Genomic DNA, 1,059,013 nt, shown 5'->3' with positions numbered 1-1,059,013 from the left:
CCCTTTTTTCCGTTGAATTTTTGTTCTCTTTTATAATTGCTCGAGGGTATTGTGGATAATCCAACCATCGTGATTACTAAGGAAAATAAAGAGAGTCTGAAGAATTACTGACAGATACAATACTACAATATTTTGTTTAAAATTAATATAACATAGTTATTTGTAAACTGATTGTTGGCCAACCATCATCTTACACAAATATATTGTCTGCGTCAGGAGTAAGTGGTGGATCAGAGTGGAGCGTCCCTTTGTGTAAGAGAATGGAGCGTTTTTCAAATACAAATCTAATTTTTATCAGAAGATGTAAATAGTTTTCCTAAAAACTTTTCGGTTCAATAAAATAAACTTCTCCGATTTTCTTTATAAACATAGTGAAATGTGGTGCAAATCTCCATTGTCCTACTCGACTCGATTTTTTAGGAACTTTTAAATCCGATTTAATTGAAATTCACAGGGAATGTGGAGGGTTGCATGGGCTACTTAGTTATTCGGTGTCTTTATGGAGAGGAGGTGACTTACTTCCGCCGACCTTTTTATACCCCCTGCCATAGGATGGTGGTATACAAACTTCTGTTAATTTCGGTGCATAATTATATGTAGTAATACGAAACATTTTTTATTAACTAGTTATTAGTAAATTCGTCAAGAAATTTCATTAAAAGTACAAAGACTATGAAAAATTTGGTTAAAAGAACGTAACTTTTCGCACTTTTGGATGTAAACCAATGACATATTTCGATCCGGCTAAAATTTCAACTTCCGATTTCCTTTAAATTCGCTGGAATTATATATTATTATATATATCTTTTTTTTTTTTTTTTTTTGGTTTGTTCTTCAATCATATTTGTTGTTTTGATTTCAGCTTAAAACCATGCGTTGACTACAAGAGTAGCTAAACCAACAGAGGAAAAGTAAATTTGTCAAATTTATTAGGGCAAAGCAATGTAATAGGTAGTACAGTCGAAGTTCGATTTACCGAATAACCTATTTAGCGAAAATCCAATTTAAAGAACGTCCAAATTCTTAACATTGAGTATTCTAAATAACGAACGGTTGAATAAAATTTACGTTCGGTTTTACGAAAAAGAAAATAAACAATAAATACGACTTCTCTGAGTTTAATTGTAATTAAGCGATAGTCTGTACATTAAAAACATTGAGTCGAAATAAACTAAACAATAATCCATATTTGATGATTGTAAAAATAGTTTAAGCCTTCAGAAAATTATATTAAATAATAAAATTATATTCCAATATGCACATTTCAAAAAAAAAAAAACAAAAACATTGTGGTAGTACGACTTACATCAAGTGATGAGATATTCCATCAAATGACTGGAAAAATGTATTCAATGGAGTACCAAGGATACATTTGAGTTAGGTATAGCAGCAGCACGATATTTTGGTGATTTGATAATTTTCCAACTTAATATACCATATTTTTATTGGTCGAGTCAAGAGCTACAACTTTGGTGAAGACTGCAAAAAAATTCACAGCTATGGCCATGCGAAAATTGCAAAAATGTGCTCAAAATCGAATTTGGCAACAAAACTATAGAGACTCATAAAAAATGAACTAGCAAAATCCAGAAACAACTTTTCTCCTCTCATTGAGTACTTTCGGCTGGGATAAGTGATTTTTTGTTTGGTTTCAAAAAGTTGAATATTGCCTCACAGTGTAATAGCGATATATCAAAATCATTAATTTGTTTTTAAAGGGTATTTGAAGTAATATTATTTTTAGGAACATTATTTAATTTTACCAAATACTCATGAATTTTTTTATCATATGGCAAAATCTACGATTTTCAATAAAAGTCAGTCAATTAAAATATCCGTTCGATTTAACGAATTTTTCTAAATAACGAAAGGGCCTGACAATACATCGTTCGTAAAACCTAGCTTCGACTATATTAGTTTATATTGTATCGCAATAGGCTAAATGAGCCTGAAAATAAATCGGGCTGCCAAGTTAACCTAACCTACAGCGCTAAGAAAATAAAAAAAAAATTTTGTATAATCTTGTTTGACAGGAAAGAAATATTTGTGAGACCATCACAAGACATTTAAAACATCACAGAGCTTGGATAAACTTCGCATACCGCTTGTTGGGCTCAGACTTCATAAAAACTTTTGCGGTTCATATCTGTCAATAACTAAACGCCAAAAATAATTCGTTTCTTCCAGACGAACTGCGATCGTTTACTATTTGCTTTTCCCTATAAGACAATTTGTTTGGATGAAAATAATATACTTTTTGTGATAAACGCTTATTCTTTTACAGGAGAACAATTTCATAAAGACTAACTCAAACAATATGTTGTTTGGTTGTTGGCTAATTTAATTGAATCTTCTTTCACATATTTCTTATTTCCACGAGGTTTATTCAGTTCTTAGCCATTTTGCTGTAATACAAATAATGTAGAAGAAATTATTCGATTTTATAAATTTTTTGTAAATTTACCTTTGGCCGGACAGAGAGTCGAACAGCGCATCATACAGTTTGTCAATAAGTCAATAAACTATCCACTGGGCTATGTAGCTGTTGTTGTCATCAACATACAATAAACTCTACACGCAGAGAAGGAATGTGATCTCCTCAAACAAGTTTTAGGAGCAAAATGTTATTTTTGACGGAGGACATTTTTTGAGGCAAAATTGTTGTTTTCACGCATACATATATATCAGGAATGGAAAATACAATTTTTAAGAAAGTACAAAAAAGGTATTTTTTTGACCGAAAAAATACTTTTCACTAAACAAAAATTCCATTGAAAGATTATTGTTAAGAGCTCCTTTAGACTGAATGTTAAAGAAAATAACATTTTGTTTGTCATCTTCTCAATTTTACATATATTATTTTAGTTTTATATCCGCTTACGAAGACTACCATAGTATTGTAATCACAGTGGCCACAGTTGGTAGAATTTTAATATTTAGTAGAATTCATGGTACTTCATAAATTTTCGGTAGACAAATAAAAATAAATTCTTGACAAAATTTTCCATAGAAATAAAATTTTGACAACATTTTCGATAGAAATAAAATTTTGACAAAATTTTCCAAAGAAATAAAATTTCGACAAAATTTTCTATAGAAATAAGATTTTGACAAAATTATCCATAGAAATAAAATTTTGACAACATTTTCTATAGAAATAAAATTTTGACCAAATTTTCTAGAGAAATAAAATTTTGACAAAATTTTCTAGAGAAATACAATTTTGACAAAATTTTCTATAGAAATAAAATTTTGACAAAATTTTCTATAGAAATAAAATTTTGACAAAATTTTCTATAGAAATAAAATTTTGACAAAATTTTCTATAGAAATAAAATTTTGACAAAATTTTCTATAGAAGTAAAATTTTGACAAAATTTTCTATAGAAATAAAATTTTGACAAAACTTTCTATAGAAATAAAATTTTGACAAAATTTTTTATAGAAATAAAATATTGACAAATTTTTCTGTAGACAAAATTTTCAACAGAAATAACATTTTGACAAAATATTCTATAGAAATAAAATATTGACAAAATTTTCTATAGAAATTTCCTATAGATATAAAAATTTTCTGTAGAAATAAATAAATTTTTCTGAACTAATAAATGTTTGCGCAAAATAATATTTGTTTTGGTCGTTTCTGGTAAGATTTTTTCCAAATATTGGTAGAACTATAGCATGTAAGACACCTACATTGTAATTCTCGTTGTTGAATAAAATCAGTATGCAACCAGCTTCAATTGTGTTTAAATGTAACAACATGTCTGAGGTGATCAAATTCCTTCTCTGGTTGTATAACCATTAACGCATTAGCTACCCACACCATATCACAATGGACTGAATAGTCTAAGTGAGCCAGAATCTTAATCGGTTGCCACTTTAACCTTTAACCTACCCACACCATCAAGTAGTTATATTTATATAACATAGTTTTCGGTGTCCATAAGCCGATTTGATAAACGTTATGCAAAAGAAGCAAATGTTTATTTTAGTGTAGCCTATAAAATTATAAACAATTTTCTAGTACATGCCAACTTAATACGACCATGCATTGACAAACATTTTTGCAATTTTAAAGTCGAACAAACTTTTTAATGAAGTCGTTCTATCTTTGTAATTAAGTGAATCGACTTAAAACTGGGTGTCGTCATATGAACATTTTGTTTGAATAAGGTCAACTTGTCTTTAATAATTCAAAAAAGTTCTTCAAAATTTATGAAATCGTCTTTAAATTTGTAGATATTTTGTTCCTTGACCACAAAGCAAAATAGCGTTTAAAAATAAATAGGATATATTTTTCAACACGTTATTTCAAATACCCTTTTTACTGGAAACATAGCATCAGTTATGCTTTAAGTCGTGTCTGAATTTGTAAATTTAATTTGTCGGTAACAGTTTTAAATGACTTTGACTGCACATGAAGAAAAGCACTAAAAAAAACGTGTAAATTAAAATTTGTTTCATAGAATCAAGTCCACAAAACTCAAATTTAAAAGAGAATTGTGTCTTAAAACTATCTTTACTCCATTTCTCCGCTTTAGCTCGGAATCAATACCAAAATCATTAGTGTGAAGACAAAATTTTTGGAACCTGACATGCTTCTTTTCAGTGTAGCCTATAAAATTATGAAGAACTTTCAGGTGCATATCAACTTCATACGACCATGCCTTGACAAACATTTTTTTGCAATTTTATTGTTTTTTCGTTTTTATATCCCACCAAAAAACAAAAATTGGAAGTTGTTCCACAAACAATTTAATTTTAAAGCGCATCCCGGGATCCCCTATCGATTTTTTCCACTTCCGATGCAGTCCTTTTGGACAAGTCTTAGAAAGTACAGAATTAGACCGTTTTAAATGAAAATTAAAGTTTTGGAGAATAAAATTTCACAAAAAAAAAAAAAAAATAGAAAATCAATAAAAAGTAAAAATAAAAAAAAACATCATTCGACTGGGATTTGAACCTGTGCCCTTTGACTTTTTCATATCCATGGCAGTTCTTTTGAAAAGATTTTGCAAATTACAATAATTTAAAATTTTTTTGTTACTAGTTAGAATGTCATACCGTGGTGTCATATTACGTTCATATCAAAAAAATTCTCGTGACTCACGCGTGAATCGCGAGTCACGCTTACGGCAACGGCGTGAGTGTGAGTGAGCATGATTAACAAAGCAAAATGTCGTGCGTGAGTCACAAAAATAATATCTTCATGAGTGTGCGTGAGTAACGAATTACGCTCACGAAAATAATCCCGCTCACTAACATAAAACGATTAAGAGTTAAATTCATTTACACTGTTTTTTTTTCATGTTTTTAGACACGTTCCTTTAGTAAATTACTCATAAAAATATTCGAGAGTCACGACATTTTTCACGAGTCACGATATTTTTCGAGAGTCACGGTATTTTTCGTGAGTCACGACATTTTCATGCGTGAGTGTGCGTGACTACAAATTTTCTTTTCGTGAGTGTGCGTGAGCGTGACACCTACCAAACCATATCGTGCGTGAGTGTGCGTGAGTAAGATTTTTCCGTCGTGAGTGTGCGTGAGTAAAATATTACTCACGTGCACACCTCTACATTTTAATAAACGTTGTTAAAACTAGTTTAACACATTCTACATTAAATAACAAAACTGTGTATCTATCTCTGGCTATTATATTTGGATTTTTGTATAATTTATAATTGTCATTAATTTCATTTCCAAATATTTCTCATAATTGTTGTAGTTAGGTTAGCTTAGGTGGCAGCCCGATGTATCAGTTTCACTTAGACTATTCAGTCCATTGTGATACCACATTGGTGAACTTCTCTCTTATCACTGAGTGCTGCCCGATTCCATGTTAAGCTCAATTACAAGGGACCTCCTTTTTATAGCCGAGTCCTCAAGTATATTACTTCTTTCGTAGCTGCAGATATTGCCATGTACTCTGCCTCGGTACTACTTAGTGCAACAGTTTGTTGTTTCTTTGACTCATACGAAATTGCTGATCCAGCTAACAGGAAAACATACCCAGTCAAATTGATAAGACATCACATTGCAAAAAGTACTCAATACGACTTAAATAACTTTATTAAAGCTCCATACTATGCAGACTAAAACTATATTAGCAAAAGCTTGAACACAGGTTTTGTGCCTCCTGAAGCATTTCCATATTTAGACCAAAATGGATTTATTCAAAATGAACGCGGTATTCCAATTTTCTACCATTTATATAGAAGAGCCAATATAAAGGCAATCAATAACGATTTAATATTAAACAATGATTTATGATTTGATTCTTCCATTTCCAAGAAAGACCTGGATACGAGAACAAATCTAAATAAGAACTTGTACTGGTGGATAATCAATTAACACAAACACTCTTTTTTATCTCTCCTAACATCTTTCTTTTATTTTTTCATCCTTGTAAAATTAAAGTAATGTTTTTGCAAGGTTTTCATTACATAAAAAATTGTTATCGATCTTTCAACACTAATTATTAACAAGTGATAATATTTTCTAAAAAATTTAAATCAAAAACTCTATATATGAAATGTACTTGAGTATCCAATTTGTGGACTATGTATGTATCACATATAACTCATAAGAAATCTATTTTTTGTTTATTTATAGTTGTAAGCACAAGTCAATAAACCGAAAATAAACATTAAAAAAAAAATAATAAAAAAAGGGACCTCCTTTATATAGCCGAGTCCGAACGGCGTTCCACATTGCAGTGAAACCACTTAGAGAAGCTTTAAACCCTCAGAAATGTCACCAGCATTACTGAGGTGGGATAATCCACCGCTGAAAAACTTTTTGGTGTTCGGTCGAAGCAGGAATCAGAAATGTATCTTGGTTTCCTTACTTTTTTTATTTTAACCCGCAAAGGTAATCATTTTCTTCGCCAATTGTAGTAAACTTCTATTCGCTGAAGATTATGCGGCTTCTCAGAACTCATTAGCTATGACTTCACTCTTCTCTTTAATAATAGAAAATGTCCTGTAACTTTCTGCCAAGTTAGGTTCCCCTATTTGGATGCATCGTGCACGCAGAGAAGAAATATGATTGTCACAATCATATTCGAATAATAATATGAAAGGAGCTATTTTTGCTGCGACCATGTAACATTTTCACCTGCAACCATTTTGGATCAATGAACATGGTTCTAAAAAAATAAAATTGTCCTCATCTAAAATGTTATTATATTGATAAAAAGAATTTTGTTTCATTAAAAGACAATGGTAACAATCTAAAATGTTATGGTATTCGTCAAAAATGTTTTTCTTCCAGGTAAAAGAAGATGGTCACAACCTAAAATGTTTTGATCTTTATGAAAAAACATTTTTCGTCGCCGAAAAAGGACGCCACTTGAGAAAAGAAAACACAAAATTAAATTTCAAGCAAACATCATATATTTTTACACACTCTTTTTTTCAATTTCAACAATAAGTAATTATTCCATATTTACATCGTGCCCATCAAACGTACAAACGCAGACATCATGTAACTGCAAATAAATATAAATGATACCATGTAGCAAAATACAGAACAAAAAACAGGTACATTTTTTTCAATTGCACTTCACTTTTTTGTGTTCACATAAAACCACGTGCCACTTCTCAATTAATAAATTAACACAAAACACAGTAATTCCGTATTCTCCGTCCATTCCAAGAAACAATCAACACACGACTGACGCGCAAAATGAAAATCGTGTGTACCTGCTCAATGTTTTTATAAAATTCTTTTCGCTGCAAAAAAGTTTAAAAAATAAATGGTCACGAAAAAAATGTAAATGGTCTTTATGGCCATGTAATGGTTCTAGACATGTCCATACTTAACCCATAAAAATACTTTTTTTCCCTGTAAAAAGTAAAAAATTTAATGGTCAGGTACATGATTTTCCCGACCATTTAATGGTCTCAAATTCTATCATTTAAATGATAGAACATGTTTGCGGTGTTTGAGAACCATTCAAATGCTTATTTCCATCATATATTTTGCTCCTATCGAAAATTATTTTTAGAAAGACAAAATACATGGTTTTCGCGACAATTACATACTCTAGATAAGCATCAAATGGATGCGGCAACCATCTCCAAACATGGTTTTTCTGTGCGTGTAATTGTTGTAGTTCATTAGAAGAATAAAATATCCATCGACCTCTTTTGTCAACGCCAGCAGCAGCCAAAGCAGCAACATCGCATCAAAGGTTCAATAAAGGTAACTTGGTTTCCTTACTTTTTTATTTTAACCCGCAAAGGCAATCATTTTTTTCGCCAATTGTAGTAAACTTCTATTCGCAGAAGATTATGCGGCTTCTCAGAACTCATTAGCTATGACTTCACTCTTCTCTTTAATAATAGAAAGTGTCCTGTAACTTTCTGTCAAGTTAGGTTTCCCTATTTTGATGCATCGTGCACGCAGAGAAATATTCGAAGAGCAAAATAATATGATAGGAGCTATTTTTGCGGCGACCATGTAACATTTTCACCTGCAACCATGTTGGCTCAGTGAACATTTTGTTTGAATCAAAAGAAAATGGCCACGATCTAAAATGTTATGGTATTCGTCAAAAATGTTTTTCTTCCAGTTAAAAGAACATGGTCACAACCTAAAATGTTTTGATCTTTATGAAAAAACTTTTTTCGTCGTCGAGAAAAGGACGCCACTTGAGAAAAGAAAACACAAAATTAACTTTTTTTAATTAATTTTATTTATTTATAAACTAATTCATTTTTCATTTGTATTTATAAGGTCGTGCAGGTAAACATCACATATTTTTACACACTCTATTTTGGTTAAATTTCAACAATAAGTACTCATTCCATATTTACTTCGTGCCCATCAAATGTACAAACGCAGACATCATGTAACTGCAAATAAATGATACCATGTAGCAAAATATAGAACAAAAAAACACGTACATTTTTTTCAATTGCACTTCAATTTTTTGTATTCACATAAAACCACGTGCCACTTCTGAATTAATAAATTAACACAAAACACAGTAATTCCGTATTCTCCGTCCATTCCAAGAAACAATCAACACACGACTGACGCGCAAAATGAAAATCGTTTTGCTCAATGTTTTTATAAAATTCTTTTCGCTGCAAAAAAGTTAAAGAAATAAATGGTCACGAAAAACAATAAAATAAATGCGTATGTGACAAAAAAAAAATAACTACAACCATTTTAATTATAAAAATAAAACGACTTCATTAAAAAGTGCAAACAATGAATTTTACATGGGCTTGTCATACACACAAAATGATAATATCAATCACCCGTTTTGATTGAAAGCCAACACGATTTTCAATTAAACATTTAATTGACTTTTGCCACGGAATCAATTAATTGTGTGAGTGAATCAAATAAAATAATGATTGGTTTTTGACATACAATTCAATCAATGTTTTAATTGAATCAATTAAAATTTTAATTAATTTCGAGACAAAAATCAATGAACTATTTGATTGATTCAATTAAATAATTAATTGATATTGGCAATAAATTTCAATCACAAATTAATATATTGCGCACCCAAAATCTTATTTAATTTGGTTTGAAATAGAAGAAAATATGTGTTTCTTATAAAAAATATGCAATATTTCATTTTTGTGAAATATGCTAAACAAAAGAATTTGGTTCTTATTGTTTGTGTGTTTTGTTCTAACATACTTACACACAAAAAATTATCACCAAAATATTTTCAATTAACCACTTAATTGAATGTGGGAATTAATATGTTAATTGATTCAATTAATTATTTAATCAATTTGGAAATAATTTTCAATTACAAACGTGATTGAAATTTTTTCCGTTTCCAATTACACATGTGATTGATCCAATACCTTTGTGATTGAAATTGAATAATTTTGAGCAATGGAAAGAGCGAAAAGAGAACAAGAGAATGGATATTTATTCAACAATGTGTAATGGAGAGATCAGTCTGTGGAAGTAACTCGTAAAATTGACCAATCCCATCAACTCAATAATTTTATAAAATATATATGTTTGCAATCAAAAGGTGGGTACCGTATTGATCTTTTAAAATTATAATTTTTTCACTCCTAGTTTTCTTAAAACCAAGAACGGTATGGGTTTGTTGGAAGATTCACCTTGCGAAGTAGCGTTGGCATTAAATTGGATTTTTGTTTTACCTGCCTTTTTCAGTTTGAATCCAAGTAGAAAGCAGTATATCTGATATATAAACTAATGAGCTGAAATATGTAATGGTAAAAAGGTTATTTCTTTTGGATTTAAAAATATGAAAAATATCCGAAAATAATATTTATATTTTTTCTATGTCCAGAATTTGCAAAGTATCATCAATGTAATATCAAATATTACATTGCTTTCCCATTATTTTTGTATTTGATTGCTTCAAATTTTAATAGACGATTTCAATGTGTGGAAATTTTGGAGCAGAATTAAATTAACGAGCTCCTTAATACACCTTTTTATGCTAAAAGACTACAACTGCAAAAGAAGATTATAAATCTGCAACCTGGAACTAAGAATTGAACTTGATATGCTATGCAGGTAATGTGATTGAATTTTATTTTAAAAATCAATCACGTTTTCATTGGATTCAATCACATAATTAATTGATTCTGTGACAAAAGTCAATTACATTTTTAATTGAAAATAGTGTTAGTTTTCAATCAAAATGGGTGATTGATACTATCATTTTCGTGATTGAAGACATTTCAATTAAAAAAATGATTGAATCTGCGATTTTCGTGATTGAAATCAAAAAAAAAAAAAAAATTTTGTGTGTACATATGGGCACTTCTAATTTTAACCGCTGAACCTTCTCGATTATTTCCTTCTGCTGAACCAACCATGTATGTAATGGTAAACATTTTTCTTTTGGATTTAAAAATATGGAATATGTGTATAATAACAAGTATATACGGCCGTAAGCGTTTAATTGAAAACATGTTGGTGATAATTTTTTGTGTGTAATAGGTATTTTTAGTTAATGTGGTATCACAATGGACTGAATAGTCTAAGTGAGCCTGAATCTTAATCGGGTACTCACCTTTTGATAAAATATATTCTTATACTATATTAAAACGATGGAGTTGATTGATTGACTACAATTGCTTACCTTCAATAAAAGTAGATTGTTTTCCATTTTTACAATAACACAAAACACCGGTAAATCCAAATCCGTTCTGCTATATATTTTTAAAACCTTTACCGCATGGCCATTTGTTGTTGCACATTTTATTTATTTAGACCCTTTAGGTTAGGTTAGGTGGCAGCCCGATGTATCAGGCTCACTTAGACTATTCAGTCCATTGTGATACCACATTAGTGAACTTAGACCCTTTGCTATGATTTGTTATTGTTTTCACAATGTGTATGCACATTTCGAACGCAGCAGACATAATTTCGCCAATCACGTTTTTTAATTTACACGAAAAACAAAAACCCAACCGTTCGTTACGAGTTACTTCCACAGACTGATCTCTCCATCGAACATTGTTGAATAAATACACATTCTCTTTTTATACCTTCCATCATAGGATGGGGGTATATTAACTTTGTCATTCCGTTTGTAACACATCGAAATATTGCTCTAAGACCCCATAAAGTATATATATTCTGGGTCGTGGTAAAATTCTGAGTCGATCTAAGCATGTCCGTCCGTCCGTCCGTCCGTCCGTCTGTTGAAATCTCGCTAACTTCCGAACGAAACAAGCTATCGACTTGAAACTTGGCACAAGTAGTTGTTATCGATGTAGGTCGGATGGTATTGAAAATGGGCCATATCGGTCCACTTTTACGTATAGCCCCCATATAAAGGGACCCTCAGATTTGGCTTGTGGAGCCTCTAACAGAAGCATATTTCATCCGATCCGGCTGAAATTTGGTATATGGTGCTGGTCTCTAACAACCATGCAAAAATTAGTTCACATCGGTCCATAATTATATATAGCCCCCATATAAACCGATCCCCAGATTTGGCTTGCGGAGCCTCAAAGAGAAGGAAATTTCATCCGATCCGGCTGAAATTTGGTACATGATGTTGGTATATGTTCTCTAACAACCATGCAAAAGTTGGTCCATATCGGTCCTTAATTATATATAGCCCCATATAAACCGATCCCCAGATTTGGCTTGTGGAGCCTCAAAGAGAAAAAAATTTCATCCGATCCGGCTGAAATTTGGTACATGATGTTGGTATATGGTCTCTAACAACCATGCAAAAATTGGTCCATATCGGTCCTTAATTATATATAGCCCCCATATAAACCGATCCCCAGATTTGGCTTGTGGAGCCTCTAAGAGAAGCATATTTCATCCGATCCGGCTGAAATTTGGTACATGGTGTTGGTATATGGTCTCTAACAATCATGCAAAAATTGGTCCACATCGGTCCATAATTATATATAGCCCCCATATAAACCGATCCCCAGATTTGGCTTGCGGAGCCTCAAAGAGAAGCAAATTTCATCCGATCCGCCTTTAATTTGGTACATGATATTGGTATATGGTCTCTAACAACCATGCAAAAATTGGTTCACATCGGTTCATAATTATATAGAGCCCCCATATAAACCGATCCCCAGATTTGGCTTGCGAAGTCTCCAAGAGAAGCAAATTTCATCCAATCCGGTTGTAATTTGGAACATGGTGTTAGTATATGATCTTTAACAACCGTGCCAGAATTGGTCCATATCGGTCCATAATTATATATAGCCCCCATATAAAACATTCTCCAGATTTGACCTCCGGAGCCTCTTGGAGGAGCAAAATTCATCCGATCCGGTTCAAATTAGGAACGTCGTGTTAGTATATGGTCGCTAACAACCATACCAAAATTGGTCCAATCACACAAAAATTGGTCCATATCGGTTCATAATCATGGTTGCCACTAGAGCCAATTTTGTCAAAATTTTATTTCTATAGACAATTTTGCCAAAATTTTATTTCTATAGAAAATTTTGTTAAAATTTTATTCGGTTCATAATAAAATTTTCATCATTGTCATAATTTTATTTCTATAAAAAATTTTGTCAAAATTTTATTTCTATAGAAAATTTTGTTCAAATTTTATTCTGTTCATAATCATGGTTGCCACTCGAGCCAAAAATAATCTACCAAGATTTTATTTCTATAGAAAATTTTGTCAAAAGTTTATTTCTATAGAAAATTTTGTTAAAATTTTATTTCTGTAGAAATTTTTGTCAAAATTTTCTTTCTAGAGAAAATTTTGTCAAAATTTTTATTTCTATAGAAAATTTTGTGAAAATTTTATTTCTATAGAAAATTTTGTTAAAATTGTATGTCTGCTTTACCGCAGATTAAGTAATTCGATTGTGGATGGCAGTGTTTAGATGAAGGTTCTACGCAATCCATGATGGAGGGTACATAAGCTTCGGCCTGGCCGAACTTACGGCCGTATATACTTGTTCTCATTTCGCTTTTACACTCTATCGCTAAAAATTGTTCAATTTCAATCACAAAGGTGATTGAATCAATCACATGTTTAATTGGGAACGGAAACATTTTCAATCACGTTTGTAATTGAAAATTGTTTCAGAATTGATTAACAGATTAATTGAATCAAATAATATTTTAATAGGAAACTTAACAAATTACAATAATTTTTTAAATTGATTTTTATTCGGATTTGATTAAATAATTAATTGAATCCGTTTCCAAATTCACTTAAGTGTTTAATTGAAAAAATGTGGGTGATAATTTTTTTGTGTGTAGGACGGAAGTACTCTGTTTTTAAATCCTTTGCATTGGTATAGAAATTATGCCTTGGAAGTTCATTTTAATGATGAAAGAAAAACGAAAAAATAAATATTTTTCACCAATTTTATGTATGTATATGTAAGATTTAGTCCCATTAAGATTTCTTATTCATACAATTTTGTTCTTCGCAAAAATATCATTTCAGTGGGTAATATATATTTATATTGAAAATTGTGGTGGTATACTAGATGGGGAAAAGCGATGAGGAAACTAATATGAGGTGGCAGTGTTGACGATGAGCTTTTATTTTCTTGCAGTGACATTTTCATTCAAGAATAATTTTGGCCTAAATATTTAGAGCAAACACGTGTAAATGAAAAAAAGAAACTATTCACAAAATGAAGAGCTTGGTATAATAATGTAAGTGCCTGATGTAACGTAATTTGACCTCATTACAATAAAATTATACGTATTTAGGATTGGAAAATCTATATAGATTTATAACCTCCAACGTGTATAGTTAGAGATGATGAAAAAAATTATATACTTATCTTTACCAGGCCCAGTAATCTACTCCACACATGATGACAAACAAAATATGAGGAGAAAAATTGGAAGAATTCTGCTAATTGTGGTATATGTTTAGAATTTCCATTTATGGCACTAACAAAATCGGTCCATAATTATATATAGCCTCCATATAAACCGATCCCCAGATTTGACATCCGGAGCCCCTTGGAAGAGCTAAATTCAACCGATTCGGTTGAAATTTGGTACGTGATGTTAGTATATGGTATCCAATAACCATGCAGGAATTGGTTCATATCAGTCCATAATTATATATAGCCTCCATATAAACCGATCCCCAGATTTGATCTCCGGTGCCTTTTGCAGAAGCAGAATTCATCCGATCTGGTTGAAATTTGGTACGTGGTGGTTCCCCAATCACAAAAAATTGGTCCATATCAAGTTCATAATTGTATATAGCCCCCATATAAGCGACCCCCATATTTCAATTCTGGCTCTCTACGTACCGTGCAAAAGTCCATATCGATTCGTAATTATTTGTAGACTTAACTATACATAACTTTTTGTCTAATATATACCACGTATGGACCAACTCACAATTTAGAAAACGATGTTAAGAAGTTTTAAGATAACACAACCCAAGTAATTCGATTGTGGATGACAGTCTTTCGTAGAAGTTTCTACGCAATCCATGGGTGGAGGGTACATAAGATTCGGCCTGGCCGAACTTACAGTCGTATATACTTGTTCTTACTGTAACTACTCCGTAACGCTGAAAATCATGAAATTTTACGTTAAAGGCAGATCCACAATGCTAAATACAATTTCAAATACATCTACGCAATTTTTTAGTGATCTAGTTTGGCTTTTTTCGTGAATTTTAAATATTAATTTAAATTGCGTAATAATTCCATACCCACTGATAATTTTCAGAACTATTTTTTTAATGTTTTCATGTAGTTAAATTAAGTTTTTAATATTACTAATAACTAGGGCAAGGAATCTCATGCACTAAAAAGTAGGAAAAAATGCGCATAAAACATGCACTTCAAATAAGAAAATATGCAAAAAAAAAAAAAACAGCAAATATGCAAATAAAAATATTTTACAAATATTTTATTTTAAAAATAAATATTGCAAGTAATTTAACAAAAAGGCTGATAACAATTCATTTAACATAAAAAAAAAACAATTCATTTAATATACATAGTTTAATATGTTTACAAATACAAAAGGTACATAAAAAGAAAAACTATAAATTAAAAAAATGTGCTAAATTATAATTAAATAAAATTAAAGCAATTAAGTCCATAGAAGAGAGATAAGTTTTAATTTATTGCGTTAGTGGCGTAAACAAAAAAGTTTTTTTTTTTTAGATTTTCAAAAACAAAACTCTACCGATTAGGTCTTAAAAAGTTCTTGTACAAAGAAAAGGAGCGCTCAACATCAACAGATGTTACAGGAGCATATTTAAAAGCACACACTTATTTTATTGTGTAATTGGCGTGGGAACAATTTTCACCAAAATCCAATAATCCTGCTATTTTCTTTATTTCAAGGAAACCTTTATTTTTTAAGAGAAACACACTTGCAGTCTATAGGGCTTTGCCCAAATAAATTTGACAAACATTCTTTTCCTCTGTTGGTTAAGCTACACTTGTAGTTTAGTCAATGTATGGTTTTAAGCTGAAATAAAAAAAACAACAACAAAATTATTTATTAAATCGACTGCATCTACCAAAGAATTTCGACCTTCTAGCTCTTTTATTACTTCGCATAAAGACCCATAATTGCTGTGCACAAAAATCAATTGAGATTTCACGCACAGAAAAACCATGTTTGGACATGGTTGCCGCATCGATTTAATGCTTATCTAGAGTATGTAATTGTCGCGAAAACAATGTATTTTGTCTTTGTAAAAATAATTTTCGAGCGGAGAAAAGTATATGTTGGCAATAAGCATTTAAATGGTTCTCAAATGCCGCAAACATGTTCTATTATTTAAATGATAGAATTTGAGACCATTACATGGTCGGGAAAATCATGTACCTGACCATCCAATTTTTTTTACTTGATTGCAGGGAAAAAAGTATTTTTATGGGTTACGTATAGACATGTCTAGAACCATTATATGGCCATAAAGACCATGTACACTTTTTTCGTGACCATTTAATTTTTTAACTTTTTTGCAGCGAAAAGAATTTTGTAAAAGCATTAAGCAGGTACACACGATTCATTTGCGCGTCAGTCGTGTGTTGATTGTTTCTTGGAATGGACGGAGAATACGGAATTACTGTGTTAATTTATTTATTCATAAGTGGCACGTGGTTTTATGTGAACACAAAAAAAGAGAAGTGTAATTGAAAAAAATGTACCTGTTTTTTGTTCTGCTTTTTGATATATGGTATAATTTATTTTTATTTGCAGTCACATGATGTCTGCGTTGGTACATTTGATGGGCACGAAGTAAATATGGAATGATTACTTATTGTTGAAATTGAACCAAAATAGACTGTTTAAAAATATGTGATGTTTGCTTGCACGACATTATAAATACAAATAAACAATGAATTAGTTTATAAATAAATAAAAACAAATAAATAAAGTTAATTTTGTGTTTTCTTTTCTCAAGTGGCGTCCTTTTCTCGACGACGAAAAAAGTTTTTTCATAAAGATCAAAACATTTTAGGTTGTGACCATGATCTTTTAACTAGAAGAAAAACATTTTTGACGAATACCATAACATTTGAGATCCTGACCATTGTCTTTTAATGGAAACAAAATTCTTTTTATCGATATAAAAACATTTTAGATGAGGACAATTTTATTTTTCTTAGAACCATGTTCACTGAGCCAACATGGTTGCAGGTGAAAATGTTACATGGTCGCCGCAAAAATAGCTCCTATCATATTATTTTTCTCTTCGAATATGATTGTGACAATCATGTTTCTTCTCTGCGTGTTGAGAGAATGCAATTGTGGCAGTTCTTTTAAAATTTGTACACGCGAAGGTGCTTTTGTAAATAGATTTTTCCATGTGATATAAGAGAATTCAGTTCACTAAAATAACTTCGAATTTCTTCAGCTATTCGATGGACAGCATGAGCGATACAAGTAACATGCAATAGCTTCGGATAAAATATTTGCAACCCCTTTGCCGCTTTTACCATGAATGGCGCAGCATCGGTTAAAAAGAGAAGAACTTTATTTTTGTCAAAATCGTCACCGAGCAAGGCAATGGAGTCATTGAAAGCACGAGCTATTGTCGCGTGATTAGTTTTATCCATTTCCACGACATTGAGTAACAATTTTTTGTCGCACATATCTTCATTTTCATGTATAATTCCCACAATAACATTTGCAACATACCTCCCCTGGTTTCATCTATGGAAATCCATAGGAAAGGGCCAGTTAAAGCATTTTTGATTTTGTTTAATGAGCGAACATACATTTCGTCGATATACGTTTTGCGCACTGATGTTTCATGTGGAATGAGCTCGTTGGTATGTGTTTTCAAAAAATTTCTTAGTTTTGAGTTGTTGAGCTTATACAATGGGATATGTGCTGATATGAAAGCTTCGCATAAGTCCATGGAGAATTTGCTTAGCCCCGCTGCTACAGTGCTAGTTATCAAAAGCTGTATTTTTTCGGAGCGTCGGTCATGCAGTTCCTTATGTTTCGTGCTTATCAAATGCTGGTCGACTTGAAATTTTCTTTCACAGGCCAAAAAAGGACGACTCCATCCGTTTGAAATACACTTGGGTGTTCAGACACGTATTTATTATGGTTTGACGATAAAGTTGCTTTGATTTTCGGCATTGAACTCTGAAAGTATTATCAACTGTCAACTTCAACAATTTTAGCAGTAAATAATATTAAAACCGACTTACATTTCAATTCAATCTTGTTGTCTTGCCTAAAGTTGCAATCTTTCAACGCACTCCCAATAAAAACAGTAAGAATGTTGTATAAATACATATGAAAATTGACAGATCAACAGGGTGGTTCAGACGAATATTTTGTAACAAATCATGTTTCAACTCTAACCAAAAATATGTCGCACTAAATATTAGGGGGTTTTACTTTTTCAAATAGATAATGCACAAAAACCAAAATATGAAAAAAAACATTCATTTATTGTAAAATGTGTTAAAATATGCGCAAAAATATGCAAAAATGGATATTTTTAGAAAAATATGCAAAAACAAATGAATGTCATTTAATAGCAAATTCGACGATTCGCAAAGATAACTTATCCGTGTCTGTTTTAAGATGACCAGTAAAAACATGCATTTGCATGAGATTCCTTGGCCTACTAATGACAAAACTAAAAGACTATCACGATAGAACGTGTATAACTCCCTAATTCAGCTATGTTTTGTTCTGAAATTCGCTGAAGTTAGCTAACGTGAACATTTTCGCTAACTTGAACTCTATATATATCAGTAAGTTCGACCGGGCCGAATCTTAAATACCCACCACCATGAATCAAACATAATAGTTTCCTTTGAAAACTCTTTGTCGTAGCGGGTTACCTATTACATACGGGCACTTCTAGTTGCCCTGAACCTTTTCGATTATTTTCTTCTGTTGAACCAACCAGATTGTTCCAAAAACATTAGCAGACTGCTTAAGTTAACATTTCCCAAGTCCAAATAATATTCTATATTTAAATAAAAAATTTGTTACAGGTCCGCGAGGTAGCCGGAGACATACCTTTGGAACATGTAAGGTAGTTCCTAGCCTTGCTAACTCATCCGCTTCGCAGTTCCTCGGAATGTTCGTATGGGCAGGCACCCATATTAGGTGAATATTGTACTGCTCAGACATCTCGTTGAGAGAATTGTGGCAGTTGATGGCCGTTTCGAGTTAAGGAACACAGAATCCAAGAATTTTATTGCAAGTTGACTGTCTGAGTATATATTAATGCCCACATTTTTTGGAACATTACTTCTCAGCCAATTTGCCATCTCTCTTATTGCAAATATTTCAGCCTGAAAAATACTACAGTGATTAGGTAATCTTTGCGCTATTCGAAGTTCCAGGTCTTTAGAATATACTCCGAAACCCACTATGCACTCGGCTATGAATAATATATGACAATGGTGGTTACTAAATGATAGTTAAAAATTTTCCTTACGGATGGTCGTATCAACCAATACGAATCAAAATTATTCAAAGGAAGTAATTTTGGTTACTACAACCATTTATGTTCTGGCACAACATAAAATCTGTTGCAAATTTCATCAAATGATTACAGGTATGAATAAATATATGTAAATATAGAAAATTTGTATAAACAAATAATATTTATTTCTAAATATAGAATGTTCATAAGAACAACCGAATTCCAACCATTCTCTTCTCTGTGTGTAAGATACACAAGCAAGCAATACGTTGAATTCTATCTAAACTTGTCGGCTGCTGAAGTGCCGGCCGCCGGACTGCAACACCATATAGAATTATAGGTCTAACCACTGCCGTGTATAGCCAATGCAAAATTTTCGGTTTTAGTCCAAACTTTTTTCCTATTGTCTTGTTACTCGAGTACAAAGCTATCGTGGCTTTTCTCGCTCTTTCTTCAATATTTAGCTTAAAGTTCAGCTTCCTGTCCAAAATAACGTTAAGGTATTTTGCACACTCACCAAAGATAATTTCAATACTCCCTAAGGTTATGGGCTTAACCGTGGGAGTTTGGCGACCTTTGCAGTACATGACTAGTTCTGTCTTTGCAGGATTTGCCCCAAGACCATTCTCTTTCGCCCATTTCTCAGTCATCCGGAGGGCTCTCTGTATAATATCTCTGATTGTGGATGGGAATTTTCCCCTAACTGCTAGAGCTACATCGTCTGCGTATGCCACAACTTTTATTCTTTCTTTTTCTAGGAAAACCAGAAGATTGTTTATAGCAACATTCCAAAGAAGAGGTGATAGAACTCCTCCTTGGGGAGTGCCTCTGTTCACATACCTTTGTATGTTTGCTTGTCCGAGTGTGGGTTAAATACGTCGCTTTGTTAGAAGTTGGTCTAACAGCCTAAGTATACCTCGGATGGACGTTATTGAATGTCCCATCGATGTCTAGAAATGCCACAATTGTGTATTCATTGACAGATAGTGAGCTTTCAATAAAGCTGACTACTTCATGCAATGCGGTCTCAGTAGACCTGCCCTTCGAGTATGCATGTTGTCGTTTCGAGAACAAACTTGAATCGACGCTAGTTCTAAGATAAATATCTAGCATCTTCTCCAGAGACTTAAGTAGGAATGATGATAAGCTGATTGGTCGGAAATCCTTCGCACTCGAGTGAGAGGCTTTTCCCGCTTTAGGTATGAAAACTACTTTTGTTTCCATTCCATTTTTCTGGAATATATGCTAAGCTTATACATCCTTCTTATATCACCGTCAGCCAGGGGATAATTTTGTCAGTTACTGCTTGTAACTCCGCCGGAGTAATTCCATCAGGTCCGGGGGATGTGAATGGTCTAAAACTATTTAAAGCCCATTTTATTCTAAATTCCGAAGATTGGGTATAATAAGTTTGTCATTCCGTTTGTAACACATCGAAATATCGATGTCCGTCTATCTGTTGTAATCACGCTACAGCTTTAAATAATGGCGCTATCTTCCTGCAATTTGGCTCAGATTCGTTTTCTGTTTGCAGACAGGTAAAGTTCGAAAATTAACTATATCGGTTTTGATATAGCCCTCATATAAACCTATCTCCCGATTTTACTTCTTGGACGTCTAAAAACTGTATTTTTTTGTCTGAAATTAGAGGTATTTAAGGACCACACCGAAAATGGTGCCTATCGGTCCATGTTTTGGTATAGCCCCCATATAGATCGATCTCCCGATTTTACTTCAGGGTCCGAAAATGGATTACTTCCGTCGTAATACATATATGTTAATATGTTAGATCATATTATGTTCGGGACATTACATTTTCCTAAATATAACGTTTCTGGATGCAAACATATGTATATTAATTTGGAAATTTTGTATACACAAATATATGTTTAAAACGTATGAGAAAGTGGAATAGAATAGAGGGAAAATATATAAAAGTTCATGATTACTTATCGACTTATTTGTATTCCAACACAATTGTATTTAAGACATTTTGCTGTAGCCAAACAAATGAGTAGAAACTGCAATTAACTATTTGGGGCCTTAAAAAATATATGCTTAAATGTACATGCCTTAAGCAGAATATTTTTGGGAGTATATGTAACAGAGACGATTTTTTTTTAAAGCTCTTCTTTTACTGGAATATCTCGTCTCCTTCTGGGTGTTGCAAACATATGCACTAACTTATAATACCCTGTTTCACAGTGTGGCGCAGGGTATAAAAATCGCTTCTCTAATATATGTTCCAAACATATTTTGCAGGAAGCACATATATTATTGGATACTGCCGAAACATTAATATGTTTGTTTTATGTGAACATATTATATGTTAGGAAGCATTTTGAGCCCAAAAATATTATATGCTTGGAAGAATTTCCCCAAAGACGATTGTGCCTATTCCCTCACATACTTTTCACTTCCACGAAATTTTTTAGTTCTTGACACCTTTTTCTGTAGTACAAATAATGTTGAAGAAATTATTCAATTTTATAAATTTTTTTTTAATTTTACCTTTCGCCTGAACGAGGAATCGAACCGAGGACCATACAGTTACTAAGCCAACACACTATCCACTGGGCTACGTAGCTGTTATGGTCATCAATAGATAATTATAGTTATAAGTTATATTTATATAGTCTGCGACGCCCACGAGCCGATGCAAACAAAACATTATTTAACAGAAACATAAATTTGTTTGCCACATGGTTAGCATGTCCGCCTTGCATGCAAAGGGTCGTGGGTTCAATTACTACTCCGACCGAACACCATTTTTTTTTTAATTTACACATTTATATTTATACTATATTAAAGTTTTATAATGAAACTTCGAAATGTGGGTTATTAAAGATTTACAGTCAGAAAAAACAGTGCTTGATTTTGAATTTGTAACAAAAAACTGTTTTTCGTATATGTTAAAAGTTTGAAATTTTGGAAAGAATTGAAATACTCTAACAAAAGAAAATGTGGAATCGGGTATAAACATACGTAAATAATTTTATAATATACACATACATTTATTTAGGCGTGGACATTTTTGTAGTAGCATTTAACACCATTTTAAATGCATTTAGGACTTATCGTATTTAGAAATACAAATAAATATGAATATATATTAATGAATAATTTTGTATTTAATGTCATTTTTACCTTTAAACAAAATAAACTTCTTCAATTGTTGCTTTGGATCATTCTTCGCCAAGTTATAATACAATTTTCCAAAAAAGTTATAACGTTCACACAAAAATTTTTTTTTCTGATTCAATCACGAAATTAATTGATCCAATTAATTTTTTATTGAAATGTCTTCAATCACGAAAATGATAGTATCAATCACAGTTTTAATTGGGCATAGAAAAAAATCTTGAAATTTAAAAAAATGTTAATCACTTTTTTAACTGACTTAGTCTTCCGAATTTGATTAAAAGTTTATTGTATCAATTAACTTTTTAATTAAAAATTTTAAAATTTTCAATCATTGACTTAATTAACTTAATGTTTCTATCTTGATTAAAAAGTTAATTGTACCAATTAATTTATTAATTGAAAAAAATTTCAACTTCAATTAACTTTTTAATTGGAAATATTTTGGTGATATTTTTTTCTGTGTTATTCTGTTTTTAGAGATTTGAATTTTGAGTTTTGAAAAATGAAAAATAATTTTATCTGCAAAATTCGAACTTAATGCCCGCTTTTATTTTTGAAAGTGTCCGTCAACTCCTCTTGGACTACGAGTACTTATTAATAAAGAGTAACTAAACTTCGTTTTTATACATTTTACTGTTTAATTTTTCACTGTTTCTTCCTTTTTTCATTTTACTGTCCCAACTCTAAAAAGAGTATAGTGCCCTTTCGTTATTTTTTATGAAGATCCCTTTGTAATTTTTGTATATTTACCACCGTTTTTTTTTAATTTCCTTTTCTGAATATTTTGACTTACTCGTCGTACGTTCCGATTTCTTTTAACGAACCAAGAAAAAATTGTGCCCATAATGCCAAAATGATAAACAGAACACATGTCCACGCATAAATAAAATGCTGCTCTCAAGGCGAAAACACATGCTGTTTTTTTTAAATACCTATTCTCTTTGTTCCGAATGTCTATTCTCTTTACTCCGAATACTCATTCTAATATTCACATTAAATAATATTTAGACTTAAACATATCAAATTTTTGGCCTTATCATAAAACAGTTTTCCGAAACAACATACAAGCAGTTTCACAGAAATTGCTCTCTTTTGATTCTCTCGCTGTGTTATGTTGATATCTTTCGTCAACCCGCCCGGTCTCCATCTCTATTTCTTTCTCTATAATCTCTCTGAATAAAATATCACAACATATGAATGTTTACTCGAATTTTGTAAATATATGTAAGTTTACATTTACACATATTATTTTTGTGAAACATTCATACCCCAAACATAATATTTTCTCACATATTAACCTATGTGTCCCAAACATTTAGTGCTAGTTTAGGAACATTACATGTTTGCACTAAAATATATTGTGTTTAAAAATTGTGCCCAAAACATATTTTGTTTATATCGATACATACGAAAAGCATATTTTTCTAAAAGTGTAGTTCTATTTTTACTAATTTTTAATAGGTTGGCTGATAAGTCCCCGGTCTAACAAAGAGAAACACATTGTTTTGTCAAAATTCGTTTTTATTATTCAACAGTGGGGAAGCAATTATTCAACAGTGGGGAAGCAATTATTCAACAGTGGGGAAGCAATTCGAAGACCAATTCATGAATTTTTGCCATCGTTCTCAATGACTTGTGGCACGGTGCGTTGTCTTTGTGGAGCAACACATTTTATACCCTCCATCATAGGATGGGGGTATATTAACTTTGTCATTCCGTTTGTAACACATCGAAATATTGTTCTAAGACCCCATAAAGTATATATATTCTGGGTCGTGGTGAAATTCTGAGTCGATCTAAGCAGGTCCGTCCGTCCGTCCGTCTGTTGAAATCACGCTAACTTCCGAACGAAACAAGCTATCGACTTGAAACTTGGCACAAGTAGTTGTTATCGATGTAGGTCGGATGGTATTGAAAATGGGCCATATCGGTTCACTTTTACGTATAGCCCCCATATAAAGGGACCCTCAGATTTGGCTTGTGGAGCCTCTAACAGAAGTATATTTCATCCGATCCGGCTGAAATTTGGTATATAGTGCTGGTATATGGTCTCTAACAACCATGCAAAAATTAGTTCACATCGGTCCATAATTATATATAGCCCCCATATAAACCGATCCCCAGATTTGGCTTGCGGAGCCTCAAAGAGAAGAAAATTTCATCCGATCCGGCTGAAATTTGGTACATGATGTTGGTATATGGTCTCTAACAACCATGCAAAAGTTGGTCCATATCGGTCCTTAATTATATATAGCCCCCATATAAACCGATCCCCAGATTTGGCTTGTGGAGCCTCAAAGAGAAAAAAATTTCATCCGATCCGGCTGAAATTTGGTACATGATGTTGGTATATGGTCTCTAACAACCATGCAAAAATTGGTCCATATCGGTCCTTAATTATATATAGCCCCCATATAAACCGATCCCCAGATTTGGCTTGTGGAGCCTCTAAGAGAAGCATATTTCATCCGATCCGGCTGAAATTTGGTACATGGTGTTGGTATATGGTCTCTAACAACCATGCAAAAGTTGGTCCATATCGGTCCTTAATTATATATAGCCCCCATATAAACCGATCCCCAGATTTGGCTTGTGGAGCCTCAAAGAGAAAAAAATTTCATCCGATCCGGCTGAAATTTGGTACATGATGTTGGTATATGGTCTCTAACAACCATGCAAAAATTGGTCCATATCGGTCCTTAATTATATATAGCCCCCATATAAACCGATCCCCAGATTTGGCTTGTGGAGCCTCTAAGAGAAGCATATTTCATCCGATCCGGCTGAAATTTGGTACATGGTGTTGGTATATGGTCTCTACCAATCATGCAAAAATTGGTCCACATCGGTCCATAATTATATATAGCCCCCATATAAACCGATCCCCAGATTTGGCTTGCGGAGCCTCAAAGAGAAGCAAATTTCATCCGATCCGCCTTTAATTTGGTACATGATATTGGTATATGGTCTCTAACAACCATGCAAAAATTGGTTCACATCGGTTCAAGGCCGTATTCAGGGGGGGGGATGAGGGGGATCAAACCCCCCCCGAAATGAATGAATATTTTTATATAAATAAATATATATTTTTAGCTGCATAGAAAAATCTTATCGAAGATGTTGAAGAAAAGCTGGAGGTTTTATTTTGAAAAACGCTTACCTATAAAACTTGCACAAATCATAGAATACTAGTTGAAAAACCCGTCAAAAAAAAAAAAAACAAATTAATTTTATTCTCGCACCACAAATTTTATTTTTGGAAAATGTATTTCTTCTTTTTATGTGTGTTTGTTGTTCTTTTTGTGAACATGACTCGCTTTGTTTGACCATAATAACAACAACGAAACAGCCAAACACACATGTGAAAATGAAATGGCGCAAAACCTGCGAAAAGAACCTGCGATGGAAGCAATAAAGAGATTTTTCCAAACGTGCATATTCTTTTAAAAATGTTGGTCAAAGTGGCCAGTTACTTAGGGATGGAAAATACAATTTTTAAGAAAGTACAAAAAATGTATTTTTTGAGCGGAAAGGTACTTTTTACTAAATTTCAACAAAAATGTCACTGGAAGATTATAGTCAAGAGACTGAATTTTAAAGAAAATAAAATTTTGACAAAATTTTCTATAGAAATAAAATTTTGCAAAAATTTCCTATAGAAATAAAATTTTTACAAAATTTTCTATAAAAATAAAATTTTTCAAAAACTCTATATAGAAATAAAATGTTGACAACTATTTCTACCGAAATAAAAAATCGATAATATAGAATCGCATTCTTTTTTCGACTAAAACTTTCTTGAAGTTCAATAAAATCCTGTTTTTGACTATGTCTTTTACAAAATCGAGATTTTCTTCCCACATGAACATGTCTGTTTTGCCATATTTGTAAAAGACTATTAGCAAATAAGGTTGATAAAGACTTTCTCAAAATATTAAAATATTTTGTCAAAGCTATTGTACCATAAATCTGATATCGACTCAAAAATGTCTACACAAAAGGTACTAAATCATTCGCGGGGGTACTACGGTACTGACCGTGGTGAAAAAGGTTTGAAAAAAGTACTATAGTACTGCATTTTCTATCCCTGCAGTTACTACGTGCTCATCCGAACGTTCATTTTCAACACTGAAGAGATTAAAGACGTATCTTAGAAATTCGACTAGCGAGAGTAGACTCAAAGGATTGGCATTAATGTCGGTTCATCGCCGAATAAATGTGCCGACTGAAGAAGTCATTGATTTATTTGCTGCCCAAAAAGCCCGTCGGCTCAATTTAATATTATAACAAGTATATACAGCACTAAGTTCGGCCGGGCCGAATCTTAAATACCCACCACCATGAACCAAATATTAGGGTTTCCTTTGAAATTTCAGGAGGGCTTGATGACTTGAGGACACTTCCCGAAGATAAATTTAAAGATTTCACCTATGAGGACTATATCAGATTCTGGATTTATAAGAACCATTTTTGAACCATTTTAGAGGAATCATTAACATCTCTTGTAAGTGTGCAAGAAAATTATAAAATAAAGTCTTGATTTGAAATCTTAAATCTGTAGAAGTAAAATCTGGAAATTTTACATTGAGTTTCAAGCAATTTTCATGATCAGTGCGCCTTCCACACCCTCAAGAAGTGAAGTCGGTCTATATGGAGGCATTACCAAATGGATCGATAAAAACTTAATCCGATACACGTTTTTGTGAGCCTAAAATACCAGAATATTTACTATTTCAGGCAAATCAGATAAAAACTACGGTTTCTAGAAACCCTAGGAGTTAAATCGGGAGATCGTTCTTATGGGGGCTATACTAAAATATGGACCGATACTCACCGTTTTCGGCACACCTCTTTATGACCCGAAAATACCGATACTCACAATTTTTGGCACACGTATTTGTGGTCCTACAATACCTCTATATTTCCAATTTCAGGTAAATTGAATAAAAACTGCGGTTTCTATAATCCCAAGAAGTAAAATCGGGAGATCGGTCTATATGGCGGCTATACCAAAATATGGATCGATACTCACAATTTTTGGCACACGTATTTGTGGTCCTACGATACCTCTAGATTTCCAATTTCAGGTAAATTGAATGAAAACTGCGGTTTCTATAAGCCCAAGAAGTAAAATCGGGAGATCGGTCTATATGGGGGCTATATCAAAACATGGACCGATAATCACCATTTTTGGCACACCTCTTTATGGTTATAAAATACCTCTAGTTTTCAAATTTCAGGCAAATTGGATAAAAACTACGATTTCTATAAGCCCAAGACCCCAAATCGGGAGGTCGGTTTATATGGGGACTATATCAAAACCTGGACCGATATAGCCCATCTTCGAACTTGACTTGCCTGCAGACAAAAGACGAGTTTGTGCAAAATTTCAGTACGATTGCTTCATTATTGAAGACTGTAGCGTGATTACAACAGACAGGCAGACAGACAGACAGACGGACATCGTTATATCGTCTTAGAATTTCTCCCTGATCAAGAATATATATACATTATATAGTCGGAAATCGATATTTCGATGTGTTACAAACGGAATGACAAACTTATTATACCCCCGTCACCATTCTATGGTGGTGGGTATAAAAATATTGTATACATACCTATGCATAAATAAAATTTTCTACACATGAGCTTATATGAATATATTTTTTTTTAAGTTGAACCCCCCCCGAATTAAAATCCTGGCTACGGCCTTGCATCGGTTCATAATTATATAGAGCCCCCATATAAACCGATCCCCAGATTTGGCTTGCGAAGTCTCCAAGAGAAGCAAATTTCATCCAATCCGGTTGTAATTTGGAACATGGTGTTAGTATATTATCTTTAACAACCGTGCCAGAATTGGTCCATATCGGTCCATAATTATATATAGCCCCCATATAAAACATTCTCCAGATTTGACCTCCGGAGCCTCTTGGAGGAGCAAAATTCATCCGATCCGGTTCAAATTAGGAACGTCGTGTTAGTATATGGTCGCAAACAACCATACCAAAATTGGTCCAATCACACAATAAAATCCAATCATAAAAAAATTTTATTTCTATAGAAAATTTTGTTAAAATTGTATGTCTGCTTTACCGCAGATTAAGTAATTCGATTGTGGATGGCAGTGTTTAGATGAAGGTTCTACGCAATCCATGATGGAGGGTACATAAGCTTCGGCCTGGCCGAACTTACGGCCGTATATACTTGTTTCTTCTTCATATGGGGCCGTTTTACCTCGATTTCGACCTTCAAACGTTCCAATAACGCCATATAATACTCACTATTGATAGTTTTTCCCTTCTCAAGATAATCGATAAAAATTATTCCATGCGCATCCCAAAAAAACAAAGGCCATTACTTTGCCAGCAGACTTTTGAGTCTTTCCACGCTTCGGAGACGGTTCACCGGTCGCTGTCCACTCAGCCGACTGTCGATTGGACTCAGGAGAGTAGTGATGGAGCCATGTTGCATCCATTGTCACATATCGACGGAAAAACTCGGGTGTATTACGAGTTAACAGCTGCAAACACCGCTCAGAATCATCAACACGTTGTTGTTTTTGGTCAAATGTGAGCTCTCGCGGCACCCATTTTGCACATAGCTTCCGCAAATCCAAATATTGATGAATGATATGACCAACACGTCCCTTTGATATCTTTAAGGCCTCTGCTATCTCGATCAACTTCATTTTACGGTCATTCAAAATCATTTTGTGGATTTTTTTGATGTTTTCGTCGGTAACCACCTTTTCGGGCGTCCATTGCGTTCACCGTTCTCCGTGCTCATTTCACCACGTTTGAATTTTGCATACCAATCAATTATTATTGATTTCCCTGGGGCAGAGTCCGAAAACTCATTATCAAGCCAAGTTTTTGCTTCCACCGTATTTTTCCCCTTCAGAAAACAGTATTTTATCAAAACACGAAATTCCTTTTTTTTCTCCATTTTTTTCACAATAACAAAAGTTCCTTCACAAAAGACGCTCTATCTCACAAACTAATTGACTTACAGACGTCAAATTTTGACACGAATCATTTGAAGGTTGATACTATATAAAAATAATATGCATTTAATACTAGCCATCTATGTGTCATACCGGGCACTTATCAGCCAACCTGTTACTAGAAACCGTTCCTCAAGCCCAAAAAATAGTAAAAGTAGTAAACAATTTTAAGAGAACAATGTCAAAATGCATGTCTCTTTTAATTTTTTTTTACTACAAGTTACTCGACAAATTCTTTCGAGTAAATTTCTCCCTAATCAAGACTATATATGCTTTCTATAGTCAGAAATCGTTATTTGTATGTGAATGACAAACTCTTAATATAAGATACTGATGCGCTTTTACTGTACTTATATGGCACAGAAGTCAGAGTTTTACTTTTTACTTTACTTTCAAAGTTCCTTTCCATCGCAATAAGGATTTCAAAGTTTCCTGCAAAAAAGTCTGCCATTTGTCAAAATAATTGCGATATAAAAGTATTTAACTTACCTGCTTCCATATTTTGAAAAAAATTATTCAAATCACAATACTTCTTTTGTTTTCTATTTGACATTTTTACTATATTTTCGTTCCTGTACATTTAACAAATTTTGAACTCTGAGAGGATTTTCAATTTTTCTCTCTTTTACTACTTTTTACTTCGAGTAAAGTAAAGGAACACAACTGTTATACAATGGAAAATCGTAATTAGGGTTTTTAATCCTGGGGGAAAGCAACATTTTTCTGGAGGACTAGCCCTCCCACTTTGGAAAAAAATATGTTAAAGTGATGGGAACAAAATAAATCAGATGCAAATAAGGATGACACTAAGAGATGCACTAAGGCTGAAAACTAAAAAAATTGTTTTTTGTGTGTCTCCATAAAATGTTAACATCCAGTAAAAGACTTCAACCTTGTACCACTAAAATTAGTTTTTTGTTTTGCGTGTAAGCTATCTCTACAACCAATTTAAGCCAACGATCTCTACAAACCACACAGACGAACAGACCAACATTGAATTTCGTCGAAACATATTTGCGATATTCGCTCACTGAAACATCTTGTTATCATATCTTAGATACAGGTTGTAACGCTCACACCACTAATAACGGTTTGAAGTCCTAAATTCTTTTGTTCTTCCTTGTTGTAAAGTTATAATATTCTTTAACTTTGTAGTTTGGTTTTGGGTCGCTATGGAAGGTTGTAAGGGGCCTTTTTCTTTTATAGACATTTTATATTTTTTGTTTTAGAACATTTTCATTGCTCTTTTGGGCTATGTTTCGTTAAGAAGGGAAATTCATTGTGTTCCAGCACAAAAGCAATGAGAAATAAATTTTAAATGATTTAAAGTGGTTCACTTTTGATGTATATGCATGTGGCTAGGAAAATAATTAAAGGACGCTATCGCAAAGGACCTTCATGATCTTCTTTTTTCAGTTTACCCTTTGTCTGAGATGCGTTTCGTGTATTTTCTAAGCAATTGATAAACGTAGCAAAGGCGATGAATTGTGGAGGGAGGGGGGGCTATAAACCAGTTAATTTTTAATTTACGACTCAGATAAATTACTGGCAATTCGCATGAATTTGTTATGGGGATTGTTTAAGATTGTGGGACAGGCAACCGAGTGGTTCCCATGTTGTGCTCCTCCTGTGAGACTGTTGACATTTTAAGTATTTTGTGGTTGTTTGCGTGATAATAATTACTTTGTGGTTCACTAATGTTGGAGTAGAAGGATGCGAAAAGTCGACAGATAAGAAAATTTGACAGCCTGCTGTTTGTTTTGTCACCAGGGAACCGTGACTTGATTTGTGTAGGTGGGATGGTTTACCATTTGGTAAATGGTTCTGCTTGTACACATTTAATAGGTTTTACGATAATTATTATTATTATTTTCTTAGCATACCTGTTTGAATCTTTTGGCATCCGTTCTATTACTGCGATGATGTCGCGGAGTAAATGAGGCCACAAATCCTTAATGCCAAGGATTTCACTTTGAGCCATGTGAAATTAGTTTCGAGGCTTTATTTTGTGAAATAGTAATTAAAATTTAATTTCTTACCATCTTGAAATTACTATGCCTCGTTATTAAAAATGTCTCAATCATGGCATAGTGTGGTGCCAAAAACAGTTTTCCTCCTAATCGAAACTTTAGACCAACGAACATCGTTTGGATTTTTTCAAGATAGAAAGTTTGTTTGAAACAATTATTTTATTTTTGTGGTGAACATTGACGATTTTGTCATTCAACCGTCGAACCGAACGGACGTGTTTTTTAATAGCGGATAAACTCATAGTAATAAGTACCTACTACGAATTTCAAGTGTGGTGGTATATTAAGCCACCATGCAGCGAAATTCAAAGACATCCACTGGGTTGCTAACTTCAGGGCCCAGTGGACGAGTATCGACTGGAGTTATACATTTGGGCAATGACCAAGAGTTAGGCCCAATTAGTCGACCTGTAGGCGGGTCGGCAAGGAATTCTTGAGGCTGGAAAAAGGGAACGATCACCGGATGAGCTGTCATCCTCCAAAAGGGATCAACCATCGCTTGCCTCAGTTGCTAAAGACAGCCTTGTGATGGCTATCATTAATAAAGGAGCATTGGACGGTATGGTTGCAAAGCAAAAATGGGGGGAAATTGAGAATGCTTTGTCTGGCGTCTACTCACAGGTGCTGGAAAAGTTTCCCGGCCCAGATCCTCGACACCAAGAGGCTGGTTGGTATCAAGGACAATTTAAGCTAGTCGCATTTGAGAACCAGAAGTCTATAGAATGTTTTAAAGCTGCTCTGATACTAATTGGTGAAGTTTGGGAAGGAGCTGCTCTAGAGTTAGTCGAGAAGAAAGACATACCGGCTAGACCTAGAGTACATGCATGGATACCTGAAAACCCTCCTGACCCTGAATCTATTTTAAATAGACTGAAACAATGCAATTCGGATTTTCCAACAGCTGATTGGAAGGTTGGCCGTGTGGATAAGTGGATGGACCAAGACGGCATGCAGTGTTTATATTGAATACTCAGTCTTTGCCACATCTAGCAAAGTCTCAAGGCCGTGTATGTTATGGATTTCATTATATACAAATGAAGGTATATAAAAACGATCAGCTAAAGGATTCGGAAATCGACAAGCCTCTGTCTTAATCAGAAATAAGCGGATCCTCTTGCGAAGTCGAGGGAGATACCAAAGATGCAGACATGGATAGATACCGTATGCGAGAGGAGGTTTCTACTGCCTCAAAACTCACCAAAGTTGAACCTATGGTTATTGCGAGAGTCTCCGAGATCTCGGAAGAGGACATTCTTGATGACTCGATTGAAACGGCTGATGTGAGGGTTGTTGAAAATCTCGATGGTCCTACGGATCCTCCAGATAAATCTTCACCATTGTAAGGCTGCATGTGCTGCCTTAAAAGTTCTCCTGATGAAAAGGGACATAGATATAGTTCTTATTCAAAAATCATATGTTTATAGAAACAAAATATGTGAATTAAGTACTCCGGGGTTTAAACTATTGCAGTATACTGGTAATGATGTAAATCTAAAAACGAGCTCAACTTGTTTCTGCTTCCGTCAATGTGCAATACAGACACTATCGTTGCCAGTTTAGAAATAGCCAAATGCAAATATTGGGTATCTTCGGTCTACATGTGCCGTTAACACCTTAGTTGAGGAGTCATTGAAAACAAAGACAAAACACATTATGGGATGCGATGCAAATACACATCATAGTATATGGGGAAGTGGTGACATTAATACAAGATGAGAGTCACTCCTAGAGTTTATTTTGTGTACTAATTTGGTAGATTGCAATAAGGGAGATGCCCCAACCTTTGTCACTAAAACCAGGCAAGAGGTTTTGGACGTCACCTTGGCCTCGCAAGAACTGATTGAAATGATATCTGATTGGCAGGTTTTAAGTGAACATAACTTCTCAGATCATCGCTACATCAGTTTAAAATTAGATGTTCACACAACTAAGACCATATTTCCGCCAAATGTTAGGAAAGCTGATAGGGAATCGTTTAATATGATGATACCGGAAATACCAGAGACAAATATGAGCACTGTGCAAGTTATCGAACACGCAGTGGAGAGGATTACTAAGGCCTTCAACATTTCACTGAGAGCTGCATGCCCTAGCGGGAAGCCAAGGGGGGCAAATCGACCACCATGGTGGTCTACGGAGTTAGGTAATATGAGGAAATCGTGCAGGAAGCTCTTTAACAAAACAAAGTCCACCAGAACTCCTGTGGATTGGGACGCTTACAAGAAGAATCTGAGAGGATACAAGCGAGAACTAAGAAAGGCTCAGCATTAGAGGTGTGCGCGTGACTGAAATTTCACTCACACTCACGCACATTCACGAAACAAAATGTTTATTCACGCACGCTCACGTACGATTCGTGTTGTAGCCAATCCCACTCACGCACATTCACGAAATGAAAACCAGTACTCACGCACGAACTACTTTTACAGACTCACGTTCACGGATGATTCACGACAAATTCACAAACCTCACGACATTTTCAAACGGAAATCTGCAAAGGTAACAAACTTCAAAAATAGAATGTAGTTCGAGAGCTAAATTATTTTCAGTTAAAATACGAGTGTGAATTAAATCTTGATTTTTTTCGTGAGCGTGATTTTGCAGAAATTTTATTCACGTACATTCACGAACCGATTTTATTTCTCACTAACGACATATTTATTTTAGTCCCATTCACGCACATTCACGAGACTTGCTTTGTATTTTGTTCACGACTCACGTGATTCACGCGTGTCACGAGAATTTCGTGTCACGCGCACACCTCTAACTCTTGGAATAATTACTGCAGCAGCATTGAGAATACGTCAGAGACTTCCAGACTACGGAAGGTGATAGCATCCACGAACTCCGCTCCAGGTTTCATTAAAACATCGGAGGGCAATTGGACAACGTCCAGTGAGGAGACGCTGGAGGTACTATTGGACACACATTTTCCCGGAAATCAGACGGTTGAACCATGTACTGGCGGTGCTCAGCGGTCGTTTCCTATCGAGGAAATTGTATCGGAATCTAGAATCAAATGGGCGTTAAATAGCATTGGACCATTCAAATCCCCCGGACCTGATGGAATTACTCCGGCGGAGTTACAAGCGGTGGCTGACAGAATTATCCCCTGGTTATCGGCGATATATATAGGATGTATCAACTTAGCATATATTCCAGGAAAGTGGATGGAAACAAAAGAATTTTTCATACCTAAAGGAAAAGCCTCTCACTCGAAGGATTTCCGACCAATCAGCTTATCATCATTCCTACTTAAGACTCTCTCAATTACCATGCGAAAATTGTTTCATTGATAGGCCTTGCCATCGGTAACTGTTATCACAACCAAGGTTAGGTTAGGTTAGGTGGCAGCCCGATGTATCAGGCTCACTTAGACTATTCAGTCCATTGTGATACCACATTGGTGAACTTCTCTCTTATGACTGAGTGCTGCCCGATTCCATGTTAACCCTCTAATGCCACAATTTTTTTGCCAGCTGATTAAATTTTCAATGTTAACGACACAAAAGCAAGAGAACTAAACAAGAAAAAATTATACGGTAAAATTCAGCATATGCTTCAAAGCCTCTTGAATAGTTTCAAATAAGTTTTCGTTTTATTTTGCCCATTTTTGTTGTCTTAAGGCGTGTTTTACTAAAAGCTTCCTTATTAAATGAAGCCCGCCTAAAGGCGAGCCTGGGCATTAGAGGGTTAAGCTCAATGACAAGGGACCTCCTTTTTAGAGTCGAGTCCGAACGGCGTTCCACATTGGAACGGTGGATTATCCCACCTCTGCATTACTGAGGTGGGATAATCCACCGCTGAAAAACTTTTTGGTGTTCGGTCGAAGCAGGAATCGAACCCACGTCCTTGTGTATGCAAGGCCGGCATGCTAACCATTGCACCACGGTGGCTCCCTATCACAACAATGGTCACGATCTAAAATGTTATGTTATTCGTCAAAAATGTTTTTCTTCTAGTTAAAAGAACATGGTCACAACCTAAAACCTTTTGATTTTTATGAAAAAACTTTTTTCGTCGTCGAAAAAAGGACGCCACTTGAGAAAAGAAAACACAAAATCAACTTTGTTTTTTTTTTGTTTTTATTTATTTACAAACTAATTCATTGTTTATTTTATTTATAATGTCGTGCACACAAACATCACATATTTGTACACACTCTAGTTTGGTTCAATTTCAACAATAAGTAATCATTCCATATTTACTTCGTGCCCATCAAATGTACAAACGCAGACATCATGTAACTGCAAATAAAAATAAATTATACCATATATCAAAATGCAGAACAAAAACCAGGTACATTTTTTCAATTAGACTTTCTTTTTTTGTATTCACATAAAACCACGTGTCATTTCTGAATAAATAAATTAACACAAAACACAATAATTCCGTATTATCCGTCCATTCCAAGAAACAATCAACACACGACTGACGCGCAAAATGAAAATCGTGTGTACCTGGTCAATGTTTTTATAAAATTCTTTTCGCTGCAAAAAAGTTTAAAAAATAAATGGTCACGAAAACAATGTACATGGTCTTTATGGCCATGTAATGGTTGTAGACATGTCTATACGTAAACTATAAAAATACTTTTTTCTCTGCAAAAAAGTAAAAAAAATTGAATGGTCAGGTACATGATTTTCCTGACCATATAATGGTCTCAAATTCTATCATTTAAATAATAGAACATATTTGCGGCATTTGAGAACCATTTAAATGCTTATTGCCAACATATATTTTTCTCCGCTCGAAAATTATTTTTACAAAGACAAAATACATGGTTTTCGGGACAATTACTTACTCTAAATAAGCATTAAATGGATGCGGCAACCATGTCCAAACATGTTTTTTCTGTGCGTGTACATAACATAATATTCGGCCTGTCCGAATTTACTTGTTTTTATCTATTGACATAAACATCTTTACAGGCTACACCAAAAAAAAAAAGTGAACACACCATGGAAGAAAATGTAGGTTTATTTTAGAAAATTTTAACTAAAATAGTTTTCTAATTGCAACATGGTACAAATAAGTTAATAATTTTTGTCAAATTGAAGAAAATTTATTAAAAATAATTTTTTTCTCTTGTTTAAGAATATTTCATATGTTGAAAGAAAAAATTTGATTTAAAAATTGTTAAAATGTCTACGAAGTTCATGACAGGTTCAATTTTAGTAAAATTTACTCATTTGAGAGACTAATGAACTCAATTTAAGCAAGCTTCTGCCATTTTAGGAAAATATGAACTATTTTATTATAACCTGCACCACTCTGTGGAACAGGGTATTATAAGTTAGTGCATATGTTTGTAATACCCAGAAGGAGACGAGATAGACACATGGTGTCTTTGGCAATAATGCTCAGGGTGGGTCCCTGAGTCGATGTAACCATGTCCGTCCGTCCGTCCGTTCGTCTGTCTGTGAACACATTTTTGTGATCAAAGTCTAGGTCGCAATTTAAGTCCAATCGCCTTCAAATTTGGCACATGTTCCTAATTTGGGTCAGAATAGAACCCTATTGATTTTGGCTCCCATATATATCTTTCCCATATATATCTTTCGCCCGATATGGACTAATATGGTCCTAGAAGCCAGAGTTTTGGCCCAATTTGTTTGAAATTTTGCACTAGGAGTACAATTAGTAGTGCAGTTAAGTTTGCAAAATTTGATTGAAATCGGTTCAGATTTAGATATAGCTCCCATATATATCTTTCGCCCGATATGGACTAATATGGTTCTAATAGCCAGAGTTTTGGCCCAATTTGGTTGAAATTTTGCACAGGGAGTAGATTTAGCATTGTAGCTATGCGTGCCAAATTTGATTGAAATCGATTCAGATTTATATATAGCTCCCATAGTTAGTGCATATGTTTGTAACACCCAGGAGGAGACGAGGTAGACATATGGTGTCCTTGGCAATAATGCTCAGGGTGGTTCCCTGAGTCGATATAACCATGTCCGTCTGTCTGTCCGTCCGTCCGTCTGTCTCTGAACACATTTGTGTGATCAAAGTCTAGGTCGCAATATAAGTCCAATATTAATAATTAAGAGCATACATAATAAATAGAAATAAAATATTAATATTGTTTGATTTTATTCTTAATTAGTGAAATCCATGTTTATTGCCTAATTTATAAACCAAGTGTATAGATTTTATAGAAGTTTAGCAAATTTTGCTCAGATCGGAAAATGTGGATCTAAAAGGTGGCACAGGGTATAATATAGTCGGTCCCGCCCGACTTTAGACTTTCCTTACTTGTTTTTTACTAACATTGTGTTCCACCCTAGTGCATTAGCCGACTTAAATTGTGAGTCTATAGATTTTGTATAAGTATATCAAATTCTGTCCAAATCGAGTGATATTTAAATGTATGTATTTGGGATAAACATTTATATAGCCCCCAACACATTTGACGGATGTGATATGGTATCGAAAATTTTGATCTACAAAGTGGTGCAGAGTATAATATAGTCGGCCCCGCCCGACTTTAGACTTCCTTACTTGTTTTTTAGTAAAATTGTGCACTATATTTGTATACATATTTTTTTCTTATTTTTAGTTCACGTCATTAAAGTTAGCAAAAAATTATTCAAATAAGGAACATTTACTCATATTGTGCAAAATTTAACTAAAATCAACTAATCTTCATGAACTAAAATAAAATTCAGTTGGCATTAGAGCCCATTTTTTCTGGGTGTAATATGTAGAGTTATCTACTTAGTACTTATGTGTTTAGGTAAAATAATATTTCTTTTCAATTATATTACAGGCATAATCGACGAAGGGGATTTATTACTAGCATACTTGGTTTCATATCAGCAAAAAAATAGTTTTAATATTAGAAGCACTAAAAGTATCTACTTATCTACTTTACTATTATTAAATGCTTTCTTTTCTACTTTTTTTCAATCATATTTTACAATTATTTTGCAATTGAAAGGAAAAGAAATATAACAATAAAAAAGATATATATATATATATATATATATATATATATATATATATATATATATATATATATATATATATATATATATATATATATATATATATATATATATATTTTTTTTTTTTATATATATATATATATATATATATATATATATATATATATATATATATATATATATATATATATATATATATATATATATATATATATATATATTTTTTTTTTTTTTTTTTCAAATTTATGAATAAAATAAAAATAAAATAAAATAAAATTATAGTGTCCATGGTTAGGTTTGCTTAATGTGGCAGCCCGATTAAGTTTCACGCTCACTTAGATTATTCAGTCCATTGTGATACGACATTAACTGAACCGCTGATCCTTTACGATTATTTTCTTCTGTTCAACCAATCAGTTTGTTCCAAAAACATTAGCAGACTGCTTAATTTAACGTTTTCCAGGTCCGCCAGTAATCTAAAGCTGTATGCCCCTAAAATTCACTTGCGTCTTACTCAAAATGCAGGACACTCATACAACAGTTTTTGCCAAATCGCCTATCAGGCAGCGACTCATTATAGCAGATATCAGGAGTAATATCTGACGTATTGAGAACACTAGCATATCTAGTGTGCGGTTTAAGTTTAAATGGGGCCATATTTGCTTGGAGTCGTTACAACCCTTGCAATTTTCCCATCGAACATTTGCCATCATGGTGTCCATACTGTAGGCATTACTATTCTGCTCAAAGTTATAACTACTGAATTCGGCTCTACCTCTTCCAAACGTGTAAGCCAAGAATGTTCTTCGTTTATAGGGAGCGATTCACAATGGTTCCACATCGCTTTGTTTGGAAATAATTCTGAAACTTTTGAACTGATAAAGATATCAACAATAACTCAGGGGAACAGTGGTTCTGTTGATTAAGAACTTAAGTATCGTTTTTAAGGTTATTTGGGACGCTGAATCCAAAACTGCACTTGGTTTTTTTATTAGCTCGATTTTTCGAGATATTCCGTTATGTTTAAAGTTAAGGCACTTCCGATACATATATTGGAATAAATAACTTGAAAACGAGTCACCATATTAAATTTAAAAAATCAAAAACTCCAATATTCCCTTTAGCGGAAGTGCCTTAATTTTGAACATAACGGTATATCTCGAAGAATCGAGCTGATAAAAAAAAACCAAGTGCAGATTTGGATTCAGCGACCTCAAATCACTAAAATTTTTTTTATAAATTTCAAAACAACACAAAAAAACTTCAATTTTGTTCCCCTGTGTTATTTATGACACTGTAACACTTTGAGTTTCATTTTATTCAACAAATTAGTCATAATATCAAAATGCAATATGACAACGCCGACACAACTTGCACTGGTGGGGTGTTCTGGATAGAACACCATTGCAACGATGTGCTGAATAGCTCATATAAATGTTGCATCCAGCACTAAAAGAAAACAGACCTATTGTGTTATTTAAGATGATATGAGAGTATTAGACCAGCTGCCTATTGTCTTATTTAAGATGATATGAGAGTATTAGACCAGCTGCGATCTGATAGCGATTTTCAGTATTTCGCCCCCTTGTGGGAAATACTAATTTTTGAATTTCATTTGATTTTACAATTCATAGAAGTACTATTTACAATAGACTAATCCATAAATCTATTCACACAAAATTTGATTAATCTGTAAATTATTATTAAATTGTTTAACTCTATTCAACGTAGGTATTGTTTAGGTGTCCATTAGTGCATGTTATATATATATATATATATATATATATATATATATATATATATATATATATATATATATATATATATATATATATATTTTTTTTTTTTATTAGAATTCGAAAACTTCATTAATACCACTATATTAAATCCAATTTTGAAGTTCATTTGTTTAATTACTTATAGAATGAACCCCTGAAACATTTGTTGATCTTTCTCCGTTTTACGACTGTACAACCATTCATTTGCTCTAATACGTAATTTGATTTTATTATCCTCATTCTTCGAACAGCTTTTATTTCCTTAGTTATATGTGCTTCCGTTTGCCACTCCTAACGTCTGCATCCATATATTTTCAATCCTTTTTATAGTAACGGCTACCAGAATATCCATCAGATATATGAAACGATCTCACTATAGTGGGGAGATATTCCTTTGGTTTAATTACTGTTTCTTTTCGAGAGCCAGAGCAAAGATGGCGATGGTCCCAGTGCCTGCAAAGACACAATGGATTTTTTTATTATAATGATTTGCAAACTTACTTTTTGGGATTTCTTTTATGTCATTTCATGGGACTCGGATGCGTATAAAATCTTTCCTGTAGGAGGAGATTGTATACTATTCGTTTGGTTTATCGGAGCGGTGGCCTGAAGGTTAAGGTTTAGAAGAACGCCCTGTGATATTTTATGGGGGGCAGTTCATTACAATGCAAAGTCAAAGAGGATAAAAACAATAATTAATCTGGGACTAATAAAATTAATTTCCCACAATGTAAATCGTTAATGATGAGGCGTACATACCTCAATTCAAATATTCCACATTGACATGAAATATACAGTAAATATACATCTCTAAAAACTTGTTCAATGCCAATATCATTTTGTCGGAGGCGTTTCTTAACCTCGTGGGCCGCTTAAGGGCCGAGTCTATAGAATTTAGTTTACTCGCTGGCGACAGTTATCTATGGAATATAATTCGAAGAGATAATAAAAACTAATAAAATTTGAAGTTGACCGTTAACTATATCTTTTGATGACAATTTTTATTGGGAGATCGTATGAATCGTTCATGAACTTCGACTCAGAAGTAATGTAAACGAATCCGATGTTAATTATACTCTATTTCAAATGCTATTGTAGAGGGTACCAAAAAAAAAAAAGAACCAAGATACCATATTTATTAATAGAATATAAAATTTGGCGAGGATCCCAGAGTAACCAATACCGTACCTCAGCACTTTTGGAGTCTACAAGAATACCTCATTTCAAATCTTTGGCCAATCGACTACTATATATCATAAAAGCTATCAGGTTATGGATTTTAGATTCCATAAATTTAATGTAACGAATTTCAGGGGGCTTTGATGTAGCATACTCCCTGAAACAGATCGTTTCAGATAATACGTTTTAAATATAAAATTGGGACATATATAGCTGAGATCAGATTCTGCATCTACCGGAATAATTTTGGTTAGGTCACATTATAACAAGTATATACGGCCTTAATTTCGGCCTGGCAAAGATTATGATCAAAATTCGAGCGAAGAGTTTTCTTCTTTTGAAAACTCTTCGTCGTACGGGGTTAATTGACAATATATATATATAGAACTTCAGGTGAAATTGATGCACACACTCCCTCAAGCAGATCGGTTGAAATGGTACGCTTCCCAAAGGTTAATTTAAAGTTTGTGCAAATGGAAACTACATCAGATGGGTTTATAAGAACCAATTTGGCTGAGTTTTATATCAGGACCTACCTCCTGATATAAAACTCAACTCATACATTTATAATTTTTTAATTTCATATAATCGGAGAATCGGTGAACATGAAGATTTTACCAAAACATGAGCCGGTAAACACAAAATTCGACACAGGGGGCTTTGGACCTAAAGTACCTGCTTTCTATTTCAGGCAAACAAAAATTATGGTTTCTAGAACCCATGAAGTCAAATGCGGAGATCGTTATTTATGGGTGCTATACTAACATAAAATCAAACTCGAAAAACTAAGACATTTAAAAAAATTATGGAAAATTTGTAATTAAAAATTTTTGTAACAATCAAATATTTAATCAAACTATAAACACTAAGAAAGGTATTGAAAAAAGTCATGTTTTTAATTAAAAAGGTAATTGCATTTTGCAATCAACATCAATAACATTTTTAATTGAATCTATTAAAAAATGAAATGTGCTAATGAAATCAATTAATTTTTTAATCAAGTATTTTTTTATGCCCAATTAAAACTGTGATTGGTACTATATTGATACTGTGATTGAAGAAATTTATTTGGATCAATTAACGTCGGGATTGAATCAGAAAAAAGTTTTTCTCTGTACAACAGGCAGACGGAACTTGCTATATCGTCTTAGAATTTCTGTCATATTTCAGTGTGTTATTACGACCAAATTTTGGAAGATCGGGGGATTCGTATTTATTTAAATTAGTTTCCATTAATTTAAAATTTCAAATTGTAACTATAAAATTACGTCATCACTTGTTAGAATTCTCTATTTATTTTCTGGTACTTTCCTAAGCTTCTTTTGTGTTCTTAGTAGAGGTGTGCGCGTGACTGAAATTTATCTCACACTCACGCACATTCACGAAGCTAAATATTTATTCACGCACGATACGTGTGGTAGCCAATCCCACTCACGCACATTCACGAAATGAAAACCAGTACTCACGCACGAACTACTTTTAAAAGACTCACGTTCACGCACGATTCACGACAATTCACGTGACTCACGACAAATTCACGAGACTCACGATATTTTCTAAACGGAAGTCAACCAAGGTAACAAAATTCAAAAATAGAATACAGTTCGAGAGTTAAATTAATTTCAATTAACATACGAGCGCGAATTAAATCTTGATTATTTTGCAGACATTTTATTCACGCACATTCACGAACCGATTTTATTTCTCACGCACGTTTACGCACGACATATTTAGTCCCATTCACGCACATTCACGAGAGTTGCTTTAGATTTTGTTCACGGCTCACGTGATTCACGCGTGAATCACACATGTCACGAGAATTTCGTGACACGCGTACACCTCTAGTTCTTAGTTTCTCGATCGCTCATAGACAGTTGTAAGTGTCAGGCAGTTACACATCGAATCTGGCATAGAATCAATAGAACACACGCACAGAAAAAACAAGTTTGGACATGGTTGCCGCATCCATTTAATGCTTATCTAGAGTAGGGAATTGTCGCGAAAACCATGTAGTGTGTCTTTGTAAAAATAACTTTCGAGCTGAGAAAAATATATGTTGGCAATAAATGCCGCAAACATGTTCTATTATTTAAATGATAGAATTTGAGACCATTACATGGTCGGGAAAGTCATGTACCTGACCATTCAATTTGTTTACTTTTTTGCAAAAAAAAAGTATTTTTATAGAACCTAGAACCATTACATGACCATAAATATCATGTACATTAATTTTGTTGCAGCGAAAAGGAATTTATAAAAACATTGAGCAGGTACTCACGATTTTCATTTTGCGCGTCAGTCGTGTGCTGATTGTTTCATGGAATGGACGGAGAAGGCGGAATTACTGTGTTTTGTGTTAATTTACTTATTCAGAAGTGGCACGTGGTTAGAACCATATTCATTGAGCCAACATGGTTGCAGGTGAAAATGTTACATGGTCGCCACAAAAATAGCTCCTATCATATTATTTTGCTCTTCGAATATGATTGTGCCAATCATGTTTCTTCTCTGCGTGCAGCGTAAAGATTCTATTCTGAGAAAAATGATTTCGGCAAAAGAAGAAAATAAGAAACTCAGCAAGAAAGGCGTTGCAGCCGAAAGTCCACTTATGAAATTATATTGGGCTCAATGGGACAGTCTATTTCTGGTCAATGGAACCCTGCATCGTAAAAGATGGTAAGAGCAGCCGAAAATTGATCTTAGTACCGGATTCCAAAATAAAGGATGTTTTGATGAAATTCCACAATGGTCCCCGTGGAGGTCATCAGGGTTCTATTGGGTTGGGTGCCAAAAATCAATTGCTGAATGGGTAGCCAATTGCGAGAAGTGCATGATGACGAATGGTAGGTAGTAATAGGAGCATAAACAGACGTATATATGTGGTAGCGTATGTGTGCACCATCTGACATATAATTAAAAGATGCTTGTAGATTATTCTAGATGGTTGTAGGAAAGACTAGACAGCAGAATTGTTTCACCAAAAATTTGCCCAAAATAGTTAAAACAAGTATATACAGCACTAAGTTCGGTCGGGCCGAATCTTAAATACCCACCAACATGAACCAAATATTAGGGTTTCCTTTGAAATTTCAGGAGGGCTTGAGGACTTGAGGACACTTCCCGAAGATAAATTTAAAGATTTCACCTATGAGGTATATATCAGATTCTGGATTTATAAGAACCATTTTTGTTAGAGTTTTAGAGGAATCATTAACATCTCTTGTAAGTGTGCAAGAAAATTAGAAAATAACTTCTTGATTTGAAATCTTAAATCTGTAGAAGTAAAATCTGGAAATTTTACATTGAGTTTCAAGCAATTTTCATGATCAGTGCGCCTTCTACACCCTCAAGAAGTGAAGTCGGTCTATATGGAGGCATTACCAAATGGACCTATAAAAACTTAATCCGATACACGTTTTTGTGAGCCTAAAATACCAGAATATTTACAATTTCAGGCAAATAAGATAAAAACTACGGTATCTAGAAACCCAAGGAGTTAAATCGGGAGATCGTCCTTATGGGGACTATACTCAAATATGGACCGATACTCACCGTTTTCAGCACACCTCTTTATGACCCGAAAATATCTCTAGATTTCCAATTTCAGGCAAATAGGATAAAAAATTCGGATTCTAGAAACCCAAGAAGAAAAATCGGGAAATCGGTCTATATGGGGGCTATACCAAAATATGGACCGATACTCACCATTTTCGGCACACCTCTTTATGGTCCTACAATACCTCTAGATTTCCAATTTCAGGTAAATTGAATAAAAACTGCGGTTTCTATAAGCCCAAGAAGTAAATTCGGGAGATCGGTCTATATGGGGGCTATACCAAAATATGGACCGATATTCACCATTTTTGGCACACCTCTTTATGGTCATAAAATACCGCTAGATTTCAAATTTCAGGCAAATTGGATAAAAACTTCGATTTCTATAAGCCCAAGGCCCCAAATCGGGAGGTCGGTTTATATGGGGACTATATCAAAACCTAGACCGATATAGCCCATCTTGACCTTCCTGCAGACAAAAGACGAGTTTGTGCAAAATTTCAGCACGACTGCTTCATTATTGAAGACTGTAGCGTGATTACAACAGACGGACATCGTTATATCGCCTTAGAATTTCTCCCTGATCAAGAATATATATACTTTATATAGTCGGAAATCGATATTTCGATGTGTTACAAACGGAATGACAAACTTATTATACCCCCGTCACCATTCTATGGTGGTGGGTATAAAAAAGGTAACTTTCTTTGTATCAAAAGTCACATTTTTTATTGAAATTTAACAAACTTAAAAGCTTTATTTCACTTAAAATGCATATTAATTTAATTGTATTCATTTTAATTCTACTTCTGTGAGACTGCAACAATATCTAACTCATACCATTAGAAAATATCAATATGTTTCGTTTTAATTGGCTTAAATCTGCTGAATTAATGATAATTATAAAGAGAGTAAAACCCATTCTTACTGCCTTGCAAGTTTCATTGAAAAATTACCCAAACAAACCTATTGTTGTCAAATTTTCGTAAATGTAATTCCATTCCATTAATAAATAGCAGATTTGTTTTTATCGCGCGTTTAATAATGTTTTGATCCCATCAATACGATATTTTTTTTATTGTATTTCATGATGTTAAAAAAATAATACCACATTCAAAACTTTATTTCCTTAATTTTTTCTTGCATACACTAAAGAAAAGCATTTTTCTTCATGAGCTATCAAAGTGCTTTAAAACGTGCTAACGACAATTTAAATTTCAAAATTCAGACACGACTTCAAGTAGAAAATATTCTATGTGTCAAGTAAAATACGTCTTTAAAATAAAGCGTTGAAAAACATCTTCTATTGCTGAACGCTTTTTTGGTTTTTGGTCAAGATCAACAAATCCACAAATGTAAAGACTTTCCGTTAGTTTTAAGATTTTTTCAGAATTGACCCTAGCCTAACAAAAGTTTCTTTCATGTAGAGATACCCATTTTTAAGTTGAATCATTTAACTATAAGGACACTGACAAAAAGACTTTGTCGACTTTTGGACAAGGAAAACGGTTTATATAAGAGAAAATCACAAATGCTATTATAAGCAAAATTCGCGTTCGTATTTTAAGGACGTGAAATCTTTGGCTTCACGACAATAGTTTTTTCAGTGCACAAAGCAATTCACATCTACTATTTTAACTTAGTAATAACATAATAACTTGAGAAAACACAGAAAAAATGCCTTTTAAATTTAAGAACCAGTTTAACTTCCACATAGTTAAAAAAAATTACTGTAATATAGTTCATTTTTCGTAACCGCAACGAAAATTAACTTAGCTAAATGAAAACTTGTACAATTTCTGTATTTTTTTTTTTAGTTCACTAACTAGGAAATGGGAAGGATTTTTCCTTAAATAAATTTCCAACACAGTAGTTAAAGCATCGTTGATTGCATTATAAAAATACATATATGTATTTATATAAAATCAATATAAAAATCTTACTATGAAATTTGGACACTTTACTAAGAAAAATTTTTGTATCGAAAAAATTATTATATTTTTCCTCACATTGAAAATTTTAGATAATGTAGAATAAAAAGTAGTTAATGTAATCATTGACGGGTGTATATCATTTTTTATAGATTCCTCGTAAAGGTTGAATATATTTTACCTTATCCTATAGCTGGAATACCAACTAATCAATAAACGTGCTATTGGAAATTGAAATGAGAAGAGAGTAACGAAATCATTGCATCATGTTTTTATACCCGCCACCATAGAATGGGGGTATAATAAGTTTGTCATTCCTTGTGTAACACATCGAAATATCGATTTCGGACTATATAAAGTATATATATTCTTGATCAGGGAGAAATTCTAAGACGATATAAGCATGTCCGTCTGTCTGTCTGTTGTAATCACACTACATATTCAATAATGGCGCTATCGTCCTGAAATTTGGCACAGATTCGGCAGGTCAGGTCAATAAAACCGTAGGGCTTATAAAAAACCGTAGCTTTTATCCAGTATGCCTGAAATTGAAAATCTAGAATTACTTGAGGACCATAAAAAGGTGTGCCAGAAATGGTGCCCATCGGTCCATGTTTTGGTGTAGCCCCCACATATACCGATCTCCCAATTTTGCTTCTTGGAAACTGTATTTTCTATCCGATTTGCCTGAAATTGAAAATCTGGGAGCATTTTTGGACCTTAAAGACGTGTATTGAAAATGGGGTGCATCGGTCCATATTTTGGTAAAGGCCCCATATAGACCGATCTCCCGATTTTGCTTCTTGGGCTTCTTGAAACTGTATTTACTATCCGATATGCCTGAAATTGAAAATCTAGAGGATTTTTAGGACCATAAAGCGGTGTGTCGAAAATGGTCCGTATCGGTCCATGTTTTGGTATAGGCTCCATATAGACCAATCTCCCGATTTTTATTCGTGGGCTTCTATATACTGTATTTAACATATTACCTGATTTGCCTGAAATTGGAAATCTAGAGGTATTTTGGGACCACAAATAGGTGTGCCGAAATTGAGGTGTATCGGTCCATTTTTTGGTATAATCCTCATATAGACCGATCTCCCGATTTTACTTCTTGGGCGTCTAGATACTATATTTTGTAGCCGATTTGCTTGAAATTGAAAATCTAGAGGTATTTTAAGATCACAAATAGGTGTGTCGCAAATAGTGCCCCTGGAATCCAGCTGACCACAAATAGGTCAGCCGATTATGGTGTGTGTCGACCCATGTTTTAGTATAGCCTCCACATAGACCAGTGCTGTCAGGTGATTTTTGATTCTTCCCCCCAAATCTTAAGAAAAAAACCCCTAAATTGATCTAGACTTTATTCAAAAACCCCCAAAAAATTTAAGAATGTAAATAGTTCAAAAAGGTATCCCAAATTTCGTTAACACTAGATATACCAACAAATTTACATACCTATTTATACCAAAACCAGTCAATTTGACTGTATATGACAATTTATGAAATATGCCCAAAAAAATATGAAATTATATCCCAAAAATCAATTTATGTCACAGGGCAAATAAGTAATGTCAAAAAAAAATTGGGGCATAACTTCCGTTTCAGTTTGAGGCATAGGTTCGTACCCCCATAAAAAATAAAAATATAAAAACTCATCAATTATATTCCAGTTTTATTCAGAATGATCATGTTTACATGCTTTACAAATACTAACTTTTTTTCCACGCATTTTCCGCACACATATTTCTTACAGATGTCACAATTTGTAGTTGTCTTGTTGTTATTACAAAGTCCTATTTGGCACCATTTACGTACTGGCCGGTGATTCTGGGTTGCTGGACGGCGAATTTCACTTGCCCTCCCTTGGCTTGATGACTTATATTCAGATGTGAGCTCTTCAGCTAATCGAAACAAAAAGTCTTTCCTAGAAATATTCTTTCCTGTTATACTTCTATACAAAATCCAGGAATTGATGCCGGCCAAATCTAAAATATTGAAAAATACTTGAAGTGGCCACCTTCTGGATCCTGATTTCACACTATACTTTCTTGCCATTTGATCAGTTACATCAACACCGAATTTGGTTTTATTGTAAAAAGATATGCATTGATACACTTTACAAATTAAATTTAACACAAATATATATACTGAAAGAATTTTTTTCTAAGGAACAAAATTTCTATTGAGGTAAATAAAAATCAGTAGAAAACATAATTATACCACTTTTCACAAATTCGGGTTTATTTGTCTAAAATTTCGTTCCTGAAGAAAGTAATTTTTCTATGGGTATAATAATACAAAACCCAGCAAAAAAATTTGGAAGTTCTTCCACAGGCACAACTTTAAAAGCACTTCCAGAAGATGCACTCCCAATGATGTTCTTTATTTTAACTACCCAGGAAGTTCTTTTAATTCAATTTTTTATAACTTGGTTTTTCATACTTTTAATGGGTAATTTTAACTTTTTTTGTTTCAAATAGGTTAAAACAGAGTAAGAATTCATGAAATGGTCCAAATCATTAAAATTTTGTAGAAAAAAACACGCTAAATCCAATCTGAAAAAATTGTGATTTTTTTTTTAAATATTTGAGGTCAAACGTTTGCGAAAAGCGTTAGAATCCATTAAAAAGAATAAAAAACTATAAAAATTATTTATTTGACAAAATATCACAGAATTTTTTTATTTACATCCAAAACATTGAATTCGGATCACATCTAAAGAAGTGATGCAAATTCAGTGAAACGGCTGTTGAAAGGGAGGACTTCCGTCCTATGACAAGCCCATGTTAAATTCATCGCTTCTGCGTCAATTTTGCACCACTTCCGGATCCAAAAAGAACATTTTCATTACTTTTTTGGCGACGCTTTTTTTTGCTGGGAATGTATATCAATATAAAAAGCAGACAAAACAATATAATTCAATGTATAAATCTTTCAAATCAAATTAATTAAAACAACGGCTTACTTTAATTTTTGTTTATTTTTTATTCCTGTTATTTATACTTTAATACTAGGAATAAATAGCTGATAGCCGAAGTAGCTAATGCTAGATTTTTCTCTATTATTCTTATATTTACTATAAGTTTAATAAATAAATAAATAGGAATAAAAAATAAACAAAAATTAAAGTTCAGTAAATATATACATAGGTTAGGTTAAGTTAGGTTAAAGTGGCAGCCCGATTAAATTTCAGGCTCACTTAGACTATTCAGTCCATTGTGATACCACATTTAACTAAAAGTACCTATTACATATGGGCACTTCTAGTCTTAACCACTGAACCTTCTCTATTATTTACTTTTGTGGAACCAAACAGATTGCTCCAAAAACATTAACAAACTGCTTAAGTTAACGTTTTCCAGGTCAGCCAGTAATCTAAAGCTATATGCTCCTAAAATTCGCTTACGCCTTACACAAAAAGCAGGACACTCACACAAGAGGTGTTTAATTGATTCCTTTTCCTCCACGTCATGACAGCTTATACAATAGTCATTATACTTCGCACCTATAGTTTTTGCAAATTCGCCTATCAGGCAGCGACCCGTTATAGCAGATATTAGGAGTGCTATCTGACGCCTTGAGAACACTAGCATATCTAGTGTGCGGTTTAAGTTTAAATGGGGCCATATTTGCTTGGTGTCGTTACAACCCTTGCAATTTTCCCATCGAATATTGGCCATCATAACAGCCTTCTCACGCAGTAAGAGCTTGCAGGTGGCCAGAGGCATACCAACAGATTCTAGTTCCCCTGGAATATGTAAGGTAGTTCCTAGCCTTGCTAACACATCTGCTTCACAGTTCCCCGGTATGTTCCTATATATACATTATTGGCGTGAAATTATGAGACCAATAATGTAATGTTACAATGTCATTTCTTAATTTGTTTTTAATTGTACGAGTATCAAATATTAAAAATGCCCCTTCAACAGATGCGTTTAAAACAGAATGTCATTGCATACTTGCTTGTATTTAAGAACATGGATTTACTCCCCTCATTTTTTTTCAAACTTCATGCCAAATTTTGTTAAGAATTGCTCCACTTTATAAGGTCTAAAATATTTTTTTACCTCCAAAAATTCCCCCAAATAAATGTTACCCCTAAAAATTATCCTAACCGTGTAAAAAACCCCTAAATTTGGGGGGAAAACCCCCAACCTAGCAACACTGACATAGACCGATCTCCACATTTAACTCCTTGGGCTTCTAGAAACCGTAGTTTTTATCCGATTTGCATAAATATGTAAATATACTGGAATTTTAGACCCTCAAAAATCTGTATCGCATTTATTTTTACCGGTCCGTTGGTACGGCATCGATATAGACCGATTTAACTTCTTGAGGGTACATCCAGAGAAAAAATATTTTCCTCCGGAATGAAATTTTAGACAAACGAAATTCCCCTTTCTTATAAAGTATTTTCGTTTAGAGCAAACTAATCCGAATTTTTGATAAGCGATTCAACGATTGTCTCTAAACTTTGCTTTTCCAAAACTGCGTTCCTCAGAAAAGAAAACACTTCTTTCGGGGTATAGCACTGATCATGAAAATTGCTTGAAACTGAAATTAGAATTTCCAGATTTTACTCATCGTATTCATTTAAATAATGGTGGAAAAAATCTTCAGATTTAAGATTTCAAATCAAGGCGTTATTTCATCATATACACGATATGTTTATGATTTCTCTAAAACTCAAACAAAATTGGTTCTCATAAATCCCGAATCTGATATAGTCTTCATAGGTAGAATCTTTAATTTTTTTTCTTCGGGAAGTGTACTGGTTGAACTGATTTGCTTGGGAGAAGATTTGTCATCAAACCCCCTAAAAGTCTGTATATTACCAAGTAACCCGCTACGACGAAGAGTTTTCAAAGTAAACTATTATATTTAATTCATGGCGGTGGGTATTTAAGATTCGGCCCGGCCGAACTTACCCTGCAGACATTTTCTATCGAAAGTGGATCGAAGTAGTTTCGCCGCGGAAGATAAAACTTTCGCAGGCGATATCACTTTCTTATCGAATTAGGGTCCCCGTTCGGGAACAAATGTCCCACTACGCGATAGTGTTCTCGGGGAATCGAACCAGTGACTAAAAGTAGTTTAAAAAATAAAAACGATGATCGGATGCACCGAGCATTGAACTCGGAACCTTTCGTTTTCAAGTCAGAGGCTCTCCCTCTGTGCCACACAAGCTCGTTGGTTGATAGTGGCTTTTTACACACATGTACTCTCAGAGAGGTGCTATTGAAAAATCATCTATGTTATGTCGATGTATGGAGTCTACATTTAGATTTTTGATCGCCGTTAGAGTCGAATTTGGTTCGAAACGTAAACACCACACGCGATAGTTGTTTTTATTCTTGCTGTGCTTGAGATTTTACTACCAGAAAATTTCCTGGCGATCCGAAATAGTGACATCTTAGCGAAAGACTATCACCCAAATGTTGGCAGGGTACTGCTGTATATACTTGTTTTGTTTGTGTTTGTTATTGGAGTTTTTTGTGTTTGTATTTGTTATAGCGTCTTTTATGCTGTTGGTTGTTTTGATTCCTTGTGTTTTGGTGGTATCTTTTGTGGTGATAGTTGTTTTATTGAAATAACGAGATCAGAAAGGCAAGGCCGTATTCAGGGGGGGGATGAGGGGGATCAAACCCCCCCCGAAATGAATGAATATTTTTGTATAAATAAATATATATTTTTAGCTGCATAGAAAAATCTTATCGAAGATGTTGAAGAAAAGCTGAGGTTTTATTTTGAAAAACGCTTACCTGTAAAAATAGCACAAATCATAGAATACTAGTTGAAAAGCCCGTCAAATGACGCTCGAAAAAAACAAATTGTTTTTGTTCTCGCACCACAAATTTCATTTAAAGAAAATAAAATTTTGACAAAATTTTCTATATAAATAAAATTTTGCAAAAATTTTCTATAAAAATAAAATTTTGCAAAAAAATTCTATAGAAAAAAAATTTGCAAAATTTTTTCTATAGAAATAAAATTTTGCAAAAATTTCCTATAGAAATAAAATTTTTACAAAATTTTCAATTGAAATAAAATTTTGACAAAATTTTCTATAAAAATAAAATTTTGCAAAAATTCTATATAGATTATCAAGAGACTGAATTTTAAAGAAAATATAATTTTGACAAAATTTTCTATATAAATAAAATTTTGCAAAAATTTTCTATAGAAATAAAATTTAGCAAAAAGATTCTATAGAAAAAAAATTTTGCAAAATTTTTTCTATAGAAATAAAATTTTGCAAAAATTTCCTATAGAAATAAAATTTTTACAAAATTTTCAATTGAAATAAAATTTTGACAAAATTTTCTATAAAAATAAAATTTTGCAAAAATTCTATATAGATTGTCAAGAGACTGAATTTTAAAGAAAATATAATTTTGACAAAATTTTCTATATAAATAAAATTTTGCAAAAATTGTCTATAGAAATAAAATTTTGCAAAAAAATTCTATAGAAAAAAAAGTTTGCAAAATTTTTTCTATAGAAATAAAATTTTGCAAAAATTTCCTATAGAAATAAAATTTTTACAAAATTTTCAATTGAAATAAAATTTTGACAAAATGTTCTATAAAAATAAAATTTTGCAAAAATTCTATATAGAAATAAAATTTTGACAAAATTTTCTACCGAAATAAAAAATCGATAATATAGAATCGCATTCTTTTTATACCCTCCACCATAGGATGGGGGTATATTAACTTTGTCATTCCGTTTGTAACACATCGAAATATTGCTCTAAGACCCCGTAAAGTATGTATATTCTGGGTCGTGGTGAAATTCTGAGTCGATCTGAGCATGTCCGTCCGTCCGTCTGTTGAAATCACGCTAACTTCAGAAAGAAACAAACTATCGACTTCAAACTTGGTACAAGTAGTTGTTATTGATGTAGGTCGGACGGTATTGCAAAAGGGCCATATCGGTCCACTTTTACGTATAGCCCCCATATAAACGGACCCCCAAATTTGGCTTGAGATTGCTCTAAAAGAAGCTGATCCGGCTGAAATTTGGTACATGGTATTGGTATATGTTCTCTAATGACCATGCAAAAATTGGTCCACATCGGTCCTTAATTATATATAGCCCCCATATAAACCAATCCCCCGATTTGGCTTGCGGAGCCTCTAAGAAACGAAAATTTCATCCGATCCGGCTGAAATTTGGTACATGGTGTTGGTATATGTTCTCTTATGACCATGCAAAAATTGGTCCATATCGGTCCATAATTATATATAGCCTCATATAAATCGATTCCCAGATTTGTCCTACGGAGCCTCTTGGAGGAGAAAAATTCATCCGATTCGGTTGAAATTTGGAACATGGTGTTAGAATGTCGTCTCTAACAAACAGGCAAGAATTGGTCCATATCGGTCCATATTGGTCCATACCGCTAACATCCATGCAAAAATTGGTCCATATCGGTCTATAGTTATATATAGCCGATCCCCAATCACTCCAAAATTGGTCCATATCGGTTCATATTCATGGTTTGCCACTCGATACAAAAATAATCTACCAAAATTTTATTTTTATGGAAAACATTGTCAAAATGTTATTCCTATAGAAAATTTTGTAAAAATTTTATTTCTATAGAAAATTTTGTCAAAATTTTATTTCTATAGAAAATTTTGTCAAAATTTTATTTTTGTAGAAAATTTTGTAAAATTTTTTTTCTATAGAAAATTTTGTCAAAATTTTATTTCTATAGACAATTTTTTCCAAATGTTATTTCTATCGAAATTTTTTTCCAATTTTACTTCTATAGAAAATGTCAACATTTTATTTTGTCAAAATTTTATTTCTATAGAAACTTTAAACTTAATTATATACGTATTTAATCGGCCTTTTTTAGTTTAATATATACTACGTATGGACTACCTTGGAATTTAGAAGACGGTGTTAGGAAGTTTTAAGATACTTTGCCATCGGCAAGTGTTACCGCAACCCAAGTAATTCGATTGTGGATGACAGTCTTCAGTAAAAGTTTCTACGCAATCCATGGTGGAGGGTACATAAGCTTCGGCCTGGCCGAACTTACGGCCGTATATACTTGTTTCGACTAAAACTTTCTTGAAGTTCAATAAAATCCTGTTTTTGACTATGTCTTTTACAAAATCGAGATTTTCTTCCCACATGAACATGTCTGTTTTGCCATAGTTGTAAAAGACTATTAGCAAATAAGGTTGATAAAGACTTTCTCAAAATATTAAAATATTTTGTTAAAACTATTGTACCATAAATCTGATATCGACTCAAAAATGTCTACACAAAAGGTACTAAATCATTCGCGGGGGTACTACGGTACTGACCGGGGTGAAAAAGGTTTGAAAAAAGTACTATAGTACTGCATTTTCCATCCCTGCATTTACTACGTGCTCATCCGAACGTTAATTTTCAACAAAGAAGAGATTAAAGACGTATCTTAGAAATTCGACTAGCGAGAGCAGACTCAAAGGATTGGCATTAATGTCGGTTCATCGCCGAATAAATGTGCCGACTGAAGAAGTCATTGATTTATTTGCTGCCCTAAAAGCCCGTCGGCTCAATTTAATATTATAAAAATATTGTATATATACCTATGCATAAATAAAATTTTCTACACATGAGATTATATGAATATTTTTTTTTTAAGTTGAACCCCCCCCGAATTAAAATCCTGGCTACGGCCTTGCAGAAAGGGATCGTGTATATGGAGTTGTTTTTCTTTACGGCAAGTATGTGTCCTTTATGACTATTTGTGTCTTTGAGTTTAATTGCTGAATTCAGTTCTGTTGATGCATTTATGAAGCGCACACGTGGTTTTAATTTTGCAAAATTTCGCGTGCGGTATTGGTGTTTATTAATGAAAATATATTTGTTTCGAAACATTTTAGCAACTGAGAAATGAATGGTGTGATGTTAGAGAAAACAAAAACGCTTTATATTGATAAAAAATATGTAACTAAAAAACAAATCATATATTAAGGAACTGTTGATAATTTAAAATTAGTGCGAATTTTAAATGAATTTACATAAAAAATATACATCATGAGTGGTAATAGGATGATCCATATTTTCTCTACAATTGGATCACAGGTTGGAGATGCAACCATTTTTTTAATCTATATTTTCTGTGTTATAGCAATTCCTAAAAGTGAGTACTAAGTTCGAGTTTAGCCGCTAAAATCAAAAATAAATCAGTGAGAAAAGTATAAAATTACACGCCTTAGATGGAAATTTATATATGACTTAATGGAGAATAGCCAAAAATAAGTTTTTTATAAAGTTTATATTCTTTAAAATGGTTTACACAAGGGAACAGTTAGGTTAGGTGGCAGCCCGATGTATCAGGCTCACTTAGACCATTCAGTCCATTGTGATACCTCATTGGTGAACATCTCTTGAGTGCTGCCCGATTCCATGTTAAGCTCAATGACAAGGGACCTCCCTTTTATAGCCGAGTCCGAACGGCGTTCCACATTGCAGTGAAACCACTTAGAGAAGCTTTGAAACCCTCAGAAATGTCACCAGCATTACTGGGGTGGAACAAACTTTTGACCGCTGAAAAACTTTTTGGTGTTCGGTCGAAGCAGGAATAGAACCCACGACCTTGGTTATGCAAAGCGGCATGCTAACCATTGCACCACGGTGGAACAGTGGTTCTGTTGATTAAGAACTGAAAGTCGTTTTTAAGGCTATTGAGACGCTGAATCCAAATCTGCACTTTGTATTTTTCTATCAGCTCGATTTTTTTGAGATATACCGTTATGTTCAAAATTAAGGCACTTCCGCTACATATACTGGAATACCTTGAAAACGGTTCACCATATCGCCATATCTTAGGTAGAGAGTAGCAGTTCGAGTTGTAAAATAGTCGGAGTGCAAAGTGAAACCTATCAGTGAAGCAAATAAATTGTAGATTGTCGTTATTGAAAAGAACTGTGTTTTAAGTATCAGGTTATTAAACACGCCTCAATATAAAAACGTAACAATATATATGGGAGCTATAACTAATTCTGAACCACAATCATCGCTTAATAAATAAGGGTTTTATGTCAAAATTTTGAGAAATCAGGCAATACATACAGAGTGTGATAAAACACCACTTGCAAATTCGATCCGGGTCTGTCTATTTTTAATAGAAATAAAAGATTTTTTTGCACTTTTGTACAATTATAAGCACCCTTCAACAACACTTCTTTGAATTGGTTTTGTAGAAAGACCGAGCTGTAGTCGGGTTCTTATAGACCTTGCTGATAAAAGGGAGCCTTTTATTATTAATCAGATTATCGAATGATTTACCGTTTAATGGTTTATCTCGGTCGTCCATCTTTTTTTAAGGGAGCTAATGAGCCTGAAGAACGGAAACGGCTTATGGTTCGCGATTTCCAAATTTGTTTCCAATTGAGTGACAGATTTACTTTTATTGTAATCGCTTACAATTTTTTTCTGTAAATGCAGCGAGTACTTATTACTTCCCATTTGCATTACTACACAGAAAAAAATACGCCTTATTAAAGTTTGCTAAAAATATTTATCAAGAAAATTATTAAAAATTTGATAAAGTTTTGCATTGATATTTTGCAGATTTCGAATTTGATAAAAATATTGTGATATCAACGGAAAAATGTACGAATATTTTATCAATAATATTTGAAATACCTTCTGATATAAAAGTTGACATATCAACGACAAGTACTAGGATTTTATTACTAAAAGTTATAAATATTCCCGATAAAAACAATATCTTTTGATAAAGATATTGTTATGATTTTTATCAGTTCTGTTTCTGATGTTGCGCACATACATACATATATCTGCACATTAATTTGTAGCATCCACACTGAAAAAAAGCATGTCCGGTTCCAAAGATTTTGTCTTTAGTTTAAAAATTTTGGTATTGATTCCGACAACTTTATTTTCCTAATTAAGACTCGACTTTCAGCAGAAATTATGCTATGTTTCAAGTAAAAAACGTCTTTAAAATAAAGTGTTGAAAAACATGTCCTATATTTGAACGATTTTTTGCTTTGTAGTCAAGATGCAAAAAGACAACAAATTTAAAGACAATTTCATTAAATTTAAAGAATTTTTCTGAATTATTAAAGTCAAATTGACCTTAGCCCAAAAATTTTTTCTTTCATGTTATGATACCCATTTTTAAGTGAAATCACTTAATTATAAGGGCAATACCACTTCAGTGAAAAGTTTATCGACTTTTGGACAAGGAAAAAAAACTTTATATTAGAGAAATGCGTCTTCTATGCTAAGCAAACTTTATATTCGTATTTTAAAGACATGAAATCTTTGACCTCACGACAATATTTTTTTCAGTGCAGGGAAAACAAAACTGAAAAAAAGAATTGATATTCTCGCTTTTCGTATGAGAATGTAAAAAATATTAGAAACCGTTAGTTCTTGAAAATGCCAAGAAATATTCTATTGTGCCCATCAATTGTTGATGTAATTTTTTTATCATTCATATCGTAATATTAAACAGTGATCACGCATTTTTAATTTAGAAAAAAATGGAAAAAGTAAGCATTAGGTGTTCATTTTGTGATTTAGTATTTACTGTTAATATTATCTACAGATTGGAATCAATTTTGAGTTAAAACATCGAGCCGTCAATTTGAATTCGAGTTGGAATGAGTATAGAGTCAAAAATTATATTTGCAATGAAGACAAGAATTCGAGTGTTTATTTTTTTAATGTTTCTTTGAAATATCGAATATTATATTTACTATTTGGTTAAGCACATTATTACAAAATAAAAATAATAAAACTTTTCTTTTTGATGAATATTGATAAATTGATGACGATAGCAGAATTTTTATACCCTTCACCACAACTGTGGTACAGGGTATAATAAGTTTGTGCATTTGTATGTAACGCCAAGAAGGAAAAGTCTGAGACCCATCGTTTAGTATACTGATCGTCTTAGAATTAAATTCTGAGTCGATTTAGCGGTGTCCGTCTGTCTGTCTGTCTGTCCGTCTGTCTGTTGATGTATTTTTGTGTGCAAAGTACAGCTCGCAGTTTTAGTCCGATTGTCCTAAAATTTGGTATAGGGTCCTGTTTCGGCTCAAAGACGATCCCTATTGATTTTGGAAAAAATCGGTTCAGATTTAGATATAGCTGCCATATATATTTTTCACCGATCTGGTCATAATTGGCGTGTATATCAACCGATCTTCCTAAAATTCCGTACATCCGAATATTTTATGAGTCTCGAAAAACTTGCAAAATATCAGACAAATCGGTTCAGATTTAGATATAGCTCCCATATATAGCTTTCGCCGATTTATTTGAAAATTTGCACAGGGAGTAGAATTAGCATTGTAGCTATGCGTGCCAAATTTGGTTTAAATCGGTTCAGATTTAGATATAGCTCCAATATATAGCTTTCGGCCGATTTACACTCATATGACCACAGAGGCCAATTTTTTGCTCCGATTTAGTTGAAATTTTGCACAGGGAGTAGAATTAGCATTGTAGCTATGAGTGCCAAATTTGGTTGAAATCGGTTCAGATTTAGATATAGCTCCCATATATATGTTTTTCTGATTTCGACAAAAATGGTCAAAATACCAACATTTTCCTTGTAAAATCGACACTGCTTAGTCGAAAAGTTGTAAAAATGACTCTAATTCTCCTAAACTTGTAATACATATATATCGAGCGATAAATCATAAATAAACTTTTTCGAAGTTTCCTTAAAATTGCTTCAGATTTAAACGTTTCCCATATTTTTTTACTAACATTGTGTTCCACCCTAGTGCATTAGCCGACTTAAATAGTGAGTCCAGATCGAGTGATATTTAAATGTATGTATTTGGGACAAACCTTTATATATAGCCCCAACACATTTGACGGATGTGATATGGTATCGAACATTTAGATCTACAAAGTGGTGCAGGGTATAATATAGTCGGTTCCGCCCGACTTTAGACTTTCCTTACTTGTTTTAAATCGATTACGATATCAAATTGTGGATTTTATTGGTAATAAACTTACAAATCTACTACGACCTAATTGACCTTGTAAGCGATAAAATGCCCAGCAAAAAAGTTTGGAAGTTCTTCCAAAGGCACAACTTTAAAAGCACTTCCAGAAGATGCACTCCCATTGATGTTCTTTATTTTAACTACCCAGGAAGTTCTTTTAATTCAATTTTTCATAACTTGATTTGTTCATACTTTTAATGGGTAATTTTAACGTTTGTTTCAAATAGGTTAAAAACAGAGTAAGAATTCATAAAATGGTACAAATCATTTAAATTTTGTCGAAAAAAATGCTAAATTCAATCTGAAAACATTGTGAATTTTTGAAAATATTTGAGGTCAAACGTTTCCAACAAGCGTTAGAATCTATTAAAAATTATAAAAAATATAAAAATTATTTATTTGACAAAATATAACAGAATTTTTTTATTTACATCCAAAACATAGAATTCGGATTACACCTAAAGAAGTGATGCAAATCCAGTGCAACGGCTGTTGAAATGGAGGACTTCCGTCCTATGACAAGCCCATGTTAAATTCATCGCTTCTGCGTCAATTATGCACCACTTCCGGATCCAAAAAAACATTTTCATTACTTTTTGGAGACGCTTTTTTTGCTGGGCCCAGCAAAAAAAAAATTGGAAGTTGTTCCACAAACATTTCTTTTAAAGCCCATCCCAGAATCCCCCATCGAGTTTTTTCAACTTTCGATGCAGTCCTTTTGGACAAGTCCACAAAAATTTCTTCTAAAGCGCATCGTGGGATCCCCCAATAATTTTTTTCCACTTCCGATGCAGTCCTTTTGGACAAGTGCACAAACATTTCTTCTAAAGCGCATCTTGGGATCCCCCAATGAAGTTTTTCTACTTCCGATGCAGTCCTTGTGGACAATTATTAGAAAGAACGCAATCAGGCTATTTTAAGTGCAAATTTTGTATAATTAAATTTTAAAAAATAAAAAACTAAAAAATAGAAATGAATAAAAAAAGTAAAAAAATAAATTTCATCCCCGCTGGGATTTGAACCTGTGCTTCTATGGAAGTTCTTTTGAGAAGGTTTTGCAAATTACGAGAATTTTTAATTTTTTTGTTGATTTTTAATGGAAAAATATATTTATACGAAAATATATGCCGAAAATAAAAAATAAAAACGATTCATGCCATAAAAAATATTTTTTTAGAAAAATATTTGATAAAAAATTGCCGCTGGTGAAATTTGAACCTGCGTTTCTTATTTTTTCGTTCATACTAATAAAGAACATCTCGAGAAGCAATTAGAATGTTATTCCTTGGTGTCGTATTACGATCATATCACAAACATTTGAATTGACCTTTCGACGCTTTATGTTCAATGGCGTTTGTGGCTGAGTGTGCTAAGGAGTTCTGTTATGGTGCCAGCAAACCCAGGTTCAACCCCTGGTCGGAGCGAAAAAGTTTTTCAAATTGTAAAAATTAGATAATAGGAAAATAATTGTGTAATAAAACATATTGATGAAAAAAGTGAAATTGGTTGAATTTTTTTTTTGCTTTTTAAATTTCTTCATTCAAATTAACTTCCAGGGCACAATTTTTAAAGCAATGCAAAGGATCCAAAAAGGGAGTACTTCCGTCCTATGACAAGCCCATGTAAAATTCATTGGAGATGATCCAAGTTTGCACTACTTCCGCATCACAGATTGGGGATCCAAACTACTTTTTTGGAAGCTCTTTTTTTCTAGGATATTATAAAATTATTTATGTATGTTTATACTCGACTCCACGTTCTTCTTTTGTTAGAGTTTTTGAATATTTTCCATAATTTCAAACTTTTATACCAGAAATAGCTTTTTGTTACAAAAGTGTTATTTTTGCAATAAAAAAATAATATTTTATCCAAAAGCTCTGTCCATTTCGTTTATATCAAGCACTGTTATTTTCTGACTGTAAATCTTTAATAACCCACATTTCGAGGTTTCATTATAAAAATTTAATATAGTATAAATATAAATGTGTAAAACAACATTGGTGTTCGGTTGGAGCAGGGATTGAACCCACGACCCTTTGCATGCAAGGCAGACATGCTAACCACTGCTCCACGTGGCAAACAAACGTATGTTTCTGTTAAATAATGTTATGTTTGTATTTGTCCATTTGTGGGGTAACATATAGGTCTGGGAGACAAACCGCAGTTGCATATTTAAGAAAATTAAGGGGTACATGTCTGTGGGTGCTTTGTGTCAATCTGACTATAGCTCATAGTCAATGTTGCCACGGAAAATGTTCCGTTTACCTACAAGGGCAAAAAAGTTCCCTACTTTCCCATACATTCCCAAACAATTTTCCCTACTATATTTTTCCTTAAATTTAGAAAATTTTACAAAACAAAAATGGTTCTAAGTACTTTATTATCTTAAAACATGAATATGCAACGTATATAACTTAGAATATAAATTTGTATTACCACCACGGTTGCCACAGTTGGTAGAATTCTACCCAAATTAGTAATCTTTTTTGTTAAATCTCTATAAAAATAAAATTTTGGAAAAATTTCTATAAACAAATCTTTGTGAGAAATTTTTCTATAGAAATAAAATTTTGACAATATATTCTGTAGAAATAAAATTTTGAGAAAAAAATTTCTATAGAAGAACAATTTTGACAAAATGTTCTATAGAAATAAAATGTTGTCAAAATTCTCTACAGGAATAAAGTTTACCACACATTGTTAAAGATCAAGCCTTGCCGGCTTCTAATTTCCTCCTCTAGAGCCACCAAAATGTAAAAATTATTACAAATTGTGTTGAGTGAAAATGCCCTACATTGTGGCCCTACGTCCCTACAAGACGCTAAATATTAGAAAAGCCCTACATATAGGGAATTGCCCCTACTTCTAGCAACACTGGCTGTGTTGATATTGCGCCTACGGAGTTAGTATGCCACTAATATTGAGCCCATTATTAAAAAAGAGAAAATCGTTAAATTAGTGTGGGTAATAAATACAAATTTGTAAAAATCAAGCAATATTCTTATGTAAGAGCTACAAGTACGTATAAGTACTAACGCCTAGTACATCAAAATTTGAGTAACATTGGTTAATAAATAAGAGTACTATGGCCAAATTAGGGAAAATCGAGCGAAGCATATGTATGGAAGCTATATCTAAATCTGAACCAATTTGCATAATATTTTGCGGGTTTGATTAATACCACAAAAGGTTACATCGTGCAAGATTTGAGTAAGATCAGTTAAGAAATGAGGCCTGTATGGTCAAACATAAGGTTATTAGGGGCGAATTTTTCAAAATCGGGTGATACATATATGGGAGCTATATCTACATCTGAACCGATTTCGATGAAATTTTGCACATATAGTTAGTACTATAGAGGACTGGATCTAGCCAACTTTTAGTAAGATCGGTTAATAAATAAGGGTTCTATGGCCAAATTTGGGAAAATCGGGCTATATATATATATGGGAGCTATATCCAAATCTGAACCGATTTCGATGTTTTTTGCACATATAGTTAGTGCTATAGAATACTACATTTAGCCAAATTTGGGTGAGATCGGTTGATAAATAAGGGTTTTATGGCCAAATTTAGAAAAATCGGGCGGTACATTTATGGGAGCTATAGCTAAATCTGAACCGATTTCGATGATTTTTTGCACATATTGTTAGTGCTATAGAAGATTATATTTAGCCAACTTTGAGTAAGATCGGTTGATAAATAAAGGTTTTGTGGCCAAATTTGGGAAAATCGGGCGATACATATATATGAGAGCTATATCTAAATCTGAACCGATTTGGATGAAATTTTGCAGACATGAAGGGCGAAAAGATTACCTTTTGCCAAATTTGGTGACGATCCGTTTGAAAAAACGCGCAACGAGACCCCATTTGTCGAAATCGGGCGATACATATATATGGGAGCTATATCTAAATTTGATCCGATTTCTTCCAAATTCAATAGTGTTCGTCCTTGTGACCAAAAAACTCCCTGTACCAAATTTCATCAAAATCGGTTAATAATTGCGACCGGAATCCTGTGAACAACAAATACATGGACAGACGGACGGACGGACGGACACCAAGCGCTAGATCGACTCAGGAGGTGATTCTGAGTCGATCGGTATATATTTTATGGGGTCTAAAATCAATATTTCTGGTAGACACATTTTTTGGCCGATCAAACTTATTATAAACTTATTATAAAATATTTCGTGGAAATTACGAGTATGTTAGGGAATGAGAACAATCGTCTTTGGGAAAAATTCTTCCAAGTATATAATATTTTTTGGGGCTCAAAATGCATCCAAACATATAATATGTTCACATAAAACAAACATATTAATGTTTCGGTAGTATCCAATAATATATGTGCTTCCTGCAAAATACATTGAAAAAAAAGCATGCCCGGTTCCAAAGATTTTGTCTTTACTTTAAAAATTTTGGTATTGATTCCGAGCCAAAGTCGCGGAGAATACAAGTAAGGATAATTTTAAGACACAATTCTCTTTTAAATTTGTGTTTTGTGTACCTGTTTCCAGGAAGCAAATTTTAATTTTTCGCTTCTTCAGCTTTTTTTTCGTGGTATGCTATTAAAGTCCTTTAAAAATGAGTTAACGACAACTTTATTTTCCTAATTAAGACTCGACTTTCAGTAGAAATTATGCTATGTTTCAAGTAAAAAACGTCTTTAAAATAAAGTGTTGAAAAACGTGTCCTATATTTGAACGATTTTTTGCTTTGTAGTAAAGATGCAAAAAGACAACAAATTTAAAGACAATTTCATTAAATTTAAAGAATTTTTCTGAATTATTAAAGTCAAATTGACCTTAGCCCAAAAATATTTTCTTTCATGTTATGATACCCATTTTTAAGTGAAATCACTTAATTATAAGGACAATACCACTTCAGTGAAAAGTTTATCGACTTTTGGACAAGGAAAAAAACTTTATATTAGAGAAATGCGTCTTCTATGCTAAGCAAAATTTATATTCGTATTTTAAAGACATGAAATCTTTGACCTCACGACAATATTTTTTTCAGTGTATGTTTGGTACATATGTTAAAGAAGCGATTTTTTGAGGATGTAGGTATGCTCACTTTGAAAAAAAAAAACGTGAAGCTAAAGATATAAAACAAATAACGATTTATAAACGGGTGTAGAAAAAAATAATGAATTACCGTACGTTGTGGATCAAAAAATGATTTATCAAAAGAAATCTATACAATGGTGATTGCAAGAATAAGTCGTGTAAACGAGAGTGACCGTATTTGTAGATGGCTAATATGTTATGGTAGTATATTGAGTCATTTTTGGACATACGTATATACTGCAAGTCATCCCAAAGGTTAATAATATTTCGTTTGCCAGAAATGAAACCTTATATGGACAAGAAAATAAAATGTCATTTGATTTAAATTGATTACAATCCAATATAATCAAACTACTTGATTTTTTCATATTTAGAATCCATTAAAAATTATAAAAAAATATGAAAATTATTTATTTGACAAAATATCACAGAATTTTTTAATTTAGTAGAATTAATATTATAGCTATACTTGCAAAATTTCGTTAATATCGGTGCAGACTTAGATATAGCTGTCATATACAGTGTTGCCAGTTATTGTTTGATTCTTCCCCCCAAATCTTAAGAAAAAACCCCTAAATTGGTTTAGACTTTTTCCAAAAACCCCCAAAAATTTTAAGTATGTAAATGGTACAAAAAGAGACCCAAAATTTCGTTAAAAATTCCTGTAGTGATACACTTTAAAAATTAAATTTAACACAAATATATAAACTGAAAGAAGATTTTTTTCTGAGGAACAACATTTTAGAAAGAATAAGTTTTTTATGATAAAAATTTTCTTGCGAAGTAAATAAAAATCATTAGATAAAATCATTACACCACTTGTCACAAATTCGGGTTCGATTCCTGCTTCGACCGAACACCAAACAGTTTTTCAGCGATGGATTATCCCACCTCAGTAATGCTGGTGACATTTCTGAGGGTTTCAAAGCTTCTTTAAGTGGTTGAACTGCAATGTTAAACGCCGTTCGGACTCGGCTATAAAAAGGAGGTCCCTAAGTGAGTCTATGTGAGCCTGATACATCGGGCTGCCACCTAACCTTTTTTAATAGTATCAAATATTAAAAATGCCCCTTCAACAGATGCGTTTAAACAAGAATGTCATTGCATACTTGCTTGGGTTGACTTCCCTTATTTTTTTTCTCAAAATTCATGCCAGAATTGTTCCAAATTTTATTGAGAATTGCTCCACTTTATAAGATCTAGGATATTTTTTTACCCCCAAAAATCCCCCCAAATAAATGTTACCCCTAAAAATCCCCCTAAACGTGTAAAAAACCCCTAAATTTGGGGGGAAACCCCCAAGCTGGCAACACTGGTCATATATATCGTTCGTCCGATTTAAACCAAAGAGAGAGAGAGAAATTTTTACATTTTATACCCATATCATTTTTATACCAATATTTGTATATGGGAATCTAAACCTTTATGTAGCTCCCAACGAATTTGAAGGAGTTGAGATGGTATCAGAAATGTTGGTATACACACTGAAAAAAGTATGCCCGGTTCCAAAGGGTTTGTCTTTACACTAATGATTTTGGTATTGATTCCGGTCCAAAGAAGCGGAGAATTGAAATAAGGATACTTTTAAGACAGAATTGTCGTTTAAATTTAAGTTTTGTGTATTTGATTCTAGGGAGAAAATTTTAATTCAATCCTTTTTTCTGTTTTTTTCTTCATGTGCAATTAAAGTCCTTTAAAAACGTGTTAAAGACAACTTAAATTTTCAAATTTAGACTAGACTTCAAGTAGAAATTATCCTATGTCTCAAGTAAAAGTTGTCTTTAAAATAAAGTGTTGAAAAACTTCTCCTATTTTTTAACGCTTTTTTGCTTTGTTGTCAAGATGCAAAAAGACAACAAATTTAAAGAAAATTTCTTTAATTTTGAAGAATTATTCACAATTATTAAAGACAAGTTGACCTTAGCCAAACAACATTTTCTTTCATTTTATTATACCCATTTTTATTTTGAATCACTTAATTATAAGGAAAAAACGACTTTATAGAAAAGTTCATCATCTTTCGGACAAGGAAAAAACACTTTATATCAGAGAAGTGCGTCTTCTAAGCTAAGAAAAAGACGCATTCGTATTTTAAGGACATGAAATCTTTGGTCTCACGACAATATTCTTTCACTGCATAGTGGTGAAGGGTATAATGTAGTCGGCCACGCCCGACTTTAGACTTTACTAACTTGTTTTTTATACCCTCCATCATAGGATGGAGGTATATTAACTTTGTCACATTCTGGGTCGTGGTGAAATTCTGAGTCGATCTAAGCATGTCCGTCCGTCCGTCCGTTCGTCCGTCCGTCCGTCCGTCTGTTGAAATCACGCTAACTTCCGAACGAAACAAGCTATCGACTTGAAACTTAGCACAAGTAGTTGTTATCGATGTAGGTCGGATGGTATTGAAAATGGGCCATATCGGTCCACTTTTACGTATAGCCCTCAGATTTGGCTTGTGGAGCCTCTAACAGAAGCATATTTCATCCGATCCGGCTGAAATTTGGTATATGGTGTTGGTATATGGTCTCTAACAACTATGCGAAAATTGGTCTACATCGGTCCATAATTATATATAGCCCCCATATAAACCGATCCCCAGATTTGGCTTGCGGAGCCTAAAAGAGAAGCAAATTTCATCCGATCCGGCTGAAATTTGGTACATGGTGTTGGTATATGGTCTCTAACAACCATGGACAAATTGGTCCATATCGGTCCTTAATTATATATAGCCCCCATATAAACCGATCCCCAGATTTGGCTTGTAGAGCCTCTAAGAGAAGCATATTTCATCCGATCCGGCTGAAATTTGGTACATGGTGTTGGTATATGGTCTCTAACAATCATGCAAAAATTGGTCCACATCGGTCCATAATTATATATAGCCCGCATATAAACCGATCCCCAGATTTGGCTTGCGGAGCCTCAAACAGGAGCAAATTGCATCCGATCCGGCTGAAATTTGGTACATGGTATTGGTATATGGTCTCTAACAACCGTGCAAAAATTGGTCCACATCGGTCCATAATTATATATGGCGCCCATATAAACCGATCCCCAGATTTGGGTCGCGGAGCCTCAAAGAGAAGCAAATTTCATCCGATCCGCCTGAAATTTGGTGCATGATATTGGTATATGGTCTCTAACAACCATGCAAAAATTGGTCCACATCCGTTCATAATTATATATAGCCCCCATATAAACCGATCCCCAGATTTGGCTTGCGAAGTCTCCAAGAGAAGCAAATTTCATCCAATCCGGTTGTAATTTGGAACATGGTGTTAGTATATGATCTTTAACAACCGTGCCAGAATTGGTCCATATCGGTCCATAATTATATATAGTCCCCATATAAAACATTCTCCAGATTTGACCTCCGGAGCCTCTTGGAGGAGCAAAATTCATCCGATCCGGTTCAAATTAGACACGTGGTGTTAGTATATGGTTGCTAACAACCATACCAAAATTGGTCCAATCACAAAAAAATTGGTCCATATCGGTTCATAATCATGGTTGCCACTAGAGCCAAAAATAATCTACCAAAATTTTATTTCTATAGAAAATTTTGTCAAAGTTTTATTTCTATAGAAAATTTTGTCAAAATTTTATTTCTAGAGAAATTTTAAAATTTTATTCGGTTAAATTTTATTCGGTTCATAATATAATAATAATATAATAATAAAATTTCGGTTCATAATAATATAATAATAAAATTTTATTCGGTTCATAATAAAATTTTCATCATTGTCAAAATTTTATTTCTATAGAAAATTTTATCAAAATTTTATTTATATAGAAAATGTTGTTCAAATTTTATTCGGTTCATAATAATGGTTGCCACTCGAGTCAAAAATAACCTACCAAGATTTTATTTCTATAGAAAATTTTGTCAAAAGTTTATTTCTATAGAAAATTTTGTGAAAATTTTATTTCTATAGAAAATTTTGTTAAAATTTTATTTCTGTAGAAAATTTTGTCAAAATTTTATGTCTACTTTGTCAAACTGAATTATATACGTATTGGATCGATCTTTTTTGATTTAATATATACCACGTATGGACGTACATACAATTTAGAAGATGGTGTTAGGAGATTTTAAGATACCTTGCCATCGGCAAGCGTTACCGCTACTTAAGTAATTCGATTGTGGATGGCAGTGTTTAGATGAAGTTTCTACGCAATCCATGATGGAGGGTACATAAGCTTTGGCCTGGCCGAACTTACGGCCGTATATACTTGTTTATATATCACACATATAACCGACATCAGGATTTTACTTCTTAATTTTCTTTAAGCCGAATTATTTGTTTACAATTTTGTGTTTTTTATACCCTTCGCCACTATTGTGGCATACGGTATAATAAGTTTGTGCATTTGTATATAATTCCAAGAAGGACCCGTGTGAGACCCATAGTTTAGTATACCGATTGTCTTCGAATTAAATTATGTGTCGATTTAGCGATGTCCGCCCCTCTGTCTGTTGCAGCGTTGCCAGAATTGTTGCACGAAAAACCGCTAAATTTGCCAAAAAAAAAAAAAGCTAAAAATAGGCAAAAAGCTAAAAAAATTGCTAGAAAAAAAGATAAACATTTTTTTTTTTAAATTTAAATTAAATTTCCTAATTCAGACTCGATTTCAAGAAGAAATTATTCTATGAATCAAGTAAAAAAAGTTTTAAAAAACGTCTTCTATTTTTGAACGCTTTTTTGCTTTGTGGTCAAGATAAAAAAAACCACAAATTTAAAGACGATTTCATTGATTTTCAGAATCGATCTTAGTCTAACAAAATTTTCTTTCATGTAGATACATATTTTTAAGTTGAATCACTTAACTATAAGGACAAAACGACTTCACTGACAAGTTTGTTGGCTTTTGAACAAGGAAAATACTTTATATAAGAGAAAAGTACAAATGCTATAACATAAAAACTTGAGAATATTAAAATAACATAATAAGGACACCATAAACGAGTCAAAATCTTGACGTTTCAATTGAGCTTTGAAATATGTGAAAACCCTTTTTTTTGCAGTAAGGGTTAGGTAAAAACTTTATCGCTTTATCCTTATTTCAATAGAAACATGTTGAAAATAAAAAAAGCTAAAAATCGCTAAGAGGATTATAAAAAAAGCCAGAAAAAAAGCTAAAAGCTAAATGCATTTTCATGCAGAACGACTTAAAAAACTTCTCTATTCTCTAACATACATGTGTTCCAAACATATTTTGCAGGAAGCACGTATATTATTGGATATTGCCGAAACATTATTATGTTTGTTTTATGTGAACATATTATATATTTGGAAGCATTGAGCCCAAAAATATTATATGCTTGGAATAATTTTCTCCCAAAGAAGATTATGCTCAAAAAAATGTATTTCTATTAACATTATTCAACAGAAAAATACACTTTTTGGTCACGTGGAGCAATGGTTAGCATGTCCGCCTTGCATGCAAGTGGTCCTGGGTTCAATCCCTGCTCCGACTGATCACCAATTTTTTTAAATTTATATATTTGTATTTATATATTACTAAATTACATTTTGGCAATAAAATGTGTGTTATTAAATATTTACAGTCAGCAAAGTGCTTGATATAAATGAAATGGACTGAGCTTTTGGATAAAATATTATTTTTTATTGCAAAAATAACAATTTTTAACAAAAAATGTTTTGGGTATAAAAGTTTAAAATTTTCGAAGAAATTCAAAAACTCTAACAAAGGAAGAACGTGAAGTCGAGTATAAACATAAATAATCTTACAATATAATCATAAATTAGTTTAGGCGTGAACTATTTTTTACTAGCATTTAACACTATTTAAATGCATTTAAAATTTATCGTATTTAGAAATACAAATTAATATGAATATTTATTAAAGAATAATTTTATACTTAATTTCATTTTTACCTTTAGGGCCGGTATTAAGTTGGCATTATCGCTCTAAAATGGCCATGTTTTCACGTTTTCTTTTCTTTAGTAATTCATTTTAAAGAAAATAAACTATTTTTTTGCATTGGGTCATTCCCTACCAAGTTATAATACAAAAGTTGTGTTATTCTGCTTTTAGAGATTAGAGTTTTTCCGCTGAAATGAAAAATAATTTTTGCGGCAAAACTCGAACTTAATGCCCGATTTTATTTTTGAAAGTGTCCGTCAACTCATTTTGGACTATTTATTAATAAAAGGATCTAAACTCATTTTTTCCCTTTGTAATTTTTATATATTTTCCACTTTTTTTTGTTTTTTCCTAAATATTTCATCTTACTCGTCGTACGTTCAGATTTCTTTTGACGAAAAAAAAAACAAAAAAACAAAGTGCCCATAATACCAAAATGATATACAAATATCTGCTCTCAAGACAAAAACACATGTTGTTTTCCGAATATCTATTCTCTTTACTCCGAATACGCAATTTAATATTCAAACTAAATAATATTTAGACCTAAGCATATCAAATTTTTGGCGAAGTCTTATTAACATACCAAGCGCATAGCCAAAACAAATGTACACATAAAACAGTTTTCCGAAGCAACATATGTTACAGGCAGTTTCACAGAAATTTTGATATCTTTCGTCAACCCTCCGGTTTCCATCTCTATTTCTCTCTCTCTCTCTCTCTGTCGCTCCCTGAATAGAATATCACAACATACATATGTTTACTCGAAATTTGTAAGTTTATATATGTTTACATTCACACATATCATTTTTATGAAACATTCTTGTCCCAAATCCCTCCAAACATTCTGAGAGTCTTAGGATGATTGATCATTGGAATGACTATTTTAAGACTCCGACTGATGTTAAATTATGGATTAATTATAATCATGAGTATTTTTTTACTATTTAGTTATTCAAAAATGTGACGTTCTCACTTTTATAACTCATTTTGTAGAATATTTTCTTAATCACTCAAGATTGTGTGATGAAGCTCATTAAAGAGTATATTCTTAATAATTTTTGTTTCAATATGCTGATTTTCATATGCGCGACGCCTAAAAGAATTATTAAAAAGTCATACTTATTGATTTTATTTCCGAGTTAGTTTACAAAAAGCGATCGTCAAACGAGCACATATAGAAGTCATTAACGACTAACTTACGCGACGACAGTAGAAAAAAGCTAATGCTCATCAAACAATCATACATGTAATTGATAAATCATCGTTTGTTGTTTGCTTTGGTTTGACAATTTGTATTTCTGACAAATAGAATACACATTTTTTCAGTTGAATAAAATATGCTAACACAATAAGACCATATAATATATAATGCATTTTACGGACATGAAACAAAACAATAATTACCATATTTTTCTTTAAGTTTTTTTCTTATTTTATATGTAATAGTACAATAGATAATATAACAAGTAAATAAAGTAGAAAGTCGGGCGGGGCCGACTATATCATACCCTAAACCACCATTACAGAATTGGTAATCATAAGCATTGTGGGGTAACATATAGGTCTGGGAGATAAACCGCAGTTGCATATTTAAGAAAATTAAGGGGTACATGTCTATGGGTGCTTTGTGTCAATCTGACTATAGCTCATAGTCAATGTTGCCACGGAAAATGTTCCGTTTACCTACAATGGCAAAAAAGTTCCCTACTTTCCCATACTATATTTTTCCTTAAATTTAGAAAATTTTACAAAACAAAAATGGTTCTAAGTACTTTATTATCTTAAAACATGAATATGCAACGTATATAACTTAGAATATAAATTTGTATTACCACCACGGTTGCCACAGTTGGTAGAATTCTACCCAAATTAGTAATCTTTTCTGTTAAATCTCTATAAAAATAAAATTTTGGAAAAAGTTTCTATAAACAAATTTTTGTGAGAAATTTTTCTATAGAAATAAAATTTTGACAATAAATTCTGTAGAAATAAAATTTTGAGAAAAAATTCCACAGAAATAAAATTTAGAGAAACTTTTTTATAGAAATAATATTTTGAAAAAAATTTCTATAGAAGTACAATTTTGACAAAATGTTCTATAGAAATAAAATGTTGACAAAATTCTCTACAGGAATAAAGTTTACCACACATTGTTAAAGATCAAGCCTTGCCGGCTTCTAATTTCCTCCTCTAGAGCCACCAAAATGTAAAAATTATTACAAATTGTGTTGAGTGAAAATGCCCTACATTGTGGCCCTACGTCCCTACAAGACGCCAAATATTAGAAAAACCCTACATATAGGGAATTGCCCCTACTTCTAGCAACACTGGCTGTGTTGATATTGCGCCTACGGAGTTAGTATGCCACTAACATTGAGCCCATTATTAAAAAAGAGAAAATCGTTAAATTAGTGTGGGTAATAAATACAAATTTGTAAAAATCGAGCAATATTCTTATGTAAGAGCTACAAGTACGTATAAGTACTAACGTCTAGTACATCAACATTTGAGTAACATTGGTTAATAAATAAGAGTACTATGGCCAAATTAGGGAAAATCGAGCGAAGCATATATATGGAAGCTATATCTAAATCTGAACCAATTTGCATAATATTTTGCGGGTTTGATTAATACCACAAAAGGTTACCTTGTGCAAGATTTGAGTAAGATCAGTTAAGAAATGAGGCCTGTATGGTCAAACATAAGGTTATTAGGGGCGAATTTTTCAAAATCGGGTGATACATATATGGGAGCTATATCTACATCTGAACCGATTTCGATGAAATTTTGCACATATAGTTAGTACTATAGAGGACTGGATCTAGCCAACTTTTAGTAAGATCGGTTAATAAATAAGGGTCCTATGGCCAAATTTGGGAAAATCGGGCTATATATATGGGAGCTATATCCAAATCTGAACCGATTTCGATGATTTTTTGCACATATAGTAAGTGCTATAGAATACTACATTTAGCCAAATTTGGGTGAGATCGGTTGATAAATAAGGGTTTTATGGCCAAATTTAGAAAAATCGGGCGGTACATTTATGGGAGCTATAGCTAAATCTGAACCGATTTCGATGATTTTTTGCACATATTGTTAGTGCTATAGAAGATTATATTTAGCCAACTTTGAGTAAGATCGGTTGATAAATAAAGGTTTTGTGGCCAAATTTGGGAAAATCGGGCGATACATATATATGAGAGCTATATCTAAATCTGAACCGATTTGGATGAAATTTTGCAGACTTGAAGGGCGATGGAAAAGATTACCTTTTGCCAAATTTGGTGACGATCCGTTTGAAAAAACGCGCAACGAGACCCCATTTGTCGAAATCGGGCGATACATATATATGGGAGCTATATCTAAATTTGATCCGATTTCTTCCAAATTCAATAGCGTTCGTCCTTGTGACCAAGGTTAGGTTAGGTTAGGTTATGTGGCAGCCCGATGTATCAGGCTCACTTAGACTATTCAGTCCATTGTGATACCACATTGGTGAACTTCTCTCTTATCACTGAGTGCTGCCCGATTCCATGTTAAGCTCAATGATAAGGGACCTCCTTTTTATAGCCGAGTCCGAACGGCGTTCCACATTGCAGTGAAACCACTTAGAGAAGCTTTGAAACCCTCAGAAATGTCACCAGCATTACCGAGGTGGGATAATCCACCGCTGAAAAACTTTTTGGTGTTCGGTCGTAGCAGGAATCGATCCCACGACCTTGTGTATGCAAGGCGGGCATGCTAACCATTGCACCACGGTGGCTCCTTGTGACCAAAAAACTCCCTGTACCAAATTTCATCAAAATCGGTTAATAATTGCGACCGGAATCCTGTGAACAACAAATACATGGACAGACGGACGGACGGACACCAAGCGCTAGATCGACTCAATATTTCTGGTTGACACATTTTTTGGCCGATCAAACTTATTATACCCTGACCACTATGTGGTTTAGGGTATACAAATTTAAAAAAGAAACCATTGCATGTAAAGATTCGTAAACGATGCGTAATGCAAAATCAATCACAAAAATTATTATTTAATGAGTCATAGATACAAATCATTTTGAGGGCACTCTTTCTTTATACAGAATACTCATATCTGACTCCTAAATGTATATATGGAGGGAGTGCCAAATCAATCACAAAACTGATTATTTAAAGACTCACTGAGGCAAATCGTTTTGAGGGCACACTTTTTTTATGCAGAATACTCATATTTGACTCCAAAATGATATCATATATGATTGATTTAATCAGTTGGAAGAATCATTTGTGAGTCAAATGTGATTGCAAATGTTTGATGGGATATAATATATTCTAACATATTAAAATATGTGTACCAAACATTTAATACTAGTTTAGGAACATTACATTTTTGCACTTAAATATATTGCTTTTAAAAAATTTTATCCGAAACACATTTTGTTTTTATCGGAACATATGAAAACCCATATTTTTCTAACAGTGTAGCGGGCAAATAGCTAAATTGAGAATGCTGGTCTGTTGGTGTATACAGCTGCTAAATAGAGCTCTATAGAGCTGATATATCAGAAAAAATCGGGTTATATTTAGATATAGTTGTCATATATATTTATCGTCGATTGCACGGACGAAAAATGCTGTTTTTCATATGTTTGGGTGTAAAAAATATATGTTCGGAACTCAAATTTTTTAATCCAATGTTTTTAAGTGCAAGCATATAATGTTCATAAAATAGCATAACATGTTTAGGACATATATGTCAATATGTTAGAACATATAATGTTTGGGATATAAAATGTTTGTAAATATAATATGCTTACATGCAAACATATATTTATTTGGAAATAGCTCCAAACATATATGTGTTTAGAAAGAGAGACCTAAAGAGTATGCTGCAAGTAAAATAATGGAAGTAACCAATTGGCGCCTTTAAAATATATCCACACAAATAAAATTTCATTAAAATTTTTTACTACCAGTCTATGCCCTAAGGTGAAACATAATATGTTTGAACAATACAAACAATATTTTGTTTGCACCAATCCCGAAAAGAGATATGCTTGAAGCAAAATGTGTTTGGGGTATATGTTACAGGAGCGATTTTTTTTTTGAGGGTGTGGTCAAATTTCTTACATCCCAATTGTTTGCGAGTCCCGTATAAGTTGCAATGTCAGCCAAAACGGTTTAGCTTTAGATATAGCTAGCACATATACTTTACGCCCGATTTAGATTCATATGACTACTGGAGGCCTAAGATTCATTCCGATTTATTTGAAGTTTTGCACTTAGAGTAGAATTAGCAATGTGTGTCAAATTTGGGGAAATATGGTACAATATTTCTTCCAATTGACTTCTTCATATTGCAGTCATATCCTACACAGAACGGTGTGTCTCAAAACTCACAATTGACTCGCCACTGATAAGAAGTAAAGAAAGTAAACTTATTCAAAAGTGCTTAAAAAATGACCTATGTACACAAAAAAAAAATCGCTTCTGTAACATATACACCCAAATACATTTGGCTTCAAGCATGTAAATTTTTGGGTATTGCCCAAACATTTACATATTTGATTTCTTCCAATATATAATATGTTTGATAGCATATTGGTCTAAACAATATGATATGTTTGGGTTCCAAACATTTTGTATTTTTCCATCCAAATTCAATAATGTTGTCTCCCCAAAAACTATATGTTATTATATTTGTTTTATGTGAACATATAATATGTTTAGAAGCATTTGAGCCCAAAAATATTATATGTTAGAAGAATTTTCTCCCAAAGAATATTGTACTCAATATTTTTTTCTGCTTAATTGTATATTCCCTCACAAAATTCTCACTTCGACGAGGTTTTTTAGTTCTTAGCACCTTTTGCTGTAATACAAACATTGTAGAAGAAATTATTCAATTTTGTAATTTTTTAAATCGAATCCTCGTCCGGCAAAAGGTAAATTGCCGGACGGGGATTCGAACAGCGGACCACACAGTTTGTAAGCCTAGTGTAATTTCTAATTCGAGTAGGTTAAACAACTGGGTATTAAAACATAAAATGTATGTTTTAAATGTCGTAAATAAAAAAAATATTTTTCCGCGGCAAGTATTATTTCTATTTTTAGTGTAACTTTCCCAAAAATATCGTGTTTGGACGTTCGTTGTAAGAATTATATGCTTCTGTGCAAACATTTTTTGTATTAAAGAATTTATTCACGTAAACATATTATGTTGTAACATATTAACATATCGATTGCAAACATAATAATATACTAGTTTTCAAACACAATATACTTGTACCCCCACATATTGTGTTAAATTTTGTTGTCCCAAATATCTTATTTTTGTTTCCAAACATATACAAAACACACTTTCCTCCGTGTACCTCTAATATGTATGTATGTATCGCCCGATTAATTATAATTGCACAATTGAACAAATATGGCTTTAAATATTTCCCATATTTTTTTACTAACATTGTGTTTGGTTTCGAGGCGTTAGATTTAAATTTGAGATGAGATTTAGTTATATTGCCTGGAGACGGAATTAAGGCTAATGGAAAATGCTGGAGTCGGAGTCGAGCAAAATTGACTCGACTCCACAGCCCTGATCTTTAGTATAGATCTTGCTGTGATAGGTAACTCAATTTGGGCCTTTATGTTAACTCTTTATGGAGAAAACGTATAAGATTTATTCCACTTTAAATAGAATTATCTTTAATCCCAATGTGCATCATATCTTCACATAACTCCAAATCACTTAATCTTAGTTATATTTAATCCATTTTTTTACTGCAGTAATGTAATAACACGAAATCTATTTTTAGAGGCTATTTTGAATTCACCTGATTCATGAACAATCGAACAACGCCTTGTTTCCCTTAGTCAACAACAATTACTGTGATAACTTGCCGAAACTGGTTTCAAGGAGACAACAACAATTCTAAAGTGTACATTAGTGGTGATTTGCCTATTTAACGACGAGCTCTTCGCTGCTTATTACTTTTCATGTTAGCCTGATACCGAAACAAGCGATCAACGTCCAAATGCATGATTTAATTATTCGAGCTATGTGGATGTATGCTAAAGACAGTGGAAAAGTTCATTCTCCGGAACGGAAACATGCACAGAAGAAAATATCACCAAAATATTTCCAATTAAAAAGTTGTAGTTGAACATTTTTTCAATTAATAAATTAATTGATACAATTAAATTTTTAACCAAGATGGAAACATTAAGTTAATTAAGTCAATGATTGGAAAATTAAAATTTTTTAATAAAAAGTCTAATTGACACAATTAATTTTTTAATCAAACTTGGAAGAGATTTAAAAAATGTGATGGAAACTTGTTTAATTTCTAACTAAATTTTTTTCAAAAAATCAATTTTTTAATTAAACTAAAAACACTAAGTGAGTAATTGGAAATAGTTTTTAATGAATCTTGCAATCAACATCAATTAAATTTTTAATTGAATCAATTAAAAAATTAATTGAAATTTGCTAATGAAATCAATTAACTTTTTAATCAAGTATTATTTGTATGCCCAAGTATTATTAATTGGATCAATTAATTTCGTGATTGAATCAGAGTTGTTTTTTGTGTGTGTGTGTGCAGTCAGGCGTGTTATAGATTTGTATCTATTCTCCTCAATGACGCAATTAATCAAGTTCTTTAATCTTCTTTTTCCACATACACCGAAAAAAAAATTAATTATGAATTAAAAAAAATAAATTGTTTAATCAAGAAACGAAATTGTCCAATAATTGCAAACACTACATTGATTCAACGAAAAATCGATACAAGTGTATTTCGGTGTTTAAAAATCTGAATATCAGCCAATTATTAGTGTGGCTCATTATTTTCAAGCGTATTCGAATGCTTCGGGTAATAAAAAATAATAATTCATCCATTGAATTTATCTAGCTATTGTTGAGAAATTTAAGATAATTGAGCATCAGCTACTTTATCCAATTGTTACAACATTGTCGTTAATACGGCTGTTTTCTTTTTGCACTGGATACAACATTTGTATGGGCTATCCAGAACATCGTTGCACTGGTGTTCTATCCAGAACATCTCATCAGTGCAAGTCGCGCCAATCTTGCCAGATTGTGTTTTGATAAAGTGACGTTTCATCGATTCACAATAGCACTTTATTGTGACTAATTTATCGAAAAACATGAAATTAAAAGTGGTATAGTGTCATAAATAATCACAGCAGTAAATATTTATTACTAACTGGAGTATTTCATACATTAAAAATGCAAGATTTCACTTCTTTTCTGTGATTGTTTTTGAACAGCTGATGACAGTGTTGCATATTTTTGGAGATGTCTTGGATAAACCAGTACTTTGTTTTCTTTTAGTCCTTCACGACTTAGGGTATCCAGTGCTAAAAGAAAACAGCCCTAATATTGATATTCTTGGTCGAGTAACACAAACAAACTCATTTATACAATAACATATATATGGGATACTAAAAAGGAAAACAGTTCCTATTTAATAATGCTCCCATCGGAATAATAAAGCAAATTGTTCCCTTCCAGGGTACGCCCATCAATTCTTAATGAGCCTTGCGAAGGCATTCAAATGTATCAGGCCAATAGACCAAAGCACTAAACATGAAAACGAAATGAAATTCTCTTTTGTAGAAAACGATATTGCTACAAACGTTTTTTACCAATTTAAAACCCTCCCATTCATTGATCTCATTGGCAATTAGGGGTATACATATACTCTTTTTATTTATGAGAATTAAAATATCATTAACTTAAAATGTGTAAAATAGAATTAGTTTACTATGAAATTTTAAGCAACACTCTTTCTTCTTATATCCTAACAAGTCATCAATTAAGAAAAAATAACATATTTCCGCGACAAATAAATACAATAAATTTGTCGGCAAAAATGTCCTCTTTTTTGGTACCGAGTGTTGGTTTGATTTCTTAAAGTATGATTTTTCAATATTCAACATTGGAGTTGAATAAAAGCATGTAATGTCTTCCCAGCAAAAAAAAAAAATTGGAAGTACAGTGCACTCGCGGTAACGTAAACTAATTAAAACCAAGAGAGTTCACGTTAGCGAAAATGGTCACGTTAGCAAACTTCAGCGAATTTCAGAAAAAAAAACATTGCCATAACATAGTCTTTTATGTTTCTTATTAGAAAAATTAAAAACTTAATATAATTTCATGAAAAAAAAAAATTAAAAAAGAGATCGGAAAAATATCAGTGGGTATGGAAAAAGAAATTTAAATTAATAATTAAAATTCACGAAAAAGCCAAACTAGACCACTAAAAAATTCCGTAAGTGTATTTGAAATTGTATTTGGTATTGTGACTCTGCTTTTAACGTCAAACTTCATGTTTTTCAGCGTTACGGAGTAGTTAATGTAAGAAAAAGCGTGTTCACGTTATGCGATGTTCACGTTACCGCGAGTGCACTGTACTTCCAAAGGCACAACTTTAAAATCACTTCCAAACATGTCCTTCCAAAGATGTTCTTTATTTTAACTACTCAGGAAGCCCTTTTAATTCAATTTTGTATAACTCACTGTTTTCATGTTTATAAAGAGTATTTTAAAAATTTTTTTATTTCAAATAGGATAAAAACAGATTAAAGATTAATGAAATGGTACAAATTATTTAGATTATGTCGAAAAAAAAATGCTAAATTCATTCTAGAAAAATTGTAAAAATGTGAAAATATTTGAAGTCAAGCGTTTCAGACAAGCATTAGAATGTATTACAAAAAATATCGCAAAATTTTGTAATTCACGTCCAAAACACTGAATTCGGATCACACCTAAAGAACTGATACATATTCGGTGCAACGGCTGTTGAAATGGTGATAGATTTTGAAGGGGTAAAAAGAGCACATTCAGCTTATAAAAAGAGCACATATGGAAAAAAGAGCACACTTTTTCAAATAAAAGAAAAACATTTAATTCCAATTTATTGAAATATAATTCATATAATATTCATATTATTCATATTCATATTCATATTACATAACCAAAAAGTTCATAACATAAAAATCAAATAACCCAACTCAAGCTAATTTTCTTGCAATACTTTGTAAGCCATTTTTTGGTGTTTTTGTGAAAAATGTTTTTGAAAGAAGAAAGAACAGAGTACAAAGTGAAGAAGCAACATCGGCGTGCTCTTCTTCGAGTTTGATATATAAAGTAAAACACTACACTGAAAAACTAGTTACGTGATATTAAAGATTATTCAACCTAAATTTTAGGATACGCAATTTACAAAATATTAAGGACAAATTTCTTTAAAATAATGACATTTTAATAAAAACGAGGTTTATAATCTTTATTTTAAAAATTTTTTTCATTAAATTTAGGACACAAATTTTGTAAATGTGTGTCCCTCCGTTAAAGTCGCATGTCTTTTAACTAAGGAAAAATTTCCTTAAAATAAAGAAACAAATTTTTGATCTAAAGAAATGGTCCTTAAATTAACTGAAATATTGAATCTTAAGATTTAAGATAAAATAGCTTCAAATATAGACTAAGACTTACTTTGAGAATTTAGCATCTTTCGTTTAAAGTTTTTTTGGAATTAGGAAAACATTTTTATTTTGAGGTATCCGCTATAATTTGGATTTTTAAACTGGTATTTGTTTGTACGTGAATAGCTTTATTAATATACCGGTCCTAGATTTAAGGACAGATGGGTAACTAAAAAATTTCTTTATTTTAAAGAAACCGCATCTTTAGATCCAAGTAAACTTTTTTTGAGTGTAGTTAATTAGAAAATAACGGCGTAGGAAAATCTCGTAGTGTGACATTTATGTATATTCGGTTTACTTTTACCATTTGTTGAATAGCGTTATAGTAGTATCTGTTGTGTTGCATAAAACGGAACACTTAACCAGAAATAGAGCATTTTTGGCCTATCTTGTTTTAAGAGCACATTTTGTAAAAACCCAGCAAAAAATACTCCAGCAGTAAGAGTTTAGTTGCGCTTTTTGGTATACAAAAAGTAGACAGTGCATCCACACTGCTTGATCGGTGGCAATAACGTAAGCGAGTAATCAAACTAGTTTATGATCATTCGCTTACGTTATGGCAACCAATTTATGCAGTATAGATGCATGAAAGGTAGAGCTGTTTTCCTTCACGCCAACAATGCTATACTCAAGATTATATACCACTTCTGAGCAATTATATCAGCGCTATGTAGAACATGCTCTAAATCGGGACATCGCCCACAAAATTCAGCGCTGATTCGGTTGTTTTGTAAGCAGTTGGTACTGACTCTCTCCCTTACAATCCTGCTGAAATAGTGTTTCATTTTTGCTAGGAATGAACACGTCTGGCGTCCCTAAGCTTCTACGCCAATTTCGCACCACTTCCGGATCCATAAAGAACATTTTCGCTACTTTTTTGTGACGCTTTTTTTTGCTGGTTTGTTATTTGTTGAGTTATTTCAAAACAAAAAAAGAGTTTCCACGTGGCCAGGCAACAATACACTGAAAAAAAAGCATGCGCGGTTCCAAAGATTTTGTCTTTACTTTAACAATTTTGGTATTGATTCCGAGCCAAAGAAGCGGAGAATACAAGTAAGGATACTTTTAAGACACAATTCTTTTTTAAATTTGGGTTTTATGTTCTTGCTTCCAGGAAGCAAATCTTTATTTTTCGATTTTTCAGATTTTTTCTTCATATGCTATCAACGTCTTTTAAAAACGAGTTAACGACAACTTTATTTTCCAAATTCAGGCTCGACTTCCAGTAGAAATTATGCTATGTAAAAAACATCTTTAAAATAAAGTGTTGAAAAACATGTCCCATTTTTTAACGATTTTTTGCTTTGTGGTCAAGTTGCAAAAAGACAAAAAAATTAAAGAAATTTTAATTTTAAAGAAATTTTCTGAATTATTAAAGTCAAGTTGACCTTACGCTAAACAATTTTCCTTTCGTGTTATGATACCCATTTTTAAGTAAAATCACTTAATTATAAGGACAATACGACTTCATTGAAAAGTTTATCGACTTTTGGACAAGGAAAAAAACTTTATATTAGAGAAATGCATTTTCTATGCTAAGCAAAATTTGTATTCGTATTTTAAGGACATGAAATCTTTGGACTCACGACAATATTTTTTTCAGTGTAAGCACTATCCCAATTTCTGCCAAGAAATGATAATAGATTATTTGTTATTTGTTGAGTTATTTCAAAACAAAAAAAGAGTTTCCACGTGGCCAGGCAACAACAAGCACTATCCCAATTTCTGCAAAGGAATGATAATATATTTTAATTCGGCGACACGCTGCTAGCCGTCTGGTATTCCGTCGCGGACTTGGGCTTCCCACTATGATTTTTTTTACACACTTACGTTTTCGTGTCAATGAGTTTCTAATCTATGGGTTTTCCAATTAATGTTGTCAAGATTGTTTTATTGGGTTTTATTGAGAGGGATTATGTGCTCACCGTAGTATGTTCCGGATATAAGTGGTCAAGTTATAATTTACACACTTGCCACGAAATATCTTAGAACTTAATTATAATTAATAAGTCACAATTGGACACAAAATGCATATATTTAGTGAAAATTAAAAATTAGCCAATGCAGTATACGATGTTTCAAATAAGTTTAAACGATCGACAACTACATTTAAACACATCCAAAAGGCAATTCCATCCCAGCGGCGGAATCGAGAAGGACCTTGAAAATTCAGGCATGTTAAATGCCTTAAATTGGAAGGAGTTGTGTTTATAAGGCATGCATGTGTACTAATTTTACATTCATCGGAAGCCTTCTAAAATCAGACCTGTATTTAAGCATTGCGTTTCATTTACTTTTTTCATATTATGCACACGGACATTCTCTCTGCCTTCTTTATAGCAAGTTGTATAGCATGGGTGTTAAAATTATGTAGCAAGAGAAATGTCTTTTGCTCTCGTTTAAAAGAGAGCTTTCAAATTGTTTACATTCCTATTACTTTATAATTAGAATGCATTTGTAATGCCTTTGGAAGTCAAACGGTTATTTCATATTATGACAATCCCCGACTTACAAATAGAAATGAATAGGCATGTAATTGCATTGCTTTCCACTTCCAAAAATAAGCTATTAGGAATGCGTAGGATTTCGTGTATGTTAGAGGAATTGTATTTTAACATTTTCTACCCCCAAACAAAAACAAAAATGAAACATAGCAACATTTGAAATTTATAACTATTTATGTCAGAAAATATTTTCATTAATGCCATGTGGATAATAATTTAGCGTACGCCAGTACATGCTATTCGTTAGTTGAATTCTTGATCTGGTAAAGTACGTACGTCTTCCAAATTATAAAGTGTTTCGCATTTGCGATAGTAACCTTAAGTATAAAACTCTAACGGTAAGTCTTTAATTGTATTTTATTATTTTCATTTTTTAATGCATTTTAGTTCTTTCAGATCTTGACAATAAATTTACCGAAACGCAGAAAGAATATAGAGCTCAGACGAATCAAATATAGTGATATCTTGGGGAGTAACTTGACATTTTCTTTATGTTTTTATATATCTCTGAAATCTCTTTTTTAATGTTAAAAATAAATAAATTTGAAACAAAAGCATAAAAATTTAATACCGGATTATTTATTTATCATAAAGGCATTATTTTGGGAATGTTTATGGAAGGCCTTCCTAAACTAGAACCCGCATAGCGCTACAACATGCCTACAAAAGGAAGGACGTGAGAAGTAGTTATATTATCAGTAATTATGTAGGTGTTTTATATACACTCCTGTAAGCCTCCTTCTTTTTGGAGGGCTGGTGAAGGGTCTTTTATGGAAGCTACAAATAAGGCCTTGCCTTCCAATCTCACCCTATGTTTAATGGAAAGGAAGGTGTAATGTCCTAAGCTGGCCTCTGTAATGCCTAGACAGGCCTGGAAGGAGGCCTTCCAACCACATGAACTACGCCGCTGGGATATGAATCGTCAAGCACAAATATATATTCATTCCCTATAATAAAATATGTATCTATAAAACGAAATTATTTTCATAATTCAGGGTTTCTGAGGTAACGTATTCAAAAATTCAAATTAACCTAAACAAATGTTACCTAACCAAATATATCCTAACAATAAGCAGATAACGTTTAAACATTTAAAGAAGATCAACCCCCAATTTCATGAAGCTCAGTTAGTGCTACGTTAGCGAACGAACTTTTAAACCATACAATGGACATGTGTCATATGCCAGTTAGGAACTTAACTGCTAGAAATTTTTCAGTTAAAGTTAACCGGAGAGAAGATATTTCGATTTTACTTTCTGTTAACTGGGAGTTAAAGTCTAACGGATTTATATGGTAATGGCCGTAAAACATGCAGAATATAAAAATAATGTACAATATAACTGAAATCTAGTTAAATTTTCGAATATTCGTTACTTGAGCTGAGCCGCGATTTGAAATATATCAAAGGAACGTGTTGGTCATATCATTCATCAACATTTGGATATGCGGAAGCTCTGTGCAAAATGGGTGCCGCGCGAGCTCACATTTGACCAAAAACAACAACGTGTTGATGCTTCTGAACGGTGTTTGCAGCTGTTAACTCGTAATACACCCGAGTTTTTCCATTGATATGTGACAATGGATGAAACATGGCTCCATCACTACACTCCTGAGTCCAATCGACAGTCGGCTGAGTGGACAGCGACCGGTGAACCGTCTCCGAAGCGTGGAAAGACTCAAAAGTCCGCTGGCAAAGTAATGGCCTCTGTTTTTTGGGATGCGCATGGAATAATTTTTATCGATTATCTTAGGAAGGGAAAAACCATCAACAGTGACTATTATATGGCGTATTGGAGCGTTTGAAGGTCGAAATCGCGGAAAAACGGCCCCATATGAAGAAAAAAAACTGAGGCCTATTTTGAAGAAAAACAGAAGGAGTACTACCAAAATGGTATCAAAAAATTGGAAGGTCGTTATAGCTGTTGTATCGCTCTTGAAGGAAACTGTGTTGAATATTAAAAACGAATTTGGACAAAAAATGTGTTTTTCTTTGTTAGACCGGGGACTTATCAGCCAACCTTTTATTTGTTCAAATGAAATAAAAAACTGATTTGGCCATCGCCGAAAACCAGGATCAAACCTACGACCTTACCTTACATTTGCAAATCTCAACTCAACCCAAAAGGCTAATCCCGATATGTTGCTAGAGCTTAAACCACTAGTCTAAGCCTGCTCGGTAGTTCGGTCTGCCTAAAACTGTATTTAACCTACTTCTTCGGATTTTGTGTTACTTTTAAGTTTTCTTTATTTTACTTTAATTAATCGCGAAAGAAACGAAACCAAATTGGCTTGTTCACGTGATACAACTTCAACAACTAAATATTTTTATACAACTATAAATCGAAAGACTATATTCTAATAATTAAAATGCAATGACTAACAAAAAATATACAAAAATAATTTCTTTTTAACTGCGCCTAAGCGGTCGCCTTTCAACTGTGAAGCAGAGCTTATACCACTGGGCTAAGCTCTTGCTTCGAGTTGGGTGGCTAAATATTTATACGAACAGGTACAAGTCTTTTGATTTGGATTGTATAAAAAGGTACTCATCTACACTCCAACCATCAATCCTGTTCCCATATTCACCTTTTTGGTGAATTTTGGTTGGTAATGCAGTGGATAAAGTAGGGAAAAGGAAATTGAGTAATCACACTTTTATAGGTACACCGATGAAGGATCCTTCACTGGATTTCCGCAGAATTTATTGCTGTAAATTTTAATTAATAATTTCTAGCTATTCCAAACACAAAGGGGGATTTACGCAAAAAAAAAGTGATTTGAAAATATTATTCGTTACCGACAATTTTGGTACAAAAGAAAAATATAATTCGATTTTAAACGCGATTTCTTCGTATTTCACTGATTGAAACTTTTAAACACGAACTAATTTTTAGAGTTTATGATTGTTCATGTTTCTATAAGTTTATGTTTTCATATGTGAGTATTGTCACTTCCAATGTCTTTGGTGTTTTCTCCAACGAATAAAATTCTCTGACTGCACTGACGCTTGTAGGGTATCATTTATACCTCTCCACTTGGGCGAGCGAAAAACACAGAAAATCGGCAAATGTTGCAAGTTTTAGATGAGGTTTGCCCGTGCACGTGAAAAACGTGGCTGCAATACCTAGGCAAAATACACAGGAATCTCTGTAAACGAAGAGATGACCAAAAATAAGTATACCTGTAAAACCATATGCCGACGGATATTTTAAAATTTACTTTTTCCAATATCAAAATCAGGATTACAATGTAAAATTGATAAAATTAATAGTAAAACAATTGGTCAAAATACAAGAATTTATTCTCAAAATAAAACCAGGATTACAAATTGATCGCAGGGTAATAGATCCGGTATAGCACTGACAAAATAATTGGATATCTTTCCTCAAAAAATAGCTAAAATCCTTATCATCCAAATAAAATGTTCCTTACTCATTTTCAATTGGTACAAAGAAAAAATTCGGAGGAAAAAAGTTGCTGCGCCGTCAAATTTCATGAGAGAAATACAGCTATGTTCTTATTTTCGAGTCTATTTTGACAAAATAATAAAATCAACTTTAATTATTTTCGGCACAAATTTCCTGTTCTTAAATAAGAGTGGTTTTGACTCTCATTTCCGAGCCAGCTGTTTTTTCGGCGAAAAAATTATTTCTTCAGACGAGTTATTGAAAATGCCGTCTGGATTTTTATTATCAGTTTTGGTGTTATAGAAACGCAAATTTCAAGAGTCCCGAGTTAGAAGACATTGCTTAGGAATTCTTCAGATCCCATAGACGTTTTAGCACGTTCTATTCCTTCTACAGCTGCATACAATCCACATATAACAGCCAACTTTTCTTCCGTGCGTGTTAAGTGATGCTTGTTGAATGCAAATTTCCTCTTAATATTATTAAGCGGCCAATCCTGCCATCCAATTGCTAACATCCTTCACTGGTCCACACGGTGTTCCTTCTCAAATCCTCTTGCTAATCGAGGAAGTAAAGTAAAACAATCGAAAGTGTTTGATCTTGGGCAGAAGTTTTGTGTTTTTCCCTGCTAAATGTGACATTGTTAGTAGTTTTATTGAAAAATATTTATTTACTTACATTTTACAAAATTTGTTTCCTGCGTCATTGATGGTAAATGTTTTTTTTTTTTTTTTTTTGTCATATGGTTCTACCATTCGGGGTTACCAAATTGTATTTTTTCTGGTTGCAATGTTTAATACTCTTACTTCTCTCAAATGGTTTCTCATTTCATTTAGAGAAAATCACACTCTAAAGTTTCACAGGAAAAAGAGACCTATTTGTTATTAACGATTTCTTATTTAATGTAAGAAATAGCAAGAACACATATTCTACTTTCTAAATACATGCCTTTTAATGCAATTTTGGATGATTATTTTATAATATATTGTCATTCAAATTGGTATATATTACTTGTCTTTGGTCTAAAATATTTAGAGAATTTTTCTCTAATTCGGATTGAAGAACACCTTTCCAATCGGAATGTTCTCCAAATGAGCTAAATCGAAATGAAAAACATGGTTGATAAGTAGAAAAATATGTCTCTCTCGAATGCATATGCAAAACAAAAAACTGAGATAATACTGCATACACTGAAAAAAATATTGTCGTGAGGTCAAAGATTTCATGTCTTTAAAATACGAATACAAATTTTGCTTAGCATAGAAGACGCATTTCTCTAAAATAAAGTTATTTTCCTTGTCGAAAAGTCGATAAACTTTTCAATGAAGTCGTATTGTCCTTATAATTAAGTGATTTGACTTAAAAATGGGTATCTTAACATGAAAGAAAAAATTTATAGGCTAAGGTCAACTTGACTTTAATAATTCAGAAAAATTCTTTAAATTTAATTAAATTGTCTTTAAATTTGTTGTCTTTTTGTCGTTCAAATATAGGACATGTTTTTCAAAACATTATTTTAAAGAAGTTTTTTACTTCAAACATAGCATAATTTCTACTGGAAGTCGAGTCCTAATTTGGAAAATAAAGTTGCCGTTAACTCGTTTTTAAAGAACTTTGATAGCATATGAAGAAAAAAAGCTGAGAAAGCAAAAAATTAAAATTTGCTTCCTAGAAGCAAGTACACAAAACTTAAATTTAAAAAAGAATTGTGTCTTAAAAGTATCCTTACTTGTATTCTCCTCTTCTTTGGCTCGGAATCAATACCAAATTTTTTAAAGTAAAGACAAAGTCTTTGGAACCGAGTATGCTTTTTTTTCAGTGTAGCCATAGAAAATGATTCATGAAACAGCGTACAAGTACTAACAGGATGCACTCTGACAAACCCCGTTCACAATAGTCACAGTATTATTTTTTATTACACTGAATTTTATTTCATTCAACGTTTTATATTTTATTTATTGATGTTATGATTATTCAAATATCTTTATGCTACTAGTTACAAGCGACCTTGTACTCTCGAATTTTGAATTTAAGTATAAATATCTGTTGCATATGCTATTTTGTTTTCTTTTACTCAATAAAGAAATTGACTAATCTAATCATTTTTTGCCTATTTAGTTGAAAACAAATCAAGATTTCAATTAAACTAATAATGTAGCATTGCATAATTATTCATTTTTATAATGAAACAACGTTGTTTTTTAATTTTTAAATTTGGTCCATTCACAACGATAAAAATTCATAAAACGAACAATTGGTGGAAAAACATTCTACTTAGTCCACGTGTATATACTCGTATTACTGTGTGAGAAACATATTTTCCCATCATTCTGAAAATATACGGATACCGCTATGAAAACACGACTTTTGACTTTACAAATATATGTAATTAAAATAAAGATGGAATTAATCATGTATGGTTGAGACATGGATATCAACAAACAAAACAAAAACTACTTATTGAATAAAAAAAAAGCAAAACAAAACATCCCAGCAAAAAAAGCGTCACCAAAAAAGTAATGAAAATGTTCTTTTCGGATCCGGAAGTGGTGCAAAATTGACACGCAAGCAATGATTTTAACATGGGCTTGTCAAAAGACGGAAGTCCTCCGTTTCAACAGCCGTTGCACTGAATTTGCATCACATCTTTAGGTGTGAGCCGAATTCAATGTTTTGGGTTATGTTTGGGTTAAAAAATTCTGTGATATTTTGTCAAATAAATAATTTTTATAATTTTTAATGGATTCTAAGGCTATGGTCACGCTAGGCAAATATTTGACCAAAATGAGTGTCAAACATTTTTCCAGAACCATTTTCCAAATATCTGGATACTGTTTTTGGAAAATAATCCTACCGTGATGTTATATATCCCATATGTGTTAAATATGTTTTCTGGTTTGGCTGTGGCGACGGATTCATTTTTGATTTCTGTCAAATATTTGCCCAGTGTGACCATAGCATAACTCTTGTCTGAAACGTTTCACCTCAAACATTTTCAAACATTCACAATTTTTTCAGATAGGATTTAGCATTTTTGTGGACAAAATTTAAATGATTTGTACCATTTTATGAATTATTACTCTGTTTTAACCTATTTGAAACAAAAAAAGTTTAAATTATCCATTAAAAGTATGAAAAAACCAAGTTATAAAAAAATGTAATTAAAAGAACTTCCTGGGTAGTTAAAATAAAGAACATCATTAGGAGTGCATCTTCTGGAAGTGCTTTTAAAGTTGTGCCTTTGGAAGAACTTCCAATTTTTTTTTTGGCTGGGATATGCATACCCCTATACATGTATAAAAACATCAAAGAAAGAAAATATTATGACTTCTTTTACTTTTGAATTCATTCGATAAACTGTTAATAAATTGTTTAACATATGGGTCTACATATAAAACGGATAAGTGACGCTTCAATTCAATATCATATGATGATATCATATCATATATTATGTTTTCGTACATGTGCATGTGTATATAAAGCAATATACAAACTTTAGTCGCTACCAAATAAACACAAACGTTTGAAAAATGCAAAATTTCAAAAATTTTTCAAATCTTTTTTCAAAGGATTAGGGTAACATTCAAGTTGAGAAATTGTTGAAAATCGCGTTCTCAACAAAAAACAGACATTACCCTCAACAGTAAAATTCAACACATTAGCAATAATTTCTCAAGTGTTATCCTCAAGTTGAAATGCATCGCTACTTAATAATTTCTCAATTTTCGATTCGAGTCATATTAAATATTAACATTGTTGCAAATACTTATCAACCAAAATTTGTATAAATGATATTCCCACTTCTAATTGAAAGTCAAAGCCAAAATTCTATGAATGGTGTATAATTTACTCATTTTCGTCAAAATAAAATATATAGTAATACACTACACTACATAATACACTACAATACCAATTGAAAAATAAATATTTTATTAAACATATCAACAAATAAGAAAAAAACAACAAATCTTTAAATACCTTAAACCATGGCTGAATAAGGAGGTTGAATCACGATAACAAAAACAACAAATTTCAATATGTTGTTTACAATTTTAGGAAGTCCAAATCAGCTGATGAAAGAATCGTATGGCATTGGTAAAAGTGGCAATTATTTATTCTTTCAATTGTCCTGAAAAAATAATTAAAATGCAGAGAAAAATAAAGGTTCAAATTTAATTGCGTCACCTATGAGTGATTGTGAAGTGGATAATTCATCCGAGGAACGCCGATATGAGACAAATAAGACTATAATACCCACCAAAGTTAAGAATGGAAGTCAGTCAAATGGATCTTCGCCATCTATTAACAAAAACAGTTTATGATGCAGTTTAAAAACTGATGTGCGTGGTACTTTGAGTCTGGAATATGTTATCAAGATACTCAAGTCATTTTTGAACAATTCTTCAGCTATGAATGCGCGAGTTTGTTTGAGATGCATTTGCTATGCAGTGTCATTTGGAGAGCTGCAATCACCATAAACATATGATTTTGACATCTTAAAATTTTGTCGAAATAAAAAAATTGTAATCATATGGGCCCATGATTTAACCTTCTTGTTCAGCCATGCCTTAAACATTATTTGTAAACACTTTTGCTTTCGATTTCCTTCCTGTTGGTGTCACAAAACTGCAATAAAATCAATTAATATGCGGCTAATTTGATGTTAGGAACGTGCTGGACCGCGTGTTAGAATAGATTTCTAGCAGAAGGAATTTATAAAATATCCATTTTAAACAGATAATAGGATGTAAATTAAACTGACGATGATGCACATTTTCATCCAGAAGTTGTTGATGTGGATTTATATCAAGTTTTTAACATTTTAATTGGTTGCACTTTGAAATGTTTCTGGAATTTTTTTTTGTCGATAAGCCATTCATTTTTCATCGGTCTGCTTCTTAATGTTTGCAAGAATGTAGCATCCAAAAATTTCAGTTTTCTGTAAAGAGATTTAAATTTAGTAACTTCTCTAAAGTGTTGATTTAATTTTTCACCTTTTCAAAGATGTCGTCAAAATTGGAAGTAATTCGCAATCAATTTGAAGATGTATTGAAGATGAGCTGTTTCAAGTCAAGTTGAATTTATGTTGAAAATTATATTTAACCTCAAACTGAAAAGTTGTTGCATTTGAGTAGTTCTTATCGTTTCAGTACATTTTGAAATATCATTTGTCTACACAAAAAAAAAAAAGAACAAAAATAAAATAAAATAAATAAATAAATTGTAGTTATACACTAAATGGAATTGAATATGCTACCTCAACTCAGAAGCGTCGGTCACATTTGTATAATACATCGTTGGTAATTTCCAAACTTACGCAACATTTAATTTAAATAAATATTTCAAACCGCACCTAATATTGAGGAGTGAATATAAATAATATATTGTATTGTTCAACAATATTATGTTTCACATTAGGCATACACTGTTAGAAAAAAGAATTGTAATTAAAGTTTATATGTGTATACATATTTTAAAGGCACCAATTGGTAACTTCCATTCTTTTACTTAAGCTTACTCTCTAGGTGTCCACATATATGTTTATAAGCCATTTCTAAATTAATATATGTTTGCATCCAAACATATAATATTTAGAAAATGTTATATCCCAAACATAATATGTTTTAACATATAAACATATGTGTCGCAAACATGTTATGCTAGTTTATAAACATTATATGCTTGCTCTTAAAAGTAATGTGTTAAAAATTTGAGTTCCAAACATATAATTTTTACACCCAAACATATGAAAAACAGTATTTTTCGTCCGTGCACAGAGTTTAGTTTCTCTGTTTCATAACTTATAAGACAATTCCTTGAGCAGGATTTAACTGAAGTAATTTTTATATTCATATACACTCATCGAGAATCCAACTCTTGACATTTTGTTTGCCAATTTGTTTGTATTTTGCGTGGGTAAAGCAAAAAACATAATTATGAAATTTTTCTGCCAACCATTATCCAAGGTCAACTGAACTATAAACTTTCGTCAAGTAGCTCTTCACTCTCCTCAGAAGAGATTACATGTTTCTTTGATTTAAAAATTCTTCTAAGTTAAAAATAAAGTATGGCGTTGGAACAGAACCATCTTCTAGAACAATTTGGGAGGAAGATCTTTCACAAGAATATGTAGTTCTGTTACCAACAGAGTTATTACTTCCAAACAATTTATTTACTTTTTACACGCCGCCAGCAAAATCTTCAGATGTGATTCTACCGTTGCACAGTGGACCAAATGACAGGTTTTTGACGCATTAAATCAACGGAAGCACCTAGAGATCTGAAATTTTGTACATTTACCACTGAGGATGCGAATAAAGTATAATCATAATTTTGGACCGATCCGCCCACTGCCACGCCCACTTTCAAATGAAGGGCATATTTCAACCCAAAGGAATCGCCTAGAGCTCTGAAATTTTGTACGTGTACCACTGGAGATGAAAATAAAGTATGATCAACATTTCGGAACGGTCCGCCCACTGCCACGCCCATTTTCTAATGGAGGATGTATCTCAACCACTTTTATCATACACCAAATTAAATATATATGTTATGTAGTAACATTGGAAACTGAAAATCTAGATTAGAATTGATGCACACTGAATTTAGTTCAATTCAATCTCTTACACTGTCATTTTAGCTAAAAGTTTTGAATACCATTATTTCTGCAGTACTATGTAGAAATGGGAACATATTCAGATTTTGCCAACCCTTTGTAGAAAAATGTCCAGATTTTGTCAACCCTGTAACATATGTGTTTGTAAAAAAAAAAAAAAAAAAAACATTTTTGCTTTTCCAGTCCGAAAATAACATTTTGTTCTTGAAACATGTTTGAAGTGATCATATTACTTATATATATTACTTATATTCGTGTCACTACCTTTACATTTCGCTATATCCCAGCAAAAATGGAGCACTATTTCAGCAGGATTGTAAGGGAGAGAGAGGCAGTACCAACTGCTTACAAAACAACCGAATCAGCGCTGATTTTTGTGGGCGATGTCCCGATTTATAGCAGCTTCAACACAGCGCTGATATAACTGCTCATTTCAATAACAATATTGCTCAGAAGTGAGCAATATTGTTATTGGTATGAAGGAGAACAGCACTACCTTTCGCGCATCTATACTGCATAAATTGGTTGCAATAACGTAAACGAACGAACTACTCGTTTACGTTATTGCCGCCGATACATGGAGTGTGGATGCAATGCCTATTTCATTGTATACCAAAAAGCGCAACTAAATTTTACTGCTGAAATATTTTTTGCTGGGATGTAAGTCTATATTTAAATATTAGCTTTATGATTTAGCAAACCAGCAAAAAATTTTGGAAGTTCTTCCAAAGGCACAACTTTAAAAGCACTTGCAGAAGATGCACTCCCGATGATGTTCTTTATTTTAACTACCCAGGAAGTTCTTTTAATTCAATTTTTTATTACTTGATTTTTTCATACTTTTAATGGGTAATTTAAACTTTGTTGTTTCAAATAGGTTAAAAACAGAGTAAGAGTTCATAAAATGGTACAAATCATTTAAATTTTGTCGAAAAAAAAAATTTTGAATTTTTGAAAATATTTGAGGTCAAACGTTTCCGACAAGCGTTAGAATCCATTAAAAATTATAAAAAATTATTTATTTGACAAAATATCACAGAATTTTTTAATTTACATCCAAACCATTGAATTCGGATCGCACCTAAAGAAGTGATGTAAATTCTGTGCAACGGCTGCTAAAATGGAGGATTTCCGTCCTATGACAAGCCAATGTTAAATTCATCGCTTCTGCGTCAATTTTGCACCACTTCCGGATCCAAAAAGAACATTTTCATTACTTTTTTGGCGACTCTTTTTTTTTACTGGGAAATTTTGTAACGGAACGTGTGTCGAAGAATTAGTTACAGTAAGACACCCAGGACGACATTTAATTTTATATAGCTATTTTATTTTATATAGCTCATTCGTTACCATTGTTTTGCCCAGATGTTTCAACTAAACAAAGTAATCTACTTCATTCTATTTCTCTGCACATTTATTTTATTTTTTCTTCAATTTGTCATGGTAGACTTCTCTCTTTCTAATGTTTTTGCATTATTATTACTGCACTTGTTTTCTTGTTTTCTATCCAATATTTAATAATTTTTGCGTTTCGATTGTAACACCATAATTATAATGAGGTACCTTCATTAGCACTTATCAGCAGACAAATTTATGTTTGCAAAAAAGACAACATCTCAACCTTTCTAACGCAGTATAGAACTCTACCAATACGTTCCAATAACAGGTTGGCTGATAAGTCCCCAGTCTGACACATAGATGGCGTCGCTAGTATTAAATGCATATTATTTTTATATAGTACCAACCTTCAAATGATTCATGTCAAAATTTGACGTCTGTAAGTAAATTAGTTTGTGAGATAGAGCGTCTTTTGTGAAACAACTTTTTTATTGTGAAAAAAAATGGAAAAAAGGAATTTCGTGTTTTGATAAAATACTGTTTTCTGTAGGGAAAAAATACGGTGGAAGCAAAATTTTGGCTTGATAATGAGTTTCCGGACTCTGCGCCAGAGAAATCAATAATAATTGATTGGTATGCAAAATTCAAGCGTGGTGAAATGAGCACGGAGGACGGTGAACGCAGTGGACGCTCGAAAGAGGTGGTTACCGGCGAAAACATCAAAAAAAAACACAAAATGATTTTCAATGACCGTAAAATGAAGTTGATCGAGATAGCAGAGGCCTTAAAGATATCAAAGGAACGTGTTGGTCATATCATTCATCAATATTTGGATATGCGGAAGCTCTGTGCAAAATGGGAGCCGCGCGAGCTCACATTTGACCAAAAACAACAACGTGTTGATGATTCTGAGCGGTGTTTGCAGCTGTTAACTCGTAATACACCCGAGTTTTTCCGTCGATATGTGACAATGGATGAAACATGGCCATCACTGTACTCCTGAGTCCAATCCACAGTCGGCTGAGCGGACAGCGACCGGTGAACCGTCTCCGAAGCGTGGAAAGACTCAAAAGTCCGCTGGCAAAGTAATGGCCTCTGTTTTTTGGGATGCGCATGGAATAATTTTTATCGATTATCTTGAGAAGGGAAAAACCATCAACAGTGACTATTATATGGCGTTATTGGAGCGTTTGAAGGTCGAAATCGCGGCAAAACGGCCCCATATGAAGAAGAAAAAAGTGTTGTTCCACCAACACAACGCCCCGTGCCACAAGTCATTGAGAACGATGACAAAAATTCATGAATTAGGCTTCGAATTGCTTCCCCACCCAACGTATTCTCCAGATCTGGCCCCAGCGATTTTTCTTGTTCTCAGACCTCAAAAGGATGCTCGCAGGGAAAAAAATTGGGCTGCAATGAAGAGGTGATCGCCGAAACTGAGGCCTATTTTGAGGCAAAACCGAAGTAGTAATACCAAAATGGTATGAGAAATTGGGAAGGTCGTTATAATCGTTGTACCGCTCTTGATGGGAACTATGTTGAATAATAAAAACGAATTTTGACAAAAAATGTGTTTTTCTTTGTTAGGCCGGGGACTTATCAGCCAACCTGTTATAGTAAGTTCTACTCCTTACAACATGGGACATATATTAAATTAAACAAAGGAAAATTATTCTTTTTGTCATATATTTTTTTTAAATAACCAACCAATATTTACAATCGCTGTTAATTTTTACTAAAAGTTAATACGTTGTTAATACGTTAAATTTTCCATTCCAAATTAAGTTTATAACTTTAAAAGCTTTTTTACCAGCAAAATCTCTAAAGCACCTTGCTAAACTAAGAATTCAAGAAAAAAATCAATAACAAAGAGTGGCCACTTCGTCGGCCTGAAACGGCCCAACGGGTTGCCATATTGTTTTACCATTTTGGATTTGTTTTTGGTAATGTGTTGTTAACTTTTTCGTAGCACCAGATATTTAATTTTCACAAGTTCAAAAATGGATTTTATGCGTGAGATTTCGGTCATTTGGCCCAATGTGCGTTGCGTCAAATTCAGAATGAATTTTCAACTCTAGCCTTTAGCCTAGTTTCTGACACAAATACACGATTTCATGAGGTAGCGTTTTAGATGCCGAAGATACCGACACCTGAATCGATGAAAAATTCAAGTTAGTAATGTTTTTATTTTTTTACATTGGTTTGAATATTTCAAAAATTCGACTTTTCGTCTTTTTAGGACGATCAGTAAATTTCTATTCAATAGCAGAATTTATGGTTTGTAGGAAAAGTAGATTTCGACTGGTTTTGCAAAAAATCTATGGGTAACAAAAACTTTTTTCGACATTTTTCCCCAATCTAAGTGGTATCCTATCACTTAAGAAACGTCTCGATCCCAAAGACGAATAAAATTTTTAACTGATTTTAATTTTATTTTATTATACACAAAACAATTTGTTTTATTAAATTTGAATTGAATTTCATAATTATATATAGCCCCCTTTTAAACCGATCCCCAGATTTGACTCTCTTGTAGGAGTAAATGTAATCTGATCTTTTTGGCCCTGCGAAAATTTGTTCATATCGGTTGATAATTACTTATAGACTACTCTACATAAACCGATCAAGCTCTTGCTGCGTAAGAAGGCGGTTGTGATGGCAAATATGCAACGACACCAAGCAAATATGGCCCCATTTAAACTTAAACTACACACTAGATATGCTAGTGTTCTCAAGACGTCAGATATCACTCCTAGGCGAGATTGCAAAAACTATTGACACGAAGTATAATGACTACTGTATGAGATGCCATGATGCGGAGTAAAAGGAATCAATGAAATACCTCTTCGTATAAGAGCATATAGCTTTAGATTACTAGGGAGCCTGGAAAACGTTAACTTAAGCAGTCTGCTAATGTTTTTGGAACAATCTGGTTGGTTCAACAAAAGAAAATAATCGGTTGGGATCATCGGTGAAAACTAGAAGTGCTTATATGTAATAGGTAATTTTAGTTAATGTGGTATCACTGTGTACTGAATAATCTAAGTGAGCCTAAATCAAATCGGGCTGCCACTTTAACCTAACCTAATCATAGCGACAGGCGAAACATTTTTCGACGTCGAACAAAAAAAAATCTTTGCAAAAATTTCATATTTTCTTTTTTCGAGTATTTTTTGTGTTTTATCGAAAATATTTTCTAATTTGAACTGATAGAAAAATCCACTATTCAACAAAAATATCGTAGGTATTTTGTCACATACAAAACCGAAAAAGAAATCCACTACTCAACAATTAAGTCGTAGTAGGTTTGTAAGTTTAATATCGTAACCGATTTATCAACATTAAAAATCCTAATTTCTATAAAAAATGTCGTAAGCATTTGATCAATTGTAGTTAATGAATGAAGGGAGCCACAGTGGTGCAATGGTTAGCATGCCCGCCTCGCATACACAAGTTCGTGGGTTCGATTCCTGCTTCGACCGACCACCAAAAAGTTTTTCAGCGGTGGATTATCCCACCTCAGTAATGCTGGTGACATTTCTGAGGGTTTCAAAGCTTCTCTAAGTGGTTTCACTGCAATGTGGAACGCCGTTCGGACTCGGCTATAAAAAGGTCTTTTTGCCATTGAGCTTAACATGGAATCGGGCAGCACTCAGTGATAAGAGAGAAGTTCACCAATGTGGTATCACAATGGATTGAATAGTCTACGTGAGCCTGATACACCGGGCTGCCACCTAACCTAACCTAATGAATATATCAGTCATTTGATAAAAATATAGTCATCACTTTATCAATATGGATCAAAAAATGTGGTTGAAATAAAAGACATTTTTACATAAAAAGAAAAGTTGTATTGTTTCTATTTAGAAATAATTTCAGTTCAACCAAAGTAATAATAAACATAATTTTTAAATGTTTCAAAGAAATGTTAAATAAATAACTACTCGAATTGTTGTCTTCATTACATATATAACTTTTGACTCAAAACTCATTCCATCTTGAATTCAAATCGACGGCAGATGGATGTTTTAACTCAAAATCAAATTATTAATAAATTTCTTGATAAATATTTTTATAAAAATTTAAAAAAGGGTATTGTTTTCTGTGTACCAAAAAGCCATGGTGTTGTGATATATGCGTTGTTTTCTAATATGAGATGTGCTTATATCCAATTTCTACAGTAATTGAATTCCGATAGCTTTTAACTTGTCAATCAAAAATTATAAAATTTGATGTGAGAAAAATGTTCTAATTATTTGTAACGATAAGCTGAATTAGACTAGCATTCATATTTTAATTTATGAACTGAGCAGAGAAAAATACTTACGTGGTAATCCTTACCACAAACACCAGTGCACAGTAAAGAGAAGAGGGATTTGTGCTTACAGCAAGTAGTAGTGAGAGAAGAACAAGGTACGCAACAATGTTTTTTACCAAGTTACCTCGCCTCAAAACGGAATGGAAAACAAGTATATACGGCCGTAAGTTCGGCCAGGCCGAATCTTATGTACCCTCCACCATGGATTGCGTAGAAACTTCTACGAAAGACTGTCATTCACAATCGAATTATTTGGGTTGTGGTATCTTAAACCTTCTTAACATCGTTTTCTAAATTGTGAGTTAGTCCATACGTGGTATATATTAGACAAAAAGTTATGTATAGTTAAGTCTACAAATAATTACGAATCGCTATGGACTTTTTGCACGGTACGTAGAGAGCCAGAATTGAAATATGGGGGTCGCTAATATGGGGCTATATACAATTATGAACTTGATATGGACCAATTTTTGTGTGAAAGGGGATCGATTTATCTGAGGGCTATATATAACTATACACCGATATGGACCTAGTTAGGCATGGTTGTTAACGGCCATATACTAGCACAATGTACCAAATTTCAACTCACTCCGATGAAATTTGCTCCTCCAATTGGCTCCAAAACCAAATCTCGGGATCGGTTTATATGGGGGCTATATATGATTATGGACTGATATGGACCACTTTTGGCATGGTTGTTAAATATCATATATTACCACCTCGTACCAAATTTCAACCAAATCGGATGAATTTTGCTTCTCCAAAAGGCACCGGAGGTCAAATCTGGCGATCGGTTTATATGGGAGCTATATATAATTATGGACTGATAGGAACCAATTCCTGCATGGATGTTGGATACCATATACTAACATCACGTACCAAATTTCAACCGAATGGGAAGAATTTTGCTCTTCCAAGAGGCTCCGGAGGTCAAATCTGGGGATCGATTTATATGGGGCCTATATATAATTATGGACCGATATCGACCACCACGTGCCAAATTTCAACTGAATCAGATGAATTTTGGTCTTCCAAGAGGCTCCGGAGGTCAAATCTGGTGATCGGTTTATATGGGGGCTATATTTAGAGACCATATACTATCACCATGTACCAAATTTCAGCCGGATTGGATGAAACTTGCTTCTCTTAGAAGCTCCGCAAGCCAAATCGGGGGATCGGTTTATATGGGGGCTATATATAATTATGGACCGATGTCACCCAATTTTTGCATGGTTGTTAAAGACCATATACTAACACCATGTACCAAATTTCAGCCCGATCGGATGAAATTTGCTTCTCTTAGAGGCCTCGCAAGCCAAATTTGGGGGTCCGTTTATATGGGGGCTATACGTAAAAGTGGACCGATATGGCCCATTTGCAATACCATCCGACCTACATCAATAACAACTACTTGTGCCAAGTTTCAAGTCGATAGCTTGTTTCGTTCGGAAGTTAGCGTGATTTCAACAGACGGACGGACATGCTCAGATCAACTCAGAATTTCACCACGACCCAGAATATATATATACTTTGTGGGGTCTTAGAGCAATATTTCGATGTGTTACAAACGGAATGACAAAGTTAATATACCCCCCATCCTATGGTGGAGGGTATGAAAATGTGTTGCCACTTACACGCAAAGAAAAAAAAAACGTTTGGAAAACGTGTACAGAAAACGTTTTTCTTTTGTTAGAGTTTTTTGAATTGCTTCGAAAATTTTAAACTTTTATCACCAAAAAAATTCGTTTGTTACAAAATTTTTATTTTGTTCAAAATTTAATATACTACAATGTAATGTTGGACATTTTTTCGGAATGTTCCGGACATATCTGGCATATATGTAAAAAAAAAACAAAAAAAAAACTTTGGTCGAAGCAGGGATCGAACCCACGACCCTTGGCATGCAAGTCGGACGTAGCAACCACTGCTCCACGGTGCCAAACTAAATGTTTGTTTCTGTTAAATAAACTTTGTTTATTCGGTTCGTGGGCGCCGCAAGCTATGCTATATAAATATAACTTACGTGGATATTTATCTATTGATGACCATAACAGGTACATAGCTTAGTGGTTAGTGTGTTGGCTTACAAAGTGCATGGTCCGCGGTTCGATTCTCAGTCCAGGCGAAAGGTAAAAAAATTTTAAAAATTTATAAAATCGTATAATTTCTTCTACATTGTTGGTATTACAGGAAAAGGTGTTAAGAACTAGAAAACCTCGTGGATGTGAGAAAGATATGAGGGAAAATGCAATTAGCAAGAAAACAATGTTTTTTTTTGGGAGTTTGTCTTTATGAAATTGTTTTTACATCCTGGAAAAGAATAAACGTTTACCACAAAAAGTATATACTTTTCTTCCAAATACACTTCCTTACAGCGAAAAGCAAATGAGAAACGAACTTTGTTTATCTAAAATTTCGTTTGGGAGGAAAGAATTATTTTTTTGCGTGTAGTGATACAAATACTGGTTTGGATTTCATTTACAATTTACAACTCATGGTTGTATTCAAATTAATAGGATAATTCACTAATTCAATTAATTCAAGCTTAGAAACAAGTGAAGATATAATTCATTATAATTCAATTTTAAGAATTCATTTATACAAAATAAAACAAGTAAGGAAAGTCTAAAGTCGGGCGGAACCGACTATATTATACCCTGCACCACTTTGTAGATCTAAATGTTCGATACCATATCACATCCGTCAAATGTGTTGGGGCTATATATAAAGGTTTGTCCCAAATACATACATTTAAATATCACTCGATCTGGACTCACTATTTAAGTCGGCTAATGCACTAGGGTGGAACACAATGTTAGTAAAAAAATATGGGAAACGTTTAAATCTGAAGCAATTTTAAGGAAACTTCGAAAAAGTTTATTTATGATTTATCGCTCGATATATATGTATTACAAGTTTAGGAGAATTAGAGTCATTTTTACAACTTTTCGACTAAGCAGTGGCGATTTTACAAGGAAAATGTTGGTATTTTGACCATTTTTGTCGAAATCAGAAAAACATATATATGGGAGCTATATCTAAATCTGAACCGATTTCAACCAAATTTGGCACTCATAGCTACAATGCTAATTCTACTCCCTGTGCAAAATTTCAACTAAATCGGAGCAAAAAATTGGCCTCTGTGGTCATATGAGTGTAAATCGGCCGAAAGCTATATATTGGAGCTATATCTAAATCTGAACCGATTTAAACCAAATTTGGCACGCATAGCTACAATGCTAATTCTACTCCCTGTGCAAATTTTCAAATAAATCGGAGCAAAAAATTGGCCTCTGTGGGCAAATGAGTGTAAATCGGGCGAAAGCTATATATGGGAGCTATATCTAAATCTGAACCGATTTGGCTGATATTTTGCAAGTTTTTCGAGACTCATAAAATATTCGGATGTACGGAATTTTAGGAAGATCGGTTGATATACACACCAATTATGACCAGATCGGTGAAAAATATATATGGCAGCTATATCTAAATCTGGACCGATTTTTTCCAAAATCAATAGGGATCGTCTTTGAGCCGAAACAGGACCCTATACCAAATTTTAGGACAATCGGACTAAAACTGCGAGCTGTACTTTGCACACAAAAATACATCAACAGACAGACAGACAGACAGACGGACACCGCTAAATCGACTCAGAATTTAATTCTAAGACGATCAGTATACTAAACGATGGGTCTCAGACTTTTCCTTCTTGGCGTTACATACAAATGCACAAACTTATTATACCCTGTACCACAGTAGTGGTGAAGGGTATAAAAAGTGAAAAACTACACTATACATGAACTTACACTGAAAAACAGTGAACCCACCAGGAAGGAAACTTTTGGTTAAGTTTAGAAAATTTTGAATATTTTTAAAAAATTTCAACTAAATAGTATTACAAACGCTGGCATCACGCCGATATCACAAAAAAAGTAAATATTTTTCGACAAATTCAAGAAAATTTATTAGACATAAATATTTTTTTTTCACTTGTTAAAGAAAATTTTGTAGTTTGAAGGAAAAAATTGTAGTTCAAAATTGCAAGAATGTCTTTAGTTACATACGAAGTTCATGATAAACGCATTTAGAAAACAAATTTGTAAAATTTACAAATTTAAAGAAATAATTAACTATGTTGTGCGAAATACGAATTTAGTAAATCTTTATTTTAAGTGCAAATTTTGGACAATTAAATTTTACAAAAAAAAAAATAGGAAACTAATAAAAAAAAACTAAAAAAAAAATAGAAAATTAATGAAAAAGTAAAAAAAAAAAAATAATAAAAAAAATAAATTTCATCCCCGCTGGGATTTGAACCTGTGCCGTTTGACTTTTTCGCTCCCATGGAAGTTCTTTTGAGAAGGTTTTGCAAATTACGAGAATTTTTAATTTTTTTTTTGTTGATTTTTAGTAAAAAAATTATATATTTATACGAAAATATATGCCAAAAATAAAAAATAAAAACGATGCATGACATAAAAAATAATTTTTTAGAAAAATATTTGATAAAAAAATTCCCGCTGGTGAGATTTGAACCTGCGTTTCTTATTTTTTCATTCATATTAATAAAGAACATCTCGAGAAGCAATTAGAATGTTATTGCTTGGTGCGTATTACGATCATATCACAAACATTTGAATTGACCTTTCGACGCTTTATGTTCAATGGCGTTTGTGGCTGAGTGTGCTAAGGCGTTCTGTTATGGTGCCAGCAAACCCAGGTTCAACCCCTGGTCGGAGCGAAAAAGTTTTTAAAATTATAAAAATTAGATAATAGGAAAATAATTGTGTAATAAAACATCCCAGCAAAAAAAGAGCTTCCAAAAAAGTAGTTTGGATCCCCAATCTGTGATCCGGAAGTAGTGCAAACTTGGACCATCTCCAATGAATTTTACATGGGCTTGTCATAGGACGGAAGTACTCCCTTTTTGGATCCTTTGCATTGCTTTAGAAGTTGTTCTCTGGAAGTTAATTTGAATGAAGAAATTTACAAAGCGAAAAAAAAAATTTTCAGCCAATTTCACTTTTTTTTCATCATATTTCATATTTCTTTCAATTTTGCATTTAAAAACACCCCTCATTTTAAAGGTATGTGTGTGTGTAGAATGTTGCTCCTATTTTGATTTTGGAATTCACTCTTCAGTTGTCAAAATGCCGTCCAAGCAAGAAGAGCAGCGTATCAAAATTTTGCTCGCGCATCGCGAAAATCCGAGCTACTCTCACGCAAAGCTGGCAAAATCGCTAAAAGTTGCCAAATCAACCGTTACAAATGTAATTAAAGTGTTTGGGGAACGTTTGTCGACAGCCAGGAACTCTGGATCGGGGGGAAATCGAAAACCGGAAGCCGCTGATGCCGGTAGTTTCAAGCGAAACCCTAACCTCTCTCTCCGAGATGCCGCAAATAAGCTGGGTGTATGGTCTACAACCGTGCATCGAGCCAAAAAACGAGCCGGACTATCGACTTACAAGAAGGTAGTGACTCCAAATCGCGATCCCGGAGGCTGTACACGACGATGCTGACGAAGTTTGACTGCGTGGTAATGGACGACGAAACCTACGTCAAAGCCGACTACAAGCAGCTTCGGACAGGAGTTTTATACGGCAAAAGGAAGGGGAAAGGTAGCAGATATTTTCAAGCACATAAAACTGTCAAAGTTCGCAAAGAAATATCTGGTTTGGCAAGCCATCTGTACCTGTGGCTTGAAAAGCAGCATTTTCATAGCTTCCGGGACTGTCAACCAAGAAATTTACGTGAAAGAGTGTTTGAATAAACGTCTGCTGCCTTTCCTGAAGAAACACGGTTGTTCCGTACTGTTTTGGCCGGATTTGGCATCTTGCCATTACGGTAAAAAGGCCATGGAGTGGTATGCCGCCAACAACGTGCAGGTGGTTCCCAAGGACAAGAACCCTCCCAACACGCCAAAGCTCCGCCCAATTGAGAAATACTGGGCTATTGTCAAGCGGAACCTAAAGAAGACCAAAAAAACTGCAAGGACGAGCAGCAGTTCAAGGCAAACTGACTTTCTGCGGCGAAGAAGGTGGACAAGGTGGCTGTACAAAATCTGATGGCAGGTGTCAAGCGTGAGGCCCGGCAATTCTGATTTGGAAAAGCGAAAGCCTAACTGAATATTTTTCCTGAATTTTATACTAATTGAACTTGAAAACGAAATTTAATTTGATTTTTTAAATAAACGATTTTACCGATTTACACGCGTTTTCCCTTGACCAAATTTTGACCGTATCAACCTTTAGTCACTGCAAGGTACTGAACGTTACACATGTAGCTTGGTATGAATAAGGTTAAAGTGTTTTGAGAAATTGACATTGTTACTACTTTTGCTGTTCACCATATATGGAGCTTACATGCACTGAAAAAAAAATGTCGTGAGGTCAAAGATTTTATGTGTTTAAAATACGAATGCAAATTTTGCCTGGCATAGAAGACGCATTTCTCCAAATTCTCCTTGTCAAAAAGCCGATAAACTTTTCAATGAAATCGTATTGTCCTTATAAGGGAGCCACCGTGGTGCAATGGTTAGCATGCCCGCCTTGCATACACAAGGTCGTGGGTCCGATTCCTGCTTCGACCGAACACCAAAAAGTTTTTCAGCGGTGGATTATCCCACCTCAGTAATGCTGGTGACATTTCTGAGGTTTTCAAAGCTTCTCTAAGTGGTTTCACTGCAATGTGGAACGCCGTTCGGACTCGGCTATAAAGGAGGTCCCTTTGTCATTGAGCTTAACATGGAATCGGGCAGCACTCAGTGATAAGAGAGAAGTTCGCCAATGTGGTATCACAATGGACTGAATAGTCTAAGTGAGCCTGATACATCGGGCTGTCACCTAACCTAACCTAACCTAACCTATTGTCATTATAATTAAGTGATTTCACTTAAAATGAATATCATAACACGAAAGAAACAATGTTTGGGCTAAGGCCAAATTGACTTTAATAATTCAGTAAAATTCTTTAAATTTAATGAAATTTTCTTTAAATTTGTTGTTTTTTTTTGCATCGTGACTACAAAGCAAACAATCGTTGAAATATAGGACATGTTTTCAACACTTTATTTTAAAGACGTTTTTTACTTGAAACATAGCATAATTTCACTGGAAGTCGAGCCTTAATTTGGAAAATAAAGTTATCGTTACTCGTTTTTAAAGGACTTTGATAGCATATGAAGAAAAAAAGCTGAAAAAGCGAAAAATTAAAATTTGCTTCCTAGAAGCAATTACACAAAACCCAAATTTAAAAGAGAATTGTGTCTTAAAAATATCCTTACTTGTATTCTCCGCTTCTTTGGCTCGGAATCAATACCAAAATTTTTAAAGTAAAGACAAAATATTTGGAACCGGGCATGCTTTTTTTCAGTGTGCTTGTTGCTTGACATTAGTTTTTACAGTTATGTTACGTCACTTACCGTGTTTGATTACGCTTAACCTTTTCGTGGGAAGAAAACAAAAGGAATGTGTAATACACAAGCGAAATGCGGTTTTAACCAAATCAGTTTCTCTTTTTCTAAAGTCTTCAATAACGCTTCGCAAAGTAAAATTTAAACTGCACGACTACCTCAAAAGATATCAGCAACGGTGAGAAATTCGCCATCTAGCAATAGTGCCAATATTTGTTTGCATACTTCAAATGGAAACCATAAAAAAAGTTTTCTAAAATGGCCTTCCTTTTGCCCTTTCTGTTTTGGAATGCATTCACAAGGCGATGACCAATTTTACTGCTGTTATTTCCGGTGGACTAATGTTTTTGAGTTTTTCGGCTAGGGCCAGTTTTCTTCCTTGTTTTGGTGTTTCTATGCCATTCGTATTGAAAAGATTCAAGTCCACCTGTCCGGTCAAAGGAACAGGCAAAACACCATCAAAATGTGAATCCAGAAAATCTTAGCTTAACTACCTTAGCTCAAATTCAGTTAAATTTTTACATTGGTCTGAATGGCTTAGCAGTTTACACTTTTTTTTTTGTTTCGCCTTTGTCTAATTCTTCGCTTTTATTTTGCCTTTCTGTGGTACTGAAATACACTGATGGTCGGGTGATGGTGGTTAATGCCTCCATTGAACTAATTGAAAGACCTTTTTTAAGACGGTAACTTTTCTGACTTACGGAAACAAGACAATCCTTGCCTTGTCTTTATTGCTGTTCTTATTTGAGTTCATTGCAAAACCAGCATTAGACTCAATAAGAGCAACAGTAACCATGCACAGTGGGATCTTGTAACAAAGTAATGGAAAGTGCACTGGTAGAAAAATGTTTCGTATTATTAACGAACGGGCTTCGTTGATTATTTTTCGTTAATATTACGAAATTTTTCGTTATAAGAACGAAAGTGATCGTTAATACAACGAAATCAATCGTTAAAAGACAATTTTGTGTTTTGGTTTTTCGTTATATTAATGAAACACGTTTCGTTAATATTACGAATATTAACTTTGTAATTTTTTCAAGAATTAGAATAAAAAAATTTTCCAAGATGAAATTATTATAATCATTTGCACATAGAGAGTAACTTTTGGAAACTTCTAAACTAAACAGTCGTTTTATATACTCTGAAACTGGAATTGAAAATTTCATTTATAAAACGAAATCGATCGTTAATATAATGATATGGCTCGTTAAAAAATAAATTTTAAATTGTTATATTTCGTCATATTAATGAAATATGTTCATTAATAATACGAATGGGAGTTTGAGTATTTCTGCCTCTCCTTACTCTCTCTCTAAAACGTCTCTTCATACTCTCTCTAGCGTGTATGTAATTGGTACATACACATCCTAGTATGGCAATAAGCACATGTGTGCGTGTGCGTCTTGAAAAACAAACGGTAAAAAGTTCAACAGAAAACTTGTCTGATGGGCAAACATTAACAACATTTACGTTCTTTTCGCTGAAGAGTGCACACGCTCATTACAGTTTCTTTGTGAATAATAAACATATATGGGTGAGGTGAGTTAAATTGGTGTTTTTTGTATATTCGCAGAAAATTTAGTGTACATTTTTAATCTTTAGTGAAAATGCCCCGGGGAAGTGAACTTTCAGATGAAGAAGGCGGAACAATTACGGTGATGAACCTTGGTTGCACAAAAATTGGATAAATGGACACGGTGATACGATTATCATTTTTTGATCTTAGAAATAAGAGGCTTTTTTCTAAAGTGAAAGTCACAATATATGTTTATTATATTACTTAATTTATCATTATATATTATTTCTTACTGTATATAAACCATATTCCAAAGTTCTTAACAAAAAATAATACACTACCAATTACTACACTCAAATGCGCTAATTGGTTGGGTTTCATTAATATAACGTTTGTGTTCATTTATACAACGTTCGCCTTTCATTCATACAATGAATAATTTTCATTCATACAACGTATAAGCTGCACCCATACAACGAATAAATTTCATTCATACAACGAATAATATTCGTTAATACAACGAAAAGGCTACGTAATAGCAACGTAATTATTCGTTAATACTACGAAATGTATTCCATAAAGTGTTTCGTAAATATAACGTAAAATTACGTTGTTATAACGAAATGCTACGTTGGCTGACTTTTAATGAAGAATTTCGTTAATACAACGTAGAAATTCATCGTATTAACGAAACTTTTTCTACCAGTGTGGTTGTTTGGTAAGAACAAATCTAAATCGTAATAGCATTTGTATGATATTATGACGAATAGGTCGAAAGTCGTTCCGGGCAGGATATATCATATCATAAATCACTCCTAGTGCATTAATTAAGCTAAGCATCTGATTGAAGTAGATAAACCTAACTCTCATACGAGATAAACCTAATTCTCATACGACTATTCTTTGTCCGTATTTGGGAAAATTAAGCTGTCCACATTTATGGAAGCTTTATCGAAATCTGAAATCAATAATCTGAAAAGAATTAGCCTGTGCTAAACCGATATAAATTTTGAATTACATCGGCTAATACACCGAAAGAGGTTTCTTCGTAAAAATAACGAAAAATTTCGTTAAAAGTACGAAATTTGTCATTGTTTTACAACCAAAGAAATTTTTCATTAAAAGTACAAAATATTTCATTTTTTAAAGAAGAAAAGTTGTATTTCGTACTTTTTACGAAACCTTTTCATACCTTTTATGAAAATGTTACGTACTTTTAACGAAACAAGTTCGTACTTTTTATGCAAAACTTTAGTACTTTTTGTGAAAATGTTCGAACTATTTTAGTCCAAAGTGCAAACGGAAATTTTACAACATCAATGAAACTACTTCATTATTTCAAAGTTTCGTATTTTTGTGAGAATTTTAACGCAGAATGTTTCCTAAAAGTCATGAAATTTGAAGAAAGTTTCGTTAAAAGTACGGATTTTTTACGAAGAAAAGTTAAAGTAGAATATTTCGTAGACGTTTCGTAAAATTTTCTACGTAAAATTTACGAAAATGAATGAAAATTTCTTTGTTTTAATGAAGAATTCACGAAGAGTAGTTAATGAAAATTCTTCGTAAAAGAAGCGAAGAGAATTCTTTCGGCGTAGGTGAGAGAAATGTGGCCATTTTCTGTCAAATACAAAATTAAAATAAATTGAGATCACTATTATAAAGAGGAAACCTCTCAATTAGTGTGGGGAATATAACCGAATTTGTGAAAATAGGGCAACATATATGTAAGTGTTATATCTAAATCTGAATTAGATCGGTTAGTTTATCTGAATTTGTGTAACATCGGTTAGTATTGTTATTATTTTTATATATTTTTAGTACTACAGAAGATTAAATTGTGACAACTTTTAGTAAGATCGGTTAATCAATAATGATATTATGACCTAATTTCGCCAAATCGGGCGATACAAATATATGTATGCTATATCTAAATCTAATCTGATTGTGATGATAGTTTGAAGTTTTAGTTAATACTTTAAGAGGACCGCATTGTGCCAAGATAGGTAGATTTTGACGATATCTTGCTGACTTGAAGGATACTGTAGAAAAGTACTTTGAGTTAATATGAAAGACCGTGTCTTAATAAATAAGCGCAATATGAACCCCTTTGGTGAAATCGGGCAACACATATAAAGGGTGATCCTTTAAGAGCTATAGGAAAATATTTATAAAAGAAGCACACGGATAGGAAAATATGTTTTTCATATATTCCGATGTAAATGTAGATAATGTTCCTAAATTAGCATGAAATGTTTGGGACACATATGGTAATATTTTGGAATATCTTTTAATAATAATAAATAATATATGCGAATGTAAACATATATTAATTTAGAATATTCGAGTAAACATATATATGTTGCGATATCGTGTTCAGAGTGCAAGCATAGAATGTTCATAAACTAGTATAAAATGTTTGGGACACATGTTAATATGTTAGAACACATTACCTTTGGGACATTACATTTTCTTAAATATAATATCACTGGATGCAAATATACCATACATTTTTTTTGGAAATTTCGTATTAACATATATATGTTTAGAAACGTCAGAAAGAAAAGAAGAAAAGGATAATAATAGATTTCGAAGGATATAAATAAATATTTAAAACTGCAAATTTAATTACAAAAAAAAAATAAAAATCAAGGTTGCTGAATGTACATTCATGATTGCTTATCGGCGTACATATTTTTTTGTATAAATAAATATTGCGGGTGTAAATTCAAATAAATTACAAACATATAATGAAATGATTAATAAAGCTCGAAGTCTGTGTGCTTTTATTTGTTTTTATTTATTTATTTGTCGATATGTCGCCTTAATATGTAAAGCATTCTCAAGACGACCTATCAAAATAACATAAGCCAAACATTACTACCCAGCAAAGAAGCGTCGTCAAAAAGTAATGAAAATTATCTTTTTGGATTCGGAAGTGGTGCAAAATTGACGCAGAAGCGATGAATTTAACATGTGTCATAGGACGGAAGTCTTCCATTTCAACAGTCGTTGCACTGAATTTGCATCACTTCTTTAGGTGTGATCCGAATTCAATGATTTGGATGAAATTCTGTGATATTTTGTCAAATAAATAATTTTTAATGGATTCTAACGCTTGTCGGAAACGTTTGAACTCAAATATTTTCAAAAATTCACTATTTTTTCAGATTGGATTTAGCATTTTTGTCGACAAAATTTAAATGATTTGTACCATTTTACTGTGTTTTTAACCTATTTGAAGCAAAAAAAGTTAAAATATCCATTAAAAGTATGAAAAAAAAACAAGTTATAAAAAATTGAATTAAAATAACTTCCTGGGTAGTTAAAATAAAGAACATCATTGGGAGTACATCTTCTGGAAGTACTTTTAAAGTTGCGCCTTTGGAAGAACTTCCAAATTTTTTGCTGGGTACATTCTCTTTTTTCACTTAACAATATGGACAAAAAAAAACACAAACAAAACTTAAAGTTTATTTATCAACCTGTTCGGTCTTAGTTTGTCTTGTCACTGACGTCTTCTCTGCGTTATTGAACTTTGTTCATTCGTTGAACCAACAAGCGATAGTTGCTTGCGCATCCCTCTATGTCTGGTTTGTGATTCATACTTTTTGTTGTTGTTGTCTTGATGATGCGTAATGTTTCAAATGTAAGTCTCTTGTTGTATGTTAGTTTATCTCGTTATCTATGACTCTCACTTAGGGCTGCCAATTTTGACGAATTTTTACTCAAAAAATAGCAAATGCCGATTTTCCGATTTTTGCCCCAAAAATGACGATATTAGCTCGGTTCAAAAATTTGGACTAGAAGCAGTTCGTTTACACATTTAGAGCCAGCAAAAGAGAGAATACATTTGACAATATTCAGATATAGAAATTTCTAGTTTTTGCTAGAGATTTCATACACTGTTAGAAAAATATGTTTTTCATATGTTCCGATATAAACAAAATGTGTTTCGGGCACAATTTTAAAACACAATATATTTAAGTGCAAACATGTAATGTTCCTAAACTAACACTAAATGTTTGGGACATCTATGTTAATATGTTAGAATATATTATGTTTGGGGCATGAATGTTTCATAAAAATCATATGTGTGAATGCAAACTTATATATATTTACAAATTTCGACTTAACATACATATGTTTTGATATTTTATTCAAAGCGACAGAGAGAGTATAGAGAAAGAGAGATGGAAACCGGGAGAGTTGACGAAAGATATCAACATAACACAGCGAAAGAATCAAAAGAGAACAATTTCTATGAAACCGCTTTTATGTTGTTTCGGAAAACTGTTTTATGATAAGGCCAAACATTTGATATGCTTAAGTCTAAATATTATTTAATTTGAATAAAGAGAAGAGACATTCGGAACCAAGAGAATAGACATTTGAAAAACAAACAGCATATGTTTTCGCCTTGAGAGCAGCATTTTATGTATGTGTAGACATGTGTTTTGTTTATCATTTTGGCATTATGGACACAATTTTTTTCTTGGTTCGTTAAAAGAAATCAGGGGTCTCCATAAAAATAACGAAAGGGCACTATACTCTTTTTAGAGTTGGGACAGTAAAATGATTAATAACCCACAAATCGAAGTTACATTATAAAAATTTAATATAGTATAAATATAAATGTGTAAATTCAAAAAAAAAAATGGTGTTCGGTCGGAGCAGGCATTGAACCCACGACCCTTTGCATGCAAGGCAGACATCCTAACCACTGCTCCACCTGGAAAACAAATGTATGTTTCTGTTAAATAATGTTATGTTTGCATGGGCTCGTGGGCGCTGCAAACTATGCTATATAAATGTAACTTATAACGATAATTATCTACTGGTGACTATAACAGCTACGTAGTCCAGTGGATAGTGTGTTGGCTTGCAAACTGTATGGTCCTCGGTTCGATTCTCCGTACAGGCGAAAGGTAAAATTTTAAAATTTTATAAAAGTGAATAATTTCTTCAAAATTATTTGTATTACAGAAAAAGGTGCCAAGAACTAAAATATTTCGTGGAATTGAAAATTACGAGTATGTTGGGCAATGAGCACAATCGCCTTTGGAAAAAATTCTTCCAAGCATATAATATTTTTGGGCTCAAAATGCTTCCAAACATATAATATGTTCACATAAAACAAACATATTAATGTTTCGGCAGTATCCAATAATATATGTGCTTCCTGCAAAATATGTTTGGAACATATGTTAAAGAAGCGATTTTTTGAGGGTGTACATATAGGACCTGTACCTCATTTTACATCTACAGTATTAGTATCACGGTTGCCACTCGTGCCACAAATAATAAATTGGAAGAAAATTTTATCAAAAATCTTTACAAAAATATCTTGAAGTTGTTGATTACATTTTTGTGGTTAGTATATACATATGGAATTTATATATATGGAATCTAAAGAAAATTTTGTTAAAATTTTATTTCTACAGAAAAAGTTGTCAAAATTTTATTTCTATAGAAAATTTTGTCAAAATTTTATTTCTATAGAAATTTTTGTTAAAATTTTATTTCTACAGAAAATGTTCTCAAAATTTTATTTCTATAGAAAATTTTGTCAAAATTGTATTTCTATAGAAAATTTTGTCAAAATTGTATTTCTATAAAAAAATTGTCAACATTTTATTTCTATAGAGAATTTTGTCAACATTTTATTTCTATAGAAAATTTTTCAAATTTTTATTTCTATATAATATTATTGCAAAAATTTATTTCTATAGAACATTTTTGGCAATTTTTTCGATAGTAAATTCATGCAAAATTGTTTTTCTATGAACATTTTTGCAAAATTGTATTTCTAAGAAAATTTTGCAAAATTTTATTTTTAATACAATTTTTGCAAATTGTAAAATTTTAGAAAATCGAGCAACACGTATCTAAATATTAAAGATAGTTGTGTTAATTTTCTGTTCTTTATATAAAATAAATATTTTTGTTTTTAACCAATAAAATTATTTTGGTTTTATTATTAACATTGCAGATTTTTTGACGATTTTTAAAATGGAAGTGACGATTATGACGATTTTTTCGGAAAAAAGTGACGATTATTTTTGAAATTTTATTGGCAGCCCTGCTCTCACTCCTTCTAAGTCTGGCTCATGCTTTTCACTTGCACAGTGTTCTGCTAATGCCGTGTTTTGGTTTGTATTTCTGTTTCTCAGATTTATATCCGATTTGGGTCCAACTAATCTTGATTTTAATTTATTCTTTGTGGTTCCAATATAACTTTTGGACATTGTGTTTGGCCATCGCCGTTGCATTTTATTTTGTAAATTATAGAGGTCTGCATCGAATAACTTTTCACTACATGTATGCAATTCGCTGTCGAATATAGTACATACACTGTCTTTCTCTCAGAGCGCAAGTAGTGAAGTGAAGAGAACACTTGTTTGTCAAATACCACCAAGTACATATCCGAAACAATATGCGTTCCGAAAAAAAGGAACAATAAAAATGCAAGTATTTGAGAAAAAGTACAATATGGATTCTCTTCACTTCACGTGGTACCACAAGTATTTCTTATTAATCATAGATAGATATGTATGTATGTCACATATTTCATATATTTATGTATGTCACATATTTCATATATTTATGTATGTCACACATATCTTAACGTTTGCCGTTCTTTCCCACCCGACCAAAGTGCCGAGAAATGGCGAAGGTTCGCTAAAGCGAACATTTTTCGAAATAAATTAACGCGCACATTGTTCGAGAAAACTTCGATAATAGAAAAATTTCGAACGTTCGTTGTTTCGAAGTAATAACAAATATTTTTCGGCTTATTTGTTGTTGTTCCGCCATGTTTGTTTTTGACAAAGAAAGAGAATAAAAAGTCATTTCAGTTTAAGAAACTGTTAAGTGCGGGAGAAGTGTCTTAGCGAATCTAAAAGAGGTAAGTAATTTATTTATATATCTTTTAAAAAAAACTACCAATTTTCTTTCTTCTTTAATTTGCATATGTATCCAGGAAAATGTTACTCATTGATTATAGTCCTTTTCTATGGCATAGCCACGACCGGCTTAATAAGAAATTTCGCGCTAAGAAGTCCATGCAGTGCCTTAAATCACTTTAAATATATATTCCTAAATGTAAATATTTTAAGTATTTTGTTCGCAACACTAATATCTATATTTATTTATTTATTTATTTATTTATAGTTGATACTAAATTTATAGTAAATATAATATTAGTATAAAGATATAAAAATCATTGACAACTGAGGCCATCAGCTAAAATATCTATATTATTTTGTATTATAATTATCTATATTGTGTTGTAATAAAATAAAAACAAACTTGAAAATTTTCTTTTACTGCACAACTTACAATGGGAACAAAATGGGAATAAAACAGTATAGAAAAACTTCGAGAGCGGAATGATATCGAATACGAAAACGAATTCGAAATAGATTCGTTAACGATCAATTATAGATATCGCGAAACCTTCTTTAACGAATCACTAGCAAGCCTTCGAAAACGAAGAGTTTGCTGGCAGTAACAGCACGAAAGATGAATGTTTTTCGAAATTTTTTCGAACCGTTCTCGATATCGTTTTCTTCGAGAAAAAACCGAGAATATTTCTATATCGAATACGATAACGAACTTTGTGGTCAGGTGGGTTATAACAAACCGAAAACATACATTATGGAGAGTAACTTTTTTTTTGTATTTCTGAAACTACACGTGGTATATGGAGTACTCTATGAAGTTTTGTTCTCGCAACATACTCGACGTGATCACTCTGAGTACACTTCAATAAGAGAGAAAGAGGAATATGTGTTTGTTGGTAGTGAAGACAACAGAGTAGCAACAATAAGTTACTCGTGGCTTTTGGTGTTCTTCAAAATGTGTACCAATTGTTCGCGACTCTCTCAAATAGATGTACTCATGTAGCAAGTACACGTGTACTCTGCATTTACAAATGGAATTGTGCAGACCTCTAGTAAATTACATTTTATTTGTCCAGTTTGTCAAGTTTTGGTTTGGTGTTCGTAAATTGAAGTGTATTTGAAGTCTTGTGGTCAATTTTATAGTTTGATTTATCTATACATTCTGAATTTTCAAACCTCTCCGAAAGTTTAGGTACGTAAATGACCGATTTGTAAATTCGTTGTTCTTTATTTTTTGGATATGTCGTTTTTCTTCTCTTTAGTAGTTGAGTTATTGTAGTTTGTGTGAAGCTGTTGTCTTGTAATATTCTGATTATTTTCTGTTTGTTTTGTTAATGGAACCGTTTGTCGCTTGTATTTGTGACCCTTTCGATGAAGTTGTATGCAGTATTTATGATAATTCGTTTCGGATGTTTGGATAATAAATCAGTAATCTTCCCTAAGATGTAGGTTTCTGGTACCAGTCAATTAGTATGTTATTCTTGTCTCTTGTCAACCGCATATCCAAATACGGTAGGGAGCCGTTTTCTTCTTTTTCTATTGTAAACTTAATATTTGCATCAAAACTATTGAATGTCGTCAAAATTTTATCTTTTGCACTTGTTTTAATTATTCCAAAGAGGTCGTCCACATATTTAGTCAAGATCTTAAGTCTAATATCACAGTTTGCGAGACATTTATCCAATAGCTCTTCCATCTATATCGGCTACTATTGGTGACGCTACAGATCCCAAGGGCAAACCCTTCTTTTGCATGTAAATGTTGTTTTTGTATCGAAAATAACGTTTGTCCTTTATTCAAAAAGTGAGTGTTTTTAGGGAAAGGCCCTTCGTCATGTGTGTATAATTTTGAAGATATGCCCATTTGCTTTCAATGATTTTTATTGCACTATCTACCGGCATACTAGGAAATAAAGAAACCATGTCATCACATCGTCCTCATCTATCACAGTTGAGTTCTCTGTTAAGACCGAACTAGTTGATAAATAAACTTTCAGTTTTGTTTGTGTTTTTTGTCCATATTGTTAATGTAAGTGAAAAAAGATAATTCAATGTAAAAGAATGTAGTCGTGTTTGGCTTATTATGTTTTTATTTTATGTTATTTTGATAGGTCGTCCTGAAAATGCCTTACAGATTAAGGTGAAATATCGACAAATACATAAATAAATAAACAAATAAAACACACCGACCTCGAGCATGATTAATCAATTCATTTTATATCTATAAAGGTCGAATAAAAAGAAAATTAATAAATTACAACATATATATTTCAACACAATTATATTTAAGATTGTTTGCTGCAAGCAAACAAACTGTTTGGAAACTGGAATTAAATATATGGGGCCTTAAACAAAGATATCATAACATTCTTGCACAGTACAAACAATTTATTGTTTTAACAAATTCCGAAAATATATATGCTTGAAGCAGAATATTTTTGGGAGTTACAGATACTATTTTTTTGAGGTTGTACTCTTTTCAACATTTCGGTCGGTACCTCACGAATATATTTTATGCATCAATTGAAGCGGTCTTACCTGTATAGATATGAGCTTTAATATAGCCCCACAAAAAATAGACTAAGGCAACCAATTGACCGATCCCGACTGTAAAAAAATGTTCATTGAACTACACGGATGAAATAGACTCCTTTTCATATGTTTCGGTGTAAAAAATATATGTTTGAAACTCAAAATGTTGGCACATTATTGTATATATATGTTCATAAACTAGCAAACGTGTTTGCGACATGTATGTTAATATGTTAGAACATATTACGTTTGGGACATAACATTTTTTTTTAAATATAATATGTGTGGATGCAAACATGTATTAATTTAGAAATTTCCTATAAACATATATATGTTTGGGAAGAGAGACCGAGAGAGTATGCTGCAAGTAACAAATGAATGTAACCAATTGGCGCCCTAAAAATAAATACACAAAGAGAACATTTCATTAAAAGTTTTTTTTTTCTGCTAGTGTATGCTTAAGGTGAAACATAATATTTTTGAACAATGCAAACAATAATTTGTTTGGACCTTATGGAAGATATATATGCTTGAATCAGAATGTGTTTGGGAGTATATGTTACAGAAGCGATTTTTTTGAGTGTGTGGCATGTGACGTCTTGTTGCCTGGCCACTTGGAAGCTCTTTTTTTCCTTGAAATAACTCAACAAATAACATCCCAGCAAAAATAACGTCGCCAAAAATGTAGTGAAAATTTTCGTTTTGGATCTGGAAGTGTTGCAAAATTGACGCTGAAGCGATTTGAATTTGCATCATGTCTTAAGGATGTAAATTAAAAAAGGTTGTGATATTTTGCCAAAAAGATAATTTTTATATCTAATTATACAATTATTTTTCGAGCTTTTATGGACAGATATAGATTAAGGAACATGGTTAATAGAGCCATTGAAAAGAAAACGCCAGATACAAATCTATACACGCCTGGACTGTACATGTTTCGGTTCGGGCGAATGAACCTTTCCACAGCCTTTAGTATAGATCTGGCTGGGAGAGATAACTCAATTTTGGGCCCTTTATGCTAACTCCTTATGGAGAAAACATTTGGGAAATTTCCTCTTACAAATTGAATCATCTTTTCTCCCACTGTACATCATCTTTTCATATAACTTACAAGTCCCTTAATCTTATTTTTATTTCGTTTTGTTACATAGTAATGCAACAACACGAAATTTATTTTTAGAAAGCTAATTTGTTAGAATTCACCTAAGTGGTGAACAGTCGAACAATGCTTATTGTTTCTACAGTCAACTACAACATATGACAATTAACAGAAACTGGTTTCCAGGATACAACAACAATTCTAACGCGTACATTAGTCGTGTTTTTCCTAGTTTTACGACGGGCTCATCGTTGCTTATTATATTTCATGTTAGCCTGATACCGAAACAGGCAATTGACGTCCAAATGCATTATGTCTAATTATACAATTATTTTTCGAGCTTTTATGGACAGATATAGATTAAGGAACATGGTCAATAGAGCCATTGAAAAGAAAACGCCAGATACAAATCTATACACGCCTGGACTGTACATGTTTCGGTTCGGCTGAATGAACCTTTCCACAGCCTTTAGTATAGATCTGGCTGGGAGAGATAACTCAATGTTGGGCCCTTTATGCTAACTCCTTATGGAGAAAACATTTGGGAAATTTCCTCTTACAAATTGAATCATCTTTTCTCCCACTGTACATCATCTTTTCATATAACTTACAAGTCCCTTAATCTTATTTTTATTTCGTTTTGTTACATAGTAATGCAACAACACGAAATTTATTTTTAGAAAGCAAATTTGTTAGAATTCACCTAAGTGGTGAACAGTCGAACAATGCTTATTGTTTCTACATAATTTTTATAATTTTGAATGCATTCTAAGGCTTGTCTGAAACATTTACCATCACATTGTCACGTTTCTGTCCTTGCTGACCTTCCTACTGAGTATACTCGCACTCAATGTGTAGTACTTGACAGCGTTGCCAGAATTGTTTCACCAAAAACCGCTAGATTTGCCCAAAAAAATAGGTAAAAAAAGCTAAAAAATGCTAAAAAATAGTTATAAAAAAGCTAAATTTTTTTGTATCAAAAGTCACATTTTTGATTGAAATTTAACAAACTTAAAGGCTTTATTTCACTTACAATGCATATTATTTTCATTTTAAATCCACTTCTGTGAGACTGTAACAATATCTAAGGCATATTAGCTCTGTTTGCGTATTCGATACATTTTGATTACTATCACAAATTTTTACTGGAAGTCCTTCGTTTTGTGGGAGCTACCTTCCCAACACCTCTATTTTATTTACTTGTTATTTTAAAATATTAAATGATCTAAGCATGCTTTGGATTTGGTAAAAAAAATGATTTGTAATTTTTTTAAATAAAATTTTAGTTTGGATTTGAAATTGTGAAAAATTCGAAATACATTACTTTTATTTAAATTGTAGAAAATACCTATAGTTTACATTTCCCAGTAAAAACATTTTCCTTTTCTTCATGAGCTATCAAAGTGCCTTAAAAACGTGCTAACGCCAACTTAAATTTCCAAATTCAGACTCGACTTCAAGTAGAAATTATTGTATATATACGTTTTTAAAATAAAGTGTTGAAAAACATCTTCTATTTTTGAACGCTATTTTTGTTTGTGGTTAAGATGCAAAAACTCCTCACATTTAAACACTATTTCATTAATTCTTCCTTCTTTCATGAAAACATACCCATTTTTAAGTTGAATCACTTAATTATAAGGACAAAACTACTTTATCGTCTTTTGGACAAGGAAAACAGTTTATATAAAAGAAATTCACAAATGCTATTATAACCAAAATTCGCGTTCGTATTTTAAGGAGACGACAATATTTTTTCAGTGCACAAAGCACTGATCTACTATTTTAATTTAGTAATATCGTAATAACTTTAGAATATTATAATAACATAAAAAGAATAAACGAGTCAAATGATAATATTCCCAATAATTTACTGACAGTTTATCTAACAAATTTGTATGGTAATAGTATATTTAAAGTTTACGATAACTTTTATGTATATAATGAAAAAACTTCACAACAAGGTGTATTTGCTACAAAAATGCCCGCATAATGGCTGGACTCATTATTAATGTTTCAACTGAGCTTTGAAATATGTGGAAACCCTTATACTTGCAGCAAGGCTTAGATAAAAACGCCGATTTATCCATATTTCAATAGAAACATGTCGAAAATAAAAAAAGCCAAAAATAGCTAAAAGGGTCATGAAAAACAGCCAGAAAAAAATCTTAAAGCTAAATGCATTTTTTTCCCCGCTAAACGTCTTCAAAAAAACCAAATCTAGCGGGAAAAAAGCTAAATTGGCAACGCTGGTACTTGATAACATTATTTCGGAATCGATACATGTGCCCTTTGGTGTTCCTCAAGGCAGTAATCTTGGATTTTTATTGTTCTGTTTATTTATAAATCAGTAATTCGATTTGGTAATACACTTATGTATGCTGACGATGTTAAAATTATGAAAATTATCCGGAATAGTGATGACCAAGCATTACTTCAATCTGATCTAAATAGCATGTACAACTGGTGTTCTCTAAATATGATGGAACTGAACATAAAACAAGTATAAACGGCCGTAAGTTCGGCCAGGCCGAATCTTATGTACCCTCCACCATGGATTGCGTAGAAACTTCTACGAAAGACTGTTATACACAATCGAATTACTTGGGTAATGGTATCTTAAATCGTTTTCTAAATTGTGAGTTAGTCTACACGTGGTACATAATAGACAACAAGTATGTAAGTCTACAAATAATTACGAATCGATATGGACTTTTGCACGGTACGTAGGGAGCCAGAATTGAAATAGGGGGGTCGCTTATATGGGGGCTATATACAACTATGAACTTGATATGGAGCAATTTTTGTGTGATTGGGGATCGATTTATCTGAGGGCTATATATAACTATAGACCGATATGTACCTAGTTAGGAAAGGTTGTTAACGGCCATATACTAGCCCAATGTACCAAATTTCAACTGACTCGGATGAAATTTGCTGCTCCAAGAGGCTCCAAAACCAAATCTCGGGATCGGTTTATATGGGGCTATATATGATTATGGACTGATATGGACCACTTTTGGCATGGTTGTTAAATATCATATACTACCACCACGTACCAAATATCAACCAGATCGGATAAATTTTGCTTTTCTACAAGGCACCGGAGGTCAAATGTGGGGGATCGGTTTATATGGGGGCTATATATAATTATGGACTGATATGAACCAATTCATGCATGGTTGTTGGATACCATATACTAACATTACTTACCAAATTTCAACCGAATCCGATGAATTTTGCTCCTCCAAGGGGCTCCGGAGGTCAAATCTGGGGATCGGTTTATATGGGGGCTATACATAATTATGGACCTATTTCGACCAATTTTTGCATGGGTGTTTGAGGCCATATATTAACACCACGTACCAAATATCAACTGAATCAGATGAATTTTGGTCTTCCAAGAGGCTCCGCAAGCCAAATCTGGGGATCGGTTTATATGGGGGCTATATATAATTATGGACCGATATGGACCAATTTTTGCATGGTTGTTAATTCAATTCAATATTCTATTCAACCGTCGAACGGAACGGACGTGTTTTTCAATAGCGGATAAACTCATTGTAATAGGTACCTACTACGAATTTCAAGTGTGGTGGGATATTAAGCCACCATGCAGCGAAATTCCAAGTCATCCACTGGGTTGCTAACTTCAGGGCCCAGTGGACGGGTATCGACTGGAGTTATAAATCTGGGCAATGACCAAGAGTTAGGCCCAATTAGTCGACCTGTAGACGGGTCGACAGGTGGCGACACTCTGACAAGTCGAACTTTCTCTAAGGTAACGACATCAAAAGGAGGTAATCCCTCACGAAAGAGATTCAAGGAACGCAGAAATGCTTTGTTTATCCTAAAGAAGTTAGGATCAGTCGACCCAAGCACGCTGTCGGCTAAACAAAGCGATTCCTTAAAATGGGCTCAAGGAATTCTTGAGACTGGAAAAAGGGAACGATCGCCGGATGAGCTGCCATCCTCCAAAAGGGATCAAAGATCGTTTGCCTCAGTTGCTAAAGATAGCCTTGTGATGGCTATCATTAATAAAGGAGCATTGGACGGTATGATTCCAAAGCAGAAATGGGGGGAAATTGAGAATGCTCTGTCTGTCGTCTACTCACAGGTGCTGGAAAAGTTTCCCGGCCCAGATCCTCGACACCAAGAGGCTGGTTGGTATCAAGGACGATTTAAGCTAGTCGCATTTGAGGACCAGAGGTCTATAGAATGTTTTAAAGCTGCTCTGATACTAATTGGTGAAGTTTGGGAAGGAGCTGCTCTAGAGTTAGTCGAGAAGAAAGACATACCGGCTAGACCTAGAGCACATGCCTGGATACCTGCAAACCCTTCTGACCCTGAATCTATTTTAAATAGACTGAAACGATGCAATCCAGATCTTCCAACAGCTGATTGGAAGGTTGGCCGTTTGGATGAAGTGGATGGACCAAGACGGCATGCAGTGTTTATATTGAACACTCAGTCTTTGCCACATCTGGCAAAGTCCCAGGGCCGTGTATGTTATGGCTTTCATTATATCCAAATGAAGGTGTATAAAAACGATCAGCTAAAGGATTCAGAAATGGACAAGCCTCTGTCTGAATCAGAAGTAAGCGGATCCTCTTGCGAAGTCGAGGGAGATACCAAAGTTGAAGACATGGATAGATACCGTATGCGTGAGGAGGCTTCTATTGCCTCAGAACTCACCAAAGTCGAACCTATGGTTATTGCGAGAGTCACCGATATCTCTGAAGAAGACATTCTTGATGACTCGATTGAAGCGGCTGATGTGACGGTTGTTGAAAATCTCGATGGTCCTACGGATCCTCCAGATAAATCTTCATCATTGTAAGGCTGCATGTGCTGCCTTAAAAGTTCTCCTGATGAAAGGGGACATAGACATAGTTCTTATTCAAGAACCATATGTTTATAGAAACAAAATATGTGAATTAAGTACTCCGGGGTTCAAACTATTGCAGTATACTGGTAATGATGTAATTCGAGCCTGTATAATTGCTAAAAACGAGCTTAACTTGTTTCTGCTTCCTTCAATGTGCAATGCAGACACTGTCGTTGCCAATTTAGAAATAGCCAAATGCAAATATTGGGTATCTTCGGTCTATATGGGACATGACAGGGAGATGCCTCCATGTGCCGTTAAGACCTTAGTTGAGGAGTCACTGAAAACAAAGACGAAACTCATTATGGGATGCGATGCGAATGCGCATCATAGTATATGGGGAAGTAGTGATACTAATGCAAGGGGAGAGTCGCTAATAGAGTTTATTTTGCGTACTAATCTGGTAGTTTGCAACAAGGGAGATGCCCCAACCTTTGTCACTAAAAACAGGCAAGAGGTTTTGGACATCACCTTGGCCTCGCAAGAACTGAATGAAATGATATCTGAGTGGAATGTTTTAAGTGAACACAGCTTCTCAGATCATCGCTACATCAGTTTCAAATTTGATGTTCATATCACCAAGACCATATTTTCGCCAAATGTTAGGAAAGCTGACTGGAATAGGTATAGGGAATCGTTCAATATGATGATACCGGAAATAACAGAGACAAATATGAGAAATGTGCAAGATCTCGAACACGCAGTGGAGCGGATTACTAAGGCCTTCAACATCTCACTGAAAGCTGCATGCCCTAGAGGAAAGCCAAGGGGGAAACATCGACCACCATGGTGGTCTACGGAATTAAGTAATATGAGGAAATCCTGCAGGAAGCTCTTTAACAAGGCAAAGTCCACCAGAGCCCCTGAGGACTGGGACGCTTACAAGAGGAATCTGAGAGGATACAAGCGAGAACTGAGAAAGGCTCAGCATAACTCTTGGAATGACTACTGCAGCAGTATTGAGAATACGTCCGAGGCTTCCAGACTACGGAAGGTTCTAGCATCCACCAACTCCGCTCCAGGTTTCATTAAAACATCGGAGGGAAATTGGACAACGTCCAGTGAGGAGACGCTGGAGGTACTATTGGACACACATTTTCCTGGAAATCAGACGGTTGAACCATGTACTGGCGGTGCCACAGTTGCTCAGCGGTCGTTTCCTGTCGAGGAAATTGTATCGGAAACTAGAATAAGATGGGCGCTAAATAGCTTTGGACCATTCAAATCCCCCGGACCTGATGGAATTACTCCGGCGGAGTTACAAGCTGTAACTGACAAAATTATCCCCTGGTTGTCAGTGATATATAAAGGATGTATCAACTTATCATATATCCCAGGAAAGTGGAGGGAAACAAAAGTCGTTTTCATACCTAAAGCGGGAAAAGCCTCTCACTCGAGGGCGAAGGATTTCCGACCAATCAGCTTATCCTCATTCCTACTTAAGACTCTGGAGAGGATGATAGATATTTATCTTAGAACTAGCATCGATTCAAGGTTGTTCTCGAAAGGACAGCATGCATACTCGAAGGGCAGGTCTACTGAGACCGCACTACATGAACTAGTCAGCTTTATTGAAAGCTCACTATCTGTCAAAGAATACACAATCGTGGCGTTTCTAGACATCGAAGGGGCGTTCAATAATGTCCATCCGAGCTCGATATTAAATGGACTGACAACTCTGAATGTTGATCCATGTATACTCAGACTGTTAGACGAACTGCTAATGAAGAGACGTATTTCAGCCACACTAGGACAAGCAAACATACAAAGGTATGTGAACAGAGGCACTCCCCAAGGAGGAGTTCTATCACCTCTTCTTTGGAATGTTGCTATAAATAGCCTTCTGGTTACTCTAGAAAAAGAAAGGATAAAAGTGGTGGCATACGCAGATGATGTGGCTCTGGCAGTCAGGGGAAAATTCCCATCCACAATCAGAGATATTATTCAGAGGGCCCTCCGGATGACTGAGAAATGGGCGAAAGACAATGGTCTTGGGGTAAATCCTGCAAAGACAGAATTAGTCATGTACTGCAACGATCGCAAAACTCCCACGGTTAGGCCTATTTCCTTAGGGGGTATTGAAATTCCCTTTGGTGAATTTGCAAAATACCTTGGCGTTATTTTGGACAGGAAGCTGAACTTTAAGCTTAATATTGAAGAAAGGGCGAGAAAGGCAACTGTAGCTTTGTACTCGTGCAAAAAGGCAATAGGAAAAAAGTGGGGACTGAAACCAAAAATTGTGCATTGGCTATACACGGCAGTGGTTAGACCTATAATGCTATATGGTGTTGTAGTCTGGTGGCCGGCACTTCAGAAACCGACTTGTTTAGATAAAGTTCAGCGTATGGCGTGTTTGTGTATTTCAGGCGCATTCAGCAAGACAGGAACAAATTCCCTTAATGTCGTGCTGCATCTATTGCCTTTAGACATTTTGGCCAAACAGTCAGCTGCAACAACGGCTGTGCGGTTGCGCGAGCTATCGCTGTGGTCGGAAAAAGGTTACGGTCACAGTTCTGTCCTCAAAATAATGCCAGATGTGCCTAACGTAGTGGATTACACTTTGGCGAGTCCACTTTTCGACAAAAAGTTTGAGACTCTAATCCCCAACAGTGAGGCGTGGTGCACACAGACCCCGGGGAATAAAGAATATATAGATTTCTACACTGATGGCTCCAAATTGGATGGACAAGTGGGGTTCGGAGTATATTCTAATGATCTGGAACTTCGAATAGCGAAAAGATTACCTAATCACTGTAGTGTTTTTCAGGCTGAAATATTAGCAATAAGAGAGGTGGCGAATTGGCTGAGAAGTAATGTTCCAAAAAATGTGGGCATTAATATATACTCAGACAGTCAACCTGCAATAAAATCCTTGGACTCTGTGTTCCTCAACTCGAAAACGGCCATCGACTGCCGCAAATCTCTCAATGAGATGGCTGAGCAGTACAATATTCACCTAATATGGGTGCCTGGCCATAGGAACATACCGGGGAACTGCGAAGCGGATGAGTTGGCAAGGCTAGGGACTACCTTACATATTCCAGGGGAACTAGAATTTGTTGGTATGCCCCTAGCTACCTGCAAGCTCATGCTGCGTGGGAAGGCTGTTATGATGGCAAATGTTCGATGGGAGAATTGCAAGGGTTGTAACGACACCAAGCAAATATGGCCCCATTTCAACTTAAACCGCACACTAGATATGCTAATGTTCTCGAGACGTCAGATATCACTCCTGATATCTGCTATAACGGGTCGCTGCCTGATAGGCGATTTTGCAAAAACTATTGGCGCGAAGTATAATGACTATTGTATGAGCTGTCATGATGCGGAGGAAAAAGAATCAATTAAACACCTCTTGTGTGAGTGTCCTGCATTTTGTGTAAAGCGCAAGCAACTTTTAGGAGCATATAGCTTCAGATTACTGGCGGATCTGGAAAACGTTAACTTAAGCAGTCTGCTACTGTTTTTGGAACAATCTGGTTGGTTCAACAAAGAAAAATAATCAAGAAGGTTCAGCGGTTAAAACTAGAAGTGCCCATATGTAATAGGTACTTTTAGTTAATGTGGTATCACAATGGACTGAATAGTCTAAGTGAGCCTGAATCTTAATCGGGCTGCCACTTTAACCTAACCATGGTTGTTAAAGACCATATACTAACACCATGTACCAAATTCCAGCCGGATCGGATGAAATTTGCTTCTCTTAGAGGCTCCTCAAGCCTAATCAGGGGGATCGGTTTATATGGGGGCTATATATAATTATGGACCGATGTGGTCCAATTTTTGCGTGGTTGTTAAAGACCATATACCAATACCATGTACCAAATTTCAGCCGGGTCGGATGAAATTTGCTTCTCTTAGAGGCTCCACAAGCCAAATCGGGGGATCGGTTTATATGGGGGCTATATATAATTATGGACCGATGTGGACCAATTTTTGCATGGTTGTTAGAGACCATATACTAACACCATGTACTAAATTTCAGCCGGATCGGATGAAATTTGTTTCTCTTAGAGCAATAGCAAGCCAAATTTGGGGGTCCGTTTATATGGGGGCTATACGTAAAAGTGGACCGATATGGACCAATTTTTGCACGGTTGTTAGAGACCATATACTAACACCATGTACCAAATTTCAGCCGGATCGGATGAAATTTGCTTCTCTTAGAGGATCGGTAAGCCAAATTTGGGGGTCCGTTTATATATTATTATATAAAAGTGGACCGATATGGCCCATTTGCAAAACCATCCGACCTACATCAATAACAACTACTTGTGCCAAGTTTCAAGTCGATAGCTTGTTTCGTTCGGAAGTTAGCGTGATTTCAACAGACGGACGGACTGACGGACATGCTCAGATCGACTCAGAATTTCACCACGACCCAGAATATATATACTTTATAGGGTCTTAGAGCAATATTTCGATGTGTTACAAGCGGAATGACAAAGTTAATATACCCCCATCCTATGGTGGAGGGTATAGAAATCAAGATATGGAGCAGACAAGTGAAGATGAGAAATCAATTGTTCTTTAATGATAGTTTTTGTTGTGTTTGAGATCTCCAATTTGATTTCTACTACACATATAACAAGTAAGGAAAGTCTAAAGTCGGGCGGGGCCGACTATATTATACCCTGCACCACTTTGTAGATCTGAATTTTCGATACCATATCACATCCGTCAAATGTGTTGGGGGCTATATATAAAGGTTTGTCCCAAATACATACATTTAAATATCACTCGATCTGGACAGAATTTGATAGACTTCTACAAAATCTATAGACTCAAAATTTAAGTCGGCTAATGCACTAGGGTAGAACACATTGTTAGTAAAAAAATATGGGAAACATTTAAAACTGAAGCAATTTTAAGGAAACTTCGCAAAAGTTTATTTATGATTTATCGCTCGATATATATGTATTAGAAGTTTAGGAAAATTAGAGTCATTTTTACAACTTTTCGACTAAGCAGTGGCGATTTTACAAGGAAAATGTTGGTATTTTGATCATTTTTGTCGAAATCAGAAAAACATATACATTGGGGCTGTATCTAAATCTGAACCTTGACTATAGTACTAATTGTTCTTCTTGTGCAAAATGTTAAGCAAATTAGGGTAAAACTCTGGCTTCTGGGGCCATATAAGTCCATATCGGGCGAAATATATATATATATGGGAGCTATATCTAAATCAGAACCGATTTCTTCCAAAATCAATAGGGATCTATTCTGAGCCAAAACACATACTTGTGCCAAATTTGAAGTCGATTGGACTAAAACTGCGACCTAGACTTTGATTCAAAAATGTGTTCACGGACAGACGGACGTGGCTATATCGACTCAGGAGCCCACCCTGAGCAATTTTGCCAAAGACACCATGTGTCTATCTCGTCTCCTTCTGGGTATTGCAAACATATGCACTAACTTATAATACTCTGTTCCACAGTGTGGCACAGCGTATAAATATATCATGCTCTTTACAGACTATCAGTTATTCCGGACGGAATGTCGGTGTTTGTAAAGAATCTTACAGTGTGTCGCATCGATACGACTTGTCGGCGATGACTAAATAATCGGTTAATGTGTTATCGATTCCATAAACATGCAGCAGTATCGATTATGCCTTCGGACTTAACTTATAATGTGCACAATATATGGGATATGTTCGACACGAGCACTGTCGTCCGGAATAACTGATAGTCTGTAAAGCGCATCACATCGATCAAGTGTAGCTATGTAATGAGGTAAAATGTAAATAATTTTTACTCTCTTTTTGCCCTCATATTTGTTTGTCTTCACCATTGATACTTTGGCCACGTGCATTTTTTCACTTTCATTCATTGTTTTTCATACTCCAGTTTTTATTATTTCGTATGTACCTATGTTTATTATTTTGATGTTATTATACAAATTCATAACAATGGTAAAATTTAACGAATGAAGTGAACATAGTAATATTGAATAGTGTTACGACTTCAACGTTTTTTTTTTAATTTAACATAATTGAAAATAAAATAATAAAAAAAAATAAATTTTTATATAATAATAGTTTATATATAATAATAGTAACTATTACATAATTAGGGGATTTATTTATAAAAATATGAATTTATGTATGTCATTACTGAGTGATATTTTTACGAACATTTTCTTTCAATATGAAATTGTGTTTTGAAATAAAATTATGAATTTTATGGAATTATAATGAGTAAATAAAATGCTTTGAATTTTTCCTGTATGGCATAGAAGGCTAGGGTAGGACAGAATGTGGGTTCCTGGAAATTTATATCTTTCAATGTCGCCCCAGGAATATCGTAGGAGCGGGTTAAGAGGCGAAGATCTCTGTCCATCTGGGAGATCATTTTATAATAATAACACCTTAAAGTCAATAGCTTCCATTTTTTCTTTCAATCTCATATTTTAACCATTTAGAGGGGTTTTCTTTTATTTTAAGTTTGTTGGAGATATGGTTATATAGGTCCATTTAATTTCATTTTAACTTCCATTTTGTTTGTTTATCATGGAGTCTATAATAATATGTGATGTCGATAGTCCGATATCGATACTTAGAAGACAAGAATCCCCCCAAATCCCGACTGTTAGCTAGTGCATTGATGGCTCCCGTCGTCTTCTAATATTGGTTCTTGATTTTCAGAAAATATAGGGAGTTGCTGAAGGGCAACGTTTGTACTATCATTGAATATACAGGGTGGGTCACAATGTGTACACACTTTTCTAATATATTCGTCCACGGGACATTACACATTCAAGGAATATTTCAAAAAATTTCATGAAAATACTGCCTAGCATTCAACATATTTCCTAATCTGCCACTGTGCTCTAGAGGAAATATTCGTACATTTGTTTTAGTTATTTGGCCGGTGTAAAAGTTATTTTGAAATTGTAAAGTTTTAATGTGAGAGTTTTGAAGAAACTCATTCACTTTTTTTGTGTAAAATCGACTTAAGCACCATCCAGGGAGCCACTACATCCACCGTTCACTTGGAATGGATTTGTAACTTGGGCAACTTAAGCCTTAATGCGAATTCACCCATCTTCCCATTATCTTGCTCACCCATCTCCCGCTACATAGATGGCTACAAGGACAAAAAGGAAAATAACAGGGGCATCCTTTGTATTGAGTACTTATGGCAAAGTTGCGGTAGGTTAAAGAAAAATTTACATAATGTAATATTATTTTATGTTCTGCCAACTGAATTACAAAACTTCCAATTAAAGAATACTCTTTGGATTGCCTCGTTTGCCATCTTTGCAACCAAGCATCTAAACTCATCTAATTCCATGTAGGCAGGTCAAAGGGAAAGAGTCGTGGGAGCAGTTTTATGAAGATTTAAGGAAGATTATTAAAACATGAATAAACTGTTCATTTAACTTTGCAGTATATTTTCAACGGATGACAGTGTAAAGTTTCTAGAAAATGTATAGTGTTAAAGAATGCAAACTTTAAATGCATGCTCCTATCGATGTTGAGCATACAATTTTCGAACAAAACGTTGTAGCTCCGGATTTTTCAAAAACCCTTTCCCTTTCATGGAATATGTTTACGATATGCTGAATCTATTCATTCCTCAATATAATTCAAACTGCAAAAAAATATAACACGGAGCAACAGTGCGGACACGTCGTTTGCGGACCTACGTTTTACCACATTGTATATGCTTATCGTTTCCAACACATTCTAAAGGGAGGCAGTACAGTGCACTCGCGGTAACGTGAACACCGCATAAAGTGAAAACGCCTTTTCTTCACAATATACTCCGTAACGCTGAATAACACGAAATTTGACGTTAAAGGCAGATTCACAATGCAAAATACAGCTTCAAATACACTTACGAATTTTTTTTAATGATCTACTCGTAGTTTGGCTTTTTTCGTGAATTTTAATTATTAATTTAAATTGCTTTGTAACTAAAGGGTGATTTGTTAAGAGCTTGATAACTTTTTTTTTAAAAAAAAACGCATAAAATTTGCAAAATCTCATCGGTTCTTTATTTGAAACGTTAGATTGTTCCATGACATTTACTTTTTGAAGATAATTTCATTTAAATGTTGACCGCGGCTGCGTCTTAGGTGGTCCATTCGGAAAGTCCAATTTTGGGCAACTTCTTCGAGCATTTCGGCCGGAATAGCCCGAATTTCTTCGGAAATGTTGTCTTCCAAAGCTGGAATAGTTGCTGGCTTATTTCTGTAGACTTTAGACTTGACGTAGCCCCACAAAAAATAGTCTAAAGGCGTCAAATCGCATGATCTTGGTGGCCAACTTACCGGTCCATTTCTTGAGATGAATTGTTCTCCGAAGTTTTCCCTCAAAATGGCCATAGAATCGCGAGCTGTGTGGCATGTAGCGCCATCTTGTTGAAACCACATGTCAACCAAGTTCAGTTCTTCCATTTTTGGCAACAAAAAGTTTGTTAGCATCGAACGATAGCGATCGCCATTCACCGTAACGTTGCGTCCAACAGCATCTTTGAAAAAATACGGTCCAATGATTCCACCAGCGTACAAACCACACCAAACAGTGCATTTTTCGGGATGCATGGGCAGTTCTTGAACGGCTTCTGGTTGCGCTTCACTCCAAATGCGGCAATTTTTCTTATTTACGTAGCCATTCAACCAGAAATGAGCCTCATCGCTGAACAAAATTTGTCGATAAAAAAGCGGATTTTCTGCCAACTTTTCTAGGGCCCATTCACTGAAAATTCGACGTTGTGGCAGATCGTAAGTCTATTCATGATGAAATGTCAAAGCATACTGAGCATCTTTCTCTTTGACACCATGTCTGAAATCCCACGTGATCTGTCAAATACTAATGCATGAAAATCCTAACCTCAAAAGAATCACCCTTTACATACCCACTGATATTTTTCTCATCTCTTTTTTTAAATTTTTTCATGAAATTAAATTAAGTTTTTAATTCTACTAATAACAAAGATAATAGACTATCACGCTAGGGCGTGTAAAACTCCCTAATATGGATATATTTGGTTCTGAAATTCGCTGAAGTTCGCTAACGTGAACTCTCTTGGTTTTAATTATTTCACGTTACCGCAAGTGCAGTGTATTTCTTATTCGACCCTCATGATTTGCTACATATCGGTTGTTGCTGCGATTTATAGGTATGGCTCGAGTTTCATAAATTTTCTCATATTAGACTTAAGTACCCATGTTATCTTCTATATCATGTCGCTTTAGATTTAGATATAACTTCCATATATACATATTACTTTTGACTCATCAGTTTTTAATTAAATGCAGTCTACAATATAACAACTTTTCAGATTTTACTCAATAACCCTCCTGGGAACGAATATTTTCATCAAATACTCGGACTATAAATATTTGTGACTCCCATAGGTTAGATTGAAAAAGACTATATTGGCTTCCCTGCCAGGATTCGGTTTCTTCATTTCAGTCCCTGTTTCAAACTGAATCAGATCTCCAAACATCTCTTGCCTGATATGTAGGGATTAATGTCTTTTAAATGCCGGGTTCTTTTCCAAGGTCTTTTCCTGCGTTGACGGAAGGTGGTAGCGTATTATTTTCAACGTTAGATCAGCAGATCCTTTTTCGCAAAGGACTGGAAGCATTTTTCACCATACTCATTTTATAGCCTGCACTACTATGTGGAATAGGATATTCTAAGTTAGTGCATATGTTTGCAACATCCAGAAGGAGACGAGATAGATACATGGTGCCTTTGACAATAATGCTCAGGGTCAACCCCCGAGTCGATAGTCGTCTGTCTGTGAGCACACTTGTGTAATCAAAATCTAGATCGCAGCTTTAGTACCATCGTCTTAAAATTGGCACAAATATGTGTTTTGGGGGGAGAATAGAAGGATGCCCCTCTTATTTTCTTATTGATTTTGGAAAAAACGGTATATATTTAGATATAGCTCCCATATATATTTCTCCCGATTTACACTCAATTGACCACAGAGGACTAATTTTACTCCGATTTAGGTGAAATTTTTCACATGAAGTAAAATAAACATTCTTGATAAGCATGTCGTAAGATTTACATATAGCGCAAATATATATCTTTCGCCCCACATGCACTTATATGACCACAGAGGCAAAAGTTTACTCTGATTTACGTGAACTTTTGTACTGGGAGATTAATTAATATTCTAGCTATGTATGCAAAATTTTGTGGCATGCAAAATTTATTCGGATTTAGATACTCAACCAAAATTGGCACAAAAGCGATGTATTTAAGAAAGATTTTGGATACGAAAGTGGTGCAAAATGGACACAGAAGCGATGAATGTAATATGTCATTGCAATAAGACGGATGCCCACCATCTTAACAGCCGTTGCACTGAATTTGCATTATTTCTTAAGATGTAATCGGAATTCATTACTTTGGATGTGAATTAAACCATTTGTACCATTTTTTAATTCTAGCTCTGTATTCGAAACAAAAAAGGTTAAAATCCATTAAAAATATGAAAAAAGAGCTTTAAAAAATTTAATTGAAATAACTTTCTGTGTAGTTTAGACTCACATGACCTCCGGAGGTCAACATTTTTCTTCAATTTTCTTGTAATTTTGCACATTGGAGTTCTAGCTATGCATGCGAAATTTGATGGAAACCGGTTGAGATTGAGATATAGCTCTTTTTTGGATGGGATTTTACCCCAACTGACTTGATGTTTCACATAGTGACCAGATTTTGCACTCTACCTTAACATAAATCTGAACCAATTTATATATATGTTCGTCTGATGGGAGAAAATATGTCTAGAATACCCACTCACGAGATTCTACGAGATTTTTCTCTAATTGACTTTATATTTGGCACAGAGAACATTCTGTTAAGTGTTTGTTTAATTATATGTTATATGTTCGTTCTTCCTACACCCTCAAAAAATCGCTTTTGTAACATATACCCCAAACACATTTTGCTTCAAGTATATATATTTGCAGGATTGGGTCTTACAATCGAGAAGGGACGTTGTCGAAATAAAACGGAAACGTTCATAAAAAATCAAAACGGAATGTTCACGATATCGTCCACGGGCGTTCACGATTTCATGAACGGCATTGGTTTTTCTTTGGTCATGAAAAGTCTTAAAATAATCGTTAGACGTTGTTATGGCAACTCCGCCGTTGGTGCAATGTGCTAAAGCAACTGTTAACGCGTATCGTGCAGGCAACACAGGTTCGAGTCACGGTAGCTGAAATATTTTTTTAATTTTGTTTATAACTTCGTAACCATTACGTTTTCAGATCATGAACGCTGATTGTTGTATCGACAACGTATGGTGTCATTTTTACGTTGTCAGATTGGCCCCATCTGTTCTCCGTTTGACAACACGTGTGTTTATTCACTTTCATGAACAGATCGTTTCAAAATGACCACGCCGCTCATGATTTTTTTCTATGGGTGTAGTGCTAAAATTTCCACAGAATCGGTTAAGATTTAAACATGGCTCCGAATTGTGTAAATACGACTTGGCTAATTATAGTCACAAAACCCACATATCACAACCTTTCCTGCCTTGATCTAGCACATTTCGTTGCAAAATCACCACTGCTAAGTCCAAAAAAAAAATCGAAAAAGATCCGTCTTAAGTTGTATTAGCCAAGATGCACAGATAATACAGATTGGTTGGAACGACCAATTTATTGCCAACCTCTTTTTGGCAGTGCAGTTACTAATAAAATATTTACAAAACAATAATTCTTTCCTCCCAAACGAAATTTTAGACAAAAAAAGTTCGTTTCTCAGTTGCTTTTTGCTGTAAGAAAGTTTATTTGGAAGAAAAGTATATACTTTTTTGATAAAAGTTTATTCTTTTCCAGGATGTAAAAACAATTTCATAATGACTAACCCCAAAAAAAACTATCTTTTCTGGCTAATTGCATGTTCCCTCACATCTTTATCACTTCCACGAGGTTTTTTAGTTCCTAGCACCTTTTTCTGTAATACAAACAATGTAGAAGAAATTATAAATTTTTTATAAATTTTTTACATTTTACCTTTCGCTTGGACCGAGAATCGAATCGCGGACCATGCAATTTGTAAGCCAACACAGTATCCACTGAGCTATGTAGCTGTTATTGTCATCTATAGACAATTATCCATATATAGCATAGCTTGCGGCGCCCACGAGCCGATTAAACAAACTTTAGTTAACAGAAACATACATTTAGTTGGGCACCGTGGAACAGTGGTTGCTACGACCGCCTTGCATGCCAAGGGTCGTGGGTTCGATCCCTGCATCGACCGAACACCAAAATTATATTCAATTTTTAGTATGAACTGTAAAATGTGTTTTATTAAAGACTTAAAGTCAGAAAAGAACAGTGCTTGATATAAACGAAATGGACTGTGTTGTTGGTTCAAAAATAATTTTTTTTTATTGAAAAAATCAAAATTTTTCAACCAACAAAAAAAGTTTCGAAGCAATTTAAAAAACTCTAACAAAAAAAAAACGTTTTCGGTACACGTTTTCCAAAGGTTTTTTTTTTCTTTGCGTGTATTAGCAAAGATGCACATATAATACAGATCCTCGATTGAGTCGACCGACTAATTCGGTCGACTTAATCGAATTACGACCGATGCAACTTATGCAAAATTTGGTTATATCGGCCAATCTTAAGGTCATAACAAACGACATCAAGCAGTTTTTGTCAAAATAGAGACATTTCGTTGGTACAATTATTGTCTTTTATCAAAAACAAAAAATTATTTTAGTTCTTGTAAAATGGTTGAGATACCTAAAAATTACTTGCAAAAAAAGGAAAATACTTCGGCATAACTGATATGTAGTTCTAAGTGTGAAATCTTATTTATTACAACCGATATCTGTTCTCTGAGTGTGGGATGGAGGTATATTAACCCCCAATACCCAAATCCACCTTTAGGCGGTCTTCGATGAAAAGGAAAGCTTTTAGTAAAACACACTTAAAGACATCAGAAAAACACTGACACAAAATCCACAAAAACAAAAGTGGTTTGTAAACAAAGAATATTCCTGGAAATATTTCGATTGTTGTTAACAACATTTGCATTTTGCTTTTATTTTAAAAATCTTTAATATCGAATTTGTTGTTGCGGCACTAAACAATTGAAATACGTCTTCTTTGTAAATTAATCAGCAGTGGTGAATAAAAGCGTCTTCAACAGCTGTTTGAAAGTGTAGACTAGCTACAGTGTAAAATGGGTTCCTTTTTTGGGCTGGCGATGGGTAACACACCATCAATCGAACGTGCACATTTTGGGTAGACTGCACTGGATTTTCTAATCGAACAAAAATTTTTGATTTATGGGTTTAATGTGTAAAATATGCAACACATATTTTACCAATCGAAACTATTACACGCAGAGAAGAAACATGATTGTCACAATCATATTCGAAGAGCAAAATAATATGATAGGAGCTATTTTTGCGGCGACCAAGTAACATTTTAACCTGCAACCATGTTGGCTCAGTGAACATGGTTCTAAGAAAAATATAATTGTCCTCATCTAAAATGTTATTATATTGATAAAAAGAATTTTGTTTGAATGAAAAGACAATGGTCACAATTTAAAATGTTATGGTATTCATTAAAAATGTTTTTCTCCCAGTTAAAAGAACATGGTCCCAACCTTTATGAAAAAACTTTTTTCATCGTCGAAAAAAGGACGCCACTTGAGAAAAGAAAACACAAAATTAATTTTTTTTTTGTTTGTTTTTATTTATTTATAAACTAATTCATTGTTTATTTGTATTTATAATGCCGTTCAAGCAAACATCATATATTTTTACACACTCTATTTTATTTCAATTTCAACAATAAGTAATTATTCCATATTTACATCGTGCTCATCAAATGTACAAACGCAGACATCATATAACTACAAATAATAATAAATGATACCATATAGCATTTTGCAGAACAAAAAACAGGTACATTTTTTCAATTACACTTTCCTTTTTTTGTGGTCACATAAAACCACGTGCCACTTAAATAAATTAACACAAAACACAAAAAATCCGTATTCTTCGTCCATTCCAAGAAACAATCAACACACGACTGACGCGCAAAATGAAAATCCTGCGTACCTGGTCAAGGTTTTTATAAAATTCTTTTCGCTGCAAAAAAGTTAAAAAATTAAATGGTCACGAAAAAAATGTAAATGGTCTTTATGGCCATGTAATGGTTCTAGGCATGTCTATAACTCAACCTATAAAAATACTTTTTTCCCTGTAAAAAAGTAAAAAAATGGAATGGTCAGGAACGTGATTTTCCCGACCATTTAATGGTTTCAAATTCTATCATTTAAATGATAAAACATGTTTGCGGTATTTGAGAACCATTCAAATGCTTATTGCCACCATACATTTTTCTCCGCTCGAAAACTATTTTTACAAAGACAAAATACATGGTTTTCGCGGCAATTACATGCTCTAGATAAGCATTAAATGGATGCGGCAACCATGTCCAAACATGGTTTTTCTGTACGTGTAGGCAAAGCTGTACAACAGACTTTGCAGCATATACTGACCATATACCAAGTTTCATCAAAATCGGTTAATAATTGCGACTGGAATCCTGCAAACAACAAATACATTGAAATTTCATACAAGTACCTCTTATTGATGTAGGTAGGATGGTGTTGCAAATGGGCTATGTTATATCGTATATATATGTTTTTTGTATAATTTAGTTAAACATTTCTAAAATAAACTTACAAATTCTTTCCTTTTTTTAGTGTATATGTTGCATCTTATTAACCATCTCAGAATATTGGCCAAAGTGCAGGTTATCGGTTATATCATGTAAGTTTTTGGACCCAATAGATGTGCAGAGTACAGTCGACTCCGCTTTAGCGCAATGCGCTTTACTGAAAAACCTCGGATAACTGAAATCGATCGCATTCCCCAGTTGTTTTTTCTGTCCATTTCATTTAAATTACTCCGCTTTAGTGAAACTCCGCTTAACTGAAAAAATCGGATTACTGAAAAGTTTTTTGTGTTCAAATGAGTTTCGTCACATTAGTATGACTTCGCTTTACTGAAAATGCCACATTCTCGCTATTTAGAGAGAGTACATTTTCTTCTCCGTATTGAGAACGCTTTATTTCAAGTGAAGATGGCACTTTCAAAACAGTTTAAATCACTCTAAATCACAAATAAATGAATTCCAATTTTCCTACACAAACCTGTGACGGAATCAAACACCTTGTTTTTATTATTTTATGTACATAGCATTGGTCATAAGTTCGGTTAACTGAAATTGAGTGGATTTTTTTCCAGTTATACGGAGTCCGCTTTACTGAAACTTTTTCAGTTATCCGAAGTTCGCATTACTGGAAGTTTTTTTCAGTTATCCGTAGTCCGCTTTAGCAAAAACTTCGGATAACTGAAATTAAATGGCTGCATTTTTAACGTTTCAGTAAAGCGGAGTCGACTGTATAACGTAAATGGTGCGGAGTGTCTCACAGTTGCTTACTTGTAAGTTGTGTAATTTTGATATGCTTCTCGAGTCCATACATATGATATTTTAAAATGGAAATCTTTATACATAAACATTTAGTTACTGTTCAAGTCATTGTCCCAATCCATCGTACCATTCGAGAATTTGTTTAAAGTGAACTATGCGAACAATGCCATCATATATTCAAAGATATGTGAGTGTTTAATAGTTTTTCGGAACTAAATATGGGTATAAACGATATCAATAGGATATTGTGGAACACATCAGTGCGTACCATGCTGCACACTTATGTACTCACCCTAAATCTTTTTTTTAGGACCACTTATGGTAGAGGAGGCGGCTGACAAAAGGTATCCTCGTAGCACTCATGTCATTCTTAAGTGAACCCAGTGGAGTTGTTAAATTAATGTGATCCCATAAGTTTAGAGAGAAATTCAATTTCTCGCCGAATACCATTCCAACATATGTGGGCAGCCAATATCTGCGAGAGCTTTAGTGTGACACACATATGTACCAACCTTCGAGAGTGGGCACATAGTTGTTGAGTGGCTATGTCCTCTAAACAGTGATGCCAATTTTGTGCTTTTAGCACCAAATTTAGTGCTTTTTGATTTCCAAAAAGCACCAAATTGGGTTTTTAGTGTTTTTTTCAAAAAAAAAAAACACCAACTTGGTGCTTTCTGGTGTTTTTGTTTAGTGCTTTTTTTTCAATTTGAAGAGTATCTGATTAGACCGTCAAAAACTTAAAAAACTCATGGCCATGAAATTGGATTGTTATGAAGGTGTTTTATACCAATATTGATATTTATGGTATTCGTTTTAAAAGTTTAGCGACGAGTGCAGTATTTCTGAACTTGATAAAGATGTCATTTAAAACGTTAGTATTAAAAAATATTAATATAGTGTTGAAACATTTATTTTCTCCTATGAAAACACATATTTTGAAATTTGAAGTCATTACTGATAAAAATTGATGAGTGTAAAATAAGCATTAAAAATTACGAAGATGTACACTTGGATACACTGAAAAAACAGTGAACCCACCAGGAAGAAACCTTTTGATTAATTTTAGAAAATTTTGAATATTTTTAGAAATTTTTAACTAAACTGTATTACAAGCGCTGGCATCGCACCGATATCAAAAAAATAAGTAAATATTTTTCGACAAATTCAAGAAAATTTGTTAGACATAGATAATTTTTTCCCCTTTTTAAAGAAAATTTTGTAGTTTGAAGGAAAAAATTGGAGTTCAAAATTGCAAGAATGTCTTTAGTGACATACGAAGTTCATGATGAACGATTTTGTAGTAAAATGTACAAATTTGAAGAAATAATGAACTATTTTATGACAAATACGAATTTAGTAAATCTCTATCCTTAACTTGAGTATAATTTTTTCCCGTCTTTTTGTTCATTTAACTAACGTACGCAAAAAAATATTAGAGTAAATGAGACTTTCACCAAATATAATAAGTTCATGAACTAAAATATAGTTAAATTGGCTTTAGTGAAATAGTGAGTTCACTTTTTTTTGAGTGTAGAGGTTCATAATTTCATAATAGTAAAAATGATTAAAATGAAATCAATGCCCAAAAGTTCTATAATACATCTTTGTGGCGGGAACTGGTATGTTAGAATTTATTATTTTTGGTGTTTTTTGCCCATCGGGAGTTGGCATCACTGCCTCTAAAGGTATGTGCCGTTCATTTGCCCCTACCACCACAAAGCTGAACAATGCTTCCACTATAACTGCTCTCCTGAGAGTCTACTGCTTGACTTTTTAAGTCAAAAGGCATTGGAAAAGTTATTCACTTTGAAGGTAAATGAAGATGAAGTAAAGATTTTTTGTGAAAAACTTTGAATCAGTGACAGCAACCATTTCAAAGCTACGGGTTTAGGTAAGTATGAAAATATTTTTGTTGTTTTGAACAATGGCAAAAAGAACATTTATGCGACATTTCTCAAACTGAGAACAAATTTGTTAATTCTATTAGGAGCGCACATTAAAAAATGCGGACATTTTTCCAATGTTTAACGATTTATTGTGAAAAAATTGTAACCGACCAATATTCTATTAGAGTTGAAGTATTCTCCATCGCTAGCCTCTACTTTTTCCCATCTTTCTGGAAACATACAAATACCGGACAAGCTCCTCGTCACGAGTAAAAAAAACACCGTGGCTTTTCCCGCCCTTTCTTAAAGTTCAGCTTTCTGTCCAAAATATCCTTAAGGTGTTTTGCACATTCACCAAAGGGAATTTCAATACCCCCTAAGGAGATGGGCTTAACCGTGGAAATTTTGCGTTCTTTGTAGTACATGACTAGTTTTGTCTTTGCCGGATTTACCCCTAGACCATTCTCTTTCGCCCATTTCTCAGTCATCCGGAGGGCTCTCCGTATAATATCTCTGATTGTGGATGGGAATTTTTCCCTTTTTCTAGAGAAACCAAGAGTTGTTTATAGAAACATATGTAATAGAACTCCTCCTTGATAGAATTCCTCCTTCACATGCCTTTGTATGTTTGTTTGTCTTAGTGTGGCTGAAATACATCTCTTCGTTAGAAGTTCGTCTAACAGTCTAAGTATTCCTTGATGAACATTCAGAGTTGTCAATCCAATTAATATCGTGCTCGGATGGACGCTATTGAATGCCCTTCGATGTCTAGAAAAGCCACAATTGCACTCTTAGAAAAATATGTTTTTCATATGTTCCGATATAAACAAAATGTGTTTCGGGCACAATTTTAAAACACAATATATTTAAGTGCAAACATGCAATGTTCCTAAACTAACACTAAAAGTTTGGGACATCTATGTTAATATGTTAGAATATGTTATGTTTGGGACATGAATGTTTCATAAAAATCATATGTGTGAATGCAAACATGTATAAATTTACAAATTTCGACTAAACATACATATGTTGTGATATTTTATTCAAAGCGACAGAGAGAGTATAGAGAATGAAATAGAGATGGAAACCGGGAGAGTTGACAAAAGATATCAACGTAACACAGCGAAAGAATCAAAAGAGAACAATTTCTATGAAACCGCTTGTATGTTGTTTCGGAAAACTGGTTTATGATAACGCCAAAAATTTGATATGCTTAAGTCTAAATATTATTTAATTTGAATAAAGAGAATAGACATTCGGAACCAAGAGAATAGACATTAAAAAAAAAACAGCATGTGTTTCGCCGTGAGAGCAGCATTTTATGTATGTGTGGACATGTGTTTTGTTTATCATTTTGGCATTATGGGCACAATTTTTTTCTTGGTTCGTTAAAAGGAATCAGGGGTCTTCATAAAAATAACGAAAGGGCACTATACTCTTTTTACAGTTGGAACAGTAAAATGAAATAAGGAGGAAATAGTGAAAAATTACACAGTAAAATGTATAAAAACAAAGTTTAGTTCCTCTTTATTAATAAGTAATCCACGAGGAGTTGACGGACACCTTCAAATATAAAAGCGAGCATTAAATTCGATTTTTGCAGCTAAAACAATTTAAAAAGTTTATTTTCTTTAAAATGAATTATTAAAGAAAAATAAAAGGCATTTTAGAGCGATGGTGATAAATGCTAGTAAAAAAAACTGTTCACGCCTAAATAAATTTATGTTTATATTATAAAATTATATATGTATGTTTATACTCGACTCCACATTCTTCTTTTGTTAGAGTTTTTGAATTCCTTCCAAATTTTAAAGTTTTGTACCAAAAACAGGTTTTTGTTACAAAATTGTTATTTTGCAATAAAAAAATAATATGTTATCCAAAAATCAGTCAATTTCGTGTATATCAAGCACTGTTACTGACTATACATCTTTAGTAACCCACATTTCGAAGTTTCATTATAAAAATTTAATATAGTATAAATATAAATGCGTAAATTAAAAAAAAAACCAATGGTGTTCGGTCGGAGCAGGGATTGAACCCACGACCCTTTGCATGCTGGTGACTATAACAGCTACGTAGCCCAGTGGATAGTGTGTTGGCTTACAAACTGTATGGTCCTCGGTTCGATTCTCCGTGCAGGCGAAAGGTAAAATTTAAATAATTTATAAAAGTGAATAATTTCTTCAACATTATTTGTATTACAGAAAAAGGTGCCAAGAACTCAAATATTTCGTGGAAGTGAGAATTACGAGTATGTTAGGGAATGAGCACAATCTTTGGGAAAATTCTTCCAAGCATATAATATTTTTGGTCTCAAAATGCTTCCAAACATATAATATGTTCACATAAAACAAATATGTTAATGTTTCGGCAGTATCCAATAATATATGTGCTTCCTGCAAAATATGTTTGGAACATATGTTAAAGAGGCGATTTTTTTTGAGGGTGTGTGTATTCATTGACAGATAGTGAGCTTTCAATAAAGCTGAATAGTTCATGCAATGCGGTCTCAGTAGACCTGACCTTCGAGTAAGAAGGAATGAGAGTAAGCTAATTAGTCCTTCGCACTCGAGTGAGAGGCTTTTCCCGCTTTAGGTATGAAAACGACTTTTGTTTCCCTCCGTTTTCCTGGAATATATGCTAAGTTGATACATCCTTTATATATCGCCGACAATCAAGTGATAATACTGGCGGATTTGAAAGGTCCAAAACTATTTAAAGCCCATTTTATTCTAGATTCCGATACAATTTCCTTGATAGCAAATGGGTCAGCGGTCATTTCCTATCTGTGGCACCGCCAGAATATGGTTCAACCGTTTGATTTTCAGGAAAATATGTGTCTAATAGTACCTGCAGCGTCTCCTCACTGGACGTTGTCCAATTCCCCTCCGATATTTAATGAAACCTGGACTGGAGTTAGTGGATGGTACACACAAAAATTGAATCAAAATAAAAATCAATTTTTCACATAATTGAATGAAGAAATGAAATCAAATACGATTTTTATTAAGCCACGATTACGATTTTATTAATTGATTAAATGAAAAAGTGTATAAAAAATTCGAATTCCCCGATAATTGAATTCACAATACATCAATTACTATGTTCAATTGGACCAAGTGTAAAAGTTATTGATTTAAGTACACTAAGTACAAAATTTTTTGTCTTCTTCCAAGCAACCGTCAACAAGGATATATTTTTACGTTACTAGGCAACAAAAAAAAAGTAAATACACTAATTTAAACAGGATATATTGTTATTGGGATATTAGTCTTTGAAGCACACGGAAGTCTATGACTCAGCTGACCCAAACAAAAAAAATCTTCTTCCTTCGAGAAGCTGTATTAAAACAACAATTAAGTTAACACATTTATTATATATTGGAAATATTCGCGAGTGAGAAATTTTAGTCACACATTCACGAAAGAGCAGTTTTACTCCTCCATTTTTATGTAGACATGTTATCGTGATAGAGAATTTTACCATACACGAGGGAGCCACCGTGGTGCAATGGTCAGCATGCTCGCCTTGCATACAAAAGGTCGATTCCTGCTTCGACCGAACACCAAAAAGTTTTTTAGTGGTGGATTATCCCACCTGAGTAATGCTGGTGACATTTCTGAGGGTTTTTCAAAACTTCTCTAAGTGGTTTCACTGCAATGTGGAACGCCTTCGGACTCGGCTATAAAAAGGAGGTCCCTTGTCATTGAGCTTAACATGGAATCGGGCAGCACTCAGTGATAAGAGAGAAGCTCACCAATGTGGTATCACAATGGACTGAATATTCTAAGTGAGCCTGATACATCGGGCTGCCACCTAACCCAACCTAACCTACCATACACGAGATTTTTTTCGTGATCTTGATTTTGAAGAAATTTTACTCTCGCACACTCACAAACAGGTTTTGTTTTTCTCAAACGGTCATTCACGATATATTTTTTTTCAGTCCCATTCACATATTGGTACTGGTTTGTAACGATTGTAACGCGCACAACTCTAATGACAGTGTTTACTTTGAAAACGGATGGTTCGATTCTCTGTCTGAAAAAGATAAACGTTTTGTAAATTTATAAATTAAAATATGTGCTTCTAAACTGTTTTATATTACAGAGAAGAAAGAGGATGTCATTAAACAAATCATGTGAAAATGAGAAATGAGAATTTCACCGGATGGTATAGATAATTAAAACTCAGTTTTTGTGAGTCCCCATTAAAGTTAGGAAAAAAATAAATTATCTATCGACTTTATTCCTATTTCTGTAAACAAACGTTATTTATTTTAAAAATCATACACATATTTTTCGAGGTGTATTTATTCTAGGAATGCCAGACGTGCTCTTTTAAAGAGCACATGTGCTCTTTTTTACAAAATGTGCTCTTAAAAAAGACAGGCCAAAAGAGCACGTAAAAGTGCTCTATTTTTAGTTAAGTGCGCTTTTTATGCATCACAGCAAATATTAATCCAACGCGATTCAATAAATGGTAAAAGAAAACTGAAAATACGTAAATGTCGCACAAAGAGATTTTCCTAGCCGTTATTTTCTAATTAAATAGTGTTTTACTTTATATATCAGAGTCGTAGAAGAGCACGCCGATGTTGCTTCTTCACTTTGTACTCTGTTTTAAATGTAAACAAATTCCCAGCAAAAAAAATTGGAAGTTGTTCCACAAACATTTCTTTTAAAGCCCATCCCAGAATCACCCATTGAATCACCCATGCAGTCCTTTTGGACAAGTCCACAAACATTTCATCTAAAGCGCATCGTGGGATCCCCCAATGATTTTTGTCCACTTCCGATGCAGTCCTTTTGGACAAGTGCACAAACATTTTTTCTAAAGCGCATCTTGGGATCCCCCAACGATTTTTTTCTACTTCCGATGCAGTCCTTGTGGACAAGTATTAGAAAGAACGCAATCAGGCTATTTGAAGTGCAAATTTTGGACAATTAAATTTTACAAAAAAAATAGAAAACTAATAAAAAAAAAACTAAAAAATAGAAAATTAATAAAAAAAATAAATAAATAAATTTCATCCCCGGTGGGATTTGAGCCTGTGCCGATTGACTTTTCCCTTCCATGGAAGTTCTTTTGAGAAGGTTTTGAAAATTACGAGAATTTTTATATTTTTTTTGTTGTTGATTTTTAATGGAAAAAATATATTTATACGAAAATATTTGCCGATAATAAAAAATAAAAACGATGCATGACATAAAAAAATATTTTTTTAGAAAAATATTTGATAAAAAAATTGCCACTGGTAAGATTTGAACCTGAGTTTCTTATTTTTTCGTTCATACTAATAAAGAACATCTTGAGAAGCAATTAGAATGTTATTCCTTGGTGTCGTATTACGATCATATCACAAACATTTGAATTGACCTTTCGACGCTTTATGTTCAATGGCGTTTGTGGCTGAGTGTGCTAAGGCGTTCTGTTATGGTGCCAGCAAACCCAGGTTCAACCCCTGGTCGGAGCGGAAAAGTTTTACAAATTGTAAAAATTAGATAATAGGAAAATAATTGTGTAATAAAACATATGGATGAAATAAAATGAAATTGGTTAAAATTTTTTTTTCGCTTTTTAAATTTCTTCATTCAAATTAACTTCCAGGGCACAACTTCTAAAGCAATGCAAAGGATCCAAAAAGGGAGTACTTCCGTCCTATGACAAGCCCATGTAAAATTCATTGGAGATGATCCAAGTTTGCACTACTTCCGGATTACAGATTGGGGATCCAAACTACTTTTTTGGAAGCTCTTTTTTTGCTGGGAACTTCTTCAATAACGTTTTTCACAAAAACACCAAAAAAATGACATACAAAGTATTGTAAGAAAATTAGCTTGAGTTGAATGTGGGTATGGACATTTTTGTTATGTTTAAATGTATTCAGGCCTGTTCCGATTTTCACTGAAATTTGCGAATTCAATCGCAAATTAAATCGTACGTTTTATTGTTGTGTGTTCCGAGTATCGCACGAAATAATAGTGAAATTGAAATCGCAAGATTTCATTTCCATTAAGTTTCATGCACCTATCAGCTGTGAAATAGATCAGCTGACTTAAAAGACAAATTGGAGCCAGAAATTATATTTGAATATACAAAATGCCTTTTTTATATGAAATTGCGCGTGTTGAAATTAAGCGAAGACGTAAACTGCATTCCATTCGAAAAAATCGTAGAATGAGGTCCACAAACAATGTAATGGACATGGACAATCAACAGTAAGTTCAAAGTTATCCTGTTGGCATATAAACTCTTACTTGATGAACACTTTCCAGATTTGTTGAGTCCTTTCGATTAGACAAAGAAACATTTACGATGCTTGCTGAAAAGATAGAGCCGTACTTGACACATCCAAAGATTCATGCAAATGTCCAATTAGCTGCAGTGCTACGTTTTCTTGCAACTGGCTCCTACCAACTTGGAGTTGCTAAGGACCATCATGTATGTATTGGACGAAGTACATTTTCCAAAATTCTGCACAACATCATAAGCCAAATGGAATCACAAATTTGCACAGAATATATAACCATACATATGGATGGTGAAAAAATAGCGAAGTCTAACGAACATTTTTATACTCAACATCAATTCCCTGGTGTCATCGCATGTGTTGACGGTACCCATATTAAAATTGTGAAGCCTACAAAAGACGAATCAGTATTCCTAAATCGAAAAGGATATTTCAGCTTAAATGCAATGATCGTAAGGCCAATATGTTAAGGCAAATTAGAACACTGGATAATACTAATCTTTTTCAGATTTGCGATTATAATTTGGAAATTTTGGCTGTTGATTCGTCTCATCCGGGAGCATGTCACGATGCCTTTATATGGAATAATAGTGAAGCTAGAGAAATATTTTCTAATTACCCAAACAGTTTTATATTAGCGGACTCTGCCTACACTCTAGAGAAGTTTGTTATGACACCCTTTAGAAATCCTCCAAACGGATCTGTGCAACATATTTATAATAAGAAACACGCTCAGGCGCGAAATGCAATAGAACGCTGTATAGGAGTTCTAAAAAGTAAATTTAGATGCTTACAAGGTACATTGCATTACGAACAAAAATTCGTGTGCAGTATTGTAAATGTATGTTGTGCACTTCACAATATATGCAGCAAGCGCAACATCAGGACGCCTCGAAATCAAAATTCAACCACCGAACATGTTACATTCGACCAAATCGACGACGATGATTCCGTATCCATGGAGGAAGAAAGTGATGTTGCAGTTAGAATAAGGAATCGAATTGCCGAAAGTCTCACCTAAATGGATGGCAACCAAAAATTATTTTAAAGAGCAATGTAGTTTCGGAGTACCTACAGACATTTCGACAGATTTTTTTGTTTTAATAAAAATACTGTTTTTCATAAAGTAATATATACTTTGTATATTTTTATTGCAATTTAATTTTAAATCTTAAGACCGGTATTTAGTGTGTAACACTTACAATTCAAACTTAAAAAATAAGAATAAAAATAGGCCCGTTTTTGCCAGTGTATTAATTCAATTCAACGGTAAACTAAAATAAAAGTTTTATCTATGAAATGCCAACTTAGTACCGGTTCTAACATTGAAATTAGTTTAAGAAAATAAAAAATTAATTTTACATTAACATTCAGTACTTAAAAAATAATTTGTAATTACCAAATCTTATTTGGTTTTGAGATCCATTACCAATTTTAAAAGAAACTAAAAAATTGTATTTCAAATTATAGGATTTTTACATGCAGTCTTAGGCGTATAAAATTGTAGAAATTGGTATCGCTTTTCAAATCTTGCTGCCACTTAAATGATCACCAATGATTGTTTTAAGTTCTTGAAAAATTTGATTTTGTTCGGCCAGAGCTGAATGTACACCATCGAGGGTATTTGCAATTCTTTGCATAATATCATTTTGGGTATTACACAAACATTCTAAATCTTCAGGTGCCTGAGACCGTCGAATTCGTTTTGCTTTTCTTTCAACGTCGATTTCTGCGTTTGGCTTGATTGATTCGTGTGTCTCATTTTCCTTGTCCTCCGTTATGAGTGATTCTGATAGTTCTTCCTTTGAATTGTTGCCACAAAATACTTTTGCTCCGCTTATATCATCCACCATTACATGAAGACCACAAATCTGTGATATTCTTTCCTCTGCCGCTGATAATAAAGGGTGATTCTTTTGAGGTTAGGATTTTCATGCATTAGTATTTGACAGATCACGTGGGATTTCAGACATGGTGTCAAAGAGAAAGATGCTCAGTATGCTTTGACATTTCATCATGAATGGACTTACGATCTGCCACAACGTCGAATTTTCAGTGAATGGGCCCTAGAAAAGTTGGCAGAAAATCCGCTTTTTTATCGACAAATTTTGTTCAGCGATGAGGCTCATTTCTGGTTGAATGGCTACGTAAATAAGCAAAATTGCCGCATTTGGAGTGAAGAGCAACCAGAAGCCGTTCAAGAACTGCCCATGCATCCCGAAAAATGCACTGTTTGGTGTCGTTTGTACGCTGGTGGAATCATTGGACCGTATTTTTTCAAAGATGCTGTTGGACGCAACGTTACGGTGAATGGCGATCGCTATCGTTCGATGCTAACAAACTTTTTGTTGCCAAAAATGGAAGAACTGAACTTGGTTGACATGTGGTTTCAACAAGATGGCGCTACATGCCACACAGCTCGCGATTCTATGGCCATTTTGAGGGAAAACTTCGGAGAACAATTCATCTCAAGAAATGGACCGGTAAGTTGGCCACCAAGATCATGCGATTTGACGCCTTTAGACTATTTTTTGTGGGGCTACGTCAAGTCTAAAGTCTACAGAAATAAGCCAGCAACTATTCCAGCTTTGGAAGACAACATTTCCGAAGAAATTCGGGCTATTCCGGCCGAAATGCTCGAAAAAGTTGCCCAAAATTGGACTTTCCGAATGGACCACCTAAGACGCAGCCGCGGTCAACATTTAAATGAAATTATCTTCAAAAAGTAAATGTCATGGACCAATCTAACGTTTCAAATAAAGAACCGATGAGATTTTGCAAATTTTATGCGTTTTTTAAAAAAAAAAGTTATCAAGCTCTTAACAAATCACCCTTTACAAGTTGATTGTAAGGACCTCCACCAGTTGCCTTCGTTTCCCTCTTGTTGTGTGACAACTTTTTGCGAATCGATATTTTCCAGTCGGACCAAACCTTTGAAAGGGACAACTGCATGCATTCATAATAAAATTATCTATATTTTATATACATACTTTTTTCCAACCAGCTTTGTCTTTAATTGGTGGTCCAACACTGTTGAGAGACACCGTCAGATCTTGCCACTTTTTATCAGCCACAACCCTATCGCTTTTAACGAAACCTTTCGCGATATCGCTATTTTTTTCCATAAACTCCAGGAATATGTCTTCCTGTTGTTGGCTTTTATGTTTTCGACTATAAAGAAAGATGCTTTAACAAAAGGAAACAAAATTTCAATTTTTATACTTACGTGTTGCCTGACATGCCGCCTAATTTGGTTTGTTTATTTTTGTTTACAGGGACGTCATATTTGAAAACAGAGTTGATATTCTTCTTTTCCATCTGTTTCTCGTTTACTTTTGCGATAACTGGAACACAATCACTACGAATCGCAAAACTTGAGTTTATTAACAACAACGAAACAAAATGTTTTTGGAAAACTTACATTTTTAACTAATTTATTGTAAATAGTGATACATTGCCATCATAATTAAACTCAAAACAGATTGAATTTCATAATGTTTGAATTTTAAAGTTAGTATTCAAGTGTTAACGTTGAAAAATTAGAGTAAAATTTCAAATTCGCAAACAAATTTTCAGCCGAATTGAAAACGCAAAGTTTTTGCGATTTTCGGTTGCCGGAACACAAAATAAAATTGGAATCGCAAAATTCTTGCGATTGCGGTAATTAGAACAGACCTGATTATATTTTAATAAATTGTAATTAAAGGTTTTTCTTTTATTTGAAAAATTGTGCTCTATTTTTTACGTATGTGCTCTTTTTATAAGCTGAAAGTACTCTTTTTGCCTCTTTAAAATCTGGCATCCCTAATTTATTCATATAAAAATTAGTATTCTATGGACTTAACTATAATACACGCAAAAAAATAATTCTTTCCTCCCAAACGAAATTTTAGACAAACAAAGTTCGTTTCTAATTTGCTTTTCGCTGTAAGGAAGTTTATTTGGAAGAAAAGTATATACTGTTTGTGATAAACGTTTAGTCTTTTCCAGGATGTAAAAACAATTTCTTAAAGACTAACTCAAAAAACAATCTTTTCTGGCTAATTGCATTTTCCCTCACATCTTTCTCACTTCCACGAGTTTTTTTAGTTTTTAGCGCCTTTTTCTGTAATACAAACAACGTAGAAGAAATTATATGATTTTATAAATTTTTAAAATTTTACCTTTCGCCAAGACGGAGAATCGAACCGCGGACAATGCAATTTGTAAGCCAGCACGCTATCCACTGAGCTACGTAGCTGTTATTGTCATCAATAGGTAACTATCCATATAAGTTATATTAATATAGCATAGCTTGCGGCGCCCACGAGCCGATTAAACAAACTTTATTTAACAGAAACAAACATTTAGTTGGGCACCGTGGAGCAGTGGTTGCTACGTCCGCCCTGCATGCCAAGGGTCGTGGGGTTCGAGCCCTGCTTCGACCGAACTCCAAAAAGTTTTTTTTTTTTTACATATATTCCAGATATGTTCGAAAGATTCCGAAAAGATGTTCAACATTACATACTAATATATTAAATTTTTACTATGAACTGTAAAATGTGTCTTATTAAAGACTTAAAGTCAGAAAAGAACAGTGCTTGATATAAACGAAATGGACTGTGTTGTTGGTTCAAAAATATTTTTTTATTAAAAAATTAAAAATTTTGTAACAAACGAATTTTTTTGGTGATAAAAGTTTAAAATTTTCGAAGAAATTCAAAAAAACTCTAACAAAAGAAAAACGTTTTCGGTACACGTTTTCCAAGCGTTTATTTCTTTGCGTGTAGTAATTGATTGATCCAATATATTGATTACCACACAATCAAATTAATTACAAGAGTAATTGGCCGAGGCTAAAAAATGTAATAAACATTGTACTCAGTTCAATTACAGTAATGAACAAGTAAGGAAAGTCTAAAGTCGGGCGGGGCTGCACGCAAAGAAAAAAAACGTTTGGAAAACGTGTACCGAAAACGTTTTTCTTTTGTTAGAGTTTTTTGAATTGCTTCGAAAATTTTTAACTTTTATCACCAAAAAATTCGTTTGTTACAAAAATTTTATTTTTTCAATAAAAAAAGTTATTTTTGAAACAACAACATAGTCCATTTCGTTTATATCAAACACTGTTCTTTTCTGACATTAGGTCTTTAATAAGACACATTTTACAGTTCTAAATTTAATATAGTACAATGTAATGTTGAACATTTTTTCTGAATCTTCCGAACATATCTGGAATATATGTAAAAAAAAAAAACAAAAAAAACTTTGGCCGTAGCAGGGATCGAACCCACGACCATTTGCATGCAAGTCGGACGTAGCAACCACTGCTCCACGGTGCCAAACTAAATGTTTGTTTCTGTTAAATAAACTTTGTTTATTCGGTTCGTGGGCGCCGCAAGCTATGCTACATAAATATAACTTATATGGATATTTATCTATTGATGACCATAACAGGTACATAGCTCAGTGGTTAGTGTGTTGGCTTACAAAGTGCATGGTCCGCGGTTCGATTCCGTCCAGGCGAAAGGTAAAAAAATTTTAAAAATTTATAAAATCGTATAATTTCTTCTACATTGTTGGTATTACAAGAAAAAGCTGTTAAGAACTAAAAAAACCTCGTGTGAGGAAAGATGTGAGGGAAAATGCAATTAGCAAGAAAACAATGTTTTTTTTTTTTTGAGTTTGTCTTTATGAAATTGTTTTTACATCCTGGAAAAGAATAAATGTTTATCACAAAAAGTGTATACTTTTCTTCCAAATACACTTCCTTACAGCGAAAAGCAAATGAGAAACGAACTTTGTTTGTCTAAAATTTCGTTTGGGAGGAAAGAATTATTTTTTTGCGTGTGACTATATTATACACTGCACCACTATGTAGATCTAAATTTTCGATACCACATCACATCCGTCAAATGTGTTGGGGGCTATATATAAAGGTTTGTCCCAAATACATACATTTAAATATCACTCGATCTGGACAGAATTTGATAGACTTCTACAAAATCTATAGACTCAAAATTTAAGTCAGCTAATGCACTAGGGTGGAACACAATGTTAGTAAAAATATGGGAAACATTTAAATCTGAAGCAATTTTAAGGAAACTTCACAAAAGTTTATTTATGATTTATGGCTCGATATATATGTATTAGAAGATTAGGAAAATTAGAGTCATTTTTACAACTTTTTGACTAAGCAGTGGAGACTTTACAAGGAAAATGTTGGTATTTGGACCATTTTTGTCGAAATCTGAAAAACATATATATGGGAGCTATATCTAAATCTGAACCGATTTCAACCAAATTTGGCACGCATAGCTACAATGCTAATTCTACTCCCTGTGCAAAATTTTAACTAAATCGGTGTTAAAAATTTGCCTCTGTGGTCATATGAGTGTAAATCGGGCGAAAGCTATATATGGGAGATATATCTAAATCTGAACCAATTTCAACCAAATTTGGCACGCATAGCTAGAATGCTAATTCTACTCCCTGTGCATAATTTCAACGAAAGCGGGGCAAAAAATTGGCCTCTGCGGCCATATGAGTGCAAATCGGGCGAATGCTACACGCAAAAAAATAATTCTTTCCTCCCAAACGAAATTTTAGACAAACAAAGTTCGTTTCTCATTTGCTTTTCGTTGAAAGGAAGTGTATTTGGAAGAAAAGTCTATTTTTTTGTGATAAACGTTTATTCTTTTCCAGGATGTAAAAACAATTTCATAAAGACTAACTCAAAAAATTTTTTTTCTGGCTAATTGCATTTTCCCTCACATCTTTCCCACGTCCACGAAGTTTTTTAGTTCTTAGCACCTTTTTCTGTAACACAAACAATGTAGAAGAAATTATACGATTTTATAAATTTTTAATTTTTTTTACCTTTCGCCTGGACGGAGAATCGAACCGCGGACCATGCAATTTGTAAGCCAACACACTATCCACTGAGCCATGTAGCCGTTATTGTCATCAATAGCTAACTATCCATATAAGTTATATTAATATAGCATAGCTTGTGGCGCCCACGAGCCGATTAAACAAACTTTATTTAACAGAAACAAACATTTAGTTGGGCACCGTGGAGCAGTGGTTGCTACGTCCGCCTTGCATGCCAAGGGTCGTGGGTTCGAGCCCTGCTTCGACCGAACTCCAAAAAGTTTTTTGTTTTTGTTTACTTATATTCCAGATATGTTCGAAAGATTCCGAAAAGATGTTCAACATTACATACTACTATATTCAATTTTTACTATGAACTGTAAAATGTGTGTTATTAAAGACTTAAAGTCAGAAAAGAACATTGCTTGATATAAACGAAATGGACTGTGTTGTTGGTTCAAAGATATTTTTTTTATTGAAAAATTAAAAATTTTGTAACAAACGAATTTTTTTGGTGATAAAAGTTTAAAATTTTCGAAGAAATTCAAAAAAAAAAAAACTCTAACAAAAGAAAAACGTTTTCGGTACACGTTTTCCAAGCGTTTATTTCTTTGCGTGTAGTAATTGATTGATCCAATATATTGATTACCACACAATCAAATCAATTACAAGAGTTTGTCCCAAATACATACATTTAAATATCACTCGATCTGGACAGAATTTGATAGACTTCTACAAAATCTATAGACTCAAAATTTAAGTCGGCTAATGCACTAAGGTGGAACACAATGTTAGTAAAAATATGGGAAACATTTAAATCTGAAGCAATTTTAACGAAACTTCGCAAAAGTTTATTTATGATTTATGGCTCGATATATATGTATTAGAAGTTTAGGAAAATTAGAGTCATTTTTACAACTTTTCGACTAAGCAGTGGCGATTTTACAAGGAAAATGTTGGTATTTGGACCATTTTTGTCGAAATCAGAAAAACATATATATGGGAGCTATATCTAAATCTGAACCGATTTCAACCAAATTTGGCTCGCATAGCTACAATGCTAATTATTCTCCCTGTGTAAAATTTCAACTAAATCGGTGTTAAAAATTTGCCTCTTTGGTCATATGAGTGTAAATTGGGCGAAAGCTATATATGGGAGCTATATCTAAATCTGAACCGATTTCAACCAAATTTGGCGCGCATAGCTACAATGCTAATTCTACTCCCTGTGCAAAATTTCAACTAAATCGGAGCAAAAAATTGGCCTCTGCGGCCATATGAGTGCAAATCGGGCGAAAGCTATATATGGGAGCTATATTTAAATGTGAACCGATTTCAACCAAATTTGGCACGCGTAGCTACAATGCTAATTCTACTCCCTGTGCAAAATTTCAATTAAATCGGAATAAAAGATTGGCCACTGTGGTCATATGAGTGTAAATCGGGCGAATGATATATATAGGAGCTATATCTAAATCTGCACCGATTTCAATAAAATTTGGCACACTTGACTATAGTACTAATTTTTCTTCTTGTGCAAAATTTTAAGCAAATTAAGGTAAAACTCTGGCTTCTGGGGCCATATAAGTCCATATCGGGCGAAATATATGTATGGGAGCTATATCTAAATCTGAACCGATTTCTTCCAAAATCAATAGGGTTATATTCTACATTGTGCACATACGTACGTTCAAGACGCTAAATATTAGAAAAAAACCTACATTTAGGGAATTTCCCCTACATCTGGCAACACTGATTCAGACAGAGGTTTGTGCATTTCGGAAACCTTTGGCTGATCGCTTTTGTATACCTTCATTTGTTTATAATGAACTGAGCTGAATGTTAAATATAAACAGCGTATGCCGTCTTGGCAGTTCATCCGGCGGGATTGCTTTGCTTGGCCGACAAAAATTTCTTTAGGATAAACAAGGCGCCTGGGGTAGGACTTCCCATTTGAATGTTTCCAAATAGGTTTTTACGAGGTTCGCTCAAAACACATCAAGGAGTTCAATACAAAGCTTCTGTGATCGTTTTGTTGCAGTAGCTCTTAGTACACCACACCCATCTGGGTCTGTCAAATACACAGAATAAGCTTCTTTTTTTGGATATGGATATATGGACTTTACCGATTTTTCACGCTTGGAATTATAGTAGTGGATCCATGCGATGCAAAAAACTTGGCATATTGAGATCCAAAAACTATGTTGTGTGCACTCCGGGCAAAGGTCACATGCCGGAAATCAAAGCTATGGAATGAGGTTAATACATGAATTGTCTGACTATTGTATGATCCGAAACTAAGCCATCTGTTGTAGATTTTGCATTTCCAATTTGCGTCACTAATATACTTTTTTTGAATCAGAACCTGTATAAACTTTGCCATCCTTCAAGAACTACACGCAGAGAAGAAACATGATTGTCACAATCCTATTTGAAGAGCAAAGCTATTTTTGCAGCGACCATGTAACATTTTCACCTGCAACCATGTTGGCTCAGTGAACATGGTTCTAAGAAAAATATAATTTTCCTCATATAAAATATTATTATATTGATAAAAAGAATTTTGTTTGAATGGAAAGACAATGGTCACGATTTAAAATGTTATGGCATTCATTCAATATGTTTTTCTTCCAGTTAAAAGAACATGGCCACAACCTAAAATGTTTTGATCTTTATGAAAAAACTTTTTTCATCGTCGAAAAAAGGACGCCACTTGAAAGAAGAAAACACAAAATTAACTTTATTTATTTGTTTTTATTTATTTATAAACTAATTCATTGTTTATTTGTATTTATAATGCCGTTCAAGCAAACATCATATATTTTTACACACTCTATTTTATTTCAATTTCAACAATCAGTAATTATTCCATATTTACATCGTGCCAATCAAATGTACAAACGCCGACATCATGTAACAGCAAATAAAAATAAATGATACCATATAAAGGGTGATTTGTTAAGAGCTTGATAACTTTTTAAAAAAAAAAACGCATAAAATTTGCAAAATCTCATCGGTTCTTTATTTGAAACGTTAGATTGGTCCATGACATTTACTTTTTGAAGATAATTTCATTTAAATGTTGACCGCGGCTGCGTCTTAGGTGGTCCATTCGGAAAGTCCAATTTTGGGCAACTTTTTCGAGCATTTCGGCCGGAATAGCCCGAATTTCTTCGGAAATGTTGTCTTCCAAAGCTGGAATAGTTGCTGGCTTATTTCTGTAGACTTTAGACTTGACGTAGCCCCACAAAAAATAGTCTAAAGGCGTCAAATCGCATGATCTTGGTGGCCAACTTACCGGTCCATTTCTTGAGATGAATTGTTCTCCGAAGTTTTCCCTCAAAATGGCCATAGAATCGCGAGCTGTGTGGCATGTAGCGCCATCTTGTTGAAACCACATGTCAACCAAGTTCAGTTCTTCCATTTTTGGCAACAAAAAGTTTGTTAGCATCGAACGATAGCGATCGCCATTCACCGTAACGTTGCGTCCAACAGCATCTTTGAAAAAATACGGTCCAATGATTCCACCAGCGTACAAACCACACCAAACAGTGCATTTTTCGGGATGCATGGGCAGTTCTTGAACGGCTTCTGGTTGCTCTTCACTCCAAATGCGGCAATTTTGCTTATTTACGTAGCCATTCAACCAGAAATGAGCCTCATCGCTGAACAAAATTTGTCGATAAAAAAGCGGATTTTCTGCCAACTTTTCTAGGGCCCATTCACTGAAAATTCGACGTTGTGGCTCGTTAGTAAGTCTATTCATGATGAAATGTCAAAGCATACTGAGCATCTTTCTCTTTGACACCATGTCTGAAATCCCACGTGATCTGTCAAATACTAATGCATGAAAATCCTAACCTCAAAAGAATCACCCTTTAGCAAAATGCAGAACAAAAAACACAGGTACATTTTTTCAATTACACTTTCCTTTTTTGTCTTCACATAAAACCACGTGCCACTTCTGAATAAATAAATTAACACAAAACAGTAAATCCGTATCCTCCGTCCATTCCAAGAAACAATCAACACACGACTGACGCGCAAAATGAAAATCGTGTGTACCTGCTCAGTGTTTTTATAAAATTATTTACGCTGCAAAAAAGTTAAAAAATTAAATGGTCACGAAAAAATGTAAATGGTCTTTATGGCCATGTAATGGTTCTAGACATGTGTATACCCAACAGCGTTGCCAGAATTGTTTTACCAAAAACCGCTAGATTTGTCCAAAAAACTAGCCAAAAAAATCTAAAAAATACATGATTTTTCCCGACCATTTAATGGTTAAAAAATAGCTAGAAAAATTTTTTTTTGTATCAAAAGTCACATTTTTGATTGAAATTTAAGAAACTTAAAGGCTTTATTTCACTTAAAATGCATATTATTTTAATTGTATTCATTTTATTTCCATTTCTGTGAGACTGTAAGAAAATCTATGTCATATAAGCTCCGTTTGCGTACTCGATACATTTTGATTACTATCACAAATTTTTACTGGAAGTCCTTCATTTGTATTTCCTAGTAAAAACTTTTTTCCCGGTAAACTTGCAATTATCAGCTGGTTAATCATCAACAAGTCCAATATCACATAGAACTGTATTAGAAAATATCAATATATTTCGTTTTAACTGAATTAATGATAAATTCGTGAACGTGTACACTAGGTAGGGTCACGGCCTAAGGCAAAAAAAAAAGTTGATGCAGTCACCCCCCAGTTTTGTAGCATATTTGAAGACAATTTCAGAACACTAAAACTTTTTTTTTTCGTGCACCCTACGACCCCCCGAAATACAATTTACTGTGCTGTGTCGTCATTTGAAGTCCTATCGAAAAGAAACGCATATCGTTGTTCATGGTTGAGCAGGGGCTATATTTCGTGCATTGGTCATTTTTGACTCCGACGTCAAATTTGATTTTTAATTTTTTTATTTCGCTTCGTATACCCTTATGATGCCCATTTCTTATAACCATTATAAAGATCTTATCAAAATATGAAACTTTTGCTTTGGAAGTATTTAATTATATTCATAAACAAAAAAGTTACAGAGATTTTAAAAAGTCAATAGGTCACCCTACACCATCAAATAGCTTTTGCTGTGTTGTCATGATATCCGATCGAAACCACATGCACATCGTTATTCACATCTACGAAATTAATTTGAAAGGTATTTAATACACACAAACTGTTTATCTGTAAATTTCTAACCGTATCATTGTATACTGTAGGGTCGCTTGTAGCCAGGCATCACATAGTTCTTTTTTTTTTTGGTTTTTTGCAACATCATTTAAGGCACTAGTCTTTTGAGACAAAAATAAACTGATATAAAGTAGAATAAAATAAAATAAAATAAAATAAAATAAAATAAAATAAAATAAAAGCAGAATAAAATGAGATGAAATGAAATAAAGTACAATAAGATAAAACATAATAAAATGAAGTATAATACAATAAAATAGAATAAAATAAAATACAATAGAATAAAATTAAATAAAATAAAATGATTTAGAGTAGGAATTGAACCCAGACGTTCAGCGTCGTACTCGGAGGTTCTACCCACTGACCCAACTTAAGCCTGAAGGCTTGCTTGGCTAATATTGCTGCGGTCGCTTCAGTTGGCAATGCTTGTTTTGGTTATAGAAATGGTGTAAAGCAATAGGTATGCTAGAATACTTGTTATTTTCCGAGTGGTTGAACTTGTATTTTGTTTTTATATTTTCATACGACATTTTCGAAATAGCTGCGAATTTCCAATTTTTTTGGAAAATCCAGACTTTCCATCGATTCGTACTCTATATATAGGACAAAATTAAGAGCAGTCGTCAGTTTTATCTCGTCACGGACAACTTTGGGCAGCGTAGTGGTACAATTATTTTTTTTCCTGTGAATATCCTTTTTATATTTCATATTGACGAGATAAAGCGAAGGATTTGCCTGAATTTTCCCTGTATTTCTGTGCCCAAATTTTTTGAGGAAATATTTTTCTGGATTTTTGGCTTTGAATTTTGTCTGGTCACTGCGGAAAATATTCATCCTTTTCTGTAGAAGAAAGTCCTTTTTCTCCACGTGAATTTTTACGAGTTTTGTGGATTTTCATTTTGGGTGCACCAGGAGCACAGGAACCTGAAAACCCTAATTTTTTTTTTTTTGCATGTCTGATGAAGAAAAGGTATCCCATTGCGCTGTAGGGACCTTTGGGCATATCCGAATAATTTTTACTCTACATGGGTACGGGCAACCCTCATCGATAAACCCGCAACCACATTCAATTCCATCTCATCGTTTGCTATACGACTTTGGAACACCTTATGTTGGTGGAAGACCGCATTTTTGCAGGCGTAAATTGGCAGTAAATAGTGTCCTGTATACAAGTTTTATTAAACTTTAGATTTTTTTAAATTCACGAAGAAGTCATTATAGTGTTAAGTGATCATTGTCAATATGCAGAAATCGCGTTTTAAAATCGTTTAATTTTTTTTTAAATAAGTACATGTATGAGTGTAATAGTGCGCGATAATTAAACAAAATCGAAAATATGAACATTTATAAAAGACATTAAGACATAGTGTGTTACAACAACAAGAACATTCAAACCTATTTTAAAATTATTAAAAACCATGAAAATCAACAATATCCGGAAACACCTTGAAGGATCCTTCATCGTTGGAACCGTGTCAAAGTAAGTGATTTCCTTTTCCTTTTATATTTACTTAACATTGCCAATCATCGAAACACTGGTTTTGATTAAATACAACAAAATTATTATTATATTAAAAGTCACCAAAAGGGGAAAACTGCTAACAGTGTTGATGATTACAGTGTAGGTGAATTTATTTAACATGCAAACACAATCAAAATCCTCCTCCAGTTCAATTGAACATTTGAGCAAACGATCGTAAGTCATGTCATAGCCCGGTGGGTGTTGTTGAAACTCGCATGACTGACGACCGCAGTTCAAATCCCGACAAAGGAATTTTTTTTTATTCATTTGTTTTTTTTTGAAGAACTTTTTTTTTATTATTATTATTATTCTCTTTTATATAAAAGTGTTTGAATAATTGTTATTGCAAAATAATAGATACAATTTCAATACATTCATTTGTTAAAATATATAAATTACCGACATTTCTAAAATTTGATTTTGATTGCATGTTAACATTTGTTATTACTATTGTTGTTGTTGTAAACCTAGAGGGTTGGCAGCGAATTCCAACTCCGTCAAATCGGGCTTTGAGTTATTTTTCCGCGTTTGAAATTTGAAAACAAAACAACGATTGCATAAACGTAATTTTATCATTAATTAATTAATCCTCTCAGTGGCTATGAAATAGCGCACAGGCTTAAGAGGAAGACGAAACGAGTGATTATCTTTTGAACCCCAGGTTCGAAACACAGCGCAGTCGTGTTGTTATTTTTAATTATTTTTTTTTTGTTTTACCTCTCGTAATTTTATTTAATTTATCAAACAATATGAAAACATATTTCACATAAATTTAATGCAATAACGCAATCTATTTCGCTGTGGGATGCTGGTAATCGTTTAAAAGTAATTGTTCAAAAGATCAATTTTTTTTTTGGGACCCAGGTTCGAATCCTGTCACCGTAACGTTTTTTTATTTTTTTCAACCATTTGTTTGATTCAATTCAAATTCTATTCTGAAGTTTAAAAAACTCGTAAACGTATCCGGTACAATTACAATAGCTAAGTTTTGATTTATTTATATATATATTATGCATGCTATGTATTACACTCATATTCTATTTACCTACATATATGATATCCGAACTGGATATATTTCTTTTCCAGTTTTTTTTTTGTGTGATTTATTTTTTTCGCGATACCGATCTCTGCATATAGTTAGGAATGTGTTAATTTTGATATAAAATTGAATTTTATTCTTCAGTTTGAATTTTTTTCCGAATATAGTGAATGTTATTTCTTTTTGTTGTTTTGGCATAAACTCTCTTGCTATATTTGAATTATTGCATTGGTTTAGGGCATACTATTGCGAGTCAATTAATTCATATGTAACTTTACATTGGTTCTAATAATTTATTGTTGAGCTACTAGACTGCAATATCATTAGGATGTCTTATATCTGAATTTGGAATGATTATGAGACTCAAACATTTAAGTTTCGAATTGTACTTTAATGAATTATTTGGTAAATAAACCAGGATGAAAATGTAAATCATTTTTCTTTGATTTCCTAACTGGGTGATGGGTTGATGATATTTGGGACCATGGGTTATTTTAAAGCAAACGGTCATGGTCAAGGTTGGGAGGGGTACTTTCAGGTGTTGCCATCTATACATCTGCTTCGCATCCAAAAATTTCTTCTGTTCTTTTCTGTTGTCTTTTATTCTATTCGTACCCTGCACGCATATCTTTAAGTAATATTTATATTGTGGTTTTCTTGGTACAATCTGAACATGGTATTTGAATTATTCGAACCCAACCAATAGCCGACGAGACAGAGGCCGGATACTATGCGTGCTACTACACTATTGTTCAGAACAAACTTGCCATCAAAAGAGATTTCTCAACCGTTGTATGCTACAGTATAATTTATTAATTATGGCGCCCAACGTGGGGCCCGCACAGTTCGAAATTCTAGGTTTTCCATCTTTGAATTTATTTCAAAAGTTAACGTGTGGCTCCTTTTTTCTGTTTCAGATCTTTTTTCCCTTTCCTTTTCATTAAATTTCCTTTATTTGTTTCCGTGTAGTGAGGAATAATTCTCTGGAATTTTGGCTAACAATCTTCAAGTGTTGGTGTCCAAACCGAGATTGTGATTCATATACCCTTAGGTTTTGTGCTATTGATCTTATCATTTTCGATTTCAGGAATTGTTGGTATTGGAATTTCGAGCTAGTATCAAACCGTCTTCGATAATGATGACGTTTATAGTACCCTAGTGCACTTAGTTTTGTGACTGTTTGGGACAGGATTTCAGGATATGTTGTTATTGGTTATTTTAAGCTGGTAACAAACCGTTTTCTCTGTTGCGGATATTCATGATTCTCTAAATATCACCTAATTATAGACAGGAATTTACATTTTGGTTTTATGCCAGTCTTGTACCGTCTATATTCATGATTATTTTTTTGTTGTCTTCTTGTAATTTCTTTTCTATTTTTCCGAAGATTTTTTTGTTGATGCAAAATTTTTTCAAGTCATCACTAGTTACGGATTTCAAATTTTATGATTTTTGCTTGATTCGATAACGCTTCCTTGGGTCCTTGAACAGAGTTCTAGAGGAAATAGAATTCTGTAAACGGTCTATTCACTTTTGATTGAATTAGTTTACATTTATTTGCTTCGATTAGTTTAATTATTTTATTTCTTTTGTTCTATTTTTTTTTTTTTTTTTTTTTTTTTTGAAATTTTGGTTTTATTAATTTTTTTGGTCAAATAGATTTTTCTATTACAATTTACTCATGATGTCTCAGGAAGTAGAAAATAGTTCAGATCCTACGGGTCTTGAATGCTCACTTTGCAGTCATTCAATTACAAGTGTTTCTTATTCTGTTACTACTTCTTGTGCACATATTTTTCACAAATCGTGTCTTTCAAAGCATGTTAAGAAGAACAAGAATTGTCCTACGTGTGGTACGGTGTTATCGACAATTAGGTCAGATTCTGTTGGTCAACAACCTTCACCAATGATGACCCGTCTTCAATCTCAGAGGGCTTTGGACTTTGATTCTAGTCGGATAGGTTTGCAAGCCGTTGGCAATACTTCACCACAGAATCAATACGACCATAGTACTACTGGTGCTCAAGATGCAGTTCGATCTGGCGAAACCCAGGCACAAGTTAATACTATCACTGGCGTACAGGATGACATACGTAGGATGATTTCCGCTGCTGTTAGAGAACAACAGAACGAGATGATGAGTCAAATTACCGATCAATTGTCGAGAATGATTACTTCGACTATCCAGTCTAGTTTGGGTAGATTGAATCAGCCCTCTCACTCAAATTCAATTCCTTCGTCACAACCTGCTAACCCTCCGCAATGCATTGGTTCACCTACGGAACCTCTTCCAGTTCAAACGCTGGAACAAATTTTAGGAATACCCGAAAATACAAATAGATCACCGAATTTTTCTAATCAAAATCGTAGTAATTCTAATTCGGCAAGTGGTCTTAGTGCGACTTCTTGCGTTCGACCAGATAAGGTTGGTCATATTATAAATAATTGGAAACTGAAATTTTCTGGTGATCAAAAAGGCATGTCCATTGACAATTTTCTTTACAGAGTTGAAGCTCTTACAAAAGAGACTATTGATGGTAACTTTGATTTGCTCTGTCAACACATTTCCTCTTTGTTTGACTCGAAAGCTAGTGAATGGTACTGGCGATACCACAAATCGGTATCTGCCATATGCTGGCCAGATTTATGTAAGGCTTTGAGAATTCAATATAGAGATTCTAGGACAGATATAGATTGGAGGGAACTTATTCGTGATAGGAAGCAAGGGCCCAATGAAACTTTTGATTCATTTTATGAGGCTATTGTTGATTTAAGCGACAGGTTGTCTCAGCCATTAGAGGAAAGTATCCTTATTGAGATACTCAGACGTAACCTTTTGCCGGAGATACAGCATGAGATTCTCAATGTTCAGATTTTATCTATTGCACATTTACGTGACATTTGTCGTCGAAGAGAATTTTTCATACAGGATGTTAGACGAAGACATTTTCAGTCTAAACCTATGACTTTTCGCAAAAGTGTGCACGAATTGTTAGCTGATTCTGGTGATTTTCCGACCGATGAAATTTCGGCTATTTCACTAAAGTGTTGGAATTGTCATAAAAATGGTCACCGCTATCAGGACTGTATGGAAGATCGAACAATCTTTTGTTTCGGTTGCGGTGCACCTGATATTTACAAGCCTAATTGTCCCTCATGCAATTCAAAAAACGGCCAGTCGAGTGCGCTGAAAAGTGCACGCAGACCAATGAAATCGTCGAGCACGAATACCGAATAACTGACACTTCTACTATAGATGTACACACTCACACTGATGCTGATGTCAATATTGCAAATGCAATGTCACTACTGAGAATTTTGAAACGGAATTCTTCTACAAATTCGTTAAGGACCGATGTTATGGATAATGTGATTTCTAATAATACTTTTTCTACTTTTGAACCCTCTTTTTCTAATAATGTTGTGGTTCGTAAAAATCCACCTTCATATTTTAAGCCTTTTCATATTCGATTGGCAGAATACAAATCTAAACGAGCTGAGATATTCGATAATCCACCGTTGTCGAAAAGGGATGTTCGGTCGTCCGAGCGTATACGTAATTTTTGGCGCGATGTGAAACATACGCACAAAAAACTTCTAAGTGTTGTTTCTGGTACACTTGATGATGTGAGACCTTATGCGTCTGTTGTTCTGTTTGGGAAATCTATTAGTGGATTACTGGATACTGGGGCCACTATTAGCTGTTTAGGCTCTGATGCGGCGAATGAATTTTTGAATTCGAATAGTAATTTTAAAAGGTTTCGGACATTTGTGCAGGCAGCGGATGGAAAAAGGGTTGATGTATTAGGAAAAGTTGAAACGCAAATTAAATTTAGAGGTGTTTCAAAACCCATTTGTCTCTATGTTGTACCTGGATTGTCTCAGAATTTATACCTAGGTATAGACTTCTGGAAAATGTTTGATTTGTTACCCCATAATCTTATTTCGGAATTGATAATGAAACAAAGCTCGAATGATGTTTCTGAAATTTCTGTTTTAAAGTCGTTGTCTGATTTAGAACGCCGTCGTTTACAAGTTGTCGTTGATACAATTCCTTCATTTTCGAAACAAGGCTTAGGTCGGACTGCGGTTGTTTCTCACGTCATTGATGTGGGCGAAGCTACCCCAATCAAGCAACGGCATTTTCCCGTTTCCCCTGCGATGGAGAAACTTATTTATGATGAAGTTGATCGTATGCTGGCGATGGATGTCATTGAGGAGTCAGACAGTGCGTGGTCTTCACCCATGGTTTTGGTAAGGAAGCCGGGGAAAGTTCGACTTTGTTTGGATAGCCGTAAAGTTAATTCCGTTACGGTAAAGGATGCTTATCCTTTGCCCAATATTGACGGCATTTTAAGTCGACTACCACGTGCTGAATTCATCACTTCCTTGGACCTTAAAGACGCCTTCTGGCAAATCCCTCTTGACAAATCGTCGAAGGATAAGACAGCATTTACCGTTCCCGGCCGCCCCTTGTACCAATTTAAAGTTATGCCTTTTGGCTTATGTAATGCTCCGCAGACCATGTCACGGCTGATGGACAAGGTGGTACCGGCAGATTTGCGAACGGAAGTGTTTGTCTATCTGGACGATTTGTTAATTGTGTCCGATTCTTTCGATCGTCATTTGGAAGTTTTGCTAATCATCTCGCAACAGATTAAAAGTGCAGGGTTGACAATTAATATAGAAAAGTCTAAGTTTTGTGTTCCTGAGGTACGTTATCTTGGTCACCTAATTGGTCATGGGGTTATTCAGACAGATCCAGAGAAAGTTTCAGCGATTGTTGATTTCCCGACGCCTCGGTCTGTCAAGCAACTCAGACGGTTTTTGGGTATGTCTGGTTGGTACCGAAAGTTTATCAGGAATTACGCGGCAATTACTAGTCCTTTGACTGATTTACAGAAAGCAAATAGGAAGTTTGTGTGGACTGACGAAGCACAAAAAGCTTTTGAAGAATTAAAGTCCCTCATGTCAACTGCCCCAGTACTGCATAGTCCCGATTTTTCTCAACCATTTTATATTCATTGTGATGCTAGTAGTACTGGTATAGGAAGTGTTTTGGTGCAGAAAACAGCGGAGGGTGATGAAGTTCCTATTGCCTTCATGTCAAAGAAACTGAACCAAGCCCAACGCAAATATACAGTCACCGAACAAGAATGTTTAGCTGCTGTGCTAAGCATAAAAAAATTCCGAGCTTATGTGGAAGGACATGAGTTTACTGTGGTGACCGATCACGCGTCATTGAAGTGGCTCATGTCCCAAACAGATCTCAATTCTAGGTTGGCAAGATGGGCTTTAAAGCTTCAAGGTTTTCAGTTTAAAATCGAACATCGTAAAGGTTTGAGAAATATAGTTCCTGATGCACTTTCACGTACTAACTGTGGGGATTTGTCCGAACTCGAGGTATTCGAATTGTCCGAATTGGACGGGACTGGTATTTTTGTGGATTTAAAATCCGAATTTTTCAAAAGCCAACATTACAATGACTTATTGGACAAAGTTAGGAAAACGATTGACAAGACGCCTGATTTGAAAATAGTAGATGGCTATCTATATAGACGGACTGAACACTGTACTGGAGATCAGTTGCGTGATGATTTTGCATGGAAGCTTTGGGTACCGAAAGAATTGGTAAATGACCTTGTCGCACGTGCACATGATAGTCCGCTTTCGTCCCACTGTGGGATAAACAAAACTTTAGAGAAAATTCGACGCTTTTATTTTTGGCCGAATTTAGTCAACGACGTTCGCGACTACATAAATTCTTGTGAGGTTTGCAAAGTTACCAAACATCCAAATTTTACGATGCGACCACCTATGGGGAAAACCAGTGGAACTTGTCGGTTTTTCCAAAAATTATACGTCGATTTTCTTGGTCCGTATCCTCGTTCGAAGGCAGGGAATATTGGTATTTTCATTGTTGTGGACCACTTTAGTAAATTTTGCTTTTTGAAGCCGGTTAAGAAATTTTCTGCGGATATTGTTATAAAGTATATGGAACAGGAACTTTTTCATGTTTATGGTACACCTGAGACTGTAGTGTCAGATAATGGGTCTCAATTCAAATCGTCGCAGTTTGCGAAATTTTTGCGTGACTATGGGGTCAATCACGTTTGTACTGCGGTGCATTCGCCTCAAGCAAATGCTTCAGAGCGTGTAAATCGCTCTGTACTTGCGGCAATTAGATCCTATATAAGGCATGATCATAGTACTTGGGACGAATATCTCAGCAGTATCAGCTGCTCCTTACGTTCTTCTGTACATGCATCCACTGGTGCTTCACCTTATTTTATGACATTTGGGCAACATATGATTACAAATGGGCAAACATATTCCTTGCTTCGGAAGTTAGACATGCTTGAGGATCGAACTGTACGGTTTGATCGCGATGATACTCTCGATATTGTTCGGAAGAATGCGATTAAAAATATGGCTAAGAGGCAGGAACAGAATGAGAGGCAATACAACTTGCGTTCGAAAGTTGTGAATTATGTTGAAGGTCAAGAAGTTTTTAGGCGAAATTTCAAGCAGAGCAATTTTGAGAAGGGGTACAATTCGAAGTTAGCTCCACCTTTTCTTAAAGCAAGAATTAGAAAGAAAATAGGCAACTATTATTATGAATTGGAGGATTTAAATCGTCGCTCACTTGGGGTATACCATGCCAAGGATATACGGCAGTGATTTGTATGCATCCTTTATAGAACGATTTTAGCTACAAGCGATGTATCAGCTTTGACTCACCTCCGGATCCCCAAACCTGATTTTGGCAGGGGGGGAATTGTAGGGTCGCTTGTAGCCAGGCATCACATAGTTCTTTTTTTTTTGGTTTTTTGCAACATCATTTAAGGCACTAGTCTTTTGAGACAAAAATAAACTGATATAAAGTAGAATAAAATAAAATAAAATAAAATAAAATAAAAGCAGAATAAAATGAGATGAAATGAAATAAAGTACAATAAGATAAAACATAATAAAATGAAGTATAATACAATAAAATAGAATAAAATAAAATACAATAGAATAAAATTAAATAAAATAAAATGATTTAGAGTAGGAATTGAACCCAGACGTTCAGCGTCGTACTCGGAGGTTCTACCCACTGACCCAACTTAAGCCTGAAGGCTTGCTTGGCTAATATTGCTGCGGTCGCTTCAGTTGGCAATGCTTGTTTTGGTTATAGAAATGGTGTAAAGCAATAGGTATGCTAGAATACTTGTTATTTTCCGAGTGGTTGAACTTGTATTTTGTTTTTATATTTTCATACGACATTTTCGAAATAGCTGCGAATTTCCAATTTTTTTGGAAAATCCAGACTTTCCATCGATTCGTACTCTATATATAGGACAAAATTAAGAGCAGTCGTCAGTTTTATCTCGTCACGGACAACTTTGGGCAGCGTAGTGGTACAATTATTTTTTTTCCTGTGAATATCCTTTTTATATTTCATATTGACGAGATAAAGCGAAGGATTTGCCTGAATTTTCCCTGTATTTCTGTGCCCAAATTTTTGAGGAAATATTTTTCTGGATTTTTGGCTTTGAATTTTGTCTGGTCACTGCGGAAAATATTCATCCTTTTCTGTAGAAGAAAGTCCTTTTTCTCCACGTGAATTTTTACGAGTTTTGTGGATTTTCATTTTGGGTGCACCAGGAGCACAGGAACCTGAAAACCCTAATTTTTTTTTTTTTGCATGTCTGATGAAGAAAAGGTATCCCATTGCGCTGTAGGGACCTTTGGGCATATCCGAATAATTTTTACTCTACATGGGTACGGGCAACCCTCATCGATAAACCCGCAACCACATTCAATTCCATCTCATCGTTTGCTATACGACTTTGGAACACCTTATGTTGGTGGAAGACCGCATTTTTGCAGGCGTAAATTGGCAGTAAATAGTGTCCTGTATACAAGTTTTATTAAACTTTAGATTTTTTTAAATTCACGAAGAAGTCATTATAGTGTTAAGTGATCATTGTCAATATGCAGAAATCGCGTTTTAAAATCGTTTAATTTTTTTTTAAATAAGTACATGTATGAGTGTAATAGTGCGCGATAATTAAACAAAATCGAAAATATGAACATTTATAAAAGACATTAAGACATAGTGTGTTACAACAACAAGAACATTCAAACCTATTTTAAAATTATTAAAAACCATGAAAATCAACAATATCCGGAAACACCTTGAAGGATCCTTCATCGTTGGAACCGTGTCAAAGTAAGTGATTTCCTTTTCCTTTTATATTTACTTAACATTGCCAATCATCGAAACACTGGTTTTGATTAAATACAACAAAATTATTATTATATTAAAAGTCACCAAAAGGGGAAAACTGCTAACAGTGTTGATGATTACAGTGTAGGTGAATTTATTTAACATGCAAACACAATCAAAATCCTCCTCCAGTTCAATTGAACATTTGAGCAAACGATCGTAAGTCATGTCATAGCCCGGTGGGTGTTGTTGAAACTCGCATGACTGACGACCGCAGTTCAAATCCCGACAAAGGAATTTTTTTTTATTCATTTGTTTTTTTTTTGAAGAACTTTTTTTTTATTATTATTATTATTCTCTTTTATATAAAAGTGTTTGAATAATTGTTATTGCAAAATAATAGATACAATTTCAATACATTCATTTGTTAAAATATATAAATTACCGACATTTCTAAAATTTGATTTTGATTGCATGTTAACATTTGTTATTACTATTGTTGTTGTTGTAAACCTAGAGGGTTGGCAGCGAATTCCAACTCCGTCAAATCGGGCTTTGAGTTATTTTTCCGCGTTTGAAATTTGAAAACAAAACAACGATTGCATAAACGTAATTTTATCATTAATTAATTAATCCTCTCAGTGGCTATGAAATAGCGCACAGGCTTAAGAGGAAGACGAAACGAGTGATTATCTTTTGAACCCCAGGTTCGAAACACAGCGCAGTCGTGTTGTTATTTTTAATTATTTTTTTTTGTTTTACCTCTCGTAATTTTATTTAATTTATCAAACAATATGAAAACATATTTCACATAAATTTAATGCAATAACGCAATCTATTTCGCTGTGGGATGCTGGTAATCGTTTAAAAGTAATTGTTCAAAAGATCAATTTTTTTTTTTGGGACCCAGGTTCGAATCCTGTCACCGTAACGTTTTTTTATTTTTTTCAACCATTTGTTTGATTCAATTCAAATTCTATTCTGAAGTTTAAAAAACTCGTAAACGTATCCGGTACAATTACAATAGCTAAGTTTTGATTTATTTATATATATATTATGCATGCTATGTATTACACTCATATTCTATTTACCTACATATATGATATCCGAACTGGATATATTTCTTTTCCAGTTTTTTTTTGTGTGATTTATTTTTTTCGCGATACCGATCTCTGCATATAGTTAGGAATGTGTTAATTTTGATATAAAATTGAATTTTATTCTTCAGTTTGAATTTTTTTCCGAATATAGTGAATGTTATTTCTTTTTGTTGTTTTGGCATAAACTCTCTTGCTATATTTGAATTATTGCATTGGTTTAGGGCATACTATTGCGAGTCAATTAATTCATATGTAACTTTACATTGGTTCTAATAATTTATTGTTGAGCTACTAGACTGCAATATCATTAGGATGTCTTATATCTGAATTTGGAATGATTATGAGACTCAAACATTTAAGTTTCGAATTGTACTTTAATGAATTATTTGGTAAATAAACCAGGATGAAAATGTAAATCATTTTTCTTTGATTTCCTAACTGGGTGATGGGTTGATGATATTTGGGACCATGGGTTATTTTAAAGCAAACGGTCATGGTCAAGGTTGGGAGGGGTACTTTCAGGTGTTGCCATCTATACATCTGCTTCGCATCCAAAAATTTCTTCTGTTCTTTTCTGTTGTCTTTTATTCTATTCGTACCCTGCACGCATATCTTTAAGTAATATTTATATTGTGGTTTTCTTGGTACAATCTGAACATGGTATTTGAATTATTCGAACCCAACCAATAGCCGACGAGACAGAGGCCGGATACTATGCGTGCTACTACACTATTGTTCAGAACAAACTTGCCATCAAAAGAGATTTCTCAACCGTTGTATGCTACAATACATACTCGTTGTGTGCACTACGGCATTTTCTGCGTTATGCAAAGTTCTTGTGTTTTTGCTTGAACAACTTGAGAGCCTACTGTTTTAAAATCTAACAATAAAAGTAAGTGGTAACGGAATTGTGGAAAAACATGAAATGTACTCAAATCAAATACAAATCTAATCTAATATTTTCTTGTTTAAAGTATTTACTCATGTGACAACATTGCTCACCATTGTGAAGATGACAAGAAAACGCAAAAAAAAATACGGCGTAGTCAGATGTTGAAAGGCAGAAATTTAACCAATGTATAAGCAGCATAACGATCTTCGTAATTTTCCACAATTCCGTTACCACTTACTTTTATTGTTAGATTGATTGTTAGATTTTAAAACAGTAGGCTCTCAAGTTGTTCAAGCAAAAACACAAGAACTTTGCATAACGCAGAAAATGCCGTAGTGCACACAACGAGTATGTATACAATGATACGGTTAGACATTTACAGATAAACAGTTTGTGTGTATTAAATACCTTTCAAATTAATTTCGTAGATGTGAATAACGATGTGCATGTGGTTTCGATCGGATATCATGACAACACAGCAAAAGCTATTTGATGGTGTAGGGTGACCTATTGACTTTTTAAAATCTCTGTAACTTTTTTGTTTATGAATATAATTAAATACTTCCAAAGCAAAAGTTTCATATTTTGATAAGATCTTTATAATGGTTATAAGAAATGGGCATCAGAGGGGTATACGAAGCGAAATAAAAAAATTAAAAATCAAATTTGACGTCGGAGTCAAAAATGACCAATGCACGAAATATAGCCCCTGATCAACCATGAACAACGATATGCGTTTCTTTTCGATCGGACTTCAAATGACGACACAGCACAGTAAATTGCATTTCGGGGGGTCGTAGGGTGCACGGAAAAAAAAAGTTTTAGTGTTCTGAAATTGTCTTCAAATATGCTACAAAACTGGGGGGTGACTGCATGAACTTTTTTTCGCGACCCTATCTAGTGTACACTTCTCCTAATATTACCCAAGAGAATAAACCCCATTCTAACTGTCTTGCAAGTTTATACTGAATAACTTTCATTCGAAAATTTCCCATACAAACCTATTGTCCAATTTTCGTAATTGTAAATCCATTCCATTAATAAATACCAGATTTGTTTTGATCCTATCACTACGAATTTTTTATTGCATTTTGTTATGTTAAAAAAATAATACCACATTCAAAACTTTATTTCCTTAATTATTTCTACGTTCGGTTCCAAAGATTTTGTACACTAATGATTTTGGTATTGATTCAGAGTCAAATTTGAATTTATTCGTTTTTTCAGCATTTTCTTCATGAGCTATCACAGTGCTTTAAAAACGTGTTAACGACAACTTAAATTTCCAAATTCAGACTCGACTTTAAGTAGAAATTATTCTGTGTATACGTTTTTAAAATAAAATGTTGAAAAACCTCTTCTATTTTTGAACGCTATTTTGGTTTGTGGTCAAGATACAAAAACTCCACAAATTTAAAGACTATTTAATTAATTTTAAGAATTATTTAGAATTTACCCTAGCCTTCTTTCATGAAAAGATACCCATTTTTAAGTTGAATCACTTAACTATAAGGATAAAACGATTTTATCGGCTTTTGGATAAGGAAAACAGTTTATAACATATAAGAGAAATTCACAAATGCTATTATAACCAAAATTCGCGTTCGTATTTTAAAGACATGAAATCTTTGGCCTCATGACAATATTTTTTCAGTGTACAAAGCAATTCACATCTACTATTTTAATTTAGTAATATCATAATAACTTTAGAATACGTATTACCCCCATTTTCATAAAGCTCCGTTAGTGTTCCGTTAACTAACCAACTTTTTAACCGTATAATGGACGAAGCTGCCATCTTGCATATATATTCCATATGCCAGTTAGGAACTTAACTGGCGAAAGTTTTTCAGTTAAAGTTAACTGGAGAGAAGATATTTGCAATTTACTTTCTGTTAACTGGCAGTTAAAGCCTAACGGAGCTACATGAAAATGGCCGTTAAAATAACATAAAAATGATAAAAGAGTCAAATGCTATTATTCCTAATAATTTACTGGCAGTTTATATAAGGAATTTGTATGGTAATAGTAGATTTAAAGTTTACGATAACTTTTATGAATACGAGGAAAAAACTTTACAACAAGGTGTATTTGCTGCAAAAATTCCCGCATAATGGCTGGAATAATTATTAAGGCTTCAATTGAGCTTTGAAATATGCGGAAAACCTTATTCTGGCAGCAAGACTTAGATAAAAACGAAGTTTTATCCATATTTCAACAGGAACATGTCGAAAATAAAAAAAAGCTAAAATAGCTAAAATGGTCATGAAAAAAACCAGAAAAAAGCTAAAAGCTAAATGCATTTTTTTCCCGCTAAACGTCTTCAAAAAAAGACAAAACTAGCGGGAAAAAAGCTAAATTGGCAACGCTGATACCCAACCTATAAAAATACTTTTTATACCCTCCACCATAGGATGGGGGTATATTAACTTTGTCATTCCGTTTGTAACACGTCGAAATATTGCTCTAAGACTCCATAAAGTATATATATTCTGGGTCGTGGTGAAATTCTGAGTCGATCTGAGCATGTCCGTCCGTCCGTCCGTCTGTTGAAATCACGCTAACTTCCGAACGAAATAAGCTATCGGCTTAAAACTTGGCACAAGTAGTTGTTATTCATGTAGGTCGGGTGGTATTGCAAATGGGCCATATCGGTCCACTTTTACGTACACAGAAAAAAAAGTTTACTATTTTTTATGAAAAATGAACTAACCCGTAGTAAGAATGACCATGATTTGGCGCCAAAGATTTTTTTTCATCTATATAAGTTCATGATTTTCTTATAAATTAGTTCATGTGTTGCATCGTATTTTAGTTCATTATTACTATGCTGTGGGAAGAATATAGTTAAACTCATTCAAAATATTCCTGCTATCCGGAAAAATGAACAATTTTTTGGGAAACCTGTATTAAGAAATTGGTTTGAAATAAACTGTTTGTCGGTATAATTTTCAAAAAAGTTGAGAAATTGAGGAATCAAAGGTACAACAAGCCTGTATACAACTAAGAAATTTTTCGTACAAAACAAGTAAATTTTCTATAATCTCCAGTATTTTATTTCAAAAAACTATTATTATATTACACAAAATTATGGGTTATGATATACAATAAAGGAAATATTTTTCTTAGTACGTTGGATGCAGTTACTTGTCGGTAGTTAGTACTTGCTTCTTCAAAAGAGTAATATTCTATGTTATTAGGACTAAACTAATTAATATAAATTTCCATGTTTTCTATCCATATGAAAGATATATGTGGCATAAGTTGCTATATTCAATTGAATTGTCCAATTTCATCGATTTTGGCTAACTTTTGTTGGGCGGATTTGTCTTATAAGCATCTGAAATTGCAAAGTTATACAAAATATAAGAAAAATATTATCAAATTCTATCGTTCATATTGATTTTTAACTTACGGTTTTCAAGAGTATTTCCTAGAGGCAATAAGGATATCAGCTTAATGAGCATTAAACAGTAAGAATATTCAAAAAAATTACCATTACAAGACCTGTCTACCTGCAAGTGAAAATAATTATTTTTAATAAATTGAAAGTTTGGTTTTATTAAAAACGGACAAAATACCGTTTATAGAAAAACTTACCACATTGAAAAATTCATCCAGTAGATACATTATTGGATTCATATCCATGGACTAATGTGGGACGTTTTTGAAATTATTCTCTGAATATATTTGAAATAAAAAATATTACAAAATTAGACATAATTTCCACTTAGTGTTTAAAGTGGATATTAAGTTCGAGTTTAGAAATCGCAATTTCTCTTTAATAATCCATTATAAAAAAATCTTTATAAAAAACTTGGTTTGGCCGATTCTCCATCAAGTTATATTTAAATTTGTATCGAAGACGTATAATTTTATACTTTTCTTAGTGATTTATTTTTAATTTTAGCGGCTAAACTCGAACTTAGTACTCACCTGTAGGAATTGCTGTAACATAAAAAATATAGATTCAAAAAAAAAAAAAAAATGGTTTAATCTCCAACTTGTGATCCAGATGTATAATAAATATAGATCATCCCATTACCACTCATGTTGTATATTTTTTATGTAAATCAATTAAAAATCCGCACTAATTTTAAACTATTAACAGAAATATACAGTTTCTTAATCTGTTATTTGTTTTTTAATCAATAAAAAGCGTGTTTTATTACTCTAACATCACATCATTCACTTCTCAGTTTCTAAAATGTTTCGAATAAATGTATTTTCATTAATAAACACCAATACCGCACGTACAATTTTGCAAAATTAAATCCACGTGTGCACTTCATAAATGCATCAACATAACTGAATGCAACAATAAAACTCAAAGACACAAATAGTCATAAAAGATACATACATGCCTTAACGAAAAACAACTCCACACACACACACGATCCCTTTCTGATCTCGCTATTGCAAGAAAACAACTCGCACCACAAAAGATACCAACAACACACAAGAAACATTCCATTGTCTCTAGAATCAAAACAACCAACAACAGCATAAATGACGCAATAACAAACACAAACAATCATACGAGATATACACAAAATGTCTTTAAAATCTCCCTCACATGATGCACTCACATTTTCCAGTAGCACGTTTATTGATTATTTGGAATTCTATCTATAAGTTAAGGTAAAATATATACCAAATCTATGAGGAATCTATAAAAAATTATATACACCCGTCAAGGATTATATTAACTACTTTTTATTCTACTTTATCTAAAATTTTCAATGTGAGTAAAAACACTCCAACATATAATAAAAGGGGAAATAATCTGTAGGTAGCCATCGTACGAATCGGTAATGTCGTTAAGTTAATTTTTACTACAAAAATTTTTTTCCATACAAAATTTTTTCTTAGTAAATTGTCCACATTTCGTAGTAAGATTTTTATATTGCCCATGTATTTTTATAATAGAATCAACGATGCATTAACTACTGCGTTGGAAATTTATTTAAGGAAAAATCTTTCTCATTTCGTAGTTAGTGAACTAAAAAACATTTACTGAATTTTTATAAGTTTTCCTTTAGCTAAGTTAATTTTCGTTGTGGTTACGAAAAATGAACAATATTACAGTAAATTTGTTGAACTATGTGAAAGTTAAAATGGTCCTTAAATTTACAAGACACTTTTTTTTCTGTGTATAGCCCCCATATAAATGGACCCCCAAATTTGGCTTACGATTGCTCTAAGAGAAGCAAATTTCATCCGATCCGGCTGAAATTTGGTACATGGTGTTAGTATATGGTCTTTAACAACCAAGCAAAAATTGGTCCATATCGGTCCACTTTAACGTATAGCCCCCATATAAACGGACCCCCAAATTTGGCTTGCGATTGCTCTAAGAGAAGCAAATTGCATCCAATCCGGCTGAAATTTGGTACATGGTGTTAGTATGTGGTCTCTAACAACCATGCAAAAATTGGTCCACATCGGTCCATAATTATATATAGACCCCATATAAACCGATCCCCCGATTAGGCTTGCGGAGCCTCTAAGAGAAGCAAATTTCATCCGATCCGGCTAAAATTTGGTACATGGTGTTGGTATATGTTCTCTAATGACCATGCAAAAATTGGTCCACATCGACCCATAACTATATATAGCCCCCATATAAGCCGATCCCCAGATTTGACCTCCGGAGCCTCTTAGAGGAGCAAAAATCATCCGATCCGGTTGAAATTTGGTACGTGGTGTTAGTATATGGTCTTTAACAACCATGCAAGAATTGGTCCATATCGGTCCATAATTATATATAGCCCCCATATAAACCGTTCCCCAGATTTGATCTCCGGAGCCTCTTGGAGGAGCAAAATTCATCCGATCCGGTTGAAATTTGTGTTAGTATAAGGCCGCTAATAACCGTGCCAAAATTGGTCCATATCGGTCTAGAGTTATATATAGCCGATCCCCAACCACACAAAAATTGGTCCATATCGGTTCATAATCATGGTTGCCACTCGAGTCAAAAATAATCTACCAAAATTTTATTTTTATAGAAAACATTGTCAAAATGTTATTTCTATAGAAAATTTTGTGAAAATTTTATTTCTATAGAAAATTTTGTCAAAATTTTATTTCTATAGAACATTTTGTCAAAATTTTATTTCTATAGAAAATTTTGTCAAAATTTTACTTCTATAGAAAATGTTGTCAAATTTTTTTTTATACAAAATTTTGTCAAAATTTTATTTCTATAGAAAATTTTGCCAAAATTTTATTTCTATAGAAAATTTTATCAAAATTTATAGAAAATTTATTTCTATAGAATTTTTTTTTTCCAAATTTTACTTCTATAGAAAATGTTGTCAAAATTTTATTTTGTCAAAATTTTATTTCTATAGAAACTTTAAACTTAATTATATACGTATTTAATCAGCCTTTTCTAGTTTAATATATACCACGTATGGACTATGTGGTATATATTACGGTATTAGGAAGTTTTAAGATACCTTGCCATCGGCTTCAGTAGAAGTTTCTACGCAATCCATGGTGGAGGGTACATAAGCTTCGGCCTGGCCGAACTTACGGCCGCATATACTTGTTTCCCTGTAAAAAAGTAAAAAAATTGAATGGTCAGATACATGATTTTCCCGACCATTTAATGGTCGCAAATTCTATCATTTAAATGATAGAATATGTTTGCGGTATTTGAGAACCATTCAAATGCTTATTGCCATTTTTTCTCCGCTCGAAAACTATTTTTACAAAGAAAAAAATACATGGTTTTCGCGGCAATTCCATGCTCTAGATAAGCTCCTCCAGGAGGCTCAAGATCAAATCTGGGGATCGATTTACATGGGTGCTGTATATAAATACAAACATATATGGACTGTTCTTTGCCTTTTTTTACAATACGTACCAAGTTTCAATGTGCCCAGTTTAGATGGGTCCGATTTGGCCAATTGACAATAGGCTTGACCTCTTTCAATAGGTCGGTTGGAAGTTGGTGTTTCGTTCGGAGGTTTGTGTGACTTTTATGGTGAAGGGTACACGTAAAAAAATAACTCTTTCTTCACGAAACGAAATTTTAGACAAACAAATCTTGTTTCCAATTCGCTTTTCACAGCAAGCTAGTAGGTTTGGAAGACAATTACATACATTTTGTGATAAATGTTAATTCTTTTACAGGATTTCATAACATACAGTTTGTAAGCCAATACACTATCCACGGGGCTACGTAGCTGTTTTTGATATCAACAGACAATTATTGATATAGCCATCAACGCACCATATTTTTGGGTGACCACGAGTCGATGTAAAGGAACATAACTTTAGTTGGCCACTTTCTTAAAAATACAACTTTTGGAAGCGGTTTTCGAAAAGATGTTCGGTATTATATACTACTATATTAAATTTTTGCTCAAGGTATCTTTAGGAAGGTAGCTTCAAGCCATCAGGTGATTACAATTTCTTCATTTGAGCAGAACTTTGATTGTCGTTATTTGCTTAATGGCATTGACGTAGCTAAAGGGGTTTTATAGGTTTGTCATCTCCCCCTACCAAATACCATGCAGTAAGTCGTCAAACTATGATTATATATCATTGAATTAAATACTCTGGTTTCTTCCCATCTACAAGCATTTATTTTTTCTCTTTTTGAGGTATCTTCACAATGAGCATATATTTTAGCTTTTGCCCCTTACGAGAATGTTGCTAGCTACGCCAATGTTTAATTGACAATTGTTACATATAAAAATGAAAATTCAAAATAAAAGTATTTTATACCAAAAATTTTGAAATATTCAATTTGTTTTAAATTTACGACAGAAAATTATTGAAATAAATGGTCCTTATAATTGATGGTAATAATTACTTCAATTATTCCTGAGAACCGTAACACATTTCCTGATATTTCGAAGCATACAACGATTTTATGTTGAATTTCCCATTTGTCGAACACACTGTTCAAAAAAACAACATTGTTCTAAGAAAAATATAATTGTCCTTATTTAAAACGTTATTATATTGATAAAAAGATTATTTTTGAATTAAAAGAGAGTGGTCACGGGAGCCACCGTGGTGCAATGGTTAGCATGCCCGCCTTACATATGTTACACAAGGTCGTGGGTTCGATTCCTGCTTCGACCGAACACCAAAAAGTTTTTGAGCGGTGGAAAATGCTGGTGACATTTCTGAGGGTTTCAAAGCTTCTCTAAGTGGTTTCACTGCAATGTGGAACGCCGTTCGGATTCGGCTATAAAAAGGAGGTCCCTTGTCATTGAGCTTAACGTGGAATCGGGCAGCACTCAGTAATAAGAGAGAAGTTCACCAATGTGGTATCACAATGGACTGAATAGTCTAAGTGAGCCTGATACATCGGGCTGCCACCTAACCCAACCTAACCTAACGATCTAAAATTTTATGGTATTCGTTAAAAATGTATTTCTTCCTTATAAAAGAACACGGTCACCACATAAAATGTTATGATATACAAGAAAATAGTTTTGTCACAATTAAAAGAACCTGGTCACAATCTAAAATGTTATGATCGTTTTTCGTCGGCGAAAAAAGAACGCCCTGTGAGAAAAGAAAACACAAAATAACTTTATCGTGCCTGTTCTGTTACACATATGTATCGTTTTAGTGAGATGTCACACTTAAGAGGTGTTCTGGACTACACTTTACACCGTCACAGACCTGAAAAATATACACGAACATTTTTTCTGTGTGGGTCAAGTGTACACACTGAAAAAACAGTGAACCCACCAGGAAAGATAACTTTCGATTAATTTAAGAAAATTTGGAACTTTTTTAGAAAATTTTAACTAAACGGTATTGCAATCGCTGGCATCACTCCGATATGGCAAAAATAAGTAAATATTTTTCGACAAATTCAAGAAAATTTATTAGACATAACTAAATTTTTTCAGTAGTTAAAGAAAATTTTGTAGTTTTAAGAGAAATCTTGGAGTTCAAAATTGCAAGAATGTCTTTAGTGACATACGAAGTTCACGATGGACACATTTTTGGTCAAATTTACAAATTTAAAGAAATAATGAACTATTTCTATGAACTAATATAAAGTTAATATGGCTTTAGTGAAATAGAGAGTTCACTTTTTTTTGAGTGCAGCTATCGTATGCAAAGTTAGAAGATTTTTAACCCAAATGAATGACATATTTCGATACTTGATGTGTTTTTTTTTATATGTTTTGCACATTTTATTAAGAAAACTCAGTTGAATATGCCACGAAATAAGATTTTATAAAACTATTTAAAATTTGAACGAAAAGTTCTTCTGACTGGTGTGTATTTTAAGGGGTTGTTTTTCTTTCTTTTTTCCACATTCTACTGGAATTTTCCTGCAAAATAGGTTTATTTTATGGTTGCTGTCTGTAATTAAAATGTATTGCAGAAAAAAAATCAGCAGTTTACAGTTTTTGATCAGAAATTCCAGAAAGTTTTCTCACGTGTGAGTCAGGACTCCTAATTTTATGAGAGGTGTGAAGAATGTGTGCTAAGTGGTGTACAGTGTGGTTTATAATATCGTGCAAGCAAACATAAGATATTTTTATACACTCTATTTTGATTAAATTTCAATAATAAGTAATCTCTCCATATTTACATCGTGCTCATTAGCGTAGCTAGATAATTTTCCTAGCTAAAAATTTATAGACTGAACTTATAGGTTAAATTAATGTTTTATTTCATAAAAATGAATAAAAAAATAGACATCAAAATAAATCGACAATTAATTTATAATAAATCAACTAAAAGTAGTTCCACACTTTTCCCAGCAAAAAGAAAAAAAATTGGGAGTTGTTCTAAATGCACAACTTTAAAAGCAATTAATTATTTTAACTACACAGGAAGTTTTTTTACTTAATTTTTTTTCCATGTTTTAATGCCAAATTTTTTCTTTTTTCAAATAGTTAAAAAGAGAGTAAGAATAAATAAAATGGTACAAGTCATTCAAATTTTGCCACAAAAATGTTATAGAAAAAAATCGATCATTTTTGAAAATATTCGAGTGAAAATGTTTCAAACAAGCGTTAGAATGCATTAAAAATCATAAAAAATATAAAAATTATTTATTTGGGAAAATATCACAAAATATTTTAATTCACATTCAAAGCAGTGAATTCGGATCACACCTTAAGAAGTGATGCAAATTCATTGCAACGGCTGTTGAAACGGTGGACATTCGTTTTATGACAAGTTCATATTACATTCATCGCTTCTCTGCCAATTTTGCACCACTTCCGGACCCAAATAGAATATTTTCACTTCTTTTTTGGCGACGCTTTTTTGCAGCATTATTAAGATATCAATTTATGAAAGAAAAGTTTTAATATCAATTACTAAGTTATGAATGGATAAGTTACATTTATATAGCATAGTTTGCAGCGCTCACGAGCTGATGCAAACAAAACACTATTCAACAGAAACATACATTTGTTGGCCACGTGGATCAATGGTTAGCATGTCCGCCTTACATGCAAGGGGTCCTGGGTTCAATCCCTGCTCCGACCGAACAACATTTTTATACCCACCACCATAGGATGGGGGGTATATTAACTTTGTCATTCCGTTTGTAACACATCGAAATATTGCTCTAAGACCCCATAAAGTATATATATTCTGGGTCGTGGTGAAATTCTGAGTCGATCTGAGCATGTCCGTCCGTCCGTCCGTCCGTCTGTTGAAATCACGCTAACTTCCGAACGAAACAAGCTATAGACTTGAAACTTGGCACAAGTAGTTGTTATTGATGTAGGTCGGATGGTATTGCAAATGGGCCATATCGGTCCACTTTTACGTATAGCCCCCATATAAACGGACCCCAAAATTTGGCTTGCGAGGCCTCTAAGAGAAGCAAATTTCATCCGATCCGGCTGAAATTTGGTACATGGTGTTAGTATATGGTTTCTAACAACCATGCAAAAATTGGTCCACATCGGTCCATAATTATATATAGCCCCCATATAAACCGATCCCCCGATTTGGCTTGCGAGGCCCCTAAGAGAAGCAAATTTCATCCGATCCGGCTGAAATTTGGTACATGGTGTCAATATATGGTCTCTAACAACCATGCAAAAATTGGTCGACATCGGTCCATAATTATATATAGCCCCCATATAAACCGATCCCCCGATTTGGCTTGCGAGGCCGCTAAGAGAAGCAAATTTCATCCGATCCGGCTGAAATTTTGTACGTGATGTTAGAATATGGTCTATAACAACCATGCAAAAATTGGTCCACATCGGTTCATAATTATATATAGCCCCCATATAAACCGATCACCAGATTTGACCTCCGGAACCTCTTGGAAGACCAAAATTCATCTGATTCAGTTGAAATTTGGTATGTGGTGTTAATATATGGCCTCAAACTCCCATGCAAAAATTGGTCGATATCGGTCCATAATTATATATAGGTCCCATATAAACCGATCCACAGATTTGACCTCCAGAGCCCCTTGGAAGAGGAAAATTCTTGCCATTCGGTTGAAATTTGGTACGTGATGTTAGTATATGGTATCCAACAACCATGCAGGAATTGGTTCCTATCAGTCCATAATTATATATAGCTCCCATATAAACCGATCCCCAGATTTGACATCCGGTGCCTTTTGGAGAAGCAAAATTCATCCGATCTGCTTGAAATTTGGTACGTAGTGGTAGTATATATTTAACAACCATGCCAAAAGTGGTCCATATCAGTCCATAATCGTACATAGCCCCATATAAACCGATCCCGAGATTTGGTTTTGGAACCTCTTGGAGGAGCAAATTTCATCCGAGTGAGTTGAAATTTGGTACATTGTGCTAGTATATGGTCGTTAACAACCATGCCTAACTAGGTCCATATCGGTCTATAGTTATATATGGCCCTCAGATAAATCGATCCCCAATCACACAAAAATTGGTCCATATCAAGTTCATAATTGTATACAGCCCCCATATAAGCCACCCCCATATTTCAATTCTGGCTCTCTACGTACAAAAAGTCCATATCGATTCGTAATTATTTGTAGACTTAACTATACATAACTTTTTTGTCTAATATATACCATGTATGGACTAAATCACAGTCTTTCGTAGAAGTTTCTACGCAATCCATGGTGGTGGGTACATAAGATTCGGCCTGGCCGAACTTGCGGCCGTATGTACTTGTTTTTAGTTTCCTTTCTTTCTAAATATTTTGAGTATTTTGACCCTTTCTAAATATTTTGACCAAAAAAAAAAATTGTGCTCATAATGCCCAAAATGATAAACAAAACACATGTCCACATATACTTAAACTGCTGCTCTTAAGGCAAAGACACATTCTGTTTTTTTAATGTCTATTATCTTGGTTCAACTTTTTGCCGAAGCCTTATTAACATGCCAATCACATAGCCAAAACAAACGAACACATAAAACAGTTTTCCGAAACAACATACAAACAGTTTCTCTTTTGATTCTCCCGCTGTGTTATGTTGATATCTTTCGTCAACCCTCCCGGTTTCCATTTCAATTTCTTTCTCTATTCACAACATACATATGTTTACTCGAAATTTGTAAATTTATATATGTTTACCATAACACATATTATTTTTATGAAACATTCTTGTCCCAAGCATAATATATTCTAACATATTAACATATGTGTCCCAAAAATTTAATGCTAGTTTTGGGAACATCATATTTTTGCACTTAAATATATTGTGTTTAAAAAATTGTGCCGGGAACACATTACATTTTTACCACATGATCTCATGTGTACATTTACTAGAGAAGTAAATTGCTTAACACAAGCGAAATCGACACTTGATTTGGTATAAAGAGGTTCTCAATTATTGAAGACTAGCCGAACCCGGCCCGCTTTGCGGCGATGTCCATAAAGATGTCCATTTTTCCTTCCTTATTTTCGATATTTGCCGTAATTTTAAAGTTTATTTTAAATCGGTCACATTCCACACCATTAAAAATTCATTCAGATGTGATTGGAGTATTTGCTTTCAACTGCCACTTACCCTTGGCCAGTGTCCACAAATGTGAATGGGTATATCCTTGGAAGGAGTAGATGATTGGATTTTAAATCGAACGATGCGTTTGTTTGTTTGTTTGCATGCTGGTGAACTTCCGGTGAAAATTGATTTGTAAGTTTTTGCCATTAACCTGCCTTTTGTTGTGTTCCTTCTCTAGCTTCTTGTTGGCCTTGCGATTGATTTGTTAGTTTTTTCTCTCATTGTTTGTATGTGTTCGATGCCCTGGTGCTTACTACATTCGAGCACAATGTCCTTGACGTTGCCGTAGTTCCCAGCATGTGTTATGTGACTTTTAGAAAGCCGATATGGGGCTGTTATACTGGATCAGGTGCGTTCGACCATACACTCGGGGGAGCATTTAAAAAAATGATACCATTTGCTCAATTCTTCTAATGATGCTTTCTTCTTCCCAGCCTCCGCTCCTGCTGTTTCTATTGTTATTCGTTTCCCCCTCGATTCTCCTTCCGAGAATCTCAAGATGCCATCCAACATTGATACATTCCAAGACAATAAATATGTCCACCTGTCGTTTAGTGGCAACCATTTATTATGTGCCATCTACAGCACCCCATTTCCCCTATCCATGCAGTTAATCGGTGATGTTTTTATCGCCCAACCCCTGTTTACCTTTTGGCCAGAGATACTGTTGAGAATTTTCGCATGTGCGTTCTGTAAGGATCTGAAGCATGTGACTATGGGAGCGAGTATGTGCGTGAGTAAGTCTTGGCCAGCTTCCTGTAAATGTGATGGTATTTTTGTTTGTTTCGCAGGCGTTAGGTGTTGGTCTTATTCGCTTTATGGTCGTTTTCGGTAATAAATTTTGTAACTTCCTCAATTTGTTACCAATAAATTTTGTTATTACATCAAATAAAATCTAATTTGATTAGGTTTGGCTGGCTTACTGTGAAATAAGGCATATGGCATTCGGCCGAGACTCATCTCTTCACATGGGAATGTATTGATGTTGTGAACGAATCCGACTGGCAATATGTGTCTTGTTTCATTACACAACAACATTATCAATGATATTTTAACTTATCCGTTTTCACTATGCTACTTCAAGTTAAAACGAAATGGGTGTTATTTTCTAACAGCATATTAGAAATATCTATACAAAAAATGTCGTTGGAAATTACGGAATGACAAAATTTTGAAAATGACATGTACATATATAAAAAGAGACAGGAGATATGGAAATAATTATTAATAGGCATATATAAAATAAAACTGAGTGTACGTATTTATGTTTTCTTTATTTAACATTAACGGACGAAAAAGACTGTTTTTCGTATGTTTCAATGTACAAATTATATGTTTAGAACTCAAATTTTTTAACACAATATTTTTAAGTGCAAGCATATAATGTTCATAAACTAGCATAACATGTTTGGGATATATATGTTAATATGTTAGAACCAGGGCTGTGGCGCCGGAATCGGAGTCTTGGAGTCGGAGTCTGAAGATTTTGCTGGAGTCGGAGTCGTAAAAATGTTGCTCGACTCCGGCTAAACCAAATTTTTTGAAACACTTCACATTTTTGTAACTAAGCAAGTTTTTACGCAAATTAGTTTCCATTGCGTTATTCATTCGATCAATGAACAGCATGATTGGAAATGAAAATCGACTTCCAATTACGGCAATCTTTTTATGTTTCCTAGAATGTTAGACTAGCAGATGGGCTGGATCGATCCATTTTAATGCCCATATCAATTTATTTGAAATATTTCGAACAATCGAAATTATTTTTTTAATTTTATTTTAAGGCCATATAAAGGGTGATTTGTTAAGAGCTTGATAACTTTTTTTTAAAAAAAAAACGCATAAAATTTGCAAAATCTCATCGGTTCTTTATTTGAAACGTTAGATTGGTCCATGACATTTACTTTTTGAAGATAATTTCATTTAAATGTTGACCGCGGCTGCGTCTTAGGTGGTCCATTCGGAAAGTCCAATTTTGGGCAACTTTTTCGAGCATTTCGGCCGGAATAGCCCGAATTTCTTCGGAAATGTTGTCTTCCAAAGCTGGAATAGTTGCTGGCTTATTTCTGTAGACTTTAGACTTGACGTAGCCCCACAAAAAATAGTCTAAAGGCGTCAAATCGCATGATCTTGGTGGCCAACTTACCGGTCCATTTCTTGAGATGAATTGTTCTCCGAAGTTTTCCCTCAAAATGGCCATAGAATCGCGAGCTGTGTGGCATGTAGCGCCATCTTGTTGAAACCACATGTCAACCAAGTTCAGTTCTTCCATTTTTGGCAACAAAAAGTTTGTTAGCATCGAACGATAGCGATCGCCATTCACCGTAACGTTGCGTCCAACAGCATCTTTGAAAAAATACGGTCCAATGATTCCACCAGCGTATAAACCACACCAAACAGTGCATTTTTCGGGATGCATGGGCAGTTCTTGAACGGCTTCTGGTTGCTCTTCACTCCAAATGCGGCAATTTTGCTTATTTACGTAGCCATTCAACCAGAAATGAGCCTCATCGCTGAACAAAATTTGTCGATAAAAAAGCGGATTTTCTGCCACTGATTTTGGTAATAAAATTCAATGATTTGCAAGCGTTGCTCGTTAGTAAGTCTATTCATGATGAAATGTCAAAGCATACTGAGCATCTTTCTCTTTGACACCATGTCTGAAATCCCACGTGATCTGTCAAATACTAATGCATGAAAATCCTAACCTCAAAAGAATCACCCTTTACATATGTGGAATATTGACAGAAAATTTTTTCAAAGTTGTTTTTTAGAAAATTTTGTCAAAATGTTATTTCTATAAAAAGTCTTGTCGAAATTTTATTTCTATAAAAAATGTATTTAAAATGTTATAGTAATCGATTTTTTTATTAGAAAATTTGGTCAAAATTTTATTTCTATAGAAAATTTTGTCAAAATTTTATTTCTATAGAAAATTTAGTCAAAATTTTGTTTCTGTAGAATATCTATAAGAAAAAATTGTCAAATTTTATTTCTGTAGCAAATTTTCTCACAATTTTTTTTTCTTACTGATGATCACTGATACTCACTGCTATAAAAAATGTATTCAAAATTTTATTATTATAGAAATATTTTTTCTATATAAAATTTAGTCAAATTATTTCTATAGAAAATTTAGTCAAAATTTTGTTTCTATAGAATATTTTGCAAAATTTTATTTCTTAGAAAATTTTGTTTGCTATACATTTTTTTTTAATTGTATTTCTATTGATAATTTTTTCAAACTTTTATTTATATACAAAATTTTGCCAAATTTTATTTCTATAAAAATTTTATTCAAAATTTTATTTGTATATATTTGGTCAAAATTTGATTTCTATAGAAAATTTTGCCAAAATTTTATTTCTATAGAAAATATAGTCAAAATTTTATTTCTATAGAAAATATAGTCAAAATTTTGTTTCTGTAGAAAATTTTGCAAAATTTTACTTCTATATAAAATTTTGCAAAATTTTATTTACTAGACAAACATTTTTCCAAAATTGTATGCTCACTGATACTCACTGCTAAGTCGAAAACTTGTAGAAATGACTCAAATTTTCAAATTTTTCAATGAATGAATCATAAATGCATTTTTGCGAAATTGTCTAAACAATTATAAATATTTCCCAAATATTGCCCGAGATTTTGTAGAAGTCTGATTTGAGATTTTATCAAAATGTAGATATAAATACAAAGTTGTGCAGAGTATATTATAATCGGCCCGCCCGACTTTAGACTTTCCTGGCATTTTTATTTTTTGTTAAAATTTTGTTACGTCCCATAACGTTAGATTTAAATTTTAAGTACATAGATTTTGTAGAAGTATATACAATTTTGTCTAAATCGATTCAGATTCAAATTCATGCATATGGGAATATAAACCTTTATATAGCTCGCAACAAATTTAAAGGATTTGAGATAGTATCAATAATTTTGGTCCACAAATACATATACTGTTGGTATCTTCTCATATTATGATGGGTATTTATATCATTATTTTATTTATTAAACATTGACCTAAATTTGAAATATAGAGTTCAATTGGCATCTAATGTGAAATTAAGACCTTTTTTTGCACACATAAATAAATACGATACTTTATATCGATCCACTTAAAAGTGGACTTCCCCAGAGAGAAGTTCACCAATGTGGTATCACAATGGACTGAATAGTCTAAGTGAGCCTGATACATCGGGCTGCCACCTAACCTAACCTACGGTACCCCCGCAATAGAACTACAAATTAGTGGTATTAAAATGAGATTTAGTTATATTACCCGGAGTCGACTCCGGAGTCGGGGTCGAGCTGATGAAAAATGTTGGAGTCGGAGTTGAGCAAAATTGGCTCGACTCCACAACCCTGGTTCGACCAGTGTTGCAGGATAGGGGGTTTTACCCCCAAATTTAGGGGGTTTTTCACGTTTAGGGGGATTTTTAGGGGTAAAATTTTTTTAGGGGGACTTTTGGAGGAAAAAAATATCTTAGACCTTATAAAGTAGAGCAATTCTCAAGCAAATTCGGAACAATTCTGGCATGAATTATGCGAAAAAAGATGAGGAAAGTCAACAAGAAAATCCTATATACAAGCAAGTATGTAGAATCAAAAATCGCCTGGCAACACAGGTTAGAACATATTAGGTTTGGGATATAAAATGTTTGTAAATATAATATGCGTAGATACGCATATACGCGTTTAGAAAGAGAGACCTAGAGAGTATGCTGTAAGTAAAATAATGGAAGTAACGAATTGGCGCCTTAAAAATACCAGTGTATGCCCTAAGGCGAAACATAATATGTTTGAACAAGACATACAATATTTAGTTTGAACCAATCCTGAAAATATATATGCTTGAAGCAAAATGTGTTTGGTATAGGACAATTAGTCAAATTTAAGCTAACAAATAAATGAATAGCGAAAACTGAGTCGCAGGTAACTCAAAAATCAACTTATGTCCCATACACAGAAAAAATGTCACCAAAATATTTCCAATTAAAAAGTTTATTGATGTTGAAATGTTTTCAATTAATAAATTAATTGATACAATTAACTTTAATTTAAATAGTAATAATATATTTTAATTAAATTAGATTAATTAATGATTGAAATTTTAAAAATTTGTAATTAAACAATTAATTGCTACAATTAACTTTTTAATTAAACTTTTTTATTAAACGATTTTTTTTTTAATTTTTAACTAAAAATTTATTTCAAACAATCAATTTTTTAGTCAAACTAATAATACTAAGTCAGATAAGAAAGTAATTGAACATACACGCAAAAAAATAATTCTTTCCTCCCAAACGAAATTTTAGACAAACAAAGTTCGTTTCTCATTTGCTTTTCGCTGTAAGGAAGTGTATTTGGAAGAAAAGTATATACTTTTTGTGATAAACGTTTATTCTTTTCCAGGATGTAAAAACAATTTCATAAATTTCATAAAAAACATTATTTTCTTGCTAATTGCATTGTCCCTCACATCTTTCTCACATCCACGAGGATTTTTAGTTCTTAACACCTTTTTCTGTAATACCAACAATGTAGAAGAAATTATACGATTTTATACATTTTTAAAATTTTTTTTACCTTTCGCCTGGACGGAGAATCGAACCGCGGACCATGCACATTGTAAGCCAACACACTAACCACTGAGCTATGTACCTGTTATGGTCATCAATAGATAAATATCCATATAAGTTATATTTATATAGCATAGCTTGCGGCGCCCACGAACCGAATAAACAAAGTTTATTTACCGGAAAAAAACATTTAGTTTGGCACCGTGGAGCAGTGGTAGCTACGTCCGACTCTCATGCCAAGGGTCGTGGGTTCGATCCCTGCTTCGGCCAAAGTTTTTTTTTTGCTTTTGTTTTTTTTTTACATATATTCCAGATATATTCGGAAGATTCCGAAAAAATGTTCAACATTACATTGTACTACATTAAATTTTGAACTGTAAAATGTGTCTTATTAAAGACCTAAAGTCAGAAAAGAACAGTGTTTGATATAAACGAAATGGACTGTGTTGTTATTTCAAAAATAACTTTTTTTATTGAAAAAATAAAAATTTTGTAACAAACGAATTTTTTTGGTGATAAAAGTTTAAAATTTTCGAAGCAATTCAAAAAACTCTAACACAAGAAAAACGTTTTCGGTACACGTTATCCAAACGTTTTTTTTCTTTGCGTGTAGTTACGTGTTTAATTTGTTTTTATTTATTTAGCGAATACATATATGATGCTTAACTTATACTACAACTAATCTCTATTATGAAGAAGTGACTAACCTGTAGTTTATTAACAATTAATAGACTTATAGAAATTCTTGTAAAATTGTTGTTTGGATTGAGGCTTTCATATATTAAAGCGAGTTAGTAAATCATGTGGTGTGAAACGGCGTAATCTTCTAGCTTGATTGGAAGTTTGAAGTAAATTACAGGCTTCGCGATTTGTATGGTTCTGTAGGCGGATAGAATGGTTTTCTGCATTTCTAGAGATTTCCTCTTTGATCATAGTCATTTTTAAGTCTCGGTGGAGGTCACTATTTCGGACATATCACTTTGTTTTGAAACCTTTGTATTTTCTCGATAGAACTGTTTGCCGCACATCCCCATAGTTGAATGCCATATAACCACATCGGTTTTAATGCTTGCTGATATATTAACCCAGCAAAAACTCTCATTACCAGGTAATCTTGTAGGTAAGCCTACACTGAAAAAACAGTGAACCCTTTTCCATTGCAAAATGAACTAAACTGTAGTAATATTGACCATGATTTAGTCCTTAAGATTTTTTTCAACTTGTCTAGTTTATAATTCTCTTAAATTTTAGTTAATCCATAACATTGTATTTTAGTTCATTTTTACAACACCATAAGATTTATATACCCCTACCAAGTTAAAAAGCCAGTATTATTTTGGTTTACTTGCTTATTTTTTGGCAAACCCGATAATAAAAATTGGTTAATAGTCTCTTTAAAATGTCGACGACTAAACTATTTTTAAATCAATCATTCCACAGTACAGAGAAATTAAATAATTAAAGGAACAACAACCCGTTTTACTATTATGAACATTTTCATACATTAAAATTAAACTTTCTTTAAGCAAAAGTACTTTATTATAAAAACTTATGATGAAAGTTATTAATACAATGTTTTTGTGAATAAAAATTATGACCACGTGGAACAAGAAAGTAGTTTATTTTAACTCGCTTTTTGGACATTTTGACTTTTCCTTAGTTTTTTATTCATCGTTAGTATGGGCTTGTAGAATTCGTAGTTTTTACCCAAATTTTAATTCTAGAGGTATTTGAGGACCTTTAGTAGGTGTGTCGGAAATAGTCTATGTTTTGGTATAGCTCCCATATAGACCTACCTCCCGAATTTATTTCTTGGGCTGCTAGAATCTGTAGTTTTTATCCACTTTGCCTGAAATTGGAAACCTAGGTATTTTGGGACCACAAATATGTCTGCCAAATATGGTGTGTATCGAGCCATGTTTTAGTATAGACCCCATATAGACCGATTTCCCGATTTAACTCCTCTAGTAACCGTAGTGTTTATCCGATTTGCCCGAAAATGATCACAAAAATTGCTTGAAACTGAAAGTAAAATTTCCAGATTTTACTCCTCGTAATCATTTAAATAATGGCGGTAAAAATCTACAGATTTAATATTTCAAATCAAGGCTTTATTTAATCGTTTACACGATATGTTTATGATTTCTCTAATACTTAAACAAAATTGGTTCTTATAAATCCAGAATCTGATCTAGTTTTCATAGGTAGAATCTATAAATTTATCTTCGGGAAGCGTAGGCAAAGAAAACTATAATATTTGATTCATGATGGTGCACACAGAGAATAGAATGTGTTGAAATCGGTTGTAATAATTTAAATTTCATATTTGGAACAATAAGACGTTTGTGTCTACCTACTCTCTCTATTTTCAACTATATTTTCATGTACTCAACCATTAGACAACTGTTATAACAGATTTTTCTTCGTGTACGATAAATAGCCCAGCAAAAAATTGAGCACTATTTCAGCAGGATTGTAAGGGAGAGAGGCAGTACCAACAGCTTACAAAACACCCGAATCAGCTCTGATTTTTGTGGGCGATGTCCCGAATTAGAGCAGCTTCTACATAGCGCTGATATAATTGCTCATTTTAATAGAAATATTGCTAAGAAGTGATATATAATCTTGAGTATAGCATTGTTGGCATGAAGGAAAACAGCACTACCTTTCATGCATGTATACTGCATGAATTGGTTGCATTAACGTAAACGAATGATCATAAACTAGTTTGATTACTCGTTTACGTTATTGCCACAATTTCATGCAGTGTAGATGTCATGCCTACATTATTGTATACCAAAAAGCGCAACTAAACTTTTACTGCTGAAGTATTTTTTGCTGGGAGTTGTAGCAACCAAATGTATCTATTTTGAAATTGGTTGGTACAACCTTCCTTAATAGAATTTCATGGCTGTAATTTATGCCCTGTTCCTGTATATCGAACGAAACCCCATTCGAAAGAAATGCAGTCACTCAAGTCCGCCCTAATGAATGGATAGAAGAACCTACAAGGAGTTAATAGTAGAAGCAAATTGGGTAAGTTTAATTTGTTGTTATTTATTTGTCCATTTTAATGCAATGCACCAGTTCTGGTCAGATTATAAATACTTTTATTCTCAATAAAATCTGGCTACACTAAGTATCGTTTCTGGCGTGTTGAGATAGATTCTCTAGCGATCTAGCTCTTCCTACCATTTATTCCATTGGGAAGATCCTGCTAATCATGAATGGAAACTTTGGTTCCCATTTATGTATATCACACAGACTTCAGATTACGATTAATTTACTTATGTCCCAGCAAAAAATACTTCAGCAGTAAGAGTTTAGTTGCGCGTTTTGGCATACAATAAAGTAGGCAGTGCATCCACATTGCATGAATCGGTGGCAATAACGCAAAAGAGTAATCAAAGTAATTTATGATCATTCGTTTACGTTATAACAACCAATTCATGCAGTATAGATGCATGAAAGGTAGTGCTATTTACCTTCACGCCAACAATGCCATACTCAATATTTTATATCACTTCTGACCAATATTTCTATTAAAACGAGCAATTATATCAGCGCTATGTAAAAGCTGCTCTAAATCGGGACATCGCCCACAAAAATCAGCGCTGTTTCAGTTGGTATTGTCTCTCTCCCTTACAATCCTGCTGAAATAGTACTCCATTTTTTGCTGGGATGGTACACTTTCTCAATAACAATTTTAATTTAGATTTTAACAGATGTAAAATATTATATAATAGTATAATATGTGTGTATATTTATTTATATTCTAAAAAATATATATTTAAACTAAGTGTAATATTTTAATAAAATAAAATATAATATTTAACTGGGACAAAATTGGTTTTTAATTTGGTAACGAGCACTATTAGCAACAACCGATATCGTCGGCAGACCCAACCAACACCACATGAGATATTGGTTGTGTCGACCGAATCAGTCGGGTCGCACAACTGCCAACTGGTAGTTGCTACAACCAAAGATAATAAAAGAGGAAGATGGGAGATTGGCTACTGAGCACATCAAACCATTTACCACATTAGTTTAATACTCGAACCAAACGCGTATACGACAAGTATTGACATAGCATTAAAATGCAAATAAAAAGAAATTAAGTGCACGAAATAAATTTCCATAAAGGGGAAAATGTAATTTATTTTGTTTTTGGCTAAAATTTAGCGTTGTTTCATTAAGAAAATAAAATTTTTCATTCAAAAAATAAAAACGAAAAACAACTAAAAGATTACAAACATGTATTGAACTAACATGGTAAATGCAACATTTTGTATGACGCAAGCCAATTTCCTATCTTCCTCAAGTTTATTGTCTTTGGCTACAACTGCCAAAAGGAGGTTGGCTACACCCAGAAAAAAGTGCCTTCGAAACTAAAGGAAAATTTTTTCATCAATATAGTTTATCCATTTTATTTCCATTAAGGTAAATTTTTGTTAGAAATAATAAAATTTACTCGTTTCAGTAAAAAAATCCTAAACTGGAAGCAGTTAGGAATAGTTCATTAACTAGAATAAGGCATGGAATTTTACTCATACTGTTTTCTTCGCTGGGTATAAGAATTTACTACTGAACAAGAAAATTTTATTCACCGATAACAAAGCATTCGTAAAAATAAACAAAATCCGAACTAAAACCAAGTTTCCTCAAAATTAGTAAAATTTCTTATAAAATGATAATTGCGACTTCCTTTATAATAGAAAGTTTTTCATTCATACGAACAACACTTGGCATAGAAAAATATTTTAGTTCATTCGTACTAAGAAGTATGCAATCCTTTCAAAACTTAACTAACAACAAGTGTGTTGTTAGAATATAGGAAATTTTCCTATATTTCTATTGTCTACCTGTAATCGATACCTGTCATCGTAATCAATGTGTTTGCGCGTGGGTGTAATCGATATGTTTGCGCGTGGGTTGTTTTTTTAGTTGGAATCGCGTTGTTGTGGTATACGGAGAGATTGTTAAAAAATAATATGGTAAAATAATATAATACATAATAAATAACAAATAAAATATATAAAATATTTGTTATTTTAAATTAGTGAGAAAAATGTTCGTTTTTTGAAAATAAATCTATCAATGTTCATTTCATTTGTCTTCATTTTGGAATCTTCAATTATCAGGTAATATTCAGTGACGCTAACCTTTTGTATCAAAAATGGTTTATGATTTTTTATATTTGTAGGTATTGAAATTGTAAAAGGAGGACAAAATCGTTAGGCAGCAATTTATTAAAAGTGAAAAGTACAAGAAGAAAAAGTGGAATAATAAACTAATATTTCAAGGACAGTCGATACTGTTGATTCTTAATAAATATATTCAATATATATATAAAGCTTGTCTTTTGTTGAAGATAAAATTGCTTATATAAATAAATAAAATTGTATTTAAAAACGAAGGTAAGCAGCTCTAATTATGAAGTAAAAGTTTTACCACAAATATGTAAGATTTGCCCAAATGAATGAAAAAATTTCAATAAAATCATTCCATATACACCCTCAAAAAAAATCGCTTCTTTAACATATGTTCCAAACATATTTTGCAGGAAGCACATATATTATTGGATACTGCCGAAACATTAGTATGTTTGTATTATGTGAACATATCATATGTTTGGAAGCATTTTGAGCCCACAAATATTATATGCTTGGAAGAATTTTTCCAAAAGACGATTGTGCTCATTGCCTAACATACTCGTAATTTTCACTTCCTCGAAATATTTTAGTTCTTGGCACCTTTTTCTGTAATACAAATAATGTTGAAGAAATTATTCACTTTTATAATTTTTTTAAAATTTTACCTTTCGCCTGCACGGAGAATCGAACCGAGGACTATACAGTTTGTAAGCCAAAAAACTACCCACTGGACTACGTGGCTGTTATAGTCACCAGTAGATAATTATCGTTATAAGTTACACTTATATAGCATAGTTTGCAGCGCCCACGAGCCCATGCAAACATAACATTATTTAACAGAAACATACATTTGTTTGCCACGGGAGAGTTGACGGGAGAGTCCTCCCGTCAACTCTCCCGGTTTCCATCTCTATTTCTTTCTCTATACTCTCTCTGTCGCTTTGAATAAAATATCACAACATATGTATGTTTAGTCGAAATTTGTAAATTTATATATGTTTGCATTCACACATATGATTTTTATGAAACATTCATGCCCCAAACATAATATATTCTAACATATTAACATAGATGTCCCAAACATTTAGTGTTAGTTTAGGAACATTCCTTGTTTGCACTTAAATATATTGTGTTTTAAAATTGTGCCCGAAACACATTTTGTTTATATCGGAACATATGAAAAACATATTTTTCTAAGAGTGTATGAATTCAAATCAGTTAAATTTTTTCATTCTGTAGTATAGTGGTACATAAATATAGGAAAATGTTAACTAATATATGGAATGCATTATACCAAATTTCTACGAAAATCACATCGTTCAAACAAATAAAAATGTCTTTGGCGCTATACGAAGTTCAACTTTCTTCACAATGAGTTCATTTTAACTTAAAGAAGGGGTCACTTTTTTCTGGGTGTATAAATTCGATTATCACAACCAATCTGTATTCTCTGTGTGGGTATTTAAGATTCGGCCCCGCCCAACTTACTGCTGCAGATACTTGTTTTTATATATTTTTGTGTCTCTGGTTTACCGTGAATGTGAATTTTATCGTGAGCGTGAGTTGGATCGTGAATGTGAATTTTTATAGTGAGCGTGATTTCGGAGAAATTTTACTCACGCACAATCACGAAAATAATTTGATTTTTACTCACGCTCACGCACGACACATGTATGTTTAGTCCCGTTCACGCACATTCACGAAAATGTTTTGTTTTCTTGTTTTGAATCCATGCCATTTTAACTGGCGGTTTGAAAAGCCACAGTATGTTGCCAAGAAGGCTGATATCTATAGCTTCCTCCCTTTTTACGATTCCTTCATAATCCCTCCCCAGCATTGCAGATATGTCTTCCACATCATCGCCGCATTCCCTGTCACTGGGATATCCCAATCTAAGTTCAAAATTTGTTCAATATCATTGTTTGTCAAACTGTTTTAGGTATTTATGTCTTATGTCTAAAAGTATGTAAAATTACTACCATTATTGCCCAAAGTTGCCCACAGGGAACTTTACAACATTAAAAATTGCTCACCTGTTTTTGTTTTGCAATTCTAAGATTTGACTTCTAGAAATATTTTATTTGGTATGTACTACAACAGATTTAATAAAAACTTTCAACATTTTTGTTGTAATTTTTGAAAAAGTCACATGTATAAAAACCTTTTTCAAATTCGCAAATATTTTTTTCTTAAGGCACGTGCGTACTAATGAAAAGAAGAAATCTTTGAGAGAAATTACTAGGACAATTAAGGCTAATTCCAAAAGTTTATTAATTTTTTCCAATTCTGCTACGTCATACAAATTGTCTATAATTTTTCTCTGTGACAAGTACTTGCTTTTGAAAGAACGAATCCTAAACATTCGTAAATCAGTGCAGGAGCCAAGTAATTGAAACAGAGCTTAGTTCTCCTGCTGATTGTATAGCGTGCACCATTTCTGATTCTCGGAATTAAATTTAAAAGAATTGCGATACATTACTACTACATTAGAATTGTAATTCATTTCGCTTTGACAGCGTTGCTTTTTATATGATGTTCGGGTGCGAAGGATTTCCGGCCAATCAACTTATCCTCATTCCTTCTTAAAACTCTGTAGAGGCTGATAGAAGTTTATCTTAGAACTGGCGTTGATTCAAGATTGTTCTCGAACTTCAATGAATACATAATTGTGGCCTTTACATCCAGAAAAAAGTGAACCCACCATGAAAGAAAATGTAACCTACATTTTATTTAGAAAATTTTAACTAAAATGTTTTACTTTTTTAATTTATAAATTCATCTTTATTAGTATTTTTTGTTAATGCTATGTATATATTTTCGAGATCTTAGGTATATATGTATATTATAGCGAGTTATGACACTTCTATTTTATGATTATTTTACAATACTTTTCGAAATGAAAATAGGGAAAACCCTTTTTTTGAAAATGGAGAAGTAAGGATAGAAAAGTTTACTAAAGCTTAAACAGAAATATATAGATCTTTCTATTTGGTGAATGTTATTCAGTAAGATCATGGTGATAATTATTTAATTATCAAGGAATAAGTGGACTATATATACTCAAAAAATTATCACCGATTTTTTTTCAATTAGTCACTTAATTGAATTTGGAAACGGATTCAATTAATATGTTAATTGATTCAATTTATTATTTAATCAAATCCGAATAAAATCCAATTAAAAAAATAATTGATATTTGTTCTCAATTAAAATATTAATTGATTCAATAAATTTGTTTATAAATTCGGAAACAATTTTCAATTACAAACGTGATTGAAAATGTTTCCGTTTCCAATTGCACATGTGAGTGATCCAATCACCTTTGTGATTGAAATTGCATAATTTTGAGCGATGGAAAAAGCGAAAAGATAACAAGAGAATGGGTATTTATTCAACAATGTCTGATGGAGAGCAGCGTTGCCACTACGAAATTTTATTTTGGACCAAAATTTTTCTAAAATCGGACCAAAATTCCCTCCAGCGGACCAAATTTCCAATTTTGAAGAAACAGGCATTAAAAAATATTTTATTGTTGTACTTAGTGCTTTCATTAAAAAAATATAGTAAATCAGAAAGGACTGATATGATTTAGTGGTTGACATCAAAACATCGACTTTTCAATTTTTTTTTAATTTGAAAAAAAAAAAATGACTTTTTGAAAAGGTTGATTTTAATGTCAATTGTAGTTGACATCAACGCGAATTTTTATTCGATTTTCTGTGATTGAAATGGTATCTAATCCCACACTGAAAAAAAAAGAAATTTTGTCTTTACGCTAATGATTTTGGTATTGATTCCTAGCTACACTCAAAAAAAAGTGAACTCTCTATTTCACTAAAGCCAATTTAACATTAGTTAAATTAACTAAAAAAGAGGACAAAATTATACACAAGTTAAGCATTAAGATTTACTAAATTCGTATTTCTCCCAACATAGTTCATTATTTATTATTATTTCTTTAAATTTGTAAATTTTACTATAAATGCGTCCATCATGAACTTCCTATGTCACTAAAGACATTCTTGCAATTTTGAACTCCAATTTTTTCCTTCAAACTACAAAATTTTCTTTAACAAATTAAAAAAATAATTATGTCCAATAAATTTTCTTGAATTTGTCGAAAAATATTTACTTATTTTTGTGATATTGGCGTGATACCAGCGTTTGTTTAGTTAAAATTTTCTAAAAATTTTAAAAAAAGTTTTCTTCCTGGTGGGTTCACTGTTTTTTCAGAAGCAGAGATTTGAAGTGAGGACACATTTACGTCACAATTCTCTTATACTGCAAGTGAAAATTATTTTGTTTCAAGTAGGTTAGGTTATGTGGCAGCCCGACGTATCAGGCTCACTTAGACTATTCAGTCCATTGTGATACCACAGTGGTGAACTTCTCTCTTATCACTGAGTGCTGCCCGATTCCATGTTAAGCTCAATGACAAGGGACCTCCTTTTTATAGCCGAGGCCGAACGGCGTTCCACATTCCAGTGAAACCACTTAGAGAAGCTTTGAAACCCTCAGAAATGTCACCAGCATTACTGAAGTGGGATAATCCACCGCTGATAACCTTTTTGGTGTTCGGTCGTAGCAGGAATCGAACCCACGACCTTGTGTATGCAAGACGGACATTCTAACCATTGCACCACGGTTTCAAGTAAAAAACGACTTTAAAAAATGTGTAGTTTTACAGTCAAACTGCAAAACGTCAACAATATTAAAGACTATATCATTAATTTTGAAGATTTTTTCAGAAATATTAAAGCCATTTTGACTTTAGTAAAACGAAATTTTCTTTCATGTTAGGATACTTAACTATAAGGACTTCATTGAAAAGTTTATAGACAAGCAAAAAAACTTTATTTCAGAAAAATAATCAAAATTCGTATTTTAAGCACATGAAATCTGTGGCTTCACGACAGTGCACATATACTAATGAATATGTGATAGAAATTTTAAACACTAGAAACAATTTATAAATTTGACCAAATATATGAAAATGGACCAAAATGGGCCAAATTTCGTTTGGTCCGACCATCGGACCAAATTTAAAAATTAGAAATCTTTTGGACCAATTTTGGTCCGATTGGACCAAAACGGCAACGCTGATGGAGAGATCAGTCTGTGGAAGTAACTCGTAACGAACGGTTGGGTTTTTGCACTGAAAAAACAGTGAACCCTTTTCCATTGCAAAATGAACTAAACTGTAGTAATATTGACCATGATTTAGCCCTTAAGATTTTTTTCAACTTGTCTAGGTTATAATTCTCTTAAATTTTAGTTAATCTATAACATTGTATTTTAGTTCATTTTTACAACACCATAAGATTTATATACCCCTACCAAGTTAAAAAGTCAGTATTATTTTGGTTTACTTGCTTATTTTTTGGCAAACCCGATAATAAAAATTGGTTAATAGTCTCTTTGAAATATCGACGACTAAACTATTTTTAAATCAATCATTCCACTGTACAGAGAAATTAAATAATTAAAGGAACAACAAACCGTTTTACTATTATGAAATTTTTCATACAATAAAATTAAACTTTCTTTAAGCAAAAGTACTTTATTACAAAAACTTATGATGAAAGTTCTTAATACAATATTTTTGTGAATGAAAATTATGACCACGTGGAACAAGAAAGTAGTTTATTTTAACTCGCTTTTTGGACATTTTGACTTTTCCTTAGTTTTTTATTCATCGTAAGTATATTTTTCACATGTCTTGCTGAAAAAATGGAAGGAATAATGAAAATTGTTAAAAAATTAACATGTAATAAAATATAATTTTTTAGCTCTTTAAATTAGCTTGTAACTTCCCATATTTGGGGTAAGTATTCTGGTTAAAAGAATGTTAAAGAAAGCTTACCAATTCATAAAAATGTTTCCAAATGTTTATTTTGAAAGTAAATATTTGTTTTTTACATTAAAAATATTAAATTGGTTTCCAAAAATATTTGATTAAAGTAATACTAAAATAAGGTATTAAAAACCTGTAATTTTGATAATAAAAAGGTCATAAAAACGTAAATATTCTAGTGAAAGGAAAGCCAATTTTTAAAAGAAAACCTACCACTTTTCTATTAAACTATACGTTGAGGAGAAATATAAAAATTTGCCCAAATCCATCTGGGGTTGCTCTTAAATTAAATATTTTTACAACAAAGAAAAACATGAAACTGGTTAAAAAAAATAATAATAATTAGCAAATAATAATATACATAAAGAATATTATTTTTTAAAAGAAACCCACATTGAAAACAGAACACTTACCTATTTATGATTAAACTATATGCTGAGGTGTAACAAACAATTTTCCAAATTCATCTGGAGTTACTCTGAAATTGAATATTTATTTTTTACATTGAATAATAAAAATTAAATTAGATAAAACAATTTCAATATACTTTCCATTTCAGCATTTTTCCCAAATATTGAACATTCTTAATAACCTTTTTCTAAGCTACCGATCATCATTTCGCCATTGTACAACTCATCGCTAAAATATTAATAACTTTCATTTAAAAGTTGTAATAAACAAACACCAATATATGTCTCAAAAAAAAAAATATATTCCATACCGTTATATTCCCTTATCACACATTTGCTAAAAACACCCAGAAAAAAGTGCCTTCGAAACTAAAGGAAAACTTTTTCATCAATATAGTTTATCCATTTTATTTGCATTAAGGTAAATTTTTGTGAGAAATAATAAAATTTACTCGTTTCAGCAAAAAAATCCTAAACTGTAGGCAGTTAGGAATAGTTCATTAACTAGAATAAGGCATGGAATTTTACTCATACTATTTTCTTCGCTGGGTATAAGAATTTACTACTGAATAAGAAAATTTTATTCACCGATAACAAAGCATTCGTAAAAGTAAACAAAAACCGAACTAAAACCAAGTTTCCTCAAAATTAGTAAAATTTCGTATAAAATGATAATTGCGACTTCCTTTATAATAGAAAGTTTTTCATACATACGAACAACACTTGGCATAGAAAAATATTTTAGTTCATTCGTACTAAGAAGTATGCAATCCTTTCAAAACTTAAGGAAACACACTTGTTAGAATATAGGAAATTTTACTGTATTTCTATTGTCTACCTGTAATCGATACCTGTCATCGCAATCGATGTGTTTGCGCGTGGGTGTAATCGATATGTTTGCGCGTGGGTTGTTTTTTTAGTTGGAATCGCGTTGTTGTGGTATACGGATAGATTGTTAAAAAATAATATGGTAAAATAATATAATAAATAACAAATAAAATATATAAAATATTTATTATTTTAAATTAGTGAGAAAAATTTTCTTTTTTTGAAAATAAATCTATCAATGTTCGTGATGGTATATAAAGAAAGAAAACACCAGCAGAATAACAACCCTTTCATTTGTCTTCATTTTGGAATCTTCAATTATCAGGTAATATTCAGTGACGCTAACCTTTTGTAACAAAAATGGTTTATGATTTTTTATATTTGTAGGTATTGAAATTGTAAAAGGAGGACAAAATCGTTAGGCATCAACTTATTAAAAGTGAAAAGTACAAGAAGAAGAAAAAGTGCGTTTTACAGTTGATAATATCACATGGAAATTGGAAACAGCGGAATAATAAACTAATATTTCAAGGAGATTCGATGCTGTTGATTCTTAATAAATATATTCAATATATTAATAAAACATGTCTTTTATTGAAGATAAAATTGTTTATATAAATAAATAAAATTGTATTTAAAAACGAAGGTAAGCAGTTCGAATTATGAAGTAAAAGTTTTACCACAAATGTGTAAGATTTGTCCATGTGAATGAAAAAATTTCAATAAAATCATTCCATATATGAATTCAAATCAGTTAAATTTTTTCATTCTGTAGTATAGTGGTACATAAATATAGGAAAATGTTAACTAATATATGGAATGCATTATACCTAATTTCTACGAAAATCACATCGTTCAAACAAATAAAAATGTCTTTGGCGCTATACGAAGTTCAACTTTCTTCACAATGAGTTCATTTTAACTTAAAGAAGGGGTCACTTTTTCTGGATGAAGGTGCAACAGCCCACGCCAACGCCAAGTATACAACTGAAGCATGCCAAACAAAACGAAGCAAAACCAAAACATTTCTACAACAACAAAAACACATGTGCCTTCATTGAAAACAACACCTCATCCAGACAAATAAACCATTCGCGAATAATAAACATGTGTGTGTGTGTGTTTAACCCCTGAAACAAAAAAAATAAAAACAACCCCACGCTCAGATATACACAACATCCAGTGCTGCCGCTAGTGAAAAATTGAGTGAAGTAGATTTTGGAAAAAAGTGGAGTAGATTGAATAAAATTGAAGTAGCATACATTTTTGAAAACAAAACAATAGAATTCATTTTATTATACCCTCCACCATAGGATGGGGGTATATTAACTTTGTCATTACGTTTGTAACACATCGAAATATTGCTCTAAGACCCCATAAAGTATATATATTCTGGGTCGTGGTGAAATTCTGAGTCGATCTGAGCATGTCCGTCCGTCTATTGAAATCACGCTAACTTCCGAACGAAAGAAGCTATCGACTTGAAACTTGGCACAAGTAGTTGTTATTGATGTAGGTCGAATGGTATTGCAAATGGGCCATATCGGTCCACTTTTATGTATAGCCCCCATATAAACGGACCCCCAAATTTGGCTGCGGGGACTCTAAGAGAAGCAAATTTTATCCGATCCAGCTGAAATTTGGTACATGGTTTCAGCATATGATCTCTAACAACCATGCAAAAATTGGTCCATATCGGTCCTTAATTATATATAGCCCCCATATAAACCGATCCCCAAATTTGGCTTGCGAGGCCTCTAAGAGAAGCAAATTTCATCCGATCCGGCTGAAATTTGGTACATGGTGTTAGTATATGGTCTCTAACAACCATGCAAAAATTAGTCCACATCGGTCCATAATTATATATAGCCCCCATATAAACTGATCCCCCGATTTGGCTTGCGGTGCCTCTAAGAGAACCAAATTTCATCCGATCCGGCTGAAATTTGGTACATGGTGTAAGTATATGGTCTCTAACAACTATGCAAAAATTGGTCCACATCGGTTAATAATTCAATGATTAAAACCGCTATGTCCATCGTAATTAAAGGAATAGGAAAAACAATTTGGTAATATGGGGAAACATTTTAAAATTTGAAGCAGAACAAAAAGTGAAGCAGATTTTTGGAAGAAGGAGTGACGAAGTAAATTTTGTGAAAATGAAGCAAAATACTTCGATTGAAGTAGTAGCGGCAGCACTGACAACATCCCCATCACTCGCTACCATTTCTCATTATTGCATTGCATGCTCTCACTCTCAAAAAAATTGCAAGTAACATCATCTTTACATTAAACATATTCCACTTTGACGAGAAAGATCTTTGTACTATGCATTAGTTCGTCGCATCTGTCCACAATTTACTCTAAAAACAATACTCTTAAATGCATATCAATATAAGAACGATGAAACGTTTAACTTAAAATTAGCAAAAACTTCATGAAATGATATGTACCCATTTTTGACGAAAATGTCTATAAACTTAATTACATGTGAACTAAAAATATTTCATTGAGAAATGTTGTACCACTATTATTAACTATAGGAATTGCCAGTAAGAAATTGCTATCCGCTTTCAAGTTCAATTTTCGTAAAAAAATATTTTCTCATACAAAAACTCTTTATAAAGGGTGATTTGTTAAGAGCTTGATAACTTTTTAAAAAAAAAAATCATAAAATTTGCAAAATCTCATCGGTTCTTTATTTGAAACGTTAGATTGGTCCATGACATTTACTTTTTGAAGATAATTTCATTTAAATGTTGACCGCGGCTGCGTCTTAGGTGGTCCATTCGGAAAGTCCACTTTTGGGCAACTTTTTCGAGCATTTCGGCCGGAATAGCCCGAATTTCTTCGGAAATGTTGTCTTCCAAAGCTGGAATAGTTGCTGGCTTATTTCTGTAGACTTTAGACTTGACGTAGCCCCACAAAAAATAGTCTAAAGGCGTCAAATCGCATGATCTTGGTGGCCAACTTACCGGTCCATTTCTTGAGATGAATTGTTCTCCGAAGTTTTCCCTCAAAATGGCCATAGAATCGCGAGCTGTGTGGCATGTAGCGCCATCTTGAAACCACATGTCAACCAAGTTCAGTTCTTCCATTTTTGGCAACAAAAAGTTTGTTAGCATCGAACGATAGCGATCGCCATTCACCGTAACGTTGCGTCCAACAGCATCTTTGAAAAAATACGGTCCAATGATTCCACCAGCGTACAAACCACACCAAACAGTGCATTTTTCGGGATGCATGGGCAGTTCTTGAACGGCTTCTGGTTGCTCTTCACTCCAAATGCGGCAATTTTGCTTATTTACGTAGCCATTCAACCAGAAATGAGCCTCATCGCTGAACAAAATTTGTCGATAAAAAAGCGGATTTTCTGCCAACTTTTCTAGGGCCCATTCACTGAAAATTCGACGTTGTGGCAGATCATGATGAAATGTCAAAGCATACTGAGCATCTTTCTCTTTGACACCATGTCTGAAATCCCACGTGATCTGTCAAATACTAATGCATGAAAATCCTAACCTCAAAAGAATCACACTTTAGTAAATTACACTTATTACTTAGAAAGTATTTTACATTTCATAAGTAGTTTTATAGTATGACGAAAGAATTTTTAACTACCAGTTAAGAAAATTTTTAAGGAAATTTCCATCGTATTTTGTAGGCTATGAACTAAACGATTGCTACTTAAAATTTGTAAAATTTCCTTTCGAGTAGTTAATTTTCGTTAAAGATACGAAAAATGAACTAAAATTCTGGAAAACTCTTGTAATAAATTATTGTAAAAATCTTCTTAAATTTACGAGACACTTTCTGTGTGTTGTTCGTGTAAATTGAAAAACATTATTAGCGACATTGTGTCCGCTGCAATCAAAATATGTGCATACATATTTTGAATGCAACAACAAATCATAGCAAAGGGTTGAAATCAATAAAGTGTGTAACAACAAATGACCACGTGGTAAAGGTTTGAAAAAATATATGACAGAACGCATTTGAAATTACCTGTGTTTGTGTTTTGTGGTATTGTAAAAATGGAAAACAATCTACGTTTATTGAAGGTAAACAATTGTGAAATGTGAATACCGTTTTCCATTGAAGCCTGTGTACATTAAACGGACTAAAATAATATATTTTTTGTTCATTTCTTTTAGTGACCAATTCTATTTCGTGAAATTGACCAATCAATCCCATCAACTCCATCATTTTATCAAATATATAGGAATATAAGAATACGTTTGCAATCAAAAGGTGGGCACCGTATTGATCTTTTAAAATTATAATTTTTTCACTCCTAGTTTTCTTAAAACCAAAAGCGGTATGGGTTTGTTGGAAGATTCACCTTGAAGTTGCGAAGTAGCGTTGGCATTAAATTGCATTTTTGTTTTACCTGTCTTTTTCAGTTTGAACCCAAGTACACCCTCACAAAAATTCGCTTCTGTAACATATACTCCCAAACATATTTTGCTTCAAGCATATACATTTTTGGGTATTGCCCAAACATTTATATGTTTGATCTCTACCAATATATAATATGTTTGAAAGCATATTGGTCTAAACAATATATGTTTGGGTAGTCTAAGTTCCAAACATTTTGTATTTTTGCATCCAAATTCAATAATGTTGTCTTCCAAAAAAAACAATATGTTATTTTGTGAACATATAATATGTTTGGAAGCATTTTGCACCCAAAAATATTATATGCTTAAAAAAATTCTCCCAAACAATATTGTGCTCAAAATTTTATTTATTTATTTATATATTTACAATCATAATGAATTATGAAAATAAACAGGTAATATAGGTGCTAACAACATAGGTTTTCGACCTGAATGCTCAAAATTTTGTTTCTGCCTAATTGTATATTGCCCCACATCTTTCTCACTTCCAAGACATTTTTTAGTTCTTAGCACCTTTTTCTGTAATACAAACATTGTAGAAGAAATTATTCATTTTTTTATTTTAATTTTACCTTTTGCCGGATGGGGATTCGAACAGCGGACCACACAGTTTGTAAGGATCAAAGAAGTAGCTGATCAATTGCCCAAGGAAAAATAAAATGTAAATTTTGTAATAACAAGCAACAACCACCAACTTAATTCAATATCGCTCCCTGTTAAATAGCGCTCCAAGCTACTAAACACATATATGTTTATAGACTATTTCTAAATTAATATATGTTTGCATCCAAGCATATTATATTTACAAACATTTTATGTCCCAAACATAATATGTTCTAACATATTAACATATATGTCCCAAACATGTTATGCTAGTTTATGAACATTATATGCTTGCACTCAAAAATATTGTGTTTAAAAATTTGTGTTCCAAACATATAATGTTTAAAGCCAAACATATGAAAAACAGTCTTTTTCATCCGTGTAGAGCGCAGTATATCTGATATATAAAATAATGGGCTGAATTATGTAATGGTAAAAAAGTTCTTTCTTTTGGATTTAAAAATATGAAAAATATCCGAAAATTATAAAAATATGTATTTTCCATTTATATTTTTTTCTATTTCCAGAATTTGCAAAGTATCATCAATATAATACCAAATATTACATTGCTTTGCCATTATTTTTGTCTTTGATTGGTTCAAATTTTAATAGACGATTTCAATGTGTGCACTGAAAAAACAGTGAACCACCAGGAAGAAAAATTTCGGTTAATTTTAGAAAATTTTGAATATTTTTAGAAAATTTTAACTAAACAGTATAACAAACGCTGGCATCACGCCGATGTTAGGTTAGGTTAGGTTAGGTTATGTGGCAGCCCGATGTATCAGGCTCACTTAGACTATTCAGTCCATTGTGATACCACAGTGGTGAACTTCTCTCTTATCACTGAGTGCTGCCCGATTCCATGTTAAGCTCAATGACAAGGGACCTCCTTTTTATAGCCGAGTCCGAACGGCGTTCCACATTCCAGTGAAACCACTTAGAGAAGCTTTGAAACCCTCAGAAATGTCACCAGCATTACTGAGGTGGGATAATCCACCGCCGAAAAACTTTTTTGGTGTTCGGTCGTAGCAGGAATCGAACCCACGACCTTGTGTATGCAAGGCGGGCATGCTAACCATTGCACCACGGTGGTAAATATTTTTCAACAAATTCAAGAAAATTTATTAGACATAATTAAGTTTTTTCACTTGTTAAAGAAAATTTTGTAGTTTGAAGGAAAAAATTGGAGTTCAAAATTGCAAGAATGTCTTTAGTGACATACGAAGTTCATGATGAACGCATTTGTAGTAAAATTTACAAATTTAAAAAAATATTGAACTATTTTGTAGAAGACACGAATTTAGTTAATCTTTATCCTTCATTTGTGTATATTTTTTTCCTCGGTTTTAGTTAATTTAATTAACGTACACAAAAAAATATTAGAGTAGAGGAAACTTTCTCCAAACATAATAATTCCATGAACTAAACGAAAGTTAAATTGGCTTTAGTGAAATATAGAGTTCACTTTTTTTGAGTGTGGAAATTTTGGAAAGGAATTGTTACTAAAATTAAATTACCGAGCTCCTTAATACACCTTTTTATGCTAAACGACTACAACTGCAAAAGAAGATTATAAATATGCAACCTGGAACTTGATATTCTATGCAGGTAATGTTTAACAAAATTAACTTTTAATTGAACAAAACTAAATTCGAATTATTCTGTTTACTTTCAGAAAAACTAATTTAGCTTACAGACTGCTGATTTATTGGAAATCTAGGCGCATCTAAATATTAGAAGGAACATGCTGACATCGTTAATATGATAAGGAAGATAATGATTAGTATATAGTTTATTTTTTCACCCTTTAGTTCTTATTGATCATAATTGTATGTCTAAGGGCGTTTTCGATTCGCAAAAAATATGTTGCCTTGGTGTTACACTACGTTTTCCCTAATTGACATTTCGCCCAAATGATAGTGTAATTCTAAAGTAATTCTAAAAATTAACAAAATTTATAATATTGTGAGGTATAAAGGATCCAAAATCTATGAGAGTGTCCTTGATATGTTGCAATCAATTTCGAGAATGTTGCACCTTTTTTCCCAATCGAAATCGCCATAATTTATGTTAGAACAAAACACACAAATAGCATAATTCAGAAAAATAAAATATTGAAGATTTTTTATAAGAAACGCATATTTTCTTTTATTTCAAATAAAACTAAATACGATATTGGGGGAGCAATATATAAATTTTTGATTGAAATTTATAGCCAATTTCAATTAATTATTTAATTGAATCAATCAAATAGTTGATTGATTTTTGTCGCGAAATTAATTAAAATTTTAATTGATTCAATTAAGTGTTTATGTGTTTAAGTGATTCAATCACACAATTAATTGATTCCGTGACAAAAGTCAATTAAATTTTTAATTGAAAATCGCGTTGGCTTTCAATCAAAATGGATGATTGATACTATCATTGTCGTGATTGAAGACATTTCAATTAAAAAAATGATTGAATCCGCGATTTTCGTGATTGGAATCAAAAAGAAAAAAATTGTTTGTGTGTACCAGGGCTGTGAAGTCGTGGAGTAAAACGCTTCACATTTTTATAACTAAAAAAGTTTTTACGCGGTATGACTGTAAATGAAAAGCAACTTCCAATTACGGAATGTAATTGGAAATTTCCTAGAAGGTTAGACTAGCCGATGGGCTGAATCGATGCATTTTAATGCCCACCACCATAAAAATTGATTTAAAATATTTGGAACATTTTATTTCTATAGAAAATTTTGTTAAAATTTTATTTCTATAGAAAATTTTGTAAATTTTTTATTTCTATAAAAAATTTAGTCAAATTTTTATTTCTATAGAAAATTTTGCAAAATTTTATTTCTATAGAAAATATTGCTTTCTATAGATATTTTGGTCGAAATTTTATTTCAATAGAAAATTTTGTCAAAATTTTATTTCTATACAAAAATTTCTCAAAATTTTATTCCTATAGATAATTTTTTCAAAATTGTATTTCTGAAGCAAATTTTCTCAATATTTTATTTCTAGGAAAAAATAGGGAGTTCGGATCTAGCAGTCATGAGAGACGGTCGATCTTCTCATAGCAATTTCCAAATTGTGATTTCTGTGACGGTTCTAGCTATCTTACGCTTTATTCAAAGTATCAATAACTATTTCAATCTCGTAGTGATTGTGACTTCTCGTAAAAGAAAAATAATACAAATTCATTAATAAGTATTTTGTTTAAAATCATGAATGAGCCTAGGGCTCATTCATCAAATGAACCATTCTATAAAGACACGTGTATGAACGAGAGAAAAAGAAAAAACTCTACAATGGATGACAATATCCAAAACAAACATTTAAAGAATAAGTACTATGCTCTCCTCGCTACAGATGATAACTTCGAATGCGATTATGCAGTGCTCTCTCAGTTCACTCAACATGTGCAAGCTATCTTGATTAGCTGATGCCACAACAACAACAATAACACCCATAACCAGCCCTACTAGCGAGCACCCAACATCATTGATGAGCAATTCTTCTACTCAGAATTTCTCCCAGCATAAAGAACACACAAAAAAAAAATTCTGATTCAATCACGAAATTAATTGATCCAATTAATTTTTAATTGAAATGTCTTCAATCACAGAAATGATAGTATCAATTAAAAAATTAATTGAAGGTCAATTAAAAAGTTAATTGATCCAATTAAAAAATTAATTGATACTATTATTTTTGTGATTGATAGTTCAAGTATCGCCTAATAGCGATACTCGCCTACTCAAAAAAATTACCGGCGTCTTACACCGTTGTGTTACTTGGGAAGCTCTAAAAAACCCGAAATTCAACAATGCAGAAAATGCCAAGGATTTTTCCACAGTGCATCAAACTGTTATCGACAACCCAGATGTGTATAGAGAGCTAAGGAACAAAATCAAACAAAGACGAAGTGTGCTCAAAGAAAACCCCCGAGTAAACCCAAGCAATCTTAACCCAAACATTAGTTATGCTAACGCATTAAGATCCGAAGCGCCAAATAATATGGGAAATGATTTTCAAATTAACACAAGCCCTCTGGCGCCTTTGCTCATGGAATTAAAAAAACTCTCTGACTCAACTGACCAGTCAAATATTAAATTTAGAAAAACAGTTACACTTGTAATCTGCAAGAATCGACACTTTATTTTCAGTTATTGATATATAATGTGCTCCAGTAAAAGCAGTTCAAATTATATACTCAAAAATATGAAGATCGTTCTAATAAATGTAAACTCAATAATAAATCTAGACAGACGTTGTGAACTATCTAATTTTCTAAATACTTATAATTCGGACATAGTTCTCCTTAATGAAACAAAACTGAATAAAAGGATAAATTATCATTTGCTAAGTATCATATGATTAGAAAAGATAGACAAACCTCTAAATGCGCAGGGGGCACTGGAATTCTAATAAAGAAAGAAATTAAATTTGAGATATATAGTAATAGGATTACCGAATCATTCATGCACCTAGAAGCTTGCATACTCAAAATTCCCACAAGTTCAAATGAAAATATTTTCGTGATTTCAGCATACTATCCTTCGGGAAATAACGATTCATTTTTTAAAAATGATCTTCAAAATCTTTTCTCTTCTCTCAATTTAAACTCCTTGAATAACTACTTTATTTTAGGTGGTGACTTGAATGCGAAACATAGAGATTGGGGTAACCCTGTAGATAACCATAAAGGCATAGTCCTCAAAAACTGGTTAGCTGAATATGAAATAAATTTTAAATGCAAAATGTATGCGTCGAATGAACCTTCGTTTCCTCGAAGCAGGTCTTATTTAGTTGTGTATTTGGTGGACGACCGCCTACATATTCAGCGGGAAAACGCGACAATAAATTGTCTTAATACGATTCCATATGATAGCGACCATAACGCAGTGCAAATACACATTTCAAAGACAAAAATTTTATTTTTTTAGAGTCTGTGAACGACTATAAATTAAACTACAGAAAGACGAAATGGAAATCCTTTCAATACAAGATAAATAACTCTTTGAATACGCTTTTTATACCAAACGATTTATATGTACCAAATAGTATTATTGACAATTATTTAAAGAGTTTAGACAACATTATTATTAGTGCTATTGACGATACGACGCCTAAGTACAAAGAACGTGATCATTTTCATATATTCAATACGCCTCTTTTAAGAAAACTTCAAAAAGAGAAAAACAGACTTTTAACAATGATTAAGCAACACAATAGGTTGCAATCGTTTATTACAAGTACTGATATCGCTTTATATAAGTCGAAACTGAATCTGACTCGTAAACTTATTCAATGGAATATTGCTAATGCGCTGGACAAATATCATTACAATAGATTAAGTAATATAAATGCAAAAAACCCAATGCAAATATTTTCAGAATGTCGAAAACTGTACAGGAAAAATGATCCACCAGAAATCGAAACTATTCGTATCCCTAGGAGCGATAGACATTTTCTTGAGAGTTGCAACATTGACACTAATGAATTAACGGTGGAAAGTAATTCGGATATGTTTCTTATCACAGAAGGCGTACAAAAACTAGATGCAATTGGCTCATATCTGGAAATATTATATGGACACAAAAACGTTGGCGTAGAAAATGAAACGCATAGAAAAGTAGCGGGTTGTTTCGACAGATTTTTAGCAGAAAAATCTGCCAATGAAAATAACTCCAACCACTTCATAAATGACGAAAACTCTATCACCATAGGTGAACTCACATATATTTTCAGAAATCTAAAGGGAAAATTCTCATCAGGTATAGATAACATTCCGAATATAGCATTGAAGAACATTCCTGAAAGGCTGATCTACGTTTACTGTAATCTTTTTAATAAACTTATTTACAATTGCCACTTTCCAGATCATTGGAAAATTGGAAAAATTGTTAATCTTCCCAAGAAAGGTAAGGACTCAAGTGACCCACGTAATCTTCGAGCTATAACACTTCTACCAAATATTAGCAAAACTTTTGAAATATGCATAAATAACAGATTAGTAAAACTAATCGACGCTAATTCTGTGATAAATGAAAACCAATACGGCTTCAAACACAACCATTCAACCGTCCACGCGGCACATACTTTAGTATCTTCTATACAATGGAACTTTAACAAAAAATTCTGCACAGGTGAATGTTTAATCGATTTTCGGAAAGCTTTCGACATTATATGGATTCCTGGTCTTTTTTATAAACTTGAGAGGTATAACTTTCCGCTTAAAATTAGGATACTACTTCACAATATGTTAAGCGAGAGACATTTTTCGTCTCTGACAGAAAATTCGTTAGCTCAAGGAAATTCATGATAATAAACGGGTTACAACAAGGGACTGCCAATGCCCCCACTTTGTTTAATATTTACATTTACGATCTCTTAAATCATATCACTGACTCTATAGGTTACGCTGATGATATAATAATTTTCCACCATGACGACAATATACAAAGTTTAAATGTGAATCTACAGAGTAATTTCGACTGCGTGGTTAAGTACTCCAAAGATTGGAACATGACTATTAACTATGATAAGTGCGAAACGATACTATTTAGGCCACCTGTTAACAAGTGCAACCATAATAATAGAAAACATTGGAGATCATTCGGAATTGAATCCCCAGATCATAAGAAAATAGTGAGGTAGTCAAGTACTTAGGCATCCACTTAGATAAGTTCCTCTACCTTAACGACCACATCAGGTATCAAATACCCAAGGCTAGAAACTCATTCTTTCGAGTCAAACAACTTTTCTATTCTAAGAAAATAACCCCGAAAACGAAAATCATGCTGTATAAATCATTAGTCAGGCCGATCTTAACCTATGGTTGCCCTGTATGGTTTAACATTTCACCATCGTACATGGAACTGTTGAGGAAATTTGAACGAAAATGCCTCCGAGCTTGTACCTCAATGAACAGATCGGTAGAAAGTAATTTTACTAAATATATCTCAAATAGAAGGCTATATAACTCTTCTAATATCTTACGTATAGATAATTTTATAATAAAACTTATTAGAAATCACATTATAAGAAGTGTGGAATGTACCTCAAATAATACGATTAAAGCTCTATACTACACAGATCATAATTACATAAGTGAAAGTTTAAACTCAGGATACGTGCCCCCAGAAGCATTCATGTACCTAGATCATAAAGATTTTATTCAGAACAAAGATGGTATTCCAATTTTTTATCATTTATACAGAAGATCCAACATAAAGGCTTTCCGTAATGAAATGATACTGAACAATGATTTGAGATTTGATACTAACGTGTCAAATAAAGATGTAATTGAAAGAAAACTTATTAAAAAACAAGTAAGGAAAGTCTAAAGTCGGGCGGGGCCGACTATATTATACCCTGCACCACTTTGTAGATCTAAATTTTCGATACCATATCACATCCGTCAAATGTGTTGGGTGCTATATATAAAGGTTTGTCCCAAATACATACATTTAAATATCACTTGATTTGGACAGAATTTGATAGACTTTTACAAAATCTATAGGTTAGGTGGCAGCCCGATGTATCAGGCTCACTTAGACTATTCAGTCCATTGTGATACCACATTGGTGAACTTCTCTCTTATCACTGAGTGCTGCCCGATTCCATGTTAAGCTCAATGACAAGGGACCTCCTTTTATAGCCGAGTCCGAACGGCGTTCCACATTGCAGTGAAACCACTTAGAGAAGTTTTGAAACCCTCAGAAATGTCACCAGCATTTCTGAGGTGGGATAATCCACCGCTGAAAAACTGTTTGGTGTTCGGCCGAAGCAGGAATCGAACCCACGACCTTGTGTATGCAAGGCGGGCTTGCTAACCATTGCACCACGGTGGCCCCCACAAAATCTATAGACTCAAAATTTAAGTTGGCTAATGCACTAGGGTGGAACACAATTTTAGTAAAAAAAAAAATATGGGAAACATTTAAATCTGAAGCAATTTTAAGGAAACTTCGCAATAGTTTACTTATGATTTATCGCTCGATATATATGTATTACAAGTTTAGGAAAATTAGAGTCATTTTTACAACTTTTCGACTAAGCAGTGGCGATTTAACGAGGAAAATGTTGGTATTTTGACCATTTTTGTCGAAATCAGAAAAACATATATATGGGAGCTATATCTAAATCTGAACTGATTTCAATAAAATTGGGCACACATGACTATATTACTAATTGTACTCCTATTGCAAAATTTCAACCAAATTGGGCCAAAACTCTGGCTTCTGGGGCCATATAAGTCCATATCGGGCGAAAAATATATATGGAAGCTATATCTAAATCTGAACCGATTTCATTCAAATTTGGCACACATGACTATACTACGAATTGTACTCCTTGTGCAAAATTTCAAACTAATCGGGATAAAACTCTGGCTTCTGGGTCCATATAAGTGCATATCAGGCGAAAGATATATATGGGAGCTATATCTAAATCTGAATCGATTTCAACCAAATTTAGCGCGCATAGTTACAATGCTAAATCTACTCCCTGTGCAAAATTTCAACCAAATTGGGCTAAAACTCTGGCTTTTAGGACCATATTAGTCCATATCGGGCGAAAGATATATATGGAAGCTATATCTAAATCTGAATCGATTTGAACCAAATTTGGCACATTTGACTATACTACTAATTGTACACTTGGTGCAAAATTTCAACCAAATTAGTCCAAAAATCTGGCTTCTGGGGCCATAAAGGTCCATATCGGGCGAAAGATATATATGGGAGCTATATCTAAATCTGAACCCATTTCAATACAATTTTGCACATGTGACTATACGACTAAGTATTATGTTTGTACAAAATTTCAAGCAAATCGGTATAAAACTCTGACTGCTGGGTCCATATTAGTCCATATCGGACGAAAGATATATATGAGAGCTATATCTAAATCTGAACCGATTTCTTCCAAAATCAATAGGGTTCTATTCTGACCCAAATTAGGAACATGTGCCAAATTTGAAGGCGGCCAATCGACCTAGACTTTGATCACAAAAATGTGTTCACAGACAGACGGACGGACGGACGGACAGACGGACATGGTTATATCGACTCAGGGACCCACCCTGAGCATTATTGCCAAAGACACCATGTGTCTATCTCGTCTCCTTCTGGGTGTTACAAACATATGCACTAACTTATAATACCCTGTTCCACAGTGTGGCGCAGGGTATAAATAGATATTGGTGGATTATTGAGTAATCTATAACTTCTCTTCTTTTACTTATACCAACAAGCTTTTATTTATTAAAATATCCAAGTAATGTTTTGTATAAATTTTTTCATTACATATATTATACACAATACAAAAAATGTAAGTTATAAATTTAGAATTGTTAAACATATATTAGTAATAATTAATGTACTTGAGTATCCAATTCTGGGTTATGTACGCAATTAATATTATATACATTAATCTTTTTGTTTATTTATAGAAATAAATTTTAGAATATGAATTGAATAAAATAAACAACTGAAAAAAAAAATATTTTATTTCTATAGTAAACTTTCTCAAAATTTTATTTTTTACTGATGCTCACTGATACTCACTGCTAAGACGAAAACTTGTAAAAATGACTCAAATTTTCCTATACCTCTAATTCATATTTATCGACTGATGAATATTATAAATATTTCCCATATTTATACCCTGCGCCACACTGTGCCCAATGCATTAGCTAGGCCCAAGATTTTGTAGATGTCTGACAAAATATTATCCAAATCGGGTCAGTTTTAAATATTGGTTAATGGGAACATAAACCTTTATATGAAGCACTCAACAAATTTGAAGGATTTGAGATTTTATCGCAATGTAGATCTAAATACAAAGTTGTACAGGGTATATTATAGTCGCCCCTTTGTTTTCTTTGTTTTCTTGATGAAACACCAACTATTGTAAAAGCATATAAAATTCTATACATCCACACCTTTTTTGTAATGCTAATTGACTGATTTGTACGGTTATTCTCGTTTTCCAAAGAGAAATTGAGTCACTTGACTGCACAATTGAGTGGAATGACTGCGCTCTGCAAATAAACAAAACCATGGTGAATTATCAAGGTATGTCTCTATTTTAATTGGTCTATGATATACTCGTATGGTACACTGGTAGAAAAATGTTTCGTACTATAAACGAACGGGCTTCGTTGATTATTTTTCGTTAATATTACGAAATTTTTCGTTATAAGAACGAAAGTTATCGTTAATACAACGAAATCAATCGTTAAAAGAAAATTTTGTGTTTTGGTTTTTCGTTATATTAATGAAACACGTTTCGTTAATATTACGAATATTAACTTTGTAATTTTTTCAAGAATTAGAATAAAAATTTTTCCAAGATGAAATTATTATAATCATTTGGAAACTTTTAGCCCTTAAAACAATTGAAAATGAATTGAAAATTTCATTTATAAAACGAAAGCGATCGATAATATAATGATATGGATCGTTAAAAAATAAATTTTAAATTGTTATATTTCGTCATATTAATGATATATGTTCATTAATAATACGAATGAAGTTTGAGTATTTCTGCCTCTCCTTACTCTCTCTCTAAAACGTCTCTCCATACTCTCTCTAATACGTCTGTAGCGTCTACCCAGTGGTAAAAATTCAAACCCCTTACCAAATGATCGATTATGTTCTTGGGAAATTTGGAAGATTATGTAAGTATGCTGTATGTAAACACACATATAGTTGACAATGCTACTACTTATACCTTAGCATTGAAAAATCGAACAGAATGCAATTCCATCAAAACTTAAACAAATAAAAGCTATTACATAGTCATCTAGTTGTTTCGTAGTGGGACAACCAGTGCTTACGACTTCCACTTACTGGGTAAGGGGTCTGTAATTAGGAATAAAAACTCAAAAATTTGCTAGGCAACGTTTCCAAGCAACATTGGTTTTTGTTTGTTCGTTTTTTTCAGTTTTCTGAAAAATTTTTCGGCCATAAATAAATTTTTATTTACATCTTTTTTTTTCTTTTCCTGATTATCAATTAATTTGTATTGAGTTGTACATCCTTTCCAGATATACAGCTAGACCTCGCTTTACGTCGCAGATACGCTCCAAATAACACGACGCAAAGTGAATTATGAGTTTCTATGGCAAACCATGCAAAGATTGGAGACAGATAACAATGATAACAACGCAACTTCGAAAATCTAACGACGCAAAGTGAAAACTAGTACTAATTCAGCAGCGACGCAACTTCGAAACAACGCAAAACGAAACGACGCAAAGCGAGGTCTAAGTGTATATGTGTACACTGTTAGAAAAATATGTTTTTCGTATGTTCCGATATAAACAAAATGTGTTTCGGACACAATTTCTAAACACAATATATTTAAGTGCAAACATGTAATGTTCCTAAACTAACACTAAATGTTTGGGACACATATGTTAATATGTTAGAATATATTATGTTTGGGGCATGAATATTTTATAAAAATAATATGTGTGAATGTAAACATATATAAATTTACAAATTTCGAGTAAACATATATAAGTTGTGATATTTTATTCAGAGAGCGACAGAGAGAAAGAGAGAGTATGGAGAAAGAAATAGAGATGGACGGGAGGGTTGACGAAAGGTATCAACATAACACAGCAAGAGAATCAAAACAATTTCTGTGAAACCGCTTGTATGTTGTTTCGGAAAACTGTTTTATGATAAGGCCAAAAAGTGTATATGCTTAAGTCTAAATATTAAAATTAAATAAATTTTAATATTAGAATGAGTATTCGGCGTAAAGAGAATAGACATACGGAACCAAGAGAATAGACATTTGAAAAAAAAGCGTGTGTTTTCGTCTTGAGAGCAGCATTTTATGTATGTGTGGACATGTGTTTTGTTTATCATTTTGGCATTATGGGCACAATTTTTTTGTTGGTTCGTTAAAAGAAATCGGAACGTATGTTAACCACTGCTCCACGTGGCCAACAAATGTATGTTTCTGTTAAATAATGTTATGTTTGCATGGGTTCGTGGGCGCTGCAAACTATGCTATATAAATGTAACTTATAACGATAATTGTCTATGGTGACTTTAACAGCTACGTAGCCCAGTGGTAGTGTGTTGGCTTACAAATTGCATGGTTCGCGGTTCGATTCTCCGTCCAGGCGAGAGGTAAAATTTAAAAAATTATAAAATTGAATAATTACTTCAACATTATTTATATTACAGAAAAAGGTGCCAAGAACTAAAAATTTTGTGGAAGTGAAACTTATGTGAGGGAATGAGCACAATCTTCTTGGGGAGAATATTCTTCCAAGCATATAATATTTTTGGGCTCAAAATGCTTCCAAACATATAATATGTTCACATAAAACAAACATAATAATGTTTCGGCAATATCCACTAATATATGTGCTTCCTGCAAAATATGTTTGGAACATATGTTAGAGAAGCGATTTTTTTTGAGGGTGTAAAGGTAAGTGTGAAAATAATTAATTGAAATATGGAGGGATTTTCGTCCAGAAATTTAAAGCGATTAGCGCGTAAGGAAGAAAATAATTTTAGAGCGATTTCCCTGCGTTAATTAGCACCTTTCCAAGCGCCAGATTCAGGGGGAGCCAGGGAGCCATGTGCCAGATTCAGGTAATATTTCTTATATAACTTTCTGTTTGTATATTTATTGACTAATAACATATAATCTTTTATTTCAGATGCTGTCAAGACGGAAGAGTACACAGAAAAATATTATATAGCGGAAATTAGTCGGTCAAAAACTTCAAAGGTCGCCATTTTCGCAAAGTTTGTGTGAAAAAAATGTAATGAATAAATATATACCAGTATTACCTAGTATTAAATATTGTATAGAAATATTATTACCAAATATATATTAATTGTTATAATATATAAAACCAAAAAAAATAGTTATTTAGAATATTATTTGCATATTTTTAGGAAAAAAAAAATAAAATACATCATATTTTCATAGTTTACCGGCGAATCCGGTGGTAAATAGGGGTGCTTAGCTCTAGATTACTTTTATAAATAGAAAGTAAAACTGGTTTACTCCATCGTTCCCATTACCGAGTAAAACACAATATTCAATAATCGTCATCCGAAGCCCTTAAGCATTGGTAATGCCGTTGTAATGGGCTATCATTATGCTTTCATTTACCTTGTCATGGAAATTGCGAAGTACTTGACTGCCTATGACACGCCAACGTAAAAGTAATGCCGAAAATTGATCGGAAACGTGGAGTAGTTGTCTCGAAAAAATCGGTAGGATATAATCGATTTGGTAATGACGTTTTTTTACCACTGGGTATTTGTACATGCGCATGTAAGCATGACAATAAGCACATGTTTGCGTGTGCGTCTTGAAAAACAAACGGTAACAATTTCAAATGAAAACTTGTCTGATGGGCAAACCTTAACAACATTTACGTTCTTTTCGCTGAAGAGTGCACACACTCAAAAAAAAGTGAACTCTCTATTTCACTAAAGCCACTTTAACTTTATTTTAGTTCATGGAATTATTATGTTTGGAGAAAGTTTCCTCTACTCTAATAATTTTTTGTGTACGTTAGTTAAATTAACTAAAACCGAGGAAAAAAATATACACAAATGAAGGATAAAGATTAACTAAATTCGTGTCTTCTACAAAATAGTTCAATATTTCTTTAAATTTGTAAATTTTACTACAAATGCGTTCATCATGAACTTCGTATGTCACTAAAGACATTCTTGCAATTTTGAACTCCAATTTTTTCCTTCAAACTACAAAATTTTCTTTAACAAGTGAAAAAACTTAATTATGTCTAATAAATTTTCTTGAATTTGTCGAAAAATATTTACTTATTTTTATGACATCGGCGTGATGCCAGCGTTTGTTATACTGTTTAGTTAAAATTTTCTAAAAATATTCAAAATTTTCTAAAATTAACCAAAATTTTTCTTCCTGGTGGGTTCACTGTTTTTTCAGTGCAGGCTCATTACAGTTTCGTTGTGAATAATAAACATAGATGGTGCGTGAGTTAAATTGGTATTTTTTGTATATTCACACAAAGAAAATTTCATAAAAACTCATCGAACGAAAAATGTTCATTGATATAACGAAATATTTTAATTAATACAATGAAAATATTCGTTGATAGTACGAAACGTTACGTTAATTAACAGAAAATTCATTATAATAACGAAAAATTTATTTGTATTAACGAATTTGTTTCATTGGCTGACTTTTAACGACACATTTAGTTAATATAACGAAACTTTTTCTATTAGTGTTGGCAAGAAATTTAGTGTACATTTTTAATATTTAGTGAAAATGCCCGGGGAAGTGAACTTTCAGATGAAGAGGGCGGAACAATTACCGTAATGAACCTTGGTTGCAAAACAATTGGATAAATGGACACGGCGTTACGATTATCATTTTTTGGTCTTAGAAATAAGAGGGTTTTTTCTTAACTATTTTTTTTCTTAATTAATAATTAATATGATTATTAAATTACTTAATTTATCAATAAATATTATTTCCTACTGTATATAAATCCTATATCAAAGATCTTAACAAAAAATAATACACTACCAATGACTACACTCAAATGCAATTATTGGTTGGGTTTCATTAATATAACGTTTGTGTTCATTTATACAACGTCCGCCTTTCATTCATACAATGAAAAAATGGGTTCATACAATGAATGATTTTCATACATACAACGTATAAGCTGCATCCATACAATGTACAAATTTCATAATAATATTCGTTAATACAACGAAAAGGCAACGTAACAGCAACGTAAAGGGTTTCGTAAATATAACGTAAAATTACGTTGTTATAACGAAATGCTACGTTGAAGGACTGGGGAGTTCTTCCACAGATCCTCAATTCTAGTTTTAGAAGACTCCAGACGGTCAACGTCCAAGAGCTTTAGTGTCTTTTCCTTTCAAAGTGGTGTCGAGACAGACGGTAACATCCAGTATCGTCCACACTTTATTTTATTGGTAATAAAACACAATGGTTTTCTTCCGTTGTTCAACTTTATTGCCTGGGGGCAAGATTAGCAATGATACAATATTCAAAAATTCAAAACAAAGAAGCTAAACTTTCAGAGCATTATAAAATACACAAACAATTCAACATAAAATAACGGATCATCACAACTGAGTAACTGAGAATATGAGAAATAGAATAGACAACAAAATAATATATACAGCAGTAAGTTCGGCCGGGCCGAATCTTAAATACCCACCACCATGAACCAAATATTAGAGTTTCCTTTGAAATTTCAGGAGGGCTTGAGGACACTTCCGGAAGATAAATTTAAAGATTTCACCTAGGAGGACTATATCAGATTCTGGATTTATAAGAACGATTTTTGTTTGAGTTTTAGAGGAATTATTAACATATGTTGTAAGTGTACATGAAAATTATAAAATAACGTCTTGATTTGAAATCTTAAATCTGTAGATTTTCACCCGAGAAGTAAAATTTGGAAATTTTACATTGAGTTTCAAGCAATTTTCATGATCAGTTGGCCGTCTACACCCTCAAGAAGTGCAGTCGGTCTATATGGAGGCATTACCAAATGGACCGATAAAAACTTAATCCGATACACGTTTTTGTGAGCCTAAAATACCAGAATATTTACAATGTCAGGCAAATCAGATAAAAACTACGGTTTCTAGAAACCCAAGGAGTTAAATCGGGAAATCGTTCTTATGGGGGCTATACTAAAATATGGACCGATACTCACCGTTTTCGGGACACCTCTTTATGGCCCGAAAATACCTCTAGATTTCCAATTTCAGGCAAATTGGATAAAAACTTTGGATTCTAGAAGCCCAAGAAGTAAAATCGGGAAATCGGTCTATTGGGGGCTATACCAAAATAGGGACCGATGGTTAGGTTAGGTTATGTGGCAGCCCGATGTATCAGGCTCACTTAGACTATTCAGTCCATTGTGATACCACAGTGGTGAACTTCTCTCTTATCACTGAGTGCTGCCCGATTCCATGTTAAGCTCAATGACAAGGGATCTCCTTTTTATAGCCGAGTCCGAACGGCGTTCCACATTGCAGTGAAACCACTTAGAGAAGCTTTGAAACCCTCAGAAATGTCACCAGCATTACTGAGGTGGGATAATCCACCGCTGAAAAACTTTTTGGTGTTCGGTCGAAGCAGGAATCGAACCCACGACCTTGTGGCTCCCTTATAAGGACAATACGATTTCTTTGAAAAGTTTATTGGCTTTTGGACAAGGGAAAAAACTTTATATTGGAGAAATGCGTCTTCTATGCCAGGCAAAAATTTCATTCGTATTTTAAAGACATAAAATCTTTGACCTCACGACAATATTTTTTTCAGTGCATGTAAGCTCCATATATGGTGAACAGCAAAAGTAGTAACAATGTAAATTTCTCAAAACACCTTAGCCTTATTCATACCAAGCTACATGTGTAACGTTCAGTACCTTGCAGTGACTATAAGTCACTGTTATTAAAACAATATAAGTTAAATTAAAGATAAAATTCATGTTTAAAGACATTAGAAAAAAACAAAACACTTTTCGTATCATTTTAAAGTAATTATTTATTACAGTAATATTGGATCAATACAAAGCATACACTCAAAAAAATGTGAACCCTTTATTTCAATAAAGCCGATTTAATTCTAATTTAGTGCATGAAATTATTACGTAATAAGAAAGTTTTCATGACTTTAACAATTTTTTGCGTACGTTAGTTAAATTAACAAAAACAGAAGAAAAAATTATACACTCAAAAAAAGTGAACACTAAAGCCAATTTATCTTTATTTTTGTTCATGGAAATATTATGTTTGGAGAAAGTTTCCTTTACTCTAATAATTTTTTGCGTACGTTATTTAACGGGAAACATAAATTAAGCATAAAGATTTACTAAATTCGTATTTCGCACAACATAGTTAATTATTTCTTTAAATTTGGAAATTTTACTAGAAATGCGTTTATCATGAACTTCGTATGTCACTAAAGACATTCTTGCAATTTTGAACTCCAATTTTTTCCTTCAAACTACAAAAATTTTCTTTAACAAGTGAAAAAAAAAATATTTATGTCTAATACATTTTCTTGAATTTGGCGAAAAATATTTACTTATTTTTGTGATATCGGCGTGACGTCAGCGTTTGTAATACTATTTAGTTAAAAATTTTTAAAAATATTCAAAATGTCCTAAACTTGTCATTGAGCTTAACATGGAATCGAGCAGCACTCAGTGATAAGAGAGAAGATCACCACTGTGGTATCACAATGGACTGAATAGTCTAAGTGAGCCTGATACATCGGGCTGCCACCTAACCTAACCTAACCAAAAGTTTCCTTCCTGGTGGGTTCACTGTTTTTTCAGTGTAAGTTCATGTATAGTGTAGTTTTTCACTTTTTTATTTTGTATAAATGAATTCTTAAAATTGAATTATAATGAATTATATCTTCACTTATTTCTAAGCTTCAACTTGAATTAATTGAATTAGTGAATTATCCTATTAATTTGAATACAACCATGAGTTGTAAATTGTAAATGAAATCCAAACCAGTATTTGTATCACTAAGTGACAACACATTGTTTTCCATTCCGTTTTGAGGCGAGGTGACTTGGTCAAAAACATTGTTGCGTACCTTGTTCTTCTCTCACTACTACTTGCTGTAAACACAAATCCCTCTTCTCTTTACTGTACACTGGTGTTTGTGGTAAGTGTTACCACGTAAGTATTTTTCTCTGCTCAGTTCATAAATTAAAATATGAATGCTAGTTTAATTCAGCTTATCGTTACAAACAATTAGAACATTTTTCTCACATCAAATTTTATTATTTTTGATCGACAAGTTAAAAGCTATCGGAATTGAATTACTGTAGAAATTGGATATAAGCACATCTCATAGTAGAAAACAACGCATATATCACAACACCATGTCTTTTTGGTACACAGAAAACATTACGCATTGTTAATTTTTTATAAAAATATTTATCAAGAAAATTATTAATAATTTGATTTTGAGTTAAAACATTCATGTGCCGTCGATTTGAATTCAAGATAGAATGAGTTTTGAGTCAAAATTTATATATGCAATGAAGATAACAATTCGAGTAGTTATTTATTTAACATTTCTTTGAAACATTTAAAAATTAATTTTATATTACTTTGGTTGAACAAATTATTTCTAAATAGAAATAATACAACTTGTCTTTTTATGTAAAAATGTCTTTTATTTCAACCATATTTTTTGATCAATATTGATAAAGTGATGACTATATTTTTATCAAATGACTGATATATTCATTAGGTTAGGTTAGGTGGCAGCCCGATGTATCAGGCTCACTTATTCAATCCATTGTGATACCACATTGGTGAACTTCTCTCTTGTCACTGAGTGCTGCCCGATTCCATGTTAAGCTCAATGGCAAAAATACCTTTTTATAGCCGAGTCCGAACGGCGTTCCAGATTGCAGTGAAACCACTTAGAGAAGCTTTGAAACCCTCAGAAATGTCACCAGTATTATTGAGGTGGGATAATCCACCGCTGAAAAACTTTTTGGTGTTCGGTCGAAGCAGGAATCGAACCCACGAACTTGTGTATGCGAGGCGGGCATGCTAACCATTGTGGCTCCCTTATATTCATTAACTACAATTGATCAAATGCTTACGACATTTTTATAGAAATTATGATTTTTAATGTTGATAAATCGGTTACGATACTTTTATCAAATTGTGGATTTAGTTTTATCGATATTAAACTTACAAACCTACTACGACTTAATTGTTGAGTAGTGGATTTATTTTTCGGTTTTGTATGTGACAAAATACCTACGATATTTTTGTTGGATTTTTCTATCAGTTCAAATTAGAAAATATTTTCGATAAAACACAAAAAATACTCGAAAAAAGAAAATATGAAATTTTTGAAAAGAATTTTTTTTTTTGTTCGACGTCGAAAAATGTTTCGCCTGTCGCTATGATTAGGTTAGGTTAAAGTGGCAACCCGATTTGATTTAGGCTCACTTAGATTATTCAGTCCACAGTGATACCACACTGTTAGAAAAATATGTTTTTCATATGTTCCGATATAAACAAAATGTGTTTCGGGCACAATTTTGAAACACAATATATTTAAGTGCAAACATGTAATGTTCCTAGACTAGCACTAAATTTTTGGGACATCTATGTTAATATGTTAGAATATATTATGTTTGGGGCATAAATGTTTCATAAAAATCATATGTGTGAATGCAAACATATATAAATTTACAAATTTCGACTAAACATACATATGTTGTGATATTTTTTTCAGAGAGCAACAGAGATAGAGTATAGAGAAAGAAATAGAGATGGAAACCGGGAGAATTGACGAAAGATATCAACATAACACAGCAAAAGAATCAAAAGAGAACAATTTCTGTGAAACCGCTTGTATATTGTTTCGGAAAACTGTTTTATGATCAGGCCAAAAATTTGATATGCTTAAGTCTAAACATTATTTAATTTGAATAAAGAGAATGGACATTCGGAACCAAGAGAATAGACAATTGAAAAAAAGCCTGTGTTTTCGCCTTGAGAGCAGCATTTTATGTATGTGTGGACATGTGTTTTGTTTATCATTTTGGCACTATGGGCACAATTTTTCGTTAAAAGAAAAAAGGGGTCTTCATAAAAATAACAAAAGGGCACTATACTCTTTCTAAAGTTGGGACAGTAAAATAAAATAAGGAGGAAATAGTGAGAAATTACAAAGTAAAATGTATAACAACAAAGTTTAGTTCCTCCTTATTAATAAGTAGTCCACGAGGAGTTGACGGACACCTTCAAATATAAAAGCGGGCATTAAGTTAGAGTTTTGCAGCTAAAACAATTTAAAAAGTTTATTTTCTTTAAAATGAATTATTAAAGAAAAATAAAAGGCATTTTAGAGCGATGTTGTTAAATGCTAGTAAAAAAGTGTTCACGCCTGGCTTACAAACTGTATGGTCCTCGGTTCGATTCTCCGTGCAGGCGAAAGGTAAAATTTATAAAAGTGAATAATTTCTTCAACATTATTTGTATTACAGAAAAAGGTGCCAAGAACTAAAATATTTCGTGGAAGTGAAAATTACGAGTATGTTAGGGAATGAGCACAATCGTCTTTGGGAAAAATTCTTCCAAGCATATAATATTTTTGGGCTCAAAATGCTTCCAAACATATAATATGTTCACATAAAACAAACATATTAATGTTTCGGCAGTATCCAATAATATATGTGCTTCCTGAAAAATATGTTTGGAACATATGTTAAAGAAGCGATTTTTTTTGAGGGTGCACATTAACTAAAAGTGCCTATTACATATAAGCACTTCTAGTTTTCACCGATGATCCCAACCGATTATTTTCTTTTGTTGAACCAACCAGATTGTTCCAAAAACATTAGCAGACTGCTTAAGTTAACGTTTTCCAGGCTCCCTAGCAATCTAAAGCTATATGCTCTTATACGAAGAGGTATTTCATTGATTCCTTTTACTTCGCATCATGGCATCTCATACAGTAGTCAATATACTTCATGCCAATAGTTTTTGCAATCTCGCCTATCAGGCAGCGACCCCTTATAGCAGATATCAGGAGTGATATCTGACGTCTTGAGAACACTAGCATATCTAGTGTGTAGTTTAAGTTCAAATGGGGCCATATTTGCTTGGTGTCGTTGCAACCCTTGCAATTCCTAATCGGATATTTGCCATCATAACCGCCTTCTTACGCAGCAAGAGCTTGATCGGTTTATATAGAGTAGTCTATAAGTAATTATCAACCGATATGAACAAATTTTCGCAGGGCCAAAAAGATCAGATTACATTTACTCCTACAAGAGAGTCAAATCTGGGGATCGGTTTAAGAGGGGGCTATATATAATTATGAAATTCAATTCAAATTTAATAAAACAAATTGTTTTGTGTATAATAAAATAAAATTAAAATCAGTTAAAAATTTTATTCGTCTTTGGGATCGAGACGTTTCTTAAGTGATAGGATACCACTTAGATTGGGGAAAAATGTCGAAAAAAGTTTTTGTTACCCATAGATTTTTTGCAAAACCAGTCGAAATCTACTTTTCCTACAAATCATAAATTCTGCTATTGAATAGAAATTTATTGATCGTCCTAAAAAGACGAAAAGTCGAATTTTTGAAATATTCAAACCAATGTAAAAAAATAAAAACATTACTAACTTGAATTTGTCATCGACTCAGGTGTCGGTATCTTCGGCATCTAAAACGATACCTCATGAAATCGAGTATTTGTGTCAGAAACTAGGCTAAAGGCTAGAGTTGAAAACTCATTCTGAATTTGACGCAACGCACATTGGGCCAAATGACCGAAATCTCACGCATAAAATCCATTTTTGAACTTGTGAAAATTAAATATCTGGTGCTACGAAAAAGTTGACAACACATTACCAAAAACAAATCCAAATTGGTAAAACAATATGGCAACCCTGTGGGCCGTTTCAGGCCGAGGAAGTGGCCACTCTTTGTTATTGATTTTTTTTTTTCTTGAATTCATAGTTTAGCAAGGTGCTTTAGAGGTTTTGCTGGTAAAAAAGTTTTTAAAGTTATAATCTTAACTTGGAATGGAAAATTTAAGTCAACGTATTAACTTTTAGTAAAAATTAACAGCGATTGTAAATATTGGTTGGTTATTTTAAAAAAAATATGTGACAAAAAGAATAATTTTCCTTTGTTTAATTTAATATATGTCCCATGTTGTATGGAGTAGAACTTACTATAACATGTTGGCTGATAAGTCCCCGGTCTAACAAAGAAAAACACATTTTTTTTGTCAAAATTCGTTTTTATTATTCAACTTAGTTCCCTTCAAGTGAAGTGACTAAGTTGAACTGACAATTCGAGTGACAAATAATCAATGTATGAGTTAAAACAATTGAAATTGAGTGCAATGTATAAACAAGAATCTGAATGTTGTTACAATAACAAATAACTAACATAAAAAATATACACCTAAAAAATATTTATGTTTCATGAAATTAACCGATATATAATTCAAATTAAATAGAAATATGGTATTAAACTAAATAATATTTCACTCTGCTACAACGTTGGCTGACTTTTAATGAAGAATTTCGTTAATACAACGTAGAAATTCATCGTATTAACGAAACTTTTTCTACCAGTGTAGTACTTTTGACTGTTTCGTTACACAAACAAGTTTACAATTTCTTTCAAATTGAGGAAAATTTTTAAAAATAATAATTTTTCTTCTGTTGTTTAAGAAAATTTCACATTTTGAAAGAAAAACTGAGTCAAAAATTTTTTATATGTCTTTAGCGTTATATGAAGTTCAATTTCGTTCATTGGAGAAAATTATGAACGCCTTTTAAGTAAACTTCACCCATTTTAGGAAAATATGAACTGTTTTAAAATTTTGTAAAATTGTGTACTTCATTTGTATACAATTTCTTTTCTCAGTTTTATTGCACGTCATATGAATAACGTCCATCCGAGTTCAATAATAAATGCATTATCAACTTTACATGTTGATCAAGCGATACGGAGGCAGATAATGAACTCCTAACATAAAGGCGAATTTTACCAGTATAGGGCAAGGAAAAATACGAACGTATTTGGACGGAGATACTCCGGATGGGTTCTGTCGCCTCTTCTTTGGAATGTTTCTATTAACAGTCAGCAGTCAACAGGTTTAGATAAAGTCCAGCAAATGGCCAAATGGGATTTGGTGTATACTCAAACGACTTAGAACTTAAAATCGCAAAAATATTACCCAATCAGTGTAGTTTTAGTCTCAGCTGAAATATTAGAAATAAAAGAGGTGCCAAATTGGTGATGTACGCGGACGAAAAAGATTGTTTTTCATATGTTTCGGTGTAAAAATTATATGTTTGGGATCCAAATTTTTAGTACATCATCTTTAAGTGCAAGCATATAATGTTCACAAACTAGCATAACATGTTTTGGACATATATATTAATATTTTACAATATATTATGTTTGGGACATAACACATTTTTAAATATAATATGTGTGGATGTAAACGTACAATAATTTAGAAATTGCCTATAAAGACATATGTGTTTGGCTAAAAAACCCTTATTTATCAACCCATAGTACTCAAAGTTGGCTAAATGTAATATTCTATAGCACTAACTATATGTGCAAACAATCATCGAAATCGGTTCAGATTTAGATATAGCTCCCATATATGTGCATTGCCCGATTTTCCCAAATTTGGCCATAGAACTCTTATTTATTAACCGATCATACTCAAAGTTGGCTAGATCCAGTCCTCTGTAGAACTAACGGTATGTGCAAAATTTAATTGAAATCGGTTCAGGTGTAGATATAGCTCCCATATATGTATCGCCCGATTTTGAAAAATTCGCTCGTAATAACCTTATGTTTGACCATAGAGGTCTCATTTCTTACTCAAATTTTACACAAGGTAACCTTTTGTGGTATTAATCAAACCCGCAAAATATTATGCAAATTTGTTCTGATTTAGATATAGCTTCCATACATATGCATCGCTCGATTTTCCCAAATTTGTCCATAATACTCTTATTTATAAACCAATGTTACTCAAATTTCAAATTTTGATATACTAGCCGAAAATATTTATACGTACTTGTAGCTCATACATAAGAATATTGCTAGATTTTTACAAATTTGGATTTATTACCCACACTAATTGAGCGAGATTCTCTTTTTTTAATAATGGACTCAATATTAGTGGCTACTAACTCCGTAGGTACAATATCAACTACAGCCAGTGTTGCTAGAAGTAGGGGAAATTCCCCAGCAAAAACTCTCATTACCCGGTAATCTTGTACGTAAGCCTGTTTAAAAATGAATAACCATGCCATGAATGGCATCGCTCCGGATTGCATCCTCGGAAGAAAGTACTTCTCCCCAATCATACCTTTGGCCATGAAATAATTAGTGCTTTTAAAGCATATAATCACCTAATATGTACACGCAGAGAAGAAACATGATTGTCACAATCATATTCAAAGAGTAAAATAATATCATAGGAGCTATTTTTGCGGCGACCATGTAACATTTTCACCTGCAACCATGTTGGCTCACTGAACATGGCTCTAAGAAAAATAAAATTGTCCTCATCTAAAATGTTATTATATTGATAAAAATAATTTTGTTTGAATCAAAATAAAATGGTCACGATCTAAAATGTTATGGTATTCGTCAAAAATGTTTTTCTTCCACTTAAAAGAACATGGTCACAACCTAAAATGTTTCGACCTTTATGAAAAAACTTTTTTCGTCGTCGAAAAAAGGACGCCACTTGAGAACAGAAAACACAAAATTAACTTTATTTATTTGTTTTTATTTATTTATAAACTAATTCATTGTTTATTTGTATCTATAATGTCGTACAAGCAAACATAACATATTTTTACACACTCTATTTTGGTTTAATTTCAACAATAAGTAATCATTCCATATTTACTTCGTGCTCATGAAATGTATAAACGCAGACATCATGTAACTGCAAATAAAAATAAATGATACCATATAACAAACAAGTATATACGGCCGTAAGTTCGGCCAGGCCGAATCTTATGTACCCTCCACCATGGATTGCGTAGGAACTTCTACTAAAGGCTGTCATCCACAATCGAATTACTTGGGTTGCGATAACACTTGCCGATGGCAAGGTATCGTAAAACTTTTTAACACTGTCTTCTAAATTGTAAGTTAGCCCATACGGGGTATATATTAAACAAAAAAAGGCCGATTAAATACGTATATAATCTAGTTTGACAAAATTTTCTATAGAAATAAAATTTTGACAAAATTTTCTATAGAAATGAAACCTTGACAAAATTTTCTATAGAAATAAAATTTTGACAAAATTTTCTATAGAAATAAAAATTTGACAAAATTTTCTATAGAAATAAAAACTTGACAAAATTTTCTATAGAAATAAAATGTTGACAAAATTTTCTATGGAAGTAAAATGTTGACAACATTTTCTATAGCAATACAATTTTGACAAAAATTTCTATAGAAATAAAATGTTGACAAAATTTTGTATAGAAATGAAATTTTGACAAAATTTTGTATAGAAAAAAAATGTTGACAAAATTTTCTACAGAAATAAATTTTTTACAAAATTTTCTATAGAAATAAAATTTTGACAAACATTTTTATAGAAATAAACTTTTGACAAAACTTTCTATAGAAATGAAATTTTAACAAAACTTTCTATAGTAATAAAATTTGACAAAATTTTCTATGGAAATAAAGTTTTGGTAGATTACATTGGCGATATGGACCAATTTTTGTGTAATAAGTCATAATAACTAAAGACCGATATGGACCAATTTTTACATGGCTGTTAGAGGCCATATATTGACAAAATGTACCAAATTTCAACCGTATCGGATGACTTTTGCTCCTCCAAGAGGTTCCGGACGTCAAATCTGGGGACGGTTTATATGGGAACTATATATAATTATGGACCGATATGGACTAATTTTTGCACGGTTGTTAGAGACCATATACTAACACCATGTACCAAATTTCAACTGGATCGGATGAATTTTGCTCTTCCAAGAGGCTCCGGAGGTCAAATCTGGGGATCGGTTTATATGGGGGCTATACGTAAACGTGGTCCGATATGGCCCATTTTCAATACCATCCGACCTACATCAATAACAACTACTTGTGCCAAGTTTCAAGTCGATAGCTTGTTTCGTACGGAAGTTAGCGTGATTTCCACAAACGGACGGACAGCCGGACAGACGGACGGACATGCTTAGATCGACTCAGAATTTCACCACGACCCAGAATATATATACTTTATGGGGTCTTAGAGCAATATTTCGATGTGTTACAAACGGAATGACAAAGTTAATATACCCCCATCCTATGGTGGAGGGTATAAAAACGGTTACATATTTTCAATTACACTTTTGTGTTCACATAAAACCACGTGGCACTTCTGAATAAATAAATTAACACAAAACACAGTAATTCCGTATTCTCCGTCCATTCCAAGAAACAATCAACACACGACTGACGCGCAAAATGAAAATCGTGTGTACCTGCTCAATGTTTTCATAAAATTATTTTCACGGCAAAAAATAAAACAAATTAAATGGTCACGAAAATAATGTACACGGTATTTATGACCATGTAATGCTTCTAGACATGTCTATACGTAACATATAAAAATACTTTTTTCACCGCAAGAAAGTAAAAAAATTGAATGGTCAGGTACATGATTTTTGCGACCATTTAATGGTTTCAAATTCTATCATATAAATAATAGAACATGTTTGCGCCATTTGAGAACCATTTAAATGTTTATTGCCAACATATATTTTTCTACGCTCGAAATTTATTTTTACAAAGACAAAATACATGGTTTTCGCGACAATTACATACTCTAGATAAGCATTAAATGGATGCGGCAACCATGTCCAAGCATGTTTTTTCTGTGCGTGTAATCTCTTATTCGTAATATACCAAAGTTTGCAAAATAGCCACTTATTGTCTCAGGCAACCAAATCTCGAAAATATTGACTTCTTCAGCCGATTACAATGGATCAAAATATGGCGAGTAATGCTGTAATATGAACATTACTTGAATAAAAAGGAATATTGTAGAAATAAATAAAAATGTAACAATCATCTAAATAAGATTACAGGAAAATAGATTTCACCGTTAAAATAGAAATAAATGTTGACGTTTAAGGGAGTTAGTTAGTTAAGTTAGTTCACATTATGTTCGAAACCTACTTAAAATGGATTTTATATATCCCTTTTTATAAGGCAAATGACAGTTGAAATCTAGTGAAGTCGATTTTGAAAGTGTAATGTGAATGAGTTGTAACACGCAGAGAAGAAACATGATTGTCACAATCATATTTGAAGAGCAAAATAATATGATAGGAGCTATTTTTGCGGCGACCATGTATCATTTTTACCTGCAACCATGTTTGCTCAGTGAACATGGTTCTAAGAAAAATATAATTGTCCTAATCTAAAATGTTATTATATTGATAAAAAGAATTTTGTTTGAATGAAAAGACAATGGTCACGATTTAAAATGTTTTTGTATTCATTCAAAATGCTTTTCTTCTAGTTAAAAGAACATGGTCACAACCTAAAATGTTTTGATCTTTATGAAAAAACTTTTTTCGTCGTCGAAAAAAAAGACGCCACTTAAGAAAAGAAAACACAAAATTAACTTTATTTATTTGTTTTTATTTATTTATAAACTAATTCATTGTTTATTTGTATTTATAATGCCGTTCAAGCAAACATCATATATTTTTACACACTCTAGTTTATTTCAATTTCATCAATAAGTAATCATTCTATATTTACTGCATGCCCGTCAATTGTACAAACGCAGACATCATGTAAGTGCAAATAAAAATAAATTATACCATATATCAAAATGCAGAACAAAAACAGGTACATTTTTTTCAATTACACTTTCCTTTTTTGTGGCCACATAAAACCACGTGCCACTTCTGAATAAATAAATAAACACAAAACACAGTAATTCCGTATTCTCCGTCCATTCCAAGAAACAATCAATACACGACTGACGCGAAAAATTAAAATCGTGTGTACCTGCTCAATGTTTTTATAAAATTCTTTTCGCTGCAAAAAAATTAAAAAAAGTAAATGGTGTAACGACTAGTTTCCTCCGGTCGCTGGGGTATTGCTCGCGGGGGAAGGGTCCGTCACAGAAATTTATTGGTTTAGCGACAGAAAAGGAAAAAGACGGTGTTTTATGTTGAAATAGGAGTTTATTTACGGTAAATCGTCTAGCGTAATATAACTTATTTTGGCTACGGGTGATATTATTACGGGGTAATGTTTCGACGGGCTGGATAGGCTTGATGCGGTGGCCTGGCTAAGCACACCGAACTGGACTGGCTACGGGTCTGATGGGCGGTATGGGCGAGCTGATTGGCGTTGTATTTTGGTCTGGGCAAGGGTGGCGAATTTGGGCGATGAAATGGCGACCTGGCTAAGTACGCTTTCGGTTTCTGGGCAGTATCATGCGCTGGCGAATGTGTTGACTGGCGACCTGGCTAGGTACGCTCTGGAAGACTGGGCTAGTGGATGGCGACCTGGCTACGTACGCTCTGGAAGACTGGGCTAGTGGATGGCGACCTGGCTAAGTACGCCTATACATCTGGTGCGACGTGGCTAGACGAGACAGTGGCGAGTCGAAGGTGGTCCTGTGCAATCTGAGGTAGAGCGAGGAGAACTGGGGCAACCTAAGACTGTGACCTTGAATAGAGGTCGAACGCGGGGCTAAGCCAAAGTGATCGTGAAGATCGAAAGTGACTGCGACCTGGGTAAGTACACAAGCCAAAGGGAAATCAGAGACAACGCGATCGTATAGATCCTGGGAGACTGCGACCTGGGTAAGTACACAAGTCCAATGTACTGCGAGCGGTTCGCCTGCGGCGTGGAGTGAACACGTGGTACAACCTAAAACCGTGACCTTGAATAGAGGTCAAACGCGGGGCTAAGCCAAAGTGATCGTGCAGATCCAAAGTGACTGCGACCTGGGTAAGTACACAAGCCAAAGGGAAATCAGAGACAACACGATCGTATAGATCCTGGGAGACTGCGACCTGGGTAAGTACACAAGTCCAATGTACTGCGAGCGGTTCGCCTGCGGCGTGGAGTGAACATGTGGTACAACCTAAAACCGTGACCTTGAATAGAGGTCAAACGCGGGGCTAAGCCAAAGTGATCGTGCAGATCGAAAGTGACTGCGACCTGGGTAAGTACACAAGCCAAATGGAAAACGGGGACAATGGGGTCGTGTAGATCCTAGGAGACTGCGACCTGGCTAAGTACACAAGTCCAATGTACTGCGAGCCTATTTGTATGTGACGTAGCGAAACACGTGCTACAATATACGGGATGACCTTGAATAGAGGACAAAGCTGGGCAAAGTCAATAAGGTCGTGAAGATCGAGCGTGACTGCGACCTGGGTAAGTACACAAGCCAAATGAAAATCAGGGACAATGGGATCGTGCAGATCCTAGGAGACTGCGACCTGGTTAAGTACACAAGTCCAATGTACTGCGAGTCTGTTTGTGTGTGACGTAGAGAAACACGTGGTACAATATAAACAGATGACCTTGAATAGAGGATGACCTTGAATAGAGGACAAATCTGGGCAAAGTCAATAAGATCGTGAAGATCGAGAGTGACTGCGACCTGGATAAGTACACAAGTCAAATGTGCTACGTCCTATTAGTCTGTGATGTGGAGAAAACACGTGGTACAACATAAACCGATGACCTTGAATAGAGGACAAATCTGGGCAAAGTCAATAAGATCGTGAAGATCGAGAGTGACTGCAACCTGGATAAGTACACAAGTCAAATGTGCTACGTCCTATTAGTCTGTGATGTGGAGAAAACACGTGGTACAACATAAACCGATGACCTTGAATAGAGGTCATGAGAGCTATGCAAAACAGGATTTTACTTTCACTCAATAACAACTCCACTACCAAGCTTTCCACACTAAATATTATTTCTCACTATACTTACCACCTGTTGACTCGTCCACGTGCGATCTTCAACTCCCCCGCATTTACCTTTGTAGCTTCCTTTTATAGGTGGTGAGGATGCAGTCGGTGTCACTTTAATGCCGTTACATGTCTTTTGCGCGTATGCCCAGCCAATGGTGTATATGCTGCTACTGCGTGTGTTGATGGGCAAGGCCAACCGATAACGGTATCTTGTTTATTTCATGTATACTCCAAGTAAAATAAGGCTAGAAATTATGAAGTGGAAATTCTTGTTGCAACTTAAATGTAATAGGTATCTAATTAATGATTTCACGATGAGGTAATTCAAAAAGAATGAAAAGAAAATAAACGTGTTGGCGAAAACGAGGGTAACCGACTTTCGTCGTTACACTACTCCCCCTCGTCGGCGGTGAGAGAGTTTTTGGATTATTATTTTGGTTTGACGATTAATAAGGATTCGGTATTTTTCCCCGTGGACTAGTACTGTTCGTTTATATTGTTGGTGCGGCCGGTGTAGAGTCAGACCACGGTCAATGTAAGGCCGAAGCTCCTGCAGATCTTCGTGAGACAGGTAGGCACTACCTATATACTTCATCGACGTTGGCGGTGATAGTAATTTCCCCGGAATATTCATGGCGTTCGCAAGACGTTTGGGAATGTTTTCCATCCCACCAGGGTTGGATGGAAAACATTCGTGCTGTGGCGTCTGTAATGCTTGGCTTGAAGTCGTCGGTATCTCGTCATCAATGTAGGCAACGTGCTGGGTGTCCACCGTCGGTGGCGCTGACGGAAAGGCTCGAGGTATGAATTTCGTTGTCACGCGTGGAGTTTCATCCGGACTCTGATCAGGGGACACAGGAGTTGAGTGGTTGGTCGGGGCATGCGGTCGGAGCAAAGGTGGTGGTGTTGTACGTCTGGGCTGGGGTGGGACAGCTTTTGTGGCTCTGGAAGTATCTTGGATGTCTCGCCTTGAGTCGTTGTTTATGGTAGGATGGCGTTGCATTCGGGACATGCTGCCTCCAGATCCATTATTCCCGAAGTGGCAGGAGATTCCCGCTACAGATAGCTGTGCCTTTGAATTGGCCAAGAAATCGAGTCCCAGCAGAATGTCCTCAGTGGTCCCGGGTAGGACTAGAAATCTCGTACAGATAATTTGGTCTCCTATTTCCACTGGAATCTCTACGGCTTCCTGTATACTGCAATGTGAACCATTGGCCAATTTCACCTCTGTTACGTGCGGGATTAAGTGCTGAGTGGCGTCTATGATACTCACGAACCTTCTACTTATAAATGAACATGTTGCCCCTGTGTCGACAGTAGCGGAAACGAACTGGTCCTTAATTCCTATGACGGCCACTAGTCTTGTAGGTTCCACCCGGAGCATTGTTCTTGGTGGAGGGGTATTCAGTTGTCTTGTGGACCCGCCTCCCCTCGTTCGTGGCGAGTCCTGTTGCCGTTTCCCGGGTTCGGCCTGCAGCACGAGATCGTCTTAACACCTCGTTTTCCACATTCCCAGCAGAAGAGAAGAGGTTCACGTCGGCAGCCGGCCGCGTAATGTCCTTCTTGCCCACAGCGGCGACATGCTGTCCTGGGGTTGGGGATTCGGTATCCGTCTGTTGGGTTCTCCGGTTCTAGGCGGCGGTGTTGTTCCCGAGGTTTGACCACCATCGAGGGCAAGCTCTCTAGATCTCCAGCCAATTCCAGTAATTCTTGGAGGCTCAGAAAGTCTCTACGTCGGATGTACCATAGATACTCGGGTAGTGCGTTACGGAAGATCCTCTCTACTTTTTGCTCCTCGGTGTATTCACAATGACGCATGAGGTCTTGCATAACCAGCGCGTAATTTTTGAATGATTCCCTTGGTTTCTGCTTTCTTTTGCGTATTTCATCCTCCAACTGCTCAAAGTATCGGGTTGGGAGGAAAAACTGCAAGAAGTCATTTCGGAAATCCTTCCAGTTGGTCCAACGTTTGCTGGCCGTGCGATACCAAACCAGTGATTTTCCCGCTAGCACCTCGGGCATCATTAGTGGGAGGTAATCCTTGTCCAACGCATACATATCAGCCAACTCCTCTAATCTTTCAACAAATTCCAATGGATTTCGCTCGCCGTCATATTGCACACTCCATTTCCGCACCTGGTCTGCCATGGAGCGCATATCGAGCGACTGTCGGTTGTTGCTTATGTCACGCGGGGGTTCTGGAGGACGTGCTCCCGTTGAATGTCTATCGGCCGTATGATCTGGGGCCCGCTCGTGGTCACGGGCACTGGGCTCTGTCGTGACGGCAAGTGCTGGTATCACAGGAAGGGGAGGCTTGGTCGGGTCATGTTTCGCTTGCAGCGTGAGCAATCTGGTTTTCACTTTGTCGACGTGAGCTTCCCCGAGAAATGCGGCAAAGCGTCGTCGTAGCTCCTCTACGGTGCCCTCTGTATCCAACTCGAATTCACTTAAGTAGGCATGAAGCTCCTCCTTTCGCAGAGTATAAGCCCAGGATACTCGTAAAGTAGTGGCCATTGCTCTGTATTTTCTGACGGATTTACCTTACTCAATCAATTTCCTTCTCGGTCCCTGCTCGGGCGCCACTGTAACGACTAGTTTCCTCCGGTCGCTGGGGTATTGCTCGCGGGGGAAGGGTCCGTCACAGAAATTTATTGGTTTAGCGACAGAAAAGGAAAAAGACGGTGTTTTATGTTGAAATAGGAGTTTATTTACGGTAAATCGTCTAGCGTAATATAACTTATTTTGGCTACGGGTGATATTATTACGGGGTAATGTTTCGACGGGCTGGATAGGCTTGATGCGGTGGCCTGGCTAAGCACACCGAACTGGACTGGCTACGGGTCTGATGGGCGGTATGGGCGAGCTGATTGGCGTTGTATTTTGGTCTGGGCAAGGGCTTGTACTGGCGAATTTGGGCGATGAAATGGCGACCTGGCTAGGTACGCTCTGGAAGACTGGGCTAGTGGATGGCGACCTGGCTACGTACGCTCTGGAAGACTGGGCTAGTGGATGGCGACCTGGCTAAGTACGCCTATACATCTGGTGCGACGTGGCTAGACGAGACAGTGGCGAGTCGAAGGTGGTCCTGTGCAATCTGAGGTAGAGCGAGGAGAACTGGGGCAACCTAAGACTGTGACCTTGAATAGAGGTCGAACGCGGGGCTAAGCCAAAGTGATCGTGAAGATCGAAAGTGACTGCGACCTGGGTAAGTACACAAGCCAAAGGGAAATCAGAGACAACGCGATCGTATAGATCCTGGGAGACTGCGACCTGGGTAAGTACACAAGTCCAATGTACTGCGAGCGGTTCGCCTGCGGCGTGGAGTGAACACGTGGTACAACCTAAAACCGTGACCTTGAATAGAGGTCAAACGCGGGGCTAAGCCAAAGTGATCGTGCAGATCCAAAGTGACTGCGACCTGGGTAAGTACACAAGCCAAAGGGAAATCAGAGACAACACGATCGTATAGATCCTGGGAGACTGCGACCTGGGTAAGTACACAAGTCCAATGTACTGCGAGCGGTTCGCCTGCGGCGTGGAGTGAACACGTGGTACAACCTAAAACCGTGACCTTGAATAGAGGTCAAACGCGGGGCTAAGCCAAAGTGATCGTGCAGATCGAAAGTGACTGCGACCTGGGTAAGTACACAAGCCAAATGGAAAACGGGGACAATGGGGTCGTGTAGATCCTAGGAGACTGCGACCTGGCTAAGTACACAAGTCCAATGTACTGCGAGCCTATTTGTATGTGACGTAGAGAAACACGTGCTACAATATACGGGATGACCTTGAATAGAGGACAAAGCTGGGCAAAGTCAATAAGGTCGTGAAGATCGAGCGTGACTGCGACCTGGGTAAGTACACAAGCCAAATGAAAATCAGGGACAATGGGATCGTGCAGATCCTAGGAGACTGCGACCTGGTTAAGTACACAAGTCCAATGTACTGCGAGTCTGTTTGTGTGTGACGTAGAGAAACACGTGGTACAATATAAACAGATGACCTTGAATAGAGGATGACCTTGAATAGAGGACAAATCTGGGCAAAGTCAATAAGATCGTGAAGATCGAGAGTGACTGCGACCTGGATAAGTACACAAGTCAAATGTGCTACGTCCTATTAGTCTGTGATGTGGAGAAAACACGTGGTACAACATAAACCGATGACCTTGAATAGAGGACAAATCTGGGCAAAGTCAATAAGATCGTGAAGATCGAGAGTGACTGCGACCTGGATAAGTACACAAGTCAAATGTGCTACGTCCTATTAGTCTGTGATGTGGAGAAAACACGTGGTACAACATAAACCGATGACCTTGACTAGAGGACAAATCTGGGCAAAGTCAATAAGATCGTGAAGATCGAGAGTGACTGCGACCTGGATAAGTACACAAGTCAAATGTGCTACGTCCTATTAGTCTGTGATGTGGAGAAAACACGTGGTACAACATAAACCGATGACCTTGAATAGAGGTCATGAGAGCTATGCAAAACAGGATTTTACTTTCACTCAATAACAACTCCACTACCAAGCTTTCCACACTAAATATTATTTCTCACTATACTTACCACCTGTTGACTCGTCCACGTGCGATCTTCAACTCCCCCGCATTTACCTTTGTAGCTTCCTTTTATAGGTGGTGAGGATGCAGTCGGTGTCACTTTAATGCCGTTACATGTCTTTTGCGCGTATGCCCAGCCAATGGTGTATATGCTGCTACTGCGTGTGTTGATGGGCAAGGCCAACCGATAACGGTATCTTGTTTATTTCATGTATACTCCAAGTAAAATAAGGCTAGAAATTATGAAGTGGAAATTCTTGTTGCAACTTAAATGTAATAGGTATCTAATTAATGATTTCACGATGAGGTAATTCAAAAAGAATGAAAAGAAAATAAACGTGTTGGCGAAAACGAGGGTAACCGACTTTCGTCGTTACAATGGTCACGAAAACAATGTTCATGGTCTTTATGGCCATGTAATGGTTCTAGACATGTCAATACGTAACCTATAAAAATACTTTTTTCTCTGCAAAAAAGTAAACAATTTGAATGGTCAGGAACATAATTTTCCCGACCATGTAATGGTCTCAAATTATATCATTTAAATAATATAACATGTTTGCGGCATTTGAGAACAATTTAAATACTTATTGCCAACATATATTTTTCTTAGCTCGAAAATTATTTTTACAAAGACAAAATACATGGTTTTCGCGACAATTACCTACTCTAGATAAGCATTAAATGGATGCGGCAACCATGTCCAAACATGTTTTTTTTCTGTGCGTGTGGTAATACAAATTTATATTATATACACATGTGGTCAAATTAATAAGTACAGTAGAGTTTTTTTTATGTTCCATGGTATATTTAAGAAATATGTTTATTGAAAAGCAAAATAAAGTCTATAATTCCTATTAATGACATACATTTAACTTAAAAGTAAATACTTTTCTGGAAAAGACAAGTGAAATAAAAAGCTAACCCAATTAAGGCAAAGTAAGAGTCAAAAATGAATGGATAAAATAATAAGAACATTTTCTAAATCGCGAAATATACAGGTCTGCCTAATTTTTTTTTGTGAAAATTGAGCATAGTTTTGTTACATTATCAATAACCAGTGTATCCAACTTTATTTTGATAACATTTTGTACTCGCTTTGACATACTGGTTACAAGCTTGCGACTGGTTTCATCTGAGTTTTCATACCATGTTATCTGCACATAATTCCAAAGTTGTTGTTTATTTTGGAATGTTTCATTCCCAATTCTGTGTTTTAACTCTCCCCAAAGGTTTTCAATGGGTTTAGGGTCCGGTGACTGAGTAGGCTAATATAGAAGAGTTATGTCATTGTCTTGGAACCAATTTTTAATAAAGCGAGAAATGTGTTTAGGATCGTTGTCTTGTTGAAACACCCACCTTACAGGTACGTTTTCTTCTGTGTACGGCAGCATTGTGTTCTTCAATATATTTCTATATTCGAACTGTGTTATTTTATAAGTAATGGGATAAATTCGACCTAGGCCATAAAACAGTCCCATACCTTTATGTTCCCGCCCCCAAGCTTGGCCGCTATTTTTGTGAAGCGCATATGAAACTCTTTTCCTTGGGGTCAAAGAACATTACGACTACTACTAGGGTTTTCTTTTTCCCGGACTTTTTCCATTCCCGGGAATGCGGGAATTTTTTCGAATTTCTCGGGGTCCCGGTCAAAGGGAAACCTACTTTGATGTGGCATACATTTAGACATTTGAATAAATTAGAAATTGCCTAAAGGTTGAATTACATACCATGCGTTAATGCGTCCGTTGATTGAAGAGTTGAATTTTCTCTTTGAAAGCGACAGTTTTGTTAGAGTGCTTCAAACTGAAAAATATCAACCCTTCCATCATCGCACGGATTAGCGCATGATATGTAACTCAACCTTAAAGCTACGGTTATAAGACACTGTCTGGTCAACTAACAATATATATAATGTTGATCTCTTACATCAGCCGTAAATCATACTAAATATTTTGTAATACAAAACGTTTTACAATGGTTAAGACAGTTTTGGGTATAGTTTTTGGGAGAACACCATTAATATAGTGGGATTTTTATAACAGTAAGAAACTGTTTGGAAATGAAAGAAAGTTATTTCGATTCCACCATCGTAAAACACTATATGCACATGTTCGGTCAATATTCCCAAAAGGGAAACACTATCATGTAATACCTCGTTCACATTACACTTGCAAAATCCACTTAAACTAGATTTCAACTGTAATTTGCCTTATAAATAAGGGATTTAAAATCCACTTTTAATAGATTTCGAACTTAATGTATATGAGGTATACATTTGAAATTTAAGTAACTATCTTTGTCGGAATTTTCATATTACATAAAAACGTCCTTGCAGTAATTATGAAATTTTGAAATTATGCAATTTCAAACGTGGTTTACAAAAGGTAAAATGTCTCGTTTACAGAAATATGACAATCATAAATTAGGAAGTGCAATCTGCTTTTCAACAATTGGGAGCTCGCTGGAATCTGAGCTAGAACCCACGACTATGTATTTCCCACAAGGCAACTATTACTACTTGGTACCATAGTCGTTCACATTACATTTGCAAAATCCACTTTAACTAGATTTCAACTGTCATTTGTCATATAAAACCCTCTATTATATATTAAATATTGTAAAGAAGTCGAAAAAAAAGCAACTTCCCGGGAATTCCCTGGATCCCGTTCCCGGAAAAACCCCCTAACTACTACTATTTCGGAATATTTTTTTTTAGTTTCATCGCTCCACAAGATATTGCGCCATTTTCTCTCACCTACCGTTCCTGACCACCTATAATGTTTTCTGGCGAAACATAGTCCGTCTTACAAATTTTTTCCGTAGCAGAGGAACTTTTCTGACTGTTCGGCCGGGTAATTTGGCATGCACTACACGAAGAGAAGAACATGATTGTCACAATCATATTCGAAGAGCAAAATAATATGATAGCAGCTATTTTTGCGGCGACCATGTAACATTTTAACCTGCAACAATGTTGGCTCAGTGAACATGGATCTAAGAAAAATATAATTTTCCTCATATAAAATATTATTATATTGATAAAAAGAATTTTGTTTGAATGGAAAGACAATGGTCACGATTTAAAATGTTATGGCTTTCATTCAAAATGTTTTTCTTCCAGTTAAAAGAACATGGTCACAACCTAAAATGTTTTGATTTTTATGAAAAAACTTTTTTCGTCGTCGAAAAAAGGACGCCACTTGAGAAAAGAAAATATAGTTGAAAATAGAGAGAGTAGGTTGACACAAACGTCTTATTGTTCCAAATATGAAATTTAAATTATTACAACCGATTTCAACACATTCTATTCTCTGTGTGCACCATCATGAATCAAATATTATAGTTTTCTTTACCTACGCTTCCCGAAGATAAATTTATAGATTCTACCTATGAAAACTAGATCAGATTCTGGATTTATAAGAACCAATTTTGTTTAAGTATTAGAGAAATCATAAACATATCGTGTAAACGATTAAATAAAGCCTTGATTTGAAATATTAAATCTGTAGATTTTTACCGCCATTATTTAAATGATTACGAGGAGTAAAATCTGGAAATTTTACTTTCAGTTTCAAGCAATTTTTGTGATCAGTGCGCCTGCTATACCCTCAAGAGATGAGGGTATGCCTTACATAATGGACCGGTAAAAATAAATGCGATACAGATTTTTGAGGATATAAAATACCAGTATATTTACATTTTCGGGCAAATCGGATAAACACTACGGTTACTAGAGGAGTTAAATCGGGAAATCGGTCTATATGGGGTCTATACTAAAACATGTCTCGATACACACCATATTTGGCAGACATATTTGTGGTCCCAAAATACCTAGGTTTCCAATTTCAGGCAAAGTGGATAAAAACTACAGATTCTAGCAGCCCAAGAAATAAATTCGGGAGGTAGGTCTATATGGGAGCTATACCAAAACATAGACTATTTCCGACACACCTATTAAAGGTCCTCAAATACCTCTAGAATTAAAATTTGGGTAAAAACTACGAATTCTACAAGCCCATGAAGTAAAATCGGGAGATCAGTCTATATGGGGGCTATACAAAAACATGGACCGATACGGACCATTTTCGACACACCTCTTTCCTAAAATACCTATAGATTTCTTATTTCTGGCAAATCGGATGAAAACTACGGATTCTAGAAGCCCAAGAAGTAAAATCGGGAGATCGGCCTATATGGGGGCTACACCAAAACATGTACCGATACACCCCATTTTCGACACACCAATTTGTGGTCCTAAAATACCTCTTGACTATCAAATTCAGGCAAATCGGATAGGAAATACACTTTCTAGACGCCCAAGAAGCAAAATCAGGAAATCGGTCCATATGGGGGCTATACCAAAACATGGACCAATACTGACCATTTTCGAAGCACCTCTTTATGGCCCCAAAATACCTCTAGATTTCTAATTTCAGGCAAATCGGATTATAAATGCAGGTTCTAGACGCCCAGAAAGTAAAATAGGGAGATCGGTCTATATGGGGGCTATACCAAAACATGGACCCATACACCCCATTTTCGACACACCAATTTGTAGTCTTAAAATACCTCTAGATTTCCAATTTCAGGCAAACAGGATTGTAAATACAGTTTCTAGACGCCCAAAGAGCAAAATCGGGAAATCGGTCCATATGGGGGCTATACCAAAACATGGACCGATACTGACCCTTTTCGACACATCTCTTTATGATCCCAAAATACTTCTAGATTTCCAATTTCAGGCAAATCGGATTGTAAATATAGTTTCTAGACGCCCAAGAAATAAAGTCGGGAGATCGGTCTATAGGAGGCTATACCAAAACATGGACCGATACACCCCATTTTCGACACACCAATGTGGTCTTAAAATACTTCTAGATTTTCAATTTCAGGCAAATCGGAAACAAAATACACTTTCTAGACGCCAAAGAATCAAAATCGGGAAATCGGTCGGTCGGCCGAAAGATAATATTCGCAACTGACGAGGAGCAATTGGCGAAGGAAACCGAGTGGATCCTGGTGAAAAATAGAAAAAACGGTAAAAAGGCAAGAAATAAGTCTACTGAAATACAAGAGGAGCCCTCTACACCCCCGATAACCCATGGAGAGGATACTGTAAATCCAGATGCTGAAAATACTGAGGTCACGAACACTATTACGAGTGCTCAGCCAAGGCCTGTTCGCCCACCACCTATTACAGTTAGCCCTGTGGAAAATTACACCGCCCTTCCCAACATCATAAAACCAAAAGCCTCTCATGGGTTTACTATAAAACAAATAGATGATTATTCTCTTAAAATATCAAAGTTCGAAGCCAATGATTACAGAGAAGTAACCAAAACTCTTAATGAGGCCAACATACAATGGCATTCATATGAAAGCAAACATGATCCCTATACGTGTGGTAGCGAAAAACCTACATCACTCTCGCAGCCCCATCGAAATTATTTCGGATCTGAAAGAACAAGGCTTTAATATTTTTGCATGCTTTTAACAAAACTCATCACCATACGAAGAGTCCCCTCAATATATTTATTCTAAGTTTTCATTCTTCGGAGAATATAAAATATATATATGAAATAAAGCAAATCTTGAACACCATTGTCAAAATAGAAGCCATCAAACTTCCAAAAGCTATTCCCCAATGTAAGAACTGTCAGGGATATAATCATACAAAGAACTACTGCACTAAACAACCAAGGTGCGCTAAATGCGCGGGCAAACACGAAACCCAAAATTGTGAAAAACCATCCGTTTTTCTACCGAAATGCTGCAATTGCGATGAACAACATCCTGCGAGCTATAGAGGATGTATTGTCGCTAAGGAACTTTAAAAGTTGCGCAATCAAAAGCAAAAACTCCATAAACGTGTTCAAAACTCTGAAACAATAATGGACCACAAAGAAATGAACCAGTTCCAACTACCTCGAAAATACATCAAAAACAATTCAATTCAGAAAAATTTGTACTCTGACGCAGTTTAAAACAAAAACGCTCAACAGGTAAACGCACAAAAAGCTACCACGAAACTATCCTTTCAAAAATCCTATCAAAATTGGAGTCAATCGAATCATTTAACAAGTGCTTAGACAACCGCTTAAGCTTGTTAGAGGAGAATTTTTTCAATAAACTTTAATAGATGCAGACATCAATAAAAAAATGCAGGAATGGAAATGGTATCCTAAAACACATAGATGAACTTCGATACATTTTATGCGAAAAAAATATTGATATATGTCTCATAAGCAAGACGCATTTTGTTAAAGATTCATTCCTGAAAATTAAACACTACGATGTATTTCATGCTCCCCATCCAAGTAACACCACAAGAGGAGGAAGTGCTGTCATTATTAAAACCTCAATTAAACATTGGCTTAAAAATACTATATCAGTAGAGGAATTTCAAGTTACAACTGTAACAATTGACATAAACAAAACGCTGGTATCAGTTTCATCTGTTTACAGTCCACCACGACATAATTTAAAACTTGATCAGTACAAAAATATGCTAAATTCACATAAACATATATTTATTATGGGAGGAGATTTCAATGCAAAGAACACACAATGGGGCTCTAGATTGACCACACCGGTAAGCCAACTTACTGGCCAACAGACGTGTCTAAAACTCCTGATCTGATTGACTTGTTTATTACTAGAAAAATCCCGGAAAACAAACTGGTAATTGAAGATGGACATGAACTCAGTTCTGACCATTCTCCTATATATCTTCATTATTTAAGTGAAGCAACTAATAAACAAACTAATTTCAAGTTAGCAAATAACAGAACCGACTGGGATTACTTTCGTCACTTAATTACCACGTCTATTAGACATTCGCCAATCAACAATCCAAATGATATTGAGGAAGAAGTCGATGCTTTTACAAAGTTGATGCAACAAGCGGCCTGGGAGAGTACTCCAGAACCAAGTATTCAAACAAATACGCCTCAGTATTCCCAATACATAGTAAATTAAATAAAGTTTAAAAGAAGGATTAGGAAAAAATGGCAACAAACTCGATCGCCAGAAGATAAAAGAGTGTTACACAATGCTATCAAAAAACTTAGCAGATTAATAAAACAATATAATGACCGTACATTCCACAAGTATGTGTCCAATCTAAGTCCCAACAAAAACTCCGACTATTCTCTCTGGAAGGCAGCAAAATTAAAAAATAAACCAATTGTGCAAAACATCGCAATACTTAAAGGTAATGGTCAATGGGCCAAAAGCAGTATCGAAAAGGCAAACGAATTTGCGAATAATCTTCAGTTGATCTATTCAAATTCTTATGTAAAAAGCAATACAGATCCAAATCATCAACATCAAAAAAATAACTATGCAATTAGCAACCAGCCGTTTGATAAAATAAAGAATAAAAAAATTAAAGAAGTTTATGATGCAGTGAATCAATTCAAGGTCAAAAAATTTGGTGGTTTCGATAAAATTAAGGGAGATCTCCTAAGAAATTTACCATACCATGGATTTATGCGTCTAACCACAATAATGAACGCCGTCCTAAAAATTAAATATATTCCAACTTGCTGGATAGTTGCAGATGTTTTCATGATACAAAAACCGGGTAAAAGCCGGACGATCCCAATTCATACAGATCAATATCTCTACTTCCAGTAATTGGTAAGCTATTCGAAAAACTCTTTTGCAGAACACTGGAATCATTTATTGTCTCGAAAAATATAATACCGGATCATCATTTTGGATTCTGGAAAAAGCACTCGACAATTGAACAAGTACATTGAGTCACCGATAATATTGAAAAAGCCTTCGAGAAAAAACAAGTTTTGATGGAGTATGGCATGATGGTCTCCTTCTAAAGCTCAACAGATTACTTCCAACGAATTATTGTGAGATTCTAAGCTAATACCTGAGTAATCGATTTTATAGAGTATGCCATGATATTAAATTCACTAATCCGCAGGGAAGTATACTTGGACCACTGCTGTATCTACTTTACACTCACGATATGCCTGTTAACGAAGATTGTTTCATTGGAACATTTGATGATGACACAGTTTTAATGTCCTCTGGAAAATATACAAATGTATCCGTATATAAGCTTCAAGCGTCTTTAAACAAATTACACGAATGGACAAAAGACTGGGGTCTAAAGCTCAACAGTAGCAAATCTGTTCATGTTGACTTTGCGAAAATCGGCTCAAGTTACAAATCCCTAAAAATAGGCAATGAACAAGTTCCTTTTTCGAACTCTGCAAAACATCTTGGTTTTACACTGGATTCAAAATTAAATTGGAAAATTCATATTAATAAAAAGTGTGAAGAACTAAATATTAAATACCGCAAGCTAAGTTGGTTGATCGGAAAAAATTCAGTCCTCTCCACAGATAATAAACTTTTAATATATAAACAAGCATTAAAGCCAATATGGATTTATGGCATTCAGCTATGGGGATGTGCGGTAAACAGTTCTATCGAAAAAATACAAAGCTTTCAAAAGAAAGTGATAAGAAGAGCAGTAAACGCTCCATGGTATGTCCGAAATAGTGACCTCCACCGAGACTTAAAAATTAACACAACCAAAGAGGAAATCTCTAGATTTGCGGAAAAACATCTTAACCGCCTCCAGAACCATACTAATCGCGAAGTCCGAAATGTACTCCAAACTGAAAGCCTCAATACCAATGAAAAATTTACAATAATTGTCCCAGTTCGACTATATGAGACTTTGGATATTTTAAATTCAATAAATCTACTGGTTAGTCACTTTTTCTTAATAGAGACTAGTTGTAGTATAAGTTAAGCATCAAATATGTATTTGCTTAAATAAATAAAAAAAAACACAGATGTTTTTGAAGAAGTTTTTGTGATCTTTTAAATATGTATTTTCGCTCTCCTGTAAAATTAAATTCTTAGACTTATGGGGTTTTGTCATAATTCCACAGATATGTTTACATCAACAAATATTATTTTTTACGATTGATGTATTGATGTCCCACACAAAATCTACTATAACATATTAATATATCAATGTCCATATTCCAGAGTACGATAAGTCTAAAAACTGAAATTTACAGGAGACGGGTTCAAATTTTATTTGCAATTTCTCAAAAAGCGTTTAAGATAGAAATTAATTTTTTTCCGGCAATAAAATCATATTTATTTAAATTTTTTTAGAGTGTACGAATTCCAAATAGTGATAATAGAACATGGCTAAAAATGGCTTTTTGCGGTGTTCATGTAATTGGACTTAGATTTTTGACCCGTTGAGAAAATTATATACAATGTTATGGGCACTTATTTGTGTTATTTACCATTTGATTAACTTATTTTGATGCAACCGTATATGTCAATGTTGGATAGAATCCAAAGTAGGCTAACGCGAAGGTAAAGTGAAATGGGTGACCGGCCTGCGTCACTCATTTGGGCGACACAGTTGAAACAAATTCGTCCATATCGGGTTCTATATAAATATTTCAAAAATTGCTTCGAGATTTGCAGAAGATACATTACCAGAAGATATTTCTTCTTATATTAAATGGAAGCTGAGAAAACATATTGATACTGAAGTCTATAAATTTAAATATGCTGAAAAACGTAGAGCTGCATCCTTCAAAATTTTGGTTCCGGAAGAAGACTTTGCTACTGTCGTTAACCCTGAATTTTGGCCTGCCAGAGCAATAATCCATGAATTTATTTATAGAGAAAATCCAAGGAATGAATTGGTTCGCTTACCTCAACATCAAAACTCATCAAAAAACTGAATTTACTTTCTTCCAAAAACTACTTATCTATTGTATATCAAAATGTTAGAGGTCTTAACACTAAATTAAATACTCTTTATGCTAATAGTTTTAATTTTACCTATGATATAATAGTTTTTACTGAAACTTGGTTGAAAAATAATATTTATGATTCTGAAGTTCTTTGTTCAAAGTATAATATCTACCGATATGATCGATCAAACAAGTCGAAAAAGACTGGTGGCGGTGTTTTAATAGCAGTCTCAGCTGAGTTCCCTTCAGAACAAATTATTCTTACTAATATTCATAATATGGAAATACTTGCTGTGAAGATTCGTATTAATAGCTATAATATATTTTTAACATGTTCATATATTCCTCCCAATTCCTGTTCTAATTTATATGAAAATCACATTTCTGCAATATTAAGTGCTTTTAGCTCTTCAAAATCCTCCGATTTTCTACTTGCTTTTGGAGACTTTAACTTGCCATCTATTTCATGGAACCAATTTGGAGATACAAATGATTTCATTCCTATATCATCTAACGATACTGTTATTAAAATAATTCAACCCTTGCTTGATTATGGCTTATTTCAGATAAATAATGTTTTTAACTCTCAAAAGAGAATATTGGATTTGGTCTTCGTAAATCAGTCTTCTGACTATTGTATTAATCTATGTGATTCTATTACGTTTCCTGTGGATAAATTTCATCCATCTTTCCGGACACAGGTTTTTGTCCCATCACTAACTGATCAGAAGAGAATACTAATTAATGAAGAAAACGTATATAATTTTCATAAAACTGATTATTATAAATTAAATACACTTTTGTCGTCTGCAGTTTGGGATGATATTATTAACAACGAAAACTTTGATATAACGATTAAAAATTTTTATGATTATTTATTTCAATGCTTTTCTAAGTGCGTCCCAAAGAAAGTTATTGTGAAATCTTTTGGACCGCCTTGGAGTAGCCGTAATCTTGCCAGACTTAAAAATAAGAAGAATAAGTTATTCAAGAAATATAAAAGATCAGGTTCATCATCTGACTTTACATTGTATGTCATTGTTAGATCTGAGTTCAATGTTGAAAATTTGAAAGCCTATAGAATTTATACAACTAGTATGAAGCAACAGTTGAAATCCAATCCCAAGTCATTTTATAAATTTATAAATTCTAAAAGGAGGACCAGTACACTACCAAATTCACTTAAAAACGATACCTCTCTTGCTGAGAATGATGTAGATATTAGCAACATGTTTGCAGATTTTTTTGCATCAACTTATTCCGATGTGAAGTATGATTGCGAGTCTGAATATCCATTTAATATTATTGAATTTCCTACTGTAACTGTATCTAAATTTTCGATTGAGAGTGTCTATCAAAATTTGAGATCTATAAAAAATTCGTATATCTGGCCCTGACGGGGTACCACAAAACATATTGAAACACTGTGCTGATTCTCTTAAAGTACCTCTAACAAAAATTTTTAATATTTCAATATCATCGGGTTACGTCCCACAATGTTGGAAGGAATCATATGTTACTCCATTATTTAAGTCGGGAAATAGATTTAAAGTGTCTAACTACAGAGGTATTGCGAAGCTAAGTGCTATTCCTAAGTTGCTAGAAAAGATGGTAACTGAATTTATAACGCATCAGGTTTCCTCAGCATTAAATGAATGCCAACATGGATTCCGAAAGTCAAGGTCAACTATTACGAATATTTTAGAATTAACGACACTAGTCAATGATGGTTTTAGGATGGGTAAACAAACTGATGTAATATACACAGATTTTAGCAAGGCGTTTGATAAAGTTAATCATATTCTTCTCTTACGAAAACTACAACAACTTGGCTTCTCTTCTTCCTTGTTAAAGTGGATCAGTTCCTATTTAATAGGACGTATTCAGAGAGTGAGATTTAGGAATGTTTTTTCTAATCAATTTGATGTAATATCTGGAGTTCCTCAAGGTAGTCATCTTGGACCTGTCCTTTTTACAATCTTTATAAATGACTTACCCTTTGTGATTAAAAATGCACATGATTAATGTATGCTGATGATGTCAAAATCTTCTATTCATTTAATGACCCTATTGACCAAACTCTATTACAGTCTGATCTTGACAATTTCTTAGTGTGGTGTGATATAAATTTGATGAAATTAAATATCTCAAAGTGTAAGCATATGTCATTTTATAGAGTTAAAGGCATTAATACTAGTTACTTTCTTTACAGTCGTGAACTTGATAGGGTTGAGACTTTTCTTGATCTTGGTATTCTTTTAGATAATAGATTAAATTTTAAACAACATTTAACTATGATGATTAATAAAGCATACAGCTCGCTTGGTTTCATGAAGAGATGGTGTAAAGAATTTGATGATCACTGTGTCACTAAAAGTCTGTACATTTCTCTTGTTCGTACTACCCTAGAATATGGCTCAGTTATATGGGACCCTGTTTATAAAATATATTCGGATAAAATTGAATCAGTTCAAAAACAATTCCTTATTTTTTGCCTGAGAAAACGAGGATGGACATATCTTACACTACCTTCATACAAATATAGACTTGAACAAATTAAACTTCCGTCATTAATTAGTCGAAGAAAAATGTTAAATATCACGTTTATTATGAATATTATACATGGAGAAATTATTTCGAGTTTTATTTTGAGTCGTATTAGTCTAACTGTACCTCTTAGACCAACAAGGAACTTCCGTTTATTAAGTATAACTTACTTCCAAAGAGAGTTTGCAAATAATGACTCTCTTCGCCACCTATGTGATGATTTTAATAAGTATTATCATATAATTAATCTTTCTGAGGATAGAAATATGCTAAAACGTAAAATGATTCTTTATTTGAATGAATGAATGATAATTTATAATATATTTCCCATTTTTTTTATTGTTGTATATAAAGGGTGATTTGTTAAGAGCTTGATAACTTTTTTTTAAAAAAAACGCATAAAATTTGCAAAATCTCATCGGTTCTTTATTTGAAACGTAAGATTGGTCCATGACATTTACTTTTTGAAGATAATTTCATTTAAATGTTGACCGCGGCTGCGTCTTAGGTGGTCCATTCGGAAAGTCCAATTTTGGGCAACTTTTTCGAGCATTTCGGCCGGAATAGCCCGAATTTCTTCGGAAATGTTGTCTTCCAAAGCTGGAATAGTTGCTGGCTTATTTCTGTAGACTTTAGACTTGACGTAGCCCCACAAAAAATAGTCTAAAGGCGTCAAATCGCATGATCTTGGTGGCCAACTTACCGGTCCATTTCTTGAGATGAATTGTTCTCCGAAGTTTTCCCTCAAAATGGCCATAGAATCGCGAGCTGTGTGGCATGTAGCGCCATCTTGTTGAAACCACATGTCAACCAAGTTCAGTTCTTCCATTTTTGGCAACAAAAAGTTTGTTAGCATCGAACGATAGCGATCGCCATTCACCGTAACGTTGCGTCCAACAGCATCTTTGAAAAAATACGGTCCAATGATTCCACCAGCGTACAAACCACACCAAACAGTGCATTTTTCGGGATGCATGGGCAGTTCTTGAACGGCTTCTGGTTGCTCTTCACTCCAAATGCGGCAATTTTGCTTATTTACGTAGCCATTCAACCAGAAATGAGCCTCATCGCTGAACAAAATTTGTCGATAAAAAAGCGGATTTTCTGCCAACTTTTCTAGGGCCCATTCACTGAAAATTCGACGTTGTGGCAGATCGTTCGGCTATTCATGATGAAATGTCAAAGCATACTGAGCATCTTTCTCTTTGACACCATGTCTGAAATCCCACGTGATCTGTCAAATACTAATGCATGAAAATCCTAACCTCAAAAGAATCACCCTTTATGTTATGTAGTATTACTATTAGTCTGTAAGGATATTGTATCTATAGACTTAAATAAAAAAAATATATTAAATTCACGCAAAAAATAATTCTTTCCTCCCAAATGAAATCTTAGACAAACAAATATCGTTTCCCATTTGTTTTTCGCTGTAAGGACGTTTTTTTTGGAAGAAAAGTATATAATTTTTTGATAAACGTTGATTTTTTTCCACGATGTAAAAACAATTTCAAAAGACTAACTCAAAAAAATGTTTCTAATTGCCTAATCTTCCCTCAAGTCTTTCTCACTAACATGAGGTTGTTTAGTTCTTACTACCTTTTCTGAAATACAAACAGTGTAGAAGATTCGAACCGCGGACCATACCTTACCGTACTATCCACTGGGCTACGAAGCTGTTATTGTCATCAACCGACGATTATCGCTATAACCATCAACGCACAAATAACGCAGTCAAGCTGTTATATCTATAGTTTTCGGCGCCCACGAACTGATGTAAAGAAACTTTATTTGACAGAAAGACACCTTTAGATGGCCATCAAGGTGCAATGCACCAAAAAATTTTTTAGCGGAAATTATCTCACCTCAGTAATGCTGGTGACATTTCTGAGGGTTTCAAAGCTTTTCTAAGTGGCTTCACTGCAAAGTGGAACGCCGTTCGGACTTGGCTATAAAAAGGAGGTCCCTTGTCATTGAGCTTAACATGGAATCGGGCAGCACTCAGTGATAAGGGAGAAGTTCACCAATGTGGTATCACAATGGACTGAATAGTCTAAGTGAGCCTGATACATCGGGCTGCCACCTAACCTAACCTAGTACTAAATTCAATTTTTACTATGAAACTTCAAACTGTGTCTTACAAAATACTTAAAGTCAGAAACGAACAGTGCGTGATATAATAAAAAGTTTTGCAAAAATAAAAATTTTGTAACAAAAAAAGAAGAAAAACGTTTCCGGTACTCATTTTCCACATTTTTTTTGCGTCTACTAAAATTTTTTTAAATTACTAACCAACGATTTGAATAGTAACTTTTCATTTACTAAATGTATGTTAAATTTTAACTAAATTTTAAGCTATAGATTGTTGAGGAGAATACGTTTAGATTTATAAAAGACAATTTCACAAATGTATCAATACTCAAACGAATCAAATTTCTATAAATTCACAAAAAAAACTTCATACGCTGGCAACTTTCTCCCATCTAAACCAGGGATCCGGAGCGGAGCGGAGCAAGCCCTTTTTTTGCCGGAGCGGGAGCGGAGCGGGAGCGGCATTTCTAAAATCCGGAGCGGAGCGGGAGCGGAGCGGTTTCCAAATGAAAAACCGCTCCGCTCCGAATAAAATATTACTTGAATGAAATGTGTAACTTTGAAATTACACTGTGTAGGTAATTTCAAATTTAGCTAGTACTTAGCGTAGTGTGAGTAAACGTTTAAAATGTACGATATGTATTTTTGTACGTACGTACATTGGGGAAAACACAACGTGTTTTTATACCCTGCTCCACACTGTGGAACAGGGTATTATAAGTTAGTGCATATGTTTGCAACACCCAGAAGGAGACGAGATAGACACATGGTGTCTTTGGCAAAAATGCTCAGGGTGGGCTCCTGAGTCGATATAGCGATGTCCGTCTGTCCGTCTGTCCGTGAACACATTTTTGTAATCAAAGTCTAGGTCGCAGTTTTAGTCCAATCGACTTCAAATTTGGCACAAGTATGTGTTTTGGCTCAGAATCCTATTGATTTTGGAAGAAATCGGTTCAGATTTAGATATAGCTCCCATATATATATTTCGCCCGATAAGGACTTATATGGCCTCAGAAGCCAGAGTTTTACTCTAATTTGCTTAAAATTTTGCACAAGAAGAACAATTAGCACTATAGTCAAGTATGCTAAATTTTATTGAAATCGGTTCAGATTTAGATATAGCTCCCATATATATCTTTCGCCCGATATGGACTAATATCGAAGCCAAAGTTTTACCCCAATTTGATTGAAATTTTGCACAGGGAGTAGAATTAGCATTGTAGCTATGCGTGCCAAATTTGGTTGAAATCGGTTCAGATTTAGATATAGCTCCCAAATATAGCTTTCGCCCGACTTACACTCATATGACCACAGAGGCCAATTTTTTGCTCCGATTTAGTTGAAATTTTGCACAGGGAGTAGAATTAGCATTGTTGCTATGCGTGCCAAATTTGGTTGAAATCGGTTCAGATTTAGATATATCTCCCATATATAGCTTTCGCCCGATTTACACTCATATGACCACAGAGGCCAATGTTTATCTCCGATTTAGTTGAAATTTTGCACAGAGAATAGAATTAGCATTGTTGCTATGCGTGCCAAATTTGGTTGAAATCGGTTCAGATTTAGATATAGCTCCCATATATAGCTTTCGCCCGATTTACACTCATATGACCACAGAGGCCAATTTTTAACTCCGATTTAGTTGAAATTTTGCACAGAGAATGGAATTAGCATTGTTGCTATGCGTGCCAAATTTGGTTGAAATCGGTTCAGATTTAGATATATCTCCCATATATAGCTTTCGCCCGATTTACACTCATATTACCACAGAGGCCAATTTTTATCTCCGATTTAGTTGAAATTTTGCACAGAGAATAGAATTAGCATTGTTGCTATGCGTGCCAAATTTGGTTGAAATCGGTTCAGATTTAGATATAGCTCCCATATATATGTTTTTCTGATTTCGACAAAAATGGTCAAAATACTAACATTGTCCTTGTAAAGTCGCCACTGCTTAGTCGAAAAGTTGTAAAAATGACTCTAATTTTCCCAAACTTCTAATACATATATATCGAGCGATAAATCATAAATAAACTTTTTCGAAGTTTCCTTAAAATTGATTCAGATTTAAACGTTTCCCATATTTTTTTTACTAACATTGTGTTCCACCCTAGTGCATTAGCCGACTTAAATTTTGAGTCTATAGATTTTGTAGAAGTCTATCAAATTCTTCCAGATCGAGTGGTATTTAAATGTATGTATTTGGGACAAAACTTTATATATAGCCCCCAACACATTTGACGGATGTGATATGGTATCGAAAATTTAGATCTACAAAGTGGTGCAGGGTATAACATAGTCGGCTCCGCCCGACTTTAGACTTTTCTTACTTGTTTAGTAATTGTTTTCAAAAACGGCAAATGTCAAAATATATATCTAGTATGTGTTGTAAAAGTAACAACAGTACTTTCGATCAATTTCATCCCGTATTACTACAAAGATGTTTGTAATGAACGTCAAATAAATGCAATTAAACGATCTTATTTGTATTTAATTTTTTAGTTTTCTACACTAAAAAAAATATTGTCGTGAAGTCAAAGATTCCATGTCCTTAGAATAAGAATGCAAATTTTGCTTAACATGGAAGACGCATTTCTCTAAAATAAAGTTTTTTTTCTTGTCCAAAAGGCAATAAACTTTTGAATGAAGTTGTAATGTCCTTATAATTAAGTGATTTTACTTAAAAATGTGTATCATAACATGAAAGATAAAATTTTTGAGGTAAGGTCAACGTGACTTTAATAATTAAGAAAAATTCTTTAAAATTAATAAAATTGTCTTTAAATTTGTTTCCTTTTTGCATCTTGCCTACAAAGCAAAAAATCGTTAACAAATAAGACATGTTTTTCAACACTTTATTTTAAAGACGCTTTTTACTTGAAACATAGCATAATTTCTACTGGAAGTCGCGTCTTAATATGGAAAAAAATAACTCGTTAACTCGTTTTTAAAGCATTTTGATAACAACTGACGAAAAAAATCTAAAAAAATTAAAAATTAACATTTGCTTCCTAGAAGCAAGTACATAACCCCCAAATTAAAAGAGAATTACGTCTTTAAAGTATCCTTACTTGTATTCTCCGCTTCTTTGGCTCGGAATTAATACCCAAACTGTTAAAGTAAAGACAACATCTTTTTTCATTCACATTTGCTTTACTATTGTACTATATCCTAGCATTCTCTTATTTCTGATATTAGTTCTCGAAAATTTAATTAAAATTATGGATAGTTTCAATTTTGGTTGAAAAATGTGCGCATATACATTTATTATACAATAAAGGGGAAAAAAGCGAAATTAGGTAACACTAGATCTGAGTAAGAATATTCGTAGGTATACCACGGACTGATGTCGATGGAGGTTGTTGCAAACATAAACATACACACACACATTACAAATATAACAAAACCTCTTCTCTACGTTTGTTGCAAAACAAAAAAAAACTTTCGGAGAGTAGTTACTTCTACTCTGTGTATAGACTTTCAATTCCAATCAGCGTTGCCGTTTTGGTCCGATCGGACCAAAATAGGTCCAAAAGATTTCTAATTTTTAAATTTGGTCCGATGGTCAGACCAAACAGAATTTGGTCCATTTTGGTCCATTTTCATAAATTTGGTTTCTATCACATATTAAATAGTAGATGGTGCACTGCAAAGAATATTGTCGGGAGTCCAAATATTTCACATGCTTAAAATACGAATACGAATTTTGCTTAGAATAGAAGACGTATTTCTCTGATATAAAGTTTTTTCCTTGTCTAAAAGTCTCTAAACTTTTCTATGAAGTCTGTTTGTCCTTATAGCTAAGTGATTCGACATAAAAATGTGTATCCTAACATGAATGAAAATGTCGTTTTAATGAAGTCAAAATGGATTTAATATTTCTGAAAAAATCTTCAAAATTAATAAAATATTTCAACACATTGTTTTAAAGTCATTATACCCTAAACCACATAGTGGTTAGGGTATAATAAGTTTGATCTGCCAAAAAATGTGCCTACAAGAAATATTGATTTTAGACCCCATAAAATATATACCGATCGACTCAGAATCACCTCCTGAGTCGATCTAGCGCTTGGCGTCCGTCCGTCCATCCGTCCGTCTGTCCATGTATTTGTTGTTCACAGGATTTCGGTCGCAATTATTAACCGATTTTGATGAAATTTGGTACAGGGAGTTTTTTTGGGCACAAGGCCGAACGTTATTGAATTTGGAAGAAATCGGATCAAATTTAGATATAGCTCCCATATATATGTATTGCCCGATTTCGACAAATGGGGTCACGTTGCACTTTTTTTACAAACCGATCGTCGTCAAATTTATCACAAAATAATCTTCTGTATCACCCTTTAAGTCTGAAAATTTCATCGAAATCGGTTCAGATTTAGATATAGGTCCCATATATATGTATCGCCCGATTTTGTCAAATTAGGTCATAAAACCCTTATTTATCAACCGATCTTACTCAAAGTTGGCGATATGTAATCTTCTATAGCACTAACTATATGTGCAAAAAATCATCGAAATCGGTTCAGATTTAGCTATAGCTCCCATATATGTACCGCCCGATTTTTCTAAATAAAATAAAACTCAATTGAACAAATAATACAATGTTTGTACTATAATTTTCTCGAAGAGGAGCGGAGCGGAGCGTGGAGCGGAGCGGAGCGATTATTTTTCTCGGAGCGGAGCGAGGAGCGGAGCGGTTTTTTTTTCTCCGGAGCGGGAGCGGAGCGGAGCGAAAAAAATGGACCGCTCCGGATCCCTGATCTAAACTGTTCTAAGTTTACTTACACGTGCGAAATGTTTTTGTTTAATCGGGGAAGAATATGCTAAGTAAAACAAGTAAGAAAAGTCTAAAGTCGGGCGGGACCGACTATATTATACCCTGCACCACTTTGTAGATCTAAATTTTCGATACCATATCACACCCGCCAAATGCGTTGGGTGCTATATATAAAGGTTTGTCCCAAATACATACATTTAAATATCACTCGATCTGGACAGAATTTTATAGACTTCTACAAAATCTATAGACTCAAAATTTAAGTCGGCTAATGCACTAGGGTGGAACACAATGTTAGTAAAAAAATATGGGAAACATTTAAATCTGGAGCAATTTTAAGAAAACTTCGCAAAAGTTCATTTATGATTTATCGCTCGATATATATGCATTAGAAGTTTAAGAAAATTAGAGTCAGTTTTACAACTTTTCGACTAAGCTGTGGCGATTTTACAAGGGAAATGTTGGTATTTTGACCATTTTTGTCGAAATCAGAAAAACATATATATGGGAGCTATATCTAAATCTGAACCGATTTCAACCAAATTTGGCACGCATAGCTACGATGCTAATTCTACTCCCTGTGCAAAATTTCAACTAAATCGGAGCAAAAAATTGGCCTCTGTGGGCAAATGAGTGTAAATCGGGCGAAAGCTATATATGGGAGCTATATCTAAATCTGAACCGATTTGGCTGATATTTTGCAAGTTTTTCGAGACTCATAAAATATTCGGATGTACGGAATTTGAGGAAGATCGGTTGATATACACGCCAATTATGACCAGATCGGTGAAAAATATATATGGCAGCTATATCTAAATCTGAACCGATTTTTTCCAAAATCAATAGGGATCGTCTTTGAGCCGAAACAGGACCCTATACCAAATTTTAGGACAATCGGACTAAAACTGCGAGCTGTACTTTGCACACAAAAATACATCAACAGACAGACAGACAGACAGACGGACAGACAGACAGACAGACAGACAGACAGACAGACAGACAGACAGACAGACAGACGGACATCGCTAAATCGACTCAGAATTTAATTCTAAGAGACGGTATACTAAACGATGGGTCTCAGACTTTTCCTTCTTGGCGTTACATACAAATGCACAAACTTATTATACCCTGTACCACAGTAGTGGTGAAGGGTATAAATAGCGACACTTAAAAATACATCATTTGTATGCTAAGTAGACTTAGAAAGCATAGCAAAAATAAATGTCCATTCTAAAGAATGCTATGTTTACTTAGTTTTGAAAAATATTTTACAGTTTTGTTCTAAACTATACTTAACCCTTTTTGGAATGCACATTTTTTAAAACTTTAGTGGCAGGCTAAGTACTTTTGATAGAAGTGTCCGATAAATTCGAGCTTTTGACAGGACTCAAGTCACATCAATCCGAATAAAAAAAAAAACAAACTCCATCAAAACATGCTAAGTCGACTTAGCGTACTCTGGATATGTGTCCCAAATTGTATGCTAATTGAAGAACATTCTATGTTTGCACTTAAAGATAATGTGTTTAAAAAATCCATCCAGTAACACATTTTGTTTTCTATTCGTGTACAAATAGGAATAAAACAGTTATCCATTTTTAAAGGTAGCGGCGTAATTACAACAGAATGCAAGCCGGTATTGATTTATGTTACAAAAAGACGAAATAGATGTCCAAATTTGCCCGGATAAACACTTCTTCTCAAATTTTATCCTGCATCCTTTTCCCAATTTAATCAGTATCGACAAGCATCGGTAGCATAATTCGGAAATTATCAAAGGAACACAGGTGGTGTCAGACCAACATGTCACCACCATATATGTATTAGTCATATCTGTATCCCTTAAAATGAAGTTCTCGATAAACTTACCTTTGTTTGTAAGACTAAAATTAGAGATTTTTGGTTTCTTTAATATTATTAAATTCATTTATTAAACATTTCTGTTGTTTTCTTAAAATTCAGTCTAACCAATGTTTAGGCTTAAGCTGGACAGTTAACATCCTATACATTTGTTAACAAACAAAAGAACCACAAAAAAAAGATCCATCGAATATTCGCTTAGTTATTTATAAACAAAGAAACGTTTTCGTTTGTATTTTTGTTTTCATTTTTTTATTTTATTGTTACTTCATTTTTTATGTTGACTTTCTAATTTGTGTTTTGTTTGTTATTATCTTAAATGTGTAATACATTTTGTTGACAATTTGGTTTTATTTTTATTTTAATTACATAAATAGGGGGGGTTGTTATTCGTGGCAGTTGATTTTATTGTTATATAAATTAAATACAAATATTGTCCAAACAAAACTCATTCGTTGGTAAATATAACAACAATGTATGATAAAAAAAAATTAATAAAATTATTTTTGTTTTCCTTTCTTTTGTGTTCTATACTCATTTTGATTACAATTACAATTTTATTATACATACATATCAGTTTTTATTGTGGTATTTTTTTCCATTTTTGTATTAATTAAGGCTGATGATATTTGGTTAATGATTAATTCAAGGAAAATTCAAATTAAACCAGGCATCGATGCTAATTTATTCATTCTAAAACTAAATCCGAAAACCAAGAGGCCTACTAGCAATTACCCAACATTGTATTCCAAAATTACCACTAAGAATTTCACTGTAGTGGTGTTGGTGGGTAGTATATGGAAACGAGTAATTATTCCAAGAAGAGAAGGTAGTTAGAAAGATAGAGGGAGGAAGACATTAAATGAATACACTTAAAATAAATTGTCCAAGTCAATGGAAATGTGAGGAGGACCCTTGACTGGAGGATTTCTTAGCAAAAATGTGTGCGATGTGATACGATACGATTCGATGCCATTCAATTCAGTTTTAATTGGGGTTATACTACAGTTAGTACACATTAGCATAAAAATACCAAGGAGCAATTTACAAATATTATTTTTATTATTATATTTTGTATTTGTATTCTTTTATATTCAATAAACATAAACCATAAAGATTAATTTTGTTTTTGTTTTTTTTTTTTTGTTTGTATTTCATGTTGAGGTTTATTATTCAATTATTTACTAAAATTGGCATCATTTAAATGTTTCACATTCTAACTGGTATAGATTAAATGGTATTTTAACTCTGTACACACGATAAAATTTATTGCTAGTGTAACGAATATGGGTTTTTTCATTTTAGTCCCCACATCTCGGTTTGTTAGTGTGTTTGTGTGTGTGTGTGTGTGTGTTTGTGTTGTAAATAGAGTAGAATACTTAGTTTGTTATTATCGTCGTAAGTACTGGGATAAAAAGTGATTTTATTAAGTTTATACATCATACATTGAATGCCTAGGCTCAAGAAACCTGACGGACATCTTCCTATTATATACATGGTTCTTGCTTTTTATGAATACATACATAAATACAATTATCATAATTCATTTTTTTATTTCAGGATGACATCACAAATTGTCCGGTAAATGAGAGAATAATCCAAATTAAAAAAGAACAAAGACAACATTGAAATGTAAAGATATTTAAAATATGTTCTTTAATACGCAAACAAGGCAAGTACAGCATTATCCTGGATTATAGGTATGACCTGTATCAATTACAAATAGATTAAATTAGATATTACCTGATGGAAAATTATGTTGGTATTTGAATTGTTGTTGGAGTTAGGATCAGTAGTTTCAACTACACTTCGTGTTTCATTGAACTACAAATAGAGCAGCTCTGTTTGATTTATGTTTACCACTAAGTTACCCTGATTTGAACGGAAAAAAATGATAATTCAGTAACGCGTTACATCTCAACAGTATTAACACAGCTAATCTAAAATGTTCATTGTTTCCTATCACGTCGAAGTATTCTTGATTATGGAAATATTATAAGATGTTTGTCATTCCGTTTGCAGAACATCGAAATGCCGATTTCCAGCTATATAGGTTAGGTTACGTTATGTGGCAGCCTGATGTATCAGGCTAACTTAGACTATTCAGTCCATTGTAATACCACAGTGGTGAACTTCTCTCTTATCACTGAGTGCTGCCCGATTCCATGTTAAGCTCAATGACAAGAGACCTCCTTTTTATAGCCGAGTCCGAACGGCGTTCCACATTCCACACCCTCAAAAAAAATCGCTTCTTTAACATATGTTCCAAACATATTTTGCAGGAAGCATATATATTATTGGATACTGCCGAAACATTAATATGTTTGTTTTATGTGAACATATTATATGTTTGGAAGCATTTTGAGCCCAAAAAATATTGTATGCTTGGAAGAATTTTTCCCAAAGACGATTGTGCTCATTCCCTAACATACTCGTTATTTTCACTTCCACGAAATATTTTAATTCTTGGCACCTTTTTCTGTAATACAAATAATGTTGAAGAAATTATTCACTTTTATAAATTTTTTAAATTTTACCTCCCGTCTGCACGGAGAATCGAACCGAGGACCATACAGTTTGTAAGCCAACACACTATCCACTGGGCTACGTAACTGTTATAGTCACCAGCAAATAATTATCGTTATAAGTTACATTTATATAGCATAGTGTTGAGGTGAGGGGTAGTTAATCTAGGATGAACAAAAGAACTCGTAAGCCAAAAAACAAAATCATATGATTTTGTTATTCCAAAGTAATCTCAATGGAGAGTATTCCCAATGGAGCCGAAAAGAAAAGAGGGATAAAAAATGAAAAACCAGTAAGGTTAATTTGGACTAATATAAATTAGGATTTATTTCATTGGATAACGATCTTACCAGTCTGAAAGTTGGTAGAGGAAAAAAAACAGAGGTTTTTTGGAGAAAACGGAAATTCATCTATGACATTTTGTACTTGACGAAAAAGATTGATGTTTGACAAGTGTTGGCCTAAATAAGAATTTAGTGGGGATTTTGATGGCTCAAGGTCGGATTAAAATAGGGTTTCCATTGCTGGAATATATTTATAAAAATGGCATAAACACATACACAGTCTTACACAAGTTTACATACGATTTAAGAAATTGTATTTTCTTTAATTATTAAAATATAATAAAATATGCATATATATGCTTTAGATTTTGTAAATTAATTTGAAAAACAAAGTATTTGTCCATTTTCAAGAAGATGTTTTTAGTCTGGATTATAAACAACAACAAGAAACATGTTTAGTTATAAGGTAAAAACCTCAAGGGTATGTAAACTTATGTGAGACTGTGTAGTTTGCAGCGCCCACGAGCCCATGCAAACATAACATTATTTAACAGAAACATACATTTGTTTGCCACGTGGAGCAGTGGTTAGCATGTCTGCCTTGCATGCAAAGGGTCGTGGGTTCAATCCCTGCTCCGACCGAACACTTTTCGTTAGTTTAACTTTAAAACTTTGAAATGTGGGTTATTAAAGATTTATAGTCAGTAACAGTGCTTGATATAAACGAAATTGACTGATTTTTGAATAAAATATTTTTTATTGCAAAAATAACAATTTTGTAACAAAAAACTTTAAAATTTGGTATTCAAAAACTCAAACAAAAGAAGAACGTGGAGTCGAGTATAAACATACATAATTAATTTTATAATATAAACATAAATTTATTTAGGCGTGAACAATTTTTTACTAGCATTTAACACCATCGCTCTAAAATGCCTTTTATTTTTCGTTAATAATTCATTTTAAAGAAAATAAACTTTTTAAATTGTTTTAGCTGCAAAACTCGAACTTAATGTCCGCTTTTATATTTGAAGGTGTCCGTCAACTCCTCGTGGACTACTTATTAATAAAGAAGAACTAAACTTTGTTTTTATATATTTTACTGTGTAATTTTTCACTATTTCCTCCTTATTTTATTTTACTATCCCAACTCTAAAAAGAGTATAGTGCCCTTTCGTTATTTTTATGAAGACCCCCGATTTCTTTTAACGAACCAAGAAAAAAATTGTGCCCATAATGCCAAAATGATAAACAAAACACATGTCCACACATACATAAAATGCTGCTCTCAAGGCGAAAACATATGCTGTTTGTTTTTCAAATGTCTATTCTCTTGGTTCCGAATGTCCATTCTCTTGATTCAAATTAAATAATATTTAGACTTAAGCATATCAAATTTTTGGCCTTATCATAAAACAGTTTTCCGAAACAACATACAACATTCTTTCGCTGTGTTATGTTGATATCTTTTGTCAACTCTCCCGGTTCCCATCTCTATTTCTTTCTCTATACTCTCTCTGTCGCTTTGAATAAAATATCACAACATATGTATGTTTAGTCGAAATTTGTAAATTATATATGTTTGCATTCACACATATGATTTTTATGAAACATTCATGCCCCAAACATAATATATTCTAACATATTAACATAGATGTCCCAAACATTTAGTGTTAGTTTAGGAACATTACATGTTTGCACTTAAATATATTGTGTTTTAAAATTGTACCCGAAACACATTTTGTTTATATCGGAACATATGAAAAACATATTTTTCTAAGAGTGCAGTGAAACCACTTAGAGAAGCTTTGAAACCCTCAGAAATGTCACCAGCATTACTGAGGTGGGATAATCCACCGCTGAAAAACTTTTTGGTGTTCGGTCGTAACAGGAATCGAACCCACGACCTTGTGTATGCAAGGCGGGCATGCTAACCATTGCACCACGGTGGCTCCAGCTATATAGCGTACACATATTATTCACCAGGGAAAAATTCTATCGTTATCTAAGGATTTAAGGTAGAATTACATACCATGCGTTCAATGCGTCCGATGATTGAAGAGTTGAAATTTCTCTTTGAAATCAAAAGCTCGAATAGTCTGCCGCAAATAAAAAAAATCAACTCTTCCATCAACACACGGATTGACGCATGGTATGTAATTCAACCTTTAGGATTCAATAATGGAGCTTCCTTCTAAAAATACTTGTGTCGAATTTAGTTTTTATCGGCCCAATTTTTGTTGCATCTGGTGTTACACAAGGAAGCCATCTTGGCCACTTTTATGTATTTTATTCATTAATTACTTGCCTTCACAGAACATGAAAATTTTTCCAAATAAAGTCTTAATTGAGTTTTAAAAAATATTCAAGTAAAAATTTAATTGATTCCACAAATTTTTTAATTGATTCTATCATTTCTGTGTTTGAAAACATTTCAATTAAAAAATTAATTGGATCAATTAATTTTGTAATTGAATCAGAATTTTTTTTGTATGTTGATGCATTTTAATCTGTCAAAATTCAAACAAATTAATTTACAAGAATAGCGGCAATACCTGTTTATTACTACTTAAAGGATGGTATTAACGATTACTTTTCTTTAATAATCCATTTTAAGGAATACAAACTTTGTGAAAATGTGCTATGGGCTATCCCCCATCAAATTATAATGAAATCTGCAACAAATATGTATAATTTTATGTCTTTTTTTACTGATTTAGTTTTCACTTCAGTGAAAAATTGACGATTTTAGCGGCTAAACTCGAACTTAATACTCACCTTAAATAACCACAGGCTACACGGACGAAAAAGACTGTTTTTCATATGTGTGGGTGTAAAAATTATATGTTTGGAACTCAAATTTTTTAACACAATATTTTTAAGTGCAAGCATATAATGTTCATAAACTAGCATGACATGTTTGGGACATATATGTTAATATGTTAGAACATATTTTATTTGGGACATAAAATGTTTGTAAATATAATATGCTTAGATACAAACATATATTAATTTGGAAATAGCCTATAAACATATATGTGTTTCGAAAGAGAGACCTAGAGAGTATGCTGCAAGTAATATAATGGAAGTAACCAATTGGCGCCTTAAAAATATATCCACACAAAGGATATTTCATTAAATTTTTTATTACCAGTGTATGTAATGCACTAAGGTGACACATAATATGTTTCGACAAGGCAAACGATATTTTGTTTGTACCAATCCTGAAAATATATATGCTTGAAGCAAAATGTGTTTGGGGTATATGTTACAGAAGCGATTTTTTTTTAGGGTGGAGGAAAAATTAATTCTTCGACGGACCGGGGGATTCTCCTCGAGCGAATACAGAGCCAACAAAAATAACATTTGTATGCATCTATCGTTCGCAGGATTCTAGAATATGGTTCGGTAAGATTGGATTCACATTACACAAGACATGGTAATGTATTGGAATCGGTTCAATGACAGTTCCTCTTGTTTTGTCTTCGTGGGCTCGGTTGGAATCCAAAGTATTTGCCTTCCCAGCAAAAAAAAAAATAGAAGTTGTTCCACAAACATTTCTTTTAAAGCGCATCCCACACGCACAGAAAAAACATGTTTGGGCATGGTTGCCGCATCCATTTAATGCTTATCTAGAGTATGTAATTGTCGCGAAAACCATGTATTTTGTCTTTTTAAAAATAATTTTCGAGCGGAGAAAAATATATGTTGGCAATAAGCAATTAAATGGTTCCCAGATGCCGCAAACATGTCCTATTATTTAAATGATAGAATTTAAGACCATCACATGATCGGGAAAATCATTTACCAGAAAATTCAATTTTTTTACTTTTTTGCAGGGAAAAAGTGTTTTTATAGGTTACGTATAGACATGTCTAGATCCATTATATGGCCATAAAGACCATGTACATTGTTTTCGTGACCATTTAATTTTTTGCAGCGCAAAGAATTTTATAAAAACATTGTCAGGTTCACACGATTTTCATTTTGCGCGTCAGTCGTGTGTTGATTGTTTCTTGGAATGGACGGAGAATACGGAATTACTGTGTTTTGTGTTTATTTATTTATTCAGAAGTGGCACGTGGTTTTATGTGAATACAAACAAGGAAAGTGTAATTGAAAAAATGTACCTGGTTTTTGTTCTGCATTTTGACATATGGTATAATTTATTTTTATTTGTAGTTACATGATGCCTGCGTTGGTAGGTTAGATTAAGGTTAGGATTGATTACTTATTGTTGAAATTGAACCAAAATAGAGTGTTTAAAAATATATGATTTTTGCACGACATTATAAATACAAATAAACAATGAATTAATTTATAAATAAATGAAGTTAATTTCGTGTTTTCTTTTCTCAAGTCGCGTCCGTTTTTCGACGACGAAAAAAAAAATTTCATAAAGATCAAAACATTTTAGGTTGTGTCCATGTTCTTTTAACTGGGAGAAACCCATTTTTGACGAATACCTTAACATTTTAGATCGTGGCCATTTTCTTTTGATTATTTGTATCAATATAATAACATTTTAGATGAGGACAATTTTATTTTTCTTAGAACCATGTTCACTGATCCAACATGGTTGCAGGTGAAAATGTTACATGGTCGCCGCAAAAATAGCTCCTATCATATTATTTTGCTCTTCGAATATGATTGTGACAATCATGTTTCTTCTCTGCGTGCACTTCCGATGCAGTCCTTTTGGACAAGTCCACAACCATTTCTTTTAAAGCGCATCCCGAGATCCGATGCAGTCCATTCCGATAAGTCTTAGAAAGTACAGCATTAAAAATTTTAAATTTTGGACAACTAAAATCGGCAAAAACGAATAGAAAATCAATAAAAAAAATAAAAATAAAAAAATCATCCCCGCTGGCATTTGACTTTTTCACTTCCAAGGAAGTTCTTTTGATAAGGTTTTGCAAACTACGATAATTTTTAATCCTTTGTTAATTTTTAATGGAAAAAATAAATTTATACAAAAATATGTACCAAAAACAAAAAACAAAACACAACAAAATAAAAACGATGTATAACATAAAAAAAACATATTTTTGTAGAAAAATATTTAATAAACAAATTGCCGTTGGTGAGTTTTGAACCAGCGTTCTTAAGTTTTTCATTAATAATAAAGAACATCTCAGGATGTAGTTAGAATGTCATGCCGTTGTGTCATATTAGGTTCAAATCACAAACATTTGAATAGATGTTTTGATCCATCGTGTTCAATGGCGTTTGTGGCTGAGTGAGCTAAAGCGTTCTGTTATGGTGCCAACAGACCCAGGTTCAACCCCCGGTGGAAGCAAAGGAGTTTTTCAATTTGTAAAAGTTAGATAATAAGTAAATAAAAGTGTAACAAAAAATACTGATAAAAATAAAAAGTGAAATTGGAAAAAAATTTCTTCATCCAACTGAACTTGAAAGGCACAACTTCTAAAGCAATGCAAAGGATCCAAAAATGGAGTACTTCCGTCCTATGACAAGTCCATGTAAAAATAATTGGAGATGGTCCAAGTTTGCACTACTCCCGGATTACAAATTGGGGATCCAAACTACTTTTTGGAAGCTCGTGTTTTGCTTTGTACTAATATCGACTTAATCTTATAATCTCCCTATCTCACATGCAACCCACAACGACGTGGTGCTTGTAGGGGAAATTATTATAATTGCTTCATGGTAATGGGTATTTAACATTCGGTCCGGCTGAACTTACGGATGTATATACTTGTTTATATTTACGCTATAGTGATCCATAAAAAATACTATCGAAGGTTACAGTAGGATAGTGGCAGCCCATTATTTTTGGCTCACTTAGACTATTCAGTCCATTGTTATTACATTTGTTGTTAACTTCTCTCTGAGTGCAGGTCCTATGATCGATGGCAAGAGTCCGTCTTTGTATAGCCGAGTCCGAACGGCATTTTACATTGCGGTGAAACCAAGTAGAGAAGCTTTAGAAATATTCAGAAATTATCTACCGCTGCAAACTATTTTTATTTTTGGTCGAAACATATGGCGATTTCGATCGGGAGAAAGGTGCAACATTCTCGAAAGTGATTGTAAAATATGAAGGACACTGTCATAGATTTTGGATCCTGGATACTCACACTATTATGAATTAACAATAACTTTGAAATGATACAATCACTTGTCGAAAATACAGTGAGAGAAAAAGTAGTGTAACATCAAGGCAACATATTTTTTGCGAATCGAAAACGCCCTTAAATTGAACCCATGATTCATTGTATGCAGGGCGGCCATGCCAACCTTTACTTCCAACATTTTACTTCCAGTTTCGGGCAATTTGGAAGATCAGCGGGTCTTATATCCTTTCAAGAAATTAAATCGGAACATCGGTGTATATGAGGGCTATATCAAACTCTTAAAGTTGTAAACCGAATTTGGCATTTAATTTTATCGGTTAAAAATTATGGTGTCAACCCGGGGTATCGGTCTATATGGGAACGTTACAAAAGTATAGACCAATAGAACCCAAATTCGACTCAGTTCTATGTGGACCTAAATTTTTAAATTTCAGGCAAATTGGATAAACATTGCGGTGTTCAGAAGCCTAAGAATTCAAATCATTAGATCGGGGGCTGTACCAAAACATTGACCCATGGTATAATTACCACATTCGTCAAAATTGAACACATTGGGAAGCGTAAGAATAGAGCTAACACTATTCCACCTGGTATCTAAAATAAAACCAAGATCGAACCATGAAATGCGAACAAAAAAGCACATACCAATGGGTTTGACCAAATCTTCCCGAGTTTTCATACATTTTTTTTTATTTCCTCCCGAAAACGACAAGAAAGAGCTATGTTTTCAATTTCGTAGTAGCGCAAAGTTTTTCTCTTTACGAAATTTAATATAATTTGTTGTTTTAATTTTATTATTTATTTAGTTTTAAAGGGGGCATTCTGGGCGGAACTAGTTCTACACTTTTTTCCAGCTGGGTACGAGTACATATTAGAGCTCGACCGAAGCGGGTGTTTTTGGCTGAAGCTGATGTTCGGCAAAAAGGCAATAATCGGCCGAATCCCATTATATTCCCGAAATTTGTACTTAATACCTCATTCGCATTTCAAATGTTATTTGCCTTACAAAAAAGGAATTTCAAATCTACTTTTAGCCTAATGTGTATCTGTTATAAGGAAATTTGGAGAGTTTTAGTTCAATATTAGCATATTTTATTAAAAACAAAAATAAAAGGTAATTCAGTTCATGTCTTAAAATATTCTTTTAGAACAGATTTTTTACTATTCAGGATTCAGTAGTTTGATATTATAATGACAAACAAAGATTTTTTAGAAATTCTTTTTCGTTTTATTTGTACTGTGTGTTTTTGACTGGGAGAATTCGATAAGATACACTCAAAGAAAAAAAACGTTTGGAAAACGTGTACCGAAAACGTTTTTCTTTTGTTAGAGTTTTTTGAATTGCTTCGAAAATTTTAAACTTTTATCACCAAAAAAATTCGTTTGTTACAAAATTTTTATTTTTTCAATAAAAAAAAGTTATTTTTGAAACAACAACACAATCCATTTCGTTTATATCAAACACTGTTCTTTTCTGACTTTAGGTCTTTAATAAGACACATTTTACAGTTCAAAATTTAATATACTACAATGTAATATTGAACATTTTTTCGGAATCTTCCGAACATATCTGGAATATATGTAAAAAAAAAAACAAAAACAAAAAAAACTTTGGTCGAAGCAGGGATCGAACCTACGACCCTTGGCATGCAAGTCGGACGTAGCAACCACTGCTCCACCGTGCCAAACTAAATGTTTGTTTCTGTTAAATAAACTTCGTTTATACGGTTCGTGGGCGCCGCAAGCTATGCTATATAACTATAACTTATATGGAAATTTATCTATTGATGACCACAACAGGTACATAGCTCAGTGGTTAGTGTGTTGGCTTACAAAGTGCATGGTCCGCGGTTCGATTCTCCGTCCAGGCGAAAGGTAAAAAAAATTTTAAAATTTATAAAATCGTATAATTTCTTCTACATTGTTGGTATTACAGGAAAAGGTGTTAAGAACTAAAAAAACATCGTGGATGTGAGAAAGATGTGAGTGAAAATGTAATTAGCAAGAAAACAATGTTTTTTTTACTTTGTCCTTATGAAATTGTTTTTATATCCTAGAAAAGAATAAACGTTTATCACAAAAAGTATATACTTTTCTCCCAAATACACTTCCTTACAACGAAAAGCAAATGAGAAACGAACTTTGTTTGTCTAAAATTTCGTTTGGGAGGAAAGAATTATTTTTTTGCGTGTATAAATTATTTAAAAAGCTTCGGCCAAGAGGCCCATTAACCGAAGCCGATTCTTCGGTTGAGCTCTAGTACACATGTACGTACATAAATGAGAACCTGTATAGAGCTATAAGAGTTTTTAGTTGTAGTTTTGTTTAACACAGCAAGCTTTGGATGTACTTTAAACCAGCAATATAAATTGGCAGATCTTGTCTGTTTAAGGCCTTTAGTCATGAGCAAATCGACAAAATCTTATGAAGATTTTTTTTATTTTCTAACATACATCAAGTATGTTTTGTTTCCAACATTGAATTTTCAAGTCTAATCGTCATAAGCGTAGGAAGGCCTCTGGGGAGGGGGCTTAGACCCCCCCAGAAAAATTTTAGCCCCCCCAGAATTTGAAAACCTATTTACGATTTTCCATTTTTTTTAAAATAAACAAGCCCTGCCAAAAAATCGTCGCCAAAAAAGTAATGAAAATGATCTTTTTGGATCCGGAAGTGGTGCAAAATTGGCGAAGAAGCGATGAATTTAACATGGGCTTGTCATAGGACGGAAGTCCTCCATTTCAACAGCCGTTGCACTGAATTTGCATCACTTCTTTAGGTGTGATCCGAATTCAATGTTTTGAATGTAAATTAAAAAATTCTGTTATATTTTGTAAAATAAATAATTTTTATAATTTTTTATGGATTCTAATGCTTGTCGGAAACGTTTGACCTCAAATATTTTCTAAAATTCACAAGTTTTTCAGATTGGATTTAGAATTTTTTTCGACAAAATTCAATTTGTACCATTTTATGAATTCTTACTTCGTTTTTAAGGTATTTGAAACAAAAAAGTTAAAATTTCCCATTAAAGTATGAAAAAACCAAGTTATAAAAATTGAATTTAAAGAACTTCGTGAGTAGTTAAAATAAAGAACATCATTGGGAGTACATCTTCTGGAAGTGCTTTTAAAGTGGTGTCTTTGGAAGAACTTCCAAATTTTTTTGCTGGGAAATGTGTGGAACTACTTTTACTTGCTTTATTATAAATTAATTTTCGAGTTATTTTGATGTCTATTTTTTTCGAACCTACGACCCTTGGCATGCAAGTCGGACGTAGCAACCACTGCTCCACCGTGCCAAACTAAATGTTTGTTTCTGTTAAATAAACTTCGTTTATACGGTTCGTGGGCGCCGCAAGCTATGCTATATAACTATAACTTATATGGAAATTTATCTATTGATGACCACAACAGGTACATAGCTCAGTGGTTAGTGTGTTGGCTTACAAAGTGCATGGTCCGCGGTTCGATTCTCCGTCCAGGCGAAAGGTAAAAAAAATTTTAAAATTTATAAAATCGTATAATTTCTTCTACATTGTTGGTATTACAGGAAAAGGTGTTAAGAACTAAAAAAACATCGTGGATGTGAGAAAGATGTGAGTGAAAATGTAATTAGCAAGAAAACAATGTTTTTTTTACTTTGTCCTTATGAAATTGTTTTTATATCCTAGAAAAGAATAAACGTTTATCACAAAAAGTATATACTTTTCTCCCAAATACACTTCCTTACAACGAAAAGCAAATGAGAAACGAACTTTGTTTGTCTAAAATTTCGTTTGGGAGGAAAGAATTATTTTTTTGCGTGTATAAATTATTTAAAAAGCTTCGGCCAAGAGGCCCATTAACCGAAGCCGATTCTTCGGTTGAGCTCTAGTACACATGTACGTACATAAATGAGAACCTGTATAGAGCTATAAGAGTTTTTAGTTGTAGTTTTGTTTAACACAGCAAGCTTTGGATGTACTTTAAACCAGCAATATAAATTGGCAGATCTTGTCTGTTTAAGGCCTTTAGTCATGAGCAAATCGACAAAATCTTATGAAGATTTTTTTTATTTTCTAACATACATCAAGTATGTTTTGTTTCCAACATTGAATTTTCAAGTCTAATCGTCATAAGCGTAGGAAGGCCTCTGGGGAGGGGGCTTAGACCCCCCCAGAAAAATTTTAGCCCCCCCAGAATTTGAAAACCTATTTACGATTTTCCATTTTTTTTAAAATAAACAAGCCCTGCCAAAAAATCGTCGCCAAAAAAGTAATGAAAATGATCTTTTTGGATCCGGAAGTGGTGCAAAATTGGCGAAGAAGCGATGAATTTAACATGGGCTTGTCATAGGACGGAAGTCCTCCATTTCAACAGCCGTTGCACTGAATTTGCATCACTTCTTTAGGTGTGATCCGAATTCAATGTTTTGAATGTAAATTAAAAAATTCTGTTATATTTTGTAAAATAAATAATTTTTATAATTTTTTATGGATTCTAATGCTTGTCGGAAACGTTTGACCTCAAATATTTTCTAAAATTCACAAGTTTTTCAGATTGGATTTAGAATTTTTTTCGACAAAATTCAATTTGTACCATTTTATGAATTCTTACTTCGTTTTTAAGGTATTTGAAACAAAAAAGTTAAAATTTCCCATTAAAGTATGAAAAAACCAAGTTATAAAAATTGAATTTAAAGAACTTCGTGAGTAGTTAAAATAAAGAACATCATTGGGAGTACATCTTCTGGAAGTGCTTTTAAAGTGGTGTCTTTGGAAGAACTTCCAAATTTTTTTGCTGGGAAATGTGTGGAACTACTTTTACTTGCTTTATTATAAATTAATTTTCGAGTTATTTTGATGTCTATTTTTTTCGAACCTACGACCCTTGGCATGCAAGTCGGACGTAGCAACCACTGCTCCACCGTGCCAAACTAAATGTTTGTTTCTGTTAAATAAACTTCGTTTATACGGTTCGTGGGCGCCGCAAGCTATGCTATATAACTATAACTTATATGGAAATTTATCTATTGATGACCACAACAGGTACATAGCTCAGTGGTTAGTGTGTTGGCTTACAAAGTGCATGGTCCGCGGTTCGATTCTCCGTCCAGGCGAAAGGTAAAAAAAATTTTAAAATTTATAAAATCGTATAATTTCTTCTACATTGTTGGTATTACAGGAAAAGGTGTTAAGAACTAAAAAAACATCGTGGATGTGAGAAAGATGTGAGTGAAAATGTAATTAGCAAGAAAACAATGTTTTTTTTACTTTGTCCTTATGAAATTGTTTTTATATCCTAGAAAAGAATAAACGTTTATCACAAAAAGTATATACTTTTCTCCCAAATACACTTCCTTACAACGAAAAGCAAATGAGAAACGAACTTTGTTTGTCTAAAATTTCGTTTGGGAGGAAAGAATTATTTTTTTGCGTGTATAAATTATTTAAAAAGCTTCGGCCAAGAGGCCCATTAACCGAAGCCGATTCTTCGGTTGAGCTCTAGTACACATGTACGTACATAAATGAGAACCTGTATAGAGCTATAAGAGTTTTTAGTTGTAGTTTTGTTTAACACAGCAAGCTTTGGATGTACTTTAAACCAGCAATATAAATTGGCAGATCTTGTCTGTTTAAGGCCTTTAGTCATGAGCAAATCGACAAAATCTTATGAAGATTTTTTTTATTTTCTAACATACATCAAGTATGTTTTGTTTCCAACATTGAATTTTCAAGTCTAATCGTCATAAGCGTAGGAAGGCCTCTGGGGAGGGGGCTTAGACCCCCCCAGAAAAATTTTAGCCCCCCCAGAATTTGAAAACCTATTTACGATTTTCCATTTTTTTTAAAATAAACAAGCCCTGCCAAAAAATCGTCGCCAAAAAAGTAATGAAAATGATCTTTTTGGATCCGGAAGTGGTGCAAAATTGGCGAAGAAGCGATGAATTTAACATGGGCTTGTCATAGGACGGAAGTCCTCCATTTCAACAGCCGTTGCACTGAATTTGCATCACTTCTTTAGGTGTGATCCGAATTCAATGTTTTGAATGTAAATTAAAAAATTCTGTTATATTTTGTAAAATAAATAATTTTTATAATTTTTTATGGATTCTAATGCTTGTCGGAAACGTTTGACCTCAAATATTTTCTAAAATTCACAAGTTTTTCAGATTGGATTTAGAATTTTTTTCGACAAAATTCAATTTGTACCATTTTATGAATTCTTACTTCGTTTTTAAGGTATTTGAAACAAAAAAGTTAAAATTTCCCATTAAAGTATGAAAAAACCAAGTTATAAAAATTGAATTTAAAGAACTTCGTGAGTAGTTAAAATAAAGAACATCATTGGGAGTACATCTTCTGGAAGTGCTTTTAAAGTGGTGTCTTTGGAAGAACTTCCAAATTTTTTTGCTGGGAAATGTGTGGAACTACTTTTACTTGCTTTATTATAAATTAATTTTCGAGTTATTTTGATGTCTATTTTTTTATTCATTTTTATGAAATAAAACATTAATTGATATAAATAAATGAAATATAAATTTTTAGCTAGGGGGGCTATAGCCCCCCCTAGGAAAATTGTCTAGCTACGCTAATGCTAATCGTATTGTCCTTTCACCAAATTATATTCATGTTTTTTTTTAAGCCTTGACTCAATTCGTTCTCCTGCTGGGTTGTATATATTTGGAGCATTCACTAGCATTAGAGTATTTGTGTATGTGGGCGATGTTCACCCTCATATTTGTTTTTCACAAAATCCATTTGGGGTTTCTTCATTTTACATATAGTTTCAACTATTGTACTTGCTTTATTCAATTCTATTTGCTAAGTTATCATTTTTGATATTTGAATTTTAACCGGTAGTAAAGGTAAATTTAGGTTTTATGGTTACTGCAAATTTATTTTACTTTTATTTTACTTTACACAAGTTAAATTGAAATTGGTTTTTGTGGCTTGGGGAACGATTTGTTTCCAAGAACATCCAATGTCTAAGAAAAAATGCAAACATGTTGGCCAAATATAATTGTAATAATTTATTATTAATAATATATTATTAAGGTTCTATTTAAGGAATTGTGTTTTTGTTTTTCAATAGGGTAATATATTTTATAAACCAGCCTGCATTGATTTTTTTTTTGGATTTTCCTAGAAGTTTTGCTTTGTGGCAAAGTCGAATAAGATCGGTTAGTAAAAGAAGATAATATTGCCAAAATTTAAAATCTTTGATTTTTAAAATATGATTTTATGGGATATATGTATATATTATTATACGAACGGACAATCGACAAGATTAACTCGGGGCTTAGGATTAAAAAGCAATATTCTTGTAGTGGTTTAGATTATACAAATGAAATTGGCAGGACACTCAACATGTACAATGGGTTGTCTGTTTTATTGTTATCGTACGTAATATTTAAAATTATTAATTTAATAAAATAGTCGTTATACCCACGTATATTTAATAAGGTTAGATTAAACTAAATTTAATAAAGTCACAGTAAATATACTAGAGCCAAGCTGCGACATTTAAAACTGAATAATAAGCAATATTAAAAAAAAAAAAAAACGAATGAAATGAAATGCAAATATTTACGAACTATATTTGAATGCTTTGAATTAAATAAAATTAATTTTCGTCAAAATCCCAACAAACAAACAAAGTGTAAAAACATACACCTTCAAAAAATCGCTTCTTTAACGTATGTTCCACACATGTTTTGCAGGAAGCACATATATTATTGGATACTGCCGAAACATTAATATGTTTGTTTTATGTGAACATATTATATGTTTGGAAGCATCTTGAGCCCAAAAATATTATATGCTTGGAAAAATTTTCCCCTAAGAAGGTTGTGCTCATTCCCTCACATAGTTTTCACTTCCACGAAATTTTTTAGTTCTGTAATACAAATAATGTTAAAGAAATTATTCAATTTTATAATTTTTTTAAATTTTACCTTTCGCCAGGACGGAGAACCGAACCGAGGACCATACCGTTTGTAAGCCAACACACTATCCACTGGGCTACGTAGCTGTTATAGTCACCAGTTGACAATTATCTATATAAGTTACATTTATATAGCATAGTCTGCGGCGCCCACGAGCCGATGCAAACAAAACATTATTAAACAGAAATATACATTTGTTTGTCACGTGGAGCAATGGTTAGCATGTCCGCCTTGCATGCAAAGGGTCGTGGGTTCAATCCCTGCTCCGACCGAACACCATTTTTTTTTTTTTAATTTACACATTTATATTTATACTATATTACATTTTTATAATGAAACATCGAAATGTGGGTTATTAAAGATTTACAGTCAGAAACAGTGCTTGATATAAACGAAATGGACTGAGCTTTTGGATAAAGTATTATTTTTTTATTGCAAAAATAACAATTTTGTAAGAAAAAAAACTGTGTTTGGTAAAAAAATTTGAAATTTTGGAAGGAATTCAAAAACTCGAACAAAAGAAGAACGTGGAGTCGAACATAAACATACATAAAAATTTTTATAATATACACATAAATTTATTTAGGCGTGAACAGTTTTTTACTAGCATTTAGCACCATGTATTTAACACAATGTATTTAAAACTTATATTGTTTTGTACCTAATTTCATTTTTACCTTTAAGGCCGGTATTAAGTTGTCATTATCGCTCTAAAATGACCCTGTTTTGCCTTTTGCTTTTCTTTAATAATTCATTTTAAAGAAAATAAACTTTTTCAATTGTTTTAGCTGCAAAACTCGAACTTAATGCCCGCTTTTATATTTGAAGGTGTCCGTCAACTCCTCTTTGACTACTTATTAATAAAGATGAACTAAACTTTGTTTTTATACATTATACTGTTTAATTTTTCACTATTTCATCTTTTTTCATTTTATTGTCCCAACTCTAAAAAGAGTATATTGCCCTTTCGTTATTTTTATGAAGATCCCTTTGTAACTTTGTATATTTTCCACCGTTTTTTTAATTTCCTTTGCCTGAATATTTTAACTTACTCCTCGTACGTTCCGATTTCTTTTAACGAACCATGAAAAAAATTGTGCCCATAATGCCAAAATGGCAAACAAAACACATGTCCACACATACATAAAATGCTGCTCTCAAGGCGAGAACACATGCTGTTATTTTTTTGTTTTTCAAATGTCTTGGTTCTCTTGGTTCCGAATGTCTATTCTCTTTACTCCGAATACTCATTCTAATATTCAAATTGAATAGTATTTAGAAATAAGCATATCAAATTTTTGGTCTTATCATAAAACAGTTTTCCGAAACAACATACAAGCGGTTTCACAGAAATTGCTCTCTTTTGATTCTCTCGCTGTGTTATGTTGATATCTTTCGTCAACCCTCCCGTTTTTTCATCTCTATACTCTCTCTGTCGCTCTCTGAATAAAATATCACAACATATAAAACAAAACATTTGCAACCACATTCTCTGTTGAATATAAACTGTAATTATAGTGAAACTAAAAATATTAAAACCAAAATTTTAATGCAATGTTGATGCTTATTTTGTCAATTTTAAATATTCAAGGAAATAACGGAACTAACGATAAAGATTTTTTGATCATTTATAAATTTTTTAACAAATGAGATTTTTCTCCTGTTCAAAACATTTGCAACTAATATAAGTGTCACATATATTTAAAAATAAATAAATTTTTTGTAACTTTTAACAATAAACTTTTTGCCATTGGTTAGGACTAAATGGTCAATGATATCCTATGGTTCAGGTTCAACTATATTTCGTAAGTCTTTTGCAAAAATGTCGTACCAATTTTTCGTTTTACAGCTTTCCAAAGCTATGACTTTTACTTTAGGCGACTGAACTGTCTAGTAAAGCACCCGCAATTTTTGTTTTACTTTGTTTTTGTTTACATTGTTTTACTACATTACACGTGTACTACGTTACACTGAATAATCCATGCAGACGACTTTTCCCGGAATTCTTACGGCAATATCACATGGGACAAAATTTTTTGTAGACTTCCAACAGCATAATACCCTCGACTCTATAAATCGGGCCAATAACTTGTCCAGAAAAAAACCCCAGACTCTACTATTGGTCCCACCATGATTGACGTAACTTTTTGTATTTCTTGGATTAAGGCTTTCCTTGCAGCCTTCGTACTAAATTTCTACCATCCGATCCATGCAAGTTAAATTTTGAGTCGTAGGAAAATATAGCACATATCCACTTCTCCTGAGGCCATTTAAGGTATTTTTGTGAAAATTGAAGGCGCGCCAACTAGTTTTCTTTGAAATCGGTGATTTTTGACATTCTTGTATAATGGCTCTCCGACTTGTAATGCTCTACCTCGTTACCGTTATGGTAGATATACTCAGTTGAATTTAATTTTTGACTTCTTTAGATGATATTTGATTGAATTGTTGCATAGTTCTTTAGATTATATGATCTTCTTTTGGCGTAGTCTTAGGTTTTCTTCTACCCCAATGGAAAGTTTTGTTGCATACACTGTTGATAAATCGAGACGCAGTTGGTTTTTGCATATATTTAGTACTCTTCCGAAATTCATTTTTGTGATAACCCAAATTTAAAATCATCGATATTTTGCTTGTTATTATGTTGATTATGCTAGTTTTATCGAATTTTTCAAAAAAGAGAGCATTAAGGTATATGTCAATCAGTTTATGGCCAAATTAAGCAATTAATTTAACGATATTCCTACAATGTTATTTTTGTACATTTAATCCATCTTCTTAGAGGCCCTTATAACCATTTCAGGTAAAAAATACAAAAAGTAATACCCTTAAAGAAGAAAATATTACAGGGTGCTAGGTAGTTGCAAATGTTTTGAACAGGTCGAATCATACGATTCTTTACCTTTCGTGAAATATCAATTTTTAATAACAGGCCTTTCATTTTTCCAATTAGAATTTGGAAATACCACTCCATAAAGATTATTTTTTAAGTGGAAGCGATGATGTTCATGGTAGGGCTAGTTGCAAATGTTTTGAACAGCACTGTATGTTTACTCGAAATTTGTAAATTTATATATGTTTACATTCACACATATTATTTTTCTGAAACATTCATGCCCCAAACATAATATATTTTAATATATTAACATATGTGTCCCAAACGTTTAGCGTTAGTTTAGGAACATTACATGTTTGCACTTAAATATATTGTGTTTAAAAATTGTGCCCGAAACACATTTTGTTTATATCGGAGCATATGAAAAACATATTTTTCTAACAGTGTAGGCAAGGAAAATATTGTTTTTGGATGCGGATGTGTGTTATATTGGCTTGTCATATGACGGAAGTCATTATATTAGACATCTCGCATGAATTCTTCAAAGTTGATGATATTTCAGTACACTAAACTAATTTCTTAGTTAACTCCTTTTATAGCAAAAAATTTATTTATTTGTAATTAAATTGTATTATTGTTTTCGCAATTTTCCACAGCCCAATGAAATTTTCCTGTTGTAAGTATATCTCAAACATTTGAAGACCTAAACTTGACCGTATATATAAATTCAATATGAACTAACGCAGAAGATATTGTTCGCACGTTTCCCAAAAATAGTAACAATGAAATACTGTATGGTTAAAACAACACTGTGAAAATCGTAAAATGTGGAGTACAATTTAGTTCAATTTTCAAATGACGTAATTTATTCTTCCTAGGAAAGAATTTACACTGTTTTCTGTGTGATTCGGACTTTATTTGAAAAACTACACACAATATAAACTTATTCTTTATAAAGAATACTTATTCTGTTTTTACAGCTATGTGAAGACATTTCGAATAATACTAGAACATATTTAATTCCACGTCAGCCTAGAAATGGTGCGATGGCATATCCGCCTTGCATACAAAGGGCAATCTCAGGAGGCCCCTTGTCATCGAGCTAAATATTGAATCGGGCAGCACTCAGTGATAAGAGAGAAGTTCACCACTGTGGAATCACAATGGACGAGGTTAGGTTAAAGTGGCAGCCCGATTTAGTTTCAGGCTCACATAGACTATTCAGTCCATTGTGATACCTCATTAACTAAAGGTACCTATTACATATGGACACTTCTAGTTTTAACTGCTGAATCTGCTCGATTATTTTCTTCTGTTGAAAAAACCAGATTGTTCCAAAAACATTAGCAAACTGCTTAAGTTAACGTTTTCCAGCTAGTAATCTAAAGCTATATGCCCCTAAAATTCGCTTACGCCTTACATAAAATGCAGGACATTGACACAAGAGGTGTTTACTATTCCGTTTCCTCCGCATCATGACAGCTCATACAGTAGTCATTATACCTCAGTCCAATAGTTTTTGCAAACTCGCCTATCAGGCAGCGACCCGTTATAGCAGATATCAGGAGTGATATCTGACGTTTTGCCAGGTAGCCAGAGGCATACCAACAGTTCTAGTTCCACTGGAATAGCCTTGCCAACTCATCCGCTTCGCAGTTGTCTGGTATGCTATCGAAATATTTTTTTTTTTTTGGTTATCTTCTAAAAACATACATTTCGTCCCTGTAATGGATAAATAAAAGTTTCAAAAAAATATCCAATAACTAAAGGAATAAAAAATTACGTTTTAAATCAAAGTTGGGACAAATTGACCCAAGGAGTGCACAAGGGTTAAAACATAAGCTAACGTGTTCTATGCTCAATGATATATACTGATCATTACCATATTTCAGTGGTATAAACAGTTTTATTGTGAAATATGGGGGGATCTAGATAAATTAAATGTAAACATAATAACGTTGTATGATTTGATGAAAAATTATGTAGAATGATGGAGAATAAAGTGGTATGTGCAAAATATTTCAATGTGGTTTATTTGTTCTTTAGTCTTGAAAAAATGCATTAAATCATTCAAAGGACAATTTTGACAAATGGCTTAATTTAAATTAAATTTAAATTAGACTTTTTGATATTTACATTTGAGCTACTTTACCGCTGATTAGTAATTGAGGATTTCCTTGCATTATCAGTTGAATTTGTATCTCGTTTTGGATTTTGTTTAATTAATCTATTTATTTTAAATTCATTTACTCATTTATATTGTAATTAAAACTTAACAATCTCTGTATAGTAATTATTGTAATAATAATATGTATTTCGGGGGTTTATATTTTGGGTTTTATATATCTATATATTACTAACTATAAATTTATTAAATATAATTTCTATGAAAATCTTAAATCACTCACCATTTGAATAGAAATGAATTATACTAAAGTGGTTTTGGTATTTACATCAACATTTGCGGTTAAAATTGCTTTGCCATTTACTAAGTTGTTTTTAATTAAAATTCCTGTGTATTCCTGTCTTGTACGAGTATATGACTTCACCACAAGGAAAGCCCTTCAGTTTCTCAAAGTCCTTAAAGGACTCACATTTGTAACGTTATTAAGGGAACACATGTTTTCTTGTCTTCTTATTAAATGGCCCTTCAATTATACCTTATTATTTACGCTCTTTACACTTTAATACACATGTTCTATTTTTTATCTACTTAGAGTCATTTGTTATAAGCAATACTTGAAACATTGTTCTGGTGTCCTGTATGTACATACTTTTATAGATGTGGGTGGAGAGTTGTTATTGGCAATCTTTTGAGTGTGTGTGTACGAGCAGCTCTAATTCTTTTGTTTTTTTTTTTTTGTATTACTTAACATAGTATGTAATTGTTGGAGAGGAGTTAGTTTCTGTTTCCGTTCACTTGGTCGTTTCGGGAATGTGAGATTTTATTATCGTTTTCTTATTTTCCTGTTCATTTAGCATTTATCTGCTTGCCGCAATCACAATCGCAATTATTCAATAGCGGATATCCTCGCACTCATATATCCGACTACCTACCTACATGCCAATGCTTATATGCACGCAAACATCACAATGTTGCATTGGGGAGTTTATCAATAATAAATTGGGATCTAATTACAGGGTTGGCTATATGACATTGTTGTCCACAGTGACACAGTATCTGTATCCGAATAGATTGTAACTATATTCTCAAAACATCTATTCGGTTATAGTATCCAGAAAGTGTTCAATAATATTCACATATTTCAAGAAATGAATAATTGTTGATTTCACTACGTATTTAGAACACACCTTAATCAAGCCATCAGGGATTTCATTAAAAAATAAAATAATTCACGTGATATCACCAAAGAAGAAGTAAAAAATTTAGTAATACACTTCTCTGGACTTTTGACAAAACAAGATATTTGTTTATTTTTTATTTTCTTTAATTCTTTTGTTTAATTTTCTTTAAGCAAAAAGTTAAAATTCAATCTTCAATTATTATGCTGATATTTGCAAATCAATTTAACTTTTAAATTTAAGGAATTGTTTAGAAAATATGATACAAGATGTTTTGTCAACTTAATAATAATAAATCAAAATGTATACCCAATTTCTTCATTTTTAAGTTTTATTTTATGAAATTTACTTTGGTTGTAAATATAATAATATTGGTAATTGCATTTACCACTTTTTTAAATTGTACATACACATACAATTGAAAATAAATTGTTTGAATATTTCATTGCAGTCATTATTAATATTAAAATTTTTATAGATGACTTAAGATACATTTAGGAAGGTAGTTTCAAGCTATCAGGTGATTATAATTTTTTTCATTTGCTCAGAACTTTGATTGTCGGTATTTGCTTAATGGCGTAGGCGTAGCTAAAAAGGTTTTACGGGTTTGTCATCTCCCCCTACCAAATACCATGCAGTATTTATTCAAACTATGATTATATATCATTGAATTAAATATTCTGGTTTCTTCCCATCTATAAGAATTCATTTTTTCTCTTTTGAGGTATCTTTACAATGAGCACACATTGTAGCCAATGTTTAATTGACAATTGTTACAAATAAATATAAAAATTCAAAATAAAATTATTTTATACCAAAAATTTCTAAATTTTCAATTTGCTTTAAAATTATGACAGAAAAGAATCGAAATAAATGGTCCTTATAATTGACGGTAATAATTACTTCAATTATTCTTGAGAACCGTAACACATTTCCTCATATTTCGAAGCATACAACGATAAATTTTCAGATTTTCTCTATTTTAAATTTCCCACTATTTGAACATAATGTTCCACAAGTGGACTGACATTTTTGTTCTTGTAATACTAAAACTACCTTACTAATTCTGCCTTGAGTAGACCTTTTGCCTTTAAAGGAGATATATTTTTTGATTAGTCGCTTTTTCCATAATTTGAAAAATGACATATGAAAATTTTCACTTTTCAAAATTTGGAGAACGTATTTGTAAAAAGGTAAACCGACGACATTTGCACGACACAAAAATGATTTGTCATGTTTTAAAAGTAGTTCAAATGTCATATCTCTGATGCTGATTGCAATGCCTATTCTCTGAAAAGGGGGGACTAGATCAAATTTAATTTTATTTTAGTTCATGGAAATTATTATGTTTTATTTAAAATTTCCCCAATAGGAGAAAGTTTCTTTCACTTTAGTAATTTGTTGTTTACTCTATTTGAGTGAACTAAAATGAAGCATAAAATTTAAGTAATTTCAAATTTCCCACAAAATAGTTCTGAATTTCTTCGAAATTTGTAAACTTTACTCAAAATGTACTAAAGGCAATTTGCTTCTTTCTAACATCAACATTTTTCATCGTTTGTTTATTCAATGAAAAAAAAAAAAATAATAATAATTACAGTGAAACCTCTGAATGGTGGACACTCACGGTCGCCTAAATTTTGTACACGTTTGAGAGGTGTCCAGTTATGAGAGATTTATTGTAACGTCAGAGAGTATCAAGAAAACAAGAGGACGAAAATTTCTCTTCTAGGTTAGGTATCGGCAGTTATAATTTAGGTAGGTTAGGCATCGGCAGTTATAATTTCAAATTGTCTGCTAAAAAATTTAATAGAACGAACGATTTATATAAAAGAACATTTGTTACTACAAAGTAGGTTATAAATCCTATTTTTCTTACGTTTCATAAGGCCAGCAGAGAACTGAACTGGGTTACGCCGGCGCAAACTGTATGATATTTGAGAGAAGCGCCGACAAAAATTGCATGACATTAGATAAATTTCCTCATGACTGCCACCTACTGCCGCAGTTTCGCTCGACAGTTTCGTTCTCTTGTTTTCTTAATACTCACAGGTAACGCAAAGATAATTGAGAAGAAGATGCAGTCTTGTCATAGCAAAACTGAAGCACCAGAGGACTCTGCCAACAAAATATCATAAAGTTTGCGTCGACGTGTCTATCAAATGTACTGCCGTTTGCGTCGGAAAATATCATAACATTTGTGTTTTTCATAAATTTCCGAATAAAAACCCGCAAAAGCAATACCAAAACGATTGTAGAAAATTAAAATAAAACGTATGTGTATTTTAAAGCGAATATTCATTATGGTTTTATGTGAATATTGCCGTTTTAAATTTATTCCTGGGCAGAGCTGCTTTGGAAAAAATTGACAAATAAAACAATTTTTTTCTCATAGCCCTCTACACCTTGACATTTGTTTTCTCTTTATAAGAGCACAATGCTTAATCTTGTTATACTCAATTATCTTTGGGTAACGTCTTAATCAGCGTTGCCACAATAAATTTTTATTTTGGATGAACATTTTTTCAAAATTGGACCAAAATTCATTCCAGCGGACCATATAATTTTGTCAGAATTATTTGTATAGAAGTAGAAATTTTTATCAAAATTTTATTTCTACAGACAATTTTGTTAAAATTTTATTCGTTTTGTTTTGTTATTGTTGTTTTTTTTTTCTTTAATCATTGTTGTTGTTTTTGATTTCAGCTTAAAACCAACTCTGCCAAAACATTATATCATAAAGTTTGCGTCGACGTGTCTCTCAAATGTACTGCCGTTTGCTTCGGAAAATATCATAACATTTGTGTTTTTCATAAATTTCTGAATTAAAAACTACAAAAGCAATACTAAACCGATTATAGAAAATTAAAATAAAACGTATGTGTATGTTAAATTTAAAAAAAAAATTTCTTTTAGCCCTCTACACCTTGAGCCACCGTGGTGCAATGGTTAGCATGCCCGCCTTGCATACACAAGGTCGTGGGTTCGATTCCTGCTACGACCGAACACCAACAAGTTTTTCAGCGGTGGATTATCCCAGTAATCCAGTAATGCTGGCGAATTGGCTGAGAAGTAATGTTCCAAAAATGTGGGCATTAATATATACTCAGACAGTCAACCTGCAATAAAATCCTTGGACTCTGTGTTCCTCAACTCGAAAACGGCCATCGATTGCCGCAAATCTCTCAATGAGATGGCTGAGCAGTACAATATTCACCTAATATGGGTGCCTGGCCATAGGAACATACCGGGGAACTGCGAAGCGGATGAGTTGGCAAGGCTAGGGACTACCTTACATATTCCAGGGGAACTAGAATCTGTTGGTATGCCCCTGGCTACCTGCAAGCTCATTCTGCCTGAGAAGGCTGTTAGATGGCAAATGTTCGATGGGAGAATTGCAAGGGTTGTAACGACACCAAGCAAATATGGCCCCATTTAAACTTAACCCGCACACTGGATATGCTAGTGTTCTCGAGACGTCAGATATCACTCCTGATATCTGCTATAACGGGTCGCTGCCTGATAGACGATTTTGCAAAAACTATTGGCGCGAAGTATAATGACTATTGTATGAGCTGTCATGATGCGGAGGAAAAGGAATCAATTAAACACATCTTGTGTGAGTGTCCTTCATTTTGTGTAAAGCGCAAGCAACTTTTAGGAGCATATAGCTTCAGATTACTGGCGGATCTGGAAAACGTTAACTTAAGCAGTCTGCTAATGTTTTTGGAACAATCTGGTTGGTTCAACGACGAAAAATAATCGAGAAGGTTAAGCGGTTAAAACTAGAAGTGTCCATATGTAATAGGTACTTTTAGTTAATGTGGTATCACAATGGACTGAATAGTCTAAGTGAGCCTGAATCTTAATCGGGCTGCCACTTTAACCTAACCTAACCTAGTGTAGCCTTTTTAAAAAATTCCACGAAAAAAATACAAATAGAAAAAGAAAACAGTTCATTTACATAAGGAGATATTCTGGCAGCTTGTTGCATAAAATTCAGTAAAACATAAATTAATATAATTTGGTAGTTTAAGTTCTTAAAATCTTCATTTGATTACTTGGAATACATTCTCCTATATCCACATACAGTAAATTTTAAGGCTGATAACATAGATTCACAGGTTTAAACTTCGATGAATGCTTTAAGTTTCCATTCCTCCGTGACGGCAGAGGTGATTTTTTTTAAACTGCTTCTATTCATTTGCATAGTTTCGTGAAGCTTTGCTTCTTTTCGTATTCGCTATCAGAATTTTCCACTTCAGTATCGGAGTATTGAGACGTTAGGAAATGCGACTAAGTCGCACAACGGTAACACGACTTACGAAAACTATTGTCATAACTAATTCTACCCCGTATGTATAAATCAGTAATTTGCAATTTATTTTAAAGGTTAAAAATATCTATCATCTATTTCATTTCATTAACATACTTTCTAATTACATAGCCGGAAAACAAAATTCCAAAGGAGTTTTGTGATTTAATCTTCGATCGGTTCGTTAAGCGGCTTGCCTCCTATGTATAGTCACCATCACTATCATCGTGGTTGTGGTTTTGTCGTTAAAACGTCTACATTTGAATTAAGACTGCAATCCTGACTTCAAGACATGCTTGGTATGCTAACAATGAATGTTCACCATAAGTATTTGCTAAGGCATTTATCTTGGAAATGACATAAGACTCGTCAGATATGTGTGTCTGTGTGTGTGTGAGTGCGCTTTCAAATGAAATATTATTTTAGTATGTGTGATGAGGATAATGGCCAATGGCAGTTGCATTTGTTCGAAGAGTAATTGTAATACCAGCAGTCAGTATGAGTTCTGACTACGACAATGAACGGTGGTAGAGTTCATGATTGTTAGTGGTAATTACATTTAAATGCATATTAAAACGTTTACTTCATTTGGAGAGTCTCACTTACACATGCACGCACCCACAATCTTTAGACACTTTTGTAACAAGATTAAAACTCAAGAACCACACACACATACACACCCTACTCTTACCCCAAGGAAAGATATTGCTAAAGTGAGTGAAAGGAATTCAAAAGACATTAACGTTCGAATTCGGTTACACGGTATGTGAATTTTTCTTTGTAGATCCTTCGACCTTTTTACTATCCTGACCTTACGACTGTTTAAATTTTAATTTGTTTTATCCTTTGGAAATTGTTCATGTTTCTTTCCTGACACATACGCACAGTGAGTTAGTGTAGACTACTTGATGTCTGTCGGTTTGTCTGTCTGTCGGTGCGAGTGTTAACTTTTGCTTGTTCGTATGATAATAGCATGTAAATTAAAACATTTTTTGTGTCCTTTCTCCCAATCCTCTTCTCTTGGCTGTCCACTCTTCTCTACACTTGAATGCTTCATGAAATTTAAAAGCCCCTTTCATTATCAGACTAAGTTAAATTGTCTGTGTTCTTACGTACGTGTGTGTGTGTGAGAAAGGATTTACCAGCAGTATTTACTTCTACTTGGTTATTCCTTATACTTTTTGTGGGATTTTCGTTTTATTTTGCTGTTGCTGTTGTTATTGTTGTTGCTGTTTGGTTGTTTTCTCATGCTACATGACTACATTTGAAAAGGAAATTATTACAAGTTTTAATAAAATCTCATTTGATCTTTGGCAATTGGAAGTTAGTTGGTAAGTAACGGTGCCATCCAGTCCACAGTAAGGATGAAGATTGGTTGGCAACCCAAACTCAGAGAAGATGCAGAGCAATCAGAAATACTGCAATTGTGTTATAGAAAACCATGTGGGGCATTTTTCTAATGTTGATAATTTACTATAGCGTCACGGTAAGTTAAGTTGGTAATGCATTTAATTGTAAATAATGTATGACTTAAGTGTGTTAATAAAATTAAAATTCTCTTTTCTACCTTTTATACCTGGAGATATTTTCTTTTGTCATAGTTCAAATACCAAGCCACATAGTGTTTGGCACTACTTGTAGAGAAATTTTTGCAATGCAGACATTTCGCCAGAGTTTTATCCGAGTCCGGGACTTAACTCATGGTCATGCTTGTGAAATCTTTCACAATGTAATCACGAGTGAAATTTGATTTTACAATATTACACACGCACGATAAGTGTTGTAGGAATTCACGCTGAAACACATTCACAAAATGAAAAGTCGTATTCACGAACACTCACGCACAGCATGGTTTACGACAAATTTCGTGACTAACGTCAATTTCGTATTTAAAGACAATTTTCGTGACATGGCAATTCTCATTATCCACGGCTCGTGGCATTATTCATGATTAAGGAACATTTTCCAAAGTCGAGACGGACCCATTAGTGAGTAAAAGTAAAAATTAGAACAAGTAAAATATAGTTCACCAGCGAATTAAAACGTGAGCGCGATTAACCCTTGTGTAAGTGATAACACTGGAAGCGATACCAGCGTGATAAGGTCCCGTGGGACCTACAATAAAAAAAGGATGGTAGAGAGGTTATCCCTACGATATTTTTCGATCATTTACTGTAGGTGGACTCTTCTATAATGCACAAATTACGTATATAAACATTTGGTTGTAAATATAGAGTTTTATTTAATTTTTAAAAGGATACAGATAATGTTAAAATTTTTGATTAGCATACTAGTGGCCCTGATGTTTGACGCAGGCGTGGTACCTATAAGTATCCTTATACGTACCAAGCAACAATATATTGTTTTTGTAGTTGAATGTTCTTAACAAACTGGATTTTTGAAGGAAAACCAATACGATTTTTTTAGTGGCGTTCGTTTTGCTCGCAGTATTATGTGCACAGTGGTTGTTTCAAACTTGGTCCAAATTGAGGCACATCTTGCCAAATTCCAGGAGCCGATAGGTCTGGAAAATGTATAGAAATATAAAAACTTATTTCGACCACGATTTCCATGAAGTTCAAATAACTTTTTTTGCACTTTTACTCTCACTATATTGGATATATCAACTGAAGACATAAAATTATGTACTACCAAGCAACGAAACCAATGGAAACTTCAAAAATGACAAATTCTTCCAAATAACGGTATTTTCTGAAAGGATGTTATTGTTATTAATTGTTCCAAATACGAAAATCGCAATATCTTTACACTGTTTTTTAAACTGTGCTAAAACCACTAATGTAATTAGTAATAGGTCCCATTGGACCTCATCACGCAGAATCGCACTAAACTTTTTCAAATACCTATAAAAACCGATTTAATGATTCAATCACATAAAAATTTAAAGTTTTCAACTTAAAACACTTCAGTACAAGAAGTCATAAACCATCAAGCTGAAATTCATATAAAAGATAAAGTTATGTATGAATAAAAATCAAAAAGGTCCAGCGGGACCTCATCACGCACAGAAGGGTTAAACCCTTGAGGGCGATTGAAATCGTGAACATAATTGGAATCTAGGGTCTACACAAAATGCATTTATCATCAGTGAGAATTTTATCGCGAACATAAATTTTTGTGGTAGCGTAAGTTTTTTCGTGGTCCTATTTTGAAGTAATTTTACTCACGCACGTTAGGAGGTTTAAGGAGGTTTAAGATACCTTGCCATCGGCAAGCGTTACCGCTACTTAAGTAATTCGATTGCGGATGGCAGTGTTTAGATGAAGTTTCTACGCAATCCATGATGGAGGGTACATAAGCTTCGGCCTGGCCGAACTTACGGCCGTATATACTTGTTTCTTATTTTTAATGGGTAAATTTAATTTTTTTGTTTCAAAACGGTTAAAAACAGAGTAAGCTTTAATAAAATGGTTATTGAAATGTGGTCGAAAAAAATTCAAAATCTATTCACGAAATATTGCGAATTTTTCAAAATATTTTAATTCAAACGTTTTGGACAAGCAATAGAATGCATTAAATATCATAAAAAATATAAAAATTATTTATTTGTCAAATTAATTCACATCCGAAACACTGAATTTGAATCACAGAGTATGAAGTGATGCAAATTCAGTGCAACGGCTGTTGAAATGGTGGACATCCGTCCTATGACAAGCCATCCATGTAAGGTGTGACAAAATCGTTGTTCGCTTCAAGAATACTAATTCGTGTAAATATTGGTTTTAGTTACTAACTCTACATGGCTTAGATTTGCTTAGAATTTCTTTGCGATTTTATCGACTACCTATATTAAGTATACACGTAAAGAAAAAAAGTTGTTCTTTTGTTAGAGTTTTTTGATATTTTATTTTGGCATAGGTTTTGTTTCAAGATCACAGTCCATTTCGTACTTCTTTAATGTGTCTAACATTTTGAAGTTTCATAGTGAAAACAAGTAAGTAAAGTAGAAAGTCGGGCGGGGCCGACTATATCATACCCTAAACCACCATTACAGAATTAGTAATCATAAGCATTTTTGGGTAACATATAGGTCTGGGAGATAAACCGCAGTTACATATTTAAGAAAATTAAGGGGTACATGTCTATGGGTGCTATGTGTCAATCTGACTATAGCTCTTAGTCAATGTTGCCAGGTAAAATGTTCGGTTTACCCTACAAGGACAAAAAAGTTCCCTACTTTCCCATACATTCCCAAACAATTTTTCCTACTATATTTTTCGTTAAATTTAAAAAATTTTACAAAACAAAAATGTTTCTAAGTACATTATTATCTTAAAACATGAATATGCAACGTATATAACTTAGTATATAAATTTGTATTACCACCACGGTTGCCACAGTTGGTAGAATTCTACCCAAAATAGTAATCTTTTTTGTTAAATCTCTATAAAAATAAAATTTTGGAAAAAGTTTCTATTAACAAATTTTGGTGAGAAATTTTTCTATAGAAATAAAATTTTGACAATAAATTCTATAGAAATAAAATGTTGAGAAAAAATTCCACAGAGATAAAATTTTGAGAAAAAATTTTTATAGAAATAATATTTTGAAAAAAATTTCTATAGAAATACAATTTTGACAAAATGTTCTATAGAAATAAAATGTTGACAAAATTCTCTACTGGAATAAAGTTTACCACACATTGTTAAAGATCAAGCCTTGCCGGCTTCTAATTTCCTCCTCTAGAGCCACCAAAACGTAAAAATTATTACAAATTGTGTTGAGTGAAAATGTCCTACATTGTGGCCCTACGTCCCTACAAGACGCGAAATATTAGAAAAACCCTACATATAGGGAATTTCCCCTACTTCTAGCAACACTGGCTGTGTTGATAATGCTCCTACGGAGTTAGTATACCACTAATATTGAGCCCATTATTAAAAAAGAGAAAATCGTTAAATTAGTGTGGGTAATAAATACAAATGTGTAAAAATCGAGCAATATTCTTATGTAAGAGCTACAAGTACGTATTAGTACGATCGGCTAGGACATAAAAATGTGAAATTTGAGTAACATTGGTTAATAAATAAGAGTACTATGGCCAAATTTGGGAAAATGGAGCGATGCACATATATGGAAGCTATATCTAAATCTGAACCAATTTGCATAATATTTTGCGGGTTTGATTAATACCACAAAAGGTTACCTTGTGCAAGATTTGAGTAAAATCGGTTAAGAAATGAGGACTGTATTGTCAAACATAAGGTTATTAGGGGCGAATTTTTCAAAATCGGGTGATACATATATGGGAGCTATATCTACATCTGAACAGATTTCGATGAAATTTTCCACATATAGTAAGTACTATAGAGGACTGGATCTAGCCAACTTTTAGTAAGATCGGTTAATAAATAAGGGTTCTATGGCCAAATTTGGGAAAATCGGGCTATACATATATATGGGAGCTATATCTAAATCTGAACCGATTTCGATGATTTTTTGCACATATAGTTAGTGATATAGAAGACTACATTTAGCCAAATTTGGGTAAGATCGGTTGATAAATAAGAGTTTTATGGCCAAATTTAGAAAAATCGGGCGGTACATATATATGGGAGCTATAGCTAAATCTGAACCGATTTCGATGATTTTTTGCACATATAGTTAGTACTATAGAAGATTATATGTAGCCAACTTTGAATAATATCGGTTGATAAATAAAGGTTTTGGGCGATACATATATATGAGAGCTATATCTAAATCTGAACCGATTTGGATGAAGGGCGATGGAAAAGATTACCTCTTGCCAAATTTGGTGACGATCCGTTTGAAAAACGCGCAACGTGACCCCATTTGTCGAAATCGGGCGATACATATATATGGGAGCTATATCTAAATTTGATCCGATTTCTTCCAAATTCAATAGCGTTCGTCCTTGTGCCCAAAACACTCCCTGTACCAAATTTCATCGAAATCGGCTAATAATTGCGACCGGAATCCTGTGAACAACAAATACATGGACAGACGGACGGACGGACGGACACCAAGCGCTAGATCGACTCAGGAGGTGATTCTGAGTCGATCGGTATATATTTTATGGGGTCTAAAATCAATATTTCTGGTAGGCACATTTTTTGGCCGATCAAACTTATTATACCCTGACCACTATGTGGTTTAGGGTATAATAATATAGTACTATGTAATATCGGACATCTTTTCGAAATCTTGCGAACATTTTGGAATATACGTAAAATTACATTATTTCAGTTGTGTTTCTTTCTTAGTGGTCACCTTAAGATATGTTTCTGCTAAATAAAGTTTCTTTACATCGGCTCGTGAGCGCCCAAAACAATTCTGTCTAAAAATATAACTGCTTGACTGTATGCGTTGCTTGTGCGTTGATGGCTATAGCGATAATAATCCGTTGATGACATTAATAGCTACGTAGCCCAGCGGATAGTGTGTTGGCTTACAAACTGCATGGTCCGCGGTTCGATTCTCCGTTCAACCGAAAGGTAAAATTAAAAAAAAAAATCAAATAATTTTTTCTACATCCCAGCAAAAAAAGCGTCGCCAAAAAAGTAATGAAAATGTTCTTTTTGGATCCGGAAGTGGTGCAAATTTGACTCAGAAGCGATGAATTTAACATGGGCTTGTCATAGGACGGAAGTTCTCCATTTCAACAGCCGTTGCACTGAATTTGCATCACTTCTTTAGGTGTGATCCGAATTCAATGTTTTGGATGTAACTTAACAAATTCTGTGAAATATTGTCAAATAAATATTTTTTATAATTTTAATGGATTCTAACGCTTGTCGGAAACGTTTGACCTCAATTATTTTTAAAAATTCACAATTTGTTCAGATTGAATTTAGCATTTTTTCGACAAAATTTAAACGGTTTGTACCATTTTATGATTTCTTACTCTGTTTTTAACCTATTTGAAACAAAAAAAGTTAAAATTACCCATTAAAAGTATGAAAAAACTAAGTTTTAAACAATTGAATTAAAATAACTTCTTGGGTAGTTAAAATAAAGAACATCATTGGGAGTGCATCTTCTGGAAGTGCTTTTAAAGTTGTGCCTTTGGAAGAACTTCAAAATTTTTTGCTGGGATTATTTGCATTACATAAAAGAGTGCTAAGAACCAAATAAACCTGGAGGAAGTAAGAAAGATGTGAGGGAAGATGGAGTCAGCCAGAAAATAAAAATATTGAGTTATCCGAGTAAAAATAGAGAGATCATATTTGATACGATTAGACAGAGATGGTCTGTCGTAAACTGTAAGGTATTTGATATACATTTACGACTTATTTTACCATACGTCAAAAACGTCGTAAACCTTCTGAAAATACATAGTTTTTGACAATATACAGTACAGTACCCTTGTTTTAGAACCGTCTATTTCGTATTTTTTTACAATTTTTGTATTTACAAGAGGCATTCGTTTAATTAAAAGAAAATGCTAACCTTCGTAAAATATTTAGTTTTTTGCAATATAAGTATTTTTTGTACAGTATACGTTTTTTAGAACCATAACATATATGTTTTACTTGATTTGAAAATACCTTTCCCTTATAACAAATAGTAAAAATAGGCGTACTACTGCCAGTAATTAAATCTGCCATTTAAATCTGCGTAGTTGGTATTTTGCATACCCACATGTTGTACCTAAATTCGATTTTTGCTACAATTTTCACAGTTTCAGCAATTTGAAAATGCATTGCATTCAAACGTTTACGCCTGCAAATTTTATTTGAGTAAAAATTTCATAATATGATCATAAAAAAATTTTTACAGTAGAAAACTCAAATAATGCTACTCGAACCATCTCTGCGATTAGATATAAGTAGATCCGAAAAATGGTAACATCTAATCATATATAATCATAGGCGTAGGAAGGCCTCTGGGGAGGGGGCTTAGACCCCCCAGAAAATATAGTTCTATTTCTTAACATTCTTCTAAATTGTACTTTAGTTTCTTTATTATAAAAGAATGTTTGAAGTCTGATATTTATGAAATAAAACTGTGGTTGAACTTATGATATAAGTTCATAGGACGGATGTCCACCATTTCAACAGCAGTCGCACTGAATTTGCATCACTTCTTAAGATGTGCTCCGAATTCAGTGTATTGAATGTGAATTAAAAAATTTTGTGATATTTTTTGAAATAAATAATTTATATGATTTTTAATGCTTTCTAACGCTTGTCCGAAACGTTTGACCTCGAATATTTTCAAAAATTGTCGATTTTTTTAGAATGGATTTAGAAGTTTTGTGGCAAAATTTGAAAATTTGAACCGTTTTATTAATTCTTATAACATTATTGAATCTATAACTTCAGTCTATTAATGTGGCTATAGCCCCCCTAGCTAAACATTAATGTATATAATTACTACAGAATTAGATATGATCAGATATCAGTATTGCCTTGATCTAATTAAAATTTTAAATGCACCTATTATGGGTATTTAATGACGATTTCGATTGGGAAAAAAGGTGCAACATTCTTGAAATTGATTGCAACATATCAAGAACTCTGTCGTAGATTTTGGATCCTTTATACAATATTATAAATTAACAATAACTTTAGAATTACACTATCATTTGGGCGAAATGTCAATTAGGGAAAAAGTAGTGTAACACCAAGACAACATATTTTTTGCGAATCGAAAACGCCATAAGTTAATAAAAAATCCACAAAAAATTCGGCTGAACCGATTCTTAAATAACCACCACCGTGAATGAAATATAACAGTTTTCTTTGAGTGATCTTTGGCGTAGGGAGTTTCTTGGAAATCTATAGAATTCCAGTGAGATTTGATGAAAGATACTCTCCCAAGTAGATCAGTTCATATGCAACGCTTCCAGAAAATACATTTAACGTTTCTGCATGCATAAAATGTCTTATATGACTCTGGAAGTTAAATCGGGAGACAGGTGTTTATGAGGATTTTGACGGGTAAGATATAAAGTAAATTCCAAACAGGCCTTTTTGGCGTAATATACCTCTAGATTTCCGATTTCATGCAAATCGGATTAAAATAGAGGCCCAAAAAGTCAAATTGGAAGATCGATCTATATGCACGGATGAAAAAGACTGTTTTTCATATGTTTGGCTATAAACATTATATGTTTGGAACACAAATTTTTAAACACAATATTTTTGAGTGCAAGCATATAATGTTCATAAACTAGCATAACATGTTTGGGACATATATGTTAATATGTTAGAACATATTATGTTTGGGACATAAAATGTTTGTAAATATAATATGCTTGGATGCAAACATATATTAATTTAGAAATAGCCTATAAACATATACGTGTTTAGTAGCTTGGAGCGCTATTTAACAGGGAGCGATATTGAATTAAGTTGGTGGTTGTTGCTTGTTATTACAAAATTAACATTTTATTTTTCCTTGGGCAATTGATCAGCTACTTCTTTGATCCTTACAAACTGTGTGGTCCGCTGTTCGAATCACCGTCCGGCAAAAGGTAAAATTAAAATAAAAAAAAAATCATACAATTGAATAATTTCTTCTACAATGTTTGTATTACAGAAAAAGGTGCTAAGAACTAAAAAATCTCGTGGAAGTGAGAAAGATGTGGGGGAATATACAATTGGGCAGAAACAAAATTTTGAGCATTCAGGTCGAAAACCTATGTTGTTAGCACCTATATTACCTGTTTATTTTCATAATTCATTATGATTGTAAATATATTGTGAGGACCAGAAGTCGTGCCTCGTTTCTGGTCACACGGACAGTGCTATGAAATACCTGGATTCTTGTTTTGTTATTCACTTTGAATTGTTGTTTTGAATTTTTAAATATATATTGAACTTGAAATTTTTACAAGGCCCTCGTATGTTTTTCCTGAACTCTTGTACCGACCCACGTAGTTGTTTACAACATTCGAAATGTATCAAAACAACATACCGTTTGTTTGTAGCAACAATGTACCCAGTAAGCTGATCTATTACTGCCAATGCAAGCAAACATCACAGCGACCCAATGTTGTTTATCAGTGCCAAACGAAGATCAAAACAACATACCGTTGCAGGACACCAACAACTATGCTGGGAGTCGAAGTTGTTTACAACATTGGTATCAAAACACCCAACAACACGCAACAAGGGACAGTGCAAGTAAACAAGTGAGCAGCCTGGTATAAAAGGATGGGGAAACTACGAAAGGGGGACAGTCAGTGGAGAAAAATAAACCGCGTAACATCGGCAAGTGAGTCTGTGGAGTTGACAAGGAGCAGAACCAAGTCGAGTCAAGGTGAGTAGAGTGATTACAGTACGTGCCAGTGATAGTGACAATCGTGACAGTGACAACCGTGAATATTTTCATTAGTTACCCTACATGGATTCGCTCCGGTAGGCAACGTACAGTTTTCATTCCATACACCGACCCGCCGTGCACCCTACATGGATTCGCTCCGGTAGGCAACATAATATTGTTCAATTCAAACACCGACTCGCCGTGCACCCTACATAGATACGCTCTGGTAGGCAACGTACATTTTTGTTTAGTTACACACCGACTCGCCGTGCCCCTACATGGATTCGCTCCGGTAGGCAACATAATATCGTTCAATTCAAACACCGACTCGCCGTGCACCCTACATAGATACGCTCTGGTAGGCAACGTACATTTTGTTTAGTTACACACCGACTCGCCGTGCCCCTACATGGATTCGCTCCGGTAGGCAACATAATATCGTTCAATTCAAACACCGACTCGCCGTGCACCCTACATAGATACGTTCTGGTAGGCAACGTACATTTTTTTTTAGTTACACACCAACTCGCCGTGCACCCTACATAGATACGCTCTGGTAGGCAACGTACATTTTCAGTAAGACACCGACTCGCCGTGCACCCTACATAGATACGCTCTGGTAGGCACCATAACATTTTCATTTATACACCGACCCGCCGTGCACCCTACATGGATTCGCTCCGGTAAGCAACGTACATTTTCAGTAAGACCACGACTTGCCGTGCACCCTACATAGATACGCTCTGGTAGGCACCATAACATTTTTATTTATACACCGACTCGCCGCGCACCCTACATGGATTCGCTCCGGTAGGCAACGTACATTTTCAGTAAGACACCGACTCGCCGTGCACCTTACATAGATACGCTCTGGTAGGCACCATAACATTTTTATTTATACACCGACCCGCCGTGCACCCTACATAGATACGCTCTGGTAGGCAACATAACATTATTCATTTCAAACACCGACGCGTCGAGCACCCTACATAGATACGCTCTGGTAGGCATCATAATATTTTCATTGCATACACCGACTCATCGATTACCCTACGCGGAACCACGTCAGTAGGCAACTTAGGGTTACCTTCGCGTCGCTAGTTCGCTGTACTCTTTCACGCTCTACGCGGACGTATCAGGCAGCCACCCTCAGACGACACGACCTGTTGCCCCGACACTGACGACGGACTGAAGCCGCACCAACCACCTATACTACGCGCCAGAAGCCGAATCGTTTCCCAGACCACTCGCCGCAGCTAAGCCAGCTATCCCTGACACAACGATCACGACCGCCTAGCCAAGGGCATCACCGGTGGACGCAGTGCTACGCCAGCTCACGACCACGACGCCGCCTCGCCAACCTATGACCTAAAGTAACCAAATTGGATTGTAACTGAATGCTACTGAACTCCTCAATAAAGAATATAAAGAAACGAAACCCACATCGTTTTATCTACTCGGGTCTAGCGAATATAAATTGTCTGTGACGAACCCTGTCCCCGCGAGTATACCCCAGCATCCCAGGGGAAACCTGTCGTTACAGTGGCGCCCGAGCAGGGACCTGAGTAGATAATTGGGCAGAGTTAGAAGGAACAGAGCGCAACAACAAGAAAATGACGAATACGTTACGCGCCGGTTGGGCTTACAGCCTGCGGAAAGAAGAGCTCGGGAACTACCTGAACGAGTTCCGACTTGACACTGGAGGTACTGTCGAGGAACTGAGGAAGCGTTTCGGTCAGTTCATCGGGGCTGAGCATAGCCCAAGCGAAACACAGCGACTGTTGGAACTCCAGGAGATTCACGACTCTGCGTCCTCGAAGAAAGAGGGTATAAGTGGTGCAGCGACAATGAAGAACCCCGTAGCCGCCAACACAGACACAGGCGGACATATGAGCCATTCCGCTATAGGACCCATGACGGCAGGCAACGACCCTTCAGACTATCACCGAGACGTGCCTCGCACACGGGAAGCCGATACCAGACCCGCTACCGCAATGGACCTACGAGCCGTCGCCGACCAAGTACGTAAGTGGAATGTTCGCTTCAATGGGGAGAAGGAACCATTGGAGTTCCTCGAAAGGCTAGAGGAGTTGGCGGACATGTATGACATCAGCCCAGACATGTTGCCACGGATGATGCCCGAAGTGCTGCAGGGCAAGGCCCTGGTCTGGTACCGCAACAACAACCGCAGCGGCCGCACGTGGACGGAGTTCAAGAACGATTTCCGTCAATTCTTCCTGCCGACCAGATTCCACGAGCAGCTTGACGACGATATTCGAAAGCGCCGGCAACGACAAAGAGAATCGTTTCGCAATTACGCTCTCAGCATGCAGGAGTTGATGAGGCACACTGACTACTCGGAACAGAAGAAGGTAGATAGAATCTTCCAGAACGCGCTACCGGAATACCTTTGGTACATTCGCAGGCGAGATTTCAGTAACTTACAGGAGTTACTCGCTATGGCCGACGACTTGGAGAGTCTCCCACCGTTACAGCCACACGCAAGAGAGCAGCACAGACGCATAGAGCCTGAATAAGTTAGCAGTGGGAATGCCCAACCGATTGATCCACGGTCCGCGTGTCGCAACTGCGGGCAGGAGGGACACTACGCAAATCAGTGCCGGAATCAGCAAATTCTATTCTGTTGGCGATGTGGGCGACGTGGGGTCAGGACAATTCACTGCTGCCGTAGGAATTCGGGAAACGACCCGCGGACCCGTCGCAGTCAGGGACAGACGGGTCCGTCCGCCAGCAGCAGTCCCGCCAATTAGTTACCGCCCTTCGCATTGAACCCAGGCGCTTGGCGGCAACCATTGGGATCGGAAATCGAAGTGTTGCTGCAACGGTGGATACAGGCGCCACTGGAAGCTTCATAAGCGCTGCCTATGCTCGAACCTTGGGACAAGCTGGCAGTATGACACCCTGCATGGCTAATGTGACCCTGGCCGATCGGTCGCAACTACAAGTCCATAACGCAGTCGAAGCAGAAGTCGAACTCGGGAGCCAGCGCATTCGCACACGGTTTTTAGTAATGCCGGACGCATCAGAGGAAGTCATTCTTGGCTTGGACTTCCTACGAAATATCGGAGCAAGATTGACCATGGCTGGATTGTCCTGTGTGTTCACCAACGGCGCTATCGAGGAGGCCAATTCGTCAATGACAGAGCCACCGTGCCCGTGTGGGCGCCTGAATGCGCGGTGTCTGCGTACGACGACCGACGTTCTAAACCCAGTCGAACCCGCGTGGCCTCGTACAATTAGTGAGCATTCCCCCGAGGAGCAACTACAGATCCAACAATTCTTGACCGAAGAGCTCCAGAAGTTTCGAGACATACACGGGCCATCCACGGCTGCCACACATCGCATTGTTATGACCGACGATCGCCCATTCAAGCTTAGATATGCGACCCGAAATCCCGCCATACAGGCGGTCATTGATGAGAAAATCAACGAGCTTCTAGCCAATGGCTGCATCGAACCATCCCACAGCGCATTCAGTTCCCCTATTACCTTGGCAAAGAAGAAGAATGGTCAGTGGCGTCTCTGCATGGACTTCCGGCACCTGAATAGTAAGTCAGACCCTGACGCATACCCATTGCCTCGCATCAACTCCATTTTGGACCGCCTGAGGGAGGCGAGATATGTTAGTTGCCTAGATCTCAAGGATGGGTACTGGCAGATCCCGTTGGACAACGACAGCAAGAAATATACCGCCTTCACCGTCGCCGGAAGAGGTCTGTTTCAGTGGCGAGTAATGCCCTTCGGCTTACACTCTGCCCCGGCGACCTTTCAGCGTGCTCTCGACAGCGTCATCGGGCCGGAGCTAGAGACCTTTGCCTTTGCCTACTTGGATGACATCATTGTTATCGGTAAGACGTTGAACGACCACCTCGACAACTTACGCGAAGTCTTTCGCAGGTTACGAGACGCCAAGCTAAGGATCAATCCCGAGAAGTGTGACTTTTTCAAGCGTGAAACCAAGTACCTCGGCCACGTCGTCAGCGGTCAAGGGATTCACACGGACCCAGATAAGGTGGCGGCGATACAAGAGATGACTGCACCGACCAGTGTGAAAGAGTTGCGCCGTTTCCTGGGTGTAGCCTCTTGGTACAGACGGTTTGTTCCGGATTTCGCGGCCCTGGCCCAGCCACTCACCTCCATGCTAAAGAAAGGCAAACACTGGAAATGGACCGAGGAACAGCAGACGGTATTCGAGATTTTGAAGGCAAGATTGACCCAAGCCCCAGTACTAGCATGCCCCGATTTTGGGCGGACCTTTATGTTGCAGACGGATGCGAGTGAGCAGGGGTTAGGAGCGGTGTTGACCCAAGAATTTGAAGACGGGGAACGGGTGATTGCCTATGCTAGTCGGACGTTGAATAGCGCGGAGAGGAACTACTCGGCCACGGAGAAGGAATGTCTGGCTATTATATGGGGAATACGGAAAATGCGACCATATCTGGAGGGTTATCAGTTCCAGGTACTCACCGACCATCTCGCACTCAAGTGGTTGAATTCCATTGACAATCCTACAGGGCGCCTGGCGCGATGGGCCCTTGAGCTGCAGCAGTACTCCTACACCATCAAGTACCGAAAAGGGTGTCTCAATGTTGTAGCAGACGCATTATCCCGACAACCAAGAGAGACACTTCAGCGAGCAGTCGCCGACACGCCGAAGCCATGTCCATGGATTGCTGGTAAGATACGGGAAATTGTTGCAAACCCCGAGAAGTTCCCCGACTACTCAGTTGTGGGTGAGCAGATGTACCGACACATCCCGCGTCATCCGGCCGACATCGATAGCACACCGTGGAAGTTGTGCGTGCCGACCCACCTGCGGTCTCGGGTACTGGCCGAAAATCATAGTCAGCCGGCGGCCGGGCATCTTGGGGTAAGGAAGACCATCAATCGAATTTGCAGTCGATACTTTTGGCCCGGAATGACGAGAGACATTGCGAAATTTGTGAGGAATTGCCATTCCTGTCAGAGATATAAACCGGTCCAACGTGCCCCAGCCGGAGAAATGTTAATCTCCATTCCAGAGGAGCCGTGGTCTACGGTCTGTGCCGATTTTGTGGGACCTCTTCCGAGGACGAAGCATGGGAACACAATGCTGCTGGTTTTCCTGGACAGATTTACCAAATGGGTCGAATTGATTCCCCAGCGTAAGGCCACGGCCGAAGGGGTGGTAAAGGCGTTTCGGGAACGCATTCTAGCCAGGTTTGGGGTACCGAAGATGCTGATCACCGATAATGGGAGTCAGTTTACAAGTCGTGTACTGACAAAATACCTCCAGCAGATCGGGGTACAGCGCCAGTTTACTGCACCATATAGCCCACAGGAGAATCCTACAGAGCGAGCGAACCGCACCGTCAAGACAATGATAGCCCAGGTGTGTAAGAATCAGCACGGAAAGTGGGACGAGCTACTTCCTGAAATCAGCTTGGCCATTAACACAGGTACGGCGGAATCTACAGGACATAGCCCAGCATTTTTAGTTCAGGGACGGGAACCGCGGTTGCCAAGTGCCCTATACGACGAAGTCACCATTGGGACCGGTGCAGCACAACAGAGCCCCGATGAAAGGGCAGCGGAATTACGCGATGTTTTCGAGATGGTGCGAACACGCTTGGGCAAGGCTGGAGAAGATCAGCGTCGGTATTACAACTTGAGACGACGAAGCTGGAAACCTCAGTGTGGCGAACTGGTACTGGTCCGTCAACATCCTCTCTCCCGCGCTGTGGACAGTTTTGCCGCCAAGTTGGCACCGAAGTATGATGGACCCTATGAGGTGTTGGCGTTTCCCTCCCCAGTGATCGTCAGAGTGCGAGGACAAGAGAGAGGAGACATCCGGACTGCCCACTTGAGCGAAATAAAACCTTTTTCTACTGCTGACGATGACCGAGCCTCAAATAACCCCTCAGCCAATGTAGGTGGTGATGACATTAATATTTCACTCTCTTTACTTTCAGTCAATTATTCAACAATGGAGAAGAGCAAAAGCCAAACCCCAGTCCTGAAAACCAAGGCCTACTATAAGGCCCAGTGGCAGCAGCGGCAAGAAGAAGAGGCCCTGGCCAGACGTTCGAAGATGAACAAGCCCACCGCCCCATCTCCAACGGTTGCCGTGGTACGACCTTGTCACGTTAGACTCGAGAGAGTACTGCCACCGGCTGGTGCTCGGACGCAAATTCGCACGCCTGTGCGCTCCACAACACGTCCGAGACTACGTTTCGCCACTCCGCAGATCGTGGCCACCGTTGAGATTTCGGACTCAGACGAAGCCGATACAGAGACGCCTGAATTGCCACCTACACCGCCCGCACCATCACCACAAGTTTCGACCGACGATAGTGACATCGAGTTGGTGGAAGAACTGGGTGTCCTAGGACCAGCCCGATCGTCATCGCCCAGGGATGGTGGCGATACGTCATCGGACTCTGAAGCGACCGAACCACGCCAGAACGCGCGACTTGTGCCCGATCGCCCGGTCGAGCCACCACCAACCCGCCTAGCCAGCCAGATCGTTGTCCCGGTCCCAAGCGTGGCCGTGGAGCTTCCGTTTCTCTGCGAGGAGGAGTTGCCAGTCGAGATCCGTCAGGGGCTCCAATACCACATTCGGAGCGTTAAGGCAGCCCGCCGTGGAAACGATAGGCGTAAGCAAATCGCTTACGTATGTGGAAGACGCTTCCGCCTCATCGCCAACCGCCATGGCCAAGTCATTGTCCAACTCAGATCTTAAGGTCTCCCGGGGAGGGGAAGTAGTGTGAGGACCAGAAGTCGTGCCTCGTTTCTGGTCACACGGACAGTGCTATGAAATACCTGGATTCTTGTTTTGTTATTCACTTTGAATTGTTGTTTTGAATTTTTAAATATATATTGAACTTGAAATTTTTACAAGGCCCTCGTATGTTTTTCCTGAACTCTTGTACCGACCCACGTAGTTGTTTACAACATTCGAAATGTATCAAAACAACATACCGTTTGTTTGTAGCAACAATGTACCCAGTAAGCTGATCTATTACTGCCAATGCAAGCAAACATCACAGCGACCCAATGTTGTTTATCAGTGCCAAACGAAGATCAAAACAACATACCGTTGCAGGACACCAACAACTATGCTGGGAGTCGAAGTTGTTTACAACATTGGTATCAAAACACCCAACACCACGCAACAAGGGACAGTGCAAGTAAACAAGTGAGCAGCCTGGTATAAAAGGATGGGGAAACTACGAAAGGGGGACAGTCAGTGGAGAAAAATAAACCGCGTAACATCGGCAAGTGAGTCTGTGGAGTTGACAAGGAGCAGAACCAAGTCGAGTCAAGGTGAGTAGAGTGATTACAGTACGTGCCAGTGATAGTGACAATCGTGACAGTGACAACCGTGAATATTTTCATTAGTTACCCTACATGGATTCGCTCCGGTAGGCAACGTACAGTTTTCATTCCATACACCGACCCGCCGTGCACCCTACATGGATTCGCTCCGGTAGGCAACATAATATTGTTCAATTCAAACACCGACTCGCCGTGCACCCTACATAGATACGCTCTGGTAGGCAACGTACATTTTTGTTTAGTTACACACCGACTCGCCGTGCCCCTACATGGATTCGCTCCGGTAGGCAACATAATATCGATCAATTCAAACACCGACTCGCCGTGCACCCTACATAGATACGCTCTGGTAGGCAACGTACATTTTGTTTAGTTACACACCGACTCGCCGTGCCCCTACATGGATTCGCTCCGGTAGGCAACATAATATCGTTCAATTCAAACACCGACTCGCCGTGCACCCTACATAGATACGTTCTGGTAGGCAACGTACATTTTTTTTAGTTACACACCAACTCGCCGTGCACCCTACATAGATACGCTCTGGTAGGCAACGTACATTTTCAGTAAGACACCGACTCGCCGTGCACCCTACATAGATACGCTCTGGTAGGCACCATAACATTTTCATTTATACACCGACCCGCCGTGCACCCTACATGGATTCGCTCCGGTAAGCAACGTACATTTTCAGTAAGACCACGACTTGCCGTGCACCCTACATAGATACGCTCTGGTAGGCACCATAACATTTTTATTTATACACCGACTCGCCGCGCACCCTACATGGATTCGCTCCGGTAGGCAACGTACATTTTCAGTAAGACACCGACTCGCCGTGCACCCTACATAGATACGCTCTGGTAGGCACCATAACATTTTTATTTATACACCGACCCGCCGTGCACCCTACATAGATACGCTCTGGTAGGCAACATAACATTATTCATTTCAAACACCGACGCGTCGAGCACCCTACATAGATACGCTCTGGTAGGCATCATAATATTTTCATTGCATACACCGACTCATCGATTACCCTACGCGGAACCACGTCAGTAGGCAACTTAGGGTTACCTTCGCGTCGCTAGTTCGCTGTACTCTTTCACGCTCTACGCGGACGTATCAGGCAGCCACCCTCAGACGACACGACCTGTTGCCCCGACACTGACGACGGACTGAAGCCGCACCAACCACCTATACTACGCGCCAGAAGCCGAATCGTTTCCCAGACCACTCGCCGCAGCTAAGCCAGCTATCCCTGACACAACGATCACGACCGCCTAGCCAAGGGCATCACCGGTGGACGCAGTGCTACGCCAGCTCACGACCACGACGCCGCCTCGCCAACCTATGACCTAAAGTAACCAAATTGGATTGTAACTGAATGCTACTGAACTCCTCAATAAAGAATATAAAGAAACGAAACCCACATCGTTTTATCTACTCGGGTCTAGCGAATATAAATTGTCTGTGACGAACCCTGTCCCCGCGAGTATACCCCAGCATACCAGGGGAAACCTGTCGTTACAATATAAATAAATAAATAAAATTTTGAGCACAATATTGTTTGGGAGAATTTTTTTTAAGCATATAATATTTTTTGGTGCAAAATGCTTCCAAACATATTATATGTTCACATAATAACATATTGTTTTTTGGAAGACAACATTATTGAATTTGGATGCAAAAATACAAAATGTTTGGAACTTAGACTACCCAAACATATATTGTTTAGACCAATATGCTTTCAAACATATTTTATATTGGAAGAGATCAAACATATAAATGTTTGGGCAATAGCCAAAAATGTATATGCTTGAAGCAAAATATGTTTGGGAGTATATGTTACAGAAGCGATTTTTTGTGAGCGTGTGGAGCCATACCAAAACCAGACCGATACATATTTGGCACTTCTATTTTTAGACCTAAAATACCTCGAGATTTTCAAATGCAAGCAACGTACAGCTCACTCAAATTTTTTATGGGGTTGGGTGAGTGCAGCAAATGTGGTATACCCACTTGTTTCTCGATAGCTAAATTTTTGGTTTTTCTCCGACGAGGCCACATTCATTTTACTAGTGTTAGCCATCCACGCAACTTGAGCGAAAAATAAGAAACCCCATAATTTCGCATATATTTGCGAATTTATTAAAAAACACATTAAGCATGAATTCATAAAATGTGCAGGTAATGTGGTACACCATAAATTTTGTAAAAAAATAAATGCAATATATGTATCGCAATTGCATACATTTTATGCATATTTAGTACTCGTTATTTACATCCGAAAATTAATACATTGCAAATATACCTTCACACAAAACGAAATGATTAAGAACCACAAAAAAAACATTCGAGCACAGGTAAATGTGACGTTTTTCAACTGGTACAAAGAAAGAGTTGCAAAAATCAAACTGATCTTTGATTGCTTCATTCGCTGACGGCCACAATCTATCCAGCTTGGTTTAGTTATTCGTATTTGCTGCACTCAAAGGCAAACCCCATATTTTGGAAACATTCGGCTCAGATTTAGATATAGTATCGCAGCTTTTTATATTTATCACTGATGTGGTAATAATTGACGTGTTTATCAATCGATCTTTCATTTCGAATATACCAATGCTTTGTTAGTCTCCTAAAACTTGGAAAATCACAACTAAATCGGTTCAGATTTTGATATAGCACAGAGTGTAATCGGGCGATGTACAATAAATTTGACATAGATAGCAGAAATTAATATTCATACTTTGCATGCCAAATTTGGTAAAAATCGGTTCAGATTTAGATACACGCAAAAAAATAATTTTTTCCTCCCAAAGGAAATTTCAGACAAACAAAGTTCGTTTCTCATTTGCTTTTCATTGAAAGGAAGTGTATTTGGAAGAAAAGTATATACTTTTTGTGATAAACGTGTATGCTTTTCCAGGATGTAAAAACAATTTCATAAAGACTAACTCAAAAAAATTTTTTTCTGGCTAATTGAATTTTCCCTCACATCTTTCTCACTTCCACGAAGTTTTTTAGTTCCTTTTTCTGTAATACAAACAATGTAGAAGAAATTATACGATTTTATAAATTTTTAATTTTTTTTTACCTTTCGCCTGGACGGAGAATCGAACCGCGGACCATGCAATTTGTAAGCCAACACACTATCCACTGAGCTATGTAGCCGTTATTATCATCAATAGACAATTACCCATATAAGTTGTATTTATATAGCATAGCTTGCGGTGCCCACGAGCCGATTAAACAAAGTTTATTTAACAGAAAAATACATTTAGTTGGGCACCGTGGAGCAGTGGTTGCTACGCCCAAAACATACCATAAATGCGAAAAGTAGACAAATTTTTTTCATATATATTTCATTTGAACTCTTAAATACGAAAGCAAACAAAACAAGTATATACGGCCGTAAGTTCGGCCAGGCCGAATCTTATGTACCCTCCACCATGGATTGCGTAGGCTGTCATCCACAATCGAATTACTTGGGTTGCGATAACACTTGCCGATGGCAAGGTATCGTAAAACTTTTTAACACTGTCTTCTAAATTGTAAGTTAGCCCATACGGGGTATATATTAAACAAAAAAAGGCCGATTAAATACGTATATAATCTAGTTTGACAAAATTTTCTATAGAAATGAAACCTTGACAAAATTTTCTATAGAAATAAAATTTTGAAAAAATTTTCTATAGAAATAAAAATTTGACAAAATTTTCTATAGAAATAAAAACTTGACAAAATTTTCTATAGAAATAAAATGTTGACAAAATTTTCTATGGAAGTAAAATGTTGACAAAATTTTCTATAGCAATACAATTTTGACAAAAATTTCTATAGAAATAAAATGTTGACAAAATATTGTATAGAAATAAAATTTTGACAAAATTTTGTATAGAAATAAAATGTTGACAAAATTTTCTACAGAAATAAATTTTTTACAAAATTTTCTATAGAAATAAAATTTTGACAAACATTTCTATAGAAATAAACTTTTGACAAAACTTTCTATAGAAATGAAATTTTAACAAAACTTTCTATAGTAATAAAATTTGACAAAATTTTCTATGGAAATAAAGTTTAGGTAGATTACAAAATTTTCTATAGAAATAAAATTTTGACAAAATTTTCTATGGAAATAAAATTTTGACAAACATTTGTATAGAAATAAACTTTTGACAAAACTTTCTATAGAAATGAAATTTTGACAAAACTTTCTATAGTAATAAAATTTGACAAAATTGTCTATGGAAATAAAGTTTTGGTAGATTATTTTTGGCGATATGGACCAATTTGTGTGTAATAAGTCATCGGCTATATATAACTAAAGACCGATATGGACCAATTTTTACATGGCTGTTAGAGGCCATATATTGACAAAATGTACCAAATTTCAACCGTATCGGATGACTTTTGCTCCTCCAAGAGGTTCCGGACGTCAAATCTGGGGCCGGTTTATATGGGAACTATATATAATTATGGACCGATATGGACCAATTTTTGCATGGTTGTTAGAGACCATATACTAACACCATGTACCAAATTTCAACTGGATCGGATGAATTTTGCTCTTCCAAGAGGCTCCGGAGTTCAAATCTGGGGATCGGTTTATATGGGGGCTATATATAATTATGGACCGATATGGACCAATTTTTGCATGGTTATGAGAGGCCGTAAACTAACATCAGGTACCAAATTTCAACCGGATCGGATGACTTTTGCCCCTCCAAGAGGCTCCGGAGGTCAAATCTGGGGATCGGTTTATATGGGGGCTATATATAATTATGGACCGATATGGACCAATTTTTGCATGGTTGTTAAAAACCGTATACTAAGACCACGTACTAAATTTCAACCGGATCGGATGAATTTTGCTCCTCTAAGAGGCCCCGGTGGTCAAATCTGGGGATCGGTTTATATGGGGGCTATATATAATTATGGACCGATATGGACCAATTTTTGCATGGTTATGAGAGGCCGTAAACTAACATCAGGTACCAAATTTCAACCGGATCGGATGAATTTTGCCCCTCCAAGAGGCTCCGGAGGTCAAATCTGGGGATCGGTTTATATGGGGGCTATATATAATTATGGACCGATATGGACCAATTTTTGCATGGTTGTTAAAAACCGTATACTAAGACCACGTACTAAATTTCAACCGGATCGGATGAATTTTGCTCCTCCAAGAGGCCCCGGTGGTCAAATCTGGGGATCGGTTTATATGGGAGCTATATATAATTATGGACCGATATGGACCAATTTTTGCATGGGTATGAGAGGCCGTAAACTAACATCAGGTACCAAATTTCAACCGGATCGGATGAATTTTGCCCCTCCAAAAGTCTCCGGAGGTCAAATCTGGGGATCGGTTTATATGGGGGCTATATATAATTATGGACCGATATGGACCAATTTTGGCATGGTTGTTAGAGACCGTATACTAAGCCCACGTACCAAATTTCAACCGGATCGGATGAATTTTGCTGCTCCGGGAGGCTCCCCAAGCCAAATTTGGGGATCGGTTTATATGGGGGCTATACGTAAACGTGGTCCGATATGGCCCATTTTCAATACCATCCGACCTACATCAATAACAACTACTTGTGCCAAGTTTCAAGTCGATAGCTTGTTTCGTTCGGAAGTTAGCGTGATTTCCACAGACGGACGGACAGCCGGACAGACGGACAGACGGACGGACGGACAGACGGACGGACGGACGGACATGCTTAGATCGACTCAGAATTTCACCACGACCCAGAATATATATACTTTATGGGGTCTTAGAGCAATATTTCGATGTGTTACAAACGGAATGACAAAGTTAATATACCCCCATCCTATGGTGGAGGGTATAAAAAGGCCGATTAAATACGTATATAATCTAGTTTGACAAAATTTTCTATAGAAATAAAATTTTGACAAAATTTTCTATAGGAATGAAACCTTGACAAAATTTTCTATAGAAATAAAATTTTTACAAAATTTTCTATAGAAATAAAAATTTGACAAAATTTTCTATAGAAATAAAAACTTGACAAAATTTTCTATAGAAATAAAATGTTGACAAAATTTTCTATGGAAGTAAAATGTTGACAAAATTTTCTATAGCAATACAATTTTGACAAAAATTTCTATAGAAATAAAATGTTGACAAAATTTTGTATAGAAATAAAATTTTGACAAAATTTTGTATAGAAATAAAATGTTGACAAAATTTTCTACAGAAATAAATTTTTTACAAAATTTTCTATAGAAATAAACTTTTGACAAACATTTCTATAGAAATAAACTTTTGACAAAACTTTCTATAGAAATGAAATTTTAACAAAACTTTCTATAGTAATAAAATTTGACAAAATTTTCTATGGAAATAAAGTTTTGGTAGATTACAAAAATTTTCTATAGAAATAAAATTTTGACAAAATTTTCTATGGAAATAAAATTTTGACAAACATTTGTATAGAAATAAACTTTTGACAAAACTTTCTATAGAAATGAAATTTTGACAAAACTTTCTATAGTAATAAAATTTGACAAAATTTTCTATGGAAATAAAGTTTTTGTGTAATAAGTCATCGGCTATATATAACTAAAGACCGATATGGACCAATTTTTACATGGCTGTTAGAGGCCATATATTGACAAAATGTACCAAATTTCAACCGTATCGGATGAATTTTGCTCTTCCAAGAGGCTCCGGAGGTCAAATCTGGGGATCGGTTTATATGGGGGCTATATATAATTATGGACCGATATGGACCAATTTTTGCATGGTTATTAGAGGCCGTAAACTAACATCAGGTACCAAATTTCAACCGGATCGGATGAATTTTGCCCCTCCAAGAGGCTCCGGAGGTCAAATCTGGGGATCGGTTTATATGGGGGCTATATATAATTATGGACCGATATGGACCAATTTTTGCATGGTTGTTAAAAACCGTATACTAAGACCACGTACTAAATTTCAACCGGATCGGATGAATTTTGCTCCTCCAAGAGGCTCCGGTGGTCAAATCTGGGGATCGGTTTATATGGGAGCTATATATAATTATGGACCGATATGGACCAATTTCTGCATGGTTGTTAGAGGCCGTATACTAACATCAGGTACCAAATTTCAACCGGATCGGATGAATTTTGCCCCTCCAAAAGTCTCCGGAGGTCAAATCTGGGGATCGGTTTATATGGGGGCTATATATAATTATGGACCGATATGGACCAATTTTTGCATGGTTGTTAGAGACCATATACTAACATCAGGTACCAAATTTCAATCGGATCGGATGAATTGTGCCCCTCCAAGAGGCTCCGGAGGTCAAATCTGGGGATCGGTTTATATGGGGGCTATATATAATTATGGACCGATATGGACCAATTTTTGCATGGTTGTTAGAGACCGTATACTAAGACCACGTACCAAATTTCAACAGGATCGGATGAATTTTGCTGCTCCGGGAGGCTCCCCAAGCCAAATTTGGGGATCGGTTTATATGGGGGCTATACGTAAACGTGGTCCGATATGGCCCATTTTCAATACCATCCGACCTACATCAATAACAACTACTTGTGCCAAGTTTCAAGTCGATAGCTTGTTTCGTTCGGAAGTTAGCGTGATTTCCACAGACGGACGGACAGCCGGACAGACGGACGGACGGACGGACATGCTTAGATCGACTCAGAATTTCACCACGACCAAGAATATATATACTTTATGGGGTCTTAGAGCAATATTTCGATGTGTTACAAACGGAATGACAAAGTTAATATACCCCCATCCTATGGTGGAGGGTATAAAAACACAAAGAAATTCATTACTATATTGAAGATAACGGTATTTAGTTAACATAACTACACGCAAAGAAAAAAAAAACGTTTGGAAAACGTGTACCGAAAACGTTTTTCTTTTGTTAGAGTTTTTTGAATTGCTTCGAAAATATTAAACTTTTATCACCAAATACATTCGTTTGTTACAAAATTTTTATTTTTTCAATAAAAAAAGTTATTTTTGAAATAACAACACAGTCCATTTCGTTTATATCAAACACTGTTCTTTTCTGACTTTAGGTCTTTAATAAGACACATTTTACAGTTCAAAATTTAATATAGTACAATGTAATGTTGAATATTTTTTCGGAATCTTCCGAATATATCTGGAATATATGTAAAAAAAAAACAAAAGCAAAAAAAAAACTTTGGCCGAAGCAGGGATCGAACCCACGACCCTTGGCATGAGAGTCGGACGTAGCTACCACTGCTCCACGGTGCCAAACTAAATGTTTGTTTCTGTTAAATAAACTTTGTTTATTCGGTTCGTGGGCGCCGCAAGCTATGCTATATAAATATAACTTATATGGATATTTATCTATTGATGACCATAACAGGTACATAGCTCAGTGGTTAGTGTGTTGGCTTACAATGTGCATGGTCCTCGGTTCGATTCTCCGTCCAGGCGAAAGGTAAAAAAAATTTTAAACATTTATAAAATCGTATAATCTCTTCTACATTGTTGGTATTACAGGAAAAGGTGTTAAGAACTAAAAATCCTCGTGGATGTGAGAAAGATGTGAGGGACAATGCAATTAGCAAGAAAATAATGTTTTTTTTTTTGAGCTAGTCTTTATGAAATTGTTTTTACATCCTGGAAAAGAATAAACGTTTATCACAAAAAGTATATACTTTTCTTCCACATACACTTCCTTACAGCGAAAAGCAAATGAGAAACGAACTTTGTTTGTCTAAAATTTCGTTTGGGAGGAAAGAATTATTTTTTTGCGTGTACTAAAAAGGAAAACCAAAAAGTCTGCGTTCAGTCAAACAAAATTGTATAAAAATATTAAAAATATGTAAAAACTTCTAAAACTTCTATATAAACGGGATAGCCTCGTTGGTTTAGAACTTCACTTAGTCTGTTTGGCATAGAATTACCAATTTTTCTGTTTACTCTCCTGTTATTTGGGCCCGCTCCATTTATATAGTCCTGCGTAACGTTTTCTTGGTGGAAATATTGTGTTGCCGTATCCTTTTCTCCAGTGGATCACACAGGCCTTTTATTAGGTTAAGATCAGGTGATTGTGAGGGTATTTTAAGCTTTTTTGGGACATTATATGGAAGTCAAAGTCTTACGACCTCAGCAGTATGCTTTGGATCGTTATCCTGCTGGAACCAAAACGTCTCTCCTAAATCAGGTTTTTCGACACTTTGACTTAAATTGTGGAATAGTACGTTTAAATGACAGTATTTGTGCATCGTCAGTTCAAAAAATATCAATTGACCCCCTCCAGAAGCCGCCATTCACCCCCACTCCATAACACTGCCTCCGCCATGCTTCACCGTGCCAACAAGGTTTTATTTTTCAAGCGCAGTTCCTGCGTCCTTTCACACAATTTGACGTCCCTTTATTCCAAGTATACAAAACATGCTTTCGTCTGAAAATACAACTTGTTTCCAGAATTTTGGGGGCTTGTTTATGTATTTTTGAGTAAATTCTATGCGTTTTTGTCTGTTAACAAACGATATGTATGGTTTTCGATAGTCAACCCAGCAGTGGTATCCAGCTTTTTGCAATACTTTTCTTGCTGTTTCTGCAGAAATACTTTTTTAAATGGCACTTTAACATTTTCCACAATTTAGGAAGAGGTTATCCTGGGATTAGCCTTCACCATATTAAAAAATTGTACGCTCTTCCCGTATTGATAACACTTTCGGGCGACCAGACCTGGGTTTTGATGTTAAAATGCCGGCTTCTTTACATTTGTTTATAACTCTTTGTACAGATAAACATGATCTAACTACAGTTTTATTAATAATTCGAAATTTTTTGTCTTTTTGGCATAATTTAATCATTATTTTGCTTTCGTCAACGCTAATTTTTTACTCTTAAATTCCCTTTTGTAATTTTTCTACTTTTGTGAATTAAATGAGGAAACGATCTCGCTATTCGATCAAATATAATAACAAAAATAAAAAATAAAAGAAAACTCAAAAATGTAGCGGTACAATTTGAATAAATATAGTTAACGCAGACTCTGTGGTAGCAGTTTGCAAACGTTCATTCGATTACATGGCGCTGTCATTAATATCAGAAGAAGAATCTTCATTTTGTTGCATATAGAGGTCTGCACAATTCCATTTGTAAATGCAGAGTACACGTGTACTTGCTACATGAGTACATCTATTTGAGAGAGTCGCAAAACTATTGGTACAGATTTTGATGAACACCAAAAGCCACGAGTAACTTCTTGTTGCTACTCTGATGTCTTCACTACCAACAAACACATATTCCTCTTTCCCTCTTATTGAAGTGTACTCAGAGTGATCACGTCGAGTATGTTGCGAGAAGAAAACTTCATAGAGTACTCCATGTACCACGTGCAGTTTCAGAAATACAAAAAAACAGTTACTCTCCATAATATATGTTTTCGGATTGATATAAAGAACGGCAAACGTTAAGGTAAGTGTGTAACATACATAAATATATGAAATATGTGATATACATACATATCTATTATTAATAATAATGGAAAGTTTTGCTTCGCACATAACTGAGAAATACTTGTGGTACCACGTGAAGTGAAGAGAATCCATGTTGTACTTTTTCTCAAGTACTTACATTTTTATTGTTCCTTTTTTTCGGAACACATATTGTTTCGGATAAGTACTTGGTGGTATTTGACAAGCAAGTGTTCTCTTCACTTCACTACTTGCGCTCTGAGAGAAAGACAGAGTATGTACTATATTCGACAGCGAATTGCAAACATGTAGTGAAAAGTTATTCGATGCAGACCTCTAGTTGCATATTTATGAAATAACGGATACAAATAATAAATACAAATTTTTTGCTTTGTTATAACAATATTGTTTGTTTTTATACAAATAAATAACGAAATTGAAGTGAACGCAGACTTTGTGGGCTATGTGTATATGGTCGGAAGATTCCGAAAAAATGTTCAACATTACATTCTACTATATTAAATTTTTACTGTGAACTGTAAAATGTGTCTTATTAAAAACCTAAAGTCAGAAAAGAACAGTGTTTGATATAAACGAAATGGACTATGTTGTTGGTGGAAAAATAACTTTTTTTATCGAAAAAATAAAAATTTTGTAACAAACGATTTTTTTTGGTGATAATAGTGTATACTTTTCGAAGCAATTCAAAAAACTCTAACAAAAGAAAGACGTTTTCGGTACACGTTTTCCAAACGTTTTTTTTCTTTGCGTGTATAGCTCATATATATGCACTTAATCGCCCCAGAGTCAGATATGATTGAAATCGGTACAGATTTAGATACAGCTCCCATACATATTTTACGCCCTAATCTTTTATAAACACGATGTATCCTAATGTTTAAATTCATCGATTTTCCAAATAGCCCAGTACAAACTAAAGGTTAAGTGTAATACTCGTTTATTAATATAAGTGCAGTCATCTATCACCATAAATAAAATTGTTCACAAAACCAAAAGTTGTAACTACAAAAAAGATAAACAAACTTTACTCCAAACATACTCGACTGCTGTGAAAATCATCTCCGGAATCAATTGCTGTCCAGACTTCTTGTCGCACATACTGCCAAAGCAATCATTTGGCAAATATGCAATATCAACAAATTCATGTGCAACCAGCATGCATTTGCTAGTGCCGGATGGTTGGTGTGTATGACATTTTTAGGACCCTAGACACTATCATCTCAATGCCACAATTGTACGAATATCTGTAGTGTGCCTCTGAGTGCAGAGGTGATAGCTTAATTTGTTGTAACTATTAAAACATTTATAGAGAGAAATTGGTACGGACATCCTTTCAATGTGCATATGGACTTTGTATCCTTGAATCCTATGTCTTGCATTTTTGGTGAATTGGAATTTACAGCAGAGATTGCACCAGCAATTTATTATTGGCAAAAGAGAATTTCCAAGTATTTCTCTTCTCTACGTCCCTCGCTCGCTCTCGACCTTTTATATATACATGTGTATTGTTCTAAAAACGAGAATTTATGCATATTTGATATTTAACTTTTTTTGCCTGCAAATATTTACAAAAGTTAAGTCCAAGAGTTTATGACCACACATAGATTGCTGGATAACAGCAAATTCTCGAGACGGAGAACTTTCTACGTTTGGAAATTCTTTTAAATGAATGTTGAATTTTCAATGAGCTATGCAAATTCTACTGGACCCTTTGTCTTGGTTATAGTCAAAGTCTTTTTGTATATGGGTCACCATTAACTTACTGTATGGAAGCAACACTCAAATGTGAATGGACACAGTCACTCTTCTCTGGGTTTCCAGAAATTGTCCCTACGGAAACAAGTGCAAATCAATTTCTCTAATTGTCATTCATTAAATATTTATAACTACAGTCGGCCTACAAAAATAATTACAGCATTTAGTCGGTCACATAGCCGGACCCTGGGGAGTATGTTTGTGTACGATATTGTGTTTGGGGGCTCGTTTACCTAGTTAACCGGACAAAACATAATATTGTAATATTGGTCTCAAAAAGCTGCATGTTGCTCAACATTGCGCATATGTGTTAGGAAGAGTCCCTGCGTGAGTTATATGAAAATGTTAAAAAGCAATTTACCTATTGTTTTGTAAATTAAGAAACATTAATGGAATAACACACATTTCCAAATATGCAAATAATTTGACGGGGAATAACATTATTACTCAAAATATGTTAGGTTAGGTTGGATTAGGTAAGGCGACCACATGGAATGGGTTGAGAAAACCTTAATAAAATGTCAATCCTTTGTTAATGGGTAAAGATCTATACTCTCTTGATTTTAAAAATTTATCTAGACATTTACCTATGGGTCAACATGTTCCAAAAGTTGTTCTTTCTGGTGCAATTGGGATGATCAAAATAATACCGGTTCCTAAGGGTTTGTCCCAGACTGGTTCATGTCTAGTCCAACTAATTTCTCCCAGGTCATGTACTTTGGAATGAGTCCAAGCCGTGTCCTGCAGTGCAAATTTACCACCGTGACCGGTCCCTTCCATACGTTTCGACCAGAAATGAGACTGGTCTATTCACACCAGGGTGTAGTCCTGTACCGGGGTAGATCCATTTCTCAGAGTGGAGCTGCCACTCTATGTAAGCTAACTTAATCTAGTTACCCGGCCATTGAATATGTGTTTGTAAATATTTGATTGGGAATGCCGTACTTTCTGAAAATTTCCTAAGGACATAAGCCATTCTCACAATCGTCAAATATTGCTGGTTTGTTGTTGTATATTTTCTTAAGATTAAAAGCATTGTAGTTAAATCGTAAATTTTGTTCAACCGTTCGTTAATTAGAATATTCAATGTTAAGAATTTGGACGTTCGTTAAATTGAATTTTCGCTAAATGGGATATTCGAGCTTCGACTGTACTTGAAAAAACATAAATAAACAATAACAAATAACATAAATAAACCAACCCTTCTTCATTTTTTTGAGAAACCACTTATTGGAGTATTATGCACATGTGTTTGATAACATTCAACATGCGTTAGACATTTGGAAAATTTTTTTTTTTGTAGACCTCACAAGTTATCCGAATGGTAATGAGATTAGTCGTACAACCAATATTACAGTTACATTTACATTTTATTCAAATTATTTTTCATGTTAGCCTGATACCGAAACAGGCAATTAACGTCCAAATGCATTATATCTAATTTTACAATTATTAATCGAGCTTTATCTAAATTTGTCCATAAAGCTCGATTAATAATTGTAAAATTAGATTTTATCCAAATTTTCTAAACTAATGTTTGCTAAATTATTATAACAGCCTGAAAAATTATAAAAATTAACATATTTATTTGACAAAATATCACAGAATTTTTAATTTACATCCAGAACATTGAATTCGGATCACACCTAAAGAAGCGATGCAAATTCATTGCAACGGCTGCTGAAATGGAGGACTTCCGTCCTATGACAAGCCCATGTTAAATTCATCGCATCTGCGTCAATTTTGCACCATTTGCGGATCCAAAAAGAACATTATCATTACATTTTTGGCGACGCTTTTGTTTCTGGCATACAAAGCGACTAGAGTGTAATCGCAGGATTCATTTAATTGTAATGTTTGAAGACTGTAGTTTTGTAGTTTTATATTATCAACCCACAGTGGAGTAATGGCTAACATAAAGTGTCGTGGGTTCAATTCCACACCAGAGCATAACGTTATTTTTAGATTAGGAACACGTAACTTGTGTGTCGTAACCAAGTTATTTTCTCGAAAATTATTCGGAAACATGTTTATATTTGGCGAGATTTTTTTTTTTGCGACAAAAATTTTTCTATCGAATCTTCCAGTTTTTTAAGAAGTACATTATTTTTAAATCCTAAACAATATTTTTTTATTTCAACCACACATACATTTATTTAGGAGTGAGCTATTTTTTACATGAATTTAAACACCATTTTGTTTTTTATTAACGAATAATTTTGTACTTAATTTTATTTTGGCTTTTATTTTTTTTTCGTCATTTCCTCTGTGTTTCCCTATTAATAAACTGTCTCTTTTCACTTCTTTTTTTCATTTTACTGTAACCTATAAAAACAAATAGTATCCTTTCGTTATTTTTATGAAGAATCTTTTTGTATCTGTCTCTGTTGCACCGCTTTTGACTTACTCCTCAGACGTCTTGATTTGTTTGAAGCCACAAAATGATGCCGAAAACATTTCAAATTAAAAAGTTGGTTGAAGTTCAAAACGTAATCAATTGAGAAATTAATTGATACAATTAAGTTTTTAATGAAATTTAATGAATGAAAATGATTTAATATTTTTACCTTTTCAATTAAAATATTAATTATCACAATTAATATTTACATTTAAAAAGCAAATTTCCAATTAAACATATAATTGAAAATTTCGTTCAGAAATAATTATTTCCATACTATTCTCTGTTTCAATCATCAACTGAATTTAATACCAATTTAAAAGTTAATTGAAAGTACCTGATAAATCAACTGATTTTTTAATCAAGTACGTTTTTTATTTCTAATTAATTCTGTGATTGATACTATCATTTTCGCGATTGAAGAATTTTCAATTAAAATGTTAATTGGATCAATTAATTTCGTGATTAAACCAGAAAACTTATTTTGTGGCTAAACATAGTTTTCCAAAACAACATACAATCAGTTTCACAGTAACCACAAATTGCTCTCGTTTGATTTTCTCGCTACGTTGTGTTGGTATCTTTCATCAACTTGCTATTCTTTCTATTTACTCTCTCTTTCTCTCTCTCCACTCTTTCTGCATAAGATATCGCAACATATATATGTTTACTTGATATTTTTAAATTTATATATTAAAAAAAATCTCTGATTCAATCACGAAATTAATTGATCCAATTAATTTTTAATTGAAATGTCTTCAATCACAGAAATGATAGTATCAATTAAAAAATTAATTGAAGGTCAATTAAAAAGTTAATTGATCCAATTAAAAAATTAATTGATACTATTATTTTTGAAATTGAAAAATTTGTTGAATCAATTAAATTTTTAATTGAATATTTTTTAAAACTCAATTAAAATTTTAATTGGAAAAATTTTCGTGACATTTTTTTGTGTGTATCTTTCATCAACTTGCTATCCTTTCTATTTATTCTCTCTCCACTCTTTCTGCATAAGATATCGCAACATATATATGTTTACTTGATATTTCTAAATTTATATATTTTTAAAACCAAATATATTATTTTTTATGAAAAATTGATGTGCCATGCATAATACAATAACATATGTGTCCAAAACATTTTATTTTCAAATTATATTTTTACATGTTGTGTTTAAAAAATTCAGCCCGTAACACATATAAAAACATGCTTTTCTGTCCGTGTAAAAGTGACTGGTCACTTTAATGTGGGATGGGGTAAATTTTCTCTTTACGACATAAAATGGACTACCGGCACCATGGTACCACGGAGTCACCGTGGTGCAATGGCTAGTATGCCCGCCTTGCATACACAAGGTCGTGGGTTCGATTCATGCTTCGACCGAACACCAAAAAGTTTTTCAGCGGTGGATTATCCCACCTCAGTAATGCTGGTAACATTTCTGAGGCTTTCAAGGCTTCTCTAAGTGGTTTCACTGCAATGTGGAACGCCGTTCGGACTCGGCTATAAAAAGGAAGTCCCTTGTCATTGAGTTTAACATGGAATCGGGCAGCACTCAGTGATAAGAGAGAAGTTCACCAACGTGGTATCACAATGGACTGAATAGTCTAAGTGAGCCTGAAATATCGGGCTGCCACCTAACCTAACATGGACTACAACGAAAGAATTTTCTTCGTAAAAAAAACGAAAAATTTCGTTGTAAGTACGAAAATTTTCATTGTTTTACAACCAAAGAAACCAAAGAAAGAATTAAAAGTACGAAATGTTTCGTTGATAGAATAATAACTTCTATAGAAAGAGAGTTGATTTTTTTTTGTGCAGCTCCAGAGAAAAATCAAAAATAAGTGTTCCAAGTCGTTTTTCATATTTAAATTTATAACAACTGTTTTATCTTTGAACTATATACTTGTTTACATTTGTCAAACAATATATAAGTTTATATAAACATAACACACTATAGATAAACTGTTGAAAGTCCATCGAATTCAATAAACAAAATAAATATATAATCGAAACAAACTAAATATATCAAGAACAAGCACTATACGAATTCGCTCACAGTTTGATGGAGTTAAATACAACCACAATGGATGAAAATTGTCTCAATCACACACACAACAATCACAGTGAGAGTGATGTCTTCTCTTTGGCGCCAAAAACACACGAATCAAATAAACAAACAAAGCTTAAGAAGCACAAGCATCATATAAATACGCTCTCCAACACTACAGAGCATAATACAACAATAATGCATGATGATAGATTTGTAGACATTCACAGTGTGAATGTTGTTCCTCCCAATGCGCCTAAACGAATGAGGGAAATTCTACAAACATCATTCTCCGAGAGGCTAAACAGGACCCCTAGACTCTCCGATTATAAATCTCCTCAACGCATCGTTATGCTCATCGATAAACGTTTTGAAAAACAACACGAATTGCTTACTGTATCGATGAGGGCAAGTGAAACTCGTATGTTAAATGAGATAGACTGTAAAATCACCAACTCAATTAAAGAGAGTGAAACCCACCTTATAAGTGTAATTGATAAGAAATTCAATGACTTTCAAAATCAAATATTAACTCTTAGTGAACGTGTTACTAAACTAGAAACACTAGCTGACAAAATTATAAATCTTGAGAATGAAGTTTTGGATTTAAAATCACAAATTGCTCAAATAAATAAACCTGATGAAGTGACCATTGCAATACAAGAACTTAAATAACAAATTGATCAACAAGAAAACTCTAAAATTGCTAATGAACTACGAATAAATGGTGTTCCTTTCTATGATGGTGAAAACTTATATGCGATTTTTCAGAACATTTGCTACTGCTTAAATATGAGCGTTCCTACCGTACGATCAATATACAGACTTAAAAGTCGCACGAACAATCTAGATACAACGGTATTGTAAATTTATCATCACCCTATGAAAAAATTAATATTCTGAAATCTATTGCTTTTTACAAAAGAAATAACAAAACATTATTCATATTAGTGAGAATTTGACTGCCAAAAACTATAAAATTTTACAGTACAAATTTGTCGTAGTTTGTAAGAAAAAAAAATCGTACTTTTTATGAAAAATCTTCGTATTTTTGATGAAAAATCTTCGTACTTTTTACGAAACAATTTCGTTCTTTTTATGAATATTTTTCGTACTCAAATAATACAAAAAATTCTTCAACTTATTTTCATTAATACAAATGACATTTAAAAAATTCGAAATGTTATTTGGTTGTGAATACTATATGAAAATGGTAACTGCTGAATGACAGTTGAGAATTTTCATTACGGTTGGTCGTATCTACCAATTTGAATCAAAATTAATCAAATGAGGTAGGTTTGGTTAGGTTTGGTTGCCACAACCAATTATCTTGTAGCACGACAGAAAATCTGTTAGTTGAGATAACTAATGGTTACAGGTATGAACAAATGCATGTAAGTACAGAAAATTGGTATAATCAACTTTTATTTATTTCTAAATACAGAATGTTCATAAATTCAACCGAATTCCAACTAATCTATTCTCTGTGTGTAAAAAGTATTTGTGTTTGTTGGTTATGAAGCCTGCAATTTGTATGGAAACTTTTATAATATTATGATTTTACTAAGTCGATTCGATGCTTACCTTAAGCCAAATTCTAGTTTACACTTGTTAATGCGAACATTAACATTAATATTCAATTTATTGCGGACTATTAAAAAGCAAATTTTGAAACAAAATTCTGTTAGTATACTCAACTTTTGGTTATACTAACCATTTGTTGATTCCCATGCTGTAGGTCGCACTATGCTGGTGGTTAGCTCAACAACACAAAACTATTGATCGGCATTGGTTATTGTAACCAATTGAATATTGAAATTTGAAGAAAGTTTCGTTAAAAGTACGAAACTTTTACGAAGAAAAATTAATGTAATATTTCGTAGACGTTTCGTATATTCGTAAAATGTTCTTAGTAAAATTTACGTTGTTTTAATGAAGAATTCACGAAGAATAGTTAATGAAGAATTCTTCCTAAAATTAACGTAGAGAATTCTATCGGTGTAATTCCAAATCATGAAATTGATTAGTAGTTCCAGTGTTTAGTAGAGTGACCGCAACTTATATGGGGCAAAAAAAATGTCGGAATCTTGTTCGCCTTAACCCCACAAAACGAATCCCCTTTCCAGATATCCAGTCAAACCGAGTTACGCCAGCTTTTAGCTTCGAAAACGCGACCTGGTGCCAATAGGAGCATTCGCCTTAACCCCACAAAACGAATCCCCTTTCCTGATATTGGGATAGCCAAAATTTGAGCCCGATTAAACGACGTTAGCACGTGCCGCTCGTCGCTCAAAATTTGAAAAAAAAACGAATGTTGTTGGCCAAAAAGTTTGGCGGCACGTGTTAACGTCGTTTGATTGGGTTCAAATTTTGGCTATCCCAATATCTGGAAAGGGGATACGTTTTGTGGGGTTGAAGCGAATGCTCCTATTGGCACCAGGTCGCGTTTTCGAAGCTAAAGGCTGGCGTAACTCGGTTTGACAAAGCAAAGTCCACAAGAGCTCCGGAGGATTGGGACACTTACAAGATGAATCTGAGAGAATATAAAGGAGAACTGAGAAGGTCTCAACAAAACTCTTGGGATGATTACAGTAGCAGTATTGAGAATACGTCAGAGGCTTCCAGACTACGGAAGGTACTAGCATCCACTAACACCGCTCCAGGTTTCATTAAAACATCCGAGGGAAATTGGACAACGTCCAGTGAGGAGACGTTGGAGGTACTTTTGGACACACACTTCCCTGGAAATCAGACGGTTGAACCATGTTCCGGCGGTGTAACAGAGGCTCAGCGATCATTTCCTATCGAGGAAATTGTGTCGGAATCTAGAATAAAATGGGCTTTAAATAGCTTTGGACCATTCAAATCCCCCGGACCTGATGCAATTACTCCGGCGGAGTTACAGGCAGTGGCTGAAAGAGTTATCCCCTGGTTGACGGTGATATATAAACGATGTGTAAACTTAGCATATATTCCAGAAAAGTGGAGGGAAACAAAAGTCGTCTTCATACCTAAAGCAGGAAAAGCCTCTCACTCGAGTGCGAAGGATTTCCGACCAATCAGCTTATCCTCATTCCTACTTAAGACCCTGGAGAGGATGATAGACATGTATCTTAGAACTAGCGTGGATTCAAGTTTGCTCTCGAAACGACAGCATGCATACTCGAAGGGCAGGTCTACTGAGACCGCATTGCATGAACTAGTCAGCTTTATTGAAAGCTCACTATCTTTCAAAGAATACACAATCGTGGCGTTTCTAGACATCGAAGGGGCGTTCAATAATGTCCATCCGAGCTCGATATTAAATGGACTGACAACTCTGAATGTTGATCCAGGTATACTTAGGCTGTTAGACGAACTTCTAATAAAGAGACGTATTTCAGCCACACTAGGGCAAGCAAACATACAAAGGTATGTGAACAGAGGCACTCCCCAAGGAGGAGTTCTATCACCTCTTCTTTGGAATGTTGCTATAAATAGCCTTCTGGTTACTCTAGAAAAAGAAAGGATAAAAGTGGTAGCATACGCAGATGATGTGGCTCTGGCAGTCAGGGGAAAATTCCCATCCACAATCAGAGATATTATTCAGAGGGCCCTCCGGATGACTGAACAATGGGCGAAAGACAATGGTCTTGGGGTAAATCCTGCAAAGACAGAATTAGTCATGTAATGCAAAGATCGCAAAACTCCCACGGTTAGGCCTATTTCCTTAGGGGGTATTGAAATTCCCTTTGGTGATTGTGCAAAATACCTTGGCGTTATTTTGGACAGGAAGCTGAACTTTAAGCTTAATATTGAAGAAAGGGCGAGGAAGGCAACTGTAGCTTTGTACTCGTGCAAAAAGGCAATAGGAAAAAAGTGGGGACTAAAACCAAAAATTGTGCATTGGCTGTACACGGCAGTGGTTAGACCTACAATGCTATATGGTGTTGTAGTCTGGTGGCCGGCACTTCAGAAACCGACTTGTTTAGATAAAGTTCAGCGTATGGCGAGCTTATGTATCTCAGGCGCATTTAGTAAGACAGGAACAGACTCCCTTAATGTCATGCTACATCTATTGCCTTTAGACATTTTGGCCAAACAGTCAGCTGCAACAACGGCTGTGCGGTTGCGCGAGCTATCGCTGTGGTCGGAAAAAATGTACGGTCATAGTTCGGTCCTCAAAATAATGCCAGATGTGCCTAACGTAGTGGATTATACCCTGGCAAAACCACTTTTCGACAAAAAGTTTGAAACTCTAATTCCCAACAGTGAGGCGTGGTGTACACAGACCCCGGGGAATAAAAGATATATAGATTTCTATACTGATGGCTCCAAATTGAATGGACAAGTGGGGTTCGGAGTATATTCTAAAGATCTGGAAGTTCGAATAGCGAAAAGATTACCTAATCACTGTAGTGTTTTTCAGGCTGAAATATTAGCAATAAGAGAGGTGGCGAATTGGCTGAGAAGTAATGTTCCAACAAATATTGGCATTAATATATACTCAGACAGTCAACCTGCAATAAAATCCTTGGACTCTGTGTTCCTCAACTCGAAAACGGCCATCGACTGCCGCAAATCTCTCAATGAGATGGCTGAGCAGTACAATATTCACCTAATATGGGTGCCTGGCCATAGGAACATACCGGGGAACTGCGAAGCGGATGAGTTGGCAAGGCTAGGGACTACCTTACATATTCCAGGGGAACTGGAATTTGTTGGTATGCCCCTAGCTACCTGCAAGCTCATGCTGCGTGAGAAGGCTGTTAGGATGGCAAATGTTCGATGGGAGAATTGCAAGGGTTGTAACGACACCAAGCAAATATGGCCCCATTTCAACTTAAACCGCACACTAGATATGCTAATGTTCTCGAGACGTCAGATATCACTCCTGATATCTGCTATAACGGGTCGCTGCCTGATAGGCGATTTTGCAAAAACTATTGGCGCGAAGTATAATGACTATTGTATGAGCTGTCATGATGCGGAGGAAAAAGAATCAATTAAACACCTCTTGTGTGAGTGTCCTGCATTTTGTGTAAAGCGCAAGCAACTTTTAGGAGCATATAGCTTCAGATTACTGGCGGTTCTGGAAAACGTTAACTTAAGCAGTCTGCTAATGTTTTTGGAACAATCTGGTTGGTTCAACAAAGAAAAATAATCAAGAAGGTTCAGCGGTTAAAACTAGAAGTGCCCATATGTAATAGGTACTTTTAGTTAATGTGGTATCACAATGGACTGAATAGTCTAAGTGAGCCTGAATCTTAATCGGGCTGCCACTTTAACCTAACCTAACCTACAACAAGTTTGTTCATAACATAAATTTTTAAGGACAAAATAAGCTATCGTTTGTGATATCGTGCGTGTTAGTATTATTTACCGTTCTCGAGTTATGCTCAATATGTCAACTTTTTGGCCAAAACATTTGTTTTTTTTTTTTTTAAATTTTGAGCGACGAGCGGCACGTGGTAACGTCGTTCAATCGGGCTTAAATTTTGGCTATCCCAATATCTGGAAAGGGGATTCGTTTTGTGGGGTTAAGGCGAACAAGATTTCGATTTTTTTTGCCCCATATAAGTTGCGGTCACTCTAGTGTTTAGTCATGAACCAGAAATTTTACATTTTAAATTATTTGCATTCCATTTGGTTTTCAATATGTTGTAGAATACCCACATGGACAATTCTTATAATTGCGTGTCAGTCCAATATCATTTTTATTTAAAATTTAAAAATCAAAACAGACTGGAGTGACAGTGGCAATTTCACCAATTTCCCGTTGACTCGAGATTAAACATTTTCCACAAGCAAAACACCAACCATTGTGTTCAAACTAAGTCGGCATATATCGTGGTCAGAGAATGAAGCCGACCCATTTTTGTCGGCGGCGGCTGACATTAAATTTTTGCATCCGGCGGCGGCGGCTTGACGGCTAAGCCGATATAAATAAGTCTCTTCGGCGGCGGACAATTATCCATTATAAAATCAATTTGAAGTTATTCGAATGGTAATGAGATTAGTTGTACAACCAATCTTACAATCAAATTTACATTTCATTCAAATTTTCTGAGGTAAATTTTTGCAAAATTATTATAACACTTTGAAATAGATTGATTGGGGGTGAAAGGCTCAAAATTTTGACTAAAATTACTACAATTATTAATAAAGTTTTTTGATTTAAACTAATATTTTTGATTAATTGGCGGCTAAATTTGAGTCGAGATGAGCCGACGTATTCGCCGGCGGCGTCGACTGGCAAAAAATGGCCGGCGGCGATTGAAATCGGTGGCGCCACTAGGCGGCTTCATTCTCTGATCGTGGTATGGATACCCAAAAAGATTACGTGTTCAACTTATCGTACAACCGTTTGAATTTTCATTATGTTATTTACCCCTGCCGTGTAGATTACATTAAATTGGCTCACCCGTCAAGCTATTTTAGACACTTTACCGCTTTAAAATCCGCTTATTGCAGTACTTATATCTGCACGGACGAAAAAGACTTTTTTTCGTATGTTTGGGAGTAAAAACGATATGTTTGGAACTCAAATTTTTTAACACAATATTTTTAAGTGCAAGCATATAATGTTCATAAACTAGCATAACATGTTTGGGACATATAAGTTAGAACATATTATGTTTGGGACATAAAATGTTTGTAAATATAATATGCTTAGATGCAAACATATATTAATTTGGAAATAGCCTTTAAACATATATGTGTTTAGAAAGAGAGACCTAGGGAGTATGCTGCAAGTAAAATAATGGAAGTAACCAATTGGCGCCTTAAAAATATATCCACGCAAAGAAAATTTCATTAAATTTTTTTACTACCACACGGATGAAAAAGACTGTTTTCATATGTTTGGCTATAAACATTATATGTTTGGAACACAAATTTTTAAACACAATATTTTTGAGTGCAAGCATATAATGTTCATAAACTAGCATAACATGTTTGGGACATATATGTTAATATGTTAGAACATATTATGTTTGGGACATAAAATGTTTGTAAATATAATATGCTTGGATGCAAACATATATTAATTTAGAAATAGCCTATAAACATATATGTGTTTAGTAGCTTGGAGCGCTATTTAACAGGGAGCGATATTGAATTAAGGTGGTGGTTGTTGCTTTTTATTACAAAATTAACATTTTATTTTTCCTTGGGCAATTGATCAGCTACTTCTTTGATCCTTACAAACTGTGTGGTCCCCGTCCGGCAAAAGGTAAAATTAAAATAAAAAAAATCATACAATTGAATAATTTCTTCTACAATGTTTGTATTACAGAAAAAGGTGCTAAGAACTAAAAAATCTCGTGGAAGTGAGAAAGATGTGGAGGAATATACAATTGGGCAGAAACAAAATTTTGAGCATTCAGGTCGAAAACCTATGTTGTTAGCACCTATATTACCTGTTTATTTTCATAATTCATTATGATTGTAAATATATAAATAAATAAATAAAATTTTGAGCACAATATTGTTTGGGAGAATTTTTTTAAGCATATAATATTTTTGGGTGCAAAATGCTTCCAAACATATTATGTGTTCACATAATAACATATTGTTTTTTGGAAGACAACATTATTGAATTTGGATGCAAAAATACAAAATGTTTGGAACTTAGACTACCCAAACATATATTGTTTAGACCAATATGCTTTCAAACATATTATATATTGGAAGAGATCAAACATATAAATGTTTGGGCAATACCCAAAAATGTATATGCTTGAAGCAAAATATGTTTGGGAGTATATGTTACAGAAGCGATTTTTTGTGAGCGTGCAGTGTATGCCCTAAGGTGAAACATAATATGTTTGAACAATACAAACAATATTTTGTTTGGACCAATCCTGAAAATATATATGCTCGAAGCAAATTGTGTTTGGGGTATATGTTACAGAAGTGATTTTTTTGAGGGTGTGTACAGTGGTCAAGCAGCTACTTGCCAAGCTAGTCATGGATCCAACGATCGCTGCATAAATAACCGAAAGATCTACTAAGTTGATTATATATTGAGGTCCTTAAAAACTGTGAAAAACTAACTCAACTTTTTTGTAAATATTTAAGCTCTTTGTGTTCTCGCTCGTTCTCGTCATAATAAAAAAATATGACAAAAGACTAAATCTTAGTTTAGAGATTAACGTATGGTGTGCTACATGGATGTAATTGCATGCCTCTCTGTTCATATTATTGTTGCCAGATTTCCATAAAAAATCATCCCAGAAGAGATTGGAAATTAACAACAAACTGTCAGATGTAAATATGAAATAACTTCTTTTATTTGCATATTCAGAGAAATTGAAAACTCGCTTTACGGTAGATCTAAGAATAATCAACATGTCGTTTAGTATTCCATTTATGACCCACCCAGCTATCGCATCATCCAAAATACTCACAATGTGGTTTGGATAAAAATCTCAGCAACAAAAATTCATTTATGCGAGGAGCATCAGCAGTAAACGCAAGGAGATTTGTGTTGTCTCGTTCGATTTTTTTTGTTTATTTTCGAAATTGAGAAATAAATTAAAATGCTTATCAATTTTTTATAAATTTATGTATGCTCATATACGCAGACAAACATTCGAACAAAATAAAACTTTACGATCTCCGTGCCGGTTGAAGGGACTTTATGCAACGGTAATGAAACTCAACTAAAAAATTCTCACTCTCCTTTAAAAAGCATCATAAAAGCTGCTTGGCCAAATTACACTGAAAAAAATATTGTCATGAGGTCAAAGATTTCATGCCTTTCAAAGAAGTCGTATTATCCTTATAATTAAGTGATTTCACTTAAAAATGGGTATCATAACATGAAAGAAAAAATGTTTGGGCTAAGGTCAACTTGACTTTAATAGTTCAGAAAAAATCTTCAAATTTAATGAAATTCTCTTTAAATTTGTTGTCTTTTTGCATCTTGACTACAAAGCAAAAATTCGTTCAAATATAGGACATGTTTTTCAACACTTTATTTTAAAGACGTTTTTTACTTGAAACATAACATTATTTCTACTAGAAGTCGAGTCCGAATTTGGAAAATAAAGTTGTCGTTAACTTGTTTTTAAAGGACTTTGATAGCATATGAAGAAAAACAGCTGAAAAAGCTAAAAAGTAAAATTTGCTTCCTAGAAGCAAGTACACAAAACCCAAATTTAAAAGAGAATTGTATCCTTATTTGTATTTTCCGCTTCTTTGGCTCGGAATTAATACCAACATTTTTATAGTAGAGACAAAATATTTGCTTTTTTCAGTGTACACACGCCGACGAATATCATATATTGAAATGAAATATTTAAGAGATATTTTTTATTCTTTTGTTTTCCGATAAGATTAACAAATACAAAATAGACAAAAATCTCTTTCACATACACCAGCACACACGAAACTTGTAATCAACCATAACTCCAGCGCATGGAATCAATGATGGAAATTGCTTTTACATTTAAATATGCATAAATTCATACATACATATACACGTATATATCCGTGTATATGTGCTTATATCATATATATATATCATGCCATAGTCATCAAATATGCGACTTTCGAATGAATTTATAGCGAAAACAGAAAGGAAGGAAGTTTAAATGACAAGAAAATAATTGTAATTATGCTTTTGAAATTATTATGTTGGTTTTTTGCAATTTCCCATATAACGTATAGGTGCTAGTTTTTTAGATTCCTTTTAGGCAAAGAGTATTTTTGCAGAAAGTTTTTCCCACATTAGAATTGTTGGATGTACCTACAATCAGTGTAGATCACTTCTCAACACCTGTTACGTGATTTTTAACATAGATTATCATTTATAAGTGATGGCATATCAATATATATATAACTTTGGTGCGTAGTTTGAGCACACATATAAAATCATGCTACAGCTATTAACTTTCAAAAATATTGATATCCTTAAAAAATAATAAAATTTAAGAAAAATAATATAAAACTTAATTAGTGGAATTACAACAAAAGTCAATATGTATTATAGAGGTAGACTCACTTAGCTATATTGGAGCCAATGAATCCTTTACTTATTGACTAACTAAGTAATTTTAATGCATTTTTAATATGTAATGTAATTTTTATATTTGCAGGCTTTCATTAATTAATGCATATGTTCGGTGAGAAAACAATATTTTTGCGACAAAAATGTTCAATGCTCCCCATGAAAAATCAACATTATGCTCTTTCAAAATGTGTGAGGGAATCACATTTCTTCTCTGGGTGTAACAGCTTTTGCGGAAATTTAATAGAATATATCCAAAGTAGAGCATTTGTTTGCAACTACAGACATAAAATGAGTCATTGAATATGAAAACATCATATTTGGAGGTTCTTACGAACCGCTGTTGTACACACAAAAAATGATACATTTATTTTATGAATAGTGTTCATAAAAATTTTCCAAACACGGAATTTATAAATTGTATGAAAAAACAAGTATATACGGCCGTAAATTCGGCCAGGCCGAAGCTTATGTACCCTCCACATGGATTGCATTGAAACTTCTTCTAAACACTGCCATCCAGAATCGAATTACTTAAGTTGCGGCAACGCTTGCCGATGGCAAGGTATCTTAAAACCTCCTAACACCATCTTCTAAATTGTATGTAAGTCCATACGTGGTATATATTAAATCAAAAAAGATCGATCCAATACGTATATAATTCAGTTTGACAAAGTAGACATAAAATGTTGACAAAATTTTCTGCAGAAATAAAATTTTAACAAATTTTTCTATAGAAATAAAATTTTAACAAATTTTTCTATAGAAATAAAATTTTCACAAAATTTTCTATAGAAATAAAAATTTTGACAAAAATTTCTACAGAAATAAAATTTTAACAAAATTTTCTATAGAAATAAAATCTTGGTAGATTATTTTTGGCTCGAGTGGCAACCATGATTATGAACCGAATAAAATTTGAACAAAATTTTCTATAGAAATAAAATTTTGACAAAATTTTCTATAGAAATAAAATTTTGGTAGATTATTTTTGGCTCTAGTGGCAACCATGATTATGAACCGATATGGACCAATTTTTGTGTGATTGGACCAATTTTGGTATGGTTGTTAGCGACCATATACTAACACCACGTTCCTAATTTGAACCGGATCGGATGAATTTTGCTCCTCCAAGAGGCTCCGGAGGTCAAATCTGGAGAACGTTTTATATGGGGGCTATATATAATTATTGACCGATATGGACCAATTCTGGGACGGTTGTTAAAGATCATATACTAACACCATGTTCCAAATTACAACCGGATTGGATGAAATTTGCATCTCTTGGAGACTTCGCAAGCCAAATATGGGTATCGGTTTATATGGGGGCTATATATAATTATAAACCGATGTGGACCAATTTTTGCACGGTTGTTAGAGACCATATACCAACATCATATACCAAATTTCAGCCGGATCTGATGAAATATGCTTCTGTTAGAGGCTCCACAAGCCAAATCTGAGGGTAACTTTATATGGGGGCTATACGTAAAAGTGGACCGATATGGCCGATTTTCAATACCGTCCGACCTACATCGATAACAACTACTTGTGCTAAGTTTCAAGTCGATAGCTTGTTTCGTTCGGAAGTTAGCGTGATTTCAACAGACGGACGGACGGACGGACATGCTTAGATCGACTCAGAATTTCACCACGACCCAGAATATATATACTTTATGGGGTCTTATAGCAATATTTCGATGTGTTACAAACGGAATGACAAAGTTAATATACCCCCATCCTATGATGGAGGGTATAAAAATTCATAAATTAAAAAATACAGGTTTTCATTGACTACGAATGTACATATACACAAAAAAAAATATCACCAAAATATTTCCAATTAAAAAGTTAATTGAAGTTGAAAATTTTTTCAATTAATAAATTAATTGATACAATTAACTTTTTAATCATGATAGAAACATTAAGTTAATTAAGTCAATGATTGAAAATTTGAAAATTTGTAATTAAAAAATTAATTGATACAATTAACTTTTTAATCTAATTCGGAAGACTAATTCAGTTAAAAAAGTGCTGATTTGTTTTAAATTTTTAATTAAAAATGTATTTCAAACAATCATTTGTTAATCCAAATAAAAACTCTAAACCAATTCAGAAAGTAATTAAAAATAGTTACCTTTTTAATTAATAAATTAATTGAGTTTTGCAGTCAACATCAATTAAATTTTTAATTGAATCAATTAAAAAATTAATTGAAATTTGCTGAAAAAATCAATTAATTTTTTAATCAAGAATTTTTTCTTTGTCCAATTAAAACTGTGATTGATACTATCATTTTCGTGATTGAAGACATTTCAATTAAAAAATTAATTGGATCAATTAATTTGGTGATTGAATCAGAAAAAAATTGTTTTGTGTGTAATATTCATGAAATTTTTAATATTATAAATTAAGTATACATATTTTTCGATATAGAAAAATATGTTATTTTACATAATATATACTAAAAACGTAATGCATTATATGTAACTTTTCTTTTGGATTTTCCCCCTAATTCTTAATGGCTGTGTAATTGGTCAAAATGTATGGGTCCATTTATTAAAAACTGCATTGAAGTCCAGCAAGTAAGTAACATAATTTTATAATATTTTATACTACTTATAAACATGTGCACCAACGCTTCCACTTAATTAATCAAATTGTTTTATTTCGTCAACCTTTTTCAGCAATAAAAAATCTTCTAATCACGACGGCGACTCAAACTCGACTGATAAAACCAAACACCGCAAAGACACGCGTTGCCTTCAAAAACATTAATATTTGTTTTTTGTCTCGTATTATATGTTTGTATTGTGTACATATGAGAGTAGCTCTATGTTGTGGCTCTCTCACGCTAAGAGAAAACCAGTATTTTTGGATATAAATATTACGCAAAATTTAATTAATTTTATGAAAGAGTCCATGTCTATTAATAAAAATTTCATATTTTAATAACAAGTATTTACGAAAAAGTATTTTACTTAAACGTCCATCTATTATATGGAAGAGTCCACACATGTCTAAAAATGTACACATTTATGTACAAATTCATATTTTATGTTTTTATGTGTGGTATCAAAAGACTTTTCAAACAAATAGTTTAGGCCCTCATGCTGAATTTCATCCGAAATATATCTGTACCTATCTGGACAAGTGGGTTATTGTATTTCTGTTTCCTGTTGTATAATTTCTCATTTATTCTATTTCAGTCATATTCCACTATACTTTCCTACTTCCGCTCACTCTATTAAATTGCCTAATATCTCACAGAAATATATATTGCCCGATATGACCCATTTGCAGTTTGCGGTGACCTATAACAAAAAAAGTATGCGAAGTTTAAAGCGAATAGATATCGGTTGAAAGTTATCGTTACTTCATAATACCTACAATGTTAGAAAAATATGTTTTTCATATGTTCCGATATAAACAAAATGTGTTTCGGTCAGAATTTGTTAAACACAATATGTTTAAGTGCAAAAATGTAATGTTCCTAAACTAGCATTAAATGTTTGGGACACATATGTGAATATGTTCGAATATATTATGTTTGGGACATGATTGTTTCATAAAAATAATATTGGTTAATGTTAACATATATAAATTTACTATATACATATGTTGTGATATTTTATTCACAGAGCGACAGGGAGGGTTGACGAAAGATATCAACAGTACACAGCGAGAGAATCAAAAGAGAGCAATTTGTGTGAATCTGCTTGTACGTTGTTTCGGAAAACGGTTATATGCACCCAGAGAAGGAATATGATCACCTCAAACATGTTTTAAGAGCAAAATGTTATTTTTGTGTGGTGACCATGTAACATGGTTTTCGCAAACCAGGTTATTTTCTCTGAAATCATGTATCTGATTTCGCAAGCAGGTTATATTTGACGAGAAAAATAACATTTTAGTGACAAACATGTTATATGGTCACCATACAAAAATAACATTTTCCTCTTGAAACATGTTTGAGGTGATCATATTCCTTCTCTGCGTGTGTGTGTTCATTTGTTTGGCTATGAGCTTGGTATGTTAAAAAGGCTTCGCCAAAAAATTGATATGCTTAAGTCTAAATATTATTTAATTTGAATATTAAAATAAGTATTCGGAGTAAAGAGAATTACTTCCGAATACTAAGAGAATAGACATTTGAAAACATGTTTTTTTTTGCCTTGAGAGCAACATTTTTGTGTAGGTGTGGGCATGTGTTTTGTTTATCATTTTGGCATTATGAGCACGATTTGTTTTCTTGGTTCGTCAAACTGAACTGAAAATATTTAAAAATTACAAAGTGATCTTCATAAAAACTAACGAAAGGGCACTATACTCTTTTTAGTGTTGGAATAGTAAACAAGGGGAAACAGTAAAATGTATAAAAACAAAGTTTAGTTCCTCTTTATTAACAAGTAGTCCAAGAGGAGTTGTCGGACACTTAAAAAAGCGGGCATTAAGTTCGAATTTTGCCGCTAAATTAATTTTTCATTTTAGCGGCAAAACTCGAATCTCTAAAAGCAGAATAACATTATAACTTTGTTGTTGTTTTTTTTTCAGCTTAAAACCATGCATTGACTAAACTACAAGTGTAGCTTAACCAACAGAGGAAAATAATGTTTGTCAAATTTATTTGGGCAAAGCCCTATAGAAAGCGAGATGGTTGGATGGACGCACGTTTCGGAATTACCACATTCCTCATCGGCATCCTCTACTTGCAGCAAAACTATCAACCAATTATCAGAATAAATTCAGGCAGTTCAGAGAGAAAAGTAAACGTGAAGACATGGCCATTTTAGAGTGATAATGCCAACCGGCCTTAAAGGTAAAAATGAAATTAAGTACAAAATCATTCGTTAGTAAAAATTCGCATTTTTTCTATTTCTAAATACGATACATTTTAAATGCATGTAAAATGGTGTTAAATGCTAGTAAAAAATAGTTCACGTCTAAATAAATGTATGTGCATATTGTACACGGATGAAAAAGACTGTTTTTCATATGTTTGGCTATAAATATTATATGTTTGGAACACAAATTTTTAAACACAATATTTTTGAGTGCAAGCATATAATGTTCATAAACTAGCATAACATGTTTGGGACATATATGTTAATATATTAGAACATATTATGTTTGGGACATAAAATTTTTGTAAATATAATATGCTTGGATGCAAACATATATTAATTTAGAAATAGCCTATAAACATATATGTGTTTAGTAGCTTGGAGCGCTATTTAACAGGGAGCGATATTGAATTAAGTTGGTGGTTGTTACTTGTTATTACAAAATTAACATTTTATTTTTCCTTGGGCAATTGATCAGCTACTTCTTTGATCCTTACAAACTGTGTGGTCCCCGTCCGGCAAAAGGTAAAATTAAAATAAAAAAAATCATACAATTGAATAATTTCTTCTACAATGTTTGTATTACAGAAAAAGGTGCTAAGAACTAAAAAAAATGTTGAGCATTCAGGTCGAAAACCTATGTTGTTAGCACCTATATTACCTGTTTATTTTCATAATTCATTATGATTGTAAATATATAAATAAATAAATAAAATTTTGAGCACAATATTGTTTGGGAGATTTTTTTTAAGCATATAATATTTTTGGGTGCAAAATGCTTCCAAACATATTATATGTTCACAAAATAACATATTGTTTTTTGGAAGACAACATTATTGAATTTTGATGCAAAAATACAAAATGTTTGGAACTTAGACTACCCAAACATATATTGTTTAGACCAATATGCTTTCAAACATATTATATATTGGAAGAGATCAAACATATAAATGTTTTTGCAATACCCAAAAATGTATATGCTTGAAGCAAAATATGTTTGGGAGTATATGTTACAAGAAGCGATATTTTATGAGGGTGTAGGTTAGGTTAGGTTAAAGTGGCAGCCCGATTAAATTTCAGTCTCACAATAGCGTACTCTGGAATGAGGACATCGATATATTATTGGATACTGCCGAAACATTAATATATTTGTTTTATCTAATTATACAATTATTTTTCGAGCTTTATGGACAGATATAGATTAAGGAACATGGTTAATAGAGCCATTGAAAAGAAAACGCCAGATACAAATCTATACACGCCTGGACTGTACATGTTTCGGTTCGGGCGAATGAACCTTTCCACAGCCTTTAGTATAGATCTGGCTGGGAGAGATAACTCAATTTTGGGCCCTTTATGCTAACTCCTTATGGAGAAAACATTTGGGAAATTTCCTCTTACAAATTGAATCATCTTTTCTCCCACTGTACATCATCTTTTCATATAACTACAAGTCCCTTAATCTTATTTTTATTTCGTTTTGTTACACAGTAATGCAACAACACGAAATTTATTTTTAGAAAGCTAATTTGTTTGAATTCAACTAAGTGGTGAACAGTCGAACAATGCTTATTGTTTCTACAGTCAACTACAACATGTGACAATTTACAGAAACTGGTTTCCAGGATACAACAACAATTCTAACGCGTACATTAGTCGTGTTTTTCCTAGTTTTACGACGGGCTCATTGTTGCTTATTATATTTCATGTTAGCCTGAAAACGAAACGTATGCTGCTCTCAAGGCGAAAATACATGTTGTTTTTTTCAAATGTCTATTCTCTTTACTCCGTATACTCATTCTAATATTCAAATTAAATAATATTTAGACTTAAGCATATCAAATTTTTAGCCTTATTATAAAACAGTTTTCTGAAACAACATATAAGCGGTTTCACAGAAATTGTTGATATCTTTCGTCAGCCCTCCCGATTTCCATCTCTATTTCTTTCTCTATACTCTCTCTGTCGCTCTCTGAATAAAATATCACAACATATATATGTTTACTCGAAATTTGTAAATTTATATATGTTTACATTCACACATATTATTTTTATGAAACGTTCATGCCCCAAACATAATATATTCTAACATATTAACATATGTGTCCTAAACATTTAGTGTTAGTTTTGGAACATTACATGTTTGTACTTAAATATATTGTGTTTAAAATTTGTGCCCGAAACACATTTTGTTTATATCGGAACATATGAAAAACATATTTTTCTAACAGTGTTATACGGTTTTTGAGAAATTCAAAAAAAAAAAAACTTTGATCTTGTTTCCTGTGAAATACACTTTTTTGACTTAGCGTGCTTTGGATTGGAGACATCGATATGTGCTTCCTGCAAAATATGTTTCGAACATATGTTAGAAAAGCGATTTTTTTGAGGGTGGTATGGAAGGACACAACTAGATAAACTCAGAATTTCACCATGAGCACTGATAAAAATCTTGATTCCCAAGATTTTTTCTTTACTCTAAAGATGTTGCTGTTGATTCCATACCAATGAAGTGGTGAATTGCACTAAGGATGTGATAAAGACGCATTTATCTTTTAAATTTGATTGGGAAATTAATTTGAATTAATTCTTTTCAATTGGTTTTAATCACATACATTTTTTTTTATTTATTTTATTATTTATACTTATAAGTAAATTACAAGTATAAATGAGGATAAAGCTATGACATCGAAGGTCTTAAGCTTTCACGTACATTTTTAAATCTACCCTTGACTTCAAGTGTAAATTATGCCATGTTTCAAGAAAAAATCGACTTTAAAATAAAGTTTTAAAAGACATCTTAAATTTTTTTGAATAACTTTTGGCTTTATACTAAATCATGAAATTTAAGAACGGTTTCAATAGTATAGAAGGTTTGTGTCCGATTTGTTAAGATAAATGCACATCAGTTGAACAGAATTTGGTTTTACGGACAAAAAGACTTCATTGAAAAGTTTATCGATTTTTGGAAAAGTAAAAGCACTTCGTATTAGGATAATGTGAAATTTTATACAAAACTCCTATTCATGATTACTTTCAGTGTAGTATGAATTAAATTACGTTGCATGACGTTAAACCGAATTGAATTATTAAATTAAATTTAACTAAATTAAATTAAATCAAACTAAGCAAAATTATGTTAAATTAAATGAATGTAATATACTACATTTAATTGAAGTTAAAGTAGTTTGGTTAAGTTTATTTTTTTGTTTAAAGTAGCCGAATTTGAAATCATGTTACATAAATAATCAATTTAATTTGCTTAAACTAACACAGCTCTACGCTCGAAAAAGACGGTGGACCCGTTATGGCCCTGAAGTCAATTTAAATTCATGTTAGATAATGGCACTAATAATAAGAGAAAATTTCTTTTTCTTTTTTGTATACCTTAGTTAAGGGACTAAAAAACAGAAAAATATACACAAACGAAGCATACAAATTTACTAAGATCGTATTTCCCACAAAATAGTTCAGAATTTCCTAAAATTTGGAAATTTTACTAAAAATGCATCTATCATGAATTTCGTATGTTGCTAAAAGCATTTTTGCAATTTCGAACTACAAGTTTTTCCTTCATAAACAGTCTTTAACAAAATAATTATATTTAAAAAATTTTCTTGAATTTCTCAAAATTTTTATTTATTATACAAATTCTATAATTGACCTACATTTTTTTCGTGGTGGGTTCACATTTTTTTAATGTATTGAATTAGAATAGATACAAATTCATATTTAGCACGAGAAGACCAAGCAAACTTATCGTTTAAATTTTTAAATACAAAAGATTATGATTATAGGGTTGATATGGTTATTATATTTTCTATATCCTTTCCAATTCCTTTTTTTCTCATCTTTGTCATTTCGTTATGGATAAACATGGCACTATGTGTGGGTGTATATGCGTGTGAATTAGATACACTCTTATTCTCTTCAAATTTCCATTGTTGTTGTCTCAAAAATAATGATGACGATGACGATGGCAATAACAATAATATTACCATGGCGAATTGGATAAGATTGGCGTTGTTCCCGTTTCTTGTTTTTGCCAAATCCGGGTCTATTAAAATAAAATTTTTAAGACATATCCTGGAAAATACTACACCACACACTTATTAAAAGCGTATCGTATATTAGAGATATATGACTATACAGATACACACACACACTAACATGTGTATGTAGGTTTGCGTATGTAGTGAGAGCGACATACACACATAACATTATCCATTAACACCAAGGCACACTTGTGACATTGACATTTCAAGTGTTTTAGCTTTTAATTGTGAAATAAAAGTTGAATTTTATGTTCCATGTCGCCTTCTCAGAGTGGAGAGATATGGAACCACATATTCGTTATGTATGTCAGATGACAGGATAAAAGAATATAATGTTTGTCTCTTACAAAGCTTCATGAGTTTTTAACAACACATAGTTAATTTACACCTGTCATTTTGATGTCCTATAAAATTCAAATATTTCTTATTGTCATCTTGCAAACTGGAAACCGAATGGAAATGTGATAAAAGCTTTTTATGGATCCTTAAGGATATGTGTTTGCTTTCGAAACGTAAATTTTCAAACCAGTGGCCTTTAATCTTGGAATTATCTCTTCTGGAAGATGTACCTAGGTTTCCATGATGTAAAGAAAAATCAATTGTCTCAGTTCATATAAACATATCAAGAGTTTTTAATATACATATTTTCATCTAGATAATAATTCCATATATAATCTATATCTTGAATGTCTTAGTATATGATGGTAAGAGTATACGTTTTGGACCTACACACGAAAAGCATGCCCGGTTCCAAAGATGTTGTCTTTACAAAAATGATTGTGGTATTGATTACGAGCCAAAGAAGCGGAGAATTGAAGTAAGGACAAATTTAAGAAACAATTCTCTTTTAAGTTTAAGTTTTGCGTACTTAGTTCTAGGAAACAAAGTTTAATTTGTTAGGGTTTTCAGCTTTTTCCTTCATGTGCTATCAGAGTCTTTTAAAATCATGTTAACGACTGCTTAAATTTCCAAATTCGGACTCAACTTTAAGTAGAATTTATGGTATGTTTCAAGTAAAAAGTCTTTAAAATAAAGTGTTGTAAAATATCCTAGTTTTGAGCGCTTATTTTTTTTGTAGTCAAGATGCGAAAAGTTAACAAATTTAAAGACGATTTCATTAATTTTGACCAAATCAATTCAATCCCACGGCGGCGGGTTCTTTGCACCGGATTGATCCGATGGATTTTATTCACCGGCCAGCGTCTGCCACATCAGTGTACGTGTTGTTTCGTCCGTTTTTTTGTGTTGGAGAAGGTGCATCCCGGGGAGCCTTCTCCGTTTGCGTTTGGTCCGAGCCGGGATAGAGGAAAACCCCGGACCATGGTACTGTTCGGTCTGCCGAAACCAAATTCACCATCGTTCGGGTTCGGTGAGGTGTAACCGATGCTTGGAAAGGGTGCACTTCCGGAACTGTTCCGGCTTAACATCGCTACGGGAGTATAGTCATACTGACTACGTGCCAGGATGCTGTGCCAGTGATAGCAGCAGTGGGTCATCAGACTATGCGACCCCCCGACATCTCCCTCACAACAATATTCTCCGCCGCAGCATCTAACACCAAATATTGTTGTTGCTGTGCCAGTGATAGCAGCAGTGGGTCATCAGACTAAGCGAGCCCCCGACATCTCCCTCACAACAATATTCTAACACCCAATATTGTTGCACCAGTTCCAGATATTGCATCATTTTTGCAATTTAATTGCAACGGGCTCCATGGTAAGATTAGCGAAATAGTAGATTTTATGAATCGGAAGAGGATCAGGGTCGCGGCGATCCAAGAGGCGAAGCTAAATGAGACCTGTAGGTTGCGCCATTGTGATGGATACAATGTGCTGCGTAAGGATCGTGGAGGTGGTAGCCTGGCTTTCATAGCACACCTTTCCGTGCAGTATAGGCCTATCCCGCTTGTGCCAGACACTAGTGACCCCTACATGAAATGTATGGGGGTAGCAGTCAAGTCTGGGGCTGCCGAGATAGAGCTATACAATGTGTATATACCGCATGTTGGTAGCTATGCTCAAGGTTATAGCCCAAACATTGAGTGGCTGTTGTGCGGGCATAACCGATTGGTTCTGGGAGTCTTTAATGCCCACCATGAACTTAGGTATTCTCTCCTGGGTAATGACCAGAGAGGCATAGCTTTGCCAGAGCAGATAAATGTCTCCACATTTTGCACGGTGAACGAAGAGATCCCCACGAGAATTATGGGCGATTGTAGCAGTTCACCAGATTTATTTTTAGCATCGCCTGGTCTGATAAATGACGTTTCCTGGCAACCCGTCATTTCATTGGGATCAGACCACCTCCCCACAATTCTCACCATTAACCGACCCTCCGATTTCATAACCTCTGAACACCGACGTTTATAAACCAAAAGAAAGCCAATTGGGAAGGGTTCAGAGAATATACAGATCGCCGCTTCAGTGAGCTCCCGTACCCCTCTCATGTTCATGTTGCCCAGAGGGTGTTCCGGGACATCATCAACGCAGCAGCAGCTCGCTTTATACCTGCTGGTCGAATTGCCTAAGTAAGGCCCAACTTTCCAGCTGAAGCAGCGGGACTCGCAGACGAGCGTGACGAACCCCGTCGTGATAACCCTGCTGACCCTAGAATCAAGGAACTGAATCTAGAGATTAATAAGATAGTCAAGGAGCACAAGCGGAATACATGGTTAGAACACCTGAAGCAATGTAACCTAGGCACAGGAACAGGTAAATTGTGGTCAACAGTGAGAGACCTCGCGAACCCCGCTACGAGGGATGATGGGATTTCAGTCATCTTTGGCGACGTGACCGTGACTGATCCGAAGAGTTGCGCTAAATACTTCAACCAACATCTCGAGAGTAATAGAGCGAAAAGGAGAGCCACTCGTCGTATACGTGGTCTCCGAGCCGATGACACACCACAATTTACCACAGCCGAAGTTACCAATGAAATCAACAGCGCGAAACCATCCAAGGCGCTGGGCCCCGACGGAATTTCAATGCTAATGCTGAAGCATCTGGGAATACTGGGAGTTGAGTACTTGACCAGACTCCTCAATTTGTCCTTAGAATCTCTCATTATACCCGATGTCTGGAAAATGGGTAGAGTGATTCCACTACTGAAACCAGGCAAAGACTCGAGCAAGGGTGAACCGTACAGACCGATATCCCTTATCTCGCCAGTAGCCAAGACAATTGAGGCACGACGACAGCCTTGCATGTCATTTCAGCACACATTAATATGGGACTCAATCAGCCCAAGCCGTGTCACAGGACGGTCCTCGTGGCGTTTGACCTATTGAAGGCATTCTATACGGTCAACCATGACACACTATTCGAGGACATCGAGAATACGTCCCTACCAGCAGGAACCAAGAATTCAGAGACAAGAAGTCAAAACCCCGTAGAGTTAAACAGGGAGTTCCTAGGGATGGGGTGATATCTCCGACGCTGTTTAATCTCTACCTGTCTTCAATTCCACCCCCTCCTGACGGCGTCGAGATTGTGTCATATGCGGACGACTGTACAATCATGGCATCTGGGCCCATTGTTGATGGCATATGCGATCGTTTAAACGTCTACATTGCTGATCTTACCAGTTATTTCACTGCTAGAAATTTGAGAATATCCGGCACCAAATCCTCAGCCACACTTAGAGTCGATAGCGAAATAATTCCGACAGTTAACTACCCCAAGATACTCGGCGTCACATTCGACAGCCTTTTTAAGTCGTCTGCCCATGCCACTGCAATTTGTAACAAGCTCCGCGGTAGAAACAAGGTCCTCAAGTCACTTGCCGGCAGTACTTGGGGTGCGGACAAAGAAGCAATTGGCCGGTCAGTGGTAAACTATGCAGCGCCAGTGTGGACACCTCAGTCAAGCGACACGCAGTGGAATAACATCCAGACCTGTCAGAACGCTGCCCTTAGAACTGCAACAGGATGTCTCCGCAGTACACCCCTGGATCACCTTTATGCGGAGACCAAGATCATCCCGGTGCGTCGACACAATTACATGTTGTCAAAGCAGTACCTCCTGGGTTGCTATCGAAGTTGTCATTCAAATCACCATCTTGTCAATAGGCAACCTCCACCCAGGAATGTAAGGGTTGATCGTCACCTTCTAGAGCCCGAGATCCAGCGTTACAAAAGTGAGCCTCTAGATTACGCAGCATATCAGATAGGTCTGAATAGGATTCATGAGGCTACTGTAGCTGAAGCGTTGAAAAGGTACAAGGTTAATCCTGTTGTCGGAGTCTGACCACCGCACATAGCACCGGAGGAAAAAGACCTCCCATGGCAGACTAGGGTGGTTCTAATCCAATTAAGATCAGGCAAGTGCAGCCGCCTCAATTCCTACCTATCAGTGATTGATAGCAGCGTAGCTGACGTGTGTCCCACCTGTAACCAAGGGCCACATGACACTCGTCACCTTTTTGCTTGCCCAGCTAAACCTACCCGACTCACCACCAGATCACTCTGGACGCACCCCACCCTTGTCGCAGAGTTCCTAGATCTGGACACCAGCTGAAGTACGAAAGCATTGAACAAATTGGATGTAATTAAATTAAAACTGTTACAACAACAATAAACCTCTTGAGGATATCTCATCGCAACACTTAAAGCTAAGTTAAGTTAAGTTAAAGTGTTAGCCCGCTTTTCTTTAGTCTCACTACATTGTGATATCTAAAACTACTCATATGCTTGGAAGCATTATTGTGTTTTTACTTACTAACTAAAAAAATGTATTAAAAATTGTATCTTTTAGCTAATTGCGTCTTCCCTCACATCTTTTCCACTTCCACGAGAAATGTCACCAGCATTACTGAGTTGGGATAATCCACCGCTGAAAAACTTGTTGGTGTTCGGTCGAAACAGGAATCGAACCCACGACCTTGTGTATGCAAGGCGGGCGTGTTAACCATTGCACCACGGTGGCTCCCTTTAAAGACCTAAAGTCGGAAAAGAACAGTGCTTGATATAAACGAAATGGACTGTGTTTGTGGATCAAAAATTAGTTTTTATTACAAGAATAAACATTTTGAACAAAAAATAGTTTTGGTGATAAAAGTTTGAAATTTTCGAAGAAATTCAAAAACCTCTAATAAAAGGAAAACGTTTTCGGTACACGTTTTCCAAACGTTGTTTTTCTTTGCTTGAAGTCGAGTATAAATATTAATATGTTTCCATCGAATCCTAAAGTTATTTGAAGATAACCAATGAAAGCCATATTATATTATAAATCCTAAACAATAATTTTTCAATCCACACATACAGTTATTTGGGAGTGAACTATTTTTAACTAGCATTTAAGGTATTGCTTTGGATCATTCCCCACCAAGTTATAATAAAATTTGTCAAAAAAGTTATAATGCTTTTATTCTGCGGCAAAACTCGAACTTAATCCTCTTGGTCTATTTATTAATAATGAGGATCTATACACCCTACTGTTTAATTTTTTCTCTTTCCACATTTTCATTTTACTGTCTCGACTTATTTTGATGCCGATGTTGATAAAAATACAACCACATAAAATGAGAATGAACAATAAAATGCAATACTATTCACTACTGCTGTAACCTCTAAAAGAGTAGAGTGCCCATTCGATATTTGTCTATGAAAATCGCTTTGTAATTTTTAATTTTCTTTCTTGTTTTAATATAATTTCCGTTTGCCTTGACCAACCAAGTAGAAAAAATGATGCCGATAATGCCGAAATGATAAACAAAACACACCCACACATATGTAGAATGCTGCTCTCAAGGCAAGAAACACATGCTCTTTTATCAAATGTCGATTCTCTTTGTTCCGAATGTCTATTATCTTTACTCCGAATACTCATTTTAATATTCAAATCAAATAATATTTAAACTTAAGCATATCAAATTTTTGGCATTAACATGCGAAGCGCATAGCCAACACAAATGAACTCATACAAGCACAGTTTTCCGAAACAACATACAAGCAGTTTCACAGTATCCACCAATTGCTCTCTTTTGATTCTCTCGCTGTGTTATGTTGAAATTTTTCGTCAACCCTGCTGGTTTCCATCTCTATACATTTTCTCTCGGTCTGTGAATAATAATAATAATAATATCGCAACATATATTTACTCGAAATCGAATATTTACCCACATTATTTTTTTACGAGTTTTGATTAGCATTCGACGGAGAATTAAAATGTTAATACATAAATAAAACGAAGGAAAAAATATAGTTTTCGTCAGTCCCTAGTTAGTTGACAATTAACAATTAGAAAAGGATATCAAGCCGAAATAAGAAATAAATAAATTAATTAAGGGTATATATTTGGCACATTGTATTATAAATTGAAAGGGAATGATCCAAAGGACCAATTTAAAAAGTTTATTTTCTTTAAATTAAATTAGCGGAAGGTTGTTCTAGAAGTTTCTCTTATCTTCCATTATTAATATTTTTTTTAACTAGAGTTATTTAAATCTCTAAAATCAATCTAATTATTTTATTTTTTCATTTATTTAGGCAATTCAAAGCCTTAAGAGGCCGATTTAGCGAATTACAATGAACTTCTTTAATAATTTACTTTATTGAACTTTAGGCGAACGTTTTTTCAAGGTCATTATTTTTAATGTAGATGGTCCTTTGTTGCAATTTTCTATGAAAATGTGCTACTATTCGAAAAAAGTACATGAGGTGCTGAATTGATATATTTAACTGTGCATCATGACAAATGAGCACCGAAAGATGGCGAACTTAGTGGGCGACCAAAAGAGCCTCGAACCGATGAAGATATAACGTGAATTCGCTTAATTTTGATTAAAAGCAACGACGAATTTGTGAAAACAAATCCCAACGGTTGAGATGTTGTGATTTAGTCTCTATTCGAAGATCAATTTCCATGTTGAACACACTCTAAAGGGCAAAAAATGCAAACGACCCCTGCCAAGGCTACACTCAAAAAATAAATTATTAAAATTGTGCTAATAATCCTATTTCATTGATATAACGATACATTTTAATTATGACAATGAATATTTTCATTAATAGTACGAAATGTTTCATTGGTTAACAAAAAATTCTTTGTAATAAGGAATATTTTCACTATGCTTACCAATTGGTTTTACTAGCTCAATTTCAACGACACATTAATATCGTTAATATTACAACTGTACCAGTGTATTTGGGATAATCATTGAATAACTTGTATTTATCACTTTACGACTTTTGTATTTTCGTATTTATGAAGGAGACACAGCTTTTCGCATGTGTGCATATTACTTGAAAATAATTTCAAAAATCATTCAGTTTTTCCATGAGCGATCCAATATTCGTGAGCTATGAATGGATGGGTTTAATCACCAAGCTCGTTAATGTTTCTCCAGATTATTAAAAAAAAAAAAGATTTCGAATACATTTCGTAGAATAGATTACACACCGATAAACATTTTAATGGAATTTCTTCGAAAAGTACATATAGTATATCTGCTGATGAACGTCATTCATTCATAATGAAAATTTCATATTTATCGGCATTAAATCGAACATAGAATAAATTGAACTTTTCTTCTTGTGAGAGTTGTCATTTTATTCTGCCGTAGCATTAAGAAAACCAGCCACATCATCACTTTACTTTTTTTCGTTTTTGGACCAGTGATTGAAGAAAAGCTTTAAGTTGCTGCCTAGCAAGAAAGGAGTTGGGAAAAATGACATGAGCATTTTTCGACAAGGTACGATGTTAAAACGAAAGAAATCTGATAGTGTCCTTAGAATCTGAGCAACTAAATCCTTGTATTGGAGTACTTACTAAGCACAAATGAAAGGAAGACGACGTGCAGCAAAGTTACTCCTTTCAATTCTGATTTGTTTGTTTGCTTGGTTGCCTCCTATATTATTTATCTATTTTCATCCAGCAATGCAGAAGGAGCTACATTACATGGACAAGCTTTTGCTAAAGTGCTAAGCATCCATTCACAATCTCCTAATAAAAGCTCCGAACGATGGATGAATGTGGGATATAAATACCGTTTGGTTAGGTTTAACATAGGGTTTTGGGATGAAAGATGTTGGGTGGGCAGATGGATGGATGAATGCAATGTTGAAGTGATAAAAATGTTATCAATCTCAACACTTAAACGACTTGGAGAAGCCAACATCTGTTACCAAAGTTAACAAACAAACGATTCTGCAAACAGCTCATATATCAATTCGTTCTTTGGTATATTTCTGTGTAACAGGGTGCACCTGTTTCAATGTGAATAAATGACACCCAGTTGACATACGAGTCCACAATGTGTTATTGGACGAAATCCAAATAGTTATTTCATTGCTCTTTTAAAATAACCGAATATCAAATAAAATTAAAATTAGTACAATTTTCTCCAATCATTTATTAGGGAAAACATTCTTTAGATTTCGATTCCATCTTCAATTGACAAGTCGAGGAAGAATTAAATAATAATGAAAGAGGCAAATATGGTACACCCTTAAAAAATCGCTTGTGTAACCCAATCACATTCTGCTTCAATTATATATATTTTCAAGATTTGTCCAAACAAAATATTGTTTGTATTGCTCAAATATATTATGTTTTTCCTTAGATATATATATTGGAGCAAAATGCCATATACATACTTGTGTTGGACTAGAAATAAAAAAACATGTTTATAATTTATTTGACTGTTACACTCCAAATATTTGTTTATCTCCGAAATTCGGAATCGCAAGCCAAAATTTTCATTTGGCCAAAATTTCTTAACCTTGAATCTTATTAATCGAAATCTTGGTAATATTGTCCTCTTTAATGAGACGTTCAAATTAGAATTATATTGGAGTCCGAACGTATAACTTTTTCGTTTAAAATGAGGGTATACGCAAAACATAAAAGTCAACAAGCCATCACGAACATTTACGTTTTACATATTCCTTAATAATGGACTTTTAGCCTCACTGTGTTGTGTTGATGTCATTCGTTATCTCTCTCATTCGGCATCTTTAGTTTGTCTTTCTACTCACAAGGTCTCTCTTTCTAAACACAATTTCTAAATTAATATATGTTGGCATCCACACATATTATATTTAACACAAGTAATTAAAGTCTAAAGTCGGGCGGGGCCGACTATATTATACCCTTCACCCCTATGTAGGCCAAAATTTGTGTTACCATCTCAACTACTTCACATATGCTGGAAGCTATATAAAGGAGACAATTTTTTTACTTCTACAAAATCTCTAGATTTAAAATTTAAATCGGCTAACGCTATCCAGTTAATTGGAGGAAACTTCCATTGAAAATGGGTCTAAAATGTATAACAGTCTACCATATTTCCCCAACTCTGGTGTACGTATATATGGGAGCTATATACAATCTGAACCTGATTTTGACTAAATTTGACATGTACCACTGTGGTATCACAATGGACTGAATAGTCTAAGTGAGGCTGATACATCGGGCTGCCACATAACCTAACCTAACCATAGTTAGAATAATAATTCTGCTATCTATGCGAAATTTCAAGTAAATGGGAGTATAACTTTGACCCCCCTGGTCATATGAGTGCAAATCAGACGGAAGATATATATGGGAGCCATATCTAAATCTGAACCGATTTCAACCAAATTTGGCACAATTACCGATACTACTAAATGTACTCCTTGTGCGAAATTTGAAGCAAATCACGGCAAACCCCTGGATTTTGAGGCCATATAAGTTCAAATCGGACGAAGGATAGAATTTACCAAGCATTGGTAGAATGTCAATTCTACCCTCTGTGCAAAATTTCACGAAGATCGGAAGTAAACTTTGGCCTCTGTGGTCATATGAGTCAAAATCGGACGAAAGATATATATGAGAGCTATATCTAAATCTGAACCGATTTGCCTGATATTTTGCAAGATTTTCGAGATTCATAAAATATTTGAATGTACGGTATTTCAAGAAAATCGGTTGATTAACACGCTAACTATGGCCAAATCGGGGATAAATATATATGGCAGCTATATCTAAATCTGAACCGATTTTTCCAAAACCAATAGCGATTGTCTCTGTCCCAAGAAACGACCCTATGCCAAATTTGAGGACGATCGGACTTAAATTGCGAGCTGTACTTTGCGCACAAAATTACATATACAGACAAACGGACGGACGGACAGACAGAAAGACAGACAGACAGACGGACATCGCTAAATCGACTCAGAATTTAATTCTAAGCCGATCGGTATACTAAAAGATGGGTCTATGACCACTATTTCTTGGCGTTACATACAAATGCACAAACTTATTATACCCTGTACCACAGTAGTGGTGAAGGGTATAAATATAGGAAACATTTAAATATGAACCAATTTTGAGGCAACTTCGCAAAAGTGTATTTATGATTTATCGGTCGATAGATGTGTAATAGAGTAATAGGAAAATTTGAGTCATTTTGATAAGTTTTCGACTTAGCAGTGGCGATTTGATAAGGAAAATGTAGGTATTTCGGCCAGTTTTGCCTAAATAGGAAAAACATATATATGGAATCTATATCGAAATCTGAACCGGTTGCAATCAAATTTCACATGCATAGTTACTATGTTGAATCTACTCCCTGTGAAAAATTTCACGTAAATCGGATAACAACTTTGACCTCTGTGATCGTATGACGGAAAATCGGGCGAAATATATATATGGGAGCTATATCAAAATCTGAACCGATTTCAACCAAAATAAACACGCATATGCAGAACCTTAATTCTACTGCCTGTGCAAAGTTTCAAGTTCAATTCTACTTCCTCTGCAAAATTTAACGTAAATCAGAGTAGCACATTTGCTCTGTGGGCATATTAGTCCAAATCGGGCGAATGATATATATGGGAGATATATCTAAATCTGAACCGACTTCAACTAAATTTTGCACAATTAACGATACTATAAAACGTACTCCTTGTGCAAAATTTCAAGCAACTCAGGGCAAAACTCTGGCTTTTGAGGTCATATAAATCCAAATCGGACGAAAGATATATATGGGAGCTATATTTAAATCGGAACCGATTTTAACCAAATTAAGCACACTTACCGATACTATTAAACGTACTTGTTGTGCAAAATTTGAAGCAAATCAGGGCAAAACTCTGGCTTTTGGGGCTATATAAGAACAAATCGGTCGAAAGATATATATGGGAGCTATATCTAAATCTGAACTGATTTCAACTAAATTTGGCACACTTAACGATACTATTAAACGTACTCCTTGTACAAAATTTTAATCAAACCAGGGCAAAACTCTGGCTTTTGAAGCCATATAAGTCAAAATCGGACGAAAGATATATAGGGGAGCTATATCTAAATCTGAACCGATTTCAACTAAATTTAGCACAATTAACGATACTATTAAACGTACTCGTTGTACAAAGTTTGAAGCAAATCAGGGCAAAACTCTCGGTTTTGGGGTCATATAAGTCCAAATCGGTCGAAAGATATATATGGGAGCTATATCTAAATCTGAACCGATTTCAACTAAATTTGGCACACTTAACGATACTATTAAACGTACTCCTTGTACAAAATTTTAATCAAACCAGGGCAAAACTCTGGCTTTTGAAGCCATATAAGTCAAAATCGGACGAAAAATATATAGGGGAGCTATATTTAAATCTGAACCGATTTCAACTAAATTTGGCACAATTACGATACTATTAAACGTACTCGTTGTGCAAAATTTGAAGCAAATCAGGGCAAAACTCTCGCTTTTGGGGCCATATAAGTCCAAATCGGACGAAAGATATATATGTGAGCTATATATAAATCTGAACCGATTTAGCTGATGTTTGGCAGTTTTTACGGGACTGACAAAACATTCAGATGTACAAAATTTGAAGAACGTCGGTTCATAAATACGTGAATTATGATCAAATCGGTGATTACTATATATGGCAGCTATATCTAAATCTGAACCGATTTTTTCCAAAATCAATAGCGATTGTCTTCTATCCGAAGAAAGACGTTATGTCAAATTTGAGGACGATCGGACTTAAACTGCGACCTGTACTTTGTGCACAAAATTACATATACAGACAGACGGACGGACGGACAGACAGACGGACATCGCTAAATCGACTCAGAATTTAATTCTAAGCCGATCGGTATACTAAAAGATGGGTCTATGACCACTATTTCTTGGCGTTGCATACAAATGCACAAACTTATTATACCCTGTACCACAGTAGTGGTGAAGGGTATAAAAATTTTATGTCCCAAACATAATATGTTTTAAAATATTAACATATGTGTCCCAAATATTCAATTAAAAATTGCTTCTCTAACATAGGCTCCAAACATATTTTGCAGGAAGGACATATATTATTGGATATTGCCGAAATATTATTATATATGTTTTATGTGACCATATTATATGTTTGGAAGTATTTTGAGCCAAAAAATAGTATATGCTTGGAATAATTTTCTCCCAAAAAAGATTGTGCTCAAAAAACTTTATTTCTGCTTAATTGCATATTCCCTCACATCTTTCTCACTTCCACAAGATTTTTCAGTTCTTTTTCTGTAATACAAACTATTCTGAAGAAATTATTCAATTTTATAATTTTTCTGAAACCTGGCATCAAGATAATGTTCTAGACTCTGAAATTTTCTTAACAAATATCAGATTTATAGATGTGATCGTGTGGCTAAATCTAACAAAACTGGAGGAGGCGTTCTTATTGCAGTTTCTTCTGAATATCCTTCTGAATTAATCTCGAATGAGTTAAATGATATTGAATTTTTAGCAGTTAAAGTTTGAATAGAAACTACATGTTTATTTCATTTTCATATATTCCACCCTCTTCAAATGAAGATCTGTATAGTAAACATGCAAGTGCTATTTTATCTGTCTTTCAAAAATCTATCTGTATGGATTTACTTATTGCCCTTGGTGATTTCAATTTACCATCACTTAAATGGAATCAATCCTTAAACTCAAATGCATTAGTTCCATCTGGAACTGGGTTTGGGAATAACTTCATTGAGTCGTTGTTCCAATCTGATCTTTGTCAAATTAATAATGTATACAATTACCGGAATACTATTTTAGATTTGATATTTACGAACCAAAAAGATATTATTCCTTTTTCATCTGATCCGTAGACATTACCTGAGGATCGTTATCAACCGACAATAAGTATTCAAATTCCTTTGCCATTATATCCCAAGAACCGGAAAATAACTGTGGAAAACTAGATTTCTAGACGAACTTCCAAAAATTAAATTCACTTTTAAGTGAAACTGATTGGCACGAAGTAATTTAAGTATCTTCAATTGATTTAATGATTGAAAAGTTTTATTCTATATTAAAAGACTGTATTAAACAATCAGTCCCTAGAATTTCGTTTAAAAACTCGACTGGCCCACCTTGGAATTCAAAGCAATTAGCAAAAGCTAAAAACAAAAGGAATAAACTATATAGCAAATTTAAGATTACTGGAAATGCTATTGATTTTGCGAAATATTGTGTTGCCCGAACTGATTATAACTTGGAGAATAAAAGATCTTATAAATTGCACATATCAAATGTAAAAAGTAAAATGAAACGAAACCCTAAAAGTTTTTATGGATTTATTAACTCCAAACGCAGTGTTAGAACTTTTCCTAAGTCACTTAAATTTGGAGCTGTTGTCACAGATGATGATGTTGGAATTACTAATTTATTCGCAGACTTTTTTGAATCAACTTATTCAACTAAGCCCTTTGATGAATGTAATTCATATCCTTACCCAATACCTCAATCTTGTCTTATCAATATATAATCACTGAATATCAATACTGTACTGACAATTTTCGGAGCCTTAAAAACGCAATATTCCAGGTCCAGATGGTATTCCTGATTGTATCTTGAAACAATGTGCTGATTATTTTTCTCTTCCTTTAAGCGAATTATTCAACAAATCGCTTAGTTCAAGAATTTTCCGCCATTATGGAAACAATCCTTTATTACACCGTTATTTAAATATGGTAGAAAGATGGATATTTGTAATTATAGGGGTATAGCTAAACTGAATGCTATTCCGAAACTTTTTGAGAGATTGTGACTGAAATTCTATGTTTTCAAGTATCACCAATTTTATCTAACTGTCAACATGACTTTAGAAAATCTAGATCAACTGTGACTAACCTAATGGAGTTTACTTCATTTATAAATGATGGATTCAAAGAACGCTAACAAAGGTGAATCATAAGCTTTTACTACGGAAATTTGAGTTTATGGGTTTCAGTGATATGATTTTAAAATGGCTTCGTTCTTACACACTCAAAAAAAAAATCGCTTCTTTAACATATGTTCCAAACATATTTTGCAGGAAGCACATATATATTGGATACTGCCGAAACAGTAATATGTTTGTTTTATGCGAACATATTATATGTTTGGAAGCATTTTGAGCCCAAAAATATTATATGCTTGGAAGAATTTTTCCCAAAGACGATTGTCTCATTGCCTAACATACTCGTAATTTTCACTTCCACGAAATATTTTAGTTCTTGGCACCTTTTTCTGCAATACAAATAATGTTGAAGAAATTATTCAATTTTATAAATTTTTTAAATTTTACCTTTCCATATAGTTTGTAAGCCAACACACTATCCACTGGACTACGTAGCTGTTATAGTCACCAGTAGATAATTATCGTTATAAGTCACATTTATATAGCATATTTTGAAGCGCCCACGAGGCCATGCAAACATATCATTATTTAACAGAAACATACATTTTGAACTAAACTTTGTTTTTAGACATTTTACTGTGTAATTTTTCACTATTTCCTCCTTATTTCATTTTACTGTCCCAACTCTAATAAGAGTATAGTGCCCTTTCGTTATTTTTATGAAGACCACTGATTTCTTTTAACGAACCAAGAAAAAAAATTGTGCCCATAATGCCAAAATTATAAACAAAACACATGTCCATACATGCATAAAATGCTGCTCTCAAGGCGAAAACATATGCTGTTTGTTTTTCAAATGTCTATTCTCTTGGTTCCGAATGTCCATTCTTTTTATTCAAATTAAATAATATTTAGACTTAAGCATATCAAATTTTTGGCCTTATCATAAAACAGTTTTCCGAAACAACATACAAGCGGTTTCACAGAAATTGTTCTCTTTTGATTCTTTCGCTGTGTTATGTTGATATCTTTCGTCAACTATCCCGGTTTCATCTCTATTTCTTTCTCTATACTCTCTCTGTCGCTTTGAATAAAATATCACAACATATGTATGTTTAGTCGAAATTTGTAAATTTATATATGTTTGCATTCACACATATGATTTTTTTAAGAAAAATTCATGCCCCGAACATAATATAGTCTAACACATTAACATAGATGTCCCAAACATTTAGTGTTAGTTTAGGAACATTACATGTTTGCACTTAAATATATTGTGTTTTAAAATTGTGCCTGAAACACATTTTGTTTATATCGGAACATATGAAAAACATATTTTTCTAACAGTGTACTTGACTGGTAGAACACAGAAAGTTAAATTTCGTGATACGCTTTCTAGAGACACTGCTGTATATTCAGGAGTAACGCAGGGAAGCCACATTGGACCGATTCTTTTCAACCTGTTTATAAATGATTTACCAGAATCAATATTTCGGTGCAACGTTTTAATGTACGCAGATGATGTTAAAATGTTTCAATCTTTTAACGATCATACTGGTCAAACTATTGTACAAGAAGATCTAGACAGATTATTTCAGTGGTGCAAGGTGAATCTGATGGAGCTGAACATATCATTTTTTAGAATAAAACTGTTGCACTCATGCTATGTCTTGAGCGATCGTGAACTTTAATCTGTCAATTCTTTACTAGACCTTGGAGTCACATTGGACCCATGATTGGATTTTCGACGACATATCTCATTAACCATTAACAAAGCATATGGAACTCTTGGTTTCATCAAAAGGTGGAGCAAGGAGTTCTCTGATCCGGTTGTAACAAAACTGTTATATATTTCGTTTGTGCGCTGTATACTTGAATAGGCATCTGTAATTTGGGATCCTGTTTATGCGATACACTCCAATTCAATAGAATCGGTTCAGAAACAATTTCTTTTGCTCTGTCTTCGCAGATATGGGTGGAATTCTAGTAACCTTCCTAGTTATGAATACAGGCTGAATATAATCAAACTCCCAACTTTAAAGAGTCGCCGTACAATGGTAAATATTAGTTTCTTGTCTAATATTATTCACGGACGAACGGATATTTTGAATCGGATCCTTGTGAATGTTCCTCTGAGGCCGTCACGGAACTACCAGCTGCTCAAAATCCCTTGTTTTAGGTCAAATTATGAGAACAATAACCCAATACTTTGTCTGTTCTCCCAATTCAATAAGTATTTCTTCTTACTGGACCTATCTGAAAATCATACCACACTTAAGCGTAAAATAATACTATTTTTAAATGCATAATGTTATTTGTAAATGTGTATATATATAGAATTAGTCTGTAAGGATTATTTAATCTATAGACTTAATAATAAAAAAGATCACTTTGTAATTTTTATATATTTTCCACTGTTTTTTTGTTTTTTTTAATTTCCTTTCTTAATAAATATTTTGACTTACTCGTCGTACGTTCTTTTGATGAACCAAGAAAAACAAATTGTGCCCATAATGCCAAAATGATAAACAAAACACATGTCCACACATACTAAATTGCTGTTCCTAAGGTAGAAACACACTCTGTTTTTTTTAACGTCTATTCTCTTGGTTCCGAATGTCTATTCTCTTTACTCCATATACGCAATTTAATATTCAAATTAAATAATATTTAGACTTAAGCACTTCAAATTTTTGGCGAAGCCTTATTAATACGCCAAGCGCATAGCCAAATCAAATGAACACATAAAACAGTTTTCCGAAACAACATACAAACAGTTTCACAGAAATTACTCTCTTTTGATTCTCGCGCTGTGTTATATTGATATCATTCGTCAACCCTCCCTCCCTCTCTCTCTCTCTCTCTCTGTCGCTCCCTGAATAAAATATCAAAACATGTATATGTTTACTCTAAATTTGTAAATTTATATATGTTTACATTAACACATATTATTTTTATGAAACATTCTTGTCCCAAACATAATATATTCTAACATATTAATATATGTGGCCAAAAATGTAATGCTAGTTTAGGAACATTACATTTTTGCACTTAAATATATTGTGCCCGAAATACATTTTGTTTACTGGTATATCGGAACATACGAAAAACATATTTTTCTAGCAGTGTAGGATATCTTTATAAAGCCATAAATATCCCCTTAATGTTTAATAGTGGTCGTGGATTCTGAGTATGTGATAAGGTCCGAGTAGTAGAGTAAACCCAGCTTAAGGAGACAATTTGGATAATTATACTTTTTTACATATTCCTATAAAATATATACATTCCTAATAAAATGTAGAAAAATGTATTCGCAAAAATCGATTTCAAAACAATAAAAAGTTCAATGAATCAATTTGTTGCCTTTAAAAATTTAGTTGTTGGAGTTTTTATTTTCAGTCAAAAACAAATTTAACTAAATTCGTATTTCAATATGATTTTAAATTTTAACTATTTGTGTAATTAAAGGTTTTGTCATTTAAGAACATGAAAATGAACAATACATGTAATAATACATTTAGTTGAAATTTTATTTATCATTCAACAATTATTTCCGTTAATGCAGCAATGATTTTTGTTGGGAATTTTCAACAACTAGTTTACTAAAATCGTAATTGTATTTACAAATTACGATGTTAGCCCAAATTGTAATTGTATTGACAAGAAAATACGTTCATATTTTTTTTTGTGTGCACCAACTTAATTATTTCAAATTTTGATAAAAATTAAACATGATTTAGAAAAAAATGTTAAAAGTCGATTTTTGAAATCAACGTTTACAATAAGTCGAGTTTTCACATATTTTTGGCACAAAGTCACCTGGCCGATTCTCGACATTTGTACTGAGCTAGACAATTTTCGTAAAAATAAAAATTAAATAAAGCTATCCCAAACTGTTCTGTTGTACAAACATATATATGTTTAGAAACGTCAGATAGGGCAAGAGAGAACAGGGAAAAACATAAATATGGCGACGGAGATAGATAAGAACGTAACACAGTGAGAGAATCAAAATAACAGCAAATTGTGCTCTCCTTCAGAGGCATATTTTTGATGTGGATAAATTTATTCATTGTACACATTCATTTGTGTATTCGGAGCTTAAAAAGGATATGTTTAGGGTGGAACATAAAATATGTTTTGCGCAGTACAAACAACTGTTTGTTTGAACAAATTCTGAAAATATATATGCTTGAAGCGGAATATGTTTGACAGTATATGTTGGATATTTCAGGCTCACATAGACTATTCATTGTAATACCACATTGGTGAACTTCTCTCTTACCACTGAGTGCTGCCCTCTTCTACAGCAAGGCGGGCATGCTAACCATTGCACAACGGTAGCTCCACGGTATATGTTACAGAGTCGTTTTTTTGAGGGTGTAGCTTTGTAGGAAAGTTTAAATACTGAAATGTAACTTATCTCCATAAAGTTGGATTTGGATTAAATCCAAAGGGTAATACAGAATTGTTGCAGCATAAAATCTAAATAGCTCCACCATAGAAGGTAAAGATAAAGGGAACTAATGATAAAGTGTTATGTGACTACATGCACGTAAGCTGTGCTTCTGAAAACATACACTCAAAAAAACGTGAACTCTCTATTTCACTAAAGCCAATTTAACTTTATTTTAGTTCCTGGAATTATTATGTTTCGAGAAAGTTTCCTTTACTCTAATAATTTTTATTGTAGGTTAGTTAAATTAACTAAACCCGAGGAAAAAAATATACTCAAATGAAGCATAAAGATTAACTAAATTCGTGTCTTCCACAAAATAGTTCAGAATTTCTTTAAATTTGTAAATTTTACCAAAAATGCGTCCATCATGAACTTCGTATGTCACTAAAGACATTCTTGCAATTTTGAACTCCAAGTTTTTCCTTCCAACTACAAAATTTTCTTTAACAAGTGAAAAAACTTAGTTATGTCTAATAAATTTTCTTGAATTTGCCGAAAAATATTTACTTATTTTTATGACATCGGCGTGATGCCAAAGTTTGTAATACTGTTTAGTTAAACTTTTCTACAACTATTCAAAATTTTCTAAAATTAACCGAAAGTTTTCTTCCTTCCTAAATAATTCTGTAACTTTTGAACGGATAAAGATATTAACAAAGATATCAATATGAGTTAGAACATTTTCTACCCAGCAAAGAAAAAATCATCGAAATCGGTTCAAAATTGCGGAGTTGAGAGCTAAAACAAAATTTTATACCCCCCAGGTGACCAAATTTCAACGCCTACAGGTCCAAATAGGGACGCAAACTTAGAGGAAAACACTTCACAAAGAAAAAATTATGTTGATATCTTTATGCGTTCAAAAGTTATAGAATTATTTAAAAAAAAAGCGATTTGGAACCACTGTGCGATGTGCAATGGTTAGCATGCCCACCTTGCATACAAACGGCCATTGATTCAATCCCAGCTTCAAGAGAGGCTCTTTCAGTAATTCTGGTCATATATTTGAGCGTTTCAATTGTCCTCTAAATGGTTTCACTCCAATTTGAAATGCCTTTCCTGCTATTGAGTTTAAAAAAATTGGGTAACACTCAATGATAAGAGAGAAGAATGAAGGGTCCCCACTATAGAGTCTCTAAATAAAAATGTTAGGTTATTTTTTACAAGGCAGCATTTAATAACGTTTTAGTCATATCGAAAGACTTTCCAATTGATTTTAAATATATATGGACTATGGTATGATGGACTTTGCACCATCACAACATTGCGTATATGTACATACGAATATATTGATAAATTTTATTTGTAATCATTTTGCTTCTTTCATACCAAAAGTGTTTATCGATACAATTCATAAAACATATAGAAAGTATATTGTTACTCATCGTACTCGTACTTCATTTTAATGCAAATGGGCATTTAATCGCCATAATTTAAAGAGGATCATCATCGTTTGTTCAGAGCAAATTAAAAAGAAACAATTCGCTGGATTTTCACATCCTTTCTGCAGCACTTTATTGCGGCCTTTTGTATTTCCATTACATTTTAATTTGCGCTTTTTTAATATTGCCCGTTTTAACTTTAGCCGTTTGCCATTCTTTTTGTTTAAAGCAAAAGCTTTGAGCTCTGAAATCAGGTCTCTTGCTGGTGTGGGCCTTGTTATTGTGTGTTTGTGAGCTGGGACCCAGCGGCGGAAATCGCTTTTCATAGGGTCTTATAAAAGGCATTTATTTGCAGACACAGGGCATTTATTTCCCATTACATATTCATTGTATTTTTACACAGGGTGTCATAGCCGAACAAGGGATCCGACTTCAACTTACGGCATAAGGGCTTCTGTTAGGTCATTAAGGTCTTTAGGAGTTGCCTCAAATACGTTCTCTATAAGGTATAATATAATAAGGCCTTTTATAATGTATATATCGAAGGCCTTTATGAAACATATATAACAAGACCTTTTTTATGAAGGCTATTTAAAAGCCTTCTTTGCATGTCTTATATAAGGCCTATCCGAAACTTCATATATAAATAAGAAACCCATAATTTGTGCATTTTTTTATTTTATTAAAAAAAAATAAATTTACTCTTAAAACTTATTTCTACTATATACAATTACCACCTTTTCGTATGATATTTTGAACCTATTTTATTAAATCACCTTCTTCTTAACAACTGGATTTTCTTTAACTTGTCCACAGATTGACTGAGAGAAGATAGTATTCATCGAACAAATAATCACTAAATAAATAATAAGAAAAATAAATAAATAATGTTACTCAATAATAGTAATAAAATATTCGAAAAATATATGTACTTACCGCATATTTATGTTTTCAAACTTAGCATGGCGTTGTCAGACACTATTAACACTGCAAAGTTTAGGTTAGGTTAAAGGGGCAGCTTGATTAAGATTCAGGCTTACTTAGACTATTCAGTCCATTGTGATACCACATTAATTAAAGTACCTATTACATATGGGCACTTCTAGTTTTAACCGCTGAACCTACTTGATTTTTTTTCTTTGTTGAACCAACCAGATTGTTCCAAAAACATTAGCAGAATGCACTCCAAACAAAACACCCGACTGGCTTGAACGAAATCACAAAACTAAATTAAGCAACACGTGTTGCTTCAAGTTCTGAAAAATTAGTTTTTTTAACTTACGATTACTCTCTTGGATTGAAGGATTGTAAAGGGCAACATGAGCTATTATTTTAAAGACGTTACATTTTTTTCGTCTCGTTGTCGAAAAACTTATGAATTGACTTACGGCATAAGGGCTTTTTAAAGGTCTCGTAAATCAAAGAAGTTTGCTATGAGAATATGAGTTGCTTTTTTAAAACCTTTTTTACTTTGTATCTTTCCAAGAATACATTGTAAATCACAATACCAAACAAGGCCTATGAAGAGTTCTTTAAATGTGTGTATTCAAACACATGTCTCAGACAAGTTATTTCAAAAGGCCTCGGCAATTATGCTATGAGAAATGCAATCGTTGACGAATGAGTATCAAAATTTTTTGTAAAGAAGTAAGGGGACTTACAAAATGGTTTATGTTATAAATCTAAACATATGAGTATTGCCTCTAAAATAAGGGCTCCGTGAATGCTTTAAATCGTAAGTGCTCTCGATTTACGCCGCTGGGGAGCTGTTATCATACATGCGTGTGCGTTTAATTTACTCACATACAGCTGCGTACGCTTTAACGAGCATATAATCAAACATGTAAAGTTCAATCAAACATACCTATTAATTTGTTTAGTGTGAATGTGTGGGTGGAAGAGTACAGTTGACACTTCATACTGCACACATTACAGGTGAATAATTACCACTGATATCGAAGGCAGAACTTATGTATTAATTTGTAGTACGACAGCAAATTATTGTTGTAATAGCTAGCGAATTCATTAGCTTTGGTTGTTGGTTGTTGTTACAGGAACACATTAACTATCTTGTCTATTGTGATATCAAAGGTGGCGAACTTTTCCCTTATCAATAAGTGTTGCCCGATTCTGTGTTCGATTTGATGGTACATTTATTACCATTGAACCGAACACAGAATCGGACAACACTTATTGATAAGGGAAAAGTTCGCCACCTTTGATATCACAATAGATTCCTCCTTTTTAGTAAATTTTCGTGTCACATTTTGAAGCTCAGCCACTTGCAATGTTTTTAGTACAGTAATCCCTCGATTTACGTCGTGATTGTTTCCGGAATTTGATAAGGGAATAGTTCGCCACCTTTGATATCACAATAGCGAATTCTCGTGTCACTTTGTGAAGCTCCGCCACTAGCAAAGCTTTTAGTACAATAATCCCTCGATTTACGTTACATAAAGCAAGCACATAAACAAGAAAATAACAATTCATTATTCAATAATATCAGGGTTTAAAAATTAAGTTCATAAACAAATCAAAAACCGTTACGTTGTATACGTATAAAAAACATCGCCGCGTTATAAACACCGTCAAAAAATCGCTTCTGTAACATATTTCCCAAACGAATTTTGCTTCAAGCATATATATTTTCAGGATTGGCCCAAACAAAATATTGTTGGTATTGTTCAAACATATTATGTTCTACCTTAGGCATACACTCGTACACTGGTAGAAAAATGTTTCGTACTATTATCGAACGGGCTTCGTTGATTATATTTCGTTAATATTACGAAATTTTTCGTTATAAGAATGAAAGTGATAGTTAATACAATGAAATCAATCGATAAAAGACAATTTTGTGTTTTGGTTTTTCGTTATATTAATGAAACACGTTTCGTTAATATTACAAATATTAACTTTGTATTTTTTCAAGAATTAGGATAAAAAAATTTAACAAGATGAAATTATTACAATCATTTGCACATAGAGAGTAACTGTTGGAAACTTTTAGCCCTTAAAACAGTCGTTTTATATACTCCAAACTGGAATTGAAAATTTCATTTATAAAACGAAAGCGATTGTTAACATAATGATATGGATCGTTAAAAAATAAATTTTAAATTGATATATTTCGTCATATTAATGAAATATGTTCGTTAATAATACGAATGGGAGTTTGAGTATTTCTGCCTCTCCTTACTCTCTCTCTCTCTCTCTCTATCGACGTACACCTTTTCTTTCAAATAACCCCAAAGAAAAAAGTCCAACGGTGTCAAATCACATGATCTTGGCGGCCAATTGACATCGCCATTACGTGAGATAACACGGCCATTGAATTTGTTGCGCAAAAAAGCCATTGTTTCGTTAGCTGTGTGGCAAGTGGCACCGTCCTGCTGAAACCACACATCGTCCACATCCATATCTTCCAATTCGGGCCATAAAAAGTTCGTTATAATCTCACGATAGCGAACACCATTCACAGTAACTGCCTGACCGGCCTCATTTTGGAAAAAATACGGCCCGATGATGCCGCCAGCCCATAAACCGAACCAAACAGTCACTCTTTTTGGGTGCATTGGTTTTTCGACAATCACTCTTGGATTCTCATTCGCCCAAATGCGGCAATTCTGTTTATTGACGAATCCACTGAGGTGAAAATGTGCCTCATCACTGAAGATGATTTTCTTCGAAAATTGATGAACTACTGTTGCCATTTCTTGGAACCATTTAACACGTTGTTGGATTGTGTATCTCTCCATGGTTAAAATTGAGTAAGTCTGAAATAGAGAAATGTCAAATAAACAACTTGGCGTTTAGGTGTGGTTCACATTCAACATCGGCCCTTACAATTTAACCACCCTTTATATTCGCAAGAAATTTAGTGTACATATTTAATCTTTAGTGAAAATGTTATACTCGCAAGAAATTTAGTGTACATTTTTAATCTTTAGTAAAAATGCCCCGGGGAAGTGAAGTTTCAGATGAAGAAGACGGGACAATTAATGAACCTTGGTTGCAAAAACATTGGATAAATTGACAAGGCGATACGATTGTCATTTTTTGGTCTCAGAAATAAGAGGATTATTTTTTTAAGTGAAAGTCACAATATATGATTATTAAATTACTTAATTTATCAATAAGTATTATTTCCTACTGTATATAAATCATATTTCAAAGATTTTAACAAAAAATAATACACTACCAAATGCAATAATTGGTTGGGTTTCATTAATATAACGTTTGTGTTCATTTATACAACGTTCGCCTTTCATTCATACAATGAAAAAACTGGGTTCATACAATGAATGATTTTCATTCATACAACGTATAAGCTACATCCATACAATGAATAAATGTCATTCATACAACGAATAATATTCGTTAATACAACGAAAATGCTACGTAACAGCAACGTAATTATTCGTTAGTACTACGAAATGTATTCCATAAAGGGTTTCGTAAATATAACGTCAAATTACGTTGTTATAACCAAATACTACGTTGGCTGACTTTGAATGAAGAATTTCGTTAATGCAACGTAGAATTTCATCGTATTAACGAAACTTTTTCTACCAGTGTAGAAAAATATGTTAATGAAATTTTCTTTATTTATATATATTTTTAAGGCGCCAATTGGTTACTTCCATTTACTTGCAGCATACTCTCTAGGTCTCTCTTTCTAAACACATATATGTTTATAGGTTATTTCTAAATTAATATATCTTTGCATCCAAACACATTATATTTACAAAAATGTTATGTTCCAAACATAATATGTTCTAACATATTAACATGTATTACATTATATGCTTGCACTTAAAAATAATGTGTTAAAAAAAATTTGACTTACAAACACATAATTCTTACACCCGTGTATGTAATAGCAATCAGAATTTGACGAATTTTCGGTAAAAAAATCAGAAAAAATGTTTTGATGTCATCATCGTTTGTACTTATTTCACTTATGAAAGGCATTTCTGATAAAGTTGGCAAAAAATTTGACGACGTAAGTCGAATGGAAACCTAATATAAGCTAATTTTAGAAAATTGTAAATACACTGCACTGAAAAAACAGTGAACCCACCAGGAAAGGACATTTTAGTTAATCTTAGAATATGTTAACTAAATTGTATTAGAAACGCAGACGCCACGCCGATTTCACAAAAATTTAAATAAATCAAATTTAATTCGACAAATCCAAGAAAATTTATTAGACAAAATTATTATTTGTCACTTACTAAAGAGAATTTCGTACACGCAGAGAAGAAACATGATTGTCACAATCATATTCGAAAAGCAAAATAATATGATAGCACCATGTAACATTTTAACCTGCAACCATGTTGGCTCAGTGAACATGGTTCTAAGAAAAATACAATTGTCTTCATCTAAAATGTTATTATATTGATAAAAAGAATTTTGTTTCCATTAAAAGACAATGGTCACGATTTAAAATGTTTTGGTATTCATTCAAAATGTTTTTCTTCCAGTTAAAAGAACATGGTCACAACCTAAAATGTTTTGATCTTTATGAAAAAAAGGACACCACTTAAGAAAAGAAAACACAAAATTAACTTTATATATTTGTTTTTATTTATTTATAAACTAATTCATTGTTTATTTGTATTTATAATGCCGTTCAAGCAAACATCATATATTTTTACACACTCTATTTTATTTCAATTTCAACAATAAGTAATTATTCCATATTTACATCGTGCCCATCAAATGTACAAACGCAGGCATCATGTAACTGCAAATAAAAATAAATGATCCATATAGCAAAATGTAGAACAAAAAACAGGTACATTTTTCAATTACACTTTCCTTTTTTGTGTTCACATAAAACCACGTGCCACTTCTGAATAAATAAATTAACACAAAACACAGTAAATCCGTATTCTCCGTCCATTCCAAGAAACAATCAACACACGACTGACGCGCAAAATGAAAATCGTGTGTACCTGCTCAATGTTTTTATAAAATTCTTGTCGCTGCAAAAAAATTAAAAAATTAAATGGTTACGAAAACAATGTAAATGGTCTTTATGGCCATGTAATGGTTGTAGACATGTCTATACGTAAACTATAAAACTACTTTTTTCTCTGCAAAAAAGTAAAAAAAAATTGAATGGTCAGGTACATGATTTTCCTGACCATATAATGGTCTCAAATTCTATCATTTAAATAATAGAACATGTTTGCGGCATTTGAGAACCATTTAAATGCTTATTGCCAACATATATTTTTCTCCGCTCGAAAATTATTTTTACAAAGACATAATACATCGTTTTCGCGACCATTACATACTCTAAATAAGCATTAAATGGATGCGGCAACCATGTCCAAACATGTTTTTTCTGTGCGTGTAGTTTGAAGGAAAGAATTGGAGTTTAAATTTGCAAAAATGTACTTAGTGTCATACGACGTTCACGATGGGCACATTGTTGCTAAAATTTACATATTTTAAGAAAATCTGAACTATGTTGTGGGACACACGAATTTAGTTCATCTTCCTCTGGTTTAGTTAATTTAACTAACTTTCGCAAAGAATTATTAAAGCCATGGAAACTTTCTTAAAACGTAATAACCCCACGACCTAAAATATAATAAAATCGGCTTTAGTGAAATATAGGTTCACTTTTTTTTGAGAGTGTATTACCAACGCAGATGTCACGCCGATTTCACAAAAAGTTAAATATTTTTCCACAAAGTTAAGAATATTTATTAGACATATTTATTTTGTTTTTCACTTGTTAAAGAAAATTTCGAAGTTTGAAGGAAAAAATTGGAGATAAAAATTGCGAAAATGTTTTAGTACCATATGAAGATCAAGGTGGGCGCATTATTGGTAAAATTTACAAATTTTAAGAAATTCTGAACTATTTTTTGGGACACATTAATTTATAAAATCTATATGCTTAATTTGTGTATAATTTGTTCTTCTTTTTTAATCAAAATATTAAGGTCAAGAAAACTTTCTCAAGACATTATTATTTAATTAAATTAAAATTGAATTAAATTGTCTGTTGTGTCATATAGGGTTCACTTGTTTGCAGCGGTGCCAACTCTGACGATTTTTCGTCATTTTGACGATTTTTGATGGTAATTTACCTCTGAAGATTTGACGACGATTTTAAACAACGTAGTTATGAGATGACGATTTTTTAAAATGATCGACTCAAGTGTTTCCTTTTAAGGGTTTTTATGTCGATTTGACGATTTTTCAAAGTGATGTAGTTATAAGTCGACGATTTTCATAAGTTGTAATGTAAACAAGTTATTTTGAATCTCAATAATATGACAATTTATATGTAGCCGTCTCCAATGTAGAAAGAAATTTCCAAGCAATCAATATAAATAAACCTAAAATTCGGAATCTCTTTGAAACTTAAACATTGCAAGGTATTCATTTGTCTAAAAACTATTTCAAGCTAAATATTTCTGATTGCTATGAAGCCAGTTTAGTTAAAGTCACCTTATTTATTTATTCATTACCGATAATAGTAATAATAATAAAAATTATACATGAGCAAATTTAAAATCGCTTGGAGAATAGGACATTTTTCTGTCTAAATCGTCGTTTAATAAACTGGAAACTATATGACTTAATTGGGGATTTTAACGGCATTATTCATGTAACTAAAATGAATTAAACCCTTTTTTATATTACAGCTTTATTGTGTATACAATATATGTATACCTCAGATGTTTGAATAAAACTTTTATTTTGTTTCTAAATCTTTTTTTCAGCTGTTTTATAGGTGACGATTTTTTGACGAATTCTTTGGGATGAATTGACGATTTTGACGAAAAATATTTTTAAAATTGACGATTTTCAGCCAAAAATAGTTGGCACCACTGCTTGTTTGAGTGTGTAAATGAGGCATGGGGACCATATTCAATCGTATCTTTCTCTCAAAAATACAATTTTCCTTGCCTTCCAGAACCAAACAATTTGAATATGTAAAACATATTTGCGACCATAATATTCATATACATAAAATGATTGAACATTTGAACATGAACATTACATTAAATTAAAATATTTAACATTTTGAATTAAATTAAAAAATTCTCCAATTATAATTGAAAATTGTGTTCGGAAACAATTAGTTTCTACATACTATGGGCATCAAAAGTGGGTCAATATCCAAAAACCATTTGCTTTTCGTAAGATTTTTGAAAAACCATAATATAAAATTCTTTCTTAAAACCATTTGTATAAAAAAAAACAATATTTTACGCGACAATATTTTAGTCGACATTTGGATTATTATTGACTCATTTGGCGTACCGTTATACTCACCGTTACATTTGCGCGAATTAATGCTAGAAAATGATTATTTATATTGCCTTTAGTCATTCCTAATTGTTATCTGAAGTGAAAATATCGATTTAATAGAGAAAACGTAGTCAGAATCATGAGAATTGAATTCTCCTTAGAAACCAAGAAATCATTATCGATTCAAGGAAAAATGGCAAATGGTTCCGCGAAATTTTCAAAATTGTTGGAAAACTCCATACAACTATAAAGAAAATTTTAAATAAATTGGAAAAGTAGCTGCAAGAGAAATTATTTACACATTAAAAAAACCTGGTACAAGTGCGGTGGAGATTGCTAAGATACACAATAGAGACCGAGAAGACCGTAAGCGCCACTACCGTAAGAAGACATTTGAATAAAAGTGGCTTACAAGGCCGGCGCACAGTGTGTCCTTCCCATACATTCGATGGAATTCGATAGAATTAAGAAAATTTCAAAGTATCGACAAAATTGACTACGCCCATCGCCCACCGCCCATACAAACTAAAATCATTTTTGGCTGTTAAAAATTAACTATTGCTACAAATTTCCTGAAAATTGCTATGCAACACCATTTAAAAAAAATTATTTCTTCAACATTGACCACGCCCATCGCCCACCTCCCATACAAATGATATTTCAAAAATGCCATATCTTCTGTAAATTTATAACTAAAATGTTTATTTTTCTCAAAAATGCATACAGCATCTATTAAATGCTGTTTTGAAAATATGAAGAAAATCAGCCCACTGTAACACCCGTCCCCCATACAACCCCCATACAAAAATTGTACAGTTCACTCTATTTAATTTATTAACAACATTTTCACATCTTCGTGATAATCTAATTTTTTAAATTTCAATTTCGTTCTTAATGAATTGATGTATGGGTCGGAGGAAATCAACAAATGATGCATTACGTCTTCGTTAGTAGAACAGCGCCCAGTCTTGCGCGAGTTATATAGCCTATAACGTTTATAGTCTTTATTCCTCGCTTCCTGCGCTTCTTCTGATAACATTCCATTAAAAAATAAACCATATGTTAATTCAAAATGTATGAAACAAATCGTATCTTTAACCTACCTATAGGTAGAATGGCCTCAGATACAATTTTGCTACCATGTATCAAAACTTTATGCACTGTGATAGGCATGTAGTACCATCCATACAAATCAATGTACAATTTTGTACGTGTCTAAACAATATATATGGAACTTCTCAGAGTCTATTGCCTGACTGCAACTTATTGTGGATAATATAATTTTTAACCTATGAATCAGTTTTTCATTTACTCCGGTTATGTCGGCTGTAATTTCAGGGTTTTCAAAAAATCTTTTTTACATTTAACAACAATTTCCGAGAGCGTTCTGAAAAATATTTTTGACTTTTCCATTGTTTTTAAGAAATTTGCTTTAATTGCTTAATAAACACTCACTTATTACTTTACCAACTACAATTGGGAATGACAAAGAAGTAAAGAGCATAAACAAATGACAAAATCGATGCCACCAATGATCAATGATTGTTGTTGTTGTAAGAAATATAGCGTTATTTTTTTTTTTAATTTTGCAAAAATAAAATGCACATCAACATAGGTTCTATTTTTAGAATGACTATAAGAACTGCTACAATTTTAAAAGACTCTACACATTGCGTGTAATAATAAGTGACGTTACTATTCATTCAATCAATGACGTTACTATTCATTAAGAGCTCAGTGGATAGAGTTGGCGGCTGGTGTGCGAACATCTGGAGTTCGAGCCCAACTCATGCTCAAGTTTTCATTATGGTATGTAAAAATTTATTTAAAAAAAATAATAACTGATATGATTTGAATTTCAGTGTACGAGCACTTTATACACAATTATCTTACAAATATACTATTTATAGTAATAGACATGCACACAGGCAAAACAACAACAAGCAGTAACGAAAGAAAGAGTGCGCAGTTGTTGATGCACTCGTAAAATAACGCATAATGCATATTTTTTACTGTAATTTTTTGGTTTTCCATTGTATTTTGGCCGCGGGCAAATTTGGGCACAATTTTTTTTTGAATCTGTTAGCTGAGACCCTCAGCTTTAATTTGGTATAGGACTCCATGTTTCGCACTGCTTCGCACACAACTAAAAGTTTAACGGAAAATCATAAATGTTTATCTTGTTTGGCCCAATATAAAAAAAAATAATTTGTTTTTTTTCAATTTTTTTTTTTAATTTACATAATGCTTGATGCCTATTTAAAGTGAAAAAAATTTCTATAAGGTACACTCGGTGTATAGTTTATAAGTAACAATGTTTTAAATATGACATAGAAAACTAACCTATTTGAGACTTGTTCACATATGTCAACTTTGCGCTGCTCGGGACAGAAAACCAATGGAGATATTTGCATAAAATTTTACACACATGACCTTTGTAATATAGTTTAACCAACTGTGCAAAAATCATCAAAATCGGAGAACAGGTCCAAAATGATTTATTGCCGCAGCGGAGGTCCTATACCAAATTAAAGCTGAGGGTCTCAGCTAACAGATTCAAAAAAAAAAAAAAATTGTGCCCAAATTTGCTCGCGGCCAAAAAAACAATGGAAAACCAAAAAATTACAGTAAAAAATATGCGTTATGCGTTATTTTACGAGTGCATCAACACCTGCGCACTCTTTCTTTCGTTACTGCTTGTTGTTGTTTTGCCTGTGTGCATGTCTATTACTATAAATAGTATATTTGTAAGATAATTGTGTATAAAGTGCCCGTACACTGAAATTCAAATCATATCAGTTATTATTTTTTTTTTTAATAAATTTTTACATACCATAATGAAAACTTGAGCATGAGTTGGGCTCGAACTCCAGATGTTCGCACACCAGCCGCCAACTCTATCCACTGAGCTATTAAAGACGTTGGGATTGAATGAATAATAACGTCACTTATTATTACACGCAATGTGTAGAGTCTTTTAAAATTGTAGCAGTTCTTATAGTCATTCTAAAAATAGAACCTATGTTGATGTGCATTTTATTTATTGCCGTCCTCGAAAGAAACCGTTCATTTTGAAAGTAAATAAGCAGAAACGGCTTAGTTATGTTTAGGTGTTCACACATGTTTGACGCTCATAGTACATACTAGTGCATTAAATTTTGACTCAAATGTAAAAATAAATTCAACTAAAGTTATAATCGGAAAATTCATAAAATCGTATGAATTGCTTAATCGTATTGAACAAAAAATATGTTCATCTAATGGTGAACTACTTATAAATAAATAATAAAGCAATTAATGATTGATTGCCTCAGTTTAAAATTAATTGCGTTTTGCGACAGAATCAAAAATTGAAAGTACCTCTACGGTACTTTAAGTTTTTAATCAAGTTTATTTTTTATTTCTAAATAATTCTGATTAATATGATCATTTTTGTGATTGAAACTTCTTTTAATAAAACAAATTAATTATATCAATTAATTTCGTGATTGAATCAGAACATTTGTTTTCTGTGTGGAATGTTCCAAAATTATAGTTTGGTTTTCTACATACCCCATGTAATTATCCACATCCAAAAACATCTACACATGTTCAGAGCTTTAATTTAGTGAAATATGAAAATACTTCGTAGTAAAATATCTCATGTTCTTTAGATTTGAGTCAAAATTTAATGAAACAATGAATACTATGAAACTTTATTTTTTAATTAGAAATATTTTGTATTTAATAAATATTTAAATTGGAATAGCTTTTTTATACCAAGCAAAATTAAGAAAATTTAAATTTATTGATTAAATCTTGTTTACGATATTTATTTTTATACTTCTTGTGCAGTGAAAAATATGAGCTTCTTTGGAGAAACATTCTTCGATTTCAGTTAAAAGTATTGTCTTGGAAAAAAAAACTTCCAAATTTTGTATTTTATTCACGAATAATATTAATTGCTTATGGCTTTTTTATGTCGCCTTTATTTTATTGACCGACTATTATCTTGAAAATTAACAACTTTTCGAGGACTTGCATGGTTAAATATATATGTATGTATGTATCCCTCTCATTTTTATTTTTTATATTTATGTATGTCTTTGCTATATTATACCTGAATTTTTCTTATGCTTCCTTGAATACGCAGTGAATTGTAATAATTGTTGGATTCATTACAAGAGCTCTATTTTACCCAGCACAAGGAACAGAACTATTGTTCAAAAATATGGAGCGAACAATATAAAGAAAAAATGCTAATTATTTCATATACGCATAATATTGCTGTGGTATCAAGGAAATTGGAGATGAGCTGGGGGTATGTGTGAGGAAAGTTAGCGTTACTCACAGTCCAAAGGCTAAGTGCGAAACGAAAAATGTCACAATGTTACCCAGCCAAAATACAAAAAATTAAAAAAAATCAATGAAAATTAAAATAAGAAGCAACACCGAACAGAGCCAACGAAGGATGAATTACATGGTTGAGAGTACAACTACTTTGACATTACTGGGTTGGGGGCGCTTCCTTGTCTCTGGTCATTCAAGCGTATCGCGTAGAACAGTTTCGCTCGACGTGACTGTGAGCTCAACTTGCTTAATGGGGGACTGTTGTACATATACTTCGGCCAAGCAGTATAAGTGGAACATCAAAAATGACATTTTTTTTCTTTTGCGATACGCTTGAAGTTGTAAGCCGGAACAAGTTGATATTTTATGTACGAATCCAGCCCGTGTACTTGTCTAAGAAAGTAATTTGGCCAAATCCCTTGAGAACTTAAACTCCCTGTGGTAGGATGTTTATGTTTCTAATGTTTGCTTTAGAGAAATTAGGGAATAAAGACGTCATTGCTATTTGACAATGTTGTTGTTGCAGGCAAATAACATAGGCAGTAGATCATAAAAACAGTCCCATTCCAAAGAGGATTTTTTTTTCCAAGTTATGTAAATAAACCTGCAATCATAACTCAAATAAAATAAATGTTTCCAATTGTTTTATACGAAAAAATAAAATAATTAAAAAATGTCTGGTATACTTAAAGCAAATATATGTTTGACCATTACAAACATCCAATAATTACCCGGGCCATTAGATAATTGCAAAGAACAACTATGCTAATGCCGTGAAATTCCAAATTTATGTACTTTAGCTATTTCAATTTATCTACTTAAATTTAATGTGGTTGTTACTTTGTAATTTCGATTGTTTTTTTGCAACAAAAATTTTTCGGCTTCAATTTCAATTTGAAAACGCGTTGCCTTCAGGCATTTAATTTTGAGTAAAATTTCAAAATTAGTATCAATAATTTCTAAAATTCTTCAATATAGCATGGAAATGCGTTGGGATTATAGTTTAAAACTAAATGTAAGGATCCTGTTAGTATTTTTGACGTTTACTACGTTTTATACACACCCTCAAAAAAATCGCTTCTCTAACATATGTTCCAAACATATTTTGCAGGAAGCACATATATTATTGGATATTGCCGAAACAATATTATATTTGATATGTGTGAACACATTGTGTGTTTGAAAGCATTTTGAGCTCTAAAATATTATATGTTTGGAAGGATTTTCTCCAAAGAAGATTGCGCTCAAAAAAAATATTTGTGCCTAATTGCATATTCCCTCACATCTTTATCACATCCACGAGATTTTTTTGTTCTCAGCACCTTTTCTGTAATATAAACAATGTTGAAGAATTTATTCAATTTTATTAATTTTACCTTTCGCCTGGACGGAGAATCGGACAGAGGATCATGCTTTTAGTTTTGACAGTGTCCGTCAACTCTTCTTGGACTATTTTTAATAAAGAGGAACTAAACTTTGTTTTTATAAATTTTATTGTTTAATTTTTCACTGTTTGTGCCCATAATGCCAAAATGATAAACAAAACACATGTCCATACATACATAAAATGCTGCTCTTAAGGCAAAAAATACATGATGCTTTTTTTTCAAATGTCTATTCTCTTGGTTTAACCTAACCTAACCTAACCTACTCCGAATACTCATTCAAATTAAATAATATTTAGACTTAAGCATATGAAATTTTTGGCGAAGCCTTATTAACATGCCACTCGCGTAGCTAAAACAAATTAACACATAAAACATTTTTGCGAAATAACATACAAGCACAGAAATTGCTCTCTTTTGATTCTCTCGCTGTATTATGTTTTTATTTTTCGTCAACCCTCACGGTTTCCATCTCGATTTCTTTCTCTATACACTCTCTCTGAACAAAATATATAAGATATATATGTTTACTCGAAATTTGTAAATGTATATATGTTTACTTTCACATATATTATTTTTATGAAACATTCATGTCCCAAACATAATATATTCTAACATATTAACATATGTGGTCCAAACATTTAATGTTAGTTTAGGAACATTACATTTTTACACTTAAATATATTGTGTTTAAAAAATTCTGCCCGAAACACATTTTGTTTATATGGGAACATATGAAAAACATATTTTTATAACAGTGCAGATGTAGGACGTTTAGAACTTTTTAATAGTAGAAGACCGAAAATCCAACTCAGACCACTTTTCATAAAAATACATATCATTCTTAAATTTTAAAATTAACTCTCAAGAGATATTGTGCAAAAATGCAGAATGATAAAATATTGATAGACTGAAAGGGAGTCTGCCAATGTTTTATACTGCAGAAAGTCTATCATTGTTGTTATTCTACAATGAACTCGTTTTTTATTTTAGCTGTATACGAAAATTTTCACCAAACCAAGTAAGTTTTTCTTAGCCCTGAGTCTACCTGAAAAAAATGTCTGAACTTTTATTTAGTACAAATATCAATAGTCCACACTGTTAGAAAAATATGTTTGTCATATGTTCCGATATAAACAAAATGTGTTTTGAGCACAATTTTTAAAAACAATATATTTAAGTGCAAACATGTAATGTTCCTAAACTAAGACTAAATGTTTGGGACACATAATTCAATATGTTAGAATATATTATGTTTGGGGTATAGTTGTTTCATAAAAATAATATGTGTGAATGTAAACATATATAAATTTATTTTATTTCGCGTAAACATATATATGTTGTGATATTTTATTCGGAGAGCGCCAGAGAGAGAGAGAGAGAGTATAGAGAAAAAAATAGAGATGGAAACCGAGAGGGTTGACGAAAGATATCAACATAACACATCGAGAGAATGAGATGAGAGCAATTTCTGTGAAACCGCTTGTAACATATGTTGTTTCGGAAAACTGTTTTATGATAAGACCAAAAACTTGATATGCTTAAGTCTAAATATTATTTAATTTGAATATTAGTATGAGTATTCGGAGTAAAGAGAATAGACATTCGGAATCAAGAGAATAGACATTTGAAAAAAAGCATGTGTTTTCGCCTTGAGAGCAGCATTTTATGTATTTGTGGACATTTGTTTTGTTTATCATTTTGGCATTATGGGCAAAAGTTTTTTCTTGGTTCATTAAAAGAAATCGGAATGTACGAGGAGTAAGTCAAAATATTCAGGTAAAGGAAATTAAAAAAAAACCGTGGAATATATACAAAAATTATAAAAGGATCTTCATAAAAATAATGAAAGACACTATACTCATTTTAGACATTAAAATGAAAAAAGGAGGAAATAGTGAAAAATTAAACAGTAAAATGTATAAAAACAAAGTGTAGTTCCTCTTTATTAACAAGTAGTCCAAGAGGATTTGGCGGACACCTTCAAATATAAAAGCGGGCATTAAGTTCGAGTTTTGCAGCTAAAACAATTGTAAAAGTTTATTTTCTTTAAAATCAATTATTAAAGAAAAGTAAAAGGCAAAACAGGTTCATTTTAGAGCGATAATGCCAACTTAATACCGACCTTAAAGGTAAAAATGAAATTAAGTACAAACACGATAATTTTTAAATGCATGTTCACGCCTAAATAAATTTATGTGTATATTATAAAATTATTTATGTATGTTTATACTCGACTCCACGTCCTTTTTTAGTTAGAGTTTTTGAATTCCTTCCAAAATTTCAAACTTTTATACCAAAAACAGTTTTTTGTTACAAAATTGTTATTTTTGCAATGAAAAATAATATTTTATCCAAAAGCTCAGTCCATTTCGTTTATATCAAGCACTGTTTCTGAATGTTAATCTTTAATAAACCACATTTCGAAGTTTCATTATAAAAATTTAATATAGTATATATAATGTGTAAATTAAAAAAAAAAAAATTATATTTACTATAAATTTAGTATCAACTATAAATAAATAAATAAAAAAAAAAATTTGTTCGGTCGGAGCAGTGATTGAACTCACGACCCTTTGCATGCAAGGCAGACATGCTAACCACTGCTCCACGTGTCCAACAAATGTATGTTTCTGTTAAATAATGTTATGTTTGCATGGGCTCGTGGGCGCTGCAAACTATGCTACATAAATATATCTTATAACGATAATTGTCTACTGGTGACTATAACAGCTACGTAGCCCAGTGGATAGTGTGTTGGCTTACAAACTGTATGGTCCTCGGTTCGATTCTCCGTCCAGGCGAAAGGTAAAATTTATAAAATTGAATAATTTCTTCAACATTATTTGTATTACAGAAAAAGGTGACAATAACTAAACAATTTCGTGGAAGTGAAAATTATGTGAGGGAATGAGCACAATCTTCTTTGGGTCAAATTCCTTCAAGCATATAATATTTTTGGGCTCAAAATGCTTCCAAACATATAATATGTTCACATAAAACAAACATATTAATGTTTCGGCAGTATTCAATAATATATGTGCTTCCTGCAAAATATGTTTGGAACATATGTTAGAGAAGCGATTTTTTTTGAGGGTGCATAAATCAAACTTTATTTTTTTTTAATTTTAACTTAACTAAATAGTAACGTTTTACAAATGATAATTTAACTAAATAGTAAAGATTTAAAGAAGTTTCGTTCAATTTTCCCAGGTTTAATGTTAAAAAAAGGCATGCGCGGTTCCAAAGATTTTGTCTTTACTTTCACAATGTTGGTATTGATTCCGAGCCAAAGAAGCGGGGAATACAAGTAAGTATACTTTTGAGACACAATTCTCTTTTAAATTTGGGTTTCGTGGACAATACGACTTCATTGAAAAGTTTATCGACTTTTGGACAAGGAAAAACCTTTATATTAGAGAAATGCGTCTTCTATGCTAAGTAAAATTTACATTCGTATTTTAAGAACATGAAATCTTTGGCCTCACGACAATATTTTTTTCAGTGTATATATGAAAAATTTTGGATCGATATGGAAAATTGTTTATGGTTGTTAAAAACCATAGAGTAAAACGTATCAAATTTCAACTGGATTGGATGAAATTTGCACCTCCGTGAACCTTTGGAATCAAATTTGGGGATCGTATTATCTGGGAGCTATGTATACTTATGGTTTCGATCGGACATCATGGTTTCGATCGGACATCATGACAACACAGCAAAAACTATTTGGTGGTGTGTAGGGTGACCTATTGACTTTTTGAAATCTCTGTAATTTTTTGGTTACGAATATAAGTAAATACTTCAAAAGCAAAAGTTTCATATTTTGTTAAGAATTTTTATAATGGTTATCAGAAATGGGCATCATATGCGTATACGAAGCGAAATAAAAAAATTAAAAATCAAATTTGACGTCGGAGTCAAAAATGACCAATGCACGAAATATAGCCCCTGATCAACCACGAACAACGATATGCCTTTCTTTTCGATCGGACTTCAAATGACGACACAGCACAATAAATTGTATTTCGGGGGGTCGTAGAGTGCACGGAATAAAAGATTTGGTGTTCTGAAATTGTCTTCGAATATGCTACAAAACTGGGGGGTGACCGCATCAACTATTTTTTCCTTTAGGCCGTGACCCTATCTAAGCACTACCTTTCATGCATCTATACTGCATGAATTGGTTCCAATAACGTAAACGAATTATTATAAACAAGTTTGGTTACTCGTTTACGTTATTGCCACCGATACATGCAGTGTGGATGCACTGCCTACTTTATTGTATACCAAAAAGCGCTGCTAAACTCTTACTGCTGAAGTATTTTTTTGTTGGGATACCACGGAATGATACAGTTAGTATACCACCACCGTCCTATGGTGCAGGGTATAAAAAAACGAAAGAAGGCAGTATAGGGCCATCGAATGTCATTACATGACATGCAATCCCTAGTAAATCAACTGCCGACGGCAATATACTATAGCAGTTTACTTGGATAGTGTGTAATGTCTCTACTGAATTTCTTTTTTGCACATGTTTAATATTTTAAAACTCGTTCTCAGCAATTATAAGAACGCTTTACCAAAGGGATCTGAGAAGGTGCCGAGACAGCTGTCTACTCAACCATTTTGCACTGAAAAAAAAATATTTGGCTATAAACATTATATGTTTGGAACACAAATTTTTAAACACAATATTTTTGAGTGCAAGCATATAATGTTCATAAACTAACATAACATGTTTGGGACATATATGTTAATATGTTAGAACATATTATGTTTGGGACATAAAATGTTTGTAAATATAAAATGTTTGGATGCAAACATATATTAATTTAGAAATAGCCTATAAACATATATGTGTTTAGTAGCTTGGAGCGCTATTTAACAGGGAGCGATATTGAATTAAGTTGGTGGTTGTTGCTTGTTATTACAAAATTAACATTTTATTTTTCCTTGGGCAATTGATCAGCTACTTCTTTGATCCTTACAAACTGTGTGGTCCGCTGTTCGAATCCCCGTCCGGCAAAAGGTAAAATTAAAATAAAAAAAAAAATCATACAATTGAATAATTTCTTCTACAATGTTTGTATTACAGAAAAAGGTGCTAAGAACTAAAAAATCTCGTGGAAGTGAGAAAGATGTGGGGGAATATACAATTAGGCAGAAACAAAATTTTGAGCATTCAGGTCGAAAACCTATGTTGTTAGCACCTATATTACCTGTTTATTTTCATAATTCGTTATGATTGTAAATATATAAATAAATAACTAAAATTTTGAGCACAATATTGTTTGGGAGAATTTTTTTAAGCATATAATATTTTTGGGTGCAAAATGCTTCCAAACATATTATATGTTCACATAATAACATATTGTTTTTTGGAAGACAACATTATTGAATTTGGATGCAAAAATACAAAATGTTTGAAACTTAGACTACCCAAACATATATTGTTTAGACCAATATGCTTTCAAACATATTATATATTGGAAGAGATCAAACATATAAATGTTTGGGCAATACCCAAAAATGTATATGCTTGAAGCAAAATATGTTTGGGAGTATATGTTACAGAAGCGATTTTTTGTGAGCGTGTACGCACCTAAATTTTAAGAAGCGAAGTTTACAAAATATTAAGGACCTATTTCTTTAAAATAATGAAATTTTAATTAAAATAATGATTATAATCTTTGCTTCAAAAAATTTTTCCATTAATTAGGACACAAATTTTATAAATTTGCGTCCATCGGCTAAAGTCCCATTTCTTTGAACTAGTAAGGCTAATTTTCCTTAAAGTAAAGAAACATATTTTTGATTTAAAGAAATTGTCCTTAAATTAAATGAAATGTTGAAACTTTAGATTTGAGATAAAAACGCTTCAAATATAGGCTAATACTAATTTTAAGGATTTAGCGGATTTCGGTTAAAGTTTTTTTTTTTTTTGGAATTAAGAAAATATTTTTTACATTGAAGTATACATTATAATTTGGATTTTTAAACTGGCATTTGCTTGTACGTGAGTACCTTTATTAACAAACCGCGAAAAGAGAATAAAAATTTGATAAATGAGATCTGTATTCTAATTTTAATTTTATTGGTCCTAGATTTAAAGCCAGATAAGTCGCTAAAAAATGTCTTTATTTTAAAGAAGTTGCACCCTTAAGGGAAAAATCCGTACGGGAAGGTCAAAATCTTTGGATCCGAGTAAACTTGTTTTGAGTGTGGGTAACATTTGTACTTTTCCATAACACCATAAAAAAGAAGTAAGCCATTATAACATCGCATGTACCATGGTGCACTAATTATTCTTCATACAACAACACACAAAAAATAATACATTTATTTTATAAATTGTGTTCATAAAACTTTTCCAAACACGGAATTCATAAACTGTATGTAAAAAAAAATCATAAATTTGAAAATACAGGGTTTCATTGACTAAGAATGTACCTAGAAAAAAATTTCCGTAGTTAAAGTAACGCTAAATTAAACTTATTTTTATTATAAAAAAAAAAAAAATTATTTTGTTTGTAGTTAAATTTTATTATTTTTTGCGAAATTTTCCACAGCCCATTGAAAATTTGGTTTTTTTAACTAGGACTCAAACGTTTTCAGAACTAAACGTGGGTATAAAGTTTAATGACCGTACACATATGTTCAATATGAACTAAAGCAAATGAAAATTTTCGTACGATTCCCAAAAATAGTAAAAATGAACTACTGTATGGTTAAAATGGTCATGATTTGGCGCCAATGATTTTCTTTTTTAATTTGAGTTAATTTCTTCTTCTATGAGAGGGTGTAATTTCGAGAACTGCAGTTAAAAAGTACAACGGGACATTAAATTTTCCTGGTTTTAACAACGCTTTGTGGAAATCTCAAGACGTGGAGTAAAATTTAGTTCAATTTTCGTACGAGTTAGTTTATTCTTCCTATAAAACAGTTTACTTTTTTGTCGAAATTTACAAAATAGTAAGGACAAATTTCTTTAAAATAATGAAATTTTAATTAAAATAAAGTTTATAATCTTTGCCTCAAAAATTGTTCTCATTAAATTTAGGACACACATTTTGTAAATTTGCGTATCTCCGTTAAAGTCGCATGCCTTTTAACTAAGGCTAATTTTCCTTAAAGTAAAGAAACACATTTTTTATTTAAAGAAACTGCCTTTAAATTAATTGAAACTTTATATTTAAGATAAAACCGCTTCAAATATAGACTAAGGTTTATTTCGAGGATTTAGCGTATTTGGTTTAAAGTTTTTTTTTGGAATTAAGAAAACATTTGTATCCGTTTGAAGTATCCGTTATAATTTGGATTTTTAAACTGGCATATGTTTGTACGTGAGTTCCTTTATTAGTAAACCGCAAAAAGAGAATGAACATTTGATAAATGAGATCTGTATCCTGATTTTAATTTTATTGGTCCTAGATTTAAAGTCAGATAGGTCGCTAAAAAAAAATTCTTTATTTTAAAGAAGTGACATCTTTAGCTCAAAATCAATACCAAAATCCATAAGGGAAAGTCAAAATCTTTGAATCGAAGTAAACTTTTTTTTGAGTGTGTATATGACTGAAGAACACAATCAATTATGCCACTTTTCCAAAAAGTATTTTTTATTTGCTTTTAAAGTAAAATGTTTTAAAGTTAAAACAAAACTTTGTTTCTCCAAAATAGCGTTCCTCAAAAAAGAAAACTCTTCTTTCGATGTACATGGGCTGAAATCTTTTTAAGCATCGGCTGCTTTGATTTCGCATTAGTTCTTCAGATATGATGTGATACGGCCTTAAGTTCGGTCGGGTCCAATCTTAAATACCCACCACCATGAATCAAAAATAATATTTTCCTTTCAAGATTCTTCGTTGTAGCTGATTACTTGCAAATATATAGAATTTTAGGGCGTTCAATGATACAGGCAGATCGGTTTAACTATACTGAAAGAAGAGATTTATTTTCTGCGGAACGAAATTTTAGACAAACAAAATTCCTTTCTGACATTTTCTTTAAATGAAAATAAAAAAAAAAGATTAATTAGGGTTTATTTGATCTCAAAGAAAATGTTTTATAATAGGTTGTTTAAAATGTCGTTCTGGAAGAAAGAACTTTTTTTGGTTGTTGTAGGCTTACCGGAGATAAATTTAAAGTTTCTACATATGGGGACTATATCAAATTTGAGATTTTTAAGATCATAGACGAATTCGCGCGAATTTTACGAAAACGCAAAATTTTTCTCAATCCTTATTTATTGATACACAATAATATATAATTCGATTTTTTTCCTTTAATCATTGTTGTTGTTTTTTTGATTTCAGCTTAAAACCATGTATTGACTAAACTAAAGGGTGATTTGTTAAGAGCTTGATAACTTTTTTTAAAAAAAAACGCATAAAATTTGCAAAATCTCATCGGTTCTTTATTTGAGACGTTAGATTGGTCCATGACATTTACTTTTTGAAGATAATTTCATTTAAATGTTGACCGCGGCTGCGTCTTAGGTGGTCCATTCGGAAAGTCCAATTTTGGGCAACTTTTTCGAGCATTTCGGCCGGAATAGCCCGAATTTCTTCGGAAATGTTGTCTTCCAAAGCTGGAATAGTTGCTGGCTTATTTCTGTAGACTTTAGACTTGACGTAGCCCCACAAAAAATAGTCTAAAGGCGTCAAATCGCATGATCTTGGTGGCCAACTTACCGGTCCATTTCTTGAGATGAATTGTTCTCCGAAGTTTTCCCTCAAAATGGCCATAGAATCGCGAGCTGTGTGGCATGTAGCGCCATCTTGTTGAAACCACATGTCAACCAAGTTCAGTTCTTCCATTTTTGGCAACAAAAAGTTTGTTAGCATCGAACGATAGCGATCGCCATTCACCGTAACGTTGCGTCCAACAGCATCTTTGAAAAAATACGGTCCAATGATTCCACCAGCGTACAAACCACACCAAACAGTGCATTTTTCGGGATGCATGGGCAGATCTTGAACGGCTTCTGGTTGCTCTTCACTCCAAATGCGGCAATTTTGCTTATTTACGTAGCCATTCAACCAGAAATGAGCCTCATCGCTGAACAAAATTTGTCGATAAAAAAAGCGGATTTTCTGCCAACTTTTCTAGGGCCCATTCACTGAAAATTCGACGTTGTGGCAGATCGTAAGTCTATTCATGATGAAATGTCAAAGCATACTGAGCATCTTTCTCTTTGACACCATGTCTGAAATCCCACGTGATCTGTCAAATACTAATGCATGAAAATCCTAACCTCAAAAGAATCACCCTTTACAAGCTTAACCAACAGAGGAAAAGCATGTTTGTCAAATTTATTTGGGCAAATCCCTATAGAAAGCAAGATGGTTAGATGGACGCACGTTTAGGAATTACCACATTCCTCATCAGCATCCTCTACTTGCAGCAAAACTATCAACCAATTATCAGAATAAATTCAGGCAGTTCACTAAACCCAAAAGTAAAACACACTTGAACCTTCCGAAAAAAGGTTTTACATGATAGCCGGCTTATGCCGAAATAAATTCGTACTAACATATCTCTTTTCCTTTGCCACCGTCAAATCATCGATTTGAGTGCAGTTGGCTTGGTTTATTTTGAGCGTGCTTCCTCTTTTTTTCATTCGTTTTGTTTTGTTATTGTTGGTTTTTTTCTTTAATCATTGTTGTTGTTTTTTTGATTTCAACTTAAAACCATGCATTGACTAAACTACAAGTGTAGCTTAACCAACAGAGGAAAAGAATGTTTGTCAAATTTATTTGGGCAAAGCCCTATAGACTGCAACATTCCACATTCTTTCAGTGAATGTTGAAGGCCTTAGTAATCCTCTACACTGCGTGTTCGATAACTTGCACTGTGCTCATATTTGTCTCTGGTATTTCCGGTATCATCATATTGAACGATTCCCTATACCTATTCCAGTCAGCTTTCCTAACATTTGGCGGAAATATGGTCTTGGTGGTATGAACATCAAATTTGACACTGATGTAGCGATGATCTGAGAAGCTGTGTTCACTTAAAACCTGCCACTCAGATATCATTTCATTCAGTTCTTGCGAGGCCAAGGTGATGTCCAAAACCTCTTGCCTGTTTTTAGTGACAAAGGTTGGGGCATCTCCCTTGTTGCAAACTACCAGATTAGTACGCAAAATAAACTCTATTAGCGACTCTCCCCTTGCATTAGTATCCCTACTTCCCCATATACTATGATGCGCATTCGCATCGCATCCCATAATGAGTTTCGTCTTTGTTTTCAGTGACTCCTCAACTAAGGTCTTAACGGCACATGGAGGCATCTCCCTGTCATGTCCCATATAGACTGAAGATACCCAATATTTGCATTTGGCTATTTCTAAATTGGCAACGACAGTGTCTGCATTGCACATTGAAGGAAGCAGAAACAAGTTAAGCTCGTTTTTAGCAATTATACAGGCTCGAATTACAGCATTACCAGTATACTGCAATAGTTTGAACCCCGGAGTACTTAATTCACATATTTTCTTTCTGTAAACATATGGTTCTTGAATAAGAACTATGTCTATGTCCCCTTTCATCAGGAGAACTTTTAAGACAGCACATGCAACCTTACGATGATGAAGATTTATCTGGAGGATCCGTAGGACAATCGAGATTTTCAACAACCGTCACATCAGCAGCTTCAATCGAGTCATCAAGAATGTCCTCTTCAGAGATCTCGGTGAATCTCGCAATAACCATAGGTTCAACTTTGGGGAGTTCTGAGGCAGTAGAAGCCTCCTCACGCATACGGTATCTATCCATGTCTTCAACTTTGGTATCTCCCTCGACTTCGCAAGAGGATCCGCTTACTTCTGATTCAGACAGAGGCTTGTCCATTTCTGAATCCTTTAGCTGATCGTTTTTATACACCTTCATTTGGATATAATGAAAGCCATAACATACACGGCCCTGAGACTTTGCTAGATGTGGCAAAGACTGAGTGTTCAATATAAACACTGCATGCCGTCTTGGCCCATCCACTTCATCCAAACGGCCAACCTTCCAATCAGCTGTTGGAAGATCTGGATTGCATTGTTTTAGTCTATTGAAAATAGATTCAGGGTCAGGAGGGTTTGCAGGTATCCACGCATGTGCTCTAGGTCTAGCCGGTATGTCTTTCGTCTCGGCTAACTCTAGACCAGCTCCTTCCCAAACTTCGCCAATTAGTAGAGCAGCTTTAAAAAATTCTATAGACCTCTGGTCCTCAAATGCGACTAGCTTAAATCGTCCTTGATACCAACCAGCCTCTTGGTGTCGAGGATCTTGGCCGGGAAACTTTTCCAGCACCTGTGAGTAGACGCCAGACAAAGCATTCTCAATTTCCCCCATTTTTGCTTTGGAACCATACGGTCCAATGCTCCTTTATTTATGATAGCCATCACAAGGCTGTCTTTAGCAACTAAGGCAAACGATCGTTGATCCCTTTTGGAGGATGGCAGCTCATCCGGTGATCGTTCCCTTTTTCCAGCCTCAAGAATTCCTTGAGCCCATTTTAAGGAATCGCTTTGTTTAGCCGACAACGTGCTTGGGTCGACTGATTCTAATTTCTTTAGGATAAACAAAGCATTTCTGCGTTCCTTGAATCTCCTTCGTGAGGGATTACCTCCTTTTGATGCCGTTACCTAGGAAAAGGTTCGACTTGTCGCCACCTGTCGACCCGTCTACAAGTCGACTAACTCTTGGTCATTGCCCAAATTTATAACTCCAGTCGATACCCGTCCACTGGGCCCTGAAGTTAGCAACCCAGTGGATGTCTTTGAATTTCTCTGCATGGTAGTAGTAGTAGTAGTAGTATCTTTTATTTAATTCATTTGTTTTTGCTTATTATTACATGAATTTGCATACAAGTTACTAATTTATGAAAACAAAATTACATTAATTGGTAATGCTCTTATATAAATTCATTAAATTAAAGATTACAGCTATGACATTTTGTCGTCGGCCGGTATTCATTTTATCTAATTAAGTTTAATTTTAGTTAAGGGAAATATAAATCAGATTGAATTAAAAGTTAATTAAGCATACTCGCTTATAATCAGTTTGCGATATCGTAGAGAAATTGTGATATATTTAATCAGATTTCTCCAATCATAGACTTCGGTTCCATTTAGTATTCTTATTAGCTCAATCTCGGTTAAAATTGGTTTACAAAAGCATTGCAGTCGATAACCTCTTAACACTGGACATACTGCCACAAAATGGTATATTGTTTCTCTTTCGGCTAAGTTACACAACGTACATTGCTCGGTGTTTCCTACGCTGGTACTTCTGCTGTTAGCATTAAGAAATATTAAATCCAAACGAGCTTTAAAAATCCATGTTATCTCCCAGGCATTGTATTCACCATTAAAATAGAGTCTTCCTCGCGACAAGTCCAGATTTTTATAAAACCTGGATCTACTCTGCAGAGCCATTTGGGTTGATTTTTCCCTATTAGCAAGGGTCATTTTATTAATTAGTATCTGGGCATTGCGGCTCCATTCTCTAGCTGTCATATTGTCAACAAATTGTTGAGCTCCGAACTTGCTTGTTAAATCTAAGAGATTCTTCATCCAAAATATTTTCTTTGCAACGATTATTTTACTCAGTTTATGCGGCAATCGCTCTGAGTGGTATTGAAATAACGTTCTGTAGATATATTTCGTGTGCAGCTGTAAAGAATACAGATGACCCTCTTCCAATTCGGTTTCAATATAAAGCGCATAATTTGGAGTAGATTCCGGGAGCCTTAACACCAATTTCAAAAAGAATCGCTGCAATTGGTCGACATCCTCAAAGTTACCATATCCCCAAACTTGAGCAGCGTATGTTTGTACTGATCTGCATACCGCCATGTAAAGGCTCCATTTTTGTTGCAATGATATATCATCTTTTTTCAAAAAAAAAAATTCTTCCAAGTGCTATTGATAGCGCTTTTTGCTTGCGAATTTCGGTTCTGAATATGTTTTTTATACTTCATTTGCGGGGTTAGTATGACTCCCAAGTATTTGTATTCTGATACAACTTCTAGATCCTCGCCCTGAAATTTCCATTTTTCCTGTAAAGATAGTCTGCCGCCATTTCGGAATACCATAACTTTGGACTTTGAGGTGTTGACTACCAAGCTCCATTTTTTGCAATATTCTTCCAAGTTATTTATCATGAATTGGAACGTCGCTGGGTCTTCAGCCAAAACGACGATGTCATCAGCATATAGCAATATTCTTATATTGAGCTCCTCTATATTTATCCCCCCTTCCAATGATTCATTCAGATCGTTTATATATAACGCGAATAATAAAGGTGATAGTAGACAACCCTGTTTTAGGCCTGATTCCGTCTCAAAGAACTCTGACAACTCTTCTCCATTCCAAACTGCCGATTGTGTACTCCTGTATAATGTTTCAATCATGCTAACAAATTTGTATGAGATTCCGAGATGGTGCAGTTTGTAAATCAATAGGTTTCGTGATATTTTATCGAACGCTGCTTTGAAATCCACAAAGAATGCGTATACCTTCCTTTTTTCGGCCAGTTTTGCAGATATAATGGCTGATAGATTGTAAATATTGTCCACCGTCGAGTAATTTTTTCGAAAACCGGCTTGATGTTCCACTAATATGCTATGCTCGTCAACCCAATTTACAAGTCTTTGATTAAGCACTCCCATAAATATTTTTGCCACCGTGTTCATGAAAGATATTCCTCTGTAGTTTTCCGGATTTTCTAAACTTCCTTTTTTATGAATTGGAAATATTACAGACCTCTGGAATTCGGAATCTATTCTATTCTCCTTATATATTTTCGAATAAATCTTGGCAAGCAGAGTGAGAAATTCGTCCGTAGCATTTGCGAAGTATTCATACGTGATCCGATCCTCACCAGGGGCTTTGTTTGGTTTTGTCTTCATCAGCATGTCCTTTATTTCTGTTATTGTTATGTCCTGGTCAAGGCTATTGTTTGTTACTAATGCTGGGGCATAGTGAATATTAATTAATTCCAGATCTGGCTTGAGAAGTTCCCTGAAATGTTCTTTTAGAGTATTCGCTGAGAGACAGTTGCTTATATGAAACTCTTGATCATTTATTTCTCGGACAAGTTTCCACCATTCTTTCCCATTGGATGTTTCGTTTAGTTTCTGGGTAAGCCTAGCATAGTACATTTGCTTACTCGTCTCGCAGACTTCCTTATACTTCCTTTTGGCATTTAGATAATTCTGTTTATCTCTATCAAGTGATGATTTACGAAATTTGGCCAGTAAATTAAAAGATTTTTTCCTTGCCCAATAGCAACGGTTATTAAACCACTTCTTATTAGGTTTGAAGATCAGGTCGCCGTTCCGTGTAGGTGCTGCTGTAATAACGATATCCGTTAATTCCTTTATACATGTAATGTCGTGAGTATCTAGCAATTTGTTGTTAAGGTTACTTTGGCATTCTGCTTTGTACGAGTCTTTCCATATTAGCTTAGGCAATAATTTAAGTTTGTCTTCCGAAGCATCCCGCGTTTTTACATTTATATTAAGGGTTATGGGCATATGATCTGACCAAATTTTATCAATGACTCTGAAACTATCTAAATATTGGAGCAGGTTTACGGACAGGGCACAAATGTCATTAACTGATGTCCCACTGTTACTCACATATGTAAAATTCCCTTCCTCATCCCCGTGCGTTTGGCCATTTACAACAATCAGATTTTGGTCATTGCAATAGTCAATGTACCTTTTCCCATTCGTGTTAGTTACTTTGTCTAATGATTTTCTTATGTCTGTCCCAGCATGAAAAACATCTCTGTATAAATCGCAGATATCTTGCTGTATTTCACCAATACGAATATTTATGTCTCCGATCAGAATTAAATCTACATCCTTTTTCTCCGATAAAAAATGTTTTGCAGCTTCAAATTCTCTTATCCAGTCGGAGCTTCTTATATACATCGGTACTATCATCATTTTCAAATGTTCAATTTGAACAGTCACTCCGCACATTTCATCATTATGGACAAATTCAAAGTTAGCCCCTAGTACTCTTAATGATTTCCTTACTCCCAGCATTATACCCCCAATAGCCCGACCGAATCGACTAACCTTTTTAGCATTTATCCAATGTATTTCATATTCCGGGAAGTATTTCTCCGTATTTCTTGTATTTTGGCTTGTTAAATGTGTTTCCAGAAGAATAATGACATCAAATTCTTTGATAAATGAAAAGAAATGTGGAAACAGAAATTTATTAGAAATTCCATTTATATTGTATGATAATATTTTTAAGCTTATTCTTTTTTTGATTTCATCTGGAATCTCAATATTTTTTCTTACAAAAGACGTATCTAGTTTTTTGACTCTATTCTTTCAAAAATATTGTTAAATGACGTAGATTTCAAACTATCTCCATATAAATCTTTCAATATCTTTTCGCCGTGTTCCCTTCCGCTCATCAACTGCAAATCGCTGTTCCAAAAGAACCATTTACTGCCTATTTTCATCTTGTCGTCTCTGACCTGTATTTTATGTTTTTGTGACTCCCTAAGAATTTCCTTCCTTATGAGTAACATTGCAATCTTATTGCGTTGTCGACGTGGATTCAGATCTCTATCTATTGAGATTTTCGAGCCAGCTAAACCTCTGGTGTTGTTCAATACCATTTTTACATTATCTTCATTTGAGAATTCCACGATAGCTGTTTGCGTATTTTCTCGCTCATACATAGTTCGTGCAGATACAATGGCTGGATTGACCTTCAAATTCTCTGAGCAAATCTTTTGGACAGTATTAATGACGGGCTTTTCATTTGGGATATTTTTGAATACAAGTTTTGTATTTTGGATTTGGTTTTCCAACCACATCATATTCCTGCTATTTTCCTCCAATTTTTGTTTAAGGAGTTCAATTTCTTGTTTTAGCTCTATATTTTCCATTTTAAGATTAGATATTTCTTCCGATACATATGATATTCCCGATTTGACCTCTTCTAAATCTTGTTTGGTTGGTAGGTTTTTAAGTTTCTCTTCAAGCAATCCGTTCATTGTTAGTTTCATTGCCTCCATTAGGTCACTTACCTCCATGCTACCCACCGGTTTCTTATTCATAATGTTTTCTTCTGGTGATGTTTCTTCCAGTTTACGTTTTGTGTGTTGGGATGCCTGTATAATTGGCGTATTCGACATTTATCCAACTCACAAACCCACAAGTATTTCCAGAGTATACTTTTAGGCTCAACGGAATATGAAACAGAAATATGACAACATGTGTAACTAATTATGGGGCTATGCAGTTTGCTTATTTGTTGCAGTTAACGAGACATGCGTAAACATTAATTTCCATAAATGTTTTCTATAATATATCTTGGTGCAATGTCGTATAGTTAGTACAAACGATCATCCATACGATTTGTTGTTACGACAAATACGCTATTAGTAATTTGAGACTTCGCATGGTGGCCTAATATCCCACCTAATATCTCTGCATGGTGGCCTAATATCCCACCACACTTGAAATTCGTAGTAGGTACTTATTACGATGATTTTATCCGCTATTAAAAAACACGTCCGTTCCGTTCGACGGTTGACATGCATAGCAGTCAATAACAAAACAAAACGAATAATATGAAATTTTCATAAATTGTTCCTATCGATAAGGAATTTAAATTGTAAAAATTTCATCTCTGAAGACGTATCGGTTGACAAGTTATTAGCAATTCAAAATTTTGCGTTTTCCGAATTCGTACACCAGAAAAAGGAGGTTTATTTGGCACACCTACATCCTCAAAAATAAAAATCGCTTCTGTAACATATGCCCCAAACACATTTCGCTTCAAGCATATATATTTTCAGGACATTATGTTTTACCTTAGGCATACACTGGTAGAAAAAAATTAATGACATTTTCTTTGTGTATATATATTTTTAAGGCGCCAATTGGTTACTTCCATTCGTTTACTTGCAGCATACTCTCTAGGTCTGTCTTTCTAAACACATATATTTGCATCCAATCATATTATATTTACAAACATTTTATGTCCCAAACATAATATGTTCTGACATATTAACATATATGTCCCAAAAATGTTATGCAAGTTTATGAATATTATATGCTTGCACTTAAATATATTGTGTTAAAAAATTTGAGTTCCAAACATACAATTTTGGACCCAAACTTTTTTTTGTTTTCAGTCTTTTTCGTCCGTGTATATACGGACTTATATTTATATCTCTACATTTTGAATTTCATGATAATCGGATAAAAATTGTGGTGTCTAGATGCTCAAGACCTCAAATCGGAGGTCTTGCAAAGTGAGAATTGAGTCCATCTCTGGAAGAGTATTTTTTATCTACATTGGAGATAGTGACTTAGAAAAAGCTTCTAAATTTGTTTGCTGCGTCATTTCGTTTCTTCTATTTATACTCTGTTATAGAGTTAGCTTTTGTACCTAAAAAAAGGTTATTGTACCTAAAACTATGTGGACCAACGGAAGGATAATATGAATCGCATAGACAAAGTATTAATTTTTGGCAATGAAGCCTCATAAGGTTTTCCTTCATATGTGGAGAGAATATTTACTGTCCGTCAATCTTCATAGAAATAATAACAATTAATTTTTATGAAAAGCCAAACGTCGACATTTTCAATATTGGAAATGCCAACTTTTCAAATATTTTAAAACGTCGACTTTTTCCAAATTTCAAGAGTAAATTCATATAAAAAAAAGTCATTCAAAACCGTCGATGGGTCGAGTTTGGAAATTACAAAAAGTCATAAACGATTTTCGATTTTCGTATCACTGTGTCATATACTGCTGAAAACTCGTAATGGAAATTTGAAGAGTACATTCATATTCCATTTTCCGTCTTGACTCACAACAAAATCGATTCGACTTGATTTCAAAAAAAAAACAAGTATATACGGCCGTATGTTCGGCCAGGCCGAATCTTATGTACCCTCCACCATGGATTGCGTAGAAACTTCTAAGAAAGACTGTCATCCACAATCGATTTACACCCAGAGAAGGAATATGATCACCTCAAACATGTTTTAAGAGCAAAATTTTATTTTTGGGTGGTGACCATGTAACATGGTTTTCGCAACCATGTTATTTCCTCGGAAATCATGTATCTGATTTCGGCAAGCAGGTTATATTTGACGAGAAAATAATATTTTAGTGACAAACATGTTACATGGTCACCATACAAAAATAACATTTTGCTCTTGAAACATGGTTGAGGTGATCATATTCCTTCTCTGCGTGTATCTGAGGGATATGTATAACTATAGACCGATATGGACCTAGTTAGGCATGGTTGTTAACGACCATATACTAGCACAATGTACCAAATTTCAACTTACTCCGATGAAATTTGCTCCTCCAAGAGGCTCCCAAAACAAATCTCGGGATCGGATTATATGGGGCTATATATGATTATGGACTGATATGGACCACTTTTGGCATGGTTGTTAAATATCATATACGATCACCTCGTACCAAATTTCAAGCAGATCGGATGCATTTTGCTTCTCCAAAAGGCACCGGAGGTTAAATCTGGGGATCGGTTTATATGGGAGCTATATATAATTATGGGCTGATAGGAACCAATTCCTGCATGGTTGTTGGATACCATATACTAACATCACGTACCAAATTTCAACCGAATGGAAAGAATTTTGCTCTTCCAAGGGGCTCTGGAGGTCAAATCTGGGGATCGGTTTATATGGCGCCTATATATAATTATGGACCGATTTCGACCAATTTTTGTATGGGAGTTTGAGGCCATATATTAACACCACGTACCAAATTTCAACTGAATCAGATGAATTTTGGTCTTCCAAGAGGCTCCGGAGGTCAAATCTGGTGATCGGTTTATATGGGGGCTATATATAATTATGGACCGATGTGGACCAATTTTTGCATGGTTGTTAGAGACCATAGACTAACACCATATACCAAATTTCAGCCGGATCGGACGAAATTTGCTTCTCTTAGAGGCCTCGCAAGCCAAACCGGGGGATCGGTTTATATGGGGGCTATATATAATTATGGACCGATGTGGACCAATTTCTGCATGGTTGTTAGAGACCACATACATACACCATGTACGAAATTTCATCCGGATCGGATGAAATTTGCTTCTCTTAGAGGCCTCGCAAGCCAAATCAGGGGATCGGTTTATATGGGGACTATATATAATTATGGACCGATGTGGACCAATTTTTGCATGGTTGTTAGAGACCATATACTTACACCATGTACAAAATTTCAGCCGGATCGGATGAAATTTGCTTCTCTTAGAGGCCTCGCAAGCCAAATTTGGGGGTCCGTTTATATGGGGGCTATACGTAAAAGTGGACCGATATGACCCATTTGCAATACCATCCGACCTACATCAATAACAACTACTTGCGCCAAGTTTCAAGTCGATAGCTTGTTTCGTTCGGAAGTTAGCGTGATTTCAACAGACGGACGGACGGACGGACGGGCATGCTCAGATCGACTCAGAATTTCACTACGACCCAGAATATATATACTTTATGGGGTCTTAGAGCAATATTTCGATGTGTTACAAACGGAATGACAAAGTTAATATACCCCCCATCAAAAACCTCGATTGGTCGATTTTGAAAATTACAAAAAGTCACAAACGATTTTCGATTTTTGGATCGCTGTGTCATGTACTACCGAATACTCGTAATCCAAATTTCAAGAGTAAATTCATATTCTATTTTCCGTCTTGAACCACACTTGATTTTCAAAAAAAAAAAAAAACATAAATAAATAATTCATAAACGTCGATTGGTCGACTTTGAAAATTATAAAAAGTCATAAAGTAATTTTTTCATTAAACTTTACTTTTTGCATCATAAGATTTGGCATTACAGCTCTTTGCAGTTTGAATTATAAGGATGTACGAAAGTTTGGTGTTTTCCAAATTCGTAAACTAGAACAGGGCATCTAGGGTTGAAAACAACGCTCCCATAGCAATGGAGTATACTTAACATCTTCTTTTGGTTCTTATTCTACTTATTGTTGGGTGTTACAATAAAATTAGTGTTCAAATGTAAATAGAAAATTACATTTTATTTGCTAGAATTTTAATGGTTTGGCTCTGAATTTGCCCCCTGTTTGTATTTATATATTCAGCTTTATGGTCTTTCGCATTTCTCCAATGCTATTTGAATTAGGACTTGTTGTTTGTTAGGTGGCATTGCTGTTACGCCATGTTTGGTTGTCCAGAGAACAAGCGTTACGCTAAACGCATTAACTTCACAGCCAGGATTGCCGTTGTCCTCCATACTCATTATCCGAGAGCCCTCCTCTTTTAAATGTTCCAAAGTGTTTTAACGCATCTTCATTGTTTTTCTTCTTTTATTCCTAAATTATGTTGCTTTTGTACTGTCGTGTTTTTTTTATTTTTCTAGGACATAAATCTTTTACGCCTTGATTCTCTTTGCCAAGTTGGTCATTCGAAACGTAATGATGGGAAGCCATGGATGGAGAACAGACAAATGAAACCCGAAGCAAGCAACCACGATGCGTTTATTGTTTGAATTTTCTTATCAAGAATTATTTAAATTTTAATTTATTCGCTACCACCTACGTAGGACATTGTCGCTATAAGTCTTCCAAAGTGACAATCTTCTCAACATCCACACAGGCTTACGTGGATATTAGTGTGTGGCGTATGTTGTTCAAATTCCTGAATTGAGAAATTGTAAATAGCCGAACCAAGATGGAATAACAATTATCCAGCAAAAACGTACTAATTTTGTAGAAGCTTATCTGAATTTAATACTATCAAAACACCTTGCCAATTTTCAACATTGAGTTGCCTATATCCTTGTCTTGCAAGAAACTATTCTTCAGAATGTACTGTACAATTTAGTTTCGCTTCTCTGAACTACTTGATCTTTCAGCATAAAAGAATTTGGTTTGGATATCTCATCCATTTATAAAAGAATCAATTGGGGAAACCGAATGGAATTTTTGATACAAAATACAATTAATCCCTAAATTCATTCCCATTTTGGAAAACAAATTTTGTTGGGTAATGATAATGGCTAGAGAGATCCGATCCAACCCAATATCCTTATGGAGACAATAAGTGAATAAAATTTATTTGTATAAAAACTAATTTGAAACTTATCTGTGTGTGTTGTAAAAAGAAGATGTATACGTAATGGGACCTCCATTCTATCACATTTAAAGTACTCTGGAATACTAAATCCCCAGTAATTTCCATTAAAAACGGTCAGCAGCCTAAGATCAAATCGCTGAGATTTATAAAACATTCTGTATACGCTAATGCAACAGTGGTTATATTTGGTACAATTGAATGTCGCATTCATCAATCATCCTTAGGGGATGGATAAAAAAGTTTGTGAATGGGTGATTATTCAAGTTGAAATTTGGACAAACGAACATCGAATTTGATTACTTTAGAACTATACATGCTAATTTGAACAGTATTCTTAAGTGATCACCTCTGCTAATTGAGTGAAACAGAAAAAGTCAAATTGGCATGAATAAATCAATTTTTACAATCAAATCTTCAAAATACTTGAAGATTTTTGAAAACCCTGTGTTAGCTAAACTACAACTGAAGCTAAACCGACAAAAAAAAAAACTACGTTTTATACCCCAAGCAGTCATTCCGTTTTTATATATGTCGGTCCGTCCGTCTCTTGAAATCACTGTAACTTTCGAACGAAACAAGATATCCATGTGAAACTTGCCATAAGTATATGTCAAGGTCAGATGATATTGCAAATGGACCTCTTGGAGGAGCAAATTTCATCCGATCTGGTTGAACTCCATGTAAAAATTGGTCCATAATTATATATAGCCGCCATATAAACCGATCCCCAAATTTGACTTCTGGAATCTCATGGAGGCATTTCATCCGATCCTGTTGAAATTTGGCTTTCTAATTACCGTGTGAAAATTGGTCCATATGAGTTCATTATTTTATATAAGAACAAACTTCATCGAAACCATGCAGAAAAGGCCCCATAAAAACCGGCCCCAGGTTTGGCTTGTGGAGCCTCTTAGAAAAATAATTTTCATCCGATCCGGTTGAAATGTGGCTCCCTACACCCTCAAAAAAATCGCTTCTGTAACATATGCCCCAAACACATTTTGCTTCAAGCATATATATTGTATCGTTCAAACATATTATGTTTCACATTAGGCATGCACTGGTAGAACAAAATTTTAATGAAATTTTCTTTGTGTATATATTTTTAAGGAGCCAATTGGTTACTTCCACTCTTTTACTTGCAGCATACTCTGTGTGTTAATTCTCTCTTTCGAAACACATATATGTTTATAGGCTATTTCTCAATTAATATATGTTTGCATCCAAGCATATTATATTTACAAACATTTTATGTCCCAATCATAATATGTTCTAACATACATTATATGCTTGCACTTAAAAATATTGTGTTAAAAAATTTAAGTTCCAAACATATAATTTTTACATCCAAACATATGAAAAACAGTCTTTTTCGTCAGTGTAATTGTTTTATATCGGTTCATAACTGTGTATAGGTTAGGTTAGGTGCCAGCCCGATGTGTCAGGCTCACTTAGACTATTCACTCCATTGTGATACCACAGTGGTGAACTTCTCTCTTATCACTGAGTGTTATCCGACTCCATGTTAAGCTCAATGACAAAGGACATCCTTTTAATAGTCGAGTCCGAACGGCGTTCCACATTGCTTTAGAGAAGCTTTGAAACACTCAGAAATATTACCAGCATTACTGAGGTGGGATAATCCACCGCTGAAAAACTTTTTGGTGTTCGGCCGCAGCAGGAATCAAACCTAAGACCTTGTGTATGCAAGGCGGGCATGCTAAACATTGCACCACGGTGGCTCCCTTCATAATTGTGTATGGTTAGGTTAGGTTATGTGGCAGCCCGATGTATCAGGCTCACTTAGACTATTCAGTCCATTGTGATACCACAGTGGTGAACTTCTCTCTTATCACTGAGTGCTGCCCGATTCCATGTTAAGCTCAATGACAAGGGACCTCCTTTTTATAGCCGAGTCCGAACGGCGTTCCACATTCCAGTGAAACCACTTAGAGAAGCTTTGAAACCCTCAGAAATGTCACCAGCATTACTGAGGTGGGATAATCCACCGCTGAAAAACTTTTTTGGTGTTCGGTCGTAGCAGGAATCGAACCCACGACCTTGTGTATGCAAGGCGGGCATGCTAACCATTGCACCACGGTGGCTCCCTTGTGTATTGTGTATAGTCTTCTCTATATAAACTTTAATGAAGAATTTGCTTATAAAGGGTGATACGGTCAAAATTTGGTCAAGGGAAAACGCGTGTAAATCGGTGAAATCGTTTATTTAAAAAATCACATTAACTTTCTATTTCAAGTTCAATTAGTATAAAATTCAGGAAAAATATTCAGTTAGCCTTTGGCTTTTCTAAAGCCGAATTGCCGGGCCTCACGCTTGACACCTGCCATCAGATTTTGTACAGCCACCTTATCCACCTTCTTCGCCGCAGAAAGCCAGTTTGCCTTGAACTGCTGCTCGTCCTTAGCAGTTTTTTTTGGTCTTCTTTAGGTTCCGCTTGACAATAGCCCAGTATTTCTCAATTGGGCGGAGCTCTGGCGTGTTGGGAGGGTTCTTGTCCTTGGGAACCACCTGCACGTTGTTGGCGGCGTACCACTCCATGGCCTTTTTACCGTAATGGGAAGATGCCAAATCCGGCCGAAACAGTACGGAACAACCGTGTTTCTTCAGGAAAGGCAGCAGACGTTTATTCAAACACTCTTTCACGTAAATTTCTTGGTTGAAAGTCCCGGAAGCTATGAAAATGCTGCTTTTCAAGCCACAGGTACGGATGGCTTGCCAAACCACATATTTCTTTGCGAACTTTGTCAGTTTTATGTGCTTGAAAATATCTGCTACCTTTCCCCTTCCTTTTGCCGTATAAAACTCCTGTCCCGGAAGCTGCTTGTAGTCGGCTTTGACGTAGGTTTCGTCGTCCATTACCACGCAGTCAAACTTCGTCAGCATCGTCGTGTACAGCCTCCGGGATCGCGCTTTGGCCGTCGTATTTTTTTATCATCGCGATTTGGAATCACTACCTTCTTGTAAGTCGATAGTCCGGCTCGTTTTTTGGCTCGATGCACGGTTGTAGACGATACACCCAGCTTATTTGCGGCATCTCGGAGAGAGAGGTTAGGGTTTCGCTTGAAACTACCGACAACTATCTTTGTCGTCTCAGCGGCTTCCGGTTTTCGATTTCCCCCCGATCCAGACTTACTGGCTGTCGACAAACGTTCCCCAAACACCTTAATTACATTTGTAACGGTTGATTTGGCAACTTTTAGCGATTTTGCCAGCTTTGCGTGCGAGTAGCTCGGATTTTCGCGATGCGCGAGCAAAATTTTGATACGCTGCTCTTCTTGCTTGGACGGCATTTTGACAACTGAAGAGTGAATTCCAAAATCAAAATAGAAGTAACATTCTACACACACACCTTCAAAATGAGGGGTGTTCAGGTTTTTTAAATGCAAAACTGAAAGAAATACGTCAAGTTTATATTGACCAAATTTTGACCGTATCACCCTTTATAGATATTTAATCTGGCTTTTGTACAATTTAAAAGACAATGTAAATAAGTTTTAAGATACCTTACATTGGCAAGCGTTACCACAACCCAAGTTAATCGATTGTGGATGACAGTCTTTAGTAGAACTTTCTACGAAATTCATGGTGGAGGGTACATATGATTCAACCTGGCCGAACTTACGAATGTATATACTTTTTTTAATTGATTAGTGCTAAAAAAAAAATAATTTGCTTTTGTAAAACAAATAACTAACTTGTTACCTAAGAGATTTTCAAGAAAATAAAACACATCAGATTCATGTACATTTTTAAAAAATGTTTATAAAATTTAATGAAATTAAAAAATACATAAAATAATTAATACTTATAAGTATACATTTTGTTAAACTGCTTAAATAGATACATATGTTTTTTTTTGTTTTACCAATTTGTTTAAAAAATAAGAACTAATAAACACAATTAGCCTATAACAAATTACATAGAATTTAAAAACATTGAGATAGTCAATTATAAGTGGTAATGAAATCTTTGGTTAAATTTGAATTAATGGTGTTAACAAACTTTCGTCATTTATTTTACAAATATAAATGAAATTATTTTAACTATATTCAGTAATGGATAAAATATAAAATACACGAGTGAAACCATATAAATAAGCATTTTTATTGAGAAATTAAAAAAAAAAAAAAACGATTTGGAAGACTATAAGAAGATCAATGAAATAAAACATTTATAAATACTCGAATACAGATTGATTTCCATATTTTGCCAATTAAAACTAAAAAGAAATTATTTTAAAATTTAATTTTGGTTGCTAACAAATTGTTTTGTATTGTGAATAGAAATTAAAAAGTATATTAATCGCGTTTTCACCGACTAGATAATAATTTAAAATTAAATTGAACAATGGTAACAAAAGGAAAATATTGTCAATCAACTGAATGAATAAGATTTGTTTCCAGTCCTATACATGAATCAACGAATTCGTAATAATTACTTAATTTCAAAGACAATAATTGCAGTTACTAAGACAAATATCCTTTAAGAATATGTAGAGTATGCGTAATTTAATCATTTAATCGTTAATACGAAATTTATATTAAGAGATTTTATTATTTTGGTATATGTACAGTTAGGTATTAGATCAATCATTATTTGGTTAAAGATAATTCAATTAGCATTTTGCTAATTTTGAACAAGTCAGTTAAATGTTGCTTAACTAATGTCAGTGATTATTGTTATGTCATTTTCGTCATGATAAAATTATCTATGCTCACAAAAATCAATTATTGTTATTTTTTTTAAGATTTCCCCATCATTGGTAAAAATTGTTTTAAAAGTAAATGCTCCCCAAATCAAAATAAAATGAACTAAAGAGAGTTTCGAGAAAATAATATAATTAATTTGAGCTTGAGCCTTTTGTTCTAATTTATTTCCTTTAACAAAAAAAATACATTTTTGGTCAAATTTGATAAGTTGATAACATCCAACAAAACTGTTACCTGTTATAACATTAAAAAATAAAATAAAAAAGTCCTTTTTTCAACAAGTGCACAGAAAAAGAGTTTTGATTTCGAAGAAATAAAATTTTAGACAAACGGAGTTTTCTTTTCACACTCATAAATTTTGTTTTAAAGCAAAAAAAAAAAAAAACATTACACTAAACAAATTCGTAACGTTAAATATAACTTATTTTTATTGCAATTTTATATTTTTTTTTTCTTTTTGAAATTTTCCACAGCTTAATGAAATCTTACTTTTTTTAAGTATGTCTCAAACATTTTATGATACGTGGGTAAAAGTTCAATGACCGTACAAACTAGTTCCAAGATTAATAATATTCGGCAAAATTTTGAGAGAAATTTTGGCTCTTCGGATTTCAAAATTGTCCTGTGATCGACTTATATATAAGCAATATCAAGTGGTTTCTCAAATTATGAAATGTCAATTGGTACAACCGAAGAAAACATACATTCAATCTGAAAGAGATTTAAGATGAATGAAATTCCACTTTGCTCTAAATTCATTTTATAAATTAAAAGTGATTTTAGCTGTCAGGTATGGGAATAAGTTTTCCAAAAACCACATTAAGATTATTAAAAATTTTGGAAAAAATGGAAATTTATAAATCTCATTTTGTTGAAGGATTTAAGTTTATTCAAACCATGGCTTTTTGAATAAAGGCATCGGAATTTCTTTATGCATAATTCTGTCTTTTGTATGATCTCAAATATGATGTTTTATCACGTTTTGTACTAATTAGTACAGGTAGTCATAAAATATCATGATGAGGTAAAATACAGAGTTATGAAAAACATACAGAGGCATACTTAAGGGATCAACTGAATTTCTTTGTTGGTTGCGAGGCAGAATTTAGATTGTCAATTTTTGTTTATATTCAAAATATATTTCGTTGATGACATTGACCCAGGTATTGTTTTTGGTTTTATCATATTCCCCTGCCCTGTCTATTTGTTCCTACACAGAGAATACAGATTGGTTGTGATAATCGAATTTATTGCCAACCTCATTTTGGAAGTTGCTGCAACTGTCTGTTGGCAGTTGTGTCACCTAACTAATGAAATAGGTTATGGGTGACTTCGTTATTCGATTGTACCACCCAACCATATTAATATCCCCAATCGAATTGAAAAGTAGATACATATATTTTATTAAATTACAAATAATAGGTTTATTGTTATTTAAATATTATTTAGAGCAAAATACAGATGCACAAAAAATGATTATAGACGGCATACCCGGCCCAAGGGAAGTACATATGCCACAAGAGATTGAAATTTGCGAACGAAAATCTTTGACTTTTCATCATTACCCATGACACAAACACCTCCTCAATGAAAAATTTGATGAACAGTTCAACGAATGATATAGCCTTTAAAACGCCTTCAAAATAAAATCCGAATCAACAGACAACGTTAGCGCCCATAACCCACCGTAGTATGCTTTACGGTCCAAAAACTAAACTTGATTTCCACAGGCCGCATTTGATGATTTCATTGATCCCTGAAATTCGAAATTATATTTTGTGTCCTTAAACATAAACAGTTCAGCTACAAACCATGGTTTTTTATTCGGTTTCAGTCCATTGCAAGCTTTTGAAGATAATACCTTGTATGCGGCCCATGGAGGTTTTACATCTTGGCAGTACTCGTTTTGAGTTGAAATCCATGTCCACATGTTATGGATTTAATAATACAAAATATAATGAATTTAACAATAATGACATTGACATTTGAAAAATTATTCAAATCGAATTCGGCTGTGGTTACCAAATGTGAGTGATGATTATTAAATAACAGTTGAGAAATTTCTTTACGGTAGGTCGTATGTACCAATGTCAGGAAATATTTTTCATAGAAGTGACATTTGGTTGTCACAACTATTTATCTTTCAACACACAAGAAAACTTATTGCAATTTTCACCAAATGGTTGTAGGGGACAAATAATATTCAACAATACTGGAAAACTATTGAGACAACTTATATTATGTTCTGAGTGTCGAATATTTATTACTGCAAACGTTTTCCAACCAATCTGTTTTCTGTGTGTATGTTAAATATTCTGTATTCACCTCATCCAATTGTTGGATTAGGGGATGAGGTAACTAAAGGATATCGTGGAATGCTTCCTTAGTTAACATATTTGCTGTATATTAGGAGCTAAGAGAAACCTGATTTTTTACTTCAAAGACCAGTACCTGGCAAATAATTGATCTGCAAGAAATAAAATAATATTACCTCTTGGGTAACTATTTCTCTCGAACAACTTTTCGTAATATTTGGGATATTATTTCGTAGATAGTTTTGAAAATTTCTGGTGTTTGCATAAATTCTCCTGGAATTGATTTAACAAATGAGTGTCCCATGATTATGCAAGATTCTACTATGCAAGATATTTCTTAAATGATTGCATAATGATAACTCCAAGGAGATATTGTACTTACTATTTAGGACTTCATTTATTTCAACTATTTTCAAATTTTCTGTTAAAAATACAGTGGATGCATGCTGGTGGAGAATACCATAGTTGGCAGCGTTTTCATTGCGTGCTCTCATATTTCTTTTAATTTTGGCAACTTCGCAAATGTTCTTAAAATAATTAAATTCGGTCGACCATATTCAAACAAATCGAGAGTTCCATTTGACTAATATAAAATCTTGGCTGCACTGAAAACCGTTTTTGGACCGATATATAGACCAATATGTGGCCCATTAATGCAAATTGATTTAGTGGACCACGATATTGTAATTCTGAACGGAAATAACCCATGGAAATTATTAGCATATTAAAGATATAACAAAAACTTTATAAATAGTTAAACTATATAGACAGATTTTTTTTTAATCCAACTTCTCAACAAATAAAAAAAATCACCTTGGCTTGGAAACAAATAAATATCGATAGCTTAGATTGACGGTCATTCCGCTTGAAGTAAAACTCATTTGTTTGTTTTGATCTTAGGGGAATATGGAGAGTAATTTGATCCTAGGGGAACAGTGAGTAATTATCCCATATTGTGCTAGTACGGGTATACTCTATTATCCTATCAAAGAGTATGATTGACTTGTGAGTTAGCAGGCAGTTGGATAGTTTTCCATCATAATTGTCACATTTGGAGCATCTGCAGATTATTATGATAGAGTTTTGCAAGGATATGTCGCATTTGAACATCAATTGGCTCGGCCAGGGAGTTCATTTTGTTCGCATTTTTGTTTGGAAATCGTTCGTTGTCTGCAGAGGTTTATATTGGTTTGATTTCAGTTTTGTTTTTGTCTGGCATACTACCACCTCTCTTTATAGATACATTGATATTTGTTTTTATGTTTTTTTTTTTTGCATTCGGTAGCTGCCATTTCTCTAATGTTTTTTTTTTTGAGATATTTTTCTTGTTATTTGATTTTGTCTTTATAGCCTTAAATGTAGTTGAATTTAAAACCAAATACCCTTTGGCACCAACATCATGGCAATCTGACCGTTGGTCACATGTGTCACAGCATGTGAACACAATGGTTATGTGTGGGTGAAAGTGGTATGGGGGTGGTATTTAAATGCTCGCTATGAGTATTGTTGTATGTCCTTAAGCCTAACTTTGACTTATACTTATCCAAAGGAGGAGAAGAAGAAGTAGAATTCATGCCTCATGCTTAATAGCGGGGTGGTTGTGTTGGTGGTGTAGTTGTTGGATCTGTGATTACCGTCAACAAAGCCCCTTGTGAGGCATCCTACAGCTATACGAGATGACCATCAGCATCGGTAAATGCCACGGTGGCACCGCCAGCATTGAATGTGGTTAGACTATGAGGATTTGAGGGGTCATAGGCTGCACTGGCGGTCATTAGCAGGTTATTACTAATGCCAACTGAATTAGGGATGTTAAGCACTTGTAAGCTGCCAGGTGGCCCAGATACAGTCACCATACCGGCGTTTATTAGTGCAGATGGTTGTTGCTGGAGCTGTTGGTGTTGGTGTTGTTTGTTGCGATTGGGATCCTTCAGTATGCTCTGCGGTTGTTTGGGTGTAGAACTGGGCACCGACATCAGGCTGCCATTGCCCACACTCGATGTTGTTGTCAGGGTTGACGAGGTAGATGATATATTCAAGGGATGTAGGTCATGCATCATATGCACGCCACCCATATTGGTTGTAGTGTGGTGAGTTACATCCGGCGGTGGTACATGGGATACACCCTTGAGGATGCCACGCCTTAAGGTTCCACTGCCCCCATTGCCCATAGATGGAGCTGCCGCCAATATAGTGCCGCTTATCATGGAGGCCTGGGATACTGGTTGCAGATGGGCCATTGGCATGGGCTGTGTAAAATCAATTTGAGCAGCATAATCCTGAAAAAAAACAAAGACAAGAAAATAAGGATATCATTAAAACGTAAAGTCTCAATGCGAGTCAAATTTATCTCTCGTAATATGACACATGTCCTTGCAAATTATTCATTTCTGTATGATAACTCGTAGGGCTCAGCATGCGAGTTCAATTTCTGAAACAAAATAAAAAGTGCAATAAAACAGAATCCCACAAAGAACAAAAAAACATACAACTTCCTTTCGCCCTTTACATCATGTAGTTGGGTAGGAATCCATGGCAAAGTTCTTTTTGTGTTCGTTATTTTCTTAGGAGACATTTTTATATAAACCGACGTTTTAATGGGAAAACTTTTCCCACTGATGAGCTTCTTTCTTTCTTTTTGTTGTTCGAAAATATCAGCAAAATGAAAGAAAAGATACAAAAACAAAGCAAAACGAATAAGTCTTCCAAAAGAAAGAGCTTGAAAACAAAAGGGGTTTGCAAAAAGAAAACTAGACTGTCATATCAACTTTTTGTCAAAACCTCTAAATAGTTTATTTGTTGATGTTGGGGGAGTTGATGAAGAGATGATGATGATGGGCAAGTAAGTAAATTCTCCATTTTGCTTTGTACATGAAGTCGCCTTGTAAGAAGTCGCTTTGGAAGGCAAAAAAAGATATGCTTGACATGACCAGAAGTCATATTGCCAATTTACATACACGCATAGGAGTTTGCTATGGGAACGAAAAAATAAGGTTATATTGGAATGAAAAGCGTTTTGGCTATAAATAGGGCCGAAAACAATAAATAGCATTTTGAAACGAATTATGAGTACTAAGCGATACAAAAATCTATATTTAAATATATGTATGTTTAATACCGAAAATTATCCATCCATTTAATGAGTTCATAGGATTTATTCACTTAGTTCGCCAGTAAACAACATAACATTTTTAAGTTCACTGAAAAACTTGAGAAAGCCTCCTTTGAATTTGCACAAAGGGATTCTCGTTTATATAACATAGCACTTATTCCTATCCCTGAAAAATTTTCTTGCAAATGCCTGGAAAATATTATGTTTTGGGGAATTTTTATCTTTTTATATAGTTTTATCTTGCAGAAATTTCAATTGGCTCAACATTATGGCGTACTAATTTTAATCGAGAGCACGTATATACCCCAAGAAAATTAAAAAAAAGAATGGTGCTATGGTCATATGAGCTGAAGCTAAAACACCCTATACGACATATTTACGCCGTGTAAATAAATATTTATTTATTTATTACTTAATTTATTACAATTACAAATTATAATAAACTTATTTATACTGGAACTTGGATCACAATTCAAGTTAAATCTGCTCTATTGGGGCTAAATACACACAAAAAAAAAATAAAATATGAATTTGTACATAAATTTGTACATTTTTATAAATTTATTGACTTTTTCAAAAAAATATGTACACTTACATATTATATTGTTTTCGTAAATACTTGTTGTGACCATATGAATTTTTTAATAATATATATGGACGGTTTCATAAAATCTATGAAACTTTACTTAATATATCAAAAATACTGGTTTTCTCTTAGCGTGAGAGAACCACACCATAGAGTTACTCTCATATGTAACAACACAAGCATATAATATACATATAATATACATATAATATACATATAATATACTTGTTGTAAAATTATGAATTTTTTAATAATATATATGGACGGTTTCATAAAATCAATGAAACTATACTTAATATATCAAAAATACTGATTTTCTCTTAGCGTGAGAGAACCACACCATAGAGTTACTCTCATATGTAACAACACAAGCATATAATATACATATAATATACATATAATATACTTGTTGTAAAATTATGAATTTTTTAGAAATATATATGGATGGTTTCATAAAATCAATGAAACTTTACTTAATATATCAAAAATGCTGATTTTCTCTTAGCGTGAGAGAACCACACCATAGAGTTACTCTCATATGTAACAACACAAGCATATAATACGAGACAAATAAAAACGAAACATAACGTTTTGAAGACAACACGTGTGTTTGAGTTTTTCAGTACAGTTTGAGACGCCGTCGCGATTCGAAGAATTTTTTATTGACAAAAACAATATTTAATGGAAGCGTTGGTGCTCATACGTAATATAAAATATTATAAAATTATGTTCTTTACTTGTTGGACTGTAATGCGGTTTTTAGTAAATGGTTTCATACATTTTGACCAAGTAAGCAGACATTAAGAATCAGGGGAAAAATCTAGAGAAAAAGTTACATGTATTCCATGACGTTTTTTATATATATTATGGAAAAGTACATATTTTTCAATGACGAAAAATATGTATACTTCATTTATAATATTAAAAACTCCATTCATATTATGTGTACATTCGTAGGCAATGAAAACCTGTATTTTTTATTTTATGAATTGTTTTCATATAATTTATGAATCCCGTGTTTGGAAAATTTTTGTGAACAGTATTCATAAAATAAATGTATAATGTTCTTGTGTACATACACAGTGAAATCTCTCAAATTTGGACACTCTGAAAGGCGGACCATTTTCTTGTGACGTTTGCTATATTACCAAAATAAAATTAGCCTCTCATAAGTAGACACCTTCAAATGTGGACAAAATTTAGGCGACCGCGGTTGTCCACTTCTGAGCGGTTTCACTGCCTATTTATACTTTTCACCACTACTGTGGTACAGAATATAATAAGTTTGTGCATTTGAATGTAACGCCAGGAAGGATCAGTTTGAGACCCATCGTTTATTACTCCGATCGTTTTAGAATTAAATTGTGTGTCGACTTAGCAATGCCCGTTTGTCTATTCATGTCTTTTTGTGAGCAAAGTACAGCTTAGCAGTTTAAGACTGATCGTCCTCAAATTTGGCACATGGTGTTACTTTGGCTCACGATCTCTATTGAAAATTGGTTCAGATTTAGATATAGCTGTCATATATATATCTTCTTCTTTAAATTTCGTATATCCGAATATTCTGTGAGTCCCATAAAACTTACAACATATCAGCCAAATCGGTTCAGATTTAGAGATAGGTCCCTTATATACCTATCGCTCGATATGTACCTATATGGACCCAGAGGCCTCAGTTTAACATTGACTTGCTTTATATTTTGCAGAAGGGGTATATTTGATAGCATCGTCAGGTGTACAAAATTTGTTTGAAATCGGATTGGATTCAGATATAGCTTCCAAATATATATCTTTCGCAGACACCACCTATTGGCAGATGTAGTAGAGTTAACATTCTTACTATGTGATGTATTTCACCTTGATTTTCTTCATAGTTTGCAAAAAGAGTAAAGTTGATGATATCGTCAAGTATGCCACATATAGTTGTAATCGGTTTAAATTTATAGCTCTCATATACATCTTTCGGCCGATTTACATTTATACGACCACATTAGGCCAAAGTTTAATTCCAATTTACTGAACATTTTTTACTGAAAGTATACATATATAACATTTTAGCAGTGCGTGCTTACATACAATGTGAGAATATAAATCTGTATATAGCTACTAACAAATTTGAAGGATTTGAAATGGTATCAAAACTGTTAGTCTATAAGGTGGTGAAAGGTAAAATATATAATGTATTATATATATTCGGCCCGTCCGATTGTAGACATTAATTACTTGTTTTTTGGAACTTAACAAATTCTCAAGAAATATAAAAGATTTTATTTTGGATTTTGCTGTGGGACTTTTATCCCATAGACTAAATTCTTGCCAAAATATACGGCAAATGTGTTATAGTTTATTCAACAAAAAAAATCGAAATAAAACCAAAAAAAAAATCCTTTAAACGTTCGTTGATAATTTACATGCAGAGAAAGAATATGATAAACTCAAACAAGTTTCGAGAGCAAAATGTTGTTTTAGTCGGGGAACATGGAACATTTGTGCCATTAAAATACTGTTTTCTCGCCAAATATAAAAAGCTTACCGAATTCAGATACATATTTTTCGAGAAAGTGATATGGGTGCGACAAAGAAGTTGCATGTTTCCCCTGCAGAAATTACATTGGTGTACTTCACTTTCATTTGTTAGATCATTAGAAACTAAGCTATTCTATATTCAGAGATGGTCTGTCGTAAACTGTAAGATATTTGACATATGTACATCTACGAAGTATTTTACCATACGTCAAAAACGTCTTAAACCTTCGTAAAATACTCAGTTTTTGACAAAATACGAATTTTAAAAGTATAAGTTTTTTAGAACCATTTGTTCTATACTCCTTTTTTTAATTTTTGTATTCCTTATAGAACAATTTTTTGAATTTTATAGGCGTACTATTGCCAGTTTTATTTCAACAATTTGAAAAGCGTTGAATTCAGACTTTTTTCAAATGCCTGATTCTATGGAAAAATTGCAAATTACTTTTGAATAAAAATTTCAAAATATTATTATAAAAATTTTCTTCAATACGCCGTTTTCATACTAAGGGATATGAAAACAACAATGTGAAATCAAATCAAAATATCCCGTAAGTATTTTTTGAAACAACAAAATTTCAGATTGACCTAAGCGAGAGACAAATTGGAATTTCACAGGCCCATCTCCAGAAATATACCCCTAAATTAAAGTGAAATTACTGTAATATTTCAACCAAGTAAAACGTACATGTTTTCAACTATTAATTGGAACGAGAATGGCTTTATTTATTAGCTGAATTGAAGAAAATTAAACGAATTGGCAGCTAACTAAATTTAAACAAAAGGGAATTTTTTTCATTTCGTGTAAAATCTATTTTCCCAGGGAAAATACAGAAAACGTATTTTTGAATGAATTGTTAAATTTCTCACCCCATTGGCCCAATCTCGATTGCGCATAGCATCCTATTAGAATTCGAAAAAAAAAACAATTTCAGAATGTGAATTTAAGCTTGTAGTGAATGGTATTTTCGATAACAGGGAATTGTTCTCCATATTTGTATTTATTTTGCACGTTAAAGTACAATTTATTAAAGTTGATGTATGTATAACGATGCCAGCATATGCTAATAAAATAAAATAAAAATGGATTGGGAATAAACAATGACCCAAAACACTTCAGGCCACAGGTATCGCTATATATGGGTAAATATGGTTTTTAGTTACGTCGTGTTTTTTTTTTTTTCTTATTTTAGTTAGTTGTGGGTACGGCCTTGGATGGGAACCAGCTTTCGAACATGGAATATGTTAACCAAAACAAAAAAAAAAGAACGAATACAGTGATTATGTTTTTTGTAAAACCAGTGTCGAAAGCCAATGACCACTGGCTCACCAGCACATCGAAAATTACCTGGAAAATTCCTGGTCATTCCTCTAGAATATGCTATGCTTGTTGTCGAAAGAGACCAGGAATGCAATGCTTGCTCCACAACAACACAACAGCAGAAAAACAGCTGTATGTAGTATGCATAAGCTGGAAAATTTGTGCAGTCAAGAGTGAAGTTTCTGATCCAGCCATTATTGCACTTAAATCCCAAAAAGTTGATAAGGCAAATGTGTGTATGCGTTTGATTTGCTGCATATGTAAAGTGGTAAATGTGTGCGTGCATATTTGGATCCCAGTAGCAGAAAGCGGTAATATGACTGCATTGTAAGTAGCTACTAAAATGGTCTACTTGAGTTCCGATGTGATGCAAAATGGCAGGAGTTTTTTTTTTTTTTTTTAACTTACACACAAAAAAATAACTGCAAATAAATATTAACAACTTTATTTGTATGTAAAATCTGCTGATGCTCAACAAATTTGTCTATTGAATATAAGGCATTTGTTGTTGAAATGTGTTTGTAGATGGTTGACAGAGGAAATAATAGAAATATTCTGAATTTTCAACAAATTGTTTTGTTGCGAAAATAGTTGACTGCTATCGATACGAAAACAAAAACAAATATACAAGACTGGTTACGCGCACATCGCTGAGAACATGTACGAAAGCTAAAAGAAGTATGTGAAGAATACCGTTAGAACAAAATGAGTATGCGCAAATGCACGTGTATGATAGCAAGCAAAGAGCTCATTCATCAGAGAATACAGAAAAGCATTTACAAATTTTTGTGAAAAATTTATATTTTTTAAATTTGGTAGTTTCTTAAATGTGTTTGTTGTATGAGATAATTAATAAAACCATATTAATATCGGGATTAGAGTTATGAAAATTGTAATTAACTAGAATATATATCACTGGGCAAAAAGTTGTCAAAATGCTTGCTAGACCCTGGACTACTCAAATTTAAAATCGTCATACATTTACAAAACTGAGTATAGGATTTTCGACACAAAAATGTTACATGTTCCCCGTCCAAAAGTATCATTTTGGTCATATTCCTTCTCTGTGTGTACTTAACAAAATATCTCCAAAAATCGTTCCGGCAATTTTGCAATTTTGGTGCAATAATTCTGTCAATTTCAATTTAATTTTTTGTCAATACACCAATAAATTTGTTACAGGGCATTGATAGACTCCAACAAACCACATACAAATTTGTTCGTTCAAATTCAAAAATTTTTGTTGAGGATTAAACGTAACGTTCAACGACAAATATTTTGTACTGTTGGATGCTCAACAAATTACTTACAAATTATGTTATTGAGAACACAAATTATTTGTTGCCTTCTGATGATAACGATTGCTAACAACTTTTTTGTAATAATGGTTATTAAAAGTACAAATTAATTTGTTGCAGGAAAATTAACAAATTTTGTTATTGGTTTTCCAACAAAAGTTATTGGTTCTCAAATTTATTTTTATCTGTGTAGGTATAAAGCTAAAACGTATTCAAAGACTGATATATGTATTTCAAGATTTTGTTTTAAATACGTTTACAACTTTAAATATGAAATAATTTGTACTTAAAGACGCATCTGAATTTATATTGGGGTTAATACGTTTCTAAACGACTTTGAAAAACAATTTATTAAATGTATTTTGACCTCAGTTCGTGCTTCATATAAAAGCTGAGAAATAATCTCTGATCATGACCTTAAAATCAAACAAATGCGCTTAACCCCAACATGCTTACAATGACTGTACACGATTTACTGCAAAGCAAAGGAAGGGACTTTATAGGGATTATTTGGCAGGTTAAAAAAAATGCCTACTTAATAGTTTTATCTTGAAAAAATTAAAAAATGTTTTATAATATACGTTGAATTGAAATTTTTATACGCCGTTTTTGAATCAACTTTTTCTGACCTTACACAAGAAGGCCCACAAACTTTCCAACTGGGATATTATTTGCACACACTCATATGAAAGCATTGCATTTTCTATTTTTTCGCTTTATTCCCATATCGCCAGACTGAAAAATAGTACACCGCATTAAACATATGGTACGGCACAGAACCAGATAGAATATTTTTTATTGGAAAAAAAAAACTGGAAAGGCTGGTCCGCTGTTTGCTCACTAATCTCGGCAATTAATGATGATTTCATTTACTCGCTGGGGAGTAGCTGTAAATAATGCGGATTGAAAAACGATTTCGCATAAACTTCTGCCCCATGCCAGGCAGGCGTATTACATTCACAAAGTGTGAAGATTTTTCCAAACGCATGTCAAGCAGAAATATTTATTATTGACATATAAACTTATAAATTGGCAAAGGTTAAATATTACAATGCTTTTAGTTAAATATTAAAAACAACCATTAATTGATTTGTTCATTGATTTGGAGAGGGGGTAAATGTTAAAGTTATTTTGTATTAGTTAATTTTTAAGGATAAAGAATAATTGGTTTTTTTTTGGTAGTCAAGAAAGAGTCAAACAGAACTAAAATAAATATGGATTTTGAATCACAACATTTTTACCAATTTAATCATTTAAAATTTAAACTGTAAAACTGGACATATGGAGTATATGGGATGCAACTAATCTTAGTGAAAAACCATAACCAATGAAGGTAGGAAAGAACATCGATTTTGAAAATTGCGTTTTCTAGATGATCAAGAAATACAGTCGAAGTATTGCAAGCGTCGTTTCAAGTGTCATTCATAATTTCTTAGTGTACGTCAGCTTCCAAAGTGAAAAATCTAATTTAAGTTATGGTTTAATTCGGTGTGTGAAATAGTTTTGTGCTTTCTAACCATCATCAACCATGAGCACATTCTTTGTTAAAATAATGCTAAAATTAACTTTGTTTATTGCAAATAGATATTTAATTTTAGTCAGTTTTTGAATTTTTTAAAGGCATTTTTCCCAGTCCAATGAAATTGTTTTACTTCAAATATGTATAAATGTCAATGACCATACAAACATGTGCAAGCTGAAGAAACTATTCCTACACATTCCACAAACAAATTTTTTTTGATTCAATCACGAAATTAGTTGATCCAATTAATTTTGTAATTGAAATGATTTCAATTACGGAAATGATAGTATCAATCACAGTTTTAATTGGGCATACAAATATTTGATTAAAAAATTAATTGATTTGATTTGAAAATTTCAATTATTTTTTAATTGATTCAATTACAAATTTTATTGATGTTGATTGCAAAAATCAATTAAACCAGTAAAAAATTGTGTGCAACGATTTAAAGTTATAATTAAATTGTTAATTGGAACAATTATTTGTTTAATAAAAACCGCGAACAATTTCACTCACTTTCATAACTAACTTTTTGTTCTTACTTTGATTAAAACATGATTGTATCAATTATTTTTTTAATTCAAGACGTAACTTTTTTCAATCACTTTCTAAATTGACTTTGTGTGCTTATTGTGATGAACCAAATGAAAAAAACAAATCAATTTTTTAATTGAAAAATTTTCCAGATACAATTAACTTTTTAATTGGAAATATTTTGGTGATAATTATTTCTGTGCAGAAATAGTAAGACTGAACCTCGGCGTGGTTAATATGGCGCTAGCCAATTTCACTATTAGTTCATAATTGCTTTTATGAAAAGGAAGGGTTTCGAGAATGGTAGTTAAAAATTAAAAAATTTCATTAAATTCTCTAATTAAACAACGCATTGTGAAAATTTCTAAAAGTTTAGATCACTTTTCGCACAAGGAAGTTCATTCTTCCCATAAAATAGTTCAGGTTATTTTCTTTGTATTTAACATAAATTTCCATTCTTAAGCATTTACCAAAAAAAAAAAGAAGAATAACGAGCAATATTTATATATGTCGACATTTTATTAATGTATAAATTATATAATGTATATTCCCTTTATATCGACATATAAACTATTCCGCTATGTTAAGTCAATTTCTAATATTAACAAGTATTTGAAATCTACAATTTGTAGATTTTCACCCCCATTATTTAGATGATTACGAGATGTAAAATCTGGAAATTTTACTTTCAGTTTCAAGCAGTTTTCATAATCAGTGCGCCGTCTATACCCTCAAGAAGTGAAATCGGTCTATATAGAGGCCTTACCAAATGGGCCGATAAATACTAAATCCGATACACGTTTTTGTGAGTCTAATATACCAGTATATTTCTAAATTCAGGCAAATCGGATAGAAACTACGGTTTCGAGAAATCCAAGGAGTTAAATCGGGAGATTGGTCTTATGGTGGCTATACTGAAACATGGACCGATACTCAACGTTTTCGTCGCACATTTTTATTGTCTTAAAATACTTCTTGATTTCAAATTTCACACAAATTGGATAAAAACTACGGTTTCTAGAATCCCATTTATTTATAGTCCTACAAAACCTTCAAATTTTCAATTTCAGGAAAATTGAACAACTACTACGTACTACGATTTCTACAAACCCAAAAAGTAAAATCGGAAGATCGGTCTATATGGGTGTTATACCAAACCATTGACCGATACTCACCATTTGTGGCACACCTCTTTCTGGTCCTAAAATACCTCTAGATTTCAAATTTCAGGCAAATGCGATAAAAACCACGGATTCTAGAAGCCCACGAAGTAAAATCGGGAGATCGGTCTAAATAAATACATTTTGACAACAGAACCATAAACATGGCCTAGAACCATATACAGCGGCTAGTTCTGCACCGGTCATTCATTTCCCGGAGGTTCTTGTCTTTAAGAGAACTTCTTAAATGGAATCCATGGCGAACTCTACAAAAAGTTCGCCTAGCCTAGCCAGTAAAGACATTACTGCGGTCTAAATGTCGTTGTTAATAAAGATACTCTTATGTGAAATGTTTACGATCCCTTATATATAAAAACAAGTAAGTAAAGTAGAAAGTCGGGCGGGGCCGACTATATCATACCCTAAACCACCCTTACTGAATTAGTAATCATAAGCATTTGTGGGGTAACATATAGGTATGGGAGATAAACCGCAGTTGCATATTTAAGAAAATTAAGGGGTACATGTTTATGGGTGCTTTGTATCAATCTGACTATAGCTCATAGTCAGTGTTGCCAGGGAAAATGTTCGGTTTACCCTACAAGGACAAAAAAAAAGTTCCCTACTTTCCCATACAATCCCAAACAATCTTCCCGGGTATATTTTTCGTTAAATTTAAACAAATTTTACAAAACAAAATGGTTCTAAGTACTTTATTATCTTGAAACATGAAAATGCAACGTATATAACCTAGAAAATAAATTTGTATTACCACCACGGTTGCCACAGTTGGTAGAATTCTACCAAAAATAGTATTTTTTTTTTTTTTGTTAAATCTCAAATTTTTTTGAGTAATTTTTCTAAAGAAATAAATATTTGATAATAAATTCTATAGAAATAAAATTTTGAGAAAAATTACAAAGAAATAACATTTTGAAAAAAAAATTTATAGAAATAATATTTAGAAAAAATTTCTATAGAGATTAAATTTTGACAAAATTTTCTGTAGAAATAAAATGTTAACAAATTGTTCTATAGGAATAAAGTTTTGACAAAAATTTCTATAGAAATATTTGTTTGGTAGATTTGTTGTAATTTGTGGTAATCTTTTGTTTTTTTTTTTTTTTTTTTGATTTTTTTTGTTTTGGCACGAGTGGTAACTGTTGTTACCACACATTGTTAAAGATCAAGCCTTGTCGGCTTTTAATTTCCTCCTCCAGAGCCACCAAAATGAAAAAATTATTACAAAATGTCCCTACATTGTGGCCCTACGTCCCTACAAGACGCTAAATATTAGAAAAAAAACCTACATATAGGGAATGTCTCCTACTTCTAGCACACTGGCTGTAGTTGATATTGCACCTACGGGATTAGTATGCCACACGCAGAGAAGGAATATGATCACCTCAAACATGTTTCAAGAGCAAAATATTATTTTTGTATGGTGACCATGTAACATGTTTGTCACTAAAATGTTATTTTCTCGTCAAATATAATCTGCTTGCCGAAATCAGATACATGATTTCCGAGAAAATAACATGGTTGTGAAAACCATGTTATATGGTCAACACCCAAAAATAACATTTTGCTCTTAAAACATGTTTGAGATGATCATATTCCTTCTCTGGGTGCACTAATATTGAGCCCATTGTTAAATAAAAATTAAAAAAAGAGAAAATCGCTCAATTAGTGTGGGTAATAAATCCAAATTTGTAAAAATCGAGCAATATTCTTATGTAAGAGCTACAAGTACGTATAAATACGATCGGCTAGTACATCAAAATTTGAAATTTGATTAACATTGGTTAATAAATAAGATTACTATGGCCAAATTTGGGAAAATCGAGCGATGCATATATATGGAAGCCATATCTAAATCTGAACCAATTTGCATAATATTTTGCGGATTTGATTAATACCACAAAAGGTTACCTTGTGCAAGATTTGAGTAAGATCAGTTAAGAAATGAGGCCTGTATGGTCAAACATAAGGTTATAAGGGGAATTTTTCAAAATCTGGCGATACATATATGGAAGCTATATCTAAATCTGAACCGATTTCGATGAAATTTTGCACATATAGTTAGTACTATAGAGGACTGGATCTAGCCAACTTTGAGTGAGATCGGTTAATAAATAAGGGTTCTATTGCCAAATTTGGGAAAATCGAGGTATACATATATATGGCAGCTATATCTAAATCTGAACCGATTTCCATGATTTTTTGCACATATAGTAAGTGCTATAGAAGACTACATTAAGCCAAATTTGAGTAAGATCGGTTGATAAATAAGGGTTTTATGGCCAAATTTAGAAAAATCGGGCAGTACATATATATGGGAGCTATAGCTAAATCTGAACCGATTTGGATGAAATTTTGCAGACTTGAAGGGCGATGAAAAAGATTACCTTTTGCCAAATTTGATGACGATCCGTTTGAAAAAAAGCGCAACGTGACGCCATTTGTCAAAATCGGGCGATACATATATATGGGAGCTATATCTAAATTTGATCCGATTTCTTCCAAATTCAATAGCGTTCGTCCTTGTGCCCAAAAAACTCTCTGTACCAAATTTCATCAAAATCGGTTAATAATTGCGACCGGAATCCTGTGAACAACAAATACATGGACAGATGGACGGACGGACACCAAGCGATAGATCGACTCAGGAGTAGAGGTGTGCACGTGAGTAATAGTTTACTCACGCTCACGCACACTCACGACAGCAAAATCATACTCACGCACACTCACGCACACTCACGCACGATATTTTTTGGTAGGACTCACGCTCACGCACACTCACGAGAAGAAAATTTGTATTCACGCACACTCACGCACGAAAACGTCGTGACTGACAAAAAATACCGTGACTCACGAAAAATACCGTGAATCACGAAAAATATCGTGACTCACGAATAATTTTATGATTAATTTACCTTACCGAAGTGTCTGAAAACATGAGCATTATTAAATCGAGAGTGTTATTAAACTCTTAACATCTCAGGTGTCACTAGAATTGTAATTGATTTTAACTCTTAAGCGTTTTATGGTGGTGAGCAGGAATATTGTCGTGAGTGTAATTCATTACTCACGCACACTCACGAAGATATTATTTTCGTGACTCACGCTCACGCACGACATTTTGGTTTGTTAATCACGCTCACGCACACTCACGCTGTTGTCATGAGCGTGACTCACGACTCACGCACGAATCACGAAAATTTTCGTGAGTCACGACAATTTCGTGTCACGTGCACACCTCTACTCAGGAGGTGATTCTGAGTCGATCGGTATATATTTTATGGGGTCTAAAATCAATATTTCTGGTAGGCACATTTTTTGGCAGATCAAACTTATTATACCCTGACCACTATGTGGTTTAAGGTATAAAAATTTTATATGCATATATATATTCATGAATTCTAGAATTTTCTCGATTTCCCGATTCCAAAGAATCAAATTCTAATGCATATCACTTCCCCACAACTACATTGGTTGCCCTCAACAGGCAAGACTGTGTCATTTAATGCTGCGTACTATCCTACAGTCGATTTAGCACAACAACAAGGCGATTGTATGCAGCTTGTTGATGGTTTGTGGCTTTCCAATCACGGCACAAGAAGTGTTTATTAATTTCATTTTCTGCAAACAGCCATACAACAGATGGTGTACTTTTATTGCCCTATGATGGGGACAACAGATTTTATATGGTATCTTTGCTCAAGTTAGTGTATTGTGTTGCCGCTCATAGATTGTTCCTTATTTATTTTTTTCCACCAGCAGTTCCCAAAGAACTTCAAATGTTTTGTTGATATTTCTTGGTGGTAAAGGAGAACTGAGGTCCATATGCGATTGTAGGAAGCATTGCTGAAGCCGGAGCAAAGAGAAGCATGGTAGTTCCAGCAAGCACTAACTTCATGTCATCGTTTAAAGTTGTTCACTTTTATAAATGTTGCCATTTTAATACACTGGCACAGGCAGCGTGGCAAACATGGGCTTAATAAAGGCAAACCAGGCAACAGGATCACCATCAACAACAGTTGGATGGAAAAAAGGGAACAACGTTAAATATTGTGGAGACTGTTTTTTGTTCCAGATGTTCCATGTTAAATCGGCTTCTTTTGTAGTTGTGTGGGTGGAAAGCGCTCATTGGGTGACTAGGGATATATGGGAAGTTGTTGTTTCCATTGCACTTTCAGGCTAATACAGTTGCCAAGTTGAAGCTGTAAATATGTCATGCCCGGACGAATGCTGTCAATGGATATGCAAAGTGCATTGCTGGCTACCATTTGACAAGGGAGTGGGTCTGTATTGGCTTAAGAGTTGGCAGCAACTTTCTCCTGGGTATAGGAAACGGAAGGTGCGGTTGATTCGTATGCAAGTCTATGCTGACAAATGTTGTTTAATTTTTCACTTGTTTTCCATAACCAAGCATCAGTCGCTGTTGCATCGGTGAATAGTGGTACAGCATTTTTAATGTCCCGTTCTCTATGACGCATTTTTTATATTCTTCTTTGTGGTTATTGACCCATTTTGTTGTTGCTCTTTGTGACATCGAACATGACTAGAATGGAATTGTGATTGCTCTTTATGAGCATTCATGTGAGTAGTTGTAGAGAAATATCGATACTGGTAGTCGAAGAGAAACAAATTTGCCTATATTCTCGATTTGTCAATAATTTGTAAAAAAAAAACAATTAAATCATTGCAGACATTTCCGTTCGAGTTTTTCTGAATTACTTTCACATTTAAAACGATTACGGTAGGGTTATAAATAACTCGCCAATTATGTCATTTTTGATTTATTAAAAAACTTTTAAAAGATACTTCAATATTCATATATGAATAATAAGAGCGTAAATTAAGTCTATCTACTCATTTAATTTTCAAAATCGTAAACACTTATTTTTAAGGCAAAAATATGACTAAACTCTGGGCCATTTCCACAATTGAGTAAGTATTTACTCATGTTTCCAAGCAATCATCCTGAATGTTCGTAAATGCTTTGAATAAACCCCATCAACTATTTATTTTACGATGTCTGAACATTAATATTTTATATGGTTGCGGAATAAACAAAACATTTTGTTGGTAAAAAAAGTGGTCCTTGAACTTGATATAGAATAGGGCGGCCATCTCTCGTACCACAATAAACTCAGTAGTCTAAACATATCGGCAACCACATATAGCCAATAACTTAATATTTCCTCTGGTAAATTTCTCGAAAATTATCAACCGTCAATTATTATGAGGCCTCGTAATGGTAAATGCCTTACGAAAATTGGCCTTAACTCAAAATCATCAGTCAATGTGCAGAATAAATGAACGTTGAGACCAGTACATTGACTTCGATTAAAAATGAAAAATTGCACTTCATCATACCAACGAAAGTTGAACATCAGTTTTCCTTTACCAGAATGCCTTTAATTTGTCTCTCATCCTCACGTACGTAACCAACCAAAATGATGTGAAAGAAATGTCACAGCATCACGCATTCATTCTGGCCATATTTCTTAGTCCTTACAAAACTGGAGGTGATTTTTATGCCTCGGACAAGTGTACATGTTAATCAAGTTGTTAACTTTTAAATATGTACAAAGAAATACAAATATGGGAACGCATTTAAAAATTATTGCTGGGGCAAGCCCGCCGATCAAGGCAGTAAACGTGGCCCCCATCATGTGAACATGTCATTGCCTTCTGTCACTGTCATTGCCATACGGAATGACGAAGCAAGTAGCAGAGACAGTTGGAGCAGTGTAAGCGTATTCCAAGTGAATTTTCGATGATGTAATTCTCATGTCTGTAGCGCTCTAATTATCATGGAAATGAAGTCCATCTGCCATGATGGGTTGGGAATGATTCGAACGGAAGTAGCAATTAACTGATCTGAGCTCAAGTGAAAGGACGACAGCAAGACAATTACACTGCTGACTCAACAAATGGAAAAAGAACAATAACTGAAGTGGCCTAGGACTGGTGCGTTTGTATTTGAGGGGTTGGTATAAAAACAGTGTAGAAAAAAGAAAGTTGGATGAATGGAAGGATATATAAACTGGGGCTAAAAGTTTTCGCAATACACTGAAACATGTAATTTGAAAGATATGTGCCCTGTCCTAAATGTCCCGATAGAATCATTGGAATTATTTTGGGTGACTTGCCTATAAGCTATTTCTAGTCTCTAACAATGAAGAACAGGAAACCAATTTTGGAAAAAAGTGTAAAAGAATCGTCCTCTTTCTCTCTCTCTCTGTCTGTAAAAACGTTGAGATAAGAAAATATTGTACAATTTAAAAACGGTCATTATAATAGCATTGTGGATATAATAATTTCGCGATTCCATCGAGTTATTGACATCCAATAGTATAGAATATACACATTCTAAAGATGTTCGATCTGTATGATAACTTCAAATACTTTAATAATCAAGATAGTGTTTTGAAATTTGCCAAAGCTTTTATGCCTGCAGTCAGTGCAAGTTCGAAGGTGGGCTGCGTTGGATCACATCTCCAATAAAAACAAATTCTCTGATTTGACTTCTTGAACGTCTCAAAGTTTGGCCCACCTTCGAATATAATTTCGGACGATATTTTATTTAGCCCAATATAGACTCAAATTTGTTTATCCAATAACCCAAACCAAATTTTTTTTTTTTATCAAAAATAGATGAAGAGTGTTATGAGAACTCCAATAATACCAATGGGATATCATCGATGATAATGAGAGTGTGTTTTAGTACAATGCTAAAGTATCCTTAATTGTTATTGTTGTTTAGTTCTTTCGAAGGTTTTAAATTTGCGATATTTGGGTGTTACCCACACACAAAAAAATAACTGCAAATAAATATTAACAACTTTATTTGTATGTAAAATCTGCTGATGCTCAACAAATTTGTCTATTGAATATGAGGCATTTGTTGTTGAAATGTGTTTGTACACGCAAAGAAAAAAAAACGTTTGGAAAACGTGTACCTAAAACGTTTTTCTTTTGTTAGAGTTTTTTGAATTGCATCGAAATTTTTAAACTTTTATCACCAAAAAAATTCGTTTGTTACAAAATTTTTATTTTTTCAATAACAACAACACTGTCCATTTCGTTTATATCAAACACTGTTCTTTTCTGACTTTAGGTTTTTAATAAGACACATTTTACAGTTCAAAATTTAATATAGTACAAAGTAATGTTGAACATTTTTTCGGAATCTTCCGAACATATCTGGAATATATGTAAACAAAAAACAAAAAAACCTTTGGTCGAAGCAGGGATCGAACCCACGACCCTTGGCATGCAAGTCGTAGCAACCACTGCTCCACGGTGCCAAACTAAATGTTTGTTTCTGTTAAATAAACTTTGTTTATGCGGTTCGTGGGCGCCGCAAGCTATGCTATATAAATATAACTTATATGGATAATTATCTTTTGATGACCATAACAGGTACATAGCTCAGTGGTAAGTGTGTTGGCTAACAAAGTGCATGGTCCGCGGTTCGATTCTCCGTCCAGGCGAAATGTAAAAAAAATTTAAAAATTTATAAAATCGTATAATTTCTTCTACATTGTTGGTATTACAGGAAAAGGTGTTAAGAACTAAAAAACCTCGTGGATGTGAGAAAGATGTGAGGGAAATGCAATTAGCAAGAAAACAATGTTTTTTTTTTTGAGTTAGTCTTTATGAAATTGTTTTTACATCCTGGAAAAGAATAAACGTTTATCACAAAAAGTATATACTTTTCTTCCAAATACACTTCCTTACAGCGAAAAGCAAATGAGAAACGAACTTTGTTTGTCTAAAATTTCGTTTGGGAGGAAAGAATTATTTTTTGACAGAGAAAACAGTAAAAACATCCTGAATTTTCAACAAATTGTTTTGTTGCGAAAATAGTTGACTGCTATCGATACGAAAACAAAAACAAAAATACAAGACTGGTTACGCGCACATCGCTGAGAACATGTACGAAAGCTAAAAGAAGTATGCGAAGAATACCGTTAGAACAAAATGAGTATGAGCACACCCGTGTAAAAATTGAGAGATCTAATCATGTCTAATAATATCAAAGTATATATAATTATATCTGCTCAGATATGGTTGTAGATATAAATAGATCTACGGAGATATGTTATGTATAGTGTTATATATGATTAGATCTGATTCAAGATCTAATTATATATGTTGTTATATCTATTTATATCAGTCATATCTGGTAAGATCTAATTGTATATCTTCATATATGACATCATATCTAATTATATATACTATATATAGCACCATATCTAATTATATATATCGCATTAAATCATGAACCAGTTCTGTAACACGGATAAAAAACTATTTGTATATGTTTGTGTTTAAAAATAATGTGTTTGTTACGAGAATATTAACGTGATATACTTGGTTACAAGCACGTATGTTTGGTCGCACATCAAAACAAGTGGTGAACATAACCAAACAATCTTTATATGTTGCGACAGTTTCAAGAAACCCTTTTAAATATCATTTTAAAGTGTCTTCATAAAATGCTTAACTTTCAGACACAACTGTCTTTTTGTTTTCAAAAATGTCACCCCATAACTATCACCATTAGCAACGCCTGTGTTATTAAATTTGAAAAAAAAAATATATATCAAATATTTGATAATGCGAGTTTGATATTTTTATTTCATATAAAAATCTAATATCTTCTCATAACTACGTCCAGTGACGAGGTAAGTTTTGCGTTTAGTTATTATCTATATATAAATATAAAAATAAATGGTTTTTCTTTCAGGAAAATGAAATTGAGTTTCTGCAAAAGAACATAAGGGAGACGGAGGATCAACTAGAAGCTCTAAAACAAAGCCAGGTTTTACCAGAAATTACGGTAGAGCAATCCGTCCAATGTAGTGATGATGAGGAGAGTTTCTTGGCAGCAATTTTGATGAAAAGGTAAGTATCAAGAGCAAATCTAATAGTTGTCAAAAGTGTTTTGTTGGACCTACTTTTACTTTTTTTGAAACAATGAATTTAGACAAAATTATATATTTTGCAATGCTCTGGATGCTTCCCATCCATAGGTTGATAAGATTTGATAGAAATATAAATGTTTTGTGGAATAATGAATAAAATGATTTCAACATAACCATGAATAATTAAGTAATTTTATTTTTGTTTCTTTACAGATGATATGTTTTGGGAATAACATATATTGTCGTGCCATCATTCACAACATGGCATTGGGGACGTCCCGCAAGGCTTCGCATGTGGCTCGCAAGTTGCTGGAAGGCGTATTCAAGTTGCTGGAAGGCGTGGACAACCCCCAAGGGCACAGGGTTTGGAGAGACAGTTAGAACCCGTTTTTGCCCTAAATTACAGGGCCAGAGAAGCTATTGTTGGTAAGTATACCCTTATACCAAATCTATAAATTTCAAATTAACTGATAAATCTTTTTCTGTCTTTAGATTTTTGATTCCGGGTTGCGAAAGAGCGGAATTGGGAGCCACAATCGAAAAAAAAACGTCGAGAGGGCAATGTCCCAACGTCTTGGCGAGATCAAACGACAAAAGTAGTAAATAGACCACTATTGTTTGTTTTTTTGTTTTTTGTTTTTAATGAATTCTAAAACTTAAGTTATTTAACATACATAAAATGTACGATCTCAATAGTAATTTAAATAATACAGTTTTACCATTATTAATATAGTATATTATATAATTCGTTTTATTAAATAGGGTAATATTATATGTAACGGGGAAGTGTTACAATTTGTAGATAAAATTATATATAATTATATATATTAACATCTAATTATATCAGATTAGATATAATTAGATGTGGGCCAAATTTGAGATCTGGTCAGATCTAACTCCTTTAGAATTAGATCTGATCAGATATTACCATTTTTCGGATCTGACCATATCTGCCTAGATATACTACCGTATCTAATCAGATATGGCGGCAGATCTAATAATATCTGGTCAGATCCACCAATTTTTACACAACATGCACGTGTTTGATAGCAAGCAAAGAGCTCATTCATCAGAGAATACAGAAAAGCATTTATAAATATCTGTGAAAAATTTATATTTTTCAATTTGGTAGTTTCTTAAATGTGTTTGTTGTATGAAATAATTAATAAAACCATATTAATATCGGGATTAGAGTTATTACAATTCTAATTAACTAGAATATATATCACAAAAAGTTGTCAAATTACTTGCTAGACGCTGGACTACTCAAATTTAAAATCGTCATATATTTACAAAACTGAGTATAGGATTTTCGACACAAAACTACTATATGTTCCCCGTCCAAAAATAGCATTTTGGTCATATTCCTTCACTGTGTGTACTTAACAAAATATCTCCAAAACTGTTCCGGCAATTTTGCAATTTTGGTGCAATAATTCTGTCAATTTTAATTTAATTTTTTGTCAATACACCAATAAATTTGTTACAGGTCTTTGATAGACTCCAACAAACCATATACAGTTTTTTTTCGTTCAAATTCAAAAATATTTGTTGAGCATTTAACGTAACGTTCAACAACAAATATTTTGTACTGTTGGAAGCTCAACGAATTACTTACAAATTATGTTATTGAAAACACAAATTATTTGTTGCCTTCTGATGGTAACAATTGCTAACAACTTTTTTGTAATAATGGTTATTAAAAGTACACCCTCAAAAAAAATCGCTTCTTTAACATATGTTCCAAACATATTTTGCAGGAAGCACATATATTATTGCATACTGCCGAAACATTAATATGTTTGTTTATGTGAACATATTATATGTTTGGAAGCATTTTGAGCCAAAAATATTATATGCTTGGAAGAATTTTTCCCAAACACGATTGTGCTCATTCCCTAACATACTCGTAATTTTCACTTCCACGAAATTTTTTAGTTATTGGCACCTTTTTCTGTAATACAAATATCTTGACAAAAATGAAGTCTCTATTTTGGTACTATTAGATCATTCGAAAGCTTTTGACACTGTCCACTATCCGACTTTGTATTATAAACTCATCCACTTGTTTTCATTCTCTGAATCTACTGTACGATTAATGTCTAGCTACTTGGAAGACAGAAAGCAATTGACCGTTTCTGGTAACAATGCATCGTCACAGATGACAACAAAAAGGGGCGTTCCTCAGGGGTCCATACTTGGACCCTTGCTATATACGATGTACTCGAATGATTTACCGAACCAGCTAGAACATACGAACATAAGAATGTATGCTGATGATGTCCAGTTATATACATCTACCACTACTGATGCAATCGATAGGTGCGTAATGAATGTTAACAATGATCTCAACAAGATCCTGGATTGGGCGAATGGAAATGGCCTAGCTCTGAACCCCAATAAATCGAAGGCAATTTTGATTCATAAGAAATCCACAAGTCTGGACAATGTTAACATATTTCTGGGTAACTGCCAAATAGAACTTGTGAAGAAAGTGAAGAATCTTGGAGTAACTTTTAATGAGAATTTGACTTGGTCTGATCATATTAATGCTAACTGTGGTAAAATATACGGTATGTTGCGTAATCTTTGGTGCACTCAAGCGTTTACACCTTTTCGTATAAGACTGCTGTTGGCCAAATCCTATGTCCTCCCTACTTTGTTGTATTGTTGTGAAATTTTCTCTGGATGTAACACCACCGACTTAAAAAGACTAACAACCACGTTCAACAATATTGCCCGCTATGTCTTCGGATTGAAACGTTATGATAGTGTGACACTTTTTGCGAACAAAATTTTTGGTATCCCGTTTGACAAATACGTTCAACTCAGAACTCTGTTATTCCTCCAAAAAATTATACACACAAAGGAACCATCATACCTCTACGAACGATTAACATTCGCTAGATCCAACCGTGGTAACAATTTGATACAGACTCGACATAGAAGTCAGTTATCTGAGCGGCAGTTTTATATATATGCGACTCGTCTCTGGAATCAGTTACCCAATCAACTTCAACGTATATACAACACAGTGCAGTTCAAGACGAAACTAACAAGATATCTAATTCAGGGCGATTAAATAACAAAAAAAAAAAAAAAAAAAAAAAAAAAAAAAAAAAAAAAAAATTATTAATAAAGGGTGATTCTTTTGAGGTTAGGATTTTCATGCATTAGTATTTGACAGATCACGTGGGATTTCAGACATGGTGTCAAAGAGAAAGATGCTCAGTATGCTTTGACATTTCATCATGAATAGACTTACTAACGAGCAACGCTTGCAAATCATTGAATTTTATTACCAAAATCAGTGGCAGAAAATCCGCTTTTTTATCGACAAATTTTGTTCAGCGATGAGGCTCATTTCTGGTTGAATGGCTACGTAAATAAGCAAAATTGCCGCATTTGGAGTGAAGAGCAACCAGAAGCCGTTCAAGAACTGCCCATGCATCCCGAAAAATGCACTGTTTGGTGTGGTTTGTACGCTGGTGGAATCATTGGACCGTATATTTTCAAAGATGCTGTTGGACGCAACGTTACGGTGAATGGCGATCGCTATCGTTCGATGCTAACAAACTTTTTGTTGCCAAAAATGGAAGAACTGAACTTGGTTGACATGTGGTTTCAACAAGATGGCGCTACATGCCACACAGCTCGCGATTCTATGGCCATTTTGAGGGAAAACTTCGGAGAACAATTCATCTCAAGAAATGGACCGGTAAGTTGGCCACCAAGATCATGCGATTTGACGCCTTTAGACTATTTTTTGTGGGGCTACGTCAAGTCTAAAGTCTACAGAAATAAGCCAGCAACTATTCCAGCTTTGGAAGACAACATTTCCGAAGAAATTCGGGCTATTCCGGCCGAAATGCTCGAAAAAGTTGCCCAAAATTGGACTTTCCGAATGGACCACCTAAGACGCAGCCGCGGTCAACATTTAAATGAAATTATCTTCAAAAAGTAAATGTCATGGACCAATCTAACGTTTCAAATAAAGAACCGATGAGATTTTGCAAATTTTATGCGTTTTTAAAAAAAAAAAGTTATCAAGCTCTTAACAAATAACCTTTTATCTAATTCATAACCATATTATATGTTATTCCTATTCATAATTATTATTATTATACTTCTTAAAATATCGTAAAATATCTACTTATTATATTTATTATAACATTATTGATTCTAATACTCATTATAAGATATATATCTTGTGTATTAGGAACCCAAAAATAAATAAATGAAATGAAATGAAATGAAAAAATAATGTAGAAGAAATTATTCACTTTTATAAATTTTTTTAAATTTTACCTTTCGCCTGCACGGAGAATCGAACCGAGGACCATACAGTTTGTAAGCCAACACACTATCCACTGGGCTACGTAGCTGTTATAGTCACCAGTAGATAATTATCGTTTTAAGTTACATTTATATAGCATAGTTTGCAGCGCCCACGAGCTCATGCAAACATAACATTATTTAACAGAAACATACATTTGTTTGCCACGTGGAGCAGTGGTTAGCATGTCTGCCTTGCATGCAAAGGGTCGTGGGTTCAATCCCTGGTCCGACCGAACATTTTTTTTTTTGTTTTTTTTTTAATTTACACATTTATATTTATACTATATTAAATTTTTATTATGAAATGTGAAATATTCGAAATGTGGGTTATTAAAGATTTATAGTCAGTAACAGTGCTTGATATAAACGAAATTGGCTGATTTTTGGATAAAATATTATTTTTTTATTGCAAAAATAAAAATTTTGTAACAAAAAACTGTTTTTGGTACAAAACTTTAAAATTTGGAAGGAATTCAAAAACTCTAACAAGAGAAGAACGTGGAGTCGAGTATAAACATACATAAATAATTTTATAATATAAACATAAATTTATTTAGGCGTGAACAGTTTTTTACTAGCATTTAATACCATCGCTCTAAAATGCCTTTTATTTTTCTTTAATAATTCATTTTAAAGAAAATAAACTTTTTAAATTGTTTTAGCTGCAAAACTCGAACTTAATTCCCGCTTTTATATTTGAAGGTGTCCGTCAACTCCTCGTGGACTACTTATTAATAAAGAGGAACTATACTTTGTTTTTATACATTTTACTGCGTAATTTTTCACTATTTCCTCCTTATTTCATTTTGCTGTCCCAACTCTAAAAAGAGTATAGTGCCCTTTTTGTTATTTTTATGAAGACCACTGATTTCTTTTAACGAACCAAGAAAAAAATTGTGCCCATAATGCCAAAATGATAAACAAAACACATGTCCACACATACATAAAATGCTGCTCTCAAGGCGAAAACGTATGCTGTTTGTTTTTCAAATGTATATTCTCTTGGTTCGGAATGTCCATTCTCTTTATTCAAATTAAATAATATTTAAACTTAAGCATATCAAATTTTTGGCCTTATCATAAAACAGTTTTCCGAAACAACATGCAAGCGGTTTCACAGAAATTGTTCTCTTTTGATTCTTTCGGTGTGTTATGTTGATATCTTTCGTCAACTCTCCCGGTTTCCATCTCTATTTCTTTCTCTATACTCTCTCTCTGTCGCTTTGAATAAAATATCACAACATATGTATGTTTAGTCGAAATTTGTAAATTCATATATGTTGGCATTCACACATATGATTTTTTTGAAACATTCATGCCCCAAACATAATATATTCTAACATATTAACATAGATGTCCCAAACATTTAGTGTTAGTTTAGGAACATTACATGTTTGCACTTAAATAAATTGTGCTTAAAAATTGTGCCCGAAACACATTTTGTTTATATCGGAACATATGAAAAACATATTTTTCTAAGAGTGTACAAATTAGTTTGTTGCAGGAAAATTAACAAATTTTGTTATTGGTTTTCCAACAAAGGTTATTGGTTCTCAAACTTATTTTTATCTGTGCATATATCATAGATACAATGAATGTTGTCTTAAAAATGTTTCGGGTCCTGTTTTTATTATTATTTTTAGTTCTACCTCTGCAAAATTCAAACCATGGTGGGGAAGGTTATCAATAATATAATAGATAAAATTTGCCAGTCATATCAATACAAGGGGATATTCCAAATGTCATCAATTATCGATTACATCAAACAAACAAACCTAAAACGAAATAACTACAACAGTAATTGTCGGATATATTTTCATTTTTATTATTTTCGCATCAATAATCATGGTAAACCCGGTTCGCAGTGGTGGTGGTGGCGCAGTTTTTGTAAAATTAATTTGAATGTCGAGTATTGTATATGTACATCTGGTGATCTGTTATTACCACGAATTAAAATTCAATCTAAAACACATCATAAAAATTCAATAAAATCACAATAAACACCAGTTTTGATGAGTCATCACAGTGTGAACCGAGGTCGTCATAACAATTTAATTTAATCTGGCCTACCAGATACATATACATACAATTCTGTATATATATATGTGTGTGTACACACACAGAGACACACATTCAAATATATTAAAGCTCATATTGTTTGAAATAATTCGATGTGAATTGTGTTTGCTCAAATATGACATTTAATTAAATAAATTTATTTTAATTAAATACATGACAACGCCATTGCAAACAAATCAGAAAGAACCAAATCAGCAACTCTCAACACCAGACATATGTTACATGTTATCAATTTGACGCGATAACTAAACACAAAACTTAGAATTTAAAAACTGAAGTGGAAATATTTTTTTAAGAAACAAATTATAATAATTTTTACAATATTCTCAATATTGTTTGTTATTTAAAATATTTAATAAAAGACAGCTCTAGATAAATACACAATATTATTTATCACTATTGACTGAAATTTTTAGATCCAACTACTCATTTATTGAATTTTTTAAATAGTATTTTTTTAATTTTGTGTTGTTCGATGATTATTAAAATTTTATAAAACAGCTGCATTTTATAAATGGTTTTTGTAATTGTAATAATATAGATAATTAAATGTACAACTTTTCTTTGAAATTGTAAATGTAATTACACTGTGTATAGAATATATCATGAGCTGTTAAGAACATATTTAATTAAAAACTAAAGCAGATATATTTTATAGTATACGAAACATATCATTGGAACTTAGAGTCCACATCCAAATCATTTGTTTTGCTTTTTTTCCAATTCAATGTTACGAGGGAATTTCTTTTTGATCATATTTTTAAATTGAGATTTTAAGCCTTGTTCTGACAAAATATTTTTTCAACCGGATCGTATGAAATTTGCTCTTCAAAAAGGCTTCGAAAATCAAATCTTCCGGTTCCGGAAGTCAAATAATTATAGACTGATATGGCCAAATTTTTGCATAGTTGTTAGACGGTATAAACTAACATCTTGTAATTTGGTTTTCCAGCTTAAGAAGTACAAATTTATATGGGATCTATGTATAATTGTGGACCGATACGGACCAATTTTTGCATGGTGGTAAGAGGACATACATATATTGATCTTACGAGCATTTGTTTACATACCACTAGCTTGTCATAACGTTTTTATTTTTTAACTTTAGGTATGCTTGCACCGAAATAGATTCTGTCAATTTGTGGAAGTATAATTGCGTGCACATATAACGAGGACAAAGTCATTACTGAAGTTTGTAGATGTTCACCCATAATTATGTCTGTTAATAGCAAATTTTACTGGTTAATGCTTACGCCAAAAGAATTACATTTTATGCAAGTAAATTTTATTAAAGCAAATTTAGCATGTTTGATTTCCACAAAGTTGTACTTTTATTTTTATCATTTATATTATTTTAGATAATAATACTACCGCAGAAGTCGTATCCTAATATTGCATTGTCTGTATAATATGCGTGTTAAATCCACCATTGGCCATATTCCATATAGAATTTAACGTTACTGGTCCGATTTGAGCTCTGAGACCTACTAACACATCGGATGCAAATCTTTCTTGCATTTGCTTTGTTTAATGCGATGGCTTGTTATTATAATTTTCAAAACAATAAATAAAATTAAGAGGAAATTTCCAACACCATTGTCAAGCGTCCTGATTGACATGGGATGTATGAAAAGTGTGGTTCGATTCGACATTTGATATGAGGTTACTCGTGCGTTCATTAAACTTTTGCTATTTAAATTGCAAAAAAAAAATTGTCGCTGTGTGAGTGGATGTGTGCATATTTTTTAGCAATAAAATAGTAGTCCATGATATCATTAATAAATCAATGATATACAATCAAACTTGTGCCAGACATTTTGGTTATCGGTATAGTCATGTCAGCCAGTGTGTCGTATGAACAACGCAATATGGTGTTCGATTGACACACATAACTCATACGTCCATTGACCCTCGCGACATGATAGCATTTTATGTGGGTGAACTGCAAAGCCCAAAGTTTGTGTTGAATTGCCGTTTTAATATTATAAGTGTATAAATATATGGAGATACGAAACCAAATATTAAGCTGAAGTTAATATTTATGTTAGGTGAGATTAGCAAAAAAAAAAAAAAAAAAAAAATACAGACACAAGTATAGAATATTAGATCACTTTAGCTTAATAGAAAGTGCAACGTATTCCAAATTGGTTGCAAAGTATAAGAGACATTGTCATGGATTGTGGATATACAATACTGCACAATGTTATGGATTGGTAGAGGGTTAAGAATAGCGCCATGGAATAACTGCGGGGAAAATTAGTGTAACGCTAGGGTAACACTTTTCACACAAACGCGTAATTTAAATAATGGTGTTACACAGCCTTTTTCCAACCCCCGCCAGTTAGCTCACCAGAAAATATTGCTTTTTGAACCCTAAAACTGGATTTTAATATATTATGTTTCCTATTCTCATGTAAATTAACCCAATATGAATAAATTTAATTGGAAATATGTATGTTATTTATATATTTTTAGTATCAAAGTATATTCGATAACGAACCTCACTATATGCAATGATTTAGTGGCTTGTTCATTAGCCAATCGTTACTGATTTTTAATTGTGTTATGGGATAGAAATATAATGTTGCAATCTATGATTGAAACGAGCTTCAAAAAGCCAACATGTCCTAAAACGAAACATGCTAGAATAAAAACTCTAATATTCGTTCGTTGACAGTTGATTCAATATCATGCAATGATATATAATGACCGTAGGCTGCCTTATTTCGTTTTAGTTTTGTTACTTCTTTTACGTTTTTAGATACGAAAAATTCGTGCAAATTGCCACTAACGGACGTACCGGAGGACACGAACCGGTGCTTCAGTTTGTCGGAATTTTTAAATTTCCATTTAATTTATTGATTTCTATACTGTATTGATATCAAAGTCTTGTGAATCTACGCGTTTACTGAAATTTAACTATCAAAATAATCTGCTGTTCAACACATTCCAAAAATGTTTAATTTTTCGGATGCTCAACGCGAAATAGGTTTTTAAGAACTTGTCCTAGACTGGGTCATGAGGAACTTTCTATGGAGTAGTCCTAATAAGTTATCCCAAGAGGTGTTCTATGCTATGGCATGAGTCCCCGTTAATGAGAAATGTTGAAGTGACCGGTTCCTTCCATACGTTTTAACCAAAACTGTGACGAGTCCATACACCCCAGGAGCTAGTCTTGTACTGGGGTTGATATATTTCCCGTAGGGTAGTTAAATTTTAGTTTAATTACACCAAAACATATGGGCAAAGAGATTATATTTAAGATAATATTTATAAATATGTGGATCGAGACATATGGATAAGAATAAAGCAAAAATTTCATATGGTTTAAGAACAATGAACTCTTTAAAGAATGCAATATTGATTTTAATGAATGCAATATTGACACCAGAATTACTACTTTGATGCAAAGTATAGTACAAATCGTAGATATAACTTCTTCAAGGTGGGTCTCGCGGGTTAAACATCTATCCATATTTTTTCCAATTAAGCAGAACTGAAATAATATAGATGCTAATCTTTCTTTAAGAGAAATTAAAAAAAAGAACTATATATTAAACTTGCTAAAGAGGAGAAAATATAAACTTTTATTTCACATAAACCAAAGTAGAGAAGCAGATTTTTAAGAAGTTTTAGTCTTAAAACTTAACTTTATTTCAAAATTTTTGTTTATTCTGGCAAATCTATTTCGTCAAGCTTAAGTTTCACGATTAATGTCCTCAATCGATTTATTTTCCCCTGAGCGGTTGATTCTGCTCGCTGAGTGCGTGATGAGGTCCCTCTGGACCTTGATTTTTATTCATACATAACTTTATCTTTTAGATGATTTGCAGCGTGATGCTTTATGACTTCTTGTATTAAAGTGTTTTAAGTTAGGTTAGGTTAGGATAGGTGGCAGCCCGATGTATCAAGCTCACTTCGACTATTCAGTCCATTGTGATACCACATTGGTGAACTTCTCTCTTATCACTGCAGCACTCATATTCCGATTCCATATTAAGCTCAATGACAAGGGACCTCCTTTTTATAGCCGAGTTCGAACGGCGTTCCACATTGTAGTGAAACCACTTAGAGAAGCTTTGAAACCCTCAGAAATGTCACCAGCATTACTGAGGTGGGATAATCATCCACCGCTGGAAAACTTTTTGGTGTTCGGTCGAAGCAGGAATCGAACCCACGACCTTGTATATGCAAGGTTGGCATGCTAACCATTGCACCACGGTGGCTTTTAAGTTGAAAACTCGGTTGAAAAATCGGTTTCTATAGGTGTTTGCAACAATTAACTAATTAAATAACTTAATTAAATTCTTTCAGAAGGATTTGCCATTTTTGAAGTTTCCATTGGTTTCGTTGCTAGGTAGTACATATTTTTATGTCTTCCGTGGATATATCCACTATAGTGAAACTACACACACACAAAAATAACCGCAAAAAATAAATATTAACAAATTTATTTGTATGTTAAAACTGTTGATGCTCAACAAATTTGTCTATTGAATATGAGGCATTTGTTGTTGAAATGTGTTTGTAGATGCTTGACAGAGGAAACAGTAAAAACATTCTGAATTTTCAACAAATTGGTTTGTTGAGAAAATAGTTGACAGCTATAGTTATGAAAACAAAAACACAAGTAAGACTGGTGACGCACACATCGCTGAGAATATGTACGAAAGCTGAAAAAGTGTGCGACAAATACTGTTAGAAAAAAAAAAATGAGTATGAGCACGTGTTTTATAGCAAGCAAAGATCTCACTCATGAGAAAATACAGATATGCATTTGTTTGTTGGTTTCTTAAATGTGTTTGTTGTACGACATCTTTATATAAATTCTTGGTTTATTAGCACGTTCCGGGTAAGCTCGGAAATGGCTGACCCGATTTACTTGAAATTTGTAGAAAACGTGGAGAAAGATTGTCTCTGAACGACAAACACCAAAATTTTTGTCAATATTTGATCGGGGAAGGGGTTGTCCCTTTTATAAACCAATAGAGCAAAATCTAAACTACTCCGATTTACTTGATGTTTAGAGGGAATAATTGTTAAAAAAAAACAAAATATTGTTGCATGGTATCTATAAGTATACTTATAGGTACCACGCCTGCGACAAGCATCAGGGCCTCTAGAATACTTATCAAAATTTTAAACATTATCTGTATCCAATTAAAAATTAAAGAAAATTCTATATTTACAAACAAATATCTATATATGCAATTTGTGCATCATAGATAATAATCGAAAGAAAAAAATTATAAAAGTAGAAGAATTTTCAGAAACCATATACCCTATTGCTCCTTAAAATATTCAAAAAGTTTAGACTTAATAGTTTGCACTTTGCTGACAGTTTGTATCTCGTGAGGTAAAAAATTCCACAGACGTACGACATATGTAAAATTACAAAATTATATTATTTTTTTGCAAGTATAATGAAGTAAACACAAAATTCTGTAAACGAAAAATTAAAAGTTGTGCATCACCCAACCACAATAATTTTATGTATCTGAATGTGAATGTGTAAATGAAGAGTTGTCCGAGTTTCTGGAGTCAATTTACTTGCCATAAAGGTTCACATGAAATTTAAAGTTTTTTGTAATGGAAAATGGTACGAATGTACATTTAGTGACATGTCGTTGCTCTCCACTCAAAGGCACGAATTATTAGACCAACAATTGCTATACCATATTTAGCTTAATGGAAATAATCAATGATGGATTAGTTCATTTTAATTGAACTAACTCAATTGTCAAGTTGAGATTTTCATATTATATAAAAGTGTGAGAAATGTGTTGGATATTTGTTCGAACTATAGCACGTAATCGTTATGTGGATAAACTGTTACATTTCGTATTGTATATAACTGTTATCCAGTGTGAATTTATCTGTCAATCCTTTTCTTTCTGGCATTGTTCGAATTAAATGATGGATATTTGTATAATTAATAATATATTCGTGTTAAGTCAATTCTTATTGCTGACACCTATTGTTCATGAAATCTATTTGCCACCTTAAACAAAGCCAAACAAGTCTATAATGGAACGCCTATGGAATAAAGAAAAAAGTTATCGCGAAACTATTTTGAAATCCATATAAATAAACTAAAAATAGTTCTAACACCACAAACTTTTTATTTTCACCTCCAATCACAGAGGAAGAACGGAAAATCGGACAGACAAAGGAAAGTTTTCGTTTACCTTTTGGAAAAATAAAAAAAAGGAAAATTCCCGTGTTATATTTGCACAAGCCGAGCAGATATGACATTTGGCAACTGTAAAACCATTCCATTTTCAATTTAAACGATACCAACTGGTAGGAAAATGACTTTAAAACAATTTGCTACAAGTTTAGGTAAACTTTCAACTCCTTTACCTAAGTCTCCACCCACTAAGGAACTTGCCAGCCGTCCTTTAGCCGACAATGGTCGGAGTAGCCAAACAAAAGCAGAAGCAGCAAAGCACAACAAAACTTAAAGCCTTTGGCATAATAAAACTTTAGTCATGTCTTATTCCCTTCTTCACTTTTGTATGTTAGTGGGTGATGAGGGAGACCTCAAGGAAGGAGTGCCACCAAAGCGAGTGGGTGCACGTACAATAAAATCCAATCCATGTGTTCATGAAGTACCACCTAAAAGCCCAAAAAGATACCAACGATTCTGTCACAGACGACGACGATGGCTTCGAAAGCAATGGCAACGGAGGAATGAGAACTTTTAAGACTTTTGGTAACAGTGGTTGGCTAAGAACATTATAAAAATAATAAAAGTTCTTAAGGCCTAAAACTCGAAAGAATATTAAGCCTTGGCTTTGAGTGCCTACGTTTGCATTGTTTGATCAAGTTAAGACTAAATAATTTGAAGATATGTTCAAAGTTGCCATTGCCAAGGGTTCCCTGTAATCTCAGAGACTTATGCAAATGTCGAGAGCAATTGGTCCATTTGAACTCCAAAGGGATTTTCGACACATTCATCAATATACATACATGTGAAATAGAGCTTTCACATTGGAGATATTGGGATATCTGCCCAGCACTGTATGTCTATCTTGTATCTGTAACATGGCAGATTGGAATATTGATGTTCAATCGGATTTTTCCTTAAGGTGAAAGCCAATATCAAGAAAAGAGTTTTTAACTTTGATTCGATTGTGTTCGGTTGGTCAAAAGTAGGGGCGTACTTTAGAAGTAGAAGGTAAAACCACTAACATATGTGGTTTTTCTATGGTTGTTATTATTGTTAGTTCGAAATTGAAGGCTTTAGCAGTAAACCCAAGTCATATTTTTCGGTTTCCATAAACTGCAAACGAACATTTGGTTTTTATGCATTGCAGATATATTAACATAAGTATGTATATAATTAAACAAATTGGTATATGGTATTACACCACTTAAATTTGTTAGCATGGGACACTTCAAGAACAAAAACATGCAAATAATATCAATCTCCAAATTAATTAGAAGTAAAAATATCCTTTTTTATTTCTCTTATTTTTGTTGATATGAGTATGGTCGGTGGACAAATAGAGCTTTTGCAAAGGCAATTCGTTGGATAAAATTCCGCCTGCTGGAGAATCGGGACATAAGCAAATGTTATCTCCAAGACAATGATTCCCAATGAGTATTGGGAATCATTTATGAGAAATAGAAGAGTGTACATTCCCAAAGAGAGATCGAAGAAATTCATCAAAATAGGAAACAAAAAAATAGTATTAACATTCGTGCTAGCTGTAATAAATGTAAACGGACGAACACGTATTTTTGTATATGTAGTGAATAAATTGATTTATTAAGCAGTCAACTCTGTTTTCTCTGGTGTTTCGGAAAAATATATAACAAATGAGTAAAGTAGAAAGTCGGGCGGAACCGGCTATATCATACCTTAAACCACCCCTATTGAATTAGTAAACATAACCATTTGTGGGGTATTATTGGTATAGGTTTGGAGTATAAACGGTATTTCCATATTTAAGAATATTAAGGGGTACATGTTCATGGGCGTTGTATCACAATCTGAACAGAAATGTCTGATAGTAGGAGATATAGTTGGTTCTGAACCTACAGAGTTAGTATGCCACTAATTTTGAGTCCATTATTAAAAAACAGGAAATCGCTAAATTAGTGTGGTTCATAAATCAAAATTTGTGAAACTTGGGACATATATTTATGTAAGAGCTACATGTAAGTCTAATTATAATCGGCTAATACTTCAATATTAGAAATTTGAGTAACATTAGTTAATAATTAAGTGTCTTATGACCGAAATTTGGGAAAATTGAGCGAAGGTTACCTTGTGCTAAATTTGAGTATGATCGGTTAATAAATGAAGTCGAAAATTAATAAATGTTGGTCAAAATAAGGTTATTAGGGGAAATTTTTCAAAATCGGGCGTTAAATATATATGGGAGGTACATCTAAATCTGAACCGATTCAGATGATCTGCAAAATGATTTGGTTGGTAATACAGAAAGTTACTTTGTGCAAAATTTCAGTAAGATCGGTTAATAAATAAGACTATTATGACCACATTTTGGAAAATCGGGCGATACATGTATATGGGAGCTATATCTAAATCGGAACCGATTTCGATGAAATTAAGCACACTTAAAGGGTAGTCAATTGGATTACTTTGTTACAAATTTAACGCCGTTCGGTTGGTAAATGAGCGCAATCTGACCCCACATATCGAAATTGGGAGATACATATATATGGGAACTATATCTAAATTTGATCCGATTTTTTCAATAGCGTTCGTCCTTGTGCCAAAAAAGCGCCACATAACAAATTTCATCAAAATCGGTTAATAATTGCGACCGGAATCCTGCGAACAACAAATACATGGACGGACGGACACCAAGGGCTAGATCGACTCAGGAGGTGATTCTGATTTATGGGTCTAAAACCAATATTTCTCGTAGGCACATTTGTTGGCAGATCAAAGTTATTATACCCTAACCACTATGTAGTTTAGTGTATAAAGATGTAGTAACAAGTTAGGATCTGTTATAGATTTCGTCCATTATTGGCAAGGTCGATCTTCAATTATTGGGATCCAGATCAAAATCCCAAGATATCCATAAAAGGTATAAATTAGAGACATATTAATTTTGACTCTCCACTTCAATACATTGTTGTCGATAATCATAAATATTTCGTTGTAAGTCGTCATAATTTGTGTTAAGTATTATTGTTTTCAATGCAGGTATCCTTTTGACATAGGCTAAAAAATACGCTAACGGTGAATAATTCAGTAGGACTGTTCTCTTCGCGTTGCTTTGTGTTTCTTATGCCTTTCTTTTTTACCTCTAACATTTACCTCTAACATATACTATGATGTCTGTGAAGGATGCTGAAGGCCTTCTAGAATTACTCCCTATTGAAACCATTAGTTTAAGTTTTTTTCTCCCAAATTCATTTTACTTTGAGCTCGGGTCTTCATGTTTCGACACCCTCTATGAAGAATGTAATCTTCGTCACTATCACTTTTCTAGTTGAGATTCTCAAAGGGACTGTTGTTGTTGCCAACGCTGGCGTTGCCATTGTCTTCATCAATGAAAAACGGTAATTCGTTTTTTAATGGATTAATTTCCTTTATTCTCAATCACAAAAGTTTTCGCCTACCCCCTTCTCTCCAGTAATGTCAAATGGGATGAGGCCAGGCAACCAGTGAGCCAGCAAACCCAACCAACCAACCAAAAACCTTCAACAAGGTTGATGTATAAAAAATGAACTAAGAAAATTTACTTTTGCCCCAAATCCTCTAAAGCTTAAGCCATTGTATTACTTCGGCCAAACGGAGATATCAGTTTGTAACAGAACAATACAACAGCAATGCCATGAAAGAAATAAGCAAACATTTCATTCCATTCAAGGGGGTGAGTCTGCGTCTGCCAGTGTGTCAATATTCGATTCGAACTTTATAAAAATCCTGTAGAAATACTTTACAATAGACCAAACCAAATAAACTGACTCGGTTCGCTTTATGATCCACAGAGAAGTAGTAGGGAGGAAGGACCGAAATCCTAAACGCAAGTTTGTATTAGTGTCGTACCGTGAGTGTTTTTCATGTGCGTGGGTGTAGGCATGTATATGAGTTGGTTTGATGGGGGAAATGTGAATGTGAAGTGGATATGCGGGTGAATATGCCAGAGTTCGAGTTTGACGATACCGTCAAACAATTTAAAGCTTTTCTATGGCATCATTTAACCGAAAGTATTTTATAAAATAATACATACAACAACAATAAGTACTACAACAATGTAAAACTTTTGACAAGTAAATAGTATCACTGCAGAGCATCTGCAATTGTTGTAGTGGTAATAGACGGAAGTAGTTGTCGACAATGGGAATGCTGGATTGTGTGAGTGTATGTACGAACAAGTGAGTGTTAGTTTGTGTGTTGCCGCATATGTGTGACTTGCCTCTGCCTGTATAAATGCTGATATGGATGTGTGGCACATTTAAACAAAAAGTATTCGTCAATACCCCATATCACAAGGATTTGATTTGTGTCGAATCGCAAAAATGAAAGCAAAAAAAAAAAAAACAATTAGAAATTAAAACGATCACCATTGTTCGAGAATGGAGTTGGCAAAAAGAAGAACAAACGGGAAGTGGAAATTGTGTTAGAAAGTCTTTGAACAGGAAATCCTTGCACAACAAGCGGAAGATTTTTCTCTATTGTGGCCGCATCCATGGTGATTCGTTCATTCGTTCAGGGTGAACATAATTATGTTCAATAAATCGAAAGTCCAACTTTTTGCCCGATAAGAAAAAAAAAAACTGAAGAAGTATTAAAGCACAGTATTTTAAAAGAAAATATAAACAAAAGGATAAAATATGGAAATAATACCAAATATTTATTAGGTTAGGTTAGGTTAAAGTGGCATCGGGCTCACTTAGACTATTCAGTCCGTTGTGATACCACATTTAACTAAAAGAACCTATTACATATGGGCATTTCTAGTTTTATCCGCTGAACCTTCTCGATTATTTTCTTCTGTTGAACTGCTTAAGTTAACGTTTTCCAGGTCCGCCAGTAAAGCTATATGCCCCTAAAATTTGCTTACGCATTACACAAAATACAGGACACTGACACAAGAGGTATTTTATTGATTCCTTTTCCTCCGCATAATGAGAGCTCATACAATAGTCATTATACTTCGCGCCAATAGTTTTTGCAAAATCGCCTATCAGGCAGCGACCCGTTATAGCAGATATCAGGAGTGAAATCGGACGTCTTGAGAACACTAGCATATCTAGTGTGCGGTTTAAGTTTAAATGGGGCCATATTTGCTTGGTGTCGTTACAACCCTTGTAATTCTCCCATCGAACATTTGCCATCATAACAGCCTTCTCACGCAGTAAGAGCTTGCCGGTAGATTCTAGTTCCCCTGGAATATGAAAGGTAGTTTCTAGCCTTGCTAAATTATTCACTTCGCAGTTCCCCGGTATGTTCCTATGGCCAGGCACCCATATTAGGGAATATTGTACTGCTCAGCCATCTCGTTGAGAGATTTGCGGCAGCCTATGGCCGTTTTCGAGTTAAGGAACACAGAGTCCAAGGATTTTATTGTAGGTTGACTGTCCGAGTGTATATTAATGCCAATATTTGTTGGAACATTACTTCTCAGCCAATTCACCACCTCTCCTATTGCCAATATTTCAGCCTGAAAAACACTACAGTGATCCAGATCTTTAGAATATACTCAGAAATCCACTTGTCCATCCAATTTGGAGTCATCAGTGACGTTTATTCCCTGGGGGCTGCGTGCACCACGCCTCTCTGTTGGGAATTACAGTTTCAAACTTTTTGTCGAAAAGTGGTTTCGTCCAAATTTTAAGATATTCTGAACTAGTTTGCAAGGTGGCAAAAATTCCACTCGGCCACACAAGAACTCATTTTTGTGTGTATGAGTGGCTCATATTTGTATGATTTGGCATCGGATTTATTCACTCAATGGCTTAAAACTTTGTAATTTTTCGATCGATTTTCTTCTAGTTTGTCTTATTTCTTACGTTAAATTATCATCTTTACGAATATGAAGAGAAACAAATTTTTTTCAATGGTTTATACTTTTCTCGCGGCAAAGAGTAAGAAAAGTCACCTCCCATCCAATGTACATGAAAAAAAAAATATTTTGTAAAATAGTCATAAGCGTAGGAAGGCCTCTGGGGAGGGGGCTTAGACCACCCCAGAAAAATTTTAGCCCCCCCCAGAATTTGAAAACCTATTTACGATTTTCCATTTTTATAAAAAATAAACAAGCCCAGCCAAAAAAGCGTCGCCAAAAAAGTAATGAAAATGATCTTTTTGGATCCGGAAGTGGTGCAAAATTGGCGAAGAAGGGATGAATTTAACATGGGCTTGTCATAGGACGGAAGTCCTCCATTTCAACAGCCGTTGCACTGAATTTGCATCACTTCTTTAGGTGTGATCCGAATTCAATGTTTTGAATGTAAATTAAAAAATTCTGTTATATTTTGTCAAATAAATAATTTTTATAATTTTTAATGGATTCTAATGCTTGTCAGAAACGTTTGACTTCAAATATTTTCAAAAATTCACAAGATTTTCAGATTGGATTTAGAATTTTTTTTGACAAAATTCAAATTATTTGTACCATATTATGAATTCTTACTTCGTTTTTAAGGTATTTGAAACAAAAAAGTTAAAATTTCCCATTAAAAGTATGAAAAAACCCAGTTATAAAAAATTGAATTTAAAGAACTTCCTGAGTAGTTAAAGTAAAGAACATCATTGGGAGTACATCTTCTGGAAGTGCTTTTAAAGTTGTGTATTTGGAAGAACTTCCAAATTTTTTTGCTGGGAAATGTGTGGAACTACTTTTACTTGCTTTATTATAAATTAATTTTCGAGTTATTTTGATGTCTAATTTTTTTTATTCATTTTTATGAAATAAAACATTAATTGAAATATAAATAAATGAAATATAAATTTGTAGCTAGGGGGGGCTATAGCCCCCCCTAGGAAAATTGTCTAGCTACGCTAATGAAAATAGTGTAATTATTAACCGATATGATCAAATTTTCGCAAGGTAATTGGGGAAAATTTGTTCCAACATGAGGCTCCAAAAATCAAATCTTGGGTGTCGGTCTACGTTGGCTATGTATTTTTGAACCGATATTGATAAATTTGTGTATACTTCGTAAAAGACATACAAAAACGTCACGTACGAAATACCATCTGACCTACATTATTAACAGCTACTTGTTCCAAGTTTCAAGTCGATAGCTTGTTCGGTTCGGAAGTTAGCGTGATTTCAACTGACGGACGGACGGACATCGCTAAATCGAGTCCGAATTTCACCATACTCCACTTAGGAGTATGCATTATTTGCTAAATAAAAAATGTTTATTGAGCCCACACCCCCCAAAAAATTCCTGACAAAGAAGACTGTACATTCAATTAAATTATATACCCATACTACTGCAAATATGCCAGCATCCAGTATTGCACTGTAAATCAAATGTTCTTTACTTCTAATTGTGGTTTTAACTCGTCTTGACATACTTCTGCTAAGTTTTTTTATTATTGCTTTTAGTACATCCGACTATTTTTGCTGAACTTTGCTCTAGATCAAATCGCTATTTTTTGATGCTTTTTGGAGTAATTTCAAGCGCCTTTTAACCATATACCATAAATTTTTAATATTATTGAGACCGGGGCTTAGTGGTGCCCATTTGAAAACTTTGCTTGACGTGGTGTTTTTGGAGACTTTGGCATTCCCAAGTCATTACCAAAAATATTCTGAGGTCGTTACAAGTAATGTTCTTTTTTCATCGGATGGAAAGCGGTTTAATTTTGTTTTATATGATCATCCCGTCATCAACGGTCCAATCTTTGGGAGCTTAGTTAAACATTTTCTATTTATAAAAGATTGCAAAAAGGGAAAACATGCACTCGGTTTTGCTTCCCACTGTATATACGTTATGGGGTCTGAGACCAATACTTCGATGTGTTACAAACGGAATGACAAAATAAGTATACCCTACACGGACGAAAGGGACGGCTTTTCATATGTTTGGGTGTAAAAATTATATGTTTGGAACTCAAACTGTTTAACACAATATTTTTAAGTGCAAGCATATAATGTTCATAAACTAGCATAACATGTTTGGGACATAAAATGTTTGTAAATATAATATGCTTAGATGTAAACATATATTAATTTAGAAATAGCCTATAAACATATATGTGTTTAGAAAGAGAGACCTAGAGAGTATACTACAAATAAAATAATGGAAATAACCAATTGGCGCCTTAAAAATATATTCACATAAACAAAATTTCATTAAAATTGTTTCTATCAGTGTATGCCCTAAGGTGAAACATAATATGCTTAAACAATACAAACAATATTTTGTTTGGACCAATCCTGAGAATATATATGCTTGAAGCAACAAGCGAAGCAAGAAGCGATTTTTTGAGGGTGTACAGTGGGGGGTATAACAACAAGTATTATTTTTATGCGAATAATTTTATCCATATAAAATCAAACCTTGAACTATGTTTTTGTTATTATTTCTAATATAGAAATATTTATGTATAATTTTATGACCTCTCTAACTTACGAGTATATAGTGGCAATACGTTAACATTAACAAGTATATACGGCCGTAAGTTCGGCCAGGCCGAATCTTATGTACCCTCCACCATGGATTGCGTAGGAACTTCTACTAAAGGCTGTCATCCACAATCGAATTACTTGGGTTGCGATAACACTTGCCGATGGCAAGGTATCGTAAAACTTTTTAACACTGTCTTCTAAATTGTAAGTTAGTCCATAAGGGGTATATATTAAACAAAAAAAAAAGGCCGATTAAATACGTATATAATTCAGTTTGACAAAATTTTCTATAGAAATAAAATTTTGACAAAATTTTCTATAGAAATAAAAACTTGACAAAATTTTCTATAGAAATAAAATGTTGACAAAATTTTCTATGGAAGTAAAATGTTGACAAAATTTTCTATAGCAATAAAATTTTGACAAAATTTTCTATAGAAATAAAATGTTGACAAAATTTTCTATAGAAATAAAATGTTGACAAAATGTTCTATAGAAATAAAATGTTGACAAAATTGTCTATAAAAATAAAATGTTGAAAAAATTTTCTACAGAAATATATTTTTTACAAAATTTTCTATAGAAATAAAATTTTGACAAAATTTTCTATGGAAATAAAATGTTGACAAACATTGCTATAGAAATAAACTTTTTACAAAACTTTCTATAGAAATGAAATTTTGACAAAACTTTCTATAGTAATAAAATTTGACAATTTTTACATGGCTGTTAGAGGCCATATACTATTGAAATGTACCAAATTTCAACCGCATCGGATGACTTTTGCTCCTCCAAGAGGCTCCGGAGGTCAAATCTGGGGATCGGTTTATATGGGAGCTATATATAATTCTGGACCGATATGGACCAATTTTTGCATGGTTGTTAGAGACCATATACTAACACCATGTACTAAATTTCAATTGGATCGGATGAATTTTGCTCATCCAAGAGGCTCCAGAGTTCAAATCTGGGGATCGGTTTATGTGGGAGCTATATATAATTATGGACCGATATGGACCAATTTTTGCATGCTTGTTAGAGACCGTATACTAACATCAGGTACCCAATTTCAAACGGATCGGATGAATTTTGCCCCTCCAAGAGGCTCCGGAGGTCAAATCTGGGGATCGGTTTATATGGGAGCTATATATAATTATGGACCGATATGGACCAGTTTTTGCATGGTTGTTAGAGACCATATACTAACACCACGTACCAAATTTCAATCGGGTAGGATGAAGTTTGCTCCTCCAAGAGGCTCCGGAGGTCAAATCTGGGGATCGGTTTATATGGGAGCTATGTATATTTATGGACCGATATGGACCAATTTTTGCATGGTTGTTAGAGACCGTATGCTAACATCAGGTACCAAATTTCAACCGGATCGGATAAATTTTGCCTCTCCAAGAGGCTCCGGAGGTCAAATCTGGGGATCGGTTTATATGGGGGCTATATATAATTATGGACCGATATGGACCAATTTTTGCATGGTTGTTAGAGACCGTATACTTAGACCACGTACCAAATTTCAACCGGATCGGATGAATTTTGCTGCTCCGGAAGGCTCCGCAAGCCAAATTTGGGGATCGGTTTATATGGGGGCTACACGTAAACGTGGACCGATATGGCCCATTTTCAATACCATCCGACCTACATCAATAACAACTACTTGTGCCAAGTTTCAAGTCGATAGCTAGTTTCGTTCGGAAGTTGGCGTGATTTCCACAGACGGACGGACAGCCGGACAGACGGACGGACGGACGGACATGCTTAGATCGACTCAGAATTTCACCACGACTCAGAATATATATACTTTATGGGGTCTTAGAGCAATATTTCGATGTGTTACAAACGGGATGACAAAGTTAATATACCCCCATCCTATGGTGGAGGGTATAAAAATGAGTAAATTATTTGTTGATGTTTTATTAAAAACTATAATTTTATTCGGTACTGTACACTACTAGCAGTCAGTATGTCTATAGCCCGGATGATTTTACATATGTCAACGTTATGTCAAGAACGGTTATTAATTATTTAAAATCACTATATTCTTGAAATGTAAAGAATTTTTTGTTTCATATGATAAATAATTTATGAGAAATGTGTCAAGAAATTTCGTGATGCAAAAATGCTATATCGATCTAAAATAGATGCCGTGGAGAATTACATTGTTTTGCAAATAAGAATGTTTATACATGATGTGAGTAGCATATTGGACGGTGATGTTTGCTATTTATTCCAGACTAAATTAGCCTGATTTCGTTTGCGATAAACGCTGTTTTATTTTTTGAAACACAGTTTAAGGTCGTGTGGTGGGATTTTACCAATGCAATAAAAGTACATTGTTCTGTTTGCTTTCAAAAACTTTTTGATTTCTGTGATTGAAGTTTATGAAAAATTCGGGTATACAATTTCGAAATTCTTCTTTAAGTATTCCAGATATTTAAAGGACTTCAAAGTATTGTGTTTACGCAAAAATTCGCTTTCTCTAAACGACTGCGACCCCTTATAAAATGGAATTTTTTTAAGAGCTATGGGAGATTTAACAACAAATACAATTCAGAAAAGTGTATGAAATCTTTATTTGAATCGATACTACATGCCCGCTGTTTAAAACTGTGTTGATAAAAATATAATAGCTTCAAAATCACCCTTTATCATTAAAAATAAATTTTTCTTTCTTTTACCGCGCGAAGAAAATCCCAATGGATAGAGAAAGAATTTCTTTCTCTTTGACGCCTATGAGTTTTATCGCCCTCGCCCTCCAAAAAAAAATCGCTTCTGTAACATATACCTCAAACACATTTTGCTTCAAGCGTATATATTTTCAGGATTGGTCCAAACAAAATATTGTTTGTATTGTTCAAATATATTATGTTTCACCTTAAGGCATACACTGGTAGTAAACAATTTTAATGAAATTTTCTTTGTGTGGATATATTTTTAAGGCGCCAATTGGTTACTTCCATTATTTTACTTGCAGCATACTCTCTAGGTCTCTCTTTCTAAACACATATATGTTTATAGGCTATTTCCAAATTAATATATGTTTGCATCTAAGCATATTATATTTACAAACATTTTATGTCCCAAACATAATATGTTCTAACATATAACATATATGTCCCAAACATGTTATGCTAGTTTATGAACATTATATGCTTGCACTTAAAAATATTGTGTTTAAAAATTTGAGTTCCAAAATATAATGTTTACACCCAAACATATGAAAAACAGTCTTTTTCGTCCGTGCTGTCATATTGTAGCTATTCTCTAGTATTTTACCCACCAAATAGGCCTTTTCACCTAAAAACGGAAAATGATATACAATGCCAATATAACATGCTCGCTGCGTTGTATTAATAGACAAAATCCTTTTTTTTATAGAAAATGATGTGTTTAATAAAAATCGATCTAGTTCAATAAAAAATCGAAGTATTGATACATTTGCACATCGTAAGCAAACACATTCGGTGTTAGTCATTGGCCACTTATTTTCAGCACGTGTGGCCATAAGTGTGACAATGTCCATTTACCCATCAACCATCCCGTTGAGGCGGAAATTTTCTGACCAAAAAAAAAAAACACAAATCGAAATGGCCATAACATTAAGACCCAAATCATAAGGATGGTCAGCTATGAAACGTGAATAAAATGTTATGCGATGGCAAATAACTATTCGAGGGATTGCTTTCAGAAAATATTAAATAAATGCTAAATGCTAAAGTTCATACAGATGTACACACACAACCAAACAAATGAACAGCTTTGGGAATATTCCTTTGTTCAATATCATCGGCTGTGGAATTTGGACGCTAAGCCAATGGGGCAGAGGACTACATCGTAAAAACTAAAACTTGAAAAATGGCTTTGCTGCAAACGATCATAAAGCAAGTCTCGATGCCACAGTTCAAAATACAAATGTGTGACAGAGCGAGTTTGTCCATAGTTCAGTAGTAGTTGAAAATTTAATTTATTAGAAACATAAAATTCTCTTTTGCCATCAATGCTAAGGATATCCAGTAATAGCCGAACGAACTTCTGTATGTATGTTATGCCCAAGCCACACACATACACTCACAAATATATATAACACATATATGACAATATATTATTATTTATGTGCACTCGAATGACTGACTACATATCCGTATCTATTAAATTCTACAAACACTACGCGAATATGTGTATGTGTGTATATGGGGGTATTTGCACACCCAGACCGATGAAGACCGATACTTTTAGTCATTTTTAGAAAACAAAAAAAAAAACGAACATAAAGTTTTTATTGAAGCAATTTTTGGAAAATGTTCAACACATTCGTTAGATAGTTCTAAGTTTATGGCTAAAAATAAAATTCGATATAGCCGGCAGTAAGTACTCATCCACAAACAAGCTTTCAAGTGATATGTGGTTATTTAAAAAGCACTTTACAGCTTAAAAGAGACTACAGCTAGCACCAAGGATTGCAGTGATAAACATGTTTACAGAAAAACATATTCCCCATGAGTATCCAAAGCGGGTAGGGAATATCTGGGTGCAACCCAACTAAATTTCGTTCATTCAATGTTGAGCCCTCAAGGTGTGTCCCAGATTATCGGAAAATATATTTCTGCAAAGCTGACTTGGTAAAGTCTTCATCATTACTGTGGGATATTACTAACATCAATAAGAGGACTGAGTGGACTGAATAGTCTGTGTGAGCATGTACATAAATCGGGCTGCCACTTTAACCATTGATAAGAGGTAGCAAGTGTCCTTAACCCTTGCAGAGTAATTTGACATAATTCTCTTTACTTGTCTGAAAGGAAGACAATTCGCTTATCTCGTGTAAATATTTTCAATTATCCAAGTATTTTGTAGCCCAGATACTGCGTGAAACAAATGGTAAATTTCATAGTTTTATTTTTATTTTTACCTTTTGTTCGGCCGAGTAACGAACCAAGAACGTACTAGTCCATGTCCTTATGGCGCATTTGGTTAATTCTGCGTTTCAATCTACTATGAATGCATATCGTATCTTCTGTCAAGTATCTCGAAGGCATTTTCAAGGCAATGAAACTAGTTTAGTAATTTTGATTTACAAGCTGAAATCCATAATATGTTAGCTTAGGTTTATGTAATAGGTCGCTTTATATCAGGATCACTTAAACTATTCCGTTCATTGAGATACCTTATTATCTAAAAATGCTTATAACTCCTGATTATTTCCTTCTGTTGAACTAACCTTATTGCTACAAAAACATTAGTAGGCTGCTTAGGTTAACTACTGCCAGGTTCCCCAAGAGTCTAAAGCCCAAATTCGTTCACGTCTCACACAAAATGTGGAACACTCACACAAGATGGGTTTAAGTGATGCTTTTCCTCCGTATCATGACAACACATGCCAATAATTTTTTCGACTTTCAGGTAAAGCCTCGTTATTAAAAATATCAAGAGTGATATCTGACGTCTTGAAAATATTAGCAACTAGTGTGCAGTTTAAGTTTAGATCAGATTCACGCAGTATGAGCTAACATGTTGAATTATTGAATGCGCCTGAGATACACAAACATGCCATTCGCTTTATCTAAACTTGTCGACTGTTGAAGTGGCGGCTACCAGACCACACAACCAAATACCATTGTGGTCTAACCACTGCCGTATACAGCCAATGCACACTTTTTGTTTTTAGTCCCCACTTTTTCCCATTTGCCTGTTTGCACGAGTACAAGGCTATCGTAGCTTGTCTCGTGCTCCGAGGTATCTTGCATACTCACCAAAGAGATTTCAATATCACCTAAGGAGATCGGCTTAATCTACACACAAAAAAAATTTTTTTGATTTCAATCACGAAAATCGCGGATTCAATCATTTTTTTAATTGAAATGTCTTCAATCACGAAAATGATAGTATCAATCACCCATTTTGATTGAAAACCAACACGATTTTCAATTAAAAATTTAATTGACTTTTGTCACGGAATCAATTAATTGTGTGATTGAATCAATTAAAAACGTGATTGATTTTTAACATAAAATTCAATCACAGTTTTAATTGAATCAATTAAAATTTTAATTAATTTCGCGACAAAAATCAATCAACTATTTGATTCATTCAATTAAATAATTAATTGAAATTGGCTATAAATTTCGATCAAAAAATTTATATATTGCGACCCCAAAATCGTATTTAGTTTTATTTGAAATAAAAGAAAATATGTGTTTCTTATAAAACATATTCAATATTTTATTATTTTTTGAATTATGCAATAGACAAATAAATTTGGTTCTTGTTATTTGTGTTTTGTTCTAACATAACTTACTAATACAATTACTATCAATAACAACTATAGGGCGAAAAAATAAATTATATAAATCATTATAATAATAACCATGTTAGCATGTTCCTTCTAATATGGAGATGCGCCTAGATTTCCAATAATTCAGCAGCCTGTAAGCTAAATTAGAATAATTTGAATTTAATTTTGTTCAAATAAAAATTAATTTTGTTAAACATTACCTGCATAGAATATCAAGTTCAATTCTTAGTTCCAGGTTACAGATTTATAATCTTCTTTTGTAGTTGTAGTCTTTTAGCATAAAAAGGTGTATTAAGGAGCTCGGTAATTTAATTTTAGTAACAATTCCTTTCCAAAATCCACACATTGAAATCGTCTATTAAAATTTGAACCAATGAAAGACAAAAATAATGGGAAAACAGTGTAGTATTTGGTATTATATTGATGATACTTCGTAAATTCTGGAAATAGAAAAAAATATAAATGGAAAATACATATTTTTATTATTTTCGGATATTTTTCATGTTTTTAAATCCAAAAGAAAGAACTTTTTTACCATTACATAATTCAGCTCATTAGTTTATATATCAGATATACTGCTCTCTACTTGGGTTCAAACTGAAAAAGGCAGGTAAAGCAAAAATGCAATTTAATGCCAACGCCACTTCCCAACTTCAAGGTGAATCTTCCAACAAACCCATACCGCTCTTGGTTTTAAGAAAACTAAGAGTGAAAAAAATTTATAATTTTAAAAGATCAAGACGGTACCCACTTTTTTGTTGCAAACATATTCTTATATATTTGATAAAATGATGGAGTTGATGGTCAAGTGATTGGTCAATTTCACAAAATAAAATTGGTCGCTAAAAGAAATGAATAAAAAAAATATATTATTTTAGTCCGTTTAATGTAAACAGGCTTCAATGGAAACCCGTATACATATGTCACAATTTCTTACCTTCAATAAACGTAGATTGTTTTCCATTTTTACAATACCACAAAACACAAACACAGGTAATTTCAAATGCGTTCTCTCATATATTTTTTTCAAACCTTTACCACGTGGTCGTTTGTTGTTGCACACTTTATTTATTTCAACCCTTTGCTATGATTTGTTGTTGCGTTCAAAATATTTATGCACACATATTGAATGCAGCAGACAGAATGTCGCCAATCATGTTTTTCAATTTACGCGAAAAACAAAAAACCAACCGTTCGTTACGAGTTACTTCCACAGACTGATCTCTCCATCATACATTGTTGAATAAATACCCATTCTCTTGTTCTCTTTTCGCTCTTTCCATTGCTCAAAATTATTCAATTTCAATCACAAAGGTGATTGGATCAATCACACGTGTAATTGGAAACGGAAAAAATTTCAATCACGTTTGTAATTTAAAATTATTTCCGAATTGATTAACAAATTGATTGAATCAATTAATATTTTAATTGGAAACGTAACAAATATCAATCATTTTTTTAATTGGTTTTTATTCGGATTTGATTAAATAATTAATTGAATCAATTAACATATTAATTGAATCCGTTTCCAAATTCAATTAAGTGCTTAATTGAAAAAATGTTGGTGATAATTTTTTGTGTGTAGGCAAATTTGCGTTCTTTGCAGTAAATTACTAGTTCTGTCTTTGCAGGATTTACCCCTAGATTCTAGTCCTTCGTCCTCGTACCAGTACTCAGTCTCCCGGAGGGCTATCTGTATAATATTTCTAATGAGATGTTAATTTTTCCCTGACGGCTATAGTCACGTCATCAGCGTATGCAACCATCTGTTCATATTCTAAGGAAACCAGAAAGATGTTTATGGCAACATTCCAAAGAAGAGGTTATACACGCTCACTCTAATTTATTTCATGACTCAACTCAGGACAACTTAGTGTCATGGACATACGTCCACGAATGGACTGAATAGTCTAAGTTAACCTATGCCTCATTATCTTTCCCTGTGAAAAACATTTTTTTTTTTTTTTTAATTTTGATTTGAATTTTACTTTTTACGCATTTTGGTTAAATTGTAAGAGAAACTACCAGGGCCATGGGATCTGTATGCGTTTTTGGACTAAAACTTAAGCACAATTAATTTTATAGTGGAAGTTAGTTAACACCATGGCAAATGTCATGATAGCAAATGTTCGATGGGAGAATTGTAAGGGTTGTAACGACACCAAGCAAATATGGCCCCATTTAAACATAAACCGCACACTAGATATGCTAGTGTTCTCGAAACGCCAGATATCACTCCTGATATCTGCTATAACGGGTCGCTGCCTGATAGGCGATTTTGCAAAAACTATTGGTGCGAAGTATAATGACTATTGTATGAGCTGTCATGATGCGGAGGAAAAGGAATCAATAAAACACCTCTTGTGTGAGTTTCCTGCATTTTGTGTAAGGCGTAAGCAACTTTTTGGGGCATATAGCTTCAGATTACTGGCGAACCGGGAAAACGTTAACTTAAGCAGTCTGCTAATGTTTTTGGAACAATCTGGTTGGTTCAACAGAAGAAAATAATCGAGAAGGTTCAACGGTTAAAACTAGAAGTGCCCATATGTAATAGGTACTTTTAGTTAATGTGGTATCACAATGGACTGAATAGTCTAAGTGAGCCTGAATCTTAATCGGGCTGCCACTTTAACCTAACCTAACCTAACCTAGTTAACACTACCAATAGGATACTTAGATGACCACTTTAATTTGAAGCAAGATCACAACTCTTAAACGTAGGTATATTACGAAGACAAACTACACCTTTGCCCTTTATTGTGCAATAGTACTAAAATGCCAACCCTTTTTCTATGAATTGCAGTTTCATATGAAATATTTTCAATAAAACATATAAAGAATATTAAAAATTCTCTACGTACATTTAGGAATTTGGTCTTAAGGGGGGTTACCCATCTAAACATTGGCTCAGTCTTTCAACAAGTCCAAAACAAAATATAATGTTAATTTACATAAAATATTGAGAGATACAAAGGACCTTCAACCACAATGCCTATGGTCACCTATTATGTATCTGCCAGGGACCAGAGAGATTATTTTCTTCAAAAAAAAAAAAAATGGTTAGCATCATAACAAACCTTATTTATTGCTTTTGTCTGTTGGACTTTTGTGTGGATTAGGGGTTTTCTGGTGGGGAGACATGCTTGTTGGTTGAATGGATTTATATGAATGACATTTCCACAAAAGAACCCTCGCAGGTCTGTCTCACAAGGACGAAATGAGTAGAAAAAAGGCAGTCGTAATTTTCACCAAATGATGTTTATCAAATAATTCAATTTTTGTACTGCTTTCTGTCCAAGTGTATGTGTAAGGGTTTTTGTGGGTGTCTGTGTGTGTGTGTGTTTGTATTGTAGAAAGGAGCACACTACAAAAACATAAGAAGAAACACATCAACAAACCATATTTGTAATATATGTCTGCAACCATTGCTGGTGTATTTGTTGTATTTATGAATCCTAACACCCGAACTCAGGCATAAAACCAAACACATGGCAGCAATCCTACATCAAAAGGTTCAAAATTTTAAGCCACAATGGATTTGACCAAACAACAACAGAACCAACAAAAAAAGCCCTCTGAAAAAATGAAATTGAATTTTTTATTAAGTTTCCTAGTAGACCTCCTCCAAAACCATTTGGTACTTCTTGGAAAACGACGGCAACAAAAGGATTGAAATGATGAGTTTATTTTTATTTATTTGTGTTTGGGGGCCTTGGTGTCCTTTTTTCTTCCACAGCTCCTTAGTAATATTTTTTTTACTTTCCTTTGTGGCATATAGAAAATTTATAAATTTAAAATCAGATGTTATAATTTATGATTGTATATGTAATGTGGAACAATAGTGGAGAGAAATATTTTCATTGCTAGTAAAAACTCACAGAAAATCTAGAGTTGGGCTGTGATCTGTAAAGTCTCAATCAATCGTCTTAACATTAAACTTCCCTTTTTCGCAATTAAATGGAGTCATTCAACTCATTGGCAAAGTTAAGCGGTCATCCAATGGTAATTTATTTAAAAATGTACACTGAGCGTCGATCTGTGGTCGACACAATAAATGCGTCCAAAGCAAACACAGTATCTGTTTCTTTCTACATCCAATATTGCAAGAAGCTTATCATATCTATGGTAATTAGACTTGTTAGCTTTGAAAATTACAGAAGTCGAAAGTTCGCCATTCCTTTTTCCGATTATGAGGCGGCACACATTCAAGAAGCACGAAAGGCTTGTTAGCCACCGTAATATAAAGGGTATGTCACTCTGCTCTGTTCCTCCGATGAAAGTTTGTCTGCATTAGACAAAATTTTCCATCAAGACATTCAAGTCAAAGTGATTATTTGTGCTCTACATACTCGCATGAACAAAATCCACACATCAGAAATCTGATGAATGCTGTAGTCACAAGTATCCAACCGTATAGTTCGGATATACTTGAGTGACATTGAATGTAATCAGAAGCTCGCGTTTGCAAAGGACAAGTGTTTCCCGACTATCTCATGGGTTTCGTAATTTGAATTTATCATTTCAAGAGATATATTTTTGTATCTTCGGGTGTCAGCTTATCTTGTTTTGCAATTTCTTTGAAAAGTTTTGGAGAAATTAGTGGTTTCGCGGTGCAAAAGAAGCAAAGTGGAAGTTTAATTAATGATTGTCATCTAATAACCATTTCAAACCATCTACACAATATCATATTTTTTTTAATTCCAGTTGCAGTGGTAAACATTTTCAAAACAAGGAAAAATCAACAATGCAAAGTAACAAAATGTCGGAAATATATAATAATATTTTATAGACTTTAAAGATTTTTGTATCTATAGACATAATAATAATAAACAAAAACTGTACATGCCAACAATCTGAACAGAATAGCTGTCCATGAATATAAACACCTATTTAAAGTGCTATGAAAATATGGAACTGTACAGTTATTGGCCTATGAATTCAACTTTTAATTTTGCTTGATTTTTTATTTTATTTTATAATTCATTTAAAAAAATACGTTTCCATTACGAAGGCAACTAAAATAAATGTCGGCCTCCCAATGATTGTAATGAAAAATTCAAATTTGTACACGATAACGGCAATTAATTCCCTATCACCCAACAGAACCAGCCCCATTTGCTGGATACCCATTTACATGTATTAAACTCTACAATTTTTCTATTACTTTTTGTATCCAAAATTCACCAGTTCCACATCACATCTCACACAAAAAGTAATGAGAATCATACTCAGCCTTGGATATTTTCAATGATGCGCTACTGTTTGTTAATTGTTGGCATTATTCAGGGGAAAAAACCATGAATACAAAGTGCTTTTCTATCCAATGAAAAACGAATCAAATTACAATATTCGTGCAAATTAAAATCATTCAATTTGAAGTGCAAAAAAATTGTACTCAAATAAAATGTCTATTGTACAGTGTCACGAACTTCCTTAGACCCGGTGTTGAAATTTACTAATTTACTGATTCGATGGTGATTTTCTAGTCACATAATTACTAGTATTTCGAGTAATTTCATGTCCCAACACTGATGTCATAGTGTGAAACACATTGACTTTTATAATTAAGAGAAATAATTAAATAAACTACACTGGAACAATTAAATAAATCAGTGCAATAAGTCACCATAATTATTTAAAGAGGAAAAAAAGACATCTGAAAAAGTTCCCAGTGGCAGCTCGACTTTGGATACTATATTTATTGACATGTTTATTTTCATAGCCGCCCTTGGAGTGCTAGCCCATGAACGCGTTCTGGCCCCTTCCTGAATAATTTGTATTCCAGTGAAGAAGGCTTCAATTGGGCGACAATTATCAACGTAAACCTTTTGCCATATTCTAAACTTATTATTTCGCACAAAAAGATTAATTTAATATAACTTTTTTGTTGACTAATTTCACACATTGAAAAAAACCTTCGATTGCTTGAAATTATGACAAATTAAAATGTCTTAATACTTTTTACGCACAGTGGTATATAATTTCCAAGTCGCTTACAATTACTTCAACATAACCTTCTTCAGCTTCTGGTTGACAAATCGATGTTTTACATCCTTTATATACACGGATGAAAAAGACCTTTTTTTCATATGTTTGGCTATAAACATTATATGTTTGGAACACAAATTTTTAAACACAATATTTTTGAGTGCAAGCATATAATGTTCATAAACTAGCATAACATGTTTGGGACATATATGTTAATATGTTAGAACATATTATGTTTGGGACATAAAATGTTTGTAAATATAATTTGCTTGGATGCAAACATATATTAATTTAGAAATAGCCTATAAACATATATGTGTTTAGTAGCTTGGAGCGCTATTTAACAGGGAGCGATATTGAATTAAGTTGGTGGTTGTTGCTTGTTATTACAAAATTAACATTTTATTTTTCCTTGGGCAATTGATCTGCTACTTCTTTGATCCTTACAAACTGTGTGGTCCGCTGTTCGAATCCCCGTCCGGCAAAAGGTAAAATTAAAATAAAAAAAATCATAAAATTGAATAATTTCTTCTACAATGTTTGTATCACAGAAAAAAGTGCTAAGAACTAAAAAATCTCGTGGAAGTGAGAAAGATGTGGGGGAATATACAATTAGGCAGAAACAAAATTTTGAGCATTCAGGTCGAAAACCTATGTTGTTAGCACCTATATTACCTGTTTATTTTCATAATTCATTATGATTGTAAATATATAAATAAATAAATAAAATTTTGAGCACAATATTGTTTGGGAGAATTTTTTTTAAGCATATAATATTTTTGGGTGCAAAATGCTTCCAAACATATTATATGTTCACATAATAACATATTGTTTTTTGCAAGACAACATTATTGAATTTGGATGCAAAAATACAAAATGTTTGGAACTTAGACTACACAAACATATATTGTTTAGACCAATATGCTTTCAAACATATTATATATTGGAAGAGATCAAACATATAAATATTTGGGCAATACCCAAAAATGTATATGCTTGAAGCAAAATATGTTTGGGAGTAAATGTTACAGAAGCGATTTTTTGTAAGGGCGTAGAGAATTCGGTGAGCTACGGGAACTTTTTCATGTGTTTCATTTAAATCTGATGATTTGTATTTGTGTATAATTGACTCATCTTAAAGCAAACTTTAAAACTGGGAACAATTGAAGTATGTTACACCAGGAGAATTATGGCGATGTGCAAAAATGTGCCAAAGAAATAAAGTAAAATTCCACCAGTTCCAAATTGAAAATTTTAGAATTTTTGCATTCTTCTAAAAATAATAAAAATAAGAAATGATTACATGTACAATATAATATTCATCGTATTTACCAAATTTTACAATATTGAAACTACACCAATTTTTCAATACGACGTTTTTGTTTGAAAATTTTTTTTTACAAAATTAAAAATATGAGCAATACCTAATTAAACAAGAGAAAAAAATGTATTGACCAACTATTAAAGAAACGTTATTTCAACAAATTTAGGACAGAAGTTTTTGTAATTTTCGTCCCCCCGTAAAAGTCGAGTGTCTTTATAAAGTAAATTTTTCTTAAAGTGAAAAAAATTGATTTAAAGAAGTAATCCTTAAATTAACTGAGGTGTTGCATCTTTGAATTATGTATAAAAAATGTTTGAAAGTTATTTTTCATTTCACTGTTATAACTTGGTTCTTTCAAGTCATATTTATTTGTATGTGAATAACTCTTAATATAATATCGCAAAAAAGAGAAATGAGATCTGTATACTATTTTAAAATTTTTAAAGATACATTGCGTCCATTAAAAACTTTAGTCTCTGAATCAACACCAACCTTCTTAAGAAAAATTTAATATCTCTTGATCCATATAAATATTTTGAGTGTATTTTCTTAGTATATGCAGAAAGGTGGTAACAATTATATTCATGTTTCTCAGAAACTCTTCAAGTATACCACATTTTCTCTTTTGTACTCGAAAGATAGTTATCAAGCCTGTTCCAATAATCATAGTCGCAAAAACTTTCTGATATCTCCAATTAATCATTGCAAATCGCAATTTTTTACGATTTCAAATAGAAGTGACATGCCTCTGCGAATTCCACTTCAAAATTAATGTTATCGTAAAGCTTGTACAAAACATTCTTAATGATGCATTGCTTTATGTTTTGGGAGTAATAATCACATTTTATTGGAGCTACCTTATTTTGACACAATCTATTGAGGGCATGTTTTGCGATTCGTATATCGTGTTCCAAACATTACGACGTTTTAGATACTGGCGAGTATGGAACTCTAAGCAACACGTAGGGACATGGCATGGCACATTTTCGAATTGAAATTTTGCGATTTCAATTCTGTACGAATTCGCGAATTTTATTTTCCTGTATTTTTCCTACATTTTGATGTACATTTATTAATCATCATTTATCATTTAATAAATCATTTATATCGTTGAAATCATTTATTAAAAAAAAACTTTTTTATTCAATTCTGTAAAATGTTTTATTATGTTTTTTATTCTTACAAAATTAAAAAAAAAAAAAATAAAAACATGTAAAGTCGAGTTTGGGATACAGAATTTTATATAAAAATGCAAACATATCTAAAATACCAAACACAATAACTGCATTGGTAAGTTTACTTAAATTTTTGGCACACTTTTATATAATTTGGCATAGATGATACATCGACTTCCTGACCTTTGGAAAGGAAGATCGAATTGAATATTGAAAGTTTTTATTATCAGTGAAAACGGCATGTTTGGTTCTTCGTACTATAATGATAGTAGAGAAATTTTATCTGTCAACTCAAGTCAATTCCTATTCCCAATTATGGAAGACATCACTCTCTTGGAGCAAATAGCTCTTTAAACGCATATAATTTTACTAGTAATCGTAACACTGTATATTTCATTGACTGATAGTGGTACGAAAAACAAAAAAAACTTCACCCACATACTACCAACAATAAGGTCGCCCTTAGCCACCAATGGGGTAGCTATCGAAATTACAACTGGAACAATTTTACAGTCATCACATTTTTGTGCTTTCAAACATTTTCAACAATTAGATTTTGTTATCTCGAAGGACTCCTTCACCCAGCAAAAGCCAAGCATATAGCAACAAATCCACTCCACTGGCGGATTTCTTCTCTGTATCACCACCAGTGGGATAGAACAGTCAATGTTCGTTGTTATTTTATTTATTGTTAATCAGGGTCTCGGATTATATCGTACAATTAGTTAACCATGTTTTTCTTCTCTTTTCCTTTTAGAGTGTCGAGCTCATTTAGAAATGCTAGTTTTTTATTTCTGGTGTCCTTGTGATGCAACTGGCTCTTTGGTTGATGCATTGAAAGGAAGTGTTCTTGGGCGGACGTAACAATTGAAGCTGCCGATTCAGCAGAAACAGAAACAGCTTGAGCTCCATGCCACGTAATGAGGGTGAACTATTGCAAAGTTTTAGCATAAATTAAATTCCGCTTTCTTTGTATAATTTTATTAATTTTAACTTGAAATGGTGCTACTTTGCAGCTGAGTGCTGCAAACGGCGACTGGGGAAGGGGGGCGCAAAAGTGGTAGTGATGCAATGGTACATTGCTGCAGCTGCCTTTGGTTAGAAGTGTTTGGAACTGTTGCGTTTGTGCTATTCCGCACTGCCAATTGAAAACGGAAGGAGATCGGAACGTTGGGATGGGCACTTCGTTTGCCTGGCCCAGTTTGAAATTTGTTGCCACCGCAACCATTGAGTGGAAAGTTTAAAATGAAAATTAATTTCATTGAGAAATGTTCATAATTAATTTGCATAGTTTTGCTGATGTTCGAGGGGAGCTGCTGTGCTCCACTCTCATTCGTAATGGCCAAGGATATCCAATGATGCTGTAAACAACAAAAAGAGTGACGACAACAACAATCCTAAAAGAGCGCCTTTGGGAAGCAAACAAAAAAACGGACAATGTCGTTTCGAAAGTGCAGCGTAAATGCTACTGTAAAGTTGGGGTCATTACACGTTTCATTGTCTGTTGCCCTTCTTGTGATGATTGAAAAATTTTGATGTAATTGGAATCGAGCATGATATGCTACTCACCATTGGAGGATATGAAAGATATCTGTCGCTATTCATGTTGTAATAGGAGCCATCTGGTGGTGGGGCTGGCGATGGGGACGGAATATAAACAGCCTTATTAATTAGCATCTGATCATCGCGTGCACGGTGGTCCATAATGTTCACTCCATTATTGTGTCTAGGATGAGGCAGTGTCCGTGCATTAACTGTAAAGAGAAAAAAATATTTTTATGAAAACAGAAAAAGTGATCAATGTGGTGAAATTTTCAAAATAAATTGCAAAATTTTTCTTTCTTAGAATTTTGAATGAGTGGAATATTTGAAAAGCCGGCTTTTTTATTCTCATTACACTTCTTAATGTAAACGATAAAAAAACCTTTGTGTCTACGACACTATTTTTTCAGTGTTCTATCTATTGAGAATTATCTTAAATTTTTATTTCTTGAGCATCCAAAGTAACAATACGGAAATAAGTTCAAATAAATAGAGACTACGCTTCTCGTCTAAATGTTCATGAAAAACGTATAATAATATCTCCTTTTCGATGATTCAAACTGTAATACTGTATACTTGTCCTTAAAATACAAATGCGAATTTTGCATAGCATAGAAAATTAACTTCTCTGACTTTTTTCTTATCCAAAAGCCGATAAACTTTTCAATGAAGACGTTTCGCCCTTATAGTTATGTAATTCGACATAAAAATGGCTTCCTCAGGAAGTCAAATCGAAGATTGGTGTATATGCTCGCCCTTGGTCCCTTGTCATTGAGCTTAACATGGAATCGGGCAGCACTCAGTTATAAGAGAGAAGTTCACCACTGTGGTATCACAATGGACTGAATAGTCTAAGTGAGCCTGATACATCGGGCTGCCACATAACCTAACCTAACCTATGCTCGCCCTTGGACCTAAGATAGCCCTATTAATCCAATTTCAGAAAAATCGTATATAAATTGTGGCAAACAGGCTTTTTCGGTCGTGCAAAGAGGTCTCCTATTTCTGAATGTTAGTTAGTAATTTTTTTTTTAACAAAAACTCTAATAATTGGCATTCTTATGTTTTCCACGTTGTTTCTGTACTTTTTTGATCAAGTGGGCAAAAACATTGAAATTTTCTTTTTATTTTCGCATAATGCATTATAAAACCACACTATTTTTCCTATGATAAGTCGTATTTATTGCCAGAAATATGGGATGTCTTAACGAAGGATATAATACATATCTCTATTACCAAGTAACTAGGAAAAAATTATAATTTTCCCCAGGCAAGTTAATGAAAATTTATTTAGAACAAACACCCTTAAGAATGTAGGGGCCTTTAGCAGAGGAACGTTGAATGGAATATCTCTGAGTAAAATAAAAATCACAGCAGCAGCAAATCATATAAATGATGAGAGGGATAAAATTCCTTGAAATTGTTAGTGGTGATGTCTCTGCTTTTGTTGAGACGACGATAGCAAGAACATCGTTGCTGCATTTGTTGCTAGGAAATAAAATAAAAATTACGCTAAATGCAATTAAGTAGAAAAAATGTTCTCCATGGTCGCGGGGAACATGGGGTATCATGGGAAAAATCGTGTATATTCTCCTAAATCCCATCCACACTATCAACTTAAGAGTGAAGCCAAACGTGCAACTCAATGCAAGATTACAGCATCTTCATTAATTTAAATGAAATTATTAAATAATTCTCTATAAACTGAAGAAGAGAAAGCTTTGTTCTTTGGTGGTAAGGCATTTCATGAGTTTTGCAATTCAAATTTGTTTTTTGCAAATCGGGCATAAATGCATTAAATTCTTATGTTTATTTGAGGTAGATATAAAAATGGTCTGAACTCAGCGATAAGAGAGAAAATCAGAATATGATGTCACTAGGATTCTTCCCAGCAAAAAATACTTCAGCAGTAAGAGATTAGATGCACATTTTGGGATACATTTAAGTAGGCAGTGCATCCACACTGGATGAATCGGTAGCAATAAAGTAAACGAGTAATCAAACTAGTTTATGATCATTCGTTTTCGTTACTGCAACCAATTCATGCGGTATAGATGCATGAAAGGTAGTGCTGTTTTCCTTCACGCCAACAATGCTATACTCAAGATTTTATATCACTTCTGAGCAATATTTCTATTAAAATAAACAATTATTACAGCGCTAAGTAGAAGCTGCTCTAAATCGGAATCGCCCGCAAAAATCAGCGCTAATTCGGTTGTTTTGTAAGCAGTTGGTACTGCCTCTCTCCATTACAAACCTGCTGAAGTAGTGCTCCAGTTTTTGCTGGGTAGTATAGATGCAAGAAAAGCAGTACTGTTTTACTCCATACTTATCATGGTATAAAATAGGATTATATATCACTTCTGACCACTATTGCTATTTAAATGAACAACTATGTCAGCGTTGTGTAGGAGCTGCTCTAAATCGTGACATCGCCCACAAAAATCAGCGCTGATTCTGTTGTTTTGTAAGCAGTTGTTACTGCCTCCCTCCCTTACAATTCTGCTGAAATAGTGCTCTATATTTTGCTGGGTTACTACTACTGTAAAATGTTGATTGTTTTACTATTATGTGTTATTGTTGGCCTAGGCCTTCAAAATGACCCCATGATCCTTTGCATCATGTTGACCCTAGACACAATGGGTTTGTTTAGGTTTCATTTAAGTTTTTCACAAAATTTCCAATTACTATCTAATTCATAATTGGCAATTTTCGAATATTTATTAGTATGAGAACACAAAGGTGAACGTGTCGAATGCCAAGGCTTAATATTTGTTGCACATTCCACTGACTTTTTTGTTTTTTATTTGCTGATCTAAGTGGTTTTGCCTAATGGTTATTGCAACACGTAGCTAAGTTTCTGGAGAACTGCTGCAATCGCAAGCTTATTGGCCCGTATGTAGAATTTGCCTGGTAATCACTTAAATTTTCGGGAAAAGTTCAGCTTTGTGTCGACATGTACAGAACACAGGTTGGAATAGTCGAACATATGGTCTGATTAAATTCTGTCCATAAAATTTGTATATTTTTATTGTAGACATGCCTTGAACAACAACAATAACGGCTAACAGAAGGAGTTCCATTGTTCGTGGCCATTCTCCAGTAGTATGGGGACGAGTGGAATTTTATTGTTTGGTGGGTGCCCGGGCTCATGCAATTGTTTGCGGTGATGCATACCCAACCTCAACTACCGTTATGACTGGTAACGATGATGTTGGTAGTAACGATGGCAAACATGGCGGAAGCGGATATGCTTGTTCAATGCCATTTCCTTCCTTCCTTTTTGTGTAAAACTCACACTGGTCGTTTTCAAATGTGCGCTTACTTACATTTCAATAAAAAACGGTATCTCACTCATAATTGTTGTCCTGTTCTGGTCTAGCCTGGTCCTTGTTTCCGTTGACTCTGATGGTGTAATACCTGAAGTCAAACTACAGGCTATTGAATGCACCACAATATGGTGCAGACATTAATTTCAGCCGGCGTTTTGCGATGGGTGATGGTGCCAGCGTTTTTCTTTTCTTGGTGCTGTATGGCCTCAACTGCACTGAAAAAAAGGATGGCCGGTCCAAAGATTTTGTCTTTACTTTAAAAATTTTGGCATTGATTCCGAGCCAAAGCGGAGAATACAAGTAAGGATACTTTAAAACACAATTCTTTTTTAAATTTGGGTTTTGTGTATTTGCTTCTAGGAAGCAACATTTAATTTTTAGTTTTTTTCAGTTTCTTTTCTCCATATGCTATCAAAGTCCTTTAAAAACGAGTGAACGACATTTTTTCAAATTCAGACTCGATTTCCAGTAGAAATTATGCTATGTTTCAAGTAAAAAACGTCTGTGTTTTGCTTTGTAGTCAAGATGCAAAAAGACAACAAATTTAAAGAAATTTTCTGAATTATTAAAGTCAAGTTGACCGTAGCCCAAAAATTTGTTCTTTCATATTATGATACACATTATTAAGTCAAATCACTTTATCATAAGGACAATACCACTTCATTGAAAAGTTAATCGTCTTTTGGACAAGGAAAAAAACTTTATATTAGAGCAATGCGTCTTCTATACTAAGCAAAATTTGCATTCGTATTTGAAAGACATGAAATCTTTAACCTCGCGACAATATTTTTTCAGTATGGCATATGATTTGATTCTTATTCGACATAGTTTGGATGGCCCCACCCCAGGATGCCATTTGCTATCTGCCAATCCAATTGAATTTCTTGCACTTACTTTTATTCGTCCTTTTCAGTTTCGCAAATGATGCTTAACTTTGTATGGCTGTCTGCATTTTATTGTCGCCTATTGTTGGCCCATCCAAGGAACTTGATGGTGTTTTTGAATGGGGTACACGAGCTCCTTAATGCAATTCTCATAAAAACGCAATATCTTAAGCACCGTACTTTTCTTACCCTACCCATCCGGTCCTTTGCAAAGAGGGATTCACAGTGCATGCGTCTTAATACCACTTCGCAATGGTTGTTGATAGCGTTAGAGACACCAACATCTATTGTAAGTTGTAAGGTGGGTGCGAGCCCACCACTGTTGCAGACTTCAATTACGCCCTTCAAAGTCATCGGAATGGCGTCAAGGATGTGTTTCGAATAACATGAGCTGCTTGTTTGATGTGTCAGTTGTAATGAAAATTTGTGTTGATTTATAACTTTCAGCAAATGGCAAACAAACCGGGTCGGCATGTTGGCAGTCTTGGAGTCATCATGTTAAATAATTAAACACAAAACACCTTTCACTCTGATAGGTTTCGTGGTAGAACACCTACGCTAACATCGCAGTTCCCAGACACAGGACCACTGAAGAACTAAGGCATCAAGGACGAAGGGTCGAACGTTGGGAGAATATGTTAACCACAAACGCAACATGTATTATGTCTATCATAGAAGGTGAAGAAGCTCAAAACAGCAAGAAAATCTATGGGGAATATGCTAACAGCAGGTGCTTGCAAACCGCAGCCATTCTAGGCAAAGAGAGAAGGGGAAGGGTAGCAGCACATAGACAACGACTAATGGTTGTTACAAACAAATTAAAATTTTCCTTCATTTCACTTGGCGGTCTCACATGACAGGTAAGCAGTAAAGGTGGAACGTGTAGCATGTGGCTTTTACACCTGACAACACAGCTCCGCTGAACATCATCGCGTTATTTGCAAGGAAAACATCTGAATAGTCGAAAGCAGGAATACATTTCATTGATGGGATATGTGGATTACAGATAGACTGCAACCAAATACCCAAATTTCTTTTACCACTGCAAAATTTGCAGCACTTGCAGCATAGCCCAAAACAATTGTGAAACATTCGGCTAACCGCTACGCTACGAAAAATAAAAACGCCCGTTTTACCTATCTGATATTGAAATATTTAGACTCGTAGAAATGCTCGGCACTAAAATGCAAGCAAATATTTTAGTGTAAAAAGAAATGATATACAAGAACCCAGAAAAATTTCCATCATTGAACTGAAGCTCAATTTAAACTATTTTGAATATTTTGTTTAGATCAATTTTGTTAGTTTTTTTCTACATTTTCCACAACGCAAGGCAATTTTCCTTATCCAAAGTACATATGTCTGAATAATTATATGATTTGTTTCTAATTTTAGTTATTGATTTCTTTAATGAGAAGGTGTAATTTCATAAATGGTAGTTAACATGTAAATCGGGTGATTACATTGTACTTGTGAATATATTTAAAGTTGTTCATTTTTCTGGTTATTTTTCAAAAGACTCTTCATTCGTGGTTAAATTGCACATATTGCTTCCGAGTATTTTATTTTATGAACATTTCTCCAAAACAACGTGTTATGCTCTTAGAACTTAACTATAATTTTATTGAGAATCTGCACTCAAAAAAAAGTGAACTCTTTATTTCACTAAAGCCAAATTAACTTTATTGTAGTTCATGGAATTATTATATATGGAGAAAGTTTCCTTTACTCTAATAATTTTTTGCGTACGTTAGTTAAATGAACTAGAAAATAGGAAAAAATTATACACAAATGAAGTAAGAAGTTTTACTAAATTCGTACTTCACACAAAATAGTACTTTAAATTTGTTAATTTTATTACAAATGTACCCATCATGAACTTCGTATGTCACTAAAGACATTCTTGCAATTTTGAACTCCAATTTTTTCTTTCAAACTACAAAATTTTCTTTAATAAGTGAAAAAAAATTAATTATGTCTAATAAATTTTCTTGAATTTGTCGAAAAATATTTACTTATTTTTGTGATATCGGCGCGATGTCAGCATTTGTAATACTGTTTAGTTAAAATTTTCTAAAAATATTAAAAAATTTCTAAAAATAACTAAATGTTTTCTTTCTGGTGGGTTCACTGTTTTTTCAGTGTGGCTGCGCTACTTAACCCTCTAATGCCCAAGCCCGCCTTTAGGCGGTCTTCATTTAATAAGGAAGGTTTTAGTAAAACACACCTTAAGAGAACAAAAATGGGTAAAATAAAAAGAAAACTTAGTTAAAACTGTTCAAGAGGCTTTGCAGCATATACTGTATTTTACCGTATAAATTTTTATACCCTCCATCATAGGATGGGGGTATATTAACTTTGTCATTCCGTTTGTAACACATCGAAATATTGCTCTAAGACCCCATAAAGTATATATATTCTGGGTCGTGGTGAAATTCTGAGTCGATCTAAGCATGTCCGTCCGTCCGTCCGTCCGTCTGTTGAAATCACGCTAACTTCCGAACGAAACAAGCTATCGACTTGAAACTTGGCACAAGTAGTTGTTATCGATGTAGGTCGGATGGTATTGAAAATGGGCCATATCGGTCCACTTTTACGTATAGCCCCCATATAAAGGGACCCTCAGATTTGGCTTGTGGAGCCTCTAACAGAAGCATATTTCATCCGATCCGGCTGAAATTTGGTACATGGTGTTGGTATATGGTCTCTAACAACCATGCAAAAATTGGTCCATATCGGTCCATAATTATATATAGCCCCCATATAAACCGATCTCCAGATTTGGCTTGTGGAGCCTCTAAGAGAAGCATATTTAATCCGATCGGGCTGAAATTTGGTACATGGTGTTAGTATATGGTCTCTAACAATCATGCAAAAATTGGTCGACATCGGTCCATAATTATATATAGCCCCCATATAAACCGATCCCCAGATTTGGCTAGCGGAGCCTCAAAGAGAAGCAAATTTCATCCGATCCGGCTGAAATTTGGTACATGATGTTGGTATATGGTCTCTAACAACCATGCAAAAATTGGTCCACATCGGTCCATAATTATATATAGCCCCCATATAAACCGATCCACAGGTTTGGTTTGTGGAGCCTCTAACAGAAGCATATTTCATCCGATCCGGCTGAAATTTGGTACATGGTGTTGGTATATGGTCTCTAACAACCATGCAAAAATTGGTCCATATCGGTCCATAATTATATATAGCCCCCATATAAACCGATCCTCAGATTTGGCTTGCGGAGCCTCAAAGAGAAGCAAATTTCATCCGATCCGGCTGAAATTTGGTACATGATGTTGGTATATGGTCTCTAACAACCATGCAAAAATTGGTCCACATCGGTCCATAATTATATATAGCCCCCATATAAACCGATCCCCAGATTTGGTTTGTGGAGCCTCTAAGAGAAGCATATTTCGACATAATAAGCATATTCCGACATCTTTCTCACTTCCACGAGATTTTTTAGTTCTTAGCACCTTTTTCTGTAATACAAACATTGTAGAAGAAATTATTCAATTGTATGATTTTTTTTTATTTTAATTTTACCTTTTGCCGGACGGGGATTCGAACAGCGGACCACACAGTTTGTAAGGATCAAAGAAGTAGCTGATCAATTGCCCAAGGAAAAATAAAATGTTAATTTTGTAATAACAAGCAACAACCACCAACTTAATTCAATATCGCTCCCTGTTAAATAGCGCTCCAAGCTACTAAACACATATATGTTTATAGGCTATTTCTAAATTAATATATGTTTGCATCCAAGCATATTATATTTACAAACATTTTATGTCCCAAACATAATATGTTCTAACATATTAACATATATGTCCCAAACATGTTATGCTAGTTTATGAACATTATATGCTTGCACTCAAAAATATTGTGTTTAAAAATTTGTGTTCCAAACATATAATGTTTATAGCCAAACATATGAAAAACAGTCTTTTTCAACCGTGTATAGAAAATGTTTTTAAAATTTTATTTCTGTAGACATTTTTGTCAAAATTTTCTTTTATAGAAATCGAGCCAAAAATAATCTACCAAGATTTTATTTCTATAACAAATTTTGTCAAAAGTTTATTTCTATAGAAAATTTTGTTAAAATTTTATTTCTGTAGACATTTTTGTCAAAATTTTCTTTCTATAGAAAATTTTGTGAAAATTTTATTTCTATAGAAAATTTTGTTAAAATTTTATTTCTGTAGAAAATTTTGTCAAAATTTTACGTCTACTTTGTCAAACTGAATTATACACGTATTGGATCGATCTTTTTTGATTTAATATATACCACGTATGGACTTACATACGATTTAGAAGATGGTGTTAGGAGGTTTTAAGATACCTTGCCATCGGCAAGCGTTACCGCAACTTAAGTAATTCGATTGTGGGTGGCAGTGTTTAGATGAAGTTTCTACGCAATCCATGATGGAGGGTACATAAGCTTCGGCCTGGCCGAACTTACGGCCGTATATACTTGTTCTTGTTTAGTTTTCTTGCTTTCGTGTCGTTAACATTGAAAATTTAATCAGCTGGCAAAAAAATTGGGGCATTAGAGGATTAATATAAGAAGTTGCTCAGGGAAATATGTACGTATGGATACCAAAACAAATAAATCCGTTTTAGCTCCTTTTGCTTTTTGAACTTCCGAATAAAACCTTCGTGTTTAGCATTGCCAAATTGTATCAGATTGTCCGCAGATTTTGATCCGGCTGATTGTTAGTAGCATTTGTCGGTCATCGATAGTAAACATTTAAAAACGTTATATAGGCATGAAGCCTACCTTAAATCTTCTCGGAATCTTAAACGTCTCAGTGCGCAAGAAAATCCGATCCGATCCGAAAATCCGAAATACCGCCTTTCATATGACTTGAAATCTAAATTCTATAGATTTGTATCCGCTTTACTTGAGGGCGCACGATAGCTCTAATAAAAATTGCTATTTCTAGATGTAAAATCGGGAGACCGCTCTATACACATCATTTTCGGAATACTTGTTTATGGATATAAAGTTACTCTGGAATGCCAATCCAAATCAGATAAAAATTGCGGTGTCAAGAAGCCAAATCAAGAGATCTGTCTATATGTGGGCTCTATCAAACCATGGACCGATATAAACCATATTTGAGGACATACAGTACCTCTAAATTTTGAATAACAGACAAATCGCATAAAAAGTCGGTTCGGTAATAAATAAATAAATAAATGATAGTTTAAAAATCCACATTTTACCAGTTACTTCAAAGTAGAGAATGTTTTCTTAAACAAAAGATGCACAATCATCAAAATAAGTCTTAGTTTATATTTGAAGCTTTTTATCTTGAATCTAAATATTCAATATATCAATATAAAAACGCTTTCTTTAAATTAATGTCGTTGTTCTTTATTTTATAGAAAATTTGCTTTAGTTCAAGAATATACGACTTTAAGGGAGGGACGCTAATTTCCAAGATTCGTGTATTAACTTTAATAAAAAAGCAAAGATTATCAATTTTCTTTAATAAATGTCATTATTTTGAAGAAATTTGTCCTTAATATTGTGTAAATTGTGTGTCATAAAATGTAGGTTGTGTAATCTCCCATATTAGATGCATATTTTTTTCAGTGTACGTTCTATAGTCGCAAATCGATATTTCGATGTTGTACAAACGGAATGACAAGCTTATTATACCCCCTAGTGATGGGTATAAAAATACTTTGAAGTATCGGTTGTAATTTGGATTTTTATACTGACTGCTTTTGCATGTGAATAGCTTTGTTAATATATCACAAAAAGAGATTGAAATTTCAATAATTATGATCTGTATCCTAATTTTAAATTTAAAGAACATAGATTTAAAGATAGAGAACTTCCTAAAAACAGTATTATTATATATTATTATAAAGAAGACCTATCTTTGGTTAGGAATCAATATAAAAATCTTTAAGGTAATGTCAAAACCTTTGGATCCAAGTAAAATGTTTTTTTTGTGTTAAGTGTAGTACGAGTAAGAGTTTAATTTTTAATTTAATTGAAGGTTTAGTGATATTTAAACCAATTTTAAGTTATTGCATTTTTTTCTTTGAAGAAACTAAATTGAGAAAAATTACATTGATCACCAAATAGAAGCCTTTTAGTTGAACCTATAATGTCTAGTATTTTCATCCTTCTGTTAGGGTTTCTTGCGATTCGTCATCCTTGAAGAGCTCTATTTAATTTGTAGTACATTTCATTTTCTCCTCCAAGAGAAGTCTTCATTCCAACAACTCACTCCACGTATAAGGTACGACAGGGCGAGAAAGAGATCTATTCAAATGTACAGGCATATCAATTGCATGCCTTAAGAAACTTTAATAAACAAGTCCTTTGTTTTAGTTGTCACTGCCTGTTGTTCTAGCTTATTTTACTCATGTTGTTTTCTATTTATGTTTTTGTTGTAGTAATTATGTCTTGAGTGTTGTTGCTGTTGCGGTTCGTGTAGCTGTGGGTGATAGCGATATGCCTCGTGTACTCATTACTGTTTCGAGGCGTCTATGTGCTTCGCTTCGTTCCAACACTTTCAGTTGTGCGGTGCGTATTCTCCTCGTTCACAGTTAAAGTGCTTTCTACACAAAGCGGTTTGCTTGCAATTTGTCAGTGAGTTTGCTTAGATGGGGATGTATGTATGAGCGAGAGAGAAAGAGGATGTGTGGGGAAAAGATATGCTAGCATGAATGTATTAAATTTGTAAACTTTTGTTGTTTTCTTAGACTTTTATAGCTTGTTGCTTTCATTTGAAGTTACTGCCAATGTCCTTGTTGCTGTTATTGGTTACCTGTCACACTTGTGCAAGCGTACCACAACACGCACTCACATCCCCACACATACACACGAACACATTCATACATTTTCGTAATTGTATCCACATGTGTTTGTCTGTGTGCATGTTTATGTGTCTTAATTTATACTAAATTAATAACATGCTTCAGGATAATTTTCCATTTTCTGGAGATGTTCTGCTTTCATTTCATCAAGTACAAGTATTTGCCTCACTCTGAGATCTGCGTTTATTGCGTATGTCCTTGGTGTTGGTAGCGACGTGTGTGCTGTGATGTTGATTTTGTTTGCCTTCATTCTCAATGACAGTTTTACGTGTGAAATTTATTATCATTCCCTCGAAAGAATTAATTTAGTTCTTTCACTTACTGAGAATGAGACAGCACTTGTAGGTTTAGGCATTCAAAACACGAGTGCTCGGAAATTTGTAGGCGCAAATATTTTTAAAAGGACTTTGCATCTTCGTGCGGAGATAAGGAATACATTTGACAGCATCAATTAAATTTCGCAGCTATATCTTTGGCAATGTAAATTCGACAATCAAGTCTGAAACTCAGATTTGCAAAAAAAAAAAAACAATATTATAATAATTTCTAAGGATTTTAGAAACAGTTAGCCGTATGTCATTTGGGGTTTCAAATCCATAACTAAAACATTAGAAATACTTTTAAACAATTTGTTAAAAAAAAAACATGTAATAAATTCGATGTTTTAAGCGTCGATTTACCTCAGCAATTCTCTGTAAGCCTTTTCGTTGAAAATTTAAATTTTTTGAGAGTTTTTTAAGCATTAACATGTTAAGATATGTTACTCAGAAAGAAAGAGAGAGAGGGAAGGACAGAGTACACAAAAAAAAATACTTTATGAACAATAAATAAGTATTTACTGTGTGATATTTAAAGGAATTACTAACACATTTACCCCATTTTCATGAAGCTCCGTTAGTGCCACGTAAGCAAATAACCATTTAGCCCGATGAATCCTGCTTATATATACATATGTCAGTTAGGAACTTAACTGCCAAAAAATGTTCAGGTAAAGATTATATCTGCAATTTACTATCTGTTAACTGGCTGTTAAAGCCTAACTGAGCTACATGAAAATGTTCGTTAGATGTGTTAATATTTGGAGCCCTAAAAATATTTATGTGTGTATAGATTTCGTGTGAAATTTTATTATATTTTAGCGATAGAAACAATATTCTGATTAACGAATTCTAAGGATTTATAAATTTGAAGCGGAATGATTTTGGGAGTACAGTGACACCACTCAACAATTAATATCTCCTTTTTCCATTTACATTCCATTTTTTGATATAATCACGAAATTAATAGATCTTCAATCACAGACATGACAGTATCAATCAACGAAATCAATTAAAAACCTAATTTATCCAATAAAAAAACTAATTGATACTATTAATTTTTGCGATTGATTTTTGTTTTATTTATTTGAAAATTTAATTAAAATTTTAATTGGAAACATTTTGCTGAATGTATGTAACCCCTCCGTTCAATCTCAGGAATAGATTTTTAGGTTCTTTTTTTATTGAATAAAAAAGCCAAGCAGAGGATGTTCACACTCCTCATCTAGGAAACAGATTTATTTATCACGGGACCACTTTCTTCTAGCGATCTATACACGCAAAGAAAAAAAACGTTTGGAAAACGTGTACCGAAAACGTTTTTCTTTTGTTAGAGTTTTTTGAATTGCTTCGAAAATTTTAAACTTTTATCACCAAAAAAATTCGTTTGTTACAAAATTTTTATTTTTTCAATAAAAAAAGTTGTTTTTGAAACAACAACACAGTCCATTTCGTTTATATCAAACACTGTTCTTTTCTGACTTTAGGTCTTTAATAAGACAGTTCAAAATTTAATATACTATAATGTAATGTTGAACATTTTTTCGGAATCTTCCGAACATATCTGGAATATATGTAAACAAAAAAAAAAAAAAAACTTTGGTCGAAGCAGGGATCGAACCCACGACCCTTGGCATGCAAGTCGGACGTAGCAACCACTGCTCCACGGTGCCAAACTAAATGTTTGTTTCTGTTAAATAAACTTTGTTTATTCGGTTCGTGGGCGCCGCAAGCTATGCTATATAAATATAACTTATATGGATAATTATCTATTGATGACCATAACAGGTACATAGCTCAGTGGTTAGTGTGTTGGCTTACAAAGTGCATGGTCCGCGGTTCGATTCTCCGTCCAGGCGAAAGGTAAAAAAAATTAAAAATTTATAAAATCGTATAATTTCTTCAACATTGTTGGTATTACAGGAAAAGGTGTTAAGAACTAGAAAACCTCGTGGATGTGAGGGAAAATGCAATTAGCAAGAAATCAATGTATTTTTCTTGAGTTAGTCTTTATGAAATTGTTTTTACATCCTGGAAAAGAATAAACGTTTATCACAAAAAGTATATACTTTTCTTCCAAATACACTTCCTTACAGCGAAAAGCAAATGAGAAACGAATTTTGTTTGTCTAAAATTTCGTTTGGGAGTAAAGAATTATTTTTTTGCGTGTAGAGCAATTCAATAATCGTTTTTTCGACTTTGTGATTATTAACATTAAAGTCAAGATAGATTTTCAATAATTTTTACCAACGAAGATTTGAATATTCGCATAATAATCGCAATACTGACATTCGATTTTGAGAAATTAGTTCATGACCTAAAGCCAAACGAATAATCCCAACATTTTAAAATTCTAAAGGTCAGTATTTTTATAATATGTACAATAAGTAAAATTATTTATTAATTCCTTATTTCACACTTCCCGAACAAAAGACCCCTATAAAATTTAGAAATTTGTATTTCAACCAAGTTGACGTTTTATTTAATCAAATAAGATTTTTATTCTTATTTATAATTAATAACTATTAATAAATATATTTATTATTTTTTTTCTCCAAATTTAATACCGTTGGATTTTTTGTCGAAGATAACTTTTCTCTACAGAAATTAAAGTAGATCTGAAAAGATTTCTATGTCTATTGTGCAAACTATAGAAGTTAGTTGTACAAACCGCCAGGGTTCGATAAAATAAATACTTAACCTGTAAAAGGAATTTGCACTATAAAATTAGGCTCAGAGTTTACTTGACGTTTGTTGTCATAGGAAGTTGGAGCTTGCATAAATGCAGGTCAGAGTTTGTCTATAAATTGTACCTTTCAATTTTCTTATTGTACAAAATTAAACGTTTAATTCCATTTTATATATAATATTGCCTACATTCGAATAAGAGCTGTACAACCTTAGTGGACGTGATTCATTTTGACCATATAACAAAAAAAATCATCAACCTTTTTTTGTCTAAAATAATAACAATGATAATTTTTCGTTGTTATTCTTTACATTCTCGTAAAAGAAAACTACTTCGTGATTGGTGAATTATTTATTTTGACCTCAATTTAGGCCCTAGACTTTTGCATCATAACGGAACGAACCCATTACCCCCATTCCATAAAAATGGAGTATATCATAAAAAGCATGTGGAAAAATCTGCTCAAAAACAAAAGGAGGAACAATGAGACTACAGGACACAAACCCATTTACAGACACAAACCTATCCATCTAATAGTAGACCATACTCGAACAAAGGGAAACTACTGCCAACGTATTGTTCAATTGCACCAGAAAAGTTAGGGATACGGAATTGCGACTTGTTAATGGCAGAAAAAACAGAAGAACGAACCCTTCAGATCATCTCTATCCTAGAAAACCCCAAGACAGTTCTAAGACACCCTCCTAATGGAGTGGGCTTGTATGTATATGTTTGGATATGCATGAAACCAAACGGGAAATCTTGGAATATGAATGGCTAAAGGATGGAATATCATAGTTCTGGCCTTGTTTGATATTTTGGATGTTTCGCATAGGTTGTTTCGTTTCATTTTCAGAGCTTTTAGGGAATAAGATGTCTCTTCCTGATTCTTTGCAAAAATGATGCTGTTAGCTTAGTATTAGTATTGTGCTCAATGCTTAGATAACGAGGAGCACCTTAGGTTTTTGGTGTAAATGTGAGTCATATCTGTTCATATATGGTTGTGTGTGCATTATTTCATGTAGTTTATGGTTAGGGTTATGTATGTATGACAATCCATGTCACAAGGCGAATTTCTTGTTAGTCAAAACCTTTTGCCATTACTATTGCACAGTAGTTTATTAGAGAGATAATCACCCGAATATATTGATCTTTAATTTAAACAACTATCTGTTGTGAAACAACTGATCTGCAAACAGCTTTCGATTTGTATTATACTTAAATTTCTATTTCGATTTTTTGATATCGAAATATTGAACAGATGTTCACCCTGTGAACTATAATAAAACAAAATGTTATTTTAGGACGGTCGCAAAAATTTTATTTTCATGCCAAACATCAAAATAAAATTTTTATTTTCATGCCAAACATATACATGGTTGCCGATATTAAATACATAATTTTCGAGAAAATAATATGGGGCGATTATATTTCTTCTCTGGGTGAACTTCAATCTTAATATTTCGATTTCAATACAAATATAACAAATATATCGATTTTGATATCAATACAAATATATTTTTCCATGAAAAAACGATATGCTAATTTCGCAGCATAGCCCATTTGGGGAAAGTGATTAAAGTCTAATAGAAATTTGTATACTATGCATTTATAAATCCAAATGGTAATTCAGGAACACGTGAGGGAACGGAGAGAGTATAGAGAATGAAATAAATATAGACCGAGAGCTTGTTAATAGTTATTAACAACGCATAGCGAGAGAATCAAATAAGATCAAATTGGGTTTAGTCTCAAACGTATGTTGTGCCTGCTAACTGGGCACAAGTGTATTCATTATGGCTAGGCGCTTCGCATGTTACACTTAAAAAGTATTGTCGTGAGGCCTAATATCCATACTCTTTATATACAAATGCATAGAAGATGCATTTCTCTGATATAAAGTGTTCAGTGTAACGAGGTTTTACCCCAAAAATTCTCTTGCGTTTTTGATTTTAGGAAGCAAATTTAATTTTTTTTGTTATATTACATGTTAGCCTGATACCGAAACAGGCAATTGACGTCCAAATGCATTATATCTAATTATACAATTATTATTCGAGCTTTATGGACAGATATAGATTAAGGAACATGGTTAATAGAGCCATTGAAAAGAAAACGCCAGATACAAATCTATACACGCCTGGACTGTACATGTTTCGGTTCGGGCGAATGAACCTTTCCACAGCCTTTAGTATAGATCTGGCTGGGAGAGATAACTCAATTTTGGGCCCTTTATGCTAACTCCTTATGGAGAAAACATTTGGGAAATTTCCTCTTACAAATTGAATCATCTTTTCTCCCACTGTACATCATCTTTTCATATTTTTTTGGTTTTTTTCTACATGTGCTATCAAAGTCCTTGAAAAACGTTTTCTTTCATTTTATGTTACCCAATTTTAAGTCTAATCACTTAACTATAAGGACAAAACGACTTCATTGAAATGTTTATCGACTTTTGGACAAGGAACAAACATTATGTCAGACAAATGTCTCTCCTATGCTAAGCAAAATTCGGACTGGTATTTTAAGGACAAAAAATCTTTGGCCTCACAACAATATTTTTTTCAGTGTTAAGCATCCACATTTTCCATTTCCCTTCTAAATCGTGAAACCCAGCAAAACAGATTCTTAGGGCATTTTACAACTACACCCTCAAAAAACAATTGCTTCTGTAACATATACCCCAAACAGATTTTGTTTCAAGCATATATATTTTCAGGATTGGTCCAAACAAAATATTGTTTGTATTGTTCAAACATATTATGTTTCACCTTAGGGCATACACTGGTAGAAAAAAAAATTAATGAAATTTTCTTTGTGTATATATATTTTTAAGGCGCCAATCGGTTACTTTCATTATTTTACCTGCAGCATACTCTCTAGGTCTCTCTTTCTAAACACATATATGTTTATAGGCTATTTCTAAATTTATATATGTTTGCATCTAAGTATATTATATTTACAAACATTTTATATCCCAAATATAATATGTTCTAACATATTAACATATATGTCCCAAACATGTTATGCTAGTTTATGAACATTATTTGCTTGCACTTAAAAATATTGTGTAAAAACTTTGAGTTCGAACCATATAATGTTTACACCCAAACATATTAAAAACAGTCTTTTTCGTCCGTGTATTGACTGACTTGAAAATATTTAAAAAGAACAACTAAATGGAAAATTATTTAAAAAAGTGAAGTTTTAATAGTGAAAGTAGATTATTTCTTTACAGGATCTTTAAATTGGCGCTACACAAGTTCATGAAGATCTGTTAAGTTCATGAAGATCTGTTAAGTAATGCTGAGACGGAATTTATAATGTAGAGTTGGAAAATATTTACACGGATCAAAGTAAGTGCACCTTAACTGCATTCATCAAAAAAGTCTGCTAGAATAGTGGTCTGTAATTGCTGTTGTATTTTAGTACTAACACATTTCTAAATTTTTGGGTTTTCAAATGTTATGCGCAGCATATTAGTTTTTTTGTATATTCCTCTACTCTGATATCCTTAGAAGTCCCTAAATAAACAATGACTTTTTTCCATTCTATCAGACTTTTCTGCTTCTCCTACTAACAAATTTCTAAGACTAAGAGAATTTTTATATGTATTTATTATTATTATTTTTTTTTTTGTTCTGAACACTGTGCTCTTTCGAATTGAATTTTTGTAGCACATTTCGAATTGAGAATTGAGGATACTCCAAACAAAACACTCACAGACAAACACAAACGGATTGCATGAAGTGCTCGTTTATAGTTGTGAATTTTTCGATCGCCTGCACCTCGTCACCATCTCCTCTTCAGCTCTAGCTGATGCTTATTCTTCTTCTACTTGTCATCATGTCTTTGAGCGAAATTTGTTGTCTTGCTGTACTCTTGATGTCGTTGTTGTTGTTTTCGTAGTTGTTTTTGCAAAATAACATTAATGTAAAAAGTATCCTCCGGGTAATGGATGACAAGATGACAACTCCCGTTGAGTATTTAGAATATGTCTGCATCAGTGTGTTTGTACCACACAGATAAAGGGAGTGTTTGTGCGTGTGTGTGTGCTGAAGAACGAAGAGATTTCATGTTTAAAGGAAATCAACAATATTCTGTTAACAAAAATTATCTCTTGTAATGGAGGAAAAGACAAACAAGTAACAAATAACAAGAAATATGTTGATGGATTCGGAATGATGTTGGCTGATGTTCGACTGGCTACATCCACACTACTTGTTGTTACCTACCACTAGTTGCCTAAATGAGGAGACAAAGAGTCACTGCCAAAGGTCCTCCCCAAACGGCTATAATATGCTTGAGGAGAAAATGACCCAGAAACAATAGGCAAGTCGTTTAAATACACATACCGACAAAGGTGGGCATGTGAGCGAGCGGGAATTTTCTCGTGTAATTCAACTGGCAAACACTACAAAGTGGGCCAATTTAGTCATTTCCTCGAAGAGACGAAACTTTATCCTTCCCAAATAATGGAACTAAACCCAAAAAACTAATGACCCGCATCATACGAATATCTATTTTATGGAAAATAATAGACAAGCCTGTACCATACAATCACCGTTTTCACAAAGGATGAAAAAGACTCATCCTTGTCATCCTCGGCCTCATAATCATCATTAAAAAATGGCATGCAAATGTTTGATTCGATTTAATGATGCACAAACAGTCCGTACTTCTCATTAAGAGGCTCAAAGGAATAAGGATGCGAATTATCAAAAGGACAAAGAGAAACCTTGAAGGCAAATTGGAACAGTATGCGTTTTATTCAAAAGCTTCCATATCGGATGTCGTCGTAACTGCTAGCATTTTATTTGCCAAGGCATATTCAAAAATACCTTTGGGATCAGGTATTTATGTATACTCTGCTATGCATATTTTGGAAATAAAATGCTTTAATCAGAAACTATTTCTTGTAAGTTTCTTGTTAGTGAATCTGAGCACGAGAAATGTAACAATAACGTTGTCAACCATAATCACATCAAGGCATTAGAGAACATTTGATTCCAATACAAGACCATCATTAAGAATTTTACAGTTGATGGAGTATACAATAGGGTTTGTAAGGACAATCAAAAAGTCGACTTTTTCAAAACATGCAAAAGTCGACGTTTGACTTTGCCTTTTATTGAAAAATCTGTTTCTGAAGTCGTGACTTTCGATTTGTCTATGCACAGAAAAAAATTTCACGAAAATTTTTCCAAATAAAGTCTTAATGGAGTTTTAAAAACTATTCAATTACAAATTTAATTGATTCAACAATTTTTTTAATTAAAACAAAAATCAATCACAAAACTTAATAGTACCAATAATTTTTTTTTAATTGATACTATCATTTCTGTGATTGAAGACATTTGAATTAAAAACTAACTGGATCAATTAATTTCATGATTTAAGATAAAAAGTATTTTTTTTGTGTGAGTTTACAGCATAAAATGGACTATATCATAATCTTTCCCAACTTTTCTTTAAAGTAATTGACTCAAATGGCAATTAGTCGAGTTTACAAGATTAAAAAAAAAAACATTAAAAATCGACTTGGAATTAATGACTTTCTTCGACAAAAAGTCGATTAACCCTATTTGCAACTTCTGCATCCCTAATATACTGTCTTCAATGGATTTTTCAAAGATGACATGGCAATAGTCCTTTATGAAACTGAAATTGTTTAACAACTTTCTCAATTATTTCAGTCATCGTTTACAAATTATTATATACGGCTTGGAATAAAATAATAACTGTTGTAGGCTCAGCTAAAGCTTAAAATAATCGGGAATTTATAAGTATGTCTGGATGAATATTTAAGTTATGTCTCATCGACTTGTAGGCAAAATAGGCGGTTGCCTGTTTGACACCGAGACAAACTCGTCCAGAGAGGTGGTATTCATTGTTACTATGCCATACTGTTCGATTCAGTTTTGGAATAAATGGTCTCCTAAACCAACCTTATAAGTATTGAAGTATCAGAAATCAGAACTGTGGTTTTGGAATGGTATTGGTATTCAGAGCAAACTGAGTAAAATACACGACTATTTTCATGAGTACCCACGATCATTCTGAATAACATAACTGCATGGAAAAAAGGTTATATAGAACTATAGATAATTATGAACCGATGTGAATACATCGGATGAAACTTGTTCCTGCCGGATCGTGCTAGACATAACAGAAAACCGATATCAACCAATTTCGGCACGGTTGTTAAAAAAATGTTCAAATCTGGGTCGGTGGCCGCTTTACCTAAAAGGGGTCCGATATGTCCCATTTGAAATGCCATCCGGACTGTATCCGTAATAACTACATGTTCCAAGTTTCAAGTCGATAGCTTGTTTCGTTCGGAAGTGATTTCACATTGCTAGATCAACTCAGAATGGAATCTGAGAGCAACATTTCGATGTGTTACAAAATGGAATGACTAAGTATAAAAATAAAAATCGATATATTATTATTATTTTATTTTACTTGGTACTCTTCTCCTACTAACCGATCTAGATTACCTTAATTCATAGCTAGGATTAAGGTATTCATGACGCACGATACTGTCAATTCTCTTTCCTGGTCTAGCGGTTGAAGTATGCATATCCATTTGAAGTGGATTATTGCAAGCGGGTGATTTTTCTTGATGTCAAACCTCTCCGCATGTACAGGAACCTGTCAAAAAATGTTGAGTTGTACACACGATGTGAACGACTGGGCGTGTATGCTGACGGTATTAAAGAGGTTGTTCAAATACACGGACATCCATATATTGTTTGGTGGAAGCAAGATCGATTGCATGCAAGTGAATATATTTCAATACTACTGTGGGCAAAAAAAAAATATTTCAAAATTCAAGCGTAATTTTTGTTAAATTGGCATGACTGTCAGTAACATCTGTTTGATGTGTACAAATTCTTCATAGGAGGCCGAGAAGACGTTCAGGACGACCATAAACATTGATTCGCAAAAAAATGGGACTCTCCGCATTCAATCTACTGAATGCAGTGCCCAAGATGAGAAGAAGTCGGAAAGCTTTCCCCAAATCAAGAGAAGTACCAATTTCTTGGTTAAAGATTTATTCAATCATCGAGTTGTGTCGCTCTTTGAATTCCTTCCGATTGGCCAAAATTTCAACAAAAAATACTATTTGAGTGGTAGGCGTCATTTGCACGAAGGTTTTTATAAAACTAGGGGGTTAAGAATGGACCAATAACGCGTTTGTTTTTCGCCAAAAAAAATGCAACCAATATCTATCCATTTGAAAAGACCGTGAACCTTTGTATTATGGTCGCAAGATAAACATAGTCTTGCTATTTTTGGCCACAGTAGTATGTGGACACACAAACTGGTTCCTGTTGTTCACGTGCGAGTAATTTGAAACAAATTGCAGTGCGCAAAAGGGGCAGTCAAAGTTTCCCGATACGCTTTTGTCAGTCATCGTCATTCATTTCCCAATGCGTCGAGGGGGAAATTGCATTTGCTCTTTTGATCAAGTTACGTGTATGAACGTGTAAGTGTGGGTATGAATTGAGTGTATGTGCCACCTATAACAGCTACGCGAATTGTCTAAGTGAGTTCCCGAAGTTGGCTTATCATCCATCTACATTTCGTTATTTTGTTGTGCCAATGCCGTTATTTTGTCACTTCACATTTTCCCTTTATAGGAATTCAACAAGGATGTCTTGTCCTGATACCATGCATACTGCACGCACATACATACACACTTCCATTAACATCTTAATCTAAATTGAGTAACAGTGTAGTTGTACGTCTCATTTAAGAAGCGTTAAATTTGTTTATGTAAATTTCAGCTTTTGCTTCGATTGCCGGAAGTTGCCATTAAAATCCACACGGTGTGCTCTTGCTCATTTTGTATAGTAAACTACCAAACTATCGAACACACTCGAGTATCATTCAGTTTAAATTCATCAAAGGTTCTTCCATTTGTCAGAGCGAAGGCAATTTGTTTAGACTTTACCATACATTTCCAAATAAGGAAGGATCGTCTTGAGATGACTACAACAGAGGCAATTCACGTAAGGCCTTGTAAATCTCTAAAATTTAATTGAAAAATACATTGGATTTTTTTCCAATGAAATCTTCTTAGAGTCCTGGAAGGTATCCTCCACGATATAGGCTTGTTATTTAAATTGAAATCATTTAAATGGATTTTGTTTAGATTTTAAATAGGCGCTATTATGTTATACTGGTGTAAGCAAATGCGTATTAATTGAAACTCATTTCCAATGCATTACAATCTCCCTGCACATTTTATGTGTTCAGAGTTAGGTTGAATTTATATCACTTAAATATTTCAAATTTCCATTTATGTTCCACCAAGATAAAATTACGTTTAATTCCAAGAAATAAAATGAAATATAAAATCAATTGCATCGAGTTATATAAATTTGTTGCCCACACTGATCGATATCATCAGTTGTTCCTCAATGTTAAGCCAATTATCACCAAAGGATATTTTAAAGTGCTAAGTAATTAATAGATGATGGTGGCAATATGGTGAAAACTCTTCATTTGCCGGAAGAATCTTCAAGGCAAGTAGTTATTTCTCATTTTAGCTGCAACGTTGATGGTTTAGACACCGCAAAATAGATGTACAGATTTAAGACCTTGGTGTACTAAAGTGTGAAGGAAAATAAATGATTACACATCAAGAAACAAAATTCAGGAGAAAGTATCATAGCTGACCAGCTATTAGTGAACCGAACTAAATTACAAATGTATTGGCCAAAGTCCATGCAGTATCATTTTTCTAATTGACATTCGAGGCAAGATTGAAGAATTTTGAAAAAAAAACAATGGTATGGTAAGTGTTGGAATTTAGGGAATGAAAGTCGTTCAAAGCAGGCAGGTCTTTTAAGAGGATCTAAATGAAAATTTTTTCAAAAAAAGTTACTAGCCCTACAATTTTTTGTCGCTTGTTTATTTTTATTACCTGTTCTCCAGTTGTTAAATAGGATACAATATCAGTATATATAATATCCAAACAAATCACAACATAAACATATTGAATTGCCATAAAATATTGGTAGCTCGAGGAATCCTAAGTGACTCATTTTCTAATCTTTAAATTCGCACTTCCATTGTCTAGATTTTCCTCGATGATTTTTTATGCCCTTCAGAGGAGTTCTTTTTTCATTAAACTAAACATGGAATTGCGCATGACTCTTTGATTAGAGAGATGTTCACCATTTGTGGTATGGCAATGAACTGAATAGTCACGCCGAGACAAAAATAACGGGCAGCCACTATATCTAACCTGCTCTCAGTACCTCCCTAATGCGAAACGCCGTTTGGACTCGGCTTTAAGAAAGAGATCATTCGCAAACATAGTATTCGAACTTAGTGTTTTGGATGTGAATTAAAAAAATTTTAATATTTTGCCTAATAAATAATTTTTATAATTTTTAATGCTTGTCTGAAAAGTTTGACCACAAACATTTTCAAAAATTTGCAAATTTTCAAGACTGGATTTAGTATTTTTTTCGACAAAATTTTAATAATTTGTATCATTGTATTAATTCGTAATCTGTTTTTAACCTATTTGAGACAAATAAGTTACAATTACTCATGAAAAATATGAAAAACTGAGTTATAAAAAATTTAATTAAATAACTACATATGTAGTTAAAATAAAGAACATCTTTGGGAGGACATTTTAGGAAGTGCTTTAAAAGTTGTGCCTTTGGAACAACTTCCAATATTTTTGCTGGGAATATAAGCAGAGACGATAGAGTTCCCACGATTAACAATTGCACCACTGAGAACTACAATGGAGGTATTGTTAGCATGCTTGCCTTGCATTTCGATGATAGCAGGTGTAATCCCAGTTTCGGCCAAGGATGTTTCTTGTAGTAACAATGACAAAATTATAAAATGTTAACATAATACAGAGTGAATAATGACGATAGAAAAATGAGATTCGAGAATGCCAAAAAAACACCAAAATATCGATTTGCATTGGAGCATTATTGCTTCCAAGGAGTCAAATCTGGGGGGCTGTTTGTTGAATTTTCACAATCTTCAACATTTGGAATGGGTTTTTGGGGGCCAAAGTTTAGCCTAGTTTTTTTTTTGTCATAAATTCGGGTTCATTTGCTTTCGGACTGAGTGTTGAAGTCAAAAGTATGGAAATGTATAGTGAAATTAGCTCCGCCCGAATTTAGCTCCGACTTACTTATGTTATTTCTATCTTTGCATCGTATTTCACTCAATTCCCGGAACAAATGCTGCCCCATAAAAATTGCATGCGAAAAAATGTCAACTAAAATCGAATCAATTCTGTACGCTTTCAACTTTATGGGTAATGCTTTTTCTATGTGTACCAATTACAGAGGATGGCGACACCGATACTAACATCATCAGCAGCAACACCACCACCATTGCCATCACCAGCATCTGCTAATGGAATGAAAGAAAAACCAATTTTGCTTATAAACTCAATGGCAATGAACACAATTAAACATTCAATTGAATTGGAAAAAAATGCATTTACGGGAAAGGAATGTATTGCAATATCAGGATGCTAAAGCAAGCTGGTGTGAATAGAATGAAAATTCTATTGAGAAAGCTCTTCAACGATAGCGTTCCAAGTTCTATTGCAAAAAAAAAAAAGGAAAAAAAAACGGTAAACGAACAAGTTAATTAACTCAGATGGTTGCTTTGGAGGCCAACATTTTGCCATTGCATACACCCACCTTGGAACGAACTATACAACTGCATCACATCTCTCTGAGCAATGTTCTTCGATATGGGCGAATGATGCTTGCGATTAATTTTGCACGGGGAGCTGAACTAGAAGATAGACACTTCATGGGAACATTAATCATTAAACAATACATTTAAGCTCTCTTCCACATCACTAGACGAGGAAGGGGAAATGAACGATTAAAGGCCAGAAGAGCACCAAATTGATATATTAGCAATTGTGTGTTCATTGTATGGGCGAATCTTTATGGAAGCTCGTATGCTTGGTGTAATCCAGGCCGTCTTCTCGAACATGTTTTTGCTCCTCTAATGAATTGGCCACTTGATTATTGTTTGTCCAATGATAATTTGTTGGTCATCGTTTTTCAAGAGGTTGCAAGGGACATTTATTGTAGGCTATATTTTGGTGTGTGGCAGAAACTGAAAGCCAAACAATGCCGAATTCGGGCCAATAAACTAGCGTCATAACTCTTGTGTGGCCAAGGACCCAAATCGGCTTCAGAATTACAACACATCAGTGGTCATATTACGAGCATGAATTCCTGAAACCATAAGTGTTCCAAGTCATAGAGGGAAGCGGAAGGATCTGCATTGCTGCGACCAACCAATCAAGCGACCACCGATCTACTGGCCACCCTACCGCTCACTCTGACCGACTAACTGTTAGGCTAACCCACTGACTAACGTAGAATCTACAACTTCACCATTATTCTTTTGAGTAAAAAGCAAAGAGCAAACAAGGTAAAAAAATTTGTTAGTACATTTTACTTGTGAAATTGGTTGTTCGGTGGACATGGATGAATGCACATACAGTCATCCACACACGCACACATACTCATATACGGAGACGTGTTTTTTGTGCACAATTATTCTAGCATACATGCTTTGCTGGCAGTACTTACCCATATTATTAGGATATAGTGTTGGCATTGTGCCATCCTGCTGGTAACGAGGCGGCGGCAAATCTGTATTGTCCACCAGATATGTAGAGGCTGCTTTTTTACGAGCCTCATCCTGTAAGGAGAAGGAAACAAAACGAAAGAAATATTATTTTCAAATATTAGCTTTGTGTATACAAACACAAGAAGTACTAAGAAGTTATTGCGAGATTAAGTCAATTCCTCTTACACAGAAACACGAAGAAAAAAGATTATGTTAGTGTACGAAATAGACATATTCCTATATATTTCAATCTTATTTGAGCAAAAACAAAATACTCAATTCAGAAGTTAGTTGATGCAATAATCGAAAGAAGAATCAACCAAAACCGAATTTTCGACTAATTGACTTTTTGTCAAAAACGTCGAAGTCCATGTTTTGTAATATTCAAAATTGACATTTAAAAGTCAATAAGTTCTTTTATTTTGAAAATTGAGTTGAATCGATTAATAGACTTTTTACAGTGAACAAAATCGACTAATCGAACTGGTACGAAAAAGTCGACTTTGAATTTCAAGAGATCGCATTTCTTTATTTTTATGCCGAGAATTCATTAAATTATCATTTCTGTGATTGAAGCACTTTCAATTGAAAATGAATTGTATGCATTAATTCGTGATTGAGGAAAATCTATGCGTGAGGGGACACAGCGAAAGGCCACGTACACACATTTCCTGTTCGCAATATAGAGGTCGATATTATAATTCGATATTTATAAAACGTTGTTCTACACTGATTGATTTTGGTATTAATTTCGATGATTTTGGTATTGATTCCGAGCCGAATTCTAGTGAGAATACATTCAAGACACAATTCTCTTTTAAAATTTTGGTTTTGTGTACTTGATTCTTGGGCAAACTTTAATTTTTCGTTTTTTTTCAAATTTTTTTCTTCATATGCTAAACGTGTTAACGGCAACTTAAATTTCCAAATTCAGACTCGACTTCCAGTAGAACTTATGCTATGTTATGTTTCAAGTAAAAATTTTTTAAAATAAAGTGTTGAAAAATATAATAGGACATATTTTTCAACACTTGAACACTTATTTGCTTTTTATTCAAGATGCAAATGTAAAGACAATTTCATTAATTTTAAAGATTTTTTTCAGAATTATTAAAGTCAAGTTGATCTTAGCCCAAGCAAATTTTCTTTTATGTTATGATACGCATATTTAAGTCGAATTATAAGACCAATACGACTTCATTGGAAAGTTTATCGATTTTTGGATAAGAAAAAAAGAACAAAATTCGCATTCGTGTTTTAAGGACATGAAATCATTGCCATCAGCAATATTTTTTCAGTGTATATAAATAAGAATTGAAAATTGTTTTCGTGTCATATATTAGTAATATAAAATTGTATATAAGATATATAGCACTCACATCAATGGAAGTTCTTTCCAAGTAATTACACCCAGAAAAAAGTGTCTTCGAAACTAAAGGAAAAAATGTTCATCAATTTAGTTTAGTCATTTTATTTCCACTCAGTTAATATTTTGTGTGAAATAATAAAATTTACTTGTTTCAGTAAAAAAATCCTAAACTGAAAGCAGTTAGGAATTGTTCATTAACTAGAATAGGGCATGGAATTTTACTAATACTGTTTTCTTCGCTGGGTATAAGAATTTACTACTGAAAAAGAAAATTTTATTCACTGATAACAAAGCATTCATAAAAATAAACAAAAACCGAACTAAAACCAAGTTTCCTCAAATTTAGTAAAATTTCTTATGAAACGATAATACTGACTTCCTTTATTATAGAAAGCTTATCATACATACGAATAACACTTGGCATAGAAAAATATTTTAGTTCATTCGTACTAAGAAGTATTCAATCCTTTCAAAACTTAAGGAAACACACTTGTTAGAATATAGGAAAATTTCCTACATTTCTTTTATCTACCTTTAATCGATACCTGTCTTTGATGTAACCGATATGTTTGCGCGTGGGTTGTTTTTTTAGTTGGAATCGCGTTTTTATGGTATAAGGAGAGATTGTTAAAAAATAATATAGTAAAATAATATTATAAAAAACAAATAAAATATATAAAATATTTGTTATTTTAAATTAGTGAGAAAAATGTTCGTTTTTTGAAAATTGGTTTATAAAAAAGAAAACACCAGCAGAATAACAACCCCTTCATTCGACTTCATTTTGGAATCTTCAATTATCAGGTAATATTCAGTGACGCTAACCTTTTGTGAAAAAAATTGGTTTTGGATTTTTTTGTTTATATTTGTAGGTATTGAAATTGTAAATTATTCAAAGTGAAAGGTACTACAGGAAGAAAAAATGTGTTTTAATATTTCAAGGCCAGTCGATGCTGTTGATTCTAAATAAATATATTTAATATATTAATAAAACATGTCTTGTATTGAAGATAAAATTGCTTATATAAATACATAAAATTGTATTTAAAAACGAAGGTAAGCAGATCTAAATTTGAAGTAAAAGGTTTACCACAAATATGTAATATTTGTCCAAATGAATGAAAAAAGTTCAATAAACTCATTCCATATATGAATTCAATTCAGTTAAATTTTTTCATTCTGTAGTATAGTGGTACATAAATATAGGAAAATGTTAACTAATATACGGAATGCATTCTACCTAATTTCTACGAAAATCACTTTGTTCAAACAAATAAAAATGTCTTTGGCGCTATACGAAGTTCAACTTTCTTCACAATGAGTTCATTTTAACTTAAAGAACGGGTCACTTTTTTCTGGGTGTACCTTTAAAGTATGTATATCCAAAATTTATCTTCTACAGAAGGACTTAATTTTCTTCTTTGGCTACACTTTTCTTACTAGGCACATAGATAATATAATAAACCGATAGAACCCTTCCTTCCTTCCTTCCAGCAAAAAAAAAAAATATTTTTTATTACATTAATATTTCATTGCTTTTAGTGTACATCTAAAGATGCTCCTCTAGAGATGGGCTTAATTTTCATATCATAAGACGTTCCTTGGGGTTGATATATACACGCTCACAAAAAATCGCTTCTGTAACATATACTCCCAAACATATTTTGCTTCAAGCATATACATTTTTGGCTATTGCCCAAACATTTATATGTTTGATCTCTTCCAATATATAATATGTTTAAAAGCATATTGGTCTAAACATTATATGTTTGGATAGTCTAAGTTCCAAACATTTTGTATTTTTGCATCCAAATTCAATAATGTTGTCTTCCAAAAAACAATATGTTATTATGTGAACATATAATATGTTTGGAAGCATTTTGCACCCAAAAATATTATATGCTTAAAAAAAAAATTCTCCCAAACAATATTGTGCTCAAAATTTTATTTATTTATTTATATATTTACAATCATAATGAATTATGAAAATAAACAGGTAATATAGGTGCTAACAACATAGGTTTTCGACCTGAATGCTCAAAATTTTGTTTCTGCCCGATTGTATATTCCCCCACATCTTTCTCACTTCCACGAGATTTTTTAGTTCTTAGCACCTTTTTCTGTAATACAAACATTGTAGAAGAAATTATTCAATTGTATGATATTTTTATTTTAATTTTACCTTTTGCCGGACGGGGATTCGAACAGCGGACCACACAGTTTGTAAGGATCAAAGAAGTAGCTGATCAATTGCCCAAGGAAAAATAAAGTGTTAATTTTGTAATAACAAGCAACAACCACCAACTTAATTCAATATCGCTCCCTGTTAAATAGCGCTCCAAGCTACTAAACACATATATGTTTATAGGCTATTTCTAAATTAATATATGTTTGCATCCAAGCATATTATATTTACAAACATTTTATGTCCCAAACATAATATGTTCTAACATATTAACATATATGTCCCAAACATGTTATGCTAGTTTATGAACATTATATGCTTGCACTCAAAAATATTGTGTTTAAAAATTTGTGTTCCAAACATATAATGTTTATAGCCAAACATATGAAAAACAGTCTTTTTCATCCGTGTACAAATCCTTTGTTTTAAGCAGTTTTCTCAATAAATTTAAATATTCCGAATTTAACTGTGTACAAAACATTATTTGTGCTTAATAAAAAACATAAACTTCCAAAAATTATTTGAAAAGTGAACCGATCAATTTCTAGGCGGACTTGAAAACTGCGAAAGATATTTTCTAGTATTATTCGAAACGTCTTCACGTAGAGATAAAATGCCTTTAAATATGACAAGTTGGATTTTATGAAAAATACACCCAGTAGAAGATCAATGTTAATGGTACCCAAAAGTTAAATGTGGAATTTGCATATATAGGGATACACAGACTCTTGGCCTATAAAACCCTTTAGAATATTCAGTCCGTTGTGATCCCACAGTGGTGAACATTTCTTTTTTTTACCACTGATTGCTGTCCGATTCTATGTTTAGCTCAATGATAAGGGACCTCATTTTTGTAGCCGAGTCCGAATGGAGTTCAACATTGCGATGAAACCACTTAGAGAAGCTTTTAGCACTTAGAAATGTCATCAACATTACGGAAAAAAATTGTTGGGGTCCAGTAATTGAATCCAAGACCCATTGTATGCAAAAAGGGCATGCAAACCATTGCGTCACGGTGCAACCATTTGCTTGCGGTTCATATAGATCCCAGAATGTAATTTAGATATACATACACAAAATACAGACACGCATCCTACCCATATACAGCATAGATTCGTTTCTCCCCCCAACAAAAATATGTGAATTCCATAGATTAATTTTCTGCCATTTCGATCTGATTCTTTCGTAAGGATTCAGCTCCCAACGTTAATTTTTCGACATTTGCTTTTGTGCTGTTCGTATTTGCGCGATTTTGTCTCAATTATGACTAAGTATTGGGATATACTCTCTCGAAATTACTCTTTTTCATTCTCCAATATAGATATAGTAACTATACCAAATACTATATACATTTTTTCGGGATCATTTATTTCTCGATCTTTTTGAATTTTTCGATGTTTGTTTGCATGAAACACAACGAACACAAATACATACAGAATTTTTTCTAACAATATGTTTTACATTATTTTCATGTTATTTGCTTTCAAATTGCGTCCTCTCATAAACTTTTGGACTATGGTCAATTTCTTTTAATTGGATAAAAACTATTTTCTAAAAGACCATAACATTTAAAAAGGTCCGACTATGTTGCTTTAATTCAAACAAAATTATTTTTTTCGAGAGCATAACACTCGTAGCATTATGTTCACTTATCGAACATGGTTGCACTGATAATGTTGCCAATGTGATTGGCATAATGTCCGCATGCCTTAAGGATTGTGAAAACAAAATTCTTTCATTTATTTCAGTGTATAAATGTCATTGTTTTGGGCATAGGAAATAGTTTTCATAAATATTAAAGTTCAATACGAAATGCTCGATTGGTTTGTTTTATTTTCTTGGGTGAGTGAGGACTCTTAAGCTCCTTAAGTTCACTCCCATAATATTTACTTTCGGGTCATTGATGATAAATCTTAATTATTTCAGTAGAACTTTCGTTGTCCATGAGGTTTTTGTGTTGTTGTGGCAATAGTTTTTTGTTGTTGCTATTTTGGTCTTATTTATGAGAAATGATTAATTATGAACTGTTTTTGGATACTTCACTCAATACAGTGAGAGCTTCTCCCTATTGCTTGTGCACTTTTGTTGTTGTTGGTCGTTCTTCTTCTTGTTCGCTTAGAGTTTTGATGAATTTTGTGCTTGGCCTCAACTAGCAACAAAGTATTATCCTTTTCTTTTATCCTTTGTGTTCTCTTGGAAAAAAATCTATTCAATGGATGGATGGTTGGATGGATGTCCTTTTATTTCTTCTTAATTTTCGAACATATTTGCCTTGACGTTGTTATATTCCCCCCCTTTCATTTTGTCGGATTTGTTTTTGTGCTTGTCTCTTGTTTTTTTCTTGCTTCATCCTCAGTTATTATTCATAATCATTTTTGTCATTATATATTTTCTGGACATTGTATTCTGCTTGAACGCTGCTGTTGAAGCTTTGAGGCATTGTACACTTGTCAAATGTTAGGATTTTTCTTCTGTTCCTACGAAGGACGCCCAACCAAAGAACTGAGTTGGGATAAGCTGCGGATGAACCACTGAGATATGGGGCAAAGCCAAAATGTCAATATCTATGGCCATGTGATGGGTAGGGATACCATTGAATATTGTCCACTGGCTGCAAATATTGAAATATTCAGCTCGCCACAGTCGGATGAGTGGCAATGGAAAGTGCTGCAACACATGAATACACTCAGATTATGCAGTTGTTTGTGTTTGCTTTTTGGAGCCATCAGGAAATTTTAATTATTTTTCTGCAGAGGAAAAACAGAAAGTCTGCCTGGTTTTATTTCGTATTCTCGGCACTATTATTTAAATGAATTGAGGAGGAAGAGCAAAAAACTATAGCCTAAGAGATAAAAAAAAAAATACCCTGCGAACAATGCAATGTGGTGACTAAAGAGCTTCAATTGAGAATAATTTCTCCGTGTTTGCTTTTCTTGTGTTTTTTCTCGCACTTGATTGAAGTCATAGAGGCGAATGCGTTGAAATAATTTTAATGCAAATATTTTTTTTCATCTTCGATTTTTATTAAGGACAAAATTTAAGCCAGGATTTCTTTTGTTGAAAGAATTTATATATATTATTGTTTTTCGTTGTAAACTCCAGGGCGGATTATAAAAATTGTTGCGAAAGACGTATCGATCTTCCCATGAATACATTTAATTTAAATTAATTGAATTTGTAATATTTTTCAAATACACGCAGAGAAGGAATATGATCACCTCAAACATGTTTCAAGAGCAAAATGTTATTTTTGTATGGTGACCATGTAACATGTTTGTCACTAAAATATTATTTTCTTGCCGAAATCAGATACATGATTTCCGAGAAAATAACATGGTTGCGAAAACCATGTTACATGGTCACCACCCAAAAATAACATTTTGCTCTTAAAACATGTTTGAAGTGATCATATTCCTTCTCTGGGTGTATATTCAAGAATTGGTTTTTAAAAATTCCCAAATGAAAAATCAAATGGGCTTATTAAAAATGGGGCTTCTGTATATTTGCGACCAAAACTGTGTCGTTTGGAATCATTAGAATAATTACACCGTACAACGTAGTCGACATGTAAACGGTCTTAGGTTTCTTGCACTGTGTCAGTTGTTGTGATGACATATGCTTAACACATTGTGGCTCGCCCTATAGTCTCAGTTACAAAAAGGGGGTCCCTTCATCAATTACGCCCAGAGAAGGAATATGGTCACGTCAAACATGTTTCAAGAGCAAAATGTTATTTTTGGATGGAGACCATGTAACATTTTTATCGCAACCATTTTCATTTCTCGGTAATTATGTATCAGTTTTCGGAAAACATGTTATGTTTGGCGAGAAAACAAAATTTTTGCAATAAGCATTTACATGGTCACCATCCAAAAATAACATTTTGCTCTTGAAACATGTTTGACGTGATCATATTCCTTCTCTGGGTGTAATATAATTTGTTCCTCATGGGATATTCGTGAGGCGAGCAAAAGAAATGCATAATTAACATGATCTCTTTACCAATGAAATGAGTTTAATACTGCGTATTTGTGTTTGATTTTCTATCTCTTTAAATGTCAAGAAGGTGCATTTTTTGGAATACATGAAATCGATAGTTTTTCCAAGTTTGCTCTTGTATATGTTTCGAACAAGAAATGACAGGTAGATTAAATAAGGTTTGGTTATAGTGGCAGCCCGTATTTTCTGGCTCACATAGACCCTTCAGAGATACCACAGGAGTTGCGGCTGCAACAGTCTACTGCATAAACTAGTAGGTTTTTTTATTTTAAAAAATTTCACTGAAATCCATTCGTATAACTTTAAGAATGAATAAAAGGCCAAAACAACCAAGAATTTTAAAATAATAAATGCAATTATGAACAAAGTCTTACTATTTTTGGGAACAGTAGTAAGTTGAAAAACAAGTTGAAGGTAAACTGAAGTTCCAACTGGGCTCGTCAGATTTTAAATTGGCAAAACGAGTACCATAGCAAAATACCAAGCAAAAAACACAAACAATTAAAAAGAAAATAAATAAAAAGATATCTCAACTTTGCTTTAATCCTAAGAACTAAACTGATTATTGTTTATATTCGAAACTTTATTATTAGTCTTCTTTTCGTTTTTAAAATTATTTTATGAAAGATTTTGTGTGTCAAACTCTGGAATGGAAAACGATTGACTAAAAAACTTAGCGGATTTCTAGTTTAGGGCTGATACAATTAACGGTCGTTTTACTTCGCAATGAGACCTAATTACATTTATGAGGTGAATCATTACTTTCGCTAGTAAGAACTAAGGAGGTGCTGCACTTGAAAAAACATGGTGAATTTCCGAACATCGGCCACTTTGTCAGATGCCCGTCCGAAAATCTTTCCTATTTGAGCTTTTTGCTAGAGAGAAAGGTAAGGATTACATAAATTATTTGTGAAGTTCGCAGAGAGTGGCCTTTAACCCCAGGATTTCCACACCAAATAATAAACCTAAAATGTTGATTTTTTAACAATATATTGTATAACTTAAATTCACCAAGAGTCATAGGGAGAAAGTTGAAAGAAGAAAGTCGCCTAAAAATAAAGATCATTAACATACCCCGAAAACTAAATGCTCAAATTCGTTAAACCCTAATACTTAATATTTATTTATAACCTAAATGAATGTCCCATACTCCAAAACATTTTGTCAGCGGATCATGGATAGCAGGACGTGCGCTGAGCACGCCTCAATCAAGAATGGCTTAAAAAGGATATTCCTCGCCTCATTTCCACCGCACAAGGGTCACCAAAATCTCCGGACCGTTGGACCTCTAGGTCATATAAAGACTAAAATTCATGCCAAATGTGGCCAATTCGAATACATCTAATCTGATTCTAAGATATGATAATATCTAATAGAATATAATAATATAGAATTGAAATTGAACATTGTGGACTTTTCTTTGTGGCATTAAATATAAGACACCCTGTATAGCATATATACCTAAAACTATAGGCGACGGCCTTTATACCTTCGTTCTGAAAGTAGGTCCAACATTATAATATACAGTTTCACAGAAGTGATGCAGGCCAAAGGTACTATTTTAGTGTTTTTTTGTGTTCACATCAAATTAGACCGGCCAGGTCATAACTCCATCACATGAATTGCTTTTCTACAAACAGCAGTTCGTTATGGCATTGATTACATGTTTACAAATGCTATCCATTTATGACAATTATCTATTGTTGCAATTACAAAAAGATTATTGCCTGTATGTGAAATGAAATTGCAAAAATACTCAAACCAAAATCAGGCGTGATTTGAAGAAATAGAACTAGCCATCGTTCTAGGACAAATTTGGGTATTGAAGGGACAAAAATAAATGATGGTTTTCATAGCAAAAGAAAATTAAGCTAATATAAGATATGGAAATCCATTTGTCATTCTGGCAAAACAAAAATGTATTTCGGTATGATAGAACATGTCCTTTGGGATTCATGCCACACAGATCAAAGGATATATTAAGCGAGGCAATCAACTAAAGTCGACATTTAACGCATTCCATTTGTTTTTCTTTTTTCATGATTGCTATTCTCTCAGTGATGGCATGGTTGAACTTCTTCTCCGCCTCCACTGTTTTATGACTCGTTGTACGAGTACACTAAACCATTCATAGGACTGACCAATCACTCAAAAGAGGTAGTGGTAATGGTGGTGTTGGGGTGAAAATTGCAAATCATTAAAATGATGTAATCAACTATACAGCGCCCCTCTCTACAAATGCTCGTCAAAACTTTAAAGATTTCTTGCAAAGACCGACAAATAGCCTAGAACATGGATGAACCGAAAAGGATTGCACGGAATATTTTTCAGCCTCCACAGACTGATAATGAACTGGAGTTTCGACAACAACTCCTAGCCGACAAACAGACATACCTCCAATCCTTAGACATTGTGGATGGTTATTTGATTTTTCTCTTTCTCCTAAAGTCCAAATTGAAAAGCATAACCAACAAACATCAGACAAGGATGGCAAAGCCAAAAACAACATTAACGCAAACTAAAACAAATGAACATTTCATCGTCACTGGCAATTAATCACACGCTACCGCTTATCCAGCATGATTTAGAACTAACAAATCGTTTCGAATTATTATAATAATTTATTATTTTAATCTGCTGAGATAAGTCGGTGTTTTTGTGGCTCAGTCAACGGAAATGCACACACACACACACGCATACACTTACAAACGATTTGAACTATCGTTTGAATTCAAATGCCAATGTCTTTGTGGGTGAGTGCGGATGGGCGTCTGGGTTGTTTTTCATTTGTTTTGATATCCTTAGAAAAACCAAGAAGCCCACCACACATAAACATCTCTCAAAATAATCACCACCAAAGACTTTCACTTCTTATTGCCCGTTGAGTATCTTGGAAAGGTTTTTGTCTTATCGGAATGAAATATATTTGAATTATTCACGCTTCACGAGTAATGACAATCAATCTCTATGGAAATTCTTAACCATCAGAGTAGCTATAGAGCGATAAGGGCGCGGCACCTATCATGCTCATTTAACGAAATGGCTCCTCTTCGCTTCACCTAAACATTTTATATGCCACAAAAAAGTAATGCAGTAGGAGAGGCCGGATAATTAAACTACGAGTGACTGACAGTACAAACTAGGCATTTGGCGGGTGCGGCATTAGTAAAATGTTCGAAATAACTAAGAACGTGTATTGCAAAATATTTCCAAATTTTGGGCAGTCAGACATTCGTATTATGATAAATATTACGACATTCACATATAGGTGATTTTGTAAAAAGTAAATGTTCCATAAAATGTTGTGTAATTAATCACAAAAAGAACAACACTTTACTGATATTAGCTTTTGTTACTGAAAAGTCAAAATGTTGCCTTTAAGTTGGTGCAGGGAAATTTATTGGTTCACAAAGAAAAGATACATTCGCTTATTCTTACTGTAGATTGCAAATTATATCGGATATCATATCATGAGTATCTATAATGATCAATTATCGCCCGATCATTTTAAAATTCGACGGGTGACATTTTTTGACCCCATCATATCTTCTGGGGTGTCTAAAAATTCCAACTTTCGTTGGATACAAATGAAATCAAGTTCGCGAACCTTATTTACCCCCTCCAATAAAATGCATTAAAATTGTCCATTGTGAATTATTATTTCATATTATTATTATTTCCATAAAACAGGTAGATATTAGATATTATACCGATACCAATTTTTTACCTTTAGACCGCGACATTTTCTGCGGATTTAGTAGCGAAAGACCTTTTTCAATACTAATAATGACAACGGATCTCCTTTTTATAGCGGAATCCAAAAAGTTTCACATCACGGCGAAACCATTTAGAGAAGGTTTGCAACACTCAGATTTCTGAGAGCGGAAAATCTACCACATTTTTTGTCTAGCCTTCCCTAACTGACATTTTTGCCTTGCATACACAAGGTCGTGCGTTCGATTCCTGCTACGACCGAACACCAAAAAGTTTTTCAGCGGTGGATTATCCCAGCTTAGTAATGCTGGTGACATTTCTGAGGCTTCTCAAAGCTTCTCTAAGTGGTTTCACTGGAATGTGGAACGCCGTTCGGACTCGGCTATAAAAAGGAGGTCCCTCGTCATTGAGCTTAACATGGAATCGGGTAGCACTTAGTGATAAGAGAGAAGTTCACCACTGTGGTATCACAATGGACTGAATAGTCTAAGTGAGCCTGATACATCGGGCTGCCACATAACCTAACCTAACCTAATTGACATTGTGGTGTTTATAGTTGTTTTCGCTGCATTTTCATTAAAAGTTCACATACACACGTTTCTTTTATTTAATTGTCGCACAGTTCGGAATCCACTGTTCTCCACATTTTGTTATCGTAACGTGAACAATCGATAAATCGCGAGGCAAATTTAAAAAAGTTGGAAAGTAGAAAAGTCAGCTTTGACACAAGCGAAGTAGAGTTTTCCAAATTTTCAGGAAAAGTCATTTTGATTCATAGCACAATGCTTAGCATGTAAGGCCGAAAGAAATGAAAATGAGAAGGCAGGCGTAGGCTGCATGGAATTTTTATTTAAATCGATAGTGTAGTCCATACAACTTAAAGTTTGATAATTTGTTATGCAAATATTGACCGAGGCTAAGGTGCAGTTTAACTTTGGCAAACTCTTTGCAACATTTCGGTCGGTAGCTCACGAATAAATGCTCCAATGTTGTCTTCAAATGCGTCAATTGAAGCTGGATTGTCCGTATAGACATGAGCTTTAAAGCTAAAGTTGATTTCATTAGCAAATTTCAATTAATTTTTTAATTGATTCAATTAAATTTTTTTATTGATGTTGATTGCAAAAAATCAATAATTTTTTTAATTAAAAACGAAACTATTTGTAATCACTAAACTATATTTCAATCACTTTCTATAACTATTTTTAATCCTTTTTAATTTGATCCAAAAAAAAATTAATTAAGAATTTTAAAAAAATATATATCCATAATTTTTTAACTGTCTTATTCATCCGAGTTTGATTAAAAAGTTAATTGTATCAAATAATTTTTTAACTAAAAATTAAAAAAATTTCAATCATTGGTTCTTTTTGATTAATAGTATCAATTAATTTTTTAATTGAAAAACTTTTCAACTTCAATCAACTTTTTAATTGGGAATATTTTGGTGGTATTTTGTTCTGTGTACGCGCGCTGCGTGGCATGTGGCACCGTATTGCTGAAGCCCTGCAAGTCAATCTCTTGCATTTTGGGCAAAAAAAAGTTTGATATCAATTCACGGTAGCGCTCACCATTGAAAAATGCGTTACGATTCGCATCATCTTTAAAGAAGTATAGTACAATGATGCCACCAGCCAATAAAACGCACCAAACTGTGACTTCTTCTGGATGCATTCGGCTGATTATCACTCCTAAATTGACAATTCTGCGTATTTACTTATCCATTGAGACAAAAATCAGCTTCGTCGCTGAACAAAATTTGTCGAAAAGAAGCGCACAATGAACTTTCTTAACAGAGCAAGCATTTGATAACAAAATTAAATTATTTGTAAGCGTTGTTCGTTCGTAAGACGATTCATGGTTATATCATAGACCAAACTGAATAAGTTTGACAGTGGGACAAACATGAAAAAATCATCCTTTGCAAACAAGGCATATTATAAAAGTAAATTTTGTTACACTTCATCGCCAATATCACATTTATTGTGCCTAACTATATACGTTTCAACTTTGTTCGAAGAAAAGACATAGACGAAAAGTTAAGCAGCGTGGTCGGGCTTTGTGCTGCACATATGGCGTATACGCAACGAACACTTATTCGCAACAGAGCACACAAACAGTGAAATATCGACTTTGAGGCGGTGTATGGATGTCTCGAAATCACACTTTTCAAAATCTAAAATGAATTATCTCTCAATCTAATTATTTATTTTATAATAAATTGTATACACTTTTTGACTTTATCACGTACATGCTTCTAGTTTTATACTTTAACAATTTAACCAAAACGTTTTTTATATTATATAATTTTCTATATAAGGGTCGATATCCATACAAATTAAAAAAAATTTTGCTTAAGAAACAATCTTTATTATAGGTTGGCGGAAATGAAAATGTAATTTACTTAAATTCCTTTTTGGGATTTTTATCACAAAATTATACAGATTCAAATATTTAAGGCCAAACAACCAATTTTTCTATAGCTGAGTTTTAACCACATGCATGTAAAACATTGAATTCTTTTCTCGGAAACGAAATATTAGGCCAACGAAGTTTTCTTCTTTTGTTCCTCTCCTTTTTATTATATACGAAATCAAAACCTTTAGCAGCGTTGCCAATTTAGCTTTTTTCCCGCTAGATTTGGCTTTTTTTGAAGACGTTTAGCGGGGAAAAAATGCATTTAGCTTTTAGCTTTTTTTCTGGCTTTTTTCATGACCCTTTTAGCTATTTTTGGCTTTTTTATTTTCGACATGTTTCTATTGAAATATGGATAAATCGGCGTTTTTATCTAAAGGGCACCTTATGCGGTCGGATAAACCCTGCGACACAACACGTTGCGGCGACAAATCCGGTAGTATAAGGCCATGTTCGCGTGTTGCGGGGACGTGTTGGTATAAAATCAAAACAAATTTGATTTTTTCCGGTTGGGAGGCACAAATCTTCACGTGTAAGGGGATGTTCGCCAAACATTAGCAAAAACAAATTTATTTTCATAATTAAAACAATCATTTCTGGGATGAAATTAATGAGGGATCGCTAATTAGGCTTGGAATTTTTATTGTTTCTTCCATTTTTACTAAAAAATGGCTTTACACCTAACTTTTCGTCCATCTTCATTGTTTGTGTTTATGCTTCTTCTTATTTCTTCATGTTGTTATCATAATTGTTCGTACAGTGTGAGGGTAAAACTTGAACGAACACACAACAAATAGGCGAACCTCTGTCGTAGTGTTTATCCGACCGTCTAAGGTCCGCTTAAGCCTTGCTGCAAGTATAAGGGTTTCCACATATTTCAAAGCTCAGTTGAAACATTAATAATGAGTCCAGCCATTATGCGGGCATTTTTGTAGCAAATACACCTTGTTGTAAAGTTTTTTCATTATATACATAATAGTTATCGTAAACTTTAAATCTACTATTACCACACAAATTTCTTAGATACTCTGTCAGTAAATTATTGGGAATATTATCATTTGAGTCGTTTATCCTTTTTATGTTATTATAATATTCTAAAGTTATTACGATATTACTAAATTAAAATAGTAGATGTGAATAGCTTTGTGCACTGAAAAAATATTGTCGTCTCCTTAAAATACGAACGCGAATTTTGGTTATAATAGCATTTGTGAATTTCTTTTATATAAACTGTTTTCCTTGTCCAAAAGACGATAAAGTCGTTTTGTCCTTATAATTAAGTGATTTAACTTAAAAATGGGTATGTTTTCATGAAAGAAGGAAGAATTAATGAAATAGTCTTTAAATGTGAGGAGTTTTTGCATCTTAACCACAAACCAAAATAGCGTTCAAAAATAGAAGATGTTTTTCAACATTTTATTTTAAAAACGTATATATACAATAATTTCTACTTGAAGTCGAGTCTGAATTTGGAAATTTAAGTTGGCGTCAGCACGTTTTTAAAGCACTTTGATAGCTCATGAAGAAAAGGAAAATGTTTTTACTGGGAAATGTAAACTATAGGTATTTTCTACAATTTAAATAAAAGTAATGTATTTCGAATTTTTCACAATTTCAAATCCAAACTAAAATTTTATTTAAAAAAATGACAAATCATTTTTTTACCAAATCCAAAGCATGCTTAGATCATTTAATATTTTAAAATAACAAGTAAATAAAATAGAGGTGATGGGAAGGTAGCTCCCACAAAATGAAGGACTTCCAGTAAAAAATTTGTGATAGTAATCAAAATGTATCGAATACTCAAACAGAGCTAATATGCCTTAGATATTGTTACAGTCTCACAGAAGTGGAATTAAAATGAAAATAATATGCATTGTAAGTGAAATAAAGCCTTTAAGTTTGTTAAATTTCAATCAAAAATGTGACTTTTGATACAAAAAAATTTAGCTTTTTTTTCTAGCTATTTTTTAACATTTTTTAGCTATTTTTTTGGGCAAATCTAGCGGTTTTTGGTGAAACAATTCTGGCAACGCTGACCTTTAGTAATGATTTTGTACCCATCACCATGATGTGGACAACTTTGATCTGTACCAATATTTTTATACCCACCACCATAGAAATGTAACACATCGAAATATCGATTTCCGACTATATAAAGTATATATATTCTTGATAAGGGGAAATTCTAAGACGATATAACGATGTCCGTCTGTTCGTCTGTCTGTTGTAATCACGCTACAGTCTTCAATAATGAAGCAATCGTGCTGAAATTTTGCACAAACTCGTCTTTTGTCTGCACGCAGGTCAAGTTCGAAGATGGGTTATATCGGTCCAGGTTTTGATATAGTCCCCATATAAACCGACCTCCCGATTTGGGGTCTTGGGCTTATAGAAATCGTAGTTTCTATCCAATTTGCCTGAAATTTGAAATCTAGAGGTATTTTATGACCATAAAGAGGTGTGCCAAAAATTGTGAGTATCGGTCCGTATTTTGGTATAGCCCCCATATAGACCGATCTCCCGATTTTACTTCTTTGGCTTATAGAAACCGCAGTTTTTATTCAATTTACTTGAAATTGGAAATCTAGAGGTATTGTAGGACCACAAATACGTGTGCCAAAAATTGTGAGTATCGGTCCATGTTTTGGTATGGTCCCCATATAAAACGACCTCCCGTTTTGGGGTCTTGGGCTTATAGAAACCGTAGTTTTTATCCAATTTGTCTGAAATTGGAAATCTAGAGGTATTTTAGGACCATAAAGAGGTGTGCCAAAAATAGTGAGTATCGGTCCATATTTTGGTATAGCCTCCATATAGACCGATTTCCCGATTTTACTTCTTGGGCTTCTATAATCCGAAGTTTTCATCCTATTTGCCTGAAATTGGAAATCTAGTGGTATTTTCGGGTCATAAAGAGGTGTGCCGAAAACGGTGAGTATCGGTCCATATTTTAGTATAGCCCCCATAAGAACGATCTCCCGATTTAACTCCTTGGGTTTCTAGAAACCGTAGTTTTTATCTGATTTGCCTGAAATTGTAAATATTCTGGTATTTTAGGATCACAAAAACGTGTATCGGATTAAGTTTTTATCGGTCCATTTGGTAATGCCTCCATATAGACCGACTTCACTTCTTGAGGGTGTAGAAGGCGCACTGATCATGAAAATTGCTTGAAACTCTATGTAAAATTTCCAGATTTTACTTATACAGATTTAAGATTTCAAATCAAGACGTTATTTTATTATTTTCTTGCACACTCACAAGAGATGTTAATGATTCCTCTAAAACTCAAACAAAAATGGTTCTTATAAATCCAGAATCTGATATAGTCCTCATAGGTGAAATCTTTAAATTTATCTTCGGGAAGTGTACTCAAGTCCTCAAGCCCTCCTGAAATTTCAAAGGAAACCCTAATATTTGGTTCATGATGGTGCGTATTTAAGATTCGGCCCGACCGAACTTAGTGCTGTATATACTTGTTTACATAAACAACGGACATGTATTCACTTTTTAATATATACTTTTATAACTTGCTGGCCGTTCGTCTACGAATTTGTCTATTTTTTAGTGTCATTGTTTTCATGTCGCTTTCTTCGATCGAGTTCCAGGAAATTTGGTATGGGCAAGAAGATTGTAAATCCGCATTTAGCGAATTTATTGGAATATTAGAAGGGTCTTCCTTTTTGTTCTCGAATCTTAGAGAATGCCAATTAATATCAATTACACACAAATTTTCCATTAGCAATAACTGCGGTTTATCTAGCATTGAAAAATATTTTTGAGAATTTTGTCTTAGTTTGAAATTGAACTCACAAACTTCTGCTTGCAAGTTAAACACGATCAGCATTGCCATTTTTATTAGCTCAGCGTCTTTGACTTGGTAATGCCACATAACAATTTTTTTTATTTTTTTATTTAAACTTGAAAACAACTCTATAATGGAAAGTTGTGTTTCTGGGGCCATTTTCGTTAGGCTTTAACTACCAGCTAACAGAAAGTAAATTGTAAATGACCGTTAGAACAATACATTTTTGGAAAATAATTTACATCAGTTGTTTCTTGATGGACTTCAATAAAATAGCAATTTGAATTTGGGAATTGAGTAATGTTTAAATTGAAAGATTTTTTTGTTTTTGTTTTGAAAAACAGATGATACTGAATTCTATTCGTTCTGCTATGAATTCTGCATTCGTCCTTTATTATATAAATGGAAGTTATATTAAATTTATCAGATTACTTACAATATAATCGCCTTGGCTGCCATCATTGGAATATGATTCACTCTTCTCTGAAACGCTCGATAAGGTCTCGCCAGTAACGGTGTCATTGTATGAACTGGGTGCATACATCTCAATGGTAGCTGTTTTTCCTGGTTGATTTGCTGTCTCAGCTGTATTTATGGAGGCGGCGGGCAGAAGAAAATTCATATCACAACATATGCAAGGGACACACAGCCATGCATCCACGCATCAGTTGGAAATGGCACGATGTACAAATATTGAATCAATAGTAATTGCAAACGACAGTCGTAGTAACCGGTATTGATTTGTTCATTGTTCGCGTTAGAAACCCAGAACCCATGGAGCAAGAGATCCAACGGAAATACATTTTCATGGGAAACGAATGTGGGGAACTCAAAATATGCACGGGATAAACGGAACAGAAATCCATGAGGGATAATGAAATTCGGTTTATCGCGTTTTTTTTTTTTGCGCAACAACGAAATGTACGCACACATATGCACATACAGGAGGCGTCAATGAGTCGCAATCATTTAAAGGGGCGAAAAAAAGTCGATTTTTTTTTTTCGATTGTGCAACACAATCGATGACATTGTGATCATAAGGAGGGGGAGAGGTGAGCACAACAGTACCACATAAAGCAGCACCCAAACAGTTTTTGAATTGCCAAAGGCATAAAAAAGAGTATCCGCGAAAGAGTCGAGCAAAAATTCACATTGAATTATTTAAGAATGATGTGGTAGCGAACGATAGATAGAGCAGCCACAGCGTAATGCAGTGTGTGGGTGTGTGTGTGCGTGCGGTTGTAGGATATAAAATAAGAAACCGGAAAAACAAACAACACAAACACCAACAACAGCGAAACAGATATCATCGCCACCGTAGGTTGTTCGGTCATTCAGGTATTTGGGTTATTTAAACACAAATGCCATAAATAAGAGTAAAGTGTTGCCATTTTTATTGAGGTAGTGTTGGTGTTGTTTTTGTTGTTGCGCAGTATTTCCACCCATTGGTAGTGGGGAAACATACCGTCATGGCAATGCATGCACACGCATCCATACATTGCCAATTGAGTGAGTGAGTGTATAGATGTCAATGAGCAAGAGTTTACGTTAAAATTTATGCAATTTCAAGCATTTCCCATGGCGAAAATTTGAATTCCGGTCGGTTGTTTCAAGTAATTTGTCATTTTTTCCCATTTGATGTTAATATCATTGTCGCATATTGGATTTGTGAGAGTATGTTTGTGTGTGTGCATTGTAAAAAAATGCGAGACATACACAAAAGACAATACGAATTACAAAACAAATGAAAAGTACCCACAAAATGTCATATATACGCATTCATGCACACAGACAAGTCAGTATTGCAAATTAATACACACCCACATTTATATCCATTAAGGACATAACAAAAATAAAAAATATATAGAGATATATGGAAAATGCGTATGCGTGTATTTGTGCATTCATATTTTAATGCATTTGTACAAATATGCAAAATACATTAACGCATAAGGCAAAGTTAAGGCCAGTAGGCAATGAACGAACGAGCCAGCAAACATTGATGTTGGCCAAATAATTGCATTGGTTGAATTGTTGGCGTTTTGTCATCCAATGCCATTTCACAAACCAACACACACACGAACACATAGTCCAGCAGTCAGAGCACATTACCAATTTGTACCACAAATCGTTACAACAACAATTATGGCCATGATGGCAATGGAGATATTCCATAGCCACGATGATGATGTGCATCAAGATTATGATGACATTGATGATGGAGGCGATGATGGCATACGGCGTATGGCAATGGTAGTTGGGTCCATCCATTCAATATTGCGGTGATTATTAACAGTTGTCATCACATCGATGTGGCAGAGATGCATTGGACCATTTTGATTTTTAGCATCGTTGGTCATATTTTTTGTGCATTTTGTTTTATTACAGTCATCAGCAGGATTCATGGTAACATTATTCCATGACCAATGGCAAAGAATTGTAGGAGAGCATGATAAAAAGGAAGAAAGTAAAAAAAGAGAAAAACACATGAGAATTTGATTTAAAATATTGTGTTACGGTTGTCTGAAAAATAAATCATTTGAAAATATCTACAGACTACATACTTACATATTCTATATACATATGAGTCATTCGAGAAGAACAAATACAGGACCGAAACCAATTTACCATCAAATTGATGAAATTAAAAGATAATCCCTATATATTTTTTTATTTTTTCCTGTAGAGAATTTTTTGTTTCTAGTTTTCTCAGATAAAATTCTTCTCTTTTTAAAATAAAATAGAACATTACATTACATTAAAAAAATTGAATATTACATTAAAAAGCGAAACCACCAGGAACGACAATGTAGGTTAATTGTAGAAAAATTTAATAAATCTGCCTTATAAACGTCGATATCACAAAACTAATTATATGTTTTTCGACAAACTCAAAATTATTTAGTAGACATATTTAATTTTTTTTTATTTGTAAAAGAAAATTTCGTAGCTTAAAGAAACAATTAAGTTCAAAATACATATATGTCTTTGGCGTCATACAAAGTTCAAGATGGAAAATATGAACTTACAGTAATCTCTCGATTTACGTCGGAATTTGACGACGGTTCCGGAATTTGACGACGTTAATCGAAATGACGTAAACCGAATTAAAAATTACTCCTAAGTCCATTTAATTAGGTAGCGCAAAAACGTTTTCACTATTTTCAAAAGTTATTGAACATAGGAGTTGGCGAAGAACTTTGCCGCCAAATACAATTTTCCACTGTACGGTTGATATCAATTGATTCGCTTTGACGTAGAGGGCACGTTTCGGACATTGATTGTTTGAAAATAGCGATCAGAGTGTGTCCCAATCTTATTGTGATGTATTTCTGTGGGTAAATTACCCGGGGAAAACGGGTGCAGAATTATATATGTACACCCTAAAAAAATCGCTTCTGTAACATATACCCCAAACACATTTTGCTTCAAGCATATATATTTTCAGGATTGGTCCAAACAAAATATTGTTTGTATTGTTCAAACATATTATGTTTCACCTTAAGGCATACACTTGTAGTAAAAAATTTTAATGAAATTTTCTTTGTGTGGATATATTTTTAAGGCGCCAATTGGTTACTTCCCTTATTTTACTTGCAGCATACTCTCTAGGTCTCTCTTTCTAAACACATATATGTTTATAGGCTATTTCAAAATTAATATATGTTTGCATCTAAGCATATTATATTTGCAAACATTTTATGACCCAAACATAATATGTTCTAACATATTAACATATATGTCCCAAACATGTTATGCTACTTTATGAACATTATATGCTTGCACTCAAAAATATTGTGTTTAAAAATTTGTGTTCCAAACATATAATGTTTATAGCCAAACATATGAAAAACAGTCTTTTTCATCCGTGTATTTATATATGCATTTATTCTTGACGTTCTTAATAGGGTTACCACCGATTTAGAATCTATACATAGTAGGAATTTGCCACGATAGTTCTTTTATTTGCTGAGAGCCCAATATATTGCGCCTGATTCGGCTGCAAAAATAGTTGAATTTTCATCAAGAATGACAACAAAATCGATATGTAATTGTTGATTAACTATTGCGAGTTAGGTGAAAGACGTCAATATTTTATTTATTCTTCTTGTGTTTTAATTTATTCTTCTTGTGTTTAAAAATTCAGAAAATTAAAATTTATTGCGAAAACTACTTAAACCAAATGATTTTTGTATCCTTCCTCAAACGAAAAACTTGTGAAGTTAAAATCGAGTCCATCCCTAGAAGAGCATTTTTGGATGTATATTATAAACAACGACTTAGCTTAGGAAGAAATTCCAATTATTTTTGCTGGGATTGAATGTCGATAAAAGAACTAAACGAAACAGCTCTGCTTATATTTAATACATTACATAAATGCAAAATTGGACAGCGAGATGAATGTTATAAACAAAGAAGGAAAGTTAAAAGAATTAAACATATGCTATCACTACGTATTTTCATTCACAAAAATAAGGTATGATAAACTCCCCCCATAGAAACAGAAACCGCAAATACGATTCGTCATAGAGATATTTTAAATTTATTGGGTCAATCAAAATGTAAAAATCTTTCATTTAGTTCACAACATTTTTGAGGTAAAATTTACTGCTTTAGCTAAATATGGTATAACAAAATACACTAGGTTAGGTTAGGTTAGGTGGCAGTCCGATGCATCAGGCTAACTTAGACTATTCAGTCCATTGTGATACCACATTGGTGAACTTCTCCCTTATGACTGAGTGCTGCCTGATTCCATGTTAAGCTCAATGACAAGGGACCTTCTTTTTATAGCCGAGTCCGAACGGCATTCCACGTTGCAGTGAAACCACTTAGAGCAGCTTTGAAACCCTCAGAAATGTCACCAGCATTACTGAGGTGGGATAATCCACCGCTGAAAAAATTTTTGGTGTTCGGTCGAAGCAGGAATCGAATCCACGACCTTGTGTATGCAAGGCGGGCATGCTAACCATTGCACCACGGTGGCTCCCAACTAAATACACTAGTGGTTAGATAAATAAATATCTGTGGTATTGTGGGTTAATGGGAGGCAAATAAAGAATCGAATAAAAACGTTCGAGCAAAGCAATTACGAAGGATCAAAGATTCACTGAAATATTACCAATAGGTGATTGATTAAGTGGGACAATTCTAACAAATGTAGGTTCATCTTAGAAAATGCTAACTTAACTGTATTACAAACATGGTTGCAATGTCAAAATTGTATTCCCTTTTATCACAATTTTATTCCTATGGAAAATTTGGCAAAATTTTATGTCTATAGAAAAGTTTGTCCAAATTCTATTCTTGTTGGAAATTTCGTCAAAATTTTCCACAGAAAATTTTGTCAAAATGTAAGTACCTCTTATTTGGAAAAATTCTATAAATCTACCAAACAAAATCTACTATTGTTGATGGAATTCTACCAACATTGGCAACCATGATTACAAACCCCGGTGTTACGCCAATATAACAAAAATTAGTAAATATGTTCCCTTCAAATTAAAGAAAATTTATTAGCCATAACCAGTTTTTGCACTTCTTAAAGAAAATTTCATTGTTTTAATTGCAGAAATATCCTTAGCCTATACGAAAGTTCAGACAGGCACTCTTGTGGTAAAATTTACTTTTAAGAATTCCGACTTATTATATATCAAATAAATGCTTCATTTCTAGATAAGCTTTTCTTTTTTATCTATCTTAATTACACTGAAAAAAAAACGCATGCCCGGTATTGATTCCGAGCCAATGAAGCGGAGAATTCAAGTAAGGATACTTTTAAGACACAATTCTCCTTTAAATTTGGGTTTTGTGTACTTGACTCTAGGAAAAAAATTTTAATTTTTAGCTTTTTCAGCTTTTTTTTCTTCATATGTTATCAAAGTCCTTTAAAAACAAGTTAACGACAACTTTATTTTCCGAATTCACATACGACTTCAAGTAGAAATTATGCTATATTTCAAGTAAAAAACGTCTTTAAAATAAAGTGTTTAAAAACATTTCCTATTTTTGAATGATTTTTTGCTTTGTAGTCAAGATGCAAAACGACAACAAATTTAAAAACAATTTCATTAATTTTAATGATTTTTTCTGAATTATTAAAGTCAAGTTGACCTTAGCCCAACAAATTTTTCTTTCATGTTATAATACCCATTTTTAAGTCCAATCACCTAATTATAAGGACAACACGATTTCATTAAAAAGTTTTTCAACTTTTGGACAAGTAAAAAAACTTTATATTAGAGAAATGCGTCTTCTACGCTAAGCAAAATTTGCATGCGTATTTTAAGGACATGAAATCTTTGGCCTCACGACAATATATTTTTCAGTGTAATGCAAAATGATTAAATGATGTAATTTTAACCTAAACATAATAATATCCCTTAGCTAAAATAAAGTTAAATTCGAGTGTACGTAGATAGTCGAGCTGTAATCAATATAAGCCAAGCACTATATACAGCTGCATGGCCACAAGAAATATTGCTACGATGACTTATCATTATCTGGCACTTTGTAACGAAACCCTCTTTCATTCCTAAGAATTGAATTTTCCTTATTCCAAGTCCGTCTTACGTTTTTTATGAACTAATTGTGAGGCTGCTACTACAAGGAATCTAGCCTAACCCAGCAAAAACTTTCATTACCCGGTAATCTTGTAGGTAAGCCTATTTAAAAATTAATAACCGAATTACATTTATATACGCATGTCCAAGGAGGAAAGTACTTCTCCCCAGTCATACTTTCGGTCATGAAATAAGTAGTGTTTTTAAAGCCTATAAACACCTAATATGTAATCACTTATTCGTAGATACACCAAAGCTTGCAAAATGGCCACTTATTCAGGCAACACCAAGTCTCAAAAATATTGATTTCTATCGCCGATTACAATGGATCAAAATGTGGCGAGTAATGCTGTAATAGGAATACTACTTGAATAGAAACGAATATTGTATAAATAAACAAAAAATCTAATAAATCATCTAAATAAGATTACATGCAAATTAATTTCACACTTAAAATAGAAATAAATGTAGGTTGTTTAAGAGAATTGGATTCGTGAATTACGTTATAATATATCCAATAGCCAATTCACATTAGTTTCGAAATCTACTAAAAGTGGATTTTAAACCTTTTTTATAAGGCAAATGGCATTTGAAATCTAGTTTAAGTGCATTTTGGAAGTATAATGGGAATGAGGTATAAGAAAGCATTTATTTAAAACACAATTATTATGAATTATTTGTGATAAAAATTTCTTAACGGAAAAATCATCAGCATTAACGTTACATTACATATTCTTTTTGATTTTTTAAGTAAATGCTAAATTATTTGAATAATTATACCTAATGGTACCATCATTTATTCTATTTTATTAAGTCATTAACAGCCAACTGCCTAAAAATGTGAAAATAACAATTCAAAAATTACCGAGAAGTATTTATTTTTGTCATTACAAGTTAGTCATTATAACTCACCGCAATGTAATGCAACGTGTAATGACAGCTTTACTCCTGGTAATGCCAATTGTAATGAGATGTGATTACCTAGTTTTTGCTGGGAAGTTTCGAAAAAATTCTAAACACAATTTCAAGAAATAAAATGTTTGTTCTTACCACAATATATTTTCAGTATAGAGACAACTGATTTTGTGTTTTGGTTTCGATAGTGTCAAACGAAGAGATTGTATCTAATTTTACAATTATTAATCGAGCTTTATGGACAGATTTAGATTAAGGAACATGATTAATAGAGTCATTGAAAAGAAAACGCCAGATACAAATCTATACACGCCTGGACTGTAAATGTTTCGATTCGGGCGAATGAATCTTTCCATAGCCTTTTGTATCTGGCGTTTTCTTTTCAATGACTCTATTAATCATGTTCCTTAATCTAAATCTGTCCATAAAGCTCGATTAATAATTGTAAAATTAGATATAATGCATTTGGACGTTAATTGCCTGTTTCGGTATCAGGCTAACATGAAATATAATAAACAAAGAGATTATTTTACTAATCAGCGAATGACCCATATGCATATTAAAATATTTTTACATTTAGTTAGCAATTTACTAAAATATTAAGTCATAAATTACCAAATGGCAAATGCATGCACTACAACAATTAACTACTAGTACATTTACTCAATATGCTACAACAAATGCAACATCATCATAAAAAGGATCTTAAAACTACCATTATTACTAGAAAAACATGCATTTATCATAAAAATCTATATGTGGAGTGAGATGAGAAAAAACGAGCTGTCATAAATATTACTAACGTTCATACATAGCAGGGAGCCTTTATTTTATTATTTGTGTTTTTTTTTGCATTTTTAATGGTTATAGATGTATAGTTAACACACAAAAAAATACCACAAATTTTCTCCTCTCTCCCTCTTTGACCGATAGAATGAGATTGATTCGGAGGACAAAACAATAATGCCATAAATTCAAATAGTACAAAACCTAATACCAAAATAATAAATTTATTTCAAATACAGTGCGTTGTTTTTTTTTTTGTAAAAATTTAATGAATTCCAATGAAATAAATAAAAAAAATCAGCAAACATAGACAAATCGATAAATAGAATTGAAGACATAGATATGGTACTGGCTAGATGCTATGTGGTGGAGAGGAAGCAGCAACTTGTGGGAGAGGACAATGATTCAATATCAATTTAATTTAATCAAATAATTCGTTAAGGGCAAATATTCGGTCGTTTCCTTTGTACCATCCATCACATTGTATTAAAACCCTGGCAAGTGGTGTTCCCTACAACCAAGGCCGCCAACAACAAGCGGCAGCAGCACAAAAAGGAAATCAATCAATTTAAAATTGTTCAAACATGTATCCATACAAAACACCCGTACGCACCCACACACACACAGACACTCTTATACATCTCATAGACCGGTTCGTAAACATCCATTAAACTTTTTTCGCTGCTGGTTGGTTGCTTCAGTTCTTTTGAGACAGTTTGTGTTTTGTTATTGTTGTAGTTTAGATAAATTAGTTGAATTGAGTTGGGAGCAACAAAAAACAAACCGGAGAAAACACAAAGAAATCCATTGAGCCGACATAAGGTTTCCTTCCTTAGATACCGACTATCCATATATATTTTCCATAGACGTTTTTTATCAATAATAAATTAAATAGACATTTATCTTATAAGTTTCGATATCCATCTCCTGAAAACCATTCATGTTTGGGTATTCGTTTGTCGGTGTGCCTACATGTATTGGTACAGTTGTTTGATTGTATGCGTGTGTCTCTGTTCGTTTTACAATGATACAAATGAACAAATAGACAAATCGATTTTTTTAGAACAAAAAAGAAACGAAAATCTTGATTTCTTTTTGAAGTGTATATGACTTGCAAAAAACTGTTGCATCTTGCATGAACGCATGTTTGGTCGTTCGAAGTATAAAATACAATTACATGAATACTTGATTGTATTGCGTCAATGCAACCGTAATTACACTTTTACGTTACATTTAACTTTTTTGTGAAATTATTTATCGGACGCAATATAATTCTAATTGCTACAAGCCCAGAAGTCTACAAACCTCCATAGTTTATAAACGAGGTTTAGGTTGGGTTAGGTTTAAGTGGAAGCCCTCATTGTGATGCCAACTTAACTAAAATACCTCCCAGTTTTTAGCGTTGAACTCACCCGACTATTTTTCTCTGTTGTTAGCTAACGAAGGCTTAAGTTTACATTTTCCAGGTTGGAAAGCTTCCCCCAGAGGTTGAAAAGCTTCACCCAGAGAAGGAATGTGATCACGTCAAACATGTTTAAAGAGCAAAATTTTATTTTTGGGAATGACAAACATCCGAGCAAAAAAAATATGGAAGTTCTTCTAAAGGCTCAACATTAAAAGCACTTCAAAATTTCCTCCCAAAGATGTTCTTTATTTTAACTACAGAGGAAGTTCTTTTGATTCAATTTTTTATAACTCGCTTTTTACATATTTTTAAAGGGAAATTTTATTTTTTTTTTTTGTTTCAAATAGGTTAAAACACAATAATAATTAATAAAATGGTTCAAATTATTAAATTTTTGTCGAAAAAATGCAACACCCATTCCAGAAAAATTGCAAATTTTTGAAAATTTTGAAAGTCAAGACAAGCCATAGAATGCATTACAAATCATAAAAAATTATATAAATTATTTATTTAGCAAAATATCACGAAAATTCACATCCAAAACACTAAATTCGGATTACACCTTTAGAAGTTATGCAAATTCAGTGCAACGGCTGTTGAAATGGTGAACATCCGTCCTATGACAAGCCCATGTTAAATTCATCGCTTCTGCGCCAATTTTGCACCACTTCCGGATTGAATTAAAAGAACTTCCTGGGTAGTTAAAATAAATAACATCATTGGGAGTGCATCTTCTGAAAGTGCTTTGAAAGATGTGCCTGTGGAAGGACTTCCAAATTTTTTGCTTCCCCTTCTCTGAAAACGAAGGAAATTTTCATTCAAGCCCGATATTTTTGGAAGGACTAACGCCCACGCACACTCACGAAAATAAAATTCGTGCTAACGTTGTCCTTTAGACCCACGGTCAAAATGTTACCCTTTCGAACCCGTACTTTTATCGGTATCGCTAAATTTTTTGTTTTCTTTTAGGCGATAGAGAAAGTTTCCAGTGGGCAACGTTGGGCAATTGTGGCCATAAAATAGTTTGTTTTGTAATTATAGACTTATTACGTTTTATTGTTGTTATTTTAGTTTGTTGTTATTATTACAGTAAATATATACGTGGATGTGCGCGCGAGTGGAATTTCACTTCACGACGAAATGTTTGTACTCACGCACGCTATGTAGGTAGGAATTCACTCTCACGCTCCTGCACGATTCACGACAATTTTCGTAATTCAGGGCAAATCTCTCGATTAACGAATATTTTCGGAAAACCATCATTTTCGTGACTCGCTAAAATTCTCGTAATTCACGAAATTTCTCGTGACTCACAATTCACGAAAATGTTCATGACACAACAATCAGCATTATTCACAAAAATTCTTGTGATTCACGAGAAATCTCATGACTTGCTGCAATTACTGATAAGTAATTGACATTCATAACACACGACGGAACAATTAGTAAAATTAAAATATGTTTCACAATCAAACAATATTCGCTATAGAAATCTTAAGCGTGTTGAAATCCGCGAAGGCGATTTAAATCGGTGAGTTCGAATTTAATCGTGAACGTGAATTTTTTCCTGAGTGTGTTTTTTTGTGTCTCTGTACCGTGAGTGTGAATTTGATTGTGAACATGAATTTTATCGTGAAAGTGATTTTTATCGTGAGCTTGAATTCGATCGTGAACGTGAATTGAAATCGTGAGCGTGATTTTTAAGAAATTTTACTCATGCACAACCACGAACGCAATTTGATTTTTACTCACGCACGACACATTTTTATTTAGTCCCGTTCACACACACTCGCGAGACTTAGTTTAAATGTCATTCACGGCTTCGCGTGAGACATGCGTGATTCGCGAAAATGTGCCTTTTTAATTGGCAAACAAACTAACCAAAGTATAGCAACGCGCCAATATTCGTGCTTAAACTAATATAATGTCAAAAAGACCGTAACCTATGGCTTCTCCCCTTTTTATGATTCCTTCCAAATTCCTCCCAAGCACTGCAGATATGTCTTCCACGTCATCACCGCATTCCTTGTCACTGGAACATCCCAATCGAAGTTCAAAATTCGTTCAATATCACTGTTTGTCCAACCATTTTCTGTAGCCTTGTTTGGCTCAGCGGGGTATTAGGGACCCTTCTGGCCCATTTATTGATATATGTTGAACCTTTATTGAGTTCGGCGGAGCCCCTACTGGCTCAACGGGGTCCCTACTGACCCATCTCGAATAACTAACTTAGGAGTCCCTTCTGACTCGCTTTGGTCCTTACTGACTTATAGGGTCCCTTCTGGCCCACTTGGAATATAGAATTGTATTTGATTGAATTGAAATGTTATATTTTGTAATGTCCCGGCTGCTATTAGTCGTGTAAATAAATAAATAAATAAATTTTCTTTAGGTCTCATGGCTAAAAGTATGTAAAATTATTACAATAATTGCCCAAAGTTGCCCACAGTCAAGTTGACAACCTTAAAAATTACTCACCTATTGTTTCTGTTTTGCAATTGTAAGATTTGACTTCCTCAAATATTTTATTTGATGTGTAAAGATTTAATAAAAACTTTCAACATTTTTGTTGTAATTTTTGAAAAAAAGTCACATGTATAAAAAAATCCAAAATCACAAATATTTTTTGCTTGACTAATGAAAATAAACTTACTAATTTACAACCAAATTTACTGTTTTTGTATTCAACTTAAAGAGAACACTTGTAGCCTTCGATATCGTTATAGTTTTATGAACAAAATGTTACGTTGAAGCTTACATTTGAGAGGTAGGAATAATGTGGTAGTGGTCATTAGATATCCTATCCTAGAATTGTATGAGTGATTTATCTGGAGGTCCTGATTGAAAGTGTGAGATTGAATCGAGAGTGTTATTAGACTCTTAATATCATAGTTGTTAATAAATTTTGTAACTTGAATTGAACTCGTAAGCGTTATTGTGTTCGTGAGCGGTTTGTTTTCGTGAGCAATTTATGTACTGTCATCTCGTTGAGAGATTTGCGACAGTCCAAGGACTTTATTGGAAGTCGACAGTTTGAGAATATAATTATGCTAGCACTTAGTGAGGACCCTTCTATTTAAATGTTGTTATTTTTTTAAATATATTTTTGGTTTCCTTCTACGTATTTTTATACCCATCATATGATCTAGGTCGTAAGATTCTTTCATTTACTCCATAACCTTTGAAAACTTGATATGTTCTTTATCTTCGTAAAGCTCGATCTAGACATTTCCGTCCGTCGATTGAAATCAGTTTTAGAAAAAGTACGAGAATTTTATTAATAAAATTGTAAAATATTTCTGATAAAAATATCCTTCTTTTGGTAAACATGTTGTTACGATTTTATCAATTAGTTGGTCCATAAAAAAATCGACCAATTGATAAAAATATCGTATGAGTTTTATCAATTTTATTTCAGATGTTGCTCACATACAAACATACACCTGCGCATTAATTTGCGCAATCCAAAGAGAAAACAGAAAAAATGCATTGATATTCTTACTTTTCGTGTGAGAAAGAATTTAGAAACCTTTAGTTTTTGGAAGCGTCGTTAAATATTCTATTATGCCCAGACATGGTCCGTCGTAAACTGTAAGGTATTTGACATACATTTACGACATATTTGACCATACGCCGAAAACTTCGTAAAACTTCGTAAATTTGTTTTTTACAATGTAAGAATTTGTATCGTAGAAGTCTTTTAGAAACATTTCTCTTACTTACTGTCTTACTGTCTTACTTTTTTTATTTTTGAATACCTTTTCCCTATAAAAAATAGTAAGAAAATGCTAATATCAGCCTTATGGGCGTTTTATTGCCATTTGTATTTTCACATAACCATATTAAAATCAGGGTCATTTATAAATTTAAAAAGGCGTGCTTCATATTTTGCATGTCCACACGTTGTAGCTAAATCCGATTTTTTTCCACAATAACTTTCACAGTCTCCAAATTTTGGAAAAGCGTTGCATTCAAACGTTTTTCATAGGCCTGCACATTATGCAAACTGCTTTTGAGTAAACATTTCAAAATATTAAAAGTTTATGAAATCAAATCTAAGGATCCTGTAAGCATTTTAACATTTTCTATGTTTTTTACGTTTTATACAGATATATGACATTTCCGACGTATACAACTTTTTGACAGTAGAAAACCTAAAAAATTGGTGCCCGGACCATCTCTGATTATGACCACCAATGCTGTGTCACTTTTCAATCATGCATGTACATTGAAACATATGAAAGGTGGACACTCACGGTCGCCTAAATTTTGTCCACATTCGGGAGTTGTCCACTTATGAGAGGTTAATTTTAGTGTGTTAATATAGCAAACGTCCCCAGACGTTTGGGAGGTGTCCGATTTTCAGAATGTCCAAGACGCGTTTTTAATTTAGCAATATAGAGGAAGTAAACATTAAGTGTGCATTTTGTGATTTTATAGTGTTGCTAGTAAAGTTATTAATATCTTACAACTGTTAATCTTATTTACAGATTAAAATCGATTTTGAGTTAAAACACCCATCTGCTGTTGAATTCGAGATGGAATAAGTTTTGAATCAAAAATTATATGTTCATTGCATAAATGAAGACAAAAATTCGAGTGTTTATTTATTTAATGTTTCTTCGAAATCGAAAATTATAATCTCATTTATTTTGGTTGAACAAATTATTTCTAAATAAAAATAACAAAAACCTTTCCTTTTAGGTAAAAGTGTGTTTTATTTCAATTTTCTGAATATTGATAAACTGGCGACGATATTTTTATCAAATGTTGGATTTTCTCGTTAAATAAATTTAAGAAAAAATTTTAAAAAGCTCACGACTTTTTTATAGAAAGCACGATTTGATAAATCGGTTACGATATTATGGATTTTTATCGATATTAACCATTTTGAACGTGATGAGGTCCCGGTGGACACATTTTAATATTATTCATGCATATGATGGTTTATCACTTCACGCAGAGAAGGAATATGATCACCTCAAACATGTTTCAAGAGCAAAATGTTATTTTTGTATGGTGACCATGTAGCATGTTTGTCACTCAAATGTTGTTTTCTCGTCAAATATACCCTGCTTGCCGTAATCAGATACATGATTTCCGAGAAAATAACAGGGTTGCGAAGACCATGTTACATGGTGACCACCCAAAAATAACATTTTGCTCTTAAAACATGTTTGAGGTGATAATATTCCTTCTCTAGTGTTCTTGTGTTAATTAGTACAGGTAGTCATAAACTATCATGTTGAGACATGACACTGAAAAAAAAACGTAAACCTACCAGGAACAAAATTTTTGGTTAATTTTAGAAAAATTTGAATAATTTTAGAAAATTTTAACTAAACAGTATTACAAACGCTGGCATCACGCCGATATCACAAAAATAAGCAAATATTTTTCGACAAATTCAAGAAAATTTATTAGTCATAATTAATTTTTTCAGTTGTTAAAGAAAATTTTGTAGTTTGAAGGAATAAATTTGAGTTCAAAATTGCAAGAATGTCTTTAGTGACATACGAAGTTCATGATGGAAGCATTTGTAGTAAAAGTTACAAATTTAAAGAAATAATGAACTATTTTGTGAGAAATACGAATTTATTAAACCTTTATTCTAAATTTGTGAATAATTTTTTCACGTTTTTTAGTTAATTTAACTACCCAAAGTACCCAAAAATTATTAGAGGAAAGGAAACTTTCTCCAAACTTAATAATTCCATGAACTAAAATAAAGTTAAATTGGCTTTAGTGAAATAGAGAGTTCACTTTTTTTTTTTGAGTGTACAGAGTTATGAAAAAATAAAAGTCAGAAACTTACACAGGGACCTTGAATAGTGGATATCTTTTCGGTCTTGTATGTGGTAAAATGCCTACGATATTTTTGTTGAATAGAGGATTTTTTTATCAGTTCAAATAAGAAAATATTTTCGATAAAACACCTACAACTATGGTCTTTGAAAAATTTTATCGCAGGAAAATTGAATGATATTTCATTTGGCTTTTCGTATTTTTTTATCAAATCAAAATTATTTTATCTGTGTTGTTCTGTGTAGTTGACACACCCAGAAAAAAGTGCCTTCGAAACTAAAGGAAAAATTCTTCATCAATATAGTTTATCCATTTTATTTCCATTAAAGTAAATTTTTGTGAGAAATAATAAAATTTACTCGTTTCAGTAAAAAAATCCTAAACTGTAAGCAGTTAGGAATAGTTCATTAACTAGAATAAGGCATGGCATTTTACTAATACTGTTTTCTTCGCTGGGTATAAGAATTTACTACTGAACAAGAAAATTTTATTCACCGATAACAAAGCATTCGTAAAAATAAACAAAATCCGAACTAAAACCAAGTTTCCTCAAAATTAGTAAAATTTTTTATAAAATTATAATTGCGACTTCCTTTATAATAGAAAGTTTTTCATACATACGAACAACACTTGGCATAGAAAAATATTTTAGTTCATTCGTACTAAGAAGTATGCAATCCTTTCAAATCTTAAGGAAACACACTTGTTAGAATATAGGAAATTTTCCTATATTTCTATTGTCTACCTGTAATCGATACCTGTCATCGTAATCGATGTGTTTGCGCGTGGGTGTAATCGATATGTTTGCGCGTGGGTTGTTTTTTTTTAGTTGGAATCGCGTTGTTGTGGTATACGGAGAGATTGTTAAAAAATAATATGGTAAAATAATATAATAAGTAACAAATAAAATATATAAAATAATTATTATTTTAAATTAGTGTGAAAAATGTTCGTTTTTTTGAAAATAAATCCATCAATGTTCGTGATGGTGTATAAAGAAAGAAAACACCAGCAGAATAACAACCCTTTCATTTGTCTTCATTTTGGAATCTTCAATTATCAGGTAATATTCAGTGACGCTAACCTTTTGTAACAAAAATGGTTTATGATTTTTTATATTTGTAGGTACTGAAATTGTAAAAGGAGGACAAAATCGTTACGCAGCAACTTATTATAAGTGAAAGGTACAAGAAGAAAAAAAAAATGCGTTTTGTTGTTGATGTTGATGACATTACATGGAAATTGGAAATAGTGGAATAATAAACTAATATTTCAAGGCCAGTCGATGCTGTTGATTCTTAATAAATATATTCAATATATTAATAAAACGTGTCTTTTATTGAAGATAAAATTGCTTATATAAATAAATAAAATTGTAAAAGGTAAGCAGTTCTTATTATGAAGTAAAAGTTTTACCACAAATATGTAAGATTTGTCCAAATGAATGAAAAAATTTCAATAAACTCATTCCATATATGAATTCAAATCAGTTAAATTTTTTCATTCTGTAGCATAGATGTAAATAAATATAGGAAAATGTTAACTAATATATGGAATGCATTATACCTAATTTCTACGAAAATCACATCGTTCAAACAAATAAAAATGTCTTTGGCGCTATACGAAGTTCAACTTTCTTCACAGTAAGTTCATTTTAACTTAAATAAGGGGTGACTTTTTTCTGGGTGCACCTTACACAGTGTGGTATATTTCAGAATGTTATGTTATGTTAATATTAAGAGATTCATATACCCACAACAATTCGCCCTCAAAGCCGACATGCACTTTATTCAAAAAATTTGCAAAAATACATTGGAAAACTTCAAATAAGAAACAAAATATTGAATTTTTTAAATGACTACGACCCACTCTATGGTATGGTACAGCTGTTATAAGTAAATACAAATGTATGAATATTTACAAATGAAATACAAATTAGTTTACTGTGGTTATTTCACAGTACAAAGACTTACATGTATACACACACACACAAACTCATCTCAACCAATTCAAATGCAAATAGCCGCATATAATTTATATTTGAATACAATTCTGGACCGAATTCGACCATTCAAATAAGAACAGAAACGCACACTTCTGCGTTTGTGTGTGTGTGCGTGTAACTAAATAACCCAATAATAATATTAATAAGAGCGATAACAATAAGGACATCTGAATATAAAGATAAAAACGACCCGTCACCATTATCAATTTTTGTGCTAATTTATGGTCATTTTCCCTTTTTTTTTGTGCCATTTGGGTACGACAAATGTGTATGCGTAATTATTTTTATAGAGAATTGTAAAATCTGGAGAATCTGAAATCACAAACAATTCAATATTATGTGAATATGTATATCGATGAAAGGCAAATGGTTTGGCACAAAATAAACTATTGATAAATACGCTGCAGATGCCACATCCCTAGGCTGTTTTTCTATTCGAATCATCCCCAAGGAGGCCATAAATTCGAATCTTAATAGTCCAAAAGATGGAATTTTCCCATTATTTTGACCCTATTTAGTTAAAATGGAGTAAGACGAATGAAAGGGAAAACAAGCATTTACAACAAACAAAAAGAAACACAAAAAAGCGTCTTTCAATGGAAGTAATTTGTGGAAAAAATGTTTTCGCTTTGCATTTCTTTTTTATGCTACCTTAAGCCGATGGAGCTACATAAACCAGCACTCATACAATTTGTCCAAAAAAAGGACATAAGTTGGTCATAATGAGGGTGTGAGCAACAGCAGTAAGAGCGGCAAAAAGTCAAAAGGACGAAAGTGGTAGGTTTATAAAAACGAAATAAATAATGATGACAATGATAATGACGAAATGCGTCCCACACAAATACATTGCTATTTTGCCGCAACAAGCAAACGTTCGGTCCAAAGGATATTGGAGCATATGACATTTAAATTTTAAGACATTTTCCTGAGGACGTTTTTCTTGTTCGCTTGTTTCTTTTTTAATAAATAATAGCATGAAAAAGGTCCTCAAGAAATGGCCCCATAAACTTACTCCCAGCCCAATGCAAAAGAAGCTAGTTTACAAATATGCGAGTATGTGTGTATGTGTGATTGTATATCCATATGTATTGGTGTGCGGGTGGTTTTGTACATCGGCTTATTTTCGTACATGGCCACACGCACGTGTAGAGGATGAATCTCGAAAAACAGCTACCATTTTAGCCTAAAAATGTTATTAAGAAACCATTTGTAGGCATTTTCCCCGGTAATCGTTTTGCATATGACAAACACAATATGAACCCAAATAAATGGACCCAGTATGAAACTTCCAAATATTTAGGTATGCTACTAAACAGTCTTACCAATGACAAAAAGCCCACCCCCATAGAATTTTTTTCTGTGGGACCCATCTTTGTGGTACTGACCCTGAAGCTTGTGTCCTGACAAACTACTCACACACATGCATAGTCTGACCAGCATTACTATCAACAGCTCTATGGATTTATTTTTCTTTCGATGTTTCCTTTACTGACAAACAAATGTCCGACAAAATTTGAGGTTTACCTCCAGACCACCCATCCACGGTGACCCTAAAGAATATCGAAGATATTTTGCCCATGCCCGGGGGTTTTGTAGATTCGTTTTTGTGCCTGCAACACTCACACCACCAATAAGAAACTCTTATAAATAATTTAAAGGCCAGAAGACGATAAAACATACACGACAAAACTTAAACAAACACAAAAACTTCTGACACAGACTCGCACACTGTACCAAGTGCAAAAATTAGGTACATTGAAAAAAAAAATACTTTCGTAAGTAAAGTAAGTTCATGTTTTAAAAATACGATTGTTACTTTTGCATAGCACAGAATATTCCTTCTCTGGGTGTGGTGAAGGCATTTTGTTTTTAGAGTTAAGCGTATCGTCTTTAAAATTGGTTTCTTTGCATAAAAGAACGTTTTGTTGAACAGAATTTTAAATTTAAGTCCATTATTTTTAGGGCCACTAGGCAATTCAGTCCATTGTGATACTATGTTTAGAAGAGAACGGATGCGATATACCGCAACCGACCAGTGTATTTAGTAAAAATCAATATTTGCAATCATAAAATAGCAATTTGTAAAATGAACTCCAATATTTAACGCAACAGATCACTGACGGTGCTTGTTAATGTTGGTCTCCTGATAACGGCGTAGTAAAACAACCACTCAAATTGGTTACCTCTTGCCTCAGCAGTGTAATCTGGCTCTCTCTCTCTCTAAATTCTCTTGAGGTGATGCCAACTACTGGTAGTTGTTGTTGAGTGCAATCACACTTATGGTGTTTTCTTTTCTGAAAAAAGTGCTTTGCCGTCATTTTGTCTGTACAGAATGCGCATTTTTAAAATGTTACCAGCAACCTAAAAAAATGCTATCATTTCAGCGGGCAGAAAAGAATTCAAAGAAGAAAACAGGGCAATCGCAGCACTCTCGTTTGTTGGCAGTGCTGAAAATGCCCGTAATTTGGCTCTATGCGTGGCACTATTTTCACAACAGAATTCGAAGCCTTTTCGCACTTTTGCCTGTTTTTTTAGAAAAGAACCTAAAAAGTACATTTTCCGGCCAAAATGCAAAAAACGTGCGCATTTTTCATAAGAAAAGAAAACGCCATTAGTGTCAGAAAATGAAACCGACCCATGTTTGTCGGCGGCGGACAATTATTCATTATAAAATCAATTTGAAGTTACTTGAAGTTGAAGTTTGCGATTACCCTTCAGTTTTTTTGGTGCCAATTGGCCCTTTTTTTAAGCAATTGAAATTTTATACCAGTCATGGGGCTGGTTGTATTTAGCCAATTGGTAGCCACTTCATGCATTTGTCTCTAGACCACAATGAACCCATCCCCTAAACGGTTCAAATGTCTCTATCACAGGGTTAATTAACACATTTCTGGCCCTTTTGTATCTATAACACACAGAAAAAAATATCACCAGAATATTTCCAATTAAAAAGTTAATTAAAGTTGATTGTTTTTTCAATTAATAAATTAATTGATACAATTAACTTTTTAATCAAGTTAGAAACATTAGATTAATTAAGTCAATGATTGAAAATTTTAAAATTTTTAATTAAAAAATTAATTGATAGAATTAACTTTTTAATCAAATTCAGAAGACTAAGTCAGTTAAAAAAAGTGATGAACATTTCTTAATCAAAATAAAAACTCTAAGCCAATTCAGAAAGTAGTTGAAAATAGTTACCTTTTTAAATAAAAAATTAATTGGGGTTTGCATTCAACATCAATTAAATTTTTAATTGAATCAATTAAAAAATTAATTGAAAATTGCTAATGACATCAATTAATTTTTTAATCAAGGATTTTTTCTATGCCCAATTAAAACTGTGATTGATACTATCATTTTCGTGATTGAAGACATTTCAATTAAAAAATTAATTGGATCAATTAATTTCGTGATTGAATCAGAAAAATATTTTTTTGTGTGCAGGGACAGTTCTATTTTTAGATTTTTTTCAGTTATATTTTCCCTACATTTGTTCATTTTCTAGCAATATCACAAACATTTAAATTGACGTTTCAACGCTGTGTATTCGATGGCGTTTGTGGCTGAATGCGTTAAGGCGTTCTGTTATGCTGCCAGTAAACCCAGGTTCAAAACCTGGTTGGAGCGAAAAAGTTTTTCAAATTGTAAAAATTAGATAATAAGACAAATAAACGTAAAAAACAACATCGATAGAAATAAGAAGAAAAATTTGTGGAAAATTTTGTTTTTTAGAACTGTCTCTCTAACATGTCTATTTGAACTGGTTAATTGGTGGGTTGAAAACAACCGGTTAAAGGATTGGTTTGTAGGTATCTATGTGGGGGTCAATTGACCCTTCCTATGACAACCCCATGTTAATTTCACCGGTCACCTAACCAGTTAAAGGACCTGTACCGGCTATAAAGGACAGGTTTGGGACCAGTCCCAAGAACTGAGGGGTACTTGTACAACCAATCTTACAATCACATTTACATTTCATTCAAATTTTCTGAGCTATATTTTTGCAAAATTATTATAGCAACTTGATATTTCGGTGGAAAGATAAACATTTTGACAAAAAATACAATAATTATTAATAAATTTTTTCGCTTTAAATCAATATTTTTGATAAATTGGCGGCTAATTTTGAGTCGGCTTCGACTGGCAAAAACTGGTCAGTGGCTGATAAAATCGTCGGCGCGGCTCGGCGGCTTCATTCTCTGCTCAGTGTATATGTACAACCAAAATCTTATTTTGGCAACCGAGCATTGCTGCGACTCTAATTTGCTTAACACTGCAAAACACCAATAACCAATATTTGTATATACTAGTGGTGTTTTTATTCATGCATTGGTATTAATGTAAGAGGTCGCATGGTAATTGCCCTTCAGTTCTTGGGACTGGTTCCAAACCGGTCGTTTCACCTGTCCTTTACAGCCGGTACAGGTCCTTTAACTGGTTAGGCGACCGGTGAAATTAACATGGGGTTGTCATAGGAAGGGTCAATTGACCCCCACATAGATACCTACAAACCAATCCTTTAACCGTTTTGTTTTCAACCCATCAATTAACCAGTTCAAATAGACATGTTAGAGAGACAGTTCTAAAAAAACAAATTTTTCCACCAAATTTACTTCTTATTTCTATCAATGTTGTTTTTTACTTTTATTTGTCTTATTATCTAATTTTTACAATTTGAAAAACTTTTTCGCTCCGCCCAGGTTTTGAACCTGGGTTTACTGGCAGCATAACAGAACGCCTTAACGAATTCAGCCACAAACACCATTGAACACACAACGTTGAAACGCCAATTTAAATGTTTGTGAATTGGTAGAAAATGAACAAATGTAGGGAAAATATAATTGAAAAAAAAAATCTAAAAATAGAACTGTCCCTGTTATAGATGCAAAAGGGCCAGAAATGTGTTAATTAACCCTGTGATAGAGATATTTGAACCGGTTAGGGGATGGGTTCATTGTGGTCTAGAGACAAATGCATGAAGTGGCTACCAATTGGCTAAATACAACCAGTCCCATGACCGGTATAAAATTTCAATTGCTTGGAAAAAGGGGTCAATTGGCACCAAAAAAACTGAAGGGTGGTGTCTTACTCACTGCCACCAACACTTGTGGGTATGATTGCAATACGAAAAAAAGCCAACGGCTGCAGGTCTCTGATGTTTAGCTCAATGACAAGAGTCGTTACGGTTAAACTACTTACAATAATAGAGAAATTACGTTCCAAAATCGTGAACGAACAGTAACGCAATGAAATGTTTGAATAATATTCCCCATTTTTTAGTATGTAAATATCTAAAAAATTAGAAAAATTTTATATAAAAAATTGTAATATTAATTAAAATTGTCCGATACGGGATTCGACCCTGGGTCCTCATAGCTCTTATTTGCCACTAAATACTCACGCCTGACAATACATGTTTCTGTTCACGTGAATGGACTTTTCCAATATGTTCATAAATAATTTTAATAACAGTATTTCAGTAAATTGGTAATGTGAATAAGATTTTAATATCAAGAGATTATACAAAAATTAAGACAAGCATTTTAATTTTTGTATAATTCTTATTTTAGATACATTTTTGATAAGAACATAATGATTGTTACGAGGAACTCTTTGTGATGAGTGCAGACAAATTTGACTTTCAGTTAAATTTATTTTGTAACCATGCCGTAACAATAATGCTTGTTTAGTGTCTTGATAAAGGCCTTTCAATTTGCTCAGTTCACTGCTGAGGGCTATAGAATCTGTGTGTATTGGACATAGAGCCAAACCACCTATATGGGACAGTCAAAGCTCATAATAGAAAAATAACATTGAAAAAAAAGAAGAAAATAAAAAAGAACAAACCCAAGTCCATTCAAGAACAAACCGACAAAAAAAAAAAAGAATGTCAACCATAGAAAAAGAAGGAGACATAAGCCATAAGAGTCAATAGAAACTCCCACACACTATTTACCCTACATCATTGGGCCAAGCGGATGAGGCGGTCAGAAGTAAAACAAAAGTCGAAGCAAGAATGACCAAAAAGGCATACTAAAAGTATTTTCTATGTAAAATCAAAGAAATATAGATAAGAGAATTGAATCAATTGGCTGTAAATTTTCCATTAGGTATAGCACAATAGCAAAAGTGGGAAATAAACAGATAGGGCGTCTTAGAGCAAGCAATACTTCTCGGTATAAGCCTACCATAGGGTACTCTTACTCCTGTAATGCACAGTCGTTGCGTGCGACAACTTTGAATAAAAGAGCAAAAGGATTTCATGGTCCCTCAGTGACGAAACTTCAGGAAACAGTATCGCCAGGAAAAGGAAGTGCGAAGAAGCTTGCCACAAAGCCTGTGGTCTACATTCACTTTGCCAATGCCAGCAGTAGTTTTAGTTGGCGTTCACGTTGACGTTGAAAGACATGGCAGGAAGTTACTTTCGAAATGGCATCATTATCATTCGGTCTATGTGCCATGAATAAAATATTAACACATTCCACGTCCTTCGTCAGTCTTTTCGAATATAAATTGCTCTGGTATTGTTCATTGGTCAATTACCAACAGAAATTCGATGGAATTGTCCATAAGGACAACGAAAGCATAACGTGCTTTTGCCAATTAGTGAAAAATAAATGATCATAGAAATAAGAAGAATATTTACCAAGAATCGGAAGACATTTGAAGGTATGTGGGGAGGCAAACTTTTGTGAGCATATCAAAGGGTTCTTCTATTAAAGAAATTTGACTGAATATTAATGACCTGCTAGGCGTTCAAAGCGACTCTAGGGAAAAGTTGTAAGACCATATTAAAGTCTTAATCTGTCTTTTGACTCAAAACTATCCTTAATTTTCTGGGCATTGGTGAAATGCAATGCAAAGCCAACTTATACGAATTGTCTGCACGTTCGGCATAAAAATCAGTTTTTTATACTCCACAGTAAAAGAGCTTTGCTTCCCTTAGAGGAAATTCATCCATTTACCGGCATTCGAACACACGATAGTGCCAGACACATCTCATTATGGAGAAAACTTTTGCCTTGGGTAACTATATTTTGAAGTCCTTAAAATTCAATTCAAGCAGATCTGTGGACGTGTTTTTCCTGATATTTTAATCCTGAGGTATTCCGTGTTTGTTTCACTGCAAAGTCGTGGATTTGATGGTGGTACGATGAAACGGAGGTTAAAATGATGATGACGAGGTTGGTTTCTAGAATTTGGTTACATCAAAAACTATTGAAAATTTGTTGAATTTATATCTTAAACTTTACAAACTATAGAATTTAAGTTTAGTTGCCAATTAAGAAGTCTCCGTTCTCTGTGCATTGTTCCGTAAACAATAAAATGAATTGTCACTGAAATAAATATTTCAGCTGTCAGACGAGTGGTTTAGAAGTGATAGCAACCTGAACATGGTTGCAATACATATCACTCATGCTGTATGCAACCATTTTCGACCATATGACTGTAATCGCAACTTTCGTGCAGAATCTACAGATGGTTTTTCCAACACTTGAAAACGTTGAAATATAAAGTCAAAATTGCTATACCTATTTTTCCATGCAGTTATGAATTCATCAAAAAGTTTAGCGTATGTTTTCATTTGCTGATACGCAGAGTAAAAAGAATACATCCCTATTCTAATAATTACGGTAGAATTATATCCATTCGAATTGAAATTGAATTCGTTCTTAATGCAAGTTTAACTCTATTCACATAGTTTTGCATTAAAAATATGACTTCAAACAAATGTAAAATTTGATAAAATCTTATTAGATATAATTAATTGTTATAAATTCAGTCATACGTTTTGAGGATAACCATAATTGCATTTGTAATGGATAAGTAGAAATATTAGTTTTAAATCCCACAATGTGGCCATGACCATTTACACATTAACTTCACTTTTGCCTCTGAGCGAAAAGAGATACAGTTCTTACTTTGGTTCTGAAATACATACATACTTCTTAATACTGCAGTATATGCACGGACGATTCATATGTTTGGGTGTAGAAATTATATATTTGGAACTCAAATTTTTAACACAATATTTTTAAGTGGAAGCATATAATGTTCATAAAGTAGCATAACATGTTTGGGACATATAAGTTAATATGTTAGAACATATTATGTTTGGGACATAAAATGTTTGTAAATATAATATGCTTAGATGCAAACATATATTAATTTGGAAATAGCCTATAAACATATATGTGTTTAGAAAGAGAGACCTAGAGAGTATGCTGCAAGTAAAATAATGTAAGTAACCAATTGGCGCCTTAAAAATATGTCCACACAAAGAAAATTTTACTAAAATTTTTTACTACCAGTGTATGCCCTAAGGTGAAACATAATATGTTTGAATAATACAAACAATATTTTGCGTGGACCAATCCTGAAAATATATATGCTTGAAGCAAAATGTGTTTGGGGTATATGTTACAGAAGCGATTTTTTAACTTATTTTTATTCGAAAAAAAATATTTGCTTGTAGTTAAATTTTATTATTTTTATTGAAATTTTCCACAGTTTAATGAAATCTTACTTTTTTAAGTATGTCTCAAAAATTTTATGAACTAAACGTGAGTATAAAGTTCAATGACCGTACACATAAGTCCAATATGAACTAAAACAAATTAAAATTTTCGTACGATTCCCAAAAATAGTAAGAATGAACTACTGTATGGTTAAAATGGTCATGATTTGGCGCCAATGATTTTCTTCTTTACTTTTAGTTAATTTTTTCTTCTATGAGAGGAGGTAATTTCGTGAACTGCAGTTAAAAAGTACAAAAGGGCATTAAAAATTCCTGGTTTTAACAACGCTTTGTGGAAATCTCAAAATGTGGAGTAAAATTTAGTTAAATTTTCGTGCGTGGTAGTTCATTCTTCCTATAAAACAGTTCACTTTTTTTCGGTGCGGTATAAACCAGCCTCCGGCTACTGTGTACAAAAATATTCTTAAATGTGGACAGAATACCACTAATTCAGAAAGGATTGTTAGCAAAATAATAGAGTTGATCCCGCCCGAATTTAGTCCCTTCTTATACAAAATAGTATATCTTCACGGACACTTCGATGTGAGATGTTAACGAGATCCAATTGTGGTTATTTTTCCAGAAAGCATCCATTTTAATCCATATTTTGATATATCAACAGAGAAATTAAATTCTCATGAACAAACATTATGATTAATGCAGCGAAGAGAAGTTTGAACATTACTCGTAGAGAACACGAACATCATAAAACCACAGAGCTCCTTTACCAGATTCTGTCCAAAAAACATTTCCTGTTGAATGTCGCAATAGAATCCGGAAATACTTCGTATATTTTGTAATTCTGAAGTATTTGCTATAAATGAAGCCATAAACACAAAACCAAAAATGCAAGTGTATTTGTGTGCATACTGGTTCGTTTATGTACATGTAAGCGTTATGAAAGTTGCAAGTGTTCCCAGACTTCCTTCTCGGATTGTGTGGGAAAAGAGATGACATGGTTTCTTCTTGCTCTACAATCATTGCTGGAATGAAAACATTTCATTTTTGCTTTCTTGGTAGTTCCTTTTGATATCCCCTCCCCCATCCCGTTTCGCATTCATTGTCAATGTAATAATCACAGGGGCAACATGCCTCACAAAGAGTATTGGAATACTTGATACAGTCGCCGTTATTCTGAAACATGCATGGTATTCATGCTGTAACTTCTGTCACTGTGTGGGTGCGTCGCTATCACAAATTCTTATCATACTGAAAAGAGAGAAAATAGGGAGCGAATGGTGCGGAGACTCTAACCAAACATACGGATATTCATATTAGACATCTTTCAACCGAATACTGGACTTTTAGCAGCAGCATCGAGTAGTTTCATTGCAAAAAAAAAAAAAACACAGAGGAGAAGAACATTACTGACATGCTATCATAAAAAAATAAGAGAAATGGACTTTATGTCGGAAAGAATGCACACAAATGCTAAAGCAAAAAAGGATAACATTTTACAAGTATCCTTCTGCAAGTTAAATTATTCGCAGCTGAATGCTGAACGTTTTGTTATTCTTATGAGGGTATCAAAACGGTTCCCAGTTTCCGACAGAATTCACCAAATTGAGAATATTTCTATGGAAAATAAATTTTCATAGCTTATATTTGTTTAAGGAAGTAGTATAGTAGCCAATTTGCGTCTATGTTACGTTGCACACTCAGACACACGTAAAAACATACAACGGAAAATGCTAGCGAGTACCAGCCTGGCAATAGAGAAAATATTCAAAGCTTAGTAGGTACATCAAAAGTTATCCCAGGGCTATTGTGGTGGTCCACACCACATGCTATGCAAAATTTGACTAAGTCCAATTTTCAATAAGCAACAACCTTCATGTAGAAATTGATTTTTAATTAATTGTTGGTATATATATATATGCCTTGTTCAATTTAAATGACACAACTAAAGATCATGTTTTCAACGAAGATACCAGTAAAAATTCATAACCATCACTACAATTAATATTAAAACATCAAGCAAATCAACAGCATCTTTTAGAAGTAAAATGATATTAATCAGAAATCTATTACCACTCTATAGAAGACTTGACAAGCTGTGGTTCCTTCTCTGATAGTCGGTGCGTTTTTCTTAAACCAACAGTTAACAACATCTCGAAGAAGAAATGTGAGGGAAGCCGCATAGTTCGATATTTCAATTTCAGAGCAACAGGTCCCAATAACATATTGGAAACTTCTCAAATAACATAGGTTGATCACTAGATGAGAAGCCAAATTTTTATTATTATTTTTTTTTGTTTTTTGAATTTTAGGATGCGCAATTTACAAAATATTGAGGACAAATTTCTTTGAAATAATGAAATTTTAATTAAAATAAAGTCTATAATCTTTGCTTCAAAATTTTTTTTTCATTAAATTTAGGATACAAATTTTGGAAATTTGTGTCCCTCGGTTAAAGTCGCTTGTATTTGAACTAAGGCAAATTCTCTTTAAAATAAAGAAACGCATTTTTAATTCAAATAAATCGTCCTTAATACTAAAACTTCAAATATAGGCTAAGACTTTTTTGAGGATTTAGCATCTTTGGTTTAAAGTTTTTTTTTTTCTTTTTTTTTTTTAATTAAGAAAACATTTTTACTTTGAGGTGTCCGCTATAATTTGGATTTTTAAACTAGCATTTGTTTGTACGTGAATAGTTTTTTTATTCTACCGCGAAAAGAGAATGAAAATTTGATAAATGAGATCTGCATCATAATTTTAAATTTATTGATCCAAGATTTAAAGTCAGATAGTTAGCTAAAAAATGTCTTTATTTTAAAGAAGGGGCATATTAGGCTCGGAATTAATACCAAAATTCTTAAAGGAAAGTCAATATCTTTGGATCCAATTAATCTTTGTTTTGAGTATACTCACGTGAGTTCTGAGATGATCCTTTACAGGTGAATCTATACCTTCGTAACCTTAAAAGATCTATGAGTTCTAATTTAAAAACTCTACGTATGATTTTAAAAGTGGCTTCTACATATGATTTTAACAAAGTGGGAAGTTTTCAGAGAACAAGTTTTCTGATTGATTTAAATAATCAGTATAAATATATGAGAGTACTAGCAAAAGTTATGGGTGGTTGGAGTTCCAAACCAATTCTGCTATCGTGTGGTATAAAAAGATGAATATTAAGAAGATCTGCTGGAAGAAGTTCTTGGCAGGATAAACAAAGCGGAACTTTGGAAGCCTTTGGCGTCCACTAGAACAGCTCGTAATTTAAGAAAGGCATTAACATTGCAGAGTTTAGTACGGAAGTTTCCAGTGAGGAGCTCTAGAGGTACACATGAACTCAGGTGACCGCGTATTATTGAACCGACCACACACGTTATCTCAATACCCACGTTATATGAATACCTGGTTACCAGCGTTACCGTCAAGAGTTTCTAAAAATTGGCCCAAATGATCAAATGCGCTCACTAATTTTAACATTGTGGCACATGTTTAACTAGCATTTCAATGAAACTTTTATAAGCATACATTGCAAAAATATCCAGATATGATATGTTGTCTTTGCGAATATGTTTTCTACATAAGTATTTCTTCCCAGGATGATAGTCTATGCATATCTTCCACATATATTTGATTTGCGACAAATATCATAAAACATGGACTTGAACTCTTCGTCCATTGCAGCGCTGTGGTCTGACATACTCATGTAAGAGCATTGGATGTAGAGTTCTTTGTGTTCGTTCCAAAATTTTGAGAATAATTCTAATGGAATATTGAAGTAAATCACGTTCATAGACAGCTGCACGCGCACAAATTGTCCGATGGTGGACAAAATTCATGGAATTGAATTATGAATCACAGTTAGATTAGCAGAAACACGCTTTCCTCTGGCACGTCTATCTTAGAGCATCATACACAGATTCATTGCACACCAACATCCCTCCACCCACATTTATCACCACTACGCATTCATATTTTCAGCTATCGAATGATAGGCAATGCAGAGATGGCTAAAAACAATAGAATCTGTGAAAAAGACAAAATTTCGTTGGATGAAAAAACATGGGGGTATAAAACCATGAAAACTGGGGAGATGAAAAGGAAAACAGCCAGAAGGAGAAACAGACAAAAATCCAGAGTTAGTGGTTGAACAATGATAATGTTGCTTGATGGTTGATTTGAACCAAACCAAAAAAAAGAAAAAGAAGAAAACAAACACCAAAATGTCAGTATGAGCTTGTAGGCAGTTCGATGTCATTTACAGACCGCATAAGTTATTGATGATTTACTAGCAACTGGACGAAGGAAATATCACCTAAATCCAAACGTTATTTTCGGCAAAGGTCAAAACTCCTCCCTGTATATTCGACAAACACGAGAAACGTCCTTATTGACACCATCCATGGAGTGAAAACAATGTGAGTGTGCAGAGGTTTCGTGTGGAGTGGTTATCAATTTCGATGTCTGAAATTGATTGAGAGCATATTTTTCTTAAACAGTCATACATCTTGGAAGTTGGCCATTGTTCAATTGTTACAATATTACATTGGCTATGTCCTTTCTATTCCGTTTCGTTATCCTATGTGTCGGCATGCGATTGTTGGTGCCTCTCCGCAATGATGATGAGCTTGAGCAAGTCACACAAAGGAAAGCAAATCAAATGATTTTTATTTCCTTCTTCCGTTGAATGAAATGATGATGATACTATCGCTCTCAATCAACTACGGACAGGAACAAACTCCACCTCCCCCGCCACCCCAAAGTAGTCTTGAAGATACACAATGTATTCTCTTGTGTCAGTTTGCACCGTCATGTCCGTTTTGCTTAAGGTATCCTCTTGACCGTATCCTTCCATATAAGAATGAGTGCAACTTCCTCTTCAAATTGTAATACCTCTTTTCCGTTACTAAGAAGACGAAGAAGAGAAAAAACATAGTTTGCCTGTATATTGTGCATGCGACCTACCTCCTGTGTCTACGTTGTTATTGATGGCAATGCTGCCGCTGTTAGGAATGCATCTCTATATGATTTCCTTAATTTTCCCCCAGATTTCCTTAAAGATGAATTCCATAGCAAAACAAGAAAAAAATGAATGAATTCATTCATGTGCATCATGGTCTCCATGGGAATACAAATGGAGGAAATGTTTAAAATGTCAACAGTAATGATAGTCATGTGATTGCAAATATTTGTAAATCTTAAGAGTGGACACAGGACAGCAATGAAACAACATTGAAAGCGTATTGATGACGGACAAGGAATGTCCTTGCCCTATAGCATACCTCTCCATATTATTTTCCGAAATATTTTATTCTTTCGTATTTACTTATTGTAGAAGTTTTCATTTTGAGAACAGATCAATGTGTAAAATTAAATTGCAGTCTAGGTGAAGTTGTCCTAGAGGTGGGGCGTTGGTTGATTGTATTTTTAAGAAGATGCGATAAGAAATTGAATTTCTTTGTTTTATCTCTAAAACTGAAGCAACGTTTAGGTTACTTGCTATATTACAACTTCAGCAATTATTTTCCATTTGAGCGAGTTTGAAAAATATTTGAAATGGTTGCATTTTCATTTCATTAGATGCATTGTATGTGCAATAGAAAAATCAAAATAATTTCTTGCCCTTAAAGTAAATATGAAGACCTCAAATCGAAAAGTGTTGATTTTCCTTATTAGTTCTGGTTGTTGTTTCCAGTCCGCATCTATCCTTCCTTCCTTCGTTATTGATTAAGTCCAGTTGTTTTCTTCTGGATTGGTACCAAGTCAACTATATCCTCAAAAGAAGTAGACTTCTAAATTCACTTATTTTTACTTGTGAAGCACTAATTTTCTCCGATGGAAATGATGGCTTAATATTAAAACTGCAATTAAAATGTTTTAAATTATGTTATGAAATAATGTATAAGTGGACACTCTTTGGCCTTAAATAAATATAGCCGATCCCATCCTATTAAAGCTCTTTCCCTAATTTTTTCATAATTCTGCAGCATGCAGGCAGCAAAAAAGATAGCCAAAGAGTTCCATTTAACCGATAGAACTTTCCCTTATCCGTAAGGACAAGGTGATGATAGTGTGTGGTTAGATATGTCCTTGTTTTTATGGTTTTGTCTCATTTTTATTCACCCAAATTATTTTCCCATCGAAAAGCAACAAAAAAATACTTATCATCAATGGCTTTCGAATTGAATATTTTTATTCTTAGCGTTGTGCATAGAGTGCGGTTGCGTATATCCCAAAATCTATTTTTAAAAGCGTGTCCAATGTTTTAAAAGAGATAAAGGGAAATAAAATATAAACGACACTTGAGAGAATAATTGATATTCTTATTTTAATTTTTGGAGTTTATTTTCCATCCAAACTAGGTTTTAAAGAGCGAAACCATAAGGCCCACTATTAACAATTGGTAAGAAATTGGGTTTATATAATTCTACTTTTCTATAATACACGTAAAAAAGTTTAGAAAACGAGTATCGCAAATGTTGTTCTTTTCTTGCAGTTTTTTTTAATTTTTTTTTTCAAAAAGTTCAAACCTTTATCAGCAATTTTTATTTATGCTATAAAAAAAATATTTTTATACCAAAGTCATAGTCCATTTCGATTATATCGAGCCTTAAGTAAAGCATCTTTTGATGTTTAGTATTAAAAATTTAATATAGTAAAATGTAATGTCGAACATATTTTCGAAATCTTGTAAACAATCTTGCAATATGTGCTGCTTGCCTGTATGTGTTGCTTGTGCGTTGGTGGCTATAACGATAATTGTCTGTTGATGAAAATAACAGCTACATAGCTCTATGGAAAATGTGTTGGCTTACAAACTGTATGGTCCGCGGTTCGATTCTCCTTCCGGGTAAAAGGTAAAATTTAAAAAATATATATAAAATCGAATAATCTCATTTTCATTGTTTGTTTTACAAAACAAGTGCTAAGATCTAAATAAGTGGAAGTGAAAAAGATGTGAGAGAAGATGCAACTAACCAGAAAATCAAGAAACAAAAAAAATTGTTTTTGAGTTAGTCTTTATAAAATTCTTTTTATATCTTGTCTCAACGTTTATCACAAAAGGTGTATACTTTTCTTCCAAACAAATTTCTTCACAACAAAAAAAAAGGTAAACGATGGTTGTTTGTTTAAAATTTCGTTTAGGGGAATTTTTTTGTTTGGCATGAAACAAATGATTTTTATTATTATTATTATTATTTTTTTTTTTTTTTTTCAAAATACTAATTATATACAAAAGATTTCTCTATCCTTATTCGAGAAGAGCGATTCAAAAATTTAATAATGTCAATGAATTAGAGAAGTTTGTGAATTTTGGTTTTAACTTTTGGAACTTTTGTAAAGTGTAAAAAAAAAATAATTTTGAAGAAATATACATAACCTCATACCTAATTAATTCTGTATAATGTTTAAACAGTTTTTTTCTGAAATTAGCCTTCAGTCATTAGAAATCACCACATTTATTGATCTCTTTGATATACTTGAAATTCTAAGGCTGTTTTACGTAGTCGGATGGTCTTTATATTTTTGTCGTAAAGTCAGGATTTCATGATTTCCTTAATTGTGGTATCAATATTTTGTTCATATGAATATAAAACTATTCCTTTTTTTATATCGTATATTTGGCCAGAAATCTAGTGATATTCAGTTCAGTTTTTCCATTGAAATACATGCCTTGTCAATTTCCCAAACATGGAAACTTTGCGAAATGATTCACACACACAAAGTCATACATCTCATGATTCACAAAATACTTCTGATGTTCACTATGTTCATGTTCATATATCTGCAAGATATCCTTTTCTCTAGCTCCTTTATAAAGTGCAGGCTTTGTTTTTTGTAATACTGTTGCTATACTTCGTTGTTTACAACACATTCATCTTTACGTCGGATGATAGAAAAAAGGATTCTATGTAAATTAAGATTGAACGCAAAAGCAAATTAGTAAGAAAGTGCTGCTCTCAATGCTGGTCTTGTGGTAAGACATTGAGCCTCTATGCTTAGATATTTCAGATCTGTTGAAAACTTTAATGCCAGAGCTGTCGGTATGTCCACAAATTCTTCCATGAACGTTCATGGTAAAGAACAACGGACATTAGTCTTCTTTTATGCAATCAATTTTTGGAATATAGAGAATGTAACGCAAAATATTTCTATACATCATGAGATGTGCAGATGATGCATTTTAAGATCATTAACAAATACCGTAGGCAAAAGACAAGACAAAATTTTTGAAACCGGGCTTGCTCTCTGGCTTTAAATCTAGGATCAATAACATTAAAATTAGGATACAGATCTCATTTATCGAATTTTTTATTATCTTTTCATTGAAGCCGAAAGACCCACCTAGATCGTCTGATTACAGACAAGTTCGCTGTAACTGACGTCTTGGAAAACAACATTGAAGCATTTATTCGTGAGATACCGGCCGAAATGTTGAAAAGTCTACATTTGCATGAAATAACCTACCGTACTATCGATTCAAATAAATATGTCTAAACTACAGTTTAGACTTATCTGTTTTATCTATTTTATTATTCTATAACCTTTTTAAACTGAAATTTAATTGAATTATTGTGAATTATAACAGTGATACAAATTTAATTCTTAAATGAATTATCGATTAATTTCCCAAGTATATTATTGTGAATTATCAACTTTAACACATTTATGTTTCTTGGTAGCTTTATTCATATAAATTCTATAATTCAATTCTACGTCTCAAACGGTGAGCATAAGCAATAAACCAAACCTCCATAACTCTAACTCTTGGCCTTTTCTCTTTTTTATTGGTTTGTACCACTCGTATGCTGAGCAGAGATGGTCTGTATCAAACTTTTTTAGGATTGCGACTGTCGCAAAGTTGTAAACGTCGTAAACGTCACATACGCGTCGTAAATGTGTAAAAAGTAACAAAATACGCAAACTGAAAATACTTTAGTCGCGTCAGCTAGGCAGCGAATTCGATGATATCCAAGACGATGGTATGTGCGAAGAAGTGCCTTTGCACGAGTACAGGGTAACCGTGGATTTTCTCGTCCTTTCTTAGCTTTAAGTTCAGTCTCCTGTCCAATATGACCCCAAGGTATTTTGCACACTCACCAACGGGAATTTCGATACCACCTAAGAAAATAGGCTTGACCATGGGAAAACTTTCACAAATTTCTGCAGAAATTCACAGCGAATGCTGTCAAACTAAATTAAAAAATGTTCAGGATTTCTTCTATTCAAAATTTGATTTTCTACAGTAGGTTTACGACTTTTGCGACATACGTATTATACCGTCGCAAAAGTCACAGTTTGTGACAGGCCAACCCTGATGCTGAGAAATTATGACAAAGATCTAACGTCCACAATTCTCTTAGCTCCAAAGGTTCTCCAAGTGTTGTTCCGCCCAACTACCCACAAATACAGTCCACACACACTAAAGGAATTGGAATCAACCTACTCAACTGCTTCTTCAAAATCCCCCAAAGCCCAAATTCGAAACATGGTCCTTCGAGCCGGATGTGAACCAGCGGCCTATGGATCTATAGTCCACCATGTATTTTTCAGAATTTTATCTGTTCTTTTTTTGAAAAGAAATCACTTTTATATTTAGTTGTTAGTATGTAATATCAAGATGTATTAAAACCATTTGTTCGTCAGAAAAGAATATTGCTTGATATGAAAGAATTTTAATGACTTAAAATGCTTATATATCGGCGACAATTTGTAATTCGTGTGAAAGAAACTGGCTAACTTTAACCTCACGACATAATTGTAGCAAACTGTTACACTTATAATTGTCTGTTGGTCTTACTTCCATTGCTCCTCCATCCATTTGTTTTCATCAGAAACCTATTCGGAGAATTTATGCTATTTCATAACATAGTTCTCGATCGAATAGGAAATCCTTCACTATTGAAAGGAAACCAATTGCTAACTACACAATCTTCTTTCAAGTGCTCTAGATGAGAGGACAAAGCATCACGTATCGCATATGCCAAGTCGCTTATCAACCTCACCAAGAGCATACCCTTTCGTCGGCCATTCAGTTTTCATAGTTCATCAATGCCACTTGTAAGACAGCGACAGAATTCCAATAAACGAATTATTGCGTGGGTTGATTGTGCTCGTCTCAAAGTTAAAAGTTATGATGAACGCATATAATTGCTGGCACAATATCAACGAGACACGGAGAAGCAAGTAATTCAATTCAATTGAATCTATCGACAATTGTGAAACAATTTCCGTTTTGCTAACTTTGTTGAACAACAGATAAATTTTCCTGTACGAATGTATGCAATCCAGTCTTCCATGTAAGTCACATGCGGCATATGGCTCTACCAATATGGCCCACAAATATCAACAACAAAAAGAGAATAGAGAATAGGGTTCATCTTTCACAGGCATGTCCTTGTGTCCCGTTATCACCATGTTCATGTCCTTCTGAAGCACATTTGTTTCATACACACAATTTATATGGATTTTTTGCATTTGGATTTTATGAGACTTTTTGAAACTTCCTTAACAATATTTTATTACAATTTTTTCCTATTGTTCTTCCTCCATTTCCATTTTTACATACATCGTTGATGTTCGCAGTGTTGAGATTCCATTTTTCGTTTCGAGTGTTTCAGCTATATGATACGGTTGGTTATTGGCTGTTCATAACTTTGGAAAATTGTGACAGGATTCACATATGGACACTCAAGGACGTTGGAGAATAACTTAATTAAAAGGTAAAATATTTTAAGATGGATAATTTAAAGCAACTTAAGAAATCTGCGAACATATATGGCTATATAGGTGAACTTCTCTTCATAGAATTTTATTTTGCCCAAATAAAAACCGCTGAAAAGAGAGTCATTATGAAAAAATAACAATATATGTAAAGGATATTTAAAAATAAAATTAAGAAACATGTTATATTCTCAAGCGATTATTTGTTAGGTTTTTGTAATTATATACCATCATACGATTTCCTCATGGCCCCGAATCACCTTAGTCAGTGACACAGTTTGAGCCACTAGGTATCATCCTCCACAACCTCCCACCTGACATTCCTTCAGTAGTTCTCCACCATTTTATTTTATGCTTTTATCATATCACTTAGTATTTTCGTGTCATACTCTTTTTCTCTCCGACCTTCTGCTGAGCCTGTTGGGATCTATTCCTGGCAGTGTATTAAACAAAGTTTTTCGTAAGAGATGGGTTCAAATCAAAGTTCTTAACTCTTTTCCCCATATGAGGGCTATGTGATGTTTAGAGTGTCTATTTCGATTGCAATAAATGGTGCAACATTTTCGAAATTGATTGAAGGGCAGTGCCTTAAAATTTGGACACAGGATGCCTCACAGTGTTATGAATTAAAAATAATTTTGGAATGTCACTTTCATTTGCGCAAAAATGCAATGAGGGAAAAAGTAGTGTAACACTACTTAGTCGATTTCTTTTAAACCAACAATGATAGTCATACGAATTAAATTAAAACAAACAACTTGAATTTATAAAGGCGATTACATTTTACGTTTACTCTTCTACTTTGACAGGCCGCTCATAATAATGAGATCTCCGATATACGAAACGTCTGAATATGTTTCCCCTCTCAGTCTTATTAATACACTCTTAGAAAAATATGTTTTTCATATGTTCCGATATAAAGAAAATGTGTTTCGGGCACAATTTTAAAACACAATATATTTAAGTGCAAACATGTAATGTTCCTAAACTAACACTAAATGTTTGGGACATCTATGTTAATATGTTAGAATATATTATGTTTGGGGCATGAATGTTTCATAAAAATCATATGTTTGAATGCAAACATATAGAAATTTACAAATTTCGACTAAACATACATATGTTGTGATATTTTATTCAAAGCGACAGAGAGACTATAGAGAAAGAAATAGAGATGGAAACCGGGAGAGTTGACAAAAGATATCAACATAACACAGCGAAAGAATCAAAAGAGAACAATTTCTGTGAAACCGCTTGTATGTTGTTTCGGAAAACTGTTTTATGATAAGGCCAAAAATTTGATATGCTTAAGTCTAAATATTATTTAATTTGAATAAAGAGAATAGGCATTCGGAACCAAGAGAATAGACATTTGAAAAACAAACAGCATATGTTTTCGCCTTGAGAGCAGCATTTTATGTATGTGTGGGCATGTGTTTTGTTTATCATTTTGGCATTATGAGCACAATATTTTTTCTTGGTTCGTTAAAAGAAATCAGGGGTCTTCATAAAAACAACGAAAGGGCACTATACTCTTTTTAGAGTTGGGACAGTAAAATTAAATAAGGAGGAAATAGTGAAAAATTACACAGTAAAATGTATAAAAACAAAGTTTAGTTCCTCTTTAGTAATAAGTAGTCCACGAGGAGTTGACGGACACCTTCAAATATAAAAGCGGGCATTAAGTTCGAGTTTTACAGCTAAAACAATTTAAAAAGTTTATTTTCTTTAAAATGAATTATTAAAGAAAAATAAAAGGCATTTTAGAGCGATGGTGTTAAATGCTAATAAAAAACTGTTCACGCTTAAATAAATTTATGTATATATTATAAAATTAGTTATGTATGTTTATACTCGACTCCTATACGTTCTTCTTTTGTTAGAGTTTTTGAATTCTTTCCAAATTTTAAAGTTTTGTATCAAAAACAGTTTTTTTTTGTTACAAAATTGTTATTTTTGCAATAAAAAAATAACATTTTATCCAATTTCGTTTATATCAAGCACTGTTACTTACTATAAATCTTTAATAACCCACATTTCGAAGTTTCATTATAAAAATTTAATATAGTATAAATATAAATGTGTAAATTAAAAAAAAAATTGGTTCGGTCGTAGCAGGGATTGAACCCACGACCCTTTGCATGCAAGGCAGACATGCTAACCACTACTCCACGTGGCAAACAAATGTATGTTTCTGTTAAATAATGTTATGTTTGCATGGGCTCGTGGGCGCTGCAAACTATGCTATTAAATGTAACTTATAACGATAATTATCTGCTGGTGACCATAACAGCTACATAGCCCAGTGGATAGTGTGTTGGCTTACAAACTGTATGGTCCTCGGTTCGATTCTCCGTGCAGGCGAAAGGTAAAATTTAAAAAATTTATAAAAGTGAATAATTTCTTCAACATTATTTGTGTTACAGAAAAAGGTGCCAAGAACTAAAATATTTCGTGGAAGTGAAAATTACGAGTATGTTAGGGAATGAGCACAATCGTCTTTGGGAAAAATTCTTCCAAGCATATAATATTTTTGGGCTCAAAATGCTTCCAAACATATGATATGTTCACATAAAACAAACATATTAATGTTTCGGCAGTATCCAATAATATATGTGCTTCCTGCAAAATATGTTTGGAACATATCTTAAAGAAGCGATTTTTTTTGAGGGTGTATGGACTTTCAATAAGAAGTCATCCTACGATACCCACAAAGATAACTCAATTTATTTGTGATTGTCTCAAGAGCTCCTTCTGATGAACAGGGGGTGTATGTAAATGCCAAAGTGTATGCATGCAACCCTAGACATTTTGCATCCTTAGAAATACTAATTTATTCTGAATAAGCAATTCACAAAAATACTTGAAGTTTGAATATTGAATACGATGATATCTTGTGATTTTCTATTCAATTAAGAGATCCCTTATTTTGAGCTATTCCTTAGATGTAAATATTATCAAAGAAAACACACATAAATGCTAATAAGATCCAATTTAAGTAGGCAGCAATATTTGGTTTTGTAACTCCTACACAGAAACTCCTGCCTAGAAAATTTTTTTGTACCAAGAGCATCCTTTGATGTACATTAATAGAAATGAAAATCAGAACAAAGCTAATGTGTGTGTAAAAAGTACATTAAAATGGATGCCAACGCAGTGGGAATAATTGTGTCCATCAACTAAAGTACTCGACTATGCTCACCTGTTTCACAGGTCAGTTATGATTTCCACTGTACGCCATTAGAGATGTGGCAAAACTTTGGTGTATAAAGTTTTAATGAAAAATATGAAAACCAACAATAAAAAACAACCGACCATAATGGGAGTAGGAAAAAATTATTAGTTGAATTTTTCCCCAATGTTGCAGACCCCTCCGGCTATGCAGCAGTTGAAAATGTGACCCAGCCAATCGCATAATGACCATGGTGGTGGTGTTGGTGTTGGTAGTGGCTTTAACAAAATATTGTACAACAATATTGTTGAGATTTTATTGTTATTATTATATTAAACAACCACTGAATCTTAACTTTTAGTTTTTTTTTAGATTAATGATAATGTTAAACACGTAGAGCTTCTTAAGTGAAAAATATAGCATTTTTCAATTTTATTATTACGGACAGAGTTTATTTTATGCGTATTTAGCAATTTCGGAATTGTACATAAGCTCCAGAATGTAAGAGTTATACATGATGATGAGTTAATATTTTATATATCTTGTAAATTAATAATTTTCATGCATATGCAGTCTACACGCTCACAAAAAATCGCTTCTGTAACATATACTCCCAAACATATTTTGCTTCAAGCATATACATTTTTGGGTATTGCCCAAACATTTATATGTTTGATCTCTTCCAATATATAATATGTTTGAAAGCATATTGGTCTAAACAATATATGTTTGGGTAGTCTAAGTTCCAAACATTTTGTATTTTTGCATCCAAATTCAATAATGTTGTCTTCCAAAAAACAATATGTTATTATGTGAACATATAATATGTTTGGAAGCATTTTGCAGCCAAAAATATTATATGCTTAAAAAAAATTCTCCCAAACAATATTGTGCTCAAAATTTTATTTAGTTATTTATATATTTACAATCATAATGAATTATGAAAATAAACAGGTAATATAGGTGCTAACAACATAGGTTTTCGACCTGAATGTTCAAAATTTTGTTTCTGCCCAATTGTATATTCCCCGACATCTTTCTCACTTTCACGAGATTTTTTAGTTCTTAGCACCTTTTTCTGTAATACAAACATTGTAGAAGAAATTATTCAATTTTATGATTTTTGTTTTATTTTAATTTTACCTTTTGCCGGACGGGGATTCGAACAGCGGGCCACACAGTTTGTAAGGATCAAAGAAGTAGCTGATCAATTGCCCAAGGAAAAATAAAATGTTAATTTTGTAGTAACAAGCAACAACCACCAACTTAATTCAATATCGCTCCCTGTTAAATAGCGCTCCAAGCTACTAAACACATATATGTTTATAGGCTATTTCTAAATTAATATATGTTTGCATTCAAGCATATTATATTTACAAACATTTTATGTCCCAAACATAATATGTTCTAACATATTAACATATATATCCCAAACATGTTATGCTAGTTTATGAACATTATATGCTTGCACTCAAAAATATTGTGTTTAAAAATATGTGTTCCAAACATATAATGTTTATAGCCAAACATATGAAAAACAGTCTTTTTCAACCGTGTAGGTGAACCATTAATTAACTCTATCATTGTTTAGAATAAGAATATGGAGTTTTATACAATTCTGAGGTAGCTAGGCGCAATAGAAGATGTGGAGGAATATGATCACTTCAAACATGTTTTAAGAGCAAAATGTTATTTTTGGGTGGTGACCATGTAACATGGTTTTCGTAACCATGTTATTTTCTCGGAAATCATGTATCTGATTTCGGCAAGCAGTTTATATTTGATGAGAAAATAACATTTTAGTGACAAACATATTACATGGTCACCATACAAAAATAAAATTTTGCTCTTGAAACATGTTTGAGGTGATCATATTCCTTCTCTGCGTGTATAAGCATCTACAATGTTTCACAACAGTTTGCTATGCAGTATGACGATAATGCCGTCTTTGGCATAACCCTAAAGTTGTAACTATACCACAATACCATTAATTTGCTCTGTTTTTCCATTTTAGTTCCCCGTAAAATATTATACACCGTTTTACAGGCGGTAGTAGGCATTTGATACATCTTTATATATACGGCAGTAGGGTTACTACCTTAAGTCCGGTATGAAGCTCTTACGATGATTGCTGTTGTATGGCAATAAACCTAATATTGTGAGGATTTTCCTATGGGAGAAAATGTCACTACCAATATAAACTATACCCAGCAAAAACTTTGTAAGTAGTTAAAGTGAAAAAGTCATTACCAAAATTCTTGTACCATTACCCTCAGCAATACTTTCTGCTGGGAGATAATGATTTACTGTCAATGAATGCTTTCGGTTACCAAACATCATTTTTGCATAAGTACTATGATGTAGAATACCCGCCTATCAATCCACGACATCTCCTATAAATCGTTTCACCATAGTGTTATAAATGCACGCAGAGAAAAACTATGATCACCCACAACATCTTTCAAGAGCAAAATGTTATTTTTGGACGGTGAACATGGAATTTTTTTTGGCGCAAAAATGTTGTTTTCTCGGTAATAATTTACATAGTTGTCGAAATCAAATACATAATTTTCAGGAACATAGCATTAATGTGACAAACATGTTAGATGTTCACCACTGTGGCATGGCAATAGGCGGAATTATCTAAGGGAACCTAATAGAACGGCTGCCATTATATCTAACTTAACTTAAACTATTGATCAAATATTTCAATATGACATTGCAAACAGCAATCTAAAATATCCCTCATCATACGTTAGTGTATATGTGGAAAGACAATCTGGTAACATTGGCAACATGGATTATTTGTCATTCTAGTAGTTTATTGCAATTTTTTCCTTTTTAATGGGAGTCTATGACAACCACAAAACCCTAATCAAATCAATCTGCATTAGCAATGGCTCAGTGAAGTATTGTCTACAATTTTGTTTTTGCATGCTTCTATTCTCTTCTAATTTTCAATCATTTGTGTGCGGTTTGTTTAAGTTAAATGAACAAACTATTGGACTTTGTAAAATTTTAATTAAGAGTCTTCTGTAAACAGCCGCAAAAATGAACGCACACATTCACTGAAATATCGAAAATCAATAAAAACCTAGCGAGGAAACATAGGATATGTATGCGTAATCATCCAACAAGCATTTTGGGCGTTTATTTCGTCATCTTTCGATAAAATGGCACTACTTGGGATTATCAGAAAATAACATCTGTACTCAAAAAAAAGCGAACCTTCTATTTCACAATTAACACAAATGTGGCATAAAGATTTACTTAATTCATACTTCTCACAAAATATTTCGTTATTTCATTAAATTTATAAATTTTATTAGAAATGAGCCCATCTTGAAAGACAATCTTGCAATTTTGAACTCAAATTTTTTCCTTCAAACTACAAAATTTTCTTTAACAAGTGAAAAAAGTTAATTATGTCTAATAAATTTTGTTGAATTTGTCGAAAAATATTTACTTATTTTTGTGGTATCGGCGCGATGACAGCGTTTGTGATACTGTTAAGTTAAAAGTTTCTAAAAATAATCTAAATTTTCTAAAATTAACCAAAATTTTTTTTCCAGGTGGGTTCAGTGTGAAGCGCAACAAAGATAATTTTTCACTAACACCTTCACTGCAAAAAAGCTTGCCCCTTCCAAGATTTTGTCCTTACACCAATGTTTCTGGTATTCATTCCGAACCGAAGAAATGGAGAATTGAAGTAAAGATTCCTTTAATACACAATTCATTTCATTTATTTCATTTGGATTTTCAGTACAACAACATACAAATCTTATAAATTTAGTACTAAATTTGCATTGTTATAAATAAAAAATAATAAATCATACAACTATTATTATTAATATTTAATTCGTTGAAAATTTATATGTGATTAGGTAATGAAATTAACAACAAAAAATAAATATTTTATAGTATTAAAAAAAAAACAAACCTATGTATATATAAATTATTGAAGTTAGTTTTTAAATGTATTCCCTAAGAAATAGTGAACTCTGTTAATAGGTAACACCAAGATTCGCTATAGAATTTAATGACATATGTCTTGCATCTATAATTGCTTCTTATAATTTGAATATGAAGTGTTTCAGGAAGTGTTTCTCTGATGAACTACGACGATGGCTTAGTTGTATAATAGTTTTCCCCCGAGAAGATCTGGCAAAATTCAGTTTATTATATAAGTAAAACATCAACGACTTACACATCAAGAGGCAACTTCAGGACATTCGGCGAAAGGTGAGAGACTCTGTCAAATTTTCTCAGACTATACACATATCGTACAGCATTGTTGAATGTTGTTTGCAGTTTTCTGTAGTCCGAAGAATTACAGCCCGCAAAAATCTCAGCGGCATAAAACAAGGTAGGAAGAATATAGCTTTTAACAAGAAGTAGCCTAATATTCAGAAGTGTAAACTGTTGGGTCATCCACAAATTACGAATCATAGAGTATAATTTTCCACAAGTGGCAGTAATATGATGGGACCAGTTAAGATGTTTGATGAAAATAACCCCAAGGTTCTTTGCTTTGTCAACAACTTCTAGGAGTGACGTTTCCAATAATAGATGTATGTTGGTTCCAACTTCAATATATTTATTACGGATAGTTATTGCTTTTGATTTGCTTGGATTAAGCAGTAAACCGTTACTTGAAGTCCAATTTGGAATTCTATAGAATTCAGGTGACATGATGATGTACGTCATCAACATACATTTGAATATTAGAAAATTTCACTTGATCAGGCAAATCATTGGAATAAATGGAGTATAGAAGGGTGCCAAGAATTGATCCTTGAGGAACCCCTCTATTAAGTGGCAGTAAGGAGGAGTTGTATATTCCGTTGGTTCTAAACTGTGATCGCTTTGTGAGGTATGATGCTAGTTAAAGATCTCAGTTTATTACATAGTATTGGATGCAGAACACTGTCTTCTTTAAATTTTAGCTTTGCGTACTTGATACTAAGAAACAAATTTGAATATATTCTATTTTTTTTTTTTTGTTTTTTTCTGCATGTGCTATCAAAGTCCTTTCAAAACGTGTGAACGAAAATTTATATTTCCAATTCCAGATTCGGCTTCCAGTAGAAATATGTAAAGTAATAGATTTCGACTTAAAAACACCCTGCGTTGATATCAGGCTAACATAAAAATAGAAATTATGCTATGTTTCAAGTAAAAACCGTTTTTAAAGTAAACTAGCTTGTCCGGTTCCAAAGATTTGGCCTGCACACTAATTACATTGGTATTGATTCCGAATAAAAGAAGCGGAAAATTGAAGCAAGAAATTCTCGTTTGGATTTGAGTCTTGTGCAACTTCGTATATGGAAACTAATTTTAGTTTATTCGTTTTTTCTGCTTTTTTCTTCATGTGCTACCAAAGTCCTGTAAAAACGTGTTAACGACAAATTCAGTCCCGAATTCAAGTACAAATTATTTTACAACCAAAAACGTCTTTAAAATAATATATTGAATGATTTTTTGCTTTGTAGCCAAGATACAACAGATCAACAGCTCCAAAGATAATTTCATTAATTTTGAGGAATTTTTTTTCTGAATTATTAAAGCCAAGTTGGTTTTTCTCGAACAAAATTGTGTTTCATGTAAAAATATTCGTTTTTAAGTCGAATCACTTTACTATAAAGACAGAAGGACTTCAGCGAAACGTTTATCGATAAGGAAAAAACTTTATATCAGAAAAAAATACGTCTTCCAAGCTAAGCAAAATTCAAATTCACATTTTAATGACAATAAATCACGTCTATATTTTTTCAGTGTAATATTTACTTTCCAAAAAGTAGTTATCGCTCTTTAGACTTCTTCTTAGCCACTTGTTCGATTCCACTCATAGTGGGATACTGACCTGTTAAGAAGACGACCGAAAATATTAACATTTACATTTTCGATAGAAAATGTTTGTATGGCATACTATCAAATGAATCATAGTCATATAGAGACTCACTTACAGACAAAATATTTATACTATGTATAATGTATATACATAATTTAGTATACATATCTATCTTTATTTTATGTAACGTCAAGTCACTTTATAAAATACTTAAAGAATTAGTATTTTCCAAAACTGAATAATACTCAAGTGGTAATTTTTGTCATACAATTTTAGTTACAAGGCTAAATTTACGCTTTCATGCAAAAAATATGAAACTGATCTGAATGTAAGCAAAGAATATAGAAGGAATGTTGGCAATGCTGGACATATTCCATTATTACATGTAATACTACCAAATTATATATACTGAAAAAAAAACTATACCAGTTATAAAGATTTTGTCTTTTGAATAATGAGTTTGATCTTAGTTCAAACGATTTTTATTTTATTATTGTTGTTTTCGATTTCAGCTTAAAACCATGCAGTGACTTAACTACAAGTGTAGCTTAACCAACAGAGGAAAAATATGCTTGGCAATTAAACACCTCTTGTGTGAGTGTCCTGCATTTTGTGTAAGGCGTAAGCAAATTTTATGGGAATATAGCTTTAGATTACTGGCGGACCTGGAAAACGTTAACTTAAGCAGTCTGATGCTGAAATCAAAAGCAACAATAATGATTGAAGAGTAAACCAACAATAACAAATAAAACGAAGGATTTTTGTTTTATGTAGAAATACTCCGTTTTAGTTCGAAAACTCGACTTTTACAAACAATGGTTGTATCAGAGGAAAAAATCTTCAAAGCGGCGGAAAATCCAATTCGTCTTCCAAGGACAAGAAACTTATGCGTTTACGGCAATATTGTGTTTGAGTTAAGGGAAATATTCCTTAAGGTAAAGAAAGCTATTTTTGGTTTAATGAAATAACCTCTAAACAATATTATATTTATGGATTAAACATTTTGTGATGACTTTCCACCTTTGGTTTAAAGTTTTTTTGAATTTAAGAAAACTTTTTTACTTTTTTTTGGTTTTAATTTGGATTTTTAATTTATGGCAAAAAGAGAATGAAAATTCGATAAATCATATCAGTATCTTAATTGTTATTTTACGGAGATTTATCTTCAGAAAAAATAACTCTTTAAAAAAAACATCATCTTTGATTCGAAATCAATAAAGAAGCCTTATATGAAGCCGAAATCGATCCAAAGATTAAACTACACTTTTTTTAGTGTACAGATTAATTATACATTTTACTTTTTATTTGATTTAATTTCACTGTATTTAATTAAATTTATTTTGATATAATTTTATTAATGAATATAGTACATTTATTATAAAACATACTTTCCTCAGGAACAAAAGCGACTTCTTTGTTAGAAAGCAAATAAATCCGAATTTTTATTTGCTTTAATAGAGAAAAACGTATCGTCAAAAGAAAACTCCGTTTGTCTATTATTTCGATACTTACAAAAGATAACTCTTCTTTCAGGGTATGTTTCACATAGCAAAAAATGTGTAAATGTGTACTACACTGAAAAAAAGCATGCCCGGTTCCAAAGTTTTGTCTTTACTTTAAAAAATTTGGTATTGATTCCGAGCCAAAGAAGCGGAGAATTCAAGTAAGGATACTTTAAGACATAATCCTCTTTTAAATTTGGGTTTTGTGTACTTGCTTCTAGGACTTCTTCAAAGTCCTTTAAAAATTAGTTTACGACAACCTTATTTTCCAAATGAAGACTCGACTTTGAGTAGAAATTATGCTCTGTTTCAAGTAAAAACGTCTTTAAAATAAAGTGTTGAAAAACATGTCCTATATTTGAACGATTTTTTGCTTTGTAGTCCAGATGCAAAAAGACAACAAATTTAAAGACAATTTCATTCAATTTAAAGAATTTTTCTGAATTATTAAAGTCAAGTTGACCTTAGCCCAAACATTCATTCTTTCATGTTATGATACGCATTTTTAAGTCAAATCGCTTAATTATAAGGACAATACGACTTCATTGAAAAGTTTATCGACTTTTGGACAAGAAAAAAAACTTTATATTAGAGAAATGCGTCTTCTATGCTAAGCAAAATTTGCGTTCGTATTTTAAAGACATGAAATCTTTGACCTCACGACAATATTTTTTTCAGTGTAAACAAAATTCTTCGTTATTTGTAATTAATTACTACTACGGTATTGATGAAGGATAATAATACAAGTGATGATAGTAACCAGTTTTAGCTGCGCACCTATAACTATTACTAAATTTTTCTGTTACAAAAAAATTGTCAAAGTACAAACAAACAACTATTCAGGAGAACGTGTAAGAAACAATAATTTTGTTTTTTTCTTTAGCAAACCTTATAATATAATGATCAGAAGTTCTTAACTTTTATGGCATGAACACTCTTTACTGCCAGAATTTTGAAACCACACATACCCATACCAATACAGGACAGAGAAGTGTGAAATCAAATCATTAGGAGAGTTCTTCAAAGGCTACAAGGGACATGGGTTTCGAAGTAAAAAAAATAGAAGAGCGGGAAATGTCAACGATATACTTTTCCAAAAGAAAGTGACATAAATTCAAAAGTTTCAAAACTTGGCCATATTCTCACATACTTTCCAGCTGAATTTCAAAACAGGCGGTAACTGACGAAATTCTTTTTCCCATGCATTGCATTCTTGAAACAGTCTGTCCGTCCGGCTCTTCGTTGGTCTTGGCACACAAAATGAAAGGAGAGCAAAAACCTGAACAACTTTTCCTGTTTATTGGCAACAAGAACTATGTTTCTATTGGTCGCCGTAGAGATTGTAAGCAACATGTTTGGTCCTGGCACTGCAAATACTTTGGAACATAGTCGCAAGAAGTTTCCGGTCAGTCGCTCAAATAGCTTTTTTCTCTGCCCGGTTGTGAGGTTAAAAGTCTATCGTTGTATCATTACACATACTCAAATGCTCATTACAGACATCCTACGTCTAACATCTGGGTGGGTTTTTTTTTCACTCTTTGACCACAGCAGAAAGAATAGAAGAAGTTTATATATTATTTGGTTTACTTTACGATGGCAGATTTGAAGAACCGGAAGAGGAAATGTACATACTGCGGATCACATAGTTAAGAACAAAGGTGATAAAATGTGTATTTGTGATTTTTAATAATACCGTGACAAATTTAGCGGTGTAAAATATATGTCCACGGTATATTTTTTTTAATTAATTGCGAGTTTGCAGGAACCACCGTGGTGCAATGGTTAGTATGTCTGATTTGCATGCAAAGGGTCGTGGGTTCAATCCCTGCTCCGACCGAACACCACTTTTTTAATTTACACATTTATATTTATAATATATTATATTTTTATAATGAAACTTCGAAATGTGGGTTATTAAAGATTTACAGTCAGAAAAGAACAGTGCTCGATATAAACGAAATGGACTGAGCTTTTGAATAAAATATTTTTTTTTATTGAATAAATAGCAATTTTGTATCAAAAAAGTGTTTTTGGTATAGAAGTTTGAAATTTTTGGAGGGATTCAAAAACTCTAACAAAAGAAGAACGTGGAGTCGAGTATAAACATACATAAATAATTTTATAATATACATATAAATTTATTAAGACGTGAAAAGTTTTTTACTAGCTTTTAACTCTATTTTAAATGCATTTAAAACTTATCGTGTTTTGTACTTAATTTCATTTTTACCTTTAAGGCCGGTATTATTTAAGTTGGCACTATCGCTCTAAAATGACCCTGTTTTGCCTTTTACTTTTCTTTAATAATTAATTTTAAAGAAAATAAACTTTTTCAATTGTTTTAGTGCAAAACTTTAACTTAATGCCCGCTTTTATATTTGAAGGTGACCGTCAACTCCTCTTGGACTACTTATTAATAAAGAGGAACCATACTTTGTTTTTCTACATTTTACTGTTTAATTTTTCACTATTTCCTCCTTTTTTCATTTTACTGTCCTAACTATGGTTTTTTTCCCGGGAACGGGATCCCGGGAATTCCCGGGAAATTGCTATTTTTCGGCCCCGCTTTCCCGGGAATGAAGTGCGGGAATTCTTTACAATATTTTATGTATAATAGAGGTTTTTATATGGCAAATGACAGTTGAAATCTAGTTAAAGTGGATTTTGGAAGTGTAATGTGAATAACTATGGTACCAAGTCGTAGTAGTTGCCTTGTGCAACATACATAGTCGTGGGTTCTAATCCAGAATCCAACGGGCTCCCAATTGTTAAAAAGAAGTTTGACTTCCTAATTTATGAATGTCATATTTCTCCAATTAATGAATTATTGATAGAAACGAGCTCGAGCTCTCTGTAAACCGACATTCCGATAGACTGGTAGACTGAGTAAACCTGTAAAAATAACGGGACATTTTACCTTATGTAACTCACGTTGGCAATTGTATAATTTCATAATTATTGCAAGGATGTTTTTTTATGAAATAAGAAAATTCCAACCTTTTTTTAAGATAGTTATTCCCTATACACATTAGGCTTGAAATCTATTAAAATTGGGGTTTAAAGCATACGACAACTGAAATCTAGTTAAAGTGTATTTTGGAAGTGTAATGTGAATGTCGTATTACATGGTAGTGTTTCCCTTTTGGGAATATTGGCTGCACATGTGCATTTATTGACCAGTTTAACGATGGTGAAATCGAAATAAGTTTCTTTCATTTCCAAACAGTTTTTTAGTGTTACAAAAAATCCCACTATATTAATAGTTTCTTTCTGAAAGAGACTGCCTTAACCATTGTCAAAATGTTTTGTATTAAAAAATATTTCGTAGTTTAGTATGATTTATGGCTGATATAAGAGAACAACATAATATATATTGTTAGCTATCCAGAGAGCGCCTTATAACCGTAGCTTTAGGCGATTTCTAATTTATTCAAATGTCTAAATGTATTCCACATCAAAGCAGGTTTCCCTTTGACCGGGATCCCGGGAAATTAAAAAAAAATTGAAAAAAATTCCCGCTTTCCCGGGAATGCAAAAAGTCCGGGAAAAAGAAAACCCTAGTCCCAACTCTAAAAAGAGTATAGTGTATATAGTAATTTTTGTATATTTTCCACCATTTTTTTTATTTTCCTTTGCTTCAATATTTTGACTTAGTCCTCGGACGTTGCGAGAAAAATATCTGCTGATTGGAATATCACCGTGAAATGCTGTGGGCCGCATTCACTTCTATAAGAAAATTAAATATGCCAACTCCTTGCAGTTAGAAGTTAATAGGTAGGGGTTTTTTTCCCGGACTTTTTCCATTCTCGGGAAAGCGGAAGGAATTTTTGTTTTTTCGACTTTCCCGGGATCCCGGTCAAAGGGAAACTTGCTTCGATTTAAATGTCTAAATATATACATTTGAATAAATTAGAAATCGCCTAAAGCTATGATTATAAGGCGCTGTCTGGACAACTAACAATGTGTATATTATGTTAATCTCTTATATCAGCCTTAAATCATACTAAAATAAGAACTATTTTGCAATAAAAAAAATACAAGAAGCTTTTAAAATGGTCACAATGGACAGTCTCTTCCGATATAGTGCGATTTTTTTTGTAACAATAAAAATTGTATTGAAATGAAAGAAACTTGTTTCGAATATTTCCAGAAGGAATACACCATCTATATTTGAAATTAAAGTAACTATCATAATAAATGTTGCCATTTTCATATTTCATAAGCACATCCTTGCAATAATTATGTAAATATTTTGAAATTATGCAATTGCAAAAGTGGTTATATAAGGTAAAATGACCCGGTTTACAGAAATATAACGATAAAAAATTAGGAAGAGCAACTTCTATTAACCAATTGGGAGGCCGTTAGAACCCACGACTATATAAGTCGGACAAGGTAACTATTACCACTTGGTACCATATTCAAATAGGAGAATACAATTGAAGATTTTTACTTAAATTGTTTCATTTCATAGTTTATTTTATCTAAACAAAAATACAAAAAGCAATTAAATTATATTATATATTCTTCTCTACTTAGTCTAAATTATAGTCCATTTTCATGAGACTCAAAATCTACTCAAAATGGATTTGAAATTCCTTATTTACAAAGAAAATGAAAAGTAGTTAAAGGAGATTTTGAAAGTGTAATGAAAATGATTGTTTACCCAATGGTACTAAAAATAATGTTTTTGTAGTACAGTAATCCCTCGATTTACGTCGTGATTGGTTCCGGAATTTGACGACGTTAATCGAAACGACGTAAACCGAATTAAAAATTGCTCATACATATAAACAAAAAAAAAAACAAAAAAATAACACTTCATTATTCAAAAATATAATAAAAATTAAGTTCATAAACAGATGAAAACCGTTATGTTGTATACTTATAAAAAAACATAGCCACTTCGACAATTGCGTTATATATGCAATATCAATCAGAATTTGACGAATTTTCGATAAGAATTTCAAAACTAAATGTTTCGATGCCATCATCGTTGATAGTTATTTCCCTTATGGAAGGCATTTCTAATAAAGTTGGCAAAAAATCGTCGACGTAAATCGAAACAACGTAAACCGAGGCGACGTACACCAAGGGATTGCTGCACTTATTCCTCCATTTTCTATAAAATACTGTAAAGAAAACTTCCAGGGAATTTCCGGACATAATTCCCGGGAAAGCGGGAGCGAAAAAATAGCGAATTCCCGGAAAAAAATCATATTAATAAGTCTTTACAGATAGTTAATGATTGTAATGAATATTGAATTTTTGACTCTTTCCATCTGACAACTAACCATGGGATACCAATGTGGTTTACATCTTCTGTACATAGGCAATATTAACCCACTATACTGACCCCCCCCCCCCACACCCATTCTACTTTCCCTTATCTGTAGCTAACATTCCAGAACATTTGTATTGAAAATCTTCACACATTTGAAGACATTCGTCGACATAGTCGAAGACATTGAGCTCCTGTTTTTTGTTTCATTTTTTTCTTCGCTTTGACGCCATAAAACTTACATGGCATTTTATAAAGTTTTTTGGACGCTTTTTTTACTTTCGTGTCATGGCATTTTGTAACAATCGAGTTTGAGTCTTGTTTTTTTTTTTTTTTAAGGAGAGAAAATTCCAAACAGTTTGGCATTTGATAAACTTAATATTTGCACCAGGGAGGCCAAGACTTTCCGAGTTCCGCTGAATCACACAACAACAATGGGGTGATAGAAAATGACATTCAATGGTCATATGTTAGTTAACCTTATTGTATCGGTATAAGATCGGTTTCTATACCATGTTTGATATTGGCCAACATCCCATAATAGTAAAGCCCGTTTTTTTCTCAATCAAATTCATTATTACAAACGAATGGTTCCATTGTATCGGCGATTGTAAATAACAAAAGCAAAAAAGTAAAATTTATAAATATTAATTTTACAGTTTATTGCAAGTCAAAACATATTTTTATTTGCGGTTTAATAATGCGTTGCTGAATTCATTGAATTAAGCTTTGCATGTGTCCTTCGGCAACTGTAATATACTCTTGTAGTCTTGTACACGCACACATACACGTGCATAATGCTGTAGTACAGAAATCAGCATAGCAAATAGACTGACTGTGGGTTGCATCAATTGAGGGTGAAGGACAAGCGCATGGAAAGTTTCAAAAAGTTAGAGATTTACAGTGTTATCCTTGTGCGGGAAGATCTATATTACATGTGTGTTTTTATTTTATTTCCAACCTCAAAGGCAATATCTCAACCTTTGTGTAAATTGAAATGTTTTGCAAGCAATTAAGTTGGTCTATGGAGGAACTTCGTATGGAGGAACTTCGAGAGTTTAATTGATTAAATCTGTTGTATAAAATCTTGACTAATCAATAAATTGGAATAGCACAACAGTCTTCGATTATGGAGTTATCATGACAAAATTCAAATAGATTCGGTTGTAATCGGCATGCATGTTTTGGAATTATGGGAAAATATGCTTTATGTTGGACAACATTTGGTAGCATCCATTTTGACGAACCTCCGGTTTTATTTTAGGTTAGGTTAGGTTAAAGTGACAGCCCGATTAAGTTTCAGGCTCACTTAGACTATTCAGTCCATTGTGATACCACATTAACTAAAAGTACCTATTACATATGGTCACTTCTAGTTTTAACCGCTGAACCTTCTCGATTATTTTCTTCTGTTGAACCAACCAGATTGTTCCCAAAAACATTAGCAGACTGCTTAAGTTAACGTTTTCCAGGCTCGCCAGTAATCTAAAGCTATATGCCCCTAAAATTCGCTTACGCCTTACACAAAAAGCAGGACACTCACACTAGAGGTGTTTAATTGATTCATAAGTAGACAGCTCAGAGAGCTCAAAAGTAGTTATTACACTTCGCGCCAATAGTTTTTGCAAAATCGTCTATCAAGCAGGAGTGAAATCTGACGTCTTGAGAACACTAGCATATCTAGTGTGCGGTTAGGTCCCTTGTCATTGAGCTTAACATGGAATCGGGCAGCACTCAGTGATAAGAGAGAAGTTCACTAATGTGGTATCACAATGGAATGAATATTCTAAGTGAGCCTGATACATCGGGCTGCCACCTAAACTAACCTAACGTAGTGTGCGGTTTAAGTTTAAATGGGGTCATATTTGCTTGATGTCATTACGACCCTTGGAATTCTCCCATCGAACATTTGCCATCATAAGAGCCTTCTCACGCAGTAAGAGCTTGCAGGTAGCCAGAGGCATACCAACAGATTCTAGTTCCTCTGGTATTTCCTAGCCTTGGTAACTCATCCGCTTCGCAGTTCTCCGGTATGTAATTATGGTCAGGCACCCATATTAGGTCAATATTGTACTGCTAACCCATCTCGTTGAGAGATTTTCGAGTTAAGGAACACAGAATTCAAGGATTTTATTGCAGGTTGGCTGTCTGAGTATATATGAATGCCAACATTTGTTGGAACATTACTTCTCATCCAATTCGCCACCTCTCTTATTGCTAGTATTTCTGCCTGAAAAATCGTTTCGCTATTCGGTTTTATTTTAGGGCTGTTCTCTTCTATCAATTCTGCCAATTTTACACGCAAAGAAAAAAAAACGTTTGGAAAACGTGTACCGAAAACGCTTTTCTTTTGTTAGAGTTTTTTGAATTGCTTCGAAAATTTTAAACTTTTATCACCAAAACAATTCGTTTGTTATAAAATTTTTATTTTTTCAATAAAAAAGTAAATGTTTGTTTCTGTTAAATAAACTTTGTTTATTCGGTTCGTGGGCGCCCCAAGCTCTGCTATATAAATATAACTTATATGGATATTTATCTATTGATGACCATAACAGGTACATAGCTCAGTGGTTAGTGTGTTGGCTTACAAAGTACATGGTCCGCGGTTCGATTCTTCGTCCAGGCGAAAGGTAAAAACATTTTCAAAATTTATAAAATCGTATAATTTCTTCTACATTGTTGGCATTACAAGAAAAAGGTGTTAAAAACTAAAAAACTTCGTGGACATGAGAAAGATGTGAGGAAAATGCAATTAGCAAGAAAACAATGTTTTTTTTTTGAGTTTGTCTTTATGAAATTGTTTTTACATCCTGGAAAAGAATAAACGTTTATCACAAAAAGTATATACTTTTCTTCCAAATACACTTCCTTACAACGAAAAGCAAATGAGAAACGAACTTTGTTTGTCTAAAATTTCGTTTGGGAGGAAAGAATTATTTTTTTGCGTGTATTTCTTGGCCATTTTGTATTTCAATTTCTATTCTATAGAACAGATTTACCAATTCGCTTTGGGCCCCCTAAAAACTGTATCGATTCCGTTGCGCCCCCTCAATCTAAAACAAATTTTGTTTACCCAAACAGAAAAAAATATTAACAAAACCTAAAAACATGATTAACAATGATTAAAAATAACAATATTAATGTATTTTGGCAATCGTTCTGTTCATTAGTTTGGTACTATACTGATAAAGTAATGTTTGGTACTATTACTGATAAAGTACATCTCTCACCAGTTTCAACCTAAAAGTGACGAAAATTGTATCAACATTTTTTAAAATATGTGAAGACAAAAGTGAATACTATTTTAGCAAGAAATTTAGCCGTTGCAAGTAAATGTAGTGAACGACTAATAATGGAAAACCTACAACAAATTATAGCATTGCATGTAATTTTTACTCTTTTTCTCACTGTGGTAACATTTCGAAATGTACGAATGGTACGTTCTTTAGTAGTATATTATTGATGTTTCATTGAACTTAAACGTTTGTGTTGTTTTCACCAATTTAATGATACAAAAGCTGCTCAACCAAAAATGATTCTGCGCCCCTCTTGGAACCTCGTGGTGTCCCCCTTGGGTGGCGCCACCCCATTTGAGAAACGCCGCTCTAGAAGAACCTGAACTACTCATTCTGAATTTAAAATACCAGATATCAGAATCGATATGTCCAATATTTTTCCAATCCAAGAGGTTTTGAAATTTACAACCCTTGTACAAATTTTAATAAAATAGGTAGGATAAGTTTTTTTTTCTTTATACGTAATTTCAAAGCAAAAGTAAAGTATTGAAAATACACTATATAGAGCCATTACAAATTTAAGTGTTATCCCTAAACTTTGGAACAATTAATGACAGATGTCATCTCTTATCATGCTAAAATTGTAGTTTCGATTAGAGGTGTGCACGTAATGTTTTACTCTCGCTCACACACATTTACGCTTCCCGTCAGCGTGACTCACGACTCACGCGTGAGAATTTAGTGTCACGTGCACACCTCTTGTTTCGATATTCTGACTTTCTTCTACATCAAAATTTGCTTTTCTATAAAATCAAGTGCTACTAGAGCATCTATTAACAGCAATTTTGACTCCGAGATATCCTCCAGCAAATTCGGAATGCTTTCAACCAACACCTTCATACAAAACTACAAGTTAGGCGTAATATCATCCACGGCTCTGATGCTGTTGAAGTTGCCAACAAAGAAATTATATTGTGGTTCAACGAAAGTGAGCTTTTTATCTGGAAGCCTGCCGCCCTAGAATGGGTCCATTTGATTAAAATGCGGAAGACGGCAAAGTGAGTTTTTGAAGATTTCCCTCAACAGATCATAAATCTTCCCGGTAATGGGATAATTATATGCTTCCTGTATATCTTACAGCTTTAGTGACCTTCTTGACAAATAATGTTCCGCTATTGATACCAATATCGACGTATTCTATTATTTATTGGCTATTTATTAGCCAAGAAAATTATTTATTGTTCAAGATAATAGCATGTTTTTAATAACTTGGTATTCAGCTCAAAGCCGTAAAAAGATAAAAACTATACTCAAGACTTGAGAGATTTCCATTTTAAATCTACACATATCTCATTTGGATTTTGTATTCGTAGTTCTTTTTTACTTTAACTTTGTTGTTTTCATTTGCGCCATCCCTAATCCAAGTGCAAAATGTTAAACCGCAGGAAAAAATGTTATGTGTGCATGTTACGAGCTGTCGAAAACATGATAGTAAGGAAGTTACTCTGTTGCATAGAGTCCTGTCTCAGCTGTATGACTCTAAAATTTGTAATGAAAATTGAAAAGGCGAAAAGTTACTCTCCCAAATTTTTCCACAACAGGGAACACATTCGTGTTTTCCACAGACTAACATGTACATGGCATATAAAAAAAAAACACTAAAATAGGATAAACACACGCATGTAGTGCTATTGCTCCACTACATCTTTATCATAGCATTCATGGATATGTAATACCTAAGAAGCTGTTCTGCATCGCTTGCATAGGGTAAAGATTCTTTGCAAATGCTTCGCACCATTCAGCTGGCATGAATTTGTTATTCAATTGCACTTGTGTTGGTTGGTTGGTTGGTTGCTTGGTATCAAACATTTCGAAGCTTAAAAATTGCAACAGTTCCATTAGCTTCGGCCTGGTTGCCTGTTCAAGCATTCATTCATTGTAAATGCGGCGAGGGGAGGTGGCTGGACTACTTCTCTCATGTTTTCTCAAGCAATCTTCCATGTTTTGTGTATGAATGAGATTTTAAGGATAACTACTTTATGTTGTCGTTGTTCCTCCTCGCCATATTTGTATGTTCATCAGATCTACTCAACATTATTTTGTATTACTGAAGCTTTATGTACTCCGCCGTTGTTGTCGTAGATCCTTATCAGCTTAAATTCGAACAATGGGCTAAGTATGAGCGATGTGTTCGGCGATATGTTGGCGCTTCTCATAATAATGGCTGTTCACAAGAACACTGCTACATACATATATCTCAACTGCCAGAGTAGCAGCAACAAAAAATAAATGCAAAATATGAAAATAAAACCTAAAACCATTTCACAGAAATGTGTTTTCCCAAAAGAGGACTGATATTTTTAGGTGTTGAGCAAGGGGGCGCTTTGGCTTATTCATATTCCAATGAACAGTGGGAGAAACCATAAAAAATGCTATTAAATGGGAAAATTGGGAAATTTATTCTCATGATAATCAGAGTTCCTGTTTACAAGTATGATAGAAATGCTATTCTTGATATTCACCAATTTGCAGCACACCCCAAGAAAGTTATATATCCTCCCAGGAAATTGTTATTGAGTTTGAAAAAAACAAATTAAATTAAATATTTGATTTATTACTTTTTGTATCAAAACAAAAATCGAAATGATTAATAATATCATTTTCGTTCATCTCTTAGCACGTTCATACCGATCGTATTGGCCTAGTAAGCATTATTCCTATAATATGGTCATTCTCGAAAATAATCTACATTATTTTTCACTTTACAAATACCCTCGGACATCAGCAAAAATGTTATAAGCCAAAAATATATTTGTTAAAATAAAATTGTTATTTTGTTCTCTGTAATTAAATTAAAAAGCTGTAACGAAACTTAAAAGTCAGGTGGAGCAACTATATTATGTAGATCAAAACTCATTTTCCAATCTGAAAAAAAAATCAAAATTTCTTGGGTGATATATCTAAATATTAGCCGTTGTCGAGCAAATTCAGCACACACGCAGAGAAAAAATGTGATCAACTCAAAACATATTTCAAGAGCATAATTTTCTTTTTTACAGGGAACATGGATCATATTTGTCGCCAATATATTGCCCGTCAAACATAAACTGCTACGTACCACACAAGCAACAAAGGCATTGCTTCTTTAAGGGAAATGTTTCCGAACTCTCTTTCCTCTCGAAAATGTGATCACCATTGGCCACCGAGATCATTTAGAACCTCTAAGTGGTTTCACTGCAATGTGGTCCCTTATCATTGAGCTTAACATGGAATCGGGCAGCACTCAGTGATAAGAGAGAGAAGTTCACCATTGTGGTATCACAATGGACTGAATAGTATAAGTGAGCCTGATATGATGATGAACCTCACCAAAATATTTCCAGTTAAAAAGTCGATTGAAGTTTAAAGTTTTTTGAATTAATAAATTAATTGACACACAAAAAAAATTTTCTGCTTCAATCACGAAATTAATTGATCCAATTAATTTTTAATTGAAATGTCTTCAATCACAGAAATGATAGTATCAATTAAAAAATTAATTGAAGGTCAATTAAAATGTTAATTGATCCAATTAAAAAATTAATTAATACTATTATTTTTGTGATTGATTTTGGTTTCAATTAAACAATTTGTTGAATCAATTAAATTTTTAATTGAATATTTTTTACAACTCAATTAAAATTTTAATTGGAAAAATATTCGTGAAATTTTTTTGTGTGTACAATTAACTTTTTAATCAAACTCGGAAAACTAAGTCAATTAAAAAAAAGTGATGGAAAAATTTTTAATTTTTAACCCAAAACTTAATTCAAACAAACTAAAAACACTAAGTCATTTAAGAAAGTAATTGAAAATAGTTAAGTTTTTAATGAAAAAATTAATTGAATTTTGCAATCAACATCAAATAAATTTTTATATGAATCAATTAAAAAATTAATGGAAATTTGCTAATGAAATCGTAATTTTTTAATCAATTATTTTTTAAATGTCCAATTAAAACTGTGATTGATACTATCATTTTCGTGATTGAAGACATTTCAATTAAAAAACTAATTGAATCAATTAAATTCGTGATTGAATCGGAAACAATTTTTTTTTGTTTGAAGGGCTATTATTGTAGAATTTATGTAAACGGACGGACAGGCAGACGTACACCGTTGTATTGTTTTAGCAGTTCATCATGATCAAGAATAGATCGGACACTTAAGCCACTCGGCATTAGAAACGCCCACCCTGCCAGCATTTGTTTACTTTGGGCTCACTATGACATTCATTGTGAAAGTGTCCCTATCCTCTTTTTTTCTCAATACCACTGTGCCTCATAATATAAAGAAGTTTCACAAAGAAAAACTGAAGATATTTCCTGGCATTGTGCATAAAGTAGAGATTATAACTTTTTCTGTTTTTCTCCTCCTTCTGCTGTTGTGGTTGATGTTTTGCTGGCATCGAATGCATAGCAAATTCCAGAACTCTAGAATATACCCAGGGCGGGGCAAGGGTATCGACATGGAAATATGTTTAATGCTTTCGTAAAATATGGTTTGCGTTTGTCGACTTTTTCATCATTCTCGTCAGTCGAGTGCCATGGAATGCAGAAGCCAGGATGTATAAGGGGAGTGTGGTGGTTGCACGATTAAATTCCTTAGCTTTACAAAACGTATTTATGCTGGGATGATGACATAAGTGAAAAATGATAATCTTTCCACAACAATATGAGCAACAACAACAAAACAAAAAAAACAGTAAATGGGAACGAGCAGTCCAGGCAACCATAAGCGGAAATAGCTGTGGACAGACGTTAGTCATTCGTAATGGCACTGCAAGTACCATCACAGCAAGGACGAAAGCTGTAAACCGCAATGAATGCCATCAACTCGTGTAAAAACACAGAGTGTCCCATGGTGTCGCAAAAAGGGGGGCTGGTTTGCTGGCTGCATGACAAAGCCAGTTGGTTTTCCACATGCCTGCAGGGATTAAATAGGAAGCCCAACAACGACAAGAGTAACAGGAATCCTGTATGCAGTAACCATAGGCGGGGGTAGTAGGCTCCATATTGCGGTGGATTTTATAGAGCCTGCTGCTGCTGTTATCAAGAAAAAATCTCCGTTTGTTATTTCTCGCTTCCCAATTCGCAAACAATATGGACGGATGGTGTTGCATATCCATTTGGAGTATAGTATTGCAGGTAGCAGCAGGACCTGGGATGGTTGTCCGCCACCGTTTTTTTAACTCACATTCCAGTGTCGTTAACAATGTCCAGCTTTTTCGCTTTTTCATGTAACCAACGTTCCATTCGGGGACGTTATTTACACTAAGCAGTATTGTCACATGAGCTCTTTTTTCAATTTTTAATTTGCTTCATTTGTTTTTAGGATTTTTCTGCCGTTAGTCCTCAGAAATATCTTCCTATTCACAAAAAAATTTGTATGAAAGACAGTGGTATGTCTACAAATACAAAACAAAAATAATGACGAAACTTGGCTTTTCATGAAATACCTATTTTGATTTATATTGTGTGGACGTCCAGCCTAGGTCAATTTAATAGATTATATTTTCGCGATTGGTATATAATGTGGGTAGTTGAAATTTTTACACTAGAGGACAGTTGAAATTTTTACACTTAAATCGTGTTAAAAACGTCAGTTTTTAGTTTGTCAGTTGTAACAATCATACAGAAATTTTTGGTAAAGATTCTATATAGATCGTTTCCCGAAAAAAAAAGAATAATGCAATTAAGCACCTTGTGCAGTCTTAAGCAGTCTGCTAATGTTTTTGGAACAATCTGGTTGGTTCAACGAAGAAAAATAATCGAGAAGGTTCAGCGGTTAAAACTATAAGTGTCCATATGTAATAGGTACTTTTAGTTAATGTGGTATCACAATGGACTGAATAGTCTAAGTGAGCCTGAATCTTAATCGGGCTGCCACTTTAACCTAACCTAACCAAAGCACCCTGTGAAGAATATAAATGTGAGGTTTTTTATTTTACGGCAGAATGATGTTATAAGCGGTTTTAATATTTTTAAATATTTTAAAACTATACAATAAGATTATGAATTTTCTTTCTTAAATCGAATTTCATGATATTTTCTAATTTATGTATACACTTAAGAAACTATTTTCTTATTAACAGTAATTGTGTATAACAAAACACACATATTCAAGACCAACTTTCTTATATCCATTATCTACTGTAAATACGTGAAGAACCCTAAAACTCAGTGGAAGGTACTGTTTCTTCATCGTTATCGATTAGTTCATTTTGGCCAAAATCAAAGTTCGATTTAAAAAAAAAGAACGAACATTTAAATGATCACACAAGAAATTTACATGGAATTTGTGGCAATGTGATAATCTTAATTATTTCTAAGCGCATAAGATAAAAATACAGATTTTGCTCCAAAATGTAAAAACAAATTGAATTGTCACAAAAAAGTGCATGGTCCATGAAAAGGTTTCTTTTTTTATATTTTTTTGTACACTAACTTTGTCATTGCGTTTGTAATACATCGAAATATATGATATCATATCCTATTTTGGGTGGTGGCACAATTCTGAGTAAATCCAGCGATGTCTGTACGCCCGTACGATAATCACTGTCACTTCCGAACGAAACAAGCTACGAACTTGATATTTGATATTTGAAAATGGGCAATATCGGGCCACGTTTTGATATAGCCCCAAACAAACCGATCCCTCATGACACTCTCTAAAAACCATCCAAAAACTGGCCCATATCAGTCTATAATTATATATAGCCCCTATATGAACCTATTCAAAGATTTTACCTCCGGAGCCCCTTGGAGAAATTTCCAAAGCTTGTTGGATGTGCACATTACCGTCCATCCCGTTGAATTTTGGTACGTGATGTTAGTATATACTTTGTAATAACCATTCAAAAAATAGACCGATTCCCAGATTTCATCCGATCCGTCTGAAATCTGACTCTCTAATTACCATGAACCATATCGGTTCACAATTATAGGCATTTAATCTGCCTTTCTCGTCAATTTAGAAATCAATGTTCTTCAGTAGAACTTTGTAACATACGCAATTCATGGAGCGTACATAAAATTCGGCCTGGTCGAGCATTATAACTATGTACTTGTCTATTTATTTGAAGTCTATAGCTACAAAAACAAATATTTAAGTAATTCTATAGAACGTATGGAAACCATACTCTACGGTTTTCGCTATAGCTGCAGTGACCAAGTCCAAACATTTCCTTGAAATCTAAAATATGGAGATCTTTACCACTTGTGCAGATCATCCTTTCGAATAGATTTCTTGAATATTTGAGAACTCGCAAGTTATATTTGATTTGGCCGAAGAAGAATTTTCTGACCAAATTTTACTGATGAGCTCTTATATACAGCGAAAATTTAATTTTTAATAAAAAAGGTTTAGTTTGTTAACTCTCGTCGTGTTAGACATTTTCTTCCCCAGGATCTAGGTCAAAATCATATGAAATATCACAGTGCGATATTCACTTGTGTTATGAGAGATGCCAATTACAAAACATGTATATACTCTCTGACTTAATCGCTTTTTGGAACTAAACTACTGTCTTCATCACAGCTTTGGTTCTGATGCCGTGGTAATCCTGCTTGGACTCTAAGGGAGATAAAACTATTTTCTATTGTAAATATCAACAACTCACCCGTAAAGGACAGAAGCAGACAAACAAACCGATGAAATGAAACAGAAGAACAAAGATCCAACAACTATAGAAATTACCACGCGCCCCCAACATAGGACCAATACGAATAAAAGGCGTCTCATCCTTATAATTCTTTAGAAAACGACTTGCTTGTCTTTGGGATTGCATTTACCACCACTGCTGCCGTAAAATACCAGGACTTGATGTTGAAATAACAACCACAGAAACAACCGCTTTGGACACATGAACTAAGGGCCGTAAGTATTTAGTTTTGCCATATTTTTGCTGACGTCGTTTCTAACAAACCGACATACCAACCGACTGACTGACTCTATTATTAATGGAGCAGTAAGAAATCAATATGATGGTCTTCCAGCCTTCCTGACAAGGGAACCGCAACGATGCAAAGTGCAAGGTAATGGGAGCAATGATAGGGTACAATGTAAATGAAGATTCCTCTGCCAAATAAATACATTAGTGTGCGTAAATAACGAAATCTCTACCATTCCATATGCGAGAGTGTGTGTGGTGTGGTGTAGTGTAAATGTGTGTTGTGAAATAGTTCGCTGGTGTTGTTTGAATTTTTCTCATATTCTCCCATTCAAGGAGCATGTTTGCATTGGTGAGTGTAACTTTTCGAGTCTTGTTGTTGCATAGTTGTATTTTGTTTGTCCACTTTATATAGTGAAGGATATTTAATTTCCGGATCATAGCAGTGGAAACTAAAATACTAAGAAAAATAAGAAAATACCAACACACACACACACTTTCATAAAGAGCGGAGGAGAATGAAAACTTCCCAAGTGCGTGTTAGAAAAAATCAAATATTTACACTGATAGAAAATGCTTCGTAGCATTAAATAAATGTCACAATTTCTTAAGTATAGCGAACACTTTCGTGTTCCTATGAATTCACTTGTGGCTAAATACACACATTTCTCACCACTTTAATGAAATTATCTTTGTGTTTATATACTCAAGAGCAAAATTTGTTTTCGAGGACATAAAATTAGAAATAGACTCTTCGTGGCAACTACAGTAGATAACTAGTAGACAACTACGGATATAAAAAAGTCAGAAAAAATACAAATTTTTTTCTCCTTACGTATATTAGTAGATTTTACTAGGAATATATGGCATAACAATTTTTGTTTCGAAAGAAAATTGAGAACTCGTCTTATATTGTACTCCTAAGATAATTTAATTAAAAAATAAAAATTCGTAACCTCATTTGGCTTGAAATATACAAAAACTATGTCCGTATATGCCCTTTAACTACGTCCACTGAAAAAAAAAAACAGTGAACCCACCAGGAAAGAAAATTTTAGTTAATTTTAGAAAAATTAGATTAACATAATTATAGAAAATTTTAACTAAACTGTGTTACAAACGCAGATGTCATGGTTACTTCACAAAAATAGGTAAATAATTTTCGTCAAATTAAAGTGCCATACGAAGTTCAAGATGGGGGCATTATTGGTAAATTTACAAATTTTAAGGAATTTTGAACTATTTTGTTGGTGTAAAAACTTCCTCTGTTTTAGTTAATTTAGCTAACGTAGGCAAAAAACTATTAAAGTCATAGAAACTTTCTTAAAACATAAACTTCAATTCCATGAACTAAAATTGAATTAAATCGGCTTTAGTGAAATATGTTATAGGGCTCACTTTTGTTTGAGTGTATGTTGTTATGTGGTCCACAATGGAGTGGAAGACAGTTGATTGATTTTGGACCACAATTTTATCTCTCCATAAAAAATCAATAATAATAGGTAGTTAGAGGGCAATATACTGACATCGGGGGGTACGATTTCAATTAGACAAACCGAAACCGGATAGTAAAAAAAAAATCTTTTGCTGTATTGAAATGATATTTCAATCAAATTTGTCATATGTTTCATCCGAAAGTCGAGCTTTTTGTAAAGAGGTACTGAAGATGAGAAACAACTGACTACTTATAAAATGACTTGACTAAATAGAATGTTTTGGGATTCTTCTATAAAACTGAAGAGATAAATTGTGCGTCTCTCACAAAAAAAAAAAAAACAAAAACACTTTCCTCTGGAACGAAATTTTAATCAAACGTAAATCCTTTTCATTGAAAGCAAATAACCCCAGATTTATTAGAATACGATCAAGCTTAAAAAAACTATTGACATTTATAAGAAATGTGTCAATTTTGTCTGAAAATTCGCACTGAAGACGTATAGTGTTTTATTCGTAGAAAATCTCACTTGGAAAGAGCACATTTACATTATTTTTTTTTTTTTATCACATTGGAGGTACAGCAAGAATTTATCCTTAGTTTGTTGTAAAACGTTCGATTTATAACAATGAATTGCTTATTCTTGTTTTTTTAATTAAATGGGCATTAAAAACTATAAACCCACTAAAGTCCGCTTAACCGGTTTTGAGCAAAAAAACAGAAAACTGGTTTTTAAAAAATTAGATTTTCGAATAAACCGAAAACCGAGTTTTTGAAACCCTACTCCAGATCGGTTTGTATCGAGGCTACATCTAAAAGTGATTTGATATGGCCCATTTGCAATAGCATCCGACCTACATGAAACCCAATTTTAAGCCGATATTTTGCATAGTTTGGAAGTTAGCTTATTTTTGTCAGACGGACGGACTGACATAACTAGATCGACTTAGAATTTCCTCCCTTCGATTAAGAATACTTTAAGGGGTCTGCGACCAATATTTCGATGCGTTATCCTATGATGAAGGATACAAAAAGCTAAAATGGAAATGGGAATATGCGCCTACATAGTCCATGAAGAATTCATGAAGAGTCCATGAAGATTTAAGTTTTCAAAAATTTTTGTAGATGATGGTGGATGATTATACTAATGTCTTATTCTGTGAAGTGCAATCATATTGGTATAATTTTTGGTCTCTTAAACTTTTTGATAAGCAAACAACAATAATTCTCATTAAAGACAAGAATTTTTTCCTGTGTATGTACCTTGATATATTAGCATATGTAGGTACTTGGTTGGTTATACTTTGAAATGGTGCGTGTTTTGTTTTTCGGGGTTCATAAATTTTTGAGTATTTCAAAAAGTTTCTAATAAAGTTAGTGATTTGTTGAAAGTTTTATATTCTCCAAAAATACGATAACATTTTTGGGTTAATATACTCACTCATGCATATTGCAATGAGCAATGGTTTATTTGCTCCTACGATTCTTGCATAAATGTCTCGCAAGCTCAATGGAAAATAAAATTCTCACAACTTTTGTGCTAATCCACAATTTAATAGACATACGTGTTTCTACTACAAACCATTTAAAATGACGTATTGGTAGACAAGGTAGAGGAACAGGTTCCAAAAAAAAAAAAACACAAGAAGTTAAATAGAAAAATTTGAAAAAAAAAACGCAATTTGGAAAGAGGATTGGTGAAAAATACCAAGTCGGCATATGATACATATTCCACAAAGGCCATCTACACCACACGATTAATAGTATAATAATAAGTTTGTAATACATAGAAACATACCGTTTATTTAAATGCAAATTATTAGGGAGAAATTTTGGAGAGATCTAGCATCAGAGGAAATTTCTCCGGTCGGCCACACAGATAGCGTTACTACCAGGGCTGTGGAGTCGAGTCAATTTTGCTCGACTCCGACTCCAGCATTTCTTATTAGCCTCGACTCCGACTCCGGAGTCGACACCTGGCGGTGTACCAAAATCTCATTTTAACAGTATTCCATTTGTATTTTTAAGGTTCCAAAAATAGACCGATATAAGTATTCTATTTTGCCATATGTGTTTATATGTCCAAAAGAACTCTAATTTTAAATGTTGATATGACTCGACGACAAACCATAGCATTACATTTTAATTTCAGGCCAATAAATTAAAATACGACACAAGACTATATAGAGACCACATCAAAATATTGGTAGATAACAACAATCTCCAGAATATGTATTTATAAAAACACAAAATTTCAAACAACAATAAATAATTAAGGTTTCCAGAAGTTTTAGAAGTATAATCCTGGTATTGGTCTATATAGGCATTTTATAAAAAATAAATTTACATAAAAAAGAAAAATAATAAAATCAAAATCAGATAAAATGTTTACATGTTAAAAAATTAATATGTCGGATATATAAAACAAACATAAACTGTCAAAAATTAGGACGGGCGGAATTTTAAATAACAACTAACATACAATATATGACAGGAATAGTTGGACATTTACGAATATTGTTTCTATAGAAATAAAATTGTGAAACATCGATTTAATGTAAAGAATTAATCTAATGTAAAGAATTTCGAGTGGCCTTGATGATACAAACTTTCTCCCAAAAGACCGGCAGTGGTTTAATTCCAAAGACATCGGGTGTATATTTCTCAAGTAATTATGTAGGGCTATCTCAAAATCTGGGCCGACGTGAAAATTCCGCATTTGTTTATGCATCTCAAGTAACTCTAAATTTAAAATCTCTGAAAAATCTTATGAAAATTTTAGAATGACCTATCTTCGAACTCGACATGGCTGCCAAAAATTCAGAACGTTAGGTTCTAATGTTATATTGCCTTAAAATTGTACCTTTATCAAGAGTATATATAGGGTCAAAAATCGATATTTTAACATGTTAAAAATGGACAATTCAATTGACCAATTCAGCCCATATTCTAGTCAAACCTAATTTTTACATCACCGTGAAATTTCACCTGTATTCTAATTTTTACATCACCATGAAATTTCACCCGTATAAATACACCTTGAATGGCCTGAAATATAGTACTTCGTTTTTCGTTGTTCGATTGAAAACCCTAATGGAATATAATTTGTCGAAATATTTCTTTAGTTACAAAGATATGAAGTGTTTTTCAAATTTAGTTTCGCCGGTGTCGGACTCCACAGCCCTGGTTACTACAATCAAGTATTATTTTATATTAGTCCTAATATTAAAAAAATCGTTGTTAATTTATGAATTATTGCATTTTTTATTATTGAAAACAAAATAAATTTTTGTTTTTGTTGTTCCTGATGCGTTGAATGCGTTTTATGTTTGCATGAGGTGGAAACATTTAAGTTTTCTCTTAACTCATTTATTACAGTTTGTTTCTCTTATATTATATTGTCTTAGCATTTAGCTCATCAACTTTAATTGAAATCGCGCTAAGTGTTTACTCCTTACCGTTATGCTGGCAGTGTTGCATCGCGTCTTAAAAGTGGACGAAAAAAGAGGTAACAACGGTAGAATTGATCCGAAATGTGAAGGCCATATTTAATCGACATTCACGGCGCAGTGGTAGAAAACAGCTCGTGAAAAATGTACAACTTCGATTGGCCACCAGAACTCAAGTGGCATCGATGGTTATGGTGTGGGTCGCCGTAATGGCCACTTCGCTCGAATGCATTGACCGTGGCGTCAACACAAGGGCCTAATATTGTGGAGCAATTTCCAAAAGATAATATTGAACCCCTGGGCTGACAAAAAAAAATTTTGGCCATAGCATGTGATGGCTTTGTTGGCCGTTTAAAGGCCACAATTCATACCAACGGTATCCACTTCGAACAAATCTAAACTGGTTCTAAAATTATTTCCTACAATGTTTGCTTTTGACAAATAAAATTAAAAAAAATATAGCTCTTTACTTTGTTGCATAATATATCAGCCGCCCTGCACATGTTCCTTATTTTTGGTGGATTGAAAAATATGATTTGGCAGGCATTCATTACAACTTGCCCTAAAAAAATTATATAAACTATTTTTGAACATTTATGTGCAAAAATAATTACACAGCAGCAACAACTTACTCTTCTTTATCTCTTCAGGAAATTCTCAAAAAAATACACTTGTTGCATTTATAAATCAAAAACCATCCCATAAATAAAACTATTTTTAGAAATTGAATTTACTCAAGATGGTTAATGACCAGTAATGTTAGTTGCGATGAAGTTATTCACTTACCTTTCTGTGTTATCTTCTAATTAGTTTTGTTAGATGCTTCCATTGAGCTTTTTAATTGGTTTAAGCAAAACTAATTAAGTGACCCACTTTTAGTGCTATATTAGCACTAAAACATAATTATTATATATAAATTACGAAATAGAATTATATTGTACATACATACATACATATATTTATATTTAAAAGAAATGAAATTTTCTCTACCAAGCAATTATAATCACAAAAATAAGAAAAAAAACGAAAAAAATACCAAGTCTTAAACTAATAAATAACCAAATGATAAATACCAACAAAAGAAAGCACCATCATAAAAATGGAAATGAAATGCAAAAAAAAATCAAATGAAAAAAGACAAACCTTTTTTGCGCCTTTGATGGACGAAAAACCAGCCTACTAGGGCAGCATTAACCAAAAGAAAGCCAAAAGCTGCCAGCGAAATGCCAATTATAACCAGATTTGGTGCATTTGTATTTTCAGTTAATTCAGCTGGTAGCAAGTCTAGGCCTTCTGTAGGGATTCCATAACACCAGGCACACACACAAGGGTCAAAATCAGAGCCACCCACAATGGTTGATGTAGAATGAGGTGATAAAAAAAATTAAAAATAAAATAATAAAAGAAAAGAAAAGAAAATTTATATAAAAATGAACCGAAATCAAATGGTGAGTAAATGCGTTTTGAGAAGAAATCGAAATTTTAACATCTCCTCACATTCACACTGAGAATGTGATTTTCAGCAATCAAAGGACTATGGCTATAAACCATTAGCACAGGCAAAGATGAAAGTATTGAAATAAAAGTGCACAAATCAAAATTATGAACCACTAGGGTGGGGGGGTCATTATTAATTTCGTAATATTAAAGAAATTAATGGAAGTTTAGCCATGGAGTGAATTTTTGAATATTAAGAAATTATCGTTATATAACGAATTTTTTGTTCAATGTTTTGTACTATACTCGAACATTTTTTGTTGATTAAAATGGTTTCTTCATATTACTGAAAATATATCGTTGGCCAAATTTTTATGTCCTTCGAAACTTCACAGAAAAAATCACAAAAATATTTACAGTTAATCAAATTTAAGCAAAATAAAAAATATATTCGGTCAATGATTGAAATATTTCACCTTTTTAATCTAAATATTATTTATCCCAATCAACCATCATCTTCGAGATTGAAGCGATTCTATTTAGAAAAATACTTGGATTGATTAGTTTCGTGATTGAATCACAAAAATAATTTTTCTATGAAAAAATAATTCGAATTTCATTGTATAAAATTGTATTTTCTAATGACCGAAAGATTTTGTTATATATCTTTTCTTTAGAAAATGAAATGCCTAAAGTTTGCTGTCTATATATGATCTATACTAAGAATACTAAATTAATGGTGGTCGTGCTGCATTTTAAACAGATATATGAATATCAGAATATTTTTTGGCAAATCAGGTGATATATTGGATATGTATTTAACTCTAATCCAAAAATTAATTATTGTTTTTAATCATTATTGTATATTTTATTCAGATTTGGTAAAAGGATTGATTGAAAAATTATTGTTCTTTGTTTTCAATTAAGGCAATCAACTCAATTATTCATATTTTTATTCATAACTATTTTAATAAATTTTAGAGGAATTTCTACATTCTTACGAATTTTCCAAATATAATTAAAATTGGATTTTTCTTTATTGAACCAATGAAGAATATGTATATAGAAACTAATTATTCGCGAACAAATTTGTTTCAAGTCATACTAAATTTTTGATATACACTCGAAGCTTGGTTTTACGAAGGATATATTGTCAGGCCCTTTCGTTATTTAGAAAAATTCGTTAAATCGAACGTAAATTTTAATCAACCGTTCGTTATTTAGAATACTCAATGTTAAGAATTTGGACGTTCGTTAAATTGGATTTTCGCTAAATAGGTTATTCGTTAAATCGAACTTCGACTGTATTTCATTATTTAATTACAATGTTCATTAAATTTGATTAAAAGGTAAATTGTGTCAATTAATTTTTTAAGTGCTTAGGATTTCAACTTCAATCAATAATTTAATTGGAAATATTTTGGTGATATTTCTTTTTTTATATTTTCAATTATTATAAAAAATATGAATAAATATCATTCGTTTCGTTTTGTTATTGTTGGTTTATTCTTCAATCATTACTGTTGTTTTTGATTTCAGCTTAAAACCATGAATTGACCGAAATACAAGTGTAGCTTAATCAGCAGAGCAAAATAATGTTTGTCAAATTTATTTGGGCAAAGCCCTATAGACTGCAGGATGGTTGGAAACGTGCGTCCATCCAACCATCTTGCAGCCCAAATACATTTGACAAACATTCTTTTCCTCTGTTGGTTAAGCTACACTTGTAGTTTAGTCAACGCAATAATTTTTGGCAAATTCTGAACAAATTGAAATCGTTTGTATTTTAGTCCGCGCATTCAATAGTGAATGACTTATTGTTTTTGCTAAGTTGCTAATTGCCTTTTTTGTTATATATTTATTATAATTTGTAATTATAATAAAGATTTTAATAAATAAATAAAATATGTGCCAAACACAAAATGGTATTTAAACAATATATGTTACTTAAGAGGGAATTAGTATTATTAAAACCCACGTCCGAAATTTATTTATGGCAAAACCAACAATTTTGAAACACTGTATTTGAAGATTAATTCTACACAGGAATGTTTTTGATAAATTTGTGGGTTACCAAAACTACTCTGTAAGCAAACTAAAATTCATCATCTGGTTTGCGTTGCCATGCCGTGAACTTAAACTTCATTGTTAATCCGCTGAATGTGTGAATTTGGAACCGATTTTACGATTTACAAGAAATTGGAATACGATCGAGGTGAAAATTTCCTAAATTAGGATATCAACAGAAATCCCATCTCACAATCCCTGGGACCTTTGCATGCATACTGTCGTGAAAATCCCAATTTCAATTTCATGTTACATAAATCATGCTGTTATAATTTTCACCGGTACTGCTACTATTGATGCTGTGAGGATAACAGGCCCAACAAGATAGGCCAAATTTTAAGGCGCACATCACGTGTTTATGCTATGATGACTTTATGGAGTCATATATATCCCTTTCATTTCGATCATCAAACCAGCATCATGGAGTCGGAAAAAGGAAAATTTACCAATAGAAACTCCCAAGAAATAAAGAACGATGGAAAATAAAATTAAGTTGAGAAAACAAAATAAGGATTACAGCAAAATGAAATGTTCTCTATTAAAAACGTCAAAATAAAATGAGAAAAAAAACACAACGAAGGAGAAATCATCAAATAAGCGGAAGGAAGTTACACAGACTACACGATTTTTGATGGTGAATAAAAGAAAAACAAGCAGAAGAAGAGGAATAAAAATATATAAACTCCCTGTTGTATGGACGAAAACGAGCAAAGCTATATATATATATATACACATAGGGCATGTTGTACATGGACTATTGTTAGAAACATTATGGACACATAGGGATTCATCCAGGACATTTATACAGTACCTCGTTTGAGACGTTTTTGATTGCGTTTATGCAGGCAGCAGCCTATGACGAGGATGTTCAGAGCCACAATTGTTATGCCAGATGCTACACCAACCAGTAGCAGTAAGCCTGAGGTTCCACCTAACGGTGTGGCACTGGTTGTGGGTGGTCCACCGCCCAACGATGAAGCCGGCTGTGAAGGTGGCGGTGCTTCTGAGAGGCATTATTAAAAATTCACCAGAGTAACGTAACCCCAACGCAAATGCAGCATAAAAGACAAAATTAAAAAAAAAGAGAAACACACACACGCAAAGGATCAACAAGGAGATGAATATGCTTATAGAAGAAGTACACATAGAACTCATAGAAAATTATTTTATGTATATGCGTATATGTGTCAATGTATGTGTAGAAGTGATTTGCCAGTGAGCCAACTGGCTCATCGTTCCCAGGTCCTAGTTTGTGTTGATTATATTAAATGAACTTTTAACTGTTGGATGGCGGGTCTTCCAGCTAGAATGCACTCTCCATCCGAAGGCAGATAGTCGCCTTGGGCGTTGCTATGTTCCACCTACTCGTAAACTCGTAAAATGCAGATGACGCGCCCAATAAATCAATGTCCTTTTGCCATACCAGGACATTTTTGAACCACCAATTTAGCCTGGACGATGTGGCTAATTTGTGCACTTTGCCTTGTTTTGATATCCACATCTCAGTGTGAGTGTCCACGCTTGTTCCCTTAAATCCTGCTGTTGTGGGTTGGGACAATTGCCCCTAGCGTATGTGTATGTGTCAGAACTTACCTTTGGTGTGGGCCTTTTGTAGGTCGGGCAAGTATTTACTCTCACCCAAATCGTTGTACGCCATAACCGAGAATAGATAGAGGGTATTCATGCGAAGTCCGTTTATGGTCAGTTTATGGCTGTTGGGCAAACCATCGATGTACTTGTATTGCTCCCGGTTTGCCTCTCTGTAGTTGTTGGTTTTTGCCATATAATTGTTGGAGGGAAAACGACACGCACAAAAGGAAAAAAACATAAAAATTCAGAGATAAGATAAGAGAAAACAAAGCAAATTTTTCACATTAGGTGCAGTTATGAAAATTTAGTCCTCTACTCTAGCGTAATTACGACGTTGATGTCTTTGTCAAATTTGGAGTTGACCGTTTATTGTCAACATATGTGGGGCACATGTGGGTGAATTGGATTTCTGGATGGTGGGTAATTAGGCTTCTCACAACTTCATTTTGAATTAAAAACAAATCCTAATTTGTGGGATTATGTGTGTTCGTAAAACTTTTGTCCCATATGCTTTCAATTATCCCAAAAACTAAACAACTCGGATTAGAACACAAATCAAAAGGAAATAGGAGACAGAAAGTTTCAATTGCGAGGGAGAATATTTTATTCCCTGCAGCATTAATATAAATGAGAAAATTAATGTAACATACATATAAAAATTTAATAAGCCTTAATAAGGATCATATATAGCATTGCTCATCCTACTGCAGGTTTATGTCATAAAGCTCTGATGTAATTTGGTTTGAACCAAACAAAAAAATCGATACAATTACACTGAAGAAATATTGTCCTAATACCAAATATTAGGTATCCTTAATTCTATGACACTAAATTTACTGATTTCTTTACTTTTCACTAAAGAAATTTGAAATGAAATTTATAATCTTTGTTGTAAATTGTTTTTTTTTTTTTTATATTTAGGACACTCAACTTTGAAATTCGCGTATTTCTATAAAAGACGTGAGCCTTTCAAAGTAGTCCAATATTCTGTAATGTAAATATAAATATTTTTTAATTAAATAATTTATCTTTATGTTAAATCTTTGACTTAGCGATAAAAAAAGCTTTAAAGAAAGGCTAATAATTATTTTGAGGACTTTGCATCCTTGACTGTTTTTTAATTAAGAAAATAATTTTTTTTAAGAGTATTAAAATTTATATTTTTAAACGAACATTTGTATGATGGTAAATATCGTTGACAATATTACATCGTAAAGAGATATGGTTAATTCAGAAAATGACATATTTATTCTAATTTTAATATTATAGAACGGACACTCAAAAATATATATGAAAGGTTATGGAACCTAAATGTTAGGACACATAATTTACACAAATTGAATGATATGGGTTTTTTTTTTTTGTAGTGAAGATATTTTAATAATATGAACTTTCTCATAACGTTAGCTTTAAAAATGTTTTCTTTAAATTTATAACTCCAATATTTGCTCCAATATTTTTGACTGATATTTATTTGTACCAGTATACGATTAACATTGCTAATAAATAAATAAAGAATAACAAATCGGTAAATGAGATTTGTATCCAAATTTTTAGTTTATAGAGCCTAGAATTAAGACAGCTCCCAAAAAATGTTTTTGTTTTTAAGAACCCAGCAAAAAATATTGGAAGTTCTTCCAAAGACACGACTTTAAAGCACTTCCAGAAGATGTACTCCCAATGGTGTTCTTTATTTTAACTATACAGGAAGTTCTTTTCATTCAATTTTTTATAAAACGTTTTTTTAATATTTCTAATGAGTAATTTTAGCATGTTTTGTTTCAAATTGGTTAAAGAATTCATAAATTTTTACTAAGAATTTAAATTTTGTCAACTAAATATAATTTGAAAAAATTGTGAATTTTTGAAAATATTTGAGTTCAAACGTTTCAGACAAATGTTAGAATCCATTAAAAATTATAAAAAAAAAAACATAAAAATAATTTATTCGATAAAATATTACAGAATTTTTTAATTTACATCCAAAAATTTAATTCGGATCAATGGAGGACTTCCGTCCTATGACAAGCCCATGTTAAATTCATCGCTTCTGCGTCAATTTTGCACCACTTCCGAATCAAAAAAGAACATTTTCATTACTTTTTTTGAGACGCTTTGTTTTGGCGGGAAGCCACATCTTTGGCTCGGAATTAATACCAAAATCTTTGAGGAAGGGCCAAAATATTTGCAAAATTTTTAATGTAGATTTAAGATCGGTTGCTGAAAAATGAATTATAAAGAAGCTCAATCGTTGGCTCAGTATCAATATCCTTAAGTGAAGATCATAATCTTTGAATTGAATTGACGTTGGTGATTGATACTGTCATTCTCAAGATACAGTGAGCGTCAAAATAAACTGTACAAAGGGTTTGTTTTAATTAACAGTTTGGTAGTGTTGAATTTTTCATTTTTGTTTTTAAGTTTATGTAGAGACTCTATAGCTAAACCAAATCATGAGTAATAAATTCGAAGATATAAATACTGATATATAGAATAATTTTAAAACAAATTCTTATGTATATTTTATTTTGATGCTCACTGTGTATTCAATTTCAATTATAAATTATCGGATGAATTATTTACGTAAAGAAGCCAAAAGAAATAGAGCTTTTTTGATGTACTGGCCATCTTCGACACTTTTTTCAATTGCTTTCCTCAAGCGGTTGCAGGTTCGGTTAAGTAATGATAATGAATAAAGTAAAACTCATAAACAAAATCATAATTTGCCACTCCTATACGTATTATGTTCACCGTTAGTTTTTTACGAGACCCTATTGATTGTCGCCTGGCTCTGGTTCAATAATGATTGGAAGCACATTTTTAGCTAAATTGCCATTTCATTTCCAAATACTCCGGTACCGTTTTCAAAGCTCGATTGGTGGCAGTACCGTACCGTTACCAATTGTTCTCATATCCATCCATTGTCTCTCAGGCTTCCTTCTTTCCGTCTGCAGAACCATATTGGTCTGGCTGAAAGAACAAAATCTTTTTGACTGGGTCCATCACATTTGTCCTCTCCTGATGTGAGTAGAAATTGCTTCCATTTTGGAACTTGTTCTGGCGTTCCATTGACCCATGATTTCCCTAGCAAAGTTTTAAACAAATAATCTTGTCTTATTCAAGTAGCCGCTGAGGGTCCTTCGATGGAGTAAAATTGCAATACCTTGGAAGCAGGTCTCACATATGGAATTATTAGTTTTTTCTTGACATTTATCAACACGTACATATAAACCTTATCTTCAAATTCTAAATTCGAGCAGACCCTTTTCTTGTGATTTCCCATTTTCCAAGCTGTTCTAATTTCATTGCAAACCTGCGCTGGGGTCTCAAGAATCCGTGTAAAGATTTCTACCTGAGGGAATACCTTTGAAAGGGGGCGGGGAAATGTAAACACTTTTTACATTATTGGCTAGGGACACGAAAATTGAAAATCGATAGCAATGAAAGTTATCCTAAATGTAATTAAATTTTTCTGAACTTAAATGTTTGCTTATACAGTATATTTTTCATAAATTTTTTTCAGAGTCTATTTATTAAATATTAACATCCAGAAAATTATGACCCATTTGCTTCAAAATTTTGACAAAAGACACCTTGTCCAGACCTGCCTACATTTTTAATACGTAGTGTTTTCTCGTCTCTTTGATGTCCGTCTACTTACCTATAGCGTACTCGGTACGAAGCCTTTAGACCACCATCAAATCCAGGCGTCCATGCTACAGTGACGGAGTCATGGGTAACATTGAGTATATTCAGACTAAGCGGGGTATCTGGCTGAGATGTGATATCTAAGCGTACCGGTTCAATGTCTTGGCCCAAATCATTCTTGGCCAAACACTCATAGGCTCCATAGTCGGCCGGTGCCACCTTCTCAATGATCAATATGGATTCGTAGGTAAGCGTATCGATTTTCTTTTCCTCCACCTCATATTTATAAGAGCGATTGACGGGCAAATCTTTACCATCCTGACGCCATATGAATTGGGGCCTAGGCGATGCCTGAGCACGACATGGTAAACGGCCACGTTCTCCAGTTCCACTGGCGGCTCTCATCAATGTGGGAGATTTATCGATTTCCGGGGCAACTGCAAATAGAATCACAATAGATTGGAAGCACAAACAGACATGTTAAGCAAACCCAAAAGGATTTGCACAGGTTGACTTTGATTTGCCATTTTGCGGCTAAACTTACATTTGACTATCAGGAGCACATCGCGACTTGTGGGATTGGCAACACGATTATCGGCAATGCATCGGAAATTGCCTACGTCTTCTCGCTGGGCATCCTTGATGTGTAGGTATGAGGTGCCGTTGGCAAATGTAGATGAGGTCTTGATTGTCATGTCATAACCCACTCGTTCCCATTTAACATGATCCTCGGTCAGAGGTTTGCCCTCCACGCTGCATGACAACATGGCATCTTCACCGGGATTGACAATCACATTTTCGGAAACACTCTTAATGGTGGTTCCATCTGCACATTGCCGCATGTCAAAGACAAACGAAATGGAAGAAATGAAATGTCACTTAAATACTTGTGGAGGCATATGACGAGGTGTGTACTTACATTCCACGACAACGGTGACATTGATGCGCGCTGCCCCCTGTGAGTTACGCGCTTCGCACACATACACACCGGCATCATTGCGATAGAGTTTTGTAAAATTCAACTTGGAACCTTCGGCAGAGATACGTGGGTCAGCTCCATTCTCATTGCTAGGCAACAGCTGACCATCCTTAGTCCAAGTGTAGGTAATTGACATAGGATTGGCATTGGCCTGCAATGCCACCAACAAAGATTCTCCCTCCACGCCAACGGCCGTGGATGAGGGTGGAGGCACGAATTTTGGCCGATCTAAATGTGACATGAGGTGGGAAATAGACACGTAGTGTTAAATAAAATGCATATAAATCCGCCCCCGAAGAGGCTGATAGGTCTTGGGGAGATTTCTATGTGGGGCTACTTACACAGCACATCTAAACTGACAGCCTCGTGCACACTGCGCTGCAGAGCCTCGTTGGCGCTTTGACATGTATACACTATGCCGTTCATTTCCTGTGTGATGTTTACTTTGAATTCTAACGTCGAGACGGTGCCTCCCCAGAGTCCGGGCTTGGATGTGTTATTTATACCTAGGGGCACACCATTCAAGGGTCCAGGGGAAATGAACAACAAGCAAAGGCCATGTTAACGGTGATTGCCATAAGAAAATCGAGCAGACGACGAATGAGCATGAAAGGCACTAGCAGTAAAGGAGGAGCTGGGAGGAGGTAGTTTGCAAGCCGGAAGTTTGTGTAAGTACATATTTCACATTTTTCTGCTCAACTTGGAAAATGCAGAAAACATCCTTTTTGGATAAAACTATGAACCTGACACACTCGCAAGCATAATCACACACACACACACACTCACGAAAACATAAAAAAGGACTTTTAACTATGGAGTCTAGCGGACGAGCTCAAAGAATGTAGTTAGCCATGGCCAACAATCTGGCCAGCCAGCCAAAAGTGTACGAATGTTAGCAGTTATGCTGCAACCACACAAACAAAACACGTTTTGGTTTACGCCTCTACCAAACGACCAAGGAAAGCAGGCATCTCGCAACCACCGAATGAACCGACCAGCAAACGGCATCCTTCCAGGCATTCAGACGCAGGCAACCTACAAGTTTGGCTGGTCGGCGCCACTCCGTGTAACGTAATGTTGCTGCTCCAAAGTGTTTTGGAGCAGCATTAGACTCCTGCACAAGGACTGCCTGGCCTTTTGTTGAATGGATGATGCAAACGCTATACTCAACTTCTGTGGCATGTGGCCACACCATCATTGGTTTGTCCTTTGCTGTATTCTCCTTTTGACAACAATGACAATCCTTTGAACATCCCAATAATTTGGGCACTTTTCCAGCTTAACAACTAGCATGGAATTGCTTGCTTTGGGGTTTTTGACTTCTTTAGCAAATTTCTGGCTTAGATTACCTCACTACACCCTGCCATTGCTCACTCTGCGCGCGCTCTCTCTCACACACACACATACTGCTGCTTTCTAGCTCACTCTGCTCGGAGCCAAATAACTTACCCTGTATGGCTATACCATCCTTCCACCAGGATAATTTTGCAGGTGGGTTACTCGAACTAGAATCACACACAATGGTCGCCTCAATGCCTGGTTTCAATTCTTCCGGTTCGATGCGTATCTTAACGGTTTCGGGAGCAACTGCAATGAATCCATGTTTATTAAGGTCATACACACACACTCACAAATATACACCATGAAATTAATACATATGTAAATTATGTGCATGAGGCAGATCCGCCAACATGAGCACATCCACCACAGAACCCAAATACTCACAGTGTACGCTTAGCGTGGTTGACTCAAACAGCGGAATCTCGGTGGCACTGTTGGCGGCCTCACAGCGATATTGCGCCTGGTTATCCGTAACATTTGCCAGAATGGTTATTTCAGCCGAGACAGACTTGTCGGCTGTGCGTATTACCGAGTTTATCTGGAATTAAAAGAAAACGCATAAATTGTGAACAAGAGTGATTTTTATGGTCGCACAACTTGGCAAATGATTAAATCGCACTTTTTGCCTTGCTCTCTACCGTGTGCAAAGTGTGTATTTTTATGTGAATACGAAATTTCTGTTTTTTTTTTCATTTGTAAGAAATAAGCGAAGCATGTAAGATGGCGAAATGTAAATAAATTTGAAATTTTTCCTAAATAACTGGGCTTGGTTGACAGCCAAAGAAATGTGCCCAATGATGGGGTAATTTTTTCCCAGCCGACGATAATATGCAATTTAGGGAGAATATCATGTACATCATTTAATTCTCCACTTTTCTGTTTTGGGGAACTTCTTAATTTATATACCTTACATGTGTATGTGTGCTGTACACGCAAAAAAAATTACAGCAAACTAATTTTTATGACACCAATAGTTAGTCTCTTGTAGTTAAATTTTTAAGGAGATTTTCTCAAGTCAAAAGTTTAGCAGTCAATTAACCCTCTAATGCGTAAGCCAGCCTTTAAAGGAATGATTATTAAAATGGGAATGTTATAGTGAAACACGCTTAAAGATAAAAAAGTTGTTTAAAACAAAACATAACTTAAAAAAAACTAAAAAAGAGACATTACAGTACGTACTGGATTTTATCGTTTAGAATTTTCTAAATTTATTTTCTTGCATTTGTGTGATAGGCCCTAAATATTTTAACAGTCAGCAAAAAAGTTAAACTAAAATTGTTGTTGTGTTTCTACCCTCCATCACCTAACCTAACCTTGTATTTCCGTTTATAGCACAACAAAATATTGACTTCAGACCCCATAAATTATAGATATTCTGGGTCCTAGTGAAATTCTAAGTCGATCTAACAACGTCCGTTCGTCCATATGTCCGTCTTTTGAAATCACGCTATCTTTCGAAAAGAACCATTTATCGACTTGAAACTTTGCACCATCTGTTGTTATTAATGTAGGTCATATGATATTGCAAATAGATCATATCGGATCACTTTTAGATACAGCCCTCATATAAACCCATCTCCAGATTTTACTTTCGGATCCTCTTGGAAGAGACAATTTCGTCCTAATTGGCTTTCTCTTTTTGTAGTTAACAAAGTCTTCATATGGACTAAGTTACAATTTAGTACACAATTTTAAAAAGGCTTAAGATATCTTGTCATCGGCAACTGTTGCCACACCTCAAGTAATTCTATTGTGGAGGGTACGCTAGATTCGGCCTGGTCGAACTTTCGGCAGATTTATCGTTTTTGTTTTTAATTGATGTGCGTTCAAAAGAGTGTTGTACATAATGCACACGAGAACGTATCTTTGTCACGGTTATCACTCGTCCCAAAAATATTCTATCAAAATTTGAAGATAATTTTACAACAAATCTACCAAATTTAAAAAAAAAATATTTTGAAGGAGAACTTACTCTCAATGGACTATGATAGCATGATATAACACGAAAATTAACATGTTTAAAGTCTTTGAATTTATTTATTTGCTCAAAAGTATATTTCTATTGAAAATTTAATAATTTTATTTATCAAAACATCACGAATCTACCAAACAAAAAATCTACCATTTTTGGTAGAATTCTAACAACTGTGGTAATTGCAATCTTTGTACATATAATGATATAGGCCAAATTGTAGCTGTTTTTGATTTCTTCATCAATTCCTTTTAGTTGGCAATTCCAATTATAAGACAATATTGACTAGGACAATCTTCAATTATTGAGATCGAGATGCAAAATCCAATATATTCAAAAACACAACACACACTGAAAGAGAGTTTTCAGACAAACAAAGTTTTCTTTTGACGGTGTAAAATTTTCTTCAGAAGGGAATAAAAATGTATTTTATTTAAAAAAATTTTGAATCAGATATCATAAATTTGCTCGAAGAGAAAATACTTTGTAAAAGTGGAGAATTTCATTTGTCTAAAATTTCGTTCTGGACGAAAGAATTTGTTCTTTGGGTGCAGTCTTGAACACGCATTATAGATAATGGAAAACTAATCAAAAAGTATATAAAGAGAACTTGGTGAGATTTCGAATTTGCCTAGTTGTAATGATTTGGCGAGTACTGAAAAGTTACGAAATCGAACGAACATATTCGGCCAAGAAGGGCGCTCTGTACACCCTCAAAAAAAAATCGTTTCTGTAACAGACACATTTTGCTTCAAGCATATATATTTTCAGGATTGGTCCAAACAAAATATTGTTTGTATTGTTCAAACATATTATGTTTCACCTTGGGGCATACACTGGTAGAAAAAAAATTTAGTGAAATTTTCTTTGTGTGGATATATTTTTAAGGCGCCAATCGGTTACTGCCATTATTTTACTTGCAGCATACTCTCTATGTCTGCCTTTCTAAACACATATATGTTTATAGGCTATTTCTAAATTAATATATTTGCATCCAAGCATATTATATTTACAAACATCTTGTGTCCCAAACATAATATGTTCTAACATATTAACATATATGTCCCAAAAATGTTATGCTAGTTTATGAACATTATATGCTTGCACTTAAAAATATTGTGTTAAAAAATTCGAGTTCCAAACATACAATTTTTACACCCAAACATATGAAAAACAGTCTTTTTCGTCCGTGTAGGCCTACACTGAAAGAGGTGTTTTCTTTTCTAAGGAACAAAATTTTAGACAAAGTTCTATTGACCGTATTCGTTAAATGCAAATACAAAATCTTTGGGCTAGAATAAATATTGGATTCAGTGTGGGAACAATGAAAAAGTACTTAGAAAGAGTTATTTCTAACTCTTCAAACCATTAAATATCTAATTATGAACAATTATTTTGATTCATAATCGAGAAAGTTTGTTAATCACTGAATACTCCTTTCAACTGTTTTTTACTATTATTAAAGACTCATTTATAAGCCTTTGAAAAGACTCATTCGGTTTGAAAATGAATCAAGGAAGGTTCATTGGCGATCGAAAATGTTTGCAGGGTTGGTACTAGTATTCGGATTATGATACTAGCATTTGATAGTGTCCCACTTTCCTACGCTCCTGTTTCTATTATTGCTCAGTTAAAACAAGTAACCAAAATTCGATTCGAATCGCCAAAATGACAAAGAAATTAAATACTCGTAAAGTTTCATCTATCCACTATTTTTATGTGTACCCTGTATTATTTGTATTGTATAGCAATGTATTTTCAACTTAATACCAGAATTCATTCAATATCTAAGTGAATATAATTTAAAGGTGAGAAGCCTTTTAAAATATTCCGATAATTTTAATGCCCCATTAGCAATGGAGATCACTGTGGAGACTATGAACATTGCCCTGATGTCGCTGTAATTGTATACATTTCTGTAAGACCGCAAACTATCAGTCAACCACCCACACACACACACACACACTTGCTGATACTAATACTAGACCTTAATATATGCTCATAAAGAAGTTAACAATAATGTATTTATACTCGAATACATGCAAACATGTTTACCAATGTCATTAACAAAGATAAAGAATTTCAATAAAACCTCCGGTATAAATATTATGGCAGCTCAAATTCCTCTAAACAGGTAATGTTTTCAAACTCTCTCACTCTCCCGTCCTCTCTCTCTCTCTCTTGGCCTTAGAAAATATCCTAAGTAAGAAAACCTGGAAACATTCATGTTATCCAGTCACTCTCTCCTACACATGTTCACAGATGGAAGTCTTTTTAGCAACAACCTATGGGACATAAACACACATGCATAAATAAATGTGTTAGTATGTGTATTTGCGTTTTGTGAATTCTTAACAATACGGGGATCAATGTGAAGAGAAAGGAAACAACGTAAATTATCCTTTAGTTTTGCTAGGGTTGCTCTAAGAATGTTTATACAAAGCTTAATATGTTTAGAGACATATGTAAAGGCATTTACTATATATCCATGTGTGTTGGTGCACAAGTATCTTTGTACATCTCTAATAAAATGGCATGTAAACAAACACTAGCGTAACTAGATTCTCATTAGTATATACAGTAGACTCACTTTATAACGAATCGGAAATATTACACATGCTCTTTGTAAAAAATATTACCCAGAAGTGCTTTGTAGAAATACTTGGACGGTTTAGTGTAGAAACCTTTGAATTTGAAATTTATTCGCATTGTTTTTTTTTTGTGCTATATGAAGAGCGTTTTTTAGATATTCCGGTGTAAAAATAGGTTTTTGTGGTTATGAAAATTTTGATATGCTTAAAATGAGAACAATGTTGACTTGCTCATTCTCCTGCTCTCGTTTTCGGATAAATAAAATTTCAAAGTGATCTATTAGAACTTTTTTGATGTAACCTTCACAAATTTTTTTCTCATAGAAAAATATCAAGAAAAAAAAATAAAAATAATTAAATAAATAAATAGTATATTCTTTTCATTGAGTATTCCGAAAAATATTTAGGCTTTGGTAAATTGGCATATGGAAATAACTTTGTTTTGGATTGGTTTTGGCATCTTGGCCATCATTTCAACTTTTTGATTAGATAATCGATAGCTTAAATTATCGATGGAATATTCCAATTAAATTGACTGTTAAACATACGCCTCTCCTTCTAGTTACGCTCTTGATAGGTTTCTTGCTTCGATTAATTTCAACAAACTTCCTTTTTTTCATGTAATTTTTAAATTAATTTTTTGTTTTTGAGACAAGTCGAGACCATACGTCAATTGAAATTTATTAAGCAACTATCAGTAGTGACAGTAGTGGAATAATAAAATCACAGGTAAAACCGAAGGATTTTTTCCTTTTGGATCAGTCCATATTGGATGAGGACATAACCACGTTGCGATTCTTGTTGGGAAATCCTCATAACATTGTGGGAGAAAGATACGTGTACTGCAACACGTAGGGAAAACAACCAGTGGCAGAAGACCCGAAATGCAGACGAAAAACATCTGACGAACGAATTTACATCATTGCGAATTTACATCAAGAAAAGTGAACGAGCTTCTGCTTCTAAATTTCAAACATAAATTTGCTGAAAATCCTAGCTTGAATTGACTTCCTTCAGCTGAAAATGTTTTTTATGATTTTACCAGAATCCCGCTAAATCTCCTGCTTTAACATATATGCCATGACAGCATAAGTATAAATTTTATATACTACTACTAGTATTGAGAAGGGCAATTTTGTTAGTATTTCTGTCACAAATTTTGATCTAAGTCTCCTAACTATGCTAAAATTTCTTAACTAACATTTTGCTTAATCTCTATAATCATAAACTAAAAATTTAAAACCCTAATATCAAAGATTATAGATTTGAGGAAGATAGGGAATTGGCTTTCGTCATACCAAATGTTGCATTTACCAGATTAGTTTAATACATGTTTGTAATCTTTTAGTTGTTTTTCGTTTTTATTTTTTAAATGAAAAATGTAATTTTCTTAATGAAACAATGTTAAATTTTAGGCTACAAAAAAAATTGATTTTCCCCTTTATGGAAATTTATTTCGTGCTCTTAATTTCTTTTTATTTGCATTTTAATGCTATGTCAATACTTGTCGTATACGCGTTTGGTTCGAGTATTAAACTAATGTGGTAAATGGTTTGATGCTCAGTAGCCAATCTCCCATCTTCTGTAATATATAGTCTTTGCCTAATATCGATGTTGCATTTATTCAAACATGCTGCAATCATAATGCACATTTATATCGAACATAATTCGTTATAACATGCTTGATACCATTTGATATCTTTGCATCGATTAACACCTCGTAAAAATTGCAACATTATCGAAAATAACAACAACGAATAGTATGGGTAAAGCAAAAATTGATAGAATGACAGAAAGAACATGTTCCATTTCACTTTTGCTGATCTCCATTTCTGTTTTGACATTACAGTCTTGGTTTGACTTTGAAGAGTAAGAAGAAAGATTGATTATTTTTACACATTGGAATTAAAAAAAAAAAAAAAAAACATAAAAACAACAAAGTTTAAAACAAAATGGAGAAAGTGCAAATTGATCATGTGAAAATATCTGAAGTGTCCAAGAAAATTTATTAAGAAAAGATTATATAAACAAAATGGAAATGAATTATTTTTTTTTTTTTGAAAACTAGAAAATGCATGAGCAGCCCAGCATCCAACAACGTTGAACGCTGGGGTAAGTTCTGGGGAAAGTTTTCGTTCTGGGGTAAGTTTTCTTTCCACATGTGTAAAGTGTAAAAGTGGAGTAAAAAATTTAGAGAACTAGGCTTAGTGAAAGTGTTTTAATTTTTTGCATATTTCTTTTCGTGGAGTTTTGTACCGGTGTTCAATGATTTAGTTGTCGCATATTTGCAGTGTTCACCCTACTGCATCTAGGGACAAATATTCGATACACTAATTATTAAGTAAAACACACAACGACCGAATAAATGTTAATCGTTTCAATGGAATAATCATACTCGTAAAACGGGATTATTTAATAATATGGAAGAAATTTTAAATTTTATATTTAATTTTATTCTGGCTTCAAAATTTCTATACTGGGCAATTTCATTCCTTTAATTATTTTCCCCTTACATCTGTTCGTAAATCTAACGGTTTAAAACCAATTGGGAATTTCTAGTATTCTATTTTGAAAATTTTGAAAGTTATTTTTTTTTATTAAACTTCCTCTGTCATTTAGATTTAAATTTATATTTAATAATTATGATTTGAAATAAACTAATTTGTATATATTTTGAAAATATGGAGTTTTAAATTGAATTTTTGAGTTTTCGTTATAGCTTTTAATATGGGGGTTCTACAAAATTTACATGTACGTAGAACTCAGGAAGGGTGGGGAAATTATGCATGGAGATCCTGAAAACACCTAGGATCCGTCGTTGTTTAAAGTTATTAAGCCAATACCTATTGTTGTAAAATTTCGCATTTGTTACTAAATTTATTGGGGTATTTTGTTTTTGTTGCAATTTATTAACTCATACCATTTTTCTTGTTAATTATTTTTTTAGTCTATTTAAAAAAAGTAGGGAGTCTTAAAATTTATTATTGGAATGTTTAAACAGACAAACATTGAGGAAGGACGAGAACCCCCCAGCCGACGGCCTAGCTAGCCTTTCTGATGACTCCCGTAGTCCTAGCTTTTGGTGTTTGTCAAAAATGAGTTTCCTGACAGGATTCCAACAATGTAAAGCCTCATTACAAATCATGTACAATGTGGTCCATATCGACCCATATCTTTATCATAATTATTTATAGACTCCTCTAAATAAACCGATCTAGAACTAAATTGACTTCTATGGGTATTTAATCTGCCTGTTTTGTCTAACATTGACTCTATTTGGCCTAACTTACAATCTAGAAGACAATGTAATGTAATGTAAAGAAGTTTAGAGATACCTTGACAGCGATTAGTGTTCCCACAACCCAAATAAATCGATTAAGGATGACAGTCTTTAGTATAACTTTCTACTCAATCCATAAGGAGGATACATAAGATTCGGCGTGTATACTTATTTCTTCGGAATTAATTAGGAAATAATTAGTTTCATACTAAACACGGCTTCGTTAAATTTTGACGCAAATCTAAATAACAATCCAGCTATAATTATTTAATAAAAGTTCGAAGGAAAGTTTAAACTCTTGCAAAATTACAAACGATAATTTCACCCAAAGAATAAAGTTTTCGATCAAAACCAATAAAATTTTATAATTACGGGGCGGCTTCGGAAACATCTTAGCCTAGCACAAAAAGCGTGGTATAAACAGGAAAAATTTAAATGTTTTGGAAACTTCCATCTTTGTTATGTTAAATTTTGTTTCGATGTGGCAACTCCTTCATATAGAAACAGGTGTTCAAAAAAGACGCATCCGCAATTTTTTTACAATGGAAAATTTAGAAATGCGTGCTGTCATTAAATATTTACATAAAACAGGTTTATCGGGACAAGAAATTCATAATGATATGGTGAATGTTTTATGTGAAAGTGCCCTTCATACGAAACAGTAAAAAATTTGGTTGCTGCATTTAAACGTGATCGTACAACCATTGAACCACAACCATTGAACCAAAAACAGCAACAACAACAGAAATTGTAGTCAAAGTGCATGAAATGGTATTAAATGATCGACGAATAAAAGTGCGTGAAATTGCTAATATCATGGGCATCTCAAATGATCGAGTCTACAGATGAAAAAGCTTTCTGCAAGATGGGTGCCGCATTTTTTAACAGTCGATCAAAAACGCATAAGAATGAAAATTTCTCAAGCTTGTTTGGATCGTTTTAAGCGAAATAAAATGAATTTTAAGCATCGTATCATAACTGTTGATGAGACATGGATCCACCACTATACTCCAGAGACGAAAGAACAATCCAAACAATGGACTGAAGCTGGAGGAAGTGCCCCAAAGAAGGCAAAAACAATTCAACCAGCTGGTAAGGTTATGGCAACGGTTTTTTGGGGCGTCAAAGGTATTTTATTGATTGACTATCTCCAAAAGGGCAAAACAATAAATTCAGAGTACTATTGGAACCTTTCGAATCAATTAAATGTACAAATTCGAGAAAAACGTCCTAGCTTACAACACAAACAAATAAATTTTCATCAAGACAACGCACCAGCGCACAAGAGTGTTTAAATTAAGATTAAGGAACATGGTTAATAGAGCCATTGAAAAGAAAACGCCAGATACAAATCTGTACACGCCTGGACTGACATGTTTCGGTTCGGGCGAATGAACCTTTCCACTGCCTTTAGTATAGATCTGGCTGGGAGAGATAAGTCAATTTTGGGCCCTTTATGCTAACTCCTTATTTTTATAATTTTTATGATTTTTAATGCATTCTGACGCTTGTCTGAAACCATTGACCTCAAATATTTTCAAAATTTCGTAGTTTTTCTAGAATGAATTTAGAAATTTTTTCGACAAAATTTAAATAATTTGTACCATTTTATTAAACCTTACTCTGTTTTTAACATATTTGAAATAAAAAAGTTAAAATTGTCCTTTAAAAATATGAAAAAAACGAATAATAAAAAATTGAATTAAAAGAACTTCCCGAGTAGTTAAAATAAAGAACATCTTTGGAAGAACATTTCTGGAAGTGCTTTTAAAGTTGTTCCTTTAGAAGTACTTCCAATTTTTTTTTTTTGCTGGGAAATCAATGAATTAAAGTATGAGTTGCTTGACCACCCACCTTATTCTCCTGATTTAGCTCCCAGTGACTTTTACTTGTTCCCAAATCTAAAAAAATCCTTACTGGCAAGCGTTTTACCTTAAATGAAGATGCAATTAGAGTTGTAAACCACTATTTTGAAGACCTTGAGGAAAACTATTTTAATCAAGGGATAGAATTGCTAGAAAAGCGTTGGACTAAGTGTATTGAAGTTTCAGGAGATTATATTGAAAAATAAAAATATTTTTGAAAAACTAACTATTCTCTTTCATTGATAGGCGTCTTTGGTATAGATACAATTTAATTATTGAATTAATTAAAGAATTTAAGTGCCGGAGAAATCAATTAATTTTCTAATGAGGAATAACTTTTAATTCTAATTATTTCTGTGATTGATACTCATCATCCCGTTCTTGATTGAAGAAATTTTAAATAAAAATTAAATTGGATTAATTATTATTTCGTGATTGAATCAGATAACAGTTTTTTTCTACGTGTGTATGCATTGGGTCTAATTTTATGTTCAAAATATATCTAAAGCCATTCAGACTTGGCATCAAGAGGAGCGCCTTTAAGGTGACATGGAATTATGTAGTAGAAACAATTCTGCTACAATTGTTTTCTGAATGGTAACACTTACTTTCCTACACAGATAAAAAAGTGTTCCTTATTTAGTCAAGAAGTCAAGAAAGAAATTGACCCATTTACTTTTTAATTGAAATTGCTGCAACCAATAAAATTATAATATAAATTACAGAATATTTGATTAAAAATTTAATTGATTCCCTCGAAACTTTCAATTAACGTTTCTAAATGATTCAATTAAAAATTAAATTGTTATTGATCCAAAAAATTTGACTTATTTTTCAATTGAGACAATCAATTGCTTAATTTAAAAAAAAAAAATAATTTTTAAACTTAAACATTTTTTTATTTAATTTTTTTGCTTTGATGGGTTAAAATAAAAAGTGTATATATTTTAGCCCTTTCCTATGTGTTACTCGATTAGTTTTGATAGTTTAATTAGCTAATGATAATAATATTTTCGATTGGAAATGTTATTTTAATAAAAAATAATTAATATTTTTAAAAAGGAAGTAAACATTTTTAATTATTTTCTTAACTGACACCTTAATTTTTAATTTGATTAAAAACTTCATTTAAGAGACTTTTAATTGATTGAAAACATACAATTTCAATCAACCTTTTAATTGGAAAAACTTTTGGGATATTTTCTACTGTGTAAAAATGTAGCCTACTGCGAAAAAATTATGCCAATCGTATGTAGTTGCCCGGAACATTTTAATTGACTACTTCTTGTGTACTTCAAATCGTTATCTCAAACAAAACTCTTAAAAATAAACCACAAGTTTCGTATACCGAGAGATAGCTGTTCTCTAATACCATCATATGGAAATGTATGCAACCACACTATTGTAGTATGCGTACCAGGATTGAAGTGTGTGTAGTAACTAAACAAGGTAAATGTGTGTACATGAGAATAAGTGAGACATAAAATGACAAAACTAAAAGCCATAACAGTTAAAACATACGCAACCTAATGTCTATATGCAAGGGTATTGCCTATGTGTGTGTATGTATTTATGTATGTGAGGTTTACATTAGTATTTGGAATTGTACATTCACTTGTACTGCAAAATTAAGGAGTTTATAAACATCTGAAGGGAATTCAATTAGGAAACAAAAAAATCATGTTGTTTGTCAATAAACGGAAAAAATGCAAAAGATCGGTAACGAGTGTCTTCCCCAGTCAGCAGAAATCCATAGAGAAGTCAATTTGTGCCGGCAGATTTTAACAAGCAAGGGTATCATCAGACAGCCATCATAGTGTAGAGTTTCAATTGCTCTCCTTCCAGTAATTAAATCTTTGAATATTTCAAAGCCTCTCAAAGACAGTCCCACTAATTAAATCCAACAATACTCATCAATATGAGTTAAATTAAACTATAGAAATAACTTACTACTTTCGAATCAACATTTCCAAAATTACAAGGACAAATTTTCTTAAATTAGAACACTTTTAATTAATAGATCCAATCTTCACTTTATATTTTTTACAATATATTTAGGGTAGTCGTCTTCCAAATTTGAAAGCGACGAAAATATTTTCGGTTTTAATGAATATTTTTCAATTTTTTTTTGATTAAATATAAAAAACTTCGCGTTACGTTTTAATTTGAAGATTCGTCTTTGAGTTAAAGAAATCACTTATAACGTTGAATTGTCTGTTACAATTTGGATTTATTTCCTCGCTGACCTTGGAAATGTTATACTTATGGATAGCTTTTCACTTTTCAGTTGTTTATATGTCGATTTTGTGATTTTTTCCAACTTTGAAAATATTGTCTTTTGGACTTTTAGACTGAATGTCAACGTTTCTGATTACTGAATAGTCGACATTTTGATTTTGACCAACATCAAAAGTCGATTAGACTCGATTTAAAAATAATCCAAATATATTGTCGACTTTTGCATCTCTGGAGTTGGTTTTTCGACTCTTCTAAAATTTAAAAAAGTTTTTGATTATTTTCCACATATGGAAAAGTTGATTTTTCGATTTCTTAAATTTTTTCGAATTGTTGACGTCGCGACTTTGGACTTTTGGATTAGTTGTCAGCATAAAAAGATCTAAATCAAATTGCTTTTCAAAGAGTCTACTTTTCGACATTTTCCAAATTTCTGTCACAATTTGGATTTGTAAACTGAAATTTATTTCCTCGCTGATCCTGGGAAGTTATCCTTCAATTCAACAAGTAGCTTCTAAAAATAAATTTCGTGTTGTTGCATTACTGTAGTAACAAAACGAAATAAAATAAAATAAAATTAAGGGATTTGTAGCTATATGAAAAGATGATGCACAGTGGGAGTAAACATGATTCAATTTGTAAGAGGAAAATTCCCAAATGTTTTCTCCATAATAAGTTAGCATAAAAGACCCAAAATTGAGTTATCTATCCCAGCCAGATCTATACTAAAGGCTGTGGAAAAATTCTTTCGCCCGAACTGAAACAGTCTAGGCGTGTATAGATTTGTATCTGGAAGGAAAGAATTATTTTGTTGCGTGTAAGTGTGCTCAGGCATTCTGTTATGGTGCCAAAAAATCAAGGATCAACCCCGGTGGAAGCGAAGAAATTTTTCAGTTTTTAAAAATCAGAGAATAAGAAAATAAAAGTGTAACAAAAAATACTGATAAAAATAAAAATTGAAACTAGTTTTTTAAATTTCATCATCCAAATGAACTTCCAAGGCACAACTTCTAAAGCAATGCATAAGATCTAAAAATGGAGTACATCCGTCCTATGACAAGCCCATGTAAAATTCTTTGGAGATGATCCAAGTTTGCACTACTTCCGGATTACAAATTGTGGATCCAAACTACTTTTTTTGGAAGCTATTTTTTTACTTTTAAGGTACATCCAAAAATGCTCTTCTAGAGATGGACATCAATTTCACTTCACATTAATTTCTTTCAAAATGGTAGTTGCGCATTTGCGGTAATAAACCAATTGATGATTGTGTCCACTATTTTTTATTTGCTATTTAAAAATAATATTAAAGAAAAATCTTTATTTTTGCACTGACTTAAACAAAATGCATGGAAGATCGGTATCACAAACGTCACGTTTAAGTTTGTTGAATTTGTATTCAAGCTATTTTTATGAGGAGCCTTATGGAAAATTAACTTACGTACAATATGAGTTCATTTTCTTGCAAATGTGAAATGATTTGATTTGTTCAATTTTTTCAGAGAAAATTACACCGAAATGATTAAAAATTATTAAATATAAATGAATACATCGGCACACCCTATTATACATCCGTATGAAATTTTCCGAAAGTGAATACATAACAATGACAACGTCATGGTGAACGAGGTTTGGTGTCAACTATACTTGAATTTAATTGCCAGTCGTGTTATTGTCCAACAGTCTTATGTCACATGTCTTTCGCCTCTTAGTTTCAGCTATTTGAGGTTAACTTCCCCTCAAAGAAAGCTCACTGCTATCTGCTAGGCCAAACAAATGTGAAAGCCATCATTTGATGTCTTATATTCATACCACACTCTGCAAATTTGCAGGTCCATGAGTTTGTGCAGTGTAACGCCCACCTGCGGTGTGTACATTTGCAAGGACAATAGAGTAGCAGAGACATCTTCCAGGTAATAAAAGTTTCTCTCAAGACAAAGCACAGGACATCGTATTATCCCGTCACAAGATCCTCTTCGAATGGGGAGTGTGTAAGTTTATCCCTTAATAGTTGACTGAAATTGGCGTTTTATTATTTTATCGTGCAAACAAAGAACGCTTTAATTGTGCATTTAAAAAATCATTACTCTCCTATGGAAGATGTGGCAAACGCACACATGGTACAATCTCTTTCGGCTTGGCAAAGGCCATGGCCTCAGGACCATAACAGGGCGAAGGACTTTTCCCGCAGCAAGAGCCGAAGCAGCAGCAAAAACCACAGGTTAACTACAGCTGTCGTGACCAACGTTTTTCATTAAAGCAATTTTATGTCCAAGCATAAAATTACATCGCTCCACCATAGTGGCATAGTCGTTGTCATCACCCACATAAATAAGCTTACTCGCAAGGGACACGTTTTTGGGAATTTATCATATGGGGAACACATGCCTCAACGGAAAGTACACCAACACAAATTTTAGTGCATTGCATCGTAAGAACTGGCTGACGAGAAATTGGGCATTTCATTTCAATTTAAGTAAGAGAGAGAGAGAGAATATTGTATTCCTTTGAAAATTGTTTAGTTGTTTTATTATTAGCACCGGTTTGGCAGTTTCTTAAAATATACAGGAGATTATAACTTGTATTAATAGATCCTAAACGAAGGGAAAAATTGATTGGGAAACGTTTACCTATAAAATTTTTCGTTTTACCACAATGAAAAATTCAAAGTTTATTGGGTCACAATACGTTGGGTATACATATTTTTCCCGTAAAAAAAAACGCCAAACAATTGTCCACTTTGCATAAGACACAAGTTATGCACGAAAAATATGTTTTTCATATTTTGCGGTGTAAAAGATATATCAATTTTTAATATATTATTTTTAAGTGCAAACATACTTAATGTGTGGATGCAAACATATGTTTATTTAAAAAATTCGTATAAACATACATATATTTAGAAATTTCACAGAGACCGGGAAATCATAGAGAAATAAGTTAAAATGAAAATTCCACGGATATTAAATCTGGGGATCGATTTATGCGGGGGCTATATATAATTATGGACCGATATGGTGGTTAAAGTACACACACCAAAATCGCACACCAAATTATAACCGGATCGGATGAAAGGCTCCGGAATTCAAATCTAGGGGTCGTTTTTTGGGCTATTACAAAAACAGCGATATTGACTATGTGGATTACCAACCCACTCACATCAATAACAACTAGTTTAACCAACTTCCAAGTCGATAGCTTGTTTCATTCGGAAGTTAGCGCGATTTGAATTTTTCCCGTCTTGATAGGTATGGGGGCATTTTCCGTCGTCTTAATAGATTGGGTTAAGAGTTGAAACTATTGAAAGTATAAACGAATTGCGTGCGGTGCTTTACAGATATAACAAGTAAAGAAAGTCTAAAGTCGGGCGGGGCCGACTATATTATACTCTGCACCACTTTATAGATCTAAATTTTCGATACCATATCACATCCGTCAAATGTGTTGGGGGCTATATATAAAGGTTTGTCCCCAATACATACATTTAAATATCACTCGATCTGGACAGAATTTGATAGACTTCTACAAAATCTATAGACTCAAAATTTAAGTCGGCTAATGCACTAGGGTGGAACACAATGTTAGTAAAAAAATATGGGAAACATTTAAATCTGAAGGAAACTTCGAAAAATTTTATTTATGATTTATCGCTTGATATATATGTATTAGAAGTTTAGGAAAATTAGAGTCATTTTTACAACTTTTCGACTAAGCAGTGGCGATTTTACAAGGAAAATGTTGGTATTTTGACCATTTTTGTCGAAATCAGAAAAACTTATATATAGGAGCTATATCTAAATCTGAACCGATTTCAACCAAATTTGGCACGCATAGCTACAATGTTAATTCTACTCCCTGTGCAAAATTTCAACTAAATCGGAGCAAACAATTGGCCACTGTGGTCATATGAGTGTAAATCGGGCGAACGATATATATGGGAGCTATATCTAAATCTGAACCGATTTCAATAAAATTTGGCGCACTTGACTACACTACTACTTGTACTCCTAGTGCAAAATTTCAACCGAATTGGGGTAAAACTCTGGCTTCTGGGACCGTATTAGTCTATATCGGGCGAAAGATATATATGGGAGCTATATCTAAATCTGAACCGATTTCAATAAAATTTGGCACACTTGTCTATAGTACTAATTGTTCTGCTTGTGCAAAATTTTAAGCAAATTAGGGTAAAACTCTGGCTTCTGGGGCCATATAAGTCCATATCGGCCGAAATATATATGGGAGCTATATCTAAATCTGAACCGATTTCTTCCAAAATCAATAGGGTTCTATTCTGAGCCAAAACACATACTTGTGACAAATTTGAAGTTGATTAGACTAAAACTGCGACCTAGACTTTGATTACAAAAATGTGTTCACGGACAGACGGACATGGCTATATCGACTCAGGAGCCCACCCTCAGCATTTTTGCCAAAGACACCATATGTCTATCTCGTCTCCTTCTGGGTGTTGCAAACATATGCACTAACTTATAATACCCTGTTCCACAGTGTGGCGCAGGGTATAAAAACTGAATAGTGCACGGATAAGCGCAATGTCCATATTCCGCTGAAAGCATTTAATTTATTTATTTTGTTATTGTTGGATGGACGGCTTTTTAACCATCTTGGGGTTTTGTCCAAATAAATTTTCCTCTGTTGGTTAAGCTACTCTGTAGTTTGGTCAACGGATGGTTTTAAGCTGAAATAAAAACAAAAATAGGCCTGTTTTCTTTTAGTACTGGATGCAACATTTGTATGAGCTATCTAGAACATCGTTGCACTGGTGTTCTATCTAAAACATCTCATCGCGTCGGTGTTGCCAGATTGCAGTTTGATAAAGTGACGTTTTTTTCGATTCACAATAGCAAGTTATTGTGACTACTTTGTCGAACAACATGAAATTCAACGTGGTACACTATCATGAATAATCACAGCAGTAAATATTTTTTACTATTTGAGCATTTCATACATTAAAAACGTACGATTTCACTGGTTTTCTGTGATTCAGCTGATGACATTGTTGCATATTTTTGGAGGTGTTCTAGATAAGTACTCTGGTTTCTTTTTATCATGTCATGGCTTAGCGTATCCAGTACTAAAACAGTCCTAATAATGATTGAAGAAAAACCAACAACAACAAAAACAAGACAAATTAAGGCAAAGTCGACTATCACACAAACGTTTTTTTCGGGAAATTCAAGTGTAATTCACTTTGGGTTTAATGACTTATCCGAATTTATCTGATAATTGGTTGATAGTTTCACTGCAAGTAGGGGATGATGATGAGGAATGTGGTAGTTCCGAAACGACCGTCCATCCAACCATCTTGCAGTCTAAAGGCCATTGCCCAAATAAATTTGACAAACGTACTTTTCCTCTGTTGGTTGTAGTTTAGTTAATGCTTGGTTTTAAGCTGAAATCAAAACAATAATAATGTATCTCATTTATAATTTAGTTAAAAATAGATTCAATTCCCCATAAATATGTCATAAGGGAAAAAGAAGCATTCGCTCGTCCCAAAGTTAGCTGGACTTTATACAATGACAATTAACTTGTTTCTGGACCGAAATATCACCACCACTCAGATGCTGATGATCTCATATTTTTATACCCTCCACCATAGGATGGAGGATTTTGTCATTCCGTTTGTAACACATCGAAATATTGTTCTAAGACCCCATAATGTATATATATATTCTGGGTCGTAGTGAAATTCTGAGTTGATCTAGCTATGTCCGTCCGTCCGTCTGTGGAAATCACGCTAACTTCCGAACGAAAGAAGCTATCGATTTGAAACTTGGCATAAGTAGTTGTTATTGATGCAGGTCGGATGGTATTGCATATGGGCCATATCGGACCACTTTTACGTATAGCCCCCATATAAACGGACCCTCAGATTTGACATACGGAGCCTCATAGAGAATCAAATGTAATCTAATTCGGTTGAAATTTGGAACGTGGTGTTTATAATATCCATGCAAAAATTGGTCCAAATCGGTTCATAATTTTATATAGCCCCCATATAAATCGGCCCTCATATTTCACTTCTGGCTCTCTAATTACCACGCAACAGTTCATATCGGTTCGTAATTATTTATAGACTCCTCTATATATACCGATGAAGAACTGAATTATGTACGTATTTAATCGGCCTTTTTTGTCTAATATATACCCCATATGGACCAACTTACAATTTAGAAGACGATGTTAAGAAGTTATAAGATACCTTGCCATCGTTTAGCATTACCATAACACAAGTAATTCGGTTGTGGATGACAGTCTTTAGTAGAACTTTCTACGCAATCCATGGTGGAGCGTACATAAGATTCGGCCTAGCCGAACTTACGGCCGTATATACTTGTTTTTATTCATGAAGGTCCATTTACCACGATCCTAAATACGTTATTAAAATTCACATTTATTCAGTTACCAAAAATGCTTTCAACTTTCGTAAAATCAAATTCCAAACTCATTCGAAAATTGCCGTGAGCCCCTGCCTCGTTCCCTCCACATTGGCAATAATTGTTCTCCTCCATCGTTCATATTTTCGTTCATCAAACAACAAAATATTGATTTTGATTGCTTAGATTCTGTTTTTTTTTTTCATTTTCTTCCAACGTTTGGTTTTCACTCTGATTTTTGAGATGGGATTTATTTTGGCACTGCATTGAAAAACTTACTCTTTTGTCGTTTTTGTACCACGTCAATGTGGCCAGTGGATTTCCTCCCGATGACACACATAAAAGCTTTTGTACTGAACCAGCTGGAATTATTTGCCCCTCCATGTAACCTGATATGATTGGTGGTGAAGGTGGATCTGCAAGTAAACAAAGAGGAAAATTGGTTTAGAGAAATTGGTTTTCGTGGATGTCCACGTTTTTTTCTAGTTTAGAGAATAATGACCGAAAATCTGATGAAATATTTTTAGCAATTGATGTAGCGCATTGTCAAGTAAAAAAGAAGGAATATTGAAAATAACTTCCAAATTAAAGTTCCATGTACAAAGTTTTCTATAGCATTGTGGGAGTAGTGAAAACGAGTGAGTTATGAATCAGTTGTGTCTCTAGCATAATACACCCCATTTGGTTTTCTTCTTGTTTTTAATTACCGTTACAAATGTTCTGCGTCATAGTGAAAATGATTTTAAGAATAAATTTGATGTTTAAAGGCTGACACACAATCAACATGACGCTTAATTCTTCGCATGGTTCTCTACTTCGAGAAAAGTTGAAAGGTACGTTTTTCCAGGAATTTGGCGTAATTTCGCTTACTCTTTCCCGGGAATTATCGCACAATATTAGTACTATGTAGTGAGTTAATGTAGTCTCACGCCGAAAAGCATGTTAAACTGATGCTAAAATTACACAAAACAAAGTGCTTCCAAAAAAGTAGTTTGGATCGCCAATTTGTGATCCGGAAGTAGTGCAAACTTGGATCAACTCCAATGAATTTTACAGGGGCTTCTGATAGGACGGAAACACTCCATTTTTTCCTTTGCATTGATTTAGAAGTTGATGTGAATGAACAAATTTCAAAAACTTTTTCCACCAATTTCACTTTTTATTTTTATCAATATTTTTTATTACAATTTTATTTTCCTATTAACATAACTATTTTTTTTAAGTTGAAAAACTTTTCGCCCTGAGGGTTGAACCTGGGTTTGTTAGCACCATAACAGGACGTCTTATCACAATCAGTCACAAATGCTATTGAATACAATTGAAATGATTTTAATATGATCGGTGTATGATATTGTAACTAAGAATTTCCATGCAAGGGAAAAAGTCACCTGGCCCATGTTCAAATCCCCGCAGGGTTAAAATTTTGAATTTTATCTTCATTACTTTTTTTTATTGATTTTCTATTCTTTTAGCGACGTCCAAAATTTAATTTCTCACTTTAAAAGCCAAAATAGCGTATTTTCTAAGACTTCATCGGAAGTCGAAAAATTTGTGGAGGATCCGGGAATATGCTTAAAAAGAAATATTTATGGAACAACTTCCAATTTTATTCGCTGGGAATTTAAAGAAGGTACACAGAAAATAATATTAGTAATTTTTAGGTAACAATAAATGTAGTCAAACCATATTGTTAAATTCAATAAATATTTTCGTTGGTATGACTAAACCGATTGTTAATGTGTTAAAATATGCAAAAAATATAACAATTTCTAGTAAATTTGTTCATTTTTTTTAGTTTCCAACTATAATTTTTTATTATCATTGTTGATACAACTTACAAAAATTGTTCGTTGAACAATCCAATCCAATAGATTTTAATAATTGGTATCAATAACATATTTATTAATATTTGTACATATATATTTTTGACTAATTGAGAGTTTCTTTCAACGAAAATAAAAACCGAAACATAAAATTAAATTCAACACATTGAATCAACTAAACATATTGTTGAAAATTCCAAAGGCTTTCTTATGTCTTTAAGATTGCTAGTGACAGCAAACCAAAATTTGAAAAATTTGAAAGAAATGCAGTAGGCGAGATAGGTGCTTTTGCTTGGATTTCACAAACAAAAATCAGCGTTGGCAAATTTTAAACCAAAAAAAAAAATAGTTCTCATGATTGCATTTAATTTTGTGTGGTGTGCTTATGTTTACGTTTTATTTGCCCAAATAGATATTTTATCAATTTAAAAGAATGTCGTTCAGTTCAAAAACTTGAGAAATATACATATATGCACATTTCTAGGATGTTACCAAAAATTCTGTGGCAAAGGTGTTTTGAACGACGAAGGTATGTACATTAATGATTATAAAAACATCTGAAGTCTTAAAACCGCATAAAATCAAATTTATTTACAAAATCTAAAATTTTCGGGATCATTTAGAGTCTTCATTATATATTCCCTCCTCCATAAGCAGTTTTTATTGAATCTCATGATTCCAAGCAACGCAAAAGTACTCCATCGTTGACTCTCAGGATTCGTTTGCATTAATTGGAAAGACTCAATTTGAAGTGAATGCAAAACTAAATTTACTCCAGCTTAAAGAGTCCAATATTCAGCCACTTTGTTTAGTTCTCAGCGAAATTTCAAATATAAAAAATTTATTTCAATGGAATCAAGTACCCTTTATTGTTGGATGCTATACATATTCTTTTTAAATTGCTTTTTTGTTTTCAACATTAAATTTCTAAATCAGTCAGAACCACTTTATTTATTTTTGCAGATCTTTTTTTAGGAAATTCCTAGCTCAAAAAAGAATCTAAAGGTTGCAACTGTTACTAACGAGTTGAAACTCTAAATAACTTGTAAAATGCTTATGTTTGTATTTCATGCTTTTTATGAACATTCTTGTTTTTTACTTTAACAATAACGTTATTGTACAATCTTAAATTATTTTAATATTATCTCCTACGTTTGAAATAAAATAAAATAATATAATAATATAGTAGTATATTTTGTTTTCTAATTTATTTATTGGATTCAAAAATCGGGGATGAATTTAATTTTACAAAATTGTTGTTGTACTGACAAAAGAAATAATTTAATGTTTAAGGTACAATCAACAAAATAATTCAAAATTTATTGAATTCCCTATTTTATTGGTTCCCTAAACCAATAATTTAAATAAGTATAATTTTCGTTATTTTAAACAAAAGAAAAGCAACAATATACAACGTTGCATTAGGTTAGGTTATGTGGCAGCCCGATGTATCAGGCTCACTTAGACTATTCAGTCCACCACTGTGATACCACAGTGGTGAACTTCTCTCTTATCACTGAGTTCTGCCCGATTCCATGTTAAGCTCAATGACAAGGGACCTCCTTTTTATAGCCGAGTCCAAACGGCGTTCCACATTCCAGTGAAACCACTTAGAGAAGCTTTGAAACCCTCAGAAATGTCTCCAGCATTACTGAGGTGGGATAATCCACCGCTGAAAAACTTTTTGGTGTTCGGTCGTAGCAGGAATCGAACCCACGACCTTGTGTATGCAAGGCGGGCATGCTAACCATTGCACCACGGTGGCTCCCCGTTGCATTAACAATTACGGATGTTGAAAATTCTCACCAGATCAATAAACATTGTTTTTGATATGACAATATCTATATTTGAAATTTTTGAGATAATTAACAATTGGCATTAGTTAATAATTTTCAACAATCACTTTACAAAACTCGTGTTTGTATTCACAAAAGGTGTTGTTAGCTCAATTTTATATACAAATTTAATTGTGCTGACGACAAAATTCGTTGATATTTTGTTGTGTGTACTATGTAGTAAGCGTTTCTTTGTCCGACATACATAGTGTAAAGAAATAAAACAACTTCTTACACGATTGAGTGGTTGTAAGTCACTAATTTATTCTAAAAAATATTCAACCTTATATACTAAATCTTAAACTAGCTACAATCTAAATATTCTTAAAAAGTAAAGATAATGTAATGCGTTCTCATTTTATTATGCCATAAATCGTATTGTTACTACGTGCAAAAGTCCCTATGACTTTCCAGTGTATCAAATACAACACTATAAACATCAATAGCATAGTATAATAATTTGACATACTACCCAGCAAAAAATTTTAAGAAATCTAGAAGCAGTAAAAAATGTCCTTAAATACTGTATGCGCTAATATTCAGCGCATACTTTTTTGCTTACAAAAGAAGGAAGAAAAAATCGTCGATATTTAATTCATGCTGATTCGGAAACAAGAAAGTAAAGGACATACGATTTAATGCATACTATGTCGTTTACAAAACAGCACAAAAGTATGTTAGTTTCAAACTCGTTGTAAAACTTTGCCGAATTTAAAGCACTTGGGTATGCGAGATCTCATTTAGTGCATCCTATCTCGTATACTTTGATGCACTAAAGTATGCAAGCTTTAACTTAGTTTTTAAACTGTGCAGAATACGAAGCAAGTTAGTAAGCGAGTTGGATGATTAATGCTTCCATCCTCGTATACAAAAATGCTCTAAAGTATGTAAGTTTTAATCTCTTTTTCATACGATCGCTCACGATGAAAACCGAAATCTTGTATGCGTTGTAGAAAAAATTGAGTATGGTCATCAGTTTGTGTTTGAAAGTTGTGCCAAGTGGACGTGTTCTCGCGTGTGCGTTTTTTTTGTTTTTTGTTAGAGTTATTTGTTTTTGTTTTGAGCTCTGAGAGCATAAATCTTTGGTAAGTAAACCCCACTGTTTTTGTTTTTTTACTTATTTTATTTGTAATACCGTTTGTAGTACCGTTCGAAATGCCAAAAATAAAAAATGACTATTTAGCAATGAATGATATTATAAATATATATTTATTTTAATATTTTATTTTTATTTTTTATACGTTTTAACAGGTTACCACAATCAAACATATCTCAGGAAAGGGAGATTTACAAAAATCTATTAGAGAAGTAGCAACAGCAATGCGGAAGAGGCGTAATTTTTTTTTATTTCTATCATATTTTTTATTTTTCTATTCTATTTTGTATTTCTATCATATAAGTATTATTTTTCTTTGAAAAAATATTTTTTTTTGTTGGTGTGGTGTGAGTTCCTGGAAATCATATTTTTCAAGACTGAATATAATTTTCCTTATCTTTAAAAGCCCTTATATAACACCAAGTATTATAATTACTTAAAATTAATGAATTAAATGTTAATAAAACAACAACAAATGAAAAAGAAAACAATAAATGGATGATATTTTCCCTCAATATTAAACAAATAAATAGTCATTATTTCATCGCATTAAATAGGCGAGGAAAAAGCGCTTCACACAGAGATATTTTTTCATGTACGACTTTCGGCAATTATGGATGCGCTAACATTCAGCGCTTTTGTAAAGTGTCACAAACTGCGCTTGTTTATGGGCTTCTAAGTATGCATAAAGTAAGCGCATTTTCGCGAGACATTTCTTTATAAATTCACCAATGAATTCCTCGCTTTGGCAAGCGCTGCCTCTGACAATTTTCCTTTACAATTGCGATGAAAATTCATCAAGTTTTTTGCTGGGTATGAACTTCCCATTTATTATTTCTTTTTTAATTTCGAGCTCCAATTGAATTGAAAGCAAAATCGTAACTTAGGTCGCAAATCATATTATTTCAGTCAATAGTTGGTTAATTTTTAGTGCAGAAAAACTCAAGTGTATGTAAATATGTAATATTTTTTAATTATATACTATAATTGAATTAATAAAATTTACAGATTTTAGCCTAAATTGCAACGGCAATATTTGCTGTTCAAACCTTAGCTCAAAATAAGTTTTTTACTGGTACACCAACGGACTGACACCTATCTATCCTAAATACACATATCGCAGACATAGTGAGATTATTTTCTTCTGTTGAACGAACTTGATTGTTCCAAAAACATTAGCAGACTGCTTAAGTTAACGTTTTCATGTTCCGCCTGTAATCTAAAGCTATTTTTTTAACGGTCCCATCGCCCACTTTCCCGCCCCTTCCGACCGTGAGGGCCTCGTCACCATGACGTAGGGACAGCGTACACACCATGATCCGGACAATGGCGGGGTGGAGGCAGAGGGATTTGACCAGCTACAGAGAAGGACTCATCAGCCGCGGGTATATTAAAACAAAAGATCAAATATTAGGTTATTCAATAAAACTAATGTATTAGTTATCCAAATATGCTAAAATTCTAGACTTCATCATATCAATACTAAGGTTAGTGCCAACTAGATGATAGATTGAATTAAAAATAATGCACATCCTACGAATAGGCTCCACAGAAGCATAATTCGAACGTTGAAAATCAATGTAAAGATACTGGTAATTCTTAGATGCCCTATACACCACTGAAATTCGCTTACGCCTTACACAAAATGAAGGACACTCACACAAGATGTGTTTAAATGATTCCTTTTCCTCCGCGTCATGACTGCTCATGCAGTAGTCATTATACTTCACGCCAATAGTTTTTGCAAACTCGCCTATTATATCAGGAGTGATATCTGACGTCTTGAGAACACAAGCATTTCTATTGTACGGTTTAAATGGGGCCATATTTGCTGGGTGTCGTTACAACCCTTGCAATAACCGCCTTCTCACGTAGGGCTTGCAGGTAGCCGGAGGCATACCAACAGATTCTAGTTCCCTTGGAATATGTAAGGTAGTTCCTAGCCTTGCTAACTCATCCGCTTCGCAGTTCCCCGGTCAGGCACCCATAATATTGTACTGCTCAACTATCTCGTAGAGAGTTTTACGGCAGTCGATGGCCGTTCTCGAGTTAAGGATCACAGAATCCAAGGATTTTATTGCAGATTGACTATTTGAGTATATATTAATGCCAACATTTGTTGGAACATTACTTCTCATCCAATTCGCCACCCCTCTTATTGCTAGTATTTCTGCCTGAGAAACACTACAGTGATTAGGTAATCTTTTCGCTATTCGAAGTTCCAGATCTTTAGAATATACTCCGAAACCCACTTGTCCATCCAATTTGGAGCCTTCGGTGCCGAAATTTATATAACGTTTATTCCCAGGAGTCTGTTTCACTGTTGGGAATTAAAGTTTCAAACATTTTGTCGAAAAGCGGTTTCGCCAGAGTGTAATCCAAGGTTGGCACTAAAAAATACGAAAGCTTCGTTCGCTGGGAATGGGCTAAACTACCGGAAAGCCACATCGTGCAGGAAAGCCACATGGCTTTGTCGGCCATTTGAAGGCCATATTTCGTGGCAAGGGTAGCCAATTCAAACAAATCAAAACTGATTCTAAAAATTGATGTTGAACGCTTTACTTATCAGTAATATTTTACTTTGGACAAAACAAAGTCTTACTATTTTTTGCCAACAGAAGTGTAACTTTTTATAATTGTATAATTATGAAATTCATCTCGCCATTAAATGATGGCGAGTACAAAGGTTTACCGAAAAAATAATTTTATAGCCATGTGCCGTACATTAAAGTTAAACAGATATATTATTTCTCATTTATCTTAAACGTTTGGGAAGTAGTAAACAAAACTAGAGTTTTCCCGTACAGATTTCAATGGAGCAAGTACCTCGGGTATTTTATTATTATTTTATCATATCAGTTTCATTAAAACTTTCATGTATCAGCACCACAAGCCCATCACATTACATGCATTCTCAAATGCGCCTATTAAGGGCCACTCTTAATCCAGATGAAATTTCATGTATTTGCTCAATTAGAGATAAATGTGGTTATATAATCAAGTTTCGACCGGCCCTGAACTCAAGGGGTTTCTATTTAATTAATATCTGTGTGTGACTGTGTTTGTGTCCGCTAGTCAGTGTACATAATTTTGGGGGTGGAAGGACTAGAGGAGCCTTAAAAAGAGCCCATTTGTGTGGCCTGCTTATAAAGTTGGACTTTTGTGAAGTAAATATTTGAGTGTCAGCGTATGGATCATATTTCAATGTTAGTAGAAAGAGTCAGTTTCAGGAAACAGTTCGTTTGCTATAATGTCCTTGAATTATGTGCTTATCGCATTCTCCTCTATGACCAACATCCCTTTTTTTATGACGGTAAAATTATAATTCACACAATTACAGTTTACGAGCTCATCAGTGTATGAATACACGCTGATACGACGAAAGAACGACCAGCAGGCTCTCGAACATACAAAAGGTTTGCAAGCACCTACAACGGCCATCAAAGCCGGCAAGTCCTGGCCAAAAACATTAAAGTGGATTTGAGCTCTTAAGCAGGCACATATACACTTAAACACCTTTGAAAAAAGAATGGCCGGGAAAAGTTGTAAAAATTAAAAAAATTATAATAAGAATGCCGCAAGTGAATGTGATTCTCATACCACACCTAAGAACCACTGGCACTGCCATGAAGCATTATGCGGTGTGCTACTCGACAGACGTATTCACTCACCTTAATGTGGGTATCGACACAGCAGTACGAAAACGCCAGATGGAGCATATCACAGAGAGTCTTACAGTGATTAAGAAGGATTCAAGCATATTATCTGTTATTTTTCATACAACACCCATACACCATCACTCACATAATCTCACAAATACACACACACACAGCCGGTTGCCAGAAACTCTCACAAATACATACATACAGGGACTACATAAAAATGTAATAATCGCAAGGATATATGTACTCATATACACAGTCTAGCCTAAAAGTGATGGAGGTAGATGGACCCAAAGTAAGAGAGGTGAAAGATAGACCCAACACCCACACTTACAGAGACTCGAAGCGAGTGGTGTTGATGCCGAAATTATAATTTTAATTAGTCCTCTTGTAGAGCACACTGAATAAAAACATTACCAAGAGCTGTTGCAGCACATTAGCAGTAGCAGCAGCAGCCGCAGCAGAGAACACCAACATTGGAAACAAAGTGGAAGTTGAAGAACTCTCGCATTTTAAGCATGTCATAAAAACACTCGCATCCGCTCTTATCTATTTTTAAACATCAAGGCTAGATACAATACGACAATGAATAGCGAACATTTTATATTCTTACCGCAGTGAATACTCACGACTTCGCATCTACGATATTCACGGTATCCAATGCGTCGTTGAGAAATATCTCATTGGCCATAGTAGGTAATGGGGGGAGGGGCAGAGCTGGAGAGCAACTCTTATAGAGAATCCTTGAAGCATGTGTTTTCTATGAAGCGATAGTTGAATATGAAAAGAAGCGCTGTTTTTAATAACACAATTCAGCTAGGAGACGTACTATTTTTTTCTCTTTTGCACTTCATTGTCCTTACAATTAGAAAGGATTAACGCACGGTAAAGAAAACCTTTGTATTGAAGGAAGGTGACATAAAATATTTCAATATTTCATTAAAGCTAAAGGTTGTTTAGATGTGAATTTCTGAAGATATTCACTTAAGAGCGAAAAACTTGAAATATATAACAAATGCCTTTAACGGTATCAAAGGTATAGTTTATTTTAATATCTAGTTCTTTCAAAAAGCTCTATAACTTTGTAGCAGTACACAGAGAATTAGATTGATTGTGACAAACCAAGATTTTAGTAACAAAATCAAATAGCTTCAAGAGCAAGTCTCATTCTTTCGGATACTTTTTAAATGTCACCTCTGTATCCCGCTCAGTAATATTTATTTGTCTCTGTCGCAGCAATTGTTTGTTATTTTATCATTTGTTTAGAATATAAAACAACACTGGCAAACGGTGAGGGAGCAGGAATATTAATTTGAGTGTTGTTACTGTTCATCGGATCTTATAAAAAGTTCTGCTAGCAATGGTTGTCTGTAAAAAAAACTTAATTCCTAAAGTGGTATAAAATAATTAAAAATACACGGTGAACAATTATCAAGTCATATTTTAGCTGTCGAAGCGTTTAATCAAAAGATTCGAAATCAGTCAAGGAAATGGGATGGATGAATATATAACGCAGATGAATCGACTCTACACACAGAGAAGAGCTTGGTTGGAATTCGGTTGTAGCTAGGAACATTCTATATTTAGAAATATTGTTCATATCAATTTTCAGTATTTACATGTATTTGGTCGTACTTATAACCATTTGGTGAGATTTTCAACAGATTTTCTGTTGTGTTACAAGATAAATGGTAGTGGCAACCAAATCTACCTACTTTTAATAATTTTGAATCAAGTTGGTTGATACAACCAACCGTAAAACCATTTCTTAACTATCAGTTAGTAGCCCCCATTTTCATATAGTAGTTACAGCCGATATTTCAAATACTTTTTAAATGTCATTTGATGATATTAAAATTAATTGAAGAAGAAAAATGTTCATATTTAATATAGAATTTTTAAATCGAGGAATGTGGCAAAATTATGCAATCTTCACCATGGATGGGATCGTAACACATAATGAATCATCCAAGAAAGGGATGTTTCCTGTGGACAAACAATTCAAAACATTGGTTTGTATTGAAAATATTTTTTTTAGATAACTCAAAATAACTCCATGTACCGAATTTCTAGCATGTATGGCAAACAAACATGGAGGAGTGGTTTAACATGAATCCTGCTGGTTCCGATTGGTTCAAATGGTATGGTTCCCGAAGATAAATATAATGTTTATACATATGGAGATTACATACGATTCTGGACTTATAATAACCAACTCTAGTTGAGTTTTAGAGGAATATTTAACTACCTTTCTAAACGTGCAAGAGTATCTGACTCTCATATGATTTCAAATCTAAATTCTATAGATCTTTACCCGCATTAATCGAATGAGTACCATAACTAATTTTACTTTGGGTGATCAGTGCGCTTTTTTCCCTGAAGTTAATTCGGGAGACCGGTGTAAATGAGGATTATATCAAACCCATACCGGTATAAAGCAGTGTCAAATTGGCTCATCAATTCATGGTTCTACATTTACAATTTCAGGCAAAATAAAGTACACGTAGATTTTCTAGATTCAAGAATTCAAATCGGAAGATCGGCACTTTTTGGGAGCCTATAATAACTTTAGATTTGCGAGCCTATAATAACTTAAGATTTCAATTTTCAAGTAAATCGGAATGAAATTGCGATGTCTCGATGATAAAGAACCAAATGCATGGGCCAATATAGCCCATTTTCAAACTTGGCCTGCCTGCAGACAAAAGAATTTCAACACGATAACTTCATTATTGAAGGCTGTAGCGTGATTACAAAAGACATTTGATCAAATATATTGTTTTTTTTTTTTTTTTTTTTGATTTATACTATACATACATATATTTAAACAAAATAAAATATAATATAATATTTAATTGAGAAGAAATTGGTTTTTAATTTGGTAATGAGCACTATTAAGGTCGGGCAGCACAACCCAATGATGAAGGTAGCAACCACCAATGTCGTCGGCTGACCCAACCAACACCATATGACATATTAGTTGTGTCGACCGAATCAGTCGAGTGGTACAACTGCCAACTGGTAGTTGCTACAACTGCCAAAATGAGGTTGGGAATAAATTCGATTGGAGACGGTTCCCAACAAAAATATGGATTCATACAACACAGACTTCAGCACCTTGAACAAAACTATCATAAGCTAGATTCACTTTTATGCCATGCTCTGAAGCATGTGAATAGCAAAAGTTACCAACTCTTGTAATTGACAAGGTTTTTGGAAAAGTTCGCGGTTTTTGTAACATGTAAGCCAACGACAAAAAATTAGATGCCATCATTAGTTTTTGAAGATTACTTCATAAATGATTTTATTAAAAATATGAAAGAGTTTTTGACCACCGCTGGTAAACTGTTTAAACTTTGTATTGATATTGAACGCACAATCACACCCAGAAGAAAAGGAAATCAATACTGAACCTAATTTCAAAAACTATTATGTCTTAAAATTACAGAAAACAACAATTTTGCAAAAAAAAAAAATTTTGCACTATTCATTTTCCTTAACTTCGTATACACACCAAAAATATCACCAAAATATTTCCAATTAAAATTTTAATTGAATTCTAAAAAAATTCAATTAAAACTTTAATTGGTTCAATTTAATTTTTTAATGCAAACAACCATCAAACACAGAAATTAATAGCATCATTTAAATTTTTAATTTGATCAAATATATTTTAACTGATGTTGGTGATTGAAGAAATTTCATATAAAAATTAAGAGGATCAATTAATTTCGTGATTGGGGAGAAAAAATATTTTGTTCTGTGCACTCTCAATCATTCTGCTCTGAAGATGATATTAAGTCAGGCTTGTTAAACTAAAATTTTGAAATATACGAATATATATGTAAAACCGCAACCAACTAGATGCTTTAAATTTGTATGTTTGTCAAATTAATTAGGCCAAAATACTTTCGACAGTAAATCGGTTAGATTATTACATAACTCCCACATGCCTCATGAGAATCATTTGCCTGCAACGTAACTATTAACGAATTATCAGAATAAATTCGACGAATTCAACAATGACAACTTCACTTGAATCTTCTTCCTAAAAAAGTTCATTGTTCATTTGCCAAAGTTAAATCATTTGAATGCAATTGACAGAGTTTGTGTTTGTTTTGAGCGTGTTTCCTCTATTTTCGGTCGTTTTATTTGATATTGTTGGTTCTTATCCAATCTTCATAACACTCCTTAGTTTCAGCTTAAAACCATATATAAGGAAATAATAACATAATAATAAAGAATCCCATTTCACCTCAACTGTGAGTTGAACTTTACGCGCAATTGTTAAATTCTTCCAATTTGCAAACTTTTTCAAAAGAATAAGCAAAATGGCACAGGATAACGAATGTACTGTGACACTTTCAAGAGAAATTCCATGATAACATTTTTAGTTGGCTATCCCTTGAGCCATAGGAAAGCGAAGAAAAACAAATAAGGAAAGTCTAAAGTCGGGCGGAGCCGACTATATTATACCCTGCACCACTTTGTAGATCTAAATTTTCGTTACCATATCACATCCGTCAAATGTGTTGGGGGCTATAATTAAAGGTTTGTCCCAAATACATACATTTAAATATCACTCGATCTGGACAGAATTTGATAGACTTCTACAAAATCTATAGACTCAAAATTTAAGTCGGCTAATGCACTAGGGTGGAACACAATGTTAGTAAAAAAAATATGGGAAACATTTAAATCTGCAGCAATTTTAAGGAAGCTTCGCAAAAATTTATTTATGATTTATATGTATTAGAAGTTTGGGAAAATTAGAGTAATTTTTACAAGTTTTCGACTAAGCAGTGGCGATTTTACAAGGAAAATGTTGGTATTTTGACCATTTTTGTCGAAATCAGAAAAAACATATATATGGGAGCTATATCTAAATCTGAACGGATTTCAACCAAATTTGGCACGCATAGCTACAATGTTAATTCTACTCCCTGTGCAAAATTTCAAATAAATCGGAGTTAAAAATTGGCCTCTGTGATCATATGAGTGTAAATGGGGCGAACGATATATATGGGAGCTATATCTAAATCTTAACCGATTTCAATAAAATTTGGCACACTTGACTACACTACTAATTGTACTCCTAGTGCAAAATGTGACCCTGATACACCGGGCTGCCACCTAACCTAACCTAACCTAGTGCAAAATTTCAACCAAATTGGGGTAAAGCTCTGGCTTCTGGGACTGTATTAGTCCATATCGGGCGAAAGATATATATGGGAGCTATATCTAAATCTGAGCCGATTTCAATAAAAATTTGGTACACTTGACTATAGTAACACATACTTGTGCCAAATGTGAAGTCGATTGGACTAAAACTGCGACCTAGACTTTACAAAAATGTGTTCACGGACAGACGGATATGGCTATATCGACTCAGGAGCCCACCCTGAGCATTTTGCCAAAGACACCATGTGTCTATCTCGTCTCCTTCTGGGTGTTGCAAACATATGCACTAACTTATAATACCCTGTTCCACAGTGTGGCGCAGGGTATAAAAATCTGCGAGGATCCTAAGATATAGGATTTATCATTTAAATTGATAGCTTTTTAGACCAATACCACATTGGGGTTTCTTACTTGTAAGTGATTTCTCATATCTTAAATCGCAATTATACAAGTTTCAGCTATTGATGATTTAATTTTACAATTGTATAACTTCCCCACTGATAGAGGCTCTTTAAATTATTTCAAAATGAAAACAAAAATCCTCTGGTATTTTTTATTCCACATAATCCCTGTGGTCATATTTTAGAAGAACGTTTAGATGTCTATGGCAATTCTCTCGTAAAAATGTAAGTGAAGTGAATATGGATTAAAGACTGTGCTTTGTTGCTTGTCATTACCTTTGTCAAAGTCAATGCCACTATTGGAACAAAGTTTTCACGTTGCTGCTGATACAATTTGGCTTAAGTTGTAAGTGTATTGATGTATACCCTATATACCTATACAATTCAGATGTATTTTCTATGGGTTTTTGTTATGTTCGCTTATCGAGTCACATACATATATACTATGGGCGTAATATCAGCATCTGTATATGTACATATACACTGACATGATAACAAGTCAAAGTCATCGCGTTACATGCTCCAAATATGTACATATTTGCTACAAATGAAGAGTGACATGAAACAGGATAATTCAGTTAAACGCGTTTGCGATGTACAACTCTTTGCAATTGTCAAGTTACTTATCTGATCTCTATCTGTGTCCGTAGTCACAACAGCAACACACCATTTGTACGAACATTTATATACATTTACATATGTAGCTGTGTAACATATATGTGTGTATGTTCTTGTCCACGAGAAGGTAATTTATGCATATGATGGACTTCGCTCAGGTTGTATGTAAGGCAGTCATAACAGTTCCTTCCAAAGGCAACAAAAATGTATAGGACAAAAGTCAAGGCGATGCAAAAATATACAAATGTGTGACTACAAGCACTGCATACACTTTGTATTATGTTACAATGAAAAAGGTGTCTGCTGCTATATGATTTTCATTTGAAAGTTTCTAAATTTCGTTTTGTTTGTTGTTGTCGGTTTCTTTTCAATCGTTATTGTTAAAAACCATGCATTGACTAAACTACAAGTGTAGCTTAACCAACAGAGGAAAAGTAGGTTTGTCAAATTTATTTGGGCAAAGACCTATAGACTGCAAGATGGTTGGATGTACAGCTGTTTCGGAATTACCACATTCCTCATCAGCATCCTTTACTTGCGGCAAAACTACCAGCCAATTATCAGAATAAATTCGGGTAATTCACTCAACCCAAAGTGAACTACACTTGAACCTTCCGAAAAAAATTTCTATAAAATCAAACGATACAGTTTCTGATTTTTACAAAAATTTTCGTTGTTAATTATCGTAGAAAAAAGCCAAATCGCATTCCGCCTCTACTTTGGTTGGAGATTGCTACAATATACGATTAGAAAATGATTTTAAAAATAATATTGTGGGTACATACGGACGCCTAATTTTTATTGTGACAATATGGCAAATGTCTCACTAATATTGACCACTTTTGAGAGGTTTAGCTATAGTTGAACTGTCTTTTTGAGCAGTTTATGTTTGAAGTATTGACAATAAGTTTCCCAGTTTCGGCAGACTGGATTTTGCTCTTACAAGCATTGCCATCTTAAAGCGTTATGCACTGAAAAAAATGTTGTCATAAGGCCAAAGATTACACGACTTTAAAATACAAATGCCAATTTGGCTTGAATTTCCTGGTATAAAGTGTTTCTCGATAAACTTTTCAATGATTCAACTAAAACTAGGTATCTTTACACGAAAGAAAAGTCTGTTTGACTAAGGTCAACTTGGCTTTAATAATTCTGAAAAATACTACGAAATTAATAAACTCGAAAATTAATAATCGAAAGCAAAAATAGCACATATTTTTCAATACTTTGTTTTAAAGACTTGAAACCTAGTCTGAATTTGGAAATTTAAGTCGTCGTTACCACTTTTTTAAACAAAATGAAAAAAATTAAAAATTTAATAAATTAAGACTTTCCTAGAATCAAGTACGCAAAACTCAAATTTAAATGAGAATTGTAACCTAAGGCTATCACTTCAATTCTCCGCTTCTTAGGGTCATAATGAATATCAGAAATTTTAGTTAAAAATATTTGGAACCAGGCATGCTTGTTTTCTGAGTAATAACGATATCGTATAATATGACAAAAAACACTAACATCGAATATTTGCCATGTCCAACATCAATAAATCACATTTATTCTGGATTTTTTGGGTCCAAAAATTAGGGCTTACAAGTTCAAAAGAGCACACAATCTTAAACCACAGCACAAAAGTTTACACGCCAAGAAAAAAAACGTTTGGGAAAAGTGTACCGAAAAGGTGTTTCTTTTGTTAGAGTTTTTTGAATTGTTTCGAAAATTTTAAACTTTTATCACCAAAAAAATCGTTTGTTACAAAATTTTTATTTTTTCAATAACCAAAAAAAAAAAAAAATACTTTTGAACCAACAACACAGTCCATTTCGTTTATATCAAGCACTGTTCTTTTCTGACTTTAAGTCTTTAATAAGACATATTTTACAGTTCATAGTAAAAATTTAATATAGTTGTATGTAATGTTGAACATATTTTCGGAATATTCCGAACATATCTGGAATATATGTAAAAAAAACTTTTTGGTGTTCGGTCGAAGGAGGGATCGAACCCACGACCCTTGGCATGTAAGGCGGACGTAGTTACCACTGTTCCACGGTATGTATGTTTCTGTTAAATAAAGTTTGTTTAATCGGCTCGTGGGCGCCGCAAGCTATGCTATATAACTTATATGGATAATTGTCTATGGATGACAATAACAGCAACATAGCTCAGTGGATAGTGTGTTGGCTTACAAATTACATGATCCGCGGTTCGATTCTCCGTCCGGGTGAAAGGTAAAATTAAAAAAAAATTATAATATCGAATAATTTCTTCTACATTGTTTGTATTACAGAAAAAGGTGCTAAGAACTAAAAAAAGTGAGAAAAATGCAATTAGCCAGAAAAGATTGTTTTTTGGTAGTTAGTCTTTATGAAATTGTTTTTGCATGGTGGAAAAGAATCACAAAAAGAATATACTTTTCTTCCAAATAAACCTTCTTTACAGCGAAAAGCAAATGAGAAACGAACTTTGTTTGTCTAAAATTTTGTTTGGGAGGAAAGAATTATTTTATTGCGTGTGGAGAGCAAAGGAGTTTCTGCACTTGAACAAACGTGGTAAATCTTCGAATATTGTGTTCTCTTTGAGAAAAATTTTCCAATTTAGCAATTCGAAAACGCCCAAAATGTTAGTTTTTACTTAACTTACGGTACGGTCACACTGGGCAAATATGTGACAGAAATCAAAAAAGAATTCATTCAACCAGTAAACATTTTAAGCGTATATTGGGTATTTAATACCACGATAGGAGTATTTTTCCGAAAACGGTAAGCAGGTATTTCAAAAATGATCCTGGAAGAAAGTTTTATACTCATTTTCGTCAAAAAATTGCCTAGTGTGTCCATACCATGGCTCGTTTAAAAATGTATTACAATATTTTCAAAACAATTATTTATTCCCATATACAAGACAAATTCATAAACAGTTTATCGAAACAATATTTACAGGTAAAGTAGACTTAAGGTTTAATTTACCTTTTTTGAGTATGCGGTCATTTTTGAAATTATTTTCAATTCTAAAATCCGAACGATTAGTATTCAATACTTACTAATCAATTTTTGTATTTCCTAATTTGCCTTTGTAAAATATTTCCGTTCTCTTCGTTAAGGATATTTTGTTTTTGAAGTTTTTTTCAAAAAACGAAAATAATACCATTTATTCAAAATTATAAATAAAACTCGCTTTGCACCAATAAAGGCCACAAAAAGGAGGTTTAAACAGCTTAAGCACGTTTCATGTTTTTTGCACTGTCGAAAGTCTTCAGTTTGCTCTACAATTTACCCATGAATTGGCTTACAAATAGGGGTTTTCCCGGGAACCGGACCCCGGGAATTCCCGGGAATGAAGTGCCGGGAAATTTTCTTTACAAGAGGGTTCTATATGGAAAATGACAGTTGAAATCTAGTTAAAGAGAATTTTGTAAGTATAATGTGAATGACTATGGTACCAAGTAGTAGTAGTTACCTTGTGGGGCATATAAAGTCGTGGGTTCTAGCCCAGATTCTAACGGGCTTCCAATTGTTAGAAAGAAGATTGCACTTCCTAATTTATGATTGTCATATTTCTGTAAACCGACATTCCGATAGATGTGTAGACTGAGTAGAGCTTTAAAAGCAACGGGACCCAGCAAAAAAATTTGGAAGTTCTTCCAAAGCCACAACTTTAAAGCACTTCCAGAAGATGCACTCCCAATGATTTTCTTTATTTTAACTACCCAGTTAATTTAATTTAATTTTTTATAACATGGTTTTTTCCATGCTTTTAATCGATAATTTTAACTTTTTTTGTTTCAAATATGTTAAAAATAGAGTAAGAATACATAAAATGGTACAAATCATTTAAATTTTGTCGACAAAAATGATAAATCCAATCTGAAAAAATTGTGCATTTTTGAAAATATTTGAGGTCAAACGTTTCCGAGAAGCTTTAGAATCCCTTAAAAATTATAAAAAATTATAATAATTATTTATTTGACAAAATATCACAGAATTTTTTAATTTACATCCAAAACATTGAATTCCGATCACACCTAAAGAAGTGATGCAAATTCAGTGCAACGGCTGTTGAAATGCAGGACTTCCGTCCTATGACAAGCCCATATTAAATTCATCGCTTCTGCGTCAATTTTGCACCACTTCCGGATCCAAAAAGCACATTTTCATTACTTTTTTGGCGACGCTTTTTTTGCTGGGGACATTTTACCTTATGTAATCCACGTTTGGAATTGTATAATTTCAAAATTTCATAATTATTGCAAGGATGTTTTTATGAAATATGAAAATGCCAGCCTTTATTAAAATAGCTACTTTAATTTCAAATTTATACATCATACACATTAGGCTCGAAATCTATTAAAAGTGGATTTTAAATCCCTTATTTATAAGGCAAATGCCAGTTGAAATCTAGTTTAAGTGGATTTTGGTAGTGTATGATAGTGTTTCCCTTTTGGGAATATTGACCGATAGTGACCCCGTTTTACGATGGTGAAATCGAAATAAGTATCTTTCATCTCCAAACAGTTACGAAAAATCTCACTATATTAATAGTGTCATTCCGAAAACTATACCGAAAGAAACTGTTTTAACCATTGTACAAATTTTTTGTATTACAAAATTTTTCGTATTTTAGTATGATTTATGGCTGACGTAACACAATATATATATTGTTAGTTGTCCACACAGCGCCTTATAACCGTAGCTTTAGGCGATTTCTAATTTATTCAAATGTCTAAATGTATGCCACATCAAAGCAGGTTTCCCTTTGACCGGGGTCCCGGGAAAATGCGAAAAAAAGTTGCCGCTTTCCCGGGAATGGAAAAAGTCAGGGAAAAAGAAAACCCTACTTACAAACGAACAACGGTAGCAAATTATTGAATTTTATTATGAAAATGTGTGCTCTGTTAAGAAAGTTCATCGCACGCTTCTTATAGATATTTTCTTTTTGATTTTTGGCTCAATGGGTACGTAAACAAGAAGAATTGTCGATTTTGGAGTGTAGTCGTAAGCATTGCAAAAGCTAAAAATGCATCCAGCTGATTGCATCATTGGATCGTACTTCTTCTAAGATGACAATTATGGACAGGTTATATAAAAATTAGACTAAGCTGATGGACCATTAAAGATGCAGTCGCCGTCAACATTTGCATACAATAATCTTAAAATAATGATTTCATGAATTTTTCTATATAACCCTTCATATGTTTTCAATTAAATAGTGTTTCTGAGTATTCTACCAGTATTGGTAGAAAAATATTCGCAATACTAAGCCGACTTATCAATGGAACTATTAATTGTTGTTTTGATTTTTTATTAGATAACGAAATATTTTATAATAAACATTAACATTTTCATTGTCTTTATGAAGATATTTCATTGTGACGTTGGCTCATTTTTTATAAAATGTTCTGTGTGTGCAATGTAGTTCATATTTACATATAGACTTTTTTACATCGCAAGACAAAAAAAAAAAAACACAATACTGTTTTTCACTAATATTGTCAAAATTCAAAAAATTGCAAATCGAAATTATTGTAACCGATCACATCGAACTAAGATTTGTGCCCTTAAAATATGGGTGTCACACTCTAGGAAACTTTTTTGGTTATTCACATGATATAGGTCAAAGACGTTTTCAACAACAATTTGTAGGAAACTTAACTCTTTCTTTGTAGGATGTATTTTAGCTGACAAATAAACTTGTTATAATAAAATATCATTCTTGGTGTGTCATATTTACAACAGAAACTGTAATCGGATCACAAGGGCTTTCCTCAATCTTTTACTTCCTTGAAAGCATGAATGACTTTTCATAGCCATCATAATAGTCCGTCATCATAAAATGATTTGATATTTTCATAATTTCCCGGGTCATATGAAATACAAAACAATTTTATGCAAGTTTGCATAAATTCTCATATTTCCATCCTTTTTCTCTGTCAGCATAAGCATTTCAATGGCTTTGTAAGCTACGCTCTTGTATTCGAATTTAAATTGATGTCAAATGTCGGACGTTCTAAAAGTGATTCACCTGTTTGGCGGTATTACATTTCAACTTCACGCCCTCTTACCATACTCGGTTAACAACGAGCTATATATCCCTACAGTATATATTCAAATAGTGGATAGATAGTACGAGTATATGTGAGAATGTGCAAGTTGAGGAAATGCATTCAGTCATTGTTCCCTCACAACGCTTCAGCATCGTTCATAGAGAAGGACATCGACCGAATATGCAATCGCTACCGATATAAGCGACACACCCTCGCAAGTCCATGAATGTTGTAACACTTTCTTGTTGACTGTCCCACATAAGTGCTCCACAATACAAAGGAAATATTCATTTTCACGACTGTTGGGTTAGAATGCAGATGGATGCATTGGGCTAAGTCCCAGTGGGAAATTTGTGAAGGTGATATCACTTCGTGTGGCATGTTTCCAAAATAGCTGTGAAAATTTCATACACAGCATAAAAAGCTTGTAGGGTTCCAAAGATTTTGTTTTTCCACAAATGAGTATGGTATTAATTTCGAGCCAAAGAAGCAGACAATCGCCATAAGAATACATCCGCTGTGATGCAATGGTTAGCATGCCTGCCTTGCATACAGAGGGTCGTGGGTTCAATCCCAGTTTCGAGCGGACACAAAAAAGTTTCTCAGCGGTGGATTATCTTCTCTCCGCAATTCTGGTAACATTTCTGAGTGTTTCAAAGTTTCTCTAAGTGGCTTCACCGCAATGGGAAACGCCGTCTGGAGTCCGCTATAAAGAGAAGGTTCATTGTCATTGAACGAAACATGGTATCGGGCAGCACTGAGTAATAAGACTTCATCACTTTGGTATCACAATTGACAGAATAGTCTAGTGAGACTAAAATAGCGGACTGCCACTTTAGCTAACCTCACGTAACCTAATTATACATTTAAGACGCAATTTGCAATTTAATAGCAAGATTATATTACAACTCAAAAACCTCAAAGCCAATGGCCATATCATACAAATAGAGAGTCTATTAGCATCCCAGCGAAGAAATTGATTAGTTCTCCAAGAATCATGGTAATAAATAAATCAAAAGCCATGTGTTCAGTCTCTCAACGATATTGCTATCGACCTATTAGTTAAACTTTTATGCAAAGAAAGTATTATAAACATTACTTTGTTTGCATTATAGTTTAGTTACGTTCATTGTGAATTTTAAAATTTTGTAACATAAAAAACTTGACTTTTCTTATCAATATATTCTAAAATTAATATTTCTGTTTTTGCAATATTTTTACTTATTATTGTGATCTAAAAATTCTATCATTCATACATTTGGAATGAAAACTATGTACTCCCTACTACTTTATACTCATACTAGGGCTATGATACCTCAGTCCCCACAATTACCAAATCAGGCCTCCTAAGCAGATTTGTCCGCCGCTGGATTAGCATTTCCATGCTTATAGATATGTATGTGTGCTTGCGATTGTTTGTTGATGTTCCACTAGGAATCAATAGAGTATATAGTTTGTGGCCGATTTTACAGAGTATTTATGAAAAGCATCCTGAAAGGCTTTCAATTACAATTTTTGCCTAGCAAGGCAGGAAAAACAATAATAACTCCATACCGGTCGTTCACACACACACACACACACACCTATGGAACTCCATATTTGGATTTTTGCAAGAGTTAGAATATGCCTTTACAGTAACGGCCTATTGAAGTGGTGACGCCCGAAACTCTTATAGCCCCTGCAAAGGATTTCAATCGCTATCATAGTTTTGTACCCGAAAGGTTTGGCTGTAAAACATGTTTAACATTAAGATGGCATTAATCCTTTGATTAATGTCCTCCAAAAAAAGGATGGTCATGATCAAAGCCGTAGTAGAGTTTACATCTCATATCCTATCCATATATATCTCATAGTCTATCTCTAAAAAATTAAAATTAGGAACCCCATATCATTTGTTGAGTTTTTATTCTCTTTTTGCGATATATTAATAAAGCTGTTTACTTAAAATAAATGCCAGTTTAAAACAATGCCAGTTTATAAACGGCCGTAAGTTCGGCCAGGCCGAATCTTATGTACCCTACACCATGGATTGCGTAGAAACTTCTACGAAAGACTGTTATATACAATCGAATTACTTGGGTTGTGGTATTTTAAATCGTTTTCTAATTTGTGAGTTAGTCCACACGTGGTATATATTAGACAAAAAGGTATGTAAGTCTACAAATAATTACGAATCGATATGGACTTTTGCACGGTATGTAGGGAGCCAGAATTGTACCAAATTTCAACCAGATCGGATGAATTTTGCTTCTCAACAAGGCACCGGAGGTCAAATCTGGGGATCGGTTTATATGGGGGCTATATAAAATTATGGACTGATATGAACCTATTCATGCATGGTTGTTGGATACCATATACTAACATCACGTACCAAATTTCAACCGAATCCGATGAATTTTGCTCTTCCAGGGGCTCCGGAGGTCAAATCTGGGGATCGTTCTATATGGGGCTATACATAATCATGGACCGATTTCGACCAATTTCTGCATAGGTGTTTGAGGCCATATATTAACACCACGTGCCAAATATCAACTGAATCAGATGAATTTTGGTCTTCCAAGAGGCTCCGGAGGTCAAATCTGGCGATCGGTTTATATGGCTCTATATATGATTATGCACCGATGTGGACCAAGTTTTGCATGGTCATTAGAGACCATATACTAACACCATCTACCAAATTTCAGCCGGATCGGATGAAATTTGCTTCTCTTAGAGGCTCCGCAAGCCAAATCTGGGGATCGGTTTATATGGGGGCTATATGTAATTATGGACCGATGTGGACCAATTTTTGCATGGTTGTTAGAGACCATATACTAAAACAATGTACCAAATTTCAGCCGGATCGGATGAAATTTGCTTCTCTTAGAGGCTCCGAAAGCCAAATCGGGGGATCGGTTTATATGGGGGCTATATATAATTATGGACCGATGTGGACCAATTTTCGCATGGTTGTTAGAGACCATATACTAACACCATGTACCAAATTTCAGCCGGATCAGATGAAATTTGCTTCTCTTATAGGGTCTGCAAGCTAAATTTGGGGGTCCGTTTATATGGGAGCTATACGTAAAAGTGGACCGATATGGCCCATTTGCAATACCGATATGGCCCATTTGCAATACCATCCGACCTACGTCAATAACAACTACTTGTGCTACGTTTCAAGTCGATTGCTTGTTTCGTTCGGAAGTTAGCGTGATTTCAACAGACGGACGGACGGACATGCTCAGATCGACTCAGAATTTCGCCACGACCCAGAATATATATACTTTATGGGGTCTTAGAGCAATATTTCGATGTGTTACAAACGGAATGACAAAGTTAATATACCCCCCATCCTATGGTGGAGGGTATTAAAATCAAAATTATATCATATACATCAACGTAGGAAATATATTATTAATTCAAGAAACAACTTTAAACCAAAAATGTTAAAACCTCAAAATAAGTGTTAGCTTATATGTGAATGTCCAACTTATACGACGTTCTCACTAAGCATATTGTGGGGTTTTTCCTTTATAAGCATTTCAAAAGGAGTCGTTTTCCCCATACAAAAATACAAGTTTTCCTCAAAAGTTTTACAAGTTTTCCTCAATTTTTGACCTGTGAATCCCTCTAATTTGGAATAGACTCTGACTAAACATACTCTTTGCAAAACATATGTCATATTATTGAAATAAATTTCAAGGAAAAAACGAAAAAACAAAGGCTTTGTAGAGCATAGGCATGTAAAAATAATTAAAAAAATGTTTCCTCTTAGGCTAAGTCACAATAAAACATCTCAACTCGGTGTGAACCGTGAAACATGCACGAATATATTCGTTTATGTAGATCCCCATCGAAGTCGAAATAATCTAATTTATATTAATAATAATATGATGAAATGCAAAACCTCTTCAAAAATATCGATTTACAATGGGATGTGGGTCTTTTGTAAAAATATATGCCCTATTATCGGCTTATCGACTAATCGAATTGTCGTAAAAAGTCGACTTTTGACAATTTGACTGATCGTTTTTTGATATTTTTGAACTTTGACTTAAATAAACTTTAGACGTTGGCCAAAATCGACTTCTAGCGAAACAGTCGACATTCAATCGAAAGGGGAATGGGATGAAAATATTTCTGTGGTAATTCTGAGAGTTTTTGTAGACAACATTATTTGGAAATTTTACAAATTAATCTTAAAGGGATACATACATATGTTTCATATTATACTGTTTAGCCACAGCTACAAATTTTTGAAAAATCAGGAAGCCGAAAGGCCAACTTTTTCAAATGTTAAAAAAAAAAGTTGAAAGGTTGAAAAATAATTCTGATTACAAGTAAAATTAAAACTCTTGAACGTATCATCGATATGGCTCTTCGGTAGTCGATACATTTTCTCCAAGAATTATTACATCGCCTGCCTGCACTGGCGGTCGTTATCCTTTCGATTCCAGTCATAATTAAACTCCCTACTGCTGTAGTTTCATCCCACAAGGAAAACTGTTGTAACATAAAATACATTCTCGCATATTGTATGTGGGTGTGTGTGGATTTGTATCTTATGGTGGTGTGGCTGTGTCGGTGAGATATATGCAAACAGGGCTTTTCCATTCAGGCTTAAACCACATACGTTTTAAACAAACACTGGATGGAAACACATCCATACATTCAATGCGAACTAGTCTCAACACACATACTCTACCAACTTTGTAGTTTTGAGAGTGTGTGTCTACGGCACATATTTGCTGAAGCATTTCTATGGCTAAGGTAAATTGGAAACGATGCCATATGTATTTACTCGCTTGCTATATCGGAGAATGGGCACGTAGGTGTTTCGATTTCTAAAGATATGCAAGTGCATGTACAGGCTTTTCATTTTGTTTTCAAAATGGTATATTTTACCGAAATAAAAGAAAAAAAAAGCAAAACAAATGTCAGTAGGTTAGATGTGAGCTGCTATTTTGGAATCTTATTTGTTGCTAAGTGAAACGACCCATGTTTGAGAAATTTCATCAGTTTCTTTGTGTTATTCAACGAACGAGTGTTTGATGATTTTAATGTAAAACTTCGGAGTTGCCCTGAAAATGAAAGTCATTTTCTGCACATAAATGACAATACTGTTTAGCATGCAATTAACAGACTTTGATAAAAAAAACTCCACAATTTCTGTCGATCTTATTTGAAAGATATTTACATACTTTGATTTCTCTCTGATTAACTTTAACTGAAAAAATTGCAGCAGTTAAGTTCCTATATGGCATATATAAGCAAGATGACAGATATATCCATAGTATTGTATAAAAATTCGTTAGCTAACGTAGTACTAACGTTTGAGGTAAAAATTTAGTAGAGGACTATGAAATGCACCTCACCATGAATGAACCATTTTGAAATCGTGGAAAAGATGTAATAAATTTATTTTCTTTTTTTTTCGGCTTTTTAGTATTTTTTTAATGATTTTTGATTAATTTTTAAATTTAGTATCCCATGTTTCTACTAACATACTTAACGATATTGCACGAGTAATTATTTCTTTCTAACAAATAACACAAATGAAGGAAAGAAGATAAAGTTTACATCTGTGTTTTAAAAAGTTAATTGCCAACTCATAAATATAAAATTATACGAATATTATTTCCATTTTTTGTCCTACCCACACGTTTTATTTGGCACATTTGTTTGTGTGTGTTCATTTCAATCTGGTCTATAAGTAGGTATAACATATTTACAACGCATATAGTCGCTGGTAAACGAAGCGATGATTGTATTTTGATGACTAAATTTGATGAAATTTTGTTTTCTCGCCAAACATAAAATGGTTGTCGCAATTACGTGCATTATGTCTGAGAAGATAATATGGTTAAGACAAACATGTTACATGTTCACTGTTCAAAAACAAATATTTTGGTGATCATATTCCTTCTCTGGGTGTATAAGGTATTTGTGAGATAAATCTAAATTCTGATGCTTCGCACTTTTGTATTATATCCGCACTGTTAGAAAAATATGTTTTTCATATGTTCCGATATAAACAAAATGTGTGTTCGGGCACAATTTTTAAACACAATATATTTAAGTGCAAACATGTAATGTTCCTAAACTAACACAAAATGTTTGGGACACATATGTTAATATGTTCGAATATATTATGTTTGGGGCATGAATGTTTCATAAAAATAATATGCGTGAATGTAAACATATATAAATTTACAAATTTCGAGTAAACATATATATGTTGTGATACTTTATTCAGAGAGCGACAGAGAGAGAGAGAGAGTTAGTATAGAGAAAGAAATAGAGATGGAAACCGGGAGGGTTGAATAAAAAGATATCAACATAACACAGCGAGAGAATGAAATGAGAGCAATTTCTGTGAAACCGCTTGTATGTTGTTTCGGAAAACTGTTTTATAATATGGCCAAAAATTTGGTATGCTTAAGTCTAAATATTATTTAATTTGAATAGTAGATTGAGTATTCGGAATAAAGAGAATAGACATTCGGAACCAAGAAAACAGACATTTGAAAAAAAAAACAGCGTATTTGTATTACAGAAAAAGATGCGAAGAACTCAAAAATTTCGTGGAAGTTAAAAATATGTGAGGGAATGAACACAATCTTCTTTGGGGAATTCTTCCAAGCATATACTATTTTTGGACTCAAAATGCTTCCAAACATATAATATGCTCACATAAAACAAACATATTAATGTTTCGGCGGTATCCAGTAATATATGTGCTTCCTGCAAAATATGTTTGGAACATATGTTAGAGAAGCGATTTTTTTTGAGGGTGCGTATTTAAGAAAATTAGGGGGTACATGTTTATGGGAGCTTTATCTAATCTGAACCGATTTCAAGCAAACTGCACGCATAGCTAGAATGTAAAGGGTGATACGGTCAAAATTTGGTCAAGGGAAAACGCGTGTAAATCGGTGAAATCGTTTATTTAAAAAATCAAATTAAATTTCTTTTTCAAGTTCAATTAATATAAAATTCAGGAAAAATATTCAGTTAGGCTTTCGCTTTTCCAAATCCGAATTGCCGGGCCTCACGCTTGACACCTGCCATCAGATTTTGTACAGCCACCTTGTCCACCTTCTTCGCCGCAGAAAGCCAGTTTGCCTTGAACTGCTGCTCGTCCTTAGCAGTTTTTTTTGGTCTTCTTTAGGTTCCGCTTGACAATAGCCCAGTATTTCTCAATTGGGCGGAGCTCTGGCGTGTTGGGAGGGTTCTTGTCCTTGGGAACCACTTGCACGTTGTTGGCGGCGTACCACTTCATGGCCTTTTTACCGTAATGGCAAGATGCCAAATCCGGCCAAAACATTACGGAACAACCGTGTTTCTTCAGGAAAGGCAGCAGACGTTTATTCAAACACTCTTTCACGTAAATTTCTTGGTTGACAGTCCCGGAAGCTATGAAAATGCTGCTTTTCAAGCCACAGGTACAGATGGCTTGCCAAACCAGATATTTCCTTGCGAACTTTGACAGTTTTATGTGCTTGAAAATATCTGCTACCTTTTCCCTTCCTTTGCCGTATAAAACTCCTGTCCCGGAAGCTGCTTGTAGTCGGCTTTGACGTAGGTTTCGTCGTCCATTACCACGCAGTCAAACTTCGTCAGCATCGTTGTGTACAGCCTCCGGTATCGCGCTTTGGCCGTCGTATTTTGTTTGTCATCGCGATTTGGAGTCACTACCTTCTTGTAAGTCGATAGTCCGGCTCGTTTTTTGGCTCGATGCACGGTTGTAGACGATACACCCAGCTTATTTGCGGCATCTCGGAGAGAGCGGCGTCTCAGCGGCTTCCGGTTTTCGATTTCCCCCCGATCCAGACTTCCTGGCTGTTGACAAACGTTCCCCAAACACTTTAATTTCATTTGTAACGGTTGATTTGGCAACTTTTAGCGATTTTGCCAGCTTTGCGTGCGAGTAGCTCGGATTTTCGCGGTGCGAGCAAAAATTTGATACGCTGCTCTTCTTGCTTGGACAGCATTTTGACAACTGAAGAGTGAATTCCAAAATCAAAATAGGAGCAACATTCTACACACACACACCTTCAAAATGAGGTGTGTTCAGGTTTATATTGACCAAATTTTGACCGTATCACCCTTTACTACCAGGATTTTACTTCTTAAACATCTGGAAGCCTAATTATTTTTTGTTTTTTAAATACATATTCTGGAGATTCTTGTCATCTACACATATTTTGATGTGGTCTCTATATAGTCTTGTGTCGTATTTTAATTTATTGGCCTGACAATAAAATGTAGAGTTCTTTACATCCCTAAAATGCTGAGATTTTTTGTCGAATCGTATCGAAATTTAAATTAGGGTTCTTTAGGACATATAAACACATATGGCAAAATAGAATACTTATATCGGTCTATTTTTGGAACACTACACCTTAAAATTACAATTGGAATACTGTTAAAATGAGATTTAGGTACACCACCTGGAGTCGGCTCCGGAGTCGGAGTCAAGGCTAATAAGAAATTTTGGAGCAAAATTGACTCGACTCCACAGCCCTGGTCATCAATAGACAATTATCCATATAAGTTATATTTATATAGCATAGCTTGAGGCGCCCACGAGCGGATTAAACAAACTTTATATAACAGAAACATACATTTATTTGGGCACCACGAGCCGATTAAACCAACTTTATATAACAGAAACATACATTTATTTGGGCACCGTGGAGCAGTGGTAGCTATGTCCGCCTTGCATGCCAAGGGTCGTGGGTTCGATCCCTGCTTTTTTGTTTTTACATATATTCCAGATATGTTCGGAAGATTCCGAAAAGATGTTCAATATTACATACTACTATATTAAATTTTTACTATGAACTGTAAAATGTGTCTTATTAAAGACTTAAAGTCAGAAAAGAACTGTGCTTGATATAAACGAAATGGACTGTGTTTTTGGTTCAAAAAATAAAAATTTTGTAACAAACGATTTTTTTTTTGGTGTTAAAAGTTTAAAATTTTCGAAGCAATTCAAAAAACTCTAACAAAAGAAAAACGTTTTCGGTACACGTTTTCCAAACGGTTTTTTTCTTTGCGTGTACCTTTCTAAACAGATATGTGTTTAGACGACAATTCTAAATTAATATGTGTTTGTATCCAGAAACTTAATGTTTAAGAAAACGTATTGTGTCGAACATAACATATATTAACATATATGTCCCAAACATGTTATACATGTTAGTTTATCAACACTATATGCTTGCACATAAAAATAATGTGAAACCGAAACATATAATAAAACAGTGGGTTTCGTCCGTGTAGTGAGGTCGCGATAAACATTCGTGAGTTGGGTGATATTTCATTCAATATCAATTTATGGTAATCGCACTCATTTTTATGTTATCGTCGGTAACAACCTCTTTTGTTGAACTCGAATGTTGATTTGCCTGGGATGGAGTCGTGAAACTCATCATGAATCTAACTTTAAGTTTAAAACTATATATTCAACAACGCACGAAATGAATTTAATTTTTTATTAATTTTGTACAATAAAGCACGGTACCTCATTTAAAATGATAGTACCCCAGCTGTAAAGTGTAAACATAGATCTTTAAAAGGTTGAGTTTACACTGATTTAAGTACCCACGTGTAAATTGATCAGTTCTACATATTGTAGAAGTTTCCACAACATCTTAAGTTTGCAAATATTAAATTAGCTTCAAATATTATCACTGTTGTCTTTTTTACAAATGCTTCTTGAGAAAATATTTCTCTTTGTTTTTAGAATAGGCTGAAAATGTTTATCTTGGTATAGAGTACCGAGGCAACAAAGACAAGCATCATTGCAAATGCAATCAACAGATTTAGTTTCTTGTTTAAACATCCCCGAAGTGTAGAAAACAAGAAATACTTGAACATAATGCAAACGTCACATTAAATACAAAATAGTATAACAACATATTACAGAATATTGTTGGGAATACGAAAGCCTTGAAAGGAATAAATAACAAACGATAATACACACCAAAAACAAATACTGTCCTCCGGAACAAAAAGTTTTTCCTTTTTGAGGAAACAAATTCAAAATCATGAGAATTCCAACACTTTTCTTTTCTATTGGCTTTTATAGAAAAATTTCTAGCATCAGAAGAAAACTTCGTTGTCTAAAATTTCTTTCCTCAGAAAAGAAAACTCTTCTTTGTTCAGTCCATTGTGATATCACAAGTGGTGAACATATCTCTTATCAATGAGTGAAGTCCGATTCTACGTTTATCTCAATGATAAGGGTTCTGCTTATAGTCCGAACGGCGTTTTACATTACGGTGGAAGCACATTGGAAAGCTTTGAAAACTCAAATATGGAAACAGCATTACCGAGAGCGTATAATCAACCACTGGAAATCATTGCGGAGTTTGGTCGAAAATGCACGCAAAAAAATAATTATTTGCTCCCAAAAGAAATTTTCGTATCCGAATTACTTTTCGTTATAAGGAAGTTAGGTTATGTAATAAAGACTCACATCTTTCTCACTTCTACGAGGTTTATTTAATTCTTAGATTCTTTTCCTATAATACAAACAATGTAGAAGAAATTATTTGATTTTATAATTTTTGTCAGTGAACAGGGCTTGATATATACGAAATTTTGGAACAAAGGCCATTTTTTTATTGCAAAAACAGAATAAATTCGGATAGTTCACTAAACCATAAGTGAATTACACTATAATCTCCCAAAAAAATTTGTGGTAGGCTTTGCCTTAAAAAATAAAAATTTTCTACTAAAAATTTCCTTTGGGTAATAAAAGTGTGAAGCTTTCGAAGAAATTAAAAAAAAAACTCTCACAACAGAACAACGTTTTGGATGCACTTTTTCCAAACGTATTTTTCCTGTGGTGTACGATTGAACCCATGACCTTTGAAAGGCGGACATGGTATCCATTGCACCCTTTCCTAGTTTTTGTTTCGGATTATTGATTTATGGTTAAAGTACAACTATAAATAATTGAAAACTTGATTGGTTATGAGTTTATCCCCCATTTTCATGAAGCTCCGATAATGCTACGTTAGCTAACTAACTTCTAAACCGATCTATTGCCATATCTGCCTATAAATTCCCTATGCCAGTTAGGAGCTTAACTGCTTGAATTTTTTTCAGTTAAAGTAAACTGGGGAAAAGATATTTGCAATTTACTTTCTGTTAACTGACAGTTAAAGCCTAACGGAGCTACATGAATATGGCCGTATATGTGATGTAATAATTAGTCTATACATTGGAATATAAATATTATTGTCACTTGTTAGTATATAGTGTTGAGAGATCGGTAAGTGAGTGTAAATTTTTTTGAACCATTCTCAATTCTCTCTACATATGGTTCCTAACTTATTATCTCGGATTCGGTGATAATAAGTTAGGACCTGATTTTTGACACTACAAATTATAGGCCTATCTAGAAAACAACTCTAAACTTGAAAACACAAAAAGTGCTTTTATGACATTTTGCATAACAATTGACACCTCATTATACATTCCACCTAGCTGCTACCCCATATAGCCTCATAGTGGAAAGAACCTCATGAACAATTTGCCCATGGTATAGGATTGGACATATCTCCAGTTCTCACACTTCTCTAGTTTGGGAATTGCATTAGCTGCTTTTGTTTATCTAACATTATTTCATTGGAAAGGATTCTTAACATTTTCTGGCATACATTATCCTATTGTTTTATGCCTGGCATCTGTGTGTTTTGTTTATTCGTCATAGTCTCTCTCTCTCTCTCTCTCTCTCATCTCGTCTTTAGTATTTTGATTTTAGGATTGCAAGCATATTCCATTCCATTCTTTGCAGGAACTGGTGGAATGTAGTTTTTCTTTTCAACTTTAAACAGGATTAAATTCTAAGCGCAACTCAAGCAAACGACAAGGACAAGAGCACAACATTATTTTACAATTGCACACAGTCAACATAAGGACTACGGGATGTTGGTTGATTCCACTGCTTTTGCTGTTGTTGTTGTATAATGCTAATATACTTCTATCGCCTTTTGCCTTATTTTAGCCCTCTATGACTACTAATACTATTTCCTGCTTAAGATTACACGCTTCGAAAGAAAAGAAGCCCGATGGAAAAGAAGGCTTGTCAGAATTTCTGATATAGAATATATAGAGAGGGCACTTTAGGTATACATAGGCTTTTACAGTCATGTGCATTAAAATATTACATTTTTTTGTAAACAGGATAATCCTTTAGAGATTTCTGTTTTTTTCTATTCCTTTTTCTATTCCTTTGGGGCTTAAGTGTCAATTTGTGTGGAAGTGTTTGGCTAAACGATGGAAACATTGAATGTCGAATAAACGTTTATACAAATGGCAATACTTAAAATATTGCATATCAATTAGAAATTTTATTATCTAAATTCTTTAGTAAAATATTTGAATATGTTTTTTTTTTAATATTCACACATTTTTGCTACAAACTCCTGGGACACAGTTGTAGTGCAATTGAATCAAGTTAGTTTTTTGGGGTTAGATATGATTACGAGTCCTTCAAAATTTAGGAGAATTCGGTTCAATGATACTTTCTTCTAAAGCGTATCGTGGGATCCCCCAATGATTTTTTCCACTTCCGATGCAGTCCTTTTGGACAAGTGCACAAACATTTCATCTAAAGGGCATCTTGGGATCCCCCAATGATTTTTTTCTACTTCCGATGCAGTCCTTGTGAACAAGTATTAAAAAGAACGCAATCAGGCTATTTTAAGTGCAAATTTTGGACAATTAAATTTTACAAAAAAAAAAAAAATAGAAAACTAATAAAAAAACTTAAAAAATAGAAAATCAAAAAAAAAAATAATAAGAAAAAATAAATTTCATCCCCGCTGGGATTTGAACCTGTGCCGTTTGACTTTTTCGCTTCCATGGAAGTTCTTTTGAGAAGGTTTTGCAAATTACGAGAATTTTTAATTTTTTTGTTAATTTTTAATGGAAAAGATATATTTATACGAAAATGTATGCCGAAAATAAAAAATAAAAACAATGCAAAACATAAAAAAATATTTTTTTAGAAAAATATTTGATAAAAGAAATTGCCTCTGGTGAGATTTGAACCTGCGTTTCTTATTTTTTCGTTAATACTAATAAAGAACATGTCGAGAAGCAATTAGAATGTTATTCCTTGGTGTCGTATTACGATCATATCACAAATATTTGAATCGACGCTTTATATTCAATGGCGTTGGTGGCTGAGTGTGCTAAGGCGTTCTGTTATGGTGCCAGCAAACCCAGGTTCAACCCCTGATCGGAGCGAAAGTTTTTCAAATTGTAAAAATTTGATAATAGGAAAATAATTGTGTAATAAAACATATGGATGAAAAAAAAATGAAATTGGTTTAAAAAAAATCGCTTTTTAAATTTCTTCATTCAAATTAACTTCCAGGGCACAACTTCTAAAGCAATGCAAAAGATCCAAAAAGGGAGTATTTCCGTCCTATGACAAGCCAATGTAAAATTCATTGGAGATGGTCCAAGTTTGTACTACTTCCGAATCACAGATTGGGGATCCAAACTACTTTTTTGGAAGCTCTTTTTGTTCCAATTTTGTTCACAGAGTTAATATGGTATTTTAGCCAAGTGTGAGACATTTTGGTCTTAATTTAAATCGCTTCAGTTTAAAACTATGCGCAAACAATAAAGTCAGAATAAAATAAACTAATTTTAATACCAACTTAGTGTCCCAAATTTTAATTCGACACCTTGAAAAGTGAAACCACCGTGAAAGAAAATATAGGTTTATATTAGAAAATTTTAACTAAAATATTTTGGTAGTTGTAACAAATTAGTTAATAATTTTTGTCAAATTGAAGAAAATTTATTAAGTATAAATCTTGTTTTCTGGTGTTTAATGAAATTTCATATTTTGAAAGAAAAAATTGGAATTAAAAATTGTTATAATGTCTTTAGCGCAATATGAAGTCCTAGACAGACACAATTTAAGTATTATGTACCCATTTGACAAATTTAGGAAAATATGAACTGTTTTCATATTTAGTAAAATTGAATTAAAAAGAATGAAAAGACTTAGTGTTCTCGACTTGCCCTTTTTAACTTAAATCAAAATTATATGTATATAGTCTGCAAATTTCATGGTATAAAAGTTACGTTTTTATGATATTAATTTTGTTTTTCAACAATTTCATCTAATGATTTAAGTTTAATGGAGCTTAATATAACATGTCATGTATTGTAAATTCATCCAACCAATTTGCTTAATATTTGTGCATTGTAAATAGATTGCAAATAAAGACATAAAGAGAAGAAAAAAATTAGTAAAATTGTGTACAGTAATCGCTCGATTTACGTCGTCTCGGTTTACGTTGTTTCGATTTACGTCGTCAAATTTTTTGTTCCATCAAACTTCGATGTACGTCGCCATTCGATTTACGTCGTCGATTTTTTGCCCACTTTATCAGAAAGGCCTTCCATAAGTAAAATAAGTATCAACGATGATGACATCGAAATATTTTTTTCTGAATTTCTTACCGAAATTACAGAATTACCTTTATTTTTGAAGTTTTTTATTATGTACACGCACATACATACATAAATGGACTTAGAAGTAAGTATGAGCAATTTTTAATTCGGTTTACGTCGTTTCGATTAACGTCGTCAAATGCCGGAACCAATTACGACGTAAATCGGAGGATTACTGTACTTCATTCGTATAACACCTTTTTACACATTTTTAGTTTATGTCATTAAAGTAAGCAACAAAATAATTAAAATAAGAAAATTTTTTTCACATTTGTCAATATTTAAAGTTCAATTGGCTATAAAAAAATTCGTTGTATTTTTTTCTGGGAAGACTTTGAATAGAGCACCCTTATATTTGCTTCCATATGTGTTGGAGACAATATAAAGTTCATTGGACGAATCGAATAGATATGGAACTTTTCCTCTGATAGCAGACTTCTGTGCTGAATCTGCATCAAATTACCTAGAGAAAGTTAATCGTTCGTAGAGGTATGTAGGTATGTCGAGCTATGTAGTTTAGTTTGTATTGCATTGCGTGTAGTATTTCTCGAAGAAATAACAGAGTGTTGGGAAGTACGTTTTTGTCAAACTATAATAACGCTTTAATCCAGAAATATAGGGGCAAGGCTGTTGAACGTTGTTAGTCTTTTGAAGTCAGAGTTGTTATATTCAGAGAAAATTTCACAACAATACAACATGGTGGGGAGAACATAAGATTTCGCCATTCTAATGCGAAGAGGTATAAAACACTGAGTATTCGATGAGTTTGTGAATTTACTATAATGCTAAAACATATTCAATAGCAGGAAACACCTTTCAAGACTTTATATTAATCACGCTTTTTGCTTCAAACATGCATTATTCTTGACGACAAGTCTCAATTTGTTATAATATTTTTATATAACACAGAAAAAACGAATAAATTCAATACTGTGTCTCAGTATGAAGAGCAAAACTCAAATATAAAAGAAACGCTTATGCAATTCTCAAATTTTTTCCCAGGTCTGTTTGTTTGACCGTTTACAAATTAAATAACTAATGCAACGTCAATTTTTATTTCTTAAGGTCAGTACCATGTTCGCCTTTCACGTTGAACTTTTCGAGGTTACTTTATTAAAACAATTCAAATTAAATTACCTCAATTGATGTGCATTGTTCCTGTAGATTTCGGCAAGACTTTACAGGAATATGTTTGTTTTCATTTATAATTTTGATTATTTAAGAAAAAGTAATCGCGAAAATAAAGTGATTTTCAGCCCTAAAACCGAAGATAGGACCCACCTTTGGATGGAAAAGTTTACAAATAGAATTTGTTTGTTACTTTGTAGTACATTCGTGAAGTTTTCGTCTAGTCAAACTATTTCACTCCGTACGTCTTTTTCTTGAACTTGGAAGAATATTAGCTTGTTTGCCACACTGGAAAAAAATATTGCCGAAGGACAAATATATTTCATGTCCGTAAAATGAAAATGCAACGTTTTTTAGCAAAGAAAAAGTATTTCGTAGCTACAGGTTTTTTTACTTGACCAAAATTAATTCAATATCGAATTGAACAATTGTCGATACGATCAACATTTTGGATCACGGTATTCGATTGAAATTTTCTTCAATTTAGTTGGCGGCACAAAATAAAATATAGGACACCCATTTTTGACGATTTCAAATTAAAAATGTATTGAATTGTATTGCATTATATCTTATTCCTTCCTGCTCGATGGATGAGATAAATATAAAACAAGTATATACAGTAGTAAGTTCGGCCGGGCCGAGTCTTAAAATCCCAACAACATGAATCAAATGTAATAGTTTCCATTGAAAATTTCAGGGAGTTTTGATGACAGATTAGTTCAACCAGTATGCTTCCCACAGATAAATGTAAAGATTTTACCTATGAAGACTAGATCAGATTCTGAATTTATAAGAACCATTTTTTGTTTGAGTTTTAGAGGAATCATAAACATCTCTTGTAAGTGTGCAAGATAATGATGAAATAACGCCTTGATTTGAAATCTATAATCTGTGGATTTTCATCCCAATTATTTAAATGACTACGAGAAGTAAAATCTGGCAATTTTGCATTCAGTTTCAAGTAATTTTCCTGATCAGTGCGCCTTCTATACCCTCAATAAGTGAAATCGGTCTATATGGAGGCCTTACCAAATGGACCGATAAAACTATATCATATACACTTTGTTATGGGTCTAAAATGCCAGTATATTTTCAATTTGTGGCAAATCGGATAAAAACTACAATTTCTAGAAACCCTAGCGTTTAAATCGGGAGTTCGGTGTAATGGGGGCTATACCAAAACATGGATGGATACACACAGTATTTAGCACATTTAATTGTAGTTCTAGAATCTAGACCCCAAATCGGAGGACCGGTTTATAAGGGGGCTATATCAAAAACTGCACCGATACTCAATATATTCGGCACACCCCTTTATGGTCCTAGAATACCTCTAGATTTCCAATTTCAGGCAAATTGGATAAAAACAACGGATTCTGGAAGCCCAAGAAGTAAATCTGGAGATCGGTCTATATGGGGGCTATATCGAGACATGGTCCGATAGTCACAATTTTTGGCACACGTATTTGTGGTCCTACAATACCTCTAGATTTCCAATTTCAGGTAAATTGAATAAAAAACTGCGGTTTCTATAAGCCCAAGAAGTAAAATTGGGAGATCGGTCTATATGGGGGCTATATCAAAACATAGACCGATAATCACCATTTTCGGCACATCTCTTTATTTTCCTAGAATACCTCTAGATTTCCAATTTCAGGCAAATTGGATAAAAACTACGGATTCTAGAAGCCCAAGAAGTAAAATCGGGCGATCAGTCTATTAGGGGGGCTATACCAAAACTTGGACCGATACGGACCATTTTCGACACACCTCTTTATGGTCCTAAAATACCTCTAGATTTCTAATTTCTGGCACATTGGATAAAAACTACGGATTCTAGAAGCCCAAGAAGTAAATCTGGAGATCGGTCTATATGGGGGCTATATCGAAACATGGTCCGATAATAACCATTTTCAGCACATCTCTTTATTTTCCTAGAATACTTCTAGATTTCCAATTTCAGGCAAATTGGATAAAAACTACGGATTCTAGAAGCCCAAGAAATAAATCTGGAGATCGGTCTATATGGGGGCTATGTCAAAACATGGACCGTAATCACCATTTTCAGCACATCTCTTTATTTCCCAAGAATACTTCTAGATTTCCAATTTCAGGCACATTGGATAAAAACTACAGTTTTTATAAGCCCAAGACCTCAAATCGGGAGGTCGGTTTATATGGGAACTATATCAAAACTTAGACCATAGCCCATCTTCGAACTTGACCTGCCTGCAAACGAAAGACGAATCTGTGCCAAATTTCAGGACGATAGCGCCATTATTGAAGGCTGTAGCGGGATTACAACAGACAGACACACGGACATGCTTATATCGTCATAGAATTTCTCCCTGATCAAGAATATATATACTTTATATAGTCGGAAATCGATATTTCGATGTGTTACAAACGGAATGCCAAACTTATTATACCCCCGTCACCATTCTATTTTGGTGGGTATAATTAATACGGCGTCAAATAAGCGATAAGAATAATCCATTTTCCTTTTCTGCATGGGTTTGAAATGGTGTGCACTGTTTGAAAAAGCTATCGGCTATATATTTTGGAGAAAGAAGAGAAATTTTTCTGATGTCAACGTCAATTCCATCGATATTACAATTGTCTGCCGCCTTAAATATTTTGGCCAGTGGAAACTTTCAATATAATGCAGGCATCGACTTCCTCATTGGAATAGAACAGAGTTCCTTTCCTTGAGTTTTTTTTCAATGGCACAAAACTTGATCAAGGCGATAGCAGGATTACGTTGAAGAACAACAGGAATCTAATATCCGTCGTCGATTGCAGAGTTTGCATAGCAATTTTTTTATATTTACCTTCTTCCAAGTTAAACTATTATTACAGGGTGGTCACAAAGCCTTAAGATTTCTGGTTAATAAACTCCACAATTTTTTTTTTATTTTTATTCGCAAAAAAATAATGCTTTCCTCCCAAACGAAATTTTTGACAAACAAAGTTCGTTTCTCATTTGCTTTTCGCTGTAAGGAAGTTTATTTGGAAGAAAAGTATATTCTTTTCGTGATAAACTATTATTATTTTCCAGTATGTAATGTTTTTATTTTATTTCATAAAGACTAACATAAAAAAACAATCTGTTCTGACTAATTGCATTTTCCTCTCACGTCCACGATGTTTTTTAATTCCTTGCACATTTTTCTTTAATACAAACAATGTAGAAGAATTTTTTTTTTATTATTTTCATCTATGGATTAAACCCTTACAGACTAACAGTAATATATTACATTATATACATATCGTTTGTTAATATATCAAGTATTTAATAATAATGTTATCTTTTTCTTTACATTGTATTTCTCTTCTGACAAATCAAGATAAAAATAAAAAATTGAATTCATTACAAAGACGGCGAAGTGGATCGTTGTTTTCAAAGTTCATTCGAAAGTATTCAATGTGGAGCAGTTTAAAGTTGCGGGTAGGTCTAAAGTGTACATTGAATGATATGCTGTTAATAAGGAAGTCAGATTTAAATCTTCCGTTAATTAAATCAACCATAAAACAGATATTCAGCATGGTACGTCTACTTTTCAGTGTAGGTAATTTGATGAGCGATAGTCTTTCTTTGTAAGACGGCAAGGTTTGAGGTGTCCAGTTATTCCGACGTAAACAAAACAGTAAAAATTGTTTCTGAACAGATTCAATACGATTGCAATGAATTTGGTACTGTGGGTCCCAAATTACAGATCCATATTCCAGGATAGGACGCACAAGTGAAGTATATAAGTTTCTTGTAACAAATGGGTCAGAAAATTCCTTACTCCAGCGCTTGACAAATGCAAATGATCCATAGGCCTTATTTACAGTGAGATCTAAAATTTAGCCTGCGATCCAAAAGTATTCCAAGATCTTTAATGGATTCAACAGTTTCAAGCGTTGTGCCATTCAAGTTATAATTCGTGTCGATATAATTTAATCTATAAAAGGAGATATGCTTGCATTTCCTTATGTTCATTTCCATCATATTTGATGAGCACCATCTGTACATGCTATTCAGATCAGATTGGAGTAAGGATTGGTCATCACTATTCCGAATAACCTTCATAATTTTAACATCGTCAGCATACGTGAGAGTGTAACCAAGTGTAAAATAAGCAGAAAAATAGAGGGCCAAGATGACTGCCTTGTGGAACACCAGAAGGCACATGTATTGATTTTGAAATAATGTTATCAAATACTACAAATTGTGTACGATTCTTTAGATAACTTTCAAACCAGGATACCATTAATTCACTGAAGCCCATGCGATGCAGTTTGTACAGTAAAAGTGAATGGTTTACTTTGTCAAACGCCTTACTAAAATCAGTATAAATGACTTCAGTCTGTAAACGATCTCTAAAGCCTTCATTAACCATTGTAGTCAATTCCAAGATATTTGTTATGGTCGAACAAGATTTACGGAAGCCGTGTTGTTTAGGCGATAGAAGAGAGGAGACTTGATGATTCAAAATATCAGAAATAATTTTCTCCAACAATTTTGGAATAGCACTTAATTTAGCAATGCCTCCATAATTCGTAATATCTGACTTGCTTCCATTTTTAAATAGCGAAATGATAAATGAATTCTTCCACAACGTAGGAAAGTGACCTGTGCGCAAAGATTCATTAAACAGAAATGAAAGAGCAGTCGAAAGAGAATGATCACAATATTTGAGGATGTTACTGGGAATCCCATCAGGGCCGGGCGATATGAACATTTTATCTTTTCCATATAACTCATCACAATATCAGGAGAAATATATGGAGTAGTGAATGTCGAATATTCCTGTATCTTATATGGGTACGCATCAGATTGCTTGAAATCCATATGGCAGTAAGTTGTTGCAAAGAACTTTGAAAACAAATTATATATAGATTCATTATCATCCCCTTCAACAGCACCATAGTGAAGGGTTCTTGGATACACATTTGATTGACGTTTAGAATTAACAAATCTGTAAAATGACTTTGGATTAAGCTTCAGTTCATTTTTAATTTTCGATAAATAATTGTTATAGGATTGTTTATTCCACAGGTTGTATTCTGAACGAGCAATTGAGTAGTTTGCATAGTCAGTCGCAGATCCAGATTTTTTATACTTTTTATAAAGTTTATTCTTTCTATTCTTCAAGTTGCGTAATTTACTGTCATTCCAAGGTGGACCAGTGTGAGAAGTTATTCGAATTAATGGAACAGATTGGGCAATGAATGAATTCAAAGTTTCATAAAATGTATTTATTGATTCATCAAGATTTCTCGCTGGTAAGATTTTATTCCAATCCACATTTAATAGTAATGAGTTCAGTTTTTCGTAATCAGTTCTATTAAAAGAGAATATTTTATCAGTTTTCAATACGAGTTTTTTTCGCATAGATCTCGAAAAAGACATATTTATATTCATACAGACAGTGGGATGATTCGATATTATAATTTTTTTTAATTTTACGTTTCTCCTGGACGGAGAATCGAACCGCGGACCATGCAATTTGTAAGCCAACAAACTATCCAGTGAGCTATGTTGCTGTTATTGTCATCAATAGACAATTATCTATATAAGTTATATTTATATAGCATAGCTTGCGGCGCCCACCAGCCGATTAAACAAACTTTATATAACAGAAACATACATTTAGTTGGGTATCGTGGAGCAGTGGTTGCTACGACCGCCTTGCAGGCCAAGGTTCGTGGGTTCGATCCCTGCTTCGACCGAATACCAAAAAGTTTTTTTTTACATATATTCCAGATATGTTCGGAAGGTTCCGAAAAGATGTTCAATATTACATACTAATATATTAAATTTTTACTATGACCTGTAAAATGTGTCTTATTAAAGACTTAAAGTCAGAAAAGAGCAGTGCTTGATATAAACGAAATGGACTGTGCTGTGGGTTCAAAAAAATAAAAATTTTGTAACAAACGATTTTTTTTGGTGATAAAAGTTTAAAATTTTCAAAGCAATTCAAAAAACTCTAACAAAAGAAAAACGTTTTCGTTACACGTTTTCTTTCTTTGCGTGTACTATGTTCTTTATATGGAAATTTAGAACAATCTTAGCTTAAATTTACATTTTTACTGATATGCAAAAACGATGTAAATAAACAATAAAAAATGTTTTACGATTGCAATTTGCCAATCGAAAAAATTATCGATCAATAAAACTCGATATCGACTCTCGTGATTGAAAAGCTCGATGAAAAAATGTCTATAAAGAATATTGCGATTAGTCCCTTGATTCGACTGTGTAGACGAATTGTTTTTTTTTACTTTTGTCAAATGTTGCGGTATATTTAAGTAGGTCTTTTTTCGGGTTTTGAAACTTATTTTGTCGTTTTATACCCACATCCGAGAAATTTATCCATTCAATAAAATTCCTTCTACTATTTTTTATTCTCTATGGCAAAAATGCGAGACTCAAAATTTTTTCTAAGTTAAAGCAAATCATCATATAAAGATTCATTGAAGTTTCTTTACAATTAGATTCTGCATAATCTTGCAGTTCTGCTGAAGGCATGCGGAAATTTGCAATTACTAAGAAGCTAATTAATTTCTTGAGAAAATTCACTCGAGTTTATAACAAGAAACTTAAATTCAACTTCATCTCTAATAAATTGCAATGCTAAAGGGTAATTAGAACAACACTTGAGCTTATTCCTCGCCACCACCCATTCTCACTCACTCTCTCTCTCTCTCGCCGTTTGAATTCATATTTCGCGGAAATCGATTATCTTAGCTTTATACCGAGTATTCATTGGAATTTTTTGCTTTTCTACTCTTACACCAAGTTGAACTACATGTGCCGTATTGTTGGCTGGAATCAATGGTGATAAGGATAATCTTCTTAAAAGCCAGAGGCTCAATATCCTGGCAGAAAGTTATCTAATTCTGGGTAGAATTACGCTGTACTTTCAGTGGAATTGTATTTGCCACACAAATGCATTTTTACTGAACTTTAAGGAAAGTGAAAGAAAACGGAATGCAATTAAAGACGGAGGCGTAATTGTTTAACTACTGTGGAAGGTTTTTATAGTAGATGAGCGAGTATCCTCCTTGCTTGTGATGGCAATACATAAACATTATAAATAATTCACATTATTATTACTTTATTACTCAATTTATACAACATTTAAATTCATTTATTTATTGCTTCATTAAAATGCGACCTTTTAGCATTTCCCCCCATCATTCAGATTCCGCCAATCCGTATGTCATTATAACTGCATAGCAATCGTGGATGGATGAATGGGCGTATGGAACAAAAGCACGAGACTGATGGCCGTGGTTCGAAGGCAAATGGACACTGGTGAACTACCGTATCTTTTCGCAAGGAAAGGAGAGAACACACAAACACTCTCTTTATGCCAAAGCATTTATGTAAATGATTTTTAAAATAATAAGATACTTGACCTCAAGGATGCGCCATGGAATTCACATCCACTTCAGCACCACATTCAGTACTCTTGTCTCTAAAGTGGTAGCGAATCACAAATGGAAAGGGCAGGCGAGGTAAAGTGCGTAGGCCGGCGAGAACAAAGATGATAAGGAAGTGTGAAAAGCAAAAGCGAAAACAAGAACGAATATCGGTAGAACAAACACGATTGTTTTATTCATACGCTTATTCGTCTTCTTATATTCAGTTTCTGCTTTATTTATTATAGATTCCTTTTCCGTTTCTCATCCTCGGGGCAAATTTATATGCGTGAAGCAAATAAAGCTCTTTAATGAACTTACGCCCCAGTGCTTTATTTGCATCAATTTAAATTTTACAAAAATGAATGCAATTGAAACTCCACGCCTCAAAGGCAACAAGTTTCAATGAAATCACCCAAGTTTTCAGCGAGTAAGAGTTAGTACGTACAAAAGTGTGTACAATTTTCTTGGGAAAATGAAGTTTTTCTTGGTTATAGCAATTTTGAATTTTTAAAAATATGCCATTAACCCCCATTTTCATAAAGCTCCGTTAGTGTTCCGTTAACTAACCAACCTTTAAACCGTATTATAGACGAAGCTGTCATCCTGCCTTTATATTCCATAGACTAGTTAAGAACTTAACTGACGAAAAATGTTCAGTTAAAGTTAACCGGAGAGAAGATATTTGCAATTTACTTTCTGTTAACTGGCAGTTAAAGCCTAACGGAGCTACATGAAAATGGCCGTAAAACAAGTAAGTTATGTTGAGGTCTATTGGATTTATTTTTATTAAATTCTACAAATTTTTTCATCCCATGAAAGCGAATAAAAAAAGTGGCGGATGAAGTTATGTTTCTAACATTTTACTTAAATTTTCAACTAATGCAACAAATGCATTTCACATCATTTAAGATACACTTGAAAAATGTGACTTTTGCATGTGTTGGCAAAAGTTGCCAAAAGGAAATGGCACCGATTTGACCAGTTTCAAAAAATGCAATAGCTTGACTTGCATGACATGTTATTTCAACAAGACGTTTCCACACAGCACACGTAAGAATGGAGTTATTGAGAGGCGAGTTCGGTGAACATTTTATTTGACGTTCGTCACCGGCCAATTGAACGTGTACGATCTAACGCCTTTAGACTATTTTTGTGGAGCTATGTGAAAACTCATGTCAGACAAGAAAATTTACATTCTGAATAAAAACTCGAATATGAATTATGTTCCGAAAATATGATTTTCAACAAAATAGAAAGAACAAGCAACAACAAAATCATTGTAATTGTATTGAATTTGTAATCTATTAATAATTTTTCATATTCTTATTTGATGTTCCATGGGTAATAGAGGCCGCTTCGTGGTACTGCATTTTGTTTTCCACTGGCTAGGACTCATTTCTGCGTTGATTCGTTATTACCACTATTTCCATCTAAACAATACAACCACATAATTCCTTACTGAGTACCACTAAAATGATCGCGATAAAACAATTATCTATGGCTGATACAGCGATAGAACAACCCCGATATCGTTGGGTCGCAACATGACCTATTACAATCCCCATTGGATCTAGTCGTTGAAATCCCCGAAAGAATGAGTAGAAACCCCCTTCTATGTCACCTCATGCTTCAATGAAATGTGTCATTGATATTGGTATGTTTCAACGAATTTTCCATTAAACAATGAAACTGTTCGTTCTCTTAACGAATGGCTCAATGGTAATGAAATTTTCTTTTGGTGTTAAAAGATTAACAAGCCCACTAATTTATTCACTCCAATTGAATCAATCGAAAAATTTATTGTAAATTAAATTGAATTGTTATTAAATAATGGTTCCAATTAACATAAAGGGTTAAATTGTGAAATTAAAAGCTAACTCATTTTCTTTAAAAGCAAAAAAAAAACAAGTAAGGAAAGTCTAAAGTCGGGCGGGGCCGACTATATTATACCCTGCACCACTTTGCAGATCTAAATTTTCGATACCATATCACATCCGTCAAATGGGTTGGGTGCTATATATAAAGGGTTGTCCCAAATACATACATTTAAATATCACTCGATTGGGACAGAATTTGATAGACTTTTACAAAATCTATAGACTCAAAATTTAAGTTGGCTAATGCACTAGGGTGGAACACAATTTTAGTAAAAAATATGGGAAACCTTTAAATCTGAAGCAATTTTAAGGAAACTTCGCAAAAGTTTATTTATGATTTATCGCTTGATATATATGTATTAGAAGTTTAGGAAAATTAGAGTCATTTTTACAACTTTTCGACTAAGCAGTGGCGATTTTACAAGGAAAATGTTGGTATTTTGACCATTTTTGTCGAAATCAGAAAAACATATATATGGGAGCTATATCTAAATCTGAACCGATTTCAATCAAATTTGGCACACATGACTATATTACTAATTGTACTTCTAGTGCAAAATTTCAACCAAATTGGGCCAAATCTCTGGCTTCTGGGGCCATATAAGTCCATATCGGGCGAAAAATATATATGGAAGCTATATCTAAATCTGAACCGATTTCAATCAAATTTGGCACACATAACTATACTACCAGTTGTACTCTTTGTGCAAAATTTCAAGCTAATCGTGATAAAAATCTGGCTTCTGGGGCCATATAAGTCCATATCGGGCGAAAGATATATATAAATCTGAATCGATTTCAATCAAATTTTGCACACTTGACTATTCGACTAGGTGTTATGTTTGTACAAAATTTCAAGCAAATCGGTATAAAACTCTGGCTGCTGGGTCCATATTAGTGCATATCGGGCGAAAGATATATATGGGAGCTATATCTAAATCTGAACCGATTTCTTCCAAAATCAATAGGTTTCTATTCTGACCCAAATTAGTAACATGTGCCAAATTTGAAGGCGATTGGACTTAAAGTGCGACCTAGACTTTGATCACAAAAATGTGTTCACAGACAGACGGACGGACAGACGGACATGGTTATACCGACTCAGGGACCCACCCTGAGCATTATTGCCAAAGACACCATGTGTCTATCTCGTCTCTTTCTGGGTGTTACAAACATATGCATTAACTTATAATACCCTGTTCCACAGTGTGGCGCAAGGTATAAATATATGAGCTACTTGTTGCAAAACTAGTCAAACATTCGGGTTTAAGAAAAGGGAATTTTGTGTGTTTAGAATTTCATTCCGGAGCACTAAAAACCCACCAGGAAAGAAAATTTTAGTTAATTTTAGAAAAATTATATTAATTTTACAAAATTTTAACTAAACTATATTAGAAATGCATATGCCATGCCGACGTAAATAAGTAAATAATTTTCGAAATTTTAAAGAAAATTTTTTTAGACAAAATTATAATTTTGCACTTGTTAAAGAAAATTTCGTAGTTTGAAGGAAAAAATTGGAGTTAAAAATTGCAAAAATGTCTTTAGTGCCATACGAAGTTCAAAATGGGCGGATTATTGGTAAGATTTAAAAATTTTAAGAAATTCAGAACTATTTTATGGGAGATACGAATTTTGTTAATCTTTATGCTTCATTTGCGTAGAATTTTTCCTTTGTTAAAAAACGCACATAAAAAATTATTAAAGTTATACTTTCTTAAAACGTAATAATTCCATGAACTAAAATAGAATTAAATCGGCTTTAGTGAAATATAGGGTTAACTTTTTCTTTGAGTGACGAAAGTAGTTTTGCTTTTGTTGTACGTCATTCTAGAGGAAAAAATAATAAAAATTGAAACAATTTAAGATATTTATATACATGGAAACTATTATATATATGATTATTATTCCGATCCAACAGCAAGCTGATCAGCATGCCCGTCATATAGGGTTTTTGTCCCGGGAACGGGATCCCGGGAATTCGCTATTTTTTCGTTCCCGCTTTCCCGGGTATTAAGTGCAGGAATTCCCGGGAATTTTTCATTACAATATTTTTTATAAAATGGAGAGATAAATAGTACAAATGTTTTTTGTTTTGATTATTTTTAGTACCATTGGGTAAATCATCATTCTCATTACACTTCCAAAGTCTACTTAAACAATTTTTAGCTGTATTTTTCTTTGTGAATACGGGATTTCAAATCCATTTTTAGTAGATTTTGAGTCTAATGTGAATGGGGTATAATTGAGCCTAAGTATACTGGAATATACAAAATAATTTAATTGTTTTCTGTATTTTTGTTAATATAAAATAAACTTCCTATTTAAATAATGTACCAAGTAGTAATAGTTGCTTTGTCTGACATACAGTCGTGGGTTCTAGCCCAGGTTTTAACGACCTCCCAATTGTTTAAAAGATGGCTGCTCTTCCCAGTTTATTATCACCATATTTCTGTAAACCGACATTCCAATAGACTGGTAGACTAAGCAAACCTTTATAATGGATCATTTTACCTTATATAGCAACTTTTGCAATTGCATAATTTCAAAATATTTTCATAATTATTGAAAGGATGTGTTTATGGAAAGGCAACATTTATCATGGTAGTTACTTTAATTTCAAATATAGATGGTGTATTCCTTTTGGGAATATTGACCGAAAATTTACATATAGTGAAATATAGTGGCTCTGTTTTATGATGGTGACATGGCAATAAGTTTCTTTCATTTCCATACAAAATATCTTTAGTATGATTTATGGCTGATATAAGAGATTAACATAATATACATTGTTAGTTGTCCAGACAGCGCTTATAACCGTAGGTTTATGCGATTTCTAATTTATTTAAACGTCTAAATACATGGCACATCGAAGCGGGTTTCCCTTTAACCGGAATCCCGGGAAATTCGAAAAAGTTTCCCGCTTTCCCGGGAATGGAAAAAGTCCGGGAAAAAACCCCTATCGTCATGTGAACAAGAAGCAATATATCTGAGTCTCGTGAAAATACTAAATGGTTTTTAGATGACATTTGTTCCCTCTTGTTATATGAAAGAGGACCGCTCTATAGATAGAAATCTTGAGTTCTGCATTTCAAAATTCAATTCTTCAGAATTTACTAAATAATTAACTTTTGGTTAAGCTACATTTGTAGTTTAGTCAATGCATGGTTTTAAGCTGAAATCAAAAACAGCAATAATAATGATTGAAGAGTAAGCCAACAATAACAAACAAAACGAATCAAGATAGAGGAAGCACGCTCAAAAACAAACCAAGCCAACTGCACTCAAATCGATGATTTAACTTTGGCAAAGGAAAAGAGTTATGCTTGCAAATTTGTTTAGGCAATAGCCGACTATCAAAAACCTTTTTTCGGGATGTTCTACAACATCGCATTTTGATGTATGCGCCTTTTCAACTTCGTACAATAATTAAATAGATGGGCGATTTATGAAAACAACGCAATATTTTCATTCCGTTGGAATAATTTCACTTACAGCACACGAACATTTCATTGCACAATAAGAGACACGTTTTCATTTTTGATATGTTAACAAAATTTGCGCATTTTATTTCCACAATTTTCCCAGCTTTTGTTGTCTATTAAAGAGTAATTTGCCAAACATATTTAACGATTCTTGTAGACAGGTTCATATGATTTGTTTGCTGTGTTTATTTTGCTTATACTCTACCATAACGTATTTCGCTTTTATTTCATTAGCAGTAGGATTTGCTTTGTGTTTATGGCGATATTCTGTTGACTTACAGATTTTTTTGCGCTCGCATCAGAGACATTTAATTTTGGCCAACAAATTGAAAGTGGGGGTAGACGGCAACAGGCATCCTCAAATAAAAACGAGCCGTAATAATTTTCGCATATACATACATGTTTAAAATTGCTTGACATATTTAAAAGGGTATTAGGCAGCGGGAGATTGACTTTGACATCTCTGTGCACATTCGCTCAAACATTCTTACACATCTATATGCCAAAGTGGCAGTCTATACCAGTGTGCTATGTCATAAATCTGGGCAATTTAATTTGGCATATTTCTCATTCAGGTATAAAGTGCACCCAAGCCATTCGACATCATTTGAACACGCACGTACACGTGCGGGCAAATGATTCTTTTTCTTGCTATTATTCATTAGGGTATATTTATTAGATCCACTATGTATATTGGGGAAGATCCACTTAGGGATTTTTATTTGGAATTAAAAATTACTACCTGGACTTTTTCACAACGTGGACAAATTAAATATTAGGAAAATTTGTTAAATATTAGGAAAAAATTACATTTTGGTGACAGTTGACTGTTAACACAAGTGTGACTTTTCATTTCGATATCACACTTATTATAAAGTGAAAAAAACTTGCTCGGTTCCAAAGATTTTGTCAAATTATTCTGAGCCAAAGAAGCGAATAATTGAATTGGATACATTTAAGACACAATTCTCTTTTAAATTTGAGTTTTCTCTACTTAGTATTGGCAACAGTATTACCGTTGTGCCACTTTAGTGGCAAATCTGCTACTTTTTTCAAGCGGTGCTACTTTTGTGCCACCTTTTTGTTGTACCACTAAATGTGATACCATTTAATTTCTTGCGCCATGTTTTTGTCATACTGTGTAACTTTTAGTAACCGCTAGAATAACAGATATGATTAGAATTTTAACAAATAATCAAAGTCACGAGTTAAATGTAATATTTTTGAGCAATTTTTCGTGTTGTATATTATCAGTGTATAATTATACAGCCTGTTGTAAAACTGATGCTGAAATGAACTAATATTTATTGCGAACATTTTATTTTGTTTTAGTTTATTTTTAAATGTTCTAAGAAATTTTCCCCAGCCCAACGATTTTTTCTTTATTCCAAGTATGTCTCAAAATTTGTATGTCAATTTCAATGACATACAAATTGGATCAGATCTAACTAAAACAGAAGAAGTTTTTCGTACATTTCTCAAAAATAGTAAGAATGAACTACAGTGTTAAAATGGGAATGATTTGGCGACTCAGATGTTTTCTTTATTTTTAGTTAATTTTTTTCTTTTCGGGAAAGATGCATTTCGTAAATGGTAATTAAAAATCAAAAAATGTCGGAAAATTTTCTTTAATTTAATGAATCTTAAAATTTGGAATACAATTTAGTTCAATTTTCGCACGCGATAGTTCATTTTTCCCATAATGTAGTTTTTTTCTATGTATAGGCATTAATTGCCTATGGCAATGTTTAAATTTATTTATAATTTGGAGTTTTTCGTGAATCTCCCTAATATATTCACAATTTGTTACTATACTCACAGAACACAAATTTGTTGTGCCAACCAATTCTTTTGCAAACCAAATTATTTGGTCCTCCAACTACTACCAGAATATAACTGACAAAATTTATCAAAGCAACCAACTGTTGTCTTGCACAACAATATATCAAATTTTTGGACAACTAAAATTTGGGCACATTAACAGTCTAATTGGTCTAATCCCAACCAATAAGATTTCATTCGTTTGTTGAAACAACTAATTGTTATTTTCGGACATCCAATACTTGAGAAATTAAAGAAACCATTTGTTGAATTCATTTTAGTCAGTATTTAATTTTAATACAAATTAATATTTTTATTAACTTTTGAGCTAATAAAACATTGTCATCTGTAGAACCTTTTTATGAAATGCAAAAGAAGCTCCATAGCAAAGGCAATCTACCCAAAACACCAACAGAGATTAAAAACTGAATGGAAATGCTATAGATGCTGCACTCAACGGGACTTACGCATAGATCATGAAATGTTGTTATGTCTTTGCACCAGAATCTTTCTTCAGTTCTGATCGATTTTAAGTTCGAAGGCGAATTAGCCAATCTATATATTTACCCTTCATATCCTCGGAAATCGTCACATTTGTTAAGATATCTCTTGTAGGGAAGAAGTTAAGGAGTGAGTGGTATTAAGTACATTTGATGATTATGTTACTCACCACTTAAGAATGCAGGTACCGAATAAAAAAGGATATATAATCCATAGCAACAAATTTATAACTATAAAATTTGTTAACACAACCAACTTATTGGTTAGACGGACTTTCAGTTGAGTTTGGTAACACATTGGCAAAACAAATCAGTTATCACAACAGGGTGGAATAAATTGAAATGGTTAGTTACTTCAATGTATAATTAACGACCAATATTTGGTCGTGCGTACCAACTTTTGGTCACACCGCCGTTATATTGATTATACACCCTCAAAAAAATCGCTTCTGTAACATATACCCCAAATACATTTTGCTTCAGGCATATATATGTTCAGGATTAGTCCAAACAAAATATTGTTTGTATTGTGCAAACATATTATGTTTCACCTTAGGGTTACACTGGTAGTGAAAAATTTTAATGAAATTTTCTTTGTGTGGATATATTTTTTAAGGCGCCAATTGGTTACTTCCATTATTTTACTTGCAGCAAACTCTTAGGTTAGGTTAGGTTAAAGTGGCAGCCCAATTAAATTTCAGGATCACTTGGACTATTCAGTCCATTGTGATACCACATTTAACTAAAAGTACCTATTACATATGGGCACTTCTTGTCTTAACCACTGAACCTTCTCTATTATTTACTTTTGTGGAACCAACCATATTGCTCCAAAAATATTAACAAACTGCTTAAGTTAACGTTTTCCAGGTCAGCCAGTAATCTAAAACTAAATGCTCCTAAAATTCGCTTACGCCTTACACAAAAAGCAGAACACTCACACAAGAGGTGTTTAATTGATTCCTTTTCCACCACATCATGACAGCTTATACAATAGTCATTATACTTCGCACCTATAGTTTTTGCAAATTCGCCTATCAGGCAGCGACCCGTTATAGCAGATATCAGGAGTGTTATCTGACGCCTTGAGAACACTAGCATATCTAGTGTGCGGTTTAAGTTTAAATGGGGCCATATTTGCTTGGTGTCGTTACAACCCTTGCAATTCTCCCATCGAATATTGGCCATCATAACAGCCTTCTCACGCAGTAAGAGCTTGCAGGTGGCCAGAGGCATACCAACAGATTCTAGTTCCCCTGGAATATTAAGGTAGTTCCTAGCCTTGCTAACACATCTGCTTCGCAGTTCCCCGGTATGTGCTCCGAACTCATTCTCAGAAAATTTTCAAATCGGGTAAGTAGTTTGGATGTTGGCGGCTTAAAAAGGTTAAAAAACGGCGTTTTTTAGTAAAAATGTGGCAGAAAAAAACCATATAAAAATTCATATAAAATATAAAACACGATGCTAACAGCATTTTTGGGTTTTTTGCGTATAGCCCTTACTTAACAAAATCTAACAACAAATAGCGGACTTATAATTTTGGTAAAGTAAAGTGGTAAAACACCGAAAAGACCAAATCAACGCCAAAAAAAAATGAGTAGAAACAAAGATATAACTGTACATTTTATGCCATGTGCAAAACAGCGTTGATGCGTTGATTTGGTCTTTTCGGTCTTTTACCAACAAAAATTATAAGTCCGCTATTTGTTGTAAGAATTTGTTAAGTAATGGCTTATTTTTTGCTGTTAGCATCGTGTTTTATATTTTATATGAATTTTTATATGGTTTTTTCTGCCACATTTCTACTTAAAAAAAAGCCGTTTTTTAACCCTTTTAAGCCGCCAACATCCAAACTACTTACCCGATGTGAAAATTTTCTGAGAATGAGTTGTAGACGGCTCAATTTTCTTTAATTTGTGTAGTAGTAGGATCAAATAGGTCAAAGAAGACGAAAGATATGCTCAAAATTGTAAGTGTACCTCCAAAAATTAAAAAAAAAAGTTCAAAAATTTGTATCTCGAAAACCAATCGACAGAAAATTTTTTAAAACTCATTTTCGTGTTTAGTAGGTCAAAATAAATGAGAAAAATTATGCTAGAACCAATTCACAAAACGACTGTTGGCTAGTGTTATAGTTAGTACTGTTTAGAACAGTATTGTATAATATTTTTCAAAACTAAACATAACATTCTTTAGAATGAACATTTATTTTTGCTATGATTTCTATTTAGCATACACATGATACATTTTTGAGTGTCGCTATGTTTACTTAGCATAACATATTATTCTCCGACTAAACAAAAACATTTCGTACGTGTTAGTAAACTTAGAATAGTTTAGATTGGAGAACGTTGTAAGCGTATGAAGTGTAGTTTTTTTGTGAATTTATAGAAATTTGATATAACTTTATTAAAATTTAACACAAATTTAGTAGATGAAAAGTTGCTATGCAAATCGTTGGTAAATAATTTACAAAAAAAAAATGTTAGTAAACACAAAAAAGAAACGTTTGGAAAACGTTTACCGAAAACTTTTTTTTTTGTTAGGGGTTTTGAATTTCTTCGAAAATGTCAAACTTTTAGTTTCAAAAAAAATGTTTGTTACAAAATTTTTATTTTTGCAATAATAAAAATAAGTTTTGATACACAGTCCATTTAGCACTGTTCTTTTCTAACTTTAAGCCTTTTATAAGACACATTTGAAGTCTCAAATCGATAATTATCGGTTAATGACAATAACAGCTTTGTAACCCAGTGGATAGTCCGCGATTCGATTTTCCGTCCAGGCGATGGTTAAAAATTAATAAAAAAAAAAACTATATAAATTATAATAATTTTTTCTGCATTGTTTGTATTACTAAAAAACTCGTGGAAATGAGAAAGATTTGAGGGGATACTAGGCAATTAGCTAGGAAAGAATTTGTTTGAGTTAGTCTTTATAATATTTTTTTACATCGTGTAAAAAATCAACGTTTATCATAAAAAGTATATACTTTTCTTCCAAAAAAAACTTCCTTACAGCGAAAAGCAAATGGGAAACTTTATTTGTTGGTCTAAAATTTCGTTTGGGAGAAAATAATAAAATAATATTTTTTTTTTTGGTATATATAAAAGATTACATCGAAATGTTTATATAGAACCCGATATGTACGAATTTGTTTGAACTGTGTCGCCTGAAAATATTCATTTTTGTTTAACGTTCAAATTAAATTTATAACTCTCTATAAAGCTATATTTTTAACACAGTTAAACATATGCTAACTAAGTTGATACCTTTTCATTCTCCACCAACCATAATATGTTATATGTACTTAGACGATCAATGCCAGAAAAAATTCCGATGAAAGGATGCTAAGTCTACTAAGAACAACAAGGCAAAAGGCTTTGTATTCTAAAGTGGTCTAAGTCAATTTTAGCCGTGATTTATTATCACTATTTGGAATTCGTACATTCTAAAAAAATTCTACAATAAGTATGATTTTAATTTAATTTCTATCTTATACGGTTTTTGAGAAATTCCAAATAAACTTTGAACCCGTCTCCTGTAAAATTCACTTTTTAGACTTAGCGCACTCTGGAATGTAGACATCGATACGTCCCAAACATGTTATGCTAGTTTATGAATATTATATGCTTGCACCTAAAAACATTGTGTTAAAAAATTTGTGTTCCAAACATATAATTTTTACACCCAAACATATGAAAAACAGTCTTTCTTTCGGGCAGGTCGGCCATTCTTCGATCGAGCCTTATGTACTAGATTGCTAAATTGTTTTTTATTGAAGTTAATATAAAGACGACACACAATCACACACCCGCGAAACCAGTTCAGATACAATTGTCTTATGGGACTGAATTGTCGTGGAAACAAGAGTCGAGATAGCTAACATAAATCCTTATGTAAGCTCCCCATTGTGCAATTGCCAAATGTTTATGTATGCACATGAATACTAGGTCGTAATGACATTTCAAATGAATTGTGATTGGGCCGATAAGAGTATCTATCATTTCACCTTTGGTGGTAGCAATAAATGTGATTTACACTTTTTCCTTGAGAGGAATTGATTCTTGAGAGGATCGTAAGGAAAGAATTCAACGAAATCATTTAAATATTAACCACTGAGTAAAATAGAAAGTCAGGCGGTGTAGACTATTTCATAAACCCTAAACCACTACTACTGAATTAATAAGCATTTAGGAGGTATAATTAAAAAAATTTTCGTAGATCAAATGTCATACGATTTGGCTAAAGCCCCGCACATATATTCTATTTCCGAATTTAAGAAAATTAAGCTGTGCCAATTATGACTAAAATTAATACATACAATACAATAATGGTGACACATATACACGAACGAAAAAGAATTTTTTTCATGAAGTAACCAATTGGTTCCTTAAATAAATATATGCCTTAAGTGAAACATAATATTTTTGAACAATATAAACAATATTTTGTTTGGACAAATCCTGAAAATATATATTATATATACTTGTAGCAGAATGTGTTTGGGATTATATGTTACAGAAGCGATTGTTTTTGAGGGGTATATATAAAGGGTGATACGGTCAAAATTTGGGTGAATTCGCGTGTAAATCGGGGAAATCGTTTATTTAAAAAATCAAATTAAATTTCTTTTTCAAGTTCAATTAGTATAAAATTCAGGAAAAATATTCAATTAGGCTTTCGCTTTTCCAAATCCGAACTGCCGGGCCTCACGCTTGACACCTGCCATCAGATTTTGTACAGCCACCTTGTCCACCTTCTTCGCCGCAGAAAGCCAGTTTGCCTTGAACCGCTGCTCGTCCTTAGCAGTTTTTTGGTCTTCTTTAGGTTCCGCTTGACAATAGCCCAGTATTTCTCAATTGGGCGGAGCTCTGGCGGTTTGGGAGGGTTCTTGTCCTTGGGAACCACCTGCACGTTGTTGGCGGCGTACCACTCCATGGCCTTTTTACCGTAATGGCAAGATGCCAAATCCGGCCAAAACAGTACGGAACAACCGTGTTTCTTCGGGAAAGGCAGCAGACGTTTATTCAAACACTCTTTCACGTAAATTTCTTGGTTGACAGTCCCGGAAGCTATGAAAATGCTGCTTTTCAAGCCACAGGTACAGATGGCTTGCCAAACCAGATATTTCTTTGCGAACTTTGACAGTTTTATGTGCTTGAAAATATCTGCCACCTTTCCCCTTCCTTTTGCCGTATAAAACTCCTGTCCCGGAAGCTGCTTGTAGTCGGCTTTGACGTAGGTTTCGTCGTCCATTGTCAGCATCGTCGTGTACAGCCTCCGGGATCGCGCTTTGGCCGTCGTATTTTGTTTATCATCGCGATATGGAGTCACTACCTTCTTGTAAGTCGATAGTCCGGTTCGTTTTTTGGCTCGATGCACGGTTGTAGACGATACACCTGAACACACATGAGAGGTGTTCAGGTTTTTTAAATGCAAAATTGAAAGAAATACATCAAGTTTATATTGACCAAATTTTGACCATATCACCCTTTATTAAAGTTATATCTAAAAAACTTAAGCTAATATTTGAAGCGTTTTTATCTTAAATCTAAGTCTTTAATATCTCAGTTAATTTAAGGACGATTCCTTTAAATCAAAAATGTTTTTCTTTACTTTAATGTTTTTGTTTTACGGAAACCCATTTTGCAGACTTTATGATTACTGAAAAATATTACTTTGTGTCAAATTTGAAAACAATCGTTTTGTACGTTGGGTTAGGTGCAATATGACCCCATTTGTTGAAATCGGGCCATAGGTTAAGTTAGGTATAGTGGCAGCCAAATATTTTGACCAACCTAATCTATTCAGTCCATTATGATACCACAGTGGTGAACTTCTTTTTTTATTTATTTACCTTTCGCTACTTGCAAAATTAACCAAATCTTTGTAATGTTAACCTATTTCAGAACAGCCTACTGATGGTATTTTTTTTTTAATAATTTTAAGTAGTCTTAAAAGAATTAAAAGTAATAATTATTATTATAACATACTTTTCTGTAAAATTTAACTAACTGGTTGTAAGTGAGATTAACTAGATTTAAGTTCACAACTTGTTATAAACTACGGACTACTTTTTCTACTGTGTATGAAAGCTAATCTAATCTAAACGGAGTAAGACATTTTTTTCGAATCATTTCATTCCATGCGTCGTCTTATTGTCCATGTGTCAACCATATATCTTAGGGCGATTTCGATTCGCAAAAAATATGTTGCCTTGGTGTTACACTACTTTTTCCCTAATTGACATTTCGGCCAAATGATAGTGTAATTCTAAAGTTATTATTAATTTATAATATTGTGAGGTATGTCCTTGATATCTTGCAATCAATTTCGAGAATGTTGCACCTTTTTTCCCAATCGAAATCGCCATTAGTAAGGGTATGGGTTCGTGTTAACTTCCTTGAAAATATAAAGCTTGTCCTCACATAGAAATTACGAATCTTCTTTTTATACTTGTCAAAACCCAATTTATTTCATATATTTCCTAACAAAAATTCTATTTATTTTAGACAGAAAAAAAAATCGAAAAACAAATTGTATACACGAATCGAAAACAAAAATAATTTCCTTTACCTATCTTTTGTTAGCAAGTAAAATTACTTGAGTTGTTGATTAATTTTCCTGGAAAATCCAATTAAGAATTTTTGGAATTTTTGCTATGTCTATTTAATCATATAACTAAGTTCATATTAATGGACAAATTTGTTTTGTCTACACTACTAAACTATGATAATTGGGATAATTGAAACTATAGTCGATTGCTTCCCTACTTTGTTACATTTCTGGGAAGGTAGAAAAATATCATATCTTAGTAATTCTGAACATCAGACGATGTTTGTTTAACATCACATCTTCAGGTCCTATCCTATGAAATTATTTCAAGTATGAGGAGCATTAAAAACTAAAGCAATCAACAGTTTCGATTCGATAACAACAGCTAACATCTAACAAACTTAGCATTATCTAGTACCAAAAGAATGCTCCCGTTGTTCTCATTGAACATACAACATTGTTGCAAAACTTCCTGGGAAACCAGCATCATCCAAACTCCCATCCTTGCATTTCAAGTACTCGTATCACTATGCCAAAGTATGATGGCTTGTTGTAATGGCAACAAAATTAAAAGTGGGGGGTTAGAAAAAAAGGCAACATTGTAGCCGATATTATGACAACTGTGCCATTTATGATACAAGTATTGCTTATTGCTATACAAGATCCTGCTGCGATAATTTGCTCCTGTTTTATTACTGGCTTTTCTATTCGTTTGTTCTAGCGTCGCACTCACACTCCCACTCGCACATACTCGGCGACCCATAGACCACCTTTGTTTTCTTCGTATTCACACCAACAACAAGTCTACACTTATACATTGACGAAACAAGGAAAACCTTATCCCCCATGTCCTGGCAAAGGAGCTCTACATCACATTGTGACACTTTGCCAAGTGCAAAACTAAAACACTGCTGTATTTAATAAGCGAACAAAGGAAGCATTGAGGACTTTATGAAGCGAAGGATGAGAAAGACGGAGTATGGCATTTCCCGGAGAAAATGACAACAAGACTAGCACATCTCAACCCTTTGCTTTCGAGGAAGATGTATAAATCCAACTACCGCTGCCATTGTACACAGATTTAAGCCTTATTATGAACCGGTCTCTTTAGGGCCGTTCATTTGTTACTTGTTTTTTTTTTATTATTATTCTTTTCGTAATTCGGCGTAAGACTATGTGTGACAAAAATTTTTTACGCCTAATCAACGTTGGAACTTCATTAAAGTCCTCCAAAAATGAAAACGTAAAACGAGGGGGAAAATCCAACAAAAATAACACAAATGGGGGCTTAAGAGTTTAGAGGATTGATAATAAAAAAAACCTTGCCCAAATAGGATCGTAAAATGAAAATGAACATCAGGGCATATTCGACCATAGGTGATACTCTACATTCGATTAAATTTTGGCTGAGAATATTTACAGATCTGGTTTATTTATTTATTTTTTTTTATTATATTTATGTATGGTATATTATTTACTGCAAAATAATAATTTTCAGCAAAAAGTAAACTTTCAATAACAAGGCCACAAGGAGCATTTGTGGATATTCGTAATATTTAAGTAGTGTACAAAATTCGAAAAATTCAAAATATGTTGATATTTCGGCACGTCTCATCATAAAGATGAAAGAAAGGAAGAAAAAGATCCAAAACATGGAAGTTAGGTTAGATGTAGTGCTAGCCCCTTATTTCAGACATACTTATGACAATTTCGTTTGTAATACAAAGTGTAACATTAAGGAAATTGTTAACAAAATATAAATGACTGTGTTGTAGCTTTTGGAGTTAAAATCCCCGACAGCACTATGAATACGCACTCTCTTTATGATGGCACTACAACTTTGACGCAAGGAAAAACAGGGAAGAAGTTGGGCAAAAGGTAAGGTTAGGTGGCAGCTTGATTAAGTTTCAGGCTCACTTAGACTATTCAGTCCATTGTGATACCACATTAACTAAAAGTTCCTATTACATATGGGCACTTCTAGTTTTAACCGCTGAACCTTCTCGATTATTTTCTTCTGCTGAACCAACCAGATTGTTCCAAAAACATTAGCAGACTGCTTAAGTTGACGTTTTCCAGGTCCGCCAGTAATCTAAAGCTATATGCCCCTAAAAATTGCTTGCGCCTCACACAAAATGCAGGACAAGAGGCGCAATCCTAGGGTTACACTTTTTCAGCGAAACGAAATAGAATTTTATTAAAACCAAGCATTCTTCGCAACGAAATTGAGTCAAATTTATCAACTGTTAAAATATGTGTATATATTGATTCCAGAGCTTATTGCCATTAACCCTAGATGGCTTGTCGACGTCTGAGAGACGTATGCGTTTTTTAGTTTTTTGCTCTCCCTCATGAAAATGAGTACCTAAAATGTGATTTTTTTGTTACACAATAAATAAAAGTTTAGCCAAACGCGTGTTTGAATGATAAGGATTTGTATATAGAATCGGTGTAAGTAGAAAAATTTTAACTAAAAGTCCACAAATTTTGTCCACATGATGATAAGCTATGATACGTCCCACAGACATAAGTTTAGCTTAACATATTCGTGAATTTCAGTAGGATAATCTTTCTAGGGTTAATACATACATTGGGCAGTTCCTAATTTTTAGTGGCGTTAAATAGATTTCTTTTGCCATGTTAATCGGTCCAGTCTTGAGCTTGTATTTCTAATTTCTCGTTTTTTCCCCAGTCTGACGCCTCTTTCATTTCATTTGGATTTTCAGTCCAACTATCAGGTTGGCTGATAAGTCCCCGGTCTGACACATAGATTGCGTCGCTAAAATTTGACGTCTGTAAGTCAATTAGTTTGTGAGATAGAGCGTCTTTTGTGAAGCAACTTTTGTTATTGTGAAAAAATGGAAAAAAGGAATTTCATGTTTTGATAAAATACTGTTTTCTGAAGGGAAAAAACGGTGGAAGCAAAAACTTGGCTTGATAATGAGTTTCCGGACTCTGCCCCAGGGAAATCAACAATAATTGATTGGTATGCAAAATTCAAGCGTGGTGAAATGAGCACGGAGGACGGTGAAAGCAGTGGACGCCCGAAAGAGATGGTTACCGATATTGCGGTCATTTTGAATGACCGTAAAATGAAGTTGATCGAGATAGCAGAGGCCTTAAAGATATCAAAGGAAAGTGTTGGTCATATCCAGGGCTGTGGAGTCGAGCCAATTTTGCTCGACTCCGACTCCGACTCCAGCATTTTTCATCAGCTCGACCCCGACTCCGGAGTCGACTCCGGATAATATAACTAAATCTCATTTTAATACCACTAATTTGTAGTTCTATTGTGGGGGTACCCTAAGTGAATCGATATAAAGTATCGTATTTATTTATGTGTGCAAAAAAAGGTCTTAATTTCACATTAGATGCCAATTGAACTCTATATTTCAAATTTAGGGCAATGTTTAATAAACAAAATAATGATATAAATACCCATCATAATATGAGAAGATACCAACAGTATATGTATTTGTGAACCAAAATTATTGATACTATCTCAAATCCTTTAAATTTGTTGCGAGCTATATAAAGGTTTATATTCCCATATGCATGAATTTGAATCTGAATCCATTTAGAAAAAATTGTATATACTTCTACAAAATCTATGTACTTAAATTTAAATCTAACGTTATGGGACGTAACACAATTTTAACAAAAAATAAAAATGCAAGGAAAGTCTAAAGTCGGGCGGTCCGATTAGAATATACTCTGCACAACTTTGTATTTAGATCTACATTTTGATAAAATCTCAAATCAGACTTCTACAAAATCTCGGGCAATATTTGGGAAACATTTATAATTGTTTAGACAATTTCGCAAAAATGCATTTATGATTCATTCATTGAAAATTTTGAAAATTTGAGTCATTTCTTCAAGTTTTCGACTTAGCAGTGAGTATCAGTGAGCATACAATTTTGGGAAAATTTTTTTCTAGTAAATAAAATTTTGACAGAATTTTCTATAGAAATAAAATTTTGACAAAATTTTCTATAGAAATAAAATTTTGACTAAATTTTATATAGAAAAAAATATTTCTATAGTAATAAAAGTTTGAATACATTTTTTTAGCAGTGAATATCAGTGAGCATCAGTAAGATATGAGGAAGCTCTGTGCAAAATGGGTGCCGCGCGAGCTCACATTTGACCAAAAACAACAACGTGTTGATGATTCTGAGCGGTGTTTGCAGCTGTTAACTCGTAATACACCCAAGTTTTTCCGTCGATATGTGACAATGGATGAAACATGGCTTCATTACTACACTCCGGAGTCCAATCGACAGTCGGCTGAGTGGACAGGGACCGGTGAACCGTCTCCGAAGCGTGGAAAGACTCAAAAGTCCGCTGGCAAAGTAATGGCCTCTATTTTTTGGGATGCGCATGGAATAATTTTTATCGATTATCTTGAGAAGGGAAAAAGCATCAACAGTGACTATTATATGGCGTTATTGGAGCGTTTGAAGGTTGAAATCGCGGCACAACGGCCCCATATGAAGAAGAAAAAAGTGTTGTTCCACCAAGACAACACACCGTTTCACAAGTCATTGAGAACGAAGACAAAAATTCATGAATTGGTCTTCGAATTGCTTCCCCACCCACCGTATTCTCCAGATCTGGCCCCCAGCGACTTTTTCTTGTTCTCAGACCTCAAAAGGATGCTCGCAGGGAAAAAATTTGGCTGCAATGATGAGGTGATCGCCAAAACTGAGGCCTATTTTGAGGCAAAACCGAAGGAGTACTACCAAAATAGTATCAACAAATTGGAAGGTCGTTATGATCGTTGTATCGCTCTTGAAGGGACCTATGTTGAATAATAAAAACGAATTTTTTCTTTGTTAGGCCGGGGACTTATCAGCCAACCTGTTATGCGTACTTCGTTTATAATATAAAAACTTTCCTTTACATTATGTATTATTATTTTTTTTTTTTTTAATTTTGAACCGTTTTCATACAATTTATAAATTCAATGAATTATGAAATTTTTTTTGTGAATAGTGTATTCATAAAATAAATGTATTATTTTTTTGTGTGTATAAACCGATCTTCAGATTAACCTTTAAGTTAGCTCTAAGGATCGTTGCATATAAACAATTTTTTGAGTTGACCAGGCTCAGAATAGTATCCGCTAAGGCCTAGAATTCATTTTTTTCCAGTATTTATATTGTATTGTAGCGTGTTTGCGAGGGAGAAGCAAAAACAAAAAACTTTCTTGAATTATAATGAAAGCATTTCGGCATATAAAATGCTAGATATTGTTTTAATGATTTTATTTGAGTACACGGATATGAAAGGACTTGTGCGAGAGGAGAGCAGAGAGTTTACGTAGTGAATTAGAAATAGAGGATGGATGAGGACATGCGTCGAATGTCATCACTTTGACAGGGGTACTGGTTTGAATTGGAGAGGATAGGGGCGGAGGGCGGTTGTAAACAACTCATCTCATTCACAGACATTTTGATAGACATAGCAGCAATTAGCTTTAGCAATTTTATCCTTCTTCATAAACTGGAACAACGACAATGGATTGTGTGGGCTCAATGTAGGATTGTTGGTTGCTATATTGGTTTACTGTTTTTTTCTTTTGATTGTGGGAATAGCCATTCAGGCAGACATCACGACTAGGAAAGCTAGATGAATGGCAAGCAGGACAAACTGCTTTCACTGCAATTATAAGCGAACATTAACATTTTCCTTCAATCCCATCCTTTTAAACTTTTAACCATTCGTTTATTGTGGACGGACAGTTGTGGAATACCATCACTCAGTGCTAAAGAGGAGCAAACGTTTCCATGCGAAAAACACGGTAGAGAAAATTTTCATTCATAATTTATGCTTTTCGCATCCGCAATAAAATAAATGATTAATTCAGTTTGGAATAGTCTTTGCTATAAAACATTCTGGTCACTTTTATTGCTTTCTTCAGTTCTGCTTTGGAAAATTTTAATAAGTCCAGGTATTGATTTTAGCATGTTTATTTATGTTTCATTGTTTAATTTGTGTTTCATGCTTATTTTTCAGAATAAGCCTTCCGTTTATTATTTGTATAGTACAGCTGGTGATTTCTGGAAGTGTTGTACTAGCAATGCATTAAAATTTCATCCACAGACCAAAAAAGGTTTCAATGAAAATCAATCATAATTTAGTCTAATCATGGCTACATGTGTCTATAACGAGTTTTATTTGTCCCTACATAAAAAAACTTTAGGAGCAAAACAGATCTTCGTTACAAACACTATAATTTTTATTAATTCTTAAATCCTACACAATTTTAGCCAACCATAAATATTTAAAAAAATAAAAACCTTGTTTTTGGTACCCAAAGTCCAAACATGGACTCAAAGAAAAAATATTTTCCTCCCGAACGAAATTTTTCATGAAATTTCCTTTTGCTATAAAAAATCCTTAAGTGCAAAATAATTGAAATATATGGAGAGCATGACTGCTATAAATCTATTTTATTTTGTGTTTAAGAAACTTTTTAATGACAAAACTAAATTTCGTTTGTCTTAAATTGCGATCCTACCCACTTGACACTCCTATTACCAGCTATGAGTATAGGCAAGCCTGCGCTAAATGCAGTACACGGGCATGTCATTGGAGGATAGTATTTCGGTAGAAGCATACCAGCAGGCGAAGAATAAAGTTTGGAAAATCTTCTAAAGGCACAACTTTAAAAGCACTTCAAAAATGCCCTCAAAAAGATGTCCTTTTATTTAAGAATTTAAAAAAAAAATGGCACAAATTATTTAAATTTTGTCGAAAAAACTGCAAATTTTTAAAAATATGTCGACGTCCGATATTAAGGCGGAGCGTTAGAATGCATAAAATTACTTATTTGGCAAATATCATAAATTTTTTAATCCAACACTGCATTCGGATCACACCTTAAGAAGTGATGTAAGCTCAGTGCAAAGACTATTGAAATGGTGGATATCTGTCCTACGACAAACCCAGGTTGAAATCATCGCTACTGCACCACTTCCGGATACAAAGAAGCACATTTTCACTACTTTTTTGACGACGCTGTTTTGCAGGGAAAAACTTCGTCGCAATGATACAAGTTCTGCAAAAGAATATGCATTCTGAAATAAAAGGACTGAAAAACAAACCAGCAAAACAAAATTTTTTCTCGGAATTGGAATTTAAGAAAAGTTTATTTTCGTTGTTAAAATTTTTTCTTTCAACCCGAACTATGTTTGTAGTCTTCGTTGTCTTTTGCTTTAACAAAAAGCTAATTTTCCGACTTGAGGAGGAAAAAGATTCAATTGCAATATTACAGTTCCAATAATTTATTGTACTAAGACATACTTGCGACTGAAAAATATGAAGACCGCTGAATTGATGAATTTATATTTTATTATATTATATTTACGTTTTCGTATTTGATTTCTTACACTTGCTTTTGAGTGTAGTTTCTCCAAGATTTTTCTGCAAAGTAAACATGTGAACGTTACTCTCGAGAATAATTAAAATCTTTTCTTTTATTGCAAATACATATACGTTTTCCATGTTTATGTTGCACTCGCCGTGTTATTTGAATACTGAACGGTGCTGCTTGAAGCTTTGCTTGGTCCTTGGTTTAATCTTTTGGCCAAATCTGCACCCACTGCAGCGAGCGAAACCCAATGTTATATTCATTTCAAACTCATCAAGGCCAACAAATGGCTTCGCATGAGCTTGAGTGATAACTACCTAAGCAAATTTCCATTCGAGAGTAATTATTACCTAAGTATTTGGCAACTGCAGAATGCACGTCACACGGATGAATGGATTACAAATTAATTATGCGCATACATGCTAAGGACTTACGCTATGCGAGCACAGGATAAGTGCTCACCATCCACTAACACCAAGTGCTTCAAAGCTCTGATGTGAAAATGGATTTAGTGGATATAATGGATGGATCTCTGAGCCACCTACCTACCTCCAGTGAGGCTTAGATGAGGCGGGAGACACTCACAGTAATTGAAATGTTCAGCCCAAAATCCTAAGGAGGAAGGGGTCGTCTACATCACCCTTGGGCTGTCTTTATTATGCAAATGTGACGAGAGCAGTTTCTTGAGAAAAAGTAAAACAATTTCCCTTCACTTTGTTTGCATTTGCTGAGATTGTTCTCCTCGTATACTTAGAGCTAGGTACTTACATAAAACATTAACAGTATGCGTGGAGACAACATTCTCGGTTAGCTGCATATTGAGACCGTGACAGATGACAACCAGTGAGCGTTTGTTGGGCTCAATGACAGCCGTTATATTTGAAATGGTAATCCAGCCACCTTAAGTTTCGAGACGAAGAAAACATGAAAGAAAAGGAAAGTGTGTGAAAGAGAGAGAGAGAGACACACAAATAACATTATTTTATATAATTATATTAAATGAAATCAAATATTCATATTCCTCAACATCATAGTCACCATCATTACAATTCCAAATATGTGCCCTTGTCTGAACGGACACACAGAGTGGATAATGGCCTCAAAAGGACTACAGCTACTCACCTTCGGGACTGACCATGGTGCGTGACGTTGCATTACGTATCTGACGACCTCCGACCATCCATTTGATTTCCGCAGGTGGATTAGAGGGAGCCGTGGTACATGTGAGTGGTACTACATCACCCACGCGGGCTTCGCTATTTCCCGATATGGAGACGTGTGTGGGGGCAACTGAAAAGAAAAAATATAACAAGACGACAATGGAGTAGAGAGTAAATTGAAAGATTTAATAAAATACCTCTGCCATTTGAGTAAGGAATACATGTGATAAATAAAAAACGAACACACATAATAAATATGTATATTTTATAATTTATATTCCATAAATTCATTAATATTTTAACAGCATCATAAACCTGGCCAGATGCTTTGTTTATTTAAAATACAGGCACGTTCACCCACTCATCTTGCCTCCCCCAACCGACATCCCTAAATGGCACAGTGGGTGGCATAAATGAATCTGCCGATTGGCCTATACCAACACATACATCTGTTAGATTGCTATTCCTTTTGTGTAGAGTCATTACTTTGATTTATGATGAAGATCCTCGTGTACACATTTACCCTTCTCTTTCTCTCCGGCACTCGCCGTACTCCCATTGCCTCCATCATTGTGGCACCGGGTGACACAGCTAACACTGTTGAATACAGATTACAACAATGGGATCCTACTCTGTTGACTTAATAAAAATGATTTGGCTACAACAGAGTAAGTTGTTACTATATCAGATACGAATAAAATTATTCATGAGATGCGACATTGAAGGATCTGGCCATCTGAATTAGTTGTAATTAATGTCCTACGGTGTAGTAATAGTAGTAGAAATGCCTTTATTAACAATTGGATATAATGCAGACAAACAAAGTGTTTTGTCATTGGTATATGTAGGTGAGGTATTCCATGTCCATGTGGAGAAACGAGAAGCAATTGGGAATTTTATTTATACGTTTACCTGGACAATATCGAATTTCAAAAGGCGTAATGACCAAGCAACTCTTGTATGAAAATTAATGTTCCTTCATTTGGAATACATTTTGAAAATTAATATGGATTCCCCAGACGGGTATATGAAAAAAATTATTATCAAGAGTAGAAAATTGGACAACTGAACTAAACTTAAGAAACAAAACCGAAATCTTTAGTAAAATATAACGAAAATAATCGAGATCATTTTATATTGAGTCTCTAGTGTTTAACGAAGTTTATAGTTTGATACACTAGCAGTTGGGGGAAAGACCCAGTTACAATTAGAATTATTAGCAATCCGGATGACTAGTAAATCTAGTCTAGAGTATATCTTGCAAAGAAATAACTATTTATGTACTGGAAAGAACATCATTTTGTGCTTGTTAAGCACATCTCCTTAGGATACATTAAAATTTTTATACTACCTGGGAGTTATATTGGGCAGAAAGCTTGATTTTAAACTCAAAATTGAAGAAAGGGCAAGAAACATACCGTAGACTTGTACTGTTAATTGAAAAATGGTATTTAATACAGTTAAGAAACCAAATATACAGCGTTATATAATTCACTGGTCATACGAGAGATCTATTCAGACTTCCAAAAGGACCTAGAATACATTTTCACTTTATTTATGTAGCTTCATATAAAAATTTTGGTTAATAAAGCAAATGCATGGCAAGTCTGTTCTAGGTGGTTTCCAATGTTAATTTAGTACATGAGATCTGGAGCAAAAAGTGTGATGTTCATATGTTCCGACGTAAAAAAATTGAATTTGAGACTCCATGATGTATTAACCCCTTGGTATAAGGGGTCTGTAGTGACACCAAGCAAATATGGCCCCATTTAAACTTAAACCGCACACTAGATATGCTAGTGTTCTCAAGGCGTCAGATAGCACTCCTGATATCTGCTATAACGGATCGCTGCCTGATAGGCGAATTTGCAAAAACTATAGGTGCGAAGTATAATGACTATTGTATGGGCTGTCATGATGTGGAGGAAAAGGAATCAATTAAACACCTCTTATGTGAGTGTCCTGCTTTTTGTGTAAGGCGTAAGCGAATTTTAGGAGCATATAGCTTTACTGGCGGACCTGGAAAACGTTAACTTAAGCAGTTTGTTAATGTTTTTGGAGCAATCTGGTTTGTTCCACAAAAGTAAATAATAGAGAAGGTTCAGTGGTTAAGACTAGAAGTTACCATATGTAATAGGTTCTTTTAGTTAAATGTGGTATCACAAAGGACTGAATAGTCTAAGTGAGCCTGAAATTTAATCGGGCTGCCACGTTAACCTAACCTAACCTAACCTAAGGGGTCTGTTATTTTTTAAGAATATATTCATTTTCCCGAGTTAGTGAGCTATATGTAATTAAAAGTGCAATTCCGTGTATATGTTTTGTCATATACAGTATATTTTCAGAAATTGTTCAAATACAAAAATGTTTTTACCGTGCAAACATGTTATGTTTCAACCTAAGCATATCTATTTTACACCGAAACATATAAAAAATGGTCTTTTTCGTCCGTGTAGTAGGTAAAAGACCACTATTTCTGCTTCGGTTCATTTTCAACAATAAATATTCTGTCCAAATATTTGATTTCACACATATGTAACTTAAACCAGCCGTAGCTGTAGTGATGAATTTACATCTCCAGACAATGTGATGGTTTCATTAAAACGTGTTTATTTATTTATCATATATCAATACAAAAATTTATAGAACTTATTAATAAATATTAAAATATGATAGATCGTATTGCACAATAATATTTGATATTTATAACATTTACGGCCAATTTCATGTAGCTCCGTTAGGCTTTAACTCCCAGTTAACAGAAAGTAAATTGCAAATATCTTCTCTCCGGTTAACTTTAACTGAAAAAATTTCGGCAGTTATGTTCCTAACTGGCACATGGAATATATAGGCAAGAAGACAGCTACGTCTATAATATGGTTTAAAAGTTCGTTAGTTAACGGAGCACTAACGGAGCTTCATGAAAATGGGGGTTAATATTTAAAATTAACATGACTTTATAGACTTTACAAACTATGCAAATATTTACTGACATTGGAGTGTTTTGACCTTTGCATAATGCATGAGCAAATCTTTAGAGAATCGACATAAGACGAGGTAGAGTCAAATTAAGTTTTGTTTTTGTTTTCGCAAAAGCCCTATAACATTGTGCTCTATCAACACCTACTCGACTGCTACGGACTGTTTCAAAGGACAAAATAAATCTTGCAAAACATAATCTTTGAAATTCTTATTGCAACCCAGCAAAAAAAGCGTCGCAAAAAAAGTAATGAAAATGTTCTTTTTGGATCCGGAAGTGGTGCAAAATTGACGCAGAAGTGATGAATTTAATATGGGCTTAGGTTAGGTTAGGTTAAAGTGGCAGCCCGATTAAGATTCAGGCTCACTTAGACTATTCAGTCCATTGTGATGCCACACTAACTAAAAGTACCTATTACATATGGGCACTTCTAGTTTTAATCGTTGAACCTTCTCGATTATTTTCTTCTGTTGAACCAACCAGATTGTTCCAAAAGCATTAGCAGACTGCTTAAGTTAACGTTTTCCAGGTCCGCCAGTAATCCAGGTCCTTCATTTAAAAAGCCGGTGCACTCAATTTGCATCACTTCTTTAAGTGTGATCCGAATTCAATGTTTTCGATGTAAATCAAATATTTAACAAAATCCACAATTTTTCAGATGGGATTTAGCATTTTTTCGACAAAATTTAAATAATTTGTACCATTTTATGAATTTTTAAACTGTTTTTAACCAATTTGAAACAAAACAGTTAAAATTACCCATTAAAAATATGACAAAAGCATGTTATAAAAAATTGAATGAAAAGAACTTCCTGTGTAGTTAAAATAAAGAACATCATTGGGAGTACATCTTCTGGAAGTGCTTTTAAAGTTGTGCCTTTGGAAGAACTTCCAAATTTTTTTCTGGGAAACGCTCTTAGTATTTTTAACAATAGGCATGTTTTCTATTAATACTGCATATTATGTTTGTATGAGGTATACAAAATTCCCTTATACAGTGCAAACTTCGCTGATTCACAATATATTCTTTGGAAATAAATTATATAATAAAACGATAATAATAATAGATTTAAAATGAGTTCACTTTTCTCAATTAGATTTAATATGCCATAATTTGGTATTATTTGTGATTGTTATTATTTGAGCATGTTTAATTTTTTTTTCTTGTTAAAATAATGACATCTTTCACATCTGATGTCAGGATTGAAAAATTTCTACTTGATATGTACTAAAAATATGTGCGTTTTTATACCCACCACCATAGAATGGTGACGGGGGTATAATAAGTTTGTCATTCCGTTTGTAACACATCGAAATATCGATTTCCGACTATATAAAGTATATATATTCTTGATCAGGGAGAAATTCTAAGACGATATAACGATGTCCGTCTGTCCGTCTGTCTGTCTGTCTGTCTGTCTGTCTGTCTGTCTGTTGTAATCACGCTACAGTCTTCAATAATGAAGCAATCGTGCTGAAATTTTGCACCAGCTCGTCTTTTGTCTGCAGGCAGGTCAAGTTCGAAGATGGGCTATATCGGTCCAGGTTTTGATATAGTCCCCATATAAACCGACCTCCCGATTTGGGGTCTTGGGCTTATAGAAATCGTAGTTTTTATCCAATTTGCCTGAAATTTGAAATCTGGAGGTATTTAATGACCATAAAGAGGTGTGCCAAAAATGGTGAGTATCGGTCCAAGTTTTGGTATAGCCCCCATATAGACCGATCTCCCGATTTTACTTCTTGGGCTTATAGAAACCGCAGTTTTTATTCAATTTACCTGAAATTGGAAATCTAGAGGTATTGTAGGACCACAAATACGTGTGCCAAAAATTGTGAGTATCGGTCCATATTTTGGTATAGCCCCCATATAGACCGGTCTCCCGATTTTACTTCTTGGGCTTATAGAAAACGCAGTTTTTATTCAATTTACCTGAAATTGGAAATCTAGAGGTATTGTAGGACCACAAATATGTGTGCCAAAAATTGTGAGTATCGGTCCATATTTTGGTATAGCCCCCATATAGACCGATCTCCCGATTTTACTTCTTGGGCTTATAGAAACCGCAGTTTTTATTCAATTTACCTGAAATTGGAAATCTAGAGGTATTGTAGGACCACAAATACGTGTGCCAAAAATTGTGAGTATCGGTCCATATTTTGGTATAGCCCCCATATAGACCGATCTCCCGATTTGGGGTCTTGGGCTTATAGAAACCGTAGTTTTTATCTAATTTGTCTGAAATTGGAAATCTAGAGGTATTTTAGGACCATAAAGAGGTGTGCCGAAAATGGTGAGTATCGGTCCATATTTTGGTATAGCCCTCATATAGACCGATTTCCCAATTTTTCTTCTTGGGCTTCTAGAATCCGAAGTTTTTATCCTATTTGCCTGAAATTGGAAATCTAGAGGTATTTTAGGACCATAAAGAGGTGTGCCGAAAATGGTGAGTATCGGTCCTTCTTTTAGTATAGCCCCCATAAGAACGATCTCCCGATTTAACTCCTTGGGTTTCTAGAAACCGTAGTTTTTATCTGATATGCCTGAAATTATAAATATTCTGGTATTTTAGGCTCACAAAAACGTGTATCGGATTAAGTTTTTATCGGTCCATTTGGTAATGCCTCCATATAGACCGACTTCACTTCTTGAGGGTGTAGAAGGCGCACTGATCATGAAAATTGCTTGAAACTCAATGTAAAATTTCCAGATTTTACTTCTACAGATTTAAGATTTCAAATCAAGACGTTATTTTATAATTTTCTTGCACACTTACAAGAGATGTTAATGATTCCTCTAAACCTCAAACAAAAATGGTTCTTATAAATCCAGAATCTGATATAGTCCTCATAGGTGAAATCTTTAAATTTATCTTCGGGTAGTGTCCTCAAGTCCTCAAGCCCTCCTGAAATTTCAAAGGAAACCCTAATATTTGGTTCATGGTGGTGGGTATTTAAGATTCGGCCCGGCCGAACTTACTGCTGTATATACTTGTTGTTTTTCTTTTAGTTCCAGTACAAAAAAAAAAGCCCTACTATCAGACTTACTACCACACAAACTCCAACCAAGCATCAACATCATTAATGTGAAGGCTATAAAACAAGCAACAGCTTTGAATTTAATTTTTCTAATAACATTTCAAAGTGTGAGAGTGATAAGTCACACTGCAGCACGAAAAGCACACTTACACGAGTAACTCACACATATTGCCATGAGAGTGTCTCAAGTATCTAACACGGTTACGTCTACAGTCTCAGAGATCCCCACCACTTTTCTTCACTACATATGACAGCTAATTTGTTATGTATGTGTGGCATCCTAATATTATCCTTTTTAATATTTCAATAACTTGCAAAAGAGGATGAGGACGAATAAACAAACACACACACACGAAACGGCAACACTAGGGACACAACGAGCATAACGAAGAAGAGAGTGAAGAGAGAAAGAGCAAAAAATGGAAAACAACAACAACACAAAATAAATAAATAAAACTAAAAGCAATATGTACCACATTTCATATATAAAAGTAGCATAAATCGAAACACATTCGTATGTCAGTACGTGTGAGTGAATATGAGAATAAAGGATGAAGGCGCACAGACATAAACAACAATATATGGAATGTGGGTGCATGATGTGATTGTGTATGTAGTAAGAGCAATGTAAACAAAATAGACAACCGATTCTATCTGCGTGTGTACATTAGGGTTATCAATGTTTTTCAATTGAAGATAAATCGGAGAGCACATATTATTGGGAGTAAGGATTGTAATGAGAATCAAACGTTCGACTTTTCGACACTTTGAAAAAATGTGAAAAACTCGATACATTACTGAAAAGTCGACTTATTACATCGTGACTTTCGAGTTTTTGTATCCCACAACCAATTTCATGCTATGCAATAATCATCAATATTGAAATTACATGAAAGTTATTCAATGGCAGCATTTCAGTTTTATCTCTATTGCTACCATGGACTCTTAAGTGACAATAATAATAATCGTCTACTGTGAAACATCAGAAGTAAATGGCATCTTATAAAAATTATTTGAAGAAATTGTAAAAGATACATGCAACCTCAAAAATTGCCTCTGTTGCATATACTCCCGAACCTATTCCGAATACACAATTTAATGTGTAAATTGAATAATGTTTAGATTTCGGCATTTACAATTTTTGATGTTGATGAATGCAAGCTTATTTATCAACATAAAAAATATCTCTCTGTAGCAGAGCACCATGCTCATTTAATTTTCTCACTATGTTACGTTAATGTCTTTCGTTATCTATCTCCGTCGCCATCTTTATCATTTTTCTCGAATCTCTCTTGCGCTATCTGACGTTTCTAAACATATACATGTTTATATGAAAATTCTAAATTAATATTTGTTTGCATCCAGTGATATTATATTTACGAAAATGTAATGTCCCAAACATAATATGTTCTAACATATTAACATATATGTATGTCCCAAACATGTTATACTAGTTTTGGAACATTATATGCTTGCACTTAAAAATGATGTGCAGAAACCAGGGATGGAAAATGCAGTACTATAGTACTTTTTTCAATACTTTTTCACCCTGATCGGTACCGTAGTACCCCCGCGAATGATTTAGTACCTTTTGTATAGACATTTTTTGACCCGATATCGAATTTATGGAACAATAGTTTTGACAAAATATTTTAATATTTTGAGAAAGTGTTTTGCTTATTTGCTCTTTTACAAATTTGGCAAAACAGACAAGTTCATGTAGGAAGAAAATCTTGATTTTTAAAAGCCATAGTCAAACACACGATTTTATTGAATTTCAAGAATGTCGAAAAAGCATGTGTTTCTATAATAAGCTTTCACACGAACACTTTCTAGATGAGAAGTTATCGATCGCATACTGAAATAATGCGAATCATTCGTCAGTCACGGTCGAAAGTTGAGACAAAAATAATCTACCAATATTTCTTACCAAAAACTACCAAAAAATATTATTTTGCAGAATAAATCAGAAAATTTTACTTCTACAGAAAATTTTGTCAAAATTGTTTTCTTTTGGAAAATTTAGTCAAAATTTTATTTTAATAGAAAATTTAGTCAAAATTTTATTTCTATAAACAATTTTGTTAAAATTTTATTTCATTAGAAAATTTTGTCAACAATTTTCTTTAATTTATCTACAGAAAATTTATGATGTACCATGAAGTACAACTGTGGCAACCGTGATTACAATATTACGACAGTCTTTGAAAGCGGATATAAAACTAAAAAAATATTTACAATTGAGGAGTTGACAAACAAAATTTTATTGTCTTTCAAATTCAGTCTAAAGGAGCTCTTGACAATAATCTTCCAATGGAATTTTTGTTCAAATTTAGTGGAAAGTATTTTTTTGCTCAAAAAATACCTTTTTTGTACTTTCTTAAAAATTGTTTTTCCATCCCTGGCAGAAACATATGAAAATCCGTCTTTTTCGTCCGTGTGGGTGAAAATTTGTTGAGGTGTCAAAGTGGAATAAATTAAAATTTTTTTCAGATATTTTCCCAAATATACTATCTCGATAAAGGATAAAAACACTAATGATGTAACCAGAAGCTGATACATCAGCATCACTAAGAAAATGAAACTAGCTGCCAAAAAAAAATATATATAAAGGAGCTTTGACTTAGAAGTCTTTACACAAAATAACTAAATCAACTTGCTCTTATTTTACATATTATAAATATATCTCAAATATTATTGAAATAGCCTTCAAATTCTATAAGCTTTTGCAACTTAACTATAAATCTTAAACGTATACAGAAATGTGCTTTATTCTGGAGACGCGTTGCACTAAAACATTATACAATTTGCACGTGAAGTGGAGTTTGAATATGGAACGGTTATTAAGAACTTTTTTATTCACCATATCTATATAGACAACAACAGACAATGGTCATCAGAATACAAAGAAGCCATTCAATATTGACTGACGAGCAAATCATAAAAAACATTAATCATGAGCCATTTATAACCCTGCTTCAATATCCACAAGAACTCCTATTCGTTTATTGCAATCGTTCAGGAATATGACTACTCCATATTAAAATCTGACTTACCATTCTTAGATAAATGTATATAACTTTGTTTGTAGGACTTCCTTTTTTCCAAAGAAGTATTGTAAGCGAAGGTCCTGGCAACCAGTCCTAATATTCGAAGAATATCGGATAAAAAATTTGGATGAAATTTCCATATTATAAATAGTAGTGCTATAACAAAGACAATCTAGAAGAAGACACAGCCTGGTTCTCCGAAAGAGATAACACAAATGTCAAGGTGTAGAGGGCTATGAGAAAAACTTGCTTTATGTATCAATTATTTTCCAAGGCAGCTCTGCCCAGGAAATAATTAAAACGGCAATATTCCCAAAAAAAACACAATAAATATTCACTTCATTATACATACACTTTCTATTTTAATTTTCTATCATCGTTTTGGTATTGTTTTGTGGTTTTTAATTCAGAAATTTATCAAATTCACGTATGTTGTTGATATTTTCCGACGCAAACGGCAGTACATTTGAGAGACACATCGACGCATGATATTATATTGACAGAGACCTCTGGTGCTTTTGTTATGACAAAATTGCGACTTCTTCTAGATTGTCTTTGGCTATAATAGACATGGCGATACCGGAGTTGATGAATTTCGTTCATGTCAATGAGTGGTGCCTGAATCTATTTTAAGCTATTTTTACACCCGTATCGGAAAGCCGGTCACATTATGTGTTTGTGTGTGTCATTACACCTACCCCCTAGCCGCGAGAGTAACCAAATGCCACCAACATCTAGTTCCGAAATTAGCTTTTGAAAATGCCTTATTGAGCTGGCTCCATTTTATGCTACAGGTAATTTAGAATCCAAATATATATCTAGTTCACAAAATATGTTTTTGTGGCATATAGAACTGGGCTCAAGTAATGCTATAGGGAATGCTTTAATGACGAAAACAAGAAATCCATGTACAAATTGACTTCATGATTTGTTGCAAATAGAGAAACCAAAACAAAACAAAGTACACCTATTCTTGCGTTGAAGGGATGGCTGTTTTCAAAGTCAGTCGAGTTCTATTGGTCAGTTCGTTCGCACCAAATAAGAGTGAGTAAAATAAAGTTGAAAATATCCAAAAATATTTAAAAGCTGTGTACAGGTAGTAAAGAAATATTAATATATTTATGTAACAAAAAGACAATGTCTTCAAAAAAGTCAAAATATGTTGCAGTAGATTAAATTCACATTTTTGTAAAAATATATGTTTAGCTAACGTCTGCATTTTTAGGAGAGCTGGAATTGATGGTGGAATAACATACTTTGAAACATAGATTGGAACATCTTTTAAGAAAAATGTTATATGTATTTTGTTAAATAAAAACCATTGTATTGACAATTATACTTTTTTTCTTCAGAATAAATACGTATTTCGAAAAAACCTTGTACTCTAACTTGTTCCACCACTATACTTTAGTAGTTATTGGTTAGGAAGTAGCTCTGTATCTGGTGGTGGTTTACTTATCAGTAGGGAGTTCTTTATAACTAGTTGGGGAGCTAGTTATATGTAATGCTAATTGGAGGCGACTGACCCCCGCCAATGACAAGCCCATGTTAAATTCACCAGTTTTTTAAGTGGAAAGTAGCCAAATGTGGAACCAGCTCTGCTTACTTGAGATTTAGTTTTTCTACAGGTTTGAAACTAACTCCCTTGGCTACAGGGTACTTTCAGGGAATAAACCACCAGTGAATTCATTTTTGTTATCGCCAGAGATTACGATTGAATCCACAAAGTTGTGTTTATTTAAAATTAGAATAACAGAGTGTCCCGTAAAACAACAATTTTATCAACCCTATTGTACCCCAACCCACAAGGAAAAATCATTTTTGATGGATAAGTAATATGAAAAAAACAAAAACATTAGCGGATATTTTTTGCTACTCTTGTTTTTGATGATTCGGTTTGTCTTGTGCTTTTCGTTGGGGGAGGGTAGTATGTGGTATGGTACGGGGTTTTTGGGCTGAATGAAGGTCCTGAATTTATTATAATACTCCTATAAAAAGTTATAAGCGAAACAGCCAAACACATTCTCATACGCACTTGTTTTCAACAGAACCAAAAGTGGCAGCAATACTAGACCTTTGGCAGATAACGCCTGTTCGTGGAATATTTATTTCTTTTTTATTTCGTTGTTGTCATTCGATGTAGCTGCTGTTGTCTTCTTTCGCAATGTCATTGCCATTTTTTGTTTGTTTTATTTTCATCTTAACAGCTAATACTGACATTTCTTTTTGTATGATGCTATTGTCGTCCTTTTTTCGAAGAAATAATGACGACACTTGAGAGGATTGCATAAAAATCTGATAGATGATGGTACGAAGCATCTTTGTGGGTATTCCAAATACAGTCGCATGTATACAATTAGGTGTCCGTTTTTTCAAATGTATTTTATTTTTAATATGTTTATAAAAAGAGCAGAGCACATAACTGATGCAAATAGGATTTGGATGCTACGGTAGATAACCCGAAGTTTTTGTCAGGGTTTATTAAAGCAGAATTTTTTGATTAATTCAATTGACAAAAATTTCGGCCAAGTTTCAAGTTGAATGAATCTCACCTGCAAATCTCGCAAAAATTGGTCCACATCGGTCCATAATTATATATAGCCCACATATAAACCGATCACCAGATTTGACCTCCGGAGCCCCTACGTGGTGGTAGTATATGATATTTAACAACCATGCCAAAAGTGGTCCATATCAGTCCATAGCCCCCATATAAACCGATCCCGAGATTTGGTTTTGGATCCTACTGGAGGGGCAAATTTCATTCGAGTCAGTAGAAATTTGGTACATTGTGCTAGTATATGGCCGTTAACAATCATGCCTAACTAGGTCCATATCGGTCTATAGTTATATAGCCCTCAGATAAATCGATCCCCACACGCACAGAAAAAACATGTTTGGACATGGTTGCCGCATCCATTTAATGCTTATTTAGAGTATTTAATTGTCGCGAAAACCATGTATTTTGTCTTTGTAAAAATAATTTTCGTCTTTGTAAAAATATGTTGGCAATAAGCATTTAAATGGTTCTCAAATGCCGCAAACATGTTCTATTATTTAAATGATAGAATTTGAGACCATTATATGGTCAGGAAAATCATGTACCTGACCATTCAATTTTTTTTTACTTTTTTGCAAAGAAAAAAGTATTTTTATAGTTTACGTATAGATATGTCTACAAGCATTACATGGCCATAAAGACCATGTACATTGTTTTCGTGACCATTTAATTTTTTAATTTTTTTGCAGCGACAAGAATTTTATAAAAACATTGAGCAGGTACACACGATTTTCATTTTGCGCGTCAGTCGTGTGTTGATTGTTTCTTGGAATGGACTTATTGTGTTTTGTGTTAATTTATTTATTCAGAAATGGCACGTGGTTTTATGTGAATACAAAAAAGGAAAGTGTAATTGAAACAAATGTACCTGGTTTTTGTTCTGCATTTTGACATATGGTATAATTTATTTTTATTTGCAGTTATATGATGTCTGTGTTTGTACATTTGATGGGCACGAAGTAAATATGGAATGATTTCTTATTGTTGAAATTGAACCAAACTAGAGTGTGTAAAAATATGTGAAGTTTGCTTGCACAACATTATAAATACAAATAAACAATGAATTAGTTTATAAATAAATAAAAACAAATAAATAAAGTTGATTTTGTGTTTTCTTTTCTCAAGTGGCGTCCTTTTTTCGACGACGAAAAAAGTTTTTTCATAAAAATCAAAACATTTTAGGTTGTGACCATGTTCTTTTAACTAGAAGAAAAACATTTTTGACGAATAACATAACATTTTAGATCGTGACCATTGTCTTTTAATGGAAACAAAATTATTTTTATCAATATAATAAGGACAATTGTATTTTTCTTAGAACCATGTTCACTGAGCCAACATGGTTGCAGGTTAAAATGTTACATGGTCGCCGCAAAAATAGCTGCTATCATATTATTTTGCTCTTCGAATATGATTGTGGCAATCATGTTTCTTCTCTGCGTGCAATCACACAAAAATTGGTCCACATCAAGTTCATAATTGTCTATATAGCCCCCATATCAGCGACCCCCATATTTCAATTCTGGCTCCTTACGTACCGTGCAAAAGTCCATATCGATTCGTAATTATTTGTAGACTTACCTACACATACCTTTTTTGTCCAATATATACCACGTATGGACTAACTCACAATTTAGAAAACGATTTAAGATACCACAAACCAAGTAATTGGATTGTTAATGACAGTCTTTCGTAGAAGTTTCTACGCTATCCATGGTGGCCGAACTTACGGCCATATATACTTGTTTTATTTTTAATTCAGAAAACTCTTTTTGATTTGACTTATCTATTATAATTTGGATTTTGAAAATGGAATTTGTTTGTACATGAATACCTTTATTAATATATTGCAAAAAAGAATAATATTCGATGAATGAGATCTGTATACTAATTTTAATTTTAATTAATACAAAAACCTTAAGGTAAAGTCAAAATCTTAGGATCCAAGTAAACTTTTTTTAGTGTGAAATATTAGTTTTCTTTAAAGGCAAAATAACACAGATTACAGACATTTGTTGCAACGCTTTTTATAAACTGGGGTAAAATTGCAATGATTGAATCATTGCAATTTTACCAATAATTGAAAAAGTTTTTTTTTTTAATTAATTAATTATTATAGGAAAGTAACCTCGAACTTAAAATCAGCCTTAAAAGAAAATAATTTTTAACAAAGGGGAATTTCGTTTGCCTAAAATTTTGTTCAGAATCCGGTTAACATATTGATTGGTGTCGTTTTTGGACGCCCAACTTCAAACGAGTGTTCTTATATTTCTTTTTAATTTTTACAAATAATTTGCAAAATGATTGCTAATAGCATTTCATTTGATATGCATTTAAGGACTACAGCTTCAAAGAGTGTAGTATTCAAAGCCAAATTGTCTTCTAAAGACTTGCGAATTGTTACTGAAACAAAACAAGAACGCAACTGAGCAACATTTGATATATCTATGTATTATGAGAACGTGCATTGTTTATATTCCACTGGACAACAAACAACAACAAGGTTTCGTAAGACAGTATGTGGGGCCTTAAAAGTTTAAGACGATGATTCAAATCACATTATGTGAATGTAAATACTCTATAAGTTTCAAGTAAATGAGTGTGATATATTCCATACCACTATGGTTCATATCGGATGAAAGATATATGTATGGTGGCTAAATCAAAATCGATTGGACATAACTATAAAAAAATGTTTAAATAGTTTTGAACATGTAATTTTAGAACAGATGTCTACCAAAACCTGAAGGTATCATTTTAAATCCCAGAAAATTAAGAATTACAGTTTTAATTTTTTTTAATCTAGAGAAATTATTTCGACACCCTTGAAGTAGTCATTTTATGAATGGTGGGATTTTTGGTGAAAAGGCAGAAGGCGAAAAGTTGAAACTGGTATAATAAGTTTGTCCTTCCGTCTTTTGTATACTATACAAAGAGTGTATTTTTGATCAAGGTATGATTCTAACATAATAATCCCAAATAATTGACTTCTTTCCTTAAATACAAGATTCAAAATGGGCCACATTGATCCATTTTCTTACATAGCCCCCATATAAGATCATAAATTCAAAGCCTTTTTGTCATATTTTCATTTGCAAATGATTCTCCTCTATCTCCACTTGCAGTATAAAAAGGCCTAAAAGGGGGCCATTTAGATCACGTTCGGCAATGCTCTCGTCGGAGTGGTTACCTCCTTTGGTATGTGTTAGTTAGTTGCTTGTCGGCTCCTCTTTTTTTATTATTTATTATCTGCGTTTGTATGCACGATTCTCAAGCCAACAAATACATTTGCGCTTCATCAAGAGTAAACATCATCATAAAATATGTAAACGTCCTTTTTGTTTTTATCTATCGCTCTCTCTCTCTCTCTCTCTTTGCCTTGGTATTTTCGAGCTTTCGTGTTTCTGTTGTTGTTTTGTTTTTACCCACAGACACCATTCTGGTTTTCCTCACTGTCTTTTTTCGTGTGGATTTCTGTTTTTTTTTTTTGGGCACGAAGCAACAGGAAATGTGCCCTACAAAGGCACACCATCCAAGTTGAACACTAGCAACGACTTACACTTCGTGTCAAAGAAGCCAGCCCAATTGAGCACCACTATCCAACCTCATAGCTCCGACAAAGTGTAGCAAGTCTGCTCGCACACAATGACACGAAAAATGAAATTTTGCAAAACACCAACAAATCATGTGCCCAAAATGCAAAAACAACAAAATTCTGTTTTGCCAAATGCTTTCTGCAAGGAGTGCAGTCTACGAAGGTTTAATTGGAAAAACTCAAAATTGCTTGAAGATGATAGAATTTCATAGACGTGGTGGAGCGTCTATTAGCAGCGAACCTTTTATGCATGGTCCAATGAGGCTTCATAAATCCGATAACTTGTTTTTTGTGTTCTTGAATTTCACCACTTGTTGTATCACTATGGACTGAATAGACCAAGTAAGCCTTAAATAACGGCCACAACTAAACTATACGCAAAAAATCTTTCTTCCTAAACGAAATTTTAGACAAACAAATATCGTTTCGCATTTGCTCTTTGCTGTAAGGAAGTTTGTTTGGAAGAAAAGAATTACTTTTTGTGATAAACGCTTAATTTTTTACAGGATGTAAAAACAATTTCATAAAGACTCCAAACAATTCTTTTCTTCTTCTTCCCTCACATCTTTCTCACTTCCGCGAAGTTTTTAGTCTTTAGTTATATTTATATAGCATAGTTTTGTGCGCCCATGAACTCATGTAAAGAAACGTTAACAGAAACATACATATAGTGGCCACCGTGTACACGGATGAAAAAGACTGTTTTTCATATGTTTGGCTATAAACATTATATGTTTGGAACACAAATTTTTAAACACAATATTTTTGAGTGCAAGCATATAATGTTCATAAACTAGCATAACATGTTTGGGACATATATGTTAATATGTTAGAACATATTATGTTTGGGACATAAAATGTTTGTAAATATAATATGCTTGGATGCAAACATATATTAATTTAGAAATAGCCTATAAGCATATATGTGTTTAGTAGCTTGGAACGCTATTTAACAGGGAGCGATATTGAATTAAGTTGGTGGTTGTTGCTTGTTATTACAAAATTAACATTTTATTTTTCCTTGGGCAATTGATCAGCTACTTCTTTGATCCTTACAAACTGTGTGGTCCGCTGTTCGAATCCCCGTCCGGCAAAAGGTAAAATTAAAATAAAAAAAATCATAAAATTGAATAATTTCTTCTGCAATGTTTGTATTACAGAAAAAGGTTCTAAGAACTAAAAAATCTCGTGGAAGTGAGAAAGATGTCGGGGAATATACAATCGGGCAGAAACAAAATTTTGAGCATTCAGGTCGAAAACCTATGTTGTTAGCACCTATATTACCTGTTTATTTTCATAATTCATTATGATTGTAAATATATAAATAAATAAATAAAATTTTGAGCACAATATTGGTTGGGAGAATTTTTTTTAAGCATATAATATTTTTGGGTGCAAAATGCTTCCAAACATATTATATGGTCACATAATAACATATTGTTTTTTGGAAGACAACATTATTGAATTTGGATGCAAAAATACAAAATGTTTGGAACTTAGACTACCCAAACATACATTGTTTAGACCAATATGCTTTCAAACATATTATATACTGGTAGAGATCAAACATATAAATGTTTGGGCAATACCCAAAAATGTATATGATTGAAGCAAAATATGTTTGGGAGTATATGTTACAGAAGCGATTTTTTGTGAGGGTGTATCAATGGTTAGCATGCCCGCCTACCTAACCTACATATATTCCAAAAATTATAGACTTTACATACCACTATATGAAAATTTGACATAAAAATGTGCCTTATAAACACTTAAAGAAATTGGCTGTGTTTTTGGTTCAAAAATTATTGTTTAATGGCAAAAATAAAAATTTTGTAAAAAAAGCATTTTTTTGGTAATAAAAGTTTGAAATTTTCGAAGAAATTTAAAAACTCTTTACGTGTATGTCCTTAAATAGAAGATGTGTCTCTATGTCTGGTCATTAAAATGATGAGATCCCATTTTAGTTTGAATGGATAATTTTTACCTTTTTTTAATTTCATTATGAAGTTAAGTTTGATGGTATCTCTTCTCTATCGTATCTCAAATAATAGTCGGGGTAGTACAATTGGACAACAAACAAACCTCATAATATCCATTGCCATCAACTTTTACTTCATACTTGTGGCAATTAACTGCAATCATTTGGAAATTTCTTTGTAGCTTGTTAATTAGGTTAATTAACCCCTACAATGGAACTAATTTGTCATAAATTAATATTGTCTTAGTGTGAAAATAGAGTGAATCCAATTAACCGTATTTTGTAATTCAATTTGTGTCCTTATTCCATTCTATGGTGATAATTGCCATATATTTACATCTTTTCAAATAATTTAAATATAAATGCTAATTTTCATTGGAAATGTGTTTTTTCATATTATATCCTTCACTACTACTGTGGAGGAGGAGGCTACAAGAAGTGTATGTATTTGTATATATCGCCAAACCACATCAGGACGTCTTCCTGAGAAAAGTATGGAAAGTAATGTTAGAAATTTGCCGAATGTTTGATGATGTAAAGCAATCTAACTGAATACGTGTACCACCACAGTTGGGGACTTTTGTAAAAGAAAGAGTTAGCACTCCATTTATTCATTCAACCGTCGAACGGAACGGACGTGTTTTTTAATAGCGGATAAACTCATCGTAATAAGTACCTACTACAATTTTCAAGTGTGGTGGGATATTAAGCCACCATGCAGCGAAATTCAAAGACATCCACTGGGTTGCTAACTGCAGGGCCCAGTGGACGCGTATCGACTGGAGTTATAAATTTTGGCAATGACCAAGAGCTAGGCCCAATTAATCGACCTGTAGACGGGTCGACAGGTGGCGACACTTTGACAAGTCGAACCTTTTCCAAGGTAACGATATCAAAAGGAGGTAATCCCTCACGAACGAGATTCAAGGAACGCAGAAATGCTTTGTTTATCCTAAAGAAATTAGGATCAGTCGACCCAAGCACATTGTCGGCTAAACAAAGCGATTCCTTAAAATGGGTTCAAGGAATTCTTGAGGCTGGAAAAAGGGAACGATCACCGGATGAGCTGCCATCCTCCAAAAGGGATCAACGATCGTTTGCCTCAGTTGCTAAATACGGCCTTGCGATGGCTATCATTAGGGCTGTTTTCTTTTAGCACTGGATACCCTAAGCCGTGAAGGACTAAAAGAAAACAGAGTACTCGTTTATCCAGGACATCTCCAAAAATATGCAACACTGTCATCAGCTGTTTAAAAACAACCACAGAAAAGAAGTGAAATCTTGCATTTTTAATGTATGAAATGCTCCAATTAGTAATAAATATTTACTGCTGCGATTATTTATGACACTATACCACTTTGAATTACATGTTTTTCGATAAATTAGTTACAATAAAGTGCTATTGTGAATCGATGAAGCGTCACTTTATCAAAACACAATCTGGCAAGATCGGCTCGACTTGCACTGAAGAGATGTTCTGGATAGAACACCAGTGCAACGATGTTCTGGATAGCCCATACAAATGTTGTATCCAGTGCAATAAGAAAACTGCCCGGTATGGTTCCAAAGCAAAAATGGGGGAAATTGAGAATGCTTTGTCTGGCGTCTACTAACAGGTGCTGGAAAAGTTTCCCGGGCCAGATCCTCGACACCAAAAGGCTGGTTGGTATCAAGGACGATTTAAGCTAGTCGCATTTGAGGATCAGAGGTCTATAGAATGTTTTAAAGCTGCTCTGATACTAATTGGTGAAGTTTGGGAAGGAACTGCTCTAGAGTTAGTCGAGAAGAAAGACATACCGGCTAGACCTAGAGCGCATGCGTGGATACCTGCAAACCCTCCTGACCCTGAATCTATTTTAAATAGACTAAAACAATGCAATCCAGATCTTCCAACATCTGATTGGAAGGTTGGCCGTTTGGATGAAGTGGATGGACCAAGACGGCATGCAGTGTTTCTCAGTCTTTGCCACATCTAGCAAAGTCTCAGGGCCGTGTATGTTATGGCTTTCATTATATCCAAATGAAGGTATATAAAAGCGATCAGCTAAAGGATTCAGAACAGGTCAAACCTCTGTCTGAATCAGAAGTAAGCGGATCCTCTTGGGCAGTTGAGGGAGATACCAAAGATGCAGACATGGATAGACACCGTATGCGAGAGAAGGTTTCTACTGCCTCAAAACTCACCAAAGTTGAACCTATGGTTATTGCGAGAGTCACCGAGATCTCTGAAGAGGACATTCTTGATGACTCGATTGAAACGGCTGATATGACGGTTGTTGAAAATCTCGATGGTCCTACGGATCCTCCAGATAAATCTTCACAATTGTAAGGCTGCATGTGCTACCATAAAAGTTCTTCTGATGAAAGGGGACATAGATATAGTTCTTATTCAAGAACCATATGTTTATAGAAACAAACTGTGTGAATTAAGTACTCCGGGGTTCAAACTATTGCGGTATACTGGTAATGATGTAAATCGAGCCTGTATAATTGCTAAAAAACGAGCTCAACTTGTTTCTGCTTCCTGCAATGTGCAATACAGACACTGTCGTTGCCAGTTTGGAAATAGCCAATTGCAAATATTGGGTATCTTTGGTCTACATGGGACATGACAGGGAGATGCCTCCATGTGCCGTTAAGACCTTAGTGGAGGAGTCACTGAAAACAAAGACGAAACTCATTATGGGATGCGATGCGAATGCACATCATAGTATATGGGGAAGTAGTGATACTAATGCAAGGGGAGAGTCGCTAACAGAGTTTATTTTGCGTACTAATCTGGTAGTTTGCAACAAGGGAGATGCCCCAACCTTTGTCACTAAAAACAGGCAAGAGGTTTTGGACGTCACCTTGGCCTCGCAAGAACTGAAGGAAATGATCTGATTGACAGGTTTTAAGTGAACATAGCTTCTCAGATCATCGCTACATCAGTTTCAAATTTGATGTTCATACCACCAAGACCATATTTCCGCCAAATGTTAGGAAAGATGAGTGGAATAGGTATAGGGAATCGTTCAATATGATGATACCGGAAATATCAGAGACAAATACAAGCGGTGGCTGACAGAATTATCCCCTGGTTGTCGGCGATATATATAGGATGTATCAACTTAGCATATATACCAGGAAAGTGGAGGGAAACAAAATTCGTTTTCATACCTAAAGCGGGAAAAGCCTCTCACTCGAATGCGAAGGATTTCCGACCAATCAGCTTATCATCATTCCTACTTAAGACTCTGGAGAGGATGATATATATTTATCTTAGTACTAGCATCGATTCAAGTTTGTTCTCGAAACGACAGCATGCATACTCGAAGGGCAGGTCTACTCAGACCCCATTACATGAACTAGTCAGCTTTATTGAAAGCTCACTATATGTCAAAGAATACACAATCGTGGAGTTTCTAGACATCGAAGGGGCTTTCAATAACGTCCATCTGAGCTCGATATTAAACGGACAGATGTTGATCCAGGTATATTTAGGCTGTTAGACGAACTTCTAATAAAGAGACGTATTTCAGCCACACTAGGACAAGCAAACATACAAAGGTATGTGAACAGACGCACTCCCCAAGGAGGAGTTCTATCACCTCTTCTTTGGAATGTTGCTATAAATAATCTTCTGGTTTCCCTAGAGAAAGAAAGGATAAAAGTGGTGGCATACGCAGATGATGTGGCGCTAGCAGTCAGGGAAAATTCCCATCCACAATCAGAGATATTATAAAGAGAGCTCTCCGCATGACTGAGAAATGGGCGAAAGATAATGGTCTTGGGGTAAATCCAGCAAAGACAGAACTAGTCATGTACTGCAAAGATCGCAAAACTTCCACGGTTAGGCCCATTTCCTTAGGGGTATTGAAATTTCCTTTGGTGAGTGTGCAAAATACCTTGGCGTTATTTTGGACAGGAAGCTGAATTTTAGGCTTAATATTGAAGAGAGTGCGAGAAAAGCCACGGTAGCTTTGTACTCGTGCAAAAAGGCAATAGGGAAAAAGTGGGGACTAAAACCAAAAATTGTGCATTGGCTATACAAGGCAGTAGTTAGACCTATAATGCTATATGGTGTTGTAGTCTGGTGGCCGGCACTTCACTAGCCGACTAGTTTAGACAAAGTTCAGCGTATGGCGTGCTTGTGTATCTCAGGTGCATTCAGCAAGACAGCTGTGGTCGTGAGTGAGTCACGAAAATAATATCTTCGAGAGTGTGCGTGTGTAACGAATTACACTCACGAAAATATTCCTGCTCACCAACATAAAACGCTTAAGAGTTAAATTCAATTACAATTTTAGTGACACCTGGGATGTTAAGAGTTTAATAACACTCTCGATTTTAATAATGCTCATGTTTTCAGACACTTCGGTAAGGTAAATTAACTATTCGTGAGTCACGATATTTTTCGTGAGTTTTCGTGCCGCAAATCTCTCAATGAGATGGCTTAGCAGCACAATATTCACCTAATATGGGTGCCTAGCCATAGGAACATACCGGGGAACTGCGAAGCAGATGAGCTAGCACGGTTAGGAACTACCTTACATATTCCAGGGGAACTAGAATCTGTTGGTATGCCTCTGGCTACCTGCAAGCTCTTACTGCGTGAGAAGGCTGTCATGATGGCAAATGTTCGATGGGAGAATTGCAAGGGTTGTAACGACACCAAGCAAATATGGCCCCATTTAAACTTAAACCGCACACTAGATATGGTAGTGTTCTCGAGACGTCAGATATCACGCCTGATATCTGCTATAAAGGGTCGCTGTCTGATAGGCGATTTTGCAAAAACTATTAGCGGGAAGTATAATGACCATTGTATGAGCTCTCATGATGCGGAGGAAAAGGAATCAATAAAACACCTCTTGTGTGAGTGTTCTGCATTTTGTGTAATGCGTACACGGATGAAAAAGACTGTTTTTCATATGTTTGGCTATAAACATTATATGTTTGGAACACAAATTTTTAAACACAATATTTTTGAATGCAAGCATATAATGTTCATAAACTAGCATAACATGTTTGGGACATATATGTTAATATGTTAGAACATATTATGTTTGGGACATAAAATGTTTGTAAATATAATATGCTGGGATGCAAACATATATTAATTTAGAAATAGCCTATAGACATATATGTGTTTAGTAGCTTGGAGCGCTATTTAACAGGGAGCGATATTGAATTAAGTTGGTGGTGGTTGCTTGTTATTACAAAATTAACATTTTATTTTCCCTTGGGCAATTGATCAGCTACTTCTTTGATCCTTACAAACTGTGTGGTCCGTTGTTCGAATCCCCGTCCGGCAAAAAGTAAAATTAAAATAAAAAAAAATCATAAAATTGAATAATTTCTTCTACAATGTTTGTATTACAGAAAAATGTGCTAAGAACTAAAAAATCTCGTGGAAGTGAGAAAGATGTGAGGGAATATACAATTGGGCAGAAACAAAATTTTGAGCATTCAGGTCGAAAACCTATGTTGTTAGCACCTATATTACCTGTTTATTTTCATAATTCATTATGATTGTAAATATATAAATAAATAAATAAAATTTTGAGCACAATATTGTTTGGGAGAATTTTTTTTAAGCATATAATATTTTTGGGTGCAAAATGATTCCAAACATATTATATGTTCACATAATAACATATTGTTGTTTGGAAGACAACATTATTGAATTTGGATGCAAAAATACAAAATGTTTGGAACTTAGACTACCCAAACATATATTGTTTAGACCAATATGCTTTCAAACATATTATATATTGGAAGAGATCAAACATATAAATGTTTGGGAGTATATGTTACAGAAGGGATTTTTTGTGAGCGTGTAAGCAAATTTTAGGGGCATATAGCTTCAGATTACTGGCGGACATGGAAAATGTTAACTTAAGCAGTCTGCTAATGTTTTTGGAACAATCTGGTTGGTTCAACAGAAGAAAATAATCGAGAAGGTGCAGCGGTTAAAACTAGAAGTGCCCATATGTAATAGGTACTTTTAGTTAATGTGGTATCACAATGGACTGAATAGTCTAAGTGAGCCTGAATCTTAATCGAGCTTTTACCTCTTATCTTTCGGCAACACTGGTTTAATCAGCAGACGCATGTTTCCTGTTTTGCTTCACTGTCAATCACCTTCAGTTTGTCTTTAACCATGAGTCGTCTTGAAGCATTTATTCGTGAGATAGAGGCCGAAATGTTGCAAGGAGTATGCAAAAACTAGGCTAAGCGGATGGAACCTTTGAAGGGCAATCGCGGTCATCACTTGCATCAAACATTAAGTTATATGGAATGTACTTTCGATTGAAATAAAGATTTCATATGCAGCTCTTAATAAATCAAATTATAATTAGGCTGGGCAGTCGTTAACAATTTTTAAGAATAAACTAACATAAAAAAATATTTTTGAATAACACATTATTGGGACACTTTTTTGTTACTAACGAAAATTTTAAAATTTCAACGATACGATTTCTAGGAAATATCTTCGTAATTTTAATAAAGAAAATGTTAACGCGGACTGCGTCGTAAAATTTTCCTAAGTTGTAAAATTTACCAAAATCAATAAAAAAATTAGTTACAAAAAATTGGTAATGAGGAATGTTTCACAAAAGCAACAAAGATAATTCTTTCAGTGTACGGGCTAAGTTAGATGAATGGCACTGGAGGAACATTTGTAGAGAATGATCGGAAGGGCGACGCAAATATCAGATCTTCCTTTTTAATCTAACTTAACCAAAACTCCGATGATTAGGTTAGGTTAGGTACACTCAAAAAAAAAGTGATCTCTCTATTTCACTAAAGCCAATTTAACTTTATTTTAGTTCACGAAATTATTATGTTTGGAGAAAGTTTCTTTTAACTAAAACCGAGGAAAAAAATATACACAAATGAAACATAAAAATTAACTAAATTCGTGTCTTCCACAAAATAGTTCAATATTTCTTTAAATTTGCAAATTTTACTACAAATGCCTTCATCATGAACTTCGTATGTCACTAAAGACATTCTTGCAATTTTGAACTCCAAGTTTTTCCTTCCAACTACAAATTTTTCTTTAACAAGTGAAAAAACATAATTATTTCTAATAAATTTTCTTGAATTTGTCGAAAAATATTTACTTATTTTAATGACATCGGTGTGATGCCAGCGTTTGTAATGCTGTTTAGTTAAAATTTTCTAAAAATATTCAAAATTTTCTAAAATTAACCGAAATTTTTCTTCCTGGTGGGTTCACAGTTTTTTCAGTGTATAGTGCTAGCCAATTGTGATTACAAATGAGTGCTGTCCGTTTCTATGGTTAGCTCAATGATAAGGAGCCTCCTTTTGACAACGACATCCGAACGGCATTTCACGTTGTGGTGGAACTACTTAGAGAACATTGAGATATTGATTGAGAGATATTGAGATAATAGATTCCTGATGAACTCGAAGTAGTTTTCTTATGATTACTAACGAATTAAGGCATTAATCAACATGCTGATGTTTCTGGCTCCTGTCTAGATAACAAAGACATGTAGTCTATGAAAACAATATCGAATAGCACATGGGATCGACAGAGATCCAGTAATTACATTGCATGTGCAGAAATATGCTTAGGGAACTTCTTTTCAAATGGCTCGCATATATAAAAATCCTCAAATTGCTAATTCTAACTGTAATGAGTAGATGTGGCACGTTTCGAATCATAGTAGTCATTTACTATGGCAATATATATATACATATATATTTTTGAATTTTTAATTGTCCTACACAATTGTCACACATGTCCTGTGGCTGCACCTGCCCGCCATCATTATCGCTTTGAGTTATTCAAAATGAATGTCGTTGGTAAAATTAAGGTCACCCCTCTGGATTGACATATTATTTGCGGTTACTCACATTATGATTATGTGGTTGCGTATCTATAGTCCTATTACCCTAATATGCTAAGTTGAAAATCCTAAAATATAAAAAATGGTATGAGTCGATGGGATATTTTTTAATTTTAATTGAATTATTTTTCTCTTGCTTCTTTCCTTATTGATATGTCTAATTAATGGCATGACAAACTGAAATTGAAGTTGATGCCTATTGATTTTCTAGTATAAAATGTTTATCTTACACATAAAGTCGATTAAGCCTATTACACGTGTATGTGTAAGTGTATTTATATGTATATGTGTTGACATGAATTTGCATGGATTCATATTCAACGTCGCTACTCTTTATGTGAGCATGAATTATAGAATTTTAATTGTCTCTCTATTATCGCCTGTCTATTAAAGTGAAATTATTTCCATTTTCCTAAAATATTTCGAAATAAAAATCGCTGCACTGAAATCCTAACGGAATCATTTACTATTAATTGGTTTGCCATATCAGGCTGTGCATATGTGAATATTTAAAAGGTTATTAAAAACCCATCTGTGAGTCATAATTACTTACACATACACTAATACGTTTGCAAATGCAAACATACATATATTTATGTAAATGTATACGTCCACATTTTACCCAAAGGACTCTGATAAAAAATACTCAGCAATTGAAGGTACTTTCATGTCTGGGTTTTGTTAACTTAGTTTTCTTTGGAGAATGTTTGATTGTATTAGTCTCTTTACTCATATTACACATAATGGGAGAATGATCAATGATCAGTACAACCTCTCTAAATCAGACGGATTTAGTTTAGACTCTTGTCCGGAATACTTATTGTTTGAAGGCAAAACTGTATTTCGAATGTTAGGTTCAGTATTGATTTCCTCTTCTTTTGGGTGTCAATGCAAACTTTTGACAGCTTGCCAGGGTTGGCCAAAAACCCTTTAAGTTTGTAATAAAAACGTGTTTAAACCAATCTTCAAAAACTGACGATGACATCAAACTTTTTTAGTTGACTTATATTTTATAGGAAGCGAGAAGTTTTTCAGTCCACCTGCTTTAGAGCATGGTATATAAGTGAATCTAGCTTATAAAGTTTAGTTCAACATGCTGATGTACCTATATGTTGAGTGCACCGATTCGAAAATTGAAGGCCAGATTTGATCGACGTCCAAGCCGCAGTGGAACAAAACTTGGTCGTGAGCTGAACATACCGCGAGAATGGATGCAACACATTAAAAAATAAGCCATTGATGTTCCAAAAAGTCGATGAGAAGCCCTTCCAAATTAAGCAGTTTGTAAACAAACCAAATGATCGGGTTTACTTGCCCAAGAGGTAAGCTGAAAATATACAATCGCCTTGACGGCCCATGGTCGCTCCCCGCTACTATTCATCGAGAGTAGGGTCAAAATAAATGCTGATTATTATCGGGAAAATGTTCTAAAGACATTGAAGCCCTACGCAGGCAAACATTTCGGCCATAGACCATGGACATTTCAACAGGACTCAGCTCCATCACACGCGTCAAATAAGAATGATTTAATAAAGAGGTTCCTAGCTTCATATCTACTAAAGTGAGCTAAAATTTCAAACTAAATAATCAATCCATAAGGAGTTAGCATAAAGGGCCCAAAATTGAGTTATCTCTCCCAGCCAGATCTATACTAAAGGCTGTGGAAAGGTTCATTCGCCCGAACCGAAACATGTACAGCCCAGGCGAGTATAGATTTGTCTCAGGCGTTTTCTTTTCAATGGCTCTATTAACCATGTTCCTTAATCTATATCTGTCCATAAAGCTCGAAAAATAATTGTTTAATTAGATATAATGCATTTGGACGTCAATTGCCTGTTTCGGTATCAGGCTAACATGAAATATAATAAGCAACGATGAGCCCGTCGTAAAACTAGGAAAAAAACGACTAATGTACGCGTTAGAATTGTTGTTGTACCCTGCAAACCAGTTTCTGTAAGTTGCCACATGTTGTTGTTGTTGACTGTAGAAACAAAAGGCATTGTTCGACTGTTCACCACTTAGGTGAATTCTAACAAATTAGCTTTCTAAAAATAAATTTCGTGTTGTTGCATTACTGTGTAACAAAACGAAATAAAAATAAGATTAAGGGACTTGTAAGTTATATGAAAAGATGATGTACAGTGGGAGAAAAGATGATTCAATTTGTAAGAGGAAAAGTCCCAAATGTTTTCGCCATAAGGAGTTAGCACAAAGGGCCCAAAATTGAGTTATCTCTCCCAGCCAGATTTATACTAAAGGCTGTGTGGAAACATGTACAGTCCAGGCGTGTATAGATTTGTATCTGGCGTTTTCTTTTCAATGGATCTATTAACCATGTTCCTTAATCTATATCTGTCCATAAAGCTCGAAAAATAATTGTATAATTAGCTAAATAATCAACATTTTGTCGTGCAGTAGTCCATTCTTATCGTTTTTTTTTTTTTTTGGAATCGTGCAAAATATATCTTGTGCTTTAATTTAGATTGAATTTATTTCTACGGCCATTGAATTTTATATCCACGTGTCGTTCATAAAATTTTTGAGACATATTGGAATAAGGAAAACTGCATTGAACTCTAGAAAATTTCGAAGAAAATACAAAAACAAATATTTGGATGATATCATACCGAAACTGGTGATTAACGTCCAAATGTATAATTACGATTAATTATTATTCGAGCTTTATGGACAAAGAAGATACAAATCTATACACGCCTGACTACATGTTTCCATTTTGGCGAATGAACTTTTCCACAGTCTGTAGTATAGATCTGACTAGGATAGATAACCCAATTTGGGTCCTTTATGCTAACTCTTGAATGTTGTTCGTTTGTAAGACGATTTGCGGTTAAATTATTGACCGAACTGAAGATGTTTGACAGTGAAATAAAGCAGGAAATGTGCATCAGTGTCTAACCAGTGTTGGCAAAAAGATAATAGTAAAAAAATCACTGTTTCCATAGCTTCCAAAATATGTCTTCATTTGAAAGAAATCGCAACTTTGGCTTAAAAACAATCAAAATCCATAAAGGAAGGTTTTTGAAATCGTTTCCAAGCCAAAGGTTGATAAGAGAGAAGTTCCCCATCTATGGTATCAGAATGGACTGAATTTTCTAAGTAATCCTGGAACATTATTACTATCGTTCATTCCGATATACACATACGTTATGAGTACAATTTCAATTTTAGATGTGCAATTCCTGTATGATATTCCTACAATAATATTCCTGAGGCAAAGGGCAACTCCATATTCATACCATAAAATGGTCTAAGAATATTCAAAGGTTTGTGTTTCCAATTCGGTTTCCCATGAAATGCAGTGTATGGTAGACTTCAGTATACAGTGATAAAATACAACTGCTTTAAAACTTACACAAAACTGTTAGATCCACTTCGGCCTTTAGGGGAGCGGGTGACATAACATTTATAGCTTCGCATCTAAGACGGGCCTTGTTGTCGCTAGCCTCCGCTGTAAACTTGTAGACATTTTCCGACATTCGTCCAATAGTTCTGTAAAGAAACAGTGTGAGAGAGATGGAGGGGGTGAGACAATAAAAGAAAAATTCATATAAAAGTTACTAGGAAAATAGTCAAAAAAAAAAAACAAAAGCTGAAATTCTAGAGTGTTACGCTTAAGAACTCCATTGTAGAAGGATTGGCAATTGTCATGACACCTTCACCCTCATCCACACTCCAACAGATATACACTCACAATTTTAAACTCAAATGTTGACTTTGACACTGATGACTCGCTGCCTCTCGTTTCATAGCGAACGAAAACTTTGTTTGACAATTTTTCATTATGAAAGTTGCAGACACTTTTTGTTTAACTTTACGTTGTAGTCTTCAGTTTTGTCGAGAGTGGATGTGTGGGTGTGCGAGTTTTTGTTTAGAAGGAGTCATTCGCTCTACGTAGCAAATACAAAATTAACACAAGTTTCGAGTTAAAATGAAAATCCGTATTACTTTTCAAACAAGTGTTAATGCGAAACTTTCTGTGTCGCACAAAGAGTTCATTAATGAATTTGAGTATTACGTTGAGTCGTGAAATAGCGTCATTCTCTATATTGCCGTAATGAAAATTTGTTCAACGTGCGGCTTAAAGGATTGTCAACAACGTTAATAATCGGCAAGAGTTGCCAACAAAAGCTCTTGAAACAACAACAGCAACATTGTGAAAGCTTCCGCAGGTTTACGCTAAACTAATAGAAATAGAAGGATAGAAATCGGCAGGAGAGTGTAAAGAAAAGTTAGAGCTATTTTCCGTACTTACTTGTAAGCCATTTTTGTTTGTAAACCATTTTTGTACCATATCAATTGAGCTGCTGGGTTGCCACCTCTGCTGCGGCAAATCAATTCCACCTGCTGGCCTCTTCTCAACGTTTCGCCTTGTGTGTATCCTTCTATATATGGAGGTCCTGGAGGATCTGAAAAGAAGAATAAAAGAAAAAAGTTAACAAATTTTGAAGACTTAAATCTATAGCAAATTTCGAATCATTCAATTCTAGCCATATATTCATAGACCAAGAAAGATATTGTCGTTAAATGGACATAGGTTGTAATGGACACTGTGGCAAATTTCTCACAGTCAAAATATTTTTTTTTAATTTGTTCAATAAATACATAGCAATTTGTTTCGATTTTTTTTTATTTATGCCATTTATTTTATTTTACTAGCTTTTATTTTCTTTGCGTTTTCATTTCAATACATGGTTCAATATTAGGCATTAAATTTAATTAATTATGGTCCGTCCTGTAGTTACATCGATGGCTGTTTTATATTTCCTCGAGTGTAATCGATTTATAGATCAAGAACACCTTATCGAAAGTGATCTGATATTGACATCTGTTAAGAACTTCCTTCCAAATTTTGCCGTTCACGTGTACAGATCAAAATTTTCTATAAACCAAAAAGTTAAAATATCTGTAATTGATCCGTCCATCCTAAATAAATTGAAAATTACTCATTAGTAAATTAAATGAGAATTTACTTTTGGAAAGACAGTCTGGCATATTATACTCGATGCCATAATAAAATTGTAAATTTACCAGGCGTACAAAGACTACTGGAATACAATAATTCGTAATTCCAGAAAACTTCATAATTTTCACACTTGGCATATTTGCCAAAATCTCGTCAGAATACTCTAAGGTAATAATTCATCACGAAATCATTACTCCGTTTATGGTTCTAAAAAAATTTGTATATTTGTCTTATATATCAGGGATCAAAAATAGAGGTCTGGCTACCAAATACGTCCATGGTGATCTAAATAAAAATAAAAGAACCAAGGAGCCAGGGGCCAATCTAAAATTCGATAAATCCCCTTCGACAAATGAACTGGTCTAATATACATGCCTCGAGGAATTTTTGAGCTTATCTTGAAAGCGAGAAATATTTATACAGCAGGCAAAGCAAAGAGAGAATTACAAATACGAAACGAACGAGCTGATAGTAAACTCAATTGTACTTTTGAACAAGGAATTCAGTCAAATTCTATTCTACTAGGAACGACACGAATAGTGAGGAGCAGTAAGGGCTCCAGCCAACGGCGGTATTTACGATTCTGGCAAAGTCATTCGAATTTAGTGTCCACACAAGAAAATCCAGTCAACATTTATACCTATTTTTCTGAATGATCAATTTGTGGAAATCGGATTTTTTTTTTACGATCTGAATCTAAAATTTTTTATTATAAACACCAAAAAAAAAATAAAAACTCATTAGAAAATAAGTGAGAATATTTATGAAAGTAAAAATTTTGGTAGTAACCCGAGCCAGAATACAACCAAAACCAGAAAAGTTATTTTTTTCCTCAGCAACAATTTACGACATCGCCTACTTTGATCATCGAACTGGAGAGGCCTCTGCTGACTTCGAGAATCAAGTGGTAAGTTTTATATAAAAAATATATACATATCAATCAATGTGTGTAGTGAATATGATGAGAGGGGAAAATTATTATAATGTTTAAGTTATCTCAAACATATATTTTTCCAGAAATTAATATGAATTTGCAAATTTAATTTAATAAACTTCATTTTGCTCTTGACCATTCATATGCACGAACACACCTATTATCACTTTTCTGCTTTATCGTTGCTCGGCTAGAATAGTATTTCTCCCATAGTAAAAGAAAAAAAAAAAAACTCATTCATAATTACTCTCATTGAATATTACTACGCAATAGAATTAGAGAAGATCAGTATAACACTCTGTGTGTATGACAGTTTTCGAGTATTTATGAATTGGGACACCTGCACATAACAAATCAATGATATTGTTGTTCTTGCTACTATCACCATAGACCAAGGAAGGTATAGACAACGAAAGTGAATTCACAGCGCTGTAGTTTGTCTGCACACCGTAGATGGCTCTTTTTCGTCTGCAATTGAGTGATTTTTAAATTTGGCTTTAATTTGTTTTCTTTCGTTTGTTCTTTTGATGAAACACCAAATATTGGAAAAACATGTAAAACTCTATACATCCACATCTTTTTTGTAATGCAAATTGACTGATTTGTACGGTAATTCTCGTTTTCCAAAAAGAAATTGAGTCACTTGACTGCGCAATTGAGTGGAATGACTGCGCACTGCAAATAAACAACACCATGGTAAATTATCAAGGTATGTCTCTATATTTTAATTGGTCTATGCTATCACCTAGTAATGCTTCTTCTAGCTGTTTTGATTTTATTATTGATTCGTTTGTTGTGATCCCTATGTTTATTCATTGTGAGTTTTTTTTTTATTTCATATTATTCCATTCTTGGTTTAAAATATTTACACTATGCTACGAAAACTATAATTATAGATGTTAAAATTTAAGTTCTAAATTTCTCCTTTTGAACGTAATAATAATTAATCATTAGCGTAGCTAGACAATTTTCCTAGGGGGGCTATAGCCCCCCTACCTAAAACTTTATAGACTGAACTTATAGGTTCAACTAATGTTTTATTTCATAAAATTGAATAAAAAATATACATCAAAATAACTCGAGAATCAATTTATAATAAAGCAACTTAAAGTACCCTACGGGAAATTGGTGCAAATTGCCACTGACGGACCTATCACAGAACTGGTACCTGTGCTCCAGTTAGTTGCAATTTTAACATTTAGTGAAATAAAATTATCAGAATAACCTTTTGTTCGACATATTAATTTTTTTTTTTCATTTCGGGTTCGATTAGGGGCCCAAATTGAAAGAGATTTCTAAGAGTTTGTCCGAGACTGGTTCCTGAGGACCTGTTTATGGGTTGCTCCTGCAAAATTGTCCCAGGACGTGTCCTTTGGGGTGAGTCCAAAACGCGTCCTAAAAAGTTTACTCCGTCAATGACAAACCCATGTTAAGGTGGACGGTCCCTTCCATACGTTGTGATCAGAACTGGGACTGGTCCATACACACCAGGGACTAGTCCTGTACCAGTTCTGTGGTTGATCCATTTCCCGTAGGGTAGTTCCACACTTTTCCCAGCAAAAAATTGGGAGCTGTTCTAAAGGCACAACTTTAAAAGCACTTCCAAAAATGTCCTCACAAAGAAGTTAACTATTTTAACTACACAGGAAGTTTTTTTACTTCATTTTTTTATATTTTAATCCGTAATTTTTTGTTTTCTTTTTTCAAATAGTTTAAAAAAAAAGTAAGAATAAATAAAATGGTACAAATTATTCAAATTTTGACTCAAAAATGCTAAATCCATTATAGAAAAATCGATAATATTTGAAAAACCGTTTCAAACAAGCGTTAGAATGCATTAAAAATCATAAAAAAGTATAAAAATTATTTATTTGGGAAAATATCACAAAATTTTTAATTCACATTCAAAACACTGAATTCAGATCACACCTTAAGAAGTGATGCAAATTCATTGCAACGGTTGTTGAAACGGTGGACATTCGTTCTATGACAAGTTCATATTACATTCATCGCTTCTCCACCAATTTTGTACCACTTCCAGACCCAAAAAGAACATTTTCACTTCTTTTTTGGCGACGCTTTTTTGCAGCATTATTAAGATATTAATTTATGAAAGAATAGTTTTAATATCAATTACTATTTTTTATTCAACTAAATCATAAGTTCAACCACAGCTTTATTTCATAAATATCAGACTTCCACCACAACCCATGTAATTCGATTGTGCATGAAAGTCTTTTGTACGAGTATATACTTGTTTAATTTTTATAAAAATGTAAAATCGTAAATAGGTTTTCAAATTCTGGGGGGGGGGCTAAAATTTTTCTGGGGGGGTCTAATCCCCCTCCCCAGAGGCCTTCGTACGCTTATGTAATTAATATCTACCATGTGAATTTATAATAAATCCGATCGATAAAGAATGAATTACTAAAATACCTATTTTTCCCTAACAAGTATGATAACAATGTAAGTCTTAGTGGTATTTTCAACTTTGGGGTTTCAGTAAAAATAAACTGCTCGTAACTGAGACATTGGTAGGGTAGGGCGATGAGCATAGATATCCAAATAACAACTTTGGGATATCTTTGAAACTACACCATATTTTTCTGACAATTTAATGCATTTTAATTCAGTTTCATATATTATTATTATTATTATTTTCGACATATCGTGTCCTTTCTTCTTCCTTGTGGCTTTGGTTTGATTTGTTTAGTCTATTATTTTGGGTTACTTCAGGGAGTCTATATAATTTTATTGTAAGACAGAACTGAGGGAAGTTAAGAGAGGGAAACGAACCCACCCACACGGCTTATCAGCTAGCGATTGAAGGCTCCCGAATCTCCTAATCTTACTTTCTTTGGCGCAGATTACTTTAATCTGATACTTTTCAGGAATATTAGAATGTGCAAAGTTGCCCTATTCATTTGTTCATTACAAGGTAGTCAAAGGATTAGAAAAAAAAAACAAAAATTGCATTGGGCTGTGGAAATTTTCGCAAAAAATAATAAAATTTACCTACAAACAAACAATTTGTTTACTATAAAAATAAGTTAAATTAAACTACGGACTTTTGTTTCAGTGTATTTACGTGAAAGTTTTCAAATGTAGTTCCCTTTGGGTTTAGTGAATTACCCGAATTTATTCTGACAATTGGTTGCTAGTTTTGCTGCAAATAGGGGATGCTGATGAGGAATGTGGTAATTCCGAAACAGCTGTTTCTTGCAGTCTATAGTCTACAAGGCTTTACCAAAATAAATTTGACAAGCATACTTTTCCTCTGTTGGTTAAGCTACACTTGTAGTTAAGTTAATGCCTGGTTTTAAGCTGAAATCAAAAACAACAATAATGATTGAAGAATAAACCAACAATAACGAACACAGAAAAAAAGTGTCTCGTAAATTCAAGCAGATTTTTACAATAATTTATTACAAGAATTTCCAAGAATTTTAGTTCATTTTTCGTATATTCACCGAAAATTAACTACTAGAAAGGAAATTTTACAAATTTTAAGTAGCAATGGTTTAGTTCATGGCCTACAAAATACGATGGAAATTTCTTTAAAAATTTTCTTAACTGGTAGTTAAATATTCTTTCGTCATACTATAAAACTATTAATGAAATGTAAAATACTTTCTAAATAATAACTGCAATTTATTATAAATAGTTTTTGTATGAGAAAATATTTTTTTACGCAAATTGAACTTTAAAGCGGATATCAATTTCTTACGGGAAATTCCTATAGTTAATAATAGATGGTACAACATTTCTCAATGAAATATTTTTAGTTCACATGTAATTAAATGTATAGACATTTTCGTCAAAAATGGGTAGATATCATTTCATGAAGTTTTTGCTAATTTTAAGTTAAACGTTTCATCGTTCTTATACTGATATACATTTAAGAGTATTGTTTGTAGAGCAAATTGTGGACAGATGCGATGAACTAATGCATAGTACAGAGATCTTTCTCGGGAAAGTGGAATATGTTTAATGTAAAGATGATGCTACTTCATCTGTTTTTAGAGTGAGAGCATGCAAGGCAATAATGAGAAATGGCAGCGAGTGATGGGGATGTTGTGTATATCTGAGCGTGGGGCTGTTTTTATTTTTGTTCTTTCAGTGGTTTGTGTGTGTGTGTTTGTTATTCGCGATTGGTTTATTTGTCTGGATGAGACGTTGTTTTCAATGAAGGCACATGTGTTTTTGTTGTTGTAGGAATGTTTTGGATTTGCTTGGTTTTGTTTGGCATGCTTCAGTTGTATAGTTGGCGTGGGCTGTTGCATCTTTTTAACAGGTATGTAACATAACAGGGGAATATAAAGGTATGGAATATTTTGGTTGTTTGAGACATATATTGTGGTTGTTTATTAAACCTTTTAAATGAAAGTTATTAATATTTTAGCGATGATGATTTTCTTCTTTAATTTTAGTTAATTTCTTCTTCTATGAGAGGGTGTAATTTCGAGAACTGCAGTTAAAAAGTACAACGCGACATTAAATTTTCCTGGTTTTAACAGCGCTTTGTGGAAATCTCAAGACGTGGAGTAAAATTTAGTTCAATTTTCGTACGAGGTAGTTCATTCTTCCTATAAAACAGTTCACTTTTTTTCGGTGTAAATATCATTTCTTCTGAGCCAATGTGCACCTCTTTAGAATACCAAAAAAATTTTTCATTGCTTTTTTAAAAACTGTCAACTGACAACACTATTTGACTCGTTTTCCAATGCTTGACAGACAAATAATGTAGATACCAGTGATGCCAAGCGTAGGGGAAAATCGTTTTTTGTAGGGATTTTTTCATAAAATTACAACTGTGGGGAAAAAATGACAGATTTTTCATTTTTTATACAAATGTAGGGAATTTTTCTAATTTTCAGATTTTACTATATTTTGCAACAAGAAGAGTAATTTTGCTTAATATTTCATATATTATAAGATCCAAAATATATGGTAGTCAAGGCATCAACTAATTGATCGTCGTCAACGATGTTATTGTAATGATATTATTTAGAAAAGGTCAGCGGTATCGTTAAGATTTTTTTGCATTGGTATTTAATAACATGAAATAGATTTACTTTAACAGGAATGAACGCTGCTATTTAGGTACACAAGCGGGTGATGGCCTCCCCAACTTGGTGCTTCCCAATATTTTCTAATACAGCAGTGCATTTGCGGTTCGCTTATATAAATGTAGAATATTTATTCCGGAATATCTTCAACTAAGGGCCAGTTTCTCAATGTCTTGTTATTATTTATCGTGTCGATAAAACAGCTGATTCCATACAAAAATTTTACTAACCGGTGGTCTATCCACCGGTTAAAATTAATCGGAGGATGAGAAACTGGCCATAAATGTTTTACTCTGTTTACCATAAGAGATTTTAATTTAAAAAAAAATGTCATCTACAAAAACCATTGCAGCAAAATTTAGAAAACAACCTTTTTGTGCAAATTGGCTCACTGCTGAATTAAAGGATTGGCCTATTTGTTTGAATTTAGTCAATTTTTTATCGTAGCGAAAAATGTAGGGAAAAATTTTTGAGCGTAGGGAAAGAAGGGAATTTTTAAAAGCCGCGTAGGGAATTTTCAAAAAACTTCCTAGCATCACTGGTAGATACAGTGCCGCATTGAAAAAACAAAGAATTCCTGTGAACAATAGGTTTTCATAATAGGTATTGCCATTTTCAATAAGATTTGGCCAAAGTTATTTCGGGATTTATGTATATATTGATTTGTTATTATCATTGTGGAAATATTTTAACCTTTATATACTGTGACGGTAAACGGAAACAAATAATCAAAATTGATAATATTTTGTTTCCGCTTCAACTCTGTTGTTATTTTTGCTTGATGTTGCCATATACAAGACTTGCATTTGCATTTGTGACATTTAATTTTTGTAAATTGATAACAATTTCCAGTTTCTAGCTCTAAACTAATCAAATATTCAATTAAATATTTTTGATTTTGCAATGTTCCACCATTGGACAATATGTTTCCCAAATGCATCCTCAACATTGATAGGCTTTTCAATGTACCCATTCATTTGGAAGTATCCTTAATTCCTATCCATTTAGGAATTGATGGGCTTATATGTAGGTATGCGGTAAAATTGCACACTCAATTGGGCAAAGTATGTTTTTCAACTCACCCGCAATATATATACACAAAATTAGTATTTAATTAGGTTTTAATCTAGGCTCATTTATCCTGGACATGTGTCTACCATACAATGCCAATATGCTGGCTGGCTGACTCTTGCCCGGTCACAAAAGAGGGTTTCTCTGAAAAACATTGAATGACCTTTAAGTGTTCATCCACTTTATGAACCTGAAATTTTAAGGGGGTGTGAAAAATTCAACATAGGACAAACAAAAGCTGTATTGTTTGTCATACTTCAAATTCGAACATTAATATGGATAATGTAGTCTCTCTACGTCAAAGTAATTTTTGCAACGGAAATCTATATTTCAAAAAATTTTCTCAATTTCTGGTTAAAAGTTGGCCAAAATCATTAAACTCGGATTCAGATTTTTATACACTCCACCATAGGTTAGGGGGTATACAAACTTTGTCATTCCGTTTCATCTAGTTTTCTTGGCTTTGCTTTGGAGAATACAAAAAATATTTTAACATCTAAAAACTTTTCAAGTTAACGCCGGTATGCACCTCTAGCGAAAAATTTCATTCCAATAAGAAATGCATTGCTATTTATGCTAACGAAATTTTCGGTAGCGTTCAATATCGTAAGCTGGTACGCACCTCTAAGGAAAATAACAGGGTTGTCAAAAGCATATTTTGGCAGCAAACATTTAATTTATTACAATCATTGTGTGCGTAAAAGTTTTAAAAGGTCTGTAAATAATAAACAATTTATTTGAGGAATATTTGGAACATATATTAACAATTTTTAAAAGCGATTAGCTGGTTTAAAATTTGTGTACACAGCCCTGTTTTTTTGTTGTAGACTTAAATAAATTTTTGCTACCAAAAATTTCGCTAGAGGTGCATACCGGCCTTTAAAGAATATTTTTCTGTCACACTAGATACATTCAATAAATTAAATCCTCCATTGGTGGTATTTGAGAACACGTCCATATAATATGGACGGCGAATCTAAAATTATGATTCAGCGAAATGAAGAGCTGGGATATCTTAAAATTCCACGAAATATACATACGCTGGTTGGATCGATAGAATGCAACATCCTAAATGCGTTAAGCCACATAATCGAGAATTACATTATTAAGAGCATGATTTGTACAACTCCATGAAAACCTCTCTGATTGATAACATCTGCAAAAGCTCATGGGAAATGTAGATTTGGGCCATAGAAAATCTTCCGCGATGCTGCGCGATAGGTATCCGAAGAAAAACTACGATCTCTATGGACCCAACGTTTGTCAGCAACAATAAAAGCTGTTCTTTCCGTGAATACTGAAAATTTGGATAAACTAGCGGTCAGATAAACTAAACGACCATCTTGGAAGCACATCAATAAATAAAGTAAGTAAATCCCTCTTTCGGCATTGGAAATTTCACCAACCTGTGCTCAAATCTAACTGAAAAATGTCGTACTGCGGATGGTAAAAATTCTGTTGCAGTTCCGCTTAGGGTGTTAAAAACCAACTCCCGTTAACCGGTTACCCGGATCCATTTATACAAACTGAACCCGGACAGTGAAACAATTGACCACCGTTTAACTGGTTTTCTGTAGTTTAATGAAATATCTGTCTACTTTGTCATATGTTTCTTCCGAAAGCCGAACTTTTTGTAGCGAGGTATGCACGTTGAAAAATAACTGACTGCTTATAACACACTTCCACTAAGTAGCACAAAATAATCGTTTAATACACCACTCTCTAGATGAAGATGAAGAGATTAATTGTGTGTTTTGCTCCTGAAGAAAACATGTTATCTTCCAGTATGAAATTTTACTCAAACGAAATTCCGCCTTTCTTTGAGAGAAAGTAAACCTGAATTTATTAAACGCGTTGTGGCAATTGTCTCAAATATTTTTTATTTTCCTTTACAGAAAATCTTTGAATTAAAAGAAAATGTATCTTTTCTAAAATTTTGCTCCTCAGAAAAAAATTCTTTTAGTATACAATGCATTGAAGACTTATAGTCCGACATCTACCATTAAAAAACAAGTATTTTCAGTGTCAAGTTTGAAAAAAAATTAAAGAAAATATAGTTTGCAAAGGGGGTACATTAATGGCATCGAATGTTTCTCCTTACAGTATGAATAAATACAGAGTTTGTTCTAAAATGTTGATTCAATAAATTGTAAATTTTTTAGTTTTTATTTTAGAATAAAATGAGTGTTTAAACCTCATTTTCAATAAATTTTATTGTTTTGGTATGATGGGGATTTGAAGATTCGAATAGGGTCGAAGTCCTACTATCGCCACCTTATCAAGAGACTAACAAACTTAATTTTTATTATTTTTAATTTTCTTATTCCATTCGTACCAATTCCTTTGCTCATTTCCCATGGAAGTTTGTAATTCATTGTTTAATCTGTAAACTTTTTCACAATATCCATCGATTACCATATTAATGTACAAATATCGCATATCTTTGTATATATTCCCAATATTATTGTACTTATTGTATTTTATTCGAATTCAAACTAGAACATTTATGATATTGAAGCCACAGAAGCATAAATTGGTAAATATTTTGTTATCCTGCGGCCAAAACCAAATGCTGTGTATTTACCATTACCCCAGAGCGTGTATTTAAACATTGTTGTAGCATCGACGACAACGTTTCTATATTTGATCAGGAATATGGATTGTATTGCTAAAGCACCAAAGAAATGTTAATGCAAAATGGGTTTGATGCGAAATATTGAAAACGCAATTCGATGTGTATGAGTTCATTTTACTAGAAGTTTGAGTTCAAGCGATTCATTCCATTATATGCCCTAATGTGCCCTTATCCAAATACCACATGTTTTACACCATTTATTTGGGACAATATAAAGTGCGAAGCATTGGAGCGCATTAAAGGCTCACCCACAATGTTAACACAAATTGGCGTTTATAAGTTCATAGTCGGAAATAATTGTTAAAATATTTAAATAATTGACATTGTTTGAACAAAGGTTATATTGTTCTTTGTTGTGAAAGTTAAAATAGCGGTGTGAAACACTGACCAAAGAAAAACATAACCAAAAAAAATCACATTTAAAAATTGTGCATAGTTAAATATCCCATTTCAATCATATGCATTTGTCCAAGGCATATTTAAGAGCGTATTTCAAGTTATCAGCAGTTTGCTAGGCCGGTTTTTTCAATATTCAAAATATATTTCATTATTTACATTGGGGACTTTTTCGATTTGTCATCTCCCTCTTCCAAACACCATGCAGTCAATTTCTTTTTATACACACAGGATGGCTGATATGTATCACTACCAACTTTAGGTTGCTAAACCGCATCTGAGAAATTAAGTTATTTGTAATGAAATTCAATCGTGACAGTCTGATTGCTTTGTATTTGACTGGAAGTGGCTACAAGTGGCTATCGTTAAAGTCTTCCAGATTATTAATGTGAATAAATCTTTTGTTTTTGCCGTACCATTGCTCGTTACCATGTTGCATCCAAAAAGTGAAGGCCAGATTTGATCCAGGACGCAGTGTTAGAAAACCTGCTCGTGAGCTGAACATGAATTAAAGTCATTGAAATTCCATAAAGTGCAAGAGCTCCCCGATGCACAAACACATAGTTAAACTGCAAAGAAACAAGGAGTTGCTCGCTTTCACGACAGCGGCCACTTGACAAATTTTATTTTTCCGATAAGAAACTATTCTAAATTGAACAGTTTATGAAAAAATGATCGGGTTTATATGCCATAGATGTCATCTGAAAATTTACAGCTTATATTCATCTGTGCTAAAAACTGTACTGACATGGACATTCGAATATTCGAACATCAGCCTCATCGCAATTCAGCACGCCTAACACAAAAATGGTTTAAAGATGAGATTCTTCACCTCATTTTCTACTGCACAATGGGCACCAAAATCTCCGGATCTCAATATATTGGACTTTTGTGCCTGGACATTTTGGAGTCGATTGTGTCTATTGTCTTAAGATAAGGATTCGCCTGGAACGGCCCAAAACTCCCCAGATCCACTTTCGGCCAGTGTGGGTTGGGTTTATCGGCCATTCGAAGGCTACAATTCGTGCCAAAGGAAATCTAAACTAATTCTAAAATTTATTTTTTACTTTTGAAAACGTTAAAAAAGAAATAAAGAATATAAAAAATATATATTTGTTGCATTATGTTATGCTAGTTTATGAACAATAACAGGTTGGCTGATAAGTCGCCGGTCTAACAAAATTCGTTTTTATTATTCAACATAGTTCCGTTCAAGAGCGATACAACGATTATAAAGACCTTCCAATTTTTTGATACCATTTTGGTAGCACTCCTTCGGTTTTGCCTCAAAATAGGCCTCAGTTTCGGCGATCACCTCTTCATTGCAGCCAATTTTTTCCCCTGCGAGCATCCTTTTGAGGTCTGAAAACAAGAAAAAGTTGCTGTGGGCCAGATCTGGAGTGTCGTGATGGAGCCATGTTTCATCCATTGTCACATATCGACGGAAAAACTCGGGTGTATTACGAGTTAACAGTTGCAAACACCGCTCAGAATCATCAGCACGTTGTTGTTTTTGGTCAAATGTGAGCCCATTTTGCACAGAGCTTCCGCATATCCAAATATTGATGAATGATATGACCAACACATTCCTTTGATATCTTTAAGGCCTCTGCTATCTCGATCAACTTCATTTTACGGTCATTCAAAATCATTTTGTCGATTTTTTGATGTTTTCGTCGGTAACCACCTCTTTCGGGCGTCCACTGCGTTCACCGTCCTCCGTGCTCATTTCACCACGCTTGAATTTTGCATACCAATCAATTATTGTTGATTTCCCTGGGGCAGAGTCCGGAAACTCATTATCAAGCCAAGTTTTTGCTTCCACCGTATTTTTCCCTTCAGAAAATAGTATTTTATCAAAACATGAAATTCCTTTTTTTCCATTTTTTCACAATAACAAAAATTGCTTCACAGAAGACGCTCTATCTCACAAACTAATTGACTTACAGATGTCAAATTTGGCACGAATCATTTGAAGGTTGGTACTATATAAAAATAATATGCATTTAATACTAGCGACACCATCTATGTGTCAGACCTATAAGACTTATCAGCCAACCTGTTATATGCTTGCACTTAAAAATTAGGTCAACAAAAAACAGATGTAGTTTTGATCGGAATATTTTTAATTCTCGTTTCCAAAAATTATAACTAAATAAATTAAAATACTAAACATGTTCTTCTCAAATCCATGCTGCTGGATATGTTAGCTTTATTCTAACCGAACTCACCACCATTTTTACAATTGATAATTCCGAAATATTTTCCATTTATTTTCAAACATTCGAATCAATTAAGCATCAACAAAATAAGCTGACAAAACAGCTCGATAATTATGATCTCATTTTGGCCTATTATAGTCCCACAAACACCCATTGACATGGACACATGCAAAATGTGTGTAAACACACAGAACTAAATCGCATGCATTTACATTTTGCCAACTGCATTTAAGATCGTAGTTTATTGACATGAGAATGTAAAGGATACCACAAAACTGCCACCATTAGAGAACTTCCGACCATGTGCGAGAATCCCAAATAGGTTCACTTTTTTTGTTAAATTTCATAATTTTTTCGCTGTTGTTGTTTGTGGCCAAAATGTGATTTTCTCACTGCCTGCTACTTACCTGGTCGGATTTATTGCATTGCAGAGAGAAAGCGTTCCGAAGCAGAACAATTTCATGTATTCGCATTCGTTAAAAACCAACCAGGTGGTGCCTGGCATAGGGTGTTTCATGCGTTACGGCTGAAGGGTCTGTGTGAAGTCTGTGGAAATTTATTATAATTGAATTTATCTGTCGCATGCTGCCACATTATTTGCCGCCGTTTTAAATTGAATTTGTTGCATATTCATGAGATGCTCCCACAATTGCTGTGCCTACACTGAGGTGAATACCCACCACCGGACCACACTTCATGTGGGGCTTACACAATTTAGTGGTTGGCCATCTTGCCCGAATGTGGATGTGAAACGACCGTAATGTGGCACCAACATTGCAAAACTCATCTGTGTGAATTGTTCACACATTATGTCCTAAGGACTTGTTCGTTTTATTGGTGCAAAACATTGATAAGCAATTTCTGCCAGATGAATGCTTCAAGTGCACAGGGATACTATATGCTAAATTATTTTTTCGATATTGTTTTAGTTTTTTTTTTTGCTTCCACAGCAAATTCATTGGACTCATCAAGCTATCGCTGATACACCTGTTTTTCATAACAAAGTTAGACAATGTTTTTATGCGTTGTCAATAATTTGTATGAAAATTTCATTTGGAAAAATTGAACGTGTATGCAGTTACCTTGTATGTATTCATGGGTTTTTGGCATTTTAATTTTTGTCAAGTTTCGGCCTTTCTGTGAAAACATTATGACAACAAATTAGGATGAAAAGGTTTTTCGTTTCTAAAGGGTGATTTGTTAAGAGCTTGATAACTTTTTTTTTTTAAAAAAACGCATAAAATTTGCAAAATCTCATCGGTTCTTTATTTGAAACGTTAGATTGGTCCATGACATTTACTTTTTGAAGATAATTTCATTTAAATGTTGACCGCGGCTGCGTCTTAGGTGGTCCATTCGGAAAGTCCAATTTTGGGCAACTTTTTCGAGCATTTCGGCCGGAATAGCCCGAATTTCTTCGGAAATGTTGTCTTCCAAAGCTGGAATAGTTGCTGGCTTATTTCTGTAGACTTTAGACTTGACGTAGCCCCACAAAAAAATAGTCTAAAGGCGTCAAATCGCATGATCTTGGTGGCCAACTTACCGGTCCATTTCTTGAGATGAATTGTTCTCCGAAGTTTTCCCTCAAAATGGCCATAGAATCGCGAGCTGTGTGGCATGTAGCGCCATCTTGTTGAAAACACATGTCAACCAAGTTCAGTTCTTCCATTTTTGGCAACAAAAAGTTTGTTAGCATCGAACGATAGCGATCGCCATTCACCGTAACGTTGCGTCCAACAGCATCTTTGAAAAAATACGGTCCAATGATTCCACCAGCGTACAAACCACACCAAACAGTGCATTTTTCGGGATGCATGGGCAGTTCTTGAACGGCTTCTGGTTGCTCTTCACTCCAAATGCGGCAATTTTGCTTATTTACGTAGCCATTCAACCAGAAATGAGCCTCATCGCTGAACAAAATTTGTCGATAAACACATTTCGAACCGAACACTGATTTTGGTAATAAAATTCAATGATTTGCAAGCGTTGCTCGTTAGTAAGTCTATTCATGATGAAATGTCAAAGCATACTGAGCATCTTTCTCTTTGACACCATGTCTGAAATCCCACGTGATCTGTCAAATACTAATGCATGAAAATCCTAACCTCAAAAGAATCACCCTTTATTATGAGGGCAACTAAAAATTTAATTTGGAAATTGGCAGAAAAAAATACATTGATATAAAACTGTAAATAAAATGGATGTGAAGGTATGAGGATGTTTCGAAGCCAACAAAAATTAATCAATGACAGAGCTAAAGGCAAGTAGAGTTGATTGCGAAAACCTTTATTAATAGCGTTTATCACATTTGAATATATTGGTGTGACAAATTAGAATCGAACTTCAAAATATCCAAACAAAAATAAAAATTAATTTCCAATTAACTATTGCATGAGCTGTCATGATGCGCAGGGAAAGGATTTTGTAGAAAGCGTAAGGGAATTTTAGGAGCATACAGCTTTAGATTATTGGCGGATCTGGAAAATGTTAACTTAAGCAGTCTGCTAATGTTTCTGGAGTAATCTGGTTGGTTCAACAGAAGAAAATAATCGAGTAGGTTCAGCGGTTAAAACTAGAAGTGTCCATATGTGATAGGTACTTTTAGTTAATGGACTCAATAGTCTATATTTATGAGCCTTTCATTTTCGTAACCTTCCGTTTTCCCAGTAGAGAGATTTTTATTGACTCTTACGAATTTTAAACCGAAAATGTTAGCAAAAAATAACATCAGAGAAGAGATCGAATGAAGCCAATCTCTCTCTGTACATGTAGAAATATGTACATGTTTGTACGTTTAGGCCTGCTCCCAACTTCACAAAATTGCGATTTGTATCGAAAATTTATTATCGTGGAATTTATTATTGCTGGTGCCGCAAATCGCGTGAATCCCTATGGAATTGCAAATCACAAAATTCACAATAGGCTAAGAAGTTTCCGCAAATCGCGTGAATCCCTATGGAATTGCAAATCACTATAGGCTAAGAAGTTTCCGAACCGCCTTCGTAAAATAAAATAGTGAATTCTATTAAAATTTTAGTCAAATGGTTGTGTCTACAAAATTACCCTGTAGGAATTTCTCGAACTCACTCAAAATCAAACTAACTCTTTACTAACTAATTTGAGGCGATTTTTAGCTAACTCAATATTTATGCAGTCTTGAGTTAGTTGAATTTTTCCCAAACTCACTTTTTCTCGATCAGCAATGAGTTACCTTTTCGCTCACTCTAAGCTGATGCATATTTAAGTGAAGTAAAGTCATGGAAACAATTCAAACAAACAAACAAAAAATATGTATTGACTTCTATAACTGTCAATCTGGATTTGGCTTTTTATGTTTGTTTCAATTGTAATTTCAGAGAACTTTTGTAATTTTTTGTCACGGATAGCGGTAAGTAACATATAAATGCATAATTAAAATGGAATTTAATAATTAAACTTTGCTTTTTTCCACTAGAACCGGTAAAATGGAAACTTCGAATAAAGGTATTAAATGCCTGTTTGGGGACGAAGATATTGGGAAATACACTTAAGCCTTTTGGACTTCCCTGACGAATCCCACTTCCCTTCAGTGTGCGTCATTACAAAAGTAGGTACAACTCCCTCTGAGTTAAACTAGAAAATTAACACAACACTCAAACTCAAGACAAGATGAACTCAACTAATATTATCCGAATTTTTACTTACGTTATATTTTATTTATTGTAAAATAATTTAAAAAATCTGAATTGTTATTATTTTTTAATTAATTCAAAATAAAATGAATCAAAAATAATAAAACAAAAACAAAATATTTTATTATCCACAAAGAGCTCACGATAAACTAACCAGTTTGGAGCTAACTCATAGTATGGTCATATATTATCAGCCTAAAGCTAACTCACTTTGAGCTAACTTTTGGTTAGCTGAAGCTTATGCTGGGTTGAGTGAGGACTCGTTCCAATGACAACACGTGTTAAAACTGAATAGGATTTTACATGGGAAATGAGTTAGGTTTTGAGCCACCAATGACTCAGTTATAACTAACAATTTATTAACTTAAAGTCACCTGAATTTCCTACAGGGTATATATGCAGACACAAGGAATAAAATCATCAAATTTATACTCGTATATACAGGCCTGTTCCCATAATGGTAATCGTAAACAAAATATTTCCTATTTCTCCAAATAGAAGTATCCGATCATTGCAAATCGCAAAAATTGTCGATGTAAAATCGATGAGACGTGCGAATCCAAATTAATGTCGTGTTTCTGTATATCGAACGATAGCTTTATTTTGCATTGTAAACAAAAGAAAATTGAACAAAAGTTCCTCTATTAAAAATATTGTTAACATTTGAATGAATTCTTAAGCCAAAAGTTTGAAAATATTCATTATTAACGATCAATGTATTCTCATACAAACATAACAAACTTTCAAAAATACTGACTACTTTTCTATCGACTGCATACAGTCGATACTACAGGGTGACTACAGAAACAGGGTATTAGAGATTGGTGAGTATAAAAGTCTATGCAACACTGAGGGACATTGCATGACACATACGAGCAACAATTGATGCAATTGGTTGACACAAGCAGCACCCATACGTCTGTCATGATTCGAGTTAGTCGGGTAATACAACTGCCAACATATAGTTTCTGCCAATGTAAAAATAAGCTTGGCAATAAATTCGGTCGTTCTAACCAATCTGTATTCCAGTGTACTGAATTAAAAAAAATATTTTTACGCTGCTCGTCATATTCGGAGAAAATTCAACCTGGCCTTTAGCTATGGTATAAGCCAAATGTGAAAGAGGACGAGAAATTTGCTCATGTGTATATTTTTGTGTAATTATACCATGCCCAAAAGAGAATGCCAATTAATTGTTGACAAGGACATCGGACCCTTTAATGATGATTAAGTATTTGCGAGGGATGAGGATTGGGTGTGGGAGTGCTTCCGCCCTACTCTATTCTGGCATTTATGATTCGCACTCGCAAATTAAACATGTGTTATGCGTTCAATGCATTCCACAAAAAAAAAAAAAAAAAAAAAAAACAAGAAACAGAAACAGAAATATTTTGATTTTACGGGTCTTCCTGTTGCTTTTTATAATTTTGATTATTGTAAATTCCCTTATATTCAATGTCCAGTTCCGTTATTATCCAATTGGCTCTTCCCTCGTTCTATCTAGCGATTAATTAATATTTTTTTTATAAATTTATGGTTTTTACGTATTCCCCATAAACGAGGGCCAAATTAAGATGGATTATCATAAATTGTCCACTGGCAGTGGGAATGGCGTTGAAAATATCCATTTTTTTGCAAATATTAAAAGCATTTATTGCCATCACATAAATATCTACGACGACAATGACATCGACCACAAGAATATAAACGGCAACAGCAACCGTAATGCTGAAACTGTCCACGATGAATTGCTCTCCTTTATGACGACCAGGATGCCAGTACACGGTGAATTGTGAAGCAAGTGTAAATTATGCAAAATTATTTTTAATGAGGCAAAATTTCAAATCCTGAAACTCATCCTTACGCCACCACACACACACACATTGGCTTGTACATGTTATCATACAGTATTCACCACTTGTGGATTGTTGCTTGATGGGTATGTATTTTACAGCAGATTTTTGTAATACCAACACATTTCAGATATGCAAATTTAAAAAAAAAAAATTTAAAAAAAATCTAACATCTGCAGAGCAGTTCTAGATAAAATTTTTGAAACGGCGAAAGATTGAGGATGAGATAAAAAGAGGGATTGCATAACAGGGTGAATCGTCATTTAGAGATGATGCTCAAAAATATATAAATAATATTATATTCGTATTATAAATTAATATCAAATACAATACCAAACGAATTGGTGTAGGGTATTTCATTGGGTACCCGATCTATGGATACAATATCCGATATTTCGGAGGCTACCATGCTTAAGATATTTATACCCACCACCATAGGATGGTGATGGGGACATAACGAGTTTGCCATTCCGGTTGTAACATATCCCAATGTCCATGTTTTGTCATTATAATATCAAACTACTGGAGTGAATTACCTTTTATTGTTCTATTTATGCATTTGCTAAAAAATATTCTAATATTGAACTAAAACACACCAAATTTCTTTAAGTTCAAATTTGAGGAAAATAATCGGCTTCGGCCAAAAATACCCGCTTCGGTCGAGCTCTATCATATAAACCGATCCGATATGGAATATAAAAGTATTTTAGGCCCAAAAAGAGCTGTGTTTCATTTCGTACATACCGGTTATTTTATTTCTGTTAATATGGGGGTTATATAAAAAAATTGATTTCTTGAGGACATGCAAACCGCTATTTTTATCCGATTTCCTTGAACTTTGAAATCTAAATGTATTTTGGGTTCATAAAGAGTTCAGGCTATTTGGTTTATACCGGCTCGTGTCCCATATAGACCGACATTTTAAAGAGCTATACGAAAAATAGTTTCTATCGGTTAATGTTGGGATATAACTCCGGTATAGACCAATCTCCGCATTCGACTTTTACAATTTATTTTGAGCACATAAAGAGCACTACATATCATTAATATTTTGATTTCCATTTTGATATAGTTCCTATATGGACTGATTAAAAATACCCATTGTATAAATTTGCAGAAGTTTGATCTCAAATCATATGTGAGGTTATATTTCTTTTAATTTTCTTGAACGGTCAGACAAAACTTTAAGATTCCCTCTACAAATTAAACAATTTTTTTTTTTGAAATTATTAAAATTAATTTTATAGCCTTAAATATTCATAATAAAGTCCCTAAGTACCTACAATATACTACAGACCCAATATTAACCTAATATGCACCAGTTTTTTTATCTGCTTGATATTATTTATGCACTACATATGAGCATTCATTACGGGGAGATGTGTTGTTCAAGGAAACACAGAAAAAAATTTCACGAAAATGTTTCCAATGAAAGGCTTAATTGAGTTTTAAAAAATAACATTCAAATAAAAATTTAATCGATTCAACAAAACAAAATCAATCACAAAACTTAATAGTATCAATTAATTTTTTAATTGACTTTCAATTAATTTATTAATTGATATTATCATTTCTGTAATTGAAGACATTTCAATTAAAAATAAATTGGATCAATTAATTTCGTGATTGAAGACAAAAAATATTTTTTGTGTGAATCTATTATATGCGTTCCATGATGGTTAGCATTTCCCAGCATCACTTCTACGCTTTCTTGTTTTTGGATACTCTTATGCTGCAGCACATCCTAATGTGTTTTTGTTGGTTTTTTTAATGTCAAAATTAAAATTCACTTACATAGAACGGACAGTTGAACGGTGGCGCGCATCGGCATATCTGGAGCTAAGGCTTTATGCTTAGCTTGGCATGTATACTCCGTATAATCATCATCGGCAGTGGGTTTCAATTTCAAACTGGAGGTAGTCGTGAAACGTTTCGGTGAGGTCTCTTCAACTTTGTCGTTGCGATTTTCTGCAAGAGAAACAAAAAAAGAAACAAATCCATAAAAATTAGCTCTAATAAAAAAAAACAACAACAACAAAATAACAAATGATTTATTCGCTTTAATAAACAATTCTAGCTATGACCATTTGTATAAGCTGTTAAATGTAGTAAGTGGCACTATCGAATGTTGTTTACCATAATGTGAAATTTTCAAATTTATGAAATTATAATACACCTCGATAACTACAGGCATTGGAGCTTTTCAAGTTGCCAAAGCACTGGGGCGAACAGGTCACTTCCCTGCCCCACATGGAGGGGAAAGTATAACACAGAACATTATTTTCTACTTAATTTTCGGGTCATAAATTATAACTACACTCTCACCCATTAGAGGAAAGTTCTATGTGCTTTGGAACATGGTTGTTATTTATTTTGGTTAGCAACTGTCGAAATGTCGATTGGTTCAAACAAATGTTCTCTCATAGGCAACGATTAGCGACATACAATAAGAGTGCAGTCGTGAACCCCTCTCCACGAGCTGGAAGAAAGAGACATTGTCTCAATTCGAAATATGCGAAATAAACTTGCGACAAGTTTCACTAGAATTTTCTCTCGGCACTCAATCAGCAGATACACTTACTCAGAGATACACTCTTAAGTTATAAATAATTCAAATTCATCAGCATTCATTCGGGCGACAACTAATGATAGAAAAGTTTCACGTTCTCCCATCCAACCCCGACGATTCATACGCGGAAGTGTTTGTGAGCCAACAACAAACAATCGAAAAACTTCTCTTGATAATTTTCAAACTTTGTGAGTTAGCTTTGGCTATGAATTTGTGTGCCGGATACTTTTTTTTTGAGAATTTGTGAAAACTTGTTATAACCTAGGTCAGGATATGCTACAAAGCAAGAACAACATAAAGTTATGTTGATTTGTTTGGTTACGACAAGTAAATTTTTTTTTGTGGCAAACAAATACGAAGCGGTTGACATCCGACACCTTGGCGTATGAGTAATGGTGGATTTTATGGATGCAATGTAAATATGTTACTCATACGCTCAACTAATCAAAACTAACGAGTTGTAACTGGCAATAGGCATCGACAACAATTTTGCGAATTAGCTAGAATTAGACATGTTCTGAGTTCGCGATTTAAATATGGTACGGCTTATTTTGATTTAATTGTTCAAAACCAAACGCAATATAGTAACATAGACTAAGATTTTTTTCGACCAATCAAGCCCACATATGATTTTTTTTTTTTTGGTCAAATTAATCGTACCCCAAGATTAATTCAATTCTCGAAAGGACACACAAAAAAATTTTTTTATATTCAATCACGAAATTAATTGATCCAATTAATTTCATAATTGAAATGTCTTCAATCACAGAAATGGTAGTAGCAATTAAAAAATTAATTGATATTATTAATTTTTGTGATTGATTTTTGTTTCAATTAAAAAATTTGTTGAATCAATTAAATTTTTAATTGAATATTTTTTTTAAACTCAATTAAAATTTTAATTGGAAAAATGTTCGTGAAAATTTTTTCTGTGGGATGGAACCATTGGTAGAAATGGAGCACACAATTGTACTAAATTCGAATTTCATATAAAGGAGCTTAGAGAAAGTTTTAAAATTTGTAAATTTTTCCAAACTAATTTCCATCTTGAACTTGGTATGGATATTTATATAAATTCTAGCGTTTTTGTTTTCCATTTACATTCTGTCTCCGGGGGATTCGCTAGTTATACCATCAACCCTAGGATGGGGGTACATTAACTTTGTCACTCCGTGTATAATATAACGAAATATTGGTCTCAGATCCCATAAAGTTTATATGTATATAAAATGTTGACAAAATTATCCATTTTCTATACGAATAAAATTTTGACATAAAAGTAAATAAAAGTAAAATTTGACAAAATTTTCTATAGAAAAAAATTGAAAAAAATTTCCTATAAAATGTTTAAACATTTTCTAAAGAAATAAAATTTTGACAAAATTTTCTATAGAAATTAAACTTTGACAAAATTTTCCAAAGAAATAAAATTTTCTATAAAAATAAAATGTTGGCAAAATTTTTTACAGAAATGAAATTTTGACAAAATTTTCTATAGAATTAAAACCATCTTGCAGTATACAGGGCTTTGCCCAAATAAATTTGACAAACATTATTTTCCTCTGTTGGTTAAGCTATACATGTAGTTTAGTCAATACATGGTTTAAAGCTGAAATCAAAAACAACAACAATGACTAAAGGAAAAAAACCAACAAGAACAAAACAAAATGAAATTAAATTTTGACAAAAATTTTCTATAAAAAAAAAAATAAAATAAAAATAAAATGTTGGCAAAATTTTTACAGAAATAAAATTTTGACAAAATTTTCTATAGAATTAAAATTTTGACAAAATTTTCTATAGAATTAAAATTTTGGCAAAATTTTCTATAGAAATAAAATTTTTACAATAATTTTTACAATAATTTTGATTTTAAAGCCCAATAAACCTGAACACGAGGTGAGTTCGTATCGACCCATAAGTTTATTGCCTACGTTATCTAAACTGTTTGAAAGGCTCTTCCAAAGAAGATTACTTCCAATTATTGAATCATTAAATATATTACCAGAACATCAATTTAGATTCCGACAAAGTCATGGGACTCCTGAAGAATGTCATCGAGTAGTAAAGAAGATACGAAAGAGTCTCGAAAACAAGCAATATTGTTCGGCAGTTTTCCTCGACGTGAAACAGGCGTTTGACCGCGTATGGCATGAAGGACTTCTATATAAGTTAAAGAAATTGCTCCCAGCTCCTTATTATATACTTTTAAAATCGTATCTTCATGAAAGAAAGTTTTACGTTAACATTAGGGAGCCACCGTGGTGCAATGGTTAGCATGCCCGCCTTGCATACACAAGGTCGTGGGTTCGATTCCTGCTTCGACCGAACACCAAAAAGTTTTTCAGCGGTGGATTATCCCACCTCAGTAATGCTGGTGACATTTCTGAGGGTTTCAAAGCTTCTCTAAGTGGTTTCAGTGCAATGTGGAACGCCGTTCGGACTCGGCTATAAAAAGGAGGTCCCTTGTCATTGAGCTTAACATGGAATCGGGCAGCACTCAGTGATAAGAGAGAAGTTCACCAATGTGGTATCACAATGGACTGAATAGTCTAAGTGAGCCTGATACATCAGGCTGCCACCTAACCTAACCTACGTTAACATTAACAATATGAATTCTGACATAGGTGTAATAAGGGCTGGCGTACCACAAGGCAGCGTTTTAGGGCCACTGCCATATACGATTTTTACATCAGATATGCCATCCAGCAATAATGTTACTACAACCACATATGCAGATGATACTGCTATCTTAGCATCAAGTCATTCACGTACCGCAGCTTCAAGTTTAGTACAAACGGAACTTCAAGAAATTCAAAACTAAATGGAATATAAAAGTTAATGCTGAGAAATCCACGCACGTAACCTTTGGCCTAAGATTGGGAGATTGTTCGCCTAGAGCGAACAGCGTTAAATATCTTGGAATACATATTGATAGAAAGCTGAATTGGCAAACACATATAAAAACTAAACGAACACAATTAAATCTGAAAATGAAACAACTATATTGGCTACTTGGAGGAAAGTCGAAGCTAAGTTTAGAGAACAAAGTTTTGATCTACAAAACGATTATAAAACCTGTATGGACGTACGGTATACAGCTTTGGGGAACAGCTAGCAACTCAAATATTGAAATATTGCAACGATTTCAGTCAAAGACCCTTAGAACAATTGTTAAAGCACCATGGTATGTTAGAAATTCTACAATACACAATGATTTAAATATGCCAACTGTCATGCAGGAAATTAGCAGATATAGTTCCAAGTATCTCAATAGACTTAGCTACCATCCAAATATTTTAGCTATAACACTCTTAGATGATAGTGATGAGATTAAAAGGCTTAAAAGACTTCATGTTTTAGATCTCCCATTTAGAAAATAAAGAAAAATATTCTTGTTATAAATACATAATTAAGCACCTATACCATATAGAAATAAAACGTTGACTTTTCATTTTTTTATTTCTATATAAAAAAATTATTGCTATAAAAAATAAAAAAAATTCTATAGAAATCAAATGTTGACAAATATTTCTACAAAAATAAAATTTTAACTAAATTTTCTATAAGGTCAATTTCTTTAAAAAATTTTAATATTCGATTTGGGTCATACTATCAAAGTCTATTGTGGGTAAGTTCTCCCTTAGAAGTATTAACTTAAAACCTCGACCCATTTACAACTCAAAGGGTATTTATACACCCAAATAAATTGTCGCTAATAAGAGTGTTCATAATATAATACATAAATTTCTAAAATAATATAATAAAACATTTATTTCGTAGCAGCATTTTTTCATAATAACCACAAAACATTGATCAAAAATTGCAAAAAAAAAACTTGTTCAAGTGGCAACCGTAATTGCAAAACGCACCACTTTTAGGTATAGCTCTTATACCATATAAACCGACTATCAGATTTGACTTCCGGAGCCTCTTAGAAGTGCAAATTTCATAGGATACGGTTGAAATTTAATAGGTAATGTTTGTAAATGTCCTTTAACAACCATGGGAAAATTGGTCCGCGTCGTTTCATAATTGTATTAGGCTTCATATAAACCGATTCCCAGAAATGATTTCCGGATTCTCTTGAAAGAGCCAATTTCATCCGATCCAGTTGAAATTTGTTACATGAAGGTACATAAGATTCGGCCTGAACGAACTTTTTTGCTTATATACGTTTTTGAGTGTATATTATCTGAAAAAATATTTGCTAATTTTATGACATTTGCGATGAAGTCAATGGCGACAACATTCTACCGAATGATAATTGTGATGGATACAGAAAAGCTTATTTTTGTTTTCTTTAAACCGATAAACGGTAAGTCCAAAACGAATAGTGATAATAAATTTATTAACATGAATTTACCTTAAAAGTAGAATTATTTGCCCTAATAGTCATGATAATCATTCTAAATATATATTTTCTGTTCTCTCCTCATCCTGTCATAGTGTTACCCATACATACATACATATGTTTTTACTGGATTGACGGCGTTTTCCTATAAAGCCCCATCGGTATATGTGTATGTGCGATGAAGTCCCTTTGATATTGGTGTTGGGGAGAAGACAAATAATGAATAAACTTATGATGGTCTTCATTGACATTAACATTTTTCATAAGGCATCATAGTCGCCTTTCCTAAAATACACACTCATACAACGGCTTCAAGTTATTCCTATCCATAAGATTTAATCTATTCGGCTGATGTTTTCTTATATATTCCGAATTTGGCTTTACTTTGGTTTACTTATTTTTTGTTTTTTTTTTTTGTCACAATGCCCGAAAATCATTATTTAAGCACCGTCATCAAATGTGGTACTGTAACATTCGACCGCAACTCAGACATATAATCTCACATATATGTAGTATACTTATTCTAATGCCTCTTATTCATAAATGTACATATCTAGCTTTGACTAAGTAAACACTAGTAACACAGCATGAGCATTTTGAATTAGAATTGTGCCAGAAAAAAATCGGTGACAATCGGCAAATCTTGGATCTACTGGTACATACCGGTAGATCCAAGGACCGTGGTCTGTACGCGATGAATGTACTCCTAAGATGTCCCAACACTATTTTCGCTTGATTAACGTCAAAAACTGACATTGAAGGCTTGGACCTTTTGGGCATGATGGTGATGTTAAACATTGCACCATGGTCCCCAGAAATTTTGAAAGAAATCTCAGAAATGTCATATCACCAGCATCACTGAATTGATACATCACCAGATCGGTAAATAAGTACATGCCATGTCATTTCCATTGCTCGATACTGTCCCTGTGGGCCACAGTCAAATTTTCTCTAATATTCCAATACCACTGAAATTTACTAAAGTGTTGTATGTTTTGATATTGTTGTTGTATGGAACATGGGGCTCTTGTAGCTACAGACCTCAGTGTTTACGTCCCTTTGTCCTTTTCGATGTGCATGGATTTTCTTGCTTGTTTACATTTTCAAATGTGTTTGCTGGATCATTTCTCCAGAATACAATCCGTGACGCCCATTTCAAGCCACCAAATTGACAAAATGAAAAAACAAAGATTTTTTGATGAGTTTCGAGGACATTTTCGTTATTAATAACGAGGTCCGTCAGTCGGAAGCAATATGTCGCAATGTAACGGTGAGGACAAGAGAGCGAGTACATTTTTAGTATTTGTATGTGTGGATATGGTTCATTTGATGCTATGGGTTAGACGGTGAGCTTTCAGCCAGGATATAAAATAAATTAATGTTTATCTTTGCCTTTTAAAAATTCTGTCTACTATTCATTTTGCACATTGTTTGATGTTGTTGCCGTTGCTATTGTTCCCTGTTGCCGTCACTTCCATCCTGGTTGTAACAACCGATTGGCTCTGCTCTTCTTACTCCCTCCCCAGAGGATATTGTTACCATTTACATGTACATACCAGTTAGGTCATGTATTTGTAAGTGTGTGGTGCTCCGCTGTTGGCTTTTGCCAACTTCGAAAACAATTACGAGCATAAGTTATGATGGCTTTGCTATCAACGGGCACAAAAGCATAACAGACAAAACAACTGAGCTCCGCACAGGATGTGGCAGAAGGGGAGAGAGCGAGAGACGCAAAAGTTGTTCACTTAACAAGTTGACTTGCACTAGATAAAGGTAAACTTTTTCTGTGTGAGAACATTTTATTTAATGGTTTTCAATTATGATGATAATTTGTATATTTTTTCATATTTTTTCCAAGCACACCTCCCTTTCTTCATTATTCTCTCGATGGTCGATGGTCTAGCCAAAACAAAGCGTTCGTTCGTTAAGACATGGTAGACCAATGGGGTGACAGTGACCACTGTCTCCGTCAATGTGATGTGATGTGATTAAATATTATGGATGCAATAGATATGGATTACTTTCTTCATTAATAAATTTACATGACGTGGCTGTGGGGATGACTCCACAGAAGCCCTAAGAAGCGAACATACAAACAAATCGGTTGATTAAGAGTTTAATAGCCTTGGATCTTTTGTAAAGTCATTAGTGTCCAACTCCTTTAGCTTTAAGGACTCAAAGCTTGACACACCTTTAACAAACTGCAATGGAAACATAGAACATAAGCAAGTTTCTTAGAAATTCGGTTAATGTGTCGAAGATAAGATGAGTGTGACAAGTTTTGAAACTTTCTGCTAAGTTTTACGTGAGACCAATGAAATAAAGTGTGTAGTGTACTGCGTGATGAATTTGTTATGACCATTATGAGCGTGTACTAAGTCTGCATTATATTTTACTCACAATGAAAAGATTTAATTCAAATGGAATGTTTTGCGTCTATTTTAGTAATTTTGACTTTAATATTAAAACTGACCCTTCGTGTTACGAAAATGTTTTAACACTATCTTACCAATGAACATAGTTCTAAGCACTTTGCGGTATATATAGATTCATACCACAGAGAAAAAAAGTAAACTGTACTATGGGAAAAATGAACTATCTCGCGCGAAACTTGGACAAAATTGTAATCCAAATTTTGACATTTTTGATTTTCAAATACCATTTACAAAATGCATCCTTCTCGAAAAACAGAAATTAACAAAAAATAAAATAAAAAAAATTATAGACGCCTGTTCATTGGCATTTTAACGACGCTGTAGTTCATTCTTACTTCTTCTGCTTTAGTTAGCATTGAACTTATTTATATACCATTGAAATTTTACTGACATTTCGTTTGAGATATACTAAAAATAAGGAAGAATTTCTTGGACTGAGGCAAATTTATTGTAAAATTTTAAAAATAAACTAAAACTAAATAAATTGGTTGCAATAAATATTACGTCAATTTTAGTATCAGTTTAACAACTGACTTTTTTCTGTGCAGAATTAAGAGTTCGGAAATCTTCAATTACTGCCACAATTATTTTAGATATATGTTTCGTCCATTAAACTCCATAGCTTCCTCTATGGATTTGTCACAGTGGACACTTTTATGCTCTTTATCTATAACCCACCGTGGTGCAATGGGTAGTATGACCACCTTGCACAACAATTATTTTGGGGTCAATCCAAGTTTCTACTGAGTACTTAAAAGGCTTCCAGTGATGTTTTATACGCTCTTAGCACACTGAAAAAAATATGGCCGTGAGGCCAAAGATTTCATATCCTTAAAATAGAAGACGCATTTTTCTAATATAAAGTTTTTTTCCTTGCCCAAAAGTCAATAAAGTCGAATTGTCCTTATACGACTTAAAAATGGATATGATAACATGAAAGAAACATTTTTTGGGCTAAAGTCAACTTGACTTTAATAATTCGAAAAAAATTCTTAAAAAAAAAAAATGAAATTGTCTTTAAATTTGTTGTCTTGTTGCATCCTGGCTACAAAGCAAAAAAGTGTTAAAAAATATGACATGATTTTGAACACTTTATTTTAAAGACGTTTTTACTAGAAACATAGCATACTTTCTACTGGAAGTCGAGTCTGCAATTCCATATTAAAGTTGTCGTTAGCACTTTTTTAAAAGACTTTGAAAGCATATGAAGAAAAAAGCTGAAAGAAAACGAAAAACTTAAGTTTTCTTCCTAGAATCAAGTACACAGGCATGATTTTTTCAGTTCATTATTTAATTTTATTTATTCGTTTCTTTTTCAAATAAACAAATCGTAATATATAATTTAATTTCTGCAATTTTTTCATTTGAATAATCTTAGGATATTACTGTTGGTTATCAAAATGCATCAACTGTAAGTATACGAATTAATTCTTGTTATGCAAGTTATTTCACCGTAATTTCACGTTACGCGTTCTGACTCGGCTATAAAACCAGATCACTTGTCATTGAGCTTATTCAGGCAGCAGTCATTGATAACACTGAAAAAATTATTGTCGTGAGGTCAAAGATTTCCTGTCCTTAAAATAGGAATGCAAATTTTGCTTAGCATAGAAAACGCATTTCTCTAATTCTAAATTTCTTGTCCAAGAGTCGATAAACTTTTCAATGAAGTCGTATTGTCCCTATAATTAAGTGATTTGACTTCAAAATGCGTGTCATAACATGAAAGAAAATTTTTTTGGGGCAAGGCCAACTTGACTTTAATAGTTCAGAAAATTTGTTGTATTTTGCATCTTAATTACAAAGCAAAAAGTCGTTAAAAAATAGGACATGTTTTTCAACACTTTATTTTAAAGAGGTTTTTACTTGAAACATAGCATAATTACTCCTGGAAGTCGAGTGTGAATTTGGAAAATAAAGTTGTCGTTAACTCGTTTTAAAATTTTGATAGCATATGAAGAAAAAAGCTGAAAAAACGAAAAATTAAAAGTTGCTTCCTAGAAGCAAGTACAGAAAACACAAATTTAAAAGAGAATTGTGTCATAAAAGTATCCTTACTTGTATTTTCCGCTTCTTCTCTAACATATGTTCCAAACATATTTTGCAGGAAGCACATATATTATTGGATGTTACCGAAACATTCCCAGCAAAAACTCTCATTACCCCGTAATCTTGTAGGTAAGCCTGTTTAAAAATTAATAACCACTTATTAATTGTCATCGCTACGGATTACATTTACATACGCATGTCCTAGGAGGAAAGTACTTCTCCCCAGGCATACCTTTGACCATGAAATAATTAGTGCATTTAAAGCATATAATCATCTAATATGTAATCACTTACAGTGAGTGTTTGTCTCTCACTGCGTGCACATCGTTTTAGCTCTCAAGCTACTCGTACCCAAATACTTACCAAACAAATAAAAACAAAAACAATCTTTCTTTTCTGTAACGTGTATAAACCACTTTGTGATCAATCAAATCGACTGGAGCTGGAATAGGCGATTAACTCCCAACCATGGGGGGCCTGCTGTTCGACAGGGACAAAAGAGTCCTCAACCCAGACTCGCTGCAGCCAGTGTTTCTTTTAATGGCAAGGGCTGGAATCCATGCCGACAAGGGATTTACTAATGTCTCACCTTTCCTCATTAAAAAAGCTATAGATACTGTTGGTGGACAAGTTATGAATTGTAAAAAACTCCGAAATGGTCAACTACTTATTGAATGCACTAATGGAAAGCAAGCGAACAAAATAATCAAAATGATGTCGCTATCTATAGACATTTTTGTAAACGTCGAAGAGCACAAATCATTGAACGTTTCCAAAGGTATTTTCTACACTAACGAACTCCGTTGTCTAGATGACGAAGAAATCAAAAAAGAAATTGTAACCCTTAATAAAAGCATAACTGATATAAAACGACTTAAGAAACGTGACCCGGAAACAAAACAACTTACAACAGTGGACTCGGGACTATACATAGTCACATTCAACGTGAGAGATCCCCCAGAATCAGTTTATGTCGGGTACTTTTATTCTAAAGTGAAACCATATATACCAAATCCACTTCGTTGCTATAATTGCTTCAAATTCGGTCATGTCTCAGACAAATGTTCGACCCCATCTAAGGTATGCCCACACTGCAACCAAAATGAACATACGAATGTTGACGAATCGGGAAAAAGGGAGAAATGTAATAACAAACCTAAATGTGCAAACTGCTTAAGCGACCACAATAGTTTTTCTAAAGAATGTCCATTGTACAAGAAGGAATATGAAATCCAAACTATTCGCATAACGGAAAAAATTACCATATATGAAGCACGTAAACAATACGCAATAAGGAATCCTCTCCCAGTTTCATTCGCCAATGCATCTTCTTTAAAACCAACAACACCATCAGCAACAACAAAAACATGCAACTGCTCTTGTAATTGCAAAACAAGTGGTGAACAGCCTAAACTCACCACTAATGAAATCAGTACTCCAGTAAAATCTCTTAAAGAAACATTATCAACTGTCTCTTCTATTCGTGAGATAACGCGAACAGATGGTTCGAAAATCAACCTAATCCCAAAGAGTATATCCAAACGGAAGAAACGTGAGATAGCAAAAGCCGAAAAAAAGAAGAAAAAGAGCTCTGGAAAAGAATTTGATGATATTAACATTGATTTAGTAGGTGACGTATCGTCATGTAGCTCTTCAACTTATGAGTAACGAATACCAAATAATACAATGGAATTGCAATGGCTTGTTAAGCCACATAGATGAATTAAAACTTCTATTAAATAATATACCAAATTGTATTGCAATATGCATTCAAGAATCTAGATTCAACGCGAATTATTACACATCACTAAAAAACTTTAATTGTTTCAAGAATAACTTTATTTCAACATCAAATGCCCACGGAGGTGTATGTATTTATCTCAACAGTAGTATCGAAGGCGAGGAGATTCTTTTGAATACAGAACTACAGGTAGTAGCAATTAAGATTAAATTCCCTATAAATTGCATCTTATGCTCTATATATCTTCCCGGGTCAGAAAGTATTTCCAAAAATGAACTGAACAATTTGACAAGGCAATTTGATTTGCCTTATATATTGCTAGGAGACTTCAATGGACATAACACAATATGGGGTTCAGAAAGAACAGACTCCAGGGGAAAAATTATTGGCCAGTTTGTCAATGAAAACGACCTAATTATCCTAGACAATATAAATTGTCCAACTCATTTTAGCCACGCTTATGGATCATTTAGCCATATAGATTTAAGCATTATCTCACCAGAAATATCTCAATATTTTTAATGGAATATCTGTAATGATATCCACGGAAGCGACCATTATCCGATATTAATCAAATACAATGGGGTTTCCCCTTCATTTCAAAGAAGACCCACATGGAATGTTAGGAAAGCTAGATGGGACGAATTTAAATGTCTATTCCCAGTGCATTTAGAAACCTTTTCTGACATAGATGATATGGAAAATTATATTGCTACCACCATTATTCAATCAGCAGAACGAGCTATACCTCTTAGAAAACCAGAACGTAGTAGGAAGGAAGTCCCATGGTGGAATAATACCATAAAGATATTAGTAAAGGAGAGAAGGAGGCTTTTGAAACAATTTAAAAGAAATGTAACACAGGAGAACCTAGAAAGGTACAAACAGATAAAATATGAACTACGTAAGGAAATAAGAAGAAGTCGCAGGGAATCGTGGTTGCAATTCGTTGAAAGTATAAATCTTCGAACATCATCTACGGATGTATTCAGAAAAATTAAGGCATTAAATGGTTCTTCGAATTACAACCAAATTAACGCTATATATGATCAGGATATTCTAATAACGGATAGAAACCAAATAGCAGATGTAATGGCTAGTAACTTTGAGAATAACTCCTCATCGAGGAATTTCTCGTTGAAATTTAGGAGATACATTGCGAGAAAGGATTTTAAAGTTAACACGGTCAATAATTCAGAGGCATATAATGAGAAATTCTCTCTGATCGAATTAAAATCAGCCTTGCGAAGTTGTAAAGGGTCATCCCCAGGACCGGATAATATTCGCTATGAAATGATAAAGAACTTAGAGGAGGCATCACTGCAATACTTATTAAATTTTTATAACCTCATCTGGACACATCAGGTATTTCCAAGAAATTGGGGAAAATCATTAGTTATACCAATCCTTAAACCTGGAAAGGATAGTACAGATAAGAATAGTTATAGACCGATTTCTCTCACAAACTGTCTTTGCAAACTATTAGAAAGAATGGTCAACAAAAGATTAGTTTGGTACCTGGAAAAAAACAATATATTAGATGTTAACCAATCTGGGTTTAGGCAAAATAGATGTACTGTTGATAATCTGGCCATTCTACACTCCGATATAATGGAGAACTTTTCATATGGAAAAGATGTTATAGCTATATTTTTTGACATTCGACGAGCTTACGACTCAATGTGGAGAAAACTTGTATTTGAGAAACTAAATGTCTCAGAAATTAAGGGTAACATGGCGGCATTCATTTCAAACTTTTTAAAGGATCGAACATTTTGTTGTTTAATAGGAAACACTTACTCCAATTATTTCAACTTAGAAAATGGTGTGCCACAAGGATCCGTCCTAAGTGTGACCCTTTTTCTTCTTGCTATTAATTCAGTCTTCATGAATATAACTAAGGGGGTTAAAGCCCTACTTTATGCCGATGATCTGGTCATCTATTCTTCGGGTAGAAAGATATCCACTATATTTAAAAGAATTCAAAATACCATCAAGAAACTTGAGTCTTGGAGTGACATTACTGGGTTTCAGTTCCACCAGGAAAAGACCGTAGGCATAAAGTTTTCCAGGCGTAGAAAGAGTGGATTTCCAGACGATATACGATTAACCCTTTATGGGGAAGAAATTACATTTGTCGATAGGCACAAATTTTTAGGCGTAACTTTTGATGAAAAACTCACATTCCAACATCACATCCGAAATATAAAAGCTAAGGCAAACGCAAAACTTAACATAATAAAAATGCTAAGATGCTCCAAATTTGGATCCGATCAGCAGTCACTTCTTAGGATATTAACATGCGTAGTATTGCCAACTATAGACTATGCTTCCATAATATATTCATCCGCCTCGGATTATCATTTAAAAGATCTTAACCCCATACTGAATACAGGAATACGTTTAGCCACAGGAGCTTTTAGAACTAGTCCAGTAGTAAGCCTACAAGTACTGGCGTTCTGCCCTCCATTAGATCTACGGAGACTAAAACAATTGCTGTTATATACTCTTAAAATACTATCTCTGAAAGACCACCCATTTAATAAAATGATGGCAAATGAACACAAAATCAAAAAACTGACATCCAAACCAAAAAGATATCGACCCCTGTATATGAATGCTCATAATGAATTCTCTAAAATTTTACAAAAATATTACATTGACAAATCTAAAATAGAAATTACAAAAGTATCTGATATGGCTCCATGGTTACTTTCGAATCCATCTGTGAATTTCGAACTAGCTTTTTGCAAAAAGAACGAAATGCTCCCTGTCGAAATTCAACAACGTTTCAGAGAGATAATTAATGACAAATACAAGGGCTACCTGATCTTTTACACAGATGGATCAGTTATGAATGAAAAGTCTGGATTTGCATTTGTAGGAGAGAATCTATCTACCAAAAGGCGCTTATTTAATTTCTCATCCATCTATACGTGTGAGCTTCTTGCAATTAGGGCTTGCATAGAGTCAATTAGTCACAAGTATACGGGACGAAAAATAGTTATAATGTCGGACAGTAGGAGTGCACTGGAAGACATAAGCAACCCTTTTAGTAGGAACAATATAATAAACCAGCTACGCAATCTCATATCTAAATATACACATAATGAAATAAACTTTATGTGGATCCCAAGCCACGTAAATTTGACAGGAAATGAACTGGCTGATCGGCTAGCAAAAGAGGCACTAATGGATGCTGTGGATCCTACCTTTCACTTTCAACATAACGATTTCAAAAGATATATCAAGAAATACACTATTGACCAGTGGAATGATATATGGACAAATGATAATCAAACAAAACTATTTAAAATCCAAAACCACATCTCTCAAGGTTACAAACAAGCCAGTTTACCAAGAAATGACTTAATCAAATTTAATAGATTAAGAATTGGACATTGTTTATTAACACATAGATATATTATTGAGAAATTACCACCTCCTCAATGTGTATGTGGGCAAACTTTAACAATATTTCATATATTTAATCAATGTTTGAACTATGAAGACAAAAGGAATCGTTATAAAATCAATGATATTTCGGTACTCGCAAATGAAAATAACTATAAGAATATAAAACAATTTTTGGTGGATATTGATGTGTATAAGTCGATTTGAAAGTAAATTCAAAATAATTTTGAAATGTATATAATTATCTGGATATCTGAACTATTTTAAGAACTTTATATATAGTTGCGGGTCTATATAACCTATTTGTGTTGGGCCCTTTTAAACCATAAATAAATAAATAAATAAATAAATGTAATCACTTATTCGTTGATATACCAAAGTTTACAAAATAACCACTTATTGTCTCAGGCAACCAAATCTCGAAAATATTGACTTCTCTAGCCGATTACAATGGATCAAAATATGGCGAGTAATGCTGTAATATGAACATTACTTGAATAGAAACGAATATTGTAGAAATAAACAAGTATATACGGCCGTAAGTTCGGCCAAGCCGAATCTTATGTACCCTCCACGATGGATTGCGTAGAAACTTCTACGAAAGACTGTCATCCACAATCGAATTACTTGGGTTGTGGTACCTTAAAACTTCTTAACATCGTTTTCTAAATTGTGAATTAGTCCATACGTGGTAGAGAGCCAGAATTGAAATATCGGGGTCGCTTATATGGGGGCTATATACAATTATGAACTTGATATGGACCAATTTTTTGTGATTGGGGATCGATTTATCTGAGGGCTATATATAACTATAGACCGATATGGACCTAGTTAGGCATGGTTGTTAACGGTCATATACTAGCACAATGTACCAAATTTCATCTGATTCGGATGCAATTTGCTCCTCCATGAGGCTCCAAAACCCAATCTCGGATGAATTTTGGTCTTCCAAGAGGCTCCGGAGGTCAAATCTGGTAACCGGTTTATATGGGGGCTATATAATTATGGACCGATTTCGACCAATTTTGGCATGGTTATTAGAGACCATACACTAACACCATGTAGCAAATTTCAGCCGGATCGGATGAAATTTGCTTCTGTTAGAGGCTCCGCAAGCCAAATCTGAAGATCGGTTTATATGGAACTATATATAATTATGGACCGATGTGGACCAAGTTTTGCATGGTTGTTAGGTCATATGCTGACACCATGTACCAAATTTCAGCCGGATCGGATGAAATTTCCTTCTCTTAGAGTCCCCGCAAACCAAATTTGGGGGTTCGTTTATATGGGGGTTATACGTAAAAGTGGGCCGATATGGCCCATTTACAATACCATCCGACCTACATATATATACTTTATGGGGTCTTAGAGCAATATTTCGATGTGTTACAAACGGAATGACAAAGTTAATATACCCCAGTCCTATGGTGGAGGGTATAACAAAAATGTAACAAATCATCTAAATAAGATTACAGGCAAATTATTTTCACAGTTAAAATATAAATAAATGTTGTCGTTTAAGGGAGTTAGATTCACATTATGTTCGAAATCTACTAAAAGTGGATTTTATATATCCTTTTTATAAGGCAAATGGCAGTTGAAGTCGATTTTGAAAGTGTGAAGTCGATTTTGAAAGTTTAATGTGAATGAGGTATAATAAAGCATTTATTTAAAATGGTAATATCATTAATTTAAAACACAATTATTATGAAATATTCGTGAAGAATATTCCTTAACGGAAAAATCTTCAGAATTACCGTTACATAACATATTCTTATTGAGTTTTTTTTTTATTTTATTTATTTATAGTTGATACCTTTTCTTTTAAGTAAATGCTCAATTATGTGAATAATTATACCTAATGCCACCGTCATTTATTATATTTTATTAAGTCATTAACGGCCAAATGCATTACATTTTGAGAATATCAATTCAAAAATTACCGAGAAGTAGTTATTATTGCCATTACAAGTTAGTCATTATAACTCACCGCAATGTAATGCAATGTGTAATGACAGCTTTACTCCTGGTAATGTAACTTGTAATGAGATGTGCTTACCTAGTTTTTGCTGGGTTATTATGTTTGTTCACCAATGTGGTATCACAATGGACTGAAAAGTCTAAGTGAGCCTGATACATCGGGCTGCCACCTAACCTAATCTTTATGTGAACATATTATATGTTTGGAAGCATGTTGAGCTCAAAAATGTATATGCTTGAAAGAATTTTCTCCCAAAGAAGATTGTGCTCAAAAAAATTATTTTTGCCTAATTGCTTATTCCCTCAAATCTGTCTCACTTCCACGAGGTTTTTTAGTTCTTAGGACCTTTTTCTGTAATACAAACAATGCTAAAGAAATTATTAAATTTTATAACTTTGTTACATTTTACCTTTCGTATGGATGGAGAATCGAAACGAGGACCATACAGTTTGTAAGTCAATACACTATCCACTGGGCTACGTAGCTGTTATAGTCACTAATAGAAACTTATCGTTATAAGTTACATTTATATAGCATAACATTTGTTGACAACGTGGAGCAATGGTTAGCATGTCCGCCTTGCATGCAAAGGGTCCTGGGTTCAATCCCTGCTTCGACCAAACACCATTTTTTTTTTTCAATATATATTTATATTTATACATTACTATATTAAATGTTTACAATGAAACTTCGAAATGTTTGTTATTAAAGATTTACAGTCAGAAAGGAACAGTGCTTAATATAAACGAAATGAACTGAGCTTTTGGATAAAATATTATTTTTTTATTGCAAAAATGTTTTTGGTATAAAAGTTTGAAATTTTCGAAAAAATCTAACAAAAGAAAAACGTGAAGTCGAGTATAAACATAAATAATTTTACAATATAAACATAAATTTATTTAGGCATGAATTATTTTTTACTAGCATTTAACGACATTTTAAATGTATTTATAATTTATCGTATTTAGAAATACAAAGAAATATGAATTTTTATTAACGAAAAATTGCATTCATTTTAAAGAAAATAAACTTTTTCAATTGTTGCTTTGATTCATTCCCCACCAAGTTATAATACAACTTGCCAAAAAAGTTATAATGTTATTGTGCTTTTAGAGACTCGAGTTTTGCCTCTAAAACAAAAATAAATTTTAACGGCAAAACTCGAACTTAATGCCCGCTTTTATTTTTGAAAGTGTCCGTCAACTCCTCTTGGACTACTTAATAATAAAGAGGAGCCACCGTGGTGCAATCGTTAGCATGCCCGCCTTACATACACAAGGTCGTGGGTTCGATTCCTGCTACGACTGAACACCAAAAAGTTTTTCAGCGGTGGATTATCCCACCTTAGTAATGCTGGTGACATTTCTGAGGGTTTCAAAGCTTCTCTAAGTGGTTTCACTGGAATGTGGAACGCCGTTCGGACTAAAGAGGAGGTCCCTTGGCATTGAGCTTAACATGGAATCGGGCAGCACTCAGTGATAAGAGAGAAGTTCACCAATGTGGTATCACAATGGCAGTCTAAGTGAGCCTGATACATCGGGCTGCCACCTAACCTAACCTAATCTAATAATAAAGAGGAACTAAACTTTGTTTTTATACATTGTACTGTTTAAATTTTCACAATTTCCCCATTTTTCATTTTAATGTCCCACCTTTATAATTTTTATATATTTTCCACTATTCTTTTTGACGAACCAAGAAAAAACAAATTTTGCCAATAATGTGACCTAAGCATATCAAATTTTTGGCGAAGCCTTATTATCATGTCAAGTGTATTGCCAAAACCAATGAACTCATAAAACAGTTTTCCGAAACAACATACAAGCAGTTTCACAGAAATTGCTCTCTTTTAATTCTCCCGCTGTGTTATGTTGATATCTTTCGTCAACCCTCCCGGTTTCCATCTCTATTACTTTTTCTATACTCTCTCTTGCTTTGTCGCTCTCTGAATAAAATATCACAACATATATATGTTTACTCGAAATTTGTAAATTTATATATGTCTACATTTACACATATTATTTTTATGTGACATTCATGTCCCAAACATAATATTATCTAACATATTAACATATGTGTCCAAAACATTTAATGCTAGTTTAGGAACATTACATTTTTGCACTTAAGTATATTGTGCTTAACAAATTCTGCCCGAAACACATTTTGTTTATATTGGAACATATGAAAAACTTATTTTTCTAACAGTGCTGTATCCGCCTTTTACAAAGAATGATTCAACTATCCCGCAACTGGTAAACACCAAATATCTTGTAGCTGCAATCAAAAAAAGTTAAGCGTCTATTTCATTAAAGCCAATTTATACATACAAAGATATACAAAGTTTTACTAAATTCGTACTTCTCAAAAAAGTTCAACATTTCTTTAAATTCTTAAACTTTACTAGAAATGGACCCATCTTGAATGTCGTATGGCATTAAAAACATTCTTGCAATTTTGAAATCCAATTTTTTCCTTCAAACTACAAAATGTTCTTTAACAAGTGAAGAATATTAATTGTTCGTAATAAATTTTATATCGGTGTGATGTCAGCATTTGTAATACTGTTTAGTTTAAATTTTCTAAAAATAATCTAAATTTTCACTGTTTTTCAGTGTGGGACTCAATTAAACTATAAGGATTTTTTCTCGGACTTTTAACATTCCCGCGCAAGTAAGAATTTCTCCCGGATTCCCGCCCAACGAAGTACTTCTTTTGATGTGCAATAAATGGTTGAGATTTAAACAAATTAAAAACAAACTTATTATACCCTGTACCATAGTTGTGGTTAAGGTTATAAATATATTAGGTTCTACTGCGCTAAGCCGAAACTTAATAATGTATTTTATAAAAACTCCATTACCCTACTAACCTATCGAAATGTCGGTTCATAAAAATGTCACGATCACAATTCAGTAGGATAGATATTCATTTCAATAATTGGGAGATTGTTAGAATCTGGACAGGAATTGATGACTGTGTAAGCCGAACAAAATGGCCAATACTACATTAGTATCAAAACGTGGATTGCCATTTCAAAACAAATTTCGAACTTTTACTTCAGTAGACAAGCATAAATATATTATATTTATGCTTGTCTACTAAGACTAAATCAACTGAACTGTTGTAAAATTTTATAAACAATATTTTAAAGAAAATTCCCGCATCTAAGCGATAATATGGTAATCATCTACCATAATGGCAATCAATTCAATCTGGTAAAAGTTCTAACTTTCTGTGTCACGGCTTAAATTCTTTGGAAGAGTTATGAAAATTTTATTATATACCACCTACTCCATTTTTAGATGAAGAGCATCGTCAAGTGATGATTTTTTAATAACGATAAAATTTTATGTTGCGTAGTGTTGCTAGTTAAACTCACCTGGTTTGTACTCCACATTTCCCCGATACCAAACAATTTGTGCAGCAGGCTTGGCATTCGACACCACACACTTCAGAGATAGATCCTGGTTCTCTCTAACCTCCACTTTTGCGTTGTTTTCATAACCCTTTATTTCAATTGATGACGGTGGAGCTGAAACGATAGTGAAGAGAAGGGGAGGTTGTGAATAAAAAACAAGATTCTGCAAAAAAAAAACAAAACCCATAGTATGTTATACAATTAATTAGGAACAATGTTCAAGAAACATTGATGAATATGTTAACACACACACACACACACGTACACATAAACACTGCTACATATGCACATATCCATATTGGCATTGTCGTCTTGGGCTCGTATGAGAGATCTAGACATCTTTATTGCAAGGAAAAGCAAACAATTAAACAATTTTCTTCAATCAGTAAAGAACCCACAGCTTTCAAATGAGAGTCCAAAGAAAAGCATACAAAGAACAAAAAAAAAAGCAAGAGAAGAATTAAAATGAAACGATGCAGGAAAACTAGTTATAGAAACACGGCCAAGAGGAAAAAGGAAACAAGGTATCCTGGTTGAAGGCAAATTGTTAACACCATTGCAATTAAGCGTACAGCATGGTATCCATCTTAACTGTTCAGTGAGGGTATGTGTGTGTGTATGCTTGAGAGAGAAAAACTGTTCGGAGCATGTTGCCTTAAGTGGAAATAGGCTGCATAGGTGTCAGAGGGAAATCAGTTTCTTTCCGTTTGCTCTGCATGTGAATGAACAATAGAGGGGATTGACGAACATTTTTTTGTTATTTATAATTGCATGGAATGTCATATTTGATTGGTATATCTAGTTTGGATTATAAATAAAAATAAATACCTACCAATGGAAAATGCAACAAAAATGATTTTAGACACTGCATATCATTTACCAAATAATTTAACCTAACGTTAAAAAATTACAATGAAATTTGTTTCTCGATCCACCCTACACCAACCAGTGACAATTATTGTGTTAGCATTAGGGGATTTCTAGGAAAGCAACACTTAGTGAAGTTTCAATCTAACTTAAATAGTATGAGCCTACAAATTCATGGAAGAGGCAAATTTTTCCTATGAATCTCTAAATGCAAATGTTCCAGGTACAAATATAAATGCTAATGGCTCGACTTGCGTTTCTGACTGACGTTTATTACCAATGCAATAGTGTTTCAGTTTTCTTTCATCAATTGTTTGTTGATGACTTGCTGGAAACCCCTGATGCGTTATGCTTCGATTCAATTACTCACATAGTTCCAGAGAATGGGAGATTTTTTATACCCACCACCATAGGATGGGGGGTATATTAACTTTGTCATTCCGTTTGTAACACATCGAAATATTGCTCTAAGACCCCATAAAGTATATATATTCTGGGTCGTGGTGAAATTCTGAGTCGATCTGAGCATGTCCGTCCGTCCGTCCGTCTGTTGAAATCACGCTAACTTCCGAACGAAACGAGCTATCGACTTGAAACTTGGCACAAGTAGTTGTTATTGATGTAGGTCGGACGGCATTGCCAATGGGCCATATCGGTCCACTTTTACGTATAGCCCCCATATAAACGGACCCCAAAATTTGGCTTGCGAGGCCTCTAAGAGAAGCAAATTTCATCCGATCCGGCTGAAATTTGGTACATGGTGTTAGTATATGGTCTCTAATAACCATTCAAAAATTGGTCCACATCGGTCTATAATTATATATAGCCCCCATATAAACCGATCCCCTGATTTGGCTTGCGAGGCCTCTAAGAGAAGCAAATTTCAACCGATCCGGCTGAAAGTTGGTACATGTTGTTAGTATATGGTCTCTAACAACCACGCAAAAATTGGTCGACATCGGTCCATGCTTATATATAGCCCCCATATAAACCGATCCCCCGATTTGGCTTGCGAGGCCTCTAAGAGAAGCAAATTTCATCCGATCCGGCTGAAATTTGGTACATGGTGTTAGTATATGGTCTCTAACAACCATGCAAAAATTGGTCCACATCGGTCCATAATTATATATAGCCCCCATATAAACCGATCCCCCGATTTGGCTTGCAAGGCCTCTAAGAGAAGCAAATTTCATCCGATCCGACTGAAATTTGGTACGTGATGTTAGTATATGGTCTCTAACAACCATGCAAAAATTGGTCCACATCGGTTCATAATTATATATAGCCCCCATATAAACCGATCACCAGATTCGACCTTCGGAACCTCTTGGAAGACCAAAATTAATCTGATTTAGTTGAAATTTGGTACGTGGTGTTAATATATGGCCTCAAAATCCCATGCAAAAATTGGTCGATATCGGTCCATAATTATATATAGGCCCCATATAAACCGATCCCCAGATTTGACCTCCAGAGCCCCTTGGAAGAGCAAAATTCTTCCCATTCGGTTGGAATTTGGTACGTGATATTAGTATATGGTATCCAACAACCATGCAGGAATTGGTTCCTATCAGTCCATAATTATATATAGCTTCCATATAAACCGATGACCAGATTTGACCTCCGGTGCCTTTTGGAGAAGCAAAATTTATCCGAACTGCTTGAAATTTGGTACGTGGTGGTAGTATATGATATTTAACAACCATGCCAAAAGTGGTCCATATCAGTCCATAATCGTACATAGCCCCATATAAACCGATCCCGAGATTTGGTTTTGGAACCTCTTGGAGGAGCAAATTTCATCCGAGTGAGTTGAAATTTGGTACATTGTGCTAGTATATGGTCGTTAACAACCATGCCTAACTAGGTCCATATCGGTCTATAGTTATATATGGCCCTCAGATAAATCGATCCCCAATCACACAAAAATTGGTCCATATCAAGTTCATAATTGTATATAGCCCCCATATAAGCGACCCCCATATTTCAATTCTGGCTCTCTACGTACAAAATTCCATATCGATTCGTAATTATTTGTAGACTTAACTATACATAACTTTTTTGTCTAATATATACCATGTATGGACTAAATAACAATTTAGAAAACGATGTTAAGAAGTTTTAAGATACCACAACCCAAGTAATTCGATTGTGGATGACAGTCTTTCGTAGAAGTTTCTACGCAATCCATGGTGGTGGGTACATAAGATTCGGCCTGGCCGAACTTGCGGCCATATATACTTGTTTTTTTATAAAATAACAATTATATACAGTGGTGGCCATATTATTAGGGACATTTTAAAAAACTGTTCTAATATATATTTCTTTGAATTTTTTCTTCGCGTATGGCAGTTTTAAGGCCTATGCGTAAAGTAACGGGATTTTATAACTGTTATTTGTTATTCTCAATAATTACACATCTCTCATTGTTACGTAAGCTAATAAAAAAATGTAATTTACTGAAGCAGTCGCGAACATACGCCAAGCACATTCATTTTTATGCCGGATAATGATCCAAAACATACGACATGAAGAGTAAAAACCTGGATTTCCGATCAAAACAGTAACGTTTTAGCCTGCCCAGATTTAAATCCAATAGAAAATCTGTAGGTGATGAATTATTTGAAAATGTTAAAAATATATGTCAGAATATCTCAGTAGAAAGATGCCAACGTCTGGTTGAGAGTATTGCTCAGTGGTGCAGAGCTGTGATTGCGTCCAAAGATTATCCGACAAAATATTAAATATAAGCATATATTAGAAGTGAAATAGAGTCATTGTATATACTTGATGTAGTTTTTTTATTAATGTTAACAAAAAATACAAAATGTCCTTAATTAGCTGTCCAATCAAAAACCCATAAAATATTTGAATTTCGGTATTTAAGTTAATATGAATAAAATTTTGTTTATTTGTTTAGTATATATATCATAAAAAAATGTTTTTATTATCCAGATCGTTAAAAATCCGTGAAAATTTTCGGTAAAAATTGTGTCTCTAATTATATGACCACCACTGTTTGTAGTCATTGCAAACATATACGGCACGAGTCTGAACTTTTTTTCATTTCAATGAAGTAAATTCATTGCAAATATATTTTATAAAGTAGTTAATGCGATTAACAAGCTTTACACCCAGATATATTCTATCACTGGAAACGTACACACAAAAAAAATTCACGAAAATTTTTCCAATTAAAATTTTAATTGAGTTTTAAAAAATATTCAATTAAAAATTTAATTGATTCAACAAATTTTTTAATTGAAACAAAAATCAATCACAAAAATAATAGTATCAATTAATTTTTTAATTGGATCAATTGACTTTTTAATTGACCTTCAATTAATTTTTTAATTGATACTATCATTTCTGTGATTGAAGACATTTCAATTAAAAATTAATTGGATCAATTAATTTCGTGATTGAATCAGAAAAAAAATTTTTGTGTGTATGTGGGAAACAGTCAAAACTATTTATTAGTTAAGTATATTTGTAGAACGATGTTCCAGTATCACCGCGGTAGACTTCTTAAGCAGCTAACAATGCTTACTCTGAAAAATTGACGTACATGAAACTACAAATTAAATCTAAAAGGTTGTTGTCTTGTTAATTTTTCGGTTTTCTTCGAAAGTATCGAACTTTTACAAGAATTTGATTTACCGTAGACAGGAATCTTTTTCAAAGCGATGTACTTTTCGGAGAAAAACGAAAGGTTTACACATTATATGAAATTATTTGGGGTTACGTGGTAAACATTTAATACACTGCAGTTGAGCCTTTTGAAACCTTTGCGAAACATTTTTGAAAGAGGATCAGAAGTTTGCAACTAATACTTTCTTGAAATTAACTGTCTTTGAATGTTCTTGTGTGTGCAATTCTATAAATAGATATGCACTCCTGACCTGTATATATGGAAAAATAAGCAAAGCAATATCTGTGTGTTTATGACTAATAACCTATATGATCTAGTTTATAATGGGTTTGTTTAAAAAACGGATGATGTGTACTTCTACACTCCGTCCGGATAAAAGGTCAAGTTTTATAAACTATATGTGTCTGAATCGGATGTATTACTGCACAGAAAGCGATTATTATTACAGAATTTCCATTAAATTGTAAAAGAGTTAAAGTGTCCGCCAAAATCGCTTAAACAATAGATGTCTTAAAAACTATGTTCTAAATGATATTCTATTCCATAAAAATACTGTCTAAAAATTTTGAGTTATAACTCTTTGTGATTTTAATTACATGAAATATTTTGTGAATTGTTACCCACAACACGTGAGTGTCGTCTTTGAAACTCGTTTTAGAGCTAATGTGCACTCGGGGTAAGCAAATTTCATCCGATCCGGCTGAAATTTGGTACATGGTGGTAGTATGTGGTATCTAACAACCATGCAAAAATTGGTCCATATCGGTCCATAATTATATATAGCCTCATATAAACCGATCCTCAGATTTGACCTCCGGAGCCTCTTGGAAGACCAAAATTCATCTGATTCAGTTGAAATTTGATACGTGATGTTAGTATAGGGTATCCAACAACCATGCAGGAATTGGTTCCTATCAGTCCATAATAATATATAGCTCCCATATAAACCGATCCCCAGATTTGACCTCCGGAGTCTTTTGGAGAAGCAAAATTCATCCGATCTGGTTGAAATTTGGAACGTGGTGGTAGTATATGATATTTAACAACCATGTGAGTTGAAATTTGTGGATGACAGTCTTTCGTAGAAGTTTCAACGCAAACCATGGTGGAGGGTACATAAAATTCGGCCTGGCCGCACTTACGGCCGTATATACTTGTTTCTACCTCTGTTTTGTAATTTTTTCATGAAATTAAATCAAGTTTTTAATATTACTAATAACTAAAAATAAAAGACTATCACGCTAGAACGTGTAAAACTCCCGTATATGGCTATGTTTTGTTCTGATTCGCTGAATGTCGCTGACGTGAACTCTCTTGGTATTAATTAGTTCACGTTACCGCGAGTGCACTGTATATTCATTAATTTGTTTTTTAATTTGATTGTTCAAAAGCAAAAAATGTCGGTAATAACATCAAATTTTAGAATCAGTTTAGATTTTTTCGATGGCCAATCTATGCCACGAATTATGGCCTTCAAACGGCCGACAAAGCCATCGCACGCTGCGATATTTCGGACCGAAGCAACGTCTTGAGGTAATCGACACTTTGGTATCTTTAAGTGTCACCCTTACTCTCCAAAACGGACAAGTGGGGTTCGGAGTATATTCTAAAGATCTGGAAATTCGAATAGCGAAAAGATTACCTAATCACAGTAGTGTTTTTCAGGCTGAAATATTAGCAATAAGAGAGGTGGAGAATTGGCTGAGAAGTAATGTTCCAAAAAATGTTGGCATTAATATATACTCAGACAGTCAACCTGCAATAAAATCCTTGGACTCTGTGTTCCTCAACTCGAAAACGGCCATCGACTGCCGCAAATTTCAAATGGGATGGCTGAGCAGTACAATATTCACCTAATATGGGTGCCTGGTCATAGGAACATACCGGGGAACTGCGAAGCAGATGAGTTGGCAAGGCTAGGGACTACCTTACATATTCCAGGGGAACTAGAATCTGTTGGTATGCCCCTGGCTACCTTCAAGCTCATGCTGCGTGAGAAGGCTGTTATGATGGCAAATGTTCGATGGGAGAATTTCAAGGGCTGTAACGACACCAAGCAAATATGGCCCCATTTAAACTTAAACCGCACACTAAATATGCTAGTCTTCTCGAGACGTCAGATATCACTCCTGATATCTACTATAACGGGTCGCTGCGATTTTGCAAAAACTATAGGCGCGAAGTATAATGACTATATTTAGATCTTTGAATTTTTGCACCTCTTTCTATCACCCGAAAAGAAATCGCTTCCTTATGAGTTATTTGCCACAAATCTAGGATTGAATGTCGATGTGAAATTTTATGAGAATATCCTAGGAACAGAGTCATCATCTGTTACTTGATTTGAATATATGTACATACACACTACAGATGGAATACTTAGTATGTCATGCATTTTTATTTGCTTTATTTTGAAGCTCTAAAACAGGTTTGTTTGCACACAACGACACGGGCGATGTGTCTGTGTGAAAAATCGTTTAATATTAATGTGTGTTTGATTTTCGTTGGTGGCACCACAGCTTTCGCTCCACACAAGTGTCATGATTTCAAAGGACTTTGAACAATTGCAGTTGCAACAAAAGCAATTGAGCGACAGCTCTGCGAACAAACGTGTACATTTATTCATTTAAAGTGATTCCATTTTTGTGGAGAATGATTTTCGTTTGACTGTATGCAGACTTCAGTTTTTGTTTTATCCTTCGCCTTAAAGTATTACAATCGGCACACACACAAACACACACGCTAAATGCATTAATGTATTCCTTTGCCATATAAAGTATTAGTGCAGGCTGTTCGACTCCGCCAGGAGATGGAGTGGTTTCTTGTTATTTGTGTGGGGTTGGGGTTGGAGGCAAAAAGAATAGAAGTAGAACGCTAGAAGTGGAAAGCTTCTTCAGGTAGCATTAAAATAATGCACCAGTACTTAACTTTATCGCATCGTTCAAAATCTTTGCAAGTATTTGCTTTCCATTCGAATTCACACGAGTACCCAATAAAAAGCCAAATAGAAGAATCAGAATTTATGAGTTTCTTTATAATCCTAAGGACTCATAAAAGATATTGGCTTTCAATGCTAATCTGAAAAAAAACTACCAAAAAATATCTTAATAAACGTGAATATTAAAAAAGTATATACGCCCGAAAGTTGGTCCAAGCTGAATTTTATGTACCCTCTACCATGGATTGCGTCCAAAGTTCTACTAAAATAGTCATCCATAACCGATTTATTTGATTTGCGGTAATAGTTGCCGATGGCGAGGTATCTTAAACCCTCTTAACATTATCTTCTCAATTGTAAGTTAGTTCATATGGAGTCTACACTGAAAAAACAGTGAACCCACCGGGAAGAAAAATGTTGGTTAGGTTTAGCAAATTTAAATTATTGTTAGAATATTTGCAGCTTGAAGGAAAAATTGGAGTTCAAAATTGTAAGAGTGTCATACGAATTTCAAGGTGGGAGCATTTGTAATAAAATTTACAAATTTAAGGAAATAATGAACTATTTTGTGAGAAGTACGAATTTAGTAAATCTTTATGCTTCATTTGTGTATAATTTTTTCCCGTTTTTTAGTTGCTTTAATAAACGAATGCAAAAAATTATTAGAGCAAAGAAAACTTTGTCCAAACATAATGATTCAATCAACTGAAATAAAATTATATTGGCTTTAGGGAAATAGAGAGTTCAATTTTTTTTTGAGTGTATGTTAGACAAAAAAGGTATTTTAGTTTATATAAAGGATTTTGTAAATAATTATGGACAAATGTGAGCCAATTGTTGCACGGTTAACTCTTTATGTCACTAAAACCAATTTAATTCACGAATTTATTATATTTTATATTTAATTTGTCCATAACTTTAAAAATTTTTTACGTACGTTAGATAAATTAACTAAAACAGGGGACAAAATTATGCCCAAGTGAAGCATGAAGACTTATTAAATTCGTGTTTCCCACAAAATATGAGAAAACAAAATTGCTTGCGACAAATCTATTAACTACGTGTTAGGAAACATGAAATCCAAGCCGATGATGGTAAGTCATTATTCTCAAGGTTGCAGTATTGTGTTATAGCTCAAATAGCAGTTTTCCGTATCAGTTACTTTCCCTGTTTTTGATGGGTATGTATAAATATAGTACATTATTAGTTTATGAGATATAACTTATAATCGTTAAGGTGGAATTACATACCATCCGGCCACACTTGCGTACGTTATATTCAAATGCGTTGAAGACTGTGATTTTTTCATTGAGTTACACAGCATATGCGCGATCACAAATAGATTTGCTGAGTGCATTCCTCTCCTCTGCTCTGTTTACTATGTTTTTATACCCTTCACCACTACTGTGGTACAGGGTATAATAAGTTTGTGTATTTGTATGTATCGCCGAGAAATAATTGTCATAGACCCATCTTTTAGTATACCGATCGGCTTAGAATTAAATTCTGAGTCGATTTAGCGATGTCCGTCTGTCTGTCTGTCCGTCCGTCTGTCTGTATATGTAATTTTGTGCACAAAGTACAGGTCGCAGTTTAAGTCCGATCGTCCTCAAATTTGACATAACGTCTTTCTTCGGGTAGAAGACAATCGCTATTGATTTTGGTTCAGAAATCGGTTCAGATTTAAATATAGCTGCCATATATAGTTATCACCGATTTGATCATAATTCACGTATTTATGAACCGACGTTCTTCAAATTTTGTACATCTGAATGTTTTGTCAGTCCCGTAAAAACTACCAAATATCAGCAAAATCGGTTCAGATTAATATATAACTCCCATATATATCTTTCGTCCGATTTTGACTTATATGGCCCCAAAAGCGAGAGTTTTGCCCTGATTTGCTTCAAATTTTGCACAACGAGTACGTTTAATAGTATCGTTAATTGTGCCAAATTTAGTTGAAATCGGTTCAGATTTAGATATAGCTCCCCTATATATCTTTCGTCCGATTTTGACTTATATGGCTTCAAAAGCCAGAGTTTTGCCCTGATTTGATTAAAATTTTGTACAAGGAGTACGTTTAATGGTATCGTTAATTGTGCCAAATTTAGTTGAAATCGGTTCAGATTTAGATATAGCTCCCATATATATCTTTCATCCGATTTGGATTTATATGGCCCCAAAAGCCAGAGTTTTGCCCTGATTTGCTTCAAATTTTGCACAACAAGTACGTTTAATAGTATCGTTAAGTGTGCTTAATTTGGTTAAAATCGGTTCCGATTTAGATATAGCTCCCATATATATCTTACGTCCGATTTGGATTTATATGGCCACAAAAGCCAGAGTTTTGCCCTGAGTTGCTTGAAATTTTGCACAAGGAGTACGTTTTATAGTATCGTTAATTGTGCAAAATTTAGTTGCAGTCGGTTCAGATTTAGATATAGCTCCCATATATATCATTCGCCCGATTTGGACTAATATGCCCACAGAGGCAAAAGTGTTACTCTGATTTACGTGAAATTTTGCAGAAGGAGTAGAATTGAACTTGAAACTTTGCACAGGCAGTAGAATTAAGGTTCTGCATATGCGTGTTTATTTTGGTTGAAATCGGTTCAGATTTTGATGTAGCTCCCACATATATATTTTTCGCCCATTTTTCCGTCATATGACCACAGATGTCAAAGTTGTTATCCGATTTACGTGAAATTTTGCACAGGGAGTAGATTCAAAATAGTAACTATGCATGTGAAATTTGATTGCAATCGGTTCAGATTTCGATATAGATTCCATATATATGTTTTTCCTATTTAGGCAAAACTGGCCGAAATACCTACATTTTCCTTATTATTATAAACTTATTAAAATTACTCAAATTTTCCTACTACTCTATTACACATCTATCGACCGATAAATCATAAATACACTTTTGCGAAGTTGCCTCAAAATTGGTTCATATTTAAATGTTTCCTTTATTTTTTTACTAACATTGTGTTCCACCTCAGCGCATTAGCCGACTTAAATGTAAAATCTATAAGTATTGCAGAACTCTGTACAGATCTGCTCAGATATACAGAATATATGTGTATGGATTCATATAGCATTCAACACATTGGACGGATTTGATATGGTATCGAAAATGTGGACTTACAAAGTGGTGAAGGGTATAATATAGTCGGCCCCGCCCGACTTTAGACTTTCCTTACTTGTTATAAAGTATCTTTATAAAAAGATACTTTATCTTCAATAATTCGTCGTCCCGATTTTAGATCGTTTTTCGTTTACAGATTTGTCAACGTACCAGACACATTGAAAAGTTGAAAGTTCGTCCACTTCATGCGGTCATACGCGCCCGTTACGTCGTCGTGCAGCTCAAACAACCACGTTTATTGTACAATATAAATAACCTACTCCGGATTACAGAGGAAAATGTTTAAAGGTGTCCCAAAACTGTTTCTTCTGTAATATATACTTTTAATATGTTTGTATTGAAGTCTGAACAAACATCGAAACTGTATCCGTCCGCATTGGGGACGATTGTATTGTATATAAGTACAGTATTCGGAATAGATACATTCGCATCTTATTTTTACGACAAAACACCAATACCATTTAATTGGAATTTCATATGGGAAGTAGGTACGAGTTGGAATACAATGACTTTCAGTGCGTAAAGAAAATAAAATGCAAATTCAGAGTACATAGACCGATTCGAAAATATCCTATCGGGTTATATTCAGAAATATTTCTTGCATTCAATGGCTCCTATTCTCGGGATTGCAAAATATTTGTTCTACCTAATATCATTTTGTTCGCTTTGGTTTTTCACTTCGTTTCATTATTTATATTAGGTACTCTGAAACAAAGGTGCTTTGGGGGATGGTGAAGGGTGCGGAAAAGGCATTTGAAAGGTTAACATTCTGAAGATAAATGCAGCAGCATCTGTCATTATTTCTGCAGTACAATACATCACCATTACGGTCACACACATAAGCGTTCGTGGTGTGTTTTTAGGTTTCTTCAAATGGTGAATGATGAATGATGCACAGGGTTGTCACATCCTTCCCGGTATCCTAAAGGACATTCAACCTGATGGTTTTAAGGTTTCTTGCTATCTCATATTGTTTATATTGCCGAACAAGAATCCTCGAAGCACCCTTCGCAACTCATCCTTCTTCACGGCGCTTATCTTCATTTCAAAATTGTGCATAAATTTCCATTGTACGTGAATTCATTGCTGTGCCATGACTTGAGGCATTACAGGCGCTTTGGCGTTACCTCAGGTCCATGTTTCTTAGCAGAATTATATGTGTGTATTGCCGCCTGCAATGCACCTACAAAGGTGTATTAAGGGAGGTCGATGATTTCGGGTCTATGATACTTGTTATACTCCACTCTGAAAAATAGCTAATTTGATAATCTTGGAGATATCCTGACGTAAAATGCAAGGAGTTCTTTTCTTTAATGAAAATCAAAATCGGTTTCAATTATTTTTATTGTTTTCTTTTGCTATTATTTGATTACCCTCAATTTTAGTTATACGCAAAAATGTTGCATGTTGCAATGGTAGTGGAAATGGTTCAATTTGGAAAGAACAATTTCCATTAGAAATTAGCATATAAGACCCAAAATGAGTCACCTCTCCGTGTCAGATCTTTACTGAAGGCTATTGAAATTCACTTTATCCTATGATGAAACATGTATACCTAAACAAGTGTAGATTGGTATTTGGCATTTTCAATATATTAATAATATCAGTTCCTTTTCCATTTTTTTTGCCCTACGACGTCTTAGGGCAAAATAAAAACTGTAATAATAAAACCAAATTTGATTAGTCTAGTTTCTACACCGATGTCCCCAAATTGGAGGGACATGTGGAATTTGGAGTATTCTCAAATTAAAATCGCGGAAAGATTAGCAATACAAGAAGTGAAAAAATGGCTGGGACGTAATTATCCAACAAACTTTGTCATAAATATCTGTGGAATTATGACGAAACCCCAAAAGTAAAAATCTAAATTTTACAGAAGATCGAAAATACACTTTTAAGGGTTCACAAAAACTTGCGTAAAAAACATCTGAAAAATGTTTAATATTTGCATGATAGACCTTTTCAATGGGTTATTTTTCCACTTTATCAAATTCACATCGCACTCCCCGACCCGGAGAAAATTAGCAAGTACTGACTTATGTTGTTTTGTCAAATGAAATTTTATTAAAAAAAAATATTTATTTATAGTGTTTTGTCCCATTATATCCTGACTAAGAAAACAACACAACTGAAGTTAAATGTGCCCTTATTTGGATCTGTTATTCGACAATGACTCGATATATGTTGTTTTGTAAAAAAAAATGGATCAATTACAGAATTCTTATGTGGACTTATGTTGTTTTGCCAAAAATATAATACAAGTACTTCGAATGTATTTGGCAACATATGATGAAATACGTTGTTTTGTCAAAATTAAACTTAAAAATTCGAGAGTAATGTTTCTCACGATTCTATATCTCCAGATCTAGGGCAGATATCAAAAATCTGTAAAGACAGAAAGATGCACCTCCAAAAACTATACACAACATAATATTTGTCCTATCTCGACTTATGGGATTTTGTCATAATCATGATTGGCCTATCGCAAACTGTGTCTTTTGCGACGTGCGTTTACGACGGCATAATACGTATATCGCAAAAGTCGTAAACCTAGTGTAGAAAACCTAATTTTGATTTAAAGGAATTGTGAATATTTTTATACCCTCCATCATAGGATGGGGGTATATTAACTTTGTCATTCCGTTTGTAACATATCGAAATATTGCTCTAAGACCCCATAAAGTATATATATTCTGGGTCGTGGTGAAATTCTGAGTCGATCTAAGCATGTCCGTCCGTCCGTCCGTCCGTCTGTTGAAATCACGCTAACTTCCGAACGAAACAAGCTATCGACTTGAAACTTGGCACAAGTATTTGTTATCGATGTAGGTCGGATGGTATTGAAAATGGGCCATATCGGTCCACTTTTACGTATAGCCCCCATATAAAGGGACCCTCAGATTTGGCTTGCGAAGCCTCAAAGAGAAGCAAATTGCATCCGATCCAGCTGAAATTTGGTACATGGTATTGGTATATGGTCACTAACAACCATGCAAAAATTGGTCCACATCGGTCCATAATTATATATAGCCCCCATATAAACCGATCCCCAGATTTGGTTTGTGGAGCCTCTAAGAGAAGCATATTTCATCCGATCCGGCTGAAATTTGGTACATGGTGTTGGTATATGATCTCTAACAACCATGCAAAAATTGGTCCATATCGGTCCTTAATTATATATAGCCCCCATATAAACCGATCCCTAGATTTGGCTTGTGGAGCCTCTAAGAGAAGCATATTTAATCCAATGCGGCTGAAATTTGGTACATGATGTTGGTATATGGTATCTAACAACCATGCAAAAATTGGTCCACATCGGTCCATAATTATATATAGCCCCCATATAAACCGATCCCCAGATTTAGTTTGTGGAGCCTCTAAGAGAAGCATATTTCATCCGATCCGGCTGAAATTTGGTACATGGTGTTGGTATATGGTCTCTAACAACCATGCAAAAATTGGTCCATATCGGTCCTTAATTATATATAGCCCCCATATAAACCGATCCCCAGATTTGGCTTGTAGAGCCTCTAAGAGAAGCATATTTCATTCCGATCCGGCTGAAATTTGGTACATGGTGTTAGTATATGGTCTCTAACAATCATGCAAAAATTGGTCCACATCGGTCCATAATTATATATAGCCCCCATATAAACCGATCTCCAGATTTGGCTTGCGAAGCCTCAAAGAGAAGCAAATTGCATCCGATCCAGCTGAAATTTGGTACATGGTATTGGTATATGGTCACTAACAACCATGCAAAAATTGGTCCACATCGGTCCATAATTATATATAGCCCCCATATAAACCGATCCCCAGATTTGGTTTGTGGAGCCTCTAAGAGAAGCATATTTCATCCGATCCGGCTGAAATTTGGTACATGGTGTTGGTATATGATCTCTAACAACCATGCAAAAATTGGTCCATATCGGTCCTTAATTATATATAGCCCCCATATAAACCGATCCCTAGATTTGGCTTGTGGAGCCTCTAAGAGAAGCATATTTAATCCAATGCGGCTGAAATTTGGTACATGGTGTTGGTATATGATCTCTAACAATCATGCAAAAATTGGCCCACATCGGTCCATAATTATATATAGCCCCCATATAAACCGATCCCCAGATTTAGGTTGCGGAGCCTCTAAGAGAAGCAAATTTCATCCGATCCGGCTGAAATTTGGTACATGGTATTGGTATATGGTCTCTAGCAACCGTGCAAAAATTGGTGCATATCGGTCCATAATTATATATAGCCCCCATATAAAACGTTCTCCAGATTTGACCTCCGGAGCCTCATGGAGGAGCAAAACTCATCCGATCCGGTTCAAATTAGTATATGGTCGTTAACAACCATACCAAAATTGTTTCAATCACACAAAAATTGGTCCATATCGGTTCATAATCAAGGTTGCCACAAGAGCCAAAAATAATGTACCAAGATTTTATTTCTATAGAAAATGTTGCCAAAAGTTTATTTCTATAGAAAATTTTGTTAAAATTTTATTTCTGTAGACATTTTTGTCAAAATATTCTTTCTATAGAAAATTTTGTGAAAATTTTTATTTCTATAGAAAATTTTGTGAAAAATTGTATTTCTATAGAAAATTTTGTTAAAATTTTATTTCTGTAGAAAATTTTGTCAAAATTTTATGTCTACTTTGTCAAACTGAATTATATACGTATTGGATCGATCTTTTTATATTAGATCAACATCTCTCCTTCGCAACTTCAAACTATTCTTGAGTTTCATGCTCCATAATGTCCATCCAAGCTTTAGTTGCATCAGCGAATGGCCAGCTACAATTTTGAAAATTTTTAATTAATATGAAAATTGGCTCCAATAAGCCAAAAAGTAAATTCGTTAATAATTTTATGGTCATTCCTGAGAATTTAAATTTCATCGCACATATCATCATCTTGGATATCACTGCCTAGCTGAAGGGACTGAAGTAATTTAAGTTTGCGACGTTTGCTACTTTTTTCCTGCATTTTGTGTGAGGCATGAGCGAATTGTAGGGTCATGTAGATATAGATTATCGATTTTTGTATACCTACTACCTTCAATGGTAGTTTCATTTATAAAGCTACTTTTTATAATAGCCGTATATGGAATACTTGTATCAGATCAATTGATTCAGAATGTTAAAAGTTATCTTCCTAAAGTGGTGTTCATAACACCAATCGTACAACATTTCCCTCGAGAATCCCATAAGGGTCCAGGATCATTGATAAGTCCAACTTGTCTTATAGCTTAGACCGGAAGGAGTACCACACAAAGTCATAAATATTGTGTTCTTTTTTTCGATACCTGGATTGAATTCCTTTAAGCACAAGTCGAACCTCGGTAGTCCCTAATATGTTCTTCTATGCCTTTGAGATTCTATGTTTTTATCGCCAACCCACTCCCTTTAGCTGGCATTGTAGATCTCATACTATCACCACACCTAGCCATTCTAGCGATTTAATATGTGTGCTTATTATTATTGTGTTCTTGGAGTGCACTATAGCAAGTCTCTTTACCCCTCCCGGGCAGGCTTTCTCGGTTTACAATAACAGATTGTTTCTTGTTTGATATGACACTTTTGCTATTATTTGCCAAGTAATTTGTTCATGGTGTACTTGAAATAAACAACAAGAACAAATACATTATGCAGCTATTACTCCATCTTCAGTGTGCCCTATTACCCTCCCATTCACTTTATCGCCGTCAGTCGATGAGCAGGAGGGAAGAACTTTTTGTTGTCAGTGAATACTTGGCACCTTTGTTTCGTACACCTCGTATTTACTGTTGTGGAAATTGTCCTATTGCCCGTCTGTCGGGTCCATCGTCATATGAGTTGGTCTGTCCGTTGGAAGCGAAGGTGGCTGAAGGTTGTTATTCTGTCTGACAACAAGTGTTGATTGTTTATTATCATGTCCTTTTTACCCACACTCGTCCCCTTCCACCTCCCTAAACTTTTCTTTGGAACTTATGTTGTAAGTTTTCCAAGAATTTCGGTCTTTGTTATTCACGCTGGGAAAGACAAAATGCAAAAAAAAAATATCCAGAAATTAACACAAAACTTATTTGTATGCTCCTTCCATTTAACTTGGCTTTTGTATTGCCCGAGAAGAAAGATTGTTTTCGTATTACTTTTCCTGAGGACAGGTGTACCAGAATTCCGTAAAACTGTTGCCTTAAGGTGTTGCTATGTGAAACGCTCTATGACTGGGATATGAAAATACATGACCAAAGTTGGGCGAAATGTTTTGAATAACATTTTAAATGAGCGTAAAGATCTTTGCCGCATTTGAAGACAGGCTGTCAATATGGATGTGCTTCTATGGTCACCCATATAACGAAGCTACCAACTGGGGAAATGCAACAACAATAGCTGCGTAATAGCAATTTTTTATGGTTGTTAAAAAACAAGACAACTTTTTCGGTTTTTTTTTCTTGAAGATTTCAAGGACAACACCCCAATGGGTGCAATTGGGATATTTTAAGTAATGGTGTATTAAGGCGAATATTAATTTTGATTATGTTGCTATAATACTGACACGTACATTTCCAAATAAGTCTTTTGTTTTCTTTGTTTTTTCTTTTTAACAAGGAATTAACCAGCATCCCAAAAGGTCTGCCCATGTTTCAGTCTTATTTGGTAGCAAAATAAGGAATTATTAATTGTTGTATCTTTCTTGATATTAGGGATCTTTATTTATAATAAAGGAAACGACATTTATTATTTACCAAAAATTAATAAATAAAATAAAATACCATAAAAACCCTTATGGCAATTTCGATTTTTCGACACTCAGCTGATGACGAATTTAAACAATATGGCTTCTAGAATCAATACTTCTGGGAGTCACATTTTCACACAGATCGATGTTAGACCATGACCACATAGTGGGTTGGCTGATGACTATATGCCAAATTTGTGCAAATCATATGTCAAATGGTTGATATTTTTTTACAGTTTTACCGTTTCTATTTTATGTTTTTCAACGCTTCATAACTATCATAAGCTAGATTCACCATTCCATAAAGGTCTAAAGCTAGTGGATTGTATACTACATTGACACAAAAAGGTGGAAACCATATCTGTCCGTATTAGGGACGTTGAACTTGTATTACCATTTGAGAATGTAGCAAAAAAAATTAATATGTAAACAACATTCCCCCATTTTTCCCAAAATTTCTAAAAAGTTCTTAATAAAACCCCCAATTTGGAGAAACTCTCCAATAAAGAAAACACTGGACATGGTTGAAGAACCAAAGACCAATTAGAGGAAGATACAGTTCTGTCATTTAAATTGATTGTTTTTTAATTTTTTAATTAAAATAACAATTAACTACATATTATTACAATATTTATTCGAGCTTATTGGACAAGAAAATTAAAGGAATTGATACAATTAAATTATTCAAAAGAAACGATACAAATCTCACAATCTTGACTATACAAAAGTTGCAGTGTTGGCTAATACACATTTCCACAGTCTTTAGTAAGATCTGGCCGTGTGATTAAGATTTTAATTAAATAAAAAAAATTGTTGGCTATGTTAAATTGTTAAAGTTCGTTCTTTGCAATAAAGCTTTAGCAATATAGTCTAATAATTGAAATGAGTAGATCGTCCAATAAAGGGAACTGATGAGGAAATCCGAAGCTGCTGTCTTCCCAACCATTTTGGACAACATTTTTGCCTTTCCATAATATCATAATAAATAATGATTAATGATAGGCTCATATATATATGGAACATAGTATCGTTACATGTATTTACTAGAGTACAATAATATACTTCGTAAAACAACAGTCTCGAATGCGCATAATAGATGATCAACGTATTTTGAAACAAACAGACTGAATAAAAACAAAAAATATCTCCTTTAAATAAAACAATTCAAAATTCTATTGGGAAATGATTATTAAATTCATTGGTTCATTAAATTTGGGCTCATAAGAACTCTTTAGAATTACCAGGAAATTATTTCATTTAAAGGAAAAATAATTATAAATAAAATACATTAATTCAATAAATAATTATTTGGCTGATTAAAAAGAGATAATGGAATCTTTCGACCACAATTAATTGAAGCTTTAATTGATTTTTTATATTTATTTATTTTTTCGAAAATTTGTTTTACTAAAAGGTTTTAAACAAATATTTTTTAATTCTAATTAATTCTTTGATTGATACCATCATTTTCGTGTATAAAGAAATATCCATATTTCGTGAATAAAGAAATATCAAAATTCTTTCTATGTATGTATGTTCGCTCATTTTTAAAGCACAAGGCTGTATCTTATCGACTAAATTCTCTTTAGTTTAACTTTAAGCCATTTCGATTCGAATGAATGTCAAAATTTTTAATTTAGCTAAATTTCAAATAGCAAGTTGCTACCCAAAATATTCAATGCGTAAAATAAAAAATTTAATTTCATTTAAAATTTCACCTATTCGACCAATTGGAAATTATTGTTTATTTGCAGTAAACACAGCCATAAATGCATGGGTCCTTTCGCAAGCGAGACAAGCATTCATAAATGCATAATGCCACTAAATTGAATCACGACAAACGAAATTGATAAAATTTTGTCATTCTCCAAAATAGCAGCAGGAATACAACAGCATCACTAACATTACATTGACACACTTGGTAGAATGCATGCAGAATATACAGACCCATGCAAATAGGAATGTGTGCGTTCATCTATGTATGTATGTAAGGACGAATACTGTGTACCCAGCAAAGCAATGCACACTTAAAAGCGAACATTAGCTTTTATAAACATTCACATTTACATGAACGCTCACACTCGTGCATCGGGTGAGTCTGCTGCAAGTACAAGTGAGCGAACATGTAGTCGCTGTACTGTCAACAAATCCAATTTTATGAACATTTATTCAGGACAAATGTTGATGATGAGTGCTGGGAGCGTGATATAACTGTGATGACACACTAACACACACACACATATGGAAGCACGGCTATACACACACGTGCACAATCTAACGTGCAAACGTCAGATATATATGTATATGTGGACATTAGTCAGTGCACCACTACTGCTTCTACAGGGATTGTTTGGCACATGCACCCATTTCGTAGTAACTGCCATTATTGTTGTCCTTGAGTAAACAGTTCAAAAAAGCAAACGAGCATAGCATTAATTGCCAAAAGGATTTTACCATACACAAGTGAACTAACTCTCTCACACACACACTCAAACGTATATGTATATGAAAAAGAAGAAAGCATACATATATACCGAAAACGCAGACCAGCAACAAGAACAAGTGGCGAGATTGCATCTTCCCCCCAAATTTTCAAAGCAACTTTAGTAGGAACACTGAGTTGTACCGCGTTTATTAGGCTTGAATATTCTTTTGTTTTAACTAGTGGCTCATTTTCAACGATTTTTCGTATTAATATCATATTAGAGTTTTCATGGATGATGTACACACAAAAAAATACTGTTTTGATTCAATCACGAAATTCATTGATCCAATTAATTTTTTAATTGAAACGTCTTCAATCACGAAAATGATGGTATGAATTAAAAATTAATTGACACTCAATTAAAAAATTAATTGATCCAATTAAAAAATTATTTGATGCTATTAATTTGTGTGAGTGATTTTTATTTCAATTAAAAAATTTGTTGATTCAATTAAATTTTTAATTGAATATTTTTTAAAACTCAATTAAGATTTTAATTGGAAAAATTTTCATGAAATTTTTGTCTCTGTAGATGTACATCTATGAAATACTCATCATCAAATTAGGCGCGCCTCCTTTAGCATTGAATAAAAAAGCAGAAGATGAATAAATTTGAACTTTTTTGTCATAAAAATAAAAATATCCCATAACTATATTACTTGTTAATACATTTTCTTCAAATGTGATAAATTTATAAGTTAAAACATATAATAAAAAATTAGTTTCTTGGGAAGGGTTTCGGAGAGTTTATCACAAGATAAGATACAATTTCAATGGAAACTCTAAATGAACTCAGCAAAAAATTAAAAGTTGTTGCAAACACATTACTGTTCAAACTCATCCAAGAATACTTTTTGAAGGTATTTCTATGAAGCCCTTTTGACAAGTCTTTTAACATGCACAATTTCGCTATTTTAAGCAATAAATTTGTTTCATACAATGATATGTCATAAGAAAAAATACTCGCAGAAATTCAATAAAAAGTAAAAAATAAATAATGAATTTAAAATCAAAATGTTACACTTTTTTTGGGAAAGTCGAAGTGTACTTCACACCGGGTTTGGTGAAATCATCGAAATTATTCTAATATGGAAGTTCCGAAACGTCATACGGTTTTAAGCTGAAACAGTTTTTACATTGCTGAAAATAGTAATGTAAATGACAAAATTGTATTATTATTAAAAAAAATATATATGCATAACTTGAAGAAAAAAAAAACAATATTATAAAAATATTTAGTAAAATATACTTTTACCAGAACAAATTTGGAAGTTCTTCGTAAGTTATTACATTTAGAGTACATACCAAAATTCTCTTCTAGAGATAAACTTAATTTTCGCTTCACAAAAAGTTATTTTGGGGTGATATATAAAAATCTTATGCAGTTTTCGCAATAATTTTAAATAATATTTTTTTTCAATAAATACAAATAAAAGAATGGAAATTTTCATTTCCCGGCAGACCTGAAAGAAGATTTTTTGTTGTTTTTTACTTTATCTTAAATCTTAACCCTTTCACTACCGATGTCCACATAGAAGGACATTCGAAAAAGACACCAAATTCTATTTTCCCACCTAGTTTCGATTTACGTTATTTTAAAGTAGAGGCTTTAATCTTAATAAGCTATAAATATTTTCCATATTGGTGAGCATTAAAATTCATTTTTATAAACTTCTTTAGCAATAAACGAAAAATACGAAAATTTGAGACAATTTTTCTACTGTATGTTTCTAGTAAATGGACATTTATAGAAAAACTATAGCTGATACTTTTACCGGTTCTTTTTTGTATTTTTTCTCACACTGTGAAAGATATTATAGACCATATAGCTCTTATTTTCGTAAGGCCATTTGGTCACAATTCGAAAATCAAATTTTCAGAACAAGCTCATACAGCTCTTGAAGTAATTGAGGTAGGTTCTCAAAATGACAATTTTTGTTCTATATGCTGTTTAGTACAAGTAAAAACAGAAGAAAAATTAAAGTTCTAATATTAGGCTTATTTCGGTAGTGAAAGGGTTAAGAATTGATGTGTAATCAATGCAGCAAATGCTTATAAAGATTTCGCTGTGTGACAAGCCAATGTAAATTTTTTTGCTTCTCAGGCAATTTTGCACTACTTCCGGAACCACCACTTCAAAAAAATATTCTCATTGCTTTTTAGACTTCGAGTTATTTGCTGGCAGGCGAGATGCGCATCTGCGTTCTATATTTTTGTATTCAAAATAATAAAGAATATTTCGAGAAATACTTAGTATTAGGTTCGACTCCATAGGTGGATGAGTGTGTTTAGGCGTTCGAATATGGTGAACATATCCACTAAGTCGATTGTGTATCTTCTAAGGGATGGTACCTACTATATTTTGACTTCCCACACAAAACTCTGCAGTATAAGTGCACAAAATATACGTCAAGACGATTTTGGAAAATATTAGATTTCTAATTTTTAAGAATAAATTCATTCAAATAAAAAAAAAAGAAAATGAGGCCGACCCAATTTTTTCAGCGGCGGCTCACCCTCAGTTTCTGCATCCATTGGGTTGGCTTGATGGCAGAACCGATATAAAAATAAAAATTTACCCCAGATCCCAAATTACGCAAAAAAATTTCACCTCACCAGTTAAAGGTTAGAAGTATCCGAGCCACCATGGGATTAATTGTACAACCAATCTGTCAGTCACATTTTAATTTTATTCACCACTGCGGTGCATGATTTTTGTTAGATTTTCATAGAAACGTAATAGATTTGAATTAGTTTGGATAAAAAAGACAGTTTTGTGACAGAAAACTCAACAAATATAATATTTTTTTCATATTTTAATAAACATATTTTCATTAGTTCCCGGCTACATTTTAGTCGAAATTAGGAATTTTGACTTAATCGGCAGCGGTGGAATATTACATGTTTTCCAGGATTTGAGTAAACTTAAATGTGTGGTATTTAAAAAGAAAGATTTAACAAACATTTTGAAAAACTAAATTCCAATATAAAAGAGAATAAAAAATCGATCAAGACGGGAGGCGAATCCCACAGTCTGTGATTTCCATTACTTGTTAAATTATACAGGCCTGATTATAAGCATTCTCTTTTTAAATCATGAACGCTGATTGTTGTTCTAAACATGGTGTTGTTTCATCGTTGCCACATCCAGAGAAAGATTATGATCATCTCAAATGTTTTCATGTTTGTCACAACCGTGTTACTTTATCGGAAATTATGTATCTGATTCTGACAACTATTTTATGTTTATGTTTTTGTTTATTATACTTATGTTTGTTTTTTTGTATAAGAAGATCATAGTGACATTTCGTACTAGCCATTTAGCTTTTCTTTAGCTCATTAAAAATGTCGAGAGTTTATTTAAATTTTGCCTATGGTGGAAAAATATTTTTTATTTTAATTATTTTTTTTTTTCAATTTAATAGCATGAACCCAGCAAAAAAATTGGAAGTTGTTCCACAAACATTTCTTTTAAAGCCCATCCCGGAATCCCCCATCGAGTTTTTTCAAGTTCCAATGCAGTCCTCTTGGACAAGTCCACAAACATTTCTTCTAAAGCGCATCGTGGGAACCCCCAATAATTTTTTTCCACTTCCGATGCAGTCCTTTTGGACAAGTCCACAAACATTTCTTCTAAAGCGCATCTTGGGATCCCCCAATGATTTTTTTCTAGTTCCGATGCAGTCCTTGTGGACAAGTATCAGAAAGAACGCAATCAGGCTATTTTAAGTGCAAATTTTGTACAGTTAAATTTTACAAAAAATAGAAAACTAATAAAAAATAGAAATTAATAAAAAAGTAAAAAAATAATTTAAAAAAAATAAATTTCATCCCCGCTGGGATTTGAACCTGTGCCGTTTGACTTTTTCGCTTCCATGGAAGTTCTTTTGAGAAGGTTTTGCAAATTGCGAGAATTTTTAATTTTTTTTTTGGTTGATTTTTAATGGAAAAAATATATTTATACGAAAATATATGCCGAAAATAAAAAATAAAAACGATACATGACATAAAAAAATAATTTTTTAGAAAAATATTTGATAAAAAAATTGCCGCTGGTGAGATTTGAACCTGCGTTTCTTATTTTTTCTTTCATACTAATAAAGAACATATCGAGAAGCAATTAGAATGTTATTCCTTGGTGTCGTATTACGATCATATCACAAACATTTGAATTGACCTTTCGACGCTTTATGTTCAATGGCGTTTGTGGCTGAGTGTGCTAAGGCGTTCTGTTATGGTGCCAACAAACTCAGGTTAAAACTCGGAGCGAAAAAGGTTTTCAAATTGTAAAAAATTAGATAATAGGAAAATAATAGTGTAATAAAAAATATGGATAAAAAAAGTGAAATTAGTTGAAAAATTTTTTTTTTTCGCTTTTTAAATTTCTTCATTCAAATTAACTTCCAGGGCACAACTTCTAAAGCAATGCAAAGGATCCAAAAAGGGAGTACTTCCGTCCTATGACAAGCCCATGTAAAATTCATTAGAGATGATCCAAGTTTGCACTACTTCCGGATCACAGATTGGGGATCCAAAATACTTTTTTGGAAGCTCTTTTTTTGCTGGGAAGTAATAATGACAGAAAAAAACCAACCTACATATAAATGAAGAACACAATTTTATTAATTTCAAAATGCGCACAAATATCACTTAAATTCTGTTTATAATTTTCTAATTCAACTTCGTATATCACATAAAACATTTTACTAATTGTTAAGTTAAATTTTTTTCTTCGAAATATGAAACAACAACATCCAAAAGAGTATTCATTTTAATAATTTTTCTTTTTTTTCAATTTGGAAAAATGTGTTAACTACATCTATTTTAACACATTTTGTCATAATGCACTTAGTAAAAAATTTAATTTAAATTTTCTAAAAACCTGCATTTTATTTCATGGCCCACATTTTATTTCATGGCGGGTTCGCCTTTTTGTCGTTACACTCTATTTGATCTTCACTTCTACTCGGTCCACTTTCAGTTACATGCGAACCCAAAGTTAGACTCGAATATAAAAGTATTTTCATAAATGCATGTTCGAGTATATATAGGACCTTCATATCCTTGGAGAAGCAATATAAAATTTCAACTACTACGAGAAGTTGCCGGATTGTTTTCACTTCTTTTTCGTTTTGTTTCGCCTGAATTTGTTGAAATTATGTTCATGTTGTTATCCCATGTTGCACTCCAAAAACAACACTCATCATAACTCTAAGACTAAAGGCAAACAAGAGGAACAAATTGTTGAACTAAAAATTTTGTAAATACAAAAATTAAACAGCAATATAATATAAACAAAATAGCATTTCATACCCGCACACACACACACATTTATATATAGACAACTATTCCCGCTTGTTCTGGGAAGCAGCGAATACCTAACTATATAGCTACTAATTTATAAACACCCCTACTTACGCTCCGCATTACACCCCATGTGTTTTAGCGGAGAGTTTAACGAGAACATGTCGCTGAATATAACCAATAGACTATTCTCTGCATTATCGATAACCACCAATTTGGTAGCTGAAAATTCACACATAATTTGTACACACTTCTCTACCCACTGAAAAGGATAGTGAAAAAATGCTAGCTAAATAAGCACTAATTTTGCTAGAATGATTTTTATAGTTTTTTATTAAGCCAAATTTATATTTGGACTTTAACTAAATATGTTATTTAGTTTATAAGTAAAATAATTAAGTTATGACTATACAAACAACAAGGAATTATTTTAATATTCGTGGTAAGACGCATTTACTTTCAAATTGGCACTTCTTTTGTCGCTGCATTGTTAGGCGTATGTGTTGTTATGGAGGTCCAATCCTGCTAGAAAGTAAATAAACTGCACCTGAAATTTGAATATAAATATGAAATAAATATAGTTGCTATATAATAGAATTATTACTAATTTTTTACTTACATTTTTCTTTCGTTTTGATTACCCTATGAGAACTCCGTGTCCGACCAAACCATTTGCAACCCAGAGAACAACTAAACAAATTATGAGAAGTGGAATTTTTGTGACGTCTTCTAGCGGGACTTTGCTTATTTTTGTTCAGTAAACCAAACTTCACCTTACGATTATATCATATCTTTTTATGCATTACGCGTAACCACCGAAACTCTATTCCGATCATAAGTGTGTGTTTTTGTTTAGTTTTGCTAGAGACACTATTTTGTACATTACTTTTAGATAACAAAATTAAATGGTCCCTGGATTATATTTTTGAATTTCTCTCTCATTTATTTTCTGTGAGAGAGACAGCGTCTTTCTTATCGATTTCATGCTCAACTGGTAATGCCCAATATAATCTATCGATTATTTAACAGATTACTTTATGGTGCTGAATTGGATATAATGGAAGGGTACATTATATACATACAGAAAACGGGTCTTTAGTACTTTTTGAACTCATTATTCTATACCATAATAACCTCCTGAACATTGGGAGTGCTTATATAGGTAGGGAAAATGCGACAATAGCTACTTTCCGAACAAGCGGGTTTCAACAAACGCATATTGCCCAAAGAGAACGTCACATATACCGTTTAAGACTCCTGTATGGGGTAAATAGTGAATACAAGTGAATATGGGAGAGTACTAGAGATCATATAAAAGAAATGTTTACATCATATAGCTTTCAAAGCAGTTTAAAATTTTTATTCTAACATTAAAAGTAAGGCATACTGGACCTATCGTGAGCATACCCAGACAAAACATACAAGATTCTTCAACGATGGTTAAATCCATCAGTATTGCTGATATTAAGCATTCTTACTAGCGTTCCATAATACGAATTGTTTGATGTCTTCAGCAAAGCAACATACATTTCAGAGGTGTATCTACGGAACATCATTTCTTTGACTTTCACAATATTTTTATTTGGATTAGGAGATTTCTATGTCCCAAAATATAATAGAAAGATATTCTAACTTGGTGATTTAATTTATCACATTGCAACATATGAAAATATTGATCTGAGAATTGACATTTGAAGCACAAAGGCATCCCCGACTTGATGTTTGAGGTATATGAAAGCTGCAAATTTTAATTAAATAGCAAAACTATTTCCTATTTCTATTTCCAAAACTTTTACTCCTGCCGATCAAAAACAGCGTAGCCAGAAACGGAGTGAAAATGTTCATTTTGGATCCGGAATTGGTGCAAAAGCGGATCAGAAGCAATAACTTTTTCATGGACTTACCATAGTCATCTCTTTAAGTTTCTGATGCATTAAATTCGCTTTAGTTCTTCAGGTGTGATGATATTTCAGTACTTCGGATTTCATTTTAAAGCACAAGAAAAAAATAAATTTTCGGTTTCTGAAATAGCTTTTTAATGGTAAATTCGTCTTTAGGTGAGAAATGGATCTGCAAACATTTCAAACAATTTCCATTATTTTATTTGGCCATGAAAAGTCCTAGACATGATGCGGCAACTGCATCAGTTGTGTACTAAGCCGACTGCTACCGCAGGTTAGCGTCAGATAGCGGAAACAATTTGAACTAATGTGTAGTCCATTATTTGAGATTTTCAATAAGAGTTGTTATAAGAATGACAATTCACTGACCATTATCATGCAGCTTCGTTAGGCGTTAACTTCAAGTTAATAGAAAGTAAATTGGAAATATCTTTTCTTTAACTGCAGGGACAAGTATGTCCCTAGCACGGCTCAAAAGTCTATTTGCTAACATAGCACTAACGTAATTTTATAGAATTGAAATAATAATGCGGAGTTCAAGATGGACAAAGTTTTAGTAAAATTTACAAATTTGGGAAATTTTGAACTATTTTGTAAGAAATTAAAATTTAGTTCAATTAGATTATAACTTTTTTCTATTTTTTGTACATTGTAACTGGAGTAAATAAAAAACAAGTAAGAAAAGTCACCCTACACCTTTATGTTGATCTACATTTTCGATACCATCTCAAATTATTCAAGTTTGTTGGGAACTATGTTATATAAAAAGGTTTATATATTATACCCATATCCAAATATTTAAATTTGAAACGAATCGGACAACATTTTTTATACTTCTACAAACTCTTTAGACCCGCTAATGCCCTAGGACATGGCTCAATGTTACACTGAAAAAAAAGCATGCCCGGTTCCAAAGATTTTGTCTTTACTTTAAAAATTTGGTATTGATTCCGCGCCAAAGACGCGGAGAATACAAGTAAGGATAATTTTAAGACACAATTCTCTTTTAAATTTGGGTTTTGTGTACTTTTTTCCAGGAAGCTAATTTTAATTTTTCGCTTTTTCAGCTTTTTTCGTCGTATGCTATTAAAGTCCTTTAAAAACGAGTTAACGACAACTTTATTTTCCTAATTAAGACTCGACTTTCAGTAGAAATTATGCTATGTTTCAAGTAAAAAACGTCTTTAAAATAAAGTGTTGAAAAACATGTCCTATATTTGAACGATTTTTTGCTTTGTAGTCAAGATGCAAAAAGACAACAAATTTAAAGACAATTTCATTAAATTTAAAGAATTTTTCTGAGTCAAATTGACCTTAGCCCAAACATTTTTTCTTTCATGTTATGATACCCATTTTTAAGTGAAATCACTTAATTATAAGGACAATACGACTTATCGACTTTTGGATAAGGAAAAAATCTTTATATTAGAGAAAAGCGTCTTCTATGCTAAGCAAAATTTACATTCGTATTTTAAAGACATGAAATCTTTGACCTCACGAGAATATTTTTTTCAGTGTAGGGAATAATATGAGACATTTTCTAAATCTTAAGCGATTTTTATGTAATCTTAATTCTAGCATGTAATTCTAGAATTAAGTAAATCTCTGTAGAACATTCGCCTCTGTGGTCATCAGAGTGTAAATCGGACGAATAGTATATATAGGACCTATACTTATCTTATGTGTACGGTCATTGAACTTTATACTCACGTTGAGTTTATAAAATTTTTGAGACATAACTATCCAGCAAATTTGGAAGTTCTTCCAAAGGCACAACTTTAAAAGCACTTCCAGAAGATGCACTTCGAATGATGTTCTTTATTTGAACTACCCAGGAAGTTCTTTTAATTCAATTTTTTTATAACTTGGTTGTTTCATACTTTTAATGAGTAATTTTAACTTTTTTTGCTTCAAATAGGTTAAAAACAGAGTAAGAATTCATAAAATGGTACAAATCATTTAAATTTTGTCGAAAAAAAATGCTAAATCCAATCTGAAAAAATTTTGAATTTTTGAAAATATTTGAGGTCAAACGTTTCCGATAAGCGTTAGAATCCATTAAAAATAAAAAAAAAATCCAAAAACAATCTTTATTTGACAAAATATCACAGAATTTTTGAATTAACGTCCAAAACATTGAATTCGGATCGCACCTAAAGAAGTGATGCAAATTCAGTGCAACGGCTGTTGAAATGGAGGACTTCCGTCCTATGACAAGCCCATGTTAAATTCATCGCTTCTGCGTCAATTTTGCACCACTTCCGGAACCAAAAAGAACATTTTCATTACTTTTTTGGCGACGCTTTTTTTGCTGGGTACTTAAAAAAACTAAGATTTCATTAAGCTGTGGAAAATTTCGATAAAAGTAATAAAATTTAACTACAAGCAAACAAATTTTTTCCAATAAAAATAAGTTAAAGTTAGCGTTAGTTTATTTATTTATTTATTTACACGGCTAATATCAGCCGGGTCTCTAACAACCATACAAACAGTGGTCCATATCGGTCCACAACTATATATGTTAAACCGGTCCCCGGTTTTAAGATACCTTGGCATCGGTAAGAATTACCACAACCGAAGTAAGTCGATTGTGGATGACAGTCTTTCGTAGAAGTTTCTACGCAATTCATGGTGGTAAGATTCGGCCTAGCCGAACTTACGGCCGTCTATACTTGTTTGAATTTAAAATGATAACAATAAACGTTGTAAAAGTTTTATGTAGAAAATAAACCAAAAAGGAGTATAACAGGTTGGCTGATAAGTCCCCGGTCTGACACATAGATGGCGTCGCTAGTATTAAATGCATATTATTTTTATATAGTACCAACCTTCAAATGATTCGTGTCAAAATTTGACGTCTGTAAGTCAATTAGTTTGTGAGATAGAGCGTCTTTTGTGAAGCAACTTTTGTTATTGTGAAAAAATGGAAAAAAGGAATTTCGTGTTTTGATAAAATACTGTTTTCTCAAGGGAAAAAATTCGGTGGAAACAAAAACTTGGCTTAATAATGAGTTTCCGGACTCTGTCCCAGGGAAATCAACAATAATTGATTGGTATGCAAAATTCAAGCGTGGTGAAATGAGCTCGGAGGACGGTGAACGCAGTGGACGCCCGAAAGAGTTGGATACCGACGAAAACATCAAAAAATCCACAAAATGATTTTGAATGACCGTAAAATGAAGTTGATCGAAATAGCAGAGGCCTTAAAGATATCAAAGGTACGTGTTGGTCATATCACTCATCAATATTTGGATATGCGGAAGCTCTGTGCAAAATGGGTGCCGCACGAGCTCACATTTGCCCGAAAACAACAACGTGTTGATGATTCTGAGCGGTGTTTGCAGCTTTTAAGTCGTAAAACACCCGTGTTTTTCCGTCGATATGTGACAATGGATAAAACATGGCTCCATCACTACACTCCTGAGTCCAATCGACAGTCGGCTGAGTGGACAGCGACCGGTGAACCGTCTCCGAAGCGTGGAAAGACTCAAAAGTCCGCTGGCAAAGTAATGACCTCTGTTTTTTGGGATGCGCATGGAATAATTTTTATCGATTATATTGAGAAGGCGTTATTGGAGCGTTTGAAAGTCGAAATCGCGGCAAAACGGCCCCATATGAAGAAGAAAAAGGTGTTGTCCCATCAAGACAACGCACCGTGCCACAAGCCATTGAGAACGATGGCAAAAATTCATAATTGGGCTTCGAATTGCTTCCTCACCCACAGTATTCTAAAAGATCTGGCACCCAGCGACTTTTTCTTGTTCTCAGACCTCAAAAGGATGCTCGCAGGGAAAAAATTTGGCTGCAATGAAGAGGTGCTCGCCGAAACTGAGGCCTATTTTGAGGCAAAACCGAAGGAGTACTAACAAAATGGTATCAAAAAATGGGAAGGTCGTTATAATCGTTGTATCGCTCTTGAAGGGAACTATGTTGAATAATAAAAACGAATTTTGACAAAAAAAATGTGTTTTTCTTTGTTAGACCGGGGACTTATCAGCCAACCTGTTAGTTTTCGTGTATTCTTGTCTAATATGCTTTGGCGTTTTAATAATCTATTTCAGTTTTTTGAATTACTAGAAATATCTGAACTCAAAATTGCCTATGTAAGGTGCCACACTTATTGATGCAAACGACTTTTAATTTTTAGCCATGGCTAATATGTAGCCCTTACGAAACCTCCTTAATACACAAACAAAAGCTTTTAACACTACAACAACACACACACTCTCAGGCATTAACAAATTTGAAGGAGGCTCTTCAATATTCAAAACTAAGTACAAAGTAATCGTTACAAGGTAATACAATCCCATTGGGGACCACACCGTATCAGCAAACTTATGCATACATGTACAGACACATCGTAATCGTCAACACAAACACGCATATTAATAAACACACTGGCATTCACACTCGTGCCTGCTTTCGAATCCACCTTATGAATAATTCCTTTAAAGAAGATTTCATAACTTGGTAGAAAATTGGGGTACCCACTATGTCTAAGGAAAAAGGAAAAAATGCCACTTGGGAATATAACACAAATTTGCTGCGACATATACACACGCATGCACACACACACACACATTGGTAGATTTGCGAAATAAATTGCCAACTGATTTGATGTCGTGAGAACGCAGTTTGTCACACTTGTTGTCAAATTCAGACACGTACACACTGCGACCGGGTTATTCGCTTCCATAGTCATAGTCGCAGTGAGGCATGTTCTCGTGTTACAGCAGACTGTGTCACGGAAGGTGTTTCCTCAAAACTGAATCATATGGCATTCAATGGTGGCCAGATTTTGTCGCTAACGATTGTATATTCAAAGACACACACTTTTACGGGCAGAAGACGAGAGAACATGAACTAATGTGAATTACGAGTGAAAGTGAATATCAAAGGAAGTCAAAAACCAGTACAGAGTTTTTTTGTTTAAAATGGAATGGAGTATAAAAAATGGGCTACACTTGGCTTATCATTCATCTCCGAACATCAAAAACAGAAATACCCTGAATATTGATGTTAAACGTGCATATGTATTTGAGTTTTTGGCTGGAGTAGAATGCAATTACAGTCGAAAAAGCTAAGGGGAAGACTGTTTGATATACTATGGTAGTTCTATTTTTGCCTTAGGATAGGGAGAAACTTATGATTTGAAATAATCCTACGTGGAAGGATTATTTGAATAGCCAAATGAAGATGTGAAGCAAAATATTTTTATGCGTGAGACTTGAGGAATCTAATAACATTGAGTTGAGTGTTCTATAAATTTAATAAACTATCAACATTTTTTACAAATTTATACAGGGCATTAAATTTTCGTGATTTTAACAACGCTTTGTGGAAATCTAAAAATGTGGAGTACAATTTAGTTAAATTTTCGCACAAGTTAGTTCATTCTTCCTATAGAACTGTTTATTTTTTTCGGTCTACATGTACACAGAAAATGAATATGACCATTTTGGGGTCATCATGAGCATAATGTTACTTTTTCACGGAGAACATGTGACATGCTTGTCACAACCACGTTATTTTCTCGAAAGTTGTATATCTTATATCAGCATGTGTTCTATAATTTTGCCACAAAATTTTCCATGTTCTCCGTGAAAAAAGTAGCATTATGTTCGTAAAACATTTGGGGTGATCATATTCCTTTTCTTGATGTTCAACATTTTATTATAGTGACCATGACTAATAATTATTGAGAAAATCAGGAAGCTATCCAGCAAAAGAATTTGGAATTTCTTCCAAAGTCACAACTTTAAAAGCACTTCCAGAAGATGCACTTTCAATGATGTTCTTTATTTTAACTACCCAGGAAGTTCTTTTAATTCAATTTTTTATAACTTGGTTTTTTCATACTTTTAATGGGTAATTTTAACTTTTTTTGTTTCAAATAGGTTAAAAACAGAGTAAGAATTCACAAAATGGTACAAATCATTTAAATTTTGAAAAAATTTCGAAAAAAATGCTAAATCCAATCTGAAAAAAAATTGAATTTTTGAAAATATTTGAGGTCAAACGTTTCTGACAGCGTTAGAATCCATTAAAAATTATAAAAAATTATAAAAATTATTTATTTAACAAAATATCACAGAATTTTTAATTTAATTTACATCCAAAACATTGAATTCGGATCACACCTAAATAAACTATGCAAATTCAGTGCAACGGCTGTTGAATTGGAGGACTTCCGTCCTATGACAAGCCCACGTTAAATTCATTGCTTCTGCGTCAATTTTGCACCACTTCCGGATCCAAAAAGATCATCTTCATTACTTTTTTGGCGACGTTTTTTTTTTTTGCTGGGTAGTAAGGGCACAATCAACTGTGGTATATAGTCCAAAATTATTTTTCAGATTTTTTGAAAAATCAACTTAGGCCTTAAACTTAAAAAACACATTTTTGCTCTTTGATGATCCACGCTAGGTTAGGTTAGGTTAAAGTGGCAGCCCGATTAAGATTCAGGCTCACTTAGACTATTCAGTCCATTGTGATACCACATTAACTAAAAGTACCTATTACATATGGGCACTTCTAGTTTTAACCGCTGAACCTTCTTGATTATTTTTCTTTGTTGAACCAACCAGATTGTTCCAAAAACATTAGCAGGCTGCTTAAGTTAACGTAATCTGAAGCTATATGCTCCTAAAAGTTGCTTGCGCTTTACACAAAATGCAGGACACTCACACAAGAGGTGTTTAATTGATTCTTTTTCCTCCGCATCATGACAGCTCATACAATAGTCATTATACTTCGCGCCAATAGTTTTTGCAAAATTGCCTATCAGGCAGCGACCCGTTATAGCAGATATCAGGAGTGATATCTGACGTCTCGAGAACACTAGCATATCTAGTGTGCGGTTTAAGTTTAAATGGGGCCATATTTGCTTGGTGTCGTTACAACCCTTGCAATTCTCCCATCGAACATTTGCCATCATAACAACCTTCTCACGCAGCATGAGCTTGCAGGTAGCTAGGGGCATACCAACTAATTCTAGTTCCCCTGGAATATGTAAGGTAGTCCCTAGCCTTGCCAATTCATCCGCTTCGCAGTTCCCCGGTATGTTCCTATGGCCAGGCACCCATATTAGGTGAATATTGTACTGCTCAGCCATCTCATTGAGAGATTTGCGGCAGTCGATGGCCGTTTTCGAGTTGAGGAACACAGAGTCCAAGGATTTTATTGCACGTTGACTGTCTGAGTATATATTAATGCCCACATTTTTTGGAACATTACTTCTCAGCCAATTCGCCACCTCTCTTATTGCTAATATTTCAGCCTGAAAAACACTACAGTGATTAGGTAATCTTTTCGCTATTCGAAGTTCCAGATCATTAGAATATACTCCGAAACCCACTTATCCATCCAATTTGGAGCCATCAGTGTAGAAATCTATATATTCTTTATTCCCCGGGGTCTGTGTGCACCACGCCTCACTGTTGGGGATTAGAGTCTCAAACTTTTTGTCGAAAAGTGGACTCGCCAAAGTGTAATCCACTACGTTAGGCACATCTGGCATTATTTTGAGGACAGAACTGTGACCGTAACCTTTTTCCGACCACAGCGATAGTTCGCGCAACCGCACAGCCGTTGTTGATCCACGCTAAAAGAAGAGATTTCTTAAACGTAGAACGAAATTTTAGTAAATCGAAGATTTTGATCTTAAACTTTCTTGAGAAGCAAATAAAAAGTTTAAAAGTTTACAATCGTTCAATCGTTTTTTTCTATTAAGCAATTTCCCAATACTATCAAGGTATTATCGTTCCTCCTTCAGGATTAAGATTTAAATCGATACTAAAATTGAAGTACTGTTACAAAGTGCGACAAAGGAGTAGGTTCATTAGAATTCGAGATTTTCAAATTGTTTTATATTCAAATTGTTTAATTAACGCCTGCAAATTGAAATCTATTTTTATCAAAAGACGTCTTTTGTAGGATACATATCCTTCGACCCAGCCAAATTTAATGACGTTTCCGTTTTTGCTATTCTAATAAAATTTTTGGTTCAGTAGAAACAATGAATCTCTCTGTGGTAATGTACCATATTTTCGAACAACGTTTTGCACTTAAATCGTACTCGCTAACATTTCAAAAAATTCAATCCAAGGTTTAATGCGACCATACATTACGGCGACCCCAACGGAGGGTATTTTTTCACATCAATAAATTTAATTTATGTTATCCTCACAAATTAATTTACGTCTTCACATATGTATCCCATTTCCTTTCGAGGACATCATGCGCAAAGAGTACAACATGAATTGCCGAAACTCCACTTAAAGGGCTATGACCGTTGAGACTTCTGCGTATTTTCATCTGAAGCATTAGAAGACAAAGAAATTGGCAAAATGTGAAAGTGAAATTATCAAATAATAAAAGGGAAAACATACGCAGGGGATATAACATACATACAAGCTAATATGGATTTTTGTGCGGCACATAATCGTGATTATTATCGACACATGTAATTCTGCACACCCATGTCAGTTCATTCAAACAAAATACAGTGGGATATTATGTGGAAAAAAACTCTTTTTATCTCTCTTGGGAAAACAAATTTGCCAAGCTCATTCGTGCAGAATAATGACAAACTGTAATTCATAAATAAAGGGTGATTCTTTTGAGGTTAGGATTTTCATGCATTAGTATTTGACAGATCACGTGGGATTTCAGACATGGTGTCAAAGAGAAAGATGCTCAGTATGCTTTGACATTTCATCATGAATGGACTTACGATCTGCCACAACGTCGAATTTTCAGTGAATGGGCCCTAGAAAAGTTGGCAGAAAATCCGCTTTTTTATCGACAAATTTTGTTCAGCGATGAGGCTCATTTCTGGTTGAATGGCTACGTAAATAAGCAAAATTGCCGCATTTGGAGTGAAGAGCAACAAGAAGCCGTTCAAGAACTGCCCATGCATCCCGAAAAATGCACTGTTTGGTGTGGTTTGTACGCTGGTGGAATCATTGGACCGTATTTTTTCAAAGATGCTGTTGGACGCAACGTTACGGTGAATGGCGATCGCTATCGTTCGATGCTAACAAACTTTTTGTTGCCAAAAATGGAAGAACTGAACTTGGTTGACATGTGGTTTCAACAAGATGGCGCTACATGCCACACAGCTCGCGATTCTATGGCCATTTTGAGGGAAAACTTCGGAGAACAATTCATCTCAAGAAATGGACCGGTAAGTTGGCCACCAAGATCATGCGATTTGACGCCTTTAGACTATTTTTTGTGGGGCTACGTCAAGTCTAAAGTCTACAGAAATAAGCCAGCAACTATTCCAGCTTTGGAAGACAACATTTCCGAAGAAATTCGGGCTATTCCGGCCGAAATGCTCGAAAAAGTTGCCCAAAATTGGACTTTCCGAATGGACCACCTAAGACGCAGCCGCGGTCAACATTTAAATGAAATTATCTTCAAAAAGTAAATGTCATGGACCAATCTAACGTTTCAAATAAAGAACCGATGAGATTTTGCAAATTTTATGCGTTTTTTTTTTAAAAAAAGTTATCAAGCTCTTAACAAATCACCCTTTAGCTCATAAATAATTTTATGGAAATATTTGTCATCATTCACAGTAAATATTATGAATAAGTCGGTATTTTCTATACGCAGAGAAAATGATCACCTCAAACCTGTTTCAGGAGCCAAATGTTATTTTTGGATTGAGAACATGAAATTTTTTGCCGCAAAATTATTTTTCTAGTCAAACATAAAATGTTTGCCGAAATCAAAGAAAAACATATTTGCGACAAACATATTACATGTGTTTTAAGAAATGAGACTATAAATAAACTTTTAGGTATAAGTCGTCAAACATATGTCTTAAAAACCATAGTGTTCAATAATTTTTAGTTTAAATTGATTGAACCATGACCAATTTAGCCATATTTTATTCAATTATTAACCGAGTTTTACATATGATGAAGACACTAGGTAAGTGTGCAAAGTTTTTTTTATTGTTGAAGGTTGCCGAAATAAAATGTTGATAGCTGCATGTGCAAAAGTATAAACGCAATTAATCAAGAATTTGTTAAGCATTGAATTTAAAATTAAACTATTTTTTTTCAAATGTATGTTTTTAACTAGACGTAAATTTTTGTTTTCATAAAGATTATAACATTTTAGACGATGACCAAGTTCCATGTGTGTTTTGACGTTTTGAATGCCTTAAAGGAGGCTCACACTATATAAAGAGTGATTTTATGGGCTATAGGAAAATTAAAAAAAAAAAAATACAAAAATGCAAGAAATCATTTTTTGTACGTACGGTCCATACACCCAAAGAAAAACACTTTCCTCCGGAACGAAATTTTAGACAAACGAAATTCCCCTTTCTTATCACATATTTTCTTTTAGAGCAACTAAAGCCGAATTTATGATAAGCGATTCATATTTTTTATTTGCTTTAAAAGAAAAAAAATTAGCGCCAAAAGAAAACGGTCTCTACCTTAACCCTAGGAAGACCAAATGTCTTGTTTTGGGTAAACGCGGTTTTCAACTTCCAAGTGATATCGATATCGTTCTCAACGGCCAGAAGATAGAGATTGTGAACTCAGTGAAGAACTTGGGCATTACGTTAAATAGCACTCTTACTTGGACGAACCATATGAATAATATTATAGGACAGGCATATTCAAAACTAAGGTCTTTGTGGCATATCCAGCACCTAACTCCGCTTAATATTCGAATTCTTTTGGCGAAATGTGTGATTATTCCGAGTTTATTATATGGATGTGAGCTATTTGCGAGATGTGATGCTGCAAGTAAAAGGAAAATGAATGGTTTATATAACAATATAATTAGATATGCACCCAGAAAAAAGTGACCCCTTCTTTAAGTTAAAATGAACTCATTGTGAAGAAAGTTGAACTTCGTATAGCGCCAAAGACATTTTTATTTGTTTGAACGATGTGATTTTCGTAGAAATTAGGTATAATGCATTCCATATATTAGTTAACATTTTCCTATATTTATGTACCACTATACTACAGAATGAAAAAATTTAACTGATTTGAATTCATATATGGAATGATTTTATTGAAATTTTTTCATTCATTTGGACAAATCTTACATATTTGTGGTAAAACTTTTACTTCATAATTAGAACTGCTTGCCTTCGTTTTTAAATGCAATTTTATTTATTTATATAAGCAATTTTATCTTCAATAAAAGACATGTTTTATTAATATATTGAATATATTTATTAAGAATCAACAGCATCGACTGTCCTTGAAATATTAGTTTATTATTCAACTATTTCCAATTTCCATGTGATATTATCAACTGTAAAAAGCACTTTTTCTTCTTCTTGTACTTTTCACTTTTAATAAGTTGCTGCCTAACGATTTCAATACCTACAAATATAAAAAATCATAAACCGGTGAATACAAAAGGTTAGCGTCACTGAATATTACCTGATAATTGAAGATTCCAAAATGAAGACAAATGAAAGGGTTGTTATTCTGCTGGTGTTTTCTTTCTTTATACACCATGATGAACATTGATAGATTTATTTTCAAAAAACGAACATTTTTCTCACTAATTTAAAATAACAAATATTTTATATATTTTATTTGTTATTTATTATATTATTTTACCATATTATTTTTTAACAATCTCTCTGTATACCACAACAACGCGATTCCAACTAAAAAAACAACCCACGCGCAAACATATCGATACACCCACGCGCAAACACATCGATTACGATGACAGGTATCGATTACAGGTAACAATAGAAATATAGGAAAATTTCCTATATTCTAACAAGTGTGTTTCCTTAAGTTTGGAAAGGATTGCATACTTCTTAGTACGAATGAACTAAAATATTTTTCTATGCCAAGTGTTGTTCGTATGTATGAAAAACTTTCTATTATAAAGGAAGTCACAATTATCATTTTATAAGAAATTTTACTAATTTTGAGGAAACTTGGGTTTAGTTCGGATTTTGTTTATTTTTACGAATGCTTTGTTATCGGTGAATAAAATTTTCTTTTTCAGTAGTAAATTCTTATACCCAGCGAAGAAAACAGTATGAGTAAAATTCCATGCCTTATTCTAGTTAATGAACTATTCCTAACTGCTTACAGTTTAGGAGTTTTTTACTGAAACGAGTAAATTTTATTATTTCTCACAAAAATTTACATTAATGGTAATAAAATGGATAAACCATATTGGTGAAAATTTTTTCCTTTAGTTTCGAAGGCACTTTTTTCTGGGTGTGTGTATCGACTTAATCGTTCGAACATATCTCCAGGTACGGTATGTCTTTGGAAAATCTGCTTAAATACAGGGCTATTTTGTTTCTTCATAAAATTATATATACTCGGAAACCTCCTTATCTCTACGAGAGGCTTCAGTTTGCGAGATCCAATCGGGACAAGACATTGACTCCATTTCGGTATCGATCCATGTTTTCGGAATGGCACTTCTCTATAAATGCAGTGCGACTCTGGAATGTTCTTCCACATAGTCTACAGCTTAACAGCAACGCAAATGTTTCTAAGGAAAAACTTATCTTAACCAGATGTAATATAATATGCAGGTATATGCTAACTTTTACTTTTTTTTACTTATTGTTTTATACAAAATAATTATCATAATGTTATATCTCGATTCAAAATTTTATTTTAATTAAACTTTGCTTATTTAATTATTTATTTATTTTTATTATTATTTTTTTTATTTTTTCCATTAATTTAATTTAATTGTATTAATTGCCTTTTTATATTATTTGGAATCTTTTAATACTTATACATTTTTATTTATATTAAGATGTGGAGAATATCGCAATTGTATCATATAATTCATGTACTTTAATTTATAAGATCTAAATCTTGTTGTGCATGATAAAATAAAAAAAAAAAACAAACAAACAAAACTTTGCTTGTCTAAAATTTCGTTCCTCAGAAAAGAAAACTTTTCTTTCTGTGTATAATGTACTGTTTCATACAAATATTTCATGCTAATGTCATCCATCCATTTAGCCCAATATTGGACATCCATCCAAGTATCTCATGAATAAATGCTTCAATGATGTCTTCCAATGCGTCAATTGAAGCCAGCTTGTCTGCACATTAGCTTTAACATAGCCCCTAAGAAAAAACCAAAAGGCGTTAATTTGTACCTGCGAATTGACGGATCCTGAACGTAAAATAAAATGTTCACCAAACTCGCCTCTTAATAACCCACCAGATTATAAACCGCACCAAACTAAGACTTTTTTTACGCAAGCCTGTTGTCCAAAATGGAAGAAGCGCCAGTTGAACTAACTTAACAGAGCACTCATTTGAATAACACAATTCAATAATTTAAATAGTCAGATTTAATCATAGTTCCCATACACCCAGAAAAAAGTGCCTTCGAAACTAAAGGAAAAAATTTTCATCAATATAGTTTATCCATTTTATTTCCATTAAGGTAAATTTTTGTGAAAAATAATAAAATTTACTCGTTTCAGTAAAAAAATCCTAAACTGTAAGCAGTTATGAATAGTTCATTAACTAGAATAAGGCATGGAATTTTACTCATACTATTTTCTTCGCTGGGTATAAGAATTTACTACTGAAAAAGAAAATTTTATTCACCGATAACAAAGCATTCGTAAAAATAAACAAAAACCGAACTAAAACCAAGTTTCTTAAAAATTAGTAAAATTTCTTATAAAATGATAATTGCGACTTCCTTTATAATAGAAAGTTTTTCATACATACGAACAACACTTGGCATAGAAAAATATTTTAGTTCATTCGTACTAAGAAGTATGCAATCCTTTCAAAACTTAAGGAAACACACTTGTTAGAATATAGGAAATTTTCCTAAATTTCTATTGTCTACCTGTAATCGATACCTGTCATCGTAATCGATGTGTTTGCGCGTGGGTGTAATCGATATATTTGCGCGTCGGTTGTTTTTTTAGTTGGAATCGCGTTGTTTTGGTATACGGAGAGATTGTTAAAAAATAATATGGTAAAATAATATAATAAATAACAAATAAAATATATAAAATATTTGTTATCTTAAATTAGTGAGAAAAATTTTCGTTTTTTTAAATAAATCTATCAATGTTCGTGATAGTGTATAAAGAAAGAAAACACCAGCAGAATAACAACCCTTTCATTTGTCTTCATTTTGGAATCTTCAATTATCAGGTAATATTCAGTGACGCTAACCTTTTGCAACAAAAATGTTTTATGATTTTTTTATATTTGTAGGTATTGAAATTGTAAAAGGAGGACAAAATCGTTAGGCAGCAACTTATTAAAAGTGAAAAGTACAAGAAGAAGAAAAAGTGCGTTTTACAGTTGATAATATCACACGGAAATTGGAAATAGTGGAATAATAAACTAATATTTCAAAGAGATTCGATGCTGTTGATTCTTAATAAATATATTCAATATATTAATAAAACATGTCTTTTATTGAAGATAAAATTGCTTATAGAAATAAATAAAATTGTATTTAAAAACGAAGGTAAGCAGTTCTAATTATGAAGTAAAAGTTTTACCACAAATGTGTAAGATTTGTCGAAATGAATGAAAAAATTTCAATAAAATCATTCCATATATGAATTCAAATTAGTTAAATTTTTTCATTCTGTAGTATAGTGGTATATAAATATGGGAAAATGTTAACTAATATATGGAATGCATTATTCCTAATTTCTACGAAAATCACATCGTTCAAACAAATAAAAATGTCTTTGGCGCTATACGAAGTTCAACTTTCTTCACAATGAGTTCATTTTAACTTAAAGAAGGGGTCACTTTTTTCTGGGTGTATATACGCTCCCCTACTTTCAATTCAATAAAAATATTGTTTTAAACCATCTTCTTCATATTCGGTGGACGTGCTATAACACGTATTTTCTACATTCGGGTTAAATTTTCTTTACAAAATAACCCACTGTAAAGTGATGAGAGAATACCCAAATAAGACTTCTCTTAGCCCTACATCGATTTGAAAACATTCGAACTCACACATTCATATCCACACAGTGCAGATTTTCTTATGTCCCAAATGATAAATATCTTAAAGAGGCAACGCGAACAACAACAATGTTAGTAAATAAAATCGGTAATAAAATATGAGAGGAAAATCTGGCTTGTGCCATCTCACATCATCCAGTACAAGTCACCAGCTCAATCGCCATCATCATCATCATTAGCGGCTACAAGGATAGACGATGTCGTTTTCGTTGTCATCATCATCATCATCATCATCCTCTTAGTGATGATGATAATGATGGGTAATGGTGATGGAGAACAAGTGTGGAGTTAGCATTTGGTACCCTATTTTATTATGCCAGCTCGTGACATAAAAAGCCAACTTTTGAGGCGCATATAATACGCGATGAACGAATCAAACAACCGAAATGGAAAAATGAAATCAGAACAGACACTCACTCACACACATATACAAAAGGCAAATGAAAACACCAACACATCTTCAAATGATTGAGGCAAATGTAAACGCGTTAGCAATGTCACGCATGGTCCTATGCCTCGTTTGTATCTCCCAGCGTGGGTGTGATATGATATCGCTCCGATACACAAATACGAGCGCATAGGCAAGCATACACGTACACTTTACTCCATTCGAATATCGACATTGTGTATGGAAGCTTTTTTGCCAGCACTGAAAGTCCTTTGTGTGCCCATGTGACCAGTGTTGCCAGTATTTTCCGGGCCCTTGTCCCCAAAATGGAACGCTTTCATCCCCAAAAATCCCCAATTTAATTTAAAATTCCCCAATAAAACAAAGTAAAGGAAATGCGTAAAAAATTACAAATTGGAAAAATGTGCAATTTTTTTATACCAACGCAAAACCAAGAGGCGGATGCTCAAAATATCATCCGATACAAGCCCTCATCAGAGTTAATTAGTGTTATAAAGAGTCATCGAATTTTTTCTTATGCAAATCATTTTCTAAATGCTCGAGTAATAAAAATGGGAGTTCGGTCAACATGTGTATTTATGAATCAAATTTTAGTTCTAAATAGTCAAGAGGTAAAATAGGGTGATAGATCAGAGGCCTTGTTGTCCCGATATGAACTCTATTCTATATATATGGCATATATTTTCCAAATCAGTGACGTACGCAGATGAGTCCTTATGAAATAATTTCTCAATAGTAAAAAATTGTAAAATAGCTCTTGGGCTCCCCAAAATAAATGTCGTGCAATAAAGAGGAGGAAAGTTTTTTTTTTTATATTTTGGAGATTCTCTGTACTTCTTTAAGCCTTATTTAAGCATGTAGAAGTAAAGAATTTCATATAAACCATAATTTTTGATCTAATTTATTATAGTGAACAGGTTTCGAAAATTCCCCACAAAAATCCCCAAATTTTTGGGAATTCCCCATCAAATCCCCAAGTCCCCAACTCAAAACTTTTGTCCCCATTCTTTGAAAGATATCCCCGATTTGGGGAAAAATCCCCAATACTGGCAACACTGCATGTGACCAAGCGAAAGTGTTTGTGTGTGTGTGGCGTATATGTGTGAACGAGTGTCAGTCGCATGTTGCACACAGCATTGTGGTTCTGCGTCAAGCACACCAACAATGTCAATTGGCTACTGCTTGGCACACAGCACAGTATTCAATTGCAATTTAAATAGGTCCGTTCGCAAGCTTTTCCAGAAGGCATAAACATTAACTTTTGACCTTTAACTTGTGATGTGATTTTTTTTCGTTCTTTGTGACGGAGGTAATTTTGACCCCTCTGTATTGATTACAACACATTATGTTTAATGAAAAGAAACCAATATTCCGCAATATTATATGTACTTTACAAACTTAACAGGCACTTCATTTCTCAAGTCTTACTATTAATACAGAAAACAACGTGTTAAGGAGGTAAATTTTATCACCACGTCGACAGTTAAAGGTTAAGAAATACAAGACAAAAGAATGGGCCCACAGAAAAAAATTATGAAATTTTTTTCAAATCTTTATCGAAATCGTATTTGATTCAATTATTTTTTCAGAAAACATGAGGAAAAAACCATTGGAAAATTTCGATAATAGATATTTACCAAGAAATTTTCAAAATTTAGCATTTTTATACACAGTGACACACATACTAAGTATTGGCACACCAAACAATTTTGATGAAAACCACATGTTAAAAGTGATATGTACCTATTTTATTGGCACAGATAGTTCTAAATTAGTTTCTTGGTACATTTAGTACTTGTTGGTCATTGCTTTTTGTTTAATAAGAACATTGAATGGACGGATTTTTTTTTGTACCTGCATTCTTCCATCAACACTGTACCAAATTTCATCAAAATCGGTTAATAATAGCGATCTGAATACTGCTAACAATAAATACATGGACAGACTCAGGAGCTGCTTCTGAGTCGATCGGTATATATTTCATGGGGTTTAAAATGAATATTACTGGTAGGCACATTTTTGGCAGATACCTCGACCACTACATGGTTGCTGTGCCAATACTTATGTTTGGAACTGTATCACCTCCCAATTGTTTTTGCTGGGTTCTTTGTCTTAGTCGAATACGTGAGGCGGATTGTCAAATGCAACTCATATTTAAGGAAATTGGAATATTTAGAAATTTCTTGCTGCCACTAATAGGCTTTCCATTTGTTGTGAACGAGTCCAAATTGTTTTTTGTTTGTCAAAATTATTTAGTATATATCAAGTCATTGAACAGATTTATCTTCGTGTTTAAAATGTCGAATTTTGTACCGGAAAGTGATGATTTGCGGAAAGCATTAATTTTTTGTTTTCATTTGAAGAAAAGTGCTGTAGAGTCGCATCGAATGTTTGTCGAAGCATATGGTGATCATGCTCTATCAGAAGCAATATGAAAAAGGTGGTTTCAACAGTTCAGAAATATTGAGTTTGATGTGAGAAATGAAGAACGTGGAAGACACCGAAAAGTTTGAAGACGTCGAATTGGATGGAGATGACACTTTCTCAAAAGCAAATGGCAGCAATGTTAAATGTTGAACAATTTCTGGCCGTTTAAAAGCTATGAGAAAGATGAAGAAAAGTGTGGAAAATGTGTGCCACATAAAAAAAAACGCTCATTTCATACCCGTATACCTGGTAAAATTTCTATAGCAATAGCATTACAAATCTCCATTTCAAGCAACATTGAACATCCACATAACCGCTGAACCTTAAACCTTCAATTTGAAGCTCAATTTAAACTCGATGTTGAGCATAACTTATGAATCTTTTAAAATGCCAACAGTCTGTCTGATGGCACATTTTGTGCAATTGTGGCATGAAAAAGGCTACTGTCTAATCATTTTCGGGTATCTTCAATCAGAGGTCTAGGTTTATGTCATTTTATCCTCAGTGGTAGCTCATGGACCTGGTACATGAGAAATCGATATGCACCCATATTGACACTAGGTTAGGTTAGGTTAAAGTGGCAGCACGATTAATATTCAGGCTCACTTAGACTATTCAGTCCATTGTGATACCACATTAACTAAAAGTACCTATTACATATGGACACTTCTAGTTTTAACCGCTGAACCTTCTTGATTATTTTTCTTTGTTGAACCAACCAGATTGTTCCAAAAACATTAGCAGGCTGCTTAAGTTAACGTAATCTGAAGCTATATGCTCCTAAAAGTTGCTTGCGCTTTACACAAAATGCAGGACACTCACACAAGAGGTGTTTAATTGATTCTTTTTCCTCCGCATCATGACAGCTCATACAATAGTCATTATACTTCGCACCAATAGTTTTTGCAAAATCGCCTATCAGGCAGCGACCCGTTATAGCAGATATCAGGAGTGATATCTGGCGTTTCGAGAACACTAGCATATCTAGTGTGCGGTTTAAGTTGAAATGGGGCCATATTTGCTTGGTGTCGTTACAACCCTTGCAATTCTCCCATCGAACATTTGCCATCATAACAGCCTTCTCACGTAGCATGAGCTTGCAGGTAGCTAGGGGCATACCAACAAATTCTAGTTCCCCTGGAATATGTAAGGTAGTCCCTAGCCTTGCCAACTCATCCGCTTCGCAGTTCCCCGGTATGTTCCTATGGCCAGGCACCCATATTAGGTGAATATTGTACTGCTCAGCCATCTCATTGAGAGATTTGCGGCAGTCGATGGCCGTTTTCGAGTTGAGGAACACAGAGTCCAAGGATTTTATTGCACGTTGACTGTCTGAGTATATATTAATGCCCACATTTTTTGGAACATTACTTCTCAGCCAATTCGCCACCTCTCTTATTGCTAATATTTCAGCCTGAAAAACACTACAGTGATTAGGTAATCTTTTCGCTATTCGAAGTTCCAGATCATTAGAATATACTCCGAAACCCACTTATCCATCCAATTTGGAGCCATCAGTGTAGAAATCTATATATTCTTTATTCCCCGGGGTATGTGTGCGCCTCACTGTTGGGGATTAGAGTCTCAAACTTTTTGTCGAAAAGTGGACTCGCCAAAGTGTAATCCACTACGTTAGGCACATCTGGCATTATTTTGAGGACCGAACTGTGACCGTAACTTTTTTCCGACCACAGCGATAGCTCGCGCAACCGCACAGCCGTTGTTGCAGCTGACTGCTTGGCCAAAATGTCTAAAGGCAATAGATGCAGCATGACATTAAGGGAATCTGTTCCTGTCTTGCTGAATGGCCTTAGATACACAAACACGCCATACGCTGAACTTTGTCTAAACTTGTTGGCTGGTGAAGTGCCAGTCACCAGACTACAACACCATATAGCATTATAGGTCTAACCACTGCCGTTTATAGCCAATGCACAATTTTTGGTTTTAGTCCCCACTTTTTTCCTATTGCCTTTTTGCACGAGTACAAAACTACCGTTATTGACACTAAACAAATCAGATTTTGGTTATGGGTTTTAAACCAGAAGGGTCGCTGTAAAAATCATTCTCCTTTTGTATAAGAATACATAAAATACATTACACCATAATAAGTAGCCCTGGCGATACTTTTGCTTTAGCTGATGGCTCAAGTACTTCGTTGGGGGGGGAAAAATAATAACAATATATAACAATAATATTTGGTAAGATGTATACTCTCCACCAACATTTGATTAGAAATTCTTACAAAGATTGTGGTGCGACAAAAATAGTAAAAAACCTCCCTTTCTGTTCCTCTTCATACACAGTGCTCTTTTAACCCTGCTGTCATTTTCAGTTATTGTGCCAAAGCGTCACGATTGTAACTTCCAAATCGCCCAAAAGTCACGCAGCAAGTCCTATAAAGTGGTAATGCTTACTACAGATACAAGTATGTGCACTACACTCCGTATTTCTCGATTAGCTGAAACAAGCAAATTGAGGACTATTCAAACTACATGCAATAAGGGTCTACATCCTACAAGTACAAGGAGGTGGTGGTTGTTAGGCGCCTTATCGTATATGGAACAGAACCAAATATTTTACATCACACGGTTCGAGGTCAATACCAGGAAAATTTTCATAAAAAATGCATATTTTTATAAACTGCAAATTGCAAATATACAAAATTATTACCCCGGGATATAAGGTTTAATCATGATTATTTAAATATTTAATAATCATTGATAAGTACTATCGCCCGGGGCAATAACTTTTAAACAAAATGTTGAAATCTTTAAACATACAGGGAATAGTTGAAGCTACATAACTGTTAAATAATAATAAAAATAAATTACAGCGACTTTCCTAGAATATTGGAAAAGTAACAAAAGATGTAGCCAACAATCCCAACTGCATAACTTTCTCAGTACACAAAAAAAATATCACCAACATTTTTCCAATTAAAATTTTTATTGATTTTCAAAAATATGCAATTAAGAATTTAATGATATATATGGGAGCTATATCTAAATCTGGAGCGATTTCAACCTAATTTGACACACTTGACTACGCTGTCAAATGTCCTCCTTGTGAAAAATTTGAAGCATATCATTATAAAACTCCAGCCGTATAAGGATGTGTTTCTAAAATTTTGGTTTAGCCGGAGTCGGGCAAAATTTTTACTACTCCGACTCGACTCCAGAAAAATCTTCAGTCTCCGACAACACAGCCCTGGTGGCTACCAAAAAAATGTTTTTAATAATTAATTAAAACAATTATTTTCACTAATTTTTTCATGATAAAAATATTATTTTTTTATTTTTTAATTTATTATCCTTAGAAGGCCTTCCTACATTTCTAGGATTTTTTAACTTAATTTATTAGTCATCTTTTTATGTTTCGCACTAACTAAAAAGACAACGTTATAAACTGGTAAACCGATGTTCAGGAAACCAAGAACGGGCGTTTGCGAAAAATTAACACCGAATGTCGGTTCTTGTGACTATATTGAAAGTACAACAATCCAATCTAATTGAGCCTAAGAAACAACATATAACACGCACAAAACAAAAGGCAGACAGGGATAGGACGCGAAACTCTACCCTAGCATTTCTTGATTGCCATTATAAATTAATTAATTTGACTAGAACTTATTCTTACGTGTAAGTATGTATATCGGTTGATTAGAAGTCAAATTTGAGTCACTGTTAGAAGGAAAATAAAAATAGTGAATTTCGATCATTAGTGTTCCGGGAGTATTGCAAACTGTTATAACCTCCAATAAATTCATATAACACAAATGCTATATATCACTTGACCACTTTTTGCTGGGATTGTCAAAAACTTTCATTTTACAAGTAGACCATGGTGCAAGCCATGCAAATAATCTCTCGCCTTTTTCTCGGCGTTCACCTCATCTTAATTAAAAGCTCTAAATATTCGATTTGGCCTTCCAGATACAATGTTTTCCAAAACTTTATCAGGCCAAAGAGAGTTTGTGGTTATTTCAATCAAGAATGGCTCCAAGAATTTCTCCTGCTGTGCATTCAGCTCATTACCTTCTATTATTGAAAAGAAAACAAAAACAGCAAAACGAATTGCATCGATGGAATTGAATGAGGTTGGACATGTCTGGTGGTGCTTAGGTGTCAATGGTGGTAGCAATCTTGTCACTATTGTTGAAATGCTCCAAAAAGCACATTAGAAAGAGTTTTTGTGGTGTTGTTGGCATGACGTTGAATTGAAATCGAATATGAGAATGATTTTTCTTTCAGTTTTTTTCTCCCTTTAGAATCAAATGAGGCTGATGTTGTAGCAGCCATCGCGATTGTGTTGCTCCTCCTGTTGCAGCTAGAATTGAATTTCAAAAAGTGCCACATAACAATGGTATTAAATTTTCTTTTTATTGCATTTCATTGAAGTCGACAACTCGACAGTTTTTGTTCTGCTATACGAGTGGAGGTGGTATTGTCGAGCTGCTGGAGTTGGAATTACTGGATCCACATAACGATCACCACAGGAGTACTGACACACGAAATTATACGGCACCGTATAGAGTTGGTGTTATAGTAGCCTAAGGTAGTCGATGCTGCTACCGCTGCTACAGCTCTTGCTGCTGTGGTGGTTCTCGAAGTGTTATTGGGTGGAAAAGAGTTTCCTTTTCAATTTCTTTTCCGCTCAAATCGCCAGGAATGACAAGTTTTTCTTCAATAGTGTACATGTGTGAAAATGGTACATACATACAGATCTGCGTGTTTATGTGTAATTCCTACTTCAATGTACATTCCTTTCATATATATGCCGCAGTATGTATTTACGTGTATTTGTAACAAAGTTTCAATTTCAAAGGATATTCCATCCTACCAGAAAATGGAATTTGCAAATGTTTCAATTGTTTGCATAAATATCACTATCGCTTATCCAACGCCAATGGAAAGAGCTGGAAGATACATTAGAGTATCCATGAAAAACTTGTAAAGCCGTATAAAATTTGCTGTTTCAAGGTTCTGCTGTAATTTAAAATCGGTGATGGGACTATTTTCCTTACGATTTTCCTTACGATGTTATGACCAACACTTATTATTTTTTTAAATGGTTTTTAAAGACAAAAACTCTTTGTTTATCACAAATCCCCTTTCTGAAGATATACGGATACTACGAACTGCGAAGATCTCAATTGTGATGTTAATATTATATTGTTGCCAGATCTAATAAAAAATCATTCCTGATGTGGCTGGAAATAATTCCAGCGAAACATTGGATTATGGACTAATGCAATATTTTTCAGTTGTTGTACGACCTTCTTATTTTTTATTTTTGGTTATTTTTAGATCTGTTCTAATACAGTCTTTCAAGGTCTCTCAATATGGAAATAAAAGACTTTATTTCATATCTACATCGGACGTTACGTTTTTGATTTCCAAACTCTTCTGGGATGAATTTTTACTGAAATCTGGCAACTATACATATAAACAGGTTAGGTTAGGTTAAAGTGGCAGCCCGATTAAGATTCAGGCTCACTTAGACTATTCAGTCCATTGTGATACCACACTAACTAAAAGTACCTATTACATATGGGCACTTCTAGTTTTAACCGTTGAACCTTCTCGATTATTTTCTTCTGTTGAACCAACCAGATTGTTCCAAAAACATTAGCAGACTGCTTAAGTTAACTTTTTCCAGGTCAGCCAGTAATCTGAAGTTATATGCCCCTAAAATTTGCTTACGCCTTACACAAAATGCAGGACACTCACACAAGAGGTGTTTTATTGATTCCTTTTCCTCCGCATCATAACAGCTCATACAATAGTCATTATACTTCGCACCAATAGTTTTTGCAAAATCGCCTATCAGGCAGCGACCCGTTATAGCAGATATCAGGAGTGATATCTGGCGTCTCGAGAACACTAGCATATCTAGTGTGCGGTTTAAGTTTAAATGGGGCCATATTTGCTTGGTGTTGTTACAACCCTTACAATTCTCCCATCTAACATTTGCCATCATGACAGCCTTCTCACGCAGTAAGAGCTTGCAGGTAGCCAGAGGCATACCAACAGATTCTAGTTCCCCTGGAATATGTAAGGTAGTTCCTAGCCTTGCTAGCTCATCTGCTTCGCAGTTCCCCGGTATGTTCCTATGGCCAGGCACCCATATTAGGTGAATATTGTGCTGCACAGCCATCTCATTGAGAGATTTGCGGCGATATATGGACATCTATGTAGCGTACTATAAGTTAAATTCTAAACTTAAAATGTTTTTTATATTTTTTTTTTATTTTTAAATTGTCAAAAAACGACACAGGAACATCACGACATTTCAAAAATAATTACAACACTAAACTAAAATATCAAAGAAATTTTTCCTTGTGGTTACGATCACAAAATATTGAAGTAATGAAAATGTTCCTTTTGGATCCGGATGTGGTGAAAAATTGACGCAGAAACGAATTTAACATGGGCTTGTCATAGGACTGAAGTCCTCCATATCAACAGCCGTTGCACTGAATTTGTATCACTTCCTTGGGTGTGATCCGAATTCAATGTTTTGGTTGTAAATTAAAAAATTCTGTGATATTTTGTCAAATAAATAATTTTTATACTTTTTATAATTTTTAATGGATTCTAACGCTTGTCGGAAACGTTTGACCTCAAATATTTTTAAAAATTAATGATTTTTTCATATTGGATTTTGCATTTTTTCGACAAAATGTAAATAATTTGTACCATTTTGTGAATTCTTACTCTGTTTTTAACCTATTTGAAACAAAAAGTTAAAATTACCCATTAAAAGTATGAAAAAACCAAGTTATAAAAAATTAAATTAAAAGAACTTACTGGGTAGTTAAAATAAAGAACATTATTGGGAGTGCATCTTCTGGAAGTGCTTTTAAAGTTGTGCCTTTGGAAGAACTTCCAATTTTTTTTGCTGGGAAGTAATAGCCAATGTGTAAGCAGCATTAGTATTGTCTTTGTTTTCTTTTCTGTGTATTGCACATTGAACTCCTGAAGGTCATAGGAACAGCTGACTTTTGGTTATATATTCAGCTGTTTTATCCCATTTCAATCGATCGATTTAGCTCGATCGACATACAGAATCAGACTCTGTTAGACTCTTTGGAGTAGAACGTAAATTTGTTTTATTCGCCTTTAAAATGACCTTAAAGCTCAAAAAAAAATATATAGAAAAAAGTTAATAAACTAAATAAACTTGTAAAACAATCTCTTATTAAAATATTTCTTTTTGTTAGAAATTAATTTTTTGGAGAACCAGTTGAGTGCAAACTTTCCTGAAAAAGAAAGCTATTCTTTCAGTGCATATCATAAATTTTTAATAATTTAGGTTGTTTAGAGTTGTTGTTACAAAAATTTCTTTATATGACGTCAAAATAGGTCCATATATGTACACACACATTACATATGAAAAATTCAACACAACCCTGTTCTCCTAGTGAGCAAGTGGTAATAAAAGTAACGTGGTTGCCATTTAGAAAACTGTAAGAAATAATTTCGAAAATTTATTTCTTTACTAATTCCTTGTTTAGTTGTCTTTATAATTTCGTGCAAGCTAACATCAACTATTTTTATACATTCTATTTGTTTTACTCTCACCAATAATTTCTCTAAATTCGCGCTCCTAAATTACACACTCCACGTCCTCATCGAATGTACAAGCGCTAAAGTACACGAAGAGAAAACACGCAGAGCAAAAAAAAAGTTTTACCCAAACCTCCTTACTTTCATTGTCACATAAAATTAATATGATCATCTAAAACAGCGCAACATTTTTTTAAAGGGGAACCTGTAACATTGTTGTCACAACCAGGGCTGTGGAGTCGAGACAATTTTGCTCGACTCCGACTCTAGCATTTTTCATCAGCCTCGACTCCGACTCCGGAGTCGACTCCGGGTAATATAACTAAATCGCATTTCTTTCATTTGTAATTGTAAGCTGTATACTCCACAAAAAATGGACCGATATAAATTATCTTATTTCTAACTGTAAATTTTACATTTGATGCCAGTTGCATAGCGACAAATGTTAGAATTTTAGAAGTCTAAAAGAAATTTAGACCAATTGGCATAATATGAACAGATACCAAAAATCTTCTGCATATATTTTTATAAAACTTATTTTATACCTTGGGCCACTTTGTAGATCTACGTGTTCGATACCATATTAAATCCATCAAATTTTTTGGTTGCTATATACACAGCTTTATGTCCCCGTATAAATATATTTACATCTGAATCGATTTGAACAAAATCTCTATAGTTGAAATTTAAATAGGCTAATGCCCTGGAGCGGAGCACACTGCTAGTATGTTAAAAATATTGGAAATATTTAAATCTAAAGGCTTTTTATATTATGGATGGGACTTTGTCTAAATCTGAGCCAATTTGGTACACATTTCTCAAATGTTAATTATTCACTCTGTGCACATTTTCAAGTAAATCGGAGAGAAGTTTTGACTTGAGTCTATAGTCTGGGTTCACAGACAGACGGACATTGCTAGATGGACTCAGAAGCATCGTTGCCACAGTTGGTAGAATTCTACCAAAAATGGTAGATTGGTAGAATTCTTGAACATTTGGTAGAATTTTTAGAATATTCCTCTCCAACTAAGAGTTACTTCAATTTTCAAATTTTGAAATTTTCTATAGAAATAAAATTTTGACAAAATTTTCTCTATAAATAAATTTTTGACAAAATTTTATATAGAAAACAAATTTGACAAAATTTTCTATAGGAATAAATTTTTGACAAAATTTTATATAGAAAACAAATTTGACAAAATTTTCTATAGGAATAAAATTTTGACAAAGCTTTCTACAGATATAAAATTTTGCCAAAATTTTATATAGGAATAAAATTTTAATTTTTTGGGTTTCTATAGATCTAAATTTATATTTATTTCTTTAGAATATAATTTGGATAGAATTTTCTATAGAAATAAACTTTTGACAAAATTTTCTATAGAAATAAAATTTTCTATAGGAATAAAATTTTAAATTTTTTGGTTTCTATGGAACTATAATTTCTATTTATTTCTTTAGAATAAAATTTTGACAAAATTTTCTATAGAAATAAAATTTTGACGAAATTTTCTATAGGAATAAAATTTTAAATTTTTTGGTTGCTATGGTCCTAAAATTTCTATTTATTTCTTTAGAATACAATTTTGACAAAATTTTCTATAGAAATACAATTTTGACAAAGCTTTCTACAGATATAAAATTTTGCCAAAATTTTATATAGGAATAAAATTTAATTTTTTTGGTTTCTATAGATCTAAAATTATATTTATTTCTTTAGAATATAATTTTGACAAAATTTTCTATAGAAATTAAATTTCGACAAAATTTTCTATAGAAATAAAATTTTGACAAAGCTTTCTACAGATATAAAATTTTGCCAAAATTTTATATAGGAATAAAATTTAAATTTTTTTGGTTTCTATGGAACTATAATTTATATTTATTTCTTTAGAATATAATTTGGATAGAATTTTCTATAGAAATAAACTTTTGACAAAATTTTCTACAGAAATAAAATTTTCTATAGGAATAAAATTTTAAATTTTTTGGTTGCTATGGTCCTAAAATTTCTATTTATTTCTTTAGAATACAATTTTGACAAAATTTTCTATAGAAATACAATTTTGACAAAGCTTTCTACAGATATAAAATTTTGCCAAAATTTTATATAGGAATAAAATTTATTTTTTTTTTGGTTTCTATAGATCTAAAATTATATTTATTTCTTTAGAATATAATTTTGACAAAATTTTCTATAGAAATTAAATTTCGACAAAATTTTCTATAGAAATAAAATTTGTCAAAATTTTCTACAGAAATAAATTTTTCACAAAATTTTCTATAGGAATAAATTTTTGACAAAATTGTCTATATATTTATATCTGCACACAGAAATAAAAGCTTGCAACAATAACAATATTCTATAGAAATAAAATTTAAGCTTTTAGGTTTCTATAGAACTAAAATTTTGACAAAACCTTCTATATATTGTATAAAAACGTACTAATCTTGTGGCCCCTAAGTAAGCCTACGATCCACATTTTAGTCAAATCGAATGAATGTGAAGGCTTCTATAAGCTCAAGAATATGTTTATGTGTCATCAGCTATATCAAGCTAGACAGACAGGATTCATATATCGAAAAGGATCCCCAATTCTGGCAAACCGAATGAAAATTTCAGACTGGCAAAAAATGGATTGAAGATCTCAATGAATTCAAATTTCTTAAATATATATTTAGTTACAATTTTTGGTTGGGCCGGAGTCGAGCAAAATTTTTACGACTCCGACTCCAGCAAAATCTTCAGACTCCGACTCCGACTCCGGCTCCACAGCCCTGGTCACAACCATGATATTTTTTCGGAAATTATGTATTTGATTTCGGCAAGCATTTCATGTAGTATTCAAAGTATTAGTAGAAGTCGTAAAATTCATCAAGATAAAAATGTACTCGCAGAGAAGGAATATGATCACCTCAAATATGTTTTAAGAGCAAAATGTTATTTTTGTATGGTGACCATGTAACATGTTTGTCAATAAAATGTTATTTTCTCGTCAAATATAACCTGCTTGTCGAAATCAGATACATGATTTCCGAGAAAATAATATGGTTGCGAAAACCATATTATATGGTCACCACCCAAAAATAACATTTTGCTCTTAAAACATGTTTGAGGCGATCATATTCCTTCTCTGGGTGTACATGGCCAATTTTTTTTTTACATTTCAATAGAATATCAATAAAAGTATGAGGAGAATGCCGTGGCATCCAATGAAACAAAATGTCATTTTGAAACAAATGTCATTGCATTTGTGTGGTATTACTACTACTTGCTAAAGCCTTTACAATGTCGCTTGTTCCTGCTGGGATGTTAACACACACATAAACCTGCGTTCATTTTCTGCCACAAAAATGTTCTCTACTGCATATTAATTTTCTAATCCTTTCCGCCTCCGCGAGTCAACCCCGTGGTGAACGACTATAAAAATACCTATGAAAACGGGTTGATTTTTTGCTTTTGTGAGTTATGATGGTTTCGGAACTATAGAACAACAGTTCAATTATCAGTTTTTTTTGTTGCTTCTACGGCTGGATGGCCTTGTTTCTGTTAGTCCATCGTTATGAAGTCAGTTGATGTATTTGCATAAAAGTGTGTCAGTTGGACGAAAAGTCGACCTGCTAAAGGAACAAATCCAAAGAAACCAAGCCGAAAGGTTTTGCAAAAATGATTTCACAGAGTAGCGTTTAGAGTTGACAAGCTCTGGGGTACTCGTTAAAATGTTACCCTTAAGCCATATTTATGCTTTTATTGCTTTACATTTATTGCATTTTGTTTCGCTCATCGCTATCGCTATCGCCATTGCCATCACAGTCATCGTCGTTTGTTTCGATGCCTTCTTTTTGTTTTTCCATTTAAATATTCGTTTATTTTCATTATTTTGGCCTTTTTATTGGCAACACAAAGTAAGCGTCTTGCTTTGGAAATTGTGGCCCTTGTCGCCACCCAGCTTCCATCTTATTCGAGAACTTTGAGCAGTGCCCACATTGTAAATGATTTCCCTTTTCATCTGGCCATTGGTATGATATCAGCTTCTTATTGACTGATTTTCTAAGGCAAAACTTATAGTGGGCCTTAGTTAAGAAGAAATTGTAAAAGTCTGATGGTGGAATAGAATTCGAGAATTTTTAGAAGTATAAGTAAGTTCAAATAAATTTACTAGATATAGAGAAATTTGATATTGATTGCGTACAAAGTGAACAGCGTTGCCAATTTGGCTATTTTGTTTCTTTTAGTGGGAACATTTTTTTCTGTTTTTTTTTTTTAATAATCCAGCGGTTTTTGATGAAACAATTCTTGCAATGCTGTAAATGAAATACGCAGAGAAGGAATATGATCAACATTATTAAGGCCTATACGATTTTTCCTCTTGTCTTGTACTTTTGCATTTGTGTGTGTGCGTCTGTGTGTTTTTGGGTCAATTTCCTGATGTTGTTTGCCAAAGGAAATTTGACCATTTTCATAAAACAAAGAATGAAACGAAATGAAAACAAGAATGGAACAAACGAAATAAGGAAATCAAAGATGCAAAAGAACAACAACGACAACATTAAAAGGAACGACCAACAATTACTCTAGCGATTCTCTTAAAGCTCCAGGGCCGGATTTTGTTTTCTTTTTTGGTTTTATATGCCTGGTGGTAAGGGAGAAACAAGTAGCAATTGAGGGAAATGTGATATACAAAGCATTTAAATTTTGCAGCAAGTTTGCCATACGTTGATGATGTTGATTTTATTATATTCTTGATTTCATTTGTTCATGTTTGTGTTACTTTTGTTCGCCGTGTGTCTAAAATTTCCCACGACTAATAATAGATTTAACTCAAAAAAAAAAAAATATATATATATAAATAAATAAAGTAATTAAAGAATATTAAAATATTATGTTTTTTTTTTTTTGAAAATATTTGAAATTAAATGATATATTTACAATAGACATTTATTTACAATAGGCTGCATGTGCTGCCTGAAAAGTTCTCCTGATGAAAGGGGACATAGATATAATTCTTATTCAAGAACCATATGTTTATTGAAACAAAATATGTGAATTAAGTACTCCGGGGTTCAAACTATGGCAGTATACTGATAATGATGTAAATCGAGCCTATATAATTGCTAAAACCGAGCTCAACTTGTTTCTGCTTCCTTCAATGTGCAATACTGACACTGTCGTTGCCAATTTAGAATTAGCCAAATGCAAATATTGCGTATCTTCGGTCTACATGGGACATGATAGGGAGATGCCTCCATGTGGCGTTAACACCTTAGTTGAGGAGCCATTGAAAACAAAGACAAAACTCATTATGGGATGCGATGCAAATGCACATCATAGTGACATTAATACAAGAGGAGAGTCACTCCTAGAGTTTATTTTGCGTATTAATTTGGTAGAAGGTTGGGAGATGCCCCAACCTTCGTCACTAAAAACAGGCAAGAGGATATGGACGTCAACTTGGCCTCGAAAGAACTGAATGAAATGATATCTGATGGGCAGGTTTTAGGTGAACATAGTTTCTCAGATCATCGCTACATCAGTTTCAAATTTGATGTTCATACCACCAAGACCACATTTCCGCCACTTGTTAGGAATAGGTATAGGGAATCGTTTAAAATGATGATACCGGAAATACCAGAGACAAATATGAGCACTGTGCAAGATATCGAACACGCAGTGGAGAGGATTACTAAGGCCTTCAACATCTCACTGAAAGCTGCATGCCCTAGAGGGAAACCAAGGGGAAAAATTTGACCATCATGGTGGTCTACAGAGTTAAGTAATATGAGGAAATCCTGTAGGAAGCTCTTTAACAAAGCAAAGTCCACCAGATTGGGACTCAGAAGAATCTGAGTGAATACAAGCGAGAACTGAGAAAGGCTCAACATAACTCTTGGAATGATTACTGCAGCAGTATTGAAAATACGTCCGAGGCTTCCAGACTACGGAAGGTACTAGCATCCACTAACTCTGCCCAAGGTTTCATTAAAACATCGGAGGGCAATTGGACAACGTCCAGTGAGGAGACGCTGGTGGTACTATTGGACACATATTTTCCTGGAAATCAGACGGTCGAACCATGTTCTGTCGGTGCCACAGGGGCTCAGCGGTCGTTTCCTATCGAGGAAATTGATCGAAATATAGAATAAAATGGGCGTACTCGAAGGGCAGGTATACTGAGACCGCAGTACATGAACTAGTCAGCTTTATTGAAAGCTCACTATCTGTCAAAGAATACATAATCGTGGCGTTTCTAGACATCGAAGGGGCGTTCAATAATATCCATCCGAGCTCGATATTAAATGGACTGACAACTCTGAATGTTGAATGTGCGTGAAGATAAATTGTAAATTTAACTAGTCGAGACACAAACCAGGTAGTTTTTGCCTGCGCACCTAATGGGTTAATTACAATTTGGGGAGATAAAATATTTAATGAAATTCAGCACTTTCCAACATATTTGCGCAAAATATTTTGGTATTAAACGAAAGATCTTGACAAGTACTATAAATGCAAGTGGTTGTCATGTTCGAAAGCGTCCCATAAATGTTAGTTTTGCAGCTATATTTTAAAAGTCAGTTTGTCCAACTTGAAATAAAGTTAAACTACGCCCACTGTGCAAAACCTGCTCTAGATTTTTTGGTATCAAATGAAAGCTCTTGACGAGTACTATAAACGCAAGTGGTTCTCATGTTCGAAAGCATCATAGAAATATCGATTTTTATCAAAAATATAATTAATATGTCAGAATTTAAAATATAGTGCACGCGGGCCCACTGTGCAATACCTGCTCTAGATTTTTTGGTATCAAATGAAAGCTCTTGATGAGTACCATAAATACAAGTGGTTGCTATATTCGAAAGCATCACAGAAATATCGATTTTTATCAAAAAGAAACTTAGTTTGCACGAAGTTACAATATAGGACACCCGTGCCCACTGTGCAAAACCTGCTCTAGATTTTTTGGTATCAAATGAAAGCTCTTGACGAGTACTATAAACGCAAGTGGTTCTCATGTTCGAAAGCATCATAGAAATATCGATTTTTATCAAAAATATAATTAATATGTCAGAATTTAAAATATAGTGCACGCGGGCCCACTGTGCAATACCTGCTCTAGATTTTTTGGTATCAAATGAAAGCTCTTGATGAGTACTATAAATCCAAGTGGTTGCTATATTCGAAAGCATCACAGAAATATCGATTTTTATCAAAAAGAAACTTAGTTTGCACGAAGTTACAATATAGGACACCCGTGCCCACTGTGCAAAACCTGCACTATATTTTAAATTCTGACATATTAATTATATATTTGATAAAAATCGATATTTCTATGATGCTTTCGAACATGAGAACCACTTGCGTTTATAGTACTCGTCAAGAGCTTTCATTTGATACCAAAAAATCTAGAGCAGGTTTTGCACAGTGGGCACGGGTGTCCTATATTGTAACTTCGTGCAAACTAAGTTTCTTTTTGATAAAAATCGATATTTCTGTGATGCTTTCGAATATAGCAACCACTTGGATTTATAGTACTCATCAAGAGCTTTCATTTGATACCAAAAAATCTAGAGCAGGTATTGCACAGTGGGCCCGCGTGCACTATATTTTAAATTCTGACATATTAATTATATTTTTGATAAAAATCGATATTTCTATGATGCTTTCGAACATGAGAACCACTTGCGTTTATAGTACTCGTCAAGAGCTTTCATTTGATACCAAAAAATCTAGAGCAGGTTTTGCACAGTGGGCGTAGTTTAACTTTATTTCAAGTTGGACAAACTGACTTTTAAAATATAGCTGCAAAACTAACATTTATGGGACGCTTTCGAACATGACAACCACTTGCATTTATAGTACTTGTCAAGATCTTTCGTTTAATACCAAAATATTTTGCGCAAATATGTTGGAAAGTGCTGTATTTCATTAAATATTTTATCTCCCCAAATTGTAATTAACCCATTAGGTGCGCAGGCAAAAACTACCTGGTTTGTGTCTCGACTAGTTAAATTTACAATTTATCTTCACGCACATGAATGTTGATCCATGTATACTTAGGCTGTTAGACGAATTTTTAACGAAGAGACGTATTTCAGCCACACTAGGACAAGCAAACATACAACGGTATGTGAACAGCGGCACTCCCCAAGTTCTATCACCTCTCCTTTGGAATGTTGCTATAAACAACCTTCTGGTTTCCCTAGAAAAAGAAAGGATAAAAGTGGTGGCATACGCAGATGATGTGGCGCTAGCAGTCAGAGGAAAATTCCCATCCACAATCAGAGATATTATACAGAGAGCCCTCTAGATGACTGAGAAATGGGCGAATGATAATGGTCTTGGGGTAAATCCTGCAAGGACAGAACTAGTCATGTATTGCAAAGATCGCAAAACTCCCACGGTTAGGCCCATTTCCTTAGAGGGTATTGAAATTCCCTTTGGTGAGTGTGCAAAATACCTTGGCGTTATTTCGGACAGGAAGCTGAACTTTAAGCTTGATATTGAAGAATGGGCGAGGAAAGTAACGATAGCTTTGTACTCGTGCAAAAAGGCAATAGGAAAAAATTGGGGACTAAAACCACAAATTGTGCATTGGCTATACACGGCAGTGGCTAGACCTATGATCCTATATGGTGTTGTAGTCTGGTGGCCGGCCGACAAATTTAGACAAAGTTCAACGTATGGCGTGCTTGTGTATCTCAGGTGCATTCAGCAAGACAGAAACAAATTCCCTTAATATCATGCTGCATCTATTGCCTTAACATTTTGGCCAAACAGTCAGCTGCAACAACGGCTGTGCGGTTGCGCGAGCTATCGCTGTGGTCGGAAAAAAGTTACGGCCACAGTTCGGTCCTCAAAATAATGCCAGATGTGCCTAACGTAGTGGGTTACACTCTGGCGAAACCACTTTTCGACAAAAAGTTTGAAACTCTAATTCCCAACAGTGAGGCGTGGTGCACACAACCCCCGGGGAATAAACGATATATAGATTTCTACACTAATGGCTCCAAATTGGATGAACGAGTGGGTTTCGGAGTATATTCTAAAGATCTGGAACTTCGAATAGCGAAAAGATTACCTAATCGCTGTAGTGTTTTTCAGGCTGAACAACATGAGCAACATGAGAGGTGGCGAATTGGCTGAGAAATAATGTTCCAAAAATTGTTGGCATTAATATATACTCAGACAGTCAACCTGCAATAAAATCCTTGGACTCTGTATTCCTTAACTCGAAAACGGCCATCGACACCAAGCAAATAACAGCTGATACGTCCCCCCGGGCTGACACATAGATGGCGTCGCTAGTATTAAATGCATATTATTTTTATATAGTACCAACCTGCAAATGATTCGTGTCAAAATTTGACGTCTGTAAGTCAATTAGTTTGTGAGATAGAGCGTCTTTTGTGAAGCAACTTTTGTTAAATCAACATTAATTGTTTGGTATGCAAAATTCAAGCGTGGTGAAATGAGCACGAAGCACGGAGGACAGTGAACGCAGTGGACGCTCGAAAGAGGTGGTTACCGACGAAAACATCAAAAAAATCCACAAAATGATTTGGAATGACCGTAAAATGAAGTTGATCGAGATAGCAGAGGCCTTAAAGATATCAAAGGAACGTGTTGGTCATATCATTCATCAATATTTGGATATGCGAAAGCTCTGTGCAAAATGGGTGCCGCGCGAGCTCACATTTGACCAAAAACAACAAGTTGTTGATGATTCTGAGCAGTATTTGTTTCCGTCGATATGTGACAATGAATGAAACATGGCTCCATCACTACATTCCTGAGTCCAATCGACAATCGGCCGAGTGGACAGCGACCGGTGAACCGTCTCCGAAGCGTGGAAAGACTCAAAAGTCCGCTGGCGAAGTAATGGCCTATGTTTTTTGGGATGCGCATGGAATAATTTTTATCGATTATCTTGAGAAGGGAAAAACCGTCAACAGTGACTATTATATGGCGTTATTGGAGCGTTTGAAGGTCGAAATCGCGGCAAAACGACCCCATATGAAGAAGAAAAAAGTGTTGTTCCACCAAGACAACGCACCGTGCCACAAGTCATTGAGAACGATGGCAAAAATTCATGAATTGGGCTTCGAATTGCTTCCCCACCCACCGTATTCTCCAGATCTGGCCCCCAGCGATTTTTTCTTGTTCTCAGACCTCAAAAGGATGCTCGCAGGGAAAAAATTTGGCTGCAATGAAGAGGTGATCGCCGAAACTGAGGCCTACTTTGAGGCAAAACTGAAGGAGTACTACCAAAATGGTTATAATCGTTGTATCGTTCTTGAACGGAACTATGTTGAATAGTAAAAACGAATTTTGACAAAAAAAAGTGTTTTTCTTTGTTAGACCGGGGACTTATCAGCCAACCTGTTATATCTGAGCGTGGGGTTGTTTTTATTTTTGTTCTTTCAGTGGTTTGTGTGTGTTATTCGCGGATGGTTTATTTGTCTGGATGAGGTGTTGTTTTCAATGAAGGCACATGTGTTTTTGTTGTTGTAGGAATGTTTTGCCCGGTTTTGTTTGACATGCTTCAGTTGTATAGTTGGCGTTGGCGTGTGCGGTTGTATCTTTTTAGCAGGTATGCAACAAGGGAATATAAAGGTATGAAATATTTTGGTATTTTGTACGATGGTGATCGGAAAATCACTAAGAATGTTCAATATTTAAGAAAAAGTGCTGAAATGGAAAGTATATTGAAATCGTTTTATAGAAATCTAATTTAATATTATTCCATGTAAAAAATAAATATTCAATTATCAATTGTTTTGGAAACTAATTTAATATTTTTAATGTAAAAAATAAATTTTTAATTTGAGAATAACCCAGAACAATTGGAAAAATTTTTGGTATTCCTCTGCTTATAATTATAATTGGTAAGGTTCTTTAACTTTCTTTTAACCAAAATATTTAGTTTTTTAGTTTATTATATATTTAATAAGAATTTTTTGGAAACCAATTTAATGTTTTTATTTAATGTAAAAAAATATTTAATTTCAGAGTAACCCTAAATGAATTTCGACAAATTTTTACATTTCCCTCAGTGTATAATTTAATAAAGAATTGGTAAGTTTTCTTTTAAATTTTTGTGTTTCCTTTAACTAGAATATTTAGCGTTTCTATGTCCTTGATGTGAGGGATATAAAAACACTAACAGTTTTTTTGAGTTAATATAGCTTACTTCATTATTTCTCTAATTATTTCAGGTACAAATTTTATGAGGTACGTTTACCTAAGAAAAGTTTAATTCCTTACACCATTTTATGAACTGCCCCCAAAAATGGTAAGTTATAAGCTAATATAAAGAATTTAAAAATTATATTATATTATATGGTGTTAGTTTTTAACAATTTTTATTATTCCTTCCATTTTTTCAGCAAGATATGTGAAAAGTATACTTACGGTGAATAAAAAACTCAGGATAAGTCAAAATGTCTAAACAGCTAGTTAAAATAAACTACTTTCTTGTTCCACGTGGCTGTAATTTCTATTGACAAAAACCATTGTATTAAGAACTTTCATCATAAGTTTTTATAATAAAGTACTTTAGCTGAATGAATATTTACTTTTAATGTATGAAAATTTTCATAATAGAATAACGGTTTGTTGTTCCTTTAATTATTTAATTTCTCTGTTGAATGATTGATTTAAAGATAGTTTAGTCGTCGACATTTTAAAGAGACTGTTAACCAAATTTTATTATAGGGTTTCCCAAAAAATAGATAAGTTTGCCAAAATAATACAGGTTTTTTAACTTGGTAGGGGTATATATATCTTATGGTCGTGTAACATTGAACTAAAATACAATGCCATAGTTGAACTAAAATATAAGACAATTTTGAACTAGACAAGCAGAAAAAATCTTAAGGGCTAAATCATGGTCAATATTACTACAGTTTGGTTCATTTTGCAATGGAAAAGGGTTCACTGTTTTTTCAGTGTAGAAGTGCCCATATGTAATAGGTACTTTTAGTTAATGTGGTATCACAATGGACTGAATAGTCTAAGTGAGCCTGTACCTTAATCGGGCCGCCACTTTAACCTAACCTTTAGCCTCCCAGCAAAAAAAGCGTCGCCAAAAAAGTAATGAAAATGTTCTGTTTGGATCCGGAAGTGGTGCAAAATTGGCACAGAAGCGATGAATTTAACATGGGTTTGTCATAGGACGGATGCCCACCATTTCAACAGACGTTGCACTGAATTTGCATCACTTCTTAAAGTGTGGTCCGAATTCAATGATTTGGATGTGAATTATAAAATTGTGTGATATTTTGTCAAATATATAATTTTTATAATCTTTTATGATTTTTAATGCATTCTAACGCTTGTTTAAAACATTCGACCTCAAATATTCTAAAAAATTTTTCTAGAACGGATTTAGAATTTTATTCGACAAAATTTAAATAATTTGTACCATTTTATTAATTCGTACTCTCTTTTTAACATATTTGAAACAAAATAATTTCAAATTGCTTATTAAAAATATGAAAAAAACGAGTTTTTTGAATCAAAAGAACTTCCTGTGTAGAAGAACATCTTTGGGAGGGCATTTTTGGAAGTGCTTTTAAAGTTGTGCTTTTAGAAGAACTTCCTATGATACTGTACTGTAGGTTAGCTTAGGTTAGGTGGCAGACCGATGTATCAGGCTCACTTAGACTATTCAGTCCATTGTGATACCACATTGGTGAACTTCTCTCTTATCACTGAGTGCTGCCCGATTCCATGTTAAGCTCAATGACAAGGGATTTCCTTTTTATAGCCGAGTCCGAACGGCGTTCCACATTGCAGTGAAACCACTAAGAGAAGTTTTGAGAACCTCAGAAATATGATACTGTAAAATGTGTCTTATTAAAGTCAGAAAAGAACAGAAAACGAAACGGACTGTGTTGTTGGTTCAAAAATATTTTTTTTATTGAAAAAATAAAAATTTTGTAACAAAAGAAAAACGATTTCGGTACACGTTTTCCGAACTTTTTGTCTTCTTTGCGTGTATAATCACAAATCGATTATCAAGAATTTATTTTTTTTTTATAACAAAAGAATCGAAATAATCTCGGAATCTATATTTAATTTGAACTTCTCATTTGAGAGAATTATGTTGCTAAATTTTAAGTTTATACATTGTACTATTAAGAAAATATCACCAAAGGGAAATTTTGCGTTTTGCGATTCCGAATATTGGAACTTGGGGAATATCTTAATTTTGCTACTAAAAAGAATGACAATGTTCATGTTCTTATTAATCGGGATTAGTATATGGCCTGTAGTTTGCAAGGATTGCACTTTGTTGTCGTTGATTGTAACTTGTTGAGCACTTGTAATCATTATGAAATAAATTCTTTACTTTGATTTAAAGAAAAATATTTGTATTGATATAAAAAAAAATTGTTTAATAATATATGATATTACCAAAATGTACACGCATAGTGTCCGGCCTCTGTCTCTTCGGCTACTGCTTGGATTCAAATAATTCAACTACCTTGTTCAGATTGTACCAAGAAAACCGCAAGATAAATATTACTTAATGATATGAGTGCAGGATATGAATGGAATAATACGTTTAGAATTTGTTCTTTCCTGTATGCTTTTTTCTTTTTGTTTGAATTTTTATTAGGCATTATATTACTTGCTTATTACTACAGTAAAAAATAATAATTCTAATAATTTATTTCAGGCTTTATTTTCATGATGTTACATCATTGATTTATTTTATTTTTGTTATTTTATGAAAAAATCTGCTTTGAATTGTAAGGTTGTGCATTTGTATCTCGGTCCCGCCCGACATTCGGGAATTAAATGTTAGCCCGAAGAACGATATTAACAACTATTACGAGATTTTGAAAGAATCGATGGCATATATCTACTGCGACCGTGGAGATATCCATAGAGGCGTATGAAATAGTTTTGCCAGAAAAAATAACAAGTTCAAATTAACAACGTCTTAATAGATTTGACAACTGCATATAAAATGCACGGATTTAACAAAATTTTACGCGCTATATATGTTAGTGTTGCCTCAAACATGAAATGAAAAAATTCAAAAATCCTGGTTCGTTACACAATGCAAAAAAATCGCATGTCGAGCAAATCAAAATAACGGGACTTAGAAGCATATATGCACAATATTCCTATAGGCAACATTGGCCATGAGAGGGTTAAAGTTCTTGAAGCAAGATAGGGACTTTTAATTTCTGGAGGAATCAAATGCAGAAGTGAAAGTTAAAACAAAAATCTAAGAAAGTAGAAATATGTCTATTCACTTAAAACAAATACTTTTGCTTAAGGACTTTGGCATTGATTCCGAGCCAAAGAAGCTCCTTCTTTAAAATATTTAATATTTAGAGGATGTAACAAACTTTAATGTTCATATTCAAAATAATTTGTAAGCATCTTACCAAAGGAATTTATATTGGAAAAGTAGGTTTAAAGTTCAATTTAAGTTTTTTGTTTGAATACGAGAGTAAATCTATAATTTATAAAATTGAAATTAGGATACATCTAATTTTACTTTCTTTTGCGATATATTAAAATTGCAATTACAGTGTAGCTGATGTGTATTGCAACCAATTTCACGTTAGGTTAGGTTACCCAGCAAAAACTAGGTAACCACATCTCATTACAATTGACATTACCAGGAGTAAAGCTGTCATTACACGTTGCATTACATTGCGGCGAGTTATAATGACTAACTTGTAATGACAAAAATAAATACTTCTCGGTAATTTTCGAATTGTTATTCTCAAATTTTTAGGCAGTTGTAGTTAACGAATTAATAAAATAGAATAAATGATGGTACCATTAGGTATAATTATTCACATAATCGAGCACTTACATAAAATATCAAAAAGAATATGTAATGTAACGGTAATTCTGAAAATTGTTCCGTTAAGAAATTTTTATCACAAATATTTCATAATAATTGTGTTTAATGACATTGTCATATTATGTTTTAAATAAATGCTTTCTTATACCTCATTCACATTACACTTCCAAAATGCGCTTAAACTAAATTTAAAATGCCATTTGCCTTATAAAAAAGAGACTTAAAATCCACTTTTAGTAGATTTTGAACCTTATGTGAATTGGCTATTGGATATATTATAACGTAATTCACGAATCCAATTCCCTTAAACAACCTACATTTATTTCTATTTTAAGTGTGCATATTATTTAGATTATTTATTAGATTTTTTTGTTTATTTATACAATATTCGTTTCTATTCAAGTAGTTCTTCTATTACAGCATCACTCGCCATATTTTGATTTATTGTAATCGGCGATAGAAATCAATATTTTCGAGATATGGTTGCCTGAGACAATAAGTGGCTATTTTGCAAGGTTTGGTGTATCTACGAATAAGTCATTACATATTAGGTGATGATATGCTTTAAATGCACTACTTATTTTATGGCCGAAAGTATGCCTGGGGAGAAGTACTTTCCTTCTAGGAGATGCGTATGTAAATGTAATCCGAAGCGATGCCAATTAATAAGTGGTTATTAATTTTTAAATAGGCTTACCTACAAGATTACCGGGTAATGAGAGTTTTTGCTGGGTAGGTTAGGTTATATGGCAGCCCGATGTATCAGGCTCACCACAGTGGTGAACTTCTCTCTTATCACTGAGTGCTGCTCGATTCCATGTTAAGCTCAATGACAAGGGACCTCCTTTTTATAGCCGAGTCCGAACGGCGTTCCACATTGCAGTGAAACCACTTAGAGAAGCTTTGAAACACTCAGAAATGTCACCAGCATTACTGAGGTGGGATAATCCACCGCTGAAAAACTTTTTGGTGTTCGGTCGTAGCAGGAATCGAACCCACGACCTTGTGTATGCAAGGCAGGCATGCTAACCATTGCACTGAAAAAAATATTGTCGTGAGGTCAAAGATTTCATGTCTTTAAAATACGAATACAAATTTTGCTTAGCATAGAAGACGCATTTCTCTAAAATTAAAGTTATTTTCCTTGTCCAAAAGTCGATAAACTTTTCAATGAAGTCGTATTGTCCTTATAATTAAGTGATTTGACTTAAAAATGGGTATCTTAACATGAAAGAAAAAATTTATAGGCTAAGGTCAACTTGACTTTAATAATTCAGAAAAATTCTTTAAATTTAATGAAATTGTCTTTAAATTTGTTGTCTTTTTGCATCTTGACTACAAAGCAAAAAATCGTTCAAATATAGGACATGTTTTTCAAAACATTATTTTAAAAAAGTTTTTTACTTCAAACATAGCATAATTTCTACTGGAAGTCGAGTCTTAATTTGGAAAATAAAGTTGCCGTTAACTCGTTTTTAAAGGACTTTGATAGCATATGAAGAAAACAAGCTGAGAAAGCGAAAAATTAAAATTTGCTTCCTAGAAGCAAGTACGCAAAACCTAAATTTAAAAGTGAATTGTGTCTTAAAAGTATTCTTACTTGTATTCTCCGATTCTTTGGCTCGGAATCAATACCAAAATTTTTAAAGTAAAGACAAAATCTTTGGAACCGAGTATGCTTTTTTTTCAGTGCAAATTTTGATTTTGATTTTTCACATTTTCAGCTTTTTTTATACCCTCCACCATAGGATGGGGGGTATATTAACTTTGTCATTCCGTTTGTAACACATCGAAATATTGCTCTAAGACCCCATAAAGTATATATATTCTGGGTCGTGGTGAAATTCTGAGTCGATCTGAGCATGTCCGTCCGTCCGTCCGTCCGTCTGTTGAAATCACGCTAACTTCCGAACGAAACAAGCTATCGACTTGAAACTTGGCACAAGTAGTTGTTATTGATGTAGGTCGGATGGTATTGCAAATGGGCCATATCGGTCCACTTTTACGTATAGCCCCCATATAAACGGACCCCCAAATTTGGCTTGCGAGGCCTCTAAGAGAAGCAAATTTCATCCGATCCGGCTGAAATTTGGTACATGGTGTTAGTATATGGTCTCTAACAACCATGCAAAAATTGGTCCACATCGGTCCATAATTATATATAGCCCCCATATAAACCGATCCCCCGATTTGGCTTGCGGGGCCTCTAAGAGAAGCAAATTTCATCCGATCTGGCTGAAATTTGGTACATGGTGTAAGTATATGGTCTCTAACAACCATGCAAATATTGGCCCACATCGGTCCATAACTACATATAGCCCCCATATAAACCGATCCCCCGATTTGGCTTGCGAGGCCTCTAAGAGAAGCGAATTTCATCCGATCCGGCTGAAATTTGGTACATGGTGTTAGTATATGGTCTCTAACAACCATGCAAAAATTGGTCCACATCGGTCCATAATTATATATAGCCCCCATATAAACCGATCCCCCGATTTGGCTTGCGAGGCCTCTAAGAGAAGCAAATTTCATCCGATCTGGCTGAAATTTGGTGCATGGTGTTAGTATATGGTCTCTAATAACCATGCAAAAATTGGTCCATATCGGTCCATAATTATATTTAGCCCCCATATAAACCGATCCCCCGATTTGGCTTGCGAGGCCTCTAAGAGAAGCAAATTTCATCCGATCCGGCTGAAATTTGGTACATGGTGTTAGTATATGGTCTCTAACAACCATGCAAAAATTGGTCCACATCGGTCCATAATTATATATAGCCCCCATATAAACCGATCCCCAGATTTGACCTCCGGAGCCCCTTGAAAGAGCAAAATTCATCCGATTCGGTTGAAATTTGGTACGTGATGTTAGTATATGGTATCCAACAATCATGCAGGAATTGGTTCATATCAGTCCATAATTATATATAGCGCCCATATAAACATATCCCCAGATTTGAACTCCGGTGCCTTTTGGAGAAGCAAAATTCATCCGATCTGGTTGAAATTTTGTACGTGGTGGTAGTATATGATATTTAACAGCCATGCCAAAATTGGTCCATATCAGTCCATAATCATATATAGCCCCCATATAAACCGATCCCGACATTTGGTTTTGGAGGAGCAAATTTCATCCGAGTCAGTTGAAATTTGGTACATTGTGCTAGTATATGGCCGTTAACAACCATGCCTAACTAGGTCCATATCGGTCTACAGTTATATGTAACCCTCAGATAAATCGATCCCCAATCACACAAAAATTGGTCCATATCAATAATTGTATATAGCCCCCATATAAGCGACCCCCATATTTTAATTCTGGCTCCCTACGTACCGTGCAAAAGTCCATATCGATTCGTAATTATTTGTAAACTTACCTACACATACTTTTTTTTTGTCTAATGTATACCATGTATGGACTAACACACAATTTAGAAAACAATTTAAGATACCACAACCCAAGTAATTCGATTGTGGATGACAGTCTTTCGTAGAAGTTTCTACGCAATCCATGGTGGAGGGTACATAAGATTCGGCCTGGCCGAACTTACGGCCGTTTATACTTGTTTCTTCATATGCTATTAAATTCCTGTAAAAATGAGTGAACGATAACTTAATTTTCCAAATTATGACTCGACTTCCAGTAGAAATTATGCTATGTTTCAAGTAAAAAACGTCTTTAAAATAAAGTGTTGAAAAACATGTCCTATATGTTATTTAAACGATTTTTTGCTTTGTAGTCAAGATGCAAAAATACAACAAATTTAAAGACAATTTCATTAAATTTAAAGAATTTTTCTGAATTATTAATGTCAAGTTGACTCTAGCCAAAACATTTTTTCTTTCAAAAAGAACCCGAAAAACTATCAGCTATAGTTTTTGTATAAATGTCCATTTACTAGAAACATACATTAGAAAAATTGTCTCAAATTTTCATATTTTTCGTTTTTTGTTAAAGAAGTCTATAAAAATGTATTTTAGTTCTCACCAATATGGAAAATAATTATAGCTTATTTAGATTAAAGCCTCTACTTTAAAATAACATCGTGAAATGAATCTAAACGAAGTGGGAAAATAGAATTTGGTGTCTTTTTCGAATGTCCTTCTAAGTGGACATCGGTAGTGAAAGGGTTAAGTGAAATCACATAACGACTTCATTGAAAAGTTTATCGACTTTTGGACAAGGAAAAAACTCTATATTAGACAAATGCGCCTTCTATTCTAAGCAAAATTTCCATTCGTAGACATGAAATCTTTGACCTCACGACAATATTTTTTTCAGTGTAGAAGTTCAATAAATTTTCTGCGGAAGAATATATCTCCATTCGCAATAAACGCTTTTTGTTTGAATCGACAAAATTAAAAGGCTTTTTACTTAAACCACATAGTCTGTCATCTGCTTACGAAAAAGTGCATTTTTTGTTTTAGTTTTTGTGCAAATAGTACTACGCCACAAGAAGATTTCTGTGGAAAAAATAATTTATCTTTAAATGTAAATAAATTCTTTTTCAGTTACATGCCTAATGGCTATGTTCTTTTCATGCATAACATGTTTTTGTTTGAAATTTGTTTATTTTGTACGTGCATTTGGACAACAACAGAGAAGAATTTTAAATATTTTCCAATTAAGTGATTGCCACAACTAAGACTTTGAGTTTAAACATTTATGCATTTTATTTAAATTCATAAACTAAGTGGTATAAAGAGAATTTCCATAAAAGGCAAAATTCAATCATACACAAACAACAGAGATTCACACTAGCATTAAAAAACTGCAATTGTTTCGTTAGTTACATTCAAACGATAGGGAGGGCAATCACAGAGGGGGCAGACCACGATGGCAGACAAACCAAGCTATGTGGTTGTCATAAAAAAAACGTAATACAAGTGCTTGTGGCCAACAGAGCACAACCACTGACCATATGAAGCAATCAATAAATTTATTCGCAATAATTGCGATTTTCCGTAAAGCATTTTTATCAAATTGTCTGCATGAGAATTTCAATTAAATAAACTGCTTCCCTAACACCAACAAGCCAAGCTCCAGCACCATCCACCCCTTCAAGCATTAGCATCCACATCTGCATCTGCATCAGCATCATCGTCATCGTCATCGTCATCAACAGATATGACCTATTTTTGGGCCAACTATATCGACAACAACACTCTCCTGTGCCAAACCGTTTAGAGCAGCCATAAACGCATCCAATCCAATCAAATTGATTACATTTCATTTCAGATCGAATGCTTCATCGAGCGAGCATAAAGACATCCGATAATGACAAAGCTGCTTTATTTGAGCGGGAACAAAGTGTTTGCATTTGCTTGCAATGGTGTGAATGCATCAGCTTGTGAATTAAATTCGCAAAGTTCTATCATCGATGTACGTCTAAATAGAATGGATTGAATGGCTGAATGCAGCTACACAATTTGGGAAGCACTAAAGCTACACGAATCAGGGGGCAGAGTTGATGGAAATTCAATTACATGAGCCACTATCAAATAATTAAAATCCACTAAATTCGGGCTATACTTACAGATAACGGTGAGTTTGGCATTGGCCCGTATGGCCGAATTCAGGCGAGCAGGCCCAACCTGGCATTGGTATTCGGCATCATCGCTGGTCGAGGCATTCGATATTCTCAGATTGTATGCGCCCTGCTTACGATCACCGAGGACTGAGTAGCGAGGGAAACCTGGTATCACTGCTGAAAACCCCAATGCAAAACCATCTTTAGTCCATTGAACTGCCCCAGCTAAATTGGTTACCTCACAACGTAGCATGGCCTCGGCTCCTTCCAGTACTTGCAAATCGTGAGGGGTTACGCGGAATTTCTGTTGTTGACCATGACAAAATGCGGGCAAATGAATGGCAATGAGCAGGTATATCACTGTAAAAAGAATAAAACGAAAGGGATCTATTAAAATTAAAGCCATTTTTTTCCAAGGGAAATTCTCTAAAGTAATTGCAGTCAATATTACTCAATAAGGATTATTAATCCATTTACTATGATTCTTTGTGTATTATTATACCCACCACCATAGGATGGGGGGTATATTAACTTTGTCATTCCGTTTGTAACACATCGAAATATTGCTCTAAGACCCCATAAAGTATATATATTCTGGGTCGTGGTGAAATTCTGAGTCGATCTGAGCATGTCCGTCCGTCCGTCCGTCCGTCTGTTGAAATCACGCTAACTTCCGAACGAAACAAGCTATCGACTTGAAACTTGGCACAAGTAGTTGTTATTGATGTAGGTCGGATGGTATTGCAAATGGGCCATATCGGTCCACTTTTACGTATAGCCCCCATATAAACGGACCCCAAAAATTGGTCCACATCGGTCCATAATTATATATAGCCCCCATATAAACCGATCCCCCGATTTGGCTTGCGAGGCCGCTAAGAGAAGCAAATTTCATCCGATCCGGCTGAAATTTTGTACGTGATGTTAGTATATGGTCTATAACAACCATGCAAAAATTGGTCCACATCGGTTCATAATTATATATAGCCCCCATATAAACCGATCACCAGATTTGACCTCCGGAACCTCTTGGAAGACCAAAATTCATCTGATTCAGTTGAAATTTGGTACGTGGTGTTAATATATGGCCTCAAACTCCCATGCAAAAATTGGTCGATATCGGTCCATAATTATATAGGCCCCATATAAACCGATCCCCAGATTTGACCTCCAAAGCCCTTGGAAGAGCAAAATTCTTGCCATTCGGTTGAAATTTGGTACGTGATGTTAGTATAGGGTATTCAACAACCATGCAGGAATTGGTTCCTATCAGTCCATAATTATATATAGCTCCCATATAAACCGATCCCCAGATTTGACCTCCGGTGCCTTTTGGAGAAGCAAAATTCATCCGATCTGCTTGAAATTTGGTACGTGGTGGTAGTATATGATATTTAACAACCATGCCAAAAGTGGTCCATATCAGTCCACAATCGTACATAGCCCCATATAAACCGATCCCGAAATTTGGTTTTGGAACCACTTGGAGGAGCAAATTTCATCCGAGTGAGTTGAAATTTGGTACATTGTGCTAGTATATGGTCGTTAACAACCATGCCTAACTAGATCCATATCGGTCTATACTTATATATGGCCCTCAGATAAATCGATCCCCAATCACACAAAAGTTGGTCCATATCAAGTTCATAATTGTATATAGCCCCCATATAAGCGACCCCCATATTTCAATTCTGGCTCTCTAAGTACAAAAAGTCCATATCGATTCGTAATTATTTGTAGACTTAACTATACATAACTTTTTTGTCTAATATATACCATGTATGGACTAAATCACAGTCTTTCGTAGAAGTTTCTACGCAATCCATGGTGGTGGGTACATAAGATTCGGCCTGGCCGAACTTGCGGCCGTATGTACTTGTTAAAATCTATGATATGCTCTTTCCATTAATTTGTTTAGACTTTAAAGTAAAAAGTCACTTTATCCCATCCCCTACATACATTGGAATTCTTGATTCCTTAATCACTTAAACCATTCAATCTACTTTCAGTGATTCAATAGACATTGGGGGAGCATCGAATCGAGTCATCTATATGCATGCAATTTCATGTTTCCTTTACAAATAGCATGTAAATGTATGTAGTTTTGGTTTTTCTCTTTTTGTTTACATTAAAAATTAGAGATTGCTTTTAATGGGATTACTTCATTAATTTGTATTTTGATAATTGGCAAAAATTTTGAATAAACACAACTACGTCCAGGCAATGGAAAAAGTTCCTAAATGATAATGAGAAGATATGTGGGAAAAGGCAAAATCAAAATTTAGCCGACTGTCCTGTGCTACATCTACTTCACAATTCGAGAAGATGTATTCGTTAAGAAATTAATCGCAATGAAGGTTTTACCTGGTATGCTTATAATTTTTCTTCATAGTTTCTCTCGTCTATACCCTCAAAAAATCGGCACTGTAACATATACTCCCAAACTATATGTTTTCAACACGGACGAAAAAGACTGTTACGTACGTTTGGGTGTAAAAATTATATGTTTGGAACTAACATTTTTTAACACAATTTAAGTGCAAGCATACAATGTTCATAACATATTATTATTATTATTATTATCATTAAAACATATTATGTTCGGAACATAAAATGTTTATCAATATAATACTGGATGCAAACATATATTAATTTAGAAATAGCCTATAAAAATATATATGTGTTTAGAAAAATATACCTACAGAGTATGCTGCAAGTAAAAGAATGTAATCAATTGGCGCCTGAAAAATATATATACACAAAGAAAATTGCATAAATTGTTGTTGCTTTTTTTTTATTTCAGCTTAAAACCATGCATTGACTAAACTACAAGTGTAGCTTAACCAACAGAGGAAACGAATGTTTGTCAAATTTATTTGGGCAAAGCCCTATAGACTGCAAGATGGTTGGATGGACGCACGTTTCGGAATTACCACATTTCTCATCAGCATCCTCTACTTGCAGTAAAACTATCAACCAGTTATCAGAATAAATTCAGGCAGTTCATTAAACCCAACAATGAACCACACTTGAACCTTCCGAAAAAAGGTTTTACATCATAGCGGCTTATGCCGAAATAAATTCGTACAAACATATCTCTTTTCATAAATTTTTATTTCTATCAGTGTATGTCTAAGGTGAAGCATAATATGTTTGAACAATACAGACAATATTTTGTTTGTACCAATCCTGAAAATATATATTCGTGAAGCAGAATGTGTTTGGGGTATATGTTACAGAAGCGATCACCTCAAACGAAAGGTGTGCACGTGAGTAATATTTTACTCACGTCACGACAATTTCGTGACACATGCACAACTCTAGCTCAAATATGTTTCAAGAGCAAAATGTTATTTTTGGATGGGTACCATGTAACATGTTTGTCGCAATCAGAGATGGTCTGTATCAAACTGTTTTAGGTTTGCGACTGTCGCAAAGTTGTTATGTGACGTCTACGACGTATGCACGTAGTAAATGTTGAAAAAGTAACAAAAGTCGCAAACTAAAAATACTTAGGTCTCGTCAGCTAGGCAGCGAATTCGATGATATGCAAGACGATGGTATGTTATGTGCGAAGAAGTTTCAATTCTTAGGAATGTTCACAATTTTCGGTTTTAGTCCCCACGTTTTTTCTATTGCCTCTGCACGAGTAGAGGGCAAAACTCGTGGGAAAAACTCTTACACATTTCTGCAGAAACTGACAGCGACTGCCAAACTAAATAAAAACTGTTGATAATTTCTTCTATTTCTTCAAAATTAGGTTTTCGACAGTAGGTTTACGACTTTTGCGACAAAAAATATTATTTCAACGGGACGTATGTTAGAGCTTTAGAAGTCGAAGTGCGATAATACATTTAAAATGTAAAAAATTTGCAAAAAAAAACAGAAAAAAACCTTAAATGAGGATCAGTGAGAATGTGTTTTATTGTCCGACGAATCAAAGTTTATCATGTTTGGTTCAGATGTATAGTACGAATATCCAATATTGCTATTGTCATTTAACTAATTCTATAAATGATCAATTATCGTTAATTTTATTATTCTCTCAAATCTATAATATTTTTATATTCATTATAATTACGGTTTGTTTCGACATACGATGTGGTTAAAAATGATTTGAACAGCACTGCATATGTTTATCGGAATTTCTAAATAAAGATATGTTTGCATACAGAGACATATGTTTAAAAAAATGTTATCTCCCAAATATAATGTACATTGTACATATATTCTAACATATTAACATATATGTTACAAACACTATATACTAGTTTATAAAAATAATATTGTCTTGGAAGTATATTCCCTTAAATTTGCCTTTTAAGTGGAACACACGAAGAAATTCATTTTTTATACCCACCACCATAAAATGGTGACGGGGGTATAATAAGTTTGTCATTCAGTTTGTAACACATCGAAATATCGATTTCCGACTATATAAAGTATATATATATTCTTGATCAGGGAGAAAATCTAAGACGATATAAGCATGTCCGTCTGTCAGTCTGTCTGTCTGTTGTAATCACGCTACAGCCTTCAATAATGGCGCTATCGTCCCGAAATTTGGCACAGATTCGTTTTTTGTTTGCAGGCAGGTCAAGTTCGAAGATGGGCTATATCGGTCCAAATTTTGATATAGTCCCCATATAAACCGACCTCCCTATTTGGGGTCTTGGGCCTATAAAAACCGTAGTTTTTATCAGATTTGCCTGAAATTGGAAATCTAGAGGTATTTTGGAACCATAAAGAGGTATGTCGAAAATGGTCCGTATCGGTCTATGGTTTGGTATAGCCCCCATATAGACCGATCTCCCGATTTTGCTTCTTGGGCGTCTAGAAACTATATTTACCATCCGATTTGCCTGAAATTGGAAATCTAGAGGTATTTTGGAACCATAAAGAGGTATGTCGAAAATGGTCCGTATCGGTCCATGGTTTGGTATAGCCCCCATATAGACCGATCTCCCGATTTTGCTTCTTGGGCGTCTAGAAACTATATTTACCATCCGATTTGCCTGAAATTGGAAATCTAGAGGTATTTTGGAACCATAAAGAGGTGTGTCGAAAATGGTCCGTATCAGTCCATGTTTTGGTATAGCCCCCATATAGACCGATCTCTCGATTTTGCTTCTTGGGCGTCTAGAAACTATATTTACCATCCGATTTGACTGAAATTGGAAATCTAGAGGTATTGTGGGACTATAAAGAGGTGTGTCGAAAATGGTCCGTATCGGTCCATGTTTTGGTATAGCCCCCATATAGACCGATCTCCCGATTTTGCTTCTTACGCGTCTAGAAACAGTATTTTCTATCCGATTTGTCTGAAATTGAAAATCTAGAGGTATTTTGCGACCATAAAGAGGTGTGTCGAAAATGGTCCGTATCGGTCCATGGTTTGATATAGCCCCCATATAAACCAACCTCCCGATTTGGAGTCTTGGGCCTATAAAAACCGTAGTTTTTATCCAATTTCCCTGATATTGAAAATATAGAGGTATTTAAGGACCATAAAAAGGTATGCCGAAAATGATGCCCATACGTTCATGTTTTGGTATAGCCCCCATATAGACCGATCTCCCGATTTTGCTTCTAGGTCTTCTAGAAACTATATTTACCATCCCATTTGCCTGAAATTGGAAATCTAGAGGTATTTGAGGACCATAAAAAGGTGTGCGGAAAATGGTGCTCATCGGTCCATGTTTTGGTATAGCCCCCATATAGATTGATCTCCCGATTTTGCTTCTTGGACTTCTAGAAACTATATTTTCTATCCGATTTTCCTGAAATTGAAAATCTAGAGTTCTTTTGGGACCATAAAAAGGTGTGTCGAAAATAGTGCCCGTCGGTCCATGTTTTGGTATAGCCCCCATATAGACCGATCTCCCGATTTTGGGCTTCTAGAAACTATATTTACCATCCGATTTGCCTGAAATTCTTGAGCTTCTATAAACTTTATTTATTACCCGATTTGCCTGAAATTCGAAATCGAGATGTATTTTTAGACCACTAATAAGTGTGCCGAAATTGAGGTATATCGAGGTCCATTTTTTGGTATAACCCCCATATAGACGGACCTCTCGATTTTTACTTCTTGGGCGTCTAGAGACTATATTTTTTAGCCGATTTGTTTGAAATTGAAAGTCTGGAGGTATTTTAAGATCACAAATATGTGAGTAGCAAATGATACCTATCGGTCCATGTTTTGGTATAGCCCCAATATAAATCGATCTCCCGGCTTTATTTCTTGGGCTTCTAGAATCCGTAGTTTTTATACGATTTGCTGGAAATTAATAATCTATAATGAAATTTTAGACAAACGGAATTTCCTTTTCTTATAAAGTATTTTCGTTTATTCAACGGTTGTCTCTAAAATTTGTGTCAAAAAACTTTGCTTGTCTTAAATTACGTTTCTCAAAAAAGAAAACACTTCTTTCATGGTCATGAAAATTGCTTGAAACTGAAAGTAGAATTTCTAGATTTAACTCATCGTATTTGTTTAAATAATGGCAGACAAAATCTACAGATTTAAGATGTCAAATCAAGGCGTAATTTCATCATATACACGATATGTTTATAATTCTCTAAAACTCAAACAAAATTGGTTCTCATAAATCCAGAATCTGATCTCGTCTTCATAGGTAAAATCTTTAAAGTTTGTCTTCGGGAAAAGACTTGCTTGGGAGAAGATTTGTCATCAAACCCCCTGCAATTTCTATATATTATCAAGTAACCCACTACGACGAAGAGTTTTCAAAGTAAACTATTATATTTGATTCATGGTGGTGGGTATTTAAGATTCGGCCCGGCCGAATTTACTGCTTTATATACTTGTTTTTTTGTATAAAATTTATTATAGAGATTAATTAAAAACTATTTGACAAATTAGAAATCAGAACAAGACTACTACAATCAGGAAATCATATTATTTGACGTATTCAAATTACAATAATATAAAGTGTTTTTCCAACATATCGGTACACTTACAATTAATAAAAAATTGACTCCTAAACATATACTTGTTATATTAAAACGTATGCACAATACTCGTTTTCATCCGTAGAATGTAAAAAAAAACATTGAAATTTATTAAACCCATTTTTATTCTCCACATAAATGTTTGCGAAGCAAAACAAACAAATGATTAGAAATTGGTTTAAAATTTTCTTTACCAGAAACAAAATTTTTTGAGTTTATCAGCACAAATTTATTGTTGTTATGGAGTACAACGAAGGGTGAAGACATATATTGCAATAAAATATTTTCAATTTGTTAATTGTCATACAACTGCAACCAACCAAAATCCAAAGGTAGTCATTACTTGCTGCTTATTTATTCAAAACTACTTCCTATGATATTTGTGACAACCAATCTATGAAAGAGGCTAACACTCGTGCACACTAGGGTTAATGACATGACCATCCTTTTAGGATCAGCCAAGCTAAAACACCAACTAACAGATTGACAGCGATTTATATTTAAATATAAGCCAATTGAAAAGATTAGAAATACTTCAGTTACCGTGTTAAAACTACAAACGTGCTCGTACTCGTGCCACAATTTGGCCCCCTACAGGTGGCAGATCAAGTTGCATTAGTTGTATGGTGGATTAGTTAGTTGGACTCATGGCATTCATGCATCATCAGGTCATGCTAAGAGTATGATTTTTTGTTTTTTGTTTTGGTTCGAATACAATTTAATTAAGGATTCTATGGTGGATGTCCGAACATCCAAATTCAAAACAAAAAGAATAAAATGGAGAACAAAAAGCAAATCGAAAACAAAGCAAATGGAAAATGGGAGTGAACATTTTCCTCAAATATTCAAAAGTTGTGTGCCTTGTTACATTCATACATACACAAACATTTATATTTTAGAAACGAAAATTTTCATTGTGAATCGCCATAGCCAGACTTTTGCTTTGTTTTGTGATAAAAAAATCTCTTTAGCTTTCGTATTTTGGCAAAATTTTCACATGCCGGCCATTAACACCAAACGACAGGACGATGACCATATTCAGAGTAATAGTTGGCGTAGTGGAACGAGGAAGTTGCCTGATGTCAGTTCCCCTTTTTTGGCGGGGGCCTTGCTTTTAGCTGGACACTGAAGAATATGGCCAGTACACCATGAAACAATGCACAACAGATATCCTGGGAGGACTGAATATGAAGGCAGAATAAAGGAAATTTCAAAGCGAAAAGTATTGCCTCGCACACGAGAGGAATATAGACTTTTGTTAGAAAAAAAGTCATTGCTATCTATTGCACTGTCCATGATGATACGGCCACTACTACTGCTACTACTGATGTTGATGATGATGATGGTTATAGAACAAAAGCAAACGTTTTAATGAAAAGCAAACACATTACAGGAATTTTTCTTTTTGATTTTTTCTTTGCTCTGGCAAAACTTTGGCATTTAAACAAAAAACATATTCCAGACATAAAAAAAATAATTCGCGACAATACAGGATGCCACAGCCACTGAACCAGGTCTTTTATATAGTCACAATTCCTGGCGGTTAGCAGAACAACTGGACTCCATTACAGGACGAGACCAGAAGTAACCAAAACTCTACTAAGCGTGAAATAAAATGAATCACAATGGTTTCCTTGCCTCTGACCTCAGAGTTGCACTTATACCATGAAATACTGCAGTCTCTTTGCCAAAATATCTCAAAAGGAAAGAATAATGAATGCAATATTGAAAAGGTTAAAATGTACTTCTTCCATTATCGACCAGCTCCTGTGTTTTTTTTAGCATATTCTGCAGTTTTTGATAAGCTTCATATTTCATTTCGATCCCTCAGTCAATTCAATGAATGAGAAAACTGAGATACACTTTTTTTTGTGTTTGCTTGAAATTCGGTTAATACCATATGTGGTTCAGGTGAGGAAAGGGGGGGGGGGGGTTAAGTTCTATCAAACCGCATATCGTACTTTCTCCTCTACATTTTTATTCCTAAGCAACGAATTAAAATATCTGATTTGTCTCTCATATACTGGTAGCTGACAAAGTGAATAAAAAAACTATACAACTCAATCACCAGTATGTTAAGGAAGACACAGCAAAATTATTGAAGGACAGAATGTATGCAAGTTGAATAGAACTCAGTTTCATATATCTTCCACTCCATGTAATATTTCTCATCATGTGTAATATGTGGTGAAATTATTTTTTCGACTTGATTGCAGCAATGGTACCACAACTAATGAAGTTGCAAAATCAATTACTCGCATAATCTATCACAGAGAAGTAAATTAAAGTCATGTTAGGCACAAAGCCGACATGTCTTGAAATGGAAAAAAGCATGACAATTTGCTATCCATCGTTTCTAGTTCAACACTAAACTACTGATAGTTTTGAGCACAAAATTACATTAAAAATTGTAAACAACACCACTAAAATTTAAGACACAATTTAGACACAAATTAAAAAGTAAAAAATGAATTATTGAAGTCTTTTTTGCTTTCAAGTAGTCAAAAGAACGACGATTTCAATAATTTTGAAGATATTTTCAGAACTATTAAAACCAAGTTGGCCTAAGTCCATCAAAATTATCTTTGATCTTAATATGCCCCTTTTAGCTATAAGGATAAAACGACTTAATTGAAAAGGTGATGGATTTGGACTAAAAAACTCATAAAAAACGCCTGCTAAGTAAAATACGCATTGGTACTTGAAGGACAATAAATCTTTGACAGACTCACGACAATATTTTTTCAGTGTACAACATTTAATTGCTCTGAAAAAACAGGTTCCAAAGATTTTTCCTTTACACTAATGATTTTCGTATTGATTCCGAGCCAAAGAAGCGGAGAATTGAGACAATTCCCTTTTAAATTTAAATTTTGCGTAATTGATTCTAGGAAACAAATTTTAATCGATTAGTTTTTCCAGCCTTTTTCTTCATGTGCTATCAAAGCTTTTAAAAAGGTGTTAACGACGACTTAAATTTCCAAATTCAGACTCGATTTCTCGTATGTTTCAAATAAAAAAAGTCTTCAAAATAAAGTGTTGAAAAAAATATCCTATTTTTGAATGTTTTTTTGCTTTTTAGTAATGATAAAAAAGTCGATTTCAATAATTTTGAAGAATTTTTCAGAATTATTGAAGACATGTTGACCTTAGTCAAACAAAATTTTCTTAATGTTAAGATACCCATTTTTAAGTGGGATCACTTAAATATAAGGACACTAATGGAAAAAATTACGTTCCATAGTCGTGAACGAACTGTGACAAAATGAAACGGAAACGTTCACAAAAAAATCAAAACGGAATGTTCACAATTTCGTCCACGGGCGTTCACGATTTCATGAACGGCATTCGTTTTTCTTTGGCCATGAAAAGTCTTAAAATATGGCAACTCCCTTGGTGGAGCAATGTGATAAGGCGACTGTTAACGCGTATGGTGCAGAAAACACAGGTTCGAGTCACGCTACCCAATAAACACAATCGTTGGAGAAATGCTTATATTCAATACGCTTTCAAACATTTTTTCAAAGAATTAGATTAGAATTCAATGTGAGAAATTGTTGAGAAAATCGCGTTCTCAACAAAAAACAGACATTACCCTCAACAGTATAATTCAACACGTTAGCAACAATTTCTCGACATATTAGCAACAACTTTTCAAACTAAATTTAATTTTATTGCTTCAATTTGTTGAAAGCAAGCAATTTGCAAGGCCATTTGAATTAATGTTGAAGAAGGGGTTCACTATCAAATTGATATTGCGTTACCTATGAAAAATGCTCATCCTTGTGTTTGTTGGGTAGCGGAAAGTTTTTTTTAATTTTGTTTTCAGATGGACGCTGGTTGTTGTTTTGACAACACATGGTGTCATTTTATCGTTGTCAGATTGACACCGCCTTTTCTCAGTTTGACACCACGTGTTGATTCACTTTCATGAACGAATCGTTTTGAAATGAAAAGTTGTCGGATTTGGTTAATTTGCAATGCCATCTGACCACATAAGTAATTTTTTAAAGTTTCATGTCGATAGCTTTCTTTCCTTCAGAAGTTAACGTGATTTCAACAGATGGACGGACAGACAGTGCTACACCGAAAGAATTCTCTTCGTTAATTTTACGAAGAATTCTTCATTAACTATTCTTCCTGAATTCTTCATTAAAATTACGAAATATTCATTCATTTTCGTAAATTTTACGAAGAACATTTTACGAATATACGAAACTTCTACGAAACATTCTACATTAACTTTTCTTCGTAAAAAGTTCGTACCTTTAACGAAACTTTCTTCATATTTCATGAATTTTGTGAAGAAGTTTTTACGAATATTTTACGAAACATTCTGCGTCAAAATTTTCTTTGAAATAACGAAGAAGTTTCATTGAAGTTGTAAAATTACCGTTCGCGGCATTAAATAGTCTTTTATAATGTGCTTGAGTGTATTCCTTTATTCTATTTTTTATGCAAATCGATGCTACTTCTCATTTGGGTGATAGCGCGCTATGAATAAAAGTGAAGCAATAAAACTAAAAATTATTCAAAAACTTAAGATGTAAAGTAGTGATGTCATTTTTCACACTTGCAACTACAACCAAATGCACTTTCGACTATAAATTTTTTTCTAAAAGTTCGAACATTTTTCAGAAAAAAGTACGAAAGTTTTTCATAAAAAGAACGAAATTGTTTCATAAAAAGTACGAAGATTTTTAATAAAAAGTACGAAGATTCTTCATAAAAAGTACGAATTTTTTTCTTACAAACTACGAACATTTTGGAAGAACTTTTCTTCGTAAAAAGTACGAAATATTTCGTACTTTTAATGAAAAGTTTCTTTGGTTGTAAAACAATGACAAATTTCGTAGTTTTAACGAAATTTTTCGTTCTCTTTACGAAGAAAATTCTTTCTGTGTAGATTGACTTGCACCATGGCCTATAATATATACACTGAAACCTCTTAGTTGTGGGCACTCAAAGTGGCCTAATTTTGTCAACAGTTTGTGTGAGATTGTGATGTGATAATATAGCAAACTTCTCACGAAAATTGTCCACTCCTGAGAGGTGTCCACTTTTCGGAGTGTCCTACTTGGAGAGATTTCACCTTATGGGGACTGAGATTGATATATCGATTCTTTACAAACTAAATTACAAAGTTAGTATAATACATATCCTATGGTGCGGGTCATGATACCTATATTGCCTCTTTAAACACCATTTTTTGTAAGCGGTAATGACCTTAAGTTTATAGATAATCTGCTACTTTGTCAACGATTATAGTACAAAATCTTAAAATCGTTATTCCAAATAATTTAAAACAAAATTATTGAAAATAGCGGTAAACTTTTATCTCTGTCTAACTTCTTTCACTTCCAACATAATTCAGAAATATTTTTTTTTATTTAGGAAAGTACGAATGTGTATTTCACATTTATTGGCAATTCAACTATCGTAAGAGGATATACAGAACACTTCACAATTCCATATTGGTCTATCTTTCTTCAAACCTATGTCAACATCCTCCTGCTGCGATAAAAACACTCGCACACTATTCGCACAAGCCACCACAACAACCAAAGATCTATTTCGAACCCATACACACGTCCAATTCTGTTGGTAATTTATGTACTTTCCAAAAATATGATTTCACAAAAACAAAATAGCCCATATCACACATAAAAAGGGGGGAGAAAAACTAATGCGGCAAATAAATGGGGAATTATGAATGGCATTAATGGGATAAAACTTTTAAAAACAAATTACCCCAAACAAGGACTCCGACGATACTCGACAGCATCGACAGCCTCAAAAACCCAAACATCAGCGCCCCCTCCCCCTACCCATACACATTCTGTGGTGTTGGTTTGTACAACCCATACCATACATTTCTTTGCGACCAGAAAACTCAACAAAAACCTTTGTGAATGAATGCTCGTCGTTGAGTAAATGGGTGATGGCGGTGGAGGTGGCGTATATACGAGTATCGAAATGCAACAAACACAAGTGATGCATTACAGCCACCAACTATGAGTTGGTCTGAGGAGTTTGGGAGTCATCATATAAGTATTTGGAATAGAGAAAGAACCCTAGGACTCTGCATACAGGTCTAATGTGAATACGAGTCACTATATATGTTGTTAGTTTTGTATGTGTTTGGGTCCATTATATATTCTTCTTGTTTTTTTTTTGGACTCATAACAATTTCCCCAAAACAAAGTGAGCACAAATAAAACTAATGCCTATGAGAGAGATTATGTCGAAACACACCACTACACTACACTAATGCAACATTGTACAAGTGCTGCCTCTTGCTAATATTGCACTCAGCTCGTATCCGACAATACGAGAGCATGTGTGTAGGGGGCACAATTTATTTCGAATTTGTTATCGTTGTTGTTATTGCACTTGTTGGGGATATTTATGCATGTGAAGAGCGCAATGAACAAATAAATGAATGTACCCACACTAGAGGTGTGCACGTGAGTAATAATTTGCTCACGCTCACGCACACTCACGACGGAGAAATCTTATTCACGCACACTCACGCACGATATTTTTTGGTAGGACTCACGCTCACGCACGCTCACGAAAAGAAAATTTGTACTCACGCACACTCACTCACGAAAATCTTTTAAATGTCGTGACTCACGAAAAATATCGTGACTCACGAAAAATGTCGTGACTCACGAAAAACTTCGTGACTCACGAATAATTTTATGAGTGATTTTCCTTTAGAACCTGACTGAAAACATGAGTATGGTTAAAATCGTTTGTGTTATAAAAATCTTATCACCTAGGATGTCACTAAAATTATAAATGAATTCAAATCGTAAGCATTTTATGTTCGTCAGCGGGATTATTTTCGTGAGCGTGTTTTTCCGAAATTCGTACTCACGCACACTCACGAGGATATTATTTTCGTGACTCACGCTCACGCACGACATTTGCTTGGTTAATCACGCTCACGCACACTCACGCCGTTGCCGCCAGCGTGACTCACGACTCACGCGTGAGTCACGAAAATGTTCGTGAGTCACGACAATTTCGTGTCACGTGCACACCTCTAACCCACACTCAAACACAAACAAATGCACATACACACATACGTGCATGCATGTGTTATTTGCTAAAGACCGAATTGAAGGAGCGACAGAGAAAAACAAGCCAAAAATAAATGTTCAAATTTTTATTGTTGTTGCAATGATGGTGTGTGGCAGTTTAAGCGGCCGATACAAACAACACTCCCGCATTGAAAACTGTCAGCGTGTTATACAAAACTCTAAGGAAGAACCCATGGCATGCAAAACCGACATTATAGGACCATACAGCACCTCTTGTGATTTCATAGATATTAGGACACAATAAAAGCGTAGGTACAAAAATCTTTGGATTCAAATCGCCGTATGCTAGTGTTATACCACTGCCGTGGTAAAGTCGTGAAGTGTGTGTCGATCCCACCGTTTGCTTCGAAATAAATACGATATTGATTGGCTCAATACTTTTTCGAATGGCAGAAAGCTGACAAATTTTAGTTCTGATTGCTATCGCGGTACGACGTCTACTGATAATCAATGCAATACAATCACTAGAGAGAAGCAACAAGCAGCAGTTGTGTAAATTCTCTTATTATCGGCAAATACATGATCGGGTTCAGACAATAGTCCGCAAAGTTCATAGGCTGATATCCCAACCTATATGCCATAGGGATGTTCTTGAAGTTTTAAGTGTAAATATTCTGAGGATTACAAAATCGGCCACTCTTAACATTGTGTCCAGTACATTATTCAAGCCACGGTAGAAGGTAGTTACGATTCTTCTATATATTTTCGGTAGCCCCTTAAGATTAAACTATGTTCCGAGTTCATTCAAATAAGCTGCATTCCTTGCTAATAAAATGTTGAAAGATCCCAAAAACTACGAATTGAAATGCTCAGTAACTTGGAAAATATTCATTCCTTCATGTTAATCACCAGATATGCGTAAAAGAATAGGCATCTGTTTGCCCATAGGTCTATGACAATGGACTGAATAGTCTAAACGAGCCAGAAAATAATTGGGGACGCCACTTTAAACTTTCTTTTCAATATTTTTACCACAATGATTCTAGTCGTCCTTCTACTGCTCGGGTTAACCATAACTCCATACTTTTACTCCGAATATCTGGTGATTAACATGAATGAATGAGTCTCTACCAAGTTATTGAGGATTTGAATTTATCGGTAGTTGTTGGGATCTTTCAACATTTTATTAGCGATGAACGATTGGCCCACTGGGCCATTGGGAGCCACCGTGGTGCAATGGTTAGCATACCCGCCTTGCATACACAAGGTCGTGGGTTCGATTCCTGCTTCGACCGAACACCAAAAAGTTTTGCAGCGGTGGATTATCCCATCTCAGTAATGCTGGTGACATTGCTGAGTGTTTCAATGCATCTCTAAGTGGTTTCACTGCAATGTAAAAGGCGGTCGGACTCGGCCATAAAAAGGGGGTCCCTTGTCATTGAGCTTAACATGGAATCGGGCTGCACTCAGCAATTAGAGAGAAGTTCACCACTGTGCTATCACAATGGATTGAATAGTCTAAGTTAGCCTGATACATCGGGCTGCCACATAACCTAACCTAACCTAACCTATGCCCGCCTTGCATACACTAGGTCGTGGGTTCGACTCCTGCTTCGACCGAACACCAAAAAGTTTTTCAGCGGTGGATTATCCCATCTCAGTAATGCTGGTGACATTGCTGAGTGTTTCAATGCATCTCTAAGTGGTTTCACTGCAATGTGGAAAGGCGTTCGGACTCGGCTATAAAAAGGGGTCCCTTGTCATTGAGCTTAACATGGAATCGGGCTGCACTCAGCAATTAGAGAGAAGTTCACCACTGTGCTATCACAATGGATTGAATAGTCTAAGTTAGCCTGATACATCGGGCTGCCACCTAACCTAGCTTATTGGCCCTAATTCCTTAGGGTAACAACAGTGGGCTCAAGGGTCCAATGGTGAAACTGATCATTTCATTTCTTAGTATATACAAATGTTACGCGCGTGGTCATAAGTTGGGTCCCAGAGTCGGACTAAAAATTTTCAAAGGTTTTTAAATCCCGGCTTCGTAAAAGTTCTACATAAGTGTGCCTAAGATTTTTGGGTAGGTTATAACAACGTGGGTCGTTGTTATTGAGATGAAAATAGAATCAAGCAATATTCGTTGATGTGAATGAAATTCCCATAATGTCCTTCGCAGGATGTTCCAATGATAAGAGTAAACTTGTTGAGATATAACTTTACCTAACCATTGAGCATATAAAGAATGCCAAATATGCCCCGTACCTTGTTCAGAAGTTAATAACATTTTCTCAAAACGGCTTAGAATTTCTATGAAAATCCTCTGCAGTATGCAGAAATTCAAAATTGCTTTAGTGTACTTTTCTTCCAGTTGAAGTATATGTTACCGGCTATAATAATAAATAAATCCATATTGCATCATTTTCGTTTTCATTCATCCTTACAGAATCCATTCATTATTTAATTGCCAGTGTTCTGTGTGTAAAGGTGTGCCTTCAAAAGAATTGTTTCGCTATTATGAACCGATAAATTCACCCTTTTGATTTTGCGGAAGATTTTCATTGGATGGCAATATTGTGTCCTATGCAACCTATAGTCCTTTGTGGTGTAGGGTAAAAATACGCAAGATAGACTCCAAAGACTATTTAACGCTAAGTTGGAGCAGGAGCGGGTAATATAAAACTTTCTGCCAGCAAAAGTTTAATGCCATAAATTAAGTGCCTTTTTTGTCCCTGTTGTGTATTTTTTTTATTTTGCTTCACTTCTGCCACCATAACTCTAGCGAATGTTTTTCCTGACCGTGGTGGCATTGCTGCAATTTTCCCAACGATTATTTTTGGTGTTGTTGTTTTTTGTTCGAGGCTTGATTGTTTTGTGTTTGTTCTCGGTAAGTGTTCCTGGCTGACAAGAACATTAGAGCTTTTTGTTTGCTTCGCTTTGCCAGAGTTGGTCGGCCTGTTGTTTATCGTCTTTAACTCCCCCACCGATTTGAATGATTGCCGTTCTTGTTGCTATTGTCTGTTGGTTGGTTGGTGAGCATTGGTTTGTCTTCTAAGTTTGCCATTCGTTTTGTTTGCCAGCTCGTCTATTGTCAACAGAGGCATTAAAAAGGCCCCTTTGTAAGAGGAAGCTAACTGAAGCTCATTTGCCCATCACAAAAGTGGCGGTGATATTTGAGATTAAATCATAACTTCATTTGTATGTACTACTGTATTGTTTCTCTGAGAGAAGATCCACTTCCGTTGGTACTCTACGACTTGAGAGAAGTTTATCAGTAATGTTAGAGTTCGATAGAATCTTATTCGTAGAATACACTTCCAGTTAGAGGAAAGGTTTAGAGACATCAGCTTCTTCGACAATATATATTACAAAGATAGAGACTCAATAGTGTAACTGGTAACAGTCATGAATTACACACAGATTGGTAAGCAATTACTATTTAATTCAAGAGTGAATTCTCAGAATGATTTTTTTTCTTACTCTATCAACGTCACAACACAGCTGACTGGACTCTCCTTGGAATGTGTGAAGAAGAAATTCATTCCAAATGGAGGAATCTTGAGAAAAGCAAGTGAATGTAAATTTCAATAGAACCCTGCAAAATGGCCATATCTGCAAATCAAGCTGTTTCCAGAGGTTTTATCTCACTGTATACGGTGAAAATGGATTAGGTGAAGTTCCCCAAATTTGTTAAAATTATCCAACTGCGTTTGGGTGATGGTACTGTACGCTCTGTTCAGGTTTCGGAGGTCAGCGCCTCCAAAGGCGTCGTCCAAGTGCTCGAAGGCACTTCAGGCATTGCTGGTAACACTGAAAAAAAAGCGTACTCGGTTCCAAAGATTTTGTCTTTACTTGGTATTGATTCCGAGCCAAAGAAGCGGAGAATACAAGTAAGGATACTTTTAAGACACAATTCTCTTTTAAATTTAGGTTTTGTGTACTTGCTTCTAGAAAGCAAATTTTAATTTTTCGCTTTCTCAGCTTTTTTTCTTCATATGCTATCAAAGTCCTTTAAAAACGTGTTAACGGCAACTTTATTTTCCACATTAGGACTTGACTTCCAGTAGAAATTATGCTATGTTTGAAGTAAAAAACTTCTTTAAAATAAAGTTTTGAAAAACATGTCCTATATTTGAACGATTTTTTGCTTTGTAGTCAAGATGCAAAAAGACAACAAATTTAAAGACAATTTCATTAAATTTAAAGAATTTTTCTGAATTATTAAAGTCAAGTTGACCTTAGCCTATAATTTTTTTCTTTCATGTTAAGATACCCATTTTTAAGTCAAATCACCTAATTATAAGGACAATACGACTTCATTGAAAAGTTTATCGACTTTTGGACAAGGAAAATAACTTTAGTTTAGAGAAATGCGCCTTCTATGCTAAGCAAAATTTGTATTCGTATTTTAAAGACATGAAATCTTTGACCTCACGACAATATTTTTTTCAGTGAAGAACACTTTATGTGAATTTACTGATGATATTTTGCGTACCGCGACATATTGATGTACAAACCTTACCAACCACGTTCCCTTTTCTAAATGAAGGCCTCATCTATTAATATATATCCACTTACTTCGCTACTGTTTCTGCCATCTTTTTCCTCTAGGCTAACTGTTTTAGGTTTGTAAATATAAGTGGGGATCTAATCGAGCGTATTTGTTTATTTGTGTGTGTGTGTGTGTTTGTTTCGTTTTTGTAAAAAGCAGTGCATTTGTGTGAGTATGAAATTGTTTTCAGTTTGAAAAATATTTGCCTAAATGATAATAAATTTTCTCATCCAAATTTTCGAGTGTGAGATAAAAATGTCTTTAGCCATCACAACACGAGAATGAGTGACTGTTTACACCGCCCATGCCGAAAATAAGTATCCGCGTAACTTTTCCCGGAGGGCAACAGTTTAAAAGATGGCTACAATAGGTAGTAAAGAACCTGTACAATGCTACCCATACTGAATAAACAAATGTACCGGAAACTAAATTTTATATTCAAAAATAATTATTTATTAGTAAATTTGAAGGCAAAATGTGATTCGTCTTTACTGATTATGCGATTATATCTCAAAGTGCTAAAAATAAACCTTGCAAAATTTGACAAGTAATTGAGGTGAAAAACTCTCTACTAAAAGTTCTTGTGTCGTTACCCCAGCTAACATATAACTTACGCTTGCAAGTAATGATCATTAGAAATTCCATTTTGTCGTGCGTAGAGGTTGGCGAATAGCACGAAATTATCGTGACTGGGGTGTGTCACGTGGATTTTAAATAAAAATAAATATGCCTGCACAATTGGTCAAAATTTATGAACCCATTTACTAAAAACCGCATTATAGTCCAACCGGTAAAGAACATAATTTTATAATATTTTAGATTACTTATGAGCACTAATGCCCAGCAAAAAAATTTGGAAGTTCTTCTAAAGGCACAACTTTAAAAGCACTTCCAAAAATGTCCTCCCAAAGAAGTTCTTTATTTTAGCTGCACAGGAAGTTTATTTGAGTCAAATTTTTTATAACTCGCTTTTTTCATATTTTTAATGGAAAAATTAAAATTGTTTGTTTCAAATAGGTTAAAAATAGATTAAGAATTAATAAAATGGTAAAAATTATTTAAATTTTGCCGAAAAAAAAAATCCAAAACCATTCTAGAAAAATTGCGAATTTTTGAAAATATTTGATGTCAAACGTTCCAAACAAGCATATGAATGCATTAAAACTCATTAAAAAAAATCTAAAAATTATTTATATGTGAAAATATCACAAAATTTCTTAATTCACACCCAAAACACAAACATCACACCTTAAGAAGTGGTGCAGATTCAGTGCAACGGCGTTTAAAATGGTGGACATCTGTCCTATGACAAGCCCATGTTAAATTCGTTGCTTCTGCGCCAATTTTGCACCACTTACGGATTCAACAAGAACACTTTCACTACTTTTTTGACGACGCTTTTTTTGCTGGGCGCTTCCATTTAATATTGTTTTTTGTCAATTTTTTACAGCAATAAAAATTCTTCGAATCGCGACGGCGACTCAAACTGTACTGAAAAACTCAAACACAAACAGTTGCCTTCAAAACGTTATGTTTCGTTTTTTTTTTGTTTCGTATTATATGCTTGTATTGTTACATATGAGAGTAACTCTATGTTGTGGTTCTCTCACGCTAAGAGAAAACCAGTATTTTTTGATATATTAAGTAAAGTTTCATTGATTCTATGAAACCGTCCATATGTATTATTAAACAATTCATAATTTCACAACAAGTATTTACGAAAACAATATATTATGTAAGTGTACATATTTTTTATGGAAATGTCCATAAATTTATAAAAATGTACAAATTTATGTACAAATTCATATTTTATTTTTTTTTGTGTGTGTACGTGGAGCTTTCTACCACGTACATATAGTGCGTGAATAAACATTTGACCTTGGGAATAATTGAAATTCACTTACGCGCATACCCCATAATTCAAATCGAATTTCGGCGTCTCGGTTCGATCCCTTCCGTTGGAACCCAGATTACAGTTTTATATAGACGTATGCTGTTTGTAGTCTTCATATGTACGCTATTTCTTCTTGGAATTCATCCTCCAATATTTGTAAATTAGTTTTGAACCTAGTGGTAAATTATTGTTGAACCTAGTCTTAGCCGTTGCATTCCATAGGCCTGGTCCTAGGCATGATACCTGTGCGACACCTGAGGTGATTACCTCGGTTCTTGGCCCTGTGTTTTCTCATAAATCAGTACGCGGTCCTTCATTATGTCTTTCGATATACGGAATATACTCTCAAGAGTGTGTATTAACGCATGCTAAATGCGTCTTGTTCCGGGTATAAATCCATATTAATCTTTAGTAGAAAATAGGGATTAGATTGAAATAAATTGAAAAGGTATATTTAAAGATTCTGTAACGAAATCCCGCTGTCCCTTTTTAAGAAGAAAATCATCATGCAGAAAATTTTAAAACACATCCATATTTGTTTCTTAGTATCAAGTAGTCAAAATTTTTATCTAAATTTTAACAATTTTTTTCCAATGCCAATAATCTTCATATTTGGATCCAACAGGATAATTAAAAATGTAGAATGTCATCCACTTTGACAAGTGCCATATGGAGTGTCTTCATTAAAATAAACTATTTTTTGATTCCGACCATAATTAGAGTAACAGTAACAAGAAGAGATGGCATTTAAGGTACACTTGGGTTTTGTTTCATACGCACAACAAAACAAAAAAGTGAAGCATATCATGCGCTGTCATGGTGGTATCCAACAAATTTTCATGTTTTTGGAAAAATTATGTGACGACGTGAAATGTGAAATATTTCAAATCCCCCATTCATTCTACTGTTTCAGTAGAAAACCCAAAGAAAGAGAGAGAGAGAGAGAAAGCCAACATAATTTGCGGTTGGCTTATAAGACTATCAGTGTGGATGTGCGAGTGTGTGACACTTTTTACACACTTCCCCTCGAAGAAAACATCCTTCTTAATCATTTTGAAAAATACATTCGAGGAACCCAGGTCTCAAGGTTAGTAAATTAATTTTGAAATATGTACTCCTCTTGCTGCTTCCTTATGCAATCATTTTTCTTAGAAGTGTTTTTGTGGAGTTAATGGCTTAGTATAACGCCAATCGAGGACTACTTAAAATGTACTCTTGCTAATGATTTAAAATATTTTTTTGTTTTCATTTTCCCGTTATAAATCAGCTTGGATACTAGAGCAAAATTCAATTTTAATCTGCCTTTACTTTTAAGGCGTCAAAACGCATTTAACATCTCTCCAAATGAGCTTGGAGCTTCAAATGTTTGTTTGTACCTACACTGAAAAAAAACCTGCCCGGTTCCAAAGATTTTGTCTTTAATTTAAAAATTTTGGTATTGATTCCGAGCCAAAGAGGAGGAAAATAAAAGGAACAAGTATATACCGCCGTAAGTTCGGCCAGGCCGAATCTTATGTACCCCCCACCATGGATTGCGTAGGAACTTCTACTAAAGGCTGTCATCCACAATCGAATTACTTGGGATGCGATAACACTTGCCGATGGCAAGGTATCGTAAAATTTTTTAACACTGTCTTCTAAATTTTAAGTTAGTCCATAAGGGGTATATATTAAACAAAAAAAAGGCCGATTAAATACGTATATAATTCAGTTTGACAAAATTTTCTATAGAAATAAAATTTTGACAAAATTTTCTATAGAAATAAAATTTTGACAAAATTTTCTATAGAAATAAAAACTTGACAAAATTTTCTATAGAAATAAAATGTTGACAAAATTTTCTATGGAAGTAAAATGTTGACAAAATTTTCTATAGCAATAAAATTTTGACAAAATTTTCTATAGAAATAAAATGTTGACAAAATTTTCTATAGAAATAAAATGTTGACAAAATGTTCTATAGAAATAAAATGTTGACAAAATTGTCTATAGAAATAAAATGTTGACAAAATTTTCTACAGAAATAAATTTTTTACAAAATTTTCTATAGAAATAAAATTTTGACAAAATTTTCTATGGAAATAAAATGTTGACAAACATTGCTATAGAAATAAACTTTTTACAAAACTTTCTATAGAAATGAAATTTTGAAAAAACTTTCTATAGTAATAAAATTTGACAATTTTTACATGGCTGTTAGAGGCCATATACTAACGAAATGTACCAACTTTCAACCGCATCGGATGACTTTTGCTCCTCCAAGAGGCTCCGGAGGTCAAATCTGGGGATCGGTTTATATGGGAGCTATATATAATTATGGACCGATATGGACCAATTTTTGCATGGTTGTTACAGACCATATACTAACACCACGCACTAAATTTCAATTGGATCGGATGAATTTTGCTCATCCAAGAGGCTCCAGAGTTCAAATCTGGGGATCGGTTTATATGGGAGCTATATATAATTATGGACCGATATGGACCAATTTTTGCATGGTTGTTACAGACCATATACTAACACCACGCACTAAATTTCAATTGGATCGGATGAATTTTGCCCCTCCAAGAGGCTCCGGAGGTCAAATCTGGGGATCGGTTTATATGGGAGCTATATATAATTATGGACCGATATGGACCAGTTTTTGCATGGTTGTTAGAGACCATATACTAACACCACGTACCAAATTTCAATCGGGTAGGATGAAGTTTGCTCCTCCAAGAGGCTCCGGAGGTCAAATCTGGGGATCGGTTTATATGGGAGCTATATATATTTATGGACCGATATGGACCAATTTTTGAATGGTTGTTAGAGACCATATACTAACATCAGGTACCAAATTTTAACCGGATCGGATGAATTTTGCCCCTCCAAGAGGCTCCGGAGGTCAAATCTGGGGATCGGTTTATATGGGGGCTATATATAATTATGGACCGATATGGACCAATTTTTGCATGGTTGTTAGAGACCGTATACTTAGACCACGTACCAAATTTCAACCGGATCGGATGAATTTTGCTGCTCCGGAAGGCTCCGGAAGGCTCCGCAAGCCAAATTTGGGGATCGGTTTATATGGGGGCTATACGTAAACGTGGGCCGATATGGCCCATTTTCAATACCATCCGACCTACGTCAATAACAACTACTTGTGCCAAGTTTCAAGTCGATAGCTAGTTTCGTTCGGAAGTTAGCGTGATTTCCACAGACGGACGGACGGACGGACATGCTTAGATCGACTCAGAATTTCACCACGACCCAGAATATATATACTTTATGGGGTCTTAGAGCAATATTTCGATGTGTTACAAACGGAATGACAAAGTTAATATACCCCCATCCTATGGTGGAGGGTATAAAAATACTTTTCTTTAAAATAATGTATTGAAAAACATGTCCTATTTTTGAACGATTTTTTGCTTTGTAGTAAAGATGCGAAAAGGCAACAAATTTAAAGACAATTTCATTAATTTTAAAGAATTTTTCTGAATTATTAAAGTCAAGTTGACCTTACCCAAAAAAATTTTTCTTTCATGTTATGATACCCATTTTTAAGTCATATCACTTAATTATAACGACAAACCGACTTCATTGAAGAGTTTATCGACTTTTGGACAAGAAAAAAAATTACATTAGAGAAATGCGTCTTCTATATTGACCTCACGACAATATTTTTTTCAGTGTAAGAAGGTGGTCATTTCAATTGGGGGGAAAATTAAAAAAAGAGTAACAGAAATCTATTTCTTATACACATATCACATTTGCAATTCGACCCTGTTACATTTTAAATCTCAACCAGGGTTGCCATTTTGGTCCGATCGGACCAAAATTGGTCCAAAAAATTATTAATTTTTAAATTTTAGTCCGATGGTCGGCCCAAATGGAATTTGGTTGATTTTGGTCCATTTTCGTCAAATCGGTATTTTTTCCAAAATTTTCTATAGAAATAAAATTTTTACAAACTTTTCTGTAGAAATAAAATTTTGACAAAAATTTCTATAGAAATAAAATTTTAACAATATTGTCTATAGAAAAAAATTTTGTACAGAAATAAACATTAAAAATTTTGTATAGATACACAATTAGGCAAAAATTTTGTATAGGAAGAAAATTTTGTAAAAATTTTATATAGAAATAAAGTTTTGCGATATTTTTCTATAGAAATAAAATTTTGACAAAATTTTCTATAGAAATAAAAACTTGACAAAATTTTCTATAGAAATAAAGTTTTGACAAAATTTTCTATAAAAATACAATTTTGACTAAATTTTCTATAGAAATAACATTTTGAGGAAATTTTCTATTGAAATAACATTTTGACAAAATGGTCCGCTGGTACGAATTTTGGTCAAATTTTGGAAACATATTGGTCCAAAAGAAAAATTCATTGTGGCAACGCTGATCTCTACTATTTCTAAAGTTGCCTCACATAAATTCACAAAGGATTTTTTTTAATTAGATCACCACATATTGTACCAGGGGTGAATAACATTGACTACACTGAAAAAAAAGCATGCCCGGTTTCAAAGATTTTGTCTTCACTTTAACAATTTTGGTATTGATTCCGAGCCAAAGAAGCGGAGAATACAAGTAAGGATACTTTTAAGACACAATTCACTTTTAAATTTGGGTTTTGTGTACATGATTCTAGGAAGCCAATTTTAATTTTTCACTTTTCAGCTGTTTTTCTTCATATGCTATTAAATTCCTCTAAAAACGAGTTAACGACAACTTTATTTTCCAAATTAAGACTTGACTTCCAGTAGAAATTATGCTATGTTTCAAGTAAAAACGTGTTTAAAATAAAGTGTTGAAAAACGCCCTATATTTGAACGATTTTTTGCTTTGTAGTCAAGATGCAAAAAGACAACAAAGTTCAAGACAATTTCATTAATTTTAAAGAATTTTTCTGAATTATTAAAGTCAAGTTGACCTTACCCCAAAATTTTTTTCTTTCATGTTATGATACCCATTTTTAAGTGAAATTACTTAATTATAAGGACAATACGACTTCATTGAAAAGTTTATCGACTTTTGAACAAAGAAAAACAATTTATATTAGAGAAATGCGTCTTCCATCCTAAGCAAAATTTGCATTCGTATTTTAAGGACATGAAATCTTTGGCCTCACGACAATATTTTTTTCAGTGTACTGATGGCAAAGGGGATCCAATGTAAAATTATGTGGTATGTAGTAGAAATGAAAAGTAAAAAACATTTTACTCACGCATGGTAATTTTTGATTGGTTTCGACATTAAAGGCGGTACTATATTCGGTTTTCGCATTGAAATATTCTAGGTTAGCGTATAGGCGTATAATGTTACTTAATTGAAACGTATGCACTGAAAAAAAAGCATACTCGGTTCCAAAGATTTTGTCTTTACTTTAAAAAATTTGGTATTGATTCCGAGCCAAAGAAGCGGAGAATACAAGTAAGGATACTTTTAAGACACAATTCTGTTTTAAATTTAGGTTTTGTGTACTTGCTGCTGGGAAGCAAATTTTAATTTTTCTCTTTCTCAGCTTTTTTCTTCATATGCTATCAAAGTCCTTTAAAAGCGAGTTAACGGCAACTTTATTTTCCAAATTAGGACTCGACTTCCAGTAGAAATTATGCTATGTTTGAAGTAAAAAACTTATTTAAAATAAAGTTTTGAAAAACATGTCCTATATTTGAACGATTTTTTGCTTTGTAGTCAAGATGCAAAAAGACAACAAATTTAAAGACAATTTCATTAAATTTAAAGAATTTTTCTGAATTATTAAAGTCAAGTTGACCTTACCCCAAAATTTTTTTCTTTCATGTTATGATACCCATTTTTAAGTGAAATCACTTAATTATAAGGACAATACGACTTCATTGAAAAGTTTATCGACTTTTGAACAAAGAAAAACAATTTATATTAGAGAAATGCGTCTTCCATGCTAAGCAAAGGACATGAAATCTTTGGCCTCACGACAATACTTTTTTTCAGTGTACTGATGGCAAAGGGGATCCAATGTAAAATTATGTGGTATGTAGTAGAAATGAAAAGTAAGAAACATTTTACTCACGCATGGTCATTTTTGATTGGTTTCGACATTAAAGGCGGTACTATATTCGGTTTTCGCATTGAAATATTCTAGGTTAGCGTATAGGCGTATAATGTTACTTAATTGAAACGTATGGTCATTTTCTTATTATTATGTTCCCGCAATATCATCTACTTGATCTACATATAAGGTATAAACTAGCAAAAAAAAAAAATCTGAAAACTCATTTTTAAATGAGAATTTTATGTTGCTTTGTTGCAAATACGTTGAAAAGCGTAAAACATGTTTTAAAAATTTTGTCTTAACTTTAATGACTTTGGTATTGATTCCGAGCCAAAGAACATTTTTAAGACGAAATTCACTATTCACGCAGAGAAGGAATATGATTACTCCAAACATATTTCAAGAGCAAAATGTTATTTTTGGACAGTGAACAAAATCAAAATCTTTGAATCCGAGTAAACTTTTTTGGAGTGTGAAGATAAAATAGCTTTGTGCTTATGAAAAAATATTTGTCAGTGTAAATTATAAACACAAAATAATCGAATTCCAAAATAATTTCAATTCTTATATGTAAAGTAAAGAAAAGATTATGTTAAAAGAAAATATGACTTATGATGGGAAGCCAATTCAAACGCAACATCGAAGTAACTAATGCTATAAGATTATAGAATTGTAGTATAATTCTTACAGTCGACTCTGTACATAGTTAGCCGAACCCCAAAATATCCTCAAATACTATTGACGATATAGTTACTAACACCCCAAAGGCAAATTTGGCGTACAATGAAAGTGTTTAAGTTCAAATTTAATAATGTATATATTTCTCTTTTCCACTGTCTTGTGCTTTGATAACTACTGCTCGTTATACCTTTTCGCATGCTCTGAAAAACAGCATGAACCGGGCATGATTTTGTCTTTACTCTAATGATGTAAGGATACATTTAAGACATAACTCTCTTTTAAATTTGAGTTTTCCGTACTTGATTCTAGAAAACAATTTTTAATTTATTCGAGTATCCAAATAATGATTTTCTAAAAAATTTGATTGAATTTATTATTATTATTATTTTCATTTCAGTTTAAATCCATACGTACTACACTACAAGTTAAACCAAGTATGTTTGTCAAATTTATATGGGCAAAGCCTTTTACACTTCAAAATGGTTGGAAGGACGATCGTTTCGAAACTCCCATATTTCTCATCAGCATCCTCCACTTCACAAAAAATAATAATACATTTATTTTACGAATGGTGTTCACAAAAATTCACAAACACGAAATTCATAAATTTTATGAAAAAAAATTCATAAATTAAAAAATAATCGTTTGATTGGCTACGAATAAATAAATAATATTATTGAAAATTTTAAAGTATACAATTCACTATGCATTTTTCCCCGGTCTGACACATAGATGGCGTCGCTAGTATTAAATGCATATTATTTTATATAGTACCAACCTTCAAATGATTCGTGTCAAAATTGGACGTCTGTAAGTCAATTAGTTTGTGAGATAGAGCGACTTTTGTGAAGCATCTTTTGTTATTGTGAAAAAAAAATGAAAAAAAGGAATTTCGTGTTTTGATAAAATACTGTTTTCTGAAGGGAAAAAATACGGTGGAAGCAAAAACTTGGCTTGATAATGAGTTTCCGGACTCTGCCCCAGGGAAATCAACAATAATTGATTAGTATGCAAAATTCAAGCGTGGTGAAATGAGCACGGAGGACGGTGAAAGCAGTGGACGCCCGAAAGAGGTGGTTACCGACGAAAACATCAAAAAAATCCACAAAATGATTTTGAATGACCGTAAAATGAAGTTGATCGAGATAGCAGAGGTCTTAAAGATATCACAGGAACGAGTTGGTCATATCATTCATCAATATTTGGATATGCGGAAGCTCTATGCAAAATGGGTGCCGCGCGAGCTCACATTTGACCAAAAACAACAACGTGTTGATGATTCTGAGCGGTGTTTGCAGCTGTTAACTCGTAATACACCCGAGTTTTTCCGTTAATATGTGACAATGCATGAAACATGGCTCCATCACTACACTCCTGAGTCCTACCGACAGTCGGCTGAGTGGACAGCGACCGGTGAACCGTCTCCGAAGCGTGGAAAGACTCAAAAGTCCGCTGGCAAAGTAATGGCCTCTGTTTTTTGGGATGCGCAAGGAATAATTTTTATCGATTATCTTGAGAAGGGAAAAACCATCAACAGTGACTATTATATGGCGTTATTGGAGCGTTTGAAGGTCGAAATCGCGGCAAAACGGCCCCATATGAAGAAGAAAAAAGTGTTGTTCCACCAAGACAACGCACCGTGCCAAAAGTCATTGAGAACGATGGCAAAAATTCATGAATTGGGCTTCGAATTGCTTCCCCACCCACCGTATTCTCCAGATCTGGCCCTCAGCGACTTTTTCTTGTTCTCGGACCTCAAAAGGATGCTGGCAGGGAAAAAATTTGGCTGCAATGAAGAGGTGATATCAAAAAAATTGGAAGGTCGTTATAATCGTTGTATCGCTCTTGAAGGGAACTATGTTGAATAATAAAAACGAATTTTGACAAAAAAAAAGTGGTCTTATCAGCCAACCTGTTATATACAAAAACGTCAAGCATTAAATTTTAAATTTTATACTTTTCTTTTTTCTTTTGGATTTTTTTTTTAATTTTCTTACTTATAAACATGAGCACCAACGCTTCCATTAATAAAATTGTTTCGTTTCGTCAACCTTTTCCAGTAATAAATAATCTCAAATCACGACGGCGACTCAAGCTGAACTGAAAAAACAAACACAGCAAAGACACGTGTTGCCTTCAAAAACATTATGTTTGTTTTTTGTCTCATATTATATGTTTGTATTGTATACATATGAGAGTAACTCTATGTTGTGGCTCTCTCACGCTAAGAGAAACCCAGTATTTTTGGATATATTACGTAAAATTTAATTAATTCTATAAAAGAGTCCATGCATATTATTAAACAGTTTATAGTTTAATAACAAGTATTTACGGCAAAATATATTACGAAAACTTACATCTATTTTATGAAAAAGTTCATAAATTTTTTAAAATGTACAAATTTATGTACAAATTCATATTTTATTTTTTTGTGTGTTGCAGCGAAACTATCAACCAATTATCAGAATAATTTGGGATAATTCACAAAACCGAATGCGAATAACACTTGAAAATCGAAAAACTCTATTTGATTGTCGACTTTGCCTTCATATGTTAAGTTTGCACAAACATATCACCTTTCCGATGACATAGTCAAATTTGAGTGCAGTTGACTGAGTTTATTCTGTCGGTGATTCCTCTTTCTTCATTTGTCTTGTTTTGCTATTGTTGGTTTCCTCCTCAATCATTATTATTGTTTTGATTTCAGCTTAAAATATGCTGACTAAAATGTAAGAGTGCTTAACCAGCTAAGGAAAAGTAACTTTGTCAAAAAATATTTACTTGTAAGCCTTAACTCCTTCGGCATTAGTTTCTTCAGCTTGCTTCCGATCTGATTGCTTCGAAAATTAGCATCATTCTTTATTTCGGAGTCAATACCAAAATTAATGGAGTTAAGACGAAATCTTTGGATCAGTGTATGCGGCAACATCTTAAGTCATTTTTGCGAATTGTTCGGCAGTAATGTGGTTTCACTTGACAGCCCAGCAAAAAAAAAAAAAATTGGAACTGCTTTTAAAGTCAAGCCTTTTTGCAAAAATTTCCTTCCAGAGATGTTCTTTATTTTAACTACTCAGGAAGTTCTTTTGATTAAAATTTTTATAACTCGCTTTTTTCATACGTTTAAACGGAAATTTTAACATTTTTTCTTTCAAATATGTTAGAAACAGGGTAAGGATTAATAAGATGGTATAAATTATTTAAATTTTGTTGAAAAAAATTTCTAAATTCATTCTAGAAAAATTGAGGTCAAATATTTCAGACAAGCGTTAGATTGCATTAAAAATTATAATAATTAATTATTAGTCAAAATGCTACAAAATTTTTTAATTCACATCCAAAACACTGAATTCGGATCACATCTAAAGAAGTTATGCATATTCAGTGCAACGGCTGTTGAAATAGTGGACATCCGCCCTATGACAAGCCCATGTTAAATTCATCGCTTCTGCGCTAATTTTGCACCACTTCCGGATCCAAAAGGATCATTTTCACTACTTTTTTGGCGACACTTTTTTTTGCTGGGAGATGGATAGATTGACTATTTTACAACATCCTCACCAATATGGTGAGTATAAAAATTATAGTTTGCCTATAGTGATTTCTGACATTTCCCGTCTACCTACTGATAGATTTATGAAAATTCCATATACTATGAAAATATACAGCCCAGAATATGTGTGTGCTGCTGTGAATATCGATATCCTTTGCATAGCGACTAGACAAAAGACCTCCTCTTTGGTTGATTAAACAAGGAAAGACAAATCTCGCAATCATCCGAAACCCTCCCTCCTACCCGTATGCCTTGGCGGAGCTTTTTTTCACGAATTGAACTTGAAAAGAATACGAAATAACAACAGAAGAAAAATAATTTAGGAAAATAATCATGGATGATGGGGGTGAATGGTGAAGAACTGGTGTTTGAAATGTACGATAGCAACGAACGAAAAACACTTCTAAATCTTTGCAAGTCTGTGTCAAATACGATGAAGCTCTTATCGAACAACTTTGGCCTTAGCCTCCATTTGAGGATTTGAGTACGCGTGTTTTTTGCTTTTGTACGCATTTACGTACGTTCCGTTGGTTCGGCGACTGATTTAAAGTTTCGAGGATTTTGCTACGAAAATCTTATGGCACGCTATCTACATGGGAAGAGAGTGGAGTGACTTGGAGTGTCATGGAGTGGAATGTGTTTGAATTTATACCTCGAATATTTCTAGAATTTTGCCTCCAATTTCGAACATGGGGAAAACGGAAGGGGGCAAATGTCAAACGTAAAAATGCAATTGAAATTTCAAAGAATTTATTTTCGTTGGATTGTTGTTGTTGCCTTTCTTATGTTTTTAAGCTTTGATGCTAAAACCTGACATAAATTCTTTTCGTCTCTTAACAAAGACACAATAGAATAGAAAACATACTTACTAGCGATATAATACACAAACACACACAAATACGCATACATCAACACATACTCCTAGATAGGTTTTTTTTTGTTAGAGTTCCTTCTGAAGTATTAGGATTCTTGAGCTTAGATACTAAACCAGCTGAAATTTGAGGGGAGTAAACCCCCTGAGAATGCTGCCACACATACGTAATTGAACGAATGTGGGTGTATTTGGTTGTGTGTCTGTGTGTATGAGTGTATATGTGCGGGTGTGTGTTTGTGAACGAGAGTCTGTGAGGGTGAATATTTTCGTATGCTTGTTAAGCGTGAAATTTGTTAAAAATTTGCACTATCAGCATCTTGGTGGATTTAGCTTTCTTTGCTATTTTTGATTGTTTTCAAAACAGAGTCTGCCCCACCTACCTAACATCGCTATCTCACCAAAATAACCAATGAAAGGTTCAATGGTCGTTACACTTCGATTCTTCTATCAGTATAGAGTTCTTGCCTACCAAGAAAATGCGAACGATATTGGTCTTTGAATTGTAACCATTAGCAGGCACATCCATTAGGTTGATAAAAACATGGACTCGAATAATGGATTTTTAAGAGTTTCTAGTAGGCAGGGTTGGCCTGTCACAAACTATGACTTTTGCGACATACGTTTGCGACGGTATAATACGTATGTCGCAAAAGTCGTAAACCTACTGTAGAAAACCAAATTTTGAATAGAAGAAATCCTGAACATTTTTTAATTTAGTTTGACAGCATTTGCTGTGAGTTTCTGCAGAAATTTGTGAAAGTTTTCCCATGGTCAAGCCTATTTTCTTAGGTGGTATCGAAATTCCCGTTAGTGAGTGTGTAAAATACCTTGGAGTTATATTGGACAGGAGACTGAACTTAAAGCTAAGAAAGGACGAGGAAATCCACGGTTACCCTGTACTCGTGCAAAAAGCAATAGGGAAAATGTGGGGACTAAAACCGAAAATTGTGAACATTCCTAAGAATTGAAACTTCTTCGCACCTACCATCGTCTTGGATATCATCGAATTCGCTGCCTAGCAGACGCTACTAAAGTATTTTCAGTTTGCGACTTTTGTTACTTTTTCTATATTTACGGCGCGTATGTGACGTTTACGACGTTTACAACTTTGCGACAGTCGCAAACCTAAAAAAGTTTGATACAGACCATCTCTGCTAGTAGGTCTGTTCATATAGGGCATTTTCACTTCAAACGATGTTTCACATCAAATGAAACCTTTTTCAAATCAAGTGAAACTTTTTTTCACATCAAATGCAACTTTTTCAAATCGAATGAAACTTTTATGATACTTTAGATCATTGATTGTTGGGTATAATTACTGAGTAACTAAGTAATAAATGACATGGCTAAGAGTTTTGTACTTTAAGACTATTTCAATATTTGAACAATTTCTATATAAAAAATAGTTTGGATTTGGATATAGGTTCCGTACACAAGAAAAATTACTTACTTCTACTCCAATGAAATTTAAGACAAACTAATATCATTTTTTCGTGCTAAAATTGTTGTTTGTGTGGATGAAAATCTAGATGTTATGTGACATCTATTTCTGCAAATGGGCACAATTTCCCAAAAATAAATTTAGGTGTATATACATACATCACAACAGGACTCAAAGAAGTTTGTTATATTTTTTAAATTTCATGCGAAAAAAATACAATAGTTAGAATAACCCATTGTGAATTTTCGATTGAATTAAATTTGCTATGACAATATTAGACAACGATACGTTATAGTGATTTTAATTTAATTAAAATTCCTAATAAAATTATGAATAACATTATGAATAACATTTACGTATTTTCAACTGAAGAGTTACTATTTAAGAAGGCGTGCATTTAGTAAATGAAACATGGATAATTGGATTATTTCAGCAGTGGTTGAGTGCACGTAAGAAAGTAAACCATAATTCTTCAACGAAATTTTAAACAAAAACGTATATTTTTGCCCTTTGCTTGGAAGGCGGCCATCCTAATCAATGCACCATGGTAGCTCCCAATAATACTCTCCTTACAATTTCATACATAATAGTAAATAATCCCCCGCCACTATACTCGTTAAGGTGAGTATTAAGATCGAGTTTAGCCGCTTAAATCGTAATTTTTTCACTAAAGGTGAGTATTAAGTTCGAGTTTAGCCGCTAAAATTGCCATTTTTTCACGATTACTTTTCTTTAATAATACTTTTTAAGGAATACAAACTTTGTGAAAACTTGCTCTGGGCTATTCCCCATCAAGTTATAATAAAATGTGCAACAAATATGTATAATTTTATGCCTTTTCTTACTGATTTAGTTTTCACTTTAGTGAAAAAACTCGAACTTAATACCCACCTTAAAGTGAAAACTAAATCAGTAAAAAAGCCATAAAATTATACATATTTGTTGCAGATTTCATTATAACTTGATGGGGAATACCCCAAAGCAAATTTTCACAAAGTTTGTATTCCTTAAAATGGATTATTAAAGAAAAGTAATCGTAAAAAAAATGACGATTTTAGCAGCTAAACTCGAACTTAATACCCACCTTTACACACAACAGTTTTTTCTGATTCAATCACGAAAATAATTGATCCAATTAATTTTTTAATTGAAATGTCTTCAATAACAGAAATGATTTTTGTTTCAATTAAAAAAAATTTGAATAAATTAAATTTTTAATTGAATATTTTTTAAAATTCAATTAAGACTTTAATTGAAAAAAAATTAGTGAACTTTTTTTCTGTGTAGTGAACACAATGCTCAGCAAACATAATACGGTCAATAATGGAAAATGTTACGATGTAAATGGAAACATTTTTGTTTTTATTTTTTAAAAGATGTGGCCACCGTCTTAAATTTTATGATCGGATATTTTAATACTAAAAAACTGGAAAAGTAAACTTTTGCAAGTTTTAGATTCCAATTCATTGGCTAGATGCTGTAACCATTCATACCTCCCATTTAGGTCTGTTATTGAACTAAACACTTGATGATCCTGCTACGAGTATAGCGCAAAGCAAACATCCAAATAGGAACAATTGTGAATTCTATTTCGCCTTGTAACCACAACGACTCCCCTTTCCAACATCGAAGTCATGATAAGAACAGCAGGAAGTCCAGCAAATATGGCAACCATGTGTGCTGAAAGAATTCTGAAGTAGTTTTGTTGACCCACATCGAAGGGGTGGCCTCTCATGAACAAGGGGCATTGACTAATTTCTACGAATAACAGCGATATGCCTGTCTTCATGTACTAGAGTGGTAGTCGAGACCTTTTCTTTGTTTTCATTTCTTTGGCTGTGGCCGCAAAAATTCTATTGATTTCCGGTCGGTCGATTTATAAATATGGAACAAATATCCTTGCAAGCTTTTTACCAAATATGAAATTGTGACGATTGTATTCGAACTGTGTATTAGAGTGGTATGGTATGACTTTTAAACGAAATTTTTTCATTTGTCTCAAAAGACAGTTTTTATGGTTGGCGGAAATTTGAATTGATCTTTTGACTCCGAATCAAAGGGCCAGTTGCTTTTTAGTAAAGATAAATAAATAAAATAAACTAAACGTCAACACCGAGAAGGCTAATAAATTTCCCGACAACAGACCGCTGCATATCTCTCAGTAAGATGGCTGAGCAGCTCAGTATTCTCAAAACATGATTACCTACTGAAATGCCTATTTATATTTTGATCCTAGTGAATCTTTAGGCATATATCTGTGAACTATTGAATACCTCCCACATAGGAATCATTTGTTGCCAGAGTCCAGCATTATCATTTAGAAGCAACAAAAGAGAACCCCGTTCTTTTTCTATCAGACTACTAACGATTTCATTTGTACTGAAGCCCTGGTATATAGCTGTCATGATATAAAGAGGAAATGGCAACAATTTATTGCCTCTAAGTCGAAAATGAATTTTTAAAATCGAGTACCAATCATAACTACCTTTGACCCACCCTAATATGTGTGTTCGAGAACGATATAAAAGAGAAATATCTTAACAATCGATTTTGATTTGCTTGCAAAGTTGCAAAAAAACTTTCCATATTTTTCTTATTTTCTTACTAGTCCAGCAAAAAAGTCCCCGTTTATTTTGTTTGTTTTTTTTTCTCTCGATGGATATGTGGGGCGTTGGCAAATGCTATTTGTAAATCTCTCAAACTCTGTTGTTGGACAAATTGTTTAGTGTGTTTTTGTGTATGTGTGTGTGTGTTTTTTTCACATATATATACTCTGGGTGGCTGTCTGTCCGCCTCTGTCACCACTTGGTATGGGACGAATCAAAGGCAAAGAAGTTACAATAATATTTTTATGGCCTATGGCATAGTCATTGTAATCATAATATGATTAAGACTTTAATATTTCGCATTAGGATGATGAGATTCGATTTAGCTTGAAAGCCTTCTCGTCGCTCAACCGCAACAATAATTTTGCCACAGCTAATTCGACCCTGTGACCACTCGATAGTAAGGAGCTCTAGATAATCAAAGTTAAAAATCACAATAAGAAATTTTGTGGTTATACTTAAAGAGTCCACAAAATTCAATTCAGTGCCATTAAGAAAGTTAACCAAATAGGATTTGTGCTAAACAACTGGCCAAGAAAGAGGGCCATGACTTGGATAAAACCAGATACAATCTTTAGGAGCATAGCAATGACAATATTTCATTTGTAGTCGTTTTTATCCCCACCAATTCGTTTATGATATCTCTCGAATATATTTTTAAGACGAATATTTGGCTAACCATACATTCATATATAACATATTATGATTAGAGGTCGATATTGTATCTGATACCATGACATAGTTGCAAATGACAACATGTATTTACTAACAACTGTAATTCTTTCATTTGAATTTGTATACAGAGAAATTGGGTTTAAAATGGCGGACTAAGGAATACTACCAAACAAGTGAAAATAGTCCAAATCGAATAGGATGTTAGAGCAATGACAATAGATGAAGCTAAGTTCATTCGATGCGGTAAGTGCCGAGAGAAGGTTAGTCCATTCCTCGACGATCTTGTGAATTGGAAAAACATCTCTACGCCGTATTTTACCTCAAGCCTTATATAGCCTTGAGGCTATATTCTTGTCTTTTCTGACTGGCTCCTTCAAATCCATAAACATTATCCGGAATTCCATTGAAAAATCATGTCGACACGTTTCCATCTTGAGACTACGTCGATAAGCTACATGTTGATGCATGTGGTGCCCGAAAAACTCAACAGTTATCGTTGAAAAGCCTATGCTTCATCAACGTATGATTGTTTGATGTACGTTATGGTCCGGCGGGCTCATTGCACTTAATGTTTTCTAAAATCGGATTGGAGAAAGAGTTACGGTGAATAAATTTCGCTATCGAGAAATGATTAATAATATTTTGTGGTGGGACTTAGACTTTATGGCGTATGATCACGATAACGTTTCGTTTAGATGGAAATACGCTCCTCAAATGCAGCCAAGTCACTATCCTTCTACGGGAAAAGTTTTTGGACCGTGTTATCTCTCAAAGAGGTGATCACAATTGCGCATCGAAATCATGCGATTTACAACCTTGAGACTTCTTCCTTTGAGAAACAAGTCAAAGATAAGGTCCACACCAACACAAGATCTCAAAGAAAAAATTCGTAGGGCTGCCGATAGCACTAGGTTGACTTAGGTTAAAGTGGCAGCCCGATTAAGATTCAGGCTCACTTAGACTATTCAGTCCATTGTGATACCACATTAACTAAAAGTTCCTATTACATATGGGCACTTCTAGTTTTAACCGCTGAACCTTCTCGATTATTTTTCTTCGCTGAACCAACCAGATTGTTCCAAAAATCCGCCAGTAATCTGAAGCTATATGCTCCTAAACGTTGCTTGCACTTTACTCAAAATGCAGGACACTCACGCAAGAGGTGTTTGATTATTTTTCCTCTGCATCATGACAGCTCATACAATAGTCATTATACCTCGCGCCAATAGTTTTTGCAAAATCGCCTATCAGGCAGCGGCCATTATAGCAGATATCAGGAGTGATATCTGACGTCTCGAGAACATTAGCATATCTAGTGTGCGGTTTATGTTGAAATGGGGCCATATTTGCTTGGTGTCGTTACAACCCTTGCAATTCTCCCATCGAACATTTGCCATCAGAACAGCCTTCTCACGCAGCATAAGCTTGCAGGTAGCCAGGGGCATACCAACGCATTCTAGTTCCCCTGGAATATGTAAAGTAGTCCCTAGCCTCGCCAACTCATCCGCTTCGCAGTTCCTCGGTATGTTCCTATGGCCAGGCACCCATATTAGGTGAATATTGTGCTGCTCAGCCATCTCATTGAGAGATTTGCGGCAGTCGATGGCCATTTTCGAGTTAAGGAACACAGAGTCCAAGGATTTTATTGCAGGTTGACTGTCTGAGTATATATTAATGTCAATATTTGTTGGAACTTTACTTCTCAGCCAATTCGCCACCTCACTTATTGCTAATATTTCAGCCTGAAAAACACTACAGTGATTAGGTAATCTTATCGCTATTCGAAGTTCCAGATCATTAGAATATACTCCGAACCTTACTTGTCCATCCAATTTGGAGCCATCAGTGTAGAAATCTATATATTCTTTATTCCCCGGGGTCTGTGTGCACCACGCCTCACTGTTGGGGATTAGAGTCTCAAACTTTTTGTCGAAAAGTGGACTCGCCGATAGCACTAAATGCTTTTCATTTTTAATAGCGTAATTTCCCTTTTTTAATAAATAAAGTATGCCTTTTAAGCTATTATGGTTTAAACAGTTGGTTATGCAGCACACCTTCAAAAAAATTGCTAAACGGTGCTAAAAGTTTGAGTTCCAAACATATAATTTTTACATCGAAACATATAAAAAAATATGCATAAGCAGAATTTTGGTGTGAAGATCAGCCAGAAACATAGAAAAAGGTGCCAATGCCTCCAGACAAAGACAATATCTTCTTTCCGAAATACATTTATTGTACTATACAAACAATATGTTAACTAATGGCGATTTCGATTAGATTTTGGATCCTTACAATATTATGAATTAACAATAACTTTGGAATGACAATATCATTTGGGCTAAAAAACAATGAGGGAAAAAGTAGTGTAACACCAAGGCAACATATTTTGTGCGAAACGAAAACGCCCTAAAACTTCAACTTCTGGTACTTTTCGAATTTGTACAAGAAAAGTAAATTTTAATCTCTAGACAAATCTTCAGTTGAAACCACCATTATTAAATTCAGCAATACTAAATGTTTATCGGCATACAAGCCATTTTGATTTAAAAATCGGTATAATTTCATAAGTTCTGAGCTCAAAGTACAAAATGAAATCTAATAACAATTAATTTTGGCTGCGGAATCTTTTTTATTTGTTATTTGAGCATAATTAGCTGTATATCCCATTGAGCAATTTCATAGCAGAATAATCCAATTAATAACATTCTTGTATGTTCGTTTCAACTTAAGCAAATTTACAATCATATTCCAAAAAGATCTTAATCAAAGGACTTGTGACATGAGATTTGCTCAATCATTCTGGGGAACATTTGCCATAGAAAATTCATTGCAGAAGAAAATTTATACATTCCATCGATGACCTTTGGAAGCATGTAAAACAACATAATAATTGTTGACAAACAACCATGATGACATGCTACCGAATATCAAACAATATTTCTCTTGAAAATCACATACAGAAATGATTTATAAGGGTAAATATTTTGTGCCTCCTCCCCCTGTATGTATATCACTCAGCAACCTTGAACCAAATAATCTGGGGGCCTTAACTGTCGAATGTTGTCACTGTCAAGAGTTTATCTACTTTGACAAGCATATCGATAACTGTATGAAAACAGTAATTGACAAGAGTTTTGTTCTTAGCTGAATAAAATTTGCTTATAGACTACAGGTAAATCACTGTTTTCGTTAGTTCCGTGGATGCATGGATTGAACACATCAAAAGCAATAACAATTGGATTTGCCCTATAATTGAAACGCACAGAGAACTACAAATATTTGAAATGCGTTGGAGAAATACTTGCAAATATGCAACTGAAAATAGAGAGCTTATATCAAGCCTGTTCCAAAAAAAAAAAACAAAAATCATCTACAATTATGTCGAGAGAAGACATGGGGAAGTAAAATACTCCATAACTCAGATCCTCTCTGGCCACGGCTTCTTTCGAAAGTATCAGTACCGTATGGGAAAATTCACTTCAGACCACCGAATTTTGCGAATTAAGATTTGCATTCAAAAATAACAAAGTTTCAATCATCGTAAGACGGCGCTTCACTTTCGTGTAGCGTGGCTTTGTGGGTCGTAATTCGTGCCAAAGGTAGCTAAACCAATTCTGAAATTTGATGTAATTTTTTCTTCCAAACTATAAAATGTAGTCCTTTACGCAAAACCTATTTGAAGTTTTCCGAGGTACGTATGATTATTGCTTTTTCTGGAGGGCTCATCGTCGCAATTGGGTTTAAAATAATGTTAATTCTGCTTTCCTATTTCCACCTATAGCAGAGGTGGATTGCAACAAACAACATTCCTTTGCCATAATCTAATCTAAGCAATCGATTTCTATTTCTCATTACATTTAGAGTAGGACACGGCTTTGTAATTAATGTGGAAATCTTCTGGCTTTTAAACATTTCCTTAAAAGTTTTCCATGATTAGTATGACTTTTTGCAGTAAGCCTTCCCATTCAGTAAGGGAAGCAAGTTGCTTTGATCAGCACACATTTAAGTCTAAAGTCCATCTAAGAGAATGCGAAGATTTTAATCATTTCGAAATGCTTCTGTTCTCAACAACTGTCGGTGGAAATCAGTGCAAATCTCATATTAGCCATTCAATAATAGCCAGTAATGCGGACAAACAGAACTTACCTCTCTAAATCCGCATTTACCAAGACAAATGGCAAACAATGAGCATTCGCAACAAATCCAGCGATGATTGGCAGAGCAACGGAATACGGAAATAACAACGAAATGGCATTAATATTGCAATAGTCGGATAATGATTGGTAATGTCTGGATGAAGACCACTTAGAATCGCATTAGAATTGGCCTTAAGCTTAGAGTGGCGGGGCATCAGCCATGCGGAACACGTACCACTGATAATGGAATCATCCTCGCATCAATTCACCTTTGTAGGATAGGCGTGTGAGTACCATTTATGCCAATTTAACGTGCGTAGATTGATTCAATCGCATTATCGATACATGCAACATGACGCCAAAAGATGTTAATGCCGGCTGAAAGAGTTTAGCGGAGATGCTGGAGTCATGGGCCATACATGCCGTACACAAGGTTGTGAAACCACTAAAGCAGCTGCTGCCATCGAATGGCATGAGTCGCGATAAAAGGCCTTTAAGCTCGTGCTAAATGTTTAGCCTCACGAACATGGCATGAAATCTAATTGGAGTCGCATCTTAACAAGTGACAGATGCCTAGTTTATCCATGTAGTTACCTGGTCGGGCTCGAAGCATTCCCAATGTTTTTGTGAGTCGTGCCATGTATCAATGAGAGTGATACGATGACTGGAGCACACAATGAAAATTTATGAAGTAACCAAACAAGCCTTTTTGCCAAGGGTTGCTACTTCTGGTAACAAAACAAAACACAGAAAGAGATCTCAAAACTCACCTGCCCTTGGGGCTTTCATTCTGCTGACATCCTTTTGAGGAGGATCCTATAAAATCCTTAACACTTTCATATGTGGTTGTGAATAAAATTAAATTGCTTATTACAAAATGGTATTGCGGTTGGACCGCCATCTGACTGTCTGAGTGCTACCAGTCTAACTCATGCCAACTCATACCAAGTATTGCCTCCCTTGGCCAATCCTGTGAAATGATTATAGTTTGCACCTGCTTAATAAAAACGAGTGTGTTCTTCTGTTACTGCCTCTACCCCTAATAAAAAAGAGTTCTGTGTAAGCCATTTGTGTTGGCATTCCAAAGGAATCGTCGTATGCGTAGTCAGTCGCAGGATAATTGCTCCCATGATTATTAATTTTGTCGTCTCAGTGCACACCAAACACTGTAAAATGAGTGTTGGCTAACATTTCTGTTGGCAAATGTCAGCAGTGAACTCATTCATATAAGAACACACTGAACAAAAAAAAGAGATATTTCGCTTAGACTTAAATTCCTAATTTTTCCATTTTGGGATATTTTTACAAAAAAAGGAAAGATTTGTTTATTATGGTCGCATTGTATTTCGGAATGTCGAGTGTGTGATGGTTACATCTAAGTTGTCGTAGGTTTAACCCCATTTTCGAACGAACACAAAAAAAAAACTATCCTAATGAGGTTATGAAAGAGACATATTAGGCGATGCGCCACAATATTTCTCATGTTCAAGGACTGTGCGAGAGAATAAAAACTAGTCCTAAGCCCCAATCTCTCCTGAATATGATTGCAGACCTATAAAAACGATATTAAGAGTTTTAAATTCGATGAAAATTTGCATATCGAAATACTTAATGAGAATCTTACGTCTTGGGGTGAATACTGTGACCATGACGAGATCCTAAAGTTCCCTAGTGAGGTGTGCAGCTATTATAGCTGCTGTAATTTAACAGACATCTCCGCTCAATAACGATCGCCCCCTCAAAAAAATCGCTTCCACTCCCAAACACATTCCGCTTCAAGCATATATCTTTTCAGGATTGAGTATCATACCTGAGAGTATCAAAATATTTTTTGTATTGTTGAAATATATTAGGTTTCACCTTAGGCGTACACTGGTAGAAAACATTTTTTTAATGAAAAAATCTTTGTGTGTATATATTTTTAAGATACCAATTGGTTACTTCTATTTTTTAATTGCAGCATACTCTCTCGGTTTCTCTTTCTAAACACATACACTGTCTCAAACAATTGTCCGTAGACCAAACTGTTAAACATTGTATCTTAGAAACTAGATAATTTGATCTTATTCGATCTTTTTTCGTATCAGATAGAAAATAATCATTCAAACTTGATCTTTAAAATACAATTTACTTGAAACAAATCGGCCATATAGTTTCTGAAATACAATGAAATATACACGCAAAAAAAAATAATTCTTTCCTCCCAAACGAAATTTTAGACAAACAAAGTTCGTTTCTCATTTGCTTTTCGTTGAAAGGAAGTGTATTTGGAAGAAAAGTATACTTTTTGTGATAAACGTTTATTCTTTTCCAGGATGTAAAAACAATTTCATAAAGACTAACTCAAAAAAATTTTTTTCTAGCTAATTGCATTTTCCCTCACATCCTTCTCACTTCCACGAATTTTTTTAGTTCTTAGCACCTTTTTCTGTAACAAACAATGTAGAAGAAATTATACGATTTTATAAATTTTAAAATTTTGTTTTTACCTTTCGCTTGGACGGAGAATCGAACCGCGGACCATGCAATTTATAAGCCAACACACTATCCACTGAGCTATGTAGCCGTTCTTGTCATCAATAGACAATTACCCATATAAGTTTATATAGCATAGCTTGCGGCGCCCATGAGCCGATTAAACAAAGTTTATTTAACAGAAAAATACATTTAGTTGGGCACCGTGGAGCAGTAGTTGCTACGTCCGACTTGCATGCCAAGGGTCGTTGGTTCGATCCCTGCTTCGACCAAAGTTTTTTTTTTTACATATATTCCAGATATGGTCGGAAGATTCCGACAAAATGTTCAACATTACATTCTACTATATTAAATTTTTACTATAAACTGTAAAATGTGTCTTATTAAAGACCTAAAGTCAGAATATAAAAGAAATCGACTATGTTGTTGGTTCAAAAATAACTTTTTTTATTGAAAAATAAAAATTTTGTAAGAAACGAATTTTTTTGGTGATAAAAGTGTATACTTTTCGAAGCAATTCAAAAAACTCGAACAAAAGAAAAACGTTTTCGGTACACGTTTATCAAACATTTTTTTCTTTGCGTGTAGCTTTAACAGTTTAGTGTAGGGACAATTGTAATAGGCAATTTCTAAATTAATATATGTTTACATCCACATATATTATATTTAAAAGAATGTTATGTCCCAAACAGAATATGTTCCAACATATTAACATATAGGTCGCAAACATATTATGCTAGTTTATGAACATTATATGCTTGTATTTAAAAATAATGTGCTAAAAATTTGAGTTCCAGACATATAATTTTTTTACCCAAACATATGCAAAACAGTATTTTTCGTCCGTGCACTTAACCATGTTATGTTAGAAGAAATGACGTGCACCGCAAGATATATATCGGCTGAATCTAATTCATTATAACTAATCCCTTTAAGTATTAATTCTTTTCGGTTTCTTTTCTTCTCAATCGTAATATGAAGATCTTGTTTTTCTTCAATTTATAAGGATGTATTGCAGCAAACGTTGCAGAGCATAACTGATGGTAACAAATTAGGATTGTTGTTTTTTTTATGCATGGAATGAAATCTGGTGAAAACTAGAATTTAGAATATGCTTTTCTTTTGACAAAACGTAACGACTAATGTCCAAATGTGTAAAAACAGCAGAAATTGAGCGGGATTGACAAGGGGAAATTGGAAAAGTAGTGGTAAAAAAACAATGAAAGTGCTCTTTTTGAAGTGGTGCAAAATTGGATTGGATGGAATTTTATATTCAATCGGTACACCTTTCAAACATTTTGTGTTTTATATACAGTAAAATATACAGTAAGTGAGAAAACTTACATTTATTGCGAAAATTGCGTAAAACTAAGGATTCTTATATATCACCTCAAAAGCACTCTTCCAAAATGAAAATTGAGTCCATCACAAGATTTGTACATAAGAAATTTCTAAATTAATAAATGTTTGCATTATTTTTAAGAAAATACAATTCTCTAACATAATATCATTCTAATATATTAACATATATTTCCCAAGCAGGTTATACTAATTTTCGATCATTATATGCTTGCACATAAAAATAATGTGATAAAAATTTGAGTTCCAAACATATAATTTTTACACCGAAACATATGCAGTATTTTCTGTCCGTGTATAAATTGATTTTTTATATCTAGGTAAGGTTAGGCCAAGTACATTCACCAGTCCATTTTCCAAATGCGTATAAAGACCTCAATAATGCTTGAAATATTTCTGAGTATAACTAATTTTTTCTCCGTGCTAAGATTGCTTCCCACTCACCCAATAGAAGGATTTCTCTTATTATTGAGATGAAAATGGAACCGAGCGTCACTAATTGATATTTATGTTAATAGATCTATTATCGTTATTAGAAAGTCAACTTTTCTATTGATCTCTGTTACCAAGTCATCAACTCGAATCCTCAATTGGTAAATAGGTTGGTTACACAGAAAAGAGCGTTCTACTGATTCAATCACGAAAATTGATCCAACTTTTTTTATTGAAATTGATTCATTTATGAATATGAGAGTATCAATCACAGAAATACAGTGATAGCTTTAAAACTTTTATTGACTATATGGCAATTGAAAGTAGTTTAAAAGTTCCACAGTCCTTAGGAAAATTTGATGCCTTCCCTAGTTTCTCAACTCCATCATACTTGATTGCAAAGCGAAATTAAGCTAGATAACCAATACAGTATCAGACCATCCACGTATTATTCACCTATAGGTAAAATAATTTTATAAGAACGGAAATGGTTTTCATTGTAGTTGGATTGGCGAATATTCTTTTTAATGCCTAATTATTTTGTGATCAAAATTTTTAATAGAAATTTTAACTAACCTAATTAAAATTGTTAATTGGATGCTCAAAAATTCGATCGCGATTTCAGCGTCATTCAATTTTGTAAAGAAAGTATTTTGATGTTTTTTTCTGTGTGCATTAAAGTTCCAGTGTGTAGTATGGTTACATTCCAGACGTTTCCAAATGTTACGAAATAAAACAAACTAGACTTATGAGAATTATCTGGGCATCCTCAAGAAAAAAATTTCCATTTTCGGCTGTGCCCATTAAACATTTATGTTCGCTCCGCTTCTAGCCCTAATATTTGTCTCATTGAAATTAAACTCCACCAATGCATTAATAATCCACATTATAGGTATTTATAATGGCGACTCTGATAATTATGACCTGCTGGCTCACCTCAAATTTCTGGTGGAGCACTAAATTCAAGCAACAGGCATACTCATGGGCTCAATGGCCTCTGCGCCTTGGTACCGAGCGCCCAGCAAAAGTAAAGTGGTCAACGTGAATCACTATTCCCTTTGTCTTTAGTATTTGGGGTAAATGTGCCGGTACAGCGTGTGAAAATTGAAAACCTTTGAATGCTCTAAGTTAAGGCACGCTTCAGTAGTTTTACTTTAAAGTCACATAAGACAATGTAGTTTCCTCCCCTATTTATCCGCCACCCGACCGTGTGAGAATTTTATGCTTGGCCGAAGAGTAGTAGTGGCTCCACTCTGGACTAACAGGGACAGTAAGAAAGAATTGGTTGTATGCTTGACTGCATTTACCTTCTTTCGTTTCCTCCATGTTCTTCATTTTCATCACCTTACTACCTTCTGCTTAGAAAAAAATGGGTGGCTATCAATGGGACAGGGTAAAAACGATCGTATTGCATGCCATGTTGATTTTACATTGGTTTGGCGGTTCACAGCTCTGCGACTTGCATGTGCTTCGGATTTTTGATGAATTGTAATAAATTTTTAATTGTATCTGAACCCTTGAGAAAGTCCCACATGACAAGTACAAAGGGGCTAGGATTAGAATGCATTAGCAAACAAATCTGGTTTTTTCTTGCAATTGCCTGCGCTGTGGATATCCTGGGAATTTTCCCTTGCGTGTAGTGTTGACTAGTTTAACTTTAGTTTTTCTGTGCGATCTTATTAGACCGGAATTTGTTCTAAGTACCTAATGAAGCAAAATATTAGAATTCTCTTCAAAACAATCACCCCAGAAAACATTTGCTTTGTATTTCTAGCATTGCGTGAGTCTTAAAGCCACATGTTGTGGTTGTGATTAGATGGTCATAAGTTGTATGTCAACAAAAATATGATATATGCTGAAATCCCAACATTAGTATTTATTAAATATCGTATCTCCAGATATGATACTCTCAGGTATGATACTCATTGGATGAATAAATGGGTTTGTGTTCAATGCGAATAGTTTTATAAGTTTCTTTAGAGCATACTCGCCACCGGACAAAAAATACAGTTTTTGTATTCATATCTAGGTATTTTAAAATTTCTTCTTGTTTACTTATACAAGTAAGTAAATTCAAAAGTTAGGCGGGACAGATTGTATAATACCCTTCACCATACTCCATGAAAACATTTAAATTGCATACCCTGTAATTTAAGATTAAGAAATGGTAAGGAAACTACTTCCCTAGCTGCAAGGACAAATGGGTATAAAAATGTTTTTAAGTAGAATCATATCATGTCTATAAATTAGTATGGAAGGTTTGGTACCAAATGTTCATAAATATAATATTAGTAAATCTAAACATTGATTGAACATACACATGTTGAGATATATTCAGGAATAAGAGAGAGAGACAGAGTGAGTGGCTATAGAAACGAAATCAAAATTGAGATGAAGAGAGTTCTTGCTCTCCTTACGAGACATGTCTTGTTAGCGATAACTGTATTTAATTTGGCTATGCTCGTGGAATATTAAATTGATTCTCCCAAAAATGTGATATGTTTAGGCTTAGATATATTTAATCTACATAGTATAATGAGTATTCGGATAGAAGAAACCAGAAGGGCAAAGAGAATTGACAAAAGCGAGTCTGTGCTTTTGACGCGAAAGTCTTATTTGCTAGTGGCATCACAAAAAAACAAAACACGAGATTGGCGATGAGTAATAAAATAATAAAAAAAAGTTAGAAAAGACCTGTAAAATGTATTAAAAAATTCCAAAGTGGTATACTTTAGAAAAAAAGCAAAAATGTGGTGTATTTGTTAGAAGGGTCGAAGTTTCTTTCATTAAGAAAAAAAACCGAAAGTGTAGGGTATTTTTTAGAAGGGTTGAAGTTTCTCCTCTTAAGAGATACAACAATAGAACATAGCTAGTGAACATAAAAAACAACAAAACAGGTCAAAATATTTTATTAAGCTGTATTAAAAAACATTTCGTTTACATTTATTCGTAGGAAGACAAAGAAGACAAATACACGATGCAGTTCGCAAAAAAATGTAATAATAGTAAGAAGTAAGCACAAGTACCTATTCTTGATGTAGTTCGGATGGTAATGCAAATGGGCCATATTGGACCACTAGCCCCCATACAAACTGTTGGAGGAACAAAATTCATTAAATTTGGTACGTAATTTAAGCAGTGTGACCAGATCTCACAAATGTTGCTGCTAAATCAGCATTGAAATAATACTAAAATAAATAATAATTGCCAAAAAAAAAAAATAATGCTACATTAAAAAAGATTTTTATTAGCGAAATTATCTCTGAAAAGGCCGTATTTTTAATTATTGTATTAAATTTTGCCTTAGAAATATATTTAATTAGCCATCCCAAACTCTAACTACGTTCCGCGAGATTAAATTTTTTTAAAACCTGAATCTATTAGGTTGAACGGATTGAAAGCCTTCGTTCATCAAAATATGATAATAAATGAGAATGTTGCCATTTTATGAAGAATCGGTTTATACATATATATATATATATATATATATATATATATATATATATATATATATATATATATATATATATATATATATATATATATATATATATATATATATATATATATATATATATATGCCATTTTATGAAGAATCGGTTTATACATATATATATATATATATATATATATATATATATATATATATATATATATATATATATATATATATATATATATATATATATATATATATATATATATATATATATATATATATATATATATATATATATATATATATATATATATATATATATATATATATATATATATATATATAAATCTGGAAAATATTTGCTAGCTTTTTGAAGTTGTAGTAGATTTGCAAAATTTAATGAAAATCGATTAATAAATGCGCCAAGTGTTGGGCAGATTTAAGTAAGAAATTTTGCCAAATCCGACGACGATTACACTTGAATTACGGCCTATACTTTCAGCACAAAAAATACATGGGCAGATATACCGACGGACATCGCTATGTTTGCTTCTGAGTTGATTGATATACTAAGTTATCGGTGTCAAGCCGCTCCTCCCTGAATCTTACATAACAATGAACGACCTTATTACATTAACAAGTACACGCAGAGAAGGAATATGATCACCTCAAAGATGTTTCAAGAGCAAAATTTTATTTTTGTTTGTCACTAAAATGGTTTGTCACTAAAATGGTATTTTCTCGTCAAATATAACCTGCTTTGAGGTGATCATATTCCTTCTCTGGGTGTACTAACATATTTGAAATTTTTTGGATTGAATAATGCTAAAAATGCTAAATTTACAATTGAAAAATGCTACATGAAAATTTTGCGGCTAAATAAAAAACATAAATGCTAAATTTAGATGCAAAAATGCTAAAATGGCCACACTGAATGTAAGTAAATGCCCTCAAACAAGTATGCAAAAATTTATAAAAATCGGCCTATGATTATATATAAACCGATCCCTAGAGTTCATTTTAGGAGGAAGAGCAAAATATCATTCGATCCGGTTAAATTTGACCCTCTAACTACCATGCGAAATTTGGTTCATATCAGTTCATAAGTATTTTTGTCTATATAGCCGTTTAAACTGTCCTTTTTTTCTAACATAGATATCAAATCCATCTTACAATTTAGAAGACAATGTTGAGAAGATTTATGATACCTTGTCATCGGCAATTTTCATCACGTGATCTATGGTCGAGGGCACATAAGTTTAGGTCTGTCTGAACTGTCGACCGTATATACTTGTTTTTAGTAGAAACCGATCTGGTCTAGCATATAGTATGGTATACTATAATGAGTAATTCAAGACTAATTTTCGTAAAAAATATTACACATAAAAAAGTAACATTAAAGTACTGGGTATGCAATTCAAATAATGTATGTGTGGATTAAAATAAATTATTGTTTAGGAATCGTTGTCCTTAAAAACCTATATGATTCGATGGAAAAATATTAATGTTTATATACAACATAAGACAAATAAATTTCAGTTTGAGTAAGAGCACAATCTTGTCTGTGCCTGTGGTCAGACTATTGTTATAAAGATATGATCAAGGTTCTTTTTGATCAAGAATTTTTTTATTCCCATACTGTCATCGACACATTGGTCGTGTTTGCTATTATCAGTATGAATATTTTTGAAGGGCTTCAATTCATGTACGGGTTTAACATCTTAATTCAACTGGTGTCTCGTACTGGGTTATGTACGATATCCATGGCTTGTTCGAAGGGATAGACTCTCTTTAAATGGTAAGTAATAGCAATGACCTTTTCTATGTCTACTTTGAATAAGTCAAATTAATGATATCCAATACTACACAAAATACATTCCAAAAGCAGACAACCATTTTGGTTTTTGTGGGTGAAAAAAAAAATTAGAAAAATTTGTAGCTCTTCCTCCACTATGTTGACATTACAATGAGAGCACAAGAATGATCAAAAGAATAAAAAAATTTCCACGAAATATTTCTTTATCCTGTGTGGATATCATAAGTGTGTACATGTGTTTTAAAGATTCGAGGCGACAGCCTTATGTAAATGTCTTTGAAAACCAGCAGAAGACTACTAAACATTTCAAGAGGTCTCATGTTACAAGAGAACAACAATGCACTCACCCTTTTGTCGACTAGGTTCACGCTATACAATTGCGCCTCAAACACAAACAAGGTATCGTAAAACAAAAGATCCTGGTTGCGTTTTATATGTCGCCAATTAAGGAACCATAGCAAAAGGACGACAGAAAAAAAGAAAACAAAAAATTATTTATGTTGTTATTGTTATGCATAACAAATCAAAACAGTTGTTGATTGACACGCGTTTAGAGGGCAATTCACCATAATCCGTGAAATTCATGTGTGGAAAACAGAAGGAGCAATCACATGAGAATGGCCCTTTTTCCACAGGGCTAAATTATGCCATTATAACATACGTAAGTGAGATAAAAACTGAAATAACCGAATCTTATTAAACTTCATAGCATAGCTTTATTTCATAGCATTGTTAGATAAAGAGGCCTATTAAAATCTTAATAAGCCTATTTAGTTCTTGATCGGTTTATAAAGAGTCTAAAATTAGTTATGAACCCATTTTCGCATGGTAATTAGAGGACCAACTGAATAGGTTGATAACTGCTCTTGCAAGAGGCTGCGCAAGTCAAGTCTGGCGGTATGAACCAATTTTTTGTTAGAGAGCATATAATCGTGTACCAAATTTTCACAGGATTGGATGAAATTTGATCTTTCATTGGGATTCGGAAGTCAAATCTGGTGGTCGGTTTATATGGGGGCTATAACCAAAAGAGGTATACCATCCAACCTACGTCAATACACGGACGAAAAAGACTGTTTTTCATATGTTTCGGTGTACAAATTATATGTTTGAAACTCAAATTTTTAATGTTCACAAACTAGCATAAGATGTTTGCGACATATATGTTAATATGTTAGACCATATTATGTTTGGGACATAACATTTTTTTTAAATGCAATATGTGTGGATGCAAACATATATTAATTTAGAAATTGTCTATAAACAAATATATGCTTAGAAAGAGAGACCGAGAGATTATGCAGCAAGTAAAAAAATGGAAGTAACCAATTGGCGCCTTAAAAATATACACCCATAGAAAAAATCATGAACGACGTGGTCATTTCGAAACGATTCGTTCATGAAAGTGAATCAACACACATGTGTTGTCAAACCGAGAACATATGGGGACAATCTGACAACGTAAAAATCAGGGCTGTGGAGTCGAGCTAATTTTGCTCGACTCCGACTCCGACTCCAGCATTTTTCATCAGCTCGACTCCGACTCCGGAGTCGACTCCGGGTAATATAACTAAATCTCATTTTAATACCACTAATTTGTAGTTCTATTGTGGGGGTACCGTAAGTGGACGATATAAAGTATCGTGTTTATTTATGTGTGCCAAAAAAGATCTTAATTTCACATTATATGCCAATTGAATTCTATATTTCAAATTTATGGCAATGTTTAAAAAATAAAATAATGATATAAATACCCATCATAATATGAGAATATACGAACAGTATATGTATTTGTGGACCAAAATTATTGATACTATTTCAAATCCTTTAAATTTGTTGCGATCTATATAAAGGTTTATATTTCCATATGCATGAATTTGAATCTGAAGACAAAATTGTATATACTTCTACAAAATCTATGTACTTAAAATTTAAATCTAACGTTATGGGACGTAACACAATTTTAACGAAAAATAAAAATGCAAGGAAAGTCTAAAGTCGGGCAGGCCGATTATAATATACTCTGCACAACTTTGTATTTAGACCTACATTTTGATAAAATCTCAAATCAGACTTCTGCAAAACTCGGGCAATATTTGGGAAATATTTATAATTGTTTAGACAATTTCGCAAAAATGCATTTATGATTCATTCATTGAAAAATTTGAAAATTTGAGTCATTTCTACAAGCTTTCGACTTAGCAGCAATTTTTCCAAAATTGTATGCTCACTGAATACAATTTTGGAAAAATTTTTGTCTAGTAAATAAAATTTTGCAAAATTTTATATAGAAATAACATTTTGGAAAATTTTCTACAGTAACAAAATTTTGACTAAATTTTCTATAGAAATAAAATTTTGGCAACATTTTCTATAGAAATCAAATTTTGACCAAATATATAGAAATACAATTTTGAATAAAATTTTTGTAGAAATAGAATTTGGCAAAATTTTTTATAGAAAAAAAAGTTTAAAAAAATTATCAATAGAAATACAATTTAAAAAAATTGTGTAATAAACAAAATTTTGCAAAATTTTCTATAGAAATAAAATTTTGCAAAATATTCTATATAAACAACATTTTGACTAAATTTTCTATAGAAGTAAAATTTTGACTAAATTTTATATAGAAAAAAATATTTCTATATTAATAAAATTTTGAATACATTTTTATAGCAGTGAGTATAAGTGAGCATCAATAAGAAAAAAAATTGAGAAAATTTGCTATAGAAATAAAATTTGACAATTTTTTCTTATAGAAATAAAATTTTGAAAAAATTATCAATAAAAAAACAATTTTACAAAAATTTTTGTGTAGTAAATAAAATTCTGCAAAATATTCTACAGAAACAAAATTTTGACTAAATTTTCTATAGAAATAAAATTTTGACAAAATTTCCTATAGGAATAAAATGTTGACCAAATTTTCTGTAGAAATAAAATTTTGACCAAATTTTCTAATAAAAAAATCTATTACTATAAAATTTTGGCAAAATTTTCTATAGAAATACAATTTTGACTTAAATTTTTATAGAAATGAAATTATCAATAGAAATAAAATTTTAAAAAAAAAATTTGGTGTAACAAACAAAATTTTGCAAAATTTTCTATAGAAATAAAATTTTGCAAAATATTCTATAGAAACTAAATTTTGACTCAATTTTCTATAGAAATAAAATTTTGACTAAATTTTCTATAGAAATAAAATTTTGACTAAATTTTCTATAGAAATAAAATTTTGACTAAATTTTCTATAGAAATAAAATTTTGACTAAATTTTCTATAGAAAACAAGTAAGGAAAGTCTAAAGTCGGGCGGGGCCGACTATATTATACCCTGCACCACTTTGTAGATCTAAATTTTCGATACCATATCACATCCGTCAAATGTGTTGGGGGCTATATATAAAGGTTTGTCCCAAATACATACATTTAACAAGTAAGGAAAGTCTAAAATTTTAAGGAAACTTCGCAATAGTTTATTTATGATTTATCGCTCGATATATATGTATTAGAAGTTTAGGAAAATTAGAGTCATTTTTACAACTTTTCGACTAAGCAGTGGCGATTTAACAAGGAAAATGTTGGTATTTTGACCATTTTTGTCGAAATCAGAAAAACATATATATGGAAGCCATATCTAAATCTGAACCGATGTCAACCAATTTTAGCACGCATAGCTACAATGCTAATTCTACTCCCTGTGCAAAATTTCAACTAAATCGGAGTTAAAAATTGGCCTCTGTGGTCATATGAGTGTAAATCGGGCGAAAGCTATATATGGGAGCTATATATAAATCTGAACAGATTTCAACCAAATTTGGCTCGCATAGCAACAATGCTAATTCTACTCCCTGTGCAAAATTTCAACTAAATCGGAGTTAAAAATTGGCCTCTGTGGTCATATGAGTGTAAATCGGGCGAAATATATATATGGGAGCTATATCTAAATCTGAACCGATTTCAATAAAATTTGGCACACTTGACTATAGCACTAATTGTTATTCTTGTGCAAAATTTTAAGCAAATAAGGGTAAAACTCTGGCTTCTGGGGCCATATAAGTCCATATCGGTCGAAATATATATATGGGAGCTATGTCTAAATCTGAACCGATTTCTTCCAAAATCAATAGGGATCTATTCTGAGCCAAAACACATACTTGTACCAAATTTGAAGTCGATTGGACTAAAACTGCGACTTAGACTTTGATTACAAAAATGTGTTCACGGACAGACGGACATCGCTATATCGACTCAAGAGCCCACCCTGAGCATTTTTGCCAAAGACACCATGTATCTATCTCGTCTCCTTCGGGGTGTTGCAAACATATGCACTAACTTATAATACCCTGTTCCACAGTGTGGAGCAGGGTATAAAAATATTTCTATAGTAATAAAATTTTGAATAAAATTTTTATAGAATTATTTGACAAAATTTGCTATAGAAATAAAATTTTGACAAAACTTTTTATAGAAATAACATTTTGACAAAATTTTCTATAAAAACAACTTTGAAAAAATTTTCTGCCAATATTCCACATATGTATATTGCCTTAAAATAAAATAAAAATAATATCGATTGTTCGAAACATTTCAAATAAATTGATATGGGCAGTAAAATGGATCGATCCAGCCCATCTGCTAGTCAAACATTCTAGGAAACACAAAAAGATAGCCGTAATTGGAAGTTGATTTTCATTTACAATCATGCTGTACAATGATCGAATGAATTACGCAATGGAAACTAATTTGCGTAAGAACTTGCTTAGTTACAAATATGTGAAGTGTTTTAAAAAAATTGGTTTAGCCGGAGTCGGAGTCGAGCAAAATTTTTACGACTCCGACTCCAGCAAAATCTTCAGACTCCGACTCCAAGACTCCGACTCCGACTCCACAGCCCTGGTAAAAATGACACCATACGTAGTCAAATCAACAAACATGATCTGAAAACGTAATGGTTACGAATTTATAAACAAAATAAAATAAAAAAGGATTTCCGCTACCTGGACTCGAACCTGTGTTGCATGCACGACACGCGTTAACAGTCACCTTAGCACATTGTATCAACGGCGGAGTTGCCATAACAACGTCTAACGATTATTTGAAGACTTCTCGCGGCCAAAGAAAAACGAATACCGTACATGAAATCGTGAACACCCGTGGACGAAATCGTGAACATTCCGTTTTGATTTTTTGTGAACTTTTCCGTTTCATTTTGACAACGTCCGTTCACTATTGTGAAACGCAATTTTTTTCTATTAGTGTATATACATAAAGAAAATGTTATTAAGAGTTTTTCTTTCAGTGTATGTCTAAGGTGAAACATAATATGTTCGAACAATACAAACAATACTTTTTTGGAACCGATCTTGAAAATATGTATGCTTGAAGCAGAATGTGTTTGGGAGTATGTTTACAGAAGCGATTTTTTTTGAGGGTGTAGTAACTACTTGCGCCAAGTTTCAAATCGATAGCTTGTTTCGTGAGGAAGTTAGCGCGAATTCCACGGACAGATGGACATCGCAAGATTGACTAAGAATTTCACCATGACCCATTATATGTACACAAAAAAAAAACAATGAACCCACCAGGAAGAAAAATCCTGGTTAATTTTAGAAAATTTAAATTATTTTTTAGAAAACAAACAAATAAATGCAAAAATTAGTAAAAGTTTTTCGACAAATTCAAATTTTTTTCTGACGTAATTAATTTTTTCACTTGGTTATGAAAATTTTGTAATTTTAAGGAAAAAATTGGATGAATTTCTTTAGACCCATGCGAAGTTCAAGATGGGCGCATTTGTAAAAAGTACGAATTTAGTAAATATTTATGCTTCATTTGTGTATAATTTTGTCCCCATTTCTTAGTCCATTTAACTAGCGAACGCAAAAAAATTTTTAGAGAAAATGACACTTTCTCCAAACATTACAATTCCATGGGCTCAAATAAAGTTTAATTGGCTTTAGTGAAATGGAGGATTCACTTTTTTTGAGTGTAATAGTGTGATAGATACTGCATGGATTTGCATGTTAATGATTTTTTAAAGTATCACAGCATTCCGGAATTTTCAAATTTTTTCTTGACAATATAGTGCGGAAAGAAGGGCCCTAAGTTGTAGGACCTTCTAAAAGCGATCCCCTAGACTGAGTATGTATGCATGTAGTATGCCTTTGTGGCAGTGTGAAAAGGATTGATGTCATTGCCACCAACAACCAAAGTTGATGATTCTATTGATACTTCTATATGCCTGACGACTGTCAAAACCTACGGGGAGGCTAGCAATTTACAATTAAAATTGAAAATAAATTCCATGGAGGTGACTCGCGACTCGTTGTAAGCTGTCCTAGTTTTATGGTGTCACTAGAAATGCACTCGTGCAACAGATTGAGAATGATGTTCCATAGCATCAAAGTCTTCCTTCCTACGCCTCCATCTACAAGGACTATGCAAATGCTGTAGAACTGTACCACAGAGCGAACAAATAAATAAACACACACTCAAACACCGCCACATGAATGCTCTCTGAAAAAATGCAATGGAATGATGGATTGTAATAAAATGAATGTCACACGGCCACACTCAGTGTGGAGCATCACAAGAAACATATGTAAAAAATAGTAAAACAATACTAAAGCTGAGTAAAATTGTTTGAGAGATTAATGAAACTACGAAACAATTTGTTTATGAATTGTGAGACCACTATTGGTATAGGGAGCCAAGCGATTTTGTGATTTCCATAAATGGTCCTTTTGTTTTCTTTTTTTTTACAAAAAAAAAATCAATTTACCAATTCCACTGCATAGCAGTAGAAGAATCAGAGATTACAGCTCATGTATTAAGGAGATATATCTATGAAGCCAGTTGGATTTTAATCGTTGTGGGTACCTGTGATAGCGAAACTAATTATAATAAATAGCTTACGGATCTGTACAAAACGCATGTCTGCGCCGACACACCCGCCTAAGCTACAACTACGGAAAATCAATTCAGTTTAGATTTGGTCGAAACAATTTAAATATGGAAGTTTGAAATGTAGTATTACCAACTCAGAACTAAAACACTTAGAAGAGTTTCAAAAAAGACTAACCTAGAATAACACAGAGAGCATAATATCTTGGTCAATGTCATCCTCAATCATACTCGTCCATTAGCATTTTTTTTTTATAAATTTATAACTAAATGGCAAATCTCTGTTGCCTGTCATCTTTCATTTTATTTATTGCAGCCGAGATTTTTCTTGCCTTCAACTCTTCGAAACTGAGAGTGCCAGTAATTCATAGACTATCCATGGTACTTGCAGTACAGGACATAACCAGGGAGGGATTGACTATAATATTTGTTGGGGGAGGTCATGTCATTGACGTTATCTCTTTGCTCGTATGAAATGGGAAAAAGCAAGGCATTACAAATTTTTTGCTGTCTATTTATGGAAATGCGTTTCAATGCGAGTTGGTCCCATCGGCCTGCATGAGGATGCTGTACATTCTCTGCCAAAGGCATTAGACGAAACCATTCTATGAATTCGAACATTGCAAGAAACATATGCACACACTCCTACATTCACACTTTCTTCGCTATATCTAAAACGTCTATGTATAGACTCTTATGTATTTGAATATTGTATGGTCCGGATGAATGTATGAACATTGGCTGGATGCAATAAAGGAATCTTCAGTTTAGATATCCTAACGTTACCATGTGTTAGTATTAGCTCTCATTTTTATATAGGCTTTCAAACTGTTATAAGGTTTTGCAAGTGTATGCGTTAAAAGGGTTGAACCGATAGGGGTGATAAGTATGGGCAAAATGTGAGTCACATTCGATAGAATTCTTTTTTAACGGCACGGTCTTTTTCGTCCGGTTTTCATATGTTTCGGTATAAAAATTATATGTTTGGAACTCAAATTTTAGTACATTATTTTTAAGTGCAAGCATAGCATGTTTGCGACATTTGTGTTAGTATGTTAGAACATTTTTTTAAATATAATATGTGTGGATGCAAACATATATCAATTTAGAAATTACCTATAAACATATATGTGTTCAGAAAGATAGACCGAGATAGTATGCTGCAAGTAAAAAATGGAAGTAACTACTTGGCGCCTTAAAAATATATAGACACAAAGAAAATTTCAGGTTAAAAATAATATGATTGAACAATACAAACTATATTTTTTTGGGCAATCCTAAAAATATATATGCTTGCAGCAAAATGTATTTGGGAGTATAAGCGAGTTTATGAGGGTGTGGGTACCCCATTTCTGCAGGTTTTCCCTGGGGGGATCCCGACATTTTCGCTCCCGGTACCCGGGAATCAAGTGCGAGAATTTCAGGGAATTTTTCTACCAGTTAATATAGTGTTCTTTTTAAAATCATATACACGAACGAAAAAGACTGTTTTTTCAAATGTTTGGGTGTAGAAATTATATCTTTGGAATTCAAAGTTTAGCACATTATTTTTAAGTGCAAGCATATAATGTTCGTAATCTAGCATAAGCATGCTTACGACATATATCTTAATATGATAGAACATATTATGTTTGGGACATAAAATGTTTTTAAATATAATATGTGTGGATGCAAATATACAATATAAATTTAGAAATTGCCTATAAACATATATGGGTTTAGAAAGAGACAACGAGAGAGTATGCTGCAAATTAAAAAATGGAAGTAATCAATTGGCGCCTTAAATATATATATACACACAGAGAAAATTTTATTAAAAGTTTTTTTTTTACCAGTGTATGCCTAAGGTGAAACATAATATGTTTGAACAAGACAAACAATATTTTTTTGGACCATTCCTGAAAGTATATATACTTGAAGCAGAATGTGTTTGGGATATATATGTTACAGAAGCAATTTTTTTTTGAGGGTGTTGTTACATACACCCAGAGAAGGAATATGATCACCTCAACCATGTTTCGAGAGCAAAATGTTATTTTTGGACGGAGAACATGTAACATGTTTGCGACAACCATGTTATTTTCTCAAAAAGCATATATCTGACTTTGGCAACCATGTATATGTTTGCCGAGAAAACAAAATTTTTGCGACAAAAATGTTCCATGGTCACCGTCCAAAAATAACATATTGCTCTCGAAACATGGTTGAGGTGATCATATTCCTTCTCTGCGTGTATGTTAGCATATAATTTGCACTTCAAATGAAACCCTAATAGAGTCATCTTCCCCATCCAGATATACGCTGAAGACTATGGAAACTTCCACTCACACGGACATGAAAAAGTTTTCATTTGATATATAAAAGGTTTTATATGAAAAGAAAAAGTTTTCAATTAAATTATATAAAAACAATAGTTGTTTTTTTTTTTTTTTGTAGAAACACATAGAATATCGCTAAAAATATCACATAAAATTGAGTCGCTTCAATAAAATATTCTTATTGTAATGATTCATGTGTATTAGTCTAAATCAGTGCAAAAATTGTCACCAATATAATCTTTATTTGCAAGTTAGTTTTAAATGTTCATTACTTCAAGTGATTTTTTAATTAATATTTCTTATTTAGTCATTACCAAAGATCCACTCAAAGGTTGAATTTCGGTGGAGCCTAGTGTTAACGTCAATATCACATTGATTTGCAAACAACTCGTGAAAGCATAGAGGAGGCTGGCTCAGTTTAATGTGCAAGTATCTCCTACTGTGATTGGAAGGCATATTTATGTTCAAAATATATCTGCTTGTGGTGTTTGTTGTATTCACACATAGGAAAAATAATAATTTGATTATACGAAACATTCAACGATGTGCTGTAAACAAACAAGAGAAGGGCGGTCGTTTGTGAGGCCTTAGTTTAAGTAGAAAAGTTGTGTCGGATTTTTTATATCGAATTGCCAGGCAAACAAATACGATGTTTCACAGAAAAATATCACCAAAATATTCCCAATTAAAAAAATGATTGAAGTTGAAAACTTTTTCAATTAAAATATTGATTGATGCTATCAAACTAGAAACATGAAGTCAACTAAGACAATGATTGACATTTTTTAAATTTGCAATTAAAATATTAATTGATACAATTAACTTTTTAATCAAACTCGGAGGAGTAAACTATGCATTTTTGAATCAAACTAAAAAGGATTAAAAATAGTTATAGAAAATAATTAAATATAGTATAGCGATTAAAAATAGTTCCGTTTTTAATTAAAAAATTAATTGAATTTTGCAATCAAAATCAATTAAAAATTTAATTGAATCAATTAAAAAATTAATTGAATCAATTAAAAAATTAATTGAATCAATTAAAAAATTAATTGTAATTTGCTAATGAAATCAATTAATTTTTTAATCAAGTATTTTTTTGATGCTCAATTAAAACTGTGATTGATATTATCATTTCCGTGATTGAGGACATTTCAATTAAAAAATTAATTGGATCAATTAATTTTGTGATTGAACAATCAGGTTGCGTGAACAGAATAAAATAATCGGATTGGTTCAACAGTCCTACATGTAGTAGGTACTTCTAGTTAATGTGGTATCACAATGGACTGAATAGTCTAAGTGAGCCTGAAACTAATCGGGCAGTCACTTTAACCTAACCTAACTACATAAGCTCGCGTTCGGCTTATTAATAAGAAATGAGTGTCCTTGTCAAGTATACATCAGATTCAGTATTTTGTCTGTAAATTTCAATTGACATTTAGCAACAATTCAAATTTAAAAAAGTCGAAAATCATGAGTGCAAAAGTGACTTTTTATAATCGCAAAAGTCGAACGATGACTTCTTAAAAATGTTGAAATATCAAAAATCCCGATGCGTTGATTTTTTTTATAATCCCTACAAGGAAGAAAGGCCTCCAAAAACCAAGGCACACTCTGTTAGCATCGTGGATACTTCTATTCTAAGTTTTAGAATCACTCGGAGCATTCAATGCCATCATCCTTTGGTACTGGACTTTTTCTACAGAACTGTTTTTCCATGGAAAGAAAAACCAAAACAGAATTGAGAGCGAGTAAGAGGATATGGAAATTGCCACAATAAATCCATTTAATGAAAATACTATGGATACGAATGAGCATGCTATGTATTGACCAAATATAGACTCAATGTTTTCAAATTTAATTTGTGATACCAATGAACTTTTTCTAATGACTGTTTTTGTTTGTAATTTCCTCAATTATATTAAATTAGTATCTTCATTGAGCCTCAGTGTAAAATTTTAGAGCTGTGACACAAATGTTTGTATGCAAAATATTTGTATGTTCTAATAAAAGGTGAACTGACTCCTAGTCAATAATAGTATTTTGGTATAATTTCTATTAGCTTTTGTTTCGTAAATTTAAAAGGGAGTTTTATATAATTTGTTTTTATTTGAAGAAAATTAATTTGAAAGCTGGCGAAACTACAGACACTAAAGATCTATTTTATAAAGATGTTGTAAAGAAATTAATTAAAATAACAAAATAAATACAAAAATCTTCAAAAACTTATAGAGAATTGGATTAATCTGCATGGAGATAGATTTCAATAGCTATGACACTCCATTATACTCCATAAACCGAATCCGGATAGAGAAAAATAGGAATTTTCAGTTAATCCCAAAATCGGATTTGTGCATCGGTCCCAACAACCGGTTTTCGGTCTTTATATGTTCGTTGTAAAATTGCCAATTTAACGCCAAATTTAGACATATTATTTAGGGAGCCACCGTGGTGCAATGGTTAGCATGCCCGCCTTGCATACGCAAGGTCATGGGTTCGATTCCTGCTACGACCGAACACCAAAAAGTTTTTCAGCGGCGGATTATCCCACCTCAGAAATGCTAGTGACATTTCTGAGGGGTTCAAAGCTTCTCTAAGTGGTTTCACTAAAATGTGGAACGCCGTTCGGACTCGGCTATAAAAATGAGGTCCCTTGTCATTGAGCTTAACATGGAATCGGGCAGCACCCAGTGATAAGAGAGAAGTTCACCACTGTGGTATCACAATAGTCTAAGTGATCCTGATGCATAACCTAAACTAGGCATATACGTCTGTGTTTTTAATAAAATGCAATGAAAATACTTCCAAAAAGTACATTTCAATTAATAAAAAACCTGTCCAACTTTTAATAAATTATCGAATTATTTTTTCCGTTGATTTTTTGTGACTATAAAAGCAGAATATGTTGGGAAATATGTGTGATATAAGCGATTTTTTGAGGGTGCATGTACCAGTGCATTCAACTATTTATTGTCCGCAATTGTTGATTATTCACCTTCATGCATTTTGGCAAACATCTGATCAAATTGACAATTTGTTGAAATTTTAAATATAGATTTAATGTTGATTTGCTTCTTCGGAGCATATCAAAATTCAAAATCCTTAGGCGATGACCACTATATTTGGACTCAATCCTACTTTATTGATTTCATAAAAAGTGCTACGATAAAATATTTTAGGATACCTTTGAGATTTTCTGAGAGAAATTTCAAGCATTTCGGTTCAGAAATAGCTACATTTAGAAAGTATTCACGGCTGCTTTTAGCTGTAAATTAAATAAATAAACATACACGCAGAGAAGGAATATGATCACCTCAAACATGTTTCAAGAGCAATATGTTATTTTTGTATGGTGACCATGTAACATGTTTGTCACTAAAATGTTATTTTCTCGTCAAATATAACCTGCTTGCCGAAATCAGATACATGATTTCCGAGAAAACAACATGGTTGCGATAAGCATGTTACATGGTCACCACCCAAAAATAACATTTTACTCTTAAACATGTTTGAGGTGATCATATTCCTTCTCTGGGTGTATATGCCCATGTTACTCATACAGACTTTAACAACTCTCACTGATATGTGTCAATCGACTTTGGTAAATATATCAATAGTATCATTACTGCAAGCCCCACAATGACAAGCTAGAGTGAAAAATTATCCAATGAAATCGGTTTAATTGCAATTTAAGCCAAAAACAAACAAGAGAAGATAATAAATTATCTTAATCAGACACCTAATACAACAAATGAAATTATTCGATTAACTATGACAATGAAATTTGTACCATTACCAATCACATTGACAAATATATTTGGATGATTCTCGCATAAACGTAGGCGACGAAACGATTGACATCCATTATCCGTTGCTGAAATAATCTGCAATGGATTTGCGCCCCTACTACCATCAACGGCAAGCACACGACCAAAGTACACTTTGCCACCTCCACAATGGGACAAATTTATGCATCATTATTCCATAGAATGCGATACATTTTGGTTTCGTGTGGTTTTGAGAAGCCAAACACTTTTATTGTCAATTCAATCCATTGACCAATGACTGGAGTCCTGCTAAAATAAAATCCATTTGGCCCCCCCAAGTGGAGAACAGTTGGCCATGGAGAAAATGTTGTATCCACATCACGTGCTCAAATTATTCCAACTTTTTGTTTGGGAGCAATTTGTAAATGTCTTAATTTTGTGGTCTGTGCCACACAAAAAGACATTGTCACTCAGCAGGCAAATCGATGGATAGGTCGAACAGTGTTTCATTCAAAATCCAAATTGGTGAGAAATTTAATGGAAATATTCCTACATACACATAGTACATTTTCGCTTCCTTTGACTTTTCACGAAACACAGTGCCTCTTGTAAATTGTGGGCTTGGGTGGTGGCCAAGGAAGGGTATTCACACAGTTGGCATACGCTGTGGCGGCCATATCCTGGAGTTGAATGACAAAAGATTTTAGCATTGTCAAGTCGTTGGCGTTGTCCTTTCGTTTCGTTGTCTTATGTTTCTGGCTGGAGCTCCATCGAAATTTGCATTAGAATTCAATTTATTTGTTGAGCTTTCCGATCACCATCAACAACAGTAGAAGTAGTACCATCATAGCCCATGCCATTGTCTGAGTTATCTCCATGACTGAGACCAAGTAGGGTCACAGCACATTTGCAAAGACATTGGACAACGACATCAGCAATAAAATGTCAATTTCACTTTGTTAAAGGTACAACAAATTTCCATATTCCCCATCAATAATGAAACCTGTCCAAAGAGATGTTCTCATTGTCGTTGGTTGGCCAGTTTCCAGTTTCCAGTTTATTGATGATACCAATGATAATTAAGCATTGCCATGGTAAATGAGAGTCCTACCAAAAACAAAAATGGAACATTTGATTGATTTTCCATGTTCAGGTAAATGGTGATGGAAAATCTTTTGAAATTTTCCAATGCCGTGCATGTGGCTGTGGTGAAGTCATATTTTATTTGTCAATAAATTAATCTACCACCATACCTCTCAATTTAGTCACCACTCACTTAACAACTCTGATCACAAGGTATGTGGCCAAATATGATCTTAGGAAAATGTGCACGGAATAATTCCTATGCCTCTGTACCACCCTTCTGTTATTTGGCCAAGGATGAAGGTTGTTTCCAGTTCCTGTTCGCCTCATATCCTTGCAAACACAAAGACGATGTTTAGAATTTATGAAATTTTCATACGCTTCATAATCCAAAAAAAAAGCATTTTCGAGGAAATGTAATCAATTGGAAGTTATTGCTTACATGCCTCGTCCCCTCTTTGTTTAAAAAAAATCCATTTATTATAAATAAAGGAATATATACGTGTAGCCATATTCATCGGAGCTCCAAAGAGTATGGGTGCGTATGTGCAAGTGTATCTACAAGGCAATATCATCAAAGACTGTTGTACTCATACCTTCTATAAATTGCCTTCATGGAAGATTTAGCCAAAAACTTTAACAACTTTTCGAGTTTACTTTACGAACATTGTTACCCAGAATAATCGGAGGAAGTTAATCACAATATGTGGACTTATATGAACCTATGAAAAATTCACACATACACAATGCTTCTATCATACGGGCACACGTGCTCTCAGGTTTGTTGGAGCAGCTTTCCACTCAAACGCTATCAATAACTTTCTCCATGGCTATTATCCACCAGGTCATAACTTCTATTTCCGTGAATATGGCTGAGTGGAGGTGCGCTAAAGCTGAGAATAGCTTACAAAGAAAAACCAAACTTTGATTGCATTCTAAAAAAATAAAATTTCAGATTTTTGCGAAGTTTCATCTTACTAAACTAATGACAAACCCTATAAAAAATTCCTTTAAAAAATAGACTGTATGTAATAGTGAAGTTGTCTTATAATGTAATGTGGTTATAACTGACGTTGATACAAGTGATCAATATATATTTTGTAACATTGTAAATTGGCGTTTACGAATTTTTCTATGTGCACTGAGGAACGAAATTTGAGACTGTGTTCTTGATTCAAAAAATTAATTTTAAAGCAAATAAAACAGATTAGAAACAATCGTTGCAACACTTGTCGTAAATTCAGGTATATCTGCTCTTAAAGAAGATACTTTGTTTACGTTTGGATGAAATTATGTTACGGAGGAGGGTATTTTTTCTTTGGGTGTAGTCGTAAACAACCTCGCTTTGGTTAGGACTACACAGACTTCTGTTAGCTGAATACAGAAGCTGTATAACTACCGTACAGAAAATTAGTATGAATTAGCACCTATCACATGACCACTCCCCAACGAATTTTGTTTACATTAAGAACAAACACAAACATCGTTGGTCTAAAATCTAGTTTCGGAAAAAGAAATTACTTTTATGCGTGTACCGATGCTACAATTTATAGCAACATTTAAAATTTCTTAAATTCTATATTTTCTTTATATTAAAATCTTATTGGAACGAGGCATTTGCTGAAATTCAATTGTTGGATATTGCAATAAGGTCGGTTTTATGAGGACTCAACTTTTTCAAAATTTGCTAAAGTCAACCTTACGAGTTTTCTGTACATGGGTATCCCTTCTCAAGTAAGTTTTGAAATAAATGGTATTGTCTACGCATACTCTCAGAGTTACCATAGAGATGTTTGCATCATGCTCCAAATATAACGCAATGTCGACTTTTCGACCTTTTGGACAACATTAAAAGTCGAGTTTGAAACACGACAAAAGTTTTATTATGTTTGATTATGAGTGAAATTTCACTCAAACTCACGCACATTCACGAAACAAAATGTTTATTCACACACACTCACGCACATTCATGAAATGAAAAGTAGTACACACGCACGCTAACGCACGAACTACTTTTATAAAGTCACGCTCACGCACGATTCACGACAATTCACGTGACTCACGACAAATTCACGAGACTCACGACATTTTAAAACCGAAAATGAGCAAAGGTAATAAAATTTACAAATAGAATATAGTTCGAAAGCTAAATTAAGTTCAGTTATTCAGATAATAGACGAGATTAACATACGAGAAAGAAGTCTTACTGCCTATTCATGAAACACAAAATCGACTCGAGACGAATCGTTCGTCTAGATTGAAACTAAAATAACTTTAGATATATTTGCTAGAAAATGCTGATATTTGTCATGAATTCTTTATTTATAATTTGCTATCAAACACCGAAACAATTGGTATTCCACATACTCTGGTTTTCGAGATATCAATATGGGATTTTTGACGAATCGTTCGTCGCGAGGCGAACGAAAATTCCACGAACAAGCAGTTAATGATTTGTGGCTTCTTTCGAGGACGGCGGCCATGTAAGCCACTTTTATGCTAAATTCTTCTTACGGTAGTTGCGTCTGCGGTCTTCTCTGTCTCTATTGTGATCTTTTTACAATCTCCACCGCACTTGTGCCAGAATTTTTTTGTTGACTGTGAAAAGAATTCGTCTCGCATCCCTCGTTTTGGTCGGCATGACTGCTTGAAATTGTCAAATTGATCGTAGTTTTCCAATTTATTTACAATTTTTTTATAGTTGTGTGGTGTCTTCCAATAATTTTGGAAATTTCGCGGAACCATTGCCAGTTTCCCTTCAATCGATGATGATTTTCTTGGTTTCTAAGGAGATTTCAGTTCTCATGGTTCTGACTACGATTTCTCTATTAAATCGATCTTTTCGCTTCAACTAACAGTTAGGAATGACTAAAGGTAATATAAATAATCATTTTCTAGCATTACCTTGTGCAAAAGTAACGGTGAATATAACGGTACGCCAAGTGAGTCAATAATAAATGAGTTGTGATCGAAGTGACAAGTCCACTGACAAGTCTTCTTGAACAAGTTAGTATTTCGTACAATGACATAATAATAGCAGGCGATTTTAATAGCAACTTACTAGGGCAAACAAACATTCTCGGTAATATGGAGGCAATAAACCTAACACCAGTGAATAAAACCATACCCACTAATTATTATTCATTGGTCAATACTCTAATTGATATCTTCTTTGTTAACAACTTGAGCGATGTACTGAAATATGAACAATTGTGTGGTTCGGCATTTTCTAAACATGATATAATATTTCTGGCCTATAACTGGCAAATCTCAAGAAATTCTGGGTGTCATGATACATTTACCTATAGAGATTTTAAGCATATAAATCTAAGTGACCTGGAACATGACTTATATACGATAGACTGGGATGAAAATTATTCCATCACAACACTGGATGGAAAACTTGATTTACTAACCACCAATGTCAAATTTCTGTATGATAAGCATATCAAAGTTAAACGTAAACTAAATAAAAGTGACTCGAAGCCTTGGTTTAATAGAGATATCAAATCGCTAATCACACATCGTGAGTTAGCTTACAGACTGTGGAAGCGATATAAAACCCCCTCTTATTATGAGGCATTCAAATCTGCTCGACGTGCTGTAACAAATAAAATACGCCAAGAAAAACTAGCGTACTATGAAAACAAATTTGGTAATGCCATCAGTAGCAAACAAAAATGGAAAGAGATTCGGAAAATCGGCCTACTAAAACACGAAGAGCATGCAGTAAATGTCGACCTAAACGATCTTAACTTGAAATTTGTCAGTACACCAACAACTATCGTGAATCGAGAAGTACCCTTGGAGCATAGCACCATGCCCGAGCCTGAATTCGGTCTTGCTTTCAACCTCGTAACGCAATCAGAGGTCTATAAAGCTGTAATGTCAGTGACTTCAAATGCCGTTGGATATGATGACATTCATCCAAAATTTGTTAGAATTATCCTGCCACATATTCTGTTGTACATTACACATGTTTTCAATACTGCTATAATGATCAGCAGTTTTCCTTCTAGTTGGAAAATCGCAAAAATACTCCCAATACCAAAGGGTAATGGAGAGTTTCGCCCTATAGCTATACTGCCCTACCTATCTAAAGTCTTCGAGAGGATTATTCACAACCAGCTTCAGAGCTATGTTACTGCAAATAATTTACTAACTTCGCGACAATCTGGTTTTAGACCAAATCACAGCTGCATTACTGCACTCACTGATGTGGTAGAGACAATTCGAGCTGGGCTTGACAACAATGAAATTGGTTTCCTAATTTTGCTTGATCACTCCAAGGCATTTGATAGTGTTTGCCACACAATACTTACTGAAAAACTGAGACGAAATGTTGGCCTCACTGAAACGGCAACACGTTTACTGATATCATATCTGTCACAACGATCGCAATACACAACGGATGGAACTAACAACTCTTTACTCCTTCCACTGCCAAGGGGGGTACCGCAAGGATCAATCCTTGGACCCCTCCTCTACTCAATATACTCGAATGATCTACCTGACCAAATCAAGCATAATCATATTCAAATGTACGCTGATGACGTACAGCTTTACTCCTCATGCAAACTGAATTCCATTGCGACTTGTGTATCGAATCTTAACGCAGACCTGCAACGAATACTGAATTGGGCCTCAAAGAACTGTTTAATACTTAACCCTAATAAGTCGAAGGCAATTCTAATCCGAAACAGAAATGTTGACATAGGAGATAACGTCAACATTTACTTAGGATCCACACAAATTGAAATTGTGGATAAAGCAAAGAATCTTGGGGTAATTTTTAATAAGAATCTTACCTGGTCTGACCATATTTCTTCAACCTGTGGAAAAGTATATTCAATGCTTAGAAATCTGTGGACTACCCAACACTTCACACCACTGAATATTAGAATACAGTTAGTAAAAAGCTACATATTACCAACCTTACTGTATGCTTCTGAAGTATTCGCTGATATAAATACAACTGACAAAAGAAAACTTCAAACTACTTTTAACAATACAGTACGATATGCTTTTGGTTTGAGACGATTTGACAGAGTCTCACAATACTCATTACTGATACTGAAGTTGCCATTGGAAAGATACTTAATTTGCAAATCATTAGTATTGTTACATAAAATAATTCACACCAGTAAACCTTCATATCTATATGCCAACCTGATGTTCGCCCGATCATCAAGAGGAAAAAACATTATACAAATCGCACACCGTCGTCACTCATCAGAAAGACATTTTTTTATTAGTACGATCCGTCTCTGGAATCAACTCCCTAATGAGCTGCAGCTAATAACTAATACACAACGGTTCAAGAGGAATATTCTGGAATATTATTCAATCATGTGAAATATTTTAATATTGGGGACGCTAAATTTTTCTTTTTTTTCACACTAATACACTTTAGAATATTGTTATGTATACTTATATGTTATTTTAATTAAATTTAATTTAATACATATTAATAACAATACTGTAATAATCTAACCATGTTGCTCCAGTACTATAATTTATAAGATGTAATCTTGTTGTACTGGAAATACCATTCAATAAATGAAATGAAATGAAATGAAAGTGTTGACTCACTTTTGATGCGTAAAATGTTAAGTTTTTTTATACAATTGTTGTTAAGAAAGAATTTTGCAAAGTTATTGTTGTTTTTTCAATTTTATTTTCATAAGGTTGAATAAAACTTTATATTAGGTTAACAAAAAAAAAACTATATATGTTTTATGGGTTTTCAATAATCTTACGAAAAGCAAAATGTTTTTGGGTGTTGACACACTTTTGACGCTCATAGTATATGTGTGTATATCTCTTTTATCTACACTGAAAAAGTAAACTGAGTTATAGGAAGAATGAACTAATGAAAGCTAATGAAAAGTGAACTAAATTGTACTCCACATTTTGAGATTTTCACAAAACGTTGTTAAAACCAGGAAAATTTAATGCCATGTTGTATTTTTCAACTGCAGTTCACGAAAGTTCTCATAGAAAAAAAAAACATGAACTAAAATTAAAGAAGATAATCATTGGCGTCAAATCATGACTATTTAACCATACAATAGTTCATTCTTACTATTTTTGGGAATCGTATAAAAATTATCTTTTTAGTTCATATATTTAGTTCTGTTTTAGTTCATATTGAACTTATGTGTGAGGTCATTGAACTTTATGCCCACGTTTAGTTCACAAAATGTTTTAAAACATACTTAAAAAAGTAAGATTTAATTACAAATAATAAAATTTAACTAAAACCAAATAATTGTTTTGCAATAAAAACAAGTTAAATTTACAAATTTTTTTCTCTGTACATTTGCATCAATTCTGTTTATTTTTTTTCATTTAGCTATTACGGATATAATCGGAAATAAAATCAGGTAAAATATTGCATCGATTCGCATATAAAGAAAATATTCAACTGTTTGAAGGACTCGTAAGAATTAAACTCTGAAACCCTTGCAAGAATGGGACCCTTTGAAGAAAGCCTTTCTATTCAACATTCGTGAAGTTCCGAGTATATTTTTCACAAATTAGATTTTTTCTGTCTCAATTAAATGTAGTTTAGTTTTTGAAACGTTTCAATTTTCAAATAGACCAAATCAATTGGTTTCTCGATATATTCTCTTAGAACTTTCAATATCCTGGAAATTTTTGTTTGAATAGGACACAAGCCAAACAAACGCCGTACATACGCACCAAAATTCATTAATTGAATATGAGGAGCCGAAACCGACTGTGTTTGTAACCATGTTTGCATTCTTCCGATTTATATTTCTTGAATTCTCTTCACATGGTCTTCATATGCCTCACCAATATATCTTCATCTATGGCATAATTGTGTACATATATATTTTTGGTGGGAGGCTCCCCTACGTGGGATGTGTATTCCGTATTTCAGTGTCTACATTGAGTTTTCATCATAAAAGACATGCTAAAGAGGATGTATGGGCTCTGATTGATGATCGAATTTGAAGGCGTACGAGGCAAAGACAACAGAGGAAAAGTCACTTCCTTTCGTATAATTTTTCATATTGTTATTGTACATTCTAATAGGATATAACATGAAAATGAAGAAAGTGTATTCGAGAAAAGATTTTACCACCCACCCATACATTCTAGTCCAAGTACACACACTGGCACACATACTTGGATCTTCCTTGGATGGCTTCAAATTGTAAATGCGAACATATACAGGCATATGGTTATTGATTTATATAGAATTATTTATTGTTTATCCTCATATATTGATTGAATATTATTGTTAGGAAACCTATTACTCTACATTGTAATTGTGACAACATAAGATTATGTTAATAGCCATGCAGAGACGGGGTTCATTTTCATGTTGCAAAAGAATTAAACTTTTATGTCAAAATGAATCGATTTATAATTGACCTGTGAAGTTTCATGAAGTTCATATCATTTGTTCTGATGACCTGGAACTGCAGGACAACTAAAATGAACTTCAGCCACAGAGGTTAAGGTTATTGATATAATAGTTATATGTACAAAAGACACGAGTTATTTGTGAGGCGACATCTTGGATAATGGATGCTTATATGAGTAGCAGAATAAATAAAATAATTTAGCTTCCAATTTGTGAGTAAAATTTTCTTGTCACAACATTTTGATTTTTTTAATGTAATTTATTTTGTTTGTCACCATTAATGTGAAATGAATTATACAAACAAACAACATTTTTAAATCATGGAAAATTATGTTCCTTAATTGATTCTAATACAGTGGAGAAATTGGAAATAAAGAATATATGGAGGTGGGTTAACAGGTAACCAAAAAATTCACAACATCCGATTTTGTTATGGGTGGTTTCCTTTAAAGTTTTTCGCTTCTTATAAAAGACTATACCAGTTTGTCATAAAAATTCAATACTTGTTTTTTTTTTCACACAAAATCTCTTGACCCGAAAGACAAATCGCAAATGACATTCGATTGCGAGAGAGAATTATTTTTTCCGTTGCAAGCTAAAATTTTTACCGGCATTCTGGAATGAAATTTTACACAAACAAAATTCCCATTGGTAATAAAGTGGTTTCTTTAAGTCGGCTGTTCCTAATCTATTTTTATTCTAAAAAAATTAGCTTAAAAAATTAGCTTCAAAAGAAAACTTAATTTGTCTAATAATTTGTTCCTCGGAAAAGAAAACTCTTCTTCCTTCATGCATTGCGGATAGCCACCATTGGTAACATTCCCGCTTGGAGCACATTTATATAACAATGGAAGAGTTCAAGTCTAGAGGTGGGCGCGTGAGTGAAATCTCATTCACATTCACGAAACTAAATGGTTACTGACGCACGATACGTGTGGTCGACAACCACACTTATGCACGCCCACACCCGACATATTTATTTTAGTCCGCACATTCACGAGAGTTGGTTTGAATTTTGTTCACGACTCACGAGAATTTCGTGTCACGCGCACACCTCTATTCTTGAGCATGTTTTTTTTTTTTTTTTGAACACTTTAGTGATGCTTGCAAATTAGTTACATCTTACCTAAACTCTCGTTCACAGATGTTTATTCTTAATGATAAGCACTCGAATGTAATCGAAACCTCGAGAGGTGTACCACAGGGATCTATTCTGGGCCCCTTGTTGTTCACGATGTACATTAACGATCTCCCTGATGTATTGGTTAGTTGTAAAACTCAAATGTATGCAGATGATGTTCAACTGTACGTCAGTACTGAACCTGAAAACCTAAACCTATGTATAGAAAATATTAACACTGATTTAATTAATGTTTATAACTGGGCGTGTAAAAATGGACTGATTCTGAACCCATTGAAATCTAAGTTTCTTGTAATCTCGAGAAGGCATATCTCAGAAGAAACTTTTCTTCATACCTTGCAAATCAATGGTTCGATTATTCCCCGAGTACATAAATCTACTAATCTGGGAGTGACTTTCAATTCCAATTTGTCATGGTCGAACCATATATCGAGTGTTGTTGGACGAGTATATGGTATGTTAAGAAACCTGTGGGCTGTCCAATCTTCTACACCTCAACACATCCGACTCCTGCTAGCAAAGACTTACTTAATACCAACCATGCTATACGGATGTGAAATATTTGGTAACTGTGACAGCAGAGACTTCTCAAAATTAAATGTTGCTTATAACAATATTGCCCGGTATGTGTATAAGAGACGTCGTCGAGACAGCATATCTTCTTTTGCGCACAGCATTTTCAACTTATCATTTGAAGATCTCATTAAAAGCAAATGCTTACTGCTTCTTCACAAAATAATACACACAGAGAACAATTTGGTTGGAAATCGGTCCTGATAATGAAAATTCTACATTTAGAATTATATATTAGGTGTGTCAACCTATTTTCTTTAATGCAATCATCTTTTCATGCTTACTATCATTTGGCAATCATTTCAATAGAAATTCGTTTGTGATACAAGACAAATGGTTGAAGCAACAAAATCTATATATTTTGAAGCATTTGTTTCGAATTCTGTTGGCACAACCAACTTTAAATAAATTTCGTAACTGCCATTTAGCAATCAGAACTGACATACAGTATTCACAACCGAATCCTATTTGAAATACTTTTAAATGTCACTTCAATTTTTGTTTATTACTTGGTGCTCAAAGAAGATATTTTTTGTTTGTTTTTCAATTAAACGTAACAAATGACGATTTTTAAACCGCTACAAAGTGGCATCCACAATGCTGTTCAAAGCATTATTTTGAGGACGTAAGTAAAAGATACGTAACGATATAGGAGTGGATCATTTATGTTGGGTATATTATAGGACATAAAAATCATACGTACCCCAATCGGATTTAATGACATATCTCCAGGATGCTTTGTGTACTTGGAACCTCACAGAGATGTCATTGTGAATAAATTGGTAGGTTCTGAACTGTTTTTATAAACATGAGTGCACCAAAATCTAACTAATCTTATTTGATTTATTTTTAAACAATAATCCAATATGTCAACGTTGTACAACAGACCCAAGTGGATACAAAGGGCCATGGGCCAGATTCGGGCGAACGCTCAAAAGTTATTTATTTTTCATAATGCCTAACACACTATCGGGACACACTCAGCAATAAGAAGAAGTTCATCACTTGTGGTTTCAAAATTGGCTTGCTTGTCCAAACGTGTCTGTAGGCACAGACCAAAATAACTTATATGCAAAAACTAGTAATACGGGTCCATTTTTATGCATTTTAATATTTAAAAAAGTCGACTTTCAACTGAAGGTCATAATGGGATGTGTATTAAATTTTGTTTCCCCACCGCCAAAACATTTTAATGACATTAATTGTTATCATACATTGTATTTAACTATACATCTTTAATACAAATATTTAAACGTATTTAAACCAAATAAAAAAAATAAAATTTAAATGAAATTAATTTGTAATTGGGGATGGGTGACACAACCAAATGAAGGGAACAACGAAAAATTCCATCGTCTGATACAACCAACTCCATATATAGTATTAGTTGGAGTTCCCATAATTCGATTGAGTCGACCGAATTTGTCGGGTGACACAACTGCCAACTGATAGTTGGTGCAACTGCCAAAAGGAGGTTGGCAATAAATTCGGTTATCACAACCAATCTGTATTCTCTGTGTATATACTAAGGAGCCTGCACACCTGTATAATCATATTCGTTTCGCCAGATCAAATAGAGGAATGAAAATCATACCCCAAAGAATAAAGACTCTTTTATCGGAACGACAATTTTTCCTATTCAGCATCCGTCTGTGGAACTCTCTACCATTGAATTTGCAAACAATTAGCAATGCTAACACTTTCAAAATAAAATTAAATGTTTTCTTGAACTCTCCGTAAATAAAACACTTTTATTTTTTATTTTTTTGTTAATTTGTTAATATTTATTTTTTATATATTTTTATACTTGTTTATATATATATATATATATATATATATATATATATATATATATATATATATATATATATATATATATATATATATATATATATATATATATATATATATATATATATATATATATATATATATATATACATTTACTTTTGTTAATTTAACATTATTTTACGTTGTCTTATCACAAAATTACTTTCTGTATCACAACTTGAAACTGGCACTGTCACTTATAAGATATAAATCTTGTTGTGCTGGTTTATCAAATAAATAAATAATAATAATAATATTTCAGCCTCACTGTATAGTCTACAGTCCATTGTGATACCACAGTGGTGAACTTCACTCTTATCACTGAGTGCTGCCCGATTCTGTGTTAAGCTCAATGACAAAGGACCTCCTTTTTATAGCCGAGTCCGAACGGCGTTCCGCATTGCAGTGAACCACATAGAGCAGTTTTGAAACACTCAGAAATGTCGCCAGCAATACTGATATGGGATAATCCACCGCTGAAAAACTTTTTGGAGTTTGATCGAAACTGGGTTTGAACCCACGACCCTGTGTATACAAGGCATGCTTACCACTGCACCTACTAATGAATGAAACAACTATTAACGTGAAAGATAAGAGTTGCCTATCATCTCTTGTTCCATGCAATGTTTTTAATTATTAATATTGACGATATTCTTAGAAATCGACAATATTTCAGCACTAAATTCAGATAATGAAATTTACAAAAGCTCATACAAACGGTCTAAAGAAAATTAAGTACAACCTAATGGGATAAGCATACCGATACCTATTGCCAATAGCCATTAATTCTCCGGAGATTGGGCGTAATGCAGATAATAGTGATCCACCCATATTTGATGAATTCCAAAGGCAGCAAGTTTATTAATAAACCTAAATAACCTAGTCTAGGAAATTAATAGCATCGCCCACTTTTCCTCATTCCAATGCAAACATAAAATAATCGCTTTTAATGGCTTTTAACCTTTAAGAGTCATCACTCACAAAGCCAACCAACACCGGTAGCAGGAGCAGGAACAAAAACAGTCATCATTAACGCCAGTGACAAGAAAAACGACGACAGTTTTTTGTTTTATTTTTGTTTTTGATCCACAGAAATAGGAGAAGAACAATGACACCGACATTTTGTCCTCCCATTCGTTCAAATTAGAATCGAGTATCATTTTATTGACACCGTTTGTTCAGTACATTCACAAAGCACGAAAAATGTGGAATGAGAATGGGACAAATCCACTCAAATATAAAAGTATTCAGTTCGACTAAGTTTAATTTTTCATTTTAAGCCATTATGTGTTTTCGGTATAGTAAAGGCTATAATAATATTAAGAAATTTCGAGTCAGAATTTTATAGTCAATAAATAGAAAACAACTCCAATTTTTCTACTAACGAATTTCTTCGTGTATAGTATGTCATAAAGGGATTTATCAAATGTGAAAATCATCTTCATTAGTAAATTACTTTGTACATGATATTATCGTTGATTAAGTGCCATTTGATTAAATTGCATGGGAAAAGAGTTATTAGGTGGTACATTCGAAGCTGCTGCTCTTGGCTCAGTTACTATAAAGTCGCCTGGACAAAATTTCAACCTACACACGAGACACTTGTAACAATGCCATAGCAAAAATCTCATATTTTGTTGTCAGCGTTTGGTTTGAGAAGTGAATAGACACTGTCGATAATTTTGTCGTAGAAAATAAAAACGAAGTGTTGCCATCTTTCGTAATTAATTGGAACTTTATGGAAGAAAACAAAATGAGATGAAAATGATCTCACACATGTTGGACATTTTACAAAGGTTTATCATAAAGCGGAATCATTCTTTTATGTATCCGACTTGTACATTTCGCTTCCGTTTTTATACTCTCCACCATAGGATGGGGGGTATATTAACTTTGTCATTCCGTTTGTAACACGTCGAAATATTGCTCTAAGACCCCATAAAGTATATATATTCGGGATCGTGGTGAAATTCTGAGTCGTTCTAAGCATGTCCGTCCGTCCGTCTGTTGAAATCATGCTAACTTCCGAACGAAACAAGCTATCGACTTGAAACTTGGCACAAGTAGTTGCTATTGATGTAGGTCGGATGGTATTGCAAATGGGCCATATCGGACCACTTTTACGTATATAAACCCCCATATTAACCGACGCTCAGATTTGGCTTGCGGAGCCTCTTGGAGGAGCAAAATTCATCCGATCCGGATGAAATTTGGAACATGGTGTTAGTATATGGTCTCTAACAACCATGCCAAAATTGATCCACATCCATAATTATATATAGCCCCCATATAAACTGATCCCCAGATTTGACCTCCGGAGCCTCATGGATGAGCAAAATTCATCCGATTCGCTTGAAATTAGTATATGATCTCTAACAACTATGCAGGAATTGGTCCATATCGGTAAATAATGCAATAATTGGTCCATACCGGTCTTAATTATATATAACCAACCATTTAAACCGATCCCCAGATTTGACCTCCGGAGTTCTTGGAGGAGCAAAATTCATCCGATCTCGTTGAAATTTGGTACATTGCGCTAGTATATGCCATTGCAAAATTGGTCCGTATCGGTCTATAGTTATATATAGCCGATCCCCAAAAATAATCTACCAAAATTGTATTTCTATAGAAAATTTTGTCCAAATTTTTTTACTATACAAAATTTTGTCAATATTTTATTTCTATAGAAAATTTTATCAAAATTTTATTTCTAAGAAACATTTGTCAAAATTTTATTTTTTTTTTTGTTTAATATATACAATTGAGAAGACAATGTTAAGAAGTTTTAAGATACCTTGCCATCAGCAAGTGTTACCGCAACCCAATTAATTCGATTGTGAATGACAGTCTTTAGTACAAGTTTCTATGCAATCCATGGTGGAGGGTACATAAGATTCGGCCTGGCCGAACTTACGGCCGTATATACTTGTTGAGATGTTATCCTATTTCACTATTTCGAATTACATTTTAAAAAAGGAAGGATGTATACCAAAAGTAATTACTTGGAAAGAATTTTGCTGGCATATATATGATATTCAGATAGGTCAAGGCATATTTAGGAATATGGTATAAAGCTAGGAAGGTAGTTTCAAGCTATATTAAATTTCTTTTCATTTGAGCAGAACTTTGATTGTCGGTATTTGCATAATAGCATAGGCGTAGCTAAAGGGGTTTTATGGGTCTGTTATCTCCCCCTACCAAATACTTTGCAGTATTTCTTCAAACTATTATTATATATCATTGAATTAAATATTCTGGTTTCTTACCATCTACAAGAATTTACTTTTTCTCTTTTCGAGGTATCCTCACAATGAGCACATCCCTCTATGAAAAATAAACATAACGCATTGTGCGAAGAGAAAACGAACCGCATGCGGACCGATATTTCACTAACTCATGTATATTTTTTTATGTAAAAATAAGACGAAAATAATTCTGTGTAAAATTATTTTTTATTACGAAAACGAACTGATTTTTCTGAATTGTTTTTGTTTATTATCTTTGAAGTGTGGTAGTTTTCAGCAAATCAGTTTTTTAACACGTAAGCATATTAATATAATTTCTAACTCCAAAAATGAAGAAAAAGAATACTACGAAGTAAGTCAGGAAATTAAAGTAAAGTATGTTATTTAAAAGTATTAATAATAACTTGCACTGTATCGAGAAATATTTGCCAACTGAGTTTCAAAGAAAGTAAAGAACGTTCTAAGAAATGGATCATTGGAAGGCAACAGAGCTAAGAATGTTCCTATGTTACACAGGTATGTAAATATTTTCTACTTTGTATTCAAAAATTAATTAAATTATAATTTTAATCAGCTTTAAATAATTTCTTATGTGTATTGCCGCTCAAAGCTTATTTGGATGAACAGAACTATTCTCACTTTTTGTTATTGGTATATGCAGTCCGTATCCTTTGCCATCCAGGAGACTACCACACCAATAACCGCTTTCCTCAAAGAATTTGAGGAACAATTCCGGAATTATATGAAATCATTGACAATAAATGTAACAATAGTCAGTGTAAAAAATACTTAGTCAGTATTTAAACAAGAAAATTTAGTACGGAAACTGCACGTTTTGGAGATACAACGTACCGCCACAGCGATACGTATTCGTGGCGCTTTTGCATTACTCAAACGGACCGCTTCAGTGTTACGTAAACGTGCTGTTTTAGCTTAGCCTTGACATACTACCAATAAATTCAAATGACTACTCTTTTTTGTCTAATTCTCTTATTCCAATCTTAACGTATTACGTATCGAAAGAGCGGAACGTTTTCGTACACTGTTAGAAAAATATGTTTTTCATATGTTTCGATATAAACAAAATGTGTTTCGGGCACAATTTTTAAACACAATATATTTAAGTGTAAACATGTAATGTTCTCAAACTAACACTAAATGTTTGGAACACATATGTTAATATGTTAGAATATATTATGTTTGGGGCATGCATGTTTCATAAAAATTATATGTGTGAATGTAAACATATATAAATTTACAAACTTCGAGTAAACATATATATGTTGTGATATTTTATTCAGAGAGCGACAGAGAGAGAGTATAGAGAAAGAAATAGAGATAAAAACCGGGAGGGGACGAAAGATATCAAATTAACACAGCGAGAGGATCGAAAGAGAGCAATTTCTGTGAAACCGCTTATATATATTGTTTCGGAAACTGCTTTATGATAAGGCCAAAAATTTTATACGCTTAAGTCTAAATATTATTTAATTTAAGTCTAAATGTTATTTAATTTGTGTATATTATAAAATTATTTATGTATGTTTATACTCGACCCCACGTTTTTCCTTTGTTAGAGTTTTTGAATTCCTTCCAAAATATCAAACTTTTATACCAAAACCAGTTTTTTATTACAAAATTGTTATTTTTGCAATAAAAAAATAATATTTTATCCAAAAGCTCAGTCCATTTCGTTTATATCAAGCACTGTTTCTGACTGTAAATCTTTAATAACCCACATTTCGAAGTTTCATTATAAAAATTTAATATAGTATAAATATAAATGTGTAAATTAAAAAAAAAAAACAATTGGTGTTTGGTCGGAGCAGGGATTGAACCCACGACCCTTTGCATGTACGGCAGACATGCTAACCACTGCTCCACGTTGCCAACACATGTATGTTTCTGTTAAATAATGTTATGTTTGCATGGGCTCGTGGGCGCTGCAAACTATGCTATATAAATGTAACTTATAACGATAATTGTCTTCTGGTGACTATAACAGCTACGTAGCTCAGTGGTAGTGTGTTGGCTTACAAACTGTATGGTCCTCGGTTCGATTCTCCGTCCAGGCGAAAGGTAAAATTTAAAAAAATTATAAAATTGAATAATTTCTTCAACATTATTTGTATTACAGAAAAAGGTGCCAAGAACTAAAAAATTTCGTGGAAGTGAAAATTATGTTAGGGAATGAGCACAACCTTTCTTTTGGGGAAAATTCTTCCAAGCATATAATATTTTTGGCTCAAAATGCTTCCAAAAATAGAATATGTTCACATAAAACAAACATATTAATGTTTCGGCAGTATCCAATAATATATGTGCTTCCTGCAAAATATGTTTGGAACATATGTTAGAGAGGCGATTTTTTTGAGGGTGTAGTCTTGTATGAGAAAATTACTCCGCCAGCGGTTCGTTTTCTTGCCGTATTCCTTAGGGGGATATTGTAGATTTTACCTCTTACGAGAATGTTTACCTCTTACGAGAATGTTGCTAGCTACAATGTTTAATTGACAATTGTTACAAATAAAAATTCAAAATAAATTTATTTTATACCAAAAATTTTTAAATATTCAATTTGTTTTAAATTTATGACAGAAAAGTATCGAAATAACGAATTCCTTCAATTATTCTTGTGACCCGTAACACATTTCCTCATATTTCGAAGAATATATCGATACATTTCCAGATTTTCTCTACTTGTGTTCACAAGTGTGTTCAACAAGTGGGAAATTTAAATCAATTTGACTGACAATCAAAGTTTCAATATGGCGACTGACATTTTTGTTTTGGTAATACCAAAACTACCTTACTAAATATGTTTGATATAGACGTAGGTATTACTTTGTTAATGTTTATAAAAATTGGTATCAGTAGTTTTTTGAGCCGTCTTCCCTTCATTTCGAACATTATTTGTATTTTTCATTTGTTTTTTGTTTCGAACCTTAATCCTCTAATGCCCAATCCCGCCTTAAGGCTGGCTTCGTTAAATCAGGAAGCTAAATTAGTAAACTACACCTTAAGACAACAAAAATGGGTAAAATAAAAAGAAAACTTAGTTAAATGCTTTGCAGCATATACTGAATTTTACCGTATAAAATTTTCTTGTTTAGTTTTCTTGCTTTTGTGTCGTTAACATTGAATATTTAGTTATCGGCAAAAAATTGAGGCATTAGAGGGGTAACAAAACAGATAGAATTGGTACAACCAATTATCTTCTGCGTATCATAGTTTATCTCAATATCGTTTTTGATTAGAGGATGCTAGCATTTATTGCAGAACTTAAATTAAAAATTTAGAGCTCTTATTTATCGAAGTGCTGTATTGACTGTGCGAATACAATTGGAACGTTGGTAAACAGCCACTAACGACCGATATCCCAAACGTATGAATGTTACTCTTATCCATCATTTTGTAAATACTAAAAAGTAAATATTTATCCAACAAGACGAGGCATATCACGGCAGTTACTATTTCCCCAAAATTTGACAACACTGAAACTACAATGATGGTCTTGCTCAATACCGGGAGAGAGTATAAAATAACCAAAAACCGGCAAGTGGTAGCAGGCAAGAGTGCAATGGTTACGAATAAACATCCGACAAACAGCAATATTAACGGTCAGCGATTCGCAGCAGCAGCAGCAGCAGAGTGTCAAAGAACATGGCATGTGGGAGGTACTGTCTGGTTTTTTATTTACGACTTAAAGCTAACACATCCACACAAAGTGGAGACACATTGCCATTGAATCTGAGTTCGTATGTGTGCGAGTATGTGTACATTGGCTATTCATATATCTACTATCTGTAGTTGAAAGCCAACGATGATAGATAAATAGATAATGTGGACATATACATCCATAGCCACGAGTCGAGTTTGGACTCTCTTAAACGAATGCTAAGCCATGACCACCAGATAACAACCCACCATGCGGGCTGCTGCTGTTGCAACAACAAAACAAAATTGAACAATAATAACTTGGCAGCCTACACGCCCCACAAAACGAATGTTCAAGCGCAGATCTCAAAACAAAAGAAAATACCAAGTCCAGCCAAAAGTGCTTCACTCATTGAAAAAACAAAAAACAAATCAAATCAAAGAAGAGGCCAGGCGCTCGGACATATGGTGGAACAAATGTCTTGATGCACAACTCTAAACTAGTCCACATCGATAAAATATTTAAAGATATAAAGCGTCAAGAAAACGACAGTATTATAAACATAGATCGAACCCAAATTTCGCACAGTGGGCGATATGGCGGAACAGTGCAAGTGTTGCCAACTCTAAAATGTGTCACCAACTCTAGTCCAAAAAATATAACCATGGAAATAGTCACATTGCACTATGGGCGAAAATTGAAAATTTGAGGCAAAAATTATTTACAATCAATCTAGTATCTCCAAACATTCTATATCGATATATCAAAATCAAATGTTGCCAACAAAATTTATTATTTATTCCAGGTGCGTAACTATAGAGGGGTCAGAATTATAATCCCACTTGGAATACCACAGAATGTAATCATATAGGGATTTTAATTATAACGGATACTTCAAAGTAAAAAATGTTTTCTTAATTCCAAAAAAACTTTAAACCAAAGACGCTAAACCCTCAAAATAAGTCTTAGCCTATATTTGAAGCGTTTTCATCTTAAATCTAAAGTTTCAATATTTCAGTTAATTTAAGGACAATTTCTTTAAATCAAAAATGTGTTTCTTTACTTTAAGGAAAATTAGCCTTAGTTCAAAGACATGCGACTTTAACGGAGGGGCGCAAATTTGCAAAATATGTGTCCTAAATTAAATGAAAAAAATTTTTGAAGCAAAGATTATAAACTTTATTTTAATTAAAATTTCATTATTTTAAAGAAATTTGTCCTTAATAATTTGTAAATTTCGCATACTAAAATTTAGGTTGTGTAATCTTTAATATCACGTAAATATTTTTTTCAGTGTATCTATTAATTCCGTCCATCTGTGTTTCTTGTTCGCAATATTCCGGTCGCAATTATTAACCGATTTGGATGAAATTTGGTACAACGTGTTTGCTTGGCAAAAGGATGAATGCAGTTGAATCGAAAAATGAAAATCGGATCAAAGTTAGATATAGCCTCCATATATCGTCCGATTTTGACAAATGAGATCATATTGCGCTTATTTACTACCCGATTTTCTGCATAGCTCTGATATAGCTCTGATATATATGTACCGCCAGATTCTCCCAAATTTGACTGTAAAACTCTTATTTATTAATCGATTTTACAAATTTGGCAAGATTTAATCTTCTGACAGCATTTTGCTCATGAACAGTGATGCCAAGTTTTAAATTTACTTTCGATTTGTATTTTCCAAGATGTTCTAATGTAATTTCAATTGGAACATCTAATAATTTTTCACTTCGAAAATGTGACTTTTTGCCGCTGTTTTGCGATTTCCGCCCATAGTGCATTGTATAGAATTAAGGATTTATGGAAGAAAGCACAATAAAATTTTGCTTTTATAATGATGTCATATCACATACGTAATAGGACATCATTTTTTAGTGTTTTAATTACCGACACCTTGAAAATCTCTGGAGCCACCGTGGTTACGTCCAAAGGCTATGGATTCATAAGAGTTCCGGCCGAATATCAAAAACCTTTCAGCTGTAGCATTTCGGATTGTTTCAAAGCTTCTCGAAGTGGTTTCGTTGTATTGTGAAACGGAGGCCGATGGTCATTGAGATAAACCATTTTAAAAACTAGTTAAATTTTAATATTTTTGTTTTTCGAAATTTTCCACAGCTTAATCAACTCTTATTTTTTAAGTATGTTTCAACTATTTTATGATCTAACCGTGGGTATAAAGTTCAATGACACTACACTTCAATGTGAACTAAAGCAGTAGAAACTTTTCGTACGATTCCCAAAAATAGTAAGAATGAACTACTGTATGGTTTAAAATGGTCATGATTTGGTGCCAATGATTTTCTTCCTTACTTTTAGTTCATTTTTTCTTTTATGAGAGGATGTAATTTCGTGAACTGCAGTTAAAAGGTACAACAGGGCATTAAATTTTCTTGGTTTTAACAACGCTTAGCGGAAATCTCAAAATGTGGAGTACAATTTTCGCGCGAAGTAGTCCATTCTTCCTATAAAACAGTCCCCTTTTTACATCAATTAAAATAATCTTTGTTAGAGATTAATTTGCAATAATATCAAAATAATCCAGAGTATCATCGCAGTTTAAAACAGGGTCTCATGTTTTAAGAAATTTGAAGTATACAACACTTGTGTAGATTCGAAATTTGGATTTATCTTTCGTCGTATCTCTTCCATATATGTAACCACTAATGGCATCTTGTATTCATTTAACTCGACCAATGTGTGATTTAGCCCTGTTTGCTTTGTTCGTTTATCTATTTGTCTGTTTATTTTGGCGTTTCCACCAAAGAAACTGAAAGTGATTTTCAAGTGGGTTGTCGTTGCTGTTACAGCTTTCAACGGCTTTGGCACTTGTGTTTTTTTTTTTTTTGTAGCGTTTCTGTTTAACCAATTCCATCAGCAAACTGCTTCTCGGGATATATAACAAAGTGGAGCTGCTGTTTTCACAGCTAGAAGCCTTTGGTGTTGGCCAAGGAGGGGAAGGCAAAAGTAAACAGTAATTAAACATGTTTCTACAGCTTAGAACATACCCGGACACAAGCGATAACAGTAGCAAGTGGGGGATAATGTCGTGTACATGTGTCCAAGTCCGTTGTGTGGCAAATGTACATATGGATCTGGTACTGAATTAAGCTCCAAATGGCAAAAACCATAATGGCGCACACAAAGAAACATGAGGTAAACATAGGGGATTTCCATGCATAATCAATTATAAGCTGGATACACTACAACCAAATATCCACAAATTGAAAGGGCTTTGCGGTATTGTTGTTCTACCTTCATTGTTATTGCAGTAATTTGGAGAAGAAAACAAAACCATTTCAAATGTAATTCCTGGTCATCTCCATCTTCGGAGAAAAATTCATAATAGCATTATTTTCACCTACTAAAGAGGCGTGGGAAATTAGAATAATTCCGTGGTTACTTTTTCGAAATACTAAATCAAAAATCATCTCAATATGATAAATAATACTACACTAACCGAAATTGTGCCGTTAAAAAAATGCGAAACTATGGGACGAATTGGCTGCAATCCCTATTATTATGAGATTGTAGACACGTTTGACTTGTTTACTAGAAAACAGGCTTTAATTCGTGGAAACCCAACTAATTTTTAGTCCAATTTTGAGTTTCAACATAAGCTCGATTTACTTTAACTTAAGATTATGCAAACTCCATCACCAGATACAAGCTTGAGACGTGCAATATGACGTTAATATCAAAAATAAATATCTTGCAGAAATGTTGTATTCTCCCATGGGGGAGCCACCGCGCTGCAATGGTTAGCATGCTCGTCTTGAATACAAAGGATGATGGATTCAATAACCAAAGCCAGTTTTTCGGTGGTGAATTTCCCCCTCTTTGTAATGCTGGTGACATTTCCGAGTGTTTCAAAAGTTTTCTAAGTGGTTTCGCCGTAATGTTCGGACACGACTACAAAAAGGAGATCCCTTGATATTGCGCTAAACATGGACTGAGTATTCTGTCAGCATGATATAATAAAAGGAATTGCAGACTTTACTGTGCGATCACGAACTGCATTGAACTGCAAAAGGATGTTCAACTATTACTCAGGATAAGGTGGGATAAACATCATAAAGCTTCAGGGACATACCGTAATAAGAGAAACCAGAAAGGCAAATGAACTGGCGATAAGGGCTAGGACACAAAAGGAATTGAGGTTAAAGAACACAAACGCGGTGAATGCTATGGGTGCCGAGTTGGATGATTGGATACGGGTGACTAATAAAGCTTGGTGAGACAGTGGAACAACGACTGAAAGGAAAACGAAAATACTGTAAGAGTGAAAAAAACAGGACAACTGCCTAAAGATAGTATGACAATAGTCGATCAGGTACCTAGAGTTGAAAGTGCTGTAGGCCGAAAAGGATGAGGAGTCGAAGCATTATCTATAACGCTTTTATATCACCATATCGGGTAAGAGGTGATTGTAATAATCTAAAATTAAGGAATCAAGGTTGAACAGCCACAATTCATTTCTTAGCATTCTTATTTTTTTGAATAATGTGTCTTTAAGAGCTGATAATACTGCAGATTTCCAAAATACTCCTAACAGTGGTTTCTTTTATTTCTTTCAACTATTGGGGGTTTCCCATGCATCTAAAAATTAGTAGTACACAAAGTCAATTACATTTTCTTATGTGAAAATTCAACGTCGACTTAACTAATTGTTGATTATCTTTGCGGAAATATTTGAATTTTTGAGATAGTACGGTTAGTACAAAAGTAACAGGATTAAAAAGGAAGTTACCATGAGAGTTGATATTAGTTGTTATCGAAAACTACGAATTTAGCTCCCTTTAAACCATTGAACCATTTCTAACTTCTTTCGTAGTTTCAAATTGGTGAATTGGTTTTCACATCGAAACAGTTCAACATATGTGGTCGGCCATATCACTGTGTGATTTGACATATGACAGCAGGCAGAGAGAAAAGTTTTTCGAATGTCATTCACATCTAGGATTTCTTCTACTTTGCCGTGTGGTTTTGCTGCTGATGAGGTTGTCGTATGACATGGCCATAGCAACCATATCCATATAATCTGGCCAAGCAGGCGGCATCTAGCATACACCCTCCAGAGCAGAGGAGAGTTCAATAGAACAAAAATTTTGGTCCATCTGAACAGATATTCAGTTCGGTTCATTGCAACTCACATCCTCCTCTATGTTGAATATTTTTGAATGACAACCTTCGAGCCCTTGGTACTCGAGGAATATTTACCGGTATGTGAGCAGGCATTGGGCACCGTACATATAAGGTTGCCACATATTTGTGACAATGCCTTTGTATAATTTGACATATGATCTCGAAGTTGCACACATGTAGCCATCACTCCTCCACTTGACATTTTGCGTTCAGATTAAATTTTTATGGCATCTTTGCTTTTTCCTTCCTTTGCCCTTGGTTGTACCACTCATTCGCTACCTGCTTGGCAAGGAGCTCGATGATAGGAATTCAAAACGAAATTCTGAACACTAGCGCACTTCTTAAACAAAACAAAGTTCCAGGAGTATACCAAAGTTTCCGGGGCATATGTTTCGTTATATGGAATGATTGCATAACAATCGGCAGATGGCTGCACAAATATGATTTCGACGAAAGTTGACAGTTTGGGAAACCAAGATACACTCATTAAATATTTAATAGGCTTTAATGCTGCACGTCGACATTGTCAAATAATGCAGTGCTTGGATGTACCGAACTGAACTGTGCCACAATATGGTGGGCCGGAAGTAGCGAAACTTACGACATTTTCCTTTCACTGAAGCTGCTACATTTGCATTGTACTCTGGTTCGGGCATTGTTGCGGAATCCTTTGGCAAACTTGTCATCCTGCTGCTTGTTTTGAGCCGTTATTTTGCCATTTGCGGCAAGAATGAGAAAAACTTCTACAGTTACCACTTGAAATGGGTGTGCTTGCATGCGTGCCTATTGCAAGTGACAAATTGTTCCAAGTAATGGGTAATGTGACATACCCTTCGTGTTTCCTCCCGTGCTTTTCTTGAGGACCTGTTTTCTTGTTGTCTTTCTGAAATGGGGAAATTGTCTTGTACTCTCGGTAGAATGTGGCTTTGTTGCAGTTACTGCAGTCAAACTGGTCTTGCTCAACTGGCCCATTTGGCCAGGCGGCATGCAATAAGCAACAATTGACAATAAAACTTCCGGCAAAACTTTCGACATTCGACAACCACCATTGCGTTGTTGACAGCAACTCTCGAAGGATAATGGAGAAGAATTAGAATAGCAAGCATTCCTCAGCACAGAATTCTATTCTATTTGTTTCTGTCACTCCCCAATGAATCATGGTTACAATAATGGCCGTTTAGGTCAGACATGGAAGCAAGTGAAGTGGGAAACGCTATGTGGGCGATGATTTATCAGCAAATATTTTCGCAGACATGGACATTATTAAATTACATTTGCATGGTTATCTTTTTTCTTCTATTGCTTGATTGTGAGCAGTGGGCAGATTATGTGTATCACTCCAGGGTAGACAAGATACTCACTTCATCTCAAGGACAACTACTCAATTAACTTTTGTAGTTTTTGTTTGTTTGAACTGAGGTGTAGCCGTGCTTTTGTCTCGAACGTTAATCCGTCAGGAATATATTGCTTCCTTTTTAGTTAGACATTGTTTTTAATCTGGAGCATATTTATAGCCAAAGATTTACTTGTGATAAAAGATTTGATATTTAGTTTTTGACATATATCCAATGGAATAACCTTCCTAAGTGCGAGAAGATTGCCAGGATTAATGACGTATTTTAAGGGCCAACATATCTATCTGATATAAAATAACACTGCCCAATATTATTTCTTCTTTATATTAAAGGAAATCCTATCTTACGATGTGATTGATGGGAAGTTCAAACCTGCATTTAACATTTTCCAACTTTATGTTTTCTTCTGACCATTCAAAATTCTTAAAGTGATGCTGCATTTAAAAAGGAGCCCATCGTACTCGGGAAGCATTTACTATAAGAGAGGAAATCTGTGGCATATACATGAAACAATCATCATCATGTCCTATTGAACATGTTTTTCGGATGATGAGACCTTAAAACACTACTTTTGTCACTGCCCTTCCTGTACTTGGCAAAGAGTTTACCACATCGCACTATGGGCGGAAATCGCAAAACAGCGGCAAAAAGTCAGATTTTCAAAATCAAAAATTATTGGATGTTCCAATTGAAATTACTTTAGAACATCTTGCACCGTGGTGCAATGGTTAGCGGGTTCAATTCCTGCTTCGACCGAACACCAAAAAGTTTTTCAGCGGTGGATTATCCCATCTCAGTAATGCTGGTGACATTTCTGAGTGTTTCAAAGCTTCAAAGTGGTTTCACTGCAATGTGGAACGCCGTTCGGACTCGGCTATAAAAAGGAGGTCCCTTGTCATTGAGCTTTACATGGAATCGGGCAGCACTCAGTGATAAGAGAGAAGTTCACCACTGTGGTATGACAATGGACTGAATAGTCTAAGTGAGCCTGATACATAGGGCTGCCACCTAACCTAACCTAACCTATGCACATTACGTAAATTGACTTCTATCTAAGTGGGCATAGACAAAATTATTTGCGATAGTGGAGAAAGATCTACATCTTAGCAAATATTTCAAAAAATTTCCGCCTATGGGAAATATCATCAAAAAAATATTTTGCAAAGTATCTGTGAAAATCTTATATGGTTAATACATTGCGCGTCGAGAAGATGACATATAGGGTTATTAAATGAGGGTAATAAGGTCAGAGTGAAAAGGTGTGTAAGTGCGAAAATATTTAAACAAAAAATTGTGTAAATATGCAAATACTGCACTTAGGTGTCACTGCATCATGAACAATTACTGGTGGGTGAAATTTCTATATTTACAATTAAAATCTATGGTATCGCATTCAATTCTCAAATCAGTTAGGTCTGGTTACATTTGGGCATTTTGAATTGCAAACCTATATCATCATCACAATTAAATTGCAATGATATTTTGCAGACCACAAATGACATTTTGCAATATTGCACAAACAGCGCGAATAGGTAAATTTAAATAAACAATTATTTATTAAAGGACTCATTTCACACCCACACCCACAGATCGATTTCATCAAAACACCAAGTCGCCTGGAGTAATTTATTGTTTTGCAAATTAGCTATATCAACTGTTCCACACAATTGTGATTCACATGCGATACGAATGCGGACAGTGCAGGGCATCACATCTGGCAAGGGATAAATCAAAAACACAAATGACCAATTAATAAATTATTAAAATGTCCAAATAGAAAATGAAATTTAATTTTCTAATGACACAAGAGAAACCCCGAATAAATGACACATAGCACATCATTTGATCCCCGGTTATTTTATGTTGCATGGAAAACCGCAACATAAACCGAAAAGTGATGGATCCCACACCCCCAAAGCTTATGGACCTGTCACAGTGGCCCAGATCCACATGTGGTACTATTTAGTCAGGGGCTTAATGGAAAATGGGATGAGGCGGAGGGGTGAGGGTGAAATTTGTCACAGATGCACCCTCTTTCAATTTAATAACAGTTGAGGCCACAGTTCTGAGGCAACCGCAACATATTTAAAACGCAACCGCTTTTATGCACTCACATATTAACCCATTTAACCGCAACATAATTTTCACGATAGGCTGTAGTCCACAATTCCATACACAATGAGCACTCCCAAAATAACCCCCTTTGGCCACTAGAAACCATTTGGGTTAACTTTCTCTAAAAATGTGTGTACATGTGGTAAAAAGTGGAATGTTTTTAATTGCCCGATGTGAGTTGACTAAGTTTAATCCCCAATAGCTAGATGTGGCTTCAAGGTATCAAAGATGGTTCAGTTAAAGACCAAGTGTTTGCCTACTACCCCAGGCATGTCAATAAAGTGTCCATTGTCCACTTATGCACTTTGCTAGGAACATTTCCTTTGCTTTGGGATTTCTAATGAAAATCCCTTCCCCAACATCAAGAGCCTAATGGGGTCTGCAACAGTATTACATATCAAGCACGAAAGGTGGTTGGTCTGAAAGGAAAATTAATCAAATCATGGTCTGACTTTAATGGGTCACTTTCACACACGGTCATAATTACTCGCCAGAAAGTAAGCAACATACACACAAGGAGACCGAAAGGATAACTAGACATTTCTCCCATGCTGGGTTCTTTGTAATTCATCTATGGTCAGACTGATATGGTTCGACATCAAAGGCATTTCACGTTCCATGACCACAAATGAACAAAATCTCAAAGCATTTTGCTATACACTTTTATGTATGAAAGAGTAAAAAAGCACATTTTCAAACTCTAATGATGATGTGAGGCAAAGGGAAACAAAACTAAACTTTCAACTGTATTGAGAAAAAAGAAAAATATATGTCAAAGATGATTATTGGTCACACAAAAATATTGTATGATAAATATTATATCTGATGATATCGGTTATATGACAACTTCAACAACTCGATCATTGCCAACTTGACCCTTTTAATTATTTTCCTGAGTGCATGTAAGAGACTTTTACTAACTTTTTTACTTATTACTTTTTATTTCGGATTCTAGTTCCGAAATTCATATTTCCGAGTGTTTAAAGCTTAAAGGTAATTAAATGATTGTTGTTTTCTACACATAAAATAGTGTCTTGTAAATTTAAGGACCATTTTAACTTCCACATAGTTCAAAAAATTTACTGTAATATAGTTCATTTTTCGTAAGCACAACGAAAATTAACTTAGCTGTAAATATGTAGTATTTGATAACATTATTTCGGAATCGAAACATGTGCCTTCTGGTGTTTCTCAAGGTAGTCATCTTGGACCTTTATTGTTCTGTTTATTTATAACTGGCCTTCCATCAGCAATTCGATTTGGTAATAAATACACTTAGGTATGCTGACGATGTTAAAATTATGAAAATTATCCGGAATAGTGATGACCAAGCATTACTTTAATCTGATCTAAATAGCATGTACAACTGGTGTTCCCCAAATATGATGGAACTGAACATAAAAAATGCAAGCACATCTCTTTTTATAGATTGAACCACACAGATACAAATTACTATATTAATAACGACATGCTTGAAACTGTTGAATCCTTAAAGGATCTCGGAATACTATTGTATCGGAGACTAGATTTTAGATCTCACATATCTATGACCGTCAATAAATCAGTTTTCTGATCCATTTGTAAGAAGGAAAATGTACACTTCACTTGTGCGTCCAATCCTTGAATATGGATCTGTAATATGGGACCCATAGTATCAAATACACTGCAACCGTGTTAAATCGGTACAAAAGCAATTTCTACTGTTTTGTTTACGTCGGAACAACTGGACTCCTCAAACCATGCCATATTACAAGGAAAGACTTTCACTTGTCAAATTTCCAACACTGAAAAGTAGACGTACTATGCTGAATATCTGTTTTATGGTTGATGTTATTAATGGTAGATTTAAATCTGAGTTCCTTCTTAACAGTATCTCATTCAATATACCGTCAAGACCTACTCGTAATTTTGAACTGCTTCGCATTTAGTACTTTCGCACAAACTTTGAAAATCACGATCCTGTTCGCCGACTATGTGATGAGTTTAATAAATACTATAAATATTTTGATCTTTCAGAAGATAAATATACTATAAAAAGAAATATAACACTATTACTAAATACTTAGCATTATTAGTCTGTAAGGATTACTCCATAGATGAATAATAAAAAAAAGGAAATCTTATAAAATTTCAGTAAATGTTTTTTTTTTGTTCACTAACTACGAAATGGGAAGGATGGATGGAAGGATTAAATAAATTTCCAATACAATAGTTAATGCATCGTTGATTGTATTATAAAAATATATAGGCAATATAAAAACCTTACTACGAAATGTGGACTATTTACTACCTACAGTTTATTCCACTTTTTTTTTATAAGTTGGAATATTTTTTCACATTGAACATTTTAGATAGAGTAGAATAAAAAGTAGTTAACCCTCTAATGCCCCAATTTTTTTGCCAGCTGATTCAGTTTTCAATGTTAACGACACAAAAGCAAGAGAACTAAGCTAGAAAGATTTATACGGTAAAATTCAGCATAGGCTGCAAAGCCTCTTGAATAGTTTCAAATAAGTTTTCTTTTTATTTTGCTCATTTTTGTTGTCTTAAGGGGTGCTTTATCAAAAGCTTCCTTATTAAATCGAGACCGCCTAAAGGCGGGCTTGGGCATTAGAGGGTTAATAGGATCGTTGACGGGTGTATATCATTTTTTATAGATTCCTCGTAAATTTGGAATATATTTTACCTTATTCTGTAGATAGAATTCCAACTAATCAATAAATGTGTTACTGGAAAATTAAGTGAGAAGAGAGCAATGAAATCATTACATCATGTGAGGGCGTTTGTAGAGACATTTTGTGTATATCTCGTATGATTGTTTTGTTTTGTTGTTTTGATTCTAGAGACAGTACGGATGAATTTCTGGAATGTTTCTTGTGTGTTGTTGGTATCTTTTGTGGTAATAGTTGTTTTGTTGCAATAGCGAGATCAGAAAGGGATCGTATGTGTGGAGTTGTTTGTCTTTACGGTAGGTATGTGTCCTTTATGTCTATTTCTGTCTTTGAGTTTTATTGCGGCATTTTGCAAAATTTTGCGTGCGGTATTGGTGTTTATTAATACAAATACATTTTTTTTCGAAATGTTTTAGAAACTGAGAAGTGAATGGTGTGGTGTTAGGGAAAACAAAAACCCTTTATATTGATAAAATATAAATAACTCAAAAACAAATCACAAATTAAGGAACTGTATGTTTCTGTTAATTAGTGCGGATTTTAAATTGATTTACATAAAAAATATACAACATGAGTGGTAATAGGATGATCTATATTAACTCTACATCTGGATCACAGGTTGGAGATGCAACCATTTTTTGAATCTATATTTTTCATGTTACAGCAATTCCTAAAGGTGAGTACTAAGTTCGAGGTTAGTTAAATTTTTTGGTACGACTTATTCTTTATTTTTGGTTATTTTTAGATCTGTCTAATTTTACAATACATTTTATTTCAAATATATTCTGAGAAGAGAAAGAAGAAAATGTCCCATTAGTCCATGGATATGATTCCACTGATATACCTACTGGATGGATTCTTTTCAATGTGGTAAGTTTTTCTATAAGCGGTATTTCGTTCGTTTTTAAAAAAACTAAAATTTCAACTTAATAAAAATAATTATTTTCATTTGCAGGCCTTCTAATAGTAATTTTTTGAAATCTTCTTTAATGCTAACTAAGCTGATATCCTTATTGGCTCTAAGAAAATACTGTTGAAACCCGTATGTTAAAAATCAATATACGATAGAATTTGATAATATTTTTATAAAGCAAATCCACATAACAAAAACTAGCCAAATCGGTAAAATGGACAAAAATGCAATGAAAATAGCAACTTATGCCATATATCTTTCATATGAATAGAAAACATGGAAATTGAAATTAATTAACTTAGTCCTACTAACATAGAATATTACTCTTTTGAAGAAGCAATTACTAACTACCGAAAAGTAACTGCATCCAACGTACGAATAAAAATATTTCATAAGCCATAGTTTTGTGTAATATAATAATAATTTTTTGAAAAAAAGTACTGGTGGTTATAGCAAATTGACTTTTATTGTACGAAAAATTTCTTAGTTATATAGAGGCTTGTTGTACCTTTAATTCCTCAATTTCTCTACATTTTTGTTCATCTTTCCGGATAGCAGAAATATTTTGAATGAGTGTAAGTACATTCTTCCCACAGCGTAGTAATAATGAACTAAAATACGATGCAATACATAAACTAGTTTATAAGAAAATAATGAACTTATCTAGATGAAAAAAATCTTTGGCGCCAAATCATGGTCATTCTTACTATGGGTTAGTTAATTTTTCATAAAAAATAGTAATCTTTTTTTTTTCGGTGTAGCTGTGTTAAGCCGGTACAATGTTTAGTCCTAAATACTTATTGTGAATCGTGGATATTTACACATTCATATGCATTGTGGGATTGCATATACATACATATATGTATCTTTTTACGAGTTATTAAATTCATAGAAAATTTTTATTTTTGGGTCCGGGAGTGGTGCACCGAAGCGATGCATTTGACATTAGATTGTTATATGACGGATGTTCACCATTTCAGTGTTTGGGATGTGAACTAAAAATTTCCATTTTATAAAATACATAATTTTTTATGATTTTTAATACATAAATACAAGCTGAAATAGTTTCAAAACTTCACCATTTCTAAATTATTAGCAGTTGTTTTGATAAAATATTTATAAAAATATGACAAATGCGAGCTGTGTAATTGAATTAACCCTTAAATGCACAAGATCCCCGATTCCTCCGAAAAAATATATAAAATGGCAAATAAAGAAAATCTGCATACTACATTTTTCAAAAAAAAAAAAAATCAAACAAAATGTGTGTTTTTTTAATAGTGGTTGTATCTTAAAAAATAAGTTTTTATTTACAAATAAACAATTTGATTTCATTAAAGAATAGAGAATAACGAGAATAACTACAGAGTCTTTTTTACCAACATTATTCATCTCTGGTAAATATGAAAAAAACAGCTTATTTTGTTCCAAAGATTTTGTAATTACTTTAATGATTTTGGTATTGATTCCTAGCTAAAGAAGCGGAGAATTCAAGTAAGGATTTGCTTGACTCTAGGAAGCAAATTAAATTTTCTTTTTTTTCAGCGTGTTTTCTTCATATGCTATCAAAGTCCTTTAAAACCGAGCAAACGACAATTTTATTTTCCAAATTCAGGCTCGACTTCTAGTAGGAATTATGCTATGTTTGTGTTGAAAACATGTCCTCTTTATGAACGATTTTTTGCTTTGTAGTCAATTTTTAAGTTGACCTTTACTCCAAAAATGTTTTCGTTCATGTTATGATACCCATTGTTAAGTCAAATCTATGTGATGATTATAAGGACAATACGACTTGAAAAGTTTATCGACTTTTGGACAAAGAAACAAACTATATGTTAGAGAAATGCGTTTTCTATGCTAAGCAAAATTTTCATTCGTATTTGAAGGACATGGCCTCCTGACAATATTTTTTCATTGTGCGGGTAATATCTATGTGGTAAACTTAAACTTGAGTTTCCAATTATTTTCGAATTGAATTAATTTAATTGATCTTTCAAACAAAAATTATTGTTTTCCTCAAATATAAATAAATTTACAATGTTATTCACTACAATTTTTTCCATTGACGCGATTTATGTGAAAAAGGAAATATTTCCACGACTACATACAACAAATTCCCTGATAAAAGAAAACGTATCGATTAAGGCATACCTGTAGCTATTGCCAATGTATAGAGAAGTTGTGTGTTTTTGTGAGTGACATTCAAATTGATGGAATATCGAACTTCCGTTAATTATATTTGACCACGTTTTGTGTGAGACACGGCGCGTATACAGCAGTTGCACTTATAAACATTCATAGGTACGTACGTACATTTATGAGATGTGGCATGCCACTTCCATTCATTTTACCGGCACTGCCACAAATTTGCGGTTGCTTGTATTCTGAATTCTACGGACCTCGTCGCCTGCTTCATTGGACGCAGGCCGATCAGTGTTTTTGCGTTTCCGCGATGACGGAAAGAAAGTCGCCAGGTTTTGTTGTGTCACGTAATGCATAAAAACCAGTTTTCGCTCTGTTGAGTGTTCTCTGACTTGTTACACCATCTCGACGGGTTCCCAGCCCAAGCCACATCAAATGGAAATGCCATGACAACGATGACGATATTGACATCAATGTCTTTCACTACACTGATGAGGAGGACATTGATGATGAATATTATTAGAGACCACACTGACCAAAACATGAGGAGTAGTAATATACGCAACAAGGGACAAATGAAAAGCCATCATCATCGAACCAATCAAAGAAACATTATTAGGAACAAATGACGGATATCGGTATCTTTCGGTCGTTGGTACGTCCATCTAACGTCTGTTCCTGTTTCTGTCATTGGCTTCCTCTCAGTTTCTAATCGTAATGAGAATTTTTTTTTTGTCCCCACGGTGTATGCGGAACGCATGACTTGAGCAATCAGGACAACGGCATTGACAGTATCATTAAGCAAATGGCTTCTTAGTTAGTTTGGTGTTGTCTTTCCATATCTTTTACAGGGCGACCTCAACCATTTCGATATGGCGATGCACAGTGTGCCATATAGTACATTTGGCATTTTAAACTCAAGAACATGCTTATTTGCATGTACAAGTCATAAGACTTATGTTAGAAAGGGAAAATCGAGTAAGTAATAAGTGTTTTCATTTTCAGTCTTTTTAATTCATTTATCATCCTGAAAGGTTTAGTTTTATTTCCTTGCATAATCACAGCATTTGAATTGATTGATGTAAAATAAAGTTCAATTCCTTATGTTCAAATTGATTTTAATGTTGTTTTGTATATCAATATCTTGTTTTCTAATCTCAACTGTGATTCTTGACGTAGAAGTTTTTTGTAATTTAAAGTAGTATCATTAATTTACTTCTTTTAAATAGTTAAATTTGAACTTGACCTTAACGTATGAACCGACAGATTATTACTGTGAACACACATTTCTTTGGTCTCATTGGTAATTGAATGTCTGCACTGGTCAGTTAAAACTAACGGTACCTTCTTATATGGATGCATGTCCAAGCGTGTCCATCTAAACAGAGTTTGTTTCTATTTGAATGACTTTGGTATTGATTTAGAGTGAAAGAAGTGAGGTGTTATTTTAGACGCAATTCACTTTTAAACTTAGGTTCTGCGAACTTGTATTGGGAAACAAATTTCTATTAATTTTTCTTTTCATAACTTTGTATAAAAGTTCTTCATAAATGTGCTAAGTAAAACTTAAAATTCAATGTAGATTGAATATAAATTGAATATTATCTACAGTATGTTTCAAGTAAAATACGTACGTATTTAAAATAGAGTCTTGAGAGACGTTTCTTATTTTGACATATTTTTTATCTTCATAGTCAAGTTACGAAATTTCATGCAAACTAAGGACGAATTCTATAATATTTTACAAATTGCTTGAGATCTTTTAATGACACTTGAACTAGGGTTTTCGTTTAATCGATTCTGATCATATCATGGTCCTATTTAACAATATAAAATCACATTAGTGGGTTCAATACAAGGTACAGATAAACACTGCGCTATATAATGCTTCCATGTTGACTGGGCTTTTCATGCATTCTTTGTAAAACTTCAAATAGCGACATACTTTCAGACTTCGTTATAGGAGGTTTTCCCCCCATTGAGGTAAAGAAATAGTTGTGCTGGACCTTTTTATATGGTGAAAGTTTTAATATATATTCTCGAAAACACAGAATAAAGCACTCTACTCAAAACAAAAAATATAATTTATGAACTTTTAATTTAAATGTACTGGAGGCGAACTGCGATCAAGTTTATTGAGAAGAAAAGGTTTTACCCCCATTTTCATGAAGCTCCGTTATTGCTACGTTAGCTATCGAACTTTTAAACCGTGATATGAAAATATCTGTCATCTTGCGTATATATTCCATATGTCAGTTAGAAACTTAACTGCTGAAAATTTTTCAGTTAAAGTTAACCGCCGAAAAGATATTTTCATTTTTCTTTCTGTTAACTGTCAGTTAAAGCCTAACGGAGCTACATGAAATTGGCCGTTAAACATATTATCAATTTTTCTCGCAGTTTAAATTTTCTCTGTACCAGTCATTTTATATAAATTGAACTCGAAAGACAGGGTATAAAAGATGCAGATTGTTTTGGACGAAACTTTTAGTTTTGGAACAACAGCATATTTACATGATCCTAAGTATAACACTTTCAGCTATCTTTAGAATATATAATAAGCGTAGAATATAATTTATTTTACATTGTTGTCAGAAATTCAAAAGGGAATTCGTAATATTGAGAATGTTTTACATAAACGTCTGTCACCACAAAATAATTACTAAATTCAGGAATTTATGGTCTTTGTACGAATTTTCATTAAAATAGGAAAATAAAAATCGTCATCATCAAACCAATAAGTTAGGTGCGGTTTTCCTACAAGTATGATACTAATCTACTAACACTATCAAGACCAATTCACATCTTCCCAAATTTATGGTCTTTGGTCCAGTACTATAATTAATATATTGACATACAATGTTCTCTTAAAAGCGCTTTTCGAACACTTTTTTGTATAACACGGGAATAACATGCATGTGTAATATTGCACAAATTTGAGGTTTTTTTCAAAAACGAACTCAATACTCGGCATAAACTCATAGTCTCTCTTAATCCCATATATGATATATTTCAAATGTCGCTTTTTGTAGTTGTTTAGTAAATATACATAGAAAAAATTTCACTAAATTTTTTCCAATTAAAATCTTAATTGGGGTTTAAACAATATTCAATTAAAATTTTAACTAATTCAACATTTTTTTAATTAAAACAAAAAACCAATCACAAAGATTAATAGTATCAATTAATTTTTGTTAATTGGATCAATTAACTTTTTAATTGACTTTCAATTATTTGTTAATTGATACTATCATTTTTGTGATTGAAGACATTTCAATTAAAAATTAATTGGATCAATTAAGTCCGTGATTGAAAACAAAAAATATTTTTTTGTGTATTTTTTTAATTATCTATTTTAAGTAGATATTATCATTTATTTAGTAAATAGATTTCTGATTTAGTTTTTGTTATTGAATACTACGAGTTTATACCAACATGGTGGTTTTACAACGGTAACAAATATAGAAACCTTTTGACACACTGTGCTATAATGTCACAAGACAGCAACCAAAATCAATTGCATCACGCATTACGCCCCCTTATACATTCTTACACACAAACACACATAAATCCGCCGTAAGTGATTGAAGACACCGCGTTGAAAGCGCACTGTGCCACACTCCAATCCATGTTTGGTGTTCGATTTAAGTGCGGTCTCTGATTCAATTCCCCAACTACAAATCAGTGGGTTATCTTTAACGTCCGTCCCACAGTCTCTTGTTCCATTTACCATTTAGTGGCAGATACCGAGAGCTACTCTGCTTTATTTTATTTTTTTTTCTTTTGTGGGCCGTTTTATATCATTTTAAAATGGTCTGTTTAATGTACAACGCTCTGCAAGCGTTGTCGTAAACTTAAAAACGATTACACTCTCGAGTACAAGTATTTGGCAAATAAAACAAAATTGAAATGATTCCAATGTGACCAATGGCAGGAGTAGAGCAATAACGGAAGTAGCCGAAAATAACTGCCTGAATATTGGTTGGCCACAAAATTTTACGATTGCAAAACAAAAAAAAAACAAAACTCCCTATAAAATCGACAATACGACATTGTCCCGGCGGATGGGCTGGGGTAGTACATATTGCTATCATCAATGTCATCTTTGGTCCAGGGAACTTCTTTATTATTTTCGAATGCCTTTGAAAAATGCAAAGTGAAATAAATGTCCAATAAACTATGGAGACTGTAGTTTATTCCCTATGGAGACACCTAAAGTCCAATATAAATTAAATAGCAAAAAATTGTAAATGGAAGTCATACTTTCAATGGTCTTAAAGACCATAAGATTCCAGATAAAAAATCTTTAACCGATGTATTTTGATTCTCAGATTTTTAAGTGTATAGAAAATAAATATTAAGTTTCTTCTAACTAATGACAGTTGCTGTTATAAATAAATTACCAATATTGAAGAAATTTTATTATCTTGCTACGAGCCTGTAAATATATGGCCTTGCAGATGATATTCAGCGCCCATTGGTAATGAAGAAAGTGTACATCTAAATCTTAATTTAATTAAATTTCTGTATCCAATTTAAATATGTTTTAATTACTTTATTATTTAATTTTACCTAAATTTGTAACTTTCGGATTCCGTTTCTAACTTTGTGTGGCTCTAAGGATAATTTTAAAAATGTTAACTCCAATTATTTCTTCGAAAAACGAAATGTTCTTAAACAACGGGAAAACATTACTATTGTTCTTCAACTTGTTTAAAATGCATTTGTCGTCGTCACCTGCAATATAAGGGTGTTAACTTGAAAAAATTGGTTTACATGTGAAAAACTGATTTTACTTTGACCTACACTACTAGAAAAAGTTTCGTTAAATTAACGAAATGTGTCATTAAAAGTGAAACAAATTAGTTAATATAACGAATTTTTCGTTATTAATCATTGTTAATCAACGTAACATTGCACTAATGAAAATTTTTCGTTATATCAATGAAAAATATTCGTTGGCTCAATTTTAAAGAAATTTTCTTTGTATGTATAGGCATCTCAACAAGTACTCGTTTGAGTTTAGAAATTGGAGCCCATTAGTTGTGTAGTTTCATTAATTTCATTTATAAAACGAAAGTGATCATTAATGTAATGAAATGGATATTTGAAAAATATATTTCAAATTGATATCTTTCCTCATATTAATTAAATGGGTTCGTTAATATTACGAATGCGTCTTTGAGTATTTCTATCTCTCTACTCTCTTTAATACGTCACAACACATTAATGTCCATATTCATAATAATTTAGTCAAGGTTTATCGAAGGAATTTGTATGGTAATAGTAGGTTTAAAGTTTACATTAACTTTTATGAATATGGGGGTAAATCTGTAGCGTCTATGTAATATGTACATACACATGTACATATATGGGAATAAACCATGTGAATCTTGAAAACCCAACGGTAAAAAATTCAACTGAAAAATTTTATGGTGGGCAAATCTTAATTTGGTCGTTTGTATTATACAACATTTGCGTTCTTTTCACTGACGAGAGAATATGATCATTACAGTTTCGTTGTAAATAATAAACATAGATCGTGGGTGAGTTAAATTGTTTTTTGTTATTATTTTAATTTAGTGTAAATTTTTAATCTTTAGAGAAAGTGCCTCGGGGAAGTGAACTTTCAGATGAAGAACATGGAACAATTACCGGAATGAACCTTGATGAAAAAGAAATTGGAGAAATTGTATTTGCGATAAGTCGACACGGCGATGCGTCAAGCATTTTTTTAAAGTAAGCTTTTTTAAGATAGCGCAAATAATAGGGATAAATCATCAAAATTTGCCAACATTAAATAGCCCAATTCTAACTAAAATAATACTAAATTGCTTAATTTATCAATAAATATTATTTCCTACTGTATATAAATTATATTTTAAAGATCTTAACAATAAAATAGTAATATACTACCAAAGACTTAACTCAGTGTCGTATTTTCTAGGATATATTAAAATTATCCTTTAACTGATCCACCTGAAAAATTCTTTAGCCAACGTTTGTTTCAGCATAATTTAGATTAGGTATAGTGGCAGCCCAATATTTCAGGCTCACTGAAAAATTGTAATAGAGCTTCTCTATTTTATAATAAAATTAAAATAACATTCCACTCTGTATGTAAAAACACAAATATCAGTATTTTTTCAGGATTTCAATACCATTGAACATTTATTTCGGCATTTTTTGTTAGAACGTCGAATTATATCTAGATTTGTTTGTAATAAGGTTTCTTACACTTGATTAAGATGGTAATGATTGTGGCGACAATATTTCTTTTCTTTACTTTTAGTTTTAGTACACAGAAAAAAAAAACATCACCAAAATATTTCCAATTAAACAGTTGATTAATGTCGAAAAATTTTTCAATTTTTTCAACAATTAACTTTTTAATCAATATTAAGTAAACATTAAGTTAATTAAGTCAATGAATGAAAATTTTAATTAATTTAATTAATTGATCCAATTAACCTTTTAATCATACTAAGTCAATTAAAATAAATGATGGAAATTTTTTAATTTTTAACTAAACAATCCACTAAGTCAGTTAAGAAAATAAATAAAAATAGTTATGTTTTTAATGAAAAAATTAATTGAGGTTTGCAATCAACATCAATTAAAAAATTAATTGAAATTTGCTAATGAAATCAATTAATTGTTTAATTACGTATTTTTTTAATGTCCAATTAAAACTGTAATTGATACTATCATTTTCGTGATTGAAGACATTTCAATTAAAAAATTAATTGGATCAATTAATTTCGTAATTGAATCAGAAAAAAATATTTGTGTGTACTTTATGAGAAGGAAAAATTTCGTAAAAAAATCTCAGTATATTCTCGTTGTTTTAACAACGAATGATAGAAATCTCAAAACATGGAATACAATTTAGTTAAATTTTTGCAAGAGGTAGTTAATCCTTCCCATAAAACAGTTCACTTGTACATTGAGATACTTCAGAATTGTGATCTTATACGACATTAATGGAATTATGTATTGATGAGCTTGATGACAAATGTATGGGCAGATGCCGCTTTGTGGCAACACTGGTAATATTTGTTACCTCTAGCCATCTGTACTGTAATTGCAGTCGTTATTACTCGTCGATTGTCGCTACAGTGTATAAATATGGAAAAATATCCCACATTCTCTTACACACACGCACACCCTTACAAATTATGGAAAATAATTATTTTAATGTACTATGTTGGCTTTGGCAGGGCGATGACGTCGCCGAAAGTAAAGGATGAACGAACCACAGACAAACGGACGGACGGACAGAGAGACAAAGAGCTAGAGCACCGCCAACGACAACGACAACGAGGGAATTCTCATGGTGATGCAGAAGAGAAATGAAAAATTGGAATTTTGCATTACAAATGTCGCTGTTGCACTTACCATAGCAGACAAATTGAAGACTTTTAATCCAATGCCGTGCATGTTGCCGCTGCTGATGTTTATGTTGACGATGTTGAGAGTTGTGATTATACTGTTGTTGGTGGTGGCTGCGGCAATGTTGCTGTTGATAACATTGCTCCTGATAGAGACGATGACAATAGTGACAAGCATTGCTGGAGGCAGTTGCATCTGCAGTTTTGGTTCTATTTGTTGCCACAGCAGGAGGCATTTGTCCAGGATCTGGTGATTCCATTATGTTTCTCTTTGGCATATAGGATTGTGTAAGTGTGTGTGTTTAAATGTGGGTGACAGAGATAGTTTTTGTTATGATTAAACGTTGAGATAGGCGATTAACGTAGAATTCTTCTTCTGCCAATGACTAAAGAAGTAGAGGGCAGAGATAGTAGATTGGTTGAGTTAAAAGTTTTATAGCTTGATATTGTTTAATATTTTGGTTTTCTAATGGCTGCACTTTTTGGTTTCTTTTGTTGTTGAACGTAGTGCGTACATTAACGCTAGGAGGGACACCATTCGAGACCTATGATTGGCAATGATGAGAACACCATTTTCGTACAAACTAGGCGTCCTACAGAAATACGTTTCTATTCTCTCCTTGGAACATTTGTAATCCGCTCCATAAAGCTACTAAAGTAACAAACATGTGCTGTTTGGTATTTTTGCTTTCATCTGCGTTTATTTGAGTTGTACCACACTGCGATGGTTTGTAATCTTGGTTCGTGCTTTACGTCTGTTGATGATGTCTTCCCTTTAGGTATTAAATCGGTCGAGACGAAGGAAGACAAAGTGAAATTTATTTAAAATTGAAATGTCGATGCTGTTGGCATTTTTGACATTTTATTAAGGATTCCTTAACGTTTTCGTTTTGTTTCTGGAAGATTTGCATTACAATTTTCCCCGGGACGAAGACCGCGGCGACAGCATTGTAAACATCAACCGATATGGTGGCCTGAGTCATGGGGCAACTAAACGGTTTACTGACTCCTCACCATCGTCCAAGATTGCCAATGTCATTCATTGATCGTTGACGAACCAAGTTTTTAGTTTCCTTTTCCGTAATATTATTCCTTTTGTTATTGTTGTTTTTGTTTTATTGTTTACCGTCATAAAAACGTCTTTTTATAGGCATTTCAATATGATGCGATTTTTGGTACCCAAGTTGCCGTTGCTATCCTTGGCTACGCATATCTAAAACCTATCAAATAAATGGATTCATCGACTCCTCATGTGGGGGGTGATGTCAAACGGCACACTCACACACTCACTTGCTCACAGGGTTTACGATGTCAATGAATTGTATTGAAGTACTCCTGGCCTATGTTCCACCGTAGCGTATCAGCATGTGGTGAGCATATGTTTGGTTGCCTATAGTGTCTAAGAAGATTGGTGACCAAAATGGGATTTTTTATTTATTTCTGGCCACTATTTTCCGTAAACGAGGCTGCTTCATCAGCTTCTTTAGTTACCGCGTTTCAGCGTACTTGTGTATGTGTGTGATTTAATGCTTACATCAGCTGAATCTATAGGAGTTGCTAATTAGGTCCCATAAACGTGCCGCAACCATAAACTCGTCTAATAGTAGTCATTATTCGGGTACTCTAGGCGTCCCGAGTTAATTTGTTATTGTTTGTTGGTATTATTGCTCTGCTCTGTTGGATTCACCGTTTTATAAAGGGCTTGTCGTTTCTTTTAATAAGGGCTTTCTTTTCTTTCTCTCTCTCTCTCTTTCTTTGTATCACTGTATTAGCATCATTATCATCTGTAACCGTAACACTTTGTTTACACCAAAATAATAGCAGGATTAATTGTGAATAATTATTTTGCGAAATATTTGCACTGGTTTCACTTATTTTGCGATTCTTTCATTTCCAAATTCTTTTTTCGAAGATGCTCTTTACGCATTTGTTTCTTCTCGCACAGGACGAACGCGACCCTACACAACTATTACGACGAAATTTACGCATAGACCGACACGAAGATAACGGAGACGCAACTTTCAAGTCAAGAAGAGGATAATTGCTAGCACCACTGAGAGTAACCACTGGACATCTTTAGGATGTCGTAGATTTCTTCATTTTCAATTTTTCACAATATGAACATGCATGATTTATTGATGACAATACTCCTTTGGATATGTGGTTTTTATGTTTCCTTTGGATTAAAACTCTTTTTCTTGTACACTTGTTTCCACTACATGCTTTATCACATTTCTTCTTTTGTTCATCACTTTTGACACTTCCCCATGACTCCAATGCCGATGGCAGGGCCAGGAGAGGGATTGTTGCTGCTGAGGCGGATATATGCAATAGTCGAAATTTTCCGAAAGAAGAACTTTTCATGTGTTGGTTGGTGTTTTTGTTTCCTTTCTTTACACCAGCACTTGGATAGTGGAAAAGCAAAACGAAATGAATGCGCGTAACCCAATGAAATTTACCGTCAATGCCGATTCAGAGCTAAAACCGAACTAACGGCAATTTCCGCATAGGCATTCTCATGACTGCAGCGCAACAGCTAAACACAGAACACTTGCACGATGGCTAGCTCTCACGGAGTAAGAACACATTCACATACACACACGCATAAGAGGCCAGTGAAAACGTGTAAACACACGCAATGGTACACTTGACAAGTCTCTGCTATATTTCTGGAGGCTGCAAGCAGAGCCCAAATGAGAGCGTATTTAGTTGTATTGAGAGAGCGAGAGAGGCTAAATTGGAGAGGCGCATATGCGTTTAGTGACCATGGAGAGCCAGAGAGTTTAGTTAAGCTTGACTGTGGGCAAAACACATGTGGGTCTTGTAACAAACCAGTTTCACTTTCGAAATTCGAATACTCTGCTCCCCCAATGCTCTCTGTTTACACTCGCTCATATATTCAGCCTCTTGACCAAAAACACTGTTTGATTGTATTAGCATATTAGCAAAACAAAACCTCAACTCAATGGGGGTTGCATTGCGCAGTGGCCAAAAGAAGCTGGCTGCCTATCTAGAATTGAGTGGCAAGTCACAAGTGTGGGTACATAAACAAATATAAAGTGAAAACCAATGAACTTGTTCAACATGGAACTGTCAAATGAAAAGAAATAATTTGCAATTATGACAAAATTAAAAATTACAATTAATTCTAAATTAATTTCCATGTGTATCAACTTTTAAAGGAATAGATGATATAATAACAACTGTCCACGCCAAAATTCCAATCTTCACCCATCAATAAGGTACTCATTGTGAAGAGAGAAATTAATTTTCCTCTTTGGCTGGGCTTGCCAATTCTCTCCATTGGAAAAGTTTTGCCGAGAACGAACAAGCAGCAGCAATGTGTCCTCCTGCCGCAGGTTCACAATTGTTTTGCGAATCTTTTAATCCTCCCGGCCGCCGTTATTATTTCAATTATCGCATACTATTTATTACGGTGGACATATGTTGCTGTGTATCGTCACTGTGTCGTGTGGAGAGCTCTTGTTAGTCATCTATTATGAATTACGCTCCACTGCCTCCACCAACGCACACGAATACACACGTAGACCTCGTGCTCATTCAATTGCGAGTGTAGATATACATTTTCACAGTAACACATACGCACGCACGAACAACGGTGTCATTTGTACCATACTCTTGAGAGTTGCCTGAGGAAGAGGCATGGAGTATGGGAGACGAGTACGGATGAGACAAATACTCCGAAAACATGTGTAGTATAGTTCTGCTTTAGATGCGGTGCTGTGAGCTACGAATGTTTAATGTTGCGTTGGTCATGTGCACGTGAGGATTCGTCAATCCATACTCTATCGTATATTCAAATATGTGCAAGTGTTTGTATGTATGTGGTTCCTGCTTTCCACGTATTTGTCCAAACATTCAAACGTAAACAATGGCTTAAGGATAATAAAGTTGAAATTCTTATGTTACTACGAAAAATACACATATAGTTTTTCAACTATCCGATTTGCCACGGGCCATTACCAGGAAGAAGTAGCAAATTGTCATATATCCTTACAAAGCATATCATGAATAAACGGACACCTGTATCCAAAATCATACTGGAATGAGATCTATGAATTGAAATATAGTTTTCCAGTTGCGTGCTTCGAGTATACAAATACATTATGTTTCAAATTTTAGAGACGTATATACACTGTCTCAAACAATTGTCCGTACATCCTTAAGTTAAATAAAAATGTTGCCGAATTTCATGATATATACCTCAAACATGAATTATTTAAACACTTTTTTGCAATATTTTGTGTTTCTCATGTGTGCACAATTGAAAAAGTCGTTGCCAGCCACTATTTTTTAGCAGAAGTTGAGGTAAATAGGAAAATGTCTAAAAAGTGAAGTAAAAAAATTGTCCGTACAACATACACTTATCTTGAATACCAAAACATATGTAACGGTTGTTTACTATTTGGTATTATTTATTAAATCTGTGTTTCTCTTGCACACCCAGAGAAGGAATATGATCACCTCAAACATGTTTTAAGAGCAAAATGTTATTTTTGGGTGGTGACCATGCAACATGGTTTTCGCAACCATGTTATTTTCTCGGAAATCATGTATCTGATTTCGGCAAGCAGGTTATATTTGACGAGAAAATAACATTTTAGTGACAAACATGTTACATGGTCACCATACAAAAATAACATTTTGCTCTTGAAACATGTTTGAGGTGATCATATTCCTTCTCTGCGTGCAATTTTCAATCGTTTAATTTCTTTGTTAAAATAAATTTTTCATAGAATGTGCGAAAAAACTAACTCCCATACTAAGATTCCGATTGAAATCAAGAAATTGATCATAAAAATTAAAAAAAGACGGCAAAAGCTTAGGAGAAATAGCGGAATACGTTTCCAGATCACGGCCATCTGTTCAATATGTAATCCAAAATTACGAAAAGACAGGATCTATCGAAATGCTACCTGGAAGAGGGCGTCCAAAAATCATTGATTTGCGACTTGGGAGAAAAATTAAACGAATGGTGAAGCAAGATCCAAAGATAAGTGCTGTAAAAATTGCTGAAAGTATCGAGAATCATGAGAATATAATTGCCAACCCACAAACCATCAGAAAATTTCTGCATATGAACCAATATAAGGCATGTGCGGCACGTAAGAAACCCTACATATCAAAAAAGAATGTAATGCCATGCCATGAAGTTCGTAAATATGCCAGAAAGCTTCTGGGAGACGGTAATTTTTACGGACGAAAGCAAGTTCAACATATTTGGATCAGATGGAAGGAGATTTGTGTGGCGAAAAGAAAACACAGCACTACAAACCAAAAATTTAAAAGCTACCATAAAACATGGTGGTGGAGGGTGTATGGTAAAGGGTTCAAAATAGGCTGAAATACATACTTTAAAACAAGACACCATTCAATAAAATCTGACAATTACTTTAAAAAGAGTGAAATATAGTTGGATGTACGGACAATTTTTTGAGACAGTGTAAGAATGATAATTTTAAGAGCTGTTGAAAATTGGAAAATTTTCAAAAAACATAAAAACTCACACGATAAAAATATGAATGAAATCTTTATTTAGATCTTAATAAAATGATTTCCGCCAATAAAAAATTCATTGTTTCTCAGTCAATTTTGCACTACTTTCGAATCCAAAAAGAACATTTTTATAGTATTTGCTGTTTTGCTGAGAAGTGGAGGGATCATATCAAGATGTACATAAAGGGTTTTCCCAAAGTTAAATTCAAAGACTAATTTAACTTTGTTAGATAGATAATCGGATATAATAGGTGATTATTCTTAGCCTAGCACAAAAAGCGCGGTTTAAACAGAAAAAAGTGAAGTGTTTTGGAAACTTCCATCTCTGTTATGAACACATGTTAAATTTTGTTTCGATCTGGCAACTCCTTCATATAGAAACAGGTGTTCAAAAAAGACGCATTCGCAATTTTTTTACAATGGAAAAATTAGAAATGCGTGCTGTTATTAAATATTTACATAAAAACGGTTTATCGGGACAAGAAATTCATAATGATATGGTGAATGTGTTAGGTGAAAGTGCTCCTTCATATGCAACAGTAAAAAATTGGGTTGCTGAATTTAAACGTGGTCGTACAAGCATTGAAGATAAACCACGTAGTGGACGTCCAAAAACAGCAACAACAACAGAAATTTTAGCCAAAGTGCATGATATGGTATTAAATGATCGACGAATAAAAGTGCGTGAAATTGCTAATATCATGGGCATCTCAAATAATCGTGTCCATTTAATTTTGCATGAAGAACTACAGATGAAAAAGCTTTCTGCAAGATGGGTGCCGCATTTGTCAACAGTCGATCAAAAACGCATAAGAATGAACATTTCTCAAGCTTGTTTGGATCGTTTTAAGCGAAATAAAATTGATTTTAAGCGTCGTTTCATAACTGTTGATCCACCACTATACTCCAGAGACAGAAGAACAATCCAAACAATGGACTGAAGCTGGAGGAAGTGTCCCACAGAAGGCAAAAATAATTCAATCGGCTGGTAAGGTTATGGCAACGGTTTTTTGGGACTTCAAAGGTATTTTATTGATTGACTACGAGTATCTGCAAAAGGGTAAAACAATAAATTCAGAGTGCTATTGCAACCTTGTGGAACAATAAAATGTACAAATTCGAGAAAAACGTCTTGGCTTACAACACAAAAAAATAATTTTTCATCAAGGCAACGCACCAGCGCACAAGAGTGTTTTAACAATGGCTAAAATCAACGAATTAAAGTACGAGTTGCTTGACCACCCACCTTATTCTCCTGATTTAGCTCCCAGTGACTTTTACTTGTTCCCAAATCTAAAAATATTTCTTGCTGGCAAGCGTTTTACCTCAAATGAAGATGCAATTACAGTTGTAAACCACCATTTTGAAGACCTTGAGGAAAACTATTTTAATCAAGGGATAGAATTGCTAGAAAAGCGTTGGACTAAGTGTATTGAAGTTTCAGGAGATTAAATTGAAAAATAAAAATATTTTTGAAAAACTAACTATTCTCTTTCATTGATAGGCTAAGAAGTTTCCGAACCGCCCTCATAATGTATTTTTGTATTTGTATTTTTTATTATTATTAAATCTTGCACAATAAGAACATAGAATTCTTATCGTTACAGTACGAGGATAAACTCCGTAATGGTTGAAAGAAAAAGTAATATCTTAAAGCTAACAATGGAATATTATTAAATAATTGAAAGAAATCACGAATTTAGAAAAACGAAATAATTTAAGAGTACAATATATAAACAAACATATAAATTAATTAATTAACCCTCTAATGCCCGAATTTTTTGCCAGCGGATTAAATATTCAATGTTAACGACACAAAAAGAAGAAAACTAAACAAGAAAAAATTATACGATAAAATTCAGTATATGCTGTAAAGCCTCTTGAATAGTTTTAACTAAGTTTTCTTTTTATTTTATTCATTTTTGTTGTCTTAAGGTGCGTGTTACTAAAAGCTTACTGATTTAATTAAGCCCGCCTAAAGGCGGGATTGGGCATTAGAGGGTTAATGCCTGCTCAATTTTGAAGCAATAAAACAATGAAGAAAAAAATAATGAAAACACTAACACTAATGCTTCAAAAAAAAAAAAAAAAAAAACAAAACTTCTGAAAACAGTATGAAATCTTTATTTGAATCTATAGTACGGTCCATATAATTTAGGGATTGAAGATTATTTCATGCAAATGTTGACCGCGACTGTGTCTCAAATAGTCCATCGCTTTGTCCAATTTTGGCATACAATCCGGTCAGTGTCTTACGAATAAATGCTTCAATCTTGCCTTTCAATGCATCAATTGATGCGGGCTTGTCTGTATAACATAGCCCACAAAAAGTTGGATATCATCTCACGGTAGCGCTGGTCATTCACAGTTACGTTACGATTCGAATCATCTTTGAAGAAGTACAGTCCAATGATGTCACCAGTAGAGGTGTGCGCGTGAGTGAAATTTCACTCACACTCACGCACATTCACGAAGTCAAATATTTATTCACGCACGCTCACGCACGATAAGTGTCGTAGCCACTCACAGTCACGCACATTCACGAAATGAAAAGCAGTAATCACGCACGAAGTACTTTTACAGACTCACGCACGATTCACGACAATTCACGTGACTCACGACAAATTCACAAGACTCATGACATTTTCCCATCGGGAATGAGAAAGGGTAACAAAATCCATAAATAAAGTATAGTTCGACAGCTAGATCAATTTCAGTTAACATACGAGTAAGAATTAAATCTTGATTTTTTTCGTGAGCATGATTTTGCAGAAACTTTATTCACACACATTCACGAACCGATTTTATTACTCAAGCGCGACATATTTGTTGCAGTCCCATTCACGCACATTCACGAGAGTTGCTTCAGATTTTATTCACGACTCACGTGATTCACGCGAGAATCACGCGAGAATCACGCGTGTCACGATAATTTCGTGTCACGCGCACACCTCTAGTCACCAGGCCATAAATCGCACCAAACCGTGGCATTTTCTGGATGCGCTTCTTTACATAAAACACTCGAAACGCGCGTCATTTGCTTAATCCCGTGTTGCCATAATTATAATAGCTACTTTATTTTTCGATATTTGGCAGGGGACTTTCAATTTGCTCAACTTTTTGTAAAGTATAATGAAAAAACTAAACATCTCCGATTTACTTTAAATTTACCGAAGACGTGGGGAAAGTTATGAAATTCATTAAAAATATTCCATTCAAACATACTACGAAAATTATCCGGAGCACCTAGGGTTGCCAGCGGGCTTGTCAAGTTTTTTAATGCGTGTCAAGTGAAAAAGTGATTTTTTCTCTCTAATTTATTCATACTTAAAAATGCTTAAAAAAGAAAGTTTATTTTTCAAAAAACACATCGAAAGAGCATATTTGTAAATACTACCATACTACCAATAAAACTATAGTTCTATTTATAAGGAGTAATATGATATATATTTTTTTTCTGTGCCGCTATAATTTAAAAGAAGTAAGTAAAGCCTAAAGTCAGGCGGGGCCGACTATATTATACCTTTCACCAACATTTTTGGTGCCATATCAAATCCATCAAATTTATAGCGAGCTATATAAAGGTCTAAATTATACATGTATTTAAATATACATACATGTATTTAAATATGAACCGATGTGAACAAACTTTTTTATACTTCTTCAAATTCTCAATTTAAATTTAAATCGGTGAACGCCTTGGAAAGAAACACAATTTAAAAAAAATATGGGAATGAAAGCAATTTTTATGAAATTTGCATAAAGGTGCATTTATGATTTATCGGGCGATTAATATATATTAGGGGTATAGGACATTTTTACAGCTTTTGTTACTTGGCAGTGGCGATTTTACAAGGATATTGGCTAGATTGGCTTCACGATTGGTCCAAACAAAATATTGTTTGTATTATTCAAACATATTATGTTTCACCTCAGGGCATACACTGGTAGAAAAAATTAAATTTTCTTTGTGTGGATATATTTTTAAGGCGCCAATTGGTTACTTCCATTATTTTACTTGCAGCGTACTCTCTAGGTCTCTCTTTCTAAACACAATATAGGTTTATAGGCTATTTCTAAATTAATATATGTTTGCATTTAAGCATATTATATATACAAACATTTTAGGTCCCAAACATAATATGTTCTAACATATTAACATATATATCCCAAACATGTAATGCTAGTTTATGAACATTATATGCTTGCACTTAAAAATATTGTGTTAAAAAATTTGAGTTCCAAACATATAATATTTACACCCAAACATATGAAAAACAGTCTTTATCGTCCGTTTAGATATCGGGCGAAAGATATGTATGGGAGCTATATCTAAATCTAAGCCAAGTTTGACCAAATTCGGAACGCATATTTATAATGTTAATTATACTATCTGTGCAAATATCTGTAAATCGGAGTAAAACTTTGGCCTCCGTAGTCATATAAGATATATGTGGGAGCTTTATCTAAATCTCAACCAAAATTGGCATATTTGACGATATCATCAGTTGTACGGGTTTTGCAAAATTTAAAGCTAGTCTATATAAAATTCTGGCCTCTGTGTTCCTATGTTCGAGCTATATCTGAATCTCAACCTATTTGGCTGATATTTTGCATGTATTACGAGACTCACAAAACATTCAGACGTACGAAATTTGAAGATCGGTTAATAAACACATTATGGCAGACAGACAGACAGACGGACATCGCTATAGCTATACATAGTTATATTTAGGTATGTATTTCATTTGTGTTTTCTATCGCAATAAGCAATGTCTTTTGTGAAAAAGCTTTTAGTGTTCTAAATAATGTATATACTACAGATAGGAATAAAATAACCTTAGGAATAGGAATAAAATAACCTATCTAATAAAAGCTGAACTATTAGTAAGAATAAATTTTAGTTAATATTGAAAAAACTTTCAAAATTTTGCAACAACACCCGAGGTAGAGAACTAATTAATTCTGTATCTAAGAATACATGTGGCAAATAAGTTTTCTTTAACCCTTATCCAGTACTTAAAAAAATACCGCATATTGTATTAGTGGTTCAAATTTGCCCAATATAAATTTATTCATATATATTGTAACGATGAGTTTTCACTTTGAAGCTGGGGCAAACTCAGAGTGTCCAGGGTCGTTACAAAATATTTATATTTCCACAGAAAGAGATAACACTGACCAGGCTTTATTTATGTTTTCATTCAACGTTACAATTTTATTGGTCTCATACACAACATTAACGCTATATTCACACACATCTACATAAACACAGATTCGTACGGTCAGAGACGATGGATTAAGATGCGGACGTAGATAAACGGCTTACGACGTCGATCCGATGCTAAACTGATGACAGCGACAGTAACGATGGCGCAGTTGTAACAACAACCACGGGCGGAAGCGACGGAGCAGTTGTAACGACAACCACTACCGGTGACGATGACGCAGTTGTAAAGACAACCACGGGCGGCAGCGGCGATGATGCGCAGTTGTAACAACAACCACGGGCGGTGGCGATGAAGCGGTTGTAACGACAACCACTACCGGCGACGTTGACGCAGTTGTAAAGACAACCACTACCGGCGACGGTGCGCAGTTGTAAAGACAACCACGGGCAGCGGCGATGGAGCGGTTGTAACGACAACCACTGATTACCGGGGCACGAGTGTTAGAAAAGGGGAAGTTACAACTTTCCCACTTCACTAGCAGTCTAAATAGTAACATTTTGGTCACTGCGTTACAACGCTATGATTCCAAATTAGTCCTACCTGTTGGCCGGCTACTGGCGAACTGCCTGCTCCTGTGCGAGTGCTCGCCTTTTATATGTTCACTCACATACCCGCGATGCCAACTTACTGGTGTTACTTGGGTTGCCAATGCGTCCTACAACACAGTCGATGCAACTCTACATTCTTAATGCACGATCTCTCCGCCAGGGTGCTTTCCGTTACCCCCATAACACATTCGAAATTAGTAATGATTTCTACATAAGTAATTTGAGTTCTTTATGATAGTACATAAAGAAACAAGTACTTTGGAAAGTATAAACCATGTGGACAAAAACGAGTGGACGACTTTTGTCCTCACAATATGTATTTTAAACATTGTTTTCGAACTTTTTTATATGGCTCTGCCAAACAGAGCTTTAAACTCAACTGGTTCTTTAGAATAAAATTCTTATAAGAGGGATAAGGGTTAAAATATAAAACTTGATTTTTTTGTTATATTGTTTATGTTTCTTTTACATTGTTTCTGTTATTTCTACTTTTTATGATATATTTGATTTTATTGAAATAATTTTTAATTTTAAAAAATAATAAAAAATAAAATTAAACCCAGGGAGCCACCGTGGTGCAATGGTTAGCATGCCCCTTGCATACACAAGGTTGTGGGTTCGATTCCTGCTTCGACCAAACACCAAAATGTTTTTCAGCGGTGGATTATCCCACCTCAGTAATGCTGGTGACATTTCTGAGGGTTTCAAAGCTTCTCGAAGTGGTTTCACTGCAATGTGGAACACCGTTCGGACTCGGCTATAAAAAGGAGGTCCCTTGTCATTGAGCTTAACATGGAATCGGGCAGCACTCAGTGATAAGCTAAGTTCACCAATGTGGTATCACAATGGACTGAATAGTCTAAGTGAGCCCGACACATCGGGCTACCACCTAACCTAACCTAAAATTAAACCCAATAGTATGACTTATTTTATTTGTCAATTTTTTTTTCAAAATCAAATTTTTTGTGGCCAATGTCAAGCTTTTTGACAAATTGGGTCTGGCAAGCCTAGGTTAGGTTAGGTTAAAGTGGTAGCCCGATTAAGATTCAGGCTCACTTAGACTTTTCAGTCCATTGTGATACCATATTAACTAAAAGTACCTATTACATATGGGCACTTCTAGTTTTAACCGCTGAACCTTCTTAATTATTTTTCTTTGTTGAACCAACCAGATTGTTCCAAAAACATTAGCAGACTGCTTAAGTTAACGTTTTCCAGATCCGCCAGTAATCTGAAGCTATATGCTCCTAAAAATTGCTTGCGCTTTACACAAAATACAGGACACTCACACAAGAGTTTAATCGATTCCTTTTCCTCCGCATCATGACAGCTCATACAATAGTCATTATACTTCGCGCTTGATTAGGTAATATTTTCGCTATTCGAAGTTCCAGATCATTAGAATATACTCCGAAACCCAATTGTCCATCCAATTTGGAGCCATCAGTGTAGAAATCTATATATTCTTTATTCCCCGGAAAAGTGGACTCGCCAAAGTGTAATCCACTACGTTAGGCACATCTGACATTATTTTGAGGACCGAACTGTGACCGTACATTTTTTCCGACCACAGCGATAGCTCGCACAACCGCACAGCCGTTGTTGCAGCTGACTGTTGGGCCAAACTGTCTAAAGGCAATAGATGCAGCATGACATTAAGGAAATTTGTTCCTGTCTTGCTGAATGCGCCTGAGATACGCAAACACGCCATACGCTGAACTTTGTCTAAACTTGTTGGCTGGTGAAGTGCCGGCCACCAGACTACAACACCATATATCATTATAGATCTAACCACTGCCGTGTGTAGCCAATGCACAATTTTTGGTTTTAGTCCCCACTTTTTTTCTATTGCCCTTTCTTCAATATTAAACTTAAAGTTCAGTTTCCTGTCCAAAATAACGCCAAGGTATTTTGCACACTCACCAAAGGGAATTTCAATACCCCCTAAGGAAATGGGCCTAACCGTGGGAGTTTTGCGATCTTTGCAGTACATGACTAGTTCTGTCTTTGCATTTACCCCAAGACCATTGACTTTCGCCCATTTGTCAGTCATTCGGAGGGCCCTCTGAATAATATCTCTGATAGTGGTTGGGAATTTTCATCTGCGTATGCCACCACTTTTATCCTTTCTTTTTATATTTATAGCAACATTCCAAAGAAGAGGTGATAGAACTCCTCCTTGGGGAGTGCCTCTGTTCACATACCTTTGTATGTTTGATTGTCCTAGTGTGGCTGAAATACGTCTCTTCGTTAGAAGTTCGTCTAACTGCCTAAGTATACATGGATCAACATTCAGAGTTGTCAGTCCATTTAATATCGAGCTCGGATGGACATTATTGAACGCACCTTCGATGTCTAGAAACACCACGATTGTGTATTCTTTGACAGATAGTGAGCTTTTAATAAAGCTGACTAGTTCATGTAATGCGGTCTCAGTAGACCTGCCCTTCGAGTATGCATGCTGTCGTTTCGAGAACAAACTTGAATCGATGCTAGTTCTAAGATAAATATCTATCATCCTCTCCAGAGTGTTAAGTAGGAAGTGATTGGTCGGAAATCCTTCGCCCTCGAGTGAGAGGCTTTTCCCGCTTTAGGTATAAAAACGACTTTTGTTTCCCTCCACTTTCCTAGGATATATTATAAGCCTTGGAGCACCCTATTATTATATAGAAAAAAAACGCACGCCAAATTCTCTTGCAGCAGGCCTGATGACAAATTCGGAAACTTCGAAAGAGAACACCACAAGATCTTGTTTAAATTTGATAGTTATTTTATTGCCTTTCTATCTTTAGCATACCAATAAATGATTTTTTATTCCGTAAATAGGCAAATGTTGGCTCACCATTGGTAGAGCACCATGGTATAACATATATAATATAAGATTAACATCCATAATAATATAAATATCAAATAGTGATAGCAGACATTATTAGAATTTTTATTAAAAAAATTAATATGTTGGGTATGTGATTTTTCGATACATGGTAGAGGAAGGAGCACCTCCTCTACCATGTATCCGATGTTTTTGTTTTAATTGAAAATGTTTCACCCCATTTTCTTGACATTTGCAGGGAAGATGCTCTCTAAATGGGAAGTAAGTGCTCTTTTTTTGGGTGGTGAAGCTCCTTCTTGTCAGATTTTTTTTTAAATAAAAAAAACTTAAATTTACATTCCAATAACCTTACTCGTTAAAATAGTTATCCGGCTTAGTTTTTAGTTTGATAACATTACGAGCAGTCCTTGTCATATCTTCTAAAGTCAAGCAATTTGCATTTAAGATAATCCAGTGATGAGAACTGGATAACCCATTGTAGGAAAAATTTTACTTCGAATTTCCGAATTCTATTTTATTAAAATTTTTATCAAAATTTTAACAAATATCGATCGGAGAAATTTAAATACACATTACATGAGACTCCTCAATGAGTGAGCCTCTACCTTCTTCCGTAACATCATCTCATATCTCGCACTTGGCTACTAACTACCTTACATTTTCAATAACGAAGAAAGGACTACGAATGTCTGGTACTTACAACTCTGGCAAAACTACTTGAAATTCTTTAATCAATAAAATCTTTGGCAACGTTTAATTACAACTATTCCAGAGATAATAAAGAAACCTTCAAGGTAAAAATTTCCATTTAACCAATTGTCTCTTCCAGAATATTTATGACATTGTTGGATTGATGACAACCGCCTCCATACACACACTTCCTTTTAAGAAAACGGATACAAACTATGGCGACAACTTCCTTGCTCGCAGTCATACATTTACCTCCTGCATAAGAATTCCAGAGGATTGAAATTTTCATAATTATTCATATTAAGAACATCTTCCACAAAAATGTTGTTCTTAAACTTGCCAAGTGGAGCTACAGAGTTCATGGCAATATTTCAACATTTTATCACACTTCAATGTGATTGTTTGAAACGTGGTGACATCTTTTGCTATCACAATCTATGATCTTAATGAAGTTCTGAGAAAAGCTCATAGTTGGTAAATGTGTTGCGTTATATCTTACTGAAAAGGTTAATTAATGCATGTTATTTATTTAAATACACACCGAGAAAAAAATTGACCACTTCTTTAAGTTAAAATGAACTCATTGTGAAGAAAGTTGAACTTCGTATAGCGCCAAAGACATTTTTATTTGTTTGAACGATGTGATTTTCGTAGAAATTAGGTAGAATGCATTCCATATATTAGTTAACATTTTCCTATATTTATGTACCTCTATACTACAGAATGAAAAAAATTAAACTGATTTGAATTCATAAATGGAATGATTTTATTGAAATTTTTTCATTCATTTGGACAAATCTTACACATTTGTGGTAAACCTTTTACTTCAAAATTAGAACTGCTTAGCTTCGTTTTTAAATACAGTTTTATTTATTTATATAGGCATTTTTTTCTTCAATAAAAGACATGTTTTATTAATATATTAAATATATTTATTAAGAATTAATAGCATCGACTGGCTTTGAAATATTAGTTTATTATTCCACTATTTCCAATTTCCATGTAATGTCATCAACTGTAAAACGCATTTTTTCTTCTTCTTTAACCTTTCACTTTTAATAAGTTGCCGTGTAACGATTTTGTCCTCCTTTTACAATTTCAATACCTACAAATATAAAAAATCATAAACCAATTTTTCCACAAAACGTCAGCGTCTCTGTATGAATGTTACCTGATAATTGAAGATTCCAAAATGAAGACGAATGAAGGGGTTCTTATTCTGTTCCAGTTTTCTTTCTTTATACACCATCACGAACATTGATAGACTTATTGTTTGTTATTTATGTTCAATAAATTTGAAAAAACACAAAATTTTCTCACTAATTTAAAATAAGAAATATTTTATTTGTTATTTATTATATTATTTTACAATATTATTTTTTAACAATCTCTCCGTATACCATAACAACGCGATTCCAACTAAAAAAACCCACGCGTAAACATATCGATTACATCGATGACAGGTATCGATTAGGGGTAGATAAAAGAATTATAGGAACATTTCCTATATTCTAACAAGTGTGTTTCCTGAAGTTTTGAAAGGATAAGAAGTATTCTTAGTACGAATGAACTAAAATATTTTTCTATGCCAAGTATGTATGATAAGCAGTCGATAATAAAGGAAGTCGGAATTATCATTTTATAAGAAACTGTACTAAATTTCAGGAAACTTGGTTTTAGTTCGGTTTTTGTTTATCTTTACGAATGCTTTGTTATCGGTGAATAAAATTTTCTTTTTCAGTAGTAAATTCTTATACCCAGCGAAGAAAACAGTATTAGTAAAATTCCATGCCTTATTCTAGTTAATGAACTATTCCTAACTGCTTTCAGTTTAGGATTTTTTTACTGAAACAAGTAAATTTTATTATTTCACACAAAAATTTAACTTAATGGAAATAAAATGGCTAAACTAAATTGATGAACATTTTTTCCTTTAGTTTCGAAGGCACTTTTTTCTGGGTGCACTATTTAATTCATGTTATTGAAATAACAAAAAAAGGCAATATTAATAATTGTCGCGAAAACCTTGTATTTTGTCTTTGTAAAAATAATTTTCGAGCAGAGAAAAATATATGTTGGCAATAAGCATTTAAATGCTTCTCAAATGCCGCAAACATGTTCTATTTTTTAAATGATAGAATTTGAGACCATTACATGGGGAAATAACATACCTGACCATTAAATTTTTTAACTTTGTTGCAGGAAAAAATTATTTTTATAGCTTACGTATAGACATGTCTAGAACCATTACATGGTCTTATAGACCATGTCCATTGTTTTCGTGACCATTTAATTTTTTAACTTTTTTGCAGCGAAAAAAATTTTAAAAACTTTGAGTAGGTACATACGATTTTCATTTTGAGCGTCAGTCGTGTATTGATTGTTTCTTGGAATGAATGGAGAATACGGAATTACTGTGTTTTGGGTGAATTTATTTATTCAGAAGTGGCACGTGGTTTTATTTGAGCTAAAAATGGAAGTGTAATTGAAAAATGTACCTGTTTTGTTCTGAATTTTCTATATTGCAAAATTTATTTTTATTTGCAGTTACATGATGTCTGCGTTTGTACGACGTAAATATGGAATGACTACGTATTGTTGAAATTGCACCCAGCGTTGCCGTTTTGGTCCGATCGGACCAAAATTGGTCCAAAAGATTTCTAATTTTTAAATTTGGTCCGATGGTCGGACCAAACGAAATTTGGTCCATTTTGGTCCATTTTCATAAATTTGGCCAAATTTATAATTTTTTCCTAGAATTTAAAATTTCTATCACATAGTATATGTGCAGTGAAAAAAATATTGACGTGAGGCCAAAGATTTCATGTGCTTAAAATACGAATGCGAATTTTGCTTAGCATAGAAGACGTATTTCTCTAAAATAACATTTTTTCCCTTGTCCAAACGACTATAAACTTCTCAATGAAGTCGGTTTGTCCTTATAGTTAAGTGACTCGACTTAAATTGGGTATCCCAAAATGAAAGAAAATTTCGTTGTACTAAAGTCAAAATGACCTTAATACTTCTGAAAATAATTTCAAAATTAATGAAATCGTCTTTAATAGTGTTGACTTTTTGCATCTCGACTATAAAACTAAAAAGCGTTTAAAAATAGGAGATATTTTTTAAAACTTTATTTTAAAGTCGTTTTTTACTTGAAACATATAATAATTCTCAGTTGTAGTCGAGTCTGAATTTGGAAATTTAAGTAGTCGTTCAGACGTTTCCAATGGACTTTGATGGAACATGAAGAAAAACAAATTAATACATTAGAATTTGTTTCCTAGAATCAAGTACGCAAAACACAAATTTAAAAAAGAATTGTGACGTAAATTTCTCCTCACGTCTAGTCTCTGCTTCTTTGGATTGGAATCAATACCACAATCAAAATCTTTGCTTTTTTTCAGTGTGGGATTAGATATCATTTCAATCACAGAAAATCGAATATTTCGCGTTGATGTCAACCAAAATTGACTTTAAAATTCGACCTTTTCAAACAGTCAATTTTTTCCAAATTTAAAAAAAGTTGAAAAGTCGACGTTTTGATGTCAACCGCTAAATTATATCAGTTTTTTTCTTATTTACTTTACTTTTTTAATAAAATCACTATGTGCAACAATAAAAGACTTTTTAAAGCATTTTTTCCTAGAAGTTGGAAATTTGGTCCGCTGGAGGGAATTTTGGTCCGATTTTGGAAAAATTTTGGTCCAAAATAAAATTGTGTAGTGGCAACGCTGATTGCACCCAAAATAGTGATGTTTGCATGTACGAGTGGCGTCCTTTTTTCGACGACGAAAATAGTTTTTTCTTAAAGATGTAAACATTTTAGGTTGTGACCATGTTCTTTTAACTGGTAGAAAAACATTTTTGACAAATACCATAACATTTTAGATCGTGACCATTGTCTTTTGATTCAAACAAAATTATTTTTATCAATATAATAACATTTAAGATGAGGACAATTTTATTTTTCTTAGAACCACGTTCACTGAACCAACATGGTTGCAGGTGAAAATGTTACATGGTCGCCGCAAAAATAGCTCCTATCATATTATTTCGCTCTTCGAATATGATTGGGACAATCATGTTTCTTCTCTGCGTGTGGGTCAAATACTAAGAATATGAAAAGGAAACGTATCTGCGACTACAATTCTGAGTGTTCCAAAGATTCTCTATAAGCAAAGGAATGACATATTAGAAAAGCGATATAGCCTTCAGATGTATAATATTTTTTGCAAAAACAAAAACACCGAATTCATGACAAGCAATGCCACGATTGTCTCCTTTTTTATTTTCCGCGTAATAGGCTACAGACACAGCATGATGCTTTATTCAGACGCGGCTAAAAGAAAGGCTTTGCTCTAAATCGCAATATATAATAGAGCATTGCATCGGTCATATATTTTTGTGTTCGAGAACATCCAACAAGTAAGGTAGAGATTTGTAGTCGTTCCCGTTTGGACCGATTTTTGTACGATCGAATACAACCATAACTCGTTATCGTTTGTGTTGTATGAAACGGTCAATCAAACAACTTCAGTCTTCGGGATCAAACACAACGAGTCAAATTGTTTTCGAAAACAGAGTGAAGGAATCGAGGAATTCCATTCTTTTTTGCCCTCATATAGTAACAACAACAACAACTTTTATATGTATTGTACGTTTGTTTAGTTGTACGTTGCCGTAAAGACGTTTGTGTTCTGCGTTTCTATGTAAAGGGTACTAATAGCACAACAAAATATTGCTCTGTTGTTAAGAGAAACATTTTGGACCGAAATGGGTTTGATGATATTTTTGGGCAATATACTAAGAATTCTTTAGAGATGCATTTCACTTTTAAAAGTAAGTTTTTCGTATTTAATTCTGAGATCAAAATTTAAAATAAACTGGAAAATGCGGTGTCTATGCTATGCATAAATGACATTCGTATTTAAAGGCAATGTGTTAAAATATTGTGACGAATTTGATAATTATAGACATAAGTTTATTTAAATTAGTTTCCGTTAATTTAAAATTTCAAATTGTAACGATAAAATTTCGCTATCACTTCTTGGAATCATCTATTCATTTTCTAGTATTTTCCTGAATTTCTTTTATGTTCTTTTGTTTGCTTACCGAAATGTTAGTTCTTACTCTCTCATAGAATAACAACCCCTTTGCTTTGTTATTTTGCTTTCTCATTTCATCTCATTGTCTATTGTCATTGTTGTTGTAGTAATGCGAGCATATATCTATGTGAGTGTGTATGTGTTTGGCAGCCACCAGACGAATAACTTAATGGTCGTAGATCCTTCTAGCCTTGTCTAAGAATGTTATGGCGTTGCCAGAATATTGTAGTGCTACCAGAATGTTCTCGTATTGCCACACCGTCATATATAAAAGCGCTCACATGCTGCTAACGAGTCAGTCTTAATTAAAGCGTCAAACGAATAACTTCAGTGTGAACGAATTGTAAAGTGTGAAGTCATAGTAAATAAATTGTAGATTGTCGTTATTTAAAAGAACTGTGTTTTAATTGTCCGGTAATTAAAAACGCCTAAATATAAAAACGTAACAATTGGTGTCGGAAGTGAAATAACGAAAAAAAAATCTACAATGAAGTTTAATGAGCTTCGTGTGGAAGACTTAAAAAAGGAATTGAGCAAACTGGAGCTGCCGACAACAGGCAATAAGGCCCAGCTTCAAAAGCGTCTACTGGAAGAGTTTGAACGGCGTAATATGGACATTGCGACGCATGAGTTTGATTATAAGGAAGACATTGATGAATCAATACTCGTCAATACAAGCAGTGTAGAAACTCCATCTGTGGCTTCGAGTGTTGTGGATTACACATCAATGCTCAATGTTTTGAGCAAAATGATGGAAGAAAACTCTAGAAAAATCATGGATGAGAATTCTAGAAAAATGGAAGAAAATTCTAGAAAATTGCTTAAAGAAAATGCCCTACAAATGGAAGCAAGTTCTAGAAAATTGGAAGAAAAATTCGACGAAAATTCTAGAATTCTCAACGAAAAATTACAACAAATTTCTGAAGGCATGGAGAAACGTGTGGACCATATAGAAAATCAAATTGTGGAATTGGATAAGAAAGTTCTTTCCGTGGATGAGAAAATTATGGTTCATGATGAGAAGTTTCTGCACATCGAGAAAAAAATGTCAGAGCTGGAAATTAAAGGTGGTCCAATGCGCGTCATCGAGGGCTCAAAAATCAAAACTCCTGTTTTCGATGGCTCAACGTCATTTGATGTCTTCAAATTTCAATTCGAAATGGTTGCTTGTAGAAATTTGTGGAATGACGATGATAAAGCAATTGAACTTCTATTGGCATTAAAGGGCAATGCTGCTGATGTGATACAAAGCATTCCCGCTGCTTCTAGAAATAACTATAATGAAGTAATAGCGGCACTTCAACGCAAGTATGGTGGAGAGCACAAGCAGGACATCTTCAGAATGGAATTGAGAGGAAGAATCCAGAAATCGAATGAAACCCTACAAGATTTCGCAACAGAAGTTGAGCGGCTAGTGCTTTTGACATACCCAGGTGAGAGTCATCCTCTTGTGGACCGCATCAAGATTGAAACCTTCGTCAATGGAATTCGAGACCCAGATATAAAATGTGCAACATATGCGTCACAAAAGGCTACATTCGCTGAAACAGTAACATTCGCACTTGCACAGGAGACTGCAAGATTGCTAGCGCGGCCTCAAATTCACAAGGTACGTAAAGTAGAGACAGAGTGTGATGAATCAAAGTCCGTTATTGAGTCGATGAAAGAGGCCATGAAGCAGGCAATGCAAGAAATGAAGCAAGAGGCAAATAAATCCCGAATCAAATGCTATAACTGTGATAAGCCGGGACATCTAGCTCGAGAATGCAAAGCACGACGCAAACGGTCAAGGTCCACATCACCATCTCCATTAAACAATAGCCATAAGAAGGTGACCCCACAGTCAAGTGAGTCACCTTTAAACTAAATCGAGCTAGTTCAGCGGGGCAAGAGCTGGCTCCCACAGACGATGGCCCCACCATCTCCATAGCAATAGTTCAACAGAAAAACAACAATTTAACTATTGCGGGTGTTATTAATGGCGACAAGCGTACTTTGACGTTGGATACTGGTGCATCAAAGTATATCATTAGATCTGATTTAGTAAAAGGAAAAGTTACACCACTGATTGGAGTCAAGCTACGCACGGCTACAGGGGAACCCGCAACCGTATATGGAAAGGTCACCGTAAAATTAACTATTGCTAACAAATCCGTTACTTATGATTTCATTGTGGCCGATATAGTAGACGAAGTTATAATTGGAGCGGATTTCATGATTGCTTTTGGTCTCAATCTGGATATGAAGCGTCGTGTAATGACATGGTGCGATACCGAAATAACGGTAAACGTGGGATACGACGAGAATACACCTGTCAGACGTTTGACAACGAGCCAGTCAGAGTCTATACCACCGAATGCCGAAGCAATTATATGGGTTTCTATGGATGGAGATTGTGAAGTCGGCCAATTGTGGGTTGTTGAACCAGCAGAAAACAAAAGCAACAACATCTTGATAGCAAATGCCCTGGTAACAACGAACGAAGAGAGACTAATACCAGTCCGTGTCTTGAACTTGTCTGACAATCATGAGCAAATTGTAAAATTTTCTGACATTGGAAAATGTACACCAGCCGAGGCAATAGTCAATTTGGAAGGCAACTCATCAAAGACACATGGAGCAGTGAGAAAACATCTAGAAGGGTATTTCGAGGCTTGGACACGTCATCTATCGCCGTCAGAGAGAAATAAAGCCAAGCAATTGTTGTGGAAAAACGCCTCTGCTTTTGCTTCTGAAAAGGGAAATCAAGGAAGAACATCTGTAGTGAAACATGAAATTAAAACCGCAGAAGAAAGGCCCATAAAACAGGCACCACGAAGTGTTCCCCTGGCAAAAAGAGACGAAGTTCAAAAGCTCATAAAGGAAATGGCGGAGAGTGGAGTGATCGAGCCATCATCAAGTCCTTGGTGTTCCCCAGTTGTGCTGGTCAAAAAGAAAGATGGAAGTACCCGATTCTGCGTGGACTACAGAAAACTAAATGATGTCACCAAAAAGGACAGTTATCCGCTTCCACGCATTGATGACACGTTGGACACACTAGCCGGAACAACATGGTTTTCTACGCTTGATTTGCAGAGTGGATATTGGCAAGTAGAGATCGCCGAGAACGACAAGGAAAAGACGGCTTTTGGCGTTAATGGCGGTCTCTGGCAATTCAATGTAATGCCGTTCGGGCTCTGCAACGCTCCAGCTACCTTCGAAAGATTGATGGAGCGGGTACTGAAGGGGTTGCACTGGAAGTCGTGCTTGATATACTTGGACGACATCATAGTGATGGGCAAAACATTTGACGAGCACCTTAAGAACTTGAAAGACGTTATCCAGCAATTGTCAGCCGCTGGTCTACGCCTTAACGCAAAGAAATGCTCCCTTTTCCAGCGAGAAGTTAAATACCTGGGTCATCATGTGACTGCAGAGGGCATATCCACCGATGAAGACAAAATCCAAGCTGTCAGAGATTGGCCACGACCCGGAAATCTCCACGAATTAAGAAGTTTCCTTGGGTTATGTACATATTACCGACGATTCGTCCCAAACTTCGCCAGCATCGCCGCTAGTCTCCATAAATTGACGCAAAAAGGTCAGAAGTTCCAGTGGAGCGACGAACAGGAGGATTCATTCCAACATTTAAAAGAACTTTTATGTTCAGCTCCTGTTCTAGCGTATCCTATTCCGGGCGAAAAATTTGTTTTGGATACAGATGCTAGCGCGCATGGTATTGGAGGTGTGCTATCCCAACAGATAGACGGCAAGGAGAAGGTCATCGGATATTTCAGCCGAACGTTGTCCAAGCCCGAAAAGAACTACTGTGTAACGCGACGAGAGCTGCTAGCCGTCATAGAGAGTGTAAAACATTATCATAAATATTTGTATGGACAACATTTCTTGCTAAGGACTGATCACTCAGCTCTACGATGGTTGCTTCAATTCAAGAATCCGGAAGCTCAACTGGCACGTTGGATCGAGAGGCTCCAGAGCTATGATTTCAGTATCGAGCATAGAAAAGGTGGAAAACACGGTAACGCTGACGCTTTGTCACGTCGACCTTGCAGTATAGAATGCAAGCACTGCTCGAAAGCTGAACATAAGGAGGAGATTGTTGATATTCGGCTGTTACACATCGAATCTGGAGTGGACTGGCCAACAGAACAGCGTAAAGATCCCATTTTGAACAAAATTATTTCGGCAAAGGAAGAGAACAAGAAGCCCAGTAAGAAAGACATCGCAGCCGAAAGTCCACTTATGAAATCATACTGGGCTCAATGGGATAGTTTAGTTCTAGTCAATGGATCCCTGCAACGTAAATGGGAAAGCGAAGATGGCAAGAGCAGCCGAAATTTGATCATCGTTCCAGATTCCAAAATAAGAGACGTTTTGGCGGAGTTCCATAATGGTCCCAGTGGAGGTCATCTGGGAATAACCAAAACCGCCGATAAAGTGAAGCAACGATTCTACTGGGTTGGATGCCAGAAATCAATTGCTGAATGGGTAGCCAATTGCGGGAAGTGCATGAAGGCGAAAGGTCCAACAAGGAAAAGTCGAGGTCCTATGCAAGAATATAGACCAGGAGCCCCGTTTGAAAGAATAGCAATGGACGTGGCAGGCCCTTTCCCAGTAAGTGATTCTGGAAACCGTTATGTCCTTGTGGTCATGGATTACTTCAGCAAATGGCCGGAGGTGTATGCAATTCCAAACCAAGAGGCAAAAACGATTGTGGATGTGGTCAACAAAAACTGGATATGTCGCTACGGTGTGCCGTCCGAGATTCACTCAGACCAGGGAAGAAATTTTGAATCGGCCATATTCAAAGAGATGTGTGAATCCCTTGGTATCAAGAAAACGAGGACTACACCATTACATCCACAATCCGATGGCATGGTAGAAAGGTTTAATCGCACTCTGGAAGAACATCTTCGAAAAGTAGTGGACAACGGCCAGAGGGACTGGGACGAGCATATACCAAAGTTTTTGCTGTCGTATAGATCTGCCATTCATGATTCCACCTCTCGAACACCGGCCAATGTTCTATTCGGAACTGAGTTGACGTTGCCTGGAGATCTGATATTCGGCGCTAAACCTAATGAGCTCGCCATGGAAGAAAACAGAAACGACATCCCAAACACTTTCGGTGAAGTTCACGAATCAGTGCGCAACAAAATAAAAATGGTCAGCAACAGAATGAAGGCGAGATACGATCGTGCTGTAAATACTAAGGGCTTCCAAGAAGAAGAATTGGTTCTGCTATTTAACCCGCAACGAAAGAAAGGATTGTGTCCTAAACTGCAAACACAGTGGGAAGGCCCATACAAAGTCATCAAGAGGATCAATGATGTTGTATACCGGATTCAGAAGGACGACAGCCCTAGATCAAAGATGAAAGTTGTACATCTGGAACGATTGGCTCCTTACGGAACAGGTTCTGTGCCTGTTCGGGACGAACAGGCTTAAGCGGGAGGCAGTGTGACGAATTTGATAATTATAGACATAAGTTTATTTAAATTAGTTTCCGTTAATTTAAAATTTCAAATTGTAACGATAAAATTTCGCTATCACTTCTTGGAATCATCTATTCATTTTCTAGTATTTTCCTGAATTTCTTTTATGTTCTTTTGTTTGCTTACCGAAATGTTAGTTCTTACTCTCTCATAGAATAACAACCCCTTTGCTTTGTTATTTTGCTTTCTCATTTCATCTCATTGTCTATTGTCATTGTTGTTGTAGTAATGCGAGCATATATCTATGTGAGTGTGTATGTGTTTGGCAGCCACCAGACGAATAACTTAATGGTCGTAGATCCTTCTAGCCTTGTCTAAGAATGTTATGGCGTTGCCAGAATATTGCAGTGCTACCAGAATGTTCTCGTATTGCCACACCGTCATATATAAAAGCGCTCACATGCTGCTAACGAGTCAGTCTTAATTAAAGCGTCAAACGAATAACTTCAGTGTGAACGAATTGTAAAGTGTGAAGTCATAGTAAATAAATTGTAGATTGTCGTTATTTAAAAGAACTGTGTTTTAATTGTCCGGTAATTAAAAACGCCTAAATATAAAAACGTAACAATATTTTGTCTTGCCAAATGATTTTTTTAGGGAAAAAATCAAAACAAACATTAATTTACTTTGCTTGTTACATTCAAAATCATAAAAAAATTAAACATTTACCTTTTTAACCTCACGTAATTTATTTTCCATAAACTTAACTCTGAATTACAACGCCAAATAAATAACTCCTTTTCTCATTAAGCATAATTCCATTTCTTGTCATAACATACTCGAGAAATTTGCAAATACCCAAACTACCGTTGAATGTTCGAGTATTCTCGATTATTCCGTTTCACCAAATGCATTTGAATCTTTGCTTGCGAACGAGAATTGGAACGAATGCACAACTTCAGTCAATGACGTCACGACAACATTCGCTCGATACTGATTTATGGGGTTCGTTTCAAACCATGTCTCATTCATACAATTACATTCATTCGAATCGATTCGATCAAGCGAGTGCTGGTATTCTATTCATTCGATCATCGACGATGATTCAGTCTTCTCGAACCGTTTCGAGAGTGCAGTTGTGTGCGCTATGAATGAGTGTTCCCATGCAATGCTCTAATATATAATATACGTCTATTATAACATCCAGTGTTGCCAGGTGATTTTGCATCCTTCTCCCAAATCTTAAGAAAAAAACCCTCAAATTAGTCTAATTTTTTTTTTTTCAAAAATTTCCCAAAAAACTATGTAAATAGGTACAAAATGGGTTCGTGAAACAAATCCTAAGGTAAAATAAAATAATTCAGTGTATAAGTGTTTTAAAGTAAATCGGTTTACCAACCTGCCAACACTGCAAACATCTAACATGAAAAAGAAAAATGGAATGAATATAGGAAAAAACTACTTCCTGCGAAAATATTCGTTGTTAAACAAAATTACAAAATTTTATTGACCTTATTTGCTATTAAACTATCGCTCACGAAGTTCGCCCTTCTAATAACAAGGAAATATGACGGAAAATTCGGACTGACCGAATCCTAAGTACCCTCCATCACGGATTGAGCACAAAGTTCCACTAAGGACTGTCATTCATAATCGAATTACTTTGCCGATGGCAAGGTATCTTAAGCCTTCTTTAAATTGTGTGTTAAATTGTAAGTTAGTCTATATGGAGTCTTTGTTAACCAAAATCAAGTATATACAGCAGTAAGTTCGGCCGGGCCGAATCTCAAATACTCACACTTTGAATCAAATTAATTTCCTTTTGAAAACTCTTCGTCCTAGCTGGTTACTTGGTAAAATATTGAATTTCAAATGACAGATGTTTTCCTAAGCAGATCAGTTCAACCATTACGCTTCCCGAAGATACATTTATATACTTATGAAGACTAGATCAGATTCTGGATTTATAACAACCATTTTGTTTGAGTTTTAGAGGAATCATAAAAAGAAAATAATGAAATAAGTCCTTGATTTGAAATCTGTACATTTTTAGCCACCTTTTAAAATTATTAGAAAATCTAAAATCCGGAAAATCCAAAACATGAACCGATATACACCATATTGGACAAACCTATTTCTGGTCCAAAATACCTCTATATTTACAATTTCAGCAAATTGGATAGAAAATATGGTTTCTAGAAGCCCAAGAAGTAAAATCGGGAGATCGGTCTATATGGGGGCTATACCAAAACTTGGACCGATAGGCTCCATTTTCGGCACACCAATTTGGAATCCTAAAATACTTTAAGATCTCCAATTTCAGGCAAATCGGATGGAAAATTCGGTTTCTAGAAACCTAAGACGCCAAATCGGGGGGTCAGGTTAGGTTAGGTTAGGTTAAAGTGGCAGCCCGATTAAATTTCAGGCTCACTTAGACTATTCAGTCCATTGTGATACCACATTTAACTAAAAGTACCTATTACATATGGGCACTTCTAGTCTTAACCACTGAACCTTCTCTATTATTTACTTTTGTGGAACCAACCAGATTGCTCCAAAAACATTAACAAACTGCTTAAGTTAACGTTTTCCAGGTCAGCCAGTAATCTAAAGCTATATCCTCCTAAAATTCGCTTACGCCTTACACAAAAAGCAGGACACTCACACAAGAGGTGTTTAATTGATTCATTTTCCTCCACGTCATGACAGCTTATACAATAGTCATTATACTTCGCACCTATAGTTTTTGCAAATTCGCCTATCAGGCAGCGACCCGTTATAGCAGATATTAGGAGTGCTATCTGACGCCTTGAGAACACTAGCATATCTAGTGTGCGGTTTAAGTTTAAATGGGGCCATATTTGCTTGGTGTCGTTACAACCCTTGCAATTTTCCCATCGAATATTGGCCATCATAACAGCCTTCTCACGCAGTAAGAGCTTGCAGGTGGCCAGAGGCATACCAACAGATTCTAGTTCCCCTGCAATATGTAAGGTAGTTCCTAGCCTTGCTAACACATCTGCTTCACAGTTCCCCGGTATGTTCCTATGACCAGGCACCCATATTAGGTGAATATTGTACTGCTCAGCCATCTCGTTGAGAGATTTGCGGCAGTCTATGGCCGTTTTTGAGTTAAGGAACACAGAGTCCAAGGATTTTATTGCAGGTTGACTGTCTGAGTATATATTAATGCCAATATTTGTTGGAACATTACTTCTCAGCCAATTCACCACCTCTCTTATTGCCAATATTTCAGCCTGAAAAACACTACAGTGATTAGGTAATCTTTTCGCTATTCGAATTTCCAGATCTTTAGAATATACTCCGAACCCCACTTGTCCATTCAATTTGGAGCCATCAGTATAGAAATCTATATATCTTTTATTCCCCGGGGTCTGTGTACACCACGCCTCACTGTTGGGAATTAGAGTTTCAAACTTTTTGTCGAAAAGTGGTTTTGCCAGGGTGTAATCTACTACGTTAGGCACATCTGGCATTACTTTGAGGACCGAACTATGACCGTACATTTTTTCCGACCACAGCGATAGCTCGCGCAACCGCACAGCCGTTGTTGCAGCTGACTGTTTGGCCAAAATGTCTAAAGGCAATAGATGTAGCATGACATTAAGGGAGTCTGTTCCTGTCTTACTAAATGCGCCTGAGATACATAAGCTCGCCATACGCTGAACTTTATCTAAACAAGTCGGTTTCTGAAGTGCCGGCCACCAGACTACAACACCATATAGCATTATAGGTCTAACCACTGCCGTGTATAGCCAATGCACAATTTTTGGTCTTAGTCCCCACTTTTTCCCTATTGCCTTTTTGCACGAGTACAAAGCTACCGTGGCTTTTCTCGCCCTCTCTTCAATATTAAGCCTAAAATTCAGCTTCCTGTCCAAAATAACGCCAAGGTATTTTGCACACTCCCTAAAGGGAATTTCAATACCCCCTAAGGAAATGGGCCTAACCGTGGGAGTTTTGCGATCTTTGCAGTACATGACTATTTCTGTCTTTGCAGGATTTACCCCAAGACCATTATCTTTCGCCCATTTCTCAGTCATCCGGAGGGCTCTCTGTATAATATCTCGAACTGTTGATGGGAATTTTCCCCTGACTGCTAGCGCCACATCATCTGCGTATGCCACCACTTTTATCCTTTCTTTTTCTAGAGAAACCAGAAGGTTGTTTATAGCAACATTCCAAAGAAGAGGTGATAGAACTCCTCCTTGGGGAGTGCCTCTGTTCACATACCTTTGTATGTTTGCTTGCCCTAGTGTGGCTGAAATACGTCTCTTCATTAGAAGTTCGTCTAACAGCCTAAGAATACATGGATCAACATTCAGAGTTGTCAGTCCATTTAATATCGAGCTCGGATAGATATTATTGAACGCCCCTTCGATGTCTAGAAACGCCACGATTGTGTATTCTTTGACAGATAGTGAGCTTTCAATAAAGCTGACCAGTTCATGCAATGCGGTCTCAGTAGACCTGCCCTTCGAGTATGCATGCTGTCGTTTCGAGAGCAAACCTGAATCCACGGTAGTTCTAAGATACATGTCTATCATCCTCTCCAGGGTCTTAAGTAGGAATGAGGATAAGCTGATTGGTCGGAAATCCTTCGCACTCGAGTGAGAGGCTTTTCCTGCTTTAGGTATGAAGACGACTTTTGTTTCCCTCCACTTTTCTGGAATATATGCTAAGTTTACAAGTGATGGGAGTATACAGTATAAAGTGTATATATTCCTGATCAGGGAAAAATTCTAAGACGGTATAACCATGTCCGTCTCTCTTTCTGTTGTAATTACGCTACAGGTTTCAATAATGGCGCTATCGTCCTGAAATTTGGCACAGATTCGTTTTTTTTTTTTTTTTTTTGCAGGCAGGTCAAGCTCGAAGATGGGCTGTATCGGACCAGGTTTTGATATAGCCTCGATATAAACCGACCCCCCGATATATATATATATATATATATATATATATATATATATATATATATATATATATATATATATATATATATATATATATATATATATATATATATATATATATATATATATATATATATATATATATATATATATATATATATATATATATATATATATATATATATATATATATATATATATATATATATATATATATATATATATATATATATCGGGGGGTCGGTTTATATCGAGGCTATATCAAAACCTGGACCGATACAGCCCATCTTCGAGCTTGACCTGCCTGCAAAAAAAAACGAATCTGTGCCAAATTTCAGGACGATAGCGCCATTATTGAAACCTGTAGCGTAATTACAACAGAAAGAGAGACGGACATGGTTATACCGTCTTAGAATTTTTCCCTGATCAGGAATATATACACTTTATACTGTATACTCCCATCACCATTCTATGGTGGTGGGTATAATAAAATATTAAATATCAACATAAGTCACTTTAATTCTTGATCGGTTTATATAGAGTTGTCTATAATTATGAACCGATATGAATGGTAATTAGAAGGTCAAATTCAACGCGACCGGATGGGAACCACCGTTGTGCAATGGCTAGCATGCCCGCCTAGCATACATATGGTCGTGGATTTAACCCCAGTCGGAACGGCGTTCCACATTGCGGTGAAACCACTTAGAGAAGCGGGGTTAATCCACCGCTGAAAACGCTTTTGGTGGAAACTGGGGTTGTACAAGGCGCACGCAGAGAAGGAATATGATCACCTCAAACATGTTTCAAGAGCAAAATGTTATTTTTGGGTGGTGACCATGTAACATGGTTTTCGCAAGCATATTATTTTCTCGGAAATCATGTATCTGATTTCGGCAAGCAGGTTATATTTGACGAGAAAATAACATTTTAGTGACAAACATGTTGCATGGTCACCACCCAAAACTAACATTTTGCTCTTGAAACATTCATATCGGTTCATAATTATAGACACCTCTATATAAACCGATCAAGAATTAAAGTGACTTATGTTGATATTTAATATTTTATTATACCCACCACCATAGAATGGTAATGGGAGATGGCGTTTGTAGGCACATCGAAATATCGATCGATATATACAGTATGAAGTGTTTATATTCCTGATCAGGGAAAAATTCTAAGACGGTATAACCATGTCCGTCTCTCTTTCTGTTGTAATTACGCTACAGGTTTCAAAAATGGCGCTATCGTCCTGAAATTTGGCACAGATTCGTTTTTTTTTGCAGGCAGGTCAAGCTTGAAGATGGGCTGTATCGGTCCAGGTTTTGATATAGCCTCGATATAAAACGACCCCACGATTTGGCGTCTTAGGTTTCTAGAAACCGAATTTTCCATCCGATTTGCCTGAAATTGGAGATCTTAAAGTATTTTAGGATTCCAAATTGGTGTGCCGAAAATGGAGCCTATCGGTCCAAGTTTTGGTATAGCCCCCATATAGACCGATCTCCCGATTTTACTTCTTGGGCTTCTAGAAACCATATTTTCTATCCAATTTGCTGAAATTGTAAATATAGAGATATTTTGGACCAGAAATAGGTTTGCCCAATATGGTGTATATCGGTTCATGTTTTGGATTTTCCGGATTTTAGATTTTCTAATAATTTTAAAACGTGGCTAAAAATGTACAGATTTTAGATTTCAAATCAAGGACTTATTTCATTATTTTCTTTCACACTTACACGAGATTTTTATGATTCCTCTAAAACTCAAACAAAATGGTTGTTATAAATCCAGAATCTGATCTAGTCTTCATAAGTATATAAATGTATCTTCGGGAAGCGTAATGGTTGAACTGATCTGCTTAGGAAAACATCTGTCATTTGAAATTCAATATTTTACCAAGTAACCAGCTAGGACGAAGAGTTTTCAAAAGGAAATTAATTTGATTCAAAGTGTGAGTATTTGAGATTCGGCCCGGCCGAACTTACTGCTGTATATACTTGATTTTGGTTAACAAAGACTCCATATAGACTAACTTACAATTTAACACACAATTTAAAGAAGGCTTAAGATACCTTGCCATCGGCAAAGTAATTCGATTATGAATGACAGTCCTTAGTGGAACTTTGTGCTCAATCCGTGATGGAGGGTACTTAGGATTCGGTCAGTCCGAATTTTCCGTCATATTTCCTTGTTATTAGAAGGGCGAACTTCGTGAGCGATAGTTTAATAGCAAATAAGGTCAATAAAATTTTGTAATTTTGTTTAACAACGAATATTTTCGCAGGAAGTAGTTTTTTCCTATATTCATTCCATTTTTCTTTTTCATGTTAGATGTTTGCAGTGTTGGCAGGTTGGTAAACCGATTTACTTTAAAACACTTATACACTGAATTATTTTATTTTACCTTAGGATTTGTTTCACGAACCCATTTTGTACCTATTTACATAGTTTTTTGGGAAATTTTTGAAAAAAAAAATTAGACTAATTTGAGGGTTTTTTTCTTAAGATTTGGGAGAAGGATGCAAAATCACCTGGCAACACTGGATGTTATAATAGACGTATATTATATATTAGAGCATTGCATGGGAACACTCATTCATAGCGCACACAACTGCACTCTCGAAACGGTTCGAGAAGACTGAATCATCGTCGATGATCGAATGAATAGAATACCAGCACTCGCTTGATCGAATCGATTCGAATGAATGTAATTGTATGAATGAGACATGGTTTGAAACGAACCCCATAAATCAGTATCGAGCGAATGTTGTCGTGACGTCATTGACTGAAGTTGTGCATTCGTTCCAATTCTCGTTCGCAAGCAAAGATTCAAATGCATTTGGTGAAACGGAATAATCGAGAATACTCGAACATTCAACGGTAGTTTGGGTATTTGCAAATTTCTCGAGTATGTTATGACAAGAAATGGAATTATGCTTAATGAGAAAAGGAGTTATTTATTTGGCGTTGTAATTCAGAGTTAAGTTTATGGAAAATAAATTACGTGAGTTTAAAAAGGTAAATGTTTAATTTTTTTATGATTTTGAATGTAACAAGCAAAGTAAATTAATGTTTGTTTTGATTTTTTCCCTAAAAAAATCATTTGGCAAGACAAAATATTTTAACACATTGCCTTTAAATACGAATGTCATTTATGCATAGCATAGACACCGCATTTTCCAGTTTATTTTAAATTTTGATCTCAGAATTAAATACGAAAAACTTACTTTTAAAAGTGAAATGCATCTCTAAAGAATTCTTAGTATATTGCCCAAAAATATCATCAAACCCATTTCGGTCCAAAATGTTTCTCTTAACAACAGAGCAATATTTTGTTGTGCTATTAGTACCCTTTACATAGAAACGCAGAACACAAACGTCTTTACGGCAACGTACAACTAAACAAACGTACAATACATATAAAAGTTGTTGTTGTTGTTACTATATGAGGGCAAAAAAGAATGGAATTCCTCGATTCCTTCACTCTGTTTTCGAAAACAATTTGACTCGTTGTGTTTGATCCCGAAGACTGAAGTTGTTTGATTGACCGTTTCATACAACACAAACGATAACGAGTTATGGTTGTATTCGATCGTACAAAAATCGGTCCAAACGGGAACGACTACAAATCTCTACCTTACTTGTTGGATGTTCTCGAACACAAAAATATATGACCGATGCAATGCTCTATTATATATTGCGATTTAGAGCAGAGCCGCGTCTGAATAAAGCATCATGCTGTGTCTGTAGCCTATTACACGGAAAATTTTTTTCCGCCGAACGAAGTTAATAAATTCTTTAAGCCAAATAAAAAAGGAGACAATCGTGGTATTGCTTGTCATGAATTCGGTGTTTTTGTTTTTGCAAAAAATATTATACATGTGAAGGCTATATCGCTTTTCTAATATGTCATTCCTTTGCTTGTAGAGAATCTTTGAAACACTCAGAATTGTAGTCGCAGATACGTTTCCTTTTCATATTGTTAGTATTTGACCCACACGCAGAGAAGAAACATGATTGTCCCAATCATATTCGAAGAGCACCCAAAAATAACATTTTGCTCTTAAAACATGTTTGAGGTGATCATATTCCTTCTCTGGGTGCGGGCATACTAACCATTGCACCACGGTGTCTATGGAGACTAGAGGTGTGCACGTGATACGAAATTTTCGTGACTCACGCGTGAGCCGTGAGTCACGATGGAGTCAATCTCGTGAGCGTGCGTGAGCGTGATCAAGCTGAAAATTTTGGTGCGTGAGCGTGAGTCACGAAAAAAAATTCTTCGTGAATGTGCGTGAGTAAAAATGTTTGATAATTACACTCACGAAAACAAAATCACGCTCACGATTTGAATCACGATAACTACTTTAATCACGCTCACGATTTAAATCACGCTCACGATTTTAATCACGCTCACGATTTTTATCACGCTCACGATTTGAATCACGCTCACGACTTGTATCACGCTCACGATTTGAATCACGCTCACGAGTTGAATCACGATCTCGATTTGAATCACGATCACGATGTCAATCGCACTCACGATGTCAGTCACGCCCACGATTTTAATCACGCTCACGACATTGGTCACACTCACGACTTTGGTCACTCTAAACCTTCCAATGTATGGATTGTGTAATAGTTTTTTTCATTTAAAATTAATTGATTAAAAAAGTAATGTTGAAGCGCTGGTTTTCGGTGCAAAAACCGCGTATAGTGCCGTCCCTTAAACAATAAAACCTTTTATAAAATATTGCTTTGTTTTTTTTTTTTTCTAACGAATATGAGAAATATTGTCGAAAAAGTGTACCATAAAAAATTGGTAGATTAAATAAAATTCGAATTAACGAGTAAAGTAGAAAGTCGGGCCGGGCCGACTACATCATACCCCAAATCACCCCTACTGAATTAGTGAACATTGTTTGTAGGGTATCAATGATATAGGTTTGGGGAAAACCACATTTCCAGATTTAATAACATTACTGGGTACATGGGAGTTTTATCATAATCTGAACAGAAATGTCTGATATTAACATAGGAGTATAGTTGATTCTGAACCTACAGAGTTATTTAGTATGCTATTAATATTGAGTCCTTTATTTAAAAAACTGGAAATCGCTCAATTAGTGTGGGTAATAAATTCAAATTTCTGAAAATAGGGTAATAGATTTATGTAATAGCTACATACAAGTCTCAATACGACATGTTTATTTGAAATTTGAGCAACATAGGTTAATAAATAAGAGTATTATGGTCAAATTTGGGAAAATCGATCGATGCATTTATATGGGAGCTATATCCATAAATTGGTTGATACCACAGAGGGTTGTCTTGTGCTAAATTAGAGTAAGATCGGGTATTAGATAAGGCTACTATGGTTAGAAATAAAGTTACAAGGGGTACATTTTTCAAAAACGGGCGAAAAATATATATAAGAGCTATATCTAAATATGACCCGATTTGGATTATATTTTGCAGGTTTTGTTGATATTACAGGAGATTACCTTGTGCTAACTTTGAGTAAGATCGGTTAATAAATGAGGCCACAATGGTCAACAATAAGGTTATAAGGGGCAAATTTTGAAAATTGGGCGCTACATATATACGGCAGCTATATCCAAATCTGCACCGATTTGGATGATATTTTGCACATAGAGTCAGTGGATTACATTGTGACAAATTTGACGCCGATCGGTTAGTAAATGAGCGCAATCATTTATCGAAATCGGGCGATACAAATTTGACGCCGATCGGTTAGTAAATGAGCGCAATCATTTATCGAAATCGGGCGATACATATATGTATATGGGAGCTATATCTAAATTCAATAGCGTTCGTCCTTGTGCCAATAAAGAGCCACATACCAAATTTAATCAAAATCGGTTAATAATTGCGACCGGAATCCTGCGAACAACAAATACATGGACGGACGGACACCAAGGGTTAGATCAACTCAGGAGGTGATTCTGAGTCGATCGGTATATATGTATTTTAATTTCCATTAAGTTAGCATAGAAAAATATTTTAGTTCATTCCTACTAAGAAGAATATGATCACCTCAAACATGTTTTAAGAGCACAATGTTATTTTTGGGCGGTGACCATGTAACATGGTTTTCGCAACCATGTTATTTACTCGGAAATCATGTATCTGATGTCGGCAAGCAGGTTATATTTGACGAGAAAATAACATTTCAGTGACAAACATGTTACATGGTCACCACACAAAAATAACATTTTGCTCTTAAAACATGTTTGAGGTGATCATATTCCTTCTCTGCGTGTTGTTTCGGAAAACTGTTTTATGATAAGGCCAAAAATTTGATATGCTTAAGTCTAAATATTATTTAATTTGAATATTAGAATGAGTATTCGCAGTAAAGAGAATAGACATTCGGAACATTAAAAAAAAAACTGTGGAAAATATACAAAAATTACGAAGGGATCTTCATAAAAATAACGAAAGGGCACTATACTCTTTTTAGAGTTGTTACAGTAAAATGAAAAAAGGAGGAAATAGTGAAAAATTAAACAGTACAATGTATAAAAGCAAAGTTTAGTTCCACTTTATTAATAAGTAGTCCAAGAGGAGTTGACGGACATCCTCAAATATAAAAGCGGGCATTAAGTTCGAGTTTTGTAGCTAAAACAATTGAAAAAGTTTATTTTCTGTAAAATGAATTATTAAAGAAAAGTAAAAGGCAAAACAGGGTTATTTTATAGCGATAATGCCAACTTAATACCGGCCTTAAAGGTAAAAATGAGTTTAAGTACAAAACACGATAAGTTTCAAATGCATTTAAAATGAAGTTAAAAGCTAGTAAAAAACTGTTCACGATTAAATAAATTAATGTGTATATTATAAAATTATTTTTCCACGTCCTTCTTTTCTTAGAGTTTTTAAATACCTTCCAAAATTTCAAACTTTTATACCAAAAAGAGTTTTTTGTTACAAAATTGTTATTTTTGCAATAAAAAAGTAATATTTTATCCAAAATCTCAGTCCCTTTCGTTTATGTCAAGCACTGTTCTTTTCTGACTGTAAATCTTTAATAACTCACTTTCATTATAAAAATGTAATCTATATATATAAAATTCAATCTATGTTTGTTTATTTGTTTGATTGTTTGTTTGTATGTACCGAGTTGGCTCCGAAACGGCTGATCCGATTTACTTGAAACTTTCAGAGATCGTAGGGGGCATTCATGTGGTGAAAATAGGGTACCTCATTTTTTGACACCTGGTCGCGGAGGGGGACCTCCCCATTGGCGGACTTTTTGAAAATTGGACCAAAGTTGACCGATTTGCTTGAAATTTTCATTGATCCGCTACTTTATATTTCGATATTTGGTGGCGGAGGGGGACCTCCCCTTTGTTCGACTTTTTTTAAAGTACAGTGAAAAAACTAAAATTCTCTAAATTATCTGAGATTTACAGAGAACATGCGGTGAGGTTATGGAATTAATATGGGGTACCTGATGATTTCATATGTGGACGGGGGAGGTCCCCCCCTTTGCCCTACTTTTTGAAACTTGGAACAAAATTATGCGATTTGCTTGAAATTTTCATAGAATGTTGGGGTTGGCATCTAGACAAAAATCTGCTACATTATTTTTCGATATTTGGTCGGGGAGGGACGCCACCCCTTTGCCCGACTTTTTTTTAAAGTACAGTGAAAACAAAACTAAACTCCCCCGACTGAAATTTTACGGAAATTTCACTACGGTGTTTGTCGATATTGTATCGGGAAAAGTGACGTCCTTTAAAACAATAGAGCAAAATTTAAACATCTCCGATCTACTTGAAATTTACAGGGAACATGGAAGGAGGTGATTAAATGTATACATGATTGATGATTAGTAGGTATATGATTTTTCGATATCTGGTTGGGGAAGGGGAAAATTGAAATAAACTTTGTCGATTTACTTCGATAGAATTTATAGGGACCATTGAATAGTTTGTGAAATTAATATAGGGTACGTGATAGTTCGATATCAGGTCGGAGTAGAGCGAAGGTGGGGAGAGGGTTCCCTTTTGTCCGTTTTTTTTCTTAAATTGAAAGTAGAGGGTTTTCTGTAAATTGGAACACGATACATAATTATGACATATTTTATGCACAGGCTTCTGCCTGACTTCTTTTTAGTAAAGAACTTAAATTTACATGAAATTGGCAGCCAACGTAGAGGGTGCATCATTTTCCAACATTTTAGCAAATATTAATGTGGTAAAATATTTTACTACTTTTGCTTTTTCCGATTTATTGGATGGGAAACAGTAATTCTGTATATGTTATTATAATGTAGTGCTCAATTTTCAGATATGTTGAGAAGAAGGATACCTTTCCTTGACAAACCACACTTAAAATTCACAAGAAATATAGAAGATTGTCCAAATACTTGAATACAGAACATTATTTAAAAAATTTGGAAGAAAGGGTACACCCTCTCCCCGACATTTTTTAAGGCGAACCGTTTTACATATGCATATCCGTCGTATTTGTACCTATAAATGAAAAAGCACGTAGTCGGATTTGTTTGAAAGAATTCAAATCTTTTCGAATTTGTTTTCAGCACGAAGGATATGGTTGACTAACTTAACGCAAAATATTCCTACAAAAACGCTTTGGAAGGCGCAACGAAGCGGGCCGGGTTACGCTAGTATAGTATAAATATAAATGTGTAAATAAAAAAAAAATGGTGTTCGGTCGGTGCAGTGATTGAACCCACGACCCTTTGCATGCAAGGCAGACATGCTAACCACTGCTCCACGTGGCCAACAAATGTATGTTTCTGTTAAGTAATGTTATGTTTGCATGGGTTCGTGGGTGCTGCGAACTATGCTATATAAATGTAACTTATAACGCTAATTGTCTACTGGTGACTATAACAGCTACGTAGCCCAGTGGATGGTGTGTTGGCTTACAAACTGTGTGGTCCTCGGTTCGGTTCTCCGTCCAGGCTAAAGGTAAAATTTAAACAATTTATAAAATTTTCTTCAACATTATTTGTATTACAGAAAAAGGTGCCAAGAACTAAAAAAAATTGTGGAAGTGAAAATTCTGTGAGGGAATGAGCACAATCGTATATAATATGTTCACATAAAACAAACATATTAATGTTTCGGCAGTATCCAATAATATATGTGCTTCCTGCAAAATATGTTTGGAACATATGTCAGAGAAGCGATTTTTTTGAGGGTGTAGGATTCGGCCGTAATTACTTGTTTTCATTACTCAATAAAAAAAACTAAAAAATTTTACTTTAATATTGACATTATCATTAAATCACTATTTTTATCTACCTAAATTCAATGTTACATAGGACGTCATATGGAGTCTCGTGAAAAGCCAATAATACCATCTAAGTACCTAGTATGAGTACACTTGCAAATACTCACTAATGGATATTGAAAGCGTATGGTGCTACGTGACCACTCACTGTGGAAATGTCATCATAAAACGAAAGACAATGCTTACTTAACTATTGAAAAACAATGTTATTTGAGGGGAATTGATGTTCCAAATATAAGAGATTTCGAATTAAGAGCATAACTTGCAATGTCGCAACTACTAGGGCGTACAATTATGGAGAGTTTGAAGAATTATTTTAATAGATATTCGATTTTTAAAGTTTGAGCATTAATATCCAATAATTCAAAAATGATCAAATGAAAATATTTTCTAAATTTACATTGCGAATGTAGGTGTGAAGTTTGCTTTAAACTTTTTGCAGACGAATACGATTAATCGGTAAACCGATGAGTAATTTGATAGAAATATTTCACCTCTTAAATATTTTCTATAAAAATTGCGAAACCCATTTTGTTATCTTTTTTATTTCATTTTATTTTCAATTTTTAAATAGTCGTAATTTTTTTATTTCCGTACTCGCTTGATATTAAAATCTTAGATCCATTAAGATTTTAATATCAAGCATTTTCAAATTTAGTGAAATAACAGGTTGGCTGACACATATTTTAGATGGCGGTGCTAGTATTAAATGCATATTATTTTTATATAGTACCAACCTTCAAAAGATTCGTGTCAAAATTTGACGTCTGTAAGTCAATTAGTTTGTGAGATAGAGCGTCTTTTGTGAAGCAACTTTTGTTATTGTGAAAAAAATGGAAAAAAGAAATTCCGTGTTTTGATAAAATACTGTTTTCTGAAGGGGAAAAATACGGTGGAAGCATAAACTTGGCTAGATAATGAGTTTCCGGACTCTGCCCCAGGGAAATCAACAATAATTGATTGTTATGCAAAATTCAAGCGTGGTGAAATGAGCACGGAGGACGGTGAATGCAGTGGACGGCCGAAAGAGGTGGTTACCGACGAAAACATAAAAAAAATCCACAAAATGATTTTGAATGACCGTAAAATGAAGTTGATCGAGATAGCAGAGGCCTTAAAGATATCAAAGGAAGGTGTTGGTCATATTATTCATCAATATTTGGATATGCGGAAGCTCTGTGCTGCGTGAGCTCACATTTGACCAACAACAACAACGTGTTGATGGAGATTTCTGGTGTTTGCAGCTGTTAGCTCGTAATACACCCGAGTTTTTCCGTCGATATGTGACAATGGATGAAACATGGCTCCATCGCTACACTCCTGAGTCCAATCGACAGTCGGCTGAGTGGACAGCGACCGGTGAACCGTCTCCGAAGCGTGGAAAGACTCAAAAGTCCGCTGGCAAAGTAATGGCCTCTGTTTTTTTGGGATGCGCATGGAATAATTTTTATCGATTATCTTGAGAAGGGAAAAACCATCAACAGTGACTATTAAAGGGTGATGCGGTCAAAATTTGGTCAAGGGAAACGCGTGTAAATCGGTGAAATCGTTTATTTAAAAAATCAAATTAAATTTCTTTTTCAAGTTCAATTAGTATAAAATTCAGGAAAAATATTCAGTTAGGCTTTCGCTTTTCCAAATCCGAATTGCCGGCCTCTCGCTTGACACCTGCCATCAGATTTTGTACAGCCACCTTGTCCACCTTCTTCGCCGCAGAAAGCCAGTTTGCCTTGAACTGCTGCTCGTCCTTAGCAGTTTTTTTGGTCTTCTTTAGGTTCCGCTTGACAATAGCCCAGTATTTCTCAATTGGGCGGAGCTCTGGCGTGTTGGAAGGGTTCTTGTCCTTGGGAACAACCTGCACGTTGTTGGCGGCGTACCACTCCATGGCCTTTTTACCGTAATGGCAAGATGCCAAATCCGGCCAAAACAGTACGGAACAACCGTGTTTATTCAGGAAAGGCAGCAGACGTTTATTCAAACACTCTTTCGCGTAAATTTCTTGGTTGACAGTCCCGGAAGCTATGAAAATGCTGCTTTTCAAGCCACAGGTACAGATGGCTTGCCAAACCAGATATTTCTTTGCGAACTTTGACAGTTTTATGTGCTTGAAAATATCTGCTACCTTTCCCCTTCCTTTTGCCGTATAAAACTCCTGTCCCGGAAGCTGCTTGTAGTCGGCTTTGACGTAGGTTTCGTCGTCCATTACCACGCAGTCAAACTTCGTCAGCATCGTCGTGTACAGCCTCCGGGATCGCGCTTTGGCCGTCGTATTTTGTTTAACATCGCGATTTGGAGTCACTACCTTCTTGTAAGTCGATAGTCCGGCTCGTTTTTTGGCTCGATGCACGGTTGTAGACGATACACCCAGCTTATTTGCGGCATCTCGGAGAGAGAGGTTAGGGTTTCGCTTGAAACTACCGGCAACTCTCTTTGTCGTCTCAGCGGGTTCCGGTTTTCGATTTCCCCCCGATCCAGACTTCCTGGCTGTCGACAAACGTTCCCCAAACACTTTAATTACATTTGTAACGGTTGATTTGGCAACTTTTAGCGATTTTGCCAGCTTTGCTTGCGAGTAGCTCGGATTTTCGCGATGCGCGAGCAAAATTTTGATACGCTGCTCTTCTTGCTTGGACGGCATTTTGAAAACTGAAGAGTGAATTCCAAAATCAAAATAGGAGCAACATTCTACACACACACACACCTTCAAAATGAGGGGTGTTCAGGTTTTTTAAATGCAAAATTGAAAGAAATACGTCAAGTTTATATTGACCGTATCACCCTTTATATGGCGTTATTGGAGCGTTCGAAGGTCGAAATCGCGGCAGAACGGCCCCATATGAAGAAGAAAAAAGTGTTGTTACACCAAGACAACGCACCGTGCCACCACAAGTCATTGAGAACGATGGCAAAAATTCATGAATTGGGCTTCGAATTGCTTCCCCACCCACCGTATTCTCCAGATCTGGCCCCAGGGACTTTTTCTTATTCTCAGACCTCAAAAGGATGCTCGCAGGAAAAAATTTGGCCGCAATGAAGAGGTGATCGCCGAAACTGAGGCCTATTTTGAGGCAAAACCGAAGGTGTACTACCAAAATGGTATCAAAAACTTAACACGCATTAAAAAAACTTGACAATCAAACCCGTCTGGCAACCCTAAATGGGTTTCTAAATAAAGATTATTAATTCTAGAATCCATTATATCTTTTATAAAAATTATTCTCTGAAGTATACATCGATCAGATAACTTCTTAATGCGCAGTAACTGACAGCGGATTTCATACGTAGTCATGTCGGTAAAATTAAAATATTTCTTCAATGTGTATTTTGTAATTCGGATTTTGAATCTTTTCAATTCGATTGATACCGTCTTGGTAATAAGGACTCCGAGTGAAAACGGCATATTCGATATGAGACCTAACAAACGTTTACTACAGAAACTTAGGGATAGTTTTTTGTGTTTCTTTTCAAAAATCCGAATTGTGAATTTGAGTTAGATACATACTCAATATGGCCTTTAAAAGTAAAAGGATGATCTAAAATCACATTCATGTCTTTTACAACATAGACGCACGTGAAGGAGTTTTCCGCTGAGTACATGTAATAACATCAAGTGGGATACACGCAAAAAAATAATTCTTTCCTCCCAAACGAAATTTTAGACAAACAAAGTTCGTTTCTCATTTTCTTTTCGTTGAAAGGAAGTGTATTTGGAAGAAAAGTATATTTTTTTTTTGTGATAAACGTTTATTCTTTTCCAGGATGTAAAAACAATTTTATAAAGACTAACTCAAAAAATTTTTTTCTGACTAATTGCATTTTCCCTCACATCTTTTTCACTTCCACGAATTTTTTAGTTCTTAGCACCTTTTTCTGTAACACAAACAATGTAGAAGAAATTATACGATTTTATAAATTTTTAAAATTTTTTTTTACCTTTCGCCTGGACGGAGAATCGAACCGCGGACCATGCAATTTGTAAGCCAACACACTATCCACTGAGCCATGTAGCCGTTATTGTCATCAATAGACAATTACCCATATAACTAAGTTATATTTATATAGCATAGCTTGCGGCGCCCACGAGCCGATTAAACAAAGTTTATTTAACAGAAAAATACATTTAGTTGGTCACCGTGGAGCAGTGGTTGCTACGTCTGACTTGCATGCCAAGGGTCGTGGGTTCGATCCCTGCTTCGACCAAAGTTTTTTTTTTTTTTTTTTTCTTTACATATATTCCAGATATGATCGGAAGATTCCGAAAAAAATGTTCAACATTACATTCTACTATATTAAATTGTAAAATGTGTCTTATTAAAGACCTAAATTTAGAAAAGAACAGTGTTTGATATAAACGAAATGGACTGTGTTGTTGGTTCAAAAATAACTTTTTTTATTGAAAAAATAAAAATTTTGTAACAAACGAATTTTTTTGGTGATAAAAGTGTATACTTTTCGAAGCAATTCAAAAAACTCTAACAAAAGAAAAACGTTTTCGGTACACGTTTTCCAAACGTTTTTTTTCTTTGCGTGTAGTATTTGTGGGAAAAAGTCTTTACATTTAGAAGTATTAACAAAAGTGCAGTTATTGTTATACCATTCGATTAAAAAATGTAAATTTTGTCGTCAACTTTGGGAACCGCATTTGGAAATTCTGAAATTTTGACTGAATTGAATCGTACACGCAAAGAAAAAAACGTTTGGAAAACGTGTACCGAAAACGTTTTTCTTTTGTTAGAGTTTTTTGAAAAGTATACACTTTTATCACCAAAAAAAAATCGTTTGTTACAAAATTTTTATTTTTTCAATAAAAAAAGTTATTTTTGAACCAACGACACAGTCCATTTCGTTTATATAAAACACTGTTCTTTTCTGACTTTAGGTCTTTAATAAGACACATTTTACAGTTCATAGTAAACATTTAATATAGTAGAATGTAATGTTCAACATTTTTTCGGAATCTTCCGACCATATCTGGAATATATGTAAAAAAAAAACAACTTTGGTCGAAGCAGGGATCGCATCCACGACCCTTGGCATGCAAGTCGGACGTAGCAACCACTGCTCCACGGTGCCCAACTAAATGCATTTTTCTGTTAAATAAACTTTGTTTAATCGGCTCGTGGGCGCCGCAAGCTATGCTATAAAAATATAACTTATATGGGTAATTGTCTATTGATGACAATAACGGCTACATAGCTCAGTGGATAGTGTGTTGGCTTACAAATTGCATGGTCCGCTGTTCGATTCTCCCTCCAGGCGAAAGGTAAAAAAAAAATTTTAAAATTTATAAAATCGTATAATTTCTTCTACATTGTTTGTATTGCAGAAAAAGGTGCTAATAATTAAAAAACTTCGTGGAAGTGAGAAAGATGTGAGGGAAAATGCAATTACCTACACCCTCATAAAAAATCGCTTCTGTAACATATGCTCCCAAACATATTTTGCTTCAAGCATATACATTTTTGGGTATTGCCCAAACATTTATATGTTTGATCTCTACCAATATATAATATGTTTGAAAGCATATTGGACTAAACAATATATGTTTGGGTACTCTAAGTTCCAAACATTTTGTATTTTTGCATCCAAATTCAATAATGTTGTCTTCCAAAAAACAATATGTTATTATGTGAACATATAATATGTTTGGAAGCATTTTGCACCCAAAAATATTATATGCTTAAAAAAATTCTCCTAAACAATATTGTGCTCAAAATTTTATTTATTTATTTATATATTTACAATCATAATGAATTATGAAAATAAACAGGTAATATAGGTGCTAACAACATAGTTTTTCGACCTGAATGCTCAAAATTTTGTTTCTGCCTAATTGTATATCCCCCACATCTTTCTCACTTCCACGAGATTTTTTAGTTCTTAGCACCTTTTTCTGTAATACAAACATTGTAGAAGAAATTATTCAATTGTATGATTTTTTTTATTTTAATTTTACCTTTTGCCGGACGTGGATTCGAACAGCGGACCACACAGTTTGTAAGGATCAAAGAAGTAGCTGATCAATTGCCCAAGGAAAAATAAAATGTTAATTTTGTAATAACAAGCAACAACCACCAACTTAATTCAATATCGCTCCCTGTTAAATAGCGCTCCAAGCTACTAAACACATATATGTTTATAGGCTATTTCTAAATTAATATATGTTTGCATCCAAGCATATTATATTTACAAACATTTTATGTCCCAAACATAATATGTTCTAACATATTAACATATATGTCCCAAACATGTTATGCTAGTTTATGAACATTATATGCTTGCACTCAAAAATATTGTGTTTAAAAATTTGTGTTCCAAACATATAATGTTTATAGCCAAACATGAAAAATAGCCTTTTTCATCCGTGTAGAAAAAAAATTTTTTGAGGTAGTCTTTATGAAATTGTTTTTACATCCTGGAAAAGAATAAACGTTTATCACAAAAAGTATATACTTTTCTCCCAAATACACTTCCTTTCAACGAAAAGCAAGTGAGAAACGAACTTTGTTTGTCTAAAATTTCGTTTGGGAGGAAAGAATTATTTTTTTGTGTGTAGGTATACCTCAGGGTTGGCATAGCCGTCATCCGTACTCGTTGTTCGTTATTTTGTCAACATAGTTTTACAACCTACAAAAGTAACTGGTACTGAGTACACTCAAAAAAAAAGTGAACTCTCTATTTCACTAAAGCCAATTTAACTTTATTTTAGTTCATAGAAATATTATGTTTGGAGAAAGTTTTCTTTACTCTAATACTTTTTTGTGTACGTTAGTTAAATTAACTAAACCCGAGGAAAAAAATATACTCAAATGAAGCATAAAGATTAACTAAATTCGTGTCTTCCACAAAATAGTTCAGAATTTCTTTAAATTTGTAAATTTTACCAAAAATGCGTCCATCGTGAACTTCGTATGTCACTAAAGACATTCTTGCAATTTTGAAATCCAAGTTTTTTTTTTCAAACTACAAAATTTTCTTTAACAAGTGAAAAAACTTAGTTATGTCTAATAAATTTTCTTGTATTTGTCGAAAAATATTTACTTATTTTTATGACATCGGTGTGATGCCAACGTTTGTAATACTGTTTAGTTAAAATTTTGTACAAATATTCAAAATTTTCTAAAATTAACCGAAAGTTTTCTTCCTGGTGGGTTCACTGTTTTTTCAGTGTATGTAGCATAAAGACTAACTTGCAAAGAAAGAATATGATAACGCCAAAAAAGGTTTCAAGAGCATAATGTCACTTTTTCTGGCAGAACATATAACATGTTGGAGCCTCGTGGAGGAACAATTTTCATCGGGTCGCGTTGAATTTTGCCTTCTAAATATAATGCAAAAATCGGTTTATAACTATAAACACTTCTATATAATTTGAGGCGATTTTTAGCTAACTCAATATTTATGCAATCTTGAGTCAGTTGAATTTTACCCAAACTCACTTTTTCTCGATCAGCAATGAGTTACCTTTTCGCTCACTCTAAGCTGATGCATATTTAAGTGAAGTAAAGTCATGGAAACAATTCAAATAAACAAACAAAAAATATGTATTGACTTCTATAACTGTCAATTTTGATTTGGCTTTTTATGTTTGTTTCAATTGTAATTTCAGAGAACTTTTGTAATTTTTTGTCACGGATAGCGGTAAGTAACATATAAATGCATAATTAAAATGGAATTTAATAATTAAACTTTGCTTTATTCCACTAGAACCCATCAAACTTCGAATAAAAGTATTAAATGCCTGTTTGGGGACGAAGATATTGGGAAATACACTTAAGCCTTTTAGACTTCCTTGACGAATGCCACTTCCATTCAGAGCGCGTCTTTACAAAAGTAGGTACAGCCCCCTCTGAGTTAAACGAGAAAATTAAGACAACACTCAAACTCAAGATATGATGAACTAAACTAATATTACCCGAATTTTTATTTACGTTATATTTTATTTATTGTAAAATAATTTAAAAAATCTGAATTGTTATTATTTTTTAATTAATTCAAATAAAATGAATCAAAAATAATAAAACAAAAACAAAATATTTTATTATCCACAAAGAGCTCACGATAAACTAACCAGTTAGGAGCTAACTCATAGTATGGTCATATATTATCAGCCTAAAGCTAACTCACTTTGAGCTAACTTTTGGTTAGCTGAAGCTTATGCTGGGTTGAGTGAGGACTGACTCGTTCCAATGACAACACGTGTTAAAACTGAATAGGATTTTACATGGGAAATGAGTTAGGTTTTGAGCCACCAATGACTCAGTTATAACTAACAATTTATTAACTTAAAGTCACCTCAATTTCCTACAGGGTTATGTTGTTTTGTCAAAAGTATCATACAAGTATTTCGATTTTATTTTACAACATATGATGAGATATGTTGTTTTGCTAAAATTAAACTTAAAAATTCGAGACACCATTCTATATCTCCCGATCTAGGGCAGATATTTTATCTGTATCTGTAAACACAGAAAGATGCGCCTTTAAAAACTACACACAACATAAAATTTTTGAGAAATTGTTCTATCTCGTCTTATGGGGTTTTGTCATAAGTCCACAGATATTTTTCGACTAATTCAAGAAATTTTTTAGACAAAATAGTTCTTTTTTTCACATTTTAAAGATAATTTCGTTGTTTGATGGAAAAATTGGAGTTCAAAATTGCAAGAATTTTTTATGGCGCATTTGGGGTAAAATGTACAAATTTGAAGAAATTCTTAAGTATTTTGTTTCAAATGCGGACATTTGTGAATAACTTTTCCCCTTTTTTAGTCCATTTAACCAACCTACGCAAAAATTATTAATGTAATTCCCTTACTTTCACAAAACACAATAAGTTCATGAGCTACAATAGAGTTAAAGTGACTTTAGTGTCCTCGAGGGTTCAATTTTTATACCCACCACCATAGAATGGTGACGGGGGTATAATAAATTTGTCATTCCGTTTGTAACACATCGAAATATCGATTTCCGACTATATAAAGTATATATATTCTTGATCAGGGAGAAATTCTAAGACGATATAAGCATGTCCGTCTGTCTGTCTGTTGTAATCACGCTACAGTCTTCAATAATGAAGCAATCGTGCTGAAATTTTGCACAAACTCGTCTTTTGTCTGCAGGCAGTTCAAGTTCGAAGATTGGCTATATCGGTCCAGGTTTTGATATAGTCCCCATATAAACCGACCTCCCGATTTGGGGTCTCGGGCTTATAGAAATCTTAGTTTTTATCCAATTTGTTTGAAATTTGAAATCTAGAAGTATTTTATGATAATAAAGAGGTGTGCCAAAAATGGAGAGTATCGGTCCATGTTTTGGTATAGCCCCCATATAGACCGATCTCCCGATATTACTTCTTGGGCTTATAGAAACCGCAGTTTTTATTCAATTTTCCTGAAATTGGAAATCTAGAGGTATTGTAGGACCACAAATACGTGTGCCAAAAATTGTGAGTATCGGTCCATATTTTGGTATAGCCCCCATATAGACCGATCTCCCGATTTTACTTCTTGGGCTTATAGAAACCGCAGTTTTTATTCAATTTACCTGAAATTGGAAATCTAGAGGTATTCTAGGACCACAAATACGTGTGCCAAAAATTGTGAGTATCGGTCCATGTTTTGGTATGGTCCCCATATAAAACGCCCTCCCGATTTGGGGTCTTGGGCTTATTGAAACCGTAGTTTTTATTCAATTTGTCGGAAATTGGAAATCTAGAGGTATTTTAGGACCATAAAGAGGTGTGCCGAAAATGGTGAGTATCGGTCTATATTTTGGTATAGCCCCCATATAGACCGATTTTACTTCTTGGGCTTCTAGAATCCGAAGTTTTTATCCTATTTGCCTGAAATTGGAAATATGGAGGTATTTTCGGGTCATAAGGAGGTGTGCCGAAAACGGTGAGTATCGGTCCATATTTTAGTATAGCCCCCATAAGAACGATCTCCCGATTTAACTCCTTGGGTTTCTAGAAACCGTAATTTTTATCTGATTTGCCTGAAATTGTAAATATTTTGGTATTTTAGGCTCACAAAAACGTGTATCGGATTAAGTTTTTATCGGTCCATTTGGTAATGCCTCCATATAGACCGACTTCACTTCTTGAGAGTGTAGAAGGCTCACTGATCATGAAAATTGCTTGAAACTTCCAGATTTTACTTCTACAGATTTAAGATTTCAAATCAAGACGTTATTTTATAATTTTCTTGCACACTTACAAGAGATGTTAATGATTGCTCTAAAACTCAAACAAAAATGGTTCTTATAAATCCAGAATCTGATATAGTCCCCATAGGTGAAATCTTTAAATTTATCTTCGGGAAGTGTCCTCAAGACCTCAAGCCCTCCTGAAATTTCAAAGGAAACCCTAATATTTGGTTTATGGTGGTGGGTATTTAAGATTCGGCCCGGCCGAACTTAGTGCTGTATATACTTGTTTAGTGTACGTTTGGTTTTTTGAATGGAAAATGTATAGTCAAATTGAAAACTTCAATTTGAATTTTCAGTGCTTTTTATTGGTTGTAAAAACCATCGATACACCGTATAACGATGTTATCATTTTGGGGTTGTAACAACGCTTTTTCCCACCGTGTATCAACCGTTTACAATGCTTTTCCGGTGGTTTTTTTCTGACTGGGAACCGATTAAGTATTAAAGTGTTTTATATACACGGACTGTTTTTCATATGTTTGGGTGTAAAAATAATATGTTTGGAACTCAAATTTTTAAACACAATATTTTTAAGTGCAACCTTATAATGTTCATAAACTAGCATAACATGTTTGGGACATATATGTAAATATGTTAGAATATATTATGTTTGGGACATAAACCGTTTGTAAATATAATATGCTTGGATGCAAACATATATTAATTTAGAAATAGACTATAAACATATATGTGTTTAGAAAGAGAGACATAAAGTGTATGCTGGAAGTAAAATAATGAAAGTAACCAATTGGCGCCTTAAAAATATATATACACAAAGAGAATTTCATTAAAGATTGGAAAAATACTATGTGTGAATATAAACAAGTATAAATTTACAAATTTGGAGTAAACATATATATGTTGTAATATAAGACTTTAGGTTAGGTTAGGTTATGTGGCAGCCCGATGTGTGAGGCTCACTTAGACTATTCAGTCCATTGTGATACCACAGTGGTGAACTTCTTTGGTATATGTTTAAGAAAATGGAGAGATCGATGAACATAAAAGAAGACAAGGACAATACAAAAACACAATATTCCATTGCAATAACCTAGATAGTACAGTTCTGTGATAATGGTTTTTAAGTTTGATTTTACACGTTTTACATTAGATTATTGATCTATTTATATTTTAATTGTCGTGAAGTCCAGTTTTATATAAAATAACTGAAATAATTGGGATGTAAAGAACAAAACATTATTTATCAATAAAAACCCTGTTGAAAAAGTCGGAAAAAACCGACGAAACGTCCAGGAAATGATGAAATAAAATTGTTTTATTTGCATCTTCAAACAAATTGACCGAAAATAGCCCATCACAAATAATTAAAAACTTAAATATTACATTGGTCATTAAAGAAAAATAATGAAAATGGTATATGCTTAAGTAAAAATATTAAAATGAGTATTCGGAGAGAAAATTCATTCGGAACCAAGAGAAAAGAAATTTGAAACAAGTACATACGGCCGTAAGTTCGGCCAGGCCGAAGCTTATGTACCCTCCATCATGGATTGCGTAGAAACTTCATCTAAACACTGCCATCCACAATCGAATTACTTAAGTTGCGGTAACGCTTGCCGATGGCAAGGTATCTTAAAACCTCCTAACACCATCTTCTAAATTGTATGTAAGTCCATACGTGGTATATAAATATTAAATCAAAAAGATCGATTCAATACGTATATAATTCAGTTTGACAAAGTAGACATAAAATTTTGACAAAATTTTCTACAGAAAAAAATTTTAACAAAATTTTATATAGAAATAAAATTTTCACAAAATTTCCTATAGAAATAAAAATTTTGACAAAATTTTCTATAGAAAGAAAATTTTGACAAAAATTTCTAAAGAAATAAAATTTTAACAAAATTTTATATAGAAATAAACTTTTGACAAAATTTTCTATAGAAATAAAATCTTGGTAGATTATTTTTGGCTCGAGTGGCAACCATGATTATGAACCGAATAAAATTTGAACAAAATTTTCTCTAGAAATAAAATTTTGACAAAATTTTCTATAGAAATAAAATTTTGGTAGATTATTTTTGGCTCTCGTGGCAACCATGATTATGAACCGATATGGACCAATTTTTGTGTGATTGGACCAATTTTGGAATGGTTGTTAGCAACCATATACTAGCACCACATGCCTAATTTGAACCGGATCGGATGAATTTTGCTCCTCCAAGAGGCTCCGGTGGTCAAATCTGGAGAATGTTTTATATGGGGGCTATATATAATTATGGACCGATATGGACCAATTCTGGCACGGTTGTTAAAGATCATATACTAACACCATGTTCCAAATTACAACCGGATTGGATGAAATTTGCTTCTCTTGGAGACTTCGCAAACCAAATCTGGGGATCGGTTTATATGGGGGCTATATATAGTTATGAACCGATGTGGACCAATTTTTGCATGGTTGTTAGAGACCATATACCAATATCATGTACCAAATTTCAGGCGGATCGGATGAAATTTTCTTCTCTTTGAGGCTCCGCAACCCAAACCTGAGGATCGGTTTATATGGGCGCAATATATAATTATAGACCGATGTGGACCAATTTTTGCACGGTTGTTAGAGACCATATACCAATACCATGTACCAAATTTCAGCCGGATCGGATGCAATTTGCTCCTCTTTGAGGCTTCGCAAGCCAAATCTTGAGATCAGTTTATATGGGGTCTATATATAATTATGGACCGATGTGGACCAATTTTTGCATGGTTGTTAGAGACCATATACCAACATCACGTACCAAATTTCAGCCGGATCAGATGAAATTTGCTTCTCTTTGAGGCTCCGCAAGCCAAATCTGGGGATCGGTTTATATGGGGGCTATATATAATTATGGACCGATGTGGACCAATTTTTGCATGATTGTTAGAGACCATATACCAACATCACGTACCAAATTTCAGCCGGATCGGATGAAATTTTCTTCTCTTTGAGGCTCCGCAAGTCAAATCTGGGGATCGGTTTATATGGGGGCTATATATAATTATGGACCGATGTGGACCAATTTTTGCATGGTTGTTAGAGACCATATACCAACATCACGTACCAAATTTCAGCCGGATCGGATGAAATATGCTTCTCTTAGAGGCTCCACAAGCCAAATCTGGGGATCGGTTTACATGGGGGCTATATATAATTAAGGACCGATATGGACCAATTTTTGCATGCTTGTTAGATACCATATACCAACATCATGTACCAAATTTCAGCCGGATCGGATGAAATTTTCTTCTCTTTGAGGCTCCGCAAGTCAAATCTGGGGATCGGTTTATATGGGGGCTATATATAATTATGGACCGATGTGAACCAATTTTTGCATGGTAGTTAGAGACCATATACCAACACCATGTACCAAATTTCAGCCGGATCGGATGAAATTTGCTTCTGTTAGAGGCTCCACAAGCCAAATCTGAGGGTCCCTTTATATGGGGGCTATACGTAAAAGTGGACCGATATGGCCCATTTTCAATACCATCCGACCTACATCGATAACAACTACTTGTGCCAAGTTTCAAGTCGATAGCTTGTTTCGTTCGGAAGTTAGCGTGATTTCAACAGACGGACGGACGGACGGACGGACATGCTTAGATCGACTCAGAATTTCACCACGACCCAGAATATATATACTTTATGGGGTCTTAGAGCAATATTTCGATGTGTTACAAACGGAATGACAAAGTTAATATACCCCCATCCTATGATGGAGGGTATAAAAAAGAGAATGAATTTTGTTTATCATTTTCGCATTACGGGCATTTTTTTTTGTTTCGTCAAAACAAATCGGAACGTAGGACGAGTAAGTGAAAATATTCAAACAAAGGTAACTAAAGGGATCTTCATAAAAACTAGCGAAAGGGCACTGTACACTGAAAAAAGCATGCCCCGTTCCAAAGATTGTGTCTCTACTTTAACAATTTTGGTATTGATTCCGAGCCAATGAAGCGGAGAATTCAAGTAAGGATACTTTTAAGACACAATTCTCTTTTAAATGTGGGTTTTGTGTATTTGACTCTATGAAGCAAATTTTAATTTATCGATTTTTCAGCTTTTGCATATGCTATAAAAGTCCGTAAAAAACAAGACTTCTAGTAGAAATTATGCTATGTTTCAAGTAAAAACGTCTTTAAAATAAAGTTTTGAAAAACATGTCCTATTTTTTAACGATTTTTGCTTAGTAGGCAAGATGCAAAAATTCAACAAATTTAAAGAAGATTTCTGAATTATTAAAGTCAATTTGACCTTAGTCCAAAATTTTTTCTTTCATGTTATGATACCCATTTTCAAGTCAAATCACTTAACTATAAGAACAACACGACTTCATGAAAAGTTTATCGACTTTTGAACATGGAAAAAAAACTTTATATTCGAGAAATGCATCTTCTAAGCTAAGCAAAATTTATATTCTTATTTTAAGGACATGAAATCTTTGGTCTCACGACAATATTTTTTCAGTGTACTCTTTTTAGAGTTGTTACAGTAAAATGAAAACATGGGGAAACAGTGAAAAATTAAACAGTAAAATCTATAAAAACAAAGTTTAGTTTATCTTTATTAATAAATAGTCCAAGAGGAGTTGACGGATACTTTCGAAAATAAAAGCGGACATTGAGTTCGAGTTTTGCCACTAAAATTATTTCTCATTTTAGCGGCAAAACTCGAATCGGTAAAACCAGAATAACATTATAACTTTTTTTCGGCAAATTGTATTATAACTTGGTGGAGAATGATCCAAAACAACAATTGAATAAGTTTATTTTCTTTAAAATAAATTATTAAAGAGAGCAAACAATTGTTCAAACCTAAATAAATTTATATGTTGGTTGTAAAATTATTGGTTAGAATTTAAGTATAATGTGCTTTTGAATGGTTATCGTTACACCCTCAAAAAAAAATCGCTTCTGTAACATACTGCCTGTTCATGAAACACAAAATCGACTCGAGACGAATCGTCTAGATTCAAACTAAAATAACTTTGGATATATTTTCTAGAAAATGCTGAATTTTTTCCTGAACTCATTATTTATGATTTACTATCAAACACCGAAAAAACTGTGATTCCACAGGCCCTGGTTTTCGAGATATCAATATGTGATTTTTGGGGAATCGTTCGTCTCGAGGCGAACGAAAATTCCATGAACAGGCAGATATACTCCCAAACATATTTTGCTTCAAGCATATAAATTTTTGGGTATTGCCCAAACATTTATATGTTTGATTTCTTCCAATATATAATATGTTTGAAAGCATATTGGTCTAAACAATATAATATGTTTGGGTAGTCTACGTTCCAAACATTTAGTATTTTTCCATCCAAATTCAATAATGTTGTCTTCCAAAAAACTATATGTTCTTATGTGAACATATATGTTTGGAAACATTTTGAACCCAAAAACATTATATGCTTAGAAGAATTTTCTCCCAAAGAAGATTATGCTCAATTTTTTTTTGCAATTGTATATTCCCTCACATTTTTCTGTAATACAAACATTTTAGAAGAAATTATTATATTTTTTATTTTTTTTTTAATTTTACCTTTTGCCGGACGGGGATTCGAACAGCGGACCACACAGTTTGTAAGCCAGCACACTAACCACTGGCCTACGTAGCTGTTATGGTCATCAAGAGATAATTATCGTTATAAGTTATATTTATATAGCATAGCTGTTTGCATCGGCGCCCACGAGCCGATGCAAACATAACATTGTTTAACAACATAACATTGTTAAACATACATTTGTTGGCAGCGTGGAGCAGTGGTTGGTCGTCCGCCTTGCGTGACAGGGGACCTGGGTTCGATCCCTGCTTCGACCAACACCATTTTTTTTTAATATATTTTTTAACATATATTCCAGATACGTTCGGAAGTTCCCGAAAAGGTATTCAGCATTACATTCTATTATATTGAATTTTTACTACGAAATTGTAAAGTGTGTTTTATAAAAGACTTACCCCCATTTTCATGAAGCTCCGTTAGTGCTATGTTAGCTAACGAACTTTTAAACCGTGATATCTACATATCTGTCATCGTGCGTATATATTCCATATGCCAGTTAGAAACCTAACTGCTGAAAATGTTTCTGTTAAAGTTAACCGGTGAAAAGATATTTCCATTTTTCTTTCTGTTAACTGCCAGTTAAAGCCTAACGGAGCTCCATGAAAATGGCCGTTAAAGTCAGAAAATAAAAGTGCTTGATACGAAATGGACTGAGTTCAAATCAAATATTATTTTTTTATTGCAACAATAAAAATTGTGTAACAAATAAAAGTTTTTGTCTACAAGTTTAAAATTTTCGAAGAAATTCAAAAACTCTTACAAAAGAAGAACGTGAATTCGAGTATATAAAAATATTTTTCCATCGAATCCTAAGGTTAACGATAACCATTCAAAAGCACATTATATTTAAATTCCAAACAGTAATTTTAAAACAGCACATAAATTTATTTTGGTGTGAACAATTGTTTGCTAGCATGTAACACCATTAATTTAGAAATACAAATAAATATATAAATTTTTATTAACGAATAATTTTGTACTTAATTTAATTCTTAAGGCCGGTATAAATTGGCATTATCACGTTAGAATGGCCATGTTTACCCTTTTACTTTTCTTTAATAATTTCTTTTAAAGAAAATAAACTTATTCAATTGTTGCTTTGGATCTTTCCCCACCATGTTATAATACAATTTACCGGAAAAAGTTGTAATGTTATTCTGATTTTGCCGCTAAAATGAGAAATAATTTTAGCGGCAAAACTCGAACTCAATGGCCGCTTTTATTTTCGAAAAATCCTTCAACTCCTCTTGGACTACTCATTAATAAAGAGGAACTATTCTTTGTTTTTATAGATCTTACTGTTTAATTTTTCACTGTTTCCCCCTGTTTTCATTTTACTTTCACAACTCTAAAAAGAGTGCACTGAAAAAATATTGTCATGAGGCCAAAGAGTTCATGTCCTTAAAATAAGAATACAACTTTTGCTTAGCTTAGAAGACACGTTTCTCTAATATAAAGTTTTTTGTCCATGTTCAAAGGTCGATACTTTCAATGAAGTCGTGTTGTCGTTATAATTAAGTGATTTGACTTAAAAATTGGTATCATAACATGAAAGAACAAATTTTGGACTAAGGTCAACTTGACTTTAATAATTCAGAAAAATTCTTTAAAATTAATGAAACTGCCTTTAAATTTGTTGCATTTTGGCATCTTGACTACAAGGCAAAAATCATTAAAAATAGGATATGTTTTTCAATACTTTATTTTAAGACATTTTTTACTTGAAACATAGCATAATTTCTACTGGAAGTCTTGTTTTTAACGGACATTTTATAGCATATGAAAAAAAGCTGAAAAAGCGAAAAAATGAAATGTGCTTCGTAGAGTCAAGTACACAAAACCCCATTTAAAAGAGAATTGTGTCTTAAAAGCATCCTTACTTGTATTCTCCGCTTCTTTGGTTCGGAATCAATATCAAAATTGTTAAAGTGGAGACACAATCTTTGGAACCGGACATGCTTTTTGTTCAGTGTATAGTGCCCTTTCGTTAGTTTTTATGAAGATCCCTTTAATTACCTTTGTTTGAATATTTTGACTTACTCGTCCTACGTTCCGATTTGTTTTGACGAAACAAAAAAATTGTGCCCGTAATGCGAAAATGATAAACAAAACTCATGCTCTTGTTTTCAAATATATTTTATCTTGGTTCCGAATGAATTTTCTCTCCGAATACTCATTTTAATATTTTACTTAAGCATATACAATTTTTGGCGAAGTCTTATATCACAACATATATATGTTTACTCATAATATGTAAATTTATACTTGTTTATATTCACACGTATTATTTTTCCTATATTTAATGAAATTTTCTTTGTGTATATATATTTGTAATGCGCCAATTGGTTACTTTCATTATTTTACTTCCAGCATACACTTTGTCTCTCTTTGTAAACACATATATGTTTATGGGCTATTTCTAAATAATTATATGTTTGAATCCAAGCATATTATATTTACAAACATTTTATGTCCCAAACATAATATGTTCTAACATATTAACATATATGTCCCAAACATATTATGCTAGTTTATGAACATTATATGTTTGCACTCAAAAATATTGTGTTTAAAAATTTGAGTTCCAAACATATAATGTTTATACCCAAACATATGAAAACAGTCTTTTTCGTCCGTGTACGTAGTTGTGTGGTAGAAATATTGTTTTTTTTTTCTGTGCAGTAAGAACATTTCAAATGATTCCTCTCAGTTGTTGAGTTTAGTCCAAAGTGTAAAGGTGGTCGCGCGTGCCGAAAATAAAGGGCTAATGCTTAAAGATGTGAAAGTGAAAAGAAAAACAAAAATGTGAGAAAAAATAAAAAAAACATGAAGTGTTATATATGGAAAAAATTTAACCAAAATGACGATTTTTTTATTTTTTGGTCAATTTATTTTTTTTAACATTTATATGTTATATGTTTATGGAAGTATTTCTAAATTTGCAGATAAATGCCGCAACATTTTTCGTTCTGTGAAAACCGAATACGGATAAAGAAATTAAAGAATAAAGAAGAATTGAATGAGCAAACAATTCAAAACGAAAAGAAACAGTTGGGCACAAAAAGGGTGAGTTAAATTTTGTTCTAAAAAGATCGAATATATTTTAAAATAATTTAAAATTTCCATTTTTAAATTCTTCTTTATAATTTTTTTACTCCACAGGATGAACCCATAAAACTTTTCATCTTTGGTAATCTAAACACTAATTAAGGTAACAGAATGTTTGTGTGTCAAGATGGTCAATTTATTAAAATCAACAGCTTTGGTAGATGTGTATGAAAAATTTTGTATTCGTTTTTACTTCGTTAGTTGTACATATTTCAAATAAATAAAATTTAAATTTAATTAAAATAAAAAACAATATGGTTCTTTATTAAAAGTGTCGTAGAAAATATTTCTAATAATCGATTTATGTTTACATCAAATTGATGAATCTATTACATCATATTGATGAATGGATTACGTCAAATTTAGGGAAAGAGTTCATCGCTATGACGATGGCGTTTGTAGCGATGACGAACGAGAATCGAACGAACGAGAATTGAATAATTGCATCATCGCATGGATGAAAGAGAATAATCGCAGATACGAAAAATATCATCACATAGATGAAATACATTCATCTGGACGTAACATAGTTGTATATAGGATGTAAATAAGTTCATCACAGGGATGAATTCAATTCATCGCTATGACGATAAAATCGTCAATGGGATGAAATGTTACGTTAGCTCATTTTTGACGAAAAATTCGTCACCGTGATGTAAAGATTCATCCTCATGACGTACTTTTTCCTTTCAGTGTAGAAAAAATGAACATCTTTGGGAGGGCATTTTTGGAAGTTCATTTAAAGTTGTGCCTTGAGAAGAACTTCCAAATTTTTTGCTTGAATGTTATGAAGAAAACGTGGATATAAAGTTCATTGACCGTACACATAAATTCAATTTGTACTAAACCAAAATAATATTTTCCTACGATTCCCATAATAAAGGAAGAATGAACTACAATATGGTTAAAATTGTCATGGTTTGGCTCCAATGATTTTGTTCTTTACTTTTAGTTCATTTTTCTTCTATTAGAGGGTGTAATTTCCTGAGTTGTTGTTAAAAAGGTACACAAGGGCATTAAATTTTCCAGTTTTTGACAACGCTTTGTGAACATCTCAATTTTCGCACGACGTAGTTCATTCTTGCTATAAAATAGTTTACTTTTTTTCTGTGCACATAAATATGATCAATAGTGATTGTGTTTGAGCCGAAGTAAGATCAGATAGACATCGCTAAATACTTTGTACCGCAGTAGTGGTGAAGGGTCTATAGATAAAACATTTTTAAAAGTTAAGTAATTTAATTTAGGCATTAGTTTCACAACGGATAGTTTTTTGTGTGCGCATGGATTGAAATATTCATAGTCTGCCACTACAGACTACTCTCGCTAAGAAAATCTCTATACTGTAAAAGCGCATCTTTTTACTCCTGAAGTGTTTCATAGCACAATTATTTTGTCTTTCTGTGGAGAAAAATCGAAATTCTAATCAGTTTGTATTTTAATGATGTTGCCATTTTCTTAGTAAAATTACTACTAAAATTGGGGGGTTTTGTTTTGTGTTCAATTGTGGAAAAGTTTGCGCAATGTCTTAAACGTGGAATAACCCTCTGTGTTTCCCCTTTAAATGGAAATAATGAGAATTCCACTTTTGCTGTTCGATGTAATTTTCAAAGCATTAATGGTCATCAAATCGTTTTTGTTGGGCAGGATGTCGCATTTTATGCTCTTGTTTTTCTGGTATAATATGGAAAATGAAAGCAGAATTCACATGGCTTTGTTTGTTTAGTTCACCAACTTAAATTGGATATTTAGAACTTGAGATTTTAATTTGTCTTTTACGACTCTATCTCTGCTGATGGTAAAACTTTCTCCACTAATTTCCAAGGAGATTCGAACATATCTCTGACCGCTATAAAGGAAAATATCCTCATTTTCTCTTATTTGGATCAGTGTTATGTTAGTGAACATTGCCTTAGCAAACGCACCATTAAAGGGAAAATTTAGGAAATGAAGTGTGAAAAGTATATTGCAATCACTACAGTAAAAATTTACGAAAATTATTTGCTATAATGGTATTCATTTTCCTGAAAATCTCAATGGCGAAAGCTGTATTGCATCTTCAAAGAATAAAATATAATCCAGTGCAGTATGCAGTAAGAACACAAAAACTTAGCTTGAATTTTTCTAAAATGTACGGAATTGTCTTGCAGGAAATACAGGGGTCATTTCATTTGGGGAAGCAGAAGTGGTGCAAATTAGACTTTTTTATCTTAACTAAAAAGCAAAACAACATTTAAAAATAAAAGACTTTTTTCAACACTTTATTTTACTTGAAACTTTGTATAATTCTACTTGAAGTCGAGCTTGAATTTGAAAATTTAAGTTGTCGTTAATACGTTTTTAAAGAACTTTATAGGTTAGGTTATAGTGGTCGTTCACTGTACTTCGTTTCAAGCTCACTTATATTATTTCTGAAATGTGTAGAATATTAGTGACATCAGTTCAGATTTACACATACCGGTTGGCTGGTACGTAATGCATCACACACTCGAAAAAAATTACTTGGATCCATAGATTTTTCAAAGCAAAAAATGTTTTCTTAGTTCCAAACAAACTTTAAACCAAAGATACTAAATCCTCAAAATAAATCTTATGTTATTTTTGAGGCGTTTTTATCTTAAATCTAAATATTCTATATTTCAGTTAGTTTAAGGGCGATTTCTTTAACTCTAAAATATTTTTCTTCACTGTCAAATAGATGTGCCTTAGTTTAAAGTCATACCACTTTAACGGAGTTATGCAAATGTTCAAAAATTTTGCCCTAAATATAATAAAAAAAATTGTTAAAGAAAGATTATAAACTTTCTTTTAATTAAAATGTCATTGCTTTAAAGAAATTTGACCTTAATATTGTGCAAATTGTGCATCCTAAAATTTAGGTTGCGTACCACGTAAAATATTTTTCATTGCAGTAAAGCGCTATCCATATTTTAGTGCGAAGGTTTGTTTTTTTGGCTGACTGTATTTTAACTGACTGGATATTTTTGTTGTTGTTAAGAATTGCAGTGTTAAAAATTATAATATATTTTTGGTTTGCCATTTGGGAGTTGGTATCACTGCTCGCGATATGTTCAGCTGACGAACAAGTTTTCTACCACTACACGCACAGAAATAAACGTGTTTGGACATTGTTGCCGCATCCATTTAATGCTTATCTAGAGCATATAAATGTTGCAAAAACCATGTATTTTGTCATTGTAAAAATAATTTTCGGGCAGAGAAAAAGTTATGCTGGCAATAAGCATTTAAATGGTTCTCAAATGCCGCAAACATGTTCTACTATTTAAATGATAGAATTTGAGACCATTACATGGTCAGGAAAATCATGTTTTTTGTGACCATTTAATTTTTTAACTTTTGCAGCGAAAAGAATTTTATAAAAACATTCGAGTAGGTACACACGATTTTCATTTGAACGGAGAATACGGAATTACTGTTTTTGTGTTAATTTATTTATTCAGTGGCACGTGGTTTTATGTGAACACAAAAAATCAAAGTGAAATTGAAAAATTTACCTGTTTTTTGTTCTGCATTTTTTTAATGGTATAATTTATTTTTATTTCCAGGTACATGATGCCTGCGTTGGCACATTTGATGGGCACGAAGTAAATATTTTGTTTATTTTTCCATGCTTTAGCATTAGATATAAAAAAGTATTTCCTTATTAACAAACGTTCGAAAACGTTTGAAATTTAAAGCATAATCCTGTTTCTTTTATGTGTGTGTATTGTATATTCTTGTCACATTTTGGAAAAACTAAACAAACAGATATTACATGCTAATCTCGATTGGTTATAAAAAAATTAACCAACCAACATGTTTAAACCATCTTGCGGAGTAGTTTGTTGATCTTGTCTTCACGGTTACCGAAGTCACCACCATCGACGTAGTGGTTAGCCTTCTTACGCCAGCCGCCAGTTGGTGTGTTCAATTTGAAGGGCCACAAGAAGTTGGAAGCGTGCTTGAATTTGGGTCCAACGGTGAAGATTTCATGAACCAAATCTTCAACGCATTGAATTTGGTGAGCTTGACGCATTTTACGTTCAATCACAAAGTTATTGGTGATTGGCACACGTTGACGGTTATGCTTAACAAATCCACGTTTGTAGATCAATTCGCGCACAGACTTGAAGTTCGGATAGCCCCAGGTAATGTAGGGTTCAGCAATACGCAACATGTTAGGTTAGGTTAGGTTATGTGGCAGCCCGATGTATCAGGCTCACTTAAACTATTCAGTCCATTGTGATACCACAGTGGTGAACTTCTCTCTTATCACTGAGTGCTGCCCGATTCCATGTTAAGCTCAATGACAAGGGACCTCCTTTTTATAGCCGAGTCCGAACGGCGTTCCACATTCTAGTGAAACCACTTAGAGAAGCTTTGAAACCCTCAGAAATGTCACCAGCATTACTGAGGTGGGATAATCCACCGCTGAAAAACTTTTTGGTGTTCGGTCGTAGCAGGAATCGAACCCACGACCTTGTGTATGCAAGGCGGGCATGCTAACCATTGCACCACGGTGGCTCCCCTGCAACATGTTGATTGTAGCCTTGTTCAATTTGATGAAGACACCATTGTTGATTTGACGCAAACGGATCAATTGCAAGACCTTGCGTACCTTGGGGGCAACTTTGTTGATACTGCGAATACGGATCACGAAAGCCAATTTAGATTCAGCAGGAACGTAGAATTGGCCACGGCTCTTGGCCAAGCGGCGCATTTTAATTTCACGTCTATCGGCCTTAATATATTCACTTTGGTATTTCTCGGCACGAACCAAATTTTCGCGTTTACGCAAAGCGATAACGGCATTGCGTTTCAGCTTCCTCTTGGTTTCGAGGGCACGTTTGCTGAACTGCTTCTTGCTGAACTTCAATTTGGACTCAGGCACAGCTGGGAGCTTTTTAGCTCCGGTTTTCTTTGCGGCCGTGGCAGGCATCTTTACTTGTCACAATGCACGTTGAAAGAGAAAAGGGAATAATTACTTATTGTTGGAATTGAACCAAAATAGAGTGTGTAAAAATATGTGACGTTTGCTTGCACGACATTATAAATACAAATAAACAAAGAATTAGTTTATAAATAAATAAAAACAAGTAAATAAAGTTAATTTTGTATTTTCTTTTCTCAAGTGGCGTCCTTTTTTCAACGACGAAAATAGTTTTTTTCATAAAAATCAAAACATCAAAACATTTTAGGTTGTGACCATGTTCTTTTAACTGGAAAAAAACATTTTTGACGAATACCATAATATTTTAGATCGTGACCATTGTCTTTTGATTCAAACAAAATTCTTTTTATCAGTATAATAACATTTTAGATGAGGACAATTATCTTTTTCTTAGAACCATGTTCACTGATCCAACATGGTCGCCGCAAAAATAGCTCCTATCATATTATTTTGCTCCTCGAATATGATTGTGACAATCATGTTTCTTCTCAGCGTGATACACTATGGGGCCAATAACCATATTCTGTGGCAAAAACTCATTTTTTTATAGTGGAAATTGAAAATCTGTTAAAAAACACATTATAGAAATTTGTACGTACAAAAAAAAGTAATAAGCAAATTCACATTATATAAAATGACCAATATTACTAAAGATACGTAGAATAACATTAAATATATTAAAAATTCATATGTGTTTGTGTAAAAAGCATTATGTTGTGTTAAATTGATAATTTCGTGGAATAGTACTTTCTTTATTCACGTGTATTCACGGAGATATTGGTACGAGAAGAAAGGTTATTGCGTGTACTTTCATGTGGTTCTAAGCTTAAATCCAGTAGCGTCCGGGTTACGATGGAAAATTCCCAATATTAAAAAAATTGAATCTCTGCCCTATCGGGTGAAAGATATATATGGTAGCTACATCTAAGTATGAACCGACTTCCAACAAATTTGGCATGTATAGCTGGAATGTTAATTCTACTCCCTGTGTAAAATTTCACGTAAATCGGGCGAAGGATATATATGGGAGATGTATCTAAATTTAGCAATAGCAAAAATACTATCAATTGTACTATTTGTGGAAAATTTGATTCAAAACAGGGTGAAACTCTGGCTTCTAGGGTCTTATAAGTGTATATCGGGCGAAAGATATATATCTGATCTGAACTGATTTCTTGCAAAATCAATAGGATTCTATTATGACCCAATATACATACTTGTACAAAATTTGTCGATTGGTCTAAAATTGCAGCCTAGACATTGATTACAAAAATGTGTTTCAAAACGGAATGGTGTTGGGTATAAATATTAACGGTTACAGTGGGAGGATCGATCTGAAAATTCCTATGAGCTCTTCTGACGTTATATACAGCATGTGTTCGAAATTTGAAACCTATAAGAGAATTTTTGAAATTTTTGCCTCTGAAACCGGCCATTTGCCCCAAAGTGCACTGTGACGTGGATTTCAATCTGACCTACACTTCCGAACAGCCTTTCGAAATCTAGCAAAATTAATTTATTTCCGTTTCCAAAAGTTGTATTTGGTACATCGTTTCCTTTAATTAAAGTTCTTTAAATTTGGGTTCTATAAATAGAACCACAGTGGTACAATAGCTTGCATGCCTGCCTTGCATCCAAAGGGTCATAGGTTAGGTTAGGTGGCAGCCCGATGTATCAGGCTCAGTTAGACTATTGAGCCCATTGTGATACCACAGTGATGAAGTTTTCTCTTATCACTGAATACTGCCCAAATCTATATTTATCTGAATGAAAAATACCTTTTTTGAATTGGCCGTTTGGATAAAGTGGATGGACCAAGTCGGCATGCAGTGTTTATATTGAACATTCAGTTCTTGCCACATCTTGCAAAGTACCAGGGCCGGGTATGTTATGGCTTTCATTATATCCAAATAAAGGTATACAAAAGCGATCAGACAAAGGATTCCGAAATGGGCAAGCCTCTGTCAGAATCAGAGATGAGCAGATTTTCCTCCGAAGTCTGGGGATATGCCGAAAATGAAGACATGGACGGACACCGTATGCGAGAGGTGGTTTCTACTGCCTCAAAACTCACCAAAGATGAACCTAGGGTTATTGTGAAATTCACCGAGATATGTGCAGAGCACAGTCTTGATGACTCGATCGAAACGGCTGATTTGACGGTTGTTGAAAATCTTGATGGTTCTACGGATCCTCCAGATAAATCTTTATCAATTATCGTTATAAGTTACATTTACATAGCATAGTTTGCAGCGCCCACGAGCCCATGCAAACATAACATTATTTAACAGAAAGATACATTTGTTGGCCACGTGGAGCAGTGGTTAGCATGTCTGCCTTGCATGCAAAGGGTCGTGGGTTCAATCCCTGCTCCGACTGAACACCATTTTTTTTAATTTATACATTTATATGTATACTATATTAAATTTTTAGTATGAAACTTCGAAATGTGTGTTATTAAAGATTTACAGTCACAAAAGAACAGTGCTTGATATAAACGAAATGGACTGAACTTTTGGATAAAATATTATGTTTTATTGCAAAAATAACAATTTTATAACAAAAAAACTGTTTTTGGTATAAAAGTTTGAAATTTTAGAAGGAATTCAAAAACTCTAACAAAAGAAAAACGTGGAGTCGAGTACAAACATACATAAATAATTTTATAATATACACATAAATTTATTTAAGCGTGAACAGTTTTTTACTTGCATTTAACATCATTTTAAATGCATTTAAAGCTTATTGTGTTTTGTACTTAATTTCATGTTTGCCTTTAAGGTCGGTATTAAGTTGGCATTATCGTTCTAAAATGACCCTGTTTTGCCTTTTACTTTTCTTTAATACTTCATTTTATAGAAAAATAAACTTTTTCAATTGTTTTGCAGCTAACTCGAACTTAATGTCCGCTTTTATATTTGAAGGTATCCGTCAACTCCTCATGGGATACTTATTAATAAAAAGGAACTAAACTTTATTATTTTTCTTGTATATTTTCCACCGTTGTTGTTTTTTTTTTTAATTTCCTTTGCCTGAATATTTTGACTTACAAATGTCTATTCTCTTGGTTCTGAATGTTTTATTCTCTTTACTCCGAATACTCATTCTAATATTCAAATTAAATAATATTTAGAAATAAGCATATCAAATGTTTGGCCTTATCATAAAACAGTTTTCCGATACAACATACAAGCGGTTTCACAGAAATTTCTCTCTTTTGATTCTCTCGCTGTGTTATGTTGATATCTTTAGTCAACCCTCCCGGTTTCTATCTCTATTTCTTTCTCTATACTCTATCTCTGTCGCTCTCTGAATAAAATATCACAACATATATATGTTTACTCGAAATTTGTTAATTTATATATGTTTACATTCACACATATTATGTTTATGAAACATTCATGCCCCAAACATAATATATTCTAACATATTAACCTATGTGTCCCAAACATTTAGTGTTAGTTTAGAAACATTACATGTTTACACTTAAATATATTGTGCTTAAAAATTGTGGCCGAAACACATTTTGTTTATATCGGAACATATGAAAAACATATTTTTCTAACAGTGTAGTTCTTATTCAAGAACCATATGTTTATAAGAACAGAATATGTGAATTAAGTATTCCGGGGATTCAAACTATTGCAGTATATTGGTAAAGATGTAAAACGAGCCTGTATAATTGTTAAAAATGTGCTTAACCTGTTTCTGCTTCCTTCAATGTACAACTGGGGATGCCAGATGATGGTTGCCGAAATCCGAGACTTGCGCCGTACATTCCGGGATTTGTCGGGACAAGCAAAAACATTCACATTTGAGCTTCAATTTCATATAAAATTTTATTTATTATATCTAATGTATATATCGTACATTTGGAACACAAAAAATCGACTTAAAATATATTTTTTTAGAGTAAGTCATTTTTGCCAACTAATTTAGTTACTCCGTCTGTTATAAAGAATTCTAATTACCAATTCTGCTTTATTTTACTATATAAGTTAGTTAAAATACTAAACACAATACATATAGGTATTGAAAACTGTTACCAATTTGAATAAATTTGGATGATTTTCCCTATCATGAAAAAGTTGCCCATATTTTACCGTTTTATTTTTCTAAATTACTATTCTAAACACTTTGTTTTCCTAAACATAAAATTAGTATTTCGATTGCAGTAATTGAAATTCCGGGATTTTTGTGGAAGATTCCGGACACTTCACAGGAGACGACGGGACAATCCAGCAGAATCCGGGCCATCTAGCAGGCCTATGCTCAATGCAGATATTGGGTATCTTCGGTCTACATGATGCCCCATGTGCCATTAAGACCTTAGTTGAGGAGTCATTGGAAACAAAGACAAAACTCATTATGGGATGCGATGCAAATATATATCATAGTATATGCAAGAGGAGAGCCTCTCCTAGAGTTTATTTTGCGTACTAATTTGGTAGTTTGCAATAAGGGAGATACCCCAACCTTCGTCAATAAAAACAGGCAAGAGGTCTGCAGAAAGTTCTTTAACAAAGCAAAGTCAACCAGAGCTCCGGAGGATTGGGACGCTTACAAGAAGAATCTGAGAAGATACAAGCGAGAACTGAGAATGGCTCAGCACAACTCCTGCTGGATTACTGCAGCAGTATTAGAGAATTCACAGAAAAAAATTCACAAAAATTTTTCCAATTAAAATCTTAATTGACCCTTAAAAATATTCAATTAAAAATTTAATTGATTCAACGAATTTTTTAATTGAAAGAAAAAACAATCAAAAAAACAAGTGAGTAAAGTAGAAAGTCGGGCGGGGCCGCCTATATCATACCTTAAACCACCCCTACTGAATTAGTAAACATAAGCATTTGTGGGATATCATTGGTATAGGTTTTGGAGATTTCCATATTTAAGAACATAAAGGGGGGTACATGTTTATGGGAGTCTTGTCACAATCTGAGTATAAATGTCTAATATTAGGAGCTATAGTTTATTTTGCACCTAAAGAGTTAGTATGTGTGAACGATGTGATTTTCGTAGAAATTAGGTAGAATGCATTCCATATATTAGTTAACATTTTCTACTACAGAATGAAAAAAATTTAACTGAATTGAATTCATATATGGATTTTATTGAACTTTTTTCATTCGTTTGGACAAATCTTACATATTTGTGGTAAACTTTTTACTTCAAATTTAGAACTGCTTATCTTCGTTTTTAAATACAGTTTTATGTATTTTTATAAGCAATTTTTTTTTTCAATAAAAAAATGTTTTATTAATATATGTTTTATTAATATATTAAATATATTTATTTAGAATCAACAGCATCGACTGGCCTTGAAATATTAAAACACATTTTTTCTTCTTCTAGTACCTTTCACTTTGAATAAGTTGCTGCCTAGCAATTTTGTCCACCTTTTACAATTTCAATACCTACAAATATAAACAAAAAAATTCTAAACCAATTTTTTTACAAAAGGTTAGCGTCACTGAATATTACCTGTTAATTGAAGATTCCAAAATGAAGTCGAATGAAAGGGTTGTTGTTCTGCTGATGTTTTTTATAAACCAATTTTAAAAAAACGAAAATTTTTCTCACTAATTTAAAATAACAAATATATTATATATTTTATTTGTTTTTTATTATATTATTTTACTATATTATTTTTTAACAATCTCTCCGTATACCATAACAACGCGATTCCAACTAAAAAAAAAAACAACCCACGCGCAAACACATCGATTACTTCGATGACAGGTATCGATTACAGGTAGATAAAAGAAGTGTAGGAAATTTTCCTATATTCTAGCAAGTAGGTTTCCTTAAGTTTTGAAAGGATTGAATACTTCTTAGTACGAATGAACTAAAATATTTTTCTATGCCAAGTGTTATTAGTTCGGGTTTTGTTTATTATACCCTCCATCATAGGATGGGGGTATATTAACTTTGTCATTCCGTTTGTAACACATCGAAATACTGCTCTAAGACCCCATAAAGTATATATATATTCTGGGTCGTGGTGAAATTCTGAATCGATCTAAGCATGTCCGTCCGTCTGTTGAAATCACGCTAACTTCCGAACGAAACAAGCTATCGACTTGAAACTTGGCACAAGTAGTTGTTATGGATGTAGGTCGGATGGTATTGAAAATGGGCCACATCGGTCCAATTTTACGTATAGCCCCCATATAAAGGGACCCTCAGATTTGGCTTGTGGAGCCTCTAACAGAAGCATATTTTATCCGATTCGGCTGAAATTTGGTATATGGTGTTGGTATATGGTCTCTAACTACCATGCAAAAATTGGTTCACATCGGTCCATAATTATATATAGCCCCCATATAAACCGATCTCCAGATTTGGATTGCGGAGCCTAAAAGAGAAGCAAATTTCATCCGATCCGCCTGAAATTTGGTACATGGTGTTGGTATATGGTCTCTAACAACCATGCAAAAATTGGTCCACATCGGTCCATAATTATATATAGACCCCATATAAACCGATCTCCAGATTTGGCTTGCGAAGCCTCAAAGAGGAGCAAATTGCATCCGATCCGGCTGAAATTTGGTACATGGTATTGGTATATGGTCTCTAACAACCATGCAAAAATTGGTCCACATCGGTCCATAATTATATATAGCCCCCATATAAACCGATCCCCATATTTGGCTTGCGAAGTCTCCAAGAGAAGCAAATTTCATCCAATCCGGTTGTAATTTGGAACATGGTGTTAGTATATGATCTTTAACAACCGTGCCAGAATTGGTCCATATCGGTCCATAATTATATATAGCCCCCATATAAAACATTCTCCAGATTTGACGTCCGGAGCCTCTTGGAGGAGCAAAATTCATCCGATCCGGTTCAAATTAGGAACGTGGTGTTAGTATATGGTCGCTAACAACCATACCAAAATTGTTCCAATCACACAAAAATTGGTCCATATCGGTTCATAATCATGGTTGCCACGGAGCCAAAAATAATCTACCAAAATTTTATTTCTATAGAAAATTTTGTCAAAATTTTATTTCTATAGAAAATTTTGTCAACATTTTATTTCTAGAGAAAACTTTGTTAAAATTTTATTCGGTTCATAATAAAATTTTCATCATTGTCAAAATTTAATTTCTATAGAAAATTTTGTTCAAAGTTTATTCGGTTCATAATCATGGTTGCCACTCGAGCCAAAAATAATCTACCAAGATTTTGTTTCTATAGAACATTTTGTCAAAAGTTTATTTCTATAGAAAATTTTGTTTAAATTTTATTTCTGTAGAAATTTTTGTCAAAATTTTCGTTCTATAGAAAATTTTGTCAAAATTTTTATTTCTATAGAAAATTTTGTGAAAATTTTATTTCTATAGAAAATTTTGTTAAAATTTTATTTCTGTAGAAAATTTTGTCAAAATTTTATGTCTACTTTGTCAAACTTAATTACATACGCATTGGATCGATCTTTTTTGATTTAATATATACCACGTATGGACTTACATACAATTTTGAAGATGGTGTTAGGAGTTTTTAAGATACCTTGCCATGGGCAAGCGTTACCGCAACTTAAGTAATTCGATAGTGGATGGCAGTGTTTAGATGAAGTTTCTACGCAATCCATGATGGAGGGTACATAAGCTTCGGCCTGGCCGAACTTACGGCCGTATATACTTGTTTTTATTTATTTTATTTTTACGAATGCTTTGTTATCAGTGAATAAAATTTTCTTTTTCAGTAGTAAATTCTTATACCCAGCGAAGAAAACAGTATTAGTAAAATGTCAAGCCTTATTCTAGTTAATGAACTATTCCTAACTGCTTTCAGTTTAGGACTCTTTTTACTGACATAAGTAAATTTTATTATTTCACACAAAAATTTAACTGAATGTAAATAAAATGGCTAAACTAAATTGATGAACATTTTTTCCTTTAGTTTCGAAGACACTTTTTTCTGGGTGTATGATTCGTGCCACAGAAGGTTACCTTGTGTAAAATTTGAGTATGATCAGTTAATAAATGAGGCCCCTATGGTCATAAATAAGGTTATTAGGGGCCAATGTTTCAAAATCGGGCGATACATATATATGGGAGCTATATCTAAATCTGAACCGATTTCGATGAAATTTTGCACATACAGTAAGTGCTATAGAAGATTACATTTAGCCAACCTTGGTTACGATCGGTTGATAAATAAGGGTTTTACGGCCAAATTTGGCAAAATCGGGCGATACCTATATATTTTACGGAGTCTAAAATCAATATTTTGGCCGATCAAAGTTAGTATACCCTGACCACTATGTGGTTTAGGGTATAATTAATAGTATCAATTAATTTTTTAATTGGATCAATTATTTTTATACCCTCCACCATAGGATGGGGGTATATTAACTTTGTCATTCCGTTTGTAACACATCGAAATATTGCTCTAAGACCCCATAAAGTATATATATTCTGGGTCGTGGTGAAATTCTGAGTCGATCTAAGCATGTCCGTCCGTCCGTCTGTCCGTCCGTCCGTCTGTCCGTCTGTCCGGCTGTCCGTCCGTCTGTGGAAATCACGCTAACTTCCGAACGAAACAAGCTATCGACTTGAAACTTTGCACAAGTAGTTGTTATTGATGTAGGTCGGATGGTATTGAAAATGGGCCATATCGGACACGTTTACGTATAGCCCCCATATAAACCGATCCCCAAATTTGGCTTGGGGAGCCTCCCGGAGCAGCAAAATTCATCCGATCCTGTTGAAATTTGGTACGTGGTCTTAGTATACGGTTTCTAACAACCATGCAAAAATTGGTCCATATCGGTCCATAATTATATATAGCCCCCATATAAACCGATCCCCAGATTTGACCTGCGGAGCCTCTTGGAGGGGCAAAATTCATCCGATCCGATTGAAATTTGGTACCTGTTGTTAGTATATGGTCTCTAACAACCATGCGAAAATTGGTCCATATCGGTCCATAATTATATATAGCTCCCATATAAACCGATCCCCAGATTTGACCACCGGAGCCTCTTGGAGGAGCAAAATTCATCCGATCCGGTTGAAATTTAGTACGTGGTCTTAGTATACGGTTTTTAACAACCATGCAAAAATTGGTCCATATCGGTCCATAATTATATATAGCCCCCATATAAACCGATCCCCAGATTTGACCTCCGGAGCCTCTTGGAGGGGCAAAATTCATCCGATCCGGTTGAAATTTGGTACCTGATGTTAGTTTACGGCCTCTAATAACCATGCAAAAATTGGTCCATATCGGTCCATAATTATATATAGCCCCCATATAAACCGATCCCCAGATTTGACCTCCGGAGCCTCTTGGAAGAGCAAAATTCATCCGATACGGTTGAAATTTGGTAAATTTTGTCAATATATGGCCTCTAACAGCCATGTAAAAATTGGTCCATATCGGTCTTTAGTTATATATAGCCGATGACTTATTACACAAAAATTGGTCCATATCGCCAAAAATAATCTACCAAAACTTTATTTCCATAGAAAATTTTGTCAAATTTTATTACTATAGAAAGTTTTGTCAAAATTTCATTTCTATAGAAAGTTTTGTCAAAAGTTTATTTCTATACAAATGTTTGTCAAAATTTTATTTCCATAGAAAATTTTGTCAAAATTTTATTTCTATAGAAAATTTTTGTAATCTACCAAAACTTTATTTCCATAGAAAATTTTGTCAAATTTTATTACTATAGAAAGTTTTGTTAAAATTTCATTTCTATCAAAAGTTTTGTCAAAAGTTTATTTCTATAGAAATGTTTGTCAAAAGTTTATTTCTATAGAAAATTTTGTAAAAAATTTATTTCAGTAGAAAATTTTGTCAACATTTTATTTCTATACAAAATTTTGTCAAAATTTTATTTCTATACAAAATTTTGTCAACATTTTATTTCTATAGAAATTTTTGTCAAAATTGTATTGCTATAGAAAATTTTGTCAACATTTTACTTCCATAGAAAATTTTGTCAACATTTTATTTCTATAGAAAATTTTGTCAAGTTTTTATTTCTATAGAAAATTTTGTCAAATTTTTATTTCTATAGAAAATTTTGTCAAACTAGATTATATACGTATTTAATCGGCCTTTTTTTGTTTAATATATACCCCGTATGGGCTAACTTACAATTTAGAAGACAGTGTTAAAAAGTTTTACGATACCTTGCCATTGGCAAGTGTTATCGCAACCCAAGTAATTCGATTGTGGATGACAGCCTTTAGTAGAAGTTCCTACGCAATCCATGGTGGAGTGTACATAAGATTCGGCCTGGCCGAACTTACGGCCGTATATACTTGTTTAGTTTAATATATACCACATATGAACTACCTTGCAATTTAGAAGACGGTGTTAGAAAGTTTTAAGATACCTTGCCATCGGCAAGTGTTACCGCAAACCAAGTAATTCGATTGGGGATGACAGTTTTCAGTAGAAGTTTCTAGGCAATCCATGGTGGAGGGTACATAAGCTTCGGCCTGGCCGAACTTACGGCCGTATATACTTGTTTTAATTGACTTTTAATTAATTTTTTAATTGATACTATCATTTCTGTGATTGAAGACATTTCAATTAAAAAATTAATTGGATCAATTAATTTCGTGATTGAATGAGAAAAATGTTTTTGTGTGTACGTCCGCGGCTTTCAGACTACTCCTAACTGCTACTAACTCCGCTCCAGGTTTCATTAAAACATCGGAGAGCATTTGGACAATGTCCAGTGAGGAGACGCTGGAGGTACTATTGGACACAATCAGACGGTTGAAGCACGTTCTGGCGGAACTACAGCGGCTCAGCGGTCATTTCCTATCGAGGAAAGTGTATCGGAATCTAGAAATAGTTTTGGGTCATTCAAATCCCCCGGACCTGATGGAATTACTCCTGCGGGGTTACAAGCAATGTCTGACAGATTTATCACCTGATCAGAATTATCAGCTGTCGGCGATATATACAGGATGTATCAACTTATCATATATTCCAGGAAAGTGAAGGGAAACAAAAGTCGTTATCATAGCCTCTCACTCGAGTGCGAAGGATTTCCGACTAATCAGCTTATCCTCATTACTCCCTAAGACTCTGGAGAGGATGATAGATATTTTTCTTAGAACTAGCGTCGACTCATGTTTGCTCTCGACACGACAGCATGTTTACACGAAGGGCTTGTCTACTAAGACCGCATTGCATAAATAAGTCGGCTTTATTGAAAGCTCACTATCTGTCAATGAAAACACAATCGTGGCATTTCTAGACATCGAAGGGGTATTCAATAACGTCCATCCGAGCTCGATATTAAATGGACTGGAGACTCTGAATGTTGATCAAGGTATACCTAAATTGTTAGACGAACTTCTAATGAAGTTCGCCACACTAGGACATATAAAGTTATGTGAATAGACGCACTCCCCAAGAAGGAGTTCTATCACCTCTTCTTTGTAATCTTGCCATAAACAACCTTCTGGTTTCCCTAGAAAAAGAAAGAATAAAAGTGGTGGCATACGCAGATGATGAGTCTCTAGCAGTCAGGGGAAAATTCACATCAACAATCAGAGATATTATACAGAGAGCCCTCCGGATGGCTGAGAAATGGTCGAAAGAGAATGATCTTGGGGTAAATCCTGCAAAGACAGAACTAATCATGTTTTGTAAAGATCGCAAAACTCCCACGGTTAGGCCCATTTCCTTAGAGGGCATTGAAATTCCCTTTGGTGAGTGTGTCAAATACCTTGGCGTTATTTTGGACAGGAGGCTGAACTTTAAGCTTAATATTGAAGAAAGGGCGAGCCATGGTAGCTTAGTACTCATGCAAAAAGGCAATAGGGAAAAAGTGGGGACTAAAACTGAAAATTGTTCATTTGATATTCACTGCAGTGGTTAGGCCTGTAACGCTACATGATGTTGTGGTCTGGTGTCAGCACTTTAGCTGCCGGCAAGCTTAGATAAAGTTCAGCCAATGGCGTGCTTGTGTATCTCAGGCGCATTCAGTAAGACAGGAACAGATTCTCTTAATGTCATGCTGCATCTATTACCTTTAGACATATTAGCCAAACAGTCAGCAGCAACAACGGCTGTACGGTTACGTGAACTATCGCTGTTGTCGGAAAAAACGCACGGTCACGGTTCGGTCCTCAAAATAATGCCAGATTTGCATTACGTAGTGGATTACACTCTGGGGAAACCACTTTTCGACAATAGACTGAATAGTCTAAGTGAGCCTGACAATACATTGGGCTGCCACTTTCACCTAACCTAACCACCTATGACCATGTAATGGTTCAACACATATCTGTAAATAACTGATAAAATTTTTTTCCCAACAAACAATTCAAAAAATGTAATGGTCAGGTACATGATTTTCCTGACCATGTAATGGTAGAACATGTTTGCGGTATTTGAGAATCATTTAAATGCTTATTACTAGCATAAATTTTTCTCGGCTAGAACATTCTTTTCACACAGACACAATACAAGGTTTTCGCGACAACTAAATGTTTTAGATAGGCATTAAATATGTTGTTTCTGTGTGTGAGGATAATAACATCACGTACAAAAGTTCGACCTGATCCGATGAAATTTGCTCTTCCAATAGACTCCGCAAGATAAATTGGCGTTCGATTTATATGGGCGCTATACCTAAAAGTCCGATATTACCCATTTGTCATACCTTTCGACCAGGTTTCATGTCGATAGCTTGTTTCGTTCCGAAGTTAGCATGATTTTCACAGACAGGCGGACTGCCGGACTTCGCTAGATCGACTCAGAATTTCTACACGACCCAGAATATATATATACTTTATGGGGCCTGACACCAATATTTCGATGTCTTAAAAACGAAATGACAAAATTACATAATAACAAGTATATACGGCCGTAAGTTCGGCCAGGCCGAATCTTATGTACCCTCCACCATGGATTGCGTAGAAACTTCTACGAAAGACTGCCATCCACAAATTTCAACTCACTCGGATGAAATTTGCTCCTCCAAGACGCTCCAAAACCAAATCTCGGGATCGGTTTATATGGGGGCTATTAATGATTATGGACTGATATGGACCACTTTTGTTAAATATCATATACTACCACCACGTACCAAATTTCAACCAGATCGGATGAATTTTGCTTCTCCAAAAGGCACCGGACGTCAAATCAGGCGATCGGTTTATATGCGAGCTATATATAATTATGGACTGATAGGAACCAATTCCTGCATGGTTGTTGGATACCATATACTAGCATCACGTACCAAATTTCAACCGAATAGGAAGAATTTTGCTCTTCCAAGGTGCTCCGGAGGTCAAATCTGGGGATCGGTTTATATGGGGCCTATATATAATTATGAACCGATATCGACCAATTTTTGCAAGGGTTTTGAGGACATATATTAACATCACGCACAATATTTCAACTGAATCAGATGAATTTTGGTCTTCCAAAAGGCTCCGGAGGTCAAATCTGGTGATCGGTTTATATGTGAGCTATATAATTATGGACCGATGTGGACCAATTTTTGCATGGTTGTTAGAAACCGTATACTAACACCATGTACCAAATTTCAGGCAGATCGGATGAAATTTGCTTCTCTTGGAGGCTCCGCAAGCCAAATCGGGGGATCGGTTTATATGGGGGCTATATATAATTATGGACCGATGTGAACCAATTTTTGCATGGTTGTTAGAGACCATATACTAACACCATGTACCAAATTTCAGCCGGATCGGATGAAATTTGCTTGTCTTAGATGCCTCGCAAGCCAAATTTGGGGGTCCGTTTATATGGGGGCTATACGTAAAAGTGGACCGATATGGCCCATTTGCAATACCATCCGACCTACATCAATAACATCTACTTGTGCCAAGTTTCAAGACGATAGCTTGTTTCGTTCGGAAGTTAGAGTGATTTCAACAGACGGACGGACATGCTCAGATCGATTCAGAATTTCACCCCGACCCAGAATATATATACTTTATGGGGTCTTAGATCAATATTTCGATGTGTTACAAACGGAATGACAAAGTTAATATACCCCCCATCCTATGGTGAAGGGCATAAAAACATAGCGGCGTATAACTACGCACGTAAATAAATAAACCGTTTAGAAAAGGGATATTGTTTTTATACCCTCCACCATAGGATGGGGGTATATTAACCGTATATACTTGTTTTTTTTTTTTCAATTTATTAATTCATCTTTCATTTGCCGTTTATTCAGTCAATATTTACAATGTCACGAGATTTTATGTAATATATTACAACGAGTGATACTTTAATAAAAGTTTAGATTTCATTTCAATGGATGAGATATTCTTAAAGGAAAATTTAGGGAAAACCTTTAAAGTAAAATGTCACACAGTTTTTCTTAATTCTTGTCAATCAATATATCATTTTAATCTTTGTAATCTAAATAGGTATCTGGAGATATTGATTTAACATAACAAATCAGATCCCCAATATGTGTACTTGAATTTAAATTACTTTAAGAAATTACTTAAAAAAAACATTGTTGCTTGTCAAAAACATTGTTGTCATTTAGACGTACTCACCATAAAACATTAATTGCTATAGTTGGATCGCCCTGTACAATATTGATTTAACACAACAAATCAGATCCCCAATGTGTGGACTTAAATAAAAATTACTTTTAAAAATTATTAGAAAGTACTTTCGGCTCTAAAAAAATTATTGCTGGTAAATTTCAATTTAATCGGCCTACAGTCTTGTAACTCACAGTAAAACATGAATTGCTATTGTTGGATCACCCTGTACAAATATTTAATTCTTCTAAATGCTCATCTATATAAAATGTCTTAATTCTTTTCCACTTTCAACATACATATCTTGCGAATTTCTTTTGAATCCTGTCAATTAAAAGAAGGCTTTTCCATTTCATTGGAATTCTCGCTCTATTCGGAATTTCGTTGAATGAAACTCAACGATACCTACGTCCTGGCATTGTACGGATGGGTGTATATCACGAGTAAATGTAATTAATTTGTTCCTTATACACGGACCAAACAACGTCTGAGAGAAACTTCTTGACAAACAAAAACAATAAATTAAATTTGAAAAGTCTTTCCAATGAAAACAAAATGTCCTAGTCTATGACATTTCCAGAGTTTCGGTTAGTGGGAAAAGCAACACAACTGCAAAGCAATGACATGCACAATACCCATGGCACAAAAACCGTTCTCATAATATTTTTAATTACTTAATTTTTTATTACTGCTTCTTAACGGGGATTATGGGAGAGTTGCCCAACCAACGATGTCTCCATCGCAGGTTATAGCAATCATGGTGGACGCGTCAATGACCTCTTATAAAGCTCCTTACAAATTTTAAGAGTTTTTAGCAACATCAAATTTACGTAGAAGTTGATATACGGCTTTAAATAAAAAATACGTTTATTTCAAAATTTGCCGATGAGCAATGCTGGACGATTGATGCCTTAGTAGCTATGTAAAAATATGATCCGTTTAAACTATTTTTAAAATATCACTTTTTTGGTGTGGCAGCTATTTGGGAAATAAAATCGACATTTATTGAGTTTTCTTTGAAATTAGATTCCAGGGGCAAATGGAGGACTATACATCATATTGGAGTTGGGAAATCTAAGGCAGTTATCATGGTGATTCAAATGATTTGAATGAAATGCTTTCCAATATTCCTGCCCTTCCGAGGGACATATCCTTCTATTACACAGATGACAGTGTGGGAGAAAACATATCTAACGGGACGATTTCGAGTTCAGGTGCGTAACACAAGATGAAGTCATAGAGAGTTTTTCCATGGTTAAGTCAAATACTATTGGCCCGGAGGAAATGGACTACAGGTTTATACGAATATTACGCTTCCAAAGTGTTCAAAAGATTCTACATAAACAGATACATGATTATCTTCTTCGTAGTAACTTGTTATCTGAAAGGCATTAGGAGGAATGTTGATGAGAAACATGTTAGTTTACTTGTCCTCTTAGATCACTCAAAGACTTTCGATTTTTCAATTTCTCACCTACTGCTACCTCTCTTATTACATCCAATCTTAAAAATCGGTTACGGACGGTTCTATAATATACAACCATCGCATCTGTAAGGAAGTTTCTTTGCAAGTATAGTACAGACCTATTTTTGGGTTAAACGTTGTTTCTTTTATAGGGTTTGAAAACAATTAAAACATTTCCCCTACGGGAAAGCCTATCACTGGACTGGTACCAGTTCTCCAGTTTGTCGCAATTTTTATACCCTAAACCACATAGTGGTCGGGGTATAATAACTTTGATCTGCCAAAAAATGTGCTTATCAAAAATATATACCGATCGACTCAGAATCACCTCCTGAGTCGATCTATCGCTTGGTGTCCGTCCGTCTGTCCATGTATTTTTTGTTCGCAGGATTCCGGTCGCAATTATTAACCGATTTTGGGCACAAGAACGAACGCTATTGGATTTGGAAGAAATCGGATTAAATTTAGATATAGCACCCATATATATGTAATCTAAAGCTATATGCCCCTAAAATTCGCTTACACCTTACACAAAATGCAGTACACTCACACAAGAGGTGTTTAATTGATTCCTTTTCCTCCGCATCATGACAGCTCATACAGTAGTCATTATACTTCGCACCAATAGTTTTTGCAAATTCGTCTATCAGGAAGCGACCCGTTATAGCAGATATCAGAAGTGGTATATGACGTCTTGAGAACACTTGCATATCTAGCGTGCGGTTCAAGTTTAAATGGGGCCATATTTGCTTGGTGTCGTTACAACCCTTGCAATTCTCCCATCGAACATTTGCCATCTGACAGCCTTCTCACGCAGTAAGAGCTTGCAGGTAGCTAAAGACATATCAACAGATTCTAGTTCCCCTGGAATATGTAAGGTAGTTCCTAGCCTTGCTAACTCATGTTCCTATGGCCAAGCACCCAAATTAGGTGAATATTGTACTGCTCAGCCATCTCGTTGTGAGATTTTCAGCAGTCGATGGCCGTTTTCGAGTTAAGGAACACAGAGTACAAGGATTTTATTGCAGGTTGACTGTCTGAGTATATATTAATGCCAATATTGCTTGGAGCATTACTTTTTAGCCAATTCGCCACCTCTCTTATTGCTAATATTTCAGCCTGAAAAATACTACAGTGATTAAGTAATCTTTTCGCTATTCGAAGTTCCAGATCTTTAGAGTATACTCCGAAACCCACTTGTCCATCCAATTTGGAGCCATCAGTGTAGAAATCTATATATTCTTTATTCCCCGGGGTCTGTGTGCACCAAGCCTCACTGTTGGGGATTAGAGTCCCAAACTTTTTGTCGAAAAGTGGTTTCGCCAGAGTGTAACCCACTACATTTGGCACATCTGGCATTATTCTGAGGACCGAACTGTGACCGTAACTTTTTTCCGACCACAGCGATAGCTCGCGCAACCGCACAGCCGTTGCTGCAGCTGACTCCTTGGCCAAAATGTCTAAAGGCAATAGATGCAGCATAACATTAAGGGAATCTGTTCCTGTATTACTGAATGCGCCTGAGATACACAAGCACGCCATACGCTGAACTTTCTCTAAACCTGACGGTTGTTGAAGTGCCGGCCACCAGCCTACAACACCATATAGCATTATAGGTCTAACCACTGTCGTGTATAGCCAATGTACAATTTTTGGTTTTAGTCCCCACTTTTTCCCTATTGCCTTTTTGCACGAGTATAAGCTACCGTTGCTGTCCTCGCCCTTTCTTCAATATTAAGCTTAAAGTTCAGCTTCTTGTCCAAAATAACGCCAAGGTATTTTGCACACTCCCTAAAGGGAATTTCAATACCCCCCTAAGGAAATGGGTTTAACAGTGGGAGTTTTGCGATCTTTTCAGTACATACTAATTCTGTCTTTGCAGGATTTACCCCAAGTCCATTGTCTTTCGTCCATTTCTCAGTCACCGGAGGGCTCTTTGTATAATATCTCTGATTGTGGATGGGAATTTTCCCCTGACTGCTAGAGCCACATCGTCTGCGTATGCCACCACTTTTATCCTTTCTTTTTCTAGGGAAACCAGAAGGTTGTTTATAGCAACACTAAAAGAAGAGGTGCCTCTGTTCACATACCTTTGTATCTTTGCTTGTCCTAGCGTGACCGAAATACGTCTCCTCATTAGCAGTTCGTCTAGCAGCCTAAGTATACCCGGATCAACATTCAGAGTTGCCAGTCCATTTAATATCGAGCTCGGATGGACGTTATTGAACGCCCCTTCGATGTCTAGAAATGCCACCATTGTGTTTTCATTGACAGATAGTGAGCTTTCAATAAAGCCGACTTATTTATGCAATGCGGTCTTAGTAGACAAGCCCTTCGTGTAAGCATGCTGTCGTGTCGAAAACAAACTTGAATCGACGCTAGTTCTAAGATAAATATCTATCATCCTCTCCAGAGTCTTAAGTACGAATGAGGATAAGCTGATTGGTCGGAAATCCTTCGCACTCGAGTGAGAGGCTTTTCTCGCTTTCGGTATGAAAACGACTTTTTTTCTCTCCACTTTTCTGAAATATATGCTAAGTTTATACATCCTTTATATATCACCGTCAATCAGGGGATAGTTCTTTCAGTCACTGCATGTAACTCCGCCGGAGTAATTTCCATCAGGTCCGGGGGATTTGAATGGCCCAAAGTTATTTAACGCCCATTTTATTCTAGATTCCGATATAATTTCCTCGATAGGAAATGACCGCTGAGCCACTGTGGCTCCGCCAGAACATGGTTCTACCGTCTGATTTCCAGGAAAATGTATGTCCAATAGTACTCCAGCGTCTCCCCATTGGACGTTGTCCAATTGCCCTCCGATGTTTTAATGAAACCTCGAGCGGATTTAGTGGATGCTAGTACCTTCCGTAGTGTGGAAGCCTCGGACGTATTCTCAATACTGCTGCAGTAATCATTCCAAGAGTTATGCTGAGCCTTTCTCAGTTCTCGCTTGTATCCTCTCAGATTCTTCGTGTAAGCGTCCCAATCCTCAGGAGCTCCAGTGGTCTTTGCTTTTCTTGAATAAGAACTATATCTATGTCCCCCACCGTGGTGCAATGGTTAGCATGCCCGCCTTGCATACACAAGGTCGTGGGTTCGATTCCTGCTTCAACCGAACACCAAAAAGTTTTTCAGCGGTGGATTATCCCACCTCAGTAATGCTGGTGACATTTCTAAGGGTTTCAAAGCTTCTCTAAGTGGTTTCACTGCAATGTGGAACGCCGTTCGGACTCGGCTATAAAAAAGGAGGTCCCTTGTCATTGAGCTTAATGACATCGGGCAGCACTCAGTGATAAGAGATAAGTTCACCAATGTGGTATCACAATCGACTAAATAGTCTAAGTGAGTCTGATACATCGGGCTGCCACCTAACCTAACCTATGTCTCCTTTCATCAGGAGTACTTTTAAGGCAGCACAAGCAGCCTTACAATGGTGAAGATTTATCTAAAGGAACCGTAGAACCATCCAAATTTTCAACCACCGTCACATCAGCCGCTTCAATTGAGTCATCAAGGGCTTCCTCTTCACAGATCTCGGTGACTCTCGCAACAATCCGCGGTTCGGCTTTGGTGAGGCTTGAGCCTGTAGAAACTTCCCGCATATGATTTTCGCCATAGTCTGCAGGTTTTATGTCTCCTTCGGCTTAGCTAGGAGATTTTTTCACTGCTGACTCTACCGGAGGCTTGTCCGTTTCGGAATCCTTTGGCTGATCGCTTTTGTATACCTTCATATGGATATCATGAAAGCCATAACTTACACGTCCTTGGGTCTGGGCTAGATGTGGCAGCGACTCTATGTTTAATATAAACACCGCATGTCGTCTTGGTCCATCCACCCAAACGACCAACTTTCCAATCGGCGGTTGGAAGATCTGGGTTACATTCTTTTAGTCTCTCTCTAGTATTGACTCAGGATCAGGAGGGTTTGCCGGTATCCATGCATGTGCTCTAGGTTTAGCCGGTATGTCTTTTTTATCCACTAACTCCAACGCGGCTCCTTCCCAAACTTCACCAATTAGCATCAATGCAGCTTTAAAGCAATCCATAGACCTCTGGTCCGCAAAAGCTATTAACTTATATCGTCCTTGATACCATCCAGCATCTTGCTGTCGAGGACTTGGTCCGGGAAACTTTTTTCGCACCTCTGAGTAGACACCAGACATCGCGTTCTCAATTTCCCCCCATTTTTGCCTTAGAATCATACCGTCCAATGCACCTTTATTAATAATAGCCATCACAAGGCTGTCTTTTGCAACTGAGGCAAACGATCTTTGATCCCGTTTAGAGGATGGCAGCTCATCCGGTGATCGTTCCCTTTTTCCAGCTTCAAGAATTCCTTGAGCCCATTTTAAGGAATCGCTTTGCTTAGCCGACAACGTGCTTGGGTCGACTGATCCTAATTTCTTTAGGATAAACAAAGCATTTCTTCGTTCCTTGAATCTCTTTCGAGAGGGATTGCCTCCTTTTGATGTCGTCACCTTAGAAAAGGTTCGACTTGCCAAAGTGTCACCGCGTGTCGACCCGTCTACAGGTCGACTAATTGGGCCTGACTCTTGGTCGCTGCCCAAATTTATAACTTCAGTCGTTACCCTCCACTGGGCCCTGAAGTTAGCAACCTAGTGGATGACTTTGAATTTCGCTGCATGGTGGTTTAATTTTCCACCACACGTGAAATTCGTAATAGGTACCTATTACTATGAAATAATCCGCTATTAAAAAAACACGGCCGTTCAGTTCGACGGTTGAGAAACGAATGGAATATATGTAAAATTACATTATTATCCTGTCCAAGAGTTGTACTTTTAAAAAAGTGGCCAACTAAAGGGTGATACGGTCAAAATTTGGTCAATATAAACTTGACGCATTTCTTTCAATTTTGCATTTAAAAAACCTGAACACCCCTCATTTTGAAGGTGTGTGTGTGTAGAATGTTGCTCCTATTTTGTTTTTGGAATTCACTGTTCAGTTGTCAAAATGCCGTCCAAGCAAGAAGAGCAGCGTATCAAAATTTTGCTCGCGCATCGCGAAAATCCGAGCTACTCGCACGCAAAGCTGGCAAAATCGCTAAAAGTTGCCATATCAACCGTTACAAATGTAATTAAAGTGTTTGGGGAACGTTTGTCGACAGCCAGGAAGTCTGGATCGGGGGGAAATCGAAAACCAGAAGCCGCTGAGACGACAAAGAGAGTTGCCGGTAGTTTCAAGCGAAACCCTAACCTCTCTCTCCGAGATGCCGCAAATAAGCTGGGTGTATCGTCTACAACCGTGCATCGAGCCAAAAAACGAGCCGGACTATCGACTTACTAGAAGGTATTGACTCCAAATCGCGATGATAAACAAAATACGACGGCCAAAGCGCGATCCCGGAGGCTGTACACGACGATGCTGACGAAGTTTGACTGCGTGGTAATGGACGACGAAACCTACGTTAAAGCCGACTACAAGCAGCTTCCGGGACAGGAGTTTTATACGGCAAAAGCAAGGGGAAAGGTAGCAGATATTTTCAAGCACATAAAACTGTCAAAGTTCGCAAAGAAATATCTGGTTTGGCAAGCCATCTGTACCTGTGGCTTTAAAAGCAGCATTTTCATAGCTTCCGGGACTGTCAACCAAGAAATTTACGTGAAAGAGTGTTTGAATAAACGTCTGCTGCCTTTCCTGAAGAAACACGGTTGTTCCGTACTGGTTTGGCCGGATTTGGCATCTTGCCATTACGGTAAAAAGGCCATGGAGTGGTACGCCGCCAACAACGTGCAGGTTGTTCCCAAGGACAAGAACCCTCCCAACACGCCAGAGCTCCGCCCAGTTGAGAAATACTGGGCTATTGTCAAGCGGAACCTAAAGAAGACCAAAAAAACTGCTAAGGACGAGCAGCAGTTCAAGGCAAACTGGCTTTCTGCGGCGAAGAAGGTGGACAAGGTGGCTGTACAAAATCTGATGGCAAGTGTCAAGCGTGAGGCCCGGCAATTCGGATTTGGAAAAGCGAAAGCCTAACTGAATATTTTTTCTGAATTTTATACTAATGGAACAAAGACGAAACTCATTATGGGATGCGATGCGAATGCACATCATAGTATATGGGGAAGTAGTGATACTAATGCAAGGGGAGAGTCGCTAATAGAGTTTATTTTGCGTACTAATCTGGTAGTTTGCAACAAGGGAGATGTCCCAACCTTTGTCACTAAAAACAGGCAAGAGGTTTTGGACATCACCTTGGCCTCGCAAGAACTGAATGAAATGATATCTGAGTGGCAGGTTTTAAGTGAACACAGCTTCTCAAATCATCGCTACATCAGTTTCAAATTTGATGTTCATATCACCAAGATCATATTTCCGCCAAATGTTAGGAAAGCTGACTGGAATAGGTATAGGGAATCGTTCAATATGATGATACCGGAAATAACAGAGACAAATATGAGAAATGTGCAAGATATCGAACACGCAGTGGAGCGGATTACTAAGGCCTTCAACATCTCACTGAAAGCTGCATGCCCTAGAGGAAAGCCAAGGGGGAAACATCGACCACCATTGTGGTCTACGGAAGTAAGTAATATGAGGAAATCCTGCAGGAAGCTCTTTAACAAGGCAAAGTCCACCAGAGCCCCTGAGGACTGGGACGCTTACAAGAAGAATCTGAGAGGATACAAGCGAGAACTGAGAAAGGCTCAGCATAACTCTTGGAATGATTACTGCAGCAGTATTGAGAATACGTCCGAGGCTTCCAGACTACGGAAGGTTCTAGCATCCACCAACTCCGCTCCAGGTTTCATTAAAACATCGGAGGGCAATTGGACAACGTCCAGTGAGGAGACGCTGGAGGTACTATTGGACACACATTTTCCTGGAAATCAGACGGTTGAACCATGTACTGGCGGTGCCACAGTTGCTCAGCGGTCGTTTCCTGTCGAGGAAATTGTATCGGAAACTAGAATAAGATGGGCGCTAAATAGCTTTGGACCATTCAAATCCCCTGGACCTGATGGAATTACTCCGGCGGAGTTACAAGCTGTAACTAACAAAATTATCCCCTGGTTGTCGGTGATATATAAAGGATGTATCAACTTATCATATATCCCAGGAAAGTGGAGGGAAACAAAAGTCGTTTTCATACCTAAAGCGGGAAAAGCCTCTCACTCGAGGGCGAAGGATTTCCGACCAATCAGCTTATCCTCATTCCTACTTAAGACTCTGGAGAGGATGATAGATATTTATCTTAGAACTAGCATCGATTCAAATTTGTTCTCGAAACGACATCATGCATACTCGAAGGGCAGGTCTACTGAGACCGCACTACATGAACTAGTCAGCTTTATTGAAAGCTCACTATCTGTCAAAGAATACACAATCGTGGCGTTTCTAAACATCGAAGGGGCGTTCAATAATCTCCATCCGAGCTCGATATTAAATGGACTGACAACTCTGAATGTTGATCCATGTATACTCAGGCTGTCAGACGAACTGCTAATGAAGAGACGTATTTCAGCCACACTAGGACAAGCAAACATACAAAAGTATGTGAACAGAGGCACTCCCCAAGGAGGAGTTCTATCACCTCTTCTTTGGAATGTTGCTATAAATAGCCTTCTGGTTACTCTAGAAAAAGAAAGGATAAAAGTGGTGGCATACGCAGATGATATAGCTCTGGCAGTCAGGGGAAAATTCCCATCCACAATCAGAGATATTATTCAGAGGGCCCTCCGGATGACTGAACAATGGGCGAAAGACAATGGTCTTGGGGTAAATCCTGCAAAGACAGAATTAGTCATGTACTGCAAAGATCGCAAAACTCCCACGGTTAGGCCTATTTCCTTAGGGGGTATTGAAATTCCCTTTGGTGATTGTGCAAAATACCTTGGCGTTATTTTGGACAGGAAGCTGAACTTTAAGCTTAATATTGAAGAAAGGGCGAGGAAGGCAACTGTAGCTTTGTACTCGTGCAAAAAGGCAATAGGAAAAAAGTGGGGACTAAAACCAAAAATTGTGCATTGGCTATATACGGCAGTGGTTAGACCTATAATGCTATATGGTGTTGTAGTCTGGTGGCCGGCACTTCACCAGCCGACAAGTTTAGACAAAGTTCAGCGTATGGCGTGTTTGTGTATTTCAGGCGCATTCAGCAAGACAGGAACAAATTCCCTTAATGTCATGCTGCATCTATTGCCTTTAGACATTTTGGCCAAACAGTCAGCTGCAACAACGGCTGTGCGGTTGCGCGAACTATCGCTGTGGTCGGAAAAAGGTTACGGTCACAGTTCTGTCCTCAAAATAATGTCAGATGTGCCTAACGTAGTGGATTACACTTTGGCGAGTCCACTTTTCGACAAAAAGTTTGAGACTCTAATCCCCAACAGTGAGGCGTGGTGCACACAGACCCCGGGGAATAAAGAATATATAGATTTCTACAGTGATGGCTCCAAATTGGATGGACAAGTGGGTTTCGGAGTATATTCTAATGATCTGGAACTTCAAATAGCGAAAAGATTACCTAATCACTGTAGTGTTTTTCAGGCTGAAATATTAGCAATAAGAGAGGTGGCGAATTGGCTGAGAAGTAATGTTCCAAAAAATGTGGGCATTAATATATACTCAGACAGTCAACCTGCAATAAAATCCTTGGACTCTGTGTTCCTCAACTCGAAAACGGCCATCGATTGCCGCAAATCTCTCAATGAGATGGCTGAGCAGTACAATATTCACCTAATATGGGTGCCTGGCCATAGGAACATACCAGGGAACTGAGAAGCGGATGAGTTGGCAAGGCTAGGGACTACCTTACATATTCCAGGGGAACTAGAATTTGTTGGTATGCCCCTAGCTACCTGCAAGCTCATGCTGCGTGAGAAGGCTGTTATGATGGCAAATGTTCGATGGGAGAATTGCAAGGGTTGTAACGACACCAAGCAAATATGGCCCCATTTCAATTTAAACCGCACACTAGATATGCTGATGTTCTCGAGACGTCAGATATCACTCCTGATATCTGCTATAACGGGTCGCTGCCTGATAGGAGATTTTGCAAAAACTATTGGCGCGAAGTATAATGACTATTGTATGAGCTGTCATGATGCGGAGGAAAAAGAATCAATTAAACACCTCTTGTGTGAGTGTCCTGCATTTTGTGTAAAGCGCAAGCAACTTTTAGGAGCATATAGCTTCAGATTACTGGCGGATCTGGAAAACGTTAACTTAAGCAGTCTGCTACTGTTTTTGGAACAATCTGGTTGGTTCAACAAAGAAAAATAATCAAGAAGGTTCAGCGGTTAAAACTAGAAGTGTCCATATGTAATAGGTACTTTTAGTTAATGTGGTATCACAATGGACTGAATAGTCTAAGTGAGCCTGAATATTAAGCGGGCTGCCACTTTAACCTAACCTAACCTACTAATTGAACTTGAAAAAGAACTTTAATTTGATTTTGTAACTAAACGATTTCACCGATTTACACGCGTTTTCCCTTGACCAAATTTTGACCGTATCACCCTTTAAAAGTATGTTTCTGTCAAACAAAGTTTCTTTACAACTCGTGGGCGCCCAAAACTATGCTATATTTATAGAACTGCTTGACTGTATTTGTTGCTTGTGCGTTGATGGCTATAGCGATAATTATTTGTTGATGACAATAACAGCTAAGTAGTCCAGTGGATAGTGTGTTGGTGTACAAACTGTATGGTCTGAGGTTAGAATAATCGCCAGGTCGAAAGGTAAAATGTGAAAAATTTTCAAATCAAGTAATTTTTCTACATTATTTTTATTACAAAAAAGGTGCTAAAAACGCAATAAACCTCGTGGAAGTGACGAGGATGTGAGGGAATATGCAGTTAAACTGATCATTAATTTTTTTTTGAGTTAGTCTTTATGAATTTGTTTAAATCAGAGTTTATCACAAAAAGTATATACTCTTCTTTCAAAAAAATATCATATGTTATACGATGGTATGTTTATAAAATATTTGCGACATACTTAGAATGAATAAAATTTCATTGTGCTGAGTAAAATTTCGTAATTTTTAACAATAAATTAAAACTTAATATTTTTTGCAATAAATATAAGTTAATTTTAGCATTAGTTTTCCAACGGCCTTTTTTCTTATGTGTTGCAATGCCGAAAAGGATCTGAGATCAATATTTGAGTGCGTTTCAAGTGGAACAACAAAGTTATGGTGGAGAGTATAGAGGTGGAATTATATTCCATTCGGTCATGCGTGCGTACGTTATATGCTATTGTCACAAAAAGTTGAAATGTGGGAAGTACTATTTTTTTGAGTTACACAACAAAAGTAACGTATGCATATGACGAATAAAGTTGACGAACTTTTAACTTTTCAATGCGTCGAGTACGTTGACAACATTAAACAAAATGTAAACAAATCAAGAAACAAAAAACAATCTAAAATATGGACGAGGAATTATTGATCGAAGTTAAAAAACATAAAGTCCTATATTTTAAAAAGTGCGTGGAATATAAAAACACAATAAAAAGCGCAGAGGAAAGGAATGTAGTCAGCAAATTCAATGGTGTTCCGACGCATGCTGTGTAACTTAATTGAAGAATCGTATTCGTCAACGCATTCGAATACAATGTACGCACGCATGATCACATGGTATGTAATTCCACCTTAAGAACACGTACACGCAAACAATAATTGCTTCTTTTAGACAAACGAATATCTTTGCTTTTTGTCAAATTTTTGTGAGAAGATGTGAATGATTTTTTATGATGTATATAGTGGCGATGTGAACTTTTTCCGTGCTGTAGAACGTTGAAGTAAATATTGGATTTATTTATTATACCCTTCACAACTACTGTGGTACAGGGTATAATAAGTTTGTGCATTTGTATGTAACGCCAAGAAGGAGTAATCATAGACCAACCTTTTAGTATAGGGATCGGCTTAGAATTAAATTCTGAGTCGATTTAGCGATGTCCGTCTGTCTGTCTGTCTGTCTGTAGGTGTATTTTTGTGTGCAAAGTACAGCTCGCAGTTTTAGTCCGATTGTCCTAAAATTTGGTATAGGGTCCTGTTTCGGCTCAAAGACGATCCCTATTGATTTTGGAAAAAAATCGGTTCAGATTTAGATATAGCTGCCATATATATTTTTCATCGATCTGGTCAGAATTGACGAGTATATCAACCGGTCTTCCTCAAATTCGGTACATCCGAATATTTTATGGGTCTCGAAAAACTTGCAAAATATCAGCCAAATCGGTTCAGATTTAGATATAGCTCCCATATATAGCTTTCGCCCGATTTACACTCATTTGCCCCCAGAGGCCAATTTTTTGCTCCGATTTAGTTGAAATTTTGCATAGGGAGTAGAATTAGCATTGTTACTATGCGTGCCAAATTTGGTTGAAATCGGTTCAGATTTGGATATATCTCCCATATATAGCTTTCGCCCGATTTACACTCATATGACCACAGAGGCCAATTTTTAACTCCGATTTAGTTGAAATTTTGAACAGGGAGTAGAATTAGCATTCTAGCTATGCGTGCCAAATTTGGTTGACATCGGTTCAGATTTAGATATAGCTCCCATATATATGTTTTTCTGATTTCGACAAAAATGGTCAAAATACCTACATTTTCCTTGTAAAATCACCACTGCTTAGTCGAAAAGTTGTAAAAATGAATCTAATTTTCCTAAACTTCTAATACATATATATCGAGCGATAAATCATAAATAAAATTTTGCGAAGTTTCCTTAAAATTGCTTCAGATTTAAATGTTTCCCATATTTTTATACCCTCCATCATAGGATGGGGGTATATTAACTTTGTCATTCCGTTTGTAACACATCGAAATATTGCTCTAAGACCCCATAAAGTATATATATTCTGGGTGGTGAAATTCTGAGTCGATCTAAGCATGTCCGTCCGTCCGTCCGTCTGTTGAAATCACGCTAACTTCCGAACGAAACAAGCTATCGACTTGAAACTTGGCACAAGTAGTTGTTATCGATGTAGGTCGGTTGGTATTGAAAATGGTCGGTCCACTTTTACGTATAGCCCCCATATAAAGGGACCCTCAGATTAGGCTTGTGGAGCCTCTAACAGAAGCATATTTCATCCGATCCGGCTGAAATTTGGTATATGGTGTTGGTATATGGTCTCTAACAACCACGCATAAATTGGTCCACATCGGTCCATAATTATATATAGCCCCCATATAAACCGATCCCCAGATTTGGCTTGCGGAGCCTAAAAGAGAAGCAAATTTCATCCGATCCGGCTGAAATTTGGTAAATGATGTTGGTATATGGTCTCTAACAACCGTGCAAAAATTGGTTCACATCGATCCATAATTATATATAGCCCCCATATAAACCGATCCCCAGATTTGGATTGCGAAGTCTCCAAGAGAAGCAAATTTCATCCAATCCGGTTGTAATTTGGAACATGGTGTTAGTATATGATCTTTAACAACCGTGCCAGAATTGGTCCATATCGGTCCATAATTATATATAGCCCCCATATGAAACGTTCTGCAGATTTGACCTCCGGAGCCTCTTGGAGGATCAAAATTCATCCGATCCGGTTCAAATTAGGAACGTGGTGTTAGTATATGGTCGCTAACAACCATACCAAAATTGGTCCAATCACACAAAAATTGCTCCATATCGGTTCATAATCATGGTTGCCACTAGAGCCAAAAATAATCTGCCAAAATTTTATTTCTATAGAAAATTTTGTCAAAATTTTATTGCTAGAGAAAATTTTGTTAAAATTTTATTCGGTTCATAATAAAATTTTCATCATTGTCAAAATTTTATTTCTATAGAAAATTTTGTTCAAATTTTATTTCTGTAGAAATATTTGTCAAAATTTTCTTTCTATAGAAAATTTTGTCAAAATTTATTTTTCTATAGAAAATTTTGTGAAAATTTTATTTCTATAGAAAATTTTGTTAAAATTGTATTTCTGTAGAAAATTTTGACAAAATTGTATGTCTACTTTGTCAAACTGAATTATATACGTATTGGATCGATCTTTTTTGATTTAATATATACCACGTATGGACTTACATACAATTTAGAAGATGGTGTTAGGAGGTTTTAAGATACCTTGCCATCGGCAAGCATTACCGCAACTTAAGTAATTCGATGGCAGTGTTTAGAAGAAGTTTCTACGCAATCCATGATGGAGGGTACATAAGCTTCGGCCTGGCCGAACTTACGGCCGTATATACTTGTTTTTCCTAACATTGTGTTCCACCCTAGTGCATTAGCCGACTTAAATTTTGAGTCTATAGATTTTGTAGAAGTCTATCAAAATCTGTCCAGATCGAATGATATTTAAATGTATGTATTTGGGACAAACCTTTATATATAGCCCCCAACACATTTGACGGATATGATATGGTATCGAAAATTTAGATCTACAAAGTGGTGCAGGGTATAATATAGTCGGCCCCGCCCGACTTTAGACTTTCCTTACTTGTTTTTTTTTTTTTAATTTTATCTTTTGTCCGGTCGGAGAATCGTACTACGGGCAATCCTTTTGTAAGCAAATATACAATGTGCTGTACTACTCTTGTTAACATATTGCTATAGCAACCAACGCATAATCAAGCAATTCTATTGATAGACTATAATGTAGGGCACACACAAGCAGATTCAAAGGAAATTAATTTAGTGAACACATACCACAGTGTTGCCAGGTGATTTTGGAATCTTCCCCCCAAATCTTAAGTAAAAAACCCCCAAATTGTACCAAATTTTTTTCAAAAACCCCTAAAAATTTTTTAGTAATGCAAATTTGTAAAAAGTAATACTATAGTAATGCACATCAAAAATTCAATTTTACAAAAAAAAAAAAAAATATCTAAAAATATAATATGTATATCAATTAAAAAATCAGATAGAAGAAAATAATTCAATGAATAAATGTTTCAATTCACACCCAGCAAATAAATTTGGAAGTTCTTCTAAAGGCATAACATTAAAAGCACTTCCAAAAATGACTGTTTGGTGCGGTTTTTTCATATTTTTAATGGGTTATTTTAACTTGTTTGGTTTCAAATAGATTAAAAACGGGGTAAAAATTAATAAAATGGAACAAATTATTCAAATTTTGTCGGTAAAAATGATGTATCCAAACGTTTCAGACAAGCTTTAGAATGTATTAGAAATCATAAAAAATAATAAAAATTATTTATTAGGCAAAATACCACAAAATTTTTTAATGCACATCCAAAACACTGAATTCAGATCACACCCTAAAAAATGATTCAAATTCAGTGTAAGGGCTGTTGAAATGGTGGACATCTGTCCTATGACAAGCCCATGTTAAATTCATCGCTTCTGCGCCAATTTTGCTCCACTCCCGGATCCAAAAAGAACATTTTCACTACTTTTTTGGCGAAGCTTTTTTTGCTGGGACATTAATTAAAAACCAAATCAACAAAAGTTAAATTCAGTATATGCATTAAAAATGTTTAAATGTGCTCCCTTTGCATTGTATGATTTGTTGGAAGTAAATAATTTAATCGTTTCACTTGTAAGTGTAAGGAATTTAACGAATAATATAAGGAATATTTAACTCTTAAAATGCTTTCAATTGTTAAAGTTAAGATAGGTTTCTTAATTTGTTTTTAACCGTGTCGAATACTAGAAATGACCTTTCAAAGGAAGCACTTGAAAAGGGTAGCGATAGCTATCCTAATGCATATTTGCTTATATCGAGGGATTTGTGCTGATCTCCCTCGTATGTTTTCCGAATTTGGTTGAGAATTGTTTCACTTTATTGGATGTTAAATATTTTTTGCCCCTAAAAAAAAACCCCAAATAAAAGTTACCCCAACAAATCCCCCCAAACGGTTAAAAACCCCCTAAATTTGGGGGGAAAACCCCCAACCTGGCAACACTGACATACCATTGCGAACGTCAGATTCTCCCTTTCTTTCAAACGATATACCAAATTCAACTTTTGGATCAAATTAAAATGAGACTCCGCAACACTCAAAAATATTTTCTTCTACATGGACGAAAGAGACTGTTTTTCATATTTTCTAACACAATATTTTTAAGTGCAAGCATATAATGTTCATAAACTAGCATAACATGTTTGGGACATATATATTTATATGTTAGAACATATTATGTTTGGGACATAAGATTTTTGTACAATCCTGTGAGTTTTACGATATAGGACTGTATTAATTTTGTATATTACTCACAGATTGTAAAGAAAAAGATATAGAAAAGTTCCCAATATGAAAATAAAAGAAAAGAACCAAAAAATGTTTTTTCAGAATTTCAAGTTGGGTTTACTGATTGTCGTTTAGTATGTCTTACCGCTAGACTCTCTTTTATGGGAATGACTATATGTTGGTAAGCATAGAATGGGGAAGCCATGATTGATTACATTCAGCGGTAAGCGATGTAATTTTAGTAGTTTTCTCATATATGGGAAATTGTTTATCCACTTGCGGGAAAAAAGAGTTCCCACACGGATGGAAAAGACTGTTTTTCATATGTTTGGCTATAAACATTATATGTTTGGAACACAAATTTTTAAACACAATATTTTTGAGTGCAAGCATATAATGTTCATAAACTAGCATAACATGTTTGGTTAATATGTTAGAACATATTATGTTTGGGATATAAAATGTTTGTAAATATAATATGCTTGGATGCAAACATATATTAATTTAGAAATAGCCTATAAACATATATGTGTTTAGTAGTTTGGAGCGCTATTTAACAGGGAGCGATATTGAATTAAGTTGGTGGTTGTTGCTTGTTATTACAAAATTAACATTTTATTTTTCCTTGGGCAATTGATCAGCTACTTCTTTGATCCTTACAAAATGTGTGGTCCGCTGTTCGAATCCCCGTCCGGCAAAAGGTAAAATTAAAATAAAAAAATCATATAATTGAATAATTTCTCCTACAATGTTTGTATTACAGAAAAAGTTGCTAAGAACTAAAAAATCTCGTGGAAGTGAGAAAGATGTGGGGGAATATACAATTAGGCAGAAACAAAATTTTGAGCATTCAGGTCGAAAACCTATGTTGTTAGCACCTATATTACCTGTTTATTTTCATAATTCATTATGATTGTAAATATATGAATAAATAAATAAAATTTTGAGCACAATATTGTTTGGGAGAATTTTTTTAAGCATATAATATTTTTGGGTGCAAAATGCTTCCAAACATATTATATGTTCACATAATAACATATTGTTTTTTGGAAGACAACATTATTGAATTTGGATGCAAAAATACAAAATGTTTGGAACTTAGACTACCCAAACATATATTGTTTAGACCAATATGCTTTCAAACATATTATATATTGGAAGAGATCAAACATATAAATGTTTGGGCAATACCCAAAAATGTATATGCTTGAAGCAAAATATGTTTGGGAGTATATGTTACAGAAGCGATTTTTTGTGAGGGTGCATAGTGTATAAATAATTTCTGTATAGTTACATTTTTGTAAGAAACAGATTTTCTTATATAGGAAAGTAATACAAATTTAAAATTCATTCAGATAATTAAAAAATTTCATTTAAATACAATTCATGTTTTAGATATGTTATATCAGGCGTGTATCATAATTATATTTTCGTTAAACATAGTTTAACAATTTTGTATATATAATATGTTTGGATGGAAACCTAGAGAGTACTGCAAGTAAGAATGGAAGTTACCAATTGCAGCCTTAAATTTTTTCTACCATGTAAAAAAGGTAAAACATAATACGTTTGAACAATACAAACAATATTTTGTTTGGACCAATCCCGAAACAATATATATGCTTGAAGCCAAATGTGTTTGGGGTATATGTTACAGAAGATATTTTTTTGAGGGTTCAAGTTCCCTTCATCATTGAATCTATCAAAGATTATCCATCTCTAAATGTTGTTGGCATTGTCGTTCGGAAAGAACATTACAGGGACCACCCATATTTCAAACGCCTCTTTTCGAATCTGTAACCATAAATATCCCATAAACGGTGTTGGATTAAAAGTACCACAGGGTGGGTTTTAACCGAACTGGCATTAGAAAATTGTTTAACATCATCAGTAGCTGCCGTTATCTGGATGCGCAATGCAGAAAGGATTTTCCATTACTGTAACTAGGCATCTGAAAAGATACAATAAATTTCCGTATTCCCATGAAATGTACAATAATAATAATGTGCTGTAGCTATTACTGTTGCTCCTTTTTAGCTGGACGGACAATGAGGCAAACACGATTTATGTTTATGCACTCTGTATGCCACAACACATAATGGTGGCACCATATAATAAAACGCGAAGAATTTCGTCTTTGCTCTGATTGTTAGATTCAGCATTCACACAGTGGGCATTTCATGATTTCATAGAGATATAACATATATTAGTATTAGGGACATTTAATGCCAGATATGCAATATTTCGGTGAACATGAAGTGCAAATTTTAAAATGCAGACATATTCTATTTTCAAACAAGTAAGGAAAGTCTAAAGTCGGGCGGGGCCGACTATATTATACCCACTTTGTAGATCTAAATTTTCGATACCATATCACATCCGTCAAATGTGTTGGGTGCTATATGTATATAAAGGTTTGTCCCAAATACATACATTTAAATATCCTCGATTTGGACAGAATTTGATAGACTTTTACAAAATCTATAGACTCAAAATTTAAGTTGGCTAATGCACTATGGTGGAACACAATTTTAGTAAAAAATATGGGAAACATTTAAATCTGAAGCAATTTTAAGGAAACTTCGCAAAAGTTTATTTATGATTTATCGCTCGACATATATGTATTAGAAGTTTAGGAAAATTAGAGTCATTTTTACAACTTTTCGATTAAGCAGTGGCGATTTTACAAGGAAAATGTTGGTATTTTGACCATTTTTGTCGAAATCAGAAAACATATATATGGGAGCTATATCTAAATCTGAACCGATTTCAACTAAATTTGGCACGCATAGTTACAATGCTAATTCTACTCCCTGTGCAAAATTTCAATTAAATCGGAGTAAAAGATTGGCCACTGTTGTCATGTGAGTGTAAATCGGGCGAACGATATATATGGGAGCTATATCTATCTGAACCGATTTCAATAAAATTTGGCACACTTAAAATTGGTACTAATTGTTCTTCTTGTGCAAAATTTTAAGCAAATTAGGGTAAAACTCTGGCTTCTGGGGCCATATAAGTCCATATCGGGAGAAATATATATATATATATATATATATATATATATATATATATATATATATATATATATATATATATATATATATATATATATATATATATATATATATATATATATATATATATATATATATATATATATATATATATATATATATATATATATATATATATATATATATATATATATATATATATATATATATATATATATGGGAGCTATATCTAAATCTGCACCGATTTCTTCCAAAATCAATAGGGTTCTATTCTGAGCCAAAACACATACTTGCGCCAAATTTGAAGTCGATGGAACTAAAACTGCGACCTAGACTTTGAGTACAAAAATGTGTTCACGGACAGACGGACATGGCTATATCGACTCAGGAGCCCGCCCTGAGCATTTTTGCCAAAGTCACCATGTGTCTATCTCGTCGCCTTCTGGGTGTTACAAACATATGCACTAACTTATAATACCCTATTCCACAGTGTGGCGCAGGGTATAAAAATATATTTCCAAATAGAAACAAGTATATACGGCCGTAAGTTCGGCCAGGCCGAATCTTATGTACCCTCCATCATGGATTGCGTAGAAACTTCTTCTAAACACTGCCACCCACAATCGAATTACTTAAGTTGCGGTAACGCTTGCCGATGGCAAGGTATCTTAAAACCTCCTAACACCATCTTCTAAATTGTATGTAAGTCCATACGTGGTATATATTAAATCAAAAAAGATCGATCCAATACGTATATAATTCAGTTTGACAAAGTAGACATAAAATTTTGACAAAATTTTCTATAGAAATAAAATTTTAACAAAATTTTCTATAGAAATAAAATTTTCACAAACTTTTCTATAGAAATAAAAATTTTCACAAAATTTTCTATAGAAAGAAAATTTTGACAAAAATGTCTACAGAAATAAAATTTTAACAAAATTTTCTATAGAAATAAACTTTTGACAAAATTTTCTATAGAAATAAAATCTTGGTAGATTATTTTTGGCTCGATTTTCTATAGAAAGAAAATTTTGACAAAAATGTCTACAGAAATAAAATTTTAACAACATTTTCTATATAAATAAACTTTTGAACAAAATTTTCTATAGAAATAAAATTTTGACAATGATGAAAATTTTATTATGAACCGAATAAAATTTTAACAAAATTTTCTCTAGAAATAAAATTTTGACAAAATTTTCTATAGAAATAAAATTTTGGTAGATTATTTTTGGCTCTAGTGGCAACCATGATTATGAACCGATATGGACCAATTTTTGTGTGATTGGACCAATTTTGGTATGGTTGTTAGCGACCATATACTAACACCACGTTCCTAATTCGAACCGGATCGGATGAATTTTGCTCCTCCAAGAGGATTCGGAGGTCAAATCTGGAGAACGTTTTATATGGGGGCTATATATAATTATGGACTGATATGGACCAATTTTTGAACGCTTGCTAGAGACCATATACCAATACCATGTACCAAATTTGAGCCGGATCGGATGAAATTTACTTCTCTTAGAGGGTCCGCAACCCAAATCTGGGGATCGGTTTATATGTGCGCTATATATAATTATGGACCGATGTGGACCAATTTTTTCACGGTTGCTAGAGACCATATACCAATACCACGTACCAAATTTCAGCCGGATCGGATGCAATTTGCTTCTCTTTGAGGCTTCGCAAGCCAAATCTGGAGATCGGTTTATATGGGGGCTATATATAATTATGGACCGATGTGGACCAATTTTTGCATGATTGTTAGAGACCATATACCAACACCATGTACCAAATTTCAGCCGGATCGGATGAAATATGCTTCTCTTAGAGGCTCCACAAACCAAATCTGGGGATCGGTTTATATGGGGGCTATATATAATTATGAACCGATGTGGACCAATTTTTGCATGGTTGTTAGAGACCATATACCAACATCATGTACCAAATTTCAGCCGGATCGGATGAAATTTGCTTCTCTTTGAGGCTCCGCAAGCCAAATCTGGGGATCGGTTTATATGGGGGCTATATATAATTATGGACCGATGTCGACCAATTTTTGCATGATTGTTAGAGACCATATACTAACACCATGTACCAAATTTCAGCCGGATCGGATTAAATATGCTTCTCTTAGAGGCTCCACAAGCAAAATCTGGGGATCGGTTTATATGGGGGCTATATATAATTATGCACCGATATGGACCAATTTTTGCATGGTTGTTAGAAACCATATACCAACACCATGTACCAAATTTCAGCCGGATCGGATGAAATATGCTTCTGTTAGAGGCTCCACAAGCCAAATCTGAGGGTCCCTTTATATGGGGGCTATACGTAAAAGTGGACCGATATGGCCCATTTTCAATACCATCCGACCTACATCGATAACAACTACTTGTGCCAAGTTTCAAGTCGATAGCTTGTTTCGTTCGGAAGTTAGCGTGATTTCAACAGACGGACGGACGGACGGACGGACGGACGGACGGACGGACGGACGGACGGACGGACGGACGGACAGACGGACGGACATGCTTAGATCGACTCAGAATTTCACCACGACCCAGAATATATATACTTTATGGGGTCTTAGAGCAATATTTCGATGTGTTACAAACGGAATGACAAAGTTAATATACCCCCATCCTATGATGGAGGGTATAAAAATAACTGAAGATTTTATTCGAAAATAATTATGGTAGTTTAATACTATTTATTGGGTCATTTAATTGTCAGTCAAATGTAATTGCCAGCTTCTAAACGAGATTGAAGATAGTTTGCCTTAGAGATGTGCGCGTGACACGAAATTGTCGTGACACGCGTGAATCACGTGAGTCGTGAACGAAATTCAAAGCATTTCTCGTGAATGTGCGTGAATGGGACTAAAACAAATATGTTGTGCGTGCGCGAGCGTGAAAAATAAAATCGTTTCGTGAATGTGCGTGAATAAAATTTGTGCAAATTCACGCTCACGACAAAAACCAAGATTTATTTCTTTCTCGTAGTTTAACTGAAATTTATTTAGCCGACGAACTATATTCTTTTTTGAATTTTGTTACCTTTGCTCATTCCCGGTCGGAAAATGTTGTGAATTTGTCGTTAGTCACATGAATTGTCGTGATTCGTGCGTGAGCGTGGGTTGATAAAAGTAGTTCGTGCGTGAGTACTTGTTTGCATTTCGTGAATGTGCGCGAGTGTGATTGACTACACACGTATCGTGCGTGAATCAACATTTTGCTTCGTACACCTCTAGTTTGCCTAATGTGAAGAAGGCAACCTTATAGTTCCAAAGCTCAGCAAGTGAATGAGAATGCAATGTCTGGCGTCCAAGTCCTCAATATCAAGAGACTTAATGATATCCAGGACGGACCACAGGTCTATAGATTGATTACAGCTGCTTTAATGTTAACGGGTGATGCTTGAAAAGAAGTGGCTCAGGAATTATCGAGAAGAAGGACATACCGCCAAGACCTACGGCACATGCTTGAACTGAACAATAATATTTCTTAAATTACTCTTTATACGATGATGATAACATTGAAAAGAAGATCGATAAATTGTGTGTCATCTACAAAGTACGAATGACTGGGGCCGACCTCCACCTTCAGTGAACGAGTATCTACAGTGCAGAATTTCATGATAATTATACAAAATATTCTTTGCAGTATCCTCAACAATATTACATTTTTAATTTATTATTTATTAAGAAAAAAAAACAAAAACACAACATGCAAAATGCTATCAGACAGAAAGTACTTCAGTCTATTTTAAAACGTTTACTTCAGTCTATTGTAAAATGTAAAACAAAAATAAAAATATTTTTTCACTGATTTTTATTTTTTTCGGCTTTAACCCTATTTTTGGTCAACTTTATACCGAACCCCGTTTTTTTAACATACCGGTTAGTTAGACCTCATAGACTTAATCGAAACGCCTGATGTTACGGTTCCTCCTGATAAATCTTCATCATTGTACGGCTGATTGTACTGCCTTGAAAGTCATCCTGATGAAAGGGACAGAGAGGTGCTTCTTATTCAAGGACCATGTGTGTACAAGAACAAAATCTGTGAGTTAACAACTTCGGGTTTCGTGTTATTGCATTATACCGGCAAGGATGTAAATCGTTACCGTAATACAATATTTAACATATTTAACCCTAAGACACAACTCCCTGATAAATTCAGTTTTGCGTAAAAAATTATAGGAAACAAATTTTAATTCATTCGTTTTTTTCTGATTTCTTCTTCATGGGCTATTGAAGTCCATCAAAAATGCCTTAACGACAACTTAAATTTTCAAATTCAGGTTCGATTTCAAGTAGAAATTATTCCATGTTTCAAATAAACATCGTCTTTAAAATGAAATGTATAAAGTAATATTTTATACGTGCTGCTTTACAAAAAGTGAACAAATTTAAAGACGATTTCATTAATTTTGAAGAATTTCATTAATTTTGAAGAACAAAATAATATGATAGGAGCTATTTTTGCGGCGACCATGTAACATTTTCACCTGCAACCATGTTGGCTCAGTGAACATGGTTCTAAGAAAAATATAATTGTCCTCATCTAAAATATTATTATATTGATAAAAAGAATTTTGTTTGAATGAAAAGACAATGGCCACGATTTAAAATTTTATGGTATTCATTCAAAATATTTTTCTTCTACTTAAAAAAACATGGTCACAACCTAAAATGTTTTGATCTTTATGAAAAAAAAAACTTTTTTCATCGTCGAAAAAGGACGCCACTTGAGAAAAGAAAACACAAAATTAACTTTATTTATTTATAAACTAATTCATTGTTTATGTTATTTGTATTTATAATGCCGTTCAAGCAAACATCTTATATTTTTACACACTGTATTTTATTTCAATTTCAACAATAAGTAATTATTCCATAGTTACTTCGTGCCCATCAAATGTACAAACGCAGACATCATGTAACTGCAAATAAAAATAAATGATACCACATAGCAAAATGCAGAACAAAAAACAGGTACATTTTTTCAATTACACTTTCCTTTTTTGTCTTCACATAAAACCACGTGCCGCTTCTGAATAAATAAATTAACACAAAACACAGTAAATCCGTATTCTTCGTCCATTCCAAGAAACAATCAACACACGACTGACGCGCAAAATGAAAATCGTGTGTACCTACTCAATGTTTTTATAAAATTCTTTTCGCTGCAAAAAAGTTAAAAAGTTAAATGGTCACGAAAAAATGTAAATGGTTTTTATGGCCATGGAATGATCTGTCTATACGTAACCTACAAAAATACTCTTTTCCCTGTAAAAAAGTAAAAAAATTGAATGGTCAGGTACATGATTTTCCCGACCATTTAATGGTCTCAAATTCTATCATTTAATTGATAGAACATGTTTGCGGTATTTGAGAACCATTCAAATGCTTATTGCCACTTTTTTTCTCCGCTCGAAAACTATTTTTACAAAGACAAAATACATGGTTTTCGCGGCAAGTACATGCTCTGGATAAGCATTAAATGGATGCGGCAACCATGTCCAAACATGTTTTTTTTATGCGTGTAGTTGACCTTATTCAAACAGAATTTTATTTCATGTGAAGACACCCAGTTCGAATTTTGAAGAATTTTTCAGAATGATTAAAGCCTACTTGGCCTTATTTATTCAAACTAAATTTTATTTCATGTGACATGTGTGTGTAACTATAAGACTTCATTGCAAATCTTATTGATTATCGTCAAGAAAAAAAGTATATCAGAGAAATGCTTTTACTACACCGAAAAAAGTAAACTATTTTATAGGAAGAATGAACTACCTCGTGCTAAAATGGAACTAAATTGTAATCCACACTTTGAGATTTCCACAAAGCGTAGTTAAAACCACGGCTGTGGAGTCGGAGCCGAAGTCGGAGTCTGAAGATTTTGCTGGAGTCGGAGCCGGAGTCGTATAAATTTTGCTCGACTCCGGCGAAACAAAATTTGAAAAACACTTCATATCTTTGTAACTAAAGAAATATTCCGACAAATTAGATTCGAATAGGGTTTCTAATCGAACAACGAAAAACGAAGTACTGGATTTCAGGCCATTCAAAGTGTATTTATATGGGTGAAATTCCACGGTGATATTAAGAGTAGGTTATACTAGAATATGGGCTAAATTGATCAATTGTATAGTCAATTTTTAATATATTAAACTATCGATTTTTGAACCTATAAGTAGAACCTAACATAACCCTAGCAGTAGAAGCTAACATTCTGAATTTTTGGCAGCCATGTCGAGTTCGAAGATGGGTCATACCGGACAATTTTGTGATATAGCACCTACATAGACTCAAAAAAACGTTTACTTGGATCCAAAGATTTTGACCTTCCTTTAAGGATTTTGGTATTGATTCCGGCCAAATATGCGGCTTCTTCAAAATAAAGACATTTTTAGGGACCTCCCTGGCTTTAAATCTAGGATCGATAAAATTAAAATTGGGTACAGATCTCATTCATCGAATTTTTATTCTCTGTTTGTGATATATTAATAAAGGTATTCATGTGCAAACAAATTCCAGTTTCAAAATCCAAATTATGCCAAGTACTTCAAAGTAAAAACTGTTTTCTTAATGCTAAAAAAACTTTGAACCAAAGATGCAAATCTTTAAAATAAGTCTTAGACTATATTTGAAGCATTTTTATCTTAAATTTAAAATTTCAGTATGTCAGTTGAGTTAAAGACGATGTCTTTAAATTAAAAAGGTTTTTCTTTATTTTAAGGAATATTTGCCTTACTTCAAAGATCTACAACCTCAACACAGGGATGCAAAATTTCAAGATTTGTGTCCTAAATTTAATGAAAAAAAAATTTTGAAGCAAGGATTATAAACTTTCTTTTAATTAAAATGTCATTATTTTAAAGAATTTTGACCTTAGCATTGCGTAAATTTCGAGTCCATATTAGGTCAATATTTTTTTCAGTGTATAAACCCATCTCCGGTTTGTTTTAAGAAATGTTTCCCACTCTAAAATGTTCATAAGATTTGTCAGAAATTTTGAGTTATTTGAGATCCATAACTAAATGCGGAAATTTCCCGTAGGCCCAGATTTTGTATATGGGGATAATTACTTGAGAAATCTCCATATACACCCGATGTCCTTGGAAGCTGTAATTTTAAATTAAACCTCTGCCAACGTAACCATCTGAGGCGGTCTCTTGGGAGAACGTTTGTTTCATCAAAGCCACTAGAAATTATTTACATTAACTTGATGGCCTCTAATGTCCATAACTGATAGACCATTTATAAATCGATGTTTCACCATTTTACTTCTATAGGAACAATATTCGTAACTGTCCAGCTATCCCTGTCACCGGTTGTATGGTAGTGGTTATTTAAAATTCCGCCCGTCCTAATTTATGGCAGTTTATATTTGTTTTATATATCCGACACATTACTTTTTTAACATCTAAACTTTCTATATGATTAGCCCGACATTTTGATTTTTGTGTATTTTTCTTTTTTATATAGATGTATATATATATTTTTTTTATAAAATGCCTATATAGACCAATTTTTACATCTTAAACTTCTGTAAGTTTAATTATTTTTTGAAATTTTGTGTTTCTATAAATTCATATGCTGGAGATTGTTGTTATATACCCATATTTTTATGTGGTATCTATATAGTCTTGTGTCGTATTTTAATTTATTGGCCTGGAATTAAAATGTAGAGTTCTTTACATCCATAAAATGCTGAGATTTGTCGTCGAGTCGTATCAAAAATTAAAATTAGAGCACTTTTGGACATATAAACACATATGGCAAAAGAGAATACTTATATCGATATATTTTTGGAACACTGGTTAAAACCATTAAAATGTAATGCCCTGCTATACCTTTTAACTGTTGTTTACTAAATTACTTCCTCTCATATAAGAAAAAATTAACTAAAAGTAAAGAAGAAAATCATTGGCTCCAAATCATTACCATTTGAACGATACAGTATTTCATTTTTACTATTTTTGGGAATCGTACGAAAATTGTCTTGTGCTTTAATTCATAATGAACTTACGTGTACGGTCATTCGACTTTATACCCACGTTTAGTTCATAAAATATTTGAGACATACTTAAAAAAAGTAAGATTTCATAAAGCTGTGGAAAATTTAGAAAAAAATAATAAAATTTAACGAAAACAAATATTTTTTCCAATAATATTAGTTAAATTCAGCGTTAGTTTAACTACGGATTTTTTTTTTTGGTGTATGCTAAGCGAAATTCGCATTCGTATTTTAAGGACAAGAAATCCTTGGCCTCAAGACAATATTTGTTTCAGTGTAGTTGTTTGCTATAAGGTGATACGAGTAGTTTGCCTCTTCCCTTGCTAAATTTACATATTTACATATACTTAAAGTACAAATTTACATATACTTAAAGTATAGTTTTCTAAGGATCGATATTGTAGACAAGAAAAGTTTTCGTTTGATGATAAAAATGTTTCTTTAAAATCAAAAATATATAAAATAAAAAAATATACTTTATGGCAATTGGGAATTTTTGTTCTGCAATTTTTTTACTGAATATTGTAGTGATTAGGCTTCGCACAAATCACTACACTACAAATCGCACAAATCACTGACACAACGTTTGTTTACTTGACTAAAATTCGATAAACTGTTCAATGAAAGTTGTTTGTCCTTGGAGCTAGGTGATTTAGGTTAGGTTAGGTTGTAGAGGGTGACATCAATGTCTTGTATTGATGCCCACTTAGGTCCATTGTTATCCCTCGATGTGATTTTTCAATCTTTCCTTCCGATCCGGCCGCTTTGTCCCAGAAACTTCCATCTGCTCGTTCTCTTTGAAATAAATCTCAGAATAGCCAACCAGAGGCCCTGATGAAGGCAAGTATGTTCCTTAAGCTGCACTCCCGTAGATCAGTGAGAGTCTGAAAGAAAAAGGAGCCCAGTATCTTGTTTCTTCTAAAGGATAAAGCTGGGCACTGACACAGGAAGTGGTACGAATCCTCCGTAACTTCCGGGCCCAGGCACCATCTACAGATATCATCGTCTTTAAGTCCTATTCTTACCATGTGTTTCCCAAGTGTGTTGTGTCCTGTTATGAACCAATCAATGGCCGTAATTCCTCTCTGTTCATCGACAACAAAATTTCACAGTTCCTACGTTTCTTTTCATCCCATATCAACTTGGTTTGCTCGCAACTATCCGAAGAGACCCAGCGTCTTCGCCATTGCTCATCATATTTAACCTCTATCCTGTAATGATAAGAAGATAGTGGAGGAAAAACGTCCGCTAGAACGTTGTCCGTTCCACGAGCACCCTCCTTAGCCAGCACATCCGCTTTCTCATTTCCTATTATCCCATAGTGCCCACGTACCCAGCACAGAGTTATATTATGTGATTTAACTTAAAATTGGTATTTTTACAGAAAAGAAAATGTTTGAACTAAACTCAACTTGTCCTCAGAAATCTGGAGCAAATCGTCAATACTATAGAAATTGTCGAGCTAAAACGCATTCAAAAACGTTTATGAAGGTCTTTGATAACATATGTATGTTGAAAAAAGCAAGATAGAATGAATACAAATTTGTTTCTCAGAATCAAGTAAAACTCAAAAACTGAACTTTATTTTAGTTCATGAAGATTAGTTGATTTGAGCTAAATTGTGCCCAATGTGAGCAAATGTTCCTTACTTGAATAATTTTTACTAACTAATGACGTGAATTAAAAAAAAAAAACGAAAAAAATGTATGCAAATATAGTGCACAATTTTACTAAAAAATAAAATGGTCCCTATTTTCCGAAAATGGGAGAAGTTTGCTTAAATTGAGTTCGTAAGTCTCTCAAATTAGTAAATGTTACTAAAATTGTACCTGTCTTGAACTTCGTATAGCGCTAAAGACATATTAACAATTTTTAAATCCAATTTTTCCATATGAAATTTTCTTAAACAACAGAAAAAAAATATTTTAATAATTTCTAAAAGTATTAACTTATTTGTTGCAATTAGAAAACTATTTTAGTTAAATTTTTCCAAAATAAACCTACATTTTCCTTCACTTCTTTTGGGTGAATCAATACCGAAGTCATTAGATTAAAGACAAAATCTTTGAAACAGAGCAATCTTGTTTTTCGGTGTACGTGCTTTGAAAATTGCACGTAATATCAATGTGCTTAAGGAAGACATCTCAACGTCGCGCTGTATGAAATAGACTGGGGTTTTTCTTTGCGAATTATGACTACTTTCGATTTTTCGTAAAAAATCCTGGGATACGGCTATCACATATGTTAGCCGTATCCCAGGATTTTTTACGAAAAATACCCAGAATACCCAAATACAATTTATATATTGTTTGCATACCACTTGCTACAATTGCTCCACTGTTCAAAGTTCCTTTGTGAGTGTGTGAAATAGTGGGAATTCTTTATTTCATTATTTTCGTACAGCAGGACTTCAGGCCACAAAATATGAGGTTAATTATAATTTCGAGGAGCCCAATATACAATGGACATGGGCTGACACTTATTTCATTCAACTGCTGAATAGAATTAAGTGCACCGGCCACATTACGACCAAACACAATCCAACTTTAGAGCCTTCAAACTTTGTATCCAAGTACAAGTGCTCGCGTATATAATTTCGACAATTGCAACGGCCTTACACAGTTATCACGGATGTGTTTTGGTGCCTTGGATGGGCTATTCTCCAACATAGAAAATAAATTATTCTGCCAACAAGGATTATGCATTGAAGGGATACAAAAGAGCACAATAAAAATGTCCTCGTTGGAAATTTGCTCTGTTGCGCTCCATTTCGGTGATGATGTAGCCGCCGATGCATTACGAGGACAACAAGATTTTTGCATTTCCTTTGTGTTAGATCAAATAGCCAAGAACCAGAGCACAAAGTATGTTGGAAGAAATAATAAAGAAAGACACTGTCCAAGAAACATTGAGTACACCAAAATTGAACAACAATTTGGCATCACATGTACATTTGTATTCGTATAACCCCCAATCGAAACAGGAACACAACGGCCAAAAACGCTCAAAATTATTTGTATCAGTTGTAGGTATGTTAGTACGCCATAGGTGCGTTCCATATTTTTCTTGTGAGTGGGGACAAAACTCATCTTTGCAGCTCTACAAGGATTTTTCTACTACCTAAACACACATACAGAAATTCCTGTTCATATCATAAATCTAGTGACGATTATGTGATATACCAAGTATTTCACCTATAAAAATTTGTCAGTTTAAAAATTCAAATTGTAACAAATACATCAAAATAAAAAAATGTTTTAATTAAAGATTCAAAATCCTCAAAATAATAAATCTTAAGTTTAATTTGAAGCACAAGGCCTTTGGGCAAATGACAATGTTAGGTTAGATATAGTGGCAGCTCAGTATTAGCAATCAGTACTGCCCGATAAAATCCAGCCGAAAAACTTTTTGGTGTTTGGTCGGAACTGGGATTTAACCTGTGACCCTTTGTACGCAAGGCGGGCATGTCAGAACTAAGCTAACCGCTGGAACCATTATTTTCATTGGTGTTTGCAACAACACTACAATCAAGACATTTGCTAACCTACATATGTATGTATATACGAGGTTATAATTGCTTTCAAAACATCACTTAGTCCCGACAATATAGTTACTGGAAGTTTTACGCCAGTATTTGAAGTACAAGTATCAAAATATCACAAAGCAGGAATAGGGAAATTCGTGATGAAAAATACACATTTTTACAGATATATTTCCTGAAACCACCAGATTTGCAATTGTTTTGGCTACCAATAAGAATGATAAACCCAACTACTGCTATATTAACAAAAAATATTGACGGACCGGAGCCAGCAATTACTCAAATAGATTACATGTTTTTATTTGTATTCCAATACAATTTATCCAATTTGTAAAACAAATGTTTACAAATTGCAATTAACAATTTTGGGCCTTAAACAAAGATAATCTTAGGGTGAAGAATAACATGTTTTAACAGTACAGAAAACAGGGAGCCACCGTGGTGCAATGGTTAGTATGCCCGCCTTGCATACACAAGGTAGTGGGTTCGATTCCTGCTTCGACCGAACACCAAAAAAAGTTTTTCAGCGGTTGATTACCACCCTCAGTAATGCTGGTGACATTTCTTCTCTAAGTGGTTTCACTTCAATGTGGAACGCCGTTCGGACTCGGCTATAAACAGGAGGTCCCTTGTCATTGAGCTTGGAATCGGGCACCACTGTGGTATCACAATGGACTGAATAGTCTAAGTGAGCCTGATACATAGGAGAAAGTTTCCTTTATTCTAATAATTGCTTGTGTGCGTTAGTTAAATGAACTAAAACAAGTATATACGGCCGTAAGTTCGGCCAGGCCGAAGCTTATGTACCCTCCATCATGGATTGCGTAGAAACTTTATCTAAACACTGCCATCCACAATCCAATTACTTAAGCTGCGGTAACGCTTGCCGATGGCAAGGTATCTTAAAACCTCCTAACACCATCTTCTAAATTGTATGTAAGTCCATACGTGGTATATATTAAATCAAAAAAGATCGATCCAATACGTATATAATTCAGTTTGCCAAAGTAGACATAATTTTGACAAAATTTTCTACAGAAATAAAATTTTAACAAAATTTTCTATAGAAATAAAATTTTCACAAAATTTTCTATAGAAATAAAAATTTTGACAAAATTTTCTATAGAAAGAAAATTTTGACAAAATTTTCTACAGAAATAAAATTTTAACAAAATTTTCTATAGAAATAAACTTTTGACAAAATTTTCTATAGAAATAAAATCTTGGTAGATTATTTTTGGCTCGAGTGGCAACCATGATTATGAACCGAATAAAATTTGAACAAAATTTTCTATAGAAATAAAAATTTGAAAAAATTTTCTATAGAAATAAAATTTTGACAAGGATGAACATTTTATTATGAACCGAATAAAATTTTAACAAAATTTTCTCTAGAAATAAAATTTTGACAAAATTTTCTATAGAAATAAAATTTTGACAAAATTTTCTATAGAAATAAAATTTTGGTAGATTATTTTTGGCTCTAGTGGCAACCATGATTATGAACCGATATGGACCAATTTTTGTGTGAATGGACCAATTTTGGTATGGTTGTTAGCGACCATATACTAACACCACGTTCCTAATTTGAACCGGATCGGATGAATTTTGCTCCTCCAAGAGGCTTCGGAGGTCAAATCTGGAGAATGTTTTATATGGGGGCTATATATAATTATGGACCGATATGGACCAATTCTGGCACGGTTGTTAAAGATCATATACTAACACCATGTTCCAAATTACAACCGGATTGGATGAAATTTGCTTCTCTTGGAGACTTCGCAAGCCAAATCTGGGGATCGGTTTATATGAGGGCTATATATAATTATGGACCGATGTGGACCAATTTTTGCACGGTTGTTAGAGACCATGTACCAATACCATGTACCAAATTTCAGCCGGATCGGATGCAATTTGCTCCTCTTTGAGGCTTCACAAGTCAAATCTGGAGATCGGTTTATATGGGGTCTATATATAATTATGGACCGATGTGGACCAATTTCTGCATGGTTGTTAGATACCATATACCAATATCATGTACCAAATTTCAGCCGAATCGGATGAAATTTGCTTCTCTTTGAGGCTCCGCAAGCCAAATCTGGGGATCGGTTTATATGGGGGCTATATATAATTATGGACCGATGTGAACCAATTTTTGCATGGTTGTTAGAGACCATATACCAACACCATGTACCAAATTTCAGCCGGATCGGATGAAATTTGCTTCTCTTTTAGGCTCCGCAAGCCAAATCTGGGGATCGGTTTATATGGGGGCTATCTATAATTATGGACCGATGTGGACCAATTTTTGCATGGTTGTTAGAGACCATATACCAACACTATATACCAAATTTCAGCCGGATCGGATGAAATATGCTTCTATTAGAGGCTCCACAAGCCAAATCTGAGGGTCCCTTTATATGGGGGCTATACGTAAAATTGGACCGATATGGCCCATTTTCAATACCATCCGACCTACATCGATAACAACTACTTGTGCCAAGTTTCAAGTCGATAGCTTGTTTCGTTCGGAAGTTAGCGTGATTTCAACAGACGGACGGACGGACGGACGGAGGGTATAAAAACGGAAAAAATATACAACAATGAAGCATAAATATTTACTAAATTCGTACTTCTTACAAAATAATTCACTATTTCTTTAAATTTGTAACTTTTACTACAAATGCCTCCATCTTGCACTTCATATGGCACTAAAGACATTCTTGCAATTTTTAACTCTAATTTTTTTTCTTCGAAATACAAATTTGTCTTTAACAAGTGAAAAAAATTAATTGTCTAATAAATTTTCTTGATAATGGAGTGATGTCAGCGTTTGTGATACAGTTTACTAGTTTAAATTTTCTAAATCTAAATAAATAAATAATCTAAATTTTCTAAAATTAACCAAAATGTTTCTTCTCGGTGGGTTCACTGTTTTTCAGTGTTACCTTATAATTGAAGATTCCAAAATGCAGACGATCGAAGGGGTTGTTGTTCTGCTGGTGTTTCTTTCTACACGGAAAAAATAATAACGTGATATTAAAGATTACATAACCTTTAGGATGCAAAATTTACAAAATATTAACGCAAAATTTCTTTAAGAAAAATGAAATTTTAATTAGAATAAAATTTATAATCTTTGCTTCAAAATTTTTTTATTAAATTAAGGACACTAATTTTGAAACTTTCCCCCCGTTAAAGTCGTATATCTTTGAGCTAAGGTAAACTATTCATTAAAAAAAGAAACACATTTTTTGGTTTTCAGATATCGTCTTTAAATTAACTGCAATATTGAGTCGATTTAAAGTAAAAACTAAGACGTATTTTGAAGATTTCGCATCTGGTGTTTAAAACATTTTTGGTATTAAGAAAACATTTTTTACACGCAGAGAAGGAATTCAAGAGCAAAATTTTATTTTTGTATGGTGACCATGTAACATGTTGTCACTAAAATGTTATTTTCTCGCCAAATATAACCTGCTTGCCGAAATCGGATATATGATTTCCGTGAAAATAACATGGTTGCGAAAACCATGTTACATGGTCAGCACCCAAAAATAACATTTTGCTCTTGAAACATGTTTGATGTGATCATATTCCTTCTCTGGGTGTACTTTGAAGTGAATTTGGATTTGAAAACAAATCTTGTACACCAACAATAAATAAAAATTATTGGTTTAAATACTAAATATTACAAGATTTTAATTTTTTTTTTTTGGTGTCCTTTAGGGTTTTTTACAGCTTGGAGCCTCTTGTGGCATTTAGTATTTTTGGCAAACGTACGGGAATTCCGCTCCATATATCCATAAGGATGTTTATGAGAGCTCCGCTGCAAGACATCTTAAGTTATTAAGCTTTGTTTTCATACATGTCCGTATGTGTTCAATTGGATTTAAGTTCGGCGTTTGTGGAGGTTTCGGTAATAATTGTGTTGGTGTTAAATAGCAAGTATTCTTTAAGAATATGGGACAAATGTTTGGGGTCATTATTTTCTACAAACACAAATCCACCTTCTAGACCAAAAAACTGGCAGATTCGGCCAAATTATTCTTCAGAATATTTAAATGATCTCTTTTGTGTATATTTCCTTCAATAAATATGAGCTTTCCAACGGCATTTACATGTCGCCACATTCCTACTTACGTGGTTAACAATATGCGTTAACGTCTGTGAAGTAGGTTAGGTTAGGTCAAAGTGGCAGCCCGATTTAGTTTCAGGCTCACTTAGACTATTCAGTCCATTGTCATAGCACATTAACTAAAAGTACCTATTACATATGGACACTTCTAGTTTGAACCCCTGAACCTTCTCAATTATTTTCTTCTGTTGAAACAACCAGATTGTTCCAAAAACATTAGCAGACTGCTTAAGTTAACGTTTTCCAGGTCCGTCAGTAATCTATAACATATGCCCGTTTAATTGATTCTTTTTCATCCGCATCACGACAACTCCTACAGTAGTCATTATACTTCGCAGCAATAGTTTTTGCAAAATCGCCTATCAGGCCATTATACACTCAACAAAAAGTTTACTTGGATCCAAAGATTTGGACCTTCCCATAAGGATTTTGGTATTGATTCCGAGCCAAAGATGCGGCTTCTTTAGAATAAGGAAATTTTTTAGCGACCTATCTGGCTTTAAATCTAGGACCAATAAGATTAAAATTAGGATACAGATCTTATTTATCAAATTTTCATTCTTTTTTCGCGGTTTATTAATAAATGTACTCACGTACAAACAAATGCCAGTTTAAAAATCCAAATTAAAACGGATACTTCAAAGTAGAAAATATTTTCTTAATTCCAAAAAAAACCTCAAACAAAAGATGCTAAGTCCTCAAAATAAGTCTTAGCCTATTTTTGAAGCGTTTTTATCTTAAATCTAATATTTCAACATTTCAGTTAATTTTATGAACATTTCTTTAAATCAAAAATTTGTGTCTTTACTTTAGGGAAAATTAGCCTTAGTACAAAGACATGCGACTTTAACGGAGGGACGCAAATTTAAAAAATTTGTGTCCTAAATTTAATGAAAAAATTTTTTGAAACAAAGATTATAAACTTTATTTTAAATAAAATTGCATTATTTTAAAGAAATTTGTCCTTAGTATTTTGTAAATTGCGCATCCCTAAATTTAGGTTGCGTAATCTTTAATATCACTTAAATATTGTTTTTTTTCAGTGTAGCATATAACACGCGTGATTTCTTACGTGAGAACACTAGCATATCTAGTGTGTGGTTTAAGTTTAAATACAATTCTCCCATCGAACATTTGCCATCAAAATAGCATTCTCACACAGTAAGAGCTTACAGGTAGCCAGAGGCATACCAACAGGTTCTAGTTCCCTGGAATATGTAAGGTAGTCCCTAGCCTTGCTAGCTCCTCGGCTTCGCAGTTCCCCTGTATGTTCCTATGACCTGGCACCCATATTAGGTGAATATTGTACTGCTCAGCCATCTCGTTGAGAGATTTGCGGCAGTCGATGGCTGTTTTCGAGTTAAGGAACACAGAGTCTAAGGATTTTATTGGAGGTTGACTGTCTGAGTATGTGTTAATGCCAACAATTATTGGAACATTATTTCTCTGCCAATTCGCCACCTCCCTTATTGTTAATATTTCAGTCTGAAAAACACTACAGTGATTAGGTAATCTTTTCACTATGCAAAGTTCCAGGTCTTTACAATATACTCCGAAACGCACTTGTCTATCGAATTTGGAGCCATCAGTGTAGAAATCTATATAACGTTTATTCCCAGGGTTTGTGTGCAACACGACTTACTATTGCGAATTAGAGTTTCAAATTCTTTTTTTTTCGAAAAGTAGTTTTTGTGAGGTAAATCTTCGTGATACGCCACCCTATCGCCTCCGAAGGTCATCCTCATCAGACGGCAGTCCACGCGCCTGCGAAGTAAAGACATCTCTGGATGTCAATAAATCTGAATGGTTTGCAACGACCCTGGAAACCGACGAGTCTACCCCTGATTTAAGTGGAAAACATGTCGTTACATATCACATTATTCTCTAAAGCATCAGAAATTCATTTTCGGTTACAGCTTCTACAAGTAGATTAAGACTTCAGAAGATGGATACTGCTTCCCTAACATTAAATATTCGACATTTGCTAAACCATCTAAAAGCATTAAAGAAATTCCCATTTAGTAAAACCTCCCTTTTGGAACTTATTAAATTCTGGGCAAATATGTACTCAAAAAAGCAAAATGTTTACATTATGACGGCCTTTAGAAATCAATTTATGTTCCTGGACAAACGATCACAAGGGCAATCGAAAACATCTACGCAACACATTCTCACATGTCCTTTGAAATGAATTCATAGGAAAACCCACATCGAAACTCATAAAAATTTCACAGAATCCAAAAAAAAAAAATGAAGGAAAATGCTAAGAAAATTATACTATTATATTCAAATGGAATGGTTATTTAAAGGATATATCGTCCTTAGCATCATATAAAAAAAGGGTTCTTCTGTGCAGTACCACAAGAACGAGAACGAAAAAAGGAAAACCAAAGAAACATTTAAACCATAACAAGCCAACAACAAAGCCCATCTCCGTCTCATATAGGAAATGAGTTTTCCTCAACAATGAATTAAAGACAAAGCAAAACTCATAAATTAAACATTTTTAATAAAAACAAAAAAACGCAAAGAACCAGAGATTTTTCATGGATTTCCCAAGCAGAACATATTGCACGGCGATGTTTAGTGGCTCCATGTAGCAAGCCTAGACTGAGCATCCTCATTCTAGGAAACTTTTCTTATGTACACATGGGCATGGCAAAAGATAGAAGTCCATAAACATTAACGCATACACACACATACACACGCATAAAGATATCCTTCATATTGGGTCGAACCACAGGGGGGGGGGGGAGGAGGGAGAGGAAAAGGTTAAACATTCTTTCTGAACCACAAAAGGGGCCAAACATAAACAAATCCTTAAATCATATTATCGTAGAAATTATTCAAATACTCGTATTACGTATTTATTAATATGTCCAAAATATATTAATATGAAAAACATTTACATCAAATGTCCAACGATACTCCACAGATTGGTAGATTTTCCATACGAATGAAACCAAAATATGTTAAACTCATATTTAACAAAATTTTACAATGGAAATTAAATATCGTGACCTTTCTGGGATTTATTCATACAATTTCGTAATGTGCAATACAAGGCAACATTATGTGTGAATTTCTTTGTATGTTGAATTAAGCAGATATTTGCCAATAAAGCTCATATTGAAATCGGTTTTTTAACTAATATAATTTTTGCCCAAGAAAGTATATACATTATACAAATTGTATTTGGATGCAAAAAATTTAATTTTTCTTTTAACCTTTTGATATTGATACTTAGGTTAGGTTAGGTTAGGTTATGGAGGATGACAGGAATCCACTTAGACCATAGTTGATACTTACACCCACAATCGCTTCTCATCATTTGTCCCAAACATATAATTTTGGATATCGTCAAACCATTATGATGTTTGTTTTATGTGAAAATATAATATGTTTGGAAGCACATTGATCCAAAGAAGATTGTGTTCTGATTGAAATTACAATTTATTTGTCGCAAGTCGATTATAAATTTTGTTAATATATTTCCATGGAATCCTATAGTTTTTTTTAAAGATAAATATTCAAAAGTACATTATTTAAAAGTAAATTTAATTTAATTATATTGTAGTTCATGGAATGGTTATGTTTTGAAAAGTAAAGCACAAGAATTTACTAAATTCGTATCTCCCACAAAATTGTTCAGAATTTCTAAAAAATTGGTAAATTTTAACAATAATGCACCCCTTTTTTGAACTTCGTATGGCTCTAATGAAATCCGAATGCACAAAAATAAGTAAATATTTTTCGACAAATTTAAGAAAATTTATTAGAAATAATTATTTTTTCATTTATAAAAGAAAATTTCGTAGTGTGAAGGAAAAGATTGAAGTTAAACATTGCAAAAATTTCAAGAAAACTTTCTCAAAACATATTGGTTAGGTTAGGTTAGGTGGCAGCCCGATGTATCGGGCTCACTTAGACTATTCAGTCCATTGTGATACCACATTGGTGAACTTCTCTCTTATCACTGAGTGCTGCCCGATTCCATGTTAAGCTCAATGACAAGGGACCTCCTTTTTAGAGCCGAGTCCGAACGGCGCTGCAGAGAAACCTCTTAGAGAAGCTTTGAAACCCTCAGAAATGTCACCAGCATTACTGGGGTGGGATAATCAAAACATAATAATTCCATGAACCAAAATACAGTTAAGTTGGCTTTAGTGAAATATGGGGTTAATGTATCCGTCAACTCCTCTTGGTCACCCTATTACGAGAGCAGTTCGGAAACTTCTTAGCCTAGCACAAAAAGGGCGGTATAAACAGAAAAAAGTTAAGTGTTTTGGAAACTTTCATCTCTGTTATGAACACATGTTAAATTTTGTTTCGATCTGGATACTCCTTCATATAGAAACAGGTATTCAAAACAGACGCATCCGCGATTTTTTTACAATGGAAAAATTAGAAATGCGTGCTGTCATTAAATATTTACATAAAAACGGTTTATCGGGACAAGAAATTCATAATGATATGGTGAATGTGTTAGGTGAAAGTTCTCCTTCATATATGCAACAGTAAAACATTGGGTTGCTGAATTTAAACGTGGTCGTACAAGCATTGAAGATGAACCACGTAGTCCAAAAACAGCAACAACAACAGAAATTGTAGCCAAAGTGCATGATAGTTATGGTATTAAATGATCGACGAATAAAAGTGCGTGAAATTTCTAATATCAAGGGCATCTCAAATGATCGAGTCCATTTAATTTTGCATGAAGAATTACAGATGAAAAAGCTTTCTGCAAGATGGGTGCCGCATTTGTTAACAGTCGATCAAAAACGCATAAGAATGAACATTTCTGAAGCTTGGTTGGATCGTTTTAAGCGAAATAAGACAAGGATCCACCACTATACTCCAGAGACAAAAGAACAATCCAAACAATGGACTGAAGTTGGAGGAAGTGCCCCAAAAAAAGCAAAAACAATTCAATCGGCTGGTAAGGTTATGACAACGGTTTTTTGGGACTTCAAAGATATTTTATTGATTGACTATCTGCAAAAGGATAAAACAATAAATTCAGAGTACCTTTGCAACCTTTTGGATCAATTAAATGTACAAATTCGAGAAAAACATCCTGGCTTACAACACAAAAAAATAATTTTTCATCAAGACAACGCACAAGCGCTCAAGAGTGTTTTAACAATGGCTAAAATCAACGAATTAAAGTACGAGTTGCTTGACCACCCACCTTATTCTCCTGATTTAACTCTCAGTGACTTTTACTTGTTCCCAAATCTAAAAAAAAATCCTTGCTGGCAAGCGTTTTACCTCAAATGAAGATGCAATTACAATTGTAAACCACTATTTTGAAGACCTTGAGGAAAACTATTTTAATCAAGGGATAAAGTTGCTAGAAAAGCGTTGGACTAAGTGTATTGAAGTTTCAAGAGATTATATTGAAAAATAAAAATATTTTTGAAAAACTAACTATTCTCTTTCACTGATAGGCTAAGAAATTTCCGAACCGCCCTCGTAACAAAAAAGGGAACTACCCGGACGAGAAAAAATATATTTCATATATTTTGTTGTCAAAATCATATGTTTGGAACTAAAAAAATTAGCAACTAACAATAATTTGTTTGCAACTTATATGTTAATATGTTACAACATATTATGTTTGGGACATAATATATTTTTTAAATATAATATGTGTGGATGCAAACATATATTAATTTGGAAATTGCCTATAAGCATATACGTGTTTAGAAAGAGAGACCGAGAGAGTATGCTACACGAAAAAAAATTGGAAGCTACCAATTGGCGCCTTAAAAATATATACACACAAAGAAATTTTCATTAAATTTTTTTTTACAAGTACTTGTGTAAGGTGAAACATAATATGTTTGAACAATACAAACAATATTTTGTTTGGACCAATCCTGAAAATATATGGCATAGGCTTGAAGCAGAATGAGTTTGGAAGTACATGTTACCACCAATTATTCTCATTTCATTCTGTCGCACTGTTGTTTTGATATCTTTCGTCAACTCTATAGATGTTCATTTCCATTTCTTTCCCTTTACACCCTATCTCTCGCTCTATGAATAAGATATTGCAACATATTTATGTTTACTCGAAATTTCTAAATGAATATATGCTAACATCCATATGTACTATTTTTATGAAACATTGATATCCCAAACATATTGTAACATATTAAAATACGTATCCCCAACTTTTTATGCTAATTGAGGAAAATTATATTTTTGCACTTAATTATGTTTAAAAAATTCAGCCCGAAACCTATTTTATTTAGGTTAGGTTAGGTGGCAGCCCGATGTATCAGGCTCACCTAGACTATTCAGTCCATTGTGATACCACATTGGTGAACTTCTTTCTTATCACTGAGTGCTGCCCGATTCCATGTTAAGCTCAATGACAAGGGACCTCCTTTTTATAGCCGAGTCCGAACGGCGTTCCACATTGCAGTGAAACCACTTAGAGAAGCTTTGAAACCCTCAGAAATGTCACCAGCATTACTGAGGTGGGATAATCCACCGCTGAAAAAATTTTTGGTGTTCGGTCGAAGCAGGAATCGAACCCACGACCTTGTGTATGCAAGGCGGGCATGCTAATCATTGCACCACGGTGGCTCCCAACACATTTTATTTACATCGGAACATATATAAAACTTATTTTTGTATACGTGTAGTTAATGTTCATTTAATACCTAATAAAATTATTTTTAGGAAACTATCTAGCTTGAAATCTAGACTATAAAAACTTAAAGTTAGGTTGCAGATCTTATTTATGGAATTTTTCATTTTCAATACAAAGTGGCTGATAAGTATTGCCACCAACTTCAGGTTCTTGTCATTTCTAAACGGACTGCATGACAGCTGGCAGAAATATTCCTGTGACAGTTCATTTTATTGTTTACAAACATGGAAAAGTATTTTGATCCATTGTATTCAGTTCGAAATGGAATTGAGGCGTGACTGTGTGATTACTTTATATTTGGCTGGAAAACCACGAGAGGCTATAGTTAGAGCCCTCCATCATTTAAATGTCAACAAAGCTTTTGTTAATAATTTAAGGAAAATTAGCGGAGGGATGTAAATTTCAAAGATTCGTGCCTTATATAAAAAAACACGTTTTTAAACCTTTTTCAATTAAAATTTATTTATTTTAAAGGAGTTTTCCTTAATATTGGCTTTATCACAATCTTTCATATTAGATCACTATTTGTTTCAGTGTATATATACATTTCGCTCGATTTAATACAATTTGTGCATAAAATCTACAATACTTCAGGGCCTTTGTTATTGTCATTGATGCGATTAATTGTGGGTTCTTCTTGAGAATATATTTTTGTTATCACAAACTTCATTTAAAAATCAATAATATTTTCAATCTTAGTAACTTTAATACATATAGTTTACCAACGTAAAAGTTTGATGAGAAACGCCCATATGAAAACTATGTTGTTTTTCATTGTGAGGGCATTAAAGCATAACACAAATACTTGCTGCATATACAAATTCTCTATTATGGGGCGTGTATTCTCAGTCACGTATTTAATGTGATGGACAAATACTCTTATTCAAATAATCACAGGCGTGCTAATAGAACAAAACTAGATAAGCATTAGCATAGATTTTCCATGGAACAATTGCTGGATAATAAAAATCAATCAGCATTACACGTATAAGTTTTATATAGATTATGTTTGACGTGTGGTACAGATAAACTGGAAAATTTCGCCTGTTATTTGTTTGTAACTGCTTTCAAAGTATATATTAAGTTATAGTCTCACGTTCCTGAAAATTGATCACCCATGTTCCGATATGTCGTTTGGCGATAGTTTCCTAACCTTTAAATCTGGCAGTACAGCTCACTTTAATAAGAAGTTAAAATTCAAAATATATTGTAGCTCGAGAATACCTCGATTTTGTCGTTGAATGGAAATAAATGCTTGGAATTTCGGATATTGGAACACTCGGGTATGTTTTATCAATAACTTCAAAAACTGATATATTGGGATATGCCGGAACTTTATGAAAAATAAATCTATGCAATGAAAATGAGTAATAACACAAAACACAGTAATTCCGTGTTCTCCGTCGATTGTATGCAACAATCAACACTCACTGACGCGCAAAATGAAAATCGTGTGTACATGCTCAAGTTTTTATAAAATTCTGTTCGCTGCAAAAAAGTTGAAAAATTAAATGGTCACGAAAAAAATGTTTATGGTCTTTATGACCATGTAATGGTTCTGGACATATCTACGTATAAAAACAAAAACTTTTTTCCTGCAAAAAAGTAAAAAAAAAAAATAATGGTCAGGTTATAATTTTTCTGACCATGTAATGGTCTCAAATTCTATCATTTAAATGATAGAACATTTTTGCGGCATTTGAGAACCATTTAAATGCTTATTACCAACATACATTTTTCTCGACTAGAAATTTCTTTTCACAAATACAAAATACGTGATTTTCGCGACAATTACATGCCCTAGATAAGAATTAAATGGATGCGGCAATCATATCCAAACACGTTTTTTCTGTGCGTGTGTAACCAAATATTTCGGAAATTCTCCAGGAAAAAAATTGTCACTCATTTTGGTCAAATATTTCCTTAGTGTGACCATACCCTAAGTTTGAGATATCTTGAAACCAAACTCACGCATCTTACATTTTAAACTTTTTCTTTCGTTTAAAAATTTAAGATGTTGCTCGAAATCAAATGTATGCCTACTTTCTATCGATGATATTCTGGGAGGTGCAAAAATACTTCTGGAGGAGGCTTCGCACCATCCAAGACCCCCTAGCTACGTCAATGATTGTCCATCCACGGTACCTTTATCTACTATATAATGCGCTATATTTTTTCAAATGTCGGAAATAACATCAAATTTTAAAATCAGTTTTGATTTCTTCAAATTGGCTAACTTTGGCACGAATTATGATGACATTCAAATGACAAAGTCATGAGGGGTTCATTCCCGGAGAAGCTCCTGTTGAACTCCGTTCAACAAACTTTTTTTTTATTTTGTAAACACTTCAACATGAATTGAAATGAATTTAATAGAAATGAAATGAATTACTACTTAACTACTATCTCTTTCACTGAATTGATCTTTCTAATGAATTGTGAATTATCTTATAAATTACTAGATACTATTGTACTTAGAAGATGGTAACCCTGAAGTTTTTCTGAATGCTTACTTAGATATTTGTCCTTTTCTGTATTGAATTCATTTATCTACAAATTTGTTATTATGTTCTAAAACACTATGTCGGAATTGACCTTTGATTTCTAACTTCTCTTGTGTAGAAACCCCTCTACTGGTAAGAAGCTGCTGTTCACAATAAAATTGCCATTGTACAATTTGAACTGAAAAACTGTCTTTTTTCTGTTTTATTTTATTTCAACTTCTACTGTTCTGGGAGCAAACAAATTAACAAATACAGTCCATTACAGTCTAAGACGTCTCGGAATTGTACAGCTCCGTTTTGAAATGATCGACAATTAGGAGTTTTTAATCTGTTTTGGCATAAATAATATATGTTTGGAAATCAATTTTTTTGCAGATTTGTTTTAAGTGTAAGCATACAATGTCCATAAACTAGTACTATATAACTGTAAGTTTTGTTGTTTTTTTCGACGTTTTGTTTATGGCTTGATTATTTGGAATGAAACATAAAGTACTAGTATTACATGTTTGGGGCATATATGTCCATATGTTAGTAGATATTATGTTTGGGACAATATTCTTAAATATAATGTTTCTGGGTGCAAACCATAGATATGTTTAGAAACGTCAGAGAGAGAGAGAGAGAGTATACAGGAAAACAAGTAAGGAAAGTCTAATTTTCGATACCATATCACATCCGCCAAATGTGTTGGGTGCTATATATAAAGGTTTGTCCCAAATACATACATTTAAATATCACTCCATCTGGACAGAATTTGATAGACTTCTACAAAATCTATAGACTCAAAATTTAAGTCGGCTAATGCTACGATGGAACACAATTTTAGTAAAAAATAATACCCTGTTCCACAGTGTGGCGCAGGGTATAAAAATATAGGAAACATTTAAATCTGAAGCAATTTTAAGGAAACTTCGCAAAAGTTTATTTATGATTTATCGCTCGATATATATGTATTAGAAGTTTAGGAAAATTAGAGTCATTTTTATAACTTTTCGACTAAGCAGTGGCGATTTTACAAGGAAAATGTTGGTATTTCGACCATTTTTGTCGAAATCAGAAAACATATATATGGGAGCTATATCTAAATCTGAACCGATATCAACCAAATTTGGCACGCATAGCTACAATGCTAATTCTACTCCCTGTGCAAAATTTCAACTAAATCGGAGTTAAAAAGTGGCCTCTGTGGTCACATGAGTGTAAATCGGGCGAAAGCTATATAGGGGAGATATATCCAAATCTGAACCGATTTCAACCAAATTTGGCATGCATAGTTACAATGCTAATTCTACTCCCTATGCAAAATTTCAACTAAATCGGAGCAAAAAATTGGCCACTGTGGGCAAATGAGTGTAAATCGGGCGAAAGCTATATATGGGAGCTATATCTAAATCTGAACCGATTTGGCTGATATGTTGCAAGTTTTTCGAGACGCATAAAATATTCGGATGTACGGAATTTGAGGAAGATCGGTTGATATACACGCCAATTATGACCAGATCGGTGAAAAATATATATGGCAGCTATATCTAAATCAGAACCGATTTTTTTCCAAAATCAATAGAGATCGTATTTGAGCCGAAACAGGACCCTATACCAAATTTTAGGACAATCGGACTAAAACTGCGAGCTGTACTTTGCACACAAAAATACACCAACAGACAGACGGACAGACAGACGGACAGACAGACAGACAGACAGACAGACGGACATCGCTAAATCGACTCAGAATTTAATTCTAAGCCGATCCGTATACTAAAAGGTTGGTCTATGATTACTCCTTCTTGGCGTCACATAGAAATGCGCAAACTTATTATACCCTGTACCACAGTAGTGGTGAAGGGTATAAATATGGGAAACATTTAAATCTGAAGCAATTTTAAGGAAACTTCGCAAAAGTTTATTTATGATTTATCGCTCGATATATATGTATTAGAAGTTTAGGGAAATTAGAGTCATTTTTACAACTTTTCGACTAAGCAGTGGCGATTTTACAAGGAAAATGTTGGTATTTTGACCATTTTTGTCGAAATCAGAAAAACATATTTATGGGAGCTATATCTAAATCTGAACCGATGTCAACCGAATTTGGCACGCATAGCTACAATGCTAATTCTACTCCCTGTGCAAAATTTCAACTAAATCGGAGTAAAAAAGTGGCCTCTGTGGTCATATGAGTGTAAATCGGTCGAAAGCTATATATGGGAGATATGTCTAAATCTGAACCTATTTCAACCAAATTTGACACGCTTAACTACAATGCTAATTGTACTCCCTATGCAAAATTTAAACTAAATCGGAGCAAAAATTGGCCTCTGTAGTCATATGAGTGTAAATCGGGCGAAAGCTATATATGGGAGCTATATCTAAATCTGAACCGATTTCATCCAAATTTGGCACGCATAGCTACAATGCTAATTCTACTCCCTGTGCAAAATTTCAATTAAATCGGAGTAAAAGATTCGCCACTGTGGTCATATGAGTGTAAATCGGGCGAACGATATATATGGGAGCTATATCTAAATCTGACACAATTTCAATAAAATTTGGCACACTTGACTACACTACTAATTGTACTCCTAGTGCAAAATTTCAACTAAATTGAGGTAAAACTCTGGCTTCTGGGACCGTATTAGTCCATATCGGGCGAAAGATATATATGTGGGAGCATATATATCTTCTTCTTGTGCAAATATATAAGTCCATATCGGGCGAAAAAAAAAAAAAAAAAATATATATATATATATATATATATATATATATATATATATATATATATATATATATATATATATATATATATATATATATATATATATATATATATATATATATATATATATATATATATATATATATATATATATATATATATATATATATATATATATATATATATATATATATATATATATATATATATATATATATATATATATATATATATATATGGGAGCTATATCTAAAACTGAACCGATTTCAAAAAACAATAGGGTTCTATTCTGAGCCAAAGCACATACTTGCGCCAAATTTGAAGTCGATTGGACTAAAACCGCGACCTAGACTTTGATTACAAAAATGTGTTCACGGACAGACGGACATGGCTATATCGACCCTGTTCCACAGTGTGGCGCAGGGTATAATGATAAAAATGGTGATTCCAAATCGCTTGTTTTTGGGAATAATTCTGTAAGTTTTGAACGGATAAAGATATTAACATAATGTTATCTATGTGTGAAAGCTGAGGTGTTTTTCTCTCAGTTTGTTGGGTCCCTAGTGGATCCACGGGCTGATCTGTAGGCGTTGAAATTTGACCACCTCGGGGACATGAAATTTATTTTAGCTGTTAAACCTGCAATTAAGGTCCGACTTCAATGACTTTTTTTTTGCTGCATAGAACTTGTAAAATATTTTGAGGATAGAGGAAAAGAGAATAAAATAAAATCATCTGTAGTAGGTATCCAACCCAATTGGCGCCTTAAAAATATGTACACACAAAAGTTATTTCTATCAGTGTATGCCTAAAGTGAAACATTATATGTTTGAACAATACAAACAATATTTTGTTTGGAACAATCTTGAAAATATATATTCTTGAAGCAGAATGTGTTTGCGAGTATATGTTACAGAATCGATTTTTTTAGGGTATAGCTGGGATCGCCGCTGTTTACCAACCAAGCGTTCCATTGGTTGGTAAACAGCGGCGGGTATGCAGGAATATATTGCATGTTGCATGTGGTTGAACGGGTATTTTATTTTTGTATTCGTATATTCAATTTTCGAGATAGCGGAGATTTCCCATTTTTTTTTGGAAAATCCAGCCCAATGGATGGATTTTCCATTTTCTTGTACCTATATATAGGGCAAAATTCAGTACAATCTTCAGTTTAGCCCGTCCTTTCTCCATACAGTTTTTAAAGAGCCTCGGTACAACGATTTTTGTTTTTGCTTTTCCTGTGAATATCATTGTAAGTATCACATTGTAAGTATGCGAATATTAGAAGAACAATTGTTGCAGTTTTCGTTTTTCGAATAAATTATTTTTTTATTAAATACGACGAGATAGAGCAACGTATTTGCCTGAATTTATTTGGATTTAAATTTTTTTTGTATTCACTATGGAAAATATTCACTCTTTTCCTTCAAAAAAACCCCTTTTCCTCCATGTGATCCTGTTGACTTTTATGGAGTTTCGTATTGGCTGCACCAGGGTCGAAGAAACCAAATGAAACATATTTTACCTATATTACAAAGGAAATGTAATTACATATTGGTGTTGTTCGTTTGAGACATTTAAAGTTATTTTTGAAAACTCATGGCGCTGTTGGGACCTTTGGGCATATCCGACAGTTTTTTACTTTTTAAGGGCAACCCTCAACGATAAACCCGCAACATCAGCCATTTCCATTTCATCTTTCGTTCCGTTATTGTGGAACACCTTATAGTTGGCGAAAGACTGCATTTGACCAGTTTAAAGGACGAAGTTTGCTGTAAATAGTGTCCTATATTATAGTTTATTAGACTTTCTGTTATATATATTGAGTTATATCATATCAATTCAAAAGGAATTAAGTTTTGTGCTACGTGATAAATAAAAGTTTGATACTAACATATGCAGATATCGCGTTCTTAAAATCGATCAGTTTTTGTTTGATGAAAATAAAAATTTGAGTGCAATAAGTATATGTTAATTAAGTAAGTCAGTCATTTCCTCCTCCTTATACACTTACCTAACATTGGCAATTATCAAAACACTGGTTTTGATTATTATTTCAAGTTCAAAAAAAAAGGAAAAGTGCAAACAGTGTTGATGATTACAATGTAGGCGAATTTAGTTAACATGCAATCCAAACGATCGTAAGTCATAGCATAATGTAGAGGTGATGTTGAGGCTGGAGTTACCGAGGTTCTATGTACAAGCCCTGGTCCAGAAGATTTTTTGTTAATGTGGATTTTTTTATATTATTATCCTTTTGATTATATTATATAAAAACGCAGTTAGCAGTTTTTTGGTCGCATGGATGTGCTTCTAAAGGAGCAACTTTAAAAGCTCTTCCAAAAATGTCCTCCCAAAGATGTTCTTTATTGCAACTACAATGTTTAATTTTATCTTTTATTGTTTCAAAAAGGTTAAAAACAGAGTAAGAATTAATAAAGTGGTACAAATTATTCAAATTTTGTTGAAAAAAAATCCATTCTAGAAAAATCATGAACTTTGGAAATTTTTTAAGGCAAACATTTCAGATAAACGTTAGAATTCATTACAAATCAAAAAGAAAAGTACAGAAGTGATTTATTTGGCGAAATACCACAATTTTTTTAATTCACATCCAAAACAATGAATTCGGATTACAACTTAAGAAGTGATGCAAATTCTGTGCAACGAATCACACCGCAGTCGTGTAGATTTAAAAAAAATTCTCTCGTTTTACACAGAGTCCAAGGATTTTATTGCAGGTTGACTGTCTGAGTATATATTAATGCCCACATTTTTTGCAACATTACTTCTCAGCCAATTCGCCACCTCTCTTATTGCTAATATTTCAGCCTGAATAACACTACAGTGATTAGGTAATCTTTTCTCTATTCGAAGTTCCAGATCTTATAGAATATACTTGTCCATCCAATTTGGAGCCATCAGTGTAGAAATCTATATATCGTTTATTCCTCGGGACCTGTGTGCACCACGCATCACTGTTGGGAATTAGAGTTTCAAACTTTTTGTCAAAAAGTGGTGTCGCCAAAGTATAATCCACTACGTTAGGCACATCTGGCATTATTTTTAGGACCGAACTGTGACCGTAACTTTTTTCCGACCACAGCGATAGCTCGCGCCGTTGTTGCAGCTGACTGTTTGGCAAAAAAATCTGAAGGCAATAGATGCAGCATAACATTAAGGAATTTGTTCCTGTCTTGCTGAATGCGCCTGAGATACACAAGCACGCCATACGCTGAACTTTCTCTAAATTTGTCGGCTGGTGAAGTGCCGGCCACCAGACTTCAACACCATATAGCATTATAGGTCTAACCACTGCCGTGTATAGCCAATGCACAATTTTTGGTTTTAGGTCCCACTTTTTCCTATTGCCTTTTTGCACGAGTACAAAGCTACCGTTGCTTTCTTCAATATTAAGCTTAAAGTTCAGCTTCCTGTCCAAAATAATGCCAATGTATTTTGCACACTCCCTAAAGGTAATTTCAATACCCCCTAAGGAAATGGGCCTAACCGTAGGAGTTTTGCGATCTTTGCAGTACATGACTAGTTCTGTCGTTGCAGGATTTACCCCAAGACCATTATCTTTCGCCCATTTCTCAGTCATCCGGAAGGCTCTCTGTATAATATCTCTGTTGATGGGAATTTTCCCCTGACTGCTAGCGCCACATCATCTGCGTATGCCACCACTTGTATCCTTTCTTTTTCTAGGGAAACCAGAAGGTCTTTTATAGCAACATTCCAAAGAAGAGGTGATAGAACTCCTCCTTGGGGAGTGCCTCTGTTCACATACCTTTGTATGTTTGCTTGCCCTAGTGTGGCTGAAATACGCCTCTTTGTTAGAAGTTCGTCTAACAGCCTAAGTATACCTGGATCAACATTCAGAGTTGTCAGTCCATTTAAAACCGAGCTCGGATGGATGTTGTTGTTGAACGCCCCTTCTAGAAACGCCACGATTGTGTATTCTGTGACTGATAGTGAGCTTTCAATAAAGCTGACTAGTTCATGTAATGCGGTCTCAGTAGACCTGTCCTTCGAGTATGCATGCTGTCGTTTCGAGAGCAAATTTGAATTGAAGCTAGTTCTAAGATAAATATCTATCATCCTCTCCAGAGTCTTAAGTAGGAATGAGGATAAGCTGATTGGTCGGAAATCCTTCGCACTCGAGTGAGAGGCTTTTCCCGCTTTAGGTATGAAAACGACTTTTGTTTCCCTCCACTTTCCTGGGATATATGATAAGTTGATACATCCTTTATATATCGCCGACAACCAGGGGATAATTTTGTCAGTCACTGCTTGTAACTCCGCTGGAGTAATTCCATCAGGTCCGGGGGATTTTAATGGTCCAAAGCTATTTAACGCCCATTTTATTCTATATTCCGATACAATTTCCTCGATAGAAAACAACCGCTGAGCCCCTGTGGTACCCCCAGAACATGGTTCGACCGTCTGATTTCCAGGAAAATGTGTGTCCAATAGTACCTCCAGCGTCTCCTCACTGGACGTTGTCCAATTGCCCTCCGATGTTTTACATATTACATCTTCTTATTAAACAATATGAAAACTAAATATTTGACAAATTTAAAATTGAGAATTCAAAAAAAAGTTGCAGTGGGATACAAGTAATTGTTCTAAAAAGATCAAAAACGTTGGAGACCCAGGTTCGAAGCCTGTCTCGATAAAAAAAAACACATTAATTAAATTTAATGTTTTTTCGGGGTTTTAAATCATATTCGTTACAATTATAAAAATCAATATATGCATATATGATATCCTAACCAGGGTTGGCCTGTGACTTTATAAAATTCTCTCTAGTGGCTTTCCTTCTCTGTCAATTTTTGCAGAATTAATGCCACGTTTACTGCACCATCGAGTAGGACATATTAATTTTGGTTTGTAGTCTCTCATTGAAATAGGCCTATTCTTCTGTATACTTTTTAAAATCGCTTGATTTATTTGTTTCTTATTCGATCTTTTTCAGTTTAAATAAAAATCGCAACGGCACCAAGACTTTATGGTTTACCGAAAATACATAAAGGGGACTTCCCATTGAGGCCCATATGCTCTTCGATCAACGCACCAGCAGCGACTATGAATAAATATTTGTATTAAAGAACATGACTAAAGCATATACATACAATGTAAAGGACGCAAGACAATTTAAAGATAAGATAAAAAACTTGACCATAGAAAATGACGAAAAGCTGATCTCCTTTGACGTAGTATCACTCTTTTCCAGTGTGCCAGTATATCTCGCTTTAAAAACCATAATAGATAGATGGGACGAAATAAGTTTACATACGAACATGACAAAGAATTTATTTGTCAAAGTACTAAAATTTTGTATAATGGATAATAGATACTTCCAATATGACGGCAAAATATACAAACAGAAAAGAGGGTTACCTATGGGATCACCAGCTTCGCCCATCGTGGCAGACATACTGATGGAAAAACTACTGGACGAAAGTTTGAGGAAACTTACACAAAAACCGAAAATAATAACGAAATATGTAGACGACTTATTTGCTATCATTAAAGAAACGGGAATTGAAAGAACCCGATTTACCATGGAACTGGAAAAAAACGGAAAATTTCCATATTTGGACATATTAATACTTAGAAACAAGAAAAAAAATATAACTTTGGACTGGTATCAGGAAAACACGGCGTCAGGCAGAATTATGAATTTTTGTTCAAAACATCCAAAGAGGATAATTATTAATACAGCCCAAAATCTAATTGACAGAGTTCTTTCCATCAGTGACAAACGATTCCATCAAGACAACAAGAAAATACTACAAAGGATACTAGAAGAGAATAATTTCCCTAAGAACCTAATTAAGAATTTAATAACATCCTTTAAGCCACGCACGGAAAAACGAGACATTGGAAACCCGGAAAAAATTTCAAATCTTTAATATATATATTCCTGGTATATATATTAAAGATTTGAAATTTTCGGAAAGACTAACAAAATCCAACATCTTTGACAAGAATAAATATGACTTAGCACATAAATCTAATAATACGGTTAAAAAAATTATTCACCAACATCATGGACAAAATTCCAAAAACGGAAACACCAAACGTGGTTTATGAAATTCCATGCGAAGGAAGTTCAGTAGAAAAGTATAAAATGGCGTATATTGGAACCACAAAAAACAAATTAGAAACAAGAATATCAGGTCACAAATCCGATATAAAAACCAATAATCAACCGAACTTCAATAATGTCCGCATATTACAGCAAGAAAACAATACCAACAAAAGATACACATTAGAAATTCTGCACATCAATAATGTACCAACAAACAGAAGAATGAATTACAAAACAGCCACAGACAACATCGCCCACATATACAGACACATGATATGCAAAAATGATCACCGACAGACGAAGAACATTTCAAACAACATCAGCCAACAGTGCAATAGCGAAAGCTGACGAGAGCAGTCATGCTCCAATAAGAATTTTGTTTATAGTGATTGATTTATATGTAAGTTGGAGATAATAGTTACGGCTTAACATTTATGTTAGCCGTATGTTGATGATGTTTAGAATAAGATGTTTTGTAATTGTACTATGTATTTGAAATTTGTATTAATTGTCTAATTTAATTTAACTTTATTAAATAATTAATATTATACAAATATGTTTATGGATCATACACCTCTGATGAAGTATTTCAACGAAAATTGCGAAATATTAGGACGGATGAAGTGAAAATAATAAAAACAAATAGATATCAAGCTTGGCAAAATAAGGAATCTTTTTAAATTCGTTAATAATTTCCTGGGAATTGAGACTTCTTGGCACATATTATTATCTTGGATATCATCAAATTCGCTGCTTTGCTGACGTGTCTGAAGTATTTAGAGTTTACGACGATTGATACTTTTTCTACATGTACAACGCTCATGTGACGTTTACAATTTTGCGACAGTCACAAACCTAAAAAAAGTTTGATGCAGACCATCTCTGATATTTCGAGTTGTTTTTGTGTGATTTCTTTTTCGCGATACCGATCTCTGCATATGGTTAGGAACAGGGATTCGGAGCGGAGCAGAAGCGATATTTATAAATCTCGGAGCGGAAACTTAGCGTTTTCAAAAACATAAACCGCTCCGCTCCGAAATCCAACTGTTGTCTGACGTAATTGAAAACACATTTATTTGGATAACTTATATATGAGTAGATGAACCGTATAGTGGCAATCATAACCAATTCGAATTATTATGTGTGTATGACAACCAACTATTTTTTTGAATTATAGAGACAACCAATAGTTTGCTATTAGTACTAACTGAAAATCGTGGGAAATTGTAAAGAAACGTCATTGAAACTATTATAATTTTTTATTAATTTATTGTGTATTAATAACTACATATAACATATAATCTCAAACAAACGAATGTAGATATATAGGACCATATATTTAATAGTATTAGTACAGTCAGCAGTAGTCAAAATAGTGATTATTAAATTAGAAATAAATGTAGAATTAAAATAAAATAGAAAATTGTAAGATTTAGATGAGTTAGAGTAATTTTAACCACCAATTTTATACGTATATTGTTTGCATTAAATTTGGTTAATATCTTAAAGATATACTTTTGTATAAAATTACAAACCATATTAAATTCCGCAGGATATTTTTTGGCCCATGTACATGTAAAACCAGTTTTATTTGGCTTGGAGCGGGTCTTCAAAATAATACCTTTTGTTACACAATCCCAGCAAAAAAAGCGTCGCCAAAAAAGTAATGAAAGTGTTCTTTTTGGATCCGAAAGTGGTGCAAAATTGACGCAGAAGCGATGAATTTAACATGGGCTTGTCATAGGATGGAAGTCCTCCATTTCAACAGATGTTGCACTGAATTTGCATCACTTCTTTAGGTGTGATCCGAATTCAATGTTTTGGATGTAAATTAAAAAATTCTGTGATATTTTGGCAAATAAATAATTTTTATAATTTTTTTACAATTTTTAATGGATTTTAACGCTTGTCGGAAACGTTTGACCTCAAATATTTTCAAAAAATCATAATTTTTTCAGATTGGATTTAGCATTTTTTTCGACAAAATTTAATTTATTTGTACCATTTTATGAATTCTTACTCTGTTTTTAATCTATTTGATAGAAAAAAAGTTGAAATTCCCCATTAAAAGTATGAACAAATCAAGTTATAAAAAATTGAATTAAAAGAACTTCCTGGGTAGCTCAAATAAAGAACATCATTGGGAGTGCTTTTAGAGTTGTGCCTTTGGAAGAACTTCCAAATTTTTTTGCTGGGATGTTATATAGCCTCGTAAAGATCTGGAGTTACCAACAAAAATAATATGTGGTTGCAAACATAATTTGTCCTTTTTGCAATAGTCATCAAAAGCATCTGCTGGTTGTAAATCTAAAACATAGTTTAAAATCATTTAAAACAAGTAAAAAGTAAATATATTCTATTTCTATTAGTGGTTGAGGTATCTGACAACACTGTGTCTAGAACAACGATCTTATGGTGCTCTAAGATCTACATATTTAGATATAATTCGCGCACTTTACTTAACTACTTCGTTTTGAATTTACTTACATCAAAGAGAGTGACAAGTTTTTCTTGTATTTCTATCTTAGATGCCTTTGCTGATTTCTTTATTTGAATTCTTACATTGATTGACGGGGAATAAATATGCCAATAATATAAACGACCTCCTTTTTGTTTTCTGCATAAATATAATATGTTTGATGTTGATATAATATGTAATTGTAATTATAGATTTCATTTACCACTTTCGAATGCAGGCGCTGATCCAAAAAAATATTTCATTCGCACAAATTCTTTGAGCAGAAAATTTAATCAAGACTTTTATAGTTTGATTTTACCAATTGACAACAAACAGATTGTCAAACATGTTTATCATGTGACTTTTAAACAACATTCAAAGCCGCTTTTGTGAATGTGCGTAGGTACAATTTCTGCGATTTTCTGCATGATATTTTATTACATATTTCGTGTTCTAAAACTCATATGTATCATCAACTCAAGAAGTTACGGCATCAACAATACCTACAACTTCCATTTATAACTATCGAATCTGTTAGCACAACCAACGTATTTGTTCTATGGATACTTTGAAAAAACGAACGAACTTCGAAATAACGAATATTTATACCCTTCACCACTACTGTGGTACAGGGTATAATAAGTTTGTGCATTTGTATGTAACGCCAAGAAGGAAAAGTCTGAGACCCATCGTTTAGTATACCGATCGTCTTAGAATTAAATTCTGAGTCGATTTAGCGATGTCCGTCTGTCTGTCCGTCTGTCTGTCTGTTGATGTATTTTTGTGTGCAAAGTACAGCTATCAGTTTTAGTCCGATTGTCCTAAAATTTGGTATGGGGTCCTGTTTCGGCTCAAAGACGATCCCTATTGATTTTGGAAAAAATCGGTTCAGATTTAGATATAGCTGCCATATATATTTTTCACCGATCTGGTCATAATTGGCGTGTATATCAACCGATCTTCCTCAAATTCCGTACATCCCAATATTTTATGAGTCTCGAAAAATTTGCAAAATATCATCCAAATCGGTTCAGATTTAGATATAGCTCCCATATATAGCTTTCGTCCGATTTACACTCCTTTGTCCACAGAGGCCAATTTTTTGCTCCGATTTAGTTGAAATTTTGCACAGGGAGTAGAATTAGCATTATAGCTATGCGTGTCAAATTTGGTGGAAATCGGTTCAGATTTAGATATAGCTCCCATATATAGCTTTCGCCCGATTTACACTCATATGACCACAGAGGCCAATCTTTTACTCCGATTTAATTGAAATTTTGCACAGGGAGTAGAATGAGCATTGTAGCTATGCGTGCCAAATTTGGTTGAAATCGGTTCAGATTTAGATATAGCTCCCATATATAGCTTTCGCCCGATTTACACTCATATGACCACAGAGGCTAATTTTGTGCTCCGATTTAGTTGAAATTTTGCACAGGCAGTAGAATTAGCATTGTTGCTATGCGTGCCAAATTTGGTTGAAATCGGTTCAGATTTAGATATAACTCCCATATATGTTTTTCTGATTTCGACAAAAATGGTCAAAATAGCAACATTTTCCTTGTAAAATCGCCACTGCTTAGTCGAATAGTTGAAAAAATGACTCTAATTTTCTTAAACTTCTAATACATATATATCGAGCGATAAATCATAAATAAACTTTTGCGAAGTTTCCTTAAGATTGCTTTAGATTTAAATGTTTCCCATCTTTTTTTACTAACATTGTGTTCCACCCTAGTCCATTAGCCGACTTAAATTTTGAGTCTATAGATTTTGTAAAAGTCTATCAAATTCTGTCCAAATCGAGTGATATTTAAATGTATGTATTTGGGACAAACCTTTATATATAGCACCCAACACATTTGACAGATGTGATATGGTATCGAAAATTTAGATCTATAAAGTGGTGCAGGGTATAATATAGTCCGCCCCGCCCGACTTTAGACTTTCCTTACTTGTTTTTACTTGCATATATTTATAAGAACTAATTTTTGGTCGTGTGTAGTACCATTTGGTAACATTGATACTATGTTGGTTATACTTACAATCAAATAAAAGAAATAACTGACAAATAGTCCCCACAACTAAATAAGATGAGTCTCAACAATCTATCTGTTATCCTGCTCGAATTCCAACCAACCATTTCTCTCGTTGTAAGTGGGTCGCGCAAAGCACTGCACCGATAAAACACGTGTACTAATAAAAAAAATAATACTGGATGGAAAAATGTACAGGGAAGTACAGAGCCATTTGAAAATTTGTAATGCGACATATAAAAGGAAGTGGCCAGAGTAAAATCAAAAAATAATAACGAGCTATGGACGGTAATAAGAGAGTCCTGGCTAAAAAGTCCGAGCTCAAGATGCCAAAACTTAGTGACTTCAATGAACCGTCGCTGCGAAGCCGTTTTACTCAACAAGAGTTGGGCTACGAAGTACTAAGTACATTATATTTTTCTTTGCTTTATAGTTTTTACGGTTTTCTTAAGACCAATGTTTAGTTAAATGAATTTATTTTAAGTTTCTGTTCACACTGCTATTTTTTGCCACTGAAAATTAAAAAAAGTACACAATATTTACCAAGTTTTCCGATTTATTTGCAGGTGGAGAATAAATACGCAACTATTTATTCTCCACCTATATTCTTTACAGTAATAAGAAAAAAGTACATGATTTCAAAGAAAAGTATTTTTATACCCTCCATCATAGGATGGGGGTATATTAACTTTGTCATTCCGTTTGTAACACATCGAAATATTGCTCTAAGACCCCATAAAGTATATATATTCTGGGTCGTGGTGAAATTCTGAGTCGATCTAAGCATGTCCGTCCGTCCGTCCGTCCGTCCGTCCGTCCGTCTGTTGAAATCACGCTAACTTCCGAACGAAACAAGCTATCGACTTGAAACTTGGCACAAGTAGTTGTTATCGATGTAGGTCGGATGGTATTGAAAATGGGCCATATCGGTCCACTTTTACGTATAGCCCCCATATAAAGGGACCCTCAGATTTGACTTGTGGAGCCTCTAACAGAAGCATATTTCATCCGATCCGGCTGAAATTTGGTACATGGTGTTGGTATATGGTTTCTAACAACCATGCAAAAATTGGTCCATATCGGTGCATAATTATATATAGCCCCCATATAAACCGATCCCCAGATTTTGCTTGTGGAGCCTCTAAGAGAAGCATATTTAATCCGATCCGGCTGAAATTTGGTACATGGTGTTAGTATATGGTCTCTAACAATCATGCAAAAATTGGTCGACATCGGTCCATAATTATATATAGCCCCCATATAAACCGATCCCCAGATTTGGCTTGCGGAGCCTCAAAGAGAAGCAAATTTCATCCGATCCGCCTGAAATTTGGTACATGATGTTGGTATATGGTCTCTAACAACCATGCAAAAATTGGTCCACATCGGTTCATAATTATATATAGCCCCCATATAAACCGATCCCCAGATTTGGTTTGTGGAGCCTCTAAGAGAAGCATATTTCATCCGATCCGGCTGAAATTTGGTACATGGTGTTGGTATATGGTCTCTAACAATCATGCAAAAATTGGTCCACATCGGTCCATAATTATATATAGCCCCCATATAAACCGATCTCCAGATTTGGCTTGCGAAGCCTCAAAGAGAAGCAAATTGCATCCGATCCGGCTGAAATTTGGTACGTGGTATTGGTATATGGTCTCTAGCAACCGTGAAAAAATTGGTCCACATCGGTCCATAATTATATATAGCGCACATATAAACCGATCCCCAGATTTGGGTTGCGGACCCTCTAAGAGAAGTAAATTTCATCCGATCCGGCTCAAATTTGGTACATGGTATTGGTATATGGTCTCTAGCAAGCGTTCAAAAATTGGTCCATATCAGTCCATAATTATATATAGCCCCCATATAAAACGTTCTCCAGATTTGACCTCCGAATCCTCTTGGAGGAGCAAAATTCATCCGATCCGGTTCGAATTAGGAACGTGGTGTTAGTATATGGTCGCTAACAACCATACCAAAATTGGTCCAATCACACAAAAATTGGTCCATATCGGTTCATAATCATGGTTGCCACTAGAGCCAAAAATAATCTACCAAAATTTTATTTCTATAGAAAATTTTGTCAAAATTTTATTTCTAGAGAAAATTTTGTAAAAATTTTATTCGGTTCATAATAAAATTTTCATCATTGTCAAAATTTTATTTCTATAGAAAATTTTGTTCAAAAGTTTATTTATATAGAAAATGTTGTTAAAATTTTATTTCTGTAGACATTTTTGTCAAAATTTTCTTTCTATAGAAAATCGAGCCAAAAATAATCTACCAAGATTTTATTTCTATAGAAAATTTTGTCAAAAGTTTATTTCTATAGAAAATTTTGTTAAAATTTTATTTCTGTAGACATTTTTGTCAAAATTTTCTTTCTATAGAAAATTTTGTGAAAATTTTTATTTCTATAGAAAAGTTTGTGAAAATTTTATTTCTATAGAAAATTTTGTTAAAATTTTATTTCTATAGAAAATTTTGTCAAAATTTTATGTCTACTTTGTCAAACTGAATTATATACGTATTGGATCGATCTTTTTTGATTTAATATATACCACGTATGGACTTACATACAATTTAGAAGATGGTGTTAGGAGGTTTTAAGATACCTTGCCATCGGCAAGCGTTACCGCAACTTAAGTAATTCGATTGTGGGTGGCAGTGTTTAGAAGAAGTTTCTACGCAATCCATGATGGAGGGTACATAAGATTCGGCCTGGCCGAACTTACGGCCGTATATACTTGTTTCGGTTTAAACTTTTCATTTCATTTACTCCCCCAAAGAGAACTCAGCGGTTGGGAATTCGAATGCTGTGATTTCGTGTTGCTGTTTCGGGCATTGTTACAATTGTACTAAAATTGGTACATATTACATGTGAAAAGTACAGTGGTACTACAATGTCACATTTGGTACAATTGAAACATTTGTATTAATACTGCCCTCATTTGGATTGTAAGAAAAATGCTTGCGTAATGTTAGGATTCAGCTTGCGTTTCTCATTACGTTTGCGCAAACGTAAGCGTTTCTCATTACGTTTGCGCGTATTGCGTAAATATAGCACAGAAATTGTACGATGCGTTGAACTATAATCATAAGGTGAGTATTAAGTTCGAGTTTAGCCGCTAAAATCGCTAAAGTGAAAACTAAATCAGTAAGAAAAATGCGTGAAATTATACATATTTGTTGCAAATTTTATTATAACTTGATGGGGAAAAGCACAAAGCAAATTTTCACAAAGTTTGTATTCCTTTTAAAATCCTTTAAAAAAAAATAATCGTGAAAAATGACGATTTTAGCGGCTAAACTCGAACTTAATACCCAGTAGTAAAACGAACTACGACAGAACTTTACATTGGTTTTGATTAATTCGTTTAGAAAAACAAAACAATAAATGTCTTAAGTAAACCCGAAACACTTGTTTTGTATGAGAAATGGAAACTCTGTCAAAAAGACTAAAGTAAATGTTGTGCCTTTAGAGAAGAATGGAAAAAATTGTTTCCACGGTTGATTAAGATGGTAATAACAAAAAGAGTATGGCTTGTAATACTAATATAGCGGTAGTAGTTAACCATTTAAAACGACATGAGTCGTCCAACATCCATATCAAAAAACTTGGCGCAATGAAAGCAACTAAAAAAATAAGCAATTTCGTTGAAAACACACCGTGTACGGTATGGGAGGCAGCAAGAAAACTGGAGGTCAACCTTCCAGAACATGTTCTCTCTGGGTAAACTGGAAGTTAGTGTCACTCTTGGGTAAGATGTTTCCACACAAAAAGAAAAAAATGTTCACTCCATTAACACCCAGCATATAGCATTAGCCGACATTGAAAGTCTAAAGATATTTAAAAGTGATACAATTTCTAATTTTTGGCACAAAGTGGATAATACGAAAACTGAATTAGGTAGGTGGAAAGTTGTTTCCTAATATCTCAAGAATTTTCCGTGGTATATTTGTTGAAGGAAAGAAACAGACTGCAAGTGCAAACTGTCTTCAGTTTAATTGAATAGGAAGACTACTTGAAACTCATGTTGCTATGACTATAAAGTCATAGCAACAACATTTCGTCACCTCAATAAAACAATAGCGTATACGAATATACACCATTATTTTTTATTGCAGAATAAGAATCTACATAATCGATTCTAGATCTGGTCAAAATTTGGTAAAATTCTACTTCCACAAAGTTGGTCAAAATGTCAATTGAAAAAATAGTGTATAATTTCCCGTTAGAATATTTTCATTAATAAGTGCCTAAATGCAGGTATTGTGTTTTATATAGTTGTTTCTCTGAACATAATTTCGAAGAAATTATAAAAAAGTATACACAATTTTTATTATTCAAAACAAGACGGACGAAGAAGATTTCTCGGCAGGATCTTCGGACGAATATGTTGCAGATACAGACGAGGAGGCAGAATCAGGCGCTGAGTCGAAAGCATATGAATCAGATAAAGTTACTGCGGCAAGGGAAGACTACCATGAAGTAGACCAAGACATGGGGAGTCCAATTGCAGACGTAATTAATAACGAGGAGGCTGAGCTCAAGACACCTACTCGAAAGAGGAAGTTAAATCTGTACGGAACGATTTGTGTTATTCATGGTTAGTTTTATACATTTACGGTTAAATTAAATGTTGCAGATGTATACGCATGCATGGATGCAAAATAATAGGAAGAAGAAAAGGCAGTCCGGAAAAGCTTACGTGACTAAAAGAGGGAAATTAATTAAGGAGCGACTGCCGAAATCGCTGAACTGCAAATGGCGGCACAAATGCATGGTGCAGATTTGCAATGAAGAACGTATTGCGATCAATGCCGAGTTTTGGGAACTGTCGGACTACGCAAAACAACAAATGTACTTAAAGCAATGCATAGAAGTAAATAAATGCAAGAGGGCTCTTGTTGGTGGCTCCCGAAGAGCCAAGACTCTAAGATACAATCTGAGGTCTAAACAAGTATGCAAGCAATTCTTTCTGAAAACACTTAATATATCTGTTGGAGCCATTTCGGTTTTTATTAACAAAACTCAATGCCGTGAAGTTATGGATAAACGAGGGCACCATGGGCATCATAAAAAATGGATGAAGAAACAAGGAGAAT

At 33.9% G+C, this 1,059,013-nt stretch overlaps 4 protein-coding genes, 4 long non-coding RNA genes and 1 pseudogene across 12 annotated transcripts; 4 read left to right on the top strand and 5 right to left on the bottom strand.

Moving 5' to 3' along the window:
• Positions 1-300,807: 300,807 nt before the first annotated feature.
• LOC142241450 (uncharacterized) lies at positions 300,808-307,681 on the top strand. The gene is made up of 2 exons (XM_075313220.1): positions 300,808-300,862; positions 306,838-307,681. The coding sequence occupies exon 2, from the start codon at positions 306,852-306,854 to the stop codon at positions 307,605-307,607; it is 756 nt and encodes a 251-aa protein (XP_075169335.1). The 5' UTR covers positions 300,808-300,862; positions 306,838-306,851; the 3' UTR covers positions 307,608-307,681.
• Positions 307,682-405,144: 97,463 nt separating this feature from the next.
• sns (nephrin adhesion molecule sticks and stones) lies at positions 405,145-920,594 on the bottom strand. Of its 5 annotated transcripts, none has more exons than XR_012722648.1 (22): positions 918,133-920,594; positions 814,483-814,836; positions 741,651-741,803; positions 721,520-721,693; positions 701,164-701,317; positions 700,264-700,400; positions 671,786-671,953; positions 671,432-671,563; positions 605,643-605,779; positions 587,401-587,554; positions 587,125-587,262; positions 586,017-586,181; positions 585,616-585,903; positions 585,241-585,522; positions 584,710-585,133; positions 581,052-581,218; positions 580,270-580,461; positions 507,859-508,007; positions 489,893-490,004; positions 464,234-464,418; positions 405,376-408,158; positions 405,145-405,320 (listed from the first exon to the last, which is right to left on the bottom strand). XR_012722648.1 is itself a non-coding variant. In XM_075309654.1 (22 exons), exons 1-22 carry the CDS (start codon positions 918,401-918,403, stop codon positions 407,547-407,549), a joined length of 4,695 nt encoding a protein of 1,564 aa, XP_075165769.1. In that variant the 5' UTR covers positions 918,404-920,594; the 3' UTR covers positions 405,145-407,546. The 5 variants fall into 5 exon arrangements, 4 of the variants coding, with proteins under 4 accessions (XP_075165769.1, XP_075165766.1, XP_075165767.1 ...); XM_075309654.1 differs by adding an exon at positions 577,098-577,244 and having other exon boundaries at positions 405,145-408,158; XM_075309651.1 differs by having other exon boundaries at positions 405,145-408,158.
• Positions 426,711-427,615, top strand: LOC142240892 (uncharacterized). Its single transcript, XR_012723425.1, has 3 exons — positions 426,711-426,860; positions 427,094-427,306; positions 427,373-427,615. It is a non-coding gene; the product is annotated as an uncharacterized LOC142240892 (long non-coding RNA).
• Positions 654,453-655,234, bottom strand: LOC142241006 (uncharacterized). The gene is made up of 2 exons (XR_012723455.1): positions 655,149-655,234; positions 654,453-655,057 (listed from the first exon to the last, which is right to left on the bottom strand). It is a non-coding gene; the product is annotated as an uncharacterized LOC142241006 (long non-coding RNA).
• On the bottom strand, positions 767,116-767,848 carry LOC142238103 (uncharacterized). The gene is made up of 2 exons (XR_012722649.1): positions 767,431-767,848; positions 767,116-767,358 (listed from the first exon to the last, which is right to left on the bottom strand). It is a non-coding gene; the product is annotated as an uncharacterized LOC142238103 (long non-coding RNA).
• Positions 920,595-980,316: 59,722 nt separating the features above from the next.
• LOC142239240 (large ribosomal subunit protein uL30-like) lies at positions 980,317-981,583 on the bottom strand. Its single transcript, XM_075311011.1, has 2 exons — positions 981,146-981,583; positions 980,317-980,785 (listed from the first exon to the last, which is right to left on the bottom strand). Exons 1-2 carry the CDS (start codon positions 981,545-981,547, stop codon positions 980,429-980,431), a joined length of 759 nt encoding a protein of 252 aa, XP_075167126.1. The 5' UTR covers positions 981,548-981,583; the 3' UTR covers positions 980,317-980,428.
• A 67,069-nt stretch (positions 981,584-1,048,652) lies between these two features.
• On the top strand, positions 1,048,653-1,049,225 carry LOC142239741 (uncharacterized). The gene has a single exon (XM_075311518.1). It carries the CDS (start codon positions 1,048,653-1,048,655, stop codon positions 1,049,223-1,049,225), a length of 573 nt encoding a protein of 190 aa, XP_075167633.1.
• A 2,189-nt stretch (positions 1,049,226-1,051,414) lies between these two features.
• Positions 1,051,415-1,052,218, bottom strand: LOC142242006 (uncharacterized). Its single transcript, XR_012723914.1, has 3 exons — positions 1,052,086-1,052,218; positions 1,051,892-1,052,021; positions 1,051,415-1,051,711 (listed from the first exon to the last, which is right to left on the bottom strand). It is a non-coding gene; the product is annotated as an uncharacterized LOC142242006 (long non-coding RNA).
• A 4,664-nt stretch (positions 1,052,219-1,056,882) lies between these two features.
• LOC142239740 (uncharacterized) overlaps positions 1,056,883-1,059,013 on the top strand; it is a 2,681-nt pseudogene continuing 550 nt past the window's right edge.

Source organism: Haematobia irritans, chromosome 5 (genome assembly GCF_050003625.1).
Source record: "Haematobia irritans isolate KBUSLIRL chromosome 5, ASM5000362v1, whole genome shotgun sequence".
NCBI lineage: Eukaryota > Metazoa > Arthropoda > Insecta > Diptera > Muscidae > Haematobia > Haematobia irritans.
This window is presented reverse-complemented; position numbering and strand designations above follow the sequence as displayed.

Coding starts and splice junctions, on each gene's coding strand:
- LOC142241450 (XM_075313220.1), top strand. CDS start 306,852: ATGGAGAAGAGCAAAAGCCAAACCCCAGTCCTGAAAACCAAGGCCTAC.
- sns (XM_075309654.1), bottom strand. CDS start 918,403: ATGCCAAAGAGAAACATAATGGAATCACCAGATCCTGGACAAATGCCT. Junction 814,837..918,132: donor TCTTCAATTTGTCTGCTATG/GTAAGTGCAACA, acceptor TTCTTTTTACAG/TGATATACCTGCTCATTGCC. Junction 587,555..605,642: donor GGTACAAAAACGACAAAAGA/GTAAGTTTTTCA, acceptor TTTTAATTCCAG/ATAAACTCGGTAATACGCAC.
- LOC142239240 (XM_075311011.1), bottom strand. CDS start 981,547: ATGCCTGCCACGGCCGCAAAGAAAACCGGAGCTAAAAAGCTCCCAGCT. Junction 980,786..981,145: donor TGAACAAGGCTACAATCAAC/ATGTTGCAGGGG, acceptor ACCTAACCTAAC/ATGTTGCGTATTGCTGAACC.
- LOC142239741 (XM_075311518.1), top strand. CDS start 1,048,653: ATGGATAATAGATACTTCCAATATGACGGCAAAATATACAAACAGAAA.